This window comes from Ambystoma mexicanum, chromosome 6p, assembly GCF_040938575.1.
Source record: "Ambystoma mexicanum isolate Mex_15411 chromosome 6p, UKY_AmexF1_1, whole genome shotgun sequence".
NCBI classification, from domain to species: domain Eukaryota; kingdom Metazoa; phylum Chordata; class Amphibia; order Caudata; family Ambystomatidae; genus Ambystoma; species Ambystoma mexicanum.
In genome coordinates, this window is record NC_090935.1 from 1,178,751,682 (window position 1) to 1,179,775,195 (window position 1,023,514).

Here is a 1,023,514-nt window from a genome sequence, read left to right on the forward strand (position 1 = left end):
GGCAATGTTTAATTTTACTTGTGATTGCTATTTGACACGGTAATCAGCATTCACATGTCAGGCAGTGTTTAATTGTAATTGTGCATATTGCCTGGCATGAGAGCATGGCAGGCAGCATGTACAATGAATCCTTATGGGGTCTGCCTACTTTATGCTGGTTCATAATGCTAGTGGATCCCATAGGGATTTCCAGCATTTTTGCCGGCATTAAAAACATGCTGGTGCAAATGCTGGAGCATTTGTGTGGCAGAGAGGAAGGGATGCAGTGGAAACACAAGTTACGTTCTGCCCCATCTCTTTGGCCATATCAATGATTGAAAATGAGACGTAGTGTCTATAGAAAGCCTTCCATTTACATTACACCTCATTGGAACATGAGCTCCTACTTGTTAGCACTTCCCAGTGCCACAGCAGGGGCTGCGATGGGAAGTTCAGAGGCAACAAAGGGGAGTGTTGGGACTCCCAAAGATAGTTAATAATGTCTCCGAGGCTAAAGGGGTTGGGCTTCTCACAGGTAGACAATGCTAGGCCCATGAAGCCTCTCATAAGCTGACAATGCTGTGCCCAGAATGCAGGCAGGCAGGGCGTATTGCATCCTCCTGCTGCTGCACATGGGTCGATCCTGACTGAGGCAAGATGGCGATATAACTCACAACAGGAAAAGGACTACGTTATCACAGGCAGGCATCTTGAAATAGTATTCACTTTGATTGCTGAGGCAAAAAGACACTGCAGAGAGGGCACCTGTGGTGTACTGCAGGCAGGGATTTGGAAGAGCGGGTTGTACAGATGTGCATACATAGTGGTCCATACATCTGCTGGGAGAGGGAACAACCAGTGGGAAGCGTGTGAGGACGTCCCTTCCAGAGGCAATGAAGCACGTGACGTTACTCTGCCACCCGGTGAGAAATCCAAAGTCGCATATGTCAGAATGTCTGATTGGAAAAATCTGTGTAACACAATATCTCATTGGTGTATGCGGGTGAATGAAAGTAGTACAACAAATGGAGGTTTTCCAGTTCATACATCAGGCTTCCCCATGTGCTATGCCAACTAGATATTTCTTTCTCTTTGGCATGAGATGGAGCTGCTCTGGCTCCTCTGTGCATGGTAGGAACCAGTAAGCACTCCCTGCTTCCTGGTTCCTCTCTGCATGGAGCGCGGGCCTGCCCAGAGACAGGAGTCCCTTGGGCAACCGATGTGGGGGTTGGGTGGAAGGTAAGAAGACATTTATTTTGATTAAATGTGTGTCTGTATGTGCTTGCAAGGATGATGCACGTTCATGATGTATGTATCTGTGCGTGTCTGCATACGTCTTATGTAATTTGAGTGTATGAGGTATGGGTGTCTGGGACACCCATACATCATGTGCCGACATATTGTGCCGACAGTTTGGACATGATTTATTTTTGTTGCAGTGCATTTTTAATGGCCAAGCCAAACGTAGTCTGTTTTTACGTGGGGATACTGCCATGGATGTGCAGAGCCAGCATCCACATGTTTTCCCATAGCATCATTGCTGGCATTATGAACAAAGCAAAAATGAGTATGTTCTTTCATGGGGATCTTGGCTGACATTGGTGCAGCAAGAATGGAAATGAATGTGCATAGCCAGCTCGAAAATGTTGTCATACTACCATATATTGTGGGCATAGACGTCATGAAAATGCATTAGGAAATGCTCTTGTGCACTGTTGGTGGCTTGCAGCTATTGGATTTCTGGATTGAAGTCACTTTATAAAACCAATAGCAAAATCTCAGGTGGCTTTTTGCCCAATTATTTTTGCAGAAAGTTCTTTATAATGCACCATTTTAACGCATTATTCAACCATTTGTCTTGGGGGTGAGGGCACACTAGATCTCCTTTGTTTGGTTTGGGGTCCATGCCACACTTGGTCACTTTGGTATATTTCTTTGGAATGTTATCCCCCCCGATTAAAATAATCATCAGCCACCACTGGATGAGTGGCTGGTGCTCATGCAAGGTTGGGGCCCAGGCATGGGACCTTGGGACATGGACAATTTCTTACATGTTTTACTGTCATTGTTGGGCAAAGCCAACTTTCTAAATGTTATTACATGGAGGAGGGTTTGGGGCGGGGGTGTAATGGTGCACCGGGGCAGGTAGACTGGACACTTTCCGTGGCATAGTATTGTTTAGTCATATAAGGGACATGGCTAATATGATTTTTGTTCTTGCAATGGGGGTTGGGGGCACCTGTGCTGTCAGCAGGTTAATGTTTCCTTCGTTGGCATTGCATGTTTTACTGGTGTCACGGGCAAAGCGACATGGTGAATGCTCTTATATGGTGGGTGGAGAGATTTGTGCGGCTAAACAAGGAAATGCTTCCTTACTGTAACATTGTATGTTTTATTTGTGTTCAGGGCAAAGTCAGAATGAAGAGTAGCCTTACATGGTGGTGTGGGATTTGGGCAAGCATTTGGGCAGCCAGCAATACCATGTTTTCTTCCAGTGGCAGGAGATTTTTGCTGAGATTAAGGGCAGAGCCAAACAAGAGAATGTTCGTACATGGGGCTACTGGCACATACAGGCAGAGCCATCATTAGCCTGCTTTCCTTTTATAGCATTACTGTACATAATATTACTGGCCACACACAGCCTTGACTGGTACATTTGGATGCCAGTCACAACCAGCTTTTTTTTCTACGCTAGGTGAAAGATTTAAGATTCGATTCAAACACATACTTATATCTTTCACCTTGCTCAGAGCGCGGCATGCCCCCACAGCAGCATGATCCTCATTTGTATTGCACATGCGTGGAGGTCCATGCTAGCCCGGATTGTGGCATACCTGTGTTTTGGTGCCGAGCCTGGGAGTGAGGCCCTCAGTATGGGTCTTGGGGAGGCACCGACATTTTGTCTTACTCCATTTCACCTCAGACCACGAAATGTGCCAAAACCAGAAAACAGTTTGTACCAACAAAATTCTGTACTGCATTGTCCTGTAGCAGCCTTTCTCTATGTAGCTCACTCAGTCTATTAAAGGGTCTGAACTATTGTCTACATCCAATATCATAGAATCAATATTATTCTATGGACTCCTTAGGGGCGGCCTAGCAATGGTGAGAGGCTTTGCATAGGGCCTTGATAGGAGTGTAGAAGGTTCTGCTTATGCTATTTAAGGGGGGCCCAGGTTATCCACTACCTTGAAGACCAGGGTAAGTAACCTGAAGAGAGCCCTGTTTTGCACCGAGGAAAAGACAGCCTGGCAACAGGAGCTGATGTTAGAGCAGGGCAAGCTGAACTGTGTGTATGCAAATGTTATTGCATATGTGCAGAGAGGAAGAACATAGTATTGTAGTAGGCTGACATGCTGGCTATGTCATTATTCAATTGTACTCATCATTGTGCTGTTTGATCAATGTCTTGGCTGAGTGGGAGGTGATTTATGAATGTTAAAGAAATTGATGCAGGCAGCTGCTCTGATGGAGTCAATGAAGAAGACCGGTCTTGTTTGTTCTCCGAGTGAACACCAGGGATTTAGCTGATGAGTGGGTTAAGGTGGCTAATACTAAAGTCAAAAGATGGGTAATGTTATTAACTGATATAATGATACTGAAAATATAATATCCATAACTATGCATGCAACCCTCTCAATCTATTAAGTAAAACCTCAGGTTCCACTTGTCTGCCTACACTTTCTGATACTGCCGTAGTTTTAGATTTAAAGGTCGCCACCATTATTCAATCTCAGAAACCATTGATATTCCTTTATATTTCTCTAATTTAAATGTGGAAAAGTTTAGTCTTCCATGCTCAACACCAATACTCAGACAACTCATCACTTCTCCACCCAAGATAAGGGGAAGACCGACACAAGCTCAATCATGCTATACTCACCCTACATTTTAGATTTGACAAACTTCCATCAAATTTAAGGGCTACTCTGGGCAGCCAAATCCCTCGAATCTGTTCTCTCGGCACAATTCTCTGAATACCTTCAAGTTTCATTTGTTTATTAGAATTCAGTAGCAAGTCCATTAAATGTACATATTAGGATAAAGTGAGGTCATGTGGTATAAATATACATCACAGCCCAAAAGGAATCTGTGCAAAATAACATCTTGTAACACAGTAAATGGGATAAAATGAAACCCAATAGGATAAGCAGGAAACCTAATATAAAGCAATGTAAACTCCCTCCTTGGCAGCAGAAACGCATTTCTTGATACACAGAAGGGTGAAATGTGAACAATAAACTCAGAGCAACCAAGGCGAAAAATATGAGCAGAGAAAGTGTTGGTGTGGCCCCGTGTAAGCATATAATAATTAAAAAAAACGCAAGTTCACTAAACATAAATGACAAAGGCACAGGGACAGAATTGGGTAGGGCACACCAAGGAGGTGAAGGGGCACTACATATACGAGAAGGTTACACTTTAGTGGAGTGCCTCTTCAATAGAAGGAACAGTTCATACCAGTTCTGTTATAACGACAAAATATAAATAATTTGGACGACCATATATTCCAAGTAAAGGACAATTTATAATGATAGAATTGAATGCAAAGTCTCTCATAAATGTGACCATAATGTCTGGAAGTTTAGTTCCAAACCTGAATATAGGATGTTACAGAGGTAAGCATCTCAGACGCTTGCAGACCAAAGATGCAGCTATGGTTGTGAGTGGTTGAAAACTGAGATGAATGTGTTCCGCTCGGGTGAGAAAATCTTTCAGTAATAACCAGTCAGAGCACCTAGGGTCATACTTGACAGCATCAGTGTATCTCCCAATACCCCCTTCAAACTTCTGCATAGAAAATGCTATTTCCACCATGTTGCGTTACAGATTGGTAGTGTCATTCCAAGATACGCTGATCATTTTCACAGTGATAGTGACTGCCAGCACTATACACATCAGTGTGGTCTTTCCATGGTGGGTACCCATGGGCACAGCAAGGCTCTGCATGAGAACATTCTCAAGTGGACAAATGAGAGACTGGGTACATATATCATGCATTGCGAGCCGGGCTCTGCTGCAGAAGATCACTACCAGTTCACATTCTCGAGTTTTGGGTTGGAACCCGGTTTTACAGTGGCGCTGGACCTGGTGTTACCCAGTTGCTACCTAGTACTCCATGTTGGATCTCCAATGATAAGTAACACAGTTGTGTGCTTTGAGATTGGTTGGATTTATTATTCCATATGCTCAGTTACACGTTTTGTCAAAATGTCTTGCCACTTGAGTGGTGTACATGTCTGCGTGCAGTTTAGGACATATGCCATAAGTTGTTTGGTTTCTACTAGAGTGCCGCGGGCGTGCCAGCGGTGTGTGAACCATGCACGGTCACGTGGATGGTGAAGCCTGGGTGGTGGGTGGGTTTGAAGGGCAAAGGGCAGCTAAGGCTAGAGTTGGCGTTCTCCTGATGTAGTTGGAGCAAGGCATTTCATGTAGGGCTTGTGCCCTGTCGGCCCATGGTGGCCTGATGTTTAAGGCTAGTGCCGTGTGGTCCAGAGCATACGTTCTAATGCAAGCTTTCAATTGGGATGTATGTGTGTACCGCGTGCTGGGCTCATAGTGGGATAACGTTATTGCGCAGTGTGGTTTGATATGTGGGTTGAGGACTGGTTGTGAGGTCAGCGTCTGTGTGGGCCGGGGTAGTGCTGTACATCTGTGCAGGTGTGCTTGTGTGAGGAAGTTGACATTCCACCAACATATGCATTAGTGATCCCACCACAGCAGAGGTTTCCCATAATTTGATGATATTGTAAATATTATTATAATTGGGTTTTTATAACACGCTTAATACCGAAGAGGTTTCTAAGCGCATACCCAGGATTCGAACCTGTGTTGTTTTGCGTCGTTTTACTTCCATATCTCCATATCCATAATGCCATATCTCATGTATGTGTACGGTGTGGAGCCCTTTAATAGGGATGTAATGCGGGACTGAACAGGAAAGTGGAATGTAGCTATGGCTCTTAGACACTCACCTCATCACGCTCATGCGCACCTAATGGAAATTCTGGAGATAATATGATATACGCCACGCCTGAGCATCATTACATGAAAGTTAGGTCCTGCACTGGGAGCAGGTGTAATGGCCAGCTCCCAGAACCCTCTCTCCCCATGACAAAGGCCTGGCAGTGAGCCCAGTAATGTATGGGGTGGGGTAGTTAGAGCGTCTATACGTGAGAAATAACGCCAGACACTCAAAGAACTTGTCACCATGAGGGCAAAAGTCATATTATCAACATTCACTGAATAAATACGGCTGCATGTCACTACATTTCGTGGCACAGGTAGAGAAATGTACAATACATCTTGCTCTTTTCATACGGAAATTGCACATTTAACTGTTCAGACAATGTTACATGACCCTGTTACCAGGTGCTTGTGTGGCTGAAAAATACATAACTCTATTTATATGTGTACATATTATCCATTCCATACAGCGCAACATTTGCCTGTTAGTTGACCCTTTATTTTGTCTTTCTCCTTTGGTTTGCTCTCAGTTCTGAGAAACAACCCTACAGCCTCCCAGGCCCCCCATCAATAAACTAATTCACAGTTAAAGCTACAGCCGTTTGAATCACAAAGGACAAGGCATTAGGTGAAGGTACTGTTCATGCAGAAACATGTATCTGTAATTCACCTCCCCCAGCAGCTTCAACATAGATAAAGAACTATGATTCACTCTGTGCTGCCCCACAAGCCCCTGGTAGCTGCAGTCAACCACTTAGACTCAACACCACGCACAGGACAAACAACATACAGAAATGGGATAAACACACAACAATTACCAACCAGCAGGATACAGCTGGCCTCAGCCTGAAAGAACTGGAATTTCAAATGGCGTCCAGGAGTGAGAGAGCTAGACTCTACATTGGGTGGCTGTGATGTACCTCTTCTAATATACTCGCGGACGAGAAACGAATGCCGTCTGAAGTAGAGCTGCCCACTTGTGCAGCTGCCAAAAGTGAATCTATGCAATACAATGGTTAAAGGAGTATAACTAATGTATTCCCTAGATAGCTCCCCTCAGAACAGCATTATCACCCCACTACGGAGGACATAAGCCCCACGTTATAGCAGTTGTTTTTCTTCTTCCATATTTCAACAACCAAACAGGAACGCTGAATAATCAGCACCACCCCATACCTAACCGTGGTATCAAACCACGGGAAACAAGATACACAGCCCAAAATGAGGTGCTCAGTGGGTGTCAGGGTGAAGCTCATCAGGTAAGTGCACCTCCCGCTAAGAACAAGGAAAAGGTGAATTATCACACAACATATTCCACTATGCTAACTGCCCGACACAACCCTACCAGACAGTAACCTAGAAACAACACATACCAACCAAGGAGGCACAGTGTAATAAAATATGAGCACTATAATTACCACAAGATTAAGCTGCTGCCTGTGGACATTTCTGTCCAATAGTAAATGCGTGTGCAATATTTTCGCTGATAGGTGTGGCTGACAGAAATGCTTAGTGAGCCAAACAAAATGATCACTGTGAGAAACTACCCTCACAAGACTGATCTTATCTCCAGTCCCTCGTTCCCCACAGCTTTTCACCCTCCTACCTCGCAGTGTAGTCAAACAGAAAGGCCTGACGCTGCGGTTCACTGACTGGAGAACACTCGGTTCACTTGCAGCTTCACCCGAACGGCGTACGGGCTCCCTGCCTGGCGTGTGAACAGACCGCTGCCGGCAACACTATAACGCGGAGTTTGATCAAACACAACAGGCCAGGGAGACCTGCTTGGCTACGTCAGGAGCATGAGCAAAACATTTGCTCCCTAATCCTGCCAATCCTTCACCCTCATCTCTCCTGCAGCTCACCGCCCCCACACACCTTACAATCCCGTGGGAACATCCACTCCTGTCACCCTGCCAGGGGGGCTTCAGTCACCACTGAGGTAAAATCACATGAGGAACCCAACTGCTCCCCCTGCCGATGGAAGGTACTATTTTCTCTATTTTATGATGTAAAAAAATGAAGAATAACAACGCAACATGCGACCCAACATGGGTGAAATGATTGGGGGTATTTATTAGCATAGAAAATGTGTTTTGATCATTTTTTTTCAGTTTGAAAACACAGAATCTAACACACATAGCAAATACACTGTGGGATGAGCCGCAGATCCATATTCATACAACATGAATTTTACTCTGTTTTTTTAATTATACTTTTTATTTTATACCATATCAGAATAGATGAATTCCCATTTTAATTTCATCACAGATGAAATAAATACTCATGTCTTTTCCAGATTCAGAATTATGTGACAGGTTACACTCACTTCCCTGTCATGGAAAACGCTGGTCCCTAACAGTTTATTTATCCAGGAGGTGTAGACAACACCAAAAAACAAGTATCTCTCCATACCACCGGAATACCCCACCATGGCTGAGTAGTGGTAACTTGCATGGGTGTGTTTGGATTTGCACATAGAGAAGCCCGTAGAGGAATCCCCCTTCTAGTAGTCTCATATTGTTCTCCAGAAACATCATAGCTCAGCATTCTAATGGGTTTGACTTCCTGTTGAGATCTTCTGGATTTCACAGCCTGTATCCGAATGGGATTCGTACACTGATTCCGTGCTTTCCAATGCTGCCGGAGGTTTGTCCATAGTTACAGAGCCTGAACTCTGAATATGATCCCCTCGCGGTGGACAGAAATGTTCTGTGTTAACCGTAGCAGGTGCATCTCTCCTGCTTTCAGGATGCACTATATGACCCGAGGGTACTGGATTTGCAGTATGCCACATTAGGGTCTTCTAACTCAAACTGGACTACTTCTTCTTCTTCTTCTTCTTTTTCTTCTTTTTTTACTTTTTCTTCTTTTTCTTCTTCTTCTTTCTGAATCCCAGAGACACTCATAGCCCCTTCTTGGTTCAGTAACTATCCATCCCCATTATCTTCTTTCCTCTCCGGGCTGGAGGCTGCAGACAGATTAGTACTCGGCCTTGTGGGCTTTAGAATGTTCTCACAGCTAGACTCCTCTGACCCATTTCTAGTAACAATCTTTAGGAAGAGCGGAACTTCAGCAGCAACCAGATCCATTTCCACATCATCCACTATGGGAAGGTGGTGATACTGGTGCAGAGTTTTCACATATCGAGGTTTCCCTTCTTCTCTCAGCCTGAATACGGGCAATCCTGGTAACTGGTGATCGATAATATCGGAATGGTACTCCCAACGATTGCCCAACTTATTACGCCCTTTTTCTGCTAAATTTCTTATGAGCATCCAATCGCCCGACTGCAGGTTTTGGAACCTGACTTTGCCATCATGCCTTCTCTTGTTTTCATTAGCATTATGCTCAGCTGCAGCTTCAGCCAGATGGAAATCTTCATTCTTTACATTGGAAAGCTCACTCGATTCTTCACCTCGTCATTAGATTCTTCAGGATCTAGCCATCATCTTCAGCCGGTATCTTATGACCTTGTGCACACTTCTTTATGACATAATTAATTTGTTGGTTGGCTTCCTTTCATACTCCTTCAGGATTTCCCTCCTGTAGGTTATCACCACGTCGAGGGTACATTCGGTAGGGTTGTCTCAATTGGTATCTTCTTTCAAACACTTGCTGTGGTATTGGCATTATGGCTGGTTTTAGGCACGGCATGATCTCATGTTTCCAATACACGGATGTACGGAGGCAGGATCTCCTGCAGATGCACACAGCTGCTCCTCTACATTCCCCCCTCTGGTCGAGTCCTCGAACATCTCCTCAATTCTCTGTGTCCTTGTATTTTCTCTTGAGGTTTTTCTTGGGTGTCCATATTTTCATCACCCCCCCTCAGGGTGCCTGCTGTTTTGATGTGTTTGTCCACACTCCAGGTCATGTAATTATACTGTCCATTTCAGGTACAGTACACCCATCGCCCCACGTATTTCTTGTGATCTTTTGGGTAGCAAAACTTTGTTCCTTCAGGTGCTACAATGCTGCCCTTTATGTAATCTCTGACAGCGTCATCAGTCAGCTCCTTGGCTTCTGGTTTGCCCTTGGCATCAATCATGATCTTCATTCCTACTGCATTCTTTGCCATTTTCTGACATTGTGCAATAATTATCCGGCTCACACAGAACCCAAACATGATCAACACCAGTATCGCTCCAAGGAATTTAAACAAGTTCACCATCCAATGAAGAAAACATGAGAACAGGAAGGCAAACCAGCTGTCCTCTTCAAGGCTATCTGTTTCCTCCTCCATCTTTGTGTGCAAGTCTGTTAGCATTGATATGGCCTCCGTCAAGGTCCCATTCTTGCCATCATGAGAAGGTATGAATGTGCAACATGATGGCCCAATTTTGGCACAAACACCTCCTTCCATTGCTGTGATCATGTCGAGGACGTACCTGTTCTGGGGTGTCATCAGTCGTGTGGCCCTCAACTCTTCTTTTATGGTATTGAATCCTTATATAGTAGCATTCATTGTCTGGAGAAGCGCCCACCTGATGATCTGTAACCATTTGGCATTCACTGCTGTTTAACGCAGAGACATGAATATAGATGTCACTATCATGACAGTCTTGCTGAACAATCTGTGTTCATCAGGAATAGCTTCATCGGCTTTTGTGGTTTTGATGAGAAATAATTCTCCCTTTTCATCCGTCGTAGTTCAAGTGCCCTTCTTTTTCTCAAATGATCATCCACTTTTGGGAACTCATCAATTTTTAGATTGCTTTGAGGAATCACCAATGCTGGAACATGGACGAACACCAAGGAGCACACTCTGCCCCTATTCCTGGGCAATTTCATATATGCTCCAGATCCACAGGTCCAATATTGATTCATCAGAACAGCCATCCCTCTTCTCATTCCTGGAACGTCAATTGTGGTTTTGCACCCTTTATTCTGTCCAACACACTTCTTTTCATGACCCCGGAAACACATTGTAGCATTAACTAATGGAACCACGGCCACTGGGCCGGATTCTTCTTCCACCCATGTCAATAATTTGGAGTATTTAGCCAAGAATCCAGGCATTCATCATTCACCTTCTGTATTCCTCGCACTGCTTCCTTCCTCAGTAAATGAGCTGCACAGGACATCATTCCATCTTCCCATCCTTTACTTGTACTATCTCGCCCACATATCAACAACTGTGATCATTCCCAGCATCCAGGCATCCATGCTTTTTTTCTCATATCGGAACAGTTCATCCTCTTCATTTCTTCTATGAACACTTTATTTTGTCCTGCAGCAGGATACACAAGCATCCTGTCTGTCCATCCAGGCTCCTTTTCCATCTAAATAGTCTTGATATAGTCATCTTGATATGGAAACATCTGTCTTGTTCTCCATCGCAGGGTTTGCCCAACTCCCTTGGAATAATCCTTGCGTAGTACATGCTGCAAAATAACTGAGGCATTTTGCATCCGATGCTGACACCTCTTTTGAAATGAAAGTCTTTACTGTATTCATGGCATAGGGGATGAGAGAGCAGATATAGCAATTCTCATCAGATACTCTTTCTCCTTTGTCTGTCTGTTTAGTATGGGCTGTGCATTTTATGACCGCTATGGCTCCTGGGAGTTGTAGTGCCTTGATGAGCCTATCCAATAAGGACACATGCTGTACTGGAGAGCCGTCTGCTGGAGATAGCCCCTCCTTTTCCAAAATGACACCCCTCTGTGTATGGTTGATGTCACATAGGCGGAGTCACTGTACACCGTCAGTTCCTGTCCTCCATGTTTCTCTCGAGCGTGACAATAAGCGCTACTAATTCTGCTGCTTGCGCTGAAAAGTGAGACGGTAGTCCTGTACTCACCACTACTTCAATTCACCATTTAATCTGTGTCTTACTACTGTGGAGCCTGAATGCCCCTCCCCACAAATTTGATCCATTTTCGAAGAACCCTCGATAAAAATAATTCCACCCACCCGTGTCAAAGCCCTTTCCTTCACACGGGGTATATCATCATAGAATTCAACATAGTTTGCACAGTCATGCACATGATCACCTTCTTCTGCAGGTTCAGCTACAAATGTGGCTGGATTCACAATTTTACATCTTACAATTTTAAATGCTGGAATAGAAATCATTACTTCTTAAGTGGAAGCTTTTTGGGATGTTAACACACCACTGGGGGCCTCTAAAATGCCAAATAAGGCTTGCTCCATGTAAAGAGTCATAGAACAGCCCATGACAATACTTGTAGACTTCTATTCTAAGTGCTCGGGCCATGTCTGATTTTGCCGCAGCCGGAATGTTCGCATGAGAAAGGTGCGAACTACCAAAGGTTTGCACCTTTCTCATGCGGACACACTTACATACTACTAAATCGATCACCGTGAAATACTGAGCTTCAACTGGGATGCTGCACAATATTGTTGCAGGATTAGGAACTAAAGGAAACTATGGCTCTACAATCTGGTTAAGAGGTGGCAAATCCTGGATAATTCTTCATGACGCCCCTTTAGGTTTTTTAATTGGATACACCCAGTATTGCATGATAACTTTCATGTCAGTAGGATCTCCTGATTCATCAGTGCTGAAATAGTTTGAAATATACCTTCATCAGTTTCTCTGGAGATGGGGTACTTTGTCGCTCAGGGTAAAATTACTCCTGGTTTAAGTTTTATTTTAACTTCCCCTATTCCCTTCAATAGACGCACGTCATAGGGGCCTGTGGTCCATCGGACACTTCGCACCTTTTCTAGATCCTCCTGAAAAAATGTTGGTCGTTGCTGCATTATCGCCATTGTCTGCAGAATTTCTCTTTTCTCGATCCTTATCCAGTATTTAATGCTCATAAAAAACATTTTTCATCATCAATACATTCATCTCTGAACACATCTTCATCTGTTATGTCAATCACTCTGCACCCCTCTTCAAGAGCTTTCACTGTTCTCCATGATGTTCCTTTGTCATCTACAACTTCAAGCATTGATATCTTGCCTCGAACTATAGCTACTTCCAACTCCATAGGGATAGTCTGTCCATCTTCCTCATCCATAGGAATAAGGGGTCAAAATAAAAATTCATCAGGTATCCTCACAATCTTCCCTACCAGACCAAGTAGCCATGTCAGCAAAATGCTTACTCCATATAAAAAGGCTTCCGGGTCTCCCGGGACGCCTCATAGCGCCACTTGCCCTGTGAATGCTAGTATGAACTCTGCCACATTTAAATAGTGTATTCCTGGAGTGGAGCACACTATTCCTTGATCAGTAAATGTAATAGTCAGAGTAAGTTCTTCCATTCAATCTCTTTCAAGAAGGTTAACTGGTGTCTGTCATGAATATAACAAAGGAACGGACATGTCACATTCCCCTATGGAGACCAGTAATTTATTTCATAGCTCCAGAGAACCCTTGAGCATTCATTGCAATATCTGACTTTGGGTATTTTCCCTCCCGTATACACGAACGAGTAGCCCCAGTGTCTACAAGAAAAGAAAAGGATTTGCCCCTGTATCGTCACATTAAACTTTGCTTCCTCTTTCGGGTCTGGTGTCAAAGATGGTACTGAACACATCAAGTCACCCTGTGAGCTGTCCTATTGAGGGTACAAGCTCATCCCCGTCCCCATGAAAGGATTTCCTCCTACCACAGTGACGCTTTCTATTCTGGGCGTCAATAATTGCCCTGTGTTTGCATATTGTTGTGTTGTACATTTGTTGAACAGTTATCTTTCTGTGGCACTTCACATTGGAAAGCTCAATCGATTCTTCACTTCGTCATTAGATTCTTCAGGATCTAGACATCATATTCAGCCGGTATCTCGTGACGTTGTGCACACTTCTTTATGATGCCATTAATTCGTTGGTTGGCTTCCTTACATACTCCTTCCGGATTTTCATCCTGTACGTTATCATCAGGTTGAGGGTATATTTGGTAGGGTTGTCTCAATGCGTATCTTCTTTCAAATACTCGCTGCAGTATTAGTATTATGGCTGGTGTTAGGCACGGCACGATCTCGTGTTTCCAATACATGGGAGGTAGGGGGACGGGATCTCCTGCAGATGCACACAGCTGCTCCTCTACAGTACCATCAGATTCCCCATGTAACACAGCTGTGCACCCTGTGAAGAAATCAACGTGGGGGTCATGGAGATGTATTCAGGATCTACGCCCCTAAACAATATTGTTGAAGCGGAGTTTCTTCTGGTTCCAAATTCAGCTACGATATTATGTACCATCCCAGTTACAGTCAAATGTTTTACCCTAGTAGATTTAAAGAATGCTTTCTTTTCAATTCCCCTTCATGAGGACTCCCAGGATTTTATCTCATTTTTGTATTGCAACCAGCGGTAGAAACATACAAGATTAACACAGGGGTACTGTGAGTCCCCATCAATCTTTAATAGGATCCTTCAGATGGATTTAGGTAACATACAACTTTAGGTACAATTATTCAGTACATAGATGACATATTAGTGTGCAGTGAGACAGAAGAAAAATGCTGAGAACATTCAGTTTAGCAAATGACAGCATTGGCAGAAAAAGGATACAAAGTGGACAAGAAGAAACTACAGTATTGTCAGGTGCTGTATCTAGGGCTGCTAATCTCTCAAGAAGGGAGAAAAATGACACCAGAGAGAGCAGAAGCAATCATGAAAACTCCAAGACCAAAGACTGTGAGGGAAATGCAGCAATTTCTAGTCCCATGAAATTATTGTAGTGCCTGGGTTTTTGATTATAGTACATATATGAGACCACTTTTAAAAGGACTCAAAGAGGTGCAGACAAGTAAAGGTGAGATAATATGGACAGATGAGATGACAAAAGGATTTGAAGACTTAAAAACGGCGATTTGCACAGCCCGTTTTCGGGATTCCTGACTATGAGTTTTATTTATTTTCTCATTCAAATGGTGTGGTGATGACAGCAGTCCTTACACAGAAGACAATGTTGGGACATGGACATAAACCATTAGCTTTTTACAGTGGGATTTTAGACCCAGTAATGAGAGGGCATTACCCCTGTGAGCAAGCATTAGCTGCTGCTGCTTTCGCAATTGAAAAAGCTGCAAGTATTACAATGGGGTGCTCAAAGACGTTATTCATCAAGCATTCCTTATTTGCCATTTTGGGGAAGCCTAAAAGCACGTTGAGTGCACAAAGAGCATCAGGACATGAAGTGATCATTTCAAACCCAGCGATTAAAATTGTTAGATATAGAATAGTGTACCAGCGACATTCATAGCAGAACCAGTTGAGAAGTGAGTTTATGTACATGATTGTACAACATATGCTGAGTTTTATGATGATATTCCCGAGGTTAAAGAAAACGCTTTGGGGGGCAAATTCTATTCATTGATGGTTCTTCGAAAATTGATCAAACGAAAGGAGAAAGAAATATGGGATTGACAGTAGCAAAGTTAAAACAGAATGGTGAATTTGAATTAGTGACAAGTTCAAGTGTCATGGCCACTGGCCAGAAACCACAGACCCCACAACATAGAGGGTCCAGTTGGACCCAGTCCTGGTGCCTTTGGTGCCAGGCTCATGAATAAGTGTGCATTCCTCACTTTTATTTTGGTGCAAGGTGCCTGTCTCCCCTGCCGGGGCCTCCACATGCATCCAGTACGGACGTGGCCTTGTGAGAGAGTTGAGCTGCATGTGCAGCATCATTTAGGAGTGGCAAGGTGGGGCCATGAGTCAGAACCAATGGGCGTGGCCGGAGTCAGGCTATTTAAGCCTGCCCCGCCCGCATGCAAGCGCTTCACGTTAATCTGCCTAAGGCAGCGTAACGCTCACCGCCACCTGAGCGCATCATTACCTGTTTCGGCAACCGCAGCCAGTGCGCATCCTTACCTGTATCAGCAACCGCAGTCGGAGCGCATCCCTACCTGTTTCAGCAATCGCAGTCGGAGCGCATCCTTACCTGTTTCCAGCAACCGCAGTCGGAGTGCATCCTTACCTGTTTCCAGCTACCGGCCTGAGCACTTACCAGGGAATCAGCTTACGGCCAGCATCATCATAGATCGAGGCATTCTTTAACTGCCTGCAGACCTCCGGATAGCAGCACTCCAGTCCGACGTCTTGGCAGACGGTGCCTGCAAGAGAAAAAGACAAAAAACAAGGTTAGAAACCGCTAAGACATTATGCTTAAGTTCGCGCTTAGACAAATCCTCGGCTTGACCTTAAAGCAATACACACCATGTTCTTTTGGAACATTGTGGCCTCCCTTCTCTTCCCATTTGGCCTCGCTTCTTGCACCGCAACTACCGCTGGGTCACATATCACCTATTGGGAGAAAGCAGAGGTAAGATATTATAAAAGGATATGGACAATAATCAAGGAAAGACATTATTAAAAGGATACAGACAATAATCAAGGAAAGACATTACTAAAAGGATACCGACAATAATCAAGGAAAGACAATATTAAAAGGATACTTACCTTCAGGAATGGTTCAGGCAGAGCCAGTCTGGGCTGCCACGCACATGGACCAGTGAAGGAACTCGGTCCATCCAAAGCGCCCCTGCAGTGAGAAGCAGAACGGAGAGCTCACCATCATCAATAAACAGGTGAGACTATATGGGTCGGCACATGCCCACCACATTCTGGGAAGTAGGGTTCGAGGGAGACAGCAGTCATATCGCAGCATTCTCACGACCTCTCATATCCTTGCAGGGACCGTGCCAACGACCAGTGCAGTCCACAGCGCACAAGCTGGGGAAGAAGCCTGACAAAGGGAAGCCATTTCCAGGGAGGGCTCTAACCGTGCCCCAACGTCCCGGCAGAGACCAGGTGAGCGTCACAGCAAGGCTGCCTTCACATTGTTCAGCACAGGTTGCAGAATTAGTTGTGCTTATCGCTGCACTCCAGAGTTATGAGTATGAGGAAGTAACAGTGTACTCTGGCTCCACGTATGTTACGTCATCCTCACACACAGGACTATCACGCTGGATCAGGAGGGGTTTCCTCCATGTAGACAGTGCACCAGTGGAACATGCGTCCCTATTGGACAAACATATTAAGGTACTAAAGCTCCCATTGGTTATCTCTGTGTTGAAGTGTGCAGCCCATACTAGGAGGCAGACATGAATTCTTGCGATAACGAAGCCACAGACCTTGAAGCAAAAAGAGCAGCATACTGTCCCAATATTTTTAAATTTGAAGTAGAATGTCAGGATGATGCATGATGATGAAAGAAGGTTTTAATGGGCCTCATTACAAGTTTGCCAGTAGCTTTGCTGTTAAAACCGGCAGGCTGCCGCCAAACCTGCACATTTTTCCAGCACCCGGCAATGGGCAATGACTGGGTCATTACGGCCCTGCCGGACCCGGTAATTGCCAATTCGCTGGCGCCTGAATGAAATGCTCCCCATTCCTATTTGAGCCTCATAGGGCTCAATGGGAATGGGGAGTTTGGATACACCGGCACCATTTAGAATGGTGCCGGTGCATCCAACATGCTCTGCTCGCGGGTGCCTGTACGGGTGGGAAGGCACCCACGAGCAGAACTCGTAGTTTGCCGGTCCGGTAACAACAGTACCGGCAAGCTTACCGGTACTGTTGTTACCGGACCGGCAAACCTATAATGAGGCCCAATATGTTTTCCATTGTACAGTTAATTGAGCTGCAGGGTCGAGCTCCACAAGAAGAACACGATTTATGGAAAAGACGGTAGTGTTCATCCCCCAATGAGGCTATATGGAGACAAGATAGTACTGGAAAGCCAGTTAAGCCTCTAGCATTATTGAAAATTGTGCTGCATCAACTCCACTATCTTGTGCATACAACCTGAGAGAGTCTTGCAGCCATGATCTCAGAAGACTGGTTTTCACCAAATTTGTTAGAACACGTTGCACAATTATTGTGAACTGTATTGTCTGTCAGAAATTCACAGCCGGGCACACCTTGCAAACAATGAGAGGAGAACTACCCATCCCAAATGGTCCCTTTCCTTTCAGCATCTGCATATAGATTAAGTGGATATGCTGCAAACATGCAATGGCTACAGATATGTCAGTGGTAGTATGTCCCTTTTCACAATGGATTGAGGCAGGTCCATGTATGCACCACGAGGGCACATGTGCTGCCAAGTTTCTCATATGTGAGGTGTTTTTAGATGGGGTGTATGCAAAGTCCTACAGTCTTATAATGGGCCACATTTAGTAAATTAGATGGTTCTGCAAATAACCCTTATATTAGGCATAAAGCATAGGTTTTCATATGCTTCTCACCCACAGGCGAATGGTATTTGTAAACGTTTAAAAAGGCTCCTCGCAGAGAGGATAGCAAAGATAAAGATAACTTTGAAGACGGGATGGCTATATTGCTTACCTCTTGCCTTATTTGCATTAAAACAACAGCCTGGCTCAGATCACCACCTGACTCCTCATGAGAGTACCCCTTGCTCCTCCCACTCAAATAAAAACTGATGCCCATTGTGTAGCAAAACATTAGGGCATTAGATGCATGATTATTTGACAAATATGACTGCTAGCGTTTCATTTATATCCCAACATATCAGAAATTGGAGGCAAGTGTCGAAGAATATTGAAGAATACAGCCAAACAATCAACCCTACTGAACATTTGAAACCACTTCGTTTTTATCTTGGAGACCAAGTACTCATTTAAAGGTTTTTTTCGCACTTGTCACAAGCACCATTTTGAAGATCCGTACCTAGTAGAGGGGGTCACCCCAGCTGCTGTAAAGATTCAAGGAAGTGTTTGGCTGCATCTGAATTACCTAAAGTTCTACAAAGGAGAGAATCCTACTGGTTCACTGGTTTCTTCTATTCTTTCCTCTTTTCTTGAATCTTCTAGTTTCCTTGAGCCGGCCCAGCCTGGCTTTCGTCCGGGCAGGGGCACGGTGAGTGTCCTCATCTCTGTACAGGACAACGCGGCCAGGCTGGTTGAATCGGCTGTGCCGGAGCCCTGATTCTTCTTGATCTGTCAGCGGCTTTCGACACCATGGACCATGTCGTCCTGCTCTCCCGTCTGAGCCAGATTGGTGTTTCAGGTCAGGCACTGGCTTGGTTTGTCTCCTTCTTGTCGGATAGGTCCCAAACTCTTTCTCTTCCTCCTTTCACCTCTGAGTCCTGCCACCTCAGCTGCAGCGTTCCTCAGGGGTCTACTCTGTCTCCCATTCTTTTCAATATTTAAATCTTCCTGCTGGTGCACCTCATCTGATCCTTCGGCGTCAGATGCTATTTGTACGCCGATACCCAGCTTCTCATCTGCCTCGACCTCGATCAGGCGGGGTGTCGGCGTATCTGAATAAGTGCCTAATGGCCGTGGGTGAGTGGATGGTCACAACTGGTTGAAATTGAATGGTGACAGAACTGAGGTGTTTGTGGTGGGTTCTCCCCCTGCTCCTTCACTCTGGATCGCCTCCTCCTGGCCCTCCTCTTTGGGCCCACTCCCGGTGCCATCTACTAAAGTAAAACATCTTGGGGTCCTTATGTCCGACAACCTGTCAATGGCAGCTCGGGTATCTGTGGTCTGCCAGGCTGGTCATCTTCAGCTGAAAATATTGAGAAAGACACTCCATCTGATCCCTGGCACACTCCGTCCCCCTGTTGTATCCGCCATGATTATGAGCAAACTATACTATTGCAACTCCCTCTATCTGGCCCAGCATAAAGGGCTGGTAGTGTTGTGCGTTGAAAGTCGTGAAGATATAGGAGACCTCCGTCCCCAAGTGCCGCACAGGGAGAATCACTTATCACTCCCTGTGCAACCCTTGAGGCCACAGGTGGAGAAGATCCGAAGCCGGAACTGAAGTACCAGGAACCCCCAGGTAGCTGTAAGGGAAGGCAATGATTACAATCCAAGCAAGCAGGGCACAACGAGTAATCAAACAGAGAATAATCAGGGTCTTACCGGGGACTTGATAGGAAGGACGTTGAACCTGAAAGGGAGGATGGTTCCAGGACTCACTCAGGCAAGGGACCGGATAGGACCAGATGTAATACGTCAGTCTCCACCTGAAGTATTTTGTACCGGAATAAAGGGTCCCAACAGTCTGATTACAACCACCACTTGGGAGGCTTGACCCACCGTGCAGCGAGGGGATCTGGAAGATCCAAGAGAAGTCCGTTGAGCAGAAAGATGGGTCTGAAGCCAGGAAGAGCCGTCCGTGGAATAACCAAGAGCAAGATCCAGAGGGAGTCCGTGATTCAGTCCGAGGTCAAGAGCCGTGCTGAACAGAGGAGCCGGTGTCGCCGTAGCCAAACGTGATCCGCAGGAAGTCCAAATAACAAGAGCAAGGTTTCAGGAAGCCGGGTAAGTGATACGAGTAAGTTCGCCGCCAGTCAGGGTCTCCAAGGAAATCAGCTGTGAAGCGTGGAGTACAGGTACTGCCCGGTTTAAATACGTTCACCTCCTGGTCACGTGACGATGATTGGAGTCACGTGACCGTGAACCCGGGGCACATGACCGTATGGACGAGTCACGTGACCGGGTCAACACGAGGCTCGAGCGGCTGCCTAATCTCCATGGCAACTGCCAATGGAAAAACGGCCGCAGGCGCGACTGAATAGCGTGCGGCGATTGTTTCGCCAGCGCGCGAGCCACACCGGGTTGCCTGTTTGAGCCCTGGGGGACAGGTGGAGGAGAGTGAGTGCTGGATGACGGGACATGGCCGGAGGTACGTACCGAAGACATGACAGAGCCCCCCCAAAGGCCCACGACCTCGTGGGCACGAAGGATGCTCCCGGTGAAACCGAGCAACCAGCCGGGGGGCCTGGACATCCGAGGCAGAGACCCAGGAACGTTCCTCCGGACCATAACCCAACCAATCGACCAGGTATTGCAGGCGACCTCTAAGAAAACGGGACCCTAGAATGTTTGAGACCTCGAAAACATCAGGCACCCCCAGGGAAACAGGGGCAGGAGAGGGGCGAAGACGGGTTGAGGAGGGACAGGGCTTGAGGAGGGAGGTATGGAACACAGGATGATCCCGCCAAGAGGAAGGGAGAACCAGGCGATAGGCCACCGGGTTGATGACCCGGGAAACGACATAAGGACCCACGAAACGGGGCAACAGCTTGCGACAACCCTTTAAGTGGAGATGACGGGAGGACAACCAAACCCGAGAACCAACGGGATACAAGGGTGCCATGGTACGCCTAGCGTCCGAGGAGGCCTTCATGGAAGCCTGCGCCTCCTGCAGATGAACGAGGACCTGGGCATGGAGGGACGTTATATCTCGAACGCAGGTTGCGGCGGCAGGGTTCTCGGAGGGTGAAATGTCAGGGACAGGGAGGAATCGGGGATGCTGACCATACATGGCATAGAACGGAGAGAAGCCCGTGGAAGAGTGTGTAGCGTTGTTGTAGGCAAACTCAGCATAACGGATGTTCTGTAACCAGGTTGTCTGTTGCTGCAGCATCAAACAACGCAGATACTGCTCCATGGACTGGTTTGTTCTTTCCGTCTGACCATCGGTTTCCGGGTGGTAAGCGGAGGAGAACCGTGCATCGATACCTAGCAGAGCGGTCAGGGCACGCCAGAAACGGGAAGTAAACTGAGAACCACGATCGGACACCAGGACAGAAGGAAGGCCTTACAGGCAGAAAACGGAATCAAAGAACAGTTTGGCCAAGACAGGGGCAGAAGGGATACCATGACAAGGAACGAAACGGGCCATTTTGGTGAAGACATCGACCACTACCCACACGGTGTCATACCCCTGAATCCTGGGTAAATCAGTCACGAAGTCCATGCTCAGGGTGTGCCAGGGCTTTGGCGGCACGGGTAATGGGCCCAACGGACGACCCCTACGATGCTTGCCCTGAGCACAGACCGAGCACGAGGCGACGTAACAGCCCACGTCCCGTCTCATGGAGGGCCACCAACACCAGCGTTTTAAGAGATCCAAGGTGCGGGCCTGGCCTGGGTGACCATTGACCGGGGCGTCATGTGACCACTCCAGGGCTAGGTTTCTGGTGTCAGTGGTAGGGAGGACTAGACGGTCCTGTACATACGGTAGACCGTTATGAAAGGAGGGATCCCATTCTGACAAATGATCGGGGTGTTTTTTTACCCAAGAGCGGATCTCCTCGAGAAGAAGTAGAGGAGGAGTACAAGTACAAATAACATGCCCCCGGGGCAAGAGCGTGTCAGGAAATACAGGTAACGAAACCCCCCCAGGGGAGCGAGACAAAGCGTCTGCTTTACTATGCTCAGAACCAGAGCGATGTTTAATCTGAAAGTCGAAAGCGGCGAAGAACAGGTGCCATCTGACCTGTCTGCTGTTAACGCATTTCAGGGCTGCCAGGTCTTGCAAGTTTCTGTGGTCGGTGTATACCGTGACCTTATGTTTGGCCCCCAACAAGTGATGACGCCAGGTACGAAAGGCGTCCATCACCGCCAGCAGCTCTTTTTCTGTTACGGTATAATGGGTTTCTGCAGGGTTGAACTTACGTGAATGAAAGGCTACAGGATGTAGCCGCCCCGTATTGGGACAGGCTTGTGACAGGATAGCCCCCAATGCGAAGGAAGAGGCGTCAGCCTCAACTACGTACGGCTGGTCAGGGTCGGGGTGCTGGAGCACAGGGGCAGTGGTGAAGGCGTTCTTCAACGCGTCAAAGGCCTGCTGGTGCATCACCTCCCATTCGAACGGGACAAGAGGACTGGTAAGGGAAGTGAGAGGAGACACAAGAGAAGAAAACCCAGAAATAAAACGCCGATAGAAATTGGCGAAACCCAGGAAGGATTGCAAGGACTTCAGGGTTTTTGGTGTTGGCCATTCGAGGACCGCCCGCACTTTGGCATGATTCATGGCTAGACCACCAGGTGTAATATTGAACCCCAAAAACTCCACGTTAGTTACATGGAACAAGCATTTTTCGGGTTTCACAAACAACGAGTGGTGTAGCAGCCGGGACAACACTTCTCGTACATGTTGGACATGTTCCTTCAATGTGTGAGAAAAAATGAGTATGTCATCAAGATACACCACCACAAAAATGTCCAGGATGTCCGAGAAGACGTCATTCATGAAATGCTGAAAGGTGGCCGGGGCGTTGCATAGGCCGAAGGGCATGACTGTATACTCGTAAAGGCCATACCGCGTACAGAAGGCGGTCTTGTACTCGTCTCCCTTTCGGATGCGGACGAGATTATAGGCCCCCCGCAAATCCAACTTGGTATACATGGAGGCATGGGTTAAACGGTCTAGGAGAGGAGAGATGAGTGGAATCGGGTACCGGTTCTTAATAGTGATGGCATTGAGCCGACGGTAATCCACACAGGGGCGAAGGTCGCCCTCTTTTTTGGGCACGAAAAATATGGGGCTAGCTGCAGAAGATCTAGACGGTCGTATGTGACCCAGGTGCAGCGCTTTATCGATGTACTCTTTAAGCGTCAGATCCTCCGACATAGATAAAGAATAGATGCGGCCCGAGGGTACTACAGTCCCGGGAACCAAGTCAATCGGGCAATCATATGGGCGGTGAGGAGGGAGTGCTTCGGAGGAGCCCTGATCAAATAGCATGCTGTAATCCCGATAAACCACAGGAATGTGATTGGTGACTAAACCCACTATGTGTGAAGCAGGGGGAATAACACTGCCCAGTATTGATAGTTGGGCAACCGCACCAAGAGCCACTGCTGGGGTGTCAGTCTCTGTGTCTGCAGGTAGACAGAAGTTCTGGCAGAGCTCGGATTCGAAATATATCTGACCTGTTCCCCAATCGATATGCGGGTTGTGCTCTCGTAACCATGGTATGCCTATGATGATACCGAACTGGGGCATGGATATCAGATCGAAGTGGAGGGTTTCTCTATGGGTCGATTGGATGGTCAGGACGAGGGGAGCTGTCTGTTGCTTGATGGGACCAGAAACAAGCTCAGTCCCGTCGACTGCTTGAACCGGTTCGGGTCGGTGTTTGGTGATCAAAGGGAGATTCAGAGTCTGGGCTAGGGTGATATCGATATAGTTCCCGGAGGCCCCGGAATCTATGGTGATCTGTACGGGATGAGCGATACCAGGGGCAGGTTGTATGGTAGCTTCTACCTGGATGGGCCTGATTCGACCAAACGACGGAATGTGACTCGGGGAAGGGCATGGAGAACTCGATCCTACCCCCGTATCTAGGATCGAGCTGGACGAAAATCCGGTTTCTTAGTTTTGGGTTTTCGAGGACACTCCTTGACTAAATGCCCCCCCAATCCACAGTAAAAGCAGGCGTTCTCGGCCCTTCTGCGCTCCCTTTCCCTTGAGGTGATGGGACTCCTAACACCCCCTATTTGCATAGGCTCACTGGTGGGTTCAGAGTAAGACGATGAGACGGCAGAGCCGGCAGACTGGGAGAATCCGGCCTCAGCCCTGCGTTCAGAGCGCCGTGCGTCCACTTGGAGTGCCAAATCCACCAGAGCCGGAAACTGAACTGGTAGGGACGGGACCATAGCCAGAGCGTCCTTCATAGGGTTGTTTAGCCCTCTGTAGAATACTACCGATTTTTTGCTTTCGGGCCATGAGGTCTCAGCTGCTAGCTGATTGAATCGTGTGATGTACTCAATGAGGGAGCTCTTACCCTGCGATAAATCCAGTAATTCTAGATCATGGGATTGCGCTTTGTATCTGGTGTCAAACACCCTGGACATTTCTGTTATTAACTGGTCGAAATCATAGAGGGCAGGATGATTGTTTTCTAACAGCGGGTTTGCCCAAGCAGCAGCCGTGCCGGCTAGGTGTGATAGAGTGAATGCCGCCTTGGTGGTGGGGTCAGGAAAAGCAAGGGGTCGACACAGAAAGTGCAATTTACACTGGTTAAGGAAGGTTCTAAACTTCCTCGGGTCCCCATGGAACTTTTCTGGGGCAGCCAAAGGAAAGGGAGAGGGCAAGACCACCGGAACAGGAGCCGAGGGAGCTGGGAGTGGGTGTACAAAGGGTACAGAAGCTGGAGTGGCGTCACCCAGCTCTGGATCTGCGGGCAGGGGATGCTGGGCACTCTGTAATAGGTCGAGACGCTGATGGACTGCTGCATTAGCAGCCACCATGTCGGCCCGTAGTACCGTAAGTGCTTGGATAACAGCGGCCAGGGCGTCTTCAGCGGCGCCCTCCATATCTCACACGACTAGGCTTCACAGTCTGTTGTGCGTTGAAAGTCGTGAAGATATAGGAGACCTCCGTCCCCAAGTGCCGCACAGGGAGAATCACTTATCACTCCCTGTGCAACCCTTGAGGCCACAGGTGGAGAAGATCCGAAGCCGGAACTGAAGTACCAGGAACCCCCAGGTAGCTGTAAGGGAAGGCAATGATTACAATCCAAGCAAGCAGGGCACAACGAGTAATCAAACAGAGAATAATCAGGGTCTTACCGGGGACTTGATAGGAAGGACGTTGAACCTGAAAGGGAGGATGGTTCCAGGACTCACTCAGGCAAGGGACCGGATAGGACCAGATGTAATACTTCAGTCTCCACCTGAAGTATTTTGTACCGGAATAAAGGGTCCCAACAGTCTGATTACAACCACCACTTGGGAGGCTTGACCCACCGTGCAGCGAGGGGATCTGGAAGATCCAAGAGAAGTCCGTTGAGCAGAAAGATGGGTCTGAAGCCAGGAAGAGCCGTCCGTGGAATAACCAAGAGCAAGATCCAGAGGGAGTCCGTGATTCAGTCCGAGGTCAAGAGCCGTGCTGAACAGAGGAGCCGGTGTCGCCGTAGCCAAACGTGATCCGCAGGAAGTCCAAATAACAAGAGCAAGGTTTCAGGAAGCCGGGTAAGTGATACGAGTAAGTTCGCCGCCAGTCAGGGTCTCCAAGGAAATCAGCTGTGAAGCGTGGAGTACAGGTACTGCCCGGTTTAAATACGTTCACCTCCTGGTCACGTGACGATGATTGGAGTCACGTGACCGTGAACCCGGGGCACATGACCGTATGGACGAGTCACGTGACCGGGTCAACACGGTACGAGGGCTCGAGCGGCTGCCTAATCTCCATGGCAACTGCCAATGGAAAAACGGCCGCAGGCGCGACTGAATACCGTGCGGCGATTGTTTCGCCTGCGCGCGAGCCACACCGGGTTGCCTGTTTGAGCCCTGGGGGACAGGTGGAGGAGAGTGAGTGCTGGATGACGGGACATGGCCGGAGGTACGTACCGAAGACATGACAGGTAGGCCGGTTGCAACATCTTCAAAACATGGTGGCTCGGGTGGCAACCGGGTCCCCCTATAGGGCTCATATCACCCCCGTACTGCGCTCTCTGCATTGGCTCCCAGTGGCCCAGCACATTCAATTTAAGTCACTCTGCATTGTTCACTGCGCTCTCTGTGACCAAGGAGCAGAATATCTGTGCACTAAGTTTTGCGCTATGTTCCAAATTGCCCCTTGCGGTCGGCAGCTTCTGGTCTGCTTTGCCGTCATTCCGTCTCACCTAGCTGGGGGCCAGGCCTTTTCAATTGATGCAGCCCAGCTCTGGAATGCTCTCCCTCTTCCATTGAAGCCTCTACCTAATCACCTGTTTTTCCGGAAAGCCTTAAAGACTCTCCTGTTTTGATTTTCTGTCCGCCTGCGTTGCTTTTCTCTGCCTGGCTCTTGGGCTCCCTCTCTCTAGCGCCATGATGCCTTTGGGCGACCGTGCGGTTTACACAACTCTGTAACATGACATAACATAACCCCTCTGGCAACCATTGACAGTGAAGCAAGAAAAGAAGTTTTGTGTATGCAGACCAGATCGGCTACCAAGAACCAACAGGAGTCGTCGAAGTAAAAACAATTCAAACTTTTGATCATTCCCAGGTTTAAAGGGAAACTAATAACTTTTCAGTGTTCATAGAATTATCCCTGTTAGGTAAACAGACAATGTTTGGAAGAAAAGAAGAGCACACAACACTTTATGTTGCATATAACATTGCACACATTTCTGTGTGCTGTTTTTACTTATACAGCTCTAGTGAGACGAAACGTTGATATTGTCACATTTCTTTGGAAATCCTAAGACAGCCCCATTATCCGCAGGACCTTCATTGCAATATTATTACAATTTCTGCTATAAAAAGGTGTTGTTATTATAAAAAGTAACAGGAACTAAACGTTGGTAAAGGAGAATGGGAATCTTGCATTTTGTAAGATATACATTGCTAACAAGAAGACTGAATCATAGACAGAACGCAGTTCGGCGCATTAATTCTTTTGCAATATGTCTTGTAGCTACGTTTTGTGCAATGTGTAGTATTTACTTCCTTATTCTTATAGCATACTGTTAAATGATGTTTTACAATATAGATAGAGTGTCCAACAATGAGATGTCTGTTTCTATTCCTTACAAAAGCACGAGTGGTATTTTCCCCTGATATTTTCAAACAAGTTAATAGGCTTAAGAGGGATGCTGGAGAAGATTATCAGGATATAAATGCATATCTTGGTAAGTCAGCCCCATTGAAAAATAACCTATGTTACCAGCACATGAGTAAGGTGGGGAGAGGAACGTCAGATGAGAGCTGCTTTGTATGTTCTCTCATCTCTTATGCCTTGGGCACAGAGAGAACATTTATAGCAAGAGAAATACCTACACAGGATGGAAAATGGCTCAGCCATTAAGCAGCATTCATAACAAGAGGAAAATCTGAAGGTAAGTGGGCAACCCTATGATGGATGTTAAAGAGAACATTCCCATATGAAGATTCCTACATAAAAACACATTAGATGATAAAAGACCCAAACACGAAGAGCAAAATTATCCAGTACATATTGAATGGTCCAAACAGAGGAGAGGCAAAGATTGTTGAACAAAAGAGACTGAACTGTGCAATACATGGGAAACACCAGGATTGTCGGGATGCTGGGAAAGACTTCCGCTATTGGTATTTGGACAAGTAGTCACCAGTATAGGGTGGGAAGAAGGAATGATGGGATCCAAGTCACACTTATTGATGACAGCACCACTGAAGATAGTGCAAGTAGTGAATGACGAATGTTTTAAGGAATGGGCCAAATATTCAAAGTCATTAACATGGGTCGAAGATGAAGCAGAACCTGTGTCCATATTGCCAATGATGAATGCAACACTATGCTTCAGAAACAGTGATCAAACCAAAGTTGGAGAAAATAAAGGATATAGGCACGTAATCGATGTTCCAGGAATTAAAGGAGGAACTGCTGTGCTGAAGGACCACTATTCGGCCTGTGGATACAGGGCGTACATGAAGTTGCCTCTACTGGAGAGGAATATGTTGTATGGCAATAATACATGTTCATGCATTGGTGGTCCCTCAAAGTGACCTCCACATAGAGGTTTCCAAAAATGGATGCACATCAAAGGAAGAAGAGGTCGATTAACCTCATCTGACAGAAGAGAGAAAATTACTTTTCGGCAAAATCAAGAGAAGCTTATCATGACATTCTAGATGAGCATAAATTGTTCAGTAGGGCGGCAATGATATTTACAGCTAAATTCATGACAGGAAATAAGTGGTTACAATTCACAAGGAAGGAACTGCTACAAACAATCAACACAACAATAAAAGGATTTAATGTGATTAAAGAAGAAATTAAGGCAAACAGACTCATGACCAAAACAGGTATGTCTTGGAATTAATTACATCAATTGAAGGAGGCGCCTGCACAAAGATCGGGCCTTCTTGCTTTACATACATGCCTGTCCATGATGGAGAAAATGGAACATTGACAGAAGTTATAACTCTGTTATCGACCCTACACATGAAAATGGTGGAAGAAGTAGATGAAAATGAAGAGGATGAAGATTGGTTTTCATACCTGTTCTCATGGGTTCCAGCCTGGCTGGGAATGAATTTAAGATACTGATAGCAATACTAGTGTTAGTATTGCTGGGATTCTGTCTACTGAGAACAATCATAGGACAATGTAAGAGGACAGCAAAGAAAGGTGTTGGAAGGTAATGATCAATGTGAATGCTGTGGCTGATGAGCACACACAAACCGAGAACACCACCCGTGAGCACCTAAAAGGAATCACTATTGCACCCCAGGAACAAAGTATTATTATCCCAAGGATCATCAGAACTATGTGGGATGTTGGGTGTTCTGTATGCTAACCTGGGAGTGTTGTCATAAGACCTGGAGTGTGGATGACCACATAAAGAATGCAGGTGACCTGAGGGGGGTGACAAAGATATGGATTCCAAAGAAACCTCAGTGTGAAGAAAAGGTGAAGAAAATTAAGGAGGTGGTACATTGTTGCACGGACCTATCCGCTGCTGTTGTTATCAGGGACGTCATTTAGGGGTAGCCAGGGGTCGCAAGTGCGACCCCTGAGGTCTCCCTTGCTACCCCTGTGGTCTCCCTTGCTACCCCTAAAAAAATAAAAATGCTATTCTTTTTATTTATTTTTATTTATTTTAATGCAAGCTCATGGGCTGTGGCCAGCGCCATGTGGATCTTTGATTCTGGAGTGGCTGGCTTTCTTCTTCAGGCCACTTAAAACAAGAACATGGGTTCCACAAGTCTAACACTTTCAGCAGTGACCCTAAATAAGAAAGAATAGGAATACCAAATAATGTGTCTTTCAGGAATTCTGTACTAAAATTGCTAAGCTCATTAAAGGTTTATTTCAAGCACACTTAAGGGATGATGTACTGATTTAGTCTGCACTTCATCTCATCCTTTCATCCTTCGGAGGTCGATAAATAAGTCCCAACACAGGTTGGGTGATATTGTGTGTATATTCTTTCTATATGAAGCGTTTAAGCACAAGTGTTATATAATAACACATCATTATCATTTGGCTATGGGTGTCTGCTTGCATTCACAGTAATTTGGTAATATGGGCCTATACATACAGATCTTAACAATACATATGGCGATTCATTCTTGCTATGTAACCATATTTTTTGTAGTGTACTTAGGAACAATGTTATTTGATGCCACTTCCTGTTTTTTCAAGGGGTGAAATGCTGTGTTCCATCGCTTCCCTTGATATCACTTTGTGCGGGGTCAAATTACATCACTTCTTGTGATATCAGAGGTCAAGGGTCGTCTGATGTCACTTCCGCTACCCTTGGCTTTTTGGTGAAATGACGTCCCTGGTTGTTATGCTATTATCTGTATTTTACGTAGTAGAGGTGGTTCAAGGCGTGCCCACCTGATAAGGGGCATGCAATGATGATACTAACACTTATACAAACCATATGTACACATTTTCCTTAACCAATCCCTACATCCATAATATTTTTACTGTTAGCCACGTTCAATGTCATAGCTGGCGTATATCAAGGTATAAATCCTTTTGTGTAACCAAAATGAATTGAGAGTATGTAAGCTACAATCTGTTTGTTCACCAGTTTTCCGTACTTTATTGAATTGATAATAAAGTTGTATTTTGCCATATTCTTTGAGTCTGTCCGGTTATTGGGACCCGAAATCATTTATTATGGTGATCCCATTCGGCACTTGGAATTCTCCAGGTGCTATAGCACATTACCGAGCCACCAGCTTCACCGCGGGAAGCTGGGTTTAGTGATGTAATCTGCTCTCTGCTCCTTTACCCAGCCGTAATTTGCACATTTACAAGTCCTATTTGCTGAGCCTGTTTTTTTTCTACTGGCTGAAAGGGACACCTTGGTAATCAATGGGCCATGACTATAACTGGGGTGGGGGCCATTACTGTTAAAAGCAGGTTTTCTACATGCTAGCCACACTATTGTTTTCCAAATTTGCATCCTACACTTTCGTAGAAAAAAAAGAAGTAATTTCCAAACTCAAAAATGCTGTTTAAACTTGCATTCACTAGTTTTCTTTGAAATGTGTTTCTTTTTTTATCGGACTACTGTGTTTTATCAAAGTTTATATTTATAAAGATATTATATGCTTGTCAACTGCTTAATCACTGTTTTTGTTGTGCTGACAGCAGTTATTAGGAAATTAAACTGTGGGTTCACGGGTGCCAACTTTTGATTTTCACTACAGGGTCAGAAATACACCCCACCTCCGCCCTGAATATAAGCAACCAGCCCAACACATGGGCTGGCCAAACACATTTCATAGTACTTGTTTTTTTTTTTATAAGGAATTGCAAAAAGTCACACGATTAACAAATAGTTTTTAATATATAACATCTCAGCAACAGTCTCTCAACCTGCTGAGCTACCCCGGTAGCCTTCTACTTTGTGTCTATGCATCCCTTAATGTACTAAAATTCTCAGCATTACCAACAGTATTTTGGGTGCACCACTGCCATGGAAGTGGTCTAAAGTGGAATTGATAAGTGTGGAGTTTGGAAAGAGAAAGAAATTGCTACATTTTTAAACTAGTATTTCTAACATTTCCTTTGAGCTATGTTCAACTGCCAGCTATACCTCCTCGGTGTACACCTCCTCGGAACTCCGCCCCCTCTCCAACCTGCGTCTCCACATTTGTGCGATCTCCCCTTTAAATTGTTTCCGTTTTCACCACTGAACAATTTTAAAAGAAAATCGAAACAGTAATTTTCTTTTTTTGTGGCGGTTGGGAGGGGAGGGGGTGCTTGACGGGAGGATGTAGAGGCGGTTCCGAATATGACTCTCCTAGTAAGCCATGCCCAATCACCGGTGAGCACAGATCTTTCTTCGGTTGCTAGGTGTGGCTTTTGCCAGACTACATAAACATCCCACGGGAAGACGACGCTTCTTCTTTTTCGTACTGTAGCTTACAGTGAAGACGGGACCGGCTTAGCCAGAGTAAGTGTTTGCTCTTTGTGACGAGCGTCTTCTTCTTCTAGAATACTTTTAAAAACAAAAATTGCGTGCGTTATTGCCTTGCAAGGCTTTCGGATTCCCCTGGTCAGCGGACGAGGAGGGTGAAAATGTGCTGAAAGATGGGTGTGACTATTTGTGTTACGGGACAAACACGTTGATTTACATTGTATATAAGGAATGTTCTAATACTTTTATTTTTTTTATTTTGTTGGGGTATGTAATGAAAAATAAAAACGATCAGTTTCTCATATTGGATTTGAGAACACGGAAAAAGTCTGCATGGCTGTTCGCCATGGATGATGAGTCATAGGAAATGACTGCTTGATTTGGTAAGGAAAGGGGGTGCAGCCATTGCCGTGACACTGTAACGTACAGTTAAACCCAATCACCTACGTTCGCGAACTTTCTGCAAGTAAAAGACGTTTTTGACTTTGACGTTCTTTTTGGTGCGCTGCGCTTCGCTTCATGGGGTGCACTTGAGCGCAGTATCTTTAAAACGTACGTCCGCACGGGACTAGAGAGCTTAATACTTTGCGAGGATATAATTGAAACCTCCCCGAAGCTACCTTTCCCCTACTCCCGCCTTTAAAAAAATGTAGCTGGACTGATGCGCGCAGCACTCACGAAGGTTGCAAAACGGGAAAGGGTGCGGCTCCTCGACGTTCGCTTGTTTCGCCGTCTGCCGGAAAGGGGTGAGTCAGCTCTGCTCCGAGTGCGTGTGCCTTATGCGCAAGGCTTCTTGGCAGTGCTGCAGGTTGGGTTTTCTCAGCAAACCTAGCATGCCAGTTTTTCTGCGGTGGAAAAACAAATACTCCCTTTCGGTGCTTTTTTGGCCGCATATTAAATGCACTCTTCCTTATTTATCAAACGGGCCAAATCATTCACAGATGGCATTTTTGGTGTGTGCCATTGTGTCAGGCGGGCCGGTGCCAAATGAGGCAATTGTAGGTGGGTGCGTACCAAATGGCATTTTTGATTTTCGGCTGAAAAGAGATTTTATTAAATCCTGTTCTAATTTTGAAAACGCACTTTTTACAAAAAAAGGCACCATTTATATTGTATTCATTTTAATCAGCGCATTACTTACTTTAAACCATACAAACCAGAATAGAGCAGTTTACTAAAGACAGGGACCACTTGTATGAAAGGACGCTGCATGTGCACAACCATTGCTGTGTCCTGGGTTGCAATAAAGCAAATGGATATTGGCAGGGACGTCATTTCATGAAAATGCCAGGGGTAGCAGAAGTGACATCACACGACTGATGACCTCACAGGAAGCGATGCCTTTTGACCCCACCCCGAAGTGACATCAGAGGAAGCGATTGAACACGACCTTTCGCCCCTTTACAAAACAGAAGTGACGTCACATATCGTAATCATTTTTCGTAGTGTACGTAATGCTATCACCGTAACGTGTCATTAATATCAGTGTGTATAGGCTCGTATTACCAAATTACTGTGAATGAAAGCAGACGTCCAAGGCCAAATGATATTATATACAATTAAGCCCTTTATATATAACAAATATACATAGAATATCACCCAACCTGTGTTGGTACTCATTTATCAACTTCAGGATGAAAGGCTGAGTTGGCCTTGCTGGGATTCGATCCTGTAGATCCACGCACATCATAGCAGTGAGCGCTCAACCCCCTGAGCTATCTAACGGCTATAGTAAAATGAGGAATTGTGTGTCTGAATGTTCACAAAGTCAGAAAGAAAACTACTTTGTAGTGGATACCATTAAACTGGTAACTGAGACTTCACACTAGGCCAGTGCATGTGCAGGTCTGGTGCAAAGTTGGCCACGTGTCAAGCCTGCGTGCATCTACTTTTCAGGCCTCAGAGGTTTGCAAAATATATACCATTGGGAGGGTTCATACCTGTGTATTAAAGAATTTAGAGTAGCACTGGGAAGGCAGCGCACTCACACAGCATCCCGTACTCTGGCACTCGTTACCTCATACATGCAAACAAACATCCTGAACAGGATGCCATGGAGCTAGGAACAATACTCATTACAACAAAGCCGACCCTGACGCTCTAGTCAAGTTATTCTTTAAAACGATATTGCATGCAGTTGACACTATCGATCGCTCTCCTTTTTGCTCCTTGCTAAACCAAACCCACCACTTGCCTAAGCGCGTGGTTGACATCCGAGCTCCAAGGTATCCTTTCAAAAAAACTTGAGGCCAAGGCCAAATTGAAAAGAACACCATCTGACACCCACAAATCCCTGTTCTCTACATCTGCCAAAATGTACAAACCCGCTATGCTACAGGCTAAAACCCCCACAAACTACAATTGGCAACGCAAAGTCAAACACATGAGATTGTCTCCATCCACAGAGAATTGGAATCCGCTCCTCCCACCCCCGTCACCCCCCCACTCAATCTCACCAAGAGGCCTTGTGCACCAATATCCAAAACCCTCCTAGACACAATTTCCACTCGTTACAAAAAAGCCAACTAAAGCAGGTCACCATCAGCATGAACACACAACCTCCCCTCATCAACCTGCCTCCAACCGCCTTGCCAGACTTACCGCCATTTCGCTTTAACCTTGTCACTGAAGCCGAGGTCACCACCATCCTAAAAGGCCTGAAGAAGTCTAGCTTCAAAGGAGACGCTTGCCCAGCAGCAATCGGACTCTGCTGGGATGCCTTGACCCCATTCATTACAACCTTCATCAACTCCTTCTCCACCTGCCTGGTCCCCACTGGCCTGATGGAAGCATGCATACTTCTGCTGCTCAAAATAACATCACTGGACCCCACCACCCACACCAACTATCGTCCTATCACCACAGTCCCTTCTGTATATAGCAGCTTACCTCCAAATCAAGCAATACCTAACTGCATCCTTGGAATCTGTCAATCAGGTTCCCCCCCCTGGTCATGGCACGAAATCAGCCCTGCTTGACCTAAAGAACTAGCTTGACAAGATCGAGGCTGCAGGGAAGTTTAGAGAAGCCCCTCAACACTCACACCAGAGAAAATGCAACCCACTAGGGGAAAAAAAGCCCAGCACACCCGTTGCAAGGAGAACAAGGTTTATTCTCAAAAAGTCGGGTATGCAATAGCAAAGAACTCTGCTGCCATGGAGCGCTCTAACGAAACCAACATGGACAGAAACTTATAAGAGAAAAAAGCATCACAATGACGTACATCAAATAGGGTACAAATCAAAAGCTGGTTCGTGTGACCCTATACATAGGTGGCCTGCTTCATATGGGATACCAGGTAATTGGTCCCAGCTTCTCTTATCTTCTTCCACGTGGGGCCCTTCTCATGACGTCTTCATGTGCTGGGCTTGGTAATTGCAAATTAGAGTGAGATTCGATTCTCTACTTGCTCTGTGGCCTAATGTGCACCTGGTACCGCAGACATGGGTGCAGAGGCTACAGTCGAGGTAGCCTCTGCACCCATTCTTATCTCCTCAAATCCCAGCTCAATACCAAACACATCAGCGCCATTCCAAGTCTTCCCAATCTTGATGTTAAATGTGTTACTTTTCACTCCCTGGCAATCAAAGCACGAACCACAGGGGTCTCTGGCATTCTGTTGTGATTTGTATAACAAATGGGTGGCCAAACAGTTTTATGGTCTGTGGTCTTGGGCTGGATGGATGATGCCTTGGAATGTTAGGATATTGGGACATGGGCATCTGGGCAGTATAACTTTGAATTTGGGTTGGGCTGGGTCAGAGGCTTTTCTCTCCTCATGGGATAACTGCTTGCAGGGAGCTGTCGCCCCCTCATGGCCTTGCATGGTGCGTTCTTTCTGCGTTACATGTGCTAGTGATATGAAACAATGAGAGGTTTCTGGATCTGGGTGAGCCTGGCCTGTCTCACTCCCACCCCAGCTGAACCCTGCTCCTGCATTCACAAATGTATCTCTATGCTCTGTGCCTGGGCCTAATGTCCAGGCTGCAGGGTGGCACCAGGCCTCGATTTAAAGATGGCTATTTTCCAAGATGGTGTTTTGTGTCTAATGCAATCTACATCCACTCTCGCTATATCCTAAATCTAACTGCAACCCATGTCAACCCCCCTCCCCTAAATGCTGCTCAAGCATCTACCACACAGTCTTAGGCCTTTGCTGCATTTGAAACCTCTTGGGAGCAGTGGGGTCTGGGACAATCCCCTCTCTTCCCAACAGGAGCCTGCACTTATATTACTCCTAGACCTCTCGCCAGTGTTCGACTTGGTAGACCACAATCTCCTCTGACACCACCTCACATCCACTGCCAGCTTCTCACCTACATCAAAGAGGTGGATCACCTCCTTCCTGGGGGACAGAAACATTAGTCTTTGCATAAAATTAAAGTGCCTTCCCCCCAGCCCCTGGCGCCAATCTCCTGTGGTGTTCAAGGCTCATGGTTCCCCAACACTCTACATTTTGACTAAACCATGTTCTACCTAGACAGACAGAGTCTGTATCTCCTATACCAGCTATGCAGATGATGCCCACATCCTCCTTCCCCTTTCAGGCAACTACTTTGATTCTGACTCATTGCACGCTACCAGACCATCCAGGCCTGCATGGCCACATACCTTTGCTTTAACAATGAAAACACTGAAATGCTCCTTGTGGGACCTGGCAGTGCTCAAAAAACATATCCATCTATATGCTTCCTTCACCATTGACTACATCTCGATCCCAATCTCCCCAACAGTGAAGATACTGGGAGTTCACCTGGATGCCTCGCTCTCTCTTACTTGCTAAATCAATGCTATTGCCTCCTCTGCTGCCCACACCACCAAACTTATCAATGCCTGCAGACTGTTTCTATCCACTGACGGCTGCCTCACCATTGCCTGTGCCGTCATTGGCTCCAGACTAGATTACTACAATGCACTATTTGCAGGCACCTCGGTGCATACTATCTATAAACTGCAAGTCATCCAGAAAAATGCACTCCGAGCTGCTCAACATTCCCAGGCAAGAACACATTTCTGCCGCAAGAAATGCTCACTGGTTCCCAATAAGAGAACGGATCACCTTCAAAACCTTGTCTACCGGTGCCTCTCGAACTCTTCCCCCGAGCTCACAGAAATTCAATTCTTTAAAGCCCAGTCAACGAGAAAACCAGATCTGCATACTCACCTTCTCATCACTCCCAAGATTCAGACGGGCCAGAGCAGGCGGCTCGAGTTTCCCAGTCATTGCAGCAAAACCTTGGAATGCACTACCATCTGCCCTGAGAGCCGAACAATCTTACTGGTATTTCCACAAACATATGAAAACCTGGCTCTTCTCCTAGGGTACAATCTGATTAGTTCCTCCCCCTCCAACCTCTACTGTCTATGAATACGACACCATCTCCATTGAAACGTGTACTGCAGCCAGCACATTGATGCCCACAGGTTTAGTGTTGGTGAGGCCTGATATACCAGAGGTCTGACGGGTTACTATGAGCTCAACCGTTCAGCTCCTAAGGACCCAACAACCCTTCCCCCAGAACAGAGGACTCAGCCAAGGGAATGTTAGAATTGTTTATTACAAAAGCCGTTGGGATCATCAAGGACATTCATAAATCCCTGCAGTCATCAAGTCATGTCAACCCATCACACATACTCATTGGGTGCTCAGAGTGGTATACATTATAGATTGCCCTTATGCGTCTTGCTCAACTGGCCCTTCCATGTCAGGTGGATGACCTGCCTCTTCCCCATGCAAACTACATTGTTGTAGGGTTGCAGGATTACCATTGGCCCTTGCCTCCTGCCATCCACCGATTTCTGTCTGATTGGCTGGAACTGGTCTACTCAGACCTGGGACCCAGTTTGGTTCTCAGTGCTCTGTGCACCTCTTCAAGGTGATGTGAATGACTGCGTGCCCAATGTATCTGTTAGCTGTACCACTTTGCCTGTGAGAGTGCTCTCCATGTTGCAACGTTGTCAACTTAATCATGTTTCACTTGGTGTCTGTGGTGCTGAGAACTGCTCATCTTCCCACTGTGGGTGAGTACCCATTGTCTAGTTCGGCTGCACGTGGTTTAGGACCACCAAATCGAGCCCTTCTGGTCTGCAATTATGAGTATTTATTCAGTTTTTCTGCAGATGGCCCCTTGTTGCCTTAAATTTGGAATGTGCTGCTTGTCTCTGACTTCGGCTGTGAGCCCTGGCCTTCCTGCTCTGTGCAGCCTGGGTCTGCTTTTCTCTCGTCCCTTGTCCTGCAGTTTGAGGCCTTATGTCATTTTTATTACACTTAGGCTATGATTTCTACACTTATACCGTACTATATTTCCTATAGGTCAGTTATATTTGGTCCTGCCGGGCTCCTTATATGATCTTGTAGTTCCATAGGGTTAGTTGCCATAAGCATCTGCAAGCTTGCTCTGCATCTCTTTGTTGCCTTGCGTTCAGGGTGCCTGCATTTGGCTAATGAGAAAAAAAAGCGTTGACAGTATGTATATCCATACTCTATCTACAGAACTGTACACGAGTTTATAAAGTTGTGCATGGTTGTAAGTGTACTTCATGACCAACGTGGCTATGTCGTGGTGTCACTAATGACGTCGGCACAGTGGTTTCTCGACATTTAGTCAGCGTCATTCATCATGGCGTTTGGTTCTATGACCACTGTTGAAGCACCTGTGTCCATAAAGTTATTCACTGGATTAAGTTTGAATGGCTGTCTGAAAGAGTACTTCTCTGCATAGATGTCAGTCACTGGTGCTCCTGGGGGCTGTCCGAATAGTGAGGGAACTTGCGCATTCTTGACTCTCCGGGCTGTCATGATCATGTGGATGAGGGGGTGCATTCCTGGGACCCTCTTCAAGAGCGCTTTAAAAATAAATCTCAGACACCGTTTGTAAATATCAGTCTATAAATAACTAACTCAAATGTATAAACTAATCAAGAACTCGGCAGATCTAAATTCTGTAAAGGCACCTATGGAAAAATGGAATAGAGCAAAATAGCACCAATGTTGGTTACTGACTGCATTAGAACTGTATTTTGGGAACTTAAGAATTGCACAATTTCTTTGTTGTGTGTGATGGTGAAAATATGAACTGGTTATCTTTAGGCCCTTGGAATGTGCATCTGTTACTGGATGGGATTACACCAGAATAATTGAGTCCAAATAACCAGACAAACTCAGGAAGAAGTCTGTTTTATTAGCATTTATCTAAAACGTGGAGGTTACAATGAACATCAACTGACGTATGCTCATTCTCAGCAATTTTCGCACAAAATAAACTTTTACACCCTTTTCATACATCATAATGAAAGCATTCTACATGGCAATAGTAAAAAACCTATTGGGGGTCTGGATTGGTTAAGGGTATATCTAGATATGCAATTGTATAGGAGCTAGGATTGTTATTGGCTGTCCTTTATCAGGTGGACAATTTATGCCCACCACTTCAAACATGTCATTTCAGAAACATCAGTAACTCAGTGTTTCATTGAATTCTTAAGCTATAAGGTCCTTCGCTATACAGACTAATACAATTGGTTTGGCACGCGCGTGCGGTGTCTGGAACATTCGGTTCATTTAGCAACACATAAGCCAAGACCCAGATGCAGGGACATAGGGCATGGAACTGCCTCGCCACCCAATTAGCCCCACATCTCATCACCCACGCCTTCTGCCATGAAATTGTCTTTGTACTTGGCCTTTCAGAGTATTCTTGTCCTAGGAATTCAACAGGAGTGAGTGCACTCGCTATAGTTTCTGGAAGTTCAAGACGAATTTCAAGCCTCGACTCACGTGACACAAGATTCTGCTCATTCTGCAAGCTTTAAATGTCTTTAAATAAGACTTGGCAACTGCTGAGCGCTATCTTGCACCTTGACGTGCGAGGATTCATCCTCTGCAAATCTATTCTTCCGCGTAGATGGCTGACCTCGATTCCTTAGGTCTTGATTTCAGACAAGAGTCTTGCAACGCGGCTTCAGCACCTTGTTTGTTTAACTGTGGCATAGCCTTCATTTCTTCTCCATGACTTTTGTCTTATTTATCTCATGATACTAATGCCCAGCTTCTGTACAATGTCAGCTTTGCCTGCATTCTATTCACTACTTCTAGCTAGCATATACGATGACTTGTCTTGCGTTTCAGCATCTGTACAGTCTTATGTTTTCTATCGTGTAATCTTCTTACACTTTAAAGTTCACCTAATTTGTTCGTCATTTCGTCTTCAGGATGCATAAGTTGTCTTCATGCACACTTTATTGTGACATCAGTCCGACTGTCGTCTTAGTTCGTTCTCATATTTCATCAGGGATCTCATCCAGAAGGCTGTCATTGCCTTGTGTAGACATTCAATAAGGTTGTCTCAATGGTTTCAAACACTCACTGCGGTATTGGTATGATAGCTGGAGTCAGACAAGACACGGCCTCATGTCTCCAATACAAAGGAGGTAGGGGGGGTGGGATCTCCTGCGTATGTATAAATCTGCTCCTCTACACTAGGACCTAATCACCTTCAGGGTGTAATGCAGTCCTTGCCAGGCGCACTCTGCAGCTAAAACTGCATACGACTTGACACGGGGGTTGAAATTATTATTGGATAGCCATGAGCCTAAAGCAGCTCCTGGGGAACGTGGAGCTAGTACATAGTGTTCCACAAATCCATCTTCCACTTATGATGCAAACGTATCATTTTTAGTATTGTCATTTTTCTAGCAATTTTATTTTGTGTGGCCTTAACGTGCTGGGTGGGCTTTTGGGGGAATGCGCTGGGGGGAGTTAGGGGGTCTGGGGGTTGATGCCCACTGGGGAACTAAAGTCCAAAGCATGAAAATTGTCAGAAGGATTAGGATGCATGTGTGCATTTGGCATAAATGGGGATTTGGGTAGGATGGCCGAGCTCCAGTAAGCTACCCATGATGGTCAGGCATGTGGATGGGTGCTGAGGTAGTCAAGAGAGTGGGTATGAGAGACTTTGTCCAGCTAGACCAATTTCATTGTTGTAGGACCTAGCTGCATTCTGATGGCAGAGATGTTGTGCTTTGTGTTTCAATCTGGTATATGGAGGTGGATGCGTGCATGTAGGCGGATGTACCTGTGGCTGGTGTACACCGACGTGTGCGTAAATGTGTACCTTGAGCCTCATTTGGATCTTGATGTAGCTATGTAATCGGATCGTCTGGCCTGCTCCGAGATTATACTTTACCTTGCTCTGGGAAATATATTGTGGAGGCACTGAGGGTGTCCAGTCCTAGGTGTCATGAAAGTAAGAGTGAAACGCCGAAAGATTGTCAGGTTTCTGGAGGGAATAACCAGGCTTTTAGGTCCTTCCTGAAGGAGCTGTAATTCTGCTCACAGAGGATGCTGAATGGCAGTGAGTTCCAGAGGGTGGGAGCTTGGACAGAGGATCTTCCAACTCTGTGGAATTGGGATCACAAGGAGTGCAGAGCCATATCTGAGGTTTCTGATGGGCTGATACCATCTCCATGGGAGCTACCATGTGAGCTTTTGTTTGGCGGAATCCAGGGCCTGTCTTGTGGAGAGCATGGTGTAATGTACATGGCCCTGAAGGTTCCTCGTCGATTAATGGGGAAACTAGTGGAGCACACTAAGGGCAGGAGTGACGAGTTCTCTGGGTGAAAGGGCAAGGAGGAATCTGGTTGCTGAGATTTGGATCTACTGGAGCTTTCTAAGCTGATAGGCGGGCACGTTCAGGTAATTGGCATGGTACAAGCACAAGAGGATGATGGCCTCCCAATAAATCTGTATATTACACATAACATTGTTTTAAACCACTTGTGCATATCGATAAAAGATTTGCAGGTCAATAAGTGACCCAGGTCTGTTTTACCTACCACACCCCATTGCATCATTTATTTGACGGGAGAAGATTCAGGCAGATCATCAATGAAATGCCTGCATTCTAAGCAATGTACTTCGCGCAGTTCTCTGCCTTGCTCAATGTTCACCCACAGAGAAGAATATATTTTGCTAAATTGCTCACAAGTCTCCTCACTGCTGCTGTTTTTTCCAGAAATATCAGTTTAAGATGATTGTACAAAATAGGCTGAAGTAATTTCAAATTCTGAATGCATACCTTTTTTATACCATATGTACTAACCTTTTGCAAGGGGGTTGGCTATTCCTCCCAAAGCCTTATAAATATTTTGGTTTTCTGAGCTTCCAGTGTCTTCAGAAATTGTCCAAACCTCAGTTGAGCATGTTTGTAGAATAGAGACCCGCATTTCTAGGCATAGGGCACTCTTCAGTGTGCCTGACGAAAGCTGTTTTTTCAAAATGCGACTTGGCCGTGTTTTGAATATCGCCAAATCTTGCTGCCATATACCAACATTGTACCTACCTTGGTTTTTATATACACTGACCCTTAAAATACAGGCTCCAGGCTTAATCTTGGGCCCCCCATCCTCAGTGTTAGCTCTGCATTTATCTTAATGTGGTTTAGCCACTATGCAAAAAGAATGCCCATGTAGCAATAGGAATCCCCTACCTCGATTCTCTGCATGTTTAGGTTCCAAGAGTGCTGGTTTTTGCCTTGTGCATATTCAATGTATTCAATTTTAAACTCTGGGCTCTAAAATCATGCTCTTGAGTAAATGAGGCTTTGCTGCATGCCTGCTGGCCTTACGGCTGAGTCGTCCGCATATCATTTTTCCATATGGGGTATTTTGCTAAATTGGGGATACACTTTAAAGACAGTTTGAGAGGTTAAACTCAGAATGAAATAAATAAAATAGTAGAGGGACTAGAGGGCAGCATTGCCTGACTACTTAATGTGTAGCAACATGTGCAGAGAAGCTTTCAGCTCTTCAGCGCCGGACTGCTGCATGTGTGTTTTCATAGCAGTTATAGAAGGTCCAAAACACGGGCAGAACCTTCATTCCAGTCGGCTGCCGCCACATAACACGTGCATGAGACACGCATATTGACCATCTTTCTCTAGGTCATGTAAGGCTACCTAGAACTTCTCCTCACCCCAAAACCCTAAAATACTTTTCTGTAATATTTAACATAAAACTGTGATCTATGGTAGAAAAGACCTTCGAATCCTGCATATTGTTAATGCAATGAGCCCATTCTTCAAACCTGTTTTTTGGACCTGTAATACAAATCTTACTAGAAGTGTCTAAAATAGCAGTAGGACGATGGCAAAGGGGGGTGGTGGGGCAAGGGGCATCCATGATGTAGGGTGTTCTAAAAAAAAAAAGTCAGTTGTTGAACTGTCACTCCAAGACTTTGGTATGACTCCTGACTGAGCGATTGCAGTTTTCCTAATGGGTCCGGTGTTTCCACCACCACACCGTCCTCCTTAACTGCTCTAGCTTCCCCTTTTCATGAGTCCACACTCATGGTGAAACCAGCAAGCATCCTTGTTTCTATTAAAATTTGCTTTGGGAGGATTGCTTCTAATGGTGGAGTTTGACCTTATTGCATCAGTCAAAGCTCCAGAACTCTTGATAGCTATGGTTTTACGTTTTGGTTAGTTCCCTGTTTTCTCTTTTTAATTTCAGGGGACTGAATAATGCCCACCAAAAAATACATATTTTGAGATGGATAACAAATATTGGATGTTTCTGGTACTGCAGCATTTTGTCGGAGATGGGATACTTGACCTCTGAGTCGATCATCACTGTACTTGATTTTATCCACTGTCAAGTTTTCAACCCTTGTAAACAGATGGCACTCTACCAGGCAAATCATTAAGATGTGCCCAGTTATCACAGTAAGTGGTTTGATTCTGCTTAATAATGACAGTAGTCGGGTTCCCTTACGCTCTTGTACAGTAAATCCCGCTTTTGTCCCATATTCCGCCATATCCAGATAACACGGCAGTGCTGGGCTCCATTCTGCCCAGTTACCGGTTAGCCAGCAGACTATTCTACCCAGTTGGCAAAGGTACCAGATAAAATATTGGCAAAGGGAGGACCACTTTTATAATGTAGTTACCACAGTAGTGCCAGAGTCCTTGTCCATTTCCCGCAGCAGGGCAAAGTGGCAATTATGCAAGCGGAGAAACTGTGCTACATTAATTATGGCCAGTTATTCCTTAATGTGGGTTGCAATAGTGCAGAAGTACGCATGGTGTGGCAAAAGGAGCCATCTAGAAGTTGGTTTACATACAGGTGGGTGTTCTGGATTGAATCTTGCAGGCTGTGCATACCCATCAGTAGGTCTACTGTTTAACTCGAGGCGTATTTGCATTTCTTGTCTGTGCTTGCATGGAAAGGTATCCCCATCTGGCAAACGCTTGCATTTGCTGTGCATAATCTGGAAAGCCTTCATTCCCAAACTCTGCCTCCCAGGGCTGCATCTGAGTGTGAACAACTTGCCACACCCTTGCAAAGCAACATGCTGCATCAACACAAGGCCTACGTATGAATGATCAGTTCGTGCTACATGGACGAGGATGAGCCAGGAAAAGCAGAGCAGTGAACGATTGGAGCGGCTGCTGGAAAATCCGGGTAGAATAAGAACGAAAGGTGAAGTTTGTACAACACTAGTTATTCGCAAACCCCTGCTTTCGGTGTTTTATGCAGGGTTTCACAGGTCCTGCATGTTTGTGGCAATGCGCTAAGCAGCCACGCGGCACCACGTCATGCGTGATGCCTTCAGTCCTGGTTGTGCACATCAATTCAGAATGGAATGAAATTACAAGTCCCAACCTGCAATGTGCAAAACCAGAACAGGCCGAAGCCGTCAGATGGGAGAATTTGGAGCACATCACGAAAGCTGGTGTTTAGTGTGAATTTTAAGGATCTATACGGCCTCTGAAAACCGATTAAAAAAAAATCCCGACCGACTGAATAAAAAAAACGCTGTTTTGATTCTTTGTGGATCAGCCAATAAAACAGTGCAGACTGTGGACGGAGCATTTTTCTTCCAGCACGCAATCCCCGTCCAGGCTGGACCTGGGCTCTGATGCACTTCTTTCAGTTGCACAATTCCTTGTCCTGCTCAAGAATCCGCATAATGGAAAAGCCACGGTCTATCATGCTTTCTGGCCAACTGCATCTTCTTAGAAGCTAGCAAATCAGAGGCCAACTTCAGGCTTGTGCACAAACACCTTCATCTCACTGGAGTGGCAGATACAGGGGCACTGATGAATTAAACCTTAGATTACTTTGCAGGAAATTTGACGGCAAGCCATTGCTTTGGGAGGAATGACCCGAGGCAGTGGTACGAATGGATTGACTGCGCATTCGCCCATCGGGATATCTCTGATGCTGACAAAGTTTGCCAGGCTTGCTATGCGGAGTTAATGCTCCACAGGAAGGAAACCACATATGAGCCACTTCTGTAGCTGATCTCCCACTACACAAATATTTGGCCACAGCTGGCTTTTCCAACTTTCAGGCAAACTAATGGGAGGCGGTAGCATGTTGCCTACCTCGCTCTTGGGCAACTCCTAGCCCAGGTTCCCCAAAGGAAAGCACCTTTATTGGTCACGACAAAATTGCTGTTCTCCCATCTCTGTCTAATAGCGGGCAGACAGTAAATGAGTCCCCAGCACATGTTGGGAAAGTGAGATCTATGGAACCTACTGCATTTTGCTTGTTTTGAACCCTGGACTGTTTGGAGGCAAGTACTTCCCTGTCCGGGTTTACTCATTCTTGTGGGGGTTGGTTGGGGGGGGGAGGGAAAACTGACCAGTCTTCAGTACTGAGACAATGCCTCTCCATTAATTCTTCTGTTACAATTGGGCATATCCCCTTACAGAGAAGTGCTGTGTGGATATTTTGTATACTTATATAATGGCTTTTTGGTTACTTTCCATATGTGCCTAAGACAAGCTTGTGGCAACAGTGATAGTTGCATGTTTATTTTACTCATGCAGTTTTGCCTTCACTGTGAATGGCTGCTAAAGGTGACTAGCACCCTAAAATGGCCATTGCCGCAAGGTTCTTGCTGTTTCTTTGACCTTATTATTCTTTGGTCATCCTGCCTTCTCAGGAAATGCCATATATGGAGATATTTCCCGGGGAAAGCTGTGGCTTTCAGGCAGAGGCATAGACTGTAGGGCCAGAGGGCTAGGCCCACCTAAAATATGTAAATGCCCGCTCAGCAGCATTATATGGGCATTTACAGATGTTAATGCCACTGCAGTGAGCCCAACTACATAGCCTGATGCCCCACTTGTTCCTGGCTACGCTTCTGCTTTCAGGGGCTAAGTGGTCTTGTGTGTGTGAGCCAGAGAAGGGCTGGGACTGTACTGCTTTAAGTATGCTGCTGGGCAGATGTGACCAGCTGCTAAACATGATTGGATAGCGAATGGCTGTTTGAATTGTACAGATCCTTACCATTGATGGGCTTGCTCCAGCCTGAATCTTGCATAACATGGCTCCTGCAACGGTCATCGGATCAGTTGGAATCAAGGCTTCTATGAAGAAGAGCATCCTGCTGACGATCCGAAGAAGACTACTGCATCAACTCTGTCCCGGTGAAGCCACGCTCCTTTGTCTTGATCTCAAAAAGCGTTTGTTGCTTCGACCTCTGGACCGGTGTGAACAACCAGTCTTTACCCCTGCTCGAGGATCTCCCTGCTGAGCCTTTGGAAGAGTCTCTGGACCAACTGACCAGCTATCTCTTGTGCTATCTCGCTGCAGCAGTCCTTACGAGTGGAGCCTTGAAACCTTTTTCTTAACTTTTGCCACAAGTCTCCTGCTCCTGCATTTTCAGACCTCCATACAAGGGAAGCTGTGCTGCTCAAGTGTTTGCCGCTGTACAATCGCCTGTCACTGCCTGTCCGTGGTGACCTTTGTTGGATCTTGTCTTGTGCATGAGGTGTCCCGTGGCATTCTCCCACAGAATTGTCTGGCTCAGTCTTCAACTGTAAGCTGTCTGGAACAGATCCCTGTGCACCATGACTAACTGAAACTAAATTCCATGAAACGAGTGTCTCTTCGGTCTTGACTATCCTCGTGGTAGGAACCAGTCTGGAACCTCAACCCTGGTATTCAGAACTCTGGGACAGGGGGATAGGCCCACTTTGCTGTTGCTTTTTTCTCCCTGTCTCCCATAGCTCCCGTAGTGTAACTAGAGCTTAAGTTCTGACCCCAACTCACGCTGACCTTTGGAACCTCGGATAATCATTCTTCCGCAGGCCTATCGTAGTGTGTTGGATAGCGCAGTTCTTGAACTTTACTTGAGCTTTTATCTACCTTTGCAACTCTTGCAATAATCTTAATCACTGACGCTGCAAGAAGAATGACTTGGAACTGGTGACATTTGGGCACCTTGCGGTTGTACTTGGTAAGACTCGGGGAGGCAAGACTGTCATTCATTTCAAGAATTCTACCTGTTTTCTATGCATCTGACTACTCGCCTGTATTGCACTGGTAATTGATTCCTATGCAATTCCACTTCTCCAAAGGGTGGATGTGAATGGTTTTTTAATTTGTGACAATACTGAACTGAATTCTATGCTTGGGTTGTAAACATTAGGCCTAATAAATATATTTGTATACTTACTGTCAGAATGCAATTATGTGAATTCATTATAGCCCTCAACCACTCTCACCCTTCTTGAAGTTAAGCTTCGACTGCTCTGCTACCTAAACGTGATTGGGTTTTGGCTATTCACCATAATATTGCAGCATCTCAAAATCCTCCGACGAGGCCTGATTTTGGAAATCCGTCTCATCAATGTATGGCTTTGGGTATTTACCTGGTCTAGGAGAGGGCACATTGAATGTTCCATATCCCCCAGTGTGGGTAACTAGGACGACAAGTATTTCACTTGGTTCAATCGCCTATTTAAAATAGAATTAGTCCCACTTGAGAATAATCTTACTTAAGGACTCTGTCAGACCTTGAACACATGCCGTTCATTTCATGCATTAATGCCAGGTAAGGTCCTGATATTTTACTGTCATTTCTTTTACTCTGTGCAAACCACCATTGCAGTGCCCGAACACATGCAGAGGCAAACTGTGACCCACCCCGGGTGGCAGCCAGCCAGACCATGCTCTGTGGTGAGACTAGGCCATAGAGTGCAGGAAGGAGAAGGAGTTGGTCTAGGAATCAGATATAAGATATGGTACAAAAAATGCAAATGCTCAGTCTACGTAATGCAATAAGTGACTAAACAACTGCTTGTGTACTTTGGCATGTGGCAATTCACGGGTGAGCTAATGCCAGCTTTTTTTTTTCTCTAGAAATGAGCTGCGTACAGGCGTTCCTTCTGCAATCTGCCTTTTTAGAAGAGCATGACAGCCTTGTTAAATCTGTAAGTACTTTTTCATTCACAATTCAAAATTTTGCAAATAATGCTTAGAAAAACCTGTACCTTCATATGTAAACCCTCCAATTCAGTCAGGTTGTAGTTGATCACTGCCATACATTTCAACCATTCTTTTCATCACGTGGTGTGACCCAACCCCTTAATTGGCCTCATTCTGACAAACCGATTCTCCAAACTGCTTCATGTCCTTAAGGAAACTTACATATTGACAATTGCCCCCTACTTTAAGGTTGTGCCATTTCCCCCTACCACACATTGACCTAATGTGGCTTTTACTCTCTCCCACCATATACACAAATTCCACACTTCATTGGATGTATGTACTCCTGGCCACATCGCATGCCCCTCTGAACTTTAATTACTGGTCTTGCTCTGTGTACACACGTAGTTCTAGACCACTCACACCCTACCCGAGACTAAGCTTTGACAGTTCTGCTACCTCACCTTGATTGGGTTTGTCTAACCTTTACCTTTCCTGTTCGGTATAACAGGGTAGTATCCCAAAAGCCTCCCAGGGCTTTTTATTTTTTAATATTTAAAATCCTAACTGGGTGAAATCCTATCTGGCTAGTCCTTTTTGAACCCCCTCCATTGCCCAGAGTGGAGATTGCCTGGAACACCTGAGTATTAAACGACTATCCCTTGGACTTTGTTGTGCAAGGAAGTGGCCATCTTTGGCCACTGGATGCCTGTGTTTCAGCACTAGGGTCTGTATTCAACTGACTGGGATATGCAGATGTATGCCTGGCGATGGTGCGGATGCATTCCTTCATGAAAGCCTTGCAGAATGCATGGGTAATCTCCCATTTGCTAACCACTCATGTGAATGAATCTTGAGGTTGGTTGGGTACTGTATACGCTCGCTGTCTCTTGAGGGCGGTGGAAGCAGACCCCTTTCCACTAACCTGGAGTACAGCAGGAACTCTATGCCTGCATTTCAGAAAGTCCTGTTGCCCAACTGAGTGCAGCACTGCACCATCATCATTTGATGCTCCGAATACTCTGTTAAAGCGCTGCTGCTCCAGACAACCAGAAGGAACTCCCTGGGTGTGACTTTCTCCTGATCGGGTGGGAACAACTGGCTCATAGCTCAAAGGCGCTCTCTGGAGCTTCTGGCCGTGCCTATATTGCTGGAGACAGAAGCATATGCCCCTTAACTGCCATAAATGTGCCAAACCAACTAGACCATCATTCCAGCACACCAGGCAAGTGCTCCGGTTCCATCATTCCTGTCTGGGAAGCTCCCAGGGCATGTGCTGGATCTCATGCAAACCCACTGCATAGTCCTTCTGTGGCAGGTTCCTCTCCAATTGGACGTCAACCTTTTCTCTCAATATTTCTTGGTCTACAAGCCGACCCCATCCTCCAAAGTTGTATCCTCTGTCAGAGGACTACCTAGGAACCCTACATCGACCTCTGCAGCTGACTTGCCTTTCCGCTCTTCCGGCTACAACCCTTGACCTGGCAAGCACCAAGTCTTTAAAAATGGTTTTTCCCAGGTCATTGGGTCACTCCTGCACTAGTGTAGTCACTGCAACCCTTGGTTGCTGAACATGCACTGCAAACCATCAACCACCTGCTACAAAACTGCTTCTATTGCCAGGGCGATGGTCTCCTGATTTCTGGTGCTGCTGGCGTCTTTTCATTGTCTTGTTTCTTAATTTTAGACTAATCACCAAAGGTTGTGTTTGGGGTTCACACCACCAGAACTCTGGGTATAGAATTGCTCCTTGGACACACAAGCTAACTTTCACACAAACTGCTCCTACTTGGACTATGAGTCTACCATGGTGTCTCAAACTTGCTTGGCTAGGCAAGCAAACTTTGTACATATTGGTTACTGTGTTTTCTTCTCTACTAGGAACATCGCTCCATTGCCTGTTTCATCCCCACTCACTTGTTTTTATGCTTCCTAACCTTATTCTTCCCCCTCTGGTTGTAAAGTGCTGTTGCTTCCGGAAGCTAGGTCCGCGCTAAGTAATACCCTAATAGGAAGGAAAGGCAACTCCCCATACGTTGCACTGCAATTGGTGGCCTTAATCTTGTGTTGGGTTTATATGCCCTTCCTGACTTGGAGTGCCGGGTCTTGCCAGCTTTAGTTAATAACTGTATGTAAATTGTGTTGCTTACAATAACAAGGGGACCTTTGACAAACACGTATGGTTTGCTGCAAATTGCCTTGCCTGTGTGCCTTACAGTGCTACATGAGAAGCCACGCCAACTAAATGTACAAGGTGTAGAATTGGGTCAATGAGATGGCAATGAAAATCCAAGATAAAGGACAGTAACGGTATGGAGTTGGTACATATAGGAGATTAATGTACAGGAGATGCAGGAGGACGTGGATCAGAGTAAGACGGGCTAGTAGGAGTTACCACCCATGCACTTCAAAACTGCCCCAAATAGCAACTTCATTTGAAGGGACAGTGTTGGGGGCGAATTCCCTTTTTAGGAATTCTCCAGACTCACTTTGTGGCTTCATAAAGTTTCATTGTGTTTTTTTGTGGTCCAAGATGTTTTTAGTGCCGTTCTCCTGTTGCTGCAACCCTTTTTGTTATGTTATGTCTTAATAGCATATATGGTAAAAGGCAATCATGTTGGTCACAGGGTGTTGGCACCCTAAATGTTTTGTTTTGGCTTCACCAGGAGGACTGTCATTTTTCAGTATTGGTAGTACAGTGCACCAGTGTGGTAGCCAATAGGGCACACATGTCTACTGGTAATTTTAGTTTTGGGGCATCCCTGTGAGAGACTGGCTTAAAATGGCAGACTGATGTGGATTCACCCTGTGCCTGTCTGCACCATCTAGAGTGGTTTAAACTGGTATAGCCTGTTTCTGCCCCAGACGTGAACAGCCTGCTTAATGGTTGGGTGGACCAGTGTATTTGGAAGTTTTTATGGGCAGCTTGACGGTTGACTACCAAAACCTCTCTGCAAGGTGTTTACAGGGTGGGTTTAGGCCAGACCCGATGTAGAGATCGATTTCTAGAATCTGGCCTGGTGGATAGATTTTAGGCGGCCACCCTGGTTGAGGACGGGGAACGCCTGATGGGTTAGCCAAAACCCAATCAAGGTAAACCTAGAGAGCAGTGAAGGCTATTCTCAGGAGTGAGGTCAGTGGTCTACAATGAGTCCACACAGTGAAGCACATTTCAATTGAAACTGGAATGTATCAAAATACAGGTATTTATTATTGGCCTCCTTTACACACAGTAGCAGGTGATATTATCGCACAATACCCAATAACAAACCTATACATTCACCATATATTCTTAAAATGCATATTCAATTATATCGTCACAGGCGGCATGTAAAGTGATGCAGTAAAGATGGCACTAAGTAACTTAACGTCAGTAGTCAAACCCCTAAGAGGAATGGGGCCTTATGCCAAAAAGTCACCAGAATGAGTAAGCTCTAATTTACTTGTGCTGATGAGTTCAAAAGATTTTCAACAAGGTTACTATGTAAGAATCTTTCAGATGATCCTACCTGGGTTAGACTTCTAAAAGGCAGTGGATTGGAATGGCAGTTCTCAATGTTCTATGGAGGACAGGGGGTGAAAAATGCTTTTTTTGTTATCCCCATAATATATTCCCTGAGTGGTTCGACCTGGGGTCGTTCGAGGTTAGATTGCCCACCATTGTTTCCGGTGAGGGGTGCCCAGGAGCTGCGGGTGCAAGAATTTGTCCTGTCCAGATGCAAGATGCAACCCATGTTGAAGCATTGCAAGATACACCAATGCAGTCCTTCAGGTTACTTCAGAGGCTGGAAGTAGAGTTCCAGTGACATCCACTGCACACAAACCGCAGGCATCATTCAATTCGTAGTTGAAGTTTCTCTAGGACAGGATCCCTTGATGCTGGGATGCTGAAATTCAGACTGAGGCGACTTGTACCACAAACTAGTGACCACCAAAACTCCAGGTGTGGTCACGTCACAGCAACGGTTCTAGTGAGATGGCCCACAACCACCGGGTGGTCCAGGGACACTTCTAAGGCTCAGGCCTGCTGGATCCTCAAACATGTCCAGACTGGTTGGTTGCACCAGTCCAAGGGGTTTAAGCACCTCACAGGCAGTCGCAGATCAGGTAGTCCAACAGGTTTCCACCGGGCCAAATGCAGGAAGGGTTGCCAGGCCTCTTCAAGGGGTCATCTTTGGATCTTCAGTTGTCCATCTATAGAGGATTCTTGGCTCCAAAACTGATGGCTGCAGGAGTTCTTTTATCCAAAATCTAGCTTGGGAGCAACTGCTAGCTCACCAATGGTAATGATCTGGGCCATTCGAACAGCCATTTGTCCAATCCTGGACAAGTATTGGTTTTGCTCCAGCCCTACATCTAGACTTGCTGGCACCATGGATGTGGAGTGGGACAAGACAGTCAGGCCACGCAGGCATCACAAGCCAGCGAAAGCAACAGCTTTACGGGCAAGTTCATGACTGTGTATGGCATTTCCTGATCTGGAAGGCAGGAAATGCCAAACTACAATATGGCCAAAAAACAAACGAAAATCTCATGGTACAGCCGTTTAGTAGCCATACGTGGTAAACGCAGAAAACGCACAAATAGATCTGCTTCCACCAGCATGTCTTTAGACATGCATATGTATGTATGTATGTATGTATGTATGTATGTATGTATGTATGTAATAAAAAAATCCGATGTGTAAATAGCATTTTAAGATGCTGTGTGCAATGTTAATTTATAAAAATGTATAAAATGAAAGGGAAACTAGAACTATCAATCAGTTTACCCATAATGAGCAAAAGGGAAGGGAAGCTGAAGGCTTTACTTCCTACAAAAAGTCAGAACAGGTTTAAAATACAGCAAAAAGATTGGGGCTCAATTGAAACTGTGGAAAGTTGCCAAGAAATCATTCCTAATGCCCACAGCGCATTTGTGATAGTGCAGAGCTTATCAATGTATCTGATTCTTACCTGAATTACTGGAGGAATGCTGTGAAAGTGGTTTGCTGCTCTTGTGATCCTGGTTTGGCTACATTGGCTGGTCTCAATTTCTTTGACTTTCTCCTAAATGCTGGAAATCTAGCCTCCTTTGTCCCCAGTCCTCCATCCTTGCTGCTGGTACTGGCTGTCTCATTTAGGCCAGTTTCCTGGCAGTTGCTGTGCTGCCTTGCATCAACCCATTCAATCTCCCTTTCCTGGATGAGCTGCGAGACATGGCTGTTCTGGTCCATCTTGGGTCATAGTCGGCTGCTCAAATGTGTTGCCCCCCCATGACTGTTTCTTGGTTTCCCCCCTCAAGCTAATCTGATTCCCTTGGTCAGGTTACTCCATCTTCTTGGTGCCTTGCATCACAGCTGCCGCTTCTGCCTAGAGGATCTTCTCCTTGGAATTTGCAAAGCTGAATGTGTAGTACCACTTCAGTATGGATCTGAGTGGGTGACTGACAAGAGGCAGAGTTTGTGGGTGGGATGGACAGTTCATGGGTACATTTGTAGACTGATGTTTTAAATGGGGAGCAATTTTGTATAGACACTGGCGTGCTGCAGGAAGGAGTTGGACAAAGGGGTGGTGTGGCATGGTATGAACACTATTTTTATTCAACAATATAAAAAAGGCAGTACTCTCCCCATTCTAAAGGGTATTCCCTACCGAAGTAACACTCAGTGGTTGTCCAAAATACAATGTCCTGTCCTCTGTCCAAAACTACCCAACTCTAGCCCTACCCCGTACATTCAAAATAACATGAACACCATGAGAATGGCTCTCCTCAGCTAGTTGAATGGTATCCACCTTAGTGATTTAGTTTAAGACTAAGGGCTTGTGCTCCACAAAGATGAAGAATACATGAGGCTGACCTCCCTCCTCTTGATCAAATGGAGCAGTCTATTGACAATGTCTTTGGCAACTGTTGCCCTAGTGTCTGAATCAACAACGCTGTCCTGGGAGACCCGAGGAAATGGCTTCCTTGTCCTGGTACACTTGACTTTTGGTGATCATATTTCTTTTTCTAATTAAGCTTTGTGCTTTCTCCAGAGTTAATTGAAGGGTTCTTGCTTTGCTTACTGTTACAATAAGTATTGTTGTAAGGGAGATTACTCCCAAGTCTTTAGCTATCTTTGCCAGAGTTACTAAGGCGAGTAAGATTGCTCCCAATGCAGCTTCACAACAATTACTGAGATGGAGATCCTTCTTGATGCTTTTGTTATCCTACTCGCCCCTCAAAAGCCCTTACTGGGTCTACCGTGGTTCCTGTTTAACACTTTTTCCTGGGACCCCGTTGTTGGTTCTTCCTGGGATGTTTGGGCTGCTCTTCTGCATTCGCCACTCTTGCCTCGTTTCGCTCTATAAAACATCGGGTTTACAGGGCTTCCAGTTCAGCGGTACTGGCATTCAGGGCCCACCTCACTGAGGTCACGCCACCATTTAAACCAGCTACTCACTTCTGTATTGGTCGAGCCTCCTTCCATCTCCTGAGGCTTCCTCCGACCTTCCAGCCACGTCCTCTCGACCAAGGACTTGCCTCTCATTCAGTGTCTTAGTTGCTGGGTTTGAACTTCCCAGGCAGGGGCGTCTTCACGCTGGCTCCTCTGGTTTCCCTGGTTCACTTTTTTTATTTATATGGTCGATAGCTGGTTTCACACCAGCAAAATGTTGTAATACTCATCTGTATCAATGATGCACTCTTTAAGCTTCCTGAGGGCCACCTCTTCTCAGTACTTCAGATATTGCATGAAAGAGCATTTTGTATAACTGTGTTCTTCACAGTATTTCCAGAAGAGAATTTCCTTTTATATGAAGAAAAGGAATGTCCCAATAACGTAAGCCAGGAAGATAGCTCATGGGCAACTTGGAAGCAAGACAAACTGGTCCCCGGTATTAAGCACATTATGTAAGAACAATGATAAATTATGAACCTAGTGATACTGTCGGAGGCCTTTCTTGCAGATCTTGGGGATTTTGAGGACTCAAAGTTGGAGAAGTAGGGAGTTCCTCCATGGAACAGGACTCTCCATCCCATGATGGAAGTCCCCCACCCCTCCCTTTCAGGTCCTCTTGCACCTTACCACCCGTAGGGGGAATATCTGGCAGCAGCCTCACTTCCCTAGCCTCACAGGGAATGGATCCCCGTGGGAAGAGGTGGTGATCCCACAATTCATCACCACCCATACTTCATTGTGGTGGTTGAAGATGGTCTGAGGTCAGCGCTGTCTAAAACCATGTAGGCAACTGCAGGCTTGGCAGATTGAGCTGCACACGCGCATGCTTTCATCAAAATGTCATCAAACCGAATGTGTACCACTGGATATGAGAATTGTGGTGGTGGTCAGATTTTTCTTTTTTGAAAATCTAACCTGTCCTGAGCCTTCCAGCACTACGGCTGGACTCCCTGGGATTTATTTCTCCTGCGTTCTTCTTGGCTCACTGGACTTGAATTTCCTATAGCAGCATCCTCACCTTATGTGGTGTTACCAGGGACTCCTAGAGTCACTTTTGCAATGCTGCCTGGATCACTGGTGAGACCATAAACTTACCAGGCAGGAGTAGACCTCTCCTTTTGTGACGTGTGCATTACTGTTTGCAGCACAAGACCTCTTTCATGAAGTGCTGTGGCAACACTGTCCTCTCTACTTTGTTTGAAGTAAAGTTTTACTACTGCCCTTGCATCCTCTGAAAAGGCTGGTGAGTCGTTACATTTTGATTGTTTTTAATACATTGTCCTGGGGTGCTTTTGCAGTCGTGATAATGCACTAAAGGGACCCATATACATTCAATTATGAAATGGCCCGACCGCCAGTTCTGTTTTAGATGGCCTGTCCATGGGCCGAGTGCTCCCTTTCTACCTGCACCTTAGCGGACTCCTTGTAGGAATCCCTCAAAGGAGGTTTTTAGAGTGTGCGTTACTGGGCATATTGGGATGCTGGCTCTCTACTATTGCACAGCTAGCACCAGTATGAATGTTGCAGAAAGACCTTATTGGAGGGCTGGTGTGCCCCAGCTAATGTTCTGGATATAAGCAGATCAGCTAGACCAGGAACCATCTCTACCAGATCCACAGGAGTTTGAGGGATGCCAGGAGTTGGCTCAGCCAATACTCCCTCATTGCACACCATGTCTTTCTACGGAGAGCGAAGACCTCTGAAAGGTGCCACCCTCCCTTACACTCACATAGCAGTCAGGATATGTGACTGCTTACAATGTACCTTGAGCAGTCACATATCCTGCTCAAGGTACATTGCCTATATTTAGTAGTAGGAGTGTGCATCTTTGCAATTGTTCTGCCAGGCTCAGAACCAGCTGTTCATAGTTACAAGGACTTCGGCTGACCAAACAGCTGGAACTCTTTATGGGTGTCCCCAAAGCTCTGCTGGGGCTCTCTTGCTACTGTGCTTCCCTCGACTAGCAGGCAAACCTGCAGGAAGACAGTCTTCCAGCCGTTGAGTTGCAAGTGCCGCCTGATTCCATCCAGGGTCAATGCAAGGAGTGCAGCTGTGAAGATTGCCACAAGTTTCTCCATCATGGAACCAGATCTGGATGCCCCCCTTTTGAAGTCTCTAGATGAACCTAAAGATGACCAGCAGTGAATTCCCTCAAATCAGCAACCGGATGACTCTGCACAGTGACCAACTGTGGCTTGTCTTCCCCAGCGATTGAATGTTCTATTTAATGCGCTCTGGGGCCCTGCAATCCATCTCAAACTGCCCCCTCCCTTTGATTTGCGTTGCATGTACAGTGCTCCTTACGTAAGTGGTATCTGGGGTTGTTCCAGATCGGTGTTGCCTGGGTGAATACTTCTCTGGGTCATCCTTGTGAACTAATAGTCTAAATGCCAGTTATTCTGTATTGCATGAATTTCGAATGTTCATGTGATATGTCGAATGTTCATGTGATATGTTTGCTAAAAGAAGCCCATAAGTGCCATTGATGGATATATGGATTCATGTACTACGGATACATATACTAAGCAGCTTAGAATCCAAGCCTTGCTGAAGAAAAATGGGTATTACAATCCCCTTTCACTAACTGATCACTGGACATGGTGAAATTCTGTATCAAACTAGACCTGCGTCGATCCAAGCATATACATTTATTCTGCAATAACCCGTACAAAACCTAATTTGGATGATTCAAAATGCTGCTTTTTTTGGTGGTGGGTTTTCAGAGCGAATGAAGCAAAGTGGTGTTAAGTGAAGTTTTCCAGCCCATTCTTGTTGCTGTGGTGTCTTAATTGTTAGAAACTAGCATTTCTTCCAGGGTTGCATAAAGCACTCTTTTAATAGGAAAATGCTTTTTAATGCTTCCTTCACCCTTTTAGTGACCGGTTCTATTGGATTCTCATCGTTTAGTGTTGGGCAAAAGCTTTGATTGTGGGCAGGCATGGGACATTCAGATGCCTACGTGGTAATGGAAACTTGCAAATGTCCCCAGAGGGTAACATTTACACACTGGGTTACACATTGATAGGGTCGAGATTAACATCTTTTTCCCCTTTTAGGATGATGCAGCGAAGGTGAAAAGTTCCCCTGGCTTCAGTGCTGCTACTGATGCTGCACTCTTGGAGAAAGCCATAAAAACTAAAGGTATTACCTTTTTTTGTTTTTTTATTTATTGAAGCTTTGTGCTCTGCTGCTTGCAACCCATTGAGCGTTTATTACATTCAAATGTTAAGATTACAAACTTGTTAATCATACTGAAGGTTGGTATTTACTATGTGCATAGTGTAATAAAAAACCTACAACTACAAACGTAAACCCACAAAGCATAGCAACCCTTGCAAGGTTTCTTCCCTCCGCTCTTTTGGATACATTCAACCACTTTTCAAAAGAACTAGTGGATGTTCAGGCACCTCCCAAGTCTAGATGCACCAAATTCAAACCATCTGCACCATGGTGCATGGCAGAGCTTGCTGCCAACAAAGTCTCAGATCCCTTGAAATGCATTGGTGCAAGAACTGCAGTTGGAGGATCTTTCAACCCTCCAATCCCTGCGCACCTAGTGCAGACATGATCTTTTCTGCCATTGAGGCAGCCTCTAACGGAAGGAAAGCCTTATTTGAAATATTCAAGCATTGCACCAAGTCCACACTTGTCCCTGAGGTGCCTGCTTCACAAGAGAAATGTGATGGAGTCAATACCTTCATTATCAAAATAGATGAGGTCAGAGGTCTTGATGCCTCAAAACCAGATGGAGCCCAGCTGTCCATTCCTTGAGCTCTGTCCTCCAGGACTGACTTCACCTTCCTCTGTCCTAAAGAGCGCTCAGTCACTTGCTTTCCTTACACCTACCGCTTACTCAGACTACTTCCTCCCAGCCTCCCTCGTTAAAATCACGGGCCTTGTGCTCAAAGCGAATGCCTCATTAATGTTCATTCACATATGCGTGGTGGACAGGTCTTGCACAATCCATTCTCGAACCCTTGCTTGACCCAGAGGGCCTAGCAAACTAAGAGGCATCCCTAGCCTCTCATTGATCATGTAGGACATCTGTGCAAAAGAAAAGGAGACACACAATGTTGAATTTAAAAATCAAAATGCGAGTTGCAGCCTGCACACGGACTTGGAAAGATACTTCCAGGGAAATGTGCGATGTTAGCAGCCCATCTACAGCAAGAGTATATGTCCAGTAAATTGCAAGGCACAAAAATAAAGCTCTTTGCTTATATTGGAATCCAGCAACCTTTTTGAGTATAGTATGTTTTGTTTTCAAAAAGTACATTTTATAGGAAAGTGGAAAAAAACGAATTGGGCCCTGCCTTGTGTATATTTTCCAATAGAGGACCGGGAATTGGCTTTAAAGAAACCTACAGAGATATTAAAGATATAAATATTAACAGAAGTTTGATTGAAAAGATATTATAATGTTGCTGTTTAAAGTGACAATTGAAATGGTGAAAATTAATGTATAAAGTGTGCTTTTGTGAATGAAATGACCCATGCATGAACATGCAAATTGTATTCCTCCGCCCCACCCCCAGATACAGCAACCCTGCGAAGGAAAGAAGGATGTCATGCTTTCCCATGAGAAAATTATGAACCCTGAAATTGAATCTCAGCCATACTTTTTATGACTCCTATTGGTGCCTCGTACCCAGACCCTGGGTCTGGGCATTAAATACCAATGCGCGCCATTTACAACTTCCATCTATCTCGGAGCTTAGGCTAAAACACCATAAAAATGAATTTGCTCTTGGGAGTAGTCTCCTTAAGTAATCACATTTCCCCAACAGCCAGGAGAAGAATCTGCATGTTTGAGACTGGATGTCTAGCACAAGGGACTGGTACAACTCATGGGGTCCCAGACTGAGCTCTAAGGAACTGATACCAGATGTTCTATTACCGGGCAGAGGAGCTGGAGATGGCCTTTAATATTTTGTAAAGTTAAAAAAATAAAACTCTATTGAATTTGACATATGGAAACACATGTATAATTTTTTTTTTTTAAATGTTCAGGTTGATTGTAGAACAGTTTTTACATGCATTTCATTTATAAAGTTATTAAATGTGGATTGTGTTCATGAGGCAACTGCACATGCCAGTCAAATCCTTGCTTTCATGACGGTGAGCTGGTTACTCTGAGATTGGAATTTAATTTTTGTGAATTGTTGTGTAAAAGTATCATAAAATGTCCAACACACCCACCATGTTAGGCAAGAATTGATGTAGTAACACTGTGAGACTACACAACACTTGGTATTGGTATAGGGCTGTACTACACAAGTTGGTAAATTGAGCAGCCAGATCCATCTCAAGATGGGTAAATGTGAGCTGTAGCAATGGAATTCGCAAATGCAAGTAGCCAAGTAATACTTAGGTTTTAGTAACATCCTTTTTTTAAAAAAAAAAATAAGAATTCTTTTAAAAGGACAATGTGTAACAATCAAGCTTTAAAATACTTTTCCAGAATCAGCATAAGTTACTCTTGAGATGCTTTTTACATACTTCCTACACCCATGCACAAGGACAGTAATGGCATTTATATAACACTAGTACATTTGCAGATTCTGAGGTTTCAGAAAAGAAAGGTTAAAGGAAGGGAAAAGGTTAAACAGGTTCTCAGGACATGCGAGTATAGTTAAATCTTCCAATGAAGTCTAGACAAATTCTTTCCCAGCAATAAGTCTAAAAACAAGTTCTCATCTCTGAGGGACAGAATATTTCAGTCAATGGACTAGAAGAGCCTGCATAGCCAGGACAGCCAAAGTCAATTGGAGCACAGTCTATGGAGCTGAGGCACTTCATAGTTAATAGAAATCTTGCACAAAGAGTATTGTAGAATGACTTGTAGGGTCACAACCTGTTACACTTGTGGAAAGAAGAGTTGAAATCGACTTAACACAATTAGCCACTGCAAGTCTCAACTGAGAAGAGTAAAGCTAAAGACACTGAGGTAAGAACCCCAAGTCTGAACAGTACCTCTGGTTTGAAGAAGATGTTTAGCTGGATTCTGTCCTGCTGCAGCGATGCAGTTCCTGAGCTTCAGTTGTGGGGACAAGATGGAGGACGTCTGAAGGACTCCTGCGGCAGCAATTTGGAGGTCGCGGCAGCTACAGGCTCTTTTCAGATCAGCAGCACTTCATGGTTTCAGCGTATGGTAAACGGCACCACCTCCTCGGATCTTGGATACCAGTTGGGCTTCCTTCACTCCCTTGAGTGCTGAACTCTGGTGAGGGGACTTTGGCTCTGGTCATCCTGCTTCTGGAGGGTCCTTGGGAGACTCCTGGAGCTTCTGGCTGGATGGTAGACGTTGCTCTTGACTACAGATTTCTCGACACATGGCCCTTTGGTCCTGCAGCAGCAAAGAAGTACAGCCAGTCAGGGGATGATGGTCCAGTGGAGTTTGTCTTGGGGTTAGTTGGGCCCCCTAACCCAAGGGAAGAAGTTGTCCCTTCCAGAGCTTCTTGTCTATCAGAAAAAGCTGTTTCAGCACAGTAGCAGGTCTCACCGGCAATTCAAAGGTCTAGGAGGATGCAGCAAGCTTAGTTCATGGTTTCTTCATCCGGTGTTTTTCCCAGTGGTCGACTCTACCTCTAGTCCCAAAACCCTCTAATTTTTAAGCAGGTTTCTTCCAATCATGCACAGCCTAGGCTGTCACTCAAACAGCAGCCAGACGCAGGTTTCAGGACTGAAGCCTGCCAAAGGCTAAACGAACAAAGGGCTCAAACCTGGCTTGGCGTGCAGAGTAAAACCCAAGAAAGACCTCACAAACAGAAAATGATGAGGAAAAAAGGTCTGGCCCATTTTGACAAAAATGGTCACCCATGGGTTCTATACTGCAGATGAGGGTTCAGCCTGCGGTAGAAAACCACAATTGTAGGAACATAAAACCACTGCTGCCAGCCATTTAAAGTAGTGAGGGTAACATTAAAAAAGGTTACATGAGAAGGTAGGGTAAGGGGCTACAAACCAACCCCCCCCCCCCCAGCACTCCACATAAGATGGTGTGTATTGGACCTACAAAGAGAAAAGGTAAGTAAATTTCTACTAAGTAGATGCCTATCTGTCAGACTCCAACACATAATCCAAATCACACGAGTGAGAAAAAGGTCTCACTCACTTCAGGGTTAAAATTTAAAAGTCGTAAAGTCAAGCAAAAGAGCTGGGGGTCTCGAAGGTTGAAGGGAATCGGCACAGAATTGAATTCTCCCTAACGCATGTCGTGCTCCGATGAGAATCCCATAAGGAGATTCACCTGAGCGCACTCTGATGTACCGATTAGTAACATGATCACGTGAGTAATGTTTCAGAAAATAACAATCGTCGAAAGCTCCAATTTGACATTGCAGTGAATGGGAACTAGGTGTATAAAGCACTCGTATTACTGCCATCTTCATTAATTTGCCCAATGATTACACAGGGGGTGGCTTTGTCACTTTGGAATACTGTCTAATCACATACTGACCAATTTTAATTAAAGAAAGTAGACCACCTCTAAATGGAAGCGTTACTAATCTATGAAAAGCCCAAGCCCATGGATTCTGGGGGCTCACTGACTGAAGGTGAAACCGACAGGAAAATTGAATAGATTTGCCTTCCATTGGACCCATTTTGATTCAGTAGAGGTGCAGAGAGGCCTACATGGAATTACCAGCCTTCTTCAGTTGAAGAGACAGACCTGCCCCAATACAGAAAGGGGGAGACCAGGCTGTGGAGGGAAGGTGACATCTTGCTGACTGATGCCCAGTGTTGAGAAAGATTTTATTTTTGCACCTTTCCCTCCATAGTTTCCTCTGGGACTCCAAGCTTTCTTGAACCCTGTCCTGACGTTTGGAGATCCTTCTGCTTTATTTCCCTTGCCTGTTTTGCTCATTCTAATGGGGAAACTGACTAGTCCCTAAAACTGTCGGTACTGTCACGCTTTCGGAATTCTTGTAATTTTATAATTGCTCACATCAACTTGCATTGAAGTTCAGTAAGGTGACTTTGGAACCTTAACTTTTTACCTAAAGGCTTTTTGATTACTTTGATGATGTGCCGGCTAGTGGCAGCTGTGATTTGTATAATTTATGTGATATTTCTGTTGTGCACTTTTGTATTTACTGCGGGTGTGGAAATAAGGGTACCACACATGTGACCCAGTCAGTTGAATCTAAAGAGCCCATCTGTATGGCCCGACATCTGCCAGAAAGGTAGGCTTTGAACCATTTTAGGACTGTCCTAAGAGGCCCGTCGGTCATCGAGGAGGTTGAGTGTTAATTGATCTTTCAAAGGCAGCTAGGAGGCACAAGTACCCTGTATTTGATTCACAACGCATCAAGCTCCACCTTGATGGTGCTGCAGTTGGGGGTGGACGCTGGCCTGGTAATTGAAGAGGATAAGCTGGAGATTTTGGAAGTAGTTGTGTTGCTACAACAGAGGACTTCTAAATCAAACCCTTTACTCCCCTGCATAACTTCTTCATGATGGGCCAAGACCTTGATGTCTCGCATAGGTGAGGGAGACATCCTTACCAAACATCCGGCCAAGCAACTGGCCCCCCTCAAGGCAGGCCACCTCATTACAGGCTCCCACACATTTGGCTGTGTCCCTCCTAATCCATGCAATCAAGAGAAGTAGTGTGACAGAGCTGTAAAACCTGGTTCTCTTCTACCAACCTATCCTAGGGCCAACGGCCTAAACATGTTGCCAGAATAAAACTGGGACAGTGTCCCTGAGACATGTAACTTACAGTGGTGATTTACAAAGTGAAAACACAGGAGCATACACATTGGAGACAAGTTCTGCACTGGAAACCCTTACAAACTGCCCACAGCTCCAACACAGTTGAGTGAGAGGGTAAAAGGGTCTCGCACAAAGTTAAAAAAAACCTATACAGATGGGGTTGCTTTGAAACCCATGGAAGGAAATTGTGCAAAAAGTCTGAGCCCCTTCATATCTGATTCCGAGAATCCTCTCACTGCTGGAACTGCCGGAGATCTAGTAATTCCCTTGAGCCAAGTGATCTACATCAATTCCTAAACTACCTGCAATGAATGTGTTGCAAAATACCTGTGCATAATTGCAGTAGTGGATCCATGCTCTTTGCTGCTTTCCTCCCAGACACTTCATAGCAAGCTTTTTTTGCTTTGGTTCAACTCCTGCCCTGACTTTTTGGAGGCAAGTAAAACCTGCTTTACTTCCCTTGTCCTTTTGCTCATTGTTATGGGGAAACTGATCAATCCATAGGACTATCAGTTTGTGAATTTCTTGTATTGTTACATCTGCAAACTTCACCCTAAGGTGAGTGAGGTTAGGATGCTTTGTATTTTTATAGCTTTACCTTTTTATTGCATTTTGGTTACATTTACAACGTGTCCAGGCTGGGCCTGTGGCAGTGGATGTTTTTCTACAGTGTCTATTCTATTTCTCACTTGTGCAACTTTGCGTTTAACCCAAATGGCTATTAAGTCTGGCTAGCACTCTAAAATGGCCATGCTACGAGATTGCCTGTCCTTTGTCTATATTTTTCTTCGGCCTTCTTCCATCCCCCTCTGGTCTGGAATTCCCAATATGGTTAGCAAGTTCCTGGGGAAACACGCTTTCCTGTGCATTAAGGCGGTTTGTGTATGAACCCAGATGTGGGGATTAAGGACTGTCTGGCCCAGTGCGCACCCAGGAGCCTGAATGTCTGTTGCAGAGCAGATGTGGCCAGTGGCTATTTAAAATTGGATTGCAACTGCCTGTTTGGTGCAGACCCTTGCCATTGGTTGACCTAGGTGAGCTCCCAGTCCAGCTTTAATATAAAAGGAGGACTCTGGAGTTTAGCCCTCGAAGTGCTGCCCGCTGACGACCCCTGAAACTGAAGCCCTGCTCCTTTGTCTGCTTTCAAGAAGGCCTTAGTCAGTGCTTTAACACTTGGACTGGTGGGAATAACCATCTGGACCCCTGTTCAGGGATCCATGCCTTCTGAGTCTTCGGAAGTGTCGCTGGACCAACTATTGGATGAAACTGCTCTCTGCTGGGCTACTTTGTTGCTGCTGCCACCACCGTTCTGAGTGCATCCTGGGCACTTGGAGGATCTTCAGCCTACACTACTTTTGCATTTTCAGCTGCCTTGCATCAAAGGAAGCCTGCAGCACCTTCTCCTAAAAGATCGCCTGATAATGTGACTCCCGTTGCAATTTATCTTCACTCCCTGGAAATGTCCTGAGGTTGACGGCTACACAGGTCTTCATCTTTTCTTCATAAGGGTGTTCGGCTGGAAGGTGCCAGGCACCAGGATTAACAGAACTGCCCGAAACTAAATCCCATGCCAAAGTGTGACCCCAGCACGGGCAGCCTCCAGACCTCATCGACCAGACCAAGCATAGAATCCAGAGCCGCAGCAGTGGTCTCTGGAGCCACCCGAGTCACCTTAGGAAGTTCATACGGGTAACTTTCCCCCTTGATCTATAGGGCTACATGGGCCCAAGTCCTGTCCTGATCTTTTCTGGCTTTGGTTGGTTGTAACCTGGTCAAGGATACCTTTCGAGGCCTATCCTAGTGTATGGGGATAGAACTTTGCTCGTCTTTGTGGAACATTGAACAATGCCAGTGGTTTAGACTCCAACACATTGTAAACCTTCCTGAAATCTTTGGAACTGATAGCGTTGCGGCACACAACCCTAAACCATCTTGGGGCTGGAATCACTATGTTCTAGGGAATTGTTTGTGTTTGAGTGTTCCTACTGCTTTCATCTCAATACTAGCAAAGTTTATCACTGGTTTTGAATCTTATGCCTTTATATTCTAATGGTGAATGCATGTGTTTTTATAGTGAGTGTGAAAATATGTGCCCAGAGCTTTTATTACCTTGGTGTGTATTTTAAAGGACTAATAAATCATTGTGCATTTATGTACTTGCCTGTCTATTGTGTTGCTCTGTGACTTATTGTAGCCCTAGGCCACACTCTCACCCCTCCTGAGTCTAGGCCTTGCTGCTCTACTACCTTCTTTGATGAGGTTTGGTTAGACTTTAGTGTCATTACTATTCACTATCCTAGGTTGGCCTCACAAACAACCCTGGGGTGGTTTTTGGAAATCCATCTTAACAGGTACTACTCCTGGCCCGCCGTAATGTTCCCATGACCACCACCTATTCATTAAATCTGTAACTGCAGTGCTTGATCCTTAAGTGATCAGCAGCAAACCGTAATCCTTCACTGCTCCCATCTAATCTGTTCTACAACTGTATTAGTGAAAGATATGTTATCCAAACCATTCTTTCCGAGCAGTACCCATGCTCAAACCCATGCATTTTAATAGGCAGCTTAGGTCATTCTTGTGGGTTATTAATCACACACCAGCCTTATGTCTCGCTATCTGTAACCTCTGCGTCTTCCGTAGGCAGCATCCATTTGTTGAGAACCTACATGCTTCGTTATGTGTAGTAAATTGGTCTGTTTTTGAATGGCAACACACTCTCTCCTCTGGACTGCTGAGCCATTAATGGAGCCCTTGATTGTGATTGACTGCTACCTGCACACAGCAAGAGGGAGTGTTTTGAAGCCTTCCGGACACCATTCCAACGACCACTTGCATCAAGCCATGGCTACCATCACAACTTGACACACAATCCATGTGAAAGGAATCTGGGAATCCAAAGGTTAATTGTGTAATGTGCAAATATAAAAATGTGATGTTATTGCAACATCTGCCACACCTTTCAACTACATCTCTAGTGGGGTGCTAGTCCAGTCGGAGCATCCGTTCATGATGTTCATTCTGATTGTGCATGATTGTGCCCGTATAATCAATTTAAAGATACAAACACTAAACACAATAACAAGTGATGGAGACGGCCACCTGTGTACTGTTATTGTAAAGCACGTACCATCACCAACTAGGGCATCAACTGAAAGGGCAGTGGAAAGAAAAGTAGGCAGGGAAAAATGTTTTAACCACCCGCTGAACAGCAAATGATCACTGATACTACAGAGTGGAAGAGGGCAAAGTGTTCCACAGCAGAGCTGCGGTGATTGAGAGTGCCCCACCCCCTCATGCAGATGTGCTTGAAACGAGGGACAGAAATGCAACGGACAGCGGCAGAGACTAGGGATCGGGAGGGGGATGTAAGACTTCAATTCTGACTGCAGATACTCCTAGCCTATCCTGCTGAAGGCCTGGTGGACCATGCAGACAGAGTGCCTTAAACTTAACACATTTGGACCCGGGAAGCCAGTGCAGGGAGATGACAATAGTGCAGGAGGCTGAGCGCCCCAAAGACCAATCTGTCTGCAGAGTTTTGCGAAATCTGAACGCATTGAAGATGGGTGTGTGGGCAGGATGAGGGAGTTACAATAGTCCAAAGAGCTTTAAAGTGAGAGAAGAGACCTATGGGTCAGAGGTGGGATGGAAGAGTAAGAACGTTATGCAGAATAGTTTAAACTGAACTGATTGACAGATGGGCTCACCTAGGACAGCAATGGACCGGGATGCCGGTAAATTGACACCCAGATCGTTCACTACAGCTGAAAAGCGGCAGCAGGGTGCAAAGTCCATCGGGCCAAAGCAGTTTATCACGGCAAAGAGTCCTGAGAAGTACCAACCACAAAGAGCTCCTTATCACCATTAAGACAGAGCCAGTTGCTACGCATCCAAGTGTGAATAGCAGGGACACTGTATCGACTCCGCTGAGCGGTGGAGAGAGGGGCCAGAGGTGAACCAAGTTTTGGGTGTCATCCGCGTAGGAGTAACACCAAAACCCAAGAGTAAATTTGTTTATGTACTCCCAGGAGAAGCGCCATTTGCTTAATTGACTGCATTTCCCTTTTCCACACACATGGAGCACACTGCTGCACTGTAAAGTACAACACAACCAACATGGTTCGACTATTTAAAAAAGAAATATCCTTATCTAATTGTCCACTTCACCATCTTGAGATCCCCATGAAAGGGTAGAGTTAAACGAGCACTTATGTTAACCTGTTTTGTTTTGCGATTTTGAAGTTGGGCAGCAGTTGTTCAATATAGCAGAGATTGTAAAATGTTCAGACAGTAGTTTCATGGCCAGACTGACACAAGATGGAGTTGAGAGCGGCGGAGGGAGGTGGGAGGGGCGTGATACCCGTCAGTTGCCAAACCTTGGAAGGATGGAGACATGCAACGCTTCACCTCTCATGAAACTGACCACAGGAAGCATTGTAGCTTTTATTTGCTCTAGACTAACCTGTTATGCTTAATGTAGATGTGTAGAGAAACGAGCAGTCCTTTAGACAATAGTAAATGTTGAGCAGTAAAATGCAAACCCTTTCTTTGTACTATGAAACCAATTGTCTTTGCTTACCTGATCTCCAACACTGGGCAATGACCAAGACATGTAGTTCATGTGCACTTGCTAATATAGATTTATGAGTGACTCATAGGGACTCGTAGGTTCTCATTGCTGCCTTAACAATGAGAGATCCTGTTTCTTTATTTTCCAAGCTACTGTACAGTACGTGTCAGTCACCAGAAAGTACAAGCAGAATATTTACTCCATAAATGAGCATTTTAGAACCTTTCTGAAAGGGAGAATGCCAGTAAACTATGGATATCCAAAAATGTACCATCTGTTGTCCTGCCCCCCTTTTGATCCTATAAAATATGCCTCTCGTGTCCATGGTTTTTCATTCAGGGTGGGGTCGATAATTTGTAGCATGGTGGGGTGGGGGAGTGGGGAATATTGTAATTTAGCATTTACCATACTGGGAATTCATGAACTGCTTCTACGGTTGTAGACATGTACAGATTTTGCACAGCAAAAAACATCAGATCTTTGTCTTGGCCTTGTTTAAATTCCATTTGACAATATTTCCTCTACATTGTATCTCTGCCCCACCCTCCCTCCCCAGGCAAGCTTTGATAGAAAAGCAAATGTTTGGAATGGCTTGGTTTTTGTTGCTTTTAAATAAAAATGATATTACTGAGACTTTACAAAATGTAAAGTTTGGCTTGCCTAATTATTTTTGTATCCCCTAATCGATCATTGAATCTTGTACTTTCATGCACTACATAATATGTAAGTACATAAGTCCTTGCTCGATTCCAGTGGACTTTCTGTGTACCGAAATCTGCAGCAATGAAATGGTGCACTCTTTTCGCTGTTTCATGCTTGGGGGGGGGGTCTTCTATTTGTTTCACTGTTTTTATACAAGCTATTGTGATCCTTTGACCATTATACATTGCGGGATCCCATAAACAACGCTTAGCACTGGAGACATCTGAAAATGCTCCCCAATGCTTAGCTATTCATGACTTTTCTTTAATGGCTCTCCATTTCAAAACCATTTTATTTATTCTCGATCATCCTGTAGGTGTTGATGAAAAAAGTATCACAGAAGTCTTGACTAAGCGGAATAATGAAGAACGCCAGCAGATAAAGGCAGCCTACCAACAGGCAACAGGCAAGGTGAATGACTATCAATTTGTGGACTGACGTTACTGTTACTTGGATGTGATTGAATTGTATAGGGCAGGACATAAAATTACCCTAGCCATCGTTGAGTTGTACTCTTGAGTAAGAAATTGTGTGCTGTATATTTGAGGAATTCAGGGAGTCATCTCACTTCATGCCTAGCTAGTGAGCTTGCAATTTTATTTTATTCCTGGTAGTGTAACAGACTGTACCATTCCGCTCATACACACAAGTAATCCTAGATGTTGCTCAACAGTGCAACATTCCAGCCCCTTACCAAAAAATCGGGTAACCCACATTAGAGCTGACCTTCTTGAAAATATTTAACAAAATATAGGGTCTACAATCTGCACTACAGTTTAAGGTAGCTCAGAAGGAGGCCACAGTTCTGTGTGCCAGTGGAAACCTTTAGCTTAAGTTCTATTCAGGTTCCTGAAACCCTGTGCACAAACCTAATTCTGATGAGTAGAATGGAATTATATTAATAGATGCAAGACAATGATTTCAATAGTAAAAAGCTAACCAGCGGTAGAAAACGCCTCTTGTTTACCCAATAATCATGTGAACGTATGCGTGTACATTGTGGTATAAAGACCATGCAGCCGGGGATTGGTTTGGGCTTTCTGTACGGTTACATCTGAGTGATCAACCCACTTAGGTAGTGCGTTGTGACCAGATGAATAACTTGTATGGATGTAGAGTGAACACAGTGGGAGGCACACCGTAAACTGTAGACTTCCATTTCTGTAGCTACTGGACATTTGCTCATGTGTTCCAGTGTGCCTGTGAGCATCATAAAATGCCACTAAATAACTTTACGGCAAGGACAAAATGGTATAATTTTTGACAGTTTAAACATCTTCACCTCTTAGGCCAGCGGTGCACAACTGCTTTCGCTGGAGGGACGAATTTACCACACAAGCCCCATACACTGGGCCAAACTATCCAAGGGAATGACTGGGTGGTTGGAGTATCAATGTGTGATTTTGAGTTTAAAAAATAAAATCTCAATCTTTATTATGTTTTTACTGTAACAATTGATGCATAGCCTTTTAATGGCATTACCATTTTATTTGTATAATGGGACTGATCATGTCTAAGTGAAACTGCATGAATCACAACGTAAACATAAAAACTGGACCACAAAGGCTTCAGACACCTGACATAACGGGCCTAGTGCTTGACTATCATTGGGCCAGGCAACACTTCAAAAAACTCATGTAAATTGGATGACCATAATGTTTTGAAGGGCCATATTCGGCCCACAGGCCACATGTTCTACACCACTGCCTTAGGCCATTGATTTACCATCATAGAAAGTCTTTGGTATACCTTCAGTGAAGAGGAGCACAAAGGCCTTGCAGTAGGCAAAGCTTTCAAGATGTTTTTCTTCTTGAAATGAGGGCCTCATTCTCCACCCTCACTCAGTAGGTTCTGCAGAAACTTCTGCAAGACTGGGCAGCAAATCCCATGTGACCTCTAGGGAAAGCCGCAGGAATGTACACCTCCCCAGTGCAAAATCGAACTGCAAGCGAACCCACCACTGCTAGAGACATCTAGCATTCCAAGAGGGAATGTCATGGCTCACTTGAATAAAGCCGAGCAATGGGGATTGTGAAGTACCCCGGGACATTGGGAACTTTGCTTATCAGGAGAGGACCTGGACTTTTGGTCTTTAGATCAATGGTTCTCCTCAATAACATTTTTTTGATTTTGGATAAAGCTCTGCTTAAACCCCATGCTCCGAGTGTTCCCAATCATGCCCTTTATATTTGGCTGATTTGCGTTCCAGGCCTGCTGACTACCAGTGGATAGGATACTGACCGGGTGACTGTGGTGGAGGGAGACTTGCTTCTCTGTTGTCCAGTGGGTTTGCTATTTTTGTGACTTTTGTGATAAGGTGTCGCATTCATATGCATGCTGAGAACTTAGATTCCAGTTGCTTTATTTGTCCCACTCTTAACTGCCAGAATGAGACTTAAACTCCAAAGAGCAGTAAGATGGCAAATGTTTGGGCCTAAACAATGATAACCCTACACTGGCGAGTCGCCATGGATCTCGCTCAGGATCTTACCTGAATGAGACCCATGCTACACTTCTGTCTGGCAAAGACGACATTGCCTTCATTTCACTTAGGCATTCACACTGAGGCACAATCCCAAAATGACTCTTTACTGAGAGGAACCTTTGGATGAGATCCTTCGAAAATTAAAACTTTCTTGATTTCAAATTTGACTCTTTAGAGAAACTAGTCTGTGCTGGAGAACTATAATCCTCTACATTGACCTGTTTGTGGAATCTGACAATTTTTATCTTTGTCAGCCCAATTTGTGAAGGGATGGGGGGGGGGACACTTAACGCAGTCCTAGTCTGTTTTGCCATTACAATTAATGCACATCATATTGCCATAACGGATGTCTGCTCTGACAGTGCAAACTTCCTGATGTCCTCTGGAATAAGATGAACAAAGTTGAGACAGTTGATTATTCGCTATTGCAGCCCACCTCCAGAACCGCTAGGAGTGGGGGAATCATAAAGCCAAGGGCCAAGTTCCGTTCGCTAGTTTCTATTAAATGAAGATGTAAAGACCTATATTCCATCCACATTTCTACCGTGATGCAGTGTAACTTTGCTTAAACTGTGTTTATTTAAATTTATTTAATTTTTTTAAATGGAGTCTTTCATTTAGAGTTTCAAATCATCCTGTCTCTGAACTGATGTGTTCTTAAACTCCTTTCAGCCCCTTGAGGACGCACTGAAGAAGGCCCTTTCCGGCCACTATGAGGAGGTTGTATTGGCTTTGCTGAAACCACCAGCTCTGTTTGATGCCTGTGAACTGAAGCAAGCAACTAAGGTAGGCAAAACACCAGTCTTGTGTATCCTCATAGATTCAGTTTACTTTATTTTGCATCATTCATGGGCCCCTATGGTGCCTTCTGGAGTAGTCTTGGCTTGGCCTGCATTTTACCAGCAGGTGAAATATATTTCTGTGCAGCAGAGTAGAAATGTCACCTACTTGGGCAGAAGCTTTGAAATGGGGATGGGGGGAGGTGGTTGGGTGGGACTGGGGTGCTGTATTTTCTCTGGGTGGTTTGTTTAAATATGATCCCAACAAAGCCTTCAAAAGTTAATTTTATGCACACACCTTGATTTGTTACTCTGGAATTTACCCCGAAGAAATGTTTGGACCATTTGAGAATCTTGTGTATGTTTTGGCTCTCTAAAATTTCTATTTCTAATGAACATGTCCTAGAAAATAGGCACACACCACTTGTCAACACCACAAAGGTCTTATGATCCATCCTAATTGAAATGGCTGTAACATTTTATTTTGCAACCTGTCCTTTGGCCATGTTGTCCTTTGCCTTCTTCCTGCCCTCTCTAGTCTGGGAAAGCCCTTACCCGGACAAAGCCTTGGCTTTCCTAGGTGAAATGGCTGTGTTGACTGGAGGTGGGGTTGGCACTGTCTGGGCCCAGTACATATACTTTCCAAAATCAGTTGCTGGGCAGATGTGAAGGTTGGAGGCTGTCAATGATTGGGCAGCCCTGCCCGTTTGGTGCAGATGCTTTCCATTGGTAGTCTAAGAGGCAACCCAAGCTCAAATGTATGAGAATTTTGCCGCCTTTCACATTGTTGGAGCCAAGGCGCCTTACAATGGGTGCAGCTGACTCACCTCCAAAGGACATCTCTGCCAACTAGCATTTCCTCAGCAAAGTCCTGGTGAAGCCTTGCTCCTTTGCTGATTTCCTGAACACTTTGTCCCGGTCCCTGCTTTAGGATCCTTCCCTTGGATTCCTGGGGAAGTGTCCCAGGACAATCCTGAGGACTGATTAGCTCCCACTGCTTCAGTGACAGTGTAATTGTGTGCGACAAGAACCAGTTGCTGCTGTCCAGAACAAAGCATGGCCTTGTAGGACCAGCCTCTTTGCCTCAGCCACAAATTTCTCCTTCCACTTGAGCACAGATCTTCAGTGCAGTCTGCTTTAATGTCCTGGGGATTGTTGAAGTTTTCATCTCATTGTGCCCGAGTCATCCAGCTGTCCAGTGACGGGAACCATGGACTGGCCACAGCAAGTGACCACTAAATCTGCATCTCTTGCACCTTTTTCAGTAGGACCTTTTTCATTGAAGTGGGACCAGAGATTTAAGGAACACTAAGGGTGGTTCTAAGCAGAATCTGAGAAAGAGGGCCGACGTTGCATGGCTGTTCTCTGCTAACTCAGCTGGTCTAGGGTTAAACGGGCATAAGTTATTAACCCTAATTTTCCTGGTTGTAATCGGTTGAGCAATGATCACCCTGGTAATCACCTAGAGTGGTGGGATTGAGAGAACTCCTTTGCTCTTGCATCTTGGGTCACTTACTCACCTGTTTGCTTTGCTACTTCTAAGACTCCTCACTAACTCAAGTTGTATCTTTGGGACTTGTGACTCTTGGCACTCTGCCCTGTTCTCTGTCAGAGTATGGTTTCAAGTGCTAGGGGCCCTTCTAGAAGGCCATGTAATAATGTTTTTACTGTTTTCTCTCAATGCTTTGAATTGGAACTGGTTCTGAGTTGCTTTGGTGTTCTTTAGCAAGAGCAGTGGCACCTCATAATTTCCCTCACTCCTCACCCCCATGGTTAATTCTGGAAATTAATCTGCCCAGTAACTCATAATGGTAGCGGCTGCTATTTTTGTTTTTTGGTGTACATTTCTTCCACAAATGTGCGAGTGACCCGAGGCCAACCAAGGGGATTGGTTAAAATGGTGCATAAAAATTGGGTAAATAGCCAGGCAGCTAGCAATTTATTCTTGCATGGTAAAACATGACATCCTAGAGGGGCGTGGCTAGCTGGAGACGCAAACAGATGCCTCTGCTGAGCTCCCGGTCCTGCCCTACCCGCAAAATCCCCGTCATCGAACACCTTGCAGCCCCAATGTAAAGGGAGCGCCCCATGGCCTGGGGACTCACCCGTGCAAATATGATGCGGCTCCCGGCACCAGAACGGGGACCGCAGACCCTCTGAAGGCGGCAGTGGCAAGCCTCCAAAATGGTGGACGGACCCGATCCGGAGATGCAGTGGTGTCCCACCCTCCCCCCCCCACCCCTGTGCGGCAGAGCTTCCCACAGCTGACCAAGGACCTGGAGGAGGGAGCAGCATCCTAGTGAAGTGTGGCATCAACTGGAGAGCAGTGGGAGGGGTCCCGTGGCAGGAGGAGTGGCGTACATTGCCGGGCCGTCCCACTGTGGTGGGGGTGGGGGCTCTTAGTCTTAGAGAGGGGTCATCAAGTTCAGGCGCTGAAAACATCAAGCAGGTGCTGTACACTGCGAGGTGCACACCACACGAGATGGTGGCGTGACCCCCACCCCTGGAAGAAAGTCATCCTGCACACCACTATGGCCATACAGTCGGCAAAATGTAATGGGCCACAATCTGGGGACATTAAAGCACTCAACAGAGCCATAGAGGGGATTCACTGGAGGGGTGCAACTGGTGATTGGCTGACCTAGAAATGCTTTCTCTAAACTTTTTTTATTGATTTGCATTTGTATAGCGCACAACTGCCCTCGGGCAGGGATTAAACTCTCCAGTCAAGAGGAGCGCCATACTGAGGCATCTGACCTAGTTGCACACTAGTCACCTGACTGCAGGAAACCAACTCGTGTCTCGGGCATAAAGCATTCCCAAAACTGTATTTTGCCTCCAGTGGCACAGAGGGGAGTGACAATCCTGGGGCAAACTGGCAGGGTGCTGTGTGGGCAAGGTCCTCTTAGGTGGGACTTTAACTATGTGATGGACCCTCTTATGGACAAGTCTGTCACTCCCACCAAGGCGTATGGTAGGCACAGGGTGGCACTGGCGCAATTCCTAAGGGAACTACAACTCGGAGGCCTGGCAGTTCTTTCACCCTCAATCTAGGGTATACACTCACTACTTGGCGGTACACATGGGATTCTCCCACATAGACATGGTGTTAATCTCGGATACGCTCATTCCCCAGGCAACGGACCTGGAAATTGGGACAAGATATCCATCAGACCATGCCCCGGTGATCCTCTATGTGGAGCCCCTGATGGTGGACCCAAGGGGCCGTAAACCGCGGTGCGTGAATAGTTTAATACTAAGGGACTTGCTGTTGAGGACTGAGGAAACCTTGAGATACTATTTTTGGGAAAATGAAAGGGGAGTGGACTGGGGCATGGTGTGGGATGCAAGCAAAAACGGTCATGCGGAGGGGAATTCATAGCTAAAACATCAGCTTTCATGAGAAAAGGAAATGGTGCAGGTGGCACTGAAGAGGAAGGAAGCCGAAGCCGAAGGTTTACACAAAGCCACTGGGTCCAATAAAGCATGGCGGACTTTGATGAAGGCCAGATCAAAACTAGAATCTCACCTAGCAGACGGATTGGCACAATTAATTATCCAAACAAAACAAACCTACTATGTGAAAGGGGACAAGGCAAATACATTTTTGGCAGCGAAACTCGGGAAACAGCGGGCAAAGAATTATCTCATAACTGAGGAATGGGAATCTTGAAAGGCCGAAAACATGGAAATTATGTATGACTATTGCTCCAGGGTGTTCAAGGGGGGAGGGTATTAACTGAAAGGGCCCAGGAGTTTCTGGGGAGGCCCGAGCTGCCACATATCGCAGAGTATAAGAGGCGGAAGCCCCAATTACCGAGCCATTAATTAGCCGGGCAATAAGTTAATTAGCAGAGAATATGCTCCTGGGCCAGATTGGTTCGGGAATGAATATTCTGAAGCGTTCCAAACTATCATAACAGGCCCCCTAACTAGACTCTAATCACGTGCGAGATACTGGGGTAGTCTCCGGGGATATGGGCCCATTCACAACCATATTGCTAAAACCGGGGAAGGATCCTGCTCTAGTTAGCGACTGATGTCCCTACTTAATGGGGATGCGAAACTATGCAAAGTTCTATCTCTCCACCTGATGACAGTTCTGCCAAAATTTGGACATCTGAACAGGCAGGGTTGTTATTATGGGAAGGCACACCCAAGATAATTTTCGGAGGGCAGTGAATTTGACAACATGTGGCAGGAGGACGGACCAGAAGTTCTCCTTACTAGCGCTGGATGCCACAAGGGCGTTCGACATTATGGACTGGAGCTACCTCAGGCTTGCGCTGGAGGGATTTGGGAGTGGGGAAACCTTCACACAAATGATTTTGCCCAATTTCCGAATCCAGTCTATGAAACTACAGGTTAATGGGAATCTCTCGGAAACCATCCTTATACAGAGGGGCAAAAGGCAGGGGAGCCCACTCTCTCCTCTGGTCTTTGCCATGGCAATGGAGCCTCTGGCACAGGCAATCTGGGCGGACCCAGCGATAAGGGGAATGGATGTCAAGGGGCCAGAACATAAAATGGAGCTATATGCAGACAACTTACTCTTCCTTTGAGATGCAGGGTGCTCGCTACCGAGAGTGATGGTCCTGCTAGAGTAATTCGCTGGGGCTTTCGGCTTCCGCAAGAACTATGCAAAATCCAAGGCGCTTAATGTCCCAAAGGACCCAGCAATGGTAGCACACTGGCGCGAGTCGCACCCTTCACTCTGATAAAGGGATGCCCTGGAATACTTGGGGCGGGGGGGGTGGTTTGAAACTGCCCTCCACATATGAGTGGCTTTTGCAGCCAACCTCTTGTACCTACTGGGGAACTTGTATGGGGATCTCAAGAGGTGGGAATTGCAGGAACTCTCATGGTTTGCTCGTATTACAGCTATCAAAATTACGCTTCTACCCAGATTCATATGTTGTGTCGTCGAATTCCACCACAGATCCTCTGATTACAGAAAGGTATAACCCATTTCATCTGGGGTGGTAGGAAGTCGGGGGTGTCTAAGAAAATACTACTATATTGGGGCCCAGGCATGGGTGTTCTGGGGCTCCCAGGGATGTCTTGGTACGCGCAACTAGCGCCAATGCTGTTCTGGGACTCACGCTACGGAGAGGGGGTGGTGCATGCTGCTCTAGCTCGCTAATGACATTCCGCCGGGTTGCTTGGGGTTTCTGAAATCAATGGTGTGGGAGGCAGGTGGACCCCTGCTAAAGTCAACACACTCCGCTACTGGGACAAGTCACTACGGGCAAAGAAACTCAAGCCAGGGATGGGCCCCCTTAACCCCATAGGATATAACCTGGACTTATCACCGGGGAGGGCTCCGGGCTATTGGATCAATTGGGTGGGGAAAGCCAAACTAAACTTGATCGACTTTTTTCAAAATGGTGCGGCCTTACTGAACGAGGGGTTCCACTATGCACAGGTCTTGGTTATGAACATAGGAGTGGAGGCAGCCAATAGAGACCGAGTGGGCCTGAAACTTACCATGAAAGACTGTACCACTTATTAGATGGTGCTGAGCCAGGGGAGAAATTACCATCCATGGGTAAATGGGAGCAGGATCTGGGGGAAGCAATCACAGAAGAATGGGGGCAGGTCTGGTCACAGGCACAGAGGTGCTCCCGATGCTCCATGATGGTCTGCATACAAGATCTACATGCAGTGGTATTCGACACCAGTCTACATATGATGAACCCCAAGGTTCCAGCGGAGTGCGGAGGGGGTGTAGTCAATTGGGGGCGGCATATGTGGTGGACGTGTCCAAGGGCAAAGATCTACTGGAAAGAAATCCTGAGTCGTATACGAGAGTTATTGGGGATACAGCTTCTTCTGTGCCAAAAAGTGATACTATTGGGAGTGGTGGAAGAGGGTGTATGACGCAGGCAACACTAATCACCCACATGCTTGCTGCAGCTAGAATTGCTTTGGCACATAACTGGAAATCAGAACCAGGCCCGATAATAGCAATGTGGTGGGTCAGGATGTGGGGAATTATGGGCATGGAACACTTTTCGCATTGGCAACTGTTAAATATGTGAACACATGGCTCCCTTTTCACAAATTTGTTTCAGAGAGAAATTTTACCACAAAGCTGCCATGCTCCGTAACTTCTCTGTACTGTGGATTAAAGTTAACTGACCTGAACATGGGGTGAGCTTATAAAAGTCACCAACAGTGGACGGGAGCACTTTTCCAAATTGCAGTTTCCTGATGCCTTTGCCCACTATACATGCCAGTATAACCAGGATTTTTACCTTGGCTGTGCCCAATACATTTCCATGCTGGCTTCACAAATATATGCCAGTATTCCCATATAAGAACATACTCCTATTTGCTTTGCGAATAATGCCAGTAATTATACTATAAGGAAACCTGTCCATGCTGGCTGTCATTATGACATTATCCCATATAAGAACATACTGATATTGGCTTTGCTATTAAACCTGCCATTCCAGAATATATGAAAACCAGTCCAAACTGGCTGCACCAATATAATGTAGGCCAGTCGAGACCCATAACACATTTTCTATACCCTTGATGCCTGGTAAAAATACCATGCCACAGTAAAAAATAGCTGAACTGGCGGCACCAGCCTCATCAATTATGCTTACTTTATCATAGATTTCCATTGTTGGGAAAGATTCTTCTTTTTTTTTTTTTTTTTTGCTGCTTTCCCTCCATAGACCTCAATGGGATATCCTACATTGTGCTATTTTGAACCTTTCCAGGCCGAGGTAAGTGAAGCCTTTGCACAATTGTTTTTGGGGCACTGATCAGTCACTATAGCGATCTGTGCAAGAGAACTGTTTTCTGTAGTAAATCTCTGTGTTCACATAAGGCATTGTGTGCAGGAACAAAAGTGTGGTAGTCCCTGTAACTTTGTTTTGAATAACTTTGAGGCTATTTGCATGATGTGTCCAGGCCGGAAGCAGCAGATCCATTTTCTTTTTAATATACTCGTGCACTTGAAGTTTACAGCTTCATGCCAATTAGAGAACTGTATATTCTAAAATGCCGGTGCCATGAGATTTTCACTGGTTCTTTAGCCATCTTTTTTAACCTTACTCTCCTGGGCCAGATTTTCGATATAGTAGGCCCTGTCTCAAAGAAAGCTTTGGCGTTCATGGTCAAAGTGGCGGTCTGTGTGTAGCTGACCCAGTTCACATCTAAGCCAAGTTTCTGTTGCTGGGCAGTTGCTGTGACCAGAGGATTTCCAGGATTGGACAGCTCCTGCTAAGTTAGAATAGTGCATATCCTTGTCACCGAGTGGTCTGTGAGCAACTCGGGCTGGATCCTGGATAAAAGGACGCATGCAACTGATCATCGTTGGAACCAAGACCCCTATGAAGGAGAGCAGCACACCAAAGACTCAGCACTTGTAAGATGCATAGAAGCCCTTTCTTCACTTGTCCACAGAAGGCCTTCATTGGTACTTGGACCGCTGGACTGATGGGAACAACCAGTCGCAGCCTCTGCTCAAAGATCCAGCAGCTGGAAGTCCTCAAAACACTCGCAGAATAATTCTGTGGGCTAGTCAAACTTTTTTCCTGGGCAATTGCTGCTGTCAGGAGTTGAGCCTCGCCACTGTGTAGATCACCATCTCATGGAACAAGAAGTATTTCCCTGAAGTTGTAGCTCTCCACCACAAAGGCCACAAGACAAGTTTCTTTGTTATCAGCTCCCGCCAATTTATTAGTGGACATCACTGTTCACTGTCTGCATCGTGTCTTGAGGTTGTGTGAGTGGTGGTCCAACTATCCAGAATCTAGTTCATTGGCCCACAGAACCATAAACTAGCCAGATCCAATAACGTGATGTTGGAGTTTTCCTAAAGTCTGACTGGCAGTAAGACTTCAGTAGGCTATCCCAGTGGTTTGTTGATCCCTTCCCAACTTTTAGTATTAGTCTGTACCAGCTCACAACCTTGGTAGTGTGGCAGAGCAGTCAGGCTGATCTTAAGAGGAAGATGTGAGCTGTGCATAAGTAATCTGAATCTTTGTTAGATGGGCACAGCGAAGAAGCACTTAAACATATATTTATATAAAAGACATACATTTATATTTACACCAGAATCCTGTTAAATACTTGAGATGTTTACGTTAGAACATTTACGAATTCTAGATAATTCAAAAGGGCACTTTCACTTTTGTATTTGTTCACGGTTTGAATTGTAGCAAAGTTAGAGAGGGAAAACACACGATTGGCAATTGCGCACTCATGCAGGTTTAAACAGGTCACACAGTAATGCATTTACTGTGCAAACACATATAGAAAAGTCACTTGGAGGGAAATAAGTGGTTGGTGCAATATGAGCTTAGTTCAAGGTTCTAGAGACTGTTTATTTGCCTGGCAAGTTCAGAAACGCAACCCTGGCTAAAGGCAGTTCGGAGAGGGCTTGAAGTCTTGGTAAACAGCAAATAATGTAGAGTTTCTGCAGATTTCTTCCAGTGTCTAAAGTTATTGAAGCGGCAAGTTGGCAACAGAGGGGGTTTCCCTGGATACCTTTAATGCACTCCAATCCTCTGGAGCGATTGCTTGGAATCAGGTAAGCAATACCTGCCCCCCTCCATCCACAGTACCTTGAGTTTGAAGAAAGGGTTTGTGTTGGCTTCTGCATGATGTGGCAGCTCTGGACTCTACCTCTGGATTCCTTGGTCTGGTGATGAAAGGCAGGACAATGGGCAGTGGTCTTTCAGCAGCAGTTTCAAGTGAGGACCTGTAGCATGACTTTCAACAACTCTTGGCTCACTCTGTGGTTTTTGGCGCCTTTTCGGCAGCACCAACAAAGGACACGGATCGCCTGCAGTCCACACTTTGAGGGGGTCTGGGCGAGTTGGATCGGATTTGGCCTTTCCACAGCGTCGTACTCTAAATTGGCAGCAGGTCGTCTGGTATTGGGGTTTCGCAGCTCTGCAAGTTCCTAGGATTTCGAGATGGCTCGTTTCAAAGTTTGTCTTGGGACTGGTTGTTCCCACCAGACAAAGGGAAGGAGTCTTCTTCGGAGCTTCTGTCACATAGGAAACTTCCTGCCTACCCAGACACTCTGGACCCTAGGGTGGGATACCTGCTGGTTCCTGCCGAAGGCAAAACACGCTTCCCCCTCCCACAATGGTAGAAGGGCTAACAAAAAATAACCACACTAGTAATAAAAAAGAGGGGAGGACAAGGTTGGGTGCCCCTATTGTGCACTACCGTGGCTATGGACATAGCTTGCGGTATATAAAATGCACAACAGTTGGTAGAACGCGTCCACTGCCAGCAGCCATAACTAGGTGATTGTCTGTGACTAAAAATTCACTGGAGCAGAGGGGATACAAACAAAGTATCTGTTTGGCCCTCGACAGAAGGTGGTGTGATCTCTCAGACTATATAGTTTTGGGAGAGATGCAAAGTATCTCTCTATCCTTAAGAACTGTATTTTACTTGAGGACACAGGAAAATAATCTTAAAGGAGGATCCTAGGGGTCCCCAGCAACACTGCCCAGAAGGAGCTGTGTGCTGCAGTGGTAACACGCAGATACCCTTTAAGAGCTATGGTGCAGACAACGCCATAGAACAGGTAGATTTACAAACAATAGAGTGCCATAAGACCAAGCCCATAAGAATGAATGAGTGGAAAGGCTCCACTCATTCAGGATTAACAGGAAAAGGTCCAGGAGTCCAGCAAAAAGTGCTGGGTGTCTCACTAGGAGAGGGGATGAAGCACAATGATAAATCTCCCATAGTTGTGTGAACTATGCCTTCTATCAGGCCATTTGCATCCTTAGTCTAAGGTTTATTGGTCAGCCACTCTACGAACTAAAACGGTATACTGGTTAGGAAGGTTTTTCCAGAACCACTTTCATCTCTTGTTGCTATATGCGTTTTCATTATATCTGCGCGGGAAGTGGGGAGGAAAGTGGTCTCTTGTGGTCGGGGGAGAATCTGGGGCAGCTACCTGCAACTCCCGGGAAACCTTATGGAACATTTATTGAGCTTTGGAGCTGCTCATTACAAAGTGAAACTGACAGACTCACGAACGGAGCTTGCCGCAAAGAGTACAGTTTGTTTTCCTTTGTACGTCATTGTATTTGTACTACCCCCCCACCCCCCAACCCTCGCATGCAGTGCCCCCGGCTCTGCCGCTGTCATATCTTGACATTTTTGGCACCACGTAGCAATGGAGGCTGGCTGTTGGGGGACGAAAGGACATTTTATAGAGGAGGAGGGCTGCAATGGTGCGTTGTATCTTCATTGGTCATAGCCCCACAATTTACACCAGCATAGAACACTGTTCCGTTTGCCCCTCTCCCTCCCACACACATTAACGCATCAATGGGCTAAGGCTGCGTCCCAGAGGAACCTTCTCATCGGGAATTGGGCGCACTGACTGGTAGCTGGCAAGCCTGCGGTCCATGGTAGCTGACATGGTAAGGAATGGACTAACTGGGAGCAAGGTGAAAGTGAGGCAAACATCTGTGTGGAACATTACCCAGTTACCTAACGCCTCTTTAATCCCGCTGACATCACTTCACGGGCCGAATACCCACTCTCCGGAAACCTAAGGAAATCGCATTCACAAGTGGCCCTGGGGTGGGGAGGGGGAAGACGGACTAAGGCAGCCCCCTTAGTTAGTCGGGCATGCCCTGGGTTTTCATGCTCGCCGGTCTACTCCCCTGAACTCATTGGGAGTTTAATTTTTCTTTTTTCATTTCTTTAACATCGGATACTAATTTAACGACTTAAAATGAACTAATTTTAACAATCTTAATTTTTGTCAGCGGGAGTTACAAGACTTTGCTTTGAATTTTTAGCTTGTATTTTAGCTTAAATGTTCTCTCACTTTGGTTGTCCGGCTTTTTTCTCTTGATTTGTAAGTGTATTTTTAAGCACACAGCCAATAGTTGTCCAATCGCTTCTGCTAGTGTGTTTAATTTGATTTTTAGTTGTACAGTACATTCTAGCACACTTTGCATATATTCCACAAACTGCTTGTTTGCACATGGTTGTATTACTTGGCGCAATTGGGTGTTTTGGTGGGCTGGCAGTGTTGTCCCTACACAGTTGGACACTGAGAGCAGTGGTTTATTGCATTCACGTGGGGAGGATAGTCCGGACTCTGTATCTAGCTACTTTTTACCCACCACATAGTACTCCCGCAAATATATACAACGGCCAAACTGGGAGACTATTTGAGAGGCAGGCAAATGGGGGGTGGGGGGGTGCTGGCTTGCAGTGGATACAAGGGGGAGGGTGGCCTGGAAGGACACTGGTGCAATAATTACATCATAAATTTGACTCCTCGGAATACAAGAACTTGACTGACCAGGAGCCCCAAATGAGGGATACCCAACGATAGCAAAATCGGTCTTCACCGCCCTGTGCACTAATGATGGTATTATTAAACCGGCATGGAATGCAGTCCCGCTGCTTAGTTGGCTGCAGGGGCCACTGCTAAATTGGCAAGACTGAATGTTGTGACCCACATGTATTCTATTGCAGGAAACCTGGGCAATAGAACCCGTGCTGTTGGAGGGGTTTGTTTATTCCTCCATCCCGGCACGCAAGAATAGGTTGTTGCTATGGGGGCCTATCAATACTTCTGAAGTAAATCATCCGTTCAGGGTAAGGGACATTCATAACACCTCTATACAACATCTTTCGGTGACATCAGATCCAAGAAACTCTATAACTGGCCAACCCTTATGCAGTCTCTACTCTCCTGTCGCCTCACATGCCCTCTGCACGGCCCTTTCCTCCCACTTCATCCCAAAAACCCTGGACATCCTTTCCTGCCTCTCGTCCCCTCCCCCTCTTCTCACTTCTCCTTCTGTAAACTCTGGCCCTCCTGCAACCGCCCCCCCTCCTTTCTCATCCTTTCCCCTTTTCTCCCCGACAAGGTCTCTAGATGAGTCTGATCTATGAAGGTCTTGCCAAAACAGGTTCTACCCTGTTCCTCCAAAACCATCAAGGATCACGTGGACACTCTTGCTACTGCCCTGACCGATTTCTGCAACATTTCTCACCCTGTTGGCCTTCCCCCTCCCCTCTCACGCACTCTTGTCCACCCTCTTCTCAAGAAACCCACAGCTGACCCTTCATGCCCGGCAGACTATCGCCCAAGTCCTTTCCTGGGCAAACTCCTGAAATACCTGGCCATCTCGCAGCTTAGCCTTCACTTCGAATCTGTTGGTTGTCTCCACGACCATCAGTCTAGCTTTCGAGCTGCCAGAAGAACGGAAACTGTTCTCCTGAAAATCCTTGAAGATCTGCTCTCCAACCTTGACTCTAACACCCCCGCTGTCCTCATCCTACTTGATCTCTCTTCTGCGTTTGACACTGTCAACCATACCATCCTGCTCAACAGTCTCTGTGACAACCTGGGTATCACTGATCAGGCTCTGGCCTGGCTGACTTCTTTCCTCTGATCGATCCTCCCAGGTCCAACTTGGGTCCTTCCTTTCCTCCATCTCCCTCTCTACCTGCAGTGTTCCCCAGGTGTCTAGCCTCTCACCCTGGCTTTTCAACCAATACATGGCAACTCTCGCCCATTGCATTGCTGTTTTATGCTCCAATTTTCAGTGCTATGCAGATGACTTAACCCATTTTCAGGCTTCCCTCTGCCACCTCTGCTCCTTCTCTCCAATTAGCCTGTCTGCTATTCAGGATTCGTGTGCCACCAACAATCTCTGCATGAATGCCAGCAAGGCAGAGATCCTCCTCATCGGCACACCTTCACCCTCCTTTCCTGTCACTCTGGCCAGCTTCCCTTGGACCTCCTCCTACCCCCACTTGTATGGCTAAGAACCTCAGGGTCATCTTCGACTCACTCTTTCCTTTTCTGCCCACATCTCTCTAAAACGTCAAACTTCCAACTGCACCTCAGTTATTCTGCCTTTCCTCTCCTTCCCCCAGAAGCTCACTGTTCCTCGAGCCCTGGTTCTCTCTAGGTTGGATTACTGCAACAGCCTCTTTCTAAATCTACCTGCTTTTACTCTAAGCCCTTTGCAACTCATCCAGTACAGGACTGCGAGACTTGTCCTTGGCCTCAATACCTGGGATTGTATCTCTTGCCCTGATATCTCTTCATTGGCTACCAGTAGCCGCAAGGATTAAATTCAAGACCCTCTACGTTGTCCACAAGGCTTCCTGGGGCCTGGGTCCAAAAAACCTTAAACTCTCCCTCCGTAAACACCTTCCCTCTCAAGCCCTTCACTCTTTAAACTCGCTCGGTGTCAGGCGTTTCTCAAAGAAACGAGCTGGGGTTAGAGCTGTCTTCGGCTGGGGCCTGCCTGCCACTCAAACTTGAGAACTATTGCCGGTTCCAGAACCACCTCAAGACCTTCCTTTTTGCTTCTGCCTTCGCTCCTCCTCTCACCTGCTGATCTGTTCTGCTTTGGCATTGTGCACCTGGTTACCCTCTGATTTCGGGCCCAGGTACTTGCTCACCTTGCCACACACCAGCACTGCCTCTTGGCAACCCTTGAAGTTGAGTCTGTATCTGTAACCCTGCAGTCCCCCCTTTTTTTCTGCACTTAACACCCCCGGTCTGTGCCTTAAACCTAGCACTGGCCACTTGCTGGCTGCACTACCACTGTTTATTTCTTTGTTCAGCACTTTCCACTTCTCCCGTCCCCCGCACTTCCCCCTTCCCTCTCCCCTGCACTTGCACATTCTCAATGTCACTGGGCCTAGTTAGATTGTTTTTGTTCTTCCTTGCCTCATCGCGCTCTGAAACACTTGTGTATGAGTGTGATACAAATAAATCCATATCAATCACAGCCCTCATGTCTCGGATGTTAATTGTCTCGGGGCACTTCAAAACATGTTTTGAGGGCTCAATGTTGTATCGCCTGGATGATCGAATGTCATTGGTACTGGGAGGAGACTTTATTAATGGGATGCCACCTGATCTTGTTGATCCTGACAAGGAGCATGTTTATGGGATTAAGCCCCCGCTGATGTAGGATGAACGGGCCTGCCCCAGGGGCCTGCAACCGGGCACATAGTTAGCTGAACATGGAATGTGGTCACTTAGCAGACACATTCACTCGGACAAACCAGGCAATTTTACATTTATTAATACTAATGGCTCATCCACCATTGACTATTTGCTCATGCGCGTTCAGCACTGGAACCTATGGTGAGTTGTGCATACATTTTTAGTGACCACTTCCCGCTCAAATTGGTCTTAAATGAGGGGGTCTTCGAAGTCCATCAGGCTTCTCCCCATCAACTGGGTCAATGTGCAAAAAACCAACACTGTAAACAAATAAAATAGGCAAGGTGTGATCCTATAGTAGCGCAATGCAAAGTTGTATCACTAAACCTACGTGAAATGTTGTACTTTCTTGACGAAGAGGCTTCTTCTGATCAGATTATTTTCTGGTCAAAGGATCTCTGGAAGGCCATACTGCTTTCAGTATGAGTTCAAACAAAGGCACAGTAGGCTGGTCAGTTGGTTTGATGGGGCAATGTAGGGCGGGACAGAACAACCTATTAAGGACTTTGAGAGATTCTAGGGGGGACATTGTCAAGGGAAGGGCGGATTATAAAGGGTCCGTAGAATGCAGAAAAGCCCAACTGGAAAATACAGCATGGAAGGACCTATGGATGGCTGTCTCCGCATGGGACTCCAAGAAATGTTGGGAGTTCGTTGTGGGAGGCCCCAATACAAATGTCAAGACCCACAGGGAAAATCATGCTGCAGCCAAGTCTTGGCTCGATAATTTCTCTACTCTGTATAGTGGGCAGGACTGTGGGTTTGGGAATGGGGAGCCTTGCACAGCATTACAGCTAACTCTGAAGGTGGAAAAGGCAGTCACCCAGCAGGCACGTAATCGAGCCTCTGCACCGGATGCAGTCCCTGCCGATTTTATAGAAGGATGAGATGAACCTTTGGGTTCCTGTCTTGGCAGCCTGCTTTAATTCTTATTTGGCCACAGGTGCCTATCCGCAGTACTGGAAAAAATCAATTTAACCCATTTTCAAAAAAGGTGATCCTGGAAGTCCTCTTGCTTACAGGCCAATTTCACTGCTGGACACCTCCTTCAAGGTTTTTGGCCGGGTCATTTTGCAGCATGTCAAAGACTGGATCTCAACCAGTCAGATGCTCTCAGAAGGCCCATATGGCTTCAGACCTGTTTTGGGCACTCGGGACCAGGCTTTGAACCTCTATTTGGTAGTTGCCCCCTTTGGCCATGGTGGGTTAGCCAATTTATTTAGCCTTCTTGGACCTGAGCACCGCATTTGACAAAGTGGACAGCTTCTCTGGTGGGTGCTCTGGTCCATGGGATGTCCATCAGAGCTGCTGTGGATTATACAATTGCTCCATGAAGACCCCATGGCCTGTGTCCACTTTGTGGATCAGGGTGAATGCACAGCCTACTTGGAGGTGGCCATGGTAGTTCATCTGGGCTGTGTGCTAGCACCAGTCCTATTCACTCTCTACATAAATGGCCTGTTTAGAGCACTAGTGAACTCAAAAGCAGACTTCCCATGGGTCGGCAAAAAAAGCATTCCCCTTGCTTGTATATGCTGGTGATGCCGTGCTTTATTGCCTGCACACCAATAGACCTACAATAGTTGATAATGCTTACACTGACTTTGACGGAGCTAAAACTCACCATAAAATACGAGCAAATCTGCAGTGATGGCATGTAGTGCTGGGAGAGGGAAAACAGTTAACACGTGCCCCATGTTGAGCAATGGGTCTGTCATTTCCAGGGTAAGAGTTTGATTATTTTGGCATCTGCTTTTCAGACAACTTGAGTGGGATGGCCCATGTTCAGAGACAAAGTACAAAAATGAAACCGGCATTGGGGGTATCGTAAAATTATGAAAATGTGCCAGGGTAAACCACAAAGTCTCATTATGGAAGTGTATCATGCATAAAGTGCGTGACCAACTATGGGGCTACTGAAAATGCAATTGAAGTCAGAATTATTTTCTGAAAAAACTGTTGGACCTTCCATGTTCAGCCCTAACCTGAACTGGGTATTACCCACATTGGTGACGATTGGTATGAAGCACCCTTTTTTGCATTGCCTGGGAATTTGGTCAAATATGAGAGCCACTCTGACACAGGACGTTGTCAGATCTCTACTGCAGGTCCCTCATTGGCAAAAAAACACCATGGTTGAAACGTATATCTGAATGTGTCAATGCGCCGTCTTTTCAATGCCCGGCCCAAAATTTGACACTAGCAGAAGTGTACAAGAGGGCCTTCCGCTCGCTCATTACAATAAAACAAGAATCCATTGGACTTGCACTACAATCCAACAGGCTTCATGTATCCAAAATGACGTTATTCAACCATACTTGTACAGCGGCTCTTACTAAGGCACGCCTAAACCTGCTCTTGCTGAGGGACGTTACACAAATGGCAGGGGCAGGACCAGATTGCGGCCTGTCTGGGTTGTGGGGTTGCGAAGGGATACCTTTTACACTGTCTTGTTTTGCACTCACTACCAAGACATCAGGAAACAAACTATTACCCACTCCTGAGGGAAGCGAATTTTACTCTGTCGTCCCGCACTTTTGTTTCTAATGCACGCAGATCAATCAACTGTTGCCTGGGGCAAGTTAGAATATCTGAGGAAGGCATAGAAGGAAGCACATTGTGAACACTCATAACAGAAATTGCCCCCTCTCCAAGATTATATTTTCCCTCTAATCCAGATGTCAGACGTTGCATGAAGGCGTGTCTTAAGTTCTTGGACACTGCGGGGCATCAGTATGGACTGTGTATTTTTAAATTTGTGTATTCTAAGTTTATTTATGTGTAGTGTTTTGGTTTATGGACTTCAGATTCGGATAAACTGTCAGAGCTGAAATATCTTGTCAGATTTTGTGGCATTTTTGAATTCAAAGGTAAACCCGTTTCTTTCCTTCACTCCACCCCTTCCCTCGGCAGGGCCTAGGAACAGATGAAGACACCCTAATTGAAATACTTTGCTCCAGAACTAACCAAGAGTTGCGCGAAATCAATAAATGCTACAAAGAAGGTACTACATTTTGTCACTTTCACTTCCGTGTAAATGTTTAACATATCTGGATACTGGCAGTTAAGTTACAGGTGAAGCCTAATGTGGAATAGACCACAAAATTGTAAAATCCTTTGCTTATTCAGTGAAATTTGTTTTCAGTTGGACCATTTTTACATTCAAAATTGCATTTTAAAATTGTGCACGGAACAGTGATTATGCCCTTGAGTGGTGCTTTCTTCAAGTGCTTGATAGCCACCATTATTCTCTGCGATTTCCCAGGACTGGAGTTGGCAAATGTCCCTTCATGTCAGGTAGAATCCTGCCCCCCTTTGCACCACAGAATCCAGTGTGCCTTCATATTTATTATATCCTTATTTTTTTATTTTGATGACTCTAAAATTTGCAGTTGCATAGTGCTAACATTAATTTACAAGTTTGTCTTCGGACTCATTAATTGACCAGCACAGGAATGGGACCAGTATTCTGCGAGAGCCTCTTCATGATAAAAAAAATTACACTTTGTGCATCCCTGTAAATGGCAAGTTTACTGGTATGGATCTGTTCTCTTGTTTGAGCAAGAAGCTAACCTTGTTGCCAGCCAGTCAAGCTTGAACTGCTTGCCGCCAATCCTAGCCTCACACTGGATGGTGGGCTCCCAGAGGAAATTGGTTTCCATTTCAGCACTGCTAACATGTTAATTGCTTTGGGGTTAGATGGCATTGCTTGGTTATTCAATCCTATGCTTACTTTCTTTAAGGGTCAATGGGCCTCATCACGACCCAGGCGGTAAGTTACCGCCTGGGCCGTGACTTTACCACCATGGCGTAAACTACGTTTACGCCATGGTGGTTGGCGGACTTACCGGCCCATTCGGACCTTGGCGGGGCGGTAAGTCCCCAATCCCCATTTACCCTTCCCCATTCCCATTTTTGCCCCATAGGGCATAATGGGAGTGGGGAAGGCGTTAATTACGCCACCGTAAATTACGGTGGCGTAATTAACTCCATGGTCCCTTAGCGCCATGGATTTTAACACCTGCTAAAAGCAGGTGTTAAATTCGCCATGGCGCTAAGGGACCTCGTACTCAGGCGGTAAGGGTCGGCGCTGTTTACGGCGCCGTAAACCCCTTACCGCCTGGGTCGTGATGAGGCCCAATGTATATTGTTTTATAGGAAGTGTAATATTTGACTCGAGTTGTTACTTGCCTGGTGTTTTAAATGCCTAATCATTGCATATTTGTGTACTTCTTATTTTGCTGATTGTTCAGTGGAAACTGACTGGCCCTTCAGACTGTCAGTCCTGAGAAACTTTATTTCTCTTTGATTGATGCATTCTGGCAATTGAACCCACTCCTTTCAATGCAATTGGGATACTTGGTATCCTCAACTTTTTCTTCTTTTGTATTTTTGGTCACGTTTTATGTGCCAAGACAAGCAGGTGGTGGCAGTAACGTTTTTACTTTATTTTACTCATGCACTTTTCCTGTTTACCACAAAGCGCCCTAAAATGGCCTTGCCCAATGTTTGTCACTTATTCTATGGCCTTATTGTAGTTTGGCCTTTTTGCTGCCCTCCCAGGTCAGGAAATCGCATGTCATGCACTTGCCTGGAAAAGCTGCTGCTTTCACGGGCTAGTGTGTTTGTGTGAGCACAAGGGAAGGGTTTGGGGCGGTCTGGTCCAAGTCCAAATCCCTTGGTTCCAGAATCTGCTGCTGGTCAGGTGGGAACCAAGTAGTCCCTGATTGGACAACTGCTGGCTGAATGTGGATGATACATTCCATTGGTGGGCTTGGACTGCCACCTCCGAATCTGGATAAGAGGACTCTTGCAGACATTGCTCAGCTGTACATTGGAGCCAAGAATCCTATGGCGAAGAGCAGCCCAGTGACAAGCTAAGGATGACTTTTGCAGTGGATCTCCATCCTCTCCAGTCACTGGCCTAGTGAATCCCTGCTCCTTTGCCTCCAGAAGACCCTCATTAGTGCTTTGAACTCTGGGCTAGTGGGACCAACGAGTCTCTAGGTTGCATCCCCCAAGTGCCAGTGTCCCTGGGCCCTGATGTACTGACCTGCTCCCTCATGAACTACCAGAGCCGTGTTGAAGCCTGGTGGTCGCCAGCGTGTGCCAGAATACACCTTCTCATGAAATGTATGCTTAGCATAAAGGAAACCTGTGCTGGAGCTGCTTCTGTGACCTCAATATCTCCTGTCGTTGCCTGCAACGGGTGACTGTTATTGGAACTCTCCTTCCTCCATCCTGTGAAGTGGTCTGCATTTTTTCATCCTCTGGTGTTTCATCTTGAAGTTTGACTGACAAGCACTCTAAACTGCAACTCCTGGCCATCCCTCACCTGAACAAAGGACAGAGGATTGTGTCCTCAGCGTCCGCTAGACGATCCATGTGACCTGGTTGGGGAGGTGAGGGTGTCTGTCCTCCACAGGATAACATTGAATTCAAAGCCCTTTCTCACAGAACTCCTGCTTTACTTGCCTTTGGTTGTCGAACCTGGAGTCAAGTATCCTACCCTTGGGATAGCCTTGGGACTTGAAGGGTCGAATTTACTGTTCGTTGGACAGTAATTCCACTTTTAAATGGATTTGAACTGATTGAAATCCCCAACAGAAGCTCATCACATCCTTTTTAGAGAGTACCTTCCTTGGATAACCTTGTCTTGGGACATGTGACTTGGGCACTAGGCACCATACATCTTGGGACTGGACTTCTTAAGTAAAGGGTATTGTACTTGCAATTTGTTCTAATCATTGTACCTGCAGCCAAATTACTGACTGCATTGTAAGTGAACCTTCTGGTGAATGTATATATTTGTGATTTTTGGTTTTCTGTGATAATCTGCTAGTTTTATTTCTCCTTATTTATACCTCCTTGTTGGTGCATCTCAAAGGGCTAATCTGTTTATATGTACGTCTAGCTGAATAGTGGTGTTCTGTGTGAACTCATTGGGGCCCTAGACCACACTTACTCGTTCCTAAGATTAAGCCTGACACTCTCCCACAATACCTTACTGTGTTTTGGCTAAACGCTTGGACTTCCCATTCACCATGACTAGGGCAGCCTCCTAAAATCCTCCCCACCCCCACCGGCCCCACATCCCTGGGTCGATTTTAAAAATACATCTTCACGTTGTGCTATTTCTTTCCTGATTTTAGTTTTACTGTCTTCATTATTGAACTGTTTTTTTTAAAGTTTTGATTACAAAAATGTGTGTTTTATAGGGTGTTTTTAGAGTTGCTTTAATTTTTCATGCTAAGCTTTTTGAAGGCCTAATCTAGTATTTGTGTACTACTGGATAACGTAATTTGTGTGGCTCACTGTACTGTTATGCCATCACCCCGAAATCTTGTCTTCCTGCTCTTCTACACGATCTTCAGTTTTGCTGGACCTTATTGTCCATCACCCTTTTCATCAACTTGGGTGGCCTCTCACCTCCCGCCGGGATGCCTGAAAATCAGTTCTAGGCATTCCTGTAGGGCTATGCGTCCCTTTTACATTAGACGTTGCCAAGAATCCACAAAATGTTACTATTCTCCATGTTTGGAGGTCTACATATGTGAACTTCACTGAATGGGATAAACCATCTAAACTGGCCTACCCATTCACTGTTTATTTTTTCCTCTGGTCCTTGTTTGCTGTCAAGGTTTGCGCTCGATCATGGCAAATAATTTCTCTTCCCACTCAACTGAAATCCACACGAAAACTACATTCTAAAGCTAGTAGACCAACTACTACTAATTATTCATTCTCTGAAATCTAATGCCTTCTGTTGGACATAGCTGTCCTGTTTATAAATACTGGACTGAATGCCAAAAAGAAATGTTCCATAAAGTGAGTTATTGTTGGTCGCACTTGAAATAGGAGAGGTTGGGATTCTGCCATCTCGTATGAGCTTGTGTCATAGAGCCACATGCTTGGTGATTTCTTGACACAGGCATGCAGCTTATGTACCTTGCAGAACCTTTGCAGTTCGCCAAAAAATTATAATAAGCCAATATGCATCTTAAGCTGTCGCCCATGTCTGAATTCAGCTGATCAAGGAATCGGAAAACGTGTTCGATCCTGTGGCAATGAGGGTTGGCCTTGCCCCTCACGCCACACACCCTTTCTTTCTTGTGACTTGAAAGAAAATGTTGTCTGTCCGAGGCAGGACTCCTCTATACCATGCCTCTTAACAATCTCCTTTCCCTTAGGCAGGTTCTGGCGCTGCACCTAGCCTCCTTGCAAGCAGAGACCATGCAGAAGTGCGTATTAATTTCTAGAATCCATGTTCAGCGTGGATATGCCCATGAATCGTGCCTGCTTAAAACGGTATGCTTCAATCCCAGAGCAGTTGCCGTAAAACTGTTGGATGGGGTCCTCAGCATATCAGCCTTTTTTGGGCTAGATCCTTTTTGGGATGAGTGAGGCACTTATTTTGGCGTATTATAGCCCTTTATCAATTTAGCCCCAACCCCTACGCCCTCCAATAGGAAGCATCCTAATGTATAACACGTATATAATTTTGTTGAATACTAACATAGGTGTATGATCAACCTGTGGATGTATGTTTTTAGCAGTGGTCGAAGTGCACAAAAGAAGTAGTGGAACTATGTTCCCTACTGGTCAGCACCACTCTCCACAAACCCCATTGCCACGCCTCCTCCCACGCACAATACAAACCCCAAAAAACATTCTCCTGCTATTTAGGGGAACGCTCAGTGCATTGCACTGAAAGTGAAGTTTTAACTTCTTCCTACACTTTTGTTTTAAAACGAAAACATTCCTTTTTAAAATAAAAGTATAGGAACAGTAAAATTTAAATAAAAGTAGAGGAGCACCACTCCCGACCGCTCCCGCCCACTTCGACCACTGGTTTTTAGTGAGTTTCACTTTCCTTACTATGTGAACTCTATGCAGATCAGCTATATTTGTACTTGCCGGTATGGACATCTTTCCTTGGCAGTCTACTTCACACTAAGCGTGCCTCCTGAATTGTAGCCTGACTGCTCAGTCACTCTACCTGAGAGTTTTGTAAATGCGTAAGTGTCATCTGGTGGCACGTAGTTTGATTCACAGAACTTCTTTAACAGCATTATGTCCACTGTTCCTGCCACGAAGTTTGAGTACCCAAATCCAAGCCTTGTAGCTCGCTCTTCAGAATTCAGATATATCAAATAGGAAAACCCCTTGCAGGTTTACTGGGTTAGCTTTCCAGAATCCCACTCCAGGGTTGGTTCTGAAAATCTAACCTCTGCCATTTCAGAAACCTGTTTTACCTCCTTTTAAATGGTCTGAACAGTGGCTGCATGTTTAATGTTTTCAAGACTTTAGTTGGAATGCAGAACTTCCCTTAAAGGATGTATGTGCTAAAACATAGGGAGTTTTAAATGTCTATAGCATACCAGCTGTAGGGATGGTGTACTTGTAGCAGCATATGGAGTATTTGGCTTGCTGGCCCCTAACCCTTCTGTGACGCTTACCTGTCTTGCATCTACAGTTTAAATGTCTTCAAAGCTTCCACCATACCATTCAGAGCTTCACTCTGACTACCCAGCTAAAGACTCCCAAAATCCATCACTCAACGTTTTCCAAAACCTACAGCAACCTATGACATGTCGATATTTGAGCCCTATGGTTGTGATTTGGGTTTTGAGATGGGGGCAGAGGTGGGCTGGGTATCATAGGAGGCACTGGATATAATTGTCATCATATTGCACCTTTTCCTATGGAAATGGGTTACCACATGAGGCCCAGGGTGCAGGGGTCTACGGGGAAATCTCCAGAGTTCCCTATAGGCCAGTCCACCCCTGGATACGGTAGTGGTGGGAATGTATGTTAAGAACCACCCAATGAGACCTGTATTTTGTGTGGTTGGATAAAGCTATTCGTTCAGCAAATATCCTGTCTGCAAGATTCCCGTTATTACCATGAGGTGTTCAGTTTTGCAGCATACCCAGAGTTGACCCACCTATAAAATCTGGCATTTGAATGTGCCTGTGTCTCCATATTTGGGCATGATTTGGTGCAGTACCCTTTGGGTGCACTACACAACCTTGGCCTCCTGGCAATAGGAACCCAACCTTTGGTATCAGTCTGTACTACATAGGTTGGTAGTGTGGCTGAGCAGCCAGGTTTATCTCAAGAGGGGTCAATGTGAGCAGTAGGGTGGTTACACAGATTCACAATTATCCAAATAAACACTTTAATAATTAATTTATTTAACATTCAGTTTGAATAAGCCTTCAGAAGGGGCAATATAATGGTAATCCACAAATACACTCCAAAAAACACTTAGTTTCTCTAAATCAGCAAGTACCCATTTGGGATGGCACAGACACTTCCTACACACTTGGGTGACTTAAATAGCTAGGACACTGGACATTATCACTGGTACATTTAGAGCAATACTGAGGAGTGTCAAAGAAAAGGGGATATTAGAATAAAGCACCAATCGGACAAATATTCTTGAACAGGTACGTACTTTTCGAACCTCTAACGCAAAGTAAATTAACCTTTTCCCAGCCCCAGAAGTTATCTAATGTGACTTGTTGAGGTGTGGTTAAAGCACAAAGTCAGAGTTTAGTCTTTTAGGGAACCAGGCCAGCAAATTTCAATTGAACAAAAGTCTAGGTGAGCTGAAACACTTTGCAGTTAAGTAAAAAGTATTGCACAATGTTTTTAGAAGTCTTTGAAGAAAAGTAGAATCAATGTAGGGCCACAAGCTGGGAGGCTTTTGATGGGTAGAGTTGTAAGCAACTTTACAGAAGCAACCAAGACTAGTTTCGACTGAGAACAAGTAAGGGTACAACAACAAAAGGCACGTCCCCTTAGTTTCACAGTAACTTTGGTTTGAGGAACTGGGTCCAGCTGACTTCTGTTTCTGTGCAGCTCTGCAGATCCTTTGTTCCTGGGCCTCAGTCATGGGGACAAGAGGGAGGCCGCCTGGGGACACCTGCACTGCAACATGAAGGTCTGCAGCAGCAATGGGCAAACTTCAATTCAGCAGCACTTCGTGGTTTCATCTTCTCGTGTCGCAGCAAAAAGCACCACCGTGGGTTCTCGGATATTACTTCGGACCTTACTCACTCACATCTGGGGTCCAGCACTCTGTTGAGGTGGCTCAGGCATGGCCAGTGCTGCTTCCTGGGAGTCCGGAGGATCTTCCTGGAGCTCAGGTCTGATTTAAGTGATGCACTCCATTTGGTGTTCCTCTCCATGGCACTTCGGTTCTAAGCAGCAGCAATGAAAGTACAGAAGGCTCAAAGAGGATGTCCAAACAAGTTCACTTTGGACTTGATTGGTCCCACCAAGTAGAAGTCATCGTCCTTGCAGGGGTTCTCGAGTTGAGGCGAATCCGGAGCTTCAGCACAGCAGCAGGGCTTCACTGGGCAAACCAACAGTCCAGGAGTTGCAGCAGGTGACTCTTCCAAGTTCTTCGGATTCCTTCATCCAGTGGTAGACTCTGCCTTCCAAGCCGAAAAGCCTTTCCTTTTTATGCACGTTTCTCCAACCTAGCTGTCAATCACACAGCAGGGTGGCTGTCTTTGCCGGACTGTCATCCGGCCAATCACCTTAGGGTGTGTTTCTGTAACCAAGGGGATTAAGCACAGGGAGTTTCAGGCACCTCCCTCACTTCCTGCCTCTGCCAGATAGTCTGGAGCCAGAGGCAGGCTTCACTCATGAATCCCGCCAAGACAAGGCACCAAACCTGGTTTGACCCGCAGAGTAAATCTCAAGAAGGATCTTTCCACCAAGAAATGGCGAAAAAAGAAGGGTGCCATTTTGACAAAATGAGCACCCATGTGTGCTTTACTGCAGCTGCGAACGCAGCCCGCGGTAGAACTACGGTAGTTAAAAGTAAACCACTGCCACCAGCCATTAATTGTAGAAAGGGTAACATAAAATTGTTACATGAGAAACTAGACAAAGGGGATACTAAGTATTCCCTCCAGCACCCTATTGTAAGATACTGTGTGCTGGGTCTAGAAAGTTACAAATGTAAGTAAAGTCAATTTCACTTCACTGCTTAAAGCTATTTAAACCTTTAGGAAATCTAAGACTTCCCTGTGTCTCTGCACTGAAGGTGTTGTGTGCCACAATGTAAAAGATGATGCCTATGGAGTTTGTCAGACTACAAAAAACAAAAGAACCAGTGTTCAAGTCGGATAAAAATACATGAGTGGGGGGAAAAAGGTCTCTCTTCAGGTTCAAAATATAAGTCCTAGAGTCCAGCAAAGCTCAGGGTCGCTAAGGTAGAAAGGAGAATTTGCAGAAATGTGCCAATTCCTCACGCCATATTACACTTTAAGGCATTCCCTGATTCCACAAGTGGCTTCCTGGTGCAATATAAATGCATGGGAAATCAATTAGCTGGAACAGAGATGATATAAGCCATCTGCCTAAGCCTGCACTCCTCTACAGCTTTAAGGTAGATCAGGCAAGCCACCTTCCTGAAATTAAAATCCACTCACTTTGCTTCATTCAGTCTTTGGGTTGGGTAGGTTGCTAATATAAAGGTGAGAAGATTTCAAGCAATCCTGGCCAAGTGATGTGGTGAGGGAAATGCTGGTGAAACTTTGATTGAATATTGTTTGGCTGTAGGTAAACTTCATGTACAGACCCGATTGGTGGAAGCGGGGTTCTCAGACTGCCAGTGATACTCGGGCAACGATTACCACAATCTGCTGCTTCACTGGGAGCTGTTAGTGTGCAAAGGGCAGGCACGATGTTTGTGCCTTTGCAGCATTAGGATCCCGGAGCCTGCAGCTTTTTCTAAATGCCAGAGATGTGTCCTCGGCTACAGGACAACCCAAAAAGATGTTTGCATATAATCCATTCCTAACTAAGCCTAACTGGTCTTAAAATAGTAAATACACGAATAGAGGTTGACATTTTTAGGATGAACCTATTGAATTTGATTGTTCTTTTGTTTTTTGTTAGCTTTTAAATGTGAACTGTCCAAAGACATTTCTGGCGACACTGGAGGAGATTTTCGGACGGCACTTTTAGCACTTGCCAAGGTACAGTATGCCGTGCCCACATTAAAAACAATCTGCTCTGCTTGAATCTGCTGCATTCTAGGCTTATTAATGCCCATTCGCTACCCCTGCCCGCTCTTTCCTTCATTTCATATTTTAAGATTTTGGCAGACCACATTGGCTTTTGCCTTGAAGGGGTTGTTCACCTAACCTTCCTTTCTATATGTGTGGGTGCCTTTTTAGAGTACAATAGCTCCACTCTGGAATGCTGTTTGTTTTGGATTGTTGCGTGATGCCAGCATGCGCCACTGTGCAGCCCCAATCTATATATGATGAATAACTATGATGCATGTTCTGATTTTCTTTTTTGGGGGGTTTTCTTGGCCAATTTGTCTAATAACTTAACAGTTGATTGAACTAGTGTGTAGCCTGGGGCAAGCTTGGCATTTCAACACGAACACTTTACTTAATTAATTTGGTGTGCTTTTGTTGAACTATATTATATCCCTTATTTACTAACCTGCTAATGTATTTTATTTTAGGGGGACCGGAGTGAAGATAATCGTGTGAATGATGAGCTGGTAGATAATGATGCAAGGGTAAGACCTTGATTTTTGTCAGTAGGCCATTCCTTCATGAAATGCAGACTTGTCAAATAGTTAACCATCATTGCACTTAGTGAAGTCCAGGCAGGCATGAAGGAGCAAAAATCGTGTTCTTGTCATATGCCACAGAGTAAGCCAGGTGAGTCTCGCCCCCTCATTGTGGCCCTTTTCCTCCTTGAACTATTCTCTTGCCCCGGCCTCCGCTGTGTATCTGGCACCCTGAATCTTGTGCTGAGCTAGATGCGCAAAGTGGGTGAAAATAGCTGCAATGCTGCATACTAAAAAATCTGGCTGTTTAGGCTGGCAAGCTGACTGCTGCTTTAGGGACCTAGGAATGGGGATGTAACTGCCTGGAGAGAGCATAGTTTTCATGCTGCTGCCTCTGCTTGCCGCATGGCTTATGCTGGGACCCCATTATGCGCTCATCTTGCCTAGTCTTCTCTCGGACTATCTGTCACCACACCCGCTCTGTCACTGTGGTGCACTTCATGTAAATGACCAGGGTATTCCAAGCTCATTTTGCCATTTCCATGTTGATAATGGGGCAGAGGGGGGAGGGGTTCTTGCCAAAGGCAATGGCACCCGCTGCCCATTATTTTATAGACATCTCTCACTTTCGGCCCTGGCCCATTTGGCATTTTGCTAGGGTGCTAGTGGTGACAATGAGGCAGTTGAGCATACTGAGTGGTAACAGCCCTTGGCAAAGGCTCTTGCTGGACTTTGGTCTAGCATCTACAATTTAGTGGACCGTTATGGCCAATGGTGGTTATTGCTTCATTAGCAAGTCCTGCAGTGCAAGACAGAGCTTCAATATGTTTGCATTGCTTTCTCCCAGTCAAATATTTCAATTTTGATATTGTGCTTTTGTCGTTTGAATAGATTTTAACATGCAAAACTCCTCTGAAGCTCTTTTAATTTGACATGGTCTGTATGTGGCCTATTCATCTGTTCTTGGTTTGCCTCATATTTTCGAATAGGCTAGGCAGATGGCCTACATGATGTGAACAGATTATACAGGGAAAGAAATATTGACCTCATCTGGCATGTGGTGTAGTGAACCATATTTTCCCACTGTGTTGCATGTACTGGGACTAAGCCGATCTACCCATTTTTTTTGTGGGTTTTTTTTCTGGTTTTTTTTTTTTGTGAGATGGTTAAAATCTGGCTGGTCTACCTCCAGCCTCGAAGGCTGGAAACATGTTGCATTTTCAGGATACCCCTCATTCAAATTCGTGAGATGCATTTCAATACAATGATTCCAAATGTATGCACAATTGTTCTCATGAATATTAATGAGGAATCCTGAAAAACATCAGGATTCCGAGCCTGGAGTTGGACAACCCTGGTTTAAATTAAATATTACACAAATGAACACATACAGAGATACAGTATAAAACATGCAACAAAAAGTAATTCCTTTTATCACATTAATTTCCTCTAGAAAATGACATAAAGCAATAATCAACAAAACATTCTCACCCCACAGAAGCCTTGACCAAAAAAGACTTTTTGAAAATTCTGTCCCAAAACATTCACTAACTGTACTGAATATCCCAAGCCTGGAGCCTCGAGCCATGACCATCCATAACCCAGTGTTGTAAGGTCTGTCTAACCCTTGGACCTACAGACACAGCATTCCAGGCTTGTGGATAGATCAGTAGATTTCCAATGCCCACTCCTCTCCCCCATATGCAGTTGATGAAGCCTAAAGCGCATATATATTGTGCAAATTGCTACAAGGGAAACGGACCAAGTAGGTCGAAATTTGGTTTCTTTTATGGGGGAGTTTTTCATATTCTGTAAATGTGGAGTAAGTGCAGTCCTTCTAAAGTAATCACCCAATCCTACCTAAATAGCTTCAGTACTCTTAGGTCCTGTCCCCTTTCCTCCATATTGCGTGGGCATCCCTTCCAAGGAAAGGGAGATGGAACCCTTTCACCAGAAAAAAACCTTCTTCCCCTTTAAATTTAGAGGTGCACAGGGGTGCAGCCCTGGGAGCATGCGCTGCCCTGACTCCGCCCTCCGGCACCACACCTCAGTCCCCTTTTTCCGCGTCACTGGGTTTGGCTTCGGCCATGTAATTCCACGCGCGGATACTTTTTTTATCACATGTACTCAGTTCTCAGGCGTTGCGCTCCTCCCCGGTGCATGCCGACTTCCACAGGGTTTAGCAGGGGTCCATCACGCAGCGGGCTCTTTCCAACTTCAGACCCCTATGCCCTCTGCCTACGTTGCCTTGGCCCAGACCATGGTTGGCAAGTTGTACAGCGTGCAACGCCCTGTCCTCAAGGTCTCTGAATAAGACTGGCCAGGTGGAAGGAGCTCTTCCAGAAATCTCCTCCAGAGGACCTGAATGACTTCATCGATCCAGGCCCAAGGTAGGGCCTTTGTTCTCCATCACACCCTGCAAGGGAGACTCCTTCACAAGGACTCACCTGTGCGGGAGGGACCGCTAAGGTTCTCGTACCAGTACGTGCACAGAGGCTGCTCCTGCTGCCGGCCTACAGGCCGAGGGGATCCTCTGATCCTCCCGGTGAGTGTTGAGGGACCGGAAAGGTTCTTGTACCGGGTCTTCACCGGAGGGGCAACGCCCTTGTACCGGCACTATGTCTTAGGGGCCATGCCGTAGTACCAGCAATATGTCCGGGAGTGGGGTGCCTTAATTCGGCTCTACCAGCCTCCCAGATGAGGATGTAACAACTACCAGGCTTCGGACTGAGGAGCAGGGTGGGCCTCAGGATCCACACTCAAGAGTCCTGGACGAGGCTGGGCCCAGCGAGCCATGCAGCACGACGCAGGCACGTTTAAGGCAGTTTGACCAGATGGCCATCGTGCCAAACATTAGCACCCTTCTGACGCCACAACGGGAGCTCAGCGAGGAACGAGTGTCAAGGTGGGACTGGTGTCAACCAGGTATGTGTCCTACAGCCTATCCATTTACGCAGGGCAGGTTCCCGTTGCGTCTATATGGGCAGGGTATGCAGTGGCCTCAGCAGATTCCCGCTACTCCGTCATAACGCCTACCACCCCTCCAGCCTGTGAGGACCAGTTCTTTGAAAGGTTCCTCTGGCTCATGGTTATCCTCAGATGCCATCAGGGAGGTGCTTCCTCCAATGCTTCCGGTGCCGCAGGCTCCTCCGCCGGTGCCCCTGGCCCCCGCACATCCTCTGCTACCTGCTCTGGCCCCCCAACCAATTGTTCAGGCGGTTCCATACTAGCCTCCTCCACAGCCTCCGTTCCACGTACCTCAGCCTCCGTCTCCCATCACTCCTCCACCAGTGCAGGATCCTCTAGACCCTCAGAGGATCCTGACAAGGAGGAGGACCCCGGCACGCCCTCGTCAGCCAAGGCCTTCCACGAACATCTTGCAGGACTGGCAGAGTACTTGGGCCTTCCGCAATCAGAGGTCTAGCAGCCAGTAGAGGGCGTCCTCTCAGAAGTCCTTATTCGATGCCTCTCTCTAAAACTGGAATCCTGATAGACGTAGTCGCCTTGGCAAAGAAGGGTTGGCTCAAGCCCCACTCGGTCCAGCAGGCAATTCTGGATGCCCAGTACAGGCAGATGGAGGGGGGATGCACTCTTGCTATCGGCCAATCCTCAGCCCCACTCCTCAGTGATCGCCGCTGCATCACTGTACTCCAAGCCTCAGTCGTCCTCGGCTTCCTCCTCTGCGGTGCTGCTTGGCAAGGAGGAGAAGGTCTTGGAGGTGTACTGGAAGAAGCTGTATTCCAACGCGTCCTTGCATCTTCATCAGTCCAACGCTGATGACATGCTGGCGGCCGCTAACCAAAGGTAATGGCAGGAAATTGCGGATTTCCTCAGAGATTTCCTATGCAGAGCCAATCGTGTTTCAAAGCAGGACTGGCTGAGGCCAAACTGGTGGAGCAGGACATCATGGAGTCCACCGTGGCCCACATTCCCGGCCTCTGGCCGGGCCATCTGCATCGCCACAGACATGAGAACAGCCTGGCTCTGTGCGACTGAATTCAATCCGGACGTCCAGGAACACATATTAGACCTGCCGTTCGAGGGGGGAGGGGGTGTGTCCTCTTCCACTCCACCACGGACGAGGAGCTGGACAAAAAGAAAAATGGCTCACAGAATGCCAAGTCTTTATCCATCTTAGACCACGCCCAAATCGTACACCCAGTCACAGCAATGCTCCGACAAGGGGCATATATATGGAGTGTTCCGTGGCTTTCAAGAACGGAGGTCCATGCAGCCTGACCGCTCGCTGACTCAACATCGGCGCAAGCAACAAAAAGGGAGTGGGGGACTAAGGGCTTTTTCCAGTCCCCCTCCTCTGCAACAGCCTCAGAGGGAAAGAAAGCATGACACGCCCCTCTGGGTCGACGTGTCTCCAGTGGGCGGCAGGCTTGCTCTCCATGCACATTTCTGGTGCCAGAATTTCGCGGACCACTGGATCCTCTCCGTAGTATCCACAGGGTACTGCCTACCCATGCCAGTCTCTCCTCCCCTCCACTCCCTGAAGTTGGGACAGCAACTCTTCTGGCAGAGATCCGGTCACTCGTAGAGCGTCAGGCAGTGGAGGAAGTCCCAGCCTCCCAGGGAGGCTTGGGCTTTTACTCCAGGATGTTCACCATTCAGAAAAAAAAACAGGCAGGCCTGAGTTGTGCTGGACCTTTCCACCCTCCACCTCTCCTCTACAAAAATTCAAGACTGTTATGCCAGCTTTTATAGCGGAAGACATTGTGCAAGGGAGACTGGATCTGCTCCCTGGATCTGAAGGGCTTGTACTTGCACGTCCCGATTTGGCAGCACCATTGTTCCTTTCTACGCTTCAGGATCATGGCCTTCCATTTCCAATACAAGGTTCTTCATTTTGGCCTCAACTTGGCCCCCATGGTCTTTACCAGACTCATGAATACAGTGGCTGCCCTCCACATCTAACCGTACCTCGATGACTGGCCCGTCAGGGCTACATATCCGGAAGCGGTGCACCACACTTCCCATGCTCTTATGAACACACTGCATGATCTGGGCTTTTCGCTCAAGAAGTCACAGCTGCAGCCCACGCAGACTCCGATCTTCTTGGGTCTCATATGGTACACGATCTCCAAAAAGGTGTTTCCGTTTGAGGAAAAGCTCACAGCCATCAAGAGGGCCACTGCTCACTTCCTCAGCAGAGAGTTGACCTCGGCCAGGTGGTAGCATCACCTCCTGGGTCTCTTGGCAGCGGTCTATTAGCTGCCACCACACGAGACTCAGGATGAGGAGGATACAGCTGCACTTCACTACATAATGGAACCAGGAGTGGGGCTCTCAATCCGAGCCGATCAGTGTTTCTCCATCTTGACACCCGAACCTCACATGGTTGTCCCTGGACTGCAACAGTTGGACGGGCAAGCCTTTTCGGCCTCCCACTCCACAGGTCAACCTCACCAAGGAGACTCTCGAGGGATGTTGCGCCACCCTGGACGATCACTCGTCCACGGCACCTGGACCCTACTGGAGCAGGAGTACCACATCAATTGGTTGGAGCTGAATGCTATCTGGCTAGTGCACGGAGCATTCCTCCCACTGATCGAGGGCAAGGTCGCCCTCATCCAGACAGACAATTTGACCAGCATGTACTTTGTCAACAAGCAGGGAGGCATCAGGTCCCCTCCACTGTGCAGATTGGCAATCAGCATGTGGGTGTGGTCCCTGGAAAACTGTATCTACCTCACGGCAGTCCACCTTCCGGGGAATCCAGTCTGGAGGCAGACAGGCTCAGCAGGCTGGGAGCCGACAATTATGAGTGCCTGCTAAACGAGTCATCCACCCCAGAAATTAGCCCTCAAAGCATGGTACCTGAACAGGTAACACTACGGCACCTCAACCTTTCCCAGGCTAATCTAGAGATCATACAGGGTGCTAGGAGCAGGGCTACCAGGGCCCAGTATAAAAGTAAATGGACTAGGTTCTGCCATTGGGCACACTCCAAAAAAATCTACCCCTGGCGTGTACTTTGAACAATGTGCTCTCCTTCTCGGCGTACCTCACCCACTCGGGTGTGTACGTGGACACTTGCCGCACTTACCTCGCAGCCATCAGGGCTTACAGGAACTCTGAGGGGGGATCTTCTTCTCCTCCAACCAGATTGTCAAACATTTGAAGGGACTCGCAAGGCTCTACCTGCCCATCAAGAGCCCACACCCCGTGTGGGATCTGAACATAGTCTTGGGTGCCCTGGTGCACAAACCGTTCGCACCAATGGCGTCTGCAGACATTAGGCTGGTCACCATTAAGACGGCTCACCTCGGCTTGCAGAGTCAGCGAAATCCAGTCATTGGTCGCCTCAGAACCATATACTACCTTTCATAAGGACAAAGTAGTACTGCGGACACACCCAGCCTAGGTGCCGTCTGCTTTCATCTAAATGAGGAAATAGTACTCCCTATGTTTTTTGCTAATCCTAAAGTTGAGGCACAGAGTTCTGCACTGCCTAGATGTGAGGCGTGCCTTGAAATTCTACCTTGACAGGACCAGGGGCTTCGGCAAGTCAGACGCCCTATTTGTCACTTTTGGAAGTGCAAGACCAGGCTATCGGGCCTCCATATCCCACTGGATGGTCTCTGCCATCAAAGAGGCATACGAGGGGCAGCACAAGCTGCTTCAGGCAAACGTGCATGCCCATGCAGTCGGGGTCAAGGTAACGGCCATCGCATTTCAGCGCCAGGTCCCTTGGCAAGTTATAAGCAGGGCTGCCACCTGGGCAACTCAGTCAGCTTTCTGCAAGCACTACTGTTTGGATGCCGGCTCTAGATCGGACGCGGCTTTCGGACAGACAGTTCTTAGAAACCTGTTTTCTTAAGGAGGGTCTCCTCTCCACCCTGGGGCTAGATTCAGTATCAGCCATGCAGTATGGAAGAAAGACATACTCTTAGTCCTTAGTCCCCTTTCCTACATACGTCCCACCACCCCTCCCCTAATAAAACTGGTATCATTAGGCAATGTTAAATCTAATGCCGACACGTCTATGGGGACTGAGGTGTGGCGGCGGAGGGCAGAGTCAGGGCAGTGCATGCTCCCAGGGACGCACCCCTGTGCGCCTCTAAATTTAAAGGGAATGTTTTTTCTGGTGAAAAAGGTTCCGTCTCCCGTCCCTTGGAAGGGACACCCATGCAGTATGGAGGAAAGGGGACTCACTACGGTGAGTAACTTATCATATTTAACTTACCTTCGGAAAAAAACAAGATCCCTCTGTTACACCCATGCCTGCCAGAATGTTCTGCATCTGAAGTTTAAAGTAGGTCGATGAATCATTCAGTATTTGCTGGAGATCAATATACAAGAGATTGTCTGGTTGCTGGAGCATTTTGGAATAATTAAGCAGCTGTCTCCATACATACCATGCCTTTATCGACACCAACCCCAGTTTGTGACGAATTATAGAATTTGGTAACGATGCCAGACCAAGCACCTTTCCAAAAAGAACACTGTAGAACATTAAGGTAATCACCTAAATCCACCAGTAAAAGATCCAACCTGTACAATAATACCAGCTCCAATTTGGGAACATGGAAAATGTACACATTTTGGAGATCAGCGTATTGGCTGGGCAATATAAGGTAGAGGTTTTTGTTTAAGCAATGCCCTCCTGTTAGGACTGATTTGCTATGCTCTGGCCTGGTGGACAGATGTATAAAAGGCCAACCTATATTGTGACAGGGTCCACTCTGGGGAGCTGTAGATAAACCAGTTTGGGTAGCAGTGACAGGCGATCTAGGCTAAGTTCATCAGAGGTGGTGAGCTTGTAAAGGGTCCACAATGGGAATCACAATTACACTAGACAGGATGTATACAAATGCAATTATTTATTGGCCAAAACACACTATAGAAGACTACTACTAGCAAGTAGAGTTGTCACACAACACTGGTAAAAATAGATCCATATATACATTCACTTATTGTAGGGCTTAATGCATATCAAACTCCTGAAAAGGTAAGATTAGTATTATTCACTCAAGGTCCAGAGGATGATCCCCCACCCCCCAACTCAAACTGTCCAGCCCTTTGTCTTGGGGCTTTTGCCCAATAGTGGAGTATAAGTTAATCTAGCTAATAGAAGTAGCCCCAACTTTCAGAAGCAATGGCAAAGCCAAAAGTGTTTACAATAAAGCTTATTGTATGCCCATTGACTTATAATGGGAGTATAAGGGTAGGTAGGTAGCTCTGTAACTTACCCCCCATACTCTGATGCTTCCCCAGACTTGGCAGGACAAAAGAAACATTCTAAGGTTTCTTTTCCCACCAAAGTCGCAGTCCTCGATTTGCAGGTTCTAGCTGATCTCCGGTTGGTGTCTTTCACTGTTGCAAGGACTCTGGATGGACGAATGCAGCAAAACTCGATGCAGGATACTTCTCAGGACTGGACTCGGGTCAGGCAAGCAATTTGGACGGTGGTCACTGAAGCACAGCATGCAAAGTTACTCAACTGCTGTGATCTGACTATTTCCTATCTCGGGTCCCCTTGGTGCTAGGATGCTGACATTTCAGAGGTTAGTGTCGTAGGGCCAGCTGAGATCCCCCAAGTTCCAGGTTGTAACTCTGAACAGTGACGCCAGCAGCACGGTAGCCCAAATTCGGAGCTGGTCAGCCACAGGACAGTCGCAGGGCTCTTCGATGCAGGGTACCAAGCAGACATCAGGAATGGATGTTCTCTCCACTCCAAGGGTCGCAGCTCCTTCACAGGACTGCTAAAGATCTTCAGCAAGATGGGGCTCCTCAAGAACAGCAGCAGAAGTTGGCCACCAGACCTCCTTCAGTCGGGTCTCTATTTTCTTCACAGGTCTCACAGCTCGATAAGATTCTTGGCTCCTTAAGGTTTCTCCAGGATCTCTGAGGAATGGTGCAAGGGTTGTCTTATCCTAAAAGCCAGGTTGGAGCAGCTGCCCTCACTAGCCAATGATGGGACTATCCCACACACACCCCAGCAGTGGTCCAATCAGGACCACTGGCGGGAACATTCATGCATACCACTCGGACACAATGAAACCACTTTGTGGATTTTGAATAGAAGGTCCCAGCCAACACCCTGCCACCAAACGAACAGCCTGCCAAAAGCTTCTGCTTTCTTAAGGTTATAGAAAATCCCTGCCTTGGATTTAGCACCATTGATGGCCATGTTTTTCGATGAGGTATAGGCCACAAAGATGTTTTTGCTTTGAAGGCCCTGCGCTCTCCGACAAGCTTCTGCTTTCCCGGGCACGAAGTTCTTGTAAGGATGTTCCGGTCCTCAGGCCAGGAAGAAGGCTAAAGAACAAGATGTCAAAAGGATGAGCAAAGATCTCGTGGCATGGCCATGTTTGACCAGTAATCCGTTAATAGGTAAATGCTGTAAAGCTAAAACAAAGTCCCCAAAAGTGGGAAAAAGTTACTGCTGCCACCAGCTTAGCCTTTTAGCACACCTAGAGTAACCAACAATTCTGAGTGTTAGGGCAAAACAAAAGTGTACCCCATTTTACTGCAGTTTAAGCTGCATTATACAATGATAAAAAGTTACCACAAGTGATAGACGACTAAGGGAAAAAAGGTTTCCCAGTACTGACAGCATGAATGACATGTCCCCATGACACATGAGCAAAAGCGAGTGCAGTGAAGCTCAAGGCTTCAGCAAAAATTACAGGTCAGATTAAAAAATAAAAGCAACACGTTTGGGGGTTCTGTAATGGAGGTGCAGTCAAGAGAACTTTCCTAACCCCTCCACATTGTTCCGCAGATGGAGTTAGTAAGATTGTAACCTAGGTATCTGTTGGGCAAGATTGTATGCAGCACCCTGTGGGAGACTACACCAACCTTGTCCTCCTGGCTAAAGGTAACCCAACCTTTGGTATACGTCTGTACTTCACAGGTTGGTAGTGTGGCTGAGCAGCCAGGCTTGTCTCAAGAGGGCTCAGTGTGAGCTGTAGGATTGTAGCATAGTTTCACAGTGACAGGTATTCAAATAAAACTTATACTCAAGGTTTCTTGATTAAACAATTTAACAGTCAGTTTGAATAAGCCTTTAGAAGCGAGCAAATATGTAACACTTGATATATACTTTCAGTAAATCATTGGCGATGGCACACAGACCTTTCTCACACCCTGAGGTGACTTAAATAACTGACTCTGTGGACTTTGATATATCACTTGTACGTTTAAAGCAATACTGAGTTTGGTGTCAAAGGGAAGAGGTTAGAGGGCGAAAACATTGGTTAACAAGTTTCTCAAAATGTCAAGTACTTTTGAACCCCCAATGCAATGCAGATTAACCCTTTCCCAGCTACACAAGTAGAGGAACAGATAAAAACGCAGTCAGAGGTTAGAGTCTCAGTGAGCCAGGACAGCCAATGTAAGTAAAACGTCTTGCACAAAGTTAGTTTTTACTGAAAAAGAAATCCCTATTGGGCCACAAGCTGGGAGGCTTGTGATGGACAAAGCTGCAAGCAACTCTGCAAAGGTAACAAAGGCAAGTCTCACCTGACAGCTAGCAAGTTACACAGCAAGAGGTAGGTACCCCTTAGTTTACAGTAGCTTAGGTCTGTAGAAATTAGTTCCAGCTGGCTTCTGTTCCTGTTGTAGTATGGCCGATCCTTGTGTTCCTGGGCCTCAGTCGTGGGGACAAGGGAGGACATATGGGGACTACTGCACTACGGTTTGAAGGTCGGCGACAGCAATGAGAAAACTTCAGCAGCACTTTGCGGTTTTTGCTTCTCTGGAATAGCACCACTGCGGTTCTGACACTTGGTAGACTGTCCTTGATTCTGGGGTCCAGCACTCTGTTGAGGTGGCTCAGGCTTAGTTAGTCCTGCTTCCTGGGAGTCCGGAGGATCTTCCTGGTGCTCGGGTCCAACTTAAAAATTATGCACTCAATTCTGGTGTTCCTCTCCCTGGACATCGGTTCCTGCAGCAGCAGTGGAAGTACAGCCAGCTTCAAGAGGATTTCCAGATGAGTTCGTCTTGGGGTCAATTGGTCCCACCAACCCAAGGGGAGAAGTCTTCTTTTGCAGGGCTTATCTAGTCAAGGCAAATTCAGCATCTGTTCCAGGTAATTCGGATTCCTTCTTGCAGTGGTCGACTCGGCCTTCCAAGCAAAAGACCTTGTCTTTTATGCAGGTTTCTCCCATTCATTCGCAGCTTAGCTGTCAATCACATAGCAGGGTAGCTGTCCTGCAAGGCCAGCCAGCCAATCACCTTTTGGGTGCATTCCTGTAATCAAGGAGACTAAGCACAGGGAGTTTAGGGATTCTCCCTTGCTTCCTGCCCTGCCAGACGCACTGGAGCCAGAGGCGGGCTTCACCAGTGAATCCCGCCAAAGACTAAACAAACAGACCAAACCTGCTTTGGCACGCAGAGTAAATCTCAAGAAGGACCTTTCCAACAAGAAATAGGGGGAAAATAAACCCGGGCCATTTTGACAAAATGGGAACCCATGAGTGCAATACTGCAGCTGCGAACGCAGCCCGCGGTAAAAACACACAATGGTAGTAAAAAGTAAACCACTGCCACCAGCCATTAGTTGTAGTAAGGGTAGCATAAAAATGTTACATGAGTAACTAGACAAAGGGGATACGAAGTAACCCCTGCAGCCACCTTATTGTAAGATGGTGTGTGCTGGGTCTAGAAAATTACAAATGTACGTAAAGTCAATTTCACTCTACTGCTCTGGGAAACAGTAGTTTATCCAAGAGAAGGTATTTAAACTTTTGGGAAATATAAAAGAATTCCCTGTGCCACTGCACTGAAGGTGCTGTGTCACAATGTACAAAGATGTCTATGGAGTTTGTAGACTCAAAAACCAAAAGAAAAGGAGTTCAAATCACAGAAAGATACATGAGAGGGGGAAAAAAGGTCTCGCTCTCTCCAGGATAAAAATGAAGTCCTAAAGTCCAGTAACTGATGGGGGTCTCTAAGGTAGAAGGGAATTGGCATATTTCTGAGAATTCTCCCTAACAGTATCTAATGGCAGGAGCCCACTCCACTCTTTCCCCACCAATAGACCACCACATCGTTTAAGGTTTGGCCGAGTTGGGGAAGATGACACCTTTTGATTTGGACCCATTAGCAAGTAAGTTATAAGCCGATTGACTTTAATGCACTCTCTCCATTTCATATTTATATCCCATTTTATACTTAAAGATTTCTTCCATATTTTCCATTTTAAATTGTTCAGCCCTTTGTTGTCTGACGGTTCCCAAATTTAAGCTTCAGATCTTGTAAAATTGCAGAACATCTGATGTATACTGCTCCATGACAGTCGACTACTTATGAGCTGGATTTTTCTTCTGCACCACAGTACTTCAGACTTCCCCTTGATCCATTGCTAGTAGCAATCTCAAATTGTATTTGGTGTTTTTAGTTGGTTGCCCCTGCAAACAAATGACTTCATAGTTATTTTGCCAGATTAACTGGGTTGTAGGCGAGAAGGAAGAGTTCCTGGATGGAAAGTGAGCAGTGCAAGCTGATGAGAGAGAGAAAGCAGAGTAGAATCTTGCATTTTAATCCTCTTCATGGGTCGTTCTTGGTAGAGTAGATTTTCCTTGAGTGGAATTCTCTCCACCTTCCACTCTTGGATTTTTGTCTGATTCACCTGAGTGAGTTTGACACTTTTGCCACCTTCACTCATTCCTTTACCCTGATCTTGGGGAAACCTTTGACCTCTTTGCTATATTGTTTGGTGTCCTGCTTTCCTCCACCTTGTCTGGCATCTACATTATACTGAAGTAGCACACTGCACTTTCTGTGCAGTTACTGATAGCTCTTAAAGCTTCCACTGTAATCCTTTATTTCCCCTTGATTAACACCCTGTTACAGGGCAGGGGAATACCTTTTGTCCTTCCTGTACTTAACACACGCCACTTCATGTGGAGAGCTAAGGGGGAAACCTTGTAGTCCATCGTTTTAGGCTGTTGGCAGTGTAACTTTTACAAGAATTTTTGCGAACCTTTACCACAGGCTGTCATTGAGGCTGCAGTAGGAGACACAAGAGTTATCATTGAACCAAAATGATGGATGTACTTTTAAGTCCTCAACAAGATGATTTGTCCTTTCTTAGATCATCTTCTACCTACCTAGGTGGGGGATGTTCCTCTAATTCCTTTGTCTTCACCGGACCTCCCTTGAAATGCCCGCAAAGGGTTTTGCATCACTGTCAGGACAGAGTTGGGAGGGTCAATCAAACCTCCCCATCCCTTTGTCCTGCAGAGTTCCTGAGAGAAACCAGTTCTGACTGGGAGGCAGGTTGTCCCAAGTTTCGAATGTTGCATGGAATACGATTGGTGGGCTCCGCCAGTGTTTCTGCATAAATTCCAAGGTCCTGGAGCAGAAACTCGGTTGACCACTGGAACAGAAGAATTAGAAGATGCCTGAAGGAAGCAGATTCTAGCCCCTTCCTGCAACCAACAGACCCCGCTGAGTAACGCTGCTGTCCCAAAGTTCACTTCCTAGTGCCAGGTAAGAGCTGAACAAGACTACTTCTTCCCTAGACAAACTGCATTTTGCGTCCCCTCCCTAGAAGAGCTGCAACGTCTATGGCTGCAATTCACGAATATCTGGGTTCCTGTGCTGTGCATGGGCTCCCAAAAAAATAATTTGCCTGGAACTTTGGTGAGCTGCAGTGAGTCTCTGCAGGTCAAGAAAGATGCCCACAAAGTCCCCTCACACGAGACTAGGAGTGAGAAAAGGGGAAGTCTACCATTGTGACAGCTGTCCTTCAATCCAGCCGTGATAAGGCACCAATGAGCCAGAACTGAGAATATGTATTGCTGGGTGTCCGTCTGCATAAGAGCGTCGCCAGATCCACTGAAGTCCTCTCACCAAAACTGAGAAACCTGTGACTGGGTCTACTGTCACCTCTCGTCTGGGACTGTCCTTCAGCAGCGGGTTCTTCATTTTAAGATACGGTCATGCTCCCTGTAAAACTTGCCTGGAGCTTTGCTTGCTGAATCTGTATTCCTGGGGGCTGTAGATGGTCGTATCACACAGTCCTCCAGGGCTCCCTTAGAGATGCATGGGATGGGCAGCCAATAGTGTAATCTCCTGCCTTAGGACACTGGTCCTTGTGTCCATTTCACAAGGAAAGCCCTTGACTTGAAAACCTAACTTTTCCTACCTGCAAACCCAGAAGAGATCCTGCTGAATGCTGCACTTTTGTACCTTGAATATCCTGCCTATTCTGCTGCTCTCCTAACCCCTGTTGGCCTAAGGCACCTCTGAACATTGTGAGACTCTCATAAGATAGGGTTGCACTCTACTGGTTGGAACAAATTTATAAAAAGTTAGCATAATTTGGAAAGTTTGCATACATGTTTCAGCTGGATTTACTATGAGATTTGCTAGTATAAGTAGTTACTACACAAACTTGCAATGCTGTTCACCATGTGTTACTGTGTTAGCACTTAACTTGAAAATATGTGTGTGTGTGTGTGTGTATGTATATATATATAATGTGTTTTCTTGAAAAAGTGTATGCTCAGTTCTTGGTACCTTACTACAATCCTCCACACATCCTAGACTAAGCCTGGCTGCTCAGCCATTTAACCAACTGTTTTATGGTTCATGCCAAACCTAAGAGTTGGAACCCTGCACATCCAAGGTGGAATGTCTGTCAGACAGTATCTTGTTTAAAACTCCTTAACAGTCCTCATAAAAATAATAGGTAATCCAATTCTAGGGTAGGATCTTGAATGGCAAATGAGAAAACATTCAGGTTGTACTCTGAGAATTTCACAATGCTTTGGGCATTGTCCGATGACCAGAGATCTTGCAGGTTGATTCAGCATTGTTTTCTGACGTCGGAGTGACCTTGGTTATGGATTTACTTTGTGGGAAAGTATATACCATTGAATTTGATTCAGTAAGCATTGAAGTTGAGAGAGGGCTAGAGAAAGTGTATTGTGGGCTTCAGGTTGTTTTTGTCTTTCCAGTTTATTCAGGAGGGTTTGAAGTTTCATGGGCAAGCCCTAGGGAATCTGTCTATAGTCTCTTTTGGTTGGACTTAGTCTCGAGGATAGAAGCTTGTTGAGTGGTGGAGAGGAATGGTATTTTATGGGCTGCCTTCAGATAGTTGTTGAAGGATTCGATAAGTGGTAAATCTGAGTATAGCGTGCTTTTTGTAGGAGGAAGCCAACCTTGCAGGTATTGAAGACCCAAATATGTGATGTCTGCCCTCTTATTTGGAAAGTAATTGATATGACGTGTGCCTTTGCCTGCTAGCAATGACTATAGGTTTGCTCTGCAAATGTTTCACAGTAATTCTTTGTTCAGCGCTACCTTTTTTTAACCAGACCTTAGTAATACTTTTACATGGGATATTTGGCAGTGTGAGAAGTGTGGCTGTGTCCAATGTATTTCCTATGATGAATTCAGATGATCCCCTTCCAGAAGTTTGGGATCCTCCATGATTTAACTCATGCCAGATAGGTATATGATGTAAACTCTCCCCTCCCCCGCTGCCCCTGCATGTCACCAGCACCTTAAGGACTGGCTTACTGAATCAGTCTGTGTGGGGGCTGTTCAAGGTTTAATTACTTTTTATGTGTAAGTAAGTGTACTGACAGGCTTTTGGAGGAATTGACAATGGTGTTTTTTTGTATACTATTTTACCAAGATGAAGGCAGTAACCTATTCAATGTATTGAATGGTAATCAATTGGGCAGGTTCTTGGCTACAGGAACAGAAAAGCATACTTCTAAACATTACAATTACTCTTCAAATGTCATGCCCACAAGATGAAAGTTGAATGCAAAATTTATAGAATATGGATCAAGAAGTAATGCATGCTTTACCCACCCATGTCTCATCAAATGAAGCATCCCAGGAATTGTTAGCTAGCGGGTGACTAGGAAAGTGGAGCTAACCACTGTGGCTGCTCCCATTAACTGAGCAGCATTCCTTCTCTTCAATGTTGCATTCGTTAAGTGATTTGATCATGCCTAGTAAAAGGTCTCTCCATGGCCAACCTGTACTCTAGTTGGGAAGCGCAAACATTTTGAAAGTAGAATCCTGGACAGAGTGCCTCCTAGCTGGCACAGATGGCGAAGATATTACTTACCTGGTTCCATTTCTTTATTCACTTGATTTGCTACACTTCTAATACTAGTAAACCCACCAGTGTGTAAAAGTGAAATTGGTGCCATTTAGCAGAGCACACCAAGGTGACTGTGTATATATTTGTAGTGAAACTTTTAGTCTCTGTGTGGTTTTTCATTGAGGTATGTGAAGCCTAAATACATGTTTGTTATTCCTTTAGCTGTATTGAGTGCCCTGTATGTCTTTAACTGGACCCTTCACTGTTCATGCCCTCTTGACAAGGCCTTGTTGTTCCATCACACAACCCAGATAGGTTCCCCTCTTCATCAGAATGGTGTGGCCTCTGAGTCTGTGCACAGGGCTGATTTCATCTCCACACCCACCCTAGAACAAGGACTCTGGGGAAACAAACGAAGATACTACAGCAACACTTGGGGACTGCAGCAGCAACCTACACTGGCATGTTCACTAATGGGCCCCTATACATGCTTTTCTTCTGTGACCAGGGGGAGTGGTGGGCTCAACAGTCTTGAATCTGCACTGATCACTCTGGTCCTCAGAGTGTATCGTGGTAACCCGAGGCTAGAGAAAGGACATTGAAGCTGCCTGGACATCTTCTGGCTTTAGGGCTACCTTCCTTCATTTTGAGACCCTAAATGGGTCACCCTACCGATGCTGCTCTCCAGAATGAGTGGTCTGCTGGTATCCTGTGTCACCCATTTGATCTGTGCCAGCTACTCCTTAAAAGGGTCACTCCTCTCAGGAGGGGAGGTCTTCCAATTGCAAGGGGGCGGTCAAATCCTTTGCCATTTATCTGCCTTCGTCCAGCCTAGAGGGTCATCAAAGTCATGAAATCTGCAAGAGACCAAAACCACTGCTGGCAGGATCTAAACCAGACTCCTGAATAATGACTGCACCCACAACCACTAGGCCTCTGCAGTGGCACAAATGGTGCGAAAGCTGTCCCCTCCGCCTACTACTAACCTGGGATATTTTCTACCGGAAGCAGTTTAGTGGAGTCCCTACATAGTTGTTATGGCATGTTGCCATTCTCCTAGGGAACAGTACAGCAGGATGTCCTGATATACAATTCCCTTGCCTGACCCTAGTTGGTGGTGTTGTTATGCCTCTCTCGATGTTCCCCGCCTCATCCCCAGTGCAAAAACAAAGGGGTGATGGCTGGAAGGTTTAGACTGAATCTTAACCACTGGCGTTGCTCTGGGCAACCTTCCAGACCATCGTTCTTTGCCTGCCAAGCCATTACAGACGGTGAAACACCAAATGCAAATCAGGCTTGGTCCCACCCCAAAAGGGGCAGTCCAGTCTGAACTGCTATGTCACATCCCTTCTGCATGAGACCAAAAGCATCCCCATCCTCAGTGCATACAGATTGATTCTTCTTTCAATAGAAAAATACTGGTTTTCTACAACTTTTTCACAATACAAAATGGTCTATTGCATTGATCCTAATGGTTTAATTTCTGCCTTAAATGCCTACAAAGGTTTAACTTCCTTACCTGGAACATGGGATCTGCTCCTGGGAGGAACTGATAAAGCTATGGTGCTGCTTTATAGAAGGTATCATTTTCTTTGTAATGCGTTTATTCTCTGCACTTTAGCTCCTACATATACCGCTGTAGTCTATATAACCTAGAAGTGAGTTGGGTGGATACAATTTACCTTGACCGCACCGAGTGCATGTATTGGGACAGATTCCCTTTTTAGGAAAGATTCCCTCCATATTCTATGACTCATAAACTTTTTGTGTGTTTTTGACCTGTTCTGACTTTTTACAGAGAAGTGAAGCCTTCACTTGGGGAAACTGAGTAGTCCTTCAGTCTGTCAGTACTGGCAAACGGTTTCCCTTTTGTCTTTTACTTGTTACCTTCTCTGGTAACTTTTTAACAATGTACACTGCATCTTTCAATGCAATAAGTGCAATGGGGCTACTTATGTATCACCCTGGCATTTGGGATTTTTTGCTTACTATTAAATGTACCTAAAGACAAGCTGGTGGCAGCAAATACATTTGTACCATTTTTGATATTTTCATTTTTAGTTGGGACAATCGGGTTGACTGCGTTTGGCTCCTAAAGGTGGCTATTGTCTTAAGATGCCTCTGCCACGAGATTTTTTTGCTTCATTTTGTTAGACAATCTTCCTGCCTTCTCTGGTCATGGAATCCCTAATATGGCCATGTATTTGCCTGGGAAAGCTGCTGCCTTTGCTGGCTATTGCATTCCATTTGTGTGTGGACCCAGGAAGTGGGATGGCACGGTGTAGTGCCAATCCAGAAACTGCTGCAAGAAAGTCTAGTGTGCATGGATTGGGCCACTGTTGGCTGCGTGATTAGTGCAGATCTTTGCTATTGGAGGGCTGTTTGGTCACTCACCCGAATTTAGGATACAAATTGAAAACTGCAGCCGTTCAGAGGATCCGTAAAGTGGCAAGTATTCTGTGTAGTTGTGCAGCCTAAAGACCTGGGATCGACTTCTGGCCTGGCGACCTATCCTGCAACTGTCCCAGTGAAGCCCTGCTGGACTAACTGATCTGACAAGGCCTCCATCGGTGCTTCAACTCTTGCACTGGTGGGACTTGGTCTTCTGAAACCTTTTTCACCACCACATGACATTGGGCCAAAGGAACTGACTTTTGGCTACAGTTTCCCATTAAACTCGGATTTATAAAGTTGGGACATCTAGTCTTGTGAACTGGAGTTCCTCTTGCATAACTACTTGCCTTCCTTTCAGATGTTTAGGTGAATTGTGTCAATTTCTATATCCAAAGGTGACTGTGTATATGTTTTATATGTAGAGTGTTGTGTGATATTACCTGCTTGATTCATTGTGTTTTATTTCTGTACTTGCCTGTCTAAATGGCACCATTGTGTATTTCACTGTGTGGACCCCTGACCCCACACACCTCTCCTGAGACTAAGCCTTGACCACTCTCCATGCTAACCATGGATTTGGCTAACCTCTGAGTTCCCATGTTCACTATAACTAGGGGTGCCTCCTGAAATCTGTCAACTAAGCCAGATTTGAAAAATCCGTCTTTACTTGTATACAGTGCCAGGGGGAAAAGCAAATATGTTGTTGTGGGATTGTGCCTAAGCCTTTATCGCATAGCTACCATGAGTGGAGTGGAATTCACTTTTGGGTGCAGGCACAGACTTTTTAAAGGCACCCACTTATATCCCTTACTCTAGCTAGAAATGTAAATTGTTTTGGACCAAGAACAAACCCTATCCTCATGAACTGATGAGCACAAGTGCTTTTCTTTTTATGGGAAGTCTATTTAAGCTTGACTTGATTGATCTTTTGATATACTAATCCAAACTCTAGGTCTGGTTTGTGACCCTTGCAAGATTTTATTGGATTTAGAGACATTTACTTACGCATCCTGTCTGAAAGGCTTTTGCATATAGTCACAAAGAATGATCCTCTTGCATTCAGATACAAATGTGGCAAATCTGTGCCAACTACGCCTATCCTAAAATTTGAGTGTGTAGATCTTTTTCAAGTCTACAGTTTTACATTGCATCAACTTACTGAGTTTGTAGTTGACCTTCCTAAAAGGACTGCTTTGTCTCAAGTATAGTTTGAGCATATAGACTGCCCAACGACAGTTCATGCTTTTTAAACTATTAACAAACCAGTTTTTCTTGCCATGTTTTATAGGCCTTGTATGAAGCTGGAGAAAAGAGGAAAGGAACCGATGTGAAAGTCTTCATCGACATCCTTACTAAAAGAAACTACGCACACATTCGTAAGGGTGAGTCCAAGTGTTTAGCAAATACATTTTTTAGTTGTTGGGTACCACCACATTGAGTACATGCGTATAGGCAAGTCAGTCAATTTTGTGATGGGCTTCATATTTTGCAGAATTAACTTGGGGCTTGTTGAGAATAAAATGTTACTCCTTTTCAGATGTAAGCATCAACATGCTTGGGTTGGAAAATGTACTTTTAAATCAGCCAAGGGGATTTAAAACTGAACTGGTGAATGTGATTAATCAGAAGGACTAAGATGAGGCAAAGTGATGCGGGGGAGTATCACATTAGATGAATTGCTTTTAATAATAAATCTATCACTTGTGACAAACGTTTCCGATTAATGATTCTCCTTTAAAATGTGTGCATTGATCTCTAAAGTAGACTTGTATGGTTCATGCCCACCTTAATCGTTGGCCTCTATTGTAACTTTTTTAATGTATGTACTGATGCATCAGAAACGGAAGGTAGCCAATTAAATCCTAGTCACAATATATAACAAGCTGAGAATACCATCTAAAAATGCATTCTTTAAAAGAAATCTTACAAACTGCTTCACTCCACATTTTTAAACTGTCTGTTTTGAGATCTTTAATATTTAACAGTACGTACGATATTTGTGCACACCCTTAGTGCCCAGGATTAATTAATGTCCCCACTATGACTCAAGCTTTGTGTTAATGTGTCTGAAATGCAATTTCCGCTAGCGTAATTGGGTGAAAAATATCTGCTAGATTTTTTCTTTCCGATTGCAAAGGGGGCATGGCGGGATATGGCAGAGATTTGCAGGTTTATCTATAAATGGCTATGAAAAATAGTTTCAGTAAATGGAATACTCAATGAAAAGATTTAACTTTAAAATAATGTACATCTACTTTTCTGGAAAAACAAACCCCCTCTCTGACATTTGTTTGCCCCAACTATCTCAAGCAATGGTCACTTTACATTTTTTGGAGTCCTTTTTGAACAGCACATTTGATTTATTTACTGTTGTGCAATATTGCAGAATCTAGTGCAATTGTGCTCATCCTTAGTTTGCACACCCATGTGACCGGGTTCCATTAAAGCCTGAAGGACTTGTCTTGTAGTACACAAATGCTGTAATAAGCATACATCTCAGAACTTTGGCAAAGGGTTTGGATCACATGTTCTTGGAATGAATTTTGCAGAATGGTGGGCATTCTTCAAATCTGAATGCACATCTGCTTGCATCATAATTAAGAATCCATCAGGTAATGTGTAAATAATCATACTGTACGTTATGCCATACTTCTCTAACTTGCCAGCCCAGTGACCTCACCACTGTTTTGTCCCACACCTACCTGCCTTAGCCCCCCAGTTTCTCCATCCTCTCCTCACTTCCACCCCTATGGTGCTTTCTGTTCCTCCTATCTTTCCCAACTGCTTCTCCATTGACCATCCTTCCCTTCTCACTAAGTCTGGTAGGAAGAAGTTCAAAAAGGATATCTTGGCCTCTAACCCTGGTCTTCCTATCGCCGACACCTACTCCAATGCTTCATCCAGACAGACCCTCACTGACATCCCTTTTGTCGTTCGTTCGCCAGATTTATGGACTCCTTATATGATCTCTGTGCTCTGTCCTATCTCATGGTCCAAGGCCAATTTCCTCCTCTTTTGAAAGGCGCTTCCCTCGCCTCATCAATTTCCTCATCTCCTGCTTATTACCCCCCGACCCCCTTGGCTACCTTGCTCTCTCTCCCCGCCTTCTCAGCACCTCCTAGGGACCTTTCTCCTCCGCAGGGTGTACCTCTGATCTGTACCCCTCCCTGGAAGGTATTTAAGGCTAGCAACCTTCTTCATATTGCCACTCTACCCTTGCTCTGCTGTCAAACACTCTGCCACCTCCTTGAAGAACTAGACCTTGATGTCCTTGGTCTTACTGTGACATGGTTCACGGCCAGCTCTGTCACAAGCTTTGACACGTTCCTCCCTGATGGCTACAAGATCCTCTCCACACCCAGATCCTCCTGGTCTGGTTGGGGGGTAGCCATGATCTTGCCTGAGTGGATTCCTGCCTCGATCATTCCCACTCAGACCTACTCCTCTTTTGAATGCCTTGTATGTAGGCTTTATCTCTCGCCTACCCATTCTCTTACTGTGGCTACAATCTACTGGCCTCCTGGTCAAATCACCTAATTTCTGTGAGTGGGTGGACCTCTCCTCCTCTCTCCTGGCCTCTACCACTCAACTCCTCCTCTTTGGTGACCTCAATATACATTTAGACTCCCCTTGTTCCTCCTCTGTACTCTTCCGTGACCTCTGCGACTCCCTCTCCATCCTCCCCTCTGGCCTGAATCACTCTGCAGGGCACACTCGATGTCTTGATCTCGTCTGACCGCCCCCTCTCATCCCTCTGACCACCATTCTCTCCTGGAGGGATCACTCTCCTCATCTCTCCCTCTCTTCGCCCCCCCAAGCCAAGCCTACCCCAACACTGCCACCTACCTTCTCGGACATCTATCCCATGAAGCGTGTCAGTTGAGGCTTTTGGTGCCACTTTCTCTCTTCAAACCCCCCCCCCCAACCCTCTCCACCTCTGGCTGTCTCACATCCTGACACAGCCCTGTCACTGCTCTACTTTTCAATTTCTGATACTCTTGCCCCTGTCATGAGGATCCGTTTGAAGTCCAAAGCCAAGGGCAATTCCTGGTATGACTCTGACCTAGCTACACTTAAACGTAAGTGTAGGGCGGCTGAGAGGAAATGGAGGGCTTCCTGTTCATCCTCTGACAAACTGGCCTATCGCCTGCTACAAAGGCAATACCGACTCTGTCCTCACCAAGAAGAGAGTCCACATTCAAGCTCGTGTCTCTGCGGCATCTAACAACTCAGCCGAACTCTTTAAAATCTGCAAGGAGCTGGCCAACCCTGCTGCAGTCTCTACCCCTCCTATGTCCTCCCAGGCTCTTTACAATGTCCTTTCCCCTCACTTCATTTAAAAAACCCAGGACATCCAGTCCACCCCCACCCCTCCTCTTCCCTCTCCAGCTGTGCTTGCTGACCCTCCTTTAATCACCCCCCACATCCTTCTTGTCCTTTCCTCTTTTCTCCCCCGACAAGGTCGCAAGACAAGCTCGATCTATGAAAGCCTTGTCCAACAGGTTCATCCCTGTACCTCTAAAACCATCAAGGACCACACTGACACCCTCGCTCCGGCCCTTGCTGATATTTGCAACTACTCCTTTGCCTCAGGATCATTCCTTCTTCCCCTCTGAAGCACTCCCTTGTGCATCCTCTTCTCAAGAAACCCACAGCTAATCCTTCTTGTCCAGCTAACTATCGCCTAATTTCCATTACTCCATTTCTGGTCAAACTCCTGGGAAAATTGACCATTTCAGCTTAACCTTCATTCCAATTCTGTTGGCTGTCTCCATGACCACCAGTCTGGCTTGAGAGCTGCCAGAAGCACAAACTGCTCTCCTGAACATCCTTGAAGATCTGCTCTCCAACCATGACTCTAACATTCCCTCTGTCCTCATCCTCCTCGATCTCTCTTCTGTCTTCTACACGGTCAACCATACCATCCTGCTCAACCGTCTCTGTGAAAACCTGGGTATCACTGATGAGGCTCTGGCCAGGCTGACCTCTGCCCTCATCGACCCTCCCAGGTCCAACTTGGGTCCTTCCTATCCTCGATCTTCCCCTCTACCTGTGGTGTTCCCCAGGGGTCTAACCTCTTGCCCTGGCTTTTCAACCAATACCTGTCATTTCTCTCCCACTGCATTGCCATTTCCTGCTCAAATTGTCAGTGCTACGCTGATGACACAACTCATTTTCAGGCTGCCCTTGGCCACCTCCTCTCCCTCTCTCATCTCTGATTGCCTAACTGCCATTCAAGGTTGGTGTTCCACCAATGATCTTTGTCTGAATGCCAGCAAGCCGGAGATCCTCCATCGGCACACCGTCGCCTACTTTTCCCCTCACTCACTGGCCGGCTTCCCTTGGCCCTTCTTCTAGCCCCACCTGTGAGGCTAAGAACCTCTGGGTCATCTTCGACTCCAGCCATTCCTTCTCCGCCCACATCTGAGGTCTCTAAAAAGTGAAACTTCCTACTGCATCTCCTCCGAGGTACTCCCTTTCCTCTCCTTCCACCAGGAGCTCATGGTATCCCAAGCTCTTGTTCTCTCTCTAGGTTGGACTATTGTAACGGCCTCTTTCTAAATCTACCTGGCTCTACTCTGCGCCCTCTGCAACTAATCCAGAAGAGCACTGCGAGACTTGTCCTTGGCCTCAAGCCCTGGGATTGTATCTCTCCAGCTCTGAAATCTCTCCATCGTCTCCCAGTGGATGCAGGGATTAAATTCAAAACCCTCTGCATTGTCCACAAGGCTTTCTGAGGCATGGGTCCAAAAAAACGTCTGCTATTCCTCAGCAAATACCTCCACTCTCGAGCTCTTTGCTCCTCTACCTCGAACTCCCTCACGGTCAGTCGTTTTTCAAAGAAACTAGCTGGAGGTAGATCTGTCTTCAGCTGGGGCCTCCCTCTGGAACAGCCTCCCTGCCAAACTTGAGGAGAACCATCTTCGGTTCCGGAAGCACCTCAAGACCTTCTTCTTTTCTTGTGCCTTCACTCCTCCCCCCTGCTGATCTGTTCTCTCTTGGCACCGTGCACCTGGCCACCCTCTGTCCTCCGGGCCCAGGTACCTGCTCACCCGGCCATCCTCTTGCACTGCCTCCGAGCCACCCCTTGCACTAGGGTCTGTATCTGTATCCATACAGGCCCCCCTTTCTTCACTTATCAGACCTACCCTGTCTGCTGCCTTAAACCTAACACTTGCAAATTGCTGGCTGCAATACCACTGTTTGTTGCCTTTATTTATTCATTATTATTTCTTTTTCTCCTCTGCTTCACACTTTGCACTTTTCCCCCTTCCATGCACTCACACCCCCCTCTCCCATGCACTTGCGCGTTCTCAAGGTCACTGGGCCTAGTAAGATCGCTGTTTTGATCTCCCCTGTTCCCCTCCCTTGCCTTGTCGCGCTCTGAAACACTTGCGTACAAGCGCGATAGAAATAAAATATCAATATCAATTCCATAGCTCTTTTTTTCCTTAATGTTCTCCTGTTCATAGTATTTTTTTCTGCACCTCTTGCATGGTTTAGTTGAATATACTTTAAAAAAGAGAAAAGCTGATGGCTACTGGAAGGGGATCCTACTGTGCTACTCGTATGATCAAGGATGTGCTCAACATTAAAATCTGTGGTGGGATTTGAGTTCACCCCACCCCACAAATCCCCCAATATTACCATTTGCTTTCATAACTTTAAACCAGGCTTTTCACATCAATCTTAGTTTTTGTTCCATCTTTCTATCTGTGAAAATCATTTTAGGACTGTGTCAAACTGCCTACTCCTAGTTGTACAATGCAACTCAGTAAAAGTGTTCCTTTTTCAGGTGTAGTAGAATATAGTCCTGACTACATGCTGCTGCCTTTTACCAGAAGATGCTCCACTTCCATCTACATGCCATTTTCATTTTACTTTGTTTCAGAACTACCTTATTCTTTCTGCTTCGTGCATACACGTCTGTTTTCCCATTATTCCTCATTGCATCAGATACACTATGGTGAATTATCTGTCAGAACCTGCTAATATTTTATGTTGCTATGAAATACTGAATTTCACAGGATTTCACGGGTCTTGGCCACAATGTTAGTCCCTCTACACTTGGTAATTTAAAGCCTATCAAGACACTTGGTCAAACTCTGTCAACAGTATAGTAGTTGTCTTTGCCCTCTTGGTGTGCTTGGATGATAGTCAAGGTCCCCTTAACTGTTTTGGCGAACCCACTACTACTTTAGAAACTATTTGATCTGGTTCCGAAGATCGGGAACAAAAGACTGACTTTGCGGAATCCAGCCCATGAAGGCTCCTGCCGCAAGATCTGTCGTTAGTTACAAGCTACCCTTCACCTGGTCCTTTTTGTGGGGTTGGGGTAGCCCCCCTCCCCTTATGATGCATGACCCAGCCATACCCTCCTTCACTTACCTGCTGCGGCACCTGCTGGCACATACAACAGACTATGTCCCATATCTGCACATTGTGCATCCGTACATGGCCTTTTGTGCATTGGGTTTCTGGTTATGTGGCCTCCAGGATCAAACAAAATGATACTATTTATGGAGTTAAATAGGAAATACCGGCTGTAAGAACAGTGATGAAAGGTACTAGTTTGCTTCAGTTGACCACTTATTCTTTTTTACTTTTCTCTAGTGTGTCAGAGATACTCAAAGTATAGCAAACATGACGTCAACAAAGCTCTGGACCTGGAGTTAAAGGGTGACATTGAAAAGTGCTTGACAGCTATTGGTATGTTATTTTATTGTATCAAGAATGCATGTTTTCCTGAGCTAACATATTCCATTATTTGGTTTTGCTCTGGTTGATGTTCTTAGTCCCTACACCCTGAAGCATATAGATGTGTTCAATGGACATGCTTAATTGTATTGCTTCATCAAGTTCAAACATGTAAATACAAGTGAAAATGGATTACGGCATGCCTTCAGCAGCCACTATTACACCTTCAACCTTGAGACACAAACCATCTAAACCCAGTTGTTCACAGCTGTGATTAGGGAGCAGGCATGAGTAAAAAGAGCTTATGTTGTTGTATTGCTACAGTAGTATGTGTTTATAGCTGCTTCAGATGGAAAATGCTGTCCACTGCTGCCACAAAGCTCTGCTCCTTCAAGTTGAAGTTTAGCACCTTTTGATGTCCCACCGCTGCAGAAGGTTGCCTTGTTAAGAGTCAACTATTTAGCAGTAGCCCAGCTTACCTAAAAAATATTTGGTGGCTTTACAGGCTGCAGTAGCAAACATACCACTATGCACAAAGTTGTAGATGTCATCCAGTCATGGTTATGCAAACAAAGTCTTCTACTTTGCTTGCACTCACTGTGGTAGAAAACTGCCCCTGGCTGTTTATTGAGCAGTGGGAGTTTTCCTGTGCACAGAAGGAATGAAAATCTGTAGTGTTAGGGAGTTTTACACAAGCTCAGAACTTGAAAAGGCCCAACTTGGATATAAAGGGTTTGGCCTGAACCACACAAAGCTTTGGTAGAATGACTGAGCAGCCATGCTTAGCCTAGGTGGTGAGGAGGGTTGTAGTAAGGTACAAAACTCTGCATACACCTTTTTTCAAGAAAACACTAATGCAACATTAATATATACCATAAGGAACTTTGTCATATTTGCAAGGTAAGTAAGCACTAACAGTTACACATGTAGCACTGGACAGCAAGACCATAGGTACAGTAAGTTTCAGAAAGTTTTAGATAGTAACAAATCTTAGTAAAGCCACCTGAAACGTATATGCAAACTTTTTCAACTTGTTCCAACCTGTCCTCCCTAGCTCATGAGTCTCTAAGTTCAGAGGAACCCTAGTCCACCAGAGGTTAGGAGGTGAGCAGGATACAGTTTTCAAAGTTGTAAAGTGGCATGATTCAGGATCTCTTCGGGGTTGGTTTTTTCGAATTAAGGAAACCAATGGTTTTCCTTGTGAAGTTGCCCCAAGGACCAGTGTCCTAAGGCAAGATATTTCAATGAGTTATCCACCCCATCGTATCTCTATGGGAGCCATGGAGGGGGGGTGAGATGCAATTTGAAGCCCCCAGGAATACAGGATCAGCAAACAAAGCACCAGGTATGTTTTACAGGGAGCAGGACAGTACCTTCAAAAGAACTACTTGTGGCTGCAGAGCGGTCTTGGAGGAGAGGCAACAGCAGACACGGTCACAGTTTTCTCTGTCTTGGCAACAGAAAGGGACTTCGCTGGATCTGGCAACGGCTCTCATGCATACTGAGACCGTGCAGCGGATCTTTGCAGTTCTGGCTTTTTAGCGCCTTTTTTCAGGCTCAGTTGAAGGACCGATGTCTCGACAGACTTTTCTTTCTCTCAGCCCTCGTCTCATGTGAGGGGACATTGGGGAGCTGGAGCAAGACTCTGGAGGTCAACAAAGATGCCCACAAAGTTCCAGGTGGGTTTGTTCTTCAGGCGTCTTTGCACAGCGGCACAGAACCCAGCGGTATTGCTAAATTGCAGGCCATGGAGGCCGTGGCTCTTCCACGGAGGGACTAAAATGCGCTTGGGACTGGTTAGGCCCACCAGTCCAAGTAAGGAGGCTGTCTCAGTCATATCTTCCCTGTTGCTCCGGAGTGGAGGTAGGGACAGCAGCGGTTATTCGGCAAGCTCCGCCATTCACTGTGTATATGGATTCTTCTGTTCCGTGGTCAAATGAGTTTCTGCTCCAGGGCCTCAGAATTTACACAAGAACACGGAGCCCAGCAATCCTATCCCATGCAGCATTTGAATCTTGGGGGTGTCTGTCCAATTGGATAGCCAGTTGCCCAGTTAGAACTGACTTTTCGCAGGCACTGTGCAGGATAAAGGACTGGAGCTTTCGGTTGATCCTCCCCAATTCCTGTCCGGCCAGTCCCTCCAATAACCTTTGCAGGCTTTCCAAGGGATTAGAGGAAACTCCCCCACCCAGGTAGACCTAAAACAGGACAAGCCATCTTGTTCAGGACTTAATGTACAGTCCCCATTTTGAGTCAATGGTGACTCTTGTGTCCCTTACTGCAGCCACAATCACAGCCGGTGACAAAAGTACTCAAATGTATACTCCCACTAGCCTGAAGAGAGCGATTTGTCACAGTAAGCAAAAAGTTACTGGAGAAGTGAGAGGTAGTGTTCCCAAGATCAGAGTAAAATGAGGGGTTGGGGAGGGTCCCGCTCCAAGAATCCAACCATTTTCCTTCGAGTGAAATTCTCTCCACCTTTTACATTTTGGATTTGGACTGCTGAGGAGTGAGCATAGTGAATACAATGAGAGCCTGACTGTTTTGGGATGTTGTGTTTAAATATAGAATGCCCGACGCGTTCGTCTCACTTAGCATTCTGAGCACCTGCATGGTCCCTGCAGATGGTGTAGGTTTACTGTTGGCTAAAGGAGTAGAAGGCTGATTTGTAGCCTGTTATTTCAGAAATGAGGTGTTGAGAACAATTTTCTTTTTTTGTTAGTTTTGTCTCATTCGTTGAACCCCATACGCCTGTGTATTTGGCACTTTGGCCAATGAGGTGCTTTTTGCACCCCAATTACTATTACAATTCATAACTTGGATAGCCCCGAAGTCCGGGTCTACAAATATTTGGCACTCCAGATGTTTTAGACTAAAACCTACATGTTCCCCACTCAGGAACATAGACAAAAAAAGGTCTGAGGGTCTCGCAGGTGAAGGCAATTTGGCATGAAATGAGATCTCCCCTATCGGAGAGCAAAAGGGCTTTATATCAATAATTCAAAAGATTTTTGGCAGTAGGTATTTAATTTGGCTTACTGTGGTTTTCTTCGTACTGTGCAGTAGGTTATGTAAGTGCCTTGTTATGTTACTCAAATTTCATGCCAAATCATCTTCACCTGTGAGCCCCCCAAGCACTTTTTGCTGGACTTGGGGATTCTTTTTCCTTGTTCCTGGATGAGTCTGAGCCTTTTTCCCCACTCACTTTCTTTTAATGTTTAGTGAGGGCTGTTATCAAGTTGCATTATCAAAAGCCTTTTGGCTAAGGCCAACATATTTATAAACAAGAGCTTAATGGCTATGCAAGTATCGGCCAGAATCGAAATGCGACCAAAGTCACAGGTCACAAGAGAAGGTAAAGCGGAACACCTGCACCAAACCTTGCAACATTATCTAAACTCAAGAGCCACTTAAATTAATATTCAAATGATTAACTTATATGTTTAATGGACAGCCAAAACGTGTTTCGGCAATTTGTGGTCTTCCCTGGGATGGTATTACCTCGGAGGAGATGTATTTATTTATGGTGTGCATCTGAGGATTCATTAGAAGGCCTACTGGGTGCAATAGAAAGTGCTTTTCTGCTAAAACTGGATGGTTTGAACTCTTGATGAAGAAACATTCCTGTAACCTTTCAAAACCATCTTGCTGGGATTTGTCAAGTGGGGATCGAGACAGTGGCAAATTGAGGAATGTAGAGTGTCAATATCTTGTTTTAAAGTATACTTCTATGTTTGTAATGTTAAATCAGACACTACACATTTGTGGTTACATTACATGTTTTTTAATCTGTTGTTTTCCCCTTACAGTGCAATGTGCAGTAAGCAAGCCTGCTTATTTTGCTGAGCGACTCTTCCTTTCAATGAAGGTACTGTATGCTTCTAAAGTTAGTGTTTTTATTAGGATGGCTTCCAGCTACTGACTGATGCGAAACTAAGTAGATTTATCTGATATAAATATCACTGCAAAAGAATTAGATTTTCTTAAATACATTTTTTTACATGCCCTTACTTGGGCAGCTAATGTGGTGTAGAGGCCACATTCTACTTTTGATCTGCTCATGGCACAGATGTCACTTCAGAGGCGTGTCATGACTGTTTTACTAAAGCCCAGCTATTTAGGACTTTATAAAACTATCCCTTGGGCAATACAGACCTCCAACTCTAGTATAGGCCTTTACCACGTCAGGCAAAAGGGAGCAATGACAGAGCAGCCAGGCTTATTTTAGGAGAGAGAGGTCTGTAGGAAGGTACAGAGAACTTGTAGGATGCACATGGTCAAATGAAACACATATTTATACTTTTATGTATAACCTCAAACCTCGCCTTTTATTCAGTTTCCACACACTCCTCTGCAATCTCGCAGCAGTTTACAGAAAGAGGCTTGTGGCTGTCCAGTCCGTTGAGCCAGACCCCAAGTGGGAGCTGTTTCCATTCAGGCACTCGAGCAGACAAAGGGCAGGGGAGTGAAAACCCCCACTTCCTGTCTGCCCGACACACTGGAGCCTAGGCAGGGACACCCAAGGGTTCCCGCCAAAGGCAAAACACATACAGACCCTTCCCACCACCCTTGAATGGTAGGAGAAGGGCTAACAAAGAAAACCATGCTAGAAATTGTGGAAAATGAAGACACCAAGCTGGTACTTGGGTGAGCCTATTGTGCACAACCAACTGTTAACAGTCTGCTGAAAAAAACACCATAGTTGGTAGAACACGTCCACTCCCACCAACCATAACTAGAGGGTTGTCTGTGACTAAAAAGTCACAGAAGGGGATACTAAGTATCCCCTGGGCACTCCAGATAAGGTGATGTACCAATCTCTCAGAATATAAAGTTTAGGAGAGATACAAAGTATCTCTCCATCCTTAAGAACAGTAGAAAGTTTGGATAGGAAGGGTTCTCAAAGGAGAACCCAAAGGGTTCCCAGCAACACTGCCCATAAGGAGCTGTGTGCCTCCAACGTTAAAGACAGATGCATTGAGAGATCAGCAGGAAAGTAGACTCCATTGTACAGGTAAAACCGAGAAGAGTTCCAAAAGACAGAGCCCATAAGAATGAATGCATGGAAAAAGGCTCCTCTCATTCAGGAAGGAAAGGTCCAAAAGTACATCAAGTGCTCGGGGTCTCACCAGGAGAGGGGATAAAGCATAGAAATGAGAAATCGCTCAACAAGGGCCTGTTGGGACCATTGTACTATGTACATTGTGACATCAAGAAGGCAGTGTGGTATTTGGTGAGCGCACCTGAGGAGTGCAGGTGAGAGCTGCAGGACGATGGCAACAGAGCGGCGGGTAAATTAAGACTCTGGGAGGGCTGGAGCTTGGCTGCAAATGGAGCCCACAGTTTAGGCAATCATGTCACTTCTTGGTATTGTAATTAAGCAATAGCGACGCTTTGAGGGTGGAGGCATTACCGTTTGGGCATTAATTGGGACCCAAGCCCAATTATCGGATCGTGAATCCCCTCACCAAAGGGGATTCTGCTGTGTTACGAAGTGGCCCAGTTGAAATTTCAAAAGTTATTGTAGTAAAGGGAAGTACTAGTCTTTTGTCACTGTCCATGCCTTTCAAAAACCAAGGAGTACCGGACCAACATGGTGTCTCCTCCCACTACAGTAAAAATCTAAACCAAAGCACCTTGTGGAACACTTCAAACACACTTTGGGACCTTGAGAGTTTTTGCAATTCTATATATTCTTTTATCCAAAGAATCTTTAAAACCAACATTACAACACATTAACATGTTGATTAGTAAGTGCAATGTGCTAAAGTGCAAAATCAATTGAGAACCTTATACAGATATATTTTATATTCCCACACTTAACCAAAATAGTAACATGAACTTGACTGTTCTTATCTGGACAATTTTTATCAATCCACCCAGTTTGTAACCATTGTCATATTAAAACATTTTTAATACTTTTCAGTTCACCACCTTATTTCATGTGCTCCTGACCAGGAGTCCTTCAAAAACAACTGGCTGCACTCTGCTGCCACGTGTAAATGTATCTTTTATACTTGGCTCCCTTATTTTATATGTCCTCCTGAATAGGAGCCTTTCATCGCTGGCTGCGCTATCTTCTGCCTTGTGGTGCACGTCTCTGTGCTCCCTTTACTGTTGCTGTGTGTGCTGCACTTCATAAAGCTTAAGTTCGAGGTTCCTTGAGTATGTGGGGGAATCTTCATCCTGCGGAGCACATGGCTGCCATTGGAGAAAGGTAGCAAGTTCAGTGGAATATAGATGTGAGAGCTGTTGAGACCCACATATGATGCTCTGAAGACTGGAGTCGAAGGATGGTTCACAAGGTTAATTTATGCAGATGAGAATGGTGCAGCGATTCAAGCAAATACAAGTCTGTCCACACGGTGTGTTTAGCATCTCATCTCCCACTGGTTTTGCAGATTTACCAAGGGTTCCTGATTCCATTTGGCAGGCTTGGTTCTACCAAATGTCGCCAAGTGAGTCTGTTTCTAATTGATCAGCTGGTGGTAGAGGTACAACTGTCTATTTGATATGAAGCCACAAATGGCCTCTCCTCCACTTCGCAATTTGCTTAACCCTGAGGCCTGTTTTTGCCTTCCACAAACCTTTGGGATTTCACCAACTTGATTTCTCTGACTGTTCCTCCTTCAAGCTGCCTTGCCTATTTCTTGTTCATATTCTTGCCTTCTCGTCCCACTGAGAACTTCTGGTTTTAAAGTTTCTCGATCACCTTCGCTCCTCCCTCAGATTTTACTCCAGCCACCCTCCTGTTCATTTCACCACCTTTCCTACCTGATGAGCAGGGTGAGGGGGTAAAGTGATACAGTAGGTGGAAGAGACAATACAGTCTCCTGCCTCCAGCACCTCATTGCTGCCCTTTGTAGCAATTTGCAACACTGCCTGTCACAGCCTCTTTCAACCCCCATTGACCGACTGTTTTTTTTTTTTTACTTTTAGCTCCTTGTTGGACTAATGATTAGTGGCTGCACCAGTCCTGTAATTGGGAAAGGTTTGGCAGTGACTGCTGTATTGAACCTCACTTTGATCGGCGCCCCAAGCGTTCATGTCTCTACCATCTTGGATTGCGTTCTCTCATTCCTGGCTTTCGGGTGCTGCTTGTGCAAGCTCCAGGTCACAAGTTCAACCAGAATGTGACTTCCACTTAAAACACAATGGGCAAGTTCCTATGAATCCGCATTGCTAATTCATAGTGAAATTTCAACTTTGTGTGCAACTGTCTGGCAAGCAATGTCCTGCTGGTAGTAAATGATCTGCTAACTTTGAATCTCCCGAAACATATGCTGTTAAACTGTGAGTTTACCACCTTGTGGCTCGTTCCTCTGGAGTCCAGACACAGAAACCCACAGTTGGAAACCTTTGTATTCATCATTGTTTCAAGCGGAAATTTCCACAGCTCTCAGGACACCTTGACTTGATTACTATCGGAATACCTGCTGCTAAATGCCAGCACTCGCCTCCCACCCAACCCACTGTGACCATGAACACTATTTGAACGCTTGTATAATGTTAGGTGCTAAAAGCCTTTATGTAAAACAGGTTTCCGGTTAAAGCAGTGCACCGGTCCTTCCAAAGGAAACTCTGGACCCTTCGTTTCCATGGGGACTGGTGGTCCCCATGGAAACGAAGGGGGCTCTGGATCAAGTACCTTTGTGCAGCCATGGAAAGTGAGCGGTTGTGGGGCCAAGCGGAGTCTGAGAACGTACAGGAACATTTGAGCCTGTGTGCTGATGGTGGTAGTGAGGTGGTGTAGGCAGCAGTGCAGAGAAGTCAGACTCCGTGGTGGTAGGATGGTTAATCTCGGTACATGGGGAGCTTGCATGAAACCTATGAGAAAAAGTTCACAATTACCCTTGGAGGATGCTGCGACCACAAAGTTGGGGAAAGGCCAACACCTGACAAAACGAGATAGGTTATGTGTTTCAGACTGACCACGCTTAATTCTCAGGTACAGGGTAGTAGGTCGAACCAAAGGTACTCTTCACACCTCTCTACAAAGCTCAATGACCTGAAAATACTGAAATATATCATTTAATAAAGTAACTATAAATGTATCCGCTCGGATAATTATTTTGCTTATTCATACACCGTATTTGACAGACAAGCATGATCTAAAAACAGTGATGCCTGTACAAGATGTCTCCTGACCCCAATGTCTACAGATGTGCCCTCTTCTAGAGGTGAGCATCCAACCTAACATAACTGAGAGGTGTGGTGTACTAGGGAACCATGAAACCTGACCACATGGTAACTACCCTATTGGCCTTGACAACTACATACAGTGTACTAAAAGCACATCCTAACTCGTATAATTGTAAGGGCCTACACCTGATGGCCCACATCTAACGCATATGCTAGGGAATGGGATTATAAAGGGAACTGCACAATTTAACCAACAGATATCCCTAATGCCCATAACATTAATCCTCACCATAGCGAATCCCAGGGCATTATATGTAATCTACAGTCACAAAATACATTACAGCCATATGGAAAATGAAACTTGTAAACCATAGTCAAAGGCTTCCAAGAATAAAGAGTACTGTTGCCTTCCTCCAACATTTCTGGTACAAACGTACACATTTTTAACCGAAATCGTGTTGCATGTACACTTGCCATGAAAAATGCACGGTATGACTTTAAAAGGATACAGAATTGGTACAGAGCTCACAGAAACCCTAGGGGATCCAGGATAAATGTGAAGGTTAGGCAAGTACCCCCTGGGTGAATTTCAGATGTTCCAGGTAAGTGCAGTTCCATAGGAATGAATGGGAAAAGTTAAAAGGCTATCCAATCGAGGAAAGTATGATCCACCGCATAGGTGTGGATGCTGTGGCGCTGAATCCGAGGGAAGGACACAAGCCATGGTCGGAAGATGTGCCCATGGCCCCAGAAGAAGTTGCTGGAAGTCTATGGAAAATTCAGTAAAGACTTGCCTCCAAGGAATGTTTACAACAACCCAGGATACACTTGTGGGTGAGTAACTTGAATAATCACCTACCCAAGGACTCCAATGTAAGTACTCCTGTTGGCTGCTTCAGTGAAACCCACTCTACCACCCTGAAATGGAGTAAGCAGTCCTTTTCCATAGGCATGGTTTTTAGGATTCGGTGCTCCTGGATTTGCACCTGAAGTGGGAGAATGGGTTAATACCCTCCCCCCAATCTCATCCAGACCATGGCCTAGGGGATCACGGCCCAGACACCCCCCATGAGACGAGTTCGCCTATTTGCCAGACGACAAAATACCCTGGTTCAGGAACTTACACATAAGAGGAGTATGCCCACCAGCACGTTCACGTTCAGCACCTGCCCGCACGGCTGAAACCGACACCTGCGGGATGGATGAACTCGACTAGAGCAATGACCACAAGTATCCACATCATTAGAGATGCCATAACGACATAGCCGACAGACAAGAACACACGTGTCACCATGCACACTGGTCACTCATACACCATTCTACACGAAGAACATACTCCGTGCTATCGCATAGCGGACTGTCACACTCACGAACGTGCATCGTTTTTATTTTTCACATAGGCTCGTGTATATGCTTGCTGATGCTTCCTCGCCACCTATCTCTGACACCTTATGTATATCTAGTGCTGCATATGATGATTTGTCATTCTGCGACCACCATACTATGGATTATGTACCGCCATCCATGAACTAGGCCCGAGTAGGCAGCGAACAAGAGTCCCCAGGCAAGAGCCTTGCAAACGAAAACCCTCTCAGAACGAGATACAAGTGCTGACCATGCAGAACAAGCCCCTAATGAGGGCCCACAGCCAAGGCCACGATGTTGCAACTAGCATGCTGAGAGCCCAGCGCCAAGGTTACACCTGCGAATGCCAAGCCCCCAGACACCGAATACAAAATCAAATGCTCATAATTCTGCTCCAGCTACGGACTCTCTACACGTGACCAAGCCGAACTGACAAGGTGCCAAGCCTATGAGACAGAGAAGCCTCCAGGGTCTCACGTTTGGAACACAGGTTGCAACAACGAAGCGGCAAGATGGACACCTACAGCGATGGGAACGACCCGCTCATAAGTCCCAGGCTTGGGGGCTCGTGGGAGAACTAATCAGAACACAGGGGGGCTCACTACTGACGCCATTACTCATAGCCAATCACCAAGGGTCACCTTGTTGCAATTCCAAAGTAACAAATGTTAGGGACAGCCCGAGTATACCACCTGATCTAGTTCCTTCCAATAACATTCTTTCCTATATGCTAACTATACTAACCCTACCACTCGGAGAGCCAATCCTGAGTGGCGAGAGGTTTTTGTTGTAATTTTCCCAGGTGACGCGGGTAGCACGTCATACTACAGTAAAAAGGGCCTGCGAGCCCCTCTGAGATGAAGTGTGCGCTTTCTCAGATGCATACGAGAAACCCATCCCTGCCGTTGCAATAAACAGCAGTCTCAGCCTTGCTCCTTGTGTGTGTCTCATACTCCTTTTTGGGGACACGGGAGGAGTTGGGGCCTTCTCAGCCTGGAGGTCCACGGGCTGCACTGCCGGCCCCAGGATAAATCACCCCGACACACCTTAAGCAGAGCCCATTGACCAAGGTAAGCAACAAGGCTCTTGCCGGGACATCAACCTTCAAGCAACAAGTGAGAAATCCAGCGAGGAAGACTTATGAACCCACAAAGACTTCTCACAGCAGGTTAATGTGCAAAAGCAGACAGCAGGACATCAGCAAATGAGTCCTAGGATGGAAACAGCCGGTGGCACCATTGGGTGTCATGCTGAAGATCTGGCAGACAGTTGAGGCATGAACCACATTTTGGACGTCAGCAGTGACGCACAGCCAATTGGAGGGTTCTAGCGGTAAATGGCCTTTGCATCATGATTCCTATTTAAAAACCTGATTTCGCATAATATAATGAAATCAAAGTTGTAATGTACTGTATCAAGTGTTATAGTTAAAAAATGGAGCAAAAAAAATTAGTGAAACCCTTTAATTTTAATTGCTTTACTCCCATTTGCATACAGACACCCCTACCACCTGCTCATCCCCATGGACGGTCCTGCCCACTGTATGAGACTTGTGTGGTGCATTCCTAGCCTAGACAATGGTCCTTGCGATGAATGCTTGACCAAGCAGCTATGCAGAGACTTCAGGGAGCCTGAACTTCTCAGAGGCAAAACTCCTTAGTTTCGTTGACAAACCATACCGGTTGGTCAGTAGGACTGCAATGTAGCATTAGCCACCCTCACAGGAAGTGAGTGTGGTAGCCAAGGGACCTTTACTGGCCTAAACTGGTTAGGAACAATATGTAGATTGCCATTGTGGGCTCCAAAAGAGCCCACATGCTCAGAATGGCAATTTTAGGGGCTTAGTGGTTCGATAGGCAAAGGAAAGCCCCAGAACACAAAGATCCGCGAGCAGGATGTAAAACAAATTGCTACACCAATGGCAACCAAAAAGATACATCGGACTACCGATGTTGTAAAAATAGCTTGCACACATGGTGAAGCCAGTACTGAAGTAGCTGCCGCCACCTACTCCCTAAATTCTCTGTAGGTTGATATCCCCCTATGACAAAACTGGGAGCCCAAGAGGCAGCTGTGGTACTGAATGGCCTGGGGCAACCAAATGCCCAACATTAAATGTGTGTCTAAAGGGAGTGCAATGTGGAACGCATTGCTAGGATCTAGAGGGCCACTACTCCAACAATGAGGGTCCAAGCAACCACAGACTTTGCAGTTAATCCCTAAAACGCTTTGCAGGGAGCTTCGACCCATTGGAATAGTGGACCAACTATTCTCGGCAGCTCCAACTTAACCTGCAAACGAGCCTCTTCGGGAAGTGTTCCTGGACCGCTCTGTGAACTGACCAGCTCGTACGGGACCTTTGCTCTGCAACTGCTGCAGTCTCTTCCTTATCAGTTGGTTGACAGGATTCACAAGCGCAGTAAACCCCACAATGATGTTTCTTAATAGCAGTAAATTGCCTAATCGGGCTGGAAGAATATTCAGTTTGTATCACAAATGTTTACTATTCATCCCCTCTTAGCTTCTCCGACATACTACTACACACTAACATTTACACGCACTTTACTAGTTCACAACACTTTCACCTCAAAAGTTCAAGTTAACCTGTTAGATGTAAATCTGAATCTGTGAACACATATTCCTATATTTGCACCCCCCATGCCCTATTATGCCAACCCTTTCGTAGATGTAAAACTCTAACAAACCCTGGGAAATTCCAAAGTCTGCTGGTTACAGGATGATATGGTAGTAAAGCTGCAAATGCTTTTGTGGAACTCACCCACCCAAAAGGGACGTTTTCCAGGTGTAAGCCAAAGGCACATAATACTGTAAAGCTTTGTGAACTGACGCTTTGTTAATTCTGTAAACAAGAGAAAAAGGGTACAGTGCCATGTTGGCATGTGATAACTAACCCATTGCCTCAGTGCAGGAAATGGAGTTGGGGAACTGAAGCTTGGCGGTGTCTGCAGACAATGTATCATGATCATCACGCAATATGTACTATAGCTGCAATTCCTCTCCACCTCTGGGAACCAAATCAGTACGTCTTTGAATTTAAAAAGGCACATTCGTTACTGATCTTTAGAGCAGGTCTAAAGACCTATCTAGTTTTTTTTTTTTCCTTCTCCCCTTCTTGGTAAATTTCATGGGCGATAATAATCTGATTCTCTACTTGTAATGTGTGCGCAATATAAATTCCTCAAATTCAAATACGCCAGTTGGTAATGATCTACTGATGTTTCGTCACCAGGACACCGGCACAAGTACCTTCGACTAACCAGCCCTGCTTGGTTTTCTTTCCAGAGCAAATGTTTTACTGTCTGTCCAAAAACGAAATGTTCAAGCTGAATTACTCCACTCTCCCCCACTCTTTGGAAAATGTGTGGAATTTATTTTAATCCATTCTTTCTCCATGAACGTCAACCTGTGAATTTTGATATGCTTTCAGATATCTTGTTTCACAGCGAATGCATGGAATGCTAGATTGTACTGTCATTTATAGGTAGATGCGAGTTCTTATTCCAAATTATGAATTTGAGTTTATGCCAACTCCGGAATCCGGTTCTAGTAAAGTGTAACATGCAAGTAAAGAAATGCGGCTTCCTAAGAGGTTTAATAGGAACACTGCATGCCGTATAAGAATTGATTGAGCCTCTTCATGCCAAACTTCTCTTTAATCCTGACAGGGGTCCGGAACTCGTGACAAGCAATTGATCCGAATCATGGTTTCCCGCTCTGCAATTGACATGAATGAAATCAAGGCACATTACAGGCGGATGTACGGCGTAACGCTCCACCAGGCTATTCTGGTGAGTATCCTGGGCTGCAAAATGTTTTGGCTATATGGTTTGTAATCTTCCCAGTGATGGGGAAACCCAGTCTGGTTGTGGTTGATTTCAAAGATTGTGATGAGCCCTTTAGGAAGCCTCCCCTAAGATTGCACAGTGCTCTATACTCAAAGATATATGCACAATTACAAGTAATTCTAATATCGTTCCCACTATCTCCTGACGCTTAAGCCATTCTCCCAGTGTTGCTGGGACCTGTAAACTGATTAGCAAGGGGAAGAACAGCAGTAAAAAACAGCTGTTGCATAGAAATTAACCAAATGCAGATCACTTTTTCCTAGAAATACCAGACCGAGCTGCAGCATTTACAGTTAGGTAATTTACTCTGAAAATGCCTAGTAAGTCACCAGGTATGTTCAGTGTCACCAATATATTATTGAGCGGTCCTAGTGCACCTAGATGTCTGAATAAAAAGCAGTATAGACCCAGAGGTTCAGCGGACCCTAAGGGGGACCCCAAGACCCCACAAACCATTGAAAATACCCTTTCACTGTGGAGTTAATTTGATCATTGGAAGTTACCACCAGTACAGGTGAGTAAAATTAACAGGTCTTAAAGTGTGGCATTAGTTTTGTAGATTTATTCAATATACCATAGGCTAACATGAGGTATTCCTGTCAAAGATTGTGGTTTGTGAGTCCATAGGACCATTTCACAGGATGTCGTATACCTGTGATGCAGTGGAGCCTTGTGAAGAGTTCCAGCATACTGGAGCTGGCGAGTCCGTTTCTGTTTGATATTATTCACAAAGGGGTACTGAAGTGAATGGGCAGACACACTAAGGGCAGGAGCTTCAGCAACCTAGAAAAGTGATGGTTTTGGACCTTTTTAGAAGACGAACCCTTGGAGAGTGCCAGCGACCAGCCGCAACGGAGCATCTAGTGCCCCAACAGATGTCTGATCCTGCAGACCTGTGGTCCGTGGACAAAAGCAACCCACAGCCTTCCAAAGAGGATCAAGTGAGATCAACGTACTCTGGAGAAATCAAGAGGACCCAACACAAGGAGCAGCAGCAAGGATGGCATAGGGGCAGCACAGGTCAATACCAATATTCTGTAGATTGGCAAGAGGGCTTTACATCACAGGCAGCACCTGCCTTGTTCCACTCAGCACAACTTGAGCATGGGACCTTTGATCTGCCCAGCAGCAGACGATTGCAACAGAGCAAGAGACTAGCACACCACATCCAGCCATGTCATGGACTTCAGGTGATCACGTCTCCAGAAAAAGCAGCAGCAGCTGACAGATGTCCCAGCCACAAAGGGGATCCAGTGCATCTATGGAGCAGATCCAGTGCCTTCTCCCAGCACCCCCTCCAGGGATGTCCACAGCACGGGGCCCAAGGGATACCTTGAAGGGAGCACCTTTGCAGGTTCTCTCTGGTCTAGGAAGCAGGACCCAGGATTATGAGATGCCTTCGCTATCCAGAGCTTGCAGGAATTCCTCAGAATGCCTCCTCTATAGCAGTAGGAAAAGGTCCAGCCTGTTAACCAAGGAAATGTGAGGTGCTCAATTGTATACACATTGAGACCCACACTGGAGCAGGTAGAGCTCTCCCTCTCCTCCATGCACCTTTGGGACTGCTTTTCAAGCCATGGAAAGCATCCCACATTCCAACCAGACAGCAGAGATGGGGTTTTCAGCCATGATTACACATAGTTGGTATAAACCAGTACATACTGGTGAAGGGCTATTCTGCTCTCCAGGTTGGATGTGCGTTGAACTTGCCGAAATATGACCATATTTTCTGTGCAAATACTGCAAGGGTGGAAGTCTCGCGACTTCAAGGAGGAAGTGGATGAAACACCCTTTTGCCCATTTCAGTGTGTTGGTAAACACCCATGTGGGAAGTTGTCCGTACACACGCGCACAGGATTTATCCCCTTTATTCCATTTCATGGCTATTTTGAACCCGTTATACAAGATATACATCATAATGGACGCTCTACCTCGGGCTCACTGACAAGGATCACGCAAGAAATACTTTGGGCTGTTTTCCGAAACTGCCAATTTTGGATGCAATCTTCTTCGGAGAACTATGAGCAGTACTTCCTCTACTAGGACTGCATTAGTAGACTGCCCAGGCCTTGAGGACGACTTAATGGTCGAAACACGTATCGGCTGTAACGAGAATAAATCTTCTTAAATCCAAATGAAGGATTGTACTCTAGTTGGTTTCCATCTTACCCATAGGATCTGAACCTTCTAAATATTGGACATTGTACTGAGGTTTTTTTTTTGCGATGTTTTACAACACAACGTTCACAATTATCTACTATATACTGTGTTTCTGAGGCGGATTAACCACATTGATTTAAAGAAGCTAGGCGCACTGCAGTTTACTTCCCTTAGCATAAACATCTAAGTTTCAATGGGGATAAGAATAGTTGGACTACGGCAAAGGCCCACTCAGGTCTCGGCTCCCCCCTTCCACCAACTTTGTGAAAAGGCTGAAAATGGATGAGTTACCGAACGTAGTTCAATATTGAAAAATAGTGAGGGCACGTAGTTTTCAATTGACTTTCTGCCCCAACAATGATGGTAACTTGAAATAGTCACAATATAAAATCATGTGGGAAGGCACCATTAATTGAGTGGCTTTACAAAACCTTGTTTCTTCTAATTTCATGGCCATAATATGTGACTTGATTACAAATCCACACCTTCAATAAGTGCAGTAACATCAAATCGCCTTGCCACATGCAACCTTTCTGCTTGCCAGTCAAAGGTTTGTTTCAGGATTATTTCTCCAAACTTCAATCCTCGTGTGCAAGCTGTGAAAGAGCCCAGAGTACAAGTATCCAGCCCAACAAGTCTTTGAGAAACCCTTTGCATAAGCTGGTCTACTGAGTTCTGTTGCATATTCCATTTTCTACCTCCTCACCCAATTATTTTACCGACTCTCAATCGTTCTGACTCTAGGGATTGCTTTGCGAGATGTGGTCGTCCAGTTCCAAATGCACTTTTGATGATCAGACCGAGAGGTTTTCGCTTTCCAGATTACATAATGTTTGTTGGCCTCACTTTTTAGCCAATTTATTTAACTATCCTTTTCTTGATATGCATGTTTCTGATATTTGACAAAATGAAGAGAATGAAAACGGATGCTGTGTTTTGTTGCCTGCGACCGGATCAAAATGGACACTCCGGATTGGGAAAGTGCCATGCAATTCCACATCCTTTGCCAATAGGAATACAGTGGAAGAACCCACGTCTATACTTTACTTCTAGGCCAGCATTTATTAACCCGGTTCTTAATTATAGTCTAGCATATTTGCCTTGTGATCATACACAAATATTGGTTTAACTAGGCTTAATCTTCAGGATGGTTTTGCAGTGGCTTTTTTAGAAGCTTACTATGGAAAGCATATGGCATGGCACTTAATGCTTGCATGTGTTGTGCTAGTATGCAAGGCGCGCAAAGCCTACTGATGCTCTTCTCCAATGCAAACACTTTGATCTCGATCTTCTGCGTCATTGTGTGTGCACGACTAATGTGGTGTTTTCCTTTGATCTACAGGATGAAACCAAAGGTGATTATGAAACTATTCTACTGGCTCTCTGTGGAAGTGACTCTTAGATCACTTTCTTCTGCTGCTGGGGATTCAGTGACGCCAAAGGATGTGCTCTTGTATGCCTGCTTCATCTAGACAGACCGGATAAGGGAACACGTGCCTAGACCATTTACATTCTTGCCTATATGTCATAGCTGGAAAGCCCACTTATTTCCCGAAAATACCTTGTCTTCTTGCCAATGTTATCTTGGTACTCTGAACCTACTTTGCTGGATGTATTGCATTTTTCCACAGCATGCCTTGCTTAGAACGTAGAACCAGATTAGTTCACACATCTATAACATACCCAAGAGGCTTCTAGTTGCCAATGGTCTACTTCACAATTTTTTTGTAAAATAAATCTCTTCCTGCTAAACTGGTCTCATGTGTGCCATGCTTTTTTTCTGCCACGAGGAATGCTCTTCTAGCCATAATGAAGCCAAAGCTTCAGTTCATTTCCAGTAGCTTCCAATGCAAGCTAGTTGTGTTGGTCATAATAGCAAAACGGCTCTGTATTAACATGTAATGCCATAGCCTGGGCATCTCCTCATAGTGTTAACATTGACATTGCTTGTCATGGTAAAGGAGCATGGAGGTGAGCAGCCAACCTCCATCCACTTGTTTTTCTCCCTTTGATTTGTGGACATTTAAATCCTGTAAAGTGACCAATCTTAACCCTTCTCTATGCTAAACGCTGTACTTGTCCATCAGTGTGGTGTGACCCAAATCACAAAATTTGTGGCTGAAGTCTCCAAACGTACCTGTAAATTGAATGTTGTCCAAACCGACTGCCGTATTGAAGGTGCAATCTCTGCTTCCATCGCAAAATGTTTGTTTTTACCGTGAAGGTCCATTCTATGTAGCAGTGCAAGGAGTGTCAGGGTTGATGGGAGCCTGCAAGGTTCAACCTCTCCTTCGAAACCCTGGATGGGATTGTTCAATTGTATGCACCTAAACCGACCAGCGTTTGAACAAAGGAGAAGACGCCAGACTGTAATCCCAAGCTGCAAGGGAAACATTGGAAAAGCTTAGTGGAAAACAAGTTCTTAAAACCCCCAGAAAATTGGGGCACAAATCCCTAAACAGTACATCTTGATGGTAAACGAGGGCCATCAAAGGGAAGTGGCAGTCTGGATTAATTATTCCTGAGTTTTAGGTCAGGCAGTCCAGACAGACCAACCTGATGAGCTCTGGACAGGAGCTTAGACCAGTCCCAACAGCATGTGGTCGACTGGGTCAGGTCTAGGTTGAGTGAGAATCGGAGGAAGATCAAGGTTCTGGGGCCGGACTGGAGGTGAGGTGACTAGTTTGATGCAGCAGTGAAAGCAACTGGGGAACATTCCTAACCTGAGGTGCACCACAGATAGTTCTGAGACCGCATGCAGTACACTCCAGGGTAGCCACAGGAAACCCAGTACAATGCAGTTTCATCGGTGGCAGGGTCGAAGAGGCACCTACAGTCAAGAATCAAGATGGGTCACAACTTCAGGCAAAAATACTGAAGACAACCGGACAAGGTAGTTGATGCAAACACAATTGAATAAATGGTGGAAGGCAATATGCAGAAGATTGGCATCAATGGGGCAATCCAGAACACGTGCATAGATTGGTAACTGATGGTCGGGCAATGTACACAAAGACCAAACTCTAAGAAGTGTCTGTATACTTAATGAGGAGCTCTGCGCAGAGTCCACAACCAGCCAAGTATTGTACAGAAGGATTAGGGTAACTAACAGACAAGAGTGTTGCAGGGCAGACAATGTACCATCTTGTCTGCATACAGTACTGCATTACTAAGCTGCAGTCTAGGGTCACGTCCCGACCAATACAAATATCCACCTTATCCCCTTTAGCATAATGCTTGCGAGGCTTCAGGCGAGAGAATGCCAGATAGAGGTGGTCAGATTTGAATAGTGTGGAGCAGATTGGCACAATGTAAAGGAAGAGTAGCTGATGGTGGCTGCCTGATGTGAAGAAAGGATGCAATGCTGGAAGGTAATTTGAAGAGGACTAAAAAAGCATATTTCTAAGGAAGCTAGTGGAAAGGTAACAGACTTAAATGTAACCACAGACACGGCTGTGAAACTGGGAACGGGACATGTGTGCACATTATTAATGGCCAACAACGGAACATGGAAAGATACCAGGTAGCATGTATTTTATGCTGAAGTGTAAGCCACTATGTCCATGTCCAAACTTTTCAATGTGATCTATGGGAAGGTGCCTTTTTAGATTTGGGCAAAATACTGGCAGCAAATACATATTGGTCCCTATTGGCAAACGAGCTGCACTGCACATGCAAAAAAGGACGAAACCACAGCCGCAGAAAAAAGGCTCATTGGCTCCCCATCAAGCAAAGTATTATTTTCAAGACCTGATCAATTAACCACAAATGCTTGAGCAGGACCGCTCCACAATACCTGTCCCAGAAAATGTAGACCTATGTCTACCAGACCGGTCAGATCCCTCCATGTCCACAAACTAGCCATAACAAAAGTGAAGCGTGAAAGGAGGCGTTAAGCTTCCCAGCAGTAGCAGTCAACCACTGCAATTAACTCCACCAACCCATAACTTGGAGCAGAGACTCTTATTGGGCCTTCCGCAAAGCCCTAAAAGCTTGGTTATTTGCCTAACCTGCCCATTTGCTTGGGAACGTGATCTACATGTAATTGTTGCACTAAATATTTTGCACCTGCTCTGATTGTCAAGGAGCAATCCTCGTTGTATAAAGCTTTGTATCATGTAACTGGTTGCAACAGTGCCTTGATGCCTGAGGGCTTTGGTGCTTTACAAATAAAAATAAATAAAAGCTACTGAGGCATCCTTTTTAAACGATTTGCATTCTAAGTTTATATTGCTAAAGAAATGAATCCATTATGAACCTTCTAGGGGGAGTATTTAAGTGGTGTTCCATTGGCATTGGCTGTTATCTCCAGCCTGTTTGCCAGGTGCCAACATCCATTGACCCAAGCAAAGGCCTCAGGAGGAAGGCAGGTTTGCTACTAGAACATTCCACACTGAGGTTAGAATGTTCTTCTAACCTGGAATGAGAGTGTAACATTGGAGCAGAAGAACAACCTTGCCAGTGGGAGCCACTTTTCCCTACAGCTACTAGCGTTTGATACTATTAACATGGACTGTCTTCAGAAATCCCATGACCAACGTAAACGTATTATGCCTCGTGTCTACTCTGCTTCACCAAATGGGATTTAAGGAAAGTAAGGCAAAGGGCTGTTGGGGGCAGGAGGAAAGGCCAGAGTTGCTCTACTTGCAATGGGTCATTAATAGCTGCTTGTTATCTGCAACCATCTATTGGACTTGCCAAAAATGGTTTCTGATTGATTGGCCCGGTTGAATAGGTGAAACTCTATGTTGTTCACCGAAATTAAGGGACGACAAGTTGAAGGGTGCAAATGCAAGAAAATCCCAATTTTTAAAGGGGAAACTGAAAAATGAAACCCCAGAATCGGCTGCACCCAATAACAAAAGGAACTAAAGTCCACATTTAGACATGTTGGTAGGTAATCATGCTCGCAATCACTGTCTTATAATATTACAAACAATTTGAGGATTCTCCCCAGCCACGTAGTCGCTATCTGCAGCTTAGTAATGCAGTACTGGATGCAGACAAACCATAAAGATGGTACCACTGTCTGCCCATCAACACTCTTGCCTGTTAACCTAATCCTTCTGTACAGTGCTTGGCTGGTTGTGAGCTAGTTTCACACTGTATGAATACAAGGACTGTAACAATTTGTAGCACCTAGAAGAGAGGCTGTGTTTGGGCCAAAGGACTATATATGTTCCTGCATGAATGGCTCTGTTCCATTTGACCAGATTGAAGGCAGCATTTTTGGTGCTATCCAGTCTAAAAAGAAAAATGGAGAAACCAAGTGGAACTATAAAGGATGTTGTTCATGATCTATACAATTGGGATCTTTTGATGCCAAATAGTTTGAAATGTCTTCATTTAAATTAAAAAAAAATAGCTGATTAAGGTGAACTACATTGATGCACAATACAGGCTCTCTAATCACTACATGGCACCTCTGGCCCACTGCATCTCTATTTTCTTTTATAACTTCTTTTATGCAGATGGCACCCAGCTCTCCTTAAGGTTCCCCTCCGCCTCTGTTGCTCATTCTCTTATGCCCAACTGTCGGCAATTCAGGAATGTTGTGCCACCAACGATCTCTGCCTTAATGCCAGTAAGACCAAGATCCTCCTCATTGGGACACCTGCGCCCACTTTCCCTCTCACTTTGGCCGCCCACCTTGGGCCCACTACCTACACCTTCCTGTGAGGCTATGAACCTTGGTGTCCTCGTCGACTCCTCCCTCATCACATCTGACATCTCTAAGAAGTCACACTATCATCTGCACCTCCTCAGAGGTATTCTTTTCTCACTTGCCCCAGAAGCTTACTGTCTCCAAAGCCCTGGTTCTCTCTATGATGGGGCCCTTAGGGGACCCTTGTGTATGGAAACAAGGCACAATCGCCACACACACTGATACGCCAGACACAAGGTTCAATTCCCAAAATCTAGGGTTTATTGCAAAGCAAATAGTCCCAGTTGGCCAACTAGGTCTCACGTCCCGCAATGTGTGTCACCAGACCCCGAGGGACGCAGGAGAGCGAGCATTTTTACATCACTCACATATATACAGAATGAACATCTTTTTATCAGTAATGACATATTCAATACCACCCATAATGTATTTCCTTTGAAATGGATTTGATGATTGACAATTGTGACGAATATGACACCTTCAGACATTCATTTAGCAACAGTTTGCGGACTTGCAGACATGATTCTTTGTGTTAGGGAACATACTGCTCCGATTTTTTACAAGCAAGCTGGGTGCAGGGGAGAGACACATTCCAGGCCTCACTATCTTCTAGTTTCTATTTGTGTGCTAGGGGTCAAGTCGCTCTGAGGGGCTCAGTGAAGGGGGGCCGTAAAAGAGCATAATTTAAGCCATTAATTGTTAGTTTGTACCATTTCTACCGCATCAGCGAGACTCGCTGGCACCTGCGTAGTGATTAATTGCCTTGTTGCCTACTTCCAAGGACTTGTGAGGGAGGAGACCGGGCATTGCTGTCTGGGTTGCCTGCGTTGTTTCAACATGTATCTTGTGGCCTTGCTCTATGCATGAGCAACAACGGCCTAACGGAATAGAATATGCTTACAGCAAAACAGTTTGAACAGAAAGCAAGAAGCGAAAATTAGTAAAAATGGCGAATTCTATTCCATCAAAATGGACGCCCTCTGGTCATGTTCATGAGTCTGTACTAATAATGCTGAACATATGAGGCGGTTGGTTTTCGGCCAACAGAATACATTGCCTATGTAATGGGAGGGTAGGTTTTAAACGATTTGCATTCTAAGTTTACATTGCTAAAGAAATTAATCCATTATGAACCTTCTAGGGGGAGTATTTAAGTGGTGTTCCGTTGGCATTAGCTGTTATCTCCAGCCTGTTTACCAGGTGCCAACATCCATTGGCCCAAGCAAACGCCTCAGGAGGAAGGCAGGTTTGCTAATAGAACATTCCACACTGAGGTTAGACTGTTCTTCTAACCTGGAATGACAGTGTAACATTGGAGCAGAAGAACAACCTTGCCAGTGGGAGCCATTTTTCCCCACAGCTACCAGCGTTCAATACTATTAACAGGGACTGTCTTCAGCAATCCCATGACCAACGTAAACGGATTATGCCTTGTTTCTGCCTTACTTACCTTAAATCCCATTTGGTGAAGCAGAGTAAAGGGCTGTTGGGGGCAGGAGGAAAGGCCAGAGTTGCTCTACTTGCAATGGGTAATTAGAAGCTGCTTGCTATCTGCAACCATCTATTGGACTTGCCAAAAATGGTTTCTGTTTGGCCAGGTTGAATAGGTGAAACTATATGTTCTGCACCGAAATTAAGGGACGACGAGTTGAAGGGTGTGAATGCAAGAAAATCCCAATTTTTAAAGGGGAAACTGAAAAATGAAACCCCAGAATCGGTTGCACCCAATAACAAAAGGAACTAAAGTCCACATTTAGACATGTTGGTAGGTAATCATGCTCGCAATCACAGCCTTATAATATTACAAACAATTTGAGGATTCTCCCCAGCCACGGAGTAGCTATCTGCAGCTTAGTAATGCAGTACTGTATGCAGACAAACAATTAAGATGGTAGCACTGTCTGCCCATCAACACTCTTGCCTGTTACCCTAATCCTTCTGTACAGTGCTTGGCTGGTTGTGAGCTAGTTTCACACTATGAATACACGGACTGTAACCATTTGTAGCACCTAGAATACATGCTGTGTTTGGGCCAAAGGACTATACATGTTCCTGCATGAATGGCTCTGTTCCATTTGACCAGATTGAAGGCAGCATTTTTGGTGCTATCCAGTCTAAAAAGAAAAATGGAGAAACCAAGTGGAACTATAAAGGATGTTGTTCATGAACTATGCAATTGGGATCTTTTGATGCCAAATAGTTTGAAATGTCTTTGTTTAAAAAAAAAAATAGCTGATTAAAGTGAACTATATTGATGCGCAATACAGGCTCTCTAACCACTACATGGCACCTCTGGCCCACTGCATCTCTATTTTCTGTTATAACTTCTGTTATGCGGATCGCACCCAGTTCTCCTTCAGGTTCCCCTCCGCCTCTTTTGCTCATTCTCTTATGCCCAACTGTCCGCAATTCAGGAATGTTTTGCCACCAACGATCTCTGCCTTAATGCCAGTAAGACCAAGATCCTCCTCATTGGGACACCTACGCCCACCTTCCCTCTCACTCTGGCCGCCCACCATGGGCCCGCTACCTACACCTTCCTGTGAGGCTATGAACCTTGATGTCCTCCTTCTCACATCTGACATCTCTAAGAAGTCAAACTATTGGCTGCACCACCTCAGAGGTATTCTTGCTTTTCTCACTTGCCCCCAGAAGCTCACTGTCTCCAGAGCCCTGGTTCTCTCTAGGCTGAACTACTTCAACAGCCTTGTTATAAATCTGCCTGCCTCTACTCTTCGGCCCATTACACCTAATCCAGAACCTGACTGCTAGACTTGTCCTTTGCCTCCAGCCCAGAGATCATATTGTTTCACCCCTGAAATCTCTCCACTGGCTCCTTGTGGCTGCGAGGATCAAGTTAAAGAACCTCTGCATCGCCCACAAGGCTTTCAGGTGCTGGGCATTGCACTACATAAATCTTTCTCTTCCTAAGGATCGTCCTTCTAGATCCCACCGCTCAACCATCGCCCAACTCTGAGGGTTGGATGCTTCTCCCGGCAGAGACTGGGAGGTAGATCTGTCCTCGCCTGGGCCCTCCCTCTGGAACAGCCTCCCTCAAACTTTAGCAGGACCACCTAATGTTCAGGAAGTAACTAAAGGCACTCCTTTTTACTTCTGCTTTCTCTCTCCCTTTCTGATGCCCCTGTCTGCTTCGTGAACTGGTTACCTGGCCACCAACTGAACTTCTGGGACCAGGCTCCTGCCTGACCAGCTGCCCTTGCACTCTCTCGGGCTTCGCAACCACTTAGGGACTAGCTGAAACCCTAGAGTACCATGACTCGCTGCACTAAGCCCCCTGCCTGGCAGCACTAATGCATTACATTGAACTCTACCCTCTGGCACGTCTCTTCCCTCACCCCCGCACTTGTATTATCTGAATGACACGATACCTAGTAAGATTGTTGTTTTGGCCTCCTTCGGTCTTCCCTTCCTTGTTTTGTCGGGCCTAGAAACACTTGTGTACAGGCGCGTTATGTGGGATGTATTGACCCGCTCCGCTATGCAGCATTACCCTTCCAGTTATGGTGAAAGAAACAGGAACCATGGCGGCAAAACCCTTGTGCGTGCCAAAAACCTACAGAAACCTTGTGCTTCAGCACACAGAAAGAGGGATGAACAACCTGCCACCCATGGCACATGTACCAGTGGGCTCCATGACCAGCAAACAGAGTGCAGAGAGAGAAGCAGTACTTTGCAAGTAAAACCCCAAAAATGTGCCTAGAAATGACATCTGCTTTGTTGCCAAAAACTCCAATGCCTATAACACAACACAAATCAACATGCAAAATCTTGCCTGGTGCAAATATTCATGCATCTAATGAAGTATTGTGAAACGTACAAAGTCCTAATGTGAAGAGCAAAACATTCTTCAGACAAACTGGATTGTCTGAAAACTGACAGCCCATGCCAAAATCTGGGTGCAGTACCCTGGACTACCTGAATGACAGCTGTCAGATGAGTTACTGATGAAACTTTAAAGGGCGCTAAAACTAAAAGTCTGCTAGATTAGCAAAACATGAAAAGGATTGTTGCCAAAAAGCAATACAGATTTTAGTTGTTTTTGATCCCACCGATTTTAAGGCTAAGGAAGTGATGTATTTATGTTTGATGCAACGAATTTGGTTTTGCTGAATTTAAAAAGTAATTAGCCCAGCTGAAGCTGCAAGAACTGGAAAAGCAGTTTTTCCCCTAGAAGGAGGGCCTTCGTCTCAGCAGAAACTCACTGGGAGGTGTTAATTGCGGGTTTGCCCAGACGTTTGTCTAGAGAAAGAGAAGAAACAAAGACAGAGTTTCAGCTCAGGAAACTGAAGTGTGAAGGTGGTGGTAGATGCCTCCTGGAAGTAACTTCCCCCAAGGAGGGAGATGCACTGGACTTCCAGGAAAGGCGAAGGGATGGAGCTAACCGACAATCTGTTGCTAAACATGAACAAAGAACAATTTTTAAAAGACTCATAACTGGTTATTCAAAGCGGTGAAAAATATAAAAAGGACAGAGTTATTAAATACATTTTTGGCTGCACGTGTAAAGAGGCGGTAGAACTGTGTGACATGTTCTGGAAAGGAATGGCAGTATATGTGGTTTTAGGGGAAATGTATGAACCCTAGAACGGTGAAAAGTTACACACACATCCCTATGTTAAACACACACATTTCTGGAAAGTTGCATAACATTTGGAAATTGTGTTCATAGCGAAAAGGACCAAATTCATTAGAAAGTTGATACCAGATCCTACAGCTGCGAGATTTGGGTGAAAAGATGCTACATAAAATATGGCATCTGTGTGTGATTTGTATAAAGGTGAATAATGTAGAAATGTGTGTGTGTGTAGTATAAAATCTGATTTTGAGACCAGTGGCTATAGGGAGGTCTCTGAGGACTGTAAAGCAAACAATAAAATGTGACATCATCCAGCCTTGATCCAATCACCCCAAATGCAAGGCGGAGATGAAGTTTTGACCCTATCCCAGCTCACAGGGGCATGCTTAGCTAAGCCGGCCCATACACCCACTTTGGGATGTCATTTTAAAGCATAAATAGAGACTGCTGACAACACATAGGGACTCTCGGATCCACTCACTTTCCTAATTCCGGTGAAGCACTCTGATCCAGCATTCTATATCCAGCTTTAATATTCTTCCAGATCCAGATGCCAAGACTCTTGCAAAACAATGGAGAACTATTGATTTCCAGCAAGGCCCAAATACTCAACTTATTTTCCCCACCCAGTGGAGCGCTGTGGTGGAAGGAGGCCTTGTGAACCAGTATCCTGAAATTCTCTGGCTTGCCACCACTAGGCTTGCCTGAGGAACTCGCTATCCAAATGATTAAAATACCCACAGACTAGGAGGGCAGATCCCGTGCAATCCTGTGCCGTGCTGTGACCAGAGAGCCTTGCTGACCCTGTCCAGTCCAATATGCCCAGCTGTCAGTCCCTGATAGATCAGATTCAATGGTCCAGAATCCTGACGGTCCAAAATCTTAAATCCATTTGTTTTGTGAGTATTAACAGGAAGCTAGAAACTGTTGGTTCATGTGCATTATTTTGTCCCCTCCTAACCTCTGAACTATCCTTACTTCCATAATCAGTAACATTGTCTAAATCCGTAGTGAAATCTTATTCTGTCCATCTGTAAAAGCAACCTTTTCCTTGTTATTTTGTCAACTTTGTTCTATTTATTTCATTCGAGTGACCAGCCTAGCGCTCCAGGGTGGACAGCAAGGAACCAGGATTGAGTCGCGAATCACTCCTGACTCTTACATTGTGCCGTTCTGGTGGCTTAGCTTGGATGCTCTAGTCCATAGTCAATATTTTTCTGATTTTAAAACTAAAGCCTCTGTCCAAATCTGCGCCTATATTTTTGAAAAACGACTCACTAAAACCTCTATAACTCCATCAGTTTTTATGATAGAAACAAAATTTCAACTCCTACTCGTACCTACCATCCATAGCTATCCATAGAACCCACATAGATTTCTCCCAATAGGTACACATTTTGCCAGATTGTAGTATCAAGAGACAGGGTCATTACCTTCACTGTTCCTTTCTCTATCCCATATCTGTAAAAGCATCCTGTTATGGCCAAAATCATGCAAGTAAACGTTTCCCGTGATTTTAAAATGTGAAAGGCTTTACACGTGTGAAATAGCTTTAATTTGTTTCTGACTTGGACTTTAAGATTTCAAATGTTTTCTTTGGACTAAATCATTGTTTGTGACTGTGTGCAACTGTTCAAAGCGGCTCCCATAGGAATTTACAACAATTTAAGTATGTTTTACCATATTTGGTGTTTTTGCCCAGTCAATTCTAAAGACAGTCTTAAAGCCATATTGGCAGCTGAAAAGTCAATTCAGTTTTTCTCTTGTGTTTGATGGGGCAAGGTGGGATTGATATTCTGTTTGATTTGTGCTATTCCTGAATACCTGCTCTCTCCTCCCATCTCTTTACATTGCCTATTGGGGGTGTTGCAGGGGGAACCTCTAACCATAGTGCTATCTGATCTGAACCAACACAAAAGTATTATTTTCTGTGCTGCATTTGTTTTGCTCATTACTTATTCCTAGTGTATTAAAGATATTATTCAGTATGCTGTCGCCCCATTTGTAATTGTTGTATCTATTAAAATACATGTTGTGATTTTGATCTTAAATAAATTTAAAAAAAATACCCTTTACAAATCAGCCTGATTCCTGGTCCAGCGTGACCCGGGGTATTTTAAGTAAGGGATCTGATACGAGTGGTATATCTTTCAAATAATTGAATCTATATATCAAATAAGTTTTTCCATTGCGCTGTACACTAGGCCGAGAGCAGAGTGTATCGACCGATTGAAATCCTTAAAAAATCTGGGGTTTGATTGATTGCCACCCGTGACAGTCTAACACAGCAGTCTAACCTGCAAAGTAATACTACTTTGTGTGGTGCGAGTACTGTGCTACACTGTATAAGCGCCCCTAAAATAAATACTCTAGAAATTAGGCTTGTTTGAAAAATTAAATTTACCCTGAAATAATTAATCTAGGAAATTGATAATCCCAAAATGACAACCCCAGTGGAAATCACTATTGCTAGGGAACACCTACTGCACACATTGTTTGTCAGGGGTGAATGGCTAGAACAGGACGAACAGGTATGTCTTCAGAGAATAAAACAAGAAGTCACTGAAATCAACCTTAATACCTGGCAGGACAAGGGTCCATTACATCAAGCACTCAGTGAGCTGTACATGGCCCCAAAAATAAGAGGAGCAATGCAAAATTGCCAAAATAGCGGTATACCTGTACCTACACATAGGAGTCATACAGGAAAAGTACGCAGACCATTTAGATTTCACAAAGAGGCAAGGGGAAGCACTGCAGAAAATCCAGAGCAATCTGGACTCTGCAGAGCAAAGCCTCCAAGATAGTAAAGAACCTGAAACGGAGACTAGGCAGTATGCCACCAAACTCCAAGAAGAACTGCCTCTCTTACTGCAAAATAATGCAGAGCAAGATGCCCAGGTACAGACACTGCTAAGAGAGTGTCGGGAAAGGATGGACTCTCTACAACAGAGTCAACAAAAGTTGGACCAACAATTAACTTTGAATAGAATCTGTGTAGAACAGATGGTCATCTTACAAGACCAGATAGACAAATTAAAAGGGGAAAATAATAAATTAATTATCAAAGATCTAGAATCACAAGCAGAGTTTGATGAGGAGCGCCAGAAAGCTGGTGCCGTTAAAAAACAAAGGGGCGACCTGGCGGCACAGAGGGCTACTGTAACTCAGGATAGGGACACCTTAGGCCAGGAAGTCAGCCATTTAAAAACAAAGTTGGAGGAAAGTAAGCTGGCCGTTCAGGAATTTGGGGAAATCAAAACTGATTATGAAAAGCAGTTGGAGCACACTAGGCGGGTGGAGGATGCTCTGGCAAAGAATGATCAGACCAATAAGGACCAAACTCAGGAGTTAAGTCTCCCGCAGCAAAAATTGGCCCAATACTCCCAATTCAGGCAGGAAGCACAGAGGGACAATGAGGCTCTCTGTGAAAAGAATGACGGGCTCCACCAACAGATAGCCATGCAAGAACAACTCATAGAGACCAGTAAGGCCTTTATAGAGGAACAAAAAAGGTCAGATATTGGCATGTCATCAGGAAATAAGGGCTGAAAAAGATGAGGTAAGATGGGAGAGAGAAACCCCTGAACATAACCTCAGGAACCCTGGCATTAGGGACTTTAATCCCTTCAACTCCTTGACTCTGCCACCCCCATGTCCGCTGGCTCATATGAGCCAAGGGCCACGGGGATGGTAGACTGCAACGCAATGGGAAATATGGTACTGACTGATCAACGTCTCCCAGAAATGGATGGGCGGGCATCTATGTACAGGCTCCCAAAGGCTAGGGCCAGCTTCTCTGATTAGGGAGACACCAGTGAGGGGAGGATCAGAGAACTGGATCCAAAAAAGTATCACCTACCAAGAGATCCATCAATCAAGTTTGGTGGGGAATTCCATGAAAATAGGCCCACAAAAAGCATTTCAAAACCTCTTCCCCCGCTAGGACAGTGTGGGTGGAGGGGGGGGGGTACTCACCCAATCCTGGGAGCAAGGAAGAGTCAAAAGACTCTTCTGAGCGCCACATGTTTCAAGAGACTAAGCCCCTACATTCTGCCAGCCATTCCCAGGCTCGCAGAACCAGGAAAGCCTAGAGGATCAGACAGCCACTTCAGGTAGCTGTGCCTCTGAGTCAGAGGATGAGTGGACCAGGGTGACCAAAACTAAAAAGGCCAACAAAGTGAGGAGAGCCTTACTGAAAGATCCCCTGAAGCAAATCAAGGCTATTAGGAGTGTCATAACGCCCTACCACAAAAATGCCAAATATTCAGTTTGGGAGCACCTCGAATTGTTTGAGCAAATGGAGACCTTCCACCTGAAGGACAGCCAAAGCTGTATTCAGTATGTCAAGTGGACATTTTCACCTGAATACTCCAGCTTCTTTGCGGGGCTGGAGGATCAGAACCATTCAAGATGGTCCACTATAGGGCGGCCATCTTAAAGCAATTTTCAATCCATAGAAACCCTCAAGAGTTCCGAAGGTGGCCTACAATCTCCAATGTGGGGAAGACGAGGCCCCACAAGAATTTGACCAAGAGCTGAAATGTGCCTTTGCGCAGGCCACCAGGAGGGTGCGCACAGACGGTAGGGAATTAATCAATACCTTCTTTCACGCCCTCCCTAAATACATTATGACCCAGCTGGTGAGGGACTTTCATGAGAAAAGATCACTAGACTGGGTCATTGAACAAGTGACCTGTATTTACGAGGTGCAGAAGGCAGTAGAGAGTAAAAGTGCTAATAAAACCCCCAAACCAACCAACACCCCTGCTGCTACTAAGGTGACGGAGGTGAAGGTTGCCCCCATTTTAGATCTGGAGATGGGGGGCCAAAAAACATTCCTGCGCAAAATCCCACCAACTAAAGACTCCGAAGGCCCTCGGACCAATCCCAAACAGGGAGTCAAAGAGGTAACCCCACAGATGGGACCCCTAATTCCCCTGACTACATCAGCCCCCGGTTACAAGGGCAATAGACCCATCCTGGGCTATGTGTGGACTCCCCCCAGCCCAAGGGAATGGGAATCCAACCAGGCAACCGCCAACCCAGGAAACTTCCCTTCTCACTTTCCCCAGGAGGGCAGGAGAGCAGTAATCCCCCAAATGTCGGGTTGAATTTCTTTCACCGGTACCCACCAAACCTCAACCCCCAAAACAACCCTTCTTTCTTTCCCCACTTTCCTGAGCCCAGACAGCCCATTCCGGGAGCGGGGAGGCCAAGGGTGGAGGGGTACCAAAACTATCCTAACCAAGGGTCTTATGGGAGAAGGGACAGTTACCCTTCCCGTGATCAACCAAGGGTAGAACAGAAGACCCCGTACCAGCCAGAGCGGGTGTCCCAACTGGAGCGCCAGGTCCAGAACTTGGCACAGGATCTGGGTCGCATGCTGAGCGCTCAACAGAACCCTCAGATGAGCATGGTTACTCGGAACGCCTCAAATCAAGGGTCTGGTGCTCCAGAGAAATGACGGGGAGAGAACCCCGACAACCCACCGGTTCCCAGGGAGGAGGCACAGGGGGAAGAGGGGTGTAAAGACTTAGAGGAAGCTTCCTTCCCCACTTGTGAACAGCCCCTGGAAACCCAGGAACCAGAACCAGAATCTCCTGCCCCCGAAAGTCTGCAACCTAAGGAACAGAGGGTAGGTAGGAGAAATAAAGAGCTTAGAAAGATCGATTTTGTGGAGGAGGTGAGAATCTTCCAATTTGAAGGAGAGGGGTCCTCAGAGGATTGTGGGAAATGATCTTCTCCTTTGGGGATGGGGGAACTCCTCCCAAAGAAAAATGGGTCCCAAGAGAGCCTGATCAAGACTGGGTAGATGTGGGGACTGAGTTAAAACCGCCCATCATCAAACCCCAGAATGACCAGCAAGAAAATCACCTTGTTCAAACCAATTATGGTGACTGCATCCAAAAAGGGGGGGGGCAGCTCAGAATCAGGGGAGCTCAAAACTCCCTCCATATCCGATTGCCACCTTTTTCTTACAGGTTCCCAAGATCCTAAACAAAATCCTGCCAACATCCCCCCTCTGTCAGAATCCCAAGCAAAGAAATTAACCCACCAATTGGCCAAAAATGTGCATTATCTTTGCCCCCTTAAGGAAAAGGAGGGAAGATTTTATGCCCCTGTCCAAATACAGGGGCAATGTACATTTTGGGCACTGGTGGACACTGGATCCCAAGCCACCCTTCTGTCAAAGGGGCCTTTGATCAGCTGAATTCATGAAGGGAGGAGAAATAGCAAATCCCTCTCACCCCTCTTCCTGGACAACTTCAGAACTTCGATGGGAATGAAATTCCTCTCGAGGGGACTGCGGATTTAGACATTAAAATTGGGCGGCACAAGGTGAAGCTCCCGGTCATAGTTGACTCCAGAGGGAAAAACATGTTTACTAGGGAATTACATCCTGCATAGATTTTCTCCCCTCATAGATTGTGTAAACAAGGTCCTCTGGACCCAGACTAACCGACCAATAAAATTAAAACATAGTGCCAACCATGTTAATTTAAATGGCACATGCCACATGGTTGAACAAAAAACCTGACCAAATTGAATTCCATTTCTAAAATAACCAAATCCCAGACGTGACAGTAATTGCAGTAGGACAACAAACTGGTGAAGGGAAGTCCTCTCTATTTCTGAAAGTCAATCTTCCGTCCATTCGCAAGTGGCATTCCACACTGGAAGGGAATGCTCCGAAATTCTATACAGATTCACAATCAGAAAATCCCACTCCTATAGTCCCAAATGATGAGAAACCAGCTCATAGCTTGGCTGACATTCAGAAAATTGGAGAGCAGTTGTTCATCCCTATTCAGTTAAATGAGGGGAAGGAATCTCTTCTTGCCCGAGTGTGCGTGAACAACGGTAAGAGCTTCATCAGCGAGGCCATGTTCCGAAAACTCCAAAAGATACAGCCATTCCCACATTTAAATTGTTAGACAAATGGGAAATGGACCTGGAAACACCCAATTCCAAACATCTCCTGCCTAGCAGGTGTATGCTCAAAATGTCCATAGGCAACAAGAGCATAGTCCATAATTGTTGGGTCGTGCAAGATGTCCCTGCTGCATTTTATTTAAGCAGTGACATTCTCAATCGCTTTGCCATTAGTTATGACCTAATAAACTTCAAAGCCTGGTCCCGATTAGCGGGTAATCCCATGGACATTGATGACCTAGAGAAAGCATTCCGGTCAGCTCAACTGCTGCTATATGCAGTTGAAATTCTGATTAGAGAGGAAGTCACCATCCCAGAATGGACCCAACAATTCTTACTGGAAGCAAAAATGAAGAGGACAGAAACTGAAAAATCCTGACGCCTATGTTCATCTCAATGCTCATTTCGAACAGCAAGGGTTGGGGGTAAACCCAACACCACTAGTCAACATAGAACACAACACCATTCCAATAGAGGTGGATAACAGCGACCTAAAGAGTATCACTCTGGCCGCAGGCACCATTATTGGAATGGCGGTTGATGACCGACATTTTTCCATAGATTTAGGTAACAAACTGTTAGGACCAATCTCCAATGACTGTTTTGACAATGATAGCGACAATGACGCAACACCAGATAGGATCTTCACCCGGCATGGGGGGAATTTCCTGGTGTACTCTTCATGCCCTTATGGTGAGGAAGATGTGACCTGTGACTTCAGGAGGGATGAGGTGATCTTTCATGTCCACCATGACTGCCTTCCCCACCAGAAGCCATCAGTCCAAGTCAGTACTTTGACCAGGGACTTCTCCACCCAGCTGGAGGAGGCCGCTGAGATAGCCAAGCCAGAAGTCTTTCTGGACTTCAGGCAGATGGTTGAAGAGAGAGTCAACCTAGCTGATGCTTGTGAAACTCTGGAGCAAACGCTAAAATTGAAACAAGTTTTCAGCAGAAATTTCATTAAGGAGATTTTCAAGATCTCTTCGTGGTGGACTCATATGACTGTGGTCGCACCAACATCCACACAACAACAATTCCCACGGACCCTGGCATGACTCCAGTGTTTGTGAAGCAATATCACTTGCCTCTCGCATCAATGGAGTCCCTTACTGAAATAATTAAGAACTTGAGTCCCGTGGGATAATTTGTCCAGTCCACAGCACCTTCAATAATCCGGTGCTGGGGATTTTGAAACCAAACGGCCAGTGGGGACTCTGTGCTGTCCTAAGGGAGCTCAACAAACATGTTCACACTTCCCGATGGCCTCTTCCCTAAATTGACTAAGGGCTGGCCCAGATCCAAGGGTCAAAGGTATTCACTGCCATTCACCTGATTAATGGATACTGGACTGTACCTGTCAGTAGGGAGAACAAATACAAGATTGCCTTTACCTGCGGGGGGCAGCAGTACACTGGACCCAGACTCCCTTCAGATACATCAACTCTGGCAATGAATTTATCATCTTTCTGCATAAGGCCATGCCCGACTTGGGTGAAAGGGGTAACCTGGCCTGTGTAGATGATGTTCTAATCAAAAGCTCAACTGTGGAGGAACACATAGCGGAGATCCATTATGTTCTGACACAGTTGAGGGCTGCCGGAGTAAAACTCTCTTTCCAAAAGGCACAGTGGTGCAGGACCTGTGTCAATTTCTTGGGGCATGAGATAACTCCTGAGGGTCTCTGTCCCCTGGAAAAGAAAGTAGAAGCACTCCAGAAAATAAAAGACCCCACCACTCTGCGGGAACTAAGGAGCCTCCTTGGACTAACTAATTACAGCAGAAATTTCATTGAGGAGTACGCAGAGATCACGAGACCCCTGATCCATCGGTTGAAGGGGGGGGGTCAAGTGGGAGTGGGGTCCAACAAGCCGAGGCAGTAAGACAACTCAGAAGAAGCCTCTCACAAGCGCCTTGCCTAGCTTAGCCTGTCAAAAACAAGGAGGAGATCTTGGAGACAGAGTTCTCAAATACATGGTTGACTGCAGTATTATATCAAAAGCATGACAAGGTCAACAAAGTAATCTCCTATGCGAGTAAGACTTTATCCTCTGTGGAGGAAAAATTCAACGATTGTGAGAAGGCACTCCTGGCAACTGTGTGGGCATTGAAGAATTGCCGCCCGTTTATCCAGGGGGAACACATCATAGTGGAGACTCCACACCAGCCTCTGCAATATCTTCAAAGTGACAGACTCTGGGCTGGAAATGTGAGTAATTCCCAAATTACTTCCTGGATTCTGTCAATGCAAGGCTTTCCTGTGGGGGTCAGATATGGCCAAAACAAGAAGAGCCCCCTCGCGCAAGGTCTGGCTGACTTGCATGATTGTGCCAGAGAAAACTGTCTCGAGGACAAAAGTCTTAAAATCAAGGAACACATGGAGGCATACCTTAATTCCCCCACACAGTCTATGAAGAAGACAAGTGTGAGGGAATGCCCATTGTCTATGTGGATGGATGCTCCTACCATGTTGACAACAACGGGGAAAAGGAACTTGTGGCCGGTGTGGGGAATGCATGGGTGAATGATGCCCCAGAACCCTCCGCTGGGTACAAAATTGGTCCCTGAAGTAGTCAAGTGGCAGAGCTGATAGCTGTGCATCAAGCCATCCTCACTGCCGTCCAACACTAACTCCACGAACTGGTCATAGTCACGGATTCAGATTATGTATGGAATGGGTTCGTGGAGCACCTGGTTAACTGGAAAACCAGAGGCATGCTATGTGCTAATAATCCTTTAAAACATGGTAAATTAATACAAAATATTGATGATCTGGTCACCTCGAATGGGATGACCATCTACTGGAAAAAGATCAAGGGTCATTCTAAAGTAGAGAGACCAGACAAAACTGGAAATGACCTAGCTGATCAGCTGGCCAAAACCGGAGCCATCCAAGGGGATCTACTTGAGATCGAGTCCCTGTTGGACGAAATCCTGGTCACTGCTATGACTAGTTCCCAGACAAATGCTCACAATGAACACTCAACTGCACAAAGGAGTAAGGAGACCACAGATGCTGATTTGATTACGGCTCAAAAAGGGGATCCAATAATTGGTAAGTTTTATCAACACGTTGAGGACCCTGAGAACTTTCCCCTGATGGATACCGATTACATTGGGAAAGAGGACCTCAGAGTGTTGATGAAATGTCCAAAAATGTTCAGAATCCAAGACAGTTTGCTAGTGAGGAGATCCATATCTGGCCATGACCAGTGGGTGGTCCCTTCCTCATTCCGAAGCCTGATGCTTTGTCACACCGATGATGCAGACACAGCTGTTCATCTGGGGTTTCATACGACATTAGAAATCTTACAAGAGGTTGCATACTGGCCACACATGGGGCAGGACCTCGACCAATACTTGAAGAGGTGTCTTGTGTGTGCACAATTTCAGCCAACATCACTAACACCGTGCTCCCCTCCAAAAGAGGTGGATGACACTGCCTTGGTCAGATTTGCAAGTCGATTTTATCGGGCTAGTGATTTGCTCCTCAAGGGGGGAAAAGCACATGTTGACCGTAACATGCTTGTTCACTAAATGGGTGGAATGTCTCCCGGCCCCAAATTGCAAGGCAGAAACAGCAGCTGCCCTGATGATCAATCACATATTCTCGCATTTTGGACTACCCCAAAGGATTGAGTCAGACCGAGGTAGCCACTTCACTAGCGAAGTGATGACAAAGATGTGGGAGATACTTGGGGTCAAAAGGAAACTACACATTGCCTACCGGCTGTCCTCTCCTGGTGGAGTTGAGAGGTACAATAAAACTATTGTGAGCATATTAAAAATGTTTGTCCCAGATTCTGGGCCAAGTTGGGACATTCGATTACCCCTTGTCCTGATGGCCATCAGATCTACCCCTTCTTCTGCAACAAAAATGTCTCCATTTGAGCTGAGGATTGGGCAAAGGATGGTGCTACCCCAGCATCGGCTCTACAGAACTCAAGAGAAGACCTTGAAAAATGCCTCCACAACTCATGCGTATGTTGAGAATCTGAGAAAACACCTTCAACATGCTTTTGCCTATGCTCAGTGGAATCTGGAAATATCTGCAGATAGTATGAAGACCTACTATGATCTCAAGACAACTAAAAAGGAATACCAAGTAGGTGACCGGGTCTGCTTGAACAATTTCCAAAGGAACCAGGCCAAAGAGCACAAATTCCCCCCAACTTGGCGGGGTCCTTTTCAAATTGTGGACAGAATCTCACCAGTCGCCTACAGAATCTGCATCCCCAAGGGCAGTTTGGGAGAAGGGGAAGACCAGTGGGTTCATATAAACCAGCTGAAGAGTTGCCATCCCAGGCATACTTTGCGGCAAATAGAGGAGCCAAACGAAAACCCAGAGGGGGAAAATCCGGAAAAATAGAAGAATCACTAAATGTTCACCGTGTATGTGTGAGAAGCATGTTAAGACCATTAGTGAACATAGATGGGGAATATTGCCAGTTATAACCAATACAAGTGTCTTTCCCACTTCTGATATCCCCAGATGATGTTATGTTATATCTTCTAGCATCTGGACTAAGAATCATCCAAATGATTACCAAGGAGGACCACTCGGGGACCGGGAGTAAAGACCCAAGGAGCCCTGAGTGCCGCTCCATACTCCCAACCAGAATCAGCAATACTCCTGACCAAAACTGGCGAGGATAGCGGGTCGCCTCCAGCACTGACGGGAGAAGCGACTGAAGTTCTCCACATGGACAGAAAAAGGACATCCCAATCTCCTGACTGCCCCTTGATGGGAGGTCAAAACTAAGTCGGGAAGGGGGCTCTGTGGGATGTATTGACCCACTCTGCTATGCGGCATCACCCTACCAGTTATGGTGAAAGAAACAGCAACCATGGCGGCAAAACCCATGTGCATGCCAAAAACCTACAAAAACCGTGTGCTTCAACACACAAAAAGAGGGATGCACAACCTGCCACCCATGGTGCATGTGTCAGCGGCCTCCATGCCCAGCAAACAGAGTGCAGAGAGAGAAGCAGCACTTTGTAAGTGAAACCCCAAAAATGTGCCTACAAATGGCATCTGCTTTGTTGCCAAAAACTCCAAAATGCCTATAACTCAACACTTCTCAACATTCAAAATCTTGCCTGGTGCTAACATTCATGTATCTAATGAAGTATTGTGAAACATACAAAGTCCTAATGTGAAGAGCAAAACATTCTTCAGACAAACTGGATTGTCTGAAAACTGACAGCTCATGCCAAAATCTAGGTGCAGTACCCTGGGCTACCTGAATGACAGCTGTCAGATGAGTTACTGATGAAACTTTAAAGGGAGCTAAAACTAAAAGTCTGCTGGATTAGCAAAACATGAAAAGGATTGTTGCCAAAAAGGAATACAGATATTAGTTGTGTTTTTGATCCCACATATTTTAAGGCTAAGAAAGTGATGTATTTATGTTTGATGCAACAAATTTGGTTTTGCTGGATTTAAAAAGTAATTGGCCTGGCTGAAGCTGCAAGAACTGGAAAAGCAGGTTTTCTCCTAGAAGGAGGTCCTTCCTCTCAGCAGAAACTCACTGGGAGGTGTTAATTGCGGGTTTTCCCAGACTTTTGTCTAGAGAAAGAGAAGGAACAATGACAGAGCTTCAGCTCAGGAAACGGAAGTGTGAAGGTGGTCGTATTGCCTCCTGGAAGTAAGTTCCCCCAAGGAGAGGGATGCACTGGACTCCCAGGAGAGGCAAAGGGGCAGAGCCAAGCGACCATCTGTTGCTAAACATGAACAAAGAACATTATTTAAAAAACTCATAACTGGTTATTCAAAGTGGTGAAAAATATAAAAAGGACAGAGTTATTAAATACATTTTTGGCAGAAGGTGTGAAGAGGCGATAGAACTGTGTGACATGTTCTGGACAGGAATGGCAGTATATGTGGTTTTAGGGGAAATGTATGAACCCTAGAATTGTGAAAAGTTACACACATATTCCCATGTTAAACACACATTTGTGGAAAGTTGCATAGAATTTGGAAATTGTGTTCATAGCGAAAAGGACAAAATTCTGTAGAAAGTTGATACCAGATCCTACAGCTGCGAGATTTTGATGAAAAGATGCTACATAAAATATGGCATCTCTGTGTGTGATTTGTATGAAGGTGACTAATGTAGAAATGTGTGCGTAGTATAAAATCTGATTTTGAGACCAATGGCTAAAGGGAGGTCTCTGAGGACTGTAAAGCAAACCATAAAATGTGACATCATCCGGCCTTGATCCAATCACCCCAAATGCAAGGCGGGGATGAAGTTTTGACCCTATCCCAGCTCACAGGGGCATGCTTATCTAAGACGGCCCATACACCCACTTTGTGATGTCATTTTAAAGCATAAATAGAGACTGCTGGCAACACATAGGGACTCACAGATCCACTCACTTTCCTGATTCCGGCGAAGCACTTTGATCCAGCATTCTACATCCAACTTTAATATTTTTCCAGATCCAGATGCCAAGACTCTTGGAAAGCAATAGAGAACTATTGATTTCCAGCAAGGCCAAATACTCAACTTATTTTCCCCACCCAGTGGAGCGCTGTGGGGGGAGGAGGCCTTGTGTCCCGGTATCCTGAAATTATCTGGCTTGCCACCACTAGGCTTGCCTGAGGAACTTGCTATCCAGATGATTAAAATACCCACAGACTAGGAGGACAGATCCTGTGCAGTCCTGTGCCATGCTGTGACCAGAGAGCCTTGCTGACCCTATCCATTCCGATGTGCCCAGCTGTCAGTCCCTGATAGATCCGATTCAATGGTCCAGAATCCTGACGGTCCAAAATCTTAAATACATTCGTTTTGTGAGTATTAACAGGAAGCTAGAAACTGTTGATTCCCATGCATTATATTGTCCCCTCCTAACCTCTGAACTATCCTTACTTCCATAATCAGCAACATTGTCTAAATCCGTAGTGAAATCTTATTCTGTCTATCTGTAAAAGCATGTGTAAAGGATGGGGGAAGATCCTGTTTCTGGGAGCACCACCTTCGAGGATCAGATATGGGATAGAGAAAGGAACAGTGGAGGTAATGACCCTGTCTCTTCATACTACAATTTGGCAAGAGGTGTACCTATTGGGAGAAATCAACCAACTTAATAGAACACATCATCACAAGAAAAACCTTAAGTTTCTAATAGGTTTCCTCCATGATAGAGCTTTTTATTACCAAGAAGTGCTTGACTTCTGTGCCTGTTTTGAACAGTAACTGCAAACAAGGCACAATATTCGCGTTCAACTGTTCAAAGAGGCTCCCATAGGAATTTACAACAATTTAAGTATTTTTTACCATATTTGGTGTTTTTGCCCAGTCAATTCTAAAGACACTCTTAAAGCCATATTGGCAGCTGAAAAGTCAATTCAGTTTTTCTCTTGTGTTTGATGGGGCAAGGTGGGATTGATATTCTGTTTGATTTGTGCTATTCCTGAATACCTGCTCTCTCCTCCCATCTCTTTACATTGCCTATTGGGGGTTGAGGGGTGTTGCAGGGGGAACCTCTAACCATAGTGCTACCTGATCTGAACCAACACAAAAGTATTATTTTCTGTGCTGCATTTGTTTTGCTCATTACTTATTCCTAGTGTATTAAAGATATTATTCAGTATGCTGTCACCCCATTGGTCATTGTTGTATCTATTAAAATATATATTGTGATTTTGATCTTAAATAAATAATGCCTTTTACAAACCAGCCTGATTCCTGGTCCAGCATGACCCAGGGTATTTTAAGTAAGGGGTGTGATACGAGTGGTACATCTTTCAAATTTCAAATAATTGAATCTATATATCAAATAAGTATTTCCATTGCGCTGTACACAAGGCCGAGAGCAGAGTGTATCGCCTGATTGAAATCCTTAAGAGTTATACATGACTTATCATATATGTATTGATCTCCAGTTAGCATGCAAAATTGTAAGCTACTTGCGGAAGATTTGGGCATGCAAGAAACAGTTACTGTCTTTAGCACACATATTCTGGGCGTGAAGCAGTGTCATTCAGGGATGGCATGTGTGAAAGAATGGTGCTAGTAACTGGGCTGCCTGTTCCCAAAGACCATACCATGATTGGCTTGGTATATAGCTTTGTTGCGAATCAACTTCCAGGGCGCCTGTGGTCCAGGGTTGAATATCTGTTTCTAAACCATCAATCGGCCCCACACCTCTAGTACACCAGAAGGGATCCAAACAGATTGGAAACACAAGTAAATTATAAACTTTCAATTTTGGTAATATGGATGGAACGGCAGGCCTATCTCCACAGTCATGGATCATTGGTTAGTTGCAACACAACGAAAATAAAATTACCCAATGGACTGTCCAGTAAAGGTTGTCTAGAAATATCTATTTTATTATTACAACAGACAGTTCTAGCACACTACAAAATACAACCGACCCTGTGAAGGAACCCAGAGGAGAGACAGTTTCAAGAAGGAAAGGGATGCACTCTGCATACTGACTGGAGGATTGTCGGTAAAGCAATCCGTCTTAACTGCAAGGTTATTTGTTTCAGCACCAAGGGAGCAGGGGGTCATAAATGTCAGCAGGGGCCTTTGGATTAGGACCAGGTTGAAAGGACCACAATGTATCTGGTGCTTCAGATCTTGATGCTGAACAGCGTCAAGTCGGTTCCAGAATGCTTTGTAGCTCCTGTTTGAGTTCAAGACTGGACACAGCTGCGGGTATCAGGTGGCAGGCAGTTCGCCATGCGAAGCTTGATGGACGGCTGCAGGCTGGCCTATACGGCAGCTCTAGGGGGTGGGAATCTTTCTCTGCTGGTTGGCAGATCTGGAACGCTGGTTGAGGCATCTCAGATGGATCTGCGTGATCCGACTGTGGCTGATTTTCCAGCAACGGAAAAGTTTGCATGGGAAATGTATGCACCACAAGAGGCTTGTACATTTCCCATGCAAAATGCATGTCCCCAGCAACCCCTGCTCACTATACTGTAAAGTGTAGTGAGCGGGGTGTTGCGGGGCACACACCTGCAGCCCGTTTTTTTTTAAAATATATTTTTTTCTTACCTTAAATGCATACCACCAAAGGTATGAACTTTTGATGGTATGTATTTTCGGACATTTGATGCTTGCGGACATTTTTACTCAGTAAAAATTTACAATACCTCTCAGACGGCTTTAGCGACGGCAGCATAGCAGTCAGTGGTGCAGCCGGTTGCGGTTCAAGGGCTTGACTGCCTTGTAAATGTCCTTAAAAGATAAACGCAGTTGGTTGTTTGTGGTGGCACTCCTCCTAGTTTATTCGGTGTGCACATGTTGTCCTTTAAGGCGGACGGACCAAAACAGAGGAGAAGAAGGTATTGCCTTCCCCCTTCCTGCGATGCTTTCATGTACTCCTGATTGTCGCATTATATCTAAATGTAACAGGGAGGACTGTGCCTGTAGGCTGTGTCCACCCCGGAGTACACTTGACTGTTGTGCGGCGGGCATAGGAAAATGTGTGCGGATTATCCCCAGAAATGTTCCGAGGTTGATCTCCCATCATTCCATTTCTTACAAAATTTCTAAAAAAGCCCAGGCGAGCGCACACTCCCTATGCGGATGGTCTCATTCCTCAAAAGTTCCTGCCACATGCCCCCTTGCATCATGGATTAAGAAGTGGCTTTCTGATATTACTGATGTCTAAAAAAAAATTAAAGAAATAAAATATTAAAATCTGGATCGTGAACGGCCACCCGACCATTGACAATTGTTGAATAGAGCGCCTGCTCCCTTGTGGAGAGGACAAGTAGATCTGAAGTCCAAAGACCTCTGACTTGAAACAGGTATACTCCTTCACTGAATTATGTTCTTGGCCGCTTAGCGCTTAATGTTGTTTTGTTAATTGGGCTCAGTGTTCAGTTCTTTGCTGAAAGTTGTATCCTTACCTTTTGGCGTGGTGTTCTGCTCCCTTTAATCGTGTTTATTACTGAAGTGTGTATTGTAGCTAATTTGGTGTGTGTGGAGAGTTAGCTTGATTTAAAATATTCAATGTTACATTTGTTAATGCACTCTTTTTTGGGTGACCGGTCACTGGCTATGCATGAACTGATTGCATTTTACACCATTCTCAACAAACAAAAAAGAAATTACTTAATCCAATGATCCTTCTTGTTGTGCTTCTTGAGTATGGGAACTAGATATTCGACCAGCCAACCTTCAAGCTTGGAACAAAGATTGCAAAATATGATGGTGCATTGTGTAGCCATAGAAATGATTGTCTCCTCTTTAAAAATAATTTTAAAAACATTCAATAAAAATACTTGCGCCTATCACTAAGCTAGATGAGGTACCAAATACCCATCCTTGCAAACCGTCTGAAAACGTATTCTGTACAAGGTCACCTCTACTGATGTCCGTTTTCTCGTCAGGCCCGGCTCCAGCAGGGGGGCCAAGCGGGCCAGGCCCACCAAGGCCACCCCCTGCCCCCCCAGGAAGGAGGCCATGCCAGTAGTGTTAAACACCACTGGAACCCAAAGGCGTACGGGTGTGGGGAGGTGGATTCCATCTCTAAACATGCCGCAGAAACCTCAGAGACATCATTCTGAGAGGCTGAACTGCAGGAGGCCCGGGCAAGATTTGTTTGCTTGCCCTAGACAATGATTTATGCCCCATAACCATGAAACGACCAGGGAGAAGCAGGGCCATTCACAACTATAACTGAGGTAGCACGCTTATTCAAGCTGGCTGCCTACTACTATGTTCTCAAAGATAAACTCACAATTTTGGTTTCTGTAATTTAAAGTACATTTCTCTTTTGTGGGAATATAACATCTTTTCACATCATGCTTAATAAAATGGTTAACCATATCAAACAATAAATGACAGCTGATGTTGCCTGAACACAGATTTCAGCGGAAGGTGCATCATCTGGCTGGGGGCCCTCACAAATTACATTCAAATGATATATTCTGCTGCATTAAATTCTTAAGCATGCATGAAAATGTAATTCAGGAGAGGCGAGTGTAGTAAATTGAAATGATGATAGATGTAAGGCTTTGAATTCAACATTACCACTATTGTTGCTCTACACAACATTCCATGCCATAATTCTCTAGAATGTCTGTGCAACTACAGAATGGGACAAGCCATTACAAATGACTGTTGGTGCTGCCACCAAAAGGTGCAGTTCAATCTCTATTGCTTGGCCATGTCCCCTCTGCACTGGAACACATGCAACCACATGCGTGTTTAGGCCTTGTGGTCTAGCAGTTTGGGTTTAGTGACATGGCCAAGGCTGATTTGAAAACAATGCTATGGATGGCTGGGCAGATCAATGCAAGTGGTTATAATTAATTCAGAGACATTTGCCTATTAGGTGCAAGCCAGAACTCATGCAGTGGAACACAGATATGACGGTGATAAAATTTGAGGAGAAACACACATCCTATGGCTGAGTTTGGTCATTTACCCACCCAATAACTAGCCAGGTGTATGTTAATGCCTGCGGCATTACTACCAGGTGCCTGCCCCTCACCACCAAAATTTAATCTTTCTGGAACTCTTTGAGCAAGCTCCATTACAAAGCAACACAAAACGTGTTGCTGTATAGTGCTGTCCAGTGTTATAGCTAAGCATTCTTTTCAATGTTTAATTACTTAATTGCCTCTGTAAATGAGTTCCTGGTGTAATAAAAATCTCTTAATATGCGTCTTCAGCCAATTGATTGTATAAGCAATATCGTTGTCAATGCCTCTGTTCTTTGCACTGACGTCCTGCCTTAAACATGCAATCACAAAGCCAACAGTTTTGGCTTGCATACAGGTATTAGACAGACATTTGCCAAGAAATGCCATTGTATGCCCCGGTACTCGCACCGTTTTCCAGCTTTTCCCATCTTACGACCAGGTGGTTCTTGTGATGATTCACAGGTTCTCATCATTTCTCCCCAGAGGGTAGCCTGTCCCTATTAGGCTAGGGAGGTGAGGCTGCTACCCAATAGTCCCCCTAGAGGTGGTAAAAAGTATGAGGACCTCATATGGAGAGACTCCCCTCATGGGAATGAGGACTCCCGTCCCGTTAAAGAACTCTCTGGACCGTTGTTCCCTGCAGCCATGGCCCCATTAACTATTTCTTCCTCCCAAACTGAAGCTACTAAGCTGTGTTATAGTGAAGACTCTACCATTGCATCTCTAAGACCAGATAGGACCGAGATGAGGAAAAGCCAAAGAAACACTCAGAACAACAGTAGAAGAAATTACCAAAGAGCCGTGATGAGGTGGCCACTGGGAGGCATGAAGATAACTTCAAAGGCATTCACGACAAACACTGACGCTGCACTGGGGCAGGACCAGGAATATAAAGTAAAGACCAAGGAAGGACTAAATGTCTTTGGGACAAGAAGAGCAGTGAGGAAAGCTGGTGTCTGTCCTGCAGGGTCTGAGAAATTCAAACTTGTGTTGCCCGAAACGCTGAGAGACATTCGGTCTCCGAAGAAGAAGCTGAAAGGAATTACGTGAGCCAGAGCAAATCCGACTCGCTGCTGAGGCAGGAAGAATCCAGCAGTGGTGTGACTTCTCCGACGTGGACTGTGTGGCCCATAAAACACATTGAGACTGCTGCAGTAACAGCTCAGCGGAGCTGCACATACCAAAGAGGAGGAAAGGAGGAAGATGTGTTGAACACGTGTCAAACCGACAGTGACCCGAGACCCTGGGAAGAACCGGTTGCACTCCCAAGTCAAGATACAGGTAACAGGAGTTGCGAGAAAGCTGGGTGGGGTTTAGGGAGCACAAAGAGTCAAGTATTCCACAGGAGTTATCTCCCTCATTACAGTAGTGATACCAAAACAACCTACAGTTAAGTATTCTTCAGGAGTGATCTCCTTTGTCACATGTGATGACATAAGAAATCATAAATCTCAAGAGTGCCTCGGGAGTGAATTCCCACTCCCTCGTCACAGTTGGCAACTCACCACATGTGAAAAGTACCAAAAGGATCAAGAACTCACAGGGAGTAATCTCCCCAATAGTCAATATATAAAAAGTCCTGACAAAGTGCCAGCAATAAGAAGAAGAGTTGATAAAGTCTTAACTCTGTTCATCAATTCTTGGGGGTAAGTAAACTTCTAAAGACTTGTACAAAGAGCTATCAAGGAACAGTCTCCAAGGTTCTGCCAGATAGACCAGGAAAAGGGAGTCATTCTTCTGGTCCTGGTATATTTGGTAAATCAGACCTTGATAAAAAGAGACTGCGGTTAAGTCAACCTAAGTTCATTGAAATCTTTTCTTCTTGGTTTATTTGTTAGTGGTGGGTATAGAGTAGTTGGTTTGGACAGAGAATGGTATATTGGTTTGTTTTGACTTACATCCTGATGAGCACCCATGTTATTTTGTGTTGAGGTAGGGAAAACCCCTCTGGAAATAGGGAGAGACTACTTACTCCATCATGCCACATACCATTATGGCAGTGCCTGGCAAATGCCTATCCATGCCTAATCAAACCCAAAGTTGTTGGATTCACCAATGCATATTGGCTTCAATTTGTCTCCCTAAGTGAACGTATATATGACCAGATGTGTGTGCCTTGCTTGCTATGCCTAGGAAATCAAGTTGCACCTCACTGAGTTGGTCCAGCAAGGCCCTGCCTGAAAATGATAAGGCTAGCATGGCAAGCATAGACTAGTTTCAGATATACTCATGATTACTTTCCAGTGGGGGTCTGACCTAAATAGAATGTATCTTTGTGTGGAAGCCTAGTCTACTCTGCCGGAATGTTTCATGTTTCAAACTGACTTGAGTTTGCATTCAAACAGAATACATCATGTGTATTGTGGGTCTTCATTGGAAAGTATGATGTAAATCCTGGGTGCTCAGTGTTTAGGCAGTGCCGGAAATGAAACATGAACACCTGTAAAATAAATTGAGAGAGGAGTGTTTCCTATAATGTTGTGGGAAAAGTGTAAAATGTGTACATTTTATAAAACTGCAAAGCAGTATTTAGGTGCATCAGAGGTGGATTTAAGATTTGGACACAGAAAGACTGCTCATGCCCCCCTGCTTTGCCGCTATCCCCTTAAATACAAACAGCCAAGGCGTTGCAGGCCCTCCCAGTGAGGTGGTCTCTCTTTAACGTGTCTCAGAGGCAGATTATTTACAACAGGATGTGATCAGAGATGACCAAAAGGTAACAGCCAATGACCATTGCTGTGGCACTTTCTTTTTTAAATTATACAAAGCGTTTTAACAAGCTATTTAAGTGTGATTGTTGGGTGATTAGAAACTAAGGGAATACAGAACAAGCTGTATGAAACAATGACCTTGTCATGCTTTTAATTTCACTGTGTGTCTGTATGAGATGTTTTGTAAGTTCTCATTAATTTCTATGCTGGAGCTTGTAGGCTTCCATTCAGGATAGGGAAAATAAAACTACAGTCATAGGGGGTAATTTCCCAAGTCCAGCGGAGTGGAAGAAATGGTGCTCAATGCATTTATCACCACTTTTTATGTGCTACAAGATTTTATATGATCTGGCAGGCGAATTTGGAGAGCAGATCAGAGTTAACAAGGTTCCCCTACCAAAGCTGATTGGCTTTCCACCAGCATGTATTTTTAAGTTGGCGGAAAACCAATGGATTCCTATGGCACCTGCCTGACATAAACAATTGGTAAAAGCATACGATTCCAAAGGAAATCATTGTGGATGACTCCCACAATCATTAATTGTGGAAGTGATTTACACTTTTCCATGTAGTGGAAAGGTGAAGAGCAAAGGCAATTTTCATCTCTGTTTTACTCTTTACTTTTCCAGTACTTGGTGGAAACATTAACATTAATGAAAGGTCCCTTTTGAAAAAAGTGGAAACGGGAGTGGTCCCTTCGTGTAAAATTTAGGATTATAAAGAAAATGCCCCCTTCCTCTTTGCATCAACACGTTTCTACAGTGATGAATACAGTGTCAGGTTGGATTATCATGTGACTTGTGCATTTTAAAAGTGATCTGTATCAAATGGAGTATTATTTTAGGCATTCCAAACCAAACTTCAACACATATTTGTACCAACTTGAGCTTGGAAGATGTGTGGTCAAGAATCTAAATTTCAGGCTAGGCTCAAATGATCCTGGATAAATTATGTAATTTTACTATGCCTTGCCTGCTAAACAATAGCTGCCCCTATAAGAGATTAGTTTGCATTATAAACTATTCCAAAAAGTCTCACTCAAGGTTTAATAGATGGCCGCACAGGCATTAGGACCCACCAAGAACACACATCCACATCTTTCTTTGAAAATATCAGGCCACATTTATTGAGCAAAATTGTGTAATTCAATGACAAATCAGAGTAAACACATCAAACAAAAAGTAATCACGGACAATTGCATATTATAAACAGTATGTAAATAGTAGGTACCAGACAGACAATGATGTGCAGGGGCATGGCAGGAGAGCAAGGTGCTCTCCTCCCTCCCACACCCCACCAGGAGGGATGTCAAGAGGCTGGACACCCCTCAACCTGCACCATCTGACGGCTGATGCAGTTCTCCCAGACCGAGCATTCTATCCTACATGCTAGCACGCCCTTGCACCCTCCCCTTAATTAAAATGTGCTGCAAAAATGCAACAAAATATAAAATGTTATCTTTAAAATGTAATTTTGTAAGAAACAAAATCTCCTATTCCTTGCTTCCGTATTCTAGCGGGGGAGGCTTTATCTTTCACAACAAGATGGAGGGTGCACAGGCACCTCCTCCTGGGCCTGCTGGGAGTAGCCACAGTGTTCGGAAAGGCATTGTTGGGCGAACACCATCTGAGATGTTACAAAGACTGGGGGGCCTCACTGCTCAGCCCTCTCAGAGGAGGAGGCATCACCCTCGATTTTCCCCGGCCAGACCAAGAAAGGCATGCTGGGGGCTGGTGGAAGTAGGGGGAGTGGAGGTAAATGGGAATGGTGGTTAGAGGAGCTGAAGGCAGGTGACCTGGGGGTGAAAGGTGAAGGAGGATTGGATATAACAGAAAGGGGAGAGCAGATGGGGAGGGAAGCTAGGTAGATTGATGTTGCAACACTATTTTACTTGCTGCTCTTTTTGCTCTGTACTGTTTTTTATAGAGGGATGCAATTGTATTTTTCAAGATTTGGGACGACATTTTTTGCTGGATGACCGATGTGGGAAATCTGGTTCAGTGCCAGCACTTTATTTAGGGAACTCCTAGACCCACACCCAATGGAATTTGGGACCCCCCTAGTCACAAACATGCCCACCGAGTTGAAAATTCCTGGAGCCGGGCCTGTTTCTCGTAGATGCCCTGTGGAAGGAAACCCACGCAAAAGTACAACGGTTTGTATTGCATTACCTTGGCTTGAGTGCATACTGCACATGCCACAACATAGTTCTTCACGTTTGCATGCAAACGATCCTGACCTCTAAATCACAAGTTCCTAGGCTACCAGTCCTGGACTTAGTGGGGCTCAATTTTCTTTCTTGGACTAACTGAAAATAGTGTGATATAGACTAATGCATGAGACATTGGAGTCACATAGACCTACATCAGATGGGAAAAGGCAAATTGACGGAAGAATTAGTTTCGCACACAAAGCTGGCGTGCAAAGAATGCAGTGATGTCCTCTTACTGGACAACTATATATCTACACAGCTAAACTGCAATTTTATGTGTGAAATGAATGTGTTGTAACACATGCTACCGCCTTTTTAATTCATGCACCGTTTTAGCATGAGCAGATCTACATATTTTCAGATTCATGCCTTATCTTCTGGTGATCTATAGCATTAGTGGGTCATGCATTATTCTATCTGTGTAATAAATCCAATAAAGGGTATGAAAACAAACGTATGTCATAGCATATGTTTTACCATATAGAAATGCTGGCATCCAGAAAGTATAACTACACAATTGTATGTTCAATGTGGTGGTAAATTGGCAGCATTGTTTCAAGAAGGCGTCTGCAACGTGTTTATATTGAGCTGATGGGTTACTCTTGTGAGGTTTTTGCTCTCCACATTTGCTCGTAAAGGCCAGTATTGTTTCTTTTACTACACGGAAGAAAAATATGTTTTTACTCCAATGAGCTGTGGGACAGAACACACTCATTAAGTTCCTAAAAAGATTGGGCAAATCAGGAGACAAATCTAGAGAAATTAAATACATTTCCAGAGGTGAGCTGTTTACCATATACGTCTGAAACTGGTTCCACCAATTTTTGTAAAGGATATTCACAAGGAATATCTTAAGGGCAAATTTGCAATGTATTCCTTCTATAACCTCCTGAGTTCACTAATGCGAAAAAAGTCCAATAGTGGCTAAATGCCAGATTTGCTCCACTTGGTGCTCGATCCACATCTCCCTTGTAAGACTAGACATTCGTGTTTCCTAACAATTAAGGACAGTTGAAGACCTAGTGTCCTGATTGACCACAATACTGGTGTCAAAGGCCTTGGACATCTCAATTTGCATTGGTTTTACAAGTGGACGGCCACATCCAGATGTAGTACAACTCACGTCAGTGCTAACCAACATAGTCCATGGTGATGGATCCTGGCAGTCATAGCGCAAAACATCTGGAGAGCTGCAGGTTGCAGAGCCCTTAACGATAGACATTTGAACGACTTTTGTATCGAATTAACTCAATGATTACTGTAATTTATTTGCTTCAGCTTGTTAGATTTCGATTCTTAGTTGAATACTGCAGTAGTAATGGTGATTAGCTACTAATTTATTTAAGGCATCTCTCAAATATGTCATAATTGGCTGCTGCAACTGACTCAAACATTTCCAGCAATTATTGCTTTGTGTACAATACACCATATGACAGTACCTGGTTTATTTGGCTTAATAGTCATTCGTTAAATGTGGGTGACTTGGGTGAAATGGTCGAGTTTGAAAACATTTACATTTGTGCATGTCTAAGTCCTCATTCTATAGCAGACTATAGCCTCGTTGATAATAGGAGTAGTCCATGTACATATTTTGTCATTTTGCATACATGACTTTAAGCTTTGCCTTTGTAGTCTAATCTGGAAATCTGTGTGCTTTGTTAAAGAAACCTTTTGACAGATTGGAGTAGTTTCTGATCTCCACTAGGAGGTTTACAAAGTGGCCAGAAGGACATTAAGAGAAATTACTGCTAAAAATACATGTTCAGTGGCTGCATTGTTAGCTGCCATTCTCCCTCACATCAGAGGTTCAAAGCCGAATGCCCACTTCGTCATGCAAGTGCTTAACACCATACAAAAAGGACACCACATTATGTTTAAAATGTAGTCCGTGGCTTCTAAGTAGATACATATTTTGCCATTGGTTGTTGTCCGGTTCCATTTGCGACTAGGAAATGTGGCCTATTGTCAGGAAGTTGGGGTGCTGGCAAAGACACCTGGTGCAGGATTCTCCTTTTTACCCAAGACCATGACCAGATGAGATCTAAATAACTACTAGTATCCTAAGGGCCGAGTTACGAGCCAATGCATGGACTAAGCCCCTATTGGCAGAAAACAATGAGACGGTCAAACGGGCCAAACTAAATTACAATCAATGAATTAAGAAATGCAGGTATGTCTTTGAGTGTCGTATGTCTTTGAGTGTCGGAGATGTCGGGAGCTGGTATGGGCAGAAGTGAACAAGAACACTACTGACTTCAGCTAGATTAATGGTAGGGCGTCGATGGCCAGAGATATTCATGGGCTACCTGAAGGTTGGGTAAATTAGATGCAGCAGACCCTGGGAGGCAGAAAGGAGAATGACAAGGGTTGGAAGCTACCGAAGAATACCTGGGTCCAGATGATATTGAGGGGATTATTGGCACCAGCAAAGCATCTGGAGCCCCCAGCCCTTATGGAATTTGCAACACCATTATCAAGGCTGACCCGTCACTCTGGGCCCATAAACTGCACCACTTCTTTCACAGCATAGCAACGCTGTAGAATATTCCTGGTAACACAATCTTTGTAGCGTTACTTTCCCCTGTGGGAACGTTGCTGATCGTGGGCAATAGCCAAAGTTAAAATCCATATTCATCCACGGGGTTCAGAAGTTGCCTCAGTGTGTCAAAACACTTATTGTAGGGATATGTGTTCATGTGAAGGATCAGAAAGGCAGATCTCAGTGAGGCTGGCTGAACCGTTTTTTAAATCTGAAGTTCACAAATATACCTGCACAATTACTTGGGTTTGCAGCACAAGCTGCGCGATTAGCAGCACTGTTCCTGCACCAGATAGGGGTTAAAATTAGCTTGCTCAGCTGGGCATTCTTAAAAACTAGCAATCCCTTAACAGATGTGCAAGAATATCCGTCCCAGCGGCAACCAAGTATGCAAATTCGAGACTGTGCAGCAAATGTGTTCATGCTTGTATCCTTGCTATGCCAGCAGACGGTGCAGTGATCCTGGTCAAAACATATAGGATCCCTTGCATTACTGTGCTGTTTTCTGTGAGGTTTTTAGCTATTTGCATGCAGGAAATCCCTTTGATAATGGAGAACTGATGCTAACATTATTTATTTATTTATTTATTTATTCAGATTTATTTAAAGCGCACATCAGCCCGGGGGCATCGTGGCGCTGTTACATGAATACATTCATAGTCTGGTTACAATGGAAGGAAGATGGTTACAAAGCAATTTTCATTACAGGAAGCATTTCGTATCGAACACTTTTCGTATCAGATGTGTGCGAGCTGAGGTGGGTGAAGGGAAGGTGGAGTTAGTTGAATAGCGTGGTTTTGAGGGATTTGCGAAAGAGATACAGAGATGGTTCTGCTCTAAGCGCGTTGGGGAGGGCATTCCATAGCTTAGGTGCTATGTGAGGGAAGCCAATGCCGCCGGCTTTGGCTCTTTTTACAGTGGGTACTTGGAGTTGGTTGGCGTGGTGACTTCTTCTGGGGCGGATGGAGGAGTTCTTGGTTATAGTCTCAGATAGGTAGGGGGGTGCTGTGGTTAATGCATTTGTGTGTGAGGGTGAGGATTTTAAAGTTGATCCTTTCCTTGACTGGGAGCCAATGGACGCGTCTTCTGGCCTGTGAGATATGGTCAGTTTTGGGCATGTGTAGTGCAGCACGGAGGGCATTGTTTTGCACTATTTGGAGCTTGTTTAGGTTTTTTGATGAGGTGCCTGCCAGGAGGGCGTTACAGTAGTCCAGTCTGGCTCCTATAGTAGCTCTGGCTATGGAGAGGCAGTTGGGCGTGGTGAGGTAGGGTTTTATGGCGTAGATGAGTTTGGTAGTCAGAGCAGAAGCTGATGCAATGGCGCTGGTTTGTCTTGTCATTGAGAGTGTCGCGTCAATGTAGACTCCTAAGGTCTTGACGGCAGAGGAGACAGGTATGCTAATACTGCCGATGATCAAGTGCGAGTAATTGGGGCTGAGTTTGGTTAGAGTTTCGTTAGGGGCTAGGATGATGATTTCGGTTTTGTCTCCGTTTAGGCAGAGGCCATTGATAGCCATCCATGTTTGGATAGTTGAGTAGATTTTGAGGAGGGCTTCTGAGTCAAGGTCGTAGTCTCCAGAGAGGGGGAGGAGGACCTGCGTGTCATCAGCGTAGTTGGTGTACGCTATGTTGAGGGAGTCCAGTAGGTCAAAGAGGGGTTTGGTGAATAGGTTGTAGAGGGTCGGTGCGGTGCAGGACCCTTGTGGGACTCCACAATTGATAGTGGTGGGAGGACGCTATCCTGGTCAGAGTACACTTTCATGGCCCTGCCTTCAAAGAAGGATGTGATCCATGTGGTAGCCTTGTGAGAGAAGTGTGCAGCATTGGAGAGGTGCGTTGTGAGAATGCTGTGGTCGACCAAATCGAATGCTGCAGAAAGGTCGAGTAAGAGGAGGAGGGCAGGTTTGCCTGTGTCCATTATTTTAGTAATCTGATTTTTTAAATCTAGAAGAGCAGTTTCAGTCCCATGGCCTTTGCGGAAACCTGACTGTCTTTTGCCTAGGATAGTGTTTGTTTCCAGGTAGTGTTGGATTTGATTGTGTGCAGCTTTGTCCAAGATTTTAAGGAGAAAGGGGACGGTGGTGATGGGGCGGTAGTAGTTAGGGGAGGAAGGATCAAGGGAGGGTTTTTTTAGGAGCGGGCGGACCCAGGCTTCTTTTAGGCATTGTGGTACACTTCCAGATGTGAAAGAGGCATTGATAAAAGCCGTGATGATGGGGGTGAGGTATTCTGCGCTCTCTTTGATTACGGAGGGTGGGCAGATATCCCCTTTGCAAGTGGAGGGTTTGATTTTTTTAAGGAGGTCATTGACTTCCGTCTCCGAGACTTCTCTGAAGGCAAAAATGGGTGTTTGTGATGGGGAGTTGTTGGTGTGAGGTATGGGCGGGCAGGTGGGGGTGTTGAGGGCTTTGCGTTGGGAGGCTATTTTGTCTTGGAGTGATTTAACTTTGTTGAGGAGAGCAGCCTGGATGCCTGTACACCATGCTTCATCCTTGATGATTTTGTCTGGGCTAGAGGCTGGTGTGGTGAGTTCTTTGAATATGGAGAAAATTTCTCTTGATTTGGAACTGGCATTAGTGATTCTCTGGTTGTAGGATTCGGATTTAGCAAGGAATATGGCTTTTTTGTAGGTCAGAGAGATCTCTTTAAAGTCTTTAAGCGAGGATTGATTAGGCGCTGCTTGCCACCTGGTTAGGGCTTTGCGTTTCTTGGTGCGTAGGACGGATAGTTCTTCAGTGAACCAGGAGTTGCAGTGCATAGATTTTTTCCCTTTTTTTTCTTCTAGCGGGGCAATGAGATCGATAGCTTGAGTGAGTGTGCTGGAATAGATGTTGGCTAGAGATGTAGGGTCAGTGGGGAATGGATGCTTGAGTTGTGAGGTATCAAGGAGAGGGGCGAGGTTGGCAGCAGTGAGTTTTTTGGAGCTTCTTACTTTAGCGGGTGGGGCATGGGTTAAGGTTTTATGAGTAGGCGTGGTAGGAATGGTAAATTGGATGAGGTGATGGTCCGTCCATGGAAGGGCTGAGATGGAGGTAATTGCCGATGAGCAGTTGTGATCAGCTAGCCAGTCAATGGATCTGCCTTTGCTGTGAGTGGGTGCAGTAACTTTGTGTTCGAACCCCATGTTAGATAATTCTTTGGCTAAATTTGCGGCTGCTTTGTCCTTCGGGTCAGCTAAGCCAAGATTAATGTCCCCTAGTAGGATGCTTTTGGTGGTGCTTTTGAGGTTGTTGCCTATGTTTTGGAGGAGTTGCTTTTGGTAGTCAAGAGGAGATCCTGGTGGTCTGTAGGTGATAAAGAAGTTTATGGTGCAATTAGGTGAAAGGGCTAGTTTGGCAGTGAGGAGATCGGCGTTATTGTCCCATTGTTGATTACACATTCTTATGGAGAGGGTGTCCTTGAAGATGAGGGCTACGCCGCCACCACTTTTTAAGTTTTTACGGTCCTGTCTAAGGATGGTATAGTTTTCAGGGAGAGCGAGGTGAATGGAAGGACTGGAGGCTTCATGGAGCCAGGTTTCGGAGATGGCAAGTATGTCGAGATTATGGGTAGAGATAAGGTCATTGATATCAATGGCATGGGCATGGACAGAGCGCGCGTTGATGAGGGCGCATCTTAAGTTTGGATGTAGAGTGTGTGTGTTGGTGGTGCTGGGGGTGGGCGGTGTGAATTTGGGTGTGTGAGGCTTGGGCGTGGCACATGCAGCGTGATGAGAGCTAAGGTAGTGAGCGTGGTCAGGGAAGGAAGTCTGGGCGGCTGATGTATGGGTGCGAGAGCTGAGTCTGTAGTTCCTAAGGAATGTGGAGTGTGGAGTACTGCGGAGAGTAAGGAGGTGTTTAGTGCGAGTTCTCAGTCTGCAGAGCCTGAGGTGGAGTGGGTGGTGTCCGACCGGGTCGGTAAGGGAGTTGAGTGTGGGATGGAGTGCAAATGACGGTGTGTTGTGTATGAGGTCTGCTGGAGGGGTGGGGCAAAGGTGGGCATGTTGGTCTAGGTGCGCATGCAGCATGTTGCAGGTGGCCAGAAAGGAGAGGGATGTGAGAAAGATGGAAAAAGTGGAAGGGCGGTATGTAGGCGCTTTGGGGTGTGGGCTAGGGGGCTGCATTGGTAAACAAGGGATGTACATGTAAGTGTGCAAAAACGCAGAAGGTCAGATCACAGAGGAAATCAGGACAGTTTTGGGCAGTCTGTATCACAAAAGAGCATTTTGACCAAGGGGCACAACACAACTGAAATGTGGTCTGTAGGCGACCAAGGGGCACAACACAACTGAAATGTGGTCTGTGGGCGACCATAGGGCACAATACAATTCTAGACTGGTCTGTAGGCGACCAAGGGGCACAACACAGCTGAAATGTGGCCTGTGGGCGACCATAGGGCACAATACAATTCTAGACTGGTCTGTAGGCGACCAAGGGGCACAACACAGCTGAAATGTGGTCTGTGGGCGACCATAGGGCACAATACAATTCTAGACTGGTCTGTAGGCGACCAAGGGGCACAACACAGCTGAAATGTGGTCTGTGGGCGACCATAGGGCACAATACAATTCTAGACTGGTCTGTAGGCGACCAAGGGGCACAACACAGCTGAAATGTGGTCTGTGGGTGACCATAGGGCACAATACAATTCTAGACTGGTCTGTAGGCGACCAAGGGGCACAACACAGCTGAAATGTGGTCTGTGGGCGACCATAGGTCACAATACAATTCTAGACTGGTCTGTAGGCGACCAAGGGGCACAACACAACTGAGATGTGGTCTGTAGGCGACCATGGAGCACAGTATATTTGTGGTTTACCGTGAGGCACAGCACCAGGCATAGCATGAATCATATAACAATCAAAAGCACAAGATAGGACAATGGGTGTCTGGGCCAGGGCAAGGGGCATAGCACGTGACAGGGGTAACAGGGGAGCACTACTGTAGCTAGTTATAGCATAGCAGTTTAACAGTAACAGTACTCACGTGGATTAAAGTCCAGTAAATAATCTATCATCCGCGTACAATGCGTTAAAAAGTTTTTACCTTAAGAAGCAGTAGCTACCCGGAGCGAACAGGGGCAAACAGGGCAGCCGGCCTTATGTTGGCCTTGGGTGGCCGCCGGCTTCCGCCTGCCGGCGGATGTGTGGGCTTAAAGGCAGCCTACACACCGTTGCTAGGCAACGTGTGATGTCAAGCCTCGCTTTCGGGCCGCATCGCGCCCAACATTTTGTTTTTGTTTTTTTTTAAATAATGTCGGCGCGCGTGTTTCTCGGGGTGCAGGAGGCGGTAGGGGCTTCTGTGCTGGGGTGCCCAGGGGGAGCAGATAGCCAGAAGTAGGGGGGTGCCTCTGCGGATCCTGTGAGGGGATCACGCCGTCTCCGTTGAGTCGGGGGTCTCCGTTGGAATCCTGGACGTCCTGCGGTCCTGGACGGTGGTGTAACCCCCTTCTGTAACATTTTGGTTTTAAAAATTGTCAGGTTTGGAAATGCGGGTTGCGTACGTTGCAAGTCATTTTCTAACATTAGGTTGTTTTAGTTTGTGTTAAGATCTGGTAGAGAAAGTGCTCAGCTGCTTGGAATTGCAATATTGGTACAAATCCCAGCTTCACCCCATGGCAGCACAGTATCATTGTCCCAGTACTAAAGAAGGGCAGGCATGATGACCCGAAGAACTATCGTCTGCTTGCCATGTTGAACGTACCAGCAAATCTTTGCAGAACCCTAATGAAGGAATTGTAGTCGCGGGAGGCAGCTGCTAACAACATTCTGCAGTGCCAGACTGGGTTTTGCACCGGGATTAACATTTTAGCTTAAATTAACACTATCCAACAAGCTTGGATGGTGAGGAAACTCCGGGTCTGTGTGGCCTATATAGATCTGCCTTTGACACTGTGGACCGTAACAGGCTGTGGGTAAAATGACAGAAGCTGGAAATCCTGCCTTGCTTGCTCAGGATGATTGTTTTATTGTGCTCCCATACCAGGGTTAAGATAAGACTAGATCAACATGGGGGCTTGACTGAGTGGATTCTCTACCCCCAAATGGCCTAAAACAAGGCTGCACTCTAGCCCCTATGTTGTTTAACCTTTATCTGTCTGATCTGGAGGCGGCTATTAAAAATCCAGCAGCTATTCCTCCAAAAGTGGGATCTTAGTCTCTCTTGGCTCGGCTATGCGGATGACCTGGCGATACTGGACCTGACTGCCGTAGTGTTACGAGCCTCATTGGACAACTTAAAAGAATATATCGATGACAATTCTCTTGCCATAAATATAGCAACATCTAAAATAATGCTCTTGAACTCTTGAGGGAAGAGGACAAATAACGGCTTAAACTGGGAGATGATGGGTACTAGGTGGGTGGTGAGAACATTCTACAAATATTTGGGCATTCATTTAGACTTCAGACTGAGTGGCAGTGTCCACTTGGACTATGTCAGACTGAAGTCAACGCAATGTTGGAGGTATCTGCTCTTTTGCACAGAAGGCGGAAAGTTTTCACCCGGGTCATTGGTCCAGCTATATGAAGCGAAAGTGCTTCCATTGATATACAGTGCATAATCATGGGTGCTATTTAGGGCATAAGAAAAGAGCAGACTTCAACAAACCCTATAGAAGAGCTTTCTGCGGTGTCCGACCCGCAACCCCGTAAAGCAATTGAGATGGTCTTCCTGGAGTTTAATATTATGTCCATACAAGCCAAAATCTATCTAGGGTGTTTTAAGTCTATTTTGGAAATTGACCAATGTTCCGGAAGGTTCATTTCAAAATAAAATGTTGGGGGCATATAGGCCTAGAAATGTCTTGATGTTGGGCAGTTGTCTTGCCAAAATATGTCAACGGGCCAAGAAATAGTTAACCATCGTCCCTGAGACCACCATGGGCTTGTCTCTACGGAGCTTCAAACAAACTCAAAAGCCCATAGTAGCCGGGCATGGAACAGAGCAAGCACTAGTGAATCTTGGTACCAAAAATCATGCCGCAGAATGTGTCCTATATACAGGGAAGAACAAGTGTGCCCAACAATTCCTGGGTAACTGCGTTTATATGGGATATAAGTTGAAATTTAATATGGTAAGAACATGGGGCCTGGCATCGGATTCCTAGAGTAAACCGAGTGCCTTTTGTGTCGGGAGGGAGTACTAGAATCTGAAGGGCGTCTCCTGTGCCAGTGTGCATCATTGGGGGAGCTCAGGGCTGTGGTATGAACACAGGTAGGATGGGGTGGGAATCCATGTGGGGTTGGGGTGTGGGAAGAATTTATGAAGGGAAACAATTAGGCGTGTATTATTTTTGTTTTTGTTTTGGAGAAACATCGTAAACCTCTTGCAGGACCTATCGTGAGGGGAGTGGGAAAGGAAATTATTTCAATGTGGATTTTTTTGTCTAAGGGAATTCATTGGTTCAAGATGGGATATGTTTTAAGTTGTGAAAAGTGAATAAGCTATATCACAAATAAAAAAATAAAGGAGAGGGAGTTGGCAAGGTGGGGAGTGAGAAAGAAAAGCACAGAGGAGAGCCTTGAAAGGTAGGCAAGATTAGTTGGAGAAAGTTTAGTAAATGTATGATTACCAGACTTCAAGGAAGGAAAAGGATTAAGGATTGGTAGTGGAGACTTGAATGGTGAAAAGTGGTCACACAGAAGCCACTAGAAGAGTTCCTGTAGAAGAGCATCTGCTGAAGGTATAGAAGGTGCAATGCAGAGGGTAGACTGCAATGCTAGCAGGCAACTTGCTCACTGCAGCAAACTGCAGGGTAAGAATTGCAGTGGGCACAAAGTCGAAATCAGTGATGCAAGGAGGAAATCTGCACAGAAGGAAAGCCATGTACGAAATGAAAAGGAGAGCACGGGCAACACATGTGTCTGAAGTCTCTTTTCAATGTCTTGAATGCTGCGACTCTGCAGTATAATCCACAGTTTCCAAGTGTCCGACCGCTACCTTGTGATGCATAGCGAAGGCACCTTTTCAGTGGCAAGGGAATAAAATGGCAGGATGCATCCATTTGCAAAGAACCACATTCATACATGTTCCCCAATGACTTTTAGCTGTTTCCTTACAAGGGCACATCATTCTTCCGCTCCAAGAGATTGGTAATATTACTGGGACCGATGACCGGGATAGAGGTAAAATAGCATGCCCCATGACAGCCATTTGATAGAGATGATCAAAGATGCAGTCTGTTATAGTGCGGCTTTCCATTCACTGATACAGACATTGATGCATATTAGCAAGACCAACCGCACTGAAAACAGTAAGGAATCCAGGATATTACATTTATTGAAATATATATTTAAACCTCAAAATGCGATTTCATTGGTTTTATATTTATTTTTACTGGGCATCTCTTGTGTAGAAAATATTCTTTTTATCTGATTAGGTAATAACCTTTACTTTATGCTGGCTTGTGGACTTTATTTTTCATCCCGGCCATCCCAGCCAGGCTTAATCCAATGCCTGACAGCCCTTATGAATCCTAAGACTGAGGTACCCCGTAATGTCCCAGATAGGTTACCTCCTTTGTCATTTTGCTAGGCTGGTGTCATGGCCACATGTCCCAGAACACAAAAACCACACCATCTAGTGATGGGGGCAATGGGTCACTTGACTCACTTATGTCCCTTTGGGACCTATAAGCACAGGGGCCCTGGCTAGACTCAGTCGTGGCGCCTTTGGTGCCAGGCTCATATAGAGATGTGAGCAGGAAAACTTTATTTCAGTGCAGGAGTGCTTTTATTTTATTTCAGTGCAGGAGTGCTTTTATTTTACAAGAACTTTCCAGGAGCTGAAAGACTTTATTCCAGAGAATATCCTCATGTGCTGACTCGTCAGCTGTGGCTCTCAAAGCCTGGTCTTCATGTACTGACTCATCGGGATGGCAGGGTGTGGCAGGCAGGCTGAACGTGGTGGGCGTGGCTTCAGAAGCTCAACTATATAAGCTGCTCCATCCTTAAGGCCGATGCTTCGCGTTACTGTGAACTCACATCCAACGTGACGCTCACCGCCGCTTGGACCAGTTTACTTACCTTTGAAACAAGGGGTTCTCCTGCATACTCACCTCCAGGAAACCAGTGTTTCATGGCTTCATCTGCAGACTCATCTCCTGACATCCAGTGATCTTGATCCCGATGCCGCAGCACCACACTCCGCATCGACAAACTCAGACCCTGTGAAGAAGAAGAAAGACAAGCTTCGTTCCTCATTCCCTCCAGCTGTTGCCTCGAGCTGCGGGCCGGCAACATCACCTGCAAGGGAAGAGAGCAAAAGAGCAAACATCAAAAGTGGAACGGACCGCAATACAAGACAACAAACTTTACAATACAACAAAAACAGATGAGGAAAGACAAAGGCAAACAGAAACACTTACCTGAAGTATAGTGGCTTAGTCGCAGCAGGACTGGATGACCACGTGCAAGGGACCAGTGAAGGAACTCGGTCCAGATCATACAAGCGCCCCTGTCAGAAGCAGCAGGACGGAGTGCTTGCCAAAACTAATCAACAGGAACAGTCCCGAGCAGCATCACCTATTACCACCAGTCACCACATAAGCTCATAGGGCGGAGTCAGACCAGAGCTACCTCACCACCGGGAGGGCTGCAACCGTGCCCCAATGCCTCCGCAGAGACCAGGTGAGCGTAACAGCTGGTGATAACTTTTTCCTTTTTTTTAAAGGAAGGGTCTGGGAGGCGGCGGGGGATAGCTCAGGGGCAACACCCTAGACTTGGGAACAAGACAACACAGAGCAGCACAATTTCGATTCTGAGTCCCATGATTAGAAGCTGGAGTCTGCACAAAGCATGATATAAGAACCCAATTTGTTTTATTTGTATTTAATTGCTTCCACTTCATGGCAGCAATTTACCTGATGAGTCAATTTTACCTCTACTCCATTCACAAAATCGAGGTTGTAGTTGTTGCCTCGAAGGCCTGAGGGGTTGCATGAATATTCTTTATCTATATGTACATTTGAGAGCAAGTAGAAATATTTGGCCACAGAATACCTGTATCCCAGGACTGGGGCCTGTAGCCCGCCTAAAACCATTTCACTGGCATATGCAGATGCCTGTCTGGGATATAATGTGTATATGGGCTCCTCCCAAGTGCCTGGGTATGCTTGGAGGGTCCAAACCTGCTGACCAACCCTTGGTTTAAGTAATACTTGGTTTTATTTGGTGCTGTGCTCACTCACCAACACCCAAGGGCCATACAATCAGACCCCTTACCCACTCGCCTTGCCTACAGCTGGAACTCTGTAATTGCACTCCTTGAAGCATTGTGGCTTGAGGAAGATCTGAAACTCTTTACTATCACACTTTGATGCTGCATTGAATCTGATAAAGCTTGGCATCTCCAGAAGACAAGAAATACCCTACTGATGTGCTTCTTCCCCTGCTCCAGTGGGGATTACTGGATCACAGCTCCTGCTTGAAGAAACCATCTTCCTGAAGCTCCTGACCTTGCCTGCTTTCATCATCCCTCGACATGAGGCAAGCACCCTGGTTCAATCCACCCCATTTGGGAAGCTCCATGGTTCTGAGCTGCACTTTGTCCTGCAACTGCACTTTCAAATCCTCTTCCTGGTCCTCTTTGCTTGACATCTAACTCTTGGGTGTGTCGGTAATTAAAACGTTAACAGTTTTCCTATATAGGGGTCTTCGAGTCAGTTCTTTCTCAGAAGATGAATCCTTAACCTGAGGATGGAGGAAGAAACCATGCATCACAAACTACCTCTGTCCACACCTTCACCTTTCTGCTCCTCACACTTGGGCCCTCTACCCTGAAGTTGCAGATTTTTCAATAATCATTCTTCCAAGGGAAACTAGAATTTCAAATGCACTGGTTTGTTGTTGATGGAACCTTCTGTAGTCACCAAAAGTGTGCACTGTGACTTTCCCTAGAAGCCTCAAAAAGACTCCTATAAAACTGATTGTAGAAGCAAGCAAATTGCTCTCCTCAATCTCTGAAATTGCTAGGGCATCCTTTCTTTGCGTAGATCTCGAACTGGGACCCTTTCTCCACACAAAGTGTTCCTTAGCTTGAACTCCAGAAACTACTACTCCTGGACATTTCTACAGAAGATAACAAGCCTGACCAAATCCGCAAAACTGTTTGCACTGGCCACTAAAAGCAAATTGTTACAATCCTATGTAGGAAAAGCATTTTACCAGCCTGTGAATTCATTGTTAATCTTCTAGGAAAGACATTTTGTTGAAGCTATGCTGCTATGCTCCTCCTCCTCGACCTATCGGCGGCCTTCGACCTGTTTGACCATGCAGTGTTATGCAAGCATCTAGCGTCTGCTGCCCATTTCTCAAGGGAAGCTATACCCTGGGTACAATCCTTCCTAGCCAACCGTACGATGAGAATGTTCTCCCCCCTAGCTTCAGCGGACCCAATACAAATCACCTGTGGTGGTCCACAAGGTTCATGTATCTCCTCTACAATGTACAACATCCTCACTAAGCCACTCTTCAACAAACTTGACAGATTGGGGGTAACTTATACGAATTACAAGGACGACACGCAGATCCTCATACCACTATCTGGCAACTTTGCCGCAGACACAGCTCTAGTAAACAAGATATACCTCCTCATTCAGGCATGGATGGCCTCCCACGGACTCTGCATGAAAGATGGCAAAACAGAGATACTGATCCTGGGCTCCGACTCTAACCTCAAAAAACTCAGCCCTAGCTACACGGCCTTGAATATAGAAAGTAATGTAATCAAGGTGGTAACCGAGGTAAAAACACTAGGTTTCTACGTTAATTCCACACTATCTCTCAAAAAACAAGTCAACTCTTTGGCCTCATCTACAGCTTACACCTGCAAATTAATCAGGGCCTGTAGACCCTACCTTTCCAGGACTAACTGTATCACTCTAGCCAACGCCTTAATAATGTCCAAATTAGATTATTGCAACGTCCTATATGCAGGTGCCAATAAAACTATCATAAACAAAATGCAAATACTACAGAACAATGCTCTTAGAGCAGCCTTGTACATACCCCGAAGAGAGCATATATCTAATATCAGGAAAGACCACCACTGGCTCAAAATTAGTGACAGAATTCTCCTCAAGACGCTTTCTATCGCCTACAAAGGACTGAATAATACCGCGCCACCACATATCTCGGCTAGACTGACCAGAATACCCTCCAGTCACCACACCAGAGCCTCTAACCATCTTCTGCTAGAAACATCCAGATTCAGACTCAAAAAATCGGGCGGTGCGAGCTTCCCTGTTAGAGCTGCCCGTGCCTGGAACGCACTCCCTTCTGCGCTAAGAGATGATCAGCCCTACTCTAGATTCAGATGTAAACTGAAAAATCGGCTCTGGACTAACGACACCTACCAAACAGCTCCCCGGCACTAGACACTGGAGTTCTGCATGTAAATACCTTGAAACCTGTACTACCTTGAAACCTATACTATAGACTAATGTGAAGTGATGTACTGACAGCTCGCATATTTGTACTGTAAATATTGTAATAACATGCAATGCATTCACTGTATGTAACCTAAGCTTAAGTATTCTTGTTACCGCTGCGCCTGGCTACTCCAGGGTTTTGAGCGCATTATCAAATAATAAACTAAACTAAACTAAACTAAACTAAACTTCTAAGAACTTTTGAAATCTTGCTACTTGTTACAGTATTTTACATTAGTTTTATCAAGTTTACTTATCTGTTATAGCATTTTTCTCTTGCCTTTCCCCATATAAAGAACATATGTTTATAAAAATATAATGTGGTCAGCTCTCGTTTAGCATTTGTGAAAGCTTTCTACTGTACATGTTCACCAACCCACTCACTGCCTGACCGTTAAATATGTGCTGCTCTGCCACATTACCTCTGAGAAAATGGTGAAACTCAACGACTGACACAGGGCTTAAATTAAATGTCCCTAAAATTGCTGACCACCACAAGGTTTAAAATTGTGAGCTTTAATCATTTTAAAAAGGTTATATTATAGTGTCACAATGTGAACACTTAAATGTTCCACTGACATGACCTATTTTGCTAACTTGTATTTCAAATTGCACTACAGTGGAGGCTAAAACATAAACCATTTATTTGAAAAGGAAAAGCAGTAATCTCTGCATGCAAGAGCTACATCTACCAGGGAATCAACATGAACAATCCTACATAAACATTAGAAAACTCATTGCATACTTCTTAAAGTGGTACTCTCCTCTAATGCACTCACTTCTGCTCCTACTCACCTTTCCCTAAGCTTTTTCTAATCCCACTAAAACGTCCTCCTTTCCAATCCCTATCATAACTCCAGTCTCAAACTCCCGCTACTCGGTTATCTCCCTTTCACCTACTTGCAACAAGCAAATCATACCTCCCCTAACACCTATCCACTTCACCATTCTTCATCTGAGACTCAACTTCTATACTCTTCCTTACTGCAGCACCAGAACGTTGCACTCTGCAATGCTCCAACTGTATGCAACAAACCTCCTTTATTACCGATTTTCATGCCAACTCTCCTTGCTACCCATGAAACCTAGTTTTCTCCATCTGACATTGTACCCCTGGTTGGCCTAAATGACTCCAAACTATCCGTCTTTCCTCTCCTCGTCTCACTGGCGGAGGCGGGGTTGTTGAATACCTACACTCTCCAACTTCAACACCTCACAAGAATTCACCATCTCTAATATTGCTGCACCTCACTAGGTGCACATCTCCATCTATCACCCTCATGGTCCCACTGGACCATTCTTTGATTAACTTGGGCAACCCCTTGATTCTCTTTACACTAAATATTACCTCATTCTCTTGACTTTAACCTTCCCTCAGCAACCACTTTTGAGAAATCTGAACTTCAATCTTCTTTTAATGACCGTGTTCTCCAATTAGCCATAACCTGCCAACCCACACCAGGTCTATCTCTTTGGATCTCTTATGTGTCTCCACCTCTCTCTCAGCCACTAGTTGTACTGTCACTTCATCCCTATCTGATCTCGTCATTGTTTCCACCACCATCTCCTTTCCAACCTCTCCTTACCACTTTCCTCACCTTTTGCCATTCCTCCCTTTCTCCCTGACCTATATTTATCCCCTTCACACCTGAAGCCACTGCCACTTTTACCTTCCGAGTCTCAGCGTCATCAACCATTGGTGACCCCATTAATATGCTCTCTCTTTACAGACATGTGTCAACTACTGGGCAAATGGAGTCATACCCACTTGCATGAGCACCTCCAACTCTACCTCTCTGCCCGGAATACTCTCAAGTCCTCCCTTGACAGAGCAAATAGGAATTCCACCTCACCCTCCACTTGCTCCAATAATCCTCGCTGCCTACATGACACCCTAAACTGACTCCTCATTTCTCCTAAACCTATGACTATCAACTCCACTCTCAGAGCCAAAACCCTGGCTGGATACTTTGCTCCAAACATTTCCAAAATTTGAGACTCACTCCTGACCATCCTCACAATCCCTCCACCTACATTCTACACTCTGCCTACTCTACCGTCATCCACTGCTTCGATCTGCCACTTTATTCCTACTAACAATGAATAAGGGTTTCATGTGATATTACCACATTTTGAAGCTCGAACACCAAAAAGACTGATTTATCTTGGTCATTTTTGGTGTAGTTTTCAAAATGCCGTTTTATCACATTGGGCCCGACCCTCGGTTTTTGCACCCCCCTCCTGCCCGCACCACACTTTCCAGTCACAATTCCACCATTCATTACATTTTATTTTTTATACTTTTTTAACTCGCGTCCCTGCCCCCTCCCATATCCACCACATACATTCACACACCTCCATCACATACATGTTAACACATGCACACACCAAAACACTTATCTTGCTTCCATGATGTACCTCGGACTTGTGTGCGTCTCATGCAGTAGCTGTCATTCCAAAAATTGCTCCGCCCCGAGAGAAGGACAGCTTCGACGGAGCAAGGTAAGTGCTAGTGGAGGGCTGAAGGGGGTGAGTGGAGATGGTTTTAGGTGGATGAAAGGTGTTTTAGGATCGAATTAGAAAGACCAAATTATTGATTGTTCAGTGTTTCCAAATCAATCTTTTATTGTTTTTGTTTCGGTCTGGTGAAAATCTATTTTTTCACCCAAGAGCCTGCATAAATCCTATCTCTACTGATAAAGGCTAGCACCTTGAGTGCCCCATCAAACTCTTGATCCTCAGCCAGCTAAGTCTATTGCCCCTTTAGTGGCCTGTCACTTCTGTGAACGTTTCATCCTGTCCTTCAACTTCGCTTGTATTCCAATTATTTTCAAAATGATGGCAGTCATCCTTCTCCTAAAAAAGCAAGGTGCTGACCCGAACCTACCAGCTAACCTTTGCCCTGTGTCTCTCCTTCCACAATACTCAAGTGCTCAAAAGGGATGTGTTCAACAGTCTTACACATTTCATAGACATCCAGAGCCGTTGAGATGCCTTAAAAGCCAGTCTCCGCTACTGCCAAGGAATCTGTTCACATGAATGTCTCCAATGTCTCCGATTTCCTCACCTCCAACATATCCTGCTATCTTAATTCACCTTGACCTGTCTGCTGCATTGGACACAGTCAATCACTATCCCCTTAATACTCACTCACTGTCTTCTTGGGATTTGCACAAGATCTCCCAACTCACTCCTCTAATTGTTGTTCCACAAGACTGTGTTGTGGGTCCTACCTTCTACACCTCTGCTCTTGGGGCACTTATCTCCTCCTTTGAGTTCTCGTACCAACTCTTTGCAGTCAACACCCAAATCATCTTCTCTTTTCCACAACTCTCCTCAGATTGCTCTATCCAAATTACCAGTGGTCTATCTGCCATTAAATATTAAATGGCTTCACACACTCTGATGTTAAGATCTACCAAAACAGAGATGCTCTTCTTCACTTACCAAATACTCTCTCCTCTCTTCCCTTGCCTTTGCAGTTCCCACCTGACCATCTCTTCCCTACTCCTCTTTATCTCAAAACCTGTCATCTGTGACCAGTCTCACACCTTCTCAACTTTAATCTCCAAAACTGCAATGGTATTTTGCGTCAACCTCCTATATATTAGAAAAATCAGGCACCTTTTTCCTTTCAACCCTACCAAGCATCTCTAAACTGGACTACTGTGTCCGCATCCTGTTTTGTCTCCTTAACTACGTTTTCTGTCCTCAACAAGATAATTAACTTCACAACCAAGACACTTTGAACTATTTCACTTCACACCTTCTGCACACCTTCTTCTTACCGTCACCAGACTGTATGGCAGATGATGAAAAACAGGGCCAGATTTCAATTTCTTGTCCTCGTTCACAAATATATCCATGGTAAGGCACTACTGTGTCAATCCTCCTCTAGCCAACTGCACAAGCCTATCATATATTCTCTGCCTCCTCAACTACTCCTCGGACACCTCACCCTTGGAGTACTTCCTCTCGATTCTGGTCTTTCTCTCTTCCCTCTCCATTTGCATGGAATTCTCTTCCTCAGACATCCAAGAAACCGTCCACACCAATTTGTTCAAATCCAAACAGAAAACCTACATATTTGCCTCCATTATGCTCTTAGCATACCTTTCCTCTTCCTTCAAGCTAGAAATGTTCCCTCGCCACTAACCTGCCTCTCGCTTTCTCGGCCACCACTCTACCACTTCATCCATCATGGGCACATCCCTAACACAGCTGGCTGTACTGCCTACCTGCACTTAAATATCTAATAATGGTGATTGTCCTTAACTATGTATGTCAACCCATGTATTGTCCCAGTGGACTGTTCCATTTACTCCCTTACACAACAAGGTCAGAATGTCACTCACACCATTGCAAGAAGCTCACTTCTTCCCATCAAATGTGATATTGAATCTATTGTACGTTATGTTGTGATGAAGTGCATTGTTCTTCCCTGTATATAAATAAAACAGAACTACAATAACATCCTAGCTCCCTGATCAGAAAGTCACCTGCCTAAGATGAACCTAGTCCAATACATGTGCAGCAGTTAATGATATCTTGGTGGTGAAAACACCCAAAGTAGTCATATTTGCAAAGTAAGTGGAGTACGATAAATGCGTTAACATTTCAACACCTGATGGGCTTTTACAGATCCAACATAAATGTTGAGTTCTCAGGGTTGGGCCGTGACAAGAAATAGGCCTGGTCACCCAAAAAAAAGTGGCCCACCCCTCACCTCACGACCCTTGACCTCTGATTACATCGCCGGAAGTGATGTCATTTGACCCACCCCATAGTGACATCCCAGGAAGCGATGAAACACGACATTTCACCCCTTGACAAAACAGGAAGTGGCATCAAATAGCATTTTTCCTAAGTACGCTAAATTACTGTGAATCCAAGCAGACGTACTAGGCCAAATGATAATATATTATTGTATTTCACTTACGCTTAAGTTCTTTTTTTATAGATCAAATATGCATACAATATCACCCAACCTGTGTTGGTAATCATTTATCGACCTAAGAAGGATGAAAGGCTTTTTGAAAGAAAAAACAAAATTAAAAATGTTTTTTTTCCAAACCGGCCCAGGCATGGGCAGAAACCGGCCCCCACTCTCCAGGGACAATTTTGGCCCAGCCACGGGCCGAATGGCCAAGGGGCCAATCCGACACTGTAAGTTCTGACAATACATTGTCAGGCTCCCATGATTTCATACATTTACAGTAAATTAAAGTAGAAAAATAAATTGCCTTGCATAACTCTTACTGGAACTTTTACATTCAAGGATGTGCAGTGATACATTTGTGGAAACCGTTAACATTCAGCCATATGACTTCTACTCTCAATATAACTGTAATAACATAATTGAGCTTCCCACTCTAGCTAGAAATTGAGAGATCATGAGCAGTAAAACCCACTTCACTCATATCCTTGAATTCTTTCAGATGTGAAATAAATATCAACTAACCTACTTTTCAAAGTTTCTCTCTTGCTGGCATAGCTGTGGAAAAATGTATTCTGAGTCCAATTCATTTCTGATGGCTTGTTCCAGAGGCCCTTGGGAAGGTTGCAAAATCATTTCTGTAATCTGCCTAGCCAATGATTAGTCTGACTAAGACTGATTATGGTAGCTCTAGACCGTGTAGTAGTACAGGAACTATTTTGAGTGTAGAGCAACAGTAAGGGAAGAAATGAAAATCCACCAGATTTTATGTTTTTTTTAAATATTTTTTTGCAAACTAGGGAAATATTTTGTCTTCACAGTAGTGCCTAATTTCAGATATAGAATTGGTAATTGAAAAACCTAGGTAAGTACATTAAGATGCCACTTTACTTTTTAGATCGAATCAAATATCTTGAATTGCATAGATGGTTTTTAAGTAGTAGATGAGAGTACATGTTCACAAGAGTATTTCCAAATCATATAAACACTTTGTTGCACTCCAACTTGTGTTTCATTAAAATAATTATTTATTATGGTATTTATTGAGCACGGGTCTAGCTTTGAGAAGCAACTGAGCACTTTACAGAGGTATACAACAATACAATATAATGAAGTTATCAGCATATGCCGACCACAAGCATGTAATATTCCCCACCTTGACTGGTACATTAACTTTTCATGGCGAAGAGCCACTAAATATAAGTTAGATAAACATGGCGCCAAAACACACTCTTGTTTAAGGCTAGTCACTGTAAATGTGGGCTATCTTGGAGAGCTTTCAGAGTAAAGTTTGACTAAGATAATATACATTTGCATAAGATATAATACAAATGTCAACCACCAATCAGGAAAACCCCAGGAAGGCCACTATAGCAACAACTGATTTCTGATGAGCGAAAAGTCTTATTTTTCACATTTCAATGTCTTGTATTAACTAAGAGCCCACTAACAGTTATATTAATGTCCTTACTGAAGACGGTTTGAAAACAGGGCAGAATTTCTATTTTCTTAAATAAATAATTTGTATTCCATCAGAAGCCAAGAACAAACAAACATTGCTTGTTACATGTGATAGGGCAGAGGGTCGACGTAGGTATTACATTTGAAACTCTCTTGGAAAATGGGGAACATGTAAGAGGTAGCCCATGTGGTAGGTAAGTGAGATGTGTTTATATTATTAAATATAACATGACGTCCCATAATATGGATCAGTCTTCAACCTCACAGCACTAGGAGACTTGAGGGTTATTTATAGACCACTTGTGCAACCCTCTGCAGGACGCTATCCTTACACTTCCACAAATGCCACAAGGGTCTAATGATAACATGAAGGTATGTAATCGCTGTCAGAAATACACACAAACCCAATCTACAAAATTAACTATTGGTACACGAAATATTGTTACATTTAATTCAATTCTTATACAGTTGTATTACCTTGAAACATGTTTAAAATTACAAGGAGTCCTTTAACTCCACTGAAAACTGCCTAAAAAGCAATCACCACTGCTATTACATTCCTGAGCCTACAAAAACGGTCATCGACTCTTCCAAAGTTCTTAAACTAGTGGATTGCTAGTTTTGATACCACATTGAATTGACTAAAAGCTCATCGTAGCTAGTCATTCATACATACCTCAAATCCCTCATTCAGTAATTCCTACCTCTCAGCCAACACGTTTCATTCCCATCTATAAACATTTAAAAGTATCATAGGAATTTCTTTAGGGGTTCGTGGACTCCCGCTCTTGCTCAGGTGGCCATCTGCATAGCCTTATGTGTAACCTCCTAAATTCAGTCACTTTTGTAAATTCTTCTTAGTTATGAAGCAGTGCACTGACTTTCTTATTCCTGAGCAACTCTTACACCGTCTATGAAATGACTTAAAAACTGGTATTAATTACCATGTCTTAGTTTCCTTTTTATTAAGAAGTCATTATCGAAATGTGGGCCTTCCTGCTCCTTGTTTACAAAACACCATGTTTCAGTAGTATGCACCAAACTCCACTTCTCACTACCTCTTTTCCATTTATAGGTATTCCGTGGTGTTGTTTCAAAATGACTTGACAGAAACCTTATTACTCTCCTGAAAAGTGAACGCCCTCCTCCATCTTTTAATTTGGCTTTTAGCACTCTACATGTCTATTTCTCATGCCTGTGTTCCATACACTAAAATTAGTTTTTGGCAGCTAACCTTTTAGTTCTTCCTTACAAACATAAATCTCTTGTTCACCTCGAAGTAGCCAAGGTTACTCTTCAGTCAGCAGATGTTTGTCTTACTACTTTCACCACATATTGTAAGTTATTCAAGCTCCTTGCTGTCTGGATTTAGCTTGCAACTCTGTAAAACAAACCAACAATAGACCATTGGTACTACATTACTTGTGTTGTCCCATCACAGTGGTGGCTGCACAATTATCACCTCTGTGGAAGATCGTGAGTCATTTGCTTGTTTCTGATTTGGATGCCCTGCGTTTTCATTGCACCTCAACGTTTTCAAAGGTTAAGTTCCCTACTTCACATGGTCTATTAAGTCTGACGTCGATCAGATCTCACCTGTAAAATGACACTTTTAGAATTGTAGTCTTTGTGACATAGCGGTTTTTATTACATATACGAGGTTAGCTTACCAGTGGTCGCTTATTTGTTTTTGGACGGCTTGTTCAGTATGTTTTCTCACTTCTACTGGCATTCGCTTGTCTCTTGGTCCTACTTCTATGTTTGTTGACTTCTCTATCTTTCTTTCGGGATTGAAATGGCAACCCACGTTGGAAACCCTAAGGAGATTATCATACATTTTTCACTGGCATTTCCTGTTGTCGCGTGTTTGTGCGTTCGGCACATTTCTACATTTGAGGATCTGCTAATACTTTGTGAGCGTGTTGCTGCGGTATAGTGTGCTTACACTCAATGGTCTACTTATCTCTCGATCTGTGTATTTCTACTGCAGTGGTTTTCGATTACTGGGGTTTTGCATCTTGTCAAAAATCGGGTATTCCACAATTCTAGCAGGACACCGAATCACAACATGAGGTCAGTAAACCTATTTTGTAGATACTTCTTCCTTTGATGTTGTATCAGTGGTCCAGCCATTCAATCTGTTCATTCAGGCCTCTCTTACCAAGCCATAATTTCCTTTTTGCAATGTTCAGATCATTCCCAGTTTTCACTTGGGATAGGATTGTTCCTCTTTATTTGGTCTGCAGTGTGCATGAATTCGATAAATTGAGCCACTAAGGGTGCTCTATGCACTCTATTCGTAATGGAGCTTTTATGGCCTGTTATCCTGGTCTTGATCTTTCTCTCTGTTAACCAATATAAAGTTATTTGCACAAACACCATATATGACCATTTTCATGTTGCAGCTTGTGAAACTCATCTGTTTCCATGGTCTAGACAACCCTATGTCGACCTCTGAGCTTTTAAATTTCTGAGAACAACACGAGCACGTTCCTCAAGGTGAGTGACTGTTTATTTACCTGTGGCATACGCCATGTTTCTGTTAAGGTCATCTGTATTTCCAGCCGCAAACTGATATCGTTACATGGGATTTGATCTCTTAGGCTGTTTTACTCCTTTTAAAAGCTACAATGTGTTTCTTCATTGAGCAAGGGCCATTTTCCATGATCTTTAAGGTTTTGTTCACAATTATCTTAGTGATTAAACAAATTATGTAGGTATTCACAAACACCAGTTTCTCCTCTTCTAGAGTGTCGCTTTTCTCTATATACAAGAAGGGACTCGCGATTGTTGTTACTTCCCTTTTTCATGGCTTTTTCGGTCAGTCTGCGAGGATAGCCACTGTTGTGTAGCCTCTCATTGAGGTCTACTGATTCCCTTTTGAAATCTTATCTGTGTGCTGTTCCTTTTCAGTCTTAGGAATTGTCCCAATGGTAAGTTATCTCACACATGTCGTGGATGAAAACTACTGTAATGAAACAATGCTTTACGATCTGTCAGTTTGTGGTAGGGCCTTACAAACAATAGTTGGTTCGATTCGTTAGAGGTGTTGATGAGATCTAGAAACTTAAGTGTATTTTTACTCATATTAAAAGTGAATTTCAGGTATCTGTCTTGCCTGTTAATCCACTTAGTCAGTCTTCAACACCATACTAGATCATTCTGTGAGACAGATGGCTCTAGAATGCTGTAATTATGTAATTGTGTTGGAAGTATCAAGCTAGCAATTCTAGATATCACTAAATGACGAGCAACCAAATATTGTGCATTATAAAACATTCAGAAGTATTGAACCCAAAGATGACTAGAAATTGGGTTGGTTTGTGAATAAGATTAGCAATCTGAAATATCAGACAGGACTACTTTCTGGCATTGCTATCTTTATTTTTTAAAGACTGACATATTCTGTACCATACACACCCCTGTCTTCACCAATATGTTTCTACATACCTTGTAAGACCATCACACAGCTCTCAGGAATGTGACCTCTCTTGAAATGATCCTAAAAAGATATACAGTGGTGCATAACCCCTAAGAAACTGTAATGCATACCTTTGCCAATAATATTTATAGCATAGCACATATCCATAATGGGCAAGCAGGATTCCATATTATGTCAATGCACCAAGGCAACACAATATTTGGTTTATATTATCCCATTGTGATCAGAAAGACATGGTTCTACATGCAAAGCGATGAAACAAGGCATTGATCTGGGAAGATTTGCTATTTGTGGTGGACTGGCTTTAGCTGAATACAATTAGCCACCTCTGTATTTTCACCCTGCCAGCACTAGTCCACCATTGTTACACACTGTTTCCATGTTGGGGAATTATCAGTTTACTATAGGTGGGCTAAAATGTTCTTTATATCAAAATCCAGGTGGTAATCCAAACTTGTATCATAAATGTGGATCATTAAAAATGTTGCCAATTTCAGAAAATAGATTTCTTAATCATAATGTTCACAAATAGTTAACATAAAAGGTAAATGTGACCTATGAAATCCATTCCTATTGCAGCTAATGTGCTTTGCAGTGTGATTACTGGTCAACTGGGGGAAACACATTTCAAAAGTCAACTTTTCATTTAGGTTACACAAAGCAATTCTACCAAATTAAATCTGGCTAAGCTCCATTATTTTGTGATGCAATTTACAGACCCAAACCTTCGGCTACGAGCATGTTCCATTATGCAAAATGGAAAACTCTGATAATGGTACCTAAACATGTGGATATGAACTATTCCCACAATATTGGTAGCATATCACTCACTCCAACATCTGTCTGAGGTCACCCATTACTATCTACCTCTTCCCCTCCACACCGTCCTTGCTTATCCCTATAGTGTGACAAATTGATTTCTGCCTTGCAGGAGTACAAGGATGAGTCGGGGTAAAATGGCCCACTCAGCCTTCACACGTCTATAAACCAAAACACAACACAATCATATAGGTAAAACGGGGACAGTTTCAGAGATTTACTTTCTTTGCCTTTGGTAGTAACATGGACCGAGGGAAGGCTATATTTTCAAGAGGGCAGAGAAGGCGAGCCAGTAGCGATGCAAACACAGTATCACAGTCCAAAGTAAAGGGAATGTCCAATCAGGTTCTATACAAATGTAAACACTAAAGTTAAAGCACACCATCTGCATATAGAAATAGATTACTATACACGCCCCCCCCCAAAGAACAGAGAAAGATGCAACAGCCTGGAGAAAGTAGAACTCTGAGGGTCGTTTCAGGGGTACCAGGGGTGGTAGGTACCACTATTAAAAGGATAGCTTGTAGAAAACAGGAGCAATTGTGACTTAACCAGTCTCTAGGGTACAAGTGGACCGAGATGGCAGTTCAGAGTCAACAGTACCTTGATCCCTTTCTTGGTGGGCTGACACTCTGACCTTAGGGTCAAATGTTGATGAGAGCTGATCAGGTTAAGTTTTGGCATGTAGGATCGTGGAGAACCCGGCAGCAAGCTGGAGTCTAGTAAGGGTGAATGTGCGTGCTCTGTGCTGTAGAACCAAGGCTCTTTAAATATGCTGTGTGGGGCGGTCCCAGGAATGCTGTGCAGTTGGCGAGGCTGAATGGGGATTTGGCTGCTGTGAGGGGGGTCAATGAGTGACGTGCCAGCTGTTGGAGTTGGTGGGCAAGTCATCAAAGTGGTGATCTTGGATGCATCAATGTGCGATTGATGAGTGGCAGTTCAAGGGCTAGTGGACCGAGCTGTGGTTGTAACCCCCAGTTAGAGTTGGTGAGTGACTCTCCAGTGATTCTGTTTGGGTCCCGGCATTGAGCAGTCGATTCGGCCCTACTAGGTGACGAGCTTTGGCTGGGATATGATGCTGGTTCGAGCTGGTCGAATGTGCAAGCAATGTTCAATAGATGGAGAAGAACAGCAACCGGTGCCAGCGACTTTCCTCTTGTTCCAGGTGCAGTGAACCCAGAGCGACCGGTTTGCTGAAGAGGGAGCTTCGACTGGTCTGGTCCGGTCCTCTGGTTGCTGTGAGCCCGCCCCTTTCATGGGACTCAGGACTAGGTTGATTCCTGTTCATGGGCTGCTCTTCCAACTTAGAAGATTCTGGTGCAGAGATTTGGGTCCTGATCCACAGCAGTTACTGCTGGTGTGCCACGGGAGTGGTAGGGGACAGAACTTGCTTCAGTCTTGGATAATCCTTTTCAGACTGAGCGGTTTGGAGAGTGTAACACTTTCAGAAAGTCCAGTGAGATCTTCAGAATGAATCTGCAGTCTTAAAGGATCAGAAGGGAACTGAGCAAATCTGCTGAAGGTGTGGAAATTCACTTCTATTAAGGGCAAAAGTCCTCAGTTGATGGGACCAAAGCTAGTCTGCCTTAGTGGTCCAACCCCTGCTCTTGGATGGAGCAGGCTTAGCCCCTCTGATGTCCCTCACAAAGTGCTATGCTCCAGAAGAAATGGAGGAAGGGGACAAGAGAGATTGAAAATCAAGATGGTGGAAACCTTTTGCTGATCATGATCCTGTCCCTTCTCACTGAGAACAAATGCCTTTAGCCCTGCAGCACCCTGATGTGAGGCTATTCCTTTTGAATAGGTGAGCTCCCGTGATGCCCAGCCCCAGGACAGCTGCCTGCCGTGTGGCTGTTTTGCTCAAGGGTTTTACCTGCCCTTATGAAGAGATCAAAAAGGAGGTCCAGCCCACCAGGTTCTCGTCCTGCCAGTTGCTGGGCTACACGTGGCTGACCAGGATACACACCACCTTCACTATTTAGGGTTAACCCTGCCACCAGCATGGGTGAGTAATGGTTCTCAAAGTTTTGTGAACAGAAATGCAGATCTTAAATGCTGCCTGTGCACCACAGGGACGTGGATGTCTCTGTGGCTGTTAAGTGGGCATCTCGTGACCTTAGACCCTGCTCTCTGCTCAGAGTAGGGCAGGTGCCCTGGATCAGGCTACTGATGCGGCAGGGCACGAGTGCACTATGCTTTTGGCATGGAGTTGACGGAAAAGGGGAATCTGATTGGCAAAATACCTCTAGTGGACGTGGAATTACCATAACTCTATCTGCAAATAAATAAAAAGAAAAGCCGGGGCTTTGCACCCTTGCTAGATGGCAATTCCTCACACTCTTCCCCTTCAACTCACTTTTGCTTAACTTCATTTGACCTTAACCTAGTGTTTAAGCCCGCCTGGGCCTTGCCCCAGGTTAGACGTGTATCCCTCTACTTTCGCTTTGTCTTGGTCATTTGTGATGTGTGCATGAGAGAATCACAGGATTACAAAGATTGGAATGCATTTCCAGGTTCCTTTTTCGTGCATCCCGAATTTGATGAAAACTGACATGCGCTTGTGGTTTGGATATTATGTCCACGCTGTGAACAATATTTTCTAGCTTTGAATTAAACCTGTAGGATAATCCTAATAAAAGTAAGTTTAAAAACTCTGGAAGTACATCCAAAAATGATTGGTCTTCCTGGAACCTGTGTGTTACATAGATCGGCCTCATCCAACATAGTATGCACAAGTTGCATCTCTGCCTTCATAGTCATCAGCCATGCCTATGGCATATGGAGCCACTCCAGGTAAAGCCAGAGAATGACTCTCCACATCAATTAGATGAATTGAAGCCAATTTCATTTTGAGTCTTCATGTGTAATCCTACATGAACGTTTTTTAAATCATTGATTAACACGTTTGTCTCTTGATATTTAACTTCTCCAGAAGCTTGTACGTTTTCACTCTTAAATGAGAGGTACAATGTAAATCATATATATATATATATATATATATATATATATATATATATATATATATATATATATATATTTTTGTGTGCATATAATTGAACCATTTTTCAGCAAAATAAATCACACCTTGGAAAGCTTGCTTCGAGAGTAAAGTTCAATCATATAAAAACAGCACAGGTTTCTTAGTCTATATTTATTTTGTATCTTGTGCCCTGAACACATTACATTCTCTACTGTCATTTTACAGCACTGATGATCAAACTTCTCTCCTTTTGTAAATTGAAGATATCCCACTACCACCAGTCTAGTGCGCTGAACCAAGTCCCATATCCTTATGTCGGTGTACTGGGGATGTTCCACGGGGCTCACTGGCTGACCTAAATGGTGCGTGCACCGATACAGGAGTTTGGTGGCATGAGCATCACCTCAGCAGTTAATAGCCGAGTTTCCTAGGATATTTGAAGCGATCTGGGATTGCATGGTGGATTAATAAAAGGCAAAGCTCAGTTTGCTTTTGTGTGATTTGTGAGGCTGTAAGAACAGGAGCGTGAGGGCTTAATTTCTTTAGAGGAGTTGTCTGTTTGTGTGTTAATAAGAACTCGTTAGTAATCCTTTTACCCGAACACCTCCTCCTAAAAAGTATAAAATACACCAAAAAGGTTTTCAGTTCCTTTCCACTGTTAATTTTCACCTTTGTGCCGCCCCCAACAAGTTTAAAAAAGTAAAATGCGTTGCGATTTGTATTCCCAATACCATTCGTTTAGTCTGATCTACTTGGACGTGTTTAACCTCGTTTCCTTGAACTTGCAGTTTATTTAACAGAATGGAAACTGTTACCTTCAGAATTGTCGCTTTGTGCAAAACCTAAAAAACCTTCCTGTTGTGTGCATGAACTAGAGAATTCTTCTTGATTGAATGTGCCTTCTATTGTGTCAGAACAATTTCCAATTGCCTGTGCAAGTTTCTTGTGAATCAATTTGTTTGCTGTAGTCACTTGTCTTGTTTTCATTTAGTTGGAGCACTTGGAAGGGAAATTGAATCCGGAAGTAGGTCACAGAATTGTACTTGGAGGGAGATATCGAGAAGGATATGGCAATTCATTTCTTGGAGTGCAAGGTTGCTAATTGTCTGGTCTTGGAGGAGAATCGCACAGCGCTTGTGGATGTAGGGGCCAGACCCCAAGAGCCAAAGCAGGTGCTGTCTTTGGTTGGAGTCATTGGGGCAGTGGGGACAGCTCAGTAAGGGGATAGGAGACAAGGCAGGGTTTGCCACAAAAGAAGGTGATGGGAGGGAAGCTGGGCCATCAGAGATGGATGTGATGGTGCAGGAAGTCCATGTGCCAGAGGTGACAGATGCAGCTTGAAAAGTGTCTGTGGAGGAGTATCAGTTATAAGCTTCCTTAATGCATGGGGTGACTGTGTTGTAGCTGTGAACTACAGGACTTGCTGGACAATGACTTAATCAACGTTGAAGTTGGAGAGGAGTTGGTGAAAACTATAGGCAGAGGGTCCAGCAGATGGGTGAGATCATTCTGACATGGATTTGTAGAGGGTGCAGTTGGTGGTGCTGGCACACACTGAAGTCCAACAAGTGTATAAGTCAGAAGTGGTTCTCTAGCAAAGTGCTCAGGAATAGGAAGAGCCCAAGGATCCAGTGCTAGTGCCTGCCATTGTAAAGGTGCGGTGCAGATGTCTCTTCTTAAGATTAGGTGGAACACTGGCCCTCCTGGCCCATGACAGTGCCCACCTTGTCATTAGTCTGGGACCATCTACATGTCCCAGAGTAGACTATTTGGGGGGAAGAGGGATCAGGCACTTGGAATGTAATCTATGCAAGACTTTGCACATTCATTGAATGCATAGTCTGACTATGCCTGTAGCATGTTTGTTGTGGCTACTCTTCCATATCACCCAAGTGTTACTGACGTTACTAAGAGTATCTGCAAGTTCCTTGCAAGAAGACAGTTTCTCATCTCCACCATGGGAGACACTGGCACAAGCAGCCCTCCGTTCACCACTGCTTGTGCCTGCCCAAGCACTTGTGGCCTCCAAGGATGCTGGGAGGATAGCCTGGGGGCAACGTGCTCACCTTGGAAGCAAGACGACACAGACCACCACAGGTTCGATCCCCGGGTCCGCGCTTAGAAACCTCTGGGTATTAAGCGCGTTATAAATAACCTATCATATCATATCATGCTGCCCCAAGGGCATCATCCATCAGCAGGGTCACCTGTTGGTGGTAGTAGCCATGTGGGCTGAAGGAATATTTGGAGAAGTCATAAAGGGACTATCCTAAGCATAATGCTGTCTATAATGACAGGTGCCAATTATTTGGGGGTAGCTGAACCCCATAGCAGTTGAGACCATAGAGAGCCATGTGACCAGGACCCCCCTAACCTCGTTCAGGTGATCTACTGGCCATTGAATAGGACCATAGGAAATGGTCAGGTGGGGCAACAACTTTTCATCCGGGAGGATAGTCCCCAAGTATTCCTGGAGTGGATCATCAATTGTCTCAGTATTGCCATGTGACTTTGTTGCAAAAATATCTTTCACAGCCAATAGTGTGGAAAATGTGTGAAAACATATTCAACAGTGGAAGTTTCCGCACAGTCTGCATAGTTTAACATCGAGTGAAACAAGTTAAAGGGAGGGTATCCAAGTCGAAGGTTCTAATCTGGAATCTAATTAGTGCACCACATTTCGCAGAATACTAAGGCTAACGTGTGATAGGACATGGTTGCAAACTTGTGACATGATTTGCAATACAGTTTGTGTCCTCTAAGGGTAGAAATCCACGAAATCCTATTCCAACTGTTCTTGGATGTATGCAGTTTAGAGCAGCAGCTTGCATAGCTCTACTAGTTGGGAATGGCCCCCTGCATCATTCTTCTGAACTGGATGAAAGAAAGAACAATGTGTTTCTGAAAAGGTGGAAAGGAATGCAATGTATGTACATCACCACACACTCCATTGCCAATATTAACTTGGCTCAATAAAAGCTACAATGAAATACATTAAAGATGATTTAGGGAAATATTGGACAAAAGCAGATAGTTAATCACTACCAAAGTAGTATACTTGGTTAATTGCAAGAATGTACCATATTGGCATTGATGGCTTGTAGCCCCTGGTGTGTTTTCTGTAGGTCTTGATACACTTTAGAAAATGTACTTGTTAGCGAGTTGATTGTTTAAAGACGACTCACCACTACTGTTGGAATGTTTTTCTTAATGCTGTGACACATCCCAGTTGAGCTCACAGTGGGCTTCCAGGACTCACACAATGATATGTGTCCAATCTAGAATACTGGATCTTTTGATGAATAACTTATTTATTCATCAGCTTAGTTTGCCAACAAGGGTTGACAAAATCTGACGTGATTTAGATGAGTTTGCCTGAGCTTATGCAGCCAAACATATGCCACAAATTTACCAAAAGAGGTAAGTCTCCTTATAAAAATCCATGGCGGGTTTTCCTAGGAAGGTGTTACACTGGGCAGACTGAAATTTTTATTGGGCATTTGAGCAGTTTTTCAAGGATTTTACAGATGTAATGTGTTTGTTGTTGGTCTTTTGTGCAGCAATCCTTTTGAAGTCATGTTTTGTTCCCCCTTGTCTAAATGCCTCGGGGGGATAGCTCAGGGGCAACGTGCTCGCCAAGGAAGCAAGGCAACCCGGAGCACCACAGGTTCGCGCGTTATAAATATCATATCAATGTGTGTTCACTGTGAGTTTGCAGTGTTATCTACAAGACTGTTCTGTCCCTTTACAAAATATAAATAAAACAAAAAAGGTTTCCACATCTATTTGTTTTCCCTAAAAATGCACTTTCCCCTGTGCTCGTTGTGTGTATTGTATTCTATTTATTGTATTGCAGTGTTTTCGTTTTAGGATTGTTCTGTTCCCTAGTTTTGTTCCCATTTCTTTCCTTGACTGTCAAATTGGGGGCTGTGCTGGTTCGCAGGGTTCTTTGTGGCATTTGTAATGGCACGCTGGCTGCAATGTTGGGACAGTGGGCAAAGGGGCCTCGTGAGTGGCCTAGGTTCAGGTGCTGCTGCATTTTTCCTCATGAGAAAGTGAAGAAGAGGAGATGCGGGGGCGGGGAGGTGGGGACCACGTGCATTTTGTGGGGCCAGTTTTCTGGCCTGTGTCACAGAGCACTGCAGATCCTTTGAGTCGGTGGGGATGTCGGAGGCAACGGGAAAGGCCTCAGAAGTGGGAGAAAGCCCTGGCAGAGACTAGCACAGAGGCTGGGGAGAGCCTTATGTGGACACCCCACTGAGGCAATGTGGGAGAAAGAGGTGGCCGCTGTGAACACCCTTGAGGAGATATTTGGTTTAGGTCTTAACTTGGAGGTATAGAGGAGAATGCTGTTTTTACCCTGCAGGTTGAGGGTGTGGCTGTGGACAGGGTCAGGACTGTCAGAAGTGGGTTTAGGGGTAAATCGGCATGCCGAGGTGCCACAGCAGGTGGTGGACCCAAATGGGTTAGGGAAGGAGACGATGAACACTGGTGTGTCAAGACTGTTTTGGCTGGGGTAGCCCAAGTGGGACACCTACTTATGCTGGGGTTTGCATGAAGTATGAGTGTACACATGTCTGAATAGCATTAATATACTATTAATCTCCCCTACCCATATATCTACTTTTATTTCTAACATTAGTGTCTTGTATTCCTGTGTTCGAAGTTTTAATGATCATACTTTAGGATAATATGGTGCCACCTGGGGTGGTCAATCAGATTCCAGGGGTAGCACGTGCCACCCCAGGCTACTCCCTGGACACACCCTATCGCAATGAAAGCAGAGTAGATGTGGTGGAGGGGGGGTTAGGGAGAGCCACAAGGAGCTTTGACCCCACTCCCCACATATCCTATAGGGTCCTGGGTTTGGGACTATATCACCCTGCCACCAGGGATGACCAGCAGTGGAGAGAACCTGTCAAGTGAGGTACAAGGGAATTGGCTAGGATGTCCACATTCCCTGTACGATGGAAATGAACAACCAAATGTCTGTGACGTATGAGGGGTTGCAAGCTGCATGTGTCCTCCGTGGCTAGCAACCATGATGCCACCACCATCGGTGCCCACTACAGCTGTGGTGAGGAGGGGTTACTAGCATAGTCCAGGTTTTGCAGTATGTATGCAACATTAAGTACGCTATGCTCAAACCCCTTTACCCATTTAACCTATCTAGGCAGCGTCAGTGGCATTGGCAACTGTGGGCAATGACAGGCCCTTTTTGCGGGTGCCACCCCCAAATGTAGTTGGGGGTGGAGTGCCACCACTGACCCTACCATATCTTTGGGAGGACCGTCTGGATGAGTTCATATACTGCCTTTATTGCAGGGTGTTGGCTAGCGCAGGAGAGCTGGACCACACAGTGGTGTTGGGCAGCCTGAGGCACATGGAGGAAAACCAACCTTGCTTTTTGTAGGGTCCTGTGCAGTGGGAAAGAATAAGGGAGTCACGAGGAAGGGACTATCTTCTCTTTTTCTTAGGACTACCAGTCAAACTTTCACATCTATAACTGGTGAATTGCATATCTATAGATATGCTATCAAGATGTGGGACTACTAAAACCAATGTGAAATGTTCACAGTACATATAATTAATTTCTCAATTCAATTTTCTTCTCAATACCTATGTATATTTTGCGCACTAAACCCGGGGCATCAAGGCGCTGATATGTATTACAATGTTACTCCAATAATATTTTGTCATCTCTGTGACAATTTCATACAAACCATTCCTTTTCATTAGCTATATATTCCTGTCTCTTTCAAGGTGTTCTCGAAAGTCAGTCCCTGCTTCTCAATGCAAAACATTTTAAACGCAATACAATGCATACGTTCTGATTACATACATATGTTTTCTAAAACCACATTCAAATATTGCAATACATGACACAAGTCCAGTTATTGATTTCTGATTAATGTTATTAATTCCCAGTACTATATTTCCTATTGTTACAACAGACAGGATGTATCCTCCATCTGTGTCTAATCTTTTTGTTACAATAGAAGGTTGATAGTTGCAGAAATGACGTTTCAGCCTATATTTCTACTATTATCCTTTATTTTGATCAAATAGTTTATTTCATCTGTGCAAATTAACATGAAGTCATACTTTAATTACGTTTTTCATCTTGGTATTATTTTATTTTAAATGATTGGGGAACTTACTCCTAATGTCTAATGTCGCAGATGTCAGTTTTCCTGACTTTTCTTAACTCTGTCCAGGTTTTAATCTAATCTAGAACTGAGTCGAATAAGAAAGGACAAATATTTTTCTTTGATTGCTATCAATGGTAGTAGTTGTGTATGTTTATTATTCACCAAATTAAAAAACTATTTTAAGATTAATATGCAATTACCTATATCGATCTCTCCAATTAAATCAATGAATGTAATCATTATTTTATCTATTGTGCTATTCCTAATGTATGTCGGTAAACTACTGCTTAATTTTACATTTTGACTAGTGGCTATTTAATCATTTCCAATCGAATTACAGTTTTAGCTTTAACTTTTAAACCCTTGATTTTAACTTATGCAATTTCTAAGTGCTGTCAGATATTAATTGCTTCACCATTTAATTGTTTCAGATCTCAATCCCTACGCAAATGACTTAGCCTGCTTAGTGGCTGGCTGGCGTGTGTGTCTGTTTTTTCTAACTCTAACTCTGACTCTGTACCTCTGTTGACAAAGAAACTACATCTCCCTGAAAACTTGTAGTTTCTTTCAGGGTACTATTATTGTTCCGGTGTGTTAGCAAGGTGCCAGTCTGCGCGAGTCTGCACGTGACGTGCAATCAGCTCTTATCTCCTGGAACCTACTGTATTTACTAACGAATGTCACATAGGTAAGGTGATATATAGTGGCACTTCTGCTTCGACTTTTCATTGCCCGGATCTGTTACAAGTCGAGTATGGAGGCACGCCTTGAAGAGTCTCTTTGGGCGCAAGAAATATGTATGCAGGATATCATAGACAAACACCAGAAGCCCCCTGCTGAACCGGAATACATTTCTTCAGCAACCATTAATATGACCAACTTCATAAACCGGTCGACTGACACTCAAAAACAAAGTGAACTTAGTAACCAACAGGCTTTGCCTCAATCAGCTAGTAACCTCAGTCATACACTACATGAGGGTCAACTACTGGATAATGGGCAACAAAAATATACTACTGAATCTTTTAAACCAACTCTTAATGTAAAAGAGTTCACTCAATTGTTTCTCCTTGCTTGCCTGATGCACACACCGAGGGTAAAAACAGCCAGACTTTAAAAGTTGCCTTACTAAATACTAGATCTCTGGACAAGCATGCAATTCATATTCGAGACTAGAATTCTGTGCATCACTGAAACATGGCTCCAAGCTTACGGCACAACGACCATTGATCTTGCTACATCAGGAGGATATAAATATCATGCACAGAATAGGGAAAATAGTAGAGGATGTGATAGAGTGGCAATTATCACTAGACAAGGGTTGGGCTTCTTTCAGGTTCCGATTACATGTGAAGGATGTGAAGCTATGCTCTTAAGTCACCCCTACTCCCAATGATTGTTTGAATATAGTTCTGATATATCAGCCCCCTAATTAAACCCCCACTTTTTAGGAAGAGTTGGCTGAGATTGTGTCTCATCTCAATAAATCCTGCAGCCCTACCATTCTGCTCAGAGACTTGAATAGATGGCTGGGGAATCCAAAAGACTGAGGCAACTGAGCTAGAGCAATTGCTTTGTACTAACAATTTCGAGATACTAAAATGCAGGTTAATACTTTAGACTGGGTGGTGGCAAAGAATATACATCTTAGACTTGTATTTGGTTGTCTGACCGCTATTCTGACACTGATCAAAAAATGGAGTCTGAGTTGGGAAGTCTAAAAGACAACCCTGTGTCACTGCACGGAAGGTGCTGTGTAACACGCAGTAGAAAGATGATGCCTGTGGGGTAGTTGAGGCTCCACAGTCTATGAACACAAGAAAATGTTAAACACACACAGCAAAACACATGTAAGAGTGGGAAAAAAGGCTCACACTCTTGCCAGGTGAGAAAAATAAATCCTAGAAATCCAGCAAAGCTCCTGAGGGACTCAGTAGGTAAGGGAAATTAGCCATTCTGGAGAATTCTTCCTAACACCCACCCCAAGTCTGTTGGAGAGCTGAACACCCATAGTGGGTGGCTGCACCCTGTGAAGAAACTAGAGATGCTTAAAGGTTGACCATTCCCTGTAGAACATGGAAACATTTGACAAGTGTAAGTTCAGGATTATAAAATGACTGCCATATATACAATTGAATGTTTGAGGCAGCAATTAGTCGGGGATATTCATTCTCAGTCGCTACTTTAGCTATCAATTTCCCAAGCACAATCACCACAAAACCACCATACTCCACTTTTGAGTGGCTGGCATTTAGTGGGTGCAAATTGTAACTATCTACTGAGCTGGTGTGTTGGCTACGGTTGGATGTCCCATAGTCTTCCACAATGAAGTTACTGTTCATTTTTATAAATGTCATTTGTTCTACAGGTGGCATTCTGAGGGATCTTCTGTGCTTAGACTATAGGCCCTTCCATACTAAAAACTCTCAGCCTGCACACTTGTGAGGGGGCAGCTTATTGATTTTACATTTACTCATACATGAACTGCTGGCCTGATGGACTGTTGAGGAGATATCCTGTAATCCTTGTGATCATTTTTTTTTGGTATGTCTTTTTAGCTTAGGGGTACTAGTGATTCCCTCAAGCCCACCAGGATCTCTAAGTGGTAGTGTGGCAGAGCTGCGCAGGCCTAGCTTGCCAGAGGTGGGCTGGGGTGATTAATGTGTGCAGTAACACTTCTCAAAAATGGCAAATGATTCTGTGAACACCCTATGTTTTTATTTAAAAAATAAAACCTTTACACAATCAAAGGCAAGTGGTAAAAACACTACACTAACATGTAAGTAAACATTGTAAAAGAAATGCAACACTAACAGTTAAGTACAAACAATTTAAAAAGTGTTCAATGCAGTCTCTCGTAGAAGGGGGAAAAATCTATAACACACAATTAAACCACTTTTTCTATCCAGGGGCAGAAAGTGTTTTAGGATATCAGGGGAGATGAGTTATGGAAATGTGGGTTGTCTTTGTAGAAATGTTACCTTCTGTAAAAGTTCCAATGGGGCAGTTTCTGGTGTTCCAATGGACTAATTGGCACAGAGGAACCTTGGTGATGAGAAGTAGACCCTGAGAAGATGATCCAGTTGAAGAAAGGACACTCCAGCGGTGCCAGAAAATCAATTCTGCAGCAAGCGGTTTGCAGTTTCGATCGGTGGCCACTTGTTTCAAAACAGCATGAGGTCCCCAGCAATAGAACACTGGTGCAAGAGTGTTGTTAAGACCCTTGGTAGGGACAATTGTTGATGATTCAATGGTTCCTAGGTCAAAGAGCAGGTTGGAAGGAGCTAACAGGTGGAGACACTGTGGTCAGTAGTAATCTGTGATGTTCCACCATTGTCCTCAGTAACAGAATTTGAATTGTGAGGCTGGGATTGGCTTGAAAAGACCCGAGGGAAGAACTATAATTGAAGAATTGGTCACATTGGTGAGGATCCCTCTGCATTGGAAGGATCAGGAGGGGAGTTTAGTGTTGATGTTGCAGGACAGAGGGCAGATTATCAGGTTGGTTTAGAAGAGTCTTCAGAGTCCTGGAAGCAATGGAGTTGCCTCAAATACACTGAGGAAGGGTTCTCCCACAGAGGAAGTGAAACCAAACTATCCCAGGCTTGCATTTGCATATGATATTCAGAACTAGTTTCAGGATAACCGACCCAAGTCCTTGCAGAGACAGGCATCCAATGGACCAAGATTGCCACCTCTCGTTCACACAAAGGACAAGACAGTATGTTGATACCCCCTCAGGAATTGGAGCCAAACAAACAGTCTCCATTTTATGAAACAGAGGATGGGGTCAAAAAAGGACCCAGTAATGTAAAATTGTTTTCACCAAGTAAAGCCATTTTACACTGCGGAAAAAGCCACCATCAGTTAAGTCACATCACCAATTGAGGTGGAACCCACTCTGCAACACTATGGGGTACCTTTGGAAAGGTACCCCAGTTTTCATAGCCCTAAGACATCTTATGACAAAGATCCCATAAACAGAGCCACACTCTGTCAGACTTTTCAATAAGCCTGTCTGGGGGTGAAAAGTAAATTCCAAAATAAAGAGAACCCTGCAACAAGCACAGAAAGCTACCTCATCATGTAGAAAGTGGGCTCTCTACCTAGCACGGACCACTTGCTCGACCAATATAGTCACAGGCCATCGCCCCTTCCCACAGATGAAGTGTCCAATAGATAGGCATTACTAGTCTCTGTGGTTGATGGGTCATCAACAGGAACAAACAACAACCAATATGTGCTCAAAATACCTGTGTGACTGAGCAGGTTGTCCCACAGATTCTCCTCTGCATAGTAGGCTGTGCCCACACCACTCACAAAGTTTTCAACAGGTGACAGTCATCTATTACCCAATGATGCGACTGTCATTTGTAAGCTTTATGAGCTGGGTTCAATTGGCAACATCTGGTCTGGTTGGTGTTCTAGCTTATGCTTGTGTTTTTGTTGTAATTCATGTTGGGAGTACTGAAGCAAAGTATCCTTGAACACTTGCACAGTGTCTCTTCCTTGTGTTGCTTGCTGCAAGACCTCCTCCCCTGAGACATGCAGTCAAAAAGTGGTAACTTTTCATTTGACACTAGACAGAAATGTTCCAATGGTTCTATGTCATTCCTATAACGGGTACTGCCACAGACTCAAAAAATCCTACCAGACTCGCACACAAGTGTTCACATCATTTTCAAGTAGTTTATTTACTAATATTAGTCAAAAATTCATCATCATAGGATTACCATAAGGCAATTGTTACAGGTAAGGTGGATACTTCATAAAACACAAGGCATAGCAAATGACATTAAACAAAAAAAACAGTGTATATCACACTACATTTGTCACCACTTCCACATCCATCCAATTCATACAATCCATCAACTAATACTCAATGACCCAACATGTTTCATTCCTTCCATTCACTTAAAAAATATATTAGGAAATTCTTCAGGCATGCAATGTATGAAGACCACCACATTCTATTTCACAATCACAAATTTGCTTACCTTCATGAATTCAAACATGTTACCTTCTTACCTTCTCCAGACTCATTCTTGACTATGCTGGTTATCAACACTTCCTATTACTTCTGAGCTTCACCAGTTTGGGCTCGTCTGCAAGAGTAACCTATAGGAATGACATACAAAGAGGGGCTAAGTAACTCAAATTCAAATGGAATTTTTCACATCGGCAGATTAATTAATTTTAATCACACCATGAGCACTTGTTTGGTGCAAGGGAGAAACCGTTCCCTATCTAACTGTGAGAAGGACTACAATGCATGCATACTCACCCTACGTGAGTTTTTTACTGTGGCTAATCGAGCAAGCACAAGGTTGTTTCCACTGTGCTCAATTCTTTGCAAAGATATGCAGCAGTCAACTATGCCCACTGGTCCTAAACACAAGTGAATGATCGCACGGTAGATATCGCCACAGTGACAAACCCCTGTATCATCTCTTGCAGGTCATAACAGTAACTGACACTGTTGACCTCAACCTTGCGGGCCTAGGAGAGAGTCACAGAATGCTGTTACGGTTGCATCTAACAACAGTGTGCATAGTTGACTGCTGGTTATCTTTGCAAAAAGTCAGCACAGTTGAATCATCCTTGTGCTTGCTCCATTAGCCACAGTAAAAAGTCCCACGTGGGGTGAGTAGGCATACATTGTAGTCCTTCTCACAGTTAGATAGGGAACTGTTTCTCCCTTGCACAAAACAAGTGCTCATGGTGTGATTAAAATTAATTAAGCTGCTGATGTGAAAAATTAAATTTGAATTTGAGGTACTTAGCCCCTCTTTGTATGTCATTCCTATAGGTCACTCTTCCAAACTAGTGAAGCTAAGAAGTAATAGGAAGTGTCGATAACTGACCTAGTCCAGAAAGAGTCTGGAGAAGATACTATCTTGGAATTTATGAAAGAAAGCAAATTGGTGATTGTAAAATAGGATGTTGTGGTCTTCATACATTGCACCCCTGAGGAATGTCCCAATACATTTTTTAAGTGAATGGAAGGAATGAAACATGTTGGATGATTGAGTATTAGTTGAGGGATTGTATGAATTGGATGGATGTGGGAGTAATGACAAATTGAGTGTGATATACACTGTTTTTTTTTGTTTAACGTCATTTGCTAGGAATTGTGTTTTTTGAAATATCCACCTTACCTGTAAAAATTGCCTGATGGTAATCCTACGATGATGCATTTGTGACTAATATAAGTAAATAAAATACTTGAAAATGGTAGGCTTTCTTGAGAGTCTGTGGCAGTACCCATTATGACATAAAACTATCGGAACATTTTTGTCTAGTGTTGAATCTTTATTCCTGGGGGGCTGTTCCTGTGGTTGTTAAATATACTGCAAAGCCTCTCTTGACGTTGTGTGCACTTTCCATTTGAAACATGGGACCATCAAAGGAAGCCAATACATTCTCAGTGTTACCTTTAAACCCAGATACCCATAGGTAGGGTAAAAGAAGGTCCCTCGTTAGCTGTGCAACATTGCATCACCTGACAAATCATGAGCCCTTGCCATGCTAGTCCTGTTGATCTTTTGCAGGTTGACCAGTGAGAGAACCCCATTCAGGGATGCATTGTGACTGCTAAGCAGGTTGGTCTCTCCTTTAAAATGTTGTTGGGTGGAGCATCCATTAAAGCTGACAGACATTTTTTCAATTTCCCCATGTAGAGCTTTGCCAGGAGGGTTTCAGTAATAGGTGATGGCATTGCACTACTTGCATAGAATGTCTAGCAGGTACAAAGTAGAGTTCCAACAGATGACCTCCAAGGTCTTCAGGTTGTGCAGTAGCAGCGTGTGCTACACATGAAGTTGGTGTAGTTGATTTTTAGCGTGGTTATACTAGCTGAAAGGGAGACTGTTGTTTTCCAGCGCCTCTCAACACACCTGGTTATTCGTTGTTGCAGACCCACCCATTGAAAAGTGGAGCCAGGGACCCGGCACAGTGAAACCCGGCGGCAGTAAAGGGTGGCAGCAGATCCAGCCGCAGTTTGTTAGAGCAGGCAGGCTCTGAACACCTTTACAGAGGGTTTTCGGCTTGCAGTGAATACTCTCGATTAAAACAAGACTGCAGGTTGAGCTCCCGTGAATTGCATGTCATGGATTGGATCAGAACAGAATGCAGAGGTAAAGCAGAACAAGAGGGCTGAGAGGTTCGTAGCCCAAGTGGGAACCCGGGAGCAATGTATTATCATTGTAATACGCATTTTTATTGACGCCCTACTTATAAGCCGACTTAAGGCTTGGACGTGGATGTCATTCGGATAAACCACGAGAGACTGATAGCCTGACATTTTTGGGATTGAGCAATTGAATTGAAGGGAATTGAGGAACAGGACACAGAGGGACGGCCAAAGGGAAGGGGCGGGAGACAGACTAAGGCAGCCCCTTAAGCCGGTCGGGCGTACCTGAGGTGCCCTGCTGTAGCCCTGTGAAACCTTGTTTTAATATTTGACTTTTTTCTGCTCTCTTTCTTGCATTTTTACCTATTTTGCATAATTTTACTTGGGTTTTAAAACTGAGCATTATTTTTACCTTTTTAGTATTTGATGGATTTAGCCTGTAATGATTTGTTTCACCTCTTGGCACATTGTCTGTTGACAATTTTAAATTTCTGTCAAGCATTAGCACCTTGCCGCACCTTACCGCACTTTGCATTTTGTATAGTCTTGATACTTAGCTGTACTGGAGGTTTTGCTTTCGCGCGGAGATCGCTGATTTTACTGACCTTGAAGGTACATATACTAGGAGGACCTCTAAGTGCATGAATTCGGGGGACATTGCCAATTTTGCTGACCTCTAAGTACATATATTAGGAGGTCATTCCTTTGTTTTCACCTAATGCCTGCCCAAATAAAAACATTTTTTTTTTTAAATGACTACTTGTAAAGCAAGGGATCAACTGCCAGCTGAACGACAAACTAAAAAGAGCAAGCAAGGTGTAGCTATTGCCCTTCAACCTACATTGAACAATAATTTCAAACAGATGGCTGGAAAGATGGATTAAAGGATTCTGAAGACCGGAATAGCCATAGAAGAAGTCTCAAACTACACATGTAGGTCCTGGTGCCTCGGATGGTACATCTATTATTTCCCCTATGCAAGCTACTAATCCCCAGGGGCCGATTGAGAAGCAAAATCTGAATGGGCCCCCACAGAAGGAAAATCTTGACATTGTTAAACAATCCATTGGTGAACAATGAGAATCATAGGAAGGGGGGGGTGAAGTGAATGAGGCCATTGATAGTCGCCCTTCAAACTTGCCTGTGGATGTTAGTTTGGCTTCAGTGACTAGTGATCTAATGTTGATAGAAGAGGTCTTGGATAATAAACTCTGCCCGGTTCTGGAAAGTTTTACTCAATTAAGAAAATCATTTAATATCTCACTCATGATTCTGGATGACCTCATTAGAGGAACAAAGAATGATCTCAAAGAAATAGAGCAGACTATTTCGGGTGCTGGTGCTAGTTCCTGTGTAACCGCAGAAATAAGGGAGAAAGGGGATATCATTTGGACCTCTACTGTCACTGCAAATCAGGTTAGCGTTAAGACAGACTCTGGCCCATTTAAGAGATTGTTGCATCACAATAGTTAAAAACACTCACATTCACATAATGTAATGCTGAGCGGGAGTCGTTTAGTCATTGATCGCCCACCTGAGGCTGCCCAATTGGTGAGGATCATCACTGGTAATCCCGACCTTGACATACGGGGTGGAGGAATCAACTACATCACTAATTAATAAAACAAGCCATTGGGTCAATGGTCATTTAGCTGGTCCCAATATTAATCCAAGCAAATCCTCATGGCAAGAAGAACTTCATTGGTTGGTAAAATGGAAATATCTGTGGAGGAGACCGCTGAAGCCCATTATACCGAACTATGGGTGTGGGGGACACCCTGCAACCCCCGCTACCCTTGCCCAGTATTTTCGGATTCTGTCTTTTTAACCGGGCTGAATGCACACTAATTGTGCATTCAGTCTTTTAGTATTTTCATTCAATACCCTCAAAAACAACCAAAGTCAACTTGCACAGGCAACATTGCAAGCACAACACTTAACCAATACCTCACATCTTGAATCTTCACGGAAGCCTTCAAAACCTCCTACATCAAACCTCCTACTCAATAAACATAAGCTCGACCCTCTCATTTCCAAAAACTACCGGCCCATCTCCAACACTCGTTTCATGGCCAAACGCATGGACCGCACAGGATACAAGCAACTCTGCCGCTTCACTGATGCCAACAACCTTCTTGACCCTGCCCAATCAGGCTTCAGACCCCTCAGAGGAACCGAGTCCTCCCTAGTGTCCATTTGAGACAACCTAAAAAGAACAGAAGACATGGAAGGATGTGCCGTACTCATTCTTCTTGACCTCTATGCTGCATTAGATATTATTGACCACACCATACTCCTATACAAGATATGCCATTTAGGAATCAAGACACTGCTCTCATATGGATCTTCTCCTTCATCTATAATCTCTCGCAAATAATGCTCCTCCACCCTTTCTCCTCTACATCCCACTGATTGCCGGAACAGGTTCCACAAGGAGCATCTCTATCCTCCCTCCTCTTCAATATCTATCTCAGGCCACTCCCCAACCTCATCCGCTCCCACAATTGCACCTGCTACAGCTACATAGAAGATATCCAGATCATCCACAAAATCCCAAAATCTCCACGTACCACCCGTCCAGATCTTTCATCGTGCCTCTCGGATATTGACCACTGGATGATGACAAGCCACCTCATCCTCAACCCTAGAAAAACAGAAATCCCAATTTGCAGAAAATATGCTCTGCTTCCCCAGTCTATCCCCTGGCATCACTCTCTCGGCCTCCACCCGGTAGCCTCTACTTCAGATGCACGCTGGACTCAAATCTATTCCTCTCCCAACACATAAACTCAGTCTCCAGAACCTGTTTCTTCCAACTACGCATCCTCAGGTGAATCTCCCCATACCTCACCTATCCAGACTGTATCTCTCCCATCCTTTCCATCATTCTCTACGGCTTAGACTATGCTAACTGCCTTTATCTAGGCGCACCAGTGTTCCAACTTTGGAAACTCGAAAGAATCCAAAATGCTGAGGCCTGCCTGCTCATTGGTCTGCCAACCAGAGAACACCAGCCCTCTACTATGAGTCCTACACTGGCTCCCTATTTTTGAGACAGACTACCTTTAAAGCCATGTGCATTGCTCACCATGCCAACCGTAACACAGGCCCCAAATTACTCCAAGATAAGCTCACACGCTAGTGACCCTCCAAACCTCCAATCCAGTGCAGCACTTCTGCTAGTTATCCCCCAATATAACTGGACCACACTGGGTGGATCCTTCTTTTCCATCCAAGCTCACACCATCTGGAACTCTCTCCCTCTCCACATCCACGGCATTGCCAATGACCTTGCATTCAGAAAAGCCCTAAAATGTGTCTTTCCTTCCTCTTCTTGAAATCCCTCTTCCACACTATTCTTTGATTGCTCCTCACACACAAGTACTGGCCCAGACCCAACAAAACACCAACACATTCAAACTACAGCAGATGCCAGCAGATGCTGGTACCACAGTGTGCATTGGAGGCACACTGTGATAAACTCACCCCTTTCCACTCCCACAGACAATCGTACATTAACCCCCACCCCCGCCTGGTCCACTAACTATTATAACTGGCGCAAACTGGTTACCAAACAAAACCTGGAATTCTGATTATACCTTGAACATGGCCACTTAAATGTATCTGGATATAATGCTCTATGCTCTTGATATCTAGAGATATCAACTATACCGCACCCAGTTTGAATTGGGTAAAGATCATGCCATGCACTCAGTTGGAGCACACTGGCTAATCTCTGGCACTAATGAAAAAATAATCAAGCGTAACCTCTGTTTCCTGTCCAGGTTTTCTGACAAGGAGTATCCCCTTTCTTGTTCCCATTTAGCATGGTTAATCCCCACTCTTTTGCAAATGTTAACCACCTTTTCCCAGGTTTATCAGGAGTCTTATTGTGGGTAGTCAATTCTTCATTTGATGCCATTAAACAGTGGGCATTTAGCCCCCCCCCAATGAGTACCATTGCGTTCTCTGATTCTATAAACCATTCTGTCATTGTACCACTTATGGTGTCAAGGATCTCTAAAATGAGGAATCCACCTACGAGGGCACATATACATTGAAGATTAAACCCTTTCTTTTTTCCCACATATCTCAATCTCTATTGCCTCTATATTGTATTCACTACCAATAGTTTCAATATTCCTGACACCAAATTTCTTATTAGTCCGAATAAGTAAGCCCCACCCCCCAGGTCGACCCTTACTTCCCTTTAACGCCAGTACTTGATGAACTGTGTAACATTGAACATTATCTCCTGCATGAGCCACATTTCCTTTAAAAGAATGCTTCTAAGTGTAATAGGAGCTTCGGGCCCTTTTTAGCGTGCAGGAAGTGTCTATGGCCATGTGTGTTCCACGCAGCAATTTTGATACATCATGGCCAATGTAATCGGTTTAAAGGGAGGAATCAGGTCAACCCAAGCCCATTCCTTTTCTGTAGGGTCAGTTGGAACTTTTTTTTGCCCATTGTAACCTTTCTACCAATTCCTGTGTTGGAAAGACCATTTCTTCTATCCCTGGTTCTGGCATTTATTCCTCTGCTGGATGATTGGGGTTCCAAATAGACACACAAATCAGTTCCAGCCCTTGGTTTTGTTTTCATTATATCTATTTGATTATATGTACTATAGTGGATTACTGTCGGCTCCATGATTGTCACATCGTAACACATTCATAGAATACGTTTGGCAAAAAGGCTGAATTAGATCGACTGTATCTTGTGCATGACAACTGGCAATTGGCGAGGGAACATTTGTGTCATCCAACAGTTCAGCATGCTCCAAGCCTTTAGAGAGTAGTACCGGTAATTGGGGGATTGTGCTAGGTATCCCCAAAATGGCTTGCCTACTAAGCCATTTCTCAGCTGTATTTGGAAAGATTCTGCTTATTTGTAATTTGATGTTACCTGCCAATTTTACCTCTTTACACCTGAGAGATTGAATGGGTGGTGCACTCATTTTCATTCTGGGTAATCTGTTCTCAGCTCAGGAGGAGAACCTGCCTCTCCAATAAATGAGGCATGGCTGACTTTGTCAGAAATAAGTGTTTTATCCTGTTTGTCGATGTTGTATGTTGATGTTTTTTGCATTATTCATACTCCTTTCTTCATTCGGGGCTGATTCATTATTGATCACTGTCATGGAAAGATCAGTATTCCGTTGTGTGTGTTCCATGATAGCTTTTCTTGTTGGTTTTCTTGTTTCCTGCAACACTAAGTAAATACTATTATTAAATACTATTATCAATCACTTCTGTGTATTCAAAGATGGTGAGTGAGTGTTCCTTTACCTTGGAGGTTTCTTCCTCTAGAGATGTTACAACCACCACTTCTGCTCTCGCTTCCTCAGACCCTCTCCCAAGGTTTTTCCTATAGTTTCCATGGTGGTGTAATAGCGCAAACACTCAATATTCTGCTGAGATTCAATTCGCTTAAGCATCATTCCCTGTGGCTTGATGTCTTCATGCATTTATCTGCAGAGTTTACATAATATTTTTAACGCAAATTGCATTCCCTCCGCACCAGCCTCTTCGATCTATAATGTTTCACTAATTTCCGGATTGTGATCTTCCACAAACAATCACAGAGAGGTGGAGATGCATGAGGTTTGGATCCTAGGCACCACTGGCATGCATAATACCCTGTTTGAGTTGGGCCACGGAGCCAGGGTGTCATGCCCTAATGGGGCAGTGTATACATTATGCTGAAGTGAGTAACACAATTCTAGTAAATAATTCTTGTCAATTGATGTGGGTTTAGACAGAGTTAGATGGTTTTCGCCTGATGCTATTATGGCTGAAGACAATGAGTTCACTGTCAAAGCATTTTGGACTTCTGCCACAAAGCAATTCTTTATTTATCCCCTGTTAGCATCTGGCACTACGACCTCCGTTTGTTCCGGAAGTCCCTTCTCTGTGGCTATAGCTTCCTTACGGTTAGCACCTCCTTTGTCATTCACCTGTCTCATCCTCCTACCCCCGTAACAGAGATGGTAAATTGCATTGTTAGTTTTGCTTTTTATTTGAGGCAGCATTGTTCTTCATTAGTGGGCTTTTGCAGAAATCCAAGTGCTGTGGATGGGACATGCAATCAGGCAGGTACGAAACTTTGGACTCCAAACTCTGGACTCTCCCGTCCCCTGCACACTTTAATGCTGTGAATACAGCAAACAACAACATTTGAAAAACAGTAAATCAAAAACAGTAGTTATGTTTCAAAGAGGAATATTTTGAAAAATAGATCCCAGATGGAATTTCTATGTATTTGGTGGAGCTTCTTTATTTTCAAGATTCAGTTGCTCACTCTACGAGTTTCGGGGACACACTCCCCTTCTTCAGGCGCACAACTGTAAATAAAATCACATTCAAACTCATAATATTTACACTTTATTCTTTTATAATACAGAGCTATTACTGAAAGTGTATCACTCTAGTGCCAAGCATTTATTTGCATAGTCACTATGGTCCCAGCATGAAATAAAGAGTGCAGTAGTGATCCTTTACGCCAATAATGCCATTATATTCCAGTTGAATGCCTAAATCATAAATATAAAAGCATGTCCTCAAATAACCAAGAGGGACATCCATGTCCAAACTAAACTTACATACACACTTATAGTCACCAGTGCTTCCACATAATCACCATCTCCTCAGTGTGTGTGGTAGAGGATGACAGTCAAACCTACCTAGCCCATTCGTTGGATACAAGGCCACTTCCATAAAATGTCAAGGGCGATTACTTCAGAGACATCTATACATGTGGAATACCCAAACAAAATAAACGAAAACTCATAAACAAATGACAACCGAAATCTAACAAATCTATGCCATTCAGCTGTATATTCATTCAATGTCCTCTATTTGAACATTTTGTCAGACATACCCCCAATTAATCCAAAAAGGTGCATGGAGTACCCTGCGTGAATTCTACTGCCATTGTGCTAGAAGACTATTTCAACATGTTCGTACACAAAGTCAAAAGCGTCCTGTTTCAATCAATTTTTTCCAATACAGATAAATAGAAATCACTGACAGTGTGGACCCAATATATAAGATTGAATATCAACAGCCCTTGTAAGGCGCACCTCACTACACACTCTCGCTTCATCACAAAGACTACACGGCTTGATACATCTTCATAACACTTTCTATGACTTCTCTCCGTAATGCACCAACCCTATCGTGGACACTTACAAAAAGCATCACAGCCACATTCATATTACCCAGGTTAGCCACATGAGAGCCTGCACACGGTGGTCAGTCAAAATGTCGAAAATAAAATGTAGAATGACAATAATGTCGAAAATAAAATGTAGGAAAAAAAATGTCAAATTCCCTTTTTTTAATTATATATTTATTTTGGGGTCTGGGAATAAAAAAAAATAGGTAAAACAAAAAAAAGATGAAAAAAGGGGGTTTGGGGGAACACCCCCATTTCGAATAAAATTTCAATTAACAACGCTCCTTCTAAGCATAGTTATATATGGCACCCATCTTTAAAGCATCTCGATGCCCATGTATAAAGTATGTCGCAGATAACTAAATCTCACATTTATACACCACCATTATCTTCAAAAGAGTTTATTATGCTGTCAAAATCCAATCTACATATCCGGGAGCCCCTTAAGTGATATTCCAAAAGAATGTGCAGAATAAACTCGATGCATGAATAAAAATAACCTAAATGTTAAAGACGAGTGTCAAATGTAGTGGATGGGTCAAGGACCATAATTAGTAAGCAGTCATCTCAAAATACTCCAAGTACCTAAATCAACTTATTCACGTGAAGTTAATTCATATAGGTACAAACAATTGATACACTGCTATACCCCTGTCCACTTTCTCTTGTATCTAATAGTGCTAATTCTATTTACGTATGAAAACTATAGTGAAGTGCATGTCCATCTTTTTTTTAAATATAAATGGCCTAGGCAACCACTTACGTGCTCATCTTCAAGAGTATTGTCAAAATCTTATCTCATCAGATAATATGATAAGGCAGTCCATATCATTATATTCATAGGGTCAAGTAATGAATTTCACATATTTGTCACTACTACTGTCTGTAACTACCTTTCTACCCACATTCTCTCGATCAGTAAAAAACATTTCAGGCAACATTGTTTTCATCACCAACATAATCTCCTCATTACCACCGCTGATAACACACATTATATTATGTTTTTTCAGGTTATACACAGTTTTCATAAGGACCAAAGTGAAGACAATATACAATGGAAGTACCCAACTTTAAATATAGCAATGCTATTTTCCCAAAATCAACCTTTCAACATAGACCAATACATAACATGTGAGACAACATACAACAGAATGTACTTCACCAACAACAATCGGGTTTAAGGGCTTCCCATAGCACTGAGACTGCCATGTTGGACCTCCAGAACCACCTGTTGGGGTTGATGGACAGAGGAAAAACAGGGATTTTGATGCTGCTAGATCTCAGTGCGGCTTTTGATTTTGTTGGCCATGAATTGTTAGCAGAGGCACTGAGAGACAATGTGGGTTGTTCCAAAGTAGCCCTGAGGTGGCTAGTGTCCTTTCTCACCGACCGCCAAGCGAAAGTACACTGGGGGAATAATTTCTCTGACCCTATGGCAATAATATTTGGAGTCCCTCAATGTGCGAGCTTCTCACCTATGTTATTCAATATTTACATGCGTAGTCTGTGCGATATTTTGGTGAAAGCTGGAGTGTTTTTCACGAATTATGCGGATAACACGCAGCTGGACATTGAATTAAAAGGATCATACATTGAGGATAGTGAGACGATCGCATCTGTCTATAGGGAAATAAATGAGTGGATGCAGAGGAACTGGATGTGCCTTAACGACACTAAAATAGAATTTATGTTATTTGGGCATAATAGCTCTCTCAATAAACTGGGAACTGAGTACGGGACTTTCAGGATAAATGAAGCCAAAATCCAGGTTTCAAACCAGGTAAAAACCCTGGGAATTATGGTAAACTCCTCATTGAATGCGGATGCACAGGTTAACTACCTACAAAGAAACTCAGCTTACTATCTTCGGCTAATGAAGGCCATCAGCCCTTTCCTGGAGGAAGGCAACATAGCCACAATAGGCAGGGCCATTGTACTATCAAGACTGGATTATGGCAATGCTCTCCTTGTCGGAGCAATGGTAAAAGATTTAGGGAGATGCCAAGTATTAGAAAACAATGCCGTAAGTATCGTAAAAAAAACTAGGAAGATACAAACACATCACCTCAGCTAGACAATCGCTACATTGGCTTCGAGTCGAGGAGAGAATAAAGTTTAAGACTATGACACTTGTTCACAAGTGTCTTTTCGGTAAAGCCCCCAGCTATCTAAAAAACCGATTGGAACCGTACATTCCACAGAGACGGCTTAGATCAGAAGGCAAGGGACTACTCAGAGTGCCTAAATATAAGCTGAAGAGAGGGTTGGGTAGATCTTTTGCAGTGCTCGCGCCACAGCTGTGGAACAGTCTTCCCCAAGATCTTAGATTGGAAGAAAACCACTTAAAATTAGGAAAATCTTGAAAACTTTCTTGTTTAAGTGAGTTATGTTTCATTTGTTTGGGCGATCTACCACTAATGGGTTAGAATCGGTAGAATCTGTGGCTGTGATGCACCTTTATTTGTTTAATTGCATCGTTTGTCAAAGCGCCCTGATGCCCTCGGGCTGCCGGCGCTATAGAAGCAGACACATAACATAACAACATAATAATTGGCACAGAAATGATCTCATTTTCACTGCTAATAGTAACGCATATTGTTGACACATGATGTTCCTCTCCGACATAGCCTTCTGCAATCAGCCACCTCTTGGAGACCTGCATCAGGCGAGAGAGGGAGACAGACAGCTGGCTGGGAGTACTTTTGTTTAATCACAGCTTCTTACAGCTGAAAAAGGAAATGTCTCAACTTTGTACTGCATAACTCACAGTTGTATAAAATGGCAACAAATGACACAATCATTTTATGCTAATATGAACCTTATATTTTCAGTAGGCTTTGATTAGCCATTTTACTTAAATGTCAAACATCACTTGATTTCTATTGGACATAAACACTTCCTGAAACACAGGACTTCCTATGCTAATCAGTGTGACTAGGTAGTTTCCTAAATTTCACTGAACCACGAGATGTATGTTGCAACCTTAAAACTGGACAGACCAGGTTTATCAAATGTCAAATATTTACTTTCCAGACTTCTAGTACATTCTGTTCAAGGCCATCTTATCCTGCTTGTCTACTTTTGACTATATTCCAAATTCGTTTTAGGAGTCACACCATTGAAAATCACATATACTGCTATTTAATACTGATATATCACTGTACTTTAGCTCCTGCCCAATGCACTCCCTTTTCTGCGCACAGCACAATATTTCTATGTCTGCTACAAACACTTTTAAATCCTCATGAAGTTTTGAGGACTTTATCCATCTGTAATACAATGTCCTTTTACTGACCTATATTTTATATCAGAAATATATATCCTGTGTTAATTATGTTGTGTGCAATGTAGGCCTTCCTTTACGTTCTATGGTGCCCTAAATAAGTGTGCCCAGTGTTACCGATTCCCAATGTACTTGCCTTAAATAAGGGCATCCTAGCTGCCTCACAAGACAATATTCCTAATGTTTACAATGTTGGACAAGAGGGAGGGGTATTGGCCCTAAATACCATATTTGTCTGTCACAAGAGTGAGAGAAAGAGGCTGCTCCTCTAGATTATGTTTTGCTTTTATATCCTATGTTTTGGTTTATACACAGTGTTCATAAGAACGCAAGAAAAGGCAATTCACAATCACAATGTCCAACATTTGATATAACAATGTTATTGTTCCCAAGGCATTTATTTCAGCTGTTAAAGGTAACAAATAGTGATATGATATGATTGGTTATTTATAACGTGCTTAATACCCAGAGGTTTCTAAGTGCAGACCTGCAGATCAAACCTGTGTTGCTGTGTCATCTTGCTTCCAAGGTAAGCACATTGCCGCTGAGCTATCCTCCGAGACTATATTCATAGTGTACACTGTTCTTACCATACATATAATTCTCATATGAAACCGTGCAAACAGTAGTCTTCATTCAGACCTTTAAAGTTTACTGTGTCTAGTAAATGAATCCAATACATCTTACACTGTGAGAGGAGTTTGATAAAGTCCCCACCTCTGCTAAGTGGTTTTACCACTTACAGAATCATAAATCTTACTTGCAACACTGAATGTTATTTCTCAAGGAAGTGCTGTGCTACTGGTGCCATGTTGTTATGAGTCTGAATGTTTGATTTATGTTCTAACCATGTCTCGCGAGCTGGTCTTGAGGTGTGCCCCACATACAGTAATCCACATGGGCACTTTATACAATAAATAACCCCTGATGTTGTACTCTGACGCATTCTCTGCTCAAAAAACCCTCTGCCAACCCGTCTTTTTTAAGAAACTTTATTTATTGTGCTTGGCATTACAACAAGAGAGCAGTGACTTGCAAGTAATAGGCAAATATACAGTCAACATACAAAACATGAGCGTGATTTATATGGAGTAGTAGGGGTGGCAAGTAGCATGATAGGGAAAGACCTTTGAAATCATGTTTGTCATAGTATATACTTCAAACGGCTGCAGAAGTCAGGGGGGGAGATCTTCAGAGTTGTCCTCGGAATCGGCTGACATGGAGGATACAAAGGAGCGAAACGGGATCCAGATATTTCTGGGCTTTGATATTGATGGTAGCTGGGCCGCTCAGGCCTCTTCTGCATCCGAAGCCCAGGTCACAGCTCGAAGCCATTGAGGATGCGTGGGGGCCCCGGGGCGGAGACAGCACAACAGAATACAAGGAACTGCTAATAACATGCATAGTCCTGCTAGTTTTCTGGCATTGTGACACAGGATTTCATGAAAAAGACACATCAATGGGGACAGGCTGATGGTACACTCCAGAATTTCAGACACAGTGGTGCAAATCCCCTCCCAGAACTGAAAAAGTCGTGGACAAGACCACACTATATTAATGTAATTTGCATCATCAGTGCCACATCTGGGGCACATAGGGGGGTGGTCCTTAGATATGTGATGTAGCCTGATCAGGGAGTAGTGGAACCTATGAAGCACCTTGAATTGAATCAGTTTGAAGCGGGAGTTGAATGATATATCATGAGTACGGGTTCACATACGTTCCCAGCGCTGATCCATCATTTTGACCCCTAGATCCTCGCCCCAAGTATGTCTGTTTGTCAAAGGGGGGAGTAGACTTGGCCTGTAGTAAAGCATTAAGCACAAAAGTGATGGGTGGAAGGTTTGGAATGAATCTGAACCACTGGCATTGCCGTGGGCAACCTTCCACACCACCGTTTTTTAGCCCATCTGCGCCATTGCAAAAGGGGTCCAGCCATATGCAAATCAGTCAGGTACTGCCACCAATGGTAGCAGCCCAGCTCGAACTGCTAGGCCAGGTCCCCTCTGCACGGAAACACAAGCAACCCCAGACATGTTTCGGCCTTGTTGGACCTCCTCAGTGAGGTGTAGCTTGGTTCCCTATGGCGCAGCGAACAAGGGATCCACGCGTGGGCTTTCCCTCGCTCACATAGTGAGACAAACAATAAGCACAAAAGTGATGGGTGGAAGGTTTGGAATGAATCTGAACCACTGGCATTGCTCTGGGCAACCTTCCACACAACCATTTTTTAGCCCGTCTGCGCCATTGCAAAAGGGGTCCAGTCCACTCCAGAATTTCAGACACAGTGGTGCAAATCCCCTCCCAGAACTGAAAAAGTCGTGGACAAGACCACAATATATTAATGTAATTTGCATTGTCAGTGCCACATCTGGAAATTAACAAGGGGGTCGTGGAAGTCCCTCTGCCAGACATTAGTCTTGGTTACGAGAGACTTACCCAGAGTCTTTAGCTCACTATCTTTCACAGAGAAGAAATATCCCAAACATATCAGTCTTTGTCCTGCCCTGGGGCAGTCCAGCACCGAAATGCTAGGCAATTCTCCTCTGAACAAGAGTACCAACAGAAACCCCAGACACGTGTTTCGGTCTGGTTGGACCTCATCAGTAGGGTGGATCTGTGCCTTTCTAAGAATAGTGAGCAAGGGGTCCATGTCTGGATTCCCCTAGTAATTTAGGGTGAGACCCAAAGTTACTTAAATATGAAAATTAACAAGGGGGTTGTGGGAGTCCCTCTGCCAGACATTAGTCCTGCTTACGAGAGACTTACCCAGAGTCTTTAGCTCACTATCTTTCACAGAGAAGAAATATCCCAAACATATCAGTCTTTGTCCTGCCCTAGGGCAGTCCAGCACCGAAATGCTAGGCAATTCTCCTCTGAACAAGAGTACCAACAGAAACCCCTGGCACGTGTTTCGGTCTGGTTGGACCTCATCAGTAGGGTGGATCTGTGCCTCTCTAAGAATAGTGAGCAAGGGGTCCATGTCTGGATTCCCCTAGTAACTTAGAGTGAGACCCAAAGTTACTTAAATATGCTCTCAGGACCCCCCTTGTTAATTTGCATATTTAAGTAACTTTGGGTCTCACCCTAAGTTACTAGGGGAATCCAGACGTGGACCCCTTGCTCACTATTCTTAGAGAGGCACAGCTCCTCCCTACTGATGAGGTCCAACCAGACCGAAACACGTGTCTGGGGATGCTGTTGGTACTCTTATTCGGAGGAGAATTGCCTAGCATTTTGGTGCTGGACTGCCCCAGGGCAGGACAAAGACTGATATGTTTGGGATATTTCTTCTCTGTGAAAGTTAGTGAGCTAAAGACTCTGGGTAAGTCTCTCGTAACCAGGACTAATGTCCGGCAGAGGGACTCCCAAGACCCCCCTTGTTAATTTGCATATTTAAGTAACTTTGGGTCTCACCCTAAGTTACTAGGGGAATCCAGACGTGGACCCCTTTCTCACTATTCTTAGAGAGGCACAGCTCCTCCCTACTGATGAGGTCCAACCAGACCGAAACACGTGTCTGGGGATGCTGTTGGTACTCTTGTTCAGAGGAGAATTGCCTAGCATTTCGGTGCTGGACTGCCCCAGGGCAGGACAACGACTGATATGTTTGGGATATTTCTTCTCTGTGAACGATAGTGAGCTAAAGACTCTGGGTAAGTCTCTCGTAACCAGGACTAATGTCTGGCAGAGGGACTCCCAGGACCCCCCTTGTTAAAGTGCCACATCTGGGGCACATGGGGGGGCGGTGGTCCTTAGATATGTGATGTAGCCTGATCGGGGAGTAGTGGAACCAATGAAGCAACTTAAATTTAATCAGTTTGAAGCGGGAGTTGAATGATATATCATGGGTACGGGGTCACATACGTTCCCAGTGCTGATCCATCATTTCGACCCCTAGATCCTCGCCCCAGGTATGTCTGTTTGTCAAAAGGGGGGAGTAGACTTGGCCTGTAGTAAAGCATATCATCTAGAAACATTCCCCTTAATGGACACAGTGTTCAGGATTTCGGATAATATAGGGTCATTAGAAGGGAGTGAGGGGAATGCTGGGTACCTCATCCTAAGGGAGCAGCGGAGACCTGAACATTGAAGCCAATGAGAAGACTTCTCACGTATGGGCATGGGCAAATCCGGCCACGCGAGGAAGTTATCCTGGATGAAGACATCGCAGATGGACTGAAAGCTGGTGTCAGCCCAGTGATGTATTGCAGCGGGGGATACACGTTGGGCCTCAGGGAAGAAGTACCAGAGGGGGTAGGCACCATGAAAGTGATGGGAGACATTGGTTAGCATCCATAGTTTAGTTAGAGCCAATTGGGTGGAGCCTACAGGATCAAAGGGAACTACTTTTTCACAGAGCGAGGAGATGATCAGAGAACAAATATCACAGCCCTTTACAGCTAGATGTTCAAGTTTAGTGAATAGTGGAGGGTCCGTAGTCACCAACCAGTATAAGGCATATTGTGCTTGTGCGACTATCCAGTACTATTCAAAATTAGGTGCGCCGAAGCCGCCTCTAGACATGGGGTAGTCAGTGTATCCAGCTTCAAATGGACCACACCAGAATTCCATAAAAAGGTGTTTACAGTACGAGTCAATGATTGAAAGAAGCCTCTGCCTGGCCATAAAGGGACATTAGAGAACCAATACAGGAGCTGGGGGAGCACAATCATTTTAAGAATCCCGATTTTGCCTGCTAGGGAGATTGGTAGCTTAGCCCACCCCATGCACTTCCTTGTGATGGTAGCCAGGTATGTTCCATAGTTGGCCATGTATAAGGGACTCGAATGGCAAGCCACCACCACTCCGAGGTAGGTGAACTCGGTCTGTGACCATGTGAAGCCTAAGGAGTCCGGGGGAGGGAGTGTAGCATCAGTGAGCATGAATAGAGTAGATTTAGAGCAATTCACCTTGAGACCCGAGATCTCACCAAAGTGGATGACATTGTTCAGTATAGGGGCAAGGTTAACTGCATTCGAGTGGCTGAAAAGGAGAGCGTCATCGTCATAGCGGGAAATAATCTCAGGAGAGCCAGATAATCTCAGTCCTCTGTGTGCATGTCTGTGGCATATCCTGTCGGCCAGAGGCTTGATGGCAATGGTGAAAATCAGGGGTTAGAAGGGGCAACCCAGTCGCGTGCCCCTGTCTACCTGGAACCTAGGCGAGCATCTGTCCTCCGTGCAGACTCTGGCCACTGGATGGGAGTAAAGCAACTTTACCCAGGATTGAAACCGGGATCCGAAGTTGCATCTCTCAAGAACACACCAGAGGTAGCTCCAAGAGACGGAGTCAAATGCCTTCTGCATATCGAGAGTGGCAGCTACAGCTTGTACGTTTGGATCGATCTGGGCGAGAATATTGAACAGTCGATTTAAATTGAAGGATGCAGAGCACCCAGGGATAAACTCCGCTTGATATGGGTGTACAATGTATGACATATATGGAGCCAGTCTCAGAGCCAATACTTTAGCATAGATTTTGACATCGCAGTTGATGAGGGAAAGGGACCTATAAGAGCCGCATTGAGTGCAGGGTTTACCAGGTTTTAGAAGTACAATAATTATGGCCTCACGTAGCATGGGGGAAGGATGCCCAGCTGACAGGATTCTGCCCCAGAGCTAGTGTCAGCATTAGAATAGAGGGATTTGTTGAATAGACGAAATTCCACATTAATGTCCTGTGATGATCGAGCCAAGGCACCATCGGCCCGGGATGTTTGGCAAGCCGGTCTCATGATGGAGGAGTCTAGCCAGAACTCACCAAAGACGTTCCCCCTCCCCATGCCTGCAAGCCAAGTGGGGGACATCAAGGAACTTCCTCTCATGTTCAGCATGTTAGCAGAACGTATTCAGTTCAATGCCGATGCCTGAGAGGGCATAAGGAGTTTGTGAAGAGGTGTACCGGGTCTCAAGGGAAGAGATTCGGGACTCACTCTTTGTGATGTCCTTACGAATAACCCTGAGGATCCCCGACTCCTTCAAAATCGCCACACCTCTAATGAAGGCCTTGAACGATTCCCAAAGAATGGACTGCGTGTGAACCAAACCCGAGTTCAGATCAAAGAAGTCGTCTATGGCGGTCCCTAACTCTGTTTCAAAGGAAACAGTTAGAAGGGAATGAGGTTTCAGCCTCCTTGATCGTTAGCAGATGTATCCCAACTAAGGGAAATTGTTATTGGTGAGTGGTCAGACAATGTTCTGGGAAGAATCACCATGTATGTAATGGTCCTAATGAGTGAGTCCGATACAAGCCATCTGTCGATCTGGGAAAATGAGTCATGGAGAGAGGAGTAAAAGGAGTATGCTCAGGAGTCTGGATGTAACAGTCTCTATACCTCCGCCACCATCACCTGGACCTGAACCTCTAGGATGATTTTAGCTGCCCTGGAGAGTTGGCAGGGCTTGGGACCCGATCTTTCAAGGTTCACATCCAAGATAGTATTAAAATCTCTTCCCCAGAGAATAGGGACAAGGGGCAAACTTGCAAGAAGGGAGGCCAAATGTGTGTAAAACTCGTGATTGTCCACGTTGGGACCATAACTATTAAGGAACACAATATCTCTGTTTAACAGGGTGCCTAAAACCAAGATATAGCGACCCAGAGGATCCATCTGAAACACCTTATGTTGGAACTTAAGACTTTTATGTATTAGGATCATAACCCCGCAGTTCTGGGTGGAGTAGTCAGTAAAATATCGAACGAACCTCTCACACCCACCAATGCGTGCATGTGTTTCCTGCTGAAAGAGCAGCTTCACTTTGTGGTGTTCAACATATAACTGGACTTTGCGCATTTTAGCATAATTGCCCAAACCCCTGACATTCCAACTCATAGCAACAAGGTTGTCATCAGCAATCGGACCCTACAGAAACCATGAATAACATTAAGAATTGGGTGAAACGTCGGGCAAAAGGCTCAGTGAAACCATGATCTGTTCCACTACTCTTATGCAGTAGTCTGAGTATGTTAGGGTATTCTAGCTCCCTGTTGCATGTCAAGCAATTTTTGCTATAACAACTCACCCCAACCCCTCTCCCAATCCGAGAGGTGAAAACCCAAGAAACATCCAACAAAAACATTGAGATCATCATTCTTCCTGCTGACATCTTGGACATGCCTGGAGAGTGTAGCGACCTCTGATCGGACGGCAGTAATATTATCTTCTGCCACTCCCACTCTCGTCTCCACCTCTGTGACAGGGCTATCAGTTTTTTCCATATGAGCTTTGATTGACGATATGGTCCCATTCATGTCGTCCAGTTTGGAGTGTAGGGCAGTGAACTCCTCACGCATATAGTCGATCATCTTCTGGGATTCCGTGGGCTCAGAGGTGATGACATGGTAAGCTTAGGCTCAGGTGTAGAAGCATCCTCACCCGGCTTTAGGGCCGATTTCATAAATATATTGCTGGAGCTTTTTTTTTTATCTGCTCCCTTCGTCATGCTTTCAGCGGTTTCCCCAAGGTGGGGAGGTGTTCGGTGCCTAGAGGACAGTGACGATGGTCTTTAGCCAGGTATTCTAGACACTGTGAGTATTGATGAGCGAAAGGGTCATCTGTCTCGGGCCAGAGCCGAGCTGTATGTTCCAGACCAGTGTGACTTGTTAACACAATATGTAGAGTCAAAAGTTCTGGAAGTAGCACATCAGAGCGTGTCAGAGGCAGTATGTAAAAGATGACCAGAGGTCGTAGGATTGTAGTCTGTGAGCAGCTGGGACAGAGGGGAGATATAATGCTGGACCATGTAGAGCCTGGTGTCAGCTGTCGCCTCCTGTCGCAGTCGTCCGGTTTCGTAGGACTCTCAGGCTGGGTAACAGAGAGGATGTCCAAGGGTCGTTAGATTGAAAAGGAGCCATTAATTAGCAGGTGCCGGGGCAAGGTGAGGTCCATCTCTGCTCTATTGGAGCTGTCGGCACTAATCCCTACGCCTCAGTGTAAGGTCCTGCGCCCCTCCCCCCAGCAGGCCTCAGCACCGCAGACCCAGCTCCAGCCAGAGCCCGCCCCCTATGGAGACAAAATCCAGATCGATTCAGAGAGGACTCCTGGGAGGTGAAAAAACGCCAATATCTCAGTTGTAGTATGTTCCTTCAGCTCAAAAGTCAGCCAGCAACTGCTGAAGGGTTACAGGAGGCTGCGGTACGATTTGCTTCTGAAATGTCGGCGCACCACCAGAGTATGGAGCTCTCCCAGCGCAGAGCTCTCTCTCAGGTAGCCATATTTCTCGGGCTCAACAGCGCCCCCCCTCTGCCGACCCTTCTAACCGGGCAAACTATCGCCCGATCTCTATCACTCCCTTCCTGGACAAACTCTTGGAGAAGTTAGCTGTCTCTCAGCTTACCCTCCACACTGAATCTGTTGGTTGTCTACATGACCATCAGTCTGGGTTTAGAGCATCCAGGGGCATGGAAACTGCTCTTCTGAACACCTGTGAAGACCTGCTCTCAAATCTTGACTCTAACTCTCCTTCTGTACTCATTCTTCTTAATCTCTTCTGCCGTCAACATGGTAAACCACAACATCCTGATCTCCCATCTCCGTGATACCCTGGGCATCACAGATCTGGCCCTGGTGTGGCTTGCCTCCTTTCTCTGTGACCTTCCTTCCCAGATGGAACTTGGTTCCTTTCTCTCCTCTATCACTCTCTCTACTTGTGGTGTCCCGCAAGGATCCAACCTATCCCGATGGTTCTTCAACATCTACATGGCCCCCCTGGCCCACATGATCTCTACCTTCACCTCTAACTTTCAGTGTTATGCGGATTACACTGAGCTCTCTTTCAGGCTATCCTCAGACTCTTCTTCCTCCTCCTCACTCATTCATGATTGTCTGTCCGGAATTCAGTCTTGGTGTGCTGCTCTCAATGCCAGTGAGACAGAGATCATTCTCATTGGGACCCCTGCTCCTGCTTTCCCAATTTCTCACTGGCCCTGCGCCCCCATTTTGCTAGTGAGGCACAAAATCTGGGGGTTATTTTTGACTCCACTCTCTCCTTCTCTTCTCACATCACGGACATCTCCAAAAAATCCCACTACCAGCTGCACCTCCTCAGAGGCATTATACCTTTTCTCACTTTCCCCCAAAGGCTCACTGTCTCCAGAGCCCTGGTTCTCTCTGGGCTGGACTACTGACACAGCCTCTTTTTCAATCTTCTTACTCCTACACTGTGTTTGCTACAACTCATCCAGAACAGAGCTGCAAGACTTATCCTTGGCCTAAAGCCCAGGGACTGCATCTCTACGGCACTGAAATTCCTCCACTGGCTCACTGTGGCTGCTAGGACCAATTTCAAGACTCTCTGCATAGTCCACAATGCTTTCCCGGGCCCGCACTATCGACAATGCTCTCTTCCTAAATCCTCTCCTTCTGGAGCCCTCCACTCGTCCTTCTCCTACACTTTGCGGGTGAGCCGTTTTTCCAAGCAGAGATTTGGGGGTAGATCCTTATCCTCTGCAGGTGCCTCCCTCTGTAACAGCCTCCCTGCCTCTCTCTGCCTTGAGCCGGAGCACCTTAAGTTCTGAAAACTCCTCAAGACCTTCCTCTTCTCTTTTTCTTTCTCTCTCCCTCTCCCCTGCTAACCACCTCTCTTTTTCACTCCTCCTCTTCCCTAACTGCTCAGTGCTCAGTTTTTGCTGACTGGTCGCATGGTTCACCTCTAGAGCATCAGAGGTCCCAGGCTCCCCCGCCAGTCCTTGCACTTGCCTCCGGCACTCCGCACTATGTTCAGCACTACTTCAGCATACATTCCACGAGAGGGGAACCTCTCTGCACTTATCCCAGGGCCCTGCCGGACTGGGTGCTCTTGACCCCCCCCGCACTTCTGTCTGTACACTTGCTTGACCTGAATTTACTAGGCTACTAATATCGGTTCTGTCCCCGCTTTGTCACCCCACCCTAGTTTGGCTGCACCTGAAACACCTCATGCACGTGCACTGGAGAAATCCTGTCAGGCCTAGTACGCTAATTACTTTTTTGTGTTTTGTTAGATCATTTAGAGTTCTAAGAATGACTACTGCATCCCCTTGCTCCCTTCCCACCTTCAAGCACTTTGAAATACTTCACTTGTGTATAAGTACTGTACAAATAAATAATTACATTACACAAGCAAGCAGGTACAGTAAGGCTTCTCAGCAACTTCAAAACAAGCAGGGTACACTGCCAAACTGCAAATGCACTCACTGGAGCACTCAACAGGAGTGCACCACAGTAGGGGTTTTGTACAAATCCAGGTGCTGTAGGTGGGACAGCAAGGCTTCTCAGCAACTTCAAAATGAGTGGGATAGGGAGTGGCCACCAGGGGGCGCGTGAATGGAGACATCCTTCATGTGAGCGCCGCGCCTGGGTCCGTTAACGTGGACTGAGCCCCCACCTTGAGACCCCCCTGGCCTATCAACCACTAAAATTGGATGCCTGAAGGAGCCGGGCACTGGAGAAGATCGGAGTGATCTTCGCCGAGAAAACTCGATGGAGGACTCTGGTGAGCCGCTGTGTATTAGGCCCACAAACGCAGCTCCCCGTGCTGCCTGGGACCCCGGCATGCGTGCGAACAAACTGCTGTGCCAGGGGGGGAGACAGCGTCTCCTCCCCTGGCACTGTCCTACGGCCCTGCCTGAATGGACCCCAGCTGGTGACACACGCACTCGGAGCACCCCCGCAGGCAAGTGACAAGTGGCATGGACACCCGATCTGCCTGTTAAGAGTTCCATTGCATCCAACGGACCTGTGCCAGAGCTGCCCATCCTGATCTACGGAGGAGCAGAACACCGGAGAAGGCCCCGCGGAGCTCAGGTAACCGCAGCCCCAACCCTCCCAATCACTGGGCCCGCCTCCACAAGGGGCATTTGGGGCCCGGAACATCTAATTGAACAATCTTCAGCCCCCCCCAGGGTCTGGACCTTGGCGGCCGCTTAGGTCGACATCACCAGAATCCCACAATTGGGCCTACCAGGCTTCAATAGCTTCCCCAACCACTGGGGTCGCAGATCTGCCATATACCAACGCATAAGAACCTCTGTCCATGACTGTGCCGTACATCCCAGGATATCATAAGGGGTAACATATAGGCACGTGTACCTGAGGGTTGGGCCCCCATGATCTGGGGCATGTACCCTCCTCAGATGCATCACCTACCTCCTCCGATTCCCACACCAAGTACCACAGAAAACCTCTCCGCGTCTGAGTTCAGGGGGCACCTCAAGAACTTGTCGTCACAACGTGGAATTGTGAGCCGGACCCCTGTGGTACAGGGTGTAGTTCCCCTCAGATCCTCTAAACTTCCCCTACCTCAGGTAGCATTGGCCTCTACGGTGCGCAGCGGACACCTGCTCATCTCACTACTGAGGACACGCTGCCCATGGACATTAAGAATAAATTGGTGAAATACAAATTCTCTCCACCTCACGAATCCCTGCAGTAATCCGGCGCTAGCAAAATGTCAGCAACGGGATCTGATGCGGCTGCGACCAAGGGGGACGTTGCTGACTTACTTACCGAAATGAGGAGCATGAGAGCCAACATCGGAAACAAGATAGACAAAATCACACACAGGATGGATAAAATGGAGGACAGGTTGGAAGAAGTCGAACATAACCAAACCTCCCTGAACACCTTGGAGACTCAGATGGACCTTCGGATAGCAGAGATTGAACACAAAGAAGAAGAAATCCGCTTAAAGGTCGACGATCTTGAAAACAGGGAACGCCGCAATAACATACGTGTGTTTGGCATTCCGAAAAAGGAAGGCGAAACCGAGTTGATCTTAAACAGATCACACACCATTTTGAAGCTCCTCTTTAAAGATGATTCGGTGGATGAACCCAAAACCGACCGCATTCAAAGAGCCGATGGCAGACCAGGTGGCCCAAGATCAGTATTAGCTTGATTCCACAATTATTCGGATAGGACGCAAATCCTGGAGAAAGCCAGACACACACCGCACCTAGCACTGAGAGATTCAGACATTTCTATTTATCAAGACTTATCCTCCCTCACACTGGCATTGAGAAGAAAGTGATTACCGAATCCAAGAATGCTCAAGGACAAAGGTATAAGATATTGATGGGGCTATCCTTTCTCACTCAAATTTGAGTGGGAAGGATCTACAATGAAAATCACCTCTGAAAATGGGATCGCCAGCTGCATATCGCACTTACTAGGCACACAGGGAGAAGGAACATCATCGGGCGGACGGAAAGATGAGGACAGAGAATGGCACACCAAAGGGTCGAGGCGAAAGAGGATCCAGAAAGTTTAGGAGAATGAATAACTCTCAAGACATGGAACATTGATCTTCCCTCCCATTTGTCCCTTTGTGTCTATACAACAAGCATCAGATGATGAGATCACAGTAAGATCGTAGCTGGGCACTGGAGATCAGTGCTCAGCAATCGCATGCGAGGGACTGGGCCCAACACTGGGCAACTCTGAAGGATGAGGGGTGTTGGAAGGGGAAGGGAAAGGCGTTTGGGACACGGAAAACGCCGGTTCTGATGAAAGTCTTCAGGGTGTGATGATGGGGACCCGATGTAGGGCAGACACCAAAATGATGACTAAGAACGGGGTCGGAACTCGAGCCTAGAAAAGGGTTTTTTTCTTTTTTCTTGAATTATGAGCAACATGTCGGGGGCTCATTGCTAATATATATGGTTATATTGAAATAGGACCGCTTGTTTCGCGGTTCCCACTGGTGGTCCGAGAATGACTGGGTGATGTTAACCTGGCCGGATTGGACGCCGAATGAAAAGGGGGGGTGGGGAGGGATGGGAGGGACGGGAGGGTGGGATGGGAGAACAAAAAGAAGAGGGATACAAAACGGGACCATGAAGGATCAAGATAGGAACCTGACGGGTCGATTAGTGACCCTTTTAGGGCCTATTAGGACCCAAACCAATGGTAACGAATCAGACACAAGGCCGCCCAACATAACAGAGGCACTGAAGCAGACATTCTGGACATTTACGCACACACCCATAGTTCAAGATGTCACCCTCATTCTGAAATGATACACTACGCATATGCACACTTAATGTAAAGGGCCTGAACTCTCCCACAAAACGATCTATGGTAGCCAGGGAATTCAGGCGATCCAACATAGATATTCTATTTCTTCAAGAAACACGTTATCAAAGAGGGGAGGAGAAAGCGATCCCTTGCCGCGAAGTAGGTCTCTCCCTCTGGAGCACTGGAATCTCAAAAAAGGCGGGAGTGGGGATTCTAATTCGCAAAGGCCTTCGTATGACAACTCTTGGGTCTTGGTCCGACACAGAAGGAAGGGATCTCGTAGTTGTGGGAAACATTTGCGGCACAATTGTTACTTTCGCCACACTCTATGCACCCAATCAAGGGCAAAATAGGTTCCTCCACAAAACTACCAAGAACATTTTCACTATGGCACAGGGGCACACAGTTCTTGGAGGAGACTTTAACACGTGGATGGACAGCTCTGTGGATAGGCAAACTAAAACAGATGCACATAATCCGCCACAGTCACGAGAACAAGCTGAAATCAAAATAACTCTTGACCTATACAGCCTCACCGATAGTTGGCGCCACCTACACCCAGTAGATAGAGGCTTCACTTTCCACTCCATTCCCCATGACTCTCTCACGCGTATTGACTACATCTTCCTCTCCAAAGGCCTGCTACGAGTGCTCCATACTGCAGACATACACCCCACCGCATGGTCAGATCATGACATGGTCTCTGTGGATATAGGCTGGAATGACCTTGCCCCCCGGACCACTAAATGGAGATGCAACCAATCCTTATGGTCCGACACGGTCTTTAGAGAAGACCTTGAGAACAAGATTAGACAATTTTTCAGCACCAATGACACGGGCGAGGTTGGGAAGGTGTCCGTATGGGAGGTGAGCCAAAGCTACATGGGGGAGGTGCCCGGAAAAGAAGGGAACGTGCCCTGTTGGAAAAGAACATTAGGGAAAAGCTTTTGTATGGCTGAAAAACTGGCGCAGTCTTCACCGCATAACAGATCCAAGTATATTGCCGAAGCCAGAGAACTCAGGGAGGAAATGAGAATACTTATTGTAGGCAAAGTAGCTCAAAACCTGCAATATTGGAAAGAGAAATACTATGAAAAAGGTGATAAAGCAGATGCCCTCCTGACGGCTCGTCTTCGAGGGAATAGAAGAAGCATTTGCCTCTTTTTATGAAGATCTTTATACTTGCAAGCCCCCCCTCCATTAGGAAATATTGACACATACCTTAAGGTTACAGGGCTCACTACACTCACACACACGGAGGCAGAATCCCTAGACACTCCAGTCACAAAAGAGGAAGTTACTGCTGCCATAAAGCGCTTAAAGACAGGAAAGGCCCCGGGGGAAGATGGCTTCACACCTGGTTTTTATAAAGCGTTCTCTACACTCCTTGCCCCCTTCCTGGCAACTCTGTTTAATTACATCTTTGAAACGGGCCAAGCGCCCCCGTCCTTTGCTCAGGCCCTCCTCGCCGTCATTCCAAAAAAAGGCAGAGACCCTAAACACTGCAGCTCCTATCGACCCATCTCTCTTCTTAACATCGATGCTAAAATATACGCAAGGGTAATCGCAGGCCGGCATGAAATGTATCCGCCACATCTTATACATTCTGACCAAGTTGGCTTCGTCATTGGGAGACAGGGAGCTGAGACGATGAGAAAAGCACTCCATCTGAGACACGAAGCACAAGGAATGGGAGAAGACCCATCTCTTCTGTCCTTAGATGCCGGAAAGGCCTTTGACAGGGTGGCCTGGGACTTCCTGGAGAGAGTATTAGTTTGGAATGGGTTGGGACCAAAACTCTGTCACGCCATTAAGGCACTGTACACATCTCCCACGACATCTGTGACAGTGAATGGAAGCTACTCATGGTGGTTGCCTTTGAAAAGGGGAACGAGACAAGGCTGTCCACTGTCCGCAATACTGTTTGTGCTTTCCCTCGAACAGCTGGCGCAGAAACTAAGACACGATGACAGGGTTAAAGGAATTAAAGTGGGAGAACGAGAATATAAACTGGGCCTTTATGCTGACGATATTCTTCTACACCTAACTGATCCCTTAAACTCAGTCCCAGCTGCACTATGTATAATTGAAGAATATGGCGAATTAGCCGGCCTCAAAATTAATACAGGAAAATTGATCCTCCTCCCAATTGATAAAAGCAAGGATTCCGAAGTGGAACGATTCGCTCCGCTAGGGGTGAAGGTCAGCCTCTCCACACTCAGATATCTGGGCATTAATGTTACCCGAGAACTAGGCTCTTTATATCATGCTAATTTCCCCCGCTATCACTTACCCTTCAACAAGATATCGAAAGGTGGTCCAGACTCACTGTCTCCTGGTTTGGCCGCCTAAACGCTATAAAAATGGTGATACTGCCCAAAATACTCTACCTGTTTCACCTGCTCCCCATTAGAATGCCCAAAGAATATTTCATTGACACTAGGAAGTCCCTGTTAACCTTCCAATGGCAAAATCAAAAGCCCAGAGTTCCCAGATCCTTGCTCCAACTACGAAAGGACAATGCAGGGGTAGGCCTCCCAGACATAGAAACGTATTACAGAGCGATCCAATTGCGCCTATTGATTCCGCACGTCAGGCAACAGTCGGACCCGCAATGGATAGCCCTAGACAATTACCATCTTTGCCCATTCATTCTAGGTGAATGGCTTTGGGTCCCAGGGCCCCAATTACGGAACAGCATTAAAACTCACCCCATCATTGGAACAATATGGGCACTGTGGACACCTGGCAAGAAAATGGAGGGAATTACGACTTGGCCCTCCCCTCTGGGACACCTGTGGGCACCGGGAATCTGAGGCGCGATCCCGGACCCTGGGAGCTTTTGAGGACTGGTATCAGGCGGGACTAGAAAGAGCTGGGCAGCTGTGGAGGAATAATACCTTCATCACCATTCAGGAGCTACAAGAGGCACTCGGTGTAGGCCCACTCTCTGTGTTCTTATACTTGAGACTCAAGGGGGTTATGACAAGGGCGATATGGAAGAGCCAACCTCAAAGGGACCTCACCCCGTTCAAAATAATTCTTGATACCTTTACGAGCTCTAAAGGCCTAATAAGCGCAATGTACTCGACGCTGATTGAGGTTTCTGTCACACCATTCCTCACGCTGAAGAACAAATGGGAAGCAGATATGGGTAGACACATCTCACAGAAGCTATGGTTACAAATATGTATGAGAACAGCGAAATCATCCATATCCTGCCAATACAAGCTACATGCCATCAAGCTAATATACAGATGGCAATACGACCCACTTAGATTAGCTAAAATGTATCAAGGAGTAAGCTCATACTGCTGGAGGGGCTGTGGAAGGAAAGCTGACTATTGGCATATGTGGTGGGGATGTGGGGCAGTCCAAGCTTACTGGTCAGAAGTTCTCAGTTGGATCAAAGAGTTAGAGGATGAAGAAAGGGAGAAACAACCATTGTTGATTCTATTTGGCCTGATCGAAACAGAAGAGACGACCACTAAAGCACCCAAAATGATACAAGGCCTACTGATGGCCGCAAGAGCTTGTCTCACTATGGTGTGGAAGAGGGCTACGCCCTCGAAAGTAATACAAAAATTAATACATTACCGTCTTTGAAGACTGCTGACTGGCAACATGGGGGCAGTTGCTGGAGGCCCAGCTCAGAATCGAGGCACCTTTCAACGGAAAGAGTTCCAAGGTCTTACCCCGTCCCTGGCCGGAGAGCATGAGGGCTAAGAAAGGAACACAACTCTTCTTCTGTGTGCGCTGCTCTCGTGTGCTGGGGCGGAGAAGGCAAGAAACCGTGAGCACATACACAATTTTGTAAAATAAAATAGTCATGAATGGGAATGGACACCGTTCACAAGTGCAAAACGTTTTGTACCGTGAAAACCCACTATGCTATTGGGAGCCCGGGGTCCTGAGCTGTGAGAAATGCCACCAAAGAGAGGTCTCTACATGCCTATTCAATTATTCTTCATTCATCCATAGCAGTTATTTAATTATCTGTCCATACATCCTCACACTATCGTACGCCTTTAAACTTTCATGAATCCATTTTCAAAATTCTTCATTTATCCCTCCAGCTACATGCTTACACATTAATTCACACATTCACCCATGCTCTCATTTGTTCATCGATCATCACATTCATGGTTATTCATGAATCAGTCCTGTACTCCCTTGCCATTCTGTTTGCTTTCACCCACGACGTATCCCCTCCCCATCTACCCAATTTGTCTGTTTGCATGAACTCAGAAAATGTCCCCCCGCCCAACAGTCACAATTACTTGGATTTCCAATGCGTGGTCTACTAAGCAGCAATGACAAGTGGAGGGAAACGGTCAAATGAATGCCACTATTATCACATTTTAGATGGGCTTGAATTGAAAGTTTAAAACATTAGCATAATTGTGAGGGGCACCTTGGAGGACATTATACTTCTAAGTATTTTGATTTGCCCAAACAAGTAGCCACCCAATTACCTGCTGAGGGGAGAAGGAAATAGGAAGAAAAGCGATGGAAAGTGAAAACAAGGAGTATGAATAAAGAAAGAAAGTGAAAGATGGAAAGAAAGAAAAACATGAGAAGGTTCGACATGAGATGAGAGAGCGCTAGAGAGCCCAAACAAGATGGCGGCTCTACTGTGAGCTCCCCTCTGGGCTCTCGAATATCCTGATAGAAAACACGTTTAAGGTGACCGAGACGTTGCAATTGGAGTGGCGACAACCTCCCCAAAGCTCCCCCGATACTGCACCTCGGTCGTGCGGCCGAATATGATCGCCACCAAGGGCTAGTTCACAGCAGCAGTGCTGGAGCGTGTCTACAGACTCAACGCTAGTGAACGTCCAACGGCTGCACTGTAGACAGTGGCGGAGCTGGATGATAGGCGCCAGGTCCCGTTGGCTAGCCAGAGCCCAGTTAGTGTCCAAAATGGTGAGAATAGTGGTAACTCACCCCTGAAATCTAAGTGACTGGTCCACCACCAGGAAGACATACAGCGTGCACAACATGGAGCGCTGACACAGCTCTCGGCGCCGAGGCGGAGAGGGAGTGACAGTGCGGGCACAAGTGAAGCTGCTCCAAAGCTGACTAAACCCCCACAGACCACCCGGTCCGGTCAGCACTCCGAACCAGGTGACCCAAACAATGTAGCAGTGAGTCACAGCTGCCGGGCCACAGCCTCTTCTGGATGCCCAGGCCGGAATTTATAGTGCAATTCAATCCTGAGCAGAGGCAGTACGTAGCCCGCTTGAGCCCCATAAGAATGACATACCCAGCATGCCCACTTGCACAAGAATATGGCTGACCGGGGCAGGTGAATACATGTGACTAGGACATGCGAGGCTCGCCGACCTAAATCGACAACCCAGAGAGCCCTGAGAGCAGCGAACCATCGGACACAGTAAGCTCCCAATAGAAGAAGCACTCTCTCCCTCCAAGTCCCTCTACCCTCCTGCAGGCTACTAAACCAAGCGTAACATACCCAGGCAGGGACAACAACATTGCAAAGGCCACAGATGGCAAAAGACCCAGCCAGGAGCTACTCCCAAATCAACCAACTCCTGAAACACATCCCTTTGCCTGGACTCTAGTCTGCACCCTGCAGCGGATAACGCAGAAGGAAGACGGCTACCAATGTGACTTCACTTGCCGTGAGTTTGGTGACTGAGCCATCTTCAAAATCCCCCTGCGGGGTCTACGCTCAGGAGGAGGTGGGGCGACCCGATCATACAGAGCCATGAGGCCCCCCACTCTGTGACACACCTCACCGCCACCCCCGCCCATGGCAGTGCCCACGAGATAGCTTCAGGTGGTGGAAAAAGTGCAGACTACCAACAAGAGGACAGAGAACTGTGCTGTACAGCAATCCTCGGTCACAACTTCACCTTCCTGCATAAGGGACAGCAAGACAAGAAGCTCCTTTACCACAGCAAATAACCCAGAACAGTGAGCGCTGCTGCTTTGCTGCCTGAGACGCACCGGAAGACAGACCCTCCACCGGACAAATACAAACACGCACTGGGCAACACCTGAGGCCAGCGCAGCATAAATTAAACGGTAAAACCCAGGCTTTAAAGATCAAAGTTACGCCTAAATAACACATCCCAGCAACGACAAACTAACCCCAGCACAGCAATCTCCCTGGGAGGCTTACAACCGACAACCAACCCGTCCATACAAAACAAAGAAGACAAAAATACAGTGCGACAACCACCACAACATGGCGAAGGGCGGCCACCTTGCACAATAACTCTCATACAACGGACTTGAGAACAACCAGATAGTAAACACCGAAGTGAGAATCTTCCCAGTAACGGTGGCATACAACAAACGACTGATACCCGGTAGGTAATCAGGGAAAGGCCTTCAGCCTGACAAACGAAAACCTGCACACTCCACACGGCCAGGGTAATGCAGATTGGACAGAGAACCCCAGGTGTTGCAGAGTAACTTAAACTCAAACAGCCAGCAACAGCAGCGGTGGCTCGTCCCCCATCAGCAAAGCTCTCCAGGAGACCAGCAACAAATACACAAGCTAACTACACGAAGCAAAGCAGACTAAATCATATTCACCACTAAACCACAGGGACACATTGAGCCACTTCAGACAGCTCCATAAACAAGAGGTGCTTGCCAAATACTAGCTAGCAAGCACCCACGCGGGAAGAATACCATAAATTGAGCCTGATCGCGACCAGTCACCGCCTGGAACCCCCCGTTGAAATCACTAGCCAGCACTAAACTGCATTGATAAGCCCACACTCCCAACCCTGTCATTAAACTTCCTGATAGGCCGACCCCAACCTCTCATCGACAGGGACCGTGCATGGGAAAATCAGACAAGTCACAAAGGAAGCTAAACTTTGGAAGCTGGAACCGTTGCTAAGACCCCCAGGGTGCAACCACAACCAGAGCCCCCTGGAACAATTATGGACCAGGACGGAGAAGTGTCCCAGGCCTCAGGCATGGCCATTCGAGAAATCCTGCTAGAACTCAAAGCAGGCATTGGGAACCTGGACTCTAAACTCAACTCACTCTCCTCGAAAGTGGATCTGCTACAACAGAGGCTAGATACACACAGTGACAGACTGGACACCGCTGAACAGAATGGAAGACTTTGTTGAAGATATGTGCAAGGAATTGTTTAGAGAACTTGCAATGTCTCACCTCTTCATGGTTGAAAGAGCCCATTGGGTCCCAACCAGTCTCCCAATTCCGGGAGCAGTCCTGCGCCCCATCATCGCACCACTGCTTAACTACAGAGACTGCAACAAGATCTTGCGACTTGCCCAAGAAAAAGGAACGCTGCATTATGATGGCGACAAGATCCAAATCTTTCCAGACTTTTCGTCAGCGGTCCAAGCATCGCGCAGATCTTTCGTGTGAGATAAAAAACACCCGAGAGATAACCAAGTACAATATGCCATGCTGTTTCCTGCAATACTCTGTGTTCAGCGTGCTGGGAAGGAACAATTCTTCAACTAACCTAAGAGGTGAGCAATTTCCTAGATGAGATTGGTTGCCAACCCCCTAACAATAATCCAAGGCCAGCAAGTGAAGTCCAAGACAGAAGAAATCCACCCTAAGACCGCACAGTATGTGACACACTAAGCGACAACCTACACACTCTGCACCATAAGTCCAATAAAGTACACTCGTACAACGGGAGGTGAAATTACATAATTCACCTCCTTTATACTCATGATATCATAGTAATTTTATTGACACACCTAGATGCAACTCGATACTCCTTCTGAAGGGAGCCATCGAATTTGGCTGGGCACTAGCCCCCCAAGCTCAGCACAATGTTCCAAGGTTTTTGATTTGGGGGGAGGGGACAACTGACATGCGGGTTGGTGGTTGCCATGTGGGGAGGGGAGGATTTGAAACTTTACAGTTTAAGAGAAAGCACCAATCGTGGACCTGGTCACCACTGACAGACCCCACTGTCAAACATCAACACTCAAAAGAAACATGCGCACACCTATTATACATTCTGTGTAAATATGAAATGACCCTGGACCATTCAAGTTAGCAACGTGGAACATCAGAGGGGGAACAACCCAGCTAAAACTCAGAAGATATCTCAATACCTCAAGAGACATAACGTAGACATCGCTTTTATACAAGAGACTCCCGTTCTTCCATCCTCTGAGAACCGATGGGCCACTATGTGGGGATGCCACAGATACTACTCTTCCTTCTCATCCTATGCCAGATGGGTAGCCACACTGATCAGTAGGAGTATGAAGTTCAGGTTGGTGTCAGTGATGTGGGATAATGAGGACAGAGCGCTACTGGTCCATGGGGAGTTGGAAGGCACTGAGGTTGTCCTGATGAACACATACAGCCCAAACATTGACGGTACCAACACTTTCGACTGGGTGATGACACACTTTTGGCAAGAGTCGACACAGCTATGATCATATGGGGCGGCGACCTGAATACCACACTAGATCCCACTTGGGACAAATCACACTCACTCGCCAACACACCCACTAAGGCAAGCCTTCAAGTTCAAGAAATGTGTGATGCCTACAACCTGATCGACGTGTGGAGAATAAGCCATAAAGACACTCGTGAGTACACCTTTAATTCCTGGGTTCATGGCACTAGCTCACATCTGGAATACCTACTTGTGTCCCAGGTAGGAGGATTCCAATGGGGCGAATGTCTGATTCTTCCGACAACACTCTCCAACCATTCCCCAGTCACCCTAGTGTTCATCTCTGCAGTCGACAAAAAGAAAGGCCCCAGCTGGAGATTTAAACCAGGAGCACTCCAAGACCCAGTGTTTGCTCAGGAGCTTCTAACTGAGATTAGATGCTTCCTCACCATTAATCAGGAGTCTGTGGCATTGAGCGGGACCCTGTGGGAGACATTAAAATGCTGCAACAGGGGGGATATGTATGACCAAAGAAAATGGGATTTTAAAAACCATCAGAAGGGAACTAGCAGAAAATGAGACCTGGCTAAAGGAGCTGGAGCAGAGCTACACAGATCTAAATGATCCTCAAACTTTTGCCCTCCTCAGGTCAGAGCTAGATAAGTTCAGAAGTAACGCTGACCGCAAAGGCCGTTTCTTGGCACGGGCCATATAATACGGCAGTACGGGGAAGGCCAGAAACCGGGGAAGGCCAGAAACCAGGCAAGGCTGTTAGCAGCAGACAGATGACCCCCACATGTGGAATGTGTCCGCGACCCTCTGGGGAAGCTAGTCCACATGGAGGGAAAATAGTGGAAGCAGTTCACGCCTTTAATCTCGATTTATATAGTTCCAGAGCCCTGAATAACCCAGAAGCCTTCTGGGAGTACCTAGATGAAATAGAACTGTACTGGGTGGAGGGAGAACTGAGGGAGTCCCTAAACACACCGATCACACTAGATGAGATATTGGTGACTATAAAAGAACTGCCAGGGACTAAATCGCCAGGCCCTAATGGCCTGATGGGAGAATTTTATAAAGCACTTGCCCCGACCCTTGCACCGATCCTACTAATGGTTTATGAGGAGGTAATAAAGGATAACTGCCCTCCACGTTACGCGAAGCCAACATTATCTTGCTTCATAAACCGGGGAAACCCCCTGAGGAATGTGCCTCATACAGACCAATATTGCTGATAAATGTTGATAATAAGATCCTCGCTAAAATCCTATCCAATCAACTACTCCCTTTGATGCCAGGGCTGGTATTGGCAGACCAGGCAGGATTTATACCAGGGTGAAACACAACATTCGCATTGCGACGACTCTTCAGTATCACTCCAGCATTGGACCCCTCGGCCCAGGCGGTGGCAGTCCTGCTAGATGCAGAGAAGGTCTTTGATTCGGTCGAGTGGCCATATCTCTTTGCAGCATTAAAAAAACTAGGCCTGGGGAACTATTTCATAAAACTAGTCTCACTCTTCTATAAGCATCCCTTGACCAGTATCACACGGGAAAAAGAAGTCAGCACCCATAGAATTAAAAAGAGGGACTAAACAAGACTGCGCTCTATCGGCCCTGTTGTTCGTGCTTGCAATGGAGCCACTGGCTGCAGCCCTCAGAACCAAACTAATGGAAAAAGGTCTCACCATAGGGTCCCTTAAATTGATACTTTCCTTATACGCTGACGATGTAGCCCTCTTTATCAGCGACCCAGCAACAAATCTGAACCCAGTAATGAGAGAGGTGCTCAAGTTCGGAGTTATGGGTCCGGGTCTCAATTGTGAAAATGGTTATATTGCACAAACCCCTATATCTGTTTGTAAATATACCACTGCTACTGACACAGGACTTCTTCTGACGCCTGCACAGCCTAATTCTTGAGCTGATATGGTCCAGGCAAACCAACAAGAGTAGCACATACAATCCTCATCCAATCAATTGCAAAAGGCGGTCTAGCACTGCCTGACCTTGAATGTTACTATTGGGCTGCACAGGCAAAATTTCTGAGTCACTGGTACGCTACCCAACCTGTCCGCCCACATGTTCAAATTGACAGGGCCCTGGTAACCCCCAACCTTTTACGAGCAGCCATCATAGGGGAACTCCAAGTACCACCAAGAACACTGAATGTGGTGTTGACCACGTATGAGATATGGAAAAGTATTGCATATAAAAATAACATTGCAGTCAGATTCTCCCCCCTCCTCCTGGCAAGATTTATCCCTGGAATACCACTTACGACTGAGAAAATATACCTCCAGTGGGCAGACAAGCTAATGATATACACACTAAATGATTGGTTTGTGAATGGATGTTTTCTGTCGATTCAACAGACACGAGAAAGAGGTGCAGACTCTCCCATAGACATCTTTGTTTATTTCCGGCTCCGGCAAACACTTAAATCTGTGTTTCCTGTGTTCCCAACTGAACCAACCACATGGCAACTCTTGCACAGAGTGATTCAAACGCCAAGAGAGAGAAGGCTGGTATCCAGCATCTACAAGGACCTACTGTCCATCACCACAAACCAGCCAACAGCTCCAAAACAGAGATGGGAAAGAGCATTAGGGGCCACAATAGAGGAGGAAGATTGGGCATGCATACTAGGCAGATGCAAAAAGTGTCCCTATATTCGAGATAAAAACGGATTAACTTTGCCCATCAAGTCTATCATACACCAGCCATATTGCACAGACAACGACTGACCATAACAGCGGCCTGCGAGAGGTGTGGCGCATCCCCTTCAGGATTCCTACACTTGGCCTTGGAGTGCGCAACAATTAGTTGTTTCTGGTGGGAGGTACTGGACAAGACCTCAGCAATAATAGGGGAGCAGCTCGAACACAGTCCTAAAGTGGCAATGCTAGGAATCACTAGAAGCCTACAACCCTCAGTGAGAAGATTAGCCAGCCTATTGCTAGTACTGGCACGACGATGCATAGCTATGGCTTGGGGAAAAGGCCACCCTCCCACGATACAACTATGGCTACAAGATATAGCATACTGTCATGCTATGGGACCAAACTTCATCAAAACTTTGCCCTTACATGCAAGACCACCAGGCCCACGGAGGCCCTACGTCTGTCACTTGCTGGTGACTTTGGACTGAACTCTGCCGAACTACCCCGAAATCACGGAATTTGGGCTCAGACTCACTTTTTTCTACAACTACTGTATGCAAAAATGTTTATAAATGCATGCTTGGCAAAATTCTTTATCTTCAGACTGTGGGGGAGCGGAGGAGGGATCAGGTATCACCTGGTGCAGTTGTGTAATGTGGTTTGTTATTGATTAAAAGAATACAAAATAAAGGTTTTTTTTTAAAAAAAAGGTTCAACATGAGTATAATTCATAGTAGATATGTAATTTAGTCCTCATCAGTAATGTTGCAACATTGCACTTTAGAGTTTAAGAATGTGCTTCTTGCAGTTATCGTAACACCTACTTTTGAAATACTGGAACATGAATCCTGGTCCCATTCCATAGCACTATTGTTTTAAAACATAATCGAGTGAAAAAGAATCTGTAAACTGGTTTGTACAAAAAAAAAACGATACAGAGGCTCCTTTGTGGAGCTAAACACATTTTTTTACAAGGTAGTTTCAGCTTTCGTAATGCGACACTTAACACTTGTGATCTTCAACCTTTAAAATCATTTGTTTGGGAGTGCTCCTTTGAATTGAGTCCCAACTGTAAGATAGCTCAGTGGGTTGAGCGCTCGCTGTTTCAATCTGTGTTTGATCTGCATTTTTGCAGGTTTGAATCTCGGCAAGACCAACTCTGCCTTTTATCTTTCTGAGGTTGATAAATGAGTGCCAACTTTGGTTGGGTAATAATTATATGTAAATATGTTCTATGTACAACACTTTTGGCAAACACGCTACGGAAATACCTAATTAGCTGTTGAGGTCTCGAAAAGCAAATGCACTATAAAAATACCTCATTAACTGTTGTTGTCTCGAAAACAAAAACTCTGCAATTTACTTCCAAATGATAACGATTTGTTTACAGCTCAATTGAGGGCTCACATTCTTATCTGGAGCTCTGGCTCACCCCAATAGGTTGGTACTTCGAATCTCCATGGCATTTAAGCGGTCTCTGGGTGCATTTTATTGCTCCGAGTATTATGCACCCTCTTAATGAACACCAATATATTCCCCGTGTGTCGGTGCAAACAGAATAGGAGCAGGCTGCTCTTCAACAAAACATAGTTCAGGCATCAACACCAAATCCGTGTGCACCTTGCTGGCTAGTGCAGTAGATCATTTGTCAACTGTACAAATAGCAGAATGGAGACCTCTGTACAAACCTGGATCTTGCTGTTCCCTCGTACACTTGTTTATGGAGTGTACAGCATCGTAGCTGAGAGCAGCCACGCCTCACTTATTCTAAGATTCGCACACCCTTTTTAAATTCATGAACCGCTTTCATTTGCACTCCACTAATTAGGCGGGAGTTTTAACAAACTGCTCTGCTCTCAATCACAAATGTTAATTAAAAAAGTGGCTATTCTGCCCTTAAAAAATAATGTGGGTGTTTTCCATTTCCAGAAGTATCAGTCTTATTGCTTCAACATTGTAGAACTTTTATATTGTTAGTGTTTACTGTTGGGCACAGAGATAATGAGGTGTCTATGTCTCCCCAGTGTGAAATCCAAATAACAAACGCTAGCACTCCATAACAAAGCACACTTTACCCAGGTGGCGAGTGAAACCAAACCAAAAGAAAAACAGTTCACCTTCATGTGCTTTACAAGTGACCCAAAAACAGGTCCAAATCTTCTTTCACTTTATGTCATGACCTAGCTCCCTCCCTGATATCCCTTCTACACCCCCATACATGCTACAATGCGAATGAAGTGCACAAGGCTGTGAAAGGCCTGTGCAGACACAGAGCGCTCACCTCACTGTGGTGTGTGGTCCTTTAAGGCACATGGTGACATGTCAAGACACCCCGTGTCATGTGGGTTAGTGAACACCGGGACCTCTGTAACCAACATCAATGTCTCTGTGTTGTTCTTTACCAGGTGGGTAGGCCTGAGCTGGGTGAGGCATTGCCCCACCACACTGGCGACGAGGCTGTTGACACATCGGTTGCTTTCTGCGTGGTCGTGAACCTGCTGTCCCTCCTGGTTTTCCTGCATGCGCAAGCAATACGCTGTTGGAGCTCCTCAGTCAGAGCTCAGTGACTGTTGCACGGCAGTGATGCCCATGGGCCAAGCATATCGGGCATCTGGCCCCTACTGTTCCTGGGCCGCCGGCGCTGCGGCAACACATGCACACGCCCCGATATCCCGCACGGTCACCCGACTCTGTGCATGTGGGCGGGGGAACGAAACACTGCCTGCTCCATACCATGCCCCGCTTTAAGTGCGTATCTGCAGGGCGTGGCAGGGCATGGAATTCCTTCTGACTGTGGATACACCATCAGTCCCAAAAAAAATACTAACGCTGTGAACAATAATAGTCCTTGAAGATAAGGGTTGCAGCTCCCACCTGGAGTGCTTGTGTGCCCCCATCTCCGGTCATGGAAATTATCAGCTCTGCACAGTAACCTACAAAGTACCAATGAGCAGGGACAGTCGTGCAACACAGTCTCTATACATGGGTTGCAGCTCCTGAACAGAGTGATTGTGCGCCCTGTCTCTTAGGCCCACGTGTGTGTGAAGTGACAGGTATCAATTGCCCACCTGGAATCCAGTGGAATCCAGTGGAAGCCACGACCAGGTCTCTACCCATGATCAGAACCCACTCAACTATTTAAAATGGCAGATGATGCCGGAGGTGCCCCTGCGGGTGCCAGGGCGCAACACCCAACCCTGCATCCCTGCAAGAATTCAATGTCTCTGGAGCCCCGTTATCCCTAGGCCCCAGATGGTTCACCGCGGTGTAACGTAGGGAGATGTTCTTGGCAGCAACGGGTGTAGACAACAATGATACAAAAAAATAATTTATGCTTTATTCGGCTGGCCCTGCCGTTTGCAATATTTTTGAGACTCTACAACCTACTGATAGGACATTCAACATAGCCAAGGTGGTGCTCCAATAGTACTTCGCACCTATGGCTAATCTAGACTACAAGCAATTCCTAATGAGGACCTCTCTGCAGAAGGAAGCTGGATCCCTTGACGCCTTTCACAGTAGACTGCCGCGGATTGGCCACGACATGCGCATGGCCAGACGAAGAACACAAAATGCGTCAACAGCTGATTCAAGGATGTTAATCCTTACTCAATATGCAAGTGGGTTCACAGGCATAGGAAAGTTCACAGGAGATCCAGTCCGCCTTCACATCGACTCCACTGTACAGCCAACAGCGTTGAAACACAGGGGAGATGCAGTACCACCTAAGCAAAATGGTAAAAAAAGATCTTGAGAACCTTGTCAACATGGACATCATTTAAGAAGTAGAAGGATCGACCTGTCTGTCTCCCCAATTATAATTGCCAACAAGCCCACACAACCAGACTTCATTTGCATATGTGTGAATATGCGTTCCCCAAACAGAGCCATAAAAAAGACACATCGCCCCAATGCTTGGCGACATTTTAGCTGCCCTACAGGGGCAACATTCTTCTCAAAGCTAGACTTAAGATAGGGCTATCACCATTTGGTGTAAGACCCAGTCTCCCACCACATTACTATGTTTACCATACACTGTGGGCTATATAGATACAAACGCGTTCATTTTGGCATTTCCCTGGCCGCATAGGTGTTTCAGAACACGATCCGTGGAGTGCTGGCAGGGCTAAAGGGAGACATCAATGGCAGTGACGACATCATGCTCTACTCCGGTGCTGAACAGGAACACTTGGAAAGGTTGGGGAACATCTTGGAACGCATCCAGCAGCTGGAGCTTACTCTGCATAAAGACAAATGCACGTTCTTACAAAAGAAAATCTACTTCTTTGGGTTTGTCTTTAAGGGAAGCAGGATTTCTCCCGGCCCCACAAAGGTGAAAGACATCCAGGAGACACGCCCCCTTCTAATGCATCTGAAGTACATAGCTTTCATAGTATGGTCACACTCTGCGGAAGATTCAAACGTAACCTGTCCACCCTGTCTGAACCCCTTCATAATCTCACGAAGAAGGACTGTTTGTGGAAATGGTCTGCCCTGGAACAGAGCATTTTTGAAGAAATCAAATATGCGCCTACTGCACAAGACACTATATGATTTTCTTTGATCTGAATAGGAAGGCAGAGAACATTGTGGACACCATCCCATTTGGTTTTGGGACTGTGCTGATGCAGCCAGAACACTGTGGGAATGCCCATCCAGTTCCATTCGCGAGCAGAGCTCTCTCAGTCACAGAACAAACTTATTTGCAAATAGAATAGAATGCAAAGCCTTAGCTGTACTCTGGGGCTGCAAAGACTTCCACCTTTATGTATATGACAAGTCAGGGCAAGTTCCACTTGAAGAGTCCTTCCATTGTGGTGCAGGAGTTGGGCAGGCATTGGTGCAGCCAGCAATAACATGATTTCTTCCTGTGCCAGGAGATTCTTACTGGCATTAACGGCAAAGCCAACAAGAGAATGTTCGTATATGGTTATACTGGCAGAAGCAGCATATAAATGTATATTTATTGTATCATTATTTTCCATAATATTACTGACCACTCTGGCAGATTTGGGTTCCCGGAGCCAGATACAACCCCATTGTTTCTATATTAGGTGAAAGATTTAATATTTGATTAAAACACAGATTTATATCGTTCTCCTATTGCAGTGTGCAGTGTTCCCCTGCAACAGCATGATCATTGTGCGTATTGTGCATGAATGGTGGTCCAGGCCGGCCGGGATTGTGACGTGACCCATGCTTTATTGCTGAGCTTTGGGGTCCCCCTCAGCATGGCTTGGAGGCCCCCCCACATTTTGTGCTACGCCACTGTTCAAGATATCCATACCTGAGCATTTCACATTACCATGGTGGCCAAATCCACTTTTCTCTTTTCTTTTAGCAATGCATTGCCATATAGCTGACTAGCACCTCCAAATGCGCCAAATCCTAAAAGTACAGTGGATGAGCATTTCTCATTTTAGATACGTGCTAATCATTTTATCCACAAAGGTCCCTTGTGCATGTCATGGGGGCTGTGAGTCAGCGCAAATGATTCACTGTCCAGCCCCATTGCATCTATTATGCATATTACTAATATATTACATGCTACAGTGGGTGCAGTGAGAGTATTTACAGGGGTGAGTAGTTAAAAGGCATTTATATCCCAGTTTATGGAACTGCAGAAATTTATGGGTGCTACACCCAGGTGCCCTTCAGAGTGATGGATAATGTATTTTATCTCTGAGGAGGGGGTCTCCTAAAGGGACCTCTATTACTTCACGCTCAGGAGCCTCAACCCTTTTACAAGGTGGCTCAGCTGAGTCTAAGACCACAACTTTTCTGCTACACTTAGGGCCTCATTACACGGATGGCGGAGAACCATGGCGCTTTTAGCGCCATGGTTCATGCCGGTAAAATACGGGCACCGCCTTGGCGGAAAGGGGAATTACCGCCCCATTCCGAGGTTGGCGGGGCGGTAATTCCCCCTTCCGCCATTGCCCTTCCCCATTCCCATTTTTGGCCCATAGGGCTCTATGGGAATGGGGAAGGCGCTAATTACGGTACCGTAATTAGCTCCCTGGGTCCCTTTGCGGGTTGGTTTTTAACGCCTGCAAAAAGCAGGCGCTAAATCCCACAAAGGGACCTCGTAGTAAGGCGGTAAGGATTTACCGGTACTGGTATTTTACCGGTACCAGTAAATCCTTACCGCCATTCGTGTAATGAGGCCCTTAGTGTTAACAGATTCTTTAAGGGATGAGTAGGTAGCACCTTCAGACCCACCTTTAGTCTCATGGTGCCTTAAGGGGTTGAGATATTGAGAAGATGTCTTCTTATATCTATTTATGAGAGTTTCTTTTACCCTATCCCAGTCACTTCTTTCAGCTACATTTAAATTCAAGTTTATTTGGTAGCCTAACAGGAGCCCAGGGTATTCTGTCACTCTCACAAAGACCAAACCTTTTACAAGTGAGGTCAAATATTTTCATCCATGCAACAATGTCACATTCAATGTCATAATCACCAGTCCTGTGATCCTGGAAGCTTCAGACTTGTCAAGCCCTGAAAAATATGAACACTCCACAACATCCTCTTCTAATGAGGTATGAGATTCCTTTTCTATTTTTCTGATCTTTCAATTATAATCGATCATAATTTTAATTTGGTTAAGCTCCACAAAGACATCAGTTATGGTTGAAAGTAAGTTAGAGACAGGTGAAGGAGAGGGGGGTGAACTAGCATCCTCCTCATCAGAACCCTCATTATCACTTTCATCAGTATTGTCAGGAGTGGAATCAGGTGAGGGGTATAACATCTTTTTGTCCCACAACCATTGTAATAAATAAAGCTTACTCCCTCTATCAGTGAGGTCACATATCCCTCACACTACAATCAATTATTGCAATGATACATTTAGGTAGTCCTTAGGCCTAAAGCACGCCACAGTATTGGTTTTGGTGTTAAATACAATAAGTACACTTTACTTTCGCTAAACCAAACCTACTGGATGGTTTCCTTTTGGACTCAATATCTCTATAATCAATGTAATGCAATCTACACGTATCCTAGTGCATGCCAACAGTGTTAAGACAGTTTTTCTGAAGTCCAACTAAGGGCTTAGTAAAACTATTCAACTGAGACAGTACAAGACTCCACTCTTAGTATGAGGCTGTACACCTGAGCATATGGTAGCGTAGAGAGATCAGCCAGGCTTAGGAGGGAGAGAGGTCTGTAGAATCAGTACAAAGAAATTGTAGTACATATATTGTCCAAAGAAACACTGAACCACTATGGGACTCATTACGAGTCTGGCACTAACCCTACTGGTGCTTCCTGTGGGTTGCCACCGGACTCGGAATATTTTTCCGGCGCATGACTTCCCGGTACCACCTGGAGATTACAAGTCCAGTGGCCCTGGAAGTCAGGCCCTGATAAAATGCTATTCCCATTCCCTTAGAATCTGATAAGTGGGGAGTCGGACGCGCCGGCACGGTTGCTAATGGTGCCGGCACTTCTGTGAAGAGTCTGCCTCACGTGGCAGCTGCGCCCGGCAGGATCAGATTTGTCGGGTGCAGCGGCCCTGGCAGGCAAACTCGTAGTTTGCCGGTCCGGAAACAAAGGTGCCGGTAAGCTTACTGGCATCCTTGTTTCCGAACTGGCAAATTTGCAACAAGGCCCTATGTATTGTAAGAACAAAGGGTTTATTTAAAGTAGACCAAGGTAAATCCTGGGTAAATAAGTACTATCAGAGATCATTTAAACACATTATCGAAACACAACACTATGCTTTAAAGTACATAGACCAAAGTATAGTCCTTATTTAGAAAACTAACAGTATTCTAGGTAAGTCCATCATACACATTCAGTATAGGCCACAACTATTCATGGGGGGGTAACACCATAAGTTACTTTCAGATAACATTACAGTAATTCAAGGGTAGTAGACCGTGTCAGTTATGCAATGATGCTCAACAAGGAAATCACATAGTAAACCAACTTGCAAAGATACTTTTCTGAATAGTGGAACACAGATTCAAGGAACGGTATATACCTCTACTGCTTTCGTGATAACATACAGTTATGCTAGATGAGTAAGACCTTTTAGAATAATATCCAATTACAGTTGCTTTTCAGCTCAGTGTAACACAGTTTAAGATAACCAAGATCTCTTTACACTAGTTTTGAATGCACCAGGCAGACCAAGGTCAGCTGCACCTAAAGGAACTCTTTTCAAGAATGGCACACAGCTATTCTAGGCAGGTAAAACCTAATGTTGTAATATGCTATAACACTTGCTTTTCAGATCAGTTGTTAAGGATTTCCATCAGGCGATACACCCTGGTCCCAGCCTAGTATGCAGCCCACAAATGAAATACTTATTTTATTATGTTGATAGGTTCAATATTCTGAGTGATGTACCACTCATATCACACCCTTTCTCAAAATACCCCCAGGTCACAATGGACCAGGAATCAGGCTGGTTGGTAAAGGTAATATTTATTTATTTATTCATTTAACATTCAAATCACACATATACTTTGTAATAGGGAGCAGCAATCACCAATGTGGTGACAATGACAGACAGATAGGTAGGTATGTAAGGCAGTTAAACTCACTTTTAGCAACACAGAATATAAAATATCAGATAAAAGAACACTTGTGGCTTGTTTGAAAAGATAGCACTTATGTTAAGATTTCCCCCTGCAAAATTCCTTAACCCACAAATAAGGAATTCTAAACAGATGTACGAAAGCAGCAGGTATTCAAGAATAAAGAACAGTAAACAGAATTTAAATACCACCTTCCCGCCCCAAACAAGAGAGACAAATGGGTTACAATCTTGCACTTGTTAAACTGACCTTTGAAAATGGCTTAGCAAAACAATGAAAAGTGTGCAAAAATCCTTAAATCAATATACATTTCTGTGTATGGGAGCAACATTGGAAAGGTGCTAACAATCATGAGCTATAAATTAAGCAAGAGTAAACACTTTGAATCTTAATAAAAGTTTGAAAATAATTGAAAAGAAGAATCACATGTGTAAAACGTTGCAGAAATGCGAATTCCCTCCTAAAATTCACTAAACGGTTTTTAAGAAAAACGGGTGAAATACACTGTATTGGCGTACAGGTCTTATGTATAAGTCAGAGTTGAAATGAAGTCTCTAGCTATTAAACTGGGGAAGATATGCAAGGTTGAAAGAGAGGCATTTTTAGAAAAATCGGGCAGTGAAAACAGAAAAGAACTCAGTTCGGACAAGGAAATATTTACTATAGTTTACTCTATGACTAGAGCATTCCGGCTAGAATACCAAGGAGGGACACAGTAAGCTCTGGAGTTGATTCTTGACTTCAACACCAAATCCCCAGTGTCCTCTCCTGGCGGTACCAGTTGGACCAGTCGAAGTAGGATGGATGGGTTAAGATTTACAGAAGATGAAAATAACTAAAGAAATGGCGCTTAGCAAGATAGATCAAAGACAGGATTGCAATAAGAATTCTGACAATGTTACAAGTTATTAAGGTAAGGATTGGATAGTTTAGAGATTGGGTAGGAACAAAACAAGGCAAGGTATGCTATGGTTTTTCTATGCTTCCTATTAATACTTACAGTCCACTTTACTTTAATATTTTTCACCGTCAAGGGTTCTGGTCATCACACAGATTGGTCTAACCAAGGACAGCAGGGCACATATGGTGGGGTAGGGTCAGCTGGGCAGTTCTGGTCACCGGACTGCACACTGGACTGCGCTGGTTACTGGAGACGGGAGATCAGTGGGATGGCGAGCTTGGGCCAGGCAAGCCTTAAGTAGTAGCGAGCCAGCTGGATCAAGAAGCTTCCCTGGGGCTTTTGGATTTGTTTTAAAATTTTGAGCTGAAAAAGTGTTCAGCAATGCTGAAGCCTTGGCTTTGTAATGAAATCAGGAACAAGAATGGAGAATTCAGGAACAGGACGCCACACAGAAAATCAGGATGAAGTCAGGAAATCAGTGTGTCTTGTGTGCTGTGAGGTTCCCTTTTTTATCATGCCAAATTACATCACTACATTGTATGGCAGGGGCAGGCTTCCAACCCACACCCATGATGCTATGATTGGGCAAGAGCATAGTTTCCGCCTTGCTCTTTGCTGGTTGGATAAAAGAAAAGGCTGTCATGTTTTATGGTGTTACTTTTACAATGTCTACAAACCTCCCCCAGCTCCTAGAACCAAAATCTAATTTCCCACAAATGCATATTTATACAGTGAAGACCTCTGAGAAAATCAGATGCACAGGTTACATATTTCGTGGGTCACATTTCAATCCAAATCCCCAGTCTGTGCGACATGGTTTAGGCAAAATGCGACATTTTGGCAATTTTAACCATGAAGGATTTGGCCTAAAATTTCCCAATTCTGTACATAGATGCGCCTTTACCCCTGGGATATGTGTACAAAATGTCATGTGCGCAATTTCCATACTTTCCACACAAACCATTATTCTTCACAACTTCTGTTCCTTATGCAGTACAGGGTTCAATCACGTCTTCAAAGAAAGAGCATAAAATTAGATTTAAAACTACCAACTTTCCGATTTCTCCTCATTCTGGTGGCAAAGTTAAATGTCTTTAAAGTTCAGTTACACATAGGCATTTAAACACCAAATGTCCTTAGCAGTTTTTTTTCTTTTCTTTCAACTGGCAGCAGCTGTTAAATTCCTTTGAAACAGGATGAGGGGCCTCTTTCCTTTGAATGAAGTTTCCTACCTTTCACACTTGACAGGTGAGAGTCTCAGCTTACTATTGTTTATTTATTTATTGCATTTGTTGTACGCCCACACGCAAGGGTATCACGGCGTAATTGCAGGGAGAGCTTCACTTGCAGGTTACATATACAGAACTAGGAATTCTTAATCTTGGTTGCATATACAGTGGTTCCATAAGTTATATACAGTGATTATAGTTAATATAGACAATTTACATCTGTCGTGCAGGGTGGCTTCCCCAAAAATATCATGGTGCTCGGTATTTATTAAATAGCCACGTTTTGAGAAGTTTCTTAAATTTATTCAGTGTAGGTTTGTTGCTGATATTAGCAGTGAGTGAGTTCCAATAGTTATTTATTAATTTATTTATATTTATATTTATTGCATTCTCAGCCTTAGGCAAAGACAAATGTCTGATGCACTGGGAAACCCCCTATTGTCTTGGGATTCAAAGCCACCATGCTCGCAATTAGCATTTCCTGCTCCAGAGGCTTATGAGGTGTCACCCTTTCTCAGGGCTGGCTCTCTGGGATAGCAGTTTTTTTTCTTTCTTTGACATAGTTTGCCATTCAGCCTGAGTTTTTGCTTTGATGTATACTTATAAATCTTAACTTTTAAACATATAGAATGAAACAGTTTATATGTCTATTTCTAACAATAGCAAATCCTTTCACATGCTTGAATAAACAAGCCTTTACACAATAATAGACTTTTTAAAATAGGCGATTTTGCTCTTCATTCAGGAAAAAGCACATTTTACTTATTTCTTTTAAATTCGGTTTTCCTCTGAAGCAAATACCCATTTTATTCAGCTCTATTCCTTCCCTTGAGTGCTGGAATGGGTTTCAGCATGGATAAATGTATCAAACCTTTGTTTAGAGTCTTTCTCTGGACAGCTGATTCTTGATACTTGTTGCAGGAGCTGTCATTCAATGAAGCCCGGTTCCTCTGAGCCACAATGGGTGATCCTGAGCATTTCAGGGCCTTTTTGATCATAGTGGTTTATGAGAAATGAATGGATTTGGTGCCAGCAGCACATTGAAAGTTGAAAAGATGACATTTAAAAGAGGCATTTTGGGTTTTTCAGCACAGTAATGCTGCTTCTTTCCTTTGCTCCATGTTTGAATGTGGCAGAGCACCCTGGCATACTCCTGCAGTGCGTACTCTCTTCCACCCTACCTGAAATGTGTATTGGCAGGGTGGTGCTGCTATTTTCCGGTTATTGCACAGTGCAGTTTAAAGATTTCGGCACACACAGGAGTCAGCACGGTCATTTTGGGCTGTTTTTCACCACTGCAGTAAAGTGATGTAGTGAGGCACATCTGAGTGGGTCAAAATATCCCCCACAGTGCAACACAGATTGTGGTAAGCAATAACGCTTTAACTTGTTTTAGAATGGCTCACAGCTAACAAAAGGTAAGTAAAACTGATATACTTTTTAAAGGGGCTATCAACAACTTAAAGGTAAGCATAACCTTAGGCAGGCTTATTCTGGGCAGGCTAACAGCAAGTCAGGGGAAGCACGACCGTATTGGGGACACTCATACATTTATCCTAACAGGAATAGTAAAGTGAAACCAAAAGCATTACTTTTGGGGAAGACACATAACCAATTCAAAGGTGAGTAAATGAACCTTACATATGCTTTTCAGAATAGTGTAACACACTTTCAAGACAAGTAAGAACTGGTGTAACTGTTAACTCTCAGAGTTAGAGCTACCAACCAACATATTTTACAAGTAAGTAACTTTTGAACACTTTCCTTATCCAGTCATTATATTATTCTAAAGCATGAGTTCACTCAGAGGCAGAAGAGGGGCCCTAGTGGTCTAGGTGCCAGCTGTAGGCAGAGTGAGATAGGGTTCAGTTACAGGCAGAAGTCAAACTTCCTGTGGAAGACTTTTCAGACAAGTAAGTGGTTCACTTTGAAGTTAGTTGATGGTCCAGGGACTACAGAGAAGACACCCTAGGAGGATTCCTCAGTGGGCCTGGGTGAACTGGGTGAGTGGCCTCCCAATCACAGTAAATACCCCAAAGCCTTTACAGAAATCACACATGCTTTAAGTAAATACCCCAGACAGCACAATACCTCAGCACAGAAGAAGAGTTGCCGCAAGAGGACTTCAGGATCTGCAGCCAAATACCCAGTTGATGTAATCATTTGTCAAGAAGACAGAAGACAGGACTTTGGAAGGACTTTTGTAGCAGGGATCATGGAAGAAGGCTCCAGTAAAGAGTTTCCTTGTGGCTGGAGGCAGCGCTGTGGTTTTGGTACCCTTTTTAGAAGCCAGAAGAAGACTGAATATTGCTGGTTGGATTCTCGTCGTTTGCAAGGTCCAGCACTCTAATAAGGTGACTTGTCAGACTTGATGTCCAGCAGGATGCCCACAAAGTTTCTGCAAGAATCGAATTTCAGAAGACTGTGCACCACACAATTGCTTTAGTTCCCATGGTATTGGGGAATTACAACCAGCAAGGTCATAGCACAACATGGGATGTCTCAAAATGCAAGTCTTCTTGAGTCTAGTGGATCTCAGGCTCTGTGTCAGGGCCATCCATTTCAGCATCTCCAGGTTGATTGGAAGAAAGGGTAACAGCAGTCTCCAGATACACAGCAGGCTCACTGATTGCTGGAAATCGTCTCAGCAGCGTTTTCTTCATCTCCTTCTTCGGATTTGGTTCCAGTGGTCGACTACCCCTTCTGCCTCCAGGATTGTTCTTTTATGCAGGTAGCAAGGCAATCAAGCATCCTTGCAACATTCAAACTTAAGGGGTTTGCAGTCCTTTCAGGACAGCAAGGCTCCCAGTTTGAACTGAATTCGTGCAGTCAGACTGGAAGACAAAAAGCTGCAGAGTTTTGGACTCCTCCCTCGCTTTTTGCCTTCACAGATACTCTGGAGCCAGGGCGGGCTTGATCAAGGTCTCTCGCCGAAGATAAGATTAACACAGAGGAATTTACTTCCCTAGAGGCCAGGGAATGAAACAAGAAAGGACAGGGAACACTTAAATGGTGATAGAAGAAGACATTGGGCCATTTTGGTAAAGTGAGAACCCACTGGTGCTTTTACCGGGGCTGTGGAAGCAGCCTGCGGTAAAGGTGCACCGAATTAGTTAAAAGGTTCACTGTCACCAGCCATTAAAGTTAAGCCTGTCCCTGTAACAGAAATGTTACGGTTAAAATGAGAAAGGGGATACATTGTATCTCCCCAGCACTCCACATAAGGTGGGGTTTGCTGGTTTCACCTGATGAAATGCAAAAGGGATCCAAAGATCCTTTCTACACTTGGAACTGCAGTTCTCACAAGGTTAGCCAGAGAAAGTTAAAAAGGGAGCCTCAAGGGCAACCCAGCAACAATAGGCAGCATGTGCCAAAAGTTGACACGGAGGATAACATTAAAAATACACTATGGAGAGTTTTAAAAATGACACCCATAAAACGATGTAAAGGCTCTGTGAGTGTGGAAACATTTTCCCAATCACTGAGGTATAGGGAACAATAATCTACCAGTCCAGCAAAAGGTTCTTCAGTTGACCCAGGTCAGGAAGATTTATCATTAATATGAAAATCTTACCTAAGAGGCATAACCTAGCCCATTTTACTATTGCCAATGGTAATCCAAGCGATCATCACCAAATAGTTGAGGATTTTAAGGTTTTTAAGCAAGCCTCTCTCTGCTGGGGCTTAAAAAATCTTTTGGTCTCTCGAAGCAAGAACAGACTGACCTGGTCCTCTAACACTATTAGCAAATTGTATATACGTATTTGTCAAGTGTTTTTGACCTGGAATGATATAGAGGATTTAGAATTTTGCACATGTCGAATGTTTTGATTTTTTAATTAAGAATAATCACATTCTTAATGAACTTGGACATGAAGACAGGAATAAGAGGCACTGGCCCATTAACAACGAGATTCAGTTCTCTGAACAGCTTATGAGGAGGACTATTTGACAGGCAAAGCAGAGCCCCTGGACTGACCGGGACAAAAGGGCAGTTTTCAAAAAACCAGAGCATTGGCATCTTCATGAGAATGAAGGCCAAATAATGATGACTAGGATTCTCACCAAACCGGATGTAAACTATTGGAAGATAGTTAATAGTATGGATCGTTTTCAATCTTAGCAAATCCCATTTCCGAGGCTCACTTCAAACAGCAGTATGCAGCTCCGGCAGAAAATCAGAAAATGTGTTGAGTCCAAGTGACTCAAATAGACGAGGCTGGTCTTTGAATATCAACAGTGAAGAAATACAACGGCTGATTAAACAAGCAGTACGTCAAGGGGCCCGGACCGACCAGTCTATGCAATCTGGGTTTTAAAAGACACCGAACTCTGCGGGCTATTATTGGACTTATTTAAAGCCATCTTAACCTTGAAGCAAATTACGTAGACCTGGAGACTTTCACACGTCATTCCAATGTTTAAAAAGGGCAATAGGAATGATCCTGTGAATTACAGGCCTATCACTCTTTTAGATGCCGACTCAAAGATTTTCCCCTCACTTGTTTTAAATGAGTTGAAAAGCGGGACAGACAAATGTGATATCTTGCAGTCCAACCAAGAAGGCCTTAGAGCAGGAATTGGCACCGGGTTGGCTGGAGTGGTGATAGACTTAATATAAAAATAGAGTTGGGACAAGTCTTCTTTAGCCGTCTTTGTTGTAACTATTGACCTGTCAATTGCTTTCGACAGAGTAAATGATAGCAAGTTATGGGATACATTACGGTGCTGTGGCCTTCTGAATAATCTTTTGAGTATTTTAAAGCAACTTCATTCAGAAACAGTGCTGAAAGTGCATTTGAATTTATTCAGTCAGGCCGCTTGAAAAAAACAGGGGGTCCCACAAGTGTAGCACAATTAAACAGTCTCATAAGTGTAACACTTTCAGCAGTAACCCTAAATACGAAAGAATATGAATAACACATAATTTGTCTTTTATGGGATTCTATATAATAATTGCTAGACTTATTAAAGGTTTATTTCAGGAACACTTCAGGGGGTGAGTCACTGATTTGTTCTTTTCTGAAACACCTTAACTCAGACTTTCATCCGTCTGAGGTCGATAAATGAGTACCAACACAGGTTGGGTGATATTGCATGCATATGTGTTCTATATAAAGCGCTTAAGTTTAAGTGCTATACAATAACACATCATTATCATTTGGCCTTGGACGTCTGCTTGCATTCAAAGTAATTTGGTAATATGGGACTATACACACAGATACATATGGTGATTCATTCTTTTATGAAATATATATCACATTATAGTGATATCGTAACCATATTTTCGCAGTGTACTTAGGAACAATGCTATGTGGTGTCACTTCCTGTTTTGCCAAGGGGTGAAAGGTTGTGTTCCATCGCTTCCTGTGATGTCAGTTCGGTGTGGGGTCAAATGACACCACTTCCTGTGATGTGATCAGAGATCAAGGATCGTGTGATGTCACTTCCACTACCCCTGGCATTTTGGTGAAATGAAGTCCTTGCAACTGTGGCGGTATGACTTGTGCTAAACCAAGTGTGAACTGGGAAAGTACAAAATAATGCCAAACCTACTGAGAATTCATAAAAAGGTAGGTGTTTGTTCGCCTATTTGGAGCGTTTTCCTTCTAGAAAACGTGGTTATGCAATACTAAGGTTTACACTAAACCTGCTACCCACCAAAGATAATTGTCTCTTATGGAAAAGAGACAATTGTAAAGATGCAGTGTGTCGGTTTTGTCAAAAAGAAGAAAACCTAAATCCTATTATTCTTTGGTGCCCAGGTCTGTTAGCACTAGCTAACGAATTTTTTGGCAAATACATGTTAGAGCTAGGAATTTCCTCGTGGAATATCTTATGGTGTCATCTGCAGGATTTAACATCGCGGATGTTATGTAAAACATGATATCATTTCTTGGATCGAACTTAATTGCATTGTGAACTGTATTGCCCAATATAGCACCTGTTGTGTGATGAGTGGCTTGACGAATTCATTAGCGTGTTAGAGGGATCGTTTTACTTTAATGATGATTTTAATCTAATGATAATTTTATTGTTTCTTGGGCCTTCTTAATCTGTTTAACTAGCTTGATTGTTAATTTTTTTTTTGTAGTGTCGTGTATGGGATATATTGTATTGTGTGTGAGGTTTTACTTTCTAAACCAAATGCACAATACATAAATAATTATAAAAGACGTGTAAGCTCATCTCATCATTTGCGGGAAAAAGGTTTTTAGAATCTCCCCATATTTTCTTAACATCTGCATGGTTTTTACACGTTTATTAACACAATTCAAGCCATACAGATCAAATTGCTCAAAAGCCAACCGAATAGGACAATTACCTACTCGATTCAACTTGAGAGCCTTCTCTTTTGGAGGCTCTAATGGCTGGAGCCGATTTAAACCTTTTCGTCAAAGGTTCAAACTGACATTCGAGTTTAGCACTTTATGGCTTGCACATCTCGAATTGTAATCGAACCCCCCCAAGGGAAAATACAGAGAATGCTCATTTAGGAATATAAGGGGTACTCTGGGTTGAAGACAAGGCTGCACAGGCACTGTTTTCGGCAGCAACTGTCAAGGTTATTGAAAAGTTCTTCTAAAGGTAGAGAGTGGGTTTTCACAAAGCACTAGGGGAATGGACCATTTCAGTGCCTTTAGTGCCTTTATTCCTGCTTTGTAGGCTTTTAGGTGTTGAACCAGGAGACTAAGTGCTTTGGGTGCTGAGCTGTGATCGAGTCGGGGAATTGTGTTGATGGGATGAAATGGGATGGTTTGAAAGTGGCGATGGCTTGCAGTGTTGTGTCGGCAGCACTGGAAGACTCTCAACCACTCGTGCAGAGATGCAAAGGCTTTCCTTTGGCATCGGGAGGTCTCAGCTGGCACAACACAGTGCTGTGGTACTTCAGTAGTGATGGCCCGAGGGCTCGAAGTAGCTGCTACCCAGGCAGGTGGTGTTGAGTTTGGGACACTAGAAGACTGGTTGGGTCTCAGATGCAGAAACACTGGCGCTTCTGCATCATTGTTGAGTTAAACTCTGAGGTAGAAAGATGGTCGAGCATTGAAGTCAAAGATGATACCAGCAGTTCCCTTGTAGCAGCTTGGCGGGCTTTCAAGGTGGCCAAACTGACATCAAAGAGGGGTCACTTCCATGGTTCTTTGGTTGCTGGGCGGCCCTGTCCCAGGTTCCTATTTATAAGTGGAGCCCTTGTGCTGTGTCTCCCAACTTGAAAGTTTGCAGATAGCACTTTGCAGGAGCTATATCAAGGAAATGGGCGGTCCTCATGAATCTAACCAAGCTAACTCAGAAACAGATTAAATAGGAGATGGGGTGAATATGCGCTTTACACCATTAGAATAAGGCACCACTATAATATTTTGATGCTTTAATTGAATCACGAACAGTCGACACGTGTTTCGACACACAGGTTGTCTTCAAGGCTGAGTGGATTAACCAAATTAATGAGATAAAAACCCAGAGTGGTTTATTGGACGTACAGAAGCAGACAAATATAAATGTAAAAAAACACCCATCAAAAATTATAAAGCATAACAGTTTGGTAATTGAAATCATGCCAAAAGAAAATCAAAACAATATTGTCCACATTGAGCATCAAGATTGAAAAGAATCATATAAATACATGTTGACCAAAAGGTATTATGATGTAAAAGCCACAAAGTACAAAATATAAGGATAGTTTGCATACCACATGTCAGGTTCGGAGGGAACAACAGAAGTTGCGAAGGTGGTTGAAATAATACAAGAAAAACAAACAGAAATCACAATGAGTACTGGTGGAATAAAAAGTATGTCATACAAATACCATATCAAAATGATTAGAAATGGTAGTTGCTATATTTCATGCAAGTGAACCACACTGGTAAGCTGGGTCCCTCTAAAGGCCACAAACATCAGAGTCACCACAATGCAATCCAAGCACCAGTCACCTAAAGAGAAAAATAGGGGGTGAGGGACATTATCTCCAAGACGGAAAGTCTGAAGCACCAAAAGGCTACAAAGGAGTTATCTAAACACAAAATTGCTAAATCGGTAATGTAACCAATTGGTGTGAGAAATGGAGAGGAATCACTGCCCAAAAAAGGGGGGATGAAAAAGAAGAATCAGCGCAAGTGAGAAGCTGGTGAGGAAAGGTAATGTACTAATACATTACCGTGCATAATTTGTATTGAAGCAATCCTGAAACCTCCTATTTGGAGAACCAACATCATCATATATCAAATAAACTTCAGGTAACAAATTGGACCAATGAAAAAACAAACAAAACCAAAATTGAGGAGGATACCTAATGGAGGATTGTATGGCTAAAAGAGTCACAAAATTGTCCTACAAATAGCACACTAAACTAAAGTAAAGCCGGAATGGCCGAATCGAATATATCACCTAAAAGGATAGTAAAGCCACGGTAACTAATATAGTTCAGCATGCTTGGAAGAATGTATTAAGAAGCAATGTTATCCAGAAGAGAAAGGTAGTTACTTACTCGTACAATCAAGTAGTATCACAAATCAAGAGGGAAATCCCAGAGTGCACGTCCCAGGGTAGTGTGAATGGTATATGGAGAGCCGAATATGTCACAGAAGTGACGCAGGTGGCGTTGCGGACCAGTGACGTCACATTAGTGACGTCGATAGTAAACAAACCGGTCCGTACAGCAACAAAAGTCAATTGCCATAATTCGAAGAACGAGAAGGGTAAGACAAAACTGAATGACAAATTGTCGTTAAGAGAACAGTGTGGAATTGAACTGAATATCATACAAGAGAAGGGAAGGGTAAGACGATAAGATGTAACACAAAACATAAAAGAATTAAAGGTGGGGATTAATGAGCATGCCACACAGACAAGGTCCACTCAGAGTGTGACCCCGATGGGTGGCATGGTAAGTATAAGGAGATCCTCCATGGAAACAATGCAAAAGTATTAGTTGTATAGCACATTATTGGAAAGAGACTGATGCTGAGCAAGATAGCGAAGGGGCTGAAATCACGAGGTAATCTGGAAGTCAGACAACTTGGGACAATTGAAAAAAATATAACAACTAATGTTGTAATCAGAGAAGGAAATCAAATGAAGATTTGAAGTCACTGGAACTAAAAAAGAAAGAATTAAAGTAATTAATTAGGGACCAAATAGAAAATGCCTGCATTGGTGACTTAATACAGGCGCATCGAACCACTGGAGCAGGTGCTGGTGCTTGCATGCAAGAGGGAGGATGGCCCTGGTGTGGGCCAACCAGGTCCCTACTATAGTGATATCCTAATTGGAGCAATTACAGCAAGGACACGTTATAACTAATAGCTGATGCTATAAGGCAACGACACTGGGGTCAAATATTCAAGAAAGGAACCATGATGTCTACAAGAATACATGCATTTCATGATCCGAATTAAGACCTCGAGTTGTACATCATAACAGACAAATAAGTTTAGCTTCCATTTGTCACAATTTGAGTTGGCGATTGCCACCCCTTTTCCCCCTGTGCGCTTTCATTAATCAGTTGCCAATGAACGGCCAAGGGAGATTTAGGTTCAGACATCCTGAGACTGGTCAAGTGTTCCCTTATTCGGACTCTTAACTGGCGAATAGTGCTACCCACGTAGAGCTTGCCACACATACAAATAATGGTGTACACTACGTAGGTCGTCTTGCAATTAATGAAGTCACATATAACAACTTTCGAGCCAAATTTATCAGAAAAATCTTTGCATGTAGGATGAGCCCAGGGACATTGGTTACAATTACCACATTTATGAAAACCCTCTGATGGCTGTAATCAGGTGGAATTGGCCACTATGTTGTCAAAGAACGAGGAACTCACCATAGTTTTGATTGTGGGAGCTCTGGTGAAAGTACATTTAGGTTTGGGTGTCAGGCCAGTGTTCTGGGTGCAAGTAGCCTTTGTCCAACAGCTGGTCAACTCAAAATATCCCCTTGGGCTGGCTATCTGCAAGCGCTTCAGGAGATAGGGGGGTGGGAGGCACTACTGAATTAGGCAAATATAAGTTCAATAAGAAGATAATCCTCGTAAGTAGGGTAGTGTATTAGTATGTCTCATCAGGTAGAGTAAGATAAATTTCAGGTGCGGCTGGGAAAATCTCGAGGCCACTCGAGATCAAAATACATAGGTACAAAAAACACGCACCCTGGACGTTGCCGACCAGGAGTCCAAAGCTGCACTCCTTGCAGATAATATCCCAGGTCAAATATCTCAACTAGAACAGAAGTTAGATGGCTCCAATGAGTCACATATCCAAAACAGTTGAGGCTGTACATTTGTAATTTAGATGGCGAGCAGCATACAACTGTGCTCAATAGTTTAACACAATACGTAATCATTAAAGTGTGTATTTCAATATTTCTGTCCGCCTGCTGGAGTAAGACAAGGAAAAGGACCAAACTGCCTCAAAACAGGTTCAAACAGAAAGTAAACAGGTTTTATATAAACAAAAGTCTCTGTCTGTTGCACTGTTCGTTTCCACAGTGCACTGTAAAGGGTGTCGTAAAATACAGTAATTCAAAATACAACTATAGTACGGTTTGAGCTATAAAAAATTCGGGTAAACCAAAAAGAAGGTGAATCGAATGAGTATGACAAGTTGTGTCCCAATTACATCATTGGTGATAACATGTACAGTTTCCAACATAAATCCTTTTGAAATTTTCAACATAAAAAAGCACTCCTAGTTGGTATGAGGTGCCAACGCCTTTCGGATTCCATTAATCCATCTTCAGGGCCGGATGTGCTCATATTTCATAATGTATACAAGTAGAATCTCTTTCGTTGGGTCCTAAGAATAATTCAAATGAACTTGTCAAGGAGTATAGTGTATTGTGTTTCAAAGTAACTAATAGGTTTAGTAAATACACTGACCTAGTGAGTCGAGGGAACTGAACTCAAAAAGGTGTTGTCGGGTCTGGCGAGAGTCGCCTCCCATCTAGATCGTTGGTAAATGGTGGCGGGATTCAGGTCTCATGCAGGTATCTGCAGGTAAAAGGGAAAAGCCCCCATCAGAGGTGATGGCAGATTCATACTAAAGCAATTTAGAAGTCGCACTGACAGGCTGTTCTGCCACGCGAAAACATTGCCCCGTGTACTAGCGTGATGAGCTAGTTCGAGCGCGTATAGTAATAGGAGTGAGAATCTCTCCGTAGGGAGTATCGTATTGGTTTGAAATTCAATTGTACTTACTGGATCTCTGCAGGGAGGATAACCCGAGCGGCCCGTCGCCAAGACGAGTCGCTCATAAGTGAACCTAGATAAAGTGGTTGTCACGGACGCCACGCATGCGCGTTGGCGCTTAAGCCGCCATGTTGGTGTGGGTAGTAAGCCATAGAGAGCCATTTTGCGAGAGGTGCTGCAATAGTGTCAATCAGGAGAAGAATCAAATTGTATTCGCGCATCTGTATGCGTAGGTAAAAACGTCTGCAAGGGCAGAAAATAGGGTCATCATTAATCTGAGTAGTGGGGCGCAGGAGGGGGGGCTTCACAGTTCCATTTGGACTGTGGGGCGCCCCCCCTCCTGCCGGTTAGCTGGGACCCATAGGAAGGAGCTAGCGAGCATACCGGCTCCTATCAAAAACTGGGTCGAACTGAAGAGAAGTGATCAATGGTCAATCTACATGGGTACTTACAGCTTTTCTCTGCATGGAATACCCCTAAAGAGTTTGTCATACTGACGGTCCCTAAGCCGTTCACATTCTATAGAGGCATACATATTCACATATATCTGGCAGATTGGCATGTTGACGGTCCCTAAGCCGTTCACATTCTCTAGAGGCATACATATTCACATATGTCTGGCAGATTGGCATATACACATATTGGCACATTCGATTTATATGGCATCTCAGTGTGCCCTGTACATTCAAGCTTATGTATGTAAAGTCCCGATTCCACATTTATAACAGTAAAGGAGGAACACAGCCTAAACTTCTAAATTCACATCTGTAACATCAACAAAGGAAACACATAAGATCAAATTAACAGTTCATACCGCAAGGGGTGAGACAGTCTAACAGATCTATCTATATGATTTCTCTCTGTAGCAGTTTTTTATGGATATCACCTCCTCTAGGGCCAGCCTTCACCTGTTCAAGGATTAGACATTTCAGTTGAGCTATCGAGTGCTTAGACTCCAAAAAATGCACCGATACTGGGGATTTAAGGCTCTTTGTCCTTATATTTGACTTATGCTCTGTCCATCTTAGCTTGGCCTTTCTCATAGTGATGCCTACATAGTAAAAACCACAAGGGCATTTTAAGGCATAGACCACACTTGTGGAGTCGCAAGTACAGGAATGTTTTAGTGTGATTGGCTTCCCAGTGTGTGGATGTGAGATGGTATTGCCAGGTAAGATGTTGCTGCAATGTTGGCAATTAAAGCAAGGTTGTGTCCCCTTAAATGTCTTTGCCGTGGGTAAATATTTGGGTGTTTCAGCTCTGATCAAACTGTTTCTAAGTGCTTTGCTATTCCTATACGCGAAGGTAGGTAGTTGTCGAAAGAGAGGCTGAGTTTGAGGGTCCATCTGGAGCATTGGCCAGTTTTTTTGGATAATGTCCCTATTTTTCTTGCTTTGGGTCGAATTTGTTGTTACATAGACCAAATGTTCATCCTTTGGTTGGTTTTTCGAGGTTAGTAGAGTGTCCCGCTTCATGATAGATACTTTTCCCTCAATGCCAGTGATTGTGGCCAGATTGTATCCCCTGTTTTTGAAATTTTGTGGTAATGTGGCAGATTGTCTTAGGTATTCCGTGTCTTCAGAGATGTTTCTGCGATAACGCATAAATTGGCTAAATGGAACACTGTCTATTGTTCGATGTGAATGAAAGCTTGTAGCTAATAGTAGACTGTTTCTGTCTGTGGCTTTTGTGAAAATCTGCAAGCGCTTGCCACGTCATTAGATAGCTCTGTCTTCATCTATATGGAAGAGAACTCTGTAGCAGTGTGTACTCACATAAGAGTTCCGGCTGAATCCTTCTTCACTCAGAGCCCAAAGATGAATCAACAAAGGGGATAGACCCCCCCTTTATACAGATAAAATACCATAGCAGATGGGTTCCTTTCTAGACTTCTGTAAGCCCAATCCCGCTCCTAAATGCTGTTTCAGAGTCTTCTTGACTGGTGATGTCATACCCAGAGAACTTTGTCTGCAAATGGATTGCGCGTCTGAAAGTTTGGGAGCCCTAGGAAAATCCAAGAAGGTGGAACCCATCTCTGGACCTTAGCTCCTGCTTGGCTATCTCACTCAACCCCCTTCTTCTGTCTGTCTACATCAGAAGATCTCTGTTACTCAATAACCAGGTGTGAATTTCCCTTGGCCTGACAGAGCCTGTCCTTTGAAACACGGGAATTCTCCATGCCCCATGGATGCAGTTCATATTGTCCTAGAAAGTGGAAACCCATTCCCGGGGAAGACAAAGGCTTTTACAGTGGCCCAGCCCAAATTATTTGTTTTTGGATAAACTCTGTTCCAGACAGTGAATACATACAAGCCTTTCACCAGTAAGGTCACATGTAACCAAGCTAATAATACAATTACATCAATAGGTTTTGGCCCATAGTCTAACATGCTGGACTAACGGTTGCAAAATCTCAGGGCAGATTCTGACAGGTTCAGTAGACAATATGAGCAAAGTTAGATGTGTGCAATATGCTTTTCTAGCTGGGAGTATAATGCAAGGGGATCTGATTAGCATGCCCCATTTTAGAGACAGAGCTACACCCACCATTTTATTTAATACAAATCAAAAGCGCTCAAGCTAGTCTGCCCTCCCAGTTAGCATTCCAGCACAGTTGGGATGCAAAGGACAAAGCTGCAAGGCTTAGTCAAGAGAGGAACACAGAGGGGGAGGCAAGTGAGTTGAGGCACAAGGATAAACTGTTAGGGAGATCATAATGGGCACAACTGAGACAGGGAGATTGGCTGTGGCACATCTGGTCAATGGTTGGTGCCCTGAGAGCCACATTTGGCAGAGATCCGAAATAAATGTATTTTTTAGAGGAAATACTGGCATGCAGTGTTATACAAGGGCATTATAATTTTCTTTGGGCACAGCCAGCATGAACATGTGTTGCAAAATGATCCATTGTACTATTGGTGACCATGCATGTTTCTGTGTATTTTTACTGTTGTCCTCTAGCATCAATTGTAGATTCTGTGGTTTCTTTGTGATATTTTGCAATCTGAGCTCTAAAATGCACCATTGTTATGCACCATTTACAAAAGAGAAATAGGGCCTCATTATGACATTGGCGGTAGCCATGCCTGTAGTACATGAAGCCCGTGAATGGGCAATTACCGGGTCATTACGGCCCCACCGGACCCAGTAATTGCCCATTTGCGGGCGCCAGAAAAAAAGATACTCCCCATTCCCATCCGGCCCCATAGGGCTGAATGGGAATGGGGAGGTTGGATGCACCGGCACCGTTTATAACGGTGCCGGTGCATCTGACATGCTGTGTTCGTGGGTCCCTTTCTGCCCGCCAGGTCCGACCTGAATGTTTCCACGTCACTGTCACAATTAATAAGGATATCCAGTGCCATCATCTTTAAATCTCGAAGGACCTTGGACTGATATAGATGGCTTGCTTCTTGACCTTCCAAGGATTCAACTTCAGAAATTAAGGTTGTCTTTTCTTGTACTTCCAGGAGTTTCATGGCACTTTATTTCTTAGTTGTTGACAATTCTTCACGCCAGTGTAGCTTTTTCTTTCATAGTCACCACCATCTCTTTTAAAATGACATTGATTGCATAGCTTCACTTCCTTCTCATCTTGTTCCAAATTGCGGGCTATTTATTTAAGTAGTGGTTTTATTTCAAACCACTGATGTGCTCACATAAATCCTTTCATATTGTTTCTACTTGGGAGATGAATTTGCTGTGTCGCTTGCTCGGGTGTTTCACCAGCATGAGCAGCATCACTTCAGAGAACAAAAGTCAATACTTTCCAAATGTACTCACCTCTCTGCCCCATATAAATGTCCAGTTAATTCTGAATCAACATATTCTGCTAACATTTTATTTATCATTTTGAAAATAAATCCCCATTGAAATAACTTTAATTTGACAATTTTTGGTTTTCGCACTCTGTATATGTTGCCTGCCCTCCCAATTTGTATAGGGGTCCCTCAGACAGACTTCAGCAAATGGCATTCCATCGTGCAGTTCACCTGCATGTCCTGCTTGCTTCCATACATCATCAGCCCTCTCCCCATGGATTGTAATTGGTTATTTATGATGTGCTTAATACCCAGAGGTTTCGAGGCGCAGACCTGGGGATTGAACCTTTGTTGCTCCACATCATCTTGCTTACATGGTGACCGTATTGCCCCTGAACTATCCTCCCAGGATGGCTGCTAGCAGGCCTTTTATATCACCTATAGCTAATGTTATACCTGATGTCATTCTTTCTAACTGATAAATCAATTTTCCCACACCTGAAGTCAAACTAGGTCATTTACATTTCAAATTATCCTTGTTCATTTGTGGCCACACAATATATTGTGGTTGTCCTCCTGCTTTCTCTAATAATGAGAATTGTGATCCATAATCATATCCAACTACACTTTGTGTCTTCAAGGAGGTGGTGTTAGTCTCGCCCATTTGTCGCAGTCCTGGTAGTGACCTTAATCTGCTTACATAAGGTAGGGATATATCCCCTGCACTGCGCAACCATGCTTGTGGTTGCTCAGTGTATAGTATTGGTTTTGGTGTTTTTTCTTTAGGGCCCTCATAAATCTGACCATTGTATCCCTTTCCCTATACTTGAATCTTTCAAAAAACCACCTGCACCCTCGCTGCGCTTTCTCAGTTTCTTCCCTTTCTTCGTCTGACATCATTTTGCCCCAGCTTGTGTGACTTTCATCTCTTTCTGCATCATCAAGATCTAGCCTGCTTAAGGACAACGCTCTATGCTGCTCCTGTTAACGATTCCCCTGACCCTCCTTCAGTTTCCCTCAAAAAAGATCCTTCAACATCCTCTTGGGTTCTATTCCCATCTTTATCTCCCATTTGCCTTTATAAAACCCCAATCCTCTTCCCTATATTTTCTGCTTCATGCTTCATGCTTTTCAGCCTATGTCCATATTCTCGGTATCCGCTTGTAGCTCCCTGTGGGGCTGTAATGACCCTCTCTCTTCCTCAAATCGTTCTTGAGCTTCGATTAGCACTATACTTCTATGAAATAGATCATCTATCTCATCATCCTTTAGTCCCCTACTTCTGTTCATCTCATCTTCCCTTCTTCTTATTTCTCTTCTTCCTCTTGCATTTTTTTCAAACTGTATACTTCCATTCTCTATATTTCTATCTCTTCTCGCTTCTTCTATTCTAGTCTCTCCTTGTCTTTCCTTGTCTCGTACCTTCTTTGTTCTTCCTTTCGTTCCCTCTCTTTTTTATTCTCTTCTTTGTATGCTGTCTTGTGTTCTTTCTTCTTTTTCCAAATCTTCTCTTTCTCCCCTTTCTCGAACCCCATCAATGCCCTTATCATCTATCTTAAGTAATATCTGTCCTTCCACCAATTCCTTCTGTTGTTACTTCCCTAGGCTTATCTTTCACTTCCCTTTGTCACCTTTCCTCTTCTCCATCCGTCTGTCTTGTCTGTCCGGACCTTTCTCTCATCATGCTGTTTACTTTCATCACATGTCGATATTTATTTGCATTCTCTGCTTTTGCTTTCTTCCATATTGTCCTGTTATCAGCAAGGGGCTTGTACATCAGATTAACCCTGTTGTTTTCAATTCCTTTAAAGGATAAAATCCCTGCTCCTCAATATCTATGCTCTTGTTTTCAGAAGGGAAAAAGAGGAGTTTTTTTCAGGAGTGCAAAGAGGATCCAAAGGCCTTCTATCCTCCTCCTTACGCTGATTAAGCATTCACTCCTTCTCGGGCAGATGTTCTTTCTCGCTCTGATACATTTATGACAATTCGAAAACAGCCAATTTTTTTTGTAATGTCTTCCCCTTATATGTAGCATGTAGACATGTCATATGTTGCAATACTGTTTTTGACTACCAACCCTCCTGAGGCCACGGCATTAGTGTTTTATTAGTTGTGCCTTTAACCCATTCCTTGTGATATTGTCTTATGCTGGGTGTGTATCTTGGCAGTGTCCTGCATAGGTGTAGAAGAGGAGTGTCCCCCATGAAGACAAGTCGATTTCAACTGTCAATACTTACCAGATCTTGTATTCTTTTATTTATTTTATCAAGTATACTACACTGATTAATTTAAGCAGGCACCATCAATCGCCGCTTATTACCAAAAAAAATATTTTTTAACCACTTTAAAAATCTATGCAAGGATGTTCTTTTTGCTCCTTCATTTACACTTTCTATCAATTTTAATAATTTTCGTCTTTTCATTATTGATGTTTTAGAAATCTCGTATTTATTTATTTATTTATTATTCTCCTTTGATTTTTACCCTCCTAAATGCATCAATCCCTTGATTTAAAAATCTGATAATCTCCTCAATTTATTTTTACTATCATTTTCATATCTCCTAATATATACACAATAAAGGTTTTATACTGACATATTTATAAACCCATACACATGTGCACTTTTAAATATTCTGCGTATGCCTTCCTTTACTATCTTTAGTAAATGTATCTCTTCTCACTTTTTACTCCATCTTGGAGTTTGATACGCACTCTTCGTCTTGGCCTTGCCTCAGGAATCCTTAAATAATACTCCTATTTGGAGTTTTAGTGCGTACCCTTCTGCCCCTCTTGGAACCGGGAATCGACGTATCTCTTTCTCTTTTTTTTTTTTCTTTTTTATCCCAAAGGAATTGTGTTATTTTTATACATTTATTTGTAGTACAGTCCCCCCTATTTTTGCCATCTTCGATGTTCTACTTACATCCGTGGCTCAGCTTGAATCCATCAGTATCGATTCTTCCCCAATCAACGAGGTCGCCTTCAGTCCGCGGGGCACCTGCGGAGACCGGTCAGGAATTTCGTCAAAGGGGCCCCTGTTGACCAAATCTTCTTACAAGTGTTTTGCGTTCTGATCTCCACAGGAAGCTCCACTGTCTTCTGGCTAATGGTGGAATCAATTAAGTGTCTGAGAGTCTAGATCGGGGCCTAGGTCGATTACACCAGAACCATCCACACTGCTACCTAAATGTGCTCCAGCACCTTGAAACGTCTCATCTGCTAGATGGAATTACCATTAATAATCTCGGACCCAAATAACTAGAGAGTCTCAAAGAATATGGCAAAGTATAAATGAGGCAATCTGGTAAATAACAGGCAGTAATCGACACACTCACAACCAAATGCGATTATACAAAGGGTTTATACCTTGATGTGCGTCAATTATGTCATTCTATATGGCAAACTAAAAACCTATTGACGGGAGGGATTAGTTAAGGGAACATATGTACCTATATGTCCTGGGGGCAACCAGACGTGGTCTCCCTCTCACTGTGCTTAGAGAGGCATCAGCTTCACCTCACTGATGATCCCCAACAAGGGTGAAACACGTGTATGGGGTTGCTGGTGGTACTCTCGTTCAGATTGGAATTGCCATTGCATTTCGGTGCTGGACTGCCCCTGGGCAGGACAAAGACTGATATGCAAATGGATATTTCCCATCTGTGAAAGGCACAGTGAGTAAAAGCAGTGGCTGCGAACTCTCAAGTGGTTAATAACCACTGAACAGGTTATCATGTCTGTTCTTGCGAGAGAGGGGCGCCCGCTACCTTTGTAAAACTATTTTATAAGGAACCTGGGATTGGTAACCCTAGGTCTCCTGGGGGCAACCAGACGTGGTCTCCCTCTCACTGTGCTTAGAGAGGCATCAGCTTCACCTCACTGATGATCCCCAACAAGGGTGAAACACGTGTATGGGGTTGCTGGTGGTACTCTCGTTCAGATTGGAATTGCCATTGCATTTCGGTGCTGGACTGCCCCTGGGCAGGACAAAGACTGATATGCAAATGGATATTTCCCATCTGTGAAAGGCACAGTGAGTAAAAGCAGTGGCTGCGAACTCTCAAGTGGTTAATAACCACTGAACAGGTTATCATGTCTGTTCTTGCGAGAGAGGGGCGCCCGCTACCTTTGTAAAACTATTTTATAAGGAACCTGGGATTGGTAACCCTAGGTCTCCTGGGGGCAACCAGACGTGGTCTCCCTCTCACTGTGCTTAGAGAGGCATCAGCTTCACCTCACTGATGATCCCCAACAAGGGTGAAACACGTGTATGGGGTTGCTGGTGGTACTCTCGTTCAGATTGGAATTGCCATTGCATTTCGGTGCTGGACTGCCCCTGGGCAGGACAAAGACTGATATGCAAATGGATATTTCCCATCTGTGAAAGGCACAGTGAGTAAAAGCAGTGGCTGCGAACTCTCAAGTGGTTAATAACCACTGAACAGGTTATCATGTCTGTTCTTGCGAGAGAGGGGCGCCCGCTACCTTTGTAAAACTATTTTATAAGGAACCTGGGATTGGTAACCCTAGGTCTCCTGGGGGCAACCAGACGTGGTCTCCCTCTCACTGTGCTTAGAGAGGCATCAGCTTCACCTCACTGATGATCCCCAACAAGGGTGAAACACGTGTATGGGGTTGCTGGTGGTACTCTCGTTCAGATTGGAATTGCCATTGCATTTCGGTGCTGGACTGCCCCTGGGCAGGACAAAGACTGATATGCAAATGGATATTTCCCATCTGTGAAAGGCACAGTGAGTAAAAGCAGTGGCTGCGAACTCTCAAGTGGTTAATAACCACTGAACAGGTTATCATGTCTGTTCTTGCGAGAGAGGGGCGCCCGCTACCTTTGTAAAACTATTTTATAAGGAACCTGGGATTGGTAACCCTAGGTCTCCTGGGGGCAACCAGACGTGGTCTCCCTCTCACTGTGCTTAGAGAGGCATCAGCTTCACCTCACTGATGATCCCCAACAAGGGTGAAACACGTGTATGGGGTTGCTGGTGGTACTCTCGTTCAGATTGGAATTGCCATTGCATTTCGGTGCTGGACTGCCCCTGGGCAGGACAAAGACTGATATGCAAATGGATATTTCCCATCTGTGAAAGGCACAGTGAGTAAAAGCAGTGGCTGCGAACTCTCAAGTGGTTAATAACCACTGAACAGGTTATCATGTCTGTTCTTGCGAGAGAGGGGCGCCCGCTACCTTTGTAAAACTATTTTATAAGGAACCTGGGATTGGTAACCCTAGGTCTCCTGGGGGCAACCAGACGTGGTCTCCCTCTCACTGTGCTTAGAGAGGCATCAGCTTCACCTCACTGATGATCCCCAACAAGGGTGAAACACGTGTATGGGGTTGCTGGTGGTACTCTCGTTCAGATTGGAATTGCCATTGCATTTCGGTGCTGGACTGCCCCTGGGCAGGACAAAGACTGATATGCAAATGGATATTTCCCATCTGTGAAAGGCACAGTGAGTAAAAGCAGTGGCTGCGAACTCTCAAGTGGTTAATAACCACTGAACAGGTTATCATGTCTGTTCTTGCGAGAGAGGGGCGCCCGCTACCTTTGTAAAACTTAATGACTTAATTGGCTGCCTCTTATATGGCTGGCATGCCTAAAACTACCTCTACATACGAATAATACTGATTATAGCAGAATGAATAGTAGCGGATTGGTCCCTGCAACATTGTATAGTATGTTGGTACACAGAGCCTCTGATTGGTTGGCATGCTTTCCCAACCTTGGACTTTTAGCTCATTAGCAACATGTAAGTAAAACGAAACTCAGGTGCCACAAGCAACATCAGACTACTCCCCACTTTCCTAATTAGTCCATCATCTCTCATTAGTCAGGCCCCAACCCAAGGCTTCTCCTTTGTAGTTGACCTCAAAGCCTGCTCTCTGTTCTAGGAAATTCAAGGGAGTGTAATCACACTATTATCTTCATTGTGGGCTTAATGATAGTCCTTGTTTTCAGCTTCTGAATCACGTGTGCGGAGACCACAAATGTTTCCATTTTAACCTTCTATTTAGTGCTATTTGATTTAATTGTGCTCGGTGTGCTAATACTTGGCTGATGTTTTCTCTTTCGCTTAATCTAAGAGAAATATGTCTTACGTACATGGCATATTCTTTTCACTCCTCTTGTCCCTTGCAATTATTTCTTAAAATAGCATCCTTGATCCCAAGCCAATGGACTCCTCTTTATTCCTCACACAAAGCTGTTTTTCCAGCGCCTCCTGACTCTGCAGCTGTGGTCTGTCACTGAGGTAGCTTGAATGTTCTTAATAAGAGTCTGTCGTCCATCTTTCCATCATGGCCGCTCTAGCCATGAGATGCTTTTCTTTGCAGGAAGCTTCTATATGTCTCATCTACCTTGCATTTCTGCATATATATTAGTATATATTAATCAGCAGGTTACTTTATCTTCTTTGATATCAAATTTCTTCATATTTGATTACATGTTTGTCTTGTTACTTCAGATACATCTTTACTCTGAGTATTTGTATATTGTTTCAGTGAGTATCTTTCCTCTATTTATTTGCATTTGTAAAGTGCTCACACAGCCTGGGGGCATTGAGGCACTGTTACAAGAGTATATATTAGTTGCGTATTTATAACGTGCTTAATACCCAGAGGCTTCTTAAGCACAGACCTTGGGATCAAACCTGTGTTGCTTCGTGTCATCTTGTTTCCATGGCGAGCATGTTGCCACTGAGCTAATCTCCCGGGACATCACTCTGCTCTAGTCAGATTTCACTTATGGCTCTATGATGTCCAATGGTGTGTGCGGACATCCTTCCACTCTCTCAGTGCGAGGGTGCATTTGATATGGTTGTATGAGTGCATCTCTCATACACTCGATGCAGTATTGGAATGATGCCTGTGTTCCACATAGGGGTCGTCTCCTGCTGTTCCAATATGACGGAGGTGAGAGAGCGGGAGCTAAGGATAACATGTCCACCTTCCTACAGAACGTGCAGCGGGAAGCCGCTCTGAAGGAAGCTACGATGTGTGGGAGATATGCTCCTGAGATGCCATGGACTGCTCTGGTATGGAAGTCATACCAGAGATCACCCAGAGCTGTCAAAGCTCTTGTGAAGGACTGTGTGCACTGTTGTGCTAAGATGGATTTCTAAACTCTGACATGGTGGGCAGACGTTTAGGAGGCGACCCTCGGTTTAGTAAAACAGGGGAACCTTCTGGACAAGCCAGACCAATCTAGGTAGTTTGACAGGCAGTCAAGACTAAGTCTCAGGAGGGGTGGGAGTGATCGGAAGCCCACAATGAGCACACACAGTAACGAACCACCAATTACTCTAAGACAAGTGTATATGAAAAATATTTATACATTTAGTGTCGGCCGGACCAATAGACACCAGTACACTTTAGTTATATAAAAACAGTTACCACACAAAATACTCTACTATATAACATATATACAATACGTTTCCTAATGCGACAAATGTGTAAAACACAGACACAACCCATAACGAGAAGGGAGGGTTAACACACTAGGAGCATTAGAAAATTCTTCAGAGTGGTTCCCTAATTTTCAAGTCAATCCCTAAGAAGAGGGAACCTTGTGCTCAATAGTACAGTTGTGCGTAAAAACGCACATTTGCGCAGGCAGAACAAAAAGCGAGTCTTCTTGGAAGAGCTGTAGCAAGTCAGGATTGTGCTTGAAGAGATAAATAATTGGTTCCCACTATTCGAGTAAGATCTGACCTTGGCGGTAGGGCAGTTTTCAAAAGGTGAGACTAGCTAGGGAGTGCAGGCTAACCCAGCCTCAAGCGAATACCTTTTTAGGGATATGCTTGTATAAAAGAGATGGGTTGTGCCAGCGGGCTACCAGTAAGTGATGCAAGTACTCACTTACCCTTGGTGCAGTCCAGACCAAACTTTGCCTGTTCAATTGAAGTCACTAGTAGGTTCGAGTACTGCAGTTTCGCAGTGTTCCGACTCTCAGCGGCAGTGGGATAGAATGAGTGTCTGTGACATGACAGTTGCGTTTCTCAGCTTCCAAAGGAGATGAAAAGAAAATTCCAGTGCAGCAGGCTTCAGGGCACAGAAGAGCAGAACAGCAAGACAGCTACAGTGATGGTCACCAACAGGTAGTGACACAGGAATCAAGGATGCAGGCAGCATTACGCACTCTCCTAGTTTGGGACCTAGAGGAGCTAGGCCTGCACAATTTGGCAGGAGAGGGCATAGGACCACAAGCAAACAAAGCCTCAATTCTCGGGATTGAACTCCAGATGGCAGCGATTCTGCCAGATACCCTGAGGTAGAGCTGGACAGTTCACTAGATGCCAACAAACACTCAGATGGGGCTCATTGGGTGGGTAAGCAAGGGACGCCACGAGTAGGTGTTCCCACAACTCCAAAGGGGAAAAGCGCCTTGGCAGGCCTTCTTGATCGATGAAGAAAACAGGGGTCTGACGGAATAGCAGAGGGCGAAAGGTGCCAAACCTTCCAAAGCATCTCCGGTGGTTCCACAAGTCTGTTTCTTCATTGCAGGATACTTGGCTCCTTCTGTAGTTCAGAGAGAACTCAGGTGATCCACCTGGAAAGGATGCAGAGCCCCTTCTCTCATCCAAGATTAGCTTTGCGCCAAAATCAAGGACTTCCAGTTGAAGATCTGCTCTTATGCAAGCATCCCAGTCGTGGACCAGTCACGGTCCATGGTTGTCCCAGTCATTCAGTCACTCCAGACATCCTGGCACTCGTAGTGTGGATTGGGACCAGACAGTCCTAACCCACTTTCTGGGCACACACAGGTGACAGGCAGAAGCCAGCGAAAGAGATCAGTTTTTGCGGGAGGCTGCATGCCCAAATTAGGACAACCCGGGTTACTCAACCTGGGTGAAGGCAAAGATCAAAATACTCTGTGGCTTGGCCATTTTCGCACCTGGCCACAGTCTTGAACCAAACGTGGTAAACGCTATGTGAAGTAAAAAGAAGTAAAACACTTATAAAAAAGTAACAGATGCCACCACTTCATCCCAGGCACACTCGTACAATCACCCAAAAATATTTTGAGGGTGTCTAGGGCCGTAAAACAAAAAGAACCCCAGCCATGGTACTAGAAGGTACATTGTGCACTGTTAAAAAGTTACCAAGAAATGTCAATATAGTCAAAGACTAAGGGAAACATAGTTTCCCAGTACTGACAGTCTGAAGGATGTGTCAGTTTCCACATAACAAGTGAGCAAAAGCCCATGAAAGCTCATCTTAAGATGGGCTCCACTGGTAAAAAGTCAGGATAGGATAGCCAAACAAAACCAAAATGTTTGGGGGGGGTCCACATTTGGAGGGAAATCTTTCCTAGCACGTGGCAGTGAGCTGGAGCTGGCAGAAGGGCAAAAGGCCCAGAAGAAACACACAGCAACACCAGCGAGTCAGAAGGAGACACCAAGGCATACCGTCAAGTTGACCTGAAGCAGGTGACCCAGGTTGCTCCGAACTAGACCTCTAGGTGAGATTGATACTTTTGAATACCGAACCAATGAACTGAGGCAAACTGGGCACAACTCTCCTAACCAGTGATTACATCTAGGGGATAATTGTAATTACTGATAAGGGATACCACTTGGGCAGGGATGGACTGGCCTATGGGGAACTCTGGAGATTTCCCGGTGGGCCTCTGCACCCTGGGCCTTTTTTGTGGTGCATTTCCAAATGTTCTTAAAGGAAAAGCATCGGGCTTGCTGAGAATCTGTCACATGGAGCCACTTTGAACTTTATTTCCAGGGCCTCTTTTGGTTCCCAGTAATTATTTCCAGGGCTTCATTTAGGTCCCAGTCCACCCCTGCACTTGGGGGCTGATTGTAACCCGCATTGCCAGCAGCCAAGAGGTTGCATAAACATGAAACAAAGTCTGCAGGAGCAAAGTCCTCCTTATATGAGAGACCAAGGGGTAGAGAACTGGAACCTTAATTGTCAACAGCCAAGAGGCAGCAAAAGAATAACAAAGAGAGAGCAGGGCAGCAGCTTCCCTTTTATGGCATATCAATTTGTGAGTAGCTATACCCCACTTTGTTAAAGTCAAGAGACTATCAGGTGAAACAGTTGTTGTTCATACCTCCTCACTTAGAAGCCTGGTGTGGATAATTCTGCAACAAGCATTACCACAGAGTACAATTGTAGTAGTAGGAGGTTTCTCCTAGCAGGTGAGTGAACCAAGAAAGAAGCCAATAGTAGTTAGTCCTGGCAGGCGAGTATAAAAGGAATGATGAGGATGATTTAAAGTACTCTGGTAGGGATAAAGAGGTGTGTTGGAAAAATAATGTAAATTCATCACCCTTTCTTGTTGATCTGTAGCATTTCAGAAAGTGTTTTCTTTTGAAGAAGTATGATTATGAAGCTATCTTGACTAAAGTGTTTCTTTTGAAGAAGAAGGATGATGTGTTAATAATTGCATGGCCTTTGAGAAACAACATTTATCCTATGTTATGAAATTGTATTTTGAGGAAAAGATGTTTGTTTTGCCAAGTAAGAAACTGTGGAAGATTAATAGTTATTCCGATTTGTGAAGAAGCCTCTGGAAGAAAGATATTCACTTTGTCCTGTGAAAGGATCTATTGCATGGAAAACATTTTTGGTGTTACGTTGAATGGAACTTTGTTATTGCACAGAACTTTCTTGAACTGGAACTTTGCTCAAGGTATTCCTGACTTGATCCAGGGAAAGGGAGCCCAACCCTCATCACAAGGAATACTTTCTAAAGCTTTTGAGTTTTAATTGATATGTTATTTTGTGAGATTTAAGACAGCTAAATAACTTTGTATAATTTTGTTGTGTATATTGGTGAGAGGGCCAAATACTTTTTGAACACTAGATCATTTTTGTTGCCTTAGTTTGTTAGGCAGGGACATCCTTATTAGGCTAGGTGTTTGTCTCACCCCTTTTTATTTAATAAAATGGCATCTTCTGAGAAAGCTGAACCTTTGTGTATGTGCCACATCTCTGACTCCTCACAGAAGCCAAGCAATCTCGTCAGATCCATCAACTCATATACATCACAACCATATTCAAATGCAGTTAAATGGTCAGTAAGGTCATTTATTTCTCCATAAACATTCAACAGATCCTTAAGTAAACTTGGATAAGAGCAGGACACAGAACCATTCACAGACCCTTTGGGGGAGCCTATAGGCCTGTTCAGTGACTTCATCTGACATGATCTGTCCTACTCTTTCTCAATCATGTCTGATTCTATCTTTCCTATGTTGCATTTGTTTTCCATATCTTAGCGCCTCAGCTCCTCTTTTCTCAAATCCAACATAACTTCAGATTCAGATGTGGTAATAGAACATTGAGACACCCTCTCTTTAGATTCATAAGTGCCTTCTGTGTCTTCGGGAATAACAGGACCATAGAACTGCTAGGCCTTGCCCCAGCATCATCTGCACCACTAGTAAAAGGTACAGCTTTTTCCCTAGCTTCTTGGTGATCTATTAGTTTATGCACTACAGCAACTTGTGTTACCAAAGGTTGGAAACCCCTTCTCTGCACACATTGTTTTCAAATAATCAACCTTGTACATAAGAAGAGTAACACTTGTGTGTGTGTCTATATTGTAATACAGGTAATGTGTATGGTTGTGAATCTGCACTGAGTGTGAAAGACCTTATCCAACTGCTGCCAGCACATTGTTAAAATGGATTTTCCAAACTAACTCTGGGGGGCGGATTTTGGCAGGCTACCTTATTATGGTAAACAGGCAGGTACTAAGGACTAGCCAAACCCAATCAAGTTAAGGTAGCAGAGCAGCCAGGCTTAGTCTCGGGGGAGCTGTGGGAATGCCACAGGGCTCCAACTAGTCTACACAGAACAACACCATTAATTCAAGTTAGAGATGTAAGTACACATGTATACCATGAATTATAAGGCCTTTAAAATACACACCAAACAAGTGAAACCTCTGGCCAAATATTGTCACAAACTTACTATAAAACATATATTTACGTTCACCATTTGCAAAAGAACGAAAAGCATATACTTCAATGACCATTTGAACACAGGTAATGTAATGTGATGTAAGAGGAAAATCGTAACATGTATACATCACATGGAGGACCTCACAGGCGACACATATCTGCACGCAGAGGTGATGCTAAATGACTTGAGGAAAAGACTAATTGAAAAAGAATGTTTGTAGCTGCTTTCTGAATATTAATGAGAGTCAGTAGAATGAAGGGCCTGTGGAAGCTGGTTCCAGAGTTTTGGCCCTGCCACTGCAATCTGTCTGTCCACCCAAGAGAAGAATCAGGAACGAGACACCACCAAAGGATTCTTGTCATCCGATTGAAGGGGCCTTGACAGACGATATCATAACATTTTCTTGCATAGATAAAAATGTGCAAGAGGCCATGCACGCTATTAATTGTGAGGCAGAGTAATTTAAGTGTAATCCTCTGTTGGACTGGCAGCCAATATAGTTGTCTCCAATAATCAGAAAAACCTGTGAACTTACGGAGTTTGAAAATAAAGTTCACTGCAGCATTTTGAACACTCTGCAGCCTGTATAGCAAGTTTCTAGCAATACCCACGTAAAGCCTGTTGGCATTGTCTAGGTATCGGTTGATAAACACTCCCACCACCTGAGCATGTAAATCTGCCAGGACAAATTGAAGATTCTTTTTGAGTAGATGTTGTCAATAAAAAGATAGTCTAGTAAATTCCTGGATCTGTACTGCAAGAGACAGGTCAGCATCCCATAAGAGTCTGAGAGTCTTGACAATGCGATGGGTACATCCAGGAAGATAGGTAAAGGCAGAAATCTCAGAGGATCTTTGAGTCGATTGGGGGGGCCGTAACAGCAATACCTCGGTTTTAGAAGGGTACATTTGTAATCCTTTCAGCATCATCTATTGTCTAGTCACTCTTATGCACTCGTCTAGGACCTGTAATGTGTTGGGGGAACCACCTACTTTCACATAAAGCGGGGTATTATCTGTGCACCAATAAAAATTCAACGTATAGGTCCGCAGGGTGGTCATCAGAGGCTGTACATTAAACATTTTACTATGTCAATTTTATGTAAAATGCTAATACCTGATTTTGTTGAACTATGACAATTTTTGTAATAAACTGTAACTTTTTCCAAGAATAGGCTTTATGTTTAATATAGAAGGCATATATATGACTACAGTTGACAAAATTGCCAGAATGGTAAATGCATATGTATGATTGAATACTACATCCTACATTGGTGTGATGGTTTGTTGAGCAAATAGCCGACAAGAGGACACTACCTGAGATAGTGACTAGTAGCACTCAGCTAGTAGCGATCCCTTTCTTATTAATATGGAGTGAGATAGTGTGCAGCAAATTATTCCACTGCAACAAGTAAAGATCACTTTCCTGTTGGGACGTTCTCTGTTGGTTTTGCATTAAGCATTGAACAGCAGGGGTGGGAGGGGAGAACGTTGTGGTACTCCCACAATTGCTGGAAAGAAGCCTGATATGTATGGGCCCAACTTGACCAGTCACTGTCTCCCTGCAAGAACATTTTTGAACCATGCTAGTGTGGACTCTTTCATCCCCATCAGTGGTTCTAGCCATGAATTAAGATGTCACGGTCCATGGTATTGAAAGGTCTATCATCACTAACATAGTGAGAAGATCTACTACACAACTACGTATATGCATGAAATTCAGTAAACACGCTTAGAATAACCACAGAAGAGCTCCCCTAACACTTAAAGAGCCTCATCGCGAGTTGGGCTGTATCCTGGGTGTAATACCGTCCAACTATATTAGCGTTAGCGCCAACTCGTCCACTGGTATTGCCGCCGGATCACGGGTTGGGCCTATACAGTAAATCCCCATTCCCCATTGGGTCTATTGGATCCAATGAGAAATTTCTGGCGCAAACACCACACGCTAATACAGCCAGCAGTAATTATGCCAAAAACCAGGCGCTAAATGGGATTTTCACCTCCAGCTAAAAGCTGGAGGTAAAACAGCCCATTTAGTGCCCAACTTGTGATATGGCCAGCCCTTAAATGCGGCAGTAATACTGATACCACCGCATTTAATGGCTACCAGCTAACTCGTGATGAGGCCCAATGAGTCCAACCCTAAAATGATTTGGGGCCTTGTACGCTAACATCACCAGTTCTAAAGTTATACTCCACAGGTAGGTTTATTGAGAGATTTGGGCCAAAAAGGTAAGTAAAGTTCAGGTAAATAAATTAACTCAATCCCAGTCACAAGGATAAGCCTGGCAAGGGATCCTTGACTAGACGTCCATCAAGTCAGGAAACAGTAGTTTAGGGACAGGACTTTATGCCCATGTAAACCTATGGAGAACAGGGGGAAAGAGGAACAGGTATATTTCTCCAGAGAACACTGCTGAGATTCTGGAATCCCTTGAGGACACAGTCTACTGTGCTTCGTCAGATCGAGGAAGGTCAAAAGGTTGTGGGTACATATGTCACTTTCAGACCTGGATTTAAGTTTTGGTTGGTTGCTGTACTTAACCGGTTCCAGACACTTTCTAACTGAACACCCAAACAAAGAAAAAATTAATACTTCTGCAGTGTAGGTTCCTTAGAGCACCCCGGGATGCAAAGAAGGTGGATTGCAATGGCAGTCAGCACGGTCAGGTGGAGTAGGTGGTTATCAAGGAACAAATAAAGGTGCATTTCCAGCATGGCTTTCGCTGATGTAAGAAGGCTGAAAATGCAGGAGCAGGCTTTTTGTTGTACACGTTGAAGATCATCCAAGATCCAAGGATGCATTCCGAACTGTGATTGCAGCGTGGTATGCCAAGAGCGAGCGTGTCAGTCCACTAGTTGGTCCACGGACACAGATGAAGGCTCAGAAGGTATGGTTCCTTGTGCAGGGGCTGTTCCCACTTGTCCAGGGGTTGAAGCATTGACAAGGGTCTTCTTGAGATCAGGCAGAGTAGAAGGCTTCACCAGGACTTCACTGGAGTTGGTGATGGGTGGCTGCAGGCATCATCCTCAGGTTCCCAACTTGCGCTGCTCTTCTTCGCAGCGTTCTTGGCTCTAACGATGATCTGTGGAAAGGCTGCAGGAGTCCTCCTTTTATTCAAGATCAGAACTGGAATCTCAGCCTGGTCCACCAATGAAAAGGAACTGCATCATTCAAACGGGCAGTGTCTATCCAATCATGGATAACCTCTGGGCAACACATTTGCCCAGGAAAGACAAACAGGATCCGGATTGTGTACTGGGAACAGGCAGTCCCAGTCCCTGCATCCAGGCTCACAAACAAAACATAAAATAGCACCTTTCCACAAGAAAGGGCTTTGCATATATGACATTTCCTGACCTGAGAAGGCAGGAAGAAGGAAAAAGGACAGTATGGGAAAAACACGTGCAAAGACCTAGTGGCACTGCCATCATAGGGTGCTAGACCCCTTTAGTAGCCCTCTGCAGTAAATGCAAAAGTGCACACAAACAATTGCAAAAGCACAGTAGAAACATATCCTCTGCCATCAGCTCATTCTAGGCACATTCAAAAAGTAATCAAAAAATGATTACAGAACAAGATATAAGGATACAAAGTATCCTAGGCACACTTCACTTTAAGCCTAAGGTGATGTGCGCAATAGTAATCATACAAGAAATTCACAAAGAGGGGCATAATCTCTCCGTACTGATATTCTCATTGACTGGTCAGTTTCCGCATAAGAAAGAGCAAAGGGACAAGGGAAAAAGGCATAAGGCTTTACTTACCTACACAATGTTAGGACAGGTGTCTAAACAAAGCTAAATAAAGGGTGTCCCATTGAAGGCTATGGGAGGAAAGCAGCAAAACCAACATCTTTCCTAACAGTTGCTGACTCTTATGGATCAACAATATGGTTTAAAAAGTTTCTATTTAGCGTGGGAGGAATGTATGATTGTGGGAGCTCCATGAATCGACCTTGTAGGTTATGTGTGGGCCTAGGTGGCCTGGAGGCCTTTCAGTTCCTTACATGGACCCATCGCTGGAATAATCATAATTTATTGATTATTGTTCTGATGGTTATGCCAAGAAATGAGGGTAAGTAGGCATAGCAGAAACAGACCACGTGCTGCATTATGGTGCAATTATGTCATTTCTGGATACCCAAAACAAATTTGGTCTTTTTTCAATATTTTTAATTTCGGTACTATGTTGAAAGTTTGCTCCCCCTCTCTAGCAGCCTACATATTCAGATGGAACTCTGCTGGGGGACTTCAGTAAGCATTTATATTCAAGACTTTGTTGGAGAGGATAGGACCATAAAAGACAAATGTCCACCAGATTTTATATTGCTTTTGCAGAGTGCCCGACACTTTGGTGAAAGGTGAAAACCGGAGAAGTCTACAATATGTTCTTATGCATCAATTATATTATAACAGCGAACAGCCCCATCAACAATTCCTGGACCTAGCGGCCTTTGCACGAAAGAAAAAAAAAAGAGAAATTGGGCCTCATTACGAGTTGGCCAGTGCAGTAATAATGTACCGGTAATTATGTTTACTGGCGCGTTACTTCAGCAGACAACTACAGGTTTGTCAGTGGGGTGGTTCCGTCCCCTCCAGCTAAGAGTTGTTTGTAATTCTGGCACCCTATTGGCCAAAATAGCTGCAATTACCAGCACTGGTATTACCGGTATTACCAGTGTCGGTAATTTCAGCAAATCCCCCGATCGGACTCCATGGAATGGGGATTTATCACCCATGGTGACACTCATAATCCAGCTAGAGCGAGCGCCGGTAACTGTAAGACAGGTTTGCCAGTATCCTGGCAATGTTACCACCAGGATACCGGAAACCTCGTAAATAGGCCCAATAAGTGTGCTATGTATAACCTTTGGTATGGACTTGTTCTGCACAATATTAATATTGTTGTGGGATTGTATGGGATTCTTAAGCAGATGTGCAGTTGAGATTCCTGATAACACAAGAGTATGTATGCTGCAATTGTTTAAAAGGAGAACTAGATGAAATATATGTACACCTAAACACCATTTTTAAAGGAACCTTAGTAGTTGTATCATTGATTGCTCGGCATTGGAAGGGGAGCACATGGTTCCTCCAATCAGGAAATCCAGGCTGATAACCATTATTCTTTCCATGACTTTGGAAACTTTTTAACACTTAGGGAAAGAATCAAGCTGAGAGGTTTCTGCATTTATAAAGGAAGACCTTCGTGTAGGATCTTCTGCTAATATGAATAGTGTGACGGGGGGAGCTTTCGAAATTGGTGATTCCACAGTAATGCCCTGTGGTCCTCCTCTAATTGAATTGTTCAATTGTGTAAGCATTCTCGCCTGATATCCCTGGCTTCTTTCTAGCCTCTAACCCCATCCTCCCCATCTTCACCTATCCATTAGGGGATTGATTGTTTCCTCATGCTATAACATGAATCTGTTTCTTTTTCAAAATGTTATCAAAATGTGCCATTGGTGGGTGGCTAATAAAAAAGAAGCTGGCTGTTGTTCAATTGAACAGTCCTGGTCTGAAACTGTGTGTGGGTGCCTAGACAGGGAGGAGTGGAGATTGCTATATAGATTAAGACGGGAAGACCCAGATGTTGCACACACAGAAGCATCTGCATCCACCGGCTGGCTAACTGAGAAAGCATGAAGGTCTGAACACATATGTAGACATATCATCACCCGCCCATGCACACCCCAGCCACAATTATATACACCCTGTGGTAATGGAGATGAGAGGTGCACCAGGTCAGAACACGCCCCCACCTGTTCACAAGTATGAACGAAGATAGAAACTACGAAATGTTCAGTGAACCGACAGTGAAACAGCAAGGATCATGTAGCCACCATTACGAGTAGAAATGTTGTGTGACACAAGTAGGGCGCAAACAAAGTAGTTCACACTTATAGATTTAGGAGGGGCCAGAAGGAGCAGATAGGGTACACATGCAAAAGACACGAACAACATAAACCAGACACGAAGAACACTAACATGGTGGGGAGAGAACAGAAGTGCTGCCATTACTCTGACCAAAATCTGCAAGACGTCAATTCTGAAATACTGCATCCTGACATAAAATTGATTAGCACACAGTTTTCCAGGCCTTACAAAGTTCAGACAGTAGCACAACACCAAGGTCAGTGCGCTGAAGGAAGGGTTGTCTGAGAAGCTGAAACAGCACCAGATAACGTTTCCCAGAGCACACAGCATACAAATATAGGGTCAATTAGTTGTAGTTGGTAGCAGGGAAAAATACACAAATCCTTGAATACCAGCTGCAGTGTGTCATGATGCCTACCCCCGGGCATCCGGATCAAGCTCATCAGCCCCGGGAGCAGGCATCCAGACATTTACAAAAACCCCAGCAGCCCCAGCTAGGGGCTGTCTGGGTTCAGTCCTGGCGCCATAGGCGCCAGGCTCATAGACATTACTTACTCATACAGACTATGCTGCAAATAAATCCAAGCCAACGTGAGGCCTGGATGGGACTATTTTACTACAGGGTCTATTTTTTACTCGGGTGTGGTCCTGGGGAACTTCTTTCCTGGGACTACTTTGGAGGCTATTTAAACCACGCCCGAACAGCAGCACATGCTTCGTGTCATTCTGCATCCAGCAGCGTGACTCTCACCGTTCCTGCAGCCAGCATCCAGTCTTCTGACACGCCCGCGTGCCTGCGGCCAGCATCCAGTCTTCTGCCACGCCCGCCTCAAATCCGGAGCTCATAGAATAAAGAGGAAGAAAAGGACAAGGGTAGAAAACAAACTTATTTCAAATTCCTCACCTGATTCCGGATCCATTTCATCTCCCGACCTGGAAGTACATCAGTCCTGCACGCGTCGCTTCGCCAGCTCCAGCACGGCGCCATACTCACCAGTTCTCACAGCATCTTTCGATCCGGCACTGTCTCCATCATTTCTTCGCCGTACTCCGGCACCTAGGGGCACAAGAATAACAAGGTGAGCCAAGGGAATCAACAAATACCTCTTACCACCATAGACTTACCTGATTTACCACTGGCGGTATTATTCTCCATATCTTCATATGCCGCATCTGTAAAGAGGGAGAAAAACAACACGTTAACGCATGCAATAGTTACCGGACAGCGTTGGGTAACACAGACTCTTACCTGTACGCCAGCAGCAGCTACGAGACCTTCTTCTCATGAACTCAGTTGCAATTTAAGGAAGGAAGGGGACAAGAGTGAACATCAGGCACATTGAACTCTTTGAACTTGATACTTACCAATCCTGCCTGGGACTTCAGAGTCAATGCTTACCGGAACTCTCCCAACGCCTTCAAACCAGTGAAGTAACTGGTATCTACGCGCCCCTGCAAGACACGCAGGATGGAGAGCTCATCTTTTACAAACATAAGGTGAGGTTACTAAGGGGATATCGGAGGTGATTAGTGGGGGAGAGCCAGAACAGTTGGGAGGCCATCACTAAAACCCACAGGTGGCTAATCCCTGTCTCCACTTGCAGGAAAATACTTCTTCGGGTCCAGCAGACAAGACTAGGCGGGCCAGTCCAGACAGTCATCACTGCACTACGCATCACGTTGACAGAGACCGCAGCTGTCCGGGTCCGATCGACACCCCTGTGGGGTCCAGGTGAGCATAACACAGTGTCAATTGACCCAGTAAGGAATGAACATAAAGCACCCCAAATGGCCATCAAAAGAAAGCACACATGTAGAAAAGTAGTAAATCCCAATAAATGGTTGAAATGATTTTAGCACAGTGGCCCCTCATCACGTGATTGAAACAATCGCCTTTCATTCCGGGCCCAATTAGATAGTGCACCTGACACTTTCCTAGTACGTCCAGACTCTGAGATGACATGCCCAAGGCAACAAACAGGCTGGTAGATGAGCCTCAAGCATGGGAAAGAGATGGGAGTGTTACTTTAACTAAGATCATAATGGTTTGCCCACTTCTCCTTCCCCACAATGTTCCTTGGTACCGCATAAAGGTATCCAATGCCAAATGAGCAAATGACTGGCCAATCAAATGATGTTCTTCTATCAACTATTATAGTAGAGTGGCAACCAATAGTAAGCTAGATTGAAATGTATAATTCGTGGAAGGATGTACTTAAGAGGAGTTAGTAGTTGTGAAAGAACCAATAGTAAAGGATTCACTTATAGACAACTATATGTTCTATACTCTACCAACAAATCAAGTTAGAGAGGGAACAAGTTACTTACCTGTAACTGTTGTTCTCCAGCATGGGTCTGGCATGGATTCACATGCTCATGAATATTCCCCGTCGTCAGGCTGGGAATCCTCGGTAAAGAAAAAAACCAGTATCAGTTTCGTTTCTGATCTGTCTTTCGTAGTAATAACCAATCACTGGTCTCTGCGTCATACTGACCACAGCCAATAACTGCCCTCTACCTAAGCACCGCCTCTGGCAGCCATCTTCAGATTTGGAAGCACGTGAAGTGGCAGTATGACCAAGTGAAGAGCCGCAGAGGGGTAGGCGGGAGGGTTCGCATGTGAATCCATGCCAGACCCATGCTGGAGAACAACAGTTACAGGTAAGTAACTTGTTCCTTCTCCAGCATGGGGTCTGGCATGGATTCACATGCTCATGAATAAAGAATACATAGCAGTACACACATGCACAACCACGGGAGGTGGCAAAGGCTCAACATTAAGCATTACATCAAACTCAACATTAAGCATCTTACCTCCTCACCAGGCTCACCTTAGGCGAACAGGTTGCGCAGCACTGCTTGGCCAACCCTGGACTCCTCCCTGGAATCCCGATCGACGCAGTAGAATTTCGTGAAGGTGTGCGTCGACCTCCACGTAGCAGCCCTGCATATGTCCAGCAGGGGCACACCAGAAAGGAACGCTGTGGTAGCTGCGATCGCTCTGGTGGAATGGGCTCTCGGACGGCCAGGCAGCGGTCGGTTCGCCAGCCGATGACAGTACATGATACAGCCGGAGAGCCATCTGGAAATGGAAGCCTTCGAGAGAGCCTTCCCCTGATTGACAGGTCCAAAGTTCACAAGGAGTTGTGACGTCTTCCGAAAACACTTCGTGCGGTCCACGTAGAACTTCAGCGCTCTAGCCACATCCAGCGAGTGTAAAGTCCTCTCAGCCGGCGACGAAGGCGACGGGAAGATCACAGGCAACACCAAGGGTTGGTTGAGATGGAAGTCCGACGGTACCTTGGGCATGAAGGAGGGGTGCGTCCTGAGCACTACCCTCGTGTCGTGAAAAGTCAAGTACGGGGCCTTGCAGGAAAGGGCCTGGATCTCTTCCACCCGTCGTGCGGAGGTGATGGCCACAAGAAACGCTGTTTTCCACGACAGAAACTTCAACGGGGCCGAGTGCAGAGGCTCGAACGGAGGTCCCATGAGCTTGGTCAGCACCAAGTTGAGCTCCCACGCCGGGGCCGGAGCCTTCACCGGCGGGAACGATCTGAACAGTCCCTTCATGAACTCTTTCACCAGACGATGAGACCACAAGGACGTCCGCCCCGTGGTTCTGGTGTATCGGGAGATCGCAGCAAGATGAATCTTGATGGACGTGTGTGCCAGTCCAGCTTTGGCCAGCGTCAGCAGGTACGGCAGTACCTGGGGAGCCGTAATCCGTAGAGGGTTAATCTTCTGTGCGTGGCACCAGACAGAGAACCTCTTCCATTTGTGTCTGTAGCATTTAAGAGTCGAGGACGCCCTGGCCTTTGCAAGAACCTCTCTGCAGTCGGCTGGTATGTCGTATCCTCCAAACTCTAGCGCTGCAGGAGCCAGGCCTGCAAGTTCAGCGATTTCGGGTCATGGTGGAGGATGGCGCCTCCTTCCCTGGAGAGTAGATCCGCGTCCACCGGCAGCTTGATTGGCGGGGACGCTGACAAGTCCAGAAGGTCCGGGAACCATATCTGCCTCGGCCACGCAGGTGCGACGAGGATCATCCTGCACCGTGACCTCTTGAGCTGGTTGACGAGCCGGATTAGCAGTGGCAAAGGAGGGAACGCGTAGAGGAACAGGCCCTCCCAGGGGAACGAGAAAGCATCGCCCATGCTCCTCACCTGGGGAAACCTGCTGACGAACCTCCGGCACTTGGAGTTCGTCGCCGTCGCGAACAGGTCGATCTGTGGTGTGCCCCACCGTCGGAAGAGGCGATCCACTAGATCCTGCCGTAGTTCCCACTCGTGGCACGAGCACAGCTCCCTGCTGACTGAGTCGGCGATGGTGTTTTTTATCCCTGCCAGATGAAACGGCACCAGAAACATCCTTTGGGCGACGGCCCAATGCCACAGGTCCTGCGCCTCCTTGGACAGTGCTGGGGACCTGGTTCCGCCCTGTTTCCTGATGTAAAACATGGTGGTGGTGTTGTCGGTGAAGATCCTCACCACCTTGCCCTTGAGGGACGGAAGGAAGGACCTGAGGGCCCAGAACACTGCACGGAGCTCCCGGACGTTGATATGGAGGGACTTCTCCGTCGGGAGCCAAAGGCCTCTCGCGTGCAGATTTTCGGTGTGCGCTCCCCACCCTTCCAGGGAGGCATCCGTGGTCACTGTCTCCTGGTGGTCTGGGGTCTGGAAGTCCATGCCCGCCGTCAGATGCGCGCGGGTGACCCACCACCGGACCGCTCGGCGGAAACTCTCGTCGAGTGTGATCCTCTCCTCGAAGCCGCCTGTCGTTTGGATCCAGCGCACGTACAGGAACTCCTGCAACGGGCGCATCCGGAGCCTGCACATGGGAATGAGGTAGATGCAAGAAGACATCATTCCGAGGAGGGACTTGATGGACCTCACCTTGGCCGCATCGGAAACCAACATCCGCTGTACCTTGCCCAGGATGGACCTGGTCCTTTCCTCCGACGGGGAGGCCAGAAGGGACACTGTGTCGAGCTTTGCTCCCAGAAACAGTGCGTTTTGCGCGGGTACCAGGTGGGACTTGGCGTAGTTCACGGAGAATCCCAGGTCCGTGAGAAGTTGGACGGTCCTTGCCGTGTGCTCCACGGCGAGCTCCCTCGTCTTGGCTTGGATGAGCCAGTCGTCCAGGTAGGGGTAGACGTGGATCCCCTCGCTGCGCAGCTGCGCCGCCACCGGTACAAGGCACTTGGTGAATACCCTGGGTGCCGACCGTAGTCCGAAGGGGAGGGCTTTGAACTGGTAGTGACGCCCTTGGACCACAAACCTGAGGAATTTTCGGTGCCCCTTTAGGATGGGAATATGGAAGTAGGCATCCTCCAAATCCAACGACGACAGGAAGTCTCCTTCCTCCAGCTGACCCAGGACGTGCTGGAGGGTGACCATCCGGAACTTCTGCGCCTTGATGAACTTGTTCAGACGTCGCAGGTCTAGGATGGGGCGCCATCCTCCCGTCTTCTTCTTCACGAGGAAGTATCTCGAGTAAACTCCGGAGCCCCGAAGCCTCTTTGGGACGAGTTCGATGGCGCCCTTCCTGAGCATCGCCTTTACCTCCAGGAGAAGCTGAGGGACGTGAAGCTCTTTCCTGGCCACGGGGGGGACGCGCGGGCACCTTCTTTGAAACTCGAGCGCGTGGCCCCGGGCTAAGGCGTCCAGCACCCAACGGTCGGTGGAGATGGACTCCCACACGCTGACGAAGCTCACCAGCCGGCCTCCCACCGGGGTGCTTCGGTGGGGGCCCGACCCCACGCCGGTTCATTCCTGTTTCGACGAGGCTTTGCCGCCTTGACCTCCTTGGCGACGACGGCGGGGTCCGCCAGACTTGCCTCGTCCTCTGTAGGCCTCCTGAGACGACGAGCGGGCCGCTTGACGGTAGGTGGAGAAACCGCCGCCGGAACCTTTGGAGGCGCCCTTGCCTCCGCTGCTCCGAAAGGGCGTCCGTCGTTGCTGCAGAACCCCAAGGGCCCGGGCCGTCTCAGTGGCCGCTTTAATGGCCTGAAGGGAATCGTCCACTGTTTTCCCAAACAGGTTGTTCCCATCGAACGGCATGTCCAGGACTCTGGTCTGTACGTCTTGACGGAAGTCCGTAGCCTTGAGCCATCCACGCCGCCTAAGGCACACGCCGTTGCCCAACTGGCGAAACCCAGTGTCGGCGATGTCCGTCGCAATAGTGATGGCGTGGTCCGACGCCACCTCACCTTCCTGTAGGATCTCCAGGGCATCCGCCCTCTTGTCGTCCGGTAGGAAGTCCAGCAGGGGAGCCAGTTTGTACCATAGCTCCCTGTCGTAGCGGGCCACGATAGCCAAGGCGTTGGCCGCTTTAATCGTCGTCGCTGCAGACGAGATGACCCTGCGTCCCATAGCGTCCAATTTCTTTCCCTCGCCGTCCGGTGGGGAAGTCGATGTGGAGGCCGCACCCCCCCCGCTTTCTTCCTGGCCGCCGCGGAGACGATGGAGTCCGGGGTAGGCTGCGCCCGGAGGCACAGGGGGGCCGCGTCCGGGACCCGGTACTTCTTCTCGTACCGGTCTCTTCTAGCTGGCGTCGTGGAAGGGTTCTTGAGGAGGGCGAGGCCCGCATCCCAAATGTCGTCCAGTAGAGGCACCGCAAGGACCGTCTTCCTCTTGGCCTCGCGCCGTTGGTAAAGGAATCCTTCCTTTTTCTTTTCCTCAGGGCAGAGTTGGAAAAGCTCGGATGCCCTGGCGATCATGGAGTGGAACGATCCAATCTCGTCGGGCGGAGAAGCCCTGGCGGGAGGTGACGACGGTAGATCCTCGTCGTATACCTCGTCGTCCGTACCCGTCGCTGCCGTGTCAGTCCCCGTATCATCACCTCGGGGGGACGGGGAGGAGGGCTGGACAGGGCGCGACGGCTGAAAAGGAGGTGGAGGGTGAATCCTTCTTTTCTTGGGCGGGGGAACACCAGAAGGTCCCGGTTCAGGATCCCCCGACGGGAGAGGTTCCTCCGTCGGCAACGGTAGTCTCGTCCTTATCTCTGAGCATAAGGACTGTATAGCCAACAAAATGGCCGCCGAGTTGTCTTGCGGCGCTGGCAGAGGGGAATCCGACGGGCGATCAGGGGCCCCGTCGGCACCCTCGACGATGTCGTCGTCACCTGCGTCGGGATCCATCCCGACGGGCCGGTCTTCTTCCACGCCAAGGCCGTGGCTTAAGACCTCGATCAGCTCTTCCTCCGAGTTTGAAGCCGAATCTACGACGACGCCCTGCCCCCCTTTTTCTTCCCCGCCGGGGATTTCACGGGGGTCCTATCGATGGGCACAAAAGAGGACTCCCTCCGAGGTGGCAAGGAGACTCTGAGCCCCGAGGTCGCCACCACTGGTGTAGCCTCCACAGGCTGAGCCAGGGCCGCCGCGACAGTTTCGATAGAGGGCTTGGCCGGATGGATTAAGGCCTTCACCACCTTAGGTGCGCTCACCGCCTTATCCTTGAGGGGGGGGACACTGCCTCGCTCCCCCTCCGATGGGGCCTTCGAGCTCGACCGGGGCCTCTCCAGGAGCTTCGCCGGGTGCTCGCCCTTACTCCTACCCGACCCAGAGCGTTGGCTCGTGGCTGAAGGTGCCGGGGAGGGTGCACCCTGCCTGGCGCCCGTAGAGCCCGACCGTTCGGCGCTCCCGGTGCCAGCAGACTCGCGGTGCTTGGCCTTGTGTTGGACCCCCGTCGCCGGGGCGTCCTCAAAGGTCTTAGAAGACCGCTCGGATTTCTTCCTCTTCTTCTCGCCCGACGGGCTCTTCCCTTCCAGCCAGTTGGCGAGACGTTGATGGCGGTCCTTCATGGTCCGCTCCGACATATTGCCGCAAAACGCACAGTCCTTCTCCACGTGCGTCTTGTCCTCATGTAAGCAGTAGAGACAAAAGGAGTGTTCGTCCTCCTTAAAGACGTTCTGCAGCTGGCATCCAGGGCAGACCCTGAACAGCTTTCCGGGTGTCGAGCTTCCCTTCTCCTGGGCCATGTCCGGGCCTGAGAAGCTTCTGGAGTCCTCCAAAAGCGTAGCTCGACGAAATCTTCACCCTTGAGGGGCGCAGACGAATCCGACACGGGTCCCCGTTGATCGGATGGAGAGTCGGTGGAGCTTGAGGCTCTTTTGACCGAAAAAAACTAAGTTTTTGAGAAAAAACGTGAAAAAATAGCACTATAGCTCGAGAGCAATAGCACGAGGATCCCAACACATGAACGTGCGGTAAAAATCTGAAGATGGCTGCCAGAGGCGGTGGTTAGGTAGAGGGCAGTCATTGGCTGTGGTCAGTATGACGCAGAGACCAGTGATTGGTTATTACTATGAAAGACAGATCAGAAACGAAACTGATACTGTTTTTTTTCTTTACCGAGGATTCCCAGCCTGACGACGGGGAATATTCATGAGCATGTGAATCCATGCCAGACCCCATGCTGGAGAATGGAAGTTTTTTGATGATGACTGCTAACATGACGTCAGGACGAATTCCTTGTTTATAACTGTGTTCCTAAAGCGATTTTGAGATTGTATTTTATTCGTTCTCCCAGCAGCTGTCTGTATTCAAATAAAGCTGGGTTTCTTCGTGCACTTGGAGTAACTCTGTTATTGATGTTTTTTTATTGGTATTACTTCCATTCTCTAATCCAAGTGTCTGGCCACAGTCAGACTCATCCTCCAATGTCCCACACAGTCCACCTTTCAAGCCCCTTAAAACCTCATTTAGCCATCAATTCCATCTTCAAAGCTATTCCCACAAATGCGTCTATTTACCTATTCATTCAACAAACCCCAAACCAACTTTCCCACCCACCTCCATCTCCACTCACTCCCCTTTCTTCATAGCTTACGAGTAAAGTGCTGCTCTCCAGCCTGAGGGCAGCCTCTATTTAGCAAGTTCAAATCCTTTCAAGCCATTCCTTTCTTTTAGGTTGATAAATAGAGCTCCTAACTCCGGGAAAACAGCATTCTTAATTAAACATTTCGAAGTGTGAGGAATCTGACATGAAATGCGAAATAAAAGCACAAGTTATTCTTATGCATTCGTGATGAATCTGCTGCTCCCAGCAGGGTAAAGCCTGTCAGGCAGGCAAACTTCTAGTCTGGTGGTCCAGAAACAAGGGTGGGCGTGAGCTTACTGGCACCCTTGTTTGTTTCCAGACCACCACACTCATAATGAGGCCCAAAGTGTTCATGAATGTCCACCCATGGTGCCACTGCGCCTCCCCCATTAATCCACTCATCTAGGCAGGGGAGCTATTAGGTCAGAACAAGTAGTAACACACACTACATGATGGACGTTACAAACTCACTGCTCAAGCAGAACAGTCCAATAGCTTGACCCTGTTTAAATTGATATATATACCTTGTGGTTTGAAAACATTTTACTTTTAGGGTGAGTGTTGTGACAAATGAAATGAGCAGAGTCTTTGCATTGCTGTGCAAGGTGTGTTCAGATGGGTTTTTTTGATTGAATCACTATCACAGACATTTCAAACATAACATTTTGTGGTCATTCTTAAGTTCACAAAACCCACTTTGCTTTTATGCAAATCAACCAGACTGAGTTCCTCCTGGGGGTGCGCCCACATGATTTGGTTCCTTGTGGGGATTGGTTACTCTGTGCATAGGCTGGGTCTCTCCCCTGCACACCCGCCCACATCACCTTGACTACTCCCTGCCATCCCCACGAAGGTTAGGGGATCCCGAGGAACAATGTGCCCATTTCCAGTATTGCATCTCCCCACACCCTTCCAATCCTCACCCACCAGCAAAGAAATCCATGCATTCACTTAACAAATTCGTTTTGCTTTGCCAATGCTTGTTAGAGCGGTGTGCCTACTTGGCAGTACAGAAATGCGAGAGGAAAATGGCACGAGCCGTTTCATTTTGGGGGCGGGCTCCTTCTTTTTCTCTTCTGAGAAGAACTACCCAATCACGGATGCTGATGAAACATTCCTCTGTTGCTAGGTGTGGTTTTTTACGACTATATAAACATCCCATGCATGCCCGAAGCGTCACTTTTCTGCTTCCGAAGTTTCAGCGAAAGGCGCCCTTTTCCGTCAAGCAAGTAAGTCTAAAGTGTTTGCTCCGCAGGCACTGTTAGCGAGTTTGGAATTGCGTATGCGTGTAATAGTACTGGCAGATAGGGAAGGAGAGTGCCATAGACGGGTAAAACAAAATGAAAATGGGAGTGGGGGGCAAGGGTGTGGTCGTTCCACCGTTACAAAATTTCCAGGGCGTCAAGGGTGCTGCATCTTAGGACAATTCAACTTTGTGTGCTGTTTTTTTTTTCTTCATATAAAAAACTGCAATGAAATCTTACAAATAAACAATGATTCAAATGAAGAAAACCAGAAACGGACTTTTTCCCCGTTTGGATGTTCTTCATGGAAAAACTGCATAACGGCTCTTAAGCAATGAGTCACCGGAAATGAATGTCTCATTTCTTTAGAAGGGATGGAAACACTTTTTTCGTATGTTTAGGGTGCAGAGTTTGTAAGCGCAAGAGATCTGCAGCATGTTTTAATTTCTGATTCTGTACAATCTGCTCGGTTAGTTGCGGTTCCATTTGCCACGCGTCGCGCTCTGTACTCCATTACCCTTGAGTGCTTTTGTAATAATCTTTCAGAGTCCGTACATGGAGGCATTCTGGACGGCTTCAGGCTTCAACATGTGGGTGGTACTTTGATATTCTTTTGTTCGGGTTCCCAGGGTGACAGAAACTGGTATTTCTGCCTCTCCGGTTTACTCTGTGGGCCGGGTAAAGTGTTTACTTTCCTGGAAGGGACAATTCACAGTAAACACAGACGTGCCAACGATCGGTGGCAAGCCAAACACCCACTGGTTTTAATGCTTGTCATGACACGCTTTCAGGAACTCAGTGGTTGCCTGTATGTACGTACTTGTGTATCCATGTATGTAGGTAGATTGATGTGCATATGTGTTTGCTTATGTGGTGCGTAAAGCTTTGTCTGTGTGCGAGCCTTTCATCTCTCCAGGTAAAAAAGGTTGAGTCTGCCAGTGAGTTCGGCATCTTTGCCGTGGGTGTGGCACCTTTGCTAACGAAGGCGTGGTCCGTATTGTATATACATCCTTGAGGTTTATTGTAACTCGGATGAAGGGTGCTCGGGTACTCCAAACCCGGACTCTACCACTCTGGTGTTCAGCCCATCGCCGTTGGAGGGAAGCTTTTGGGAACAGATGGCACAAATGGCTCCACACAGGGCACCGGGCCCTACAGCGGTGGATTTGGGGCATCCGAAAGGAGTCCCTGGGGGGAGTAACCACACCCTAGTTCGCCACGGGAGTAACCACACTCTAGCTCCCTTTATGACCACCTGTGGTTTCAAACAGCACATACTTGTGTATGCTGGGTGGTTCCATTGAGGTGAGATTTAGTGTAGTGGCAAATACTTTTTGTTTTGTTTTTTTGGGAGAGGATGGGCGGGTTACTGTTGGGGGTCTGATATGGCTTTCGGAGGGTGGAGGGGGTTTGAGGCACATGGCTTAAGTGTTTGAGGGTTTCTCTAATTCTGAACAAAAGCGAGGGTGTGGGATGAACAGGTGCATTTGGTTTTTATCGACCATGCCCAGTGAGTTGATATGCGGGGGTGTACTTGTTGCATGCAGTGGAAGGGGCTATTACTAGTTTTTTTTTGTGTAGCTGTGTTGCAGCTTTGGGAGTCAGTGGCTGTGTGCTGTTCGTCTGGGTTTTATGTGTTGTACAAGTCCAGACATTTGGGATTTTCTTAGCTGAGTCGTAATAAATGGTTGTGCACCAACCCAAACACGTGCTGGGAGATATTATTGTGCACTCAGCATGACGAAAATGATTTACAGTGGCAATGTTGCCATATGTTGTGGACGCAGGCATTACAAAATGGGTGTACAATCCTGCTGGACGGTTGGTTACCTGGGGCGTGCTGGATAATTTTGCCCTTGAGAACCAATAGTAAAGCAGCTGGATGTACATTGTGCTTTTTAAGTGTACATTTTTATCTTTAAAACATTTTCTTCTTGATGGAGACTCTTCTTACCCCCACAGTCCTCCGTTGCATTGCGTAGGGCCCTCTTGCTAATTTATGGGTGTGATGTTAATTCCCTCCACTGAAAATATTTACCAGTCCCCACCAAACTAGTATGGTTTTGGTTTTCCTGCTCCCCTTGGCATCAAAAGCTGCTTCCATTACTGGATCAAAGACTTGTTGGACAGTTCCTATCTAAGGGTAGCTTAATGAGAGTCATATTTGTTCTGTTTGTGTTGTGCAAGAGTGCGTTATAGCGTTTTCTTTTTCTGCGTGTGGCGGCTTGCATTGTTAGACAGTATTGGAGCTGCTGCCTCTGCTGTACCTGTTTAGTTTGTGGTGGAAGCTTCTGTGTGAGTGGGGCAATTGTGCTTACCCATATGTTGTGAAAGATACTTGCCCTGCTGCTACCTAAGCTGTAGCAATTAACTGTGAGAGAAAGTCACTTTCATTGCTGCAATCCATATCTTGCCAATATTGAGGGGAACTGTACTCTCCTCTGCCTCTGCTCTATTATTTGAATGCTGTTTGAACTGCTGCTGGCAAGCCAGCTGCTTGACAAGTGCTAGAGGTACAAATCCCATGATGTTGTGTACTGCCTGCCACTACCCGGACTGTACGTGTGTGTGTGTGTGTGTATGGGGCTTGCATTGCTACTTTTGATGCTGTACGTCTACTGTGGGTGTTGTATGCTTGCAGTGCTGCTCTGTCTGTGCTGTACCTGTTGTGTCAAGGGGATGCTGTAATTTTCTGTGTGGGGGCATTATCCCCACATCCCTTTTTCTCGTCCCAGTCCTTAGGTCACAAGGCCATCTGACTTCCCACTGAAATTGACAACGATCCATTCCATATTTTAATCTTAGCCCCTTTTCTACTTCAAGGAGCCCGGTTACCCTCACCACATCTGGAAAGCTTGCTGGCTGGTCTTTAGAGTGCCTCACTGACCTTGGTAGGGAGGCAAAAAGCAGACGTTCTCCTACCCCCTAACGGTGTGAAGGGGTAGTTGAGGTCGTAGTAACCAGCCCAATAATTATGGCTCCTTGACATCTAAGCTGTGCTAGGAGAGCCCCAGAGCAAGGCCTGTTTCTCCCCATGGAGTCTGTCAAGAAGTACTGCCAGGGCTCTGAAACTGCCATCCCACTGCAAGAGGAGGAGCCAATGAGGAGGGCATTTTGCAGAGATTTCTCCCCTCCCAACTCTAGGACACGGGTAATATAGGCTGCAGACTGGAAGAGAAGGTTGCCTGCATATTTGTGCCACAACAAACTACGGTGACCCGACAGTGCTGGCGGCTCCTATGTCTCCAGGGAGTGTGAAACTCCCTTCACCATGCATTCATCTGTCCATGCCCCCACTATTTGCTTGTAGGGACAAAAATGGAAGTGTCTCCATCACAGGCATCTAGGGCACAAATGGTGCCACCCATAGCCTGAATTCTCAGGCTAACAGGAACTATTTAAGTAAGGAGCTTATATCTATCGCTGTTTCTCCCAGAAAGTCTGCAACAAACTGAACCATGGTTAAAGCAAAGGGGAATTCTAGGAATTTGGAGCCATCCTCCTCCTCCTTGGACTCCTCAGATTCCCCTCATGGGAAGAAAAGACGGAGGGATGTGAAGAGTAGTCAAGATTAAAGTCTTGATCAGGGAGATCCTGAACAGTCAGCCAGGAGACATTCCAAGAGGCTGAGGAAGGACCCCCCCCCCTCCTCACCTTTTTCCGAAGCTAATGAACCCTCCAATCTCATGGGAAAGCTACTGGAACGAAAGGCTGTGTCAAAGTTCTTCTCATGCAGAAGCCATCATGAAATGTCCTCATACGGTTCATCAATCCGGGGAAGAACTAAAGGGCCTGCCTATTATCCTGGCAATCTGAAGGAAACTGTTTAAAGAATGGGGGTCAATGGGAATCCTGAAAGATTTCCATTCCTCACTGCATGAACCGGTTATGCCGTTGGAACCGGAGAAGCTCCCGGATGCGATATGGGTGGGCTCCTTCTCACACAGCCCTCCTATTTCCGCAGAAGAGGCTGTAGTGAGAGATCCAATGGATCGTAATGAGGATGCATCCCCAAAAAAGGGTGCTCTCCTACCTGACAATGAGGTCCTTGATTTATGCCTCCTATACAGCAAAATGCCTCCTTGAAAACATCAGACATCTTTGAGACAATGGAGGCTGGGGAAGACTTCTCTAGTCTAATAGAAGCAATGCACATCCAATCAGACTCCTTATCTTCCCTGGCTTTCAAAGGTGTCGAAGCCGCCACCATTGTTAGACTGGATTTCTACACTCTGGCCTGGCACATAGATGTGTAGAAGGCTACCCTAGTTATAGTGAACAGGGAATAATTTCTGGGCGTTTGGCCAAACCAATCAGGGTATCACGGGGAGTGGCCATCAGGAGTGAGTGTGATAAGAGGTCCACACATTAGGGATTACACTTAGACAATCAGTTATCAAAATACTATATTTATTTATGGCCAAAGAACACACTATGAAAATGACTACGAACAGGTAATATTATCACTCAGCGCTACCCTCTCAGCCTCCATCGACCGAAGTGTGCCTCTGAAACAACGCACCTGCAAACCAAAACCATCAGCACCCTGGTGAATGCAATAACTCAACCTCAGCAAAAGAGCCATCAGGAAACAAAGTCAAACGCAGAGCTGTATGGGGCAAACAGTTCACAAAGTTTTCAAGCGTTTTAGAACGTGGGAGAAAAAAGGAGGAAAATGTATACTGGGAAGTAAGACACCAAACAGTTACAACACTTCTAAAATTTAGCAAACTTTAAACGGTGGAGATGGGGGTGCAGGTAAGTATAGCTGTAACTTAATCCCTGAACTTTGGTTTCTCCTTAGTCTTGGAAAGTCATTGGTGGGTCGCCTGAGGTCATTTTCCCGCCATTGGTTCCGGTCGATAGCCCACGGGCTGTGGGTGCAAGAAAGAGTTCTGACCGGGTACAGGAGCTTCGTGCAACCTCTTATCAATAAACAATGTAGCAGACACGAGTGCAGGACTTTCAGAACAGTTGACCAGATGCGATAATACCAGTTTTGGGGACGGTCACTGATGCACGGCGACCGCAAAGGACACAGACGTTGGCTTTGAAGTTTGTCCTCTATCTCAGGCCCTGTTAGTGCACTGATGCCAACATTTTGCAGTAAGGACTCTTGAAGGACAAGCTGAATACCCCTCGACTTTAGGGTTGAAACTCAGAATGACGTTGCTTCTACTGTGGTAGCCCAACCTGGAGCTAGTCAACCCACTGGATGGCCCAGGAGCCCTTCCAAAGACTGCAACTTGCTGGGTTACCAGAAGACTATGAGAATGGTGGTTCCCACAAGTACTGGGATGAACCGCCACCAAAGGTCTTCTAAGATCACTAGTCGGGGCTCCATTGGTACTGTAGCAAAAGGTGGTTGCCAGGCCTTTTTAGGATCGGTCTACAGGTCTTAAGATGTCTTCACGATATGCAGGATTCTTGGCTCATCGCTGGATCTCTCTAGAATGGGTGCAGGAATCCTTCTTAACCGAAAGTCCATTTGGGCACAGAAACTCAACCCAGCCAAAGATCTGCCCCACACACACACCTCAGCAGTAGTCCAGTCAGAAACCGCATTTGGTGAAACTCATGCATATACTCCAGACACACTGAAACCAGTTTGTGTATTGGGCCCATCCATTCCCAATTCACATCCTGGCTAACTCGCATGTCAGGCACTAGCACCTCCAAAAGCAAGGCTTTCCTGGGCAAGTGCACAACCAAAAAAGGAACTTCAGACTCAGCGGAAAGGTGAAGAAGCAACATTTTCGTGACACGGCCATGTCAGGACACTAGCAGTTTGTAGCCAAAAGAAGTAAATGTGGTAAGGCTAACAAAGTATTCCAAAAATAGTAAACATTCAACTTCTGCCACCAGCTTGTCTTTGGGCACATTTAAAATCCCTTGAGTGTTGTCTAGAGTAATACAAAAGTACCCCATTGCAGTACATTGTAAGATGCTGTGTGCAATTACAAAGTTACCCAAATAGATAACAAAATCAAAAGACTTGGGGAGACTGTTTGCCAGTACCAACAGTCTGAAGTACTAGTCGGTTTCCCTATAACATTGAACAAAAGGCAGAGAAAATGAATCTTAAGGTTTCAGTTTACTGCAAAAGGTCTGGGAGTCCATATATTATGGAGGGAAAGTAGCTAAAAGAGAACTTTCCTAACAACCATCACGATGGGGTCCTCCATCATGGTGAGCTGTTAAGTGCATGTCCGTGACTGGAAGACCACTCCTGCTCAGATCTGTGGCCATACATCTTCATTTCCTGGCATCCAAACTTTTTGGTGTTGACCTGGACAATAGGATTGATGAGGTCCACAAGCAGGACAAGCATGTGGATTCTGTGAGATGCAAGACCTACTCCCATCTCCAGAAGTCCTAGCCTGACAATACTGTTGGGCCTCGTTACTTGGCCTCTGATGGTCAAGGCTGTCCAATTTCTAAGACTAGATGTAGGCTAAATAAAGCCTCAGCAGTCTTCCTGAATGAAGCTGCCCTCTCCAAGCGGTACAAGATTGACTGTTTAATCACCAATTGATAACCAATGTCTAGATCCTCTGGGTGGGATCTTCAGAAATCCCTCTTGATTCTGGTTCTCTAGTCACACCTGTTCCTCTGGATGTGGTTAAAAACATACCATTACTGGAAGCAACCATACAGATAAGGGGTGTAACCGCCACTTTTACTCACTAAAAAAAGGCCGATCATCTCAGAAAAACATAGGAAACAGACACATCGAATTATGTCCCTCTGCTTTCACTCGCACAGCTCTATGATATGTTTGGACCAGTTGGCGCAATATAAGAATCTAATATATAGATAGATGGAAGAGGCCTAACCTTCTTTCTCTCCCATTTTCAATTCTTCTTCCGCTCATCTGACTACTGGCCTCGCTCTTTCTAGCTCGCTCCTCTACCCTTAATCTATCTGCTAACCCAATAGTCCGGGGAGTTATCCCCTTCCAAATCTACATTTTCAACCTCTGTAGCCCTGAACATGGAAGGAAATATCTTTCCATTGTCCTCAAAATCCCAGTTCTTAGACATCGTAACTGATGGAGACATTACCTGTGTCCATCTTGCAAACACTGTTGGGCAAAATGGTGGTGCACACTTGTGTACCGCTCTGCAGGTGATAAAGATTATCACTCATATGGGGGTGGTGCAGAAGAAATTCCTGCACCCTCTTTTTATTTTTGCCTCCTGCCCCCCTCCCCCCCCACAATTTCAACACTATGGCCCTTCCTGCTTCTTTCATACATCCTCCATAATTCCAAGATGTTTTACCTGCTTCTCTAACTTCAGGCCCTTGTGCTTTGTAGTTAAAAAGGTATGCTGGTTCTCCAATATCCCTGTATCATAGGATCCCTCAATAGACCAAGAATGTATAATTTTCCCCTTACTCTCCCATGAACATTCTCTATGAAATTTTAAAATGTTTGCCTTATAGCTGGGCAACACATGGCACAAATTATTCAACAGAGTCTCCATACTCCAAACCAAGTTGTCAAAAAATAGTTTTCCAAATATCTGATGCCGAACCTGCGGCATGTAAAATGTTTCACCCAAGAGCTCCCTTTTGACCCTTACCCAATTCCTTAGTCATACTTCACTCATTCACCATCAATACCACAATTACTTCACTTCACTCTTGCTGGCCAATATTTTGGAGATTTCTCCACCACTCGGCATAGGAGGGGTGCAATGCTTTCCACTGCAGCACCGCTGCTCTTGCTCTCCATCACCAGTATGGGTTTCTCTACTACAAAACCGCCTTTCCTGACTAAAGAAAGTTTCCCTTCGCCACTTCGACTAACCAATAAAATTGAGGGGATTCCCCCCAGCCCCCACACAGCAAATACAAAAGAATGTGAAGGCCTACTTCAGAAGTATCTTCAGTTGGATTTACCCTAAAATACCACCCCACCTTCAGGTGAGGGCTCCAGCCAACGAGACAAACTAAAGGGTATCAGGACAACCTTAACACTGGGCGTGAGGGGTATGGTAACCATCACACCTCTAAAATTACAACTAGGTAAACAATATATACAGCACACTTGCAGCACAGAGCAATTCAACACATCCACTTTTCCAATCCTCCCAACCTCAACTAATTTCACCCCCACACTGCAAGTCTACCCTTACCAAAAACCCCTTAATCAAAGAAACCACCCCTATTTTGTTTTTTTCCCCTTGCTTTATGCTCCCAACGGCTACTCGCATGAACCTTAGGTACTCTAATGTGGTGCTTTGTCAAGTCGTCCTAAACACCTAGGCCACGGCACTAGATCTCTGTGCACCATAAAGGCTTTTAACCAATATGACGTCTGCAGACCTCTTTCACCATGCACGGAAGACTTGTCCCTGTTGTGAGGTGCCGCAGCTGAGAGGTGTGGACAGAAGACCCCCCCAACATCTCGGAATGCCTCGTCTCCTACCCTTGCTCCCCAAATGTGTAGATGGGCCTTTAATCACCTTAACCCAAACGGGCTCACCCAAAGCAAGATTATTGGACAAAGCTCCGGGGAGCAGTTAGATGGTGTTACAGGACAAGCCTAAGTCTCAAAAATGCAACATCAGTTGACATCTATACTTTTATGTAACACAACACTCCCAGATACTCTATTAAAACCCAACATTTCCTAATTCTTCCATTTTCATTGGCCAGTCTTATATTGATAGTCCTCTTCAGATCATATTCAGAACACACCTATTCTTAAGACTCGTCTGTAGTAGACCATGAAGTTAGTAAATGGTTAAACATTGGTATTGAATGCATAATTCATTACTAGCAATAATTGGCCTAAGCCCTTTACATTTTGGTTGCACATGGTCCGCTCACATATTTTAGCAAATAGAAGGCCTAAATAAACATGATCTTCTTTAAACTAGTGATTTCGATCTCAACTACCCCAGACTCCTGGTGCTTCTGAAGGCCTACTAATGTATGCGACCACAACTCCAGAACATGCAGCCTCTGATGACCTGTAGAAACATTTAACCACTGGATTCCCTGGCCTCGGGCCTCATTTTTATTACCAACCCAGACAAATTACCAACCCCCTCTAGCAACTTCAATACAATGAGCGAGATACAATCTATTCCTTTGCGGACTGTTAAATCATAAACCTTGTCCTGTTTGTAAACTGACCACCTTACTAGATGACTTCAACAAATGTCCTGCTATTTAAAATTCATGCGCAGCAGCTAACCACATAGATAAAAATTACTGATTTACTAATGCTGTGCCGTCTGAACACCTGAGTGTCCGTTTTTGCAAGAGTCCCAACTACCATGTTTTTTGCACAGCACCCCGTCGTTTAGATTGTGTTCATGTTTCATTCGCAGTTTAAATATTGTATCTTTCTATGTGTGTGAAGATCTAATATGTATACATTCTAAACAACGAACACTAAAAGTAAAATATCCCATCCACAATTAACTGCACTTGTTACATATGGATTTGCAACATTACGCTCAGTTCTGTCATCCCCCCCCATCATCAAAACGGTGCGCGCAATAAGAATCCCTTATAATAATGGGGACCCTTCTTGACCACCCCAGAACATCCTTGGAGACGTTACCAATGGACCAGCATAGTGCATTCTATTTTAGCATCTAGAGTGCCTGCAGGCTGCACAGTTCTGCTTCTTTTCAAAACGTGCATGTTAAAGAGTAGATTTAGAATCGGCTAAAAATAATTTTCACCTCAAATGTTTTCAGTTCTGTTTTGTCTGGGCATTGCTGTGTCTAGATGCTTTGATTGCTACACATGCAGGCAGTGTTTTCTCCAAGGTTCTAAGCTCGGAGTTCTGTTGAAGGGGACCTATAGAATTCTACTGTGAAGTGATTGCTTGAGACTATTTGTACAGCTTTGGGGCCTAGCAATGTGATGGCTGTTATTCGTATCAAATAATGATGTATAGACCTTTGCTTGCCCTGCTGAGAAGAACATAGCTGATATTTTCATGATTTGGAAGGTGCAGCAATAGTGGAGAGGCAGAGAATGGACAACAGCTATAGCAGACTGTGGCAATATCTCGCCACTGGAGTGCATGCAATCTTACTAGGGAAAATGGAGGAGAGCTGTGACCTCTGCGTTTGTGGTAATTGGGGCTGTGAGCAGCGTTTGGAGGGCATATATTGTGAGTTTTGGAGCGAATTGGAGGCAAAGGTGATTTTTTTTTTTTTAAAGTAGAAGAAAAAGCTGGAACAGACCATCAATAGGTACAGGAGGCTGAAGATGTTACTTTTGTAGATGCTTTAGACGACACGTTGGCAGTAAATATGGGTAGTCTGTGTGGTAATGCCCCATCAATGTTTATGGTGGAAATGTGTACAAAAATTTGAAACGCATTATCCCAGGATTCGCCCACAGAGAAACATTTGAGACTACATTTGCAGCAGAAACTAAGGGAGGATTTTGCATTATATATGTAGGTTCAGGACTCCCACAAATCTGTTAATGTTGAGGAGAAAGGAATGTCTATGTTGCTAAAGGGCAGTTCATCGGTGATGAGAATGACCTTAACTACAGAATAACTGCCAGGCGGTCTCCATCATAACAGCTGTGGCAAATAAAAGTACTGATTTGCTATACACCAATCGTTGATTGGCTGACGCTGTTCTAGTATGATCATCTGCATTTGATAGGCTGGGATCTCTATTTAATGAGGATGTAAAGGGCCCAGAACTAAGTTATCGTAACAGAAGCAGAATGGCAGGAGTTCCTGAGCACACCATCCACATGACTTTATGTAAACCCATCGACCCCCACTGAAAGTTCTGCTGGGCAATAAGCAAGCTCTCACTACCTTGATTTTTTTCTTCTCGTCAACACAATGCATTCATCTCAATCTCTTAACTAAACTCATTTATACTGATCTCACTGCAAGTGATAATTACAAGAATGGTGCATTGAATGCTCTTTGAAGCAGGAAAACACACAGTATGAAGCACCACACTAATTGTATGGTTTCACAAATGTATTTTGGGCAGGTTTGATGGCATTTGATTATAAGCCTGGCCATTCTCAAACATGACATGCCAAGTGAACATGCATTGAATGTATCTTTGGCATATCTGACAAATGTGCATGTGATTGCATGTCTTTTGCATGTAAAGTATGGCAGAGCCCTCAACCATAGACCGTTGATGGATTGATCCATGTGAGCCCCTGTTCCACCTTTAGCGCCCCGCCCCATAGAGTATGGTTGTCCTCTGAAAATTCAAGACATAGCAATCAGCACTCAAAGACTCTTCATTCTTTGTCTATAGACTAGACTAATCAACTCTGCTAATAATTGAGCAGTTGTTTGAAATGAATACTATTTGCGTTCAATGTAATGCTCTTTGTTACGGTCTGTTTTTAGGGCTGTTGCATGGCACAATACAAATATCAAGTAACATAACTAAGAGTCAAGAAGGTCCTGAACAATATGATTGGTTATTGACCTCTGATTAATGGTGGAAGAGTTAGTTTCCTTTCTTAAGATGCAAAAGCCCATCCACGATTGATTATTTTCGATCTTCAGGTAGGCTTGTATGCTTCAGGGACAGAATAGAAACCTGTTTTTACACTGAACATTGTCAAGTGTTAATAAGACTCCTGAGTTCACCAAATGAAGAGGTCTGTGTCTCTCGAGCACAATGGCCAGATCAATATCTTGAGCAAGTTGTAGTTTGTGAGGTTTCTTAAATATCTTTTTGTTTGGAATGTGGAAGGTGCAGAAATTGGAATGGGGTAGGATAGGTTATATGTATGAGGGAAGATCGTGGCTCCATTAGCAATGAGAAGGGCATCCGGATATGTAATTGCCCTCTACCTGCACTTGCCCTTCTGTGCGCCTCCCCCGCACTTGCCTGGCTGGGCCTTCACCCTTGTAGCCCTTCCAGCCCCTTACCTCGCACTAAGCCCGTGGACCTTCCTTCCCCTGACTCTGCCCATCTGGCCCCTGTCACTCGTTTATCTCATGGACCCTTCCTCCCTGACCAGCACTTTGCCCCCCCCCCTTGCAATTCTAATTACTGCACTTGCACGATCCAAATGTCAGAAGTAGGACTGTTCTTGATTATGAATATGACCTCTCTGTCTCCCCACCCTCTTGACTTGTTGCGCCTCGAAACACATTGTGTATAGGTGCATTATTAATACGAAAGAAATAATTGGAGAAGGATCGGAGTATCCCAGAACATTAGGAGCGCAAAGCTTTGCCATGTGTAGGTAACATAGAAAACAAGAGAACCCAACAGCATCTTTGCACCATTGACCTCAAATGAGCTACTAAATCATTCTGCTTAAGGTTTACGAAGAAAGCAACCGTGATTAAGCGTCTAGTCTGGAAAAGTAGCATGTGTTTCAATGAGCTATAAAGTAGCTCAGATGTATTAACCATTTGAGTCCTAGTGAACTCACTCCAGGAGAGTCACTAGGTACTGAGGATTTATTCCACTGAATTGTATGAGATGAAATCTAAAGCTACAGAGGTAGGATTTTATTTTAACAAACAGGTCAATTCCGACTTTACATGGCATAGTTGCTGCTGTGCTATCACTATTATTGAGGTCTGCTGGGTTTTCAGGCAATTCCATGGAAAGCAACGTGTCTGGATTGTTTCTCTTCCATGTGGCATACCTCAGTTGGCGAGATGGTACTGCCAATGCTAGATTTCATATTTAATGCCCGACTAAAAGGTTAAAAAGAAAGCACCAAGGATTCTGCTTTACCGGTGTTCTAGTAGTTCTGCACCTTTCATGTTCTGAGAATAGGAAGTTCTTACCAACCTTAGTCTAACAACTCCTGCTAATGGGTGTGGCTAATTGACTTTTCCGCTTGTATAACTTGGCTAACGGATGAAGATTAGACTGGATTTATTCTGGGACAACTATTTGCTGGGAACACATATTTATTTAGCGTTACAAACCCTCAAGTATCTGAACGCTGCTTTTACCCACGGTGTGTGGTGCTCATTTATCGAGCTAGCAAGCATCAAAGGCTGAGTTTGGCCCTGCCGGGATTCGAACCTCCGTCAGCAGGCTCGAGCGTTCTACTTGCTGTGCTATAGGACCGGCATAGCCATTGGTGAGCAAGAAGCTACCCAGCTTGCAGTGTGTTGGATGTAGATGAGGCTTTTCCCTTGGTGGACTGTATGTTTCTATGGAACAGCCAGTAACGCATGTATTCCCCCCTCCGTTCACCAGAGGCCTTCTTTAATCGCATTCTGGTTTCAAATGGCTGTGTTAATGGCGTGACTGGTGGGATGTGAGCGGCTCCCAAAAGTGGCCCCTGCACATATTTTACTGAAGGGTACAGAACCGAACATGGCTTTCCGTTATAAGAAAGCCTTCTGCTTGATTTACTTTTATCTTCTGAATGGAGAATGTGCATTTTAAATGATTGACATATTTTTAGGGAAATGCTATATGAGCAAAATGGGACCACTTTTTTGTTAGGGGCTTGTGGGTTGTGGCCTGGAATCAATGGACAAAAGGAGAATCCCAAAACAAGCTACCTATTGATGTCAACATATAAGTAGGAGATTCAGACTAGCATGAGGAGACTGTAAATCCAAATCTTGTGTGAAACCTATGTACCAAGATCTGAACAAAAGCCGGTATTACAAAAAGATACTACTTTTTTTTTCTGATAAATCATAAAAAAGGGGACGACATGGTCCATCTTTTAAAAAAAAAAAAACACAACAAATGTGACAACATGTAACAACAATGAATAAGACACAATATTCAAAAGCATACAAATAAATAATAACATATGTCAAGGCTCAATGAAGCCCAATTGTCGACTTAGAGTGATTTTAGTAAGCAGAGGTGACTTCCAATCCTATACAATATTAATTTATTTCTCAAGGGAGCCCCCATGCAGAATGTGCTGACAGAGATGACTCTGTTTCCAGCCTTAGATATGTGAACACTTCAAAAGATGAGTGTCAACAGTTGTAACCGGACACCTGATGGTCCGACTAAGGCGTTCGTCAGGACACAGAGGACACCTGGTGTTGGATGTCGTGTTTTCGGAACAGATGCTTTTTATATTTGACAATGTATCTAAATGAGAAACAATAATGAGAAAATATTACCAACCGGCTAAGTGTCTAATATTTCCAACTTTTTTCAGTAATTTTATATGTGCATCACAAGTATATCATTATCAAAAAAGTGTATACCACTTTTTTCAAAATTGGATACGTGTAGTTTATCCGTCATTCTTTTTATACCAATATGTTTCATTTTGACCTAATATGATTATTCGTTTGTAATCATAATGTTCCCACACTTGTGCATAATCAAATGCGGGAAGAACCAAATGAAAGTTTTTTTAGAAGTAAGGAAGTGACTGGGGAAAAGGCTCAATAAATGAAGGAAACAAATACTTATGTCTGACAGTATTTCAGCCAATTTAAGCAAAGTACCTTGTTAATTTAATTGAGATGGACCCAAATGAATTCAAGCGATGTTATCGAAACGTCTTTTATTCATGTTGGTGATTCAGTGAGCGCGGCCTAGCGTGTGCATTTGTGTCCATATAGTTCTACATTAGAAAGAACGAAGGGCTATTAAACATTCGTATTGGCAGTGTCTGGTTTTGTTCTTCAAGTGCACAGAGTACTGTGAGTTCATACCTCGGGATTTCGAGGGAACAAAAGACTAATGTACATTTATATTAACTGTAACTGTTTTTAGACTCTAAGTACGCAAAATGCTACGCATGCCTACCTTCAAGTTTTGATGAAAGCAGTTATCACTGCAAACTCTATTGTGTCACCAACGTGTGGAATCTTGTATGTAACGGGCCAGAATTATCCTCTTTTAAATTCTAGACTCTCGAGCGCTCTGTTATAATAGAGACAGAGGGCCTCATTACAACCTTGGCGGAGGACCATGGTGCTATTAGCACCATGGTCCATGCCGCTAAGGTTGCAATTCCGCCATGGTGGATGGCGGAATTACCGCCCCATTCCAAGGTGAGTGGGGCGGTAATTCCCCATTCACCAATGGCCCCTTCCCCATTTTTGCCCCATAGGGCATAATGGTAATGGGGAAAGGCGATAATTACGGCACCGTAAATTACGGTGCCGTAATTACCGCCAAGGTCCCTTTGCGGCATGGCTTTTAACACCTGCAAAAACAGCCATCCCGCAAAGGGAACCTTGTAATCAGGCGTTAAGGGTCAGCGCCGTTTACGGCGCCGAAAACCCCTTAACGCCTGAGTCGGAATGAGGCCCTCAGTAATGTGTTAGCCCAAAGGAATAATACGCTATACGAGTCCACCTTCAAGCGAATATAGGGGTTCTTGAAAGTTAATAAAGCACTTACTTGTATGGCAGGATAAAGCACTTACTTGTATGGCAGGAAGCCTACGGCATATTCGGATCCATATGCATGATACGATGATATAGCCAGTGTGAGACGGTATGACATCACGTGGCTGAACAACATCAGATGGTGTCTGGATGGACGAGTTTTGTTTGCGTGGCGGCCATTTGAAAATGTCTATTTTCACATCCCAACATATGTCTATTTATAGGTGTCTGGTGTGTGTCGATACCAAAACCAGCACCAGTATTATATTATACAAAATCCAAACATTATTGTTGGTTAGCGAGACGTGATACCATCATTACGTAGCTAGAAGACATCGAATGATGTCTAAACAGACAGATTCTATTTAGATGGCGGCCATATCAAAGTGTATATTTACGCATCCCAGTCTATATATATATGTTTCTAGTGTATACAGATGCCAGTGACGGCCAATCTATTGGTTGCCATGTATCGAATCATTCTTGTAGACATTGTCATGCCCGTCCATGCTGATTACATGGAAGGGTAGAGCACAACGATTGGAGAGAAAGGTTACTTACTAACATCACTCTAAGTCGACAATTGGGCTTCATTGAGCCTTGACATATGTTATTAATTATTCATATGCTTTTGAATATTGTGTCTTATTCATTGTTGCATGTTGTCACATGTGGCGTTTTTTTAAAAAAAAAAAGATGGACCATGTTGTCCCCTTTTTTATGATGTATCAGAAAAAAAAAATTAGTATATATTTGTAATACCGGCTTTTGTTCAGATCTTGGTACATAGGTTTCATACAAGATTTTGACATCAATAGGTAGCTTGTTTTGGGTGACATCATTTTATCCAAGTTTAAGCCACAGATGGCGAAATGTCAGGCGTCTGACTATGAAGAAGGAAGCATGAATAAGCACTTGAGTACTGCCTGGTGTCCCCCACATCCATTGCACCAAATGTGCCCTGCGTCTATCTAGTAATCGGACATATTACGCATACTATTATGTTACTGTGAATGCAAGTCAACAGTGACCACAAATGACACATACAAAAATCAATATCAATATTGGCTTCTACCTTGACTCCACCCTCCCCTTTTCTAACAGGTGAAGTCCATGGCCTCCGCCACAGTCTACACCTGTAAGCTCATCAGAACAGGCAAACCCTTTTGTCCTCCGAGTGATTGTATCATCTTGGCCAGAGCCCTTATGCTGTCTGGGCTAGATTAGTGTAATGCCTTATACATTGGTGCTAACAAATCCACTATCCATAGGACTCAAATCCTTCAAAACAATGCCTTGAGAGCGGATCTCGGCATGCCTAAAAGATCTCACATATCCTTAAGGCACCAAAATAATTGGCTTTCCATCCAAAATAAAATTTGTTTAAAAGTTGCATCTCTTACTCACAAAGCTTTGAACAATGCAGCCCCTATCTCACAGACAGACTCCAGAGGAGAATTTCCACTACACCGTCGAACAATCCATACCAATAGCCTCATACCGAGATTTAAGTTGTCTAAGGCCGGGGGCGGCAGCTTCCCAGTCAGAGCGGCACAACTCTGGAACTCCTTGCCAGATCTTATAAGCGAACATCAGCCCTACCGCAAATTCAGATCTAACTATGTAAACTGGCTGAAGTCCTTGGATACGTAGTTCCACACTAGTGTACACAAGACTCCCTGTTGCACCTTGTTTGTATATACACATGTTTATTGTCTATCATGTATGCTTTCTCATATGTATCTATTTATTTGACCTACTATTGCCATGTATATACACCTCTGCTTTTCATACTGTGTAACCCTGTAACTTAAGCCTCACACATTCTCTACTATTGCACCCTGATACCTTCGGGTCTGGCACGCATTATAAATGAATAAACTAACATATACAAAATAGCATTTGGAGACAACACACAGGTATCATGCACCAATGGGGGGTGAGGGGATTTAGAAATAGGAAATTCTGGGCAATCTGCATTGGCATAGCTTAATGTTGGCATTAGCAGTTATATATGGGTTTGAACAAATTTCCCATTCATCCATCATACACAAATGTGTGCTCAACCTAAACCCCAGACCACTGCGCAGATTTGCACCAATCCTGGCAAGTAGTGGAGATCTGGTCCTGAAATCATGCCTCCACAACTTTGGTGCATGCAAAGCAGTTTCTTTCAAAACTGCCCAAAAGTATCTGAGATAATAAAAGCTATGCCTAGTTTGACCCTGGGAAAATCTGCAGACACTTAAAGCTATTTGGACACTTTGGGTCTTTGATCAGGCCTATCTCCCTGGGGAATCCGGATGCAGGACTGCGGAACCAGTAATGAAACAATGAGGACCAATGCGGTTGGTGGCCAGTGACAATTCATGCTGGTCCTGGCAGCCATTATGACTCACTGAGTTTTTGCAGGGAATGGTCCCATCATGAGCTGCTAATTTTTTTTTTTAAATCGTGATCTTTATGCTAACCGTAGGAGGGCAAATGGGCCCCAGTGTATAATAATCTAGCAAATGTAAAATAAGAACGTTGTTGGCTACAGCAGTTTGGAGGCCACAGTAAGGGCATTGGGTCCACTGAGCCACCTGATGGCCTTTTTGTATTTTAAATTGCACACATATGTATGTAGGTGTCCTGTTTATGAATGTGTGCATGCAAGGATTTGTGTGAATGCGCAGATGGAAGTGTCACCACCCCTAATTCGGTGCCATGCTCGGTGGGGCCCCTAACGTTAGGCGTGGGGGGCATGGCATTGTTTGTTGGTTTACCTTTGATGCACAGCACCATGCATCAACGGTAGCGCAGATGTGATAAGGTGAGTGTTAAAGCATGCCTACATGACATACATTGAATGTAATCCAATCTAGCCATCTGATCACACTTCACTTATTTGCTATACCCTTGATGCATGGTATTGTGTATCAAGGGCAAAGCAAAAACATAAGCGTTTATCTAGACTTGCCTACATTGGAAATATAAGGCTTTATTATGTTTCTTTACCCTTGATAAAACAGTGTTTTTACCTCGCTAGACTGGCATACGAGTAGACCAGTCTATTTCCCTTGATGCAAAGTGAAAAATGCCATGCCAATTTAAGTAGCATATACAGACTGCCACTACTACTGTCAGTCTCCTTAACGTTAATGTAGCAAGGTGTTTTTTTTACTTGCAGCAATGGTAAACCAAACATGAGGAGTGTAATTGCATGGCTTGACTGGCTTACATTCGTGGCTCCAGTCTAGCCATATATTCTACATGTGAAATTGTATTTTTGTTCTTTCCATCAAGGGTTCGGTGGGGGAGCGATCATAGTGTGATTTTTGTGGTATTACCCTATCTTGGTATAGCCAGTCGGGATATACTTTCTTTTTGTGCCATGGCTTTTATTTTCTTTACTGGCTGGGAGGCATTATATAGTTATACTATTGGTCCAGCATGCAAGGGCACAGCCAGAATGAAAATCTGTTGCAAAAGGGTCCTGTGCATTGATGGTAATCTATTGTTTTTGTGTGTCTGTGCTAGCATACAAAAGATGGTTGCAGACCTCATGGCTTTTTTTTATTGTAACCCATTATTTAAACACATTTCTCAGGGGTGGGGGAGGGCCCTATTTATATTTTTTGGGTTGGGTAGAAATTTCAAAGACCGAAATGGCAAAGACGAAGAGCTTGCCAATTGTCTTTCAGCATCTTACTTCAGGAAAGCACATCTACAATGGTGCTGACAGTTTCAAGGCGAATGGGCTTGTCTTTTAAGTGTTGATTAGTTCAACACTGCATCAGATGAATGGCTCCCAGTAACGTGTGTCGCCACTCCTTGAAAGCTTGTTTCTGGGCAAGTAACTCCCAATGACCCAAACAGTTAGCTTAACTAGCAGGGAATTGAGGATGTATATGCCACCAGATTTTTCATGGTCCTCCTGCACATGTTTTAGGATGGTATTGATCACTTGATTGAAAGCATTTGACCCGGCACTGAGGTTTCACGGTATTGGACTGACACAGGATGAATGTTCTGGTAAAAGCTTCTTTCGAGACTGAAGGAGGTCTCATCCTCTGACTAACAAAAGGAGAATACCGTTCTCAGTAGATGGGATAAGGGCTGACCTTCAAGGAAATGCATGGAATGAATTTCCACAAAAATATGCTTGACCTATAAATAATTGAATATCTCTTATGGAACAGGGCCTTAGCCACTCTGTTACTTTTTGGGGTGCATCACAATACCGTTTCATTTATATTTTTGCATTACAAATTACAAGGAGGACACAGCAGGCTAAACAAACTCTCATTGCTCTGGTTTAGCCAACACCTTGTTTTCTCAGATGGCTAATATATCCCATACATCTCACCAAATGGAATAGTCTAATTAGGTAACAAGTAAAATGTAGTGCTCCGTGTGGTTCGGCTGCAGTTCTGCTACCTGCTGTTACAAGAAGACGAAGACAATCGGGAAGTCATTGTATTTGGTATTTGAGCATGTTGACATATAGAGCTGTTTTTGAGACCTTCAGTAGTTTGTTTGGTAATGCAGTGCTGCGCACAGAATTTTAACCCTTTCAATTAGTCCCCACATAATAGGAAAGTGGGCAACTCTAATCTGGTTGAATGTTAGGGTTTTTGGTGTTTGTTAATGGAGGACTTAGTTCAGTGATCAGGCTGGATAGGAGTGGCTGTCCATCTGCTTTTTCAATAGGTTGAGGTGTTTCCTTATTCTGAAGTGATTTCAGTGATTGGAACAGGCATTGGCCATAAACAGTCCCGCTGCTTCACAGTCCACAAGGCTATGGCTCGTAGAGGTTTGGAGGATATAAACCATTGTTTTATTCATATGCCCAGTAATGACACGTAAGGTGTCTCTGCAGCACCTGAGGTGGGTATCATGAGATGGGAGTGGATCTCCCAATCCTGGGTTCCTTTCAGAACTGTGAGCTGTGCTTTACCTGACGTTGGGTGGGGCAGGCATTCCTTGGCATGATCCTTTACCCCACTATATAATCACAAGCCTTGTACCAGTCTCCTTTTCTTTTTTCAGACAGAGGACCTCTTGGTGCCCTGATCTGCATAGGTACTGGATCGTCCCCATCAGTCATTTTAGTAGTTTGGGACAGAGGTACAGAACATGAAAAGCACGTCTTGCGGGTGGGGGAAGGGACAACTGACCCCTCATTATCAGCGGATGCCGCTCGCAGGGAGGGCCGCTCCCCCTTTGTTGCAGGTCGCCGGGGGGCAGCGCCCTATTCTGTTATTCGCTCCACTCCGGAGCTCCCTCTGTTCTCGCGGGCCCAGTTGGGGTGGGCCTGTCTCATGTTGGGTATGGGGGTGGGGGGGGGAGCTCCACCTCCCCCATCTGCAGCAAATGCCACCTGGCAGCCGCTCCGGTGGGGGAGGGGCGCAGCAGCACGCGTGGCCGATGCCGCGTCCCATCCTCATGGGGGATCAGCCCCTACCTTCCCATTCGCGGGCCCGACCTGCGTTGTTCTTGTTGCGGGTGGGATGCTCACGCGGTCGATGCCACTCTCCCTTGGCACTGCCGTGACACGGCCTTCCTCAAATGCCGCCTGCATGTGCATTATCCTGTGGCCAACGCCGCAGATCACACCTCCCCCACACGGTTGGGGGCAGTGGCTCCAACCGTCTCTCCTTCGCGGGCCTCGGAGTCGGGCCCGCAATCCTTTGTTTTTCTTTCGGTCACGCGGGGCCCATCATCCTTGTCGCCATTGTTGGGGGGGGGGGAGGAGGGGCTGCTCCGGTCACCGGGCAGCCCCCATACTCATGTCGGGATCACTGGTGCGGCGAAAATGCCGCGGCATCATGGGTGGGGGGTCACCCCACCCGCTCCGGATCACCGGAGCGCCACACGTGCCCGGGGGCACCCAGCGCACAGCGGCCCCGGCTCTGGGGGGCACCCAGGACAGGGTTGCCACAACAGCCATGCTCACATGGCCCCCACACTTCTTGGGACGGTGTTGCCCTGCAGGGGCACCATCCTCGTGCCGGGACCCGTCCTCGGGCCTACAGCACACGGTATGCCGCCAGGAGGGCGCCGAACAGGAACGACACCGGAGTCAGTTTCAGTATTGACTGACGAGCCAGAAGCAGCTCGTCCCTTTTATTAACGTGGTCACATGGGGAGCCATGTGACCAACACACACTGGAAGATACCATGTCCCCCTACAGGGGTGACATGCAACATGTGAAAAGGCAAAAGGGGCATTTTCATTTTGAAAGCACCAGTTAGTTCCAAACATGTACCACTTTCAAGACCATAAAATGTGTCTTCCAATAAAGGTATCGCTCTTATTTTCGAAATGTCACATTTTCATTATCATATATGGAATACGCCTTTGTCAAACACCAGGTTGACTTTTAATAAATTACTTTGTGATGAGTATTTAAGTCTTGGTAATTGGATTTTCAAAATCCACAGGCCGTTGTTTAGCCTTCCACTGAATTGCATTCTGGTATGTGGAGTCTTCCGTTCCACACGGGGGTAAAATAAAGCTAAAACCACTTTTTTTCCCTCAATATATAAACTCTATTTGTCCAAGCACTTCAGTATGATTTGTGCTTTCAAGTCCTCTTTATAAAGTCGAGTACTTTTGAAAGGCAAACATCTGAGAAACGAGGAGAAGGAAAGGGAGTCATGGTGAACTTCCTATGGTTGTAGGAAGTTGCTGTCCTAGGGAATGATTTTTGTTCCCTGGTCCTGTCCTTTGAAATCGCTTAGACCCTGTCCAAGATGTTCCTGGCAAAGTTTTGCACTTTGCCCACTCTGACCCAGGCCCAATCCCTGCCCTGACATCCTAGGAAGCTATGGTCACAGTAGGAAACATTCTTCGGGTATGTAACTTGCCGTACATTTTTAAAAGGGCAAACAAGTCCTTCCTGGAGATTCCTTTCTTCTGACGGTCAAACCAATCCTCGTCTGCAGTAATTAAACACGTATTGCTAGTATGGCCGAATCATATCTCCAGAGAAGGAGGGTGGAACCGCACTCCCGCGGGCTGAATGTAGACTCCACAATACAGGTTGAAAAAAGAAAAAAAAACACTGTGTAGTTGATACGGTTGTTTTTAATGATGAGAAATACAAAATAATAACAAATCGCCAAAGCAGCAACACAAAAACAGACAGAGGCAGGACGCCGTGGTGCGCGACCTGCAATATTACGCGTTTCGCGCTGCACTGAGCGCTTGGTTGTGTGTGTGTGTGTGTGTGTGTATATGTGTATATATATATATATATATATATATATATTATATATATATATATATATATATATATATATATATATATTCATGAAACTGCTGCAAAATTGCACTTTACTCATATAATCACACTTTATTTGCACTGAAATACAGTTAGACGGTGTTAGCAACAGGTCACGATTTCAACTTTCGTTTGCAAACAACGTTTCTCCCAACTACCTCTTGCATTGCAAAACTAGATTTCACCAACTACAGCTGGAAAGATGTGTTCAAGTGCCTGACTTGCGGATTGGTCTAGAATCACAGCTTTGCCTCAGCCTAAGTGTGATCCTGGGCAAATCATACCTCTGCGACCCCATTCATCTACTGAACACCACACAGCGTATTTATATCTTTATGATGTTAGTACATATGAAATGGCTCCTCCCTCCCGCGCACAAACACGTCTTGTCGCCCACGGCCCTGCAAATCGCAGGGCCATCCCTGATTTACAGTGCCATTCCCCAGGGTCAACACTAGTTCTTAAGGTTTGTTCAATGTTGGCTTGCACCCCTCTTAATGAAGATCATTTTATAATACTTGTCAGGGGATAATTACAATTACATGAGCTGGATAATTTGTGTCTGTGACTAACATTTTTCTTTTTTAGATTTTCACCTTTTTAAACAAATTAAGTCTTTCTACAGAAACCAAGCAACAAGTCTCCAAAAACCGCTGTCTTTCAGCAATATGGTGCCACTATTTTGCCATGTTATGATATGGCATTTATAACATGCCTATACACAAGTGTTTCAAAATAGCAAAATAGGTGCAAAAAATGTGCCGCCTTATATGCAATCTACACCATGTACAATATGTGCATGTATGTTTATGTAAACACATATATGCACATAAACATGTATGTCTGTATGCATTTTTTTAAAAACTTTAGTTTTTATTAGCATTTTGTAATAAAACAGACACATATTGGAAAACCCCCTGCCCCCCTCCAACTCACCCCAACACCGACCCACCCACCCACCTTCCCCGTGTCCAGTTTAAAGTGTTCGACACAGGAGACTCGTAATGCTCACTCCGTTTCCTGTGCCTCGGAGGCAATGCGATAGGTGACCAACTCGCCGACTGGCTTGGTGCCGCCGTTCCCTGGCCGTGGGACCCCCGGTTTATTGCTGTTCCTTTCGGGGCCATTTGTGCCCTTCTCAGGTCGGGGGCTTACCCTTGAAGTCAATGCACATCCCAACCCCAAGTTTGTTGTACCTCATACCAGTTAGTGAGGAATAAGCTTGTGTCTTTATTCACCATGGCAGTCATCTTATTGTAAAAGCACCATAGTGGGTTGCACTTCTGGTAAAAATAATATAGGTAATTCTTTGATTGCTGTTCCAAAAAATTTGATTTTATTTTTTAAACTTGCATTAATTTTCATGCAACTTTAAATTTCCTTCATGTATTTGTAAATGTCCATATACCCACTTTTTTTCATTCACATTTTTTTGCTCTCAACACGTGTTTCCCCACAGTGATTATCCGTGGTTCTTCAGGAGAGATACTAAAAGGAAAGTATAGAAGAAAAAAATAGAATAGAATAATAGTCAGAATTTGAATCAGAAAATATTTAATCGAAATGGTAGGGAGAAAGAATAATCTATTTAAATTATATGATTTATTTAATACACTCATCTAATTTTCTTATTCTTTATATCTCAACCAACATTCTCTCTAAATTTTCATATCTGTATTGTCATCAGCAGTATTTATTCTTATTTTCAAAACAATTCCTTCCAAAATATTTTTTTGCCTAAGAATAATAGAAAGTCCATTATTTAGACCATATATTAATCATGTATTACATTTAGGAATTATAAATATCCCACATATATTTTGTCATCAACAGTATTTATTCTTGTTTTCAGAGCAATTCTTCAAAATTATTTTTTTGCCTAATAATAGAAAATCAATTTTTTAGACCATATATTAATCATGTATTTTATCATACAGTCTTTTTCTATTTGGGAGGCTACTGCTACTTCCTCTATAAGTTAATTACCTTTTTGTTTCTGCTGTTCCTCAGGATCGATTGCCACCAGTCGCCAGGATCCGCGCCGGTGGATTGTTTGGCTTTCTTTTCCCTTTTAAAGCCCGCGATTGCGTGACGTATGACGTTACCACGTTACGTTACGCCATGATGTCAGGCGGCCATTTTCCACTACTGAGGATCGCGTAACTAGTCCTTTCTTATGGAAGGACTATTTTTTTTCTAGCATTTTTCACCTAAAAGTGGAAGGTGAGTTTAAGCATGAAGGGATTTTTGTTGAAAAGATTTTTTTAAAAGATTTTTTGGGGAAATAATAAAATGATGTAAATCAAAGATATTTAAAATATTTAGAGAAAGGAAAAAAAGGAATAATTTAAATCGAAAGGAAAATTCAAGTTGCCTAGCATGACCATATTGAAATTAATTCAGCCCGCATACATAATGATGATTCACAGAGTATGACATACAAAAGAAACAACAAATTGATGTGTTGCACATTATAAACAATAAATATAAACACCAAATATATGCAAGAAATGAACATTATATAGTGATGAATGCAGAAAGTATAGTGTTCATAGCCAGTAGGCCATTTCATTTTCCGAATTCAGGCCTGATTGGCACGTATCCAGAGTGCATATCCATTTTGCCTCTTTCTTAACAAAAGTTCTGTTTCCTCCTCTCTGGTGTGTCAACTCTTCCTAGGGCAAGGAATTTAATGTTTTTGGTTTCATTCAGTTGGTGTTCTTGGTTGAGATGTATTGCCATTGGATATTTGGTATCATTATTTTTGATGGCTCTTAAATGGCAGTCAGTTTGTCCATCAAAAACATGTTTTTCACCTTTTTCATCCACTCTTCCTTGGAGGGGGTTTCCAGGCTCTTCCATTTCTGAGCGAGGGCAACTCTGCCCGCTCTCAGCATGGTTTCCCACATCCTTGGGTAACGGTATAGTTCCGCTTCCTCCGGGGGGAGTCCCAGCAACATGGTCGGGGGATTATGTGGTAGGAGTTCCACTGTTACTTCCGCTATCCAGCCCCTCACTGACCCCCAGTAGGCCTGGACCTTCGAGCAATGCCACCACATGTGGCCTCTGGAGCCTGTCTGACCACATCCCCTAGGGCACCTTGGTGACACCCCCAGAAACATCTTTGACAGTTTTGCTGGGTCTCTGTGCCACCCCTGCAAAATTTTAAAGTTATGTTCCATGTCCGAGGTGAATAAGTTTCCATGAAACGCTATTTTGAAAATTCTGGCCCAGGCGTCCTGAGATCTCTTCACCTGCCAGGTCGTTCCAGAACGTGCGGAAGCTCCTCCTACCCTGAAGGTCGTTTAGGATTTTATACATACTGGACACTGCGTCCTTTCTGGAGGTCGCTGAGTCAAGGAGCTTCTCGAAAGGGGTCAGTTGTCTCCTCAGGTTTGGACCCCATGACTGATCGCAGAGGATTCCCTTAAGGCAGAGGTATTCGAAAATGCAAAGCGATCCACCTCCCAGAGCCTCCCTCAGGTCTTCATAGGATAGGAATTCTCCCTCCCTGAACATCTGATCTGCGCATTCCAATCCCATTGCTGGGAGTGCCGGAACCCCCTGCCACCCAGTTTGAGGGGGTGGTCCGATAGGGAGGTCATCGGGGACAGCCATGTGGTTAGGTGTGTTGTCCAGGGGCCAGATGTCCCAGAGAACTCCCAGGTTCGGGTGGGTACTCACATGTTTCGGGATTGTCTTGCACGGGGCCCACAAGAGGTCACGGACCTTTGGTGGACATCCATATCCTCTAAATATGTCCAGTATGTTCCCAGGCTCTCTTTCATATGTTGTAGGAGGACGCGCAATTGGGCGGCATAGAAATATAGATGAAAGTCTGGCAGCCCAAATCCCTTTCTCCTCCCTCGGTAGAGTCAGGGTGGTCTTCTCGGGGTCTTCCCCCTGCCACACAAATCCCGGAACCCCTTTTGTAGGTCCTTGAAAGTCTGAGAGGGGACACTGGTTGGGAGGGTACAGAAGCCATGGTAATATGTTCACCTTTACTGCAGTCATCCAGCCGTACCACAAGAGACTCATCTTGCCCCACCTCCTCAAGTCAGATGTGATCTCTGCCATTATGGGGTCATAGTTGGTGGGTCCTAGTTTCGATAAGTCCCTAGTTAGCAGGACGCCCAGGTATCTTATGGCGTCTGTCCCCACTGCAATCCCGTGAAACCTGCTCAGGGGGGGGGGGGGTCTAACACCGGGTCCACTGGTCTCATTGGGAGCAGGAAAGACTTAGCCATGTTAATTTTCAGCCCCGAGAAGCGCCTGAAAGGGGGGGGGGGGAAACGAGGAGCCAGGGTCTACCAAATAAGCTAAAATGTCATCCGCAAACTGGGAAAGCTTAAATTCCACCCCCCCTTCTAATTCCCATGATGTCTGGGTGAGATCTAATAGCTTTGGCTAGTGCCTCCATCGTAAGGACATAAATTAGGGGGGAGAGCGGACAGCCCTGTCTTGTCCCCCAGGAGAGGGGAAATGGTTCGGACAGCGACCCGTTCACCTGAACCCTTGCCGTGGGGGCTCTGTAGAGGGAGGCCACCCAACTCGTAATGTGTGTCCCGAAGCCCATTCTCTGGAGAAGGAGTTCCATGTATCTCCTCTTGACCCTGTCAAAGGCCTTCTCCGATGTTTGGACAAAGTGGAACAGGTTTAATGTTTTACGAATATTATCCAACCCTTGTCTACCCCTGATGAAGCCCACCTGTACGCCCATGGACTAGCTTCGGCATAGTCCCCTTCATCCGCCTCCCCACCACCTTGGCCAAGATCTTGACATCAATGATATGGGCCGGTAGGAGGCACACTCTGCTGGGTCCTTTCCTTCCTTGGGTAAAACAGCTATTATGGCCCCCATCATGGAGTTGGGGAGGGAGTCCTCCTCCAGCACGGCGTTGAAAGCTCTCACTAGGTACGGTATCAGGGAGGAACGAAATCTCTTGTAGAAGTAAACTGAAAAGCCATCTTCCCCGGGGGAGGTTCCCACCTTCATTCCACTAATCACCTTGTCCACCTCCTCCTCCTCCTCCGTGCCTGGGCCCTCCAACCCCTCTGACTTCTCTCTCGACAGGGATGGGATTTGTATGGAGTTCAGGAAGTCCTCTATCTGGGAATTGCCCCATTATATTCAGACGAATATAGTGACTCGTAATATTGGCGAAAGGCCTCTCCTATGTGGGGAGAGTCGCAGCCAAGGGACCCCCTGGCGTCCCTTACCTCCTTAACCCTTCTGCTTCTCTGGACTTCTCTCTACTTCCAGGCCAAGATTCTATCCGCTTTGTCCCCCTTACCCTATTTTTTTTTTTGTTTTACCATTTGGAGGCTCCTCTCCGTTTTGTGTAGGAGTAGTTCTTTTAGCAGGAGCCTGTAGTCCTCCAGCGCAGTCACCCGGTCGCGCCCTAAGGCCTGTTCCAGTGAGCCCCCCCGGTTGGAGACAAGCTATTTTCTCCCGCAGGGTTTTTTCCTGGGCCTCCCTCTCCCTTTTCTTCTGGGCTCCCATTTTTATAAGTACTCCTCTTAGAGTTGCCTTGAAGGCGTCCCAAAGCGTGTGCGTGCCCACCTCCCCGTAATCATTGAGTTCAAAGAATTCCGTTATAGCGTCCAGGACAGCTTCGGCGTGAGCCTCGTCTCTCAGTAGGGCATCATTACATTTCCAGCGTCCCTTGCGTTCCCTACACCAGCCCACCGTTAAGGAGACTCGGACCAAGTCATGGTCTAACCAAGGGACCGGGTCTATCCTGTAGCCTGCGACATATGGATGAAGGATCTCATCCACCAGAATGTAATCTATCCTAGAGAACGCGTTGTGGATGGTGGAGTAGTAAGAAAAGGAGGGAACACCTGTTCGGGGGGGTCGGGATCGTGTCTGTCAGGCCCAAGCACTCATTTGCCCTCTGAAAGCTTCGAGCCAAGGCTTCGTCTGCGGGTCTAGGGTTTTGGGGGCCTATCCGCTTTCTGTCCCTGGATGGGTCCAGGACCATATTGAAATCTCCTCCCACCACCAAGGGACCCTGTACAAACAGTTTGAGCCTGTCCTTTACTCCTTCCCAGAATAGGGCTTGACCTTCATTCGGGACATACACTACACGCCAAGGTTAGGGGAGAGCCCTGTAAGGAGCCACGCAACAACAGGTAACGCCCCTTTGGGGTCCTTCAGGACTGACTCTTTCTCGAAACCTGCGCCCCTAGCTACCAGGATGGCCACCCCTCTTTTCTTTGCCCTATGGGATGCATGAAAAACCTCCTCGATTCCTCCCCCTCGCATTTTGGGCTCTTTCCCCCGCGCCCAGTGTATTTCTTGCACAAAGAGCAAGTCTAGTTTCACCCTCCTAAAGTCCCTACAGATCAGGGTACCCACTCCCAGGGCCGGTCGGTCATCGGCCATAGTCTATATTTCCCTCTCGAATGGTAAGCAACGTTGCATCGTTACTCTCTCCCTGCCTCCTCTGTCTCCTCGTTTGGACACTTGTTTCCCGAACTGTTCCCCCAACTTCCTCCCAAACAAACCCCAACTAATTTGTGAACCCCCACCCCCCCGGCATCCAGCCAGTTAGTTCCGCCATTTTGGCCAGACCACCAGCCTGTCCCCTTCGGCCAGGCGTTGTTTGCAAAGCTCTACTTCATGAGCGCTCCCCTCCCCCCCAGCTTCGTCCCCCTCTGTCCACCCCACATTGTTCGCTTTTCAGGGGGGCTCTAAGTTTGGCTTAACCCCTGATTCTTCGGGTCCCGATCTATGAATGGTCAGGACTTCCCCGTGCCTCTGTCATACACTCCCCTAGGCCGGATTTCCAGCCTACCTTCCCCTGCCAGGACCTCAGTATATCGTTTCCCCTGCCCCCCCATAGTTGTGCCCCTTCAATTGCCCCATTGTACTTGCTGTTCAAGGGGATACTGTCCTCGGTGCGTCCTTCATGTCTTCCTTTTCTGCTCCACTGCAGACCCGGGAGCCCTGGTCATCAACCCTCCGAGTCGATATGCTCCTCCTCCATTGCAGACGGCGGGGTGTTCAATTTTCTGCTGAATTTCCTTGAACTGGTTTTCCTCCTCCTGGCATCCGACTGACCGGGAGTGCCCCTACCGAGTGCTTCTGGGCCTACTGGGCCCCTCCTGGGGATAGACTCCACCACATAATCCTGGATGGCTCCTTTTATGTCCCCCTCTGTAACCAGCATTGTTCGTTGGCCCAAGTATTCGAAGGCCAGGGAGAAGGGATATCCCCATCTGTAGCGCACTCCCTTCTCCTTCAGTAGTTGTGTTAGGGGGCGGCACATTCTGCGTTTGGCTAAGGTGAAGGCGGAGAGGTCCTGAAAAATGGTGGTCTGGGCGTTATTGTAAGTAATCACCCCCGCCTTCCTCGCTTCTTCCAAGACTTTAGTTTTTTCGGTATAGTAGTGGAACCGAACCAGTACCTATCTGGGGCTCCATGCCCTGTGCACCCGGTCAAACGTGGGTTCAGTAGTTATTTCCTCTGCAAACAGAGTAATAATGTCCTTCACCACTCGGGTCAAATCTCTCCCTCTCGCCCTCCGTTTCCGGGACCCCAAAAAATCTAAGGTTGTTCCTCCTTTCCCTATTTTCATAGTCATCCATCTGCCTGGCTCTTTCCTCGTCCCTCTTCTCCAGGGCTGCTAGCTGCATACTGAGTTGAACCTCCTGGGAAGCTGAGGAAGACTGGTTAGTTTCTACTTGTAGGAGTCTGTCCTTGACTTTGTCCACCCTTTGGTCCATCTTTTCGAACTTCTGGGCGATGTCAGATCGCATTTCCCTGATCTCCTGGAAGATGGAGGCGAAGCCCCTCTCCATCGTCAACGCGTACTGTGTCAAGGCCTCTGGATGAGCCATGTCCCCGGTGCGAGTAGGGCCACTGGTGTTGCTCTCCATCTGCCTGTAGTGGAATGCCTGCAGAGTCTCTTGCCAGCTCATGCAGTCGTACAGTGCAACCACTGCAGGGTCTGCCGCGGGCTGGGGGCCCTACAGGGGGGGGCACCACCCTGCCCTGTAGCAACCTGGATGGGGCGTCTTGGGGGAGCTTATGAATGGTATGTGCTCCTCTGTGGGCGGGGGGGCAGCCTTCAGGCGGGCACTCGCCCCACCAACTCCGGATGGGGGCCTCGCACCTGGGTCTCGCCTCGGTGCTGGTGATGTTTCTCAGGGCGAGTGAGTCGCCATTGCCATTCCACTACCTCTGTCCAAAGCCTTTCGCCGCCAGGCAGGCACACGCCCTGGGGCCGATCCCAGGGGCCTCCACCTGCTGGAGTTGGATGCGGATGCACGCTGTCCCTTCGCCCGTCTTTGGGACGGGAGTGGCCACTGATGCCCTGGAGCCCTCACGGGAGAGGGGGGGGGGGGGCACGCTCCCGCTCCAACTACCGGATTGCCGTGGTTCATTGGTGTTGTGGGGGCCCTCCGCGGGGCGATGCGGTTGTTGACGGCCCTGCTCTGGGGTGTGGCGCATTGCGGGGGGCCCTCGTTCCCAGGCCCACCCCGATGTCGCCTGTCCTCTTGTGTCACCTCCGGAGGGCGTCAGGCCCCGATGCCTCGGCTACCCTGTTTCCGGCAGCGGGTGGATGAGAGAGGGCCAGGCCCGTCGCCAGGACTTCTCACCTCGGCGGGCCGCTCCTCTTTTACCAGCGCCGGAGCTGATGCATGCCCCGCCGTTCCTCCGTCACCGCCAGTAAACCGGCTTCCCGGGGTCCTGGAGCTTCTTTCGAGCAGATGCGTCACGGGGGGGGAGGGGCCCGCTGGGTGAATGCACCTTGGGGTGCAGGGGGGGCCTTCACTCCGCTGGGTTCCCGCCGAGGCTGGGCCTTTTCAGGGATCAGGCAGCCATTACCTGTGCGCCCCCTGGTGGCCTCGTCTGTATGCATTTTGTTGGGATGCACGTTCATTCCAGCCCCTCCCAAATGATTTAGACTGCAGAAAATATATTCATACACTCACCCACGGGGGGGGTGGTTGGGGGAGTTCTGTCGGCATAGACAAGTAGTGCGGGGTGTATTGAGTGTAGAAAATTAGATAGGTTTAAGGTAAAGATATACTGAGTGTGTAAGTCCTCACTACATTGACAAAAAATAGAGAAGTGCCCCATGCATAAAGTTAGGTCTGGGTCCTCACAGGCCGTGTTGAGAACACAGAACAATGAGGTGCCACACTCCATATTTCACCCCACCCCAGGTGAGGTAGGCAACACGTGCACACACATGTACTCTGGAGTTTTGCAAAATTAGAAAGGAATGTGAACGGCCTAATAGGAGTAGGGCTGCGGCTAGTAGTGAAGGACAAACCCATTGGAGCCTTGGCAGAGGTCATGTGATGCAAAACACAAGTCGAGGTTTAGGCCACCATCGCCCCCAGGATGATGTTCATCCAATGTGAACTACCAGATGTCTGAGAGTAGACCATCTATATTCTTCACGAATTAAACTGATTAGTGAGACCAGGCCTGCATAGAACTGGGCTCATGACTTGTACCAGGGAGAGCAAAGGGTGATCACTCGCATACGATTGGAGTGGAGAGGCATGGTGCGGCTGCCTGTATGTCTGCGATGAGAGAAGAGTTGCTTTTTTTTACTTGGACCAGACTGACCTGGAAGTTATCCACTGAGCTTATGTTGACAGCCAGGTGCACATCACGTGCACATCACGTGATTAGGCCTCAGGGCAGAGTGGTGCCTTCAGTAACTTAACCAATCACCTAGCTGCAACCCAAGGTGAAGAGACTGAAGACCACCTGTGAAGAAGTTGGAGTCGAATAGAATATGATCAATGAACTAGGACTGTATGTATATAGGTGGCAGCTTGAGTGTGGGGATGAACACTGTATATTGTGCATGTCACAGATGATGATTTGTGCTGTTTGCTTTGAAGAAGAGAACGCCGTGGCAGAGGATTTATAATACCATGGTGCCATTTTTTTTTTTTGTATACAAATAAAGCTCTTGTTCTTACAAAAGGGTGCACTGAGCCTTCTTGCCTAAAGGGTTGTTATTTAACTGTCTGTTGGCGGTCTACCCTACAATTGAGGCACAGAATCTGTGTAGGTTTGTCAGTTATGTTATAGAACATCCAAGAAAGCTGCAGTATTGAAAAGTGGGTCAAATTTGTATTGAGTGCTTCTAATCCTGGAACAGTCTTAGCATGTTGCAGTGGATCCCCAGAGGTTAGAAGGAGTGTTGGATGAATTGTGAAATGTTGAAGGAATTCTGATCAAATTGGTTTAGTGTCCACTGGCATCTCACCCCCTGGAGTTCATGATGTGCTCAATAAAATACTTTATACAGTTTATTTGAGGTAAGAAGGGGGTGGGTGGGCATGCTGCCATCTGGCCCAGGTTCAATCAAGTGCTCAGCCATAACCAGGATCCAGTTAATTGCATCTGGAGGAGATTCTGTCCGTTCAAGGGGTGCTGTGCCAGTGTTATAATAGCAAACATGCCCCTCTAAATTCCACTGCAGCTGCATATCCACAAACAGTGTGCTCATATGCCTAGTAAGTAACCAGAATTAAGAGCCCTACACATCCAGTTTCTGGCATTGTACTCCAACAACCGCTTCAAATCAAATGATGCCATCATATGCTTGGTAGTAACCACATGTAAGTTATAACCCTATATACTCGGTGCATTCTGAAATGCCTAAATAATGCCATATCAAAACACAGACCTATTTTATTGTGCAACCTTTTTTTTTCCCCGCACTTTTCAGCCATCTACAATTAAACATGAAACCTTATTAAAATAATGCCATCAGAGGTTTTGTCAGTGAAGACCTTGAGAGCTCCGATGTATGCTTTCAAGACATTCTATGGGGCATTAATCTCTCACCGTGAAGCCAAACGTCTTTCAAGACAGGTGACCCAGGACCTACACCTGCCGCCACAAGAGGAGGTGGAAAAAGCATCTGCGTGACCCCCACATTACCCCTAAACATTTTTATGAACTTTACCCCCCCCCCACCTATATATCTGCAAAGAAATAGGGGTCAGACTTTTGGGCATCAGTCATTTTGTTCCATTCGAAAAAGGCCAGTCAGCCTGCAGGTAATAGCCCACTTGCCCATGGCCTTGTCGGTCCCTGGAAGAAATTAATTCTTGTTGCTGTGCCAGTCTAACCAAAGGAATTTCAGGTTGCAGTTAAGCTCTCCTTTAAGCAGGCTGACAAAATGAGCACAACATAGTTTGATGCGCTTTTGACACCACAAAAGGCTCTTCCAATGCTAATGGATGCATTGAGATTTATTGGTTGACTGAACAATTGTAACAGTCAAGTGTATGGTTTGCTCAGGATATTGCATCTGAAATATTTCTTTAGATGATTGGAAAGAAAAGTTGCAGGTTCATGTAACTTATCTTACATTTAATCTAGAGGCCTCAGTTGAGGTCAAGAAGTCACTGGCTCAATGGCTTGATTGTCACAAAATGTCAGTGATTGCATTGCCAGGTTCATAACCTAACTTGTCGATGTATGGCTTTATACTACATTCTTCTTGCCTCTCAGCATAGTAAAAAGGTGTTATTGGCACCCTTTGTCGGGGAGGCAAGGAACGCTGACTGAACTCGCAATCTTAGCCCAGGTTCCAAGCTGCCTCATGGCCGGCTCACCCCCCGCCATCTACCCTCCACCCCCGATCACCTCCTTGCACCCCCCCCCACCCCCTCACTTATCTCTTTGTGGTCACAGCACAGGCTGCGGCCGCTCCTCAGCACTGCTCCGGCAGGCCATCATGGAATGGGAAGAGAGGGGCTCCGTATAGTGCCCTGGCTTACCTTTCCATGGCAGCCATCTTTGAACAGTATCTGTGAAGGTGATGCTGCGAGGTGACCCGTTCAGCGAAAGAAATTACTTTGTACTAGCACCACCCTATCCCTTGGAGGGATGCTAATGGCATCAACAACCCGTTCCAAGAGCTGCAACAGGTGGTAACGTCCCGGTGCCCTCGTTAAATGCCTGTGCTTCGCTCTGGCCTTCAACTCAGGTTGCCGGAAAATTACCACCCCTTTCAGCCTTTGGAACAGGTTAACGCCATAGTATTACCCACTTTAATCATACTCCTATTTATCAACTGCAGAATGATGAAGGGGTGAGTCTACCCTGTTTTAATCAGGATCTGTTTCCTGTAGGCTGAACACAGATATCCCTAGCCAAGGGTTGGCTTGCTTACCCTGTCTTGCTCGCACCGTTCTAATACGCTTAGTTGAACATATTTTAATTTGGTGTGTGCCAGCCCTAAAGTGCTTCCTGTAACATTCACTCAAATTCAAGTCTTTTCTCACTTTATTGAAAAATGTGCTGCAAGGAAGGTCTCCTCCTTCGCCCCAGCGCTATCTCCAGACCACTTTTTTCTGCCCACCCCTTTCCTTCAGATGTCATGTCCCCACCCCCAACATTTTCAACAAAATGACTCCCCTGAGCATGTGCTTCATACCAGATGCATCTCGATCAATACCTTGAACCATGGATGCATAGTATCAGCTTGCTGTCTCGCGATGCTTCAGTAATGGTTGGTGTGTACTAGTATACGAGTGACAGGTAATGGGCCTCATTACAAGTTTGGCGGTAGCCATGCCGTCATTACCGGCATGGCTACCTCCAAACTCGTGTACGGGTCCGGGGGGAAAAAAAGGGAATTAGCGGACCATTCCGACTTTTGTGGGCCTGGTAATTCCCATTTTCGGGACCTGGACCCGGTACGCCCCCATTCCCATTTGAGCCCCTATGGGGCTGAATGGGAATGGGGAGGATGCTAACAAGAGAACAGTTAATGACGGGTCCGTTGTTGGCATCCTGGTCTGCTTGTGGGTGCCGGTATGCACGTCTGGCCAGACCAGACATGCATACCGCCACCCGTGAGAAAACCTGGTATGTGGCGGCCCGGTATGAACGGTGCCGGTACCTTACTGGCACCATTCATACCGTGGCCGCCAGGGTCGTAATGAGGGCCAATGTCTCTGTACATAAATCCACAGATACCGTAAATGAGACAGGTTTGATGGCACTGCCTTTTCTCCCCTTCAGCCTTCAAAACTCAAATGCAAACCATGACTTTTTATAACAGAAATCGCTTTAGATGGGCTGGGGTTTCAGCACTAGGGCGATTGATCATTATTTACGGCAGAATTTTTTTCAGTCTATATTCTTAATTCCACTTTAAAAATGTAATGCTCATGCTCTTTGATGCACCACTGCAGCATGGCAGACAATAGTGAACCTATGGTCACCAGGCCAAAGTAAGTCATACCGTGCTGCATTATTATGCAAGGAAAGCCATGATCTGTCTTCTACAAATGATAGCATCCAAATAGTGGGACATATTATCACATCGTTAAAGCTGATCGTCATCTGACGTGACTGGTATTGTTTCTTCTTTTTCCAGAAATGTCCAACAAGTCTTTCATACAGGAGTTTCTGAAGGGATCTTTTTTCCTAGACAACCATGGAGACTTGGTTAAATCTGTAAGTATATCTATTGTCCGAATTATTCACTTTCACAATCAGTCCTGAAAAGAGGTGCGCATGACCACTAAATTTGCTGTCAATGTCTTCAGAGGCTGGAATGTGGTTATGGCCAACCCGGCTTTTCACATTTCTCAATTCAAAAAAATAGGTGGTATTTATAATAGAAAAACATATGCTTAAAATTAGTGCCAGGAGATGAGCCAATCTTCATGTGCAATAGAAGTGGATGACAAAACTCAGTGTGACAATTGTTATAATGTAGTACACAGGGTTAATGTCTCTTCAGCAGCTCGCATGCTCCCTAATCTGGACAGTGGATAGCACAAGTAACATTTAATATGTCAAAAAAAATAATATCGAAGCACCAAAAACATTACAAAAAGCTGGCACATGAGACATCATTTGGTCAGCAATCCTCCAATGGGGGATTATTTTGGAAGAAATTTGTAATGTTTCCTGAACCCCAGAGGCAATGTAGAAGAGGAAGGCAAGGATGGGTGCGAGAAAGAAGCTGCATTGTTGGGGAGAGGCTTAACATTAAAAATGACACCTAATTTAGAAGTTGGAATTTCATGGGTTATTTACTGCATAGTTTGCAATCTGTGACTACTGCATAGGGTAAATGTAGGCCGTAAATCTCGTAGTACTATCCATGTATCCCCTGAGATAGCTAACTCATCCACTCCAATTCATAATTGGATGGAATTTCAAAAATACGAGATTTAAAATCGCACACTTTTAGCATAGAGCATTCAAGGTCAGGCACTCAACTTTGCTCTGGTCCCAGTGAGACTTGGCGCTGAATTTATAATCCATGATCTGACTGAACCTTGTGGATGATGGCGGATTAGCTAATTGGCACAACTATGCTTCAAACTGATTATTTAGAATGCAGTCTTTTCAACTCACTTGGGAGTCAAACAACCTTAATTGTGCCCTCCTCTGAATTTGACTTGCATCAGTTTTTATGGCCCCAGAGTGGGAGAGCAGGAAGAGCCCTTGGATCGGGGATACTGTGATGGTACACACTGGCTGCCCTGCAGGAGTTGCTGCAAGTAGAGCCCCTACAAATAAGGATTTATTAAGAATTAGTATAAATGATTAGCTGCTTGTGAGGTGCAATGCCAGTTAGGCAAGAGTTTCATAGTAATGAGAAATCTTCCTGACATGTGTCAATCCCAGAACCTTTTGCTTTACTGGTGGATTATTTTTCCTTATACCTCAGTGGGAACCTTTTTCCCCCACTCTCATACATTTTTTTTTTTTTTCTCTCCATAGTGTCTTTTTAATTCTATTATCTTTGACACCTACTGCCTATTGTTGCTGGGTTACCCCTTGGACTCCCCCTTTAACTTTCTCTGGCTAACCTTGAGAGAACTACAGTCCCCAAGGGTAGAAAGGATCTTTGGATACCTTTTACATTTTATTCGTTGAAACCAGCACAGCCCACCTATGTGGAGTGCTGGGGAGATGCACTGTATCCCCTTTTCACACTAAAACTAAAAATGATACCTTTTACTAATTCGGTGCCCCTTTACCACAGGCTGTGTTTACAGCTGCAGTAAAGGCACCCATGGGTGCTCAATTTTTTGCCATTTTAGTTTTCCATGTCCTTTCGTTTTCCATACCCTGATATCCAGGGTGGGAAATTCCTTTGTGATTTTTTTATCTTCGGCAGGAGTCACATGGACTCCCCAACCCAGGCTCCAGCCTGCCCGTGAAGGCAGGAAGAGAGGGAGGAGTCCAAAACTCCACAGCCCTTTCTCTTCCTCCTTGCCTGAATGGGGACAAATCCCAGTGGGTGGGGGGGGGGGCTGGCTGTCCTGATTGGACCAGACCACCCCTTGTTGTGAAATGCAGGGAGAGAATGCAGAAGTTGTGCTGTAGTTCCTGTTAAATACTCTGAACCTGGAAGCTGAAGACCAGTCGACCACAGGAACCAAAACAAAGAGGATGATGAAGTGGCTGAGACTATTTCCAGCGACTGGAGAGCCTGCCGTGTAACCTGAGCCTGGTGACTGAAAAAAGGGACCTTGGAAGGGATTTTGCATCAGGGATCAATGGGGAAGACTCTAGGCAAGGTTTTCCTCATGGCTGGATTCAGCTGTGTGGCTCTGGCACCTTTTCAGGAGCACAGTAGAAGATATAATATCGCTGGTTGGATTCTTGTTGTTACAAAGGTCCAGCACTCTGGGGAGGGGCCTTTTTGGACTGGAATCGTGCCTCTGGAGATCCAGCATGATGCCCAAGAGGTTTCAGTGAGATTTGGAGTACCGTACACTGCACAATGGCTCGAGGTCCGGGGTATTGCAGCCCCTCAAGATCGCAGCATGGTGTGGGATGGCTCAACATGCAGGTCCTCTTGAGTCTACTGGGTCTCACCAGACTCTAGGTCATGGTCATCATTTTCAGAGTCCCCAGGTCGATTGGAAGGAAGGGTTACAGCAGGCTCTGCGGTTAGTGGAAATCGTTTTAGCCGCTAAATCTTCATCTTCCTCTTCGGTTATGGTTACATTGGTCGGCTACCTCTTAAGCTTCCAGGATCAGACTCTTCTGCACAGGCCCAGCCAATCAAATAGCCTTGCAACATTCAAACTTGGGTTGGGGGGGTTTGCAATCCTTTAAGCACAGCTAACCTTCGCGCTTGAACTGGAATCTCGCACTCAGACAAAGAGCTGCAGATTAGTGTACTCCTCCCTCACGTCATGCCTTCAGACACTCTGGGCTCATTTTTGGTAAATTGAGCACACATGGTGTGCAAACAACCCGTGGTAAAGGTGCACTGAATTAAGTTATCGCTGTCACCTGCCATTGAAGGTAATCTTGTCCCTGTAACCGAATTGTTACAATTCATCCCCTTTCATGCTAAAACTGTATCTCCCCAGCACTCCACATAAGGTGGGGTGTGCTAGTTTTACCAAATAACATGTAAAAGGGATCCAAAGATCCCGTCTACCCTTGAACTGTAGTTCTCTCAAGGTTAGCCAGAGAAAGTTGAAAGGAGAGCCCATGGGGCAACCCAGCCACAATAGGCACTTGTTGTCAAAGAAGACACTATAGAAAGTCTTAAAAAGGGCACCCGTAAAAGATTCTGAGTGTGGAAAAAGGTTCTCTTTCACAGAGGTATAAGAAAAAAAAAATCCACCAGTAAAATCAAAGATCGGGGGTTGACACGGTGTGCAGTCATAATGTCGAAAAAATGATGTCGAATTACAAAAATGTCTAAAACATAATGTCAAAAAAAAAGTTTCAATTTTTTTTTGGGGGTTCCGGGGGTAAAACAAAAAAATATATACTAAAGTGGGGTTGGGGGGGTTAGGGGGAACCCGCCCATTTCAAACAAAGCAACCAAAAAAAGAAATTCAAAATTTCTTTTTCGACTTTATTTTTTAGACATTTTGACATTCGACTTTATGACTATAAACCGGTTGACACAGGTCAGAGATTTATCATTACTATAAAAATATTACCTAACATCCAAACGAGGAAAGATGAAGATTTCTATGGGACTTACCACTTCAGGACACCTCTATGGATCGAAGGAGTTTTGCAACAGGAGTCACCACGGTCAGGCAGCAACACTTCACTGGATGAAAAAGGAGCAGTTCTGCACAGCTTCTGTTAGGTATTACCCAAATTGTTCGTTTACAATTGTTCGAATGAACAATTGACTGAATTTAAAGGGTCACAATTGACCTTTTTACAATTGACCACATATATGGGGTTTTGGGCGGGTTTGGGTTGGGTGGGGGGTTGCGGGGGGGGGTTCCCCCTGCGTATATGTTACAATTGACATTCACAATTCGGTCAATTGTGAAAAGGTCAATTGTCATTCGAACAGTTGTAATATCTGTTAATACAAAAAGGCTGAACATGCAGGAGGAGGTGTCTTGGTGCACAAGTTGAAGATCCTTCAAGTTGCAAGGGTGCACTTGGAATGGCAACAGCTGCAGCCATGTAGCCCAGGACAGACCTGTCCAGTCCACTGTTGGTCAAGCAATACTTCCGATTGGCTCAGATCCTCGAGCGGGATTCAAAGGTGGTTGTTTACACCACCCCAGGGGTTGAAGCACTGACAAGGGTTTTAAGATTAGGACAAGGGAGCAGGGCTTCACATGGACGGCACTGGAGTCAACGCTGGGCCGCTTCAGGGGTCGTCCTTGGTTTATCAGTGGGCTGCACTTCTTCATAGAGGTCTTGGCTCCAATGGTGATCTGTTGACTAGCTGCAGGAGCCCTCAGATTTGGGCTCTGAACACCCAAGACCACCAATGGCGATGATCTGCACAGTAAGACATGCAGGCACCAGGGATGTGAATTGTGACTAGACAGTGCCAGCCACCTCCTCTGGCCACACACAAACCACCCATTAGCCCACGAAAGCCACAGCTTTCCCTAGGGAAGGGCATTCCATACAAGTTAATATGAGAAGGCAGGAAGAAGTCAGAACAACAAAATGGTCAATGAAAAAGCGTAAAACCTTGTGGCACAGCCATCTTGGGGTGATAGCCACCTTTCGTAATATTTTGCTGTAAATGCAAAAGTCCACAAGTAAAATGTTCCAAAAATGGTAAATGTCACTGCTGCCATCAGCTTGTCGTCACATTATCAAAGTAACCAAAAATCCATCATATTAGACGTTATATGGATACAAAATATCATAACTGCGCTTCACTGTAAGGTTATGTATGCAAATGTAACAATACAAGGAATTCACACTCTTGAACAGTACTGATAGACTTGGGGGCTGGTCAGTTTCATCATACGAATGATCAAAATGACAAAGTAAAGCAGAAGGCTGTACTGTCCTCCAAATCATCAGGTCAAGGCGAACTATACCAATCAAAAAAGAAAAGCTGTCCCATAGAAATATATGGGTGGAAAACTGCAAAGAGAAATTCTTAACAACTAGTAGGACTGGTTTCATACATGTGTATTGAAAATCTGTTCAAATGAATCTCTGAGCAGAAATTAAAATCGATCTGACTGCATCGGTAGCCAAGTCCGCACAACTTTGCTTCAAATTGAACACCACATTGGTACCATTTTAGTTTCATGACTAGTATAGGGATAACATCTGAACACTTCTGAAACAACCATTTAAAGTTCAGGAAAGTCCCCTTCGCACACCCCAAGCAGTTCAATGTATTGTCTTGACTGACATCTGCCTTTCCTGCTTTGTGGTTAGCAGTGTCACAGATCTTTACAGCCCCTAGTATGTTTCTATCAAGAGTGCTCTACAAGTATAAGACCTGTATGCATACAAAATGTTGCAGCCCTGTAAGTAGGTTCCCTCGTAATACTGTGCTCATGCCTATTCCACCTCTTCCCAACACCCAGCCAAATATCCTATTTTGGAAATGCTTTGATGTAGGTGGTGATCTGCTGATTTACACTACTTAGTCTAGTCACTATTCCATGCTTATTTGCATTTGCCTGGCTTCTATATGCTATTATTTCTGTGCTCCAGTTACACTGTATTTGCTACGCCATGCCATGCTAAACAGATGGCCGATGTTATGTGATGTAGTTTTGTTAGCATCTGTGTGCTTTGCTCCCAAATGCAGATTTGCTGAAAATATTCATTCAATTGTGCTTTTAAATGAACACCTTCCTTTTGCATTTATGGGAGTATTCTCCCCAAAGTGCCCCTTGAGTTCCACTTTTTTGTTCAATTCATCTATACATAACCCTCTTACACCCTTCTGTTTTCCTTCATTTAATCCTCCCATCCATCCCAATGTTAGTTAAAAAAAAAAAGGAACAAAACTCCTTTAAAACTGAAGAATGTGACTTCAGTTTTAAAGCCATTGTGTGCCTTTCTGTTATGTATGCCTCCTTCATTATTTGGACACTCTGACAGTTTTGAAATAATAGATGCATATATCCTGTTGCAAGACAAATATTAGTTTTCAAAAAATGATTAGCAGAGTTTTCTAATTAAAATGTTTAGCAAACAAACGTATTTGATGAGCAATGTTGTACTTTAAATTTTTAATGTCACCAAACGTTATTTATACTTAAGACATAAAATGAGCAACATTTATGCGTACCACTGAAGTAAGAAATTGGTGCCATGAGTCTGCAAAATGAAGGTTTGCTGCATGAATGCACACTGGCTTTTAATTATTTGAAAATGACTGCTTTTCTTGATTTGCACTCCCACAAAGGTCTTTGGTGCTTTTAGAGTAGTGCAGGTGATTACTGCTGCACCCTCTCGCTCTCCATTAGCATCTTTGAACTTGTAGTGACTAGAGGAAAAAAAGGGTGGAGAGAGCCCTAAGGACAAGGGAGGAATGTAGGGTGAGCTGTGTTTTCATTCAACAAGGTAATTTAAATAGAAAGCTTTGTTACACACTTGAGAGATTTTATTTGTATTGCGCTTATTTGTATCACGCTCTTACAAGGGTTTCAGAGCACGACAAGGCAAGCGAGAACAAGGGAGAACAAAAACAACAATCTTACTAGGCTCAGTGACATTGAGAATGTGCAAGTGCATGGGAGAGTGAAAGGGGGAAAAGTGCATGGAAGGGGGAGAATTGGAAAGTGCAGAGCAAAGGAAAATAAAGAATACAAAGGCAACAAATCGTGGTAGTGCAGCCAGCAAGTTGCACATGCTGGGTTTATGGCAGCAGACATGGTATGTCTAAGTGCAGGAAAAGGGTTGGGGCGGGGGAGGGGGTCGGGTATGGTTACAGATACAGATCCCAGTGCAAGGGATTGCCGGAGGCAGTGCGGGTGGGGTGGCAGGGTGAGCATGTACCTGGGCACAGCAGACAGAGGGTAGGCCAGGTGCACAGTGCCGAGAGAGAAGATCAGCAGGGGAGAGGAGGTTTGAGGCAAATAGGAAGGTTTGAGGTGCTCCGGAACCAGAGATGGTTTTCAAGTTTCAGAGTGGCAGGGAGGCTGTTCCAGATGGAGGATCAGCCGAAGACATATCTACACCCAGATCATTTCTTTGAAAACCAACTGACCCTGAGGGAGTTAGAGGAGCAAAGAGCTCGAGAGGGAAGGTATTTACGAAGGCACAGCTCAAGATATAGTGGACCCAGGCCCCAGAAAGCCTTGTGGACAATGCAGAGGGTTTAGAATTTAATCCTTGCATCGACTGGGAGCCAGTGGAGAGATTTCAGGACTGGAGAGATACGATCCCAGAGCTTGAGGCCTAAGACAAGTTGTGCACTCCTGTTCTGGATGAGTTATAAAGGTCAGAGAGTAGAAGCAGGTCAGTTTAGAAAGAGGCTGTTATAAGAGTCCAACCTAGAGAATCAGGGCTCAGGAGATGGTGAGGTGCTGGGGGAAGGAGAGGAAAGGTAGAGTACCTCCGAGGAGGTGGAATATGAACTTTGACTTCTTAGAGACATCAGAGATGTGGGCAGAGAAGGAAAGCGTGGAATCAAAGATGACCCTGAGGTTCTTATCCTCAAAAGAGTGGGTAGGAGGAGGGCCAAGGTAGGCCGGCCAGAGAGTGCAGAGAAAGCGGGGTGGGGGAAGGTGTGCTGATGAGGAGGATCTGTCTTGCTGGCATTCAGGCATAGATTGTTGGCGGTGAACTAACTCTTAATGGCAGTAAGGCAATCGGAGATGAGAGCAGGGGAGGAGGTGGCTGAGGGAAGTCTGAAGATGAGTTCATTGTCAGCATAGCACTGGAAATGGGCAAGAGATGCCAGGTATTGGTTGAAAAGCCAGGGCAAGAGGTTAGACCCATGGAGAACACCACAGGTAGAAAGGGAGATGGATGAAAGGAAGGACCCAAGTAGGACCTGGGAGGGTGGATCAGAGAGTAAAGAGGTCAGCCAGGCCACAGCCTGATCGGTGATGCCCAGGTTGTCAGAGATGGATGAGCAGGATGGTATGGTTGACCATGTCGAAAGCAGAAAAGAGAGTAGGATGAGGATAGGGGGAATGTTGGAGAGCATATCTTCACAGACAACCAACAGAATTGGAATGAAGGTTAAACTGAGAAATGGCCAGCTTTTCCAGGAGTTTGCCCAGAAAAAGAGTAATGGATATTGGGCGATAGTTAGCCGGGCAAGAAGGATCAGCTGTGGGTTTCTTGAGAAAAGGATGCAGAAGAGTGCTTAGCTGGGAGAGGAAGGCTCAGTAGATTTGCAAATACAAGCTGATAGCAGACTCTGGACTTCTCTTCTAGATCTAAGATCCTGTTGCTTCTCAGGACAGGGAAACTGTAGCCCAAGTCACGAAGGATGGAACTGAAAGAATTATGTAGAGTAACCCATTGAAGAACCCATCCTCGGTCAAAGACATTCCACCACACCAACCATCCACATATAAGCTGTAAGCACTCCTCAAACACTTCAGGCAGACTACTCATGGCATTGCTCTTAGTCTAGCCACAGTTAAAACCCACCTCATTTAATGGTGCCTATTCCTCTTGTCCTGTCTATACAGACTGGCTGTTGGAGCTCTTCGGGGTCTGGTTAGCAGGTATAAGGGAATTTGCTCTTCTGTTATCTTCTGTATTGTTTCAAAACACTCATGCAATATGACATCCTTGAGTTGCGGAATGTCTGAGCTACTTTAAAACCGAGACTGCTAACTCACATCTGTACTCCATTCAATTTGAGCCATTAGCAGCTGTGGTCATGTGCATGGATTTAGGTGTAACCTTTCTTCATGTTATGTTTATAGGCTGTGGGGAAGCTTGCATATACACACCTATATAAGAAGCAGTCCATGCAGCATTCCTTTTCCAAGAGCAGCTGAACTAAGTTTGCTGTGCAAGTTTATTTAACAATGGACGCTAGGAGAGGGGCTAGACAACGCTTTGGAGATTGAACTAACCAGAGTGTCCCTGAACCACAGAACAGATGCAGTATATATACATTTCTAGAACAGTTAAAACACTCCCACATTTCCCTCATGTTTCCTTACAGTCATCACCCAAAATACAAATGTTCCAATTTATACAAAAATCTAGTCCCCACAATCTCCTTGGCTGTCTTCACTGTAGCACCTTCCCCTTAGGAACACAGTTTCATGGCATTGCAAATACAAGCCCAACCCTCTTCTTGGGTTCCTTCCTACAGGACACACAACCCTAACATGGGCATACAATACATTGTTAGCACTCATTTCACTTGGTCACAGACCTGCAATGCTAAATCTGACACTTATGGTTCATGTATGGATACTTTAAGAGGCTATAGAGAGCTAACAAAATGCTGCTTTATCAGCACTAACTCTTTATTTCTCCAACACTCTGACACCCTGGATATTTAGACTTGGTGTCCTCTCGCACCCTTTCATTATGTGACCACCATTTCAATCCATCTGGCCTACTCTCATTATACGCTTTCCTTTTCCTTGCTAATCTATTTGACCTTCTCATAGGCCAGTGGTCATTTTTGTTTCCAGTCACTCTTTTTTACAGTTTTATCCACTGATCCCTGATTGACAATGCCAGAAGCTTCTTTGGCCACTCGGAACAACATTTTCAAGCTCAAACTCTGGGCCCATCGTTTTTGGCTCCAAATAGCTGCTTCCATGTTGCTGCTGTCACCTTGCCAGCCAGTCTTCCGAACAAGCATGTGTGCATGTTTATTTTTATGTACATGTGTTCAGAACTACACCATTCCCTCATAATGGGTTTCCCATTCAAGGCCTTTTTCCACTTTGTATGAAGCTCTGCACTTTTAAATCTCATTGTACTAAGTTGCACAATATTCTCCCATATTGTGTTGCACAATCTTCATTATGTTGCTACATGTGTGCAAATCTAGGATGTTTCAAACTAGACACAAAATAACACTAAAAGTAACCTTAACATACCTCCATTAACTATTCTAGACACATGCAAAACTGCTACATTGTAACAATATCACATCCATTCTTAATGGTGCATGTAATGTGAATATCCCCTTTCCATTGAGGGACAATCCATCTACCCCAACAACTGCAGCCTAAATATGAAATTTGCTCTGTCTTTCTATTTCTGATTCATCAAGCACAAGTGCTTACCCCACCCAAGATGGCCTGTCTGTTGCATGCTGAGGAGATCCCAGAGTTGAAATACTAGGATTTATTGTCCATCCTTAAGTGGCACTGTGACATCATTGCTGCTTATCTCTAACTTATCCGCTAGCAAACCACATTATTCAAAGAAATAGCCAGTTCCTCTTTAAACGTCTGACTTAATAGAAACGCAGCGTTCTAAACAATGTCCTTCTTGCAGGATGATGCTGCAACTGTTAAAGGGCACCCAGGCTTTAATGCTGCTGCAGATGCTGGAACCCTGGATGCGGCTATAACAGCCAAAGGTGAGTCTGAACATGGTGAACCTTTTGCTCATTTAATTGTATATACATTTGTGACATTTGAAGGTGTTTCTTGAGATAGATGTGGTATTCTATAAATGACAATGGAGGTACACATTTTGAGTGCACACAATGTCAAAATGTGTTTCCACTGCCTTGCATGAGCAACCTAAACAAAGCACAACTTAAATAGCCCCTAACCTTCTCTAGCACCCCCGCCTAATTGTCCTCTGCAGATTGCTCCACACTAAAATAAGACTAGCATTTTGCCCTAGGTTTCTGTTCTTTATTAACCATACCTATAACTAAACGATTGCTGCTCCCTTCTTTCCTGTCCGCATGCCATGACTGGGTTAATGCAGCTACCACAACCATGCCAACCCCCACACAGCAGCAGGGCTTCACCGAGCAGTTCAACGGTCCAGGAGAATGCAGCAAGCTTCAGTCACGGTTTCTTTAGCGGGTTATTCTTCCCAGTGTTCGATTCTTAAATCCAAGAAGCCTTGTTTTTTATGCAGGTCTCTCCTATTAGTGCACAGTTTAGCTGTCACTCGCACAGCAGGGTGGCTGTCCTTTAAGGACAGACAGTCAGCCTATTGGCACTGGGTGCATTCAGGTTCTTATGGAGACTAAGGACAGGGAAGTTTCGGGCACCTCCCTCTCTCACTTCTGCCCTGCCGATGGTTTTGTACTATCGGACCGAAAAAAAAGGTCCGCTATCACCAAAGGTTTGAACACCAAAGGTTCAAACCTTTGGTGGCAGCATTGTAGGTAAGTAAAAAAAAAACTGCGGGGGTGTCCCCTGCAACACCCTGCTCACTATACTTAACGGTATAGTGAGTGGGGGAAACCCTTGCAGCCCCCTAAGTATGTAAATGTGTTCGCATGAGAAAGGTGCAAACCGTTTGTAGTTCGCACCTTTCTCATGAGAACTTTCCGGCCGCGGCAAAATCAGCCACGGTCGGATCACTTAGAATCTGCCACACACTGGAGCCAGAGGTGGGTTTGAGTACAGAAGCCCGCCAAAGGCAAAATGAATTAAGGGGTTAAACCTAGTTTGGCTCACAGAGTGAAACCCAAGAAAGACCTCACAAACAAATGGTGAAAAAAGAAGACCGCAGCCATTTCAACACAATGAAAAGCATAGTGGTAGGAACATTTAACCACTGCCACCAGCCGTTTCAAGTAGTGAGGGTAACATTAAAAATGTTGCATGATTAAGTAGAAAATGGGGCTACTAAGTAACCAATGGTTAGGATTCACAGCATTCAAACATGCCAGGGTTGTCCAATCTTGGACAATGACTGGTCATGCATCCAGCAACAGACTTGGGTGGATCCCCTGCAACCATTAAAACCCTAGACGTTACTGAAACTAACCAATAACAAATGGTTGAAATATATATCAAAGTAAACCTCAGTTTTGGGTAAGAATTGGTGCAGTCCAAATGGCGAGCATTACACAAGACATATCTGCTTGGTATTAAGTAACTCACTGTTTAATACAGGCCTGTACTACACAAGTTGGTAGTGACTGAGCAGCCAGGCTTATTTTGAGAGGGGTAATTAGAGCTGTACAAATGAAATCAGTAAGTACAGGTAGCCATGTAACACTTACACATAAACCTTATGCATATTATAAATAAATCTAAGAATTCTTTAAAAAACTGTATCAACTAGTAACATTCAATCAAAGTTTGTTTTCTATTTTTAAAAGACAATAAAAGTTGGTAATACTTTATGCTAACACAATTTTCCAGCACATGGGTGTGACTTCAGTTAAGGTCTGTATTGCACTTATTTTCAGTTATTGAGTTGTAAAGGAAGGAACGAACGTTTAGAATAAGACTGAGAAAATGCTTTCATTCTCCTTTATTCCAGCAAGAATAGTAATCCCAATTATAACCTATGAGGGAACAAGTATTGCCAAGGTCGCTAGCAGGGACGTCATTTGGGGGGGGGGGTGGCCACAGGTGGTCACAGATGCAACCGCTGCCGACCTCCTCCGACTTCTAGACTGGAGTATGGGTTTGGCCGGTATATTTTTTTTAAGAAACAGTTTGTTTTCAACAGGGGACAGACACCTGTTAAACAGCAAACTACTAGTTAAAAAGCACAACATGCAAGCGTAGTGGTGGGCGCCACTGTGTCTGCAGACTGTCCGCCGTGGACATTCTCAAACTCGTATTGGTTGTTCGTCTGATTTCTGGGCCGGCTGTGGGGGATGTGCCGGTGAATTGGCCGGCTGTAGGGGATGTACCATTGAATTTCCAATGCTAGAGTGCTTTACTCAAATTAGCGGGTGAGTACAGGCATGTATCCTCAAGGGTTGCTACCAACCATTAGTTTAACCGAGAGCTATGCACAATTGCGCCTTTTATCAGGGTCTGGCGATGACTGAGATTGAGTGTGGGTCGCGGCGCACCCATGGGGGGTGGAATTAATCTTAATTTGATTCCCAGCCTTGATGTGTCTCATCTGGTGGTGCCCAGCCTCCGCTCAGAGACTGACACCCGCTTCCCCCTTCCACCTGCTCAGAGAGCAGGTGCTGGCCCCAAAGGTTGGAATAATGTCTGAGGCCGTGTGGCGGCTACAACCAGCATGTGGGTAAGTTTTGGGGTGATTGTGGGCATGCTACTTTTGTATGAATCTGTACGTGTGTGAATTTTATTTGAGAAATGACATGCACTGTACAAACACTGCTGGTGCAATTAAACTGTCTTCTGTTGGCTGGAACCATTTCATATGCACAAAGTAGGGTGGGTGCTGCTGCTTGACTGGCATTGGTAGTCAAATTTATTGTGCCAAGCAGGTGAACGGTTCATGGTAGCTATGTGGTAGGAGTACGTTTCCGCTTACCTCAGCTGGATAGAACATTAATTTACAGTTTATGCTGCTGGTTTTTTCTTCTTGAACAGGTCATAGTTTTTTTTTTTTTTTTACATTTATTGATGGCGATGTAAGCACAGATGCTCTGCCATATGTGAGCAAGAATGATGGAGACCTGACTTCTGAGCCTTATCTTTGACCCATTTGGGGCCAATTATTTTATTCCGCACCAGGTCCATGCGCCACCGCCACGCCACCACCCCCTTGAGTTTCTCATGCTGCATGCAAGTTTCCAGTGTACGCTTGTAAAGTGTATCCCCAGATGACCTTTGATGGATGTGCCTTTGTCCATTGTAGATGAGGGCTTTTACATCAGACCCGGTTGCTCTACAGTGGTCATTACTGCAAAGAAGGCTTCTATCTTTAACCTTTTTGTGAGCATTCATCCAGCAAGTATTAGATCCATGTTGTGCTATTAAACCTGTCCACTAAAAAAGAAAATGTTCTGCTGCGTTGAAAGGTGGCTGACTGTGCAAATAATTTTAGAACCTTGGGCTGCCCCTTATATTCTCAAACGTGTCTGGGATGTTCACCAACAGTTTTGTCCTAAGCAAGGGCTACATTTGGAATGTTTTAAATCTGTTCACTACAAAAGCTAAACTAGAGGATTGAGCTATCTCTGTATTGCACTCTGGTATCAGTGCATTGCTGAATTACCAAGAGAAGTTTGTAGATGTTGTAGTGACTTAATAGTCAGTTTGGACATCTGATATATAATAAAGTAATATCATAACCATATTGTTCTTAGTGTACTGAGGAACAAACAATGCTGTGTGATGCCACTTCCTGTTTTGTCAAGGGGTGAAAGGTTGTGTGACATCACTTCATGTGGTGTCAATTGGGGGCGGGGTCAAATGAGCACTACCTGTGATGTCGTCAGAGGTCAAGGGTTGTGTGATGTCACTTCCGCGACCCCTGGCATTTTGGTGAAATTACATCCCTGGTCGCTAGGTTCAGAGGAGTGCCTTTAGGGAGCTAGGACATCCAAAGTCAATGGACAAAGTCAATATTTCTGATGCAGTTCTTCTTAGATAGGTTTTGACAAAGTTAGTGTCATGATTCATGTCCCCAGCCCTCCAAGATGTCAGGCTGGAGCCAGGCCACGATCACCTACATGGCCCTCAAGGGCCTCTCCATCCCTCCAAAGACCCACATGGAGTCAGACTTGGCGCTTGTGGCACCAGACTCACTCACATAGGATAACATTGGGGATTGGACTTGTAGTGCATTGATGGGGACAAGATGGATGCCCCCACATATTTCGGTTCCCAGAACTGCATGTGCAGTCTAGTCTTTTGGGTGTGGTTCAGCCCAGAGACACCTGGGATACCCAGAGACAATTTAAGCCACGCCCAGGCTGAGAAACATGCTTTGTGTTTTCTGCACCTGCAGCGTGACACTTACCGTGTTCGGATCGGTCTCCAGTAGGCCTGCATCTTTCTTCTGTGCTCAGCTCCTGCAAGAACAAGAACACCGTTAGGAACGGCCTTACCTGCTGCCCATCATTCATCACTTCTTCTGTTCTGCGGGCATCTTCGGCAGTGTCATTCCCATCCCGGCACACCGCTTCCAAAGGGAAAAGAACAGAAAAAAGGCATTAGTATGCATTCAGCAAATCTTTGCTTATTTTTAAAGACTGTACAAGCTTCAAACGCTTACCTGAATCCCAGCCGCTCTGGGGGAACTCTGTCTCCGGAACTTCTAATCCATCTGTAAGAGGGGAAAAGACACTCCAGGTTAGCATGGAAACATCTAGAGGCGCTGCATATTGCGCTTACTCACCGCATTTCTTCTTCATAACCGGCATCCACGCTGAAAACGTCACAGCACCTAAAAGACACAGAAAAAGAACTCGGTTCAGTACAAATACGAAAGGGTTGCATCGCGCATCACGCTCTCACTCACCTTCAGTACTACTCATCTCAGCAGCACGTCGCCATCCCCGACGCCGGCCATCATCTAAGGAAGGAAAGGAACGAAGTTGGAGAACTGTTCAAAAGACTCATTATACTTACCTGTCGGACTCTTGCCTGTGAAGTAACTAGGCAGCAACGAGCCTGCATCCAGCAACGCGCCACCTGCGCTGAAAGCAGGACGGAAAGCACACTTTCCAAGAAAACAAGGTGAGCTGTGGATCAAAGGGAAGGGTTGGACCCCGGGAAAGAAGGGGTTCAAGCACACAGACAATAGGGAGTTAAACTCTACCAATCCTGTGTTTCAGGCCCAGTCTCCAGTCTCCAGTCTCCAGTCGAAGACTCCAGGGAAGGGTTTGAGGTCGTAATAGGTCAGAACAGGCTGACGTCCCCTTAGATACCAGGTGAGTGTTACAGTTGGTAAGTTCAGAAAAAATCACAGTAACTCAAGTGAGCTATTTTGTAGAGAGCACAAGCTGTTAGGCCAGTGCAGGTGAGTTGGTATCAACTCTAAAGTAGAACAAAAGGACTTTGCAGGCTAGGAAGCACAACTTATGACTAAAAGCTGAACACCCTAAGCCCCACAGTACCTGTGATTCGAAGAAATGTTTTCAGCTTGAGTCCTCCTTGCTAGAGCTTGGCAGATCCTTGTTCCTGGACCTTGGGAATGGTGATGAAAGGAAGGTCTGGTGGGATCCTGTGGCAGTAGTCAGGAGAGGGACTCTGAACAATGGATTTCCTTTGTTTCAGCAGCACCTGTGTTTTGGCGCCTTTTCCTCAGTATCAATGAAGGACGAATATCTCTGGTTGGAAGAAGCTAGCTCCCTCAGTCTTGGACTCTGGTGGGTGGCCTCTGGATTAAGATTTCCTGTCTCTGTAGGGTCCTCGGGATGTCCACAAAGATTTGGCCAGATTCAGACTTTGCAAGATGATGCATTCGTCAATGGTCACAATGCCCCTGGCATTGGGCTTCTGCAGCTCTGGTGAGGCAGAGTAAGTCGGGGATTATGCCAAATAAAAACTTGTTGAGTGTTTGTTCCCACCAGCCCAAGGGAGGTAATCATCCTGTATGGGTCTTCGCAGTTGATAAGAAAACTGGGTCAGCACAGCTGCAGAGCTTCACCTTGCAATTCGCGGTCCAGGAGGGTGCTGCTGGTGTCTCGTCCTCTTTCGGATGTTCCTCTTCAGTGGTCGACTCTGCCTTTAGTCCCAAAAGCCTCACTTTTTATGCAATTTCCCATTCATTCACAGCCTAGGCTGTTCATCACACATCATGGTGGCTGTCATTTCTGGAAGCCAGCTGGCCAATCAGGACTGGTTTCATTCAGGCACACCTAGAGACAAAGGACAGGGAAGTTTCGGACTTTCTATCTCTTACTGCCTTTCCAGACACACTGGAGCCTGGGCGGACTCAAACCAGTTTCAACTAACAGTAAAATCCCAGAAGAAACTAACAAATGGCGAAAAAAGAAGACAGGGCCATTTTGAGAACATAGACACCTATGGGTAATGTACTGAAGTTGAGAGTTCAGCCTGTGGTAAAGATGCACAATGGTAGTAAAATTAAACCACTGCCACCAGCCGTTTAATGTAAGTTAGTGTAACAAAAAATGTTACGAGAAGTGGGATAGGAATTACTGGATAACCCCCAGCATGCCACATAGGGTGGTGTGTGCTGGTCCCCCATAGGGGAAAACTATTGTTGGGAATGGTAGTTCACCCAAGAAAATGTATTTAAACATTCAGAAAAGTCCAAGGGACTTTTCAGTGGCACTGCACCTAAGGTGCTTTGTGTCAATCTACAAAAAGCAGATGCCTATGGGGTTTGTCAGACTCCATAAAACAGCAAAACACAAAAATCTGAGTCAGGAAAAACACATGAGGTAATAAAATGGTCCCACTCACATTTACTCAGGAGGAAAGAAGCACAAGCCCTAAATCCAGCAAAAGAGCTGGGGGTCTTTTATGGTTGAAGGGAATTGGGGAGAATTTTAATTTCTGTGCTAACATTCAGCAAAAATTATTCACAACAATACAATAACCAGTCTTAATTCGTAACTATCCATAAAGTCCATGTAAACATCTGTTTATCTGTCACTAGTTACAGGCATTTAGCCCACCTGGGTTCCGAACTACAAATCTGAGTAATTCTTCTGTTGATTTTGAGCCTTTTTTGACATTGGTTTCCTGTGTTAAGATGGCATTGCACTTTTAGCCGGTTTTACTGATACTCGCTACTTAGAGGACTTGACGGATATATGGCAGGTAAGGATGCTGTTGTACTATTGTTGTGAATAATTTTCTTTTACTGATGTTTACTTTGGTTGATATTTATTTCAACCATATGTTGGTTAGTTTCATTAACGTCTATATGGAATGTATCTGTTTGACTTGATATGGTTGCAGCTGAGATTAGTGGTGTTTACATTTACTCTGGAATCATCACTCTGGTTTCGGGCACTTGAGCAGGAAGGTTTTTTAGGGGTCTTTTATGGTGGTTACAAGCATGCAGTTAATTTTCCAGTTACAGCAAAGCTTTAGTCAACATGACAGTGAAGGGATAGTTTGCACTTTCTTATATTCACATGGGTCCTTTAGTGGTATTAGCATTTAATTAGTTCACTTTGGTAGGCACATGGACTTTTTTGTCATTTGTTTATATCCATATATTATGGGTTCAGTTAATTAGATTTGGAGAGTAGTAGCATTACAGTATTTGTGGTCATTACATATGTCTTATTTGTGCTCATTTAGAAGTTCTACCCTGATGAGTTGGTGAACCCGAAATGCATTCGACAGTCATGTCATCTGACTAGTCCTCTCAATCAAGAAACCGTTCTTGCTCTGCTTTATGAACTTTAAACAATATTAAATGTGACGTGTTATGTTCACTGAAGTATGGTTACAAATTGCTGTTTTCAAAGAATTTTGAATATATAATCTGTATACTGCCATATTACTGCACCGCCCAACTAAGAGTATGGGGATCAGGAGTTGGAAAAAGCTTGCTGGAGGTTATTCTGCCGCCTTACCGCCATAATGCGCTGTTAGGGAGATTTACCATTTTATGCTTCAACCCCTCTCCTAGTGAGACCACCAGCACTTTTTGCTGGACTTCTGAACCTTTTCTTTTAATCCTGAATGAGTGGAGGCTTTTTCCACTCATTCGGTTATGTGGGCTCTGTCTTTTGGGACGCTATTCTTTGTATTTTACCTGTACTATGGAGTCTATTTTTCTCCATAAACTCTTAAAGGCATCTGTATTTTACTATTGCAGCAAACAGCTCCTTATGGGCAGTGTTGCTGGGGACCCTCCAGGTCCTCCTTTGAGATTCCTTTCTTTATCCTAGAGTAACTACAGTTCTTAAGGATAGAGATACTTAATTGGCACACACCACCTTATGTGGAGTGCCAAAGCGATACCTAGTTATTCCCCTGTCTCTTTGCTGCTGTGGCTTTTTAGTCACATAGGTGTGTGTGTGTGTGTTTTGTCTTTGGCGGGAACCTCCGGGTGTCCTCGCCTAGGCTCCAGAGTGTCTGGGCAGGCAGGAAATGGGGGTCAGGGGTTTCCACACCCCCTGTGCTTTGCCAGAGTGCCTGCATGGAACCAGCTCCCACTGGGGGGGAGGGGGGGCGGGAGGGGAGTCAGGTCGTCTTCAATGGACAGCCAAACGCCCATTTCAGTAAATTGCTGAGAGAGATTGCAGAAGAGTGTGTGCTGGAACTGTATAAAATGTCAGGCTTCTGGGGTGAAAAGCAAGTTGACCACTGGAAGCTGAAGTAACCAATGAAGATGACCAGAGAAGCCTGCAGACCCTTTGCAACACCGTGAAGCAACCACTTCTGCCCAGATGCTATTTTCTATGCGGCAGAGGAAGTGGACAACTCCTTCCAGTTGCCTCAGGGAACAACCAGCCCCACAACGAACTTTGATTTGAGCCATCTCCCAAGGTTCTGTGAGTTTCCAGACCTGCAGAACCCCAATATCAGGGGACCTGCTACCCATTTTGAGTGCATTGTCGCGGACAGGCGATATGTCCACATTTTTGCTGAGCCACAAGGACACTCCAGAGATCTGATCCAACTCGCCCAGACCCTTTCTTCGGAGTACGAGAAGAATGACTGGGTGCATCGCATCCTTTGTTGGTGCTGCAGAAAGTCGCCAAAGCCACAGAGACCAAAGAAGTTGATAAAAGCAGTACCAGAGATCCTCCCTCAAGACTGCTGCTAAGCGATCACATCCATTGTCCTGGATCATTCATCAGACCAAGGAATCGGGAGGTCGGGTCCAACATCGCGCGGCATCCACCACAAATGGTTTCTTCTAACCTAATGTACTGTGTGGAAAAAGGTATTGCTTACCTGATTCCAGAAAGTCGCTGCAACAATTGGTGTGCACAGAGGTGCCCAGGGCAATCCCCTCTTACTCCGACTCAAGCCGCAAGTTCTTTAAACAGGGTCTCCAACATTGGTTAAGCCTTCTAGTATCTTTCTTTCTAGAGACTAGAAAGTATCCACAGGAACTTGATTGCTACTGCTTTGCAAGACTTTAAGCCGCTACAAACTACCTTAACTCTCCGTTAACCTGAGCACTGTTTGTATTCTGTTACATACTGTATACTACAGGACCTGTCTTCTCTCATGATGCAATGTTCCAATTATGTGTAACCTATTTTTGTGCTGTAACCACTGTCTCCAAAACATGTGCCCAGATGACTGAGGGCAAGGTGCACATTACAAATAAAATAAATACAAAATACAAATAACTAGGGTTGCATTTTTGACTTTGAAGACTTGCTGTGCCACAAAACTGCCTCTAGAACCTTGTGTTCTGCTAGGGTAACACTAAAGAACTGTTTTCCTTCCTAAAAATCACTATCTTATGTGTATGCAGACTAAATACAATTACTGTATTACTTTGTGGGTGCACGTTATTACCGATAAAACTGTCAAACTCCTGTAACCATAGTATGCGTTCAGCAACTACCAACCAGAAGTGACCCTTTGAAAGTATTGAAAAGTATACCTATGTGTGATTTATTCTACATATTTGACAGTGACTCTTGTGTATATTTTATTAGTACCCTGCGAGGGTGCAATCAGAATGATAGAGCAATTCTGATTGGCTCTTGCACGTTGTTACCAGGCCTGGAATCCCTCCATCAGGATTCTGCGGCCTTTGTCCCAGGTGGGTGGCGTGGCAGCCCCTCAGCCAATGAGGAGGCTCGAAGCAGTGCAATCCCCACTCTGAGCCTCCCCAAGGCTGAGAGGGCCCCCCACCGGGGACAGAGGTAAGGCTTTTTGGTTTTTTTTCTTCCCTCCCTCCTCCCAACTCTTTGCCCTCCCCACCCCACTAACCTTCTATGCCTTGGTCCCCAGTGGGGGACGATGATAGCCTCCAGCCGTGTGAAAACTCCACACGGCTGGAGACTTCCATCATCCCCCGCCGGGTTGACCCAGGTCCGTTTTTACTTTTTTTTTTTTTTTTTTTTTTTTTTCCGTTTCCCCTCCCTTCCGCCCTCCCAACCCCACATAGCTTCTTTTTTTCAGAAGCAGACGCGCTGGAAACGCTTCTGTTTCCAGCGCGTCCGCTCCCGTTGGCCGCCATGGAAAGGGAAAACTGACTCCGTTTTCCCTTTCCATGGCGGCCATTTTCTTTGACGTCTTTTCGTTTCGGGGGAAAAAAATAAAGCTTTTAGTACCCCGGTCATGCAGTTTTTATGGGCCGGGGTACCAATAGCTATATGCCCCTCGCCACGGGGGCATTAACGACTCTGGTAATGCCTCAGGGCCTTTGTTAAGGCCCTCGCTTCACTCGGGGCCTATAACTTTGGCCCTGGGGCATTACCTGAGTCGGTAATGCCCCCGCCGCTCGGGGCATAGTGCTTAAATATACATGTATGTGTTTCTTTGATTTACTTTACTTGCTGGGTTCCGTGTACTTGCCTACAGCTCACATCTTCCTCTTGAGATAATCCTGATTGTTCTGCCACTCTACCAAGGTCCTTGTGTAGTACACACTGATATTGAGTGTTTAGGGGGGCAGCAATCTACAAACCACTGGATAGCTTGCTAAAGTCTTACCTCCAAGTTCGACTTAACTCTCCTAATTTGTACATATTTCAGTGGTGTACCACCGGCAATAATACTTCTGTAAGGACTCCATAAATGGGGGCTAACACTGCCATGCCACCCCTTGTAATACGGCTGACCAAGTGGCAGTAACAGTAACTGTTTGGTATCTGGGCGGATTTACTGCCCAGATACCACTCTAATGAGCCCCAATGTATATATACATCAACTATTATGACACATTTTTTGCAGGTGAATCCCCTGATTGAAGGATTTCTTTTCCATTGTTATGTTTAACATAAAATAAATCTACGTAATGGGTAATGCACGATCATCCAATTACCCAATAATGGCACCTTGATGTTAGGGTGACATTTTCAAACTTTCGGCCTTGTCCTTTATATTGTCACCCCAAACCCTCAGTGATATTCTAGAACTGTATTACACGGGTCTCCATTACACATGCTCTATAAAAAACAGAAGAGTGAACCAACTGTGCAACCACACACCATACCAGGGAAGGGGTAGTAACTATTTCCAAATCGCATGCTTTCCTTTCGTTTTATTTCATTTTTTGGTACTAGTGGACCAATTATCTATTGCCAGAAGTTTTATGCCATGTTATCATTCTCAGTGGGTCGTGGTACATGCCTTTCCTTCTTAGAGGTTAACTGCTTTATCGTCAAAATATGGGTGATTTCTAGTCAATTGGGTGCTATGCATGCATCTGTTTGCCAACACTGTACTTTGTTCTCCAAATATTGAATTTTGGTTGTGGATAGAGATGCACAATTTTATAAAGTTAGCTTGCACAATTATGTTGCAAATATTTTTAGCAAGGAGAATAAGGTCATGTGATTTTTGCCTGGGAGACAATGGAATTATTGCGGCAACTGTAATAATGTGGTTAGCATTTGGGTTGGTTGACCTGTTGACCGACCCCGTTCGTCATATTGGTTACACTACCTATATGGGTAGCCACAATTTAGTTTAGTTTTATTACAGCAATTAAACTTATTAAGCTTTTTCACCACCACAGAACAATATATTCCTTTGATAACCGGTTTTTGTCTGTTTTATAGGTGTCGATGAAGCAACCATTACAGATATCCTGACAAAGAGAAGTAATGCAGAACGACAACAGATCAAAGCTGCTTATCTTCAGGCTAAAGGAAAGGTACAATAACCAAATCTATTTATCTCATGAAAAACTGATTTCATTTATTCAATTTTCAGAGAGTAAAATAGTAACTGCTGCTAACACTTCAATTTTGAGAACGATGCAATTACCCATAACAGCAAACCATGAAGTGTCTAATGGTGGTTTCAGTGAAAAAATGCCATTTCAACTGATGCGATGTACTTCACAGCAGACAAAATGGCAGTCGTGCAATAAGTACTGACATAGTATCCAGTCCAAACGTTGCCAACCAAAATGTAGTCCGTGAGTTGGGGTGAATACCTTTGCTGTGAAAGTCATCAAGCAACATGTATTCAGAAAAGCAAGATGAAAAGTAGCCAAAAATGCTTTAGTGTGTAGGGTATGTTAGGTTTAAGGAGGGTGTGGAAGGATTCCAATTGCCTGGTTTAGTGTTAGGGTAAGGATGGGGATTAGGGTTACAGTCAAGATTTTGGTTAGAATTAGTCTAAGGCTTAGGGTGGTTTTGAAGAGATAGTAATGTTGCCGTTGGTCAGGCGTCAGAGTAGGTTGTACTGGTAGGGGTTATAGTAAGGCTAAGGTGAGAGTTGGTGTTTGGGTTAGAGTAAAAGGAAGGTATAAGGAGGTTGGGCGGAGCTGGCGGTGATGGGGTAGGATAGGGATTGGGATAAACCTAGGAGTTATGGTAAAGTTCAGGTTCGTGTAAGCTTATGATTAACTTTGGTGCACATATTTGGGTTAAGGTAAGGGCTATAGAATTTCTGACGGCTACTGATGGGATTAGAATTGGGGTGAGGTTAATTTGCTATTTGGTGTTTTGTACCGTGTCACAGGCAAATAAGATGTTTTGGACCACCAAGGTATTGGGGAAAACCAGGTTAAGGGTAGGAGAAGGGTTGCAGCTAGTGTGAAGTTGAGGGTTATGGGTAAGGTGGTTGTGGAGGACTGCTGATTGCTTTTCTTTTTAAAGGGTGTTGTGTATTGTTGGAGGCCACAGCCTTGAAGTTATGACTTTGATTGAAAGTAGATTTTCTTTAACATGAACACTGGCAATATTTTCACACCTTGCATTACTTGTCTAGAATGATTACATTTGGAAAACTACTTTTTTGCTTTTCACATGACTATTTTCACTGGCAACCTTTTCACATAGAACCTAAATATGGCCTACAATATTGACTGGTTATGCATTTTTGCCACTTGCTGGTTTGGTTGTTTTGAGCATGGTTATGGGAGTTTACCTAACGTTCCACTTGGAGGTGAAACTTTACTAAGCAATCCCTGTGGTTTGTTGATCCCGCCTCCCCATCTCTTTCTATCAGTCTATTACTGCTAGAACCTTGGCATAGCAGTCAGGCTTATCTTAAGAGGAGGATGTTGAGACTGTGCTTTGGTCTGATCACTACCTAGTATCCTTCTCACTTAAGCTTCCCTGTCCTCGTTTTAGGTCCTGTCGTCTTCCTAAAATTCCTTGCCGGAATTGGCGCAGAGCGAACCTTGCCTCTTTGACGGGCAAACTGGCCGAAGACTGTCCACAGGCTTCTCATGTTTGTCCCTTACAAAATCCTTCTTGATAGCAGTCAACCTCGTTGCTCCTTCCATTTCTACCAACCAGCGTAAATGTCCATCAGAACCTTGGTTTTCCGACCATCTTAAGGCTGCCTGTCTTCAGCTTTGCCAGGCCGGTCGAGGCTGGCATCGCTCTTAAGGGACTAAGGAAAGGCTTGCCTATAAGAACTGTGCAAACCTTCACCGTTCCTTGATTAAGGAGGAGAAATGTTATTTCTTAACTCATAGTTGTTCGGGCTCAGTCACTCTAGGGAACTCTTCTGTTTTGAAGTCACTATCTTTGGCTGCTCAGCGCTCTGCACCAGTAGTACCAACTCAAGAGCTTTGACTCTCTCGGGTTTTTGTTTTTTTATTTTTATCACAAAAATTGAAAGCTGCCCTGTTGGTTCCTTGTGCCCTGCACAGGAGTCTGCCACTATGGAACATGGATAGGTGTGGTCTTCCTTCCCAGTGTTTACCCTTGATGTGGTTGCCAAGGCCATTTCCCAGCTAAAATCTGTAGCTCCTTCTGATCCTATTCCTTATGCAATATTAAGGATATTTCCCAGACCTTATCTCCTGGATTATGCAAGCTGTTTGTCTTGCTAGATGGGCCACATACCTACTGAATTGAAACATGCTGATTACATCCCCTTGTTGAAAAAGCCCTCTGTGGGTGCGATTTCTCGCCGTCACCATAACCAGTACAATGAGGGACCCTGCAATAACTCAGACAGAAAAGAGCCAAGTAAACATTACTTTATTAATGCACAAGCATTCGCGAAAGGGCTGCAAGTTCAAACGTCTCGCTAAGCAAGTCGTCGAAGTGCCGCGCCTTCCTCTACACATCATGCTCTTTTATACTTTTCTGTTTACATTGCCTTGCACATAGAACACGTCCACCCCAGGGCGGATCTCCAGTTGGAGTTTAACGAACCATTGCACATTTGTTATCGTGGTCTATGTGGTTTCCTGTTATCCCGGTCTTCACATTCTTCACATTCTTTCGTGCCCTTTTGTGCCCGTATCTCTGTGCTCAAGGCCATGCTTACTCATTCCTTCCCCCACCCGTAATCTGCAGATAGTTTTAGCAGGCTCAGCATGCTTCGACATACAGTGACCAAACACAATTCTTCTGTTAAAAACAAGTTCTTGCCAGGTCAGCAGGTCTTAAACGCCGCTGTATAAAGAGAAGGCCTCTTCTTTTAACAAAAGGTACATTCTTTTAACGCATATGGTGATTAGTACAAACTCCAAGTGTGAGCACAACATTACATATGTATGCGTACCTTCAATCCACCCTTTGCTCACACTTGAGCATCAATCTAAACAGTCCTAGCATAAGCAGATGGCAGGAAAGCAACATCATTACATAATGTATGTACCATAATCTTCTCCAGGCCTCCCATGTCAAAAAAATTCCTGTTGCACATGGCTTTTATCCATTGGATTTAGGCGCGTTATGCTGGAAGAACACATGGAAACACAGCACGACACACATACCGGGAAACATTGGATGCAGAAACAAATTCCTACAACTATTGCCGCTAGAACCAGTATGGGCGTAAGGAGCTGCCTACTATCGAGCATACAAAAAATAAGATTTTGTTCCTTGTGGTGCAAAGTGGTGTTTTTCTCTTACCTTCTGTGTTTGGGGAGCATACATTTATCTGCTCAGGGATTAAACCAGCATATACGGGTGCAGACATAATTCAGTATGTGGCTCAATTATAGGTACGTATGCGTATCCGATGCAACCTAGCGATATAGCTGTATTCCCTATTTAAAGCACCAGTGTCCTTATTACTCTAATAGTGGTAGGTCTCACTGAAAACCTTCATCCGATCTGTCCCACGTCTCGTAGTGCCTGTCCCATGAGGGGAACGCCGGAGGCCCTTCAGGCTACAAGCCCGTTGTCTTCAGTAAGGCACAATCCTGCTAAAACCAACAAGAGAGTCCAAATGTTCATCTTCCTAATGATCAAAGTTCAAAACAGTGTCCTTACACGTTGCTTGGCACATACACGTCACGGGATCGGAGACGATGGGCACACCTTCTAATGGCGTCTGGCAGTACTGTTGCAACCTGGGGTTGGTTGGTTCCCTTTTCTGGAGGAATCAGTAATGGAAGCGTCTTCTTGACGTGATTCACGTGGTACCAGTGCGATTTGCCATCAACTTTTACCGCAGTTTGTGTTGCGAGGAGCACCTGAAACGGGCCCTTCCATCTGGGTTGCAGTCCGCTGGTGCGATCAAAGGCTTTTATAACAACCCAGTCACCGGGCTGCACGTCGTGACCTTCTCCTATCGGAGGAGATGGAGCTACTGCATTCGCCTGTGCATTAATAGAAATCAGTCTATTAGTTAACCCAATACAATACTGTTGTAATGCAGGCCATGCTTGCTCAGACAATCTCTTAGGTGATATGGGGGTCCCAATATTTGGTGGACGCCCACTAACAATTTAGAAATGAGATAAACCATGTGTACGCTTAGGCATAGTACGCATACTCAATAATGCAATAGGCAATGCATCCGGCCATTTCAGTCCCGTTTCAGCACAAGGCTTTGCCAGTTTGTTCTTCAGTACCTTATTTGTGCCCTCTATAATCCCAGCTGATTGAGGATGAAAAACTGCATGGAAGCGTTGATCAATACCAAGGGCCTTGCAAACTTTGCGTACTACTTCACCAGTAAAATGAGTCCCATTGTCAGACCATAGATATCTGGGGACCGTATACAAGGGCACCCAGTGTTTCAATATGCATTGTGCTGTGGAGGTGGCACTATTGTCCCGCAGGGGATATGCTTCCACCCATCCTGAGAACCCACATCTCATCACCAAACAGTAGGAATGTTTATTTACAGGCTCCAGCTGTATAAAGTCCATATACACCACCTCAAAAGGGCAGGTGGGTAACTTACTGTGGCCCGCCGGGGTTGGTACACCTTTCCCCACATTGTATAGAACACATATTTCACATTGTTTTGCCCATTGACGACAATACATTCCCAATCTTTTGTTGTACCACACAGCACTCAAAACTTCTTCCATAGTCCTTGCGTTAACGTGAGTTGGACCATGAGCCACACTCACTATCACAGGTAAGTATGCATCAGGTAGTACCCAAGTATTCGTATTGGTATGTGCCCATAGCCCATCTACCGTCTCCTCGTATTGATCATCCTTGTGCCAAGATAGTCTTTCTTCAATGGTTGCATCTGCTTGGATTTCCTTTACGCGCTCCTTCGTCCCTTCCATAGTCACATCCCTCCCCACTATGAGTTGTCGGGCCTCCCACCGTGTATCCCTTGTGGCAGCTAATTTAGCCATCTGGTCGGCTAAGGAGTTTCCTTGCGTGACATAATAGAGTCCTTTTATGCGCTGGGCATTTCACTATGGCCACCATCTTGGGCAACGTAAGGGCTTGTAATAATTCAGCAATCAATTGGGCATGTTTAATAGTATCACCTTGGGAGGTTAAAAACCCACGCTCTCCCCAGAGTTTACCAAAACTGGAAACCACCCCATGAGCGTAGGCTGAATCAGTATAAATTGTCACTTTCATACCGCTGCTTAACACTAATGCTCTCGTTAGCGCAATCAATTCTGCTGCATGGGCCGATTTTTCACACACTTTCCCACTCTCAATCAACCGCTCCCCTGTGGTTACAGCATACCCTGCTGTTGTCTCCCCATTTGGCAGTTTGAAACAGGAACCATCACAGAATAATATACCCTCATTATCAACCAGCGGGGTGTCTTGCAGGTCTGCTCTACCCTTAGTGTGTTCCATTTGGATCACACAATCATGCCTAATGTCATTAGGTGAGACGGGCAAAGGAAGCAGTGTCGCTGGATTCAAAGTGTTACATCGTTCAATTTTTACATTACTGGCAAACAGAATCATCTCATACTGTGTGAGTCTAGCTGTGGTCAAATGCTGTGTATGCACTCTATTCAGGAGAACGTCCACCGCCTGTGGGACTTTTACTGTCACTTCGCTCCCTAGGATGATACCTGCACTTTGTTTTAGGGCTGCCGCTGCTGCGGCCACTGCTCTCATGCATGGGGGTAGGCCTCGAGCTACTGAGTCCAGAGCACTGGAGAAATATGCACAAGGTCTCTGTTTACCCCCTTGTTCCTGCGTTAAGACTGACACAGCACAACCTTCCTGTTCATCAACAAAAAGGCAAAATCTCTTGGTATAATCAGGTGTGCCTAAGGCCGGTGCGTGGCATAGAACATCTTTCATAGCTGTCAGGGCTTTTTCCATCTCAGGTGTCCATTCTAATGGTCCGTTTTCTTGTACTTATTTTAAGGCTTTTAGCATGGGCTGGATCAATACAGAGAATTCAGGAATCCAGTGCCTACAATAGGATAAAACACCAATTATCCTTCGGAGACCTTTTGCCGTGTCGGGGCCTTTTATGGACTGTATCAAAGCAATGCGATCAGTAGACAGAGTTCGCCCCTCTTCGGACAACTCAAAGCCTAAATAATAGACCTTTTGTTTTACATACTGCATTTTGGCTAGGGCTACCTTGTGCTTATTCTCTGCTAAGTGCATTAGCACCAATCTGGTCACATAATGGCATTCCTCTTCGGTGGCTGCACATAATAGCAAATCATCAACATATTGTATCAGAGCAGTGTTAGCGGGTAGAGCTAGGTTATCCATCTGTGTTTTTAGTGCTTGGCTGAATATGGCGGGACTTTCTGTATATCCCTGCGGGGCTCTAGTAAATTGGTACTGTCTCACTCGAAGAGTGAAACTAAACAGGTACCTGCTTTCTTCGGCAATAGGAATGCTGAAGAAGGCATTTTTCAAATCAATTACCGTAAACCATTTCGCTGTTTTGGGAATTAAAGTGAGTACACTTGCAATATTAGGGACAACTGGATATCTGGGTTCTACTATTTTGTTTATCTCCCTCAAATCAATAATGAAACGATAGGGTACCGCTTCATCACCTTTCTTGTGTACTGGAAGGATCGGAGAGTTACAAGGGCTATCATGTGTTGGCTCTACCACCCCTAACCGTATCATATCCTGTACTATTTGATATAGTGCCTGCTCTCCCTCGTGTGATATGCGATATTGTTTTATCCTGGGCAACCTGGCACCGGGCTTTAGTTTGATTACTACTGGGGAAACATCCAACACCCCTACATCATTCCCATGAGTGGCCCATAGTTCATTCGGGATGTCTTGGAGTTCCGGGGGCAGGGTTTGCGTTACTCCTATCATACCCATAGGTTTGCTTATAGTCATTCTCACCCCCTGAGGGGAGCAATATATTGTGGCCCCTAGTGTCTTTAATGCATCAATACCTAACAAGTTTTCTGGGCAGTGATTGGTCAATAGCCACCCATTCTCCCATTTTACCCCATGAAGTTCCGCCTCTACTATTTCACTTACAGGAGTCTTTATTGGATTCCCCCCAAATCCAACTGATACCTTGCTTTTATCTGATAATGGGACAGCGGGGACGGCTCTGATATTCACTGAACTGTTTCCAGCTCCCGTGTCTACCAGACATCTCAAGTTTCGGTGGGGGCCGATCCTAATGGAGGCATAAGGCCCCCTCTGATCTATAGGTACTTGTACCACTCCCGCTGTCTCATTTCGGCCTCCTCAGGACATATCACTTGTGTTATCCTGGAAGTCGTCATTATAGTATACCCCTTGCCCACATCCTTCGCCCTGGCATACACCTTGTACTTGTGGTGTTTGTTGTGGCTGATACAGTAGATTGGGGGGAGGTGGGCCGACCAGGGAACATCCCCTCTTGCTTGTCCGTCAAAGGCATTGGGTTGAGGGGGTTTAAACATTCTATTGTCTTGATTGCCGTACCCACCAGTCCTATTTCCTGGGGCAAATGTTGTCTGTAAAGGGGGCCGTACGCCCCTTCCTCTCCCACCACTCTGGGGACACTGGGATTTCCAGTGTCCGGGTCTCTTGCAGAAGGCACATACATCTTGGGGTAGCCCATCCCTCCTCCCATATAGCGCACCTCCTTGCACTGTACCTCTACCTGTCCCTTGGCCCCCTATCATGTTGCTACTATAGCCCTGTGACGGGCCGTTACTATTGTAGTTATACCTGCCTTGGGGCCCTTGATGCAACTGTTGCATCAACACTTTGGTTTTTAGATCCTTATCTTGTGCCTTTTGTTGTCCCTTTACTCTTTCCCCTCTTTCATAATACCTGGCCATTTCGAGGAGATCCCGGGGGTTTCTAGTCATCCACGTACTTTCTGCCTTCCTAATGTTCTCCTGGATTGGCCCGTGGAGCCCTTCTATAAAGTTTGTGGCAAAGTACCGTTGGCCCGTCTCAGACCCTATCTCTAGCCCACTGTGTGTTTTAAATGCTGCTTCGTAACGCAGGAAGTACTGTGCTACTTCCTCACTTGCGCCCTGTATCACAGCAGACAGTTTCTCCACATTCACATCAAATGGGGGTAATACCTTTTCTAGAGCCCTCAGAACTGCCATGCCATGCCCCCTTAGGGGTTCAGGATATTCCTCATGCAGTTTCCTATTTTTACTCGCCTCCATTACATCTTTCCATTTTATTGTATCATTGTCTTTGGCACGAAAGGGGGTCCATAATCTCCTCTGGGACAATAGCTAACAATATGTTATCTACATCCTCTACAGTAAATAACCCGGGTCTGAATAGCTTTCCCACTTCTTTGTAGAATCCTGCCGGGTCTATACGGGGGTCGGGGATGGACTTGGTGATATGCATCAATTCTATTCGAGATAAGGGGACATACACATAGGTGCGCATCATGTTACCAGTAACTGCATCTATGGTGGGTTGACACTCTCTCATTGGCATTGATAGTAACTTTTCCGTGTTTGTTCACTTACAAGGGCCTGCACTGGTGATGAAGCAGAGGACTGGTGACTAAGGTTTTTCTTTTTTTTATTTTTTTTATAATCTTAACAGTTTCTCCACTTTAGCCATTCTCCATTCTTCCGCCCCAGAACCATCCACTCTTATATTAGGTAGCAGTTTCTTATCCAATTCCGTCTTAATCCTATTCCACTGGGATACATATCTAGGCTCCTTTTCCTCTTCTATATCATCCACCCTAATAAGAAGATATTTAATTACGTTTACTTGTATAGGCCAGCCAAGGCCCTCCATCAGACTCACCAGGGTGGACATGGACTGCGAGTGTATGGATGCTATCATACGATTAGCTACGTTTTGGCCCGCCTGGTCTGCATCTTTGAGTTTAGCCTCTTTCCCTCACCTCTCTTTCCCATGCCCTCTTTTCCTTCTCCCATTCAACACCGCCCCTTATGACTTCCGCTATTATGTCGGACATACATCCCCATAACTGAACACTTGACGCAGTCACTGGTAGTAACGCGACAGCGTCCTGATATGCTGAGGGCAGATCCGCAGTACTCTGTGCTCTCAATTTACAGTTACCCTCATGAAAGGTATATAGTTTAGTGGCCACTGTCCTAAATTCCAAAGGTGTCAAACGCCCCAATTGGTCCCGTAGGCTGTCATTGAGGGGCGTGCCATACAGCCCGGTCATAAGGATTTGCAAGTCTCCATCTCTATCCTTTTCTACAGTAGTCGTTCTCCTATGGTCTATCAACCTATCTGGGTCTCCATACTTCATTGGGAATTCCGCCCTCTCACCCTCACCTTCTCTCGGAGGAGCCGTAGCCCCTGGAAATAACAATTCAGTCGTTGTTTGTTCTGCTTCTAGTCCTATCACATCTTCATACCGAGGCGCCGGCAAGGCAGGATACATACCCCCGCTATTCTTAATCATAATACGTCTATCCAACTGGTCTAGTTTCTCATCCTTCTCTTTTATCTCTAGGTCACGTAATTTTTGATTTACTGTTCTCTCCTGCCCCTTTGCCTTTTGTTTGTTCTGAGCATTGCGCCTGCGCATTGCTTCTACCCTCCATAGTCGTATAGCCTCAAACTGTGCGGGTCTGACCCGTCTTTTTACTAATTCTATTTCTACTTTGGATATGCGGTCCACATCAAAGGACCCGGTGTCTGGCCATTTATGCTCAATCGAATCTTTTGTATATTCAGACCACTCCCTTAAGAACAATGTTGAATTCAATCCATGTTTAATCAACATATCAAATGCAGGGGTTCCTTCAAGAGGGGCATAGTGTCTCTTGCCTATACCACTCTTGCTGGAAGCCGCTTGAACCATTTTGTTGGTATACCGCAATTGCCTAAAAACACTCACCTTTCCCAAATGTGCATTAATAGGCTAACATTAACAGTACATCCTCCTGACATATATCGCCATACCAATATCAATACATCACCGTTTCATCATTATTATTCCATAGACGGACATACCACTGTCCTCTTCATAAACCCTAAATCGTTATTTCCTTATTCCATCATGCATCCATCCATACCACTTACCTTAAGGGTCCCGCCAGAGTGTTCCGGACCCGAAGGGCGACAGCCTGCTGTTCCACCGCCGACGGAGCCGGAAAAACAAGGATGACGCGTTGGTTGCAATCAAAGGTGCGGATTCAGTTGTTGGGGCCCCGTGATCAATTCCTTCTCCGGTTCCGCCGCGGCGTTCCTCACCCAGTGATGGACTGTCGCTCCTTCGCATCCCACTTCTGACACTAAAATTGTGGGTGAGATTTCTCGCCGTCACCATAACCAGTACAATGAGGGACCCTGCAATAACTCAGACAGAAAAGAGCCAAGTAAACATTACTTTATTAATGCAAAAGCATTCGCGAATGGGCTGCAAGTTCAAACGTCTCGCTAAGCAAGTCGTCGAAGTGCCGCGCCTTCCTCTACACATCATGCTCTTTTATACTTTTCTGTTTACATTGCCTTGCACATAGAACACGTCCACCCCAGGGCGGATCTCCAGTTGGAGTTTATCTGAAGTATCCAGTTGGAGTTTAACGAACAACCATTGCACATTTGTTATCGTGGTCTATGTGGTTTCCTGTTATCCCGGTCTTCACATTCTTTCGTGCCCCTTTGCGCCAGTATCTCTGTGCTCAAGGCCATGCTTACTCATTCCTTCCCCCACCCGTAATCTGCAGATAGTTTTAGCAGGCTCAGCATGCTTTGACATACAGTGACCAAACACAATTCTTCTGTTAAAAACAAGTTCTTGCCAGGTCAGCAGGTCTTAAACGCCGCTGTATAAAGAGAAGGCCTCTTCTTTTAACAAAAGGTACATTCTTTTAACGCATATGGTGATTAGTACAAACTCCAAGTGTGAGCACAACCTTACATATGTATGCGTACCTTCACCTCCCTCATTCCTTCTCTTCCGGCTAACTTTTTCCCAATTTCACTCCTCCCTGGCTTCATGAAATTGTTGGAGGCTCTGAATACCCCTTCTGTCCTCCTTTCTGGAGACTGCCAGTGTTCTCATCCCTTTCTAGTCTGGCTTCCATCCTTGGTGAGGAACTGAGTGTGCTGGTCTCGGTTCAGGATGATCTGACCAGGCTGGTTGACAGTGGCGGGATAGAAGCGCTAATTTCATTGGATCGCTCCTCAGCCTTGTCGACCACCCTACTCTAATATCTTGCATGGTTAAGATTGTCCTGGTGGGTTCAGTACTTGCCTAGTTCACTTCATTTCTGGTGGAGCGTAGTAAGATGCTCTCGTCCACCCACCTTCAGTCCCCCCCTTCATATTGGACTTGTTTCTCATAGTCTGTGTTGTCCCCCAGGGCTCCACCTTGTCGCCAATGTTGTTCAACATGTATATGCAGCCTCTTCTGGTTCTCATCTGTTCCTTCAGCTTCCAATGCTGTGCCCAGGCTGACGTCACCCAGATCCTGGTATGGTTAGATCTCGACTAGGCTGAGGTGTCAATCACATCTTAGCCACTGCCTGGTGGCTGTCGGGAATTGGATGAATCAGAATTTCGCTAAATCTTAATGGCGACAAAATGTTGGTTCTTGGGGTTGGTGCCCCCTCTTTCCTTCACTGTGGACCCCGGCCTTTTGGCCCCTGGCACTGGGTGCCTCTCCGGCACCAGTGGCGACGGTCAGGAACCTCTTTCTCTCTGCCACACTTTCTATGAGTGCACAGGTGGTGGCTGTCTGCAAAGCTGGACACTACCATCTGAGAATTCTTAGGAAGGTCCTACCTCTGCTCCCCCCAAAGGTTTGGTCACCGGTGGTCACTGCCACTGCCCTGGTATTAATTTGCATTGATCATTGTAATGTGCTCTATCTTGCCCAGCCTAAGAGCCTAATCCAACGGCTTCAGCTATTGCAGAACCTGGCGGCTAGGGTAGTCATGAATATCCCTTATGGAAATGATTTAACAGCTGTTCTTTGCTCCCTTCACTGGCTTCTGGTGGCTAAGCGAATTGAATTCAAGCCTCTCTGCCTGGTTCATCTGGCATTTTATGGTTTTGGTGCTAGATTTCTTCAGGACAAATTTCTCCATTACCAGCCCACTTGTTCTCTGGAACAGTCTGCTTAATGTTCCCTCTTCCCGTTGTGTTAGGATCGGAGATCGTGCTTTCTTAGTGACAGTTGCGAAATTGTGGAATACGCTGCCTCTGTCTCTGAGATGCACTGTTAATCATCTGGAATTCAGATGTCGTTTGAAAACCCTCTGGTTCTAATTAGTTTCCTCTGCTCTACCTTTACTCATCCTAGCACCATGTTATCATTGGGTGATAGTGCGCTCTACAAATTCTGTTAACATAACAGTTCGGAGAGGGCTCAAAGTTTTGACAAGCAGCAGACTACGAAAAGTTCCTGTGGCTACTTTCAAGTCTGTAGTCTTTTTGATGCAGCAAGTTTAAAACCAACGTTCGAGATCCTGTTAAGGACTGGCTAAAGGGACACAAGCAGCAGCTTGAGTCGGAGGTAAAAGGGGGGGTTATCCTGGACACCTCTAGGTGCACCCATCACTCCGAAGCAACTTGATGGATCAAGGTAAGCAATACCTTTCTCTCCATAGTAACTTGGGTTTGAAGATGTTGTGGGTGGATTCTCTGCGATGTGGCAGCTCTGGACCAGGCCTCCAGATTCCTTGGTCTGATGACGAAAGGCCGAACAATGGACGTGTTAGAGCGAATTCTCAGAAATGTGCTAATTCCTCTCTACCTTAGAGACCCCCAGCACTTTTGCTGGACTCTAGAACATTTTAATTTTTAACCTGGAGAGAGTGAGACCTTTTTCCCACTGTATCATGCATTTTTCTGTGATTTGAACTGTTTCTTTTGGTTTTTGGAGTCTGACAAACTCCATAAGCATTTTTTTACATTGTGTCACACTGCACCTTTAGTGCAGTGACACACAGAAGTCTTTTAGATTTCTGAAAGTTTAAATACCCTACTCTTGGATTAACTACTGTTTCCAAGAGCAGTAAAGTGAAATTGACTTTACTTTGTAATTTTCTAGACCCAGCACTCGCTATCTTACAATAGAATGCTTGAGGGATTACTTAGTAGCCCCTTTGTCTAGCTTCTCATGTAAAATGTTTTATGCTAGCCTTTACACAATTAATGGCTTGTGGCAGTGGTTACTTTTTACTACCATGTTGCGTTTTTACCACGGGCTGCGTTCTCAGCCACAGTAAAGCAACCACGGGTGCCATTTGTGGCAAAATGGCCCTGGTCGTCTTTTTTTCGCCATTTCATGTTGTGTAGGTGGTCCTTGATATTTACTCTGCATGCCAAACCAGGTTTGGTCTTTGTTAATTTTGTCTTTGGCATGCTTCACGAGTGAAACCCGCCTTGGGCTCCATGGTGTCTGGTGGGGGCAGGAATTGAGGGAGGTGCCCAGAACTCCCTGTGCTTAGTCTCTGAGGGGACAGGAATGCACTCGCAGGTGGTTGGTCAGCTGGCTGTCGGGCAAGGACAGCCAGCCTGCTGGGTGACTGACAGCTAGGCTAGAATGAATGGGAGCGAGCTGCATAAAAGGCAAGCCTTTTTGGCTTGGAAGGCATAGTCGACCACTGGGCGAAGGAATCCGAAGAAGAACTTGAAGAGGACGCCTGCTGCAAATCTTGGACCGTTGGTTTGCCCGGTGAAGCCCTGCTGCTGTGCTCCACATTCGTATTGACAGAGAAGCCCTGCTAGGACGACTTCTCCCTTTGAGTTGGGACCAATCAACTCAAAAGTAAGTTACCTGGATATCCTTCTCGGAGCTGGTTGAATTTCCAACAGAGTGCGGGACTCCAGAAGCAAGGAAGGCCCATCTAGACAGCCAATAACTGCAGTGTTGCTGTTTGCGGTAGACGCGAGGAGCTGAAACACCGAAGTGCCACTTGTTTGAAGTTTGCCGGTTGCCATCGGTGACCGTCCCGTTGTAGTGCAGGAATCCCCAGAAGTCCTCCCTTTTGTCTCCACGACTGAGGCCCAGGAACAACAGGATCTGCAGAGCTGCGCCGGATCAGAAGTCGTCTGCTGCATTTTTCTTCAACCTAAAGGTACTGTAAAGTCTAAGAACTTGCCTCTCAATGTAGATTTGCTTTTAGCTTCTACTTCACAAGTCTCCCGGCTTGTGGCCCTACATTTGAATCTTCTTTCTTCACCAAATACTTAAAACATTGTGCAAAGACTTTTACTCACCCGCAAGAAGTGCTTCTGCTGCTTAGACTTTTCATTGACATTGGCTTATCCTGGTTCTCTAACTCTTCTCCCTCTGTTATACATTGGGGGGAAAAAAGTATTTGACTGCTTAAAGAATATTTGTGATCTCTTGTTTGTTCTAATAACCTTTTCTTTTGACACTCTGAAAGCCTACTCTGAATGTAACAGTAATATATGAATGTCCAGTGTCCTAGCTAATCCTGAGGGTGTAGGAAGTGTCTGTGAGCCATCCCCAATGGGTAATCACTGATTCTGAGAAACCTAAGCGTGTATTTCTGAATTGTATTTGAGTGTTGATTTTATTGCTGCCTTCTTCAGAAGGCTTGTTTAAAGGACTGGCGAATAAATTAATAGCTTTATCAAGAAACCTTCAGTATCAGTGTTTATTTGAATACGTGTCACTGTAAATCTCTAACTCCACTACCTCTCACATTGACCCATTTTAAGATAAGCATGACTGCTAGGCCACACTACCAACCAGTTTAGTTCAGACTTAAACCAAAGGTTGGGTCCCTATTGCCAAGAGGGTAAGGTTGTTGTAGTACACCCTAAGGGAACTACCCCAAAATCTTTACCTAACAGACTGGGTCAGCAGCAGTCTCAAGGGAGAACCTCTGGCATGGCTTTCAGCAACTTCTCTTGTGCCTCTGTGGTTTCGGCGCCTTTTCTGCTGCACCAACAATGGGCACCATTTGCCCGGTCAATCTTCATTTCCTGCAATGATGAGGGGGTCTCGGTGGGTTGGATCGGATCTCTGGAGTGTCCTTGAGGGATCAGTAAAGATTTTAATGGATTCAGCCTTTCCCCGATGATGCACTCGAAATGGACAGCAAGTCTCCTGGTACCTGCAGTACCCTCTGGGAACACTACACACAACTATGACTACAGGTGTAAGCAATAAGTCTGTACTGCACAGTTTTGGTAGCGTGTTGTGCAGCCGGGCTTATCTCAAGAGGGGAAATGTGAGCTGTAGTGGAGATACACAAAGATTCAGTGTTACAGGTATTCAAATAGACTCATACATTATTAATTGTTGTAGGAAACCTTTAGTGTATATCAGTTCAATTATAAAACACACTTTAGAAGGAGGCAATCATATAGTAATACACAAATATACTTCAATACTGTACATTCTTTAAAACGTAAAGGGCAAAGGTTATCAAAACATGAAAGACTACAACTATTCTTGGACAGTGCAAATGCTTTGAGTTCACCAGAAGAGTCAGTCAATTCAATAGGCTAGGCCAAAGTCAATGGGCTAAAGTCTTGGATAAGAAAAAGCAGTTCTGGTAGTTAAACGGAAAAGTCTCTGCACAGGTTCTTAGAAGTAGTTTGTAAGAATCATATGTTGGGTCACAAGCTGATTAGGCCTGTGAGTTGCAAAAGTTTCAAGCACTTTCACAGTGAGAGGTAAGTTCTCTCTGTCTTGTTTTACAGTACCTTACAATGAATAAAAAGATGCAGCTGATGACTTCTGTTCATGGCAGTTCCTGCAGATCTCGCTGTTCCTGGGCCTCAGTCATGGGAACAAGAGGGAGGACACCGGGGGACTCCTGCACTGGCACTGGTCAAAGTTTGCAACTGGCACATTTCAATTTCAGTGATTGTTTCGTGTTTCAGCTACCGCACTGGTAACAAGGCTGGGCCTGGCTGTCAAGGTGGACTGTCCTTGCTTCTGAGGTCCTGCACTCAGCTGAGGAGGGTCAGGCTCGGTCTATCCAACGTTGTGGGAGTCCAGAGGATCTTCCAAAGGCTTTAGGCCAGCTTACAAGCAACGCGCACAATCAGGTGTCCCTCTCCCTGGCTCTACGGTTTCCTCTACGGAAATTCAACCAGCTCTGAGATATGTGTCCAGGTGGCTTACTTGGGAGTTGATTGGTCCTACCAACTCAAAGGAGAAGTTGTCCTTAGCAGGGCTTCTCTGTCAATGCGAACTTGGCGATTCGAACCTGCAACAGGGCTTCACCGGGCAAACCAACGGTCCAGGAGTTGCAGCAGCCGTCCTCTTCAAGCTCTTCTTCGGTGGCTTCGTTCCAGTGGTCGACTCTGCCTTCCAAGCCAAGAGACTCAGCTTTTATTCAGTTCTCTCCTATTCATTCCAGCCTAGCTGCCACTTACCCAGCAGGGTGGCTGTCCTTGCCGACAATCAGCCAGTCAATCATCACAGAGTGCATTTGGGTCTCCTAAGAGATTAAGCACTGGGAGTTTTGTGCACCTCCCACACTTCCTGCCTACCCCAGACACTCTGAAGCCAGGGGCGGTCTTCACTCCTGAAGCCCGCCAAAGGCGAATGGACAAAAAGACCAAACCTGGTGGCGTGCAGAGAAACTCTAGAAGGACCTTTCCACAAAGACATGGCGAAAAAAGAGATCGGGAACCATTTTAGCAACGATCGCTAGGCGCCATATTGAAAAACATGGCTCCTGCGATTTACATTACCGGAGCTACGAATAGTTTGCAGTCGGGGGGGGGGGAGGGAATACATGGTAGTTCATTGTAAAACCACTGCCACCAGCCATTCTGAGAGGAAAGGGTAACATTTGACTGTTTCATGAGTAACTAGACATGGGGGGGGGGGGGGATACCAAGTAACCCCTCCAGCACACTATTGTAAGATAGGGTGTGCTGGGTCTAGGAATTTATCGGGATAAGTAAAGTCAACTTCACTTCACTGTTCTGGGAAACAGTAGTTGATCCCAGAGAACGTATTTAAACCTAGGGAAATCGGAAAGACTTCCCTGTGTCACGGCACTGAATGTGCTGTGTGACACAAATGGAAAAGGGGGATGCCTATGGAGTTGGTTAGACTCCATAACCAAAAAGAAACAGACACAGAAAACACATTGATTTGAAAAGTTAAAAGTCCCAAAGTTTAGCAAAAGAGCTGGAGGGCTCTAAGGTGGGAGGAATTGGCACATTTATGAGAATTCTCCCTAACATCTGGTTGTTCCCACCAGCCAAAAGGAATGAGTTGTCCTTTTCAGAGATCCTCTGTTACACAGAAGATGGCGCCAGGACAGCAGTGCTCGCTTCATGGTATTGCAAAGGGTCTGCAGGCTTCTCTGGTAATCTTCTTTGGTTACTTTAGCTTCCAGTGGTCGACTTGCTTTTCATTACAGGAGCCTCACCTGTAATACAGTTCCAGCACACTCCTCTGCGATCTCTCTAAGCAATTTACAGAAAGGGGCATTTCTCAGGACAGCTAGACCCCCAGTGGGAGCTGGTTCTATTCAGCTACTCTGGCAGATAAAGGACAGGTGGGTGGAAAACTACCCCACCCCCACATCCTGCCTGCCCAGACATTCTGGAGCCTCGGCGAGGACACCCAATGGTTCCGGCCAAAGGCAAAGCACACCCTGGCCTTCCCCTCTCGGAATGGTAGGAGAAGGGTTGACAAAGAACAACCACACTAGTAATGGCGGAAAAAGAAGGGAGGACCCAAATGGGTACTTGGGTGCCCCTGTGCACTACCAAGGCTATGGACATAGCTTGCGGTAGTAAAATTACACAATAGTTGGTAGAACACGTCCACTGCCACCAGCCATAACTAGGAGATTGTCTATGTGACAAAAAGTCACAGGAGGAGAAAAGGGGATACTAGGTATCACTTTGGCACTACACATAAGGTGGTATGTGCCAGTCTCTCAGAATATAAAGTTTCAGGAGCGATACTAACAACTGTAGTTACTTTGGGTCCCCAACAACACAGCCCATAAGGAGCTTATTAGGGCGAATTCTCATACATGTGCTACCGTAGAGACCCCCAGCAACTTTTATGGATTTTGAGGGCTTGATTTTTTTTTTTTAAACCTGGAGAGAGTGAGACCCTTTTTTCCCCACTCTCTCGTGTATTTGAATGTGATTTCTGAGCTTTGTTTCTTTTGGTTGTGGAGTCTGGCAAACTCCATAGGCGGCATCTTTTACATTGTGGCACACTGCACCCTTAGTGCAGTGACACAAGGAAGTCTTAGATTTCCCTAAGGTTTAAATACCTTCCCTGGGATAAACTACTGTTTCCCAGAGCAGTAAAGTTAAATTGACTTTACTTACATTTGTCACACACTAGAGCCAGCACACACTATCTTACAATAGGGTGCTGGAGAGGTTACCTAGTATCCCCTTTTGTCTAACTTCTCGTAATATTTTTGTTACCCTTTCTTCACTGAATGGCTGGTGGCAATGGTTTTGTTTTTACTACCGTGGTGTGCATTTACAGCGGGCTGCGTTCGCAGCTGCAGTAAAGCACCCAAGGATGCAATTGTTTTCAAAATAGCCCTGGTCTTCTTTTCACCATTTCTTTGTGGAAAGGTCCTTCTTGAGATTTACTCTGCATGCCAAACCAGGTTTGCTCCCTTCGTTCGTTTTGTCTTTGGCGAGATTCACGAGTGAAGCATGCCTCTGGCTCCAGGGTGTCTGGAGTAGGCAGGAAGTGGGGGAGGTGCCCAACTCCCTGTGCTTAGTCTCCTAGGAGACCCAAATGCACTCTGTGATTGGCCGTCTGTCTGTCCGGCAAGGTCAGCCACCCTGGCTGGAATGAAAGGGAGAGAACTGTATAAAAGGCGAGTCTTTTGGCTTGGAAGGCAGAGTCGACCACTGGATGAAGGAACTGAAGAAGAACTTCAATAGGACAACTACTGGCCATTGGTTTGCCCGGTGAAGCCCTGCTGCAGTGCCGAGGCCAAGTTTGCATCAACAGAAAAGCCCTTGCAAGGACGACTTCTCCCCTTGAGTTGGTGATCCCAATCAACTCCAAAGTAAGCTTCTCGGAGCTGGTTACATTTCCACAAAGTTGCTGCTGGAACCCGTAGAGCCAGGGAGAGGAATACCAGTGTTTGTGCATTGCTTTGAAGTTGGCCAAAGAGTTCCAGGAAGACCCTCTGGACTGCCAGGAAGCAGGACTGACCAAGGCTAGTGCAGGACCCCAGAAGCAAGGAAAGTCCATCTCGACAGCCAGGAACCGCAGTGTTCCTATTTGTGGTAGACGCAAGGAGCTGAAACACCCAACAGCCACTGAAAGTGAAGTTTGCCGGTTGCAAGTTTTGACCGTCCCAGTGCAGTGCAGCAGTCCCCCGACATCCCCCCTCTTGTCCCCATGACTGAGGCCCAGGAACAGTGAGATCTGCAGAGCTGCAGCTGCATCTATTGTTCATTTTAAAGGTACTGTGCAAAGTCTAAGAACTTGCCTCTTGCTGTAGAGCTGCTTTCTAACAGCTTTTGGCCCTACATTGATTCATCTTTTTCTTCAAAGACTTCTGAAACATTGTGCAAAGACTTTTCTACTTAACTGCAAAGAAGTGCTTCAGCCCATATAGACTCTTGCCTATTGACTTTGGCTTAGCCTGTTTTAACTGAATAACTCTTATTAGGGGCTCTGAAAGTATTTGCCTGTTTCAGAAATAGTTGTGGTATCTTGTTTGCTCTAACAACCTTTCCCTTTGGACTTGCTCTTAACTAATTCTGAATGCCAAGAGCAATACATTAATGTCAACAGCATCCTAGCAATTGAAGTCACCTGTGGGTGCAGGTATCTGCTGTATGCCATCCCAAATGGGCATTTACTGATTCTGAACTTGAGAGAGTCATTTTGAAGAATATTTGTGTGGTGTTTTACAATGCTCTCTTCTGAAGAAGGCTTACATTAACTGACTGATAAATAAATAAACAATTGCTTTATCAAGAAACCCTGTGTCTAAGTGTTTGCTGGCATACTTGTCACTGTGAACCTCTGTGTAACTCCCCTAAAGCTCACATTGACCCCTCTTGAGATGAGCCTGGCTACTCGTCCACACTACCAACCTGTGTAGTACAGATTTATACCAAAGGTTGGGTTGCTATTGCCAGGAGGTCAGGGTTGTTGTAGTGCACCCTAAGGGTACTGCATACAATCTTGCCTAACAGAGCTGCATGCCGCAATAGTAAAATATAGAAGCCTTTATGCGTTATGGAGGAAAATAGACTCCATAGCACAGGTAGAATACAAAGAATAGAGTTCAAAAAGACAGAGCACATAAGAATGAATGAGTGGAAAAAGGCTGCACTCATTCAAGAGTTCAGAAAAAGCTCCAAGTCTAGCAAAAAAGTGCTGAGGGTGGTCTGACTAGAAGATGGGATGAAGCATAAAAATGATTAATCTCCCTAACTGGTGCATAGGAGTTGCGGGGTTTGAGCATTTCCTCTGAGTGGAAATGCAAGTTGCAACCCCTGTTGGTGAAAAACATGCAGGATACCTTGGGACACTTCAATATATGGAGGAAGCAAGTTCCAGTGACAGTTTGCATTTGATGACTGGCCTCCTTTCAGTTGCGGTTATACCAGCTGATCCAGGATAGATTCCCTTGAAGCTGGAACTCTGGGTGAAGGTGACTTGTGGCACAAGCTGGGGATTACCAAGTTCCGGACTTAAACTTGGAACAACATTGGTTCTGGTGAGTGTTAGGGGAGTTTTCTTAAAGTCTTTATAATACTATCCCAATGGTATACAGGTCTCCAACACTAAGTATTGGACTGAACTACTCATGGAACCTTGATAGGGTGGCAGAGCAGTCAGGCGTATCATAAGAAGATGCGAGCTGTAGGTAAGTACAATGAACTCAGTTAGTAATGCATTTCAAAGAAACACACAAATGTATATAATATTTCTGATACTTGCCAATCTGCTTAGAATCACATGATGTGCATATAGTCCGACATCTAGTGGTAATTACAGAGTGTTGCATCTTTCGTTCAAGGATAGAAGGACGTCGACATGGTCGTGCCTGTAATACTATCCCAACGTTACATAGTGTACTCAAAATCCCTCATGTGTCGAGGTCCCTCAGATTATTTTTCGCCCATCTAGTTGGTTGTCTTATACGGAGCTCGAAAGAGATATATTTCAAATTTAGGCACTTCTTTGTCCCACGACCGATGGTCGTCTAGTCTTTGACTTTCAACCTCGACGGCTACTTCACGGTCCCCTACACGGACGATGTTTACTGCTTTTGGTGACTAGTGCATCGGTCGACCGTGCGGTCTCGGCCCTCCGGTCAGGCCTATACAGTAGGAAGAGTGGGGCCCCGGGGGTTTTATTCTGAGAATTCATTTCCTTTTCCCATCTCTTCCCTTTCTGGTGTGGCTTCCGCCTTTTACCTCTGCTATGGAGAGACTCATTTAAGTTTTGTCCATCTTGCAATGGAAAATACCCTTGTAAGGACACCCATTGCAAGTGCTATAGGTGCTTACCTCGTGACCACGACGAGCGATCCTATATGTCCTGCAAACTTTTTCGTCCTAGGACGTTAAAAGGTAGGCAGATGAAACGGTGGGCAGCCTATGCCATGCAGTTTTCCACCATCTGCTCCATCGCCTCGAGTGACGAGGACTCTAGCGGCAGTCATGGCTCCGATGTGGACATCCGGTTCCCAGTTGTCCGTCCCCGACAGGTAGGCTGCTGGTACTGCTATGGGTAGATCACACCCCGGTGACCGGGGCACACCCACACCACCCAAGGATAAACATACATCCCCACGAGCTCCCTCGATGGATGCGTCTAAGAAGCATCAGCCACCTACAGGCCCACCAAAAACGTGCCTGCGGATCCTCATGATCCTGTGTCCTCCCCACATCTGTCTTAGCATGCATCCGGGCATTCCACCCATAAGGGCGTCTCTTCTAAAAAAAAAAAAAAAAAACACACGAGTGCCGAAGCACCGTCTAAGAGCGTGTCAGCACCAAAGGTTTTGGCTTAGTGGAAAACCATGACAACACAAAGGCATGTCGAAATACCTCTCTCAACCACCGAAGCTATGCAAGAGTCTCGCAGCTATTTCTTCAGTGGCGGAATGACCAAAAAGCACCCTCTCATTGAGAGGAGTATTCTGAAGGGCCCCAGACCCTCTAAGGATTTAAATGTTAAGCCACCTCCTTCTAGGGAACCTTTCCCTCCTGGAGAGACTTTTCACTCCCTCTTGACCACTCTCGTTCATCCCTGTGGACTAGAGTTAGGTTTGAGAACTACATGGACAAACTTCACAATTTGTAGACTTTTTCAGAAAAAGTTTATTACCCCCAAGAGACCTAGAGAGGAGGATTCCTACCCTATTTTACCAAGGTTCAGAAGCTTACAAGCCAAACTCTAACTCACCAAGAAGAAGGTTTTGAGTTCTCTGAGCCAGAAGACTAGGTTCCCTATGGTCATGAGGACAATCCGTTTGGGCAGGACACAACTGACCAGTGCCCAGATTGGGGTCAAGATAAGACAGCAGAGGCAGAACCTTGGCTTTTCTCCAACTCCTGACCCAGACGTCATATGTTTGGATCCTCCAACCTCGCCTCAACAGACGATCAGATGGCTTTTTATGCAATCCTGAAAAGGGCTGCAGACTACTTCCGAAATTGCCACGCAAGAAGCTGTTAAAGACACTGATTTAGTTCTCCTTCTGAAGGAGAAACCCACTACAAGTCAGGCAATCCCCCCTGCGGAATTCCATTAAGAAGCGCCTCACAGCTTCTTTGCTGTTACCTTCCCTTACAAAGGCTGTCGACCCTCGGGTTGAGAAACTGTTTGCCCCTCTCCGTCTGACCCTTTGTACATCCAAGGACATGCCATACCTGACTCCCTGGTTGTTACCACCAGGAAGAGGGCTGGGCTGCCACGGTCTACTGCATAGGCCCCCCCGACAAAGACTGCAAGAAACTGAACGCCCTTGGCAAACACATCACCAATTCGGCAGCATATTCTACAAGAATTGCAAATAATACTTTTCTTGTGAGTTATAGTGATTTGCAGTGGAACCTGCTGCAGGAAGGCCTCCAAGAAGTCCCTGAACCTGTGCCATCGCGCCTGCTGGCGGTCATCTCTGAAAACAGGTGACCCACAACATCCTTAATAAAAAAAAAAAAAGCTAGACACAGCTGAGATGGTGGGCATACTCTGGCTCAGGGTACTCTTCTCAAAAGGCATGCCTGGCTAAAGGACTCAGGGTTTAAGGCAGAGACTCAGTAAACAAACCTGTGGAAGAAACAAATGTGTTTGGTAAGGCTGTGGACGACGCCTTTGAGACAGCAAAAAAGAGCCTGAGACTCTTATACCTCTTAAAAATCCCAGCCAGACCTTTAACCCTCCCCCAAAAACGGGGAGGGGTAAAATCTCACTTCCTTTCGGGGCCAGTCTTTTTCCCAATCTCCACATGGGCGGTATGGCTCAGGAGGTACCACATTGTCCTCCAAACAAGGTTGAGCTGGCAACAGCCAATACCAGCAGAGGGGACAACGAAGAGGCAAGGGTAGAGGCAGAAACTCCACCCCAAGAGGCTGCCGGCCTCCGCTTCTAAATGACTCACCAGTCTGGGTCCCCTACCATGCCTCCCTGGTCGGGGGATGTTTAACATCTTTTCTTCACTCATGGGAGAGGATTACTTCAGACCATTGGGTGCTCAAGACAGTCACCCACAGTTATTGTGTCGAGTTCCAACGGCCACCTCGATACCATCCACCAAGAAGCAGACACCTATCGCCAGCACACCTGCAGATTCTGCTGGAAGGGGTTCAGATACTTCATCAGGTAAACAAGGGTATTTAGTGTACTTCCTTGTACCTAAAAAGAATCTCTCAATGCGCCCTGTGTTAGACTTACACCCAGCAAACAAATTTGTCAAGCCACAAAAGTTCAGAACATTACAGGAAGTAGTCCCATTGTTGACGCAGGAGGGATACATGGCAACATTGGATATGAAAGATGCATACTTTCATATTTCAATGTTGCCAGTGCACAGAAAGTACCTTTGGTTCATGATAGAGGACAAGCACTATCAGTTCAAGGTCCTTCCCTTCGCATTGTCTCAGCCCCAAGGGTGTTAACAAAGGTACTGGCAGTAGTAGCTGCTCACCTGCACAGTCCATTCCAGTCTAGCCTTATCTCGACGACTGGCTAATAACCCGAGATTTGTACGGAACATGCCCATCAAATACCCAGAAGACGGTAGATCTCCTTCAATCTAGAGGGTTCAAAACCTGCTGTTCCAGATCCCTCACTATGTAGCCAATCGCGTGGTGACTGTACGCAAAGCCATGCGACTGTTAGGGATGATGGCCTCCTGAATTTATCTAGTCCCTCATGCACGTCTGTGCATGCGCATGTTAGGCAGAATTGCATGCAGTAACCTCTGGGACCACTAAACACAATTGGGACTACAGGTGTTAGCCAAACCAACCTTTGGTATAAATCTGTACCACAGTTTTTGGTAGCGAGCTGAGCAGCCACTCTACTCAAGAGTGAATGTGAGCAGTACAAGTGGTTACACAGAGGACTTTCAATCACAGTGGTTCAAGTAAACACTTATACTCCAGGTTTCTTGGTAAAACACTTGTTTTATTACATAATCATTTAGAAAACATTTCACTAGCAGAAGACAACTTATTATTATTATATACCAATACACTTCAATACAACTGAGATTTTGAGACAGTTTGAGCTCCCCTAAAAATAGGAGCCAAATGGCAGTTCAGTTACTTAGAAATGAGCAAAAAGGCCAAAATAAGTAGAATAGATCACATACTTTTTAGTCAGTGCAAATAGTTTCAGTTCACCAGAGGGAAAGTCTTTGCAAAAGTTCTCAGAAGTAGTTTAGGCGAAAAAGAATCATATGTCGGGCCACAAGCTGATTAGGCCTCTAAGTTGGGAAAGTTTCACAAACTTTCAGTGCGAGAGTGGCGTTCTCTCAATAGGGTTGGCACAGTACCTTCACATGAAGAACAAAATGCAGCTGAAGATCTTGGTTCCTGGCAGGTCCTGCAGATCTCACTGTTCCTCAGTCGTGGGGACAAGAGGGAGGATGTGGGGGGACTCCTGCATCGGATCGTCAAAAAAGCAAACTAGATGGAGTCACTTCAGTTCTAGTAGTTGCAGCTTCAGGCACACAAGCTGGTATCCCTCTCCCTGGTTAATCCTAACCAGCCTTGAGAATGTATCCAGGTGGCTTACGAGTTGATTGGTCCCACCAACTCAAAGGAAGAATTCGTCCTTGAGGGGGCTTCTCTGTCGAGATGAACTTGGCAATTCGGACCTGCAGCAGGGCTTCACCAGGCAAACCATTGATCCAGGAGTTGCAGCAGCATGGAAGAACGGAAGAAGAGCTGGAAGAGGTCCAGCTCTTCTTCCGTTCCAGTGATCGACTCTGCTTTCCAGTCCAAGATACTCACCTTTTAAACAGTTTTCTCCCTTTCATTCCAGCCTAGCTGTCACTCACCCAGCAGGGTGGCTGTCCTTGCCGGACAGTCAGCCAAACACGTCAGAGTGCATTTGGGTATCCTAGGAGACTAAGCACAGGGGGTTTCGGGCACCTCCCTCACTTCCTTCCCACCCTAGACACTCAAACGCCAGAGGCGGTCTTCAGTCCTGAAGCCCGGCAAAGGCACACAAACAAAGGGACCAAACCTCGTTTGGCACGCAGAGACAAACACTATAAGGACCTTCCCAAAAAGACAGCACAAAAAGACTGCAACCTGTTTAAACAAAGGGGCTTCAGGCGCCATCTGGAAAAACATGGCTCCTGTGATTTTTAGCTACCGTTGTTAGCGGTCAGGGAAAAATCATGGTAGTTCATTGTAAAACCACTGCCACCAGCCTTTTCAATAGGAAAGGGTAGCATTTGACTGCTACATGAGTATTTAGACACAGGCGATACTATGTAACCCCTCCAGCACTCCATTGTAAGATGGTGTGTACTTGTTCTAGGCATTTGGAAAGACTAGTAAAGTCAATTTCACTTTACATTCTCTGGGAAACAGTAGTTTATCCCAGAGAAGGTATTGGAACCTTTGGAAAGTCTAAAAGACATCCCTGTGTCACTGCACTGAGTGTGCTGTGTGACGCACATAAAAAAGATGCCTATGGAGTTGTCTAAAATTCTATAACCAAAATAAATAAACACAGAAAACAAACAGATATAAAAAGTTAAAAATCCAGCAAAAGAGCTGTGGATCTCTAAGGTAGAGAGGAATTGGCACATTTTGAGAATTCTCTCTAACAGTGCCCCATCCAAGTGTGGCTCTCGAGCCAATGGTGTCAGGCCAGCGGACAATAGGATTTATCTGGTAGTTATAATGGCAGCTCTCGCTCTCTCTGCAGTGGTGGTCAAGGGAAAACCTTAATCACCGCTGCAGTAGAAGCCACTCTCACCACGGATGTATCTCTGGGGTGGGGGCCCCCCCCTCACCTCCTTCAGACGGGGCACATTGTTTGTTCCCCAGCAGTTGCATCCAACCACATAAACCTGTTGGAACTGCTAGCAGTGGTCAAGGCATTTCAAACACACCTCCACGGGAAGACAGTCCTAGTCCTCACGGACAGTACCACATCGATGTATTACCTGAACAAGCAAGGGGGCACTTACTCTCCAGGGCTTTCCAAACTGTCTCAGAACATATGGAAATGGGTTCTCAAACACCAGTTGTTCCTCCTGCCACATCACGTTCCAGGGGAACTCAATCTTCTGGCGGACATGCTCAGTAGAGACTTCCCACTACTCCTAGAGTATGCAGAGTGGGGCTTCTCAGAGATCGAGTTCTTCGCAACTCTGGAGAACGCACAATGCCCAGATTACACCTACAGATACCTGCATAACCGCTCCAAGGGGAACAGACTCTGGATAACATGGAAAGGGAAATGTGTCTACCCTCCCCACCTGACTCCCCTACTCAACAAGATAGTGCACAGGATGCACCAGGAATTATTCTGGTGGCCCCGATGTTGGCCCGCCAACCTTGGTTCTCATCTTATGGTAAGGTCAGTCTCCCCCGCGAGAAGGCTGCAATGCCCGTACAACATGCTGTTGCAAGACATGGGTGGGAAGGGACACTTCATTCATGCCCGCAAACTCTCAATTTAGCAGCCTGGCTCCTGAGGTCATAGAGTTCAGACACCTCCAACTACCTCAAAGATGTATGGACATACTTGGAGAAGCATGAAAACCTAACACCAGACATTGCTACTCTAGTAAATGAAAACAATGTCATCTGGTGCAATGCCAAGAGCATCAATCCTAGTGAATCTTCACCAACACATTTTCCTGTACCTGACTTACCTATTTGATTCAGGCCTGGTTTTCAATTCCTTAAGTCCACTTAGCTGCACTTTCAGCTAACACCACATCTCAGAGGAAGGTTGTGTGGTGGAACATTCCAGTCCTCAAGGCTTTTATGGAGGGGGTTAAAAGACTTCATGCCCCTATCTCCGAATCCAGCTCCCAGATGGGACCTGAACATAATTACTAGACTAATGGGGCCTCCCTTTGAACCGATGCATAAGGCTAGCCTTAAAGCACTCACTTATAAGACCGCCTTTCTGGTGGCAGTCACATCAATCAGGAGAGTTGGTGAACTGCAGGCCCTTTCAGTTCAAGAACCATTTGTCATGATTCACAAGGATAAGGTGGTCCTGCGCACTCACCCATGATTTGTGCCTACATTTATTTCAAAGTTCCATGTGAACCAATCAATGGTGTGGTTCTGGAAAAAGGTGCATAGTTCTAACGTGACAGAAAGAAGCCTCCACACCTTTGATGTGAGGAGAGCAGTGATCTATTATTTGAGGAAAAAACAACTAAAAGACAAGCCAATTTTTTTTTTATTTCAGTGGCAGCTGGTAGAGAAAGGGACCCTGTCTCTAAATCAGCTATTTCAAAGTTGATCATAAACTGCATCACACTCTGTTAAACTCTTGCCAAGAGAGATCTGTCCTTCATGCCTAGAGCACACTCTACTCTGGGCACAGGGGCTTCCAAAGCATTCCTTGCAAATGTTTCTATTGAGTCCATTTTTAAAACAGCAACCTGGAGTTCTGTACACACCTTTACAAAACACTACTGGCAGGATACACACTCTAGTTCTTATTTGCAGGTGAGACAAGCAATGCTATGACAGCTCTTTGCTTTCCTTCACAATTCCCACCACCATCTCTGCGTACTGCTCCCTAGTCTATGTGCAGCATGTGATTCTAAGCAGATTAACAAGCACAAGAAGACATGCATTAATTACTGTATTAGCATTGCTTATGATCGTATCTGCTTAGATTCACACGTGCCCAGCCTTCCTTCCCTCTTGGAGTAGAGGGAACATAGAAATCTGTCTCTCTCCTCACTCATGATGGTCATAAGGCTCCTTCACAGCAGAAAAAACACAATCTGAGGGGCCACGATGCGTGAGGGATATTGGGTACATTACACAGCAGCTTAGGGATAGTGTTACAGGCACGCCCACGTCGCCGTCCCCTTGCAATCCTCGAAAGAAAGATGCAATACTACCACTAAATGTTGGATTATATGCTCAGCATATGAAACTAAACATATACAATCATCAGAAATGCTATTAGGGTAAGTAATGCATGTCATATATAATATGATAGGTTATTTATAACGCGCTTAACACCCAGAGGTTTCTAAGCACGGACCCGGGATCGAACCTGTGGTGTCCTGCGTCGTCTTATTTCCAAGGTGAGCAGGGTGCCCCTGAGCTATCCTCCTAGTCCATGTGTATGTATTATATTTACACAAGATGTCTTAAAATACTTAGCACATTAAACCAAAACACATAAAACCACTTGGAGATACTTTTCAAAAGCCAATGCTTAGTTTGTAGTTGCTTGCGGTTACAATTGTTACATCGCTTGACACAAATTACATTTCTGTTTTATCGGTACTACTGCACAATCGGGCAACAGAAGAAATACGGTAATTACATTTAGTTACCAAAACTACATAAGATATAGGGCCTCATTACGACTTTGGCGGTAGCCACCAAAACCGGGTCTGAGTTCCCTGAATGGGGAATTATTGGGCCATTCCGAGTTTGGAGGGCCCGGTAATTCCTCCTTCAGGGAGCCCGGACCTTCCGCATTCCCATTTGACCCCCCATATGGCTCAATGGGAAGGGGTGCAGGGAGCTTATAACGGGCCGATTACGACTGGCCCGTTGTTAGCTCCCTGGTCTTCTCGCGGGACCCAGTAAGGACGCCTGGTAAAACCAGGCGTCCTTACCGGGTCCTGCGAGGGAACCTCGTAATGAGGCCGAATGAGTTTAACGGGACCGCTTCCATTAGCGGCACCCGTTAAACCATTCCGCCAGGGACGTAATGAGGCCCATAGTCTTTTTGGAAGGAAAACAATTGGTTAGTCAGCAAAGCTTGAAATTCTAGAGGTAGTTCCCTTGCACACTAAGGCTTTTAAAGTCCAATTTGCAACCCTAGCTAAAAGGCAGTTTTGAGAGGGCTCAAAGTCTTATGAAACAGCAGACAGCAAACGTTCATGTCTCTAGGTAAGGATACTGGAAGAATACCTCAATGGTGGAGACCCTGTTAAAGGACTTGCAAAAGGGACACAGGCAGCAGCTTGGGTCAGAGGTAAGAGTGGACACCTCTTCATGCACGCCAACGCTCTGGAGAGGCTTCTGGGATTAAGGTAAGCAATACCTTTTCTCCCCACAGTACCTTGGGTTATTAGAACTGTTCGTGGCTGGATTCTCCTCTGTCCAGCAGCGATCAACCTGGTCTCTGGATTCCTTGGTCTGGTGATGAAAGACAGGTCAAGGAGCCGGGTATCTCTGTTGCAGTCTCGAGAGGACCTCTGATACAGATTTCCTCGGCTTCTCTAGTCAGTCTGCGGTTTAGGCACCTTTTTTTGCAGCACCAACAAAGAACACATTTCGCCTGGTCAAGTTTTTTTCAATCCCTGGTGTCCAGCACTCTGAGGGGACTTGGATGAATGAGATTGAGTCTCTGGAGGTTCACTTGGAGATCAGCAAAGACCTGGACAGATTTGACTGTGGCAAGAAGTTGGACTATGATTGGGTAGGAGGCCTCCTGGTATTCGCAGTCTGCAGCTCTGGAAAGTCACAGTACCTCAGGAGATGGCTGTTTGTACTCTCTCAGGGCTGGTTGGTCCAGTCAGCCAAAGGGAAGGAGTTGTCCTCTTTGAAGCTCCTCTGTTGCATAGAAAATGGGGTCAGGACAGCAGTGGTGTCTTCAGTGTTGCAGGTGGCTCTGGTCATCTTCTTCGGTTACTTCAGTTTCCAGTGGTCGACTTGCCTTTCACCTCTGGAACCTCACCTTTTGTTCAATTTCAGCACACACTTCCCTGCATCTCACTCAGAAGTTTACAGAAGGGGGCAGGTGGCTGTCTAATCAGGACCGCCAGACCCCCAGTGGGAGCTGGTCTCATTCAGGCACTCAAAGAGCACAGGAGTGAAAACCTCCTCCCCACTTCTTGCCTGCCCAGACAGAGGATCCTTGGCAGCGACACCCAAGGGTTCCTGCCAGAGGCAAACACACACCCACAACCCTCCACCTCCCACAATGGTAAAAGAAGGCCTACCAAACAACCACGCTAGAAATAGCAAAAGAAAAGAGCCACCATGTTGTAACTTGGGTGACCCTATTGTGCCCAAATGAGACTGTGAACACAGGCTGCAGTAAAAAATGTCCACTGCGACCAGGCTTTACTAGAGGGTTGCTTATGTGTCTAAAATGTCACCGAAGCAGAGCAAAGGGAGATACTAGGGATCCCCTTGGCACTCCACAGAAGGTAGTGTGTGCGCCAATATCTCATAGTATAACGTTTTAGGAGGGATATAAAGTGTCCCTCCATCCTTAAACTGTAGTTACTCAAGGATATAGATAGAATCTCAAAGGGGAACCCAAAGGGTTCCCAGCAACACTGTCAATAAGGAGCTGTGTGCTACAAAATTAAAACACAGATGACTTAAAAGAGATGGAGGAAAGTGGACACCATAGTAAAGGTAAAACACAGAGCAGAGTTCCAAAAGTCAGAGCAAATAAGAATGAATGAATGAGTCTAAAGACTCTACTCCTTCAGGATAGAAAGGAAAAAGGTCCAGAAGTCCAGCAATAAGTGCTGGGGGGGGACTCGCTAGGAGAGGGGATGAAGCATAACAATGATAAATCTCCCCAACAGTGAGGTAGCCCACAAAAGGTCAGTCCACCAGGCAATCCAGAGACACATCGGAAGGCTCTGAAGGGGTGGATCCTTGAAACGAGGATTAGGGATTCACCGGGCCGAACACAGGAATGGGTGCTGGGTCACTTCAGTAGTTCTCTTTGGATCTTCAGAGGGCTGCTCTTCTTTGAGGGATACTTGGCTCCAATGTAGATCAGAAGAAAAGCTGCAGAGGCCCTGCTTTTATACAATCCTCGAGCTGGAAGCAAATCCAGACCATGGGTCAAGTCAATTAAAGTGGGGGTCCTTATCAAATGCAATGGGATGTGACGTCACCAGAAATTAGCATATTAAGGTGAAATGTGCACATTTCATTAAATGGCATAGCACAGGACGAATGGTATTTGCATTTCATAAAAACACACACATAAAACCAAGAAGATATTTTCTTCTAATGGTGTTTCTGAGAACATTAAAAGATGTGCATGCTTTAAACTCAAAGAACCAATACAAATATTTTCCCTGGGACTTGCAGTACCGAAATGGGACAATTTATCTTTAGTTTTGTTATTTTTCATCAGGTTATGTGGTGAAGTGTCCTGCCTACAAACCTGACGACTGTGGTTCGATCTGTGGTCTGCTTTAATGCATACATTCAAAGGGACATTCAATGTTTTAGCTGTCGGGGGTGGCAGGGGTTGAGTCCACACACTGAACAAAAGTGGGTGGACTCCATTCCCCCGCATGTACCCTCAACTTGAGCCCTGGTCCAGACCACCAATGGTAAGGGTCTGCACCATTCAAACAGCCTGTAGTTGTGCAATCATGGACAGCTAGTGGTTTTAAATCCACCCCAGAAGCATCTTTCTGGAATGATGTGGACTGGGACTAGACAGTCCAAGCCCCCTTCCTGGGTTCACACACAAGGCTCAATAGCCCGAGAAACCCTCAGCTTTCCCAGGCAAGTGAATTACTTTTACAATGGTTTTCAAGATCTGGGAAGGCAGGACTACAATATGGGCAAAAGAGCAAGCAAAAATAGTGTGCCAACGTCTTTTTAGGGCACTAGCTACCTTTTAGTAGACATATGCAGGAAACTTGCATGTGCAAACCAAAAATAATCCAAAATGTTAGAAATGTAACTGCTGCCACCAGCTTGTCTTTAGGTACATATTAAAGTAATCAAAAATGCTCTGCATACAGTTCGTGTGATGCAAAAGTATCCACCTTGCACAGCATTGTAAGATGTTGTGTGTAATATTAAAAATAAAGAATTGAAAAGGGAAACATAGTTCCCCAGTACTGCTAGTCTAAAAGACTGATCAGCTTCCCTATGAGAATCAGCAAAAGTGTTAACTTCCCTTCAGAAATTCAGGACCCGAGCCAAAACCGAGTAAAGAATGGGAGTCCATAGGAAACTATGGAGGGAAAGTTGCACAAAGACCATCTTTCCCAACAAGGCTTTCCTTTGTCCTTCAGGGACGTCATTTCACCAAAATGCCAGGGGTAGCGCAAGTGACATCATCACACGACCCTTGACCTCTAACATCACAGGAAGTGCTGTCATTTGACCCACCACAAATTGACATCCCAGGAAGCGATGGGACACAACCTTTCACCCCTCAACAAAACAGGAAGTGGCATCACATAACATTGATTCTGAGTACACTACGAAAAATATGATTACTATATCACTGTAAAGTGATATACATTTCATACAAGAATGGATAACCACATGTATCGTTAATATCAGTTTTTATAGGCCCATATTACCAAATCACTGTGTGCAAGCAGATGTCCAAGGCCAAAAGATTAGGATGTGTTATTATATAGCACTTACGCTTAAGCACTTTATATAGAACAAATATACATAAAATATCACCCAAACTTTGTTGGTACTCTTATCAACCTCGGCAGGATGAAAGACTGAATTGACACATTACAGCAGCCAGCACTAACCCACTGAGCTAGCTTACTGGCTATAGCTATCAGAAACCAAGCCACTCCAGAAACAAAGAGCCATATGCTGCTAGCCACAGCCCATGAGCCACAATGTAAAAAAAGGGGATGTTGTGTTTTTTTTTTGGGGGGGGGTAGGCGGTAGCACCTCAGGGGTCGCAATTGCGACCCCTAAATGACATCCATATTGTCCCTCCTACATTCTCAAATCGAGGGCACCCATGTGGTTGAATGGTGCCACCATGAAAGTCTTCTTATCACTTGCCCATGTTGGGGATATCTCAGGCACGCATCTGCCATCTTTGATGGTTCACATAACCTCCCTCGACCAAACTTGAATGGAGCCTAGAGCTCAACGCATTTCTTTTCCATTTGATTGTAACGTGTTAACTCGTTTGCAAGAGGGTTTGAAATGCATTTCCGTTTTTATGAAGGTTCTCCTCTGTTGCTAGCTGTATATCTGATGTGCGTGTGCCCTTGCTCTTTTACTGAAACTTCCATGTGGAGAACGCCTGTATCGTTTGTCGGACTCAACGTTTGAGCAGGAATCTGAAGCACTGTTCCTTATTTGCCTGCGATTTCTTCCTAACAGCCCCTGGAGGACGCTTTGAAGAAAGCCCTTTCCGGCAAACACGAGGAGGTTGTCTTGGCCCTCCTGAAGACCCCAGCACAGTTCGATGCCCATGAACTGAAGTACGCCATGAAGGTAGGAAACGCTCTCACGTTTTAAAGCTGCCATCCAATTAAGGAATTGTACATTAATCACACATCATAATATACACTTCCCATTTGATAACGAACATCGTTTGCACAAATTCAGACAGAGGCGTAGACGGGGTTAGGGCCTGAGGGGCAAGGCCCACTTAAAATTTGTAAATGCCCACTCGGCAGGGCTGTGTGTATTTGCAGATATTTTTGTTAGTGCAGTGGGCCCACCTACATTAGCTTCAGGTCCCATTTACTAGACAATCCGCCTTTTGCAAACAAATATGCTGGTTGATTTCCCCAAGCATGCACTCTTCGATCCACACAGCTGTAGAGACTGACACAATGATCCGGTTACTTTATTCACAAAGATGAGCTGTGCAGGCTGGGAATGCCCAGACCGCAGCACAGTGCTGTGAAGCGCAGACCCCATGAATGCATAACTGGGTAGTAGATCCCAGCACCACCTCGGATATCAGCAGGCGCCCAACTCGTATTGAGAGCAGCTGAGGAATACCACATGTTAAAGGGACAGGTTGCTACATCCAACACAGCAGCGGAAATGCACTTGCAATAACCCGTGCATCCGTCCATTTGGACCCATTACATAGCAAATGCTCATTCCACCTTCCCCTCCAGAAATGTGCAGAATGTCTTTTTTTTTTGGCATAAAAAGGCCTCAGATTTATTTTCCACAACATCATAAAACACACTGTACACATTAGTGGAAATAACTCAGAAGATACGGCGACTGCTCCGTTTCCAACAACCTGCTTCCCCCCCCTTACTTCCAAAAGTCCAGTATAGGCCCAACTCTCCCAACCCTTTGGGCCTGAGCCTCGCCTGCCCATGCAGGTGTTCCTGGGCGGCGAGAGTGCTGTTTCCTTGGGGGAAGCTGAGCCCTTGTTGTTCCCCCGAGACGCCCCTGCCGCTTAGGCTCCCAAGGGGCGCTGGTCTGGGAAGAGCGAAGACCCTTCTGGTTTTCTCCTGGCTCATCCGGAGTCTGTCTCTTGTGCTTGGTCGCCCAAACGCCACCACGCCACAGGTGGGTTACCGCCCACCGTGGCTCCCCCCTTTCCTTCCTTGCTTCACATTACTTGGATTTTGGTGCCGAGATTCCAGTAAAAATGCTCCATCCCCATTGGTGACAAGTGCACCCCCTCCTTGAGATAATACTCTGGGGATTTCAAGGTAATCAGGCCGTGCCTGCTCTGCCCAAATCCTCTGCCCCTGCAGCATTTGGCCCCTGCCCCGTTCAGCATCCACCTGGGTCTCTCCACGGCAGCGTGCTGATCCACGCCTCTCCATTCTGGTCTCGGGATTATCTCCGAACAGCTGATTTCTGTTTTTCCCAGTTGTCCTACTAACTCCTGTAATGAGAGCATCATTCCCTGAATTCAAACAATCATTACCTCCCAGCTGCATGACCAAGATGTCCAGTTATTGCTGTTTCCCCCGCAATTTGCGCACCTGCCCCTTCAGTTGCACCCATTTCATTCCTGGCACCCCGTGCAACCCAATCCTGCACTTGGCGGGCATCCCTCCTCCTGCTCCGCCGTCCAGCTTGCCCCTGTCCCCCTAACCAAGTGAATGTCTTATCACTCAGCCAGGTCTCCTTCTCCTCCGGGCGGTGCTAATGGGATGAGAAGGCAGCATGTCAACCTTACAGATTCTCTGGTCTGATGTATCCCTTAAAACACTCTGACCTCCATTTCCCGCTCTTAGATTAATGTGTCCCACACACCCATTGTTACCCCAATTCTCCCTAGCGCTAGCTCCATAACCTTACTAACTGGAAGGGGCTTAGTGCGGACCCATCCCGGTGAAAGAGCAGTGCCTCTCCCCTCCCGCTTCGAGATTATTTCGGACCAGTTGATTCCTGTCTTTCCCAACTGCGCTGCCAGTCCCTGCAACGAGAACATAGTTGCCCTCATCCAGGCCCCCCTTTCCCAGGCCAGTCAAGTTATTACCCGCGAGATGTATGACCCAGATGTCGAGTTATTGCTGCTTACCCAGCAATTGCGCACGTGCCCCTGCCACTGCGCCCCTTCCCTCCTGGGCACACCATGCCATCATATCATGACTTCTCTGGCGGACAATTCCTCCGGTTCCGAAGTCCATTTCGCCCTGTCCCCTCTCACAAAGGGGTGGCCTACTACCCCGAACCTAATGGAGGCAGAGAATCTTCTTTCCCCTGAGACCCTGAAATGGATATTGACCCCAAGGTACGACTATACCGGGCTGGCCCCATCTGGAACTGACCCTTCCCCATAGTTGTCCCACTTTACAGGAAAATTGGCACACCATTATTACCCCCCATTCCTTTCCCTTAAAGTACCAGTGGCACCCATTACAATGAAATAAGCTGCCACTCGTGTATTTCAGAGTCTGCACCAGCAACCCTGGTTGAATTCTGAACATACCATGCGTAACCGCATTTTGGAACATCAACCTCCTCCATGTTCACCTTGGGTGTACTACTAAGCCAGGCGCTGGTGTCGCCCTTAGCCGTCCCAGACACGGTGCTTGAACGTGAGATGCCACGTGCCATCCTGCTCTACAAGAGATAATTCAGCCTTTATATAGGGCTCATGCTTCCGAGCGCTGCTTATTACTGAAAGGCTTAGTTTCGCCCTGCCAGGGTCCGCACCCCTGTCAGAACGTTTTGCCCAGATGTCAAAGCTAGTGCTCACTCCCGTTAAGCCGTTCAACCTAGTAGCCGGCATCCTGTGAAAGCATGTGACAAAGAGACCCTCTCGGTGTACCACACCTGACCAATAATATTCCCCATGCAACTATTCTGCTAAGCCCATGCCAACACTGATTGCAGCCGAGACCCAATTATACCTTGTGAGTACTGCAAGCGAAATTATTTAGGAGCAGTAACTATTTATGCGATTGCTCTCCAAGGCCACAACAATTAAAATAGATGTAAGGGCTTGACATGTAGGGATTTTTGTAGGCGTTTTCGGATTAGTCTGTGATGCAATGCAGCTTGGTATCTAAAACCTGCCAAAGCAACATCTGCTTGAATCCATGCCCAAATCTGCCCACACAATGGCACCCATGCATATCATTTCCGTTCACTGTACATTCCGGCGAGCTATACATCACCTGAGCTCCCACTACCTAGTACATAATTTCAAGGACCAGATTGCACTCTGGTGCATGAAGTCCCCGATCACCGTGGGAACATCAACAAAATGACTCTAAAATGCCTCCCTATGTGCTGCTCGTTCCCCACAAACATACAACCAGGCATTAGCTAGCTGTGAAAACTCGAAACAAAAGGCAGTCCCCCAGCAAGATTTTGCAGAACTCGCCTGCCACTGTTTGGTGGCTGTCCCCATCAAATGCACGCCACCAGACTGCTGTATCTGTTTGTTGTAGTTCCCAACCTGTTTCAGAAAGCCCTGCTTTTCTTGCACTATCCCCCTGTCCCACCTATTGAAGTTGCTCCACCAAATTTGTAACGTTTGGCATCTCAATCTCCTCCCGTGATGCTCCAGTGTGCTTAATTTTAATGCATCGGCCTTTCCCCCCAGGCCCCTCAGCCAACCATGATCAACTCGTAAGCACGATGACCTCACCCGTACCAGGTGCACTACCCCCAATTGCAATCAAGCCTATCTCTCCTTTGAACCTTCTCTGAAGCGTGCCGTAATTCGAACCACCCGTACCCTGAACAAATTGTTACTTTGGAGCCATGTTTCCACTCCCTAGTCGTCATAGTGTGCTTATTTTAAATTGCATCTACTTCCTCCCAAAAGTACTGCCGTCGTTGGTGCACAGTACTACCTGCCGGATTGGGACCTTTCCAAGCATTCCCTTGCATAGTGCAACATGCAAGTTCATTCTCGCGTTCAGATCATGCACAATGGGAGGCATTATAATTACCAACTTTTGTGCATTTGGATACGGGCCGGACCGCAGCAGTAGACTGCTAATTGTACGCCTATACTGTGCTTCCTCCGTTCGCCCTTTATACTTTACTGGAACAGAGGTACAACATCACTGCCTTAGAGACTATTTGTACTGTATGCAGTACTTCCATGTTATCGCATGTGCATGTTTTTTCCCCATCTTGGTGCCAGTAAATGCCTGCTAGGACTAAAACCTGCTAATCCCCATACAGCCTCAGAATGACCATGCACAAGTTAATTTGCATCCTTTATCGTGCATGCCACTATTATCAGCGTCGTCTCTTTATATCATCTCAAAACGGTTCTATGGCAGGTGGACAAATGTAACACCAGCGGTCGCTTTTCCCTTAAAGGGCGTGGTTGCATTAATGTCATTCCAGTTAGCCAAAGGCCATTCTGCACACAATATTTACAGTGTACTCGGCTGCTCCGGCCACACAGCTGGCTCTCCTCTGATTGAGCAGAACGGGAGCACCTAAGCCTTGTTTCCAAGTCTTTCCAGTAGTTATGATATAATATTTATAACGTGCTTACTACCCAGAGGATTCTTAGCGCGGACCCGGGGCCCAACCTGTGTTATCCCGTAACTCCTTGCACCCAATGTGAGTCCGTTGCCTGCCTGCAACCCGTGTCCCGCTCACAGGGCACTGGAGCGGGACACACCCACTACCGGGTACACCCGGGCCGTCCACGCAGCTGCTATCCCCCTTTGAACCTGTCTTATTGGCCCCGAACGTGAACAACACTGCTGGCTTGCGGTACGGCGGCCGCCTCCTTCATATTCCTATAACGTCCCCATCATACAATAAGCCCGTGGCTGTATTTCATATTGCCCCTGTGTAGTTCCTTGCGCGCCAAATTTGGTTTGCCGGAACCGCAGGAAGGCGCCCTCTACTTTCCGACACCACTGAGCTGTCTACTGGAGTTTGGGTTTTTGTTCGTATTTACCAAAACCTGTAAAATACACCAAGTTTGTCACTGAAACACCCTGGGCGCTCAGTGCCCCTGCTGTTCTCTGCTCCTGACACAGACCTGCAAAGAACTTTGTGCTCCAACTAGTAGGGAGCCCGCCTATTCGTATAACTACATGAACATTGCCCTGGTAATTGCGCGGGCCTCCCAACAACCCATGTGAACCTCCGCCCTAAGGACCCTGTGCGCTCCTACCTCGAATCTTACAACATGCATAAAGTGCGCTAAGAATAGTGGAGGTAACAATTAAGCGTTTATAGCACAACCCAGGGCTAACCCTACGCCATCAGCCATCGATCCTCCTCCCATCCTGAATCATGCGCTCTGGTGCGTCTCTGCCGCAACCCCCGAGCTTGGTCACAACTTGCACACCCCCTTGCAGTATCTTTGCACCACTTCCGTATTCAATTTGCAACAAATCGCTTGCTGATCCCTTGCATGGGGACCACGCCCTTAAATGTGGGACATGTGTGCTGCTCCAAGTTCCTCATAAAGCCGTTTATAGCTCCCCCACAGTTCATGCCACCATCATGATCCTGGCTCCCCATTCCTGCTGCTGTTATAATCCCGACCGGCCCACCAGCAGCATGCTTGACGGCCGTTCCAATGCTTGCTGTACAACGTACCAGCTGTCTCCTGATACTAGAAATAAGGTCCCTCCGGTATGCAAAATTGCAACCATCCACCATGACGGCCTTCCCTACACACTGGAACACCCGAGATTAAGTTTGTGTACCTTGTGAACCTGGCACGTAACCCATGCAACGTGCTTCCCAAATAACAAAGTGGCCCATACGGGATCGCAACCGCAACCTTCGCGTTATTAGCACCACGTTCTAACCAACTGAGCTAAACGGGCAGCTCTCCTGCGCTGCTCGCCCATGGGCCCCCAAATCTTGTAATCCTGTGTGCCTGTCTGCTACGTCCGTAGCACGACCACCCATTCAGGGATTGGCCTCCCTGCTGAGATTTGTCCCCTGATACACCCCAAGCCACCACCACACGTATACAATTTTCCACATGTGAATCCCCGCATATGCTGCCCTGGGGCACTGCAACCCCTCTACAAACTGGCCCCTCGGCCCGGCTGCCCCGGAGTACCAGCGGGAAAAATTGGAGGGCCGTGCTCACCAGTCTGCTGCGTGTGGTGCACGACCGCCCATTCGGGGATTGGCCTCCATGCAGAGATCTGTCCACTGCTACACCCCAAAGTCACCACTGCCTGCATACAATTACCAACACGTGTAACCTCGCCCTCATGTGCCGTCCTCGAACACTGCAACCCCGACCAACTAGCACACTCGGCCAGGCTGCCCCCAAGTATCAGCGGGAAACGTTGGAGGTCTGTGCTCACCAGTGCCTTGCTTTACCACACTACTCTCATCCGAGACAGGCACTCCTGCGCAGACTCCCACTTTCACCCTCCAGCATTACCCTGCTCCTTACCCAACGCACCCTCCCGGCTGCAACATACTGCTGCTTCTGGAACCCACGTGAGCCGGAGCCCTTCTTCTCTGATCGAAACACTTCTTCTTCTCTCTCTGGAACGCCACCAGGGCAGCAACACGAACGAAGAGCACTCCAGACGAAATCCTTCTACCAAGGTGGGTACGAAATCCTCTTCAGACGTCCTTCTGATAACGAAATCCTCTTCCTGGTCCTTGCGGGCGGGCGTCCTTCTGCCAAGGCTGGATGGAAGCTGCCTGCAGTAAGGAGCCCGCCCAATATAAAGGGGGTAGCTCCGCCCCTTTCTTTTGTAGTCCTTTGCAGGCTTTTTCCATTTCTGCCGCGCTTTCCGCCAGCGCCTCCCCCTCGTTCCAAGGGGGAAGGGGGAGGACAGGAGGACACCGCCTGGGTTATCGGGGTGCCTCCTCCATTTTCTTTGGTCTTTGTTCGTCGTCACTGTCACAGCAGACGCACGTTGCTTATATTGCAGGTTAAAGCAATGCACAAAGGAGCAGTTCTGACCCTCTCTCGCGTTGCAATTTTCCCTGTATCCGTTCCAATCGGGTGCGGGAAAGTCATGATATTTGCGGTGCAGACTATGAGAATACAGGATGTGAATGTACATTTGTGGCATCGTCTCGTGCATGCACACATTTACACCCTTTCCCACTATTTCAAATTCCCATGCGTTTCCAACATGAAGGTGCCTGTGCAGGTGTCGCAATGAAAGACGAATTGTGTTTTTTTTTTTCCATTTGCAATTATGGGTGGGTACAGTGATCTCATAGATCCAATACGGTAATGGCCCAAAATGTTGCCCTCAGAATTGCGACGACCGAAAAACACCCCCTTTACACCACATATATATGTGGGGGGGTTATGGGATATTATAGTAATTGTGGCGTTGCCCCTTTAAGGGTACGCACGCGACGGAGTGACGTTCACGCCGTCGCGTGCTCTGTTAAATAAACGGGGCGGCTCCTGGTGACGTCAGATCACCGGGGAGCCCACACCGACAACATCACTGTCTCCGTGTCTCATTATCACGGGGGTTGGGGGCTCACGGAGGCGGCCCATCGGAGACTGCCAACAGTGGCGACAAGACCATGCTGGCCCCGCCTGCGCTGGCTGCGCCGAGGGCACGCATATTCGCCTTCGGCGGGGACCGGCCTTTGCCTCTAGACGGTGTATTCGTGGCTGGTGTGCAGTATGGGGACTCACACATACGGGCTAGATTCTATGTCACACCGGTGAGCGACAACACCCTGCTCTGCTGTGCCGCGGCGGAGGCACTGGGTATCGTCACGTTCGCCTACGCAGTGTACTTAGATGACATCCAGGTCCTCCTGGCCAAACATGGATCCCTGTTTGAGGGCATTGGACAGCTGGTGGGTGAGCCGGTCCGGCTCCATATCGATGAATCTATACAACCAGTGGCGCTGAAGCACCGACGGGTTCCTTTCCATCTCAGGGATCTGGTGGATCGCGAACTGGACAACCTCGTGGGGCTGGACATAATTGAAAAGGTTGAAGGACCCACCCCCTGGGTGTCCCCTATCGTCATCGCCCGCAAACCCAAGCAGCCCGATGCTGTGAGAATCTGTGGACATGCGGCTCCCCAATAAGGCCATAAAGAGGGAGCGACACCTCACCCCCACCATCGATGACATTATTGCGGAGCTGCAGGGAGCGAGGTTTTTCTCCAAGCTCGACCTGAGATCGGGCTATCAGGTGGTCTTGCACCCAGAATCCAGGTACATCACTACCTTCACCACACATCGGGGTCTCTATCGATACAAAAGACTAAGCTTTGGGGTGTCCTCCGCAGCGGAGGTCTTTCAAAACATAATAAGGGGTGCACTGGCGGATCTGGAGGGCGTCCTTAATATCAGCGATGATATCCTGGTGTACGCCAAATCGGAGACGGAGCATCTGTCACGCCTGTCCAAGACTTTTGAACGGCTACGCTTGCTGGGCCTCACCTTGCACAAGGACAAGTGCGAATTCCTGAAGACGGAGATCGAATTCTTTGGGTTCGTATTTAAGGCGGATGGGGTGTCACCAGATCCCCGCAAGGTGAGGGACATTAAGGAGGCGCGCCCGCCCGAGAATGTCGCGGAGGTGAGGAGCTTCCTGGGGATGGTCACTTACTGCGGCCGTTTCATCAGAAATCTCGCATCCCGCTCTGAGCCTCTGAGGTCGCTCACCAAGAAGGACACCACCTGGCAGTGGGGCCCTCTGGAACAGGCGGCATTTGACGACATTCGAGGGGCTTTGGCGGCGCATGACACCATGGCATTTTTCGACCCGAGCCTACAGACGGAAATCGTGGTGGACGCCAGCCCATATGGGCTAGGGGCGGTGCTCACGCAAGTAGGAAAAGACCAGGAGGTCCGACCAATAGCCTACGCCAGTAAGGCCCTGTCCGACACTGAGCAACGGTACTCTCAAATCGAGAGGGAGGCCCTGGCGGTGCTGTGGGGCTGTCGGCACTTCCGCCTCTATATTCTGGGGCGTCCCGTGACCGTGGTCATGGACCACAAGCCGCTGTTGGCGATCATGGCGGGCTCGTCATCTCGCCCGCCAGTGAGAATTGAGCGCTGGATGCTCGCCCTGCTGGAGTATGGGGTGTCATTGACCTATCGTCCCGGTGCCAACAATGCGGCGGATTACCTATCCCGACACCCCAGGAACGACTCGCAGGAGTCGGCATCGGCGGAGGAAGCTGACGAGCACGTCTGCCTGGTCGTAGAGACTGCGACACCCAACTCCATGCAGGTGGAGGAACTTGAGGCTGCATCGAGAGGCGACAAATGTTTCGCCATCCTGAAGGAGGCCATGCAGAAAGGAGCCTGGAAGACAGTGCTGGAGGCGGTGGAGCGAAGAACATGTGAGGCCCGGGTCACACTCGAGCAATTGTGGAGAGTGAGAGAGGAACTAACATTCTCCGAGTCGGGGCTACTGCTAAGAAGGGAACGGATCGTAGTGCCCCAGACCAAAGTGGCACAGGTCATCGCGCTGGCGCACCAAGGTCATCAAGGGGCCCCCAAGACCAAAGCTCGCCTCCGTCAGAAGGTGTGGTTCCCTGAGCTGGAGCGGAAGGTGGAGGCGTTCGTGGCCTCTTGCGTGTGGTGCCAGGCGGCGGCCCCGGCCCAGAAGGAACCGTCCATTGAAGCAATGCCCCGAGGGACTCGACCATGGGAAGTGGTGCACGCCGACTCTGGATCTACATCCAGAGGCACGCTTTTTCTGGTGGTGGTAGACGAGTGGTCGAGGTATCCGGAAGTTGAGTTTATAGACTCAGTGGCGTTTGAGAACGTGGTGGTGGCGCTGGAGAAGATCTTTGCCACTCATGGCCTCCCCTCTGTGCTGTGCTCTGACAACGGAGCCCCATTCCAGGGTGAGAGTTTTGCCGAGCTCATGAAAGTGTATGGAATTCAACACCGGCGGGTCACCCCACGGTGGCCCCGCGCCAACGGGGAGGCCGAGCGCATGATGCGCACTCTCAACAAGGTGTTCAGAATTGCCCATGGAAAAGGGGAGTGTTTGCAGAGGGCTCTGTACGTCTTCCTACGTGGTTACCGAACCACCCCTCACTCGTCAACGGGGGTGGCTCCGGCAGAGGCACTCTTCCAGCGGTGCCCGAGAGATGTCATACCGGAGGTGGGGGACAGAGACCCTGCCGTCATCGATAATGAGCAGGTGGAAGAGGACAGACAGGTCAGGACACAGATGGAGAACATCAGGAGGGGGCTCAGACCCCCACACATCGCACTGGGGGATGAGGTGCTGGTGAGAAATCGTCACCCCCATGGAAAACTGTCTCTCACGTATGAACCCGCCCCCCTAGATGTGGTGGCCGTCAAGGGGTCAATGGTGACTGCCTCGGATGGAACTTCATCGGTAACTAGGAATGCGTCGTTCTTCAGGAAGATTGGTGACCCCAGAGTGGACAGCCCGGACAGCCGAGAAAGTGAAGGCGCTCTGGATGAAGGTGGGGGAGAAAGCTCCGCAGTGGAGTCTCCGGCTCGAGGCGGACCCAGTCCAGGAACACCAGCCAGGGACGGTGGCAGGAGGTACCCCCTGAGATCAGGGCGTGGGAAACCTGCCCGTCTCAATGACTATGTTACGGACTGAGCTGGGGAGGCTGACCGGGGACTAATGGTCAGGCCACGACAGGTACCCACGGGGGATCCGGGGTGGCTGTCAATAAATGGGGGTTTTTGTTGAAATTTATAGAGTTATATGTGTCATAGATGTGTGCTAGTTAAGTACTCCTGTTTCCAATTTGTCGTTATGGAAAAGGAGGAGTGTGGCGTTGCCCCTTTAAGGGTACGCACGCGACGGAGTGACGTTCACTCCGTCGCGTGCTCTGTTAAATAAACAGGGCGGCTCCTGGTGACGTCAGATCACCGGGGAGCCCACACCGACAACATCACTGTCTCCGTGTCTCATTATCACGGGGGTGGGGGGCTCACGGAGGCGGCCCATCGGAGACTGCCAACAGTAATATGGGCAAGCTGTGGGGTTCGCCCCCTCCCCATATCTAAACGGGGTTTAATAAAAAAGCCGGCATTTTCGGCCTTTGCAATTATAGGTGGGCACAGTGATCACATAGATCCGTACATACAAATAGATGCACAAATATGATCATCTCTTTGGTCTCAATGTGTACCATAAATTAGAAATGTCTCCATTACTCAGTGTCCTTCTGCAGCTGTAGAAAAGAATAATCGAACGTAAAAATGAGCCCAATAAGACATGGCACTCCAAAGCCAAAGGAAATGTACATTTTATTTTCTTGAATGTATTGCCCCTGAAGATGGCGTTTGTTTTCAGTGTTATTGCCCTATCTTTTCGAAGTGGCATTGTGTCACCTGAGTTGTTTTGATGCATGTCCAATGGATTTACGTGTCAGGCTCTGAATCCTACTCTACCCCATATGCGGCTGGAGATTGCTCGCGGTCAGCAGCCATGGCCTTCTGGGATAGCCATCATTGTAATAAGGGTCACAAGCAACATGGACATGAAACTGGATTTTGTCCTAGGCAGATGCTTTTTTTCCAATTTTGGTGACTCAGAAATGTAAACATCCTTGGATAAGTTCTCGGGGCATTTCAATTTTTGCCAGATGGCGGAACAGGAAGGCCAAACACGCACTGCATATATCCCCAGAGGGGAGATGTTTGTATTCTGTGCCTTCAAATGCCTTGTGATTTCTACATCATGCCACTCAAGCCTTATGTTGGAGGTCTGCGTCAGACATAGTCCAATCCTGCTCATGTATTTCTAAGCTGCGGTTTCTGATTGTGCAAACAAGATGGCTGAAGGATTCTGTTAAGGGCCTTCGCTTGAAATTGAATAGCCTGCAACTCTAGGATGCTTTACACAGGTGCTTGACAAAATAAAAAAAGTGCGCATTACCATGTGAGAGCTTGTACTTAGAATGGCAGCCGCAAAGTGCAAGTTAAGCTGTTTGGTGGTTGCAGAACATATTAGCCGTTCTATTGCTTTTGGAATCAGTATGATGGAAAAGATGGAAGACTGCAATGTTCAGGGCCTTTGATAAGCCGGTGGAGCAGTTTGCACGCATTCGTGTCCCGGTTGATGTTTCCACATGACATTTGCTGTTGTCCTAATTGGGTGGTAGTGTCCCACAACAAGAAATACGTTTTGGTTCTAATGAGCATGGGCTTGCATCCGGAAATCACTCAGAGGGGGCCATTTGCCCAAATCTAAGCAAAACTTAATATTCTACAATTGGTCTTAAGGAAATCAACCTTGGACCTGCAGATACATTATAGTAATTGTCTCCTTTGGCATGGCACGCCCTGAAGAAGGCTGTGCAAAGGAAGTCCAGAGCCTGGACAGCTGAAACTTAAGTTGGCAGGCAGTAGTCCAAGCCATGGACAATAGTCAAAGCACTAGTATACACTAAAATTCTATTTATATCAAGGTGGATTTGTTGCACACTTATGTTTCTATATTTGGGGAGACACACACAAAAATGAGTGTCAGGCTTACATAACATGTAACCGCTATACATATTTGCGCAAAATACATCTCGTTAGTGTACTCTGGGGTTTGTAGTGCAGATGTTGTGCTGTTAGTGTAGGGTAAGTATTGTCTTTGTATGTGTTGGGGAGAATTTCCCTTTAACCATAGAGACCCCCAGCTCTTTTGTCGGACTAAGGGCTTTTTAATTTTTACTCCTGAGTGAGTGACCTTTTTTTTTTTTTTTCACTCACTCATGTGTTTCCTGACTATGATTTTCTATGTTCCTTGAACTCCAGGCTTAAACTCCATAGGCATCTGCTTTTGCATTGTGAGACACAGCACCTTTTTGTGCAGTGCCACTGAGAAATCCCTTGGACTCTCTTAATACATTTTCTCAGGTGAACTACTGTTCCCAAGAATAGTAGGATGACCCCTGTCTTACTTACCTTTACTTTATGGGTCCAGCACACACCACCTTATGTTTAGTGCTGGGGGGGGTTACATAGTAACTTCTTTAACCCATTCCTTGTGCAATGTTTTGTTACACTAACTCACTTGAATGGCTGGTGGCAGTGGTCGTTTTTTTTTCTTCACAAAATGGCCCTGTCTTCTTTTTTCGCCATTTCTAGTTAGTTTCTTCTGGGCTTTTCACTGTTTGCATCAGGTTTGAGTCCTTTGTGTATTTTGCCTTTGGTGGGATTCAGCCCTGAAGCCTGCCCAGGCTCCAGTATGTCTGGAAAGGCAGGAAGTGAGGGAGGGTCCCAAAACTTCCCTGTCGTTTGTCTCCAGGTGGGTCTGAGTGAAACCAGTTTCAATTGGCCGGCTGGCTGTCCTGGAGGAAAGCTACCCTGATGGGCAATTGACAGCCTAGGGCTGTGAATGAATGGGAACTTGCATAAAGTGAGGGTTTTGGGACTAAAAGTAAGAGCCGACCACTGGAGGACAATCTCTGAAGCAGAAAACTAGAGAAGACACCAGCAGCACCCTCCTGAAATGCCTGGTGAAGCCCTGCAGCTTTGCTGACTCTATTGTGGTTTTTGTATAGCGTAATTTCGCCCATAGGCCTCAGAGCGCTCACATAGACTACCAACAAGTAAACATATACAGTGGACCTACAGCAAGATAAAGAGCAACAGGGGCTATTCGATTTCTCCTTCATCACAGGTGTGGGTGGCGTGGAGTTCCAAATCATTGGTGCCCAATGAGCAAAATTCGTCCCACCTACTCTTAAAAAAATGTGTGGTTGTTGTAGGTCATGGTTATCATTAGATCGATTCAACAAGGAAGACCCTTAAAGGAGGACTTCCTCCCTTAGACTGGTGGGACCAACTAGCCTCGAGACAAACTCTATTTTGGTGCAACCTCTGACTTGCTGCAAATTTCCAAGGCTGCAGAAGGCCAGTACCTCGACCATCTGTGAGCTTGGTCTTCCGAAGTCCAAATTCGGCCAGGTCTTCATGGACATCCAGAGGACCCTACAGTAGCAAGATATCAGTGTCCAGAGTTCCTTCGCCAGAGTCCAGGACCGAGGGAACAAGGAAATCCTAACCGGAACTTTTTGTTCTACTTTGACATTGAGCAAAAGTTGCCAAAGACACTGAATCAACAGAAATCCATTGCTGCCAAGACACTCTCTCGAGTGCTGCCACAGGAACCCACCAGACTTCCTCCCTTTCGTCACCTCGACCAAGGACCAGGAACAAGGTTCTGCAGCATTGCATCCAGAAGGCATCCGGCTGGAACAACTTTTTCATTTCAAAGGTACTGTGGGGCTTTGGGTACACTATGCTTTTGCCATTTTGGGTGTTTCCAACCTTTGGGAGTGTGATTTAACCCTACTGTAAGTTGACCTCCACTTATTTGCACTGGTCTTACAGCTTGTGCTTTCCAAAGGTGACTCCTCTTGAGTTGCTGTGATTTCTCATTTGAACACTGACTAATTCTAAGAAGACCATCAGAACATTGGCTTTGCCCATTGACTTTCTGTTCTGCCTCCCTAAAGGCCTCCTTCTGAACCTTTTGGCTTTGGCAGTGCTTACAGGTTTTAAATGTTGAACACTTTAATGCTGGGATAATAGACTGCCGGCATCCCTTTGTGAGAATCTAACTGTTCTTATAACCTATCAGTCTGTTCTAACCCTAAGCTTTCCTTCAATAACTCAATACTGCTAAGGTGTTAGCAATATAAATGTTATACTGACCTCAACTGACATCACCTCTGGGTGCTGGAACATGTGTAACATTTGAATGAATTACTCACCTGCTTTACTGTTACTTTTTTTTTTTATTCCATCCTCACTTGGGATTAATGTTGCAACTAATTGCTGATTAAAGAATGCTTTAGATATCTTTGTGTATAAATAAATTAATGTATTATAACTCTGAGTGTGTAGTGTTTACTTGGATTGGTTTTTCGATTCATTGTACAGCTCTACAGCTCACATTACCCCTCTTAAGATAAGCCTGGCTGCTTATTCAGACTACCAACTTGTTTAGTACAGGCCTATATTAAAAGGTCGGTTACCTAATACCAAGGAGATAAATCTTGTGTAGTCCCACACCCATTGGACTGCGTTAATTCTTAACTAACAGTGGGCCTCATTACAAGGTAGGCGGTAACCATGGCGCTATTAGCGCCATGGTTGCCATCGGTACCGTACCGAGTCCGCCATGGTGAATGGCGGAATTACTGCCACATTCCAAGGTAAGTGGGGGCAGTAATTCCCCATAGGGCTCAATGGGAATGGGGAAGGCGGCAATGCGGTACCATAATTGCCTCCAAGGTTCCTTTGTGGGCCCGTTCCTTAACGGCTGGTAAAACCAGCCGTTGAGGTCGGGCCCCGGAAAGGGACCTCATAGTAAGGAGGTAGGGGATTACCGGTGCAGTAATCCTCGACTGCGTTCCGTGTAATGGGGCCCAGTATGTCTTAAAAGGAGTTTTAAGACTTATTCATGTTTTTTGATTCTTTCACCATGATTATATGAAATTATGTATGTAAAGTATAATTTAAATAATATATTTGTCTGAATAACTCAGTACTTCCTTGTCACAAATGTGACTGTATATAAAAAATGGTCTCTGAAGTTATGCAAGCAAATACATGTGGATCCCTCTTTCTGTATGGTCCTCATGCAAATGAGGTTTTGGGTGAGCTCTATTCATGTGAGATAAAAATCTCTAATAGGCTGAATAAATTGACAGGATGGATGTTAAGATGGATTTTTAAAATCAACCTTGGGCGACGATTTTAGCAGGCTATCCTAGTCAGGGTGAACAGGGAGTCTCTAAGAGTTCAGTCGAAACCCAATCAAAGTATCGTGAGACAGCAGTCCTGGCTTAATCTTGTGAGTGTCGACTAGGGACCTAATGAATTGACACAGAAAAACGAACAATAATTCTGCTTAGATATGTATTAAAAACAATTATTGGGCCTAATACTAAGAAATGAAACCAGCAGGTAGTGTTACCACACAAAATAACATTAAATAACTACATCACCAATGGATTCACTGCATCTGCCAATAATTTAACCGGGTAAGTATTCAAATGCAGTTAGAATGAATAGAACCAACACAATCACAGTTCCCTTTCACTTACAACCCTATAATGAATGGGGGCAAGTGCCCGAATTTCACAGGTTCCAAGAACAGTTTCTCCAAGGAAGAATGCAGTGGGCTTATGGTGGTGGTTTCAAACAGTTCAACACTATTTTCAAGTGAATAAGTATTCGTCCAATGGCAAGTACGTTCTCCTCTATTGCCTAGTCCAGCAGTAGTATACTTGACCCAGGTTTGATGACCAAAGTTAAGTAAAGCAGGATTTAGGAGACCAATGGCTTTGCACCCTGTGTTCTCCTATTGAGGATGGAGGGCAGGAACAGTTGTTTACCTACCCCTCCACCCCCTCCCCGACTCTGATTTTCCAATGTCACATGATGGAAGATTATGTCCCCAGTGACCCCAAGATGATCCATCTTTTGTTCGGGTGAGTAGTGCAGTTTTTCCGGTTAGAGTGAATCTTCCGGTCAGGTCAAACTTCAAGATGTAACACCAGAGAATGAAGAATGCAGATTTTCACAGTGCAGACCCCTTCAGGACACTTCATGGGATGGAGGAAGGTCAGTTCCAGTGAGGATCACCCCTTTGCAGGCGATGACAGGGGATCTTCCACTCGTGGTCAGAGGCAACTCCAGGACAGGTTCCCTTGATCCTAAGAAGTTGACATTTCGGGGGAAGGTGACTTATGACGCAAGCTGGCGACCACCAAAGATCTGGGCTTGAACACATAACAGCGATGTCTCTGGTGTAGCCCACACATGAGCTTTATAGGCCAGTGGGCAGTCCAGGGACACTTCCGAAAACTCTTGGGGCATGCAACCTTGAGTAGGGTTTGAGACTAGTTGTTCCCACTAGTTCAAAGGGCTGAAGCCAGGAAAAGGCTCTTCAGAGATCTTGCAGCATGGCTTTACTGGGTCCGTGACTGGAGAGGATGCTGGCCTACTGCAAAAGTCATCAGCGGGCTTCTCTTCATTGTAGGATTTTTGGCACCAACATAGATCTGAAGAATATCTGCAGGAAACATTTGGAGCGGGAAGCAAGTTCAAAGCTCACCAATGGAAAGGATTTGCACATTCAAACAGGGACCAATACGGATTTCACATCCACCCGGCAGCAGAGACTCTTGCATCAAGGGATGTGAAATTATACCAGACAGTCCGAGACCACTCCCTTGTGCTCACAGACACAGGCTTGCTAGCCGGTGAAAGCGGAAGCTTTCCTGGCAAGTTCTTGTCCTTATATGGGATTCCGAGACCTTGGAGAGCAGGAAGGCTAACCTACAGTATGGCCAAAGAACAACTGAAAGATTGCAGAGCTCTGACGGTGGTTAACGACTAATGGCAAGATTAAAGTGAAATTAGGTAGGATCGGAATGACAGAGCTAAGGCACGAGATAGCAATTCCCAAGACGTAAGCAGTATACTCCCAGATTAAAGTTTTATAAGAACACAGCCAGCCTTTTATAAACCAGGTGCAACAAAACAGCAAACCAAAACACTCCATAAAGAGTAACTAAAGAGTGTCCCCAGTGGTGATATAAAACACAACATACATTAATATTCACTGAATTCTCAAACAAGAGGTAAATCTATTCCAAACAGTCCCATCGCATATAACCCATAATTGGAGAAAACCGGCCATTCATTAGAAGAAAATGTATAGGACAACTGCCGTACTGCCTAAATGCACACGTAGTCATGAGGCGACACAAAAGGCCAAGTACAAAGGTATTGCACTGTCTCATGGCCTGAGAATGAAGGATGGCAACTTTTAATTGAAGGTGTACAACTCCATGGGCCTCTCTGCCCTTTCTATCTTGCTCATATCCTGATTGTCCAAGGTTGGTAAGCAATGTGCCAACCTAACAAAATCCTTAGACCTACTGGCCATCAAGTAGTATGCCAACCAACCCCTTGCCATGAAGATGATGTAGTTTAACCTTTATCAAAATGGGAGTGGTTCCAGCTGGAGCCTTCAGAATCATATAACCCAATGTACTGTTTAACCCGTATGTAATCTATATGTAGCCAAAACCACTAACCTATCCCCTTTCCCCATAGGTTTTGTAAACTAATGTTATGATGAACTGATTATTGTTGTGGGATCGATCTGTTGTGTGTGTGCGCTCTTTTCCACTCACGTATTTATATATCCAATCTTCGTTAAAAGACTGGGTGGCTGCAAGAGAACCACTACCCTCAAACTTCCCACAGTTTGGAATATTTAAATAATAGAATTTGGGTTCGGGAAGGTATCACACGCTCAACACCCCTAAAGGTAGAAAATCCCACTGGTTTAGAGTTTGTCACTGAAATGACTCTGATGTAGAAATGTATGTTTAATGTTTATTCCTCAAAATGTAGACAGCCGGCACATGTTTCGACCCCCCCCCCCTCCCCCCAACGCCCCCTGGTCATTTTCAAGGCTGTTATAAGTTAACACACCATACAAAATGAATACATAGCATGTAATCAAACAAAATGAATGTTGTACATAAGTCACGTAGCAATGAACATAGAGAGAGACAACGGAAGTACTGTTATTCCAATTGTAATATGTAAGAAAAACATACCATATGGTGTCACAGGTCAGAGACGGAGGAAATGAATCAAATGGAGATTGGTTGGTTGTGAAAAAGATAGGAAAATGTAAGGAAGCCAAAGATTAGAAAATGGTCAATCCTTTGGTTGATGCTTTTAAAAAAAAAAGTATTGGCTTGATTATAAATTTGAGCCAAACTGGTGCAAAAGACAGATTTCATGCAAAGGTAGTATAAGAACACGTGAAGCCATCCTGCCTAGCCCAATGTGTTTATGACTGGTAACTACCCAGAGTATAATTTGTAATACCCAAACATGTGACATTAGCATGTACCAAACTAAGGAGTGATTAGTTATAGCAGACTTCTGTTGAACACACAGATTAGTTGTAGTTGATCTAAGTTAATATTTAAGGTGGTTAAGATATGGTGCTATTAAGGTGGTGAGGGATATCTATCCAAGCTTACCCCACAAGAGTCAATAATTCGGGTTCCTTGGTAGAAATGATATATTGACGCATTTGCGCAAATCAACACTGTTGATCATGAGCTGGTGTAGCTATATTGAGTTAAATCTTTCCATTCTCTGGAATGTAATCAAAGAGGATAAACTCCTTATTACCCATTTGGATGATGAGCCTCCTATAGTCCACTGTATCCTTGCTGGATGTAAATCTCACTAGTATTTTCTATTCCTGATACTTGAGATCCTATATCTGGATTTGGGATTCATAGAAAAACCTCTTTGCTTGTTTCTAAATTGGGCTTCTGAAAATAATGTAACCTAAAAGGACATGTGTAACAATGTCTTAGTAGTGATATCAAATATTAGAAGATCATTGACTTATGTCATTAGCCAAATCAAGTGCGAAAGAATATTATAAAATCTACATGAGTTTAAGTGCTGCTCTAAAGAATAAAATTAGATGTGAAATCGTGAAGAAGGTTCCGTAGTCTTAATTCCTGCCACAGTCTACGTGGTCATTAATCCCCCCTTAACATAAAGATGCTTATCCCCTCGTACTTGATGATGAGATGGACCCAAAAATGACCTGCTAGTAAGTAGTCATGGATTTCAAATGGGATCAATCCCTCCAATAGTATGCGGCCCATGCCCGGAATGGTGGCCTCTCGGCTGAACTAGACGTCAATATGTGCGTGTTACAGTGAAACATGGTGTCCCATACGTGTTGTCATGCGTAGACCTACACATGATGTCGGAGGTAAACGTTTCGAGTACGTCACTTCGGTTTTCCGTTAATACAACGCGGTCAGATTAGCCCGAAGTTCGGGTAATGTGCTGCATAGTTATTGAGTGGATGCCCATAAGCATGAAATGAATATTTTGAACGAATTTCAATACCACTTGAGAACTGTCTCTATTACTAGTGTAAATAGTATTATGAATGACTTCAAACCTTGCTTGTGTCTCAGCCTGGGATAAAGTCCCACCTGCTATTCTTAATTACTGATGTCCAAATAGTTAATAAGTCTGTGGAAATACATTAAGAAACTTGATGACGTCTTGCGTAGATCTACGCATGATGTCATTATTGAACCGGGCATCATAGTATACTTGATTAAAGATATGTTTGTTATCAATATAAACCTTGATAACTGATCATTCATTAGCATATAGCACAATTAAATAATCAAAGCATAACCTGGAGTGACGATTCAAACAGAATAATGGATCTCAATAATTAACAGTGTATCCACCGAACATTTGATAATACAGTACATATGCTCAAATAGCAATTAGCAAGTAATAGTGTATTGCAATACACATGGTTGATAAAACACAACTTAAAGTCACAGAAAATCAGATTGTTGGATCTCAATGTTGGTGCGTTAACATCAATGACAGTCTGCCATCTGTAAGATAGGTATTGATCTACTTTAAAACCTATGCAGTCTACTCCCTTACATTGGTGACGGCAATAATCGTGAGAAATGCCCCATTCCACTAGTGTGGAGATAAATAAAAGGATATCAGTAAATGTCATGAAATTGGAGTGTGAACGAACAGGTTTGGCAGTGGTTTCTATGCAGTCAAATTTTACTGGGGGAAATGGAAAATGTGTACTGTGCTTGTCATATGCTGTAACATTATTAAGCAGGTTCAGAGATTTGGTTACGAAGAACTGAAATTCCATTGCCCTAGTTGAATCATTATCTAATGGGTCATGAGTATCCTAAAATCCATATTAAATTAATACAATACTGCTGTTAAAACTAACATCAAAGCGTGTCCCCATGAGGGTCTGTTTTGAGAACAGCAGTTTCCCACCTAATAAAAATTATTGGTGATGGGCAGAAGGGCTTCACATTTAGTACATGTCATTGATACAATGATCTGATACTTCAATTGGAGAAACATTATCACAACACTTGCAAGGCATCAAAATTGAGATTCACAAAAGGACGTGCATCTCATGGTCACAGTTGAGGCCTGTTAGGGAGAATTCTCAAAAGTGCTAATTCCCTTCACCTTAGACTCCTAGCAACTTTGCTGAATTTTGAGGACTTGATTTATTTACCTGAGGAGAATGTGACCCTTTTTTCCCACTCATGTATTTTGATGTGTGTTTTACTCTGGTGTTCTTTGATTATGGAGTTGGAGCTAACTCCATAGGCGGCATTTTATTCAATTGTCACACAGCACCCTCAGTGCAGTGGCAGAGGGATGTGTTTTAGACTTCCTAAGGAGTCAATACCTTCTCTGGGATAAACTACTGTTTCCCAGAGAAAGTAAAGTGAAATTGAGTTTACTAGTCTTTTTTAAATTCCTAGACCCAGCACGAACTATCTTACAATATAGTGCTGGAGGGGTTACTTAGTATCCCCTATGTCTAGATACTCATGTAGCAGTCACATGCTACCCTTTCCTCTAGAAGTGGCTAGTGGCAGTGGTTTTACAATGAACTACCATGATTTTTTCCAACCACGGACACTGGTAGCATTAAATTGCGAAAGCCATGTTTTTCAAGATGGTTTTTTGAGCCCCCTTTGTTTAAACAGGTCCCGGTCTTCTTTTTTCGCCGGTTCTTTTTGGAAAGGTCCATCTAGTGTTTGTCTCTGCGTGCCAAACCAGGTTTTGTCCCTTTGTGTGCCTTTTTGTCAGGCTTCAGGAGTGAAGACTGCCTCCGGTATCTGAGTGTCTGGGGTGGGTAGGAAGTGAGGGAGGAGCCCGAAACTCCCTGTGCTTAGTCTCCGAGGAGACCCAAATGCACTCTGCCGTGATTGGCTTGCTGACTGTCCGGTAAGGACAGCCACCCTGCTGGGGGAGTGACAGGTAGGCTGGAATGAAAGGGAGAAAACTGTTTAAAATGCGAGTCTCTTGGACTGGAAAGCAGAATCGACCACTGGAACGAAAGAACCGATGATGAGCTGGAAGAGGATGGCTGCCGCAACTCCTGGACCGTTGGTTTGCCTGTGTAGCCCTGCTGCCGGTCCAAATTGCCACCTAACTCCATTGGACAGAGAAGATCCTTCAAGGACGGCTTCTTCCTTTGAGTTGGTGGGACCAATCAACTCATAAGACACCTGGATACCATTCTCAAGGCTGGTTAGGATTAATCAGGGAGAGGGAGACCAGCTTGTGTTCTTGAATCTACAGCTACTGGAACTGAAGTGACTCCATCTTGTTTGCTTTCTTCGATCCTGTGCAGTGCAGGAGTCCCCTGACTTCCTCTCTTGTCCCCACGACTGAGGCTCAGGAACAGTGAGCTCTGCAAGAACTGCCAGGAACCAACGACTGCAGCAGTATTTGTTTCTTCATACGAAGGTACTGTGCTAACCTGATTGAGAGAATGCCACTCTTGCCGTGAAAGTTTGTGAAACTTTCCTAACACAGGCCTAATCAGCTTGTGACCTGACATATGATTCTTTTTCACCTAAATTACTTCTGAGAACTTTTGCAAAGACTTTACCATTTGATGCCAGAACTGCTCTTTCCTTTCCAGAACACTAGCCCATTGACTTTGGCCTGGCCTATTGACTTGAATTGAACTCTTCTGTTGAACTGAAACTATTTGCACTGTCTAAACAAGTATGTGATCTATTCTACTTACCTTGTCTCTTTTACCCACTAAGTAACCAAACTGCTATTTTGCTCCTACTTCAGGGGAGCTCAAACTGTCTCAAAATCTTAGTTTTGTATTGAAGTGTATATAATAAGTCTTCTAGTGAAATGTTTTATAAATGATTGTGTTTTACCAAGAAACCTTGAGTATAAGTTTTTACTTGAACAACTGTGATTGAAAGTCCTGCGTAATTGCTTGTACTGCTCACATTCACTCTTGAGATAAGCCTGGCTGCTCAGCTTGCTACCAAAAACTGTGTGGTACAGACATATACCAAAGGTTGGTTTGGCTAACAGCTGTAGTCCTAGTTGTGTGTAGTGGTCTGGGTACTGCAGGCAATTCTGCCTAACAAGGGGATGTTGTGTACCCGCTCAGCACTCCACATAAGGTGGGGTGGGCTGATCTCCCAATACAAAAGATCCCACTGCCCTTGGGGGAATATGTCTTCTCACAAGGAAAACTACTTAAAATAAAAATAGAAGGCCAATGGGCCCCCAGCAACACTGCACAGCGAGTGCTGTGTGCCGCAGAAGTCAATGGCAGATGCCGCAAAACTTGGAGGAACGCATGAATCCAAGAAAAGGGTATACAAAGAAACACAAAAGGTTCCCATTGAAAGAGTAGGAGGCTGAGTGAGTGTGGAAAGAAATTCCCACTCACTAAGGAGAATTGACAAAAGAAAACAGTACAGCAAAAAGTGCTGGGGAACTCACTGGTGGAGGAGATTGCCTACTGAACCATAGGACACTACTTGATTGTGCAGTCCCATGGGGTGTTTTACCTGCTTGCTAGGCTGTGCAGTGGCCTTCTACCCCCTCAACTCTTAATTGTTAGGTTGGGTGTCACCCTGTGGCAGTGAACCCTTTCAAGACAGCCAATCCGCGCTGGTTTCACTCAGGCACTCCTAGAGACAAAGGACAGGGAAGTTTCGGGACTCTCCCTCATTTCCAGAACAGTGGAGCCTGAGTGGGCTTCATGGCTGAAGCCTGCCGAAGGCAAAACACACAAAGGGCTCAAACCTGTTTCAACTAACATAGTAAAAGCCAAGAAGGAACGAACAAACAGAAAAGGGTGACAAAAGAAGACCTGGGTCATTTTGGAAAGAATTGTCAGTGATTGGTGCTCTACTGCAGCTGAGGGTTCAGACTGCAATTAAGATGCACACTGGTAGAAAAAGTAAACCACTGCCACCAGCCATTTAAAGTATGTTAGTGTGACAAAAAAGAGGTGGAATAGGGAATTAATAAGTAACTCCCAAGCACTACACACAGAGTGGTGTGTACTGGTCCCTGGTCCCACAAAGGAAAAGGTAAGAAGGACAGGGACCATCTTAGTACTCTTGGCACCCAAGAAAATGTAATTAAACATTAAAAGTCCAGAGGACTTCTCAATGGCACTGCACAGAAGGCGCTGTGTGTCACAATACAAAAGCAGATGCCTATGGAGTTTACCAGACTACATAAAACAGTAAGGAAGATAGAAAATCATAGTCGGGAAACTCCACGAGTGAGTGAGAAAAAGTTCCCTCTCACTCGGGAGTAAAAATTAAAAAGCTCTGAGTCCAGCAAAAGAGCTGGGGGTCTCTAAGGTTGAAGGGAATTAGCACAGAAATGAAAATTCTACCTCTCTCAGCTGGTACTACTCATCATCTCCTTCTCCCCAACTTCCAGTGTTATGCCGATGACACACAACTCTCCTTTAAACTCCCTGCTGACTCTTTTGCACCTTCCATCATCCTGGATTGCTCTTCTGCCATCCAGGTCTGGTGCACTTCCAATGATCTCTACCTAAATGCCAGTGAAACAGAGATACTTACCATTGGGACTCATTGCCCCAACTTCTTCCCTTCACTCTGGCCTTCCTCCATGGGTTCTCCCCACCTGCTCTCTTCTGAAGCCATAAACCTTGAAGTCATCTTCGACTCATCTCTCCTTCCTCCCTCACTCTCTGGACATTGGCAAGCAGGCCCACTTTCAGCTCTTCCTTCTCAAAGGAATTCTACCTTTTCTCACTTCCACTGAAGCTCAATGTTACCCGAGCCCTGGTTCTCTGACTATTGCAACAGCCTCCTCCTGAATCTCCCTTCTTAGAGTCTTCGAATCATCCAGCTAATCAAGTAAATGGCAGCAAGACCTATCCTTGGCCTCAAGCCCAGGGACCACATCTCTCCTGCCCTTAAAAGCAACTGGTTCCCGGTTGCTTCACGGATTAAATTCAAATCCCTCTATCATCCACACGTATGTCTGGGGCCAGGGACCACACGATTTGCAACTCTCTCGTACTAAATTTCCCCCTCCAGACTCCTGAACTCCTCTGGCACCAAATCTTTGTGTGAAGCTTTTTGCTAAACAGAGTGCAGGTGGTTGATCGCTTTCCTCTGCTGTCTCCCTTCTTTGGAACTGTTATGTAAGGATTTGGGGTAGTACCCTTTGGGTGCACTACAACAACCTTAGCCTCCTGGTAATAGGAATCCAACCTTTGGTATAAGTCTGTACTACACAGGTTGGTAGTGTGGTTGATCAGCCAGGCTTATCTCAACAGTAGTCAATGTGAGCAGTCGAGTAGTTGCACAAAGATTCAGTGACATGTATCCAAATAAACACTTACACTCAAGGTTTCTTGATTAAATACTTATTAATTTAACAGTCAGTATAAGCATTCTCCAGAAGCAGCAATATTACAGTAAAACGCAAATACCTCCAATACACCTTTAGTTTCTAAATCAGCAAATACCCGTTGGGGATGGCAGTCACTTCCTACACCCTCAGGTGACTTAAATAGTTGAACACTGTGGACATTAATATATTACTGTTATTATTTAGAATAATACTGAGATGAGTGTCAAATAACAGGTTATTAGAATAAAACAAGAGCTCAAACAAATATTCTGAAGCAGGTAAGTACTTTTTGAACCATCTCCCCACTGCAAAGTAAGTTAACCCTTTCCTGGAGGGAAGGCAAAACACGCAATCAGAGAGGAGTCATTCAGGGAGCCAGGCCAATGTCAATTGGGCAAAAGTCTGGGTGAGCTGAAGCACTTCTTGCAGGTGAGTAAAAAGTATTGCACACTGTTTTAGAAGTCTTGGTTGCAAAAGAAGAATCAATGTAGGGCCACAAGCTGTTAGGCTTGTGAGTAGAAGATGCAAGCAACTCTACAGAGCAACCAATACAAGACTCAACTGAGAACAAGCAAAGCTACAAGAGTTATGTTCTCTTAAACTGTACAGTACCTTCGGTTAGAAGAAAAAAGATGGTAGATGACGTCTGTTCTTGTGCAGATCCTGGTGTTCCTGGGCCTCCGTTGTGGGGACAAGAGGGAGGACTTCTGGGGACTCCTACACTGCAACAAGATGGTCACCGACTCCAACTGGTAATCTGCAAACAAGTGGCACTTGGGTGTTTCAGCTCCTAATGTCTACCGCAAATAGCACCACCGTGGTTTCTGGCTGTCGAGAAGGACTTTCCTTGCATCTGGGGTCCATCAGTCTATTGAGGTGGCTCGGACTCGGTCAGTCCTACTTCCTGGGAGTCTGGAGGATCTACCTTGGCCAGCTTAAAAGTGATACACTCCGAATATGGTGTTCCTCTCCCTGACACTTTGGTTCCTGCAGCAGCAAGGAAGTACAGCCATCTTCGAGAGGATGTCCCAACGAGTTCACTTTGGAGTTGATTGGTCCCACAAACTCAAGGGGAGAAGTCGTCCTTGCAGGGCTTCTCTAGTCGAAGCAAATTCAGAGCTTCAGCACAGCAGCAGGGCTTCACCGGGCAAACCAACGGTCCAGCAGTTGCAGCACACGTCTCTTCCAAGTTCTTTGAATTCCTTCGTCCAGTGTTCGACTCTGCCTTCGAAGCCAAAATGCCTCACCTTTTTATGCAGGTTTCTCCCATTCATTCCAGCCTAGCTGCCAGTCAAACAGCAGGGTGACTGTCCTTGCCGGACAGCCAGCTCTGGGTGTATTCCTGCAATTAAGCACAGGGAGTTCCGGGCACCTCCCTCACTTCCTGCCCCTGACACTCTGGAGCCAGAGGCAGGCTTCTCTCATTAATTCTGCCAAAGACAAAAAGAACAAAGGGACCAAACCTGGTTTGGCATGCAGAGTAAATCTCAAGAAGGACCTTTCCGCAGAAAAATGGTGAAAAAAAAGACCAGGGCCATTTTGACAAATGGCACCCATGGGTGCTTTACTGAAGCTGCGAATGCAGCCAGCGAAAACGGTAGTAAAAAGTAAACCAGTGCCACCAGCCGTTAATCGTAGAAAGGGTAACATAAAAATTGTACATGAGGAGCTAGACAAAGGGGATAGTAAGTAACCCCTCAAGCACCCTAATGTAAGAGTTTATGCTCGGTCTAGTCAATTTCACTTTACTGCTCTTGTAAACAGTTTATCCAAGAGAAGGTAATTAAACCTTGGGATAAATTGAAAAACTTCCCTGTGCCACTGCACTGAAGGTGCTGTGTGTCACAATGTTAAAAGATGCCTATGAAGTTTTTCAGACTCCAAAAACCAAAAGAAACAGAGTTCAAATCACATAAAATACATGAGTGGGAAAAAGGGCCTCACTCTCTCAGGTAAAAGTGAAAAAAGTCCTAGAGTCCAGCAAAAGTGCTGGGGGTGTCTAAGGTAGGGAGAATTCTCAGAAATGTGCCAATTCCTCTCTAACAGGAACAGCCTCTCCCTCCCCATTTGTCTTGAGCAGGATGTTCTTAAATTCAGAAGCTCATCAATACTTTCTTCTTTACCTCTTCCTTTCCCCCACTCTCCTCTGCCAATCAGTTGCTTGTTTGGTGTGCAGGGCCCCTATGCATCTTCGGGGCCCTGACCTCCCACAACAAATTGCCCCCAGCTTCTGTTTTCCTCTGCACTTGCCTCGGCGTACCCTCATTGCACTTCAACTGTTGCTCACCCATGATCACCTCAGCACCTTTCCCTTTCCCCCTCCCTTCTGCACTTTCTAAACAGGCATAGTAGGTTTGTCCTCCCTCCCACTCACTGCATTTAATATTTCCTTATGTATTTAATTGTATTATTTCACATCCCTTGTCTCCTCCCTGTTGCCCTGTGGGTGCTTTGAAACACTATTTCTGATGTTTGTTAATCTGCTTAGAATCACATGCTGTGCATATGGTCCGACATCCAGTGGTAACCGCTGAATATTGCATCTTTTCTTTAGAGAATCGAAAGGGGACGTCAACATGGGCGAGCCTGTAACACTATTCCTACGTGACGTGTAGTGTACCCAAAATCCCTCACGTGTAGAGGTCCCTAAGATTGTTTTTTCCACCCAGCATACTGGTCGCCTTGACGCGGAGTTCGTTAAAGACTTTGCTTATTGTCCATCGACCTTTGGTTGAATAATTATATAAAGAATCATCACCCTACCTGTCCGTTGTTTCAACGATCGTTGCAGACCTCCACCGAGACGTTCAGGAACTCGACAGACGGTGATCCAGTAGGCATTGCTGATCACGTGGCCGGGCCTTCCGCCGGCTGATACAGTAGGGAGAGTGGGGTTGGAGTGGACATTTCTATACAAATTGAGAATGCCTTTCCCTTTCCTTCCTCTTTCCCTTTCGGTCTTCGTCACTCTAACCATCCTCAGCTATGGAGAGGACTCCATTTAGGTTTGGCCCTAATTGTAGGAGCGAATTCCCTTGGAAAGACGGGCACAGACGGTGTAACCGGTGCTTACCGCTCAATCACAAAGGGGAAAGATGCGCGGCTTGTAAGTTCCTTCGTCCTAAAACATTAAAAGAGCAGAGAGTCAAACGGTGGGTGGCCTACGGTATGTCGAAGGCCGAATTTTCTCCCACTGCCGCAGCCACCAAATGTGACGATGTCGAGAGTGACAAACATACCTCTGAACCGGAGGTTATTGACCTTTCGACGGAACGCTCGTGTTCCACATCTGTCCCCGGCCCAGATAGGCACAGCTTAGGCACTGCTATTAGGATGTCATACCCTGGTGACATAGACTAACATGTACACATCTCAAAGCACACAACCCCCCCCCCATTTCATTCTTCGGCCAGATCGAAGAAGACTTCAGCGCCAACGGATACACAGGAAACCCTGGCGGCACCTGCTGACCGTCAGGTTCGGCAGCCTCCCACAGCCACAATTGCGCCTAGCGACCGGGAAATTGAAAACAAATGGCGCTACCCCAATATATCGGGTTCCGCTGAGACGCATCGCAAGAAGGCGCCGGCAATGACAGGGTTCCGATTCCACCGAAAAAGGTGGTCACAGACAAGGCCTCGGCAGCGCTGAATAGGGCGGCCGTTGAGGACAAGGCCCCAACACCAGCGAAAAAGACCCCCTCGCAGGCTGAAGCTACACATGTCACCACCGCGGAGGATGTCGCCAGCAGTTTAGCCAGGATTGTCATTGACAATTCTTAGAAGCGGCAGGGCCGGGATGCGCCGAGGCCCACGGAAGGGCCCAGGGATCCATCGAGGTCCAAGGAGGGCCTAAGGGGGGGGTACCAGAACCCACCCAGAAGTCCAAGGAGAAGCAGAATCTCACCGCTATTGGTGCCCCAGGAGGAGTTCTCCGAAAGCGAAGGACTATTCTCGACGATGAGACGAAAATCTCGATGCTTTTCGACAGATGAACAAGATCAGGACATTTTTCCACCTCTAGGCCTTCTGTTTGGACTAGAGAAAAATGTGACAATTGCATGGAAAGGCTAGACAGGTTTGTTTCCCGTTCAGAACAACCCACACCAAGGAGGCCAAGGGATGAGAGACCTATGGACCCCATGGCTAAGTTTCCAAGACTTTTTGACCCCTCTTTAGAAGGGGATATTTACAATTATGATTTAACAGAGGATGACATTCATGCTGATACCCAGGAGGAAGAATTCAACCCTGAGGACTTGCATGAGCCCATAGAGGGCTGGGAAGAAAGCCCAGATGGGGGTGACCCCCCCCCCCCAACCATGGCAATCCCGGATCATCAAGACCCTGATGTACTGTCCCTGGACTCTCGCCAGTCAACTCCCGCTAGGCAACAACCATCTCCAGTGGATGACGAATTGACCTTTAACGTAATGTTACGTAAAGCAGCTGATGATTTTAAGATTGCTATGGAGGAGGTGGTCCCCAAAGCTGACTTTGTGGAAGATATCCTTAAGGAAAAGCCGCCAGCTAGGCCATTCCCCTCCTTAATTCAATTAAGACACGTCTGGCACCATCCTTATCACCTGCTCTCTCAAGAGGTGTAAACCCATGAATAGAAAAACTTTCGCCCTTCTCCATCAGACTCTCTTTATATCGGAGATCATTCCACCCCAGATTCCCTGGTAGTGACTACTACACGGAAGCGGGCAGGGGTCCCTTTGTCAACCGGCGAGGCACCCCCTGATAAGGAAAGTAAACGAATTTATGGCCTGGGAAAAAGAATCATGATTGCTTCCGCGTTCACAACCGCATTGCCAACAACAATACCTTGTTGGCCAGCTACAGCGATGCCCAGTGGGCTTCACTACAGGAAGGCGTACAAGAGGTTCGAAAAACCCCTACGTACTCGTCTCCTCTCCACTATCTATGAAGGCAGACAGATGAACCAGAGCATTCTTAAGAATACTTTGGATTCCGCAGAAACGGCTGGTCTATCCCTGGCTCAGGGTACACTACTAAAAAGACATGCTTGGCTGCGGAACTATAGATTTAAGCCAGAAACGCAGGCATCACTAACAAACCTGTGAAAGAATACAACTTGTTTGGGAAAGTGGTAGATGAGGCCCTCAAAACGGCAAAAAAGGAGCATGACACCTTAAACATTGGACCAGATCAGAGACCCCTCTACGAGAAGAGGATCTGGTTCCAAATGGCTTTTTCATGGCCAACGCTTCCCTCAGCAACAATACTGATTGAGAAGCAGTTGGAATTCTACACAGAGAAATGGTGGATAGACCACCCCGTATCCCCAAAGGGGTCAACGCCGTGGCAAAGGAAGAGGCTGGATCTCTACCCCTAGAGACTCCCCAGCCTCATGCCTCGAAGATTTGGGTCCCCTCCCATGCCTCCCCAGTCGGGGGGCGGCTAACATCATTTCTTCAGGCATGGGGGGTGATATCTACAGATCAGTGGGTGCTGAAGACCGTGGGCCATGGGTACTGTATAAAGTTCAACCGGTCCCCAACATTCAGACCTCCACGAGCAAGACGACAGACACCAGTCCATCTTCGCATTCTCCTGCAAGAAGTAGAAACTCTGCAGGAGCAAGGAACCATAGAAATCATTCATACCTCTGGCACAGGTAAAAGAAGGTATTTATTCAGTGTACTTCCTTGTACCCCAAAAAGGATCTAACCATGCGCCCTGTTCTAGATCTGCACCCAGCGAACAAGTAAAGTCACAAAAGTTCTGCATGGTCACACTGCAGGAAGTAATCCCACTGCTAACACAGGAGATTACATGTCAACACTGGACATGAAAGATAGCATACTTTGATATTTCAATGTTGCCAGCGCACAGAAAATACCTCATTTATGATACAAGACAAGCATTATCAGTTCAAAGTACTAACCTTCGGCATAGCATCTGCACCAAGGGTATTTACAAAAGTACTAGTGGTAGCAGCACATCTGCGCAGGCAATCCGTCCCGGTATATCCTTACCTCGACGACTGGCTTATAACAGGGGACTCTTGCGAAACTTGCCTGTCAAATACCCAAAAGACGATAGATCTTTTATTCAATCTGGGATTCTCTATCAACGAGACAAAATCCAGCCTAGACCCCAGTCAGGTCAAACAGATCCTAGGGGCTCTAATTCGAACAAAGGACGGCCTAGCCTTCCCCTCCAACGAGAGAGTCCAAAACATGTTTCCGATCCCTCAATATGTAGCCAGTTGATAGGTGACCATACGCAAGGCTATGCGACTGCTAGGAATGATGGCGTCATGTATCTACTTGGTTCCTCATGCTCAACTGCGCGCAATGTAAGAGTGGCTCAACAGCCAGTGGTGTCAGGCCAGCGGACAATGGGACGATCTAGTTGTCGTCTCGCCGGCCCTCGTTTTTTCACTGCAGTGATGGTTGAGGGAGAACCTCTTGAAAGGGAAATCCTTTAACACCCCTGCAGTGGAGGCAACTCTAACCACAGACTCGTCTCTTACAGGGTGAGGAGCTCACCTGCTTCAACAAACGGCGCACAGAGCTTGGTCGGCAGACATAGCATCCAACCACATAAACCTGTTGGAGTTGTTGGCAGTGTTCAAAGCACTACAAGCTTTCCAGACACAACTGCAGGGGAAGACGATCCTCATCCTCGCAGACAGCACCACGGCCATGTACTATCTGAACAAACAAGGGGGCACTCATTCTCCAGGGCTGTCCAAACTGTCCCAGAACATTTGGAAGTGTGCTCTCAAACTCAACCTGTTCCTACTATCACAACCCAGGGGAACTCAATCTTCTGGCAGACGTACTCTGCAGAGACTTTCCATTACCCAGGGAGTACGAATGGCGATTACACGGAGACATCGTCTCCAATATATTTGCAGAATGGGGCTTCACAGAGTTAGATATGTTCGCAGCTCTGGAGGATGCTCAATGCCAAATTACACCTCCAGTTACCCCCCAGAACTGCTCCAAGGGGAACAGACTCTGAATAACATGGTCAGGGAGATTTGTCTACGCTTTTCCCCCCCGACTCCCCTTCTCAACAAGATCGTGCACAGGAGGCACCAAGAACCAGTCACGATGATACTGGTGGCCCCCATGTGGGCCCGCCAACCCTGGTTCGCTCATCTGATGGAGATGTCCCTATCTCCTCCAGGCAAACTGCCATGCCCGTACAACATTTTGTCGCAAGACAGAGGGGAGACGCTTCACCCATGCCCGCAGACATTGAACTTAGCGGCCTGGCTCCTGAGGTCAGAGTTTGGACACCTGCAATTCTCTCAGATGTATGGACATTCTCAGGGAAGCAAGGAGCCGAACACCAGATATTGCTATTCCAGTAAATGGAAATGGTTTGTCATCTGGTGCAACTCAAAGAGCATTAACCCGATTAACTGCTCTCTCACACATTGTGTTATACCTAACTCATTTACTTGACTCAGGCCTGGTCTTCAACTCCATAAAGGTGCACTTACCTGCACTTTCAGCCTATACTACATCAAAACAGAGTCATGGTGGAAGATACCAGTTATTAAAGCTTTCATGGAGGGAGTGAAAAGAATTCAACCTCCCATTTCTAACCCGGCTCCCGGATGGGACCTAAACATGGTGTTGACTAGGCTTATGGGGGCTCCCTTCGAGCCCATGAGGAAGGCAAGTCTTAAAGACCTTACTCTTAAGACTGCTTTTTTAATAGCCATTATCTCCATCAAGAGAGTAAGTGAACTACAAGTGCTCTCAATCCTAGATCCCTTAACATTTCACAAAGACAAGGCAGTTCTGCGCACTCACCCTAGATTTGCACCTAAACTAATTTCAAAGTTCCATGTGAACCAGTCAATAGAACTACCAACTTTCTTTCAAAATCTTTCTAGCATGGGAGAAAGAACCCTGCACACACAGGATGTACGCAGAGCTGTCATGTTCTACATGGAAAGAACTTTACCACTTAGAAAAACTATCAGTTTTTTGTTTCGGTGGTGGCACGAAGAGGAGACGCAGTCTCCAAATCCACTATCTTTAGAAGGATTGTCAAATGCGTTACACTCTTGCTAAGTGAGAGCTGCCCATGAAGCCTAGAGAACATTCCACTCTTGGCACTGGGGCGTCTATAGCATTCATTGCAAATGTTCCCCTCAAATCTATATGCAAAGCGGCAACCTGGAGTTCTGTACACACCTTTACAAAACACTATTGCCTAGACACTCAGTCTAGGTCTGATACTCAGGTGGGACAGGCAGTACTAAGACATCTCTTCACTACTGTTCCTTCTCACAACCCAACTCCAACTCTGTGTACTGCTCACTAGTCTATGCACAGCATGTGATTCTAAGCAGATTAACAAGCATCAGAAGACCTGCATTACTTACTGTGAAAGCATTTCTGATGGTTGTATCTGCTTAGATTCACATGTGCCCACCCTTCCTCCCCGCTCGGATGGAAGGAACATAGACGTCTTACCACTTTCTCTCTTTTCTTGTACTCACTCACAATAGTCATAAGGCTCCCTCTTGGTAGAAAAAATACAATCAGAGGGACCTTGACATGTGAGGGATTTTGGGTACACTACACATCACCATAGTGTCACAGGCATGCCCATGTCAACGTCCCCTTTCAATTCTCGAAAGACAAGATGCAATACTCAGTGGTTACCACTGGATGTCAGACCATATGCACAGTATGTGAATCTAAGCAACCATGGTACAACCATCAAATGCTTTTACGGTAAATAATTCATGCCTTACCTCCTGTATGAATGCCTAACAAGCAAACAATAACTGTTTTCCTCTTTGTTTCCACATAGGGCTTAGGAACCGATGAAGATATCCTTATAGAAATCCTTGCTTCAAGAACCGGCAAGGAGATCAAGGAAATTAACAGGTGCTACAAAGAAGGTAACCCTGGACTCAAATTTTCCATAGTAGAAATGTGTGGATGTAGGGCCTAGCCTTTAATGAATAATTATGAAGGGTGTGTGTAAAACAGGTGTCATTGGGCCATCTTATGTTCTGAGAACTACATCTTATAACAGTGCTCCCAGCTTCTGCGAATTGCCTGTGCCAAAGGTTCAACTAAAAGCATGAACATACACAGCAATGGGGGGGGCATTCACTCTGCTAAGCTATTTTATTGGAGAGCAACGCATTCAACCTTTATTTGGTATGATTAATCCATTGGAGAATTTGCATGAAGCTAAAATGTTCAAACCATCTTTGCGTCAGTATTGGCCTGTTTGATAGTCAGCAGCTTCTTTGCTAGGTTTCAATAATAGTCCTCACCGACTCTACCCTGGTGAGATTCGGCCCCTGAGTTGGAAAGGGAATGATCTAATTGGTTAAATGAGGTACTTGGACTTTCTAAAATGTTTAATAAAACTAATTTGTGTTTCTATCTGTGCCTGAAGATTTCCCATTCAAGAGGGATTTAATAGCCTGATTGTGTAGTCCCTTTCTCCATGCTTGAGTTATAATTCCCTGCGGAGTGTGAACACTGCATGTAAATTCCTATGTTGGTTTTGGGAGGGTCCTGGGGCAGACATGCCTTATCTAGCTGTGGTTTTGATATACAATCCTCTCGATCACAACACCCACCCTCATTAAAGGAGCCAACAAAGAGAAGATTTTTGAAAAAAGATCCTGCTACTCCTCTTTTTGGGGAATACAGTATGATCAGGGTAAATAGCTAGCCGTGGATCTCCCGTTTCAACATTAAAATCTTCCACTGCAGGTATGTATGTTTCTGTAATGGGATCTCCCCCACCCTATTTTCCCAAATCACCGGAAGCAACAAAATGTAAATGAAAATGAACATACTTGAGTCTCTTGTAGAAACACTATCTGAGCATCCATCTCATTATGTCTAGAGACACATTTCTCTTTTTTTTTTGGTGAGTTTAAACCCTGACTATTCCGTGTAAATATTTCAGACACTTAGAACTGGGCAACATCTAACTATGGAGCTATATAAGATATATGTCCTACCCAGGGAGGGGAGGAAAAAATAAATATTCCATTCTTAGTGTGGTAGAACCTCCTCGCCTCCACCCCCCTGCACCCTCTAGGTTGACAAACCTTAATAAGGGTGCTCTCTCACTAAAGCCCCCTAGCCCACAAAGCAGCATACAAATACCCAGAAACGAAAATGAAAATAACTTGTGAATTATATCAAAGTTGTCTCCTCCACAGCCATCCTCTATCTCCTATAAAGTAATCTAAAATCCAAGTGGTCCGCGATGTGAGTGGACAGGGACAGGGACAGGGGGAGGGGGAGGGAGGGAGACTGAGAGGGGAGTCTAAGATGACACCATTGTTTTTGCCACACATGAGGGTGAGGGTTCCATGGAAGGTGGCCAGAGAGAAGGTGGGAGCTGGGGTCCCAATGAGCATGATCTCAGTCTTCATGGCATTAAGGCAGAGATTGGTAGCAGCACACCATGTCTGAATAGCAGTCAGAGTTGGGAAGAAGAGAAGGGGGTGGAAGGAAGCTAGAAGATGAGAGAAGTTGGAGATCAAATGGGCTAGACGGGCAAGGTAGAGGTTGAAGAGCCACAGCAAGAGGATAGAGTCCTGAGGGATGCCGCAGGTGGCGAGTGATTGGGAGCAGGGAAGAGAAAAGGGCCCAGTTGAACCTGACAATGTCGGTCAGAGGGAGGTCAACCAGTCCAGAGGCAGGTGTGATGCTAAGGATATCATGGGACCGATAAAGGGTGTTGGGATTGACCGTATCAAAGGCAGAGGGAAGGTCAAGAAGGATGAGACCAGAAGGAGAGTTGGTAACAGGATTTGAGAGCAAGTCTTCATGGGTGCAGTTCCCATGCCTCTGACTGCTCTGAAGTCAACTTGGTGGTCTTGGAGATAACCAACAGATTCACTGTGGTGGATCAGCTTGGAGATGACCAGCATTTTCAATAGTTTACCCAGGAAGGGGGTTGTAGTAACCCTGTGGGAGACTAGAGCAACCTTGTCCTCTTGGCAATAGATACCCAACTAACCCAACTATTGGTATAGGTCTGTACTACACAAGTTGGTAGAGTGACAGAGCAGCCAGACTTATCTGAAGAGGGGTAATTGTGAGCTGTAGAGAGGTAACATAGAGATTCACAATGTCATGTATTTAAATAACTAACTTATACTCAAGGTTTTCTAGTAAAATAATTATTTATTAAACAGTCCGTTTTAAAATAAGCCGTCTTTAGAAAAGGCAATATGCAGCAATAAAATACACTACACACACACACACACACACACACACACACACACTCTTTCTTCCTACACCCCGAGGTGACTTCAATTGCTAGGACACTGTGGACATTAATATATCACTTTAACACTTAAATGCAATACTGAGGTTGTGGAAAGGGAAAAGGATAGGGAAGGAAACCGAGGTTAACAAGTTCTCTGAACAGGTGAGTACTTTAAACCCCCCCCCCCCCCCCCCCCAATGAAGTATAGGTTAACCCTTTCCCAGCAATACAAGTAACTTATGTACCACCTATGAGGGACAGATGAACACAAATTCAAAGGGTCAGACGAGACTGCAGGGAGCCAGGACAGCCAATGTCAATTGAACAAAGTCTAGGGGAGCTGAGGCACTTCTTGTAGATAGCACAAACGTCTTCCACAATGTTAGTTTGTAGAAAAGAATCACTGTTGGGCCACAAACTGGGAGGCTTGTGAAAAGCAAAGATGGAAGCAGCTCTGTAAAATGCATCTACTCCAAGTCTCCAGTGAGAGCAAGCAAGCTACAAGAGGCAAGTAGCCCTAGAAGACAGTACCTTAGGTCTGATGAAAAGGATCCAGCTGGCTTCTGTTCTGGTTGTATTCCTGCAGTTCATGTGTTCCTGGGCCTCAGTCGTGGGGACAAGAGGGAGGACGTCTGTAGGACTCCTGCACTGCAGTTTGAAGGGCGGATGCAGCGGCAATGGGCTTAATTCAGATCAGCAGCACTTTGTGGTTTCAGCTAAGCGGTTCTTGGACACCTTATGGGCTTGCCTTGCTTCTGGGGTCTAGCACTCTGTTGTGGCTCAGGCTTTGTTCGTCCTGCTTTGGGAAGGTCCTCGGTATCTTCCTGGAGCTCGGGTCTGGTTTAAAGACGATGCACATGTTCCTGCCCCTTGCACTCAGTTCCAGCAGCAGCAAGGAAATACAGCCAGCAGGCAGAGGGGCCCCTGAAAAGTTTGTCTTGGGGTCAGTTGGTCCCACCAACCTGAGGAAAGAAGTTGTCAGTTCCAGGCTTCTCTAGTCGATATGAAATTTTGAGCTTCAGCACTGCAGCAGGGCTTCACCGGGCAAAACGGTCCAGCAGGGTGCAACAAGCTTTATTCTTCAGATTCCTTCGTCCAGTGGTCGACTCCACCTTCTCTCCAAGAAACCTCACCTTTTTATGCAGGTTTCTCCTATTCATTCACAGCCTAGCTGTCAATCACACAGCAGGATGGCTGTCCTCCAAGGACAGCCAGCCAGCTAATCACCTTTGGGTGCATTCCTGTAACCAAGTAGACAAAGCACAGGGAGTTTCGGGAACCTCTCGCTTCCTTTCCTGCCAGACACGCTGCAGCCAGATGAGGGTTTCAGGACTGAAGCCCGCCAAAGACAAAACTAACACAGGGACCAAACCTAGTTTGGCACGCAGTGTAAAACCCAAGAAAGACCTTGCAAGCAAGGAATGGCGAAAAAAGAAGACTGGGGCCATTTTGACAAAATGGGCACCCATAGGTGCAATACTGCAGCTGAGGATTCAGCCTGTGGTAAAAACACACAATGGTAGGAAAATTAAACCACTACCACCAGCTATTAAATGTAGTGAGGGTAACATAAAAATGTTACATGAGAAAGTAGGAAACGCGGCTACTAAGTAACCCCCCAGTACTTCCACATAAGATGGTGTGTACTGAACCTACAGAGGAAAAACTAGTAAGTAAAGTCAATGTTGCTTTACTACTCTTGGGAACATTAGTTTACCCAGAGAAGGTATTTAAACCTTAAGAGAAATCCAAAGGACTTCTCTGTGAAACTGCACTGAAGGTGCTGTGTGTCACAAAACAAAAGGTAATGCCTATGGAGTTTGTCAGACTCCAAAACCAAAACAGATAAAAATACATGCGAGAGTGAGAAAAAGGTCTTACTCACTCCAGGATAAAAATGAAAAGTCCTAAAGTCCAGGAAAAGAGCTGGGGTCTCTAAGATAGAAGGAAATAAGAATTCTCCCTTACAGGGGGTAACGGATATAGGGCGATAGTTAGCCAGGCAGCAAGGGCTGGCAGAAGGCTTTTTGAGGAGAGGGTGCAGATGAGAGCGCTTGAGGGGTAGCGGGGAGGAGCCAGTGGCAAAGGTGTGATTACAGATCTCAGCTGGAGCAAGGGAGGCAATGGGGTCCTTAACAGTTATGGAGGAGTAGAGAGCACCTGTTTGGAGGAGAGTTTCATAGAGAGGAATTGTCTAGAGACCTCACCCGGTGGTATGGGCGAGAAAGAGGAGAGTAGGAGGGAAGGGGCACAGGCGAGCCAAGGGAGGCCTGAGAGCAGGTGATTGAGAAGGGAGGGGGAAGTGTTAGGCAGCCTGGAAATGTCAGTTAATTACCATAAGTAACAGCAAAGGGTCTCAGGCTTTTTTTCCTTACTTGTTCCACAGCTAAAATTATGTGAACAGGGCAAATGCAGCCATGCTTTATTCATATAGATTCTAGGGGCTGTCCTTCCAATGGAAGGGAGGCATTATCTGGGATTAGCATATGCACAAGGTGTGAGCTGTTCCCTCCCCCCCAGGGGGGGTCTCCTGGAGTCAGGGAAGGATCCGCCTTCCTAAGGTCCCATTTGGAGGTAAGAATTTACTAAGCTTTCCCAGTGGTTTGTAGATCCCCCAACTCTTAGTACCAGTCTGTACTACTCGTAGACCTTGGCAGAGTGGCAGAGCAGTCAGGCTTATCTTAAGAGGAAGATGTGAGCTGTAGGTAAGTACACTGAGCCCAGTTAGTAATGCACATCAAAGTAACACTTCCACATACATTTACATTAAAATATAGATTTGTTATATTTACATGAGTCACTGTTACTATTTTACACAATAAACTAACTCACATAGGTATACTTTACAATAGTTTCAAAAGGCCACTTCTCAGTTGGTAGTTGCTGAACGTCATAATTGCTACAGGAGTTTGCCAGGTCTACCGTACAAAGTAATATGGCAATTGCATTTAGTCAGCATACACATGTTAGGGGCTTTTGGGAAGGAAAACAGTTTGTTCGTGTCATCCTAGCAAAGCTTCAGGTTCTAGAGGCAGTTTCCCTGCACAGCAAGTCTTTTACATTCCAAAACGCAACCCTAGCTAAAAGGCAGTTTGGAGAGGCTTAAAGCCTTGAAAAGTAGCAGAAGTCAAAGGTTCCTGTGGATACTTTCTATTCTCTAGGTAATAATATACAAGAATACTTGACCTACATTGGAGACCCTGTTAAAGGACTCGCTAAAGGGACACAAGCAGTGGCTTGAGTCAGAGGTAGGAGAGGGTTACCCTGGACACCTCTACATGCACACCAATGCTCTGAAACAACTTTCTGGAATAAGGTAAGCAATACCTTTTCCCTACCATGCCTAGGGTTTGAAGAAAATATTTGTGGTGGATGCTCTGCGATGTTGCAGCTCTGGATCTGACCTTCGTATTCCTTGGTTTGATCATGAAAGGCAGGACAATGGACGGGATCTCTTAGCAGCAGTCTTGAGGAGGACCTCTGGCACGGCTTTCATCAACTTCTTAGGTCACTGCGGTTTTGGCGCCTTTCCTGAAGCACCAACAAAGGACAAGTTTTGCTCTCAATCTTATTTGGTACCTGCAGTCCCACACTCCTAGTTGGGGGGAGGGGGTCTGGATGAGTTGGATTGGGTTTCTGGAGAGTTCTTGAGGGTTCAGCAAAGACTTCGATGAATTCGGCCTTTCCTCGATGATGCACTCCAGGAGCCTCACCTTTTATACAGTTGCAGCATTTGCTCCTCTGCAGTTGACAGAAAGGGGCATTTGGCTGTCCAATCAGGACAGCCACACCCCACCCCCCCAGTGGGAGCTGGTTCCATTCAGGCACTCAGCAGACAAAGGACAGGGGTGGGGGTGGAAAACTCCTCCCTCACTTCCAGCCTGCCCAGACACTCAGGGAGCCTAGGCTGGGACACCCAAGGATTCCTGGCAAAAGCAAAACACACATAGGCTCCCTCTCCCAGAATGGTAGAAGGGCTGACAAAGAGCAACCAGATAGTAATGGCGAAAAAAGAAGGGAGGCCCTAAAGTTGGTAATTGGGTGCCCCTATTGTGCACTACCAAGGCTATGGATATAGCCTACGGTAGAAAAATCACGCAATAGTTCCACTGCCACCTGCCATAACTAGGAGATTGTCTGTGACAAAAAAGGTCAAAGGAGCAGAGAAGGGGTGATACTAGGTATCCCTTTGGCACGTCACATAAGGTGGTGTGCCACATTTCTTGGACTGTTTTAGGAGAGATACTAAGTATCTCTATCCTTTAAAACTGTAGTTACTCTAGGAGAAAGAAATTAATCTCAAAGGAGGACCCTAAGGGTCCGCAACAACATTGCCCATAAGGAGCTGCGTCCTGCAATAGTAAAATACAGATGCCTTTAAGAGTTACGAATAATCTCCGTATGACAGGTACAATACAAAGAATAGAGTTCCAAACAACATAGCCCACAAGAATTAATGGGTGGAAAAAGGTTCCTCTCAATCAGGATTTCAGAAAAAGGTCAAAGTCCAGCAACGCATGCTGGCGGTCTCACTCCTGAGAGGGGATGAAGCATACAAAGGATACATCTCCCTAACACACATTAGCAGCTAGAAGAGGGAAGGCGGAGAGGGGCTGCTAGGTTGTTGTCTCTGAAGTAGTTGAAGTGTTGACTGAATTGCGCTTTCAAATTGACGCATTTTGCACAAGCTGGTAAGATGTCTTGGGGAAATGTCAGAAGGCAGCAGAAGTACCCCATAACTGCTGTGTCCCTCTGTGACCACAAAAGCAGTGGCACATTGCCCCCCCCGTCTCATGCTAAAATAGCAAAGAAATGTAAATGGGGGGGTATGTGCAACACAGTGAAGATGCTTGCAGCTCGCCGAAATTTGAACACTGCATTTATGGGACTAGGATCAGTTATAGTGCCTAGTCTACTGTGTAAACTAGGTGTAAGGTTTTAGAATACCACTGTAAGTCTACCCCTTTAGTCTACCCTTTTTGTGTGTGTGTGTGTACACACAGGGATTTGTGAAGCACCAAGATATGAGTGGGTACTTGGGAGTGTCTATTCTGATTTTTAGCTGCTTCTGTCTTGTAGTGACATAGATTTGTGTTGTATAGGGCCTACCAGAGTTATTTTTGGGGAAGTCTTCTGAGATTAAATGCCTCAACTGTGCTTGTAATTGAGTTCCTGTTTTAATTAAAATAAGACGTATGTGAAAATAATTCACGTTTAAACTTCCTTGGTCCATATTCACCAATGTGAGTTTTGTTCTTCACAGTTCCAGATTCCCAGTTTACCCTTGTTGGGTATGTTAGGGATTGTTCTCTTAATGTGGACATCAGTAAACAACAACCAAAACTTGAGGTTGCTGCTAAGTTTTCGATGGATCATAACGTGACCTAGAGTTATCGGTCCCCCACTTCGTTACGCCTTGAAAGGCACTTTTTTAATGCTGTATCTTACTACAAATAAAGTTATCATATATATTTAGGTCCATTATGTGGCCTTCAGGCGTGATTTCTGGCTTTCTTTCTTTGTCTTTGCAGAGTTTAAGTGTGAGCTGTCGAAAGATCTTGCTGGTGACACTGGTGGGGATTTCCAGAAGGCCTTGTTGGCACTAGCCAAGGTACAGTATGCCATCCTCCAATATTCTCAGAAGGGCTTTCAACGTTGCATTGACCAAGAACGCTTTGCTGATGGTGTTCATTACAATTTATCTGGGTCAAATACGATGATTATTAAAAATACACTTTCTTTGGGTTTTTTCTTTAACTACTGAAAAGTATAAATGTTTTTCATTTTATTACATAAGAATGTATGTGATTGAGCATTGCCTGTTGTAATGATCTGTCAGTCAGGCTGCATTTCTTCCTTGGTGGCTGTTGAAAGATTTTGATATCCATTCTGGGCCTGGAGCAACTTCATGAAAACAGCGATGTTAAGAGGGCGACAACGTGCATTGAAGGGAATATTACTGAAGTAAGCAATTTTGTTTTTACAAGTCATTGGTACACCAACTATCCAGTACACACCTTTGCAAGACAATGCGATGGCCAAGTACCAGTGAGGTTGCAGGGCAGTCGAGACCGAGGGAAATGCTAGAATACCCTGCATACGTTGACTGTCCTCACCAGAGACGTGGCAAGCAAACTCTAGTTCTGATGCTTGTACATCTGCTTAGAACCACATGCATTGCATGTGGTCCGACATCCAGTGGTAACCGCGAGTATTGCATCTTGTCTTTCGGACAGAAAGGGGACGTCGGCATAGGCGTGTCTGTAACACTATCCCTATCGTGACGTGTAGTGTGCCTAAAATCCCTCACGTGTTGAGGTCCCTCAGATTGTTTTTTCCACCCAGATAACTGGTCGCCCTATAGCTGAGCTCTTCATAAGACATTGTTTATCTTTATACCGACTTTGTCGGTTATTTCCCCATAAGTCACTTTGTCAGCTATTGAAGAAATTCTACGAAGACTGCGGGAAGTTTCTACGGCGGTGGATTTTGGCACCTAGATCCAACGGCTCAGCCATCCACGTGGCCTTGCCCTCTGGCCCGCCTACACAGTAGGGAGCGTGGGGTCGGGGTGGCTTTCATTATGTCTCTCCTCTTTGCCCTCTAAGTCTGGTCATCTTTGTGTATACCTTTCACTATAGAAAGGACACCATTTAGGTTCTGCCCTAAGTGTAGGGTCGGGTACCCCTAAAAAGACGAGCACAGTATGTAATTCTTGTGTACCCCTATATCACAACAAAAATCGGTGTGCGGCCTGTAGACTCCTTCGGCCTAAGACCATTAAGGAGTGCCGTGTAAATCGGTGGGCCGCGCACGGCATGTTGCGGGCTCAAGCCTCTTCCCCCACCACCACACCCACACAAATTGACGGGGGCACTGATTATGATGAGAAATCCGTGTCGGATGTCATCGACCTTGAGGTGGATGTTTTTAGGTCTGCCAATGCCGTCCCCGACCCCTCTAGGCTTGACGCAAGTCTTGCTTTGGGGGCAACACCCGGCGACAAGGGTGTACATAAACATCACACAACGCCATCACCAATTTCGACAGTTCCACTGAAAAAGGTAAAAGTGCCAACAGGACCGCCGATAATTTCGACGGAATACTCTGATTTGGTAGATCAACAGCCTTCCCCGCATCCGCAGCAGTGTCTTGCGACCGGGCACTCCAAAGTTAAGGGTGCTACCTCTAAATCGGGTTTACACACCAAAGCGCGATCTTTTGAATTTCTGGTGTCCCCTAAGGCCCCGGTAGGCCCGAAACCTACTCCTAGGCCTCCAGGCCTTTCTGCAGGCAAACAAAAATCTCCCTTTAGGCCCTCTGACGCCACGGTAGGCGGTAAATCTACCACTGACACATTCACTCACCCCGAATCGGCAGAGATTGAGGACAGTCTTGCGATGATTACTTCGGTGGTTGGGCTGACACCTAATAAACCGTCGAAACGCATGGAGCGCACCGCAGACAGGTCTAAAGACACGTCATGGCACCCCAGTACTCACGAAACCTATGAGGACAGTCAGGAGTCTCTGTCCAACAGCCTTTGGGACAAATCTCAACACCAACGAGAAGACAACGCTTTTCCACCGTTTGCCCCTGCTGGTCCATCGAAGTGGACCAGGGAAAAGTTCGAAGGGTGCATGGACCACCTAGAAAGGATTCTCGCATTCAGAGCATCCTTCCCCTAAGAGAGCTCGTGAAGATCCTCTTTTGGCGTTGGCTTCACGTTGCCCTGAAAATCTTGACTATAAAGATCCTTCGGTCCAGATGGACACTTACCAAGACATCTATGATGACATCTATGATGAAGACCCTTCCTACAAGACTACCCCGATGACCAGGCGGATGCCATGGGCAACTGGGAGGAAACCCAGCAAGTGGAGATGGAGCCATGGGCGCTCCCTACGCAAGATCAGGACACTGATATCCTATGCTTGGATTCCCCTCCTACCACTGCGGCCCGCCAAGCCTCGCCTGTGGATGATCAAATGGCTTTCAATGCCATCTTAAGGAAGGCAGCGGAGCACTTTAAGATCACCTCCCAGGAAGCGGTACACGAACAAGATTTTGTGGAGGACATTCTCCAAGAAACCCCCCCCTCAAGCCAAGCCATTCCTCTTCTGAACTGTTAAAAGAAGGTTGGCCTCCTCCCTGGTCAAGCCAGCACAGACCTGGGAAGTGAATCCAAGAGTGGAGAAACAATTTCGACCATCTCCTACTGACACTCAATATATTAAAGGCCATCGCCACCCCTGACTCCTTGGTAGTGACTACCACCCGGAAACGGGCAGGGATACCCCTTACTACGGGGGAGACATCGCCGGATAAGGAATCTAAAAGGTTGTACGCTTTAGGTAAACGTGTTACCTCGGCAGCTGCGTTCACCACACGCATAGCAAATAACACTAGGTTGCTTGCCAGTTATGCAGACGCACAATGGAACCTTGTACAAGTTCTCCAGGAGGTTCCGGAACCCCAGAGGTGCATACTAATCACCATCGTGGCCAAGGGCAGGCAAGTAAATCAAAATATAATTAAACACTCTGGACAGTGTGGAGACGGCAGGCAGGTCCCTGGCCCAGGGCACACTATTTAAGCGGCATGCTTGGCTCTGTAACTCGGGGTTCAAGCCTGAAACACAGGCCGTGCTTATTAACAAACCCATAGAAGAGACCAATCTCTTCGGTAAAGCGGTCGACAATGCTCTGGAGATGGCCAAGAAAGGGCACGAGACTCTTAAATCCTTACAACAAATAACACAGAAGCCTTTCCCCCCAGACGGGAGGCAGTTCTCATCGATCTTTTCGAGGCCAATCCCGTTCAGGTCAAAATAACTACAATACGGGAAACTGGAACTCTGGACAAGCATCCGGAAGCCCCGCCAACTACCCACCTAGGGGTCAACGAGGCGGCAAAGGCAGTGGCCTCAACTCCAGAGAAGCCGCAGCCTCTGGTCAGGAATGACCAATGGATCCAGGTCCCTTCCCATGTCACCCCGGTCGGGGGGGCGCTTAACATTTTTCCTTGCGGCATGGGAGGTGACAACTTCAGACCATTGGGGTCATAAAGACTGTCTCCCATGGGTACTGCATGGAATTCGCCCGACCACCACAGTTCACAACACCTCACGCCGGACCATCTGCAGATCCTGATTCAAGAGGTGGAAGTGCTTCTGGGATAGGACGCCATAGAAGCTGTCCCTATTCTTCAGGTAAACAAGGGTATTTATTCAGTGTACTTCCCTCTACCGAAAAATGACCACCATGCGCTATGTTCTAGACAAGCGGCCAGCAAACAAATTTATAATACCTCATGTTTCGTATGGTAACGCTACAGGAAGTGTTCCCACTGTTTAAACAGAGGGACCACATGGCAACACTGGACATGAAAGATGCATACTTTCATATTTCACTGTTGCCAGTGCATAGGAAATATCTAAGGTTCATGATAGAGGACATACACTACCAATTCAAGGTGCTCCCTTCGGCATTGCCTCAGAGCCAAGTGTGTTTACAAAGACCTGCGCAGACTATCTGTCCTGGTTTACCCTTACCTCGACGACTGGCTTGTAACATGGGAGTCTTACGAAACATGCTTTTTGAACACCGTAGACCTTCTGTTCAGTCTGGGATTCTCTATCAGCGAGAAGAAGTTCAGACTAGTCCCCAGTCAAGTAAAACAATTTCTGGGGGCTCTAATCCGGACAAAGGACTGCCTTGTCTTCCCCTCCAACGAGTGGGTTCAGAACATGCTTTTTCAGATCCCTCAATATGAAGCCAGTCGGGAGATGACGGTGCGCAAGGCCATGCGGCTGCAAGGTATGATGGTGTCATGCATATACTTGGTTCCCCATGCGCGGCTGTGCATGCATCCCATGCAAGAGTGGCTCAACTGCCAGTGGTGTTAGGCCAGCGGACAATGGGAAGATCTGGTAGTTGTCCCGCCAGCCCTCGTTCTCTCTCTGCAGTGGTGGTCGAGGGAAAACCTCTTGAAGAGGAAGTCCTTCACCACCCCCGCAGTGGAAGCCACTCTAACGACAGACGCATCTCTCACAGGGTGGGGAGGGCTCACCTGCATCAGCAGACAGCGCATGGAGTATGGTCCCCACAAGTAGCATTAAACCATATAAACCTGCTAGAGCTATTAGCAGTGTTCAAGGCACTAAAAATCTTTCAGACGCAACTACAAGGGAAGACAGTCAAGGTTCTGACAGACAGCACCACATCCATGTATTACCTAAACAAACAGGGGGGCACACACACTCCATGGCTGTCCCAAAACATTTGGATGTGGGCTCTCAAACACAAGATGTTTCTGTTGTCTCAACACATTCCAGGGGAACTCACTTTTCTGGCAGACTTGCTCAGCAGAGATTTCCCACTGCCCGTAGAATATGAATGGCGTCTGCACAAAGACATCGTCTCCAATGTCTTCGCAGATTGGGGCTTCCCAGAGATCGACCTGTTCGCAACTCAGGAGAGCACCCAATGCTAAGACTACACCTCCAGGTACCCCCAGAACTGCTCCAAGGGAACATACATTGGATAACATGGTCATGGAAATTTGTCTACGCTTTTCCCCCGTCTCCCCTACTCAACAAGATAGTGCACAAGATGCACCAGGAACCAGTCACCATGATATTGGTGGCCCCCATGTGGGCCCGCCTACGCTAGTTTGCTCATCTAATGCAAATGTCCCTCTCACCACCAGTAAAACTTCCCTGCCTGTACAACATGTCTCAGGACAGTGGGGAGACCCTACACCCATGCCCACAAACTCTGAACTTGGCAGCATGGCTTCTGACGTCAGAGTTTGGACACCTACAGCTCCCTCAGAGATGCATGGACATACTCAGGGAAGATAGGAAACCTAACACCCCTATTGCTATTCCAGTAAATGGAAACACTTTGTCATCTGGTGTAATACCAAGGGTGTCAATCCCATTGATTGCTCACCCACACACATTGTGCTGTACCTAAAAAATTTGTTAGAAGCAGGACTGGTATTCAATTCCCTAAAGGTTCATCTTGCTGCTCTCTCAGCCTACACCACGTCACAACAAAGTGTCATGGTGGAAGATACCGGTTATTAAGGCCTTTATGCAAGGGGTTAAGAGAATCCATCCCCCCCATTTCTCACCCAGCACCTGGATGGGATCCTCCAAATATGGTTTTAACCAGACTCATGGGATCTCCCATTGAGCCTATACATAAAGCAAGTCTAAAAGACCTTAGTTACATAACGGCCTTTCTAGTGGCTATCACTTCTATTAGAAGGGTTAGCGAACTACAGGCCCTTTCTGTTCTAGACCCTTTTGTTACAGTCCAGAGGGATAAGGTAGTTCTGCGCACTCATCCCAGATTTGCGCCTAAATTCATCTTGAAGTTCCATGTGAACCAATCGATCTACCCACTTTCTTCCAGAATCCCACTAGCATGGGCGAAAGAAGCCTACACACTCTAGATGTGCGCAGGTCAGTCATGTTCTACCTGGAACAAACCAAACCACTGAGGAAAACAAACCAATTTTTCGTTTCAGTGGCAGCTGGCAGAAAAGGGGAATCCTGTCTCTAAATGAGCTATCTCAAGGTGGATTGTCAAATGCATCAGACTGTGTTATACTCTTGCTAAGAGAGAACTGCCCTTCAAGCCTAGAGCACACTCTGGGCACTGGGGCTTCCATACCATTCATTGCAAATGTTCCCCTAGAGTCCATTTGCAAAGCGGCAACCTGGAGTTCTGTACGCACCTTTACAAAACGCTATTGCCTAGACACTCATTCTAGATCTGACTCTCTCAGGTGGGACAAGCAGTATTAAGACCTCTTTTCTCTACTGTTCCTTCTAATAACCCACCTCCAACTACAGGTACTGCTCGCTAGTCTATGCACAGCATGTGATTCTAAGCAGATTAACAAGCATCAGAAGACATGCATTGCTCACCATAATAGCATTTCCGATGATTGTATCTGCTTAGATTCACATGCGCCCTCCCTGCCTCCCCGCTCGGGGTGGAAGGAACATAGACGTCTTACTACTTTCTCTCTGCATGTACTCACTCATAATAGCCTTGGGCTCCCTCATGGCAGATAAAATACAATCGGCGGGACCTCGGCGTGTGAGGGAATTTTGGTACACTACACGTCACGATAGGGATAGTGTTAGACATGCCTATGCCGATGTCCCCTTTCGGTCCCCGAAAGACGAGATGCAATACTCTGCGGTTACCACTGGATGTCAGACCATATGCACAGCATGTGAATCTAAGCAGATACAATCATCAGAAATGCAATAACGTTGAGTAATGCATGTCTTATCCAAGCGGGTAAGCAAAACCCCTTACACAGCAGTGGGTAAGCCAATCAAAAGAAAATGTTAAGGCTCCAAGCAGCTATTTTCTTAGGCTCCCCAAATGCAGACACAACGGCAACCAGGTGGCAACAGCTTGTTCAAGCCCACCATGGCCCGTTCTCAGGGTTATTTCTGACATATGTAACCCATGTCCTCGTTTATTTGAAGATTTAAGACTGGACTATAATGTATTCCACCATCAAATATTTCAATGCTGAGATATAGTTGCACTTCCTTTTGATGTACAGGGACACACGTGTCTGGTTTGCCATGTGTGGTGAACTTTGCTTATGAAGCTTGTCTCTGTGTATAACAGTACCTGCGTCTTGGTGCTGATCGATCCCTGACTAAGGGCACAACACGTATACCTGGTATAACTACTAATGGGCTCTCAGGAAGTGACAGTGACAGAAAGGGGTGAGTATTGTGAGGGAGAGTGATTGGCCTCCTTGTTGGGCTGTGTTTAGTAAAGGTGGCTCTGGGCAGTGCCACAGTGATTCATGGCAAGTTTGTGGCGATGAGATGGAGATGATCCCCATTCTTTCCCCTTCGCTAAAGGGGAAACAAGACCTGCACTTTAGCACCGCCTTAGAGGGTTGGGATACCTGGGTAGAGAGCGTGGGTTCCTTGCTTTTTTCCCAAACCCCTTCTAAGCTTTAGTGTGCTACCTGATTTTGTTCATTGTTCCTGTTCGCCTGCCATGCTTGCAATCCTATGACTAACTTCTAAAGGTTACTGGCAGCTGGTGCACAGGGGTATTAAGTCATGTGTCTATAGGCATGTTTATGTATGCATGTGCTTGATCTTTTGTTGTGCTTACTTATCTGTGAAGCAACTGAGCGCGGTAAAATGAGGTGATTCAGTAATAAGTACCATTGCATTCTTTTCCACTAGGATAGGCTATTAAGGGTACACCTTTGTGGTCATTGAGAGGATTACAGGCAGGGGTACTGGTTAAAAAGCGCTTTTTGCTAACTTTGGCACAACAAAGCTGCTTTCTTTGTCATCAAGCACTACAAGCTGTATTGCACTGGGCATCTGAGTGACCGGGCAGCCAAGCACTGGGGCACAGAAGACTAAAGCACAAGTTTACGGACTACCTCCTGCACCTTTCAGCAATGCCAATATGTGATGGAGGCAGTCCATGGGTTTGGTGTGGTTTGCTTGCAGCTGTGTCCTCAGCCTGATATATAGAGGTATGATCTGAAATGAGCTGCCCATGTCTGTGCTCACCACATGCCAGGGAATAGGTGTTTAAGGGTAAAAGGGCACAAGCGGTCCAGAGCATATTGAGGTAGGACAACCTGAAATAGTTGGGGCATTCACCAGTCGTAGTTGTAAAAAACAATCATGGTGCTGTGTGGATCTGTCTGTACATTAATAGCCCTGGGTTTTCCAGGTCCCTGGAATCTTAGTAATCCAGAATCCACACAGGCCCAAGAAACTCATGAGTTTACAACTCATGACCGTCTCACCCTGTGAAAAAAAATACATCCAAATGCTCCTAAATATTAAATACTCATTCAAACATCTGGAAACTGGTCATACCAGCAAGCCCTATATAGAGTAAAGTAAATATTACCCACTTGGAGCACCACAACAGAGCAAGCTTTAGCACACCTTCTGGACCCAAGTGCTGCAAGAAATGTTACTTCAGCTACGGTGAGACTGTTCCCAACCTCAATAGACCACTAATCAGAATGACAGTAATTTATTTTCCTTGCTGCGATCACTTATTCCTATGGATGACTGCTTTGAACATCTGAGCTTATCCCACACCCCGAATGAAGCAAGTAGTTTTTGTAAATGGTTTGGCAGAAAATGTGAGTGTTGGGGATGTTTTTCTAAAGTCCACCTGTGGTAGGGCTTTAGAAGACTCTCTCTTAGGAGTTCAGTGTTTGGCCTGCACTACCCAAAAGGTTTGGTAGCTATGGTCTAGTAGCCAGGCTTAGTAAAGGAGAGGGAAGGGCTGTAGGTGAGTACAAAGACCTTTGAGCACACTTAGTCAAGGAAACATTGAAGTTCTATAAACAATATGGTTATTTATTATATACAGTAAGGCGATGTTAGTTCAATATGCAATTAAGGTAAGTAAAATGGTTCACATAGATATTTGCTGTTGCAATACTCAATTCAATAGTATACCTTTAGATGGGGAAAACTGCTAAGTATAAAGTAGCTTCAGGTTAGCACATCATTAATCAACCAACATTTGCTGAAACAGCAATACTGATGGGGGGAGGTGGGGGTTAATAAGTTTGTCAGCTTTAACTGTAGTCCAGCCCTATCTGAAGAGTGGGTGTCAAGTCAGATGGCGGTGACTGGGGGAGCAGTGACCCTTGTGGGGGGAGGGGGGTGGTGGGGGGGGGTGGGGTGGAGCAAAGGAAGGCAGATACTGTCAAAGTTGTACATTCTCAGAAGATGCTTTACTTTACAAGTAGATAATGGAATTGGATTCAAAAGGGTTCAGGGGTGATAGCCCATCTGAAAGATTTCTGCGTCTAAAATGGGTGTCCTAAGGCCCGGTCGTCCACCCCAACGTGACTCAAAATGCTCAGGAGTGAACAGCAACACAACAGCCTAGTTAAGTACCCAGGAGTGAGACATTACCTTCTTCAATGAACAGTGATGGCACCGGTGGGTCCCCGAGGTAAGACAGCAGCTACGGTTTGGGTCCCTGGTCTTGGCAGCTGGAGAAAGAACCTTTGGCAGGAGCAGGCAGTCACTCTGTAACAGGGATGCCCAGCAGCTGGTCTTAGCAGCACCAGGTTGTGGAGGCTCGACACAGGCTTCGTAGCAGCCATGGTTGTCGTCCGGCAGCCTTTTTTTTCCTTCAATCAGTCCAACTCAGCTGAGGGGACTTCTATGATCAGGATGGAGTCTCTGTAGGCTCAAACAGATGGCCAAGAGTTTGCAGCTTGAACCGCGCTTGGAGAGAGTGCACTGCCAGAGGTCCCGGTGTCTTCAGAGCTTCCAGCCCTGCAAGGTCGCAGCTCATAATGGCTCAAACTAACTGGTCTCAAGACTGGCTGTGGCCATCAATCCAAGGGAGAACGTTATCCAGTCTGGATCCTCCCTGCCGCACAGAAGAGGGCTGGAGCTGCAGTGGTTACTCCTTTTGCTCTGGCTGTCACTGGAGGTGGCTTCAGGCATCCTTCTTTGTTCTTAGGAATAGATCTTACAGTGGTTGACATTGGCTTCTGCATCAATACCTTCACGTTATGTACAGGAACTCGGCCAGCTGGCATGCATGCAACATTCAAACTTTGCATGGGGGCTGTCCCGTTGAGACAGCCAGGCTCCCAGTGAGCACTGGTTCCATGCAGACCTACTAGAGGACTAAGACCCGAGGAGTTTCAGTTTCCTCCCAGCGATCCTGGCGTCTCTAGGCAGGCTTCCCCAAAGGAGCCCGTCAAAAAACAAGAGTGAGCAGGACTTTCCCCACCCAGGTTGGCGGAAGAAGGCTCAAGAAAGGACAGGTTGTCATGAGTGAGTGAGGGGGGGAAGGAACTGGCATTATTTGGATCAATGGTGACCCATCTGTCCCTTAGCACAGCTGCAAATACAGCCTGCGATGTACAGCCTGTGATGTAAGTTTGTACAGCCTGCAATTTAAGTTTCACAAAATTGGTAGAAAATCATCTACTGCCGCCAGCTAGATAGACCTGCCACTGTATCTAGACAGTTACAGGAGAAGTGAGAAAAGGAATGCGATGTATACCCCCCAGTGCTCCATATAAGGTGGGGTGGGTCGTTGTCAGAAAAGAAAATCCTTGGTAGGATAAAAAGCATATCCCTGTCCTGGTTACACCATGGGCTGAATTATGACCCTGCCGGTCCGGAAATAACAGTGCCACTGTTCTTTCCGGACTGGCTGATTCAGAGCCCTGCAGGCGGGAGGTGTCACTCCCACCAGGTCAGACCTGGCAGGTTTAACACCACCCGCCTGCAGGCAGACATGGAAACACTGGCTCCGTCACAGACTGAACCAGTGTTTCCATTGTCCCCATCCCCATGGAGTCCTATGGGACTCCATGGGAATGGGGACTTACAGAATTCTGCCTCCAGATTTACCGGGTCACCGTGGTCTTAATGCCCATGTGATTCCGGGAATCACGGAAGCGGAATGGCAATACGGGTCCAGCGGTAACCTTCTGGTTTTTCCAGCACGGTTACCAACGGACTCGTAATGAGGCCCTTTGTGAGCACAGGAAAATAAAAGGAAACCAAACAGGGACGCTCAAGGAGCTTTCAGCAACCCTGCACAAAAGGTGCATACAAATGTCACAAAAAGTTGGAGAAAAGCATACGCTATCAAAGATGAACAAACAGCGTTACTGGAGACCTTGAAAAAGAATGTGATTGAGGAAAAAGGTTCCCACTCAGTCAGACCAAAATAGTCCAGCAAAAAGGTGCTGAGGGACTGACCAAGTGGTGAGAATTACACACAAGATGGAAATTATACCTAACTGTGAGATATCAGCTGAAGTCCCCACTAAGAACTCTATTTTTTCTGTGAGGATTAGACATTTACACCTCAAATATCTGCTGCTACAAGGAATTGGGGGCTTTTCCCCCATTTACTAACCAAGGTTGTGGAGCACGATGGGTGACTCAAAATGAAGGCGGGCCATACCAGATACATTCTATCAGGTTTGAATGGACGGGATCTGTTCTTTCCACTAGCACGAGGTATGGAGGGAATTGTTGCCATCTAGTTTTTATAACTAACAGCATTAACTAGATCGCCCAACCTCAAAGGAGTGGCCAAAGCAACCAGGAATCAGACATCCACTTGCATTATAAAATGAGTCTTCCTAGTTGCTCCTTACACCTGATCCATTCATTACTTCAGTAGATCTGTTGGTTCTAGCATTGTAGAAAGCTAGAAAATAGAATACTGCCAACATCGCACAATCGAACAGAAAATCGTGTTAGGAAAAATATCTCCTTGGCAACTTTCCCTACGTAGTTCCTATGGAGTCGCAGTATTTTTGCTTTGTTTAGAACCTGTTCTGACTTTATGAGGGGCATTAAAGCCTTCAGTGCTGGGTAATATTTTCATAAATGGGAGAATCCTTCCTGACCTGTCAACCCCAGAACTTTTTTCTGGACTTGGTGATTATTTTTCCCTTGTTCATAGGTGAGTCAGCAGCTTTTTCTCCTCTCGCCTTGCCTGTTCTTTTTATGGGTGACCTTTTTATGTCTCTCGTGTGTGCATGGGTTTATAGTTCCCTGTAACTCTTGGGCTGCATGTCATTTTGTATGGCAGCACAACGAACCTTATGTGCAGTGTTGCTGGATTGCCTTTGGGCTTCTTTATATCATGGGTGAACTACTGTTCCCAAGAGTAAAGTGGGATTTCCATTCCCTTTACATTTCATATGCGAGACCAGCACACCCCATCTTGTGTGGAGTGCTGGGTAGATACACTGCATCCCCTTTCTCACTGTCCTGGTAACAATTATGTTACCATAGCAAGTGAACTTGAATGGCTGGTGGCAGTGGTTACACCTTAATGACTTTTTAGTGATCTTACTCGCAGGCTGTCAAATCAACCAGAGTGATGCATAGGAGGGCCACCATTCTGTTAGAATGGTGGCTTCCGTCTTTTCACCATTCTAAGGTATCCTTGCTGTTTCTTGGGTCTTCTACCATCCTAGTTGGGAAAGATCCTGGTTGAAGTGTTTTCTTCTGTGGGAACCCTTTGTGTTTCCCACTGAGGCTCCGTATGGTCTGTGAAGGCAGGAAGGGCAGGAGGAGTCCACAACTCTGCAGCCACTTGTCCTCCAGCTTGCCTGAAAAGAACCAGTCCTACTGGGGAGCAGGATGTCCTGATTGTACAGCAAGCTGTCCCTTTCTGTGAACTACAGGAAGAGTTTGCAGAAGTTATGCTATAGTTCCTGATCAATACTCTGATCCTGGAAGCTGCTGACCACTGGAACCAAATCTGAAGAGGAAGATGGAGGAAAGATGACTGTGATGAAATCTAGAGACCAGAGAGCCTGGTGTGTAAGCAGAGCTTGTTTTAACACTTCCTTCCAAGTGAGCACGGGGTCCCAAAAACAATGACTCAACCAAGAGGCTGGTCAGACCCACTAGTCTCAAGATTACATGGGTTTCGAGCCATCCCTCCATGAGCTGCAGCCTTGCTGGGCTGCAAACCGCCAATATCGGGAACCTGAAGCCAGTGTGTGATGCGTGGTCTTCTGAAGTCTGATTCATGCCAGCATCTTGGTGCACTCCTGCTGGTCCTCCAGAGAGATGATTTGATTCCTTAAAGTCCCCTCACCAGAGTGCAGGACCAGGTTAGTGAAGAGAATCTGAGCAGTGATATTTGTTCTTCATCAGGTAACTGTAAAAGGGCACCAAATCCACAGAGCCGTTAGCAGCCTTGAATAATCCTTTTTTGGAAGCCTCTCCTGTCAACTGCTGCTACCAGTTTCCATTCAGTGTCCATTTCTTCAGTCTCCAGACCAAGACTCCAAGGACCGGGCCCTGTGCTGCTGCTTCAGGAAGACGCCCGTCTTCATAGCTGAGGCACTTGTTGGCTTGGGTAATACTTCCATCTTTGTGTCGATCCAGTGTGGCTGAGTGGGTGATTTGGGAGTTTGCCCATACCGTTCGCCCAGAGCTAATGCTGGAACGCCTGTAGGGTGTCTTATGTGAAGCCCCTGAACACTTTCAAATAACTCTGAAGTAAATACTTACTTGTTTGAAGAGCTATCACCTGGAACTCCTGCAACTGAACCCTATCTATATCTGGCTCCTAGACCCTCTTCTGCCTCCCAGAAAATGCATGCTCCAAGATGGGGAAGGAAACTTGCATAAAGTCTGCACATACTAAAGTAACTATTCTGTCCTTATCCTCCAACCCGGGTAGCATTTTTCAATCTATCACTGGAAGCTTGCATAGCCAAGCTTAAGGTGCCAGGAAACCATCTGTATTAGCCGCTACCATTTAGGCAGTGTGACACTGTGTGGCGTCACACGAAGTAAGCTCTCAAATTCCTTAATATGTACTATAAATGCAGTATGAATGGATGGCTCAATCACTTGATGATGGAGAATAGAAAAGGAGGTACATGTTATCTGAAGAGGTGGAAGATGTGAAAGAAGAGGGGAGTTGTGGCTAGGGAGAGATGCTAGTGAGAGTATGAGCTGTGTTGTTACCACACGCGATTCAGATCGAACGCTAGAGTGAGAAGGGGAGTAAGGTGCAGAATCTGAACATTAGCTTCCAAGCCAGACAAGACCACTGCGTGAGCATGTTAGCCTGGTTTCAGGGACTGGTAAAGAAGCAATATCTAAAACCTATAAAGTAAAAGCTAGCTGAGAGATATTGGCTACACACGGGTGGGGGTATTGAAGCCACCAGACCAAATTAATTAGGACTTAGTTGAGAGCTGGATAGAGGGATAGAACCTCTACCTGGAAGTATCAAGTAGCCTGGAGAATAAATGTCCTGATCACCAAACTACCCTTAGGTAATGGAGGATAATGCCTAGAACTTTACCAAGGTTGCTCTATGGGGGTCATTGCCTCATCCTTCTAGGACAAAGACACTTCACCAGGCTCCATGATTCAGGCCAAGACCTCAGCTAGGATAATGACCTCCGTTATGACAGGAAGTCAAGCCTCTGGAATAAGTGTTCAGGAGCACTTTAGTCCCAACAGTTTTCTTTGAACACGATCCTGGACAGATGTCTGGCAACTTTTGTTTTAAGATTAGGGATGGACTTTGGATCTCGTTATTTAGAGTTTTTTTTTTTTTTTTTTTTTTTGCTTTTAAAACCTTGGTATTGACTTCATGATGTTCTTTCCCTGAAATGCTTGTATAGAAACATTACCTTGTAGGCCATCCTCCACTTATCCCAAAACAGAATAAGGCCTTGCCCAAATGTGGGATCTTTGTTCAGAGGATAAGCCATGCCATGAAAGGAGTATTGTTGGGGTTTAAATAAACTTCATTAATCTAGACAACTGGGTAGAAAAGTCTGGGCCAGATAGTGTCTTGCTTAAGTTATCGATTACGTTTCTCTATATACCCTTGACTGAAAATGAGTCTTGAGAACACTACTGTGTGTGGGTATGGGTGTGTGTGGTGTTTCTCCTTGCCTTAGACATCCTACAGCAAGCAAGTTGCCGGAAAAGTGCAGAGTGATGCATTTCAGGCCCACAATCCAATTAGCATGAAAGCGACAGTAGAGGTGGGGGAAGATGGCTGCCTTTGTGTTGCTCAGTGGGTTCTGATCCTGCCATTATAAAATATATTTTGTGACATACATTGGAGCCATGCATGAATACAGGAATGCTGTTGCACAGAAACATGGCATGTTGGGTTGATCCAGGATAATGGGTGCATTACTGAGTGATGGCCAGATTGCGATCCAGGGGCATCTGGATGTTCACGATTTTTGGAACACTGTCTCCCTTGACTGACTTGGGTCCATATACAGTCCAAGGCACCACACCTTTGGTAAGACACATGCTTCCTTTCATGGGATTGCTGGCCTCCAACATCTGGGGCAGGACTACAGAAAAAAAGGCAGACAGACATTCAGTGCAACATTACTACGTTTTGGAGGATGTGGTGATGTTTTAACTCCTCAGCATGTGGTAAATATTACATGCAAATTGACTAGTAATGCCGTATTTATTGCTTTTGACATCTGCCAAATATCGTGTGATATTATGTGCATGAGGTGGTACCATATGAGGACAGTTTTAACAGTGGTCAAGAGTTCAAAGACCTATAGTATTTCTCTGCACCCATGGGTGCCTTGTTCGTGCATGACAGGATGACTACCTCTGAAACAGGTGGTTACGATCCAGAGAACATTGTATCTTTGTTGTACTGGGGGAGAAACACAGCTATACTCCTTCTATTGAGTCTTTGATGGCTTCTGTCTTCCCTTTAACGGGAGTTTATTTTTGGAGGTTGTTGCCTCTCGCGTGTTTACTTCTGAAGTTCTCTAGCTCCTGGGCGAAGCTTCAAAATGGAAAACGGTTTTCAATTGAATCCATAAAAGTGATAGATATTGGGGTTTTGAATGAATCAGAACTTCTGGCATTGCTCTGGGCAGGCCTCTGGAGCATGGCTTTCCCGTCCGCCATTAGAGAAGAGGAAAGACTGTAAGTTCAGCATGCATGCCTCGCGCATCCCACTTATCTGAGGAGGCCAAATGAGATTATACAGCTGTTAAGCGTTCCAGGTCCCGTGCCTGCCCTCTGTGAACCGATCACATCGTTTCTGTGTTGCTAAAAGTGACAGTCGATACCTGTGGGCATTCTCAGTCCTCTACTCGTGGATATTGCGATTCTGCTTCCCAGGTGCCTTCACGTTGTGCACATAAGGCTCTGGCCCACCCAGATGAGCACGCTGTAAGGGGGCTGCTTTATAAAGCAGCAACGCTTGAAGAAATGTGATTTTTATTTATTGTGAAAAGTTGTTGTGTTACAGTCGGGGAAATCCTGCTCGTTGATTTAAATGTCCATGGATTCTTTTGTTATGCACAGTTATTGGTGAATTGGCCTCAGTACTTTGATCACTTTACTTCTTTTTCGTTCTTGTGGCTGTGGACAGCATTGAAATTCTTTGTTTTACACTTTTAGCATACTTTGAGCTTTCAGCTGTACAGCAAGAACACAATTGCCATTCACGTTTCACCTAGTCTCCCTGTACCTCTCTTTTCAGGGTGACCGAAGTGAAGATGTTCGTGCGAGTGATGACATGGTCGATAACGATGCACGGGTAAGTAGATAGCCCGCGATGTATCATTGGGTCTCTTCACTGCAAAAACATGTGCTAGTATTGCAAATACCGTGTCCTCTCACTGCAGGCAAGAATGGCCAACAGCAGAATTCTACATAATATTAGTTTCGGGAGGATAGCTCAGTGGCAAAGTGCCTGCTTTGAAAGCAAGATAACATGGAGCAACACAGGTTCGATCCCCGGGTCCGCGCTTAGAAATCTCTGGGTATTAAATTAGGTGCATTATAAATAAACTATCATATCATAAAATGTGCTGTGTGGTGCCATGGGTTAATTCCTAGATTCCCTGTTCTCCATTTGTTAAATTATCAGTTTACATGTTCTAGTCAGTAGGGGGTCTGACACCTTTGGCTCTCAAGATGTTTTGGACTACAACTCCCATGTTCCCTTACCATTAACTGTGCTGGCCGGGACTGATGGAAGTTGTAGTCCAAACCATCTGGAGAGCCAAAGGTTGCAGACCCTAAGATCATCCTTTTGTACACTTACTGCTGTCATTCCTACTAGGCAGATGTTTTGCGCTGACAGCGTGGAGCACAGTGAATGGTAGCAATATGACAAATCACAGCACTTCGTTCATAACTTCAGCTCTTCATGATTACACATGGGATAAAGCACCGCTAATCGCACGTTAATAGGATATTGCAAATCACAGGAGGTTTGTGACTAAAGGGAGGAACGAGACCCAAGGCACTGTTCCTTTTTAAGGACCTGGTACTACAAGGTGACTTGATTCCATATAGTACTTGGCCACCTGCGATAGACTCCTACCCCTCCTCCTTCCAGCTCTTAATGTTCTGGATCCATCATGCTCTGACCCTACGGCCCTGGTCGACACCTTCAACCGGGCCATGCTTACAGCCTTAGACACCATTGCACCCTCGAAACTGAGAAAATCCAAACCTCGAGCCCACCTAAACTCCTGGTTTACTCCCCATCTCAGAGCACTACGCAAAGAAAAACGAATTGCAGAATCCCACTGGAGAAGCAATCACTCTCTAGCTAACAAATCACGCGTACTCCTGGCCACCCTTAACTACAAGGAAGCTATATTCCAGGCAAAAAAAGACACATATAACAAACGCATCGAGCAAGCCAAATCTAACACCAAAGAATTGTTTAAAATTCTAAAAGAACTTGAAACTCCTGTTACCCCACCTGACACATGTACCAAAGATAGCACCTGGTGCTCCAAAATCCAAGAAGCTCTCCTAGGTAAGATTGCCACTCTCTAAATTAAAATTAACAACAAACAATCTAGCCTTCAATCCAACCCTCTACAGATCCCTATACCTACCACAAACCCCTCTATCACAGACTCTCTGACTCCTTTTAGCTTCTCTCCACTCTCCATTCTCGAAGTGGAAAAGATTATCACTAGCCTTAAACCGTCCAATTGTCAGGGTGACCTCTGTCCTGCACCTATTATCAAGGAAGCTGCTCACGACCTAGCACCTTTCATCACTACGCTCATCAACTCCTCCTTTAGCTCTGGGATTGTACCGGACAATCTTAAGGATGCATGGGTCATCCCGCTTCTGAAAAAACCTACCCTCGATCCCAGTATACCCACAAACTACAGACCAATTACCACTGTACCTTTTTTACTAAAAATCCTCGACCGCGCGGCCTACCTACAAATTCAGGAATACCTTGAATCTAATAAACTTCTGGGACTCAGGCAATCAGGCTTCCGGCCTCGCCATGGCACTGAGACCGCCCTTATTGACTTAAAAACGCAGATCGAAGATCTCAAAGACAAAGGCAAACTGGCATTATTACTTCTCCTGGACCTCTCTGCTGCTTTTGATCTCGTCAATCACAAAATTCTCTGCCATCACCTCAAATCAGCCGCACACTTCTCAGAAAATGCCGCCACTTGGATCAGATCCTTCCTGGATAATAGATCTATGCGTGTATTCTCCCCACTTGCGGCCGCACCACACGCTCCGGTTGCCTGTGGTGTGCCTCAAGGGTCTTGTATCTCGCCCACGTTATATAACGTGTTTACCAAACCCCTTTTCGATATTTTGGATCACTTGGGCGTCACGTATACCAATTACGCTGATGACACACAGATACTCATCCCCATCACAGGCAATTACACAACTGACTCCCTTGCCATCAACGCCATCTACCAGGTCATCCAAGCGTGGATGGCCCAGCACGGCCTCTGCCTAAATGATGAAAAGACAGAGCTCCTCATTCTTGGTTCACCACAAAAACTCACTAAACTTAACCCTGCCTTCAAGTCTTTCACCATCGATGGGAATACCATCCCGATTGCTAAGGACACGAAAACCCTTGGGATTTACATCGACTCAACCCTATCCTTGACTAGACAATCCAACGCAGTCTCATCTGCAGCAGCGCTTACTTGCAAGCTCATCACCGCCTGTCGCCCGTTCCTAACCACTGCCAACTGCGTAACCTTGGCCAGGACCCTTGTTCTATCCAAGGTTGACTACTGTAATGCCCTCTATCTAGGTACTAATCTCCGCAACTTAAATAAGCTACAAATTGTCCAAAACAATGCGATCAGAGCGGCCCTTAACATTCCTAGGCGCCAGCATATATCTGACACCAGGCGCAACCTGCACTGGCTCTCTATCCCACAGCGCATCTCCTTGAAGTCCTTGGCTCTCACACACAAATGCCTCCACAACCAAGCCCCTCGCTACCTGGCAAACAGATTCTCTTTCCACAATTCCACCAGACCTCGCAGAGCGGCCCAAGCCAACTGCCTTGTCATCCCGCGCTTTAATCTCCTAAGATCTGGTGGAACCAGCTTCCCCATCCTGGCAGCCAAACTTTGGAACTCACTCCCCAATGACCTTAGAGCAGAACCTTCCTTCCTGAAATTCAAATACCTTACCAAAGCATGGCTATCCGCCCAAGACTGCTAACATCAGCTTACTGCCCTACTTGCACTTTGACCTACTCGGCATCCCTTATTAACTATCCTGTAAATCACTGCCTTATCGATATTCATTTGGATGTATATGTTGTAAATTTTGTAAATCTTCCTGTAATAATCTTGTAATACTCTGTCACATTGCCTTGTCATGCTTTCATCTTGTTGTAACTAAGTTAAGCGCCCGGATGCCCCTGGGCCTGGTGCGCTATAGAAATAAATAAAATACTAAAATACACACAATGTCCTTCCCTTTTTACATCGTCTCTTGCATTATGTAAGATCTTGAGTTTCTTATCTAGATTATGTTTGGATTTTAAAAAAAAAAAATGCAACTCCTAATGTGTTGCAATTGCAACACCTAATATGTTGCCGACATATATTTCAATCACTTTACTAAAATACATCAAAACAGTTTCAAAGTTGTCCTTTAAAATAACTAAAATGTTGCAGATTCTTGCTCACATGTATCAAACTCCAGCATTGCACACACAAAACCCTTTCCCGTAAACCGTTCCTTTTCAATTGTTGGCTGTAAAGTGACACAGAAAAGCTTTGAGTGCTGCCATGACAGCTGGAATTCTCTGATGGCTCAAGCAGCTGACATTATGACATCACAGCTGACTACAGAGCAATTGTGAAGTCACTACTAGCCTGCAATAAAACAAGAACATTTCCAGGATTTTCTACAAACATTGCAGGCTGCCATGTACTAATCTACTGTGCAGGAAGATTGACCCAATTATTTTAAACTGCTGAAGTTGTGGGTGTTAGGCAGAAACCTGTGCAGTTCCCTCTGGGACCACTGCAAAAGATTTAAGGTTACAGGTGTTTGGCAGTAAACCCACTTGGTAGCAGTCTGTACCACACAGATTCACTTGGTAGCTGTGGCTGAGCAGTCAGACTTCCCTCAAGAAGAGTTAGGCAGTATCCAGAGTATTCACAATAGGTCAAAAGAACACAGTAGAACAAGTAAACAATGACCAGAGCTTGATGTAAAAGAGATATAATTATTTATTTAAAACCACATCTAGTAAAACACACAGGCACTAATGTTAAGCAGTTCAAAAACACGGTCACTAAAAGATATACACTCCCTTAAAAGAATATTAGACAAGTCTTAAGTAAAGCCCCACTTATTTTCAGACAGCGGTGAGCGCTTAACGCAGATGGCGCTCTAATAATTCGTTTTAAAAAGGAGAGAAAAGCAGAGTATAATTTGAAACAGATCCCAACACTTCCACATGAACACAACAAGAGAGGAAGGCAAAGTAAAACCGTGAAGTTAGAGTTCAGAAGGCCGGATCCACTTTAAGAGGATCAGAACAAAATGTGTCCAAGGTCACACGGTTGAAGTGCACAAAAGTCTTGAAAAGGTTCAGAAAGAGTTGGACCAAAAGAAAGGGACCAGTTAGATGGTCAAGGCGGCCAGCCCAGTCCAGAAGGTTAAGGGATTATTATTACCTTGTAGCAATCTTTAGAAAGGGAGGCCTGGCGGACACGGTACCTTAAAGTGGTGAGAATACTCCAGCGGGGGCAGTTGTTCCTGCCAGCGGATGCAAGTCATTGCTTCATCCGGGGGAAGAGAGGATCTCGTCGGGGAGGAAGACAGGAGTCAGTTGCACTGTCAGGGAAGAAACCAGCCGCGGAGTTCTCAGGTAAAAGGAGCGGTCCTTTTATTTGCGGTCCAGTGGTAAGTGGCTATCCGGTTGCCGGGGTGCTTGGCACGGGCAATTCGACCACAAGACGTCCTGGGATGTGAGGAAAAGAAGGTAAACTGGTTGTGCCCACCAGTCAGGGGAAGAAGCCTCTCCAGCCGGGAGATCTTCTCTGTCGTCGGGAAGTAGTGAGTCGGTTCTGCAGGGCTCCACCGTTGGTGTCGTCATGGTAGGTCGGCTCAGCTTCTCCCTCGTCGGATTCTCAGGTCCTGTGGTGACTTCTGAAGTTCCAGTCCCCAAAGCCCTGCTTTTATGCAGCACGCCCCTATTCACTCAGCCTAGCTGTCAATCAAACATGCTAAGTGGTGAGCCGGCCGGCATACCACTTTGGCCAATCACACAAGAGTGCGACTTGAGTTACCAAGGTAACTCAGTCTAGGGTGCCTAAACCCCCTCCCACACCTCCTGTGGTACCCAGACAGAGTGGCTCCACTTTTGGAGGCTTCTGTGGAGAAGCCCACCAAAAAGTGGAACAAAGGGCTCGACTTGGGTTGGAGTCACAGAAGAGAACACAAACGCCATTTTAGAATAGAGTCCTGGCAAAAAATACCAACCGGCAAATTAATATTAAATAAATAAACCAGCGGTATGTTCGAGGATATGAGAATTAAATAATTAAAGTTGGTAGCCTCGAACAATGGTAAAATCCCATAGGGATATATTCACGGTCGAATATAAAAAGTAGTATCCACTGCCACCAGCCAAAACTTGATCAGGGGGATGGAGACGTGCCCCCTCGACTAACAGACCCCGAATTGCCCCGACCAGTACGTCCACAATATGATGGTTTGTACCGGTTTCTGTTAATAATTTGGGACTAGTAAAGCCAATGGTGACTTAACATGCCTGGGAGACAGTAGTCAGTCCCAGGGTATGGAGTCTATGGTGGGGTGTCACTATGACACCCCTGTGTCACTGCACGGAGGGTGCTGTGTAACACACATAGTAAAAACACATAAGACCCTATGGAGTAAAGGACCCCATAGCCCATAAAAAATTAACAGTCAACGGAACACCATAAATCATGTGCAAGAGTGGGAGAAAGTCTCACTCTTGGCAGGAGAAAAAAACAAACTCCAGAAATCCAGCAAAGCTGCTGGGGGACTCACTAGGTTAGGAAATTCAGCCTAACGAGAGAATTCTCCCTAACAGTGGGGAGCAATAATTCCATAAACCCGTGATTCAAAGTGAGTGCACAGGATGCACAAACTGGTGCATTGGTCCGCTCTGGGCTCGTTTTTTCGGTGCCATCAGCAACTTCCTTTTTCCAGAAAATGGGTGTAGCTATACCTCACTTTTTGAACAGGTGCTGCCCAGCAGAAGCTCCCAGCATATTTTTTTTTAACAAAAATAATTTCCAGCATGTAAAGATGAGCCCTCAAAATATGTTGTGTCACCATTGATTGAATGCATGCATGCACCGCTTAATCCGCTGGCCCAGTGTTGCATAAGTTTTTATTTTGATAAATATAAATCTTCCTGACCTGTCAACCCCAGAACATTTTGCTTCAACTAGGTCACTATTTTACCTAGGTGAAGGGAATCTTCCCCGCTCCCCCCCCCCCCCCCCTCACTGAGTCTTTTACTCTTTTTATGGGTGACCTTTTTATGTCTCTCCATAGTGTATGGTTGAAGTTATAGTTTTCTACAACGTTTGGGCTCAGGCTGGGTTGCCGCTCCCCTGTTTAAATTCTTTTGTGTACGGGTGAAATACAGTTCTCAAGTAGTAAAGAGGGATTTCCATCCCCCTTTACATGTTACATGGTGAGCCAGCACACCACACCTCATGTCGAGTGCTGGGGGATACAATGTATCCCCTTTCTTACATGTAACATTTTTATTATAATTGCAAGTTTGCTTGAATGACTGGTGGCAGCGGTTTTACCTGGTGTCCAGTCAATTCGTCGACCTCAAATTGGTCGAATGACATTTGGTCGACGCAATTTCGTCAAACCATTTCGTCGAATTTTTTTTTTAAATTATATATTTTTTTTTGGGTGTTCGTTTAGGCAAAAAAAGGTTTTTTAAGGCAAAAAAGAGGGTTGGGGGGGGGACCCCCCAAAAAATAAATAAATAGTTAAAATAGAAAAAAAAAAAATTTCGACGAAATGGTTTTCGACCAATTTGCTTCGACCATTTGTCTGGTCGACCAATTTTTTTCGACGAATTGACTGGCAACCGTTTTACCTTTTTGACTTTTAATCATTTTTACTCACAGGCTGTTAATCCAGCCTCGCCAATGCACAGAAGGGCCACCCTTTTCTAAAATGGTAGAATCCTTCTTTCTTTGCCATTTCTTGCTTGCTTGTAGTTTGGTCTTCCCCCCCCTGCCATTCTAGGTAGGAATGACCTTGGTGGGAGTTTGGTCTTTGCCAGGTATCCTTTCTATTCCCTGCCCAGTCTCCAGAGTGTGTCAGAAGGCAGGAAGCAAGGAAGTCCAAAACTCTGCAGCCAGTTGTCTCTCACCTTGCCTGAAAGGACCCCAGTCTCAATGGGGGGGGGGGCTAGCTGTTCTGATTGGACAGCCAGACTGCCCTTTGCTGTAAAATGCAGATGGAGATTGCAAAAGTTGTGCTGTAGTTCTTGTTAAATGCTCTGAACCTGGAAGCTGCTGACAAGTCAACCACTGGAACTGAAACCGAAGAGGCAGACGAAGAAAATTTGGCTGTAGTGATTTCCAGAGGACAGAGGGCCTGCTTTGTAATGAGAACATGCTGTTGCCCTTCCTTCCAATCAAGCTGGGGGGTGCCTGAAAAAGAGAAGCCTGACAAAGAGCCTCATGAGATCCACTAGACCCAAGAAGACCTGCATTTTGAGCCATCCCACGTTGTGCTGCATCACCCCAATACCCTAGGACCTCCACCTATAATGCTTCTGAACTGAGCTGCATCTTTGGTGGCCTCCTCCTGGCACTACAGAGACATTTTAGTCCTGGAAGTCCCCTCACCAGAGTGCTTGCCCATATTAGGAACGAGAATCGACCAGTGATAATCAGCCTTCTCCTGGCTCCTGAAAAGGGTGCCAAAACCACAAAGCCACTTCCAGCCACAAAGACTCTTGCCTGGAGCCTTTCCCATTGACCCTCTCCAGTTCACCCAGGCCCACTGCTGGAATCCTCCTAGGGTCTCTTCATAGAGGTCCATGGACCCTTACTAACTATAAAGTGATACTTGTTTGAAGAGACTTCCTCAGGAACTCAGACTTTCCCTTCAACGGAACCCTGTCTATAGCTGGGACCTAGACCACAAGGTTCATTCTTCTGACTCTGAGAGGACCTGTGCAATAAATTAGGGAAGGAATGGATAAGAAAAGTATTCTGCCTTGGAGTATAACAAGTGTTTTAAAAATTACTTACTTGTGAAAGAGTTGGTTGGTAACTGCCACTCTTAGAGTGAGCAGTTACAAAAGATCTTACTTGCCTTGAGTGTGGTTTTCCATTGTGTGTATATATAAGGTTCTTACTCACCTGTGAATTTCTAGGGCCCCTTCCCAAAAGTAATCCTGTTGTCTTTAATTTACTATTTATTTTAGGATATAAATGTAAAAGTATACCAACTGTGTCCTGCTTCCCATGACCTGCTGTATAGCCTGTTTAGAATGAGTCTGCCGTAGGCTTTACTTACCTTGAATAGCTGTGTGCCATCTTAAATGTCCTGTAGGTGTAGCTAACCTTGGTCTGCCTGGTGCAATCCTAAATTGGTGTAGAAAGCTATTGCTTACTTTAGTCTGCGTTCCACTGATCTGAAAAGCAACTATAATTGTACATTACATCAAAAGGTCTTACTCGCCTGTTCTAATTGAGTGTTACCCAGAATGTAGTTAAAGGCGTATACTGTTCCTTGAATCAGTGTTCCACTATTCAGAAAAGTAGCCTGATATCAGAGTTGGTTTACTAAGTGATTCCTTAACAATGTCACTGCATGACAGGGTCTAAGGTAGAGGAGCAGCTGTATGCCTCTGCAGGACAGACGCTTAAATGCAAGTAGACTAACTCATCATAGAAGCTAGCTATAAATAGTGAATAGAATGCAGGCGAAAGCTGCCACTGTATAGAAGGTGGACGTCGGTATCATGAATTTTAGTATGCCAGGACCCGTGAAGAAGAAAGGGATACATTGTGTTGCAGCAAGAATAAGCTGAATGTTAGAGATGCATGGCAAGGTGGTTTGGTCTGATGTCAAGATTGAAGCAGCCAAGGTCTGTTATCTATTCTGGAAAGAAGTGAACAAGCGGAGGATGAATCATCTCTAGTTAAGGTGCAAAGAAAGAACACGTAGAGTGCCAAGTTTTATTCATTTAAGACATTTAAAACCTGCAAAATTGACCAAATCGTTGTCTCCTGCCACGTGAGTCAAGGTTGACAATATAGTCGAATTTGGACTCCTAGAACACGATAATGCGTGCCCGCACTCCCATGTATTCTCAGAGACAAGGACACCTTGCCAGGCCAAGTTCAAAGACAATCCTCTTGGCAGAAGGCTTGGGTGATGATAGATGCTGGGCTAATTGTGTGGGGAGATAGTGTCATGCCCCATCTCCTTGCACCTGTCTGGTCTTGCGTGCTACTAAATTCACCAAATGTTCCAGACATGGCACAAGCGTGCCAACTGATTGTACTTGTCCATATAACGAAGGACCTTATAGTTTGAAGACCAATGAGAAACCACGTTTTGTAAATTAAATGTTTTTTAGAGGTAGGCATATATTGTCCACCTGACAGTGGGCAGCCAATCACAATCCTAGTTCCTATATAATGTGTACTTAGATGTTCCCCTTAAGCCTATCCCGATCCCCCATAGGTTTTTTTTTTTAATTTGTCACATAGTATACCTCCCATCTCGAGCACTCTGCTCCTCTACCTCCAACTTCCTCAGGGTCAGTCGTTTCTCAAAGAAACGAGCTGGGGGTAGATCTGTCTTCGGCTGGGGCCTCCCTCTGGAACAGCCGCTCTGCCACTCTAAAACTTGAGGAAAACCATCTCCGGTTCCTGAAGCACCTCAAAACCTTCCTCTTTGCTTCTGCCTTCTCCCCTCCTCTCCCCTGCTGATTCTACTCTCCCTCGGCACCATGAATCTGTCCACCCTCTGTCCTCTGGGCCCAGGTACCTGCTCATCTTGCCACCCTCACACACTGCCTTCGGGCCACCCCTTGCACTGGGGTCTGTATCTGTACCCATATAGCCCTCCCCTTTTCTTCCTGCACTTTCAGACCTACCTGGCCTGCTGCCATAAACCCAGCACTTGCCACTTGCTGGCTGCACTCCCATTGTTGCTGCCTTTTTATTTATTATTTTATTATTATTTTTGTTTTTTTCCTCCTCGTTCCGAACTCTTCTTTTGGTCTCCCTCCCATGCACTTCTCCCCCTCCCCCTTGCACTTGCGCGTTCTCAATGTCACTGGGCCTAGTAAGATCGTTGTTTTTGTTCTCTCCTATTCCCCTTCCCTTGTCACGCTCTGAAACACTTGTGTATGAGCACAATAGAAATAAAATATCAATATCAATAGTATGACGTAACCTGACGTATTTTGACTATATGATCATGTTTTTATGAAAAGGACGTTGAGAGAAATAGAGTGTAATTCCGTTGATGTTCAGCTCCCTGTTTTAGATAATAACATAGTACTTTGCCATCTTCCCGAGTTGATTTGGTTATTTGGACTGAGTTATTCTGTGAACCCATTCATTGCATGCACATTCCGAAAGGACCCTAAGCCCACTACAACCCTTGATTTACTGTAAGGTAGTAAAAGTAACATATGCTTTTACTCCCCATGAATAGGTGTGGCCTGTACTAAATGTTTATGCTAAGGTCTGACTTCCCTTAAATTACTGTTGGTTATTCTGAAGAAGGTTTATGCTTTGGTATGTGTACCTTCAAGCATTCTGGTTTTATAATGTGTTTATGACTCTGACAAAGTACTTATCCCAAGACTTGTCTTGGCCTAACTGTATTTATAATAGAACCAAAAGTATTATAAATAAATACAGGTTTAAGTGTTTCTGTTGAACCATTGGTATACTAAAAAAACTGTGCACCTTCTTACAGCCCTCTCTCCCCCCTAAAATGAGCCTGGCTGCTCTGTCTACACTACCAAATACTCAGGTGGTACAGCCTTATGCTAAGAGCCCAGCTGCCATGGGTACATCGGCGGCGCCAGATGAGTGCTAGGGAAGGCTGAATTTGCTTACTTTTAAACATGACTTTAAATGGTCAAGGTTAGCACTTAGTATTCAATTACATGGGAAATTTGAAATGAACAAATGTTGCTAATTTGTCAAAATGAAAGGTCATGCAGCCTATGTTTAAAACAATAGGCTCTATCTTGTCCCCTTCTGACCCTCTGTCCTATCATGATACCTTCCTGCCCCATCTGCTGGCATCTGAAGACCCCTTTAAGTCCTGTTAGGCATTTCTGTCCATCAGCGCCCACACGAAGCAGCAGCAGAGCCCCCCTACCCCCCACCCCGCACCTGCTCAGTCCTACTGCAGTGATCTTGTCCTTCTGATCTTTTACATATATATGGCACTCTGGGCCCAGTTGCCAGATAATTGGTGTCCTAAAAACTGTCAAAAGAAATGAAATGCTGTCGGGAGAGCCCAACTCACCAGGTCTTTCACGTGTAACCTAAGAACGTTTCTTTGCATGTGTGCTTTTTATTGTGCTAATGGCACATAACATGGTTGGATTATTTTCAGGTACATCAACCATGGCACGAGCAGATCCGCTGCCATGAGCACATCCGGCCCCAACGAGAACCCGCAAGGCAATTGTTTGCCATGCACTGTTGATTCTGCACAGGTGCCTGTCTGTGTGCATATGCTGATGGTTAGTTTACTGTAGAAACAAGACGTACACAGTGCATGTTGCAACAACAAACCTCCTAGGTTTGTGTACAACCATGTCTTTCATTGTGAAACTTAATGTGCTACGAATGCATGGCAACGCACATTTCAAGCAATTGTCCTATTTCCTGAAATTGCCAGAGTTCGAGCTTACTTTTCTTTAGTGTGCTTTTTTTCTAGTTTGTAAACGTTTCATTGCTCAGTACCCAAGGCGTAATACTAGCTTTCAGTAAGAATCCTAGTTGGGATGGAGTATGCCACAGGTTACTTGGCCACCAGGGAGCTCTTCAATACTAGGCTTCATCAGTTCTATTAAGAAGGTTGCCATGCCACATACCTGGGATCCTTTGGTGGTATTGTCAGGTTACATTACATCGTGTCTGTATGAAGTATCGCCATGCTGCATCCTCTTGTGTCCCCCAGTAGCGCTGCTCTCTCTCTCGCTTCACTGCATCTTCTTTCTCCAGACCAGGGGATGACTTTAATAATGTTAGCCATCATGGCCCAATGCTGTCCCAACATATCCTTGCTCTGAAATGTGCAATGTTCTTAGCACACTGTCAGGTCTATATTGCAGGTGATGTACATATATATATCATGAGTTGCTACTCTGGTGACTACCCATCCAGTAGGCAGGGGGCATCAGAGCTATTGTATACATATGAAATCCAAGAATAGTTGACATTGGACAGCATCAGCCGTTGGTGAAGCAGGGGATCAGAGGAGTAGTCTGCACCATGTGCTAAACCCCCGCCCCCGAACTCTGGCGCCTCTGCAAATGCAGTCAAAGTAGTGCATTAGGCCTTTCCTTTTGCAAATGGTGTACATCAGATAAACTCGGGAACACACTATCACTGCTTTGACTGCACATGCAATGCAGTGGAGTTACTACAGTTGTAGAGCCTTTGGCAGATGGCCTTTGGTGCCAAGAAAAGGGAACGTGTGGTGAGAATGTTACAGTAGCCTGAGGCTGCCACATGTACAGCAAATGAACACAGCATTGCGACAATCACATCAACAAGGAATTGGTCTAGTTCCTCGCATGAGCAACCAGGGTCAGAACACTCTTGGGCAACCAGAAGATGAAATAGGCTCAGCTTGTTTATCACGGTTCTAAATTGGATTTAGGAGCTGGTCAGTTTGGATTGATGAAATCCAAAATGTCCAACATGGATTGAGTTTCACTATCTAATGACCAAGAAAAGTTCAGGCAATAATGTCAAGAAACAGGATGGTTTGGGTTTGAACAAACACAAACCTGGGCAGGCACATGTCAAAAACAATCGGAATAGAAGAGAATTTCAAGTAGTGCAATATTGGACATTTCAGGTATGGGGACATTTAAAACCTGGTGTTTTTCAGAAGAGGCCCCTTTTCTGAAGGGGTAATTATTGACTATGTGGACATTTTCACTCAAGTCAATATTTTGAGGGCAAAGTGGATTTGTCATAGTTCTCGTCGGGTATTGTGTGGTTATAGGCTCAGGTTGAGCCATCGTGGAAAAACACTGCTTAAAAAATGTTCTCGGATTGAAAATCTGCAGAGCAACTCATTAGGATGAGCAGGTTTGGAAGCCAAGTTACACACCTTTCTGCTCATTGTTTCATGCACCTGACTCGAGATGCTTCAGTGTGCCATGCGCCCAAGGCCCAGGCTTGGAAAAAACGAGGAACTTTACACAGACTGACAGAGAAGCGAGACATGACTGGAAGAGGGGGGTAAGTGAGAATGGGGGTATATACAGAGGGAAGTGCACAGTTTCAAACTGCAACATGTACAACCAATGGGTACACAGAGGGGCAGCACACCGTTCAACAGAGGGAGATGATAAGAGAGGGGGCACAAAGAGGGAACTATACAACCGAGTGGGGCACATGTTGGAATTAATGAAAATGGAGTGGGGTGTCCAAGTAGGACAAGAAAGCTATTTGGGGGACACAGTCAGGGTTGCGCCAGGCCCTCTTAAACCTAAATTAGTGAGTACCTACACTTAGCTTTTGCATTACAAGCTGTGTTTTAACAATCATTAATGTGATGGCAGCAGCAGCAAATGTACAGAGGCAGGGGTCAAAAGCCTGCTGAGGCAATATCAACAAACCCCCTATGATGAAGCCAAAGGCTTTACTGCTGGGCTTTGCCTTTGGATGGTTCACGCCTCCCAATGATTAGCATCGCCCTGTGAAACTAACTAGCCTCTGAATTCGGGTAAAAGATGCATCTAATGGCCCCTCCTGGGCTCAGGAGGGGCAGGTGGGAGGGGGTGTCCAACAGTGGAATGACTTGAATGACCCCACTCACTACCAGATTGAAACTGTTATCCAGCCCCCAAAATAAATGTACCCTGCATGGGTAACACAAACCGGGTGTAACAATACTCCTATAAGGAAAAGGATACGGCCGGGAGGAGGGAGGGACATGGGTAAGTTCACTATTGTGGTTGTTTGAGTTAATGTGAACGTGTCTGTTTATACTTCATTAAACTTTATTAATTAACCAGATCTGAGGCATGGCCTTTGGCCATGGCTAGTAGCAACCTCCTTCAACTGTGTTCACTGTCCATGTGGCAACAGTCGGACAAAAAGGCTGCAGCCCGTAGCCCATGTCCATGAACTGTATCTCGCTGCCCGTATCCAATGATCGGGGACTCTCACGAAGGCCCATATCCACCTCTTTTAGAAGCGGCTCTTATCCCCCTGCCAACTAACTTTCCACATTAGAGGCAATGGGTATATTCGTGCTCCACATTGCAAATGTAGCCACAAAGTTCATCGGTTTTTCTCGTTGCTGCACTTACACTTCAGTGCACTTATGCAATGTGAATTGCACATGTTACTCCCGGACATCTTGCAGCAACATGTTCTTGGCACAATCTCTTTTAAGATCAATGCCCTGGCGGCAGCAGGAGCAAAACCCAATCAAGAGAGATGGATGCAAGCAGACGCGGACGACATTGCCTCCACCACGGTTTATCAGCATGGACTTTCTCGGAACCATAACACAACCACATTTTTATATAGCATTATAGATAACGAAAGCACAACACCTGATCATGTATAAGGTTATGTCTATGAAGCATTATAACAAAAGTCCCAAAAGTCTGTTCCGCCATCACAATCGGCACTCATTTAATTGTGGCTTTTCCATGGCTTTGCTTTGGAATCCACGCCGATCCATAAATAGTACTAAAAATGCGAAATCTTTGAGATATCTGCATGCCAAACCCTTCAATTTGGTATTGTTTCATAAATGCTTGTGCCCCATTTTTAAAATGCCCATTGTTGTTATTTGTAGATGTAATCCAAATTCTGTAATCCACGGCCTATTGTGACATGTTCATGTTGTCCTAATGGCCAGGGCTGAATCTTCATTTCACAGCTGTTCTATGTGTGCCGTGTTCATTAGAATTGGATTCACGTGGAGCACACTGCTGTTCTGTGCTCTTGCCAGATGATTGACAGTTTGCTCATTTGGTAGTGAGATCGTACAATGAATTTTGTATTTCGCACATTCGTACCATGGCACAGACCAGTTTGACGGATGTCTGGCGGTGGGGTAGGGGGGAAAGCACACTGCATCTTCCTCGCATTGCATCGGCCAACCCTTCCCAGTACTAAATGCAGTTACTCCAGCTGTTTGATGTTTAATAGCTCTAAAATTCCTTGATTTTTGCCATGCAAACAAATATTTCAGTGGTTTAAATGGCATGTTATGCAACGCGATAAAAAAAAAAATTGAATTCCGGCATTCAATAGAAAGCATCAACAATGTATCCTGGATTTCCTTTTTTAAAAAGCCATCTTTGTTTCTTGAATTATATAATTCTTGAATTATATAAGGACATAATGACTAACTGTGAATATTGAAAAAGCCACGTGGGCAAAGCTTGATTTAATTTGTGGACTTTAAATCACTTGTACAACATTTGGCCAGTTCCATAATTCAATGGTTGTATGGAGATGATTTCACGCTCCTTTCTGATGTCAGGAATGAAACTATTTGTATTCTCTAATGTACCATGTTTCTTTCTTTCCAATTATCGAATGCGTGGGCGGACCCACGCAGGCGCTTCCCCATCCAAAAGGATGATGTGCACCTACCCCCAATCTTACACACAGCCCTCACCTTCTCATAACTCCTTCCACCGCCCCGTCTGCTCCACAAAATCTAGCATCACACTGCTCCTCTCCCTGCTTCTCACACCGACTCCTCCCAGCAAAGCCTTCCCACTCAGTTCAGCCACTCCCAGCGCAGACAACCACACCCTAATCATTTCTCTCCTCAACATGCCTCTCACACGCAAGCAAAAAATGTCCCACAGTCTCAGGCACCCCACACACTGCACAGTCCCTCGACTCACGCTTCCCCACTCGAAACAGACTGTCATTCAGCCCCACATGCCCTATCCTCAACCGGTTCAGCATCACCTCCTCCCTCCTCCATTCCAGTTTCCCTGCATCAGATTCCAAAAACCAACACCTTTTCACATTGACCACTTTGTTAGTGTATGCGTCATATCAATTTTCTGTTGCTGGTCGATGTTCTTGATACAATAATGTGCTTCTATGTAGCTTTCACAGTCATAACAGCTGTACCTCTTCTGGAAGACTGGATATTTTTTCTGGTTTTGTTTATATCCTAACATGCTAATTTCTGCGAAAACAGCAGTGTGTTTTTGAATAGGCTTAGATTTAAAGACGTCGTGAAATAAGTTTAACACGTGGGAGCTATGATTTAGACAATGGTTTACTATAAAAAATGGTTCTGTAATTTTTGAATGTCCATTTGTTTAATACTAGAACTGAGTCCCATAGAGCACACTGAATGAAGAGGTAATTTTCAAAACTGTTACATAAAGCAGGTATCCATTAAATGCTCGCAAACACCTACGCCCAAAATACTTCAACTATGCCATTCTGCATATTACCATCTCAATCTTAAGGATTTTTCAAGCACAATGCTCTACGAAAAAAATGGGGCCTGGGGCCCCCATACTTGCAAAGGTTTCTTCCCTGCTGATGATGGTGATAAATATATTGCACACATTAACTTTGGTAAGCCTGAGTGTACCTTGAGGTCGTCAGTTTTGTGTGCAACACCCATTCAATCTTTACTTGGCTATAGGATTTGTAAGGTTTTACTAAACCACCACATTCATTGGGACCGCCATGCTCACACATGTTTTAACAGCCTGCAGTGTTAAACATATAGACCAACATGGAACATTTACATTCTGCACCACTCAGAATTATCTGCGAAATGGACAAACACTTGACAATGTAGATGTCTTTCCCCCATTCCCTACTACAACTCTCCGTGTCCCCGTCCTCCTTTCTAGTGCCCTCTCTCTGCAAACCCTCTCCTATTATGCTCTTTAACTCACCGGGTCACGTGATGTGTTATTGCCAAGTGCACCTTGAATCCGTTATTGCCAAGTGCACCTTGTATCATTTCCAAGGGATTCCCCCGGTCGGAAGAGCATGGACTGAAAAAATGGGCTCCCCCATCCCACCCGTATCTCTCCTGAACCCATAGATATGGGTCCTTTAAGACAAGGCAGCAATATTTGAAGGTGGAGGGGGATGCAGAGTTACTCATAATCAAAATGACTCTGGAAGTTAGCAAAATTCGATACTGTTTTAATAATTATCTAAAACAGAGTACAGCGGACATCAACCGATACACCACATCAAATTCTCAATACATTTAATAAAAAATACAACGTTTATAGTAACACCTCATCATCATTGACGTTGCACTATGTGGCAAACTAAAGACTTATTGGGGAAAGTGACTGGCTTTCAGGGAACATCTAGGTATACGTTCTATACAGCCGGGGGTAGTGATTGGGTCGCTAACATCAGGTGGACAACTAAGCCCATCCCAAGTACAAGTCATCTTCATCATCACAAAATACATGATTCATTGGTTAGACAAACTATAGGGATCTCCGATAGGTGGCCCTCTACAATTAGTTGGCATGCTTGTACCCTCCTGGAATATTCCACACTCTAGCAGCAAGCAGGCTGGACATCCCAGGTGCAGGGAGGGTTGGCTTGGTTATGTCTCCCCACCCAATTAGCCCAACATATATTGTTGGGCACGATTTGGAGCAGTACCCTTTCAGTGCACTAGCGCAACCTTGACCTCCTAGCAATAGGAACACAACCTTTGGTATGTCTGTACTACACAAGTTGGTAGTGTGGCTCAGCAGCCAGGCTTCTCTCAAGAGGGGTCAATATGAGCAGAGATTCACATTGACAATTATTCAATTAAACACTTATACTCAAGGTTTCTTGATTAAACAATTTAACAGTCAGTTTGAATAAGCCTTCTTCAGAAGGGGCAATATGTAAGTAACAAATACATTCCGAAATACCCACTCTTAGTTTCTCTAAATCAGCAAGTACACTTTGGGATGGTACACAGACATTTACTACACCCTCAGGTGACTTAAAAAACTAGGACACTGGATATTAATAGATCACTGGTACATTTAGCGCAATACCAAGATGGACAGTCAAAGTCAAGAGATTTTAGAATAAAACAAGAGGTCACACAAATATTCTGAATCAGGTAAGTACTTTGGAACCCCCAATGCAAGGTAAGATAACCCTTTTTTGGAAGGAAGGTAAACCACAGTAACAGGGAAGAAGAGTCATTCAGGGAGCCGGGCCAGCCAATGTCAATTGGGCAAAAGTCTAGGTGAGCTAAAGCACTTCTTACAGGTAAGTAAGTCTTGCACAATGTTTTAGAAGTCTTTGTAGAGAAAGTAGAATCAATGTAGGGCCACAAGCTGGGAGGCTTGTGAGGGGTAGAAGATGCGAGAAACTCTAGAGAAGCAACCAAGACAAGTCTCAACTGAGAACAAGTAAGGCTACACAACAAGAGGTAAGTCCCTTTAGTTTACAGTACCTTTTGGTTAGAAGAAATGGTTCCAGCTGGCTTCTGTTCCTGTGCAGCTCTGCCGATCCTGTTCCTGGACCTCAGTCATGGGGACAAGTGGTAGGACTTCTGTGGACACCCACACTACAATGGGATGGTCAGCAGCAGCAAAGGGCAAACTTCAATTCAGCTTCTCACATCTCAGCAAATAGCACCACCGTGGTTCTCGGCTACCACTTTAGACTTTCCTCGCACCTGGGGTCAGCACACTGAGGTGGCTCGGTCTTGTGCAGCCCTACTTCCTGGGAGTCCAGAGGATCTTCTTGGAGCTCGGGTACGACGTAAAAAAGGGATGTACCCAATTTGGTGTTCCCCTCCCTGCCATTTCGGCTCCATCAGCAGCAGTGAAAGTACAGCCAGCTGTGAGAGGATGTCCAGACGAGTTCACTTTGGAGTTGATTGGTCCCACCAACTTAAGGGAGAAATCGTCCTTGCAGGGCTTCTCTAGTCAAGGCGAATTTGGAGCTTCAGCACAGCAGCAGGGCTTCACTGGGAAAACCAATGGTCCAGGAGTTGCAGCAGGCATCTCTTCCAAGTTCTTCTTCAGATTCCTTCATCCAGTGGTCAACTCTACCTTCCAAGGCAAAAGCCTTGCCTTTTATGCAGGTTTCTCCCATTCATTCCAGCCTAGCTGTCAATCACACAGCAGGGTGACTGTCCTTGCTGGACTGCGAGACTGCCTATCACCTTTGGGTGCATTCCTGTCACTAAGAAGATTAAGCAAAGGGAGTTTCAGGCACCTCCCTCACTTCCTGCCCCTGGCAGACACTCCGGAGGCAGAGGACGGCTTCACTCGTAAATCCTGCCAAAGACAAAACGAACGGGACCAAACCTAGTTTGGCGCACAGAGTAAATATCAAAAAGGACCTTTCCAGCAAGAAATGGCGAAAAAAGACCAGGCCCATTTTGACAAGAAGGGCACCCACGGGTGCAATAATGCAGCTGCGAACACAGCCCACGGTCAAAACACACAACTGTAGAACAGTAGATAAAAGTAAAATACTGCCACCAGCTATTAAGCAATATGCCCTGAGCGGATGCATTACCGAGTCAGGTAATGACCCCATCGTGTCGGGCATATTGCTATTAGTACCCCCGCCCACAAGATCTGTGTGGCCGGGGCACTAAAAGCATTTTTTTTGTTCCGAAACGCTGCAGTGTTTTGGGACACAACTAAAAAGACCAAGAAAATGGCCACCGGGAAAGAGAAGATGAAGTCAGTTTTCCCTTTCCATGGTGGCCATCGGGAGCTCTCCCGAAAGATGAGAGAAGAAGGTAAGTAGGGTTGGAGGTGGGGGGGGGGGGAGGAAAAAAAGATGCACCAGAATCCACGGCGGGGGACGATGGTAGCCTCCAGCCGTGTGGAGGTGCGGAGCGGAGATGGCCCCGCTTCGAGCCTCCACATGGCTGGAGGCTGCCACGCTACCTGCTGTGGTAAAGAAGGCAGGAGTGAAATGGGGTGGGGAGAGCAGGGAGGTTGGAGGAAAGGGGAAGGAAAACATGAAAAAAAAAATTCCCGGAGTCCCTGGCGGGGGGCGAAAGCAGCTTCTCAGCAGTGGGGAGGCTCCGCTTTGAGCCTCCTCATTTGCTGAAGGGCTGCCATGCCCCTGCCGTGGACAAGGCAGCTCGAATCCTGCCCGAAAATCAAGGGATTCTTGGCCGAGTAATGACCCGGTGAGAGCCAATCAGAATGTGTTGCATTCTGCTTGACTCTCACAAGGTACTAATTGTAGAAAGGGTAACATAAAAGTGTCCCATGAGAAACTAGACAAAGGGGATACTAAGTAACCTCTCTAACACCCTATGGTAAGAGTGTTTGCTGGGTCTAGAAAGTTACAATATTTAAGTAAAGTCAATTTCACTTCACTGCTCAACAGTCGTTTATTCAAGAGAAGGTATTTACACCATTGCAAAATCTGAAAGACTTCCCTTTGTCAATGCACTGAAGCTGCTGTGTGCCTTAATGTAAAACTATGATGCCTATCGAGTTTGTCAGACTCCAAAACCAAAAACAGAGTTGAAATCACAGAAAAATATAAGAGTGGGAAAAGGGTCTCGCTCTCTCCAGGTTAAAAATTAAAAGTCCTAAAATCCAGCAAAAGAGCTGGGGGTCTCTAAGGTAGAGGGTTATTAGGACATATCTGAGAATTCCCCCTAACATCTATCATCACTCCTACAATCTGCAAGTCTTTGAAGCTCTCTGTGCCTGAGAACTAAAGGGACTGTGGCATAGTGTTGTCTTCTGGTTTCGGTGTAGCTTGACACAAAGCTATTTTGATCTCGGCCATGTGACTGGAGACCACTCTTTCAAGCTTTTTGCTGCATCTAATACTATTAAATGATTAACTTTTGACGCTTTCAGTATTTTTCCTTTCTACTTCAAACAGAAGTTTGTTTCTTTATCATGTTCATTGTAGCTTCTTGACAGACATCCAGGCTCTCTGTGGCCTCGACTCTTGGTGCTGGGCCAGCCAAGCCTTTCCCTGATTCTTCTTCGACATCAGCTATTTTCCAACTGTGCCACACTGAAATCCTTTCCAATCGCGGGGTTTCAAGCCTTGCTAAAGTGCATTGTGGAATATCCAGGTTCTATACATTCCTATGTATATACATTGGCGCATCGCCGCAATCTATTCACTACGTAGTCAGCCTTATGATTACTTTGTCTGCTTGCGTTGCTACATCTGTACACGTGTAAAATGTCTTTGCATTTTCTTCAGGACTTCTTTGCACCAGCATCTTTGTTTTGATCTTGAAATGTTGCATAACTTTGATACTATTTCTGCAGCTTCTATAGAGTATTTGTTCTTTCTTCATTGACATCTCTTCTGGGTACGTCCGTTCTGCTTCGTATTACATCACCAGTCTTCTTTCGCATCCATTTTCACACTTCTTCCGGAATGCCTTCCAGAAGAATGTTATTTCTTCTTGCATGCACATAGGGTTTTCTCAATGGATAGATACCTTGTCTCGAGGATTCTGTGCTATATGCATCCTCACTGGTACTGCACGTGTCACCATGTCTTGTTCCCAACATATAGTCAACATGGGGGCAGAACTTTTGGTGCAGGTACTTGGCTCCTCTACATTCCTACTTGCCTTTGGTCTTCTATTCCCCTCCTCATCTCCACCCTGATATGAAGCCACCATTTTCTATTCCCAATCACAAGGAGAGTAATGGCATTTATATATCACAGTAGTTATAATTTGGAGATTCTGAGGTTGCAGAAAGGGAAGTTTTAGGGAAGGAAAAGCATTAGACCGTTTCTCAGCACATGTGAGCACAACTAAATCTTCCAATGGAATCTAGATAAGCTTTTCCCATACGTAACATTTCAGAACAAGCTAACCACCTATGACGGACAAACCGTATCAAAGTCAATGGACTGGAAGAGTCTTCAGGTAGCCAGGACAGCCAAAGTTATTTGGGACACGGATCGGATACCCTTCTTAGATCAAAGTCTTGCACAAAGTTTGAGAGTTTGTTACAAAAATCACTTGTAGGACCACAAGCTATTAAGCCTGTGAAAAGAGTTGAAATCAACTCTAAGCAATTCCCAACTGAGAAGAGCGTGGCTAAAAGGCAGTAAGTTAAGTACCTCAAGCCTAAACAGTACCTCTGGTTTGAAGAGTAGTCCAACTGGATTCTGTCTTGCTACAGCGGTACAGACTCTTGTTCCTGAGCCTCAGTCGTGCGGCCAAGAGAGGACTTCTGGAGGGCTCCTGTGGTGGTACTTGGGAAGACATTGGCAGCTACGGGGCTCTTTTCAGTGCAGCTGCACTTTGCGGTTTCAGCACTTGGCAAACCGCACTGTTGCTGGTCTTGTGCACCAGTTAGACTCTCTTAGCTCTCTCCGTCCTGCACTCTGTTAAGGGGTCTCTGGATTTGGAAATCCTGCTTCTGGATGGTCCTTAAGAGACTCCTGAAGCTTCTAGCTGGATTCGTTCTGCGGCAGACGTTGCACTTGACTACGGACACTTGACCCCTGGTATTGAGCTTCCGAAGCAACAGAGGCACAGCAAGTTGGGGATGGTGGTCCAGTGGAGTTCGTCTCTGGTTTAGTAGGTCCCACTAACCCAAGGGGTGAGGTTGTTCTATCCAGAGCTTCTCTGTCGAGGTGAGAAAGGAGGTCTGCACAGCAGCAGGGCTTCACTGGGCAAGTCAAAGGTCCAGGAGGTTGCAGCAAGCGTCGTTCAGTTTCTTTGTTGGGTGTTTCTCCCAATGATCGACTCTGCCTGTAGTAAAAAAAACCCTTGCCTTTTAAGCAGGTTTCTTCCATTCATGCACAGCCTAGGCTGTCAATCACACAGCCGGGTGGCTATCCTTAAAGGTCAGCCAGCCAATCAGTACTGGTTGCTTTCAGGCATGCCTAGAGACAAAGGACAGGAGTTTTGGGACTCTCCCTCACATCTTGCCCTTCCAGACACACAGGAGCCAGAGGCGGGTTTAAAGGCTGAAGCCCGCCAAAGGCAAGAGAAACAAAGGGCTCAAACCTGTCTCATCACACAGAGTAAAACTCAAGAAAGACCCCACAAACAGAAAATGGTGAAAAAAGAAGATTGGGCCTATTTTGACAAAATGGTCACTCATTGATGCTGTACTGTTCAATCTGTGGTAAAATAGCACAGTGGTAGGAAAAAGTAAACCACTGCCACCAGCCATTTAAAGTAGTGATGGTAACATAACAATGTTACATGAGACAGTAGGATAAGGGGCTACTAGGTAACCCCCAGCACTCCACATAAAATGGTGTATGCTGGACCTACAAAGAGAAAAGTTAAGTAACGTCAATTTCACTTTACTATTCTTGGGAATTGTAGCTCACACAAGAAAAGGTATTTAAACCTTAAGAGAAATCTAAAGGAGTTCTCAGTGATTTTGCACTGAAGTTGCTGTGTCACCATACAGCAAACTGATGCCTATGGAGTTTGTCAGACTCCAGAAACAGCGAAAACACAACATTCAAATCAGATAAAAACACATGAGGGAGTGAGAAAGGTCTCACCCACTCTAGGGTTACAATTTAGGGGGTAATTCATAGAATCCAGCGCACAAGTGGCGCACGCGGCTGGCGCACAGTGTGCGCGTGCGAATCCCTGCGCCAGCCGTGTGCGCTAAAATCCATTTCCGCGCACAGCGTATTCATGGATTCCAGCCATCAAAACCAGCCGTGGCGCACAGTGGCGCAGCGACCCTGCAGCAGCGCCAGTTACGCCCCCAAGAATGCCTCTCACGCAGGGAAAAGCCATCAATATACCCAATCCAGCGCAAAGAGCTGCGCCAACCCTGTACCAGCACAGCAAGCGGGCTACGTGTATCACTGGGGTGCGCGGGAAGTACCTCACGCGATTGGCCCCGTGCGAGCAGGGTACGTGTATTTCAGGGGTGCGCAGGAAGTTCCACATGCGATTTCAGCAGGGTACGTGTATTTCAGGGGTGCGCGGGAATTTCCACACACGATTGGGCCCGTGCGAGCAGGGTACGCGTATCTCAGGGGTGCGCGGGAAGTTCCACACGCGAAATCAGCAGGGTACGTGTATTCCAGTGCTGCGCGGGAAGTTCCACATGCGATTCCATCAGGGTACGCGTATCTCAGGGTGCGCGGGAATTTCCAGACGCGATTGGGCCCGTGCGAGCAGGGTACGCAAATCTCAGGGGTGCGCGGGAAGTTCCACACGCGATTCCATCAGGGTACGTGTATTTCAGGGTGCAGGGGAAGTTCCACATGCGATTTCAGCAGGGTACGTGTATTCCAGGGGTGCGCGTGAAGTTCCACTCGCGATATCAGCAGGGTACGTGTATTCCAGGGGTGCGCGGGAAGTTCCACACGCGATTCCATCATGGTACGTGTATTTCAGGGTGCAGGGGAAGTTCCACACACGATGTCAGCAGGGTACGTGTATTTCAGGGGTGCGCGGGAAGTTCCACACGCGATTCCATCATGGTACGTGTATTTCAGGGTGCAGGGGAAGTTCCACACGCGATATCAGCAGGGTACTTGTATTTCAGGGTGCAGGGGAAGTTACACACGTGACTTCCGCAGGGTACGTGTTTTTCAGGGGTGCGCGTGAAGTTCCACACGCGATATCAGCAGGGTACGTGTATTTCAGGGTGCAGGGGAAGTTCCACACGCGATTCCATCAGGGCACGTGTATTACAGGGGTGCGCGGGGAGCACCACACGTGAATTGCACGTGTGGGCCCTCCCAGGTGTTCCCTCTACGGCCCCTGCAGGTGGCTCACACCACAGGGGCCTACCCTGCACATGTCCTGCAGGCACCCCATCCACCATGGCCATGCCCCCCAGCCAACCCACATGTCAACTTGCACTACTGCCCACCAACGCATGTCCCCCTGCACCTCCAGCCACCAGGGGCAGCCTCCACCAGGCCCCCACCCATGTCTCCCACCACCCCCACCCCCCCAGTCACCAGGGGCAGCCTCCACCAGGCCCCCACCCATGTCTCCCACCACCCCCACCCCCCAGTCACCAGGGACAGCCTCCACCAGGCCCCCACCCATGTCTCCCACCACCCCCACCCCCCACTCCCCAGGGGCAGCCTCCACCAGGCCCCCACCCATGTCTCCCACCACCCCCACTCCCCAGGGGCAGCCTCCAGCAGGCCCCCACCCATGTCTCCCACCACCCCCACCCCCCAGGGGCAGCCTCCACCAGGCCCCCACCCATGTCTCCCACCCCCCAGCCACCAGGGGCAGCCTCCACCAGGCCCCCACCCATGTCTCCCAGCACCCCCACCCCCCAGCCACCAGGGGCAGCCTCCACCCATGTCTCCCACCACCCCCCACCCCCCACTCCCCAGGGGCAGCCTCCACCAGGCCCCCACCCATGTCTCCCACCACCCCCACCCCCCAGCAGTGCAGGGGCAGCCTCCACCAGGCCCCCACCCATGTCTCACACCACCCCCACCCCCCAGCCACCAGGGGCAGCCTCCACCAGGCCCCCACCCATGTTTCCCACCCCCCCAGTCACCAGGGGCAGCCTCCACCAGGCCCCCACCCATGTCTCCCACCACCCCCACCCCCCAGCAGTGCAGGGGCAGCCTCCACCAGGCCCCCACCCATGTCTCACCCCACCCCCCAGCCACCAGGGGCAGCCTCCACCAGGCCCCCACCCATGTTTCCCACCACCCCCACCCCCCCCAGTCACCAGGGGCAGCCTCCACCAGGCCCCCCAGCAGTGCAGGGGCAGCCTCCACCAGGCCCCCACCCATGTCTCCCAGCACCCCCACCCCCCGGCACTGTGGGGCACCTGCCAGCAGGCCCCCACCCATGTCCAACTCATGTTCCCCACCACCCCCCGGCACTGTGGGGCACCTGCCAGCAGGCCCCCACCCATGTCCAACTCATGTTCCCCACCACCCCCACCCCCCCAGCACTGTGGGGCACCTGCCAGCATGCCCCCACCCATGTCCAACTCATGTTCCCCACCACCCCCAACCCCCAGCACTGTGGGGCACCTGCCAGCAGGCCCCCACCCATGTCTCCCACACCCCAGCAGTGTGGGGCACCCTCCACCAGGCCCCCACCCATGTCTCCCACCACCCCCAGCCACCATGGGCAGCCTCCACCAGGTCCTCACAATCCCCAATCATGTGCGTTATGGTCCGCCTCCACAGCCAAAAAGCCCTACCAAGTAACCCATTCACCCACATGGAAATTGAAATTACATGTTACAACCCCAATGTTCATAAAGCAAATGAACCCATGTCCGTCACACACAATGGTTGCAATTGAATGGGAAAACACCCAACATGACATGCATGAAACCAATGAGATGATACCACACAGTGAAGTATGAAAACAAAATTGTATTAAAAAAAATGAATGCAAATGAAATAAACTAAAATGGCAATGAAAAAAAGATAAGCTGCATGTCCGTCTAAAAAAATCAAAACTACAAATCCAAAGCCAAAAAAATGTTGTCCAAAGTCACATTAAAAATAAAATCAATCCAATGAAGAACTATGTACAAAACATCCAAGGGTCCATGAGCCCAACTGAACAAAGGAAACCTACAAAAAACCCTAACTAAAATGCAACTATATACAAAAAGTGGAGCAGTGTCAGTCGACTTCAAATCATAAGAAGAAACAAAGGAAACCTAAAACTAAAGAACTATATACAAAGGCGGCGGGCAAGTCCAGCGGCTCACTCCGTGGTGTTCCAGGCCAGGGCATCATCGAACTCCTGTTCGATGTCCCGGAGGCGGTCCTGTTCCATGGCCCGAGGGTCCGCAGGGACGACGCCGTCTCCTCCAACCCCCTGCGGATTGCCTCGAGGCACTCTGCCCGCCTCAGGGCCCTCCGCATGGAGTTCTCCGCCCTGACCATTGTGAGCCGCGCCTCTTCCGCCCGCCGCCGCTCCGCACCTATCTGCTGGCCCAACCGCTGCCACACAGAAGACACACCCCGTCCTGGGTCAACCTGCCCTCCGGCCGATGCCTGCCCCTCCGATGTTGAAGGCCCCGAGCCTTCATGGCTCCCACCACGTTGCTGCTGCTGCTGTGCCTCTGCCCGTGCACTGCCTCCTGCTGCCTGCACATCCTCCGCCGGCTGGGGTGCAGTTGTTGATGTGGCCACCCCTGCTGGATGCCCGACTCCCGACTGTGGCAGGGATGCCTCCTCCACCAGCCTGGCCGCACCGTCAGAGGCAGCTCCACAGGGCACCCAGGTGACTGAAGGGTGGGAAGATGGCACAGAGGACGACTGGCGCGTAGGGGGTCCAGTTGAGGAGGGGGTCGGAGCAAGCCCCATCAGACGGAGGAATCCGGCCTGGGTGACCTGTCCCAGCAGGCTGACGTGGTCAACGACCCATTCGAGATGACTTGCAGTCTCTTCATGAAAAGACTGCAGGTCACCTCGCATGGCCCGTTGACGCAACGCCACACCAGTTAGGACAGGCTCAACCCGGACCTGGATAGCCACGTCCACAGGCAGAGGAAGGCCAGTTGACGTGAGCTCATCCCCTGCCTGAAAACGGGTCTGGACGTAGGCATCCCTGCTGGTGCAAGATGATGCAGGGACAGGATCGGGGACAGGATTGCACACAGGCACCTCCGTGGCGGCCTGTGCTGCCTCCTGTCCCTGGTCCTGCACTGCACCACTAGCACCAGTGGATCCCCACCTCCAGACCCCGTCTCTGGTGCTTGCACGGCCTCCTCCTCCACCAAACCCCCCACCAACCTGGATGACTCCGTGCCATCTTCCCCTGTTGGGCCCTGTGGGGTCCCAGCTGCCCCTTCTGCTGCCGAGGAGTCCAACTCCAACCTCCGCCTCTTGGACCTCCCCCCGGCAGCTGCGGCCTGGGACGCGGCACCGGACTCCTCACTCCCCGACGAGATGACAACCTGGGAGGGCAGCCGGGCCTTGCGTCTCCGGCTGGTGGTGGGATCCCCGCCGCTGTGCTCCACAGCACCTTCTCCGCCCTCTTCATCAGTTGACGCTGCAGACAGGGAGAAACAAAACACAGGCATCAGGGCACTGTACAATGGACACATACACACATGACAGTTGTACATGAGTGGCATCGGCAAACCTCAGACATGTCATCACAATCCCCAACACACATGTCATTACAACTCGCACACATGAGCCATACCACAGCCATATCGCAACTGCCACCACCATCCATACACATACAACAGCATGAGCAGCCAAAGGTGAGCCAGACATCACATGCAACACAGGAAGTGCACCACACATGTACACACACCACCACACTTGCATGCATGTGTACACCTCTGCCAAGTGTCGCACTGTTCAGACGGGCATCCATGTCACATCTGCCAATCAGGCTTCCACATACCACTGTCACATGCATCCATGTTGCATCACTGTTGCACCCTTGTCAAATACACACACATGCACATGTACACAGTGCTGATACATGCAGCCGAAAACAACATACATGCGTGACATCATGGACATGTCTACTTATATACACATTCATCCAAACATGTGTGCCCACACAACTGCATTTGGCATGCAAGCCTACACACAAGCACCATCCATGTCTCACACATTACAGCCCTCGCATGTGTCAGCCCCACGGCCTTGTACACCCCCACCCATACTCGACCCCATACAAACAGATGTGCAACCTGCACACTACTGAATAATCACCACACGCACTGCCCACAATCAGGATGCATGTACACTCACCGCTCGACTCCAGACGGGTCTGCTTCTCTAGGACCTGGACGTGGAGCGCTGGGGATATGCGTTCCAGGACCCTCATCTGTTCTCCCAACAAGTGGCCCCGGCGCCCATTGGCATCCGCTGCCTTCAAGAGGCGCCGGGCCTTGTTCAGGGTCCTGGACCTGAAGTCCTTCCAGCGCTTCCTGACATGTTGTAAGTCGCGGACTGCCACCCCCTCCGCGTTGATGGCAGTCACGATGTCAGTCCAGATCCGAGTCCGTCCTTCCTTGTCGGCGTGGGAACTTCCGAAGAGGGCATCATACTGCCCCAGGACTTGCTCCACCAGGACACCAACTTCGGTGGCACTGAAGCTGGTGCCCCTCTGCCTCTCTGGCCGGGGGTTGTCAGTGGTCACAGATGGTGTTTGGCCCGATATGACAACCGCAGAGAAAGGAGTGGGTGGGCAACTGGGTCCTGGGGCTGGGCTGTGGAGCGATGGAATCCCAGTCGGGAGTCTTCGGTTCCAGCAGGGGTGGTCACAGCAACAGCACCCCTGGCTGATGTGCAGGCAGCAAATGACAGGGCACGTGGGCAGCAGGCAGTCAGGCAGCAGCAGATGGCAGGTGGGAGCGTGCTCGGGGCTCTGGGGGGCAGTAGTTCGGCCTTCTGGGCAGGAGCGTGGTCTTCCGTGTGCTTACGCGTGGCCAGCTTGATACGGAGTGATTTGGCACGTGAAAAATCTGCACGTCAGCGTGTAATTCGAGGAAAGGCCCTTAGCGCGTAAGCGCGTCTGCACGCATATGCATTTTCATTGGACAAAAGGCCCCTCAAGCGCCCCTGTGATGTGACGCGTACAGACGTGCATGGGCATTTCAGCGCGCGTGAAAAACTGCACGTCCGCGTGTAATACGAGGAAAGGGCCATGCGCGTAAGCGCGCATGAAAAACTGCACGTCTGCGTGTAATACGAGGAAAGGGCCATGCGCGTAAGCGCGCGTGAAAAACTGCACGTCCGCGTGTAATACGAGGAAAGGGCCATGCGCGTCTGTACGCGTCACGTCACAGGGGCGCTTGCGCTTGAGGGGCCTTTTGTCCAATGAAAATGCGTATGCGTGCAGATGCGCTTACGCGCTAAGGGCCTTTCCTCGAATTACACGCTGACGTGCAGATTTTTCACGTGCCAAATCACTCCGTATCAAGCTGGCCACGCGTAAGCACACGCTCCTGCCCAGAAGGCCGAACTACTGCCCCCCCAGAGCCCCGAGCACGCTCCCACCTGCCATCTGCTGCTGCCTGACTGCCTGCTGCCCACGTGCCCTGCCATTTGCTGCCTGCACATCAGCCAGGGGTGCGTTGCTGTGACCACCCCTGCTGGAACCGAAGACTCCCGACTGGGATTCCATCGCTCCACAGCCCAGCCCCAGGACCGAGTTGCCCACCCACTCCTGCCTCTGGGGTTGTCATGTCGGGCCAAACACCATCTGTGACCACTGACAACCCCCGGCCAGAGGCAGAGGGGCACCAGCTTCAGTGCCACCGAAGTTGGTGTCCTGGTGGAGCAAGTCCTGGGGCAGTATGATGCCCTCTTCGGAAGTTCCCACGCCGACAAGGAAGGACGGACTCGGATCTGGACTGACATCGTGACTGCCATCAACGCGGAGGGGGTGGCAGTCCGCGACTTACAACATGTCAGGAAGCGCTGGGAGGACTTCAGGTCCAGGACCCTGAACAAGGCCCGGCGCCTCTTGAAGGCAGCGGATGCCAAGGGGCGCCGGGGCCACTTGTCGGAAGAACAGATGAGGGTCCTGGAACGCGTATCCCCAGCGCTCCACGTCCAGGTCCTAGAGAAGCAGACCCGTCTGGAATCGAGCGGTGAGTGTACATGCATCCTGATTGTGAGCAGTGCGTGTGGTGATTATTCAGTAGTGTGCAGGTTGCACATCTGTTTGTATGGGTGGGGGTGTACAGGGCCGTGGGGCTGACACATGCGAGGGCTGTAATGTGTGAGACATGGATGGTGCTTGTGTGTAGGCTTGCATGCCAAATGCAGTTGTGTGGGCACACATGTTTGGATGAATGTGTATGTAAGTAGACATGTCCGTGATGTCATGTATGTTTCGGCTGCATGTATCAGCACTGTGTACATGTGCATGTGTGTATTTGACAAGGGTGCAACAGTGATGCAACATGGATGCATGTGACAGCGGTATGTGGAAGCCTGATTGGCAGATGTGACATGGATGCCCGTCTGAACAGTGCGACACTTGGCAGAGGTGTACACATGCATGCAAGTGTGGTGGTGTGTGTACATGTGTGGTGCACTTCCTGTGTTGCATGTGATGTCTGGCTCACCTTTGGCTCCTCATGCTGTTGTATGTGTAGGGATGGTGGTGGCAGTTGCGATATGGCTGTGGTATGGCTCATGTGTGCGTGCGAGTTGTAATGACATGTGTGTTGGGGATTGTGATGACATGTCTGAGGTTTGCCAATGCCACTCATGTACAACTGTCATGTGTGTATGTGTCCATTGTACAGTGCCCTGATGCCTGTGTTTTGTTTCTCCCTGTCTGCAGCGTCAACTGATGAAGAGGGCGCAGAAGGTGCTGTGGAGCACAGCGGCGGGGATCCGACCGCCAGCCAGAGACGCAAGGCCCGGCTCCCCTCCCATGTTGTGATCTCGTCGGGGAGTGAGGAGTCCGGTGCCGCGTCCCAGGCCGCAGCTGCCGGGGGGAGGTCCAAGAGGCGGAGGTTGGAGTTGGACTCCTTGGCAGCAGAAGGGGCAGCTGGGACCCCACAGGGCCCAACAGGGGAAGATGGCACGGAGTCATCCAGGTTGGTGGGGGGTTTGGTGGAGGAGGAGGCCGTGCAAGCACCAGAGACGGGGTCCGGAGGTGGGGATCCCACTGGTGCTAGTGGTGCAGTGCAGGACCAGGGATAGGAGGCAGCACAGGCCGCTGCGGAGGTGCCTGTGTGCAATCCTGTCCCCGCATCATCTTGCACCAGCAGGGATGCCTACGTCCAGACCCGTTTTCAGGCAGGGGATGAGCTCACGTCAACTGGCCTTCCTCTGCCTGCGGATGTGGCTATCCAGGTCCGGGTTGAGCCTGTCCTGGCTGGTGTGGCGTTGCGTCAACGGGCCATGCGAGGTGACCTGCAGTCTTTTCATGGAGAGACTGCACGTCATCTCGAATGGCTCGTTGACCACGTCAGCCTGCTGGGACAGGTCACCCAGGCCGGATTCCTCCGTCCGATGGGGCTTGCTCCGACCCCCTCCTCAACTGGACCCCCTACGCGCCAGTTGTCCTCTGTGCCATCTTCCCACCCATCAGTCACCTGGGTGCCCTGTGGAGACTCCTCTGACGGTGCGGCCAGGCTGGTGGAGGAGGCATCCCTGCCACAGTCGGGAGTCGGACGTCCAACAGGGGTGGCCACATCTACGACTGCACCCCAGCTGGCGGAGGATGTGCAGGCAGCAGGAGGCTGCGCACGGGCAGAGGCACAGCAGCAGCAACAAGGTGGTGGGAGCCATGAAGGCTCGGGGCCTTTGACATCGGAGGGGCAGGCATCGGCCGGAGGGCAGGAGGACCCAGGATATAGAGTGTCTTCCGTGTGGCAGCGGTTGGGCCACGCCATAGATGCGGAGCGGCAGCGGGCGGAGGAGGCACGGCTCACAATGGTCAGGGCGGAGAACTCCATGCGGAGGGCCCTGAGGCGGGCCGAGTGCCTCGAGGCAATCCGCAGGGGGTTGGAGGAGGAGACCATGGAGCAATGGCTTTCTTTTCATTTCCCATTGGATTTTGTTTTGTGGACATTGACTTTGGACATTACTTTGGAATTTTATTTTTGGTTTTGATTTTTTTGACGGACATGCTGCTTTTCATTTTTGTACATTCACGTTTCTGTTTCTTCATTTTTTATTCTATTTATGTTTCGTTTAATACATATTATTTTTGGCGAACTTCAATGTGTGGTATCTCATTGGTTTCATGCATTTCATGATCTGTGTTTTGAGATTCACTGACACCCATTGGGTGTATGTGAGGGAAATGTGTTTGTTTCGGAACTTGCAATTGGTGTTCTGTGATGTAATTGCAAATAATGAGTGGGTGGATGCAATACTCGGGTGGGTGTTTTGCATTTGGAGGCTGAACATAGGGACCAGGGATCTAGATTGTGATGACATGTTGGCTGGGGAACATGAGTTGCACATGGGTGGGGGCCTGCTGGCAGGTGCCCCACAGTGCTGGGGGGTAGGGGTGGTGGGGAACATGAGTTGGACATGGGTGGGGGCCTGCTGGCAGGTGCCCCACAGTGCTGGGGGGTGGGGGTGGTGGGAGACATGGGTGGGGGCCTGGTGGAGGCTGCCCCTGCACTGCTGGGGGGTGGGGGTGCTGGGAGACATGGGTGGGGGCCTGGTGGTGGGTGCCCCACAGTGCTGGGGGGGTGGGGGTGGTGGGAGGCATGGGTGGGGGCCTGGTGCAGGCTGCCCTTGGTGACTGGGGGGGTGGGGGTGGTGGTCGACATGGGTGGGGGCCTGGTGGTGGGTGCCCCTGGTGGCTGGGGGGTGGGGGTGCTGGGAGACATGGGTGGGGGCCTGGTGGAGGCTGCCCCTGGTGACTGGGGGGGTGGGGGTGGTGGTCGACATGGGTGGGGGCCTGGTGGTGGGTGCCCCTGGTGGCTGGGGGGTGGGGGTGGTGGGAGACATGGGTGGGGGCCTGGTGGAGGCTGCCCCTGGTGACTTGGGGGGTGGTGGGAGACATGGGTGGGGGCCTGGTGGTGGGTGCCCCTGGTGGCTGGGGGTGCTGGGAGACATGGGTGGGGGCCTGGTGGTGGGTGCCCCTGCACTGCTGGGGGGTGGGGATGGTGGGGAAAATGAGTTGGACATGGGTGGGGGCCTGCTGGCAGGTGCCCCACAGTGCTGGGGGTGCTGGGAGACATGGGTGGGGGCCCGGTGGTGGGTGCCCCTGCACTGCTGGGGGGGTGGGGGTGCTGGGAGACATGTGTGGGGGCCTGGTGGAGGGTGCCCCACAGTGCTGGGGGGTGGGGGTGCTGGGAGACATGGGTGGGGGCCTGGTGGAGGCTGCCCCTGGTGACTGGGGATGTGGGGGTGGTGGGAGACATGGGTGGGGGCCTGGTGGAGGCTGCCCCTGGTGGCTGGGGAGTGGGGGTGCTGGGGAACATGAGTTGGACATGGGTGGGGGCCTGGTGGAGGGTGCCCCTGGTGGCTGGGGGGTGGGGGTGCTGGGGAACATGAGTTGGACATGGGTGGGGGCCTGCTGGCAGGTGCCCCACAGTGCTGGGTGGTGGGAGACATGGGTGGGGGCCTGGTGGAGGCTGCCCCTGCACTGCTGGGGGGTGGGGGTGCTGGGAGACATGGGTGGGGGCCTGGTGGAGGCTGCCCCTGGTGACTGGGGGGGTGGGAAACATGGGTGGGGGCCTGGTGGAGGCTGCCCCTGGTGGCTGGGGGGTGGGGGTGGTGTGAGACATGGGTGGGGGCCTGGTGGAGGGTGCCCCTGGTGACTGGGGGTGCAGGGGGACATGCGTTGGTGGGCAGTAGTGCAAGTTGACATGTGGGTTGGCTGGGGGTCATGGCCATGGTGGATGGTGTGCCTGCAGGACATGTGCAGGGTAGGCCCCTTTGGTGTGAGCCACCTGCAGGGGCCGTGGAGGGTGTAGAGGGGACACCTGGGAGGACCCACACGTGCAATTCCCGTGTGCGCTCCCGGCGCACCCCTGTAATACACGTACCCTGATGAGATCGCGTGTGGAACTTCCCGCGCACCCCTGGAATACACGTACCCCGCTCAATCGCGTGGTAAACTTCCCACGCACCCCGGAAATACACATACCCTGATGGAATTGCGTGTGGAACTTTCCGCGCACCCCTGGAATACACGTACCCTGATGGAATTGCGTGTGGAACTTTCCGCTCACCCCTGGAATACACGTGCCCTGCTGATGTTGCGTGGGATACTTCCCCCGCACCCTGAAATACACGTACCCTGATGAGATCGCGTGTGTGACTTCCCGTGCACCCCCGAATTACACGTAGCCCGCTCCCCCAGGCCCGATCGCGTGAAAAAGTTCACGCGAACCCCTGAGATACACGTAGCCCGCTCCCCCAGCCCCGATCGCGTGTAAATGTTCACGCGCACCCCCGGAATACACGTACCCCGCTCGCACAGGCACTATTGCTGTATGTTGCCACTTTTGTAATGCGCAGGGACGCTACCGCCTGCCTTCGTGTGGCGGACGTGTTTCGGCTTGTGCGTGTCTTTCACTGTGCGTGGCTTTGCCCTATTCGATTCCATGAATACGTGTGGTTCGGGTGCGTTTGGGCGTTCCGTCTGCTTCCCTGCAGTACATCCCCAGTTACGCCCTTATTTTCGCGAGTTGTTCACCATTCCGCGCGTTACGCCCCGTGTTCCGCCCACTTTCTAGTGTATGCGCCGAGGTTGTGCGCTTTCACTGTGCGCTTCGCGCACGTCTTTCGGGATGTTGCAGTGACGTGTGCGCCATGCACGGGTTTGGCGCACATCCCGAGGAAGACATGCGCGTGCTCCTGTTTTTTTCCGCTTGCGCCTGCTTGCGCGTAGATTTTCGGCGCACGTTTGTTCCATGAATCGGCCCCTTAATGTCCTAAATCCAGCAAAAGAGCTGTAGCAAAGAAATGAGCATTCTCCCTAACACCAGCAAATCCCCTGTAAAGAGCATATTCATGTGTATGCCCACAATTTCTGTATTGCCACCGTAAAGCATGCCCATAATTCTTGCATCCACACTGTTTGCCCTCACTGCTGCTGAACACTTATATGATGATGTGTCCAAAATATGTACTCATGGCATCAGAATACTGAGATGTTTTACATTTGCAAACAATATATTTAATCAATAGCATTGTAAAACTCATCACGCTGATGCTTACACTAATACTATGTAATTATTACATTACCACTGTAAAGTACTTCCACTATGCAGGTCCTAACATTTTATTGCCACTGAACACTTTGACAGTGCTTGTGCCACCGTATGTCTTCATTGCCATGTAAAACCATATCTTGATGCTGGTTACTGTTAAGAAATCTTTTGCACATTTCCCTTCATTGATTTCAATGGGGCAAACTACGTTTTACTTATTTTTGCACTGCTCCTGACTTTTTGAAGGGAAGCAAAGCCTTCAGCTTCACTTCCCTTCTACTCCTTGTTATGGGCACACTGACTAGTCCCTAAGATTGTTATTATGGGTTGTGGTTACTTTTGATGTGTCAGAGGATAGTAGCAGCAGTCATTTTCCATTTGTGTATTGTTTTACTCATGCACATGCACATTCACATTTAAGGCTAATACCTACTAAGCTAGCACCCAAAGATGGCTGTGCCACAACATTATTCATGTATTCTTTGGCCATATTGTATTTGCCTTCTTCCTGCCCTCTCGGCTCAGGAAATCCCTTATAAGGCCATGCACTTGCCCATGACAGCTGCTACTTTCGAGGGCTAGTGCGCCTTTCTGTGAGCCAAAGGTAGGGGGCTGGGACTGTCTGGTGCCAATCCCCATCCATTGGTGCCAAAGGGTCTGCTGCTGGTCATATGTGAAACCATTAGCTGTCCCTGATTGAACAACTACTGGCTGTTTGAATGTGGCCGATCCTTTGCATAGATGGGCTTGGACTTGCTGCCAGCTCCAATTTTGGATAAGAGGACGACTCTTGAAGACATTCTTCAAATGTACAGAGAGGAACAGCCTGCTGTCGATCCAATGGTGACTTTGGCAGTGATTATCCCGGTGAAGTCCTGCTCCTCTGCTTGATCTCCGAAGACCTTCATCAGTGCTTCAAAGATTGGGCTAGTGGGACCAACTAGTCTGGATGCATGCTCGGGATTGCATGTCCCATGAGCCTTCGGTAGTGTACTGACCAGCTCCCTCAGGGGCTACCTCACTGCAGGCATTGCCATTCCATGTTAAGCCTTGGAACTTGGTGGTAGCCAGATTTTGCCATAAGTGGCCTTCTCCCAAAATGTCAGCATCCTAGCATCAAAGGAGACTGATCTGGGTTGCTTCTGTGACCGCGCTTGGAAGATCGCCTGTCACCACCTCCAAGTTGACTGTCACTGGAACTCAACTTTATCCGTCCTGTGAAGTGTCCTGAAGAGGTCTGCACTGCGACAGTCTGCAATCTTCATCGTTCTGGTATTGCATCTTGCACTTGTAACCAACGGGAAGAATCCATCGAACCGTTAACCCCTGGGAACACCTCACTCGAACAAAGTATGGAAGATTGCGATCCTAACAATTCCTGGATGATGCACAGTGTGACCTGGGAGTCAGGGGTGTAAGAAAACATAACTGTTTCTGTCCCTCTCCTTCAAAGGGTAAAATTGCCCAACTCCCTCTGTGCTTCACCTTGGAAGTATCCTACCCCTGGGATAGCCTTGCGACTGGAACAGAGAAGAGTCATTGTGTGTCATTGGGTAAATACTTATTTAAGTTTAAAATAGTTTGTAACATTTTTTAAGCACCACCACAAGCTCTTTGCATCCTTTGTGAGAATATCCCACATGGAGAAACCCGTATTGGAACCTGTGGCATTTGGGCACTGGGCCCCATATATCTTGGGGCTGGACATTTTAAGTAAAAGGGAATTGGCATTGTACTGATTCTGTTAATTGTATCTGCATCTGGTTACTTACCTAACTATTGGTTGATGCACTGTAAGTGAACCTACTGGTGAAAGCATATATTTGTGATACATGGGTTTGTGTGATAATACTGCCTGCTATTTTAATTTCTTAGTGTGTTCTTAAAGGCCTAATACATAGCTGTATTTGTATACATTGACTGTCTTAACTGAATGATTGTGTGTTCTTTGAACTCTATGGTCTAGACCACTCGTACTCACTGCTGAGACTAGGCATTGGCTGCTCTTCCACGCATCTTGATTGGGTTTTGGCCAAACTCTCAGACTCCCTGTCCTCCATAACTAGGGCGGCCTCCTAAAATACTCTTCCCAGGGTTGATTTTAGAAATCTGCATTGAGTGCCCACAATGTCATTGTTGCCACTGATTAAGGGACACAATCCCACAACAAAAAATAATCCGTTTTCCCTGGCAGTGTATACACGCTCTGCATTTTTCTTTTACTTGCCACTTCAGCCTGGTGTCTCTGCTCTACCAAGATTTCATAGCACTTGAAGTTACCAGGAAGCAATGGGGAATCTGGTTTCAGAGCCCTGGGCATGCAGACATTGCCCATGTATGTGACTCAGAATCTTAAACTCCCCTACGCTTACCATCAGCCGTGCAGTGAGGAGATGACACAGGGACTCGGTGAAGTTGCCCAGAGTGCCATGCCTGTTTGAGAGAGCATGCTACAGCAAGACTGCCTCTGAGTACATTCTAGCTCACGATTCCTGGAGGGAGATAGCGGTCCTGTGTGCTGGTTGCTCCCTTCATTTGTCTTTAGGATGTCCTCTTCTATTTGGGTTGATGGACAGAGGCAGGGGCTAGCCACCCACCGTAGATGAGCCGCTCTTTATGCATATATTCATTCTGACATTTTTCGTCCATGCAAAGCTTGGGTGACCTTTATTGAACATTTACCTGAAAACGTATGCTAGTTTTATCTATATTCTGGCAATACATGTCTTCATTAAATTGGATGGGCGAAAGATCATTTGACATTTGTGCACCTTCTACTATGCCCTACAATGAATATGCTTTCCTTTAATATACTCTAAACAACACGAGTTTATCCTTTGTTTACCTTCAACACTTAACAAATTCACTGGTTTTCGTTGCGCCCTTAACCAGGAGTCTGCAAACATTGGCTTTCCAGATTTTTCAGACTACAACTACCATCATCCCTAGCCAGCGTATTCAACAGCAAAGTTCCATGGGAATTGTATTCCAAAACCAACTAATTATGCGAATTTGCCATTATATGCATAGCCAGTAGTCGAAAATAAATACATTTTTTAATTGGCATTGCAGCTAATTATAGCATGTCTTGAAATTTTAAGTTATACACACCTTGCCTTTTCCTTTATTTTGGAAATAGAAAGCTACAGTCGGTTTGGAAGCATGACTTATAAAAAGGAAAGGTTCTTTTTTTTTCTGTGCAGATTGTTAGGCCAGCACATTCAGTGTACATTATTAGAGGAAATGAATGCAAGCGAATATCAGTTCAGGCGTGTTATGAATACATGTAGTGCTCACCACTTCCTTCGACAGGAAGAGCCGCAAATACTGACTGCAGAGTTGCTGATCTGACTGATGCAATGCAGTTCTACTTAATGTAGTTATCTCTTTCTCAATCAGGAAATGAGACATAGCCTTTCCGCCTTACTCATCAACTGACTTTTGTGGCAATATGTTCTGTATTTCTCAAAAATTGACGTTAGGTATGGGCACTGATGGCATAGAAAACACACAGACTCACAAGGATAGTTCAAGGACTTTTTGGGGCCTAGAGGGGTTCTTTCTATCTGTTACCCAGACATCCGTAACCCTGGTTAGTGCTATCAAATGTTAACTCCCTCTGTCGAATAATTTCCCTTGGACTAATGATTTCTCCCTAAATACAAGCTACGTGACTTCCTAACTTTCCCATCTGTCACCAAAGGTTTGTGTTCTAAGGGGAGTTGGGGTAGTGCCTTCCACTTGCTGTGCATGATTCAGCTTCTTTCAATCACGTTAACCTTCTCCTTTCTACTCTACTATCTAACCCCGACTCCTCCAACCAAATCTCTCTGCCCCTCAGATGTTTCACTCCTGTCGCCTCTCATCCCATTTCTGCTCCTGCGCCACCCTTACTCCTCTTCCCACACTACTACTCAAACACCCTTCTTTCACCCAATTTCAGCCACTTCCTCTCTACTCCTTTGTCCCGCAATCATGCACACTTGTGCTGCAGAACCACTCTCCGTTCTAAGCCAGTGCCACACCTGCTACACACCTTTTCCACAAGCCGCAACTCCCTCCTGTTGGTGTCTTGGTCTTCCACCTTTGACCTCACTGATACACCCACATTTCTTACTTCTCGTCCCCAGCTTTAATATTCCTCCCCTGTGATGGTTGGCCAATTTTCCCTAACCAATCTGCCCCTTTGCTTTTCCCCAGGCTGATGCCCACCCACATTCTGGGCATGAGCTCACCACTTAACGGACAGGATGGTGCTAGGAAAGATTTTCTTTTTGCAACTGTCACTCCATAGTTTTCTATGTAACCCCTTTCTTTTTGTTTTTGATGCAGTCCTGAATTTTTGAAGGGGAGTTAAGCCCTACGCTTCCCATGCATTTTGCTAATTTGTTATGGGGAAGTTACTAGTCCTTCAGACTATCAGTACTGGGAATCTTGGTTTCCCTTTTTAAGTCTTCTATTTGTACATTGCACACAGCACCTTACAGTTCAGTGGGGATACTTTTGTATCATCCTAGCTTTTTACACTGGGATTTTTGGTTACTTTTATATATGCCTAAAGACAAGCTGGTGGCAGCAGGTACATTTTTACAATTTTTGCATTTCTGGTGTGCACATTCATGTTTACAGAGAATGGCTACTAAACGTGACTTGAACACTAAGATGGCCATGCCATAAGGTTTTTCACTTGCTCTTTGGCAATATTTTGTTTGGCCTTCTTCTTGACTTCAAAAGTTAGGAAATCCATATAAGGTCATTCATTTGCCTGCAAAAGCTTCTGCTTTCCTGGGCTAGTGAGCCTTTGTGTGTGAGCAGAAGGGAGGGGTCTGGGACTGTTTTTGCCCCATTCCACAACCCTTGGTGGCAGAGAATCTGCTGCTGGGTGGATGTGGAACCAGTCATTGTCCCTGATTGGACAACTACTGGCAGTTTGAATGTGGAAGATCCTTTCTATTGATGTGCGTGGACTTGCGTCAAGCTCCAATTCTGGATATGAGGAGGACTGATATTATTCTGATCTACATTGGAGCCAATAATCATGTGACAAAGAACAGCCCACTGATGACCAGAGGACGACTTCTGCAGTGGATCAGCATCCTTGCCAGTCACTGGCCCCGCAAAGCCCTGTCCCTTTGCAAGATCCCTGAAGATCTTTGCAGTGCTTCAGCCCTTGGACTAATGGGACCAACTAGTCTCAATGCCTACTCAAGGTTACATGCCACAAGAGCCATCAAAGTGACCCTGGATTGCCCAATGAACTGACCAGGTCCTTTGTTGGTGTTCTGCATTCAAGCCTGGCACTTTGGTGGTTGCCAGCCTGTGCCAAAAGTTACCGTCCCCTGGAATTTCACCTGCCTAGCATCAAGGTAACCTGCTCAGGAGTTGCTTCTGAGACCGCGACTGGTAAACTGCTGAAACTCCTCTTCCATCTCATGAAGTGTCCTCAAGGGGTCGGCATCACAAGTCTATATTATTCTGTTGTTGCATCTTGAGCATGGTCCCAACAGGAAGAAGCGCTTGAACCTGCAACCCCTTGGCACCCCCTACGCTACTCTCACTCACTGCTAAAATTAAGCACTGATTGCTCTCCCACGGTAACTTGATTACGTTTTGGCTAAACTCTAGGGTTGAGTCTGGCTGAATTTTCTAACATACATTCGTCTTTTGGAGCCTCAGCACTTGTTTGTCCTTCAAAACCATGCCAGACCCACTGACTCTGCTTTGTCCATGAGTTCTTTGTCACCCACACCTCTGTGCCAAGCAGAACATGCAAGAAACATTTCTGTCATTTTTGTGCCTAGTGGTTCCATCTTTAGACGAGGGTACCACATTGTTTAATTCCCTCCTCATATGTAGAAGCCAGGGATTTTAAGGAGAAATGTGTGGTAAGGTAACCAGTTGATTCGTACTTATTGGCCCATAATATCAATTAAACAATGGTTTGGGAGCCCCTCTGCTGAGAACAAACATAAGTCAAATGCCTTGTTTTATGGAATCTCTCCGACTCGGGAGGGTCTACAACCAGATTTTCACTCGCTGCACCCTTCAGAGTTGAAATATCCATTTGCATATCAGTCTAGTCTTGCCCACAGGGGCATAATATCAATTACACATGCTTTTGGGGTGGGACCTGGTTAGCTGCCTAGAAAATGGCCACTATAGTGTGGCAGGGTCTGTGCCAGGGAATCTCCTTGATGGCTCTTGAAGTGGGATGTGATCTTTGTTAAACTTAACTACATCAGAGAGTGCCTCCAATGTACCCAGACATGGTTGAGCCCATGAAGTCAAGAAACTGTGTCCAGATGAGTGGAACTGGTTTGCAAGAGATCCTGCACTACATAGTGGTTGGGTTATCAAGTGAACCTTGAAAATCGGATTTCTAAATCTTGTTTCATTGAAGTAATGCCTGTTTCAGTGAGATTGGCATATGTAGGAAGCAGTCACTATGAATAGAATGTTAAATACTCTGTTTCCTGGGTCCAGCTGACTGTGTGCGCTGTTGTCTATATGACAAGACAGTTGTGTAATGGCACTCTGTGCTCCACTTAACTGATTAATGTAAACCTATGTGACTAACATTCCTTAACCCATGTAATTGGAGCATATCCTTGCTATTACTTTAGTTGTGTATTCGAGGTCACTTTTGTTTTGTCAGATCCTGCATAAAGCCATGTGCATTACACACCACGCCATCCACAAGAAAGGATCTGAATTCCTCCAAAACAAGCTTGCACATGCTCACCCTATCCGAACCCTTACATCAGGCTCTGCACACCACGTGGTAGTCCACCCATTCAAGTTCTCCAGACTAGTAGGTTACTGTTTCTCAGTCCTTGTACTCACGTTCTGTAATCCCTCTCCCCCTCGCATTCCATTTCTTAGAGGATCATCTGGCCTTTAGGAAAGCCCTCAAAACCTGGCTGTGCCCCCCATTTCCTGGCCACTGCCCCCAACCACTCCCCTACCACTTGCACACTAGCGTCATCCAGCAGTCAGCCTCCCACACACTCCCACATATCCTTCTTACAGCTACCTACCTCGTCTCTCCTTCGTCTTCTCTGATCTGCCACCTCAAACCCCACCTTGGGTGTTGCCAACCCCTTATAGAGGACCCAAGAAGGTACTCCAGTAGCTTGCACATGACCGGAAACCAGACAGTGAGCCGGATATTGCACTCATATGGACTCTTAGGGTGGGCAATGTATCACAATCAAACTGCACTTTAGGAAAAACACCTGGATCTTTCGAGAGGATGACTATCATTCACATCGGATCCTGATAGTCGGCACTGTACATAATTGCTAAAGCACATGAGGGTGGGCCAGACCGCCCAAGAAAACGTGAAAGTGGGGGGAGGCCTTGTTCGCACTAGAAGGTACTGGGTATGGTAATCTTCAAGATGAGGTACTCTGAAAGGGTGAGTATTATGCAGTCATCTGGCACTTAGATTATCTATGAAACGTAGCACTGCCCTTTGTACATAGATGGAACCGAGGATGCATACATTGTTGTTTGTACAGCTAATCCTTTTTCTCCCCCAGCGCACTGCACCTTCGTAACTTAGTGGAAGGCACAGGCTCATTCCACACACCCTGCACTCACATATAACACAAACATTCCTGCACAACACCTTTGCATAAGAATGAAGATACCTTTAATGATCAATTTGAACTGCAACACACCCTGTTTAGTTCATAGTTCTACCTCTGCTGCGCTCATCCGCACTCCATTCAGACATGGGTGACTAACAGGGTCTTGGCCACCCTCACATAACTTTAATGGTTGAAATGCACACATGCATAATAACACAATTTCTCCCAAATTTGGAATCCAGTACCTCCTAGGGCGTCCAACCAACAGCGTATTGGGACCATAATTATGGTGAAAGGCACTATTCAAGGTAAAGATTGAATGAATAAAGCACTCTATGCACTCTACAAGTTACCCAACAGGATAGAAGAAACATCCCAACAAGGCGTTAATCAAGGATGCAGACTAACAAAATTATTTAGATCTTAATGAGCCCCATCACCTGAGCCCATCTAATGTTAGGGGCCTAGACAATCGGCTTCACTAAGATGTAGCCAAAATATAGAATTTTCTCAGTCGATCACTGCGCACAAGACATTCAGGGAGACATTAAGTATCTTCTTAGACATTAAAACTATTGCTTTATCCGTGGAAGATGGCATATTCTGCCTTGAAGACCATATGGAAGGGCTGGACCTTCAAGTTTATGCACTCCAACTTGAACAAGCCACTTCAGAAGCAGAGTACAAACATAAAAGAAAGTATGTCCTCTTATGGGGACTACCACAGAAGTTTGCCTTAAACTCACATTTGACCCTCCTTTTCTTATCAAACTCACTGCTTGTTCTGTACGAATTGGTGCACTCACTGTCTGAGACTACACAAGACTTATCTGCTTGCTATTAGGTAACCCACCTTTTGTTATAGGTCTGTACTACACAAGTTGGTAGTGTGACTCAACAGCCAAATCCCAAGAGGGGTGAATGGGAGCTGTAGAGCTGTACAAATGAAATCCTTAAATACATGTATCCAAGTAACGCTAAGACTCAAGGTTTCTGTTATAAAGTTATTTAATTAACATCAATTTTTAAATAAGAATTATTTAAAAATGCTATTTGTGTAACAATAAAAATGTACTTTAAAATGACTTTTCAGAATCAAGACAAGTTGGCCGATAATCTTTGGGTATACTGCTTTCACAATTCCTACACCCTAAAGTGACTTCAATCACAAGGACACTAAGGGCATTTATATATATCACTAGTATATTTTGGCATATTCTGAGGTGTCAAAAAATAAATGGTTAGGGAAGGAAAAGGTTACAGTTTATCAGTAAATGTGAGGGCAACTAAATCTTCCAATGAAATCTAGGTAAGCCTTTCCCAGCAGTAATATTTCACAACAAGCTACTGCCTATGAGGGACAAACTGTATCAAAGTCAATGGGCTAGAAGAGACTTCAGGGAGCCAGGACAGCCAAAGTCGATTGGAACAGTCTATGGATCTGTTGCACTTCTTAGATCAAAAATCTTCCACAAAGTTAGAGAGTTTGTAACAAAAAACAATTGTAGGGTCACAAGCTGTTAAGCCTGTGAAAAGAGTTGAAATCAACTCTAAAAGGTAACCCACTGCAATTCCCAACTGAGAAAAGCACAGCTACAAGGCAATACGTTAAGTACCCCAAGCCTAAACAGTACCTAAAGTTTGAAGAAATGGTCCAGCTGGATTATGTCTTGCTACAGTGGTGCAGACTCTTGTTCCTGAGCCTCAGTCGTGGGGACAAGAGGGATGACATCTAGAGGGCTCCTGCCGCAGTACTTGGGAGGTCGTCGGCAGTTACAGGCTCTTATCGGTTCAGCAGCACTCTGCGGTTTCAGCGCTTAGCAAACAGAACCGTTGTGGCTCTCGGATACTGGTTGGGGTTGCTTCACTCCTTTGGTCCTGCACTCTGGTGAGGGGACTCGGGATTTGGTCGTCCTGCTCCTTGAGAGTCCTTAGACTCCTGGAGCTTCTAGACGGATTTGTTACCACTTCACACTTTTCACTCGAATACAGATACTCGACCCATGGCATTGGACTTCCGAAGCAACGGAGAGGCACAGCAAGTCGGGGGTGATGGTCCAGTGGAGTTCGTCTCGGGGTTAGTTGGTCCCACTAACCCAAGGGGAGACGTTGTTCGGTCTGGAGCTTCTCTGTCAAGGTGAAAAAGATCAGCAGAGCTTCACCGGGCAATTCAAAGATCCAGGAGTTTGCAGCAAGCATCGTTCATGGTTTCTTCGTTGGGTGTTTCTCCCAGTGGCCGACTCTACCCCTAGTCCCAAAACCCTGACCTTTAAGCAGATTTCTTCCGTTCATGCACAGCCTAGTCTGTCAATCACACAGCAGGGTGGCCAGCCAATTGAGGACTGGTTACATTCAGGCATTCCTAGCAACAAAACAGGGAAGTTTCGGGAACCTCCCTCATCCTGTCCTTCCAGACACATTGGAGCCATCGGCGGGCTGCAGGGCTTCTGCCCCCCAAAGGCAAGACAGAGGGCTCAAACCTGTATCAACATACAGAGTAAAACCCATGAAAGACCTCCCAAACAGAAAATGATGAAAAAAGACCAGGGCCATTTCACCCAGGGGTGCTGTACTGCAGCTGAGGGTTCAGTCTGCAGTAGAAAAGCACATTGGTAGAAAACATTAAACCACTGCCACCAGCCATGTAAAGTAGTGAGGGTAACAAAAATGTTACATGAGAAAGTAGGTAAGGGGCTACTAGGTAACCCCCCAGTACGCCACATAAGATTGTGTGTGCTGGGCCTACAAAGAAAAAAAGGTAAGTAAACACAATTTCATTTTACTATTTAATTTTTTATTTGGTTTAATTGATTACAACGTTTACAAACACTTATTCCATTCAGTCCCTTATTCTCACTGAGTCCTGTTTATCCGTTCAGTCTGCATCCTTTTTAGGTTTATACCAGTTCGAGTTCAAATACCACAATGGGAATAGAAGAAAGAGCAAAAATAAAATCGAAAGGCAATAAAGTCCTTGCACCATACTAACAATGTAATTCCACCTTAATTCCCTTCTTATTGTGCTGTGTTCATGATGTCTGTTCCTGCAAGGAGTGTGATGCAATTAAATAAGACCACCTCTATCACCCACGCTGGACTTTCCCGATTCATCAAGTTTACCCACCGAGCATCCTTGTCGAAAGACTGTAGTTTTTTCACCAGAGGCACCAGGTACTTTGTCCTTTCCTTCGTTAAGCCATGGCAGTGGAGAAGTAGATGCTTAATGGATTCGACTATGCTGCAAAATTTGCAGGTGTTTTCTTCCAATACGCCTCGTATAGCATTGATCTCATTGGTGGGGAGCAAATTCAATCGCATTCTTAGGAACATGTCCCTAAAGGATCTGCTTGAAAACGTTAACAAATAACCCAGAAGTTGGTTTAATTTTTTTACTGTTCGGGAGTAAGCTGGTGGAGAGCTTACAAGAGGCAGCCAAGTCCAGCGTACTGCTCCAGTTTTGATCTGATTTTATTTCAACAGTGGGTTAGTGTTTTACTTGACCCACTCAGGAGTTCCTGATTTAGGATTTGAAAGATTGCTGGACTTGTAAGTGACTTAATTTTAGAAAATAGAGCCAGGCTGTTCCACTCCACTGTAGCATGTAACGAGGGCAGGCTTAATTCTGTGTATGATTTATATAGCTGTAGAATTAGGAAAGTTTAGCACCTTTCACCAGAATAAGCCTTCTAGCCTAGGGCACAGTTTGAATGGGATGTTGGGCATAGCCTCTGCTCCGTAAGTCAGCGAGAGAACTGCCTTGGCCTTGTAATAGTTAACCAACAGAATCCTAGAGAAACGTCTATCTTTTGTCCATTAGTTTGCCTTGGGTAGCCAAGGTTTTTGCTTTTTCCAGGAGGACTTCTTGCATAGGTGTCTCGATGGACCTGTTGTTAAGGGTGCCACCCAAGTATTTAAACTTTTTCACTTTCTTAATTGCGTTCTGTCCCAAAGACCATTTCAGTGTCAATCTCCGGGTGCTTGGTTTTTCGAAGCACATAGCTTTAGTTTTACCTTGATTTATTTCTAGATGATTCAGGTTGACATATCTCTGAAGACGGTCCAGTTGGCACTGGAGGCCAATTGTTTGATCGATCAAGATGAAATCGTCTGCATATAGTAGATGTGACACCCTTACTCCACCAATACTAGGCGGGAAGAATCTCAAGGAGGGCTCAAAGTTCTTGATGTCTGAAACAAAGAAATTGAAGATGGCAGGTGCTAGGGGACAATCCTGTTTGACCCCTCTTGATGTTGGGATCGCAGATGACAATAGGCCCGTGTGATTTAAACCCTCTCATGGAGGTCTTGGTGTGTAGGGCTGTCGGAGGCTCCCTTTCCCCTGGGCAATTCCTCTTTTCCAATTTCCTCCACAATAGATTGCGGTCGACCTGGTCAAAAGCTTGGAGGTCGACAAATGCTACAAAGAACCTCGGTCTTCCATCTAGAATCTTACCCTTCAGGATACTCAGCAGCTTGTTTTTCAGTGATGTGCCAATGTTTTTGTTGAAACCTGTTTGAATAGGATCAGTCCAGTGCGCTCTTATTGTCCAGTTCTGGAATTGTATCAACAGGAGAGAATCAAATGTTCCCGATCATGTCTCACGACTCAATCGGGCGGCAGTTTTTTGGATCTTGTTTCCTCCCTTTCTTGATGATGGGCACTACCGTTGCAGTCCTCCATGAGTTCGGGATTACCCGGGATGAGGATACATTTTTAATTACCTCATGAATAAACCGAGCCCATTCCTCTGGGTGTTACTTCAACATGGCTTTGGTTAGGCCGTCGGGGCCCGGAGCCCTTGACGAGTTCAGCTTTCAGATTCATCTTAATATTCATGGGTGATCCTCCACTTCACCAGTGGGTTTGACAATAGAACCGGCAAGGATGGGGCTAAGCCATTGAATAGTGTGGAGAAATGTTCCTTCCATAATGTCTCACAAACCTTATTCTGTTGGGAGCAGATGTTTACAGATATGGTAGCTTCAATCAGTAAGCAGAATTCCTTTGTTCTACCACATACTATTTGCTCAGTCTTTTTGGAGCATTGCGTGCCTACGGGTGGCTACCCAGTTTTTGTACGCACAAACTATCGTTTTTGCTTGCATGTTCTTGGGAAAGTGAATTGGCTGCTATGAGCTTTGAAAACCGCATTTATATTCATTTTTCAACTAAGAGTTTGGCGTATGTTTAGCCCCATGCTTGACCCATATCTGGTTCCATGTTCTTTAACGTTAAAGCATTTTAAGAGAGGGTTATAACCCACAATTTTGTTCTCATCGTCACCCTTGGCCTCATTTATTATGTTGGTATAATCTCTTCATCGCTGTCACGTCTTGACTCCGTAATCTTAGGCGGTTCCCACTGTTATTTACTTCCACTTCAACATTCATAGATGGTTCAACTGGTTTAAGTGCAGTCGTCCATGACATGGTTAGGAGGTTGTTTGTTTGTTTGTTTATTTATTTAGTATAGCGCGCAAAACCCAGAGGTAACAGGGCACAACAGAGGTCAGGAAGATAGGATTACATAAAAACTTGGTTACAGAATAAGATAGGCATGAGAAAAAGAGCATTGCATTTACAGTTACATTGTGTGGGATGTGCATATATACATATAATTGAGCGAAAGCTTACAAATTTACATATTTAGTGCTGTGCATAGGGGCAGTTCGGTTGCATTTACATATTTACATATTTAAGGCTGTGCATGGTAGTCAGGTTATAGCACTGGCATGATCAGATTAGATGGCAGGGTTAGTCGTGAGGATCATTGGCCCGCAGCCAAGTGAGGGTGTTTCGCCTGAAGCTATAGTAGGATTGGTCTGTCCTAATGTAGAGTGGGAGGGCGTTCCAGTGTTGGGCTGCCAAGACAGGGAAGCTGCTGCCGCCGGTTTTCTTTTGTCTGAAATTGGGTACCTGCAGGCAGTAGGAATTAATCGATCTGGTGGGGCGGGTGGACGTTTTTTTCTTTATTCTGGATGCAAGATAGGGGGGGGCTGCGTTGTTTAAACATTTGTAGGTGAGTGATGTCGTTTTGAGGGAGATGCGGTCGTGGATTTTAAGCCATTTGTGTTCTCTCCTTTTGTTGGAGATGTGTTCCTTAGAGGGTAGGTTGAGGGCTGTTCTGAGAGCGTTGTTTTGTAGTGTCTGTAGTTTGTTGGTTATGCATTTGTTGGCTCCTAGATACATGGCGTTGCAATAGTCCAGTCTGGATAGTATTAGGGCGTTGGCTATGATGATGCAGCTAGCTTGGGTGAGGAAGGCTCTGCTTGCCCTAATTAGCTTGCATGTGTAGGCGGTGGAGGATGCTAGTGAGTTAACTTGTTTTTTTAGTGACATGGTTGCATCAAGGTGAAAGCCTAGTGTTTTCACTGTTTTGGCCACTGTGATGGTGTTGCCATCAATGTTGAAGGCCTTATAGTTGGAACTGAGTTTTTTGAGATTGGTATTGGATCTGAGGAGCAGGATTTCGGTTTTCTCATCATTTAGACATAGACCGTGTGTGGCCATCCATGCCTGAATGATGAGATATATTTTGTTTACCAAGGCCGTATCTGAAGCGTAGTTGCCTGAAAGGGGTATGAGGATCTGGGTGTCATCTGCATAATTGGTATATGAGACACCCAGTCTGTCCATCTTGTCAAATAGGGGCTTGGTAAAGATGTTGTAGAGGGTGGGAGAGACGCAGGAGCCTTGGGGCACCCCACAGGTTATTTTAATGGGGTCTGCTGAGGCTAGGGTGGAGAAGACCCTCATAGTTCGGTTGTCCAAGAATGATTGGATCCAGGCTATGGCCTCTTTCGAGAAGTGGGCTGCTGAGGCCAGGTGTTCGCACAGGACTGCGTGATCTACCAGGTCAAATGCTGCCGACAGATCGAGGAGTAGTAACATGGCAGTGTTCCCTTTGTCGTTAATCTCATTGATCTGGGTTTTAAGATCGATTAAGGCTGTCTCGGTGCCGTGCTTCGGTCTGAAGCCTGATTGGTGGGTGCCTAGTAGTTTGTGAGTTTCAAGATATTACTGAATCTGCAGGTATGCTACTCTATCTATTATCTTTAACAGGAATGGCACCGTGGTGATGGGCCTGTAATTGGTGGGAATAGCGGGGTCTAGGGTTTGCTTCTTGAGGAGAGGCAGGACCCAAGATTCTTTGAGGTTACTTGGTATGGTGTTGGAGGAGAAGGATGCGTTGATCAGCTTGGTTATAAAGGGGGCTAGATCCCTAGCAGCATCCTTGATTATCTGGGGAGGGCAGTTGTCGCCTTTGCAGTTAGATGGTTTAAGTGAGGCTATAACTTTTTCTGTTTCTGGGATAGATATTTTGGTAAATCTGAAGAGATTCTGGCCTGGACGGTTGGCTGTTTTGTCGTGGTTGCTGGGAGATGCTTCATTGGTGGTGAGAGAGTCTTTTTTCAGAGCGATTTTGGTTTGGAGAGTTTTGATTTTATTAGTTAGGGCGTTTTGGACGCTGGTGCACCATACTTTATCTTTAATTATATTGTCTGGTGGGGGTATAGGGGATTCTAGTTCCCTTAGTATAGCAAATAGTTCTCTGGTGTTGGAGCTCGATTTTGCGATTCTTTCATTGAATAGTTTCTTTTTGGTGAGTAGAATTTCTTTTTTGTAGTTGTTTGCACAAAGTTTGAGTTGTGATTTATTCTCTTCTGTAGGGGAGTTGCGCCATTGGCTTTCAAGTTTTCTTTTGTGCAGTCTAAGTTCTTTCAGGTGTGGGGTGAACCAGGTGTTCAGGTGGGCTTGCTGTTTGCTTTTTTGCAGTTTTAGAGGGGCAATGATGTATAGTCCTTTTTTTATGATATTGTTATAGTTTTCTACTAGGCGTTCTGGTTTTAGATTATCGGGGAGAGCATTGAGGGTTGGCAGTAGTAGTGGTAGGAGGTTGTCAGGGGTTATGTTTTTTTTTGCTCTAGTGGGTAGTGGTGGTGCCATGATTTTTCCTTTGTTGACTTCTTTATTGAGAGATAAGGTGAAGTCAATGAGGTGATGGTCTGTCCAGTGCTGGGGAGTGGTTTTGGTAATGACGGTGTCGCAGTTTAGAGTGGCGATCCAGTCCAAGGTCCTACCTTTATTATGGGTGGGGGTGAGCACTCTTTGGATTAGGCCGTGTTCATCTAGCATGTTGGCTATAGCTTGTGCTGATTTGTCGTCAGGGTCGTTTAGTCCTAGATTCAAGTCGCCTAGCAATAATATTTGGGTGGTGTCTTTTATGTTGTTGGCTAGGAGGCTGGATAGGTCTGCTTCGAATGAGCCAATGGGGCCGGGTGGCCTATATATTAGAAGGATGGTTAAGGTGCGACAGTTGGAGATGGGTAGTTTGGCTACTAGGAGTTCGCAGGTTATGATAGCTGTTTGCTGTTCTAATTACCTCAAACATTGTTATATATTGTAGGAGCTCCCTGGAAACGTATGTATGATCTAGATCAGCAAACTGGTTGGGTCTTTCCCAGGTTGGCACCAAGGGCTTAGACTGGCTTTCTTCCCTATTCAGGGAATGGAGGTCATGGAATCTATCAGCGTCAAACATAGACTTCCTCTTACTTCTGATGGCGAGTTGTTTTTTTGAACTTCCTTGCCCTTTTTGGTTTAATAAACATGTGGCATTTAAATCTCTGCACGCGATCAAGTATTTTACATTGTGATTAGTGTATGCATCGTCAGTTATGTTCCTTGCAGCCTCAATGAAGCTAGAGTTTGAAATTGCCTGTGGGTTCCAGTAGCAATGTATAACCGCCATATTTTTTCTATCCCATGCAGTGAGAATTGGGGGTTTGACCAATTCACTAAGACAGCAAGAAAGGAAAGGCCTGAAGATAGAATTTTAATTAAGGTCAAGCCACTACCTGATCTAATTGCCGTCAGCAGGCCTGAGGTTGGGCGACCTTTGAGTCCTCTTGCTGCAGGAGCAGTGTTCAGGTCAAATCCATAAAGGCTTGGTTTCTCCATCAGCCATGTTTTATGGAGGCAAGCCGCAAAAGATAATCACCCAGGTTTACATCACTCAACGAAGTTAAATGCTTGAAGTCCCTGGTGTTCCATGAGGCCAACTTTATGAGGTCGTGCACTAGTAGGTTGATTTGAATCCTCCACTTCCCTGCTATTATGGCGATACTGGTTGTTAGGGAGAAGTCTCAGAAATGTGCAAATTCCTTTCTACCTTAGAGACCCCCAGCTTTTTTTCAGGACTTTTTATCTCATGTAATTTTAATGTGATTCATTTTCTGTTTTCCTTTTGACTTTACAGTCTGACAAACTCCATAGGCATAATATTTACATTGTGTCACACAGCACATTCAGTGTAGTGACACAGGGAAGCCTCTTGGATTTTCCAAAGGTTTAAATACCTTCTCTTGGATAAACTGCTGTTTACAAGAGCAGTGAAGTGAAATTGACTTTACTTACTTTTTAACTTTATAGACCCAGCGCACACTATCTTACAATAGGGTGCTGGAGGGGTTACTTATTTTCTTACTTAATTTTTCTAGTTTCTCATGTAACAGTTTAATGTTATCCTTTCTACAATTAATGGCTGGTGGCAATGGTTTACTTTTTACTACCATTCTGGGTTCTTTACCGCGAGCTGCGTTCACAGCTGCAGTAAGACACCCATGTGTGCCCATTTTGCCCAAATGCCCCCGGTCTTCTTTTTTCGCCATTTCTTGTTGGAAAGGTCCTTCTTGAGATGTACTCTGCATGCCAAACCAGGTTTGGTCTCTGTTTGCTTTGTCTTTGACGGGATTCATGAATGAAGCCCACTTCTGGCTCCAGTATGTCTGGCAGGGGCACAAAGTGAGGGAGGTGCACAACTGCCTGTGCTTAATCCCCTTGGTTACAGGAATGCACCCAAAGGTGATTGGCCGGCTAGCTGTTCGGCAAGGACAGCCACCCTGCTATGTGATTGACAGCTAGGCTGGAATGAATGGGAGAAACCTGAATAAAAGGCAAAGCTTTTTGGCTTGGAAGGAAGAGTCGACCACAGAACGAAGGAATCCGAAGAAGAACTTTTAAGAGATGCCTGCTGCAACTCCTGCATTGTTGTTTTCCCGGTGATGCCTTGCTGCTCTGCTAATGCTCCGAATTCGCCTCGACTAGAGAAGCCCTGCAAGGACGACTTCTCCCTTTCAGTTGGTGGGACCAATCAACTCCAAAGAAAGCCCGTCTGGACATCCTCTCAAAGCTGGTTCTATTTTCACAGCTGTTTTTGCTGGAACCAAGGAGCCAGGGTGAGGAATACCAGTTTGTGTGCTTGCCTTTAAGTCGGACCCGAGCGCTAGGAAGATCCTCCAGACTCCCTTGTTGCAGGACTGACCAATCCTGAGCCACCTCAACAGAGTGCTTGACCCCAGAAGCAAGGAAAGTCTGAAGTGGTATCTGAGAACCGCGGTGTTGCTATTTGCTGTCAGACATGAGGATCTGAAACACCGGAGGACCACTGAGTTGAAGTTTGCCCATTGCTGCCGCTGACAGCCCCATTGCAGTGCAGGAGTCCACAGACGTCCTCCCTCTTGTCCCCACGAATGGGGCCCAGGAACAAAAGGATCTGCAGAGCTGCACAGGAACAGAAGCCAGCTGGAACCATTTCTTCTAACCAGAGGTACTATGCAGTCTAAGAGAACTTACCTCTTGATGTGCAGCCTTGATTGCTCTCAGTTGAGACATGTCTTGGTTACCTTGCAGAGTTGCTAAAGCTTTGCCCCTCACAAGCCTCCCAGCTTGTGGCCCTTTAAGTGTTCTTATTTTCTACAAACATTGTGTAAGACTTTCTACCTACCTGCAAAGATCTTCAGTCCCCCTTGACATTGTGCAATTAACATTGGCTGTACTGGTTCCCTGAGTGAATCTTCTTACCGCTGGCTCTGTGTATTTCCTTTCCCCAGGAAAGGGTTAATTTACTCCGCATTGGAAGGTTTCTAAATGTACTTACCTGTTTCTGGATTATTTGTTAACCTTTGTTTTATTCCTCTATTCTCTTTTGCACAAACTCCATAGTGCTCTAAATGTACCAGTGATGAATCAATGTCCACAGTGTCATAGCTATTTAAGTCACTTGAGGCTGTAGGAAGTGTCTGTGTGCCATTCCCCAATGGGAATCATCTGATTTAGAGAAACAGAGTGTGATTTGAAGAATATTTAAGTGTTACATGTTTTGCTCCCTTTCTAAAGGTTTATATAACTGACTGTGAAATAAATTACTTGTTTAATCAAGAAACCTTGAGTGTATTTATTTGGATAGCTTTACTGTGAAACTGTCACATTACTGCTCGCATTGACCCCTCTTGAGATAAGCCTGGCTGCTCCACCACACTACCAACCTGTGTAGTTCAGACTTATACCAAAGGTTGGGTCCCTATTGCCAGGCGGTCAAGGTTATTGTAGTGCACCTAAAGGGTACTGCATACAGTCTTGCCTTACACTGGTTGGCTAGCTATGTTTGACAATGTCCTGCTAGCACTTCCAGGATCCAAGACCACTTCTGTAGGGCCTGGACTTCAACTTGGGAAACGAGCCCCGTGCCAGGATCCGTCTCCTGAGAATATCCACCTTAGGTTTAGATGTGACAGTAAGCTTTTGCCTAGGACCACCAGGGACCCGACCCATACCCAATGGATCCAAGAATGACGTTTCCACTTTTGAGGACTCATTTGACTGAGACCGTTTGATGGGTCCAGTTTTGTGATAGAGGCAATACTCTCGAGCTTTGAGTTGGACGTTTATCCAGCCTAGGGACAGTCGGTGTATAGTCCAAATACTTGACAGGGCTCAAGTCAAGCCAAGAATAGGTAGGCTGCCTGTAGCCTCCACCAACATCCCCTTGACCACTGATGAAGAAATGTGCCAATAAACACTATCTCTCTATTCTCTCAATTCTATGATTTTAACATCCTCAGAGATAAGCTGCCACACACAATAGAATAGTTTTGAATCAGACTTTCTATTTAGTATCATGTTATGCCCCTTGTCCAGGATTCTTTCTAGTTCAAATGTGCGTTCACTGGCTTGATTAGTTCTTGAAGCATGAGACTTTGGTTGGTGAGTTTCTCTTTGCCTGTCTTTGACGGGCAACCTATCAAGTGTCGTTTGATGGTTTGCCTGTGCCGCGTCCTGCTGATTCTTATTGGTACTCATTGCTGTAGGTGATTGAGGAGTTCCATGTTGTCTACGGGTAGATCCTTGTACAGGCGGTAGTCTCTTATTGCCTAGTAGGGGTGGTGGGTTTCTCTTATGTGACAGGCTTGTTTGTTTTGCTGTACGCCCCGATGAATTTCGATGCCCTTGTGTCTTGTTTCTTTCCCTCCAGTGTTCTTGCTCTTTTCTCCTAATATCATGAATAACAAATCTCTAGTAGATTTGGAAGTAGCAGCGAGGGCTGTTCTTTCCAATGGTATCTGTCTGATTGGGGGCCTTGCAGTGCTTCCCGTGGTTGAGGAAGGTCTGATTCTGATACTTCAAAAGGAATATTGAGACAGCTCCACCAAATCCTGAGTTGTCGATATCCTCAATCGTCATCAGAATTGTCCTTATGACTTCTTGGTCCTTCGTTCCTTCCGACATTAGTGTTTTCAGCGGCCGTGCCCATTTTGGATTTCCTTGGGGCAGGTTTTGGGGGTCTTTGATCTGTTTTAACCTCCCCTTTGGGGATCGACATCCCGGGAAGTTACTGTTCACTTTAGGCAGATATTTCAATGTTGACCTCATGTGTACTGGATTTGTTTATACTCTCGAAAATCGAATAGTCTTTGTTAGTCCGCTTCTGATTTACAGATTTGGTCTTTTTATTGTGTTGTATTTGGATTATTTAATCTCCAGTTACTTCAATAGGCTCTTGTTGGACACCGCCATTAGCGGTCTGTTTCGATCTTCCTTTACCATCCAGGGAGGTAGGTGCATGCCCATTCTCCCACGTTTTGTCTATTGTGTTGCTGTTCATGATCCGAGATGAAGGTTGTTGTTGTGACTCTGAGTAAACTGGAGCCCCCTATTACTTCTTGGGTGAGGTCAATTCAGCAAGGGTTGATTGATTCGCCTTGGCCAATTTCCCTAGTAGGTGTTTCAAACAACTGTCTGACTTTCTTGCTCTCTATTAGAGTATACGCATTTTGATGGCTGCTGCTTATTTTCTATGGCTGTAATATAACCTTCCAGGAAGACCAACTTGGAATGCATCATAGCAATCATAGTAGTATGGTCTTTCAATGTTTCATTAATGGACTTTTAATGTTTGGAGAAAGGAGCCAGAGCTATTGTAACTGACAATATGGATAGCAAATCAGATTTCCTGGTGGAGTCTTTGTTTTTAAGATCTGCCGGATGAACAGGTATTTCTTGTGTCGATGCCGAGGTTGCATCAGGAGTGCGTTCTGGTAATTTCTGAGGGCTTTGGCCCTCACTCTGTTGGTAAGAGGTCCCCAGTGTAGATGTTTGGATAATATTTGGTTGATTATCCTGCTGGTAGGAGTCTGTGCACCCTTAAAGATCTATTTGATCTTCAGGTGAATTAGAGTTATTTATTGGGTCAATATGTTCTCCGTGGACCGTCACATTTTTATGTCTCATTATTTAAACTAGGGAGGAAGTGTGAAGTTATAGGCTTCATTTTTGATGGATGCGGTCGAACGGGACACATCCAAAAGTTTGCATTGGACTAAAAGTCCAAAAAATGCTACCACCAAAGTTTCGAACCACCAAAAGTTCGAACCTTTGGTGGTAGCATTATAGGTAAGTATAAAAAAAAGACTGGGGGCTGCGGGGGTGTCCCCCGCAACACCCTGCTCACTATACTTTATATAGTGAGTGGGGGTTGCGGGGGAAACCTTTGCAACCCCCGTTAAAAAAAAAAAAGAAAAGAAAAGGACACTGCGGCGCCGGTTCCCGATAACGGAAGTGAAAGGGAACTGGCGCCGCAGGAAACCAGCATGAAGAAGGTAAGTAGGGTATGTTTATATTGGGGGTGTGCTGTGGGTGGGGGATGTGTTATTGGTGTGAGTATGTATGTGTGTTCGCACCTTTCTCATGCGAATGTTCCGGCTGCCGTATATTCAGCCGCGGCTGGATCACTTCGATCCATTTTTGAGTGATCCTGCTCATTTAAATTAGCCTCTGTTTATTGCAGAGGCCCTTACAGAGCACTGTTTGATCCTTAGTTTCATGTGATCCTTTGGGATATTGAATAGCTCCGTAGATGGCATTCAGTGTTCAGACTGGCTGGAAGAGCCTGTTACATCGGACAAAGATCTAGAGATCAAGGTCTGGGTATCCTCAGCTGTTTATCCAGTTTGTAACCTTATGTTTATTCTGGACCATTAACCTCTCCCTGATAAACATTATTTTCACTTATTAGCATGGATTGATGTACAGGCTGTGGAGCGGCGGTAGGATCACAGCCAGCTCCGAGAGTCTGACATTTGATTGCACTGCTGGGTTCCATCGTGTTTTGGAAAGTACTGGTGAGATTCCAGATCCAACTTTCTCTCCCTTGATTTACGGTGAGTGTTTGTTCCGAAGGATTCATTATACGTTCCAAAATCTCAGCATCAGACAACTCATTAGTGGGATCTTGAAGTTGCATCTTCCTTTAAGAAAGTAATTACCAAATTTGCAGAAAAAAAAGAAGTCAATTTGGTGTTATTTTCCGATATGTCCTTCGGGTTTTCCTTGCTCCTCCTTCAGTTTGAGGTACTGGATTTATATTCTGCAATGAATTGACAGTAGCCTTAATGAGGCTAAGCAGCGGGACTTTGGTTTTAACGTCGGGCATCTAGAATTGTGTACGATTTATACTTTTGCTCTGGTGCTTGCCGTTTTTTTCTTCTTAACAGGGATCCTGGTCCCTTCTACGTATCCTTTGGGATTAGCTGCGGATATATGGTGTAGACGTGGGGTAGGGCTAACACCTTCCCTGAAAGGGGGAGGAGAAACCGTTACCAGTCCAGTGATTTGTTCAGACTCTAATGTGTTTGGCACTGATGCTTCATCCTGTTGTGAGTCAAAGGATGGGGCGTGAGTCACTTTTCGACTTCTACATGCAGAGTGTTTATTAAAAAGTCTCCATTTATATAGTCACTTGTGCCAAAACACTCAATTTGATCTCCTTCCCAATCTTGATGGGTGCTATTTCGGTTGCCCTTACCTCTATAATCACTACTTTTACATTATTCGAAGCAGAAATCTAGGCGGTGCTCGGGCTGGCGGCCCTGTGTTGACTTAATTGAGCCCCTGCCCAAGTCTTTCTCTGGAAGGCGAGGTTGCTGTTTAGGAACAGGGCATGATCTCTCTCATGACGGAGCTGTTCAACTTCAAATCGGGCCGAGATCACACTTTGCCTACCGAAGGGGGTTCCTTGGGAGGGTTGCTCAAAACAGGCTTTCAGGCGACACTGCTTGTTTCACTGGTCAGTGTTAGTTAGAACTTCTTTGTTAGAGTTCTTGAAAGTGATGCTGGGATTAGCCAAAGAAATGTACGTTGCACTTGAACCCTCACTTGCCGGGAGTTGATTGCTCAGCGGCTGAGCATGGGCAGTCATTAGACTCTTACCTGCCGCTGCTAGCTTCATTGTGGCAGGGTGAGCGGATTCTCATTGCAGATTCAGGGAATACGGTCATAGGTGTTCATGATCCTCCTCGCTTCTGGCGCTTCGGAGCAGGTGACCTTCATCCATGAAAAGCTTAAGTTGAGCTGAGGTGAGCCGTTCGCCCTGACTTGCCTGGACTCCACAATCTGCGATCCATGGCATGGAAAGGTTTTTAAGTGGTTCTTCCCACTTTCTCCTTGCAGCAGTAGAATCTGAAGAGAATGGAAACTGGATACTCTCTCAGCATACAATGTAAGAGTTGACAGCACAGAACTATTATTCTTGGAAACTGTAGTTTACACAAAAAAAGGTATTTAAACATTGTGAGAAATCTAAAGGGCTTTCTCACACTGCACTGAAAGTGCTGTGTCACCATACAAAAAGCGGATGCCCATGGAGTTTGTCAGACTCCAAACAGTGAAAACCTAAAATCCAAACCAGGTAAAACCACCCGAGTGAGAAAGGTCTCACTCGCTCCAGGGTTAAAATTAAAATCCTAAATCCAGCAAAAGAGCTGGGGGTCTCTAAGGTTGAAGGGAATTGGCACATACATTGGCATTCTTCCTAACACTCCTGGGATTAGAACAAGGGAAGAATCTGACAAGGTCCCAGACCATTGACCGTTTGAGTCCTGTGGCACTACCACATATAATTAATAATCTAGATTATGAAAAGAGAAAATCCAGTTTACATACCAAGGCCATACAACTTTAATTATGGCAGACGATTCAAGACCAGCCATTGTAAAAAAATACTTCCTAGAACTGAGTCTTCAATTGGATTTATTAGGTCCATTAAAATGATGTTTGGGTTCAGTGGTATTAATGAGACAATTCAAAAAACAGAACATTGCTTGCTTTCTGCATTTTCAAGTAGAGGGAAACAATTGACACTTCAGTTGCTCCACCAGCTCGGGATCATCTTGCTCTAAGCCAGACCAGCCCTAATAAAAGTAATAAAGTCCAGTATCAAAAACCTGCTACCATCAAATTAGATGGAGCCTAAAAACAGGCTGACATACATGGAGGGCTAGTGAAATTCTGATGGTTATGCCACACTAAGGAATCACAATTGAATATGTTTTATTCATACATAACCAATTATTCATTGGCTCTGGCATGTATTAAATTAGTTGTTGAACCACTGACAATGTACACAAAAATAATTGAAATGATGAGGTCTTGAGTTGGCTGAGAAGGTACAAGGGTTGCAAGCTATGCAAGTGTCCCAAATGAGAGTGCAGTTTGACCCATAGCTAATGTGACCTTTTTAAAAAATTCCATTCATAAAACTGGTGAATGCTTTTGTATTGTGACAGGAAGAATGTGCCCCTCAAGGGCCATGTCTGCAATCATGCCATTGAAAGAACTGGTCACTGTTAGGGAGAATTCTCATTTCTGTGCTAATTATCTTCAACCTTAGAGACCGCCAGCTCTCTTGCTGGACTTAAGACCTTTAATTTTTAACCCTGAAGTGAGTGAGCCCTTTTTCTCGCTCCCTCATCTGTTTTGACCTGACTTGGATTGTGTTTTTGGAGTCTGACAAACTCCATAGGCATCTACTTTTTGTATGGTGACTCAACGCACCTTCAGTGCAGTGCCACAGAGAAATCCTATGGGTTTCTCATAAGATTGAAATACTTTTTTCTTGTGTGAACTACTGTTCCCAAGAAATAGTAAAGTGAAACTGACTTTACTTAGCTTTTCCCTTTGTAGGTCCAGCACACACTGTTAGGCAAGATTGTATGCAGTACCCTTTGGGTGCACTGCAACAACCCTGACCACCTGGCAATAGCAACCAAACTTTTGGTAGAAGTCTGTACTACACAAGTTGGTAGTGTGGATGAGTAGCCAGGCTTATCTCAAGAGGGGTCCGTGTGAGCTGTTGGGGAGTTACACAGAGGTTCACAGTGACAAGTATTCAAGCAAACACTTGCACACAGGGTTTCTTGATAAAACAATGATTAATTTATTTCCCAGTCTGTTAATGTAAGCCTTCTTCAGAAGGGAGCACTGGAAAACGTCACACAAATCTACTTCAACACAATACACCCTCTTAGTTTCCAAATCAGCAAATACCAATTTGGGATGGCATACAGCAGGACCTACACCCACATGTGATTTCAATAGCTACGGTGCTGTTTACATTAATCTATCACTGTTTGTATTTAGAATTTTTTAAGAGTAAGTCAAATGAAATGGTTATTGGAACATACAAGAGACCACAAATATTCTTAAGCGGGCAAATACTTTCAGATCCCCATAAGAGTCATTCAGTGGAACAGGCCAAGCCAAAGTCAATGGGCAAAAGTCTATATGAGCTGAAGCACTTCTTTGCAGGTAAGTAAGAAAATTCTTTGCACTATGCTTTAGAAGTCTTTGAAGAAAAAGAATAATCAATGTACGGCCACAAGCTGTTAGACTTGTGAATAGTAGAAGATGCAAGCAACTCTACAGCAAGAGGTAAGTACACTCAGACTTTTACAGTACCTTTTTGAATTGAAGAAAAATGGCAGCAGATGACTGCTGTTCCTGAGCAGCACTGCAGATCTCACTGTTCCTGGGCCTCAGTCATGGGGACAAGAGGGAGGACGTTGGGACTCCTGCACTGCAATGTGATGGTTAACGCTTGCAACTGGCAATATTATGAACAAGTGGCTGTTTGGTGTTTCAGCTCCTTGTGTCTACCGCAAATAGCACCACTGCGGTTCCTGGCTGTCGATGGGCTTTAAATACTTTTGGGGTCCCACACTCTGTTGAAGGGGTTCAGGCTCGGTCAGTCCTGCTTCCTGGGAGTCGGGAGGATCTTCCTGGAGCTCTTGGCCAACTTAAAAGCAACGCACAAGAACTTGTGTTCCTCTCCCTAGCTATCCGGTGCCAGCAGCAACTGCAGTGGAGACTCGACCAGCGTTGAGAGGATGGCTTACTTTTGAGTTAATTGTTCCCACCAACTCAAAGGGAGAAGGTGTCCTTGCAGGAGCTTCTGTCGATGTGAACTTGTAGTTTCAGCAAAGCAGCAGGGCTTCACCGGGCAAACAAATAGCCCAGGAGTTTCAGCAGGCATCTTCTTCTGGTTCTTCTTCAGATTCCTTCAAGCAGTGGTGGACTCTGCCTTCCAAGCCAAAAAGCCTTGCCTTTTATGCAGCTTGCTCCCATTCATTCCAGCTTAGCTGTCAGTCACCCAGCAGGGCCATCACCTAAGAGTGCATTCCTGTCTCCTAAGAGACTTAAGCACAGGGAGTTTCGGGCCCCTTGCTTGCTTTCTGCCCCTGCCAGACACTGTGCAGCTAGAGGCTGGCTTCACTCATGAATCCCACCAAAGACGAAATGAACAAAGGGACCAAACCTGGTTTGGCACGCAGAATAAATCTCAAGAAGGACCTTTCCACAAAGAAATGGTGAAAAAAGACCGGGCCACTTTGACCAAAATGGCACCCATGGGTGCTTTACCTTGGCTGTGAACGCAGCACCCAGTAAAATCCCATAATGGTAGTAAAAAGTAAACCACTGCCACCAGCCATTCAGTGAGGAAAGGGTAACATAAAATTGTTACATGAGAAGCTAGACAAAGGGGATACTAAGTAACCCCTCCAGCACCCTATGGTAAAATAGTGTGTACTGGGTCTAGAAAGTTACAAAGGTAAAGTCATTTTCACTTTACTGCTCTGGGAAACAGTAGTTTATCCCAGAGAAGGTATTTAAACCTTTGGGAAATCTGAAAGACTTTCCTGCGTCACTGCACTGAAGGTGCTGTGTGACACACTGTAAACGAAGATGCCTGTAGAGTTTGTCAGACTCCACAAACAAAAGAAACAGAGTACAAAATCACATTAAAACAGAGTGGGAAAAAGGGTCTCACACTCTCCAGGTTAAAACAATCCTCAAAATCCAGCAAAGCTGCTGGGGGTCTCTAAGGAAGAGGGAATTGGCACATTTCTGAGAATTCTCCCTAACAGGCAGTATGTGCAAAACTGGAACCAGATGAATTTTGAGGTGGTTCAAGTCCTGTGAACATTGAGAATATTTGGGGTATTTGAATATATTTGCACAGTTCACTTATTTTTTAATTTGTGTTCAGTGTTCCCCTTACCGAGTGTGTCTCGAAGTGCCTTAACAGATTCAAGGGTTCACAATGTGGGTAGTGAAACAGAAGTTCAATATTGGTCTTTTGCAGATGAAGACATGGTTTAATACTCCTCCAAGCCAGACCCCATGACTCTGTTTCACCTGTACATCCTGTGGCACTGATTGTCTTCTTTGTGTCTTGTGGGGTTAACTCTGGAGTAGGGTACCATGTTGACAGTGAAAGGTTTCTTTACTCTTCATATGGAGAAGCCAGGGATTTATTTTAATGGGAATGATCCAGGGTTGTGTGCTAAGGTAACAAGTTGAATGGTCCATATGTAAATCCTTAATGATACCGATAATTCTTGGGGTGGTTCTTCTCCCGTGATCGTACCAAACCTTTTGGGATATTCGAAGATAGAGGTTCAACTTAACGTGTGTGCGTGTGCGTGTGCGTGTGTGTGTGTGTGTGTGTGTGTGTGTGTGTGTGTATTCGTATTCTCCACTATCATTCTCTTCAAAATGCTATCGGTGTAGTGTGCGTGATGTCATATTCCTCCAAACGCAGATAAGCTGGAGTTTCACCCCCTACAGAACTAAGTTGATTGAAATTTTAAGGACAGAATGTATCTAATTCCATAGCCTTAAAACTAAAGTATAAATGGAAGTTTTTTTTTAACTCTTTTTAATAGTGGTTACAAACAACGCACAGCACTCATCACATCACACAGTTTCCAACAGTTATGATACATAGATCATTTAAACATTAAAGATTACGAAGTCTCGTCATCAGAAACCATGCACATAAGTACCGTCTGAAAGGGCCCCCACATGTCTTTGGGCCTGCTTGCAGCTGGCCGGGTCAGGACAAATTGCTCTTCCGATTCGTTTACATATGTTAATTCCCAAGGGAAATGTTTCATGTTCGGTGGACCAGTACTCTTCCAGTTTTGCAAAATACATTTTTTAGCCACTGCACATGCGATATTAAACAGTCCTGATTTTTTCGGAGCACTTGCCTATGTCACCAAACGGGTACTTCTGTGGGGTCAGTCGAGGGGGGACCTGGTTAATTTCTTCTAGCATCTCTGCCACCTCCCTCCAGAATCCTGCCACTAGCAGACAGTCCCAGGACATATGGAATTCACCAGCCTGCAGTGCCCTGCATTTGGGACATTCACCCAAACCATCCAGTGTGAACTTGGCTATCTTGGCAGGCGTATAATGTAACCTATTCAAAATCTTAAACTGGATTAAGCGCAGGCCAGTATTTAACGAGACCTTTTTAGTAAGTGAACAATACCTTTCCCAAGTTTTATCGTCAATGGGGGCCTGTAGATCTCTCTCCCACTTATCCTTGATCTGGTTTGTTGTTGGGGTATGTTCTTGGACTGACACATAGTTTAGAAATACCCTGGCTGTCTCCAACCGTTGCCAGTTGTGTACACGGATGTGTAAGGGGCTCATCGGGGAAGAGTGGCCAGTGTTTCTGGAAAGCTGATCTCATGCGGTAGTATTAGAGTGTTTTAAGCGGTCCCCCGCCCAACACCCCCAGCACGTCCCCAAAGGTTGCAAATTTACCGTTAATGAACATATCGCCCAGTTTCATTTCTTTATGTGGATCCCAGGATTCCTGTAGGCTGCTATTTTGTGTTGGAGGAATGCCAGGGTAGTTCCAAAGGGACACTTCAGGGTTATAAGGGGTTTCCAAGCCCAATCTTTTGCATATAGTTTTCCATGCCCCGACCATGCTGCTAACTGGGTTGTAATCGCATGTATCTTTATATTGTGTGTCAAAAATTACAGACTGTGTATTCATGGGGTGTGTGTGGTATACTCCTCTATCCATGCATGGGGCGGGCCATCAGTTTCACCGCACCAATATTTCACAAATTGAGCATGGGCTGAGTAGTAATACCATTCAAAGTCGGGCGCCGCTTTACCACCTGAGGAATATGGTTCAGTCATTTTTTCCCACCCCCTCCTTGCTCCTTTCTCGTTCCACAGAAAGGTTACCACCATGGATCGCAGCCTGGCAAAGGGCCGCCCCAGCCATATAGGGATGTTCACAAAAAAGTACAATAATTTGGGCAAGATTATCATTTTGAGAACTGCGACTCTGCCATGTAACGAAATCCGCAGGCGCCCCCACAGCAGCAATTTGGTATTTAAAGTGTGTAGCGCGCTTTCATAGTTGTCTGTGTATAATGTATGTCTATCCCTAGAGACAAGTATCCCCTGGTATCTAATGGATTGTTCAGACCATTTGAGTCCACACCGAGTATCTGGGCACTTGGTTGCCGGGGTAAGTGGGAATATCTCAAATTTGGCATTATTTATATTATACCCAGAGTAGGCTGAAAATTTCTGAATCTCCGCCATAATGGGTGCAATGTTATTTTCTGGTTCACAAACCTATAGGAGCGTATCATCCGCATATAGGGAGATTAGTTGGGTAGTGCCCTTCAGATTTATCCCTCTATTTGTGTGTCTGAGTCTAATCGCGATTGCCATTGGCTCTATGGTCAATACGAACAGTATAGGAGAGAATGGGCACCCCTGCCTGGTGCACCTCCCTAGTAGGAATAATTCAGAAATGGAACGATTGGTCAATACTCTTGCACCGGGTTCTGTATATAGCAGTTTCACATATCGAATGAAATTAGGGCCCATCCCAAATGCTTCCAAAACAGTTAACAGGTAAGTCCACGACATTGAATCAAAGGCCTTTTTGTCGTCCAGGGGTATGGCCACTACATTTCTGCCCAGTCTGTGCCATAATGCCAAAAAGTCTATGGAGATTAAGGGCCGTGGATCTAGCGGGGATGAACCCGTTTTGGTCGGGATGGACAAGTGTCGGGACTGCTGGCAAAAGACGATTAGCGAGTACTTTTGCAAATATCTTTGCATCAGTGTTTGAGTGAGAGGTGCCTGTAAGATGAATTATCCTGAGGTGGCCGACAAGGCTTGGGGAGTACGGTTATCACAGCCTCTCTCATTGTCGGGGGTAATATATTGCTCTGAAGGGCTTCCTCCCATACCTGCAACAGCCCCGGTACTAGCTCCTCGTGGAACTCTTTATAGAATTTGGCACCTAATCCGTCTGATCCTGGAGCTTTACCCGATGCCACTGTCTTAACCGCCTCCTCAATTTCCTCAGCGGTCACAGGCTGTTCCATTGCCAGTCGGGCCTCCTCGGAGAGTTTTGGCATGGAGAGTGCCTCTAGGTAAGATTTAATTACATTTTCTGTTTTTGTGTCTTTGTGTCTATATAACTCTTGGTAGAATTTAGCAAATTCACTATTGATCTCCTTTTCACCCAGACGAACCTCCCCTTGTGGCGTTTGTATGCTCGCAATCCGGTTCGATGGCTTATCCTGTTTAAGGAGATTGGATAATCTCCTCCCGGCCTTGTTCCCATCCCCATATCTATGGGCGCGCACCGGTGCTGCCATGTAGCGAACTTCTCTAGTGGCCAATTTGCCAAATTCTTGAAGATGTGCCTGAATTTCAGCCAGTATTGCCTTGTTCTGTGTGCGAGTGTAAGTCTCTTCCAGTTCCCCCAGTTTACGTTCAGTTTCAGCTCAGACCCCCTTCAGTAGAACCACAGATTTGGATATCAGTGTTCCCCTAGTCCAAACCTTAAAGGATTCCCAGACAATGGAGTACCTATCAACTGATCCCACATTGTTAGTAAGAAACTCTGCAATTTCTGTGTGCAACTCTTCCACAACCCCAGTCTCGCCCAAAATTCCTCCTGGCATTCTCCATCTCTTTACAGGTCTAGGGGCATTGTGAATCTCCACCTCAATCGACACAGGGGGGATGATCAGACAAAGTACGAGGTTATATTTCACATGTCTTCAGTGTAAAGGCCCCTACAGGGGAGACAAACCAATAGTCAATTCTAGACTCAGAGTCATGAACTGATGAGTAATACGTGTACCCCCTGCTGTCAGGGTGCAGCACATGCCAGGCGTCGACCAGTGAGAGCTGTGGAAGAATGTGGTTTAGGGTAAGAACAGCTTTATTGGGTGCTCTGATAGTGGTTCTGGTTCTATCTAGTCTAGGGTCCAGGTTCAAATTGAAATCCCCTCCCTATGTTATAGTGGCCACATTAATTGAACAATCAGTCGGTACATATTCGTGTAGAAAGAAGGGTCATCGACATTAGGTCCATACGTATTAATTAGCAATACTTGCTGGCCCAAGATCCCTCCCCCCCCACACACACACACACACACACACCCCAGGACGTATCTGCCAAGCTGGTCAATCTTTTGGCCTGCCAATTTGAACCACAAACCTGGATGGATAAGAGTGTTGACCCCTCTGGAGTGGGATGAGTAATTTGTGTGGTACCTCAACTTGCCCCATTTGGGTAGTATATGTAAATTGTTAGCGTCCATTGTGTGCGTTTCTTGCAACATTAGGATCTGGGGACCGTGTCTGGCGATAGAATTGCCCACTTTCTTAGTCTTTATTGGATTATTCAGACCCCTTACATTCCACGACAATAGTTTAATCTTCAGCTCGTCACCTTTGCTTCATAGTGAAGTTTCCCGACGATACCTAGTCTCCTAGTGTTGTAGTGTTCATATGGTTTGAGTAGTGCCAGCATCCATGCAACCACTGATTTAACAATCTGTCTCCTTCCCCTTTCCATCAGGACGAGGCTCCATAATATGGAACCTAGTCAACATTATGCACCATGTGTCTATAGAACAACAACATTCTTCATACCCTTTTCCCACCACCCCGTTCCCCCTCCCTCATCATCTCCCCCAACTTGACGATGTTCCCACTTCAACTTGTGGAATATTCCTGGGGTAGCCATGTTGCTTCACATGACTGCCAACTCCGGTTCTCCCCGCCCCACCCAACCATAGATCAGGGGGCCGCCTTTGACGCTAGCAAGCCCGGCTCCGGCTCACAAAGAAATTTGATAGCCCAACCATAGTTGTATTTGACATGTGTCACTAATCTGCTGGATGTGGTCTGTTTTGCGTTGGTCTGTCCCCTCTGGGAGGAAGGGGTATAGAGGTTTCTATGTAGGCCAAGGCTTCAGCCGGGTTCTCAAATGCGCCCTACCCGCATGCTGAATCCTCATCTTGGCCGGGAACATCAAGGTGTATGTGATTTGACGTGCTTTCAAAAGTTTCTTAACTGGCTCGTAAGATCGTCTGCTAGCCTGGACCAAGGCGGAGAAGTCTGGGTATATGTGTATTCAGTTCCCTTTATACTGCAGTGTTCTAGCCTCCCTTGCCAGGCATAGGATTGTGTCCCTGTCTCTGTAATTGAGGAGACGTGCGATTATAATGCGTGAAGGTGCACCTGGTTTGGGCGCCGGGGCCAATGTACGGTGTACTCTCTCGACCAGGAAATGATTCAGGTCCAAACAAGGATCTGAACAGTGCTTCCAGTTGCTTCTCCATTTGGCCTTTCCCGAAGGATTCCGCTACGCCGACCACTCTAACGTCGTTCCTCCTTGATCTAGATTCGAGGTCTTTGCATTATTTTTGCAGCTTACTCATTGTTTCCTTGATTTGGGTAATGTCTCGACTGTGATGAGCAATAGTATCTTCATTTGCACTTATCCTGTTTCCAGTTTCCGTGACACGTGCACTCTTTGTCTATTCTGGCCCTCATGGAGCTAATGGTGGCCACTATCTCATCCAGCTTCACGTTTTTTGCTAGAAACCCATTTTGAACTAGTGTTTACGAAAAAGATCTAGCACTGGTGAACAAAATATACAGCATCGTTCAGGCATGGATGGCAACCCATGGATTATGCCTGAACGATGATAAAATTGAGCTTCTTATCCTAGGCACAGCACCCCTCATCAATAAACTAAGTACAAATTACTCCTCCTTTATCATAGATGGGAACTGCATACAAGTTGCTAAAGAAGTCAAAACATTAGGGATCTACCTTGATTCTACCTTATCATTCTCCAAACAGGTAAATTCCCTAGCTTCCTCAACAGCCTACACATGCAAGCTCATTAGAGCAGGAAAACAATTCCTATCCCAGCACAGTTGTCTAACACTAGCCAGAGCCCTTATCTCTAAACTAGATTATTGTAACGCACTGTACATAGGAGCCACTAAATCCATCAACAAAATCCAGATACAGCAAAACAAGGCCCTCCGAGCAGCATTGAACATCCCCAGGAGAGAACACATTGCAGAAACAAGAAGGAAACGCAAATGGCTTTCCACCCATGAGAAAATCAGACTTAAAACTGCATCTCTCACATACAAATCTCTACACAACAAAGCCCCACAATACCTTAAGGACAGATTCACCAGCTCACACTCCACAAGAAAAACCAGACTTGCTTACACCAATCGCCTCCAAGTACCTTGTTTTAAACTGAACACCATAGGCGGAGCTAGCTTCCCAGTCAAAGCTGCTCAATTGTGGAACGAATTACCTACTACCGCGAGGCTAGAACATTCTTTTTCCAAATTCAGGCAAATTGTAATTAACTGGCTGACGACAGCTACTGCCAAATGAATATATGAAATGCTTACGCCTGTCTGCTACACAGCATCTGTACCATATGATTGTAAACTTGTATTTGTAAACTTGCATCTGTAACTGGTAATTATCTGTAACATGTAACTGTAACCCGTAATTTATGCTCCAAGCTGTACATCTTCTTACTTTCTGCGCCCTTATACCCCAGGGTCCGGTGCGCATAATAAATACTAAACAAACAAACAAACAGTGTTGCCAACTTGTCTTCTCGTTCCCCTCCCTCAGGCTCGCATTTTACAGTGGGCTCCGAATGAATCGCCACCGCCACAGTCTGGTTTTGGCTGTTGGTATAGGTGTCCATTGGCCCTTTCTTTTTGTTGCCAGGAGTCTTAGAGGTTTTGCCTGCTTTATGTGGTTCCCCCATGACGACGCAGTGCAACATGCTGTTTTCGATTTCACTGTACCCAATGCACAGGGCAGTAACTTTCCATACACGCTCACACCACTACCATATGATGCACCTGGTCCAGAGAGTGTCTGCTGCCTTCTCCGTGTTTTTTTGGGGTCTTCAGGGTATGCTGGTTAGGAATGGACTGTGCCCTGCCATGTATGTATGATTTAGTTCGTATTGTCTCTTGGCCCTGGGTTTCTTCCTGCCTCAGTCTATGCGTACATCAGGTCTTTCCCTTTTATCAATACAGGGCCGTGGGGACCGTCCTTGCGTGTCTTAAGATGACCAATCGGCAATATTATGTGCTTGGCAGTAGTGTGGTCTCCTCCCAGCAAACAACCGGAGGCGTCGGTGCCCCCTCAAATTACGATGTCCCCCCCGGGCGCACCGCATCGCCCATACAATGTCCTTGAGGGCAGGCCGAATCGTGTGTGCCTGCCACGGGGGTCTGTGTATCCTCGTACAGAAGGTTCCGGGACACGCTGTCTGCCCCAGGCTAGGATATTTTATGGCTTGTAGGGCCCAGACATTCGGCAGTTACGAGTAAATGAAAAATACTTCCTTTCCAAATTATGGATCTGTTTACCGCCCTTCCACTCTGTTAATGTCTCTACTGCAGGCTCCGGTGATGGCCGTCCTCTGCCACCAATAATACGCGTAGCTGCCGCAGCCGCAAGGCCGAGCTCCGGTTTAAGCAGGAGCCATCAGCAGCAACAAGTTCCACATGTAGCCAGGTTAATCTCTCTCGTTCTCTCACCAGGAGTCGAGTGTGTGTCGTATTGCCCCCGGAGAGCTCCAGCGCCTGAAGTGTCACTCGGGGATTTATTGTAGAGACTCCGTCGACTGCGGCGTCTGAGCAGGGCGCTTCCCATTTTCTGGTATCCGGGGTGCCACACGGGTCTCAGTCTTGCACCGGGTCCGCTTGTTGCTATGGGACGTAGCCGACTTCTCAACCCGCCGCAGCCGGCACTCGTATATCGGGTTTAGGCGCGAGCCATGGTTGAAGGCTCTGCCCCCTGCAGCCTTCTCTCACTCTATTACCTCAGCCAGTGGGTGAATCTGTCTGGTTCTGTTCACCGGATCGCCTCGGTGTTGGGCGTCGGCCAATCTTTCCACAGCCGTATCTCCGCAGATATGTGTCGTAGCTGCCCAGGATTTTCTATGTGTGCGCTCGGATGTCCGGGCCGTTGGTGGAGAAACCTTCCAGCATCTCAGGCAGCCTCCAAAAGGATTGGCACAGGATGTTTCGGTGGAGCGGGAGCTCCGAAATCAGCCATTTTCCTCGTGCGCAACAGCGCCCCCAAAATGGAAGGTGGTTTTCAAAGGTACATGTTTTTGTTTAATTTAAATGAGGAGTACAATCTCAATCCAGGTGTGCAAACTATTATATAATCACATAGGGAGATGGCCTAAGTAAGGTTGTGTGTGACAGCGGGGACCATCTCCATTTAACTAATGAAGGGGACATGACAGGAAGAACTACGCATGTACCTCACAATGCTGTGTGAAGATGAAAAGTGAGTGCAGTCTCTTGTCACTGTCTGGTGTTTATAAACTTCAGCTGTCGTCCTAGTGAAAGTGGACACCCAGGATGTTGGTTATCCCAGCATTGGCTATAGGAAATGTGTCTGATTAAAATAGTTTGATTCTAAAAGCATTTCATTATTGTCAACCTTGAATTTCAGGAGAGTAATCACATGGAAAGATACACATATTTAGTCCTTTTTCATTGCGTTCTTTTAACGTCTAATTTATTTTGGTGCAAACAACGGCCCAACCCAGTTTAGTTCCCCTTTTGAGAGATATATATATATATATATTTCTGAGGCTTGTGGAATTTGCTTAGATTACATGCTGTGCATAGGCTGACATCTAGTGGAAGCTACAGAGTATTAGTTTGTTTTTCAAAACTCAAAGGGGCGTCCAACCAGAGTGTGCCATTAATACTATCCCTAGTGTGATGTCCCCTGTACCCATGAGCCCTCACACGTATAGGACCCTCAGATTGTTTTTTTCCGCCATACTAGTCGGACGCATGTTGCAGAGTTTGCTTGGCTTTAGCCATTTATTCTTACAATTATCGTTAACATACCTCCCCGTTTACTTCCACTGAAGATCGACGCCGGTGAAGATCAAGGAAACCAGCCGTTGAGGACTGCCACGACGGACGTTGGGCCTTGGAAGGCCTCTGCCCTGTACAGTAGGGAGAGTGGGGGGTGGTCATAACAGGCTTCTTTCCACCTTTTTTTCTACATATACCCGCCCGCTGCCATTTTATGAAATATGGAGAATACCCCATTTAGGTTCTGCCCAAAGTATAACAGGAAGTTTCTCTGGGTAGACAAATGCAATACGTGCAATGTGTGTCTCCCACGAGACCATCCCGAGGCTACCTATCGAGCTTACAAGGTCTTGAAACCGAAAACCCTCAAAGACTGCTCAACTAAACGCTGGGCCCACTACGCCAAGCAGCTAGAGGCCATGGAAGTGGAGGGGACATTTAGCGATGGCAGCAACGGCACCCGGCGGCGAGGGGTGACTTCAGACACCCACACGCAGGCCCCTGACCCCGTAGGACTGGCTGGCAGCCATGTTGTGGGGACAACACCCGGCAGCAAGAGCGCGACACATACTACCTCCACTAAGCACACCAGCCCCGGCCGTGACTCGACACGTGTGTCGAGCGATCAGCAACGGAAGACGCCAAGAGAGCGGTCTATGGAATCTGTCCCCTCTGGTCGTTCCCGTTCGCCTCATGACAAAGACCAACCGTCCACGGTTGATAAAGATGTCACACTTTCAATAGTCCCTGAGGACCGATCGTCAGACGATTCCGAACTCTATACCCTGTCAAGACACGTAGCGTCTACAGCCAAGATTCGACATCCTTCCTCCAATACAACCTCTGAATCTCGTACCACCTCCGAATCTCGACGCCAGGTGTCAAATCCCTCAGAGGCCCCCAAAAATACTGGAAAACATTCCTCTAGTCATGGGAAGGGGGATAAACGGCATAAAGTCTTCAGAACACCAGCACCATATTCATAAAGATAAACCGAAGGCCCCTAAATCTATAGGAAAGGCTAAGGTCCCTGACCCTACCACTTAAAGTAAAGTTATTCCCCCCCCCCCCATTGCTCAGGATCTGGGCATGGAGGAGGAACCAGAACATGAGACCCTAATTACTTTCATAGCTATGCCAACACCCTGGCTATCTCTGCCCCTTCGGGGTTTAAAGACTCTCAGCCCCCTGCTAAGCTTGGTCACAAACCCTTTGGTGATCGAATCTTAGCAGCCTGATTTATATTGTGAGGAAACTGAACCACAATCGGTGGAAGACCAGACATGGGTCTCTTATAATGGGGATGACGAGGACCAGGAGGAGGTTGAGGCTCAGGCCTACAATCTCGAATCCCTGATTCCCAAAGACGCCCCAGTGCCTGACTTGCCGGTAGATAATCAACCTCTCCTCAATGAGGTACTAGCTAAAGCAGCAGCCCACTTTCATATTGACACACAGGGTGTCCAAGAAGATATCGATTTCACTGAAGAGATCCTAGGAGACAGGAAAGCCATTACTCAGGCCATCCCTAGGTTAAAATCCATCCAGAGTAGGATTGATCCTCGCTCTTAACCCCAAACCTCACCCGTGCAGTTAATCCGCGAGTCGAGAAACTATTCCGTGCCGCACCCTCCGACCCCCTGTACATTAGAGGGCAATTAAAACCAGATTCCCTGGTTGTAACAACCACCAGAAAGAGGGCAGGTACACCGCTTCCTTCTTCCGAAGCACCTCCTGATAAGGAGAGCAAAAAACTATACACTCTGGGTAGAAAGGTTGCCTCCACCTCCACCGATCAGGCCCGTATTGCCAACAGTGCCACTCTTTTTCGCAAGCTACAATTGCCACCAGTGGGAAGAAGTAGCCGCTTTAGCATCTTCCGCACCCGAACCTCGAAAGAGTGAGTTGGCTCAATTGGCAGCAGATGGAAGGTCTGTAACAGGATTCATACTAAAGACAAACTTTGATGCAGCAGATAATGCTGGAAGGTTAATCGCCGAATGCACGGTTATAAAGCGTCACGGTTGGCTAACGCAGTCAGGGTTCAAACCTGTGACCCAAGCCACTCTTACAGACATGCCGGTAGAGCCAAATTTACTATTCGGGAAGGCAGTGGAGGAAGCCTTAAAGACAGCTAAGGATGAGTACAAGACCCTAATCTCTCGGCCAACTCACAAATAAACCCTCAGGGCAGAGCGGAAACAATTTTCGTCGCTTTCGGGGCCAAGGCTCCCTGAGGGGTTCAAACTATTATCAAAATCAAAGAACCTCATGGGGCAACAATCTGTTCCAATCATCACAGGGCTTCCCCAGAGGGCAGCGCAGGGGCCGCACTAGGGGTAGAGGCAGCCCCGCCAGAGGTGGTACGCCACTCAGTAAACAGTGACGTTCCTGGTCCACTCCCATGCATCCCCAGTAGAGGGGCGCATTTCCACCTTCACCCACGATGGGTGGGGATCACTTCAGACAGATGGGTGCGGTCCACAGTGTCCGGAGGATATTGTATACAGTTACTAGGGCACCCCCACGACCATCCTCTGCGACAGAAGGTACACTCGTTGGACCATCAGAAAATCCTCTTCAGGAGATCGCCATTCTGCTTGAAAAGGATGCCATAGAAGTCGTCCCAGTCAACCAGGTAAACAAGGGTATTTATTCAACCTACTTCCTTCTGCCAAAAAAAGATCTAACAATGCGCCCAGTATTAGATTTGCGCCCTGCAAACAGGTATGTCAAGCCACAAAAATTCTGCATGACTACACTACAAGAGGTAATCCCCCTACTAAAAAAGGAGATTACATGGCAACATTAAACATGAAATATGCCTATTTTCATATTTTAATGTTCCCAGCGCACAGAAGATTCTTGCTTTTGAAAATAGACAACCAGCACTACCAGTTCAAGGTGCTGCCTTTGGGAATAGCCTCGGCTCCAAGGGTATTCATCAAGGTATTGGCAGTGGTGGCGGCGCACCTACGCAGGGAGGCAATCCCAGTGTACCCTTACTTGGACGACTGGCTCATTACAGGGGAGTCACCCCCTAATTTGCAGATTCAACATCCAAAGAACAATCTTCCAATTGGGCTTCTCAATCAACAAGAAAAAATCTAGGCTGGTGCCAAGCACCTCAAAACAGTACCTAGGAGCTGTCCTAGACACCCAAGAGGGGTTGGCCTTTCCATCACAGGAAAGAATTTGAAATATGTTGCTGCAAATTCCTCAATATCAGGCCGGTCACCAAATAAGGGTGCGCAAAGCAATCCGCTTACTAGGCATGATGGCATCTTGCAGTTACCTGGTTCCCCACACGCGCCTGTGCATGCAACCCATGCAGGAATGGTTGGCGAAACGGTGGTCTCAAGCAAGTGGGACGATCTAGTGGTTGTTTCGCCAACACTAGTACAGAGTCTTCGCTGGTGGACAAGAGAGAATCTTATGCAGGGGAAACCCTTCTATGATCCAGAAATACAGACCGTTTTCACAACAGGCGCCTTCCTATCGGGGGGGGGGGCACACACTGGCTCAGAAACACATCGATCTGCTAGAACTTCTGGCTGTCTTCAGAGTGCTTTGGGAATTCAAACACCACCAATCCAACCAGGCAATGCAGATCCTAACAGACAGCACAACTGCAATGTTTTACTTCTCCCAATCTGTCCAGGCTTGCCCAGAAAATTTGGAAATGGGCACTCAAATGGAAGATTTACTTGTCATCCCAACATGTTCCAGGGGAACTCAACTTGCTAGCAGATGCTCTGAGGAGAGATCCCCTCCCAGAGTTACACGAGTGGTGACTACACGAAGAAGTAGTAGGAGACCTCTTCTCTCAGTGGGGTTTCCCCACTATAGACCTGTTCGCCACAAGCAAAAACAAGCACTGCCCAGACTTCGCATCCAGGTTCCCCCTGCCAGGCTCCAAGGGGAACACCATATGTATCAATTGGTCAGGGATATTTGCCTATGCTTTTCCACCAATCCCTCTGATGAGGAAAGTGGTGAACAAGATCCACAGGGAACCGATGATGCTCATCCTGGTTGATCCAATGTGGGCGAGACAACCATGGTATCCACACCTACACAGACTGGTGGTGTGCAACCCCCATCAAACTCCTGTGCCGGTACAACCTACTCTCCCAGCACGAGGGGCTAACGGTGCATCCTCAGCCCAACTCGATGGACTTGGCAGCATGGCTCCTGAAGTCATAGAGTTCAGACATCTCAATTTATCCCAGAGATGTATGGATATCTTGAAAGAGTCAAGAAAACCGAACACGAGGCACTGTTACTATGATAAATGGAAACAACTCATTATTTGGTGCCAGAATAAACAAATCAGCCATGTTGATTGTACTCCTTCTAATGTGGTCACCTATATGCTCCACCTACTGGATGGTGGGTTAGTGTTTAACTCACTAAAAGTGCACCTGCCAGATTTATCAGCCTACACCACTTCCCATAGCAAGGTGTCATGGTGGAAAGCGCCAGTTGTCAAAGCATTTATGGAAGTGGTAAAGAGACTCCACTCACCAATTTCTAACCCACCAACAGGTTGGGACCTTAATGTGCTACTTGCTAAACTCATGGGTCCTCCCGTTGAGCCCATGCACAAATCTAGTCTCAAATACCTGACTTATAAAACTGCCTTCTTAGTAGCCATCACCTCCATTAGAAAGGTCGGCGAAATTCAAGCTGTCAGTGCAGAATCCTTTCTTTACTATTCATAAGGATAAACTGGTTTTACACACTCACCCTAGGTTCTCACCTAAGTTCATTTCCAAATTCCATGTTAACCAGTCTATTGAGCTACCAGCCTTCTTCCAAGAACCCAACAGCTCAGCTGAGGTGAAACTCCACACACTAGATGTGAGGAGGGCGGTCCTCTACTACATAGACCAGACCGTTAAGAAAGACAGATCAGCAGTTTGTCTCCATAGCTCCAGGCAGAGAAGAAGATCACATCTCTAAAAATGCCATCTCTAGGTGGATAGTCAGATGTATCCAATTGTGCTATTCCCTTTCAAATAAAATACTGCCTTTTACGCCAAGGGCCCACTCTACAAGAGGTACTGGAGCCACTCTGGCTTTCATTGCAAATGTACCCCTTGACAGTATTTGCAAAGCAGCTACATGGAGCTCTATCCACACCTTTACTCAACACTACTGCATTGACACTCATTCCAAGACAGATACTCAAGTGGGACAAGCGGTTCTTAGACATCTGTTTGCTCATGAACCTTCTCACATCCCACCTCCTTCTAATACTGCTTGCTAATCTATGCACAGCATGTGATCTAAGCAGATTCCACAAGCCTCAGAAGGGATACATTACTCACCGTAATCGTATATGCTTAGATTCACATGCGCCTGCCCTTCTTCCCCTCTGAGAGAAGGCTCATGGATGCTTGTAGTCTTATTTATCTTGTCTGCTTGCATACTCTGTACTCGTGCTACTCCTCATGCTACCTCATGTCAGAAAAAATACAATCTGAGGGTCCTACACACGTGAGGGATTATGGGTACAGGGGACGTCACACTAGGGATAGTATTACTGGCACGCCATGGTTCGACGCCTCTTTTCGAGTTTTGGAAAACAAACTGTAATACTCTGCCGCTTCCACCATATGTCGACCTATGCACAACATGTGAATCTAAGCAGATAAAAACATCAGAAATACGATTGTTGGGCCCCACAGAAGCAGGTCTGGCGACACCTGCTGCTCGCCTTCCACTGTTCCTTTGGGTCGCATGCAGTATGTGGTACTGAACACCGAAAAGTATATTGCGTATTGAAGGTGACAATAGTTTTGCCACGTTCTCCCTTTCTAAATAGTTTATTTTAGAATCCCCAACCTTTAGTGCAAAAAGCAGGAGGTAAAAAAAAACACGAATGGGAGGATCATGACTTAATACCGCAAAGTCCCAAATAGGTTAAAATAGCACTGTTTCACCTACTTGCGGTAAAACAATTTTCGGCTAATGGCAACATGACTTTTGTTGAATTGCAAAACCTGCTGCCTGGGCCGCAACAAAGTTTAATTCCGTCTCTCAGGGTAAATAACCCAAAAAAGTTATTCATGTTTTACCTCAATTTGCGAATTGATGCACATCATGTTACCCCATTATTTAAGTGCAACTCTTGGACTTGAGGAAAGGAATATGAGTACATTTTTTGACATGTTAATATGAACTTTTACGGACAATCAGTTGCCTTGGACACTATCCTGCCCTAACCTATTTAAAACATTGGCTTGCCAAAAAAGAAGGGAAGTTTCTGGGTTTGGCTTTCTATGGGTTGCAGTCAATATATTCTGAGACTGCTACAACCAGATGTTTTCTTTTAAATGTAACATTTTAAAATTGGTTAGTGCATTCCTTAGTTTTAAATACTATATTTGCACATTGGGCTCATTTTTTAAAAAGTGCGTAGTGGGGGCATTTAAGTCTACTCGGTCATTTTCCTTGTTGCCCAGCCCTTGGTCTCGGGAGGATAGCTCAGGGGCAACGTGCTCGCCTTGGAAGCAAGATGACACAGAGCAACACAGGTTCGATTCCCCAGGTCCGTGCTTAGAAATCTCTGGGTATTAAACGCGTTATAAATAACCTGGTATTACCCACATTGACCTTTTACAATTGACCAAATTATAGTGGTCCTAATTGACCTTCTGCACAATTGACGTTATATTATTTTAGTTATTTATATGTATTGGGTTGGTTTATCATATCATATACAAGGTGCAGGTAAAAAGTTATGAAAACTGAGGTACTAGATGCTGGAGAGGGGAATATGAATCCTGTGCATTAACGTATGCATGAAAATCGGACGCCTGCGTTTATTTATTAGGTAGGCTGGAGAAATTGGGTAGATGGACAAGGACATTTAAGTATTTAAGTCTCCAGAGCTTAAAGATGGGTAATGCGTTTGGTGTAACACCTTGGGGCATTTGACATTAATTCACGCTCTACATGAATGCATTATTCCTTCTGCAAATGCTTCTGCATTTATATTCTCCGGACTTCCAAAAGAAATGTCTAGCAATTGCAAAATGCACCATAGTGCAAACACACAACGCTCTAGGTTGTGAGGTACATTTACAGCACCAGGTTCTGTGACGGATCATTGTGGGGCAATGTAGGTTCTGTTCGGTTATGTTTTTCAAGAACGAAATTTATCAGCTGTCATTGATACCATGAATCACACATACACGTCTTGTATGGTTCGCCATAAAAGCATATTTGTGCTATCGTTATGACAATATAACTTTCACACTGGGCATGCATACTGTCACCGATGGTCAAAAGAAAACACAACTATCGAAGACTGGTCCAGGATTTCTTCTCTAAGGCTTGCAAAAAGGGGTTCCTTGAGGGGCACCCCATTCCCCATTCTTTCTCATCTTATGAGGGGCTGTTATGATATGGCATTCATACCACGTCTACAAGTGTTTCAAGACGTGGCGAGGCAAGGGAGGGGGGGAACAGAGGGAAGAAGGAGACCACGATCTTACTAGGCCCGGTGACATTGAGATTGCACAATTGCAGGGGAGGCGGGAAGGGAAAAATGTGGCATGTCTGAAGATGGTCACTAGACATTGGAACATCATGACCTAGTAGGTGTACCAAAGGCAAACACCTTTTCTGTCTCCCTCTGGAATTTCCTAGGGGATCCTATCCATGGGTCTCACTTGACTAACCATGATCAACTCCAATAGGTGTCTTCCAACTACCCAGGCTTCCCTTATCCTTCCCTCTCACACCCTTGTATTCCTTCCCCAGGACTGCCTCCTTTAACGTCATCCTTCTCTCCTGCCTGGTCTCCCTTGCTCATTCACATCCTTCTCTTTTCCTCTTCTGTTCCTCCAATGTTCTTGATACCCTAAACTCTATTTGCTACGATCAGTCCTCTTGCCTCCATTCTCTACTACTCCCCCACTGCCCTCTACTACTCTCTCCTCACTCCCAGTACTTCCCATTCTACTCCTTCCACAGTCACTCTCCAGTCAATATTACTCACCCTTACTCCCCTAAACTTTCACTCACTCATCCCACCATGCACTCGCTCACACCCAAGTAATGACTTGCACCAATCAACCCCTCACATTAGACCCACTCTCAATCTTCCTCCACACTCTGCATCATCCTTCCTCCACCTGACCTCTCCTCTGTCTGCATTTTCCTCTTTGACTTCACCAGAACCCCCAACGCTGCCTGCTTCCTCAGTCTCTTTTATGCTCTCCTCCTTCTCCCAATTGCTATTGATGTCCATCTGGATCCCTTGGACAATCAGTAGCCTGTTCTTATCCCTGAGATGTTCTGTACAGTTGTGAGGCTTTCAAAAGCCTTTGAAGCCCTGTCCCCTACTCCACCATGTGTCCACTGGAGATTTGCCATTGTGGCCCATGAAGAGCACATTCACTTCCTGAGTTTGTAGATGTGATTGCTAGGCATAAAGTTTCTTTTAACGTTTTCCTTTGTGATCTGCAATCACGAGTCCACTGGACTTATGAAATGGTGGCCCGCGACAACTGCACTCACCCTTCAAGCTCTCAGGTGAATATCATGGGGTCTCCCGATCACAGGTTTGCAGTGCAGATCGTTCTGCAACCCTGCCAATCCCCACTGTCTCTCGGTTGGGTTTCTCACTCTTTGCTCCACCTACTGGACTTGTGCTTTTTGTATTTCCATGGGATAAAGAGAAAAATACCTGCTAGCTTTGTACTCATCAGTTATGGGGCAAGAAGTACTTTCATTTAGCAAGGCATGTGTAGGATTGACAGAAAATGGGGCCATCACAACACCTGCCTCTGGGGATGGACTGGCTCTGGTAAACACTGTGGTAGGCCTCCTCCCCCAGGTTAAGAGGAGTCCACATCTGCCCTTGACAGGATTAGGTCCTTGCCACAATGTCCTCCTGCTGCAAACTTGTGTTCTGTGCTGAGGTACTGTGTTGGCTTGGGCTTCTGTGTAGCTCTGGAGTGTTTCTTGTGATTGGGAGTCCTCTCATCCAGTTCACCCAGGCCACAGGCAGAATCCTTTTACAGTGTCTTCTCTGAAGACCCTTGACCCTCAACTACCTTTGAAAGCAGAACACTTACTTGCTTAAACAGTTTCCTCAGGAACTCTGACTGCCTGCAACTGAGCCCTATGTCACCCTGTCTACAGTTGGCTCCTGGACCACTAGAGTCCTTCTGCCTCTGGGAAAACTCATGGCATAGAATTGAGAAGGGCTGGGTACTTAAAGGGGTCTGCCTTGAAAAGTAAAATGAGCATTCGAAAGTGCATTTACTTGTAAAAAAAAGTTAGTTTAACTGTAGCTCTTAGAGTGAACAGTTACTAAAGTTCTTACCTTGAAAGTGCTATGTCTTTTATAAAAGTATATGTATGGTTATTTTACTTGGAAATGTTCTGCCATTCTGAAAAGTATACAGTCTTACTTTCCTTAGACTGTCACCATTCTATCAGAGTAGATGGAAGGATAATTTACTCACCTGTGAATTGGGTCCATCTCATCCGAAAAGTAATGCTGTTCGTTCCACTGTACTATTCCTGTTGGGATATAAATGTATGTGTGTCCCCAATTGGGTCTTGCTTCCCCTGACTTTCTGTTAGCCTGTCCAGAATCAGTCTGACTTAGGTTATACTGACCCTTAAGTTGCTGATAGCTCTTTTTAAAAGTATATAGGTTTTACATGCAGACAGGTATATTGTCCAGTTGATTTACTATGTGACTTCTTGCTGAGCGTCATGGTACAACTGCTAGGGTCTACTATCCTGTATTCCAGAAAGTAATCTAAAGTAGCTATTGGTTTTTACTCACCAAGAATAGGTGTGACCTATACCGAACGTGTATGAAATTATTTGATTTACCTAGACTACTGTTAGTTTTCTAAATACGGTGTATGCTTTGTTCTGTGTACTTTAAAGCATAGCGCTTTTTTTTTATAATGTGTTTATATGCTTGGTGATAGTACTTATTTCCCCCAAGATTTATCTGGGTATACTTGTATTTAAAGAAACCATTTATTTTTTACAATACATAGTTTTTCAGTGTTTCTTTGGACCATGTTTATATTTATTTATTGTTCCACAGTACAAATGTACTTTTAACACATTACATAGAAAATGTGCCTAAAACCACTAACACATAATAAACCATACAAATGCAATACCAAATTCCCATTTCATACAGTCTTAAAGTATTGCAGCTTTCTTTACAAATTCTAAAACATGGATAGCCATACTCGGTTCATTACAATTTAGGATCCTCCTCCACAGCTCTTCATCAGATGAGTACCTTCTCCCAGAAAAAGTTTGAGTTCTCAAGGTTTCCAAATTGGGACACCCAACACATAAATGCTTTAAAGTCTCAATCTCGGTTTTACAGTGACGGCACAGTCTCTGGTCTCGTGGAATATTGAGACATCGCCCCAATACTTCATTGGTTGGGGCCAGATTCAACCTACTTCTTAGTAGTATAGACCTCAAGCTCTTCGAAGGGTGTTTTTTTTAAATAGGGAGCAAGTACATTGAAGTTTTTAGAAGTCTGTGGAGTTCTGTGTTTTAGCAAAATTACTCTGACATCAAGGTGTGGATGAGTAACTTCTTTAATCAGTTTCCAAGTGTAACATCCGGTTTCTAGAGTCATTATTCATCAGATGGTAAAGTCCAGGTCTCATAGACCAGCACCGGCATCCTCTCTTCAGGCTACATCTCCCAACTTCCTCAAGAGAACACCAGTCACACATAAACATTCTAACCAGTAACATACCATTGTCAATCATGACACTCACTCCAGATTCCATTAGGATGCAGGATAAGACCAGATCCTTACATATCTCCCCTCCTTAGATATCAAAAAGACAACCAGTTAACTCAAGCACAACAGCTATATACAGCACACACACAAACACCCACAAGTTTGATGCACCTGCATCATCTCTCCAATCGAAGAACATCCTGCTAACCACTTCCTATATTCCATGAATATCCACACCGCCGTGTGACACAATTACAACCAATGTCCCTTCCTCTTTCTACTAAGTGAAGAAGAGGCATCCAACTACTGAAAACCATTACTACACTTTACAAACGTAGAGGCACCCATACCTCTCATCCAAATCTTAACTCCAACGTCCCCCAATGGAACACACACACAACTCCCTCACACCCTTCAATCGCAGACCGGTATGTGCCTCAACACATACCACCTCCAACTAGGCTGAGTATCCCTGATACTCGGGTTTCTACTTCACTACTCAGTGACTCCATTACCCCAAGTGTGCCCATGTTGGAAGTATTCCTCAGTACACCAAGTTCCTTTTTGGGAGAACCCCACTTCATACATCCAAGCAACACACAAACATCAATAACTCTGCTAAAATCCTCATATTATCATAACTACTGTAAAGTTTCTAAGCACAACAACCATTAACTTTGCTTAACCATCAGCACATATACACTTTAACATAACCAAACTCTCATTAATTCTGCATTATAAAAGTCCCACCTGTGGAGAAAAACATTAGTGCAGAGAAACTCTACTTTAGTTTCCACATACCAAACTCTAGCAATACTGACTACGCAACCTATACTTCAATAAAAAGTCCATCTGTGGAAGGAAATGTGTGTTAGTTAAACATGCCAGTAACACTTTATTCCAATACTAAGCATTTGTTAACAGAGGCCACGACATGTACACTCCATCCATGCACACCAATCAATATCATGCACCACCACTTGCAACAGGCCCCCCCATCACAAATGTCCTCAAAACACAAATACTGAGTAACATTTCAAAATTTCACTAGAACTACGCATTTTTCAATCACTTCCAGCAAATATGTCACTTTAAACCTCCTTTAAAACCCGTCACATCAGGATTTAAATCCTGCACGCCCCTGGCTGACTGAGCACAAACACCTTTGAAACCTAAACTCAAAACAAAATTTGTAAACAAAATGTGTAAACCTTGTTCTCTGCTCCTCAGCATTCGACCACTTTGATGGAGCACCCAAATATCTGGATAACATATCCCACAAGAAACTACAACCGTCAATTTCAAGCTCACACTCACGCTCTTTAAATGTTATACAGGCCTCACATGACATTTATCACCAAACTAAACGTAATCTGCTATGCCACTAATAAACAAATCCTCAAAAGCAAAGAAAAACAAAACTGTTCCTTGCTCCTCATGTCCACACCTTTAAACAAACAGTACCTTTGGGGACACGGCCCCTCCTCGTGTCCTCTTCATTCAACTAAAATATCTTCAGGGACACGGCCCCTCCTCATGTCCACATCTTTAAACTAAAAGTACCTTCGGGGACATGGCCCCTCTTCTGGCGCAATGATGCAGTGCTCTGCATCTTTGCGATATTGCTTTCATAACAATGCAACAGCAGCACACCATAATCCGATACCTAATTGAGAGCGCATACTTGAGAGTGCAGACTCTTCAAACTTCTCCTTTTTGCACTCTTCTGCACAAGGAAACCTCCTTCACAGCGCAGGCCGCTCCCTGCACTTCTCGCTGGTACATATTTTGCAAGTGTCACTCCGCCTGAAAACAGCCGGTTCGAGAGCTTGATATATGCAGCCTTTTCTCCTCAGCAAAGCCAGAATTAAGAGCCCCTTCCAGCCAGGGCTGGACTGGGAACCAAAAGTGGCCCTGGATTTTTTTTTTCAAAGTGGCCCCATATTTCGTCGAAGGAGCGAGCATAGTGCGTGAGCCCAACCCTTCTATGAGGGGATTGCGAGTATCCCCCAAGAAGATGTTGAATAAAATTAGTCCAAATTAGTGCATTTAAACCATGTTATAATCATATATGGATTTTAAAAATTCATGTTTTAAGTAAGTTCATGATCTCATCAAGTATATCTTCAATGATAGATGGACAAACCACGAGTGCAATATCAGTCTCAATAAACATAAGAAACATCAAATAATAAATGGATTGTAACAAATGTTTTTATTAAGTAACAGAACAAGATGCACATATAGGGGCACATTCTTAAAAACGAATGCAAATAAAACAGCTGAGATAATGCACTTTTTTATTTGCATTAGTTTGAGAAATGGGCAGGTCACCATATTCTCAAATGCACCTCATTCTCAAAGGTATCTCATCACTTGTGCAAAATATGTACTGACAATCTGACCGAGTCTCCAAAGGGCCCGGGCAGAGCTTTATAATGCACATACTGGGCTTCCCTAAAACATGCAGGGGCCTTCGAACACATAGGTAGTGGCCCCACATCTCAAAACAGTGCATCTAAGGCCTCCTGGGGGCCCAATCACATACAAGGACTGCCCAACACATATAGGGTCCATCAGCACTACATGAGACTCTGCATTACACAGGAGCCCCTCAGCACACACAGGGGCCACTCAGCACGCACTATGCGCCCCCCATACATGGCCTTATTCACATGCGGGGGTTGGCCCCTCGGCACATAAAATGTTGATCAGTCCACTTATGGGGTCCATCAGCGCATGCAGGACTCATCAACACTTTCAAAGAGTGCTTCGGTACATGAAAGGCCCCTGCATATACAAGCTCTCCTCAGCAACTACATGCCCATCAGCACACAGTGGAGCACCACTCATACAGGCAGGTATAGGCTCTTGCCACACTGATAGAGGCGCATAGATGGGGCGGCGTTACTCCATACTGCAAAACAATACCAGGACGCGAAACGGGACAGGACAGCGTTGGGGGAGCAGTGGTAAGTGGCGACATGGGAGGGAATAGGCAGGTAGGCAGGGAATGGTCTGGGAAGTGGAGGGGTCAGGTAAGGAGAGCTTGGATGAGTCATCAGAGTTCCACGTAATGCCCCCAGATAATGAAAGCGGGGAGGCCTGTGAAATATTGGTGGGCACTGGTGGTGTCCCCCAGAGAGTTAGCAAGTGGCATAGGTGGGTGGGAGAACAGGGAAAGGAGGGTGATCTTTTTTCCAACTCCAGTTGCACAAACATTTAAGCACAATGGATCTTTTTTCACCCATCACATAGAACCGAATGGGAAACCATGCATAGAGGGGCTCAAAGCACACATTGGGCCCCATGAAATACAGGAGCCACTCCGTAGGCACAGAATCTCCTCACAACATTCAAAGGTCTGCCAGCACATAAAGGGGCCCCTCAGCACAAAAAGGGTCTCAGCACACACACAGGGGCCTCTTGGCACACATCGGGCCCCTTAGCACAAGCAGTGCCCCATCTCATATACTGTGCATATTCAGGCTACACAGCACAACAAAGGCCTCTTCTGCCTGTAAGAGCTGATCAGCACACATGCAGGTCCTCATTGCACACACATGACACCTCCACACAGCAGAGTGTGCCTCATTCTACCCCGCCCCCATAGCACATACAGTGCCAAACGCCACAAAAAGGGCCCCTTAGCAGCTACCTCAGCAGACAGAGACCTTTCAGTAAAGGGGTGAGTGACCCTGTAATCCAAAGAACAATGAGGAAGGATTACACAAATAATAACAAATTGCTCTTTTATTCTCTCTCCCTATCACACTCTATCTCCCTCTCTCTAATATAGTCCCACCTCTCTACTTCACTGTCTACCCTTCTGTCCCTCTCTCTACTGCACTCCCTCTTTAACACACTCCCTCTGCCTCTAGCCCACTCTCTGTAACCGGTCTTCTTTATGTGTACCTCGCTCTCTTCACCACACACTCTTCACCAATCGTTCTCACCTCACACTCTCTTGCTCTCCTGCACCCTCTCACTCACCCTTGTATACATTGTGCCACACACCCTGAATTTATTTTCATCCTCCCAACAATACACATTCATACGCCATTTGCTGGCAGCACCCTTGTTGTGACACCCCCTTGCTCCCTGTCTCTCTTACCACCTTGCACAGAGCCCATGATATCATCTGATGATAAAGCAGTTATAACGCGGCTATACACAAGTGTTTCAAGGCGCGACCAGGCAAAGGGGGGAACAGAGGGAAGACGGAGACAGCGATCTTATTACCATCTTATGCACCCTATTTATTTCTCTAAACCTGTTGACATTTGAACCTTGGGTCTTTTTCACCATTGCAGGTAAAGCTCTCTTTTGCACCTTAGCTCTAACTCGCATACACTCAACAATTCATAAGAAACAGTCAACATATTTCATCTAGTAAACTCAGTCACTCGGCGTGTTACACAAATCAAAGAAATAAAATAAGTCAATAAATTAAGCTAGCTTATACCCACACTACAACATTCATAATAGCAACGCCAACTTATCATTTCCAATTGTAAACGCTGGATATTCAGAGCCCCCCCAAACATACGATGTCCAAAAGCTTTTGATAGAATGCTAGAATGACAGTGGATGGACATAAGCCAGAATATAACCAGAACACACGACGACTCAGGAACCTGCCGCTCATCTCAAAAACAGCATACAGAGCAAAGCAAGCAGAATTGCAGTTGCTCTCCCAAGGCAATGCAGGGCCCGGTAGCATACCTCGCTCTGACCAGGCAGGCTTGCATTGAAACTCTTTCCTTCCCTAATGCCACCCACCCTTCCCTCCTCAGAAGACCATGTGCCATATAATGCCAAATGCAGGCCCCAGCAGCATAACTCGGTCTGACATCATTCCTTCCCTAGTGCCACCCAACCTTCACTCGAAAGGAGACCAAATGTAGGCTGTCACTACTTGAACTCAAGCAGTGGGGCCAGAAGGTGCTGTCACTGATTGATGCCAAGACATATGGACATATGCTGTGGAAATGAGGTGACTACTTTAGTTTAAGAGCCATTTTACTGCCACTGGGTTTGCAGCAGGTAAAACGTGAGTGTGCCAGGCACGCACCAACAAAATGATATATACATTGCTTCCGGGCAAGCATACACGCCAACTCCTCCTTATTCGGGAAGGAGAATCATGATTTTGCAGACACAAATGTTTTTCCCATAAAGTTTTACCTTCTAAAATCCCTCGCCCCATTCAAGTCTATAGGCGAACTGAATTCTACTTATTTCTGTCTCATAATCTCCCACTTGTGAAGGGGGAGCGAGGGGTCTCATTATGGAACCATCCACATTTCGTGCCTAATGTGTTAAAAACGTTGGTCTTGGGACACATCTGAGCAAAGCGCCTATTGCACTCAAAAGCTTAGATTGCTACGAACACTGCATGCTGATGCTCCCTATACGTTCCATACCCGGAACACAATAACTTTTAAAAGAAAACAAGCGATAGCCCCCATCTCACGCGCACTGCCATTGCCCTACATTCCCCAGGGCAGGGAACCTGGACGGACAGTCCTTGAGAGCTCTGTCCTGGGGAATGATTTGAGGGACTGGCTGCCGCTGCAAATAATGCACGATTCAAGAAAAAGCTGATTTTGTTCAGTAAAGTAACTTGACTTGCAGGCTTTAAGTTACTTCACTGAACAAAATCATGCATTTCATCAACAGTAGCAGTGAGTGACCATCACAGACCAGAGGAGGCCTGATTTGAAACTTCTCCGTACGTGAAAAGGTCGCAAGGTGTGCCGGAGTGCATGTGCTGCACCCCGTGGTGACCCTTACAGTGTGCACGCGATGCCCCTGTTGTGCTCCCTGCAGTGTGCATGTGGAGGGCACGTGGTGATATGGGTCCCATTCTGTGTGCAAGGTGCATATGTTATGTGCTGGGTCTTGTATAGCGCTCTTTTTGTCATTTGCATGGCCACCTCTTGGCGCTTTATGATGTGCTCGGTGGTGCGATAAGAGAACCCCACGTGGCCTTTGGAGGGGTGGAGTGAGGTGACTCTCGCCACAGCCACGCGGACTGGAGGACGTGTCATGGGTACACAACCTTTGCAGTGTTGTGGTGACGTGCACGGATGATGCCACCTGAGACAGTCTGGGCTGAGACGAGCCACTTGCAGACAACGGCCGGAGTCTGACCTGGTGCCAGGGTCGGGCTGGGGAATAACATTATCTCGAGCACCTTGAACAAGTGGCCCACAGTTGCAAGTGGCAATTCATTGCTTTTGTGACAGACTGTTTGAGTAGTACCCAAGGGCGAGGCTTTTGATAAAATGTGATGCAAATTGTGCAATTTAAACAAAATGTATTCAGCAACACTGGTCAAAACTACTAGCTGCAGAGCGAAGTAACTTGTCAAACCGGTCCACATTGGCCAAAAGAGTGGCCCACTTTGTTTAAAAAAAACAGGCCCAAACTAGCATTTTGTTGTGTTTTTGGTTCGGGCATTGCCTTATTGCCCTACCAGCAGAGACAGGCCGGGGTAGGTCCTGCTGCATCGACGCTCGGCTGGGCTCTCCCTCACCCAGGTGCTGAACCTACACCAGCCGAGCATCGATGTGCTTACCCAGTCTGGCCTAGACGGTTCTACGGCCCAATAACAGGGCTCTGGGGAATGATTTCAAGCAGCCACTGCAAGTTAACTTTACTTACGTGGACAATACATATCATCAATGTGCAGTGTGTCTCGCTGGTCGCTTCTCACCTGACAAACGATCGATCTTGTGGCTTGCAATGCCAGGCCTCATGCAGCCCGGACCAGCTGCCTGCCTGCTAATGTGTGCACTGTGCGCGCAGGCGCAGCCTGGGCAGCAGGCAGGGCAGCAGGCAGGGCACGTGCGGTTCCAATCTGGTGCCCAGCCCAGGAGGCCCTGCGCAGGCGCGGGCCCAGCCCAGATGCTGGGAAAAAATAAATAAATGCTGGTGCCGCTTCCTCGGTCAGTGGTGACAGCCAATTCAAGGCAAACCACCCAGACGGAGGCGAGGAAAATCACGCAATGTGTTTATGCTAACACATGTGTATCCTTACGCTCAAAAAGAGGCCCTACAGGCCAGAGGCCTACCGGGGGATGTCCCGGTGGGGCAGTCCAGCCCTGCTTCCAGCGCTGTAATGGGCTCTAACTCCCTTATGGTGTTGCTGCATATTGGCTCTGAGCCCCTTCATAAGCACATTTGTGACTCCGAATACCTCCAACTGTGCCATGGGGTCCAAGCCCCTAAGTGTATTCATGGGCTACAAGTCCCTTAGGTGCAGGTACGGGCTCCAAGCCCTCTCAAATGCTGGAATGGCCCCCAGGACCCTCCTCTGCTCCAGGCGCTTTGTACCTTAGCCCAAACGCCTTCAAACAACTTCCCTGTCACTTCTTGGCACAGCTTAGGTTCACAACCTCTTCTGATGCTGCTGCCCTGGGCTCCAAGCCCCCAGCTGTGCGGCATGGCTTCCTAATAATTTAGGCGTAACTTAGACCCCCAGGCCTCTTCAAATCGCTACTGCCTTGGGCACCAAGCCTTCCATGTCGCAGCTTGGGTTACCAACCCCTTAAAACAGTCTTTGGGCCCTCAGCCTTGCCAAAGTCTCTTGACTTTCTCTGTGCTTGACCTGTCTAACTGCTGACAGACCAGCCATCTCCTTATTTTCTGTGCCTGTGCCGTTTGCACTGGGCCCTTCTGCACCTATAGCATTAAGTGCTCTTCCTACCTGAGAGAGGGTCTTGCATGGTTTGGGGGGCGGTGCTTGTCTCTTCTGTGCTGTCCCCCCAGCACAGCCAGCATCCTCGTTGCCAATGTGAAGTTCTGTTTTAGCAAAATTATTCTGACATCAAGGTGTGGATGAGTAACTTCTTTAATCAGTTTCCAAGTGTAACATCCAGTTTCTAGAGTCATTATTCATCCGATGGTAAAGTCCAGGTCCAGGTCTCATAGACAAGCACCGGCATCCTCTCTTCAGGCTACATCTCTCAACTCCCTCAAGAGAACACCAGTCACACATAAACATTCTAACCAGTAACATTACATTGTCAATCATGACACTCACTCCAGATTCCATTAGGATGCAGGATAAGACCAGATCCTTACATATCTCCCCTCCTTAGATATCAAAAAGACAACCAGTTAACTCAAGCACAACAAAGTGGTCCCCAAAACTTTTAGCATCCATGATCATCAATCTCACATTTGACCAGTTATACCTGCACCATTTTAACTTGGCCACTTTTGGTGTAAGCCCCAATACTTCAAGTGAGATGTCTGCCCATAGGAGCATAGATTCACAGCTTGGGACCACTGATTAAGAGCTCTACAACCGCCCTGTATCCTTGCAAGGTTAAGTTCCTCCAAAACCGAGGCAGTTGGGGGGTGGAGGGGATTCAAAATGTTTATGAAGAGCTGGAGTTTCGCCCAGTCCACCATAGTGTGGACAGGGAATTGTCCCAGCTCAAACAAAATCCCTGCAAGAGGGACTGACTGTGGCAATTTCAAAAGACCTCTCCATAAAGCACCCTCTAGTTTTGGCCAGTCTATAAACTGGCACCTGGTTTGTGCTCTGTATATTAGTTTTGGGACCAGTTGCTGCTTATATAATTTCAATACTGGCAAGAGTGAATACCTAATTTACCATCAAAAAATCGCAGTTTCACAAGTACCCCAAGAAAATTGGCCTTCAAAACTTCTGGTGGCTCTGGCCCTGTAACTTTGTCATAAACTGACAGGCCCAGGTAAACACTTATTCACTACAAGTTTGCCCTTTTCCAAAAACCAGGATAGAGTTTTACACCTTTTTTGCCCCCCTTTTTAGAATCAATACCTTTGATTTTGTTGTGTTTAATGAAAGATCCAATCTCCCCAGAAATCCCTCTACCGCTGATGGGGCTCTCTGCAGACTGATAGCTGTTAAATCACAAAAAACAATATTGTCCGCAAATAAGTACTGGATTACCAGGGAACCTAGTCTGGGGGGGGAGGAGTATTGAAAGTGCTGAGATGACCTCCTAGCCCCAAGAGAAAGAAGCAGAAACGGAACGGGGCCAATACACACTCCTGCCTTGGGCCCCTGTCTGTACCCAGGGAGTGTAACGGCCAAAAGCATCAAGCCTGACCCTAATCTTTGTGTCTGTATGCAAGGCCTCCAAGAAACCCAGCAAAGCAGCCGGTCACCCTCGCTCGTGTAGCTTTTTCCACAAGAGACCTATTCACTAAGTCGAATGCTTTACTACAAAACAATTAGTGGCAGTGCCCATGCCCTGACTGAAGGTCATCAAGAGACTTGGAATCCACTGCCCATTTTTGCAAAACTTTCTATAACATTGTAGCAAAAATCTTATTTGAAGCATCCAACAAGGATATTGGTCTGTAATATGAAGGAGAACACCTTTTGCCCCCTTTAAATATCACAATTGTTGTGGCTTCAGACCACGTCCTAGGAAACCCTTTTATTTTCAAGGATGCTGCTAAATAAGTCTGAGCACTAATGACCAAACTGCCAGGTTGTCTTTGTGTCAAATTTGAAAGGCCGTCTGGGCCCAGCGCGTTTGACCGCTTAGATTTCTTTATCAAATGGGTGACGTCGTCCAAGTCCCAAACCATTACCCCACTCCAGTCTACCATAGACCAGACCACTGGGCAATTCAACCCTTCTACGCTACAAAGGTCAGAAAAGAAGTTAACCCACACTGTGTCACTAACATACTGTGCCTGCAGACAAGCCTGCGCCCCTGGTGCCTTTATTAGATTCCAGAATTTCCCACTCTTATTACCTGACATACATGCCAACATTCTCTCAGCATCTTTAATTAACAGGACAAATTTTATACCTTTCACCCAATTCTTTTAAGTTTGTCTCACTCTCCGCACTTCATCTTTATAGTCTTCCTGCGAGGACCTTTTGAGGTGCCTTACCTCTGTGTAGTTGTTTTGTGTTCCTGTATCTCAAGGTCAAAGGAATGGGTTCCTTTCAACTTATTCTGCCTCTGATTTAAGTCTCTATCTGAGCTTAACTTACACATCAGCTCCCCGAATATCTCTGGGAAACTTTCTGCGTGCATAAAAATGCCGTCTTGGCTACAGGGAGGTTAACTATTTCCCCCCCAAAAAGCTTTTGCTACACGAGGGACCAATTTTACCTCATTCTTACCCGAAGTAATTGCCACTGTCAACCTTTCGGGCTCCCTAATCCTCACAGGGCCAAATAATCTGTATAGCAAAAGAGAATGGGCGCTCCAAGGCATTAATCTAACCTCCAGGGTATCCCCCCCCACCTCTCAACTAAGTCCTGTGATACAAAAACATAGTCCAATGTTTTCCATAAGCCGTTCTGCCATGTAAAGGCAGGAGGGATATCCATTTGTATGTTGCCGTTCAAAATTACTAAGTTCCATGCCTTAAGTTCTTGCCTAATTCTTCTGCCTCTCTCCTGTGCTTCTTTACCCACTGTTTTCCTGTTTTGCTCCAGATACCACTCATCCTCTAGGCATTCAGCATTGAAGTCTCCCATAGTTGTCACCGAGGCCCCAACTACTGGGAAATCCCCCAGCAATGTGAATGACAAAGCTGCCAGGGCCTCCTCCAACTGGTCCTTTATGGGACTGAAATAAATATTTACTAGGAAGCATTTACTTAAGCCCCCCCCCCCCCCCCCAGGACTCTTCCCATTGCAACAGGACCACCAAGATGTCCGGCCTATCTGTGTCAATTACCTTCATACTGATGCCCAAGGACCATTTAACAGCTGTTGATAATCCCCCATACTGCCTCCCCTTGGGGCCCCTACGTGCCTTAACGTATGCAACCTCAAAACCATCAATCATTGGTATGTCCTGCAAAAAGGTTTCCTGTAAACAAATTATATCAAATGATACAAATAGATTGTGATTATTCATGATTCTTATAGCCTCTAGAATTCCATGTAATCAGTGACCAATTGGACCATCATGTGAAATGTGAATATCTGCCCCCCTCCCATGAACCGTCCCCTGTCCCTTTCATCGGGTCCTGAGAATAACCTCTTGAGCTGTAGATCTCCTTATTGTAGGTGTCACTAGATGGTTTCATCTTTCCATAAATTGGCACTAAACTCAACAAGATTGAGGGTCCTGAAATTGTTACCTTGAAACCCAATGTCAAGAAGCACTCTCTATCAGCCAGGATAGTTTCCTTTATTAGGGGAGACCTCAAATGGAGCTTTACCGTATCCACACAGTCATCAAACACAAATTTGACGGTTCCAATGTCCACTGTTGATAATGATCCTGCATTAAAGCCAAGATGTAATGTTCAACGGGTACCTATTGAACTCTCAGTCGGTTCAAGAACATACATAGGTAGTCATCATCTTTTACCGCTTCTTGTGTAGAATTAACATTCTGTTGCTGCAACGATTTCTTAGGGGACCTTCTCTGCGGCACCTCCCTAGTTCCAGACCCCCTAGGAACTTCGACAGACTTACTTTTTGGGACACCAAGACCAACTTCTTCTAGCATCCTTGCTGGTGGTGCTGGCATAGTCAGGTAGACCTGTCAGAGGACACGTCCCCTGGTAAAACCTTCACCACCACTGGTTTTGCAAATATTGAATAGTTTCTCTGCCTTAGGGGGGTAAGTGTTTGGACCCTCTATGGGGGGTGTTCCACCCTCCCTGTCCTGTGGACCCTGCAGGGTGACCACAGTACCCTCCTTAATTCACAACACTTCCCTAAACCCTTACCCTCCCCAGGGTCAATATTAGAGAAGTCCCCAATGCCAACATCTTGCTCGGCCTCTAGGCCATCCCCGTCCACCGGGTATACTGAAATGTTACTTAAATCAAACGAGGGACTGTTCTCCTCCTGTTTGTTTTCTAGGCCTAGTGTGGGCTTCCCCAGATCAACTATTATTGGCCTCTTTGTTGACTACCCCGTTCTTTGTTTTGAAGAAATCTTTTTTTCCTCTCGAGCGTCCCTGTCAATCTGCATATGTTTATCCACTTCCATCCTTAAATTCCGCAGGAATTTCCTAGACCCCTTGTTCTTTTGAGTAGAGGGGAGCTTACAGTTTTTAGACTGCTTTTTCTACATCGGGACCACTCCCCATGTTTGTGGTTGTCGTCATTCCCAACCCTTCTTGGCATTCACCTTCACCCTTTAAAAAGCCAAAGCCCAATAAACCACCACCCTTAGCTTGTTTGCTAAAAGATTCCTGATAAGGTGGGCTCTCTGCAACCCTTTTCTCGCAGTGGGGATTCTGGGAATTACCCATTCTTTGGATTTAAAATCCAAAATCCCACAAACTTTCCTAGCTGACTCGTGTAAGAGCAAAGGTGCCAAGATTGAATTGTCTGAAACTAAATGGATCTCCCCATCAATGCCTCTGACACCATAGAATTCACATTCAGTTCAATTTTGGACTGAACACGATTTATATTCCCCACAACCTCAGCCATGGAATCCAGTGCCTTTGTGAATCCCTGCGTGACATCCTCCTGAACCGCCTTCTCTAACTTAGAGGCTCTATGTGGACTACCTGCCGGAATAAGTTCATCGGTCCTATGTGGCACAGCACCAACCTCCACCGTGGAGGTTTGGGAAGGTAAAAGGAGAGTGATTACTAACTGCGGAGGACCACTAGCCCCGTGCTGTGAGGCCTCCTCTATCAAACCACCCATACTTCTGAGTGTAACACCCATTTGTTACGTGTAGGTCTTATAGATAATTGCTAACAGGTAATTATTCCAGAACACTGCAGAATTATTTGAATTAAATCTTGTTCAATAAAAACTGTTAATGTATAAAAGTTCCCCAGTATATCTTTAAACTATAAAAACATGGAAGGGCAAACGAGTGCATGACCCCACCACACTTGCTGCCCAATCAATAGAATTGAAATCCCCCACCCCCCAAGCTCCAGAGGGTAAACGAGTACAAACAAGTCACCACAATTAAGAGAAATGAAAAAGACAGCCTTGTTCGCCACCCCACACCACAATTTGTGGTGACGCTGGCTGTTTGTGTTATGCTTATAGTACAATGTCTCCTCCTAGGATCACAACCATGGGTAATGGGGAGAGTCACTCGCAGCTCCAGACCCCGCTCTTAAAACACTACAGGCACACCGTGTAACAATTGGTTGAGAGCCACAAGGCAGCTTATAAAATTCAACTGCAGCCGCCGGAGAGGGGAGCAACTTTTTACAACCCTAAACTATCTGCGGCAATAACGACTGTGTGTTTATTCTTAAAAGCCTATTATTATGTTGCACTAACAGCCGCAAGTAGGGAGAGCGTTGCTCGCAATCCGGATCTGTGTAAAACAATTCTACTAATCAAACAATGAGCCTGAACCACATTACAAAACAACTTGTGGTAAAATAAGGTGCGCTCTCTCAAGCACAGGGAACGCCCGACAGCTCGAGGAGCCGCCAGAGTCAGTCTCCCCACCCTCCCCCCCCCCCCTTCGGCTTGGAGAGACAGAAGCAGGGTAAAAGTCTGAAGCAGCAAAAGCCAGTCACAGCACTTCAATGAGGCCTTGTTTATGTCAGGAAAACGCCTCACAAGTCAAAATATGGAAACAGGCTCATTACCTTGTGTCAATCTGTATTTGTGGCTTAGACTCCCGCACCCGACTAGGCCAAACAGCACCAGCCCTTAATCCACCAGGGCTTACGCCACAAGGGTGTTCATGTCCGGAAGATATGCTTCCTTCCTGGTCACGTGACCTTCTGTAGCTCCTCCCCTCTCTGAGAGCGGGCATTGGCGGCAAGAGCAAACTCTCGCAGTGCAGCCTTTGCGAGACCGGCAGGTTCCACAAGGTAAATAGTTAAGAAAGCGCTTTGCCAGTAGCACAATTCACCAATTCACAATTCATATTTGTATTACAATTTCTTTATACTGAGTCTACAACCCTCTCTCCCTCCTAAAATAAGCCTGGCTGCTCGGTCTACGGTACCATGAAGTCAGTTGGTACAGCCTTATACTAAGAGTGGAGTCTTGCACTGTTTCAGTTAAATGGGTTTACTAAACCCTTAGTTGGACTTCAGAAAAACGGTCCCAACAGGCCCTACTACTTCCCTTCCTAACTACTTTAACATGCTTGTCTATAGTCAAAACCAAAAGTAGCCCTCGGTCCAAACTTATTCACAAAATTGGTCCTAGAATTGAGCAAAATGTAAAGGGGAAAAAATGGGTAGAGTGCCCTGCACTCTTTGTTCTCCCCAAGCATGTCTCTGGTTGTCCTGTCCCAGTAATCCCTCCTGGATCTGGATCCAATATTTGGAAATGAGTAACAGTTCTTCTCAAAACAGTTCTTGCCAGTCTATCAAAGGTTCCACCAAGTTTCCCAAATTTCAAACAGTCAAGTTCCTGGAAAATCAAAATGTTTAAGTGCAGATTATTTTCCCTCATCCACCAATTTGTCGGATCTCTCAGTTGCCTATTTGCTCCCAATCTGTTTTTCACTCTGTCTCTTCTGCCCCCGTGGCTCCTTTCGGCTCCTCTGACCCAATATCTTAGTCTTTAGTGTACCAGTGACCACTCTTTCCATGTGGCTTAGTTTTCGGGGTCCATGTGATCCTTCTGGAGGTTTGTGTTCATGTTTCTCGGATTCCCATAATCCCTTTCACTTATCGCATTCTCTCTTATTACTCTACTTATTATGTCCCTGTGGCTCCATGGGGTTCTGCTGACCCTATATCTCAGGTATTTCTTTTTAGGGTTCCTATTGCCTCTCTCTTCTTCGGGTTCTTTTTCTTGAGTCCCTGTTACCCATCTCATTGATTATGCCACTCATGTTTCTCGAGCTCCCGTAACCCTTCTTGTCTTATGTTCGCTCTTTTCTCGGGTCCTTCAGATGGGGCTTGGGAAGTCCTTCCCTACCAACTTCCTCGCTCTTCCCGCACGCCCCCTTCGACCTGGGCAACCCGCCTACCTGCTGTGTTGGTATACTTGCTCCAGTGAGAGTGTTCTCAGTGATGATAGCGCTCTCAAAGGCTTGCCGTTGTTGTGCTGGATGCTAATGGTCTTTGCATTCGTCTCGGCTCTTCTCTCTCTATTTGGCTCGCAGTCCCTTTATTTTCGTTCCTGTAATGTGAAGGAGTTTATTGTTCATCACAGGTTGGAAGTTCAGCATTACTTTGAGTCAAGCACATAGATGTATTGTCAGTATTACCTTGAGCCAAACTTATAGATCGATTGTCTGCATTATCTTGAGCCAGACAAATAAGAGTAAATGTCTGTATTTCTTCCTCCCATGTAAGCAGATAATACCTTTTTGTATCGGGACTTCCCCATGGGAATGTGAGTCCTTGTCTGCTAGAGGGAGTCCCTCCCAGTGAGGTCCCGCTTTACTTGATCCCTACTGACTGTTTTGCTGAGCGTGCTCACCCCTCCAACCAACACCCCTAGCCTAAAATGGGCTGGCTCCCCCTTGGGAAGAAGGAACAAATTCCATTTTCGTCACAGAACTGAAATAGGTATTCTAACACTGTAATGTGATGGATGCTCCAACATGTGTTTTAAAAACCCAATACTAATTGACAGATGATTATCCTTTGTTTCCAAATAGGCCTTGTATGATGCTGGGGAGAGGAAAAAGGGTACAGATGTTTCAGTTTTCATCAACATCCTGTGCACAAGAAGCTACGCACAACTTCGGAAGAGTAGGTATCATTGACCAGTTTCCACCTCTAATTTCCGCATACATATTTGCATGTGTTTGCCACCTCGTCAGAATATTTCTTGAGTATTTCGAGAGTATCTGGTTTAGCATTCCTCACACGCACTGCCACAATTGCTATATACCTCATTTTGCATAGTGCACATATTCTTATTTTCCAAGGTTCGACATGAATGCTTTAAGTTGTATGGAGAACTTTGTCCTTATATTTTGAGGAATTACGCAGGAGTTATGGTGACAGCAGATTTTGATAGATACTGTATGACCGGTGAATGTTATGTTGCATATATATATAATCTATCCCATGCAAACAAGACTTGATAGAAGGAACCACTCATGGATTTGATGTGCTAATAATTCAGTTCAGAAAGGGATCTTCATAAAAACAACCTGCCTGAATTCCACTGAAAATGTTATGCTGCTCTATGGAATCACAATTGAACACGTTTTATTGATACATAAACAATTATTCATTGGCTGTGGCATTTATTAAATTAGTTGTTTAACCACTGACATAATGTACACACATATAATTGAAATTGAGGTCTTGCGTTAGCTGAGCAGGTACAAGGGCTGCAAGCTATGCAAGTGTCCCAAATGAGAGTGCAGTTTGACCCGTAGATAATGTGACCTTTTTTTTTAAATAGCTGAAATTCTATTTAGAAAAATCATGTTGTATGATTCCGGTAGCTGTGTAAAACTGGTGTATGCTTTTGTATTGTGACGGGATGAATGTGTCCCTCAAGGGCCATGTCTGCATCCATGCCATTGAAAGAAGTGGCCACTACCAGTAAATCCTGTATAGGAGCTTAGTATGAACTCTGGAGAAGAGTGCATGCTTGTGAGGGTTTCAGAGCCTGCCGATGCTTTAGCCTCACAGAAAATCTCGCGAGCATTCCAATTGCTATAGGTCATGCAAGAGAAGCGGGCTTGTGGATGAATAGTTGTGAAACACAGTGAGAGCAAAAATCCATGTGACCTTTTATGGTCTATTGGGGCACTATGATATGATGACCAGTTCCTCGTGGTCGACACAATTACTACTTTCAACTGGTCCGTATAATCACTATGCCATCTGCATTACTACATTAAACTTATGTGCAACCCTCCCTCCTTATACTTGTATAAACTAAAATAGAAATACCCTCTACTTTGCTTTGAACATGTAGGGCCTCATTATGAGAATGGAGGTAGCCATGGAGCTATTAGCTCCATGGCTGCCTCCGTTCCGGGCTCCATTACCGGGTTCCTGCAATGGGGACTTACCTGGTTACTCCAACATAGGAGGACCCAGTAATTCCTCCTTGCAGGAACCCATCCCCATTCCCATTTGAGCCCCCATAGGGCTCAATGGGAATGGGGAGGGAGGTAATAACGGGCAGATTACATCTGGCCCGTTATTGCCTCCCTTTTCCCCTCGCGGGACCCGGAAAGCACGCCTGGTTTTACCAGGCGTGCCATCCGGTCCCGCGATGGGAAGCTTGTAATCGACGCTCCTGGAATGAAGGGGGCTGTTGCTGTACCGGCCTCCTTCATTCCGGGAGTGCCAGCCTTATTATGAGGCCCTTAATCTTTTATTTACATATGATAAACTTGCATGATTGTTCTACCTGGAATTATTTAAAAAAAATACTGCTCGCTGGCCATAGCAATCATACATGCTAAAGGGTAGCCAATATGACTTTAAACTACTATTACAGGGGATGAACAAGAGGTGGGGAAGCTTTCCTTTGGTGACTTAACAGGTTGTTATGTGCTCAGTCTTTCAGAGATATGCCAGCTACAGCAAACATGACATGAATAAGGCCCTGGACCTGGAGCTGAAGGGTGACATTGAAAAGTGTTTGTCTGCCATTGGTAGGTACTTATGTTCTGGAAACTGATACCTTCTCACTGTGTATTTTATGATTCAGGCATGGGCAATGTATCTAGTAGTGGGTGTTTGGAATAGACCAAATTTGTCTTCCAATTATTCCGGCAATCAACATGTAGTGAGTATATGGTGGACCACCTAACCTCCAGCCTCCATTTCTGCCCACACCTCAAAGATGATTCTTGAAAATAAAGTGCTGTTGTGTAGGCATAGCATGCCATGAGTCTGTGAGTTGCAGCGATTGATTGGTCCATGCACATGTCCCATCACATTACAAAACCGATACTTCGCTGACCCATGGGATAGGACATTGGATATATTGTTAAAAATGCAGACCTGCTCTGAAGTCTAAAATATGAAGGACCAGCAACATCTCAAGATAAAATAAAGGTAGTGCTCCATCAATCAGAAAACAGGTGTTCAGCAATTGACAAAAAGGTGAAGTCTTCTAATTTAGGGAATGTTCAGTTATGCAGTTTTTGACCTATAGACATCAGGCACTGTAAGTTTTATGGTTGTAGACCGGGTTCTGAGAGATCAATTGGAATGGGTACTTCAAGGGGCCCAATGGTTTTGTGGTGTGGAGTACTCTGGTGGATAGAGCAGCATGAATTTATTTTGGTCATTGGCAACTGAACAGCTATGGTTGTGCAGTAGGTGATGGAAATGGTTTAAGATTTGTATTGACTAATAGGGCAACCTAATCACTAGGAGAGTGGAGGGGTGTGTTGTAGACTAGCTTTACCATTAGGAAGAGATGAATCGGGTAACGAATGCTAGCTTAAGACAAACTATTTGGTTGTAGATAATTATCAATTGAAAAAGAGGACATAAATGTGGAGGGAGGTGATGTCAAAAAATTGTAGGGTGTCACGTGGTTGGCATTGCTTGACAGGTGAACTGAGAATACACTTAAAACATGGTTAATAAATGTGCACAAGTGCTGGCCAGAAATATCAAACTAATGAAGTTTTAATTCAGCTAAAAGTTGCCAGGATGGTGTTGGGTAATATTTTCATATCAATGATAAATCTTGCTTACTTGTGTCAACCCCAGAACGTTTTGCTGGGCTGGTAGATTATTTTTTCCTATGCTTCAGTGAGTGGGAATCTTTTTCCACACTTTTACTCTTTTTAAGAGTGTAATTATTAAAACTCTCCATAGTGCCTTTTAAAAGTTGTTCTCTTTGACGACACATGCCTATTGTAGCTGGGTTGCCCTTTTTACTTTCTCTGGCTAACCTTGAGAGATCTACAGTTCCCAAGGGTGGAACAGATGTTTGGATCCCTTTTACATTTTTTAGTTGAAACCAGCACCTCACCTTATGTGGAGGGCTGGGGAGAGACAATGTATCCCCTTTCTCACTAAAATTGTAACAATTATGTTACAGGGACAAGCTTACATTTAATGGCTGGCGGCAGTGATACCTTTTATTTTGGTGCACCTTTACCACGGGCTGTTTGCACAGAGCTGGTAAAGCCATCCATGGGTGCGCATTTTACAAAAATGCCCCCTGACTTGTATTTTCGCCATTTTAGTGTTCCATGCCCTTTCTTGTTCCTTCTCCTAACCTCCAGGGTGGGAAATTCCTTTGTGTGATTTTTTAATCTTTGTCGGGATTCCTGTGGACTACTCGCCTTGGCTCTAAGTGTCTTTGAAGGCAGGAAGTGAGGGAGGAGTCCAACACTCAGCAGCCCTTTATCTTCCAGCCTGACTACAAGATTCCAGTTCAAACTGGGAGGCTGGCTGTCCTGAAAGGATTGCCAACACCTCCAAGTTCAAATGGTGCAAGGCTGTTTGATTGGCTGGGTCCCTCCATAAAAGACTGTAGCCTGGAAGCTGAAGAGGTAGTGAACCACTGGAACCAAAACCAAAGAGGAAGATGACGAAACCACAGCTGAGACCATTTCCAATGACCGGAGAGCCTGCTGTGTGACCAGAGCCTGCTGTAGCCCTTCCGTCCTTCAATCAAACAGACCCCAAAAACAATGATCTGTATCAAGAGCCTGAAGAGACCCACTAGAACCAAGATGTCCTGCATTTTGAGCTAACCCACGTTGTGATGCGACCTTTCAGGGCTGCGAACTTGCAGTGCTGCAATACCCCGGGACCTCGAGCCATTGTGTGGTGCACTGTCTTCCGAATTCCAAATCTCGCTGAAAGTTCATGGGCATCCTGCTGGATCTCCAGAGGCACGGTTCCAGTCCAAAAATTCCCCTCACCAGTGTGCTGAACCTTGCAAATGATGATAATCCAACCAGCGATATTCTGTCTGCTTCTGTACTTCTGAAAAGGCGCCAAATCCAGCCAGGAGTAAACTCTTGCCTGGAGCCCTCTTCCATGATCCCCACTGAAAAAGTACTTCCAAAGTGTCCTTTCTCTCATCTTCTTGACAAAGGAATCCATCAACTGGGTTTTTGGCTGCAGATCCTGGAGTCTTCCTTCTGCAAGTCTTCTTCTGTGCTGAGCTAATGTGTTGGCTGGGGTATTTTACCTACCTTAAGCCTTTGTGATTTCTGTATAGCTTAGGGGTGTTTTCTGTGATTGGGAGGCCACTCATCCAGTTCACACAGGCCCACTGCAGAATCTGCCTAGGGTGTCTTCTCAGAAGTCTCTTGACCCCCAACTAACTTTAAAATGAAATACTTACTTATTTGAACAGTCTTACTCTGGAACTTGACTTTGCCTGCAACTGAACCCTATCTCACCCTGCCTACAGCTGCCACCTAGACCACTAGGATTCCTCTACTGCCTCTGAGTGAACTCATGCTATAGAATAAGGGAAAGACTGAATAAGAAAAGGGTTCTGCCTTGAAAAGAATAACCAGTGTGCAAAAGTTATTTACTTGTATAAAAAAGTTGGTTGGTAACTGTAACTCTGAGAGTGAACAGTTAACAAAGTTATTACTTACCTTTTTGCCTTCTGAAAATTATATGCAACATCTTGCTTTCCTTAGAACCTGTTTTGCCATTCTAACAGAGTAGATGTAAGGTTACATTACTCACCTGTGGTTTGGTTGTGCCTATTCCCAAACGTAATGCTGTTGGTACCACTTTACTATTCCTGTTGGGATACACGTATGAGTGTGCCCAACTGGGTCTTTCTTCCCCTGACTTGGTGTTATCCTGTCCAGAATAGGTCTGACTTAGGTTTTACCTACCTAGAATAACTTTGAGTCATTCATAAAGAGTAACATTCAGTTTTGCTTTTCCTGGTCTGTTTTAGACAGACACAAAGAGTCTTAGGTTTATACCTGCCTTTTAAGTTGCTGATAGCTCTTTTTAAAACATCTATAGGTTTTACTCACCTCGAGTGTAACTGTTATCCGAAAATGTTAGTTATTGCTTACCTTAGTCTGCAAATTGAAAAGCAACTGTAATTGAATATTACACCACCTCCATAGAATAACTGTTATTCTAGGAACAGAAAAACACCCATAACTGATTCAGGATAACTGTCCCACTATTCTAAAAACGTATATTGTCAAGTTGGTTGACTATGTGATTTCCTTGTTGAGTGTCACTGCAGAACTGACAGGGTCTACTGACCAGTCTTCTTTTTTCGCCATTTCATTGTTCCTTGTCCTGACCTCGGGAGGAATCCTGGCTCCAGAGTGTCTGTGAAGGCAAGAAATGAGGGAGGAGTCAAAAACTCTGTAGCCTTTTAACTTCCAGCCTGACTGGGAGAATTCAGTTCAAACTGGAAGGCTGGTTGTCCTGAAAGGAATACTAATCCCCATCCCCAAGTTTGAATGTTGCAAGGCTGATTGATTGGCTGGAGTCCTGCATAAAAGTCCGATCCTGGAAGAGGTAGTCGACCACTGGAACTAAAACCAAAACCGAAGAGGAAGCTGAAGAAAATGCAGCTGTGTAACCAGGCCCTACCCTCCAACTGATTTGAGGACACTGAAAACAATGTCCCTGACCCAGAACCTGGTGAGACCCACTATACTCAAGGAGACCTGCAATTTCAGCTAGCCCACGTTTTGCTGTGACATTGCGGGGCTGCACCACCCCAATACCCTGGGACCTCAAGCCGTCTCTCAGTGCATGTATTCCCAATTCCGAATCTCACTGAAACTTTGTTGGCATCCTGCTCATCTACAGAGGCACGATTCCAGTCCAAAACATACCCTCGCCAGAGTGCTGAACCTTGCTAACGACAAGAATACAACCAACTATATTTTGTCTTATCTGCTCCTGAAAAGGTGCCAATCCACAGAGCCACATCCAGCCATGAGGAAACTCTTGCTTGGAGCCTTCTTTCATGATCCCTGCTGCAAGCGTCCTTCCAAAGTCCTGTCTTCTTGACAAAGGAATCCATCAACCAGGTTTTTGGCTGCAGATCCCGAAGTCTTCCTGCCTCCACTCTTCTGTGCCGAGGTAGTGTGTTGGCTGGGGTATTTTACCGACCTTAAGCCTTTGTGAATTCTATATAGCTTTGGGGTGTTTTCGGTGCCAGGATTCCTCCCGAGGTCAGGACAAGGAACAATGAAATGGCGAAAAAAGAAGACTGGTCCATTTTGATAAAATGCCTTTACTGGAGCTGTGGAAACAGCCTGTGATAATGGTGCACCAAATTAATATAAAGGTTCACTGCCACCAGCCATTAAAGAGATGTTTGTCCTTGTAACTTACATGTTACACTTAAAATCAGAAAAGGGATGCCCAGTATTCCCCCAGCACTCCACATAAAGTGGGGCATGCCGGTCTCACCAAATAAAATGCAATGGGGATCCAAAGATACTTTCTCCCTTTGGGAACAGTAATTCTCACAAGGTTAGCCAGAGAAAATTAAAAAGGGGAGCTCCTATGGCAGCCCAACAACAATAGGCCCTTATTGGCAAAATAACTTCTAAAAGACACTATGGAGCGTCTTAAGGGTGTAATTATTAAAGAGTAAAACCTCCTTCAGTGTGGAAAAAGGTTCCCTCTCAGAGGTATAAGGAACAATAATTCACCAGTAAAAGCAAGTTCTGTGTTCACCCAGGTCAGGAAGATTTATCATTAATATGAAAATCTTACCCAACAGGCGGTACTCTTTCTGGTGGTGGCACTCGGGCCCTACCTTATTGGTAGTCTCCTGTGGTCTGTTAACTGTATGAACATATCATGGAAAAATTACCACTGACGATTCCGGTGGATTGATGAACAATTTATTAGTAAAAGCAAGACTATAAAAACCGACCAACAGCAGTCTGAGGCACCGTCACAAATCGTAATCCCCGTCCCTTGGAGCACCGTTCTCTCATACCCAACGGAAAACACACATTTCAATGGAAGCGGTGGTCCAGATAGGGCGAGGAATCCTACTGAAACAACGTTGCAAGCAATGAAGTCTTGGATACCAGCTGCTTTCTTGCATGTCGGTGTTATCGGGCAGGACAGCATACCATGATATTTTTAGTCAAGCTGAATATACTCAAACATTCACATACGCTCTGAGGCAGGTGAAAAACGCTTACAGTATGATTACTAAGGTCTACTAATGGCGCTTTTCCAAAGACACGCTTACATATGCCAAAGGGGAAACGAGTCCGAAGCGAGAGATATGAAGGCAAGCGTAGCTACACTCTAGGAGAAGAGCCCTCTTCGCAAAGACACGCAGATTAAAGCCTCACATCGCAAAAGCAAACTGTGTTTAATCATAGCAGTTTGCAATGTCTACTCACTATTATAATGCAGTAATGTGTAAGGGGAATATTTAAGCTTTTCAATTCTAAACTTTCCCCTACAATGCTAATGACTTTTGAGAGGACCTACTATCGTTCGAATTTCCTCACTAGATCTTTCTCTGGGTATGTGTAGTAGGTTTCTGCTTCCACCTGAGGAGAGCGGAGCAGCCACGAACTGCTGGTCGTTTATATCACTGTGCCTCTTTCCGTAATGGGGCAAGAGTCTAAAATTGCAATGTGACAAGCCCCTGCCCTCAGTGTGTAGCATGGTGGGGGTAGCAAGAGATTCCCATCTATGCTACTGCCAGGCCCAGCATCACGACCTGTGGCGCCACCCTGCTGTCCCCTGGCAACCTCATCATCCACTTACGTGGTCAGGCAAAGGACTTCATTGCAGGGAGGAGATTGTTGGATGCCTAAGTGTAAGATGTGATTTGAGAGAGTTGCTGTTGAGGAAGTGAAATGTAAGTTTGAGGTGCTTATTAAATAAGTCCCAGTCGCTCTTTCAAAGGGAGAATGTAAGTGACTGCAGCCTTATTGCGGACCTTCCACTAAATCTGTTAGTGTTTAAGTTATTTGAGCGAGTCCTAGTGGATGAGATGTATCGTAGAACATGTTTAGTGAGCAGGCAATCATCTCAGATGATGGGTTGATATAGGAATAGGCTTTATTGACCCAGACACATTTTGGTGTTGAGTAAGATTGAACGTGGCATTGGAGCTGGGGGCTGGAGGGGTGGTGGCTCTGTGTTTACTGAGAAGAGAATTTTGAATGCAAAAAATGCTTTTTTTTTTTTTTCTCCGTTCATTTCCTTGCAATTGTATGCAGTGGAAGGACCCCCTCGCAGACTTCCGCTATACTCCCACCCTCCCCAACCCCCTATATTTTTAAAACCCTAAAAGCCGCTCCCCCCCCCCCCCACATATAATTGCAGGAAATGTGCCACTCGAAATTGGGCATTTTTGCATTCGGTATTTAGTCCTCTCAGTAATTGACTGATATGGAGCTGGGGCAGGCTGCGACTGATAGTGTTCTTTATATTGTCATCACGTATGGAAAGGGAATGCCTCCCTCTTTGGGAGCGGAGTATGTGTTTTGAGGGAAGTTTGCATGAGATGTTTGGTGAAAAGGGGTTAGTCAGTGGGCTATTCATCAGAGACAAGAACGTGGGATGGAGTATTTTATCCGGAGTTGAATACAATTGGATGTGCTTGAAAATTGGTTTTACTCTGAGCTGGAACTTTCTGAGCAGGTCTTACTATGAAATTAGGAAGTAGAGGACACAGGTGGGTTTGAAACCGACTAGGAGAAGATCTACAATGTGTTGCAGCTATCTACGTTAAAATAATCGGTAGAAAGATGGACTTATACAAATTCACAGCTTGTCACTTTCCATTTGGAGTAGAGTATCAGTGGCAACCATTTTGGAATACATTTGCACGTGGCACTCACTAACACCATGCAAGGCGCGCGCTGCAATGCTGCCTATTGAAGCACAGCCCCATAATACGGCATTCAGTTGCAGGATTGAAAACCCGCTTGCGTTGCCTCCAAGCAGATTCATTTCAGCTTTTCCGCATGTTTCCTTTACAGTGCAGTGTGCAGTGAGCAAGCCCGCCTATTTTGCCGAACAGCTCTTCCTGGCAATGAAGGTACTGTACAACACTACTTTCCTGAAAGATTTTCTACTGTATTTGTCGTCAAAGGGTAAATGCAATACACTTAACTCTAAACCTGCCCTGTGCCAACACCCACAGGAAATCTCAAAGCTTCATTAACTCTTGGGCATCTTCAAGGGATTTTGTAAAGAGAATGCATGAGGAAGATACTTGTACATTTGTCTCGTAATGTGTCTCGTTTCCTTCCACAGATGTGTCACTCTGCACGTGATCTGATGTACTACAGTATTTGTATTTACAAGGCTGATTGCCAAACCTAAGCTTCATACTACATTATTGATTTACAAGAAATGTCTACCTTTTTTATGACATGATAATTTTATGTTGTACCCACTATAACCACAAAAGTAATGAGTGGAAGGCTTTGAATGAATCTGAACCACTGCCATTGCTCTGGGCAACCTTTCACACCACTGATGTATTTTTTTGTAAACTTTTTTTATTGATTTTTATTTTTAGCTCGTCTGCACCATTGCAAAAGGGGTCCAGCCATATGCAAATCAGTCGGGTACTGTAACCAAAGGCAGCAGCCCAGCCCGAACTGCTAGGCCAGGTCCCCTCTGCACAGAAACGCAAGCAACTTAGACATGTTTCGGCCCTGTTGGGCCTCGTCAGTGAGGTGCAGCTTGGTTCTATTTTGTAGCACTGCCAAAATGTCAATGTGCAGCTGCTGCACGTATCATACTGTTTGTATTGTTGCCCCCACAGTGCCAATAGAATGATTTATTGAATGTGTATACATATTACATGGGCAAATAGAAGAAGTTATAGGCCATGCTAGTGAGCGAACTTGCATTTAGGTGCTTACGGTTTGGCAAATGGACATAAATGGAATTCATAAAGGGTCGGTTTTAAAGCTTTCCGTGTGGTAAGGCAGCTAATCTCAGACGTTCATACCCAGAGATCTGTGGTGGGATTTCAGCTTCAGGGAAACAGTGTCCTGTGGCTCAATTTCCTGCAGCATTCTGGGCCGCTGTGAGTCAGAAGAATGTTCGCTTTTGTAAGGCAGGGTGAAATTTGTCTGCATTCTGAAGTTGGCATTTGATGACAGTTGCCATCACTACTGGGTGATCCTCTAGTTGTATGCAATGGAGATTACATTTATGTAAAGGGAAATAGTTGACATTTGCTGAAATCAGATTGTGTGTGCACTTGTAGTAATATTTTAGTAGGGGGGTGGGGTTGTTCTAGGCGTTCGATGGTGCCAGTGGTGATAGAAATGGTTGTACATATATTTGGTCACTAGGAATATTGCTGGAATTTTCATCAGTGATGCAATATAGTTCATACATTGGTGTGTTAGGGTTTCAGGACGATCATTTTTTTGGATAGATCTGTTTCTAGAGTGTGATGTTGGCTTTGCTGTTCCAGTCTTGGCGGCTTGGGCTATGCAGAGTGAGCTGTGGTGGATTATGCGTCTTACACGTGGCATGAGCTACTTATTGAGAAGTAGATGTGATCAGGTGATCCTTATTGTTATGGAAAATGTTCCTTTTTGCTTTTTTTAACCACATTTATGAAACCCAAACCATATGCTGTGTTTTTGTCTTGTTTGTTCTTTCCAGGGCGTGTATAGCTTTCTTTCAGAAAGTATTGCTAGCCCCTTTGGCTACCAGGGCGACAGGGACATTTGACTCCCCTTTTTGTCTGTGCGTGAGTCTCCTCTACCAGGCAGTGCTGACTTGTGGCAGATTTAATTCTGTACAATTTGAGGCCTGTTGTGCCCCTTCATTTTACAACAAGGTTGCCTTCTTTGTCTCTGTAGTAGTCAGAATCTCCACCTCATTGATTTTAAACCCTGCCACTCAATCCACTGGTTTGTTGCTAAATTCCAAAGGTTCCGGCTAGAACCACCGAGGCAGCTTGAGTGATGCTTTTTATTGCAGGTCATGTGTTAAGAAACAAAAAAAATACATTTGGATTGTTAGTGTGCATAAAAACAGTTAAAAGGGCCTAGGAAAGACTCCACTCTAAAACCAGCAGTCAGAAAGATTACAGATTACATTTCTATCGATTTTGAATGGCTTTAAAAGAGAGCAGGCCTTAAAAACTTGTGGGACTAAAAAATAATCTGAGTTTAAAAAAAAAAAAACAGAATCTCATTCGAATCAAAAACAGTTATTGCTCTTGGTACTTTAATGCCTTAAGCATGTAAAGTTTGTCCAAAGCACAGAACAAAGTTTAGAGTTTGCTCACAACAATAGGGAAATTGTGATTTAAAAATGAATGAAGAAAGTGGCAAAAATCCAGCTGTCTGCAGGCCCAGGTTCGCCTAAGGGCTGTACATAGAACAGCCTGGTGGATCTGCTTAGATTACATGCTATGCATAGGCCGATATCTAGTGGTAGCCGCAGAGTATTACATTTTGTTTTTGAAACTCAAAAGGGACGTTGACAGGGCATGCAGTAATATCCCTAGTGTGACATCCACTGTACCCATGGTCCTTCACGCGTCGAGGTCCCTCATTGTTTTTTTTCGCCATCATAGACGGACGCAAGTTGAAGAATTCCTTCTGACATTACTTATTCAAAGTTTAAAGTTAGAATTTATTTCTGTCCTTTCGATGACCGTACACCTCAAGATCTCCAGCGACGGATTTCGAGGAGAAGACCATTCAGCGACGACAATTCATCTTAAAGAACTTTGTCTGTGTCCTACATAGGCCCCAACAGGCCTCGGCCCTGTACAGTAGGGAGAGTGGGGCGCAGTCATAATCAATCTCACTTAGAGAATGCCTATTCCCCTATAATCCCTTTTATTCTGCCAGGCTGTCATCTTTCCATACTATTTAAAACGCGCCATTTCAATTCTGTCCTTCCTGTAAAAGGAAGCTTCCCAGGAAGGATTCACCCATTGTGTAATCTTTGCCTCCCTAGGGATCATTCCGAAAAACAGTGCAAGTCCTGACTGTTTCAGCCTAAAACTTTAAAGGATCAAAAAACGAAATGTTGGGCCCACCACACCATGCACGCCAAGGCTGCCATCAACGTTAAGGGAGCCTCCAGCAACGGCAGCATCTGCGTGCTAATTGACTGTTATTCAAGTTTGTATGCAGTACCCTTTGGGTGCATTGCAATAACCTTGACCTCCTGGTAATAAGGAACCCAACATTTGGTATAAGTCTGAACTACACAGGTGCAGTAATGTTGTGACAGAGTTTCACAGTACAGTTAGTCTAATAACCACTTACACTCAAGGATTCTGTTGATACAATTATTAATTTAGTCCAGTCAGTTATGTAAGCCTTCTTCAGAAAGGCAGCAAAACATGTAACACTTAAATATACTTCAAAACACACTCTTAGTTCCTCTAAATCAGATGATACCCATTCGGGATGGCACACAGACTCTTCCTACACACTCAGGTGACTTAAATTCCGGGAGGGTAGCTCAGTGGCAACATGCTCGTCTTGGAAACACGACAACATGAAGCAACACAGGTTTGGTCTGCGCTTAGAAACCTCTGGGTATTAAGCACGTTATAAATATGTAACAAAGACATATTCCTGTAACAGCGCCTTGATGCCCCAGAGTTGTGTGAGTGCTTTAAAAATGCAAATTAATAAATATATACATTAAATAGCTAGGACACTGTGGACATTGATTTATCACTGCTACATTTAGAGCAATACTGAGTGTGGTGAGAAAAATAGATTAGAGGAATAAAACAAAGGTTAACAAATAATTAATATATGGGTAAGCACTTTTAAACACCTTCCAAACTGGAGTAAAATTAACCCTTTCCTGAGGGAAAGGCCAAAGCACCAAGTCAGATGTAAGAAGTCACTGAGGGAGCCAGGACAGCCAATGTTAATTGCACAATGTCAAGGGGAGCTGAAGATCTTCTATGCAGGTAGGTAAAAAGTCTTGCACAATGGTTGTAGAAATTGTTTGTTTGTAGAAAATTGGAACACTTGAAGGGTCACAAGCTGGGAGGCTTGTGAAGGGCAACACTTTAGCAACTCTGCAAGGTAACCAAGACCTGGCTTGGTCAGTCCTGTATCAGGGAAGTTCGGAGGACCTTCCTAGCGTTCGGGTCTGACTTAAAGCAACACACACAAGCTGGTGTTACTCTCCCTGGCTGTTCGGTTCCAGCAGCAATTGCAGTGGAAATGCAACCAGCTTCGAGAGGATGTCCAGACTGGCTTACTTTGGAGTTGATTGGTGCCACCAACTCCAAAGGGAGAAGTCGTCCTTGCAGGAGCTTCTCTGTCGATGCAAATTTGGAGTTTCAGCACAGCAGCAGGGCTTCACCGGGAAAACTAACAGTCCAGGAGTTGCAGCAGGCATCTCTTCCAAGTCCTTTGGATTCCTTCGTCCAGTGGTTGACTCTGCCTTCCAAGCCAAAAACCTATGCCTTTAATGCAGCTTTCTCCCATTCATTCCAGCCTAGCTGTCAATCATACAGCACAGTGGCTGTCCCAGCCAGCCAGCCAGCAAATCACCTTTGGGTGCATTCCTGTAACCAAGGGGATTAAGCACAGGGAGTTTCGGGCACCTCCCTCACTTCCTACCCCTGCCAGACATACTGGAGCCAGAGGCAGGCTTCACTTGTGAATCCCCCCAAACACAAAATTAACAAAGAAATCAAACCTGGTTTGGCACGCAGAGTAAATCTCAAGAAGGACCTTTCCAACAGAAAATGGCAAAAAAAGACCGGGGCCATTTTGACAAAATGGGCACCCATGGGTGCCTTGCCGTGGCTGCGAACGTATCCCACGCTAAAAACACACAATGGGAGTAAAAAGTAAACCACTGCCACCAGCCATGAATTGTAGAAAGAGTAACATAAAATGTTACATGAGAAACTAAACAAAGGGGATACTAAGTGTCCCCTCCAGCACCCTATGGTAAGATAGTGTGCTGGGTCTAGAAAGTGCCAAAATGTAAGTAAAGTCAATTTCACTTCACTTGAAAACAGTAGTTTCACCAAGATAAGGTATTTAAACCTTTGGGAAATCTAAGACTTCCCTGTGCCACTGCGCTGAAGGTACTGGGTGACACCATGTAAATATGATGCCTATGGAGTTTGTCAGACTTCAGAGTCAAAAGTAACAGAGAATAGATCAAAATTACATGAGCGATAAAAAGTCCTAAAGTCCAGCAAAAGAGCTGGGGGTCTCTAAGGTAGAAGGGAATTGACACTTTTGAGAATTCTCCCTAGCAGGGACACTGAGGGTGATCGGGACCTGATGGATTCCCATGTGCGAGCCCCCGACTCCAACAGGCAGGCTGTCAGTTCTGCTACTGAGACGACACCTGGCGGCTCAGGCACTCTCACTGTATGCCTCACTAAACACCCCTAACGGCCAACAGTCGACTGCGTCATTGACTGGTAAATCACATGTGGTGTGGAAGCGAATGTGTCTGAAAACTCCCTGTCCTCTGGGCCATTGCGTTCAATCGCCACACGACAGGCCCCTGAAATAGTCGCCAAAGTCTGTTTCTGATACTGCAAGCAAATCGAGAAAGTCCACTCTTTCCGGCTAACATGTGCCGAAAGACGCTTCGGCCCCTTCTAAAAACTCAGATGAGTGTACTCATTAAACACATCTGGCCCCCTCCTCAAAGCAAAGACGTTGAAAGAAACTCTATCTTCAATGCCCCTACCCTTAAAATCATAGGGTGGGTTCAAAGGATAAGGACTACTATGCCCATAGGGACACCATTTAAGGGGAAAAACACCACAAACAGTGAGCCTTTGCCTGTACCTGTTCCCACAGTGTTACCAATCTCCTCCCAATAGATCCTAGAACAGTTTGATAGGGTTATGAGGAGGATGTCTAGTTTTATTGATTTTATTTATTATAATTTTTATCAACACCCAGATCAACTTACCAACCTCCAGGGGCCCACTCAAGGTGAAGCAGCTAACAAGCAGCCTGATGCTAAAAGAGCCCGCCTGGACCTAACACAACCTAGAACATCTACCTTTCAGGATGTGTCTGATAACCTATACTATTATGACCCTCAAGGTTCCCTAGACCCTGGCTCATTAGCAGACCATGGGGACATGGAGTATACAGATCAATACTATGGTGTGGACATCCATGATATACATCATCCAATTCCAGACCATATTGACAACCAATGGCCGATTCCCCTGTGGGCAACCATCTACTGTATAATCTTCTTTTAAAAGATGCAGAACACTTTAAAATCGATACCCAAGAGTCACAAGTCGATAAAGACATCAGAGGACATCCTCTGGGATAAGAGATCTTCAGCACAGTTCATTCCACTGCTACATCTGTCCAAAGGCACATTCAGCCTTCTCTACTTACCCCCAATCTGACAAGGTCAGTCAACCATCATATTGAGAATTTTTAGACCAAAGCCATCAAACCCATTGTATATTAAGGGGCAGTTAAAGGCTGACTTTCTAGTAGTGACCACCACAAGGTAGAGAGCAAGCACACCTTCAGCCTCTGCCTAAGCCCCTCCTGACAAGGAGAGTAAAAAGATATACACCCCAGACAGGAAAGTAGCTTCCTCAGCTGCTTACCAAGTGAGGATAGCCAACAACACTACGCTACTGTCCGGTTATAATTGCCACAAGTGGGATGAGATCTCACAACAAAGACTCTGCCCAGAGCCAGTAAAAACACAGCTCTTACAAACAGTTGAAAGTAGACAAGCAGCAAGCTGCATCGTAAAAAAGAATCTAGATGCAGAAAACCATGCAGGGCAGATTGTTGCTGAGGGTACCCTCCTCAAACGCCATGCATGGCTACATCAATCGGGTTTCAAGCTGGAGACCCAAGTCATCCTTTTGAATATGCCTATCGAATGTTAGGAGAAACTTCTCTTCATGGCACCTTTCCTTCCATCCTTATGGAACCCCCAAACCTTTTGCTTTTATTTTTGAATCAGACCTGTACCTTTGGCAGTACAGTGAAGCCTTAAGCTTTCTGAACTGCCCTTTGCTCATATGTCATGGGGAAACTGACATGTCCTTCAGGCTGTCAGTACTGGGAAACCTTGTTTCCCTTAGTCATGTTACTGTTACCACTTGTGGTTACTTTTGTATCACATGTTGTAACTTTTTTATCATAGCACAATGCCCTCTACACTGCAGTACAATGGGGTACATTTTTGATTTTTTTGTTTTGCCCTAGACTAACACATTGGATTAATCTAGGTGTGCTAAAAGGATAAAATGGTGGCAACAGCGACTTTTTCCCCACATCTTGGGAAGGTTTGTGTTCTTACTGCGTTTACCGCTTTTGATCAGTAGCCAATCCTGCCCGTGCCACATGATTTTTCACTTGACCTTTTGCCATCCCGAGAAGCCAGGAAAATCCTTATAAGGACTTCCGGTGCCCAGGAAAGCAGGAGCTTTTGACAGGCTACTGTAGGGGTGGGGGGGGTGAGGAGGAGGAGGAGGAGTAGTAGTGTGTGTGTGTGTGTGTGTGTGTGTGTGTGTGTGTGTGTGTGTGTACGTACATACACACTGTCTGGTACCAATCCACAAACTGCTTCTGGTGTGAGTGGTATGCATGAATGTTCCTACCAGTTGTCCTGATTGGACCACTGCGGGGGGAAGGGGGTCAGGTGTGTGTGTGTTTCTTAGTCCTGCCATTTGATAGTGAGGGCAGCAGATTTTAGTATAGAGGACCCCTGCACCCATTCTTCTGAGATCCTGGAGAAACCTGAAAGAGCCAAGTATCCTATCCAGCTGCAAGACCCACAAAGAAACTGAAGGAGGCCTGGTGACCAACTTCTAATGCTGTCCTGGAGGAGCCCTGTCTTGTTCGTGATCTTTAGCAGTCCTGCGAAGGAGCTTCAATACTTGGAGGGACCATCCATTCCTGACGTCTGCTTGGTGCCCTGCGAAAGGAAGCCTTCGGAAGTGCCCTGGTACCGTCCTGTGGCTGACCAGCTTCGATTTTGGGCTACCCTGCTGCCGGCATCATCGATCCGAGTTTCAGTCTGGTACTTGGGGTATTTACAGCTGGCACTATGAGGCTGACCTCCACATAATTTTGGCATCCTAACATTGAGGGCCCTCGAGATAGGAGTGAAGTCCGATCGCGGCTGCTGAGTCCCTTTGTGTCACCATGCTGCGGTGTCCACCATCGGAAATCACTTATCTGACCCGAGTCCAGTCCTGAGAGGGGAACTGCATCAAGTTGAGCCCTTGCAACAGTGAAGGACACCGACCAAAGATCAGTTCGAACCTTCAACCCCTGTGAATTAAGGACTGCAACTTTTGGCGGGAAAAGCAGCCTCAGACCCTCTTCCTTTGTCCTGCCAAGTCTATGTAAGAATCGGAGTATGGGGTAAATTACAGAGCTTCTCACCTACGCCTATACTCCCATTATAAGTTAATGGGCCTATTACAAACCTTAATTCTACCAAAATTGGCTTTGCCATTTCTTACTTGTGCAATATATCTGAACATTGGGGCTACTTTTGGTCATTAGTCTAACTTGTACTCTGACCCTACCTGCATTTTCTCCCGCTTAGTAACTTCGCAGGAACTTTTACCTGAACTATTGGGCAAAAGGCCTGAACCCACAGGCCCTTTTTAATGAGGTAACACTTTATTTGATAGATGGGGTGCAGAATTTACTCTTACACCAATAATAAGACGGACTCAGGAAGTTGGCAAAACAATAACTGTTTTCTTGTCTAAAACAGGAAGTTGAACGGACGTCTCACAGCATATTTCTCAAAGTTTTACATGAAAAAATACATTTATATAATAAAAAATGTTGTCATTGACGTCATACTATGTGGCAAACTAAGAAAACTTACTTGGGCTTGTGGTTGGTCTACATGGAACATCTAGGTATACTTTCTATGGGGGACAGGATTGTGATTAGGTCTCCATAGTCAGGTGGACGACTATGCCCACCCCTAGTGTAAGTCATATTCATTGTCATCAAATACACAATGTTTCATTAGCTCTTAAACTATAGGTCTCTTTGCTATGTGGCCCTCTACAATTGGTTGGCACGCTTGTCCCCGTCTGGAATATTCCACTCGCTAGCAGCTCGCAAGCTGGTATCCCAGGTGCTGGTGGGTGGTCTTGACCATGCTTCCCCACCCAAATAGCCCATCATCCATCATCGCTCCTGCTGTCTGCAAGGCCGAGTTCAAAGACAATTTGAATGGCAAAGTATCACTGCTCCTGAGAATAGAAGGGAGTGCGAGCACATTCTTATCTTCAGTCTCTATGTAGCTTGCCAAGTCTATTTCCATCTACCCCATGTGACGGGAGACCGTGGTTTAGCTCCTTCACATTTAATATTATCAAATGAATAAACCTGGCACTCTGTGTTTTTCCATCGCACCTCAACAGCAGCTCGCCCTGCTTCTTTATCTTCTTAAATGGATAACCAGTTTCTTGGGTGCCTCAACCCTTGACACTGGGCCAGACAACCTTTCTCAATTCTTCTTCCATCGCTGGCTGCTTTTCTATGCTGCGCCACACTTTCAACCCTTTTGCTCATGAGGTCCTAGTTTGCTAAAATGTGATATGGGATGTTAGCACATTTCTGAGAACTCTCCCTAATTCCCTTTTACCTTGTAGACTCCCAGCTCTTCTGCTTTTAGGACTTTTAATTTCTAATCTGGAGAGAGTGAGCCCTTTTTCTCATCCCTCATGTATTTATATTTAGATTTGGACTGTTTCTTTTAACTTTGGAGTCTAACAAACTCCATAGGCATCATTTTGACATTGACATACGGCACCTTCAATGCAGTGGCACAGGTAAGTCTCTCAGATTTCCCAAAGGTTTAAATACCTTCTCTTGGTGAAACTGTTTCCAAGAGCAGTGAAGTGAAATTGGCTTTACTTACATGTTTGTAACTTTCTAGACCCAGCACTCACTATCTTATCATGGGGTGCTGGAGGGGTTACTTATTATCCCCTTTGTCTAGTTTATCATGTATCATTTTTATGTTAGCCTTTCTGCAATTAATGGTTGGTGGCAGTGGTTTACTTTTTACTACCATTGTGTTTTTAATGCAGGCTGCTTTCGCAGATGCAGTAAAGCACCCATGGGTGCCCATTTTGTCAAAATGGCCAGGCTTCTTTTTTCGCCATTTCTTGTTGGAAAGATCCTTCTTGAGATTTACTCTGCGTGCCAAACCAGGTTTGGTCTGTTTGTTCATTTTGTCTTTGGCAGGATTCACTGGTGAAGCCTGCCTCTGGCTCCAGTGTGTCTGGCAGGGGCAGGAAGTGAGGGAGGTACCCGGAACTCCCTGTGTTTAGTCTACTTGGTTACAGGAATGCACCCAAAGGTGATTGGCTGGCTGTCCTTTGAGGATAGCCACACTGTTGTGTGAGTGACAGCTAGGCTGCGAATGAATGGGAGAAACCTGCATAAGAGGGTCTTTTGCAAGGAACGCAGAGTCGACCACTGGATGAAGTAACCGAAGAAGAAACTGGAAGCGAAGCTTGCTGCACCTTCCTGGACCGTTGGTTTGCCCGGTGAAGCCCTACTGCAGTGCTGGAGCTCTGACTTTCTAATTGACTAGAGAAGCCCAGAAAGGGCGACCTCTCCCCTTGGGTTGGTGGGACCAATCAACCCCAAGACAAACTTGCCTGGAACCCGCCTCTCTCTCTGCTGGCTGTACTTCTTTGCTGCCGCAGGAACGGAGTGCCAGGGCACAGGAAAACCACAATGAGTGCATCGCCTTTAAGCCAGACCCGAGCTCCATGAAGATCCTAAGGACTCCCTCGCAGCAGGACTATCCAAGCCTGAGCCACCTGAACAGAGTGCTGGACGCCAGAAGCAAGGTGATGGTGTCCAAGAACCCCCGGTGGTGCGATTGGTGAGTAGATGAAACCGCAAAGTGCCGCTGGTCTGGAGTGTGCCCATTGCTGTCGCCGGCATTCAAACCGTAGTGCAGGAGTCCCCAGACGTCCTCTCTTGTCCCCACGACTGAGGCCCAGGAAGAACAGTATCTGCAGGACTACAACAGGAACTGATGCCAGCTGGATCCCTTTCTTCAGACGCAAGGTACTGTGGAACTAGTGGTACTTACCTATTGTGTGTGGCTTGCTCTCACTGGAGACTTGCATCTACTGCCCTTTGAAGAGTTGTTTGAAGCTTTGGCCTTTCACAAGTCATACAGCTTGTGGCCCAACATTGATTTTTTTATTTTACAACAAAACTCTTTAATATTAAGCAAGACTTTTGTGCTATCTTCAAGAAGTGCCTCAGCTTCCCTAGACTGTGCTGAATTGACATTGGATGTCCTGGCTCCCTGCAGACTCTTCTTACCCTCTGACTTTGTGTTGATTTGTCCCTCCAAAAAGTTATACATAAGTTACTTGTATAGCTGGGAAAGGATTAACTATATTTCATTTGGGGATGGAAAAGTGCTTACCTGGTTTGAGAAACGTGTTCACCTTTGTTTCCTAACCTATTCCTTTTTCTACAACCTCAGTATTATATTAAGTGTATAAGTGATATATCAATGTCCATGGTGTCCTAGCAATTTAAGTCACCTCAGGTTGTAGGAAGTATGTGTGACATCCCAAAAGGGTATCTAAACTGGAAACTGAAGGAGTGTAATTTTCATATTGCCCTTTCTAAAGAAAGCTTATTTTAAAACTGACTGTTAAATTAATAAACAATAAATCAGGAATCCTTGAGTTTGTGTTATTTGAATACCTGTCACTGTGAATCTATATGTTGCAACTCTACAGTTCACATTCACCCCTGTTGAGATAAGCCTGGCTGCTCAGTCACTCTACCAACTTGTGTACTACAGGTCTACAACAAAGGTTGGGTTACCTATTGCCAAAAGGACAAGGCTGGTGTAGTCTCCCACAGGGTTAATACATACAGTCTTGTCTAACACTGGTGGCAGGCGGTGGGATACAGTGTAAAGGTGTTACATTGAGTATTTTGCTTTGCTTGTGTTCAGCTAAACCCCCACAAGGCTAAGCTCCATCAGAAAGTAAAAAGCAATTGTAACATGCCAAATATGGATAACTTAAGTCAGGAAGCCCTGAGCATTCTTAGTGTAGATCAGCTGAATGATATGTGAAGAGTCAGGAGTCTTACTGTAAAAGGAAAGAAAAATGATTTGCCTGCAAGGTTGTTGAATCACCAAAGTTTGGGTTGTAGGCCTGAAACACCTACTAACCCAAGAAATGTGGACAATTATGAGGATGACAGTCCAAAGTCTATCTCCAATCTGGAAGAGGAGTCAGGAGAGGGAGGGGAGTCTTGGGGGTTAGAAACCCCTCATTGCCACAGCCTGCCCTTGTGCCTCAACCCATGTCCACTGGGACCCAACAAGGTCCAACATCGAGCCCAGAATGTGTTTCTCTTGAAATGATGAGTCGGAAGCCAAAAGATGAGATGCTCAAAGAGAAGCCAAACATCAAGACATGAGAATCGGGGAAATTTAGTATGCACTGGATATGAAAAGATTGTCTATTGAATCTGCTTCCCTCCCAGGGTCCTCTAGGTCTTCCAGGCCCAAGAGGCCTCGACTGCCCAAAGAAGCAGTAAATATGTTTGATGTGAAACTTGATATTTTGGATCGATTGGATGCTTTTGAGCATAATGATAGGATTCAGAGCCTCACAGGAATCGGCTGTTTCCCTGGCTTTTGCCTAGGGTCCCCTAGGATGCAAGTGATGCTATAAGGGAATTGAGTGAGCTTGAAAGAGAAGAGTATGACAATGTAAAGCTGGCCTTAATAGCCAGATTTGGGAAGACTCCTCCCCAGTACCTTAAGAGGTTTAGGACCCTCAAAGACTGATGGTATCCCTTGTACTACCTGGGTGTGCGAATGTTTGAAAAACTTAGATGGTTGGTGTTAGGCAAGATTGTATGAGGTACCCTTTGGGTGCACTACAACAGCCCTGACCTCCTCGTAATAGGAAAAAAAAGAAATATGTGGATGCACTCCAAATTTATACAGTGAGAGGTCAAAAATAAATTAAATTTTAAAGTTTTTCAAGGTGCAGGGGAGGAAAAGTGGATCTGGCACAGGTCCACTACTACACATTTGTAAAGAGAAGAAGGTCCCAAATTCTGGAGCCCGCCCGTCCCCTGCACACTCTTGATAGTCCGTTAATGAAACGGTTCAATAATTATTCATATCAAAGTGTTATTCAATAAGCATATTTTGAACATATGGCCTTCAAAACATTATCTTCATTAAAAAAAAAGACAATTATTTATTTGATTTCTTTCACATTAGTTTCATGGATGCAGAAGATCAACACAAAGGAACAAAGGATTTTGTAGGTAAATAAACATTTAAAATGGCTGACGCGTTTCGAGAATCCATTCTCTTCTTCAAGAGCCAAATTTAGAACTGAAAAGCAAAAATAATTTTGTTTAACAATCATCCCTAAGAATAGTTCTATACTTTGTCCAGTGTATCAGAAAGATTAACAGTACACAGTAACCAGCCCTACCTATATACACCTAAAAAGATGTCATTGTGAATGGCAAAATCAATTCAACATTTACGTGGTAAGTGTTCAAGAAAGACTTAAATGCTGAATTGAGTTTGCCACCAGCATATTTATGTGGAAAGCATTCTTGGGAGACTCGGGTATGTTAGTGGCTAATGAAAAGCTGCTACTGCTATGTCACATGAAGTGTGTAGTGATCCCAAAATGTCTCTCTCCAGTGGTTTAAAGAGTGATTACTAGTAAGTAAAGAGATAAAGAGTGACCCGTGGAGTTACACCGGTGTCATTTATGAAACAGTCTCACCTCTGGTCATGCTTGATAGTTTGAGCAAGAGCATAAAGTGAAGTACCTTAATTCTTCTCGGTATATGTTCCTTCTCTTAGTAAGAAGTGTAAATCCCTGCATAACATTTCAGGCAATAGATGAAAACATTTTCTGTCCTCACTCTACGTGTTCCTGTAAAGTTCAAAGAGTCAAATTAGATTTTTGATAATCTATATATCACACCCAAGTATGCCCATCTAGGCGATCTATTCGTGTGTAAAAATGGAAGACCTCTTCTATTCATAAACTCGCCCTTCTGTGAGGATTAGTCTTGTGACTAATAGTCAGTGCCCGTATATCCAGTATGTCTGGAAAAATATCGTCATTCCCAATGCAGTATGTACGTTGAAGGGGTCCCTTAATGCTGGTGTCCGGTGTGTCTTGAAAAAAGTTGTGCTCCCCTGTAAAGATCAAGGCATATAACCTTATTAGAATAGGAATCGCGGGTGGGAGCTTGTGTTAAGGCGCATATTAGGAGTGGGGGATATGTCAGTGCAAGAGCATTCCTACCTCGAACACCGCAAGCTTGGCGTGTAGGTCTCTCGGAACGCACTGAGATGCGCGAGGTACTGACATCGATCGCCCGGTGTGGCAGAAGATGCTGTCCGCGCTCTGTGTCAGGCTGTCTTCAGAGCGAAGCGTGGCGGTCGCCTAGGTAACCGAGAATGCTCAGAAAGGGTCTATCAGAAAAGACCTCCATGTGTATGACAGCAGAATGGTGGAAATAAAAAATGGGCTTATCAGGAAGTCCCTATGGGGAGGATCATTGAGAGTGCAGGGCGCCATGTTAGAATGGTAAGTATCTCTAAGGAAGTCAATCAGGTTGTCGGATGGATTAGTCAACCTAGACTATTCTCTAACTAGTGTAGGTAATGAATTCTAAGCGTGTGTTCCTGTGGGAGGTAATTGGAAAATAAGTAACAAAATGGAACATACTAGACGCACATAAATCGCGTCTGTATAAAGTGTACAAGTCCACGGCTATTGCCGGGTCACTGTGGACATTGATTTATCACTGTGGTAATAGGAACCCAACCGTGGTATAAGTCTGTACTACACAGGTTGGTAGGCTTATCTCAAGAGGGGTCAATGTGAGCTGTAGGGGAGTTACAGATTCACAGTGACAAGTATCCAAATAAACGCTTACACACAAGGTTTCTTGAGTTAACAATTATTAATTTGTTACTTAACGTAAGCCTTCTTCAGAAGGGAGCAATATCGAGCAAAACACAAATACACTTCAAAAATACACACTCTAGGTTTTCTAAATTAGCAAATACCCATTTGGGATGGCTCACAGACACTACCTACACGCTCAGGTGACTTCAAGTGTTAGGGTGCTGCGGGCATGAATAGATCAGTGTTTGCATTTAGAATATTCTTTAGAGAAGTGTCAAAGAAAAGAGGGAACAGAATAAAACAAGTATCCACAGTTATTCTTTAGCAGGTAAGCACTTTCAGTAACCCCAATGCAAAGTCAGTTAACCCTTTCCTGGAAGGAAGGCAACACACATAAACAGAGGAGAAAAGAGTCATTCAGGGAGCCAGGCCAGCCAATGGTAAGTTAGCAAAAGTCAAGGTAAACTGACGCACTTCTTGGAGGTAAGTAGAACGTCGTTCACAATATTTTAAAAGGTCTTTGTAGGATAGAAGAAATCAAAGCAGGGCCACAAGCTGATTAGGCTTGTGAGGTAAAGAAGCTGGTAGCAACTCTTCAAATGCAACCAAGGCAAGTCTCCAATGAGGACAAGGGTTACACAACAAGAGGTAAGTTATCTTAGACTGTTCTCTTAGACTGTACAGTACCCTTAGATTGAAGAAAAGGGGCAGCAGATGACTTCTGTTCCTGTGCAGCTCTGCAGATCCTTCTGTTTCTGGGCCTCAGTCATGGGGACAAGAGGGAGGACGTCTGAGCACTCCTGCAATGGGATGGTCACCGCTCGCAACCAGCAATCTTCAACCAAGTGGCACTTTGGTGTTTCAGCTCCTCGCATCCACGAAAAATAGCACCACTGTGGTTCCTGGCTGTCGAGATGGGCTTTCCTTGCATCTGGGATCCCGCAATCTAAGGGGGGCTCAGGCTCGGTCAGTCCCACTTCTTGCGAGTCTGGAGGATCTTCTTGGAGCTCTTGGCCAGCTTAAAAGCAACTCGCATGTACTGATGTTCCTCTCCCTGGCTATTCGGTTCCAGCAGCAACTGTAGTGGAAATACAACCAGCTTCGAGGGAATGTCCAGGTGGCTTACTTTGGATTTGATTGGTTCCACCAACTCAAAGGGAGAAGTCGTCCTTGCAGGGGCTTTTGTCGATACGAATTTGGAGTTTCAGCACAGCAGCAGGGCTTCACCAGGCAAACCAACGGTCCAGGAGTTGCAGCAGGCGTCTCTTCCAAGTTCTTCTTTGAATTCCTTCGTCCAGTGGTCGACTCTGCCTTCCAAGTCAAAAAGCCTCTCGTTTTATGCAAGTTTCTCCCATTCATTCCAGCCTAGCTGTCAATCACACAGCAGGGTTGCTGTCCTTGCAGGACAGCCAGCCGGCCAATCACCTTTGGGTGCATTCCTGGAACCAATGGGGCTAAGCACAGGGGGCTTCAGGAACTTCTGTCACTTACTGCCAGACATACTGGAGCCAGAGGTGGGCTTAACGCGTGAATCCCGCCAAAGGCAAAACTAACAGAGACCAAACCTAGTTTGGCGCGCAGAGTAAAACTCAAGAAGGACCTTTCAACAAGAAATGGTGAAAAAAGAAAGGCCATTTTGGCAATATGTGCACCCATGGGTGCCTTACTGCAGCTGCGAACGCAGACCGCAGTAAAAACACACAATGGTAGTAAAATGTAAACCACTGCCACCAGCCATTAATTGTAGAAAGGGTAACATAAAAATGTTACATGAGAAACCCGACAAAATGGGATACTAAGTAACCCCTCTAGGACCCTATTGTAATATAGTTTGTGTTGGGTCTAGAATGTTACAACATGTAAGTAAAGTCAATTTCACTTCACTGCTCTTGAAAACAGTAGTTTATTCAAGAGAAGGTATTTAAAACTTTGGGAAATCTCAGACTTCCCTGTGTCACTGCACTGAAGGTGCTGTGTGACACAATGCACAGATGATGCCTATGGAGTTTGTCAGACTCCAAAGTCAAAATAAACACAGAGAATAAATCCCATTACAATTACATGTGAGATAAAAAGTCCTAAAGTCCAGCAAAAAAGTTGGGGGTCTCTAAGGTAGAAGGGGAATAAGCATGTTTATGAGAATGCTCCCTAACAATTGAAGAAGTCAATTATTTAGTGGACTTAGGCAATCCCAAGGAGGCGCTGAGGGTCTATCACACTAACCGACTAAAGGCATATATTTCCAGACCAGAACTAGGAGCTTTGCTTTTAGCATCTTATCAAGGAGGAGAGTGAACCTCTACCTGACCTCCTCACGGGACAACCTTTAGATGCAAAGATTGAAGGAGTAAATCTCTCTCCTGATCTGACTCTGCAACAGGGGGAGTGCAAAGCTCTGTTAAATCAGTGTGCCTCCCTGTTTTCACTAACACCAGGCTTGACCCCTTGGGGCCAGCATTATAGTCTCACTGGTGACTGTCTTCTTGACAAAAGCAGGTGTTACAGGATGTTGGGCCATGTTAGATCCCACATAAAGGAAGAGCTCAATAAGATGCTTGATCTTGGGGTAATAGAGCCATCTACAAGTCCATGGGCTAGTCCTGTTGTACTAGTGCCAAAGGCAGGACCCAAGGAGTTGAGATTCTGTGTGAACTATAGAGCTCTTAATGCAGACTGATGCCCATCCTTTACTTAATACAGATGAGCTGGTGGACAAACTTAGTCCCACCAAGTTCCTCAGTACATTTGTCCTAACATCAGGCTATTTGCAAATAGCTGACAGACCATGCCAAGGAGAACTGCATTTGCCCCCCAGGGAGCCTCTACCAGTTTAAGGTTATGCCTTTTGGACTCATAAATGCACCTCCTACATTCCAGAGGATGGCGAATCAAGTTATGAATGGGATGGTGGACTTCTGCATGGCTTACTTGGATGACATAGCAGTGTTCAGCCCCACTTGGGAAGTGCATCTTCACCATCTTGGATATGTTTTGCAGGCTCTTCTGACCATAAAGGCTAGTAAATGTCAAATTGTTCGGAGCAAAGTGGTCTACCTTGGATATGATGTAGGAGGTGAAATAAGGCCATTGCATAGCAAAGTACAATCTGTACAAGACTGGGCCACCCCTACTACTCTCACTTGGGTTTGAGCCTTTCTAGGTCTCACTGGTTACTATAGGAACCATTGAGAACTATGGGACCATAGCTTCTCCCTTGAATGTGATCTGCTCACCCAAATTCCCCAAGAAGGTCGGGTGGAATGAGGAGTGCACTAAGGCATTAAAGCCCTTTGTCAAGCTCCAATCTTGAGAGCTCCTGACTACAACAAATCCTGTATTGTACAGACTGATGCTTCTAATACAGGAATAGGTTCAGTTTTGAGTCAGCTGGATTAGAAAGGCAGGGAACACCCTATCTGCTACATCAGTAGGAAACTGAAGGAACGTAAAACAAGGTGGGCAACTATTGAACGTGAGTGTTTTGCCATTGTGTGGTGTGGATCTACTTTAGTAATTCAAACAGACCAACAGCCCTTGATGGTTAATGCAAATGAAAGGGGAGAATCCTAAATTAAGGTGGTCAATCCGCCTTCAGGGGTTTGATTTCACCATAGAACACAGGTCAGGGTGTAATCGCCAAAATGCTGATTGTCTCAAGAAAGTATGACCGACTGGATTCGGAGATTCACCCAGGAGTGGATTAAAACCTCCTGTCCTTTAGTCTGGGGGGGACAAGTGTAAGGGAGAATTCTCATTTCTGTTCTATTTCCCTTCTACCTTAGAGACCCGCAGCTCTTTTGCTGGACTTTAGGTCTTTTAATCTTAATGCTGAGTGAGTCTTTTCCTCACTCATGTAGATTTCATTCAATTTGGACCTTTGGTGTTCCTTTTTGTTTTGGAGCTTGACAAACTCCAAAGGCATCACCTTTTGTATTGTGACAAACTGCACCCTCAGTGCAGTGTCACAGAGAATTCCTTTGGATTTCTCTTAAGGTTTAAATACCTTCTCTTGGATACACGCAGTAAAGTGAAAATGACTTTACTTACCTTTTTCTCTTTGTAGACCCAGCATACACCATCTTATGAGGAGCGGTTTCAGCTACTCGCAATTAGCACCACTGAGGTTCTTGGACACCTTGTCGACTCTCCTTGCTTCTGGGGTCCAGCACTCTTTTGAGGTGGCTCAGGCTTGCGTAGTCGTGCATCGAGGCAGTCCTTGAGCTTGGGTCCTGCTTAACGGCGATGCACTCGTCCTGGTGTCCTTGTCCCATGGCACTCGTTTCCTGCAGCAGCAAAGAAGTACAGCCAGCAGAGGGTTCCCAGGCAAGTTCGTCTTGGGGTTGATTGGTCCCACCAACCCAAGGGGAGAAGTCATCCTTTCCGGGCTTCTCTAGTCTATTTGAAATTTGGAGCTTCAACACTGCAGCAGGGCTTCACTGGGCAAACCAACGGTCCAGGAGGGTGAAGCAAGCTTCTCTTCCAGTTTCTTCTTCGGTTCCTTAGTCTCCTTGGTTACATGCAGAGTCATCCACTGGACAAAGTACAGGGAGTTTCGGGAGCCACGCTGAAGCCAGAGGCAGGCTTCACCAGTGAATCCTGCCAAAGACAAAATGAACAGAGACCAAACCTGGTTTGGCGTGCTGAGTAAAACCCAAGAAGGACCTCACAAACAAGAAATGTCAAAAAAGACTGTCAATTTTGACAAAATGGGCACCCATGGGTGCAATACTGCAGCTGAGGTTCCAGCCTGTGGTAAAAACGCACAAAGGTAAGGAAAATAAACCACTGCCACCAGCCATTTAAAGTAGTGAGGGTAACATAAAATTGTTACATGAGAAAGTAAACAAAGGGGTTACTAAGTAACCCTGCAGCACTCCTTAAGCAACATATTTCTGCAACCAGACACTCAATAAATTGGCTTAACATTAAACATAGAATTTACCTGAAAACACTTTCCCTCACCCATAAGTGCCTTTCCCATCAAGCCCCTACTTACCTTTCCAACACTATCACTCGTTATTCCACTTCTCGTCCTACTAGAACAGCCCACTCGCACTGTCTCCATTCCACGATTCAAGCAACAACGTGCAGGTGGAGCCAGCTTCCCAGTCCTCGAGGCTAAGGAATGGAATGCACTCCCAGTATCCTTAAGAGAGGAACCCTCATTTCTCCTATTCCGGAAAAAGGCTAAAGCCTGGCTCGACAAGCTAGAAGAGCTAGACCTTAATGGGGTTGTATAAATAGCCAAGCTAATTGGAAACAATCACTACCTGTTGTATATATGTAAACCTGACCAGTTGTAATGTTGACCAATGTATATTTGTAAATACGTGTATCTTTCTTCTATGCTAATTTTTACTGTACTCCAGATCTGTGTTATTCTCTGTAACTTGTATGAATAGCGCCCAGATGCCTTTGGGCTTGGCTGCGTTCTACAAATAGATAAAACTAAACTCCACATAAGATGGTGTTTGCTGGGTAAAGTCGGTTTCACTTTACTGCTCTTGGAAACAGTAGTTTATCCAAGAGAAGGTATTTAAACCTGAAGAGAAATCCAAGGGACTTCTCTGTGACACTGCACCGAGGGTGCTGTGTGTCACAATGCAAAAGGTGATGCCCATGGAGTTGGTCAGACTCCAAAACCAATAGAAACAGAGTCCAAATGCGACAAATATAAATGAGAGTAAGAAAAAGGTCTCCCTCACTCCAGGATGGACAATCCAAAAGTCCCAAGTCCAGCAAAAGAGCTGGGGGTCTCTAAGGTAGAAGGGAATTAGCATAGAAATGAGATTTCTCCCTAACCAACCACCCACCAAGATAAAGACAAATGTGCTGTTCCTCCTGCATCTTGCTGGAAGAGGTTGAAGCACTGCTGATAAAGTACGCCATAGAAATTGTCCCAGCAAACCAGGTAAATAGGGTTATCTATTCAATGTACTTCCTTGTGCCAAAGAAAGACATGACAATGCACCCGTCCTACACCTGCGCCCTGCGACAGTTAGGCAAGATTGTATGCAGTACCCTGTGGGTGCACTACAACAACCCTGACCTCCTGGCAATAGGAACCCAACCTTTCGTATAGGTCTGTACTACACAGGTTGGTAGCGTGTTGAGCAGCCAGGCTTATCTCGAGGGGTCAATGTGAGCTGTAGGAGTTAAAGATTCATAGTGACAAGTATTCAAATAAACTCTTACACAGAAGGGTTTTTGATTAAACCACCATTAATTTATTTAACAGTCAGTTTGTGTAAGCCTTCTTCAGAAGGGGCAATAAGATGGTAACACACAAATGGACTCCAAAAAACACTCTTCATGACTCTAAATCTAACCCTAAATCAGCAATACCCATTTGGGATGGCATACAGACACTTCCTACACCCTCAGGTGACTTAAATAGCTAGGACACTGTGGACATTAATGTATCACTGTTGCATTTAAAGTAATACTTAGGAGCACGTCAAAGGGAAAAGGTTATTGGAACAAAACGAGATTTCACAATTCTGAAACAGGTAAGCACTTTTGGTTACGCCCAGTGCAAAGTAATTTAATCCCTTCCTAGAAGGAGGGCTAAATACATAATTGGAGGGAAGAAGAGTTATTCAGGGAGCCAGGCCAAAGTCAATTGGAGAAATGTCTAGGTGAGCTGAAGCAATTCTTGCAGGTAGGTAAACGCTTTGCACAATGTTTTAGAAGTCTTTGTAGAAAAGAATAAATCAAAGTAGGGCCACAAGCTGATTAGGCTTGTGAGGTACAGAAACTGATAGCAACTCTACAGAAGCAACCAAGACAAGTCGCCAATAAGAACAAGTGAGGTTACACAACAAGGGATACGTTCTCTTAGACTGTACAGTACCTTGGGTTAGAAGAATAGGTTCCAGTTGGCTTGCGTTCCTGTGCAGCTCTGCACCTCCTGTGTTCCTGGGCCTCAGTCGTGGAGACAAGAGGGATGATGTCTGCAGGATTCCTGCACTGAAACGGGACGGTCAGCGACTAAAAAGGACCAACTTCTTTTCAGCAGGACTTCACGGTTTCAGCTCCTCATGTCTCCGCAAATAGCACCACTGCAGACTCTTGGCTGTTGAGATGGGCTTTCCTTGCATCTTGGGTCCATCACTCTGAGGTAGTTCAAGCTTGGTCAGCCCTGCTTCCTGAGAGTCTGGAGGATCTTCCTGGAGCTCTTGGCCAACTTAAATGCAACACACCCAAACTGATGTTCCTCTCGCTGGCTCTACGGTTCCAGCAGCAACTGCAGTGGAAATTCAACCAGCTTCGAGAGGATGTCCAGGTGGCTTACTTTATTGGTCCCACCAACTCAAGGGGAGAAGTTGTCCTTTGCAGGGCTTCTCTAGTCGAGGCAAATTTGGAGCTTCAACACTGCTGCAGGGCTTCACCGGGCAAACCAACGGTCCAGGAATTGCAGAAAGCGTCTCTTCCAATTTCTTCTTCAGATTCCTTTGTTCAGTGGTCGACTCTGCCTTCCTTGCAAAAACCTCGCCTTTTTATACAAGTCTCTCCCGCACACCTAGTTGTCACTCACACAGCAGGGTGGCTTTCGTCAAAGGACAGCCAGCCAATCACATTTGGGTACATTGCTGTAACCAAGGAGAATAAGCACAGGGAGTTTTGGGCACCTACCTCGCTTCCTGCCCTGCCAGACATAGTGGAGCCAGAGGCGGGCTTCAGCAGTGAACCCCGCCAAAGACAAAACGAGCAAAGGGACCAAACCTGGTTTGACACGCAGAGAAATCTCAAGTGGGACCTTTACAACAATAAATGGAAAGAAATTAAGACCATGGCCATTTTGACAAAATGGGCACCCATGGGTGCAATACTGCAGCTGAGGATTCAGCCTGTGGTAAAAACGCACAATGGTAGGAAAAAGTAAACCACTGCCACCAGGCATTAATTGAGGACAGGGTAACACAAACATGTTATATGTGAAAGTAGACAGAGGGGATACTAAGTAACCCCTCCCACACTCTATGTAAGATGGTGTGTGCTTGCTCTCCAGTTACAAAAGGTAAGTAAAGTCAATTTCAATTCATTGCTCTTGGAAATAGTAGTTTATCCAAGAGAAGGTATATAAAGCTTTGGGAAATCCAAGAGGCTTCCCTGTGCCACTGCAATGAAGGTGCTGTGTATCACAGTGTAAAAAGATGATGCCTATGGAGTTTGTCAGACTCCAAAAGCAGACGAAACAGTGTTCAAATCAAAGAAAAATATAAGAGTGGGAAAAAGGTCTCACTCTCTCCAGGATAAATATTTAAGTCCTAAAGTCCAGCAAAAAGAGTTGGGGGGGGGGGGGGGGGGGTCTCTAAGGTAGAAGGGAATTAACACATTTCTGAGAATTATCCATAACACTGGTTCATGTACTACTGCAAGTGAAGGAAGTAAATGTTTTTCAAAGCTTAAATCTTTAACGTAACAGAGAGAAGGGGGCGGTGCCTAGTTCACAAATATACCAGCCAGCAGTGGTGGACGGTGAGTTTTTTTTTGGAGGGTGTACATATATGCCACAAGTATGTTATTGCGACTGAGTATAGCGAGGGAGCCCAATAAAGAAAAAGCTTTGGGGGTGGGGCTGATGGATTCTATTCCCTCCCCAGAATAAATATTTTGAATAATGGGTTAAAATGATGCATTACACTGCACACGTTCTGGGTAAAAGGCCAGCAATGTGGGTTAAATGCCAACAATCTGTCTTGTAGGGTAAATCATGAAAAAAGTCCAATAGATGCAAGTCACCAAAAGTGCACAGGACATTTCCCAATGCATTATCATGCCGGTCTCTGCAATATATGCCAGTATAAAAAAACATTTGTATGCTGGATGTGCCCATACATTTCCATGCTGACTCCACCAACATATGCTAGTATTCCCATATAAGACCATACTTAGGTTTGCTTTAAGACTTTATTCTATAGTATCATTACTGGCACTGGGCACAAAACTGTCTCTGCCAATATATGCCAGTACTCCTATGCAAGTACATACTCCTGTTGGTTTGGCCATTAAAAGTGACCTGTCAAAATATGAAAACCTGTCCAAACTGGTTTCAATGTAAGCCAGTCTAGACCCATAAGAACACTTAGATCATAAGTCATGCTACAGTGAAGAATATACAGTCTGCTGCACCAAAACATCAGTCTAGCGAAGCAACACTACTAATCATGCTTGCTTTTTTAAAGATGCGGAGTAATAAATGTCATGCCACAGTAAGCAATGGCTAGACTGACTACACCAAAATGCCAGTCTGGCCAGGGAATGGCACACATGAACTTGCCTTTGACCAAAAATACCAGTAAAATGTGCAAAGTCAAAGGGTATGGCAAAAATACTCTGGTGATCCCCAGTCTCCCCGGGCTCTATACACACATGTATCCCCTTTTACCCACTGGACACTCACCCATACATCTCCTCTCGCTTTCACTCACAATGGATTCACCACACGGGTACACACCAAACCCCACCCAGAACATTCAAACACACTACCACATGTATGCTCATACCCACCAGTCACTCACACCTTCTTACATGCACTCATTGGATTCTCTACACAGGCACACACCCACCCAGAACATTCAAAAACACACATTCATACTCATTCACCCACCAGTCACTAACACACACTTTCTCTTACATCCACTCATTGCATTCTCTACACAGGCACGCACCCTTCCACTCATTGCATTCTCTACACAGGTACACACCCACCCAGAACATTCACATACATCTGACACGCACTACACACATCATATTACAACAAAAAGTCTTAACTTTTTCTTGCAGCTTTGGTTCGTCCTTCCAGCTCCCCTCGGCTCTGAGGAACCAGGAAGCTGCAAGAGCTTCCTGGTTCCTGTATGTGAGCTGCAAGGAAGCCGAGAGAGAAGGGGTTGGAGCTGCCACATGTCTCAGTCAGCTCCAACCCCTACTGAGTGCCTCCCCGGCCCAGCCTTCACCATGATGGGTCAGGACTGGGCCAGGGACCAACCACACTTGGTGTGGCAGGGCCCACGCACCACAGGAGAGCCCGCTACACTAAGATCACCCATTTTATTTTTGCAAAAGAAAAAACAATGTTTGTAACTTACTTTTTTCCTTTTTAAAGTTGGTCGTAAGAAGCCCCAAGGGGTTGCAGTTGTGACCCCCTGGCAGCCCTCAAATGAAAGCCCTGAGACCACCATTAACGAAAAAGGTTTAAATCCAGCAACACCTATTGTGTCAATAAATGCAAATCATCTGCTCAATCAAACCAGTCACACCATCAAAAACTCATTCACAATCAATAATAAAATTACACAAACACATACTTAATGTAAGACTTCATGAGCCCATTTCTTTTGGTCCAGAAGTCGGGGTTCCCAAACAATTTATAAGACTCTGTAGTTGACCAGTCCCAACCGGTTTCGACATATAGATCCAAAACGTCTTCCATCAGGGGAATAAACACACACAATCTATAAGGGCACATAGTCCATTGCACACATAGTAAAAAGCACCATTTACAAAAAACATACCTAACAATTAGTGGTATGAATTTAAAGTAAAAGCCATGTGGGGAAACTGAAGTGGTTGCCTTCCCACAGTCGCCAGTGTACTATTGCAAGGGAAGGGGGTGTCCCCAAGGAAAGAAAGAACAAGCCAAATGTCTGTCGCCACAAAGAGATGGGTCAACCCCTGAGTGTACAAAGAAAAAGGGTTGTGACTATCATGGCAATAGTCTATAATTGTTTACTTATTGTCAGACAGTTGTCCAAGGCAAATGGATGGGGGCGAAGGAAGGAGGCATGAGGAGGTGCACCAGCATCCATCTGACAAGCGTTGTCCTTGGTCGCTGGGCCAACAAACACATGGGGGGGGGGGGGTAAATCAATGTAGCAAATCTGGCAAAAGCAGAGTCAAGGTGTCCCGGACTGTAATGGAGGCAAAAGGGAAATTGGAATAGCTACAGATCCCACCAAGAGATGGAACACTGTGGTGACTTGCAGCGGAAAGTAACCAATATCAGGGCGTTGTCGCCGAAGACAAACATGTGTAATGGAAGATTTTCAACACAACCATGGGGAAAGTAGAAGTGGAGGAAAAGGTCATTTTCACATTGGTGGCGGCAACAGTGAAGTTCTGGCCGCTGTCCACGCTTGAAGAAAGGGAGATAAAAGATTAGCGTGCGCTTTAAAAATTGTTCCAGAACCCAATATTGGGCACACTGAAGGGCTGGTCAGAATCAAATGGGCGCAGTAAGCCTAGCTGCAACCAGTGAAAGTTCATTCATGGGGATCGGCTCCGAACAGTGATGCCGTTGTTGCTTTCATTGTACAATCTAGAGCTACACCAGTTAAGCCTGTCGCATGATGTAGAAGTAGTTGAAATGCATGTCATGTGACCTATTCTCTACTGGAAGTATAGTGAGAATCCAGGTGGCCATCTTGGAGTGGAGGATTCCTCCTATTATTTGCAGTCCATATGACCAGTGTTGGAAAAGGCCCAGTGATGCATGGAATAAGACCCAGAATTGCCATCAATGTGTATAGTCCAGAGGCTCCACCTGTTGAGCTTGTCATAATGTACAGTTGGTAGAGACGTCCATCATGTGACCAAGTCTTGTTTGTTGGAGGTCTAATGGGAATCTGGACAGCCATCATAGAATGGAGGAATCTTCCTAATATTTGTACAACCTGCTAGACAAAAATAGGCTACAACCCCGTAGGCACCGCATTTACAGTTGATTTTTCCCTCCAATGTATTTATTCCTGATTCAATAGATTTTAAATTGAACAACCACAGTTCTTTAAAAGTAAGATTTCAGGAAATGTGTGGCGTTGCCGACACAGAACCAAGTTAATTCATCCTCAGTGTGTCCTAGTTCACTGATGTGCACTGCCAATGGAGTAAGTACATTTTTGGTCCATATTTTAGAACAATGCTCGATAATTCTTAAGTGGACCTGCCGGCCAGGCTTGCCACCCGCCCTTTTCTGTAAACTGCAGGGAGAGTTTGCTGAGGAATGAACGGGAATTCTGAATTAATTGGTGTAGTTGTGGACGCTGAAGGTGTGCCTTGAGCTGCGAACGTTCTGACAAGAAAAGGCTTTGTTATCTGTGGCCAGCAGCATTGCGAGCAGGAGCTCTTGCTGCTCCCTGCTTCCTGGAGGAGGCGGGGCTCATACCGCTCACGTGACTGATCACGTGACCACAGCCGGGTACTAATTGCCGGCCCAACCACCCTCGCGGCGTAAGCCCTGGTGGCAGAAGGGCTGGTGCTGTTAGGCTGTTCGGCGTGTGCGGCTGCCGGATGCCAGTAGTTCCACTACCTTTGTGCGACTAGAGATATCCTGAGAGGAGAAAAGGCTTGAACTTGCCGGCTGCGGTAAGAAGTTACATCGTGCCACGTCTGACTCGGACAACACGGCCACCCACCTCTATATATACGCTGGTAAGTGGAAGCGGGAGCTGGTGTGTATGTCCTTGCTGTGGACGTGTCCTAATCTTCTACTGACAACACAGAAACCATTTTTTTTGTAAAGGCTAACATTCGCTCTTAAATAGTATTGCAGTAAACTTCAAACAGGCTCCCACAATGCGAGAAACACGTGCCCAGCGCAAATTAGAATCTACGTCGACCATGGAGCCGCCGCAGTACATAAATGATCAGCAGAAAGACGCTAGTGCAGCAGGATCAAATATGGAGCGGCCCGCTGAGCTAATAAACACTGTCACCCACCCAGCTGAGGTACTACCACTAAATATTACAGTACCATCGCCCACACCATCTAGAGGTTCACCTCATATGGAACAAATAAGTGGTAATTTGCACTGTGCAATACTGAAACCACCTAATTGCCTTGCCCGAGTCATGGATCGGGAGATCTGCCCTCAGACACTGCCCTCTACTGTGTTATCAGTGGACGTACAGGAGCAGGAAACTTGGCTGCCTGAGGAGCTGCATGCAATAAATGACATGAGCGACAGTGGTGGGGCTACCCTTGCTGAAGAGATAAATAAAGAAGGATCCTACCTTAGATACCATGTTGCCAGGGCAGGGGGGCCTACCGCTGTGGACGCGGTAGGTGGAGGGTCCCATCCAAGGATTATGGAGCAGACAAGCTCCCCTGCTGAAGCAACTACGGAAACAACTTTAGTGGTTTTGACGGACGATGCTCACAAATTGCCATGTAAACACAGTGTACTTGCTGGTGACTGGGCCAAGCATCAGATATCCATGGATGGTGCGACTTCATATCTGAACTTGTCCACTAATCAATCGCCCAATCCCACTGGAAATCCAATGTCCCCACAGCCTAGGTTCTATAGTGCTGTAGATACAGCACCCTTCATTGGCAATACCAACCATCCGGCAGAGGATACCAGCGATGACGTTTTCAAGGGTAAAAATGGCTCAGAGTCAAGTGGGGAAGATGTTGTGTTAATAAAGAGTGTGACACCATCACGAGTGGGAAGAGTGGTTAGCCAAGATCAAAATCAAGAGTCAACTAATCAAGATCGCCCTACCCCCTTCATTGACCTGAAACCCGGATCGGAAAGAAGAAATTCCTTGGAAGTAGTTAACAAACTTTTAAACGCCCTCACACGCCTTAATGCGGAAAGAGCTTCTAAAAAATTAGCAAATTGTGGAGTGTCTATGTCGGAGTGTGAAAACATTGGTCCGGGTGTTGATGAAGCACCAACGATACCACAGCCCATACTACAATCACGAGAAGAAAGCTCCGGATTGAAACGTAGGAGGCTAATCGAGAGCATATCACCTAGCGTCAGCTGCTCACAGAACAAAAAACTGAAAATGGTAACTATTCCACTAAACCTCTCTTCACCACTCTCAAAAACTAACACAACACAGCCAGAACCAATTAAACCCTTAGCCGCTACTGTTTCCTCAACAGACGATGACTCTACTGACTCATCGATAATGGAACGCCCATACCCAAAGATTAGAAGACCTGTGAATCGTGATAGGATACATCCACGATCTATTAATAACGTGTTAGAAGAGAGGGACACTGCTCACCATGCCAAAGATTTACAAGCAACTATAATTTCATCCATGACATTATCAATGGCTCCATTTATCAAAATGTATGAAAATCTTAACGAGAATATAAAAGAGCTTTCATCAGTGGTTGCTACAATAAATAACAAGTTGCTTAGCATGGAAAACAAAAACTTCCACTGTAAAGAAGTGCTTCATGAAATCCATCGAAAAACCGACTGGGCCATAGAAACCCTTGTTGAACATGCTAAAAATGCAAGTTTAGATAAAAGATTGTTGGCCGAAGTCGCAAAAGAGGCATTGGGGATTTTTCAACAACAGAAAAAAAAAAAACGACCAGCAAACGGACGGGACTGGTTGTCCAGCTAATGGCCGGTTACCTAAAACAGCTAACCCAACAAATGTAGAACGCCTCACTGAACAAGCCTGTGTTAATGCTACACGGAACACTCAAAAACACCTTACCGGCCCAGCACAAGACGCTACCTTAAGCTCACCGTCACAAATGGAAAATGCACTGAACCGTTTGTGCCCTGTTGACAGCGAGGTACGCTTATTACAAACACTGAACAATTCTGGTGGTGTACCAGCATCGGTGGCTGCTGCAAATAGCACACTTGCAGTTGACTGCCACCCTGTGAACGTGCCTTTAAAAGAACTAAACAAGGTCAGCAGTGGTTTCGCAAACGCTATTAAGGAGTCCCAAGCGGCCTCGAATTTGGCTCATTTAAATCCGCAAGTGCCATCGACTTCAACACTACCAGCCATTAGGGAAGCAACAAGCACCCAAATGCCAGCTACGCCCCTCAATGGGGAGGCTATTGCCATGCCCGAATTATATAGCATTTTCAAAGGCCCATTGGACACACAAAAGAACACTGTAAGCAGTGCACAGCCTAAGAGCGGCTTGACTAAAAAAAGTAAAAATCAGCCTCAAAGGAAAGCCAAACGCAATGCTGACTCAAGAAAATTCCTGCGTCATCTTAAAACAGTTAACGTAACGGTTAACGGACCCTTCCATGGGGTCGAAAATGCTGGAACAAAGGAAGGAGTACACGTAGTACCAGCTGGCCCAATCCTCTTAGAAGAATCTATAAGTAACAGCAGTGATGGCACCGATCCCCTAATAAACCTTTCAACATATAATGATGAAGAATTGGTAGAGAAGGAATCTGCCGCGCCACACCCCTCGAGTGTGCTCGATGCACCTATCATGACGCAATCTGTGATTGCTCCAGAGGGATCTATTGCGCTGGCGATCCAGGATGACACAAAAGCATGTGATACGGTGACACTGGCCGTAACAAAGGATCAAATTACAGCGAGCTCCTTGACTCTTCCACACAGAAAGTGCAAACTTCTCCAACCTCTATCCTCGCTACAAAATGCGAAGAATCACTTGGAACCTATATTTACGACACTAGAGGCCAAACGAAGATTAATAGTTGCCAAGTCGCAAATCAAAGGCCGGGTGCCAAATCCACAAGAGGACTGGGAGGTGTTGCATGACACTGTTAATGCGCAAGATCAAAACAGAGAAATCTTCTCTGTGAATAATGGTCATCCGATACCGCACAGAAATAGACAAACTTCATGCCTTAAGACAGGAATCGATCTAAAGACGCAAACAATGAGGCAGAGTTACAAAAATGTGTACACGCCAAAAGTCGACAACAAGGAAAGGAACTCACAAGCACACACAACTCAAATGCCACACCGACTCCTCTTGGAACGAATTGAAACATCTGACGATTTAATTTTAAATCGACATAATGTGTTGTGGCTGTGCCATTTAATTCCAAGTTTAAGAGCAATCGAATCCACGGATCTAAAAATCGTTGAATTTTTCGACGAGAAAAAAAATGATGCTGTGATTTTACACCTAGAGTCTAAACTCATAGTAGAAGCCCTGTTGGACGCCGGCCCCGTATTAATATCACTGGGGTTTGACATAGCGAAAATCAAAGAAGACAGACAGTCTGGTTCATCCGAAGACAAGACAGATTTGCAAACAGTTGCGGCGACAAACCATCCTCTGACTGAAGAAACAGAAATAAACCGGGTTGTAACCAAAGCTGGCAAGGCGCCGTTGGGTTCGCATCAGGTATCTTACATAAAGGATCCGATAAGAATAACGATTAACGGAATGACAAGCCCTCAGCGCACAGGGGTTGATACAAAGAACCAGGAATGTTCAAGCAACAGTGATGACGACTGGACATGGTTGGCTGCAACCATAAATAATCAATCGGAGAAGTAACGCCAGGAACCAGAGAACCCTGAAGGATGCACTCTGGGCTCATGGAATACCCGCGGCTTCTTGCACCTCTTTGAAACATTGTGGGCCAGTGGATTGGACATAATATGCTTACAAGAAACTTGGTTAACGCAAACTCCGCTGCTGGAAGGCTTTGAGGTGGCATTTAATCCAGCCATAAAACAGGCAAAAGGCAGACCGATGGCTGGCCTGCTTGTGGCCACAAAAAAAGCATCCGGCCTTCAGATTGTGAACTCTTTTAATCCATCCCCTTTTATCCAGGTTGTTACCATCACTACACACCAAAATGGATGTAAGGCACCTTGTCTGTTTATCATTAACATATATTGGAATCATCTGGCCAAGGACGACTCACTTTTTATTGATCAAATTACAACACTGATCGATGATCTCCTAACAAAGGAGCTGCCACTGGACCTAATTGTATGTGGAGATCTAAATATTATTTGCGCCCAAAACGGAGATAGAACCGAGCTAAAAGATAAGAAGGCGCACAAACATGAAAGAACAGCAGCGCAGTGGTGCTTAGAAATGGAGTTTCGTGGTCTATCAATGCTCAACGGCCACACTATTGGGGACATTCCTGCATGCCCTACTTGGAGAAGACTTGATCAGGCATCAGTACTTGTCTATATATTCGTTTCTGAAAACATCCACAAACGGACAAAAAAAATGGAAGTCATCAAAATGAAGCATAGTGACCACGATATGGTTCAATTCATATTTGAACTGCCTATTCCGTGTAACAAGGAAAATTGGGGCTTTGCGGTTACTGCTGGTTCCAATAGGATTCGTTTAAATTTGTTGGATACAGAAGTTATTGCCATTACACACAATTTCCAACATGGCTCAAAAGCTCTTGAATACCGAGACCTCCTGTGCGACTACGAAGAACAGAAACGTAACACACATCGCAAGGGGTTTCGAGCAAAACACAAATTTGATATGGCTGTTATGCAACGAAAAAGAGCCATGCGACAAGAACTAAGGGCCATAAAAAACACAAGCAGTTTAACTAAAATGGAGTGTAAACGAATGATTAAACAAAGATATCGGAATTGGCACAAATCACATGCCGCAATTCTGGTGCAAAATGACTCTGAAATTATGTTACAGAAAATGTCTGGTAAAAAATCGGCTGAGTACTGGAGATTGATAAACAACAGCTTGGCGCCTCAACATGCACTACAAGCCAACGCAGTCTTGGAAGAAAAGTGGATCGAATTCTACTCGAATCTATATGCTAAAGATCCATCTTCCACAGTCTGGGTATACACAGCGCTAAAGAAATGGGATTTGGTGTTTGAGCGTCTTGACATACTTAATGTAATTAAAAATGTGCATGACTCTAGAGCACCCGGGCCAGATGGCTTAACCAACTTCACACTCAAGAAAAACCCAGAACTATGGACAGACTTCTGTGTAACACTGTTCGAAAGGGTTATTAAGAACTGTTCAACCCCGAAGTCATGGAAAAATGCGGTGGTGGTACCTATCTTTAAAAAAGGGGACCGAACTAATCCTCGAAACTATAGGCCTATAGCGCTACTTGATGTTTTGGGGAAAGTCTATGCAAGCCTTCTACAACAAAAACTCCTTAAATGGGCCATATCCTCAAAACACGTAGATCCCAGACAAGCGGGCTTTGTAAAAGGAGTAGGATGTGGGTTAAATTTGCTACTGCTAAATCTGCTAAAAATGGATGCATTGAAGTCAAACACAAAAATATACACGGCACTAATAGACCTGTTACAGGCGTTTGACAGCATAGACAGGGAACTGCTGTGGGAAAAACTTAAGAGGTGGAACTGTCCTTCGAGTCTAGTGGATGCAATCCGTGAATTACACACAGGCACTTCTATCAAGATTCGGTTGGATGAGAAAGGCACGTTGTCTGCTGATATTGCTACATATAAGGACGTGAAGCAAGGCTGCCCATTAGCAGCAATTATTTTCAATCTCTTTATCTCAGATATAAAGCAAGCGTTCAACGGTGTAGTTACCTTTCCTCCAAAACTTTATGGAACCCCAATAGAATATTTGGCCTATGCTGATGATCTCATTTTGGTGGACTTAACGCCGATTGGGCTCCAGCGAAAACTCAATTGTCTTGAGCATTATACAACAGAAAACGGCCTTAAAATCAACAAAGAAAAAAGTGAAATTCTGATTTTGGAAAAGCTACAGGGAAACAAAGGTAAAAAAGGAAAATTTTGCTGGCGAATTGCAAATGAGGACCTACAAATCGTAAAGAGCTCGACCTACCTGGGCATGAAAATTAGCGCCAGCAGAAGAGACGAACCGTGGTCCATTGCTGCAAAAAGCAAGTGTCGGCAGCTGGCGTGCCAGGCGCAATTAATTAATAAGAAATTTGGCAAATTTTCGTTAAAACCAGTCATCTTATTTTATGAGCAAAAAGCGGTACCTATACTTATATACGGCGGAGAAAACGCATTTGGTTGCGCAGAGGACTTGTGGAAATCTCTAGAAAACATTTTTTGGTCCCGTGTCTTGCAGCTTCCAAAGGGTACATCAACAACATGCCTACGGTATGAACTAGGGCTCATATCAATCAAAGCAAGAGTTACATGGAACCTCCTAAGTATATATAGAAAAACGATGGTCAAAACTCCGGTGCCGCAATTTGAATTACTACATAAGTCTGACAAAGACAGAATCACTTCCACCTTGTTTGATTGGAATGTCCTCTGCAAGGCTCTACTAGAGGAGTATGGCATTAATCTCTCATTGTTAATAGAGAATCCAGTCATGGCTAAAACGACAATCTGGAGAACTGACTGGATATCAACCTGTGATTTAAGAGCGAACTCAACTCTAATGTGTGAGGTACCGGGGGAAGCAAAAGCCTACGGTCAGCGACACACATATCTAACCTGCTTACCGGATCAATACTCAAGAGCTTTGTATATGAAATTCAGAATGAATTTGTTCTTAACGAAAGAACGTTTGGCTACATGGACAAAGTATGCTAACATTGATCCAGTATGCAGATTCTGTAAAAAGAGCAAAGAATCCATCAAACACTTAGTCATGAGTTGTCTTGCTTTTGAACACCAAAGAGAAAGACAATTTGGAAAACTGATCAACGAGCATCAATTCATGAATACAGAGAATTGGTGGAAGGCACTGTTTGAGGGGAACAACAGAGCAGTTCTATTTGCTCTAATAAATTTCCTTCGAGTGTTGAAAAATATTTTAGATATAGAGAATGAGAAACTGGGTTTACAAAAGTAAGAAAATTGTTACGGAGTAGGAACCTGGCTTATGTGTGTGAAATTAAGAGGTTGTAAATTGTTGAAGGGAACTAGTAATTGAAAGGAGAGACTGGAAGATTGTAATGTGTGTGTTTTTTTAAAGGTTTGAATAAACCAAATAAAAATAAAAAAAAGAACTAAAGGTGAGGTTCCTGAGGCAGAAGGCAAGTGGATCACTTGAACAGAAGATCCGAAGCTGAAGACAATCTGAGATGCCTGCAGACCCTTCCAGTAACTGTGAAGCGACCACTGCTGTGCTGACCCAGTTTTCTTATTGAACGAGGAGCTCTGAAGAGGGCAACTCCTTCTCTGGGGCTAGTGGGACCAGCCAGTGCTAAGACGAACTTCAGATCGAGCCATCCCCCCAACATGCTGTTGTATTGCAGGGCTGTAAACTGCAAAACCAGGGGACCTCTGACCAATTTGCAGTGCAACACCAATGCGTTGTTGAATCCTCCCAAAACTTTGGTGAGCTCCAGTTGAACCTCCAGAGGCATAATCCCACTCATCCAAGTCCTCTCACCAGAGTACAGGACTGCAGAATCGAGGCAGATCGACCAGGCGATAACCATTCACTGTTGGAGCTGATAAAAAGTCACAAAAAACGCAGACAGACATGGGAGACCAAAGAAATCCTTGCTGAGGGTCCTTTCTCATGACTGCTGCTGTGACATCACATTCGGAGACCACCTTGTCACCAGACCAAGGAATCAGAAAACCAGGTTTGTCGCTTCTGCACAGGAAATAATCCAGCTGCATGTTCTTCAACCACCCTAAGGTACTGTGGGGCTCAAGGTAGAACTTACCTCAAGCCAAATAGTCACTCCAGTGTGACTGGAGTGTGATACCAGGTGTTAGGATCTCCTCACATACCTCTTGCCCAGGTGTTTCAGCTTGTGTGCTTTTAGGGTGTGCCTTTCAGGGTCCTTTATACATTGTTATATTTTTTTAAGCATTTTATTTAAGCAACTATAGTATGCTGAGGAACTTTAACTTTTCTGCTGCTGCATAAGATTTTTGCTCTTATCCTACACTGACTTTGAGCGCTTGAATAGTTGGGATTGCACTGCCAAAGCATTAGAAGCCTTGAAAAATGTTGCTTAGAAGTAAATTACTGCTGATGGTGTTCATTCCTACAGAGTTTGTCTAGGTGAATTTAGTAAATGAATTCAATTGTTATTTCTCTAACAAATGAGCGTGCGTGGCACTACTATTTAAACAGTGCAACTGCCATAACTGTCATTTTTGTTGTCATTTTGTTGAAGCAGTCACCTATGAAAAGTATTGTTGCTATTTCCTACGTGTGTTAGTCTAAATAAGTATTTACCTACCTTGCCATGTATGTAAGAGCACATGTATATTTTAATATGACTTTAATATAACTTTCAGTGTGTAAGAGTTTCTTTTGGCTATTTTATTGACTAGGTTCAGTGTACTTGCCTACATCTCACATCCTCTTCATTAGATAAGCCTGGAAGCTCTGCCATTCTACCAATCCTTTGGGTAGTACAGACATATACTAAGAGTTGGGTACCTGTATACCAAATGATAGTTTTATAGAGTCTTAGCTCCTGGTGGACTTTAGGAAACGCCCCCTATCAGAAACATTGACTACTTGAGCTTTGCTCTCATTGCTAGTTCAGCTGTCCCCCTGAAATCCTGGATGGAATGAATCTCCATTGCTCGGATACCCTCTACAGTTCTGTATATCCTGGCTACCTAATGCTAAAGTACACTCTGTCATCACTGGTGCTCTCTTACTTCAGGTACTGAAACTACTTATGAAAATTAAAGACACCATTAGATTAAATAAAAATGTCTGAATATGCGGTCTGAAATGCTTAGAGCACAAGCCTAGAATGAATTTTCTAACAAATATTACTTTAAATCTGAACAGGGCTCTGGAACTAATGACAAAAAATTGATCAGAATCATGGTTTCCCGTTCTGGAATTGACATGAATGAAATCAAGGCGCATTACAAACGGATGTATGGAAAAACCCTCTGCCAGGCTATTTTGGTGAGTATTTTTTTTGTTCTTTAAAAATGTCCATTGTAAATATGACAAATTCTGAAAAATGCTAGACGTGTGAATGAATATTTTGATTGAATTGTATGATGGGGGATCTTCAATTTCATTATATATTCTTCTACCCTCACTGTTAGACAAGATTGTATGCAGTACCCTGTGGGAGTCTGCACCAGCCGTGTCCTCTTGGAAATAGTTAACCCAACCTTTGGTAAAAGTATGTACTACACATGTTGGTAGAGTGACTGAGCAGCCAGGCTTATCTCAAGAAGGGTCAATGTGAGCTGTAGGGTTATCACACTGATTCATAGTGAAAAGTATCCAAATAAACACTTGCTCTCAAGGTTTCTTGATTAAAAAATGATTTATTAAGTTTAACAGTCGGTTGAATAAGCCTTCTTTAGAATGTAGCAAAACAATATGTAACACAATAATATACTTCAAATCTACACACTATCAGTTTAGATAAATCAGTAAATACCCATTTGGGATGACACACAGACACTTCCTACACCCTGAGGTGACTTATATCAATGTCCACAGTGTCCTAGTTATTTATCACTGGCACATTTAGAGCAATACTGAGATTAGTGTCAAAAGGAAAAGATGAGGGAATAAAATAATGGTTAACACCAGGTAAGTACTTTTTGAACCCTCCAATGCAAAGTAAATTAACCCGTTCCCAGCTACACAAGATATCTACTGTGTGACTTTTGTTGAAGGATAGTTAAAGCACAAAGTCAGAGGTAAGAAGAGTCTTTCAGGGAGCCAGCACAGCCAATGTTAGTTGCGAAAGTCTAGGTGAACTGAATAACTTCTTGCAGGTAGGTAAAAAGTCTTGCACAATGTTTTGGAAATATTTGTAGAAATGAAATCACTGTAGGGCCACAAATTGAGAGGCCTGTGAGGGGCAAAGCATCAAGTAACTCTGCAAAGGCAACCAAGACAACACTCAACTGTGAGCTAGCAAGGCTACACAACAAGACATAAGCAACCCCTTAGTTAGTACCTTTTTGGTCTTAAGAAATTGGTTCCTGCTGGCTTGTGTTCCAGTTGTAGGTCTGCAGATCCTGTGTTCCTGGGCCTCAGTTGTGGGGACAAGAGGGAGGATGTCTTGGGACTCCTGCACTACGAATTGAAAGTCAGCGGCAGCATTGGGCAAACTTCAGATCAGCTGCATTTCACGGTTTCAGCTCCTCATGGCTTTCGCAAACTGCACCACTGCGGTTCTTGGATACCTTTATGGACTGTCCTCGCTTCTTGGGTCCAGCACTCTGAGGTGGCTCAGGCTTGGCCAGTTCTGTTTCATGGGAGTTCCTCTCTTGCAATTGGTTCCTGCAACAGCAATGGAAGTACGGCCAGCTCCAAGAGGATGTCCAGACGAGTTCGCTTTGGGGTTTATTGTTCCCACCAACCCAAGGGGAGAAGTCATCTGTTGCAGAGCTTCTCTAGTTGAGGTGAATTCAGAGTTTCAGCACTGCAGCAGGGCTTCACCGGGCAAACCAACGGTCCAGAAGTTGCAGCAAGCATCTCGTTCTTCTTAGGATTCCTTTGTCGAGTGGTCGAATGCCTTTCAAGAAAAAAGGCAAGGCTTTTATGCAGGTTTCTCCCATTCATTTGCAGCCTAGCTGTCACTCACACAGCAGGGTGGCTGTCCTTCAAGGACAGCCAGCCGCACAATCACCTTTGGGTGCATTCCTGTAACCAAGGGGATTAAGCATACAGAGTTTCAAGAGCCACTGTTGCGTGGCTGGAGCTCCGACACCGGCCGATATAAATGTGTCCATTCAGCCTCCTTTGCCGGCGCATTACCTTGGAAGCTGGAATCCCTTGGATGTGTGAACCTATGAGGCACAGGTGGTGATGACTGGAGAGCCCCGTAGTGCAGCCGTTCATCTGCATTGATTACCCTGACTCTCCGGCGGATCTCGCGCCACCCGCGGCTGGATAGACGTGAGGCCCTGGCAGGTGTGCGTGCTTTTCTCCACTTCAACTATCGGGGTGCCTGGCATCATGGACGACTCCTGGCAGACTCTCTGTGCCAGTGCCTGGACTGCGGCGTGGGGACCTTTGCAGTCTGTGACTGCTGCTAGGGTGTGCAGGCCTCAGAGATCCTGCTTGTAGGTGCCCCTCATCATCCCGGTGGCGTGACATGCGATGCGAGCTGCTCCTCATCTGCATCCCGGCCTTGGGGACGGCCGAGGACACCTGACTACCTCACCGCTCCCCGGCTGCAGGAATCCTCCCGATCACGCTTGGAGACCAGGTGCAGAAATCCTGTACATCGGGCCTGCTGCGACCCCACTGCATATCTTTTCCTCTGCGGACCTACCCACTGCAAGACTTCTTCTGCCTGGCATCGTGGATGGTTTCCGCCAGACTCCCCTGCAGAGGACCAGACTGCGGCGAGGGGGACCCTTGCTGTCTGTGGTTGCTGGCCTCAAAGATCCTGCTTGCAGGCACCCCATGCCCTCGTGGTGGCACACTGCATGGGCTGCTCCTGTGTCCCGGCCTGGGGGATGGACATTGACGCCTGACTGCCTTGCTGCTCCCCAGCCCTTGGAATCCTCCTGATCATACTAGGCAACCAGGTGCAGGAACCCTCTACCTCAGGCCCGCCGGGACCCCACTGTGAGACCTCATCTGCGGACCTGCCCCGTGGAGCATAGACAACATCTAACTCGGGGCTCATTCCATCCAATCGCCACTTCATCGTTGACTACAAATTTGAGCCCTGAGCGGGCGACGTGCCTTGCAGAGTCAGCGATTGCGGGTCTACCTATATGCAACATGCTCTAAACCTCCGTTGGGCTCCATGCAGTGGCTGCCAAACATACCTTTCCTGCATTCTTCTGACCTATCTTCCCAGCCAACATATCCTCCTCGGGAGCACAGAGTTGATCTGGCTGGAGCGGAGAGCTCTGGCACTGGTAGCATGGGGGCAGTGCCGGAGGAGCTGCTGCAGAGCATCCGTGCGAAAACCTCAGCCCTTAGTACCTAACTAATCCCTCCCCTTCATCAACAGAATACCTTTGCTATCCACTACTGGACCCTTCACAGGTCCAGCAGTAAGTCAGTGAGAGCCAGTTTGATCTGTATCCCCTGGTGCTGCGCTGCCTAGCTGCTGTTGTGGGCCGGGAGGGGTACACCAATCTCACTCCTCAAACCACCTATACTGAAAACCCCTCTGCACTCCATTACCCGCACCTGATTTACTTCCACCCTCTTCCGTGGCCACTTTACTGAACAATTTGAATGTCCTTGGAGCTGCCCCGCTGGAGCGGTCTGCCGTGACCTGCTGGTCTGCCTCTCCAACCCTGTTGCCTCTTGCATCTGCCATACTTAAGGAGTAATACATTTCCGGAATCTGGAGCACAGAGAATCGCCTCAAGTGCCGGAGGTCGGGGCGGTCCAGCTGTTTATTTCATACAGCTGGTGTACGTGCTGGAAATTCGAGGTCAGTTACTATACTGCGTGATGCCATATATGCGTGTCAAACCAGGTTTGGTCCCTTTGTTCAATTTGTCTTTGGCGGGATTAACGAGTGAAGCCCTCCTCTGGCTCCAGGGTGTCTGGGGTAGGCAGGAAGTGAGGGAGGTGCCTGAAACTCCCTGTGCTTAGTCTCTCAGGAAAAGGCAATGGACTCCTAGGTGATTGGCTGGCTGGCTGTCCGGCAAGGCATATGAGATCTATCCAACTAGTAAAACACACATTTTTATCATGACCTCCTGAAAGATCTATTTAATTGCGACTAGTTTCTTAGCTATCTGTCAAACAAATATTCTCTATAGTATGAGCAATGCTTGGGCCTTGTACATAATTATTACTACATAACCCTATTAAAACTGAAGTTAGGCATTGTGCCTATAGCCAAGTTAGCAAGGAAATGGAACCCGGAAATCTTCAGTCTTGTGTCTCCATACAGATTAAGTCTGGCAACATTTTTTTATAACTCTACCCAGCATACATAGATTTCCATAGTACATGGCTAAATCATTTGCTGAGGAATAAGGATATAATAAATCTTACGTTGGCAGTCTTTCACTGAAGGCTATTGTCTACAGCCGACTCCATGTATGCTTCTGCAACATGCCTCTTATTTACTTGGCACAGGAGAGCCAAACACTTTTTATAATAAAACGGCTTGACATCTACGTTTATTTTTGTGATTTTCTTTTTTCATGTTTGCTGTATTGATGGAATTATATAGATTTTTGAATTGTGATGAATTGAAAAAAAAATAGCTTTGATCACCGGACTGTCGGAAGCAGCCAGCATTGAGAGAATCAGAGAGAGCTGGTGTGGCTTGACATTCTCAAGGCAATCAGTGGGTCCTTTCCTCTAGTCACCTGTGGACGTCGAGTGTACTGGCGTGCTTTGTGCTTCACATTCTGCCCTTTGTCCTGTATCCCGTGTCCTGTGAACTGGGATTGCGCTCAGCTTGAAGAACTGTGACCGATGTTGGGCTCCCTTGACAGACAGGATACCGGAGCCTTTTGGCTGGGACAGGCTAGGATAGGAGTGGGGAGTGGACGGTAGCGAAGTTCATTGCGTGTGCTCTCAGCCCTGTAAGCTAAACCTGTGGTTTATCCGCCCGCCCGCCTCAATTGCCTGCCCACAGCCCCTCCTCGTTTGCTGCCTATCAGCTTGGTAGCAGACTCGGCTTGCCAGTAGGCTGCCTGGGGGTGCTTGGGGGGTGAGGGGGTGAGCGGAGGGGCTGAGGCTGTTACAAGCCTTTTCTGAATTGAGAGTAACCTCGAGAGAGTTGCGTTGTGCCACCATTATTTAACTGCATGCCAGCGGAGTGCCTTAAGATAAACAAGACCAGAAGCATTTCCTTTGATCCTGTTAACTCCATGAGGGGCGCTCTAAGGTGCGGAGTGCTGGAATAAACGCTGGTAATATTGGTTATCATACACAAAGTTCCAGTACCGTAAAGAATTGGAAGTGAAAAGTTGAGTGACAGAAATCTTTCAGAGAGTAAAGATGTCTCCCCAGTAAAGGTTACAACAAACTAATTATAACTTGTGTAGGAATAACTCCAAAGAACCTGCAGAATGAGCAGTGAAGGCGGGCACTAAAAGCAAACTGGAAAAGCAAACATCATTAAGTAAATGTGTGATTAAGTCTTTTTTCCACCTAATCCACTAGTGGAGAAGAATCCGACCACACTGGAGAAGGAGGTATCAAATAGTCTTAATGGTAGTAATCCACAAGACAGTTCGAATGAGGTAGAAATCGATAACTCCCTAGAGTTATGCCTCTCGGTGCAAAGATCAATGACCCCTGCATTGGTTAAATCTACAGCGGACCACGAACAGGGAGTGATAAAGAGAGAAAGTCTGCAGTCTACGATAAAAACAGAGATTCTGTCTCACCAAATTTAACTATACATTCAGAAATCTCAGAACCTGAGCTTAACATCGAATCCTTATGTCACAATACCCTGGTCGAGATACAATCATCAGTGGGATCACTGCAGTTCGCACTAAAGATCTTGTTAAAAATGTTTGGTTGATTCTAGAAAATACAATAAATCTAGCAACACTGAGTGCCATGAATAAAAATTCCATCGAGGAGACTGAGAACAACCTCTCTGAAGCTATACGGATGGTTAACGAGCCAACTGTGATCCCGGAATTAGATCTCAATATGACAATTCAGTGGTATTTCTCCCGAAAGCATCAGAGATTAGCAAAGAGGTAAGCAATGAGGAAACGTCCCTGTACTGTGGAATCCCCACTTCCAGAGTCTGCTCCACAGATAAGAGTACGAAAAAATGAAGATAAAAGCAGTTTAGGGGAAAAAAGAGAAATTCGGAAAGGGCTGGGTGCCTCACGTTGGCTTATACCTGAGAAAGATCAGGAATTACCTGACGAAGAGGAAGAATCATTAGAACCTATCACGTCGCAGCTTGAGCAGGAAGTAGATAATATTTCACTTCCACCTAATAGTGGAAGTCAACCCCCCCCCGCCCCGGGGCAACCCCGAAACCAGTATGTATGGATAAAGGGCAGAAGCCAGCAATTAGTAATAATCTCATTTGTATAATTAAGAACCTTTATCAAAACAACGACCATGACTGGCTCATGAGAATTGAAGTTCTGATCAGACTGCTCTCGATTCCAGAATTGAGAGTCTTAACATCTGAAGACTTTGAATACATAGAACCATTTCATGTTCTGTACACTAATGTCTCGGCTATCCATTGTAAATTCTTGGCAACCGCCCAATTGCTGCACATTTATAAAGGGAACTTACTGGAGGTCGACGTGGAAATTGACGCTGATCCAGGAAAAGAAGATCTAGAATGCCGAAGGAAACTGGTTGTAGCCCAAGATCAAGTTTGGCAGAAAATGTCACTGGCCACAGCGCTTGTATACATCAATAATGAGAAAGCACATAGGCTGCAGGAGTCTGAGAGGTGTGGGAGCACTGCCAAATGCAACCCACTGATGTAAGTACAAATTTAACACGGGCAATTCTCAGTAACACTGCGCCAAGGTGTGCAATATAAACATGTGTTGAAAATAAGTAGCCAGGCTACTTCGTGATTAAATCCGTTGGACTTAGAATCATTCCTCTTCTTGTATTATTTTCAGCACATGTTTATATTGCACACCTTGGCGCAGTGCTACTGAGAATTGCCCGTGTTCAATTAGCCCAAGATCAAGGTTAGTGCCCCCCCTATTACCGACAAGAATGGAGGTTCAGTTGGCTGACATACATAATATTCTAAAATGGTTTGCCGAATTTCTCCCTGTGGTATTGCAAAAGGACTGAGGCTGTTCAATTCTATCATGGAACTGTAGGGGTTTCAGCCACTTACTCTCTCCGAAGGGCTTGTTGCCTTGCATAACCAAATATAAATGTATACGTTTACAGGTGATATGGCTTACAACCCCGATATTCCTGAACGGATACACACTGTACCAATCTTTTGCAAAAAAGGGTGAACGGGGTAGACCATATGGGAGACTAATAGTTGGCATTCAACATAATGTAAAATCACGACATAAAGAGACCAAATTGGATGACTTTGTGATTGAATTAGAGATTTTAATTGAAAGTACTGCTGAGAACATGTTGTTGATCTGTCTGTATAGCACACCGGGAGCTACCCAAATTGAAAATATCCAGGAAGCTCTACATGACACTCTGATTGGACGTTGAATCAGGAAAATAAATCTTTAGTGATTGTGGGGGATTTCAATCGTCATATGACAGGAGGGGCCGGGACAACGAGTAACCCCTAATTAAGAACTAAGAGTAAAATGATGCATACGAATGTAGACCCCAAAGGGCAGTACTGGTTAAGTTTCTTTGAACTGTGGGATATGGAAATGATTAATGGCAGAACTATCAGCGACTACCCAGGTAAAGAACCCTGGGAAAACGGTGTATCTATAAGCACTTTCGATTATATCTTTGTTACCTCTGACCTAGCGAGTCGTGTAAAGGATATGGAGGTATCCAAGAATGTATGGAGTGACCATGCTTCACTTGGGCTACCAATATACTCTGCAAATCCCATTGTGAAACCTCTGGGGGGGATCTAAGGGTTAATCACGCTGCAACATGTATCTCCTGGTCAGAAAAAAATATTGCCAACGTGGCTTCTACTTTGTCAGCTGAATGTTACATGGATACTAGTTTATTTCAGGTAATGTCTAACAAAGACATTGAATTGGATTTCCACATTTGCAAACTTTCATGCCACAGTTGGGAATGGAATCGCTATAACTGCCCCCCCCTTCCCAAGAAAACCCATATTATAGAGACACTGGAGAGGTGAAAAGACTCCTTAGAGCAGAGATCCATAGGGCTAAGAAAATATTCCCGACTATTAGATATTATTTCTTTGCTTGTAAACTATTGAAGGGGAAGTTTAGAGCTTGGGTAAGACAAAGAAAATATCAAAAGACTCAGTCAATGGCAAGAGACAATACAACTACTGTGCACTAAGAACTCTCACAATACTTGGGCACTACTTGGGGAAGCAAGGGGTAACAGGAAAACCCCTTTGATCAATCCCATTGGATCACATAGATGATGTTTTTGATGGGTCTTAATATCCCTGCCTATGAAGTGAAAGTCATGGTAGATAACAATGTCAGTCCCAGTCCACCCTTCAGGGTTACTGTGGATATGATCCTTGCTAAGATAAAAAAAAATTCAATTGTCTAGAGCGCCGGGTCCTAATGGCCTTGCTAATATTGCAATAAAATGCTATCTGGAATTCTGGGCTGATTTTACTAAAGGCCCTCTTTGTAAAAGTTATGTTTGAGGGCAGAATGCCCCATTTATGGCAAACGGCTATATTAATACAAGTACATAAGAAGGGTGACAAAACTGACACCAGCAATTATAGATTGTTATCGATGCTCGATTGCATGGGTAAACTTTTTGCTGGCTTCTTGTTAGGTGAACTTCAAGAATGGGCAGAGAAGGAATGTGGATTTAGGCAGGGCTACTCAACTACACATAACCTGGTCATCTTGGACACTTTGCGTACTAATGCTAGAAAAAATGGTAATCCCCCCCCCCCCTATACACGCGCTCTATGTTGACTTCAAAGCTGCCTTTGACCTGGTCCGCAGAGAAATACTGTGGTCGGAATTAGTTACTAGGGTGCCCACAAGGTCTGTTTTTATTTGAGGCTTCTTCACCATAATACAGTCTCCCTTAACCTTGACTCTGGGGAATATGACTGCTCAAATTGAACAGAATAGAGGAGTCAAACAGGGTTGCGTTATGGCCCTGACTCTACATAATCTTTTTACTCGCAACCTACCAGTAGCGATTGCAGCGGTACATAATTGCCCTCCCTTAATTGGAGAAGAACATTGCCCACTTCTCGCAAATGCGGATGATTTGGTCATTCTAGACCATACAATCAGCGGCCTACGTAGGTCTGCAGAAGCCTTAGGGCTATATGCGAAAAGAAATGGACTGATGATCAATTTGCAGAAAACGCAATTGATGCTGTTCACAAGTAGAAAGATTGCTGTACTGGGCTAATGGTAAAGGAGTCTGAGATCCTCTACACCCCTAATTACAAATACCTGGGAATTGACATTGAAACTAAGGGGGATTAGCTCCAATGTAAACAACCCAGAAAGATTAGAGCCGCCCAAATTACTGCCTTGGTCCATTGCTTTACCATCGCGCATAACGGTTTCACCATCTGGGCTGCTCGTTTTCTATACCAACAGGTCTTAGCTACAATGATCATTAATGGCACCAAATCCCTGCATCTCAATTGGTTGAATGCAAATATTGGAAAAAGATTCTAGGCCTCCCTACCTGCATACCTAGGGCCATTATTATGCTGGAATTGAGACTGTTTTAGATAAAAATCCTTAGTACTTAAGATAAGGGCAGAATTGTATTTGACTATGTTAAGCAACTCGGGCAACCAGTTATTAGCCTCTGAGGCCGGAAACTCTGAAGCAAACTGGGAAATTGCTCCTAAAAAACAAGGTAGATCATTAACTCAAGGAAATTGGGTGGAGCATTCGAACTGGGGGATTTTCTCAAACATCAAGGATTGCTCTAACTAAAAAAGTTGCACATTGGGACTTGTTAGAAAATTATGCCCATCTGGAAGGCCTAAAGAACTACAATTTTGTCATGTATATGTTCTATACAGATAAAAAGCCACAGTTCTATCTAAACCTAAACCCTGCAGTTAGATTAAGACATTTTATATTACTTCTCAGGGTTATTTACTCACCGGCGCTGGCTACTACTGGAATAATTAACCAGATATCATTTGCCAAACGTTTCTGCCGATTATGTAAGATAATGAAGCTACTGAAACAGGGAAACATGTGTTAACTAAGTGCCCTAAAATGTTAACGTATAAGGCCCAGTACGACAGATATGTACATGACAAAGAGCATATAGCAGAGACAATTTTCTGGTGGTGCAGTATTAACACAACAAACATTACGTTCTTTATTGAAATTATAACATATGGTTAGTCATAGAGCCTATTGGGGATCTCGATCTGTATGCAATTATCGAAGATCCTCAACAGTGACATTAGGTGTTTTATATTGTATTATGTGGATTTAGTCCAATGAATTGTCTTCCGTAACGAAAGGGATGTACATTTTATTTTGATTCTATTTATTTAATATATGATGTGTTTGTGTTATGAGTTAAGGAATTCTAGATGTGATAATCAACACATTTTTTATGAATTATATGTTAAAATTCTGTTTATTTTGTGTAAAGTTTATTTATAAACTATCATATTTATACATTATTATCAATGTTTGCGTTTTGGTCACCTGAAGTAATGAACACCACGAAGAACATGAATTGGATAGACTACGAATGAAAACAGTGTATCCCAAGAAACCAATTAAAGAATATTGTACAACAGGAAAACATTCAGGGAGGTTTAGTGAACTCCTCTTTCCTGGCTGTACCAGAAGACTCACTGAGAGCCAGCCACTGTAATCTCTGAATCTTTTGTGAAGAAACCACGTGTTTTGGTTGAAATGCTGGCTTATACTAATAGCACTGTTATTTCCTGTTTGCGTTTTGCGGTTTTGCTAAGTTGCAGGAAGTTGAGGTGGGTATGGTAGGAGTTTTGCGATAGAGAAGTGAGAGAGAGAGCACTCGTTTATTTATTTTTACATTTTAGAAATATTTGGGACTTTGTTAGTTGCGTTTGTATGATTTTTTTAATTGAAAGACATTTTCGATTTCTTTATGGATAAGAGTTTCCATTTTCATTTTGTTTTGGGGGGGTGGTTATTTGGTTGACCCTGCCCTTTTCCCTGAACAAGTTTTCAGTCCTGGAGTATCCTCTCGCAGATCTATTGGCCCAGGGGTGTTGGGGTGGGGGGTGAGTGGTTATGAGGGTTTCTTTGAGGCATTGGATCTCCATGTGGTGGTGTTTGCTGATTATCCGGGGAAAGAATCCATGGTGAAGCTGCAGCCAGTCAAGGGCACAAGCTAATCCATGAAAGAATTGATGAACCCATCCTGGGCAATTCTTTCTTCACTCGAGGGTTTCAGATGCAGAAGTAAACAGACCGTCATTCTAATTACAAATACTTAAAATTGTTATGCATTGGGCATAAGAGATTTGAATATTCAATTCAGCAGAAATGAAGTAAAGGTTGCCTCTTCCATGTGCCCATGTGTTGCAGCCCCTTGTCTTGTGGTTCGCCTTACACCACTTGCAGTAACCTCATTAGAATAATTATTTCATTAACCTAATTCATATTGCTCAGGTTAGAACTGTAGTGCATCGATTCTACCCCACTTTGACAGGGTGCGTCATTTGTATTGTACAAATGTTGTACATATTTCATGAATCCTCTTCATCTGAGAGCTGTTTCAAGTGGTGCCTGATCTCATTTTCTAATGCAGCCTGATATTTCTAATTTAAAAACAATCGACAAGCTGAAACTTTTCATAGCAGGCCTTTTGCATGTCAAATCTGAACCTGTGCCATGAGAAGGCCTGTAATTTAAACAATGGTAGAAGTAAAACCTTACTCCCAAACAAAACTGGTTGCAATTGTGTTTTAATGCAAATTTTGCCAACATCTTCTATGCTTGGCTGAGATGTGACAAATGAGGCATTTTATGACCGTGATTCTTCTATATGCTTTGATTCTAAACATGCTGCAGTTTATCACCTGACAATCTTTCACTTGCAGGCCCTTCATCCCTTATGAACATCACAGGTCAGCACTAAAAACGATTTGGGATTCTCTATAACCCAAGGGCATATGATTGCAGCAACTGTTCAATGGGGCTAGTCTGAAGGCACAGAAAAACAGATATCCTTGGCTTGAGCATTTGCCAGTGGATCTCCTATATTCACAGAATGGAGGAAGGCCAAAACAGCTACCATATCGTGCATGATATGGGAAAAATCTTATCCACCTTCACAATTGAGTTGTTTCTATGTTGTCACAAGAGGGAGACATGCGCCCGGGGAAAATGAACATACAGTTCTGGAATGTTTACTGCATGAGTAATCTAGGGAGGATGTGATAGTCTCAATCTTTCTAACCGGAAAAGGCACTTGGAGGTACACAAATACTCTAAATGCCAACATTTTGACAAGCACAAAGCAACTAATGCTCACCCAAAATACCTGATGAACAATACCATGATTGACTCATTTTGTTAAGGAAAACAAGTTACATTCATTCGCCATCTTTTGATTGGTGTATCTGCAGAGTTACTGTGGATTCATTTTACGTCACTGCTGCTACCAGATTTGGGACCTTCAAGGGTAAATCTGCATTCCAAGTTATCAGTGCAGTGTCGAGGGATGTTTGGTTATTGTGGCTGTATTGAATGTGATCGTATGTGTTGAAACTTTGCCCAGTATCTGCCATTACTTTCCCTGTGTCACTTGTCTGCACAGCAGCTGTAAATAATGACTGTTTTTATATTTTATTTCACAGGATGAAACCAAAGGAGATTATGAAACAATCCTCGTTGCTTTGTGTGGAAGTGATTGCTAGAGTTTTGCATTCTGCCTGATGGAACTACTAGTTACACAAAGAAGACCGCTCCTGGCGCAAACATCGAAAGATAGAAAAAAAGAACATTGTTTCTTTTTCTCACTTTTTTTTTTTTTTTATATTCGCACCTTGATATCTGATAGGTCACACCATTTCTTTTTTACTGCATACTGTATAAGGGGTATCCTACTTGGAAGTGCTTGCTTCCGCTTTCAATGGAATGTGAAGGCAAAGGCCAATTGAAGTATCACACGAACACGCTTGCTTAGCTTTTGCTGCAATTTTTTAGAAAATATGAAGGAGTTTTAAAAAATGTCCATCGATCTTGTTGACCAAGGGCACAGTGCATGGAATACGCTGAATGGGAATTGTCCTTTATCGTACACGTTTGACAATTGTCGTGCAATAAAACTCTGCTGCTGAACTGGATTAACTTGTGGTACTTCTGTTTATGGTCTTACAAAATGTATCAGCTATGAGCTAAAACACATATGCTAATCCATACATTTGCTACACAACCCTTTTTAGATAAATGGATTAGACTTCATGAGGATCAAGATTATTTTACTATCTGTGCAGGAAGGAAGGGCAACCAGGTGGGGAACAATATCGGCATTTGTAAGGTGTTGATTAAGCATTCGTGCTTTTAATGGCTGGATGCATTGTCAGCATTAGGTACTCGGGGAAACCTGACTTAATGGCCCAGAGTGAAGATATGGCTGTTAAGGAGACATTATTGCTACCCGGTGGCTGTCATTACAGTCGCCCGTATGTGTGTGATTCCACCGAATCCATTTCACCTAAAGGTGAAAATCCTTTTCTTTTTTTTATATTCTGCGGGGCGGGGGGGGGGGCGAAGACCCCCCCCCCTTACTCCGCCAAAATCCCCCTACTTATCCTATATCCTTTCCCCACCCACACCTATATTTTAAATTGTAACCAAATATCAAAGATTTCCCATTCAGTGAAATTGTATTTGGTGAAATGTACCTATACACAGCCGCCATGAGGGTTTTAAGGCTTTTAGCGCATGCCGCTGGCTGAGGGTGCCCAGGGCAACACCAAACGGCCACAGGAGAACAGTGGGTGGTGGTGGTGTTGTCACTTTGCTAATTTTAAGGAGATAGTGACAGTAAGAGTCTTGCCCATGGCAAGAGATTTGTGGACATCTGCTGTTACATTGGTTACGTACAACCTAGTGCCAAGGTTGGTTTTCTCCCTGGCACCCCACTAATTATCTTTAAAAACACATATTAGAACTTGAATACAGGTGTGCACTGGGCCAATTTGTTCATAGCCATGCTAAGAGGCGGCACAGCACAGAGGCTGGCTGGGACATGGGGGTCGAAGTAGCCAGGAGAGCACTGAAGCAAAACCATGTGAGCGTGTGAGGGTGAGTCAGGATGGAATACTAGAAGACACAGGTGTGCTGCAGAGCATTCTGTGTGGCTGGTCACAGGATTGGCCAGATTGCTGGTGCTTGCCTGGAATGTCTCTTGCATGAGTGGGTGAGGCTGCACCCAATGTCCTTAAATGAATTCCGCACTCTCGCCTCAGTCCTGTAGTAATTGGTCTGAGCTGGTTGTGCCAGGATTAGAACTTGCAAAGTGCAGGCTTGTCGCACATCAGAAGCAATTTGTAACCCATGAGCTATCCACCCACACCGGATGTACAATCATTTCCCCACAACATGTACTCCTCCAATAAGCAATGAGATTAGCAGATGGACATAATTGCAGATAGGAGAACACAGATGGTGGTTAATTGTCCTTTTTGGACTATTTTGGCCAAACTCCTAACTTCCCATTCAGTGTATTCGGAAATCGACCCACATGAAAGGGGCCCCTAGGGGTCCCTCGTGCTATGGAAACAAGGCAATAACCATACACGAAAAGATGTGCCAGACACGAGGTTCAAATTCCCAATGCTAGGGTTTATTGCAAGCAAAAAATAGTATCAATTGGCCAATTCTGATCTCACGCCCCGCGACGTGAGTTTCCTAGACCTCGAGGGACGCAAGAGAGCGAATTACGTACATCAGTTACATATATACAAAATGCATATCATACAATCAGCAATGTCATGTTTAACACCCCTCTTTATTAAGTTCCTTTGAACTCGGGATGATGATGGACATTTCTGACGGATATGACGATTATGACACTTTCGATGTCTATTCTAGTAACAATGTGCAAATATAAAGTTCGGAGGCATCTTTTAGTTGTTGAACAGAACACAGTGGTTCTGTTCTTGGAAGCAAGCTGCACACAGGGGAAGAGCCACATTCCAAGCTTTGCTATCTATGAGGTACTATTCGTGTCCTGGGAGCCGACACGTTCTAAAGGGTTTTGCGAAGGGGGGTCGTAGGAAGAGCATAATTCAAGCCTTTAGCTGTTTTATTCTAACATATTCTACCATTTTACGAGACTGGCTTGCAGCTGTGAAGTGATTAAATGCCCTGCAGCTCTCTCCCAAGGCTACAGAGAGGGAGGGTGGGCATTCCTCTCTGGGCTACTCATGAGGAGTTTCAACAAACTCTTCAGTCCCGCGACCTTGTCCTTTCATATTCAGACAACAATGTTAACAGTTAAGCAGAGTAAGCAGAATCCGCAAGAATTGCAAGTTGCAAAGCAGTTTTTAGACGGAAAGCAATGAGCAATGGTTAACAAGCAAAATGGCGATTCTTGATACATTTAAAATGGCCGCTCGTTGGTCAAGCATAGCAGTTTATATTTCTATAATTCGGTGCATAAGACGGTTGGCCCACGGCCATCAAGTTACGTCTATCATTCAAATGAAGGGTATTCATTTTTCCAGATTGACACACACACCAAACATTTAAAAAGTTCTAGTTCGAATGGAGACTGTTAAAACTGCCATGATGAGGGATAAGAAGGTGTTGGACATGAAGTGGGGCCACTCTATATCCCCCCAAGCATTCACAGGTGGCAGGAGGGGATGGAGTATTGCGGGGGAATGGAAAAGAGGGTGTATAGGGACAGTGGGTGTCCCCAAAGGTTCGAGAAACCAGAGGCTCCTTGGTTGGAATTGGGTTAAGCAGTGGTCGAAGGAAGGTCCGCCTGGAGTGCTGGGCTGGTAGACGGTCTGTTGAGGAGCAGCAGCTGGACATTAATGGGCAGCATTACTGGGCGATGGGTTGGGGTGCTAGCAATAGGAATGGTGAATAAGGATTGGCGTGGAGATTTTTTTATGGTTTAGCACTGAGGGGGACATTGAGTTGTTTGTTTTTCTATGTTGATTGGAAAATTATGTAAAACAATAACATTTATTAAAAAAAAAAAGTTACCATGCTTTGGGGGCCCACTTGAGTAAGGCTGTTAACGTCCAAGCTTCTCCACGCATGAGCAGTCACAGTATAGGTGAAGGTAGCAGGCTAGGTGGTGCGTTCTTGCTTCTGCATTTATTTGCTCCATTTAAATAGCATGAACAGAAGCTTATGCAACAATGGCATTTGTGATTTCAGTCAGGGTAAAGTAAGTTTAATAATGTCAGGCATCCATTGATTTTTATATCGAAAATGTAATCGTTTTTAGGGGATATCTTAAAGAGCTTCTGCGAGAACCAGAGGCTAGGGCTTGGCTTGCACTTACTGAACACAGCTCGAGGCAAAGACTTAATGGCCAGGAGATTGCAGGCAGCAGCATGACCTGAAACCGAACACATTTCAGCGATGCACACGGACAATTGAAATCAGCATTGTTGTGTTTGTGAGTATGTCTCAAGGCCAGCTCCTGGGCATGCGCATCTGGTTGGAGTACTAGACACTAACTGGTTTTTGTTTTTCAAAAATCTGTCACTACATATCAGATTTTCACGAAAATCGGACATGTGAAAGAAACCGTTTGACAGTACTAGATTGTTTTAGGGGTATGACTGGCATAACATGTCTGAATTTGGGGGCGTGGCTTTGTGCAGACTGGAGTGGATGAAGAGCTGCAAAGCTCAGCCGGACGCCTTTTATATCCTGATCCCCAGCCCACGTCCTGGGGGCCCTGAATTACTGCCTGCAACATGTTTTCCCCAGTTTGTGCTGTGTGGTGGTGCGGCAATGGAGCAAGCCCATGGGCGAACAATGCGCTCACCGAGGCCTTGAGTCTGCCATATTGGGTTCCTCTAGAGAGGTGACTACGGCTCTGACATGTTTCATCTGTTGTGGATGGACGCCGATTGTTGTCTTTGGACCCTGCGTAGATAGAGGGCAGCCGAGCCGTATTGGAGCAGGTGAACATCTATATCGGTTACCACGGGGGAGCCGCTACACAAGGGCAGCTGTGCTCAATCCACCTGCAGAAGAGGGCCAACTGGATGCTGACCCACTTGGAAGTGCTGGCCTGAACCAGGAGGACGGTCATTCTGGGGATGCCCTACAAGAGAATTGGTGTGGGAATTGGTGTTTGCTGGAGCTGGGTGCCTTGTCGCTGAGACCAGCTTAAACACATTTCACCGCTGGGATGGCACTTCACATTATAGGGCATTGTGACCTACTAAGCCACAATGGTTAAAGGCCAAAGGCAGAAGATCGATATTGTTTCTGGGAATGATGGGCGCCAATCTAGGACGCCCCAGAATCAACATGATATGGTCAGTATTGCCCCAGAGGCTGGTGCGATCACTATGGAGCAGCTGATGGATCCCGCACTTCCCTGGAAAATAAAGTGCACATTGTGGGTGTGGAGATGTCCCTTGTCCGATCAGACTTAAAAAAGTGAATGAGAGGGTGACCGACATTGAACAGCAAGTCAGTGATCTGGCTGTTTTGCATGCCAGAATGAATGCACTAGCTGCCGCAATGAAGACTTGCGGACAGGGCCGAGGACAGGAAGGCCACTCCCAAAGGTGTAATGTACATCTTCTTGGAATCCCAGATGGGGAAGAGGGGCAAAGTGTAGATTGTTGGACAAGCTCGTAATGGACACGCCCCGGAGCCGTGTTCTCTCCAAATGGTTCACTATCAAAAGGGTCAATAGGATACATGGGAGAAAGCTTCTGGTAGGTGCTTCTCCATGCCATAATTGCCAAGGTCCTCAATTATCGGGATTGAAATGCAGTGTTACCGGATGAACCAGCGTCGAATGACATATGAGATTGGCAATTCGTGGATCCTTATTTTCCTGGACATTACGTCGATGGTCCAGCGACAGAGGTAAACATACGACAGGGTAAAGAGAAGGTTGAGAGACCTTAACTTCAAATATATGATGTTCTATTCTGCTATGCTGAAGGTGATAGCAATGGGGAGATCCCTCCTCTTTAGTAACCCTAGAGAAGCTTGAGACTGTGGTCAGGTGTCTGCTGCCCCCAGTTGGCATGTGCCCTAGCAGCACGCCGTTTTTCACACTGGAACCTAGTGCGGCTGGTAGTCATGGTGAATCTGGATGGGGCACTAACACTGGCGGAGGACCTAGAGGTGGACCAGACCAGATAATCGGGCATGGACTGCCATGGATGTTCTGGGGTTGTACTGAATGTTATGGAAAGGGGGGGTCTACCTATGAGTGTGATGGTGCTGAGGAGGGTGTGGCCGGAGGATAGTTGATTGTGAGTGGTTTGGTGGGAGCAGTGCTGTTTGCAGTATGCACTGAATCTGGGCTGGGCCTAACCCTGAGGTGCGTCTCTCCTGCCTTGGAGTGGTCCCCACAACGGGAGTGGTTTGGGACATGAAGGAAGACTCTATTGGAAAGGGTTATATGGGTCTACTGTCATTTTGTGGGGATGTGGGGATGTCTGTCTGTGGAATCGGATGTGGGGTACAAGGGAGGGCATGATGTTCTTGATTTCTTTTTTGGATACCTTCTTGGTGAAATGGATATTGATCAGATGGTGTTGGTCTGCCCTTCGGATGTGGATACTGGGGGGGTGTCTTACTGTGGGTGATGCTTTGAGATGGCCACGTTGACCATAGTTAGTGGAATACAAGGGGGATGCCCACAGAAATTAAATGGCAAAGCATATACTCCTACTTGGTGAGGCACAAATTGGATATAGCAGTCCTTCAGGAAATGCTTCCAAACTGAGCAAGGTGAAGACAAGCTGGAAGGGGCAGGTGGTGGACACAGGGTTTTCCTATTCTACACATGGTCTGCTCATCTGTGTGATGGTTGACCCTGATGGGCGATATGTGGGGATACAGTGGATCCTCTTGCGGAGACCGGTGTTGGTGCTTGGGATGTATACATCGAATGTGAATCCAGACAAATTCTTTGAATCCATGAGCAATATTATCGAACATAAGGAAACCTGGGTGCTATTGAAGGGAACTTAAACTGCATGTTAGATAGTGGCATGAGTGTCTGCAGTAACTTCGCTAGGGAGCTGAACAGAGCATCTAAAACTGTGCTCAGATCAGTTATGTGACATATGAAGACCAATATGAGGCTTCACGCTGTTACACTAGTTACTCGGCAGCACATGATTCCTATTTGTGCATTGACTTTGCCTTCACGCGCGAGGAGGCAATTGGCCTGTAGGGTAGAATATTTTTCTTGGATCAGACGTTATCTGATCATGCTCTGTTGGTGCTGGAGCTGGGGTTAGGTACACATAGACTCCCGATTCCTAGGTGGAGACGGAACTACATGCTGAATGATTCAGCATTTCTTTTCCTCCAATGCTGAATTTCTTCCAATTTCTTGGTACCAACTGGGGAACCAAGCAAACTTTACAAAATACCCTCAGGTAACCCTTCAACGGGTTCCCATTCTGTGTGTCAATTAGTGAGGGTGGGGACCTGGGGGCTTTGCTGGGCACGGTCTCTGGGTAAGAGAAGGAAATGGTGCATCGGCGACAGGAGAGAAGGTGGTAGGGGGGGTTGTGCTGGCTACTACTAGGACGGCCGTTGGGAAGACCTGGACAGGCTCTTGCATCCTAAAACTATGCAGGTATTGTGACATGAGAACAAGAGGGGGATAGAGCAGGCAGATTGCTGGCCTGTATGTTAAACGGGGAGACCGGGAAGCCCTGCTGTAATCGTGTGTGGGATCCGGGGGCAGACTGATCATGGATCAACAAGGCATCTGTGATGTGTTTTTGGAATTCCATCAGACACTGCATGTCCCACGTGATGCCTTTGATGGACCCTATGTAGCCGTGTGGCTGGACAAAGCAGGTTCGCTTAACTTGACAGAAGAGCAGAGCAAATCCCTGGGAGCCCTGATAATGCTGTTAGATGTAGAGTGAGCTATTGATCACCTCGGTTTATGTAAGACCCCAGGGGTGGATGGCCTGACAGTGGAGTGGTATAGGGCTTATAAGACGCTACTAGACCCCAAGCTACTGGAGGTGTTTGTGAAAGCCCTGAATTTGGGTGGACTCCCTGACCCCATGCTGGAAGCTCTGATGGTGGTTCTTCCCAAAGCTGATGGGGACCCCTGTGACTGAGGCTCATATAATCCCTGTCTATGATTATTGTGGACCTTAAAATTCTTTGCAAGACACTTGCCGGTCGCTGCAACAGGTGATACTGGATTTACTACCAGGGGCCCAAATGGCATTTATCCCTGTTAGGCGTACTGTACATCATTTGCGGAGACTTTTCCTTACCATGGATGCATACAGGAATACTGACATGGCGGTTGTTGGTCTCAACTTGTTTAAGACATTTGCCTTGGATTGGAATTTTCAATGGATGGTGTTGGAAAAACTGGGACTGGTCATGAGATTTATAAATTGGATGTGGGTCCTGTATGAGGGGTTCTACATCTGGGGTGCGTCAATGTTTTTTCCTAATCTTGGAGGCAGGTAGAGGTACACATCAGGGATGTCTATCCCCTATGATTTTTGGTGATAATCTTAGGGCACGACATGAATGGACCGACGACTTGGGGTATTCACTGGCAGTGAATGGACAAAGGTGTTACAGTATGCAAAAGGTGTGTCAAGGAATGATCGCCTTCAGTGGATACAATAGAAGTGTCGTGCGTGCTTGTGTCACCACGGTTGTAGTCGCCAAAATGTCAGTCGAGGTGAGTGTAAACTGCTGTGGCGTAACAGGGCAGACGGCACCGTTATACATATGTGGTGGGAGTGAGCGACAGTCCAAACGTTTTGGGATACGATGGATAAACTAGTTCCGCTCACCGGGCTGCACACTCCAGTGTCAATGAAGTCTTGTTTGTTGGTCCTTTTCAGATGTGGTAAAGGGATGCGTTGTAAGATACTAGCCTTGGTGTTCTCTTTGGCATTGATATTGGCTAAACGCAGGATCGTGATGGCCTAGAAGGCTACCTGATATGATGGCTGGGTGATGTCAGGAGATTTGTCAAAGATGAGATAAATATTAAAGATGGGTCATGTGGGGATGACTCTGGGGCAGAAGACTAAACCGTGTGGCATAAGGTGTCAGACCTATTGCAGGCCCCCTCTGATCTGATGCCCCCCTGAAGTCCTTGGGGAGTCGCTTAATGTAACAAAACACTGTGGCATGTACACAATCCTGCATAGATTTTCTGATTAATGTAGGGCCTGCCGCTCTGCCAAGTGTATATGGTTCAGAAGTCGTTGCTTATCCGAAATTGTACACAGTATCGATTTTAAATATGTGAATTCATCACGTGAACTATTGTGCCTGCTTGCAGCTTGAACATTATAGTGTGTTGCTAATGAAATGATAGGGTGCTTTAAACTAGCGATTGGGAGGTGAGTCTCATAAATTGAATGCTGAACCACGTGTTCAACCACAGATACCCGACTGTGATATTTATACCGATTGGGGCCAATTGACCGCGGTGGCTATTTCACTAAATTTGATCGCAGCATTTTTAAGGGGAATAAGCCCCCATACGTCTATCTCCCAATTCATCCCCACTATCATAAAATCACATAACTATTCCCTTACCCTTCAGCCCCCTTCTCCCACCCCTAAAATGCTGCAAACTGCAGTAAAAGAGCTCTCACCAAATGAGGTAAAACGCCATGGTTAGTTGGGCAGGTAACATTTCGACTTCACTTGTGCTTTAGATAGTTGGGTATAGTTTAGGTTTGTGTTGCTGTAAGACAGAGTAGGTTAGTCATGGGCCATTGGACTAGCTACTGAAATATGACTTTATATATATATATATATATATTCTATCTAAAGCAACAACGGTAATTTGCACCAACCTCTCCAAGATATCCACTCTGTGGGGGCAGATTCTGTCAACGACTTTCACTTTCTGTGAGATAATGGTCGTGGCCCACCATGCCCACTACCATGTCATAAATGGCTACATTAATCTGAGGTTCATCTCATTTTGCTACTGACCGCTGCTGTGTGCTGCGTGTTTGATTTGAAAGTAAGGCACCAAACTTAATTGAAAAAATACCTTTTTGTTCAATGGGTCTGTGGCAGTCAATTAAGAATATCTTTCAAACAACAATGTACAATACCCTCATACTTCGAGTGCTGCATTTGGTGGTGGCTTGTGCACACTGGCTTACTTTGTCAAACTTTGTTTTATGATGCTTCTGTGACAGGTGTTTTCTACAGTGGTACATTATGTGGCAGCCCTCGAAATGACATGCACCTGCCACTGACATTTAATGAACGTGAAACTGACGCAGAATAGACGGCAGAATTGGTGTCACGTGTCTCTGCTAGGTGTTTTGAATATAGTTCTTTATTTCAAGACCACTCTCTACCTTACTCCTACTCCCACTTTACAAAATCATTGAGAGAATTCTAGATTTGGTGGGAGGGTGCTCAGGCTGTGTGAATAACCAAAGTTTGCGTGAGACTGCTACAACACGAGTTTCATAATACACCAATGAATTTGACATACATGCTACAGGAAAACGGATAGCTTTTCCTCACCTGACAATGCCGGGGCAGGGGAAAGTATGGAAAAACTATCTGGATAATTGCAGAGTGCACAGCTGCAGCATTTCTTGGGAATGTACAAATTGAGCATGGTGCTTGGGTCCATAGGTAACGTGTGTCAAATTGGGCCTCATTACGAGTTTGGAGGCAGCCAAACTCGGGTCCAGGTCCGGGTTCCCTGAATGGTTAATTACCAGGCCTAGGAGGGCCCGGTATTTCCCCATTCAGGGAACCCGGACCCAGACCATCCCCATTCCCATTTGAGCCCCCGTTATTAACGGGCCCATTGTTAGCATGCTGGTCCCCTCGAAGGACCCGCAAAGGACGAGGTTTCCTCACGGGACCCGCTCTGGATGACCAGACATCCAGAGCGGGTCCCGTGAGGAAACCTCGTAATGAGGTGGAATGGGTTTAATGGCACTGGCACCTTTACCAGCGCCATTAAACCCACTCCGCCAGGGTCGAGTTTGGGGGAAGCCATGCCCTAAATAAGGGCATGGCTACCCCCAAACTCTGGTCCAGAACCGAGTCCCGCAAAAGGGGACTTACCGGGCCATTCCAACCTTGGAGGGCCCAGTAATTCTCTTTTGCGGGACCCAGACCCGGTACGTCCCCATTCCCCTTTGAGCCCCCATAGGGCTCAATGGGAATGGGGAGGATGGTAGCAGCGGTACCGTTCATAACAGTACCGTTGCTACCATCCTAGTCTGCTCCGGGTGCCGCTCTGCGCACCTGGTTTGACCAGGCGTCCAGAGAAGCACCCGCGAGCAAACTCGTAATATTGCGGCATGGCAACAATGGCGCTGGTAGCACTACCGGCACTGTTGTTGCCTTAGCGCAACAGTCGTAATGAGGCCCATTGACTTTGGCTGCGAGTATATGGCGCAGTCAAACGCTGTTTATGGTAGAAAGTTCGGTTAACAAGAGCACTGTGTTGGTGGAACCGGATAGGTCTCCATTAAATTGGTGGCTGTATCAAGGGCCCTGCTTAAGGACTCATGGCAGAGTTCTCAGTAGGACGAAATGGGGAGTGTGAAACATCCGAAGTAGACGCTTCATTTCCCAAAGCGCCACTTTCCAGTCCTGTGAAGTGATTTTGATGACAATGTTGAATATAATGGAACATGTTTCTCTGCCTGAATGAACAATGCATTTTTTAGAATGCCAATGTTACTGAATTCAGTCTGAGTGACATAGCAGAGAGGCTACTCAGCCAATACTCCAGACTTGCAGCGAGAGGTGACATTGTTATTTCTGTGATCCAAAAAGCGAATCAGGTGGGGTCGTATTGATAACCCACAGGGAATTCCCACTCTGAGCATCTTCTCCATGCTTGGGAAGCCACACACGTTGATCTACACTTGACCAGACAGATAGGGATTTGTTATTTATTCCGTCCTGGAGATCAAAGGCCCACTTTTCACGAGACCAGTTCAGGCAGGAAAATTTAAAGTGTACAAAGGGAAACCTGGTATGAAATGGATTGTAGGGAAGCAAAGACTAGAATATTGAATTTGATTAAAACCCCCTGGCCTGCAACTGATAGACAAAAGAAGCACAACAGAATTACGAGGACCTCAGAAAATGAAGCCAAGTGGGATTCCTTGGTAGAGACTGCAAATACCGAAAATAATAAGTCTTTCTAGAAGTTAATACAAACTGCGATGAATATATACGATACAGTCTCTGAGTCATGTACTGATATTTGATAATTATTGGCAAGTATAGAAGGAACAGAAATCCAGCCTTTTCCTAAGAGTGTGGAATAATATAGTGGACCCTGAATTAAGAGGGCAATGAACCTCTGACATATCCACAGTGCGAAATAAACATTGCTATTCAGTCCCATAAATCAGGAAAAGGGCCAGGCAACGATGGCATCCCAAATGCGCTTTTAAAAGACCAGAGATATTTAGGTCCAGTATCTAACGGCCAGGTGCAATGTTCTCAGAGGGAAATTCCCGCTCTTGGAAAAAGGCAATAATGGTGCCCATTTATAAAAGGGAGGGAGAGCTGCAGAAGGTTTTGGGAAATCCTTACTGACACAGCTGAATGATAACCAAACCATCTTACACGTGCGCGCTCGCTTCCAAAAGAGTAGAAGTACTGTGGATCAGGGTTCTAGGCTGTTCCTGATACAGAAAGATCTGGTTTTAAAAAAAAATTATCTTTCTTTCGTGGATTTAAACATGGCCTTTGATGGGGTGCTTAATCTCAATTAAAGAATGAATTACTGAGACAGAATATACCACACACCATAATATTCACAATCTTTTGGTTATACACAGAACTCTGCTACTGTTGGATGTGGAATAGGAGGCAAAACAAACAAATGTGTTGCACTTCCGAGTACTGCAGGGATGAATCTTTGCCCAAATTGCACAATTTACACTCCGACACCCCGATACTCAATTGGGAGAAAATTCTATTTTTTTTTATTTGCCTATGAGGCAGTGTTGGTGTCCAAAACGATAAGCGAACTTAAGACAAATGAAGAGATTTGTAGATCTTTGTACAAGCAAAAACGGCTTGATCTTAACATCGCAAAAAACATTGTATTGCTTGTTCACTAAAGAAGAAATTAGCAGTAAAATAATTAATCTGCCGGTAAACAGCAAATGAATAGAGGAGCTAACAAAGTTGAGCACCCCAAGTGGAAAGGTCTAGATGTACGTTAAAGCGCTCCTTAGATGATACACCAAAGTTCTCCAGCAGCTACAGCAATCCAAACCTCCAACTTTACAAAGCCCAAGCAAGGCAGGCCACTTGCTACACTTGCAGCTCACCTTTTAGAATTTGAATACACTGCTTTCTAAAACGTTTTTTGTGCTTTATAAAATTGGCTCCTGTGACGGAATCATGAAGTAAGACACAGAAAACAGACGTAAAGTTCACAAAAAATGTGTTCAGGCCTTCAAGCAATCCTGACATTTAAGTTAACAACTTGCCCTATACTAAGGTGGGATTTCCCTACCTAAACGGAACTAAGGAACGTCTGAGTCAGAGTTCAACTTAAGTCTGTCTTTTTCCAAATCCTATTCTTGCCCACACAACTAAAGCCAAACAATGTCTGGGGATGTCAATAATGAAAGTAATCATGCTCAACAAAATGTTCTGAACTTCTTCCAGCTCTTAGCTTCTTCTTCAGCTCCCCTTCACCAAATTCCTAGCAACAAAGTTCAAAAGCAAAAAGAAAAGCTTCATTCTCCAACAGGATTCACAGTTCCTTGAGTCTCAGTGTGCCCTTCCCCAAGACATTAGTTTACACAATGTCTTTGGATTCGCACATCTGTTTCTCCTTCTTTTCCTTCACTGGTTACATCTGAGTTCTTGCCTACTTCCTCCCTTTGGTCTCCCAAGTCCATTCTTTTGCTAAGTCAGAAAACTTTATGTACAGTGAAAGGGATAAAAACTGTTTCTTCATCTAATGTACGGCTTTTAATTCAGGGCCTGGTTATTTGCTGTCCCACCCTCGGGAACGGTGTCCTGGCTGGTTTCCGCAGTACACTCCTCCCCTTAAAGCTGTCCCTGGTGTTATGTTCTCTTGTTTTTGTATAGTGCCTCTTGACAATAGTCTGTGGCTTTGAAGTACTTTGCCTGTCAGAGAGGCAAAGGAGCAGTATGATAGAACATTCAGTAGCGGTAGTTGGGAGCAAAGTTGGGTAGATAATTGAATAAGAGCGAAGGATAGATAAGATGCACAGGAAGGCAAGAGAAGGAAAATGTAAGGGAGCTATGTGTGCAATTTGACCAGATTTATCATGGGACTCAACCGTATTATGTGGGGCGCCAAGTGGAGAGATGGCTGAAGAGGTGATGTTCTCCGCGCAAGGGGAGTATGTCTGTAAATTACTCACTTCATGGTGTGCCTGGGAATGTTGAAGCCCTGCCCAAGAAAACGCATGCGGCAAAGCCCTTAAACTTATCTCTCTACCCGCGCCCCCCCAGAAACATTTGGGATGGGTTGTATGTCAGGAATCTGAATTTGGCAAGTTTGCAAAAGCTCTCTGAAAAGCAAGCACAAAAGAAACTCATGTTTTGGTTTTCTCATTTATGGCATGGTTACCAAAACCCTAGGCTTGTGTGTAAAGTGTGCATGGACTGACTTGGAACATATCAGTGCCATGGTGAGCCAAGGCATCTAGAAAACCATGCCCAAGAAAACAGACTGCAAATCCCTCTGCTTATGCCACTTGGATCGAAATGGCCACAAACGGCTGGATTCTATGTATTGGAAAGCTAGATCGAAAATGTGGGCACAATTAACTAAGCATGGGATTTCGACCTTGGCTTGGTTAGGAGCAGAAGCCCAGTGCGGCCTTCCTGGAGGTTCCGAAGTCCAGCTAGCGCCTTTAAGGTAATGGATATATTGGTGTGTGAGGACGGAATCCTCTTAGGCTGAGGCTTGGTGTTTATGGAGTTAATTTACATAATCCAGCCTTTGACTAGCTTTCTTACCCCGGGCTGCAGTTACTGTGTACTGAGGGCATCATGCAAATGTTAGGACAAAATAGGTGTGTTTGGTCTCGTTAACGGATTACATTTCCAGGTCTACCTTCTGTGTTTTTGTGCGTGTATAGGGGATTTCTACCTGGTGTCCCATGGCTGCTTGAAAAGTGCTTCAAAATTAGATATTTAAAGCAAAACACTATAATGAAAACTTAATGTAATATAACATGGCCTAACCAGCTAGTAAAAAAGGAAACTGACATCATATTCTCCTGCCCTCCCCAAAGGCAGTCAATAAGTACATACAGTAGCACTCAAAATAGTGATGGGAATAGATAATCTACTTTAGTACAGGCACATCGCACAACATCTCGCACACACACTCCTGCTCCAGACACACATTCTTCTGATCTTGGGTTGAATGAGTTCAAGAAATGGCTACTCTTTTGTAGGCCAAGGCCCTGGGTCTTCAAAGGCAAGGGACTGCACCCCTCACACCTACCTTCACTCTTCCCTGAGGCCAAATGCTGTTCCCTTTCATTAAGGTGTGCCATTACTCCTTTTATGAAGAGTTGTCAACTCCCTTGGCCAGAGGGAGAAAAACATTTTTGTGATTTTTGGTGTGGGTGGGGGCAGGGGTGATCCTTTGAATCAACGTGTCGCTTTTATAAATTTAGGTTTCTTTTTTACATTTATATTACTTGACCAAACCATAGTCTTGTGCTTCTGGGCAGAATGCTTAAGGTTCCAAAGCATGCCATTGGTTGCGCCTTGAGCATGTTGAAGCCATACTAAGAAAACACGAATTGCAAAGTCCTTCTCCTTACTTCCCTAGGACCCCCAACAGTGTTAGGGAGGGGTACAGTGCCGAAGGCTGAATTTGCCTTTTTTTTGTTTTGGCAACTGCTCTCTGAAAAGCAAGCTAAATCAACATTGATTTATTCATGGGGTTTCTTCATGGCTACCAAAGGGATTTTAGTTTTTTAACAAGACCCTGTGTGTGTGCTTCTGGGCAAAGTGCTTAAGGACCCAACACATGTCATTGGCTCTATGTTGGTCATACCTTTTAGTCTTCCAGGGTGTCATGTTATCTTGCGTTTCTTTCATTTATATAGTGCCTCCCGACATAGTTGATGGCTTCAAAGTGCTTGTATAACATTCATTAGTGGTAGGGAGAACTAATGTCGGGTAGATAGTTGGGATGAGGGAGATGGGTAGATAAGATGCACAGGAAGATATGAGCTAGAGGAGCAATATGTACTATTGGACCCAATGTACCATGGAGCTGAAGTGTATTCTATGGGATGCGGTGCCAAGAGGAGAGACAGCTGGAGAGGAGATGTTCCATGCGCAAGATGGGTATGTCTGCAAATGACTCACTGCATGGTGAGCCTGGGGCAGCAAAGATTAACCACGGACTATACTTAATCCGCTCCATAGGCGTCTGCTGTGTGCAAGAATATTGATTGCTGTTGCCTACCTGACTCAAGGCGCTACATGGCCGGACCCCTAGCTACCTTGCAAGTAACACTGTCATTTCAGGGGGGTCATGGAGGCCAGGGAAAAAGCGTAATTTTTCGATAAGATGTATACTGGCTACAGAGTCCTTTTCCCTGAAAACAACATTCTCAGGTGAGGCTGTTCGCTTTGGACATGCTCGTCCAGCTGGCTTAAACCAGGATAGAGACCTCTTGACTTTCCTGAAATCCCTGAACACCTGGCTCTGGGCCCAGGCCTTTTACAGTAGATGGTTGTTTTAATGGTTTGGTCAATGCTTCCCATAGATATATTATTTGCTGGCGCGCGCTGGTGGTTCCTGTTTTATTGATGCACTATTTGTTCATGTTTTATATAAGTGTACAAAGAACAACTCGCTGCTGCATTTCGGTGCTTAGTCTGGGCTGCATAATAATCAACACACGAATAGAATAAATAAAGAAATAAAAGCGCCCCAAAGCTGGCAAGAAACGTCTGAAAATGAACGCCCTGGCCTTCGTTTGGATGCACTTGGCAGGTTAGCATCTATCACTGCAGGGATATTTCGAAAGCTTCCCGTTGCAGCTTGGTTCTTCGCTGGAAAGCAGGGACCTGCAAGGTCTTTTTTCTTTTTGGGCGTGGGAGCGTCTCAGGGTAGGTGGAATGCCTGCGTGAGTCCTCCTCAGGCAGCGTCCAATCACAGGCGCCGGGGCGGCATTCCTGGGCTGCAAGGTGTGGCGCTGAGACAGTCAGACTACTTAATATCCCAGGGCTAGGCTTCACTCTTCTGCTCCGACTAACTGTTTGCGTCTGCTGGCTCTCGCCTCCTCCCACTAACGCAAGTAAGTGCCGCTCCTGTTTCTTGCACCGGCTCACGCGGGTAGTTTTCAGAAAGCTGTGCAGGCGTGTTTAGGTAATTAGAACAATTCTGGACGGGTAGTTAAGTTAAGAAGGCTAAAGTGTTTAAAAGAAAAAGTGAGGGCAACATGGCATGGAGGCAGTACAACATTGGACTTTCTCCTGCTGCGGCTGAAATGTCACATGACGTTCGCTTTTCATATCTAAAAACATGAATTCAGTCAGACACACTGTTCGTAAAATCGCTTTTCTAATATGTATGGTTGAAGTCAGTCCTTGGCCGTCTTTTTAGACGTCTGCAGAAAGGTTGGCACTTGGTCACCTTAGCCAATTGTATGAAGTTTGATTTTCATTTTAAAAGACAGTTTTTATATTGTTCGCACCTCGACCAGGCCCCCCACCCGCCTCCACAGTTCCTCTCCTTCCTCAATTCGCTCTTCAAATGTATCACAATTAGAGGCAAGGACCTAGGAACCAGCAATGGGTCATCGTAAGAGTCGGCCGGAGACCTAGGCAGTCTGTGCAGTGGGCAGGGCCGGCCTTAGGGCAGGGCGGGCCAGGTTCCCCTGAGCTGGCATAGTGGGAAAATGTGCAGCAGGCGCCTTTTTGTTATTAAAGGCATCTGTGTGGGGCGCGTTTAATAACAATAGGGTGCCTCCGACACAGGAGCGAGGTGGTTTTCATTGGAACAAGGCGCATAAGCGCCCTATTTCATTGATTAACTGCCAGGCGCCGGAGCGGGGAGAGATGGGGAAAAAAGTGCCGCGCCTGAGCCCCTACCCCACCCCGCCCCTACCCCTGTTGACAAGGGGCGTGAGGGGGGGCGCCAATTCACCCATGGCTCTGCTGCAACTAAGGCCGGCCCTGGCGGTGGGCCAGGGCCCCGCTGTCAGAGCAGGAGCCCCGCAAGGTACCGGTATCTGCCTCAACTGCTGTGCAGCTTCCATCTAGGAAGCTCGCGTGAGGCCACAGTTTTGTCACCCCACCTTCTGTGGCTCTCTAGAGAGAGACACCAGTTCCCAGCGTCCATCGGATGCCGCAGACCCTTTGACGACTGCTTATCACTTTCTTTCTTCAAGCAGCACATTCAAGTGGGGTGATTTGTACATGATGGCCCATTTAAGAGACCAGTGTTTTGAAGGAGATGTTCGTAATATTTCTGTGTTAAGACATGCAGATAGGCTTTTTCAGTCTGAAAGCACCAGTAAGCTGCCTAAATCTACGCTCTTATCCAGGTCAATTACAATATATCAAACTAAACAGTTTCAAATTGGCTCTGTTATTTTCAGATGTTCATATTGAATGTGCCAAAGAGTTTTTTTTGTAAACTGTGATATTTTCATCATAGGATATATGAACTCTGCATTTGTCAATGACTGAAACACAAACCGGTAACTTTTTCACACATTTCATGATATATGTCTTGAAAATACATTTTCTAAACCCAAAGGCATTTTTTTTGCATTTTGCTGAATTGCATTCTGGTATTTGTAGTCTCCCAGTCAAGATGGGGGAATAATGCCATAATTGTACACTTTTTGATTAACATATTCCTGTTATGAACTTACTATGGGATGTGTACTTTTCAAGTCATCTTTATAAAGCAGAGTATTGTTGAAAGCCAGATGTGGGGTTGAGGAGGGGGAACGATGAGAGGGCAAGCGAGTCCTGAATATATGCCCAGGATGTGGCAAGAGAGGTTGCAATCCTGGAGACTGGTGCCATTATTTTTCTCTGAATGTGGCCATGCGCTGCTTTTCAAGGCACAAGTAAAGGATACATGTGGGTGGACAGCTTAACTTTTTTCAGAGAGCGGACACAACCCCCTTGGTATTTTTGAGGTCGACAATCATGCTCAAGCATTTGGCTACCAGGATTTCACCCGGGTTGTCATAAAATGATCATCAAAGCATATCCTCGTGTTGGGATATTGTTTTCTTGGAAATATTTCATTACATATTGCTGGGTTAAAAAGGTGAGCACCTTTTATACCTGGCCAGCGTATTTAATTAAACATTTCTGCTCTCAGGTTATTTTTTTGTTGATTACTTTTTTTGAAAGGCAAATGCTCTTTTGTCTGGTGCACTTTCTTATAAGAGGACAGGTCAAGTGAACTAATTTTTGTATCTTTCTCGTTAAGATGTGTTCACTTGCTATTCTTGGGTGCCAGCTTTTGATTTTCCTATGGGGCCAAAGTTCCAACACAGAGGGAAGCATGGCAGCCGTACTCATCCTCATGTCAAAACATCACATTTTACAGCCCATGTTGCCATAGGAATAGGAAAGAAGACATTTGATTTACAGGAAGGTTTAAACATATAACATCTCAGCAACAGTCTCCCAACCTGCTTGTTGCCTTTGCAACTTTCCCCTATATGAAGCCCTGCTATTCTACACCCAGTGAACAGTTCTGGCCTGCTCGCCCCTCCAATCAAGGCACAGGGGGTACATTAATGAGGCTACCTTCTCATTTTGTAGTGAGCAGCACTTGACAAACATAGTTGCTATAATTTTTCTTTGAAGGTCAAAATAATACTTATCTGTAGCTTCTGAAATAAAAGCACATTGCTAATTTGAACAATATGCCCACAAATACACAATACAAATAAAAACAATTGTGAAACTTCTGCAACAGCAGTTATTTTCAGTTAGCAAAACACAATGGCCATAATTTTGTAATGCTTTCCACGGATAGTGTTTTTAAACCAAAGTTTCAAAAGACCTTTTGAAAACAGTATTTCTATCAATTACATCTGGGAGGAGACGTGTTCAAGTTCCATAATTGCAGACTGCTCTCAAATCCGGCCTATGCCACTTAAGCAAAGTGAGTGCTCCTGCAACTTTTATCACACTGCCCTATCTGCCAAAATCAGAAGTCACTCAAAAAGGGTGTTCCCATCAGAACAAGTTATATTCAATGACTAGTCCAAAAAGTTTTTTGTGCATGATGCATGCAAGTCCTGAACTTAATCCCATTTTTTTCAAAAACATTGAAACACTTGGCAGTATGCAGAGAGTGTGCGTGGTAACCCACATTGAATGTTCGTGATACACACGCAATACATATAGGTACAAATATATTTGTAAATGTTTTAATTGTATCCAGGTCAAAATTAATTTAACCAGAGACATGACTACTGCTTAGATGCTTATCAATTGGTCATGTATATAGAACATAAATGTCTGCAGACAAACATAATTGTAATAACATATTATATACAGCAGTCGTCAATTATGTTAATAAATTAGAAGTCTGTAGAAGGCATTCAGCTGTCTGCTACTTCAAAAAAATGCCTGAGTCCTAATATTGCCACATACGTAAATGTTAATATTGAGTACCTTTGTGTACTAAAGACTCATTCTGTGATATCACTGATGTCCCTATTTATGCAAATTAGGGGGGCCCACACATCTTTTGCCACCCAGGGCCCCACTGATCCTGGGGCTGGCCCTGTTAGTTGAAATGTACTCCTCTCAATTTCCTGGGTCGGGGACTATGAGCAAATGTATCCCAACATCCCCGCCCATCTGACTTTCCTAAGCTTCGGGGCATGGGAACATATGTGACTATGGGGTCTTTTTTGTTCAAGTTCTACATGTCACAGAATCGCAGGTAAATAAGAGTATTGCAATTGGCCCATGCAGCCTCGTTAGGATGGGTGGGGAAGGTGGGGATTTTGTGCAGTGTTGAGTACAAATATACAATTCTATATGATTGATTTCTAACGACTGAATTATTACTGAAAAAACGAAAATATCGAAATATAATTGTTGATATTGGGGGGTGCCCCAAGCCCCCTGTTTCCCCAAGTTAGGTGCCCCACTCTGAACCTCCCCACACCTTTTAACCCTTTACCTCACCCCCTTTATATTTACCTTTCGTAATTTTTTTTGGTAATAATTCATTCGTTATTATAATTTCGGTAACGCCGCTGGATACCCAAATATACCAGTAGAATGCTTTTAAATATTCTTTATAGATTTGACAGTGTGCTAACTGTGACTCGGTCCAAGTGTAACCGGGTCTGTCCAAATACATGGGATATATAGACATACATGTTTTGAGGCGCAGAAGGCTATGGAACTCTGGATTGCTGCAATTTGCGCTGCGGCAGTAGGTGTCCAGAGAAGACTCCCTGGGCTTTCCCTTGTCCGACGAGCTTGGACTGGCCTATAGGGTAATAGAGCAATGCCCGAATCAAGAAGGCAAAAAGCTAGTGTGGGCCCTTTCTTGGGTCAACATGGGCCACTTTTTTCGCCAATGTGGGCTGGAAAATGAGTTACTCCACTTTGCTGCTAGCAGTAATGACCATTGTTGCTGTATAAACATTCTTTAAATTGCACAATTTGCATCGCATTTTATCAAAAAACTCCCCCTTGGGTACTATTCAAAAATCTGTCACTAAAAGAATGAATTGCCATTTGCAACTATGGGCCACATTTTCATTGGTGCCCGAGACAATTGTAAGCCCCAGTCCAACTCTGGTCTCTAATATAATTTGTGTCCCCTCATGTTTTTCTCTGATACAAGACATTCCAGGGCTCCCGAATCCTAAGGGTGGGGCAACTAGAGCAGTTGTGTGCAATTTTTTTCCTTCTGAAATTAACCAGTATTTCCGGTTTTTCGATTTGTTGAAGTGCAGGATGTCTGTCTTCGGCGCGCCTAATTTCTTTTTCCAGAGGAACAGCAAACATGGCAAGGCGCCTGGTTTGCAGAGCACCTTCTAGCCAACACTGCACACAGGGCAACGCCCAAGAATATGTGTCCCTCACATGTCCTGTTGCTCCTCTACTTCTACCCAGCACTACATTCATTGCAATTTAAATACTGTTTTATTGACTTGTGATTAAAATGAATACGTAGACAGTGTATGCAACAATATTTTAAACGGGAACTTTCTATCTCGTTTTTTTTTGTTTGTTGTCTAAATGAAGAACACTCGCCTAGATTGTGTTGCTGCGTGATCTATTTCGTTCTCATTTGAAACCGTAGTAAGATCTAACGGCGCTCTTCAGTTAGTGAGCGCTCGGAGGCCGTTCCGAGTGCTCCGGCAGAAAAATGGAAGATGTGTTATGAAATAAAGGGCAAGCGATAGGTGGTGGTGTTGCAGAAGGAAGCAGTAAGTGAGGCTAGTTTACAAAGAGTGCTTTGAAGCTACTTCAAAGTGCTCTATGTGAAGATCAGAGAATTAGACAATGAGATGATACAGCCATGTTGCCATATGATGTGAGTGAATGAGAAAACAAACCTGCTGTATTTTATTTTATTGAGCATTTGTTAGACGCCTCTACAACAAAATGGTGTTACCAGGCGCGATACGGCAAAGTCGGGAGGGAACAGTGGAGTAAATAATAATGGCAATAAAATATACATTTGAGGTGCTATTAGGCCTTGTGGCATTTCGGTCGTGCAAGTGCAGGGAGAGAAGTGCAGAGGATGCAGCGGGGGGCAAGGTATGGGCAAGTGCTGGGGAAGGCCAGGGAGAGAAGTGCCAAGAGGATCCAGGGGAGGAGCTGCTGGCTATATGCTACGGCAGAAGAATCTCAGGGGTGGGATGCATAGCCGTGAGGTAGGGAGCCAACAAAGGCTGTCCTGGGGGGAATGGGAGGATGCTGGTGTCCACTGGTCAGGGGTCTGTTAGCCAGTGAGATTCATGAAGGTCCAGGACGCCAGGCTCAGTGGCTATGGGTGATTAGAAGGGAAGGGAAAGAGAGAAAGAGGTAGAGAAAAGCAGAGTTTTGAGAAGTTTCTGGAACTTAAGATGGTTAGGCTCAAGTCTGAGGGGGGCAGGGAGGCTGTTCCAGAGAGAGGCACCAGCCAAAGAGAGAGACCTGCCACCAACTCTCTGCTTGGAAAAGCGTTTGACAAGCCGAGAGTTGGAGTTAGAGGAGTGGAGGGCTCTAGCAGGGAGGTGTTTAGGGAGAGAAAGTTGGAAGTAGCATGGTCCCAGTCCCCAGAAAGCTTTGTGGATGATGCCTAGGGTCTTGAATTTGATCCTCGTGGCTACCAGGAGCCAGTGGGGATATCTTAGGGCAGGAGAGATACGGTCCCTGAGCTTGAGGTCAATGATAATTCTTGCAGCCCTATTCTGGAATAGCTTGAGTGGCGTAGGGAGAAAAGGGGGAGATTGAGGAAAATGATGTTGCAGTAGTCCAGCCTAGAGAGGACCAGAGCTCTAGAAACACTGAGATTCTGTGGGAAGGTGAGGAAAGAGAGGATGCCTTTTAGGAAGTGAAGCCGGAAGTGGGTCCAAGATGTGAGGGCTGAAGGAGAGAGAGGAGTTGAAAATGACCAAGAGGTTTTTAGCCTCACGGGATGGTGGGGGTAGAGGGCCCAAGGGTAGGAGGGAATTGGGGCGCAGGTGTATCAATAAGAAGGATCTCAGTCTTACTGACATTAAGACATAGGTCATTTGCTGCACACCATACCTGTATAGCGGAAAGACAATCTGGGATGAGAGAGGAGGAAGAGGAGGTAGAAGAGGGACCTTTGAAGGAAAGTTGTGTGTCATCAGCGTAGCGATGGCGAAAGGATAGAGCCCTGGGGGACGCCACAGTTAGAAAGAGTGAAGTGGCGGAGGAGAAAGGGCCAGCTGGAACTGGGAGGGGCGTTTAGTGAGGAAAGAGTTTAGCCAATCCAGTGCCCGATCTGTGATACCGAGGCTATCACCGACATTTTATGAGGATAGAATGGATGACCGTGTCAAAGGCAGATGAAAGCTTGAGGAGAATGAGAACAGCAGGAGAGTTAGTCAAGATTTGCAAGCATGTCTACATGGGTGTTCAGGAGAGCAGTTTCTGTGCCTCTGTATGCCCGGAATCCAGATTGTCATGGAGGCAGTCAGCAAGTTCAGTATGAAGGATCAGTTGGGGGAGGCCAACTTCTCCAACAGTTTGTGCAGGAAGGGGGTGGTGGAGCTAGGGCGATAGCTGGGCAGGAAAGGTCAGCAGACGACTCTTTTAGGAGAGGGTGCACAAGGGAGTGCTGGATGGAAGGAACGAACGAGCCAGTGGCAAAGGAGTGGTTACAGAAGTCAGCAAGAGCCTGATCAAGAGAATAGATGTTCTTAATGGTTCAAGAAGAGCAGGGGAGAGCCTGTTTGGAGGAGACCTTCACAGAGCAGACTACTTTAGAGGACTCATAAGGTGCTATGGGCAGGAGGGAGGAGAGAGTGGAGGGGTAGAGGAAGGGAAGCCAAGGGTGACAGGGGAGCGGGAGTGGATGTGGGGTGGTGGAGAGTGAAGACAGGATGTCCTGAGTTTTTGATGTGAAATGGGAGGGCAAGGTGGTGCAGAGAGCCTGGGAAGGAAGGGAGAGGTGGATACTGCAGTTGGATTGGTCAGTTTCTTGCAGATTTTGAAACGTTCTCCTTTGTTATTAGTGGCTCCAGAGATGCAGGCTTGGATGTGGGCCCTCTTCTTGGATCGAATAGAGAAACAACATTGCCTTTGGAGCAGGTGAGAGGCCAGTTTGTCAGAGGATGAACCTGAGGTCTGCCACTTCCGCTCAGCAACTCTGCACCTACATTTCAGAGATGCTAGGTCGGAGTCATACCAGATGTAGCACTTAGAGGCAGGTTTCAGGCAGATCCTCATGACAAGGATGTCGAGGGTGTTAGAGATGGAGGGGTGCAGGTTTGCAAGGTTAGCAAGGACAGATTCAGAAGGAGATTCAGGAGTAGGGGTGGGAGTGGGATGAAAGTGGAAGCAAAAGCTGGCACTCGCTTCATCGGTCGAATGACTGCAAAGGACGCTGACAGTGCATGGAGTGGCTAAGATAGAGGGCCGAGGGGGAGGCAAGCGGGAGGAGATGAGATAGTGTTCAGATTAGGAGAGGAGGGTGGTGACAGTTATAGATAAGAATATCCCCATAGATTAAGGCATCCAGAGTGTGTCTGGCTGAGTGGGTCAGACCGGAAGGAAGAATGGTGAGAGAGAGGGAGTCACAGAGGTCGGGGAACTGTGAGTTGGCTGATTCAGGCAGGTCGAGGTGGATATTGAAGTCACCAAGGAGGAGGAGTTTGGAAGAAGAGGTCGAGGGATGAGGCGAGGTCAAGCCATTCAGAGAGGAAGAGAGAGATTGGGCTGGGGGGGGGTGTAGATGGTAGCGAGGGTGTAAGAGATAGTAGGAGAAACCCTGAACCTAAAGACAAGGCATTCAAAGGAGGAGTATGATGGAGTAGGTATGATAGAAGCAGAGATCCACTCAGGGAAAATCAGGGCTACTCCGCCTCTGGACCGGTTGGGCCTGGGTTTGGAGATGATTTGTAGCCTTGGTCTTGGTAAGGGCAAGGACATCAAGGTCAAAGTCTTCAAGAAGGAGACAGATGTCAGAAGAGTGTTTGACAGCAGAACGAGCATTCAGAGTAGCTAAATGAAGCTGATTACCACCTTTGAAAGTTTTCCGAGTAGGGGTACCAGGGCGTGGTAATCCCGTTGGTGGTTGTGGAGAGATGAGAGGAAGGAGAGGTAGCAGGAGATGGAAGGAAGTTAATGAGAGGGAGCAGGCACCGGTCAAGGAGGAGAAGAGTTGGTTGAGAACCTTGGGCCATGCTAGTGCCATTGTGGTAGACATTAATGATGCATCTACAGGATGTGAAGTATGCCAAGAGTGATTCCCATCTAATTCCACCATTAATGGATGAAAAAGAGAAAGGGAGAGAGTGGAGACCAGGTGGGGAGTCCATAGGTTCAGGCAAGGGACAGAAACAAGGATGTTGGTAATAGTCTGCCTGAAAGTAGCATTGACATAGGTGTCAGCTATAGGTAGGCCAGGAGAGCTTTTTAAAGCTTGTTTCTTCCAGAATTCATGAGAGGGATAGGCTAGGTGATACAGTTGCAGTCAGAATTGACAGCGGAGATAGTGAATGCCATGTAGCGGGGGAGAGACAGGCAGGGGGCTGCACAGTGCACAAATGAACTCACTAGGCAGCCAAGCAGACACAAATGAAGGAGGTGCTTTAAACAAGATATGCACGGGTAGCAGAGATTTTAAATACTCAGTCTGGGTGAGTGCTAAAGTGAAGCTGAAAACAAACAGTGTGCAGGTTTAAATGCACATTAAGATTTAGCTTTCCAGCCAAGCACTAAAATGCAGCAGAGATCAATCAAACTGCAAGTTTAAAACACAACAAGATTTAGTTTTAAATCAACAGCTAAAATGCAGGCAGATCTGATTTTAAGCAAACAACCACAATGCTACAATTTGGTGAGACCAGCTCTTTTTTGCCACAGGCAGCAATTAGCAATTGGGTATGTTTGACAGTCACTAGGCAATCAAAACGGAGGTGTAGATTCAAAAAAAGGATTGAGACTGTGAAAGGATAAATCGGGCAGAGGAACCAAGATTACATTAGCAGTAGTGGCAAAGGGGGTGAAGATTATAGTGAACAAACATATAGTCAAACCATATTGCTTCAGGAAAAGGGCGGAGGTCTAGCATTCAAACACATCCAATGACTAACAGTAAAACATACCAACATTACTACAATTTGACACAGCATGCTTTTGAAGGTAGTAACAAGGATATCTTACTCAGGGCCTTCGCACATTGCAGACTAAAATTAGGAGGCAGGAGAAAGGCAGGATGCGGGGCAAGCAGCAGAACAGTGACTAATGCCAAGTAGTAGCGAGTTGTGAAGGAGATGGTGCAGGTCAATGTCCCGGGAGATATGAAAGCAGCCTCAGAGTGCACAGTAAGAGTCAAGGAGATGTATCACTCAGAGCTGTACAATGCAAAAGATGAAAAGGTCTTGGTGAGGAGTGGGAAAGTAGAAGGCAGCAGCCTGGTTCCAGGTGCATGGTAGAGGCACCCGCCTGCCGGGAGTCACAAAGATCAGTCGGGGCAAGGCAAAGGATAACAGCAGTGTGGACATGCACAATGATTACAGCAGTGAGGCTGAGAGGGTTTAGCGAGCTGTGGCGTGGACACAGCCGTGAACAGAGGGTGAAGGGCCAGATTGAACATGGGATTGAGGGGAGGAGCACTTACCCGAACAACAGGGTATTGGAATATGCAAACTCCATGGAACAAGAACGCGGTGGGGGGGGGGGGAGTAACAGAGTTTAGCCGCTCACAAATATGCAGGTCCAGTGGAAGGAGCGATGGAGTTTTGGGGCTAACAGAGAGAACATGGGCACTAACAATGCCTGGACAGGTCCAGACAGGGTTCTTTGTGACCCTTAGAGGGGGGCAGCTTTCACCTATTGGCTCCCTGGCCTGCCACAGATGTAGGCGGTCACAGCCAATCCTGTGTCTTGCACGAGGCAAGTGCCTCAGACCCTCACAGCAAGGCAGGCAGCCATGGTTGAAAAAGGTTTGGAATGTAGAAAAGAATGGGGCTCCATGCTGAGAGGCGGATCCCGCAATGTTGCAGGGTGGAGGGGGGCTGTGAAAACAATGCTGGGATACCAACCCTGGACACCAGGGATGGAAAGTGCTCAGGAACACTGCAAGGCAACAAAAATCAGTCAAAATGAATTTACCCCAGCCCCTGCATGCGGATACCAAAAGACGCCCAAGGCAGGCAGTGTTCAGGTAGAAGACTGGGCAAAGGACAGCCAGCGATGTGAAGTGTAGTTGGAGCCCCAGCAGCCACCATAGCACGAGAAAGGAGAATCACTGTGGGCCCAGGGCACAAGTCATACAGCGTGCCTGATCTGGTAGGTTGCAGTGTCAAAATCAATCTCCGGATATAAGAGCTCTGTATGATGAGTACAGGATGGAATTATCTAGAAAATGAATACTTGTCATGGCAACAGCTGCCTAATGGTGTGAATTCCAGGGCATTTAATGATAACTTCTGGCAAATAGTTGCACGCTGGATAGATGGCTCATATGCAACGTGCTGGTTCTGGGAATGGTACAATGCCATGCAACCGGTCTGAAACCCTGGTGGCACTGCCTAGGCCTGTCTTCATTCTGGGGGCGATTAATCGAGTACCATCATTAGGCAATAATAATGCCGATTAGCACTTGGGATGGGGGGCACAGCCAATCAGGTACTGCATATCGATGCTGAACACTCTAATCTCAACCCTGCGTTCCATGCAATCCACAGGCTACCTCTCCCACCGCGGGCTGCCATCTTCTCCCCACCCTTTCTCCATTTTTTAATCTTAGCCCATCCCCCTCCCCCTAGGACTACTTACATGATTGTTGCGGCCTTTTTAACCCAAACTCTATAAAACACAAAACTAATCCTATGACTGAAGCGCAATGCCAACATATTGAAATGCCGAGTAAATTGTGCTAGTTGCTGTTGTCTGATGGCTAAAGCTGACCATTTGTGTGAATATCTAGGAATGATGCGAGTTCCTTACTCTATGATGACAATACCTGTAATAGGTTTTATGGAAACATATTCTGGTAAAATCTTTGAAATTATGGTAATTTGGACATGCAATTATAATGCTGGGTAAATCGTGAATGTACATGGGCACGTGATCTCACCCACTGTAACAAGAAAGGAAACCTTTTGACTACACAGGTCAAAGCTGATGGTTGTGTCATTATTTGTTGCTACAATCTTTGTTTTGTAACTTTGAACGTACATTTTTCACAGAAAATAAAACGTACAGACACACACCCACACACTCCAAGAAACAATGGCAGTAATCCCATAAATGCAATCCTCTCATCCTTCAAACTTCTATTTTTCCAACTCCTGGCACCTGTGCTAAAACCTAAAGTAGCAACTAAAAGAATTGGTAACAATATTGCTTTTTTCCCTACTTATTCTGCTTCTTTGTATCCCAGAAAAGAGCATCATTTGGCAAGGTGGCTCTATGTAACCTCAGCATGTGTTTCAGGTCCTAGGCTTTTGTGTAAAAGATCAGTGCATTCTGGGAGTTGTAGGCTTTTGTATCAACTGGATTATAATCTCAGAAAACAATGTTTTTTCAAACAAAACCCCAGATGACATGGAGTGACTCATTTGATTCTCCTAAAATATTCCACAAACAAGAAAATGAGCTTCGCCACCAGCTAAAAGACCATCAAGGAATGCTAAGTACTCTGATTTCTCATATTATGCCTTTCTTTGGCAATTTCCTTTGATCACCACTGCTGCCCACCACAACTCACCTACACCTGCTGGCTACTTTTGGCCCTTTTGATTGAGCCTTAATCAAAGCCCAATCCTCCATTCTGCCATACCAGTGCTACGAAGAAATGACCATACCGTCCAAGGTTGTAGGGACATTTAAGCCTGGATAGTTTGACAAAGAAACTTTTGATGAAGACTATTGAGCAATTGGCTGAATCACGAGGGGCAGATGGATGTGGGCAGGCTATTCTCCCTTGCATTTGTCTGTGTAGTGCTCAATTATGTTAATGGTGAAGGCTCCCTGCTAACCCAGGTGGGAGATTTAACAGGCTGCCTGCTGTGCTGCTTGTCCCAAAATGTGCCCACAGGCTTTGCCCAGTTTGTCCACCTATAGAAATGGGCCTTCTGCTTTGTAGCAGTAAATGGAAATATAAAAGTGAAGTGGTCTACTGTTTTGATGCCTTCACTTGTGTGGACACCTGCACCTATGGACTGCACTCGGGATGGATTGGCGTTCAGGAGTCAGGATGGTATTGGTATAATGGACCTAAAAACATTTGACCTAAAACATTTGATCACATTTTGTTAATCTTTTTTTTCAGGTCAAATGTAATTAAATATATATATGGGTTGTGGGTAACGGTATAGATTAGGTTGAGGGGAAGTGGGTGGATTGTGGGGGGTATCCCCCTGTATTTCAGACTGAAAAGAAGGTCAAACAAACTCGATTAAATGTGATTAGGTCAAATGCTTTAGGTCAAATAGACGCAGACCTCCTCCTCAGCTGATACAATCAGTGTTAGGTGTCCCTCTACTGTCCAAATGGCAAAGTGCACCCACTTCAGCAGCAGCAATCATTTAACGCTGTAGGACGAATGCCTCCTCACGAGCTGAAACTGAAAGTAGGTGCAGTAATTATGCTACTACGCAATCTTATGCCTTCATGGGGACTCTGTAGATGCGTAATTGTCAACCTTGATCCATTACAAAGACACAACATAGAGGCCCGTGTGATCAAGGGAACTTAGATACTGCTCTTATACTGCGCATACCTCTCATTCCATCTGATTCGTTTAGCCTTCTCAGTGATCCTAGAGACCTACGCCCCCTTCCTGGAAGCAATCAGTGGTAATTCGATTTTTAAGAAGGGGGACAGAAATGACCCTATAAATTACCGAACGATATTGACCTTCAAGGTATGCTAGAACAGCATATGTTCAGCTAGTATACTTGATAAGGTTTGCTCGTTATTGGCAGTTATTGCTATTGAAAGACAGGTCCTCATACCAACAAGAACAGTTTAGCACATAGAATATTCCTCTGCAGCACAGTGTGAATGTAATGCTGTCCAATCTACATATCACCTTGTTATGCAGTATTGACCCACTCCATATTAGTAGGTTCTACCTGTACTCCTCAACCAGACATTTAAACCCTGCACATGGGGCCAAAACTCAGTGTTCATTGAACTAGAATGGGTGGTAGGGCTTTCGTGGCTCTAGAAGCAGTTCTATGGAACCTGTTGCCCTCTATAGCAATCTCAAAAGGTTTTCCCCAGTAAACAACTCCCTTAATAGCATAATGTGTAACCTACAGAAGAATGAGGGAAGTCTGACATTCCATTCTGGAATGCTGCCCTGAAAGTTGCTTTTTAGAGTGGGAAGAATCTCTCCAAACCCTAGCAATTATATTCTGGAGGACAGCTTCAAATGACCACTTTGTTGCCATTCAAGCATTCTATAAACATAAACACAACCAGGAAGCACCTTTTACTTTTTGGCATTATTCATACATGGAGGTGAAATATATTTATTGGACCACCACAAATGTTCAGATAAGTTTACACGTGAGCTTTAATGTGACCGGCTTGACTTGACGTGCTCCCGTTGATGACTCCCATAATGCTATTGTTTGGACAGATTTTCTGAAGTCCTACCCGACTTCAATGAAACCATACAACTGAGGCAGTACAAGGCTCCACTCTTAGTATAAGGCTGGACCACCTAAGTTTGTGGTAGCGTAGAAAGAGCAGCCAGGCTTTTCTTAGGAGGGAGAGAGGGCTGTAGAATCAGTACAACGAGATTGTAATACACATATGGTTCAAAGAAACACGTATTGTAAAAATAAATGGTTTATTTAAATACAAGTACACTAAGGTAAATCTTATGGGTAATAAGTACCATCACATTATATGTAACCACAATTATAAAAACACCACAGTATGCTTTAAAGTGGACAGACCGAAGCATAGACCTTATTCAGAAAACTGACATTTTTTCTAGGGAAGTAAGACCTTATCAAACACATTCAGTATAGGTCACACCTATTATTTCGTACAGTAATTCAAGGGTAGTAGACCCTGTCAGTTATGCAGTGACACTAAACATGGAAAGCACATAGTTAACCAACTAGTAAATATACTATTCTGAATAGTGGAACACAGATTCAAGGAACAGTATATAACCTACTACTTTTGTGATAACACACAGTTATACAAGGTGAACTGTAACTTGGAGTGTAATATACAATTACACTTATCAGCTCAGTGAAACACAGTCTAAGATCAGTAAGAACTTATCACACTTTTATGGATGGCACAAGGCAGACCAAAGTTAGCTACACCTAGGAACACTTTTCAAGAATGGCACACAGCTATTCTAGGCAGGTAAATCCTATATACTTTTAAAAGGAGTTATCAGCAACTTAAGGCAGACTTATTCGGGGCAGGCTAACAGCAAGTCAGGGGAAGCAAAACCCAATTGGGGACACTCATAAATGTACATTCTAACAGGAAGATTACAGTGGAACCAACAGCATTACTTTCAAGAAGAGGGGGACCCAATTAACAGGTGAGTAAATGAACCTTGTATCTACCTTCTTTTAGAATGGCAAGAACGTTTCTATGGAAAGTAAGAATTTGAGTACTTATTCAGAATGGCACACAGCTATTCCAGGTAGGTAAAACCTATATATACTTTTCTGAATGGTAGAACATATCTAATGTAAGTAATAACTTTACAGATACTTTTCAGAATGTCATATATATGGGTTAATTTCCAAGGTAAGTAAAATAACCTGAGATATAGTTTTACAAGTGACAGAACACTTTCAAGGTAAGAAATAATTTTGTAACTGTTCACTCTCTGATTCACAGTTACCAACCAACTTCTTTAACAAGTAAGCAACTTTTTAACACTTGATATTCTTTTCAAGACAGAACCCTTTTCTTATCCAGTCCTTTCCTTTTTCTATAGCATGAGTTCACTCAGAGGCAGCAGAGGGACCCTAGTGGTCTACTTGCCAGCTGTAGGCAGGATGAGATAGGGTTCAGTTGCAGGCAAAGTCAGAGTTCCAGTAGAATACTGTACAAACAAGTATTTAACTTTAAAGTTAGTTGAGGGTCCAGGGACCTTAGAGAAGACACCTTAAGAGAATTCCACAGTGAGCCTGGGTGAACTGGATGAGTAGCTTCTGAATCACAGAAAACACCCCGAAGCTATACAGAATTCACAAAGGCTTAAGGTATGTAACATACCCAAGCCAACATAGTACCTCAGCACAGAAGAAAGGTTGCAGCAGGAACACTTCAGGATCTGCAGCCAAAAAACCTGTTGATGGATTCCTTTGTCAAGAAGGAAGATAGGACTTTGGCAGCAGGGATCGTGGGAGAAGGCTCCAGGCAAGAGTTTCCTCACAGCTGGATGTGGCTGTGTTTTATTCGGTGCCCTTTTAGGAGCTAGAAAGGCTGAATATCGCTGGTTGGATTATCTTCTTTTGCAAGGTCCAGCACTCTGATGAGGGAATTTCTTGGACTCGATTCACGCCTCTGCAGGTCCAGTAGGATTCCCACACAGTTTCAGCAAGATTCAGAATTGGGAAGACTGTGCACCGAACAATGGCCTGAGGTCCCAGGGTATTGGGGTATTGTATACCTGCAAGGTTGCAGCATGGCATGGGATGGCTCAAAATGCAGTTCTTCCTGAGTCTAGTAGGTTTCACTAGGCTCAGGGTTGGGGTCATCCGTTTCAGAATCCTGAGGTTGATTGGAAGGAAGGGCTACATGTTATGACTTGATGGTCATGAAGATTATGGGGCCTCTGTCCACAAGTTCCACTCAGAAAGATGCAAATAACTTCCTGAGCAATCCTTGAGGCCACAGGTTTTTTTGAGTGCCGAAGAACGCCAGGAACCAGAAACACCGGTGACCCCTCGGCCGCTGTAAAGCAAGCAATGGGTCAGTACAATGGCAAACAATATACTGAATAGCGAGGTGACCAATATCAAGGGGCTTACCAAGGGTCTGGGGACAGGAAGAACAAAGATGAAAATGGAGGTGTTCCGTGTGGCCGCAGCGTGTAGCAAGCGGCAGCGGTGAGGCGTAGATTGTTGTAGAATAGGCACTGCAAAACCTGTATGGAGAGGGTACTCCAAAAGGTAACAGAAGAGGAAAATCTGAAAACAGTCGGTTAAGAGTTCCAAGGTCAAAAGCCAGCCAAGTTCGTCGTAACCAGGGGGTAATCCAAAGGAATCCAAGAATACAGTTCAAAGGTCCTGAAACAGCAGAGCAAAACAATATCCAAGGGCTTGACAGAGGAATCCAAAAAGAACAGTCCGTAGTCCAGATTCAAGATGCAGCGACAGGAGGACGCTGAACAGTGCCTGATTGGGTCAGCTGTGAAGCACTGAATGAGCGTTCCCTCTCCAGTTTTAAAGGGGCCTAGGAGTGTCACATGACCCATCACGTGACCGATGATGTAGCATGTTTCTTTGTCACATGACCCAAGTTTCCAAAACGCTGCTACCGGGTCTTCCTGAGGGCGTGAGGAAGCAAAGGAAAAAGCCGGCGTCTCCGTTGACTGTCTCCAAGACGCCAGGGCAGCTACCAATGTTGCAATGGGTGACCATAGCGTGTTAAATGCCCTTGTGTGCGCCGCTGCCGTGCTGCTTGAGGGAGTGAGGACATGAGATCAGAAGAGGAGGGCAGAACAGGTCCTGAGATGGAGGGCTTAGTGACTGCACGGGTATTCGTGTGCGTAATGTGACCAGTAGATGGTGTAACAGAGCCCCCCCCCCCCCAAAGTCCCACGACCCCGATGAAACTGGGCCACTAAACGAGGGGCATGCACATCCCAGGCAGGAACCCAAGAGCGCTCCTCAGACCGTAACCCAACCAATCCACGAGATACTGGAGCTGCCTCCTGAAGAGACGAGAGCCCAGAATACCCCAAACCTCATAAACATCAGGGTCATCCAGTGACACAGGGGCAGGGCGAGAGACCAGGCACGTAGGACCAGGGCATAGTTTCAGGAGGGAAGTATGAAAACTGGATGGACCTTCCAGGTAAAAGGAAGGGATAGGCGATAAGCCACAGGACTCAGGACACCAGACACCCGAAAAGGACCAACAAATTTGGGAAGCAATTTACGACAGCCAGGCAAATGCAGATAACGGGACGACAGCCAAACTCGGTCCCCCACACGGTAAACAGGAGCAGCAACCCGTTTCTTATCGGCAGAAGCTTTCATGGCCAACTGAGCTTCCTGCAGATGGGCAAGAGTCTGGGCATGAACCATGGCCACGTCGCGAACACAAGATGAGGCAGCAGGAGCACAAGAGGAGGCATAATCGGGAATGGGCAATGTACGTGGGTGTTGGCCATAAAGAGAGTAGAACGGAGAAAAGCCAGTAGAAGAGTGCAAGGAGTTGTTATGGGCGAATTCAGCGAGATGTAGCAGGTGTACCCATGGTTTCTGATGTTGTAGTGTAAGACAGCGTAAATATTGTTCCATGGCTTGGTTTACCCTTTCTGTCTGGCCGTCGGTTTCCGGATGGTAAGCAGAGGAAAATCGTGCATCAATACCCAATAATTTAGTGAGCGCACGCCAGAAACGGGACGTGAATTGTGAACCTCTGTCAGAAACCAAAACTGTAGGGAGCCCAAACAAACAAAAAATGGACTTGAAAAACAGATTTGCCAATGTAGGTGCAGAGGGTATACCAGAAAAAGGAATAAAGCGAGTCATCTTAGTGTAGGCGTCTACTACTACCCATACTGTATCATAACCCTGTGAACGAGGGAGATCGGTCACAAAATCCATTGTAAGGGTTTGCCAGGGTCTAGGGGGAATCGGCAAGTGCTGTAAAAGACCCAAAGGACGGCCTCTACGGGACTTGCACTGGGCACACGCTGATCAGGTGTTAACATAATTCTCAACGTCGCGCCTCATCGAAGGCCACCAGCACCAGCGTTTAAGTAGATCCAGAATACGCTGTTGTCCTGGGCGGCCATGGATGGCAGCATCATGAGACTATTCCATAGCTAGGTTTCGAGTGTCACTAGAGGGTAGGAACAACTTGTTGTGAACAAAAGGTAGACCATCGTGATAAACGGGATCCCATTCTTCTGACTGTTGTGGATGTTGGGAAACCCATGTGCTTATGGCTGACAACAGAGGAGGCGAAGGAGTGCATAAGCATACTACATGCCCGTGGTCAAGCACCGTTTCTGGGAAGACCGGAAGTGACGCCCCTCCAGGGGAGTGGGATAGAGAGTCTGTTTACCATGAGACCGACCAGGACGGGGTGTTTCACAACAAAGTCATAGGCTGCGAAGAATAAGTGCCAACGCACCTGACGACTGTTGACACACTTGAGAGATGCGAGATCCTGCAAATTCCTATGATCAGTGAAAACTGTCACTTGGTGTTTGGCCCCCATCAAATGGTGTCTCCATACCTGAAATGCGTCTTTAATCGCCAGGAGTTCCTTTTCAGTAACTGTATAATGGGACTCAGTAGATGTAAACTTGCGTGAATGATAAGCTACAGGGTGTAAATGACCAGAGGTTGGGCAAGGTTGTGACAATACCGCTCCTAATGCAAAGGATGATGCGTCTGCCTCGACAACAAATGGTAACTCCGGATCCGGGTGTTGTAGGACCGGAGCTGAGGTAAACGCAGATTTCAAAGACTCGAAAGCGGTTTAATGTTCGGGGGTCCAGATAAATGGGGCACGTGGACTGGTCAACTTAGTTAATGGTGCCACTATAGTAGAAAAACCAGGAATGAACCGTCTATAAAAATTGGCAAAGCCCAGGAAAGACTGTAAAGACTTCAACCTTACCGGAACCGGCCATTCCAAAACGGCTCGTACTTTAGACTGATTCATAGTCAGCCCACCTGGTGAAATATGAAAACCCAGAAATTCTACTTCTTTGGTATGAAACTGGCACTTCTCAGGCTTGGCAAATAGCGCATTCTTGCGCAAACGGGATAGGACTTCTTGAACGTGAAGAATGTGTTTGTCTAAAGAGGAGGAAAAGATCAGAATGTCATCCAAATAGACCACCACATAATTGTCCAAAATGTCCCCAAAGACCTCATTCATAAACCGCTGGAAGGTGGCAGGGGCGTTGCACAAACTGAAGGGCATTACTAGGTATACAAATAAACCCTGTCGGGTGCAAAACGCCATCTTCCACTCATCCCCTTTGCAGACACGTATCAAATTGTATGCTCCCCGAAGTTCTAATTTGGTGTAGATGGAGGCGTGTGTTAGTCTATCCAAAAGTGGAGAGATGAGAGGTATGGGGTATCTATCTTTGATAGTGATGGCGTTCAAACGTCTGTAGTCTACACAGGGGCAAAGATGCCCCTCTTTCTTTGGAACGAAGAAGATAGGGCATGCAGCAGGTGAGGAGGAGGGCCTAAACGTAACGCCTCCTGCAAGTATTCTTTCAAGGCTTTATCCTCTACTGGTGATAAGGAATAGAGCCGGCCCTTGGGGATCTGAGCGTCAGGGACCAGATCTATGGGGCAATCGTAGGGTCTGTGTGGAGGTAAACTTTCTGCGGTGCCCTTGTCGAAGACTGATAAAAACTTGTGATAAACTGGCGGTATGTTGGAAAAGACAGCACCAACCATGTGCGAAGTGGAAGAGTGATGTTCATCAGTCTCGGATAGGGTCAGGTGTGCTACTGCACCCAACGCTGCAGCAGGTGTATCGATTACCTCCTCTCTCTCGATAAGACAAAAATGTTGACAGATTTCGGATTCAAAACATACCTGGCCAGTACCCCAATTGATTAGCGGATTGTTTTTTTAACTAAGGGATGCCAAGAATGATACCAAATTGAGAGGTAGTTATGAGGCCAAAGGCAAGTGTTTCCCTATGTGTTTCCTGAATGACTATGTCCATTGGAGCAGTCTGTTGTCGGATAGGTCCAGAAGCAAGGGAAGTCCCGTCCACAGCCTGCACAGGTTCAGGAAACTCCTTGGTAACTAGTGGAAGATTCAAAGCATAAGCCATGTGTATGTCGATAAAGCAGCCAGTGGCCCCGGAATCAATGATAATCTGAACGGGGTGCAGTATGTCAGGAGTCGGCTTTAATATGGCGTGGACTGCGACTTGTGTAATAGGCCCAAATGCCGGAGGAGAACAAAAGGGGGATTGTGGAGAACTCGTTCTGGCCCCCATATTCAGGGACGAGCAGTCGGAAAACCAGGATTCTTTTGCTTTGGACGGCGTGGACAAGTCTTGACATAATGTCCATTAAGTCCGCAATAAAAGCAAGCATTGTCGGTTCTCTGCCTTTCTCGTTCCATCATAGTTATAGGGCTACGTATTCCACCCACTTGCATGGGTTCACTGGCTACATCAGGAGAGACCGACAACTGTCTACCTGAGAATCTGACTTCTGCCTTGCACTCGGTGCATCGAGCGTCTAACTGGAGTGTTAGATCAACCAGATCAGAGTATTGAGTTGGAAGCGACGGCACCACTGACAAAGCATCCTTAATGGAGCCATTTAGACCTCTGTAAAACACTACAGCCTTCTTGTTTTCTGGCCAGACTGTTTCTGCCGCTAACTGATTGAATCGTGTTATGTATTCTATGAGGGTGCTTTTTCCCTGAGTGTGAGGTCTAATAATTCCAAATCTCTGGATTGAGCTTTGTGTCTAGTGTCAAAAACCTTAGAGATTTCAGTCACTAGCAGATCAAAATCATAAAGGGCTGTATGATTGCTTTCAAGTAACGGGTTGGCCCATGTGGCGGCGACGCCAGACAAATAGGACAGCAAAAACGCAGCCTTGGCAGGTGCATCAGGGAACGCCGAAGGCCTACAAAGGAAATGTAATTTACATTGATTCAAAAATGTGCGGAATTTCCTGGGTTCTCCCTGGAATCTCTCAGGGGGTGCTAAAGGAAAAGGAGTGGGAGAAATTACTGGTGTAATGATGGAAGAGCTGGAAGGAGTGGCAGAAGGACCAGGGGTTGGAGGTGTGGAGTCCACAAATTCGGAATCAGAAGGTAGGGGATGGCGAGCACTCTGAAGGGAGTCAAGGCGGTGGTGCAACGCTGTGGTGGCTGCGGCCATATTGGCTCTCCAAGGTAGTAACTGCTTGCAGTAGAGCGGCCACAGGGTCCCCAGCCGACGCCTCCATAATCTGAACGACCTGTCGGCTTCACAGTCTGTTATGACTTGATGGTCGTGAAAATTATGGGGCCTCTGTCCACAAGTTCCGCTCAGAAAGATACAAATAACTTCCTGAGCAATCCTTGAGGCCACAGGTATTTTGAGTGCCGAAGAACGCCAGGAACCAGGAACACCGGTGACCCCTCGACCGCTGTAAAGCAAGCAATGGGTCAGTACAATGGCAAAAAATATACTGAATAGCGAGGTGACCAATATCAAGGGGCTTACCAAGGGTCTTGGGACAGGAAGAACAAAGATGAAAATGGAGGTGTTCCGTGTGGCTCTAGAGTGTAGCAAGCCGCAGCGGTGAGGCGTAGATTGTTGTAGAATAGGCACTGCAAAACCTGTATGGACAGGGTACTCCAAAAGGTAACAGAAGAGGAAAATCCGAAAACAGTCTGAGGTCAAGGTCAAAAGCTAGCCAAGTTCGTCGTAACCAGGGGGTAATCCAAAGGAATCCAAGAATACAGTTCAAAGGTCCTGAAACAGCAGAGCAAAACAATATCCAAGGGCTTGACAGAGGAATCCGAAAAGAACAGTCCGTAGTCCAGATTCAAGATGCAGAGACAGGAGGACGCCGAACAGTGCCTGATTGGGTCAGCTGTGAAGCACTGAATGAGCGTTCCCTCCAGTTTTAAAGGGGCCTAGGAGTGTCGCATGACCCATCATGTGACCAATGATGTAGCACGTTTCTTTGTCACATGACCCAAGTTTCCAAAACGCCGCTGCCAGGTCTTCCTGAGGGCGTGACGAAGCAAAGGAAAAAGCCGGCGTCTCCGTTGACTGTCTCCAAGACGCCAGGGCAGCTGCCAACGTTGCAATGGGTGACCATAGCGCGTTAAATGCCCTCGTGTGCGCCGCTGCCGTGCTGCTTGAGGGAGTGAGGGCATGAGATCAGAAGAGGAGGGCAGAACAGGACCTGAGATGGAGGGCTTAGTGACTGCACGGGCATTCATGTGCGTAATGTGACCAGTGGATGGTGTAACACTACAGCAGGCTATGATTACACAGCAGGCTCGCTGGTCGCTGGAAATTGTTTCAGCCGTGTTTCCTTCATCATCCTCTTTTGTTTTGGTTCAAGTGGTTGACTACCAGCAGCTTCCAGGTTCTGAGTTTTTCTCAGGAACTACAGAACAATCTCTGCATTCTCCCCCTGCATTTTACAGAAAGGGGCGGTCTGGCTGTCCAATCAGAACAGCCAGCCCCCAGTGGTAGTTGTTCCTTTTAAGGCAAGTGGAAGGCAAAGGGCTGTGGAGTTTTGGACTCCTCCCTCGCCTCCTGCCTTTCCAGACACTCTGGAGCCTGGGAAGACAAAACACCCACCAAGGTTGTTCCCAGCTAGAATGGCAGGGGAAGATCTCAGAAACGGCAAGCATACAAAAAATGTCAAAAAAAGGAGCCCAGTATTTTGGAAAAATGGTGGCCCATCTGTGCATTACCGACGCTGAATTTACAACCTGTGAGTAATAAAAACTAAGTCATAAAGGTAAAACCACTGCCACAACCATTCATGTAAAACTCACAATTGAAACAAAATGTTACCAGCTAAGTAAGAAAGGGTATGCATTGTATCCCCAGGCACTCCACATAAGGTGGGGTGTGCTGGCTCACTATATAAAATGTAAAGGGAGATGAAAATCCCTCTTTACTACTTGGGAACTGTAGTTCACCCAAGTACATCAAAGATAAATTAACAGGGGAGCCCAAAGGGGCAACCCAGCCTAAGCCCAAAAGTTGTAGGGCACTATAACTGCAACCATACACTATGGAGAGACATAAAAGTTCAACCACAAAAAGAGTAAAATAATTGGTGAGAGGGGGAAAAAGATTCCTCTTCACCAAGTCACAAGGTAAAACAGTTACCTAATCAAAGCAAAAAGTTCTGGGGTTGATACAGGTCAGGAAGATTTATCATTGATATGAACATCTTATCCAACAGTTATGTCCTCCATAATGTCATTTTTTTTGTCATTGTGAATCCCTTCTCTTATAATATAATATGTATGTGCTCATGGACTTGCAATGGGAATGCACCGAGTGAAGCTAGTAATGAATTCCCACATCTGCTGAATTTCAAGAGTTTTGTTGCATTAAATCTGTGCAATTTAACTGCACCTTATCTACTTTATTGTTCAATGAATTTCAAGGGCTTTGTTTTACCATACTTTTTTGTAGGACAGTAGCAGTGGCCCTCGGCTGTGCCCACTGTACATGTCCCCTAAATATGTTTTTATTTTTTTGACCCACTAGGAGCCCAAAGCCTTCAGTCGTGGCCACTATATGTCTCTTTTAGGCCCATTAGCCAGGGTGCCCACAGTATAATATAAAGCACTGCCTTTATTTCTTACCGACTAGCCATGGCCTTCGCCCATGACCATTAGTCCCGACCTTCAGCCGTGGCCACTCTACATATTGCTCCAATAGGTTTCCTAAACGGGCTTGCTACTTTTCTTTTGGACACACTGGCCTTTAGCCGTGTCCACTATCCATATTGCACCACTTGACATGTTGCCCCAATAGTCTACCCACACCTCACTGTAGCTGCAAAATTCCACTTGTTTTTGTATTCATCTCATTTTTTTTAACTCTTTAAAAAAATGTTTTGCCCATAACCGCAGTTATGGCAGCAATGTACTACAAATAACTCTGGTTATCTGTAAATTCCTGCAAATAACCAAAGTTATCTGTGTGATGCACTTTCATTCCCGATTGCCTTTTCTATCACAATCCCGGTTATATTGAGAATTACCCTGGTTATGCGAAAAAGCTAGAGCTCTGAACTTGACCCTCTGCCCGCCCCCACAACCCCACAATTTATCTTAGGGTCCTCTTTCCCATCCCCACCTCTAGCCTGATTCAATGTCATCCCTTTTAAACCTCCAAATGGTATTTTTTCCACTTTTCACTTTTGATTAACCCTGGCTATTCCCGATATAACCCCAGTTATCTCTTGCATCGAACACAAAAAAATGGCATCCTTTTCATTTCTGAAAATCTCTACTGCAAAGCACCAGGGGAGATCTAGCGATACGTTTGGGAGAAGGGTGTGCGCAATTCTCTGTCAAATATTTTTGACAACTACTGGACGGAATTAGCCTAGACCTCTACTCGAAATTGAGTTAATGCTTCATGCGCAATTTGTTTTGTACCTGGTCCAATTCCGTCCAGCGGTTTTTGCTGTGCGCTGCACTGACATTTTGACTTTTGTCTTTGGAGAAATGCATGGGCCTAGGACGTAAATAGCGTTTTTTTGCTTTTTTAATACCTTTTTCCTTTTTGTTAGCAAATCTTTCCCAGAAATGACAATCTGTGTGTGTAGGGTGGAGGGGGGGTCATGTCACACTTTTTGGTGTGCAAAATATCAGACAAATCTGTCATTCAAGTCAAAAGCCATATCCACTTACCATCCATACAATGGCAGTCCTCACTCCGTCATCGCCATTTCATTCTTGCTCAATAAATCGTTCTGCTGCAATGGAACTTCTATATTCCAGAGACTGAATCTCCTATAGTGACAGCCCCACATCTCCCATTCTTCTTGTTTTAAAGTACCAAACCACTTAGGGAAACGTGGGTCGTTGTAATGAATCTAAGGACCTACCTTAGACAATTGCTTGTTTCTGAATTATAGATTTAATCAGAGAAATGGAACAGGCTCCTACAGGTTAATATTTAAGAACCCCCACTTCTCCAATAACAAAGTGCTTTATTTATACCTTCATAATCATTCCTTGCTGCTGAATTTATGATGGCAAATACAACAATGTTGACATTTGAATTCAGATCTGGTCACATCAATGTCTTGGGGACCTATAATACAAACCTCACCTGAGCTTGTACCATTGTCCCAGTTATATACATATCAAAACAGAGGGCAGCAATGTGTGGTCCTTTTTGTAACCTCAAATCTTTCCTAATAAAATATTCTGAATAATCTCAAGTACTTACCAATTGACCTAGACCAACATTTCAGTACCATAGAGTAAAACAAAAACAGTTTGAACCTTAGCATGAAAACCTTTAAAAATGGTCCAGAATCTTTGCACCATTTTTGTGATAAAATCTACTTGGCCCCAAAGCTTAGCTGGAGCCCCTTTGGCAGATCAATAAATATAAGGGGTCCAGCTACCATTCTTTGCTAAATGGATCCCCCAGTATAAATGAGAATCAACAACTTCTACCCTGACCTTCAGTAACTGCCATATACATTAATTATGAATCTCATCAAACAGCACCATTTTGGTTGTCGAACAATTCCGATCTACCGTGTGGACCACCAAATATATCTTTGCACACCCAAGACGATACTGCAGGCCACCATGTGTCAAATGAGTCGAAGCTGTATCTTCAGCATAAAGCAGTGATAAATAAGAAAAATCCATTTGCAGAGGGCTGATCGACCTTTGAAAAAGCCGATTTGGGATCATGGGCACACAGAAATAAAATAAAGAACATAGGCATACGTTTGCACCCTTGCCTAACCCCTCTATTCATTTCAGTACGTTGAGAATAATCATTGTCTCTGTTGCAGCGAACAGCAGCATAGGTTTCTGAATACACCAAATGGATTAGGTTTAGCTGTCCCTGGGACACACCCATATGATCCAACTTAGCCTGCAAAATACTCCTTAAGTGTATCAAAGGCTTTCGCTGAACCAAGGAAGGCAAAATAGACATATCTTCTTCTGATTCTGGTACATTTATCAATAAAAGTATTTATAATCGTTTTTCTATTTATAAAGAAAGTAAACATATTAGTTGTGCCTCTTCACCCACATGAAAACTACTGGCAGATCCTCTACAACGGATGATGGAGCAATACCTTTTGCAATTCCACATGCTAGAGTGGCGACACTGTAAGACATTGTGGGAGACACTAGCCAACCTCACCTACTCCTCTGTTCGTCCCTTTGATGATATGACCACAAACTGGTTTGATGTTTCCTAGTTTCTGGATAACGTCGTTTGGGTCTTTACTCGACCCTCATGCTCAATCTATTAGACCTAGGGTGCTGCTGGTTACCGGCTTGGGCCCTGTGTGTATTAATACAGTGTGCTCACAGCATGGGGAGGACTCACTCACAGTTTAACATTACATCAATCATTGCTCATACTGCAGGGCGGGCCCAGACCCGGCCTGAAACCTCATCACTGTCACTTGTATGATCCCCATAGGATGTTTTTAGACCAGGGTTGGACAGTGTTAAACACTTCCTAATGCCTGTGCCCTAGTTTGTTTCTGGAGGCCACTGAAACCGACACTGCCTGGCATTCTGTCAATATGATCTCAACAGCCTTGGCTGCTACATTCCCGTCGGAGATATAAAATAATCCTTTCCTGAATGCAAATTGGACCTTCCTGTTGCCCTACCTCTGCCACTGATGAAATAGCTTTCTATTTGTTTTCCATATCCGAAGTCTGTGCCCCCTGACTCTTTCTACTGATGCCTTGCCTCCTCCCCCTAAGGACCCACTGCCACCATATCAAGCGTGCATACACTCGAGTCTTCTGCCAAACTCTCAGACTCCTTTTCCACCCTTGCACAATCGTGCTCCTCCCCAACCCTTCACCATCTCCACCATCGGCATCATCAGACCCATTAACCGCCCCCTACCACATCATCTGCCAGAGGCAGAGTCCCAATTGTGCTCCACAGGTTGTGTACATCAGACTTAAACTCTTTAGATTTCAAGCAGGAGGAGAGCAGTAAAACATCTGTTGCCCTAAATACTTTGAACTAAACAAAGCATATACCAAGAAGAAATAGAATTTAGAATGTGCCAGAAAATATTCACAAATACATACAAAATAAAGGCAGTACAAAGTTTTCCTAACTGAAAGACAAAGCCACAAAGTACGATTTTCCCATAAATACATTTTCCATTAGAGAAAAAAAAGATAAAGTAATACTGCCCAATGAAGGAAACCCCAATGACAGTTAAGATCATATAGCTAAATATAAAACAAGAAAGAAAGGGGACTTTCCTTAACACAAATGTACTAATGGAGCATTTACCTAACCAAAAACAAATGGCTTTCCATAACAAAAAACCCAAACACAAATAACGTTTTGTCTATGTTTTATGAACATTGTAACATGCATCTCTTAATAAGAAATCAACATCAATTAAAATAAATCCATTCCCATTCCCCTCCATGAAAATTCGGAAACTCGTCCAAATGGACGGATTGGCTGGGGCTCGACTTCCTGCAGCAAACTAAACCCACAGATATTAACAGGAAATTGTTTGTGTGCTTATACAGACGGCAGAACTGCTGTCCATGCCCAGGACTCGCCCGAATCTCACTGGAACTTTTGAGAATTGTGACCAACTCACTTTTGTCTACTGAGTGAACCACTAATGATTTGTGAGTCCCCTTTCAAATGATTCACCCGCTTGACAATTTCACAAATTTAATGGATTACAAAGTGTGACTTTCATCTGCTGCTGCTCTTTTCATACCCAAAATATACAGTATGCAGTTCTTATTTTGAATGTGTCCTGCTATAACAGGAAAGACATCTCATCATCTAACAAGGGCTCCCCATGTCGAGGACAAGTGCTGTAGAAGTGTACGGCCTAGGATCCTACATGGTAATATTAGCAAAATAATCTTAGTAGTTTATGAAGAATATCTATTGCATTTCTAATATGGGTGTCAATAGTTTGCAAACTATTAGTATTCATCAGCTTCTGGAAATACTGTAGAAGTTGCTGAGTATAACGTTGCCCAATGGCAATTCAACAGGCTCCTTTTCCATGGATCAAATCAATTTACTTCCACATCTGCTAGCATTGTTTCCCTAATCTAATTAATGCATTACTTATCAAACTAATTCTATTCAATGCATGATGGGAAATCATCTGGAAAGATGATCACCAATTTGCAGTTCTACAATTTTCGTTAACATTTTGGAAGTCCTACTGTATCAGTTCCACTAAAATGACTCTGCATAGTCATGAAAGATACAACAATCTACAAGTCGATATGACATTTCTCTTAGAAAAGGGGAGAACACTATTTTAGGTACTGGAGTGAAACCCATGTTCCTAAATATCCATTAGGACTAGCAGAGAAATATATATATTTTCTATTATACCTAAATATGATTGTTTTTGTTGCACAGTGCCAATGGAAACAAGAACATTGTTTTTAAAATTACAGTCTTAGTCAACCTTCTTTCTTTGAGGCAAAATGTTTTATCCTAATATGTGATATTTTCAATTCTAATCTAATAAATATTTCTATTGATTGAGGCAATATGCGAGATCCATGGTGAAGATTTGTTGAAAAGGGGGCCAGGCATTTCTGCTTCCTTTCCCACCATCTATGCGCCCTGGCTCAGAAACATCCGAGGTTTCCACTAGGATCACAATATAAGCTGATCCTTGTATTTTTTAGGGTGGTGGGCCAAACCTAATCTATGGGTCTTCCATCCAAAGAATACATGATTTACTGTAAAGACTTCATGATGCAATACTATTTTTGCAGCAAGAGCACTAACACGGTTTCCAGAGGATGCAGCAAGATTAGCTTTAATCTTAGTCGTCATTGAACCCATCTTACTGCCCCAAACACCCTAGAAAGAAAGGTACTGAGTGCTAACTAAGATAATATGTCTTCAGTCTTTAGGAACTGAGGGACCTTCTTTGATGGAGTCAGGTGACACATCAATGAAGCATCCAACAGGGCAAAACCAGAAGAAAAAGGCACCCAAATCAGCAGGGAATAAGATACATTTTGCAAGACACTGATCAAAAGTGAGGTCATCTACTTCTAGGACTTTGAAAAATGAATGTCTCCAATGAGTAGGCTTGGGCCACAACTTTGCCTTGCTGATTGTGTGCCTCTTAGACTTAACGAAACATTAACCAGTCGAATATTTTGGTTTAAACATTTGCTCAACAAAATTAACCAAACATGTAATCGTGTATTTGATTTGGGCATAAATGGATATCCAATTCAAAGTCGTCGAGGCTTCAGTACAATATGAGCGAAGTTGGATCAGTCACCAAATGTTGTTGTAGCCTAATTTTGGACACAATTGCAGCTCATACTAAATTGTTCCAGCCAGACTCTGTTACAGTGGTGATAGGGTACGGGCTTGTTATCTTAAAAGTTTGCAATAAAAAACAATCTTGCTAAAACAACATATACAAATTGCAACAAGTGTATTCTTTGGTCTATTTAAAGACAATGCTAGTATGTTCTTTTGTGCAAAGAAATTATAAACAATTGCACAATGTGCTGTACCACTGGGAAAGTATGGCATATTGGTTGTGAACTTTAAATCTTCTGTTCATCTATTATGAGAAAGAAAAGCCATCAAATAAACTGGGTCATATTTTGAAAAATCTATATAAGCACATGGTTATTTAACAAACACTCCTTTATTTCATTACAGAAATGAGTATGATGGCCAATCTGCTGCGTGACTGCGCGTGGTTAGACATGTATGGTGGTCTTGAGCAGAAAGTAAGTTAACCTATTGTGCAAATGATTAATTCTCCATCTGTGTTATTTGTAGAAAACTGTTAAAGATAAATATATTAACATAAGTGTTGGCATCAGTCGAGCAGCAGTTTCAACAGTTTAGGGAGGAAGGTTCAGTTTATTTTATAGCGTAACACCCAAGGGCCTAATAAAAGTGGTTCTCTGTTCCTCAACTGCTATGCCATTATTTTGAGGGTACTGTTGGAACTCTGGACACCTTTCTCCTCCATCCTGTTCCTGCTGGCTGTGCCCCCCACTCTCCCTTTATGACCATGGTGTGGTAGAACAAGCAGCCGTGCATTGGATTATCCCAACCAACAAGCTCTTGGTTCCACCTAACACCTCAACTTGCTGTGAGTAATTATCTATTGTGGGTATGGACTACATTTGTGGCTTCTCTTTGGCCTGCTAATTGTCGATTGCTCACTGCTACGATCAAATGCCCAAATGCCTACCACGGTTAAATGTTTAAGTGTTTCCTGCTGCTTCTCTATCTCATCCGATGTGCCTTGTGACAATGAACCTGTTTTTTAGTGTGCATGTTGCTAATTTAATTAATAATTGTATGTTTGCTGTTTTTACATCATTATGTGTCAGCCATAAAATGTTCTAAACATGATTTGATACTGATCAGGGAAAGAGAGAGTTTGGAATTTGGAATTGGTGGAACTACCTGCCACATTTCCTTGCCGTGACCATTACCGGGCCCTACCATCACACCTACCTGACAGTGACAGAAGGGTTGGGGAGACAGACTCTGCCAACCCCCTCTAGTCCGTTGGGCTTTCCCAGGTGTGATGATTGGAGTAAGTGCCAATATAATTAGCTTATGATTTGACTTATTGCAATACGATAGGAAGCAAGTGTGAACATGGATGTTTTTAGCGACTCGTCAGACAGTATGTTTGATTGTATTATTCAATCTATTTCATGTGTTTTTAAAATTAAAGACTTATTGCTGATTTTCATGTTTGGTATACTGAAAGCTACTATTTCATATGTTGTTTACACACTTTAAACTTCCCTTAAGCTGCTACAGGTGGTGTATGATGGTGTTTCAAATTGCTCTGATTGTTCAATCTTGCATTTTGTAAACAGTTTGACCTTTGTCATGGCTATGCAGAAGACACCTGTGGATGCTGAGGACAACGGTGGGAAGAAACCCAAAAGCCAAATGAATACTATAGAATCTTTTTGTTCAAAAAATGGCCGTAAATGGTTTAGCAGTTATGCTTTTACGTGTTGAATGCTCACTGTGTGAAGACAAACTCCTTCCATTAAAGATCCCTGTCCTCTTTTCAGCTATTACTGATATTGCTGATTTTTTGATTGAGAGCTCTCCTACAATGTCTATTATTTCGAATTCTATGAAGGTAAAGCGGGTCTGTTATACTACAGCTATAGCACCCAGAAGACTGCCTAAGTCTCACCTATCCAATCCAGGCAATACAAGACAATAACAGTCAATAACAGGGGGGCGTGGCTAGCGAGCCATGGAGTAGGATGTGCCTGAAAGAAGCTGCTCCTGATGATCCGTCGTTGATTCCTTTATCTGCGCTGAAAAGTGACCTACGAACTCTGTAAATGGTCATAGAGACGTTGGAAGAGGTGCTCTATGACAACTGAAGGGGGCATGGATATAGGACAAGGCAGACCGTAGAATTACGACTTGCGGACCTTTGGAGCCGCGGGATGGCAAGCAGACAAAGGACCGAAGCCGAGGTCATAGAAGCGATCGAGCCTCATCGAGGAGATTGAAAGGGAAGACTGGCCTCTGACGCTCGTGCTGGGCCGCTCCTTGGTGCCTGATCAGTTTCATCATTTACAGCAACGTGTGCTCGGGGAACCCGTCGCCGAGTTGCATTGTTGAAACATATCACCGGGCACGAGGGACGGAACAGTGCGGCAGACACAGTAGCCGCGTTTGGAAACTTTGTTGCACAACGGATGGTGAGTCTCCAGACACGAGAAGGTCTGGGTGGCTGCACGCCGGAATAGATTAACACAGTACCGTTTCACTTGAATAACATCGGAGGAGCCGCGCTGCGTGTGGAGTCAGCGCGAAGCCTGCTAACAAAAAGTCGGAGCGGAGGCAAGGTACGGAAGGACACTGCTCTCGGCCAGTGCACACGAAGGTGATCCGTGGAGTGACCTGTGCGTGGACGCAGAGTTTGAGTCAAAGGAAGTTGTAGCCAGATTAAATAGAAATCTGGCAGACACAAGTGGCATGCCTAAAACGATTGCAGAGCGGATGTGAGAAACACTGTGATTCTGCATGCAAATGGCAGCGTAGGAGCTGTGCTGAGGGAGAAGAGCCAGCGCGGCCCACTGGATACATTTTCACCCATAATTACGTATGGGACCTGAGGCGAGACACTGATTGTGGTGGCTTCCAGCCATTGGGTTTGCCAAGTGAGCACCCCATACAAACTGAACCCTACTATTGTGCTTAAAGAATAAAAGTGCTAGATGCCAGGGGGAAAGAAAAGGACTTCGCGCTCTGCCTGAGACATATGCCTGAGTGGCTTCCCTGCCACATGAACTCTGAGGCGTTGGGGAAAAAGCAAATGGCCCCGAAGAGTGAAATGGCTGTACATTGAGTGTTAACACTGGAGAGCACGAGGTACAGGGCTGAACTAAGTTGCTGATGGCACGGGAACGGCCTCAGTGGACACAGACAGTAGAGCGCAGAATATAAGGAGCCCAAGAGACAGATGGTCCAACTGGAACCAGTAGCAATCTACAAGAAGCAGCAAGGACAATTGGAAACGTGGGAGGACATAACCCACCCGAAGACATAGCTCAACGCATATGAATCCATACAGGGCTCTTCAAGGATAACGGCCCAGGTCTGGAGTGACTCACTAGCATCACGGAAAGACAGAGAAACAGAATTGCCGCACCACGGAGAAAGTAACCTCAGATACTTAATTAAGATCGCAAGATGACGGGGAGAGTAGTCAAGGGCAAAAGCAAACAATCCATGATGGAAGCGTTTGGTAAGACACAGCAGTCTCCAGCGGCGTCGACGCACATTGGCGCAAATGTACCCACGGAAAGTTCCTTGGGGACTGAAAACCACAAGATACTAACGGCTATAACGGAGCTAAGAGACTCATGGGGGATAGCAATGGCGGACCTGCGAACTTCCTTGGAGGCTAAAATATACGCAGTGGGGATAGAGGTCAACCTGCTGCGACAAGACGTCAGGGCGCTGGCAGACAGAACGAGCAGTCTGGAGAGTGCGGTCAAAACTAACACGGACACCAGCACTAATAACGCAAAGGAGGTCCACATACTAAAGCAGCAGGTGGCTAACCTGGAGAACCGTGCGGAGGAAGCCGAAGGAAGGGCGAGACGGAATAACATCCGCGTGGTTGGCCTGCCGGAGGGAGAAGAAGGCCAGGACCCTACGGATTATGTTGAGAACATGATCCTGCAGGAAATAGGGGCCGGCAAACTCTCGCAAGGATTCACAGTGACGCAAGCGCATAGAGCCCTCGTGAGAAAACCAAAGCATGGAGCCCCTCCCCGCGCAATAATTGCCAAGATACTGAACTATAAAGATTGCGAGAAGATTTTGGAGTACTTCCGAAAAGGGGGAACAATCGAAAGAGCTTCGCCTACTATTACAGCGTGTCCTGATTATACAATGCTGGTCCAGAGGCAGCGGTATAGCTATGTGGCGGTTAAGAGGAGGCTACACACTGCTGGCATCAAATATATGCTTCTGTACCCTGCAAGATTGAAAGTACTGCACAAAAGTAGAATGTTCTTTTTTGACACCCCAGAGGAAGCAGCGACATGGCTGGACCTACAAGGCTGCCCGGAACGAGATGCGGAACGGGGCCAAGAAGAGCACGATAAGTGATTGGGATGTTACATGTATACTGGGTTGTCACATATTGGGGCATCCCAGTAGAGACTATGATAAAGACACTGATAGACTGGTACGGATGGGTAGTGCTGAAACCAGGTTATGATATCCTTGATTTTGTTGAAATGTGACGGACTGGAATATAGAGTATTGAACACATGAGTAAATTGAATAGCAATGCATGGTTGAATTGAAGCAGACAGGAGCGGCAGGACAAAGGCACCCTACCCCCGAGAAGTAGTAGTAGTAGCAGGATAGCCATTAGGGCGACCTCACCCTGCTGAGCTTCGAGTACAGGCTATCGCCAGAAAGAGCTAGATGTGGGGTGCCTGAGATCAAGGGATGGTGCTGGGCAAAAGTTGGGGGGTGGGGGGAGGAAGGGGTGATGTTGGGGATGGGAAGGGAGGTGGGAGGGAAAGGGAATGGAGTGTTTGTAGTTAAGGGGAGTTTAAATTGGGAAACAAGCCTATATAGACTGAGATGGAATTTAGATATGGACTGCACCGGTGGGGGTTGAGGGGGAACTCTAATAGGCCATGGGGGACCTTAACATAATCATGTGGAATGTCAGGGGCCTTAATAGCTATTTAAAGAGGAACAAGGTCATGTACCTACGTAGACAAAAGATAGACATTGCACTGTTGCAGGAGACTCACCTGACAAGGGAGAAGATGGAGATGGTTGCTAAGAAATGGAAAGGGGTTGTGGCGGGCTCATCATATTCTGCTTATGCTAGGGGAGTGCTTATCTGGGTGGCGCCGCATGTCCCGTTTCAGCTGTTGCAGGAAATAGCGGAGACTCATGGGAGGATGGTCATAATGAGGGGATTGGTGGAAAACAGGGAGATAAGCATTGTAAATACGTATGCCCCAAATCAAAATTCAGCGGCATATTTCAGAACACTGTGTACTAACCTTAGCATGTGTATGGGGAGTGCAGTGATCTGCGGAGGGGACTTTAACTGCGTATTAAACCCTATGGTGGATAGATCAGATGGGAAGATTGATAGACCCGCCCAGCTGCTAAAGCGATGCAGACATTACTGGATGAATTTGGTCTGGGAGATGTGTGGAGGACGAGACACCCCCAAGAAAGGCAATACTCGCATTATTCCGCCCCGCAGCAGTTACATACGAGGCTGGACTATGTCTTTGCCACATCAGAGGTAATAACAGAGATTACACAAGCGGAATATAAAGCAAGGGTCCTTTCGGACCACTTGCCCCTGGTACTCGGATGGCAATACTGCCCCCAAAGAGCAAGGATTCCGACATGGCGCCTCCAAGTGGAGGCACTCAAAGATCCCTTTTTTAGGGAGAATATGAGGGAGGAGACTATAAACTATTTTGAGATGAATACTGGTAGTGTGGACTCTGCAGGTATATTATGGGGAGCCTTCAAGGTTGTGATGAGAGGGGTAGCCATTGCAAAATCTAAAGGTCTGCAAGGTGGGATCTTGGCTGACCTACAAGAAACAGAAAGGGAACTGGAAAAGGCATTGAGAGGAGGAAGTAATACGAAGGAAGACATGGAACTGATACTCAAACTGCAGCAGAAATGCGCGGGGCACTGGGAAAGACTGTGTAACCCCAACTATAAAAAATATGTAGAGAGACAGCATGCGGGAGGGGATAAAACAGGAAGGCTCTTGGCATGGTTATACAAGAGCGAAACCCCCAGACCCATGGTTAGAACAATAACGAGGGAAGACAGTAGTGTAGCTGACACCCAAGAGGGAGTCAATCAGGAGTTTGTAGATTATTATAGGTTACTATTTGGGGATGAGGGGGGAAGTAGTCATGCGACAATAACAGAAACACTGGAGGATATAGGACTGCCCAAGATAAGTGCTGAAGAAAGAGAGGAGCTGGATGCACCGATTACCTTGGAGGAGTTAGAAGAGGTGGTGAGGCAGTTGCCCACTAGTAAGACTCTGGGGGCTGATGGACTCCCAAGTGAATTTTATAAAGTATATAAAGAAGAGGTGCTCCCCCCAATGTTAGAAATGTTAAATGAAGTGTTTGAGGTGGGAAGACTGCCAGAGTCACTTAGAGAAGCGATTATAATACCGCTTCCCAAACCCAACAAGCCTGGGCATAGCTGTGGTTCCTACAGACCTTTGTCAATGTTGAACCAAGACAGCAAGATACTGACGGCTGTTTGGCAAATAGACTGAGGAGAGTTATTGGTAATACTAATACACCCCGATCAGACAGGCTATGTCCCGATTAGGAATATAACTAATAATCATAAACAACTCCAACGGGTTATTGAGTTTGGGAGCGGGAACGAGGGTGAAATGGCAATTGTGTCTCTGGATGCAATAAAGGCTTTCGACTCGCTCAAGTGGCCATGGCTGCTGGCTGCCCTGGCGGGCTATGGGATGGGGCCTGTATATATACAGTGGGCGAAAATGCTATATAGTGAACCGCTGGCTAGAGTTAGAACAGGAACAGTGATATCGGAAAGATGGCAACTCCGTAGAGGCACCAGACAAGGATGTCCATGGTCTCCAATGCTCTATATATTAGCCCTGGAACCCCTAGCAATATACTTGAGACAACAATATAATATCATAGGCATCGCTGTGGGAGGGAAATGACATTTGATCTCCTTATATGCGGACGATATGCTGCTGTACTTGCGGCACCCGGAGGAAAATTTCCAATACATTTTAGAAGTGTTGGAGAGATATGCGGGGTTGTCTGGTATAGCGGTGAATCCTCAGAAATCTAGCATTTTCCTTTTAGGCGCATATAGGGGGATTCCAGTGGAACAGTTACCAGTGTTACAGATACCAGGGGCGGTTAGCACTTTTCGTTATCTTGGGATAGACGTGTACCACACAGTAGAAGAGGAGCATAGGCACAACACGGAGATAGCCGTTAAGAAAATCAAAAATTGCATGAGATTCTGGGTGAAGCTGCCCATAGCAATGATGGGACGTGGGGCAATGCTAAATATGGTGGTCCTACCTAGGTTCCTGCACTATTTTGGGAATATACCACACCTGATACCCAAGAAGTTCTTCATTAAACTGAACAGTATGTGCAGGGATTTCTTGTGGCATGGCATGCGAAACAGAGTGGACCTGTGGAAGCTGCAGAACTTTTATGAAAAAGGGGGGATAAACTGCCTAATTATGAGGTCTATTATGTAGCGAGCCAACTGCAGTATATTGCCAAATGGCTCTCAGATGAAATGACCTCCGAATTCAGGTTGTTTGGACAAGACTGTGCCCCATTTTACTTGAGAGAGATGATCTGGTTGCCCAAGACGAAAATTGAAGGGCGCCCCAAGATGATGATGCTTGGGTGGAAGATGTGGCGCAGGGCATGCCAGATGATGGAGAACCCATTCCCATGTTCCCCGCAGTTTCCACTAGTTGCACTGGCAGGGGGAGAAAAGCAGCTAAGGATGATAATCAGGAATCACTGGGAACCGGTTGGGTTAGTAACAATGGGCGATATCTGGCGAGAGGGGACTATCATAGATTTTGAAGTGCTGGGGGAGGAAACAGGGTTACACACGGGCCAGTATATTACGTATCACAGAATGGTGCAGAGAATTAGGAGAACATGGCCCGAAACAGTACTGGAAGAAGAACCAGATGCTACCATAGATACAATATATGATATAACGGAGGGGGTACACAAGACCTCTAGACTATATGAGTTGATGATGTCTAAGGTTGGGAAGGAAGTAACACAATTGAGACAAGACTGGGAAGCGGAAGTAGGAGCCCCGATGGAGGATGGGATGTGGGAACGCGTCCAGGGGTACCATGAGAAGGTGTTGAGGAATGCGAGATTAAAACAGATACAACTGTATATTACGCATAGGGCATATATGACACCCCAGAGGATATCTAGGTTTAAAAATGCAGGATGGCAAGCATGTCCCAAATGTGACGAAGAAAAGGCTGGCATGGTACATATGTTTTGGTCATGCCCAGTTATTGAGCGTTTCTGGAGTGAAGTAGCATAGAAACTAGCAGAGAAGGGGGTCAAGATTGTGGTAGATACAGTGTGGGCCTGTTTGCTGGGGGGTTCCCCAGATCACAGAAACTGAAGGATGTGAGTAAATTGAAAGATCTAGCATATGCGCTTGCAAAAAGGAGAATTGCCATGGGGTGGAAGACATGTCACAGACCGCAAGTGGAGGTGTGGTGGAAAGAGTTGCAGAAATGGGCGGATGCAGAAACCATTGTATGGCAAGAAGCGAGCAGTGCAGGGGGAGAGGAGGAGGCGGGGACCCTGAAGGCCTGGAAATTATTAATAGCGGAATTGCTTGGGTCATTACAAGATCTGACAGAACCCACGGAAAGGGAGACCCGACCACCAGATGCAGAAACGGAGTGTGGGAAGAAATAGGCTCCTAATGGGGGGTGGGATAAGGGAAGCAGTGACCGAAATTAAGCAAAGTACAACTGAGCTGTTGATATATGCGCTGCATGTTTGGTTTGTATTGTTTGTTTGTTTGAATAAACCAATAAAATTGTTCAAATTTTTTTTTTTTAAAACAGTCAATAACATACAAATAGATGACAATCCACTGCAAGAAAAAAGAATATTCCTAAATGCACTAATGAAATGATGATGCAGGGTAGTGACACTTCGATACCTGGTTTAATTTTGCGAATAGAACATCGGGTGATTCGTACAAGTGGGCTTCTTGTGAAAAAGTTAAATGAGGTCCTTGTACATTCTAGGTTTGTGAAGACACATCCAGAAAACTGTGGGAACAGACGCGGAGTACTGGAAGATACACACAGTGGAAGGGAAATTGGATACATTCCCTTACATCTGGCAATAAGGTTGCACACGAGGACCTTAATGCAGTATATATCACGTTTCAGACCAAGGGAAAATACCACAACCTCGGAAGTGATATCTTCTGTCCAGATATCACTATGTGGTCCCTAAAGCTAAAACATATATATATATATATATATATATATATATCTCTGAAAGGGAGAGATACTACCCACAAGAAGACTAGGGTCTTGCAAGATAATTTGTATGGGAAAAAATATGAGGAGAGGTACAAAGAAAGTAAGAATGGTGTGGGTCATATAGATTGCCCACCCAAGGCTGCACACTCAGTCCTGGATTGTCGATGCACCCACATCTTAGAACAGCTCAGCCGGATGACACAAGTATACTGAAGTTATGCATTTTATGGTACTTGTTTCCACATTAAGTTGGATTGCAGGAGCAGTAGGTCCAGAAGAGATAGCTTTCCTTTTTCGATCATTCAACAAACCACACAGCTGATGTGAAGAAGGGCTGCCAGTAAATTGAGGCATGCGGATGACACATTTTATACAGGCAGAATAATTCTCTGGACAAACCCATTTGATTGTGTCAGACGGTGAAGGACCGCCCAGGTTGTCTGGTCCTTGATCCAGAGAAAAAACAGACCCAATAGAGTAGACATTAAACATAGTTGGCTGCCTGTTACTAATTGATTTGTGTCCATATCATCATTGGTTGGGATGGAGTGACTACTTCCTAGACCGGCCACATCTAGCATGACTGCCGTACATAAGTGGGTGGCTAACTATTATTTTAAAGGGAGCTTAAACAGTTATATATTTAAAATAAAGGCTTGCATACAAATCTGGTGGGGGTGAAGTGTTATCACCCGTTCAGGCCCCGAACATGAACATGGATGGAATTAAATTCAACAGATATGAATTTGAACATTTCCAGCTTATTCAAGATCATATTCTCGAATATTTCTGGGTTGAGAGTTAACTGAGTTAGATGGACTGGTGAAATGTAAACATGTGTGACTGTGATTATATGCCAACTGTTAGACTGAAATAGCCTGAGCTTTTTTTAGTTTTAATAATAAAATGATGCTGGTAATTCTGTTTCTGAAACCCTGTAATCATACCCCAATTTCTTTAAGCTCTGTGCCAACAAGCAAAATGCATGCATCTACATTGCTTTGGCCGTCTCCTGCCATAGACTGCAGCTGGCCTTCATTGCCAGCAGTACAGATACAAAGGTCACATGAACATTTTTTAACACAGCTGCTCGAACCCCCAAACAGACAGAGGTGGCTTTTGTAACTGTATGTACCTCTGGTCCAACACATCATAACTGTGTACCTCTGCAGTCTGGTGGCAGTTATTTCAAACTAAATAAAAGCCATGTCTGGTTATGAAATGGTGCCTATTGAGATTACACATTTATAGAGCCACAATCGTTTGATGTAATTTTATGGTCAACTTTGTGGACGGTGACGCGTTCATGCCAAGGCTTGGTGTGCATTAACATGCCTGGGTTGCATACACCCACAACCATGCTGGGTCCAGCCCATAAAGTCCTCTCTTAGATCCCTGTGAGAAGGGTTGTTGCCTTCTTCTGGTGAACAGGAACACCCCCTCTGAGGTCCTGCAGGAACCAATGCATCAAACATAGTCCTGCCATTAAATTGGCCCACACAACAGCATGCTGATAGCTGGAGTCCTTATGAAGTAGGCAGACAGAGGAAGGGGACATGCTTTGAATATACGAGGAGTGAGTTTCAGTAACCATAGTAAGGCTGTCACATGGGAAACCTGGAAAGTCTAGTGAAACCTCTGGTGCCAAAGCAGACGGAGGTCAGCAGAAACCCCCATTCCAGAGAACATTTGGGAAATGTTTTGTATGTGGGTCTACTGATCACGCGAAAGGGGATCCCAGATGCAAGGGCAAACCTTCAGGGATCCAGACTGCCTCCTTAGTCTTCATCCCTGAGGGAGAATTTCAAATGGCAAGTGGCAACTTTCAATTACTAGCTAAAGACCCCATTGGAGTCTCAGCCAATGTTTCTTTGGTGTCCCTGGGTCTGTGGGAACAAAAGAATGTGGATGTGTACAACTCCATGCCAGATAACATAAAATAATGTTATGAGGACAGCGTAATTGTAAATGGCCAGGAGACCCCTGCCATTAGAGATACCGGGGCAAGCATTACAGTAGTTAATGAATGTTTATTTCAAACCTGAGGATGTGGCTAAGGTACCCACAGGTCCCACTAAACTTGCATGAGGCTCTATCCAAATGGTTCCTATTCTGGCAGCTCTCATGCAGTGCAATAACATGACTGTTAGAAAGTCAGTGTACAGAATGAAGTGCCTGGGAGAGTCCTGTTGGGGAATGATTTGAACACTTTTGGAGTTGTTTCTAGTACCCCAGGCATTGCAGTAAAAGGAAGTGGGAGCACACAATATTGGCCAAGGAGGCCATCTTGAGAGACTCTCAGTTGGAGGCTGAGAAGACCTCCAATACCCCCAGTTCACAGGAAGGACAACCTTCTATTTATAAGCCAAAGATAGAGATTAAGGGGAAACCCAAGGTCTCGGGGGCGGGAAAAGAAAGGTCTCAAGCCTAAACCTGTTCGCAGGTCAAGGCCATCCCTGAGAGGACAGTCCCAGGTCACCCCAGTGACCTCTCCCCCAGCTGAGGCCGAGTGGGATGACCAACCAAACTCAGAAGAGTAGTACTGGTGACACAGAGCTGGAAGAAAACCTTCCCTATGTTGGAGATCTGGATCCTAAAGACTATCCTGAGCAACACACTTTACATGCAGAAGGTGGACCTTCTAGGGCAGACTTCAGAAGAAGTCAGAGAGTGTCCCTTTCTAAAAGTTCTTCACCAACAGACAGCTTCCCATCTAGAAGGGAAAGTACCAGGGTAGCAAAGGCTTTACTGGGAGGATGGCCTCCTCTACAGTGAACATACCAATTCTACCCCAGGAGACTACAGGAGACCTGTAGTGTCCCAGGAGGTCAGACGCATGTTCTTACAGTTAGCCCATGAGATTCATCTGGCAGGTCACTTCAGTTTCAAGAGCACCAAAGAGTGGCTATCTCTGTATTTTTACTGGCCCAAGATGGGGGCTGATGTAGAAAAGTTCTGTAAGAGCTGCCACACTTGTCAGACTTCTGGCAAGTGTGGAGCCATGAATGTTGCACTTTCAGTGCCCCTCCCTGTGGTGTGAGTTCCTTTTGAGAGGATGGGGATTGACATTGTAGGTCCCCTAGACCCTCCAACCTCTTCAGGCAACCGAGTTGTATTGGTTGTGGTAGACCATGCTACCAGGCATCCTTAAGTCATACCTATGAGAACTGTTAATGCTCAGGCAGTGGCTAAGGCCCTCCTTGGTATCTTTACCAGGGTAGGTTTTCATAAGCCAGTCATCTCTGATATGGGGTGTAATTGCATGTCCCACTACATGCAAACCATGTGGAAAAACTGTGGAGTGACCTACAAGTTCTCAATAGCCTACCATCCCCAAACCAATGGGTTGGTGGAGAGGTTTAATAGAACTATGAAGAACATGATAGGTGCTTTAGATGAACCCCTTAGAAGAAAGTGGGACCTTCTACTGCCATGCTTTCTCTTTGCCTATAGAGAAGTCCCTCAAGAAGGGGTTGGGTACAGCCCCTTTGAACTGCTCTAGGGTTATCCGTTAGAGGCCTTTTGGCCCTGATCAAGGAAGAGTTGGAGAGTGCTCCTTCCCTACAGCCAGTGAGAGTCACTGACTGTGCTAGGGCTCCGTAGGAGAATGGCATTCATGATGACAGAAGCTTCTGATAACCTAAAAGCAGGCCAGGCTCAGGTCAAGCATTGGCACGACCAGAAGACCAACATGGTGGAGTTTACTCCAGACCACCCAGTTTTGTTTATGGTACCTACAATGCAGAGTGCCTTGCAGGACAAATGGATTGGGCCCTTCAAGGTTGTCGGTAAACATGGAGTGGTCAATTATATAATGGACTTGGGCAATCCCAAGGAGGCCCCCAGGGTCTATCACACTAACTGTCTGAAGGCTTATGTTTTGAGACCAGAACTAGGAGCTTTGATTCTAGTCTCTGATCAAGAGGAGGAAAGTGAGCCTCTCCCTGATCTCCCCAGAGGACAACCAGCATATGAGACAATTGAAGGAGTGAAACTCTCTTCAGATATGACTCTGCAACAACAGGAGGAGTGCAAGGCTCCCTGTTTTCTCTGACACCAGGCTTGACCTCTTGGGACCAGCATGATATTCTCACGGGTGACAGTCTCCCTGTCAAAAGCAGGGGTTACAGAATGTCAGACCATGTCATATCCCACATAAAGGAAGAGGTCAAGAAGGTGCTTGATACTGGGGTTATTGAGCCATCTACAAGCCCATGGGCTAGTTCCGTTGTAGTAGTGCCAAAAGCAGGAACCAAGGAATTGAGATTCTGTGTAGACTATAGAGCTCGTAATGCAGTCACCACGACTGATGCCCATCCTTTACCCAGGACAGATGAACTGGTGGGCAAACCTGGTTCAGCCAAGCTCCTCAGTACATTTCACCTGACCTCAGGCTATTGGCAACTAGCTCAGACAGACCATGCCACAGAGAAAACTGCATTTTCTACCTGAGGAGGGCTCTACCAGTTTAAGGTAATTCCTTTTCGACTCAAAAATGCACCTACTACATTTCAGAGGATGGTGAATCAAGTTCTGAATGGGATGGAGGACTTCTGCATGGCATGACATTGCAATGTTCAGCCCCACTTGGGATAAGCATCTTCACCACCTAGGATAAGTGTTGCAGGCTCTTGAACAGGCCCATCTAACCATAAAAGCTAGTAAATGTCAAATTGGTCAGAGTAAAGTGGTCTACCTTGGACATGAGGTGAGGTAGGAGGCAAAATAAGGGAATTGCTTAGCTGTACAAGAATGGGCCCCCCCTACTACTCAGACCCAAGTGAGAGCCGTTCTAGGTCTTCATAGAGAACTATGGGGCCATAGCTTCTCCCATGAATGTGATCTCCTCACCCAAATTCCCCAAGAAGGTCAGGTGGAATGAAGAGTGCATTAATACTTTTGAAGGACTGAAGAAAGCCCTTTGTCAAGCTCCAGTCTTGAGAGTTCCTGACTACAACCAATCCTTCATTGTACAGACAGATTCTTCTAACACAGGGATAGGTGCAGTTTTGAGTCAACTGGATGAGAAAGGCAGGGAACCCCCTATCTGCTTCATCAGTAGGAAACCGAAGGACTGTGGGCAACTATTGAACATGAGTGTTTTGCCATTATGCGATCTCTGAAGAAGTTTAGAAAATACTTGTATGGTCCTACTTTTGTTATTCAGACAGACCAACCCTTGAGATGGTTAATGCAGATGAAGGGGGAGAATCCAAAATTGTTCAGGTGGTCAATCAGCCTCCAATGGTTTGTTTTCACCGTAGAACACAGGTCAGGGTGTAATCACCAAAATGCTGATGGTCTCTCCAGAAAGTATAATCGACTGGATTAGGAGATTCATCTAGGAGTGGATTAAATCCTCCTGTCCCTTAGTCTGTGGAGGACGAGCGTCAGGCAGAATTGTCATGTCTGTGCTAATTCCCTTCAATCTTAGAGACCCCCAGCTCTTTTGCTGGACTTTAGGACTTTTAAATTTTCAACCTGAATAGAGTGAGCCCTTTTTCTCACTCTATCATATATTTTGATCTGATTTTCAATTATGTGTTTTGATGAGGGATGGTCGAATCCTACCCCTGCTCCCCCTCCCACAAGATACATGGCCCAGAAGAAGAACCGCAAATACCATGATTGCGCATACCATTTTGGAACGATTCCTAGCGCTCCAACCATTGAAAAAAAACACCAAAGGTTTCTCATTCCACCAACCATACAGCCCTGAAGCAGTGCAAACGTTACCCAGAGTGGACGAGGAGCCTCAGGATGCAACTAAGGAGACTTCAATTGACAGCATCGACTAAAGCTCCAAGATGCTACACTACTGACGTTGCTAGAGACACCATGACATAGCAGCGTTAGACATGTAGCACACGCGCCATCCGCATATTGGGACACACTCACACACCCTAATACATGAAGAACACATGCAGAACAGCTCTATAAGTTAGAGGACGGAAACATATACACGCTGCCTTTGCTTTATTTTGTCATTAGCTTAAATGCGGCCACTCAGAAGCCGCAAGAAGCAAGAGATCCTTGGCCAACTTGCAAATGCTTACATGAAACTAACCTAATGGAACTGCAGAAATACCTATGGGACCTGACAGAGCCAAAGTAGTGCTAACATATGGAGAACTATAGACTAACAAAAACATGTAGAAGCCATGCCATGGCATAGGAAAATCACAGTAGGACACAAACGCCTCAGCAAGGGCTGAGCTGAGCTGAATTCAGAAAGAACAGGAGCAACCGTGTGGGACGAGAGCCAGCTGCCAAGGCCACCAAGATACAAGTGACCTTCAATTTCCTGAAAGGCAGTAACACCAGTTGCACTAATATGAATACATCCACATAAATTGGTGTAATCGAGAGCTCCAGAAGCCCAAAACACGGTCTCTGAACATGTGACTCAACAGCTTGAATGATGAATCAGAACCAGCACTGGGAAAGAGGATCAGTCTCACGCCGCCAGACAGAAGCTTGCAACAAAGCTGTTACAGCAAGAGACGAGGGTTGTTTGATGTGAACAAGCACTCTCATAGTCTTTGGTGGTGCACCCAAGTTACAATGCAGACACATAGTTATACTTATTATTACCTTGAAAAGGTACACCTCGAGCTGAGAACCATTTCGGATCCCAGGCCTCGGGAGACCAGCTCTAGCCAATCACAGTTCAGGACCCTACGGGTGGGTAGCAAAGGGCCGGAACCAATGATCAGACCCTCACACTGCAACATTGTATAGTATTAGATAATCATGGATGGGCCAGGCCAGCCACCTGGCATGTAAGAACCAATGAACTAACATGTATAAAGTTCACTATAGGTGGACTACCACTCAATGCCCAATCCCAGGCGATGGTAGGTTTTCTTGTATAGGTCCCAAGTTGGGATGTCACTATGATGTGTTTTTTTTATAAAAACTGGCCTGCGAGCCAGAGATGACTCTGATGTCCAGGACTCTCGTCTATCCTTGTACTTATCCCTGTTGGTTTTGGCTGTAATAAACAGCAGTTTGAACTTGCTGTCCATCTGGGCCTGCGTTCCTTTTGGGGAAGGAAGGAGTTGGGCCTTCCATGAGTTCTGAGTCCGCGAACTCCTAGTAGCCCTCAACCCTACCTGGGAGCTTGTCCCAACAGTGTCATTTGTTTTTAGAGTCTGACAAACTCCATAGGCATCTACTTTTTGTATGGTGACACACAGCACCTTCAGTGCAGTGTCAGAGAAATCCTTCAGTTTAAATCCCTTTTCTTGTGAGAACTACTGTTCCCATGAATAGTAAAGTGAAATTGACTTTACTTACCTTTTCTATCTGTAGATCCAGCACATCCCATTGTATGTGGAGTGCTGGTGTGTTACTTAGTAGCCCCTTTTTCTACTTACCATGTAACATTTTTCATGTTAGCCTCACTGCTTTAAATGGCTGGTGTCAGTGGTTTAATTTTCCTACTATTATGCTTTTCTGACGCAGGCTGAATCCTCAGCTGCAGCATAGCACCTATGGGTGACCATTGTGTCAAAATGGCCCTGGTCGTCTTTTTTCTCCATTTCTTGTTTGTGAGGTCTGTCTTGGTTTTTACTCTGCGCGCCAACCCAGGTTTAAGCCCTTTGTTCATTTTGCCTTTGGCGGGCTTCAGTAGTGAAACCCACCTCTGGCTCCAGTGTGTCTGGCAGGGCAGGAAGTGAAGGAGGTGCCCAAAACTCCCCTGCCCTTAGTCTCCTTGGTTACCTGAATGTACCCAGTCCTGATTGGCTGGCTGGCTCTCCTTGCAGGACAGCCACCCTGCTGTGTGAGTGAAAGCCTGGCTATGTATGAATGGGAGAAACCTGAATAAAAGGTGAGGCTTCTTGGACTGGAGACCACTGGACGAAACATCTGATGAAGGAATCATAAAGAGAAGCTTGCTGCATCCTCCTGGACCGTTAAACTGCCTGGAGAAGCCCTGTTGCTGTGCTGAAACTCCTTTTCCGAATTGACAAGAGAAGCTCCAAAAAGAACAACTTCTTTCGTTGGGTTGGTTTGACCAACTAACCCGAGACAAACTCTGCTGGAAGTCCTTCTCCAACTGGCTGTACTTCTTTGCACCCAACTGGCTGTACCTCTTTGCTGCTGCTGGAACCGAGTGCCAGGGGTCGGGAAATCCATAGTAGAGTGCAACGTCTGTGAGCTGGCCAAAAGCTCCAGGAGTCTCCTGAGGACCCTCCTGAAGCAGGACAACCCAAGGTCGAGTCACCCCATCAGAGTGCTGGACTCAAGGAGTGAATGAAGTCCAACCAGTGTCCAAGATCCGCTTTGGTGCTGTTTAATGTGTGCTGAAACTGCGAAGTGTCACTGAATTAAAAAGAGCCCATAGCTGCCACCAACCTCCGAACTGCTGTGCAGGAGTCCTCCAGACATCCTCCCTCTTGTCCCCATGACGGAGGCCCAGGAACACAGGACCTGCAACACTGAAACCAAGACCGAAGCCAGCGGGATCCTCTTTTTATAACCTAAGGTACTGTTCTGACGCAGGGTACTTACCTCTTTGTCTGTAGCTTGCTTTTCCCAGTTGAGATTTGCAGTAGCTACTCTTTCTAGAGTTGATCTCAGCTCTAATTTTCACAAGCCTAACAGCAAACTCTCTAACCTTGTGCAAGACATTTTGCTATCTAAGAAGTGCCGCAGCTCCAGAGACTTTGCTGTCCTGGCAGAATCTTCTAATCCATTGACTTTGATTCTAGCTGCCCCTCATAGGTGATAAATTGATTTTCAACTAATATTGCTGGGAAATGTTTTATCTAGACTTCATTGGGAGCTTTTAAAAGTGCTCACAGGCTCTGAGAACCTGTTAAACTTTTCCCTTCTTTAACCTTTCCTTTTTGACCAATCTCAGAATTTACCAAGTACAAAAGAAATACATAAATTCCATTACCGCCCTATTTTGTGAAGTCACCTCAGGGTGTAGGAAGTGTGAATGAAGCATCTCGAAAGAGTGTCTACTTGCCTGTCTTGGTTCTAAGAACATATTTTGAAGTTTGCTTTTATTGTTGCACATTGCCCTTTTTAAAGAATACTTATTTCAAACGACCGTTAAATAAAGTATTTACTAGAAAACATTGAGTGCAAGTGTTATTTGGATACATGTACTTGTATTTGTGGATTTCCATGCTACAGCTCTACAGCTCATATTTACCCATTTAAGATAAGTCTGGCAGCTCAGTCACACTACCAACTTGCATAGTATAGACCTATACCAATAGGTGGTTTATCTAATACCAAGAGTACAAGGGTGGTGTAGTCTCCCACAGGGTTACTACTCCAATTCTTGCCTAACAGTGCTATAGCACCTTGATGCGTCTGTCTCTTGTGCTAGATGGGATTACCAATAAAGATCACAGACCAAATAACCAGACAGTCTCAAAGAATATGGCAAAATACTACTTTATTCTCAATTCAATAAAGCAGGGCATACTGGTGGACATCAGACTGATGCTCACACACTCGCACATTAACTTGATTATACAGGTGCTTTATCCCCAATTATGCATCATCTCTGACATCCTATGTGGCAAACCATAAACCCTATTGAAGGGAGGTATTGGTTAGAGGATCATATGTACATATGGCATACATAAGGGTTAGTACATCATGGGCTACCTCTTATTTGTAAGGCATGCCTCAAACTACCTCTAAATATGGAAAATATTGACAGTAGCAGAGAAAATTGTGATGGATTTGTCTATGCAACATTGCCTAGCAGGTTACCCCATAGACCCTTTGATTGGTTGCCATTCTCACACAACTTTTTGGCTTGTTAGCAGCATGTAAATGAAACAAAACCCAGGTCTTTGAGTCACGTCAGATTACTCTCCACTCTCCAAATTAATCCATCATCTCTCATCAGTCTGGACACAAGCAAATGTTTCCCATTTGTAGTTGAACTTGTAGCCTGCTCTCAGTTCTGGGACATTCAAGGGAGTGTAAGCACATCACTATCTACATCCGAAGCTTAATGAATAGTCCTTGTTTTTGACTTCTGAATCACGTGTGAGACCGCAAATTTCTCGATTTCAACCTCTTATTTACTGCTATTTGATTTAATTATACTGTTACGCTCACCTGGTATCCACAGGGACGCCACCCAGCCGGGTTACTCGCTGGTATGCTTCTCAGCTTTTCCCTGATGTGGTCTGCGGGGAGGGTTCTGCCTGAAAATACAGGAGGACTGTGTTCAAGACTGATCGACTGGAGTAAGTATCTTCTCTCCACTCCCGTATGATTTCAGTCCCATTGGCGCCCTCTCCTCACCTTGTGGTAGAATTAGGCGTGCTCTCCGTCCTGCCTTCTTTGCAGGGGCGCGTTGTCTTTCATGGGCGAGTGCGGTCCAGTTACTTCACTGACGCCGGCCCGTTTGATATTGTTCAGGTAGGTCTTATAGCTGTTCTTTAGTTTTGTTGCTATGCTGCATGCCTTTCTTTGTTTAAAATGTCTCTTTTTTTTCTCTTAGGTATGCGGAGCTTCAGCGCTGCGAACTGGCTTGGTTGAGCCCCGCTGGTAAATGATGGCGCATTAGGAGCGCTATGATGCGGTAAGCGCGAGTGGAATATCCGGAGTGGTGCCAGCTGAGAGGCGACCAGCCAGGTAAGCCTTTTGAGCAGTTCGTAATTTGTAAATGTCTCTACTGCTTTCTTTTGTGTTGCCTCTATCTTCCTCTTTTAGGTCGTTCTCTCCGGAAGGCGTGCAGATACGAGGAAGCTGTTCTCAGTAGCTGCGAGTGTTTAAAGATGAAGACTGCTGGTAAATGTTGCTGCTAATGATGTTCCTTTTGTCTCTTTGCAGGTTCTGCTTCTCCGAGGTTTGAGGGAATAGCTGGAGACGGTGAGCATCACGTTGCAAGCTGCAAAGTAACGCAAAACGTGTTGTCTTGCTCGGGTTAGGTTTAAATAGCCCCAACAAAATAGTCCAGGTAAAGTAGTCCCTAGGCTACCACACACAACACACTAGACCGCATATCTTGGTTCTTAGGAACCAAGCTATGTGGATGGCTCCATGTTGGCTGACAATACAATAAAGTAGTTCCCAAGCACATTGTTGTTCATGGTGTATGAGCCTGGCCCCATGAGGGCTTTTGAAGAGGATGCCAGGCTCTAGAGGCCCGAGTCCTGAATCGATCTGGCCAATGGGTTTGCCAGAGGGGGTTTTGGGTGAGGGTCGTGACAGCACTCACCCCTAAGGCCCCTCCCATGGTGTTCCTTATGTCTGGCCCAAGTTTGGTTGGGAAGTTCAGATGGAATTTCCTGATTAGACATGGTGCGTGGATATTCTGCCTGGGGTCCCAGGATCTATCTTGTGGTCCAAATCCTTTCCAATCGATGAGATAATATAGCTTGGTCCTAGAGTATTTAGAGTCTAAGATATCTTTGACTTCAAATTCTGGTTCTCCATCAACAAGTATGGGCTTTGGTGGTGTCCCAATCCGTGTGCCGGGTTGCATTGGTTTCAGGTGGGACACATGGAATACCGGGTGGATGTGTAGATTAGGTGGTAAATCCAGTTTCACGGCTGCTGGGTTGATAATTGCCTTAATGGTATAGGGTCCTAAGAATCTGGGATGAAAGGTCCGGGTTCCCTTGATAGGTACAAATTTAGCGGCTAACCAAACTTTGTCTCTTACTTGATAATCAGGGGCCTTTTTCCGGTGTTGGTCGGCAAATTTCTTTTATTTTTCTTTGGCATGAATAAGGTGTTCCTTTGCCCTTTTGAAAGCCTGAGTAATGGTGGTGTGTAGAGTCTTTACCGCTGGCATTTCCAAGCTGGCTGGAAGGTCTAGTTCAGAGGTACATGGATGTCTGCCATAAAGGGTATAGAAGGGCGTTTGTCCCGTGCTTGAATGCAAAGAATTGTTATATGCATATTCGGCTATCCATAGTAGGTCTTTCCAATTCCTTTGTTCGTGGTGCAGCATGCACCGTAAATATTGCTTGAGTGTCTGATTGGTTCTCTCGGTTTTGCCGTCCGTTTGGGGATGATGAGTGGTAGATAGCCGAACGTCGATCTTCGCCATTGCACAACATTTGTTCCAGAGGTTTGAAACAAACTGGCTGCCTCGATCAGAGACCAGAACCGAAGGGAAGCCATGTAGCTTAACCACGCCCTCCAGGAACACTTTTGCTAAAGTGGCTGCGTCAGGGAGGCCTTTGAGAGGAATAAAATGGGCCATCTTCGAGAATAAGTCCACAACTACAAGGATGGTGTTGAACCCTTGAGGTAGATCAGTGATGAAGTCAAGGGAAAGTGTGCCATGGAACTGCAATGGTTGTAGGAGACCAGATCGTTTGTTTCTGTGATTTATTTTGTGTGCAGACACCACAGGACTGAATATACTGAATGATGTCCTTATGCCAGGTAGGCCACCAAAAGTTCTCTTTCACCTTAGCTACGGTTTTGGTGATCCCAGGATGCCCTTCGATCAGTGAATCGTGATAGTTTGAAATAATATGCTGTTGTAATTCCTTTTTCGGTACATATAGGTGATCCCTAAAAAAGGGTAGATGGTCCTTGATGATATATTGTTCTCCTTGAGTTTGCCATGCGAGGTAAGCATCAGGATTCATTGTCCGTTGGATTTCTTTTCGTAGTTTGCTTGTGTTAAGGCTGTCGTGATACCCAAGAGTTTGTCTTCAGGTATAATAGGTAGTGGGTCTGGAGTTGTATATACTATTTCATCTATTCCCATGCGAGATAACGAATCCGCCTTTCCGTTTCTGACTCCTGGTCGAAATGTTATTACGTAATCATATTCGGCGAAAAAAAGGACCCACCGTAATTGGTGTGAGGACTGGGCCTTGGCTGTTTTGGGATATTGCAGGTTTCGGTGGTCTGTGATGACTGTAATGTTGTGTCTGGCCCCCAGAAGGTAGTGCTTCCAGGCTTTAAAGGCGGATTTGATAGCCAGGAGTTCCTTGTCCGTGATGGCATAATTAATCTCTGGAGGTGAGAACTTTTTCGACCAGAAGGCCACAGGATGTAGCTGGCCGGTTTCCAGGTCTCTCTGTGAATGGACAGCCCCCATTGCGAGACTGGATGCATACGTTTCAACGACATAAGGGAGGCCTGGACGAGGATGTCACAGGATTGGAGCAGAGGTAAACCTTTGTTTAATTTCCTGAAAGGCTTCTTCGGTCCAAGCAAACCTTTTATTGCTTTTTCGTAATGGTACTGTGATTGTGTGCACAACCTGAGAGAAGTCTGGGATGAACCGGCGGTAGAAGTTCGCAAAGCCCAGCATGCTTTGTACCCCTTTCAGAGACGTCGGTGAAGGCCATTTCAGAATGGCATCTACCTTGTGAACGTCCATTCTGATGCCTCCTGGAGTAAGGATAAAACCAAGAAATTCTACTTCGGTGACGTGAAAAAAGCATTTTTCAAGCTTTGCACACAAGCGATGTTGGCGGAGCTTGGTGAGGACTGAACGAACGTGCCTGACATGATCTTGTTCCGAGGCTGAGTATACTAAGATGTTGTCTATGTACACTAAGGCGCACACATCAATTAACTCCCTTAAGGCATCATTCATGAAATATTGGAATGCCGCAGGAGCGTTGCATAACCCGAAAGGCATGACTTGATATTCAAACAAGCCGTACTTAGTACAGAAGGTGGTTTTCCATTCATCTCCTTTTCTGACTCGGACCAGGTGGTTCGCTCCTCGAAGGTCCAATTTGGTATAAATCGTGGCATCTTTAACTTGGTCTATCATCTCAGGGATAAGTGGCAAGGGGTAGCGGTTCTTCACAGTGATGTGGTTCAATGCGCGGTAGTCAATACAGGTTCTCAAGTCTCCTTCCTTTTTTGGTACGAAGAACAAAGGACTGGCTGCGGGGGACTTCGAAGGACGGATAAATCCGTTTGCAAGGTACTGGTCTAAATAGGATTTCAAATGAAGGTTTTCTGGTTCTGTGAGAGCGTAGATCCTGCCGCAAGGGATTTGTGCACCAGGAACAAGGTCGATATGACAGTCATAGGGCCTGTGTGGCGGCAATGTATTGACTTGGTCCTTTCAGAAAACATCCTGGAAATCGTGGTATTCACTTGGCAAGGTATTAGTTGCTCCCAGGGTTGATACTGTCGCTCCGGGAGTCATGGGGATACAGACGTCAGGTTTCTCCTCTTGGTAATAGCAGGCAGAGGAGCAGTCACCAGGGAAGGTTAATTTTCGTGCCCGCCAGTCTATCAAAGGGTTGTGAGCAACCAACCATGGCATCCCTAGTATTAGCCTGAACTGAGGTGCCTTGATGAGATCGAATGAAATAGACTCCCGATGTCCGTCCTGGCACAGCAATGGAACACTGCAGCAAGTTTCCCAAGACTCAATGCATGGACTCACTGATGCTATGCCCCGATCGTTGGTTGATGACTGTGCCCCTTGGACATGAACCTTCATTATTCTCATGACTGTGTAAGGGTAATGAGTGCCTTTCCTGTTATGCATGTAAATGTGGACACATGTTTTGGGGTGGGATTACCCATACCCCACTGAACTCTGGGCCCTTTTAATCCAGGAGCCTCTCAGACTGAGGCACTTGCACAGACTTGGAGCGGAGGGACTACTATCCTTCAATTCCTACGCACAACTGACTCCAGGTATATACCAGCTCTTATGAAATGTCCTGGGAGACCATCTTTCCTGAGCTGTGGCGTCGACTCATTGCAATGGGCCAAATAAGGCATGTGTATACCACAAGCATGTCATAGCACAGTCTATAATAATAATAATACATCTTTATTGTGTTATTCTTAATAAAAACTTTGCACAATTCCAAATTATAAACAATTCATAATTTGATCAACGTTTATACAATATTCTAATAATTACAAATAATTCCAATATAATATAACATTCCAAGACTTCCTACAACATTCCAAAAATATCAACAGCAACAAGCCTTTATCATCTTATTTCATCACACACCATTACCATAAAACATTATTATTTCATACCACAATCAATCTAAAAACTTTAAAACTTCTGAATCATCTGCCAGACTTGATAAAGTGCAATGCGCAGATTTATTGGTGGTATTAAGCAATTTTCCCTTAATGAATCACTCTTGATACGATCATACTCTTGTACAAACTTTCCCAGCATAGTCCTGTATACTGAGCCATTTCTACAGCACTTGGTTAAAACATGCTGAGCTGTTTCAAATTTCCCTACCATTCTGCACATAAAACATATTTTATCTTCTTTATAATCCCCAGTTCAGGCCCAACACAAGTCAATAATTAGGCAATATGACCCGAGGAAGGGGGCCATTACTGGTCGGGTAATGCTCCTGGGGCCATAGCAGAAGCCGGAGCCCCCTTTCCGAGGGTCATATTACCACTAGTAAACCAGCACGTCGTACCAGGGTACTGTCGAGGAAAAAAAAATGCGTGCTGGGGATCAATGGAAGACACTACAGATAGTCCCTTCTTCCTTTCCATGGCGGTCATTGTACCTTATGTAAAAAAAAAATGTTTTAAAAAATGGCTGCCATGGAAAGGTGGAAGGGACTGCACATAGTCCCTTCTCCCATTCCGTGGCGGCCAGTGGCGAAGGAACCCGGAGCTGCGGCAGTGTTACAGAGCCTTGTCGTTCTGGTAAGGACAGGGCGAGGGGCTATGAGCTTGCTTTTTACAAGTTCATTGTCCCTCGTCGGGTACTAATGGAAGTTTATTCATTCTTAACAGTAAAATAAACCTTTGCAAGCCTGGTGACGAACTTATCATCAGATATATCTGTGGGACTCTATCTGGGAGAAGCTGATGAACCCATAACATTGTGTCAGGCATCAACATGGGAAGGTAGGTACTGCTTAGTGAGCATTGCACCACTGTCCAATAGATCTGACAAGGAAGGTAAACCACCACAGAGTTCTCCTTTCATGCAAATGTCTCTAGCTATTGAGGCCGTTGTTCAAGATACGTGTGATATTGTCCATTTTGCATGGTGTTAAGAACTCTTGCATTCTCTGTCGACTACACATGTTTGGATCCCACTGCTACTCACTCCTCCATCAAATAAGATACATTGGTTGACAAGGAAGCTATGCATTATGTGGATCTTACAAGCATCACTGGAGAACAAACAATAACACAGATGCCTTGGCATCTGCTATTCTTAGAATGAGGGTTGAGTTGTATGAGGACACTGGGGCCCGTCATGTTATGGGGGTGGGTCATGATGTACCAGCAGAGCAGTCTCTAAGTGTTGTGTCATTACAGGGGCTAACCGGCACACATTGTTCTCATAGTACCATTGCTGAACACCCCCAATCGGTAGGGAGCATTGTTGGCTGGGGAATCAATGGAGCTGCACATACAGGCAATATAGCCCCGGTTGAGAGAAAAGTGGGGGTGATGGGGAACATTAACAGGCTCAGGAGACAATAGGAGGCGGAGGGCGGTGGTACATTACATGGGGGACTGGTGAGCTTGAGTGAGACAGCACACTGGCATAAGAGGAAGCAGAACAGGGAAGGGAAAAACAACAATGGGACCCATCAAAAACTCAGGAATGAAATTGCCCAGTCAAAGCTGACAATGAAAACCCTGGTTTTCGATGACCTCTTGTCTGTTCAGGGTTTAAGTATATCTGTGTTACAAGATGTGAGGAACATATGGGGCCTCATTACAAGTATGGCGGTAAGCTCACCGGCACCCTTGTTTCCGGAGCGCCACACTAAGAGTCTGCCTGCTGGGGCCGTTGCGCCTGACCGCAGCAGCCCCAGTAGGCAGATTTGGCACAGAAACACCAGCACCATTAGAAATGGTGCCATTGCTTCTGTCTCCCCACTTCTCCCCACTTCCATGGGAATGGGGATTTACAAAATCTGGCGCCTGACTTCCTGCACTGCTGGGAATTGTAATGTCCCTTTGGCACTAGGATGTCTGGCGCCGGATTCGAGTTACCGCCAACATCGTAATGAGGCCAATTGTATCTACTGATGCTTGTGTGCATGAATAGTGAACGTGAGAGGTCATCCTCTGTAGCAGAGGAGTTAAACAAAACAATACAGATAAGACATTATTCTACAAGGTCTGGGGTCCATATTATTCATGCCGTAAATTACTAGATTCATAGAATTCACATATGAAGCTCAGACTATAGTTGTACCATTGAGTATATGCATTGATGCTGCAGGTCCATTACACTTTACCAGGACAGATGAGGAAGTAATAAGTTGCACAGACATGTTAGTGGGGAGGATGCAGGTGGGTGCTTCATTGAAACAAGTGATGAAATGACAGAGACGCATTTATTAAGCAGGTGCTGCCTCCACAGGGCAGGACATTGGGTTTTATATGTAGACATGGTGGTACCTCTGGCACGGCTATCCAGGAGTCGGGCAATGGGGCTAGTCCGGGCTCCCTCCTTTCTCTGTGGTCACACCAGGAAACAATAGGTGCAGTAGCTGTACATTGTGTGTTGCCCTCTCCTACCCAGGGAGTGGCTGGTCTGCTGATTTATCCAGCCAACCTGGAAAACACTATTTTGGTAGTTGTCTCCAAATGGCTCAGCATAGTTGGTCCAGTGGCAATTCCATGATTGATATTCCACACTGGTTGAGTTTGTGTGGGTAGACCTCTGTGGCCATGTTGTTTAGCATGAATCAGGCTTTCAGTAGAGTGCCTGTGTTCAATGAAGTGACTTTATGCAAACACATGGATCGTTGCTTTAGAATGTAATAACAACAAAGCCTCCTGGACCGCTAGTGAGTGATAATTTATTTGCATCACGCTCATACACGTGTTTTTCAGAGCGTGACGAGGCAAGGGTGGTGAAAAAGGGAGAACAAAAACAATGATCTTACTAGGGCCAGTGACATTGATCTGACACATCATATGGTTCAAACTCAACCTTTGAATTTTATTTTGCATATAGGACATATCCATTATCACTGAAGGAGTTGACCTGAAACTTCTATTGCACATGTCACATACAAAACATACACATACATCAACAACAGTACAATATCACACGTATCTGAACACCTTATAGTATGAATACCATGAAGCGGCGTTGGAGAGCCGAGGGGGAGAGCCAGTCTGCAGCGTTGTGTAGCCCATCCACGCTATTGTGCAGGAGGTGCCTATAGGTGCCTCAATACACCGGGGAGCGGTGAGCAGAGTTGGAGAGCCGCGGTGGAGAGCCAGTCTGCAGCAGTCAGACGCAAAGTCAGAGTCGTATGGAGCCGGAGGTTCGACCTCCAAATTCACTGAAACCACTCTTGAGACCACTACTAAGAAATTTGCTGTCGACCAAAACAACCGAGCCGGAGGGGGCGATGGCCCCGGGATCAACCGACAGGAGGAGGAGGAAATCGGATTCGGCACCAAGACCAACTTTATCACCAATGGCGGACCTTCTACCGATAGCGCCTGGACGGACATGTCCACAGGCACTGGTACATGGACTCGGCAAAAGAAGCAAAAAAGAAAATAATATCCTACTCGAACCACGAAGAAATGGGCAGGAGTCCGCTGGAGTGAAGAAGTCCAGGGCATTGGCAGAGGAGTGGGAGGAGTCACCCGCCCGGGAGCAGGAGGCAGAGGGGGCTCAGGAGGGGCAGCGCCCGCCTACATCGGCCATAGTACACCAAGCTGGGAGCGGTCCACCGTCACCGGAGGTGGTGAGTAGAGTTTGTCTGGGTGCGGTCGGAGGACGGCGCCTGCCCGACTCGAAGCCGCCGCCGGGCGGTGGTCTTGAGGAGAGTCCCGAACCAGAGAGATCAGAGGATCGGGAGGTACGCATACCCTTGGAGAAACCAGCTGGAAACGATGCGGCGGCTACCCGGGCACGGGACCCGCGTAGCGGGTTCGAACTGGGGACCATAGTGTCGGCAGCAGGCCTGGAAACATCTGAGATATCAGAACAGCCTTTGGCAGGAGAAGGGCTGTCCCGTCAGCATAACACTGAAGTAGAAGGGTTGACTAATCCGCCAGGTAGAGCTGAAATCAGCGAATTAGCCCCTAATACGGTGCGCATCCAAGTTATGCTCCATGATACAGACCGTGAAGACGACAATCTCATAGAAAGGCAGGGTAAAAGGCAATCAAGGGTCTTTAGACCCGTTATAGAGATCAGTGATAATGAGAGGAACGCCGACCTAAGCAAAGAGGAGGAATCAGATGAATTTGGCTCGGAAAGTGAAAAACAAATGGAGGGAGAGCCGGAGGATTAGAATAAAGAGACGGATGGGGAGCAACTCAAAACTGGTTGCGCAGTGAAAAGAAAAAAGAGAAACAAAAGCAATACCCTGGCCAAAGCAAGGCAACAAGGGACAAAAAACACGGCAAACATGAGAGCCCTGAATAAACTGTCCATGGGAGAATCGAAAGAAAAAAAAAGTATCAGAAGACGGGACAAACATCTAAAGGACTGCCTAATCCACTTCTGTCTTGCCCGTTAAAGGTGTTTTTTACCCAACAACATAAAAGGAAACAGAGTATAGAGACGGAAGTATCAAATGCGGAAATGCTGAAATAGCAAATGAAGCACAGCCAGTTCTAAAGCAGAGGAAAACTGAAACGGCAACATTGCCAACTAACAATCAAGGGCGAGAAACCGGTAGCCCCAAGGAGATAAAGAATACAGCTACTAAAGAACCGAGCAATGATACAGAAAAGCCAACGGCGGCAGGGAGTCTGGATACATTGGCACTGCGTACATCGGTACAGAGCCTAAAGGCCCTATCAAGAGAGATGGCCCCCGCCCCCCAGACTCAAAAGGCATCGAAGGGGGTTTCGGCAATTGCAGAGGAGATTGAGATACTGGAGGATGAACAGGAGGAAGAAAGGGAGAAATTTGATCAAAGAGCCCGGGACTCGAATCGTGAGCCCATCACTCGACCGGAAAAAGAGCTCTGTCTTGCATGGACAAAGCCCCATCTGTCAACGGGCCATTTGACCTCTTCTCCGACTACGAAAGGACAAGAGTTAAAAGCAAATTGGGACAACTCTCAATTAAAAAATGGACCTTTAAGAAACCGGGTGAATTCGGATTGGAACACAAGATCCCCAGTGGAAGGCTTGGTTTTCGACTCATCACTACCCGCAAGGCGATCTGAAAAAACCCAATATCGCCAAAAAAGAGACGATTTAGTGACATTGCAGTAGCTATGCAAAATGAATCGCCAAATAAAAAACCGGACATGATAGCTATCATATCGGCCATGACCATCGTGTTAGCACCCTTCTGAAAATTATATGAAGCTATAAAAGAAAATGTACATAACACTGCAATCCTTTCGAATATAATAGGGAAATTAACCATCGTAGAAGGTTATATAACAGCAATTGAAGACAAAGCGCTCAATCAGACAACCTGGGAAAGGAAAATTTTAGCCCTGGAAAAAAAGATCGAATTTATGGACACACAAAACAGAATTCAAAAACCAACAACACTGGTGCACGAGGAAATGGTTCAAGAGGTTCAGGTGCGGCCAAAGGGAAAGGATAAAAGCGTCCCAATGCTCCCTCAAGTCTCAAACGAAGGGACTCATTCTGCAAAACCTAAAAAGACCCCGCTGCCTATAAATCCCCAGATTGAGAGAAACGCTAAGTTCAAGAACACCTTTGAAATGTTGGTTAAAGCAGACGGTAGGACTGGAGCGCCCCTAATAAAGGTTAACCAACTTGAGCCACTGATACAGCCTGAAGAAAATAGCACACCAAGATCGCCAAGAACAGCGGAAGAAATTTTAGTCTGCTCGGACTTAATGAATATATCTATACACTCAGAAAAGGAGAGGAAGGAGATCAAGGAGGACCGAACAGAAAGTAATGAAAAAAGAAGGCGCAATGATCAGGATGTTTACGTTATAGACACGGATAAAGCGGCCAAAGAGGGAGCGGTCTGGAATAACAAGAGCGGTCCCTCTCAACTGGATTCAAATGAGGCCCGGCTCAAAACCAAACCACACCAAAGCTGTGAAGAAAAGCAGGATAAAAGCTTTGTGGGTAGAGCAAGAAGGAGTCCATCGAAACCCTGATATGAACGAAAGGAGGCAGACAAACGAGGAAGCTCGTGGAAACACCGAGCCGAAAGTGGAGAATCATCAAAAGAAAAATGGACAAGAAAAGACACGAGTTTTCAAATTGGAGCAAATGGAAGCAGATAAAAACTTCCTAATACTGAATGAACAGAGGACTTTGAGCTTGTGGAACCATACCACAGGGAAATGAAGGCAAAAGCCTTTCTGCACATGAAATCGGCAGGCATTCAATATATTGATGAGTCTGCATATGAAGAGCTGGAATTTTTGGGCTTCGTCTGACGGAAATAAAAAGGAAGATGGATAGTCAAGACTATGAAGTTAAAAAAAAAAAGAAAGGAACAAAATCCAAAAGCACTACCGAACAAAAACGGAGGATCTGTACCACAATAGTTGATGGTACAGGTCTCAGGAGTCTGATGAATCCAGCAGAAGACCCCATTGGAAGGCTGTGGCAGAGAAGCGTTGGTTTGAGGCAACTAAGAGGGACTCTCCAAAAAACAAACAAAGGCAAAGTCCAAGTAACCGGGAGCATTCTGAATCGGTTTGCAAGGGACCTAGATCCCAAAGTGAGGAACACCAGCAATCCTCTCCCTGTGCAGAGTAGGTCCCAAATACTCGGATAAGAAGATAAATTCATATGGACATACCCAAGAGACATCAGGATCAAGACAACCTAAAGGTCCCTGGAAGTGGCTAATGTCAAATTGGAACAAAAATACTGGCAAATAGCAATGACCAGGTTAGCCCAACTCGACAACATCTGCAAGAGAGAAATCGAGGGACCCGTAAAGGAAAGGTATAGTCTGGGCTCATGGAATACGCAAGGACATTTTCATCTCACAACAGCTGGAGACGTCAATCTGGGTCTTTTCGACATAGTTTGTCTGCAAGAGACCTGGTCGTTGAACCAACCGGCTCTCGATGGCTTCACAGTGACAATATCACCAGCAGTGAAAGGCCCGTTAGGTAGACCATCCTCGGGTCTTTTAACTGCTATCAAAACAGGAACGGGTCTGAGTGAACCTATCAAGTGGAAAGAGTCCTATGAAATGCTGGTCATTTTGACCTCGCAGCCAGAATTGAAGGACAAGAACCAAAATGGTCTGCGAAATCCCTTGGCCGTAGCTAATTGCTATTGGAATCCACAGCGGATGTGGATAAACACATTCTGTTCCAACATGAGTGCAATGATAGACCAGCTTTACGTTGAATTTGACAAAATTGAGCTTATCTTCTGTGGTGATTTCAACGCCAAATGCTCGTTGATGGCGGTCGAACAACAAAGACCCGTCCAACCACTGGGAGGCTCTGATCGCACCATTGAGAGAGGCAAGGCGTGGAACAAAGTTATTGCCTCAAGAAACATCCAAAATGTCGCCTCCCTGTTCACAAATCAAGTGAACATCCCGACATGGGAGCGTGACTTTTCAAAAGCAACTCTTGATTATATTTTTGTCTCTAACGGGTTGATTCAAGACCTGATGGGCTTCAAGGTGCAAAAAACGGTGCACAGTGATCATAATTTACTGATGTGTACGTGGCAAACAAGAATGTTGAAGCCAAGCTCTCTCAATCTGGTCATTGAAACAAATATCCAACAGACCCGGCTATGACTGACTGAACAAGATATCGTGCAAATTAAACAGGCCTGGGAGCAGAGGGTCAACAGCGACGTCTTGAACACAATGAAGGATAGACTGAATTACCTACCTCTTCTATTCTGATTCCAAGTAAGGGGCAAGAAGAAATTAACGAAACCCCAGCATACGAACCATACCTATGACAAAGACCTGGTTGCGAAAAGAAAGGTGGGCCGCAGATTGAAAAGAATAGCGAAGAAATCAAATGCCCCTGAGGAATGGGAAAAATGGCAAATGGAAATGAAAAGCTATAACACTTGGCGCAAACAACGCAGAGCAGCTCAATATCAAAACGATGCCGAGAATATGATGAGCTAACTTCAAACAAAAAAATCCAACGAATTTTGGACTCTGATAAAAGCAAAGAATAGCCTTCAAAGTGCAGTCCAGTGCAATGGCGTGGCGTAAGTAAGGTGGATCAACTATTTTACAAAGGAATTTGAAGGCGTAAATCAAGATCCAGCAATGATCGACCAGGTTTCCAACACACCCTGGGAAGACCTCTCGAACGCAGAAAACATCGAAGCAGCCATAAGGAAACTTAAAACATCGAGAGCCCCAGGTCCTGATGGGTTGACGAATGTGGACTTAAAAATGTTCCCAACGCAATGGTCAGAAATGATCAGCATGATTTTCGCCGAATGTGGTAGAACAAAGATGATCCCTGAGTCATGGCAGAAAGCGGTGATAGTCCCGATTTACAAAAAAGGAGCTAGAAAGGAACCTGAGAGCTACAGGCAAATAGCCCTATTGGACATAATAGGGAAAATCTATGCATCACTCCTGCTAGCTCACTTCAGAATTTTGGAAAAAGACGGCACTTCAAAAGACCATCTACAAACGGGCTTTCAAAAAAATGGCTGTACAACAATCAACCTAATGATAATAAACATCTTGAAAGCCAAAGTCAAAGAAGGTGCACCAAAGATCTACTCGGCTTTTGTTGACCTCTCGAAAGCTTTTGATAGGATCGACAGGAACAGACTGTGGTTGAAACTGCAAGGTTGGAATTGTCAGAAAAAAATACTCGACCCCATAAAAGCTCCTCACTCGCACACGAAAATCAGAGTTAAACTAAACCTCCAAGGCGCACTTTCCGAGGAGATAGTGGTGAACAGAGGGTCAAGCAGGGGTGCCCTTTGGCCCCGGCTTTGTTCATAGCATTTCTAGGCGATTACCAGCTCTCTGAAAGTAAAATAAGAGCGTTTCCTCCTAAAATCGGGAAAATGGAAATTCCACGTCTTCTGTACGCCGATGAAGTCATCTTAATAGATCAGACCAAAGTGGGGCTTCAAAGAAAACTAGCTAACCTGGAGAAATGCATCGCTGAAAACCAATTGGAGATAAATAAAACAAAGACGAAAATCTTGGTAATTGAAAAAGTAACCAACAAAGCAACGAAAAAACTAAATTGGTTTCTCGACAAGACCAAAATTGAAAATGTCAAAAATATCAAATATCTAGGGGTCCAGATGGACAGTTCAAGAACAGTCATGAGTGCGCAAAACCATCTGTGGGAAAAAGTGAGATGTCTTACCTCCCAGACAAGAATGGTTGACTCCAAGTTGGGAAAGTTCTCCTTAACACCAGCGATAACCTTCTACAAGGCAAAAGTCATTCCCGCGATGACATATGGAATGGAAGCCTCGTTGTATATACCACACCATCTCTGGAGCAAACTAGAGGGCTATGTTTGGAAAACACTTTTGGGCCTTCCAAAATCAACTGCCATGCCGGCCATTAGGAGAGAGCTGGGGCTAGTCTCACTTGCGTCAATGGTAGATCAAAGCGCCTTGAGACTGTACAGGAGAATAATCATGTCGGATACTTTACCCATTTTTAACTTCATGAAGATGGAAATCGAAACAGGCAACTGTGAGGCATTGAAAAAATGGGTCAAGGCCAGAAAGACCGATCTAGCACTAATAGCATGCACAGAAGTAGAGCTGAAGGAAAATCCAGATCGAATCAAAAGAAAAAGGGAAGAGATGGACTGGATTCTGACAACAGAGAAAGAGGTGGGGAACAAACTCCTAAGCCACTTGCCACCGGCTTTTAATAAACTGAGAACACTGATGAACTACTGCCAAAACTTTCCGGACAAGAAAATGAGAATATATGCCATGAAAGCGAGATTGAATATGTTGTTGACCCGAGAGATTATAGCAACTTGAGGAACCACAACCGACAAGAGATGTTGCCTATATAAGGAGGATTCATCTGTTGAAACACTTAAACACCTGGTGATTGACTGTTCTAAAACCAACGCAAACAGAAACATCTACCTCCCATCGCTGGTGGAAAAACTATGGATATTCAATTCTGACGATTTGTGGAACAGACTGATCTCTGGCGAAAACGAGATGGACCATTGCCCTGGTCAAACTACTCGAACTCGCATTCGAACAGATAAATCGCCAGGGCCCGAGGGTGGAGGGGCGTAGGGCGCCAATCTCAAAACACTATGTCTTAGTTCCTTGCTCTCGTATACCAGCCACGGCTACGTACCAGTAAATGTGGGAGGTTTATGTAGTTGGTGAAGTTTTGGCTTTTTTCTTTCGGCTGAAGATGAGGCGAAATTTTTATAAAACTTATTGTAAATAAGTAAAAGTTAAAATAAAAAAATACCATAAAGTGTAATGTGCGAAAATAAAGTGTTCCTGTGCTAGTAAACATAGACCTGTAAACACCACAACTCTAGATGTCCAGAAATTGCATTCATACAATTGCTAATGTAGAGCCAGTGCCCTACTGTCCATGCCCTGTTGCCTTGGTTCTCTTGAGGCTGTTCCTGGCGTGAATGATGACCCTGCTGTATCTGTTCTTCTTTCTTAATGTTGGTTTGCTCTATGGAATTATGAGCCATGTCTTTAATGGGTAACATCTGTGGTTTGAGAGGAAGACGAGGGTGAGGTTACCTCACAGCATAAGCAGTGTCTGTAGGAAGGCACATGTCATTCAAACCATCAGTTGTTATAAGATACAGTGGTTATCTTTACGTTGAATTTGACAAAATTGAGCTTATCATCTGTGGTGATTTCAACGCCAAATGCTCGGTGACGGCGGTCGACCAACAAAGACCCGTCCAACCACTGGGAGGCTCTGATCGCACCATCGAAAGAGGCAAGGCGTGGAACGAAGTTATTGCCTCAAGAAACATCCAAAATGTCGCCTCCCTGTTCACAAATCAAGTAAACATCCCGACATGGGAGCGTGACTTTTCAAAAGCAACTCTTGATTATATTTTTGTCTCTAACGGGTTGATTCAAGACCTGATGGGCTTCAAGATGCAAAAAACGGTGCACAGTGATCATAATTTACTGATGTGTACGTGGCAAACAAGAATGTTGAAGCCAAGCTCTCTCGATCTGGTCATTGAAACAAATATCCAACAGACCCGGCTACGACTGACTGAACAAGATATTGTGCAAATTAAACAGGCCTGGGAGCAGAGGGTCAACGGCGACGTCTTGAACACAATGAAGGATAGACCGAATTACCTACCTCTTCTATTTTCATTCCAAGTAAGGGGCAAGAAGAAATTAACGAAACCCGAGCATACGAACCATACCTATGACAAAGACCTGGTTGCGAAAAGAAAGGTGGGCCGCAGATTGAAAAGAATAGCGAAGAAATCAAATGCCCCTGAGGAATGGGAAAAATGGCAAATGGAAAGGAAAAGCTATACCACCTGGCGCAAACAACGCAGAGCAGATCAATATCAAAACGATGCCGAGAATATGATGAGCAAACTTCAAACAAAAAAATCCAACGAATTTTGGACTCTGATAAAAGCAAAGAATAGCCTTCAAAGTGCAGTCCAGTGTAATGCTGTGGTGGAAGTAAGGTGGATCAACTATTTTACAAAGGAATTTGAAGGCGTAAATCAAGATCCAGCAATGATCGACCAGGTTTCCAACACACCCTGGGAAGACCTCTCGAACGCAGAAAACATCGAAGCAGCCATAAGGAAACTTAAAACATCGAGAGCCCCAGGTCCTGATGGGTTGACGAATGTGGACTTAAAAATGTTCCCAACGCAATGGTCGGAAATGATCAGCATGATTTTCGCCGAATGTGGTAGAACAAAGATGATCCCTGAGTCATGGCAGAAAGCGGTGATAGTCCCGATTTACAAAAAAGGAGCTAGAAAGGAACCTGAGAGCTACAGGCAAATAGCCCTATCGGACATAATAGGGAAAAGCTATGCATCCCTCCTGCTAGCTCACTTCAGAATTTGGGAAAAAGACGGCCCTTCAAAAGACCATCTACAAACGGGCTTTCAAAAAAATGGCTGTACAACAATCAACCTAATGATAATAAACATCTTGAAAGCCAAAGTCAAAGAAGGTGCACCAAAGATCTACTCGGCTTTTGTTGACCTCTCGAAAGCTTTTGATAGGATTGACAGGAACAGACTTTGGTTGAAACTGCAAGGTTGGAATTGTCAGAAAAAAATACTCGACCCCATAAAAGCTCTTCACTCGCACACGAAAATCAGAGTTAAACTAAACCTCCAAGGCGCACTTTCCGAGGAGATAGTGGTGAGCAGAGGGTCAAGCAGGGGTGCCCTTTGGCCCCGGCCTTGTTCATAGCATTTCTAGGCGATTACCAGCTCTCTGAAAGTAAAATAAGAGCGTTTCCTCCTAAAATCGGGAAAATGGAAATTCCACGTCTTCTGTATGCCGATGAAGTCATCTTAATAGATCAGACCAAAGTGGGGCTTCAAAGAAAACTAGCTAACCTGGAGAAATGCATCGCTGAAAACCAATTGGGGATAAATAAAACAAAGACGAAAATCTTGGTAAATGAAAAAGTAACCAACAAAGCAACGAAAAAACTAAATTGGTTTCTCGACAAGACCAAAATTGAAATTGTCAAAAATATCAAATATCTAGGGGTCCAGATGGACAGTTCAAGAACAGACATGAGTGCGCAAAACCATCTGTGGGAAAAAGTGAGATGTCTTACCTCCCAGACAAGAATGGTTGACTCCAAGTTGGGAAAGTTCTCCTTAACACCAGCGATAACCTTCTACAAGGCAAAAGTCATTCCCGCGATGACATATGGAATGGAAGCCTCGTTGTATATACCACACCATCTCTGGAGCAAACTAGAGGGCTATGTTTGGAAAACACTTTTGGGCCTTCCAAAATCAACTGCCATGCCGGCCATTAGGAGAGAGCTGGGGCTAGTCTCACTTGCGTCAATGGTAGATCAAAGCGCCTTGAGACTGTACAGGAGAATAATCATGTCGGATACTTTACCCATTTTTAACTTCATGAAGATGGAAATCGAAACAGGCAACTGTGAGGCATTGAAAAAATGGGTCAAGGCCAGAAAGACCGATCTAGCACTAATAGCATGCACAGAAGTAGAGCTGAAGGAAAATCCAGATCGAATCAAAAGAAAAAGGGAAGAGATGGACTGGATTCTGACAACAGAGAAAGAGGTGGGGAACAAACTCCTAAGCCACTTGCCACCGGCTTTTAATAAACTGAGAACACTGATGAACTACTGCCAAAACTTTCCGGACAAGAAAATGAGAATATATGCCATGAAAGCGAGATTGAATATGTTGTTGACCCGAGAGATTATAGCAACTTGAGGAACCACAACCGACAAGAGATGTTGCCTATATAAGGAGGATTCATCTGTTGAAACACTTAAACACCTGGTGATTGACTGTTCTAAAACCAACGCAAACAGAAACATCTACCTCCCATCGCTGGTGGAAAAACTATGGATATTCAATTCTGACGATTTGTGGAACAGACTGATCTCTGGCGAAAACGAGATGGACCATTGCCCTGGTCAAACTACTCGAACTCGCATTCGAACAGATAAATCGCCAGGGCCCGAGGGTGGAGGGGCGTAGGGCGCCAATCTCAAAACACTATGTCTTAGTTCCTTGCTCTCGTATACCAGCCACGGCTACGTACCAGTAAATGTGGGAGGTTTATGTAGTTGGTGAAGTTTTGGCTTTTTTCTTTCGGCTGAAGATGAGGCGAAATTTTTATAAAACTTATTGTAAATAAGTAAAAGTTAAAATAAAAAAATACCATAAAGTGTAATGTGCGAAAATAAAGTGTTCCTGTGCTAGTAAACATAGACCTGTAAACACCACAACTCTAGATGTCCAGAAATTGCATTCATACAATTGCTAATGTAGAGCCAGTGCCCTACTGTCCATGCCCTGTTGCCTTGGTTCTCTTGAGGCTGTTCCTGGCGTGAATGATGACCCTGCTGTATCTGTTCTTCTTTCTTAATGTTGGTTTGCTCTATGGAATTATGAGCCATGTCTTTAATGGGTAACATCTGTGGTTTGAGAGGAAGACGAGGGTGAGGTTACCTCACAGCATAAGCAGTGTCTGTAGGAAGGCACATGTCATTCAAACCATCAGTTGTTATAAGATACAGTGGTTATCTTTACGTTGAATTTGACAAAATTGAGCTTATCATCTGTGGTGATTTCAACGCCAAATGCTCGGTGACGGCGGTCGACCAACAAAGACCCGTCCAACCACTGGGAGGCTCTGATCGCACCATCGAAAGAGGCAAGGCGTGGAACGAAGTTATTGCCTCAAGAAACATCCAAAATGTCGCCTCCCTGTTCACAAATCAAGTAAACATCCCGACATGGGAGCGTGACTTTTCAAAAGCAACTCTTGATTATATTTTTGTCTCTAACGGGTTGATTCAAGACCTGATGGGCTTCAAGATGCAAAAAACGGTGCACAGTGATCATAATTTACTGATGTGTACGTGGCAAACAAGAATGTTGAAGCCAAGCTCTCTCGATCTGGTCATTGAAACAAATATCCAACAGACCCGGCTACGACTGACTGAACAAGATATTGTGCAAATTAAACAGGCCTGGGAGCAGAGGGTCAACGGCGACGTCTTGAACACAATGAAGGATAGACCGAATTACCTACCTCTTCTATTTTCATTCCAAGTAAGGGGCAAGAAGAAATTAACGAAACCCGAGCATACGAACCATACCTATGACAAAGACCTGGTTGCGAAAAGAAAGGTGGGCCGCAGATTGAAAAGAATAGCGAAGAAATCAAATGCCCCTGAGGAATGGGAAAAATGGCAAATGGAAAGGAAAAGCTATACCACCTGGCGCAAACAACGCAGAGCAGCTCAATATCAAAACGATGCCGAGAATATGATGAGCAAACTTCAAACAAAAAAATCCAACGAATTTTGGACTCTGATAAAAGCAAAGAATAGCCTTCAAAGTGCAGTCCAGTGTAATGCCGTGGTGGAAGTAAGGTGGATCAACTATTTTACAAAGGAATTTGAAGGCGTAAATCAAGATCCAGCAATGATCGACCAGGTTTCCAACACACCCTGGGAAGACCTCTCGAACGCAGAAAACATCGAAGCAGCCATAAGGAAACTTAAAACATCGAGAGCCCCAGGTCCTGATGGGTTGACGAATGTGGACTTAAAAATGTTCCCAACGCAATGGTCGGAAATGATCAGCATGATTTTCGCCGAATGTGGTAGAACAAAGATGATCCCTGAGTCATGGCAGAAAGCGGTGATAGTCCCGATTTACAAAAAAGGAGCTAGAAAGGAACCTGAGAGCTACAGGCAAATAGCCCTATCGGACATAATAGGGAAAATCTATGCATCCCTCCTGCTAGCTCACTTCAGAATTTGGGAAAAAGACGGCCCTTCAAAAGACCATCTACAAACGGGCTTTCAAAAAAATGGCTGTACAACAATCAACCTAATGATAATAAACATCTTGAAAGCCAAAGTCAAAGAAGGTGCACCAAAGATCTACTCGGCTTTTGTTGACCTCTCGAAAGCTTTTGATAGGATTGACGGGAACAGACTTTGGTTGAAACTGCAAGGTTGGAATTGTCAGAAAAAAATACTCGACCCCATAAAAGCTCTTCACTCGCACATGAAAATCAGAGTTAAACTAAACCTCCAAGGCGCACTTTCCGAGGAGATAGTGGTGAGCAGAGAGTCAAGCAGGGGTGCCCTTTGGCCCCGGCCTTGTTCATAGCATTTCTAGGCGATTACCAGCTCTCTGAAAGTAAAATAAGAGCGTTTCCTCCTAAAATCGGGAAAATGGAAATTCCACGTCTTCTGTATGCCGATGAAGTCATCTTAATAGATCAGACCAAAGTGGGGCTTCAAAGAAAACTAGCTAACCTGGAGAAATGCATCGCTGAAAACCAATTGGGGATAAATAAAACAAAGACGAAAATCTTGGTAAATGAAAAAGTAACCAACAAAGCAACGAAAAAACTAAATTGGTTTCTCGACAAGACCAAAATTGAAATTGTCAAAAATATCAAATATCTAGGGGTCCAGATGGACAGTTCAAGAACAGACATGAGTGCGCAAAACCATCTGTGGGAAAAAGTGAGATGTCTTACCTCCCAGACAAGAATGGTTGACTCCAAGTTGGGAAAGTTCTCCTTAACACCAGCGATAACCTTCTACAAGGCAAAAGTCATTCCCGCGATGACATATGGAATGGAAGCCTTGTTGTATATACCACGCCATCTCTGGAGCAAACTAGAGGGCTATGTTTGGAAAACACTTTTGGGCCTTCCAAAATCAACTGCCATGCCGGCCATTAGGAGAGAGCTGGGGCTAGTCTCACTAACGTCAATGGTAGATCAAAGCGCCATGAGACTGTACAGGAGAATAATCATGTCGGATACTTTACCCATTTTTAACTTCATGAAGATGGAAATCGAAACAGGCAACTGTGAGGCATTGAAAAAATGGGTCAAGGCCAGAAAGACCGATCTAACACTAATAGCATGCACAGAAGTAGAGCTGAAGGAAAATCCAGATCGAATCAAAAGAAAAAGGGAAGAGATGGACTGGATTCTGACAACAGAGAAAGCGGTGGGGAACAAACTCCTAAGCCACTTGCCACCGGCTTTTAATAAACTGAGAACACTGATGAACTACTGCCAAAACTTTCCGGACAAGAAAATGAGAATATATGCCATGAAAGCGAGATTGAATATTTTGTTGACCCGAGAGATTATAGCAACTCGAGGAACCACAACCGACAAGAGATGTTGCCTATGTAAGGAGGATTCATCTGTTGAAACACTTAAACACCTGATGATTGACTGTTCTAAAACCAACGCAAACAGAAACATCTACCTCCCATCGCTGGTGGAAAACCTATGTATATTTAATTCTGACGATTTGTGGAACAGACTGATCTCTGGCAAAAACGAGATGGACCATTGCCCTGGTCAAACTACTCGAACTCGCATTCGAACAGATAAATCGCCACGGCCCGAGGGTGGAGGGGCGTAGGGCGCCAATCTCAAAAGACTATGGGCCTCATTCCGAGGCTGGCGGTAAGGGTTAACGGTCACCGTTAATGGCAACGGTGACCGTTAACACTTACCACCATATTCCGAGTTCCCTTTTGCGGGTTGGCATTTAACGCCTGCTTTTAGCAGGCGTTAAAAATCCAACCCGCAAAGGGACCTTGGAGTAAATTACGGCACCGTAATTTACGGTGCCGTAATTTACTCCTTCCCCATTCCCATTGAGCCCTATGGGGGCAGGAATGGGGATGGGGAACCGGTATGGTGATTGGGGAATTACCGGTCCCTCCTACCTTGGAATGGACCGGTAATTACTCCATTCACCATGCCGGATTTCCATGGAGTAAATAGCTCCATGGTTGCTTACCATGGTGCTCTTTACTCCATGGATAGCGCCAGCCTCGGAATGAGGCCCTATGTCTTAGTTCCTTGCTCTCGTATACCAGCCACGGCTACGTACCAGTAAATGTGGGAGGTTTATGTAGTTGGTGAAGTTTTAGCTTTTTTCTTTCGGCTGAAGATGAGGCGAAATTTTTATAAAACCTATTGTAAATAAGTAAAAGTTAAAATAAAAAAATACCATAAAGTGTAATGTGCGAAAATAAAGTGTTCCTGTGCTAGTAAACATAGACCTGTAAACACCACAACTCTAGATGTCCAGAAATTGCATTCATACAATTGCTAAAGTAGAGCCAGTGCCCTACTGTCCATGCCCTGTTGCCTTGGTTCTCTTGAGGCTGTTCCTGGCGTGAATGATGACCCTGCTGTATCTGTTCTTCTTTCTTAATGTTGGTTTGCTCTATGGAATTATGAGCCATGTCTTTAATGGGTAACATCTGTGGTTTGAGAGGAAGACGAGGGTGAGGTTACCTCACAGCATAAGCAGTGTCTGTAGGAAGGCACATGTCATTCAAACCATCAGTTGTTATAAGATACAGTGGTTATTCAATACAGTTTTTGTATTGATCGTACCACATGTGTCTTGATACCCGGCTGGCCTCTAAGCTGCCAGTGTCAGGACACCAATCCAGGGTAGAGTGTGGTGTAATCATTGATTAGAGATTCAGAAGCTGAATCCAGGGGCTGCACTTTGAGATGTGTGTACCCTGGTCACGCTCACCTGATTCCCACGGAGGCGCTGGTCTGGCTTCGAGTGCTGATGAAGCGCAGGACTCTGAAGATGGCCTCACTGGTTCGCAGGAATATTCCCCTGTGCGTGAAAAGGGAGTATTACCTACTGACGGAACAATGCTCAAGTCTCCCACTCCCTTCCAACCCTCCACGATACCCTTCCTTGATTCCCCGTGAAGTCTCACCTTAGGGTCTGGAAGGATGAGTTCTCCATCCTGCTTCTGATGCAGGGGCGCGTTGAAACCCAGTTACTTCACTGGATTGAGGTTTGATGGGAGTTCAAATAAGCTTGACTATTCAGGTAAGGCGCTGTAAGAGTTCTGTAGCAAGTTCAAAAGTTCAAGCTTAATAATAATGTTCTTTGTCTTATTGCAGCAAGCGCTAACGCTTATGTCTTTTTCCCCTTAGGGGCCGGGGTTCGGAATGCCGGAATTATGGCCCCCACCCGAAGTGAAACGTGCAGTTCCAGTAAATGACAGGTAAGTTCTGGATGAGCGTTCGGGTAATGTCTTTGCATTCGCTCATTCAATGTCTTTGTCTTTTTTCCCCATAGGGGCCGGGGTCCGGAATGCCAGGATGCAGCAGGACCCGAAATGAAATGGGAATGACCCAACAGGTAAGTCTTAGAAGGAAACTGAGCTTTTCCTATTCCCTTCCTTCTCTCACCTTGTGTTCTTGTCTTTTTCTCTCTAGGCTCTGGGAAGTGGCTGCGGATCCAGACGATCGCTGCTGAAGATGGAAATGCCCTGCAAAGGTGAGTGAAATGCAGCGCTGCAGCGATCGAAGCGAAATGCTTTTAAAATGATGTCTTCCCTTTCAGGATCATCAGTGTGAAGTCTCCGTGATGCAGCTTTAGCAGGTAAGGTCTTCTTTATCTCCAATTCTCTCTTAGCAGGTGACCCAGGATGCTGACAGGCGTGGCTGAAGTCCAGATGCAGGAGCTGACATGGTGAGCGTCCAGCTGCGAGGAGCAGAACAACGCGAAGCGTGAGTTGCTGATCGGGCGTGGTTTAAATAGCTTTGGAAGAAGTTCCAGGTATCCTTCCACCGATCAGGTATGTATCCTTCCCCGACCACACCCAGGGGAAAGTAGTTCCACAGGTAAAGTAGTTCCATTCAGGCCTCAAGAGGGCCTGGATGTAGCAGCATGGTCTGCATCAGGTAAGTGCACCTTAAAACACTTGAACACATGTCTAGCTTTATGAGCCTGGCGCCTAAGGCGCCAGGACAGGGGTCCAACATGAGCCTGGCGCCTAAGGCGCCAAGACTGTGTCCAAAGGGCCCCAGCTTGGGCCCGCTGGCACTTCCCTGGGGGAAATGATGCCTGCCTCTGGGGTTGCTGGGTCGAACCTGGCTCCTTGGAGGCAGGCATCATGACAACCCTCTACAGTTGTAGCAGACGCACTCCCGTGCAAGGGTCTTTTTGAAGGCCCAGTTTTTGCAGTCGGGGGCACTGATAACCTTGTGGAACTTGGCAAATGAATAACAGTCCTCCTTGGTGGCTTGTAAATTCTCAGAGGAGTGTGGAAAGACGGATATATCATGACTCTCGTGCCCTTGGTTCCTCTGTGACTAAATCTACTGCTTTGCTGACAGAAGGTTTGGAAGTGCCGGAAGTGTCAACTGCAGACATGTCACATGGGGCTCTTTTTTTGTTGTCATGTTCTCCTCTGTCATGCCCAGGAGGATTTGTACAAGGCCCTTACTAATCTTAAATCTGTGGACGCTACTCTGGTGCGTGGGCTGTGCCACTTCCTGTTCCCTGCTCCCATTGTGAAGTGTTCACATGCCAGATCTATCCCAGCCCATGCCTTGGAAATCCACGACCTCATACTTAAGAACAAGACAGACCTCCTCATTATTACTGAAACTTGGCTGAACGAAACATCTGGCCCAGCCCTCGCCCTTGCCATCCCAGATGGATACACTATCCACAGGCAAGACTGACCTCTCACTAGGGGCGGCGGAGTAGCTCTCATTGCCAAAGAAAGTCTTGCTATTAGGAGAACCGAAGGTGACCTTGGTCACAGCTGCGACTACCTCCCACTTAAAATCAATCTCTCCACTAACATGACTCTGGCTCTCCACATCATCTATCGCCCCCCCCCCCCGAGGCCTATCACTGAATTGAATGACTCCCTCATTCACTCCCTCTCCGCCAACCTGAAAAAGTCACCCAAAGTCCTACTCACAGGTGACCTCAATCTTGGTCTTAATGACCCCAATGACGCTCATGCAGCCACCCTGGATAAAGCCTTATCTACCCTAGGATTTGTGCAAGCCATATCTTTTCCTACGCACTCCAAAAGATGCTCACTGGACTGGGTCACCCACCACAACTGTCCAGTACTTATTACTGAGAACTCTCCTATCCCGTGGTCCGACCACCACTACATCCAATTTGACCTTGATACCTCCAAAGAGCCTCCCATGCCCACTATCCCCTTCCCTCCAGGTCTCTCCAGAAGCTCTCGTCAACTCACGGCGGAAAACATCACTCCATTCCTCAAAGTGTCAACACACCAGGCTCCCTTCTCGCAGGACCCCAAAACTCCTGCCAGAACCTTAAAGCTAGCTATTACCTAAGCAGTTGACTCTATTGCTCCTCTCACTCTCAGGAAAGCCAAGAAAACCAAGCACACCAATGCCTGGTTCTCCCAGGAACTGCTTCAATTGCATGCAAAAGAACAGCCACCCTTGCAGCTTGGAAAGCCAAACCCAATGATAGAACCAAATTAGCCTTCAAGACCATCTCCAAAGACTATAAATCGGCCATAATCCTTGCCAAAGCAAACTCCTTCAACACTAAGGGCCTCATTACAACTCAGGCGTTAAGGGTTAACGCCTGATTCCGATTTTAACGGCTGCTTCTAGCAGCCGTTAAAATCCATGGCGCTAAACCGCCTTGGTGCTAATTACGCCACCGTAATTTACGGTGGCGTAATTAGCACCTTCCCCACTCCCATTATGCCCTATGGGGCAAAAATGGGAATGGGCAAGGGTAAAATGGGAAATGGGGATTTACCGCCCCACTCACCTTGGAATGGGGCGGTAAATCCGCCATCCACCATGGTGTAAATGTAGTTTACACCGCGGTGGTAAAGTTGGCGTACTTACCGCCTGGGTCGTAATGACCCCCTAAGATAGCCAACGCCAAATCCGGCACCAAGGAAATCTTCGCCATTTTTAGGGAGCTGGAAACCCCATCCACCCCACCACCCACCCTCCTAAAGGATGAAAAATGGTGCAACGACATCCAATCTGCCATGCTTAACAAACTAAATACCCTGCAAACGAAAATCCTAGCTCACCAAAAGGCCTTAACTCTCCTAATAGCCACTCAGAATAGTAATCAGAATAAGGAGACTATAATTAACTCCTCTCCGGTATTCAACTTCAAGGACATTAGTGAATCTGAAGTCATCTCCCTCCTAAAAACCATCAAACCGTCTAACTGCAAGGGCGACGCTTGTCCTGCTCAACTCATTAAGGATTGTGGCACGACCCTTGCCCCCTTCCTGACAGCATTCATCAATGCTTTCTTCCAGTCTGGCCATGTCCCATCCGACCTTAAAGAGGCCTGGGTAGGACCACTCCTCAAAAAGCCATCCCTTGACCCTTCAGTACCGGGGAACTACAGGCCTATTACCACTGTCCCCTTCCTGCTCAAAATTCTGGACAAAGCAGCCTACCTGCAAGTCCAAAAATTCCTTGAGGACCACTGCCTTCTGGGCCTTCAGCAGTCTGGCTTCAGGCCACGACATGGGACCATAACGGCCCTCCTTGACCTAAAAAATCAAATGGACGACATCAAAGTTGTGGAAAACCAGCGCTCCTTTTGCTCCTTGACCTATCTGCCGCATTTGACCTTGTGGACCACAATACTCTCTGCATCACCTTTCCATTGCAGCCAACTTCTCCACTGATGCATGTGCGTGGCTTACCTCGTTTCTATAGGAAAGGGCCATGAAAGTCTTTTCCGACTCAGCATGTGCTTCTCCTAGCCACATCAAATGTGGGGTGCCTCAGGGCTGCTGCATCGCCACCACCCTCTACAACCTATTTACTAGGCCCCTTTTTAACCTTCTTGACACCTTGGGCATCTATACCAACTACGCTGATGATACCCAGGTGCTCATCCCTCTCACAGGTGACTATGAGGCCGACAGGATCACCCTCAATTTCATTTACTGCACCATCCAAGCCTGGATGGCAGAAAATTGTCTGTGCCTTAACAGTGACCAAACCAAGCTTTTTACTCATTGGGTCACCAACCATCCTGGGTAACCTCGACAAGAACTATCACTCCTTTACCATTGATAACATACCCATCACTGTATCATATACAGTTAAAACCCTGGGAGTCTACCTAGACTCTAACCTCACCATGAACAGACAGGTCAACGCCATTGCCTCCTCATCGGCCTACTACTCAAAACTGCTCAATGCAGTAAGACTCTTCTTAACTGCACAGAACTGCCTTACCATCGCTAGGGCTACTATCGGCTCAAGACTGGATTACTGCAATGCTCTCCTCGGAGGCAGATCCAACAAAAACATTGCCAAACTCAAACTTGTCCAAAACAACGCCCTTAGGCTGCCACAGGATTTCCTAAAAAGGACCACATATCAGACCTTAGAAGACAGGTGCACTGGCTTCCCGTTAAAAAATTGGTGAAAAGGCAGGCGCTCCGTTGCCAGTCAAGTTTTCCTGCATTATCTTCTCCTCCAAACGCACGTTTTCACGACTCCATCAATCTTCAGGGAGGCTGTGTTTCTTTGCTTTTTCAGGCGTGTCTTCATTTCCTTTTCAGGTGTGGCAAGTTAAGTGACTCTAAGGATTATGCTACTTGTATTTTTCACACTTATTTTTTCTTGCAGGTGGCTGGTAACAACTCCCTCCATAGCACAAAGTTTACCCCCGATAGGTGGAGGGGGAAACCCACATAGCTGAGAAATGTTTGTATATCTAGGTATTTCCTATTCAGAATGCCCATAGAACTATTTGATGTTGCTTAGCAAGGAGATTCAATTATATATTTGTGGAGGTAGCTTTCGACTATTAGGGAGGCCCGGAGAAACATTTGAGGCTGCGTCTCTCAAATAGGCGGGAGAGCCCTACACACCTCATGGCTGAAAGACTAGTCCTGTAGCCAACAGCATAATTAGTGTTGCAGCTCTCGTGTAGCAGTCAGAGCCTCAACACATCTCAAGGTTGTGACTCTCATGGAGAGAGTTATTGAACGAAGTCGCACCAGCTTTCTGCATGCCTCCCCATTCCTCTCACACGCTGGGGTACTCTGGACATGCCAGCAGTCAAGAAGCTCACTTACATCGAAGCAAACCAATGACATGTGGATTACACACTCATTTACTGCAGGGACATATAATCCTATTCCTCGAACCTACTATGGTATGTTTTCCTCTTTAGGACTCATCATTGTTCAGAATGTCATATGTGAGTACGCCACGCAGAGTGGTCGCGTTTCTCCTCCTAATCACAACAAAATGCTGCATGTGCTACTCATTCAGTTAGGCATGTGTGTTGCGTACTCAGTTACATATACATACATAAAAATCCTCTACATCTAGTAAAGTACCTCAAATGTCGCAGTGGAGGAGATGACGTCTTTTTTTTATATAACAATGGAAGAGCTTTTTGACATCTCTATAATTCATATGTCTAGAACATTCATCTGTTCACCTGACTTTTGATCTCCTGGACTTTCTTGCATCACACACAAATATACTATTACACATATTTTTTTTAAAAAAAAACAACACAAACGTTGACAATTTTTTCCTCTGAACATAAACAGAAGTTCTTATGGGTCTATGACCCAAACATCCTCTCTCTATTTTTCGTTCCCCATGTATTATAAATATTAACACAACGGCCCAACATATTCTCTGTCATTGTAGTTATAGTGCATTTTTCGGTGGGAGCCGGGAGAGTTCATCTGAACACAAGTGTTTTACGTTCTCTATAGATATGGCCAAAAACGGAAGGTATCCGTGATGACCCTCGTGAGAACTTCTATGTGCAAGCAGGGACAGGATAACATGACTTCAAATTGCCTTATTATCACCTATTAGCTGATTGTACATGAAATACTGATTTTCCAAAACATTTTTCTCAGTCAGCAGTGCTCCTGAAGTAAATAATAATTAAAATATTTATTTTTAATAGGCTGAAGTTTCTGTCATTAAAGGTAGCCCGGGGTTCAACGCTGCTACTGATGCTGCAAACCTGCACAAGGCCCTCACAGTTAAAGGTAGGTCTGAAATGCAGTGAGCATTTGGTTGTGAATTGGATTCTGGTGCTCAGTTATTACTTCTGAGTGTACAATCAAACATCATTCTAAAAGGCCAGGAAGTGATTTGTAGAGCGCACGTTGCATTTGCTGGCCTTTGAAGCAATGCATACGCTGTGCATGTCTGCAGACTAAGACCAAAGATTGGAACGCTGCATTGTGGCATAGATTAGACATCTGTCATGTTAAAGCTCGTGAGTTTAAACCACTATCTGTGCTTGCAGTTGTAGAGCAATCACTGCCTGAGAGTGCAGTTTCAATTTACAATAATCTCATGAAATCTGCAAATGTGCATCCTGTATTCATAAAGGACATGTCCAGTGCAAAAATCCACAGGTTATGTATTCTAATAAATTAAACTAGGGGAAGACCATAGCTGTACCCAATACAGAGATGGCTGCATGTGTGATGATTGTTCTATAACCACAATTTCCAATTGAATGTGCATGGAAAAATATGGGAGGCTTTTTCGGCACTGCTGCAAGTTTTTAAAGAAGTTATTTTGTATCTGCCTCATCTCTGTGGAAAACCTCACATTTCGCATCTTGTCAAATGGGCTTCCCCTAACAGACCTCCAGTGCAGATCACATCAATCCGTTGCAAAACAAAAAAGCTGTAACTAAACTTGAATTGGTCAGTAAAATCTACCAGTGCTTAATTTGTAAATAAGTAAGTGTAGGACCCAAGTATTTTCTACCCCTTATTGCCACATTAGGATGGCAGCTCACTGCTGCTCCCACCACTGAGATTCTGCAGTGTCAAAATAGTAAGGGCTGAAACTTGCATCTGCTCCCTGGGGGTGTTGAAGTGTACCTACCAAATTCATAGTGCGTGTGTCGTGAAATGAGACACCAACTTATAGTACTCTTATTCTAAAGTAGATCGTTTTGGCCATTCAGCCATGGAATATTGCTCATCAGGGCTTTTTTCCTATATTAAAGTAATGGACAAATGCAGATAAAATCATTACTGAACTGGAACCGATGAACTTCCCTGTCAAATTCCTCAAACAGATCTAATTTAGGTTGCCACTCAGCACAGGCACTCCTAGGCTGTGGCCTTTTCCCTGGCCTTGTCCATCTGGTGTCGAGGTTGGCTGGAGACTGCCCTGTGCTGGGTGCCCATCTGCCATTCTAATGACACTTGGTTTCTCTGCTTTACCAGTTGCAGTCATTTGCCGGCATACTTTTAAGCCTTAGCAGATTTGTGGTCTGGATGTGCCTGCATATTCGTGTACCCGATACTCGCTAAATACTTGATGAAAAAGGAGAAATGCTCAGCTTAAAAAGGCCCTCTACCTGCTGAGTGCTCACACCTGCTCAGGTGCAGCAAGGCCTGTGTCCTACGGACACCGGGACACATCCATGTACATGGCCACTGACAGCTGTACTAGTGAGCTGTAACAGGTACCATGGAAGCTATCCATAGCACACTGCCCTCCAGAGGTGGTGGCTTTCTCAGACAGGTACAGAGGGTTTGCAGGTGATGCACTGTCTTAAACAGAATGTGTGTTTGAAGGAGCAGCCAGTGCAGCTCCATGAGGATGGGGTGATGTGGTCTGAGTCCTGTGATGAGTTGTGCTGCAGCACTCTGGACAGCTTTAAAAAAAATACAAGGTGCTGGCTGGGACCTCTGCTAGTGCAGTGTTACCTCCATCCAGGTTGGAGGTCACCAGGGCATGGACAACTGTTCTGCAACTCGGGGAAGGGAGGAAAGGCTTGTCATGCCATAGAAGTGCAAGCTGGTACCATGCTTCTTTGGTTCATGTGTGTATTCTATTGAATGAGAGGTGGCAGATGATCATGAAGCCAAGAGATGCTCCACTGGTTGAGAGCTGAGGCGTGAATCCGTTAAGCTTCATGTCAGTCAGTGAATCCCAGACTTGGGTGAGCTTGGGGAGACTTCCTAGGAGAATGAATTCTGTTTTTGTCTCTGTTGGGTTGAGCTTTAGAAAGGTGAGGTGCTTGATATCAAGATGTGTATGAGGGACAGACAGTTCTTGAGTTAATGGATGCGGTTGATCTTTAGGTGAAGCTGCTTGTGATCTGTGTATTGGGGTATTTTTGATGTTGATGCTGGTAAGGAGTTCCCCCTGATGTGTTCAAAGACAATGCTGATGATATCATCTTATCATTTTACAGGACACACCTAGCTGTGAAGCCGTAGATTGTTCAACAAGGGAATAGAACAATAGTTTACATCAGAGGCACACAATAGAAGGACGCAATATTTATGGTAGAAAGGGAAGGACATGGAGAGAGGGCATACAGAGAGTGTGACAGGAAGTGGATGCAAGTTACACACGGAAAGACCACCCACTGTTCATTTGTTGGTTGACACACTGCTATGCTTCCTCTGAAACTATATTCCTGTGCGTGCCACACAGTCTCAAGTTCCAAAGCTCGGTGAGTCCTTGGGTCCGAATCATTTATTTCCTCCCTTCCCTTTTTCTGCCATGAGTGGAAGCAACATGTGTTCTATTCTAACCCCCCAGAAGACCGCAGCGGAGGAACGCATTTAAGCAGCTCTTTTATCATGTTCCTGCTTTTTTTCTATGTCACTGTTTACTGGCTTTAGAACGCAACTCTGAATTTATTTTTAAGATTCCACACTTCTATATTAGGTCTCTTGCTTCAATTTTCAATACATTTTAGTAGGATATAACGAGTAACATCCATCAAACCAAGAAGCACTTACCCTATTGCGGTGTCCATTGCATAAATACAAGGTTCTCACTTGTTAGGCTAACATTGTAAAAACAACTTGTCAAAACTAGATGGGCATGTGAACCATCACAGTAAGAAGGTCAGTGCAGGCGCTGAAAAGAGAAAGGGCATCAAAAAGAATATGTTGCGGCTCTGGTGAAGGGCTAGTGGAGTTGGGACAGGTAATGCAACAGGCACTCCCATCTCGAGACCTGTGCTAACCACACCAGCACTCGCCTTGCAGTTGGGTTTTTATGCAACAAATACAGTTTAAAGCAATTGAGAAAACAGGCATCACAACGTGAGGACAGACCCCCTCGATCAGGACCACCCATAACAGTGTAAATGCAGACAGTGGTGGAAATTGACTTTTATTTACTGGGGGATCCCACCTAGTGGGGTGGTTACGGGGGATCAGAGTGAGGCGGGGGGTGGGAAGGGTTTAATCATCCCCATAAACATTTGCCTCTCATTCCCTCAGAAGATGAATCATGAACACCTGTAAGATAGCCTGTGCAGGCATTGCAGGTCTGCTATTATGCAGCAAATACAGCTGAACACATTCAGAAACAGGAGGAATGGTTCACACCAGATAGGCTTGGCAACATTAGGACAGACACCCCAAGATCAGCAACATTGGTACTGGCTTCCAGATTTAAAACGGCGATTGCTTTACAGGTGTGGCGCAAAACTCACCAACAGCATGATGCATAATATAGTCAACCAGCAAAGTGAATTTAAGGCATCCTCCTTAACAGCTACCTGGCCCACACAGACCAATCAGATGTGTCCCTTGAACACCAACAAACATACACCCATTTCCACCTGGAAAGTAAGGATCTTTAGCATCATCAATTATGGAATATGCTAGGTCATGTGCAATGAATGTTAGGTTAGATAATGGTATATAAATAATTTCAACCTCAACCAATGAATGTAGATGATGCAGTATTTTTATCTAAAAACATCATTTTAGCAAAAACAAACAATTCATTTAGATTTGTACCCACTTAGATGCGAGAAAACACAGGTTACACATTTCTGAGAGAGGCAGGTGGTAGGCAACACCCTAGATGCAAAGAACGTGTTTAAGCTTGGTCGTTTGGTTGGCGCAACTTGGTTTGTATGGAATTATATTCAAGGTGTGAGCTCCAGTATGATATTTCTTGTATCATTTTCCTTTTACCTGGCTGGACACTTTACATTTCTAGATATTTTTCTTTCTTTCTATTTTAGGTGTAGATGAGGCATCCATAACAGCCATCTTGACAAAGAGAACCATCGCAGAACGCCAGCAGATCAAAGCTGCGTATCAACAGAGTACAGGAAAGGTAAATCAGCATTTTTTAAAGTACACTTTCTCAGCTATTCGATTTTCTTGTTCATGATGAAAAAGAAATAACCTTTGTACTTCCCCTTCCCTGCCTTCGTGTGTGTGTGTGTGTGTGTGTGTGTGTGTGTGTGTGTGTGTGTGTGTGTGTGTGTGTGTGTGTGTGTGTGTGTGTGTGTGTGTGTGTGTGTGTGTGTGTGTGTGTGTGTGTGTGTGTGTGTGTGTGTGTGTGTGTGTGTGTGTGTGTGTGTGTGTGTGTGTGTGTGTGTGTGTGTGTGTGTGTGTGTGTGTGTGTGTGTGTGTGTGTGTGTGTGTGTGTGTGTGTGTGTGTGTGTGTGTGTGTGTGTGTGTGTGTGTGTGTGTGTGTGTGTGTGTGTGTGTGTGTGTGTGTGTGTGTGTGTGTGTGTGTGTGGAGACACTCCGCTAGTCCATTGTTTGCCATCAATGATGCTGCAATATTCACCTTTTTCGATCAGGGCCCTGGCAAATTGTGGCCTCAGTGCCTCCTGAATATTGGCCATGGGCAGTCCTGCTGAGTCTTCAACTCACCACAAACTTCAGCAACTACAGACTCTCTCAATGGCTGCGCTGATTTAGGGAGTGATGCACTGTTAATCATTCTCGAAACACTGCTAAATTGTACAGAACTTGTAGCAGGAAACCTCGTCTGTTCCTCTTCTATGTTTATGTTTATTATTTGATAATGCGCACAAAACCCAGGGGTAGCCGGGCGCAGCAGGTACAAGGTTACTTAAGCTTAGGTTGCATACAGAGTATATAAAAAACCTAGCAATGCGGTACATACATGTCAAAGCAAGCAGTTGGAATGAAAAGCTAATATGCTACAGTATTGATAGAAAGTACTACAAGGTAAAGGTGTGAGGGCAGAATCATCTTAGATTAGGTTGCAAGGGTATCGTGGCCGTTGGGAGCCATGAGAATTAGTTGTCGTTGGATCAGAGCCAGTTTTTTACCTTGCATATGAAGTTACAATAGGGTATGTTAGCTCTCAGTGCAATGGGCAATGCGTTCCAGGCCTGGGCAGCTCTGACAGGGAAGCTTGCTCCGCCCGCTTTAGATCGTATGAATCTAGGAGTTTCGAGCAGGTCGTGGTTGGAAGCCCTAGTGTGGTGACTGGATGATTTTCTGGTCAGTCTGGCCGAGATGTAAGTGGGTGCTGTGTTGTTGAGCCCCTTGTGGGTGAGCGATAATGTCTTCAGCAGGACTCTATCGCTGATTTTAAGCCAGTGGGGGTCTTTCCTAATGTTAGAAATATGTGCCCTGCGTGGTATGTCAAGGGCTGCTCTAAGAGCGTTATTTTGGAGGATTTGCAGTTTCTTTATAATGGATTTGTTGGCACCTGCATAGAGGGCATTGCAATAGTCCAATTTGAACATTACTAATGCGTTAGCTAGCATGATGCAGTTCGTTTTAGAAAGGTAAGGTCTACAGGTCCTGATTAATTTACAGGTGTACGCTGTAGATGATGCCAGGGTGTTAACTTGTTTTTTAAGAGATAAAGTGGAATCAAGGTAAAAGCCTAGGGTTTTTACCTCAGTAGCCACCTTGATAGCGTTACCATCTATATTGAAATTGCGATAGTTGGGACTCAATTTTTTAGATTGGAGTTGGAACCCAAGATCAATATCTCAGTTTTGTCGTCATTTAGGCAGAGGCCATGGGAGGCCATCCAAGCCTGAATGAGGAGGTACATTTTGTTTACTAGAGCGCTGTCTTCGACAAAGTTGCCTGATAGAGGTATGAGAATCTGCATATCGTCTGCGTAGTTGGTATAGGTTACCCCTAGTTTGTCAAGTTTGTCGAAGAGAGGCTTAGTAAAGATGTTATACATTGTCGGGGAGACACATGAGCCTTGTGGGACACCACAAGTGATCTGGATTGGGTCCGCTGCCGCTACAGGGGAGAATACTCTCATCGTACGGTTAGCTAGGAAGGATTGTACCCATGCTATAGCTTCGGTTCAGAAATGAGCGGCGGACACTAGGTAGTTGCATAATACTGCATGATCCACTAGGTCGAAGGCCAATGATAGGTCAAGGAGGAGGAGCATAGCTGTGGTGCCATTATCCTTCAACTCGTCGATTTGTGTTTTAAGGTCAATGAGGGCCGTTTCAGTACCGTGCAGTGGTCTGAAGCCCGATTGCCGTGAACCTAATAGTTGGTGTGTCTCCAAATAATTTTAGATTTGGAGGTAGGCTACTCTATCGATAATTTTAAGGAGAAATGGGCCTGTAGTTAGTGGGGATTGCTGGGTCGAGTGTCTGTTTTTTGAGTAGGGGCAGAACCCAGGATTCTTTAAGGTTAATGGGTACAGTACTCGTGTCAAAGGAGGCATTGATGAGTTTCGAGATGAAGCGTGCTAGATCTCTGGCTGCATCCTTGATGATTTGCGCAGGGCAGCTGTCACCTTGGCAGTGCGATGGTTTGAGGGATAGAATGACCTTTTCAGTTTCCAATATGGAAATATTGGTAAACTTGAAGGGTTTGCAGTTATTTTGGGTAGATGTGCTGGATATCTCCTTCAGTGGGGTGGTGTGAGTTCCACTAGGGGTCAGGGAGGCTTTTTTCTTAGCAATTTTAGATTGAAGGGAGGCGATTTTATTTGCTAGGGCATTTTGGATGCTGGTGCACCAAGATTTGTCCTTAGGGACATTGTCTGTAGGGGCAATGGGATTTTCCAATTCACAGAGAATGGTGAAGAGCTCTTTAGAATTTGAGTTCGCTTTACTGATTCTATCATTGAAAGAATCTTTTTTAGTTTGAATTATTTCCTTTTTGTATTTTTTGGGGAAGTTGGCAAGTGTGGTTTTATTGTCAATAGAGGGAGTATGTCTCCAAATAGCTTGGAGTTTGCGTTTTTGGATGCGCATTTCTTTGAGATGGGGGGTGAACCAGGAGTTAAGGTGAGTTTCACGTTTACTTTTATGGAGTTTGATAGGGGCGATCAAGTCTAGAGCTTTGGTCATGGAGTTGTTAAATGACTCAACTAGCTCACTAGGGTTGGATTCATTGGAGCTAGCTGTGAGAGTAGGTAGGAGAAGTGGAAGGAGTTTTTCAGCTGTGATTTCTTTTTTACTTCTTGTAGGCAGGGGGGGTGCTATTTTATTCTTGTTAGGTTTGGGGGGCTCGATGTTGGCTGTGAAGCATATAAGATAATGGTCCGTCCATATTTGAGGTAGGATACTAGAGATGGTAATGTTGCAGTTGTGGTTGGCTATCCAGTCTAATGTGCGTCCTTTTGTGTGTGTAGGAGCTAGGACATTTTGGGTAATGCTGTGATTGTCTAGAATGGATTGGATAGGTTGGGCTTGTTTGTCTTCAGCGTCATTAAAGCCAAGGTTAAAGTCACCTAGTAGAAGGAGCTGAGTGGAGTCTTTAATGCTGTTAGTGAGGAGGCTAGATAGGTCTTCCTCGAAGTTGCCTAGTGGGCCTGGTGGTCTGTACACTAGAAGTACCGTTAGAGTGCTGTTATTTGAGATGGGTATTTTAGCTGAGAAAAGTTTGCACGATGTGATTGCTAGGTGTGGGGTGAGTCTGGCAGCTAGCTGCGTTTTGGTTATGATGGCCAGACCGCCACCTCTGGTATTAGGCCGGTCGACTCTTACGATATTGTAATTATCCGGTATGGCAGTCATGAGGGCAGGACCGGCTGCATCATGGAGCCAGGTTTCCGTGACAGCAAGGAAATCTAAATTGTCCAAAGCCAGTATGTCAGCTATTTCAGTGTTGTGTTCTATAAGGGACCTAGCATTGATAAGGGCTCCTGATAATGTCGGAGTAGTAGTGTTATCTTTGGCAGATCTGGGATTAGGGTGGATGGGACTCTTCTGTTTGTATTGTAGGTCCTTAAGTGGTTCAGGACGATTTATCGTCGCTAAGTCTAGGAGGTTAGGATTATTGGCTGTAGAGGTGTGTGTGGGTACTGATGGGCTGGTTCTTTTATTTTTGATGTTATAGAGTCGTGGCAGCCTAGCTCTAAGTCGCAAGTTTCTCTCTTGCAGGTTGCACGGTGTAGAGTTGGTAAGGGCCATTGTTATGGCGATGGTTACGAGGGTCCAGGCTAGGGGCCCGTGCGTGTGTGAGAAGCAGGTCTTAGTATCGCGGATGTTGTGAGAATGGCAGGATAACACCTGTATTTGGGAAATCCGGTAGGGACTGGGGTGCAGATGTACTATCACAGAGGCACCTAGATTGGGCAAACCTGTTAGTGTCTAATGGGTATGTGTGCTGCAGCAGGGCTTCTGACTTGGAAAGTCCTAATCATGGCTAAAAATGCATACATATTGCAGCATAGCATCTAGTATTGACATAAGACATAAGGCACAACACAGTTTAAAGTGGTCTGAAGGGACCATAAGGCACAACACAGTTTAAAGTGGTCTGAAGCGACCATAAGGCACGACACAGTTTAAAGTGGTCTGAAGCGACCATAAGGCACGACACAGTTTAAAGTGGTCTGAAGCGACCATAAGGCACGACACAGTTTAAAGTGGTCTGAAGCGACCATAAGGCACGACACAGTTTAAAAGTGGTCTAAGGCTACCAAGAGGCACAACACAATTTAAAGTGGTCTGGGGCGACCATAGGGCATAACACAATTTAAGGAGGTCTGTAGGTGACCAGGGGGCACAGCACTATTAGAAGTAGTCTGACTATAATACATGAAACAATTTAAGGTGGTCTAAAGCTACCAGGAGGCACAACACAATTGAAGGTGGTCTGAGGCGGCCCCCTTTGAGGGCAGGCTAAGTATAGTTATCGACGGCGGGCTGAGTTACTGTTGTAGTAAGTAGTATACCCACGAGTCTAGCAGGAGGTAGCAGTCTAAGTGCAATTGCTAGTGTGGCACTGTAAAATGCGGTAGTAAGAGCAGTCTAACAAAATGAATGATACTTTGAGTGTTGACCACAAGTTTGACCATTACTTAAGATATGGCATTGCAATTGGGCTAAAGTACTCGTGGTAGAACCTGGGTTTGAGACATCACAGTCACATGAAGCCAGAGGGTATCGCACCAGAAGAATGGGATAACACAATAAGCATAAGGTACAAATGCGGGCAAACAGTGTCAATGCTCAGTAGGGCGAGGGGTGGTAGAGATCAGGATGTACACAGTATTATTTAAGAGTGTGAGGATGTGCTAGGCAGACCAGGAAGATGGTATTTTGAGGCGGAAGTCAGTTGCAGCAAGGTTCAGGTATGTTTGTATAAAGCCTGATTTTGATTTAGAATAACTGGATTAGTGTACCCTGTTAAAGGATTGCTTGGGTACCCTTCAAATAAAAGTTAAACCGTCACATGAGCAACTGTCATCCTACACATAAACACTAAACTGTTTGTGGTTTTACTTTTGCCTGCAGGTTAATGCCCTCTGTGAGGAATCCAGGGAATTTGTCCCTTCTCCCCAAGGTGGTGCCACTCTCTGTGAGACTAGGGAGGTGAACCCGCTAACCAAAACGCACGCTAGGCATTTAAGGAAGTGGGATTCTCACTGGGAGTGACTCCCCCTTAGAGAACAAGAGCTCCCAATCTCGTAAAATTGTAAAATCTACCTTAAGCCTGGTAACCCCAGTGTTGTCTGGAGATATGGGAGTAGGGTAAACTGTTGACCTAATGGGGACTTTGCCCATGATTGATGTGGATGCTGAAAGGACCAATGGGAATAAGGGTCTCATTAAAAGTTTGCTGGTATCCTGGTGGTAAATCCGCCAGGATAACGGAAAACTGAAATATTGATACCAGCACTCGGTCCTGCAGTATTACTCCAATTGGACTCCATGGGAGAATTTGTTGGTAGTACCAGTAATACCAGTGGTTTTTGCCGTTAAGGTGCCGGAATTGCCTCCAGCTTTTAGCTGGAGCCAATTCAGTCACCGAACCGGCAAACTTATAGTTGACAGGTGCGGCAACCTGGTCTTTAGTCATATAAACTTTTTTTTAAAAGCGTATGACAAAAAGACTGAGTTAGAAAGACCGCTGTGTGTGCTCACAGTGATTTCATGCTGTGATATTTCCGGGTTTTCACAATTTATTGGGGAAACAGGGAACATTATGAATTTCTGTGATTGAAATTTTTTAGAGGGTTTAGATTGTGTGAGCGGTTCTGCAAGTAATTCAGAAACTTGATTTGGGCTGTCTGTCACTTCTGGGGGATGTTTTGTGCCTGGAAGCAAGACACTGCAGTGCAACACAGGTTTGAAGCCCAAACCTGCGCTTATAAATCCATCTCTGGTATTAAGCGTGTTATAAAAGAACAATTATAATAATAATAACAATGATCCATCATTACTTTCTATGGTTGACTGGTGACATTTAGTTCAAATATCGGCCACGGGCCATCTGCATCACAACTCTGAAGCTTGAGACGAGCATGCTATACCTCAAACATTAGTTGCTCCCAAGTGACATAGGTTTGACAAGCAACATCATTAGTTGGTGGTGTGGTTTGAGTCTTTCTGCTCTTTGATTAAAAAATAACATGCATCCTTTATTGCACTCTTACTGAACATATGAATTTCAACCTCAAAATGTGTTATCAATTAAATAATTCTAAACAACCCCTTTAAAAAAATCTAGGGTGCTTAGATACAGACAATCTTGATTTGCCAACTTCATCACCCAGCTGAAAAAAAACATTTGGAAAATGTGGAAACCAAGTATCCTACTCTTCTTCTGTTGCAAGATCCATATGTACAATTACAAATAGAACCTAATTTGCATCTGAAAAACCCTTGTCACATAATCAAAATTACATGAAAAATAAAAACAGATGGTAACTGATCTTTTTCAATATTCTGTCTTGGGAGGATAGCTCAGGGGCAACAAGCTCGCCTTGGAAGCAAGACGACACGGAACAACAGAGGTTCGATCCCCGGGACCACGCTTAGAAACCTCTTGGTATTAAGCGTGTTATAAATAACCTATCATATCATATGTATACCTGTGGCCCATGTGTCTCTTCAATCTCGAGTGCTTCAGTAGTACATTCTTGCACATAACAAATTCAACAAAACAGCTTAGTAGTAATACAATGAATTGTTAAATTCTTTGATCACAAAGACTACATCTTCAGAATTTAGTTTTTATGGCTTTCAACTTTACAAAATCAGTTATCCATAGGAAACAGAGATGGTAAATCACTTGGAGTCATTTTTTAGTCAAACCGTTTATAAAAATTAAATTTTTAAGAAGAGAAAGTCGAACACTGCGTAGATCTAACATTTAAAAAATAAAATATTTTAAATTGTACCTGTTGAACTTCAAAGATGTGAAAGGGAATTGGTGTGAGAGATAGCACTACACTGTCATCCTGCAAAACAAAGTGAATACATTGTTGCCAACGAAAGTATGCTGTATTACAATATTGTATTTCATCCATTGAGCTTCAGGTAGGCAGCAACTGTTTATTAACACATACATAAACCATTCTGAGGATGAAACATTCCATGTAATTCTTCTGCAATCAAGGTTTTTGGGATGGATTACTGTCATTGTTGTATGTGGGCAGGTGAATGACACAACAAGATTGTTGATTGAATGCTTTCCAATTTGTCCAAATTAATATTCAATGTAAATAAATGATCATGTTCTTATTACTTAAAAAATCAAGAGTCATTAACATCATTCAATAATGTCTCATACCTCACCCTCCTGATCGGTTGCAATAGAAGAGTAGTAGTATGTTGTTGAAGTTCCTAGCATCCAACTGTAACAAAATAATTGCTGTATTAATAATAACAGTGATGTAAGAGAAATATTGCAAAAAAATGTATTGAAAAAGAGAATATATGTAAATGCTCGTTAGACCACAAGCCTGTACTTTCTCTGTTAGAAATACAGAAATAGTTGGGGGCGCTGTTGTGCATGTGTGAGATGCCAGCTTGATCCATGTATCTCTGGTCCGAGTCAGATCCTATGCTAAATTAATCCTTGCATGGGGCCACCCATGCACCAGAGATTTGTATGGCATGTGTGTGCAGGGACGAGGCACATCCGCAGAAACTTTGGGGTGAAACCGCAGAACAACGGCCGAGATATCATTGCTACAATATCTGGCGAGACAGCGTGGTGCAGCAAGCCACCTACGAGAACCAGAAGGTGACCACTAGAGGCCGCGGTCGAAATAAGGCTGCGGGCCGTGAGGGGGAGGGGCCACGCACTTGAAATGGGTGCCGAATCACACAGACGGCCCGAGCAAAAAACCCACTAACCACTATGCAAAATCTCAAGTATCAAGGAGATGCACCACGGGCCTAATGGATCGCCGCGCAGCCCGGCACAACAAATGCAGATACCCCTGACTGGCTGGTGAAGCAGTTCAGTTCTGACTAAGCCCTGCGGGGAGAGATCTTGCTGCACTGCCGCACCCTGGATGAGTGGTGGGTGGGCGCCGATCTGCATCCAACAAAGCACCGGGCAGGTGGTTGACTTCACGTGGCGCCCCTCTAAATGGAGGTCGCTGGTGCAGCCCCCTCTAAACGGAGGTCGCTGGTGCCGCCCGAGGGTCGTGATAACACTTACTTATAGTGGGCGGCCCATTCCGGGCCTTGGCCGCAGAAGTGGATGCTCCTGATCAGAGCAGTCTGGAAACCAGAGTAACACGCTGAGATCGCTCACGGCATTCACTGGCCCCCGCCATTGCTACAAAGATCAAGCCGGACTGGGTCAGCCTGAACACAGCTATGTGCGGAGGGAGACAACAGTGAGAGAGAACATCCTTTAAACAGCGCCCGGCGGCCAGAGAGACCGGTAACGGCAGCATGGCCACAAAGCTCCAGCACCGCCTCAGTGGCACAACAAAATCTCCAACTGCAACGTCTGGCTACAGGACCCATGGAGACAACACGGATACAACCACATCCTCCACATCGAACTCTGGCCCAGCCGGCTGCATTGAACCCACTGAGGGACGGTGGTGCGTGGACGCCGGGCGCTGACATAATCGAGGTGAGCAGATCCCTCACAATACCGACTAGCAAATCGCGACCTGCTCCACAGTGTGCAGCCCCGAACGTGGGAGGAGGCAGCCTTGCATCAGCCCGTGCCACGGTCGAGCCCACGGGCTCTTGCCGCACCCCATGACCTCTGAGCCTCCACAAGCTACACCGGGGTCTGATTCATTAACACTGGGAGCTCTGGTTGGGCTGAACTGCAACGGACACCATAATAATTGGGAGACCAGGCAACAAACCCCCACACACCATCCCGAATGATATGCAAGTAGGAACACCACGCTGTTGCCCCAATGCTTAGAAGGGTACTACTGAAGATACCTGGCAGCGAGCTCTGCAACGTGGGAGATCAAAATTAATTTTCTGTGCTGCAAAAACAGCATGCATATTGACATGAAAAATTGCATACCAAGTACACTGTCGTCCCCGAGCTGGCTCAACAGGTTATGGGGCATAGAGGGCATACTCTGGCCCATTTGCCGTGCTGGCCCGTGCTCGGAACCTGGAGGAAATCGATCCTTGTAGTGCCAAGCTGTGAGGGTCACGGCACCGACAGAGAGCTGCTGACTGGCAGAAATCACCCGCATTAAAGTGCTACAAACATCAAGAAGCGGAGGAGATACAAGGGGTAGCCCTACAACCCAGTAAGCTACTCATAATCAGGTGGCAGCGTGACCACACAGTAATACCACTGGGGGGTCAACCGTGTGTGCGGAAAGACAACTGCCGGTACAGACACCGACAACATTCATCTGTGACTTGAGAGATATCTGTATAGAGGTACAAGATATGGCACAGTGGGGACGACACAACCCCTACACCCGATAATACTACTCTCCTGGAATACTGCTGCATAGAGGTCTAAGATCCGAAGGTTAGATCGGAGAATAATCAACTCCTACTCCCACGGCGGATCACATCACTGCCCAACCCCGGGTCCGTGCTGCGATACATGGGCCGACACGAGAAGAAAGGTACAGGAATGAGGAAAACGGGCCCAATGGCATCCTTCACAAACTCCCAGGTCCGAGGGCCTGTGGCGACAACTTCATTGGCCAATGATGCCCACATGGAGATGCCTGACAACTCCAGAGATAATCGACTTGCGAACCTCATGCAAAATGTATTCCTAGTAGTAAACGTCAAATTAGACGATATAGTGGCTACAATCAGCTCACTCAAGGCGAGGGTGGAAAGGGAAAGTGGCCGCATCACCGAAGCAGAGGGCAGAATCAGCACAAATGAAGATACGATTATTCAGTATGGCTACGACATATTCCAACTCAACGGTGACCTATCTAAGATGCAAGGAAATGTGAAGATCTCGAATCCAGGTCCAGGAGAAACAACATACCAAATTGTTGGGGTCACAGAATCCTTCTGTAAAGGGGCAATGGAGGGAAGTGTGGAAGCCGCACCCTAGCACCGGTGCTCAAACCCAGTGCCCGCCACAAACTATAATGGCACGTCTCCTCAACTACAGAGACAGACACGATTCTCAGGCTGGCCAGAGCAAAAGGCACTTTACTTTTTGAGGAAAATAATATACACATCTTTCCTGAATTTGCGGCGTACATTCAAGCGCAAAGACGATCATACGAACCAGTGAAACGACAGCTCCGCCTACGCTGAGTCTCTTATGCCCTGATCTTCCCAGCCGAAATGAGGATACAACATGGGGGAAGGGTACATTTTCTAGAAACACCTGCTGCCGCCATTGTGGAGGTGTCCATGCCACTACCCCCTAGAGAGCGAGGAGCCGATCAAAGCATCAGACCCCGACCAGTCGAGGAGAGACGTGATCCTGCAGACTGAATGCCAAATATCAATACCCTTTGCACTGATCGCATGATGGGGAAAAGTGGTTGGCCCAGCCCACTACTTGTCAATACTTGATCAGAGGTGGCTGGGGACAGCAGCCACTCAGCTGCAACATGCACACCTCAGGAAGGTTCCACAAGTCTGGAAGGGTATATCATCGAGTTGAGGGTGATGATTCGGGGGGGGGTTAATGGGTACATCGTGAAGTTGGGGCAGATGATGCAGGGGTGGTGGGGTAAGGTGGGGGGGGAGTTTTTTACATGCTACCCAGTTGGGTATTGAGTGGGATATGCAGATTGAGCCAAGTTGTGGGAGTTAAATGTTTCAAAATGTATGGTGTTGCCGGTTCGAATGGGGTCTCCTCCAAGTATTCACATAAGGCTACTGAGATAGATGCTGAACACAAATACACACAGGTCCCTAACAGGCGATGGAATAAAAATTAATTTACTATCTTGGAATGTACGTGGGCTCAACAATCCAACAAAGTCCAGAAAAATGGGTTCCTACGTCACCAGACATCTACCACACACATTAATGTTGCAGGAAACTCATGCACAAGGGAAAATCAATACCGCTATTCTGTCAAACTGGGGCAAGCAGCGATACCACACCGATTACTCCACTCAGGCCAGAGGGGTGTTCACGTTAATACACCCATCACTGGGATTTCAATACATAGGTAGTAAAACGGATTCCCAGGGGCGATACGTGGTGGTTTGGGGGGAAGTATCGGTACAACCTATCACCCTAGCCAACACCTATGGTCCTAATATCGACGACCCAAATTTCTACCTTACTCATACCTTACTTATACCTTATATACTCACCATGCTAGATGAAACCTGGATAATATGGGGAGGGGACTTTAACAAAGTATTAGATACCACATATGACAGATCCTCTAATGCCAAAAGGCCACCTAATAAGGCAGCCATTACCCTGCGACAGATTCAGGCGCAGTTATCATTGATCGATGCATGGAGAACACTACACCCATACGAGAGACAATACACATACTTTTCCTCTGTTCACGACTCAGAATCGTGCATTGAATACTGGCTTCTGTCCTCTGGCGAAATGTAATATTTACCCCCATACACTCTCAGATCACTCCCCGATATCATTGGTGCTGGTGCTACGTGAGATCCCAAAGCCAGTTAGGAGATGGAGGATGCCAGCGGCTATACTAACAGACCCTAATGTAGTGGAATCCTTTCATACTGAGATTGCAGAATTGTTTACTAACAACGAGGCGGCTATTGATGTTATGCTACACTCTGGGAGACATTTAAGGTTTGGGTAAGAGGGGTCCTTCTGTCTAAGACTACGGACCTCCTGAAATCTGTGATACTAGAACTGGCAGAGGTCGAATCACGGCTTCGAAACCTGGAGATAATAGACACGCTTGCTGACATCAATAAATTGTTCAGAGATTTCAATAAACTTGCTTCCAGGGAAATACAATACATTGCTGCCCCTATTAGGGCACGTAGATATGGGGTGAGCAATAAAGCAGGACAGTCCCTGGCCAATTTAATAAGAGCTGAAAGGCAACATAACCCGATTGCGAGCATCCTCACGACAGATGGCACTGTGATTACAAGGGAGGACGGAATAAACCAGGAATTCACAAAGTTCTATGCAAAGTTCTATTCCAATCGGGACAATAAAACCACTATAGAATACATGACTATATCAATGGGTTGGAACTTCCGAAGCTGCCACTAGAAGTCAAACTAGCTCTGGAGCATCCGGTTACTGGTGAGGTAATAATGGAATCAATTAAGGCCCTGTCATTGGGGAAATCCTCGGGCTCAGACTGTCTGTTGTGAGCTGAACAGGACGGAACAGAGATCAACTGAGGAAGCGGCATATCGCTGTCTCCAGATGTGTGGATAGCGGATATTATTGAGGAGATAACACACATACCAGCTTCTCCCACCCACAGAAATATGTGTTTGGAGATATTTGAAAAATGACAGAAACCACTAGAAGACTTTTTAATGTTTCTTGTATAATAGTCACAAAATGTATATTGCAAAGCTGGAAAAGCCCCTCTGCACCGCTGATAGAACATTTCCTTAGGGAATTGTCATTTGTTAATGAATGCGAGGAACAATATGTGCTGACACTGCCAAGGAATAGTCTCCCCAAGGACATTTGGGCTCCATTCAGGATGTACCTGTGTTACATGGTATCAGACGATGAAGTCTCTCCCAGGCATATACCATGTGTGTGAAATTTTATTATGTTAACTTATCGGAAATTCATCTTATAATGTATTGTAATGGATTGTTCTGTTTGTAGCTGTTAAGACCATCAATAAATAAAAACATTAACAAAAAGAAATACAGAAATAATTTACTTGAATAAATCCAATAATTGCATTTACCTTGGTTGGACTGTCTTCTAAAATCCAAGATATGCTTACAAATAGTACCTTTGCAAGCAAAGTACTGACAGTACTGCTGTTTTCAAGTAGGGATAAGTTAGAAATGTGACACCATTTCAGCAAAACATTTTTTTGACCATAGGGAAATATTGTTTTTAACTTTAAAGTAAAAGAAATGTAATTGTTAGGTCGTTAAATAAGAACAAGACCTTTTTTCAAATATAAGATTAATTCTATCGTCAGTTATTTATTTATTGGGTATTTATACTGCGCTTGTACAGCAAATGGTGTTTCAAGGCGCAACAAGACAAAAGGGAGGGGGACAGGGATGAAGAAAATAAATACCCTATTAGACCTTGCTTCATTTGGATTGTGCAATTGCAGTATCAAGAAGTGCGGGGAAGAAGGGAGCGCCGGTCAGCGCAGAATGCGCTAATGCTAAGGAGGGAAAGGAAGTGCAGGTGGGAGAGGAGAGTGCAGAACTGCTGGAGGGATATTAAAGGGGGGTGCCTGGGTTAGGCAAGTGCTGAGGGGAGGCTGGGTGGACAAGTGCTGAGGGAATGCAGAGAGTGCAGGGGAAAGAAGGTCCACATGTTCGAGAACGAGGCTGGAAGGGCTTAAAGGAGTGTTATCCCAGCCAGGCTTCTGGAGGTTAGGTGTGGAGGTCACGTGTAGGGGTAGACTCGTCGAGGAGGGCCTGGTGCCCTGTATGAATCTGAAGGAACCAGGCAGACAGTCAAAATGAAGCAGAGGGGGACATTAGCAGGGAAGGGGGAGAGTGAAGGGGGAAGAGAAAAGGAGGGTCTTGAGAAGCTTCCTGAAATTAAGGATATCCGGCTCAAGTCTGAGAGGGGAAGGGAGGCCATTAAAGAGGGAGGCACCTGCAGCAGAGAGATCTACACTGCACTCTCAGCTTGGAAATGCATCTGATCTGCAGAGAGTTGGTGCTAGAAGACCAAAGGGCTCTAGCGGGGAGGAATTTAGGTAGAGCAATTTGGATGTAGCAGGGTCCTGGGCCCCAGAAAGCCTAGCAGATGATGCAGAGGACCTTGAACCTGATCCTCACAGCAACAATGAGCCAGAGGAGAGATTTTAGGGCTGGAGAGATGCAGTCTCTGGGCTTGAGGCCAAGAATAAGACTTGCAGTCCTATTCTGGATTAGTTGAAGGGGGCAAAGGGAGTATTTAGGCAGATTGTGGAAGAGACTGTTTCATTAATCCAGCCTAGAGAGGACCAGAGCTCTGGAGATATTGAGTTTCTGGGTGAAGGTGAGGAAAAGGAGAATACCTCTGAGGAGGTGCAGCTGGAAGTGGGCATTCTTGGCAAGGCTGTAATGTGAAGAGAGAAGGTGAGAGAGGAGTAAAAAATGACACCAAGTTTTTTTGCCTCACAGGAGGGTGAGGAAGGGCCCATGGAGGGCGGCCAGAGAAGGATCTCAAGGCAGAGATCGATAGCTACACCCCATGCCTGAATAGCATTCAGACAGTTGGGAATGAGGGAGGAAGAAGAAGAGGAAGAGGAGGGAAGCTTGAAGGAGAACTGCATGTTGTCTGCATAACACTGGAAGTGAGGAGAGAAGGCAGAGATCAAATGGGCTAGAGGGACAAAGTAGATGTTGAAGAGCCACAGCAAGAGAATAGAGCCCTGAGGGATGCCGCAGGTGGTGAGTTAGATGGAGGAGAGAAAAGGGCCATGTTGGACCTGAGATGGTCAGTAAAGAGGAAGGAGGTCAACCAATCCAGTGCCAGGTCTGTGATGCCAAAGGTATCATGAAGCCGATTTATAAGGGTGACATGATTGAACGTATCAAAGGCAGAGGAAAGTTCAAGAAGGATGAGAATGGAGGGAGAGCTGGAATCGAGATTTGAGTGTAAGTCTTCACAGGTGTTCAGGAATGCTGTTTCCGGCCTTTGGCTGCTCTGAAGCCAGACTGGTGGTTGTGGAGACAACCAACAGATTGAGTGTGGTGGATCAGCTGGGAGTTGACCAGCTTCTGCAAGAGTTTGCCCAGAAAAGGGGTAATGGAGATCAGGCAGTACTTAGCCAGGCAGGAACGGTCGGTAGAAGGCTTTTTGCTGAGAGGGTGCACAAGGGAGTGCTTGAGGAGTGGCGGGAAGGAGCCAATGGCATGGAGTGATTGCAGAATTCAGCCTATGCTGGAGAAAGGGAGGCATAGTTGTCATTGATAGTTCTGGAAGAGCAAGTGACCACCTGTTTGGAGGAGACATTCGTAAAGAGAACTTGTTTAAAGACCTCATCTGGGTGAAAAAGAGAGTAGGCACGAAAGGGAGAGGGGGCAAAGGGAGACCAGAAAGAGGGTGAGGGAGAAGGGAGAGTTGTAGAGGAGAGTGAGGACAGGATGTCCTGAGTGTTGGTCATGAAGTGGGAGGCCAGTGAAGTGCAGAGGGTCAGGGATGGCAGAGGACGAGTGGATACTACAGTAGGATGGGCAACTTCCTTGCAGATTTTGAACAATGCAGCCATATTGTTGGTGTCACCAGAGATGCAGGCTTGGATATAGGCTGCCTTCTTCGAGCATATGGAGATTCTGTATTGCCTTTGGAGCAGGCAGCAGGCCAGTTTGTCAGAGGATGTGCTTAAAGCCTGCCACTTCCATACAACAGTTCTGCACTTGCGTTTCAGAGAGGCTAGGTTGGAATCATACCAGGTGTTGCATTTGGAGGTAGGCTTCATGCGCATTATCATGACAGGAGCAAGGAAGTCCAAATTGTTGGAGATGGAGAGGTGAAGGTTAGCAAGTGCTGTGTCAGTGTGAGAGTCAGTGGCTGGAGTGGAAGGGGGAATGAAAGTGGCTGAAAAAGCAGCAACTGACACTCGCTTTATTGGTCGAATGACAGAGAAGCAGACAGGCAGTGCAGCGGAGGCGTAGCTGGGGGACCCAAGAGATCCTCTTGCCCATTGGATCACTACTTTCTGTTCCAATTTTCAATGTTATGCAGATGACACTCATCTCTCTTTCAGGTTCCCCTTAGCCATCCTCCTCATTAGGACACCCGCTCCCTCCTTTCCTCTCTCTCTGTGGCTGCCCACTCTGGACCCTCTTCCTGCTCCTTCCTGTGAGGCTAAGAACCTTGGTGTCATCTTCAACTTCACCCTCTCCTTCTCTCCTCACATCTCTGATGTCTCTATGAAGTTAACCTACCAGCGGCGCCTCCTCAGAGGTATTCTTCATTTTCTCACTTTCCCCCAGAAGCTCACTTTCTGCAGAGCTCTTTTCCTCTCTAGGCTGGACTATTTGCACAGCCTCTTTCTAAATCTTCCTGCCTCTGCTCTTAACCCGCTACAACTTTAGAACAGGACTGCGAGACTTGTCCATGACCTCAAACCCAGGGATCATATCTCTCCAGCTCTAAAATCTCTTCACTGGCTCTCCGTGGCTGCAAGAATCAACTTCAAGACCCTCAGCATCATCCACAAGACTTTCTGGTGCCTGGAACTGCTTTAGCTCCAACTTTCTCTTCCAAAACTTCTTCCTTCTTGAGCTCTCTGCTCATCCACCTCCAACTTTCTGAGGGTCAGACACTTTTCCAAGCAGAGAGTTGGGGACAGATCTATCTCCTCGGCTCTCCTCTGAAACAGCCTCCCTGCCTCTCTCAAACTTGAGCAGAACCACGTCCGGTTCTGGAAGATACTCAAGACCTTCCTTTGTGCTTCTGCTTTCTCTCTTCCTCTCCCCTGCTGATGCACCTGACTGCTCAGCGTACTGGTCACATGGTCACCCTCTCAACTCAGGCCCAGGGTCCTGCATGTCTAGTTGCCGTTGTACTACCTCCGGGCTCCGCAGCACATAAGGGTCTGTATCTGCAACCCTGCAGTCCCTTCTCTCTGCACTTATGAGCCCCACCGGCTGCACTTGTGAGGTAACTGCACTTCCCCCTTCCCTTCCGCCCTGGCACTTCTCCCCTTCCCTCTTCCCCACAATTGTACAATCTGAATGACATAAGGACTAGGTTATTTTGTCCTCCCTTTGTTTTCCCCTCCTTGACTTGTCACGCCTAGAAACATTTGTGTTCATGCGCGTTATAAATGCCACATTATATCATATCCAGGTGAGAGGACAGGTGAGCATGATCAGACCGGAAGAGTCCAGAGGCCGCATCAGGGGACTCAAGGTGAATATTGAAGTCTCTGAGGAGTAGAAGCTAGGTGGAGGAGGCCAGGAGAGAAGAGGTGAGGTCAGAGCACTCCGAGAGGAAGAGGGATATCAGAGCATGGGTCCTATAGATGGTGGCAAGAGTCAGTGAGAGTAGTGGAGAGACACCAAGAATGCAGACAAGGCATTCAAAGGAAGAGTAGGATGGAGTGGGTATGATAGTAGCAGGGACCCATTCAGTGAAGAGCAGGTCCATTTCGCCCCCATACCGTTTAGGCCTGGGCTTAGAGAAGGTCTTGTAGCCCTCCGTGAGGAGTGTGTCAAAAGTAGTGACAGAGCTGGCCGTTAACCACATCTCGGTGAGAGTGAGAACATCAAGGTCGAAGTATTCAAGGAGGTGGCAGATGTCAGAGGAGTGTTTAATAGCAGAGCGAGAGTTGAGGGTAGCTAAGTGGTGCTGGTTGCCACCTTTGAAGCTCTTTCGAGAGGGGTACAGGAATGTGGACGCCCTTCTGTGGTGGCGAAGGGATAAGAGGGGTGGCAGAAGGATGAGTTGCAGGAGAAGGGAGGAAGCTGATGAGAGACTGAAGATGCCTATCAAGAAGGAGGAGGTTGGGCTGAGAGCCCAGCACCATGACATGCCATTTTGGTAGACATTAATTATGCCTATAGAGGATAGGAAGTATGCCAAGATAACTTCCCATCGGGTTCCACCATTAATGGGTAGAAAAGAGAAAGGGGGAGCACTGAGACCAAATGGGGAGTCCAAATGTCCAGAGACGGAACGACAAAGAGGATGTCTGTGACCTTCTGTCTGTTATAAGCATTGACATACGTGTCAGCGATGGTCAAGACTGGATTGGAGACAAGGCGGTCTTTCTTGAACTTTTTGCTTCCACTCTTCGAAGAAATTGAAGGTGATGAAGAGAGGGATGGGGATACTACACAATGCACAACAAACACACCAGGCGGCCTAGCAGCAAGCCAGGGAAAAAAGCCTAAACTTCAAAAACAACAGCAAATGCAAAAATACCAGCATTCAAGTTTCAATGTAATAAGAGAACAACATAAAAAGTTAGCGGTCTGTGTTGTCAAAAATACAACATATAAAGAGGAAACATACTCATTACTTGGATTACAAGGGCAAACTGTTGCTCTAAGTTCGTGCATCAGGACCATCATCATTCGCAACACAGATCTTGTAGGGCAGGCTTCCCTGAAGTCATGCAGCTGGGTAACGCATAGCAGTGGTGTATCTTCTTTGGCTATGTAGGCCAAGCAGCCAGAGTTTTCTTTTCAACAGCAGTTCTCCCACCAAAGCTGGCATCACCTCACATAGATCCACTGGCGTAATGGGGACACCCGCACGCCCTGTAGTGCGGGGGGCTCTGCAAGCCTGGTAGGGGGCCGCACTTGGAGAAAACATTTTTTTTTAAATGTTTTGTCTATTTTATTTTTTCAATGTTTCTTTATTTATTCACTCTTCACTCATAAAGAAATTATTTCTGTAACAGAACAGAATTAACTGTAACAGAAATAATTTTTTTATGAAGGCAGAGTAATTACAAAAAGAAACGTTCTTTTTGCAGACTGAGGGGTCCCCAAAACCCCATGACATGGTAGACGCTAGGCTGGAGTCCTTCATTTCATGGGGTGGGGAGATCCCCATGACTTAAAAAATAAATCGTTTATTTTTGAAGTCACTCTGCCTTCATAAAGAAATGATTTCTGTTATGGTTTGGTCCTTATGAAGTCAGAGTAACTTCAAAGGAAGCTATTTCTTTTTGAAGTAATAGGGCTCCCCTCAACCCCATGACGTGTGCGTGTGTGAGTGTATGGTGAAAGGGTATACACTTAAATGTGTAGGTGGCTGCCTGTGTGATTGTATGGTGAAAGGGTGCATACAAATGTATGGGTTGCTGAGTGTGCATATGTGCGTGTATGGTGAAAGGGTGCACACTTAAATGTATGGATGGCTGCCTGGGTGTGCCTGCATGGTGAAAGGGTACACACGTAAATGTATGGATGGCTGCCTGGGTGTGCCTGTATGGTGAAAGAGTGCATACTTAAATGTATGGATGGCTGGGTGTGCATATGTGCATATGGTGAATGGTGTGTGTGCATGTGTTCAGGGGCACAACAAAACATCCATTTTGTGGGGCTAATCCTTCAAATGTTGGGAGAGGCGATAACTTCACGGATGGTGGGGGAGGAGCAACCTTATTTGAGTGGGGACATCTAACTTCTTTACGCATTTTAATGAGACTATTCTAGTGCAGCTTCAATGTTACAAGCAGTTAACTCTCTCCTTTAAGTCTGAAAGCACTCACTTATGGACTGCTGCAAGAATGAGCGGTCTCCTGTTCCCTCTCTACCCTTCCAATCACTCCACTGGCATGCAAGTACTAAACCCACATCACGATTCAAATTGCCTAAAAAATGTGGCATTTGAATGCAGGTACTAACAGTTAAATGTTTTACGTTAGTAATTGTTGGGCCCTTGTTAACAGCGAAACTCAGGTGCTGTTTAACATCTGTGTCCTGTTCTGTCCGGCAACTGCTCTGAAGGTCAGCCAGGTTGATTCAACATAGCCCAAAATTTCAGGGGGGGAGTGCGGAAGCCAAGTCAACTCAATTGTGTTACACCACTACTTGTGTTTAATGCCTTGATTACTTATTGGTAATTGTCATTACTCCTAGCCCTATTCTTCCTCATCACTGTACTTGTGTATGAGGCAGTACTTGAGTATGAGGCACTGTGCCTCATACACAAGTAATGGGATGAGGTAGAGGTACATGGAGATAAGACCTGACTTAGCTACCTGTAATTTTCATTACTCCTAGCCCCACTCTTATTCATCCCAGTACTTACCTATGCAGCAAGGTGCCTCATACGTAAGCTCTGGGAAAAGGAAGAGGGACATGAAAGTCATTATGGGCCAAAGAGCTGATTTTGGAGGTTGGAATAGGTGGTGGGAAGGAGAGGGAGTCAGTGGGGGGCGGGATTGTGTGATAAATCATAATGGTTGGCCATGTCCGGGCTAAGCAGGCATGATATGTGGTATTAGTGGCTAGAGAGGCATTTTGGTGCAGCCAGTCTAGTCATTCCTCAGTCTGGTATGACGTTTTTTAACTGCACATTTCTGATGAAGCAGTCCTACTAACTGTAATTACCTGACTAGATTGGCATTTGGGTGCTGCCAGTCTAGCTGTTTCTTAATGCAGCATTGTATATTTTTTAGGCATCTCTGATAAAATGATATGATACGATATAAGTCATTTATAACACACCTGTACAAAAGTGTTTCTAGGCGCAACAAGACAAGGGATGGAAGACGGAGGGAGGACAAGACAAACAGTCTTACTAGGCCTTGTGTCATTCAGATTGTGCAAGTGCGAGAACGAGAAATGCACGGGGAAGGGGAGGGGGAAGTGCAAGGAAGAAGCGAGGGGAAAATAGGGCAGTAAAGTGTAGCCACGGCAGCGCGGCTCTGGGTAGTGCGAGGAGAACAAGGGACTGTATGTTTTCCATTACAGCCCATAAGTACATGGTAGGGCCGGAGGCAGTGCAAGGGTGACACATCAAGAAAGAGCCTGACCTCAGTGAGACTCTGAGGGTAGCCAAGCAACTAGTCGGTACAGCAGAAAGGTAGGTCAGCATGGGAGCGAGAGAGAGAAAGCAGAGGAGAAGAGGAAAGTTTTGAGCTGCTTCCGGAACTTCAGGTGGTCCACTCATGTTTGAGAGGGACAGGGAGGCCATTCCAGAGGGAGGCACTGGGCAGTTGGAGGTAGCTGGGCTAAGGGCTCAAGAAGGAAGGTATTTTGGAAGAGAGCGTTGGATGTAGTGTGGGCCCTAACCCCAGAAAACCTTGTGGACAATGCAAACGGTCTTGAAATTGATCCTTGAGGCCAAGGATAAGTCTTGCAGTCTTGTTCAGCATTAGTTGCAGAGGGCAGAGAGTAGAGGAAGGCAGACTGAGAAAGAGGTTGTTGCAGTAGTCCAGCCTAGAGAGAAACAAGGCTTAGGAGACGATGAGTTTCTGGGGGAATGTGATAAAGACAAGAGTCCCTTTGAGGAGGAGCAACTGGTAGTGGGACGTCTTGGTGACGTCCAAGATGTGAGGAGAGAATGAGAGAGTGGAGTCGAAGGTGACACCAAGGTTTTTTGCCTTGTAGGTAGGCAAAGGAAGAGGGCCCAAGGTGGGCAGCCAGAGTGAGAGAGGGAAAGCCGGTGCAAGGTTCCCAGTGAGAAGGATCTCCATTTTGATGGCATTAAGGCAGCGATTGTTGGAGGTGCACCAACCCTGAATCGCGGATAGACAGTCAGGAATGAGTGAGAGAGGAGAGGAGCCTGAAGGAAAGCCGAGTGTCGTCCACATAAAACTGAAAGTTAGAGGAGAAAGTAGAGATCAGGTGGGCCAACGGGGCTAAGTAGAGGTTGAAAAACCAGAGTGAGAGGATAGAGCCCTGGGGAACGCCACAGGTAGAGAGAGATGTGGCGCAGAGAAAGGGACCAAGTTGGACCTGGGAAGGGCAGTCCAAGAGGAAGGAGGTCAGCACACTACAGCGCCTGATCCGTGATGTCCATGTTCTCACGTAGTCAATTGATCAGGATGGCGTGGTAGACTGTGTCAATAGTTGAGGAAAGATCGAGAAGGATTAGGACAGAAGAAAAGCTGGAATCAAGGTTAGAGAGCAGATCTTCACGGGTGTTCAGGAGAGCAGTTTCCGTGCCTCTGACAGCTCTGATGCCAGACTGATGGTCATGGAGACAACCAACAGAGTCAGTGTTGAGAGTTAGCTGGGAGATGGCCAGCTTTTCCAAGAGTTTGCCCAGGAAAGGGGTGATGGAGATTGGGCGATAGTTTTCCGGGAAGGTAGGATCGGTAGACGGTTTCTTGAGGAGTGGGTGCACAAGGGAGTACTTAAGGGGAGTGGAGAACGTTCCAGTGGTGAAAGAGTGATTACAGAAATCGGCCAAGGCTGGAGCAAGGGTGTCAACATGGTCCTTGATGGTTCTGGTGGAGCAGGGGAGCACCTGTTTGGATGACCCTTTCATAGATCAGACTTGTCTAGAAACCTCGTCAGGTGTTGTCAGAGACAAAGAGGAGAAAGGAGGAGGAAAGGGAGAGATGCCCAAAGGGGGGCCAAGAGAGGAAGGGGGAGAGGAATAGGAGATAGAGGACAGGATGTCCTGAGTTTTAGCAGAGAGGTGGAGGCCAGAGCCATACAGAGGGCCTGGTACGGAACAGCAGATGTAGAGGCTGCAACAGGATTGGCCGATTCCTAAGAGTTTGGCCGTGTTGTTAGAGGCCGCAGAGACACAGGCTTGAATGTGTGCTCTCTTCTTGATAAGTGTTATTGCTTTGACTGGCATTTTGGTGCAACCAGTCTAGGTATGTCTAAATGTGGCTTGGAATGCTTTGCTGTAATGTTATTACGTGTCTACACTGGTCTACCTCGTGCAGCCAGTGGGACATGTTTTCAATGTGGCATGGCATTTTTAACAGCACAGCATTAATGTTCCTGTGCACTTTTGGCGACTTGCATGTATTGAATTGGTGTTACCCTACAAAGAAATTGCAAACACTCTGGCTTTTTAGCTAATTTTTCTCATAAAGTGTGCTGTATATTGCATTAGTACCCAGCGAGAGTCAAGCAGAATGTAACACACATTCTGATTGGCTCTCGCCAGGGCATTACCCGGCCGGGAATCCATCAGCCGGGATTCCACAGCCATTGTTCCAGGCGGGGGACGTGGCAGCCCCTCAGCCAATGAGGAGGCTCGAAGCGGGGCTATCCCTGCTCCAAGCCTCCATACGGCTGAGAAGCTGCCATCGCTCCCTGCCGCAGACTCAGGTGTTTTTTTTCTTCCCCTTTCCTCCCACCTCCCCGCCGTCCCAACCCCACTTACCTTCTGACTGCTTTGTCCACAGTGGGGGGCGATGGCAGCCTCCACACGGCTGGAGGCTGCCATCGTCCCCCGCCGGGGACTCGGGTATGCTTTATGCTTTTTTCTTTTATTTCCCCTCCCTTCCTTCTCCCCCCAAACCGACTTACGTTCTTATGTTTATTTTTTTGGGAACGGACGCCCAGTGCGTCCGCACCCGATGGCTACCATGGAAAGGGAAAATGGACTCAGTTTTCCCTTCCCCGGTGGCCATTTTTCTCTGTCATGTTTTTTTTTCTGTTCCGAAATGCTGCAGCGTTTCCGGACCGAAATAACTGCTTTTAGTACCCTGGTCTTGCAGGTCTTGCGGGCCGGGTTACTAATAGCAATATGCCCCTCGTATGGGCATATGGGCCCCGGGGCATTACCTGACTCGGTAATGCCCCCGCTGCTCAGGGCATATTGCTTAATTAAAACACATATTTATATCTTTCTCCTAGTACAGTGTGTGGCATACCCCTTCAGCAGCACGTCTGTGCATATTGTGCAAGCGTGATTATGTAGGCCGGCCCAGAGTGTGGCATGACCCATGATATGTTGCAGAGTGGGGAGGCCTTCAGCATGGCTCTCAGGGGCCCCCCGCATTTTGTGTTACGCCACTGCATAGATGGCAGTTACACCATCTGGAATCGTCTTCCATGTGACTAGGGTCATGCTGCCGTGATTGATCGTCATGACTTTCATTAGATTCGCCATCATTTCAGTTTCTTTCCCTCTCAACCATTTTCCCTTCTGTATACTCAGGCCCATACATGTAGGGCTGAATTGTTGCTGCAATTGAGTATTGAAGAAGAATAACATCAACAGTGAGAAAAATACAGTTTTTGTTTGGGTAAAGTAACGTTTTACTGAAATGTTAAAGAAAAATAATGGGAAAAGCAGACATTTTTTTAAATCCCATAGTGCAAAGACACGAGTAATAGGCACAAACTTAAACATTTCACATTGACACAATGTTAAAAAGAAGTCATGTAAATATAGAATCTTAGTATGGTTTGTAAAAGACATTTATAAGGTAGATAAACACTTTTTATGTACAAAGCTCTAACAACTTTAATTCGTTAGAGCTAGTGCAAGTGCCTGTTGTCAACACGCTGTTCTTTGTAGATTGCTGAACAGAGATAAAAGAACTTGTGCAGGCTCTGAATGAAATACACTGACTCTAAGGAGCAAGAAACGCCAATGTTGTCTAATCAGAAAGGTTTTGTTGATAGTTATCGAGGTAAGAGGTGTCTTGACATTTCCATGGAGACACGTCAATAGACTGTGCACAGAGGATATTGACATGAGACTTGCATTGGCATTGTGAAAAAGGGGCGTAAGCGTCTAGAGATGTCAGCTTTGGGATCTGAATAACTGCTGCAAGGGCACTTGAACTTCGGGCGATGGATCAACGCATAAGATTAGCACAAGATGGAGGTTCCAGACCAATGAGTTTCGCAAGTGTAAATGTGAGAAAAACAAAGGTAAGATACTGTGGAATTTTATTTAGGATTGATCGATGTAGCCTCAAAAAAGTACCTTTCCACAATCGATTAGGCCAATAAAATTCCTGTCCTGAGAGAACTTCAGTTTAAATACTTTCAACACTACAAAGCCTAATAACACAAGGTAGAAATGATATGATATGATATGATATGGTATTTGTAACGCGCCTATACACAAGTGTTTCAAGGCGCGACGAGGCAGGGAGGGAGGGAAACAAGGGGAAGACGGACAAACGATCCTACTAGGCCAGGTGTCATTCAGATCGTGCAAGTGCAGAGGTAAGGGGAAAAGGAGAAAGTGCAGGGGGAGGAGGTGGGGGGAAAAGTGCAGTACAAGGTAAGTGGCGTAATAAAATAATAAATGATAATAAATAAAAAGGGCCAGCTGGTGGCAAGTGCGAGGTAAGTGCAGAGCAAGTGCTGGGTAGGGGGCTGTAGGGATACAGTGACAGTCCCACAGTGCAGGGGGAGCCAGGGGGGCAGTGCAAGTGGAGAGTGGCTGGGCCCTGGACCGAGGTCGCTGAGAGTGGCCCAGATGCAGGTTAAGTGTAGAATTTAGTGGGGAGTTAAGCAGGTTTAGCAGGGGAGAGGGAGAGAGAAGGCAGAAGCGAAGAGGAAGGTTTTGAGGTGCTTCCGGAACCGGAGATGGTTCTCCTCAAATTTCAGGGAGGCAGGCAGGCTGTTCCAGAGGGAGGCCCCTGCTGCGGAGAGAGATCTACCCCCAGCACGTTGCTTCGAGAAGCGGCTGACCATGAGGGAGTTAGAGATGGATGAGCGAAGGGCTCGTGAAGGAAGATATTTAGGAAGAGAGAGTTGAAGGTATTTAGGCCCCAGGCCCCAGAAGGCCTTGTGGACAATGCAGAGGGTTTTGAACTTAATCCTCGCAGCCACTGGGAGCCAGTGAAGAGATTTCAGTCCTGGAGAGATACGGTCCCTGGGCTTGAGGCCAAGGACAAGTCTCGCAGTTCTGTTCTGGATAAGTTGCAGAGGGCGGAGAGTGGAGGCAGGGAGATTAAGATAGAGGCTGTTACAGTAGTCCAGCCTTGAGAGAACCAGGGCTCGGGAGACAGTGAGCTTCTGGGGGAAGGAGAGGAAGGGAAGAATACCTCTGAGGAGGTGCAGCTGGTAGTGTGATTTCTTAGAGACATCAGATATATGAGGAGAGAAGGAGAGTGTGGAGTCGAAGATGACCCCGAGGTTTTTAGCCTTGCAGGTAGGGGCAGGAAGGGGGCCAAGGGAGGCCGGCCAGAGAGCTGCAGGGAAGGAGGGAGTGGGTGCGCCGATGAGTAGAATCTCAGTCTTACTGGCGTTAAGGCAGAGGTCATTGGCGGCACACCATTCCTGGATAGCAGACAGACAGTCGGAGATGAGGGAAGGAGAGGAGGAGGCCGAGGGTAGCCTGAAAATGAGCTGGGTATCGTCCGCATAGCACTGGAAGTGGGGGCAGAGGGCGGCGATGCGGTGGGCAAGGAGTGCCAGATACTGGTTGAAAAGCCAGGGAGAGAGGTTGGATCCCTGGGGGACACCACAGGTGGAGAAAAAAATGTCAGAGAGGAAGGAGCCCATTTGGACCTGGGAGGGTCGACCGGAGAGGAAAGAGGTCAGCCATGCCAGAGCCTGACCAGTGATACCCAGGTTATCACTGTATGTATTTGTAAAGGTTTTCAAAAGTGTATGGAAGGAACCAGCATTCCGCCTTGTTGACATAAACAATTTATGAGAACTGTTCTAAGGCCTGCAAAAGTCTAAAAGGAAAATGTCATTCATTATTCTGTGGATTAGAAAGTCTGTGAAAGGAAACAAGAGGAGTCATTTTATCTTTTTACAAAATATTTGTGATTTAGTTGGATCTGTGACGAGAGGCAAAGACCTGGCAAGCTGAGAAGGGCTTTCAAAATACATTTAGTGGGAGGGGTTCAAGCAGCACCCAGCAAAAAACAAAGTCAGAGTATTCATCTGTGCTACTTTTGTTTTTTCTTTAAAGTGGCAGGGCCAGTTAGGTAGCTTTAGGTTTAGACAGAGGACAGCATTATGTAAGATATCCTAACAAGCATCTTTTGTCTTTAATTTCATAGATGGGGAACCCCATCATAGCAATAGGGCTTTGTGAGGGACTTTCTTTCTTTTGTTAATAAAACTTATATTTCAACCATGTATAGCTGTCTGACTCCTTCCTCCGGCCCACCCCACCTCCCATTGCAACCTACACGTATTAAACGTACTCTAAACCCAATGTAGAATCATTGTCTCCCTGACTCCCTCGTGCAGAAAAAAAAGCAATCCCCTATCATCAGTGTCCACATTTCATGGGTGAATGCAAATAAAGCATTATCCAAGGAGCTCACAATATGCAGTGTCCATTGGTGGACCTGCAAACCTGGGCACAAAGGGACCAATCAGAAGCTCAAAGACTGAGCTCTTATTCTTCAGGCAGTCCTGAGAAAATATGCACAACGACACAAATCAGCAGCTCAAAGTTTAGTGCCATGATTCATTGTGAGCCGGTGGTAGGCACAGAGCTTTTGCATACCATGGGCAGTGAGAGGGAATGGGGGAAGTAGGTGGGGTAGTGCCAGAGCAGAAAATAATGTAGGCGTCTTCTTTACCACCTTACTCCGAAAATTGGTTTGTGGTTTTAATGCCAGCGGGAGGAAGTAGATCATGCTAATGTACAAGAACATGGGATTTTGTCAAGAAAATTGGAACCCTTTCAGCACTTGTGATTCCCCAGCGACTACATGCAGCATGGGATATTCCTTCAGTTGTCTAATAATCTACTTTGAACCCCCATCACGCACTTACTGAGCAAACGGTTGCATTTTGGAGTGAATGCCATGTAGAAATCTGCGTGATTTAAGTGCGGAGTTAATTGCGATTGAAGTACAGAATAAAGAAAAAAATAAAAATAAAAAATAGAAACATTGGGTCAGTGAGTGGCTTTTCTTTCCTTTTAGTGATGGGTTTTGGAACATTTTCATCCTGTAGTACTCCGGTACAGAATCGGCAACCTTTCACTCTCTGGATATTTAGGAATAAATATCCCATCATCCCTAGCCAGCACAGTCAATGGTAAGGGAATAGGGTGTCATAGTCCATAACATCTGGAGAGCTGTCGGTTGCAGACCCTTGCCTTAGTATGTGCAATTCCTTCTGTGTCGATAGCTTGCATGTTCAACTATGTCTGCCCTGATGATGCACTTGCTCTCTTGCCTTTTGTTTTTGCTTCATGTCATGTGATTGCATCAATGTTAATGCTCGAAGCACAATCATGTTGTACGAACCATTAGAACGTATCATTTAGCTGGACACTGACAGGTTAACATGTTCTGATCTGGAATTCTTCCTAACAGCCCCTGGAAGATGCCCTGAAGAAAGCCCTTTCCGGCAAATTTGAGGAGGTTGCCTTGGCTCTACTGAAGACCCCAGCACAGTTTGATGCCCATGAACTTAAGTATGCAATGAAGGTAGGGTAGGAAACACACACAGATGTTCCACATTCTTTTTCCTGAAGTGTATAGTGTGCATTTATCCAAAATTTCAAGGATACCCTCCTGCACTTACAACTTTATTGATCCTTTACAGTATTTGATTAAAAAGTCATATTCTGCTTCCATTGACCATTTGTAAGACATATACACCAATTGCCATTACAAAAGACATTTCCTTGCTTAAACAATGAAGTGATCCTCTCACTTTGTTTAAAGTAAATTTTAGATTTCAGAAGGCAAATTCTTGAAGACTGCGCCCGTAAATGAAACAATTTAAACATGGTGCATCACATTTGGCTTGGCCAAACATTGTAAAAACTGGTGTGCTGTGAACCCACAAGAAATGTGTCCAATATCATTCCTTCTTAAAATGTCTTTAAAGCCCAAATCCTCCTGAACCTCTTTCCTCAACTTGATCTTAACATGGGTGCAATCTATCCAAAGAATGGTTATGGATTGCTTTGGAATGTCTTTATTTAACAAACCAGTGTAGCTATTGGTCAATATCTTTCATTGTAAAACAATGTGCAAGTGCGTGAGAGCAATCTTTGGAGAGAGTTCCTATTTTTCTGTATAATGAATGGCCTTTTTGCAAAGTGAATGTTTATTTAATAGTGTTTTCAGTAAACTTTATAAGCTACGGAAAAGTCAAATGTGCTGATGCTCAAATATCTGCACTGCATCACTTTAGGATATGCCCTGTACATCACAGATGTGCTCCTTCTGTCTCATACCAGAGTCACAAAGCTTAATACTAGAGCAAATCAGGGTCTGCCTAGAGCCTGTCAGAGGTGCAATTGAACAAACCTTTGTGAATCGTCATTGCACACAAGCATCCCAGAGATGATCCAGGCAGCTGCAGACTTGCTCCAATTTGAGGGTTTGGAAATATGGCATAAGGTAGCAAGAGGAAATCTGAAATGCTCAGGGCATCTCATGATTTGTTCCAGAGGAACTCATCATAAATCGGGCCAACATATCTGACAGGATGATCCTCTCCTGTACTTCTGTGAAATACACAAGAGCGATGCCTAATACAAACAGATTCATTCCAGGCCATTTAACTTGACACTCTGTTCATCATTTTTGACTTGCTGGTGTTGCCTTATGAGACACAGCTAATGTTATAGAATACTATATAGTAGGGTTGAATTCTTTGATGGCATTTTAGGACGGCACAGTTTTTTGGTATTTTTTTGGTAGCCTCTAATGATCTCATTCACTCATCAGAATATGCTGATTTGATGCAAATAGATAGTTACAATCATCCTCTGTCACTTCCATCACATGTCAAATCAAACTGATTTGTTGTAACCACCTTCCAAGCGTGTTATGTTATCTCGTTCTTTGTCACACCACAATGAGTTGTGGTGATGTTATCAGTATAAAAAGAGGACACTTTAGTGTTCTTTTTATCTTTCTGTCCGTGTGCCTCTTGGGGAAATGCATTCCACAAATCTGCTTCTTGCTAGCAAAGGTGTGTTATCATCTACAGATGGTGACTTTATTCTCATTCTTTTTCTTAACCTTATGGGAAATGAATTAGTGTTAGTGCATCAAAAGGGTGCCGAGACATTTTCTTGGAAAAATCTCTTTTAATAGAAAACCACTTTGGTTTTTATTCTTTCTGTTTAGTAGCCAAAGTTATAGGGAATATTATGTGGCCTGGCCTATTGATCAAGGATGTTTTTAAGAAAGAGAATTTAAAGAGATGCCAATGTATCTCTATATTATTTTTCATGTATAATAAATGTATGTAGACATAGGTTAAATGTTATCCTTTACAAAATGCATTCTTGTCTGATCATCAATGTAGAAATTGCCTTAAAACAACATAACATTTGAAGGGTGCATGGACAGAGGCTTATTTACATTATGTTTTCGAAAATAAAGTTGCATTGTAATCTAAGTCTTTTGTGGAAAGCTGTTTAAGGATATGACCAAAGCCATCTATCTTGGGCTCCATGTCTAATGCAAAAGCATGAATGTTATGCACTGCTCAAAATTAATTTGTGATTCTGTGTATAAAGAGTACCAACTCATTTTCTTGCATGTTATATTGGGCCTCTGCTTACAAATTGTAAACCCGTATTTTAGCAAGCCAGAATAGAGTTGGGCTATACCTAGATGCACAGCGTTAGGATCTATAATAATTCTGTGTTGACCGCAGCTTGGGCAGGTGTAATCAGGCTGGCCCACAGTCTGTGATTAAAGAACGTTCCAAATGAAACCTTGCACCATGCCAGGTCTGAAATTGTGTGCATATTATTGAATTCTCCGGAAGTTTAATGGAGACTGCAAATCAAGAAGGTATATGTGGTACATACCACAGATATCAACACATCTATTATAGTTTTGAAATGTGTTTTAATAAAATCTTATATGATTTTGATTCTGTTATGTGAATCCATATGTTAGTCCATTACACTTTGCTAGTAATGTTTTAGTCCACAGTCTCTTGTTGTTTTGTAAATACAATTGATTCAGTATATATACTGGCTTTACATAGTTTTGTCCATAAATCAATGTATCATAATTATCTGCTGACAAGCCAACACATGTTTCGACCAGTTTAGGTCCTTATCAAAGCTGGGCTCTATTCCATACACATAATTGTGTACTTGGATCGCCTATTGGGGATAACTGTTCCTCTCTCTACTTTAATCCTGAGAGATCACCTTACAGTTTGATACTTTATATAGTGGTTATGCGTTTCTCTTCAGTATTAGTATTTGGGGATGCTCCCATTTGTGCAATTATTGAGGTCGGAATTTGGTCTGTATTGGACTTGAGGATGCTCGACTATCGATGGCAGCTCTCCCGAAATGGTGGTCTGCGTGCTTTTGCCAGTAGGCGATCCAAGTACACAATTATTTATTTAATATGGACACAATTTCAGACGTGCGCATGGTGCAAGGTTTCATTTGGAACGTACCATACTTCAGTAATTTGGTCCTGAAGAAAGCCTTCTCAAATGTTTTTTTTTTTTTTTATATCAGCAAATCTGCCACAATTGCCATATAGCATATAAACATTTGTGTGCAGGTTTAACATTTCAAAAGGTACAATGAAACATAATACATATACCATGAAAACATGGGCATAAGAAACATTGCTACCTAGATATTTCAGAGATGCAGAAACAAATACAAATAGTTAAATAGGCAAGATTAGACCATAGCTTATTTTTAGTGTCTACCTATGTTTTGTTAAGAAAGGACATGCCAAATCACTTAGCTTTCAAAATAAAATTGTCACCCGAGCTCTCCGCTAATGCACAAGCCATTCTACCCATGATCATCTTGAGTGGAATTAATTGTCTCCTCCCTTAACCATAGAGCCCTTATTAAAAAAATAGATAATTTAAATAATTCACCCCAGGATCGTGTTAGGGAAGATTTCTCTTTTAGGCAACTTCCCTCCATATTCTATGGACCCCCAAAAGTTTTGCTTTTGTTTTTGAACCTATCCTGACTTGTTTACAGAGAAGTGAAGCCTTCACCTTTACTTCCCAGGCCTTTTGCTCATTTGTCATGGGAAACATTATCATTCCTTCAGACTAACAGTACTGGAAACTGTTTCCCTTTTGTCTTTTACATTTTTACCTGTTTGGGTAACTTTCCTAACATTGCACACAACATCTTACAATACAATGAATGGGGATGCTTTTGTATCACCTTAGTCTTTTCTACTAGTAATCTGTTGTTACTTTTATATGTGCCTAAGATCTAGCTGGAGTCAGCAGATGTTTACCATGTTTGCATTGTTTTTAGTGTGCACATTCGTGTTTACCATGTCTGGCTACTAAACATAGCTAGTACCCTAAAATGGCCGTGCCATGATATGTTTTGGTTTGCCATATTGTTTCCTTTGGCCATATTGTTTTCTGGCCTTCTTCCTGCCTTCTCAGTTCAGAAAACCCTAATATGGTCATGCATTCAGACAGGAAAGCTGCTGTTGTCACGCGCTAGTGTATGCCATTTGTGTGTTGGCCCAGGAAGTTGGTGGGACTGTCTGGTCTCATTCCATTACCATGGTGCCAGAGAGTTTTGTGTTCTTGCATTAGCAAATCCCACAGTGGTCCCTGATTGGACCACTGCTGTCTGAGTCAGTGGTGCAGATCCTTACCATTGGTAGCCTGCTTTTTGCCATGAGCCTAGATTTGGGATAAGAAGAGGACTCCTGCAGCTATTCCAGCAGAACAGCATTGGAGCAAAGTATCCCATGTAGCCGTGCTACTGACTGAAGACCCGTGGATGACTCCTGAAGAGGACTGGTAACATTTCCTTCAACTGCCCTGCTGGACTACCTGATCTGAGGAGACGCTGTGCAGTGTCTCAACCCTTTGACTGGTGGGACCAACCAGACTCTGTCTTCTCACGCTCCTGTCATCCTGAGCCCTCGGAATCATCCCTGGACTACCCGTTGGACCGATCAGCTCTGTATTGAGCTACCATGCCAGAAGAGTCACCATTCCAGGTTTTCACCTGGAGCTTTGGTGATAGCTAGTTTGTACCACAGGTCCCCTTCCTGCCAAATTTCAGCTTCCCAGCATTAAGGGATCCTGTCCTGGAAGGTCTCCTTCGACCCTGACTAGAGAGATGACTACTGTTGCCCATGTATAGTGACTGTCACTGGAACTAGCTTTCCTCCATCTGGTAGAGTGTTGTGAAGAGGTATGCATTGGTGTCTGCTGCATTTATTCATCGCATAGTGTTACTCTCAGCTTCTGGACCAACTGGAATCTGCCTTGCACCTGCAGCTCCTGGACATCATCTACAGGATGCAATAGTGGAAAAAACAACCTCCAGTGACTCCCAGTCGACCTGCCAAGTCACTTGTGAATTTCGGAGTCAGGATGTGAGTAATCGCAATACTTACAGCCACACCTGTCTCCCCTATAATAAACCTCAGAATAAACTTGAATGGAAAAGTTTTTTCCATTCCTTTGCTTTTTATATGTTTGTTCTAAAAGCTGTTCTAAAATATAGAAAATCATTTTACTTACTGGTGTTATTCTTGAGAAGTCTTCTGGAACATGTTTCACCACAACAAGAACCTTTTCAAACATTCCCCTCTCTCCTGAGAAGAAGCTTCTGTGACTTTTGGGCATAAGGCCCCATTCAGCATAATAATTGGATTTATCAAGTTAGGGTATTACTTTTGTGAACTAGTTTTCCTTACTGCATCATTACTTACCTTCCTTTGAGGTGTTTTTGTATGCATTTCTACAAACCTAAGAGAATTGTGTATATGTTTAATAACTGAGTGTTCTGTGATAATATTACCTGTTTGTTAAATTTTTCTAGTGTGTTTTGGACCTATAGTTCAGTATTTCTGTACTTGCCTGTCTATGCAGAATTAGTATATGCTTCACTATGTGTACTCATTGTGGACCCCTGACCACACTCACTCACTCACTCCTGAGGCAAAGCATTGACCTCTTTCCATGCTTACCTTGATTGGGATTGGCTAATCTCTCAAGAGTTCCCCTGTTCACTATTACTAGGGTGGCCTATTGTTTTTGAGTAACTCTTTCTTCTTGCTCGCTCTCTCATTACACCTTTTCTGTCCCCCCCTGCCTTTACTTTATGTGCCCTGATGCCAGCGGGCTCTGATGCATTACAAATGGACATATAAAAAAAGTGCCTGACATAAAATATGATAAAATAATGCTACTGCTTTATCCCATGGTTCTCTCATCTCAAAATGCCAACATATTTGAATCTCCGGAGTAAAAGCAACTGGGTCTTCATCCTCACCCATTTTCCTTGTCAAACTCACACCCATGTCTGACGTATCAGGATATTGTAATCTAAGCGAACTCCATATGTTTGCTTTGAAATTATTAAATGGCGCTCCATCGTGTGTTGTGTTTTGTGTTGTAACACTCGCATACCCTGCTCATCTTCAGGTGTCATCAGCTCTCTCCCCTAGGATGGCTGCTAGCAGGCCTTTTATATCACCTACTGCTAATGTTATTCCCACTGTCGTTCTTTCTAACTCATGAATCCATGTCCTCGCACCTGCAGTCAAACTATGCAGTTTGCATGTCAACTTAACTTTGTCCATTTGTGGCCACATAATATATTGTTGTCATCCTCCCCCTTTCTCTATTAATGGGAATAGTGTAAATTCTGGTCCACAATTGTACCCATCTACACTTCTTGTCTTCCAGGTGGGGCTTGTTTCGTCCATTTGTCTTCATTCTGGTAACAATCTTAATCTGCTTACATACAGCGGGATACAAACCCTGCGATGTGCGACCACGCTGGTGGTCGTTCTTGAATATGGTGCCGGCTCTGGTGTTTTTTCTTTTGGCTCTCCTAAATCTGACCATTGTACCCCTCTCTCTATGCTAGAGTCTATAAAAAAAACACATGCGCATTCTTCTCGTGCTCTTTGGCATTGTTCCTTTCTTCATCTGACATCATTATACCCCAGCTTGTATGGCTGTCGTCCCTCTCTTCGTCATCAAGATCTAGTCTGCTAAAAGACAGCGTTCTGTCTTCAGCCATCATAGGGTCATCCAATCTCCCTCTTGTTTCCTGTGGTGGAGACCCTTCAATACTCCCTTTGGTTTTATATCCATTGTTCTCCCTCATTTTTCTATTTAAATAGCCAATCATTTTCCCTATGCCTTCTGCCTCATGTTCATCAGCCCATGTGTGTATTCTCGGTGTCCCTAGCAGATCACTGTTGGGCTGTTGTTACCCTCTATCTTCTTCCTATTATTCTTGTGCTTCAGTTGGCACTAGACAGCTATTAATCAAGTGACCTATTTCATCATCCCGTTGTCCCCTACTCCTTCTCATTTCTTCTTCCCTTCTCCTCTTTTCCCTTTTTCCTTCTTCTTCTCGCCTACTTTGCTACCCATGTTCTTTCAATCTGTTTCTATTTCATCGAGTTTCTTCTCTTCTATTCTCTCCCCTTTCTTTTGTTCCTCATGTCGTCTTTGTTCTTCCATTTGCTACCTCTTTCCTTCACCTCTTGTTCTTTTTCCTTTTCATCATGTTCCTCTTTCTTCTCTTTCTCTGACACCATTGATTCCCTTTCCATATAATGTGAGTAGTATCTGTCCATTCGTTCTGCGCTATTGTTGCTTCCTTAGCTTTATCCTTCCCTTCATTTTGTCTCTTGGCCTCTTCTTCTATTTCTATCTTCCTGTCCCTTCTTTCATCACGCTCTTTAAATTTGTGTGACATGTTGACATACGTTTACGTTCTTTATTGTTTTTAATTGTTTACTTGTAACAAGCATATTCTTCCAGAACCAAGCAGGAAACCTGCATCTAGGTGCAGATGTTCAATTTCTTTGCCCACTTAAAACATCACCATGGGGAAAACAGTTATTGAAACAAGTGAGTTTTCAGAGGGTTCCGAAAAAGGGCAATAGAAGATATGTTCCTAAGTTCAAATGGAAGTGCGTTTCAGACAGGGGCCCTTAATAGAAAATCAATTAACACTCCGGGAGACACAATGGGAGGGAGGAACAACCAACAGGTTTTTCCCAGTGGAGCGCAGGGTGCGTGATGGCTAGTAAGACTTAGGGCCTAATTCACAGGGCATTTTCTAATGGGGTTTTGCCATTATAAAATGCTTCTGTGAATTGGGCCCTTTATTTTAGAGGCCAAGTATCTAAGTGCCACTCCTTGAATACACTTGTGTATTAAACAGTGTTCTAAATTCGATCAGTTTCTGATAGGGCAGCCAGTGCATCTTCCGCTATACTTGGATATGGGTATTGGCTCTCAGATGCTCCCAAAAGAAGAGTGCTGCAATAATCAAGTCTGCAGTGTACCATAGTTAATCTTGCTTTCTTTCATGTTGTCCTTACTATTGTAAGCGGGGGTGCATACGTTGGATTAACATACCCCACCGCTGCTTTTAACTCCTTTATAGGATAGAATCCCTGCTTCTCTTCCGTTACATTATCGTGTTTAGGAGGAGAAATAGGAGCCAAGAGCATTATATCCTCCCTTATATGCTGATTAAGCATCCACTCCTTTCCGGGCATGTCTTCATTCTCGCTCTGATACATCTTCCATAATTCTAAAATGGCTACCCTTTTCTGTATCTTTTTTCCTATGTATGCAGCATGTAAATATGTTGTCATGTGTTGCAATACAGTTCTTGATAATGAACCTGCTTGAGGACACGGCATACACATTTTGTCTGCCATGCCTTTTACCCATTCAGAATGTTACTTCCTAATCTTGGGTCTGTATCTCGGTAGTGTCTTACACAGATGTAGCAAGGGTGTGCCCTCCATGGTGACAAGTCATTCCCGACTGTTACTACTTACCAGCTTTATTATTGTGTTTATTACTTTTAATCAAATACACCACAATGATCAATTTGGGCAAACGCCATCAATCGTCGCCCATTTCCAAAACACAGCTTTTTAACCCATTTTAAAAACCATACTATTCGCTATTAATCCTTTGTTTATAATTCTATCAATTCTTGTTATCCTGTTGTTCTGTTATTAAAACTCTGAGAATCTTCTTTTATTTATTATTTTGTCTCAACTTCTACCCTTCTCTGATTGACGTCAATCGTTTGATTTTGAAGTCTGATAACCAATCAAATTATAACTATTGTTGCATGCCTATTAGTTTAAACACAATATAAATTGTATTCTGACATGTTGGTAACCCCAAACAAATGTGCACTTTAAGTTTTCTGCAATCACCTTCCTTTACTATCTCCGTATAAATGTATTTCATCTCAGTGTTACCCAATCTTGGAGTAGGACACACATTCTTCATCTCAGTCCTTGCCTCAGGAATCCCTAAAACAGCCCACTTGGAGATTAATGCGTGTCCTTCCGCCCCTGAGGTATCTCTCTCTCTCTCTCTCTCTCTCTCTCTCTCTTTCTGAACACAAATCCTGTTAGTATAAATATATATATGTACACACAATGCAACCCCTCCCCTTTATTTGCCACCTTTGATGCTCTACTTACATCCCTTGCTCAGCTCGAGTCCCTTGGTATCGACTCTTCCCCAATCAACCACTTTACCTTCAGTCTGTGAGGCGCCTGAGGGGTCCTGACACTAATTTCGTCAAAGGGGCACCTGCTGACGGACTTATTTTTCACACATGTTTTTTTTCCGTTCGCCACAGGAAACTCTGCGATCTTCTAGCTAATGGTGGAAGCCGTCAACAATCCAAGAGTCTGGACCTGGGCCCAGGAAATGGATTAGAACAATCCTCTGCTGCCAAAATGTACAGTCGCACTTGGAGTAGTCCATGTGCCAGATGAATTACCAGTAAATTATTTCATACTCAAATAACCGGGTAGACTCAAAGAATATGGCAAAGTACTACTTTATTATCAGCACAAAAAAGTAGGGAAACCTGACGAACAAACAAATTGCAGCTCACAAACTCTTGGAATACATTTTGATTAAACAAAGGATGTATACCTTGATGTAAATCAGCTATGACAGCAACCTATGTGGCAAACAGTAAAAACCTATTGGGCTGAGGGATTGATTAAGGGAACATAAATGCTTATATTTTGTATAGGTTTTAGTAACACAATTAGCTGCCCCTATCTGCTAGGCATGCCTTACTCTATTCTTGACTACATATAATACAGATTAACAGTAGAATAACAGCAGCAGATTGGCTTCTGCAACAATGTATGATTGATTGCTACATGGGCCCTCGTAATTGGTTGGCATTCTCTCCCAACTTTGCACATTCGGCGCGTTAGCAGCACATAAGCAAAATGAAACTCTGGTGCAGGGAACATCATCAGACTGATACCCACTTGTCCAATTAGTCCACCATCTCTCATCCGTTAAGCCCCAAGCCAAGGCTTCTTCTTTGTAGTTGACCTTGCTGACTGTTCTCTTCCTTGGGACTTTTCAGGGAGTGTGGGTACAATGCTATCTTCAGTTGGCACCTAGTAAATAGGTCTTGTTTTTGAGTCTTGCACCATGTGCGAGAGACCTTTTATTTAGTGCTATTTAATTAAATTATGCTGGGTGTTATTATTCCTCTCAACCTCTGGAGACTAGGTTATTCTGTTTTACATATACTTTCTACATCCTTCATTGTACAATACTTGGCACTTATGAATGTTCTTCTTTTACTTAATATAAGAGAAATATGTTGTGCGTATGTAGTTTATCCCCTCTGACTCCTTTTGGGCCTTACAGTTGCCTCTTGATGTGACATCCTTGATCCCAAGCCAAACAGATATTCTTTGTTCTCTGTGCAAATCTGTTTTTCCAGCGCTTGTTAGCTCTGCAATCCTGGTCTCTCTCCTTAGCTTTCTTAGCTTGCTATTATACAAAACCAACGTCCATCTTTTCACAATGGCCGCTTTGTCCACGTTATATTTTTATACTGCAGCAGGGTTCTATAGGTTTCATTCTACCTTGCGTTTCTGCGTATGTACATCTACTGCATCTTTTCTTCGCTTATCTTCTCAGTATATTTGATTTCTTCATAATTGCACATCCAGTTACTTTGTTATTTCAGTTCTTATCTTTCTTCTTTACATATTTGTATATCGTTTCAATGTTTCTTTATTTAGTCTCATTTTGACATCCCTTTACTCTGGTCTGGTAACACTTATAGCTCTTCTGTGTTCAATGGCGTTTGCAGACATCCTTCAACCTTCTCAGTGCAAGAGTACATTTCACATGGTTGTCTAAGTGCATAAAGTCTTTCATATCTTTGATGCAGTATTGGTATGATACCTGGAGTCACGTACTGTACCTTCTTGTCCTTCCAACATGGTGGGGGTGAGCACTATAGATGACGTGTACATCTGTCTATCTACAAATATTTCCTCCTGGGTTTTATCCTGGGACTCAAAAGGAAATGGAAGGAAATGTTCTACCAATCCAGTGGTTGGAGGGGAACTCTAAAAACAGGTCTATAATGCTTTAGAAAGAGAAAGTGTCGGAAAAACCAAGAGAGACACATCTAGGATGCTGCATGACTGTAAGGAACTATTGAAAATAAACTAAGCAGAAATGAAATGCAGAAGGCTGCAACATCATGGCGTGATGCGTTATCACGTGTAAATCCTGAACAAGCCAAGAAGCAAAAGAAATCTCTATGAAACCTTTGTGCATCTGATAAGGCCTTGTAGAAAGGGGAGCTTCTGTGAAACCTTTGCACATCCTGGCACATCTAAGAGGCAGGAGATGCCTCTGTGAATCCTCTGTCTAAGCTTGCAAAGATAAGAGTACAGGAAAGCATCTGTAATGAGCTTTTCATAAATTAACAAAAACAAAGGGAATGAAAACCGTATAAACTGGTTCTAATATGAAGAAAAATCAATAAGCTGTGAAAGCATTTATGAACCACACTGAGAAATCCCCAAAGGTTACAGATGTTGATAATATGCTGCTGAAAAATGACAATTCTGAGATGGAATGCTGAGGTTAATGAAAAGCCTCTGAGAAACTGGCAATCCTGAAAAGAGGTACAGAGGCTGCCACCCCTCTATTATAACATCCTGGATGAAGGTCATACATCATTACTAGAACTAATCTGTGCAATTCTTGATTTCTCCAAAACATTCACAATATGTGACTCTATAAGACTAGGTGCAAAGCTAAAGACCATGGAAACTGATTTGACACTCCTAGAAACCACCCAATGTCTCTATGCCACCACGAAAGTATACCTGGCCTTAAAAGTTCAAACATCTAAACATGTCAAAGTTAAGGGTGGTATAAAACAAGCCTACATATGTGTATCCACCCCTTGAAATGAGTATGTCAACAACATATAGGAGTCCATTCTAAATGCTACCCGTGTCTTCCTGAAAATAGGTTTCCCAAATAAAGTTTTATTTTACGTGGATGACTAAGTTTTAATACCACAAACTATAAAAGCCTATAAAAATGACTGAATGTCTCCCATTCTTATTGCCACTTGTACAACTGCACCTCAATAGAAAAAATACAAGATCATGAGCAGGCCGAGTCACACGAGAATGCCAAGACTTGAGAAGTGGCGAACCAAGTATTTTTTTTCAATATTATGAAATTGGAACAAGTTACCACTTTAACTTAGTTGAGAGTAACAATGATCTCTCATAAAAGCAACACCATACCAGACAGTCTGAAATGGTTGAAATAGTATGCACGCAAATAGAGATATTCATATGGGCCCAGGGTGGCCAATTAGATCTCAAGTTAATGGTTTTAGTGATAGCCAAGATCGTGAAGCTTCATAGGGCAGTGACATTTTGGACTGGGAGCATAATTGGATATTGTAGCATCGTGAAAAACCACATATTTAAAAGAATTCTTCATGCTTCTAGAGCAGCTCCCATGGCAGTGCTGGAGATGGGTGGGCCTAGAGCCCTATAATTAACAAGATACAATTCACACCCGTGATGAGCACTAGGAAATGAGCTCAGAGCACTGTGACAGGATTTGTTGACTTGGCTTGGAAAGAAAAATCTAACCAAGCAGAGTAGATTACCAGGATGAGCGAGTTTACACGCAACCATGTAAAAAAATTACCAGAGCGACATACAGGAAAAACTGTATATATGATCTATATCAAACATCTCGTTACGTTGTTGCATATAAAAGACATGTGAAAGCCAGAGAGTAAACAGCTTAACTGTTCCATTGATCAACCTAAAAATCTACCACAGCCAGAAATCTTTTATCTGGGGAAACTGCTACCCTACCTGTGTGAAAAGAAAAAAAGAAAGACATTTCTGAAAGCCAGAATGAATCGGATTAATTTGAGTGCATTAAGGCATATCCTTCACCCGAACATGTGTCAAGCATGTAAATGTGGCAAATTGGGATTTACATCTTCGGAACCTAATTTGTCTGTTATTACAAACCAAGGAACGGCTGCATCAACCCTCATCTGAAGAAAGGACGCCTCAGCATGTACAGAGAGGCTCTTCCATTTCTTCCCAGTGATCCGAGAACTGCAGCCATCCCATATATGGCCAATCTCCTCCATGTAGCTCTTAAACTGAAGAGAAATGCTAAAGTTGGTGGCTATAGAATGAGGAACAATGAACTGACCCAGAATCTGGTGACGGAGTGACTTGAAGTATGTGCTATGAAGGCTGGCTGAAACAGACTCTCATCAAGTCTCCCAAACTGATCAGTGGTTACAATTTACTGAGAAAAAAAAGAAACAGGCTACTGTTCTTTATTTTGTCTGAACCGGCCATCTGAGCGACACATTTCACCACTAATGTGGGCCCATTTTTATCTCCGATACATGCCAGACGCAGCCATGCGTGGCACTGTATTTCAGTTCACCTCTAGGTAGCTCCTTGCCATTAAATGGGGCTTGAAGAAGAGCCTACACATTCAGGAGCTGTCACTCTATGGAGAGCAGGAGACATCCTCACCAGGACATTGGCGTTTAGGCCCCCGCCATTCTCTTAAAATGCACAGTTTCTGGATGGAGTGCCCACCTGTTATAGCTGTGAGGAATGATTGAGGACCAGTTTTGGAACCTGGAATGCACCTTATCAGCTGGACGCAGGTGTCATAAACTGGGTGATCCCCAAATCCTCTAGGACTGAGGGCTTAAACTGCTCCATATGCTATTTTCAGTCTGTTGAGCAAACAGAGCATTAAACACCTGATTTACTCATGTGTTTATGAAAAAAAAAATGTATTGTTCAATGGACCCTTTTTTGGGTGTGTTTTTATCTTTTCCAAATATTCTTTTGGTGCATGAAATAAGCATTGCATGTCAGTTAATATATCAGTATTTTTTTTTTATTCCTTGCTGTTTTTACGGTAGAATTTTAGTTGTTCTTTATGTATTTATCATTTCATATTCTCATGAGATCAGGGATGATGTAAAGCAATTAGTGTACTGTTGATGTACACAACATGAAAGACAGAAAATGCCTTCTAAGACAACAGATCTCATATCACGCCATTACACGTATTAGCAAATTCAAAATCATAACACAGGGAACCGTGCAAACCCACTTTAAGATTACTGTACAGTACATGATTGTTTGAAAGTCATGCTGCCAGTGGGACAGGTACAGGATGTTCGGAGGGGGCGGGGTCAGGAGTTCATGTGCCCAGTGTCAGTGCTGCAATAGAGACTTTCACAGTTGCATTTCTTTTCTCCCCGAGAGATGCAGGACTACATGTTCCAGAATGCATGGGTCACATTGGCAGTTACTACACACAACACACTCATTCTGAGCTTGCAAAGCTGGTTTGAAAGATATACCATGCAATACACAGTAGCAATCTGCACTTCACAATGAACCCAACCACCCAACAACATATTCAAAATCGCCTTGAGCTGAACCTGTCCACCCTCTCGCTGCCCGCCCCTCCCCTCCTCAACCCATTCACACCTAACCTTGCAGAGCTGAACAGTTTCTGTAATGGGTTATATTTCCAAAATGAAGGGAGATGGACATTGTATAATACTAATGTGTTACATTTGACTATGGGGTAGGTGAAAGTTAGCCGTCCAGTTGTTCTGCAGGAGGTTTGGTGTACACATCTGGAAGGAACTGTCTGTAAAAGTGTGTGGCCTCAAGAATGTGCACATATCTAGAATGTGCAAAGCACGCTTATTAAACTTTCTTTTGAAATTCACTGTGGGCACCATCATAGATAGCAATACTCGAATCAGGCATTACACTTTTGTTAATGTCCCCATACATTTCACTTATTAATGTGCTGGGGCTAGAAGAAGTGGGCCATAAAGAACACTTCAATGAGAAGTCTGATACAAGTATGCTCTGCTTGGTTTTTCGAAAAACATGTTAGTTCAGAGTAATTGTGCAGAATAGGCAGACATTGTTTCTGGTATAACTGTTTCTTCTGTAGGTGGAACACACTGATGCGACAGAAACTAGAATTAAGGAAATCCCCTTATAAATGTGGGTTCACAACAGGGAGAGGAGTGAAAAATGAAGTAAATGGTCATTGCGTATGTACACTTATTAGATACTAGAAATGTTAGCTACCTTAACGATGAAATGTAAATGGAAGCTGAGTGCCCATCTGGCAAACACGAATGGAGTATAACCAGGTAAAGTATACCATGAATGTGCAATGTTCATGACAGAAGATTTCTATAAACTCCTAGAGCATTTAGATTGCACTGTATTAGGAAACCTTTACTGCCTAATCCTAATAGTTAGTGAAAGAAAAATCAGGCAGTATGCATTGGTCACTATCTTTGAACATTCCAGTGCTAGTCAACAGGTAACGTTTGCAGTTACTGATTTTATGATTTTAGAACTTGAACTAAAAGATTAACATTGACTAAATTGCAAAATGTAGAAGTACCCGAGCCATTTTCTTAGTGGGGCTGCACCTTAGGTAAACAGTACCTCCTGCTCATAACTGTGTGGGTACAGTGCCTCCAACTGGATGAGCATACACCAGGTCTAGGCAGGCCTTAAAACATTGCTGACAGGACTGCTGATGGACAGCAATCCAATTACATTCCCGAGCTCGCTCTCTCGATTCGGCAGTGTTAAGCTCTGTGTAGAAAGGGCCTGCACAAGCAACAAAATGTGGATTGTGAAAAGGTCTAGGGAAAGGCCTTCCAGTTCTGACTTGAGTAGCCAGAGACAGACACCCTCTCCCTCAGGTTGTCATGGTGAATCTTCTGCGTAGAGCAGCATCCCAACCCTGGCACCTACCATGGAGAATCAATGATCGGTAAGGAAAGAGTACTATTCCTCACAGAAGCCTACATGGTGGCACTTGAAAGGGCATGCACGTACATGCTACTTCCATGCTGTAACCCCACGCGCAACACATAAGTTGATTCTGTGTACCTTCATGGCTCCTGCCATGTTCAATGACATACTAGATGTATACGTAATAGTGTATCTAGGTAACGTCCTCAATTTCCCACCATCGATACGTCAGCATGAGCAACATGTTCAGACGGTCTTAAAGAGATTTCAGGTCTATTTCCTGTCTGGAAAACCTGAGAAATGCTTGTTTCATGTAGACGGTGCTGATTTCCTGGGTCACAACCTATGCTCTGTCGGCTCTCAGATGCTCAAAGCCAAGGTTCAAGCTGTTTTAGACTGTCCACATCCTACCTCCCTTGGAGCATTGCATAGATTCCTTTGGCTTTCAAAGTTTTAAAGGCGAATCATTTGGGGATTGTCTACTATTGTTTTATCCCTCACTACTATGACTTAAACCAGAAGTTAATTCCCATGGTTGTGCAAAGCTCAACACGCATTCAAAGCTTTAAAATAGGTGTTCGCCACAGCCCCGGTACTACAGCTGACCTCCCATATATATTGTTGAAGCAGACACCTCTGCATGCACTCTTTGGGGCTATGTTGTCACTATTAAGATGGATTTCTATAATTTGGCCTGGTGGACCCTGGTTATAGTGAACAGGGTAACTCTGAGAGGTTAGCCAACACCCAATCAAGGTAGCAATTGAGAGCAGTCACAGCTATTGTCAGGAGAGTATGAGTGGGGTCAGGGGTCCACAATGAGCCCAAACAGTACAGCACACAATAATTCAGTTCAGACAGGTAAGTTCAAAAATACTATATTTATTCCAGTCCCAAAACACATACTAGGAAATTAAACACGCAGGTGATATTACGCAACTTCCAATTATAAACATATTTGCAGCCACCATAGGTTCTTATGAATGTATTTAATGATTTATTCAACAAAAGAAGGTAAGTAAGCGATGCAGTAGATGGAACCAAGTCACAAGAAATATACCCTAACTTTAGAAGTCCAATCCCTATGAAGAGTGGGGCTTTGTGCCCAAGAGTAACAAAGCGTCTTCTCAGAAAAAGGGTCTGATGAAGGAAGAGTTCTTGTGTTGGTGAAATGTTACATAGAAGATATTCACTGGTAAGTAAAATTATGTTCCTATGTTTCAGGTACAGCTGCTTTTAGATGTGATGATTAAAAAGTGATGAATGGAATAACCAAAGTTTATTTTAAGGTTTATTCTAAGGAGACCAGGGGAACTAATGCTTTGCATTTACTTACACTCCTGACTCTGATTTTCCCAGATGACTATGTGGGTCGACTGGAGGTTGGTTTTCCCGCTACTGGTTCCAGTGAGAGGTGCCCAGGAGCTGGGGGTGCAAGGATTCATCCGGTCGGTTCCAGGAGCAAAGTCCAACACTTACCAATGAAGAAATACAGAAGGCACCAAGGCAGACCTCTTCAGGACACTTCACCAGACAGGGGAATATCAATTCCATTGACGGCCACCCCACACAGGCTATGGCAGGTGCCCTTCCAGTCGAGGTTGAAGAAGACCTTCCTGAGCAGCATCCCTTGAATCTGGGAGGCTGGAATTTGTCAGGAAGACAATTTACACCACACGCTGGTGAGTACCATGGAACAGCGATGGTTCTAGTGAGGTAGCCGACTGGAGAACTGGTCACTCTACCTGGTGGTACAGGGACACTTCCGAAGGCTCAGAAGGATTGGATCCTCAAAAATGCATTGCGACTGGTCATTCCCACCAGTCCAATTGTTGAAGCACCACTCAGGGCCTTCACAGATCAGGTGCTCAAGCAAGGCTTCACTGGGCCAAATGCAGGAAGGGATGCCGGGCCTCTTCGGGAGTCGGCCATGGTTCTTCAGTCGACAGCTTTTACACAAGATACTTAGCTCCAATGCTGATCTGAAGAAATGACTGCAGGAGTCCTCTTCTTATCCAAGATTCTGATATGATATTTATAACACGCCTGTACACAAGTGTTTTCCGCCTGAAAAAAAGTCCGAGCCCACCAATGGAAAGGAGCTGCACCATTCAAACAGATAGCAGTGGTCCAACCCGGGACGACTGTGGGTTTATCTCATTCCCCACACCTAGACTTTCAGGCACCAAAGATGCCTTTTCATTGCCTGCCTTTGTGAGTAAAGTGGCCATTGTAAGAGTGGACCTTTCAGTATGATCTACCCCCTGATCTTTCAGAAGGTTTATATGGTACAGCTGTGTTTTCTGTCTCTGGTCTGGTTGCGAAACCAAATAATTGCAGAGACCTTTCTTCTCTAGAATCTTATATGGCCCAAACTACTAAGATAACATGTTGTTATCAGAGGTAGGTAGTACAACTGGGACTATTTGACTGACCAAAAATAATCTGTACCTGCTTTTTTATTATAATTGGTCTTTTGCTTTTCCTGGGCCATACCCCAAATGTTTTCTCCCAATTCCCCTAACTGTGGCCATATGTAGTTTCAGGATTTGGGAAGTTTGTGATAGGCAGTTCAGCTTCCTACCTTTCCTCTTACGTTTCCACGAGCATGTCAAGCACATCTCGGGGCTCTCTACCATAAATGAATTAGAAGGGAGACAACCCCTACGTGACTTTCTCACAGCAAAAAGGGCCCATGGGATCATGGTGTCCCAATATCTTCTGCCCGCTTCTACCAATTTGTTTAGAAATCTCTTCAGAGTCCGTTTGAAGCGTTCGACTAACCCATCAGTCTGTGGGTGATAAATGGATTTACTCAAGATTTTGTATCTGCAAGATTTCTTTCACCTCTGACATAATGTGTGACATGAATGTGGTTCCTTGGTTGGTTAAGATATCTTTAGGGAAACCCACTTGAGACAGGAAGGGTATAAGATGTTTTAAAATGTGCTGGCTAGTGCAGTCTCTTAGTGGGAAGGCCTCTGGATATTGTGTCGCATAGTCAAGGGGGTCCTGTGATGTCTATGGAAAAACATGAGAAGGGAACCTCAATAACAGGTAAAGGTTGTAGGGGAACTGTTTGAACGGGAGGGGTTGTGGTCTTTTGGCAAATGGGACAGGTCAACACAAAGTTCTTGACATCCATATCTATTCTGAGCCAATAAAATGTTGGTATGACCTGGTTCTGGGTCTTTCCCACTCCCTGGTGGAAAACTATTAGGTGAGAGTGAGCCAGTTCCAACTCTACCGCCTGTGACTTCTAGGTATTACTAACTTTGACTTATTACTCCCCTTGGGGTGACATCTTCCTGATACAAGAGACCTTTCTTAATGAAGAAAAAGGGACCAACATTCCTGTGACCTTGCTCTTCAGACATGACTTTAGATAAGGCTTCTGTCAATATAGGGTTGTTTTGTTGTGCGCAAGCTTGATCTGGAAGAAGGTTGGCTTCCCCAAGCTCTTCGGCTGGCCTGTGTGCTTTGGTTTTATCTGCTTCCCAAAACCCTTGTGAGCTCCTGAAGGTCTTAGTTTGTTCTGGTGCTTCCTGAGAAACGAGGAATAAAGTATTTTCTAAATTCCCTTTGCAATTGTCTCCCCCTGTTTGACAGTGTATGGGTACTTCCCATGGCTGTGCAACAGGACTTTCACATCCCCTCTGTAATAAGGTTCAATAATTCCCCCCATTATTCCTAAGCCATTGTTATATATTTACCTCATAAAGGTTCAGATACTTAGGTTATATATTTGTATTTATACATACAGCATATCATGGATTACTTTACAAGGTCATATGCATCTTTCTCTTCTCTTCTCTTTCCTCATCTAATTTACATCTAAAGTAGCTGTTCTTCGACTAGCTTTTGTTCCTGCTTCCTCTTCTTTATCTTATTCTTCGTCTTCTCCTGTTTTATCACTAAACTCTTTCTCGTCGTTTTCACCTCTAACATATCTTGACACTTTTGCTCTTTTAATTCATGTTCATCCAACAGCTTCCCCTTCTGACCCTCTCCCTTCTTCTCTTATTCCCAAAGTATAGCCCCATCTCCTTCCTGATCTTACTTCCCTCGTTAACTCTTCCTTTCTAGACTCTTGTTTCCCTGTGGCTTTTAAGCATGCGCTTATTCTTCAAATTCTTAAAAAACTTTCTCTTGATCCGACTTACCCTGCTAACATTCGTCCTATTTTTCTCTTACCTTTTCTCTCCAAAATTCTTGAACGGGATGCATATTCTGGGGTAACCCGTTATCTGAGTCTTCACTCTCATCTTCCCCCCTTGCAGTCTGGCTTTTGTCCGTCTCACTCTACTGAAACGGCACCTCTACATGTTTCTAATTCCCTCCTCACAGCTCATCACTTTAAGCTTTCTTCTATTCCTATTCTTTGCGACTTATCTGCAGCTTTTAATTCTGTGGACCATTCTCTCCTTATCTCTTCTCTTTCCACCCTGGGTATTTCTGGTTCTGTTCTTAATTGGTTTTGGTTCCTATCTTTCGCAACAGCCTTATTCTGTTACCTGGGCTGGACATTCATCTTCTTCGCTTCCTCTTCTTTATGGTGTCCCCTAGGGTTTGGTGTTGGGTCCTTTTCTTTTCTCTCCTTACACTGCTCCTCTTTCTGCTCTTATCTCTTCATTTAACCTTTCCTTTCACATTTACACTGATGATCTACAGATCTTTCTTTCTTTTTCTTCCCTTGCCTCTGTTCTATACTCCGCTGTCTCAAACTGTCTTGTAGTTGTCCAGAATTGGATGTCTTCTCATTTCCAACATCTAAATTCCTAAAAAACGGAGGTTCTGTTCTTACCCCCTCTACTGTTTCACCCACCCTTTCTCCCCCTCCTCCCTCCTTTCCTCCATCTCTTTCAGTACGCAATCTGGGCATTATCTTTGTTCGCTTTTTCCCTCCATATTGCCTCTATTGCTCGTTCTTGCCTCTATGCTCTGTTTAACATTTGTTGTGCTCGCGCCGATCTTTCTTTTCAAGCCACTAAATTTCTTCTTTTTTCTCTGGTTTTCTCTCTTATTGATTACTGCTCATTGTTATTACTTGGTCTTCTTGCTTGTTACCTCTTCATTCTATTTATATTTCTTCTGTATGGCTTCTTTTTTTTCTCTACCTCCTTGTTCCTCTATTAATTCTTCTTTACTCTCAATCACATTACTTTCCTTTGTGCCCCATCTTTTGTATCACTTTCCCTTGATTGTACTCATGGCCTGGCTCCCCTCCATCTCTCCTCTTTACTTTTGTTCTATGTTCCCTCGCGCTCCTTGCGTTCTCAGAACCTATTTCTTCTTACTTGTGACTCGTCTTGTTTTCGTTCTTTTTCTCTCTTAACCCCCAAGCATTGGGATGCCCTCCCTCTTTCACTATGTTCTTCTTCATCTATTTCTATTTTCCAATCTAATCTTAAACTTAATCTTCTTGCAGCCCTAGTTTGTTAAAAGTAAAAACAAAATTATTTTCCTTTCTCTGTTGATGTAAATTTGTATTCATCTGTTTCATTTATGATTGTACTGTTTCTTTGATTCTGTCATTGTACAGCGCCTTTGGCGAAAGGCGTTCTATAAATTTAATAAAATAAAAATACAAACTGTAATAATCAAACTTGTTTTGGGAACAGTTAACAGCATTTATAATGTTACGGCAAAATGCCATATTCAAATCTGTATTTATGTTGTTGCCATTCATGTGCCAATATAATATCAACATGTTAGTAGGTTGTCTAGGTGACCTAGAACCTACAAAGGTTCCATATCAGTGTACATATAAGGAAACAACCTGTTGAGCTAAGTGCTCTATCTTGGACAGGAGGGCCTTCCTTTATGAAAATAAATACTTACAGAAAACGTTCCTGAGTCTATGGACATCCTTCACTTCAGCCATGCCTCCAAGCCAGCCCGGCTTTAGAGGCCAGTTGAATATAGATTCCTTTTGGGGGGTGACCGAATTAGCCCTGTAGGGAACAATTGTCTTTCCCCAGTGGGGATTGTGATCTCAGCAATGCTTTGAAGATCAAACCCAATTGACTCAGCAGTAACTACTGTGGGATTGGATGCTTTAGGACTTAGCTTACTAAATTGTAGGGCTCCCCAACTTTTATCAACTGAGCCGCATCATCTACTGACACCATATGCGGCGGGTCAAAAGGAGGAGACAGACTAGAAGTTGCCATTTTCAATGCATGTTTACTCAAAATAATGAAGAAATTCCTAACTTTCCCTAAGCTAAGGAATTCCTTACCTAACACGACTAACTAGCGTACTCGGCGTCAGTTGTGTAGTCCGAATCGAGTCTGTCCTCTGTCCAAAACTAAGCTGAGCTGACCCCCTAACACTAATTTTAAACAATTAAAGTCCAGGAGCACAACTCCCTTCTGCTGGTTTGCTTTATCAGCAAGCCTCTATCAATATAGAATCTTCAGATACTTCTTGGCTATCTCTTTCAGCAGTTCATTCAATTAGTTTAAGGGACTTTTTCACACCCCTGGGCTCACCCTCTTCAAGGATGCTCCGATATCGTGAAGACCTTTCACTGAGTCCTTCTGGCTGGAAATGCAAATTCTCTGTCTAACTTCAAACTAATACTTTGAGGCTTACAAACAACCTCTTCTCAGTACCAACCTTGGATCTCTTGTCACTCTTTATATCACTATGTACTCTCCTAGGATGAGAGCCCAGTAAGTATTATCACTTTGCTTATCACTACGTTTATTACTGCGACGTGTATGATTACTCCAATCGTTATATTTGTTCATGGGACTGTGGCGATTGTTACAAAGATTGTTATCACTGCCTCTCTCCCCAGGTCTCACACTCTTCCTGTTAATGTCCTTGTATTAGGGCAGTGTCAAAAGTTTGCCCTTTTTCTCCTTATCTTCTATCCTTCTGGTCATGACTGTCTGTGTCATTCTTGGTAGCTACCCAATCTGATCGTTTACAATTGATGATATGGTAAATCTGGCTGAATTCGGCCAGTACCATTCTATTGATTGGAAACGATCATATTGGGTAATAACTACCAAACATGGGGAGCAGGGGTTGCGGGGGTGTCCCCTGCTCCTCATGTTTGGTAGTAAGGGCCTTCGGAGGTAGCAGGAAGGAGGCAGGGATGGGAAGAAAAAAAAAAGAACAGCAGACCTTGCGGCATCGGATCCGACCCGTGTAGGAGGGACGGTTCTCACGCAGCAGAGTCATGAGATGAGCTGATGCCAAAAAGGTAAGTGGGAGGCCTGGGGTATGTATTGGGGGCTGTGGGAGGAGTAAGTTTGGATGGATTTTAGCGCGGCTAAATTTTCTTCACAACCGAATTGACCACAGTAAATTTCTCCTTGAACAATTGTGCCACGGACAAATCGTATGCATCCTGATTCTTGGTATGTGGTATTGGCTACGAGAGGGGTTTACTCTCTACCCCATCTCAGCCACTACTTCTCTGTGCTTCTCTTGCTTTCGGCTCCTCTCCCTCTGAGACGCTTCAGCGTGCATCTTATTATATTATGTTATGTAAATGTCATTTCTAAATTGTGACATACACCCAAAGGCAGCTTGGCTCTACTCCTGAAGAAGAGAGAATGGCCTAGAAAAGATAGGTTTTCAAAGCATGTGGGTGATGCAAGTGAGTGAAAATGGCAGGCAAAGACCATGGCAGGTAGTTACATAAAATGGCCACTGCAACTGAGAAGGAACGTCCCCCCACTCGGATAAATTTAAACTTAGGGATGGGGGCAAGGAGAGCATTATCTGAGCAAAGAGCTCACCCAGGGATATATGGATGAAACTTCATCTGGGGATATTCTGCTCCTTGACCAGAAAAGGCCTAATGAACAAGGCACAATGGCCTTAACTTGAATACACTATTCCAGTGGAAGCCAGTGAAGCATCTGTAGCACAAGGAAAATGTGAGCACACCAAGGTGTATAGGTGGCCACTTGGGCAGCCGAGGAGTTTCTGTAGCCAACACAGGAGTTAAGACAGCTGTGACAGATACACGCTCTCCAGGTAAAACATAAAAGTCCTCAAAATCCAGCAGAGGTGCTGGGGGTCTCTAAGGTAAAGAGGAATTAGCACATTTCTGAGAATTCTCCCTAACAGCCTATCTAATCCTGAATCTAAAGATGGGTGCAAGCTACACCCATCAAATAATAATAACACAGTCCTAGTAGAGTATTGTCAAAATAAAAGGGCCTATACTAATGAACCTATTGCTAATTCTTACTTCTAAATACAAATGGTGTGGGAAACAATGTTATGTGAAAAGAAACGTGTTCTAGAAATTATATGTCAGGATAGTTGAGCCGTTGGCATCCCTACCCCATGTTTTCAGCATGGGACGAAGCTGCACAATTAAGCCTCACACACACTCTGACTTCTCTGCCATGAGGATGCAGTTGAAAACATAAGCACGAGAGCCTTCTTTGGGCCAAAGTCTCTTTACCATAACAAAGTCTCTTATCACAGAGGGCCTGATGTGCGACAAACAAGCATCAAAGTTCCTTTCTTCTTCAGGATTTTCACATTCACAAGTTCTCAGGTGATTTTCTATTCACCACGGGTCCCCCTGTATCGGGCTCTGACCCTCTTTAACACAACGTTCACAGTTGGTCTCCCTTGATTGGGCTCGGACCATGTAACCTCTTTTCAAAGCTTTCCTCTTCCTATCAGATATCAAAGACTTTTGACTGTGCAATGGATTAGACATAAACCATTGCAGGACCGCTTCGGTTTACTATGTTATTCAAGTTTCTCTTTTAACTTTCGCTTTTGCATTTCTTGGCTGGATGCCTTACAGAGACCTTCGACTGAGCACCCTCCCTGTGCCAGACCACTCTGTTAACGGTATCGGATCTTTCTTCTTTCAAGTTTCTTCTTTTATCTTGGAGCCAAGGACAGGACCACTATGGCTGCAGCTTCTCCCCAACTCAAATAGTCATGTGAGAGGGCCGCAGGTATATCCAACACACAATGCAGGGTTCTTTAGCCTGGTTTCCTGGCCTTATACTTTCTAATCTGAAGGTTTCTTGAAAGCAATGGTTTCTTGCCTGAAAGGGCAAGGGTATTTACTTCCTTGCAAACTCCTCTGTTTTTCGTCTTTCTCCCCTCATTCAGCTGCCGTCTTGTAACTGTTGTTCCTTCGTGTGCCTTGTCTCACCCAGAGTTTGCTTTTGTGCTCTGCCTTTCATCCATGTGTGGAAGCTTAATGGAAGTCAGGTGGGCGTGGTTGTCAGTAATTGCTTGACCTCGCCTGACCATAAGTGGGGCATGTCCGGTATACTGCTCGGGTGTGAGTCTGTTTTCTCCCAGAGCAGGCTGCCTGTATGAAAGTGTTTGTGTAGGAAAAGGGGGGGGGGGGGGGGTAAAGTTCCCTCATATCCTACCTGGTAGGATGAGGTAACAGTTTTATAGGGAGGGGAATGCCACGTCTCTCTATCAGGTGTCCCACTCCCCGAAGACCCCTATCCCAGGGCATCCTCCCACACTAGTCCACCCCTAGGGTCTGAATCCAAAGGTGATGGCCATTATCTGTCCACCTGAGGGATCGATCTGTGGGGACTAGCAGTTGAGACACCTTCTGGTTTCTCACATCTCCCAGGTGTCTAATGCCAGATTACGAAGAATGGAAAAAAATATTTCTCAAGAAAAGCAGTAATAAGTGGGCCAGCCAAAGATTCAAGAAGCTTCATCAGGTCGAGATAGGACGGTAGTTAGCAGGAATGAGGGGTTCCATTGAGGGCTTCTTTAACAAGGGTCTCACAGTGGCATGCTTAAGAACTGCCAGAATCTGTCCTGTTTGAAAAGATGTGATAACCGCTTCAGTAAGCAGAGTAAACATTTGAGGCAGGAACTCCTACGAAGTATTGAGAGGGATAGGATCGATAGGCGATATGGACTTCAACTTAATAATGGCCCTGGATACATCTTCCCTTGAAATAATCGGGAAGGTGGACCACTGCCTGAATATAGAGGTAGCCACTGCAAGCATAGGAAGAGACACTCTAGGTCTAGAGGACGAGGTGTCCAAGCAAATTCTGTCAATAACGTCAATAAAGAACACTGACAGATCATTACAGAAATTCTGAGAAGGTGGAATTGTTTCAGAAGGGACGACAGACATGGAGCACGCAATCTTGAACAGCTCCTTCGACTGTTTAATGGAGCCTTAAATGCGAGATGAAAAATAGATGCTTTTGGCAGCATAGATGGCTTTGTGGTATGTGTAATACTTTTTAGTCGTTGCATCTTATTTACAATGTCATTTGCGTTCCACTTGCCTACCCAAGAGGCAAAAGGAATGCAGCTCATCAGAAAACCAAGGCTCAGAGGGATGTTCTCTGGGCCTATGTTTGTTAAAAGGGGCCAAGCTGTCAGCCACTGTTACAAGAGTGTTTGCCAGCGTGCCAAGATCAGCCAATGTGGGATCAGGATGATACAGATTTATACATTTGATTTAGTCCTCCTTAATTACTGATCGCCATACCCAACATGGAACTGGGTATGCTTGAGGTAAAAGGAGACTGGAGGGAAGAACCCAAGAAAAAGGAATAATAAGATGGTTAGTCCAAAGGACTGGAAAATCTGGAGCGACAGATATCTCCAACCTATGGGCAAAAAGGAGGTCCAAAGTGTTTCACAGGCTTTGAGTAGAAACATCAACATGCTGAAATAATGTCATTTCATTCATGCTGGTAATAACATTACTGATTTTATTACCAACCAGGTTATTGACCCTAAGGTTGGAGATGACAAGTAGGGCATGACAGAGCTGAAGATCCACCGCAAGTTCAAGGAAGTGTAAGGAACTCATGGTGACATTAGTAAAGACAGACACAGTTCAAGGGTGCATATTAAACTGTTTGCAGGTTGGAAAAATGCCTAATCTAACCTAAATCTAAGACGAGCGCAAGCGTTGACCATCAAATAAAAAGTAAGGCGGTCCTAGTGATGTTGTGTCAAATAAAAGTGGCCTAAACTAATAAACACCTATTGCCAATCCTTTCAACTAGTACAAAAGAGTGTGGAATAGTTTTCAATAAAAGAAAGAAGTGTTTTCAAATAGTATGTCAGGAGGCGGCAGCCTGGGACTCCCTTCCCCAGGTTTTGAGCACGGGGTAAGGTGGGATCTTCGAGCACAGTACTCTCTCAGGCTTTCCCAGCACAAGTTGAGACTTCTTTTTCAGCTATCAAGGCTATAGTTGGCCAAGTTTTGTTTCCTTTGAAAGTCTCTTGCCTTTCAGGACCTGATGTGTTCAAAAAAACAAAAATAAGAGTTCTGTTTCAAATATACATTATGTGATGGTTTCACATCTGGGATCTCCCCTTCGGGCACAAACCCCTCAAACAGTTCTCGAAATCGTTATCTCTCCGGCTTCCGAGGATCTAACAGACATGCCAAATAACTAATAAAAGTTATTTTATACAAAACAAAAAGTTTGTTTCCCTGTGTTAATTAGGGTGAAGATTTTTCACCCCTGGGTCCCCCTCTTCTGGGTGCTGACCCCTCTTCACTTTCAGCCTCCCTCTGCCACGTTCACTATGGATCATCTGCTTTCCACAAATTTATATGTCCTTGTTAACAGTTCAACATGGACATCCCTGGTTCACTCTTGTCAACACACTGTTTCTTGGGACTTTGGACTTCACCCCTCTTTACTGGCATCCCTCCTTTGTGTTCACTCTTGCCGTTTCTCAATTTCATTTTGCTTTTGCTTCTGGCTTTTCCTTTCACCAATCTTTGGGGTGATAACTTTTCACCCTTGAATCTGCCTCTGCTGGGCCTCGACCCCTTCTTGACTGTTAGCCTCCCTCCACCGCATTCAGTAAGGCTCTTGATCAGGTTGATAGTTGCTCACCCCTGTTTCCCCCTCTTCTGGGCGCTGACCCCTCTTTACTGCCAATGTTTGCAGGATTTACTTCCCTTACTTTCTCTCAATGAGGGATTCACTTCCCTTGCTTTTCAACAATTTGTAGATCAGACTTTAGATTGTACAGGGATTTTGCTAGACCTCCTGTATGACCACTTTGACCTATTTTGATGGCTCTCCTACTGCTTTCTGGTATCTGTAGTTTTCATCGATATGGGGTCTGACCAGCGTTTCTTGACTTAGCGCCCACGTGCTGCCGGTTCCCTCTGCAGCTGGTCTTCGCATTTAAGAATTTTACAGTTCTCTTGAACTTCTTTCATGTTGCCCCTTTAGCGGCTTTCAATCAACACTGCCCGGTTCTTATTGGATCTCCCTCTGAGTCACCGGCTGTGATGCACTGCTGGGCTTTCCTTCTATCTGGAGTCAAGGCCGGTACCATGGTAGCAGGAATCTTCCTCATTCCTGCTTATCGGCATAGGCTTGCCCCATGTACCTTTGACATCTGCTGCAAGATGCTTGAGCTATTGTTTGTAGTATTATGCTCTCCTCCATGAAGGGTCTGCGGGCCAGGGACGAAAAGGGCAAAGGCAGTTCTTTCCTCGCTACCCTCTCGACTCCCGCTGCCTTTCTCCTTCTTTTGAACTGCTTTGCCTGGTTAGCCGTCGCGTTGTACTGTCTGCCGTGCTAGTACTGTGCTCTTTTGCTCCACCTTTTTTTTCCCTGTGGGGAAGGGAAAGGGCCGTTAAGACTGTGTGATTCTGATTAATTGCCTGACTTTTGTATTGGGACATCTGAGATAAATGGCCATGGTGTTAGTCCGTTGTCTATTGTGTGGTGCAAATGTGTTTGTGTCGGAAAAAGGGGGGGCAGTGTTTTTGAATGTCCTATGTGAGACGATGGGGAAAAGGTGTTGAAGGAAGGGGGATACCGCGTCTCCCCATCTGACCCCACTTCCACTCGCCAAGGAGCTCCCACACAGGTGATCCTCCCTCACTGGTCCACCCCCAGAAACTGGATCCAATAGCGATGACTCTGTTCTGGCCACCTGGAAGACATATCCCCGGGGTTTAGCCAGGGAGACACCTTCAGGTTTCTCACAGAAGGCATCACAAAAAGGAGAGTCCCGACCAGACTCCGGATAGATAACCAAAAGGTGAATGCAGAGAAAAGAGGATACTGATATCCAAACCTCCATCTCAAGATTATGATTGAATGGAAGCACCACAGTTGATTAGTGTGATTTACAAATAATAGCCACACCTCCCCAACACAGGATTGTTCAGAAGATTTTTAATTTTTATGCTTCATTCTGTCTCCTAGTCAAACCCCAGCACTTTTTGCTAGACTTCTACACCTTTTTCTTTCTATCCTCATTCATTCTTTTTTGCTCTGGCTTTTGGAACTCTGTTCTGTGTTTTACCTTTACTATGGGGTCTGCTTTCCTCCATATCTCTTTGAAGGCATCTGTGTTGTAAGAGATTTTGGGCCTCATTATGAGGAGGGCAGTAAGGGGTTAACGGCGCCGGTAAAGGTGCCGGAGCCGTTAACCCCTTACGGCCCCATTACGAGGTCCTCTCGCGGGACCCGCTGTGGACACCTGGTTTTACCAAACGTCCTTAGCGGGTCCCGCAAGCTGCCCAGCATGCTAACGGGTCTGCCATTAACGTCCCCGTTGTTAACATGCTCCCCATTCGCATTGAGCCCTATGGGGGCTCAAACGGGAATGGGGATGGTCTGGGTTCCCTGAATGGGGAAATACCGGGCCCTCTAAGGTCGGAATGGCCCGGTATTTCCCCATTCAGGGAACCCGGACCCGGGTTTGGGGGTAGCCATGCCCTTATTAAGGGCATGGCTACCTTCAAACTCGTAATGAGGCCCTTTGTCTTTAGGGCTATTACCTAACTAGGCAGTATTTTAGTATCATAGTATTTTGGTGGTAAATTGGCATTACCTCATTTTGGTGGTAATTTAGTGGTGAGCGTACCTTCTATAACACTGCCCTATAATGAGACAACCCTTCCCTCTTTATAATTATGATACACTTCGGGCTGACTGTAAACATCCCCCCAGGATTAGCACATTAGCCGGGAACCCAGTAAGATCATAAATCATGTCAATTATCACATATAGATTGTGCCAATGGTTTATCTACACAAAAGACCTATGCCCTGGGAGGGCTCTGTCCCCCATCTGCATGCATGGTGGGACACATTCATACAACATACCAACTTTCTAGCTTGTATGTATATATTTTCTTTCTCTGAGATTATCTCCAGCAGTAATCTTTATTTACCACTGTGGTGTAGATACACCAGCGCCTCCTATTCATTTTCCCCACTGAAATCCAAAGCTTTGGAAACATAAACAAGAAAAATCCTTGCACCAAAGCAATCTTAATACCTTTTATAAATCTGTTAAACACCATGTGATTTATAATAAAAACATAATTCAATTAACAATACATTCCCCAAATCGTACCCACATTAATACTGCTGCATTTACCTAAGAGAGAAAATAAAAACATACATTGCAGTAGATGGAAACATGGCATTTGGTCCCTTTGTCATTTAGCGCATGGAAAAAGAAAACATCAAGTACTTTGTTTTAAAAATAGATCCCTGTGCTAACTGATAAGGAATTACAGGGCAATCTCTTTCTGCCGTGGTTTATCTGCGCGGGAGTATTACAACCACTGCACTGCCCCTGGGATCAGCCTTGAGATCCCGGCAAACTTCAATGACAGTGCGTCGCCTCTCTCTGCACTCCCTCCTGCAGACTGCAGCACCATGCAAAACCCAGCACCCAGCAGTGGCACAGGCAGGAACAGAATGACCCAGCCTTTCGGTTCAACTCCCTATATTTATTCTGTCAATCGAGAGTAGCCCTGCCTTTCTCTTGACGTACTTGACACCTCCTAGGCTCCTGACTCCACTGTCCAATCACTTCACGAGAGCCTTCATGTACCTACTTCTTTCCTGTGCAAACAAAATAGGTTTCAGAATGCACAAGAAGACAGATATTCATTTCTTCTTCTTATTTTTTTTTTACATTTCTCTTCTATGGAGAAATACTAAGATAGAATTTCCATCCGTGTTTATTAAATTGCATTTCAATGTTAACCAGTATAATTAATTAGTTACTTGGTTTTGTTAATAGGGAAGTTAGTTTATTACATATGTTTTTTTTCCCAATGCAATTCTTCACAGATTCTTCACAGATGGGAATGCTCCTAATTTTGTATATGTGTACTGCACATTGAATAGACTGTTTTTTTCTGCATTCTGCTTTGTCATGTAAGACCTAATGTGGCATTTCACCTGCCCATCTCTTTTCTGCATTCAGACTAATCCCATTAATATGCAGATCTGTTCCCTAATTTGCTAAAGGTTTGGCACCCATTTTACTGGCTGCATCTGCAAACATTGTCATCTGCACATATTCTGTAGTGGTTGCTTTTAAAACACTGCCATCAGCCTTTACACCCATTTTGTTGCTTCCATTGCATCATCTGCATTTGCATGCATCAATGCCATATATCCCTACAGTGTTTAACTTTTGTAGCATACAGCATCATATGTGCAGTGTTGCTGGGAACCCCTTGGGTTCTCCTTTGAGATTCTTTCTGTATCCTTACTAACTACAGTTCTTAAGGATAGAGGGATACTTTGCATCCTTCCTAAAACTTGCTACTATGACAGATTAGCGCACCTCACCTTATGTGGAGTGCTAAGGGGATACCTAGTATCCACCTTCTCTCTGCTCCTGTGACTTTTTAGTCACATAGACAACCGTATAGTTATGGTCGGTGGCAGTGGATGTGTTCTACCAACTATTGTGCTATTTTTTTTTACCGCAGACTGTATTCACAGTTTCGGTTGTGAACAATGGGGTCATCTATCTTCTAATATGGTGGCTCCTTTCCTTGTTAGCTATTTCTATTATGGTTGTTCGTTGTTAGCCCTTCTTCTACCATTCTGGGAGGGGAAGTCTGTGTGTGTGTTTTGCCTTTGGCGGGAAACCTTGTGTGTCCCCTCCTAGGCTCCAGTGTATCTAGGCAGGGAGGAAGTGGGGGAGGAGTTTTTCACTCCCCTGCCATTTATCTGCCCAAGTGCCTCAATGGAACCAGTGTTTGCAGAGGAGTTTGTGGGAAAGCCAAATAAAAGGTGAAGTTCCTGAGGTGAAAGGCAAGTTGACGACTGGAACAGTGGCGGCCGCATTCATTGGGCGGGGGGGCGCCGCCCCCCCATCCAGGACGCTCCCCAGGGAAGAGTGTTCGAACAACTTAAGTTGTTATGTGTGCAGCAGAACAGATTCAAAAGAAGTTCTGATCTGAATCTGTTCTGCTGCATTTCGTGACAGTGAGCAAAACAAAAAAAAAAAATATATATATATATATATATATATGCCAGCACCCACACTCGCTGACTGTGTGTGCGCTTCGTTGCCTTGCCTGCATATTCATCATGGGCCGGCTGCCACAGGGGCGCGTCCCTTTTTACGCAGATTCTTTCGGCAGTAAAGTGTGTGGAGCTCGTAGCTCCACGCACTCTACGTAACCCCATCAACTAGGAGGCTGGCGGGGCGATAGAGGGGTGGCCCCGCCAGCATTACTATCATGTGCGCAAACAGCGCAGTGGATCTGATCATTTCAGTGCTGCTTTCAGTTAGTCAGGGGACAAGGGCGCATAGCAACAGAAATGTGATTGGCTGTTTGCCAGCCAATGACATTTCAGTATGGGTGGGGTGAAGGGCGCATGGTGCATGCGTGCCACACTGCCACCTTCATTTTGTCTTGGGATGGATCCTGACAGAGCAGAGGTGTTAGAAGCCAACTCCGACCGGGCTCCCTGGACGGCCACCGCTGTCGCTGCCGGTAAGCAACTTAACTTGTAGTGTTGCAGGCAGCCTGGCCTGGAAATCATTCCCCAGGACAGACTGCTCCAGGACCGGGAGGACCGCCCAGAGACCTGCCCTGGGAAATGAAATGCGGGGCTTGCGGGGCTAGCAGGGCCTTGTTTTGTTGGACTACTTGAGACTACGTCGCCTCTAGGCCAGGCGGCAGGCCGGTTGGCCCTGCATAGCCTGGCTAGCACTTGTGTGTGGCTCTCCTCTCCTCTGACTCAGACCGGTGAATCACGACAATGTGAGTCAGAGGAGAGCCCAGCCCGGGTGTCATCGATGCGGGGCCTCCTCGGCCTGCTGTCGAATTACATAAGGCAGTCCTTAAGACCCCGAGTCTTACTCCATGGGGCTGCTGCGCTTAAGGTACGTGTTAGCGGAACAGTTTTAACATGCTTTTAACCAAAGCGAGTGTACCTAATAGACCACGGCTGTTGCTATATTTAGGAGAGCTGTAGGCTGTCAGTGTTGGAGGTACACACGGTTTGGGGTGTTCTTCCTAAAGTTTTTAGAAAAGGTACCAGTTTTAATAAATTGTGACTTTGATAAATTGTTTCTGCACACGTTTAGCAAAACGGCGAGTTTATTTCCCGGCTTCAATGAAGAAGTGGGGACATGTAGCCGCCATCTGATACGACATAGGGCATTTGGACTAGTAGATATGGTCCCTGTGGCTCGTCCGAGACCATCCCATGGCGAAGGCTGCAAAAGAGTGCCTGCTGCCAAAAAAGTGTTTTATTGCCTGTGGCTCTGCGAGTTTCCTACTGCAGGCCGTCTGTGCTGAGTGTGTACTGTAAATGTTTTGGCTCTGACCACACCTATGGGCCAGCACATCTGCAGGCCCCGCCCCAAACACGAGTCTGTCAGGTACAATCAATTCATAACATTCATAAGTCAGTGAAGGACCTGGCCATCCTTCACTGACTTATGAAAATGACAACGAAGAGGGACCAGCGGGCAGTTGCGGTTTCAGTTGATAGAGAATCCCTGCAATGAGTCTATTCGTTAGTCTAGAACTCAATTCAGACCGTTTCCATGTATGTTACCTGCCAAAATGGAACATCGAGAGCACTTCTCTCACAGTCGGAAAGAGCAGCAGCCATTCACCCTGCTTAAACGACCCTTTGCCATACTAATCAGTTTTAGGTGAGATCGGCTATTCGGCTATGCAGGGGTGTGTGCTTGTTTTTTTTGGGGAAAGGGCATGCAAGCACTGGTGCATTAGCAGGCCACCAGCAAGCAGTATGGGACTCCAGCCCAGTTCAAGAGTTCCCTCCATCAGGCTCGGACTAGCCTATAGGGCAATAGGCCCACGGCTGAACCAAAAACACAAAATGCTGGTGTGGGACACTTTTTTGGCCAATGTGGGCCAGTTTGATGAGTTACTTAACTATGTGGCTAGTAGCTTTGACCAGTGTTGCTGAATGTATATTCTTTTAAATGCACAATTTGCTTCACTTTTTATCAAAAAACTCTTCCTTTGGTACTATTCAAACAGTGTCACAAAAGGAATGAATAGCCTTTTGCTGCTGTGGGCCACTTTTTCATTGGTGCCCGAGACAATTGTATGGCCCAGTCCGACCCTGCTCTCCATTGACCCCTGTGAACGCCTTTATGCACAGAAGTATTGACACAGAAAAAGACGTTTGATCATTCCCCAGGAGGACAGTCCACTCCAGGACCGTCCGGAGCCCTGCCCTGGGAAATGAAATTCACGGGGAAGTTGATGGCAGAATGCGCAAACGGCAGAATGGTCCAAGTTCCTGGGATTCTAGTAGCAGTGCCAGGCAAATGCCTAATACAATACACAAGCCAAAACTTTTGGGTTTGCCAGTGCTTATTTTCAGAAGGAGTTCAGTGAAGGACAAATAGTGCTTCTAAATCGAGTAGCTGAAGGCAGACCTGGTAAAGACATTTTTATAAGACCAGTAGTGCGTTTAAAGCTCCAATTAAGTCATTAACTTAAGACTGCTTTGAAAAAACAATGGCAGGCACTTTGAGCACAAAGTCTGATGGTAATGCCGGAAAAAGCTATCTCAAAGAGCTCTCATGATGATGTGTTTTGCCCAGGGAAGGGCAGGACATGGGTGGAATGGCCATAGGGATTAGCTTGGCCATGGGCAGTCAATGGGTGGGTGAATAACCAAGCAACACCTACATACTTTCTATCCCTCCTACCATGCCATTTCTCCCTAGCTGTACAAATACAATGCTGTCTGGTTAGTGTGGTACTACTATATTTGTAGTTATTTTGTGGGTTATTTCAGAAAATGAATAAAATCACACCTTAACAAGAGGATGAACACATGTTTATGCCAGTAATAGCATGACAAAAAGATATTTTTCCATCATTACTGGCTATCTATATAATGAATGTCTTTATGCATGCAGCATAGTACCAGATATTCTCAATACAAGCTGATGTAAAATACACCATCAGACTTGCACACGTAAGAATAATGCACCACATTTAGTACATAAAACCTGATGCTTTTTATGTCGTATTTCTGTGGGCTTGGACAGTAAATTGCACAGTATGGAAGACATTTTTCAAAATATGTTGCGGGGGAGAACACTCACGGACCCCCTTGGTGTGGTGTGGGCTTGCTCGCTGCACTCGCTCGCTCCCAAATTCTCCCAGAGAAATCTACGCCCCACCATCTTTCAAAGTCACCAGCCGCCACTGGACTGGAACAGAAGAACCGAAGCTGAAGATGTCCAGAGATGTCTGCAGACCCTTCAAATCACTGTGAAGCGACCACTGCTATCCTGACCCTGCTTTCTAATCAACAGAGGAGCTCTGAAGAAGATGACTCCTTCCCTTTGGCTGGAGGGACCAAGCAACCTTGAGACCAGCTACAAATTGAACTATCTTCCGGTTCTGAGGCGCTGTGCCTCTCCAGAGCTGCAGACCGCAAAGAACAGGAGACCTCTGACCCATTTGCAGTGCAATATTTTTGTGAGGCCGAATCCATCTATAACTTTGGTGACCTCCAGTTGAACATCCAAAGGCATGACACCACTCATCTAAGTCCCCTCACCAGAGTGCAGGACATCAGAAGTAAAGAAGATCGACCGGGCGAATACCATCCTGTGTAGGTGCTGAAATAAAAGCACCAAAACTGCAGATCGATCAAGGAGACTGAAGTCATCCGTGCCAATGGTCCTCTCTCTTGCTCGAGACCGCTGCTGATTCATCCCATTCACAGTCCTTCCTTTCGTCGCCAGACCGAGGAATCAGGAGCACGGGTCCATCGCTGCTGCATAGAGGAGAATCCAGCTAGGTTTATTTTCTTCTAACCTAAGGTACTGTGGGCTAAAAGGTATAACTTACCTTGAACCAAGAAGTCACTCCAGAGTGACTGGAGTGTGTGAAGTGGTATCCAGGGTGTCCACTCTACCTTTGTACCAAGCTTGCTAGCTTGTGTCCCTTTAGGGAGTCCTTTCGCAGGGTCCTCCTAAATTGTCTTAAATCTTCAAGCAATCTTATCCTAGAGACTGAAAGTATCATCCTGTGTAGCTTTTGCTATTCTGCTACTTTGTAAGACTTTTCCTCCACTACTAAACTGACTTTTTCGTATGGTTAGGGATTGGACTTAAAAGCATTAGAAGCTAGGAAATGTGTCTCTGGAACATTAAGCTATCCTGCTGTGCGTATAGACAACCTTTTTGCTTCCTAAATACTTTATCTTATGTGGTTTTGGTAACTAAAAACAACTACCGTATATCTGTGAAGTAACGCAAGTGTATAGTAGTACCGATAATACAGCAGAACTGTCATTAGAGTCAAACACTATAACAATTGTAACCGCGAGCAACTACCATTAAAGTAATCACCATTGAAAAGTATTATTAAGAATTCCTATGTGTGTTGGTTAGGGAATTAAGCATTTATCTACCTTACTTGTGTAAATAACAATAAAAGTATATTTTTAATGTAACATTTAAAGTGTAAGTGTTTCTTTAGACTATTGTATTTAATGGATTCAGTGTAGTTACCAACAGCTCACATCTTCCCCCTATGATAGGCCTGGCTGATCTGACATTCTACTAAGATCGTTTTGGTAGTAAATACTTATACTAAGAGTTGGGGACCTGTATGCCAAGGGATAGTTTATGAAGTCTTACCTCAAGTGGACTTTAGAAAATCTCCCCCTAACAGGGGTGTACGGAAATCTACATGTACAATTTTAAATTAGGGGGCAGCAATTGCACTAGGGTCTGGCCAAATGCACCATTCAGCCATGTTTCAGTCACACAGAGAAAATCAGGGTCAAGGTCCAACAGCACGTTGTGACAGGAGGTTGCATGTGCTACCAAGGAACATGCGTTAAAAAGCAGGGATTTATGAATAGATTGTTCTGGCTTAACAGGCAACCTGATGGTCTCTATGAGAGAGAAGCCTTCAGGAAATAAAATATAAGCAGGAGCAAGTTACACTAATTGTGCGTGGGAGAAGGCATAGGGGAAATATGTAGTGTCTCACTCCTATGAAAGTCACCTGCCTTACCGACCAAATCCCAGACGGGCCCAAAGGGCTTGACTTTTGTACGCATTTGTCAAGGGTTAGGCGCAATCGCTCCGCCCACTGCGCCGTTGGCTCTCGGGACACATAAATGCTATTGATGAACTTACATAACCTGCTGGGGCTAGAGCAAAGCCACTGAAAAAATACTGCTGTAAGCTTGCAACTTTTAGAATATTAAAGGTTCAAGGTCACTAAAATCCAACATGCACACTATTATGTTGCAATAAGGGAATTTTTGGGAGGGGGAGCAATAAGAAGAAAAGATTAATTACATAAAACACACACAACAATTTAAAATTAGGCACACTTCGCTAAAACAATAATAAAAGTTCTTACTTCAATGCAGCCGCCGGCTCTTGCGGCACATAAATTCCATCAATGAGCTCACATGACAAAAATAGTATTGGCTACTAAAGGGATTTGCACTCTCTCGCCTTTTCTGCCACCCCTTCTGGGCTATGTCTTCCTCTTGGGACTACCTTCTGGCTGACCCTCTCTACGGTCTCTCCTTTGAACAGTGCTTCTCAGGCACTTGTTCCTCACAGCTTCTCCCCTGCTTGGGAAGTAGTGTTCCGTCAAGTTTACCAGTGTGCCTCTCATAGCTGGTTTGAAACTCCCGGGTGCCTCTCCCTTCTGTTTGCTCTCCTCCCACTCTTATGACACTACTCTGGGGTTTCCCCACTGTCTTGTGGAAGTCCTTCTTTAGATTCGGAGTCACATTTGTTATGCACGCTTGTGTTTCTTTGTCACAGTACCAGGCAGGCTTTAGATAAGACATCACAGCAGCAAAAGTACAAAGATTCTTCCTGATCCTTCTTGCTTTCTTTCATCAGTCTTGCTGTTGGAGGAGTGTGGGTCGAGGTGGAAAGTGAGTTCCTCATTCGAACGGGAGTCCTTGCCCCTTGTGAGGGGGTGTGTTTCTCGGTGAGGTCCTGCTTACCTCTACCCCTAGGGAGGGTACTGCGTAGCGGCTCACCACCCTAGCCTCACATTTCTCTTTTGTTTTTTAACCTGCCCTGACTTTTTACAGGCATGTGAAGCCTTTAGCTCCCCCCCCCGCCCTGGCCTTTATGCACATTATGTTATTGGGAAACTGATCAGCCCTTCAGACTATCAGTACTGGGAAATTATGTTTCTCTTTTGTATTTTTACCCTTTACCTTTTTTAGTAACTTTTTAACAGTGCACACATCATCTTACAATGCAGTGCAGTGGGGATACTTTTGTATCACCCTATGTGGGGAATTCGACCATAAGCACAGGAACAGTGTGCTCGCATGTGCTTTTTTGATTTTTTGATAAATGAAAATGAATGATGGGAGACTTACCTCAGAGAAATGAGTGTGGTCATTCCGCACCCATTTCATCTGCTTCCCGCACCAAACACACCTGTACTCTGGGAAGACACCACCTACAGGTACCGTCTTTCCCTGTCATATTCACATGAAATGTGACAGCCTTGAGTACATCAAAGCATTCCAGGAAGGGGGAAGGCACACCTTCCGCCAGCCATGAGCAGCCTAATTAAAATATCAATGGCTCCATGGATCTGCATTATTTTGTTCTCCGGCTGGTGGCAGTGCATACTAATAAGAGATATTTGAGGCAAGCCTGCCGAGTGGGCTTGGTTGCCGGAGAGACAACAGGAAGGTGGGACTAACACCCCTTTGGTGTGCAATGTGTCAACTTGAAGCTAGTTCCCACCCCTCAGTATGAAAGGCAGTGAAATGCATGTCTGGGTCCACTATTTATCGTAGGCAAACCCCTGCAGAGCTGACCCCTTTCAGAAGGGAGACGTATGTGGTTTGGGGAGACAGGAGATCTGCTTCCAGAAAATACTTCAAGGGAAAACCTGTGCTTTAATCAAGAGTCACAGAGGGCTCAGTTAACCAGAGAGACACTTTGATCTACAATATACAGGAAGATGGGTCATACTTGGGTATATATTGTCACCCCATTGTCTGTCCTCTTGCATAACAGAAAATCATTGGTGGGGACTCGTGATTGGTTCGTTAAGGTAGGTTTAGCCTACACCAATCATTGGGGTCTATTTGGCTTTAAAAGAGTGCTGAACCACTCACTTAGCAGATCATCTGAAGACTTTGCAAGTAGTAAGAAGGACTCATTTGGACCTGATCTGACGGTACAGTCTACCTTAAATCTACCAGGAAGGAAGGCCAAGAGTTCCAAGAGGTAAGCAAGATCCCTCCCCTAAACATCTCCCAGGGAACAGAAGGAGATACCGGACTCAGACGATCCATCCAGCAGCTCCAGAACCCGTACCCAGCCAGCACACAGCATGCCCTGCTAGGTTTTGGCAGCAAGCTTCCTAGGCGGGAAGTGCCGGAGAGTCTCTGGACAAAGGACAAGGCTGGTGCCTGCTAAAACGCTCCTGAGTGTTCAGCCGTTCGCCTTGAAAGGACACAAGCCCTGCGAAGAAGATAGCAGGAGTGCCACACAAGCATAATCCAGCGTCCATCTTTTTAAGGACAATTTTGAGACAGTCGAGTCCTCAAACCGCTTCCGACTGCACCACTGATTGTTGTCACGCCGCAGTGACCAGAGCCGTCCGAGACACCTTGACCAGCCTTCCAGATCTGCCAACCAGCACAGAAACAATGATTCTTGGCCCGAGCCACCACGCTGGACAGCCTGCAGATGTCCATCCAGCCTTGCTTGTCTAGCTGCCTGCCGCCTGCTACCTTCAGCTGTCTCCCACAACTAACGATGTCTAAAGGGCTGCAAAGCACCCTGGAACCACCTTGATGCTGTTGAGCACCAAGACCTTCTTCAGCACCAGGTACTATGTGGTGCTGCCCCTGCGACCACGGTCCTTCGCCGAAGGCCCCTAGAGACAGTTGACCCTTTGCCCCTTTGGTGCTGGAACCAAAAAAATCTTGAAGTATAAGACCGATTACTTTACCAACTACCCTCCTGTCAGTATCCAGAGTGCATCCCTTTCCTTCATGAAACTCTCTGTCCTCTCTGTTTCTTTACAGTGTGGGTTGTAATTGTAGTGTGCTAGAACTGTCTATTATAGCAATAATAAAGTAGATATGTTTATACAACCTTGACTGGACAGTCCCTTTTATCATTGGGTAATAATTGTATTTTCGCTGTGTTGCAACTAACTAACAATCCACAACCATGCAGAGATAAGCCTGCCGTTCTGTTCACGTTACCAAAATTGGACAAGGAGGTCTTATAATTCACTTTTATTCCAATCTGTTCGGATCTGTTCTAGTGTACTGGAGGTGTGGGGTTGATTGATGGTTTAGAAACCGATATTCATCCCTGGACCACTGGTGCACCGGAAGTTGATTCATCACACGCAAGTCTTTTACAGTCTTGTTACATTTACATGTGCCTAAAGACATGCTGGTGGCAGCAATTATATTTTTACCATTTGTATGCTATTTTTAGTGCACACATTCGTGTTTACCGCGTCTGGCTACTAAACTTGGCTAGTACCACAAGAAATGCAGATTTTACAGGCTAGTGATGCTTTTGTGTGTGCTGGTCTCATTGCACATCTGTGGTGCCAGAAAGTTTAGGTATGTGGCATGTGGGAATCCACAGTGGTCCCTGATTAGACCATGGTGGCTGTTTGAATGGTGTAGATCCTTACCATTGGTGGGCTTGGATTTGGGATATAAGAGGTCTCCTGCAGCCATTTCTGGAAATCAGCTTTGGAGACAAGTAGCCTGTGAAGAAGAGCAGCCAACTGAAGATTCATGGATGACTCCCAAAGAGGCTCTGCATCCCTTCCTGTATTTGGCCCAGTGAATCTCTGCTTCACAACCTGATCTGTGAAGGCCCTGTATCATGTTTCAACCCTTGGACAGGTGAGGCCTACCAGTCTCGACATATTCACAAGGATAGAGCCGTCCTGAGCCTCAGAAGTGTCCCTGGACCACTGAGTGGACTGACTAGCTCTGCAGTGGGCTACCTCAGTAGAATCGTCGCCGTTCTCCAATCATCCACAGAGGTTCAGTGGTCACCAGAGAGTGGTGTACTTCGTCTTCCTGCTGAATTTCTGCTTCCCAGATTCAAGTGATCCTGCTCTGAAAGGTCTTCTTCAACCGCAACTGGAAGGATGCCTGAATCCTACCTCCAGCGACCCCCAAGTTGACCCACCTAGACATCTTGGAATATCTGAGTCATGGGGCATAAGTAATTGCAATGCATTTGCCTCCTTCTGTTGCCATAGAATAAACATGGGTTATTCCATTCCATCATTTTTGATCTTTGCATCTAAAAGCCACTGTATCTGAAAGATAGATTTATAATTTTACCTACCTATAACTTCTGGAGCATCTCACCAACATAAGAACTGTTCCCAAATCAGACTCTTTTCCTAAGGTGAAGCTTTGGGACTTTTGGGCACAAGGCCCTGTTCATCATAGGGATTGGATTTATAAGCTATTCTGAAGCAGACTCCAGACCAGCAAGTGGAAGTAACTTGGCTTTATTGACATAAGTAACTATACAACAACACCCAGAACAACCACCCTGCTCTAGCTCAACTCCGTCAACTGACTTTCCTTAGTATACATTCCACCCACAAAGGTTCCACCGTCCATCTTCCAAGTCTCTTCCCAACATAAAGTTAGGTTGTATTTCCTTTTTTTAGTTGGTTGACTAAGTTATTGAATGCATTCCTAAGAACCTGCCTGTTTCTTTTCCTAGTGTGTGATTTGGACCTAGAATATATATAGAATTTTTCTACTTACATGACTAAATTTAATTATTGTGTGCTTAACTATGTGGACACATTGTGGACCCCACTCATACACTTCTGGGAATAGCCTTGCCGCTTACCTAGTTTGGGTTTTGACTAACCTCTCAGAGTTACCCTGTTTGCTATAAATAGGATGCCTACTCAAAACCTGTCCACCAGGCCAGATTCTAGAAATCCATCTTAACAATGTGTATTGTTGGGTTTGGTGTATCGAGCTGTGAGCAATAACATTTTTTTAATGAATAGCTGCAGAATTATGATCGATTAATTTACAGAGCTATTTTAAAATTGTGAGTGCTTGTCACTTTTGAATAATTTGATAATAACTTTTTTTATTTTTGTATTTTATTGTGTAAAGCGTGGCCCTAACTTGAGAGCAGTGGAGCACTGTACAGAATGTGGGTAGTCAGCTGGCATCTTTTAACAGTAGTGCAGTACTGTGAGTTGAGGTCTGTGGGTCACTATGTCCATCCATTGGAATAAGCCCTTGGTCATGTGTTGTTGAAAGAGACATTCTTTGAGAGATTTGCAAAATTGGGAACTGTAGAGGCATTCCGAACCGACACCGGGATAGAGTTCCAGAGGCTGGGTGGATGACAGCAGAAGGATTGCTTGCAAATCCTCTCTTTGTGGACGAGTAGTGATTAAAGCTGGTTGGTCAATTTGCTGCCCAAGAAGAGTGGCCCACCAGATATGTGGAGGTTAGCCACCTGGTATGTTGATATGCTACTCATGACTGCTTTGTAGTTGATAAATATAGTATTGAACAGCATCCTGGCCTTGAATGGAAGCCAAGGTAGTTTGCGTAGGATGGGGATGATTCGGTCAAATTCCCATGCTCCCATATTAAGACATGTTGCAGCGTGGTGGACTGTTTTTCAGGGAACTAAGTGAGCAGCTGAGAGCCCTGTCAGGAGAGCATTTCCCTCATTGACGTGTGAGGACATAAGGGCCTGCACTACAGTCCAGAAGTCCTGCATATCGATGAAGGGGTTCACTGTTCGAAGGGTAGACATTCAGAGCCATGCTGTTTGGGCCTTCTTGGCTATGTGTTTCTGGAAGGAACGGCTGTAGTCATTGGGGAAGCCTAATCATTTTGCTGAGTCTGAGATTGTGGATCAAATCCATTGTTGGACAAGATGTTTTTAGCGGGCAGACCAATGAGGATGTAGGCAGTTGACATCCAGGACTGGATGATGGCTAGGTAACCGCAGAGACGAATGATGACCCGCATGTTATTTACTCTCATGTACAACTGAGTCTCTGCCGCATATTCATCATTATTTTTTTTATTGTAAAACTACAGTTCAATATGTCAATATCAAACTTTTGTTACATTAATTAACCATCATTATTCACATGTTGTTTCGAACCATTCTCAACTCAAATCACTCGAGTCAGCATCCAGTACATTTGTTCGACAGACTTACATTCTATGATTTCTGTGAGCTTGCCGTTGGACCCAGTTTCAGGCATGTCAACTCGGAGGATCATATCGAGAAAATTAATTAGGCTGCATGATAGTTTAATGTTTCTGCCAGCTACGATGTATTCCCACCATTCTTCCATATCATAGTTCTGTGGTTTGAAAGTACTCAGGTGCAGTTCTCGCTGGAAGCTGATTTCATTGCACACTGTTATTAGGTGTTTTAGGGACTCGATTCCCCCTGTACCACAGAATCTGCACTTTTTGTCAATCGTATCCTTGTTCCGTCTTTCCCACAGCATTTCTTTATTATTTAATGCATTTAACCTGAACTTAGAAATAGATTCCTGTGTTAACGAGACAGACAATCTAATAGGTATTTTGGTTGTTTGTGTAGCTTAAGAGATCCAATCAATACCGGGAGAATGATTTTGAGCGACAGACGTTTTTCATAATTGCAAATCTAATCCCAGGCCTCTAACTTTTTTTTGCAGGTTGTGGGCATTCTAGTAGCTCAGATTGACTTATATTGGCAGCTTCCCTGATAGCTTCTAGTTTCATCTTCCAAGTTTGTATTAGTTTTGATTGTGACCCTTCGTTTCCATTTGTGAAGATATGGTATGCAGGAATTTCATTGCCACTAAGCAGTTTCCTGAAGACGGATAGAGATTTCCATGTGATTGTCATATAGAGTGAGTTTATGGTCCGTTCATATCTCAGCGCAACCATTGAGATATATTGAGGGAGTCACAGTGCTCATCTCCAAAAAATGCCTTCTAGTCTTTGCCAAAGGCAGTGATCTAGATTCCAGCCTGTTTCCGCACCAAATGCTATTGTTGGAATGAATTTCTGAAGATATAACGTCATTATTGGAGCAATTGAGAATTTCCCATATTCTCTATAAATCTTTGTTCCTTATAATCCAAATGTAATCGTTCTATCCGTTAGATCTTTCATCCAGGCTGCTTCACAGACTGAGTCGTTGAACATGATACCCAGATATCGTATGGACTTTACAATACTTAAAGCATTGTTTTCAATTGTCCAGCTGAATTATTTGTCTTTTCTTGTTAGTCCTTTTCCAATACACATGATCTTTGTTTTTTCAGTGTTTAGCGTCAGCTCATTGGCTTTCAGATAGTCATTTAAACAATTCAAGAGGCGTTGCAGACCCATCTGTGTTTGGTCAATCAACACTGTCGTCTGCATATACGAGGCATTTGATTGACGTTCCGTTGATCTTTGGAGGAAAGCATTGTACTGAATTCAGCCACGCTGGCAAGTCAGCTATAAATAATTTGAAAAGATCGGCTGCCAATGGGCAGCCTTGCTTGACTCCTTTATGCGTGGGTACTGGCTGGGTCAGATCGCCTTGCTTATTTACTCTGATTTGTACAGTTGTATTAATATGCAAAGCATTCATTGGTTCCAAGATGTGAGCAGGACAATTCCACTTTAGTAGTTTCGACCATTATTTCTCCCGATTTATTGCATCAAAAGCCTGCCTCAGGTCAATGAATACAAGAAATATTTTTTCTTTGACTCTTGAGTGTTTAATTTTAAGATGTTCAACAAGATTAAATTTACTTTGACTCCTACTTTTGAAGTGAAGCCAGTTTGTCAAATATCTGTTAGCCTTGCCTCAGTTTCCCAATCAGCCAATTTCTGTCAGAGATAAGATCCAAAAATGTTCCCGATTGTATCGAGAAGGGCTATGGGGCGGTAGTTTGCTGGCTCGTCTCTGGTGCCCTTTTTTTTTTTTTTTTATTGTTGACATTTTTAATCAAATACTTGATTTTTTTGCAACATTTTTTCTTTGTAAAATGATTTTGTTTGATCCAAAACAGAACAAGGTCTTAATTATGTTCAATTCGTTTTAGCTCTAGTTTTTCTGTTAGCTGTTGGAGAATCTTAAAAGTAGCTAGTTGCCATGATCGATGGCCACTGATCATCCATGCCCACCATGTTTCTTCATCAGTCGTTTGTGAATATCGCAGAAGGAATTTCAGATAGGGCAAACTTATTTCCTTTGTGGCAGGGAAAGAAAGCAGTAAATGACGAATTGTTTCCTTGTCTTCGTTACAGAATCTACAGCTGTTCGATAATGACAGACCTCTGATGTAGCGTATTTCATTGCAGTCAAGCAAGTTCAATCTCGCTCGCATTATCAAGTTACGCGCTGGTCGGCTCGGAAATTTTTTGATATAATTTTGCAGAACATTCAGTTTCATTGCCATAGGGGGAAGATGTGAGGTAAGTTTATAATCAGTCCATAGATTTTGCGTGTTGATCCAATCCATCTTTTTTAGTTTCTTAAGTATCCTTGTTGGATTATTTATCAGTTCCTCTTCAGCAGAAGTTCTTTAAGTATCAGATCGTGGATCTAGGTGCAGTCTGGGAGTATACATTTTCTATAGAGCATGATTGTGTTACAGTCTACCGTACCTTGGAGAGATAGCAGGCTTAGTTCTCGACGAATCAAAGGAACCAGAGTTGAATTCGGTAAAGAGAAAACTGACCTCCAAAAATAAGCTTCCAGTTTAGGCCAGAGTGTTTTTGGCAGATAGGGCATGGCTTCAGCGCCGTGTGTCACAGTGGGAACCACCTTTGATTTGTAAAAGTTTAGCAGTGGAATTGTCGAAAATTTTCCAAACTTTCTATCAATAGCTTTCCCTTTTGTAGCTAAGTTACGAATTTTGTCCCAGAGAAATTCTTGCATGGCCAGCTCTTTTGTTGTGGTGTCTAAGAAAACACCCAAGTATTTAAAATTCTTGACTTTTTCAATCGTTATTTTATCGATGTTCCAGTCGAATTTTTCTTGTTTTTTGGTTGAGGTCTCCAACACCATTATCTTTGTCTTTTCAATGTTGATTTCCAGGTTGTTTTCGGAGCAATATTCTTGTAAATTAGAGAGTTGTCGTTGAAGGCCTATGGGGGTCATATCAAGTAAAATGAGGTCGTCAGCGTGGAATAATCTGCTGATGTTCGTTTTCACAAGTTTTGGTGGAAAAGATCTGATCGACAACTCTGTATACTGATAATCTCCCATATAGGCAAGAAAGAGTGCTGGGGCCAGAGGACAGCCCTGTTTGACACCTCTCTTGGTGACGATTTCGGTGGAAAGGCTTCCTTGTTGGTTCAGCCGTATCTTAATGCTGGTGTCTGAGTGGAGGGCTATGATGGGATTTAAGATTGCCCTTGGGCATTTCCACATTGTCAGTTTCTCCCAGAGTTTAGAACGGTCGACTTTGTCGAAAGCCTTAGAGAAGTCGATAAAGGCCATGAATATTCTCAGGTTTCCCTCCTTTACTTTAGCTTTCAGAATAGATATCGTGATGATGTTAATAGCTGTTCCCAACGTTTTTTTGAATCCTGTTTGGAAATTGTCGTTGCATGGCGCGTTGGCCGCCCAAACTTGGAATTTTTTCAAAAGTAGTGTCCCAAAGACTTTCCCTATAGGGTCCAATAAAGCGATGGGGCGATAGTTCATTGGATCTTGTTTATCTCCTTTTTTGTAAATTGGGACCACTATGGCAGAAAGCCATGAAGGAGGGACAGATTGAGATGCCACACATCTAATGAAGACTGTTCTTATAAATTTAGCCCACTCGTCCGGATGGGTTTTTAAATCGAAATTTGTAATCCCATCAGGGCCTGGGGCCCTGGACTTTTTCAGTTTCTTAAGGATGTCTAATATATCTTCCAGGTCTTCAAGTTGCGTCCAGGAGTCAATTGTCCTTGTGTTTTTAGGTGCCGCTAGCATCATCTGAGAGGTGCTGCAAGCCGTTGAGTTTGGTGTAGGATTTTCAAAGAGCGAGCTGAAGTGAGCAGCCCAGGTGAATTCGCTAATACTGTTCACCATGTTCAAATCGTTGGATGAAGATGATTTGTTCAGCAGAGACCAGAATTCTTTTGAGTTTTTAGAGCAAATCAATTTTAGTATGGCTTCTGCATCTTGTTGGTAAAGTTTCCATCTATATGATCTCACCCAGTTTTTATAATTTCTAGTAATTTCTTTGATTGTTTTAGATCTTTCCATCGTCGTTAGTTTCAATGCATTTATTTTGGCTTTTCTGAAAGCCCTTTGTTTCTGGACCAGCACTTTATCGTACGAATGTAGGGATGTTTGCGAGTTTTTGTTAGATTTCCCTCTCAGTATTCTGTAAGTATTCAGCAAAGGGGCATAGTCGACCAATTCAAAGGTCGATGTAGGACACGAGTCTATGTATAGGTTTGTGAGGTCTCGAATACTATGTGCTGTTAAACGCAATCTAGTGCCTTGAGGAGTTTGTTCAACCGCAGTTTCGTACCTATCAGGATTTGAATAGGAAGTTTTCAAAGTGGTTTGAAGAATATTGTGATCACTAGATGTTGTGTGAACAACATCAAAGGAGGTTGTTAGCAGCAGGATGGGTTCCGAGACAAAAGTATAGTCGATAGTTCACTATAGTTGCCCGTTTGTCCAAGTTGGTAATCGATTATTCTTTTTGTATACTACGTCAAGGTTATGTAGGTTTCTTGAGTTCATCAGTTTCATCCATTGGTTACCTCGGTCTTCACTCGGGGATTGTTTTTTGATTGTTTTCTGGGTGCAGCAAGCGTTCAGGTCTCCACATATTATAATGTGCAAGGTGTTGTAAATCGTTCGTACCTCGTCGATCGTGTTTTCGATCAGTTTTAAGAATTTCTTTTGGTCGATTGCTGCAGGGTTCCAGTATACGTTGAAAATCGCTACGGAGATAGGATGGTAATAAACTCTGTCTGGTGATAGCGATGACCAAGTTAGCAAAAGTGCTAATAAAGAATAGTTTGAGACGATGATGTTAGTTACTGCAAAGCCTCTATCCATTCGCAAACCGGTAAGCAGACCAGAGGAAGGGCGGCCCATTTGGCCTTTTGTCGCCGGGGCCAGGAAGAGATTGTATCCATCGAGTGTGGGTGTTTTGGACAGCCAAGTTTCTTGGAGGCACAATATATCAAAGGAGCCCAAGTTTGTATCACTGATCGAGGTAAGATGTTTATAGCCCCTAGTGTTCCAACTGGCTAACTTAATTTCAAACACGCTACTGGTTTGGTTTGTCGTTGAAGGTGGAGCATCGATCAGATTCTTGAACTGCTATTTTGAACGATGCGATGCTAAGGCCTTTGGGAGCCATGCCCAAAAGCTGGATGAAGTTGGGTTTCTATCCGGCGAAGCTGTAGCGTTTTCTTCCAGTTGGATGGTTTTAGTAAGTTTTCTATTGCTGTTTTGTCGATCTTTATGAAAACTGATTTTGTCTTCAGGATCTTCTGTTTCTCGGTCGCCAGATTTCTCATTAGATGTTAGTGAAGTTTGAGTCGGCCTATGTTGGGTCTTATTTGAGAAGGTCACCTTTGGGCTGTGATGGCGCTTAGATTGAACTGGTCGATGATCTGAGTTTTGTCTATGCGGAGAAGTATCAAAGTTTCGGCGTGACCTTGGGTAGTTGTTTTTTTCTTTAGAGTTCTTGTTGAGTGTTCGAGTAGTTTCCCTGGGCTCGTAGCTCTTTTCTTCTGTTATCATCGTTTGTAATGAGAGGTGATAGCCCAGACTTAAGAAGTCTTTTTTTTGGTCGATCAATTTGTCCTTAACTTTTCTTGATATAATATGAAGATGGGAAGGCCCTATTCCGTGGTGGTGACTTGGTTCGACTATCCACAAGTCATCTGAAGAAATCTGTGTTAAATTAGGTATAAGATGTATCAGCGTCAGCATGCCTCCTCTGTTTAATGTAACTTTATCTCGATTTTCACTAGATTGTTCTAATTTTAGAATCCATCTCCCCGGAGGTTTGGCCGATTTTTTTGAGCGTTTGGTAAGAGATTGGCTTAGAACTAGAGGACTTTGTTGCATGATGTTTTTTTTCTTTAGGACTGTCCTCTCGTAGATGATTCCGAGATGAAGTTTGTGAATGGTATCGGGGGGTTTCATAAGAATCTGAAAACTGTTGAGAGTCTGTCGAGGGTCGAGTACGCCTTTCCGGGCCGGGTTTGTTGGTGTTATAGCTTGTCCTATCACTCTGAGACGGAGCAGGATCTCTATTTTTTTTGTTGTGACTGTCTTTGTCCTGGTTAAAGTTGACAGTTCGATTTTCTTTCGACGTTCTTCTAAGGTCATGAATGGTGACTGATGTTTATTTTCAAGACTTGTGTTCTTCGAAGAGGTCTTTGTATGCAGCGCTGCAACAAATGAATTATTGACGATGGATTTCGTTGGCCTGGAGGCATAGGGGAGATTGCTTAGCCATGGTGTTCTTAGAGGTTCATCAGGTCTGTAATGGGCTCAGACTCCTCTGTGAGTTTTGCTGAGATTTTAAGATCTTGGTTCTCAAGTGAGTGAAGGCAGTTCAGAAGGTCAGATTCTTGTTGTGACAGGTGGGTTTGGGGGGTAGGGTGAGTATGGGATTCAGAGACTGATTTGTCTACTTGAGCCATCGTTTTTGTAGAAGATGCTTTTGTATTGGGTGCTTCCAAAGTCCGCAATGGGGTGGCATGTGTTGATTTCGCAGCAAAAATTGAATACGGTTGATCTGGTTGTGCTACTGATTTTTTATTTTGATTTTCCTCCTCGTCTATCACCTAAACAATATTAGAGGCCGATCCGTTTGTGGTTTGAGACGATATTGGTGGGGCTTTTTTATAGGCCAGTTTCATTTTAGCACAAGGGTTAGGGATCTGTGGGGTACAGGACGTCAAGTCAATCGAAGGTGCAGTGATGGTAAGTGCGCTCGTAGAGCAGTTTAGAAAAGTTCTTTTCTCCAGACGGGTCAATGTAGTTTCTATTGCTTGAAGGCGCGCATCTATGGACATCGCGGTTGGGGGTGATGGGTTTCTTGATTCGTTGTGAGCAGTAATGTGGCCTTCTAGGAAGATGAGTTTGGTATGCATCATTGCCTGTAAGACGGTGTGGTCCTTTAGAGTATCATACAGCGATTCATATAGTTTGGTGAAAGGGACCAGGGCAATGGATAATGCTGACATATATGAAAGTAAGTCTGGCTTTTTTGATGATGGTTCTTTGCTGGATGTAGTAGACTTACGACTTGAGTCTTGTAACGAAGTGGAATGGGTAGAAGAATTTGGTATGTCAGGGCAAGGTTCAAGATCCTGATAAGATTTTCTGTTGTCTTTGCAATCAGCAATATGTGGAACCTGAAAGTCAATTTGCTGACGCTTTGAACATTTGTCATGTTCATTAGGAATTGGGATCATCTTTTTTTTAGCACTGAGCGAAGTGTTTCCTGGATTATCTTGTAGCACAGGTGAGAGTAGTGGTAACGGAGGAGGGGGGGGGGTTCAGCCCCCAGTTGTTGTTTTCTTTGGTCAGATGACTGGGGAACAGCGTCATCAGTGGGATGGGCGGAAGTCGCTTTGGGAGCCAGGGGGTCCCTTGGATGTGGTACAGGGCTAGACGTTTGAGGTACCGCCGGATCTAGGCCAAAGACAAATTCAGTAGGTATAAGGTGCGTGGGTGTTTGCCCAAACGTGAATTTGTTTTCCAGATTTTCTTCGGATTGTAATCTTTTTCCTGAAGTAGGTCGCTTGACATTGAGACGGTCTGTTCTAGAAATTAGACAGTCCTCAGTTCTTCTAAGTTTGCTTGATGGCTGTAGATCGAGAACTGCGTCGAGGAGTTCAGCATCAGTAAGCTCTGTCAATGAGCTAGTGCGGATGTTAGCTTGGTGTTTTTTTCCAAAGAATTTCACCAAGGTTCCCATAGGCGGGAGAATCGGTTTCATGGTCTTATCTTTGACTGATTTATTTTTGCTTAAAGATTGCTTTGATTTTGTATCTTTGCTTTGTAATTTACGTAGGTTTGTTGGATTTTGTTTACCACTTTTGAGTTTTGAAGTTTTCTTTCTTTTCTCGTAGGTTCGAACAGGGGATAGCCTGGGGCATTTCTTTGCGTTTGCTGTTTGTACTTCTAGCAATGTAGTCGAATGTAACGAGCTGTTGGGGCGGGGCTCAAACGTCTCAAGGGAGCCACACGGCCCCGGCTCTGATGACGCTCCGACTGCCGTTCCACAGAGACCGCCCTTTCCTTTGCCTGGGACGGGCTCTGCGCAGCGGCTCCAGCCGCCTCAGCGTGTACCTGGGCAGAGATGCTACGAGAGGCCGAGGCAGCCAATTCATCTCGGGGGGGCCAAGCGCTCCACATACGGGCCGGTCATCGGGTACTCTCGCTCCTCGTCTCGGTTCCACACTGTCTGAGTGGCAGGGGCGGCAGGAGCACGCCCTCGTCCCTGCTGCGTCTCACCAAACACATCTTCATCGGTTGAGCGCCCGAGCACAGTCCCGCGTGCACAGGAACTCGCCCGCCCGACTGCGAACACATCCCCCCTCCGGGGACAGACGGTAAGCGAGCAGGCGGGGGCGAGGTATGTTGAAAGGTGTGGTTTTCAATCAGCATATTTTTGAAAGGCAGCGGTAGAAGCTGGTCAGTCAGGGAACAAAAGTTTGTTTTTTGAGCAGATGTTTGCAAAATGTCATTTGACGTAAGTAGAGGGTTTTCTCTCAGTTGGCGTATTGGAAGTTTGGGGGGTTTTCTCCCGACTTTTTTCCCACAATATTTTAAGGATTTAGCTGTACTTGCCAGTGTCTTCGTAGTGTCAGGCAGTTCAGCCAGCAGAAAGTTATCTGAATGTTGGCGAGGACGCCAGCTTCGTAGCCGTCCATTTTTCTCTTCCTGTGGAGCCAGGTGAGAGGCAGTCATACCAGTCACGACAGCCATGACTGCTTGACTGCCACTCTCCGCCACTCTGCGTCCGCTCCGCGATATGGAAGGGTAGTTGTAGTAGGTCAGCAGGCTCCACATTCAGAAAGGAATGAACAGGGTGAACAGACTCAGCAGGTAGGGATGACTGCTTGACTGCCACTCTCCGCCACTCTGCGTCCGCTCCGCGGTATGGAAGGGTAGTTGTAGTAGGTCAGCAGGCTCCACCTTCAGAAAGGAATGAACAGGGTGAACAGACTCAGCAGGTAGGGATGACTGCTTCACTGCCACTCTCTGCCAGTCAGCGGAGTGGCGGAATTTATAAATTGGCTCCACAATTGCTTTTGACCATGAGGTTGGAATTGTCATATTTTTGGACACTTTTTGGAATAGACATTCAATAAGTTTAGCCCATTGTTCCTTATGTTTCTTTAATATAATGTTTGAAATTTGATCTGGGCCCGCTGCTCTTGAGCTTTTTAGCTTTTGTATAGCCAATTCGATATCTTCTTTCGAACGGAGTTTTGTCCCACGTTTTTGCAAGATTTTGTACTTTAATCTGTACTTCTAGGTTTGGCTTCTCATAAGTCATTGCAAAGTACTCCACCCATTTTGCATTTGAAATAGAAGATATGGATTTTGTGTTTCTTTGTTTAAAATCACCTGAATATCATGCGTGTTTTTAGTAATCAGAAGTTTTAACATAATTTCGGCGCAATTTTGTTCAATTATCTCAATATGGGATCTGAGCCAATGTTGATAAGCCTGTCGTCTTTCTTTAACTTTTATGTGCATACTAGCTGGATGGCTCTTTATCTTCTTCAGCAGTCTCAGATCTTTCCTTAAATCCTTTTTTGCTCGAGTAATTTCATTGCTGAACAAATGTTTATGTATATGCCCAATAGTTCTAAAAGATGCCAATTTCGTCGTGAAATCTGTCAGCAAAGAAGAGTACTCAACGTTGTTTGATGGAGTCAAATCAAGGAGCAGATGTTCGATTTGTGGACCATTTATAGTCAGCCAATTTCCTGCCGCGTTTGTTGATAGTTGCACGTCATGTCTATCAGGTAGTTTGCCCCCTTCAAATTCCCATGCAACCGTAACAAGTCATGATTGCTGTTTTTCATAGGAATTACATTGAGGCAAGCCACTCATCATTGCTGGATTCCAATATCCGTTGATTAATAATAGATGTTGCTTTACGTTTGTATTAGATAAATGTATTTCCACAAGTGTGCCTTGTAGAAACGGATTTCGATTAAATGTCGCCAAAGGGGTCAACCAGTTGTGTATTCTCAGTAAAATAGTGATTAGGCCTGAGAATGGGCATCCTCTGGCATTTTTTCTTGCATGATTTAAGAAGATAGAGAATCCATCACAAGTCGGTGGATCGCGTAGCCATGTTTCTTGCAAATAGATTGCAAGAACATTGTCTAGTGATTCCTCAAAGTTATTAAACAAATGTACAAACCCTCGGGTATTCCATGACAAAATTAACTGAACTGGGTTTTTCAGCATCAGTCATTGTTATTGGTGGGTGCCATTTGTTGGTTGATACCCATTTCTGCCTCTCCATGCTGCTGCTTGGTTTTTGTATTCCTTTCGAGTTTCATGGGGATCTGACAATGATTTTCGCAGAATGACTCGTCGATGTTCACTGGTTTCCTTGTCATTGCTTTCTTGTGATGTTAATTTGGCGTTTTGTGTTGGTTGCTCAGGTTCCACTATAATGTCAAATCCAAAACAAGTAACTCCTCAATTGCATGTAATAGCATGTTTTTCACTGCAGAGGAATTGATATGCAGCAGTACCTGATCAGATGTTTTCTCTGTTGGGTATGTCATCAGAGGATATTGTTCGTAGTTGCGGAATACAAGCAAATAATTTCACAACATTAGCTCTGTTGAGGTTTACCTCATTTTCGTCTTCTTGAATATTTTGTAGACGTAACTTCCATGAGCACATGTTTTTTCTTGGACTTTTTTTGCAGTGTACTCTGGTTTCATAGTGTACTCCATGTTTCCTCTGATTCGTTGATTGTTTGGGATTTAGTTTATAGCTTAGAATTAAGGTATGCAGCCGCAGAGCTTTAATATTTTCTTTTTTAGAGACATCGCTACTTGGATTTTTCAACATAGAAACATTGTCATGTTTCTGCTTGTCATCCTGTAGGCTTTGACGTCCACTTGCGTGGCCATTTTTAAAAGACTCTGGTGTGTCTTCCATTTGAATTGAGTATGTTGACAAATTACACAGGTCAACCGAACCTTCAGCAATCGAACTGGCTGTACTTTTTTCATCGGATTGAAGGCGGCAATGTTTTGCCATTTGCTTGGTTACTTGTTGGCTAGTTGCTTTGCTTGAACCTTGCACAAGTGTATGTTGAGGTGCTAACCACGTTGAACCTTCTTTGTGTTCAAAGAGTCCATTTTTTTTTGGCGTTGTGATGTTTCTTATGAATTTTTTCACATTTGAATGCACATTCTTTTGATGTTTATTTATTGATCCTTGTACTGTGGCCTTTTTGGCGACATTTTGAGATCTAGTTGAGTTTTCGGACGTTGAGATGGTTTTTGCCGGGTCATTGAAAATGTTGAACAAGCTTTGTAAATTAGTAGTTGTTTCTACTATTACATCGTGTTCAGAGGATTTATTGATTGAGGTAGCCTCATTTGAGAAAGCTTTGGCCAAGGCCAAGATATCTTTACAATGAGTGGGGGGGCCTGACGCTGTTATACCTGAGGGCGGGCCTTGGGTGTTTTCCTTCTGTGGTTCTTTTCCATTTAGTAAAACAACCACTTTCGCGGTCAATTTCGTAGCGTCTTGAGCTAAATCTGGTTCATTAGAAGAGTATTGCTTCTGCGCCTTCAGAGATTTTGGTTGACTTGATTGTGACGTAACTTTTGCTGTCACTTCATTTCCATTAACAGAGACATGGTTAGATGTTTCCCTCGTATTCTCGTCTCTGACATTTTTTCGCATCCATTTCACTGCCTCTAATAGGCTTTCAATTAAAGAGTCATTTTGGCAGTGAGGCCGCACAGCCAGGTCACTTAGGCGATCTTGCCATCGAGCCGAAAGATTAAAGTCCTTTACCATTTGCGCTTGCAAGAGTCCTGTGAAAAGTTCTAATTGTTCAATTTTATTTACTAGGTTTGACAGAATGGCCCCTTGGTCACTAATTACGTCATTTAAGGATTCATATAATTTAGTGAATGGAAGAAGCACAATTGAGGAGGCCGCTAAAGCATTATTGTGCAACAATACTCAGTTGCGGAACATTGGGGGCAGATGATTCATTCTCAATCGATGAGGTATGCATGCAATCTAAGTTGTATTGGGAGTCTGATAAAGATATGTTTCTTGCTATATTGATTGCTTGGGCTTCCACCGACAAACTTTTGGATTTTGTACATTGCGTGCTTGCAAGATGTTGAGTGAGTGAATTTTGACTTTAGCTTGACTATACGCTGTAAGCATCGTGCTCTTGCAAGTGAACTCTGGTCAGCAATGACTGATTTTGGAATTGAACAATGTGTTCTAGAGTGAGAGGCCATAGTCTTTGCCTTATCAGGGTGAGTACCTAAGGTATCCATGAGCCGCTTGCCTTGAACCTCCGGGACTTGGCATGCATATGTACTGAGATTTCCAGTTTCCAATAAATCGATATTCTCAGCCAGCTCACCTCCATCACCACTTTGCATGGCTACCACCTGTTTTATTTTTGTGTCCGTGTGGTTGCTGTAAACTAGGTTAGAGACACATTCTTGCTTCTCATTGTTTCCTGCTTTCATTTCAGTCGCTGTCTCCAAATTTCCATTATTGAAGGCACTTTTTTTGGTAATTGACATGAGACATTTTTTTTTCGTTGAGTCTGACTCTAATGGAGTCGCAGGAAATACCAAAGAGGGCTTTATTGTCGCGGGCATTGGCGTTACGGTGAAGCTAGCATCTAGTGCAGATCTTGTGAGCTTCTCAAGTTCATTCCCGTTGAGAGGCATTTGATGCAGATAATTTTCACATGAATCACATGAATCCATGACATTGATATAAGGTTGTTGCGGGTCAGCTCGGCATCAGTGACCATAAATAAAGAGTTCATAACGTCGGAGGAAGTGCCATTTCCTGTTGTCGCTACCATCTTCACATGTAATTGGGAAAGATGGGTCACTGGGCTCGCTGAGACCAGCTGAGGGTCCAGGTCATGCAGGGAGTGTGTTGAATGCACTTTGGCAAGCGTGAGCTCAATTGGAACAATCAGTGTGTTTAAGTAAATGGACTCTTCACTAGGGGTTTGTTGAGATTGAATTATCATAGAGTAAAGAATGGGCAAGGTGGATGGGACAACATCTCGACCTTCCACGCCCAATGTGCCACGTAGCGTCATTGTGCACTGCCCTTGGTGTATTTGCTGGACTAAGTGGTTGACAGCAATTTCAGTTTCAAGTTCCGATTCGCACGGCAACCCAGCCGCACAAATCAATGACTCTGTCTGTGTTTGTATTTCCAACAACACTGGTGTTGAAGATAAAGACAGAGGCAGGGGCATGGGTGGACTCACACACTTGCTTACCTTCTCGCCCGTGGTGGATTTCATGGCAGTCCATGGGTTTATCATGCGTCAGTGCTGCAGGGTTTTCCTTCGGGTCTGAGGACCGTCTGCAGTAAATGTCATTACCCGACTAGGAAGAAAGGAAGGCGGAGGCACGGACTGGGGCAGACTGGGACTCTGCATCAGGACACCGCGCCGACTCCGCGCATAGAAAGGGTTTTTGAATGCACAAATGGTAGAAGTAGAAACAGGACTTGAATGTCGTGCATCTCTTCTTACCACGAGTAACACCAAGAGACTGGGGCAGACTGGAACTCTGCACCTGGACTCCGCGCTGCGCTCCGCACGTAGAAAGGGTTTTTGAATGCACAAATGGTAGAAGTAGAAACAGGACTTGAATGTCGTGCAGCTCCTCTTACCACGAGTAACACCAAGAGACTGGGGCAGACTGGAACTCTGCACCTGGACTCTGCCGCATATTGGTGGATGGTGAACTTATGGAAAGAAACCCCTTGTGCCTTCCCTCCTGTCTGCCCCCCAGCTCTACCCCTCCTCCCCCCGCTTGGGCTCCCCATCCCTCCCTTTGCCCCCCGCACTCTCTATGGTGCTCTCGGTCTCACCCATCTTCTGTAACTGCTTTTTTATCGACTATCCTATCCCTCTCACTAAGTGTGGCAGGAAAAAGCTCAAAAGGGATATCCTGGTCTCCAACCCAGGCCTCCCTATCACTGATACCTACACCAATGCTTCCTCCAGATGGCCATTACCGACATCCTCTTTTTCGTTCCCCTCTCCCGGCCTATGGACACCCCATATGGTCTCTATTCTCTCTCCTTTTTCCGCTTCTCCAATTAATGGCAACACCTGGTGGGAGGTCTTTGTGGCCCCCTTGCACTCCTCTAAGACCATCATTAATGTCTACTTAAATGGCACTGTCTTGGTCCAGGGCCCTCAGGCCGATCTCCTTCTTTTTGATAGACGCTTCCCATGCCTTATCAACTTCCTTTCCTCTCCTACTATCCCTACTTACCACTCTTTGGCGCCTCCTTCCTCTGCCACCTCTCCGGCACCCTCTGCTAATTCTCTGGCCACCCTGTTGCCTCCCTCCTCCACCACCTCTCTGGCACTCTCTTCTTCCTCTCTGCGGTGGCATAACCCAAAATTTGGGCGCCCCCCCGCGAGCCATGCTGAGAGCCCCCCCCAACTCGGCAGCAAATCACGGGCTGCGCCACACTCTGGGCCGGCCTAGATTACCACACTTGTGCAATATGCATGAACGTGCTGCTGCAAGGGTACGCTGCACACTGCACTAGGAGAACTATATGCACTATACAGCACACTTTACGAGAAAAATTGGCTAAAAGGCCAGAGCTTTTGCAATTGTTTTGGAGGGTAACATCAATCCAAACATCCCATACGTGCAAGTCACCAACAGCACACAGGAACTTTAATACATTAATATAATGCTTTGTTATTAAAAATGCCACAATTAAAACATGTCCAACTGGATGTAGACCAGTCTAGACACATATTACAGTAAAGCATGCCAGGCCACATTTAGACACAGCTAGACTGGTTGGACCAAAATGCCAGTCGAAGCAATAACACTTATCATGGTTATTTTATCACAGATGCCCAGAAAAATATACAATAATGCAGTAAGAAATGGCTAGACTAGCAGCACACAAATGCCAGTCTATCCAGGTATGTACACTTAGCATCAGAGATGCCCAGTTAATAAAATGTCAAGCCAAACTAAGAAATGACTAGACCGCCCCCACCTCTTGCCCCAATCCCCAATATCAGCTTCTCAGTCCAGAATTATCTCCACATCCCTTTTCCTTATCCCAGTGATTATGTAAGAGGCTCCTTGCCTCATAGGTAAGTACTGGGAGGAGGAAGAGTGGGACTAGGGGTAATGAAGATTACAGGTAACTAAGCCAGGCATTACCACCATGTCCCTCTACCTCATCTCAGTACTTGTGTATGAGTCAAAGTGCCTCATACACAACTGGGATGAGGACGAATAGGTCTATGAGTAATGAAGATTACCAATAAATAACCAAGGGATTAAGCACAAGTAGTGGCACCACACCATTGAGACGACTGGGCTTCAGCTCCCCCTCCCATGAAATATAGGGCTATGTTGACTCGACCTGGCTGACCTACAGAGCTGTTGCCGGACAGAACAGGACACAAATGTCAAACAGCACCTGGGTTTCGCTGTTAACAATGGTCCAGCAATTACTAAAGTAAAGCATTTCACTGTTAGTACCTGCATTCAGATGCATCATTCTTTAGGCAATTGAAGTCTTGATGTTGGTTTAGTACTTGCATGCCAGGGAAGTGATTGGAAGGGTAGAGAGGGGACAGGAGACCACTTATTCTCACAGCAGTCCATAAGTGGGTGCTTCAGATTTAAAGGAGAGAGGTAACTGCTTGTAACATTAAAGATGCACTAGAATAGTCTCATTAGAATTCATAAAGTTAGATGCTCCACACAAATAAGTTTGCCCCTCCCCCACCACCTGTGAAGTTAGCACCTCTCCCAACATTTTAAGGGCTAACTCTCCCTGTGCCCCTGAACACAAGCACACACACCATTCACCATACAAACACATGCACACCCAGCCACCCATACATTTAAATGTGTACCCTTTCACCATACAGGCACACGCAGGCAGGCACCCACCCATACATTTAATTGTGCACCCTTTCACCATACAAGCACACCCAGTCAGCCACCCATACATTTAATTGTGCACACTTTCACCATACACTCACACAGGCAGCCACCTATACATTTAAGTGTGCACCCTTTCACCATACACTCACACATGCATGTGTCATTGGATTGAGGGTGGAGCCCCAGTAAGAAATGGTTTATTTTTTAATCACTCCTACTTCATTAAGAAATTATTTCCATTAAGGGCCGAACCGTAATGGAAATAATTTCTTTATGAATGCAGAGTGACTTCCAAAATAAACTATTTCTTTTTTAAGTTATAGAGCTCCCCCACCCCATGACATCGAGGACTGAAGCCTAGAGGCTTCCATGTCATGGGGTGGGGGGAGCCCTCAGACTTCAAAAAAGAAATAGCATCTTTTTGTAGTCACGCTGCATCTATAAAGAAATTATTTCTATTATGCTGTAAAAAAAAAGAAATATGTATTTATTTTCTTTTTTAGTCCAAGGGGGTCCCCCCCAGGACATGTGGCGGCAGGGCCCCCCACACCACTGGGGGATCTGGGGGCCCCCGTTACACCAGTGCCTCTCTGAAGACCCTGCCTTCTCTTCTTTCCTCCTGTGCCCATCCCCGGGCACCTCCAACACTTTCGCAGTGCGTACCTCTGGCCTGTAGCCCTCCATGGAAGTCCTTCAAATGTGGCAACCTGCTCCATATTGCTACTCTCAATTCTTGCTCAGCTGTCAAACATTCCTCTGACATTAGCTGTCTCCTGGAATGGCTTGATTTGGATGTACTCTGTCTCACCGAGACTTTGTTCACGGCCAGCTCTGTCACAAGTTTTGACACTCTCCTTCCCGATGGCTACAAGATCGTCTCCGAACCCAGGCACAACTGTCCCGGCAGAGGTGTAGCCTTGATTTTCCCTGAGTGGATCCCTGCGTATGTCATTCCAACTCAGGACTACTCCTTTGAATGCCTGATCTGCAGGCTCTCTATCTCTCCTGGTCTCTCTCTCACTGTGGCCACTATATACAGGCTCCCTGGCCAGGTCACCCTCTTCCTCTCTGAATGAGCTGACCTCTCCTTCTTCCTCCTTGCCTCTACCTCTCAACTTCTCCTCCTCGGAGAACTGAACATCCACCCGGATGCTTCTATCCCTTCTCTAGGGCTCTTTCGCAACCTCTGCAACTCTCTCTCTCTCTCTCTCTCTCTCTCTCTCTCTCTCTCTCTCTCTCTCTCTCCCTCTCTCCCTCTCTCTCTCTCTCTCTCAGACCTACCCTTTGTAACCCTCTCACCACTCCTCTCTCTTGGAGTGCCAACTTTCTCCTTTCCTCCCACCTCTCTCTCTCTACCGCTCAAGTCAAGCCGACTTCAGCACTGCCACCTACCATCTCAGTCATCTGACCTATGAAGCGTGTGAGTTGAGGCTTTTTCCACTATTTTCTCTCCTCCTCCTGCAACTTTGGCTGACTCACACCCTGACACAGCCCTCTCTAACCTTCATCTCTATATCTTTAACACTATTGACGTCCTTGCCTGTCATGAGGATCTGCCTGAAGCCCACATCCAAGTGCAACTCTCAGTACGATTCCGACCTTGCCACCCTTAAACGCAGGTGTAGGGCAACTGAGAGGAAGTGGAGGGCTTCAGGTGCACCCTCTGACAAGCTGGCCTGTCACCTGCTCCAAAGGCAGTGCAGACTCTGTCCTCTCTCTAACAAGAGAGCCTACATCCAAACCCACGTCTATGCAGCATTTAACAACTCGGCCAAACTTTTCAAAATCTGCAAGGAGCTGGCCAATCTTTTGCAGTCTCTACTTCTCCTGTTCCCTAACAGGCCCTCTGCACGGCCTTGGCTTCTCATTTCACCACTAAAACTCTCTTGCACCTCTTCCTTCTCCTTTACCACTCCTGGCCCATCTGTGGTTGTTTCTCCTCCTCCTTTCCTGTGTTCACCCCTGACGATGTTTCTAGACAAGTCCGATATATGAAAGTCTTGTCAAAGTAGGTTCTCCACTGCTCATCCAGAACCATTTAGGACCACCTCGACACCCTTGCTCCAGGATTAGATGATTTCTGCAATCACTCATTTGCCACTGGAACTTCCCCTCCCCTTAAGCACTCCCTGTGCACCCCCTTCTTAAGAAGCCCTCTGACGATCCTTCTTTTCTGGCTAACTATCGCCTGATCTCCATCACTCCTTTCCTGGGCAAACTCCTGGAAAAGCTGACCATCTCCCAGCTTAATCTGCATAGTGAATCTGTTAGTTGTCTCCACGATGACCAATTTGGCTTCAGAGCTGTCAGAAGCACAGAAACTGTTCTTCTGAACACCCATGAAGACCTGCTCTCTAATCTTGACTCTAATCTTCCTTCTGTATTCATTCTCATCGATCTATCCCCTCCTTTTGACACAGCCAACCATGCCATCCTGCTCAATCGCCTGTGTGACAACCTGGGTATCACTGATCAGGCCCTGGCCTGGTTGACCTTCTTTCTCACCGACGACCCTCCCAGTTCCAACTGGGGTCTTTCTTCTCTTCTATCTCTCTCTCTCTCTTCTTGTGGTGTTCCCCAGTGGTCTAACCTTACTCCCTGGCTTTTCAACAGTATTGCACAAAAAAACTGTTACAAAAAAAGGAATGGTTGAAATTATCGGATTTCGGCTGTACCGTACCAAAATTACCTACAGCTGAAAATGCCGAACATTTCAACCATTCGGTTTTCATTATAGCAAACAAGGGAAGTGGGGGCTGCAAGGGTGTCCCCTGCACCTTTGTTTGCTATAATGGAATCGGGGGTGGTAGGGGTGTCCCCCGCATCCAAATCAAAGTTTTGGGGAAAAAAGAACAGAAAAGGACCTTGCAGCGCCGGTTCCCATCCACGGAAGTGAAGGGAACTGGCGCTGCAGGGACTCAGCGGCACACAGCAAATGGTGCCGCCAAAAGGTAAGTAAGGGAGCGCGGTATACAAAGGCAATTTATCTGTGGGGTTATTATTTTGAATACAAACATTTAGAATTTGACATATTCGTCTTCGAAATGTTCGTAGATCCCACCCAGCTCTCTTTCAGGCTCCCCTCAGCCACCCCTGCTCCTACTCTCATACCAGACTGTCTGGCCACAATTCAGGAATGTTGTGCTGCCACTGATCTCTGCCTTAATGCCAGTAAGACTGAGATCCACCTCATCAGGACACCTGCTCCCTCCTTACCTCTCTCTCTCTCTGGCCGCTCACTCAGGTCCCTCTTTCTGTGAGGCTAAGAACCTTGGTGTCATCTTCAACCCCACCCACTACTTCTCTGCTCACATCTCCGATGTCTCAAAGAAGTCAAACTATCAGCTGCACCTCTTCAGAAGTAATCGTCTTTTTCTCACTTTCACCCAGAAGTTCACCCAGAGCCCTGGTCCTCTCTAGGCTGGACTACTGCAAAAGCCTCTTACTAAATCGTCCTTCCTCTACTCTTCGACCTTTACAATGTTAGGGTGAACCCCCAGGCAGGCCGAGATGTCTGCTAGGAGCGGGCATGTGCAGAACTCATGGAAGGCCTAACTCCTTCCCAGCCCAAATTAATGTGAGGTCCACACAAGTAGCAAGGTATAACTGGGGTTTATTACAGCCAATAAACCACAGGGAATAAATAAATGATAGTTTATTTGTATAGCGCCTATACACACATGTCTTTCAAAAAGCTTCAAGGCAAGGGAGGGAGCAAGGGAAAATACAATGACATTCTAACAAGGCCTTGACACATCAAGAATGTGAAATTAACTATCGTACTAGGCCTGGCAACATTTCAGATAGTGCAAGAGCTTAGATAAAGATAGGGAGGGGAGGGAGGGCAGGAAGGAGATGAGAACAGACAAGCAAATATCGTACTAGGCCTGATGACATCTCAGGTAGTGTTGGAGAGGGAGGGGGAGGAAAAAACAAGCTACTATCGTACTAGGTCAGATGACATATCTGATAGAGTAAGTGCATAGAATAAAGTAAGGGGAGGGGGAGGGAGAGAGGGAAAAAGATAGGGAGAGGAGGAGAGGATTGAGAAGTGGGGAGTGTGGTGAAAGAGGAAGAGGCACAGCCGGCGGAATATACAGTGTTATAGAGTGGAAAAAGCAAGCGGAGAGAGCACATCATGTTCCAGAGGTAAGTACTGAACACAAAATGTTGCAAGAGAACAGCAAGTGCAAGCCAGGGTTCAAGTCGTAAATGGGCACAGCATGATTCAAGGCCACCATGATTACGTGATGCTTAAGGAAGTCCAGTATGAGAACAACAAGATTCGAGATGATGAACCAACAAGAGTCACATGAGTTCAAAAAGTCAAATCAAAGCATCAGCAACAAGGCGGTGATGATGTCGCCATAATGTGACAATACAAACTCCCACAATAGGCAGGGAGGGATTGATTGATGCAGGGGGGATAGCAGGAGAGGGCTACCATAGGGGAAGGGGACAGCAAGATGAAGGATTCAGCACAAAGGCATTACATTCATACAACAGGGTGGTAGTGAAATACAAGAGGAAAGCATACAGGTATCACATGCATACAACAAGGGGTGCAACATACCAGAGGCGGGCAGCGTTATAGTAGCAGACAGGGGCCTTACATCATGGGTCTTGGAGGTGGGCTGCACAACTTACTGTGCCACAGAATACCTGTCCTCACTCCAGCACCAGAGAAGTTGATGTTGCCATTGCCTGATGATGGTGGGTATGGTCTGTAGGGGCAGAGGGAGTAAACACATGTTGGTGCATACTTACCTTCTGTCTGAGCAGGGGTTTGGGCCCTGGGTCCTCCTGGTCTGAACAGGTCCAAATAGGAATTGCCCTTTTCTTTGTCTGCCCTTCACTTCGGACACCCGGGCGAGAGACGCCCTTGATCTAAGAGTTAAGAGCAGAAAGGAAGAGGCAGGGCTAAGAAGATGGGCGGGGGAAAAGAGGCTGGAGGGCTCCTTAGGTAGGGAAAAAAAGCAGCAACCTGGAAGGCACCAGGTGGGCAGGGCTTAGACCAGGCGACCTAGATCCACTTGCACCTTCTCCCCATCTGAAAAGGAAAAGAGGCTGGAGGGACCCTCAAGTAGGGAAAAAGAGCGGCAACCAGAAAGGCACCAGGAGGGAGGGGCTTAGGCCTGGTGACCAAGATCCACTTGCACTTGCTCCCCATCTGCAAAGTAAAGAGGCTGGAGGGCTCCTTAAGGAGGGAAAAAGAGCGGCAACCAGGAAGGTGACCAGGTGACCTAGATCCACTTGCACCTGCTCCCCATCTGAACATGTGCACAGCAGCAATTCCGGGCACGATTCGATGAGCTCTGGCTCGCAGGCCAGTTTTAGGGTCAGGTAGTGTCGCAGTTTGTGTCACATCCTGGCCCTTCTCCATAAACCTACCACCACTTGAAATAGCTACTGAGTGTTACTTCCCATATAGGTGTGAATTTATTGGAGCAGACCATGTTAGGTGTCAGGCTTAGACAACCCCGAAAATTGTTACTTTATAATTGTGACAGTGTGTGGACCCCATGATTGGTCGGTGATCCCTGCTACCCATCTCTAAGGCCATGGATTTTAATTGGTTGGAATGCGGGCCCCCAAGCCTGGGACAAACTCTGTTCACAGCCCGCGAGACACCTGTTCATGGTACGTGTGCAATTATGTGTCTGTAAGGTGCGACTACGTGTCAACATCACTATCGTGTGTAGACCATTATTACCATGGACGCGCTTCGTTCCCAATGCAGAAGTAACTTTGCTTGTAACAAATTTGTTGCGACCATTGTCTGGTCTGTGAGATGAGCCGCTCTTCCCAGGCACCTAATCTTGGAACCCCATTAGTTTGGCCGGATCACGTGCTTGAAGGCCACGTTTGTGAGCACAGGAGCTCTGACTTATTCTGTATTTTACTTTTGCAGCCAGTATTACTTCAGTTCAGGGTGAGGAATGTAGCTTGCAACATTGTGACCTTGGCAGTGGCTTTGTTCCTGCTGCAAGGATTCTGCTTGCACAGCGTCTTGTATAGCTTCAGGGTTTCCTAAGGCAGTTATGGCCTACTACGATTGCCTAAGCCATGGTCTAGCTTCTAATGTATACGTCTTCCATAGTGTCCATAAATTAGTACATTATGGCTGTCGGGTCCCTCGAGTGGAGAGTGCTCCTGCTATCCCATAGGATTAGTTGCATGTAAGCATTTGCAAGCATTTATGTTTTCTTCTTGCTTCTTTTGCGTTCCTGCGTTGCTGTGGCAAGCTAATGGCAAAATAATAAATGCGCAGACGTATATATATGTCACTGTCCTCTAACACATAGGACTGAACGAAGATATTCTTTGTGTGGTTGGGTGTGTGAGTGTCCCAAATGTGTGGATGGCACATGTGCGTTGTGTCGATATAGCTATGACGTCATGGTGTCTCTAACAATGAGAAGCATGGCTTTTCATGGCTTCAGTCAATTCTGTCCATATAGTCTCCAGCTTTGTCTTGAGTCTCTTCGTCCACTCTGGGTAGTGTTCACACTGCTTCTGGGTTGTAGGGTTTGGTGGAAGGGTATTTCTCGCAGTAGTTGTCCAGTGGGAATTGTCATGAGCTTGTATGATCGATGGCCATGTTGTTTGTGGTGCTTATTTCGGTTGGAGGGTCCTCCGGGATGGGAGGCATATTCTGGCCTTCCCTCTTCAGTCCCCCCTCTGGTTGACTTGTCGACCACACCACCACAATCTCTTCTATTGTCTATTTAATGCCATACCTTTGTTATTGCTGCCAGGTGTCCATAATAGTTGACGTGATCTTCAAATGATTCAGACCAATATATATAGACACATCCACCTTCAAGTTTACACCAGACCCATTTGCATACTTCTTTGGGTTGTGTGGTTTTTCTACATTCATCCCAAGCATGAATAAATCTGATTCTGCTTTCTTCTGTCTCAGTCTCACTCTTTCCTTCACAATGCTGTCCAGTGCTTCTCCCTTTTCCAGTTCCATCAAAACGTGCATACCCACTGCCTCTTCCGGATTCTTCTTGCATTTTCCAATCCAGATCTTGATCCTGCACAGAGATGCTGCCCCCAGTACCAGTCCTCCTGCTATCACCTTCAGTCCATCAGACAGCCAGGAAGGCATCCATGACCAGTGAGAGGCGAACCAGCTCCGGTCCTTCCCAGTTCCTTTCACCTCAGCTTCCATTTTTCCATGCATTTGGGCTAGTTGGGCTACTGCGTCCAACAGCGTTCCGTTGTCCCCTTCGTTGGCAGGTATGAATGTGCAACAGGAACTCCCTATTTTGCGTAAACACCTCCTTCCATAGCTGTGATGAGGTCCAGAACATACCTATTCTGTAGTGCCACAAGCCTTACTGCTCTGAGCTCTTTTATTGCGTTGAATCCGTTCACTGTTCAGTTTATGGTGACCATCAACTCCCAGCGAATGATCTGCAACCATTTAGCATTACCATATGTTTGTACTCTGGGGAACAGTGCTGCAAAGAACATTTGTGTTCTGCTGAACAGTCTGTGTGATGGTGGCACTTCGTCCAGTGCTTCTTCCAATCTTCCCCATAAATAATTTCCTTCCCTCTTCGCTCTGGTGAGTGTTTTGTGCTGGTTGGCGTTAATCTGTTGGTCAGTTTTTATAGTGTCTAGTGACCTCTTCTTCCTTTTCGTTTGAATTTTCAGGAACTCATCGAGTTTGATGTCTTTGTTAGGTACCACAAGGGATGGCATGTTGACATGTGCTAGTGAGCATACTACTCCCCAGTTTGGTGCCAGCTTGTCATATGCTTTTGCTCTGCAGGCCCAATAGTGCTCTATCAATACTACTGTCCCCGCTCCCATTTCTGGTATTCTTTCTATTCTCTTGCATCCCAGGTTTTCCCCTACTTCCTCTTCGCCATTGTGTTGATAACACAATGCTGGTGTTGTAAGGGGTATTTTCGGCATTGGGTCCAGTTTCGTTGTCAACCCACGTCACTAATTTTGTGCTTCTGTCCCATTCCTTGAGGCTTTTGTCATTTTCTTCTTGTACCTTGTTTATTGCTGCTTTTGCTAAAGTCAGCGCCTTGCTTCCCACTACTCCATCTTCCCAGCCGTCATCTGTGTATACCTTCCCATAGATCAGTATTTGTGGTCTTTCCCAGCACCCCGGTTCAACTCCTATTCCCCTCGCTCTCCATTTGCATGGCATGCATTGTAGTGTGATTTTCTTCATTTTTACTTTATCAAGCCGGTCTGTTATGTACTGCAAGCCTTCAATGAGTTGCCAATAGTTGTTCATCATAGGTCATGTTTTAATATAAATGTCCTGGTACGGAAAGGTTGCCTTGGACATCCATCTTAAGGTGGCTGTTTTCACTTGGAATCTTCCTCGAGTTTGGAACATTGCTAGGTACATCAGGCATTGTGCTGTTGCTGCAGGAATGTCTGTTGCTACAAAGGTTCTGGCATAGTGGATCGATGAAAAGAGATAACCACGCTCTCCGGTGGTATCCCTACCAATTTTGGACATGTGTTTATACCACATGTTATTTGTTATATGTGCTGTGTGTGTCAGATATGTCAACTCCCTTCATGTCTGCGCCAACACTGCTCTTACCTTATCTTATCAGCAGTGTCTTCTGTTCCACCTGACATGGTTGTCTTTGTTGCTTGGGTCAGGGAAATGTTAGTATGGGATACAACGGTGGCATGCAAGGCAAGATATAGCTGCCAGAAGGCAGTACCTAAGAGCCCAATAGATTATGAGAACAACACAACAGTAACAACCATTTTCTTTTTTATTTTTACCATTATTTCTTATGCCGCTATTGAGGAGCCGATGAGATGCTAAGGTTGCCCAGCTCAAAATCACAAGAGAGGCGTTATTGTATTAGTATTTGAGATTGTTATTTAAGCTCTGCGTACTAAATAATCACTTAATGGCCATGCAAATACCTCTTCACATATTTTCTTTACATAAGGGTTTCATAACGTGGGACGGACAGGGTATGCACTATGTTCAAGTTGTGGGTATACTTGGGCCAAATATGCTATGAATACTAGGAAGTACATTTCCGGGGAACGTGCTCTAAAGTGGCATGGTCTTCTTAAAGCATAAACAAATTGGTTCAAAATGCTTCGGGATGATCAGCAGATGGTAGCATCAGACAACCATTTCTAACAATTATATGACAGTCGCAGCCCCCTGCATGTGCGAGAGAAAAGAGAGAGAGACAGACAGTGTTACTGCTGTAGTCAGTGCACGGCCTGCATGTGCGAGAAAGAGGCAATATGAAATTGTGTTACTGCTGTCAGTGTATATTTACTCCTACATTGTTTCTTCTTCAGAGAGTGTGTTTAGAGAATGGGAATAACGTTAGTGGTCAGAATGAAAGTATTTGGGACAGGCAGCATCTTTCACTGGTCAATTTGCACCAAAATGGCTGTGGTAACTATAATTTGGGAACGCATGAACATTGGGTTGCCAGTAGTCTCTAGTTCAGGGGTGTGTGGGGCATTTGTTGTTGGTTGTGGATTATCAACTGTTGTGTTTGTAGCATTGGCCCTGTCGACCTCTGCAGATGTGTGTTGGGGCAAGGCCAATGCTTTGTAGGGCTTGGCATCCTGCAGATGGTTCCAGGCCGACGTTCCTTGCAACTTCATAGCTCTGTCTGTTTCTGCCTCGACCACATGTAGCCCAGTAAAGTGGGGCGCATTCCAGCACTGTGTAAAGTTCTTAAAACGGACGCTGTCGCCTATTTGTACAGGTTGTTCTTTGTGATTTTCCAATTCCTGGTTGTGAGTATTCTCTTGTGCTTCGTCTTCCGACCTGCCCTGTGTCTGCTGTATCTGGCGAGAGATAAAAGAAGCGATAGAAACCAGTGAAGTTATATAATCAAACATCTCATGTCCAAGTACATCAGCCACATTCTCCCATTTCTTCAGTGTCCTGGTGGGAGGAGCTAATGGGAGGTGCATTCGCCGTCCTGTCACCACCTTGTGGAGCGTTAAATGGCGGTCAGACCCTGGTTTGTTGCGCAGTTCAAATAGGGCCAAGGGTAAGCAATGTTATCAGTTTTTCTTGGTACTTTGCTGAATTTTTTAAATGTGTTCCTTCAGTAAAGTCTGTTGAGGCGTTCACACTTCCCATTTGCTTGCGTGTGGTATGCACATGCAAATTTGTTTTATTCCCAGTAGGGCGGTGATATACTGGAACAGTTCATTGGCCAAGTGAGGTCCACTGTCAGACCGCAGGACCTCACAAACAGCCCATCATGGGAATACTTCCCGGACCAGAAATGTTGCAGCTCAGAGAGCTTTGGCATGTGAACAGGGTCCAGCCTCCACCCATCTCGAGAAGGGACAGACAACTACTATCTTGTAGCTGTAACCTTGACATATGTGGATCATATCCACGTAGTCAACATGAAGGTGCTGGAATCTGCCTTCGGGTCTGGGTATAGTTCCTCTCACAACCTTTAGGGTGTACACAGCAGTGAACTGCTGGCCCGTCAAACAATTGCTTATAAAATTTGCCACATGTTCATTTAAATTGGGACAAAACTACAATTCTCCAATGTGTGCAGCAATGACTTCCTTCTCCATGTGTGTAGGGTGATGCAATTGTGCTAGCGCGGTTTCAATTAATGCAAGTGGCATGACCACCTTCCCTTTGTTGTTTTGTCACCATAGGGCAGTTGTGGGGACATTAAATATCCTCTCTTTACCCAGAGTTCCTTTTCATCCATGGGTGCAGCTCCCTGCAGTTCAATTATCTGGTCTTCTGGGAGATAATTGTATCCTTCTTTCAAAACCTGCCTCACCCACCTCTTTCTTTTGTCCACCCCTTCAGTTATGACATCTCTCCAAAGTATGACGCACACTTTTCCCCATGCTCTGCTGTGTCATTTCCTTTTGATATAGTGTCTTCCACATTAGTGTGTGTTTGGCATTTTACTAATGCTAGTTCCTGTGGGTACTTTATTACTTCGATGAGCTCTCCTAACAGCAGAGCATGCTGTTCTGGAGTTCCATCAGCTCTACTTAATCCTCTCCTGAGCCATCTAGCTAAACCTGAATGTATTGTGGAGGTGGCATAAGCACTGTCTGAATAGATTGTCACACTCTTCCCTACGCTGTTTTGCTGAATTAATGCCACTAATTCTGCTGCTTGTGCTGAGTAATGAGGCATTAATCGAGCACTTGTTACTTCCTCGCTTGTGCCATCTTTCCTCACCCTCACTACTGCAGGCCCTGTCCACCTGACCCCATAACCTTGATCAATTGTGGAGGACCCATCAATGTAAAGAACCTCTACCCCCTCAAGTGAATCTTCCTCTACCTTGCATGTCTCAGTGAATAGCTCTATATTCTTGGTGCAATCATGGGCCCACTCACCTGGTTGGTAGACTGCCAAGAACAGTGCTGGGTTTACAATCTTCAACTCTTGATTTGATAGTATAATTTCATAACGTGTTGCTCTGTGTCGTCATCATGCTTTTTGGCTTGTGTAGTATCATGAAGAGGGCGTGCTCCACGTAGAGGGTGCTGGTGCACCCCATTTTTATTTTTGAAGCCCTGTCTACTGTGAATGATGCAGCAGCCAATGATTGTTTGCACGGATAGTGGCCTCTCAACACTGGGTCAAGTTGTCCACTTTAATAAGCAATTGGTTTGTAGCCCATGCTTGTCTTTTGTGCTAGAACTGCCTTCATGACCTCACCATCTGCGTGTGAAAATAGGAAGAATTATTTGTTGTAATCTGGGGTCCCTAAAGCTGGTGCTGTGAATTTCACCTCTTTCAGTTTGTTGAATGCTTCTGTCATTTCTCTTGTCCACCCCAGGTCCTTTCCCCCTCTTGGTGCCTCCTTAAGGGCAGTTAGAAATGGACATGTATAGGAACTGTAGTCGAAGACCCATGCTCTGCAATAATTGCATAGGTCGAGGAACCTTTGCAGTTCTCTCACTGTTTTAGGTTGTGGGGTATCACAGATTGTCTGAGCTCTCTTTGGGGAAATGTGTCTACCGTTCTTGGAAATTAACTGTCCAATGTATAACACTTCCTTTTGGCAGTAGTGGAATTTAGCCTTGTCTGTCTTGTACCCCTTTTCTGCTAACACTGTGAGCATGTGCACTGAGTCTTTTCTGCATTCTTCCTCTGTTCGGCTGCAGATGAGTATTTTGTCTACATACTGCAAAACGGTGTTCTCTGTCTGAATGTTCCCTAAATCCATTTGTATTACTCTGTTAAAGATGGATGGTGATTCGCATTACCCTTGTGGTAATCTTGTGAATCTGGGTGTATTGAGAAAAAGGCTTTTTGGAGATTGATAACAGTGAAACGGGAGGCTTCTGCTGGGATGCCACATAAGATCATTGCAGGGTTTGCTGCCACGGGGTACACTGCCTCTACAATGTGATTAAGAGGGTGCACATCTTGCATAAAATGCCATGACCCCCCCCCCCCGTTCGCCTTGTGGACGGGGTACTCTGCGGTGTAGCATGGAGATTCTCATGGTACCAAAATGCCTCTCTCAATGAGTGTGTTGATAGTTTCATAAATGTCTTCATCTGCTTCTTTGGTCAGGGGGTATTGTTTCACTCGTGGCAGTATTGCTCCAGGTTTCAGTTTTATCTTCACTCCTCCTATGCTCTTTATGCACTCCACATCATAGGGACTTGTGGTCCATAGTGTGTCGGGTACTTTGACAAGATCCTCCTTAAAGAACGGTGGTGGCGCTTCCAGTGCCATTGCCATCCTCTGTGCAACCTCTTTGTATGTGATACACAACCAAAACCGCACACCCATTTCCAACATCATATCTGCCTCTCTGTCATTTGAAAAGCACTCCTCATCTGTTACCTGTGTAAGCCTTCATCCCTCTGCTACTGCAAGTATTGCTCTCATGCATTCCCCTGGGCAATAATGGCGTTCACTGCAACCCAGTTCTCTCTTGCCACTACACCTTCAATGTCTATGGATACAATAGCTCCCTTCTTCTTCATTTAGTGGTGTCTCTGGTCTTAATAGGTACTCACCTGGTCTCCTCCATACCTTTCCTGCTATTCCTGGTATCCATGCAAGGGCCATGTCTGTCCAATACTGGAACATTTTGGGGTCTACTGGCTCCCCCCTCTGTTCCGTACTCGCACAATATGCTAGAATTATCTGTCTTAATGTCAGCATGTGTATTCCTGGTGCAGAGCATACTATTCCCTTGTCTTTAAATGAGATGGTCATGTTCAGTCTGCTCATTATGTCGCACCCCAGTATGTTTACAGGTGCTTGTTTGGACTATAGTAAGGGTAAAGATAAGTCGTGATCTCCTATAGATAAGGAGATGTTATCAGTAAAGGGGGAACCACTTCCTGAGCCTCAGAGAATCCTCGAGTGTTCATGGCATCGCCACGACAACGCAAATGTCCCTTACCAGATGCATGACCTAGTCGCCCCAGTGTGAACAAGAAACAAAATGTTTTGTCACCAATTGTCAACCTTATGCGAGGTTCCTCTGCAGGATTAGGTGTGACCGACAGGATGGGACACAACAAGTTTGTCTGTAGGCTGTCCTATTGTGGGTACAGTGACAGTCTGTTCCCTGTGTAATGGTTGTTCCCTACAATAGTAACCCCTCTCATTGTCCTTATGGGCACAGTTGCCGTCGTGTCCGTGGATTCTGGGGCATGTCGGTCCTGCACTTGTGTTAGCTGTTGTGCTGTTTGTGAGTGTTGGGGAAGTGCTGTTATCTGGGGTGCCATCAATGATGGTGTTGGTGCAGTCTGAGGCTGCGTCTGTGATGCTCGTTGATGTGTGTGTGTGGCTGCACAATTTGGGCGTGGTAACTGTTCTACCCTCCTTGATAGCCCTGCTTCCCTTGCTCTTCCCACCCCTGTGACATTTCCCTGTTTCGGCATGCATGGGATATGTGCCCTATCTGTCCTCAGATCCAACACTGAGGTGGTTCTCTCACTTGCCATGGGAATTATCCCCCTTCCCCTCCTGGTGCTTGTTGCATTTGTTGTGTGCATCCCATAAATCCCCCATTCGGTGGTGTGATTGTGGACCAAAGCCTCTTCCCCTTTGGAAACCTCCCATCCCTCTGTAACTCTGTTGGTATACTCCCCATGTATTCTCCTCCCATGGGCAGTGTGTATTGTGGCATGGTGTTGTATGAGCCCTGTTGTTGGTGCTGAGGCTGATGTTGAGTTGTCATTGATTGTGTCTTTGAGTTATGGCTGGTTATTACTGCTCCCTCTAATGCTTACTTTGACAATTTACTTTGAACCGATTTTGCTTCATCTGCTTTTCTCTCTTCTGCCTTTTTTTATTTTCTCCTGCCATAGCCTTCAATGATGCACAATTGTGAGCTGCATTTCTGGACAACTTTCCACCTCCATCCCCACTAGCTTCTTCAAACTTTTCTGCACTTGTTCTGGTAATCCCTGTATCAAGATGTGATAAAAAGATTGCTATAGTTTTGTCCCATGGCTCCCGAGTTTCAAGGCGCCACAGCTCTTGAATCTCTTGGATGTAATTAACAGGGTCCTCATTGTCACACATCTTGCGTGACGTAATAGTTCCTATGTTTGACATGTCAGGTAATTGTGTCCGCAGTACTTGCCGCACCGCTGCCCTGCAGTTTGCAAATGGTTCCCCGTCATGTGCAGTATTTTGGATGGCCACCCCCGGGAACCCCACCCTCTTCCAAATATCCTCTGCATCACCCAAAATGGAAACCAGCAAGCCCTTCATGTCATCCAATTCCAGTTTGTGCACTGCAGTCAGCTTTTCCATTTCATATATCCACTTCCCTGCCCTGGCACTTAATGAGGGTAATCAGCACTTGACATTGTCTTTGTCTGTGTGTTTCCAGGGTATGTACTGTGGTTTCGCCCCTCCCCTTTCTAGCAAAGGCATTTGAGAATATGCTGCTGTTTCCTCTGGTGTCTGTCTGTATTGCCTAACTTCTTATCCCATTCCACTATGTCCCTTCGCTCTCTTTCCAACATGGCCACATGCTCCCTTCGTTCCTGTTCCCGAAGTTCTAATTCCTTTATTTCCTTCCTCCTCTCCCTATTCTCACGTTCGAGCTTCGCTTCCACGTCCCCTTTTTGCTGCTGCTCCTCCTCTCCCTGCACTGTTCTTCCACAGCACCCCTGTCCCAGTTCCAAGCTCTCTATCGCTTTCGTTGCTCCTTCGGCTGCTTCTGTGGTTGTTCCTTTTAACTTTAGAAGTATTTGTGCACCTATCAATTCCTCTGCCACTATTCCCTCGAATTCTGTCTTGGCATGCTGCAGCCCCTCCTCCTCAAGAACGAAGCTGTCGGCAGTGTGCGCTGTTCCTCTCTGTTTCTCATCCCTTGTGTATGGATGTGGTTTATACGTGGGGTTTCAATACCCCTGTGCTGCTTTTAGTTCTCTTAATGGGTATATACCCTGCTCCTCCTCCTCTGCCTCATCTGCATCATCTGGATCATTGTATATTGTGCTAAATTTTGCGTGAGGCAGAACAGAAATGACTGGCCCTTCCTCCTTCACCTCCCGCATGCTCCACATCCATGGCCTGTCCTCTTGGAACATCCGCCAAAGCTCGAATATGGATATGCGTTTGGTTATTTTCTTCCCCTTGTATGTAATTTGTAAATGTGTCAGCAATGATTGCAGCACGTCTTTGAAGAAACTGCCATGGTCTCACAATTTTGCATTCGGTATCCTTGGCCCACTGTACGCTATACTTTACTATTTTATCTTTATACTGGGGTAGTGTTTTACAGAGATGCTATATTGGTGTTACGGCCCCACTGTACCCAGGATACATCATGATTTTTTTTGTTTTACCTGACCTCTAGTCGAGCATTTTGATACTCTGCTGTCAAAGGGAGGGAAAAAATCACAATGCAATGGTTATCTCCTTCAATTGCTATGAGCCCCAGTGGCTTTGCACCTTATGGAGCGTACTCCACAGATAGCTCCACCTTCACCAACTCTGCCGTTCTCCAGTACCCCACCTCAATCCTGCGCATGCGTCTTCCATGCAGAGTGACTTGTTCACCTTTCTGCCAGCCCTATTCCACAATGCTAGCTCCTCACCATCACAACACACTGTCCTATGCATCAACCTATGTGTGACGTCAACAAAGTAAAGTTTGAACACGTGGATAGACAAGTCATACACAAAGACGACAATAACTTGCTGTTTTGGTCCCACAGAACAAGACGAAAGAAGAAGCCCTGCAAATTTCACAAGCCCTACAAATCTCACAAGTTCGCAGCTGTCTTCCCACCTCGTCGCGGTGGAGAATTCTCTTTTATCTTTTATGATTAACTGCACCCATTGCATCGCCTAACATGTGAAACGCCTCTCTCCAGGAGACTTAACCAGCTAATACATCTTCAGCAATCTAGAACAGCTTCAGCTAGTCCTTATGGGGATACCATCATCTATGCTTCAAGCTAAAATGCCTAATTCATAGGAATACCTTATATACATACTGCTAAAATCCAAGCCTATCAACTCTATAGTCCCTGTTCATCACAAGAACCTTTTACCTCGAGGGCCGAACGATGCCTAAACATAGAAAAGGGACTTCCACCTCTGCTCCAATTCCCTATTTGAGAAACACCTGCAATCAAGACCTTCTAGTACTACACAATACTTTGCAATGCAATAATACCTCCCTCCTCCCGCACACGTTGCACCCACCCCAACCACCTCGTTGTTGGTTACGTGGATGACTACTTAGATTCAGCGTTCGATGATGCTACTCGGCCTCTGGCTCCCTGTCAACCGCTCATCTCGCCCTTCTGGTCTGCATGGACACCTCGCCGACCGTGGGCGGGATCATTTCTCAAGGCGGCTTACGACGACCTATCTCTGGTTGCGCTGGCCAGTTGTCTCACAATTCCCGCAAGGGTCCTGCAGCCTTCCAGGCCAGACGGCTAAGGAGGCAGCTTCTGGCCGGGCTGCCGTCATAAACTATCTCCGCAGTGCCTCCAACTTGTTGGGGTGGACCGCCAGGCAGACAGAAATGTCTGCCAGGAGCCCGCAGGTGTGGAATGCGTGGAAGGCCTAACTCCTTCCCAGCCCAAATAAACGCAAGGTCCACACAAGTAGCAAGGTATAACTGGGGTTTATTACAGCCATTAAACCACAGGGAACATGTGCACGGCATCGATTCCGGGCACCACTCGATGAGCTCTGGCTCGCAGGCCAGTTTAGCTACAGTGAACTGTAGTGGGGTAACCAGGGTAAGGCACGCTGAGGCTTAGAAGGTTATAAAAATGTAGGGTATTGGTGTGGTGAATGTTGCGGTTGATATGGAACTTCTAGGTTATGTCAATCTAAATTTAAATAAGAATACAAACTGTTATTCCATCAACATGCGCTGTCACATAACACATAACAGTAAGTCCAATCAGGTCAAATATCCTTAGTATTTTATTCTGTGGTCAATACTATATTTGCCAACACATTTTTCAACCAGTTTGGTCTTTTTCAAGGCAAAGTTACAGATCTGTGTAGCACATTTTCAGTGGAAAGCGTATTTATGCATTCATTCATTCATGTCATGATCAAAAAGAAACCCAAATAATGTATTAGAAATGTTGAGATTATGAAAATGGCCAATAGTATAGAAACAAAGCCCATTACAGGAATATGTCATAGGCAAAATAATAGTATTTCCATAAATAAATTATAAGAAGCATGAATAAATTCATGGAGAGAGCGAGAAGGAGGGGAGGAAGAATGGGAGACAAAAAGAGACAAAAGAGATAAAAGTTGTAACACTAGTTGTTGAATGTATAATACAATACTGTCTGTCAACCTTGGCATATCAGTTCATGCTTATATCTCAATGAGCCGCAAAGTTAGTTCAAAATATTGGTGAAATGTGTCATCCACCACCACATTGCTGAAGCATGGCCTATAGTGAGTCAATGAGGTCAAATGACAACGAAATCTAATTGGCATGTCTTAAAATATCATGAATCCATCTTGACCTTGTTGATCAATTGATGAACACATTATAAGATTAAAACGAGTATTGGTTAACCATTATGTGCCTCCATATAGGGCCAGTGTGAAGGAGGATGAAGTAGGTTGGACCAATGCCAGTTTTAGGTACAGGTGGCGTCACAGTTTGCATCACATCCTGGCCCTTCTCCAAAAAACCTACCACCACTCGGGATAGGCTACTGAAAGGTAGTTCCCCTATAGGGTCCCATATAGGTGTGAGTTTATTGGAGCAGACCATGTCAGGTGTCAGGCTTGGACCATCCCCGAAAATTGTTACTCTAAAATTGTTACAGTGTGCGGACCCCATGATTGGTTGGCGATCCCGGCTACCCACCCCAGGTCCATGGATTTTCATTGGTTGGAATGCAGGCCCCCAAGCCTTAGACAAACTCTCAGCCTGCAAGACACCTGTTCACGCTACGTGTGCAATTGTGTCTGTAAGGTGCGACTATGTGTCAGCATCACTGCCGTGTGTGGACCATTATTGCCATGGACGCGCTCCGTTCCCAATGCAGAATTTTAACTATGCTTGTAACACATTTGTTGCGACCATTGTCTGGTTTGTGAGATGGGCCGCTCTTCCCAATCACCTGATCTTGGCACCTCATCAGCTTGGCCGGATCACGTGCTTGGAGACCATGTTTGTGAGCACAGGAGCTCTGAATTATTCTGTATTTTACAGGGACTGGGCCTCTCCTGTGGCTGGTGTTACTTTAGTTCAGGGTTAGGAATGTCACTTGGAACATTGCAACAAGTGGATTAATGTGTGCTGCAAAGATTCTGTGTCACGCTCACCTGATTCCCACGGAGGCGCAGGTCTGGCTTCGAGTGCTGATGCTTCTTCAATGGTGAAGCGCAGGACTCTGAAGATGGACTCTCTGGCTCACAGGAATATTCCCCTGTGCTTGAAAAGGGAGTATTACCTACTGACGGAATAATGCTCACGCCTCCCACTCCCTTCCAACCCTCCACGATACCCTTCCTCGATTCCCCGTGAAGTCTCACCTTAGGGTCTGGAAGGATGAGTTCTCCATCCTGCATCTGATGCAGGGGCGCGTTGAAACCCAGTTACTTCACTGGATGGAGGTTTGATGGGAGTTCAAATAAGCTTGACTATTCAGGTAAGGCGCTGTACGAGTTCTGTAGCAAGTTCAAAAGTTCAAGCCTTATAATAATGTTCATTGTCTTATTGCGGCAAGCGCTAACGCTTATGTCTTTTTCTCCTTAGGGGCCGGGGTTCGGAATGCCGGAGATATGGCGCCGACCCGAAGTGAAACGCGCAGTTCCAGTAAATGACAGGTAAGTTCTGGATGAGCGTTCGGGTAATGTCTTTGCATTCGCTCATTCAATGTCTTTGTCTTTTTTCCCCATAGGGGCCGGGGTCCGGAATGCCAGGAAGCGGCAGGACCCGAAATGAAATGGGAATGACCCAACAGGTAAGTCTTAGAAGGAAACTGAGCTTTTCCTATTCCCTTCCTTCTCTCACCTTGTGTTCTTGTCTTTTTCTCTCTAGGCTCTGGGAAGTAGCTGCAGATCCGAATGATCGCTGCTGAAGATGGAGGTGCCCAGGAAAGGTGAGTGAAATGCAGCGCTGCAGCGATCGAAGCGAAATGCTTTTAAAATGATGTCTTCCCTTTCAGGATTGTCGGTGTGATGTCTCTGTGATGCAGCTTTAGCAGGTAAGGTCTTCTTTCTCTCCAATTCTCTCTGAACAGGTGACCCAGGATGCTGACAGGCGTGGCTGAAGTCCAGATGCAGGAGCTGACACGGTGAGCGTCCAGCTGCGAGGAGCAGAACAACGCGAAGCGTGAGTTGCTGATCGGGCGTGGTTTAAATAGCTTTGGAAGAAGTTCCAGGTATGTATCCTTCCACCGATCAGGTATGTATCCTTCCCCGACCACACCCAGGGGAAAGTAGTTCCACAGGTAAAGTAGTTCCATTCAGGCCTCAAGAGGTCCTGGATGTAGCAGCATGGTCTGCATCAGGTAAGTGCACTTTAAAACACTTGAACACATGTCTAGCTTTATGAGCCTGGCGCCTAAGGCGCCAGGACAGGGGTCCAACATGAGCCTGGCGCCTAAGGCGCCAGGACTGTGTCCAAAGGGCCCCAGCTTGGGCCCGCTGGCACTTTCCTGGGGGAAATGATGCCTGCCTCTGGGGTTGCTGGATCGGACCTGGCTCCTTGGAGGTAGGCATCATGACAGTACCCCCCCTCAACACCCCTCCCAAGGTTGTTCCCTCCGGGGGTTTTGGCTTGTTCGGAAATCTCCGGTGGAACCTTTGGATTAATCGAGGTGCGTGAACATGGTTACTAGGCTCCCACGATCTCTCCAGAGGTCCATATCCCTTCCAGTCAACAAGATAGAAGAGTTTGGACTTTAACACCTTGGAGTCTAAAATGTCTTTAACTTCGAATTCTAATTCCCCTTCAATTTGAACTGGGTCTGGAGGCTTGGACAGTCGGGTCCCTGGTTGTACTGGCTTCAAAAGTGATGCATGAAAAACTGGATGAATACGCATGTTAGATGGTAAATCCAGTTTAAAGGCCACGGGATTGATTATAGCCTTGATGGGATAAGGTCCTATGAATCTGGGATTGAAGGTTCGCGGGCCCTTGAGGGGTAAATGTTTCGTTGCTAGCCATACCTGATCTCCTACTTGGTAAGGAGGAGTTTTACTTCGGTGCAAATCAGCGTTTTCTTTATACTTTTTCTTGGCTTGCTGTAAATGAGTTGCAGCTTCTTTGAAGGCTCGGGTTATTGTGGAATGCAGATGATTTACTGCAGGCATTTGCAGGGTCAGAGGTGGATCTAGATCAGAGGTCCGAGGATGGTGACCATACAAAGTATAAAAAGGAGTTTTTCCGGTTCCAGAATGCACTGAATTGTTGTATGCATATTCTGCGATCCAAAGGATGTCTTTCCAATTTAACTCGGATTGGTGTACATTGCACCGAAGATATTGCTCGAGAGTCTGATTGGTTCTCTCGGTTTGTCCGTCGGTCTGGGGGTGGTGGCTGGTGGATAGCCGCACATCTATTTGTGCTAGTTGGCAACACTTCTTCCAAAAATGGGAGATAAATTGACTTCCACGATCCGAGACTAATATGGAAGGGAAACCATGTATGCACACTATATTCTCCAGAAATTCCTTGGGCAAGGTGGAAGCTGAAGGCAAACCTTTTAAAGGGATAAAGTGGGCCATTTTGGAGAATAGATCCACAATTACAAGAATAGTGCTGTAACCAGCACAAGGAGGCAGGTCAGTTATAAAGTCCATTGACAAGGTGTGCCATGGTGCCGGTGGAATATCCAAGGGTTGAAGTAGGCCGGCTGGCCTTTTCTTTTGACCCTTGTTTTGGGCGCAAATTCCACAAGACAAAACAAAAGACTTTGTCTTTTCTCCAAGAAGGCCACCAGAAGTGGCGTTTGATTTTTTCCTCCGTTTTAGCGATACCAGGGTGTCCTTCCTTTAATGATTCATGATGATGGGCAATAACAAGTTCTTGCAATTCTTTGCTTGGCAGAAACAACTGCTCCTGGAAGTAGGGTAAATCATCCTTAACAGTGTAATGAGGACCCTTTTGACTCCATTCCAGTAAGGCTGAAGTGTCTAGAAGTTGTTTTACTTGCGTTTGGATGTCCTCAATAGTTTTCAATGAAGTTAGGCCTAAGATTCTTTGTTCAGGTATGATTGGCACAGGTTCTAAACTCGAATTGGGTTCTTCCATGCCAATCCGGGATATGGCGTCCGCTTTACCATTCTTGCAGCCCGGGCGATAGGTAATTACAAAATCAAATTCCGCAAAGAATAGAGCCCATCGGAGTTGTCGTGAAGATTGAGCTTTGGTCGTCTTTAAATACTGTAAATTTCTGTGGTCCGTAATTACGGAGATGGTGTGTCTTGCCCCGAGAAGGTAGTAACGCCAAGCCTTGAAAGCAGATTTAATAGCCAGTAACTCTTTGTCGGTAATTGCGTAGTTGATTTCAGGAGGAGAAAATTTCCTGGACCAAAAGGCCACTGGGTGTAGTTGGTTATTTTCTGGGTCTCTTTGCGACAGGACAGCTCCCATGGCCGAACTGGATGCGTCGGTTTCCACGATGTAAGGGAGATCTGGGTGCGGGTGCTTCAATATAGGTGCAAAGGTGTTTTTGGTTTTCAGGTCCTGAAAGGCTTGTTCGGCCTCAAGAGTCCATTCAAAGCATTTGTTTTTCTTTAAGAGAGCTGTAATGGGTTGGACTGTTCGGGAAAATTCCGGGATGAATCTTCGATAGAAATTGGCAAAGCCGAGCATGCTCTGAACTCCCTCCACCGAGCTAGGAGATGGCCCTTTGAGGATGGCGTCCACCTTTCGCGAGTCCATTCGGACTCCTTGAGGTGTCAGGATGAATCCGAGAAACTCCACTTCTGTGGTATGAAAAACGCATTTTTCGAGCTTTGCAAATAGTCTGTGCTGGCGCAATTTCTCAAGAACTGCCCTAACATGTTTTCTGTGATCGGATTCTGAAGAAGAGTACACCAGGATGTCGTCAATATAAACAATGACACAGATGTCGATAAGTTCCCGAAGAACATCATTCATAAAGTACTGAAAGGCGGCAGGTGCATTGCACAAACCGAAGGGCATTACCTGATATTCGAAGAGCCCAAATTTGGTGCGGAATGCAGTCTTCCATTCGTCGCCTTCTTTTATACGCACCAGGTGATAAGCTCCTTGGAGATCTAACTTGGTGTACACACAAGCATCTTTCACCTGGTCGATAAGCTGAGGGATCAGGGGCAGAGGATAACGATTCTTAATCGTTATTTGATTTAGGGCGCGATAGTCTATACATGTTCTAAGGTCGCACTCTTTTTTCGGCACAAAGAACAGAGCTGAGAAGACAGGAGACTTGGACGGGCGAATAAAACCATTGGCTAGGTACTGATCTAAATACTGACGCAAATGTAGGTTCTCAGGTTCCGTAAGAGCATAAATCCTACTACAAGGTAGTTGAGCATTGGGTACCAGATCGATTTGGCAATCATAAGACCGATGGGGAGGTAACGTGTTAGCCTGTTCTTTCTGAAAAACGTCTTGGAATTCTTGGTATTCTGACGGTAGCTGTACAGGGGTGGAAGTTGCTGAGGCTAAACCCATAACTGGATTTCTTGGGTAACAAGTTGGTTCACAATCAGGAAAACATATCTTCTTTGCTCGCCAGTCAATTCTGGGATTATGTGTTTCTAACCAAGGAATTCCAAGAATTACTTGAAATTGTGGGGCCTTGATCACATCAAACACGATTGCTTCCCTATGTCCATCCTGACCCACCAGTGTCGTTTCAACAGTGGAATGCGTTACAGGCCCTGAGGCTATTTCGGTTCCATCTACTGTAGTAATGACATCTTGGGTTACTTTCGGGCGGAGAGGGAGCTTAATCCTGGAAGCCAATTCACGGTCTATGTAATTTCCAATAGCTCCACTGTCGATGTATGCTTTTATAGCATGCAACAGCTGATGCTGTTTTGGGTCCACAACACCATAGGCATGACAAAATGCGAGGTCAAAGAGTTTGTTTTCAAGCTCGGCAAGCGGACCCCTACACTTGTCGGGCTAGGTCGTTTCCCGGATCAGGTGTCAATAAATCGTTATCAGTGGCTCCAACCACCTTTTTAGGTGGTTTAACCGGACAATTTCGAAGAAAGTGACCGGAAGTCCCGCAATACAGACAAAGTTGCATTTGCCGCCTTCTCTCTCGTTCCTTCTGCGTTAATGGTCCTTTAACACCGCCGATTTGCATAGGTTCGGATACGTCGGTACTCTTGGAGTTAGCGTGGGTTTTGATCGGTACTCGGGTTTCGTACTTGAACCGATCTGCTTTTCTATTTTGAAGTCTGTGATCAAGTTGAACCACCAAGTCTATGTAGTCAGCGCAGACCTGGGGTGGATCTACTATCTGACCTAGAACATCCTTAAGCTCTCCGCGCAGGCCTCGATGAAACAATGTGATCCTTTTGTTTTCTGGCCATCCAGTTTCCACAACCAGTCTATTAAAGGTGGCAACGTAGGACAGGAGATCCTGATTACCCTGTCGTAAGGATAGCAGTTCGTTATCAAGGGCCTGTCCTTGAGAGTGTCGAGCAAACAATCTTTCCATGCTGGCCTGGAAACCCTGAAAATTCTGGAGAATGGGATCATCCTGATTTACCAATGGAATAGACCAATCGGCAGCACTGCCACTGAGGTAAGATAGTATAAAGGCTACCTTGGTCTGGTCGTTAGGGAAGGCCCCGGGTCTGCATAGAAAGTGTAAACGACATTGGTTCATAAAGACGGCATATTTCTTGGGATCCTCCGCAAAACGTTCAGGCGGGGCCAAAGGCATGTGTCCAGGTAGATTGATTTGTACCGGGTTATTCAAACCCATTGATGTGGAAGTACCTCCGGAATTAGGTAAAGGAGTGTGCCCTTCCTGGGCCTGCAATAACCTTTTGGCCAGGTCATCTGTTCTTTCCTTGGATAGGATCAGTTCTCTTTTGAGAGCGTTAGTCTCCTGGCGGGCTGAGTGCACTTCTGCCCGTAATTCCCCCAAAAGCTGGGCCAGCTGATCTGTCTCGGAAGTCTCCATAGCGCCCGGGTGGGAAATTGTGGGTAGGCTTCGCGTTCTGTCACGCTCACCTGATTCCCACGGAGGCGCAGGTCTGGCTTCGAGTGCTGATGCTTCTTCAATGGTGAAGCGCAGGACTCTGAAGATGGACTCTCTGGCTCGCAGGAATATTCCCCTGTGCGTGAAAAGGGAGTATTACCTACTGACGGAATAATGCTCACGCCTCCCACTCCCTTCCAACCCTCCACGATACCCTTCCTCGATTCCCCATGAAGTCTCACCTTAGGGTCTGGAAGGATGAGTTCTCCATCCTGCTTCTGATGCAGGGGCGCTTTGAAACCCAGTTACTTCACTGGATTGAGGTTTGATGGGAGTTCAAATAAGCTTGACTATTCAGGTAAGGCGCTTTACGAGTTCTGTAGCAAGTTCAAAAGTTCAAGCCTTATAATAATGTTCATTGTCTTATTGCAGCAAGCGCTAACGCTTATGTCTTTTTCTCCTTAGGGGCTGGGGTTCGGAATGCCGGAGATATGGCGCCGACCCGAAGTGAAACGTGCAGTTCCAGTAAATGACAGGTAAGTTCTGGATGAGCGTTCGGGTAATGTCTTTGCATTCGCTCATTCAATGTCTTTGTCTTTTTTCCCCATAGGGGCCGGGGTCCGGAATGCCAGGAAGCGGCAGGACCCGAAATGAAATGGGAATGACCCAACAGGTAAGTCTTAGAAGGAAACTGAGCTTTTCCTATTCCCTTCCTTCTCTCACCTTGTGTTCTTGTCTTTTTCTCTCTAGGCTCTGGGAAGTGGCTGCGGATCCGAATGATCGCTGCTGAAGATGGAGGTGCCCAGGAAAGGTTAGTGAAATGCAGCGATCGAAGCAAAATGCTTTTAAAATGATGTCTTCCCTTTCAGGATTGTTGGTGTGATGTCTCCGTGATGCAGCTTTAGCAGGTAAGGTCTTCTTTCTCTCCAATTCTCTCTGAACAGGTGACCCAGGATGCTGACAGGCGTGGCTGAAGTCCAGATGCAGGAGCTGACACGGTGAGCGTCCAGCTGCGAGGAGCAGAACAACGCGAAGCGCGAGTTGCTGATCGGGCGTGGTTTAAATAGCTTTGGAAGAAGTTCCAGGTATGTATCCTTCCACCGATCAGGTATGTATCCTTCCCCGACCACACCCAGGGGAAAGTAGTTCCACAGGTAAAGTAGTTCCATTCAGGCCTCAAGAGGGCCTGGATGTAGCAGCATGGTCTGCATCAGGTAAGTGCACCTTAAAACACTTGAACACATGTCTAGCTTTATGAGCCTGGCGCCTAAGGCGCCAGGACAGGGGCCCGCTGGCACTTCCCTGGGGGAAATGATGCCTGCCTCTGGGGTTGCTGGGTCGGACCTGGCTCCTTGGAGGTAGGCATCATGACATTCTGCTTGCACAGTGTCTTGCATGGCTTCAGGTTTTCCTAAGGCAGCTATGGCCTACTACGATTTCCTAAGCCATGGTCTGGCTTCTACTGTATTCGTCTTCCATAGTGTCCATAAATTAGTATATTATTTCTGTCAGGTCTCTTGAGTGGAGAGTGCTCCTGCCATCCCATAGGATTAGTTGAGTGTAAGCATTTGCAAGCATTTATACATTTTCTTCTTGCTTATTGCTTTTCTGCGTTGCTGTGGCAAGCTAATGGCAAAATAATAAACGTGCAGATGGTATGTATAGGTCATTGTCCTCTAACACATAGGATTGTCCACAGATATTCTTTGTGTGGTTGGGTGTGTGAGTGTCCCGAATGTGCGGATAGCAGGTGTGCTTTGTGTCGATGTAGCTATGTCGTGGTGGTGTCTCTAGCGACGAGAGGCATTGCTTTTCAATGCTTTAGTCAATTCTGTCCATATAGCTGTATCCAGCTTTGTCTTGAGTTTCTTTGTCCACTCTGGGTAGTGTTCACACTGCTCCTGGGTTGTAGGATTTCTCGTGGTAGTTGTCCACTGGGAATTGGCATGAGCTCGTACAATCGGCAGCCATGTTGTTTTTGGTGCTTCTTTTGGTTGGAGGGTCCTCTGGGATGGGAGGCATATTCTGGCCTTTCCTCTTCAACAACTTATCCAGAACAGGACTGGGAGACTTGTCCTTGGCCTCAAGCCCAGGCATCGTATTTCTCCAGCTCTGAAATCTCTTCACTGGCTCCTGTGGCTGCAAGGATCAAAGTCAAGACCCTCCACATCGTCCACAAGGCTTTTTTTGGGCCTGGGACCACACTACCTCCAACGTACTCTTCCTAAACATCATCTTCTTGAGCTCTACGCTCATCCACCTCCAACTCTCAGAGGGTCAGACGCTTCTCCAAGCAGAGAGTGGGGGCAGATCTCTCGGCTGGAGCCTCTCTTTGGAACAGCCTCCCTGCCTCTCTCAAACTTGAGCAGAACCACCTTTGGTTCTGAAGCAACTCAAGACCTTCCTTTTCGCTTCCGCTTTCTCTATTCCTCTCCGCAGCTAATGTCCCTGACTGCTCTGCACACTGGTCACCTGTCTACCCTCTAAATTCGGGCCCAGGCTCCTGCATGTCCAGTTACCCTCGCACTGCCTCCTGGCTCTCCCTGCACTCTATGGTCTTTATCTGCAACCCTACAGTCCCTTCTCTCTGCACTTATGAGCCACCAACTGGCTGCACTTATTGAGTTATTTGCACTTCTACCTTCCCCTTCCCTCTGGCACTTCTCCAACCCTCTTCCACGCACTTGCATGATCTGAATGACACAAGGCCTAGTAAGATCATTGTCCTCCCTTTGTTCCCCCTCCTTGTCTTGCCGCGCCTAGAAACATTTGTGTACAGGTGCATTACAAATATCATATATCATATCAAAGCAAGTTTTAAAAGAATATATTCTGCTATTTGTGTACTGTTTACCATTGTTATAAGATTCAACGGTTCTCAAATGTTCTCTCCAAATGTGACTCCTTGTCGAATTGTGGATTACATTGTATCAAAAAGAAAACCGTTTCCTCTCTTTTGTTTCCACGTAGGGCCTAGGAACCGACGAGGATACCCTCAATGAAATTCTTGCAACGAGAACCAACAAAGAAATCCGGGAAATCAACAAGGTCTACAGAGAAGGTAATTGTTATTTTAACATGTGCTTATTTGGCTTCTGGAAGGTTCTCTGTAGCTAACTGGAGTAATGGCAGCCCTAGCTTTTAATCATTATGAAACATAAAGAAAACCTTGGCAAACCTGAGGACCAGATCGCATGAATGGCCTATACACCCCTATTGGTTTAAGTACTGATTCGTGCTCATGTACAGAAATGAATACAAAAGGCTAGAGAAAGATGATGTAAAATAACCTCTGCCCATAAAAAGCACACCAAAAGTGGCTAAATATAATTAAATATCATGTGGAATTTGATTAGCATTGGCATACTTCTGCAATGAGCGCTGTATATATTGTAAAGCAGCTAAATCTGATCACATAGTTAGCCAGCTTTGATAAAGTGGATGCACAGGATGGCGCAGTATAAAATTCTGTGTTCGTTTACAGTTATACTGTTATTTACCATCTGGTAACTATGAGTACTCTTATGAAAGACATACATTTGCTTCAGAATATGCTAGGCAAGTGGGTTGGAGAAAGAACATCATGAATGCTTAGGGACAAGGAAGAGAGGGAAGAGTTGAGATGTGCTTAATAAGGACTATAAATATTTAAAGACAGACAGTAAAATTGTAGTTTTTTTCTAACGCAGCATAGTCTCTTTCTTGCCTAAGTGAGGGGGTAGCTTCACATCACTGGACCTTTGGACTTTAGGACTTTTGTATTTCTAACCTGAATAGAGTGAGACCTTTTCTCCACTCTCTGATGTATTTTTCTGTGATTTGTCCTCTGTTTATTTTGACTTTGGAGTCTGACAAACTCCACAGGCATCATCTTTACATTATGCCACAGAGCACCTTCAGTGCAGTGGCACAGGGAAGTCTCTCAGATTTCCCAAAGGTTTAAATACCTTCTCTTGGTGAAACTGTTTCCAAGAGCAGTGAAGTGAAATTGACTTTACTTACATTGTGTTACGTTCTAGACCGAGCACACACTATCTTACCATAGGGTGCTGGAGGGGTTACTTAGTATCCCCTTTGTCTAGTTCCTCATGTACCATTTTTTATGTTACCCTTTCTACGATTAATGGCTGGTGGCAGTGGTTTACTTTTTCCTTCCATTGTGTGCTTTTACAGCGGCCTGCAATTGCAGCTGCAGTAAAGCACCCATGGGTTACCATTTCATCAAAATGCCCCTGGTGTTCTTTTTTCACCATTTCTTGTTGGAAAGGTAATTATTCAGATTTACTTTGCATGCCAAACCAGGTTTGGTTCCTCTGTTCCTTTTATCTTTCATGGGGTTCACTGGTGAAGCCTGCCTCTGGCTCCAACATGTGTGGTGGGGCAGGAAGCAAGGGAGGTGCCCAAAACTCCCTGCGCTTAGTGACCTTGGTTACAGGAATGAACCCAAAGGTGATTGGCAGGAGGGCTGTCCTTGGAGAACAGCCACCCTGCTGTGTGATTGACAGCTAGACTATGAATGAATGGGAGAAACCTGCATAAAAGGTGATGCTTTTTGCTTGGCAGGCAGAGTCGACCACTGGATGATGGAATCCAAAGAAGAACTTGGAAGAGACACTTGCTGCAACTCCTGGACTCTTGGTTTGCCCGGTGAAGCCTTGCTGTCATGCTGAAGCTCAGAATTCGCCTCAATTAGAGAAGATCTGCAAAGGACGTCTTCTCCCCTTGGGTTGGTGGGACCAATTGACCCCAAGACAAGCTTATCTGAATATCCTCTTGGACCTGGCTGTACTTCCACTGCTGCTGCAGGAAGCGAATTGCCAGGCAGAGGAACATCAGAATCAAGTGAGTGTCTTTAAGTCGGACCCGAGCTTCAGGAAGATCCTCCGGACTCCCATGAAGCAGGACTGACCAAGCCTGAGCCACCTCAACAGAGTGCTGGACCCAAGATGTGAGGAAAGTCCATAGTGATATCCGAGAACTGCTATTTGCGAAAGTCACAAGGAGTTGAAATTGCTAAGTGCCACTGATTTTTGAAGTTTGCCTATTGCTGTCACTGACCTTCCATTCGTAGTGCCGGAGCCCCCAGACATCCACCCTCTTGGCCCCATGACCGAGGCCCAGGAACAACAGGATCTGCAGTCTTACACAGGAACAGAAGCCAGCTGGAGCCAATTTCTTCTAACCAATTGTACTGTAAAACTAAGGGTACTTGCCTCTTGTTGTGCAGCCTTGCTAGCTCTCAGTTGAGACTTGTCTAGGTTGCTTTGCATTGTTGCTTGCAGCTTTGCCTCTCACAAGCCTCCCAGCTTGTGGCCCTACAGTGTTTTCATTTTTATACAAACATTTCTAAAACACTGTGCAAGACTTTATACCTACCTACAAGAAGTGCTTCAGCTCACCCAGATTTTTGCTCAACTAACATTGGCTGTCCTGGATCCCTGGAAGACTCTTCTTACCTCTGACTTTGTGCTTCACCTTTATGCCAGGAAAGGGTTAATTTACTTTGCATTGGAGGGTTCAAAAAGTACTTAGCCGCTTAAGACTTTTCGATGACCATTGTTTGATTCCCTCAACTTCTTCTTTTGACACTAATCTCAGTACTGCTTTAAATGTACTAGTGATATATTAATGTCCACAGTGTCCTAGATATTTAAGTCACCTCAGGGTGAAGTAAGAATCTGTGTGCCATCCCAAATGGGTATTTGCTGATTTAAAGATACTGAGAGTGTGTATTTTGAAGAATATTTTTGTGTTACTTATGTATTGCTCCCTTCTAAAGAAGGCTTATTCAACTCACTGTTAAATATATTAATAATTGTTAAATCAAGAAATCTTTGTCTCTACATGTTTATTTGGATTCTTGTCACTGTGAATCTCTGTGTAACAACCTTACTGCTCACATTGACCCCTCTTGAGGTAAGCCTGGCTTCTCAATCACTCTACCAACTTGTGTAGTACATGCTTATACCAAAGATTGGGTTAACTATTGCCAAGAGGACAAGGCTGGTGCAGTCTCCCACAGAGTACCGCATACAATCTTGCCTAAAAATCATGTGTCATATCTTTTGAAAGATAGACAATTGTGAGCAGTCTGCCTAAATTGATCACAAAGCAAAATCCTTCTAAACAAGACCACCAACATCACACAGATTACTTTCATTTGGCTAACTTCACTACGCCACCCTACCTCTACCACATTTGAAACACCGGAATACAGTTCAATACCAATCTATCTACCAATCTATCCTTCAGCCCCCACATCAATGCAGTGTCCAGCAAATGTCACTACCAATTACACTTGCTCAATTAAATGTGGAGATTTCATCATAAGGTTAGATGTATCTCGTCCAAAATCTACTATTCGAAGGTATGCTTGCCTTCCTAAGAAAGGCATTCTCAAATTTCAACTAATCAAAAAAAGAACAGTCTAAGGTTTAACAAAACAGTGCCATATCTCCAAGGGCCAGCTCACTATCCAGCAATCTGCTCATTTCAGGGATATGTTTGTTATCCGTAGAGTCTATAGGACGTACATCATAAATACCTCTGCAAGATGGTGTGCTTACTTCAACTGCAGAGGAGCAGAGGAACAAACAATCCGGATCTACAAAATTACGGAAACAACCCATCAAGTGGGACTAAGTTGTAGAGGGCAAATGCTGGCCTTCAAGAGTCCTAAACTCTCGAACAAGCTACTGAATCACGATAGAGCTGAATCTGATTGCTTTACATTTAGGATGTCACTAAAAGCAATACTTGTCTATCTAGTTTTCCCAGCCTGATGATCGTGGTTACACTTGTCCGACTATCTGAATATGGGCAATATGTTACTTTGGGTTTTCCGAAATGCATCATCCATGTCTGTTCTGAAGGCTACCCTTTTAAAACTAATGATTTCCTTTCTCTCTCTCTGTCCCTCTATATGTCACTGTCTCTTTCCATCTTTCTCTCTATTACGCTCTCTTTCTCTGTCTGTCTCTTTCTCTCTCTCTCCCCTCCCCTCTCTTCTCATTCCACTCGACTTCCCTATTTATACCCCAACCTCACACCCATCACAGACTACCCAAGTCCCTCTGGCTTTCCATGTGTTTTTTTCCAAAAACTCAAAAATTAATAAATGAATAATTAACATGGTGCTATGGTGATAGTTGCTGAGCTTGTCAAAAAAAAAATGGTGTCATTGAATTATTTGCCAAGATCCTAAAGTGATTTCACAGTGAGAACATATGTGGTGAAAATCTCTTTTGTTTCAATTATGCTCAAGTAGGCTGTTAATGGCTTTATGTTGCCCATGAGCCATTGCGACAGTTGCTGGGGTCGACATGAGAGTCTTGACTGCGATTGGAGATATTTCACCACAAAATGGTAGCAGCGAAAATGCATTTGGAAATTGATTTTCTAGCTTGTTATGCCCTCTGCTTGCAGGACCAAGTAGAGGTTAAAGTGCAAAATGTTTACATGTATGTACTTTAATTGAAATACCTACATACATAAGAAGGGGGAAATGTAACGCCAGGTTCATAGCACAGTCAAGTACTGGGATTCTGACTCTTGCAGTTTTTGCCAGAATTGAAATATCTTCTGTCTCAAACTCAGTTTTGTTTAATGACATATGCATCTGCATTATCAAGCAGACGTTAAACCTTTGCATGTTTAACTGCGCTGAGAGGAGAGTGTCACTGCTTGGTTCAATGAGTTAATGCAAAAACATGCAATTTGTAATCCTAGGTGTGTGCTTGTACATTGGTTTTGCTCTATAAATCTAGCCCGATTAGGACAATGCTTGCGTAAATAATTTAAGTCTGTGAGCTGAAGCCAGGAGTTGCTAACTCCACTTCCCATCAACCTGCTTATCATTGGGACTGGTTCCCCTCCTTCCAGAATACTCAGAGCCTCACCCTCTGGGTAACCCTGAGTATTATTCCTTTGGCCTCTTTGTCCGAGTCTTGTCCACATCCCACTTCCTCAGCCTGCTTTGGGTGACCATGTCCTGCATATGCCTTCCTATTCTCTTGGTTAGGCGCGTGCCCTCCACATTCTTCTTAATCATAGCCTCATTATCTCGTGTTACTTTCTATTTAGTCCCTCCTTTACCTCTGGATGTTACCACCTACTCCTTCTCTATGCCACCTTCACCTTCTGATGCCAACACATCCTTCCCCTCTGTATAACACATTCAGCTCCTTATGTTACCACTTCCTGCTGCCCTTGTCCCCCTTTTACCTCCAACATGCCCAACCCCTTCACCCTCCAGCACTCTTATCGCTTTTCAACACTCTCCAATACTCTCTAACTGCCTGCCATAACCACTACTCAGAGATCCCACACTGCTTGACTGGAGTTGCTGCTTCATTTAGGGCTCTGTTCTACCATCTTGGGATCTACTCTCCCCCCTCCCCCCACTTGTTACTGCTTTGCACTCTCTTGGAAATGACATAGGACTCATGTTTTCCCAGCATGTGATTTATCAACAGTAAACGCTATTGACAAGCTTTGTAACTCCTTGGATTGAGATAAAGCTGCTCAGCTGTCAATTGCAACTGTTTATCTTTGATGAGTGAATGCTCTTCAGGGAGGAAATAGACTAGTAAGAACGTATCACCCCTGTTTAAATCTTCAGTCCAACAGTAAAAATAAAAATGGACAGCAATTTTGTAGAAGGAACATGCTTCAGGATCTAGCAAATTGTCTCCCTGATGCTTTGAAATACAGCAGATTTCATTGCAACAGTAGCAGGGCAAACACAGCACATCTCATGTGTGTGAAGGTGATACGTCTGAAGTGAAGCTTTTGTTTTCCTTCTCTGGGATTTTGGGTCTGGTGAGAGAGGGCTTTGGGCTCTCTGTTAGGGACTGTGTATGCACAAGTTTTTCCTGTGACTGTCGCCTGCTATGTGACAGGACCCCGGGTTCCTCTTCATATCCCCACCACAATTATCTGCTGGCTTGGAGAGGCAATTAGCACCATGTATCGCTACTGTGGCTGGTCCCCAGAGCTTGGCAGGGGCCCTTATCACAGCGATCTTTGTGCGAATTGTAGGCCAGTGCTGTCTTTTCCCTCAGTAATAACCTCATGTATGTGCCTGTGTGCCTGAACCCTGTATCTAGCTGTCCCCCTTTGTATGTATGTGCCTGTGTTCCTGAACCCCGTATCTAGCTGCCCCCCCTGTTGTATGTATGTGCCTGAACCCTGTATCTAGCTGCCCCCTGTTGTATGTATGCGCCTGAACCCTGTATCTAGCTGTCCCCCCCGTTGTATGGGGGGACTGTGTGCGTGAACACCGTATCTAGCTGCCCCCCCTGTTGTATGTATGGACCTGAACCCTGTATCTAGCTGTCCCCCCGTTGTACGTGTGTGCCTGAACCCCATATCTAGCTGTCTCCCCTGTTGTATGTATGTGCCTGTGTGCTGAACCCCATATCTAGCTGTCCCCCCATGGTATGTATGTGCCTGTGTGCCTGAACCTCTTGTCTAGCTGCCCCCTCTGTTGTATGTATGTGCCCGTGTGTCTGAACCCCTTGTCTAGCTGTCCCCCCTGTGCCCACTTATCCTTGCTACATCTTTGCATTGCAGCTGCCCAGCAACATGGGGTTCGGCTCTTGAATGTGCCCACTTGATTTGAATTTCTGCATCTCTGTGTCGCAGCCTCCCTGCAACATGGAGTTAGGCTCCACGAATGTGCCCACTTGGACCCTACTGCACCTTGCGACGTATCTGCCTTGCATCATGGGGCTAGGCTACTCCATTGCGCCCGCCTGGACTCTTTTACACTCTTTGTATTACTTTCTGTTTGCTTCCTGCTGGAACCGAATTACAGTAACCACCTTCACTTTATTGCACTCTATGATGTAACCACTTCTTGTTCATCCTTTCCTGTGACCATAAGGACTGTAACCAATTTCTTAAGTAAACGCGCCTAGATACCTCTGGGTTTGGTGCACTATATAAATAAATAAATAAATAAGGAGATATTTCAACTTTGTTTATAAATAATCATATACACAGTAAAACGATTTTTGTTAGTAATTATAAAAAGAAATTCAGAGATTCCAAAAACCTAGGCTTGCTGTCCGCTACCTGGATTCGAACTGGGAAAGCAAAGCAAACGTAATAGTTTTGCTATTACACTTTTATGTAATATTAATATATTACATAAAAGTAATTCTGTTTTACAATATTTTGTAAAACGTTTTTGCGGGAGAGTAGTATAAGAGGTAATGGGGGTTCTGCACCGATTAAATAACCCTTTTTTTTTATAAATTAGATTTTTGGTACAGTTCCTATTAACGAAAATAAAAGTGCTGCATTTCGTAATGGAAGGGAGGAGTATAGGGGGAGTAACATACCTCTCCATTAATAACGTGGTCAGCATTGTTGTAGGAGGTTTGAGGATTACGAACATCAATGCGCACATCTTTATTTTTGTCACTAAATGTTTGGTCTTTCGAAATTATGAAATGTAATGCAACTTTAATTGAAATCAGGAAAAAACTTAATGAATTAACTGAAATTAATGCAGCAAATTGTTGAACTTCTTTTTTTATTAATACTTAAATGATGACATGCAGCCTTTAAAGGAAGAAAAGGATGCAACAAATTTGCAACAGTGTTGTACAAAATGCATGTCACGTAGCCATGTTCCTGTGGGAGGAAATGTAACCTGACGTTTGTGAATATAATCAGGGAACTTGCAGACTTCTTTTTTTCACTATGTGCCGCATTACGAGTTTGATGGTACTTTGGTGGTAAATCCATAGGATTACTGTCAAATTTGATTACCTTTACTGCCACTTCATCCAACAGATTTACCAATGTGGCATCAGAAGGTGAAAGTGGCATGGAGAAGGAGTAGGTGTTAACATTAATTGGTAAACAAGGGACTAAATAGGGGCTAATTATAGGAAATGAGGCTATGATTAAGAAGAATTGTGAAGGCATTCACCTAATTAAAGAGAATGGGAGGGAATGTGGAGGTCATGTTCACCCAAAGTAGGCTGAGGAAGTGGGATGTGGAACAAGACTTAGATAAAGAGGCCAAAGGAGTGATACTCGGGGTTAATCAGAGTGTGAGGCTCTAAGTATTGTGGAAGTGGTGGTAGGGCAGTGTTAAACCCATTTTCAGAGTCACTTGGAATCCATGGGGATTTCAGTAGAATTGCCACTGTGAATTAATTCTGTCTACGGTAATTCAACCAATGTTGCATTTTTTTTGGTGTAAATGGAGGATAGGAGGATTTACCTCCAGATTTTCGCTGGAGGTAAATCCTCCACCTTACACCAAACCTGTAGTATGGTGGTGCGGTAAGCCGTATTGCTGCGGTTTAAACCCGCACCACTGTACTTGTATTGAGACCCTATATAGTTATTAAAATTGAAGGTAGGATGTTCCTTTTCAGGGAGTGTGCAGTTGGATTATTTACAACCTGCAATCCCTGCAGATAGATTGACTGGTTACATTTTAAAATACCAAGGAAGTATCGCTATCAGCGCAGGGACGTCATTTCACCAAAATGCCGGGGGTAGTTGAAGTGACGGCACACGACCCTTGACCTCTGATGACGTCACAGGAAGTGATGTCATTTGACCCCACCCCAAAGTGGCCTCACGGGAAGCGATGGAACGCAACCTTTCACCCATTGACAAAACAGGAAGTGTCAACACATAGCATTGTTTGTAAGTACACTATGAAAAATATGGTTATGATATCACTTAAGTGATATCCATTTCATACAAGAGTGGATCACCATATTTATCGTTAATATCAACGTGTAAATGCCCATATTATCAAATTATTGTGAATGCAAGCAGACGTTCAAGGCCAAACGATAATGATGTGTTATTGTATAGCACTTACCCTTAAGCGCGTCATATAGAACAAATATACATACAGTATTGCCCAACCTGTCTTGGTACTCATTTATTAACCTCTGCAGGATAAAAGGCTGAGTTGACCTTGTCATGAGTCAAACCTGCAACCTGCAGATCACTCACCCATTTCAGCACTGAGCTATATTACCAGCCATAGCTATCAGAAAACCAGCCACTCCAGAAACAAAGAGCCACATTTTGCTGGCCACAGCCCAGGAGCCTGACATTTAAAAAAAATGGAGGTTGCAAGGGAGACCTCAGGGGTCGCTGGTGCGACCCCCTAAATGACATCCCTGTATCAGCGGTTCCTCAGCACATGAGGTTGTATTGTGCTCGACTAAAGGTAGTGGCATTTTTAGGGGTAAATAGCAGGGGCAGTCTCTCGATAGGTGGTAAATGCATATCTCCAACTTTGTGTGCTTTATGTTGATGGTGGTGTCTAAAAAATAAACTAGTTTTGACATGTTTTTTTATAAAGTTGATTATGGCACAGAAATAATTAAAGTTGTATTTGAAATCAGGAATGTGTCATAAATGTAATGAGGTAGAATAAAGATGTTATGCAGCAGGCAGTGAGGTAGCAGTGTTCCAGTTGTGCCCTAATGAGGTTTGTGTAATGTGGTGCCATGTATAATGCCAATAGCCATTATATTTTTCTAAAGGGAGATGACTCCCATTTTAAGAACGTGTCAGATTCATGAAATGCCCTGGAAACAGGTGCCCAAGATTTGCATGACATCTCAGGACTTAGAATTTGAATCGATTTCAGCCCGTATTAGTTATAACTCAAATCAGAAAAATTTACAAATCAGTTGAATTCAACCAATAATTCACCACTGCGAAAGTTGGTAGGACTCCCTCATAACATCCATCCTCTACAGCTCCTATATGTCATCAAAAAGAAATGTACAGATACCAGCTTATTATTAAGTGTTTATGTAATGTACTTTTCTTTTTTCTTTCCGCAGAGTTAAAGAGTGATCTTGCCAAAGATATTACTGGGGACACAAAAGGAGATTATCGGAATGTTTTGTTGGAACTTGCCAAGGTACAGACCTTAAAGCTCAGATACATGGGCATGTTATTTAGACAACGGTTGTTGATTTAGAATCTGACCTGTTTTTGAGGCACCCATTATAGGGATTGTTCATATAATTTACATAACCTAGTCGACACACTTATTCATGGTTCTATCAAATGACTAACTTATAGAAACAAATATTTACATTTTTGTGGACAGGTACCTATGAACATTTCTAATGTGTCAATTGAGGTACTACATTTTTCTCAGTTCTTAAATCATCTTTTTGTTAGTCATACCTATCCATCGACCTGCAGTATTTACATTGTTTGCATTTTGTTTTATTTCTGTTAATGTTGCTGAATAGATACGAGGACTATTCATCTAAATATTTCTTTCATTATCAGTTTAACTATGTTGAACTTTCACTTTTAACACATACATGCTATCATGAGTTCGGGATTTACCTTGTGGTGATGTGTTTTCTCTTATAGGGTGAAAGGAATGAAGATACTCATGTAAATGAGGATCTTGCTGATGCTGATGCGAGGGTAAGGAGGTCATTTTCAATTTGATAGTAGCCTATCCTTTCAAGAAACCTTGATATACTACTTAAACTATCTTCATGGTCAATGTTTACCCCTTATTCTTGTTCAATATGCATAGCAATAATGACTGAGAACAATGGATGTTGGCACATGTACTTTGCTCATGTTAAAATCTCATGAACCTTCCCAAAATAATTATTCTCCCACATGTTCTTAGTGTGTAAGTATACCTTATCAATCCAGGAAATGTGAGAGTAAAGTAGGGTTGGAGAACAGCGATGCTTAGCAGATTTATGAGTCATAGGGCATGACATTTCTGTCATGAAGCCCTGGGGCAGTCAGATCAATTACTTTGCAGGAGACCATTGAGGACAGTCAATTCTTAGTGGCCTCTTCACTTGAGGATTGCCAGTGCTTTGATTTACCACAATAAGACATTGAGTGCCTCGCAGCTACCTGCCTAGCCTTCCTTTAAAAATCTGTACGGGCTGACCTAGACAGTCACTTAACAGATGTGGCTATAAGAAGACTAGAAATGCTAATATCGAATTCAGAAAATGATTTGTCCAGAAAATGAACATTCAGAAGGTTTGTCTGGGATAAATATCGGTTTATCTATCAACTGAGAAGAAGTCTAAAAACTATGTAACTTAGTCTGGACAAACATCCAGCTGATGGTATGCCTCAACAGTGCCTGACCTCAGCATGTTCAGAGCAACTACCCATGCTGTGTTTGCCCCATTTTTTGAAAAAAAATGTTCATTTCTGCTGGTAATTTCTCCCTTCAGTTGGGGTTAAGGTGGGTGAAGAAATGGTGACCAGTTGGCTACATTTCTACATGAATCAGGTTCTCACAGTCCAAATTTTTCATTCGTCTCTTACCACATTGTAACTTTCACAAATAAGACCAATTAGTATTTTGGGACCGAAAAAAATGCTTTTAGTGCCCCAGTCATGCGATCTTGCGGGCCGGGATACAAATAGCAATATGCCCCTCTCAGCGGGGGTATTACAGACTCAGGTAATGGCCCGGGGCCTTTGTTAAGGCCCTCGCTTCGCTCAGGACTATAAATATGGGCCCCGGGGGCATTACCTGAGTCAGTAATGTCCCCACTGCGCGGGGCATATTGCTTAATTATAACTGCAACATTTTCTCCAAATTCCTAATAACCGCCCCTTCATTTCTTTCTGAGGCAAGTTGGTTTATGGCTTGCAGATTTTGTTTACCAGTTAACTAGTGTATTCAATTATTTAATGTTTAAATACATATATTTGGCTTTTAGTCAATTTATTTCTGAACACTTGCATTATTTAACTTGTCACCGACTACTTCTGAAGAAAATCTGTGTGCTGGTTCTGGTCTCAAAATACATATCCATGGTGGTTACTTTATGAACCTCTTGTTGTCACTTTATGTGAGAGGCCTTCTAAGCTATTTAATTTTGCCCAAGGTTCACATTCATGGCAACTCACACCGCTATCCGTTCCTCCGCTAGCTGAAAACTGCTGTTATAATCATTATGCATTCGTGTTAAGGCAAAGGGACTAGACAAGAGAATAAAGGCGTGTGCACCCACCCACGTTTTCACACCGTTGCAAGTAACTAGAATGGGGGGAGAGGATATGATCAACACCAGCAGGGCTGCCAAGAGAGATGTTTGAATAGCTGGAACCTTTCAGCTCGTTCCCTTTTAAGGAATGTTTGGTCATTGTTTGATTTAATATGTGCATAATCCCACACAATGTGGGGAATGTCATGTGGATACAGTCCTTCTGAAGAGAACAATGGAAAGGGAGACAGAATGTGTGAAGCAGCTCCTGGTCTCATATCTGGGAATGTAGAGGAATGGGAATGCATAGTGAGTAGCTTTTCTATAATAGGACTCAAATGATTGAGAGCCTGTCAGATTTTGCAGGAGACAAAATGTTTATAAATTATAAATATGAATCTGTCAAAATCCATCCCAGAGGATGATGACCAGAGGATCAAGATCATATGAGTGATAGAAATGTGTCTGGAGATGATGATCATCACTATAAAGCAGAGAACATGCGTCTGGAGACTCGCCTTTCCTGAGTGGCTGATTGGGCTCTTTCCACTCACAAAGCAGGAGCTACAGAACTGCTCTGGAGTTCAGGTTTAATACCATTGAGAGGGAGTAATAGTCCGTCAGGGTAAATAGTGACCAGCTTCTTCATCAGAGCGAGAAAACACAGCATACGTTACGTCCATTATAGTAAATAACAACCAGCTTCTCCATCAGAGCGAGAAAACCCAGCATAGGTTAGGTCTGTCATAATGAATAACGACCAGCTTCTCCGTCAGAGCTAGAATACACAGCATAAGTTAGGTCCGTCATAGTGAATAGCGACCAGCTTCTCCATCAGAGCACGAAAACACAGCAGAAGTCTGGTTTGTCATAGTGAATAGCGACCAGCTTCTCCCTCATAGTGAGAACACACAGCACAGGTTAGGTCCGTCATAGTGAATAACGACCAGCTTCTCCATCAGAGCAAGAAAACACAGCACAGGTTAGGTCCGTCATAGTGAATAATGACAGACTCCCCAACAGAGCTAGAAAACACAGCATAAGTTAGGTTAAGGTGAGTCGGATAGAAATACGAAGTCCGAGGTGACAGAGGGTGTTCAGAGCTCTAAGACCAATTGAACAAAACAATAAATCAATCCGTATCTTTACTTCAAACACTTATTCCTGACATCTACACATGCCATAAAGAAGTAAAAGGCATCAGACGTATATCATAATTACAAGATGACATATAAATACTATGTCAAGCCTATTCTTATATACCAATGCATTCATTTCATTCTTTATTCTGGTAAACATCTTAATAACATCTTAATATACAAATAAAGTATGGAGATTCTCTTTCTTCTAGTTGGCTGCTTGATCGCACCCACATCAAATTGAGTTATCTAGTGCCTTTCTTAATGGATTCCATATCTTCTTTGCTAAAAAAGCTTTCCGTTATATGGAATTCTTAATATTTCTGATTGTGTACATGTATCACCGAATGTACCCGTATATATCAGAAAATCCGATTGAGTTAAGGTAAGCACAACAAAACATTGACCAGGTTAACTGTGTTATGGAATTGCAATTTCTGTTCTGCGCATGTTTGCTTAAAGTTTTCAATTTCACCATACATATTGTTCAATGCCAAACTGAATAATCTCATGTGATGTACACAGTCATTGCTGAATTGCACCTCCCATAGGCCTGATGCCAACTGCCCCTGACATACATTCAGAAACATGTTTTGAGTTAGATATAAATTGGCAGACAGATTATAAGTGGGCTCCTACTTCTAGTTGCAAGTTTCCATAAGGAAATCTTAAAGCTATTATACCTACCTCTTTCAAGTTCAGTTAATTTGTTGTAAAAGGAGCAGTCCCAAACATAATTTTAAGCAAATGACTAATGGTTTCTTTGGTGGCAGTTCCACAAGAGGTCATTCAAATCACTGTTGTCATTTATTTTGAATAAAATATGTTAGCCGAATTGGTCTGGCTATCCTGATTCAAAATCTAATCTTGTATCCCTGAACAATATTCTTTTTCCAATATGCTGGGACAATTACAAGCTATACTTTAAAGTCAGTGAAATCAAGCTCTTTGAGTAATCTTTACATATCCTACCCACATGGTTTTACATGTATCCTGATAAATTCCCAAATGAGCCAAATGATAAACAGCTGCTAAATAATTTGTCCACAGTGTTTACTATTATTTATTTTATGTATTTAATTCCTGTAGCGTGCATGATTCACCGTATGTATCTTGGCACTGGGAAGGACAAAAAAGTTGGACCAAGAAATAGTAATTGGATAACAAAACCTAGGTTTTCAAGGCTTTCCTGAATGTCAGGCAATTATTCAATTGGACAATGCTAATAATGTGTCAAAAGGGAATCCCAAAGATGACTGTCTCCGGCTCAGAAGGTGTAGCCATCTTTCCTTGTGAGTCAGTCTTTGGTTGGCACCAATAATCTTTTGTTAGCTGTCCTGAAGAGTGTGAGGTGTTAGATTTGGCAAGCAGGATGGATGGTGCATAAACCCTTGAATTTAGTTCTCTGAATTAGGCAGAGCTTCTGCTGTGTTTGAATTCCTGTGAAGAGAGGGTACTGCTGTCATAGACTGAAGATTGATTTATTTATTAAAAATGTATAAAGCGCAAATAGGGCCCAAAACAGAGATTGCACGCTGACAGATCAAAGAAATAAAGGATTTAAGCACCCTTTGAAAGGGTAGGTACTCCTCTATGACTCCCACAACCAGAAAAAGGAGCGGCCTCCAAAACGCACACGCTGAAATTAAGTAGCAACTGAACAGCCAAATGCAGCTGCCTAGTTGCCATGACAGGCATCCAGGCAATTAACAAAATCTGGATGATCTGGAGGATGTCTCACCAAATCACGAGGCCAGTCTGATACAAGATACGTGAGGGAACAAGAACGTTTTTAAGCAGTGCTACATTTCAAAGTGATTTCCAATTGAGTGAAAGAGTTCCAGAGCCTGGTCGCCTGCACCGAAAAGAAGCAGCCACCCCATCTAACATATCTGAATTTCAGATAGTGAGGAGCCCTGCTGAATTCGAGCACCATACAAATTGGGGTAAATAGTTGAAGAAACTACTCCTGTAAGAAGTTGGAGTGAGGTCATAGGAGCATGCGTGCAAAAGGCACATGCCCTGAAACATCACTTTGTTCCACCCGCAGCCAGTGTACTGTTAGAAGAACTGGGGACACATGAGACCTGTGCCACAGATGAATTGATTCTTTACCATTTGTAATTTATGTACGGCGGCTTTTGGAAAACCAAGATAAATTGCATTGCAAGAGTGCCACCTGCTGGATACGAAGGCATTAAGCAGCTAGAAAAGAAAAGTACTTGTTGGGGAGAAGTTGGACCCCCACCAGGGCTTCTGGGGGTCCCAGCTATGGGAGGCCCCAACACCTCCCATTTTGCCCAAAGAAATGCAGCAGAGTTCCAAGCAAGCAGCAACATGTTCCAAACTGCGTTTATTTCTGGGCAGCAAAAAAAAAAACACAGAGGGCTTCATGCACAGTGAAAATCCAGGCACCGTCTACCCCGGGGCTGGCTTGCAAGCCAGCTTTGTAACACACTGCAGGCTGACATCACAGAATTGGAGCAGCTCCCAGAAACCTATCTCATCCTGAGATTGGCTGCTAAGTGATAAGTGACCTATAGTGCCCTTATAGGAAGCCTGATCATTGGACATTTGGACCTTGGTGTCAGTGGGCTGTTATGACTGCTCCTCCCTTATTACCTAATTCAAAAATTGTTGCATAGTGAATTTGTTCCCATTAGTTTTAGCTGAACAGGCTTTTTGCCCCTGGCCCTCAGCGTTCATTGGCCAGAGCTGAGCCATTCTTGTTACAATTATGTTTCAAATGATGTCTGGGTCTTGCGAAAATGTCTTTCATTCCCAGAGAAAAAACACTGGGCCCTGGGTGTTCTGCTCTGACTTACTTGTATTTGTGAAGAATTAAAAATACTTGTCTGCCAGAGTTCACTGTCGTTCAAAGAAAACATTCTTATCTTACTGCAAGGCCTTGGGCTGCGTCTGGGTTTGCGAGGCGCATTGCTGAAGTCAGCACGAATCTGCGGCTGGTGTTCATTGAGACAAGTGTATTTGGCTGTAATTTTCCTGAAGCATGGCTTTACACTGTGCCATTTGATTAGGTTAATTCATATGAGCACCTGCAAGCCTAAACAGGAATGCTTGTGTTTTGTAGATTCTGGTATTGCTGCATTGAGTCTAATGTAGCATGTAGGTTGCAGTGTTGGTGAAGTGGGTGTGTTTCAGCATATTTGTCACCCATCGGCGCTGGTGCAAAATGATGAGTGCGCTCATTATTCTTCCTGCTGTTCTTTCTGTTGATGTGCCTGGGGTGAGAGGGTAGGAGTTTGATCTCGATTTTCCCTCTTCATACTCCAAGAGTCTTTTTAAAGAACTGACAAAAGCACACTGGAAACCATCAAAATGTGGCAGTCGAGAGAACAGGGTGTCTATCCAGACCCTCTGGTCCCTCACTTTCTGTAATGGAATAGGGCAAGCACCAAGAGAAGTTGGCCAGAACCTATCAGACCACATGTCAAATGTTGAGGACTGTGCTGTGTTGTTTTAAATAGGATTGTCATGACGGCCATGAGGAGGAATGGTGCAGAGCAGAATATAAAAGTAGATGTCAGCATGTATCTTCTCTGTATGACGGACATGATTATACTTGAAGCTTGCACTGAAATACATATTGAACCAATAGTTCCTGGGCCCCTTTAGCTACAATACTATTCCAGTCAGGAAGACATGTGATTCTTGAATTGGAAGAAATTCAAGGCAGTTTCTCTGGCCCTCGTCAAAATTCCCTGGACTCCTCGAACTACAAGACTATAATGTTCGTACTCCAAAATCTGATACCACAATTGCATTGGTTCCTGTTGAATAAGCACCATCGGAAGGGTTTTCTCTCTCCCTGTCGCCACTTTTGGTGGGGCCTATGGATGCCAGTAAAAAGGGTTGGGCACAGAGCATTGTTCCAGTTGGGAAGACATGTGATTCTAGAATTGAAGTGAATTCAAGGCAGTTTTTCTGGTTCTGGCCCTCTTCAAATTTGATTATCTCTTGCATGGATCATATCTATTAATCTAGATTGACAGGCTTGTGTCAAAGACATATTTAAAAACAAAGTTATAGCCACTGGAAGATCTGGCTCAAGATATTGGGCTTTGGGAGAAATGTCACCTTATGTCCCTGGTGGCATTATATGTCCCATCGAAGACAAAGTAAATAGTGGATTACCTCAGCAGATATTTCCTGTCCTCATGTGATTTCTGTCTATCAAGGGAGATGTTCAATTAGATGTGTCTGATAATGGGTTAACGCTGAATACAATTCTTTGCATCTCCCAGAAAACACCTACTTGAGATCTACTGCGCAAGATTCAGGTAACGACAGGCATGGCCTGTAGATACTATGTCTTTTATGTAGCTGGAAGTTCTCCAGTTAACATTTCTCTGCTCTCTACCTACACTGGCAAAGGTAATAGCAAAAATACAGTTGGATGAGGCACACGTAATCCTGGTGGTTCCAAGGTTGCCCAGATGGCTTAGTTCCTTTGCCCATTTCTATTACTCCAGCATGGGCTTTCCTATGTCCATATTGCCTGCTCTTTCTGATTCTCCCACAAAATATGATGTGTCATCGTCATCGACAACTCAGAATCTGGAACCTGAAAGGCAGAGACTAATGAACAGGATGCTCTCAGATCAGGTGGCATTGGTAATCCAGAAATGCAGACATGCCACTACACCATGAACTATGAGTGCCACTGTGGCTCTATTTGGCCATGGTATGCTCGTCAGACTATCGATTCTCACCATTCAAATCCCTTTAGGAATCTAGTCTTCCTCTCTGAGGATTTTTCAAAGTACTTGGCAGTCTCGACCCTGTTAGCTCAACTGGATGAACACCAGACATTTATAGAGACATAGAGTGACATTTCTGATGTTGAGTCATATGCCTCACACCTTTCAAAATCTTTTACTTTTTAAATTCCCTAAGTCCGATCTCTCACCTAAACTTGAGACTCCCACTTGTCCTTTAGGGAGATTTCCCTTGAATCCTTGGAACAAGTTTAAGAAACAATTTGATCTAGAACATCCTCTTTCTGGTGGCCATATATTCACCTAGATAATTTGGGTTCTGGGAGATTTGATCTGTGTTAAAGCACACTTCTGTTTCTTTCTTAAAGGCCTGTTCCATACTCATTTGCCATTCATTCTGACTAACATAGTAGCCACTCTCCATAAGACCCAGGAGTTTACTTTGCACAAATCTGCTCCAGATGACCCTCTTGTCTATTCTCTTGTTGTGGGTAGGACAGTTCATATTTCTCTTGAGTGCTCATAACCTCACCATAAATCAGAATGCTTGTTTGTTACTCATGGTCTGGGGCCTAGACTCTTAAGTAGAAGGATCAGGGATTTATTTGTATGCCCAGGATGAACAAGACTCTGTTTCCTTGATCAGGCCAGGAACGTTCCATCAGGTGTTTTTCTGCCTCCTCGACAGAAAGAAATATTTAAGGTTGTAGCTTGGGCTTACCTGTCCACTTTTAGTTTGCATTATAAACTTAATGTTGACCCTTCTTCGAATATGTCTGGGACCTTAGAATTCAGTGCTGTGATGCCCCGACAATATTCCATGGTTTATTAAAGTTCCCAATCAGCATCATTGTTTTCTTGGCTCAATGTTTACCTGCTAGGTATATCCTCACTGTTAAAGGAAGGGGACAAGGAAGAGGCACAAATAGGCAATGCCTAGATGACTTACTGTAATTCCTACTCTTCCTCATTCCAGTCCTTGATCCTTCCCTCTGGCTCTGTTTGAGACCCAGACATTCTGTTGTACAGCTGCTTCACTAATGTAGGATGTTGGAAGGGTGAAAACAGATATGTAGCACAACACCTTTAGAAGTGAATGAGCTGAGATATATTTTCAAAGAAAATATGGCTTGCATACAAGGTCTGTATCTGAGACTGCACAAGATGATCAGCCTAATCCACGATGTTGGAGGGACATCATCCCACAGTAGGGGTGAAGTGTTGTACGGTCAAAGGAACAAAAGGGGATGACAAACATTCTGTGAAATGAAAAATGTTCAGCATGACCAGAAGGTAATCGGCCACACCCATTAAGTAGTAGGGCCACCGCACATGTGCAGTCCAGTTAGAGAGACACAATAAAATGAAAAACATTCTGGAAAATGAACCATATTATGCTAAATGAAAAACAGTCTGCAAAACCTATACAATGATTAAATGATGGTTCTCTATAAATTGTGGGGTAAGGGCCATACGGAGAACGGTCTGGGTTGAAGCAGTTGATGGTGGCTAGTATGTCTTGTATGAGAAGAACTAGCAGAAAAGCATGAGTCCCTGCCACCCCGGATTGTGGCAGGGACACATGTGCCTGCATAGTCAGTATAATTGGTTGGTATGAATGATGAGTGACTGTTGACAATTTTGGATATGGTTCTCTTTGGTGGCTGTCAGCTGTTTTATAATTTGTCAACCCCTGTTATGTTCCTTGTCTGCTTTCCAATTTCCAATTCTTTTTGTTTTAGATAGTTGATTCAGTTCTAATATTGAGTTATTAAAAAAAATCTTTTTGGAATGATTCTTTCCAGATCCTTTTCTGTGTATATGTTGCATGGAGAAGAGCCAGGTGGTCACCCTGGTAGGTTAGAAAGATGCTAATCCTTTTCTATCCAGGTGTCCTTCGATTTGCAAGAACATTTTGCTGAAATGCACACCACACCAATCTGGTCGCATACATGTTAGGTTGTGTTGAAAACTGTTGGGTCTTTGAATTCTTGGGTGATCTTAAATATTTATCTTTTACGGCGTGATGCCAGTTCTATACCTAGTGGGTGTTGTTTATTGGCTTTGATTTCTGCTTTTTAGAAACACAGCTGCTGATGGTAGTAAAATGTGCCCGATAGTAAATATATTTTCCTTCCTTCAAATTTTCCCAAATTTCTGATTTTCTGTTTTCATTCAGTTTAGTTAGGCAGTGCACCATTTAGCTAATTTCTGTGGTTTGTAATTGGTATTTCAGGTGCAATGCTATTCAAGGCAGATCCAATCCTTTTATAAATGTTGTGAGCAGCACATTCTGTGTATTTGTTGTGTATCTACAAAAAAGATCCGACTGTAGGCTTCAAGTCTTCCCAAATTGTGATACTTTGTACTTCTTTCCATGGTTGTGTCAAGGTTGAGGGTCCTTTAGATGGTTCAGTCAGTAGGGGTACATCTGGGAATATTGTGAATGGAATGGATGGGTCGTCTCCATGAGGGCCCTAGATTGGACAGCAAACAGGAATGATTTTCTCATTGCCTTTGCAAAAAATCCCATTTAGTGTGTGACTGGCTCTTTTGGTGGGAAACGTAACCATTTGTTGAGATTTAATTCTGCAACAGATCTAGTAGTGGGATTGTCTTCTTTCTCAAGCTAGATGGTGACATTTCTGAGAATTAGATATTGGCATTCCACAGACAGGTTAGCTATCACATCCGTGTGTTTGTTTCTGAGGTTTGGGCTGTTGGATTGTGGTCTGTACATAAGGAGGAATTAGAGATGAAGTTTGAAAGATGGAGCCGATAAGAGCAAACTATTCACATTCTGGGATGCTGTTGACAGAGAGGGTTGAGACTTTGATAGATTCTCTGTGTAGAATGCCATCCCTCCACCTCTTCTGTTGGCCTGATTTTCACTTTTGATCTTACAACTCTGCAGGATTCTTGCTGGGATAACTGGTGATTGTTCATCAGAGAGAAAGGTTTCTGTTTTGAAATGTAAATCTATTTGGTCCTCAGAGAAGAGGTAGAAAAAAATAAGAGATGTGTTTGGTGATTGAATGTGCATTGATCAAGAGGCATAGGGTGCCCACCATTGCATCAGGGGCTTTGTTCCCGGGCACAGTGTAATTGAGCCATTTGTTGTTGCTTGCATTGTGTTCTCAGGGCTCAGGGTGTCAAGCCTTTTAGGCTGAAGATGCTAAGTAGATTCTTCTTGGGGTCCATCTCATCTTCTTGGCATCCTTGTGGATTTATGACTGTTGTTGGTTGTCTTGTGATGAATGTCTACTAGGTGAAGGTTCTTGTGGTTGCGGTCTAACTGTATAATTGTTGGTTGCTGGGGTGGAGAGTAGGAGATTTTTGGGTTGGAGATGTGTCCTGTTTCTCCAGTTCATGTTTTTGTTCGAGGTTTTATAGGTTGCTCATAGTCGCTGTTGGATGCCCTAGTGGGTATCTGGAAATGAAACTCATTAGATGTTTACTGTTGTGTGGAAGAGGGATTCGTCTAGCGCCTCTGGTTAACTGCTCTGAAGGAGTAGCTGGAGTAGTTCAATCACTTTCTTTCTCCTTTCTTCCATTCTGATGGTGCTGCCTTTGTGGTTTCTTGGCATTTTGTGAGGGTCTTGATGAACTACGGGATTAGTGTTTAAAATTGAAATGGGGAGTGGGAGGTGGGGGAAGCTGAAGGCGTAATGCTTACTTTGTTGTTTAGTTCAAAGACCTCAGCTGTGTTTAGCTTATTGTAGTACTCTCCTCATGGTTGAGCAGTAAGTTGCTTCTTGATAATTCTAGAAGTTCATTAATACAAGTCATTTTGGTTTTAAGCAGCTTCAGTGCTCACATAATTTATTGAATCTATACAATGATGTGTGTGCAGGTGTGGATTTATGCTTATGTACAGAGGTGGATAAACAGAGACCACAAATATCTTCATAAGTCACGTGGCGCTACATCATAAAGTAGGTTGCCAGAGAAGAGAGCACAGTCGGAGAATGATTAAAGAACAATAATTGAATGCCCTTTTCAAAAAGCAACGTGATTTTCAGTAAAGGGAGGAGGATTCCTAGTGAAGGAACCGAGACCAAGAAGAACATTCCTGTGCATCTTGATTTGGAGGACCAGGGGACATAGAAAAGCATTAGAAAGGGGTGACAACTTCAGTATTAGCTCATAAATGGAGGGTCCCACAGACTGCCCTATAGCTATGGGCAGTGGTTGAAGTGTACAAAATGAAGTAGTGGAACTATTTCCCCTGCTGGCCTGCCCCTGCTCTCCACAAAGCCCATCAACACGGCCCCACCCACAAACAAGACAAATTCCCCCAAACAAATGTGCCTGATGTTTAAGGGAACGTTCAGTGCAGTGCATGTTTCAATTTCTTCCTATACTTTTATTTTAAATAACAAAACCCTTCCGGAATGGTTTCTTTTTAAAAGTAAAGTATAGGAACAGTCAAACTTAATTTTAAAAAAGTAGAGAAGCACCGTTCCCGCCAACATCGAACATTGGCTATTGTTCAGAGTTACTGGAAGACATGGGAGACCATACAGATGCCTCCTGGATAGTCTGTCCTATTGCTACTACAGATATAGGTTCCTAACGCATTCAATAGGTAAGAAAATAAAAACATGTCTAAACTACCTATCCTCTATAAAAATGTAATTTCTGAAACATGCACATTAGTGTGCATTTTCACTTCACCATGTTGAATCCTTTCTGGTGTGCTTTGTGTTTAAAAGGCTATTGTTACAATCAATTATTTGACACTATTTTATGTTATGTTATTTTACTGGATATTTGTAAAGCTCCTACTGCTATTGTTATGGCCTCGAAACGATGTGGGGTGAGGTGCCTTTTGGCAGACTGTAGTCTGAGCAAACATGAAAATGAAAGTGCATTACATTGCATGAAAATAGTAATGAGAATTTAGGCGACTGTTCAATCACTAACAGAGAAGACTGCTTTAAAGACATTATATCAGCCATGCAATGCAGAGTGCTCTGGCAGAGTGGTGAATGCTCTGTCAGCGACTATGTGACAACTGGATGGAGTCTTGTTCATGGGACTCAACCTTATTTTGTGCATCATAGTGCTAAAGGAGAAATGGCTGATAATATATTAGTCTTATAAACCTCAAGGGACAACTAGCTACAGTTGAGGGTTCTGCTATACATTACATGCAGAACACATGCACACTGAATACCATGCGGTCAGATGCAAATTACATGCACATTTTTCAGGTATGTCAAATATGCATCTAACATGTCCAATTGTAGAGAGGCAGGTGTACACGTTAATTATAGAGCTTGCCCCTTCACCTCCATCATACTGGTAGAACAGCAAGAGTACACTCTGAATGACACCTGGTATCATCTCAATACTACACAGAAGTTATGAAAGACGTTATGCACTCAGACAACCATACCGAATGTACCCTCGAACTGATGCAGTAGACATGGGCTTGCAGACACCACTGGACATAGAAGACTATAAGTAAAGTGGGACAGAATAGAAGTGATGTCATGAAAAGAGCAGATACATAGACACACTGACTCTGACATATGGATGTCTGAAGAATGGAAATGTAACTGGAGAAACAAATGAAACATATATGCGAATATGAAGAAGACCATATACACGTAGAAAACAATTGACAGGAGATGTAGTAGATGTATATACTCGGAAACACAAGGTAGATACCATGTACGTAAGACATATTTCTCTCAGATTAAGTAAAGGAGTGAATAATTATGAGTGCCAAGCATTGAACAATCAAAGATGCACAAAGTGCATGCAGAATGGAGCGACCAAGTCTCCAGAGGCCAAGAGGAGTAATAGCATCCAATATAATTGAATCAAATAGCATTATGCTAAAGGACAGAATGGACAAAATCATGGTGTCCTCACACATGGTCTAAGACCAGAAAAAAATGCCTATTCATAAAGCTCCAGATGAACATAGCAATGTACTTTCACTCCCTTTAAAGTTCTGAGAAAGAGAACAGTCAGCAAGGTTAACTGCAGAAAAGAAGCCTTGGCTTAGGGCCTAAGTGATGAGAGATGGTGGGATAATTAGCTAAGAAAGGTAGTTGTCTGACATTGTCCCCCTGCACCTGGGTTTAGTTGCTTACACGCTGCTAATGAGCCGAATGTCAAAGATTGGAAGAGAATGCCAACCAATCATGAGGGCCTATGTGATGATGGACTATTCATTGCTGCAGAAGCCTATTCACTGCTGTTATGCTATTATCAGTATTTTGTGTCATTAGAGGGTGTTTAAGGCATGCCTACCAGATAAGGGGCAGCCAATGATGATACTAACACTTATATGAACTATAGGTATACATGTCCTTTTAACCAATCCCTTAACTCAATAGGTTTTTACTGTTTGCCACGTAGGATGACATCATAGCTGATGTATATCAAAGTATAAAGCATTTTGCATAATGGAAATGTGCCGAGAGTGTGTGAGCTAGAATCTGCTGTTCGCCAGGTTTCCCTACTTTATTGAACTGATAATAAAGTAGTATTCTGTCAGTCATATTCTATGAGTTTGTCTTGTTATTTGGGCCCAAGATCATTTATTTGGCAATCCCATTCGGCACTTGGAATGCTCCAGGTGCTATTGCACAAATTTGTATAGTAACATTGAGTTAATGCAGTGGAAATGTTTTATATTACATACAGATATAGAGTGTCTCTGTTGAATGTAGTGAAAAAGCCATCTCTTTATATTAATACTAGTATATAGCCACCTATACAGAGCAATTATGACCTGGCCTAACAATGTGGACTGAGTTCATTAGACGTTGTAAAAGGCAGAGTTGGATGATGGACAAACGAGTTCGGTTTGGCAAGAAGGGCCAACATCATATGATATGTTATTCATAACGTGTCTGTACACAAGTGTTTCTGGGCACGACAAGAGAAGGGAGGGAAGACAGAGGGAGGACAAGACAAACAATCTTACTAGGCCTTTGGTCATTCAGATCATGCAAGATGTGAGAAACCTAAAGGTGTATCACTGACTAGTCCCCGGGGATCTGTCATCCAGGTGGCCAGGACATGGCCATCACTATTGGATCCAGTTCTTGAGGGTGGACTAGTGAGGGAGGATCACCTGGATGATGGCCCCTCTGGGAGTGAAGGTAGGACACCAAAGTTTGTGATGCGGTATCCCCTTCCTTATGACATCTTTAGGATACGTAGAAGCTCTACCCCCCTTTTTCAACACAAACACTTTCTCACACAGTGAAAGACAACAGACTAACACCAGAGCCGTTTATCTGTCGTGTGCCAACAAAAGGGTGAAACAGAATAAGGCAATTGCAGATAACTACACACACACACCTGACAGCCTTTTCCTTTCCCCACAGGGATAAAAGGTGGAGCATGAGAGCACACTTTGAGCAAGGATGAACGCTCGAGTAAGCAGCCATTCCAGAGCCGCAGTTCAAAGTGAGGAGAAAGGTGGAGGGGTGTGAAAGGAGGACCAGGAGGGGATTGCCGTGCCCTTTTCAACCCAGACCCGCAGAGCCTCCGTGAAAGAAAATGTAAGACCGGGAATCGCAACTGGCGAGTGGTGTATCAGATGTCAGCGGTATGCGGAACCCTCCTGCCCTGATTGCCAGGGCAGGGAGAAACAGTTCTCATCATGGTAACGTCCTTCACTCGAGCAGCAACAGAAATGCCAATGAGTTCAACACAGCCGGTGAGTCGGAAGAAACTGATAGTGGATCGGACTGTATTGAGCCCAAGGTTGCAGAGGTAACAGAAATAGAGTGGTCCTGCGCCACGTGGGTGCTCATTCAAAGGACTCTTTCTCGTATTCCTCTGTTGAAAAAAAAGAAAAAGTATTGAACTAAGAACATTTTGTCTAATGAAACTACAAAGACCAAGAGGCCTTAAGGGAGGCCATGTGAAGTGTCAAACTGGTCATGCAAGGGTTAAGCAATATCCCTTATTCAGTCGAAAGTCTTTGACACATGGTGCAAACGAAGTTGTGATAATTAGCAAACGTGAGCCCGACAGGGGGATGCTGAAAGAAAGCTAGGGGAAGGGAACCCCACTTTCTGATGAACTCTGGAATTGTAAACTAAGGCTAGTGTGAAACCGACGGAGGGATGCCGAAGGAAAGCTAGGGGAAGGGAACCCCACTTTTCTGATGAGATGCTAGAATCATGAACTATGTTAGAATGGCTATGTGAACCTGACCGAAGGATGCTGAGGGAAAAGCTAAGGAAACAAAGTGAACTGTGTATTTGGCAAATGTGATCCCGGCTGAGGGATGCCCACGAATTGGGGTGAACCATAGCACACCTGTGAACATTGTGCCGACAAGAGTGAACCCGAACGAGGGATGTTCACAGTAAATGATTGTTTATAAAGACATTGAGACTCTTGAATATTACAAGTTGTGATATTTTGAGTGAAAGGCCATAGTGAACCCGACTGAGGGAGGCCAACGTTGCAAGACGGATCAGAGCCCGGTTGAGGGGGATCCAAAGGTGAAGAGAAATCGCCTGAAGTGACAATTGCTGGAAAGGAACGTTTGTTTCTTGTATGAAAAGAGACTTGGCCACAGAAGCTCCTGATATTGTTGAAAAGAACTGTAAGCTCATGCTGAAGAAGCCTACGAGCATGCTGTGCTCGAAAGTCCCGTCTTGTCACGCGCTAAAAACGTGGAGAAGGGAGACCTTGTCCATAACATCCTGACTTATCATTTTGTGAGCACTCTTTTTCTTGTGAACATTATCCCACATTATTTTGTAGCATAGCGGTAAGGGTTGGCAATAGGTTTCTTAGTATAGGCCCTTTTATTTTACTAGACTCCGCTTGGACAGTATGATTATTTGATGGTCATAGCTTACTCCCCTCTTAGATTTAGGTTTAGATTAGGCGTTTATCTCACCCATTTTTACACTTTAATAAACACCCTTGAACTGAGATCACTTGTGCCTGTCTTATCTTGATACCATGCCATCCTTACAAAGTGCACCAATGCAAGTGCAGGGGGAAGGGAGAGGGGGACTTGCCGGGGAGAGGGAAGGGAGAAGTGCAATCGGGGAAGCATGCTTTGTGTAAGTGTAGCCAGGGATGCGCGGCCCTGGGTAAGTGCAAGGAGGCAGGGGACTGCAGGGGTTACAGTTACATTCCCGAAGTGTGTGGTAGGCCCGGAGGCAGTATTTGTATTTCTATTTTGTATTTTGTTTATTTGCAAAGCGCACCAGGCACCTGGGCGCATTTCTTAAGTTTAAAATGTTACATATTACATTCCATAAAAAAATTACAGATAAGGATTGAGCATTAATTACAAATTGCATAGGATTTTCAATGGTCTGACAGCGATACATCTTTACCTACCAAGATTACATATTTACAAAGCAGAAATTACAAGAATAATAAGTGAACATGGTCATTCGACAATTAGCACGAATACCATGGGCATTTTAATAATATTTACAAGTTTCAAAATAGAGTCCGCAGGTACCGAGCAAGAGCGCTTGGAGTGAGTGGATTAGTGCTCTTGTGCTAGTAGCCAAGTTTTGCCTTTACATCTAAAGGAGTGATAAGAGGGCTCAGATCTAAGTGAGGTAGTTAGTGTGTTCCAGAATTTAGTGGCGAGCCGGGAAAAGCTACTCCCCCCCGCCTTCTGCAGTTTGAACCGCAGGATATTTAGGGAGTGAACTTGAGCAGCTCTGACAGGGTGGTCCGAAGTATTGCATGTGAATAGATTGGTCAGGTAACTTGGGGCACAGTTTGCAAGACACTTGTATGTAAGCGATGGGGATTTGAAGGCAATTCTTTGGTTGACTGATAGCCAGTTGAGACTGTGTCTGAATTCCGCGATGTGTTGGGCTCTTTGATATTCAAATTAGCCCTAATGACATTATTTTGTAATACTTGTATCTTATTGGTGTTTCGTCGGCTAGTCCCTAGATATAGCACATTGCAGTAGTCGAGTTTCGACATGACTAATGCTCTGGCTATGGTTGTGCAGTTGTTGGTGGTCAAAAAGGGTCTGCATGCAATGATTAGTTTGGACGTGTATGCCGTTAAGGATGTTATAGCATTTGTTTGTCTAAGATTAGAGCGTTGTCTAGGTAGATGCCGAGAGTTTGTACGTCTTTAGATACTTTGATGGAATTGCCATCTATGATGGAGTCGAAGCAGGTGCCTAGCTTACTGAGTCTCTGTTGTGATCCGAGGAGGAGTGGCTCTGTCTTATCATTGTTAAGACAGAGTCTTGTTGTGCCATCCAGGCCTGAATGACAAGGTAGATGTAGTTGAGTGCTTTGGAATCAGCTTTGTGATCGCCAGTGATGGGGATGAGTATTTGGGTGTCATCTGCATAGTTAGTGTAGGTGACACCCAAATGGTCGCGGACGTCAAATATGGGCTTCATAATCACGTTGTATAGAGTTGGCGACATGCATGAGCCTTGGGGGACTCTGCATGTGACTGGTGCCAGGTTGGCAGCGGTTGAAGAGGAGAAGACCCTCATAGATCTGTTTTCAAGAAAGGATTGTACCCATGTGGTGGCTTTATTGGAAAAGTGAGCTGCAGAGATGAGATGGTTGCATAAGACTTGATTATTAACCAAGTCGAAAGCAGCTGACAAGTCCAGCAGTAGAAGGAGGGCGAGTTTGCTTTTGTCTTTGAGTACATCGATTTGAGTCTTCAAGTCAATTAGGGCCGCCTCCATCCCGTGCCTTGGTCTGAAACCTGATTGCCTGCTGCCGAGAAGGTTTTTAGTTTCTAGGTGCTCCTGGATCTGCAGGTAGGCTGCTCTATCCAGGATTTTCAAGAGGAAGGGGACTGTGGTAATCGGCCTGTAATTAGTCGGAATACTGGTGTCTAATGATGGCTTCTTGAGTAATGGGAGAACCCAAGCATCTTTAAGATTGTTGGGGACTGTGCTTGTATTAAATGAAGCATTAATTGAGGATGTTATAAAAGCAGCTAGTTCTTTGGAAGCCTCCTTGATGATGGCAGCAGGGCAGGTGTCTCCCTTGCAATTGGATGGTTTTCATTTAAGTATTATGTTTTCAATGTCTTTAATTGAGAATGTGGAGAAGTTCAAAGGTTTGCAGGTATTCTGGGCTGAAGTTTGAGATGAAGTTTATGGTGAGGCGAATGAGAAACTAGTCTTTTTGGATTTGATTCTTTCCTGGAGAATCGTGATTTTACCTAGGAGTGCTTTTTGAATGTTGGTGCACCGTGTGGTGTTTTTGATACAGGTGTCGGGGAGCGCTGTTGGGGATTCAAGCTCTTTGAGTATGTTACAGTTCTTTAGTAGTAGAGTTGGCTTGGATAATCCAGTTATTGTACGTGTCCTTTTTGCCCTGAAAGATAGCCTCTTTGTAATTGAGGGCAGCTATCAGTAGGTTGTCCTTGTTCGTTGCTATGGGGAGGCTCTTGCACAGGGCCTCTGCATTTCTGTTTAGCTTGTGTAAGGCTCTGAGGTGTGGCGTGAACCATGAGTTAAGGTGCACCGGTGGTTTAGGCTTGCACAATTTAAGGGGGGCAATGGAGTTGATGGCTTTACGGAGGGTTTGGTTGTAATAGTCCACTAGTGTAGTAGGGTCTGTGTGTAATTTGGTGGGGTTGTAGATGATAGGTTGTATAAGTGGCAACAGTTCATCAAGTGTTATGTACCTATTGTTCCTCGTGCATATCGGAGGGCAGGGGTTCTGCTTAGGTCGCTGGTTGTTGTACTTGATTGTAAAAGAAATCAGATGGTGGTCTGACCAGACACAAGGTGTGTTAGTTAGGATATTAATGTTGCAGTTGACATCTGCCAACCAATTAAGAGTTCTACCTTTGGTGTGGGTGGGTTCAAATATACGATGAGTAAAACCAAGTTAAGTAATGGTGTTAACAATGTATAGGGCTTTGGTACCCTTGGTGTCTTGGAAGCCGAGCTTGAGGTCACCCAGTATGATGATCTGTGAGCTCAATTTAGTTTTTGCGGACAGAAGGGTGGTGATATCTTATTCGAAAGTAGATATTGAACCAGATGGCCTGTTAATCAGGTGCATAGTAAGTGTTTGGGTAGCTGAGACTGGGAGTTTGACGGAAAGTAGTTCCGCCGATGGTAGAGATTGGCCAGATAATGGTCTGAGGCCTAGGGAGTTTTTATGTATAAATGCAATGCTCCCCCCCCTTTGGTTTGATGAGAATCCCTATCACATCTGATGATGGAGTACTCAGTGGGTATGGCGAGTGAGAGAGAGTGCCCGGCTGCAGCATGCAGCCAGGTCTCAGTGATGGCTAAAAAGTCAAGGTTATGGGAAGTAATGTAGTCTGTGATATCTAATGCGTGGGCTGGTAGAGATCTGGCATTCATTAGAGCACCTTTAATGGGATGTGAAGTTTTGTCGGGACTCTGCTTGTTGTTTGCGGGCAAGGTGGTTTCTCTCAGTGAAGTCTCTTTGGTAGGTAAATTCATGGGGAAGGGTAGAGCTGGACTGAGGATTGGTCAAGGTCGACGGTTTGGAAGGAGGTGAAAGGGTGAATGATCAAGGAGGAGCCTGGTACCCAGTGAGACTCTGAGGGAAGCCAAGCACCAGTCATGGAATGAGACAGGTAGGTCAGCAGGGGAGGGAGAAAGAGAAAGCAGAGGAGAAAAGGAAGGTCTTGAGCTGCTTCTGGAATTTAAGGAGGTTTGACTTAAGTCTGAGAGGGCAGGGAGGCCATCCCAGGGAGGCACCTGCAGAGGAGAGAGATCTACCCACCACTCTCTGCCTGGAGACGCATCCGACGCTCAGAGAGTTGGAGGTGACTGAGTGAAGAGCTCGAGAAGGAAGGTATTTTTGAAGAGAGAGTTGGATGTAGTCCGTGCCTCGGGCCCAAAAAGCCTTGTGGACAAAGCAGAGGGTCTTGAACTTGATTCTTGCAGCCACCAGGAGCCAACAGAGAGATTTCAGGGCTGGAGCGATACATTCCCTGGGCTTGAGGCCAAGAATAAATATTGTGCGTTTGTCTTTCTCTATGGAATGATAGCATAGCACAATAGAAAGGTGTCACACTATGTTACTATGCTTTGATTGCTGACAAGTCTGATATTGATATTTTATTTCTATTGCGCTTGTACACAAGTGTTTCAGAGCACGACAAGGCAAGGGAGGGGAACAGGGGAGAACAAAACGGTGATCTTACTAGGCCCAGTGACATTGAGAACGCGCAGGTTCATGGGAGAGGGGGATGGGGATGGGAAAAGTGCATGGAAGGGGGAGAAGTATAAAGTGCGGAGCAAAGGAGAAACAGATAAATAATAATAATAAATAAATAAATAATAAAGGCAACAAAATGTGGTAGTGCAGCCAGCAAGTGGCAAGTGCTGGGTTTAAGGCAGCAGACAGGATAGGTCTGATGAGTGCAGGAAGAAAAATGGGGCCGGGGGGGGGCTGTATGGGTACAGATACAGACCCCAGTGCAAGGGGTGGGCCGGAGGCAGTGCGGGAGGGTGGCAGGGTGAGCAGGGACATGGGCCCGGAGGACAGATGGTAGCCAGGTGCACAGTGCCAAGAGAGAACAGATCGGCTGGGGAGAGGGGGGGCGAAGGCAGACGCAAAGAGGAAGATCTTCAGGTACTTCCAGAAGTGGAGATGGTTCTCCTCCGGTTTTAGAGTGGCAAGGAGGCTGTTCCAGAGTCAGGCACTTGAGACACTTTGTTGCTGGTCCAGCAGTTGATGCCACAAAAAGGCCATGACTATGGGGCAGGGAGGTAATATTTCAGGGTGCAAGCCAACAACGTAAACACCAGTGTGCCCAGAGATCTGCACTGAGGGGATCGCCTGTCAGCCAACAAGCCTAAGTGGAGTGAATGGACATAAAACAGAAGTGAATGTAATCCAAAAGGGACAAACAGACTAGAGCAGTTGTGATCTGTGCAGCTTTGAACGAAAACATTTGTGAGGGATTGTATGTCAGAAATACAAATCCCCCTGTTCTTGCTCCCTGGAAAGTGAGCTAAGTTGCACCCCTTATAGTATAAGGATTTTCTGCTTTACCAGGACACCATCAGCACAGTAGTCTCACAGCACCTAGGCTTGACTGTTTGTGCAAAATAACCGGATAAATGTCTTTGGTTCAACAGTGACCAGGCCTTTAAGCCCTTCACAGTGACAGGGTTCAATTGTAAATCTGGGCAGATTGAAACCATGGCCAACAAAATAGGAGGGCAAAGCCCTTCTCTGTACATCCACCAGTCCTCCGAATAGCCACAAAAAGCGAGGTTGTATAGATGCTTAAAATAGATTATATAACATACTTGCCAACATGATCCATTCCAATCTATAGGTGCTTATCCAGTCCTGGTTTGTTCTTTGCATTCTGGGACTTTGAGCTCCACTTTTCCCATTATAGGACTCAGACTACAAGTCCCAGAATGCAAAAGAAAAAAAACAAGGACTGGATAATCACCTACAGATTGGAACGGGTCATGTTGGCAACTATGAAATAGTAAACATTTCAGGAGATTACTAGTTACAGTGTATGTTAGATGCAGCTCTGAGCTCTAGAAATGTACTGTTTGATGGCCCATCTGCCTGCTGCGTCTATTGCTTATATCAGGAGAAGGAACTAGGACTGAGCTGGGAAGGAGCACCAGGCGGGATATGAACATCTAAGGAATGAATCCACCATTGCAATGGGTGTGAAATGATGTCCCTAGTCACACAGCGTGCCCAGCAAATATGCCACACAAATGATCAGTTAGATGATGTAAGGGGCATCAATCTTTCACCTGCTTGTAGATTTGCTACGAACGAGCAGAGTTTGAAAGAAATGATGAAAATATTTAAGACACATGCTTTTCCTTGCATAATTTATATATGATCATGGGAGCCCTATCTTGTGTATGTGTTGTCCAAGGGCAAATCCATACCTTGAATCAGAATAGTGTGCTACACAAATTTGGTAGTAAAACAAGTGCAATGTGGTAGATGTGTGCTGCCATGAAAGACACAACAAAGACTTTCCGGAACCGGGGACCAAGTGAAAATGTATTCTTTGACTTTGTTTTCCAATAGGCATTGTATGCAGCTGGAGAAAAGAAAAAAGGAACAGACGTTTCTGTTTTCATCACGATCCTCGCGAAAAGAAGCCCCCAACACATACGCAAGGGTAGGTATCACACTGAAAATCTGAAAAGTCATCTTTGAAGGCCTGTCCCGCTGGAGTGTAAATATAGAACATACAAAACTGGTGCCGGTATAGGAGATATGCATTATGTAGGGTTTATCACTTGCTTGTTCTGCTATCACCTTACCAGAGTGTTTAACAATCACAAAAGGGCATGCACATATAGTCGGCTAGTTCCATTCCATGAAAGGAAACACAAACATGCAGGGAACTTCGTAACACAGTACGGTTGTGAGATTTGCAACACACACAAAGCCTCACCAGAGGGCCTACCATCACCATTTCAGTATCCCAATGGAGAGGTTACTTCTGTAGGATTTCCCTTCGCAGACTCACGCACATGTTGACGTTAGGTGGAAAATACCGACCCAGCGCACAACTCATAAGCTGTCCTTTTGATGGAAGTTCTGAAGACAAATGCAGCCGCAGATGAGCACTGCCCACAATTCATCTCACAGGCACTTGCAGGTCTAATGTCATGAGATGTTTTTAGTGGCATGGTTGCTGTATTTGAAACTTTACTTTAGGCACAAAACTTACAGGAATATCAAAAAGCATGGGCTAGTTTGCATGGATCTTGAAATTTAGCTTTAGGGACAAAAATAATAATCTCACTTATTAGGATTGAGTTGTAATGCATTATCCAGCATCCACAATTCAACCTCCTGTAAGTGATCACATGATCAATGCTTGACTGTAAGTTATAAGTTATTAAATGTGATATCAGCTTGCGTGTGGTATGCATATGCATGATACCCCAAGATATATTTAATCAAAATGTCATATGGCTGTCTAACATAGATGTTAATCAAAAGTGGGGACAACGGGGAGCCTTCTGGAACCCCACATGCAGTGTATTTTTTGGGTGAAAGAAAAGGCCCAAGTTTCTCTTCCTAACTGCCAAATATCCCTCGGGTGATATAAAAACATACTTTTTAACGAGATGAATAAGAAACAAGAATGGAATGATACACTTTCAAACTCAACACAATCAAAAACAAATTTGTTTTACTCACAAGCCCATACAAACGAGTTCATTCAATGCTGTGTAAACAAATTTATTCTAGAAGGATTCATAGCGCTGCTGGTGCCAATGAACAAATCTCTCGGTTTCACCATCAAACTATCTTTCCAATAGCACTTTAGCAAGAAAGACCAGAGTACCTGGTACAAGTTATTTCTCCTCTGAAATGTGACTTCAGAATTACAGTTCAGGCCCTTGTCAGTTCACACCTGGATGGGGAAAACTCACTCTGCACAAAATCTGCTGCCAGTTACCTGAATGGATCAAAGCAGTCCAACGCTCTGCCACTTTATTAATTTGAGAAATAAAATTACCTTGCACACCATCACTTGTATTTGCACTCTAGTTACCTATGACATTTTTTATTATTCTCATTCAAGTACTATTTCATGACTCAAATTATTCCAGCAGTATCCAAATGCTTTGTCTTGGATTAGATTAGTGAAGTGTAGCATCCCAGTGGATAATGCTGCCAAAAACGTACTGGATAAAGGTTGTCTCTTCAGTGGGCCAGTCTATCTCAATGTTTCACTTAATGATATTGATAGTTAAGGATGCCACAAATGCACCGGATAAAACATTACTTGCTCGTTGCTCCTGCTCGATCTGTGCATGCCATTTCATCATAGACCATGACTCATGTTCCCTCCAGATGAATGGATATCAGTTGCATGTTTCTGGTTTGGCTTTTGACATTTCTTCTCGGCTCATATCTGTTCATCCAGTTCGGATGCTCCAAATGCATTTCCAACTCAGCGTGCAGTGGTGTGTGCAATTGTTCAATTCTGACAGCTGACATTTGAACTATTCATAGAGCCTGAAGAGGAGGACCCAGTGCCCACCCTGGCATTGGCACCCCTAGATCAGGCATACAGAGACTGGACACATGAGGCAGAGAGGCAGAGACGGGTACCTGTACTAGTTTTCAAAATTCATCTTTTAATGCATCTCAACACATCAAGACACCAGCAATGATCTCCCAAAATCACTGGGCTTATGTAGGCAAAATACACTGACCTCATACTTTCATGAAAATACAGGCTACATTTTCAATTGGCTTTCTTAATATAAGACAAACCCTTGGTTGGCTTGACTGTCAATCAACAATTCCATAAAACATGTCTGGGCACTCTGCTTTTAACTCATTTCCTGTTCAGTTTTCAGCCTAGATTTTTTATATTCATAATATATGTATAGGACCTGAGATAACCTCTGCTACATAAGGCATTCTGAACCTAAAAATATATATATTACTCTAAAATATGCTTTTCTGTCTACAAAGCACTACAATTCTTATTTGTGCAATACTGGGACCATTGATCATCCTGACAAGTTATCTGCACTCAGTTTGGTGGAGGGGGCTTTAACACCTCCTCTACAAGCCATTGGAATTGTTGGATTGCCTGTGTTTTTCAAGGCAGCGATTTATGAATGAAACTTAACTTTATTCTAAAGGGTCATTTAGAAGCGACATTCAACACCTGAAAAATACTCATTATCTTCAAGGGTGTTATGGCTTCTAACTTCATCTGCATAATTCTTTGGGTCTGTGATGAAGGATCAGCAGAACACATGAGTCAGAAATGCACTTATTTTTTTTTTTCACACTATGTTGGGTGGGAAGAACTTTACCTAAAACTCAAGAAGGGACTGATGCACAAAACGTGTCAGGATGGGTTCTAGACAAAATTGTTCAAGGGCTTAGCTATATGAGCACCAGTCCTTTTTGCCTTCCCTAACCTAATTCATGGTCTCATGGATCTAGCGCATAGCTCCATACTCCATTTCTCATACCAAGGGATGTAGCACCCATTGTGCTTTTTGACTTAGTCCTACCAGTGCATATTCCTCTCCACCTTGCTTAGGGCATTATCGTGGCTATGATACTCTCACCCTCCAGCTGTAGGACACACTCTTAGGAAAATGGTGATACCTTTATAACAACCTCTTACAAGAAAGCATTTCTTCGACCCTTAGGTAGTGTGCTACTTTAGCTTAGATATTCTCATGTCCTTGTGATGGCTCACTGTCTTGGTCCAAAGTGTTAAGCTCTTAGATGTATCTTTCTAACACTACAACTCCTGCAAGGAGCTGAGACTTAGCCCTCAGAAGGCTTGAATCACTCTTCATTTCTCTGCCCCTGCACTCGGCCTGCGTAGTAGCAGAAAATTATGTTTAATTCAAATTTAATTAAGTAAATATAGATGTATAAAATGCATTCTTACCCAGGGAAGGCTGCTCAGCCAATCAGGTGTCTGGCAAAGCAGGCAAGAGCACACTGTGTACTGCGTTTCTTTTCCAGCAACCTGAGGCCCTTCCCCATGTGAGGCCATGTTGATTGTGGGGAGGCAACAAGGAGCGTCTCCCTGTTGCCGCCCCATGTCCACACCCTCTCTACATACTTAAATACATCCCCACCCTTTCTCCAGATCCGTCCCACGCTCCAAACTTTCCAGCTGGACCAGAGCTTTGTGCTTCGGTCATAGCACTCCTCCCAGGCATCCGCCATTGAAATAGAAAAGGGACTAAAAACCTCTTTACGAGCGTGGCGGTGCGGGAAAACAATGTTGGTAATGCTGTGGTAACTTTGTTGCCACTGCGTTACCGCTGCATTACAGCACCGCCATACTACAACTTTGGTGTTGAGGCAGAGGAAATACCTCCAGGAACAAGCTGGAGGTATTTCCGCTCCTTAATGCAAAACACAGCCTAATCGGCGGTAATCCCCAGGTAATTGTGCTGGACCAAGTGGTGTTAATGGTTATTCCTTTTGGCGGTATTCCAGTGGATTTGGAATGATGCTCTAATTTTTTTTACAGGAGATTGTGCTCATGCAATTTGCGCAGAGCCCATTTTACATAACAAATTAAATACAACTATTTGCACGCTGGATGCTAATAGCTATCACTCCCGATGCAGGGGTGACTGCTCCATCAACATTAAAAAACAGTATTATCAAAACTTCTCTTTGTAAAATATTACTTATCATACAAGCTTGAAAACCAGTGCAAAGGAATCAAAACACATTTTAGTTTCAAGGCCCTTCCATCACGTTTGCAAAAATAGTCAGCATGCCATTGCCCAGCAACATGATTCCCTGCCATTGGAAGCCCATGAAAGTGTTACTAGCCTGGCAACTGGAATTCCAAGAAAGACAATGATCAGGGCTATGCAAAACATTCATAAAAAGGTAAGATAGTTTTTACTGTGGATTTCTGCCGTTTTGAAATAGGAAGATGAATTTCCTGCCAGCGAGAATAAGCTTGTTTACATTCTGGCTTAGAACATTTGTTTGCATAAGTAGATAACATCATCAAAGTGATCTGATATGCCGAAAAGACAGTGTGGACTTAACACGGGCAACCCATTGACATGAAAGAACATTATCTACACCCATTTGCTCTTAAGAATGTGCCTATTAAAGGTCGTTTTGGCTGCTTTGAACTCAGCCACTTAAGACTGTACTGGTTCATCCAGTGCTTCTCTCGAAATTTGCCACTTTAAACTGTACTGGATTCATCTTTGCTGCTTCAGAATGTAGGTAAACCGGGGTTGTACTGTATTGGTTTTTGCTGCTCCTGAATTTAGCCACACTAAAGCAGCACTGATTTGGTTTGGCAGCTTTGAACTTCACCCTTTTAAAATGGTCCTGGTTCAGCCATTGCTGCTTTTGAATTTAGAGACACTAAAACCGTAGCGATTTGGAACAAATACGGATATTTGATTTTGCTGCTTTTAAACTGAAAACCAAAACCCACTAACCATTTTCTGTTCCAAACAACCCACTCCTCCCACCCACAACACATGCCCAGAGGGCTAGTGAATCAAAACGCACATCAGTCTCTAACCAAGCTACAAATGCTATAATTTCTGACAGCAAACAACTCTAACACTGGACACCACCGTTCTGGGCACAACAAGCCCAGTGCACAAACAAAAGCACTCCCAGAAACCTCACATGCACAGATGCAAGTTCTTCCTGATTCTGCACGCATCAACCGATGAGCACAACATCTATCATCTCCCTCGCCCCCTCTTTAACCAACCCAACCCACTTTTCCTTCAGGGTCATGTGAGCACCTGGAGACAATGATAGTGGCAGCAGTGTGCAGTATACATCAACTTAACAGTTTATCATTGGTCCAGATAACCATTCATAATTACATTGGAACTGATTGAAGTTCAGACTCCAATTGGCCTAAAAAGCTTTCTAGCTAAAGTAACACAGAAGATGTTAAGCGCATGACCCCCAATATGGTTTATGAAAGTATTCTCAGTGTTTGAAATAGGGAAGGTAGGGGTGCAAGAGCCCAAATTCCTACAGCATACTGTGCTCATCTGGAGGTCTTTTCTTGATTGAAGCTTAAAGTTACAACAGGGGCCATCCCCATGTGTAGCAGAGAAACATAAAATGCCAGAATGTGCGTGTCGCATGAGGGTAACAAATATTGATCTTATTATGGGATGAACCAGCAATGGGCAAGTCAGTAATGTTCAGAGGAGAAAAGACCAAAGATTATTTTTTCGAAATAATAATTTCGAACATTTCAGATTAGGTCTTTCAACCCCAAACCAACTGAATCATTTGGAAACAAAGAACTTGACCTGCATCTAAAGGAACATGGTCTGTTAAGTGGAAGGACAATTAAAACTGGTTCGATAGAGCATTTTAGTCATGTTTTTATCAGTATCCATACAGACCACAGAACGATCCCCAACAAAAGTGTCTAGCTTTCTTGAGCAGATTTCTAAAATTTCCTGGCACCCAATCATGTCGAGTCGCTTCCAGGGGGGGGCCTCCTTCACCTGTACACTCCTTCAAATCTTTCAGTGCCAGATCATTGGCCAGATGAATCAAACATGGTAGGGAGGAAGTTGCAGGAACACTAAGATCATCATCCGAATTATAAATGCTACTAAAATGGTCACACCAATCCGAGACAGCTTTGCGCTCACCAGGCACATCAACAATGAAGAGCGTCTTTGGAACCAAATTCCAAAAGATGCCAGAATTCTTTGGAATTCTAAGCAGAGCAAGATGACTGAAATGGTCCAGTTCCTTTTAAGCCTGTTGCTGGTGTGGGACTTGATACCATTAAAACAAGTGGTGTTGCTGTCTCTTAAATGACGAATCATTGTATTTCAGCCTTGCGGCATACTTTATCCAACGAGGAACATCTTCATATTTTGTGGGAGTGTTCTTGTTTGTGGTATACAAATTATTGATAAACAGATCTTAGTCAGTGTCTTGTATGTAGTACTTGCAGGCTTTCAGCTTTCCTTATTCCACTTGTTCAGGTGTTTGCGAGTGTCTAAGATATAGCCCACAGCAGGCTTTTTTTTTTGTCTTCCCTTCCTAGGTGTGCGGTTCCTTTTTTCTGGCTCCATTTTTCCTCCTCCTGCTTACAGCTCAGTAACACCTTTTCACACCTTAGCTGCATCAGGCTGGGGACATTTATAGCGGACAGAATCGGCTTAATTATCATATAGGGCAACTAACTGCTGGTTTTCTAATCCCCTCATCCTCCCACCTTATGATTGATTTCACCCAAAACAGACCATTTGGTTTAGGCCTGAGCAAAGTCTTTGTTCTCTCTGGGAAGACATGTCATTTTCGTGGAGAAGTGTCAGCTCCTCAGAGGGCAGGGAGGTGACTCGTCCGGCAAAGTCCAGGGTCTGCTAGCAAGAGGGAAGTCACACCTGAGTAGTAATTACTGGCAAATCTTTGCTGCAGGGTACAGTTAGAGTAGTCAGGGGGGGCACTACAGGGCTCCCACACTTCCTATGCCCTTCCCCACTTCCTGCAGACAAAGCACTCTGGAACTGACATCACCAGGAGAAGACAATAATCCACTGTATTGCATTGACTATATAAGCGGTGAATCCCCCCTTCTTTGGCTTTCAGACAGAGGATTCTGCCTGGCATTCTATCATAGTATAGTCTGCCCAGAGTCATCTACCATAGTTGTGAAGGTACAGACTCCAAGATCGTAGAAGCACCCTTACCTCAACCATTCCTTAGGAACATTTGGGGTGAACTGCTGTGTGGCCAATGACTAACTGTTGCCTGAACACCAGAAACCAGGATCCTGCTCACAGGAGGTTATAGTCCCTGCAAGTGCTCCCTGGCAAATGTTCCTGGCTGGGAAGGGACGAAAAATGACCCCCCCCCCAGAAATCCAGGAGACCGTGGAGGGGGAGCCCCGCAACCCAGGATTCCAGGAACACCTATGAGCTCTCTTCCCTGCACTGATCTGCTTTCATGCCACCTCAACTGCTTTTGAGTAATTCTTGAGTCGCTGTCGGCCCCCATAGCTCCATTCGAACTCCACTGTTTTTGATCCAATTAGTCATTGAGCTGCTGACTTGAAGACCAGTATTGTAAATGTGGACCATGCTAGACCAACTTGAGCGCTTCTAGAAACCTCTGCCGTTGCATGCCTGTTCTTCACCCGATTTGAGCTGATCGCCACTGCAGGACTGAATCCCATCGCTGGACCATCTTGGGCTGACTTGACTATCTCGGCACACTCAATCCATTGGAAATAGTTAACTCAACTATCTCACCTCCAAGATTTAGAAACCCAAGACCAAGCATGAAACATATTTTAGTTATAGTGGCTCTGTCAGCCTGGTCTGCCTTAAAAGGCACTAGTGCATACTTTTACTTTCTTCTCAATAACCCCTAAATTACTCCCACTGCTTCTTTAGGTGGCCTTCCTTTGTGGGGAGACTCTGTCGTAGGATTATTTTCTGAGACACTGTTTATCCTAGGCAGAGCTCAGCTGTACCCGGCTAGACCCTCTCCATTCATTTCCATCCAACTGTGATTCAACCATTCTGTCCCTTTCGGCATCGCATGTGTTAATGGTCATCTATTGAATGATTGCATCTGGCTCATACAGTGTGTGAAGTATTGAGAAGCATCATCACCTTCAGGATTCTTCGTAGGAGATGCTCTGAAGGTATCTGGTTCCTTGTGGGAATCCTCACATTGAAAAGGTGGGAACACTGTCTGCTGGGCCCGAACTAAAGGTTCTTTCTTTACCTCTAGAATTGCCATCTGCATTTACTTAAGGTGCACCCATACTGCTCTTGTACGAATATAGGCATGAACCCATTCCCAGGCTGTGCACTGCAAGGCTGCTTTCTAGCACAGTTGCATTAATGGCAGAGTTTGCGCTCACAATGTTGGGAAACATACGATTTGAGGCATCAGTTAAGCATATTAACACGCCACACAAACTGAACAATTATACTGTGATGCTTAGTAACTGTACCCATCATATGTTGCTCAGGGGTGGGTTCAAGGGGTGTGAGGGGGAGTCACACTTTTGCTCCGTTATCACAGAGGATGAGCTAGAAACAGACTGTGCAGAACGCGGTTTACTTAAACGGTAGCTAACTGTGTCCCATCTGTTTAGTGTTGCAGAAATATTCCACTTACAGCAAAAATGACTTGAACAAGGTCCTGGAGCTGGAGATGAAGGGCGACATTGAGAAGTGTCTGGCAGCGCTTGGTATGTACTTATGTTCTACCTATTTAATTATTTATTATGCAATTTATAAAGCGCACCAAGCCCAAAGGGCATCTAGTCCTACAAGAAGAATATGCAGTTAGTCCCTTCATGTCGAGGTTATGGCCCTGACATTGGAATGCTCATCTACCTATTTCAGTTTTGTGCTTGTTAGCGGGACATTGTGCATTAACGTGCCCAACTTCCAGGTTACCCATTGTTCTGGCTTCACATGTTTCAAGTGTATAATGTGCCATTATCAAACTGCATGGATCCATGGCGCTGCGATTAACCTTGCTAGCAACTTACACTGCCACCCAAGCTCCTCCCATTCATGCGTTGCTTCCTTCACGCATCTAACCAAAATGTATCAAGTCTGGTAAACGGCACTGTCATTATCATTATTGGTAAAAATAACAATCTGTACGCTAATCATGCGACAGCGGTCCTGCTTATTTTTCCTTATGCATCGTAAGTGTGACTATTAACCAGTGGAATGGTAATCGTTTAATTCTAGGCAAGGGTGTTGCTAGGTCTGGAAAAGATCGGGGCTACGCTAATGCCAGAGCTGTCGGGACTCGGGGCTAGCTAGCCTTTTTGGTTGTAGCCTCTGAGGTTCTATCCGGGCTACAACCAAAAGACTTGGGGCTATAGCCCCCTCACCCCTCCTCCCCCCAGCAACACCTCTGATTCTAGGTTAGGCATTATGTATGAACGTATACCTTAGAGGGCAGTTTAGTACTAGACCCAGATGCCTTAGTCAAGCTCCGGAAGTGTATGAAGTGACCCAGGATGTAGACCTGGATTCTGAGTTCATTGTTAATAGCCGGGCCATAGGGCCATCTGCTAGTGCAAGCACCAGCTCAGCAATTTGGTGGGACAGTCTGGGTTTCTTCTCCGTGCAGGGAAAAAACAGGGAACTGCTTTCATCACATCCTGTGAGTAATTACCCAATGTTTACTGCATCTGCTAGGCTATATCTGGGCACCCCCCTAGAGCAGGCTATGGGCACATCTCTGCACCCACTCTTCCTCCTTTGTTCCTCTTATCTCTAAAGGTATGCGTAAAGATGTTTCCTCAGACTGAAACTTGTCTCCTCTCTGCTATGTATCAGACTCTGCTACTCCTTTACCTGCAGTGTTATACAAATATGAACATACGTGATTAAACAAACCAGACAATTGGTTCTTCTGAACTGGAATTAAGCAGCAAAGAACTCATAGGTGAATTCAACTTACACTAAGGTGCAAAGATTAAAACAGTTGCCTTTTCATGGCTGACTATCAGACCCCGGAAAAGAAAAGGCGGGGTAGACTAACACAATCGCTTAAATTGTTTCATCGGGCAATTTATTGCCATTGGTGTCTTAAGAAACACAAGATGGACCCTGCATGTGCTGGTTGATTTTAAAGTGGATGTTATTTAGCTGTGTCTCGAAAACCTGCAGTCTACAGTGATTTCCCTAAACTGGACATGACCTGAAACATTAGCTCAACAAGCCCAAATGATGGTCTCTGAAGATTGAAATCTCTCCCACCTTAAGAGCACTCAATGTTAGTGATCACAAATGCGACTCAATTGGGTGTTCAGGTTTCAGCAGCAATAGGGAGTGCATTTATAAGATGTAGCAAAGTCATAACCCTAGTATACAAACCTAATCTCTGGGCATAGCAGGGCACCTCCCCTCCTTATATCCTCCATGCACAGTTCCATTGGGCATGAAGGGGGTTTATGGAGTTACCTTTTGCGGAATCAAAGTTTCTCTTGGAATAGGAATAGGATGGTTTGGCTGATCTAAGCTTCAGCGATTGTCTCTGTCTTATTCAAAGAGGAAAATGTGCCACATGACACACACAGCTTTCAAATGATGAGTCCATCTCGGTCTATCTAGAGCTTGGCCATGTTGAAGCGAGGCACCCGCTAAATGCCACTGTTACACGGTAAATCAATTGGACGCATATCATACATAAAAGCACTATGTCTAACTAGGATTGTATTGTTACACTGTTTATCACAACATGAGTGATTCTACATATGCATAAAGGCCTGATTCACAAAGAAGTTGTATGCACTTTATTATGCTCCATGGAACATAATGTTATGATGTTAACAAGTTCATGGGCACATCACTTATAAACATGTTGAAGTGTTTTAGCATGCAAACATGAAAAGATGAGGACAGAGAAGATCCATGTGTATCCTTTGAAATCAACTTCACTTTTTTTGAGATTAGATATATTTATGATAAGAGTGTGATTTTTTTTAATAGCACCTTTTTTATACATGATTTCTTTTGAAGGACACTAATTTAGTCAAAATAAGACCTGGTCATGTACATACAAAAATAAAGTGAAAAACGAAACAGCAAACTATACGATGTCCAAAGGTCAATGGCAATCACCATCTAAGTGTGATAAGCCAAAAACAAAACAGAAACACAAAGAGAAAATTAAAAAGAGAAAATTATTCTATCTGCTTGGCTGGCCGATGCATAAGAATTTACATTTCACAGACATTGCACCTTCTCCTTCTTCGGAGAGGTTTCCAGCATTGGAATGTACCCCAAAAAGAGATCCATGCTGTTGATGCCATTTAGAATGGAACTCTAGAAGAGGGAAATTAAAACAATAAAGTTCCCAAAAGGTTAGGGAACTCCTGTCCCCTGCGCGCCATCACTTGCTTATAAAAAGCCAAACATTTTATAGATCAATCGTTACTTGAAGACCCCTGATGAGAAGATATCGAAATGAGTTGGGTCGCTTTCTGAATAAAATGTTTTGAGAAAAAATAATTGGGAGATAGATGTCTGGTGTTTACATAGGATATCTACAGATAAGCAGTACACTCTTAACTTATCCTCAAACCAGTCCTCTCTTGAATTACTTGTATATTATTCAGAATTATTCAAATTAATCTCCAATTGTTTGGCTTTTTATGAGCTAGTGATAGAGTACAGGGGACGGGAGTTCCCTAGCCTTTTGGAAATGTATTGTTTTCATTTTGTCAATTGGTCCATGTGCCAGGATCAATCTGTTCCACCCTGCACTTTTGACATTCCACAATTCGACTATTTAATTAATATTACATTGGGTGTGCACTTCGTTAGCATTGTGATAACTCTAGAAGAGGAGGCAGGGTGAAGAGTGGAGTAAGATGAGAGAGGGACGTCAGGGACAGTGATGTTTGTGGGCGAGGAGATTAGTACATGTAAGATGAAGCCATTGCAATTGGGCAAGGATGCATGTTACTGAAGTCTCGCTGCAGAGATTCAAGTATGGATGTCATTGCATAAGTGAATAGAGGTTGTCTTCAGTATGACGTCACGGATGAGACGAGATGGCCAGGTCAAGATGGAAGGGATAAGTCCTGAAAGCTGCATGTTGTAGGAGGGATGACCTAGAAATCAACTATGTGAATACTATTATGGTGTTCAGAGTTCATGGAGGGTAGGTAGTGGTTTTTGGGTAGTATAGCAGGCATGCATTTTAGTAGTATTTGATGTTTTGGAGCGTTCATGAGAAGTTCATGCGAAACCTGTAACAAGATGGGGACGTTGGCAAAGGAAATGGTTTTTTACTATCATTGAGCATAGGATTTTCTATCTAAGCAATGGACAGCAATGTTGAGTTTTGTACCATAATTTGTTAACTTTTCACAATTGCATGCATACACCTTGCTACAAAGTGTTTAAGTTCGTGGTTGGCACTATAGAAAACAATATATGAATAAATAATTACGGGAAATATTGTTAATGCACCCCATTATTCATTTTCCATTCACAGTTCAGTGTGCAGTAAGCAAACCGGCCTACTTTGCTGAGCAACTCTTCAATTCAATGAAGGTAGTGTATATTGCTATACTGCTGAATGTGTTTGTGCCTTTGTGTGTCTAGGGTCCTCTGATAAAAGCCATCCTCCTAGGTCAGTCGCGCCCCCCTACAATTTGAGTGCACCTCTGAATGTTGGGGTGTCGGACAGCAAGAGATCGGATGCAATCCTGTACCAGCAGGCTCTTTTTGCTTTCTACACTTTGCTCTCTTAGATTGTGGCTCAAGCATGTTATTAGTAGTAAAACTTCTCGTTCTCACAGATAAGATTGATCTAACTTCGTATAGCGTGCTTCACCGCTGAGCAGACTCAACAAAAAGACCCTATAGTTTCTGAAGCTGCTTCAACATCATGTTGAAATCTCAGGCATGACATTAAATTCATTATGTTACTGTTGGTTCAGCGGGTCTAAAGCAGTAGCCACAGAAAAAATAGCAATTAAAAGAGCAAAGGGGCCAGGGTCCTTCAGTTCTGCAAGCTAAACCACATTAAAGTGCTTCTGGTTTTGACAGTGCTGTGCATGGAGGATTTAGAATTAACAGCGGTGGGGGTTGGGGGGTGCCCCACCTTCTTTCCATATGCAGCTTACTCTGGTGAAGTTGCACAGGGCATGGCATACGGAATATGTGGAGTATCTCTAGGAAGTAGTTCTCTTTCTTTCTGTAGGTATGTGTGTTTGGGCATGCTTGGGCTTGCTTTGTGGGTGCACTGCTACTGTAGGATTTAGAGCTCGCCAGAGTGTTGTGGCAGCGTTGATGTGTTTGTCATCTGTTGGTTTGGAGTTGTGTGTTTTTGGTGAGACTGCATGATCGAGGCATGAATTCATGTCTGTTCACGCTGCTAGCAGGAGTTGGGGGAGGGAGGTAATGGGGAGGGCTCAAGGAGGGTTTGAGTTATTTTTGAGCCAGGAAATGGCTCAAGGAGGCGTTTTGAATTTGTTTCCTTGAATGATTAATCTCACTAGGAATACATCACTGCCCTCCCAAATATTAATATCTCCTTAGGTTTCAAAATGGCTCAGGAGGGGTTTTGAATTTGTTTCCTTAAATGATTAATCTCACTAGGAATACATCACTGCCCTCCCAAATATTAATATCTCCTTAGGTTTCAAAATGACCAAAAACATGTAGAAAATCGCATGCGGATTACCCTTGCTTAATCATAGTTATGTTATGTTGCATTTATATAGCGCCTTATATACCATTGGTATGGTCTGAAGGCGCTGGTAGGTTGAACGCCCTTGGGAACCTAAGTTCAGATCAGTAGAGGGAGTAGGGAGAGTCAAAGGTGTGTGTGAGCACCAGGTATGTGTGCAGCTTGAGCGTGTAATAGCTGCTTCTTAGCGATAGGTGTGGTGATTGAGGGGTCAGGAATATGTGTTCGTTCTGGCAGGATTTATCCAGACCGGATGTGGCTGCGTTAGGCCTGAGGAGTACGCTTGGCTGGGGGTGTGAAACCAGCAGTGTTTACATAGAGTGATGTGGAGTATGTGGCGGTTGTAGGTATGAGAACAATTATACCGAATGGTGTCATAGTATCTCTGTGTTCTAGTTGAGTGGTGGTGTAAAGGAGAGAGTAAGAGTATGGTGGGTTATGTGATCATTCCAACGTTTTCAGCATTCCAACTATCCTTTGTATTTCACAACATCCGTTCCATGCACCCAATCCACTCCATGCACCCAGTCTGTTCCCAACATTCCGGTCCGGTCCACGCACTCATGCATTCCAGTTCGCTCTGCGTGATCTAGTCCGTCCCGCGTGCTCCAGACTGCCCCGCGCTCACGAGTCTGGACCACGCAAGCCCAACGTCGTCAACCGTTCTACGCAACTCGTCTGCTCTACGTGGCATATCAGTTTGTTCCAGGCACTCCTTTGCTCGTGGTACTGCACTCCTTTGCTCAAGGCACTCCATCGCATTATGCCCTTGCACGCACTATGCATTCATCCCTCTCCGCACCCACCCGCTCCCCGCACTCATCAGCTCTATGCATCTATGCATCCGTTCCCCGTGCTCATCCGCGCCCATCCGCTTTATGTACTCATCACTTTCCGGGCATTTAACAGCAATATCCCGTTCTACATATTCATCTACACACTCATCCGCTCTACACACTCATCTTCCCAGCGTTCTACACATTCTTTTGCAGTCACTAGGTCTACACACTCATCTGCTCTATGCACTTTTGCATTCTACGCACAACTCTGTACTTACGCACTTATCTGCTCTACGCATGCATCCATTCTGCACATCCAGCCGCTCTACACACTCATCCGTTCAACATATTCATCCGTTCTATACACTCCTCACATCTACACACTAATCCGATCTACACACTCATCTGCTCACCGCATTCAGCCGCTCAGCGCATTCATTCATTTCACATGTTAAGGCAAAGAAGGTCAAGCTGATGGGACATCATTAGGTTCTGGCAATCTATAGAGAGGGCCACCAGGGACAGAGTGTTTAGAAGGCCACCTTTCAGGCCTGCCGCAGGAGAGATGTTGGATTGGATAGGATGCTTAATAAAACCTATAGGGAAGATAGTATTGCACTAACTCTTAAGATATCCATACATCTTTGTGGCAGATTAAGATGTCCAAACTCTGACCACAGGAGCCATGCTGCCAAGTTCATGGAGTGAGGTTGAGGGTGCACTGCAAGTCCCCACCCCCATGCTGAGTGAGCAGATTGTACGGGCAAAGGAGTTTGTTGGGATCGCAAATCGCCAGTTGCCCAGATGTGTATAACAGGGTTGTTTTGTCCACATAGGAGCAACTAGGATGAGCATCACCTGTTCCTTGTGGATCTTGTTCACCACCTTCCTCATTAGAGGCGTGGGGGCGTGAGGGGGGGGAGCGTGAGCAAATTTCCCTGACCAGTTCATCCATAGGGCGTTCCCCTTGGAACCTGGCTGGGGGAACCTGGACGTGAAGTCTGGGCATTTTCTGTTTTCGCTTGTAGCGAACAAGTCTATTGTGGGGAACTCCACTGAGAGAAGAGTTGTTCTACTACCTCTGCATGTAGTTGCCACTCGTGTTATTGTGGTAGGGGATCTCTGCTCAATGAGTCTGCAAGAGGGTTGCTTGGACGATAGGAATATTTTCCGTTCGAGTGCCCATTTCCAAATTTGTTGCGCAAGCCTGAACAGATTTGGCGAATGTGTGCCCCCTGCTTGCTGATGTAAAACATCGCTGTAGTGCGGTCCGTCAGGATTTGCACCAATTGGTTCGCTAGGTGAGATTCAAAACACTTGAAGGGCTTTGAACACTGCGAGTCTAGCAGAATGATTGGTCTCACGCAGCAGCACAGAACCACGAGACCCTGAGCTGTGTGGTGAAGGTAGTGAGCCCCCACCCCTCCACCCAGCGAGCGAGGCATCCGTTGCGACAATCGATTGTCCTTCTGGATCGTACAAGTGTTTCCCCTTCAACGGAGTTACTCTTGTCCACCAGTGAAGATTTTGTACTAGTTTTAGCAAAACGACCACAAGATCGTCCCACTGACCACTCGCCTGAGACCACTTTCGCCAATCACTCCTGCATGGGTCGCAGTCGCACACGAGTAACCAGGTAAATGCAAGAGGTCATGCCTAGCAAACGCATCTCTTTGGGCACTCTTATCTGGCGGGCGGCCTGATAATGTGGTATTTGCAGTAACATATTTTGGACTCTTTCCTATGATGGAAAGACCAACCCCTCTTGTGAGTCTGACAGCTCCTAGGAACTGTTTGGTTGTGCTCGACACTAGGCTCAATTTGTTTCGTTGATGGAAAAGCCCAATTGGAAGAGTAGGTTGATAGTGCTCTGAATGTTTTGCCTGCAAATTAGGGGGGGGGGGCTCCCCTGTAATCAGCCAGTCTTCCATGTAAGGGTGCACTGAGATTGCCTCCCTGAGCAGGTGTGCTTCCACCACCGCCAGTGCCTTCATGAATACCCTTGGAGCAGATGCCATTCCAAAGGGTAGCGCTTTGAATTGGTAGTGCTGGTTCGCCATCTTGAAATGCAAGAATCTTCTGTGTGCTGGGAACTTTGAAATATGAAAATAGGCATCTTTCATATCCAGTGTTGCCATGTAATCCTTTTTTAACAGAGGGATTATGTATTGTAGCGTAGCCATGCAGAACTTGTGGCTTGACATTAGATTTGTGCCCTGCAAACAAATATACCAGGCGCATGGTTAGATTTTTCTTTGGCACAAGGAAGTAAGTTGAATTAATACTCTTGTTTACCTGGTTAGCCGGGATGACTTCGATGGCGTCCTTTAATAGAAGTGTGGCGACTTCCTCGAGGAGGATATGCTGGTGTTCAATCGCCATTTTGTTTGCATGCGGATTACCCTTGCTTAATCATAGTGCATGTTCCATAAGCCTGCCCACATTTAGAAATGTGATGTGCCAAGCAGGTCTGAAAGGAAGAGTGGCAGAGTTAAGTTGGCAAAGTGTTTTCTAGTGCCTTGCGATTTGATGGTCACTACCACTGCTATCAAAACCTAGGGCCTAATTCACAGAGGCATTTTATAATGGCGTATTCCCATGGGAAGAAGGTCTGTGAATCAGGCCCTTAATGTTTCAGGAAGCTTGCTGGCATCAGTGGCACGTAGGCAGATTTGTAGGGTTTGTAATTTGTTGTAACTGTTGATGATGTGCAGTAAGACTTATCTGAGATGAAAGTAGACTAAGCAGACTTTGCCTAATTTAATTCCAACTTTCTTCCTGCTGAAATCTATCCGAACTATGCACAATATCTTCACCAGTGAGTGGCCAAAGGGTCCTGCATCCATTTTTAAGTTTAGTCCACTGCATGAAAATGACAACCATACATGGGATTTTTAGCCCGTCGTCCTTATTTGCTTGATTTTAAGCAAGTAAGGGTGCATGTTGGGTGGGACAACGACTGAAGAAAATGCATAAGTGGATGACGGATTTCCCATCAATCCCCCAACTGATGCTGCCTTGTCATTTGTAGCAATTGAACTCATCTCTATTTAGTATATCTAGTTCGATCTGCGGAATGATCCCAAACTCCGGTATACTCATAGATGCCACAAAGCTCTAAAATTGCAAATGGCATGAGGTCACGAAGTGTTAGCAGGTATGTGTCATCCTCATAGACTACTGCAAGGGCATCATGCTAGTTTTTGAAGATGGTGGTGTCGATTCAGTACAGGCATGCAATCCAGGTTCTAGTCGGATGGGGAAGCTCTCATTGTTGGCATCCGTCTTAGGCTGTGAAGTCTAAGGGAGGCAAGCCACGCTTACATTATTCCTATTGTCTGAGCAAACAGGATGAAATAGTTCTTCTTACCTTCAGCTAATGTGCATACGTTGCTATGTCCACTCCCTGCCAGTGGCAAGAAGCAACTGAACCTTTTGCCAATAGTTCCTCTTGACTTGCATGCGTCAAGTGTGCATGGAGATGGAGAAAACCAATGCAACTTCAGAAGGCAAAATTCACAAACGTGAATTTCCCCAAGGAAATGTCTTTGTGTTTGAGGACACATACTAAATATGTGACGTAGAGGAATACCGCAGAAATGGAGGACACATTCAGTATTCTTCTCCTGCATCCCTGATTGTGGAAGGGATTGCCTCCTGGATGTGCCTGTGCCAGTGATGCGCACTTGGTGTGCTTTGTTGCAAGCCAGACGCAGGACGATGTGCAATGCACAAAGGTGTCTTTACAGATCCCAGCCTGTCCCCCACCCTCTCTGATGGACATGCTGAACGAAACCATGATGATTTCTCTTTTTATATTTTCACCCTGAAATTAGGGCTTAAATGTCTGGCCTTTCAAAGCATCTTTCGAACATGCAAATTGTATCGTATTGTTTATTTATTTATAGAGCGCACCAGGCCGTTAGGCAACTGAGCACGTGTGGTCATTTTAGGTTACAGTTACATAAATATCTTACATTTCTTATGTTACAGATGCAGGTTAGTGTTGCATGAATATCTTCCATTTCGAATCTTATATTACTTATGTTACAATTGTAATATCTTTCTAATGTACAGTTGCAGACATATCTTACATGCTGCATACAGGATATTAATACATATATACAGTTAATAGAGAGTAAAGAAGAAGGAGGAGCGGTGTGTAGGAGATGGGTCAATCATAGGAGAGGGGTCAGCAGTCGTTCGTTTGTAGCCAAAGTTTAACATTAGTTTTGAACAGGTGAAAGGAGGGGATGGCTCTAAGTGGGTCCGGATTGGAGTTCCATAGATTGGCAGCCAATACTGGGAAGCTTGAGTCTCCTGTTCTTTTCAGTTTGAAGTTTGGGATTCTAATTCTGTTGGATTGGGCTTTCCTGATGGGATGTTCAGAGGTGTACCTAGTAAATTTCTCAGTGAGGTAAGCGGGTGCTTTGTTATTAAGGCAGTTGTGTGTAATGTTCAGGGTTTTGAGTTTGATACGGTCATTGATGGACAGGCAGTTAGCAGCTCTTCTGTGGTCAGAGATATGTTGGCCTTTGGGAATGCCTAATGCTGTTCTGAGGGCATTGTTTTGCAGGGTTTGGAGTTTATGGGTGTTGTGTTTGCTGGTGCCTAGATAGAGTGCGTTGCAGTAGTCTAATTTAGATAGGATAAGGGCTCGTACGATGGTGATGCAGCTGCCCATGGATAGGAATGGCTTGCATGCATGAATAAGCTTGCAAGTTTAGCTAGTTGCTGAGGCTGTGGCATTTACCTGTTTGTTAAGGTTGAGCTTTGAGTCTAAGTAGAATCCTAGAGTTTTAACTTCCTTGGCTACTTTAATTTTGATACCATCGATAGCAAAAGATTTGTATAGATGGGAAAGTTTGTTTAATTTGCTGGTGGATCCAACGCTTAAGAGCTCGGTTTTATCGTCATTAAGACATAATCCATGTGTAGCCATCCAAGTTTGAATAATATGGTAGATTTTGTTTATGAGGGTGGTGTCTTTGTCGTAATCTCCTTGGATTGGAATGAGGATCTGGGTGTCGTCAGCATAGTTGGTATATGAGAACCCAGTTTATCCAAGATATCAAAGAGGGGCTTTGTAAAAATATTATACAAAGTGGGGGATACGCATGATCCCTGGGGGACCCCGCAGGTGATGGGGACTGGGTCAGAGGCTGAGCTTGGTGAAAAGACTCTTATAGTTCTGTTGTCCAGGAAAGAGTTTATCCACACCGTGGCCTTGGTGGAGAAGTTGGCAGCCGACTTAAGGTGGTTACATAATACTTTGTGATCTACCAGGTCGAATGCAGCTGATAGATTTAGGAGTGGGAGAATAGAAGTGTCTCCTTTGTCTTTATGCTCATCTAGTTGGTTTTTGAGATCAAGGAGGGCTGTCTCAGTTCCATTCTCGGTCTGAAGCCAGATTGTCTAGTGCCTAGTAGATTATTAATCTCCAAGTAGGATTGGATCTGTAGATATGCAGCTTTGTCTAGGATTTTAAGAAGGAACGGTACTGTCGTTATAGGCCTGTAATTAGTTGGGGTGTTGGGGGCTAGGTTAGGTTTTTTAGGGGGGGTAGTATCCAGGCATCTTTGAGGTTAGTAGGCACAAAGCAGGATTTGAAGGATGAGTTGATAAAGGAGGTGACGAAGGGAGCTAGTTCTTGAGCCGCTTCTTTGATAATAGGTGCTGGGCAGGTGTCACCAAGACAGCGAGAAGGTTTAAGGGACGTGATGATGTTTTTTGCTTCTGCAATGGAGATAGCTCTGAAATTGAATTTGTTGTGAGGTTTAGTTTGGTTGGCGGAGAGTTCCTGTAGGATGGCTTCCTGGGTGGAGAGCGCGATGTTATGTGCAGATTTTTTGGCAGAGATTTTGCCTTGTAGCATAGTGATTTTATTGCATAAGGCGTCTTAAATGTTGGTGCCCCACATTTTATCTTTGGTGCAGGAGTCTACAGGTGTGATGGGTCATTTGAATTCTCCAAGGATGGTGAAGATTTCCCTCGTGTTAGAGTTTGCTTTTTTGATTCAGTCATTGAAGGTCTCTTTTTTTAGCCAGAATTATCTGTTTTCTTATAGTTATTGGTGAGGTTAGTGAGGAGATTTTTGTTAAGAGGGGATGGGGGAGTTTCCAACGGGCTTCTGCTTGTCTTTTTTCTTTGCGCAAGGCTTTTAGGTTCAGGGTGAACCAGGTGTTTTGGTGGGCGAGGGGTTTGGATTTACTTAGTTTCAGTGGCACAAGGATGTCTATAGCTGCGTTGATATTGTTGTTATACAGATCAACCAGTTCATTAGGATTAGTGGTGAGAATGGAGTGATTAGTGATGGGCTGAATCAGTGGGAGGAGATTAGGGACTGCTATGTTTTTTTACAGCGGATAAGGGCTGGAGATGCCAGTGGTTTGGTTGTTTTAGATTGGGGTAGATCTGGGATGGTCAACAAGATCAGATGATGATCTGACCATACGCATGGTTTAATACAAGTTATGGTGGATGTGCAGTTAATATCTGTCACCCAATCCAGAGTGTGACCTTTGACATGTGTGGGGCCATTGTTATGAATGGTAAGACCTGCTTCTAATATTGTTTCGGCTATGATTGAAGCATTTGGGTCTTTGGGGTCATTATATCCTAGGTTGAAGTCGCCAAGTAGGATCATTTGTGTCCCTGGTTTAGCATTTGTATTAAGAAGAGTGGTTATGTCTTCTTCAAAAGATCCTAGTGAGCCAGGACGTCTGTAGATAAGGTGCACAGTAATAGTACGTGAAGCAGCGATACCTAGTTTGAGGGAAAGTAGTTCTGCTGAGGGCATGGACATATAATCTACTTCTTTGATGGTAAGGTTGGCTCTACAGATGAAGGCTATGCCACCTCCTTTAGGAGGTATCTCTATCCTTTCTAAAAATGGTGAAGTTAGGGGGGATGGCGAGCATTGTGCAACCATGTTTCTGTCACTGCTAGGAAGTCGAGCTGGTTACAAGTGATGAGATCTGCAATTTCAGAGGCATGGGCAATTAAGGATCCAGCGTTGATGAGTCCTCCCTTGAGGTTATGTGATCCTTTCGTGGTAGTGCTGGAGTGGTCGGTGTTGGGCGAAGTTGCAAGTGATTTGGTTCAGGGCTTCTGGATGCAGATAGGTTTCCTTTTGGAAGGATCATGTAGTATATGTGTAAGTTTAGTTTTCGTGTGACCTGGAGCGGGGTAGGCTCGAGGTGGCTTGGGCGATCTGGATCCTAGTCTGAGGTTTCGTAGCGAGGTGGGGCAGATCTGACTCAAACAGATTAGGGGTGTGGGCTCTGATAGTAGTTGGGTCTGGGTGTGTGTCTTGCTAGACGGTTACCAGGCTGTTGGGAGTCTATAATGGGTGGCAGCCATAGTAGATAGAGCAGTGAATGTAATCAGGATAGCTAGAGGGCAGGGTATGGGTGCTGTCATATCAACGTCGGTGTAGGCGGAAAAATGCATGTTTCGTGTTACGTCATTGTACCTCTGAGAAAATACACAGGTCGCTCTAAACCTACATGCAAAAAATCAAATGCATATACATTGTGTGCAGCTTATGCACTGCAATGCACTTGTGCACAGAGCGGTACAAAGTCAAAGAAAAAGGAGGCACATTGCCTTAATCTCTTACCAGATTGATGCACGTCACAAGCCTATTTTATCAATAACTTCTCTTGTGTTGGACACTGATAATTCATCTCAGATAAACCCTGTCTGTGTCCTGGGGTACATTTCCTGAGCCTCAGTAAGAAGATCTGAGCCAAGAGGTGGGAGTATACATAGAAACAACATTAATATCTTTCCTAGGATTTGGAGTTATCAGGGCATGGTTTGTGGGGCTGAGTTTAACCCCTCGAGCCATCACCCAAGCTTGCATAATCCTGTGAAGTGCAATTTGTAAGTGTTTTCAGCTAGTTTTCCAAGCGTTCCTCTGAAGCTCATTGAGCCCCATGACATCTCTTCAGTGAGCCTTTTCAGAGTGAGCATGCTGGAACACTGGCAATGGTAGCTATGAATAATGGTAATTACAGTAGTGATCATAATTACTGAAAAAACTAAGGAAGCTGACACCTTAATTTCTCCATATGTATTGTGATTGACGCTTCAAAACAAAAATGACTATTTTTCCTATAGCATTCACCTGCAATTGAAGAATCCATCCCTCCCAAATGCTCTATTTTCTGATGACCAGGTTCTGAAACCTCTCAACCAGGTTCTGCTGTTGTATCCCATCTTCCATTAAATTCATCACTTTTGAATATGAGTGCAGTAAAAAGTTTTGCTTCCATTTGTAAGCATGCTAAATGCCAGATTAGCGGGATTATTGTGCATCAGAAAATCCCTCGCAGTTATCTCTTTTCGGCCACAACATTATGCATTGTCTAATGCATATTCTGCTCTAAATTGACACATAATTGCAATAGATCTCTATGAAACATAAAATAAACCCCATTATGCAACTACCATATACATTGCCATTGTGCACTTAAAAATATGTCTTGTGAATGAAACTAATATTAAATGTGCACTCTTATTTTGGCTGACTAGCCTGTTGGAGTAGTCTGTTCCAAATCCCAACCACTGCCCACCAGTGGGTGGAATTAGCCTCTGCTCTGCTGGAGTACAAGTGTGAGTAGAGGCTAAAAGCACCTACTTGGCCCTCACACTTCCACAAATCAAGAAGCAACACAATCACAGAGGTAAAACATGCACAGTTAAGCAATACACCTCATTTTCCTTTTGTGGTAATGTGGGCAGAAGGAAGTCTATACTCTCAAGAGGGGTGTGAATGTGGTTCAGTAGCAACCCAAACAGAAAAGCATAACAGTCCAAAATAAAGGAATGGCCAATCAAGTTTCTAAACAACATATATATATACTTTAATGCAACACACCATGTACAGTATAAACCAACTAGAAAACACCCCACCAAACCCACTGTTGTAGATTGAGCAGAGTATATGCAAAGATAGCCGATACAGCACTCTGGGTAACGATATGGGGGTGTGCAATTAAAGACCACAATATTCATAACGGATTATGTTCTTGTGTACAAAAGGGAAAGAAGTGAACTAACCAGTCTCTAGGACCCATACATGGATTAAGGAGGGCAGTTACCAGTCAGTAGTACACTTTGGTGGTCCAGCAGCACTGAATCAGACTTCTTGGCACTGTGCAAGCAATTCAAAGGTCGGGAGCATGCAAAATGCAGCACCGGAGGGTCCTGGTGGTTCAAATGTGTGGAACGGCTCTTGAAACTCAGTTCCAAGTGGTCCAACAGTAAAAAACACTAGGCTCCTGGGTTTCTTGGAACTCTGGGTGCTGTAAATTCTAACCCAGGGCCTCCCGGAAAAGATTAGTCTTTTTTTTGTGCTCCCAAATAGGGGGAGGCTGGCACACAACACAGTCCTTCAGTATGATGTGCTCCTGGGTACCACTGTGTCTGTCAGAGCGGTAGGTCTTGTTCCATCGGCAGGTTCTCTCCCAATGGTCCCTGGTGATGGTTAGGTGCTCACCTCTGCCTTGAAACCCCTGCCTTCACCTCACAAATGCAGGACTCTGCAAAGGATGGTTTTCCTAGCAAGGTCCAAACAAAATCTTCTTCTAGGCTAGTTCAAAAGATGATTCAAAGGTGATTCCAAGAAGTGATGCGAGACCCTTTCTTTTCAAAGTAAAGTCCCACAGATGATTTGAGTAAAGCTAGTCTGCATTAGTGGTCCAATCCCTGTTCTTCGAAATGAGTGGACTTTGCCCTTTTGCCATCACATCCAAAGTGTTTTTCTCTAGAGGAAGTGGAGGGGACAGGAAGGAAAGGGAGAGGCAGAGAGAAACAATATGGTGGAAGCCTTGCCCCACTGTACAGAGATCTGTCTACAGCAGTGCCCTGGTGTGAGGCTACTTCCTCTAATTGGGTGTGCTTCTTTGATGCCTGGGCCCAGGACAGCTGCCTGTGGTGTGGCTGTCTCTGAGGGAAGGTGTTGCCTACCCTCACAATGATATTAAAGAAGAGGCATTGCCATTCAGGTTCCCGCAATGTCATGTCATTTGGCAGATCAGCCAGTCTGGCCAGATCACACATCAGCTTCCACAGGTAAACTGGCTCACGGATGCTGACACATGTGAGACATCAAATTGGATGCGGCTGCAATGATCATGAGTAGTGCCATGCCCTATGCCTTAACCCAGACATAGCTTTTCTTTGCAGTTTACAGTGCCACCAGCATGGGCTACTTATGATCCCTATATTTTTGGTGCAGGAGTGCATATCCTACATGCAGCTGCTGAACTGCAGACTCTTGGCTGTCACTGCACCTGTCAAATGGACATATGTGGCCTCTGACCATGTTCTGTGCCACTGGTAGAACAGGCACTGCAGATTAGGATACTGATTCAGCAGGGGGCAAGTACACACTATCCTTTTGACATGGAGCATATGAAAGGGGAATCTGATCAGCAGATTACCCTTTCACAGATGGAATTACCTGCAAAATGTTATTAATAAAAAAGCCAGGGCCTTCACACTCTTGCCAGATGGCAATTCATCACAGAAGAGCTAATCGGTATTAGCACCGGTGGGTGCTAAGAGGTTATTATGGACATGATGAATACGTGTGTACAATTGCTCTTTAAAAAAATGGGCACTATAGGAAATAGCAAAGGGAGTAATTCCTTTGACTACTTCCATGTCACGGCCGTTAACAGGCGTGTGATCAGCAGTGACACAGAGATAGAGTAGCAAGGTAAGTGGTTGAGATCCTTCTCTTGGGACTGAAGAAGAGGTTTGCAGGATTGGGGGAGATGTATTGGCCATGTGAAGTGCACTAGCACAGCAACAAATATGGCAGATACCTAGTGAGGCACACTTGTGGCCAAGTGAAAATTGGTGGTTAAAGGTTTATTTCAGCCATGTTCCCAGCTACCTAATTGAGAAGACTTTCTCCCCCTTCTTCCTCTATTTCCGGAATATTGCCCATTCTAGTTCATTGTTTTATAAACAGACAGGCAGACTGTGAGCCACTCCCTATTCTTGGTGATTTTGTTAGTCACCTGCTTAGTAATAGCAGCATCACTTCGGGATTGTACGTATGTGCATAATTGTGCATACGGTAAGTGAGGTATTCCAAGTTTTCAAAACACAGGTTTGTCAAAAACATTGCTTGAATGATTGTACCACATAATCTTTACAGTGCCACAAATTAATGTTTTTTTTAAGTTAACATAATGATCTGTAATCTTAACAGGGGTCTGGAACTCAAGACAAAAAACTGATCCGAATCATGGTTTCCCGCTCTGCGATTGACATGCCTGAAATCAAGACGAATTTCAAGCGAATGTATGGGAAAAAGCTCAACCAAGCTATTATGGTAAGTCTTTTAAGTCTTCCTTCTTTTTGCGTTTACTCATTTGTTTCCTTATAAAATACAACAGCTTTTAATGTAAATTAAGAACTCGGTAAGTAAACAAGGGCATAAATATGGGCCTCTTGATAAGTCATTTACTGCTGGAACGGGGTAAGAAGACACAGAGTCGAGTGGCGTTTAATACAAGTATTGTGATTGTAGTGGGACCGGATACCTAAAGGAGCAGAGCTGCGGGGTCTGCGTCATCCAAGCTTTGAGGGATGATTCCTCTGGTATTTTAAAAAGCAAGAGAATGGCAGATTGCCTCCGATTTTCTGAGCACAGGGTCCCTGGCAGGGCAGACATGAGAATCCAGTTACTTGGAATAGTTACGAACTTCCATGCATTAAACCTCTGTACGATGAATAGAAATTCAGAGGAGGAACTCCAATATCGTTCAGAATCCACCTCTCGCTTACCCAGAGATGTCAAATCATATCAAATTGCGCATTAAGACATGAACAGAATATCACAAAAACATGAGGGCTACTTTACAAGCGAACATCTTTATAAGTGTAATTTACGCATGCATACACAAAACCAAAATGGAGTATGAATTGCTCAAATTTATATAGACCATCCAAAATGTGTGCAAGTCAGCCCGGTTCGTCCCTGGTCATCGGATCACGTAGGGTTAGGAATTCCGAGGTGTCAGCTTACTTATTTATTTTCATTTAATATGATTGAGCTTATACCCAAAAAACTTTTCACATACAAGAAGACATAATAAATTAAAATAATATACATGTATAAAATACAGCTTAGGTTTCCTTTGCGAGAAGTCTGCTTTCTACTAGTGCGAATTGTGAATTGATCCTCAGATTCTTTTTATGGGCATTTCCTTACGTGTCCCCATTGTCTGGTCATTTCTTCAAAACCCACCAAAATATGTAAGTAAATTGACTCTATTCAAAGCTGTGATTAATGGAGGTTTTTCACTCAGTAAAACGCACTGGTGCACGGCCATTGGTTTTTACCCTTCTATAACGTTTTAGAAACGGGAAAAACCCATATTCACATAAGGCTTGGTCCCAAAGGTCACATATACCCAAGTAGAAATTGCTAGCTTGTATCACTTCTGGTCAAGCCTGCAAGCCACAACCAATATGTTGTGGCATCGTCAGTGAAGTGTAGTTTTGAACTTTAATATCAGAAAGCATGGGGCCCACTCCTGGGCATACATGTCCCACTTGGGGTGACTTATGGAAAACTGAAGAGCGATGAATTGGATTAACAGGCCATATTGCATACATTTTTTCAAGAGAAAATCAATCTTATTATTCCCTGCAATGTAGACATTTTTATAAACGATCTGCAGGCCTAAGGGGGCTTTTCACTCTTCCCCCATAACTCTAATATATTCATATTGTCCAAGCATTAGAAGAACCCAGGTCATCGACAATTGACAGAAGCTGTGGTAAAATATTGTTTTAATCAAGGTCATAAAATGCTGGTGGTATGCCAGACCTCTAGTGACCATTTTCTAATATAGACACAATACACTGCCATTCCCTTAGATAAAGGGTGCCAGGCAGAGAAAATGCAAAAGGCATATCTCAACACAACCTAAAAGTGGATGTCCGCTATCACTGTATTGAACCCATTAACATGGAATTCCTACAAAAGAGTGCAAAGTGGAAGATATCCGCTGTAAAAACAGTTTTCACTCTCTCCACACAGTGTTTTCATGCACGCCTGAAATCTGTCTACAATCAAAGACCGGCTGATTACACAACTAACTACCGCTCATGTTTACTGTGACTTACCGCAAACATGGCCCGCATTGAGCCTTACTTCAACATTTAATACCCGTGTTCCATACTTAGGCCACAGCCAGGCTTAGTGGAAATAGAGTAGACTTCCTTCATCCACGAAACCCATCAATTTAGTCTTTTACTGCCATATAGAGGACTTTAGGAGGGCAGGGGAAGCCTTCCACAGAGCTATCTATACGATAAAATATATAAACCAAAACCCATCATTCTGCCTGCTGTCCTCTCGTTAATGTCCAACCATGCCACTTCTCTAGGATATACATTATTTTCTATCCTTTCCTATTATATGTGAGCGGAGGCGGCTTTTCTGAAATTGGTATATGTAAGAAGAAGCTTCAAGAAATAATAAGAGACTGGCAGAAAAAAGCACTTGAAAAGAACCAACTAACTTTTTCATTAGCCCTTCTTCTATCCCCAATGATGACAGCCTGTGACTGAGCGTTGGATGCCAGATCAAGGCTTTGTGGGAATTTTGCTTTTTGCCAGGTGGCCATAATTGGCAAATTCATAACAATCAAATATGAGTGCCAGCTCCTTTCTGGTGAGTTCCAGTGCTTAATTTATGGGTGTGTTTGCCAGGGCTCAGCGCATCACTACTTTTTGAGCCCTGGCACTTATTGTAACAGACTCGGTTTAATTATGATGTGATGTTTTAGCAACTTCATTATTATAACTGTCAGTTAGTTGTAGTCACACAACGCGCAAAAACATCACGTGCAGGCTTTTATGTTCATGAACGTGATGACCGGGGTGGGCAGGGATGGGCTAGTTGACCATTTTCATGCATACCTGCGAGTTGGAAGGCGACAATGAATATTACATGATTGTGCTGGCGATGGTTACACAGTGGTCTAGTCAGCCTGCATGACATCGATTCAGGTCAGCTACTGTAATAACCAGCAGCATTGCCACAGCTTTGTTGGCTGACCACAACCAGACAGTCAACAGCCAGCAGCACCAACAAAAATGCCAGGCCATGGAAAAGGCCACTGTCAAAGAGGAGTGCTTGTCATGAGTGCCAACTTACACCTGATCATCTAGCTGCAGTGTTCGACAGGCAAGCTCATCAGTCAGTAATGATTGTTCCTGAATGTGTTCATCAATTTTCTATGCAAGCATCATGTTTTCTGTGCATAGATGGGCAACATGTTCCACTTGAATCTCATCAAATCATACCAAAAGGTTAAAGATGATGTTTTAAAAAGCCCTTAAATAGTTCTCTTAGTTTATGACCATTGCTTAATTTGTAAAGAAATAAGTGCCAGAGCCAAATATCTCCCAGCACGCCTGCGACACTATGAGTGGGCAGTTCCCCACCAATGCTGCCACTAGGCATAGCTGCTCCCCACAGTGTTGACATAGTCATAATTACATTGCAGCTCGCACCTGCTCATTGTGGTTGATGGATGCACCATCACCACCTCATAATTAAAGTCAGTCTGAGACAGTAAGTGCCGGGGCTCAAAAATAAGTGTCCAGTGTGTTGATCTCTCTTTGCAAGGTGTGTCTGCTCTTGAAACTCCCATGCAGGGTCCTGGTCACTATTACAGTTGCATTCACTGTGCACTGGCCCGACCATGTAAGTTGGGGGCCACAATCATGCCTCACTCCTTCTTCTCCATTTGTTCTCCACACTTAGGAAGCCACTACTGGGCTCCTCATTTCACCTGGTGCCCTACTGGCAGCGAAATAGGCATTAAGAGGTAGATTATCCTTTTAGACTGATTATATAATTTTTCCAAAACAGGCTTTTTGTCAATGGAGAGGTGATCTTTGACACAGCCGGCCGCTTTCAAGAGCAGTGAGGAGAAAGAAATTGGAGCCTGGACAAGTGGGTTAAAAAACAGAAGGGTAGACAGTTGATAGGACACTTTATAATTAAAACAGCAATTAATAGAAAAAATAGGAGGTTTAAATCTTCAGGATCCTTCACGCCTTTAGTTAGAGTTGTGACTCACTATCTCCTCTCCTAAATGCAGCAATGATTGCAAATAGATATGCAGAGAAGTTAATGGCAGGGTTGAAATGCAATCCCATCCTGAATTTGCACTCACATAGTGCACATGGATCCATGTGCCACAAATGCACACTAATTCTACACATGCATGCTCTTGCTACGAATACACCCTTAGGTGGCACATTTAGGATTATACTACATAAACATCAACATATTGCACATATACCCACTATCAGACATTCATCAACACATTTCACAAAAAACATGCAGTCAAACGGAAGAATTAGCTGAAAAATAAATCAAATGCGGCGGGCACTTGAGAGCCCAGCCAAGATCGCCACTCTCTAATGAGCTCCGAGAAGTCTTCACAACATCCTGGCATAAAATACCTGATACTGGTGAATACGAAGAGATTCAACTAAAGCGCAGGGTCTTAGGAGCCCCACGGGGTGGGCACTCTGCAGATTGCGGTCCGTTTAACGGCCCATTGGCAGCCTCTATTCCGGCAGAGAGGCTGGACGCTGGAAGCTGTGCTATGCACTAGCCCCCGAGGGGAGACCAGACATGTGGCTCTGGCCTGCCAGAGGTCCTAGCTTCAGAGGAGGGCGGGCTAAGCTGGAAAAAAAAATAGGATCTGGAGACTCTACCAGAGAGCCTGGAGGCTGGAGTCCAGCATCTCCTCGTGGGGCAGTGCAACCACTATTCAGGTTATGATCTGTCCTTTTCCTGGACGTAACGGCGGCATAGAGTCGTGGGCCACTGCAAGGCGAAGGAAGAAACATCTGGGCAAGTGGGCCGGGATGGATGTCCGGGAATGTCTCTGCGAGAGGAGGAGTGGATGGGGAGGTGGACTCGGAAGGCAGCCTGGGCATCCGGACAGTTCAGAATGGCCCTGCAAGGCCCTCTTTTTACAGCTTTGGTGGTCCAGCTTGTTATGGAGCCTTGGCTGGCAGCTTAGAGTGGTGTTTTGGCCTTCATGCACCTTGCCCTGGCACTGGAAATCCTTAGGGCATGGGGATCTTTGGAATTACTTTGAGAGCCGAAACCTAAAGATTGGGTGGGGGAGTGCCTCTGTGCTGCATGCAGTAGCTGTTAGCCATCTAGAAACACTGTCTGGGATGTGTGGACCTGCCCTGACTCTATTTACTCAGCCTCCCAAAGGATCATTTAACAGAGCTTGCTGAGAGGTGCTATAACTGCCTGTAATGCCTGGTGGTTCTCTCAAATCAGGTATGCCAACTTTTCTGTCTGACATCGGCACTGATCCCCGTTGGCTGAGTTTTGGGGTTATTGCTTGTGCTGAGGACCAGTGCACCAGGGGCAGTTGTGGGCACTGCAGCACCACGGTTGACAATGGGAAATTCTGACAAGCAACAGTCCAAGCTCTTCTTTGAAATTAGCACCCGTGTGAAAAAAACGAAGGACAACCGACACTAACCCTGGGGATTCTCAGGCAGACCGCTCGGGTGGGGAGATAGGGAGCCTCAGGGACATTAAAGCTATGCTTATACATTTGCAGGCTGAGATTCACACCTTGGACACTAAACTGAACTCCCTCACCTGCAAAGTTAACCACATGAAAGTGTGGTGGGATAAACATGGCAAGCATCTGGACAAAGAGGAAGATCAAATATTGATGGTAGAGGATGGATCGACAAACCAGTGGATGAAATTACACGGATCAAAATGGCTAAAGTTGAACACTCCACCTTAAATGCAGGGGATATCCTTGTGCCCTTTTTGTCTACTGCAGTCCCCTGCAGTCCCATACAGAGGGGGCTGAGACTATCCCTGCTCCCCAATCCCTCCCTGCTGTGACAGATCCCTCTAACTTGCATGATGAAGGTAGGTTATTCCTGGCCAATGGGTGTTGGTAAAGGCCAATACAATCAGATAACTGAACTTGTAACCATACTTTGTAGACCTCTGTATCAGGATGGACTCCCTTGACAACTGTGTTGGGAATTACCACATAATCAGAACAGATAAAATATGCCAAACGGATCTAACCCTTTCTATAATGAATCACCACTCTGCTCAATTGAACATTGGGGCCAGGTAGCCTCCTTATAGAGGAAAATGGATCAGGCCTCACAAACTGAATAGTTGTCATCTGATGCTTTGGTGCCTAGTACTGGGTTTATGCAAGGGAGGGGATGGTTGCTACCACAGTGGAAACAGGCGCCATACCAGGAGTTTCAAATCCCTCATCCCAGGTGCATATGTGGAATCCCAAGTGTTAGGGAGAATTCTCAGAAATGTGCTAATTCCCTTCTACCTTTGCTGGACTTAAAGACTTAATTTTTATCTTGAAGAGAGTGAGACCTTTTTCCCACTCTCTCATGTATTTTTCTGTGATTAGAACTCTGCGTTTCCTTTGATTTTGGAGTCTGGCAAACTCCATGGGCATCATTTTTACATTGTGACACACAGCACCTTCAGTGCAGTGGCACAGGGAAGTTTTTTAGATTTCCGACAGGTTTAAATACCTTCTCTTGGATAAACTACTGTTTCCAAGAGCAGTGAAGGGAAATTGACTTTCTAGACCCAGCATACACTATTGTACAGTAGGGTGCTGGAGCGGTTACTTAGTATCCCCTTTGTCTAGTTTCTTATCTAACATTTTTTATGTTACCCATTCTACAATGAATGGCTGGTGGCAGTGGTTTATTTTTTGTTACCATTGAGGGTTTCTAACGCGGGCTGCAATTGCAGCTGCAGTAAAGCACCCATGGGTGCTCATTTTATGAAAATGGCCCCGGTCTTCTTTTCTTGCCATTTCTTGTTAGAAAGGTCCTTCTTGAATTTACTCTGCATGGTAAACCACGTTTGGTCCCTTTGTTCATTTTCTCTTTTGCAGGCTTCGATGGTGAACCCCACCTCTGGCTCCAGCGTGTCTGGCAGGGCAGGAAGCAAGGGAGGTTTCCGAAACTCCCTGTGCTTATTCTCCTTGGTTACAGGAATGCACCCAAAGGTGATTGGCTGGCTGGCTTTCCTTGCAGGACAGCCACCCTGCTGTGTGATTGACAGCTAGGCTGCGAATGAATGGGAGAAACCTGCATAAAAGGCAAGGGGCCTCATTCCGAGTATGGCGGTAAGGGATAGCGGCCACCGGTAACGAGACCGGTGGCGGTAATCCCTTACCGCCATACTCCGAGTTCCCTCTGCGCCCTCGCCCTTAACGCCTGCTTTGAGCAGGTGTTAAAGTCGAGGGAGCAAAGGGGCCTCCAAGCCAATAACGGTGACCGTAATGAACGGTCACCGTTATTTGCATCTTCCCCATTCCCATTGAGCCCTATGGGGGCTCATTTGGGAATGGGGAAGAGCCTTGGTGAATGGGGAATTACCGCCCCGCCAACCTTGGAATGGGGCGGTAATTCCACCATCCACCAAGGCGCTGCCGGTCCGGGTACGGCGTCAACCAAGGCGTTAATAGCGCCATTGGTTAGCGCCGTACTCGGAATGAGGCCCAAGGTCTTTTGCATGGAAGGCAGAGTCGACCACTGGATGAAAGAATCCAGAGAAGAACTTGGAAAAGATGCTTGCTGTAACTCCTGGACCGTTGATTTGCCCGGTGAAGCCCTGCTGCATTTCTGAAGCTCTGAATTCGCCAACACTAGAGAAGCCCTTCAAAGGACGACTTCTTCCCTTGGGTTGATGGGACCAATTGACCCCAATACAAACTCATCTGGAAATCCTCTCGAAGCTGGCTGTACTTCCATTGCTGCTGCAAGAACCGATTGCCAGGGAGAGGAACACCAGAATTGAGTGCATCGCTTTTAATTCGGACCTGAGCTCCAGAAAGGTCCTCTGGACTCCCTTGAAGTAGGACTAATAAAGCCCGAGCCACCTCAACATAGTGCTGGACCCCAGAAGCAAGGAAAGTCTACCAAGTGTCCGAGAACCACAGTGGTGCTATTCGCAAGAAGCTGAAACCGCAAAGTGGCGCTGATCTTAAGTTTGCCCATTGCTGCCACCAACCTTCGAATCGTAGTGCAGGAGTCCCGAGATGTCCTCCCTCTTGTCCCAACGACTGAGGCCAAAGAACAACAGGATCTGCCATACTACAACAGGAACAGAAGCTAGCTGGAACCAATTTCTTCAGACCTAAGGTACTGTAAACTAAGGGGCACTTACCTCTTGCTGTGTAACTTGCTAACTCTCAGTTGAGACTTGCCTTTGTTACCTTTTGCAGAGTTGCTTGCAGCTTTGCCCATCACAAGCCTCCCAGCTTGTGGCCCAACAGTGATTTCTTTTACAAAAAAAACTCTCCATAACATTGTGCAAGACTTTTTACTTACATTCAAGAAGAACTTCAGCTCCCATAGAATTTGCTCAATTGACATTGGCTGTCCTGGCTCCCTGATAGACTTTTCTAACCTCTGACTTTGTGTTTTCATCTGTCCCTCAAAAAAGTCACACATTCTTTACTTGTGTAGCTGGGAAAGGGTTCATCTGCATTGCATTGGCGGGTTCAAAAGTACTTACCGGTTCCAGAAATGCATTAACCAATGTTTTCCCCCTCTAACCTTTTCCTTTTGACACCAACCTCAGTATTGCTCTAAATGTACCAGTAATATATTAAAGTCCAGTGCCCTAGTTCTTTAAGTCACCTCAGGGTGTAGGAAGTGTCTGCATTCCATCCCAAATGGGTATCTACTGATTTACTGAAACTGAGAGTGTGTATTGTTGAAGTATATTTTAAGTGTTACATATTTGTTCCCTTCTAAAGAAGGCTTATTCAAACTGATTGTTAATAAATAAATACTTGTTTAACCAAGAAACCTTGAGTATACGTTTTATTTGGATACTTGTCACTGTGAAACTCTGTGTTATAACCCTATAACTCAAATTGACCGCTCTTGAGATAAGCCTGGCTGCTCAGTCACTCTACCGACTTGTGCAGTACATGCTTATACCAAAGGTTAGGTTAACTATTGCCAAGAGGGCAAGGCTTGTGCAGTCCCCCACAGGGTACTGCATACAATCTTGCCTAACACCAAGCCAGGCTCTCTTGCAAGAGTGGACCCGGTTGGTACCAGGGTGGAAATATGTGCAATACTGGGAGATTCTAATCTTTCTTTTTTGTGGATGGGAATAATTCGAAGATCAGGTCCTGTGTTGAGGATCAACCCATGAAAAGGCTGTTCCTCTTCATCGGTTTCTAAAAAAATGTAGTTAAAAAAATAATCTATGCCGGTACTGAAGGACAAGTCCCTACGAGATTTTGTTATGGATGATAGCAACTTCATAATAACCAATATAGAGAAACCACGGGGGAAGAACAAAGAGAGGCATTAAGGAACAAGGTCCTGGCTTTGCTTCGGCAAAGAACTGGGCCGGGTGTGGTCAGATGTTCAGATGTGAAAATCCTACAACGGCTTGAAATTGATGAGTGGTGCACTCGAGAAAACAGGTCCTGTGTATTGGTGGGATGTGGAGCCAGTTATCTCCTTTCTTTTCTTAGCAAATGCAGGTACCTGCCCAAAGGCACATCAAACTTGAAACTCATTGTGAAATAGCTTTGAGTAATCAATTTGATGCCTGGAATGTATATACTAATGATAATTATCACTGTACTCTACTATTTGTGTCCACTTCGGTGTGTTATTTATGTTTTTATGTTGTAAGTAATGTTTTGTAGTGCTCTGATGACTGCGTGCTCCAGCGCTATATAAAAATATATATAAACAAAATTGCACCACCTCACATGGAACATACGTGGGTTTAATTGCTACTCAAAGGCATGGAAAATATTGCTATACTTAGCTAAGCATCACACTGATGCCGCCTTTCTGCACAAAATGCATCTAGTCCCTGATGCAGAAGCACGATTTGCAAAACAATGGGGGTGTCACTGCTACTATTCCTCCTACTCTGCACAGGAGATGTGTATTCTGGTTCATAATTTGCTGTGCTATTGTCTCATGGAGGCAGTTAGGGATCCCAAAAGTAGGACACTGGTTGTTGCAGGAGTAATTCACAACTGCAACTTTACACTGCTTAATTGCTATTCAGTGTGATCATATAACATATAGGGTGGTGATTTCAATGCAATGCTGGACAGTTTGGCAGCTATCCCCAAACCACTCACGAAAGTGACAGACAAAATACTGCAACTGGGTAGGTTACATGGATTGAGGTACATTTGGAGGATTAGACACCTGGAGGGGCGGAAATACAAATTTCATTCATCAGTACATCAATTCCTGCGCATAGATTTTTTCTTATGTCGGACTTAGGAGCCAGTTGGGTGGCAAACTGAAATCTTGGTGTGCACACTTTCTGATCATTCACCTGTAGGAAGGCACAGAGGTTCATGGGAGTTTTGGGGTCACAACGAATTGGAAGTTCAAGCATGAGGCAATGACTGACGGGGTATTTAGAGCAGAGATTCAGGAGGAAATTGTACATTTTTTCACTGAAAATGAGTGGTCGTTATCCTCTGTTCTATTACTACAGGAGGCCTTTAAATGCGTCATCAGGGGGGTCTGCATGGCTAAAGAATATGGCAGTGTTGAAACTATAATAAATGGGTGAGCATGCAGGAATATTTAGGGACTTGGACCAGCATGGGGATAGCACCCAAGACCCTGATACATTGGACAAAATACAAGTCACATTGGCTCTATTTATAGAAACGGCACAAAAGGAATATAAATATCTAGGCAGACAAGCTGCAGTTCAGCAATACAGTGAGGGGCAGTGGTCAGGGAAGATGTTGGCCTGGGTAGCGTGGGCTGAAGCTTGCAGGGCCGACATACATGCTGTGAAGGATGCTAGAAGGGTGTTAGAACATGTATTGCCAACGCACTTACTGAATACTATTCACAGCTATATACCTCCATCTTGGAGGCCTCCGCACCGCAAATAGATGGTCATTTAGAACAGATGGAGCTATATATTGGTTCTGCTCAATGGAAAGGGAGATACTCAATGCCCTATTACAATTCAGGAAGTTGCGTTCGCAACCCAGGCATTGTCGGGAGGGTGAGGGGGTCTTCGGGTCCAGATGGGTTATCGACAGACTTCTATAAGTCTTATGCATAGAGGTTGTCTCCATATTTACTTCACATCTTCCAACAGGTGCTGGAAAGAGGATCACTCGCAAAATCTCTGAGGGAGACAGTGGTGACCTTGCAATGTAAGCCAGCAAAAGACGCCCCCTCTGGAGTCTTTAACTTGCTGCTCGATTTCCCCCCCCCCCCATAAACAATGACAATGGAATTCTTGGCAAGATCCGAGTTAATAGGTTGCCACTGCTAATGTCCAGGTGCAAAAAAGCAGACCAGTCTGGGTTCACACCAGTCAGATCTACTTCATATGGGCTTCGTAAAGTTTTTGGTTTTATTGGTGCAGTGAATCCAGATCTCCCTGTGGTGGCAGCCCTACTTGATGCAGAAAAGGCCTTTGATATTTTTGAATGGCCCTTCAAGCTTGCCATGCTCAGGAGGATGTGCGTGGGCACTCTATTTACATCTATGGTGTTGTTGCTATACATCCAACCTTCTGCTAGGTTGGTTGTTAATGGCTGCTTCTGTAGTCCATTCCTAATGGGTAGAGACACGAGACAGGGATGTCCCCTCTCCCTTTTGCTGTTCAGGCTGACTACAGAGACTGTGGCGGAACTATGGGGGATTGCCACATCCATAGAGATGTGCAATTGTATATGCACAAGTTCATTGTTTCACTTTACGCAGATGACATGATTCTTTACATCAAAAACCCTTCGGTAAACCTGGTACCTGTTGTGGCTGATGTCTTGGATTTTGGCTGCTATTCCAGACTGAAGAGTCTTAGCGATGTCTTGGGGCAGGGGTTTGCCGCCTCAGCTCGGTAATTGGGTGAGGGATATAGCCTACTGTCATGACAATGAAACAGAGTACAGAGGTATTCTCCCACCGACTGCCAGGCCCAAAGACAAATTAGAGTTACCTGCTCTCTAGGTCTGTTGAATCCTCGCCAAATGGGTCATGAATGGAATGCTACTAAACAGCACTTGGGGATTGTTGTTTGGGGGCAGAGGGGAGAGGGTGGGTGCGATGTGGCGGGTAATCCTGTGGACTCTGTTTGAGAAGTCTTGTGCCTGTTATAACTTTCCTTTCGTAGATGCTGGATAATACTGTAGTGCTAATGCTATCACAGTGTTATTTTTGGTGGTTCTTTTCAAAAATACAATAAAAAGAGAATTAAAAAAAGAGATCAAATGCCAGAATAGGGGTTGTAATCCCTGGCCACCCCTGCTCACTATGCCACAGACTGTAGTAGGGAGTGGCACATAATGGTGTCTATTTCTAAACTGTGGTAGCTTGTGGCGGGGTCATACTTAAATGAGGGTCTGTAGGGCATTGCATGATCAGATAAATTATAATGGTAGCAATGTGCAACCCATAGTGATTGCTAAATGGCATCCAGGCCTGCTAAGTTCATGAACGTTAATGACATTCAGTGGTACACACTTAATTCTGGCTTCTGACTATTCATTGAGGGACAGTCGCCTGGCTGCTGGTAGGTTTGAAATATGTAACTCGGGTAGCGAAGGATGGCACAATGCGTAATTTTGACTATAATACACATCTATTTAAGATGCCGAAAAATGAAAAGAGAGCAGACCCTCCTGCTCAAAATGGCAGAATCTGCTAGATGCAGCCAACCGATATTCCATGGATGTAGTAGAGAAACAGTGTAACACCTTAATATCCATCTGGCAAATCCATAATTTGTTCTGTTTGCAGATCATCAAAAATATGTTTCCAAATATTGGACTTTTGGTAAAATTGGACTAACTGTATTTTGTGAACGTGCAAAAGAGCTACCGATGTACAAATGTCTTAAGGAGAATATTGCTCCTTTGCGTGCATCGGCTGAAAGGATTTACTTTACTTGCTCAACATTTTTATTATGACAAACGCTTGGAAATGTACATGAGAATGTCTGATGTGGCTGTGTTCTGAGGGAATTGCCATAGTGCAAATGTAGAAATCTGGGTAAACTCTTATCAGGTGTCTTTTTACAAGAGCTAAGTAGGCTTCACTGGAAAACGAATGTACAAATGAAGCTCACCCTTCCGAAATTCTTAACAATTAGGAATAGTTTAGATGGATGTGAAACAAAGTTGGAAGGAGCGTCTTGAACTTTTGATGAGTTATAAGTTGCCAATTACCTTTTTATGCCCACCTTTTTCACCCCTGCCATCCTTTCCTACGACTCCAGAGACTTTCCACTGCCTTGCCTGAGAATGTGGTTTATAAGATACCAGCAGGGTGAAACAGACGAGGCCGAGGAAAAGTCCCACAGTGTCCAGGAAAAGGTTGCCATCCTCTGTACACAAGGATGAAGACATTTCACCCTTTGCCATCTCAATAGATTCACAATCATCTCCTTCATTAACGCCATCCAAGTTCTCATTGAAAGGTCAAGAAGCTGGTCACTGTGCTGAATAGAGTGATAAACAGATGGCATACCCGAGGCCATATTCTCATAAGTGACGGTACCTAGGCAAAGCAGAGGAGTGGCTTCACCTCAGTGTTGAGCCCTTCATTATGTCGATGTTATGGCGGTGGTAGGACTTTGCATGATGATAGTTTGGAAGTGGCTACACGTCTTAGTAACAACAAGCAACTGCCTGCTTCTCGGGAGCTGTCTGAATGGGGCATGCTTAACGTGCTTTACCGGGAAGTTACCCTTCTGACATGTGCGCACTTTTGGTACCCACAGCTCCACCACTTAATCAATTTTTTTCTCAAATCCATCCCCTTCTCCCATGTAAGATGTTGGATGGGCAGAATTAAATTACTCAGGGGGATAAGTACAGTAACAGAGGGATGGGATCGTTAACTAAATACTACTACTCTGAAGGGTAGAGTTTGATGACAAATTGAAGATGATTAACTGGGAGGAAGAGGACTATATTCCACCAATGACCGGGAAAGCAAAGCTCAAGTTGCCCATGATATCACTTGGAAGCCAAGTGATATCACTGTTGCTCATCTATAACATTTGGGTGTTTGTTTTGTGTTGTGTACCACACCCTTCTAGTGGCCATTTCACAATCACATTCCTTTCTCTATGTACAAGTGGTGGGAGGATAAAAGAACAGGCAAGAGGGATCCTTAAAGAAATGGCTTAAAAGAACGTATGTATTGCCACCTTTTTGTCCCTCCCTAATGTGGCTTTCCTCCCGCTCTCTCCCAACAAGGAATGAAATACTGACAATCCTTCCACCTTTCCTTCCCAACCCCCCTCTTGTGGCTTCTGCCCAGGATTCTTAGTCCTGTTTCTTTGACAGATGTGTAGATACATCATTGTCAGAGACCCTTGTAAAGATAAGCAGTTGACCTCGGAGTGTGAGGCTTGCTGCCTAACATAGCGCCACATTTTGTTCTGACCGTTTACTCCTCTCTTTGCTTTCCTAGGGACTTTGGTGACAAGGATGAATTACACCAGTGATATAGTATTTATATATTCTTGTAGCATATTGTCATAGCAGACAGGTAGACAATGTTTTTTTTATTGCTCATGGCTTTATATGGAAGCCACGCACTACAACAAACTATCTTACCCGAAGAGTGACTTATACAAAGAGCTACTTCCCAGCTGGAGAGATGCGAAAACGCAACAAAAGAATTTTTATAACCTTGGAGGATTTTTTTCAGTTTAAAGGAGGAAATAAAATGCTACAGTTTATATGGGTCGGATTATAACATACCGACACACCAGTCGATATGATGTAGACATAGCTTCAAGATGATACTTACTGGCATGATATACTAGGAGTATGCTTATTGTGCTTCTAAGTACACATGCTATTAATCCAAATATCTGTAGAAAAAATATCTACTTTTTCAGTGCTAATATCAGGTCTGATTGGTAACAGGATACATTTTAGCTGTGCTGCAATTTAAGAGCAAACATAGGGATACAGTGAGAATTTACCTTTCATGTTCTAAGATATTAGCCCTTGTTCTTTTATCTTTTAGAAGTTGACATTGAGACTTTTACAAGCTTGGTCTTTTCTTTGCCTTTAACATAAAATTATATTTTACATGATTGTGTAACTATTCCATTTGATTTCTGTTTGCTCTTGTCGTTTTCAGGATGAAACGAAAGGAGACTATGAAACTATTCTTGTGGCTCTTTGTGGAGGTGACGAATAGACAGCTACACTCTGGTTGACAAGATGTAGCTACAAAGAGTATGCTTTACCCAGGCACAACTCGCAAAGCAAATCAAATAGATCAAACAAATCAGTGTATTAGCTTTTCATCCAGGTCTGTGAAATTCACAAAAAGTCTTTTATGTTTTTGTGTTACACAATACTAGTAAGGGCTAACATTTTACCCGAAATGTAAAGCATGTACATCGTTCTGTTATTAAAAAATAAAATACATTTCTTACATTCCTGGCTACTCGGTTTTGTTGCTACAGCATTAAAGGTACTATTTTGAATCCTAAAAGTTACCATTTTATGACACGTGTTACCATTTTTTACATTTTTCTTAAAACTAAAGATTAGAATCATTTTCTTTAAGAATGCTCATGAAATTACTGTACATTTCCTTGGGAACATTTCTTGTGATTGTGTATGATCTGCCATCTTAGTCATTATCCAGCTGAGATTCGGAAGTGGAGACGTTTTGTTAGCAAGCATTGTATATGGAATGCACCATACCAACTGACCTTCTCCTTCCAGATGTTGTAATACATGTTTTCCATCTATGCTGTTGTAGGGATGAAATCATGTTGCCATATTGACCATCTGGATGTTACTCTGATAGCATTTCCTTAACATAAGACAAGACTATTTTATGTTTTATCTCATGCGTATCACAAAATGATACCTCGTGTAACCAAAAACGAATCGCATGAACATGAAAAAGGTGGATTGAATTTGTAAATGTAGACATAAACACCAATGATTCGTGGCATGAAGGCATTGGACCAACATCACGGCAACCCAGAACATTTTACATTGTCTTCTTCATGCAGTCCTTGAGATTTTGCAAGTATAAGCTTTGAGGAAAGTTTTCTTGCTCAAATTCACCTTCTATTGATTGACTGTCTTACCTTATTAACTTGATCTGTATATTGCTAACAAACTGCTCAACAGATGCACATTTATTTTTTCCTACAGAATGCCTGAAGGCCTTCACTCCATGAACATCCCCACATGCCCAACAATGTATGAAGGCATTATCCTTGCTGGATTTACCCAGAGCATGTGCATTCTCACAGACCTTCGTTCACTGTAAAAGCAACATTCAGAAAGTCTGAAACCTCCTGCCCACTGCTACCCCTATGAACTAAGCAAATGAAGGTGAAATTGATTAAACTAATTTCTTGCTAGCTACAACAAAAATGTCTCTGTACCTGTTAGAGGTTTATGAGTCAATGTGAAGGTAAAAGGCAAACAAAAATTGGCAGATCAGCTAATTGGCAGAGGGTTTATTAAGCAAGAAACCTGAGGCAACTGTGAGAGACATGCTCTCTAGTGTCTGGTTAACAGTATGCAGCAGATAATTGGTCGTAAAAAGGCCTTCAGCTACCTTTGTGATAATGTATTAATAATTATCCGAATCAATGATCTAAAAATCAAAATCTCCTAATATATAAAATGGCGAAAATGTACAATAATTTCCAATATATCACTGAGTTCGGCAGTAAAAGAGAACATGATTTTGGGACTCGATATAAGAGTGAAATATTCACTGAAAATTGTCATGTAAAAAGGAATGCTTCACTTATGGGAAAATTAACAACATGCTAAGATAAATGGTTAAAGTGTCACATATAATTGCTAAAAAACCATCAATTTTATCGTTTCTGTTTTCAAATACTAATAGCTAATCTTTTGGAAGCAAATCTTTTAAAACTAGTTCTGTTGGTCTCTGTAAACGAGGATTCAGTAATGCATAAAAGATGTACAACAATCTCAATGAATACATCTTTCATTAACTTACTTCAAGTCTAGTAGCTTTATTTTGGTGCAAAGCAATAAAAGTAAACAAAATCACAGATGGAACAAAAAACAAAAAATGCAACCTTCACAATTAAAGTTAAAAATGAAACTGGACATGCAGTTTCAAAAAATACATTAAATTCATAGGAACCTCGCAAAAGGAAAAAATAAACTTCACAATTTAAGTTAAAAAGCAACTGGACATGTAGTTTAAAAAGAGCATTACATTGATAAGACCCCTGCTATAGAACAAGGGCATGCAATATCTCATATTCTGTGCACAGCTTCAGTTTCAAATAAATAATAAGGACCTGATTCATAGATTTTTTTAGCACGGTGCAAAGTCACTTTGCACTGCCAACAAACACCCTGATTCACGGAGGGGTGCAAAGAGTACTTTTGCAGTGCAAAGCCTTTGCACTGCAAATGTACTCTTTGCACCACGCTAAATGAACCTAATTCACGATGCAACGAGTATATTTGCAGTGCAAAATTACTTTTTACTGCAAAAATACACTTTGCACTGCTCTGTGAATCAGGGTGTTTGTTGGCAGTGCAAAGTCACTGTGCTAATAATTCCATGAATCAGTCTGTAGATATATTATTAATACTTAATTCATATATACTCAACCTAAAAACACTATTTTAATAAAAGTTTCCAAAAACCAGCGTCCCAGGTTATCAAACTGGGGAGAGTACATTCACAGCCTCATCTCTATATGGGCAGAGTGGACTTGGTGGATCAAATTTCAAATCAGATACCAGTACACATCTTGCGTCTATATACCCACGACAGGTGAATATAGCTTGTAATATTCATCACAGTTAGGATTAGCAGTGCTTTTACAAATCTTTACGGCATCCGCCACTGATCGTATCCCCTCACTTTGTAATATATTGTGTTTTCACAAGTTTCAATGCTTCACACAAAAAAAAGAAAAGTTACAATTGTCTCCCACCCCCCCCACAACCCTCCTTCCTGGCCTAATTTTGTTTTTTATGCAAGGTAGTTTTGGCTATTTTTGGCTAATTTTTAACCTACCAGCCGCTTGCACCAACTTTCTTTTGGATAGGGCAATTGCTATATCCTTTACCCTAGTTTCATCACCAGTCACAATGGAATTTGTGTCCAACCATATTGCTCCTTCATCAAGATTATATTACACCTTTTTCACATGTGCAAGCCAAGGGGTACAATTGGCTCCTTCTAGACCCCCTAGATAATAGCATCACAATATTTCTCTAGGCCTTCTGTACTCCATAACCGTATCCAATAAAGTACTGTCTGAAATGCCACCTGGTCTTCAAGTGGATACACATCTGTTTCCAAGTTCAACAGTCTTTTTGGGGTGCCTCTGGCTATTTAGAGCATCTGCTTCAGATCTTTGTTTTCTATACCAGACAGCGTTTTTGGGGTAGCATGGCTCCAGAGATCAGCCCCATAAAGACATGCAGGAATTGCTTGTTTGCGGTACAGTCCTAATGCTGGGTCAATAGCCCCCCTTCCATGCCTTGCATGGAACATTCTATGGGCACCAGCATATTTCCCCAGGGTGGAGCAAGCTTTATCTACATATGCAGTCCAGAGTCCATTTTCACGGAATCTGGTTCCCAGGTAATCCAAAAACAGTACATGCTCAAAGATTTCCCCTTCCACACCCATCGCTAGCCTGCAGTATTTTGAGAACTGGTGCAGGGAAACCAGCGTCTTTGTTTTGTTAATATTGTGCTCACAGTTTTGCACAAACATATTCACAGTTTGTTTAAGCCCCCAGCGTGTAGTTGGTGGCAACAGTGCGTCATCTGCATGCAGCAGTGCATGGTCATTATCTACCTCCATCCTAGGGCAGTCCCAGCACTCCTGTATTAGTGGCACGATGATCTCCTCCATATAAATGGAGAACAATAATTAACTTACTATATTGAATAGCTGGTCATATGCTCAATCAACATTAATACTATAACATGATGGTGATAATCGGGATATTTCAGGGCTATATCAGGCTTCAGAGAGGCAACAAGAAAGAGTCTGAGCTGGATCATAATCAATAAATACATATTCCTTGGGTGGTAATGCCATGGTGTGAGTGTCAGGTTGTTTATCTAAAAAATGTTCAGGTTAATTACATAGTATATATCGAATATACATATTGACCATGTGTCTCCGTGGAATAGATCAGCAGCCGGGACAACATAGACACTACTTTGGCATGCACTAAGCACATCTGCCATGCACTACCAAATCATGGTTATCCAAATCTAGGATTATGCCTAGTGAAAGGGAGAAAATACTTCCCAGAGCCAAGCTGGAAAACAGATTTTAATAGTAAGTCATTTGTAGCCTTTCAATCCTCGGCCCCCAAGAGGTTGGTTGGATTGTGTGAGCACCTATCCCACTGCTCAACCTCACAAAGCGACCTGGCCACCGGATCTGCAATCCCCATAGATCTCCTAGGAGGGGCTTTGGAGGAATGTGAGGGTGAGGCCGTGAGGGCGAGCATTGTATCGGCATCCCTGGGGGATCCCTCCACTCTCCCACTTCCTATAAAAGGGCCTGGTTTAATCCTGCCACTACAACAAACACCTTGATGGATAACCCCAAGGGCATCTCTAAAGAAAACTGACCTATCGCAGTCTCAAAGAAAAGATCCAAATCCATAGCGGATTTAGTAACCCTCAAATCGCACTTCAAACGCCTTGGGCGGGGGCCCTTGTTCCAACAACAAACTTCTCCCCTGTGCTTGGCGAAAATAAAGATGCTGCTACCATGTCTGAGGGGTGGAGGGACGTGACTGATGAAGCTCTACTACATTCGATGGAGAACGTGGACCGTCCTCAAACACTGGGTCATTTACCACACACCACGCATGGTGCATGGAGTGTGGAACTTTTAACTACCCTGTCAATGGAGGGCATGGAATCCTGCAGCTCTTTGATAAAACTAGATTTGGGCCAGGAACTGTGCTCCCAGTTAACACCTATACTATAAGTAGAAGGCGCAGCATGCACAAAAAGTCCTAAATTAGAGAGCAGTTCTGCCCCAGCTCATTTTCCAGACACTGCCACTGAAGTAAGCATGGCCACTGAATCAATCTCTACACTGGCAGCAAGGCTCACAAAAGATGCTGCAAGTCTGGCCCTCTGGATAAGCAACGAGGGGGCATGGGAGTTTAGGGAGGCATGCCATAAGAGACTCTGAGGAAGACAGCATTCTAGATTCTAGGATCCTAGCCAAATGGAGGAGAAGTGCTACCAACATGGAAGAAACTTTGTTACCCTTGCGGCAAACAAATGCTATACAGGTCATTCCTGGTACTTTAAAAGGAACCCTCTTTCAAGAATAGCCTAATGAGATTCGCCCCCCGAGGTACAATTCTGCAACGAACATGTGGGAGGAGTCTACTGAAGAGTCAGGACTGCTTCATCATCGGAAGAATCAAATGTTTCGGAATCCAGGGCTCCTTTCCAACAAAAAGTGCTTAGGAATCGATTACCAACAAAACAAAAAAAAAAACTTCTAAAACATCAGAAGGAAATATGGAGCCTGATTGGTTAATGCACCTACAATCAAACATGCTTTCATCTGTTGCCATCACACTGACCCCTGACCTGAATCTTTAAGAGAATCTAAATGACAATTATAATGATTTGACCACTGTGATGGCCCTAATGCATACCAAGATGACACATGTGGAATCATTTATAACGGCCTTCAAAGAAAAGCGCTTCAGAGAAAAAGAGCTGGAAGGTGTGATTTTAAAGTCATTGATTGATTTAAAGCAAGAAGCTCGGATGGATAATAAACTATTCTTGGAAGGAGTTTGTGACATCGTGCAGTGCTTACACTGTCCTGAACACTGCAGGGGAAAGCAGATTCAGAGCCTAGATGGCCGATATTGAGGGACTCAAACCTGGCCAGAAATCTGTCTACAAGCTAGGTGGGAAACCTTGGAAGAGGGGATCATAGGGACCCTGTGAGTCAAACCCCCTCGACAATGCAGCCTGTAATCCTCACAGATGAAATTACACCAGTTCCCTCCAAATGTGGTTCTCTGCCTCTGAGAAGGAAGCCTGTAACATCAACAGAAGAATTTACATTAGAGCCTTCCAAAGGAGGTTCTTTGGCCCTCAAAAAAACAACTTGAAACAGAGAGAATTAGAGGAGGTGCCTTTGGAAGGGGTGGACTCAGCAGCCTTGTTACAATCAACTGGAACTCGCTCAGTGGACTTGCCAGCCGAGAAGCCGAACATCTTTTCTATCTTTGGCCTAAGAAGAAGCAACAGCTAAAGAAACCAAAGAATATGCAAAGATCTAAACAGGGGAAAGCTTGTGGATCCCAAAGCTTTTTGAGAGATCTAAAATCTGTCCTGACTACCGCTCTTCCTCTACAGAATAAATCAAATGGAAGACCTCATTTGAATATAAAATAAAGCCCCTGGCAAGCCCGGCAAATGGCACTGATATCTCTATCGCAGGGCAGGAATTATAACCGACTTGGGCGCAGATGAAGACCCGTTACTGCAATTATTGAGCTATGAGATAACAGACGACAAGGATACACCAACAAACTCAACGTCTGGAAATACTGCAGCAACCCTTGTAAAGGTTCAAACCATACAGAAACCAGATGAGTCAACTGACAACCGAAAAGTAGTGATGATAATCACCCGAGATCGCACAGTCCTTTTCTGACCCTGGAGGAACGGAGAGCTAGATTACTAGCTTGATGACCATCTCACCCAGGCCACCATCAGAGATAATGCACAAGTTGATCAAAAATTCAAGGCTCGAGTCCATCACGCCCCCTGACATATGGTCAAAATATGGGGAGGCTTTTGGGGGGAATGAGACCCAACAAAGAAAAAATGCTGTTCTTCAAAAAAACTCCTTGGGACATTCGATTGTGTTGGTAAGAATTTTGAAGGCAAAGGATGGATCCTATATCTATCAAACACCCTGTGCCTGTTCCATCACATCCCAAAACTCAGGGTGATTGATACTGAGGGTATAAAAAGGTAGTCGGTTTTATAAATGAGAAGGAAATCCTTGATCTCACTACTTTTGGACACAAGGGACGAGCTGCAGGCTTTGGGTTTTAAAGTTGCAGGAACCAGAGACTGCACCAGAGACAAACGTGGGGGCGAGCCCAGCAGAAAAATATATGACCAGCTAGTGCTGAACTGAAGGTGAAGCCTGGATAGATATTGTTCCGCCAATCCAGAAAGCCTTGAAGTGGCACATTTTGTAAGTAATTTGAGCTGGACAAAATCAGCCCGGCCCATCGACCTAAACCAATTAAAAATAACGATTAGGAAGGATGTCTCCCTGACAGAGCCCATAAGAGCTGTGCCTGTGGATTTAAACAAAAAATCAACGCTGGCCAAAGAGAAATCATGGAATTGGGTGGCAAGGGCCTTGGTCTAAAAGCCCCAGCCATAGAGTCAGATGAATACGGCCCCTGGATCCTAGAGTATCGGCTCATTGAACACCAGAGGTTTTGCACACTTTTTGCAAAAAGTGGACCCCATCGCAGCTAGTCTTGACATTTTGTATTTGCAAGACACTTGGCTGTTGGACCTTCCCATGTTAGATGTTTTTTCAGTGTCTCAAAATAAAGCACCGAGAAGAAGCCATGGCCGGCCATCCTCTGGATTGTTAACCATTGTAAGAAACAAAACAAATTTGGAAGTCATTGAATCCTTCAATCCAAATTCCCACATTCAAATATTGGTCCTATCTTTTGCTGATCTTGAGAATGAGATGCAGAGGCATATGAATCTCCTCAATGTGTACTGGAACCCAAAGTAATCGGAAACAAATTCCTTTATTGACACAGTGATGACCTGGATAGACATAGCGTACCACTCAAATGCAGAGCCAGATGTGACCCTTTGCAGGGACTTGAATATAGATTACTTAAAATATGATAGCTTGGATGTGAGACGTGAAAGGGGTCAAAAGGGCCGTCAAGCCGAAAGAACCAAAGAATGGCTTAAGGTAACAGAACACAGAGGCTTAATCATGCTAAACGGCCAAACACCAAGCGATATTCTGGGTGTACCAACCTGGCAAAATAGCCCCAGTAGTGCAACCCTGGATTATTTCTTTGTTTCCAGCAACATGAGCACCGACACACTGCACCTATTTTTCACCTACTACACACAGCAACCACAACTTCATTATTTTAACCATAAAGGCTGGAAATAGCAAGAAAACGACTCTCTGGACACAAAAGGTGGAAGTGGAAGGGGGCGCCATAGATTAAGATTGAAGCCTGAGGAGATTCAGACAGAATATCTAAAGGCATGGCAGACAAGCCATAAAGTAGGGGTCGAATATGACTCTGTTATGGCATTGTTTAGAGAAAAACTAGCTAAGAGTTCCAGGCCTCTTTTCAAGCCTCTACACTCCTATGACAAAGAGGTGGTTGTACAGAAGAGACAACTACAGAGGGAAATAAGGAAGCTCATGGACCTCCCTCTTCTGATCAGTTATGACCTGATCAAAAAGATGAAACAAAAATATAAAAACTAGTTAATTTCTCATAAAGTTATAATGCAACAGAACAACGCATAATGAATGCTCAGGGCCCGAAATAAGACCAATACTAAGACCCTGTGACAAATTATCAATGAAGAAGGTTCAACAAATCCCTCCCCTCAGTTAAACTCGATACGATAAAACAGCTTGGTGACTTACTTTGGGAAGCTGTACGCCCCATACAATCAACATGAGGACGTTGCACCCTCTGTACCTTAAGGCACAAATGGAATATCGTGTTTGATAGAGAGGAAATATTAGCCCAAATAAAGAAGGTGAGCAGATCAGGTGCTCCCAGCCCTGACGGTTTGACTAATTAAATGTTGAGATCTGCTCCAGAGAGTTGGGCTGATCTTTTTTAGGAGAATCCTGTCAAGAGGCTAAGTCCAACAGTCATGGAAACCTGCTGTAGTGGTGACGATTTTCCAAAAAGGAGACAGAAGTGACCCCAAAAACTATCGGCCAATAGCGCTACCAGATGTTCTTACTTAAACGTCTGAATGAGTGGTCCATACAAGCAGGTTGCTCTGACTGTCGGGTTTGTTAAGGAAGTAGGATGCAACTTCAACCTCCTATTAATTAACTTGTTGAAGATGAGAACAAGCAGGGGATTCAGCAAAATATACCTAGTTTGTGTTGATCTAGAACATCACTTTGACAGTATAAACCAAGAGAGCCTTTGCTCTAAACTGGAAACCAGAGGGTGTCCTAAGGATTTGCTCTCGCCAATAAAGGATCTGTACACTGGCACATACATGCAAGTCAGATTCGGCCAAGCGGAATCACTAGCAAAAATTATACCTACTTTTAAAGGTCTGAAACAGGGCTGCCTGATGGCACCAGTCTTATTCAAATTCTTCATAGAAGATCTGAAAGAAGTATTATGCCAGGGCAGGTCCTTTTCACCTAGGATAAATGACAGCGGTGGGGTGGCTATTACACGCAGACGATTTCAGAGCTCATAATCCTGGAAAACCTGAAAGGGAGAAAAAGAAAAACACAAAGCTGGCTGCTAAATGAAAACCAGATCAGACCTGCCGAGAGCATAAAATATCTAAGAGTAACAATAAGTGCCATTGCCTGTGATGCCCCATGGGAAAACTGTTTAAATGGAAAAATAATAAATCTAACAGTGCAGGCAATGGTGATTGGGTGCAAGTATCGCTAGTTCTTGCTTGTCCCAATCATAAAGTTCTACAATCAAAAGGTAGCTCCATTGCTCACTTAAGCATCTGAGGCTTGTCTAGGACTCCCTTGGAAAATTTGGGAGGCACTGGAAGGCCACTTTAGGAAAAAGGTCTTGAGACATCCAGCCTGTGTGCCCATGGCTATAATTAGGCACAAAGTGGGTCTCCTATTGCTCCATGCAAGAGTGGTCTGGAATTCACTCCTATTATTCAGCAAGCTGAATTTACCAACTCACCCACCGCAATTTTGAGTATTGGTTGGGAAACAACCTGGAAGTGAAAACCCAATGCATGGCAGACCCAATGTCAAACGATTCTATCAAACTTGGGGGTGTATACAGAAACGCTGTGCAAAAATCCTCTACTGGCAAGAAAGATTCTAAGCGAAGATGACTTTGAGAAGCTAAACAAAGAAGATCAAACTCAAAAGTGCATAAGCCCTGAGGATCACTAGTAGTGGCTCTGGACATGACACCGCCGTATTTGAAAAAATGTCCTAATGTGAAACAGAGACCTGCTCCATAGGTTTCATTTAAACATCTTATGCACAAAGGTAACCCTTCATAGATATGGAAAAATGGCACATGGCGATCGATGTTGTCAGTGTAAAACGGCCCTGGAAAGCTTAAAACATTTGCTCCTTTTTTGTCCTAATTTGAGGACTTTGAGAACAGTTATCTTATTTGAACGAATGAAAACACAATATGGCATGGACCCAGAGGCTTGGTCGGAGGTTCTGTATGGAGGATGGACATCAAACTTAATTTTTCCCTCGTGCCATTTTTGGAAAGCACCTTGAAAAGACTGAGAGACTCCAAAGTATGAAGAATCAGTTGTCTTTACTACATATTTTGCTTGCTCCCGCCTTGTGGTTCTGTCTCCGGTTCTGTCTTCTTCCTTGGGTCTTCCCTTTGTACCTTCCTTTTTCTTTTTTCCTCCTCCATTTTAAACTTCCGCTTTTGCTGTAACTGGATTTTGTGTACTTTTATGTTTTTACCGGCTAGACCGGATCTGCTGCTGGATTTGTATGAAGGAATTTGGCAAATGTTTAAATAAACTAAATGCCTAATAATAAAAAAAGAATGTACTTTCTCATGATAGACGAGGATTAGAGACAAGGATGACAGTGTGAGACTTGGATGTGGGTAAGGACAAAGGACTAGGAGGAGAGCACAGGGTGAGGGACCAGTGCAAGCAAGTAGAATGATGATGATGGACTGGGATAAGGGATTAAGATTAGGGACAAAAATGAGGACATGGGAGTAACATGAGAGATTACGACACGTTAATAGGGCATGGAATTGAAGGAGGACGCAGGGCTAAGATGCGATGGAAGACAAGGGACTTGCACAAGCAAGCAGGATGAGGAACTATGATGAAAGACTTGGGTAAGTACTAGTATGAGGGGCTAGAACAACAGAGTAGGACTAGGACGAGGGGGCTAAAACTAGGAGGAGTGAAGAGGGAGTATGGGTTGAAAGGGGATTGTGGATGGGGACACGGTCTAGAACTAGGGACAAGAATGAGAGACAAGGACATGGGATTAGGACTTCAAGGAGAGACTAGAACTGGGATGAGGACCAGTATGAGAGACTAGGACAATAACAAAAGACTTGTGATGAGAGGATAGGGACGAGGATAAGGGACCTGAAGAAGTACTATGGACTAGGACAAGGATGAGGGATCTAGAGGAAGATGAGGGACTAGGACAATAAACTAGTCCGAGTATAAGAGGCTAGTATGAAAACAAAAACAACAAGGTACTAGGATGAGGGAAAGGAACTAGGAGGATGGTGCAAGTAGAAGGAAAGACTAGGAAGGGATATTCACACGTCATTGTGGGATTAGGCAAAGTGCGAGATGTTCTGGCAAAGGCGTCTGCAACGTTTGGCTCTCCAGATATTTTGGAATACAATTATGATCAGACATAGTCTGCATAGGACTGGCAAGGATCATGGGAGGCATAGTCCAAAACATCCGAGCTCCAGGTTGCAAACCTATGGTGTAGGAAAAATGGACATTGGCAAGAGACTAGGATATGATCTTAAAATTAGAGACTATGATGAAGATGAAGGACTAGGATAAGAACAAAGGTATATGAGAGATGGGCAGGATGGACTAAAATGAGGATGATAGACTAATACAAGAGGCTAGGATGATGATGAGAGACTAGGAGGATGACCATGAAATAGAATGAGGGACTAGAAAGAGGACAAGGAGACTATCACAGGGGACTAGATGAAAGGACTTCCCTGTGGGATTGGGATGAGGGCCCAGATGAAGGATGAGGGATTCTATGGGAGACCAGTACTGGATGTGAGACTAGCAAGAGGGACTGGAGACTGGGATTAGAACCTGGGCTGTGAGATTGGGATAGTTGATTGGAATGGGTTGGAGGTTAGATGAATGCCTAGGACAAGGGACTGGACATGGGACTTGGATGAGGGACTAGATCAAGGGATAAGGAACTAGTTTTTGGGACTGGGGTGAGGGACAAGAGCAAAGAACTAAGCCAAAGAACTACGAATAGGATGAGGGATGAGGACAAAGGAGAAGGATTATTATGTTATTCAGAGACTCGGATAAGAGAATAAGACTAGGGACTAGGATGAGGGATGAGGACAAAAGGCTATGATTAGGATTATTGAATGGGTTGATGGACTAGGATGGATGACTAGGAGAAGGGACTAGATCTAGTTTGAGACACTAGAACTAGGATGAGAGACTAGGATTAGGACTAGAATTAGGGACTGCAACCAGAATGGGAGACTATGACCATTATGAGAGATGAGAACGGGGAGCTAGGTTTGAAGTAAGTAACACACTAGCATGGTGGACGGGGATTAGGATGAGATAATGTGACTGGGATTCAGACTCAAAAAGTAATGGCTTTGTAGTTTGTTTTTATTGTTCATGTCTGCACTGATAGATGCTGGAAGAATAAGGAAACGTGAGCGTAAGAGCACAGCATTAACAAACTGTGAAGCATTCCCATTTCCATGCCAACCAAGTTCTGCTCCTCAACACCCTTTCCATTTGTTCTCCTCTCTGTAGAATTCTCATAGTCACATGATGGTGCTAAAGTGCCACATGTACCAAAATGAAAAAGAAAACCAGCTATATAACTCTTCTTTCTAACTAGCTCACATTGTGTGAAACATGTGTGTGACCACACCACACAAGATTAAGAATAGAACTGACAACATATCTCTCAGACCGCTTACCGTGTTTTAATCATGGCTATTTTAAAGATTTTCTTTTTCTCCGTGGTGTTTTCAATACGGCCGTTTTGCCGCATTTATTTGCTGAAAAAAAACCCACTATACTATATATGTGTTTTGTGTTTCAGTCGTGGGATTGTGGGGTGGTGGGTGGCAGGGTGAGGTGGTGGGGGTGGTTTAGAGAGGGATTGTGGAGGAAACCCCATTTAAAAGAAAATGTGGTTAATGTTGAAAATGCAAACATTTTAAAAAGCCGGGATGAAAGCGTGGGGAACTCTCTCAGACATGACCATGAATGCTCTGATTACTTACCGGTAATCTTCATTACTCCTAGTCCTACTCTTCCTCGTCACAGTACTTACTTCATGAGGCACCCGCCTCCGACACAGGACCTTCTTCTATTTCTTTAAATCCCTATAACTCCTCCCCCACATCCATGTCACTCAGTTTCATATTACCAAGCCGGAGCATGGGACCTTCCCCGCAGGGAGGGTGAGGAGGGTCGTCAGTACTGTGACGAGGAAGAGTAGGACTAGGAGTAATGAAGATTACCGGTAAGTAATTAGAGCATTACCTCCACGTCCACTCTTCCTCGTCCCAGTACTTACTTCATGAGGAATACCAAAGCATCAACGGGGAAAAGGTCCCAATGAGACAGAGCCAAAAACAGTGCAGCAAAACACACCCACAATAACTCTTAAATCACATCCCCACAGACAAAAACTCCAACCACGAAGGAACCAACCCCCGAGTGGGAGAAACTCAACCCATAGCGGTTGATGAAAATGCCTAGACCAGCCAAGGCGGCAGCCATACAAATCTCTTGCAGAGAAAAACCCTCCTTACATCGGGCCAGGAAGCCGCGAAACCCCTGGTAGACCGCCCCTGATTGTGCGCAGGCACAGGCAGGCCTTAAGCCACACAGGCCCTAGAGATCACAACCCGGAACCACCGGAAAATGGAAACCACAGATGCGTTATGCCCAGCCCCAGCCAGACCACAAGCAATCAGAAGACTATCAGATTGGTGGAAAAGGCAAACCAAGCCAAATACTCCAACGCGTCCCGCCGGACATCAATGTTAAGCCGAGCCACCTCCTCAGGCGTTCTTGGATCATGAAAGAAGTCAGGGAGAACCAGACCCTGAGAGGTGTGAAACCCGAGAGACAACTGAAGGGAGAAACTTCGGACCACACCCCGGCACCACCGAGTCTGGCAGCACCCTCAGGAAAGGAGCGTGACATAAGAGAGCCCCAATCTCCCCAAGCCTACGGGCAGAAGTGAGGGCAATAAGAAAAGCAGATTTCAGTGTAAGATGTTTGATATCAATCTCGGAAATGGGCTCAAAAGGAGGCCCATGAAGGAACCGTAATACAAGAGGGAGATCCCAAAAGCAAAGCCCTTTATCAGCACAAGGAAGGGAAGAAGAAAAACCCTGGATCAACTTCCCCACCAACACCTCCCCATCCAAGTGACCGTCAGAGTCCCCCAAAAGGAATTTCATGGAGGCCCGCTGAGAGCAAAGCCTGGAAAAACTGCCAGGCCCCTGTCAAAACCCCTCCTGGAGGAACCGAAGGATAGCAGAGGCCAGAACGCAGGGGAGGGATCCCAGACTGCCCATACCAGTCTCGGAAATGGCCCCAATGTCTGCCTAACACCTTCAGAGTGGAGGGTCTAAGAGCATCCATTTGGACTCAACTACAGGATCTGAGAACCCCTGAGATATCAACCTAGACTGAGCAATAGCCACACCGCCCATTGCATCCGGTGGAATTCTAACCGCAGATCCCCTTGAAGGGGACACGGCCACCTCGGAACCAGCCAAGGTTCCTAGGAACGAAGCTCCAAGAGAGGGGAGCCAACTCCGGCGGCACCAGAACAGAGCTAACAACACCACAGTCACCCTGGACACTCAGATGCGCCAAACCACCCGGGGCAGAAGGGGAATAGGCGGAAAGGCATAAAGGAAAACCCCAAGGCCACTGTACAGAGAGGGCGTCCATCCCCCAATCCCCTCAACCTGAAACCGAGAGCAGAAGAGGGGAACTTCTGCTGAGGCCGGGGATGCAAACAGGTCTAGAACCAAGGACCCTAATCTGACACAGGTCACCGCAAAGACCTGGGCCAACAGGACCAGTTCTGCAGAGGAGTGAAAACCGGCGTCTGAGAAGATCCGCTTGAACATTGTCCACCCTTCTGATCCGTGAGGCCAGCAGATACACCAGATGAGATTCCTCCCAGGTGCCTATCAGCGCTGCCAGAGCATTCAAGGAACAGCCGGAACCCCTTTTGCAGTTCACATATGCCAAGGCCGTCGTATTGTCCTGATCGGACCAAAAACCGCCGACCGTCCAGCAACTCCTCGAAGTACACCAGAGCTTGCACAATGGCACAACTCTTGCCAATTGGATGATCACTGGCTCTCCCCAGATCTCACAACCCATGAGCTGAGAGGACCCCCAATGTATACCCTTTCTGCTGGTGTTGGTAGTAGGAGAGGTCACAGGAGGAAGGACCATGCACACCTCAGCCTGTAGACCTGAAACCCCCCGCCACCATAGCAGGGACACTCGCAGCGCTGGGGACACTGACAACAAAACTACGAAAGCCGAGATGTCGGGAGCCAGTGGGAGAGAGTATAAGACACCAGGAGACGTAACCGAAGACAGGCTCAAGGAACTGGAAAACATGCAAGACGCCACGTGCCCCGTAACTTCAGCAACAGGTGAGTCGAGACATACTGCCTTCTGAGAACCCAGCCCAGAACAGCCAGCAAGCGCCCCCCCCTGCACAACATCCAGAGTACGCTCTCCCCAGACGTCCGGACAAGCAGTGCAGGGTCTTGAGACCCATAAGCAGGTGACACATCCTAGAAGGCATTGGGACCAGGAACACCCGCAAGTAGAAAACTTGACCCTGAACAGGGAGAGGAACGGGCAAGACGGTAACCCACAACAACCGTTCGGAGAGAACGGTTCCCATGGCCAACTACTTGGACCGTGAGCTGGGTACCAAAGTCCTAACCATGCAAACCTGGACAGGAGGAGACAGGAACGGCAACTGATACCCCCTCCAGACGGATCCCATTACCCAGGAAGCCGAACCCCACCGGTCCCATACACCTCCGAGAAGATAGAGACGAGGAGCCAGGGAAAACCGCCAGTCACTGCACTTGCACCAGAGGGAAATCACAGGACGTTGAAACAGGCCTGCGCCACAATATAACAGCATGCTTGTCAGCCCACAAAAAGATTTGACCTATCAAAAGGAAGATACTGGACAGCCCAGAAGTCCAGCAGACTATGGCCCCCTCAGCCGACAGAGGAGCCACCAGGCTGGCGTCAAAAGGGCAGAGTACTGTCACAAAGCGGGGCAAAGCAATCCATCCCGGATAGCCGACATCAAAGGCAACCCCCTACCTGAGGTATGCCTATACTGGAAAACCCACTGAAGTGACATCCCCTCCACCGGCACCAGGGGCTCTGAGAACCCCTCTAAGCACAGACATGTGCCACCATGTGCCCTATCACTTCCCACAAGTCTGAGAGGAGGCGTGAAAGCAACACGTCAGCACCGGAGGACCTAGGGCCTAAAAGAAGAGACACTGGGAACCCCCTGCATGGCCGTTACTTCCATGATCATTTTCCATAATCCCATGCCGGACAAGGGAAAAGCAAATCAACTCCTTTGACTTTCCCTTGCGCAGTTTAGAGGAAGAGGACAGGACAAGGAGTCTGCGTCCATAGCTAGCACAGACCCAAACACACCACATGACTGAGAGGTGGTTTGAGCCCTGTATCCAGTAGCTGGTAGCCCCATGCTCTAAATCGTTCCAATGCATCGGTCTAGGAAGGATGAAGGACCGAGTCAGCACCACTGAGACTCGAACCCGAACTGTAGACTATGCCATGCCGGTTTCTAAAATCTGCGCCGTATTCACAGGCAGCACGCAAGGAATGCAGCCAACATCCGGTGCATACTGGGCTGTGTGTGTCTGAGGAGCTGGTGGTATGTGACATGTCTGTGACAGAACAGATCCCCGTACTTTCAAATACTCTGTCACAGTCACCCCACGACAAGAAGCAGAGAGTCCTCACTGCAAAAAAGGGAGGCTAGCCCATACTGCCAAGTGCTTGCCATCATTTCCAATAAAGATGTGTACACAGAGCACGAGGTAACGGCCTTTCAAAGGAGTCAAGATGGCCATACCAGCAAGAGAGGGGAAAACATCAAGCACAGTCCTCCCCTCTCCTTACCTTCCCCCAGAGAATGCAGCTGACATCCGGTGCATCCTGGGCCGTGTGTCTCTGAGGAGCGGGTGGTATGTGGCATGCCTGCGACAGAACAGAGCCCCCGCACTCCCAAAGACTCTCTGCCACTGTCACCCCACGACAAGAAGCAGAGAGGCCTCACAACAAAAGGGAAGGCTTAGCCTATACTGCCAAGTGCTTGCCATCATTTCCAATAAAATGTGCACACAAAGCACGAGGAAAACGGCATGTTGAAGGAGTCAAGATGGCCACACCAGCAGGAGAGGGGAAAAATATCAAGCACAGTCCTCCCCTCTCCTTACCTTCCCCCAGGTAATGCAGCTAACATCCGGTGCATCCTGTGCTGTGTGTGTCTGAGGAGCGGGTGGTATGTGACATGCCTGCGACAGAACAGAGCCCCCGCACTCCCAAAGACTCTCTGCCACTGTCACCCCACGACAAGAAGCAGAGAGGCCTCACAACAAAAGGGAAGGCTAGCCCATACTGCCAAGTCGAATCAAGATGGCCAAAACAGGAGGAGAGGGGAAAAACATCAAGCCCAGTCCTCCCCTCTCCTTACCTTCCCCCGGGCCGTGCAGGACCCGGGACACAATGCTCACGCTGCGGTCCGGAGCCCAGCAAAGAACCGAGCGAGGCAATCCAGCTCAACTGTGACCCCAAGCCCCACAGGGGGCCCAGGAGCAGTGCCGCACCTGAGGGAGCCGAGGGCCCCGCCACACAGCCCCCCCCAGGGGGCCAGCAATCGGTGCTCCCCAGTGCCCCGCACCGGGAAGAAAAAGTCCAACCTGCCGGAGGCAGGAAAAATTTAAACTGAGTGACATGGATGTGGGGGAGGAGTTATAGGGATTTAAAGAAATAGAAGAAGGTCCTGTGTCGGAGGCGGGTGCCTCATGAAGTAAGTACTGGGACGAGGAAGAGTGGACGTGGAGGTAATGTATGTCTTAACAGATGAGATGTCTATAGCCAGTTCCATAGAGGGAATACAGATAAAGTAAAGGGACGCGTGCGTTTCTCCAGAGAGTTCACAGAACGTAGAGCTCCAACTGTAACCTCTAATCATCCACCGAAATATTTACATTTCTGGTTCCCTTCTTTAGTTAGTCAACTTTACCCGATGACGAATTACCATTTCTCACTAAAGTAGTGTAATAATCATTCGCAGCGAGGGAATGTGAAAGGCGGCCCCCCTCGATTTTATCTTACATTTTATTTAGTAGTTGTAGTATTAAAATCAGCGAGTACAAAGCGTTTTCTTACTCTTTAAATAGGCTTCTCCTTGGTAATGGCGGCGCTCGTTCTGTAATTGTTGACCTAGCTTAAATGTGTGTTCAATTTGGGTTCAACGGCGCACACCTGTGAAAGCCAGATTTAAGTGGCGCATGCGTCATGCTGCAAGAGCCAAGGCCCTCTGATGCATGTACTGAAATGTTTATTTTACAGAGGCTTGCAGTGGAAACATTCCACAGAAGCATGTAGGTACAAGGATAAGCTAGAGGAGGGGCACGCCCACCTGGCTAGGAACACATTTTTGCCCGAGCAAGCGCGAGCATGTGTTAGAGGAGCAAAGCAATGGGAACACGCTGCCCTGGCCGCAGATCACTCTGGGACGAGCAGAAGCCAAAGGGCGGCTCCGCATTCTTATGTTCTGTCGTCTTCGTTCCTGATTCCTGCACACGCCCTTTTCTAAGGCTCCATCGGTTGCACAATCATGCACAATATCTGCATGCAGCTGCCCCAAGCCCATACTTGCAGACCGGAATGAACAAAACCTGATCACACCTCGAAGAAACAATCATTGGCAAAGCCACTACTGTTTGCTTTTGCAGAGGAATTGTGAAGACAGTTACAAGGCTTTCGCCACCTGCCAGCCACGCCCATGTCTCTGTCATACGCAAGTCACATATGCATTGGCGACCCAGATGGCAACAATGCCACGGATTAACATCAAATGCATAAAAAGGTTTGACAGCGAAACAAAAAAAAAAAACAAAAAAAAAAATCATGGCTGCAGGTTATATCCAACTTTTCTCCTATAAAGTATCACTCTGCTTTTACACTACCGCGCCGTGCTTATCTTTTTGCATCACACTACTTTGCCTACAGAAGGATACACATAGATACACATAGAACGGAATGTTTGGACTTGCACTACTTTATCCAGTTGAGAAACAAAGCCCTCTACTAGTATATTTACATTGCAGCAGATAGCAATTTCAGACCATAATGCAAGCTGATTCACCTTGAAAATGTTTATTAATTTAATACAAATTCAATACAATGTTTTGGACCAGGGACGTAATTTCACCAAAATGCCAGGGGTAGCGGACGTGACATCACATGACCTCTGACCTCTGTTGACATCACAGGAAGTGCTGTCATTTGACCCCGCACCTCGAAGTGACATCACGGGAAGCGATGGAACACACCCTTTCACCCCTTGACAAAACAGGAAGGGACATCACATATTGTCCCTAAGTACACTACAATAAATATGGTTGCATATCACTATAATGTTATATACATTTCATACAAGAATGGATCACCATATATATCGTTAATATCAGTGTGTATGGGACCATATTACCAAATTACTGTGAATGCAAGTAGACGTCCAAGGCCAAATGATAATGATATGTTATTATATAGCACTTACGCTTAAGCGCTTTATATAGATCAAATATACATACAATATTACCTAACCTGTGTTGGTACTTATTTATTGACCTCAGAAGGGTGAAAGACTGAGTTGAGGTGTTTAAGAACAGGCTAAATCAGGGACTCACCACTTGAAGTGTGCCTGGAAATAAGCTTTTATGAGTCTAGCAATTATTGGATAGAATTCCTAGAATTCCAGAAAGACAAATCATGTGTTATTCCTATTCTTTCTTATTTAGCGTCACTGCTCAAAGTGATACACCTGTGGAACCCCGTTTTTTTTTAAGAGGCCTGAAGAAGAAAGTCAGTCACTCCAAAAATAAAGAGCCACATGACACTGGCCACAACCCAGGATCTTACATTTACAAAAAAAAGTAAAAAAAAAAAAAATAATTTCTAGGGGTAGCAAGGGAGATCACAGGGGTAGCAAGGGAGACCTCAGGGGTCACAATTGCGACCGATGGCGACTCCCAAATGACGTCCCTGTTTTGGACTTAGCCGCATGCCCAGTTTAACTTATTGGCCAGGTACTTCTTGCCACTTCCAATGATTGCTATTAAATGACAAGGAACGTGGCTGTAGCCGAGGATTGGCAAGCAGGGCCTCTTCTTTTATAAAGGACCTATCTCTTCTTCCACAAATTCAATCAGGGTTTCGTCCCTGTCACTCAGCTGAAACTGCTCTGACATGTGTGTTTAATTCTCTTCTTTCCACTTGTTACTCTAAACACTCTTATTTTCTTATTCTTCTTGATCTATCTGTAGCTTTCAACACCGTGGATCACTCTTTACTCTTGGAAACACTTTCCTCTTTTGGTATTAGGGGACCTGTTCTCTCATGGTTCTCCTCTTATCTGTCAAACTGAATTTTCTCTGTCTCCTGGGGTGGTAAAACCTCCTCAGCTTTCCCTCTTGAGTATGGTGTCACCCAAGTGTCAGTCTTGGGTCCTTTTCTTTTCTCATTATACACTCAGATACAAGGGACGTGGATTCCGGAGTAGTGGCTGAACAAGATCAAAAGTGGGTGGAACTTCGACCTGGCTCCCGATTAAATCAGAGAAAGCATCAGGAAACTAAGCAGCTTGCGTGCACCAGGGCCGGATGGACTCACAAACAGGATGCTAAGGGATAACCATAGCCAATGGGTGGACTTCCTGTAGGTCCTATTTCACCACATTGTGGAGGCCAGGAAAATACCCTGGTCATGGAAAAAATCAATCATTGTGCCCGTATTTAAAAAAAGACTTGCGGTCGGAATTGGGCCAATTATCGCCCAATAGCGCTTCTGGATGTGGTAGGCAAATTATTTGCCTCCCTATTGCTAAAAAAATCTAGCACAATGGTCAATTACATCTGCCCACAGGGACAAATGGCAATCCAGATTCGCAAAGGGCATAGGGACAACCTTGAACCTCTTCATCATCAGCATTCTTAAAGCAAGGGCAGAGAAAAATAGAACAAAAAGGGTATACCTGGTCTTTGTGGATTTATCACAAGCGTTTGACACTATCAAGCGACCCGCTTTATGGGCAAAAATGGAACGATGCCACTGCCTTAGGAGCATCAAGGACCCCATCAAAGATTTTTATACCAAGACGATGCTGCAAGTATGAATACCTTCTATGGGCATATTTTCAAGGCCCATACCAACAACCAAGGGCTTGGAACAAGGTTTCCCACTTGCGCCGGAATTGTTAAAACTATTCATTTTGGATATTGACCATGCTTTTGAGGAGACGAGATGGTTTGCACATAAATTGGGATTACAACTGGTGCTGATGACATTGTTTTGGCCGACCAAAGCTAGTAGGCCTTCAAAGGCAACTTGACGCATTGCAGGTATATATTTTGTCAAATGGGGTGCAGATTAACCTGTCAAAAACAAGAATATTGAAATTTGGCAACTCAATTGCAAGGATCGGAAATGCTCCACAGTCTTGGTATCTAAGAGGGGAAAAGCTACAAGGGGTAAATCCCTAACCTACTTGGGAGTTTGTCTAAACACAAGCAATAGTGACACCCCTAGAATCAAGTTACTGAGAAGAAAATCAAAAAAAGTAGCAGCCCAGGGTCGGATCATCATGAAAAAGGTTTGTGGTTTCTCAACGATCCCGCTCGTAAGTTTTTATAGGATGAAAGTGATCCCTTTATTGATATATGGAGCAGAGACTTCTTTGAACTGTAAAGCTAAGATCTGGCCATCTCTCGAAGGCTTATTTTGGAAGAGTGTCCCGATACAGGCTGTAAGGATGGAGCTGGGGTTGATGTCTCTAAAAACCATAGTGAAGTGGAAAACTCTACAACTGCTGAGGAAATGCAGGGAAGAAAACCTGAGTGGTGGCTTTAAGACCCTCCGAAACGCCCTAACATCTAACTCTGAACAATCTCTACAAGAATGGGAAGGGGCATGTCTTATGGACCTTGAAGAAATTGATGAAACTGTCACTAACCTGTTGTGCAACCCGGACCGAGTAAAGTTCAAATTATACAGAAGAGATTGGATCCAGACACACAATGAGAGGGGGACTTTCAAACTGTATAGTAAATTATGGGGAGAGGAAAAGGAGTTGAACTGCCTGCAGCTTTTCCCCAATTGGTATCTCAGATTGCAATTTCTGAGAATACAACTGAATTTGTTCCCGGCAAGGGAGATTCTGAGACCAAGGGAGGAGGGAGCTGTTCACTTGGGATGTCGCCTGTGTAAAGAACTTAACACAGTGGAAACCCTCTACCACATGGTCATGTTATGCCCGGCTGTAATTGATATAAGGGTACGGTTGATGTCAGAATCAATACAGAAGTATGGCAACCGCCCAAAAAAGGAATGGTGGAAAATGTTATTATCAGGAGAGCGCGCTTCTATCACGCTGGATTTTGTAAAATTGGTACTTGCAATTTTCAAAATAATTGGGGAGGCTGCATGTAACTAACTAACACATGTTACAACTGGATGGAAAAGTCATATGGTGTGGGGGGATACATCATTTCTTTTTTTCTTTTTATGGATTAAAGATGTGGCAGAAAGGTTTAATTTGTTAAACCATGGAATACCAATAATAAAATAAAAAATAATGAGTAGGTTATTTAGGCAAGTGGCAGGCACCCTGTTCATATGCATGCAATCTATCTACTTGTACATTGGAAACAGTGCAATCTTTAAATTTGGATAAATAAATAAAACAACAGGAAAGGATTTCTGCACTCATGTAGCAAGCATGTATGTGAGGGAAAGTTCATAAAATTCCACAAACTGCAACATTCTTCCTTCTAATCTCTACATCTTTCTGAGCTTTTTCTCACCCTACAAGGACTTACACTAATCTATTTCCAAAGCAAGTACTACAACAGCAACTCACACAGTTGCAAAAGTGCAGCCCCATAGGACACACTTATCAATACACCACTGCCCCCATAGCAACAATGCTGATGCTCCCAAGTCCCCATTCCTAGGCAGTGTTGTACAATGGAATACACACACTAACTTTTCCTGCCAACAAACCCTCCCCCAATCTTAAATAATGTGGTCTCCTAGTGTAATTACTGTGCCATTAACACATATAGGGCCTCATCACGAGTTGGGCGGTATCTGCCCTACCACCAAACCCACCGGTGCTATTGGCGCTGGATCACGGGTTTGGCAGAATTGGAAATCCCCATTCCCCATTGAGCCCATTCGGGAATGCCCCATTCCCCATTGGGCTCGATGGAGAAATTTCACGCTCTTACCGCCGGCGGATTTCTCGCCGGCGGTATGAGCACAACATTTTGGCAGATTTCCCCCCAGCTAATAGCTGGGGGGAAATCAGTCAAAACCCTGATTTGGCGGACCCTTAAATGCGGCGGTAATAGCGCTACCGCTGCATTTAAGGGTTACTGCCAAACTCGTGATGAGGCCCATACCACTAACTTCCTTCTTTCACAATTGCAGTGAAGGACAGCCTCCTGAAAGCCTGTGACGTCTCCAGTGGAAGATAAAACCCAGAAGAAACCTACTCTTCACACCCAACAAAGTGCAGTACTGTAGTAGTGTTCTGCTTGTTACTCAGACAGTGCAGTGTTGCTGTATTGTAGCCTAGATAATTCTATCCAACCCAATAGCAGTTGCTTCACTCTTACTCAATGCACCTTAGCAGGTCCACTCTTGGTATTGTCATCTGAACACCAGTATTGTAACACCACTAGTTTTGTGAAAACATTGTAATGTCCTTACTTCTTCCGGCACAGTACACTGTCATACACACTGAAGCAAACCTTTATCACAGAAACACACACACATACCAGTACAACCTTCACAACCAAACGTAACAGCCCTTTACACAATCACACACCCCTCTATGTATGCCTACCTTCATATTTAAACACTCATACACAGTGCACACAAACACATTGCACACCTTCCAAACCCACACTTTCCTTTTTTCTCCAACAGACACAAGAGAATGCCTACCAAAAAGCAAGCCCATAGAAAACAACACAGAAATAGAGCAGATAAAAGTCAAAGCATGCAAAATAGCCATCTGCCTCTAGCAGACTTTGTACGAAAAGTTCAAACAAAACAGCTAATACAGTCACTGAGCAAAACGGAAGCAGATAGCAGGAAAACATTTTTGACCCATCTTCCAAAATGTAAAACTAACAAGAAATGTATTAAGAAGAATGCAACTACCAATAGTGCTACCACTGCATCTAGCAATGTTAACGTAGCCACAGGTAAGCATTCCAAAAAATTATTTTACAAAAATGTTTCAACTATAGTCATTCAGAACCTTATAAAAGACATGGCAGACATCACGCTCATCCCTTCAAACTTACAGCAGAAAACTGATCCTGCAAGCTCTCATAGACAGTGCAATGCTCCTCAAAAGGAAATTGTCTATATTAATTTTAAACCGAATGAACCCATTAACTAAATTAATTAGTAAACTACAAAAAGTACTTTGCAACATGTGCAATATCAACGTACATACCTTGGCAAACTTTTGTGCAGGTGAGTGTATTCACCCAACCAACACAGAGCCATATTTCAATGAAGAGGCATACAAACAAGAGCAAACAAACCCAACTGCCATACAAGAATCCTTCAAATCTTTGCCGAATTTCTTCAATCAGTATGTGAAAGCCAAAGACAAGTTAAAAATTAAAATATTACAAACCATGTACTCCTGTCCAGTGCGCAACTGCACAGTACTACAAGAACATTCATTAGCCTGTATTTCTGGCCCTGCTTGCAAAAGCACTTTCCACCACATGAAAATGTTAGCAATACACCATTCTACTGTACGAAATCTCGTTCAGAAACTGTAATATGAAAAAAGTCCTGCTTTAGCACTGGAGCATTTAAAGCACATTCTCCTACATGGTAGAGCCAAATAACTGCTGGAAGAAATAGACCACACCCAAAGCAAATATTTTGGAAGTGAAGAGCACTTACAAAATCCAGTAACTTTAGAAGACAGTAGCGACAACCTTGCAGATACCAACCTTCTATTACACACGTACAAAAAAGAAATAGCAACATTTAAAAGCACATCTGCTGAAGTACCAAACCAAGTATGTGTGTGTTGTCGCAGAACATTTTATACAAAGAGCACCAAAACTGTAGATATAACATACAAAATAGAAGACAATGAGGAATCCCAATGGTTCCAAATGAGCTCTCTATCTCATAGCAGGAAATAAATATGAAATTACTAATCCCTCAATACTTTGCACATACTGCACTGGAAAACTTGACAATACTCAAATGCCTTCACGGCTATCACTAATAACTTGGAAATATTCCCACTGACAAAACCACTCGAACAGCTTAAATTGTATGAGAGTGTTGTAATCCAAACAGTGTACCCATTTCAAGTGATAAAACGCCTTCAACCAAAAACAGCCAGGTTGCCTCCATCTGAATTTCTGAAAGGAATTTGTGGCAAAGTAGTTTATTTGCCATTAAATCTTAAAAAAAAATGTAGGCTCTGGGAGTGCAATGGCCAATAGACAAATCTTTGATTATCCTAGTGAATGGTGTACCTACACAAGACACACAGACACACATATTTGGCAGTAACTAGTAGACTTAAACAAAGTTAGAGAAGCCCTGCAATATCTTAAAGAGAACAATTAATACTATAAAGAAATAAACATTGAAGAAAACCTGAGAGAAACCACCAAAATAATTCAGGATTCCTCATCAACTGGCCAATTTGAACTTCTAGATCCTACTACAGCCTCCAATATTTTAGACCAGTATACAATTCACCCACTGCACTCCATAGACACCATTAACAATGAACTAGAAACATATCAAATGTGGCAAACCAAAGGTTCTCCAATCTGCATATGGGAAAAAAGTGTAGAAGCACAAGCCTTTCCTCTACTCTTTCCTACTGGAAAAGGAGGTAGGTATGATGAAAGATGCACACAAAGAACAGCATCAGAATGCCGTTCTTTACAAATATATTCTGAAGACCTCAGATTCAGACAAAATGTAGAATACATATTCCACCTTCTCTTTGAAAGTGAACTTGCAACTCTATGTTACGGAGTTGCACACACATTGAAAACAGGTTCCAATTTTTTTTAACATGTCTGCTAACAGCTACTTCAGAAGGTGCAAGAGAAAGATGAAGTTTTACCGTCAAGTATTACAAATCTCTTGGCAAACATGCGTGGGATGAAACAATACTGGTTCTTACATCACACAGACGTACAGTCTATGCTACCCAACCTTGACCCACCAACATGGTTTGTCACTTTAAGATGTGCACAGTATGCATGGGGCGACTTGCACGATTTCCTATGCATAGCAAACAAAAATATAGCAATGATAGACATGAAAACACCATGAAAACTCTACTCTCTTGACCCTGTAAATGTGTCTAGGTACTTGCATCACTGCTTTATTGCCATGCTGCACTTCATCTGTAATAAACAATCCCTTCCCTCGGAGAAGTGCAACACTTCTTTTAGAGAAAAGAATGTCAATCCAAAGGAGCACCACAGATCCACATGCTTTTGTGGATTAAAGATGCTCCTAAATGTGGTCAGGACAGTGATGAAACAGTTTGGAAGTTCATTCACAAATATGTCACTTGAGAAAAACCTTCAGAAAGTGAACATAGGGACCTAGATGCACACATTTTGTGGTTTCAAAGACACAAATGTGTCAAGTATTGTCAACGCAGATATAAAAACAAAGGTAAATACTACACCAAATGCTGCTTTTGTTTCCCTAGACGAGTTGCAGCAAAAGGAAACGTGAACAGCTTCATATCTTCTGTTAGACACAGTGTGAAAGACAAATCGCCTAAGAACACATACTGCATTAAAAGAAGTGAAGCATCAAAGTACATCAATAATTATAATGCAATCATTGCCCTTCTGTGGAATGCAAACATAGATGTGCAGTATGTTGCAGACAATTCCACTGTAGTTGCACGATATGTGACAGCCTACTTAACCAAAGCTGAGAAAACAGAGCTGAAAGACCTCTGGGCTGACATATCATCTGACAAAACATGGTCACAAAAATTATACAGCTTTGGCATAAAAATGCTCTCCGATAGAGAATGTGGCTGCTACGAAGCCACAGACTGTTTAACTGGCACACCCTTGTATGGGAAATCTGAAAACATAGTCTGGCTAAGCCTTGGTCCTGATGCATCCAGAAAAAGAGTTCTCAGATCACACCAAGACATAGAAACCATAGCCAAAAACAATCCCAACAGCCAGGACATTTTGAAAAATAATGTATTAGACACATACTACCCAAACAGGAGTACTGCTTTGGAAACCGTGGCCCTCATTAGGACCCTGGCGTTAAGGGGTTAACGGTGCCGTAAAAGGCTGCGGTGCCGTTAACCCCTTACAACGAGGTCCTTTTGCGGCTCCCGACCTGAACGGCTGGTCTGGACCAGCCGTTAAAGTAGGGAACCGCAAAGGGACCTTGATGGCAATTACGGTACCGCTATTTGCGGTACCGTAATTGCCGCCTTCCGCATTCCCATTGAGAAAACATTGCTGTACGGAAATCACAACTGAAGGATTAACAGTGTAGCATTTTCCTAGAAGTAACTAAAGAAATTGTACATGATATGCAGCATGAAACTAAAACTTGTAGCTGTCAAAACTATAAACCTGTACTCCTGTATGTAAGTGGATAATCTGGTTCAGGCAAAACATTCTTGATAAAAAACATCAGCAAGTTCCTCCAACAATTGACAAACAACAAGTTTTCAGCTGTTGTATCTGCTCCAAAGGTTTAGCTGCCTACAACAGACGTGATTTTACTTTACACTGATTGCTACTCCTTCCAGTAGAACACCAAAACAAATTAGACTACTACAAACTACCAGCAGAAGCTGATATGGAGCTATGCAGAGTTTTGAAACAAATAATGCTCCTGACAGATGAGGTAAGCATGGCCTCCAACCTAATGTTGGCTTTGGTTCACCTCAGATTGCAAGAGGTCCTTGAAACGGACTACAAACAACTCTTTGGAGGAAAACACATTATTGTTTTTGGAGATCTTCTCCAATCACCACCAGTGAAAGGTGAACCTATTTTTAAAACCTTGGGGCACAAACTGTGCCATGATACACTTGGCAGCCTAGGAAATGTGAATTTGTGCCAACATTTCCAATACAGAGAACTAACTGAAAACATGCGTCAATCTGCACACCTCACCTATGCTTACATTTTGAAAGCATTCGGATTGGTGTGCTTTCTAAGGAAGCACAGTCCATCATAAATACCAGACTCACCCATGAACTATGCTGGCATAACAACTCTGCTACCGATGTCATCGAACAATTAGCACACACAAATTTACAATTTATGTCTTTAATGCCAACGCTAGCAAGCTGAGCAAAATTCAATGAAAGTATGTTGAAAAAACAAATGCAACCAATAGTGTAAATTTAATTTACAGACAAACTGGACGTGGAAGGTATGGCAGTACCATTGTGTCAACAAGCCACAGCACGACTAAATAGCTTAGAAAACTATATCTCCAACACAGCTGGTTCAGAGAAAATGTTAACATTGTGTTTAAACCGTAGAGTAATGCTAAAGTGTAACCTTAACGTAGAGCAAGGTTTAGTTAAGGGAGCACTTGGTACAGTTGGCTTCCAGACATACCCACATGACAGCAACATTCAGCTTGTCAACATCCACTTTGACAAACTTTCAGAAGTTAAAATGATAGGATGCTCAACAGCCCGATTCCTTCTTTTCAAAGACATGTATGCACGCAGGCAACAGTTTTCTCTGTCTCTTGCATACACAGTTACTATTCATAAATCGCAAGGTCTAACCCTAGATCAAGCATTGATTGGCATTGGCAGCACAGTCTTTAAAGAAGGCATGAGTTACGTAGCACTGTCATGCCTATGCACACTTGAAGGACTATTTCTAGTCAATTTTGATGCAAGCAAAGTCAAGGCTGACATTCCTTGCATCGTAGAGTACAAAAGAGAGTGTGCACTCTACACATCCCATCTCAAAATGTACCCTGTTCCTCAAAAAGGCAAACTTTGTAAAAGAAAACTACTGCAAACACAACTTATATGTGATCTCCCAACAGCACCACCAAAGAAATTGAAAGCAGCTGCTACTCCATCAATTACCACAACCACAAAACGATGTACTGAAAACGCAAATGCATACCCAACTGCACCAACAAAGAGAAGTACCCCTTCAAAAAAAGCACATGGACTTCCATCAAATGATTCAGACACATAACTGTGTGGTCCAATCAAATATTCCAACACAACTGGTGCAAATTGCTATGCAAATGTAGCAATCAATGTTCTACTCCAATTGCCACCAATTGTTGAAAACCTTTACTTAAATGGTGCATATCAGTTTTGTTTGAAAATGCTACTCCTTCATAGAAATGCAACAAACAATCCAGACAACACTTACAGTGTCTCATGAATAAGGCAGGAATTAACTACTGTGCGGGAATGGTGAGAGTTTCTATAAACACACACAAAGATCCACAAGAATGTCTAATGTACTTACTGCAAGTACTGGAAAGCAAAAACATACCTATAAATGAAATCCTCCAGATGTCATACATGTGGCAACATACATGCACTCTCTGCAGCCATGTGGCATAGGAACAAGTCCCTACGAGCGCTTTGTGTATCTATCTATTCCTAACTGTGAATCCATTCCATTTCAGCAGCTGGTACAAAATGCAAATCATGGCATATTATGTACAACTTGCAATTGATGTCTCCTGCGCACTTGATGGAAAATTGCCACATTAGCCTGTATATTACTGCAGGCGAGCACACGCTGATTTCTAAATGCAGAGTTCCTACTGCATTACTCTCCTGCTCTAAAAGGCTCAAGCAAGCCCATTGCCGCCATTAAGGTACACGAGGTACCTAATCACTCAAAGATGGCCGCCCGCCCGATGCTTGCTGCCCCCTCGGCCTAATCCAGCTTCCAGTAGCCATCTGATTGGCTTACTGGCCTATCTTCACCCCCATTGGCTGCCGGCAAGCGAAGCCGGCCCACTCCCTCCAAGGCACACGAAGGCAAGGCTGCTGCCTGTTTCGAGCCTGTTTCCTGCCATTTCTGCCTCTGCCAGTCCCCCTGACCCTCACAGGAGAGCACCAGCTTGGAGGACTCGCTGCCCCAGGACCACTAACCATCGCCTTGGAGCCCCTGAGGTCAACGGGTAAGCCCACCAGCAGCATATCACGCGCCCTCACTGATCCCCAAGCTGACTAACTCCCCCCTATGCGCAAAACCCTACCACCTGGCTGTTGCCCTACACACCTACATCCAAGAACAGCACGTGACAGTTGTGTTAATAACTTGTTTTGCTCACCCACGGCTACGCACCTCTCCCTAGCCATACGGTGATTCAATGCAGTTACACTGCCTGCACCGCTATATGCTATCTGAATGCCCCTTATTGTGCCTAAACACTGCATTTTGCCCCTTTTTTGTGATAATGGAATCTAGGCAGGTTGACACTGCTATCTGTTGCCTAATCACTGCATTTTACACCACTCTGTGATATTAGAATCTAAGCAGGTTGACACTGCTATTTTGTTGCCTAAACACTGCATTTTGCCCCTTTTTTGTGATATTGAATCTAGGTAGATTGCTACTGCTATCTGTTGCCTAAACGCTGCATTTTGCCCCTTTCTTGTGATATTGAATCTAGGCAGGTTGACACTGCTATCTGTTGCCTAATCACTGCATTTTACACCACTCTGTGATATTAGAATCTAAGCAGGTTGACACTGCTATTTTGTTGCCTAAACACTGCATTTTGCCCCTTTTTTGTGATATTGAATCTAGGTAGATTGCTACTGCTATCTGTTGCCTAAACGCTGCATTTTGCCCCTTTCTTGTGATATTGAATCTAGGCAGGTTGACACTGCTATCTGTTGCCTAAACGCTGCATTTTGCCCCTTTTTTGTGATATTGAATCTAGGTAGATTGCTACTGCTATCTGTTGCCTAAACGCTGCATTTTGCCCCTTTCTTGTGATATTGAATCTAGGCAGGTTGACACTGCTATCTGTTGCCTAAACGCTGCATTTTGCCCCTTTCTTGTGATATTGAATCTAGGCAGGTTGACACTGCTATCTGTTGCCTAATCACTGCATTTTGCACCACTCTGTGATATTGGAATCTAAGCAGGTTGACACTGCTATTTTGTTGCCTAAACACTGCATTTTGCCCCTTTTTTGTGATATTGGAATCTAGGCAGACTGCTATTTTGCTATGTACTCTCTTCCCGTCTTCACCTGCTTAATTAGCACGCTATTCACATTTATGACCTCACCACACCCTTCGACCGTAAAGCACCCCCACCACGACCAAATCAGCCCGCACCATCGATTACACCCAACGGACCCCTTGCCCAAGCCATCACACACTCCAAATAACACAGCACTAATGATACCTAACCTCAACCTCAGATTAGACAGACTCCGAGCCCGCACCATCCCTATCCACCACTATGCCACTCCTACACACATACCACTTAGAAACAGCAGACTTAGCTCTCGCACCCATAAAGTGCACACACTTCACATCCATGACAACACATCCATATGCCACAAATTTAAACACACACCCACCACACCGAGCAGTAACTCCTTCTCTCAATATACCACTGTACCTAAAGCAGACACCCACACCATACCTTCAAAAATCTCTTGCCCTTGCCCAACGCCTTACAAATGCGCCTTAATCAACGTACGATCACTAAATGCCCACGCATTAGAAGTAAATGACCTAATAACTACCCATAACCTAGACTTACTCGCTATCACAGAGACATGGCTTAACGAAGCCTCAGGCACAGCCATTTCACTAGCCCTACCACAAGGGTATGCCATCCTTAGACAAGACAGGATAGCCAGAACAGGAGGGGGGGTAGCCATTATCCACAAAGAAACCCTCCCCATCAGAGCCATACCCCACCAAGAGGAAGATAATATAGACATCCTATCAGTCAAACTAGCACTCTCTCCAAATAGCACAATCAATATTCACACCATATACCGTCCACCTGGCCCAACCGCTAATTTCATAGGTCAAGTCAATCACCTCCTGAGAAACAACTTTAAAAAATACACTAAATCATTACTCATAGGTGACCTTAACTTAGGATTCAATGACTCTAAGGACAAAACTGCTATCTCTCTAGCCAAGGACCTCATAGACCTAGGCTTCTCTCAAAAGAGCACCTCACCTACTCATATTAAAGGACGCATCCTAGATTGGATCGTAGACCACAACTGTAACACAGCCATCACCTCCAATACTAGCCTCCCATGGACAGATCACAACCTTCTCCTATTTGACATCCCTATCTTAATAAGCACTAAAGTGACTACTAAAGCGCCGGCGACCGCAGCGAGAAGCGCTAAAAAACTCACTGCAGACAATATCAGTGCACTCCTCAATCTACCTTGCCTAGCGCCCCCATTCTCCGATGACCCCAACATCCTCGCAGAAATATTCAAAGACACCATCACAATGGCTGTCAACACTGCTGCCCCACTAGAAATCAAAAAAGAAAAAAAATCCTTCCATTCCAATTCCTGGTTCACTCAGGAACTCCAGACCATGCGCAAAGACAAACGCCTAGCCCTAAAAAATTGGCAGCTTAACCCATGCGATACCACAAAAGCTAACTTCAAATCCATAGCAAAAAAATACAAAGACGCAATCTTCCGTGCTAAATCAGAAACTTACAACAACCGCATTTCCAATGCCAACTCCCACTCCAAAGAACTTTTCAATATATTCAAAGAGCTAACCGTACCACCTACATGCCCTGATGAGATCGTCAAAGACGAGGCATGGTGTACAGGCATTCAATCAGCCATGCTTACAAAAATAAACCTCCTCCAAAACAAAATATCCCACCACTTCAAAACCTTACCCAAACAAAGTGAACATGCACAGATAAAACCTCATGTAAAAGTGAGAAACGTGCCCAAATTTGCATTTACCGAAATTTCAGAAACCGAGGTCACTGACATTCTCAGACACATCAAACCATCACAATGTAAGGGTGATGTATGCCCCCCTAAAATAATCAAAGATTGCGCAGAACCACTCGCCCCCCTTCTCACAGCCTTCATCAATGCATCCTTCAAAACGGGCAAAGTCCCAGACAGCCTTAAAGAGGCCTGGGTCCGCCCTCTCTTAAAAAAACCGACCCTAGACCCTGCTAACCCTAACAACTACCGACCCATAACCACAGTCCCCTTCCTCCTGAAACTACTTGACAAGGCCGCCCACAAACAGATTCAACTATACCTTGAACTGAACGCAATCCTAGGTAAAAGACAATCCGGGTTCCGCAAGGGACACGGTACTGAAACCGCCCTTCTAGACTTAAAAAATAAAATTACCAACATCCTAGACAAAGGCAAGCCCGCCCTCCTCCTCCTCCTTGACCTATCAGCGGCGTTTGATCTGGTAGACCACACTACGCTTACCAGCCACCTGACACATGCAGCATACTTCTCAAAGGACGCTGCATCCTGGGTAACATCATTCTTAGAGGGAAGAGCGATGAAAGTGTTCTCCAACATAGCACATGCTGCACCCTCCATCATCCACTGTGGGGTACCACAAGGTTCCTGTACTGCCCCCACGCTATATAACCTCTTTACCAAACCATTATTTGATAAACTAGATGCGCTAGGGATCACGTACACAAACTACGCCGACGACACGCAGGTTCTCCTCCCCCTGACAGGGAACTATCACCAAGACGCCTCTACACTACAGCAAATCTACTCTACCATACAAGCATGGATGGCTACTAACGGCCTCTGCTTGAACGGGGACAAGACCGAAATACTCATTCTAGGACAGAAATCCACCCTCACCAACCTCAACCCACTATACATCAATTTCAACATAGACAATTGTATCATCCCTGTCCTATCCTCAGTCAAAACACTGGGGGTTCACATAGACGCAACACTTTCCATGGACAAACAAGTCAGCGCCATAGTCTCGGCCTCAGCACTTACTACTAAACTCATTAACGCAATAAAACCATTCCTAACCAAGGATAGCTGCCTCTCCATCACCCGAGCAACTATAGGAGCTAAGCTAGACTATTGTAATGCGCTCCTAGCCGGAACCTCCCAAAAAAACTTATCTAGGCTCCAAACTACTCAAAACAACGCTCTCAGAGCAGCCCTCAGCATACCAAAAAGAGAACACATCACACAAGCCAGAATAGCAGCTCATTGGCTCCCAGTCAAAGACCGTATCTCCTTCAAAATTCTCACAACCACCCACAAATGTATCAACCTCACAGCTCCCTCTTATTTATCTGACACGATATGTAGATATCAATCCACAAGACCTAGAAGAGCACAATACACGAACCAACTAGCAATACCTCGCATCAACAGAACTAAAGCAGGAGGTATAGGCTTCCCCTTCCTCGCACCTAAACTCTGGAATTCCCTTCCTACTGACCTCAGAGCTGACACATCTCTTTTCTCCTTCCGAAAAAAGCTCAAAACTGCCCTGTTCAACTAAACCCGTTTTCATGTACTCCTGCTGCACTTGCATATCTGTAAAAAAGTATATCTACATGAACTGAATGTAACTAAGTAAGCAACACTGTAACTAGCGCCACGATGCCTCCGGTCTGATGTGCGCTCAACAAATGTGAATAAATAAATAAATAAAGACAATCATTCCACCTTACAAATACAGTCACACAGCCAATATGTAATAGTAATGCTTTTATGATGCAATGCAGATGGTACCAAAAACAACTGCAAGCTTACTAGCTTCACACATAGGCAAGTATCTCTTGGTAAGAAAACCTTCACAACAGGCATAATCTACCACACGGGTGCCACAACCACTGCAGGTCACTATACTGCATACATTAAAAAGAAATGTGGGTTGTTTGAATGCAATGATACTTCCATTACTCTGAAGCAGCGATTACAGAAAATCTTGCAAATGCCTACTTAATATTCTTGAAACCAAAATGTACTCACTGATCTACAAAAGTAGCATAGACTACTGCCCAATACCCACCAACAGATATGTAACTGCAAATGAAAAGTAACCTTCTGCCTTGTTAAACTGGAACAACTTAGCATACACAAACTTGCCCATGAGGACACCTGTTGCACTGCTATGCAGTTTATTTTCCCAACGACCTAAAGATTATAGTCACAGAACAACAACTGTGGAAAGGGCACACTGATATTGTTTCACCCATAGTACTTACAAAGAAAAGTACTGAGTATGAGGGTCTACAAACTGTCTTCAATGACCTGTGAAATGACCAACTGTTAGAATAAGGCATCAGCTGCCTAGCAATGCCCATACCACTGCAATAAATACGCAACTGCAGGTAACTACACCCATAATACTGCAAAGGCACTTCACAATAGTGGAAAATGGAATTCTGCCAACAAGAATAAAGGTGCTTGAAGACATACCCTGCAAAACTGTGAAACTGTAAACAGTTAGAATATGTCTATTGGTATCTAACTGCAAAAATAATACTGCAGTATTACTTGCCAGTACTACACAATTTAAAATCCACCAGTAAAAAAATGATAGTTCTTCTGAGGAAACCCTTCTACACCTATTAAGTATAAACAACCTGAGTACACCAAGAGGTATCTTACTACACCCGTTGTACTAGAATATTACTTCCAACGGCCAAACTGTCAAAATCGCCCTTCAGGAATCAAAGTGCTACAAACATACCCTCAACAACTTGATATTAGTTTGCAATATTACAGTACTTAGAAAATACCAACAGCAATCAAACAGCATGAATGGATACTGCTAAAAAGTGGAAACAGATAAACAGTTAGAATATGCGGTATGCACGCATTTCGTTGACCACTTTTTCATCGTGGGACTTTTCATCGCCGACCCTTTTATCGCCAACATTTAAAAAAAAAAAATTTTTTTAGGGGGTGGTGCTTGTACGGGTTGGGGTATGATTATTTAAGTAAGGCGGGATTTGGGGGGGCACAGGCCCCCATAAATAAAAAAAAATAAAAATAAAAATGTTGGCGATGAAAGGGTCAGCGATGAAAAGTCCCACGATGAAAAAGTGGTCGACAAAATAACGTAGAACCGAATACGCCAACTGGTAACTAACTGCAACCATAGTATCACCACTTCCAAAAAGAAAAGCATGCACCATTTCAATTCCTACTACTTCAACAGTGCATATAACAGCAAGACCACACAGATGTGCACCTTAAACATTCCTTTAAGTAGTGCACACATCAATGAAACAGGGTGTACCACATAACATCAAATGAATGTAGAATTTTGTTTTTAATACTGCATGGATTTTTTTCACACAGACCCAATGATTATGCAAACAAACACAGGAACTGAGCGCATTGCACAGTACCCTTGTTTAAAGCATAGTACTTCTACTAATTATGAGGGTCCACAAAGTACATATGTCTGAAATTGAATGTAATACGACTTTATGAAGTACCTTCCCTAATATATTATGTTATTTTTTATCACAGTCAATGAAACAAAGATTTCTCCTGCATTTCCACATGCAATAAAGACAATATGTGCTCACAGTGCCACAATATTCAAATCTGCTACTGCCACTTCAATGGTATTCTATCACTGAGATCACAAAAGATGTACATTGCCACAGCAATATATACAGTGAGTATACAATTATTGGTGCCTTGCTTCTTTGTAATCAGCAAATTGCATTTCTATACACATTTGTACAATACATATGCAAATGTTACATTCTTGAGTGCATGGCCGTATTATGCTGCATTGCTTGAGGCCAGGCCCTAGACTCTTGGGCGTATGGCCTACGGCCTACGGACATGCACCCAAGAGTGTAGGGCCTGGCCACAACCACTGCAGCATAATTCAGCCATGCACCCAGAAATCTGCCCAGTGGCCACAACCTGCACACATAAGGCATCCACCTGAAGCCCTCCCCACTTCAGTTCACATACTATTACATTACTTGCACTAACTGCACAGACTATCATACACCCAAGAATCTCGGAGCAGTCCAATAAGCCACCTGCCACACACCCTATCCAGCTCTATACACATACAATTACACTACTTGCAGCCAGTGGACAGACCCAACACTCTAGTAGCTGGCTACAATTACCACAGCAAAATACAGCCATGCACCCAGAAATCTGTCCAGTGGCCACAACCCACACACATAAGGCATTCATATGAAGCCCTCACCACTTCAGTTCAAATACTATTACATTACTTGCACTAACTGCACAGACTATCATACACCCAATAATCTTGAAGCAGTCCAATAAGCCACCTGCCACACACCCTATCCACTTCTATACACATACAGTTACACTACTTGTAGCCAGTGGACAGGCCCAAAACTCTAGTAGCTGGCCACAGTTATCACAGCATAATACAGCCATGCACCCGAAAATCTGTCAAGTGGCCACAAGCCTTGGTGCAGTCCATTAAACCAGCTGCCACACACCCTGTCAACTTCTGTACACATACTAGTACACTACTTGCAGCCAGTGGTGGGCAGACACTTGGGTGCATGGCCTAGCTGGCCACCATTACCATAGCATAATACAGCCATGCACCCAAGTATCTGCCCAGGGGCCTCAAACCTCAGGGCAGTCAAATAAGCCAGCTGCCACACACCCTGTCCACTTCTGTACATATACTATTATACTACTTGCAGCCAGTGGGCAGACTTTTGGGTGCATAGCCTAGCTGGCCACCATTACCTAGCATAATACAGCCATGCACCTAAGAATATGCCCAGGGTCCACAACCCTCAGGACAGTCCAATAGGCCAGCTGCCACACACCCTATCCACTTTTGTACACATACTATTACACTACTTGCAGCCAGTGGGCAGACTCTTGGGTGCATGCATTAAAGTAGCTGGCCCCAATCACCACAGCACAATACAGCCATGCACCAAACAATCTGCACACTGGCCACAACCCACACACATAAACCAGCCACATGATGCCCTCTCCACTTCCGTTCACATGCTATTACATTACTTTCACCCACTGTACAGACTATCGTATACCCAAGAATCTCGGAGCAGTCCAATTATCCACCTGCCTCACACCCTATGTGCTTCTATACACAAACTATTACACTTGTTGCAGCAAGTGGAAAGACCCAAAGCTCTAGTAGCTGGACACAATTAGCACAGCATAATACAGCCATGCATCCAAAAATCTGCCCAGTGGCCACAAGCCTCGGGGCAGTCCAATACACCCTGTCCACTTCTGTACACATACTACTACACTACTTGTAGCCCGTGGGCAGACTCTTGGGTGCATAGCCTAGCTGGCTACCATTACCTAGCATAATACAGCCATGCACCTAAGAATCTGCCCAGGGTCCACAACCCTAAGGACAGTCCAATAGGCCAGCTGCCACACACCCTGTCCACTTCTGTACACATAGTATTACACTACTTGCAGCCAGTGGGCAGACTCTTGGGCGCATGCATTCCAGTAGCTGGCCCCAATCACCACAGCACAATACAGCCATGCACCAAACAATCTGCACACTGGCCACAACCCACACACATAAACCAGCCACCTGACACCCTGTCCACTTCTGTACACATACTATAGCAGTATTTGCAACCATTCAGCATACTCTTGGGTGCAATAAGCCAGCCACCAGAAACCCTGTGCACATCTCTATACAGTACTTCAACCAGTAGGCAGACTAGTAGCTGGCCACAACCACCACAGCATAATACAACCTATACAAACATCCTCATATTATCTACATTCCACTCCCCTAGCCTAAACTGCCTAAGGCCCTGTGCACTTCTCTCCACATACTATTGCAGTACTTCAACCAGTGAGCACACTCTTGGGTGCATGCAATGCAAAAAATGTGGGCCCCCCTATAACTTTGCCCCCCCCTTGACGAAACCTCACCAAACTTACCAGACACATTCTGAGCGGGCCATAAACTTTTCTTGCAAAGTTTGGTGAGGATTCATCCAGGGGGAGCTAAGTTACAAGCTACCCAAAAAGTCATCTTCCTATGGGTTTAGCTTACTTAACCATAACTACACGACCGTTACCGCAGGCCGTGTAATTACATGGCCTGTGGTAGCGGCCCTGTAGTTATGGTTAAGTTGCTGAGCACATAGGAAGAGACGTTTTTGGGGAGCTTATAACTTTGCTGCTGATCAACAAATCCTCATCAAACTTTTCAAAAAAAGTATATTGTCACCTGTGAATGATTGTGCGAAGTTTGATGCAGTTTGGTCATGGAAGGGGCAAAGTCATAGGGGGACCCAAAACCTTTGAAATCCACAGACAAAATGGAAAACATTTTTTTGCTCACACCTACAGCCCAAACTGCTGAATGGATTTGCACCAAACTTGCACGAGGAGTGGTGCATTCGTTCAAAAGCACGCTTTTTCTATTTAGGGTCAATCTGTAAAGTAGATTTTTTTTTAAATGGCCAAAAAGTAGGTACAAAGAAAATAGTGATATCTGCATGCAATCCGTCGAATAATTTCCTGATTCAGTCTCCACTGACTCTTCTGTACGAATCAGAGGGTGGCGTGGTGTTCACAGACATCAAATGTGCACACTGATTGGCTATTGGTAAACGTGAGCTGCGTCAAATCTTTTGAAACAGTCACCATATTGGATCCAAAAACTCTAGAAAATACATTTGGGGTTATTTTGTGGCTGAGTGTCTGGGAAGGGTGTGAGAGTGGAAAAATGTAGAGATGGAGCTGTTTTTGTAGGTGAACAAGACTGTGCAGGTGCTCAAGAGTACGGGATCAATTTTACTGTCAGAGCCTGTATTTTGAGCTGCAGATATGAACATTTGTCTACGGACACGGACATGTGCCCGCTGACACTACTGGGATTGGGTGGGATTCTGTGTTTTCATAGATTTACACATATATAATTAAAGTAGTGAGTGTGAGTAATATGTGTTTGTTTGGAATAGAATATAGTGTTAGTTGTTGCTGAAGTGGTTGTACAATAGCCAAATTGTATAGTTGTGTGTTTGGCGAGGTTATACATGTTTGTAGAGTATAGTTGTGACAGTGCTTATTGTGTATATTTTTGGGGACATGGTTGTATAGTTGTGGCAATGGCTACCATGGTTAAATAGTTGTGGCGGACAATAATTAAAGCAAATGGAGGGAGTCATGTTATTTGAAGGTGTATTCTGTGTATTTATGATATGTATTATATTTGTATTTGTTCTTTTATAACGTGTTCAATACCAGCGTGTGGTTTCTAAGGGCAGGATTGGGATTCAGATCTGTGTTGTGCTGTGTTGACTTTCTTTCAAGACCAATGCATTGCCCCTGAGCTATCCTTCCTCACCAGATCAATTCTGTTGTTGTGGACATGGCCAGTGTCCACGGCCATAGTAATATGTGTATAACAATTGCAGGTACCCTAGGGGGAGTATCAATCTGGACCCTGGCCGTGGCTACAGTAATATGTCTAATATGTGTATAGCAATTATAGCCACTCTAGGGTGAGTATACAGTATTTGTAATACGGTGGAAGGATATTATTGAAGTGTATATGGTATTCATAATCCTACTTTTGTTTCTTTTTTAATTAGGTTTATTGGTAAAAATACCATTAACCTATAACATTTTATCAACATACATACATATACATACAACAATTACGTCCATAAAAAAATAAGAATATTTATTAAATTTCACCTTACATTTACAATCGATTTAGAAACATATTCTAAGATTAAGTCAAATTAAGTGTAAGCTGGGCTATTCATGATAAACTATATATACAGTAAAAATGCCATTAAGACAAGTAAATGCAGTTAAGTCAGTCTTCAATTTTTAGATACGTTTTAAAAATTATCTGCCATATAAAGTATGTAGCATAATTCAGATGATTTGTTTCTCGAGACAGAATGTGGACCAACATGTGTCAATCTTGATAAATCTGGAGACCGATACAAAGTCTTGATATCCTTTCACATAATGGGATTCTAGTTCCAAGCATGATGTAAATAAATGATGAGGGGTCTCAATGAGAGACTTACAGATGCAACAGATTATAAGGGCATAAGGAATATTTAACCATGCTCCTCTGCCCTCGGAAGTTGGAAGTTGATTGAATGAAAAATCATACCTTGATGTTCCTATACTTACATAAATAGTTAAACAGAGTTCTAATAGAAAAACCGTGTGTTACATATGTCAAAAAGGTGGATTTATTTGAGAGGTATTAAATGGTTCTTACCCTAGCCCATTCTTCTGACTTAACTTTAATTTATCTGATATCAAGACCAACATTAATAGGCACATTTGGTTTGAATCCTATCTCTTTGTGGAATTTTTGTATATATTCTAGCCAGTACCTCCTCACTGCAGGAGATTTATTTCGTAGGATTAGATCACACTCAAAGTACAGTGATTCTTCCTTATCTCTCTGCTCAAGCATTTTTATGAAATGTATGCTACAACATAATTTAAGGCGCAATTGCATAGTAAAAAGTCCTAATTCAGAGCTAATTGCCTCCAGGCGAGTGGAAGGTGAAATACCCAGTGCATTACACCACAGTTTACCTTCCAGAGTCTTGATCCATAGAGATTCTCTATCAAGGAGAGTCTCAAGGCCATACAAGGCGCACAGTACTATACTAGCACAATATATCTTGATAAGGCCCTCAAGGGAGTATCCACCACCATTTGTAATAAATGAGCATGTAGAATTAAACTTCCTATTGACAGTTGTTTTACTGTACCAGCCAATAGTTCATGATCTAATGAATCAAACAATGGGATGCCCAAATAAATGTAATTTTTGACAGTGTCAATTTGGGTTTCCTCTAATTTCCATTTGAAATTCTTGTTTTTGCTCTTTTTCTCATTAATAATCATAATTTCAGTTTTTGTAGATTAAGCAACAGCTCATTTACTTTAGAATATTAATGTAAGTCACTTAAACTCCATTGAAGTGCAATTGGAGTTCGATCAATAATGACTATCGTCAGCCTATGATAGCCAGCCTATATTGAGCTGGCCTATCTTAGGAGGATAGTCTTTTGCATTACTCATGGCTACCTCAAGGTCAGCTATATAAATTTTAAATCATACCAGGGCCAATGTGCAGCCCTGTTTTAACACATATTTTGTATTTATCAGGAAACTCGGCAATCCAAATAAATTCTTACTTGAGCTTATGAGAGTACAGAGCTCTAATAAAATGCAACATAGTTTCCTCTAACTCCCATTGACAGAGTTTTTCCCCACAATCTAAATCCCCTTATCGAAATCCTTGGTATAGTTCACAAAGCATAAATATAAAGATTTTTTTTTTTTAATATGCTGAACTAAATTAGCAAAAGTGCTTGTTCCTTTTTCGAAATTCAGTATTCTCTCTTTTTAAAATCTTTTTTGATGAAATCCAATTAATTACATACTTTAATAAGAAATTACAAAGATTTTGGCCAAAGAGTTGTTCATAGCCAGTAATCTATAGTTGACAGGATTTGATCTAGGGCCTTTTTAATGTATTGGGACCAATATGGATCTCTTCTAACTGTTCGGGACTGTGCCAGTAAAAATGACTTGTCTAAAAAGTGTTTCTATGATGATTGCCCATGCATGTGGGTTACGATGAAAAACAATGTTTGCCAATAATCTGGGCCTGGTGCTTTTGAGGCTTTCAATTTGCATATAACCTCCTCTATACCTTCAACACTAATAATAAAACCATCACCATTGTAATCAATGTCAGGAATAATGACATTAAACTTACGTGCCTCTGTCACAGAGTTTTTCATGTATAGCTCCTGCACATAGTTTATCCAGCAATCAGCATAAAGAAGATTAATCTAAATTTTTCCAGTCGTTGGAGTAGAGTGTTGATCAAAAATATCCCAAAACTTTCGAGAATGGAAGCTATTCATTGCATTTTTTCTAAATATTACTTTGACATTGGCCATAGAACTTTTATGGGATGTTATCCAGTTTCAGTATCCTGTACGAGGTTTCTTCAAGGTTTCTTGCATTTTTACATCTGAAAGTTTGGATTTCTTTTAATATACAGATATTTCTTCTAAATATGTTTTTCCTATGTGCAATTACCATGTCATGAATCCTGTCTGCGACAGGGCTTCTCTTTGCCAACAAGCTCAATGAGTCAAGTGCATTACGCATTTCATCATATAGTTGAAAGTCACCATTTTTCATGTCCTTAATTTCACCAAAAACCTCCAGAACCTCACTATTTATCTTTTTTACATTTTGTTCGGATCATATTAACCTATTTGCAGCTTTGTTAACTGCATATGTTCCAGACATTAAGTTCTTTTTTTATTGTGCAGTGAAAACAAATGTTTAATGCAGCATGGTCACTTGGAGCATTATTTATAACTTGAAAAATCATTAAACATATTGCTCTGGACAAATATGTTATCTATCCATGATCCATGGACCCCATTATACCCAGTATATAAGGGCAACACACCTTTTTCTTTGTGCAGATGTGGTGGTCTGAGGATTAGATTATAAATCAAAATTTCCACCGGACTATGCACATATCTTTCCACAATATCTTCAGAGTCAAAATTCGGGGGTACAGTTTCATGACAGTTACTGGTAAAGACATAATCATTATCCTTATCCTTATTTTCAGGTTTAGCAGGATATTTTGAGAATGGAAATCTCCTCCAATAATATAAGGAAAATGTGGTTTCATCATTAACCGTTCACTGATAATAAATTCAACATAAGCAATGATTTTTAAAGTTCCAAGCACGCCCAGAGGATCATATACATGAATGATCATAAATTGATACACTGTCTCAGTGGTGATTACTCCTATCAAAACATTCTGAACATCCGGCCTGAACTCCTTAATAGAATGAGTGTTTTTTCTCCAATAATGAGACCCCTGAAGGGGGACCAATCATATTTACCCGTGCCTTTCTCTGGATGGTGTTAAATCCATTGAGACTCAATTCGTTGGCAAGCCAGTTTTCCTGGATAATAAATATATCAGAGTCAGAAAATAAAGAACTGACCATGTAGCTGTAACCTCTATTATTCCATGATAGTAAGGATAATTGCCCTGACATATTCGTGCTTGGTCAAGCCATCTGTTTAATTTTGTTTATTTGATTATCCCTGATGTTCACTACCAGAACTGCAGTTTTCCCCAGGACAGATGCTAATTTAAAAATAAGACTTTCTATTTCTTTGGGGTCGAAATTCTCCTCTATTATTTTTGTTTCTTTAGGATTAACCAATATTTAATTTACACGTTTGATTTCAAAACCCAGATTCAAGAATTCCTCATGATTGGAAATTATCAATTAATCAATTTAGAGTTCACAGGCGATATGAATTGCACTCTCATCAAATTTATCTCATGAGAGGAACCAGGGATTTCTACCAAAGCCAAGTCCTTAGTGAATATGAGGTGCGTGCAGGTGCAGTATGCTGTGAAAAATATCCAAAATATGTTGTTTATTTAAAAATACACTATTGGCTGGAGCAAATTGTTCAATAACTTCAGTCTTGACATTTACAGAGTATAATTTCAATTCAGAGCAGTTATCTTGAAAGTACTGATTTGATGAGGCCAAGTTATGTATCTCTACCCCTTGGTCATTCTGTTCTGGATTATTTGTCTCCATTTGATCATTTTCCTCTCAGTTGATGTTTCGACTGCTAAGAACTTGTTTCGTAGATCATTCTACTTCCTTTGGTTTGATCCAGTGATCCAGTATACCCTTTACATTAACAGTGGTGAACATTTATTAGAGTTCTCTTGAATTACAGGAACAGGTCGGTTTGGCAGTAAAACTTGACCCACACTATTAGCTGCTTCTGGCGTGATTTCGGCCATTATAATATTATTTCCCCTCTTTTCATTTGGGCACTTAGAAGTTAGACAGGCTTTATTTCATCGAGCCTCAACTCTTTATTTGATTCATCAATATTTTTTGCTCTGTCACCTTGTCAACTTTATTTTATGATTTTAATTCTCCTCAAGACTAGTGAGAGAAAACGTTTGTTGCAAGTTGATGGTAGCTTCCCGAGTTTCATCAATCGTTTTTGCTCCTTCATAACCTACAAAATGATCCCTAATTCCAGTACCCATGGATAGATTTATCAGAGAAATAAGTAGATCCAGTATGGATGCACCCCCATTTACTTCAGAGAAATCCTCCATGTTACTCTGCAGATTATCTTCATTGGGATCGGTTGACAAAACCACATCACCAAGCTTCAACCAGCACAATAAAAAAATGGTTGCTCTTTATACATTGTATTGCAAAGGGTAAACAGGGCTTTTAGGATTGTCAGAGATTCAAAGTCAAGTGGAGTTTTTTTCTACTGAGGAATCAGAGTAGCTATATCTATATAATATATTGTTATTTGGAGAAAAGTCGTATATACATTCTGTGATCCAAACAAAGTCAGATGACTTGGATAGATTAGAAGCATTGCTGGCAGTTATATCAATTATATTCCCATGGTTCAAACTCTTAGTGATTTTGTCTGCTTAATTTCGTGCAAGGGGACAGCCAATAGAATGATGTTGCTGGCTAAAACCTAAGTTTAGCAGCAAATTGTTATCAATTGGGCCAGACATTGTTATTTCTGTCATGTTGAGTGTGTTAAGTTCTTCTATTTCTATTTCTGAGTTAGTTAATGTTTCTTTAGGAGCAATTGGCTTCAAGAAAGAAGTGATTTTATCTTGCTCAGATCTTAAAATGAATTCATCTCTACTTGCTTCTACTGCAGCAGCAATTCCAAATAATCTGCATTTGCACATAACTTACTGCAGACTCTCTTTTTAAAATTGCGGTTTGTGTTTTCCGTCCAGGTCCTCCCCATGCTATTAGCACTTCTTAACTGATACATCTTGCGTGTGGCCAGCATTTGGAGCAAAAGGTGTGTAAATCCCTCAAAAGTTCAAAAAACAGTGTCAAGATCTTGAAACTACTCACACTGTGAAAATACTGCAGAAGTACTAACTGCTTGGTTATGATTCTAATATATGAATTCTAAATAGCTTTTCACTGTGCAAGGTGTCTTAAAGCACTATATTTAGAAATTGTATTGCCATTAATCAGAGATGGTCAGTACGGTGCTCCACTGCCAAAATAAGTGGCACGCCACTGGTCAAGAGTACTGCAATACTTCTTTTTTACTCATGGTTTACGGACACATCCACTCAGGCAGAGCTCGCTGAGGCTGTCCATGTGTCTTACAAACACGATACGTGTCCCGTGGACTGCAGACTGTGGGGCTCTAAACAGGCAATTTGCAAGCCGCTTTGTGGGACCCGTGATATTTCAGCAAATGTGGTTGGGGTTCCAGAAGACCTCCAGGCCCCACCTCCAAACTGGTGACAGCAGCAAACACAGACACAGTCTTCTCTGCAGATGGTGGGGCACTTAACAGACACTTTGCGGGCCGCTACAGGGACCCTCAATATTTCAGCAAATGGGGTTGGGGCTCCAGCAGATCTCCTGGCACCACCTCCAAACAGGTAACAGCAACAAACACATAGACACTCTGGTTACAATAGTTGGTCCAGTGATTTTGGCTACAGTAGTATTTTCATAGAAATTGATAGCGGGATGGATGTTGACTTGAATTTTGTAAGAAGGCTGTAAAGTAGAATTGTAGACACTGGCAAAACGTATACTTTTTTGCCCTTAGTAATTATGGGTGCAGTAATATTCAAAGAGTAATTTTTACTGGGGGTGGATAATTAATTGCATATGGTAAAAAGGCTGCAATCTGTGGTTGTTTCTCTGCAAAGAAAAAAAAGTTTAATTTGTTAACAACATACTTTGAAACATTTAATTAAACACAGTTGTACAAATAGATTTACTTTCTGACCCTCATAAATAGTACATTGTATGCTTTAGTTTGGTACAACATTTGTAAGAGGTACACTGTTGTTGTATTAACATGAATTATTCATTGGGACATTGGGAATACAAATCCACGGTGGACTGAAAAAAAACCAACTGCATGGGGAAACAGTTTGTGACATTTACATGGTTTTGTGATAGCATGTTTGAAGTGTATTCATTGAAGGGTACGTTTGAAGTAGTTAGATACCAATTGGCATATACTTTCTGTATTGGATATCAAAAGTACTATTGTAGTACAGTGGATGTATTATGTAAGTATACGTGTGATGGCATGTTGAAAGTGTGTTGTAATTAAGAGTATGTTTAAAGTAGTTAGATACCCGTTGACGTATTCTAACTGTATTGCATTTTAAAAGTACTAATGTAGTACTATGGATGTATTTTGTAAGCATAACTGTGATGGTATGGTTGAAGTGTGTTGTAATGAAGGGTACGTATGAAGTGGTTAAAATGTTGTAGAGGCCGCGGCACACTGCAAATTACGCGTTCCCAGGATCATACGGTAAGAAATTAGCAGCCTTCGATACTTTCGAGGTCAGGAAGCAAAGCACATGGGTGACCCGGAAAGCAGTGACTGCACAATCATTTTATGATTCGGCACATTAGTTTATGAAACAGGTCTACTGACGGTTTCAAAATGCACCATGTTGGTTTCAAAATGTCTCTTTGCACATGTAATCCTGGGAAGAGGTTCAAAGAGCTTTGAAGATGAAACATTAAAACGGTAACTTGTCAATTGTTCAAGGCTCTTTCAGTGTCATGATCAGTTGCAATCTCATGAGAATCAGATGGGGGTGACCAGTGGCAGATGAATAAAGATCCGCTGGTCATCTCAAATGTCTCAATGTTTTGGCATTATGATGTGGGAATTGGGGGTTGGGCTGTGATGTCACAGCGGTGGACAAGGGTGGTGTGGTAAGATTTGCAGGACCCAATCATTTGTTGATAATGTATGTCTGGCTATAGGGGAATTACGCAGCTCAGCCAATTAACCTTTCTTAGAGGATTGACCTAATGGTGCAATGTGACTTGATGCTAATTAGTTTTTGCAATTATGCAAGTTTACATTTTAGGGGTGAACTCTCAACAGCGCCTTCCAAGCAGTTCTGTTCCGCATTCTGCTTGAATTCTGCTTTCCTAGCTGGGCCCAGAATAAATAGCGTTACTTCTTGCTTGGTTTACTCTCCTTTTTTAGGCTATTTTGGTAATTTACATTGGGGAGTTCCGAGGCAACCTGGGATACATTCCTCTAGATTGATATTATTTTCTCCAAAAGGAGTGTCTACTTCTGTGAGTGGAGGGGTAGTTTAAGTGCAGCATAGCAATGAAGCGATGAACGTATCTTGAAACATTGGTGGGGCCAAGAGAACAGAGTTCTTCTGGTGTTTCCATGTCTATTCCCTCTTTATTTTGGTTTGCATTGCATAAGCAGTAATGCAAACCTTCCCATGCCTATTCTGCACAGTATGTGGTGTGCCTAGATCCTTAGCATACAGCATACTTCAGCATGAAGTCAGAACCAGTATTCCTTTGTACCAAGCATGTTTGCCAAGTGATTGGTGATAGTGGAATACAAAACTTCATCTTTGTCTTTTATCTTTTGAAGCAGTTGGGTATGACATGTTTAAGAAGTGAGGGCCTGTTTTTAATGTGTTTGCAATTCCATAACATAGAGTTGCTAGTTCACTTACGAACAGGAGGTAAAAAATGCCTTCTACATTTGTCTGAATCTTGGGTTTTCAGAATACATTTGCAAAGAGCGATACTCAGATGCAGTAATATGTGTGGCTCTTTCGTCATATCTTCCTCCTTTTCCTGTGGGAAATAATAGAGGAAAAGAACATGCTTCTACACTTTTCTCCCATTTGTCATTGGAGATCATTTGGCTTGACACTCTGATCTATTTCTAATGCATTTTCTATGTTGTCTTTGGAACTTAGTGGGTGAATTGTACACTGGTTTAAAACATTGGCTGTAATAACAGGATCTACACATTCAAATTTGACAGTTTGTGGTGAATTTTCAATTATTTGGGTGGTTTCTGTTACGTTTTCCGCTAAGTTTATATGTCTGTAGTACAGTCTCTTTGTAGTATTCATTGTTTTCTATAAAATAGATTCTTTTAGAGTAGTTCTTGATAGTTCTTATTGTCTTTTGCCGGTACACCATTAACTAGTACAATCAAAGATTGTTCTATTGAAATTAAATGATATTTCATTTATATCGCGCTCGTACACAAGTGTTTCAGAGCGCGACCAGGCAGAAAGGGAGGGAACAAGGGAGAAAAAAAAAGAAAAACAGTGATCTTACAAGGCCCAGTGACATTTAAGAAACCACAAGTGCATGGAAAAGGAAAATGGGGGTAAAGTGCAGGGAAAAGGGGGGAGTGGAAAGTGTGAAGCAGATGAGAGAAAACATCAATAAATATTAAATAGAATAAATAATAAATAAGTGCTTTACACCATGGACGTGCAGCCAGCAAGTGGCAGGTGAAAGTTAGTCAGAAAGGCATATCTGATAAGTGCAGAAGAAACGTGGGAGGGGGACTGTATGGGTACAGATACAGAACCCTAGTGTAGGTGGTGGCCTGGAGGCAGTGCAGGAGGGTGGCAGGGTGAGAAGGTACCTGGGCCAGAAAGAACAGAGGGTGGCCAGTTGCACAATGCCATGAGAAGAAACGGATACACAGGGGAGAGGGGGCAAAGGCAGAGGCAAAGAGGAAGATCTTGAGAAGTTTCCGGAACTGAAGATGCTTTTTCCTCATGTTTCAAGGTGGTCGGGAGGCTGTTCCAAATGGAAGCACCAGCCAAAGACAGGGATCTACCCCCAGCTCGTTTTTTTAAAAAACGACTAACCTTGAGGGTGTTAGAAGTAGAGGAGCGAAGGGCTCGAAAGGGGAGGTATTTGCAGAGGGATAGTTGAAGGTATCTTGGACCCAGGGCCCAGAAGGCCTTGTGGACAATGCAGAGGGTTTTAAATGTAATCCTTGCATCCACTGGGAGCCAATGAAGAGATTTCAAGGCTGGAGAGGTACGATCCCAGGGTTTGAGGCCAAGGACAAGTCTTGCAGTCCTGTTCTGGATTAGTTGTAGAGGGCGAGAGTGGAGGCAGGTAGATTTAGAAAGAGGCTGTTACAGTAATCTAGTCTGGAAAGAACCAGAGCTTGGGAGACAGTGAGCTTCTGAGGGAAGGAGAGGAAAGGCAGAGTACCTCTAAGGAGGTGAAGTAAAAAGTTAGATTTTTTTGAGACATCAGTGATGTGTGCAGAGAAGGAAAGTGTATAGTTAAAGATAACCCCAAGGTTCTTAGCCGCACAGTTGGGGGTAGGAGGAGGGCCAAGGGAGGCCAGCCAGAGATTAAGGAAAGGATGGAGATGGTGTACCAATAAGGAGGATCTCAGTTTTGTTGCCATTTAGAGATACATCATTGGCGGCACACCAATTTTGAATGGTGATTAGACAATCAGATATGAGAGAATGAGAGGAGAAGGCTGAAGGAAGCCTGAACATGAGTTGGGTGTCATCATCATAGCACTGGAAAGTTGAGCAGAACATTGAAATGCAGAATACGAGAGTTGCCAGGTATTGGTTGAAAAGCCTGGGCGAGAGGTTAGACCCCTGGGGGACAACACATGTGGAAAGGGAGAGAGAAGATAGCAAGGACCCAAGTTGTACCTGGGAGGGTATATCAGAGAGAAAAGAGGTCAGCCAGGCCAGAGCCTGATTAGTGTTACCGAGATTGTCACAAAGACGATTGAGCAGGGCGGTATGGTTGACCATGTCGAACGCAGAGGAGAGATCATGTAGGATGAGGACAGAAGGGATGTTAGACTCGAGGTTGGAGAGCAGGGTTTCACAGATGTTCAGGAGAGCAGTTTCCAGTTTATTGGTCGTCCTACTCCTAGAGTTTCTCCATTTTCTTCAAGATCTAATGGCAAATATACTATTTTGCTGCAAATGCCTTTGAGCAACTCGGATGGAGGAGGCAGTTTTTGGTTGAAGGTGTACTATGCTTGAAATGGGTGTATTGTTTGAATTATTATTAATTATGATTCTCTCATACAAGTTAAGTTGTTGGAGAGATTTTGGAAGGTGGAAGATTTCAAAGTTATTAGTGATTGCCTTGATGGCGTTCGGTTATTTTCAAGCTTTGTGTTGTAGTATGTGCAAACAATTGAGGGGTCCGTTATTTTGTATTTTTTTCTGCTGTTAAATAAAAAGCTAATTGGAACCAACGGGATTCCACATTATTCTTTATTTATTTTGTAGGCCATATGTACTATTTATTTACTCTTTTTATAAAAGGTTCTCCGACAACAGACACATACATTGTCTGGTATTCCAGCAGATATGTTTAGAAACTTTGCTATTTCTTTTTTCTATTTATATGTAAGGAGATTGGTGTTTGCAAGGTTTTCGCTAATGTTTTCTAAAGTAACAGAATTTTGGAAGTCAACTTCAGTTCCAAAATATTTACTTTGGATGTGTTTTATTCCTCAAAGGAGTTCTTTGGCTGTTCCATGTAGGAGAATTTTATTTAATTTGTGCAGTTCTAGAGCAGGCCTTTTGCATAGTAGCATCTATGGACATGGTTTTGCATAGAGGAATTGTGTGTTGGTAACATTTTTTATGTGATGGAAGGTGCGATTGCAAGCAATTCCAGAAATGTAGGCTAATGAATGCAGTCCATTGGTGATGCATACTGGGCAGGAGTCCATGGTTTGTACAGCCTAAATTATACTTTTGTCTTTTAGTTTCACATAGTGATTGAGGAATTGTCATAAAGATTTGTATGATGGATGGGATATGCTACATGTTAAGCTGCAGGTCCATTTTTACACTGGACGGCTTGTTTGAATGAAATAAACACTTGATTGAATATAAGGGCTTCTTTTGCCATAATGGTGTCTGCTACCAGTACATGGTCTTGCCCATTATTGTCTATGGCAATTGGGTTTATTTGTTCCTGTTTATTAGCCTCTTCATTTAAAGATGGTTCTGTGCTGCATGTGTGAATCCATTCACCTTTACAGAAGTTGGAAAAGGGTTTTATATTGACATTGCACATGTTTAGAAGTAGTAATTTAGATAGTGGTTTCATTCTGTTTAAAATAATATAAATAACTTTTTCTTTAGTTTACATGTGCTTCTGCAGTAGTTTTTAAGTGTGGAATATGACTTCTTAGATTTTTTATGAGGATTCTAAGAATTGTACTTTTGTATAATTTTTTGGGGAATGTTTCACTGTGGCTAAGTTAACATTGGTAGAAATAGGGTCTGATTCATGGAACATTTGCGTATGGGATTGCGCCATAATAAAACACTTCCATGAATCAGGCCCATAGTGTTAGGTTCATTTTTAGGTCTAGTTTGATTTGTACATCTTTTCTTACTTTTATTTTTGAAAGAGGGGGCTTACTTTTTGTACTGCTGACTGGTTTAATTTCCTTCAGTGAGGTTACTAGCTGTTCTGTTTGAATGTTTTCTGTACATTGTTTTAGTCACAGACCACTATATGGCGTGTTCTTATTTTTATCTGCTCTATTATTTCTTCATTTTTTACAGAGTAGATTTTTAGTAGGCATTCTGTTATGTCTATTAGAAAAAAAGAAAGTGTGTCTTTAAAAGTTGTGGAATTTCATGTGTTATTGTATACAAATAATGGGTGTGTGGGTGTGATTGTTGAGGTATGAAAAAGAGTGCAGTGTGATTGTGTAGTGGGATGATAGGTGTGGTTGGGAAGGTGGTAAGAGTAAGAGGTTGCATAGGTGTGATGGGTTTGGGTAAATATGATATTGAAATTGGGTGGTGTTGTATAAAATACATATATTCAGGAGATGGGGAATGGGTGATCAAGTAATGATTGTAGTATGTGTTGGGCAGTACTGGTGTTATTGAGTAAGGGAGTGATGTGTGATTCCATAACTAGGAATAGTATGTTGTGTTGAGGAAAACAGTGATTGCTATAATGGTGTGATTTAGTGTACATGTATGAGGATTGTGTGTGTGTAATTGTGAACGGGTGAGGAAGAGTGTGCATGAGTGGAAATGTGTGTTTGTTATTTGGAATTCAATAATGAGTTTGAACATTTTTGGGTTGGAATTGAACACTTGTGGTGGCAGGGGTATGGAAAAATAAAGAAATGAAACTGTGGTATAGCAGTCCATGAGTGACAGTTGTGTTTTTAGGCAATACAGAATTGGTGTTGTATTGAATAAAGTGCATTGTTGAGATAGGATTTAAAAGAGTGTGACTGCTGCAACAGAATGAGTAAGAGTGAAATGGAATACTGTTGAGTAGAAAATCATACTTTAGGTTGATATATAGTGAAAATACTTTATTTCAAATAGAGAGATATACATGTTATATTAAAATACTTACTTTGTAGTACGTTAAGAGTTTTATTTGTTTGGTAGCTGTGTTTGTCAGCCTTCTTTTTTCCTAGTTAGTTGGTATATGTGGTAATGCTGAAGCGGTTTACTAGCAATGGTTATTTATTGATGTAGAAGCAGATATTGGAAAAAAGAGTGAATAAAGTTGTGTTATTTGTGGAGTGCTAAAGTATTTTAACTATGTTGTTACAATATGGGACAAGATTATATAAACTTTGCACTTGTTGAAGTAGAAAGTTGAATGACATTCGCAGTAGGGCAAAGAGTGCCTTATTTTTAAAAACAGTGGAACGCATTAGAAAATGAACCATGAAAAGTGCAGTTTGGCATATTATAAGCAACATAGTAAAAATTGACTTAGCATAAAGAGGACACATTTTAGTGAGTTTTTGCAGAAGAGGAAAGTTTGCACTAGGGCCAATCTTGAAGAGTATTAGCTGTATACGTTTGCCTTGTTGTAAAAATGCAAGACAACGCGGTGAAACACAGGTTCGAACCCCGATCCTGTGCTTAGAAATGACTCATTGGTATTAAGCAAGCAATGCAGGAACAATTATAATTATGAAGGCTAATGATTTATCCATAATGTTACAACATTTTACTTTGTTCCTTAATTAGCCTGAGGACATTGTTCCAGCAGTGTCTCACACAATACCCTTTTCCTCTTATTAAACCAATTCCCCTTAATTCAATTGCACTCACAATTTTATTTGTATATCCTGAAGCGCTTTCACTCACACAACAATTTCAAATCTTTCACTCCCAAAACACTATCACAACAAACCTCCCCTAGCCCACAATAAAAAACACAATACATACTAATTACAACAATAAATTACCCAATATACACACCATTGATCATCAATAAAAAAAAACATTTATTTATAATAGTTACTGAGGATCTTCCTCATCATCCTTCTCGAGGTGAGAGGATTTTCTCCTCCTAATGCCCCCTTTACTTGGGGCAGGATTGTACTTTCCTATAGGGCAATAGGGCAATGCCGTTACCAAAAGCACAAAATGCTATTGTGGGCCAGTTTTATTGGTCAAAGTGGGCCACTTTTTTTGGACAATGTGGGCTGTTTGATGATTTACTTCACTATGCAGCAAGTAGTTTTGATCATTGTTGCGGAATACATTTTCTTTACATTGCACAATTTGCATCACATTTTATTCAAACAATGTGTCACAAAATGAATTAATTGTGATTTGCAACTGTGGGCCACTTTTTCACTGGTACCCTGGACTATTTTATGCCCCAGTCCAACCCTGATATGAGGTGGAAAGAAACCAAGTATATGACCTCCCATAATCTACACAACCTCTAGCCTAGCCTATGCAGCACTACCTTTCCCCTTATAAGAGGAGTACCCACTCTTCAATTCATCTCAATTTTTCACCATTAAAAACACCTGTAGCTACACCACATGGTCTTTCCCATATACTAGGAGTACCATACTTTTCATCAACCTGTTAAATCTTCAAAACAATAAAACCTAAAATATTGACACTGCTGCATTTCTTCATGCACGCGTACACTCACATTTTTGACATCTCCAAGGTCCACCGATGCTGAGCTTGTTCTCTCAACTGCCTGCACCCCCTGGCACAGCAGGCCACCGGTGGGATCGAGCAGACTGAAGTGGGAGAATGGAAGACCAGGCTCCCGTCCTTCACCTCTCGCGCTTGGCCTAGAGGGTCACGACCCAGACACCCGCCACGAGAAGAGTTTGTCCATTTACCAGATGACCAAATACCCTGGTATAGGAACATACGGATGTGTCCATCTGCCTGCCCAACAGCCCGCACTGGCCATGCCGACACCTGCGGCACGGACCAACTAGACTAAAATCTACACGTCGTTAGAGATGCCATGACGACCTAGACAACGGGAAGCACATTTGTACAAATATACACATTGGACATTCCCACACCGATCTACACGAAGAATATACTCAGTGCTATGACGTAGACGACAGGCATATTCACGGACGTGCATCTTTATTATTTTTACATAGGCTTTCAGAATGCAGAAACGCAAGACGCGTCATGAACTCAGCTACAAAGCTTGCTCACGCTTCTCTTGAAACCAGTTACCACCATAAGAACTATAATGAAGACACGATACTGGTCATGGAACTGTATGCTACTATAACTTAAAGCTCCCATGCACCAACCGGACCACTCATGCACCAGGCCCAAGTAGGCCTCAAACAAGAGCTCCCGTGGACATTAACAAAGCAAGAGTCTGGTTGCTGATCCTGCAGAATGGGCCCGGTGAAACAACCAGCCAAGGTCGCGATGTTGCAAACCCACATTCCAAGAACAAAGCATCAAAGGCACGATGTTGCAGCCTCGCACTCCGCGCACCAACGTTAAGGTCACACCTGCAAATTAAACCAGACACACAGTGGAAAAGCAATATTAATTGTGCAGAATTCTGCCTCGAACACGGTCCCTCCCCACGTGACCAAGCCGAACCTGACGAGATGCCAAACCCAGGAGAGAAAAGGCGTCTGGATCCCTCGCTACGAGACACAGGCAGATACACTTGAAAGGCTCAATGGACATCTGCGACAGTGGGAGCGGTCAGCCTTCCAACTATGAATAAGTCCTCACATTGTCTGCACGTACCCATATTGAAACATTGTTGCAATCGCAGGTACACCGAGAGCTGGGAACAACGGTGGTCCCAGGCTGGGAAGCTCACGGGTGCACCAATCAGAACATGGGGCTCTTATCTCAGACGTCAGTAATATTAACCAATCCTCAGGAGTCTTCATGTAACAATTTTCATGTATCTAATTGTAGGGACAACCCAGATATATCACCTGACTACCCTTTGTCCAGTAACATTGTCCTCTATATGTGCGCTATACTAACCCTACCACTCGAGCAACCAATTAAGAGTGGCGATAGGTTTTTTTGTTAACTTTCTGAAGTGACGCGGATAGCGCGTCATAATGCAGTAAAAAGGGCCTGCGAGCCCCACGATTGTGTGTGTGTCAGGACGGACGCGTACGCTCCTTAACCCATCCCTGCCGTTTTTGTCTAATAAACAGCAGAGTCACCTTGCTCCTTGTGTGTGTCTCGCGCTCTGTCTCAACTGGGATACACGGGAGGAGTTGGGGCCTCCCTGCCTGGAGGTCTGCGGACGGCCCGGCCGACCCCGGCAGAATTTCCCCCCGACAAGTTGGAGGCACCGCTGAGATCTGTTTAAGATCGACCTTTTATTTTTTACTTCGACCTTCTAGTTTTAATTTTTCCAGGCACTCCCGTTGCGAGGAGGCCCAGCGGCGCGGCCCCCTCTGCCGTTGCCCCCTTCTGAGGACTACAGGACCATCGCGGAGCTGCGAGAAGACCGGACAGCGCAATCCGGATATTGGCCCTCGGGAGCCGGTTGAGAAGTATCCCGCCCGCGGTTGGCGAGTGTCCAGACGTGGTCCAGACGAGGGGAGGTGGCGAGCCGCTTGGAGGGGTGCACGCAGTCGAGCGGCCCTGCATCGAGAGAACTTGGTGAGCATGACACGCACAACAAGCAATGCGAAATTGTGAGGGAGGGGGGAGGAAGTGAATGAGGGAGGTGTTGTACAGATGCGCGGCGAAGGTCTAAAAACTTAGTGTTGCCAATGGAATGAATGGTAGCGAAACGAGTGCGAGAGCAGGCGGCTACGTTACGCGGAAGAGGGAGGGCGGAGCACGAAAACATCACGTGCGGCCGCTCGTAAGGCACTGATTGGCCTAAGTCGTGACTACGTGTAAGGGTGGGGGTGTGTGTGTGGTTTCCTACGATTTGGCATTTATTGATCAATGAGTAGACGAGGATCCCTATTGTTCGAGCAAGAAACTCGATAGGTAGATGACGATTCCCTGTAGGCGGTGGCTAGTTAACTAAGTTGCCCAATACGGAAGATAATTGGCTGGTTAAGCCCTCCTGTTGAGGGGCGTATCACACGCGAGGCGACGCAGCGTGCGCAGTCCGATTATATTATTGATTTGATTACCTTGTTCCAGGAGTGACAGGAAGACAGCTAGGGGGTTAGCGGGGGTAGGTTGCAAGTGTATTTTGAACTTAAAAGAACATAATAAGAATGTACCAGTAGCTCGAAGAGATCGGTGACGTCACCAGTAGGGACTTAATAGGATAGCGCGAACACAAGGAAGTTTAGTTTTGGTAGTGGTGGGGAAGAGAAATGTGATAAGGGAGCGGGCGCGGAGATAAACGATAAACGAGTGGATCGGGAAAAGGAGAAGGGGAAAGGGGCGTGGCTGCGCACGGAGAACGCCGGCCACGGCAAGTGTAACAGGGGGAGGAGAACGGGGAAACAGGACGACTGTATAAGAGCATCGTAAAGGGTACGCAGCCGCAGGGGGCTGAGTGCGCTTCGGCCGCAGGGGGCCGTAAGGGTGTAGTAACAGAAGGGAATCGACAAATGTAAAACCATACATAACGGATTGTCGTAAGTCCCCATACTTACGGGGCCAGGTAACCAATATAAGGTTGTATATTGTAAACTACTAGTGAAGGGAAGGATAACAAGTGGAGCGTCACTATGTCATACGGGACAGGGTCGGGAGGGTGGGGGAACACCCTCACTACACCATTACAACACATATGCACCACACTGCCACCCCATAGGGAGAAATTAATTAAGTACAGTATAGAGTGGACCCAGGGGACGGATAATAAAATGTTAACACCATGGCCGCCTAATGGGAGTTTCGATCCATATGCCCAACATTCACTGCTAAACCATCTGCACAATACATACAAGGGGAAGAAGTTGGCAAACCATGTGGAGGTGTTTAACTTATGGAGGATGTTCCAGGGGTCCCGACCGGGACCAAATGGAATGTTCACTATGGGGGAAACACCGGAAGAAAAGGAGATTAAGAAAGAAGGAGAGGATGGGAAACAGGGGCGTGAAAGCACAAAGAATACGGGGAACGGAGGAGAGGGAGGAGAAAAGAGTGTTAAATCAGACGACATAAAAAAGGAACCGAACAACGTGATACCCATAACACCGGGAGTGAAAACGGAGGGAGGAGGGTTGTACCCTTTAAGAGAATTAGGAGAAATAGAAGGACAGTTAAGGGCGGCTGAAGGATACTCGAACCCGGCATACAGCCCTCCACCATATGTGGCTCATAGGAAAATGGCAGTGGGAGAGGGGAAGATTGGAGAGGAGCAGACTGTAGAGATAGGACATGATGAGTGGGTAGCTGCACAGATATTATTAAAATTACGAGGTTCACTAACTGGAGAAGAGAGGGAGGTAGTAAAGAGAACAGACAAGGATAGTGCAAGAGAGAGTGAAATGAGGGGGGAGGAGCTATTACGACAAAAGGAAGAGATTTTAGAGGAAAGATTAGCGAAGCTAAGGGATGAGCAGAATGAACTGATCAAACAGCTTGAGAGGGAGGAAAAAGAGAGAGTGAGGAAAAGGAAAGAAGGTAAGAACGAATTGGAAAAATTAAGGGAACAAAATGAGGAGCAAAGGAGAGAAGCTGTAAGGGTAAAAGCAGCATCAGACAGGGTATCAAGAGTAGTGTTGAGAGAGAAGAAGAAGGAAGAAGAAGAAAGAGAAAAGGAAATGGCAATATGGAAAAGGAGGGTACTATCAGAGACAGCTAAGAAATATGAAGAGGGGAAAATAATAGAAAGTATAGTAGAGAGAGAAAGAGTGAAATGGGAAAGGAAAAAAGAGGATGAAAGAATATTGGAACAGATGAGCAACGAAGTGATGGAGGAATTGAAAAGGAAGAGGGAGGAAAATAGTAGGGAGATGGAGGAGAAAAGTGAAGGAGAAAGAGAAGGGAGGAGTAGGGAGAGTGAAAGATGGGGGGATGTATATAGAAGTAGAGAAGTAGCAACAACATCAGCACTAGGGGGAGCGGTTGATAGCAAAAGAAAAGGAGAAATAGACCTAATAGACTTAGAGACAGTAACAATAAAAGGGAAAAAGGCAGAGTGGGGGGTGCCATTTATGAATGATTTTTGCAGTGAGGAGGAAGAAGGAGTGGAGAGAGAAGGAAGAAAGAGTGAAAGGGAAAGCTTAGATAAGCTATACCTCACTCGAACAAACATAGACTCGCCATGGATCAGTAGGAGAAGGGAGGACTTGGAGAGAAGTGAGGAGGGAGTGAAAGGATTAGTGGAAAGACAAACCCACGAAAACACACCATCCCCATCTCCATCACGCCCTCCCCCATCGCACCCTACATGCTCAACCACCGCACGCTCGCTGCGCAGAATAAAGCTCGCGCCCTTCATGGACGAACTGACACCCTATGCATGTAGACTTAGAGACCTCCCTAGTCGCAGGCAAGACAGACAAATAAACACGCCCACATTAACTACAGGAAATGACGAAAGGGGAAAGGATGGAGAAGGAGTTAGGAGCAGGGGTAATCAGGACGAAATTGAAGAGGTAAAGGAACCGGAAGAAGAGGAGGGGTGTGAAGACTCGATATTGTGGAACATAAAGGGTGACACCAGACACAACTTAATGCCACTGTTGGAGAGAGGAGGGGTTAGACCACAGTACGTCCCTTGGAAGCATACGGATAAGGAAAATATAAAATGTAGGCTCCCATCACTAAGTGGAGGTGCGGGTAAGTGGATATATGAAATGGAAAAACACACCGCAGGACAGAAACTAGCAGTAGGAGATGTAAAGGGCCTGTTAATATCAATATTAGGGGATAGAGCGGATGACATTTGGAAGAGAGCGGGATTCCATGGGGTAACAATAACAAACACATCGCATGATGGGGCACCATTTGCAAACTGCAGACATGCGCTATGGCAGGCACTGAGAGTACAATACCCAGACACATCAGACATAGGAGCAATTACTTCCCGTAAGATGCGTGAGAATGAGGATCCTGTTGATTATATCCAGGATATCCAAGAGAAGTGGCGCATGGAAACTAGAGAACAATGGGACAAAACACCAGCCATATTTTATCATATACTAGTACAAGGGCTCCCAGAAGGAGTTCAGAAACAACTAAAGAAAGTAGTGGGAATGGAAGCAAAACCATGGCCAGAAATACAACTGACTATAGTACATCACTGCAGGACATGGCAAGGAAAGATGAAACAAAAAGAAGAAGACAGGAAAACAGAAGAGGCTAAACTAGTACAGAAAAAACTTACTAAATACACAATGGAAGGGGCACTAATAACTACGCCCACACCAATGGCCCAAAGCCCAATACAAGTAGTGGCTGCACAAGATCCTGCTCAAATAGCACCTCCACAGATTATAACACAACAAGTCCCAGTCCCACCACTGCAATTACACGCACCAAACATGGGAGGAGGGTACCCAATGCAAGGAGCTGGGTATTATAGTTATAATAGGGGGAGAGGAGGATTTATGAGAGGGAGAGGATACGGATATAATGCCCAACAGCAGGTGGGAGGACTTAGACATTCCTACCCCACAGGGCAACCAGTATACCAGGACAACACAGGGAGCTTCCCATGGCAAAGCAGGGAACCACCCGTATGTTGGAGTTGTGGGTTATTAGGACACATGTCACGTACGTGTAGGGTCAGGCCAGGAACACCAGCATGGAATGAACAAGCACAACCTAGGACCTCACAAGAACAGCAGGGCATACAACAACAGCAGACGTTACAACAAGGAAGTGACCCACAACAACAACAAATACCACAACAACAGCCACTGCCACAACAACAAGTAACCTTAACACAGCAACCCCAAACTCAACAAACGCAATTGGATAGGGTGACGGTCTTGGGACACAACCCTTACACCGGGAATGGCCAATCATTGTACACACAATAGGACAGCCCACAGACGGCCTTGGTGTGTCCCATCCTGTCAGTAACACCTAATAGTGCGGAGGAGCCACGCATAGAGGTAACGATAGGTGACAAAAAATTATCATTCCTTGTTGACACCGGGGCAACCCGGTCTTGCATAAGGGAAGGTAAATTTAAGATGTCAGGCGAAGCCATGAACACCCAAGGATTTTCTGGGGCTAAAGGGTTGGTTCCCTTTACTGATAACGTTCCCTTATCTATTGGAGATTATGATCTGTCAGTTCCACTTTTATATTATAGTGCCTCCCCAGTGAATATACTGGGGAGGGACATAATGAACAGGTTGAATATGACGATCTCCTTTACAGAGGATGGCATAATTTGCTCTACTCCAGGGATTAACATGCTCGCAGCACGACAGATTATGCAAGCATACTGTGGACAGACAGCGATTAGGGCAGAGCCAGTAGATGGCGAGCTATTCCAGTATGGAACAGACATGGCGTTTGCATGGATGCCAGGGATAGAAGGGAAAATATGGAGGAGGCCAGCAGCCTATCTGTTCCGACCAGAAACACTTGTTAATGAACCAGAAGGAAAGGTGTTTGTAATGGACATTGAGAGCATTATTGCAACAGCTGATTATATTGCTGTACATGCCCAAGATAAAGAAGGGAGAGCATGGAGGGCAGTGATAGCACTAGCAGAAGGATGTAGGCTGACCCAGGTGTCAGATGAGGAGCTGTTCTCAGAAGAAAAGGAGGAAGGTGAAATGGTGTTCATGATGAGTGTAGGAATATGGCTAAGGGTGGCTCACAAACAAGTAGCACAGAAAATTGCAATGGCACTTGAGGCACCCACATGCACCCCAGTCCCCTTCTTTGAGGAGGATATGTCAAGGGTGCCCAAATCATTATGGACTACCAGCCCTTATGACGTGGGATGCATAAAAAGCATAGGGGGTGTAAGGATAAAATTGAAAAAAGGTGCAATACTACCAAGAGTGAAACAGTACCCACTGTCAAGAGAGGCAGATGAGGGCATATATGAAACCATAACGGCCCTTATAAACAATGGCATATTGGTCCCCTCAGAGTCACCCTGCAACACGGCTGTGTACCCAGTGCGCAAGGCTAAAGGGGGGTCTTGGCGCTTCATACAGGACCTCAGGCCCTTGAATAACATAGTGGAAGCAGAGTATCCAGTAACAGCAAACCCGGCCACAATATTGTGTGGCATTCCAGCAGAAGCATCACGGTTTACAGTGATTGACCTTAAAAATGCTTTCTTCTCAATACCATTACACCCAGACTCACAAGATCTGACAAGCTTCACTTACCGAAATACAAAGTGGAAACATACCAGATTGCCACAGGGGTATTGTGAATCACCCTCAATTTTCAATAGAGTAATACAGATGGATTTGAGTAACGTTGAAATGGAAAGCACAGTGTTACAGTATGTGGATGACATAATAATTTGCAGTACAAACGAAAGTAAATGTAGAGAGGACTCCTTAAAAATGTTGACGATATTGGCTGAAAAAGGGTACAAGGTAGACATGAATAAGATACAATACTGTCAGGAACAGGTACTTTACATTGGCCAACTAATATCCCAACATGGAAGAAAGATTGCACCACAAAGAGCACAGGCCATTTCAAGCACCCCAATGCCACAGACTGTGAGAGAACTGCAGCAATTTCTGGGGCTGTGCAACTACTGTAGAGCATGGGTATTTGATTACAGTTCATACATAGGACCCCTGCTTGAGGGTTTGAGAGAAGCAAATAAAGGGGAGAAAAAGTTGAGGTGGACTATGGAAATGAGGGAGGCCTTTGACGAATTGAAAGACGCAATTTCAACTGCTCCGGTACTGGCATCCCCAGATTATGAGCGACGATTCTTTATATTTTCACATTGCGACTCAGCAGTGATGAAGGCAGTATTGGCCCAGAAAACGAGCATGGGCTATAAACCAGTAGCATTTTACAGCGGTCATTTAGACCCTGTGATGTTAGGCCACTTCCCTTGCGAACAAGGTCTCGCTGCAGCTCCGTTTGCAGTGGAAAAAGCATCAGCAATAACCATGGGGTGTCCGACTACACTGAACATGCACTATTTGCAATATTGAATAAACCTAAGTCCACACTAACAACGCAAAGGGCATCAGGTTATGAGATCATCTTGTCTAGAGCTGAACTAGCAATTGTTAGATGTAGCACGGTTAACCCTGCAAGGTTCCTAGCAGAAGTAATTGAGGAGGGAGATTATGCCCATGATTGCACCCAAATAACTGAAATGTACTCGGGTACTAGAAAAGTTGAAGAAAACGCACTAGAGGGAGGTGAGCTTTTGTTTATTGATGGGTCATCAACTATTGATCAAGGAGATGGGATAAGGAGGACGGGGGCAGCAGTGGTTAAAATGATGGAGGCGCCGGTGTGTGTGGCTATGAAATGTGTACAATTACCACAGCATTATTCTGCTCAAGCGGCAGAACTGGTTGCACTAATATTGGCATTGAAGGAAAGTTTTGACAAACGAGTAACAATATATTCCGACAGTGCATATGTTACATCCACTGTCCACTCAGGGCTATCAAAATGGAGAAGAAGAGGGTTTAGGAGAGCTGATGGCACTCCAGTGCAACATGCCCTCTTATTGGCTGAACTAATTGAAGTAATAAACGACCCCCAAGAACTAGCCCTAGTAAAATGCACCGCACACACTAATGGAGAAGATCACGTCTCAAAAGGGAATGCAGCAGCAGACGCACATGCGAAATATGCTGCATACTTTGGTGAGATATGGAACCCTACAGACTCACAGAGAGGGAGAGGGAGGGGAATGGCTAGGGAGATGTTGATAAGAGAAGGGTACACCCATCTTCCAGCCACACAGATTATGGAGCTACAAGCGGCTGCACCAATGGCCGAAAAAGAAATATGGGTAAAAAGAGGATGTACAATGTCACCAACCGACGCATTATGGCGCCAGAGCAGCACTGGGAAAGTAGTAATACCATTGGCACTTTTAAACACCGCCCTAAGCCAATTACATCACCCAGGCCATACAGGCAAGGAAATAATTGCAGCACGAATTAGAGAAGATTGGTTCTGTCCTGAGTTAAATTCTCATGTGTCAAATTTTATTAGCAATTGTCTTACATGTCAGCAGTTTACGGCCGGTCATACCCTAAAGGTGATAAGAGGTACCATACCCCGGCCAGAGGGACCTTTTCGGCACCTTCACATTGACTATGTTGATATGATCAACATATGTCAAGGTAATAGGTATATGATTGTAGTAGTATGCCCATTCTCTAGATGGATTGAAGCAGGGCCCTGTTCACACCCAGATGCATTTAGAGCAGCCAAATTCCTAGTAAGGGAGGTCTTCCCCAGGTGGGGAGTGTGCGAGGTGTTAAGGTCAGACAACGGCCCACATTTCGCAAACGAAATGTTCCAACATATTACATCCTTGCTGAACATAAAACATAAATTTGCATGTGCATACCACCCACAGGCTAACGGTGTATGTGAACGCCTGAATGGCCTACTGAAGGAGGCAATTGCAAAAATACAACAAACAACAAAGAAAAGCTGGTTGTATTGCCTTCCATTAGCCCTATTCGAATTAAGGAATAGGCCAGGGTCCGACCACCACCTCACCCCGCACAAGGTGGTTACTGGACGTCAAATGCGCCTTCCCCTAACGCCAACGTCAAGGGCATTCACTGACCACGAAAGTTCAGCAAGTGTGTTAGGTGATGAAATGTATCAATATGTGTCTTCTTTGATTACTAGTGTTGTGTTTGTGTCTCAACAGCTCGAGCGCACACGGGGCGGGTCTACCAGCAATCAAGAAGAAGGCGCCAGTACCGAATTAGAAAAGGAGAACTTGTGCAAACTTGCCAAAGGTGACCACGTGCTACTTCGCAATTTCAATAGAAAGTGGAACGATAAGAGGTTCACTGGCCCCCATCTGGTAGAGGACGTATCAACAAGAGCAGTAAAACTAAAAGACAAGCGTGCCTGGAACCACTTACATGATGTAAAGATCTACAAACTGCAGACCCGCCCCAGCGCCAACGACAGGTCCAGTGGAAGAGCAGCAACAACATCCCCTACAGAGGAAGGAAGTTCTACCACAGACAACGATCCAATTGTTCCCTTACCGTGTCACTACCCAACTTCCCGGAGACAATAACTGACGAAGAAAGGAGTGATACCCATATTGCCCACCCCATGGTCACACGCTCAAGGAGTAAAAATACTTCCGCCACCTGAGCCCAAACCCCCGCCCATTGACCCCCAAGTTCAGTCATAACCGACCTGAAAGACATTGCCTCACAAATACACCTGTAAACACGTGAATGTTCTCTTTTTCTCTCGCACATACAGGAACTGCGTATTGTACTGTTAAGAAAATAGCTTACTAACAAGTTCACTGCCCAGGTGTAGATGGTACTCCCAGATGATAACTACCCAGAAGAATTGTCACACCAATTTGTATACGAAATAAAAAGGCCAACGTACCTAAAAAGGAGAAGGGTGCGTGTCTACTACACAGCATTCCTCTTGGCCATAGAATATTCCATGCCCCACCTCCGCCCATACTTGCCGATCCTAAGAGACAGATCACTTAGAGTAGCGTGGGAACAGCTCTTCGCCTGGGCACTGAATGACTTTTTGATAGGGAGAGCTTAAAGGAAACAAAACACTAACATTTAGTAACCAGCATTTTGAGAATTTTCAGGCGGGCAACTTTAACGTCGCAAGAATACGCTGCCAGGACTGCAGCAAGGTAAGAGCAAAATGCCGGTGAGACTAGCATATGTAATAAAGGTAATAGGGATTTTGATGATCACCGGGTTCTTGGCTGCTTCTGTATGGCAGTACAGCTATGCTATTAATTTTATTGCTGCACCTAAACCTAATATACCCCCGTCCCCTGCTGCAACAGGTGTTACGTCAGGTGATAGTAGTAACTTTGCACCCAAGCAAAATAGAGTTAAACGCAGCACATACTCAGACAATAAAGGTATTGATAATTTTATACAAGATTCAGCACACGTCACAAACAACATATGGTACCAACACATGACCCGCATTGGTAAACAGACAACTGAGGACAGCTGCTAAGTTTGCTCATTAATACCATACGCCATGAGTGCTTCACGAACATTTGTTGCCACAGAAATTGATGAAAAGATAGCACAATGCATAATATACTTGGCACTGTTCCAAACGAAAGGAAGATTTCAAGGGACGGTAGTGCACATGACATGGAAAACACGAGACTCATATCCATATGAAAACAACTTCCTCAAGACCTATTTGAGTTACCACAAGACCAATTTACATGCAGAAGCATTCAGATACATAACAAGTGGCCCTGCAAAAGGAGAAACAAAGAAAGTAACACTGCAGTATCTACCATGTGATTGGTACGCCACCGAAGTTCCGGGTAAACAAGGATGTTGGGAGAGGCCGCTGGTGACGATAACAGGAAAGGTGTATCTGGACAACAGCTGGGAGATAGGAGTGATTGGCAGCAACATGGTAACAAAAGAAACTATCTCAACTATCGAGGCCCACAATCACCGATGTTGGACGACGTGGATCAAGTATGTACCAATGCTCACGTGGGTAGAAACAGATGAAGACCCAATAACAATACTACCGTTGACTGCGCCCAAGGTATGCTACCAGCATAAAGGAGAGGTGGACGTAGGATATAACACCAATTGTGCAAGTGTGACGGAGTTACCTGAGGGGGGAGCAGGAACAGCAGTAATAATGGACCATTATTGGGCCTGTGGAGAAAAGGCATACCATACACTGCCCCCCCTGTGGAATGGTGTGTGCACAATGGTGCACGTCAATGTACCATCACTAGTGGTACCTAAGAAGCATGTTAACGTGGCGAACTTTCCCAAAATGGATGAAGGGGACAAGAGAAAAAAGAGATCTGCACCACTTAAGGAGGAGCAAGGGAACAGGACCAACAACAATGATACTGTTCTAAATAGAAGGAAAAGACAAGGAGAGCCATTGACGGGAAATTACCTGTGGGGAAGGTCGGAAACGGAACTAACCTCCATACCGCGAGAACACATACTATTCAGCAGAGCAGCAATGTTCTTCTCTTCAATAATACACCCGGGACTGCAGGCTTACGCAAACGCGAAATGGCTCCAAATAACTAGATGGGAACTAATGATGACCATCAATTCTACAGTAAATGGGTTTAACGCAATAAAAGAGGAGCTGCGAGCTATAAGAATGGTAGCACTCCAGAACAGATATGTATTGGACCTTCTCACAGCAATGGAAGGAGGAGTTTGTGCAAAGATAGGACAATCATGCTGCACGTTCATACCTGCCAACGATGCTGATAATGGTACACTGACTGAAGCAGTTTCACAATTGGCCCAGATGCACTCCAAAATGATGGATGAAAGTAACGGTGTAAACAAGGATAAGAGCTGGTTCTCAATATTATGGTCATGGATGCCATCCTGGCTGTCAGATGGACTGAAAATAATAGTGGGTTGTACTATTTTGGCTGGAGCTACGCTGATCATAATTAGATTTTGGAAGGCCCGGAAGGAACGCACCACTGACGAGTTGCTCGAAATGGTGGGAATGCACCCCCTGATGCCAGCAGATGACGGCCAACATACAGGTGTGATAATACAGGAGAGGGAGAAGCTGCGCACCCAAATAATCACCAACCATCTAGACCCACCATCAGTGAAGGTCGAGAACCCGAGAAACCCCAGGAGTTACATAGGGAAATGGGTATACTGTACACCTGGAGGAACCTGTGAATATATGTATTGGTCATTTGAAGATCATGTGAACCATTATGGACATCTAGGAGGAATAACTAAGATATGGCGAGTAAGAGGAGATAACGAGAAGGATATGTTTGTGGTCGACAAGTCGACCAGAGGGGGGACTGAAGTGGGAGAATGGAAGACCAGGCTCCCGTCCTTCACCTCTCGCGCTTGGCCTAGAGGGTCATGACCCAGACACCCGCCACAAGAAGAGTTTGTCCATTTACCAGATGACCAAATACCCTGGTATAGGAACATACGGATGTGTCCATCTGCCTGCCCAACAGCCCGCACTGGCCATGCCGACACCTGCGGCACGGACCAACTAGACTAAAATCTACACGTCGTTAGAGATGCATTGACAACCTAGACAACGGGAAGCACATCTGTACAAATATACACATTGGACATTCCCACACCGATCTACACGAAGAATATACTCAGTGCTATGACGTAGGCGACAGGCATATTCACGGACGTGCATCTTTATTATTTTTACATAGGCTTTCAGAATGCAGAAACGCAAGACGCGTCATGAACTCAGCTACAAAGCTTGCTCACGCTTCTCTTGAAACCAGTTACCACCATAAGAACTATAATGAAGACACGATACTGGTCATGGAACTGTATGCTACTATAACTTAAAGCTCCCATGCACCAACCGGACCACTCATGCACCAGGCCCAAGTAGGCCTCAAACAAGAGCTCCCGTGGACATTAACAAAGCAAGAGTTCTGCTGATCCTGCAGAATGGGCCCAGTGAAACAACCAGCCAAGGTCGCGATGTTGCAAACCCACATTCCAAGAACAAAGCATCAAAGGCACGATGTTGCAGCCTCGCACTCCGCGCACCAACGTTAAGGTCACACCTGCAAATTAAACCAGACACACAGTGGAAAAGCAATATTAATTGTGCAGAATTCTGCCTCGAACACGGTCCCTCCCCACGTGACCAAGCCGAACCTGACGAGATGCCAAACCCAGGAGAGAAAAGGCGTCTGGATCCCTCGCTACGAGACACAGGCAGATACACTTGAAAGGCTCAATGGACATCTGCGACAGTGGGAGCGGTCAGCCTTCCAACTATGAATAAGTCCTCACATTGTCTGCACGTACCCATATTGAAACATTGTTGCAATCGCAGGTACACCGAGAGCTGGGAACAACGGTAGTCCCAGGCTGGGAAGCTCACGGTGGCACCAATCAGAACATGGGGCTCTTATCTCAGACGTCAGTAATATTAACCAATCCTCAGGAGTCTTCATGTAACAATTTTCATGTATCTAATTGTAGGGACAACCCAGATATATCACCTGACTACCCTTTGTCCAGTAACATTGTCCTCTATATGTGCGCTATACTAACCCTACCACTCGAGCAACCAATTAAGAGTGGCGATAGGTTTTTTTGTTAACTTTCTGAAGTGACGCGGATAGCGCGTCATAATGCAGTAAAAAGGGCCTGCGAGCCCCACGATTGTGTGTGTGTCAGGACGGACGCGTACGCTCCTTGACCCATCCCTGCCGTTTTGTCTAATAAACAGCAGAGTCACCTTTCTCCTTGTGTGTGTCTCGCGCTCTGTCTCAACTGGGATACACGGGAGGAGTTGGGGCCTCCCTGCCTGGAGGTCTGCGGACGGCCCGGCCGACCCCGGCAGAATTTCCCCCCCACAAGACTTTCGTAGAACTCAGCAACTGCTCACTTACTCGTTTGTGTGCACTGGAACCAGTCTCGACAGGTCAAGCTGCTGCCCAAGGTGTGCAGTGAGGATACCTCAACCTCTCAAGGATGCTGGATATCTCGCTGGGGCATCCAAATGTATAAGTGCCACCAAAATCTACCAACTGAGACAAAATAATGGAGCACACCAGGTGCAAGAAAAAAAAAGCTTTATTTACTTTATTTTGAAAATGTAACAGCCTGGAGAAAAACCAAGAAGCTCTCTCAACCCACCCACATTAGGACAAGGAATATAAGGCGAAAAACCACAGAATGCACATAATGACAAAAAACAACATTTTATAAAATTCTAACACATTCAATGACTACTCTAATCAAGACTCCATAAAACCCTGTACATTGGAGTTTACCATTGGCTAATCCACTATCTCCAGAACCACATAAGTCCAACCAATCTCCAGCTGCTCTGGCAGATCTGGAAGATTGTGGGTGGGTTTGGTCAGTTGGGACGAGATGGAAAGGCAAGATAGTAGTACTTTTGTGTTCAGTTTGCAGATTATAAGCACTGTGACCTTTGCATGCTTGTAAGCTTTCTATCTAGGTGTGAGGTGTAGGAGGCATTGATGTCATTGTGTCCGGAGGGGCAGTGTCATGCACGTGATGTGGCCGTGTGTTGGCCAAGTCCTGAGTTATGTTATTTCTAGTTAGTGGTGTAAATCTGTGATGTTATAAGTATGGGGAGAGGGTATGCAGACTCTCCTTGTGTCACATAACACTCATTGTGCTGAGTACCCTGACAACAAACCAACAATATCTGGCATTCACGATAACTCGTGCTAAAATGGAGCCAAGTGAAAAAAGTGCAGTATCTTTACCCATGTGTAAAATATCAAAACAAGTGAGATTTCGGACATCTTGCAATATGTACTTCCCGTTTCGGGTTGAGGTAGTTCACAAATATACCAAAATGTTTTAAGTGTTTATTTTTGTTAGCACACAACAGTGGCAAATCAAATGATGCATGCATTTAAACTATTTGGTTAGAACTTGCTCATAGGAGTATTACGTTCTTAAACAAAAATAGACACTCTGTAAAATAAGAGTTTTTTTCTGGTTACTTGAATATATTGTTTGTCTTCAATGATGTTTTTGAAGTTGCCAAGATATGCTGAAAGATTAGTCTTTGGAGTCTGGACAGGTGACCATTGAAGATGCTCTAATTAGCGAGGCGCAGGTACACAATGTTGTTTACCAGAACGGAAATTAAAAGAACATCTTGAGGTTGACAAGATTCAGAACAAATTCACAGAAGTGCAAACTTCAAAAAACAGTAAGTGCATTGTGTTAGTATATACGCTCTTTGCCTTTAAGGCACCTAGATTTGCACCTGGAGTCCATCGTAACATTAAACATTAAAACCTTTGCAACATCTATTGTGTGCCCCTGACGATTATTGCTGCTAGTATTTAATTTTGTTTATTATTTGTAGAGCACACCTAACCCTGAGGTATCTGGGCGCTGTAACTGCACTTAAATGATTGACCACACTTACAGGGTAATTCATAGAATTTCGCACAAAAGTGGCGCACGCGGCTGGCGCACAGTGTCCCCGTGCGATGCACTGCGCCAGCCGCGTGCGATAAAATCCATTTCATCGCACAGCGTATTCATGGATTTTAGCCTCCAAAACCAGCCGTGGCGCAGAGTGGCGCAGCGACCCTGCAGCAGCGCCAGTTACGCCCCCAAGAACACCCTCGCGCAAGGAAAAGCCATCAAAATTCCCAATTCATCGCAAAGGGCTGCGCTAACTCTGGACCAGTTCACAGGGCTGCCAAACAGCAAACGCCAAGCGGGGAACGTGTATTTCAGTGGTTCGCGGAAAGTTTCACACGCGATTGTCCTGGGTACATGTACATCAGGGGTGCGCGTGAAGTAACACATGCAATTCCATCAGGGCACGTGTATTCCAGGGGTGCACGGGAAGTATCACACGCAAAATCAGCAGGGTACGTGTATTTCAGGGGTGCGCAGGAAGTATCACAGGCGATTCCATCAGGGCACGTGTATTTCAGGGGTGCGCGGGGAGCACTACACGTGATTTGGCCATGTGGGTCCTCCCAGGTGTTCCCTCTACACCCTCCACGGCCCCTGCAGCCAGCCCACACCACAGGGGACTACCCTGCACCCTGGCTCATGTCCCGCAGGCAGCCCATCCACCATGGCCATGCCCCCCAGCCAAGCCACATGTCACCTTGCACTACTGATCAACAACGCATGTCTCCCAGCACCCTCACCCCCCAGCACTGTGGGGCACCTGACAGCAGGCCCCCACACATGTCCAACTCATGTCCCCCTGCACCCCCACGCCCCAGCACTGTGGGGCACGCTCCACCAGGCCCTCACTCATGTCTCCCAGCACCCCCACACCCCAGCATCCAGGGGCACCCTCCACCAGGCCCCTCTCCTTTCTACCAACCCCCCAGCAGTGCAATTCGGCTGTGTACGTGTATATCAGGGTTGCACGTGTAGTCTGACACGCAAATTCATCAGGGTACGTGTATTATGGGTCCGTGTGAACTTCCACACGCGATATCAGCAGGGTACGTGTATTACGGGGTTCGCGGGAAGTTCCACACGCGATTGCCCTGGGTACGTGTATTTCGGGGTGTGCGGGAAGTTCCACACGCGATTTCAGCAGGGTAAGTGTATTCCAAGGTGCGCGGGAAGTTCCACATGCGATTGTCCGTGGTGCGTGTATTTCGGGTTGCGCGGGAAGTTTCACACGCGATTTCAGCAGGGTACGTGTATTCCAAGGTGCGCGGGAAATTCCACACGCGAATCCAGCAGCCTACGTGTATTCCGGGGGTGCCGGGCAGTCCTACACGTGAATCGGCCGTATGGGTCCTCCCAGCTGTTTACTCGACACCCTCCACGGCCCCTGCAGGCAGCCCACACCACAGGGGACTACCCTGCACATGTCCCGCAGGCAGCCAACCCACATGTCACCTTGCACTACTGCCCACCAATGAATGTCCCCCTGCACCCCCAGCCCCCAGCATTCAGGGGCACCCTCCACCAGGCCCCCACTCATGTCCCCCTGCACCCCCACCCCCCTGCATCCAGGGGCACCATCCACCAGGCCCCCACTCCTGTCTCCCTGCACCCCCACCCCCCAACACTGTGGGCCACCCTCCACCAGGCCCCCACTCCTGTCTCCCTGCACCCCACCCCCCAGCACTGTGGGCCACCCTCCACCAGGCCCCCACTCCTGTCCCCCTGCACCCCCACCCCCCAGCATCCAGGGGCACCCTCAACCAGGCCCCCACTCATGTCCCCCTGCACCCCCACCACGCTGCAGTGCAGGGCACCCTCCACCAGGCCCCCACACATGTCTCCCAGCACCCCCACCCCCCAGCACTGTGGGGCACCCTCCACCAGGCCCCCACTCATGTCCAACTCATGTCTCCCAGCACCCCCACCCCCCACCAGTCAGGGGCACCTGCCAGCAGGCCCACACTCATGTCCAACTCATGTCCCCCTGCACCCCCACCCCCCTGCATCCAGGGGCACCCTCCACCAGGCCCCCACTCCTGTCTACCACCCCCCCCACACCCCAGCACTGTGGGCCACCCTCAACCAGCCCCCACTCCTGTCTCCCTGCACCCCCACCCCCCAGCACTGTGGGCCACCCTCCACCAGGCCCCACTCCTGTCACCCTGCACCCCCACCCCCAGCACTGTGGGCCACCCTCCAACAGGCCCCCACTCCTGTCCCCCTGCACCCCCACCCCCCAGCATCCAGGGGCACTCTCCACCAGGCCCCCACTCATGTCCCCCTGCATCCCCATCCCCCGCAGTGCAGGGCACCCTCCACCAGGCCCTCACACATGTCTCCCAGCACCCCCACCCCCCACCAGTCAGGGGCACCTGCCAGCAGGCCCACCTGCCAGCAGGCCCCCACTCATGTCCAACTTATGTCCCCCTGCACCCCCACCCCCCTGCATCCAGGGGCACCCTCCGCCAGGCCCCCACTCCTGTCTACCACCCCCCCAACCCCCAGCACTGTGGGCCACCCTCCAGCAGGTCCCCACTCCTGTCTCCCTGCACCCCCACCCCCCAGCACTGTGGGCCACCCTCCACCAGGCCCCCACTCCTGTCTCCCTGCACCCCCACCCCCCAGCACTGTGGGCCACCCTCCACCAGGCCCCCACTCCTGTCCCCCTGCACCCCCACCCCCCAGCATCCAGGGGCACCCTCCACCAGGCCCCCACTTCTGTCTCCCTGCACCGCCACCCCCAGCACTCTGGGCCACCCTCCACCAGGCCCCCACTCATGTCCCCCTGCACCTCCACCCCCCAGCATACAGGGGCACCCTCCACCAGGCCCCCACTCCTGTCTCCCTGCACCCCCACCACCCAGCACTGTGGGCCACCCTCTACCAGGCCCCCACTCCTGTCCTCCTGTACCCACACCCCCCAGCATCCAGGGGCACCCTCCACCAGGCCCCCACTCATGTCCCCCTGCACCCCCACCCTTCAGCACTGTGGGGCACCCTCCACCAGGCCCCCACTCATGTCAAACTCATGTCTCCCAGCACCCCCACCAGTCAGGGGCACCTGCCAGCAGGCCCCCACTCATGTCCAACTCATGTCCCCCTGCACCCCCACCCCCCTGCATCCAGGGGCACCCTCCACCAGGCCCCCACTCCTGTCTCCCACCACCCCACCCCCCATCAGTGCGATTTGGCTGGGTACATGTATTACGGGGTTCGCGTGAAGTTCCACACGCGATTGTCTGTGGTGCGTGTATTTCGGGGTGCGCATGAAGTTTCACACGCGACTGGGCCAGTGAGAGTGGGGTACATGTATTCCTGGGGTGGGCGGGAATATTTACTCGCGACTGGGCTTGGGAGAGCGTGTCACATGTATTCCTGGGGTGGGCGGGAAGATTTACACGGTCGCCTACAACGCGCCAAAAAAAAAGGTCCAATCCGGAAACACGGTGCACGTCCCGCACAGCATAAAAGAGTGCGCAAATAACGAACAAGCTCAGACGCCAGGATGAACATACCGTTTCTAGCAGCAGTGGCCGTGGGATACCGGAGGAGGAGGAGGAGGAGGATAGTCAGGGCCAGAATCTTCACACCCAGAACCAGCCTATTTGTTATGCCTGATGACCAGGTGTATGGGAGGTACAGGTTTCCACCACACATAATACTCGACCTGGTCAGTGAGTGGGAGGATGACCTCACATCACCCACCCTGTGCTCCCAAGCACTCAGCCCCGTGGAGAAGGTCCTCAATGTACTGCACTTCTTGGCTACCGGATCATTTCAGCGGACAAGTGCCATAGTGGCGGGGTTGTCACAGGCCACGCAGTCACGGTGCCTACACCAGGTGTTGGCCATCATCACTGCACGCCCATCAGTCCGCAGGCACATATACCTGCCCAGAACACCTGCAGAAAGGCAGGCTGTCAGCCAGGATTTCTACAGGGTGGCACAATTCCCCAAAGTGCAAGGTGCCATTGATTGCACCCATGTGGTTCTACGTCCCCCCAGGGCATCTGAGCACATCTATAGAAACCGCAAGCACTGGCATTCCATCAACGTCCAGGTAGTATGTGATGCCAAGGGAATCATCACCTCAGTATATGCCAACTATCCAGGGTCCACCCACGACAGCTTCATTTATAGGATGTCAACCCTAAACCGGGACATGCAAGCTGGGCGGCATGGCGATGCATGGCTGCTTGGTGAGTATAAATGCCACAGCACACGCATGCATGACAGATACAGAGTAATGTCACTACCCACTAATGATCCCCATCACCACCTCCCCAGGGGAGAGTGCCGACCCTCTGAGCACCCACATGATGATGCCAATTCGGAACCCCATCACGCCTCCCGAGGTAAGATACAACACAGCCCATATTGCAACCTGGGGCATAGTGGAGCGCACATTCGGAGTGCTCAAGTCACGCTTTCGCTCCCTTGACCGTTCTGGCAGGCAGCTGTTATACACTCCCCCAGTAGTGTGCAGGATCATAGTGGCAGCATGTGTCCTGCACAATGTTGCAACACGCCGGGGCATGGCTGTGGACATGGTGGTGCCCCCACATCCCCAACCACATGCACGCCCGCTGCGCATGGGAGAGGAAAGGGCACGGGGTGAGGCAGCCCGTACGCAGCTGGTGGCTAATTACTTCACATAGAAATCACACCCCTGTGGAGTGCACACAGCCCTGGCACATACCACCTGACAATCAATGATGACTCAATCTGACAATTCTGATGAATTAAGGGACAGTCAACTGTCAGAACCATAGCAGCCTGAGATTGTTCACCTGGAAGTGTCACAATGTGTGCATCCCTACCTACACAAACACCACCAATGCAGTGTCATCAAAAGACACACTTCTATGCAGCAAAAATGAATATCCACTTGCAAAATACAACATGAGAACAGTGCCATGTCACCCAACCCCTCCCCGGCACAGCCACACAACACACCATGGCATGTCATGCTATGTGAGAGCAAACAAATTAATCCCCACAACATGACACAAGTGTCACGAACTACAGTGTCCCTAATGGAAACTGGCCACACATGAAATGCTCACAGTAATTCAGGACCAACAACACACATTACCAAATACCTACCAATAATACTAATCACCTACACAACCTCCAACCTACCATAAACATGACAGTACGGACTTAAAAAATTGGTAGCCTCACTACCTGATAATGCCAGCACTTCGAACACTTCCAACTACACAGTGTTAGCGCCAAGCAAAAGTGTAGGTGCACTGCTTACAATATGGACTCCAGTTCCAAAGTAGACCGCCTTGTGAAGACATGAGAAATGGACCTGCAAATTAGGAGGATGAGATGGATGCAGAGGCACATATCAATACACCATGCAGTGTACAATACAACAACAATATGCACTAGGAATGTATACACAGTATTGACTACAGACTGCCCACACATCAAATGGGAGTCCTCCCTGTGTGACTGGCTAATGGAGTCTGTTGCCTGCTGTAGTTGTTCAATCAGCCTTTCTTGGGGGACAATGGAAGTGGCCACCCTATCCATGGCCTGAGCCATCATCTCAGTTGATGCTGCCTGTTGGTTTGCCATACCGTATATGGATTGCTCGCATGCAGTATTGCCAGGTGGCGTACGCCCACCGCGTCGGTGGGCACCACACCTGTCTGGGGCAAGGCGAACTGCTCCTTGCTGTGCCGGCACTGCCTGAGGCTGCAGGACTGCATTCCCCCTCTGATCTGCTGGCCCAGGAACAGGATCAGATGTAGTGGAGTGTGACCCTGCATCCGTAACCACCAAAGGCGGACCTACCAACACTGACATCCCCATTGAGGGTTCTACCCCTGGTGCAGGTGGGTTGGACAGTACAGAATCCCTCCCAGAAACACTTACCTGCAACGGCACATAGGTCTCATCATCCAAATCGACACCTGAATGGAGCTCGGGGGTGGTGCACCCAGAGACACCCCTTGAGATGACGGTCTGCAGCAAGTGTGGGTTCTCACACACCACCACACCACGTCCCTCACTGGTGACCGGTCGGGCCTGAGACCCCTCCTGGGTCTGCACCATCTCCACAACCCCAGCAGTATCAAGTGCGTCATCCCCTGCAAAGACATGAAAGAAAAGAAATGGGAACAGGCATTAGCACCATGGAACACAATTAGGGCTGAGAAGCAACAGAAACAGTAGTTCATTGACACATGTCCCACATGACTATAACCCTCCCATGCATGCACTGTCGCTGCGTATGAAGGGGAAGCAAATGGCACACATTGATGACACCAAGATGGAAGACCAACAAATTTGCTGCATGCTGCCTAGCAGTGCCATCACACATTGGCCTGTGATTGGCATGTCCAATACACATACATGACACATGCCATCACACAGATGGCATGTACCCTAGCCATTTCACACATGTGACAATAGGACTGAGAAATGCCTAGTGAAAGTGGTGGAATGCAGACAATCAGCCTGAATGAACACAGAATAATATGCAACTATGTTGTGGCAAGATGACACTTTAAGGGCAACTGGAATGAGGTTGGGCTGAATGTCTACTGTTGCCAGAAGGGATACTGCAACACCCAAATCCTGGTGCGCAGAATGTATTGGATGAAGCACATGGGTGACCCAAACCACTCAGGCACACACCCCCTCACCTGGCACTCAATCAGAAGCACTCACACACACACACCATGCACATGGATGACACACACATGCATGTGCGCTCACCGGACAATGGCAGGTCTCCCATGCCTTGGATCTGTTCCTCCGTGACGTGGGTCCCAGCAACATACTCATGTGGAGTGAGTTCTATGTCCTCTGCTGGAGACCCACCTCCAGTCACTAGAGTTGCGGCATGACTTGAGGCCAGCTTTTTCTTTGCCCTGTGCTTATGGTCATTCCAGCGCTTGTAGCAATCATTAGCTGTGCGCCTCACGAATCCAAGGGCACTTATGAGTTCCGCAATGGTCTGCCAGTGTGCCTGACGTTGTGCAGGTGTGGTCTTGCATCCTGCAGTAATCACCATTTCACTGTCATGTGCGGACACATACTCCACAAGTGAAGCTGGGCTTCCTTGGTGGGCCGGACTGTGTAGCCGTGTCTGGGGCATCAGCCTGTACTGGACGAGCACTCTTCCTCTTCCGCTTGGAAGGTGGTGGTGATACTGAGTGTCCTACGCCGCTCTGGACACTAGGGGCAGGAGCCCCGCTGGACTGTGGACTAGGAGTGTGGGAATGAACATTCACCATGGGACTTGGTGCAGGCATTAGCTGAAGTGTGATTTCGTCAGGGGGAACGTCAGCAGGATGGACTAGGACCGACACTGTCCTGGCTGGGAGACTCAGAGCTGGGGTGGATGGAGCCGCAGCTGCTCCTGCAGCCTCCCAACCCTGCCTACTCGGGGCAGCAGATGACATAGCTGCCCCTGATCCACGTGGGCTGGTGACACCAACGTGCACTGCCACACGTGGCCTAGACCTGCTGACCTGGAAGTCAGCCATGGAGTCACCCTGTGCCAGGTCTGGTGCTACAATGGGCTGGTCCAACAAGAGCTGAGCAGGGATGGTGTCAATCACGTTACCCTCAACCGGGGGGGGCATGGGTGTCCCTGACTGGTCACCCACACATGGGTGGCTAGATACACCCTGCAAGTCCTGGCCACGTCCCCTACCGTATCCACCACGGCCACCTCTTGTGGCTCGCCCACCTTTGCCACCCTTACCGCGTGCTCGCCTCCCAACCATAGCACTGATGTTGTTGTGCATATGGGAGTTGCAGTAAACTATTGTCCTGGGCAATTGGGGGTCAAAGGGGTAGGGTACTAGATGGAATTCGTACCCTAGTGCTCTAGCAAGGCTGTATGTGACCCCTGGGGGAAGATGACGGGTCACGCAACGCACAGGCACCCCAAAAAAGGGAGATAATGTGCATGCAACCCCTCCTAGACCACGTGCATGGAAAAAAAAAACCCTGCACTACGATGTGGCACCCAGAAACACAAAAATGAACGTATGCGTGTCACACGCAGCCTAGACTGACCTCTGAAGGGGTAGGCAACACACGGGGCAAGCACAGATGTCAAATACGTGCGCGACTCCCCGTCTGCCAGGAAAAATCGCGTGAGAAATACGCGTGTGTGCGCGTTGGCAACATCCCCGCCAAAAGAAGAATTGTACGCTGTCTGAGGAGACAGGACAACAGGAGAAGTGAACGCTGTTTGAGGAAACAGGCCCAGGAAAAAGACAAGAAGAGAAAAAGCTGTCAGAGGTAACAGGGAGTACGAACTTGGAACGCTGTGAAGAAAATCGCGTGTGAACCGACAAGAAGTACAGATTTCACCCACTCGCTCTCCACGAAAAGCACGTACAAGGAAATGGCATTCTACACATACCTTTTAAACATGCCCACACATCCAGCGACACTTCCGCGTGTACGCGCTAAGGCCCCATCCTCCAATTACACGAGCTGACACTCTGACGTGCAGTCATTGGACGTGTAACATGCACCCATATACAGGGAAACGCCCGCGCACGCACGTCACAGACGCGCATACGCGCTGGTGGCCTTTGGGCCAATGAATATGCGTACGTGTGCTGACGCGTTTATGCACTAAGGCCCTTTCCTTGAATTACAAGCAGACGTGCTGGATTTTCACGTGCCAAATCACTCCGTATCAAGCTGGCCACGCGTAAGCACACGAAGACCCGCTCCTGCCCAGACGGCCGAATTACTGCCCCCCAGAGCCTCGAGCACGCTCCCACCTGCCATCTGCTGCTGCCTGATTGCCTGCTGCCCACATGCCCTGCCATTTGCTGCCTGCACATCAGCCAGGGGTGCAGTTGCTGTGACCACCCCTGCTGGAACCGAAGACTCCCGACTGGGATTCCATCGCTCCACAGCCCAGCCCCAGTTGCCCACCCACTCCTGCCTCTGGGGTTGTCATGTCGGGCACTGCAACATCTGGCACCACTGACAACCCCCGGCCAGAGAGGCAGAGGGGCACCAGCTTCACTGCCACTGAAGTTGGTGTCCTGGTGGAGCAAGTCCTGGGGCAGTATGATGCCCTCTTCGGAAGTTTGCGCGCCGACAAGGAAGGACGAACTCGGATCTGGACGGACATCGTGACTGCCATCAACGCGGAGGGGGTGGCAGTCTGACTATTCCATCATGTCAAGAAGCGCTGGGAGGACTTCAGGTCCAGGACCCTCAACAAGGCCCGGCGCCTCTTGAAGGCAGCGGATGCTAAGGGGTGCTGGGGCCACTTGTCGGAAGATCAGATGAGGGTCCTGGAACGCATATCCCCAGCCCTCCACGTCCAGGTCCTTGAGAGGCAGACCCGTCTGGAGTCGAGCGGTAAGTGTACATGCATCATGATTGTAAGCTGTGCGTGTGGTGATGTGCCAGTAGTGTTCAGGTTGCACATGGTTTTTTTTATGGGGCCAAGTATGGGTGGGGGTGTACAGGGCCATGAGGCTAACACATGCGAGGGCTCTCATGTGTGATACATGGATGGTGCTTGTGTGTGTAGGCTTGCATGCCAAATGCAGTTGTGTGGGCACACATGTTTGGATGAATGTGTATGTAAGTAGGCATGTTCGTGATGTCACACATGGATGTTGTTTTCAGCTGCATGTATCAGAACTGTGTACATGTGCATGTGTGTGTATTTGACAAGGGTGCAACAGTGATGCAACATGGATGCATGTGACAGAGGGATGTGGAAGCCTGATTGGTATATTTTCACGTGTTGTTCCCCATTCTGAGTTTTACGCCCCGTGTTCCGCCTACTTTTGTTATGTGCGCCGCGCTATGTGCGATTTCGCAGCGGCCGTGGCGCACGCCGTTGGATGACCTGTGCACCGGCGTGCGCCGCGCACTTTTTCAGTGCACATCCAATATTTTTCTCACGCACAGACTTCGATGAATCTGCGATTTTCGCACTTTACCTGCGATTCGCACGTTTTGCCATTTCTGCGCAGGAATTTTCGGCGCACATTAATTCCATGAATCGTGGCCTTTATCTGCTATTTCCCATATTGGGATTGCACTCCACTCCACACCACTCACTCCACACAAGTGAGGTTCGACCTTTGCTACTTATGCAGGAACCATGACTGCTAGCAGTATTATTGCTCTAATAGTGAGTGATATGACCATGCAACTGCTAACTTCGAAGACTTCTTTCTTGTTCCTGGCCTTTTTCGCAAACAAATGAAGCAGATTGACAAAAGATTGCTCACGCAAAAAAAGAAAAGCAGACGTGGCATTACTGCAGGACGTTGAGAAGTGACAATAAAGCCACTGATTCATATTCCCATGCTTAACCTTCCATCCACATTTGCTTCCAGTCATTGTAATCTCATGGCTCAGCAATTCCGATGGGATTTACATGGTATGCCATAATATCACAACACTCTTCTCAAAACAGCCCAACATTTGGAAGTGGTCCTGCTTACTGATACATACCATTCCAAAGATGCACAAATGACACATGATACCTCCATTTGCTATCCTTGGCAAAACAATGGTACTTTTGAACCGCTCTCATGGCCTTACTATGTTTTTAGCACCCAAAAGATGTGTTTGTGAAGCAAAAAATTATAATATTAATAATAATGATAACCATAGCAATGCTACTTTTCAATAAGGTTTCTTGTCAGACTCCTCCCGCTTCAAAGTAAAGCAATAATAAGTGTTATACTGCATACCCTCTTGCCAATTAATAACTTCATCTGCATTTCTAGTTTTAAATTCCTCAAATAAAGAAGGCAATTGCAGGCAGTCTTGCCTTCTCCACTGCGGCTTCAAGCCTGTAAGATTCTCTACCCACACAAGCCCATATGTTAGCAGAGGATCGATGTGATTATTGCAACCACTATTATTACGACGGACGAAAATGCTGACTATTTTTCTTTTACATTTTTTTTAACCCCCCCTTATACCACATACATATGAAGGGGAGGATGCCCCACCATCCCCCCATATTACTTTTATATAACATACCCCAACATATATATATATATATATATATATATATATATATATATATATATATATATGGTGTAAGTGGGGTCTAAAAAAAAAAGTCTGCATTTTCAGCCGTCGTAATTGTGAGGGCGACATTTTGGGCCATTACCTTAGCAGACTATGTTGTGTTCTAGAATCCATTCATATTCCAGTTCTTCTTTGATTTGTTTCCTCCTGATTAACTAAATCTTTAGTCACATTTCATATCCAAGGCAATAGGAGCTCCCGCGCCAAAAAGCCAACTGCCTCATTGGAGGACAGTAGGGTGGGCTAACTGTGTCAATTGAAGTCCGAAATTAAGGGCCCAAGTGTAGCAAAGGTGCTTCAGTAGGGCATTGGTGGTGGTGGCGTACTTGGCAGCGTACTTGACAGAGTCAGTCCACCCAATAAGAAGGAGCGGACAATTGTCATCAGTCAAAGTGGGAATTGCCATGCCCCTTTACCCAGAAGGCCCGCCCTAGCCATTTTCCCTAGCCGGGAAGTGTAGCCCTGGAAGTCTTGGTGCCCATGACATAGAAGTTGTCCCACCTGAAGTTACATCACCTGAGGTCATGTATGGACTGGCTGATAGGTGACCATACTCATGTGATCCATGTATTCAGACCCTGATAGCCCATGGCTCAAAAACCTTAGGACCCGTGGTCCCTGACCCCAGAGGTCCTTGCCCAAGCCCTGTTGACCAATGTGATGGTGCAAGTAGGGCAGATGCAACGTCATACACCGCCTCCCAGATCTCCCAATCAAGAACAGAAATATAAAATAGGAAAACTCTTTTAGTAAATGTTTGTATGCCTTTTTGGTTGTTTTGCCACACTTCAGGGAACTAGTTCTGCTGCACTAAAGGTAGCCTTAGGTTTCTGAATACACAGATGATATGAAAAACAATGAAGGGGGGCGTGGATAGCTGAACTAGGTATATATTAGAACAATTGTTTTGTTTGATTTGTGGTTACAACACTGAGCAATGGTATCACCATTTAGAGACAAGGCCCCCATTCGAAGCTGAACAATAGTTTCATTTTATTAAATATTTCCCTTTTCACTTCTGCGTGGAAAACACCAGACAGACAAGGTCAGGGAAGAAGGAAGGATAGGAGAGTGTTAGCTGATGCTGTGACCATCGGCTGTTTCCAGGACTCCAAACTAGATATGCGACAATTATTTTCACTCCAGATGATAACTAGATGAATACACAGAGCTGTGATCCCCAAGTGCAGAAGGATTCATGTAGTAACAGTGCCAAAGATATATAGCTAAACTGCATGCACAGTGCCCCCAACAACAAGTTAGTGCCATCGCGCCCGTGGTAGAATGTATTGGTGAGACCAATAAATACGAGAAATGATTTTCTACACACAGGCATACGGTTGCTGCTGTTTTGCTGTATTAAAGTGATCAGTGTTTAATTCTTTGTGATTGACTCACCATTGTTTAAATTGATGGTATCACTTTCAATAAATTTTGATACACATTTTTTCAAATTGATTTGTTTCTCTGGACAATCTTTTTCTGTTGTTCTCCACAGGGAAATGTGCCATTGGGTTCTGTAAACATAAACCAGTGTGCTTATTGCAGACAGGAGGGTCATTGGCGTGCACAATGCCCGATCCTCCAGCAGAGGCTGAATAACGCATTTGGGAATATGGGTAGACGATCCAGAGGTCGCCCAGGGTCAGGGGGTCCTGGTAGAAGTCCGTTTTTACAGGATTCACAGCAACCTTTTTCGCAGGACAATCAGACACCAAGTGTGAACAATAGAAACATTTTGATCATCCTTCTGCCGCTTATCTCTCTGAAGAACTTCCTTTCAATGACATTCTGTTTTGCTAGGATTGCCCGAAGCAGGGTTTGGAACCAACGCCTATTCCCGTTAATCAGAAAGGTCCCTATGTTGAAATGATAGTGGGAAATAGGAAACATCTATTCTTGATAGATACAGGGGCACAGAAGTGTTCCATTGATCATTCACGGGTTCTAAACATTTCACTGTCAGGGCAAACCAATGTTTCTGTAGGGTTTTCTGGCACACCAGTCATCTGTCTGGTTTCTTCGCCGGTACCTATTACTTTGGGTCCATTTACGGACCACTGTCCATTCCTTTTGACCACGAATTGTGGAGAGAATTTGTTGGGGTTGAATCTGTTGAAAGAATTAAATGCAGTAATTCATTGTTCTTCTGATGGAGTGTGTTGACGATTTCACCACAGCAACTTTCTGTCTCCCAATTCTTAACCAGACCTTTGCCGCCGGAACTTAGTAATGTTCTGGAGTGTTTGCGGGCAATTGATGACAATGATGTCGTTGTTTTGCAAATTGAGCCGGTTAAGATTATTCTGAAACATAGAGTAAAATTGTCACGTAGCCCCCAGTATAAGATCTCGGTCGATGGTGAGCATGCTTTGAAATGCATTGTCTCTGAATTTGTGCATCGAGGGGTGATTGAGGAAATTGCAGGTAGTTTGTGCAATAGTCCGATTTTGCCCGTGCACAAAAAAGGTGATAATGTGATTCCCTTCTGTTTTATTATTGATCTACGTGCCATTAATAAGATCGTTGCTCCACAATTTCCCATTGTGCCTGCTGTGACAACGATATTAGCCATGATTCCGGCTTCAGCTACTCACTTTAGTGTGGTGGATCTAAAGAACGCCTTCTTTAGTATCCCTTTACATAAAGACAGTAGATGCTTGTTCGCGTTCACCTTAGGGGGACGCTTGTTTACTTTTACCCGTGCACCACAAGGTTACATCGAGAGTCCTAGCATCTACAGTAGGGCTTTGAAAAAGCAGCTCGACACACTCAAGTTGCCCACTACTTGTACACTGCTCCGGTATGTAGATGATCTTTTCTTAGCTGGTGACTCAGAGAGTGCTTGTAAGGAGGGCACCGTGTTGTTGCTTATCCACCTAGCACAACATGGACACAAATCTTCACTTAAAAAATGTCAATATTGTCAACAGGAGGTGGCCTATTTAGGCTATCTCGTGTCAAAGGAGGGAAGAAGGTTGACACATGAATGGATAAAAATAATTTCTGGCATGTCTGTCCAAAATACACAGAAGGAAGTCAGAGCCTTGATAGGAATGGCTTCTTACTGTAGGCAGTGGATCTCGAACACCTCCTTAGTGATTAAACCAATGTTGGCTTTGACGAAGAAGAGCATTTCTTCGCCATTGCTGTGGAACTTGGAACAGCAGCGAGCATTTGATCTGCTCAAGACTGCATTGTACTCGGCACCAGTTTTGGGCACACCAAACTATGAAAAAGCCTTTGTGTTGTATGTGCATGAATGTGATGGATGTGCTTTGGCTGTATTAACGCAGGAACATGGAGGGAAGAATAGGCCGTGCGGCTACTTTTCTTCCGCCCTTGATCCTGTAGCATGCGCTTTGCCAAGATGTTTGAGAGCTGTCGCTGCAGCTGCTACATCCATAAAACAGAGCGAGGGAATGGCCCTAGGCCATGCTTTAACCCTGATGGTACCTCACTCTGTAAATGTTCTATTAAACAGAACACAAATGCAACATCTCACCTCCGCACGATTAACAAGATATGAATTGATCTTGTTTGCACCGCATATTCAAATAAAGAGGTGTTGTGTATTGAATCTGGCTGAACTTTTACTTTTCCTGCAAGGTACTGCTTGCAGTAACGAATAGTCACATGGCTGCCTTTACACTACAGAGCAAGAGAATAAAGGCAGAATCAATCTAAGAGACATTCCTTTGAACAATCCACAAGGGGAGGTGTTTTGTGATGGCTCCTGTTTCAAACTCCCGGATGGTACATCCACACCTGCTTATGCAATCACCACATTGAGCACGGTCATGGAGACCAAAAGAATCACGCATAACTCCGCGCAGGCCGCAGAGATTATAGCATTGACCCGAGCTTGTGAACTTTCCAATGGCTTAACGTAAACATATATACTGACAGCCAGTATGCCTCTGGGGTGGTTCACAACTTCGGTAGACTTTGGGCAGAACGAGGTTTCTTGACCTCACATGGCACTAAAATCCAACATGGCTCCTTGATAGTACGGTTACTCTCAGCGCTTGCACCCCCTTCTCAGCTAGCGATTATAAAATGCGCAGCACATCAGAAGATTATAGATATTGTAGGAAAAGGGAACGCTTTTGCTGACCAGATAGCCAAACAGACTACCACTGATCATCTCTCTTCAGAAATGTATACTTCAAGGGAAGCCACAAATGCCTGTGCTTTGGATGAGGGTATCGAATCAGTAAAGAATATCCAAGGCGATGCCACATTAGAGGAATCTAAGAAATGGGCTGAGGGTTTGGCAAAATTGGATGATGATGGGTGTTGGGTGGACAAAGTTGAAGGGAAATGGTTACTGCCTGACGCGTATATTATGATGATGGTTGTTATGGCTCATGGTCCCACCCATTTTTTGTGCTCGTAAGGTCACTAAAATGTTGCAAAATGTGTGGGTAAATGAGAAAATCCCTAAGGTAGCTGAGCGCTTCGTTCAAGGGTGTATGATTTGTCTGCAACATAATGTGGGAAAGGGCACACCGACTCCTAGGGGTAGTTTTGTCCCGCCTTCTGTCCCCTTTGAAGTAATTAATTTTGACTTCATAGAAATGGAGCATTGTAATAACTTCAAATACTTACTAGTTGTTATCTGTGCCTTTAGCAAATGGGTCAAAACGTTTCCCATCAAAGATGCCACAGCAATGACCACGGCAAAAACCATGCTGAAGGAATACTTTCCAAGATTTGGTTTGCCAATAGTCATCCGGTCAGTCAATGGTCCACATTTTATCGCTGTTGTAATTCTGCAGAGATGCGTGTGATTACAGATCGATAAACAGTTCCATTCGGCCAGACACGCAAAGACTGCTGGCCTAGTAGAGATACACAACGGCATCATCAAGAAGAAGCTTGCTAAGCCATGTGCCGGCACCAAGCTAAAATGGCCGGACGCCTTACCGATCATGTTATTATCCATGAGGACGACCCCTCAAACTAAGACTGGGCTCTCTCCCTTTGAGGTGGTCATGGGTAGGCCAGCTAACATTTGGAATGTCCCAAAGCCCCGTTCCTTGTCGAAAATGTACTTCTTTCTGATTACTGTGGCCAATTAACTAAAAATCTGCATTTTTTACCTGTCAGGTACGAGGGCCCCGGTCACAGCATACGGTCAGGAGACTGGGTCCTCAAAAAATAATTTGAGCAATTTTTTTTGGTTCGCACCTCGTTAGTGGGCCCCCATCAGGTCCTCCTGGTCACACAGACGGCAGTGCGGTAACAGGCAAGAAGCACTGGATCCACACGTCCCACATCAAGAGAATTCTATACCTTTTGCCACACCCCTTACTAGTACTGCAACCAACGATCACAAAGCAGTCAACAGCATCAAGAGTGCGTTGGAGACTCTCCCTGAGCCCGTGGGGTCTGGGAAACAGTAATTTCACCTCCACACTATCCAACAGTTACGTCTTTAAAATTTGTTCTGGATCTTGCATCAGATCCTGCTTTGGATTCGTCACTTCCAACGGGAAGTGATGACACGTTGTTCACAGATCACTCAGTACCAGGAGTCACAAGGTACGATCTACATCCAAGGAAATAGACCTACTGCACGGTTCGGCTGTGCCATCGAGAAAAATCATCAAAGGGCTTGCCTTTTTGGCCCGATCATTTGTATATAAGGGGATTCTGTTGGCTAGGGTTTGTGAAAGGACTAAGAAGACACTCAGCCTGGAGGTCACCAGCAAATAAACTTTGGTGCAAACCGTTTGAAGAACAATGCCTGCAAACGCTCCCGCTTTTATGGAACAGATAAGAGACTGTGTGACCAGCTATGAAAAAGAACGATCGAATGTGTGCGCACGGAAAATGTACTGTTGTTTAGTGACAATGTTAACTGGTTTTACAATAGTCGTTGCCTTGGGATTCTGGTATCTGGAAGAAGTACATCCGCTTGAAAATGTGTTACCCACTGAAAATGTACCCACTACTCCTTTCGTGCATCTGAACACTCTATCTCCTAGAGACTCTCAGCACAGACAGAGTTACCACGACAACACTCTGCTACTCATTATGAATGCTACACATGCCATTTTTAACAAATCCAATTGTTGGGTCTGTTCGCATTTACCACAACACAGGGATAAGAGGCTGGGTTGGTATATTCATACTTTACCTTTGACAACTGCTAGCTATGCTTCTCTTAGAGCACTATTTTTTGGCCGGTGGAACAATAGCATCTCAGGGAACTTTGATGGAACTAACCTGAATGATTTTGAGAAACATGCTCTAACACCTCTGGGATGCTCACTCTTTGCGAATAGGAGCAAGCCTAATGTTGCTTCTATTAGGCCTTCTGACACACTGTCCCATCCTTTTCAATCTTTGATCTCTTTCAAGATGGCTCCTATAGGCAATAGGGATACCACGCCACCTTCTTATACTGTCACCACAGCCCCGATTCAGTTTCTTTCTGCATACAGAGAAATGGTACTCAGTCAATGGGTGATTTCAAGGGTTGCGCCAACGTTTCGAATTTGACTAGAGAGGACAGACCTTTGTATGTAGGCGAACCTGTCTACTTTGCGGTAATCTAGCATTTCCATGGTTACCCAGGGATTGGCAAGGAACTTGTTATTTAGGGATTCTGTTACCCGGGGTAGTCATTGCTAGCACTATAGAAGTTTCAAAGGCTCGTCCACGGCGGGACGAGAATGGTGATACTTCAGCACAAATTCTGGGCGATGTAGCTAAATCTGGTGTGCCATTTTGGGGACAAATACTAAATTCAGAAGATATCAGGAGACTAGCGAGAGTACTGGAGAGGACCATCAACCGGACCACTGACATACTCTATAATATGACGTTAGAAGAGAAAGCAATAAGCTTAGTGGCACTTCAGAACCGTATGGCATTAGATGTCATCCTAGCTGAGCGTGGTGGGGTATGTAAATTAGTGGGGTCCGTTTGCTGTGTTTTCGTGCCAGATTCCTCCCCAACGATATTCAGAGCAATACAAAATCTGCACGACCTTGGTTCAGAAGTGCATGTTCCCGAGGGAAACTGGGATCTTAGCGCTTGGTTCTGAGACTTCTTGCGATCTTGGGGATGGAAGTTACTTTCGGTCTTGCTGATTATCTTAGGTATTCTGTTGTTTATTTGTTGTTGTGTACAATGTCTTCCTGGTATGTGTTCAATGTTAGGAGGATGTTGTACACAAGCAATGGGTGCATTAGGGCACAAGGTATATGCCCCAGAGAAAATATCTAACAAATTTGTGCTGAAGGAAATCTTAGTTTCTGACCTCATGGCAATTGATATCTCCCATAGTGATTCAGGATGTATGGACATTGAGACGTGGAGTTACGCGTAAAGTGACTAGAAGTAGTTTAGCACTTGGCTTAGGCCAAAAGGAGGGGTTGTTAAACCGGATATCATATTGTACTTCCTTTCTTGTATATATTGGCCTAAGCCCAGTCGCTCTGCGAAGAAATCTGCGTTGCAAGGTTCCGACCTTAGATCGACCTAGCCGCCATTTTAGGTACATCCGACATTTTGGTTTCTGTTTCAAAGTCACTTTGTGTTCTAAAATGGTGGACAGTGTTTCCCGCTTGTAACCTAGTGGTCATGAGCTTTGCACAAAAGTTAATGTCTAAACTGCCCGTAGGCCAAATGTTAGGGTCGTGTGATGAGACCTTGTCCTACGTTTGACCTGTAGATCGAGGATTACCCACGCCACCAAGTCCGATCCACGGACATACATCAAATACAATGGTGTGTAAATACTAAATGTGAACACTTGTTGAACTAAATTGTATAGGACGTGTATTAAAGCTTAATGTTAAATCCAAAGATACACTGTTGCCATTGTGACTTGTTGTACAAACTGGAAATAATCCACATGCATATAGTTGGATAAACTAGAGGTGAATTCGGCACAAACCCTAGACCGAGAATTATTAACTTACAGAGGGGTTGGACATTACGATTGGAAAATGTATAAAAGATGTAAATGTCGAGACGTCCAGTACCTCTCACTTCTCACACCGAAAGGGCTGGTATTCGCTGTGATGTACTGAGGGCCAGATAGCTATCTGATACTTTGTTTCTTTGTAAACTGTACAGTTATTTAAATAAAGATCTGTGAATCTTTATAAGCCTGTGTTTGGTGTATTTCCTTTTGGGGTACGTTATGCAACCTTTTTTCATAGAACTGTGAAAATAAAATAATGTACCTTATTGCCAGGTTCACCTTACTCTGAATGATACTTTACATTGTCACTATGAATAGGATCTAATGACGCTTATCCCAAAACCTAGCTGTCCACAAACAAGGGGACAGCATGTTGAGTGCCAGCGGGTTGCACTCGAGTGATATTAGTAAGCATGAATTAAATGTTGTAGTTCTATTACAGGGACTTATAACTTCTTTGACCCTGAACAAATCCTCACCAAGCTTTGCAAAAAAAAAGTATATGGCCCTCTCTGAATTTTTTTGGCAAGTTTAGTAAGGTTTCATGGGGGGGGGCATAGTTGTAGGGGGGTCCCAAACATTTTGTTTTTTTCACAGATGCAATGGAAAATAAATGTAGCTCATGCCTACAGCCCAAACCGCTGGATGGATGTTCACCAAATGTGCAGCAGGAGCAGTGGCTTGGTCCCGAAAGCATGCGTTTGTAAATTTGGTGTAAATTCATCCAGTAGTTTTCTTTAAAACGGGCAAAAAAATGGTGAAAAATAATTTGTGATGTCTGGGTTCTGTCCGCGGACTCATTTCCCTGTTCCCTCCGTGGACCGGCATCCGATTGGCCAAGGGACCACTGCGATGTCTGTGGATATCTGACGCGCCCACTGATTGGTTGTCGAAAAGTGTGAGGTGCATCATATTTTTCTGAAACAGCCGCCATTTTGTATCCGCGGACAGCCGCGACTTTCTGCGGATAGCGCAGTGGGGATAAAGGCTGGAATTTTTTTTTTTGGGTCATTTGGTTTTGGAAAGAGGGGCTGGGAAGGGTAGGGAGTGCAAGAAAGATGAAATCAGGCTATTTGTTTAGGTGGAAGAAGAGTGTATGGGGCACTGCAGTCTGCGGACACTGCAGTAGTCTGCGGATAGAGTCTTGGGCAGGCAGCTTATTTGATGACAGCAAGAGGGCTTTGTCAGGGTAGAGGAGTGGAATCTAGATGATATGGGGATATTGGCATAGGTGAAAAATAGGGTTGATGGACTATTTTGATGTCTTCAGATGTCATTTGAATTCAGAAGTTGATATGGGGCTATTTGCATATGGTTAAAATAGGCCAACCATCACAGCGTAATATGGACATGCATCCAAGAATCTTGTCATAAGCATTTTAATAATAAGTCTTTGGCTGGCAGTTTGAGAAACACATTTGGGGATATTTGGTGATTACAAGAGGGCTTGGTTAGAGTAGGGGAGTGGAATCTACATGACATTGCCATAGGTGAAAAATAGGGTTGGTGGTCGATTTCGATGTCTGCAGATATCATTTGAATTGGGAAGTTACTGTCAAGTTTTGGTATGGTGAATGTGGCCAGTGGCCAGATTCTCGGGTGCATGGGCGTATTATGCTGTGGTGGTTGTGGCCAGTGCCTAGATGCTTGGGTGCATGCATAGGTGAAAAATAGGCCAACCACCACAGCGTAATACAGCCATGCATCCAAGAATCTTCTCACAAGCATTGTAATAATAAGTCTTCGGCGGGCAGTTTAAAAAAACACATTTGGGGTTATTTGTTGATTACAAAAGGGCTTGGTTAGAGTAGGGGAGTGGAATCTACATGACATTGGCATAGGTGAAAAATAGGGTTGGCGGTTGATTTCGATGTCTGCAGATGTCATTTGAATTGGAAAGTTACTGCAAATTGTGGGGTGGTGGCTGTGACCAGTGGCCAGATTCTTGGGTTCATGGCCGTATTATGCTGTAGTGGTTGTGACCAGTGCCTAGATTATTGGGTGCATGGCCTACGGCCTTATTATGCTGTGGTGGAGCCATGCACCCAAGAATCTAGGCACTGGCCACAAACACCACAGCATAATACAACCATGCACCCAAGAATCTGGCCACTGGCCACAACCACCACAGCATAATGTGGCCAAGAACCCATGAATCTGGCCACTTGTCACAACCATTGTCACAATATGTGTACAGAAATGTAATCCAGCCATTGGAAACCACCATTATAATAAAATGTTTATAGTAAGTATACACAGTGTGGGCAGTGCATAGTATTTGTAACATGGTCGCACAATAACACTGAAGTGTGAATGGTACTTATGATTGATGTACCATTGGGGGTACAGGTTGAGTTTGTTGTACATGGTAATGCAGGAGAAATCTTTGCTTCTTTTTCGGTGAAAACAACATAGCATAATATGTTAGGTAGGATAGTTTACAATGTCGAATTGCATACAATCTCACACATTCATGTACTTTTTAGACACTCATAATTTGTACATTCCAAGTACTATGTTTGAAAGAACATCACTTTGTGTTTTGCACAGTTGCTGTTTTTCTTTCCATAATCATTGGGTCATTGGAAAAAAAAATCCATACAGAATTAAAAAACCCTGCTACATTTATTTTACATTACTTCTCACAGTATGTTTGTTTGAAGTGTGCAGTACTTAAAGAAATGTTTAAGGTGCACATATATGTGTATTTGTTGTTACAAGCAGTGTTGCAGTAGGAAGAACCATAATGCTCGAAGTGTTTTGCTTTTAAAAAAGTGCTGGTGGACTCTTTTTTCTAAAGGATCTTTTTTATATCTGTTGGCATATTGCAACTGTTTTTCATTTAAAAAAGAAGCATTGCAATACTATGAATGTAGTTATATACCAGTTGGCATATTCTAACTGTTCATACTTTTATAGGGTCTTTTTTAAAGCAGTTCGATACTTGTTGGTTTATTAGAACTATTTTGCTACTCAAAAGTAGCATTGCAGTAGTATGGGTGCCGTTAGATACCAGTTGGCACATTTTAACTGTTAATGGTTTTCCAGTTTTGAAGGGTATATTTTGAAGGAGTTTCATTCCTGTTGGTGTATTCTAACTATGTTACTATTGAACAGTAGCATTGGAGTAGTATGGCTGCAGTTAGTTACCAGGTGGTATATTCTAACTGTTGATAGTTCTACAGGTCAATGACTATACTTTGTAGACCCTCATAATCAGTACATTCTAAGTACTATGGTTGAAACAACATTAGTGTGTGTTTTGCGAAGTTGTTGTTTCTGTTTGTATAATCATTGGGTCATTGGGAAAATAAAATATACAGCATTTAAAGAAAATGTATATTTATGTGAAAGTAACTTTCACAGTATGATTGTTTGAATTGTGCAGTACTTAAGGGAATATCTAAAGTGCAGTAACTGTTGATAGTTTTACAGGTCAGTGACTACATTTTGGTTTAAGGAATAATAAGTAGGCATTTGTTAGATTTGCTGGTAATCTCGGTTTTAGAGTAATGGAAGTGTCATGCATTCAAACCAACCACATCTTTTTTTAATGTATGCAGTATAGTGTTCTGCAGTGGTTCGGGCACCAGTGTGGTTGATTATGCCTATTGTTGTGAAGTTTTTCTTGCCAAGAGATACTTGCCCGTGTGTGAAGCTAGTAAGCTTGCAGTTGTTTTTGGTACCATCTGTCTTGTACCTTAAAATCATTAGTATTCCAAATTGGCTATGTGAGTTTATGTGTAAGGTGGAACGATTGTCTGAATTGCAGACAGTGCATAATATGGCATGATTCGCATTTTGCACCAGCTGATGAAATGGAATGGATTCACAATTTGGTATAGATACATACACACATCGTTCATTAGGGATGTCATCTTGTGCAACATGGTTGCGGAGAGTGCATGTATGTTGCCACACATAGAAAATCTTCCAGATTTCATTAATATATGTTTTTGCTTTCCAGTACTTGCAGTAAGTACATTATACATTCTTGAGAATCTTCCTGTGTGTTTATAGTGCATTTTATCATTCCATCATAGTAGTCCAATTCTTGCCTTATTCCTGAGACACTGTAAGTGTTGTCAGGATTATTTGTGTCATTTCTATGAAGGACGATCATTTGTAAACACAACTGGTCTGATCCTTCTGAGTAAATATTTTGAACAATTGGTGGCAATTGGAACAGAAGATTGATTGCTGCATTTGCACAGCAATTTACAACAGCTGTGTTGGAAAATGTAAATGGACCAGAGAGTTCTGTCTCTTTGTCATTTGCTGGACCTCCACTTGTTTTGTTTTAGAAGAAATATATACATTTTTCTCTTCTGATGAATGTGCACGTGCGTTTGCAGTAGATAGATTTGTGGTTGCACTACTTGATGGAGTAACAGTTGTTTTTAGTTTCTTTGGTGGTATTGTTGGAATATCTCTTATAAATTCTGTTTAGATATATTTTCTTTTACAACGTAAAGTTTTTTTAGGAACAGGGTACATATCGAGATGGGGTGTGTAGAGTGCACCTAGTCTGTTGTACTCTATGATGCAAGGAATGTCAGCCTTGATTTTGTTTGCATCAAAATTGATTAGAAATAGTCCTTCGAGTGTATGTAGATGTGCCAGTGCTACATAACTCATACCACTGCACTGCCAATGTCAACCTCTGCCTGATCTAGGGTTAGACCTTGTGATTTCTGAATAGTGACTGCATATGCAAGAGACAGAGAGAATTGCTCTCTGTGTACATACTTGTCTTTGAAAAGAAGGAATCACACTCTTGACTATCATATCCTTTTAGCTTCTGAAAGATTGTCAAAGTGGATGTTGACAAATTGAATGTTGTTGTCATGTGGATACCCCTGGAAGCCAACAACTGTAGCAATTGCTCCATTGACTAAACCTTGCTCCACGTCAAGGTTACGTTTCAGAATTACTCTGCAGTTTAAACACAATGTTAACATTTTCTCTAAACCAGCTGTGTTAGAGATACATTTTCTAAGCTATTTAGTAGTGTTGTTGCTTGTTGACACATAGGGAGTGTCATGCCATGCACTTCCCGTTTGTCTGTTGAGCTAATATGCACTATTGGTTGCATTTCTTTTTTTAACATTGTTTCATTGAATTGTGTACAGCTTGCTAGGGTTGACATTGCAGACATACATTTTACATTTCTTTGTGCTAATTGTTCCATGACATCAGGAGCAGATGTGTCATGCACATATAGCTCATGGATGAGTCTACTATTTAAGATAGATTGTGCATCTTTAGAAAGAATAACAATCCTAATGCGTTTTAAAATATTAGCATAGGTGAGGTCTGAAGACTGAGACATGTTTTGAGTTATTTATTTATTTATTTATTTATTCACATTTGTTTAGCGCACAGGCAGCCCAGAGGGCATTGTGGCACTTGTTACAGAGTTGAAAATGACTTATAGTACATACAGTAAAGTCAATACTTAGTTACAAGAGGAGAATAGTAGTTACATGAGAGGAGGAGAAGAAAGTAGACAGCACGAGGGAAGAAAGTATTAGTTAAACAATGTGGTTTTTAGTTTTTTGCGGAAGGCAGAGAGAGTGGTTTGTGCTGGGTAGTGCATTTCATAGCTTAGGGGCAATGTAGGGGAAACTTATTCCACCTGCTCTAGCTCGTTTGATGCATGGAACCCTTAGTTGGTTGGTGTGGCATTGTCTAGTGGGTCTGGTGAATTGTGATCTGGCTATTGTATCAGACAAGTATGAGGGGGCAGACAGGTTGATACATTTGTGTGTGGTGATAACTATTTTGAAGCACTTGGGTATCATCGGCGTAGTTGGTGTATGTGATCCCAAGTGCGTCCAGTTTATCAAAGAGAGGTTTGGTAGTGAGATTATAGAGGGTAGGAGCCATACATGAGCCCTGGGGGACCCCATACCTGATGGTGGTAGGCTCTGCGTTTGCTATATTGGAAAACACTTTCATCACTCTTCCTTCGAGGAAGGAGGGGATCCAGTTTGTGGCCTGTTTGGAGAAATGTGCAGCCTGCATGAGGTGGTTTGTGAGGATGCCATGATCGACCAAGTCAAATCCCGCAGAGAGGTCTAGGAGTATCTGGAGGGCCGGCTTGCCTTTATCTAGAATTTGGGTGATTTGGTTCTTCAAATCTAGTAAAGCGGTTTCAGTGCCATGACCTTTGCGGAATCCAGACTGCCTTTTACCTAGGACAGAGTTGTTTTCCAGGTAGGACTGTATCTGCACTCTGTATTGGAAATGTTGCCAGAGATTTACATTTCCTCTGCTGCCAAGTGTGTTGCAGCACTGTTTGTGTCCTAAGGTTTTAAAAATAGGTTCACCTTTCACTGGTGTTAATTGTAGGAGATCTCCAAAAACAACAACGTGTTTTCCTTTGTAGTATGTTTTAAGGACTTCTTATAAACTGAGGTGAATTAAAGTCAACACTAGGTTGGAGACCATGCTTTCCTCATCTATTAGGAGCATCTTCATTTGTTTCAGAATTCTGTGTCGCTCAGTAGCATCTTCTGTGATAGTTTGTAGTAGTCTAATTTGTTTTGGTATTCTACTGGAAGGAGCAGTAGTTGGTGTAAAGTAACACCTCCTATGTTGTAGTCAGCTAAACCTGTGGGAGCTGTTACAACAGCTGAAAGGTTTTTGTTTGTTATTTTTTGTAAGAATTTGCTGATGATTTTTATTAAGAATGTTTTTCCAGAACCAGCTTCACCCCTTACATAGAGGAGTAGAGGTTTATAATGTTGACAGGTACACATTTTACTTTCATGCTTCAAACCATGCTCAATTTCTTTAGTCAGTTCTAGGAAAATGCTAAATTGCTCATCATTTAGTTGCAATTTGAGCAGTGCCAAGATTTCCTCTGATTGCTCATATTTATACATGGTGTTCAGACAGGGCTAATTCTGCTTCATTTACTATGACTGGTTCTCCAAGTGGTTCTTGGCTTCCTGTAACAGAAAGTTGACTGCCCTGAGAAGTGTCTTCATTTAGTTGCGCTTGAACATCTTCCTCTTGTTGGCGTTCATTGTCCACCATGTTTTTGTATTGATTGAAATTGAAATTTGTTATACTGCTTTCATTTGCATTGAATGCAGCTTCAAATGAGTCATAAATCTTCTTATTCTCTCCATGGTTTAAAAAGTTGCAGCAGGACCATGTAGTAAAGTTCTTTATGTTGAGGTGTTTTAAATGATAACTTCATATGATCAATTAGGCTGTGTTTGGCTCCCTTCACAAGCTGAGACCATGTATTTTCCACATTATTTCATCTTGTTTTTCATTATTCTTTTAGGAGAAATGTTGGACTATGTGGTATAAGCATATGTTTTCCAAAGCAGTACTTCTGTTTGGGTAGTATGTGACTAATACATTGTTTGTCAAATGTCCTGGCTGTTGGGGTAATTTTTGGCTATTGTTGTTATGTCTTGGTACGATTTCAGCACTCTTTTTCTGGATGCAGCTGGACAGAGGCTCAGTCAGTCTATGCGTTCAGATTTGCCACATAAGGCTGTGCCTGTTAAACGGTCCTAACATGATGCACCTTTGTAGCATCCTAATTCTCTATGGGAGAGAATTTTTATGCCAAAGCTGTACAATTTTTGTGACAGTGTTTTGTCAGATGATTTGTCATTCCAAAGGTCTTTTAGCTCCGTTTTCTCAGCTTTGGTGAGGTAGGCTGTGACATATATTGCAACAGCAGTGGAATTGTCTTCAATATATCGTATACCTGTGTTTGCATTTCACAAGAGGGCAATGATTGCATTGTAATTGTTTATGTACTTTGAAACTTTGTTTCTTTTAATGCAGTATGTGTTTTTAGGCGATCTGCCTTTCACACTCTAACAAAAGACATGAAGCTGCTTACTTGTCCTTTTGCTGAAACTGGTCTAGGGAATCCAAAGCGGCATTTGGTGTAGTAATTACCTTTGTTTTTTTTATCTGCGTCTGCAGTATTTGCCACACCTATGTTGTTGGAAGCTTAGACTTTGTGCACATAGCTCACTATGTGTGGGGTCTAAAGGGATGTCACAAGTTATGTATTTGTGAATAAACTACAAAACAGTGGCATCAGTGTCATGACCAAATTTAGGAGCATCTTTTATCCACAAAATCATGTGGATGTGTGTTCCTCCTTTGGATTGATATTATTTTCTCCAAAAGAAGTGTTCCACTTCTCTGAGGGGAGGAATATTTTTTATTACAGATGAAGTGCAGCATGTCAACAAAGCAGTGGTGAAAGTATCTTGATACATTTACGGGGTCAAGAGAGCAGAGTTCTCCTGGTGTTTATATGTCTGTGCTTTCTTTGTTTTGGTGTGCTATGCGTAGGAAGTCGTGCATGTCATCCCATGCATATTTTGCACAACTTAAAGTCACAAACCATGTGTGTGGGCCATGGTTCCTTAGCATACACCGTACATCAGCATGACTTTGGAACCAGTATTCTTTTGTACCACGCATGTTTGCCAAGAAATATTTTTCTGAAGTAGTTGGGTAGCAGACATGTTTAAAAAATTGGAGCCTGTTTTCAATGTGTTTGCAACTCCATAACATAGAGTTGCTAGTTCACTTTCCAATAAGAGGTTGAATCTGTATTCAACATTTTGTCTGAATCTGGGGTCTTCAGAATACATTTGTAAAGAGCGGTATTCTGATGCTGTTATTTGTGTGCATCTATCATCATATCTTCCCCCTTTTCCTGTAGAGAAAGTAGAGGGAAGGCACATGCTTCTACACTTTTCTCCCATATGCTGATTGTAGATCCTTTCACTTGACGCATTTGATATGTTTCTAATGAATCGTTTAGTGTTTCTTTGGAGTGCAGTGGGTTAATTGTATAGTGGTCTAAAATGTTGAATGCTGTAATAGGATCTACAGATTCAAATTGGCCAGTTGGTGCAGAATCCTTAATCCTGAATTATTTTGGTGGGTTCCCTTAAGTTGTGTTCAATGTTTACATCTTTGTAGTAGTCATTATTTTCTTTCAGATATAGTAGGGCTTTTCTAACTTTGTTTAAATGTACTTGTTGTCTTTCATTGGTACACCATTAATTAGGATAATCAATGATTGATCTATTGGTCATTGCACTCCTAGAGTTTTTACATTTCCTTTAAGATCTAATGGCAAGTAAACTACTTTACCATGGACGCCTTTTAGTAATTCAGAAGCAGGCAATTTAGCTGTTTTGGGTTGAAGGCGTATCATAGCCTGAAATGGGTGTACTGTTTGGATTGTAATACTTTCAAACAAATAAAGCTGCTGGAAATGTTTGGTAAGTGGGAATTAATTATTAGTGATAGCCCATGCAGGCATTTGGTTATTATCATGCTCTGTATTTCAGTATGTGCAAAGTATTGAGGGGTCAGTCATTTTGTGTTTGTTTTCTGTTATAATATATAGAGCTAATTGGAACCATTGGGATTCCTCAATTGTCTTCTATTTTGTAGGTTATATCTACCGTTTTGTGTCCTTTTTATAAGGTGTTCTGTGACAACACACACATACTTGGTTTGGTACTTCAGCAGACATGCTTTTAAACTTTTCTATTTCCTTCTTGTATGTGTTTATTAGAACATTGGCAATTGTAAAGTTTTCACTAATGTTCTCTAAAGTTATATTCACTTCCAAAATATTTACTTTGGATGTGGTCTATTTGCTGAAGGAGTTCTTTGGCTCTCGAATGTAGGAGAATGTTATTAAAATATTGCATTTCCAAAGCAGGACATTTTGCATAGTACAATCTCTGGAGAAGATTGCATATAGTGGAATGGTGTGTTGGTAAAGTCTTGATGTGGTGGAAGGAGCTTTTGCAAGCAGGTCCCGAAATATAGGTTAATGAATGTCCTTGTAGTCCATTGTAATTACGCACTGGACAGGAGTCCATGGTTTGTAAAGTTTTTATTCTAATTTGGTCATTTACTTTCACATAGTGATTGAGGAATTGTCGTAACGATTTGAAGGATTGTTGCCATATCTTACACATTGAGGTGCATGGCCACTTGTAGATTGGAAGGATTGGTTCGATGGAAGGAAGAGTTGATTGTAAGTTTGTTGGGGAAGTTTTTCCAATAAGGCTTTCTTGTGCCATAATGGTGTTGTCTAGCATTTCATAGCCTCGGCCTATGACAATTGGTTATCTCTGTTCTTGTTTATAAGCCTCTTCATTGAAATATGGTTCTGTGCTTCTTGTGTAAATCCATTCACCTGCACAGAAGTTTGCAAAGGTATCTATGTTGACATTGCGCATGTTTAGGAGTACTTTTTGTAGTTACTGATACATTTTTGTTAGTAGTTTCAATCTGGTTAAAATTAATATAAACATTTTCTTTTGAGGAGCATTTCACTGTGAATGAGACCTTCCAGGATTAGTCTTCTGCAGTAATTTTTAAGGTTCGAATATGATTTTCTGCTGTTTTTATAAGATTTTGAAGTACTCTATGGTGGAAATTGTTTTGTAAAATACATTTTTGGGAATGCTTAACATTGTTAGATATAGTAGTAGCATTATTAGCAGTTTTATTCTTCTTTATACATTTGTTTTTATTTCTACTTTTTGGAAGAGGGGCCCTAGTTTATTTAGTGCTAGCTTGTTCAGTTTTGTTGACTGACTGTATTAGCAGTTTTGTTTCAACATTTGCTATACATTTTGCTAGAGGTGGATGAGTATTTTGCATGATTTCATTTTTATCTGCTCTATTTTTTCATTGTTTTCTATGGAGTTGATTTTTAGTAGGCATTCCTTTCTTTCTGTTGGAAAAAAAGGAAATTGTGGGTTTGAAAGTTGTGGAATATATTTCCTTGCATTGTGAATGAGTGTGTGAATATGAGGGCAGACATAAATAGAGGGTTGTGTGATTGTACAATGGGCTGCTAGCTCTATATTGGATGGTTGTAAGAGTAGCTATGCGTGTAGATGTGTGAAGGGCTTGCAATAGTACATAAGGGAGTGTAGTGTGCATGAATAAGTAAGGGTATTACAATGTTTTCATGATAATAGTGGGTCTTATGATAATGGTGTTCAGATGAGAATACAAAGCGTGTACCTGCTGAGATGCAATGAATAAGAGTGAAGTAAATGTTGTTGGTTTGAAAGGAATTTTGTAGGCTAGTATGCGGCTACACTGCACAAGTAACAGAAAGAATACTACTATACTAGTACACTTGCTTTCTAGGATGTGAAGAGTAGTTTTGTTCAGGTTGTTGTTTTCTAGGCAGTAGATTGTTGTCTTCCAGGAGGTTGTTCTTCACTGCAATGGGGAAAGAATAAAATTAGTGGGTATTAATGGTAATAGCAAAGTAATGTTAGTATAAGAAGACATTATGTAGGAAGAGTTGTTGGGAAGAAGATTTAGTAAAAGTGGGCGTGATTACGAGTATGGTGGTAACTCTGCAATTGCTGCTGACAGTTTGCCACCATATTTCTAATAATTGTTTGACAGCTAGCTTCCCAGTGGCATCAGGAAATTACAAGTCATGTTGGCCTGGAAAGTCAGGTGGTGGAAAATATTAGTCCCTATTTCTGTGGAGTTACATAGCACTGTAAGGGAATGGGGACAGAGGAGCACCAGCAGTGTTGCTAATGAGGTTAGTGGTTCTGTGATAGGTATGCCCCACAGGGCCATAGCAAGAAAGTGTGACATATTGATACAATTGAAAATGGATAATGCTGAGTGTTTAAAAAGATGACATTTTTGGGAGGCTAGGCATGAAAGGTAAAAGGTGATTTTGTGGATTTATAGCAGCACTGTGTGTAAACCTCTTATAAAAAAAAGAAATGGATATTGAAAATATTTGTAGAACACTTTTAAGAGGCATTAGTGTGAAGGTTTGTTATGTTGTCAGTACATGTATGCTTACGAATAGGATGTATTGTAATGTGTACTTGCTTATTAAATGATGGGTCTTTTCTTTGTATTGAGGGAGTTGTGGTTGCACTATTTGCATTAGAAAAGTGCACTGCAAGTCCCAGAATGCAGAGAAAAATCGAGAAGGCCATAAGCATGTACATATTAGAAAGAAGGATGTTAGCAAGTATGCATGTGTGGGAAAGTGAATAAAATTGGACACACTGAGTGTTAATGCTATATGCTGAACAAATTGTTACCATTTTATTTCATTTATTAATTATAAATTACACACATCATTGCTGTAAATGTATACATGCATTTATTTGTTTTAATTGAAATGGTACTGAAATGAATAGTTTTAAATGTATTGCATTTTGCCATTTTTTATTCCACGTACATGCCATGCTATAGTAACATGCATGAAGTTTTTGTTTTCAGTTTGCATTTTGGGAGTTTTAGTGTAAATTTGTTACTGGGAGAAGTGGTTTTAAAAGTGACAGAATGAAAGAAGAAAATAACAGTTTGTACATTATAATGTTGGTAAGATAGCTCAGCGGGTTGAGCGCTCACGAGTGTGATCTGCAGGTCGCAGGTTCGAATCCCAGCAAGGCTAACTGAGTGTTTCATCCTTCTGAGGTCAATAAATGAGTACCAACTTCAGTTGGGGGATATTACATGTAAATATGTGCTCTGTAAATCGCTTTGGATAAAGGTGCTATATAAATAACACATCATTATCATTATAAACTTTCACGCAGAATTTGGCACTTAAACATGCTGTGATGTTTAAAATGTGGTTTTCTTTTCTTTCACAAGACATAAACAGTGCTGCTGAAATTGGAAATATGTGTTTTGAAACTGTTATGAAAATGCATATTAAAAGAACATTTTCCAAGCACACACCATTGTTAGTAACTGCCACTTGATGAAAGGAGGTGGGAAAAACGAGAGTATGATTATTGAGTAGGTTATGCAGGGTATGTGGCAGGAACTCTGTTTACATGCATTTGTAAAAGAGTTGGAAATTTACTTTTCAAAATATATGCATACCTGTTTGTTGTGTTGATGGATGCAGATGTAGTTGAATCTGCAAATAGAAATCTTGGAGATTTTTATAGTAGCTTTTGATGCAGGTAATTGGGAGTAACAGGAGACATGCACTTTGAGTGTTGAACAGTACATCTGAAGTGTTGAACTGAGATGACAGAGTTAGATGTAGAATTTTTGGATGTGATTGGTGGATGGCTGTGTGAGTGCTTGATAGTAGCCAATGAGGGAGTGCTACAAAGATTAAAGTGAAAAGAGAAGAAGGTCCTGTGTTACGCTGTCCACGGACTCTGCAGTAATCTTCAGACAGGGAGTGCCACATCCAGGTCTTTTTGGGATGCCTCTCATGGAAAGGCGACTGTGGCGATTAGCCAATCAGGTCTTCTGGTTGTGTTTAATAGGAAGAGAGGGTAATTGTTTTTTTCATTTCTCTGTGTAGGGAAGATGGCTGTGGTTGCAGAGATGAAAAGGCTTGCTATGTGGATGGTGGGAGATTGTTTTATGGTTAATTTGCAAAGCTACACAGAAATATGTGGCATTTCTGTTAACTTTGGATTGAAGGGAGTGGAGGCTTTTTGGTGTGGTGTGCCTGGGCGAAACTTGAAGGGTTTATTTACACTTTGCAAAAATATGCCTATTTTCCAAACTCCAGATGTCATTTGGGTGCATTGTGGAGGACAGAGTTTGGGGTAAATTAGTGCAATAAATTGTGGTGAAAGAATTGTTGAAGGCACTAATGGAGCTGTGCCCATGTGGAAAGGTAATATTTTTACATATATACACTAGGGCACTATGGAGCTGCCCAACGTCTTTTGTCCTCAACAAGACGCAGGAAGGTAACTTCATTTTTGTACAGTGTTGGGATGTCATCCTTCTGAAATGAGAACATTCTCGAGGATGGGAGATGTACTTTGTTTAGTGATGGCATCACTTTTAAAGATTGTGGCAATGCAATCTTTCTTGCCAATTTTCAGAATACACTTGGAAAGTTCTTATGAAAAAGATGTACAGTGCATGTGAGTAGGTGTAGCTAAATAAATCTGAACCCCCCCAAAAAAATCAAAATACAAGAAAAGGTTCTTTTCACAGCCGCACTAAAGAGTAAATAACTTACCTCGCATTTAATTCCTTCCACCACCTCCTTGAATTGAATGATCTGTCCATGGACACCACAGAAGTCTGCAGATTGCACATGCCACATCAGGCTCTTTTGAGGATGCCAGGCATGGAAATGGGACTGTGCAGTCCAAGGGATTGGCCAATAAGGTTTCCTGGGTGTGATATTCAAGGAGAGAGTTTGGAAGAAGGTGTGTTTGCTGAGAGGAGTGCAGATGGCTATGGCTATGGCTATGTCTTTCATGAGGCAAAGTGTGTGGATTTTGGGGGACTTGTGGATCTGTTGGTTGACGGTATGTGAAGAGCAGTGTGTTGTGGCTGAACATCTTGGATTTCATGATGTTCCTGTGGAATGGTATGGAGTGTGCAGCATGAAGCGGGTGGACTTGCTCCCATTTTGTGTCAATTTGGTCACGCTCCAACATCCAGACATTATCATTGTTCATTGTGGAGGGAACAGTTTAGGGCATGTAATTGGAATTTCACTGCAGTTTGCAATGAAGGAGACAATTAGGAAAATGAAGGAAATGTTCACAAACTCTTGACTAATTTTTTCTAGCATTGCCCAGAGACAGATGTGGATGCACTCCAGTTCATTTGGTCCGCAAATGGAGAAAGCAAGGCGCAATGTCAACAAGCCTGTCTGTGCATTTCTGGGAGATGTTGGCATGACGTCTTTCAATAATGTAAATATTTAATTTGACATTGCTAATATTTTTTGCAGAGATGGAGTACATCTTACTGATGCTGGTAATCAGCTTTTTCTACAAAATATTCAAAATGCTTTAAAGCACTTTTTGTAAGTATAGAACACATTTCCCAGTAGGTGGAAACAAAATGCATGGAAGGACTGCCAAAATAAAATGCCTACTGATTTGCAAGTTGAAAGAAAAAGTTTAATTCAGTAGAATGTTGCTTAGTTTATTTTAAAACTTGAAAACAACTTTCAAGAACAAAAAACACAAAAAAGGTTATTTGCAGAAGCTTCCGCAGGGATCCTGTGCCCCAAAGGTGTGTCTCTTGTGGTGGCAGAAGTGGATGATGAGGTTGTGGTAGTGGATGTCAACCTATTCATCCCTTATGATTTCATCTGAGGTGACGCCGCATGGAAGTAGTCTCTTAGCTTTACAGATCCGGTTTTCCATGACTGAGTACAAACTTGCACTCAGTGCATCTAACGTTGTCCGCCCGAGCCTTAGGTACACCCCAATGGTGGTAAAAAGCTGCCACACCCAAGATGAACTTCAGTTGCCAGAGGGAGGGATTTCGACTACCTCATCTTCATCCTCCTCTTGATCCACCCCTCTATCACCACATCTGTTCCCCTCTCCAGGCCATCCAGATGGTGGTGGGAGTGACGGTGGTGGAGGGGCAGCTGCAGTAGCCATGGAAGCCATTCTGTCAAGATGCACAGAAGTAGAGATATCCAACAGACAGCAGACCCAGCATCAGGTGCTCTCTCCTGGACAGCCAGAAACACAGTGAGCAGCAGTGGGTGGGTCCCTTTAGAGGGGCTGTCCGCGGACAGCGCGACTGTCTGCGGAATGTCAATCCACAAACAGGGCTAAAAAAGTTATAAAAAGTTGCCAGAAAAAATAAGACATGATCAAGAACCTCTGCAAAGGTGAAGGTTCAGCTTAAAACACCCTGGATGGTCCAAAAATGCAGTTTTTAACTGTCCAGGGGGTACGGACAGTATCCGTAGATATTCCCAATGTGCAGCATGGATGCGGTCACATGATGCCGTCCCTGGATGCCCGCGAAGATGACGGCTGTCCTGCAGACACCTATTGCGCAGGAGACTGTGTGCGCATGCATGCTAGGGTCCGTAGGACAGGGGTTCAGTCCCAAACTAATTAAAAGTGCAAGACGTGGAAGCAGACATGTGCGGACAGGCAAAATGTCTGGGGGCGCAAGGGGCTCAGTTGCCCATGTGTGCCGGTGTCCATAGGAGAGTGGTGGAGTCCCCGAAGTAATTTAAAGTGCAACACAAAGGAGTGGAAATGTCCGGACAGGCGCAATGTCCAGGGGCACCTCCATTTTGATTATGGACAGCTGGCACAGTCGCGCAGTCTGCAGACTCCAAATTGGTTGGGCTTTTAAAAACAAACACGCACTAACAGTACAAGCATACATATTTATTAAAACAAACATATTCATAAATTAGGAAAGAAATGGGTTAGCAGAATGGGAAACACATATGTGGGAATTGGGGTTTTCTATGCACTGTCCATGAGAGGAGGAAGGGATTGAGGTTTCATCATAGCGTCTTTCATTTAGCGAATTTGATAGGGATGATTGGTTGGGACAGGGTGAAGTTGCTCAAGTACAAGTCGGGCATTGGATTAAAATATTTTCTTTGACATGATTTTTAACAAATGTCATCAACGGTACAAAATTAGGATTGAATTCATTAATTTTTGCACATAGGTTTAGTAGTGAATTTTCTGCTTTTGGAGTCAGGGATGTCTGTGGCCATCCTATGGGTAATTTAATTTTAATTCAGGTCCACTTTCTTCATTAGCACTATGTACTGTTAAAAAAAAAAGCATGTTTTAGTAAGATGTCAACAAATTACATCACATTTCTGGTTTGAAAATTGCATTCTGTACCATTAGAGTTGTTTCCTTCGCTCATTTCGTCATTTCGTCATGGGGGAAATGTTCCTCCAACCACTCCAAATTGTAATGGCACAGAAAGAAATATAGTGCACTTACTATTTCTCTAAGAGTTTCTTCTGCAATAACTGCCAGCTGCTTCACAGTGTGTAAGGAAGGCTCCATTGAAGTGGTACTGTTAGGTGTACAGTTAACCTTTGTGCTTGGTCCATTACGTTGTGCAACCTATGACAACTTACTTCTGGTTTCTCAAGTACAGAATTTCAAGACATAGGGCCTCATTACGACTTTGGCGGTAGCCATACCGCTATTGGCGGCATGGCTGCCGCCGAAATAAGATCCGGGTCCGGGTTCCAATATACAAGAAGGTTAACATCTTCAACATTTATAGCAACTTTTCTATTTAAAAAGTCTTAGTCAGTGAAGAAAATTGGTCGTTTTTCATATGTCAGTGCACAAAACCAAGTGGCCCTGATTTCTGATATCATCAGTGATGTCATCAATGAAAATTGTGATGTAATCTTTGATGTCCTGGATGTTACTCTTAGCAGTGCATGTGGTGGTGTGAGTTATGGATGCTTACCTTACCACAACTGGCGAATTTCTGGGTGTTTTCAATTTTACTTGTAAGCGTAATAACCCTTTAAATAAGTTTCCCCACTGATTATTTTAGGTTTGTATTAGTGCAATTTAACCATAAAATCCCTTTAACACATTTTTTTCACTGAATAATAAATATAATCATCACTCCCACTAACCGGAACCTATGAAGAAGATGTGACAGCCAGCCCTAACCAAAATCTACACAGCCATCCAAACCTGGATGGCTGCCAACGGCCTCTGCTTAAAAGGGGATAAAAGTGAGATCCTCATACTAGGGACCAGCGAAACTCTCAACAAACTCCCCCCCACAATACAAATCCTTTAACATCGAGAACTCCATCATCACAGTCTCCAAGACCGTCAAAACCCTAGGTATTCACCTAGATGCCTCACTATCTATGTCCCGCCATGTCAACGCCATAGCCTCCTCCTCAACGCTCACCACTAAGGTGATCAATGCAGTCAAGCCTTTTCTCGCTACCAAAAACTGCTTATCCTTCGCCAGAGCCACAATAGGTACCTGTAACGCTCACCTGATTCCCACGGAGGCGCGGGTCTTGGCAGGAAGGTGTCTGTAGCACGAAAAGTGATGTGCAGGATTCGGTTGGCTTCTGGGGTCGAACCTCTTCGCACTGTGTGTCGAACTCGAAGGGTGAGGTTTCTGCAGGTGAAAGAATATGGGGATTAAAGGTCTGGGTTGATGATTGTCCCTATCTCTCTCTCTCTCCTCTCAGCTTGTCTGTTGAGCCCCCCTCCCAGGTCAACGTGCTCACCTTAGATAGGTGAATGCTGGGCTCTCCATCTGCGTCTAGTGCAGGGTGCCGTTGCCAGTTCCTTCAGTGGTGAAACGTTGGCCTCTTGACTTCAGAGGATGGGTACCGTCGTTGTCTGCACGACCGGTAAGTTTCTGGACACCTTTTGTCTTTATAGTCTTTTTATGCGTGGCAGTGAAGCGCCTGGAATTGCGTAAGTATGGCAAGCGCTCTTACTGTCTCTTTCTTTGTCTTTGCAGGCGACGTTGCAGAATAATGAAATCCGGAATTCGCCGCGTGCCGGTAAGTGTAACACTGCTGTTGTCTTTGCAGGTGAAGATGCAGCGTGAAGAATCCGGAATGCACTGCGTGCCGGTAAGTAGAATAATGCTGTTTATCTTTGCAGGTGAAGATGCAGCGTAAAGAATCCGGAATGCACAGCGTGCCGGTAAGTATAATAATGCTGGTTATCTTTGCAGGCGAAGGTGCAGCGTGAGACACGGCCGCTGCCGATGGATCAGGTAAGTAAGCACTGCGTGTTAAAGTTCGTTCTGCTAACCTGTTGTTTCTGGTCTTTTGCAGGTGCTGATGTTGATCGGGTACAGGAATGGTAAGTATAATTCTTGCAGGTTCAGGATCCAAAGAAGAAAGGCTGGAACAGACTAGGTGAGCGTTCTGCTGCAGATGCAGAATAACGCGAAGCACGTTTCATCAATCGGGTGTGGTTTAAATAGCCTTGGAGTGATGAGGCGTCTCCTTCCACGGCCCCGCCTAGGTAAGAAAAGAGTTCCTGCTTCCAGAAGAGTTCCAGTGCTGTATCCAGGGAGTGGAGCTGCCCCACCCAGGTAAGAAAGTAGTCCCAGTTCACCGAGGACTTCTAAGAGTCTGGTAAGTAAGCAGCATGGTCTGCCGCAGGTAAGTCCACCCAAGCACCTTCACACCAATGATGAGCCCGGCGCTTCCAGTGCCGGGACCGATGCTTCTGATGAGCCTGGTGCCACCGGCGCCAGGACAAGGTCCAAAAGGTCCCTGTGGGGACCGGCTGGTGCCTAGGATTAGGGTTAGGGGCCTGCTTCCAAGGACGTTGGGCTGATCCTGGCTCCTTGGAAGCAGTGATCATGACAGTACCAAATTGGACTACTGTAATGCTCTTTTTCTAGGCACCTCTGTCAACAACCTAAATAAACTCCAAATCACGCCAAATAACGCTATCTGGGCAGCGCTGACCATTCCCAAAAGGGAACACATCGCTCAAGCTAGGAAAGACACCCACTGGCTACCGGTAAAGGAACGCATACTCTTTAAAGCCATGGCCATCACACATAGATGCCTTACATCAGATGCCCCACCCTATCCCTCAGAAATAATCACCCTTAACACCTCCAATAGACCCACCAGAGCACACCACGCCAACCAGATATATGTTCCCACGTTCAAAAGAACTAGAGCTGGAGGGTCTAGCTTCCAACACCTCGCACCCAAAAACTGTAATGCCCTGCCAACCTCACTAAGGAATGAAAAATCATACACCAGCTTTTGTAAAAACCTAACAACCTTTCTATTCCGCTAATGTTTTTTAACCAACATGTACAGTTATGCTTGCACTGTAACCATAGCAAAGCATAACCGTTTGGACCCTCTCGGTCGCTTACCACCTGTCATTGTACTACTGCTACCGACTGTTACATCCTACCTATGTTAAGCTCAAGCCTTCTGTAACAGCGCCACAATGCCTCACGGCAGCTCTGTGCGCTTTATAAATGCAAATAAATCAAAATAAAAAAATTATCTTTAATTAGGTGACATAACAATAAGGCTCAAACCTGCCTTGCATACTTTGTAAACAGAAGCTACTAAGTGAAAATGTGCATAGCCACACTTATGCAACGGACACAAGGATATAGGGCACAAGACTGCAAGTACCTGGAACTTTGCAGAAGATATCATATGACCCCAAATCACCTGAGCATTCCAAGTGGGTATTACTAGGCAATTGGAAGCGAGAAGTACATAACACCCTAGCAGAACACACACTAAACCAGAGAGAGTTAAGCAAAGGCCAGTTGTTTAACAATAGCAATGTGTGTACTGTTGGTGTCCAGAGATGGAATTGCCCTTGTTGGCTAACCTAAATGTATTACCGGGTGTATAGTCCTAAATTATTCACATGAAGGGCATTTAAAAGAAATCAGTGTTGTGAGCATATGTGCTGCCAGAAAAAAATTTATGAAACATAGAACTCTATTAACAATCAGTACTTTTGGAAAAAAATAGTGGCATTGATTTTTTTCAAGATCTGAAAATGGGCACCATGATTGGGGAACCTCCAGTTATTGTGCGTCATTGGATATGTGGCAACAGATTCCATTTTCTAGCCAGCCATGAGGCTATTTGCTGCCTCAAGCATATATAAGATTGGACCTGTATTTTCTCTCTATATGTTTGTACTGCATGTCAACAGGGCAATAAAAGCAGCACAATGTAAAAAATAAAGTTTAATTGAATTAAAAGGGCCAATTACAAAATTACAAAAATGTAGCATATGATGTTTCAACAAAAGTCCTGTCTTCCTTTTGGGTGGTGGGTAAACACAAAGTACGAATTCACCACCAAAGACATGCTCATAAAGCTTGTACAAACCTTCAGACAGTTAAGCAGAGCACATTACACCAATTGACCAAAAACGGCATGGAAATAAAAGAAGTACATTGCCTACAGGCTTTTTCTGAAATGACTTTCCACAAATTGCCTTGGAAAGCAAGGGTGCAACAAGACACATTTTGGAGGGTGTTAACTGGTGATGGGAGTGGCCACTTCAGAAACTGGGAGGGCAAATTTAGAGGCTCCCCCCCTCCGTTCTACCCTTAAGGGTTGTCAGGCATGGAGCCCAAGTATCCCTCTTTCCCCACCCGTCCCTCACCCAATTACCATACCTCCCACTACCTCCCACCCTCTAACTGCCAGAATCAGCTACTCAGCCCATCACTACACATAAGCACACATACATGAATGTGCATGCAAGCACACAATTACACATTCACTCACTCATTTAAACATCCCTTTGACCATTCACTCGCTCATTTGCATGCACACTGTGGGATGTTTTGACCCACTCCGCTGTGCTATGCGGCATCACTCCGATAGTTATGGTGCAAGAAACAGCAACAATGGCGGCAAAACTCTTGTGTGCGCCAAAAACCTACAAAAACTGCATGTTTTAAACGCACAAAAAGATGGATGCACCACATGCCACCCATGGTGCATTTGTGGAGGGATAGAGCACATTGTAGAAAATGTGCCAGTGGGCTCCATGGCTAGCAAACAGAGTACAGAAGGAGAAGCAGCGCTTTGCAAATGAAACTCCAAAATTTACCTACAAATGACATTTGCTTTGTTGCTTAAAACTCCAAAATGCCAATAACACAACACTTCTCAACATTCAAAATCTTGCTTGGCGCTATAATTCATGTAATCTAATGAATCATGGTGAATATATAAAATCCTAAAGTGTCAAGAGTAAAACATTTCTTCAGACGAACTGGATTGTCTGTAAACTGGCAGCCCCTGTCAAAATCTGTGTGCAGTACACCGGGCTATCTGTGGATGACAGCTGTCAGATGAGCTCCTGGTGGAACTTCAAAGTATTTAAACTAAAAGTCTGCCGGATAAGCAAACATAAAAGGATTGTTGCTAGAAGGAATACAGATCTTAGTTGTGTTTTTGATCCCACCGATTTAAAGCTAAGAAGGTAATGTATTTATGTTATTTGATGCAACAAGTTTGGTTCCTGCTGGATTTTTAATTAGGAATACATTAACCTGGCTGAGCTGCAACCGTTTGGAAGTGGAATAACAGGTTTCTTCCGAGGGGAGGGGAAATCCTCTCAGCAGAAACTCACTGGTAAATGATAATTGTGGGTTAGGCCAGACATTTGTCTACAGAAAGAGAATGAACTTATTTAATTTATTTTTTTATTTATCGTGCCATATCCAACTTTTGACTTGTAACACTTATAAATATAAGACATATCATCAGAATAAAAACCCAGACTTTACAAATAAACAAACATACTGCACTTTCTACATTAATAATCTAACAAATCAACACCAGCAAATCTATAATTTAAAAAAAAGAGAAAAAATAAAAATAATAAAAAGTGAAACAAAAACAAAAAAGCATCACAAGGCCACTTATTTCTGAAAAACTACAAGTAATACTTCATTTGAGACAACACTCGCTAAACCACAGCAGAGAACACAGATTCCTCCCAACATAGCTTCAATTAATCTACGCCTCTTTCTCTCCACTTGTGTACTCAATCACTAATCAGATTAAGTTCCCTCAGAGCTCTAACAAGTTCCATGGAGAGAGCTGACTCATTATATGAAGATAATCTACCCCAGAATTCATTGGTATTTAGCCAAGAGGGATGATGAACAAACCTACCAAATTTTCTTGTCCTCATACTCAAGGTACCTGGGCAATTTGATAGTAAGTGTTTAGATGTCTGAATATCACTATTATCACACTTATCACACCTTGGAGATATTTTCCCTTCACTGTCTCTAATTGCCAGAATCTCTAAGGTCAGAAGTAGATTTAAACAGAATCTTAAAATAGCTAATCCCAGACGCAAATCCGGAAACTTTTTTAGGTAGGTAGGGAGCACTGATAATCGCTTATCAACCTTTGTGAAGGAGGCAGCTCTCTTTGCCCTCCTCATGCTGTCTATGGTATCTATCCAATCACTCTGCTTCATCTTTTCTTTCACCCTATCCAGATTCTCAAGGAGGAGCTCAACTTCACAGTCCACTTTCGTTAATATTTCTGAGCATCTTTGCTGGAATTTGGAGAAAAAAACATTTTTACCAACCTGAAGCTCTAATGCTATTTCCTCAAATAAAGAGTTCTTGGGAGGATCTAAAAGCGCTCTATATAAGGACATCCATTTCCATTGCAACAAATATCTAAGAGAGGCAAGACCTAAATCATAATGAAGAGACACTATAGGGACAGAGTCCAGCAGTCCCAGTGTACGTTTCCATAACTTGGCCTCAATTGTGTCCCATTCAATATCCATGGCTAGACCATTATAGTCCAGACCAAAAAGAACTATTGGCACCACCTTGCCTATATAGAATCTTACTAACGGGAGTAAGGAAAATATGCAAAGTTGAGTTTTATTTTTTTCATTTGCGCTCACAGCTTTACTATTTTTAAATCAATTGATCGCAACAGGTTGTATTTTGTTGGAAAAGAGCTCCCAAATAGGTTAAATCCAAAACTAATTCAATAGGTAATTGGTCCAAGTTCTAGACATAGTGCTTCACTGTTTAAACCTTATTATCTTGGACTTCGATGGATTAATAGTGAGATTATTTTCTCTGGCATCATTTTCTACTGCAGACAGGAGACGTTGCAGCCCTACTTGTGAATGATCCAGGACTACAACGTCATCTTCGTAAGCCAACCAATTCATTTCTGAGTTTCCAATTACAGGAGATATTAAATCTGTGTCTTTCAACCACCCCCCAAGGTCTGCCATAAACAGGATAAACATAGAAGGGGCTAACAGGCACCCCCAATGGACCCCTCTTTCTATCCTGATCGGCTTTGTCAATAGGCCTGCTCTAGTCAGCCTTACCCGCATCGAATTCTTTGAATGCATATCATCTCTCAGAATTGATAATACATTGGGGGGAATACCCCAACCATCCAGTTTTTTCCAGAGGAGGTTCCTATCAACAGTATAAAAAGCTTGGGACAGGTCTAGCCATGCCCCAAACAGGGGAGTTTCCCCTTTTCTGAGAGACGACTCTGTCTAACAACTCAAAACCAGACCATTAGGTGAAGTGGAAAGACCCTTTCAAAACCTGATTGCAGCCTTGGTATGATGCCCACCTTTTTTGCCCATGCTTCAGTTCCACCAGGATGAGACCAGCAAAAATGTTGCTGTCTGCATCCAACAGGGAAATTGGCCGGTAGTTATTGGAATGACAATGGAATGTTTCCAAGAGTCGGGGAGGGTCATCCTTAAGATTATATTATCAAACCATTTTTTCACAACCCTTGCCCACAATGGTGGATCCATTTTTAGAATTGAATTGCTCAGACCATTCGGTCCCACAGCCCTGGATGCCGAAGAGTTCCGTATCAGCACTTTCAGATCCGAGACAGAAAAGTCCAGAGACCAAATACCCAGATTATTTCTCTCCTTAACAATAGTATTTGGAGATTCATAGACCTCCAGAAAAGTGATCACACCAGACCTGTTCTTGGATAACCCCATCCTGCTTTTGCGAACAACTTAAATCATTCCTTCCTACCATTGTCCAGAAATGTCTTGAGTTGCCCCGCGATAGAGCAGACAACATCCTCTCCCCATCTTGCTGGCACATAAGACCCCTATGAGCTCTGAACCAGTTTCTATAGCTGTTATTAAGAACTCTCAGCCCCTCCTTGAGCTGTTCCCAATCTGGACAATGTCTCTTTAACCAGATTCTTTGTGTTCTTAATTGCTTCTTCTGTGCTGTTAGTTCAGCATCAAAGCTATGTTTGTGAATCCTATGTACTTTTTGCGTATTTACTTCATATTGGGCCATTTTCGACAGAAAACAAGAGAAATCACCTGGATTACAGAAGTTTGATAATTGGTTGTCAGAGAGTCTGTGAGTTAGACTCTGTAACGCTCACCTGATTCCCGTAGAGGCGCCGGTCTTGACTGGGCGTATACCGTATCTTCAAAGGTGATGTGTAACACACGGCTGGCTCTTTGGGCTGGACCTCTGTGCACTGTATGTCTGACTCGAAGGGTAAGATGTCTGCAGATAGAAAATATGGGATTAATGAACTGGGTTATTGAATGTCTCTCTCTTCTTCCCTTTCTCTTCTCCTGTAGAACCCCAAAGGTTAACGCTCTCACCTTAGGTAAGTGAACGCCGTGCTCTCCATCTGCCTCGGTGCAGGGTGCTGTAACCAGTTTCTTCACTGGATAAGGGGAGCAGGCCTCTTGACTTCAGAGGACTGCTGTCCGTCGTTTACTGCACGAACGGTAAGTTTCGAGTAATTCTAATGTCTTTAAAAGTCTTTAGTAATGATGTCTCTTGTTTGGCAGGGTTCCGGCGATGGCGGATGACGGGCTGAAGTGAGTTGAAGATGGAGCCCGTGTGATGAATAGAAGCGCCTGGAAGCACGTAAGTAAGCGCTTGTTGCCTGCTTCACGATGCGCTCTAACTGTCTTTTTATTTTGTAGGTACAAGTTCGGAGCGGCTGCAGGGTGCCGGAATACCCGCTGGGTTAGATGTGGAAAGGAGTAATGGCACGTGAGTATTAAAGTTCCCCAATGTCTTTAAACGCACCTTGTTTTGTCTTTCAGATGCGGGATGCAGCGCCGAAGGCCTCTGGAGCGTGCGAAGAGTTGGTAAGCTTTTGTCTTTCAGATGCCGGAATGCAGTGCGAAGACCTCCGGAGCGCACGAAGGGTAGGTAAGCCTTTGTCTTTCAGATGCCGGAATGCAGCGCGAGACGTTGGTGACAGCCGATGGACCAGGTAAGTGAAGCGATGTCACTGAAGACCGTAATGCTAACCTGTTCTTTCTTGTCTTTATAGGTGTTGCTGAAGACTGGATTCAGGATGGTAAGCCTTTTTCCTTAGGCCCAGGATCAGATGCAGAAGACACGATGAGCGTTCTGCTGCAGAGGATGCAGAATAACGCAAAGCAAGATTCATCCATCGGGTGTGGTTTAAATAGCCTCCTGTAGTGCTTAGGTGTCTCCTTCCACAGCCACGCCTAGGTAAGAAAAGAGTTCCTGCTTTCCAGAAGAGTTCCAGTGTTCTGAACCTAGGGAGTGGCTCCTGCCCCACCCAACAGGAAAAGTAGTTCCAAACAGAAGAGGATCAGAGGCTCAACTGGCAGGCAAGTAAGCAGCATGGTCTGCTGCAGGTAAGTCCACCCAAGCATTATGAGCCCGGCGCTTCCAGCGCTGGGACTGGTCATATTTATGAGCCTGGTGCCACTGGCGCCAGGACTGGGTCCAAAAGGTCCCAATTGGGACTGGTTGGCACTCGGAACCTGGGTTATGGATCTGCTTCCAAGGGAGTTGGGAAAACCCTGACCTTTTGGAAGCAGAGATCATGACAGTACCCCCCCTCAAGGCCCCTCCCAAACCGGGCTTCTCCGGGGGTTTTGGCTTGTCAGGAAATGTTCGGTGAAATCTTTTGATTAGGCGAGGAGCGTGGACATATTCAGCAGGTTCCCAGGATCTCTCTTGGGGGCCGTAGCCTTTCCAGTCAATTAGGTAAAATAGTTTAGATTTGGAGATCTTGGAGTCCAGAATGCTTTTGACTTCAAACTCGAGTTCTCCATCAACTAGGATGGGTTTTGGAGATTTAGTTAGTCGGGTTTGAGGTTGCACGGGTTTTAATAGAGAGACGTGGAAGACCGGATGTATCTTCATGTGCGGGGGCAAGTCCAACTTGACCGCTACTGGGTTTACTATGGTAGTGATGGAATAGGGACCAAGGTATCTTGGGTTGAATGTGCGTGGCCCTTTTAGAGGTAGATATTTGGTGGATAACCAGACTTGATCCCCTACTTGATATCGAGGGGCTTCCTTCCGATGTTGATCTGCTCCTTTCTTGTATTGTTCTTTAGCCCTTTGAAGGTGAGAAACAGCTTCCTTAAAGGCTTGGGTGATTGTAGAATGCAGGTAGTCTACTGCTGGTGTTTCAAGATCTTGGAGGGGATCCAACTCCGAGGTTCGAGGGTGACTGCCGTACAAAAGAAAAAACGGGGTTTTCCCAGTTCCCGAATGGACAGAGTTATTGTAGGCATATTCGGCTATCCAAAGGATGTCTTTCCAAGTTTTTTCAGTTTGTTGCAGCATGCAGCGTAAATACTGTTCCAGAGTTGGATTGGTCCTCTCGGTTTGTCCGTCGGTCTGAGGGTGGTGACTGGTCGATAGTCTCACATCAATTTGAGCCGACCGACAGCAACTTCGCCAAAAATGAGAAATAAATTGACTACCTCGATCCGAAATTAGAACCGAAGGAAAACCGTGCAGTCGGACGATGTTTTCGAGAAATTCTCAGGCCAGAGTTGCTGCTGTTGGCAAGCCTTTGAGCGGAATGAAATGCGCCATCTTGGAGAATAAGTCCACGATTACTAGAATCGTATTGTATCCGGAGCATGGAGGTAGATCGGTGATGAAGTCCATAGAAAGCGTATGCCAAGGGCGAGGTGGGATGTCAATAGGGCGTAAGAGGCCTGCTGGTCTTTCCTTTTGACTCTTGTTTTGGGCGCATACTCCACAGGACATTATAAAGTCTCTGATATCTTTTTTCCAAGACGGCCACCAGAAGTAGCGCTTGATCTTTTCTGAGGTCTTGGCCATACCGGGATGTCCTTCCATTAAAGAATCGTGATAACAAGAGATTACTTTTTTCTGTAAATCTGTGCTGGGCAGGTATAATCGTTCTTGGAAATACAATAAGTTGTCCTTTACTGCAAAGTCCTTTCCCTGCAGATGCCAATTCTGTATGTCTGCTGGAGTTACAAGTTGCCTGGCTTTATCCTTAACTTCCTCTATGGATTGTGTGGCGATTACACCCAGAATTCTTTGTTCGGGAATGATTGGTACAGGTTTAGGGTTGATCAAGTGTTCTTCCACTCCCATCCGAGAAAGGGCATCAGCTTTACCGTTCTTTGTACCAGGTCGATAGGTAATTATGAAGTCAAACTCGGCAAAGAATAATGCCCAACGGAGTTGTCTAGAGGATTGGGCTTTTGCGGTTTTCAAATATTGCAGGTTTCGGTGATCCGTAATCACAGTAACGGTGTGTCGGGCCCCCAGCAGATAATGCCGCCAAGCCTTAAAGGCAGACTTGATAGCCAGAAGTTCCTTGTCAGTAATCGTGTAATTGATTTCAGGAGGCGAGAATTTGCGGGACCAAAATGCCACGGGATGCAACTGATTGGTTACCGGGTCCTTTTGTGATAGAACTGCCCCCATGGCAAGGCTTGAAGCATCAGTTTCCACGATGTAGGGGAGTTCGGGGCGAGGGTGTTTTAAGATTGGTGCAGAGATAAATTTAGTCTTCAAATCCTGGAAAGCTTGTTCCGCCTCGGTAGACCATTCAAAACGTTTGTTTTTCTTTAACAAGGCAGTGATGGGCTGGACTATTCGAGAAAATTCGGGGATAAACCTGCGGTAAAAGTTAGCGAAGCCTAACATGCTTTGCACACCTTTTACGGAGGATGGTGATGGCCATTTGAGAACTGCATCGACCTTCTTTGAATCCATACGCACTCCGCTAGGTAATAATATGAATCCCAAGAATTCAACTTCAGTCACGTTGAAAACACATTTTTCCAACTTAGCGAAAAGTTTGTGTTGACGCAATCTTTCGAGGACCATTTTCACGTGTTTCCGATGTTCAGATTCCGATGAAGAATAAACGAGGATGTCGTCAATGTAAACAACAACACACACATCTATGAGCTCTCTGAGGACATCGTTCATAAAATATTGAAAGGCGGCCAGGGCATTGCAAAGTCCGAAGGGCATGACCTGATATTCAAATAGCCCATATTTGGTGCGGAAGGCCGTCTTCCATTCATCGCCCTCTTTTACTCGTACCAAGTGGTAGGCTCCTCTAAGATCCAGCTTTGTATATATGCATGCTTTTCTGACTTGGTCCAGGAGTTCAGGGATCAAAGGTAACGGATATCTTTTCTTGACGGTGATCTGGTTCAGGGAGCGATAATCTATACAAGTTCTAAGGTCTCCTTCCTTTTTTGGAACGAAGAACAAAGCTGAAGAAGCAGGGGACTTGGAAGGACGAATAAACCCATTTGCCAGGTATTGATCCAGGTATTGTCGAAGGTGAAGGTTCTCAGGCTCGGTGAGGGCATAAATTCTACTACAAGGAGGAGTAGATCCAGGTATCAGGTCTATCTGGCAGTCATAAGACCTATGAGGAGGTAGAGAGTTAGCCTGATCCTTTCGGAAAACATCTTGGTATTCTAGGTATTCGGGAGGTAACTGGGGAGTCTCTGAAGAAATTGCTGCCAGTGCAACACCAGGTGGAGGGTGACAAGTAGAGACACATTCTGGAAACTGGACCGTTCTTGCTCGCCAATCGATCAGAGGATTGTGTTTCTCTAACCAAGGTATTCCTAGAATAATCTGAAACTGAGGAGCCTTGATCACATCGAACACGATCTTCTCATGGTGTCCATCTTGACTTACTAGCGTCACTTCTTGAGTGGTATGCGTTACTGGTCCGGAGGCTATCTCCGTTCCATCCACCGTAGTAATGACGTCCTTTACAGCCTTGGGACAAAGAGTTAGATTCATCCTCAAAACCATTTCATGATCCACATAATTGCCGATGGCACCGCTGTCGACGTAAGCTTCAATTGCATGTAATCGATCCGGATTATCAGGGCTAATGAGGACCATAGGTATCACGAAATGCGAGGTCACGGAACTGGTTTTCACGCTCGGCAAGAGGACCTCTATTCTTGTCGGGCGAGGTCGTTTCCCTGCTCAGAGTTTGTAACTTTGGTAACTGCAGCTCCTACTGCCTTCTTGGCAGGTTTCACCGGACAGTCTCGAAGAAAGTGCCCTGAGTTTCCGCAATAGAGGCATAATTGCAACTGTTTTCTCCTTTCCCGCTCCTTTTGTGTTAGAGGACCTTTCAGGCCCCCTATTTGCATGGGTTCCCCGGAGTCTACTCCTTTGGAAGGAGTTGGCGGTTTGGAAAATACTCGAGCATCAAACTTGGAACGATCGGCCTTCCTGTTCTGCAGTCTGTGATCTATTTGAACGACTAAGTCTATATAGTCCGAACAATCTTGTGGGGGAATCACTACTTGGGCTAACACATCTTTGAGCTCTCCACGTAGACCTCTATAAAACAGCGTAATCCTTTTGTCCTCAGGCCATTGAGTTTCCACTATCAGTCTGTTGAAAGACGCAATATAAGCCAAAAGGTCTTGATTACCTTGTCGCAACGAAAGAAGCTCATTGTCCAAGGCCTGCCCCTGTGAATGTCTTGCGAACAGTTTTTCCATACTGAGCTGAAAAGCTTGAAAATCATGGAGGACCGGATCATCTTGATTTACTAGAGGGATCGACCAGTCTGCCGCATTGCCACTAAGGTACGAAAGCACGAAAGCTACTTTAGCTTGATCAGTTGGAAAGGCTGCTGGCCGGCATAAGAAATGCAACCGGCACTGATTGATAAATACTGCAAACCTCTTTGGGTCACCAGAAAATCGTTCGGGCGGAGCCAGAGGTACATTCCCAGGTAGGTTGATCTGCACTGGATTCATAGAGGATGTAGAAGGAAGATTTCCCCCAGATGCGGGTAACGGGGTCTGTCCGGCTTGTGACTGTAGCAATTGTCTAGCGAGATCATCTGTTCGCTCCTTGGAAATAATCAGTTCCCTTCTTAGAGCGTTCGTTTCCTGACGGGCTGCATGCACTTCTGCCCTTAGTTCCCCAAGTAACTGGGCTAGCTGGTCAGTATCCGAGGTTTCCATAGCGCCTGGACGGGAGTTTTGCGGTAGGCTTTGCGTTCTGTAACGCTCACCTGATTCCCGTAGAGGCGCCGGTCTTGACTGGGCGTATACCGTATCTTCAAAGGTGATGTGTAACACACGGCTGGCTCTTTGGGCTGGACCTCTGTGCACTGTATGTCTGACTCGAAGGGTAAGATGTCTGCAGATAGAAAATATGGGATTAATGAACTGGGTTATTGAATGTCTCTCTCTTCTTCCCTTTCTCTTCTCCTGTAGAACCCCAAAGGTTAACGCTCTGACCTTAGGTAAGTGAACGCCGTGCTCTCCATCTGCCTCGGGGCAGGGTGCTGTAACCAGTTTCTTCACTGGATAAGGGGAGCAGGCCTCTTGACTTCAGAGGACTGCTGTCCGTCGTTTACTGCACGAACGGTAAGTTTCGAGTAATTCTAATGTCTTTAAAAGTCTTTAGTAATGATGTCTCTTGTTTTGCAGGGTTCCGGCGATGGCGGATGACGGGCTGAAGTGAGTTGAAGATGGAGCCCGTGTGATGAATAGAAGCGCCTGGAAGCACGTAAGTAAGCGCTTGTTGCCTGCTTCACGATGCGCTCTAACTGTCTTTTTATTTTGCAGGTACAAGTTCGGAGCGGCTGCAGGGTGCCGGAATACCCACTGGGTTAGATGTGGAAAGGAGTAATGGCACGTGAGTATTAAAGTTCCCCAATGTCTTTAAACGCACCTTGTTTTGTCTTTCAGATGCGGGATGCAGCGCCGAAGGCCTCCGGAGCGTGCGAAGAGTTGGTAAGCTTTTGTCTTTCAGATGCCGGAATGCAGTGCGAAGACCTCCGGAGCGCACGAAGGGTAGGTAAGCCTTTGTCTTTCAGATGCCGGAATGCAGCGCGAGGCGTTGGTGACAGCCGATGGACCAGGTAAGTGAAGCGCTGTCACTGAAGACCGTAATGCTAACCTGTTCTTTCTTGTCTTTATAGGTGTTGCTGAAGACTGGATTCAGGATGGTAAGCCTTTTTCCTTAGGCCCAGGATCAGATGCAGAAGACACGATGAGCGTTCTGCTGCAGAGGATGCAGAATAACGCAAAGCAAGATTCATCCATCGGGTGTGGTTTAAATAGCCTCCTGTAGTGCTTAGGTGTCTCCTTCCACAGCCACGCCTAGGTAAGAAAAGAGTTCCTGCTTTCCAGAAGAATTCCAGTGTTCTGAACCTAGGGAGTGGCTCCTGCCCCACCCAACAGGAAAAGTAGTTCCAAACAGAAGAGGATCAGAGGCTCAACTGGCAGGCAAGTAAGCAGCATGGTCTGCTGCAGGTAAGTCCACCCAAGCATTATGAGCCCGGCACTTCCAGCGCTGGGACTGGGCATATTTATGAGCCTGGTGCCACTGGCGCCAGGACTGGGTCCAAAAGGTCCCAATTGGGACTGGTTGGCACTCAGAACCTGGGTTATGGGTCTGCTTCCAAGGGAGTTGGGAAAACCCTGACCTTTTGGAAGCAGAGATCAAGACAGACTCCTTAATTTAGAGTTCAACACCCCCCCTTTGAAATATTCTTACAGCATTACCTGCACCATTCATAGACAACTCTTAGTCATAAAACATTGCTTCAGGGTCCCCCTCAAACCATAAACTTGCAGTTAGAATTACATTATCATCAATATTCATATCCCCCAACTGAAAATCAAAACATGTTTCAAAGATGGATTTTGAGGCAAAAAGGTAATCAATCGTCAAGAAAGCCTTCCCCCTCCTCCAAGGTGGCGCTCTCAGGATATCCCCCTGATATTACCATTGAACATTTGTAGACCCCATTCTATTAGGAAATCAACCCAAATTTCACCGTTCCTGGTCTTCTGACGGGATCTTCCTGAACTCGGGTCTACCGTCATAACACATTGAGAGTTAAGATCGCCTGCAAAGATAAAGTCATCTAGTGGGAACTGTTGAGTGCAATCCAATAGACCGTTGGAGAGGTTAAGCAAAACTTATTTTAAGGGAATGATTTTAGGGTTCCAGTATACATTTATAATGATCCAACTTTTACCCCTAGCAGCACCTCTTTTTGTTGTTCTCACTATTAAAATACCTTCAGTAGTATCCCCAATACTCTTTCAAGACTCAAAATCTCATTACTACAAGCAACCAAGAAACCCCCACCCCTGGCGTTCCCCCCTCGGACCCACGCGCCAGTTACTGAAAAATAGCAAATCCTTCAAACCCCACTTGGCATGTTAACCAAGTCTCTTGGAAGAGTATTAAATCAGTTGTCTTAAAGATGTGAGATTTCCTAGGTTCTTGGGAGAAGGATGTATGCCCTCTTGAATTCCACAACAGTACTTTTAATTGAGTCTTCCCTAGAGTCTCTGTTGGGACATGCCCCTTTTAAGGATGACTTGTGAGATTATCTTTGGAACTATTTCCCATATATTTACTGGGATTGAAAGGCCTCCCTCTTTATTCTTGGGCGAGTTCTGTTGGATACCACTCTGCAGATGATCTGGGTTGAGAGCTGTTTGAACAGGACACACCTGAGAGGTTCCTAAAACCTCTTTGGTCCCACGTCAATGTCTCCCCAAGGATTAAATCCAGGGCCAATCTTGATTTCAATGTTACTTCCGCAATGTTTGTGTCCGGACCAAAAGGGAAACTCACTGCCTCAACGTCAGCTGTAGTAACATATTTTAGGGCGGGGAGCATACTCATTTCCCGTAGAATTGTGGACCGATTTAGTGGCATATTATTTTGCACTGATGGAAGTTTTCTTGATAGGAAAACTTTACAAACCTTTATTTGATGCTGCTGATTATGTAGTCTCTGAGACCCTCTTGCCTCATTGGTATTTACTGGCGTGGCCGACAAAGGAGTACCTCCATTGCCACTTGTTGACATTTCCACAGCCTGTTGCTCTTGGGTAGCCTGCCAGTATTTATAGTCATCTGCCCTTTGCTGTCCACATTTTTCACTTCTCCCACAGTTCCTGCCCCTACTCTATTATTCAAATCCGATGCCACCTGCAAATTTAGGACGGCCTCTTTTTTTGCCTTTCTCCAATCAATTGGTGCAATGTTTACTGAGAAAATTACTGGTTTTGATTGTCGTTTCGTCATCAGAAATATCAGAGCTATTTTCTTGGGAGGCTCAGGTATCTCTGACTTTCCACTGTTAATTTATCCAAAGTTTTTCCTATTTCCATTGAATCATTAAGGACTTTTTTGGTTGCTTTAATTGTCTTCATCATGTTTTTCCCCCCGAGGCCTTTTTAGACGCGATCTCCGTCTGCAGACTTGCTCTTCTTTTTTTCTTTCCCTGAATAATTGGTCTGAAGATTGACACATTACTATTGTCCTTCTTTTTCTCTTCTGTTTCGTTTTTCCATTCACTTTCTTTCTGCTTAAAACCGCCTGAACAGACTCACCTGAGAATATATTAATTGGACACTCTTTGTCCGCTTGCCAGAGATCATTATCCACCACCAGTGCCATCCTCAGGAATTCTTCCATTACGGAGGATGAAAGAGGAGTATCTTTGAGAAAGATTAATTGCTAGTTTTTTGAGGAGAAACTTTTTCTTGATTCTCCGATCTTCTATTATTGAGCTCACGTTTCTCTGAGATGATAGCTGAACTTTTCACCAAGTCTCCATATAAAGCCGTCAACCGATCCATTTTACCTGATTGCTCCATGACTTCTTTTTGGAGATCTCTCACTGCTTCCCCTAAAGACTCATTGATTGCAGTTTTTAAAGCAACCATAGTTGATTCCTTTATCTCCAATTCTTTTGTTACTTCCAGTAATATACCCATTTGTTGTTGCACGTCCAGCTTTAAGTTCTCAAACACTTTGACCAGCAATGTTAGGACAAAGTTTAAAGCCATTATTGTGGGAGGTACCAATTCCTGCGATGAGTTTACGGGATGGGAACTTAAGTTTGATTGGATCCCTGGAGCAAGTTACTGGATTTCTGTGGGCCCATAGCCTTGTCTTCTGTTTGCTCTTTTCCCTTGAAGATAGAGTCATGCTGACTAGGTTCAGTAACTGGAATATCCATTTCTAATTCCAATAGATCGTCATCTCTCGGGTCATTAAGGTTAGGATGCACCTGAGACTGGAGATCTTCATATTCATTTGGAGGTTCTCCTTGAGTGGGCAGACCCTCCACACTCTTGTTCATCTGAGGTTCTGATGCTGTCAGTAAGTAATTTGCGATCACATTTTTCATAGTAGTCGTGCTTAAGGTATAATCCAGGTTTTCCTGAAACAGAGCCCCAATGGGATGATTTTTTGGGGTAGACTCACTTCCTTTATGTATTACACCTACTGGGTCTTGCGTTAAGCCAGACCGCATTGGTTACTGATTGTCGACTGGATAGACACTCAGGGGAGGTTCAAAGATACCACCCGCTGTTTTGTAGGGCTTAAAGCAACTTGACGTTAGCCCCCCTTTTTCCGTGCACTGTGAATTCTTGGCCATTTCGGAAGTCTTAATCTGTATACTTCCGGAGTTTATAGCTCATTGAGCCGAGCTTCGTAAATCATACATTAACAGAGAAGAATGTATCCAACCTCTACACTTGGGTCCAAGACCAAAACTGGCCCACAGTCCTCAAAGAACAAGTGCCAACAGGAACAGACACCAAACACCTTCCTATACGAGAGATATTTAAATTTGGGGTGAATTGGGCAAATCAAAGTACCCCAATACTCGGGTCAAAGGCCTAAATGCCCACAGTCCCCAAGGCTTTAGGGGGTACTTTTTAAGTGAACTTTAAATGTGCCTTCACTAAAAAATAAAATAAAAAGAAATAATATACTGGACTGATTTCACTGAAAGTCAGTTTTCATACAAAGCTCAAAAAGAACTCTGTGTGTGAGAAGAATATTGATGCTTTCACACGGATCATTAAACAAATACATTTTGCCCCCAGGTGGGGAAGGAAGGGGGTTCAACACACTGGTGCACCCAGTCCCACTCTCCCCACTCCTTCTTCTCCTTCTTCTTCTTATCCCCGCTTCTTGCAGCACTAAACCGCACACCTTAACACGGTAGGAATTGCCCTACCCTGCCAACCTCGCTCACCTCTGCTCTGCACTCTGCTCAGCGCCTTAACTGCTGATGGTCCAGCAGCAAGCAAGTCTCCACCCAGCACGTCTCCTCCTGGGTCAGGGACACTCAGCCAGGCCAGGCTGGACAGGGGTGAAACATGTTTCCCCCGGTACCTTAAACGATATGCAGAGCATTCAGGAAACTGAAAGCACTCTCCCTCCGGACACACAGCGAGCTCGAGGAAAGGACCTGCAACCTGCGTCTGGACTATGTCGGGACTGTGAAGCCGCACCAGATCTCTCCAATACCCGTGATGCAATGCTGGCCGCCTCCGACAATC

At 45.1% G+C, this 1,023,514-nt stretch overlaps 3 protein-coding genes across 3 annotated transcripts; all 3 read left to right on the forward strand.

The window, feature by feature from the left end:
* Positions 1–31,391: 31,391 nt before the first annotated feature.
* LOC138510292 (annexin A1-like) lies at positions 31,392–141,322 on the forward strand. The gene is made up of 13 exons (XM_069625823.1): positions 31,392–31,527; positions 47,644–47,714; positions 57,187–57,271; positions 68,440–68,534; positions 71,281–71,394; positions 88,285–88,375; positions 97,291–97,370; positions 97,871–97,927; positions 117,628–117,721; positions 123,954–124,049; positions 127,847–127,905; positions 137,231–137,353; positions 140,913–141,322. Exons 2-13 carry the CDS (start codon positions 47,646–47,648, stop codon positions 140,970–140,972), a joined length of 1,023 nt encoding a protein of 340 aa, XP_069481924.1. The 5' UTR covers positions 31,392–31,527; positions 47,644–47,645; the 3' UTR covers positions 140,973–141,322.
* Positions 141,323–302,811: 161,489 nt separating this feature from the next.
* Positions 302,812–610,278, forward strand: LOC138510290 (annexin A1-like). Its single transcript, XM_069625822.1, has 13 exons — positions 302,812–302,947; positions 338,923–339,002; positions 349,200–349,284; positions 361,237–361,331; positions 394,936–395,049; positions 429,000–429,090; positions 436,970–437,049; positions 453,485–453,541; positions 551,586–551,679; positions 553,458–553,553; positions 560,838–560,896; positions 597,216–597,338; positions 609,790–610,278. The coding sequence occupies exons 2-13, from the start codon at positions 338,925–338,927 to the stop codon at positions 609,847–609,849; spliced, it is 1,032 nt and encodes a 343-aa protein (XP_069481923.1). The 5' UTR covers positions 302,812–302,947; positions 338,923–338,924; the 3' UTR covers positions 609,850–610,278.
* Positions 610,279–626,250: 15,972 nt separating this feature from the next.
* LOC138510293 (annexin A1-like) lies at positions 626,251–897,476 on the forward strand. Its single transcript, XM_069625824.1, has 13 exons — positions 626,251–626,430; positions 656,378–656,448; positions 704,605–704,689; positions 708,670–708,764; positions 736,853–736,966; positions 823,638–823,728; positions 833,504–833,583; positions 834,051–834,107; positions 856,544–856,637; positions 865,104–865,199; positions 868,979–869,037; positions 882,188–882,310; positions 897,175–897,476. The coding sequence occupies exons 2-13, from the start codon at positions 656,380–656,382 to the stop codon at positions 897,232–897,234; spliced, it is 1,023 nt and encodes a 340-aa protein (XP_069481925.1). The 5' UTR covers positions 626,251–626,430; positions 656,378–656,379; the 3' UTR covers positions 897,235–897,476.
* Positions 897,477–1,023,514: the final 126,038 nt, after the last annotated feature.

Bases quoted from the DNA above. Each gene is read 5' to 3' on its own strand.
- LOC138510290 (XM_069625822.1), top strand. From the start codon at position 338,925: ATGTCCAACAAGTCTTTCATACAGGAGTTTCTGAAGGGATCTTTTTTC. The intron at 560,897-597,215 runs GTACTGTACAAC...AAATCTGAACAG, and splicing joins AGCTCTTCCTGGCAATGAAG to GGCTCTGGAACTAATGACAA. The intron at 597,339-609,789 runs GTGAGTATTTTT...TTTATTTCACAG, and splicing joins CCCTCTGCCAGGCTATTTTG to GATGAAACCAAAGGAGATTA.
- LOC138510292 (XM_069625823.1), top strand. From the start codon at position 47,646: ATGAGCTGCGTACAGGCGTTCCTTCTGCAATCTGCCTTTTTAGAAGAG. The intron at 57,272-68,439 runs GTATTACCTTTT...ATCATCCTGTAG, and splicing joins GAAAGCCATAAAAACTAAAG to GTGTTGATGAAAAAAGTATC. The intron at 71,395-88,284 runs GTAGGCAAAACA...TTCCCTCGGCAG, and splicing joins AACTGAAGCAAGCAACTAAG to GGCCTAGGAACAGATGAAGA.
- LOC138510293 (XM_069625824.1), top strand. From the start codon at position 656,380: ATGAGTATGATGGCCAATCTGCTGCGTGACTGCGCGTGGTTAGACATG. The intron at 834,108-856,543 runs GTAAGGAGGTCA...GTTTTCCAATAG, and splicing joins TTGCTGATGCTGATGCGAGG to GCATTGTATGCAGCTGGAGA. The intron at 882,311-897,174 runs GTAAGTCTTTTA...TGTCGTTTTCAG, and splicing joins AGCTCAACCAAGCTATTATG to GATGAAACGAAAGGAGACTA.